The sequence below is a fragment of the Anabrus simplex genome, chromosome 1, assembly GCF_040414725.1.
Source record: "Anabrus simplex isolate iqAnaSimp1 chromosome 1, ASM4041472v1, whole genome shotgun sequence".
Classification (NCBI taxonomy): domain Eukaryota; kingdom Metazoa; phylum Arthropoda; class Insecta; order Orthoptera; family Tettigoniidae; genus Anabrus; species Anabrus simplex.
The window spans coordinates 1585860076-1586975862 of NC_090265.1; the positions used below are offsets into that span (position 1 = coordinate 1585860076).

General features: G+C 38.8%; 2 protein-coding genes across 5 annotated transcripts; both read left to right on the forward strand.

The window, feature by feature from the left end:
- The first annotated feature begins 36762 nt into the window (after positions 1-36762).
- On the forward strand, positions 36763-300883 carry nmd (no mitochondrial derivative). The gene is made up of 7 exons (XM_067138223.2): positions 36763-36993; positions 102135-102194; positions 165260-165437; positions 228192-228392; positions 250472-250668; positions 253960-254144; positions 299020-300883. Exons 1-7 carry the CDS (start codon positions 36844-36846, stop codon positions 299186-299188), a joined length of 1140 nt encoding a protein of 379 aa, XP_066994324.2. The 5' UTR covers positions 36763-36843; the 3' UTR covers positions 299189-300883.
- A 100229-nt stretch (positions 300884-401112) lies between these two features.
- Positions 401113-917551, forward strand: LOC136858571 (phosphatidylinositol 3,4,5-trisphosphate 3-phosphatase and dual-specificity protein phosphatase PTEN). 4 transcript variants are annotated; one of them, XM_067138224.2, is made up of 11 exons: positions 401113-401788; positions 459082-459211; positions 521289-521463; positions 549637-549744; positions 579949-580087; positions 580163-580329; positions 689822-689997; positions 704794-704934; positions 729832-729952; positions 801919-802114; positions 917405-917551. In XM_067138224.2, the coding sequence occupies exons 1-11, from the start codon at positions 401530-401532 to the stop codon at positions 917494-917496; spliced, it is 1704 nt and encodes a 567-aa protein (XP_066994325.2). In that variant the 5' UTR covers positions 401113-401529; the 3' UTR covers positions 917497-917551. The 4 variants fall into 4 exon arrangements, with proteins under 4 accessions (XP_066994325.2, XP_066994326.2, XP_066994327.1 ...); XM_067138225.2 differs by having other exon boundaries at positions 401114-401788; positions 580166-580329; positions 917405-917550; XM_067138226.2 differs by lacking the exon at positions 704794-704934 and having other exon boundaries at positions 401114-401788; positions 580166-580329; positions 917405-917549.
- Positions 917552-1115787: the final 198236 nt, after the last annotated feature.

Below are 1115787 nucleotides of genomic sequence, written 5' to 3' on the forward strand. Positions count from 1 at the left end.
CATCTTCAGCTTTTTCGGAAAATAGGCAACCTTAAAATTCATGACATGTCTTAAAATGTTTGGCATGAAATCCAGTTAAATCTATAATTAAAACCTTAACTCATTAAAAACTATTATGACAAGTAAAAACTTGCAAGTCAGTTGTATGATAAAAGTTCATTGGTTAAATGATATTCTTATGATCAAGCTGTTGTAGAGTCCTTAAATTTGTTGAACGATAGATAAAATATTGTGTTCCAATTCACTACAACTTGTATACTGCTGAACCATCTCGAAAAACGTGAAGGTTGCTCATATGGAATTTTCTGCATAAAATCTTCTATGTCTTAGGCCTATGAAGTGGAAACATTGGTTTCACAAACATCACAAGAAACTACTTTAATGTTTCCACCTCATAGGCCTAAGACATAGAAGATTTTATGCAGAAAATTCCATATGACCAACCTTCACGTTTTTCGAGATGGTTCAGCAGTATACAAGTTGTAGTGAAATGGAACACAATATTTTATCTATCGTTCAACAAATTTACGGACTCCACAACAGCTTGATCATAATATCATTTAACCAATGAACTTTTATCATACGACTGATTTGCAAGTTTTTACTTGTCATAATAGTTTTTAATGAGTTAAGGTTTTAATTATAGATTTAACTGGATTTCATGCCAAACATTTTGGGACATGTCATGAATTTTAAGGTTGCCTATTTTCCGAAAAAGCTGAAGATGACACAAGTCCGCGTCGAAACTAATCCTATGAAATTTAATATGTTGTAATTGAATAACAGCATTAAAATTGTATTGAATAGGTGGAAATATCAAGTTTATTTATTGTATAGTGCAGCAGTTAACCTTCAATACCAATGTGTTGTTGTAGGTGTGGTCTGTGGGTTTTGATATGTCACAGACGCGATTTGGATAAGGTGTACAAGAAAGAAGGGACGATACGCTTATATAAGAATTATAAGATCTGTTCAGATCATTTCCAGGCCAGCGACTTTAGAAATCCTCGACAATTCAGCCAAGGGTATGTTACATTTTTGCTCTAATATTCCTTAAAGCGTCACTATCGACAACATTTTCATACTTTTCTTTCTTTATCCCTCTTCTCAGATTAAAACCGAGATTTTATAGATTATCTTTCTGTTAGTAGGCTTCATGTTAGGAGGAAAATTGTCCAGCTATTAAATGTTAATTCGCCGGGCTGAGTGGCTGAGACGGTTAAGGCGCTGGCCTTCTGACCCCAACTTGGCAGGTTCGATCCTGGCTCAGTCCGGTGGTATTTGAAGGTGCTCAAATACGTCAGCCTCGTGTCGGTAGATTTATTGGCACGTAAAAGAACTCCTGCGGGACTAAATTCTGGCACCTCGGCGTCTCCGAAAACCGTAAAAGAGTAGTTGGTGGGACGTAAAACAAAAAGCATTATTATTATTATTAAATGTTAGTTCATTGCATCATATGTGTAAGGAATATCTTTCTGTTAGTAGGCTTCATGTTAAGAGGAAAGTTGTCCAGCTACCAAATGTTAATTCATTGCATCATATGTGTAAGGACTGTGTCTTAATGTGATGATACAATGTTTTTAAATGAGAAAAAAAGAAGACAAACCCAACCGTAAGAATTCAGGCAGGAATTCTAAAGCTAAAAAAGTAATGCATAAATGAAAGATCAAGCCATTTCACACTAGTCCATTTCACTTCTTGTTTATATGTCTAATTTCAGTCTTTGAACAACCTTTTAAATAATTCTTCATTCATTTATCCAGAATGGCTTTAGCAACTTCGAAGTTAATATTTCTTTCTTTCTTTCTTTCTTTCTTTCTTTCTAGACTAATTTATTTATCCATTTCGGTATATACATTTCCACTGATATTTGAATTTAGCGCGATTTGTTCAGGTCAAGTCACTAGGAGTGCCACCATCGAATTGTCTCCCATTTTAGCAAGGTGAAATCCGTAAGTGTCGCGTATTATCTCTACTGTATTTGATATCATTGAAAAAGCAGAGAGGGACTTTCAACACCCTACTCAGCCCCTACACTTCACCTTCGGGGAGCTGACGGAAAGCTGAAAATGAACAATGAAGAGTGCACCACAGTTCTAGCAGAGTATTACAACAACCTTCTAAATTCAAAGGAACCCAAGGAGAAACTGCATTTCGAACTTCAGAATGTTACTAAGTTACCAACAGAGGGGGAGATCCAGATAGCCATTTCAGAATTGAAATGTAACAAAGCAGCGGGCGAGGATGGAATCATAGCAGAGCTCTGGAAATACGCTGATGAGGAGTCAATCCAAAGTATCCACGAAATCATATCTAATATCTGGCCTAGCGACTGGACCTCAGCTATCATCCACCCATTACACAAAAAAGGCGACAAATCAGATCCCAACAACTACAGAGAGATTTCCCTTGTATCAGTGACGTACAAGATACTCTCCAAAGACCTATCTGCGTCGGTGAGACATAAAGCCAATAGCAAAAAAAGAAAAAAAAACAGCAGACCACAGAGCTGTTTGTTTAACAGTCGAGTTGCTCTCCATTTCACTGGTAATCTGATACTCCCATATTATTACTAACAGGGGCAGAAATAATACGCCTCTCTAGTGTATACTGCTGGCGCAAGGGCAGTCCGCAAGCAAGTGGTTAGAGGAATTACATGCTAAACAAGTCTTAATTTATCCATCATAAATTACACTAGCCTGCAAAATAAAACTTTTTCTGTGCGGTAAAAACGAAACTAGGTGGGTTTTATGAATTTCTTAACGCAGAATTCGAGAAAAAAATTAGTTTTGGCGAATCACATCAGGTTTGGTGGCAATTTTACAAAATATTATTTTGTTCTTACATAAAATTGTTGATACTTAGTATTGATTAAATTTGATGTATTAATGTCAATTTCAGCTTGCAAAACATAATCATATTTTTCATGCATTGAATACACATAAATGCTGCTTTGTAAGCAAGTAGATAGTATGTATTATATTTTTAATGTATATTGAAATTTGTGAAACTGAAGCATAAAGCGCCTATTTAGTTTTGACTGTACAGTTGCTTTTAAATTAATATAACCGTACCTTGAATAAAAATTACATGGTTAAACATACATAGTTTTGTTACTTACATTATGTGCAGGTTAGATTCACACCTCCGTCTTTTCCCATTTTCCGTGGAATTTCCGGGTTTTTGAAGTTCTTGAACGATCTCTAGAAGGGTCGTCTCGTGCAATCCACCAACAGTAATCGGCCATCATGTTCACATCCCAACGTGTCTGATAGCATCGATCTGCATCTTTGTGATCCTGGTGAAACCTTTCACCTTGTTCTTCACTGACAGCTCATAAATTTAGAGGGAAATAATCCAGATGCGAAGCTAAGAAATGAAGCTTAAGGCTCATATTACAACTGAGTTCCTTAAACTTTACCAACATTTTCCTTACAATTTCTTTGTATTGAGGGTCCTTAATGTTACCAAGGAATTTAGTCACTACATCTTTGAATGCGTTCCATGCCTCTTTCTCAATTTTGGTCATCGTGTCTGTGAAAATTTTATCCTTCATCTGTTTACGAATCTGTGGTCCATCAAATACGCCTTCTTTGATTTTTGCATCTAATAATGAGGGAAATTTAGTGGATAAATATTGGAAGCATAGGCTACTTTTATCTAATGCCTCGACATACAGATTCATCAATCCAAATTTGATGTGCAAGGGTGGAAGTAGAATTTTTTTCACGGTCAATAAGACTTACATTCGAGACATTTTTGGATTCTGGTTGTAGTTGTTTCCTTCCTGTCCAATTCACTGTATCCCAATGTTTATCCTGTGCCCTGCTATCCTATTCGCATAGGAAACAGGGAAATTTTGTATAGCCTTTTTGTTGTCCCAGCAACAATCCAATGATCTTCAAATCACCACAAATTTGCCACCCATGCTCATGGTATTTAATGTTTTCAAGCACCAACTTTAAAGTCTCGTATGTTTCAGACATTTTTGTGGCGTGTGCAAGTGGACGGATGCCAGAAATTTGTATTATGAAGCAAAACAGCCTTTAAACTTATTTTGGAAGAGTCAATAAAAACACGCCTGTTATTAGGATCATATTCTTTCTCTCCCAATCAACGTAGAAGATTTGAAACATCCGTACAAAATACAAGTTCATCTTCTTGAGTATAATACTTTTGGATTGTTATCTTTGAAAGGAAACTGCTTTATCAGTCCATCATAAACATTGCATAAGGGCTGGGGCTTTTAACACGTCTGATTATTCAAGTGGTCTAAGATGAAAGACAAACTCTGAACTGACTTATCTTCAATCCTACATACCTCAAGGTCTATTGCGTATCTGGGGGAATTTGTTATGAATTTACCAGGAAATCCCCAACTACAAAATGCAAATTTAGACATCAATAAACCTATAATAAAATGCAAACAATAACAAATCAAATCACATAATTGTATTCTAAAAAAAGGTTGCACAAGAACATCTCTCAACATTACATCTTACGAATTCATGCAGATAATAAAACACTGAATTGCATCAAAACTAGATGTGATAGGAAACAAATAGCATCATTTTCGGAATCAGGGCAGCGATTTCCATAAGAATTACATATTTTCTATTATACCGCAAAATCATGTTGGCTAGTGTTATCTGCTCATGGAAGCCATGAATTAAAATAAAGGAAGGTATAGCCTCTTTGATTTCCATAAAAAGTGCGCGAAGGGATATTGAGCAGATCAGTCTTCTTGCCTAAGATCAACAACCTTCCCATATTTATTTAAGACTGTCTTGGATTGAATCAGTTGGCACTTCTGGTAGTAAATTTAACACTCTCACTGTTTTCAGTACTGTATCTGCTGCACTAATGTCTACCTTTCATACCCAACCATCAGTTAACGTAATCCTGTGAGAGTCCTGGTGTTTGGCAATCAGTCTTTCGAAAAGTATAGATGATATTACCTTTAAACTGCACTTTCGAGGTTATCTAGTTGGATCATCTCCATCTGGTCTTGTGTTAGCTTCAAGAATGTCTGTATCCAGTTGTGAACTTCCCACGCTGTCAGCCTATTTCCTCTCTCAAAAACACATGTCAAGGTGCTTTTCCGTGTAATTTTTGTTGCCATAATTCACAGATTGTTTTACTTGAGTTGTCACACTTTAGTTCAAAACACTATCGCACAGTCAAGAAGAAACCCACACACAGCACCACTTGAGTAGAATGCCTAGGTTTAGTGAACTCGTGAAGCTATCAGGAGTGAACTGTCTTGTAGCGTGTCACAGGACGAACTTGTGGTAGCCTACTGGGAACACATCCTTATTTCATCAACTTCAAGTCTTCTTTCTTTTTCAGTAGTAATCATAATTAAATTGAAATAAGAAATAAAGTGGTTCAACCTATTCAATACAAGTAAATAAGAAATGTAGTGTTACATTCTTATTTGGTTAAAAGCAGTACCGGTTTCAAGCACCAATCTGGGTCATCATCAGCTGATTAAAAATACAAAAACACTGCATAGGAAAACAAAAAATTAAAGGATAAGTCTTTCACAAAAGCAGTTCAAGAAGCAATGTAAGACAATAGGGATTAGCACTGCGCGATTTTAAATCATAAAAACCAGAAGAAGTCGTAGATCAGTCACTTATACAGTGCATAACAGTCTTGTTTGTACACCATCTTATTGCAACGAAATAACAGTTAAAATTGTGTATACAATTATTGTGTTGTATTTTATTGCCCATATCGTAATAGATACACGAATAAACAATCTAAATAATAAAAAACAGATCTGTGATCTTACAATTTAACGCAAATAAAAGCAATGTACCAAAACTGGACATTTCATCGTGCAACAATCTTGTTTGAACACTTACAGAAGAAAATGAAAAGTTCACTCAAAAACACTTGTTACCTTGGATTTAATGCCCCAATGAATGTCCCCTGGCCTTGAAAACTGCCTTCCACCTTCGCTGCATGGAATGAACCAGTTTATCACATCTTTTAGGGTCGGTTTTAACCCATTCTTTGTTGACTATACTTCTTAACTGTTCAAGTGATTGAGGTTTCCTTGCATGAACCCTTCTTTTTAGATCGACCCACAAATGTTCTATGTGGTTCAAATCAGGGCATTGGGAAGGAGTTCGCAGTTGCGTTGGTACATTCCATGTCAGCCACTGCTGTGATCTTAGGGTGATTGTCTTGCTGAAAGATGTAGCGAGACCCTAACCCTAGTTTTTCTGTAGTCTGTTTGGCATTGTTCTTTAAAATGTTTAAATAACACCATCTGCCCACGAGCAATTGATGATTTCGATATTTCCCACTCCACAAGAAGATATGTATTCGCAAATCATATTTAATCCATCTCGATTATTTAGGGTGGGTAGCTTATTTTCAGGTATATTGGCTGTATTTACTTTTCTGCATACATAACTGTTCCATACAAACCGTATACAGATACTTTAGTCTCTTCTGACCAAATAACTTTGTTCCAGAACGTACAATCCTTGTTTTTAAACTCTCTGCAAAATTTAATTCTGGATCGTCGATTTTTCTTAGCAACTAACGGCCTTTTCCGTGGTCGTCTAACCGTGATAATCATATTTCCACAATATCCTACAAATTGTCTGACTTGACATTTTCTTCTCCATACTTCCTTCCAGCATTACGCGGATTCGTTTTGCTTGTTTCATAATATAACGTACATCCCGCTTATTCAGTATCTTTTCTTTTGCTTTCCTCGGCAAGTTCTTTGCGGTTTCTCTATATCTGAATTTGTTCAACGCATAATGTATTGTGGAATGTGGTTTATTTACTTTGCGTCCAATTTCACGCAGAGAATAGCCGTGCAATCCGAGAGATACACTTACACTTTTTAATTCGTCACTTAGCTCTGTTATTTAACCCATTACGTAACACATGGCCTGGTGCATTAAATGCGAAACTATATACACTATTACAGCACAGATACACACCAGCTAAGTAGGAGTGTTCCCGAGCGACTGCAAGGGAATGAACATGTACAAACAAGACTGTTACGAGCAAATAGGCCACTACACAGCATATTTCACTCGTATTCTTTTAAAATGCTGCACCGAGACTTTTGATAGTTAACATCAAGTTCTCAACACCTTGTACAATAACTTACCCAAGTCTCGTGCAATTGTTATGTACTATTTAGAAATTATAAAGACATTACATTTGCTAAGTGGGATGTACAAACTAGGCTGTTATGCACTGTATGTAGCAAGGCGCATGTCCCTGAAGAGTAGCACAACACACGCAATGTCCGGCACTGTGCCTTAAAATGTTTACGAGAAGAGGTGAATTCATTGAACAAGCCTGCAAACGCTGCCAGGCGCGAAGTCACAACACAATTTAATAAATTTGAAGTCCCAAAATTGTGTAGAAGTCGAAGACAAGTCGCTTAAATAAAGTAAGATGCTAGCTCCTGAAGATCAGCGCAACATACGCAATGTCCGGCACTGTGCTTTTAAATGCCGATGAAACTACTGAGTTGTCTTCGAATTCGACACTTTAGTTTCTAATGAATTCACTTCGCTGGTGCAAAGTGCGATGTCTAGGGTCATAGATTTAAGGATGTTAGGCCTATATGTGACATCAGTAGAGGCACCTGTTCTTCGCAAAGCACAAAATTGCAAACTTTTTGCAAAATATTACAAATTCAGCTCAAAACACGAAACCTTAAAATATTTGCAAACTAATCCATGAAATTATGTGGATTCACTACTTGATTCAGGAAGCAGGCGATTTAGAAAATGATGAATGCTCTGTCTAATAAAGAACACTCCCATTGTTCGAGAACTTTCAACTAGTGTTTAGGGATCTAGTTGGTAGTTCATGTAGAGCAAATAAAGATATTGACATGACTGCCGCTCTTCTTTCCTTGAAATCAGAATATGGACTTCTTGTGGAAGCTGCAATTAAGGCTTTGTGGATCCCAGTCAGTAATGTTGATTGTGAGAGGTCATTTTCAACATATTGTAATATAATATTTGACAGGAGAACAGCTCTGACTCCCAGTAATATGGAAGTCGTGGTATATATGTCTTTTTCAGACTAATGTGTAAATTATGTTCGTAGCCTATGCTCCACTTGTATAAGTGGCAAGAAACCTTTTTTCCAAGTATCCTTGCTTTGATATATATAATATGGTTTTTCAGAAGAAGAATGTCTCTCGTGTTTCTTGTACAAATATAAATGTAAAATATGTTTTACTGCAAGTATGCTAGCAACTACCTTTTGTTTGACCTTTTATTACTGTAAAGTGGAAATAAGAATATAGCAAAATGATTGACGAAATAAAATAAAAATAGCAAAAAATATACCGAAATGACACCACAAATAGGTACCTCTAGACATCAGTCAATGAAAACATTTCATTAAAAAGATTCAGAAGAAAATTGAACTGAAATTCTGTTAACTTCGCAAGAAACCTGCTTGGCTCACTGATTGTAATGTTATTCCAGTTCTATTTTTTTTTTTTTTTTTTTTTTTTGCTATTTGCTGTACGTCACACCGATACAGATATGTCTTATGGCGACGATGGGATAGGAAAGGCCTAGGAAGTAGAAGGAAGCAGCTATGGCCTTAATTAAGGTACAGCCCCATCATTTGCCTGGTGTGAAAATGGGAAACCACGGAAAACCATCTTCAGGGCTGCCGACAGTGGGACTCGAACCCACTATCTCCCGATTACTGGATACTGGCCGCACTTAAGCGACTGCAACTATTGAGCTTGGTATTCCAGTTCCCAGGTTCCTCCAAAATACTTTCGTAAAGCTCTTGGAGAGGAGCACGATATTCTGCGATGGTCTGTACTAATCGGCTGGAATAGTTTCATCTTGTTAGAGCTAGCTTAGGGAACTTTTCTTGTGGATACTGTCCAGGAGGTTAGTTCTCTTAGAAGAACTGCAAAAAAAGTCGCAAAACCACTCATCATTGTGAAGAACATACAACATTCTTTTGCGCTTGACAAAGCTTGAGAAAGAATTAAATTAAGTTTGTGCATGTAGCAGTGGGTGAATAAAGCCTCAGGAACCACTTCTTTGAATTTTGGTTGCACACCATTCAGCTGACCTGCAAGCACTGCCACTCCATCAAAAGTCTGCGCAACTAATTTTTCACAGCAGTCAAAGTTATCCAGACACTCAATCGCAAGTCTCACCAATGCATTCGCTGCCCTATCAGAACTCACGTTATAGGAATCAAGCAATCTTTCAACAACATGAACGTATCTGAGAGCCAAGCAGTTTTACTGTAAGTTTCTGGATTGAAAGTGCAAACATAATTCTCATTTCCTGTTTTTTAATTTTTATTTAAACTTTAAATTTCCATTTTAAACAAACGGATTGTAATAAGCTTTTCAGAGACTCTTTCTTTCTTTCTTAATCAATCCGTTTACCCTCCAGGGTTGGCTTTCCCCTTGGACTCAGCAAAGAATCCTACCTCTACCGCCTGAAGGGCAGTGCCATGGAAAATGAGACATTTAGTCGGGGATACAACTGGGAAGGAGCAGTAGTACATCGCGCAGGTGGTCTCACCTGGTATGATGAACAGGGGCCTTGTGGGGGGAAGGAAGCGGCCGTGGCCTTAAGTTAGGTTCCATCCCGGCATTTGCTTGGAGGAGAAGTGGGAAAACATGGAAAACTACTTCAAGAATGGCTGAGATGGGAATCAAACTCAGTTGAACTCCCGAGGCTGAGTGGTCTTTGTACCACTTTTCAAATTTTGTGGCACAGCCAGGAATCAAACCACTCGGAACTCTGGGGGTGGCAGCTAATTACACTAACCACTACACCACAGAGGCAGGCCATTTTAGACTCATCCATCGTTAAAACATAAAACATCGAACACAAAGAATAGCACAGAAACAACACAAATAATGAATTCACTAATCAACAAAACACAATGAATGAACTCCCTAGTCAGCCACTACTCAAGCATTGGAAGTTTATCACCCCAGTGACAGAGGTCACTTTCTTTACGTTGGGTTCTTGCTAGGGGGTAATCAGTGGTTCCCACTCGCTGTAAGCTTGGACATGCCAACTTTCTCCAAGTTGTTAACAGATGGCAGAGGATAGCACATGGATGATGACCAAAATTTCAATTGCAGCGACATCATTTGGAGGGATTTAGAACTATGTCTGCCACCGAATGCAATTTAAATATTCTTATTCTTCTTCTTGAAAGGTTAATGGGCACTTATTTTCACCCAGTTCCAATTACTATTATAGTTCTTCTGTATATCACTCGCTCAAACAACACTCAAATTTATATATGAATTAACAGCTCATCATTTACGTATTTACAACACTGGGTTGTGATATAAACAGAGAGGTGAGGGAATCAAGTATCTACGGTGAAACATAGGAAGAGCTCACTATATAATATTACATTAAAAGGTGGAGTAAGGGAAGCCTACCTAACCTAGTTTCTAAATACATAGGAAAAACACAAGGACACAAGGTGCAAATCTTCACGCCTGAATGATCCTCCCTGGTGACTTATTACAAGACAGACATGACCAGATCAACATTTAAGGGTTAGAAAAGAAGGGTAGGCATTTGAACTGTTGGGAAAGATTTGGAGGGGAGTGCGATTATGAAATCCAGGATCTACAAAAAAGTACATACTGATTCGCAGGAAGGAGAGATTTTGAATAAATTATGTTAGCTGGGACAGTTGACCTATCACTGTAAAGCAAATGATAAGATTAAGACAACTAATTCAGAGAGTGTAAGCATGACAAAGGACGGTTGTGTTCTGAGCAGCGGACGTATCTCTAACAATGTATGTAAACAAGACGAAGTGGATAGTAAGAGTGATTTATGAAGCGTATTTTTTAAGTAAGGTCCGTTTTACTGTAGACACTAGTAGTTCGCGCGCCTATCGCAACGAGCGCGTGCGTCGTGTACCGGCATGCCTCACAATGAATGCTTTGCATGCAAGGACAATACGCCCCTGGTAAGTAGAAGCCAGAGCGCACACTTCTTGGACATGCGACATGAGACAGGGGACACGACTGAAGTAACTTGTCCTGTCCCGTGCCCAATGGGCCACGTACATGCACATCTGTGGGTCATTAGTTAAGATGTCCTCTAGTGAAGTGGAAGGCTTGTTGTTGCGTTGGAAATTACGAAGAAAATGGGTGACTAGAAGAAAAAGGAGATTTTGGGTCAACCCTATAACGTGGACTGCCAAGAGAATGGTGCTTTTGTGTTGGCTAAGAAACTTAACAATGTCATACATTTTATAGAATGAACTGGGAGACATATCAAGAGTTACTGCATATGGTAAAACCACTAATTGAGAAAAAATATACCAAATTCAGGGTTCCTATTTTACCAGATTAAAGATTATTGATAACATTCAGGTAAGCAAAAAATATGTTCAATACCATGAGGACCTTATTCACCAGCCAAGAACTCAAACTCCAGCTCAGAGTTCGAATGCTACGTTGTTATGTCTTTCCTGCCCTTCTGTATGGTTTCGAAGGGTGGACGCTTAGCCCTTTATTGGAGAAGCGTATTGAATCTTTTGAAATGTACTTATACAGAAGAATACTCCGAATATCTTGGGTAGAAAAGAAGACAAATGAAGAAGTCCTCAACATCTTGAACAAGAAGAAAGAGCATCTCATAACCATCAAGGAGCGTAAGCTCAGCTACCTCGGGCACATCATGAGAGGTGAACGATACAAACTTCTCCGACTGATCATTCAGGGAAAGATTGATGGGAAAAGATCTGTGGAAAGACAGAGAAATTCCTGGCTGAAAGACTTGCAGCGGTGGTATGGACATACGTAGATAGAAATCTTCCGTGCTGCCGTTTCGCGTGTAATCACAATCAATTGGATCGCCAACCTTCGGAGGGAGACGGCGTCATAAGAAGAAGAAGGTTAACATGGATTGATTTTGGTTGTGCATGAATACATTAAAATCTATACACGTTTGTTCAGCATAAGTAGGTGGAGTATGTTGCTGCTTGCGGTAAAGTGGAAATGAATAGGACACTGGTAAATATTACACTTTTAGGCAAACCACATTTCCGATCACTTATTCATATTATTCCACACATTGCATGATTGTTCAGGTTGAAAAGTTCCGTCATCTTCATTCGGTGATACTGTTATCACATTTTGAGATGTCTGAGATTGAGATGTCTGTAAATTCCATATTTCACTCAGTGAATTTAAAACTGAACTTCGGGCCGATGACCTTCGATGTTAGGCCCCTTGAAACAACAAGCATCATCAAGCAAGCAAAACTGAACTTCTGAACAACAATTTATTTGCAGTATTAAGGTCTTTTACCATTGATAAAAGTGATTTAAAAAACAGCAAATCGGAATCCGAATCGTCTGCCTGGAGTTTAGCCCTCTTTTCGTTAAAGTAGTTGGCGAAGTCTTTTTCACTTGCTTTTTCTTCTGATGATGAATATTTACCTTTCATTTTGTTTATTTTCGGTATTACCTAAAATCACAGACTCCTTTCTGCTACTAGACAGTAGTATTGTAACTACATTCTCCCGAAATACCACTTGGATCCAGATGTTCCTGTGTTACACCCGCCTCCTGGCAGTTATTCATATTTCCTGATTGCCTAGAATCACAGATTTATTTGATTTACTTAAAAATTCCGCAGTCTATGCAAAATGTACAGTCAATCAACACTTGAGTTATTTACAGAATGTGGGCTGTTTACACTCGACAAAACTTACCCCCTGGAGCTTGTGTATGGCTCCAGAAATTGCAAATACTCGGCAAGATAGTAGGCTTTTCTTTTTCCACCTTCAGAACCACTTGTCGGTAGTTGCCTTAAGTGTCGTAAGAATGCATGCTGAATGTTCTTCCATTTATCCTTAGCTTCAAGCGCTATAAGAAAAATAGTCTCCATCAGAATAATAATAATAATAATAATAATAATAATAATAATAATAATAATAATAATAATAATAATAATAATAATAATAATCAATAATAATTATTATTATTATCATTATTATTATTATTATTATTATTATTATTATTATTATTATTATTATTATTATTATTATTATTATTGGTTAGTTTGTTTCTTTTTCAGGTTTCTTGGAAATGGAGAGGCAGTTTTGAATCACTTTCCTTCCAGTTCAAACGAGGGGAAACAACAATAGGCAAAATTGTCTTCTAAACTTTTGTTGCCATTTGGGACGCCCTAAATGAAGATTTCATGCCTACACCAGATACTGATAATTGGTTACAAACAGCAGCTAGATTCTATGAATTGTGGAATATGTCACATTGTGTTGCCAGTATTGACGGGAAGCATTTCAGAACTAAGAAACCGGCCACGTCAGGTTCCTCCTACATAAATTACAAAGGATATTTTTTGGTTGTACTTCTAGCTCTCAGTGATGCTGATGGTTTCTTTATTGCTATATATATCAGAGAGTTTGGAAGAAATAGTGATATATCTGTCTTTCGTAATTCAAACATAGGCAGACTTCTGATGGATGGTAAATTGAAGTTACCACCACCTTCTGGGTTCCAAAATGACGTGTCATTTGTATATCCTTATTATCTGGTGGGCGATGAAGCATTCCCATTCAAAACTATCCTCATGCGACCCTATCCAGTTAGGATCTTGGACAATGAAAAGAGATTGTTTAATTATAGACTCAGTAGAGCAAGGCAAAGTGTCGAGCGTGCTTTTGGCATACTAGTGTCAAAATTTAGGCTTTTTGAAACACCGATTTCAATAAAACTCTCTAAAGTTGATAGCTGCATCAAAGCTCCATACATTTTACATAATTTCATCAAATTGAACGAAGGACATTTCACCAATCCGTCTGTGTCAGAAGAAGATGAAAATCGATGCTCAAATCAAGATCATCATTCCTGACTTGGCCATTGTAATATTCATCCTACAACAGGACCTCAAGAAATAAGAGATCAACTGTGTACATATTTCATGAAGCCAGAAAATGCACTTCCATGGCAAGAAGCGTTCAACATTCATTTAGCTACCTATTTAAATTAGAAACTTACGAGAAAAAATAACTTCAGTCTATCATGTTTTCCCATTAGTATAGGACCTATTTTAATTTGGGATAATGACACTGTGAGGTGAATGTGTTCGTTCATAACACATTCAACTATAACAAGGGAGTTTGTTATTCTAAGTACAGTACAGTATCTTGTATTTGTAAGTTAAAGTATTCACTAGATGTATTTTATTACTGTAAATACGCTAAATGTTGGTAGCCTACTTACCGTTCATGCTGAATACTTCTCCTATTTCTCGCCAGATATGATCACATGTGGACCTATTTGAATAATTTGTTAATCTGTAATTATACAGCACTTCATGCTTCTCCACTTCTGGTATAAAATTTATGGTAGTTGCCTCTGCTGAGCTGCACATATTTAAATCACTACATCAAACTCACATGCGAACTGATGGGACACGTCCTACGAAATGCACCAGGCGATACCTTGATGGAACATGTCCGCTGACACATGGGACAGTCCATGCCCTTGACCGATAAGTGTGTGGGCTTCCTCTTGATTACACTTGCTACATCCACTTGGAACATGTCCTTTCTATCGCATCCCATGTGCCGTGTCCTATAAGTGTGCGCTCCGCCGACAAGAGGGGTGGCGTGTGTGTGCTATTAGCACCTCGATCCGCCCATGACTGGTCTAGCTCTCAGGGGCAATTTCTCCGAGCATACCATGCTTGCTGCGCAAGCGCAATATTTTTCTAAAGCAGGTGAGTTAAAAAATTACAATATATACCCTATCTGTAATAGATCTGCATTATACAAATTGTATGTTGCATATATCTTGGCGAGTCCAGCGAGGCTTGCTTGTGTCTTAGGAGCTTCAGCGGAGCTGTCGACACAGCGAGAAATGTATGCACGTGCAGGTTTCTTCTCTCCAAGGCTGGTTGCAAGCTGTCACGTTTGTAATGTGTAGTTGGAAGCTCTGGTCTGAGAGCTACAGATCTAGTATGTTGTGTCAGTGAATAGTGTACTGTAAGTTCCTGATTATCTATTCTGAATGATTTGTCGTGCTGCAATGGGTTCCGAACCGTGCATTATTGACAGCTTGTTATCAAATCCATTTTCTCGGAGGACTATCCAAGAGCAAACAGATATTATTAAGAATGGCAGGTCCTGTCCGGCGCTGCCAGATTTAAGGACACAGCACAGGGAGAAAAATAGAGAATATGTACGTTCATTCTCTGTATCTCAATATAATAATACGCACTGGTTGACATGGTCCAAGAAACTGAATAGACTGTTTTGCTGGCCGTGTTTACTATTTTCTGCTGATAACGGTGTATGGTGTAAAAGTGGCTTTGATAATTTGAACACCTTGACACTATCCATTACAAGACATGAGAAATCTGCAAACCATATGAAGTGTTTCTTGCAGTTAAATAGCTTTGGGCGTACAAGGATCGACCACCAGCTGGATGAACAGAAACGCATCAGTGACCAACTTCATAATGAAAATGTAAAGAACATACTTAAATGACTGATGGATACAGAGTATTTTTTAACAAAACAGGAACTACCATTTTGCGGACATGACGAGTCTGCAACTTCCGTAAACAGAGGGAATTACATTGAACTTCTACAAATTATAAGTGAATATGATCCTCTTCTGGCAGCTCATCTGAAAGACTCCACCATTTTTAGAGGGACGTTGTCTGCAATCCAAAATGATTTAATAGCAGAAATAAGTTCAGTAATTGTGAGAAGAATAAAGGAGTAGTTTAAACAAGCAACTTTTGTGGCAATAATGTTTTTTTTTTCAAGTTTATTCTGTATTGAACCGAGAATCTAATGGAAACAAGAGAGGTCCACCTTTTCAATACCATACAATGTTATAAGAAAATTATAATATTTTATTATACTCGGTACCGGTTTCGATGCTGGTGTGCATCATCAGCCAAAAATAAGAAAAATATACATAGACAAAGTTTACAATAAACAATGCATAAAGTACATACACATTTTACAAAACTGGCAAGACCTAATTAAAAACGGGATCCATAAACATTAACCTATGACCTAAACTTAAAAAATAGCACCAGCTGTCTTAAAACTATGAATATACGTCCTCTTGATAAAAGTCCTCTGAATCTAAAAACATTAAACCATGTGCGGACAAAAACCAATGTTTCACTATCATAAAAGTCCAAGAGCATAATTTTAATTATGTAAGAACATATGTGTAAAAGGTTTACTTGCTAAACATTCACTGAATATTAGAGTAACCAGTGCAAGAAATTAAGAAACCATTTTTCTATTGAATTTAACACTGCAGCAGTCTGCTTCAAAAATCAAAGAATGTACAATTTTCTTCCAAACAATATCAGGACTTGCTGCTTTTTTTTTTTTTTTTTTTTCAAAGTCTACAAAGAGAACAGCTGCTCTTCGAGATTTTGTTCAGAAGAAGTTGCCAACAGTAGCACCAATGAGATGGAATTTTGCTTCACGTCTTATTAATCCTGTGAAGGAATATTATGATACGCTGGTGAAATTCTTTCAACATGTATGGGATACTTCAGATGACTGGGATGAAGACGCTACATTGAAAGCTTAAGTTCAACACTAGATTTCTGCTGGCAGTGTTCTCCAAGATTTTTTCATTCTCCGATACTTTGTTCAATATTTTACAAACAAAAAGTCTGGATATTCAGCACTGTGGCAAGAAGATTGAGGAGCTCTTTTTAAATATCCAGTCTATGAGAGATGAAGATTTTGATAGTTTGTATGGACATGTTGATACTGAAATTGATGTTTATGGAGGACAGCCGTGCTCTAAAAATCGAAGAATTAGTGATGAACCAGAAAAATCAAAATACAAACGTCTATTCAGTGAAATTATTGACAATGTACTTGTCCAAATAGGAGAGCGTTCTAAATGCATAAAGAAATTTGTGTTCTTCTCGCTGTTGGATTGTGATTTGTTTGAGAAGCACAGAAATAGGTTTCCAGACAGTGATGTTACTGCCCTAGAAAAGACCTATGGGTCATTTTTTGACATTGTTTGCTTAAAAACCGAATTAAGTGTGATGTATTCATCTTCTGATTTTAAAGAGAAAAGTGTTTCAGACTTAATGCAGTTTATGCATACTAATAAAATGTACATGGGTATGCCAGAAATTTTCAAGCTCATCAAACTTGTAGCAACAATTCCTGCTACTACATCCTCTGCAGAATGTTCTTTTTCAACACTGAGATGCATTAATACATATTGCAGATCGACTCAAGGTCAGGAGAGGCTATCATCATTAGCTATGTTGTCGATTGAAAAAGGATTGCTTGCAAAAATTACAGTCGTCTTTCTATGATGAAGTTATTGATGGTTTTGTAAAGAGAAGCCACAGAGTAGAGTTTGTTTTCAAGTAGGAAAATCTAATAAATAGTTGCAATTTTTCTGTGTACATAGTTTGACGTGTACTTGTTTTAATTATATAATCACTGGCTTGTCATGATTTGTTAATAATTATAAAATGTGTCTGATTGTTATTCTTTTGGCCATTCTTGAAGGTGTGATGTAACCAGTTTGAATGCATGTTCATGTAACCGATGATTAAAATGTTCATGTGAATGAGTGATTATTGGGTTTATAAATTTTATTCATTCAGAACTATGCATGCCCCACCCCATCAACTTTCATGAATGGAAGAGCAAGTCGGACTTTCATGACCAGCATTCGCCCCTGCTAGCTCTTCTCTTAGTGCATCGCAGCATTTCTGTGGAAATGGATGCTGTGACTAACCGGTTCCTCAAGATGCCAAGGTGTGAACCAGTTGCTTCCAAGGCTACCGGTAATGATAATTTTTGTCTCTACGGATTTGTTGACCTGACCCAACTCTCCCTTCTGCCTGCACAAATAAAATCTTATATACTGGTACGCCCTCGCTTCATATGATATAGATTTATAAATTTCATACCATTTAGGGTGACGAACTCTAAATTTTCGAATGGAGGACAGACTCTTAATAAAAGGAGGACTTTTCATACAAATGGAGGACAAAAAGAATTTTAATTTTTAAATACAAAGTTTAGTATTACATACATTATTATTGTTATGTTGATGAAGATGCTGAAGTTGTAGCTATTTTTTGCTGATACTTATCATCTGCACCTACTTTCGACAGCAAGGGTGAATTGTTTCTTGTAATAAATAATTGTAAAACTCTCCACATGGCATGATTTTAAAGTTGTACTTCACTATTAAAATACCCTTAACCGATTCGATCAGCAAATGGTTTCTTTCTTCTGACCACTGTGTATTAATCGGCGAAAACACACTTTCAATGGTTGCATTGCAACCTGAAATAGAGAAATAAAGCTGTCAAATTTTAAGCAGCTCACTATACAGTCAGGGCTACGTTTGAAAACCTCACACTACTGCTTATCTAATGTTGAATGTTTATCAATTTTGAAGCTTGTATTGTAATTCTGAACATTGCAAAATTGGTCAAAAAGTTTAGAATCGTATCTCCACACCTTCAGTTTGCAAATACTCGAGACAAGGAAGAACATATTCAAATTTAATATTTTTCATACTATGAAGCTTCATCCATTGGAAACACTTAATTGTTTACATCATAGGGTTACTCCACTTTAATCGATATTGAATGAACATTTCATAAAAACCAACATCATGTTCTACAAATGCAATGCAATCCCTTTCGATGCAATTTTCAGTGATAGGTAAGGGTTATTCTGCTCGAAGGCAGGTCTGAACCTCCGCAGAGGTGTTCCTGAGCCGGAGTTTACGTGTGGTAGGGTGGCCAGTTGCTTTCCGCTCCTCCATTCCCTTACCTCCAACCAACAGCGCGTGGCAACCCATCCAACTCCTGACCACGCCCAATTTTGCTTAACTTCGGAGATCTCACAGGATCCGGTGTTTCAACACGGCTACGGCCGTTGGCAATTTTCAGTGAAAGGTTGTATAAAATGTTTGACTTTAAAGCTTACTTTGGTGAATACCCTTCTTAGTTCATCTTAAAGCCAGGGTAGAGGGGGAGAACATGAATGGACACAGGTGGCCCAGATTGGTTGCGCAGTACATGTTAGTTTTCCCTCGTCCTGCTTGTGACGTCATCACAGGAGCACCGTGACTGTGTAGCAGACAACCGCATGTGTATCTCATTTCGTTGTTTATATATATGTCTGTCCTATAAAGAAAGGATTTCCACGTAATAACTATACGTAATTTCTTTCCGTATATTGCTGTTGGTTTATATAGTGGCCTACTGTATTTTGTGTAGAGTGTGTGTCATAGTTCGTTTCTGTGAGATCTCTATTAAGTTGCTGTGTTTCGTGCAGTGAGGTGCACTTATTTTCTTTTCATTAGTTGCGTGAACAGTGTAATAGTAGCTGGAGTGAAATGTATGTGTTCATTGTACAGTATCATTGCGATAGAAAACTGTGCCATTAATGATTCACCGACCGAGCTCGATAGCTGCAGTCACTTAAGTGCGGCCAGTATTCAGTATTCGGGAGATAGTGGGTTCGAACCCCACTGTCGGCAGCCCTGAAGATGGTTTTCCGTGGTTACCCATTTTCACACCAGCAAAAAAAAAACATTCACCGCAATCTACAGCGACACCTGATTGTTCAGCAGAGGGATTTCGGTACCTCGCCGGCTACATAGCCGACAGGCAAGGAAAATATGACAGGTCAATGCAAAGTCCCACTGGGGAAATGCTTTCCATTTCTTTTGGTACAGCCCCTGTGGGATGGATAGAAATGTTATCTCGGGGAGGTCTACTCGTTCCATCGTTAGAATGGTAAACCAAATAAGGGAATTTGAGTTAATTTTCAGGGACACTCATGAACGTGCTGAACTGTGATGCATGTTGTTGTTTGAGTCATTAGTCCATAGACTGGTTTGATGCAGCTCTCCATGCCACCCTATCCTGTGCTAACCTTTTCATTTCTACGTAACTATTGCATCCTACATCTGCTCTAATCTGTTTGTCATATTCATACCTTGGTCTACCCCTACCGTTCTTGCCACCTACACTTCCTTCAAAAACAAACTGAACAAGTCCTGGGTGTCTTAAGATGTGTCCTATCATTCTATCTCTTCTTCTCGTCAAATTTAGCCAAATCGATCTCCTCTCACCAATTCGATTCAGTATCTCTTCATTTGTGATTCGATCTATCCATCTCACCTTCAGCATTCTTCTGTAACACCACATTTCAAAAGCTTCTATTCTCTTTCTTTCTGAGCTAGTTATCGTCCATGTTTCACTTCCATACAATGCCACGCTCCACACAAAAGTCTTCAAAAACATCTTTCTAATTCCGATATCAATGTTTGAAGTGAGCAAATTTCTTTTCTTAAGAAAGCTCTTCCTTGCTTGTGCTAGTCTGCATTTTATGTCGTCCTTACTTCTGCCATCGTTGGTTATTTTACTACCCAAGTAACAATATTCATCTACTTCCTTTAAGACTTCGTTTCCTAATCTAATATTTCCTACATCACCTGCCTTCGTTCGACTGCACTCCATTACTTTTGTTTTGGACTTATTTATTTTCATCTTGTACTCCTTACCTAAGACTTCATCCATACCATTCAGCAACTTCTCGAGATCTTCTGCAGTCTCAGATAAAATAACAATATCATCCGCAAATCTCAAGGTTTTGATTTCCTCTCCTTGGACTGTGATTCCCTTTCCAAATTTCTTTTTGATTTCCTTTACTGCCTGTTCTATGTAAATATTGAAAAGGAGAGGAGACAAACTGCAGCCTTGCCTCACTCCTTTCTCGATTGCTGCTTCTTTTTCAAAGCCCTCGATTCTTATCACTGCAGACTGATTTTTATACAGGTTGTAGATAATTCTTCGTTCTCGGTATCTGATCCCTATCATCTTCAGAATCATAAATAGCCTGGTCCAATCAACATTATCGAATGCCTTTTCTAGATCTATGAATGCCATGTACGTGGGCTTGTCCTTCTTGATTCGATCCTCTAAGATCAGACGTAAAGTCAGGATTGCTTCACGTGTTCCTACATTTCTTCTGAAGCCAAATTGATCTTCCCCCAACTCAGCTTCAACTTGTTTTTCCATTCTTCTGTAAATAATACGTGTTAAAATTTTGCAGGCATGAGATACTAAACTAATAGTGCGGTAGTTTTCACACCTGTCAGCACCGGCTTTCTTGGGAATAGGTATAACAACATTCTGCTGAAAATCGGATGGGACTTCTCCTGTCTCATACATCTTGCACACTAAATGAAATAACCTTACCATGCTGGTTTCTCCTAAGGCAGTCAGTAATTCAGAGGGAATATCATCAATTCCAGGTGCCTTGTTCCTATTTAGGTCACTCACAGCTCTGTCAAACTCTGACCTCAAAATTGGGTCTCCCATTTCATCAGCATCAACAGCCCCTTCATGTTCCAGAACGAAATTACCTACATCGTTACCTTGATACAACTGTTGGATATGCTCCTGCCATCTTTCTGCTTTGTCTTCTTTCCCTAGAAGTGGCTTTCCATCTGAGCTCTTAATATTCATGCACCTAGATTTCCTTTCTCCAAAGGTTTCCTTGATTTTCCTGTATGCAGCATCTACCTTACCCAGGACCATACAGCCTTCGACATCCTTGCACATCTCCTTAAGCCATTCTTCCTTAGCTACCTTGCACTTTCTATCTACTTCATTCTTTAATCGCCTGTATTCTTTTCTGCCCTCTTCATTTCTAGCATTCTTGTATTTTCGTCGTTCATCAATCAGGTCTAGTATCTCCTGAGTTATCCACTGATTCTTAGTTGATCTTTTCTTCCTTCCTAACATTTCTTCAGCAGCCCTACTGACTTCATTTTTCATGACTCTCCACTCTTCCTCTACTGTGTTTCCTTCGGCCTTTTCATTTAGTCCTTGTGCAACATGTTCCTTGAAACAATCCATCACACTCTTTTCTTTCAACTTGTCTAGATCCCATCTTTTTGCATTCTTTCCTTTCTTCAACTTCAGATGGCATTTCATGACCAACAAGTTGTGGTCAGAGTCCACGTCTGCTCCTGGGAAAGTTTTGCAATCCAACACCTGGTTTCTGAATCTCTGCCTAATCATAATGAAGTCTATTTGATACCTTCCAGTGTATCCAGGTCTCGTCCACGTATACAGCTGTCGTTTGTGGTGTTTGAACCAAGTATTGGCGAGGACTAAATTATGGTCAGTGCAGAATTCAACCAGCCGACTTCCTCTTCCATTCCTTTGTCCCAATCCAAATTCTCCTACTGTGCTACCTTCTCTTCCTTGGCCTACCACTGCGTTCCAGTCTCCCATCACAATTAGATTCTCGTCATCTTTTACATATTGTATTAAATCTTCTATCTCCTCATATATTCTTTCAATTTCTTCATCATCTGCTGAACTAGTAGGCATATAGACCTGCACTATTGTGGTGGGCGTTGGTTTGGTGTCTATCTTGGCGACAATAATTCTTTCACTATGCTGGTCGTAGTAGCTTATCCGCTGCCCTATTTTCTTATTCATTATTAAACCAACTCCTGCATTACCCCTGTTTGATTTCGTGTTGATAATTCGGTAGTCGCCTGACCAAAAATCCTGTTCCTGCCAACGTACTTCACTTATACCAACTACATCTAACTTTAGCCTATCCATCTCCCTTTTCAGATTCTCTAACCTACCACAACGATTCAAACTTCTAACATTCCACGCTCCGACTCGCAGAATGTTAGTATCCATCTTCCTGATGATCACCCCCTCTCGTGTAGTCCCCACCCGGAGATCCGAATGGGGGACTAGTTTACCTCCGGAATATTTTACCCGGGAGGAAGCCATCATCAGTACATCATTCATACAGAGAGAGCTGCATGTCCTCGGGAGGTAGTTACGGCTGTAGTTTCCCGTTGCTTTCAGCCGTGTAGCAGTATCAACACAGCTAAGCCATGTTGAGTATTATTACAAGGCCGTATCAGTCAATCATCTAGACTGCCGCCCTTGTAACTACCGAAAGGCTGCTACCCCCCTTTCGTTGAACCATTCGTTAGTCTGGTCTCTCAACAGATACCCATCCGATATGGTTGCACCTGCGGCTCGGCTATCTGCATCATTGGGACACGCAAGCCTCCCCACCGCGGCAAGGTCACATGGTTCGTAGAGGAGACTGTGATGCATACTTAATATTATTCACAAGTGTGTCAAATAATTAGCAGTAAATTCCCCGCTGTACCACCAGAAATATTAAAAATGTATGTTAGAACGAGAATATTTATATGCATACGACAAATGAACATTTGGACAAGAATGAAAAATCCATAGCAGCTCATCGGCGAAAGGCACGACAGTGGATTTCATCTTCAAAAGCAACCACTTCATGACATCTAATCTCACAGGTAAGGCTGTGTTCTAATGAAGCGTTTTTCCTGTTCTTTCTTATTGTTCAATTTTTTAAAAGTAGACTATCTATGCGGACCTTCCTTGGCTCAGACGGCAGCGGGTCGGCTTCTCACCACTGGATACCACGGTTCAAATCCCGGTCACTCCATGTGAGATTTGTGCTGGTCAAAGCGGAGGCATGATAGGTTTTTCTCCGGGTACTCTGGTTTTCCCTGTCATCTTTCATTCCAGAAACACTCTCCATTATCATTTCATAGCATTTATCAGTCATTAATAAATCACTTTGGGAGTGGCGACCCCATTGTAATAATAGCCTATATATGGTTCATTCATTACATCCCTGACCCGGTCTAAGATTGGAAAACAGGTTGTAGGATTTCCAGGACTATCTATGCATGGTTTCGAATATGAAACTTCTGCTGCTGTTATAATATGTGTTAAGCTTTAAACTCGATACCTGCGGAAGTGAGTCAGTATATTGTATGTTAACATACAGTACCGGTAGTTCCATCACGGAATTCCTGCTGTAATTATTTAATATGACAAAGATTTCATATCTCTAAACATATTTTACAGGTTTGAAAGCATGTAATCTTCCTCAAACTAAATAGAGGAACTTGGAAATGTTAATAAATTTCAAGCGTTGGTCAGTGTGCCGTCACGTTACATTTACGCCTTATTCGTAATGGAAATAATGAAAAGTTACTACGCTGTACTCTTTTTCAATCTTATAACAGCAGTAATCTTTATGTCTGGTCTGCAATTAGTTCTGAGCAAGGAACTTAGAATACTCAACAGATAGGCCATTCCAGGCATGTGTGCTGCCATTGGTCAACGCCTTGTGACGTCATCAGGAAGAACACATCTGCGGTCTGTAATATTCTCTTGCATTAAATGCCAGTGGCGGCTGGTGGTTTAAAAGTTCAGTGGTGCACAATTTTTACCATTGATATAATATGATTACAGGCTAATTTTCAAATCCAGGTACATCAACAAGACTTTTTATTATCAAAAATAAAACAGACATTTTACATTTCTATTTTCAGGAATATTACTACAACCCAACAACATTTTTTTTTTTTCATTTAAGAACTCTTACAATACTGAAATGAAACACTTTGAGGTAGCCTAATTCCGGTATTGTATCTGGTTTAGAAATTAAACGTCGCGTGGGCCTACCCATTCGTTTCACCTCGGATTTTTCTTCAGCAGTCCGTTGCGGAAATGGCCCAGACATTAAAGACTGCACCGGGTTCATGATCTGGCAAAATACCACCAACTGAAAAAAAACGCGCAATAATAAAAACACACCCTGATATGAATGTTTACACAGTGAAATTAATAAGCTACTTAGCTTGTATGCACATAACAAAGCTCACAACTATACTGAAAGAAATAGCGGTTTTTATTTTCAAAATTAAAGCTGTTGTTGTTTGAGTCATCAGTCCATAGACTGGTTTGATGCAGCTCTCCATGCCACCCTATCCTGTGCTAACCTTTTCATTTCTACGTAACTATTGCATCCTACATCTGCTCTAATCTGTTTGTCATATTCATACTTTGGTCTACCCCTACCGTTCTTGCCAGCTACACTTCCTTCAAAAACCAACTGAACAAGTCTTGGGTGTCTTAAGATGTGTCCTATCATTCTATCTCTTCTCGTCAAATTTAGCCAAATCGATCTCCTCTCACCAATTCGATTCAGTATCCCTTCATTCGCGATTCGATCTATCCATCTCACCTTCAGCATTCTTCTGTAACACCACATTTCAAAAGCTTCTATTCTCTTTCTTTCTGAGCTAGTTATCGTCCATGTTTCACTTCCATACAATGCCACGCTCCACACAAAAGTCTTCAAAAACATCTTTCTAATTCCGATATCAATGTTTGAAGTGAGCAAATTTCTTTTCTTAAGAAAGCTCTTCCTTGCTTGTGCTAGTCTGCATTTTATGTCCTCCTTACTTCTGCCATCGTTGGTTATTTTACTACCCAAGTAACAATATTCATCTACTTCCTTTAAGACTTCGTTTCCTAATCTAATATTTCTTACATCACCTGCCTTCGTTCGACTGCACTCCATTACTTTTGTTTTGGACTTATTTATTTTCATCTTGTACTCCTTACCTAAGACTTCATCCATACCATTCAGCAACTTCTCGAGATCTTCTGCAGTCTCAGATAAAATAACAATATCATCGGCAAATCTCAAGGTTTTGATTTCCTCTCCTTGGACTGTGATTCCCTTTCCAAATTTCTCTTTGATTTCCTTTACTGCCTGTTCTATGTATTAAGCTATTAACCTATTAATTATATATCCATCCACAGTCGACTTGATGCGTCGCTCTAACTAGCTCCTTACCGGCCTTGACAATCGGGTCCACGCACTGTAATCTGAGTAGTTACACAGCTCGACACGTGGCGCTGGCGACTTACCCATTTGCGGTAGAAATGCATACTTCTTTATTGAAAATATATTGACTTTGATTGCCGATTTATCGTAATTTAGAGTTACGGAGAATGTTACATAGGTTAATACTGTTAAAATGATTAATCCTAAAGGTTACTTTCGTTGTTTTTTGCCAAAATGATGTGAAATGGAACTGCGGGTAGATGGAGTAGTCCAGCTGACGTTCTGATATTGACTCTGATTGCTGATGTATCTTAATTTAGGGAATAAAGGAGTAAGTTACATTGACTGATTTCGTTAAAATGATTAGGGCCTAACCCTAAAGGCTACTTTCATTGGCATGTGCCAAAATAACGATATGAAATGAAACTGCGGAGAATGGAGTAGTCCAACTGACGTTCCTTAACTGTGAGGAATAATAGTAATCGTTTTTAATATCATGGCATTTAGATACATAGCAGAACTTATCACAATACTTTTGTCTTCTGATGTTAATCTTGAGATTAAGAGTCATTGCTCAATTAGAGTTTTAACATTCTTCAAGCGCTGCTCTCAGCAAGGGGGCTGGACAAAACACAAAAGTCTTACTTTTTCCATATTCGTTGTATGCATAACATAAAAATTTTGACTCAAATATGTTTAAATTTTAATTTCAGTGTATATAGTTTCAGATTACACTTCAGTCATACCTTTCACTAGAATATTAAATACCACGCAAGTTAGCCGTGCTACATTCATACAATAATTTTTACTTGAAATGCAGTAGGGCGGAACAAGTTGGCCACGCGGCGTGCAGCTGTGAGCTTGCATCCGAGAGATAGTAGGGTCGAACCCCACTGTCGGCAGCCCTGAAGATGGTTTTCTGTGGTTTCCTATTTTCACATCAGGCTTTACCTTAATTAAGGACATGGCCGGTTCCTACCCACTGCTAGCCCTTTCCTACTCCACCGGCGTCATAAGACCTATCTGTGTCGGTGCGCGTAAAAAAAATAGCGAAAGCAGGAGAAGTAGTAGAAGAAGAATTTTAAATAAAAATTCAGTGGGAGAAAAGTATTTTGAGTAAATAAATTGTAAACTGTTCTCTGCTCGATGATGATACTTGTTGTCTAAAGGGGCCTTACATCTAGGTCATCGGCCCCATTGCTCAGGTAACAACACTTCATACGTTGGTCTTACCGTCATAGCAGTAGTGATTCCTACTTGTCAATGTTTAAATGTTAAAGTTCAGATTATCTTGGATAAAAATGCGTTGTGTTGCTGTCATATGAAAGAAAATTCATAGGTAAACATACCTGATTAGCGTGATTAGCTGCCACTCCCGGAGGCCCTAGTTCGATTCCTGCCACGAAATTTCAAAAGTGGTACGAGGGCTGAAACGGGGTCCACTCAGCCTTGGGAGGTCAACTGAGTAGAGACGGGGGGGGGGGAAGGATCAATTCCCACCTCAGACATCCTCGAAGTGGTTTTCCATAGTTTCCGACTTCTCCTCCAAAGAAATGCCGGGATGGTAATTGGTACTGGTACCCTTCCCAGTTGTATCCCCTGAACCGCAGTCTCACACTCCAGGACACTACCCTTAAGGTGGTAGAGGTGGGATCCCTCACTGAGTCCGAGAGAAAAGCCAACCCTGGAGGGGTAAACAGAGTAAGAAAGAAAGAAGAAACGAAGGTAAATACCCGAAATAGAAACAGAAAACTAAGATGAGAGTGCTAACTGCTTTTGGCCACTCCGTAGTTTTGTCCTGGTCTACAGAGAATTCGTGAAATGATAGTGTCCCTTTGCTCTTTTTTCCTGTTCAGAATACAATAAAAGGCACACAGCAATACATATTCGAATATTTCCAAACACAGTTAAAGAAAAGCAAATCATGACATCATTAAAAACAGAATTAGCGCATAAATTAAAATTCTTGTTTAGGACGAAGTTACAGCAAGAAAACACTTTTTCCTTGTTTGCATAAAATTTTCTGCTCAAAGTACGAAAAGGTGCACAAGAATGTCACAAATTCCAAGATTTGTAAACACAATATAAAAATATCATCACCACACTACACAATACAAAAATAAACTCACTAGTGCATAGCTACCAGATCTCAATATCAAGCCAACAAGCACCTCATTGCGAACACATTGCCAACATTTATGACAGAAAAACCATATAAATAAAACTGGAAATGCGGCAATTTGCGGTATACAGCTTCCTGTCAGTGGGTAGGAGGCCAGCGCTCCAGCGGCATTACGGTAGAACTTTCCAATTAAGAGATTTATGCTGGGCTTCACAAGCGATTGTCAAGGCCTGTATAAGGAGCGCAGCGAGGGATCAAGTCGGCCGTGATCTAGCAGAGGAACTTCCATCCAATGTCGCTAGGTGACATCCCTGTTCTATAACGCACTCTCACATTAAGCGCCAATGGTCTCTAGCGACTTTGCTAGTAGTTGGTTATGTAGGAGCACGGCCTACTAGATCCCTCGCTGCGCTGCAAGGAGCTAGCTAGAGCGACGCATCAAGTCGGCCGTGGTAGGAGGAGCCAGGTTGATAAACCTCCATTTAAGCAATGCATAAGAAGCCACGCCTATCTTTTCCTCTCCCCGTGCGCCCCTCTAGCAACCAAAAAGCACCCCTCGATCAGCCCCGCGCACCCCTCTGGCAGCCAAGGTTTCATCCTACCTCAGGTTCGACTCTCTTCTGCAAACTTTTGGCTGCTGCAGTGAACATCTAAGTGTACCGTCTTGTAGTCTTCTGTAGTCAATATTTGCTTTTTCAAGCTCTTGGAAGGTTTGTCTTGTTGAATGAAAATACAGTAGTTGAGTGATCCAAATTATAAAACTTTACCTAAAATAAACATAAAAACTTAATGGGGGTAGCGCAAACCTGCAACCTTATGGAGAAACCGCCCCTGTTAAATGCTGAATGCAAAGTAACATTTATCATTTCTTTTGCAATTTCAAACTGGAATGTCTTTCTTTCATGACTTGGAACATATATTTAAATCATGAATATGTGTAATGAATGAGAGAAAAATAGAAAATATCTATCCTAGGGCAAATTATAGTGCATAATGCATGTGCCAGCCTCGTAAGCCTTAGTTAGGCATGTTTGTTGTTAATAATCATATTGCAATGAATAGGTAGTTCTTAAAATTGTTTTAACATTTTTCTTCTTTATCAGGCAAGACGGATGTGGATTTCGCAAGGCTATTCTTCCACTATCTGCAAGCTACCACAACTTAGCAGGCTACGGCGCTCAGTGGGCTGTTTTTGCCCTGCTATGTTTTAAATATCCATCAAAAGTTGAAGTTGTAGACACTGTCACCAGCAAAAGCTTTTTTAAATTTATTTTTTATGTTAAGGCATGAAATGTAATCTATGGCTGTTAAGGAGATACAACCCAGAGTAGGTTCTTCTTTACTGTATTCTTCTTCATTGCTTCCCATTTGGCCTTTTTGTTCAAATGTCTGATACGAATGAAAGTCCTTGTCCTTACACATAAGGGAATGATTTTCCTATCGACTTCGGGAAATTTCGAGTGTATAGTTGATGTTAATGTTTCCATTACTTTGTAGCACCTTGAAATACAGTGTAGGGCCTACGTGGAAGGAAGCAAAAATAACTTCAAACTCCATTGTCATAGCCAACCACTCAGGGGAAGGAAAAGTCAGGCCACCTTTAGAAATAATAGTGATCCAGTCTTGTTCAGAGGATAGTTTCGGGTCAAGACGACATATATCCGTTTTTGTTCCCAACGAACTGTCAGTGTTTTTACATTTGTAGGCGACATAACCTGCCAAGTATTTTAAAGCATCGTGTGTTACATCTTCATTGGGAATCGTTAAACTGCTTAAGTCAGTATCAAGTAGCAAGTTTTCTTCACTTCTATAAAAACTCATAACATCGGACGGGTTGTCAGTTACTTCGATGCAAAGTTCGCTGGAAAGGAAATTCTGGAATTCTTCATCAGTTCCTTCGTCAGGTGGTCAGAAAATCTAGAAAGTTGACCTCTGTCCTGAGCAACAGAGGCTCCACGAGATAGAGGCATGTCATTTGCGTTCCCAGTTAGTATTAAGAGGCGCATTCTGTTCTACACTTCGAAAGGAGTGGAATTGTTATAAAATATACCGAGACCCCGAAGTCTAGAGAAATAATTTTCCAGACAGTCTTGATTCAGTCAAAATGTACTTTGCCCCAATGCCTTTCAGAACTCCAAAGAGTCCAATAAGGGAGTTTGTGGATATTAAAAACCCTTTCTGGAATGGACGGAGACTGCTTCTTTTCCCCAGCCGCATACTTCAGTAAATGTCAAAAAATCGTTTTAAAGTGTTTTCTTGACTTCGATGTTTGAGGCCATAACCACTTCTAAGGGGAGCTTTTTCATCGTTAGGGACCCTTGAGTTCAAAACATCGAATACATCATTTATTAATTCAATAATATTCCCCTCATTATGTTTGTGCAGAATATATTTAATTGCTTGGGCAGTGCGACGTGAAAACAGCTGTGGAGCCATTCTGACGAGCACCTCCAGTAACGTTCAGGTGAACCTCTGATATATGGTGTATGATTGAAAGGTCACTTTTCTGATGCTTTAGGAGATTTTCTATTAGAGTCTTTGTCACAGTAGTCCCATCTGCCAAAGTGATTCCATCATCAAGGAAATGATTACGTAATAGTTTTAACAGGTGAGGGACGTCGAAGAACACCCAGACTTTCCGATTACTGTCCACAGGGTTGGAAAAATATGTCTTGCTTGTAGATACCCCAAGTTCTTTCCATACTTTTGCATTTTTTTCCCCCCCATGTTGCAAGTAACAGCAATTACACACACTCCAGCCCCTTCAAGCCCTTTGATAATTGTTTGCAACAATGTGTTTGTCATCGTAACATTGAAGTCATAATACACAGGCTGTTTCCATTTTAAAAATAAACTGCGAATCATCGCCACCTGAATATTTTTGTGCGGCCCGAGTATCACATCATCGGAGGAATTAACTCATTACATGTAACTAATCTCATTATTAGACCCGTATTGAACTATGCTATGATATACTAACAATTTGTTGGTTATTTTGATCCACCTTTTCAATACAAATTACAGTTTGTGTTGCTAAGTTGTAATGTTACAACACTAATTTACCGCGATATGTTTCGCTTTTATTCACAAGCATCATGCAACACAAACTGTAATTTGTATTGAAAAGGTGGATCAAAATAACCAACAAATTGTTAGTATATCAAGGAATCAACTCACGCGATGGTCAATATTCATTTCATCGAAACTTAAAACAGCCATTGCCTCGAATGGTTTAAAAATTTGTGATCTAGCTTTGATTAAATTTATCACTTCATTCAAAATGCCTGGTCTGCGTTTAAACTCTTTTGTCCACCTCTGAAGAGTTGACTGGCAGGGTAAAGGGTATTTCCTTTTCCTCAAATAAGCGAACGCTTTGGGAGAAAGTGCTCTTAAAGTGAGTGCATTTGCAATATCTTCAGGGCTATCTGACACGTTTCTTCCTTTTCAGCAAACATCGTATTTGACCTGGTGCAAAACACAGGGACAAAATTGCCATTACTTCTTTACTTACAGTTTCACGTCTCATTTTGTAAGGCATAGGTAGCAGGTAGGGACCCTCTTCGGAGGCAGCCCTACCCAGGGAGTGGCGCCCCTGCCTATGTGAGTCCCAGAGCACACTGACCCGGTGTGTAACATCTGGCATGGGTCCCAGCGTCTGTACTCCAGAGCAGCGGCTACGAAAGGCGTCTGTCTCCATGTTAGGGGTGGTCTAATTTTGAACCTGGCGGTAGGTATAAAATGCCTTTGGGTGTGGCGAGCCCATCGTAACAATAGCCTATATGGACAAAGCAGATATGGTGCCTCGGAAAAGGTTAGGGCGTCCCCTGCTAAAAGCGACGCGCAGCTCTTCAGGTGCTGGGGGGAACTGTGAAAAATGGGCAACCAGCACCAAACTACATCAAAATTGCAACAGTTAATGTACTGACACTAACGGGAAAGACAGAAGAACTGGTTGACTTCATGATAGAAAAAGATATACCCATACTTGGACTGTGCGAGACAAAGAAGAGGGGTACAGGGGAGATCCCTCTGAGAGAAGGATACAGGCTGTATTACAGCGGAGGACCTGAAGCAAAAAATGGAGTGGCCATCATACTTAGAAGAGAAATCCAAGAATATCTGGAATATACAAAGTACGTCAGTGATAGGATGATGATGATGAGACTCCAGTTTGAAAATGGCGTGAAAGATCTATTTCAGTTGTATGCCCCACAAACTGGTTGCATAGATGAACATCTAGAGGACTTCTTAGAGGAAGTGGAGAGAGAGAGATAGAAGATAAGGAAGTACTATTGATGGGAGATCTAAATGCACAAGTTGGAATGGAAAGACAAGGAAAGGAAGATGTTGTAGGGCCCTTTGGATATGAAAATGTAAATCCAGAAGGCGAGTTGTTGGTGGATTTTTGCATGAGGAATCAAATGATTGTTGGAAACACCTGGCTTAGGAAGAAGAACAGTCAGAAGATTACAAGGTATGGCTGCGGAGACAGACAAACAAAGACCATGATTGATTATATAATCATAGAGAAAGAACACCGGAAGAACCTTGTAGATGTAACAGCCATGCCTGAAGAAGCCTTTGGTGGAGATCATAGAGTTGTGATAGGAAAATTGAAAGTTGGAAAGATTGAAAAATCCCAATTAAGAAGAGAGAAAAGAATTAAAGTATGGAAGTTGAAGGAGAAAAGCATACAAGAAGAATTTCCAAGGGAAATAATACCCTTGGTACCCAGGACAGAGGTGGGGAATGTTGAAGAGGAATGGAAAAGATTTAAGGAAGCACTGGTTGGATGTGCAGAAAAGGTGTGTGGTAGAACATCAGGAAATGTGAAAGACAAAGAAACACACTGGTGGAATGATAGGGTAAAGATTAAAGTGAAGGAAAAGAAATGGCATGGAAAGCATGGAAAACATCTAAGACTGAAGAAAGTAGAAGAAAATATGTGGAGGCAAAGAATTTGGCCAAGAAAGTAGTAGAGGAAGAAAAGAGGAAAAGCTGGGCCTTATTCACACAGAAATTGAGAGATGATACGCAGGGCAGCAAGAAATTACTGTATGGTATCTTAAGAAACAAAAAGAGAGATCAAGTAAACACCAGATTTGTGAAGGATGAAGGTGGCATAATTTTAACAAAGCCTGAAGAAATAAGAAATAGATGGAGATAATATTTTCAGAAGCTGCTGAACATAAGAACGGATGTCAGTCATTCAATGGACGACCAGGAAAGGCAATTAGTTGACGAAGAAATGGATAAAGAAATTACAATGAATGAAATTGAAATGACAGTAAGAAAGATGAAGAATGGAAAAACTGCTGGAAGAGATGAAATTTCAGTGGAGATGATAAAGGCAGCTGGAGCTGTAGGCCTGCAGTGGACATATCGGGTTCTCAGGAAGGTCTGGGAGAATAAGGAGGTCCCTGAGGATTGGCAAAAAGGAATAATCATCCCAATTTTCAAGAAAGGTGATAAGAAAGTTTTGAAGAACTACAGGGGAATTACTCTAATATCCCATGTTGCTAAGATAATGGAAAGGATACTGGAAAGTAGAATAAGGTTGAGGGTTGAGAAGCAGATACAGGAAAATCAGTTTGGTTTCAGAAGTGGAAGGTCAACAATAGAACCCATTTTCATTATGAGACAACTAATGGAAAAGCATTGGGAGTACGGGAATGATATGGTGATGACATTCATTGATATTGAAAAGGCATATGACAGTGTCCCTAGGACGAAAGTTTGGGACAGTCTGGTGCAAAAAGGAATTGGACAGGGATTAATAAAAATGATCATGGCATTGTATAAGGAATGTTGTAGTTGCGTGCAAACACAAGTTGGCAGGACAAGTTGGTTCAAAATAACTAGTGGGCTGAGACAGGGAAGTGTTCTATCACCAATCCTGTTTACATTAGTCATGGATGACATCATGAGAACAGCAAAAGCAGCATATGGAGGAAGAGAAATGAACATGATGTTATTTGCAGATGATATTGTGATTTGGGGAGAAGACGACAGGAAGGTTCAAGAACAGTTGAATGTGGTGAATGGGAAGATTGAAGAATGTGGATTGAAAATAAGTGTAGAAAAGAGTAAAACTCTTGTTATGACTAGAGGGGAGAAAGAAGGGAAAGGTCAGATTAGACTTGCAGACAAGCCCCTGGAAGTAGTGGAAACGTTTAAATACCTGGGGAGTGAATTAATGGAGAATGCTCGACTGGATGCTGAGATTAGTAAAAGGATTCAAGCTGGAAGTTGTTTCTATCATAGTGTAAGAAACCTGTTATGGGACAAAGATGTGCCAATGGAAGCAAAGGATACTATGTACAAGATGTATTACGTACCCATAACAACTTACGGAGCAGAAACTTGGACAATGACAAAGAAGGATGAGAGTCGAATACAGGCGGCCGAAATGAAATTCTTGAGGAGTATGATACAGAAGAGTAGAAGAGACAAAATAAGGAATGAGAAAATCCGGGAAGAAATTGGAGTGGAAAAAATGAATGATAGAATAGAGAAGAGCCGACTAAGATGGTTTGGGCACATAAAGCGAATGAGCGACGAAAGAATGCCAAAAAAGGTGATGGAAATACAAATCCAAGGAAGGAGAGGCCGTAGACGACCACGATTGAGATGGAAGGATACCATACAACGTAGCATTATAGAAAGAAACCTGGACTGGGACACAGTGTTGGAGGAGGAGTGGTGGAAAGACCGAAGAAAGTGGAGAGGAACCATATTTGCCCCTACCCGGCTACAGCTGGATAAAGGGAAATGATGATGATGATGATGATGAGGTCCCTTAGCCCATATCACGTGTTTCTTACATTTAACTTTCCTCAGAGCAGCAATTTTTGCTCCGGGAGAGTATTTTTCTTCCGCAGAATCACAAATTCTTTCTTTAGCTCCAAAATTTCCTGGTCTTTCATTAATATATCTGGATGAGGAGCGGGTTCAGTGTTGGTTGCCTGGTCTAGTTTCAGTTTATTCGGAGATAAGGAATGTAATGCTGTTACGGCCCTTTTTCCTAACTGATCTCGTGTCACTGCGCTGTTCTCGCTCCGTTTTAACCTAAACAGAAAAGAAAGGTATTGTTGGTTTCTGAGTATGTTACTCTCTTTTTTACAATTGGCTTTACGTCGCACCGACACAGATAGGTCTTATGGCGACGAAAGGATAGGAAAGGGCTAGGACTGGAAAGGAAGTGGCCGTGGCCTTAATTAAGGTACAGCCCCAGCATTTGCCTGGTGTGAAAATGGGAAACCACGGAAAAACATCTTCAGGGTTGCCGACAGTGGGATTCGAACCCGCTATCTTCCGGATACAAGCTCACAGCTGCGCGGCCATCAACCGCACGGCCAACTCGCCCGGTATATGTTACTGTTAATAACAAGCATTTCAAGTCTGAAATGTAATTTTAAATTTAAAAACATAAAAATAAAAGGCAAGATTAAGGAAACAATGTGACTTACTGCACTAGCCTCAGTTTCATTTCCATGCCAATTCGGTATTTTCTGGGAAGGAGCGGCATCCGATTTCAATATCTTCCGTATTGGGAGACCCAGTGATTCATTCTGCAAGTCTCGTTCATAATCATCCGGAAGAAAATGTTCTGAACATATTCTTTTATTATTAATATGTATCTTGTCCATTCGCTTGCACCGAGCTACCCATGTATTTTGGAGTGCCTCATTCTTTGGGAATCGATGGTAAACTATGTCGTGAGTTTTGTAACCAACGGCACAGTTAGTTCTATTTTTACTCATCTTACTTGAATACGTAGAACACTAAAGAAACCAATCGCATGTTACATGAGAAACTAAGTGTTTACACCGGTAAGTTAGATTCTATAACACAGACCTCACTATTTATCACCCACAAACTCAACACAACCAAGACTTCAAAGCGAGTGGCGAGTTCACAGCTCCCTGTTATTTCCCAGTGACGTCGCGTTAGACTTGACTCGTTTGCCACCAAATGCGCGGGAAGCCGGAATACACCCCCGCTGAGTTCTGAGAAACTGTAATGTTTGCTGATATGAGATTCCTACTGATTTGCGCGCTCTGGGCTCGGCTGCTTTGCTCCTACTGTGACGTCAATTCGTTAACCAATAGCAGCTCGGCTCGCGTTGGGCCCAACCTTTAGTAGTGTTTAAGAACCTTGTAGAATGGATTGGTGCAACTTGCGATTGCATTGCATTGCGTTAGATACAGTAGAGTCTCTACTGTATTTGACTGCACTGAACTGACGAAATCTGAAGGCACGCGAAACGAAATAATCATGTTAGTAAATGACGTATTCTGACAGGGGTATCCCGAATATGGCCTGAAATGGAAGAAATTAAACAAAAATAGCTTTGTATCAGAGAAAACAATAGGAAAGTGAACAAGTAACACAATATGCAAAAAGACGGACATTTTGATAGGAAATAACAAATGCGTGCCGGACAGAGGACAAGCATTATAAAATGAGGACATGTTCGGCAAATGCCGGACGGTTTGGTCACCCTAATACCATTTCACTCCGCATCTCACTTAACATTTTGTTAAGATTTATCTTTTTAAATTTCACTGAAAATTTCATTACTCTCATCCAGTCTACCCACTGCGATACTCCTGGTAGGGTATTCCCCTGGCTTCATAATACTATCGTTAATTCTTCCCCGGAATACATTTCAGAAACAAATAAAATAATTTTACATTTATTAGGATTCAAATTATTTTATTATTCAATCAGAGACATGTTATAATTCTAAGAACATGAATATCAAAAACCTGAAGCTTCAAATACTAAAAATAAATGTTAACAAATTTTCAGTGAATATCGATAAATGTCGATAATTATTCATGATTCGTGCACATATCGATACTCGACAGTGCGCATGGCTCCTCCTATGGGCTACTCGCCGATACCAGTGTTCCTTGCCAGACATTTGGAAGTTTGTTTGGAAGTGTTTTGAAGTGAAAAATAATGAGTGAATCACACACTTTTTCGCGAACTGAAATCCTCAGTCTAATTGTCAGACTTTCTTTGTTTACTGCCGTCACGTATTTCAGTGTAAAATGGATGATAAACCAACTGGACCCAACAAATAAACAGAAGAAAAAAGCTAGGAAGAAGGTAGGTTAAAGGACGTCACTGAATTAGAACACCAGTAAGTAATATCGCCATTATCCATAAAGAGGATTAATTACTGATTTTATAACGCTGCCGCACATACTAATTTGGTTATGAATTATTTGCGTGATCCTATGCTATTTATGTTACATCTACGTAATGTAGTCTAAGAATTGTTTGGGATACATTTTTGTTAAAATTCGACGTCTCTTCATCGAAGATCATATTACGCTAATTATTATACTTCAGGAAGATAGTTTGGGATTGTAAATATTTTATTATCGTCAGCGTAATTGAACTTTATACCTTGCTACTCTATTCAATCACCTTTCCTTACTATTTAGTATCTTGCAATTTCTATCTTCTTAGAGGTGCTTCTTTGGATGATTTCTTTCCTGGAAGTTTGTTTCCTAGTTAGGCCTATAGATTAACTAATGAGAAAGAAGCAAGTTTTTTTTCATATTGGTTTGAAGATATCTCTTTATTTTGTGCTCCATATAGCTATTAGACCTAGGTATTTACTCGATATTTAAAAATACCGGTATCTGCAATTCATTTTACATTTGAGTTAACCATTGTTAATTCTCTTTCAAAATGTATTTCAGAAGGTGATACCATGAAGTTCTGTTAGCCTAAAATTGCAAACCGGGTTCACAGGTGCTTCCCTCGCATGGAATTAAATCTTGGCGCTTTTTGTTGGCATTTAAACATGATGATCAGAGAGAGCTTTCATAGTATATGTAAATTTACTAGTACATTAAAGAATTATCTATTCGTGAAATTTTTTTACTTATGTTGAAGCACTGAAATGGAGACTGTAAATATGAAATGCAACCATTTTTCTGTTACTGGCTGGCTGTGACAAAGTCAAGTTTCCAATTGTCTCTGATAGAACTTGCATCATGTCTGGACCGGGAATGTTGGCCGTGCGGTTAGGGGCGCGCAGATGTGAGCTTGCATCCGGTGATAGTGGGTTCGAACCCCACTGTCAGCAGCTCTGAAGATGGTTTTCTGGTTTCCTATTTTCCATCGCACTCTTAGCCCTTTCCTATCCCATCGTCGCAATAAGAAAAACAACTAGCAAAAAAAAAAAAATACATGTCTGGCCACAGGGCTGCTATATTTGGTGAAAATAAGGAAAGTACTCAGTTCGAAATTGCCATGGCATGTGTGAAATGTGTCACTCCTTGAAATTTTTATGGTAGCTAGCAACCGGGCTGCTATCACTTTTTATCAACAAAGCAGACCAATGGTCTAGACCAGTGGTCTTGTAACTCACTGGACCTAAAGAAACCAGAGTGATGGTCTTGTCACTTGCTGGATTTAACCAAACCAGTGGTCTAACCAGAGCAGATCAGGGGCCTATTCCACAAAAGTATGGTCTTGTGCATTACAAGTAACTAGTACAAATACCAGATTTCCTGTTCCACAAAAGAATTTTCTACATTTGTACTCTACTACTCCATACTTACAGATTACCAGTGAATTTTTATGGGTGTGTTCCATGAAAGTACTAGTACTTGTAACTCACTAGTGAATTGGAAAGTATTCTCTACCAGTGAAAGCACAATAATATATAAATATACTAGTGCTATTTAAATATGCTTATTTCAGATATATTTTGATAAATATGTGGTCTAGCAGTAATACCAAATAGTAATAGTGATGGTGATTAAAATGAAAACTACCTTCTGTATAGGGAAAGAATAAACTTCCAGTTTAACATTGTACAGTATTTGAATACAATGAGTGTTTCAGGTTAAACACAATACAAGTGGAAGAACTTTTGATATCAATCAATCAATCAATACTGATCTGCATTTAGGGCAGTCGCCCAGGTGGCAGATTCCCTATTTGTTGTTTTCCTAGCCTTTTCCTAAATGATTTCAAAGATAGATACTGGGAATAGGTTAAAACATCCTATGAACAGAAATCTCTCTCTACTAAACAACAGTTACTAACAACACTACATTGGCTAGGAAATGGTGGTCGTTATTATGGTATTGCAGATATGCATGGGATGGCAAAATCTTCGGACTGTATGTCAATACATTCTGTGGTAGCTGCAATAAATGATATAAAATCTCAAATTTTTCATTGGCCTGAAAATACTGAACAAACGTGTTCCAAGGACATTCCTGGAATCATTAATGAGCAGAATCTCTCTTACATAGGCTATGTCCAACTTTTCCCCTCAAAAGCTCCGTAAGCTTTTCCCAATTCAAATATTTCCATCCAACCATTTATTTTGTCTTATTTTTTCAGACTCTCACTGAATGCGCCAAAAAGAATATCTTTCTTTCAAAATGAATAACTTCGTTTCTCTTGACACCATTTTAACAATTCATGCAGAGTTTGCAATTTCGTAACAATTAAGTTTGGCAGCCGAATATCGTTATTAGTGGCATCTGATTCTTAATGACCCAGATCCTCTTCGCTTGCTGTGCAATAGGCCCAGATTATCGTGGAACATATGCGAGGATCGCGGAACAGAATAGGTGATGATAACGGAGTAATTTCCTATCATTAAAGAAATAAACTGAAAAATAACATTGTAGCATTAAGAAATTCACAGAAATATTAGAGTTTTTTGAATCTCTACTGAATAACTTACCTTAAAATACAATATTACGACAAATGAGGCAAGCACAACCTAATTCAATGAATGGAATACGAAGATAAGCAGCTGATTCTTGCTATGACGTAATACGTTTATTGATATGTCGTCACTTGTAAAACTTGTAAGAATTCACTGGTAATATACAAGAGACTTTCAATCTTTTGTGGAACAGAAATGTACTACTCCATACAAGAACCCACACTAGTACGGTAACTTGTAATGTACAAGACCATACTTTTGTGGAATAGGCCCCAGTTGGTACTAGAGATCTGTAGGCTATTTTGCAGCAGCTAAACTGGGAGCGTACGCCTGCAATTCTGGGACTGCACCTAATCGACCAGTTGTCTTGTCACACTCACCTGAGGACTTGCACCCAGATCTCCTTTGCTTGCTGTGCAAGTCTCATTCAACATTTGTCCACTCTTAAGGAAACCTTTCTGGACAGTAATAAAGAATCTTAGGAAGGGAGGGAAAAAGGAAATGAACAGTGTTTTGAGTAATTCAGGTGAACTCATAATAGATCCCAGGGAATCACTGGAGAGGTGGAGGGAATATTTTGAACATCTTCTCAATGTAAAAGGAAATCATCCTGGTGGTGTTGTGAAAAGCCAAGCTCATGGGGAGGAGGAAAATGATGTTGGTGAAATTATGCGTGAGGAAGTGGAAAGGATGGTAAATAAACTCCATTGTCATAAGGCAGCAGGAATAGATAGAATTAGACCTGAAATGGTGAAGTATAGTGGGAAGGCAGGGATGAAATGGCTTCATAGAGTAGTAAAATTAGCATGGAGTGTTTGTAAGGTACCTTCAGATCGGGCAAAATCAGTAATTGCACCTATCTATAAGCAAGGGAACAGGAAGGATTGCAACAACTATCGAGGTATCTCACTAATTAGTATACCAGGCAAAGTATTCACTGGCATGTTGGAAGGGAGGGTGCGATCAGTCGTTGAGAGGAAGCTGGATGAAAACCAATGTGGTTTCAGACCACAGAGAGGCTGTCAGGATCAGATTTTCAGTATGCGCCAGGTAAAAAAAAATGCTACGAGAGGAATAGGCAGTTATGTTTATGTTTCGTAGATCTAGAGAAAGCATATGACAGGGTACCGAGGGAAAAGATGTTCGCCATACTGGGGGACTATGGAATTAAAGGCAGATCATTAAAAGCAATCAAAGGCATTTATGTTGACAATTGGGCTTCAGTGAGAATTGATGGTAGTATGAGTTCTTGGTTCAGGGTACTTACAGGGGTTAGACAAGGCTGTAATCTTTCACCTTTGCTGTTCTTAGTTTACATGGATCATCTGCTGAAAGGTATAAAATGGCAGGGAGGGATTCAGGTAGGTGGAAATGTAGTAAGCAGTCTGGCCTATGCTGACGACTTGGTCTTAATGGCAGATTGTGCCGAAAGCCTACAGTCTAATATCGTGGAACTTGAAAATAGGTGCAATGAGTATGGTATGGAAATTAGCCTCTCAAAGACTAAATTGATGTCAGTAGGTAAGGAATTCAACAGAATTGAATGTCAGATTGGTGATACAAAGCTAGAACAGGTCAATACTTTCAAGTGTTTAGGTTGTGTGTTCTCCCAGGATGGTAATATAGTAAGTGAGATTGAATCAAGGTGTCGTAAAGCTAATGCAGTGAGCTCGCAGCTGCGATCAACAGTATTCTGTAAGAAGGAAGTCAGCTCCCAGAAAAAACTATCTTTACATCGGTCTGTTTTCAGACCGACTTTGTTTTACGGGAGCGAAAGCTGGGTGGACTCAGGATATCTTATAAGTTAGAAGTAACAGACATGAAAGTAGCAAGAATGATTGCTGGTACAAACAGGTGGGAACAAATGGCAGAAGGGTACACGGAATGAGGAGATAAAGGCTAATTTAGGAATGAACTCGTTGGATGAAGCTGTACGCATAGGCTAAACCGGCTTCCGTGGTGGGGTCATGTGAGGCGAATGGAGGAGGATAGGTTACCTAGGAGAATAATGGACTCTGCTATGGAGGGCAAGAGAAGTAGAGGTAGACCAAGATGACGATGGTTAGACTCGGTTTCTAACGATTTAAAGATAAGAGGTATAGAACTAAATGAGGCCACAACACTGGTTGCAAATCGAGGACTGTGGTGACATTTAGTAAATTCACAGAGGCTTGCAGACTGAACGCTGAAAGGCATAACAGTCTATAATGATAATGTATGTATGTATGTTTGTAGAATATGCTGCTTGTGCTGTGTAGGTTAATGTGCTGGTGTTGCATGCCATGTTTACTGAATTGTAATGTTGTTCTGGGTGCACCATGTTGGACCTCTAACTCATTCTTGCCGAACCTGCAGTCGAATCTTTACGCCACTTGCTAGCCTGGTTTGCTGTAGTGCTTTAGAAAGCCATTATTTTAAGTTTCAATTATAGCAGTTAACTGTGTCCACCGGATTTTCTTAGGATTTTCCTGTATTTTGTATAAGCCCAGAATTTATAACATTATAAGGAAGCAAAAATAATGCATATCTTACTTGGAATTCATTTTAGAGGAGAGATGTGTTCGTTGCGATGTCTAGGAACCCACCATCCCGCCCCCAGAAGCATATTTACTTTTATAACCTAATGAAGAGCAGCACCCGCCATCGGCCATGGCTAAAGTAACTACTTGCATTCTCATTTCTCAACGTGAACAGAATGTGACTTAATTACTTTCATTGCTGATAAATACATTGCGTTACCAACCTGGGTGAATAAAATCACAAACAAAAAACACTGTGTAAAGGAAACAATATGAAATACACAACAGCAGTTATTTAATTTAATACTTATGTTAATGTAGAGGTGGATACAGGGCTGTGGCAGCTTTGAGTGTTTCCACACAAAACTAGAGGCCTAGGGCTGCTTTGCAGCTTCTAACCATCCAGACCATTGGTCTTATCCAGATCCTATCCTAACCGTCCGCACGGCAAGAACCAATCCAGACTAATGGTCTTGTCCAGGTCCTATCCTAATCATCCGCACAGCAAGAACCAGTCCGGGCCAATCATGTTTCCAGGCAAAACTAGAGGTCTAGGGCCGCTTCTAACCGTCCAGACCTATGGTCTTGTCCAAATTCCTATCCTAACGTCTGCTTGGCAAGAACCAGTCCAGACCAATGTAACAATAATCACCACCACCAGCTGTCGAAGCACCACTCATTAGTTCCTAAGTACAGAGGTTGGCAGCACTAGCACCGTTTGACAACATCCTTCCTGAGTGTGTAAACAAACGGCAGTTGTTCCGCGCACAGCTGAATGTAGTGGAGTACTGGGCTGCGGAAGGTAAAATTATAATAGTGAAAGTTGGTGAAGTTCCATGTTGTAAATCCTCAGATTTATTAATAGGTAGAAATTGTGTACACTGATGAGTAAGAGACTGCTTGACACATGTAGTTCAATTCACAGTGGGTCTCCAAATGAGCTATAGTTACTGTTGAATTTTCATAATTCAGTTTAATATTATGTGGCTCATTTACACACAACACACCATGCTGCTAACCACCACAGAAACACACAATAGTAGAATACTGTACCCATACTGGGTAATTTAGGGCAACTATTACATAATTTGGTTTCACAAACAGATGTATAGATGGAATGGTTGGGTGAGAACCTCCGGAAGTCACTTACCAGGTTTGAAGTCTCGTCCTCCCTACTTTCATTGCATCACCGGCTGAACTCATAAAGCATACGGGCATTGGGATGTTCGAAAAAAAAAATATTCACTACATAAAATATAACGAAGGTAGGATTCTCTAATGTGAGAGGAATACACTAATATTATTAAATGAGAAGAATCTTCGTTAAAATATTATTTGCTAAACATTTTATTATAATGATAAAATCGCACGATATGGTGCCATACTACAACACATAAACTAGAAACAATCAAGAATAATGTCCTTGTAGTTTATTCATAGTTGTAGTTGGTCCTTGGCATACCTCAAATCATTTGGTTAATTATCATGGTTGTAGAAAGTATACATTCCCATAAGTACATTTCCTTTAAAACACGAGATTGCATCGCTGTATATCAAACACATGGTCCATTTGACCACGACAATTATATATTTATAGTGAACACATATGTGTATCCTGGGTTTACCTAACAAATTATATTCAAAGAAAAATCAGCCAACGCTGGAATCGAACCCATCACCATAGAACACTTTGGGAAATAATTAAACACATTACATTAAAAAAATATCAAACATATATCACACAATATATCGCGAAGATTATGGCTTAACCAAGCCGTAGTATCTGGTTAAATTCTTCGCTCCAACATGGGTCGAACTCAAGTACTCCAGCTTCCAAGGTAAAAAATTTAAAACTCCAGTCACAAGCTAATTTAATGCATAAACATAGAAAGGGATCTATCCTTCGCAAAATCAGAAAATTACCCGCATTACTCATAACGTATCATTTGAATGGAATTGAGACTGCTCTGGCGAATGAAAAGGATCTCACAAGTAAACCTTAAGCTTTGCTGGGGACTATGGAATCTTTTCTCGACCCTGAGTCGCACGTAGTAAAACTGTCAGTCATGACAACAGCTGTGTATTCAGCTCCGTGGCTACAAAAACACATTGAACTCGTCGTTTCTTTCTTTCTTTTATGTATCATCTCGGCTTGTTCTCAAGTACGCATTCATTTGAGAGCCATTACTTCTTATTATTCATTATTTGGCTATATATTCAGCCCAATTCAATATATCATAACAGCCATAATTATTATTATCCTTTATCATTCCAACAACATAACATGTTACAGCTTTACCCTTCCATATCATACCACCGCATCTCAAATCCGTTCCATTAATTTACAGAGAAGACTCCATTCTTACAGGTTATTTAATTCTTCTCGCATATCTATATAATTCGCAAAATACCTCGCTTTGGGACATCTTCAATGATCATCTATTATCATATGGGATTTATAATACCGGAATCACCTTGAAGCAAACATATAGTTTATATTCAAACTACTATGAAAATCTTTACCCGATTATAACATTACGAAGACATAAGTTTAGCTAAATCGCTATTCTTCTCAAATATATGCTTCCTATACACTAAGAATTTATGGGATCTATATAATAATTCATGCAAATAAGCCTGCTAAATAACAATGATTATTCTTAAATCACTTGAAAATCCTAACTAAAATAATAAATCTTTTCCCAGTCACACGCGTATAGTGTTCCCTACATTTAATATTGTTAATCAAACATTTTAATATTTACAAAATAAAAATTGCTACTGGCATGCAAATCTCGTGGTTTAATATATACAAAATCAGTTGTACTTATCAAATACTAGATATGGTTTGCCGTCATCTCGAGGTACATCTTAGATTTTTACTCCGTCATGATGAGCGGTCTTCTCTTTGATAGTCCTTGGTTCCTCGTACTACCACGATCCATGGCTCGAACTGTGGTCTTCTTAGTTAAGTCTCTGGGTGTTTCTTGTAAAAATAACTGCAGGCACTGAGGCGCGATTCTTGTAGGCTCCAGATCTCGGGGTTCGACGACCACTCACGAACATACAGGCAAAATGGGAAATCAGTTATTAAACACTGTTTATGTACTTTCAAAGGAATCTACTGTTCATAAAATCCACTCATAACTTTAAATAGATTAATGCAAATAGTGGCAAGTTTGTAGAAATCACTGTTCATTTCCCCATTAATCACACAGTCTATCACCACGAGTGTCCATGGAGTATGCAAACGCTAATTTTATCAGGAACAGCTCTTTAATTTTGCTGAACGTCACTCACTCTTAAAATGCTTTGGATCGGTTATTACTGATTACTGAACGTAATTAACTGTCTCACTACCCCTAAACAACCCGACGCGTTTGCCCTTTCATTGATGATTGCACCATGAGCCGCAACTGACTGTTGTTGTTAATTAAAATGTTAAATGTTGAGATAAGACTTCTATTCATCAATACTGTACATTAACTTGTACCACACGGCTTATTCCACAATATTTTACATCGCACTGATGTGTTTTTCTTCTATGACACACTTCATAAACTGATATCCAAGTTCACTCCTAACGTGTTAGTACTGCAGCTACACAAATGACAATGAGATACTGTATCTAGGTCCTGGCTCTACTTATAGCCTCCAGACAAAATGATCATGGGGGAGGTAAATTATGCCCCTGCTGAATTTGAAGGTCCGGTAATCGGAATCTTTCAGCGACGTGAAAGCACTCAAATTATAGCTTGTGACCTCTACTTTCTACTGATCGCATATAAAACTAAAGCGATCAGTGGGTCGTTCACAATCTGAAAAGCTTCCTTTTAGAAAATCATGCGTCATGGTTCATCACGCAAGATCTCCCACTTTTTTCCACACGTTGTCAGATTTCAGCAGTCATCTTTAATCTGCAAACTGCTACATGACAAGAGTCATTACCGACCCACCATTAAAGTATTGCATTTATATGCATCAACAGTTAGCATTAAATACATCGGTTCGAATGAGACCTGACTCATAAATTTCCAAAAATTATTTCTGATGGTGTTCTTCTTCTTCCTCTTTTTAATAAATTATGGTGAAGTGGCACCAATGAATGCGGTGTTGAATTAGTAGAGGACATTTATTTCTCAGGGGTTAACACACCTTAACTCAGCCCACTCTCCGACAACCTGCATTTCCACGCGTAGCGTCATCCTTCCATCTCGCTCACACGAAAAGAGAGCGCGATTTCAAGGTTCAGCAGTACTACGCTATCCCTTTCTCGTTACAGTGCAGAAAACTGCTCCCTTCGGGCTGGGATATCGCAAATCACATCCCGGTTCGGCATGTAGACTGCTAATTACTGCATTATATGTCATAGAATGTTGCTGAAAACGGCATATATAATTAACTAAACCTCCTAACATGCCTATGGCATGGTGCTGAACGGTTACAATACGTAAGGTTGGTATCACTAAAGACATTGGCCGTAAAACTGGGACAAGTTCACATGTTGATGCAGATCACGGGTAAAAATTGATACCTTGTCACAAGATTTTTCTAATGTTTTAAGTAAGGGGAAATTAATGAAATATTACTTGGAATGCATCTTAGAGGAGGGATGTGTTCATTGCGATGTCCAGGAACCTACCATCCTGCCCCCAGAAGTACATTTACTCTTACAACCTAATGAAGAGTAGACCTATTACACCATTTTCATTGCTGAAGTAGCTACTTGCATTCCTATTGGCCGATGTAAAGTGGCAGTAGAAATTCAGTATGACTACCCTACTTTTATAGCATGATAAGGATGTAATATGTTAGAAATCTTAAGTGGAATACCTTGTGGAGGAGAGATGTGTTCACTGCAACAGCGAAGAACCCACCCACCGTCCCCCAGAAGTAATTTTGCTTTTATAACCTAATGCAATTTATCACGCGCCATTGTCCATCGCCTAACTACGTACCAGCATTTTAATTGGATGAGCCACAATGGGATATGACGTCATTAAGAGCAGTGAAGTAAAATGAATTCCGTTACCACCCTGCGCACAAGAAATACACAACTTTGTCAATAACCTCCCCTAACATATCCAGACTAATTGTTTTGTCCCTAATCTACCCAGTGTATCCAGACCAATGGCTTTGTCACCGTACAAGATTCATAAATTCAAAAGTAGCGCCGCTGCACTACGACTAGTTCTTTAGATGAACAGTTGGCAGCCCTGTCCACCGCACGATCACGACCATCGTGAGAAGTGAGCGAGAGAGAAACAAATGACAGTGCAATCGCACCTAGATGCGTGCGCTGGAAAATGTTAAGTGTTACTGTACTTTTGCCGAAGTGGCACGTGACGTAATTCCCATCAATTATGATAATGAGATTCCATTACCAATTAGGTACAATAAAAGCGCGAGTAAACCTGGAGGCGGACACCCCCAGACCCCCTTTGCTTGTCCCGCACAACAAGAACCAGTCCAGACCAATGGAATTTCCACAGAAAACTAGAGGCCTAAGGCCGCTTCGCGGCTCTAACCTTGGGGCTTACATCCTCCAGACCCACTTTGCTTATCCCTACATCACTGGTCTTGCCCAGGCTCTACCCTAACCGTCTGCACGGCAAGAAAAAACCGTCCTTAAAAGCAGCAATCATCACTACCACCCATTAGTTCCTAAGTAGAGAGTTTGGCAGCATTGTGCACCACCTGACGTCTGCCATGATAATTAAACAAACGAGTCATTCCGCGTGTACGTCTGTGTTGTGAAAGTCTTGTCTCGAGGGAGCAAATATTGATCATATCCCATTAACAGTTGTTTGTGTTCAGTATCTAAATAAGGATGCCATGAACAGTTGGCAGCTGTATCCTGCATTATGAGAGCATGGTGGCATTTTCAAGGTGCCACATGCACCTTCATTTGACAAGTGTTCTGAAATAGTCTGATTATTCAGACTCTAGAATGAATGATCTCGACTGACCAAGACTTGCTTGTTCACTGGACTGCTGCTTGGTGATTTGAGTACAGTACTGAAAGCTAGATCTTGCTAAAATCATTATTTTCTTTGTGAATGACATTGTTTTTCTTAGTTCAGTCATTTTTGAATGTTGTCAAGCAGTGAATTGATGGGTGCTAGCTTGAACACTTATCCCCTTGAGTAATCCATCTTGAATAATCCATCTATGGCAGATATTTATGAGAGTTAAGACAATAGAGTGTAGATAGTGTTGATCCCTGTACTAAAAATCACTATAAAGGCAAATCAGCCTCCAGGAGCAGGGAATGTAGATGCTAAACTGAATGAGGACTGTTTGTGGATCCCTAGCTTTGTGTTATAACTAGGGCTTGGAAGTTGAAGACCTATAAATTCCCTAAAAAAGACTTAAAAATACCAACAACAAAAAAAGGACCTAAACATTGGCAAAAAGGGCGTAAAAATGTGATCCAAATTCATTCTTAATTTTAGTTTTAATTACATCTTTAATGAAAGAATATAATATTTAACAGTGCAAAATACTGGTGGTATGCAACATACAGTGCAAAAATATGCGAGTGAAATACTTTTTCTTACTTTTAGACTAACACAATAAAAAAAAGGAATTCGATGTTTGTTAAAAAAGTACTTGTAGAATTTAGAATGAAATATTTTTTCCACCTAGAATGAATGCAGTGAAAGAAATTGAAATTGTATAACTGGAATATTATTTGGCTTAACCAAATTGGTTACAGAAATTGGAATTCGGAAACCTTACCTCAGTTGGCTTTGCAGTATATCACAATAGTCATCTCCAGGTTCTTAGGTGTAAAGAATTGTTGGTTTTCTGACAGCAAGTTCCTAAACATCGAGAAACTTTTCTTCACGTCAGTGGATGTTAAAGTTTGAAAATCTTCCTTTTCAATAATACTTGCATCAAAATAATCTCCTTTCAATATTTCACTTGACACCCCTAGTTTTCTTCAAGCACTAGTTTCATCTTTTCATTTAATTTCGTTTCATTTTCTCTCTTTTCAGATATATTTCAAATGTTATGTAGGCTATTTACTATAGAAAAGATGTTTAAGAGGTGATGGATGAACTAATGATAATTCAATTTGAGTATGGGCAGTGAAAATGTAATCTAAAGAAGGTTCCAAAAAAGCCATGATGACCTTATAAAAGGCTAAAAATTACCAATAAGTCAAGAAACACACACACACACACACACACACAAAAAAGGACAAATAAAACCCACAATTTTCTGGCCTACAATGACTCAGGATGAACATATATTATGTTGGGCCTCTTCTTCAGTCACTCGAGCCCTAGTTATACCTATAGGAATATTTGTGTAGTTTTCTGCAAGCATTGTTCGGGTATTGTTCTGTTGGTGAGTTTTCTATAGTCTTATTTAGATTATTAACGCTTACTTACAAAGTCCACAGTAATGTTGTGATGTTTGGGACATCACTGTATATTTTTAATTATTGAACTATATATTTAATTGATAAGATGTATATATTTAATCACTGATAGGTCATTTTTAAATTAATATGTATGTATATATATATATATATATATATATATATGTATGTATGTATGTATATATATAGGGTTTTTATCATCCATTTCAATCATTTCATTTCTTTGTATCGCGGCTATAACGTATTCTGAACGAACAAATTATTGGGTAAAGTATTTCAACATCACGCATATTTATAACTTGCAGTAAATTTTCCAATAGCCGTTGTGAGGTGACCAGAGTCAGCAGGCTAATTTCACCCCAGTTCCAGGAAAAGTACGTCATCAAGTTTACGAGAGATATTACCCTCTCCACCTCATGAAGAGACAGTTGATACATTATTAACACCCACTTTTCAAACTCCGTTTCGAGACGCTTTATTTCAGCGGGAAAGTTCAGCTTATGTGAATGAACGTAATGAAGCAACGTGATGGATTCACAGCAATACAAGGGAGAAGGGATGAGACCTCGAATCTTACTGGACCATGTGATATGGCTGATGGAAGGAGACTTTTGAACCGATAAATACCACCGACAAGGGCTGGAGAGGACATTCAGATTCTCATTGAGATTCTTATTCATACTCTTACTACGATTCGACGTCTACACGTCTGAGAAGATTTTAACTTAGTTCACTTCGCATCTGAGTATATTCTACTCAAAAGTTACTCTCATTGGGACTTGTTATCTCAATGACGAGAGGTAGTCAACGGGAGACCGGTTCTGACTGGTATAGGGGAGGAGAGCTTTTATTATGAATTTAGCTACGCTACTGTTCCGTAATACGGAAGAATACGAATGTATTCTCTCCATGAACATAACCCATGGTGGTTTTGCACTTAAAATTAGGACTCATTACGACTTTATGTAAGGAGTACAGTAGGAAGTGTTAAGGAAAGGAAATGTAGAAGTAGGACTGGAATCCAACAACAGAGAAGGCAGCCGGTACGAGATCCACATATCATCAGCTTCAAGACAACAGAGTCTACATATGGTGAGCTTATGGCATAAGTTACTGCAAGTCTTCGCGCAACAGTTCATTTTTAAAATTAATTTCATTCAATTTTTCTTTTGCTTCCGTAAGTTCAGATGTCGTTAAAACGCCGTTATGTCACGTTTTTCATCTTAATAAATAGCTGTTCTAATTTGTATTTTATGAAATGATTATTAATGATCCTTAAATTCCAAGTTAGTGTACTTAATGATTTGTGTTCCGTTCACCTCACCCCTGGGAGTTTTTTGAGTCTCATTACGCATTATTATTATTATTAATTATCTACTTTTGTTGTCAAGCCATAAGCTTGAAGACTGGCGCCCTTGGGATACTGTTTATGGAGAAACAATGACATATCATTTATTTATTTTCATATTAAAGTGACCCGCCACGTTATAATTTTGTCATTCATCTGTGGGCCAAGTGGGTACGTCACAATGTTATTGATTTTATGTCTAACTAGCCTACTTCTATGGTCTTTGAAAATACCATCATGCAGGAATTTTATCGTGGATTTCAGTGTTTCATCATAATTAGATTCTCGTCTCCTTTTACATATTGTATTAAACCTTCTATCTTTTCATATATTCTTTCAATTTCATCGTCATCTTCTGAACTGGTGGGCATGTAGTCCTGCATTATAGTCGAGGGCATTCATAGAGCCCTTGATGTTTCCACAAAGACATACACAAAATGCTGTCAGTTGGTACACTTATTTATTTCACCTTAACTTCACCTAAACATTTAAAGTTAAAAACTTCATTATTGTTCCGTATTGAATAGAGAAATAAGATGTACAATATTATAGGTTAGGATCCACCTTTCAATACTCCGTAATAAGATGGTAAAAAGTAGTTACAACCTGTTTAATGGGACCGGTTTCAACACATTTTAAGTGTCATCATCAGCCAATTTGCGAAGATTTTAAAACAACTAGCACATTGAATACAGGCAAAAAATTAACATTGTATCATAACGTAGCAATTCAGTAAATGTTCAAAACACAATAATCACAGTCAAGAGAGTAAACAGAACATCACTATCTTGCGCCGAAAACAAATATAGCTGAAGTACATAAGCAGGTCAAATATTCACTTATGTAAAGTCGTTGCTAGGCAGGTCTTGTAGGCATTTGTTTCTCCGGCCGAAGAGCAAAAGGTGACGTGAATGAAGTCCTAGGAAAACAGTGTAGGATTTAATTTCGTCAAATTTCAAAGTGGATATATAGGTTTTTTAAAATAATTTAAAACGTTAAAAAAGAATAAAGCCAAATAAAAAATATATTTAAAAAATAGGAAGAAATAATGAAAGAAATACGAGGTTCAACTCGAAACAACTTGCCGTAGTAATTGATAAAGAAATGATAAATAGAGAAAGGGGGGGACGTTAATTAGAGGGTGGTGGTGGTGGTGGTGGTGGTTATTGTTATTAGAGGAAATACAATTGGGCAACAATCCTTAATATAATACTAATTCGAAGAAAAAAGAAAAAGAACCGACACTTCGAAAAATGAAGATATCGGTTAAAGGAAGACAAGGGCCACGAAGGGCGTGAAAATGAAAGACTCCCTAGCCCTCGCAAACCTAATAGCATCGGGGTCGGAAAAGAACAAGAATTGACCAAGGGAGGTCGGACAGGATAGATGAAAGTGAGGAGCCTGGCACAAGTAAGTGGAAGCAATGCCAGGACTCAGCTAAGGGCCCCGTGGTCGCCAACCCACGCTCTGAAGTTCAGAGCCTGTATTCAATGTGCTAGTTGTTTTAAAATCTTCGCAAATTGGCTGATGATGACACTTAAAATGTGTTGAAACCGGTCCCATTAAACAGGTTGTAACTACTTTTTACCATCTTATTACGGAGTATTGAAAGGTGGATCCTAACCTATAATATTGTACATCTTATTTCACCTAAACATACACATAACCTAATCAACTTTTGTCACAAACAAAATATGCACATGAACAAACCGCCATCTTTAACAAATGCCTACCACTAAGCACATCTCACATGAAGATCACAACCTTAAAACACAGTTGATACAGTTGACTGCTGACGGTATGTCGGTTCAACCCAACACGCGGTTGCAAGTATACTCTTGTTAAACCATAACTGTAACTAAGTAATAACTCATCTCTACCATCAAGACCACCTCCTTATATATGTGCCTGGCCAGGCTTCTGGAAAGATACATTTTCTCGTAAATTCTTTTTTTTTTCCCCAAGTTGCTTTACGTCGCACTGACACAGATAGGTCTTATGGCGACGATGGGATTGGAAAGGGCGGGGAGTGGGAAGGAAGTGGCAGTGGCCTTAATTAAGGTACAGCCCCAGCATTTGCCTGGTGTGAAAATGGGAAACTACGGAAAACCTTCTTCAGGGCTGCCGACAGTGGGGTTCGAACCTACTATCTCCCGAATACTGGATACTGGCCGCACCTAAGCGACTGCAACTATCGAGCTCCGTTCGTAAATTCTAGAGTGCTTAAGGCCCAGATATAATGTACAGAATATTCTACAGAGTTCTCGTCTCCCCATTACCATTCTGGATGTTACAGTGTGTTTCACAATTCTGTAGTGGATTACAAATCATATATATATATATATAGGTAATAATAAATTATATACAGGTTCTTACATTAACTAAACTCATATAAATATCTATATATGTAGGTCGAGCCATAAGTCATGGCAAATATTTTTTTTTTCCCCCGCGAACAGGAGACAACATAGAAAATCTAAGATATGCATTTGGAAACATACATTATGTACTTGCGTACATTACCACTAGATGGTGTATGTAATATTATTTTTTTGTCAGTGGCCTTACGTCGTACCGACACAGGTAGGTCTTATGGTGACCATGGGATAGGGAAGACTTAGGTGTTGGAAGGAAGCGGCCGTGGCATTAATTATGATACAGCCCCAGCATTTGCCTGGTGTGAAAATGGGAAACCACTGAAAACCATCTTCAAGGCTGCTGACAGTGGGATTCGAACCCACTATCTCCCGGATGCAAGCTGACAGCCATGCACCCGTAACCACACGGCCAACTCACCCGGTGATGGTGTATGTACACAACCGTTTGGGTCTAAGCATGCACCCAAGTTCAGTATGTGAGTGAGAGCATCACATAATGGAAGTCAACAAGCAGGAGCAACGATCGTATATTAAAATAGCAGTTCTCCGCGGCAGAAATGCACGCCAATGCCATGCAGAGCTGCGGGTAGCATTAGGCGTGCATCCATACCCTATAGAACAGTGGCGAGGTGGGTGGAGACAGTCTTGTGTATTTGCTGTGTATACATAAAAATAAAACAAATGTTTACCAATGGCCTGTGTTCTGTCTCTTCTAGGAGAATCTCCTGAAGTCAGAATTTGTCTTCAGGCACTATGCATAAGTACATGCACTATATTTCCAAATGCATATCTTAGATTTTCCGTGTTGTCTCCTGTTCGCGAGAAAAAAAATAGTTGCCATGACTTATGACTCGACCCTCGTACAACAAATGTTTCATGACATAACCTCACAAATAATGCGATCGTAAACTAGTAATGCTACTAATAAGTGAATGTACATCACAAGTCATAATAATAATAATAATAATAATAATAATAATAATAATAATCGTAAAATAATAATAATAATAATTCAAGCTTGATACTGCATTATTTACCCATGTGGGAGAGAATATTGTTTTCAGGTTATATCAGTTTATCATACTTGTGTCAATATCCCCCCTATAACTTGAAACAATTTCCACACACTGTCACACTCGTCGACTTTGCCTTGGTCGTAGATTGTCTTCTTTCTTTCTCGATGTCGTCAGATGTGCTCTCCTCCTCTTGACCAGATTGTGCCGTGTTGGGGGTCAGGGTTGCCTCACTGCCAGCCTCTTCCGTGATGATAGACGATGAATTCTCCTCATGACCAGACTGAGCTGTGTCGTCAGTAGTCTCTCCTCCAGGTGAAGCTGTGGTAGTACCGGGCTTACTCTGTATGCGCAGTAGTTGGGTGACTCGCCGCAACTCCGATGCATTGACGTTGACAGGAGGGCAGGAGGGTTGGTCTTTAGTAAGTAGACCCCATGGTCCAGCTGTTTATCCACCTCGATGGGACCAACCCACTTAGGTGCGAGACCTGCGTGAAACCCTCGAGTCTTATTACTGACTGGGTGGTTACGTCACAGTACTTGTTAGCGTGATAGGAAGATCTGGGTGTCTTCGACATTTTGAGCCTCGGCGTGGGTAAGGTATCTCTTCTAGACCAAAGCTTGCATCTCCTTGATGTCTTGCTGCTGCTGCCACTCTGCCAGGGATACAGTTGCATCATCTTGACCAGAAGTGGGTGGTGGACGAATCTCCCTATCCCCGGTGCCGTATAGCTGTCTACCAAGGAACAGCTCTGCAAGCCGGTGACACAGTTGATGCGTCGTTGCAGGGCAAAGAGTGACTGTGGTATCTGACGGTCCCACAGTCAATGTTTTTTGTCTCTCAGGTGGACCCGCAGCATCCTTTTCAGCTCCTAGTTCCGTCGTTCCGTTGGATTGGCCCTTGGGTTGTAGATAGGGGTGGTCCAGTGCTCCACACCTCATTCTGTCATCATTTGCTGCCACTTCCTCGACGTGAACTGACTCCTGTTGTCTGACAGAATACACCGTGGATAACTGTAGTGGCTGACTACCTCATCTTGTAGAACGCTGGTGATGCGTCCTATCATGGCTTCTGGTATTGGAAAGGCCTCAGTCCATCTTGTTAAGAGGTCAATGATTATTAGGAATCCTGGTTTACCCCGTGGTGCTTTAGGGTAAGGAGCCATCAAGTCCAGGGCTATGACCTCCCAAGGGCATTGCAGCAGTCTTCCTTGCTGACTGGAATCTGCCTTCATGTTACCCGCCTTGGTGCAGGCACAGATGTAGCACCCCTTCACATAGTTCAGGATGTCTTTCCGCATGTTGATCCAGAAGAATCTTCGTCGGATAGACTGATACGTCTCTTCGCCTCCTGGATGTCCAGCTTCACTGCTGTCGTGGAACTTCTTGAGGATGTCCTTCATGTGCTGTCTGGGGATCACCACTACTGCAGGTGTGTCGGAGAGGTGAGATCTGTACAACAAGAGTCCTCCGTCAACCCGGAAGTTCTTGTAGCACGTCTTGAATTCCCTCGGGACGAGCCTGTCTTCTGATCCACTGCATCATGGTCCTACAGGGCTTGTCTTTTTCTTGCCACTGTTTGATTACTCCCAGATCCAGTTCCTTTCTGATGGTCATAAGGACAGGTTCCTTAGGCTCACTCTGGTGTTTTCATGGGAACTCACTCTCGACAATGGTGCTCCTAGCTTCTTGTTCCATCGCCGGGTTCTTAGATAGGCTGTCGGCTCTTATGTCCGTCGGTCCTGAGATGTGACACATCAAAATCAAATTCTGCGATTAACAGAACTCATCACATCAACTTAGATTTTGAGCCAGATACAGAGTTCAACCATATGCGAGTGGCGTTGTTGGTGTATTGCTGGAACTTCCTTCCCTCCAAGTAGCCTCTGAATTTGCCCATGGCCCACACCATGGCTAAGGCTTCCTTCTCGGCAGTGCAGAGGTGCCAACTATTACGGATTGTCCGTAATTATTACGGATTTCACCTCACGATTACGGAGTTACGGTCAAAGGGGAAATTATTACGGAAAAGCTGACATTATAATTTTCGACGGAAACAAAAGAAAAGGAAAAATGTTGAGTCCTTTCGAGCCTTTCTCCTAAATCGACTTTATTTCAATGCTTTTGAGTTAGCCATGATACTTATTCGATCGTGACTTCCTTTTGCTACCCATAAGCATTGTAAAATTAATTGTGAATGAAGGAGCTCAGGAGCTGCTCTTCTCCACTACAAATCCTTCAGTAATGTTGTATTTGCTGTGTTAAGTGTACCTGACAGTTGACAGAAAGATCTGCACTGCACTGGTATCGCTTATGGTTCAGAAAACGAAAGTGTCATCACAGTTGGAAGGATGCTTCAAGAAAAACTTCACTGAAAAGCAGCTGTTGCGTGAGAAAAAGCTACAAGGAATGTTTGATCACAGAACCAACAGGTTGCGTGCAAATGTTATTGTGTATTATGATATACTTTTCGATAGATTGCTAGAGGGAAGGGCAAAAGGGGTGTGTCATTATCAAGAAGGAAGGCGTATGCTTTGGACTTGACTAGAAATTTTTATCGGGGCGGAGGGCAATTACTGATAATCCACTTCAAAGTTGGCACCTCTGGCAGTGCAGTAGCGTTGTTCGGTGGGAGATAGTTTTATGCTGGCATACACGATGATGTCCCTTCCGCCGTCACTCCTCTCCTTGAATAACAATGCTCCTAAGCCGGAGTCGCTGGCGTCCGTCTGCAGGCACATCTTCTGTTGAGGGTCAGGATGGGCTAGACTGGGAGCGTTGCATATCGCAGCCTTAATGTCTTGGAATGCTGCCTCTTCCTTATTGGTCCATCGGAACGGGCGGTTGGTGTGGAGTAGATCGGTGAGTGGTATTGTCTTCTCTCCAAAGTGTGGCACGAAGCTGCTATACCATCCACACAAGCCAAGGAACTGACGTACTTGTCGCTTTGTCTGCGGGCGTTCAGCTTCTTCGATAGCTCGATTCTTCTCCAGTTGCCTTTCTAGGCTTTCAGATGTTAGGACAAGGCCAAGATATTCTACGCGGGACTGGACGAAGTGGCACTTCTACAGTTGGCAAGTCAGTCCACGAATCTTCAGTCGTTCCATTACTTTCCTCAAATGTGCAAGGTGTTTTTGAAAATTCTTGCTGTGAATTAAAATGCCGTCAAGATACACTTGGCAAAAATCTCCAACATATCTTGATAATACATTATCCATCAGTCGCATGAAGGTGGCAGGAGCATTCTTCAATCCAAAAGGCATTACTGCAAACTGGTACAATCCTCTTAGTGTTGTGATAGTACATATATCACACCCTCGAATTATATGTAGAAGGTAGAGATATTATTGTCAGTATTCGATTTTTTATTATTATTATAATTATTATTATTATCGGTATTTCATTTGTATGTTTTGTCATTTATATTTATAAGCTGGAAGATTTCCACATATGTAGGTATGAGTAATTTGTTTTGCATGAGTGGGAAAACATTGCTTTAATAACTCTGGTAATTTGAATGAGTCATGTGGCTACCCCAGTATTTGTTGTGGTCGTCGGAAAGTTCGTATGAGTCATGTATATATCCCAACCTGATGAGATGAGCTTGTTGTTGTACCAGGGAAATTTGATGATTCATGTAAAACTCCCGAGAGTTTGTTATTGTCTTGGGAGGAAGAAGTAGTTCAGGGCTTGGGCTTGAGAAGAGGACCACCCATGATTGGCTGGCAAGCACCAATACAGACGTATCATCTGAGAGGAGGGGGATGTTGATGTCTATAAAGGTTGATGATACGGCGGCAACCTTGAGATTAGGACATTGTAAGGAGACGTATGGAACGTTGTAAGGGTGATTGTAAAGGTGAAGGTAAAGGAACGAGAAGGAAGATAACTAGAACTACAACTGACGCACTGTACGGGAAGGAAGTGATGCTGATACACGGTACTGGAGTGACACGGCTGCAATGGACTGGACTTCAAACGTTCGTGGAGCGTAGTCTTGTTATGTTTGTGGAAAGTGGCTGATTGTGGAGAGTGCTTGCGCATTAAGTATTGTAGCACTTGTGGCGGCCTAGCATTATATGTTGGTGAAAGCTATCTCAGACTTTCCATAAAGTTATATGTTGAGGATCGACAGACGTGTGTATATATCTTTACAACAACTGTTAAAATATGTGAACACAGTAGTACAAGGTACAGTATCTGTGTGATGTGATAACTGCCGATTATGAGAATCGGTAAATCGAATTGATATAGAGACAGTGAAGGGTATTTATCTTCATACATGTACATTGTTCATCGGACTATTTACAAATGGTAACTTAGTTCTCGCTTTCGTTTTCCCACGATTTTCATTATTATTGTTGTTGTTGTTGTTGTAAATATGGAGTCTTCCAGCAATATTTTATGTGTGTATTATATGTATAATGTTGTATGTTGATGAGGTGCTCATGCACGGAATTTGTTCAGAATATAGTTAGCTATTTTAGAATCAGTGTTATTGATGAACCTAGGTGCAGTTCCTACCTAATTAGTCATTTTCAGGAGGTTAGGTAAGGCCTGCAGCAGATGTACCAGTACGCAGCATTATGTACACGCCCTGGGATATACAGTTTATCTTGCTCTTATCTAAATTCGAGGGATCCATTCTGGTGAACTCTGGCGCCCATACTACGGACATTTTGGTTAATTATGCTTACTAATTTTATTAAGTTTTTGAGTAATTTTATTCATATATTTTTTTCATGATTTTATTTAGTTATTATCATCAAAATTAGTTACAGTGTCATGAAGGGCATCAGTGGTCTAGAACTTTCCTCGACTTCCACTTGCCAGTATGAGTTGAGATGCAGCGTGCTGAAACCTTACACCCACTTACTTGTTTCAGAGAGTCTTTCAGGTAAGGCATGTGGTAGGCATCACTAACGTCTTTTCGTTCAACCTACTGAAGTCTGCACATAGTCGATACTCCCCATTCTTCTTCTTTCAGGTTCACTATGGGAATCAATATCTCTATCATTCTTCTCCTTCTTCTTCTTCTTCTTCTTCTTCTTTGGTAGGATGATAGGTGAAGCCCAACAGGATGTAGAGGATTCGATGAGACCTTGCCCTTCTATCTCTTGAATCTTTTGGATGACGAAGTTGCGCTTATCTGGGTTGATTGGATATGGACGTTGCTTGATGGGTGAGGAAGCGCTGCATTCAATGGTGTGCTTTACCATGGTAGTCCATCCTATTTTATTGGTGATGACGTCTGGGAAGTCCTTTTTAGCTCCTCTTCTTCACTTGGTCGAAGATATGTTAACTGGATATCTACCAGGTCTACGCCGACTTCCATATCGTTGCGAGTCCGGAGATTTTCATTGTGCCAGGTGACCCTCAGACGTCTTGTCTTTTCCCAAAAAGACTTCATGAGCTGCATAGTCCAGGATCATCTTGTATTCCTCCAGAAAGTGATGACCTAATATGATGTCAGGTACCAGGTTCTGAATCACTGCAACGTATATTACAATAGGCATGCTCATACATTTAGCAGTTAGGTTAGTTTGTCCTTGGATGGAATAGGTTACCCCGTCCGCTGCTCCCACTACCCTTCTGAGGTGGTGAGACTTCATATGCGGTAGTAATCTGGCAACAGTCCCGTTGATGAATGGCTTGCTTTGCTGTCGAGTATGGCTGAAGAATTCTCATTGCCAATCCTTAAGATGATAGCCGTACAGAGTTGGCCTATTCTACTCGCTATCTGACCAGTCCTTCTCGTACATGACCAGGGTTGCTTATTTGTCAGGTATTGAGGTGCATTCCTGTTCTCAGTCCCCCCTCAATCCAGAATGGGCCGGACCTAGTTTTCCGATGTCAATGTTGGGCACTTGTTCTTCAGGTGTCTTGTTCCTCCACACTGGTAGCACTTCCTAACTGCGCTGGTCTCTTTCGTAGCTTTGCTCTTGTTTCCTCCAGCTGGGCGATGATTCTGCGTAGATCATCAAAGGATTTCGGTTGTGATACTTTCACTAGGGGTCGAATCTTATCGTGGAGGAGCTCTGTGATGTCCGGTAAAATCTCGTTTTCGCTTCTATCTGGGTGCATGCGCTTGAAGAGTTTCTACTTTTGTAGGACGAAGGCGCTAGCTTTCATGCCAGTGGGTTCTGTCTCAGTCAGTTGTTTCCTTTTCACTGAGCTCTTCACCCCTTCAGAATTAGACCTAGCGAGGAATTCCCTCTTGAAGTCCGTCCAGTTTAAATTTAAACCTGTCAAGTTATTCCACCAAGTAGCGGCTTGCCCGTTTAATCACGGTGTGATTAGTTCCACGAAGATCTCCTCTGGTAGATTAGTCCTTCCTAACAGACTGACCGATCCCTCGATGAAGCTAGTCGGGTTCTCTTCCAGTCGCCCATGGAATTCCGGAAGGCTCTCTATAATTACCTTCGGGTCTAGGTGTCCTGTATTGCCGCTTAGGTTTGAGGGGGTTAGAGGTGTGGTGATAGTCCTGTTTGAGTTGATCTATCTTCTACTGCATGAAGGATGTTTTACCCTATATTCTGCATATCTCCCTTGATGGGTCGAAAACCGGTTTTCTAACCTTCCTTCAACAGCAGAAATACGGCTCCCAAAATTTCCCTCAATAGTAGAAATCCTCCCCTCAACCTGTTGCTTTATGCTGGAAACCTGGATTTCCACCTCCTCCTTGAGGTTTGAGATGTCCCCTTCCAGCTGGCTTACTCTACTATCGATCTTGTCAACCTTTCCCAGTTTTAACCTGATGTTCGATATCTGCTGCGTTAATCGATTGGTGACGTCGCTAATTTGTGATGAAATTTTGTCATTTACGGTTGAAATTTTCGATTTTTGGCCCTGTTCAACTTTGTAAACCTTCGTGTGCACTTGTGATATTTGTCCGGTTAAAACTGAGCTTGAGAAATTTGGTCTGAAATTTTGTCTGAAAGTTTGTCATTTACGTGTGAAATTTTGTCATTTACATTCAAGATTTGATCTGCAAACTGTCCTGTTAGGCCGGAATTGACGTTTGAACTTTTGTCAGTTAGTGCCTGCATCATGGTCATTAATTTAGAACACATTTTGGGAATATTGACCTCATCTTCAGATGTTTCGTCTGGATCTTCGTTGACTACGATTAAAAACTTTTCGGGGTCTTCTCCTCTTACATTTATTATTGATCTTCTCCTTTATCAGCTCGATCTTCGCATAATTGCGTCTGCAGCGATTTCTTTTTCCTGTTCGTCGGGAGATTTCTCCTGGTGAGTTCATCTTTGAGCTGTTTCACCGACATATTTTCTAGTATCATTTGCATTTTTATCTATTTCGCGCTACACTCGTATTCACTCGTAAGTTCTTACATTCTGTCCCACGGTCGCCAATGATTAGATGGACCCCTCTTATCTGGGTTGATTGGCAACCTTTAAACAATTGACTGCTTACATGCATGTCATAACACAATATGCGGTCACAAGAATACTCGTGTTAAACCATAACTCCAACTAAGTAATAATAACTCGTCTCTACCATCAAGACCTCCTCTTTATATATATGTGCCTGACCAAGCTTCTAGAAAGATACATTTTCTCATAAATTCTAGAGTGCTTAAGGTCCAGATATAATGTGCAGAATATTCTACAGAGTTCTCGCCTACCGAATGCCATTCTGGATGTTACAGTGTGTTTCACAATTCTGTAGTGGATTACAAATCATATATACAGGTAGTAATAAATTATATACAGGTTCTTACATTAATTGAACTCATATAAATGTCTATATACTGTACCCACTCAAAGCCTGAGTCCCAACCAGCATTTATCTCAGGGAGTGTTACGGTCCGAATCTATCGCAACTAATAAACAATAAATTTATATTTTGAGATATAAGATCTCAAACTAAATGTAAGGGCGCCATCCAATCAGTACTACAGGGTTGAACGGGACACTCTAATCTTTAACTTTAAGGCTCATCATAAAACACACAAATTATATATCTATTCAGATCAAAGGGAAATTATGAAGGCTCCATCCTAGGGATGGGGACGGATATTTAAACGGTCACCAAGGGTTTACTATTCTACAAGAACAAGAACCTGGAACTGTTTTCCTTGCAAATGCTAAGGGAGCATTTTATTTAAGTAAACAAATTAATTTTTACACACAATCAACATCTGTTGACCCTTGATTTGCCGGTAATTTGGCAAATTATTCCTGAAAAATGATTACATAATATTTATCACTTTTGACCACCCTTCCATTTGGGTGGTAGAACCGTTGATATCTGAAGGTATCAGATTGACCTTCGTTAACACCATGACCATATTTGGTCGTGGACCAATTACCTGTTGGCTAAGTGGGCGCGATCACATGAACTATGTTATCGCCTCCACTTTGATTGAGATGAGACCAACCCGGGAAACTACAAAATCTCCCCGCGTTCCTAACCAAGATATGCTAATCGTTAGTTGAAGGAAACGACAAAGCGACTATAACCTAATGGTCCAGATGTAGGGATTTGCCTTCATTTTACAACTATTAACTTAACTTATTATTCACAACACTTGACATTATTACGTTAATTCGCCAGCTGACTTCCCTAGTATCATTCATCATCAGCATCCGAAATAATAAAATAAAATAAAAATATTAAAAAATATTATTATTATTATCAACATTATTATTAATAGTGGAAATCGTGATTATCGTAACCCGTAATCGTCCTCGCTATAATACTTCAACTTCTCGCTCTTATTATTCTCAAAAAATATATATAAAAAAGTAGCTTCCTTTTTTTATTCTTCTTCTCCTTCTTCAAATATTCTCATTATTATTATTATTATTATTATTATTATTATTATTATTAGTTAAAAATCTCAAATTTTTCATTTCAACTCCCAACATCATCATTATGTCCAAAATATAAAAAAGTACATTCTTCTTCTTCTTAAAAAAAAGTAGCTTCTTTTTTCTCTTCAAATATTATCATTATTAAAGTGGTTTGAAAATTTCAATATTTTCAATTCAATTCCCACCATCATTATTGTTTTCATAAATAAAAATTAAAAAATTCTTCTTCTTCAAATATTTATTATTATTATTATTATTAATTTAAAAAATTAATTTCGCTTGTTACACGGTAGTCCACTCTTAATATGTTTAACGCATAACCCCTTTTACAATTCAGATTTATTTTGGCACTAATCAATCCAGACATGATTTACTTGGAATATTATTATTATTAATATTCTTATGCTGTCGAGAATCTTTATTTTTATTCCCCATCTTTATAATTTAGTCACATACGTTCTCTCCCAAACAGAAATCACCAAGATCCGAATTCACATCGGTCGGGACATAATCGTGTTCGAACCCGCACCCTTATTTTCGTACTGTCGTTAATTCATGGAGACCATATGCTCCTAAGACAATTCTCAAATCCCATAACACCTCGCAGTTGGGCAAATACCTCCAATCTCTGCAAGTGTTAAATTATTCCTTCCTTTTCCATTTTGAAGTCCATTTATCCATCGAACATTTTCATTAATTAACCCTCGGTGTGTGGACTCTATTCTGCCACTCAATACACCGGTATAGAAATACAACCTCTATGTAGGCCTTAAAATCCATCTATTTCTTCATCAACATCAGTACAATTCACTTTCATTTCGGGCCGGATTTCTGTCCCACAAAACTCCAAATCTCAACCTTTGGCTCAAATCACTCTGGGCCTCAAACATAGCGTGACCATATTATCAAAATGCCTATCTCGTTTCTACCAAAATTTATTTATGATTATTATGGAGTCCAAGAAAACGTTAAATCAACAATTAGTGTTAAAATCGGATTCAGTGCCCAAATTAAATATTCATGCCACATAATATCTTCACATTTAAATTACTTTGATTTGCAATCATTCTATCCAACTAGGCCCGTGCCTTTATTCTCAAAGATTATTATTAAACACGCCTTTACACATTACCCAATATTAATGTAACTACTTCGACACTTGTACAGATTATTATTATTTTGTCCACTGGCGAACTTCGCGATATTTACAAACAAATCAATGGACTTCATTCCGTCCCACAATAATTTAAATCACTTGGCAACCTTACCTCTGGATTATCTTAACCACATGCCTTAATATCTATAAAAGTTCCGATACTGGAAAAACACTTTGGAAGCACTTCTAAATGAATATTAACATTATCTTTACGTGAAACGTGCTCCATATCATATCAAACAACTCAAGCACTTGAATGAACAACTCAACCCTACTATACTCTATTTAATAATCAAAATTATGATGAGTGCTCGATCTAATCATGTACATATTAATTTGTCCCTTTGTCTATCTATCTTTGAATTTATACGAGCCGTTTCCGGCTCGTTTCACAATCAAGTTACCATGATAAAATAATATGATTTCCTCCCACTGACGATAGCAATCTACAAATATTTGAAAAGGTTACTCATCTCTTTTTTGTAGTCTGCTAAGCCGGACGAGAAGCACAGGCCCCGTCCAGTCTTAGCCCTGCATTCCACTGGTATTCATGCCAGCTTGAAGAATTAATCCTTGACCCTTTTGAACTTTACGCATTTTGAATAAAAACAAATAAAATAACTGTTGCACTTTGGAATAATTTCCACCCTAAATTCTACTCACAAATTTTACACTCTCGGCCTTGTATCTAGCCCACTTAATGTAGATATACATTCTTCATTCCTTTCCCGGACACTAGGAACATGGGATACCTCGGGATCCCCTTTACAACGGCCCATGCGCGCACTTGAATTTCTGTCACGCGTTCACACAGCTGACTAGATCTCAGTTTAGAATCGACTGTTTACTAGGTGACATAAACACTCGTGACCGTTCTCACGTTACGCACTTCCTAATCTGTTGGTAGAATCTCACACTCCGTAAGTTATGCTTTACTGAGTCCTGTCTATTTGAAACACTTCATACTAGTATACTGCTCAAGACTGTAATATGAGCTCCATCACGTCATGAATCACTGTACTATGTAACAGTATAATACTTCGAACCCTACTCCACGAGTAAGTACACACACGCACCCCTGGCGTAATCACGGCTCGAACAAAATATCAGAAGTTGTCACGCACCCCAGGCGTGGTATCCGCTCGAACGCTTTGTCAAAAGTAGTTGTCAGTCCTTGTCCACGACCTCATATTTATACTCGTATCCCTTCTCTTCCGAGTTCACCGGAGTTCATTTTGGGACGCGCAGTCCCGATATCTTCATATGACACTTTGCGGTTTGGCCCTTGGCTTTGATATATGATCCAATGATGTAATTATGTTCTCAAAGGCTCTATACCAATTCTCAACTATTATCGTTCGCTGGTAATGGATATATTTGCGAATTTAGCTGCCGTATCCCGGCTTCGGATTTCACGCTCTATTGTGGCGTCCTTTGCCTCCAGCCAATCATCGGATAGCATTCATGAATTCTCAGAATTACACCATGCAATCTCCCGCAATTATTAACTTTTGATAAGTTTTATAATATAGTAAGGCTCCTAAATTCCACCTTATTCTGAATTGATAACTCACTCCCTTCTATCAGTTTAATCCGCGGAGTTAGCCTCGCTAGTGCTTCTTACAATACGAAGTTGTCGCCTTGCTTTGGTCAAGTGAATTTTTCCATTGGTCCACCTAAACCACGTGACCGGGAAGGCTCATATTTTTTCTTCCAGTGCCAACCCCGCGTTCAACTCCCGCTAGTACATGGAGATACCCTGCCTCATTTCTTAGAAATCTGCACCCGGCACTCTGCGCTGTCGCCACTACCTGTTCTGCTCGGGGCTATGAAAACTTTCCGCAACTTGTCAACAACTCGTGCCTTTCTCTTTCCCCCTTTGTCACAATTTCTGAGAATTCTAATTCTCCCATTCATTGTGTTTGTTAATCTCAGTGGAGACAATAGTCTGTGCATGTTTCACCATACCATCTCGGCCTGGCCTGCTCTTACTGTATGTACAGTAAGATATTCTTCATTCTGAAAATGAAATATATATTCCTCAATAATTCATCATAATTGCATGGCGCTTATCACACCCCCACCAGGGCGCAATAAGTACATGTTACATCACATAACCTCACAAACACTGTGATCCTTTGACTACATAAATAATAATAATAATAATAATACTAAATGGATGTAAACACTTGATACTTGCATTATTTACCCATGGCTGAGAGAATATTGTTTTCATGTTATCAGTTTATCACACTTGCGTCACCCTGCATGGATATACAAAATATTATCCGCATCTGCGATTGGTCATCGACGTCCGCAAATGGTTATCCGCGGATATTGTAAATATTTAACTGCAGTATACTACACCCAAGGTATTGGAATGGATAGATTTGTTAATATAATACAATAGGCCTGATACCAGATCACCTACAGGCACAGGTTTATGATGGATTATCACTTGCAACGACTACCGACGTACTGACCTTTGTTGTTTCCTTTCATTAACAGCGGGCATGAGCCAGTCAGGCTTAGGTCTGGTTTATGGCTTTTTTTTTTTTTTTTTTGGCTAGGGGCTTTACGTCACACCGACACAGATAGGTCTTATGGCGACGATGGGATAGGAATGGCCTAGGAGTTGGAAGGAAGCGGCCGTGGCCTTAATTAAGGTACAGCCCCAGCATTTGCCTGGTGTGAAAATGGGAAACCACGGAAAACCATCTTTAGGGCTGCCGATAGTGGGATTCGAACCTACTATCTCCCGGATGCAAGCTCACAGCCGCGCGCCTCTACGCGCACGGCCAACTCGCCCGGTGGTTTATGGCTTTATAGTCTCAAGTCTCTCTATATATCACCATTCTCCCATACCACTGTCAAGGGTTGCCCAACCACAAGCAAAGATAAGGGTTTACGTGAGTGAAAATCATTAAACTTCATTATTTATAAATTATCTGCAATGTCATACAGTTTGCATCCGCCAAGACACAAACTGATTTTGCGGATATCTGCATCCATGCAGCGCTTTAGACATTGACTGTGTGCCTGTCTTAACAAAAATTTGTTCGCTGTGCTGGTTATAGGAGCTTACCCGCTGCCCTATTTTCTTATTCATTACTAAACCAACTCCAATATTTCTCCTGTTCGATTTTGTGTTGATAATTCTGTAGTCTCCTGACTAAAAATCCTGCTCTTCCTGCCACCGTATTATACTTACAACCGTCTACTTAGTCTATTCATTTCACTTTTCAGATTCTCTAACCTACCTCAATGATTCAAACTTCTAACATTCCGAATGGGAGATTATTTTTTCTTTGGAATACTTTACTCGGGAGCAAGCAATCATCGGTATAGCATTCATTCATGTCCTCAGGAGTTAGTTATGGTTTTAGTTCATCGTTGCTTTCAGCCATGAAGCAGTAACAACACAGCTTAGCCGTATTAAATAATATTACAAGGCCATATTGGTCAATCGTCCAGACTGTTCCCTTGAAACTTCTGAAAGGTTGCTATCCCCCTTTCAGTGAACGATTCATTAGTCTTTTCTGTTGACACATATACAGTATAGCCGATATGTTTGCACCTGGGGCTCGGTTATTTGCTTCATTGGGACGCCAAGCCTCCCCATAGTGGCAAGGTCACATGATTTACATGGAATGACATGAGTACATGAATAAGCTTGAGTGGAATTTTTAAGTAGGAAAGATCATAAAATGAAGATAAAGTTGGAATACAACAGGACAAATCAGGGCATATATTTGTTTATAGGAAGAGAAATTAGAGATTGGAAAAATTTTTCAAGGGAAATGTTTGTTAAATTTCCAACTTCTTTGAAAGAATTTAAAAGCAGACTAGGTAAAGATCTGATAAGGAATCTGCCATGTGAGCGACAGCCTTAAATGCAGGTGAATGGTGATTGATTGAAAGATAAAAGAAATATTAGAATCAAGAATAGAGAGAAGCAGCAACAGATGTCCTTGATGCATAACTTGACCCGGGAGGGAACTGAAAAGGGAACTGAGGAAGAAGGAAAAAGGATTGATGGAGAGCAGTAGTAGCCTCCGTCTCAGTATTTGGCCTTGAATTGAAAAGGTCAGGAAGTCCAAAAATAAAATTTAAAAAAGTTCTGAGAGGTATTTAATCATAGGTCATTTCAAGAACTGATGCTTTTATTTCTTTGATTTGTCCTCACCTGTCAGTCCCCTCCAAACAGGACAATCATTGGTGAGCTGGACCACTCTAGATGAAAATATTAGACTGAAAAACAGCCAATGCACGAGCCAGAAGGCTATGCGAACACTTGGACAAAGAGAAGCTGGCTTACGTCATGATACAGGGCAATGCCTTATGGACGCCATCAGAATACAGAGGGAGCAACAAGACATCCTATTGAAACTACCGTATATGGAAGTCTGCCCCACTTATACACAAATTCAAATCATACTATTATGGCCATTAGCTAATATCCATAGCAACTGCTGTGGGATGCACAGTTTCACTTGCTTATTGTGTGTAGGTATGGCGACAACAGACATGAGAAAATATTCCTAATGATGAATAATGCTTGTTACATTCACAAAGAATGTCACAAAACTCACGACAACTCACCTATAATCCAAGGATAATATTACAAAAATTCACAATCCTTCCAATCGTTACAGGCAAACCACAGATACACAGCAAAAAATACCAAATTCTTGTGCTTCACCCTCGGTTCTGTGTTCATGCTGGGCAACCTAAATATTTTTTCTGTTTGTAATGAAAAACATCCTCTACACTTGCCATCAATGAATAGACCCCAAAACCTTTATACATGTCAAATTACAAAAATAAAGTAAATACTTTTGTTTCAATTGATTTCCTAAAATGATTCTACTTTTTATTATTATTATTATTATTATTATTATTATTATTATTATTATTATTATTATTATTTACATTTTATGACCTTCATTGGACCACTCTAGCCAATTTTATACAAAGAATTTTTCAGCTTCCTGTCAGCCCTGTAGGCCTACTTCTTCATTCTGTCGGATCTTCTTTCTTTCTTCATTGGAAATCACCCTTCCTATTGTCTGTTTGTTGATTCTGGTTTGCAGTCTGGTTTGTTTGTGAGTTTCCTGATTTTGTTGGTTTTGTTTCTTAGGTCTTTCACTGTAATTTGTAGTTCATATCTTCCTTCATTTCTGTAATCCATTTAATTTTACACTAACTATTCCATAATTTTTCTATTATTCTCCTGATGATCCTTTTCTCTGGTGTCCTGATTAGATGTCCAAAATGAAATGCGTTTCTTCCTGATTGTGCTCATTACTGGTTCTATTTCCTTCTAGACTGTTTCATTAGGACCTACTCTCCGGTGTCCATCTTTTTGGTATGATTTGTTGATGCTCGTTCTAATGATTCTTCTGCTTTTATTACCAAAATGTGCAAGTGGCTATACTGTTAAGATATTGATCGTTTTCTCGTAACCTCATGTGTGTGACTCTAAACACTTAAGAGTGTTAACTATTACAACTAATTTGTGGCAGAACCCTAGCTGGTCTGTTGTCATAAGATGCTAAGAATCTCTGGGTTGGCCCCACCTCGCTAGGACAAGGTGGCTTAAATCGTATGCGTCAACTTAGCAACTTGAATTCTGCAGGGGTAGCTCTTTTTCTCTTCTGCAAGAATACCCAGCTTGCTTGAGAGAGCTAGACTGTTGTAGAGTGAGCAGATTGTTGAAACAACAGCTTGACTTGGCTGTTTGGAGTGTTTGAAACTTGGTTAAAAGCTTTCTAAGGAATAATATGGTAACGTAAATGCACAATTCATTACCCCAGCAATGCTGGGGTGAGTTCAATGCATGCCACTGGTCCAATACATAGTCAGTTGGGTTCATATCTAGTTAATTAGGGAGCTAGGGAAGTATGTGGAAGTTAAGTTATTCTTCCAACCACTGTTGTACATTATTAGTAGCATGACAAGTTGCATTGTCTTGCTGGAAGATCCTGTTTATTTCAGGGAAGACAATTGACTCATCTGGGAATACATGATCTCAAAGGATGGATTCATAAACGAATTGGTCATGAGTGCCTTACACATGGGTGAGTGACCCTGGAAGATGCTGCAGAATTAATCCTGAGACCTGTCCGGCCCCGCGGTGTAGGGTCACACCTTCCCCCCCTTTAAACTTGAGCTAACCTCGAGAAAAAATAACACACAACACACTTAAAAACTTTTCTGAGGGGTTGTGACCACACTACATCTGACACTTTACACTACAACATCTTCGTTCACTTCAGGAACGTCCATACAGGTGAGTTACCAGACGACCACCGGTATTGCTGATTAATGAAGGTGCTGACCGCGACCGATGTCAACGACCTCCACACACGTTCAGTCCCACTGAGGTCACCAGCGAAGCTTCTTTTCAGCTCTCTCGAGCTGTGAACTGACTTATTACAGGCAGGGAATGTGGTGCTGTACTGCTAACTGCCACTTGTAAGAACACCAGCTCACTCCATCGTCGGATCTTAGTGGCCAACAGGCACATAGCAGCCCCAAACAAGCACAGTCATTTGAAGAAGGACCATGGTATCACAGCCACTGCAACAGAAACCAATCCGCAGCAGAAAACAGAAGACATCAGGAAACGCCATCATCCGACCATCCAGAAGAGCTTTTAATAATTATGAAGGGCTGAAGGGTGGATTTTCTGTTTTTCTTCCTTAACGAACTAAATTATGAGCACCAAACCGGTGACTCCACTAGGCTCCTTAGGGATGTTCCCCCTCACAGTAACACAGGGATTCCTCAGCCCCCCCCAGGCAAGCGCTATTTAAAATTTCAAAAGGAAAAGGAACGTTAAAAATTTAAAGAAAATCTGCCGGAGTTTACTCTAGTACCAGAAAATTTTACAGATAATCCCAAGTTATACACCTAAATGAAGATATAAATCTTACCCCAAAACACATTAAATTATACCTAACAGGATCATACATTGCCATTGCTATTACAACTAAGGTGATACTTAACTAAATGATTAACTACAGAACCTGAAAAATGGCTGGCCAGCCCGTTAACTAGAATTTTGCTTACAGCTAATTCCTTATAACTAAGTAAATCCCTCATAACTACTAAATTAAGTTACCGTGTGCATTCTTGATCACCCAACATTAAGAAAAGAACCATACAAATAAAAAGGAATACTTTAGAATGTTGCAAGGGAACTCAAAGCAGAGAAATAAATACTTAATCACGTTAGCTTGCAACCATTTTCAAGGAATTGAGGTTAGTAAGTCACTATTCATGTACCATGTCATGTACTCACAAAATGTTTGCATAGATAAACTCACACTATGTATCACATGTCCCACGAGTCAAATTAAGGCGCAATTAACCCAAGAATACCAAATCAAAATCACATTACTTTACCAATGAACAGAAAATGCCAAACGAAACCATAAAATAATTTAAGAGTGTGCATACAGAAATCCAACTCACTGATATAAGCAATAAAAAGGCACAAGTACAACCTTCATACCAGAGATTACCAGATAACCGCACAACATACAAGACTACCAAGCTCATCTGTCCTCTGCGACACAACATCACCAAAGCACATACAAGACACTAGTGCGACGACTCCTGAATCAGCGTAACCAACCAATGGTAGAAGGCACGAACGACTTCAACACCGACTCCCATCACATGACATCACAAAACACAGTACACACACACAAAAACACCCGTGCAATGACACATCAAGTAGTACCCACAAAAGAAAAAGGACAGTACATGACCTTAAGTACACTTGAACTTATCACACGCCAATGAGACTCTTAGGGCCAATATCGTACTCTCAGGAGAGGAATGGCCTCTCAGCACCTTAAGCCCTAAATCTCGGTACACACACATATGTGCCTTCCCAAGGCACCCAAGACAGACGTACAATTATTTGCGAAATGGTAGGACAGATACAGCCTGGCTACCCAATTTTGAAATTTACTCAGTCTACAGAATCCCTTACTTCCGCATATTGAGTAAATAAATTTAGAAGACACGAAACCCGTAATGCAAGAAATTTTAACATCAAGAAAATTGAATAAAACCAAACAAGCAGGAAAAATTAATCGCAGAACTTTTCCTAAATCGTAACACCTACAGAATTTCACACATGATGAATTTAAATAACAGAAACGAAAATCTCTATGACCTACAGACCCCTATAAATTTAACCGACATTAGTAGCTCAGCATACTGACACCCAAGGTACCTAGAATATAAGGTAGGCTACTCTAGCGGTTGAAGCTTCCATTGGCTGGAGTGCTCTGACGTCACGCGGTATGAACGATAGCGAGTAAGGTACACAGTCGCAGTACAGCAAGCCTGTGAGTTCTCGTGCCTGTGAAACATCTTCTCAATCTTTCATCAAATAATAGTTTGGTTTAGTCCGATTCGATAAGTAACGGCACTTCCAATAGATTTAAAAACGTGAAAATGCGTTAAATTTCGTCACATGCTGAGCAGGTAGAACATCTATCAAATACATGACATATACCGGTAATACAATAAGAAATAAAATATCGCCATGCAACTCAAAATAATTAATTTATTTCCTGATGAAGTAAATATTTGGATCAAATGGCATAGGAAAATATGCATCATGTCGACATCCTTATGGAATTATATTAAATTATAAAAACGTACGTGTCAGGTGACTTAATTACTCGATGAACCAGCCCAAAGCTTTGCCTTCTTATTGGCATATTTTCTCAGTGCTAGCTCCTTACTCTTTGCATTAAAATGCCGTATCCTAATAAATGTCCTGGTCCTTACGTAGAGACAAATTATTTTGTCATGGAATACTGGAAATTTTTACTTAATAATAGAAATAAGAATTTTCACGTTTTTGCATCTGGATACAGTCTTACCGTGAAACACACCAAATGAAATTTCGAACTGGGCTATATTTTTTAACCACTCATGACTGGGATGCGAGAGGCCCCCTTTTGAAATAACCGAGATCCAGTAACAGGTCTCTTCTTGCACATTTTTGTCTCTTTCTTCGTATTTACTGTATATCGGATCACGGATACTGTATTATTTCACGAGCTTCGAAATATATTCAGAAATATAAGTTATTAGCACATAATAATGTTAATGTTATTGGATTTTACATCCCACTAACTATGTTTTTGAGCACCTTCACCACTGGACTGAGACAGGATTGAATCTGCCAAGTTGGGCTAAGAAGGCCAGCGATCTACCATTTGAGTTGCTACTCAGCCCGGCTATTAGCACATAACAATAATTATAGAAAACATGCTTTTCATTCAGTCATTTATATCTGACACCTTTTTACCGTACGAGCTGTAATAATGGAGATATTCAAGAGTTTATTACAAAGTGTTTCAATAACCAAGCATTGCTGACGAGGAAGTATTGTTATGCCATCACAGTAGCAAACTAACTGGCTATGATGGTTGTTGTTGTTATTGTCTTTATAATATGCAAAATAATAATGTGATTTGTGTTACGTCTCACTAACAACATTTTCGGTTTTATGAGACTCGAGGTGCCGTAATTTTGTCCCACGGGAGAGTTCTTTTACGTGCCGACAATTTATAGCGCCACACAGGTTTCCATAATAGGTTGACTGCATTTTAATCAGTACAGTCAAATCAGTCAAACACGAACACTGTTCACATAGTGAACCACTATAAAATTATTATGTATCCGTGATCCGTTATACAGTAAATACGTAGAAAGAGACAAAAATGTCGGTCGGTCGGTCACTTGCTTTCTTGGCTTACGCTGCGTGAACCATCAACGATAGATCCCAAGTGTAAGTGTATGAAATGTAGAGCATGGAATCTTCTACAAAAAATTCTGCGATGGCACATACCTATTTCACATCGGCTGCCCTCTAGAAACGATTTTATGCTACAATCCGCAGTAAAAAATATAACTCCTATAATATTTCGATATTATCCTCGAGTTCCTCATCAAAATAAATTGTTTGACCTCCTCCAGTATTTTATAAGGATTACAATAACCTTGTCAGGACATTATTTGCATGAATGGTTCAGAAGTTATGACCATTTTAGACTGTAGTGGTAATACGTGTCAGCAGGACGGGCCAGCGCTGTATCATATCACATGACGTCACGCAGAAGGCGGCCAGGAGAGAAACAAGTGAGCGCGATGCGAGAAGAGACCCCCCCTGACACACCGAAATGAACGTTTGCAGAAAATCTTCCTAGTAATCATTCTTACAATCACAAGGGACATTATTTTCCATCTAGGCACCTAATACTGGGCCAAAAGATCACAGAAGAATCTCATATCAGTTCCATAACCCTTCAAAATATGCCCAAATGGGCCTCAGTCTAGCTGGTCTATGAACATGGTGAGCATGTTTCACCCTACAAGACTATCACAGTCAATGTAGTACCCTTCCTAGGAAGTATAGGAAACTTTCACACAGATTAAGAGATTTGAATACTCTGTAATCTGATAGACGAATTTAGCAACTAGCTGGGAACCGTCCCCAAATAGTCCCATACCTACCTGGAAACGAACCCAGATCCAGCAAAAGACCAAAACCACCCCACATGACCAGAAATTTAAATGCATACCGAGCTAAAACACGACACCAAAATAACTTTAGAAGTTCACACACGTGGAATACACCCAAATAAAACACCATAGGCAACAAGAAACCAATTCTGAAAATAATTTACCAAAACTCGAGATTTGCAAACAGAAAAAATAGGCGAAAATTATGAACCTTCACCTCAAAATTGTCGCCGAAAATTTACCAAAACAGGTATTACAGAAAAACTAACGAAACTCTGTGCTAAAATTTAACCAGAACACAATAATCACTCTGACCATTTACACTACAATTTACGTAGTCTAGAAAGAAAACAAGCAGAACGGGACACGCGATAACTTTAGGATGTAGGCTGTGCACACTTCGCCGTAAGTCAAACGCTCAGCTGTTCTCAACACACTTCAGCTGTTCAAGAGATAAACATGAATTCAGACACGGAAGTATAGTACTAGGCACAATATCACAACATAGTTTAAAACAACTGGAAATTACACAGATGTTACAATCCGAACACAAATGGAAGAAAACGTGACATAATTAAATATATTGAAATTTTTCAAAGACGACTTTCGGAACGCGAACACAGCACACGAAATGTTTAGATATCACTTTACTACAAAACACGTGGTCAAACGAAACCTTGCCACACAAGAAAATCTATTAAAATTAACAAAACAACAAGAAAAACTTGTTACAAATAGTGACGCACCATTTCCTCCAACCGTTAATTGCAAGGTGAAACACAGCAATGCAAACTGCACAATGCCGCACAAAAAATACGTGGTGAATCACGAATGAATAAATAAATAGGGTTTAAGAATACACATGTAACACTTACAACCTATTTTCAAACTTAAAATATAAAATTAATTTTAGAAAAGTTAGCTGAGAATGATCATTGTAAACCCTTTCTCTTTCCATAACCTACGCTCTGCTAACAATGTAACCATAATCAGGATAATTATGCTTACACATTCTAATAATAATAATAATAATAATAAACTGCGAATAGAAAATAATAATATTGACACTTAATAATATGGATAGGGAAATCGTAAAAATAATATAGAAACGGTGGTTACACATCAAAACTTGGAAACGTGACGGAAACTTCTAAATACGCAAAATCATATCATACGCTGGGAACTTACAGGCCTAATAATGGCTACTAAGACAGGATTGTGGAACATGCGGGAGCCCTATGAGGTCCATGGGAACATATGCCGTTATGGGGGAGAAGAGACTTACAATAATACACCCAACAGACAAATAATTATTGAGAAAATGAACAAATAAATGAACTGCGGATTAACTGATACTTGAGACACAAAACAAAAGATGTGTAAGGGAAACAATTAAGCTCTTTGGTCACGAACAAACTTTGACATAGAGGTTCACATTAAAGTTATATTTACGGAATGAAAGGAGGCAACCTTGAAAGAATAAAAAAAATTAATTACGCTATTCAAGAAAGAGTGTTACAGTTACTTACAATTACAACTATAGTAATAGGCACGTAAGGCAATACACTAAAAGGTAAACATCACTGCCGATTATCTTTTTTTTTCTCACTGTTGTAATGGATGATCACTGCTGCCAACCTGCCTAGTTACATATTAAAATCACCAGACATAACCTTAACAAACTAACTTCAGTGTATGTATTGATAACGAATGTTCCCCTAACCTAGTAAATGAAATAAATCATGGTCAGTTTCCACGCTCAATGTGGAATTAAGGAAATAAACACACTACTTCACTCAAATTAATGTTGCATATTTCTGTTTTTATGGTGACGAACAGTAGGCGTACTATAACCATATTCTTGAAAAGAGGGGCGGGTTAAATGATGAAATTTATTTAACAAGTCTTTGCAGTGTGATTTTCGAAAATTCCAGACATTACTTAATGCCTTTCCTTTCTTTTGTGTGGACGTTTCCTTCTCTCTACAATAACCTGTAAAGGAGAGATTATTAGGCATATGTTCAGCTTGCAGGCTGGTTATCCAGGAAACATAGGAGCACTAATGTGCTAAGCTACGTGAACTGAAATTAGGTCAGCTTTCAAGCTCACTGCGGAATTGAGAATAATAATGTTACTAGTTTTACGAACTACTTCTATGGTTCTCATATACGCCGAGTTGCCAGTATTTCGTCCCGCAAGAGTTCTTCACATACCGGTAGATCTAGACATGGGGCTGGTATATTTGAGCACTTTCAAATACCACCGGACTCGAATCCGCCAACCTGAGCTAGTCATACATTCTCTCCTTCACTCGCGTAAATTAATTTTAAACATTTCCTGCCGTTATTCTGATACACGCATTACTATAACTGCGTTCTTTAAGGGAGGAGGGAGGTAATATAGATTGTATAATTCATTGCGATTTCTGCATGTTCAAGGACTTACCGCATACGGCATATCTGTCCTTCCATGCTAACAGCTTTACATCCCACTAAATACTTTTACTGTTTTAGGCATTTGGCATTTTAAACATATTTTCAGCTTACAAGTTGGTGTACCTCAAGCTTACAACATTACGGAAACCAATGTACAGGAGCACTGAGTCAAAACAACATTACCATATTTTTACATATATATTGGCTTAAATCACATAGAAGACAGGTTGTGAGGCAAGAATGGGATAGGAAAGAGGGCTAGGATTTAAAATGTAAATAAGCGTACGGGCACGGCACTAGCCTGAAATGAAAATGAGGGGCGAAAGAAAAATATTTTCAGAGCTGCCGACTGAGGGGTTCGAATCCATCACCATGTCCTGAAACCAACCTCACATCAATGTGATCAAACTCCACAGCCAGTTCTCTCGGTTTCCTATGACGCGTAATAGGCCTACCACATGGGCGACCCACTTACCTCTATGTGGATCTTCAGTTCTTCAATTATACATGTATGCAAGAACATTATGCACCTCAGTAAAAGGTACTTCCCTAGTTGGTTCTCTGATTGGTGCACATATAATAAATATGTTTGGGAAGAAATACTTTTATTTTATATTTATTTATATCATAAAGAAGTCATGTTGTCGTAGCAAAAAGAATATGCAACAAAAAAAAAATTAATCCAAGGAGATAACATTATTTACTGTATTAAATATTAGTTTATTTACATGTTAAGCGATATGTAGTAGTAGTAGTAGTAGTAGTAGTAGTAGTAGTACTAATAATAAGAACAACAAAAGTGTGCAATAAGGAAAAAGGAAATAAATACAACTAAATATAAATATAATTTACAACATCTAGAGCCATTCCATGGTCACTAAATTACAAAGCAGGGGTATGAATAAACAAACATAGTAAACATGGATACTAATATTTAAAAAGCAAAAAGCAAAGTCATCTCCATGCAAACCATGAAGGCCATTGGAAGGGTGGAAGGTAAAAGCTTCCACTGCTCATAACGTTGGCACTTGGTGGGTTGGAGTGGTTAGCTCTACGCATGACCACCTTTGCCCCCCAGTAGTTAAACTGGTACTCATTTATCTTACGCAAAACATTCCTTCCAAATTACGTTAAACCCCTATCACTCATGTTATAATAATAATAATAATAAATTGCATATATCCCGGTGGCAATGGTCACTTACAGTAATGTAATAATAAAGTAAAGTTAACATAATTACCCAACAGCCAACAAACAAGCAAGGAACAAGAGTTCAACAAGCAGATATATGGAAGGAAAATATTACAAGAATTACTGCTAGTTTAATATTCTAAAACCAGCAACATCATATACAAATTCACACACAACTTAAGTATTTACAGTGCTTAACAATATGGCTTACAATATTACAGGTTGACCTTACTACTAGCTTAACATTATAAGTGATGATAAAGTGAAGTTAAACCGTAATTACCCTACAACAACAACATTACAACAAGCAAGAAATACTACTAATTTAACTTTCTAAATCCAGTGACATTATATACAAATTCGCACACAATTTAAGTATTTCCAGTACTTAAAACTACAAATTACAATACTATAGTTTTAACCTACTACTAGCTTAACACTACAAGTGATAATAAAGTTAAAAGTACAAAAAGGAATTCCATGGAAAAAAATCTTACAAGAAATACTACTAGTCATTCTAAATCCAGCATCATGTACAGTTTCATACCCAACTTAATTATTTCCAATACTTAACACTATGGCTTACAAAACTATAGATTGAGCTTACTACTAGCTTAACGTTACAAGTGATAATAAAGTAAATTTAAAAACATTGTTAATTACCCAAGAACAACAACAACAATTACAAAAACATAAGTACAGCAAGCAATTCCCTGGAAAGAGAATACCACAAGAATAAAATCTCCCAGTTTTACAATCGAAACTAAGCCGAAAATCACAAATTCAGTGTCCGTAATTTACAACTTTTACTTTTCACTTTACACAAGCACTAATGGTCTTCTTAAATGACTTGATACCGGAAGGGAACTATCAAAGACTGCTGCAGGTAATTTATTCCAATTCCTTATGGTCCTGTTGATGAAGGAAGACTTGCCCGCATCCGTATGCTGGTTTCTGGGCCTAATTTTATGCTTATGATAATTTCTCGATAAGTATGAGGGAAGTTCCAACCTATTCCTAATACTACTCCAAGCAGCCCTTCCCATATAGCTCTTATAATAGAACACACAGGCGAGCTCTAGTTCTTCTAGATTCAAGACTTTCCCAATTAATGGTATTCCTCCTATTCCTAGTTACGAAACGCATCGCTCTTCTTTGAACTTTTTCTAGGGAATTTATTAAACCCATCCTGTACGGATCCCAGCATGCAGATCCATATTTGAGAATGGGTCTTGCGAAGCATTTATAAGCTTTATTTAAACCTATTAGGATGGTGAACATATAAGTAAGAATTCCAATGAAAGTATTTTCCTTCTGGACCTCATGCCGGACAGATATTTTTTTTTAAACAAATTTTTTCACTATAATATGATTTATCTATAGAGCGAAACCGCTATGCAGTGTGCGTCTCATAGCTATCGAGATGGAATTGGTAATGTACTATGTATCTGTAGAGCTTATATATGACTTTTTACAATTACTTCTAAAGTGACATTTCAGCTGAGTGACAACGCTAAAAAAGAGTATGGACTTTGAGATTGGCATTCCTGAAGAGGGTTTCCTGCACATTCCCATTTTCACACATTGATTCAAGAGTCTGTATTGGCTTGTCACAGAACCATTGTATTCTTCCGTAAACCACTGATGGGGACAGGTTTGGTTGTGATCCCCCGAAAACAAATTATGATGACCAGTTAGGTTGCGATCCACTGAAAACCACTGATTGTTGCGGGGTTAGATTAGGTTCGACAGGATTTGTACTTTAGTGACTGTTGTCATTGAAAGCACTGTCGTGACGACTGAATGCAATAAACATAAAACTGAATCCATTGGTCTACAAAGTTTTCATCCAGTAGATACACCAGGAACTGGCGAACCAACACCGTACATACAAAGTTTACAGGAATCAACAAAACAAGATATTAATTTGTGGTACTCACTGTTCTTTAAAGAGAAGAAATATCCAGTCAGCAATAGCTGCAGTGAATGTGGTTTTTCACTATTGTCCGGCCCCATGGCTAAATGGTTAGCGTGCTGGCCTTTGGTCACAGGGTGCGGGTTCGATTCCCGACAGGGTCGGGAATTTGAACTACCGTTTTTTAATTTCTCTGGCACAGGGGCTGGGTGTATGTTGTCTTCATCGACATTTCACTATTATTGTGTAAAATAGAAAATTACTAGTTTTGACAAGCGACTCATGAATGATGACGGGCAGGATGTCCAACCTCACTAATCTATGTTCCAGACTATTTCTACTTAAAAAGTTGTATTTGTCCTCTAATGTGATTTTGCAATTTTTGCTGAATATTTGTGTGTCTGAAATGAAGGTGGGTAAGCTACATGGTCTCCTTTTTATAGGAGGAATGTATCGTGGAAATGAAACTCATAATTTCGGTTTCATATACATTACAGTTTCTCTAAGATATGTTGATAGTAATTCTGTCATGTACGACGAAGATGTATTTCATGGTAAAGACAGCTGCCTCTGTGGATCAGTGGTAGAGTGTCGGCCTCCGGATCCCAAGATAGCGGGTTCAAACCCGGGGAGAGGTAGTCGGATTTTTGAAGGGCGGAAAAAAGTCCATTTGACACTCCATGTCGTACGATGTCGGCATGTAAGAGATCTCTGGTGACACATTTTGTGTTTACCTGACAAAATTAATTAAATCTCAGCCATAGACGCCCAAGAGAGTTTCGGTTTACTCGGTCTGCCATCTAGTGGGCCGAGAGTAAATCGGAACAGCAAAATTGATGACCAGAACGCCAGATGGCGTCAACTTGAAATGTCCGCACACGGTAGTTGAGGCCATATGATTATTATTATTATTATTATTATGATTATTATTATTATTATTATTATTATTATGATTATTATTATTATTATTATTATTATTATTATGGTAAAGACGAATTACTTTGCAATGCTATCTGTCTTAATGGTAATGTACTATGTATCTGTACTAATGTTGGCTACTGAGTGCATGATTCGAAGCAGTGCATCGATTCATTCAAGTGTCCGAGTGAATCGATTCACAGGAACGGCAAGCTCACGGCACACAAATCGTGCACAATCACGGCTCAGTGAGCCACACGACACACTGGACACTGGCGGGTTGCTGAGCGTCCGCTGCAGCGAGACACAGTGAATCATGGCACACTGAAAGAATCGTACACAGTCACAGATCAGTGAGACACAACACACACACGGTTCATTATCGGTACACTGGACATTGGCGGGCAGCCGAACTTCCTCTGAAGCAATACATACAGAGTCATGGTACACTGAAAAAAATCGTACTCTATAATGGACTCTCGAGCTCAGCTCATTTGAAAATAATACCCACTCGCATTCACTGTCCTCTTCTTACAGGGAGTTTTAAATAATAGATGGATTTATTTGCAGTGTTAAAAAGATAGAACGTAATTCCAAAGTACCTAGCTTGTAAGTAGGTAGGCAGTTAGGTTATTCTAATTACCGTATTAGTTTAATCAGTCAGTATTTTTATAACTAGTTAATGTTCGACAATTACATAAACTCAGCTCTCTAGCCACGCCTGGCTGAGTGGCTCAGACGGTTGAGGCGCTGGCCATCTGAACCCAACTTGGCAGGGTCGATCCTGGCTCAGTGCGATGGTATTTGAAGGTGCTCAGCCTCATGTCAGATTTACTGGCACATAAAAGAGCTCTTGCAGGACTAAATTCCAGCACCTCAACGTCTCCAAAATTTGTGAGACATAAAGCCAATAACATTATTATTTAGCGTACCCTATGACTATTAGTCATGATCATGACCACTAGAAATTGTCTGTTTTATATTCGGAAGAACCACTCGGTATTCTCTCAGTTTGTATGTCGCATCATTGCACGATACTTCAATAATTGAATCATGAGGTCACCGGTGTACGTGGACAGTGAGTATGTAAGCAGACTGATGCAATAGCTTAAATAAATTATGTTTAATCAGAAAACCAGTGGGCTACTGTACATCTCGTGTAGCCTATACAAAATATGGCGATTTAAAAAAATCCTCTGCTGATAGAAAAAGACATTTTCAAAGATGACCGAGTTAGTTGGCCATGCGTTTAGGGTTGGGTAGCTATGAGCTTGCATTCGGGGAATGGTGGGTTCAAATCCTACCGTCGGCAGGCGTTAAAATGGTTTCCGGTGGTTTCCCATTTTCACACCAGACACATGCTTGTGCTGTACCTTAATTAAGACCACGGCCGCTTCCTTCCCACTTCTAGCCCTTTTCTATCTCTTCTATTCTCTTCGTTACCATAAGACCTATCTGTGTTGGTGCGAATTAAAGCAAATTATTTGATTTTTATTTAATATGTGGGCTACTTATTGTGGACACAGGTATTTTTATATGTAATTCTCTCTCTATATGTACAGTATATGTGAGTTGTGACTTTCAGAGAACTGTGGAAAAACCATTAGATATTGTATAAAATTTGAGATATGTCAGTAATTATTATTATTATTATTATTATTATTATTATTATTATTATTATTATTATTATTATTATTAACTAAGTTAGTTTTGTGCTGTAATATGATAAGCAAGTGTAGTACTGAATCTGAAAGATGACGCTTAGGAAAGCAGTTCATAGAATGATTACCAGATGGCAACAGCAAGCATTGAATGTTCTTGCTGCTGTCTTATCAGTACACACTACACAGATACAATAGGATCGATGACTCTAATGAGCCGTGAATCGGCTCACTGTATCGATTCAGTAACGTGAACGGAATCAAATGAATCGAATATCCCGTTACTAATCCGTACAGCCTATATATAAGACTTTTTACAATTACCTCTCAAGTGACATTTTAGCTGAGTGACAACACTAAAAAGACTATGGATAGAGATTGGTGGATCAAGTCGATCCGTCGCCAGGAATTTATAACCGGTAAGTTAAATTCACGTAAGATGAAAATATATATGGTGTAAATAAATGTAAGACAAAAGAAGTATAAATTAATTCCAAGTTTGGTGATTACTGAGTTATGATTTAAAAGAAATGCATGCGTATTTTAACAGGCGTACAATGTTTACATGGTGTATTGCTGTCACAGTGCTGTCTCCCTCTCTCTCCCTCGCTTCTCCTCACATTGCGCCACAGCAGTTCAAGATAATTTCACTCTGATTTGGCACTGATCCCCACCTGGACATCTATACCGCCCTGTAACTTGTAGATACACAATTCCCACAATTTTCAAATGTAACTTCGTTATATCTGAAAGGACAGGGCAATCTGAAATGTATTATTTCCCAGCAAAGTTATAACATCCTTAATCTCATGGAATGGCTCTTAGAATGGTACAGCTAACTCCTCTTCTTTCTTCTTCCTCTGCTTCTTCCTCTTCCTCCTCTGATTCACTGCTTCCATGATGAATGACTAGTTCCTCCACTTCAGGAAGACCTCTCACCTCATTATTGTAGAACTCGACAATCTTCTTCTCAGTGTGTTTCACTTCATTTCTCCACATCTCTGCTGTCACCTGTAGGATATATTGAAGTATCACAACGTGACAAGTATATGATAAATTCCACTTGCCTATATCCAATAAATAACATTTCCACACATCTATACACAGCTATAGCTCTGTCCAATCCGTGACCAGGTCTTGAAGCCACTGTTTTGTTATAATACTGTTTTACCACAGACCATACAAATTCGATGGCATTGAAAAATTAGTGGTATGGAGGAAGTCGTAGACAGTATGGCCTTCATTGTGCAACATCTCATCAACAATGTACCTGGTTTTAAAGAAACAGAGAAATATTGTTATGCATACATGAAAGTAAATAACATTATCTAAACCATGTGACCTTGCCGCGGTGGGGAGGCTTGCGTGTCCCAATGATGCAGATAGCCGAGCCGCAGGTGCAACCATATCGGATGGGTATCTGTTGAGAGACCAGACTAACGAATGGTTCATGGAAAGGGGGGTAGCAGCCTTTCGGTAGTTGCAAGGGCGGCAGTCTAGATGATTGACTGATACGGCCTTGTAATAATACTCAACATGGCTTAGCTGTGTTGATACTGCTACACGGCTGAAAGCAACGGGAAACTACAGCCGTAACCACCTCCCGAGGACATGCAGCTCTCTCTGTATGAAGGATGTACTGATGATGGCTTCCTCCCGGGTAAAATATTTCGGAGGTAAACTAGTCCCCCATTCGGATCTCCGGGTGGGGACTACACGAGAGGGGGCGATCATCAGGAAGATGGATACTAACATTCTGCGAGTCGGAGCGTGGAATGTTAGAAGTTTGAATCGTTGTGGTAGGTTAGAGAATCTGAAAAGGGAGATGGATAGGCTAAAGTTAGATGTAGTTGGTATAAGTGAAGTACGTTGGCAGGAAGAACAGGATTTTTGGTCAGGCGACTACCGAATTATCAACACGAAATCAAACAGGGGTAATGCAGGAGTTGGTTTAATAATGAATAAGAAAATAGGGCAGCGGATAAACTACTACGACCAGCATAGTGAAAGAATTATTGTCGCCAAGATAGACACCAAACCAATGCCCACCACAATAGTGCAGGTCTATATGCCTACTAGTTCAGCGGATGATGAAGAAATTGAAAGAATATATGAGGAGATAGAAGATTTAATACAATATGTAAAAGGTGACGAGAATCTAATTGTGATGGGAGACTGGAACGCAGTGGTAGGCCAAGGAAGAGAAGGTAGCACAGTAGGAGAATTTGGATTGGGACAAAGGAACGAAAGAGGAAGTCGGCTGGTTGAATTCTGCACTGACAATAATTTAGTCCTCGCCAATACTTGGTTCAAACACCACAAACGACGGCTGTATACATGGACGAGACCTGGATACACTGGAAGGTATCAAATAGACTTCATTATGATTAGGCAGAGATTCAGAAACCAGGTGTTGGATTGCAAAACTTTCCCAGGAGCAGACGTGGACTCTGACCACAACTTGTTGGTCATGAAATGCCATCTGAAGTTGAAGAAATTGAAGAAAGGAAAGAATGCAAAAAGATGGGATCTAGACAAGTTGAAAGAAAAGAGTGTGATGGATTGTTTCAAGGAACATGTTGCACAAGGACTAAATAAAAAGGCCAAAGGAAACACAGTAGAGGAAGAGTGGAGAGTCATGAAAAATGAAGTCAGTAGGGCTGCTGAAGAAATGTTAGGAAGGAAGAAAAGATCAACTAAGAATCAGTGGATAACTCAGGAGATACTAGACCTGATTGATGAACGACGAAAATACAAGAATGCTAGAATTGAAGAGGGCAGAAAAGAATACAGGCGATTAAAGAATCAAGTGGATAGAAAGTGCAAGGTAGCTAAGGAAGAATGGCTGAAGGAGAAGTGCAAGGATGTCGAAGGCTGTATGGTCCTGGGAAAGGTAGATGCTGCATACAGGAAAATCAAGGAAACCTTTGGAGAAAGGAAATCTAGGTGCATGAATATTAAGAGCTCAGATGGAAAACCACTTCTAGGGAAAGAAGACAAAGCAGAAAGATGGCAGGAGCATATCCAACAGTTGTTTCAAGGTAACGATGTAGATAATTTGGTTCTGGAACATGAAGAGGCTGTTGATGCTGATGAAATGGGAGACCCGATTTTGAGGTCAGAGTTTGACAGAGCTGTGAGTGACCTAAATAGGAACAAGGCACCTGGAATTGATGATATTCCCTCTGAATTACTGACTGCCTTGGGAGAAACCAGCATGGTAAGGTTATTTCATTTAGTGTGCAAGATGTATGAGACAGGAGAAGTCCCATCCGATTTTCAGCAGAATGTTGTTATACCTATTCCCAAGAAAGCCGGTGCTGACAGGTGTGAAAACTACCGCACTATTAGTTTAGTATCTCATGCCTGCAAAATTTTAACACGTATTATTTACAGAAGAATGGAAAAACAAGTTGAAGCTGAGTTGGGGGAAGATCAATTTGGCTTCAGAAGAAATGTAGGAACACGTGAAGCAATCCTGACTTTACGTCTGATCTTAGAGGATCGAATCAAGAAGGACAAGCCCACGTACATGGCATTCGTAGATCTAGAAAAGGCATTCGATAATGTTGATTGGACCAGGCTATTTATGATTCTGAAGATGAAAGGGATCAGATACCGAGAACGAAGAATTATCTACAACCTGTATAAAAATCAGTCTGCAGTGATAAGAATCGAGGGCTTTGAAAAAGAAGCAGCAATCGAGAAAGGAGTGAGGCAAGGCTGCAGTTTGTCCCCTCTCCTTTTCAATGTTTACATAGAACAGGCAGTAAAGGAAATCAAAAAGAAATTTGGAAAGGGAATCACAGTCCAAGGAGAGGAAATCAAAACCTTGAGATTTGCGGATGATATTGTTATTTTATCTGAGACTGCAGAAGGTCTCGAAGTTGCTGAATGGTATGGATGAAGTCTTAGGTAAGGAGTACAAGATGAAAATAAATAAGTCCAAAACAAAAGTAATGGAGTGCAGTCGAACGAAGGCAGGTGATGTAGGAAATATTAGATTAGGAAACGAAGTCTTAAAGGAAGTTGATGAATATTGTTACTTGGGTAGTAAAATAACCAACGATGGCAGAAGTAAGGAGGACATAAAATGCAGACTAGCACAAGCAAGGAAGAGCTTTCCTAAGAAAAGAAATTTGCTCACTTCAAACATTGATATCGGAATTAGAAAGATGTTTTTGAAGAATTTTGTGTGGAGCGTGGCATTGTATGGAAGTGAAACATGGACGAAAACTAGCTCAGAAAGAAAGAGAATAGAAGCTTTTGAAATGTGGTGTTACAGAAGAATGCTGAAGGTGAGATGGATAGATCGAATCACGAATGAAGAGATACTGAATCGAATTGGTGAGAGGAGATCGATTTGGCTAAATTTGACGAGAAGAAGAGATAGAATGATAGGACACATCTTAAGACACCCAGGACTTGTTCAGTTTGTTTTTGAAGGAAGTGTAGGTGGCAAGAACGGTAGGGGTAGACCAAGGTATGAATATGACAAACAGATTAGAGCAGATGTAGGATGCAATAGTTACGTAGAAATGAAAAGGTTAGCACAGGATAGGGTGGCATGGAGCGCTGCATCAAACCAGTCTATGGACTGATGACTCAACAACAACATGTTCAGATGCTTCTGTACCTCTTTAAGTGACTTCGATTCATATTACACAACCTTTGCAGCTCATCTTTTGTAGCATTTTCTGTTGGAGAAACTCCATTCTGCCTTAACCATGACTGTAAATTAAAGGAAAAATAAATTTCTGTAACATCATTAAATATCATTCAGTAGAAGGAAATATTCAATGAAGTATAATTACCACTAATTGATCCTCCCTCCATTTCGTTGTTGGTTGATGCTCAACAAGCTTACAGTGATATGGTGCATTATCCATTACAATAACAAGGGTCCTATATTCCTTAATCCTACGACGATTTTTCTTCCTTCTTAGACATCCCAACCGAATTCTGTTCGTAAGTATGGGACGAAATAGGAACGTAATTAATCAAATGATGAACACGTCATTTCACACAAACTATGTTACTAATGCATTGTCCGAACATGCCACAATTCAACTACCTGGTATTAGCCAAATAGATTTACAATCCCACAGAAAAAGAAAATATGCTTTAAATATTCTCGCAAATGTATCACTAGTGACTTTAACAGCAATGCGGTGGCAACACGCAATTCAAGCTAGAACAGTGATTGAATGTTGCCAACGTGCCAGATTAACGGTAAATGTAAGACGACGTATCGGCAAGTAGGGTCCCTAAACTGTATGGTTACCGACACTGAAAAAGAACTGCAAAATTCCCAACAGCAAGAAAAGTAACTATAAATCACTACCTTAATATTACAGGGGAGAAAGGGTAAGGTTGCACCCTTAAGGTACAGCCTTACATGGAGAGGACTATAGAGTTAGAAAAGAAGGTCTATTTTGGTGAATGTGAGAAAACTAGAAGAAACTCTGGCACACAAGATGAAATTCTACATAATTACGGATGTTACATAAGTGGGAAAAGTCTGAAACATAAGAATGCATATAAATCAATATAAGGCAATAACATAGCGCTTAACTTGGCCGGCTGAAGACCCGTTGCGGGACGGACGGAAGACGCGTCCGCCCGCTACAGTGATCCGAATTCAAAGACGTGGACAATTAAACTCACACAGGCGAGGAGCCAAAAACAGAAAATCGTGCGATTACAAATAACCAATAGCACACTCCAGATTACCACATTCACCAATGAAAAATCCAAATATACTGGCCAATAAAAAAAACCTTTTATTTTGACCAATGACAATGATCTTCTAGAATAATCCTTTCTGCTGAATTCGCATATTAGCGGATATTACAAAACGACAGGAAGGGCCATTTGGATATGGCACACCCTGCCTCGCAAGTTATGTATAAAAATCCACATCCCTTTATACAATTTACAGAATAATATACAATTTGAAATAGAAAATTTCAATCCCCAGATCTCTTTGAACATAAATCTTCTTCATAGGCCTAAATATGTAATAATTTTTAAACATAACACCCCATTGATTTTTCAGGTCTTTTCTTGAGGTTTTTCAGAATAAGAAAGCTACATACAGTAATTTGCTTTGCATAAATTCTTTAGTTTTTTAAATGTTTTTGTTTACCCAAAATGATGACAAGACAAAATTTACATAACATTACATAATAAGGACTCCTGTTGCTTCTCTGATTTCTGTTCACTGCTGTTCAATAATGGTCACATTGATACTGCTTTGCGCCTCAAAGCAACGGGAAACTACAACAGTACCTAACTCCCGAGGACATGCAGAATGATGCACTTATGATGGTTTCCTCCCGGGTAAAATATTCTGCAAGTAAAATAGTCCCCCATTTGGATCTCTGGGTGGGGAGCAAACATCAGGAAGTTGGATACTGGCATTCTGCGAGTCGGACCGTGGAATGTTAAAAGTTTGAATTGTCATGGTAGGTTAGAGAATTTTGAAAAGGGAGATGTATAGACTAAAGTTAGATGTAGTTGGTATATGTGGAAGCACATTGGCAGGCAGAGCAGGATTTTTGGTCAGGCGACTACAGAATTGAACGAAAACCTACATACTGTTTTCCAGTCAGGGATGGAGTGAATGAATGAATGGTGCCGGCTGCTGAGGCCTGTCACACTCTTGTGGGGCAATGATTAATGACTGGCAAAAGAAATGATAGTTTAGAGTGTTGCTGGAATAAATGATGACGTTGAAAACTGGAGTACCGGGAGAAAAACCTTTCCCGCCTCCGCTTTGTCCAGCACAGATCTCGCATGGAGTGACCGGAATTTGAACCACGGAACCCAGCGGTGAGAGGCTGCCGCCTGAGCCATGGGGGCTTCAGGCGACTACAGAATTATCAGCACAAAATCCAATAGGAAATGCAGGAGTTGGTTTAACAACGAATAAGAAAATAGGGGAGCGGGTAAGCTACTACGACCAGCAAAGTGGAAGGATTATTGGTGTCAAGATAGACACCAAACCAATGCCCACAACAATGCAGGTCTATATGCCTTCTAGTTCAGCAGATGATGAAGAAATTGAAAGAAAACCGATATATGGAGAGATAGAAGATTTAATACGATATGTAGAAGGTGACGAAAATCTAATTGTGATGGGATGCTGGAATGTAGTGGTAGGCCAAGGAAGAGGAGGTAATAAAGTAGGAGATTTTGGATTGGGACAAAGGAATGAAAGAGGAAGTTGTCTGGTTAAGTTGTGCACTGATCATAATTTAGTCTTTGCTAATACTTGGTTCAAACACCACAAACAACAGTATATGTAGACAAGACCTGGAGACACTGGAAGGTATCGAATAGACTTCATTATGATGAGGCAGAGATTCAGAAACCAGGTGTTGGATTGCAGAACTTTCCCAGGAGCAAACATGGACTCTTGACTGCAACTTGTTGGTCATGAAATGCTGTGTATAGTTGAAGAAATTAAAGAAAGGAAGGAATGCAAGGAGATGGGATCTAGACAAGTTGAAAGAAAAGAGTGTGAGGGACTGTTTGAAGGAACACGTTGCACAAGGATTAAATGAAAAGGCTGATGGAAACACAATAGAGGAGAAATGAACAGTCGTGAAGAATGAGGTTTCTAGGGCTGCTGAGAAATGTTAGGAAGAAAGGAAAGCTCAACTAAGAATGAATGGATAACTCAGGAGATACTAGACCTGATTGATGAACGATGAAAGTACAAGAATGAAAAAAATGAAGAGGGCAGAAAGAAATACAGGCGATTAAAGAATGAAGTGGATAGAAAGTGCAGGACAGCTGAGGAAGAATGGCTGAAGAAGTGCAAGGATGTTGAAGGTTTTATGGTCCTAGAAAATGTAGATGCTGCATACAGGAAAATCAGGGAAACCTTTCGAGAAAGGAAAACTAGGTGTATGAATATTAAGTGGTCGAATGGAAAATCACTTCTAGGGAAAGAAGACAAGGCAGAAAGATGGCAGGAACATATCCAACAGTTGTATTAAGGTAAAGATGTAGATGATATGGTTCTGGAACATGAAGAGGCTGTTGATGCTGATAAAATGCGAGACCAAATTTTGAGGTCAGAATTTGACAGAGCTTTGAGAGACCTAAATAGGAACAAGGCACCTGGAATTGATGACATTCCTCTGAATTACTTGACTGCCTTAGGAGAAACTAGCATGACAAGGTTATTCAATCTAATACAGTATGCAAGATATATGAGACAAGAGAAGTGCCATCAGATTTTTGGCAGAATATTGTTATACCTATTCCCAAGAAAGCTGGTGCTGACAAGTGTGAAAACTACCCAACCATTACTTTAGTATCTCGTGCCTGCAAAATTTTAACACGTATTATTTACAGAAGAATGGAAGTCGAGTTGAAACTGAGTTGGGAGAAGATCAGTTTGGCTTCGGAAGAAATTTTGGAACACATGAAGCAATCGTGACTTTACATCTGATCTTAGAGGATTGAATTAAGAAGGACAAGTCCGCATACATGGCGTTCGTAGATCTTGAAAAGGCATTTGATAATGTTGATTGGACCAAACTGTTGGAGATTCTGAAGGTGATTGAGATCAGGTACCGAGAATGGAGAGTGATCTACAATCTGTGTAAACATCAGTGTGCAGTGATAAGAATCGAGGACTTTGAAAAGGAGGCAGCAATCCAGAAAGGAGTGTGGCAAGGTTGCAGTCTGTTCCCCTTCCTTTTCAGTGTTTATATACAGGGTCTTTCCCTCAAAGTGAGGCCGGCCGGTCAGCCAGTGCAGCGGGTAGATGGGCAAGCTGGTCAGATGAGCACACAGCAGCTCAATGTGCTTGGGGCCGTGAGAGCGCCCATATGAATCGCATGTAAATAACAAGCACACATAATAGCGCATAATCAAAATAAAATAATTTCTTTCCTTGTCACAGATGTTAAACATGTCCTCCACCTGCATCTACACATTTCTGACTTCAACTAAGGAAATTTTCATTCATACGTATTAGTTCATCTACCGAGATAGCTTTTATTTCTCTTATGATAGTTTGTTTGAGTTCATCTACAGTATGAGGGTTTGTTGCATAAACCCTATTTTTCAATTTTCCCCATAAATCAAAATCGCAAACCATAAGATCTGGGGATCTTGCAGGCCACAGTGGTTTACTAATTACTCTGTTGTCATAAATTTCCTTGATTAAACTTATGACTCGTTATCCGAATGCGTGGTTGCAGAGTCTTGCTGGAAATATCCAGACTGGCATTCATTGTCCGTCAGTTGTTAAAAACTGGTACAAGAATGTCATACCTATATCTCTGCCCAGTGATTGTTGTTTCAAAAACTATAGGCCCTATTATCTTGCCTGCAGTTCTTGCCGCCAACACTCCCATTTTCCCACCGTAGATGAACTCAAAATATCACGAGAGAAATTGAGGCTATCTTGGTAGATGAACTAATGCGTATGAATGAAAATTTCCTTAGATGAAGCCAGAAATGTGTAGATGCAGGTGGAAGATATTTTCAACATATTATTCTGTGACAAGGTGAGAAATTATTTTACTTTGATTATGTATTATCTTCTTTTTGTCTTCTTTTCTTCATGGGGCCTCTAAAAATTAGTTCCTAATTAGCATCAACCTCTAAGATCTTTTGCTACGATGTTTTTCCTTCATTCCCACCTAGATATACCTGCTCCCTTCACAAAGCTGCAGGTTGTTCTTATTGGATCTTCTTGCATTTTTTCTCTCTCTTCACCTGGTAGTCATAGAGTGGAGAGTCTGATTCTAACCAGCGCCTCACGTTCAAAAAGTGTGTGTTCACCTGATTCCTCTGCTTCATTGCATTTCCTACATATGTTGTCTCCTATTACTCTAATTCTATGTAGGTGTTTTTTCAGATGGCAGTATCCTGTCAACAGTCCTACTACTGGTACCCATCTTATATTTTCTCTGCTGAGTTTCAGCAGTTCTTTAGTATGCTTCTTGTTTGGTCTTTTTATCAGTTCCTTTGCAAACCTGCATCCTGGAGTATATTTCCAGTTTTCCATTTGTTTCTTTTGTACCCATTTTCCTATGTAGTATTGGGCTTTTCCATAGGGAATCTTGCGTACAGGTTTTGGGCCTACAATAGGGTTTCTGGCCCTTTCCTGGCGAGTTTATCTGCCTTTTCATCTCCTTCTATACCTGCATGCCCTGGTACCCATATTATTTTGACAGTGTTGTACTTTGAGAGCTTCAGGAGAAGGGAGTAGCAATACCAGACAATTCTGAATATTATCTGGACTGCCTCTAGTGCCTTAATGGCCGCTTGGCTGTCCGTAAAAATGAGAATTGTCTTATTCCCATAGTTCATTTTCAGATTTTCTTCATGACATGTTGTGATATCTATCATTTCAGCTTGAAAGACCGTATTGTGTGTGTGCCCAGGCTCATCTATATTGATCTCTCAGGTCTTCCCCCGTTGATCCCTCTTTGGGCCATCAGTCCACCACACTATATCTTCTTTTTCAGTATTCCATTTGTTGATATCCCAGTCTTCTTTTTTTATTATCTGGGTCCCAAATGGTTTTTCAAAGTTGTACTTTGTATATGATCAGAAGGCATGTGTAGAACTTCCTCTGTTATTACTCTGTTAATTTTACAGTGTCCTAGATTGGGTCTTTGTGCATTCCAGCACTCTGATTGTGACAATCTATATGAACTCATTCTAGCCTGTTCTTTTATGAAATTGCATAGTGATGGGAGGTCAAATGAAGTATTCAAGGCTTCTGTCGGCATAGTTCTCATAGCCCCAGTTATGGCTATGCATGCCATTCTCTCTAGGCTATCCAATCTACTGCCAACTTTTCCTTTACTTACTTTCTGCCACCAGATGATTGCAGCATAGGCCATCAATGGTCTAATGATCATTGTATATATCCACATTACCATTGATGGTCTTAGGCCCCATGTCTTCCCGACGGCTCTTTTACATGCGTACAACAAGTTCTTGGCCCGGTTTATGTTCCTTTCCATATGTTGATTCCAGGTTAGATTTTTATCTAATACTACACCTTGGTGCAGTGTCTGTTCTTCCATATACTATATATATATCTTGCCCAGAGAGCTTCAGTGATCTATTTCCCTGTGATTTCCTCCTCCTTGTAAAAGGGGCCAAGTTATCTTGTTCGCGTTGACTGATATTTGTTCTTCCCGACACCAGTTCTCCACAAGGTTAAGTGATCTGTGCATGAGGTCCTGGATAACACTCATCATCTTACCATGTTCCACAGTCACTAGGTCATCTGTGTATCCTTGTGTATAAAAAACTTGTTTGTTGAGCATAGCTATGATTTTGTTCACCACAAGGTTCCACACCAGAGGAGAAAGAACTCCTCCCTGAGCACAGCCTCGAATGGCCCTAACCGTCAGCATTTCTTCAAACAGGGTTGCTTTTATCTTCCTTCCATCTAACATGGATTTAATCCATTTGACGACGGTTTTACTCACCTTGCTCTTTTCCAATGCTTTGTTCATAGAGTCATACGTTGTATTGCTGAAGGCTCTTTCTATATCTAGAAATGCTGCCAGTGCAATTTCTTTATATTCTAGGCTTTCTTCTAGTTTACAAACCACCTGGTGAAGTGCTACTTCAGTGGATCTGCCAGGTCTATATGCAAACTGATTTTCATGTAACGTTGAGTTAAGTTGCACCGTTCTTCTAATATACTTATCCATAATTTTCTCCATTGCTTTCAGCATGAAGGAGTTTAAACATAATTTCTGTATGCTTTGGCTTGGGTATAATTTGCCCTTCCATGCTTAGGTATGAATACTGCTTTGGCTTCAGACCATGATTTCGGCACGTATCCTAAAGCTAGACTAGCTCTGAAAAGATCCGTCAGGTCATTGACGAGTATCTTCCTTCCTTCTTGTAGGAGTATCGGAAGTATCTCATCTGGCCCCAGGCCTTTATAGGATGAAATGTGTCGATTGCCCTTTTTACATGGTTATGTTTTATTATTCTGTTATCACAGTTCCAGTCTGCCCTTCGAGCTCCAGTTTCTGTTCCAACCGTTTCTTCTTCTATCATCTCCTCAGCCTCAGGAAAGTGACATGCCATTAGTATCTCCAGCGTGTCCCTCCCTGTCTGAGTAAATGACCCATCTGGTTTCTCCATTGTCCCCACTTGATTTATATGGGTTGCTTTGAGAACCTTCTGGAGCCTTGCTGTTTCAGTGTGTGATTCCACTTTTTCACAGAACAGTCTCCAAAATTTTCTTTTTGCTTTCCGTATCTCTAGGTTATACTCAGTGAGTTTCCTATGATATACGTCCCACATACCATTTCTAGATGATATTCTATACAACATCCTAACCTCTTTTTACATTTTGGCTAGTTTGTTGTTCCACCTTACTTTTTTGATGTTTTCTTTGAGAGGACAGTTTTCATGGAATGAGTCTATAATGGCCTCTTCTAATAGTTCCACTGCCTTATCCAATTCTTTCTGTCCTCTCATGTTAGTTGGAATTTTTTGTACAGCCTTCCCTAGAACTTCTCTGTATCTGTCCCAGTTATTTGTTTTTGGGTCTCTGTACATCTCAGTCCCACATAGTCTTGCATCTATTGCAAATTGGATGTGCTGGTGGTCTGCCAATGATAGTTCCTCCAGCACCTTCCAGTCTTTAATAAAGTTTGCAATATGCATAGTGCTTAGTGTAATGTCTATTACCTCCCTACGATTTTTATTTATAAATGTAGGCTTGTTTCCTAGGTTTAGTATCGTCAACTCAGTTCCAGTAATAAACTCTAGTAAAGACTCATCTCTTGCATTGCAGTTCGTGCTGCCCCATTCCGTGTGGTGTGAATTTACATCTGCTCCAAGGACTAGGTGTTCGTCTTTTCTCTTTGCGTTGCAAATTAGGTTCTCAACTTCTTCTGATGGGGGCAGGTTTGTTGAGTCATATGGGAGGTGTGCAGAGCCTATGGTTATTTCTCTGGGTCCCTCCCAGTTTCCAAGTTTAATCTTGGCCACGGTTCAGTCCCATAAGATATTTTAATTTCCTGTTCACAAGACATGTTCTGTGTATTTCCGATGTTGTATCGTACATCGGCTTACCTCCAGATTCCGCCAGTCCTGTCACTCTGCCCTTGACTACCCATGGCTCTTGAATAAGGGTCACGTCAATAGCCCCGTGCTTGAACATCCTGGCAAAATTGGTCACAGCTGCTTTTTTATGCTGAAGATTGGCCTGGAGGGCCTTCAGCTCCATCTTTATCAACATTGAGTTTTGTTTTTCCCCTGATGACTTGAAACTTGATCTGCCCAAGTCCGAGCTTAGCCTTAAGGCTTCTCTTCTTGAGCTCTTTAAAGTCTCTTTCACCAAGGGCTAAAACGACTGTCCTTCCTGTCTTATCGATTGAAGTGGCATTCAGCACCCTCCACTCTTGTGTTTGGTATTGTGCTGATTGATTCTGACAGCAGTCTGCTCTACTGGAGCTTCTGTTGCCATTTCCTGTTTTGAGTCGGCAACAGCCTGTCCAATTGGGACTTCTGTCTCCATTTTTTCATCTTGGGCTTGCTCCTGGATCTGCTCTACTGGAGTTTCCTTGGCTTCCCTTGATGTCAAATTTTTTGAAATTGGTTCTTTATAAGCATCTATATTTCAATCAATCATAGTGTTTTTGCCCCTTCTAGGGTCCTGAGCGTCGTTCTCACCATCCCTGCTGAGGCATGCAGCCAGACATTGTCCTCCCGCAACTCGGGCTCTCCGTAGCAGAGACCACGCCCCTCAGACGTCCATCCATCGGTCCGCCCCTGGCCCAAACCTAGCCAGGTTTGTTCCCCCTTCAGTAGGTCTACTCACGTGGTCTCCACTTGGCATTATCATGACTGAGTTCACAGCCATGACTTCCCCCCTAGGTTGGGATCGCCCCTTTCCCAACCCGCGGCTCCTCCAGGCTACATAGAGCAAAGTAATATGTTGGTTCCAGCACCCCACAGTGAACCTTCACCTCAATCACCAGCCCCACATCACCTGAACCACCATATCACCCATATGGAGGAACCGTGGATGCCTCTCTAGCATGTGTGGGCAAGGCCTCCACTTCCAAGCCTTGACTTGGGCTAGTAACAATCACAATGCCTCAAGACGTTTTCTGGCAATACCTGTTTTTGGTCCGCGGGAGGGTATTTTATTTCCTTCAGACCCTCCAGACTTCTGGAGGGTACCCATATCCGCCACCTGGGACGCGCCCGATAGAGGAACAGGTAAGAAAACCCCCACGGGTTATGCATTATTATGTGTGTTTGTTATTTATGTGTGATTCATACATGCACTCTTCCGGCCCCAAGCTCAGCGAGTTGCCATGTGCTCGTCTGACCAGCTCGCCCATCTACCCGCTGCCCTGTGCCAGCCGCCCGGCTGGCTCCACGTTGAGTGAAAGACCCTGTAGAACTAGCAGTAAAGGAAATCAAAGTGGAATTTGGGAAGGGAATCTCAATCCAAGGAGAGGAAATCAAAATGCTGAGATTTGCTGATGATATGGTTCTTTTATCTGAGACTGCAGAAGATCTGGAGAAATTGCTGGATGGTATTGGCAGAGTCTTGGGTAAGAAGTGCAAGATGAAAATAAGTCCAAAGCAAAAGTAATGGAGTGCAGTCGAACAGAGTCAGGTGATGCAGGAAATATTAGATTAGAAAATGAGGTCGTAAAGGAAGTAGATGAATGTTATTACTAGGGTAACAGTGTTCTCCCCAGAAATTTTTGTCAGCCGAGTGGCAGGAATAGGTAGCCGGGTGGGGTTATACTACTTCAAAAATGAATGATAAAATTTCAATAAATAAATTATTTATTCCCCTCTGGTTGATATAGGCGGGGCACATGCTTGGATTAACAATATCAGAGAGGTAAACATAAACTGCAAAATTGATTTCACTGTTATCACGAACAAGACAAAATAAGATATCTTTTTCTACCATTAAAAAAATTGAAATTTATGTTTAGCATGACGTTCTTTGAGGCCCAGTTGTCTGCAGCTCTTACATAATTGAATTCTGTTTAGTCTGGTTCCTCTAGTGAAATCAGCATCAAATTGTTGAGTGTGCTCTACTTCATACGATTCCTCAAACAGGTTTTAACTCTCTTCAAAGCCGAAAATCCCCTTTCACATTCAGCTGTGCTCACAGGTATGGAGAGTCCAGTAGCAGCTAGTGTTGCTAAATTTGGAAAAGATTCCTTAAGCTCGCATGTTGTTGCAAACTTCATCATTATTTGTTTAGGTCTTAATCCAATGTAGGACTCTCCTTGGAACATTTTTGATGCAACAGACCATTTCAGTTTAGTGCTATTGTAATTTATGCCTAGAGGGCTTCCCATTTTAGAGTAGAAATCAAGAAGCAACTCAGAAGCTAACAGAACATAACAGTATCTATGTACTTGTTATAAATTTTTGTCTTGAAGGTCACAACATCGACATCTGAATAAGTGATATGGAAGTCTGACCATTCACCAGCAAGATGGTGCTTGAGACTTTGAAAATGATTTCCTGGAGTGTGTTTAATTGTAAGACGCTGAGTTTTGTGGCTTCTAAGATTGGCTCAATTTCTGTCAAGTCAATATCTTGCGTTTGCCAAGCTCTAGACAATGTGCGCAGAAGAGGTAAGATATCTGAAAGCATCATAATTGCAGCTAAGAAATTGTATGTCTTCATGCACTTGCTTATGCTTTCAGCTGTAATATCATTCCTTTCAGTGGCCTCTCTTTCAAGTGCAGCAACAACACTCACCATAGATCTTCCTAAAGACTGTACAACAGCGTCATGAGACAACCATCTAGTATCACTGGCCATTTTTTGTTTAATTTGAGGGCTGTCCATGATATCCTGGATTACAGTTAAACCAGCCATCCTGACTGAGGAATTTTGAAAAAAGAAACAGAGTTGTCTTAAAATGTAATTAAACTTCACTAATTAAGGCACTTCAGCTGCTGCCTAGGCACTAGAAAGTGCCAATCTGTGGTTAATGCAGTGACAGTTTAACATGAGTCCATTTGTTTTCTCTCTTAGCGATGTTGCTACTCCCTTTTACTTACCAATCATGACAACTACCCCATCAGATCCTAGACCTACCAAATTACAAGTTTTTAACCCTAAATTATCAAGGATTTCAGTTAGTTTATTTGTTATGGTCTCAGCTTTATCATCATTGATGTTGCAGGTTGACACAAAACTAACATTAACCTCTGTTTCAAGTTGGTTGACATATTTTATCTACACAATAAGTTGCTTTAGTACAGAAATGTCTGTAGTTTCATCACACAGAACACTGAAATAATCTGCTGAATGTATGTTCTTTAATATTTCACATCTAATTTCTGAAGCTATAACATCAAGTAACTCCTGCATTATTCTTTCTGAAGTATAATTAGCATTATCACCAATATTAAGATGCTTTAGATATGTACAACCCATAACCTCACAGTGTTTGAGCAATTTTCCGTATAATGTAGTATGTGGTAGCTCATTTTTTGCCAACCAATACAGTGATCTTAGGGCTCCGAGAAAAGCATCTCTGTAAATTGTTTAAAATAGAAACTGTTTTTTCTATTTGCCCAAATCCAGTTTCTTCGAATGCACGTCTTTCACTTAAGTTTGAACAAGAATCGGTATGCAGCTTGCTTTGTTCATGTTCAACTAAACTCCCCTTTCGAAGTCTTGCACATGTTATAGTCACCTAAATCACTTCCTTCTTTGTCGGTTTCTTCAATGAACATTTTATACATGTGGAACATAACATACCATTTTCTTTCACAACTAACCATGTAAATTGCTTAAACCAGTCATTGCTGATGCCCGATAAGTGGTGTTTAGAAGAATGTTTCACTTGTGGTTTTTCATTTTGAATACTTTCCACTTCACCAGATGAACCAACCTCAGCAATGTATTTTTCGGAAATATCTCCGGGTGTTGAATTATTACTTTTACTAGGTTCTTTCTTAAAGAAATTTTGAAGAGTAGATGTTTGACTAGATTTCCTGCTCATTTTGAGAACACAAAACTTGGCGTCGAAAACACGAAGAAATGAAATGGGCAGTTCATTTAGGTAATTCCCGCCAAGAGATTGAAAATAATACCAATATTCGTGATGAATTAGAAAGTAAAGCACAGATGGAAAACACTGATATTAACAATAGTTAAAATGTAATTAAATCAGAACTATAAATCAACTGAACTCCATTGTTAGCAGCAGTAAATGTTAAAGAAACCAAAAGAACACCGAAGAAACAGATTTGCTTCGAAAACAAAGTTGGTGACACTGAACACTAACACATACTCTATCGATTTGTGTGTTTCATATTCGATTGTAGATCGATATTTTCCGTCAAAATGGTTGCCATAGCAAATGCGCAATACCAAATATTGTATTGAAGTATTTGGTAAAACGTTGTGATGAGCTAGCGATGGAGTGGAGTCGAGAAAGTCGAACTCGAGTTTAGTTCTATGCCTGGAAATGGACACTGCCCCGGAAGCGAGTCCATGGGAATACGCGTCGGTATCTCTGACCATTCGTAAAATTACTTGTAACAACGAAACTAGCGGGAATGAAATCGTGATATAACGAAGGAAGTGTGTTTAAAGTAACACTTAATGACTCCAAGACAACGATATGGTTCAATATATGCAAAGTACATACATTTCAAATCAAGAATAAAATAATGAACAAAACCCCAAACTCGGTTAAATCTTAACTTACGATAATCTCAAATATTATTGTGGTATTCGCCTTACCACTTCATGAAATTAAATTTTGAAGGACTGAATGTCAGTAAATTTCTCTGTAGCTGCTAGTGATACTGTTGTCCGGCCGAGCAGGTCAGACTGTTGAGGAGCTGGCCTCCTGACCCCAACTTGGCAGGTTCGATCCTGGTTCAGTCCGGTAGTATTTGAATGTGCTCAAATATGTCAACCTCGGTAGATTTACTGGCACGTAAAAGAACTCCTAGGGACACGATTCCGGCACGTAGGCGTCTCCGAAAACCGTTCAAAGTAGTTACTGGTACGTAAAGACAACATTATTACTATCAGTATAACACTGTTAATGACTTCACCAAGGTGACTGGGAGGATGCCGGTACCAAGCATCACATTGGGATGCATGACTTCAATAATGCTGCTGCAACAGACAATCCTCTCCAATTGATTCGTAAATGTATTTCTATATTAAGAGAATGTAGTTCGAATTTTGTGTTTTAGAACGCTAGTAATATATCACAATCACTATCTCGTTCTTGTAATAGTCTCTAACAATTCTGGCCAATATTATACGGCGTATTTCTTCAATTTGTATTGCATCGTGCTTGGCAACTCTGTTGCTGTGGAGGGTTTGTGACGTCATACGGAACCGAGACGAGTGCTCGCATATCATTTAAATGAACAATTTCACAGTATTTATGTTTTAATTCGAAACAACCAATGACTCAACTGTGTGTTCATATTATGTAACTAGCACACATCTAGGTTATGTTAGCCGGGCGGTCTGTAAGAACAGCCGGGCGGTGCGCCCATTAAAGAAGTCCTGGGGAGAACACTGGGTAATAAAATAACTAATGATGGCAGAAGTAAGGACGACATAAAATGCAGGCTAGCACAAGCAAAGAAGGCCTTTCTTAAGAAAATAAATTTGCTCTCCTCAAAAATTGATGTAATTAGAAAGATGTTTTTGAAGACTTTTGTCTGGAGTGTGGCGTTGTATGGAAGTGAAAGATGGAGAACACAAGCTTTTGAAATGTGGTCTTACAGAAGAATACTGAAGGTGGGATGGATAGATCGCATCACAAATGAAGGGATACTGAATCGAATTGGTGAGAGGAGATCGATTTGGCTAAATTTGACCAGAAGAAGAAATAGAATGACAGGAGATATCTTAAGACACCCAGGGCTTGTTTTTGAGGGAAGTATAGACAGTAAGAATGATAGGCGTAGACCAGGGTATGAATATGACAATCATATTAGAGCAGATGTAGGATGCAGCAGATATGTAGAAATGAAAAGGTTAGCACAGGATAGGGTGGCACGGACAGCTGCATCAAACCAGTCTGTGGACTGATGACTCAAACAACAACATGTATCTTTTAAGAGTCGCATTTCCGTTCAGTGAAAGGTAGTAATTGAATTAGGCTTGTATCTTTTTAATTGTGGATATTATACTCGACTACGTTTCTGGAGGTGATCTTTAATGATTATTTCTATTGTTATCTTTCAGGCTGAAGAGCAGCTGAAGCGTCTTGGAATTACTCAAACGAAGGATGATGGTATTGGACAGGTAAGTTTTTATGTTTTCCCTGTGTTTAGTGTTTGGTTGTCTGAGGAAAAGCTACTGCAGTAGAAGACTGAGAGAAGAAAATTGCTTTATATAAGACCTTTAAATTATTTATTACCATTATTTTGTTTTTATTGAGCTAGATAATAATGTGCTGTTCAAAAGCTGCATATTGATACCTGCTGAAAAACTTCATGATAAAACAATTTTTGCTTTCTTGTCCCATAGTGATGTTTTGGCCCCCCTCTGACCCACTCATTTGTGTTCACCACTGCTGTCTCTCTTAACGCTTGCTTCACATGGCTAGTGAAAGGTTGGCATTTGAAACATTCACTTTTTAAAAATAAACATAATGCATTTTGGTGGGTTTTAAACCATATCATGATCTCATGTTAACTTATAATTGGTGTGGGGATTAATTTGCTGTCCATTAGCACACTGTTCAGCCAGACATAATCAGATAGATCCTGTCAAAAAAAAAAGAAGAAGAAGAAATGACTGCAGGAGTTGTCTGAATTTACGCCTCAGGTAGGAAACTGTACAGAAATGGATAAGAATGCTTGTCCTTTGAGGGAGCCAAGAATGAAGACAGCTATGTATCCCTCAGAATATGATAAAACAAGTGTGCAAAATTGCAGAGGAAAATGGAATCATTGTAAATTAATTTACTGTACTGGTTTAAGAACACAGGATTTGTTTAGAATAAAGGAGGAGTAATATTGACAAAAGCAGAGGAGATAATGTACACGTGGAAGGAGTATTTCAGTGCACTGCTGAACGTGAGAATATGTAGAGACGGTATCCAGGCAGCAGGAATAGAAGTAGTAACAGAGAAGGTATCGGACATTAGTGACAGGTGAAATGGGCTGTTAAAGAGATGAAAATGTGAAAAGCACTGGGAATAGGTGAAGTAGCCGTATAAATGATCAAGGCTGCAGGACCTGGGGGATTCCAATGGACTTGTAGAATACTCAAGTGTGTGTGGAGAGAGAGAAAAAAAAAAGTGCCCGAGGTTTGAGAAAAGCGGATTTTAATAGTAATATTCAAGAAAAGATAAAAAGATGTGCAGTAACTACCAAGGGATCACCTTCCTCTCCCTTGTTGCTAAGATAATGGAAATAATACTAGAAAGAAGAATTAGAGAAAAGGTGAAAACTTTGTTACAAGAGGAACAATTTTGGATTCAGAAGTGTCAGGTCAACAGTAGAACCCATTCTCAGACAGATCATGGGAAGATGGGAGGCATATAGTAATGACTTTCATAAACTTAGAAAAGGCATAAGATACAGTAGCGTCTCTAGATCATACGTTTGGGAAAGCCTGACACACTGGGGTATTGGCAAAGAATGAATAACAATGATAAAAAGCAATATATGTTAAGTGTTATTGCTGTGTGAAGACAACAGTGGGTAAAACAGAATAGTTTGGAATTGACAGTGGACTAAAACAAGGGAGTGTGTTGTCACCTTTACTGTTCGTGATGGTGATGGATGACATCATAATGGAAGCAAGAGAAGATTATAGAGGGGAAAGAATGAATGTAATGTTTTGCAGATGACGATGATGATGTGATCTGGGGAGAAGATGAGATGGTACAACAGCAGCTGAATGTACTGAATAGAAGGATTGAACTATGTGGACTGAGGATCAGTGTGGAGGAGAGCAAGACAATGGCAATGAGTAGAGGAAGTAAAGAAGGAATAGGAGTTACCAAACTTGGAGACAAGGAACTGGAATTAGTAGAACACTTCAAATACTTGGGAAGTGAACTGACTGAAAATGGGAGGATGGATATAGCATCCCCTTCCGATTTACCCAGAAACTTTCCGGTTTTTAACTTGTCTTCTGATTTTCCGATTTATTTTTACTTCTTCCTATTTTTGACCAATATAACCTCTAGTACGGCCAATACTCTTCCCCTAGGATAAAAGCGAAATTCTTATGTGCTTCTGCAATTTACGAAACCTCATTTTCAAGCGTATTTATTTGATGCTTTATTTCGTAAGTGTTTCGTCCATTGCCTTCGTGTATCATGTTTCCCGCTAACCATAACAGCGTGTGCACTTTATACAGCTGGGGATTTGGGGTGACCATCGCCCTGCAAGCGAGAGAGGCTAGCGCGCATGAGCGACTCAGTTAATCGGGACGAAAGAATGAGTTTTTTTATTGTGTTGTTCGCGCGCTGTTAACATCGTTTCTGTGGGTAGTTTTGTCGGAGTTGTAGGCCACGTGTTTTTTTTTCTTTTTCATTTCTATGCTTTTCCCCCTGTCAGTGTCGTACGATAATAATGTATGGGACATATTGTACCTATCCAAGGCTTCAGTACATAAACAAGTTACCGTGGTCCATAAACATGGTATCAGAATGGAGCACCTCCGATGAGCTTCCAACTCAGCCCGGTATTGAAGTCTCATCTTCCCCTACCAGAATAAACATGCTAGCTGAGCCGGAGAGCATTACGGGTCTGACTGGACTGTTCGATGGGGCGATAATCTTCTAATCTCTATATTAGGGGAATATTCATTATGAGAGAAGAGAAACAATGTCTTATATAACAACTTTGCTATACTAGTGAAACACATCTTATTCACATGGATATGCCATATAATACACTTTACAAATAATCTTTAGGGTGGTCTTGATGTGATACAGGTTGGTAGTCTCTTTCTATACTTCATTTCACGTTCCATTACTTCAAACTTAAGGAGGCATTTTCTTCTGAATTATTTGCACTCTGCACTTACGCTTATCAGTTTGCGCATTACCTATCACGATTACACACATTTAATTAGTATGGACATACCCTGCTATAATTCTGTTTACCTGTTGAGAATTAATATATTCAAATTATATCAAGTTACGATATCCTATGAACTGATGTGAACGTACGTTTCTACGACTACATTTCCAAATATTTGAAAGTCGTATCGCGTCATTTCCTTAAATTAATCATTGCTGAATATGCAATATAATACACACGCTTGTTTCATTAGGATTCCAGCAAATATATCCACATGACATTATGTACAACATTGCAATCTTGTATACAAAAAAAAAAAAAATGGAACGACTTCAACATCCAATATCTCATATATATATAATTGGCACTTCCTGCAATAAAATATACAAAAACATACGCACTTTAAATACACTAGATGAAGTTGCAGGAGGTTCAATTCATCTGTCGCCAGTGACAATGAGCACAAACTTTCACTGTATCCAAGGAGCGAACCTGGGTCTCCTGGGACATGAATATGCTAATCTGTAACCATATACGCTTTAATTAGTTACAGAAGAAATTGGGGGGATCGATCATCTCAGAACACTGTAGCTTAATCAACGATATCAATAACAAATGGTAGCTTGGAATCTTTGTTTTGAGGGAATTACGACAGATAATGCTCCTTCTAAACTTTACAGACAGGGCGAGCGGTCCTTTTGCCGGTACCAAAAATCACACTGACCATGCCACGAACCTACTACGCTGGCGTAGCAGGGGGAGAAGTGATACTCCCACGTGGCGCGTCCCAGGTGGCGGATAGGGGGGTCCTAACCGGCTTGCCGGCGGACTTGAGGGAAATAAAATACCTCTCGCGGACCAAACACGCTACCTCCTGTGGGTGGGGGACGCAGACGAAGAATACACCCACGGTATCCCCTGCCTGTCGTAAGAGGCGACCAAAAGGAGCGACCAAGGGATGATTGGATTAGAACCATGAAACTACTTGTGATTAGCACCACCACGCGGGGAACACCAAGGGTCGCAATTACTTGCGTGTAGTCCACTGTCAGGTACCAAATAGGTTTGTGATTAGTAGCACGCAGGAGCACCGCACGGTCAGCACTTTATGAGCGACACCAGGGTTCTGGCTTGCCTATGACTAGTACCCACTATATAAGAAACACCACGGGATAGTACGAGTCCCTGTCGTTAGTACACTTATGTGATGAAAATCGTAGGTTTGCGTTGCCTGTAAATGGCGCTGCTATGTGCGAAACACCATAGGTCTGTATTAGATGTGCAAATTTCATTACCTGTGAGTAGTAACATAGTGTGTGGAATACCGCGAGTCTATGATACTTTTAATTGGTACCGCGCCATGACAAATACCATTGTTCTACTTTCCAAGCGATAAGTACCATTATGAGAGGCCGATGACCTATGTTTTGGACCCCTTTAGCTTGCAAGCATCATCGATTCAGTATTGATCTATAGAAGCAGTCCCTTGGTCAGTATTACTATTGTTTTCTGTCAGTTTCTGAGACCGAGGCATTGCGGGTCGGCTCCACTGATTGTTTTAACTTCATATCCATCCGTTCATTCTTCAACCTTCACGCTTTGAATTCTGGGCAGTGGAGGATTTTGTATTTTTATTTTGTCATTGCATTTCGTCTCATTTCGTACCATCAGGGGCCAATCTAGATATTATGCCCCTTAAAACAACAAGCATCATCATCATCACACTAACCATGGCCTGGTTCACTTTCAAAACACAAAAGGGTTGCCTATCTGGTCCCTTTAACTCTGTCTCCGCGGGTTATCTCAACTTAATACACCTTGTATCTGCTTCCGGCATTAATTCTTTTATCTGGAGCACAGCATATGCCTCGCGCTAATCAATTTTACTCGACAGGAGCTTTATTTACATTTCTCAATACCAGTCTGAACTATAACCTTGATAATAATCTGTCTCTTGCCCCTCGACACGCTGAAAACAAGCCACCTTGCAGATGATTCTACTACATGGGTCAAGTAATTTCAAGCACTTCCGAGCTAAGTGGGTACACAATGCATATTCCATTCTCATGTCTCGTTCGTTGTCTCCGACGTCTTCAATTCTAAATGGGGTTTACCTATATCATTATGCGAAGCGTCCAATCAACATATTGAGAAACTTGTGATGACTCCTGTTATCTAGTGAATCGGTGATGATCTGAGTCATTTGTACAGTATATTTACGCCCTATTATTTTATGACACTTCGCACTTAGTTAATCTAGGGTTCTTAAATCTACGCCATGCACTATAATCCGTTGTAAATAAACAGAAATGAAATATGGTTGCCCCAACCGTGAAGAAATACAGTTGAACCTGACTCATACGTATTATTATTATTATTATTATTATTATTATTATTATTATTATTATTATTATTATTATTATTATTATTATTATTATTATTATTATTTATTTTCCTTAAATTGTACATGTACAAATTAGGGGTGGTAGATGGAGAAAGGGCAAGCCCCACATACACGGAAGTGCCTCCATCTCCACATGTGTACATAAACTCTACTGAATATTTACATACAAACTTGTGTAGACAATTTTAAATTTGCATATTTACACTACAAACACTGTACCCTTAGAATAATAATTATCTTGATTTATCCTGAAAATATTAGAGTAAGAACACCCAGCCATTTACACTCTCACTCAGAGAAAAAACTACTTGTAACTCAGAATTACTTAGAAATCAGACTTACGCAATACATCGCGTATTTACTGAGAAACAAATAGAATAGACCTACATGTGTAAATCCTTGCAAATAATAAATACATAAAAACAGAAACTATCATTTTGAACTTGGCCCAGCCTTAAAGAAATAAGATAGTTTGGTTTGTTGAACTTTTCTTGCATTAAGAGTATAAACCTCCTTTAACAAAGTAATGAATTCAAAGCATTTTCACTACAACTTTTCGCACTGATGTAATGCCTACACACTTCGATTGCACTTAACACTTCAGTCAGTTCAGGTGTCAAGATTCAAGTCGTTATTTCCATCTCCGATGTCACTCGCTTGTAGCTTGTCCATCACCGCCACGTTGTTGGCATACATCAGCAATAATCTCTTCATCCGGTAGTTCTCCACATACAGCCAGATTGTCATCGAAATGCACAAAAGTACCGAATTCTACACCCTACGGTAGTGTTAGCTCATTGCCAGACAAAACTTCATCTCCATAATCATCATTAGAGGCAGCCTCTTCTAGTAAGACACCAGCTTTGTGGAAACTGTTGTTGATTGTGGAGGATGAAACCTGCTTGCAGGCAGCTGAAATAAAGCCCATGGCTTGCAGCAAATTAATGGAGAGAGGTTAATTTCTTGCACCACTCAGTGTTATTAAATGTTGAACCAGCATTTTTCTATAATGTACATTGAAATTTGCAGTGATGCCCAAATCAAGCGGTTGTAGAACACTGGTACAATTATGAGGGAAAGATTCCATTCGGACATTCTCCAGAATGATTTGAGGTGGATGTGCTGCACAATGATCATAAGAAGAAGGATCTTCTTCTGTTTCTTTATCATTTTAATGTCCAATTTTTTCAACCACTGTTCCTTTGGATTCATATTCCTTAGGTTTTGTTTTTGCACCCTTAAAACACCTCGGATTCTTCGATTTTCCTATCACAAGTGGAGGAAGTTTGTCAGATCCATCTGCATTGGTGGCGAGAAGTACTGTTACACAAATTTTGCTTTTCTTCCCTCCATGGCATGAGTCACCTTTTTCAGCTAATATTTTATTAGGAAGGAGATTGTAGAAGAGGCCGGTCTCATCACAGTTGTAGATGTTTGCAGGCTGATAATAGCTTAAGATACCCGGCAGAACCTCTTCTTTCTAGTGTTGCACCATGACGATGTCTGCAGATTTTGAGTCACCGCAAATTGTTCTCCATGTGATTCCATGACGATCTTTAAATCCTTGCAACCATCCTGATGAAGCCTTGAAAGCAGCAGTGATATTCATCATTTTAGCTAAATTTATTGCCTTTGTCTTCAGCATGTCTCCACTAACTGGTAGAGCTGCAGCCCGCTTTTGCTGGAACCATGTGAAAAATGCTTTCTCCAAATCCTTCTTGCTGACGGCTGCAATTTGCTGATTTTGAATCCAGTCTGAAGCGATTTCAGTTTTTGTTTTGTATGGATTAGCGTCCACTTCACGTATAACTTTTCATTTTTCTGTTCTCCGTGGCTAACCAAAAGCAACTGAATGACGAAACTACTGTTCAACAGTAAACACCAGATACCAGCATCGTGGACATTTTACCTCTCTGAAGTTCCCACGAAAGAAATTCTCATGTTCAAAAAAATTTACTGTATTTTCTTTTGTTTTCGCACAGAAACCGCCCACTTTGCTTATAATGTACCTTAATCTTTGGCGGCGTGCCAAAAAGGACGAAGGTAGAGGAGGAATGAAGGGGACTCACCTTTATTAAGCCGCCAGTAAGTAAGGGTCAACAAAGTCACTCGGCAAAACTGTGTGTTCTGTTTCAGCACCGAAACACGATCGCTCTACTTCCACCTACGCCGACAAAGAGGAAACTTAGTAAATACAGTAGTTTCTTTTAAAAAAGCATTCTCATTACAATTACGCAAAATTCAGTTATATTTCACTGGCACTTAATACGTATAACAGCGAATTACGTATAAATAAGGTTTAAATAACGCTTTTAAATTATATTTTGCCGGGACCTGAAGGAAATGATGTACAAATACGAATTACGTAGAACAGAGTTACCTATAAAGCAGGTTCAGCTGTATTTCCTATAAAACCCATCAAATAAAATGCTGTTATGCTGCTGAAATAGCATATTGGCGATCTACGTTACATCTACATACAAATTTACTCTGTATTTACACTAGGATATGACGTTCAAAGCTACTAATAGTTGGAAATGTACTCATCCTTCAGGAACCACGAACACAGTTTTACAGGAGGGCATACCCATGTATTTACTCGGCCTTCATGGTGCCATCAGCGATGTGAAGTCCTTTGATCACCAACTGCTGAATCACGAACATGATGGCTTGATCTCTTGCGAAGTTCTGGACGATCTCTGCTACACCAGACGAAATTCTGGCAGGCAGCTAGATATCTCGTTCTCTCTGTTACACGGGGCGAAATTCCGGCAGACATCTAGATATCTCGTTCACTCCGACATTCTTGTAGACTTCTTATGTAAATGAGGGGAGTTATTTCATGAGAACGCGTTAGTTTATATTACACATCACAGATTAAATATATGTTGGATCTGCTCAATGAAACAAGCACCCCAGCCTAATGACGGTTATGTCTCTGAAGCCCGACGTTATTCCCTCCTCATCTACCTATCCTTCTTATTGACAGCTATTCTAGGTCGTGAAGTTTCACTGGTTCACTTAGAAACGTCACTGGATACGCTACTAATGTGTTAGCACTCTCGTATTACACAATAATTCAGGCATACTCTACTGCACTTAGTCATACATAAGTCAAGCTCTCTACTGCGTTAGGGATTGATCTGACGTGGCACTGCCTTAATTCATGCTGACAATGAGCCGTTCATTCACTTTCCTAATATTTCACGTTCATTTCGAATACACTCGCTCAACACACTTAGTTAAATACGTGCCTATTTATGTTAATTGAGCCGTATTAGTTCAGGCATATATGAGGCTCGATGCACGACCTCTTTGTCACATGGACAGCGATCATCACATTTTCGTACCGTTCCTACTATACTTGTTAGCAGCACACTGTATGTGCAAATAGCTTACTCAGATTGTGGTTATTTCCACATACCTTCACAAACTTTAATCAATCACTGTATTATACTGTTCACACTACAGAATGATTTCTTCATAAAGGACTCGCACACAAATCACGACGAACTGGTAACGAACTGATGTCGAACTGAAAATTAAATGGTGGTGTCTGTTCCCCAGCTCCGTACTATATAGGCAAGATGCCCTGAAGCTGGCGGTGGAGGAAAAACACACCCCCTTCTTAAAATGTGCTCCGGAAATATGTAACGTAGAGTAAGGAACGGGGCATCAAATTGTAGTTCTTGTACTCCAATTTTCACTGAGCAAATATTATTAAAATAGCTTCGTGGATTCTCACGCAATCTTAAAAGCGTTGTTTTGTCTCTGTCGATGGCTGATGACGAGCGCTAGGGGAATCCATGAGCTCGTTGCCACGGTTGAGACCCAATATCTGGTAACCATTAAGACGCGCCCTTGTTACGGCGTAACTACTGTTCTTTCAATTACGTAGAGCACTTCTCGGCTTCATAATTATGTGAAAAATCCTCTGATTCAAATGAATGTTTGCACGTGACTCTCCGTTGAGTATTGGGCGATTTATTTAATTATCTGGTGAAAAACAATTGAATTCGGCGAGTTGGCAGTGGTGAATGAATGAGGGAAATACGGTATAATGTTCTTATGTTGGATGTACTCCACGAGCTCTACTAGTGACCTAGATGCTCTGTCACGTGATAACGCGTCCTTTTTCATCTTGCTCGTGGTTGGAGTGAGAAAACTTTAAGCGCTCCTGCAATGCCTCACTGCTAATTACCAGCAACTAGAGTTGAGTCGCACGAGTCAGCATACTGCCAATCGTATCCTGGAGCGGGTGGGAAAATCCTAACTTGGACAGTTTTTACCTAGAATGACGCGGAAAATGGCATATTTAATCTCCTGGGTATCATGACATACTGTAGGTGACGTTGTGAACGGTCACAATATTGAATTGTTTTGTATGTGGTAGTTTCGCGTATTTAAGTACATAATTTTTACCAGGCGAGTTGGCTGTGCGGTTAGGGGCATGCAGCTGTGAGCTTGCATCCAGGAGATAGTGGGTTCGAACCCCACTGTCGGCAGCCCTGAAGATGGTTTTCCGTGGTTTCCTATTTCATCCAGCTCCTTAAGGACCAATCAATTGAAAGTACGGATCTATTAGTAAGCTTTGACGTCACGTCACTTTTCACCAAGGTGCCGCTAACAGAAGTATTTCCGCTATTAGACCAGAAACTTCCAGAAGACCTGTCAGCACTAGCTAAAGAATGCCTTAGCGCCACTTATTTCTATTTCAACGGGGAGTTCTACGAACAGACAGAAGGGGCCGCGATGGGGTCGCCACTCTCTCCAATAATAGCAAACAGAACAGAACAGAAAGCCTTAGCTACATCTGCCCTGAAACCGAAATGTTTTCTCCGTTTTGTGGACGACACTTTTGTAATCTGGCCTCACGGGAGCAATAACCTACAGCTATTTCTCGACCATCTCAACTCCATACACGTAAATATTCAGTTCACCTTGGAAATAGAAGTAGACGGAAAACTACCATTCCTGGATGTGCTAGTAATACGTAACCCCAATGGGACGCTGAGTCGCGCAGTATACAGGAAACCCACTCACACAGACAGGTACCTACATGCCTCGTCCCATCATCACCCATCACAAAAGCAGGCTGTCCTAACATCACTAGTGAACAGGGCCATAGCGATATCTGACGCAGAGCACCTCGAGGAAGAAAAAGAACACCTCTCGGAAACCCTTAGGAAAAATGGCTACTCGCTCAATAACATCCGACGAGTCCTTAAAAAATCAGAAGAGAACAAAGAAAAGGCCGCCGCAGGAGAAAACAACGGGAAAAAAGAACTGACCCGCCAGAAAACAGCGATACTGCCATACATTAAAAACACTACAGACAGGATCGGCAAGATACTGGACAAATACAACATAAAAACTATCTATAATCCTCACCGTAAGCTAGCCCGTTATCTACCACCAGTAAAAGACACAATAGAATTACAGGCCCCTGGAGTGTATCACATTGAATGTAGCTGCGGAGCTTGTTATGTAGGTGAGACAAAACGTCTGATCTCCACCCGCCTAAAAGAACATATCCGTCACACCAAGAACCAAAACACAGATATTTCAGCAGTAGCCAAGCATTCCTACGAAACTAGGCACAGAATATCCTTTGACAAGACCAAGATCCTAGCAGCTATCCCTTGGAATCTGGAAAGGAAAATCCGCGAGGCTATCGAAATCAAGAAACATCCGAACAACATAAATTTAGAAGAAGGATACAAAATCGGTAATTCTTGGATGCCTATCATTCATAGTTTAAGACATACAGACCACAATATAAACACACGGGCCGCAACCCCATTACATAACAGCGCGGGCAAGCCCCCACTACCTGGCTGTGACATATACTTTCCAGAAGTCTCGCGAGACAGCCAGGGCCTACGTCAGCCAGAAAGGCTAGGATATAAAAGGCCAAGATCAAGGCCACTCTAGTAATGTAATTTCTGCCTGGGAGACTGATTACCTCGGATCGAGTAGGGGTATCTCAGTCGCCTTGACAAAGAATACTGCAATGTATTCGAAACGTCGGCAAACTGTACGTGATATACGTACAAGTACAGCACGGTTCAAACCGGAAATTAAATTAAATAATTTTTCACACCGTGGAAGCTTCACTTCTAAGAAATAAATAACTTTGGGTTTAATCGCCATCTTATAAATTATCACTAATCCTATCTTTTCCTCCACACATCTGATGTTACGACATTCATAGGCCTTGATGTAGATGTTGATTCCCATAGGGAACCTAAAATATTTGTCCTGAATGAGTAAATTTATAATACCAATATAATGGTCCGTTATTGGACATTATAAATTTTCCAGCTAACTCATTCTTGGTTGCCTGCGTTTCGCCCTCATGTGCTAAGTCCCAACTGACGAGCCTAACTTAGCACACGAGGGCGAAACGCAGGCAACCAAGAATGAGTTAGCTGGAAAATTTATAATGTCCAATAACGGACCATTATATTGGTATTATTCATAGGCCTATCGAAGCCACTGTTTGGAGAGCGATTTTTTGCCAGTTTCGCCATTAGAAAATCGTATGTAATTTTTCAGCGGTTTCTGATGTGGTACAGTTTGGCAGTGCAAGGATCTCAAATCTGTAACCAGTAGGTGCTTTCCTATGACAGAGGACGCAAATTTTTAGCATCGTTTCTCCGTATTTCACTTTTTCTTCCCGTAAGATTCAATTTGTTCTAACAGGAATAAAGTTCCTAAATGATCATTTGTACCATTATTTTCAATTTGGTTTACCTTTTGGTCAAGTTCAGATACCTCAAATCATTTTTCTGATTTCATTACCATATCCTACTTCTCAGTATAAATACTGTTTTCCATAATCTGGCATTTGACATCTCATCAACATATATTTAGCATAGATTCTCGTAGCCTTTCCTTGACATAGAAACAAGACTTGTAGGAACTTCTTTTTTGTTTGTGGCTGTCGTAGAACAGTTATATGCTGAAGATATGGTATGTTCGTTATCTGAATCAGAAATTTTACTAAATTTTGATGGCAGTACGTCATTTCGGGAAGCTGGAGCCTTCCTGCGTTTGACCCTTTTCTGTTGTGAACAGGATATACACTAAAAACAGAAGGGACTTCGTGGGGAAGAATTCGCTTGATTGATATGCTTACACTGAAATCTGATGTATTAAAATGCAAACTGCACTGACTTAGCAAATGTCATGGGATAGTCACTTAATAGCATGTGGGGCCTCCTCTGGCCCTGTGAACTGCAGTGAGACGCCGTGGAAGTGAGTCGACAAGTCCCTGTTAGTCCTCTGGGCGCAGCTAACACCAAAACATTTGCAGAGCGGCCGCCAATGCTGGTTTGTTCGTGGGTGCAGGATCCATGGCACGGAGCCTGCATTCCAGGACATACCAGATATGCTCGATAGCGTTCATATCGGGCCTCCTAGGTAGCCATGGCAGTCGTTGGACCTCTGCTGCGTATTCCTGGAACTATTCCCGGGCGACGTGGGAGCGATCTGGTGGCGCGTTATCATCTTGAAACTCCGCAGAATCGTCTGGGTGCTGGAAGGCCAAAAATGGGTGCAGATATTCTCCGAGCAGCTCAACGTACCGCGTACCATTCAAAGTCTCTTCCAGAACAGCTAGGGGGTCCATTCCTTACCAGGAAAATGCACCCCGGACCATAACAGACACACCAGTGGCCTGGACCACACCTTCGAGGCAGGCGGGATCCATCGCTTCACGTGGTCTGCGCCATACACGGTGCCTCCCATTGGTATGGTGCAGTTGAAATTGTGATTCGTCCGACCATATCGCGTTACGCCATTGTTCCAGTGTCCATCCCTGGTGACTGGCGACAAATGCGTGTCGTTGTGCCTGATGAAGTTGGGTTAACAGTGGCACCCGTGTACGGCGTCCGCTCCCATAGGCTATAGAACCCATGTTCCTACAGATTGTCCACTGGGAGACGTGTCTAGCACGGCCTGTGTTGAATTGAGCCATGATTTGTTGCACGGTTGCCCGTCTGTCACTATTGACAATCCGTCTCAGATGTTGCTGGTCACGGCCATCGAGGGTGGCAGGACGGCCGGTCGTTCGTCTGTTGTGAACGGTGACACCCGCATTCAACCATTCACGATGCACCCTGGACACAGTTGATCGTGTAAAGCCGAATTCCCGCACCACTTCCGAAATCGCACTTTCCATCTGTCGGGCTCGGACCACTATACCTCTTTGATGGTTATGAATTTCATGTTTTTGGTCCGTATTGAACAATATATAAGTAATAATAATAATTTTTTCAATACAATATATATATATATTGTATTGAAAAGGTGGAAACATTTAAGTTATTATTATTATTACCCACTATACCTCTTTCGAACGGTGTCAGCTCACAATGACGTTCCATGTTACACTTGTCACATGCACAGCCACTGCTCACAAGGTCTCCTATACAACTGCCGCTGGCACTGGGGGCGTGTGGTGCGCAGACAGCACACCTGCGCATCAGTGCTCCGCTATCCCATGACATTTGCTCAGTGAGTGTACATACTCATGCCTCGAAATAGCTTGCCTGCATTTGTATCTTAAACCGCACTCCGAAGGAAAATTATGAAACGTCACATTTTCTTGCTTTTTAGTGGAATCCAAAGTATATAGAGGTACACAACAGGACACCATGCTTTTCAACCTCACGGACAGAAACAATACTCACAATAAATTACATAAAATCAACACAACGTCACAATGTTGAAGTCTGTCAAGAGCAGAACAGAAACCTGACATCTAGCGGCCAAACCGTGAACACAGTCGGGCCATCTTTTCAGCTGCAAATTAGTAGCTATGTCCCGGCCTTGTATATCTCGTAGGCAACGCCCATCATCGCCATAAGACATATATCTGTGTCGGTGCGACGTAATACAAATAGCAAAAAAAAAAAGTACATAATTTTAATGAGTTGAATGTGTTTAAGGGGTTTGTGTGGGTGACAGTTTCTGGTATTTTCTTTTCCTGTTATGGCCAAAAAATATAACAAACATTATCTCCTAAGTGTTCAGAGATACCTATAAATTTCCGTTCATGTTACCGTCTGATAAAGGAAACTACCGTATTTTCTCGCGTAATTAACACTTGCAAAGTTTACGTATAGGCTACCAATATTTTTGGGTCCAAATTGGAGAAAAATAAATGTTCTCGTATTTGACGTGCCCACAACTTCGGACATCCATCACACAGCTCTGGATGCTTTTCGAAATAAAGATGTCAACTGCTCTAGTAGGAGGCTTCCTATTGCGAAAGCGGGCATTCAAAATACAGGGAAACGTGCTGTTATTAGCCGGCAGGAAATCCCACTGCGCTAGATTTACGAGTATTTCGGGTACAGGACATTCTTTGATCTCAAAATTGTTTGTCAGTCCACAGTATTCGATTAATATTGCATCATACAAACTTGCGGTGATCAGTTACGCCGAAACATATGGGAATAGGGCAGCAGGCAGCAAGTATTTAGTGTCAAAATGAAACGTGCGTTACCGCGGTAACAGAAGTGCACTTCAAGCGGCCAACAAGTCTCGCAAAGCATTTCGCGGACCAAAAAGCGACAAGTTTCCGCATGTAGAAAAGGATCTGCTTAAATATATGATTTAGTTATGCATCGTTGGATAAGTCGTTTCTCATGAAATGCCATATTTTAAAGAATGACAAATAGCCTCTGCACGTGGAATCAGTGTCTCTGATTTGAAAGTTAGCCGAGGCTTGATTAATTTTATGATGAGAAATGGACTTTATCTTCGATGAAGAACAACATTATGCCAAAAAATGACGAATGATTTCAACCATTTTCATTGCTTTGTGATAGAGAAGCATAAAGTGAAGGAATATTTGATCTTCCTTATAGGAACCGCAGGTCAGACGTCAGTCAGTTTCCATATGCCACAAAGTCGAACAATCGGTAAGAAAGGAACCTAGTGTTATCGTACGCGCTACCGGAAGCAAAAAAACAATGATGTACTACAATGCTTGCTGTAACAGCTGATGGCAGAAAGCTTGCACCTCACATTGTTCTAAAACAAAAAACAATGCTCAAAGCAAAATTTCAGCGAGCGATCCACGTTTGTATTCAAGAAAAAGGGTGGATGGACACGTCACTCATACAAGATTGGATATGAATGGTTTGGAGTAATGTAGCAGGGTCCCTCCTTCGATGCCCGGCCCTTCTCGTGTTGGACAGTTTTCTTTTTTTTTTTGCCGGTATGTCATTGTTATGACATTACATGAATTTTCCTTTTATTAGTTCATGTTTATTTCACTTCAGGTCGTATTGTCAGCTCGTATTAGGAAGAATATTTTCTAGTGTTGGTACTTCAAACCCACGTGTATAACTTACCAGAAGAAAATCTCATGCTGGAGTTTTTTGCCAAATAACGATAACTGCAAATAAGTTGAACCAATTGTGTTTATATTATATTTGATGTATCTTTTAAATGTAAATGAATTGTTGATAATTTTTAAATATCTGAATTCCTCGAATAATTTATGCATCCAAAGTTTTCTCCTGAATTTTTCGTCAAAAAAGTGCATTAATTACACGAGAAAATACGGTACTATGCATTTTGTTGCGTGTGTCGGTGTGACATAAATATGATTATTCATATGTAAGTGTCATGAATGAGAATGATTATTGTTGCGGCCACGAAATTAGGCGGGTCAGAGAAATTACGCTGTTGCCAAGGTTATGTAGCAACTGGCGAAGAAATGTCTAACTGAATATATCATTTCGGAACGCGAGGCAAGTTGTTCTCTCTCAAGCTTCTGACGTTACTTCATACAATGTTTCGAGACAAATTATACTACAAGCTTCAGAAAAGACTGCTGATTCCAGTGGTATAACTATTTTCCATATAAACCACTTTAAATAATTATGAAAAATAAAATCTTGAACGAGTACGTTTAAATCCGTAGAATCGTGTATTGAAAATTTCAGTAAGCGGCTGTTATGAAGAGACTTTTCATTTTTGTAAAATTATTTCATTAATTGAAGTTGGCACTTTCTAAGCCTATTTCCAATTGGTCAGATGATTCTGTATTGTTGAAAAATGGTTACGCATGCAACAGTCATGTCCGTCATCAAGTTGTGATATCGTATCATTAAGACACATCAAATGCAATAAAGTATTGAAGGCACAAGTTCCTTTACTTCAAAATCAAAAACAAACATTGGCGCCCAACAGCACGGCTCTCGATAACCTGAGATGTTCAATACAAGCAAGATCATGAAAAGTGAAATCCAGAAGTGAAAACATGCGTCGCAATTGAGGTTAAGCATCGGAGCAAAAATACAACACATCTCGAATTTGTGGAATCATTCACGGATATTGCATTCTCGTTCATAACGAAGATCAGACCGCTGAGGCCAACAACTTCAACGGATTACAGCATAAATCAGTAATCAGGCAAGTACGATTCGAGTTTTCGTACTTGGTACATCCAAAGAAGTAAAGACAAGATTTCAAGATTTACATTCTCCTCACCGCTCAAGGCAAGAATCTCCGTGAGAGCGTGAGTCTCTTTGACATGTACACCATCCTTGCTATACATACGGTACTCTTAGATTCTAGCCTCTTTCTCTCAGCGCACGTTTTCGTAACATAAACATGCAGTGATCAACATAATAATAATAATAATAATAATAATAAAAATAATTCAAGCCCATTGATCCTCCTGTTGTCATAAATATAAAAGATCCAAATTCCTTTGTCATATAACCTCAATTCAGCAACACGATTCCTTTGAACTTATACATAACCTTCATGCAGTCCCTTCGAACTTTCACAGCATAACCTTCATTTAAATATGTCGCAACTAACAAAATTGAAACAATCGCGTAGTCGAGTAAAAGGCGCGTTATCAAGAATAATAAAGTCGATTACAGATGACACGTCAAAATCAGAGGCGAAGGTTATGCACCCTACGGGTCAGGGTAACCACAGTAATTCCCAACTAGTCAGTTAAATACATCTCAGGGTATCCTTGCCTCCAGAAAAATGGTTAATTTTTCTATGTTTGGTTTTACGTGTGTCCGAAGAGAAATAACGGTACCATATGCAGTTCAGAGAAAGTAACGATACCATACGCTCAGTAGTTGTTTTGTGAACGGAAACTTCAGTCATCCTTTTTAAAAAAAATATATATATACGCACAACGAGAACCTTACACACTAAGTAAAACTATTAACTCCCAATATGAATAAAAACTCACTTCATTATATAAGAAACTAATCAAGAAACACATTTATTAAATTGTTGAGTTTCGCAAAAGAAATGGTTAATATCAGGTATGACTTATAATCTTCAATTATCAACTTAATAAATTAATATCTTAATCAATGAATCAAATATGTTAGGTCAGCGCTGCCTATTTCCTAAACTAAGCTTTCATCTTAATACATTGAGTAACGTATTCCTGAAATGAATTATCTTCCATTTAAAAATTACATTTTGGTCATTTAAATATATTAAATCACAGTCTTTTGGCCACGGTCGAAATTCGTTATATCAACAAATTATTCCATCAGTCATGGTATAATTATATACCTCATTGAAAATATAACCTTCACGTTGTTCAAGTCTCTGCGAAAATTAATTTGAATTTGAATAATATATCCTGAATACAAATATCAGTGGCCTAAGTTATGTTGAAAAGTATCTGAGTTCGTTGGTGCAGGTTAACGTGAAGAAAATGAAATATTGAATGACGCACTAAGTTCCACGGTCCTATTGCCATTTAAATTACGGCTCCTAACTAAGTATTCGCTCTAATAATATTCATATTAACCAAAACATCAATGATATCCTATGTAAATGTCAAATAAATTCCCTATTCTAGCTAAATAATTTCTTATGTATCGTATTCCAGCTCGATATACATACAGCCAGTAAGCATTTATCATATATAGGTGTGCTAATGCCAACACAAAGATATTTCAATACTACATTACGTTACCACTTGCATACAAGCTTATTCTTCCATGCAATATCCATTCATTCAGTATATAACATAATCATGTATTCATTTACTCATCACCGGTTGTTATTACTGTCAAACCACTTTCACACATCATTAAAATATACGTAATACTATTGTTCATACCTTGCTGTAGTTCCTCGCTGGGGCATACTTATATTCTGTAATGGCACTGCATGTGCTCCAACATCACATTTTAAACATATCAAATATGCTTTACCTCCTATTACTCTGCGCAATATATCATTTCAAATACTATACACACTTCCATTATCTCACCATTAACATTCAATTCATATTTAACTCATTTAGCATTCACAATTAGCGCGTTTAACCTCCAATATTTAATTACACAATGATATGTATCTCATCAACAGCGCAGAATTTGTTCCTTAAAAATGCATTTTTAACCTTGCAATTCCGTATATAACCCCAAACTCAGTATCTTTCCTTTCAATAAAATAATACAGCAAAGAGTATGGTAACTTATCTTAACCAATTTAGCATGCGTCCCTCTGTGACGTAACCGGGTTTGACTAGTACTACATCACGCATGGACCTTCCTAACTAACCGGGATTCTTTGAAAACAACTGTTGCACTATGTCGTACTTTTAAATGGTATTCCTTTATCCTTGGATAAAATAATGTAGTAACACGCTATCACTCCGTAACGAGATGTCAACTTAAATATTTCACACTGCACTTTCTTATATTCATAAGCACACTTAATTATCTCATGCTTAGGCTATTCAGATCTACTGTATATACTGGTAATACTCCACATAAGAAATTATATTACTTAATACTATTACTTAGCTCGCCATTCAATATCTCGGGCCTTAGTTGCTCCTCGGTGTGATTGTAGTCCTTGGATCGGGAACTGGGTAGGAATTCCACCAGTGGTATGTCAGGTAGATTGACCTCCTCCACATGGGTCGGGTGGTTTTAACGGCCAGGATGACATCTCCCTCCAGGTTGGTCTATGTCAATTTAGCAAGCCATCATCTGCTCAGCAAGACAGTAGATAAAATGCGATGATTCTGAAAAATATAAGCTCATCATGGTTCTGCGTAGAAAATATATTTTATGGTGATTGCTTCTTTATTTGGTTTTCCTAGCGATTATTTTCACTAAGAGTGGCTTAATCTCGAGCTCTCTCGTCTCAATCAAGTTCCTATTTTCAAATGGCTTTGCGTCTGAGTATCTGGATGTATTATTCAAAGCTTCAGGATTTTACTTGCTCTTTCCAGTATTTTAACGCTTATTTATTCAATTCGCTCAGTACTTCCTTCTTCTCAGCGTAATACTTCTCGCTAAATGTTGCCAATATTGCTTATTTTAGAGTGCGAAGTTCGGAACGTCTTGTTCTCACCACGTCAATTTTTCAAGTCAGTTTTTGTAATAATCTGTTTTATCCTTATTTTTTTAAAGACAATTCTATCGATTCTGCACCACTGTACACCGCCTTCATAGTGGTAGGTTTAAGTTAGTCATGGCCTCCTAGCATATATCAATATCGATATCTTGTTATACATTTCTTTGCCTTGGCTGGCCTCTACCTTCCGTAGGCGCCATTTTGAATACGTCCAGTAAATGCATCGGGTACAGTTAGAATTAAAAAATGTGAAGAGCTATGGAATTCTTTTGAAGAAGTACAGATGAAAATAGAGGAAACTGAGATCACTGATGAAACAGCTGCATTACAGTTTGAAGAAGAATGTGAGGGAGAGCGAGAGCTATTTGAATCTATTTACTTCAGCGCAGTTACACAACTGCAAACGATAATAGATGAAGCAGAAGATGTTCAAAATAATTTACTAGCTCAAATGAACACGGCAGTAAACAACGCCGTTCATCAACAGGAAGTTCCACAACATCATAACAGAAGAATACATAAATTACCAGAAATTAAATTACCGGAATTTAACGGTGAATTCACAAAATGGTTGCTTTTTAAGAACAGTTTTGAGTCAACCATTCATAATGATACTCAACTAACAAATATCCAAAAATATCAGTATCTGATCGGTCTTCTGCAGGGCGAGGCACGCAAAGTCATTCAAGGTTTTACCATTTCAGAAGAAAACTACACAAGTGCGTGGAACTTGCTTGTAGATACATATGATAATCAAATGATAATCGAGACACATCTAGATGAACTTTTCAAGTTTCCTACAATTTTTAAAGAGAACAAATCTGAATCACTCAGGCAATTACAATTTCATATTCAAACTCACATGGCTTCATTAAAAGCAATGAAGCAACCTGTACAATATTGGGACACATTGGTTATTCATCTAGCAAAGAAGCAGCTGGATTTCATTGAGCAAAGAGACTGGCAGGAAAGGGTGAAAGGCAACACTCCAGAGAAGATGCCAACATTGGATGATTTCTTGAAATTTTTAACTGAGCGTTCCCAATCATACATGCTTTTAAATCATAACAAAACCAAGGCATTGAACACAAAGGCAAATCCGAAGGACAAACAACCTAGCAAGAAAGTTGTTATGACGACGACTCAGGGAAGCTGTAATCTGTGTGGTGGAAGTCACCCCATTTTTACATGTGAAGAATTAATTAAACGATCAGTTGAAGACAGAAGAAAACTGCTTCGAGAAAAAGGACAGTGTCATAACTGTTTGAAACCAGGACATATTGCAAGAAATTGCAGAGGATCAAAATGCAAGAAATGTGGACTTCTTCACAACACACTTTTACATGCTGAGTAAGATGACGAACAGAAACAAAGTGTTAAAGAAAATCAAGTGCCCATAAACCTGTGTGTCGAATCTCAGCATTCACCTGCTTCACTCAATGTGAGCTTGGCGAAAGGAATAACATCACAAATACTTTTGTCAACAGCTTTAATTGTTGTGAAAGATGTTCACGGAAGAAGAATGACATGCCGAGCCTTACTGGATCCGGGATCTCAGTCGAATCTAATAAAGGAAGGTCTGTATAAGAAACTTGGTTTACCGAATGTCAAGACAAACACACAGATCATTGGAGTAGACTGTTCCAAAGTGGAAACAAAAAGGATTACGAGAGTACATGTCGCTTCAAGGAATGACGGATTTGAGGTGGAAGCAGAATTTCTAGTTTTGCCAACTATAACAGGACGATTGCCACAGTTGGAGATCAAGAAGGACAAGATTATTATTCCAAAGGACATTCGCTTGGCAGACCCAACATTCAACAAGCCTGGAGACATCGACATGTTAATTGGTGCAGGACTTTATTGGAAAATAGTCATAGGTCCACCCAAGAATGAAGCTGAAGGACAACCAGCTCTGCAAAACACCCGATTAGGCTGGATTATAGGTGGTGAAGTTTTTGAGAACAAACAAGGATCAACAACAACATGCATGAAAATTAGCAATCAACAATTATCAGATCAGATGGAGAAATTTTGGAAACAAGAAGCAATTCCGGAGATTTAACATTACACATCAGAAGAAAGAATATGTGAAAGACAGTTCACGGACACCGCTTTGAGAGATACAACAGGTAGATTCATCGTAAGGCTCCCTATCAAGCCAGATGTCATCCTCGGAGAATCAAGAAAGCACGCACTAAACAGACTAGAATCATTAGTCAAGAGGTTAAGCAGACACCCCGAATTCAAGACAGCTTATGCAGATTTCATGGATGAATATGAAAAACTAGGGCATATGAGCTTGATTGAAACAAACCAAAATCAAGATGTACCAAATTCATACTTCATACCCCATCAACCAGTGGTACGTCCAGATAGTGACACCACAAAGGTCAGAGTGGTATTTGATGCCTCGGCAAAAACATCACTCGGGACATCACTCAATGACAAGCTCATGACAGGACCTAATTTACAGCGAGATCTTTTTCACATTGTACTTAGATTTCGCAGCCATAAGTACGTCATGACGGCAGATGTGGAAAAGATGTTTCGGCAAATCCTCATCCAATTATATAGATGTTGATTCCCATAGGGAATCTGAAATATTTGTCCTGAATGAGTAAATTTATAATACCAATATAAATGGTCCGTTATTGGACATTATAAATTTACCTGCTAACTCATTCTTGGTTGCCAGCGTTTCGCCCTCGTGTGCTAGGGTGAGCTCATCAGTTGGTACCTAGCACACCTACCAATACGCTGGCTAGTGCATACCGTGGAGGCCACTGCGTAGGCTAACTGGAGCCACCGGCAGTGCCAATGCACTAAGAGACTTTGTCTCATCAGCAAAAATTGATGCCTGCTTGGCCATCAGATGATATAGATGTTGATTCCCATAGGGAATCTGAAATATTTGTCCTGAATGAGTAAATTTATAATACCAATATAAATGGTCCGTTATTGGACATTATAAATTTACCTGCTAACTCATTCTTGGTTGCCAGCGTTTCGCCCTCGTGTGCTAGGGTGAGCTCATCAGTTGGTACCTAGCACACCTACCAATACGCTGGCTAGTGCATACTGTGGAGGCCACTGCGTAGGCTAACTGGAGCCACCGGCAGTGCCAATGCACTAAGAGACTTTGTCTCATCAGCAAAAATTGATGCCTGCTTGGCCATCAGATGATATAGATGTTGATTCCCATAGGGAATCTGAAATATTTGTCCTGAATGAGTAAATTTATAATACCAATATAAATGGTCCGTTATTGGACATTATAAATTTACCTGCTAACTCATTCTTGGTTGCCAGCGTTTCGCCCTCGTGTGCTAGGGTGAGCTCATCAGTTGGTACCTAGCACACCTACCAATACGCTGGCTAGTGCATACCGTGGAGGCCACTGCGTAGGCTAACTGGAGCCACCGGCAGTGCCAATGCACTAAGAGACTTTGTCTCATCAGCAAAAATTGATGCCTGCTTGGCCATCAGATGATATAGATGTTGATTCCCATAGGGAATCTGAAATATTTGTCCTGAATGAGTAAATTTATAATACCAATATAAATGGTCCGTTATTGGACATTATAAATTTACCTGCTAACTCATTCTTGGTTGCCAGCGTTTCGCCCTCGTGTGCTAGGGTGAGCTCATCAGTTGGTACCTAGCACACCTACCAATACGCTGGCTAGTGCATACCGTGGAGGCCACTGCGTAGGCTAACTGGAGCCACCGGCAGTGCCAATGCACTAAGAGACTTTGTCTCATCAGCAAAAATTGATGCCTGCTTGGCCATCAGATGATATAGATGTTGATTCCCATAGGGAATCTGAAATATTTGTCCTGAATGAGTAAATTTATAATACCAATATAAATGGTCCGTTATTGGACATTATAAATTTACCTGCTAACTCATTCTTGGTTGCCAGCGTTTCGCCCTCGTGTGCTAGGGTGAGCTCATCAGTTGGTACCTAGCACACCTACCAATACGCTGGCTAGTGCATACCGTGGAGGCCACTGCGTAGGCTAACTGGAGCCACCGGCAGTGCCAATGCACTAAGAGACTTTTGTCTCATCAGCAAAAATTGATGCCTGCTTGGCCATCAGATGATATAGATGTTGATTCCCATAGGGAATCTGAAATATTTGTCCTGAATGAGTAAATTTATAATACCAATATAAATGGTCCGTTATTGGACATTATAAATTTACCTGCTAACTCATTCTTGGTTGCCAGCGTTTCGCCCTCGTGTGCTAGGGTGAGCTCATCAGTTGGTACCTAGCACACCTACCAATACGCTGGCTAGTGCATACCGTGGAGGCCACTGCGTAGGCTCATCCATCCTGAAGATCGAGCATTCCAGCAGATTTTGTGGAAAGAGGAATCTTCAGCCCCTGTGAGGATTTATCAGTTGAATACAGTAACATATGGAACAGCATCAGCACCTTACCATGCCATGAGATGCTTAAATGAATTGGCTACTCTTCATGAAAATGAATTTCCAGCAGCAGCAAAGGCTATTCGTGATGATTTTTATATGGATGACTGCTTAAGTGGTGGAGACATTCTAGAAGACATGATCGGGCTACGGCGGCAAATACAAAATATACTCAAGAGTGGTGGAATGCATTTGAGGAAATGGAGGTCCAACAGCAAAGAGATCTTGCAGGATTTGGAGAGCAAAAGCGACGAAGGGACTGTACTGGTTTTAGACAAAGGTGAAGCTAGTAAGACTCTTGGACTCCTCTGGGACTCAGCACAAGATTGCCTTCAGTTTCGAGTTGAGCTGACAAAGCAGTCACCAAGATCCAAAAGAGAAGTCGCCTCCAAAATCGCACAGATTTTTGATCCACTAGGACTCGTGGGTCCAGTACTGATCAAAGGGAAGTTGTTGATGCAACACTTATGGGTAGATGGATTTGAATGGGATCAGCCATTGTCTCGAGAGCACCTTCAGATTTGGAACGAGTACTATATGTCATTAGAAAGACTGAACAACATCAGAATTATGAGAAACATAAATCCTGGGAATTGCTCTGGCTCTTTTGATTTGTTTGGATTTAGTGATGCTTCAGAGAAGGCTTTTGGAGCATGCATTTATGCAGTTTGTCAAACGCAAAGTGGTCTCTACATTTCCAATTTACTTTGTGCGAAGACAAAAGTAGCTCCTTTAAAAACCATTTCGTTGCCAAGACTCGAATTGGAGGCAGCCCTTCTTCTTGCACAACTTGTCAAAACAACAGTGAGTGCTTTGAAAGAAAAAATTGGTCAGATCAGATTATGGAGTGACAGTACAATTGTTTTGGGATGGATCAACACTGAGCCAAGGCTGCTGAAGACATTTGTGGCAAACAGGATTGCAAAGATTCAAGAAGTCACTGATGCAACCACCTGGAAGCATGTTCCTTCGACTGAAAATCCAGCTGATCTTCTCTCAAGAGGAATTACTTCAGCAGAACTCGAAGATAAAAAGCTGTGGTGGAGTGGACCTTCTTGGCTTCGCACACAACGTCAACAACCAGAGCATTCAGAAGAATTTGAAACAGAACTACCAGAGCTGAAGGTCACAGCAGTTACGTTGACAGCAACATCAACCAGCATTCTACTGAATAAATTCTCGTCATTTCCAAAATTATGCCGTATAGTAGCATATTGTCAAAGATTCATTTATAACTGCAAACTCAAACCATCAGAAAGGAAAAAAGGTTCACTAGAAATACAAGAAACTTGTAAAGCAGAGAAGTAGGTAGTCAAATGGACACAATTAGAAGCATTCCCTCAAGTACTACATTGCTTAATTAATAATCAAGACCTCCCAAAGAAGAGTTCTCTAAAGTCACTCAGTCCGTTTCTGGATAGTGACGGATTGATTAAGGTTTGGAGGAAGGCTTCGTTTTTCGGAGCTAACATCAGAACAGAGACATCCTGTGCTTCTACCAGCAAATCATCACATCACCAGAATGATCATGGAAAATGAACATCGTCGTCTGAAGCATTGTCCACCAGAGCAACTGCTACATGCAACTCGACAACGATATTGGCCTATCAGCGGCAGAAGAGAAGCGAAAAGGATTGTCAAGAGGTGTCTGAAGTGCTTTTGTTACCATCCTACAGTTCCAGAGGTACGCATGGCAGATTTACCAAAAGAAAGAGTTACGTTAGTTGTTCGACCCTTTGTTACCACAGGAGTGGACTATGCAGGTCCAATATCTGTAAGAGAAAGCCACAGAAGGGGCCGCATTCATACTTACAAGAGTTACGTAGCTGTATTTACATGCTTCAGTACCAAGGCAGTGCATTTGGAGTTGGTGTCGGAGCTAACGACCGAAGCTTTCTTAGCTGCATTGCAACGCTTTACGGCGAGAAGAGGTTTGTGCAAGCAGCTTTTCTCTGATAATGGGAAGAATTTCATTGGAGCAGCGAACGCACTACAAGATATCCAATCCTTTTTGGAAAAGTGGTCAACGACCATTACCTCCTCACTCGCACAGCAGCAGATACAGTGAAGTTTCATTCCTCCCCGGTCACCCCACTTTGGGGGATTGTGGGAAGCAGCTGTAAAGATGATGAAAAGACATTTGCTGACTGAAACACAGGGACGTGTGCTAACTTTCGAAGAAACCTACACTATTCTTTGCGATATAGAGGCGGTATTAAATTCACGTCCCCTTACTCCCTTGCCAAATGATCCAAATGATTTAGAAGTCCTAACACCAGCACATTTTCTTCTAAGTGACTCGATTGTGCAACCCGTGCAAAGGGATTTGTTGAGAGAACCCGATAACCGCTTGTCACGTTGGCAGCACTTGCAGAAAATTCGGTAGCGGTTGTGGCAGAGATGGCAGCGAGAATACTTGCAGGAATTGCAAAAACGCATCGAGTGGCATGATACTAATCGACGCATTGATGTTGATTCTTTGGTGCTATTAATTGAGGACAACATCCCTCCTCTAGAGTGGCCCAGAGGTAGGATATTTCAAGTTCACCCTGGACAAGATGGTGAGGTGAGGGTTGTCACCGTTCGGACGGCTGGTGGAACTTTTACCCGAAGCATCAAGAAAATATGCCCTCTTCCCATTGAAGGGGATGACAAGGAGAACTGTATTCAAGATTTCCTGTGATATCTTTAACTTTGTGTTATTTTTCATCAAAGATATAATTTCAATATTATTTTCTTTTAATGATAAAAATATGTATGTGTAGAGTTTTGTATTAATGCATATGTTCAGAATAAGTGCTTTTACAATAGGTATAAGATTACAATGTTACAATAGTTTAGTTGAAAGAACTCCTTTCAAGGGGGGCAAGATGTTATGAAGAGACTTTTCATTTTTGTAAAATTATTTCATTAATTGAAGTTGGCACTTTCTAAGCCTATTTCCAATTGGTCAGATGATTCTGTATTGTTGAAAAATGGTTACGCATGCAACATCAAATGCAATAAAGTATTGAAGGCACAAGTTCCTTTACTTCATAATCAAAAACAAACAGCGGCCAAGTTTTTATTTCTTCAGCCAATAAAATTTTGTCTGCAGGAAAAATGTAAAAAATCGCCTGACTTATATTTTTTATCTGAAACATATTTCCATGAGTCTTGTAATTTTTCTGGAAAATGGCCCGGAAAGCGATCATGTAAATGTCGCTAGCTGAGGCAGTTCGGGGCGCGCGCACCAGCACAGGCTGCAGGACCCCGTAAATACTTTCGGATTACGTATTAATCCGTATCAGTTTTATTACATTATAAATATTTGAATACTGTATATTGTACCGAGTAATATAGGAAAAGAACTACTTTAAAGAATAGGTTTATATTAATTTACAATGAAGTAAGAATCGGTTTCTGGCTTCAAGGCAGTCTTAGTCACTGTCATCACTCATCTCACTATCTGTCGAATCGTCTTTTACACTGATGATGAATGGCTCCTTTCTTTCGTCCCTTACTATTTCCTTGGCCCAATCTTCTGTTTGAAGATTTTCCGCGCAATTGAAGCACTTTTCCCAATCTGCAGCAGTCACACGGTCGATGGCTTCTGACGTGAGTTTTTCTGCGCCCTTATTTTGAATGTCTTGTTCCTCTCTCCAACTTCTCTCTTGACTTGAACCCAAATCAATTCACATTCACTATCCATCTTTAATTGCACTTATGATGCGAGCTCAACAGCTGCTTGACAGGGAATGACTCGGTTAAGGTGGCCTGGAGCGGATGGGCTTCTGTTAGATAGCACTGCACGATCAGCGTTGTCAATCCGTGCCCAAGGGTAAGAGACTCTCGACCACCTGTCGCTTTGCCGTTCCCATATCTGACGACAGTGCAGTTTTCCTCACCCGCCTAATTTGGTGGCCGCGACAATAGGTACATTTTCTTGTAACCATTTTTATGTTTTTTTTAGTTTAAGATTTTAAATTTAATGGTCAATTTGCATTGTAATTGTAGATATGTATGCCTTTTATCCTGACCTATTTTTACCCAGACCATGGTGGAATATATGTTATGAAATCCAAGAATTACAAAATCTTCGTATTTTTGGTTTTTAAAAGTTGGCAGGTATGATATAGAAATTAGGATACAACTGGGGAGTGTTTTTCGCCACCAGGTATGAAGATTAATAGGGACTAAAGATGTACCAATGAAGGCTAAGGAAGTAATGTACAAGAGATATTACTTACCTATAATGACGTATGCAACAGAAACCTGGACAGTGACTCCCAAGATATGAGAGTAGAGTACAGGCAGCTGAAATGAATTTTCTGAGGAGTGTAGTACGGTACAGAAGACAAGGAGGGATAGAGTGAGAAGTAAAGGCATACAAAAATAGCTAAATGTGCAAAAACTAAATGAGAAACTGGAACAGAATATCGTTCTCAAATGCGATTTTATATGACGGAAATAAATATCACATGAGAACACGTTCACTTCCTTGTGTAAATTACTTTATTGTCACTGTAAGTCACAACATACAATTATACACACTGGCAAGTGACACTACAACACTTAATAGCGGAGTACCCTGAAGTCGATTCTGACTAGTACAGATATCAACAACACTGACTCGCGCACTATAACATACGCTGTCTTGAATTCACCGCTTCACTGACTGACGGCTTGATATATATACTGTTCGATCAACCATCTAGAATTATCGATTTCTGGAAGTGTTCTTACAATACTCTGCTGGAACACACTCTAAACATCAGTAGACCAGCTGCCTCCCCCCCCCCCCTGAAATAATGAATTTAAAGAAAAAAATAAGTACCATAATCTGAATTATTTAAATGAATCATGCGCGAAGGCATCGCCTACTTTTCCGTGTAGGTGTGGAGTGGGGCGTAAGTGGTGTGAAGTTTGTGTTGGTGATCACTGACAATTTGATTTTTCTGAACACCGGAAGCTCCCGCTCCCACTGGCTATCTGCGTGTGCGCGGACAGCTGAACCACACCAGTTGCCGCCAGAGGCCAGCACAACAACCGGGCGCCAGAGGTGTGATGAACAGTTCATTGGCAATAATTGGTTGTTGTTTACGTTTGTTCGACATCTGTTGTACTGAAGTATGGTGCTGTTTTAAGTGTTAGTGTTTACGTACTTTGTCAGTATACTGAAGTTGGCCGTAAGTGAACCACAATCATAATAAAGAGGCAAGCTTTCATTCAAAACTTTTTTACCAAAAAAAACAAGTGTCATTGAGTCTCTTTGCGATAGTCCTGAAGTTGGTAGTGTTACGAAACGACAAAGTGCAAATGGGCGCGACGGTGACAATGCCAAAGTTGGCTGTGTTGATAGAACTGCTTCTTGTGATGTTGCTACTTCGAGCTGAATTAATGTAGTTCCGTTTATGGAGGATAGTAGGCCTAACCAAGTAAGGAAAAATATCTATGATATTGGAAACTATTGCCAAAACAATTCCGTTCAGTCTTTCACAAACAATAGAATTGTTTAAATGTTAGATAATGTTTGGAAACCTCAGCCTGGATACAAATTTCCCTCCATTACTAGTTCAAATCATACGAGATCTTTTCAAATGAAGTGGCTAGAAGAATTTACGTGGTTAGCTTATTCAGAGGAAAAATCTGGATGTTTTTGCAAGTACTGCGTGTTATTTTCCCATACCGAAAATGTAGGGAAAAGAAATCGCCAAGTAGCAGGGGCGTTGGTCACTCAGGCTTTTACCAATCTTAAAAAAGCCAGGGAAATGTTTAGCAAACATGAAAACTCATCCTATCATAAGAAATATGTTTTGATTGCTGAGAATATAGAGGTATAGTTAGAAAAAGTCTGAAAGTGTTATCAATCAAGTAAATGCCCAAAGAAGACTGGATATTGAGAATAACAGAAAACAGCTAATCCCGATAATGCGAACAGTACGACTTTGCGGGAGGCAGCAAATGTCTCTAAGGGGTCATCGTGACTCTGGATGAATAAGCCTTGAAGAACCGGACCAAAATGATGGAAATTTTCGATCGTTGTTGATTTACCGAGCCAACAGTGGAGATAATATTCTTAAAGACCAATTAACGACCAGTGGTGGAAAGACGATGTACACAAGTTCTTTCATTCAAAACGAACTTATTAACTCATTCGGTCACTTAATGCAATAAAAAATTGTAGAAAATGTCAGAAAGTCCGTTTTTATTCTTTTTTTAGCAGATGAAACCACTGACATCAGCCAAATCGAACAGTTTTCTCTCTGTGTACGTTACTTAGAGGACCAAACTTTCAAAATCAGAGAAGATTTTCTGACATTCGTCCCCGTTTATGATGTCACTGGAGCAGGTTTGGCGAACACAATATTGGAGACCTTGTCAACATTAGGGCTTGACCTAAACAAAATGAGAGGCCAAGGATACGATGGTGCTGCCACGATGAGCGGGCACTTCAGAGAGTTCAAGCTTCCATCAGAAAAAAACTACCGTTGGCCCTGTATACACATTGTTCTTCACACACCCTAAATTTATGTTTGTCAGATGCGAGAAAAATACCTTCTATAAGAAACTGTATGGGTGTCATAAAAGAAGTCTGTGGATTCTTTCATATGTCAGCCAAAAGAACCGAAATATTGAAATCAATGATTTCTGAATGTTGTCCAGAACAAAAGAAAAAGAAACTTATTTCGCTGTGCAAAACCCGATGGGTAGAAAGGCACAACTCAGTAATTTTATTTAAAGACATTTTGGAGCCTATCTTTCTCTCCCTTTGCAATATAGAAGAGGAATTAAGTGATTCAGCATCTAAGGCTCACACTTTAAGGAGTGCTATTAGTCAATTTGCATTTCTTGTTATTCTTTTTGTTCTGAGCTGGGTGCTATCAACCACGCATGAGTTATCTGAGCAGTTTCAAAACAAAAATATAGATCTTCCACAGGCCTTGACTAACGCCACGAGTGTCTTACACCTTCTATCGAAGGAGAGGGCAAATGCTGATGACCCATTTAAAGCCTTGTATATCAAGTAAAATCATTCGTCGCCAAACTTGACATTAAAGAAGATATTCCAAGAATTTGCCACCTTCAAACAGCACGTACAAACGTCCCTTACACCACAGAAGAACACTATTGAGTAGCTGTTTATGTGCCATACCCGGACGATTTTTGTAACTCACTAAAAGGACGCTTTGAATCTCACAAGGAAACAGTTGCATTCTTACAAAAATCCTTCCACAATTGTGCATCATAACAGATTTCGGTTCACTGGAGGCTTCTTTTTAGTTTCTACGAAGAAGATTTGTCACATAGAGAGATTGTGCAAAGTGAGTTTATGTTGTGGAAAAAAAAGTAGAGTCAGGAAAATCCTTCAAATCTTCCAAAAACACCGAGCTCGATAGCTACCGTCGCTTAAGTGCGGCCAGTGTCCAGTAATCGGGAGATAGTGGGTTCGAACGCCACTGTCGGCTTCTCTGAAGATTTTTCCCCGTGGTTTCCCATTTTCACACCAGGCAAATGCTGGGGCTGTACCTTAATTAAGGCCACGGCCACTTTCTTCCCATTCCTAGGCCTTTCCTATCCCATCATCGCCATAAGACATACCTGTGTCGGTGCGACGTAAAGCAAATATCAAAAAATATCTTCCAAAAACGGCTATAAGTTCTCTAGAAAAATGTGACAAGACTTTCATCCCCAACATTTATACCCTTCTCAAACTACTCACAGTTCTTCCTGTTTCTGTTGCAACCGTAGAAAGAACTTTCTCTAGCCAAAGGAGACTAAAGACTTACTTAAGGAACAGCACATCTGAAAGTAGGCCTAACGGGCGTGCTTTACTCTCTATCCACAGAGACATTATTGTTAGTGACGAAGTTCTTGATAAGTTTGCAAGTGTACCAAGAAACCTGGACTTGGTTGTGTAACCATTGGTGTACTGTATGCATGTATGTATGAATCAGCCCAAATCATTGTTTCCTTTTTCCTTTCTAAAGTGTTTGAAATCATCTGACCTTACATTAATCTTGGCCCTCCCCCCAAAAATATATTCTATATTCGCCACTGTCTACATGTATCTGGATAATAACCCTTACAGTACATTTCCAGAACCCTTCATATATACCAAATTATAGTAGTATAAATCTAATATCAGAACACTATAGAGTGTTCTACCGCTTTTGACTATTTAAACTTATACACAATGCGTATTTGAGGCTATACAAATTTTATAATACATATTTACAGGGAAACCATGTATTAACATTTAATAAACGATAATTTATCATTTAATAAAATATAGCCAGAATATAACAAAACACAATAATCAAAGATTTTACACCAGTTACGATGTCGTACCTATGACAAGAACAGATTGAAGTGGTTTGGACATGGCACGCGGATTATTATTATTATTATCGTATGGCATTTACAAGCATAATCTGTAAAAATATACAATTAACATACACATTAAAATATAGAGGTAATTAAACCAGAATGTCCAGCTTCGACAACCAGTCCACTGCACTTGGTGTCAATTCATGCAGAGTCCGTAAACCGTCCTTAAATGCTGACAGTGGACAGCTCTCAACAACATGAAGCAATGTCTGCTTCTCAGCACCACACTCACACGCAGCACTTTCACAATATCCCCACTTTTTCATCATATATCGGCACCTGCCGTGGCCTGTTCTGAAACGGTTGAGTTTTGACCACTTGTGTCGAGGAAGATCGAAACCTGGCACTTTCTTCGTTGGGTCTTTAATCAGAAAGGCGTTAGTGGGTGGACATTGTTCCCATCGCTGTCTCCATTCTGCTGTTACACTGAATTTTTCATAGGAGTGTAGATCAGTCCAGAGTGGATTCCTGGATTTTAACCTCATCACAGGTGGATCTCGTAAGGCATTGAACAAAAGCGAGTTCCTGTGTGCAAAGGTCTTCTTGAGCAACTGTACTTTTGCTGCTTTTCTCCTCAGATCTGGAGGAGCAATGTTTGCTAAAACAGGCAGCCACTGAGTAGGAGTCGACCTCACTGTACCAGTAACAACGCGGATGAAAGACTGCCAAGACAAGTAGTGAAAAGACAGATAACAGGGAAGAGAGGCCATGGAAGATTTAAGATTACGATGGATGGACTTTGTGAAGAACAGCATAAGATAACGGAACATGGACTGGAACGCAGTTGAATGAGGAATGGTGGAGTGACAGGACGAAGTGGAGTGGTACCATATTTACCCCCTCCCGGTGTCAGCTGTAAGAGGCGAGTTAATGATGATGATTATTAGTTTGATTGGTAATATGTTTTATACAAATAACAGAATTAGTCTGCGATTGCCACAATATGACATTGTAGAAGAATTTCATAGGAAAAGTACACTAGTTTCTCCTGTTGCAGATGATATGTATGTTCACTTAAGAATGGAGAGCTTATGTGTAACAAAGGAAACGACGACAAAAAATTGTCCTATGTTGTTGAAACTGGAAAAAATGATTGCTAATTACAATTTATGAATTGAATTTGATAATCATCATAATGTTTAGTACAAAAAAAAGTAATGAAATGCTTTTGAGATTTTCATTTTGCATTTGTGAGGTATCTGTACACAAAATTGCAAATACGAGATCTCATTTCCTGACGACAATATGATTCATTAACCTCTTGGATTCATTTTCTCCTTTGTCTATGTCTCTAGTCTTTTACCACCTAAATTTACCGTATAATCTTGAATGCCACCCGCCACCGAATAAGACCTGCACCCTAAGTTTGAGACGGCAAAATACGGAAAAATATATAAAAATCAAATAACTTGCATACCTATTTAATTTTCTTCAAATATACCACAAATATAAATTCAAACAGCTTACAATTAATACAATCATCACAAAAATCTTAAATAAAAACGGTCCAGTACTCGGATCATTCACAGTTCACTGTCGTCATCGGAAGTTTCACCATAGGAACTTTCGTTGCTGGCATCTTTCCACAAATAGTCGTCCTCACTACCGTCCACTGAATTTGAAATTCCATATTTCTTAAAGATTTTGGACACTAGATTGTTGTGAATGTGTGCCAATGCGGCCATCATGATCCAGCTGCATATTAGTCCCTTTTCAGGCCTCTTCACTCGTCCGGTTGGTGTTAATGCGTGATCACCATCAGACATCCACTCGGTGTACAATTGTTTCAGTGCAGTTTTGAAAGTCCGGTTCACTCACACATCCAACGGCTGTAGAATAGAAGTGAGTCCTCCGGAAGTTATCGCAAGATTGGTTTTTCCTTTCCTCATCATCTCTTTTACGGCGTCAGTTGTACGTCCTCGGTAACTGTCCTACACAAGCATGTTTCGTTCTTTTTTAATAAAGCTCCCGGGCGACGTTGCCAAACGCATTTCACCCAGTCCTCAACTAACGCACTGTCTATCCAGCCGGACTCATGTGTTCTAACAATAACACCGGACGGCAAGTTTCCTTTCGGAAGTGTTTTCCTTCTCAGAACCACATATGGAAGGAGTTTGGTTCCATCCTTTAATATGCATAACATTGCCGTGCATCGTTGCTTTTCATTACCACCTGTTCTGATGGTTACACTTTTAGAAACCTTCGTATCTACTGTATTTTCTAAGGGCATTTCAAAATAGACAGGTGTTTGGTCAGCATTCCCAATTTGCAACAGCAAATAAGAATTTTGCTTCCTCAAATGAATAATGTGACGCTGAAAGGCCGTTAATTTTGCTTCATACGCCCCAGGGAGACGTTGTGAAATAGACGTTCGTCTCCAAATGCACAATCCCTTTCTCCGTTAAAAGTTTGGGATCCATCCGCTGCTTGCAGTAAAACCCTGTGTTTTGAGTTCTTTTGAGATTTCTAGTGCTCTCAGTTGACACATTTCACTAGAAACACCTTATCCTAACTCACGATTTTCTATCACAAATTTGTGGAATCGTTCTTCAATTTCTGGAGACACTGCACTCTGCCTGCGGAATGCTCTGCGATCGCTGTTACTTCTTATAAGTTTTTCCTCCTTTTTCCGCCAATCACGGATACATGATTCATCAGTATCATATTTTCTGCATGTTTCAGCTTTGCTTACAACTTTAAGTTTCTCACGCACATTGAATGACTGCAGATGCCGTTTTGAATCCATCGCTTATTATCGAGACAGCACTTTCACGGGACAGATACGGAACTCGAATTTGAGCGAGGTAGACTTCCGTAACCAACAGTCTCGACTCTCGCAAAGTACGATATACTGCGAGGTCAGCTGTTCACGCACCCAGCCGCTGCGTACGAGATATACAAGGCCGGGACATAGCTACTAATTTTTCGCTGAAAAAGCGGCCTGACCGTGTTCACGGTTTGGCTGCTAGATGTCGGGTTTCCGTTCTGTTCTTGGCAGACTTTAACATTGTGATATGCAGAGTAATTGTGATGCTGTGTTGATTTTGTGCAATTTATTGTGAATATTGTTTCTGTCTGTGAGGTTGAGAAGAAGGTGCACTGTTGTGTATCTTTCTGTATTTCGGATGACACTAAAAAAGCATGAAAATTGACGTTCTATAGTTTCCCTTCCGAATGCGGTTTAAGGGAGAAATGAAAGCAAACTGTTTCTAGGCAAGGTGATTTAGTAGGATCTCTTTAGGTACCTAGCAATTCTTCTCATAAAACAGATTTCAGTGTAAGCACATCAATCAAACTTTCTTCTGTTTTCATTGTGTATCCTGTTCACAAACAGGAAAATGTCAAACGCAGGAAGCGTCCAGCTCCCAAAAATGATGTATTGCCATCAAAATTTAATAAAAGTTCCGATTCAGATAACGATGAACATACCCTATCTTTATAAGTCAGCCACAAACGAAAAAGGAGTACAAGTCTCGTTTCTATATCAAGGAAAGTCTACGAGTATCTCTGTTAAATCTAAAAAATATATGGATGAGAAAATTAAATACCAGATCACAGAAAATAATCTGTAAATTGAGAAGTAGGATACGGCTAATGAAATCAGAAAAAAAGTTTTATGGTATCTGAACTGGACCAAAAAGCAAACCAAATTGAAATGCATGCTAAAATTGTTCATTTAGGAGGTTTATTCCCGTTAGAACGAATTTTTCCTTTTCTTTCTTCATTCATTTACCCTCCAGTGTCGGTTTTTCCCTCGGACTCAACGAGGGATCCCACCTCTACCGCTCAAGGGTAGTGTCCTGGAGCACCAGACTTTGGGTCTGGGGATACAGCTGGGGAGGATGACCAGTACCTTGCCCAGGCAACCTTACCTGCTATGCTGAACAGGGGCCTTCTGGAGGGATGGGAAGATTGGAAAGGACAGGCAGGGAATAGGGAAGGAAGCGGCCGTGGCCTTAAGTTATGTACTATCCTGGCATTTGCCTGGAAGAGAAGTGGGGAAACCACGGAAAAACACTTCAAAGATAGCTGAGGTGGGAATCGAACTCGCCTCTACTCAGTTGCTGAGTGGACCGCGTTCCAGCCCTCTACCAATTTTCAAATTTCGTGGCAGGGCCGGGAATCGAACCCGGACCTCTGGGTGTGACAGCTAATCACACTAACCACTACAGCACAGAGGCAACCACAAATTTAATTTTATGGGAAGAAAAAAAGAGAAATACGTTGAAACGACGCTAAATATTTGCGTAACGCGCATAACATCGCTCACCAAACAGCGGCTTCAGTACGAATGTCAAAATATCAGATGTGCGGAGGAAAAGATTGGATCGCTGATAATTGGTGAAAGGGCGATTAAACCCAAAGTTATTTATGACCGCAATCTCATCCGCTTATCGGATACTCTGAGGCACAATTAAAGGAATCGGTAAGAAGTGACAAACTCGCCATCAGATTTCTCTGCTTCTTTCGTGAATTACTTATTTCGTTCAAGCATATTGTAAGAAATACATTGTAGAAAATAAGTCAAACAATTGCTCTTGGTCTATCTTTGATCTCGTATCTGTTTGCTGCCTTCTGAAATTACTGGTTTTAATGAATTTTTATAGTTTTTCATATTCGAACGTGTTGTAATGAGCGGGCGAGACAGATCAGTAAAGAGAACTCTAGCGGCACTTGCCGGAAGTATCTCGAGGACGAGTCTAGTGTGCCGTATTTCCCGGCCTTGTGTATCTCGTAGGCATCGACCCAGCATGCCAGCAACACTTGTGAAACAAATGACGATCGAGCATCCGCAATAGAGGCTTTCATATTTACCGCATATTTACTCATATTCTTTGATTTAACGTATTTCATTACCTTATATTTCGCATTTACATGCCACTGTAACTGTATTGTGAAAAAATCAATCTTGTTTTCTAGAATGCAACTAAAACACAATAAGACCTGAATGCCCGTTTACATGTGGTATATTGAGTACGGTAACCGTATTCAAATCTATTTCAATACTTTATGTAAATGTTGTAAATATTTAAGAGACTGAACGGGTTGAATACGACCCGCATCCTAGATTTAGAACCAATATTTTGGGGGAGAAAGTCTGGGTGGTATTTGGGATTATGTGGTATCTTTATTTTTTTGTCTTTTACCTTTTCCTGAGTTTCTCTGTTCTTATGCTGAACAACGTAGCTCAGGCGGTAGAACGCTAGCCTTCTAAGCTGAAGTTGGCGGGTTCAGTCTTGCTTCAGTCTAATGGTATTTGAAGGTGCTTAAATACAAAATGTCTGCCTCATGTCACACATATCTGTGATGTGTCAGTTCTGTGACATGTGACGTCTCAGTGATGGCTGTCCATACCTATCAGTATTGTTTCAGTTCAGTGATTGTTGAGATGTCAAAATTTATGTATGTTGAATTGGTGGCTATTGCTGTAATTCTAAATGAAGAGGAAGAGGAACAGCGACAGTTTAAAAAAAACGGGAGTGGGTACATGAGGCATGGCAAAATAGAGATGTGATGGCAAATTTGCTACCCTGTACAAGGAACTAATTGACGATGAATCTAATTTCTTTTTGAATATTTCAGAATATCTGAAAAATTGTTTTAACATATTGCTGAGTAAACTGGAAGTTCATTTAAAACGACAAGACACTCACTGGAGAAAGGCAAGGCCGATGACCTTCGATGTTAGGCCCCTTTAAACAACAAGCAACAGGAGAAAGGTGATAACACAGAGAGAACGGTTAGCAGTTTGTCTGAGGTAATTGAATATTACAGTGCAAATACAATTAAACAAATATTTACTTAACCACACACATTGAACTTACGTACAGTGATTTGTAGTACATACGGTTATTGAAAATCTGTAACGTGCTCCTGCCATAATCTTTGTATCTACATTTCTACATGCTCCTGCGATAATCTTCCTATCTACATTTCTACATGTTCCTGCGATAATCTTCGTATCTATGTTCTACATGCTCCTGTCATAATCTTCGTATCAACGTTTCTACATGATCATCTACTTTCTGCATTAATTTTCTAACCTGCTTTTGCCATCTATGCTTCTATGTATTAATTATTTGATGTTATTGGCTAAACATTTTGTGCTCACCCCTCTCCGCTCCTGTAACTTACTGCATACTGACTGACTCTCTCTGCGTCTACTTTCTACTACCTATGTCATCTGGTACGTCATCAAAACTTCTCGAACCTACTAGTCTCTGCTTCCTTACGGATATATAACGGACAGCCTCGCTCATCTGGTCAACCTGGCATCGAACTTTGTACAGTGTGTGTGAGTGGAGGGACTGTTGGCCTCGCGCGGCTTCTCCGTGCGATACGTGATATTTTCCGTCCAACTGGAACTCTTAATATTCTCTACTTGGGATCTGGGTGAGCGAAAAATCTGCTTACTATTCTTTGGAACTCTAAATTAGCCCTTCAGGCATCCTGTTTATAATCTCTAGTTTTTGGAGGCCGTGATCTGTGCCTTAACAGTTTTTCCTCCATTATTGGAGCTTTATTTACCATCTGCAGCTTATTTAAATTTTCACGAGTTGTGTTTTGAAAAGTTTTAATGTGGACTGAGATTGACCATCGTGGACATAATTGCTCAGTGCATTTAATAATGACAGTAACGGGTGGATGAACTTTTTTAAGTTATGCAGTCAAACTTTACTCTCCTTTCTTATCCCTAGCTATTACTATTCTCCTTTTACTCTCGCCCCCTTTTTTTCACTTTCATGTTTTTAGGCCAGTTGTTAGGCTTTTATAAAACACCCTGGAGGTGATGTATTTCATACGTGGCCAAATATTGTACTTTTATTGTAAATGTCATTCTTGAAAACTTTCCGCGTTTCCTAAAAAGAATACTGTTGACGTGCTAATGTATGTACAATTTTGAGAATTGTAAAATCTCGGCTAGTTGTTCTTTCACTACTCTTCTTGTTGCATTTCCACCTTCAAGGTGAATATTGTAACTTTTCTTCTCTTAAAGAAAAAACAGAAAGTAGAGAAGAAAATGTACTTCGTCTATGTTTATCTGTGATATTTTCAGGTCATTTGTGTGTGTGTACTGCGCAAAGTCAGTTATATTTATCTAACACAGTTGTTTATCCGCGTTATCAAATGGTGGTCACCTTTTTTTATTGTGTACCTACCATGGACCTCTCTCTCTCCCAGTGTAGCTTCCTGTCACTCTGCTCGTTTCAAACTTTGTTTACATAATATGTTGGTGTGATCATCTTGGTCAGAGGAATCGGTGGCGTATCATTACGGTTGGTTTTGAAACATCCTGTTTTCCAATCAACGGTGATTATATACAATGTAAGAAACTTAAAGTAAACAATCGCCACAAATGGTAGCAGACTTTTTTCTCTTCATTCTAATTACACTTTCTTGTCTAAACTAATACTATTTGAGGTGATTATCTTTCCTTAGATATTCTCGAATTTTGTCACTTTGTTGTTGTTTCAACATTATGGCCTGCTTTTCAGATAATTTTCCAATAGGCGAGGATAGTAATTTATCCCCACCCCCATTATACCGAAATCTTTCTTTACCTGATACTCCAACTGCTGATTTAATTTCTTTTTCTAATACCCCAACATTACCTTCTCATGTTGGTTCTCCTGATTTATTGACTGATTCTGATATTAAACCACCTCCATTGTTTCAACAACATTCTATGTCTCCGGATACACATTTTTATTCCCCTCCTTCAGTAACACAATACAGTTCTGTTGATACCTCCTTGAATGTACAGATCATAAAACAATCTCTTGTTCAAGTACCCCAGTTACAATCTACTGACCCTCGTAGTTTGACCTTGTGGCTCTTCTCGGCTTGTAAATTTCTAAACATCAAATTAGCTTCCTTTCCTCAATTAATGGGACTGTTGTACCCAAAAACAACTGTTTTTTTTTCACCAAATTTTGGGTTCATAATGTGTTAAGTTTCTCAAATTGGTATCAACTTCGCAATGCAATATATAACTATTTCTATTCTTGTTGACACTTGTTGCCGCGCAGTTCAATTTCACTGCTGTCGATGCCAGCGCATATGGAAAAAACAGTGATGTTGGAAATTTTGGAAATAGTAATCTAGGCAAAGCACTTCAACGAGGCACATTATCTTTACCAGGAAATACTGCATTGCCAGGCACATCTATTGAAATTCGACAGGTCACTGTAGGTGACGAAGCATTTTCTCTAAAAACATATTTTATGTGACCATACCCACGGCAAGACTTGAATCATTCTAAACGTATATTCAGCTACCACCTATGTCGTGTCAGAAGGATGGTTGGGAATACATGTGGCATTTTGGCCCAAAAATTTAGCATTTATAACAGGCGAATTGAGGCCAAACCAGAAATCTTTGATTACATAGTACTGTACTTTCAACCTGTCTTCTACATAACTTCATCAAAAAATATAATCTAAATACGTTTACAAGCAAACGAACAACTACAAAAGAACGTATAAGAGACACAATATTTGAAAATTTGCCTGTGTAGGGTAGAAATGCAACAGGAGACGCCTTTCATGTACAAAGTGTTCGAGAATTACTTAACTTCAGAGGCTGCATCTGTTCCATGTCAAGAAGAGAATCATTACATGATGGAAGGTTACATAATGCGGTGATATACTAGGAGCCATACGTGTAAAAATATTGTGTACGCTATTTGTAAGAAATGATTGGTTGAGGAAATGCACAGAAGTTTGGGGAAACTCCAAGTAATGAATATTGATAAAATTGTGTTTTTATATAGATTGTACTTTCTATACATGACCTACTCAGTGTATTATTTAATCGCTTCACTCAAATTGAAAATAAAAATAGCTTATGCACGTATAATACTTAACTAGAATAGGTAATTACCATCTGCGTTTATTTCCTTTCCTATTTTATTCCAAATATCATTTCCGAAACTACTGTCCATATACTTCAGTTGTGATAAATCATAAAGAACAGGATGATTGCGAACTAGTTCAATAAGTTGTTCGTCATTCATTTTATATTCACAAGCTCATACAAACTTCACAGCAGAACAGGTCCATGACACAGCAAAAATATTGTTGGCGACAATACTCAGTATCATGGAATGGGTACTGCACTGATACTGACGCAGAAAATACGGCACTGCACCGGACAAGTGTGGATACGACGGTAAGATTAAAAGGAACGATATGAATCATCACCGACACTGATGCAATTTACAGTCACGGCACTGACACGTCACATACATGTGTGAATAGACCTTGAAAGAACTCCTGTGGGACAAAATTCCAGGACCTATGATATTTGAAAACTGTAAAAAGTAGTTAGTGGTACGTAAAACCAATAACAGTATTATCTTCTTATCCTTCACTTCCTGTATTAAGACCAAAGATCTCTCAATATGGCCTCTCAACAAGTGTTGAAGCTCATCCTCCTGATGATGCTGGGAAGCAGAAACTAGCTTGTTGGGGGCTGAGAAATGTGGGTGTTGTACTGGGGTTGATGAAGAGATAGCTTATCTCTTTGAAGATGTGGAGGTTGTCTTCTTCCTTTTGTATTTGTCATTTCCTGTTGCTGCCTGTTCCGATGTTGGCATGTCGCTGTGTTTGTCCTGCTGTATGGCCCTGATCTTAACAAGAAGTCAATGATAATGGAATGCTGTGCAGAGAGATGTGTTTTCACTCTTTCCTGTGCAGTCTCTTCTCTTTCACCTCTTTTGTCCAATTTTTTGTAGTTAGGAGATGATTGTGACATATTTTCCCTTCAAACAAAATCATCACGAGCAGCTCCTGTTCCTCGTTTGGTTGATGTTATGAGAAGATGAAACTCATGTCTTTCTTCTTGAAATATCATAACTATAAACGATAATTTGTTCATGTACATTTTTCATATTCAGTACATATATTCAGTACATATATTCAGTATCTCTTTCTTGTATATATTGGTACCTCTGACACGAATAATAATAATAATAAAAATCACGATCACTTTCTATTTTCATCTTCTGACTTTGGGTTTTCACATTATCTAAGCAGGAATGTTCATCACTATTGTATATAACATATATTCTTTCTTTGAGGGATAAATTACTCCACTTCAAGTCTGTCTTATAAGACCACTCTATATCAGTGTTTGCATGTTTATTCCAGCCAGCAGTCTTAGTAGTCACAATTAGTGACTTGCCAGATCCGCCCCTTAATTTACTTTACTCTTCTCTTTCTTTAACCCCTCAGCGTCGCAGCCATTTAAATAGCTTCCTACCCCGCGGCCGGATGAGATTTCAACTACGCGCGACTGAAATACATCGATTCACTTAAAGCGTTACTGCAAGTATAAGAGTAGCCCAATTTTTACGAAATTTGGAATTCCTTATGACAGAACTATGTACATGCTGATAATTACATAATTGTTTCACATTTCCTTAGTAATTTAGTTCCGTGTGATAGAGTTCGAAGCACTCTTTGAGACAGGGACTCAAGTCACACTCCTGGCAGCAGTACACTGACATCTTCTTTTCGCCGTGTTTTGAACACAGGTTACAATGTCTCTGAAGATTGGATTTCCAACTCTTGGGTGCTAATTTGCTGATAAAATATCTTTCCTGCAACCTTGGAACTGTATTATCTGATGCACGCCGGCCTTGAATATTTCCTTCCCCTCGAGAGTGAGCGTGTTTTGTAAACAAACCTTTCACCACCTGAACCCGATGAGGTAATTGCTCAATATTTGTCTCTGTGACCTGTGTGAGTATTATTAGAGAATTTAGCAATCAGAATTCACCGTTGAAAACTTCTCTTTCACCTGTATAATTATCTATAGTCTCTTACACGAAATTTCCAAGTACTGTTTCATCCTCATCGTCACTCTCATCATTTACCATTGCTACATCATCAATTTCATTATCACTGCTGCTTATACTGTCACTACTACTTCCGACTAAACTTTCATTTGAATTATACAATATTTCAAGCACGTTACTGTCAGTCATCCACGGCTGAGCGCCGTGCGTCACACGGACTGATGAAGCTGCAGCGAGTCCGAAAGCAGCAGGACGAAACTGAACGAGGGGAATAACGTTTATGACGAAACAAACCAACTCGATACATATTTCAGATTAAAGGTCGAGACAACGTCTTTCAAACAAGATATATACCATGAACAACTGGTTCTCGTATCGTATGACAGAAAGCAGCACTAACTGATGCCTACACAGAGCGCTCGAGGAGAGTTACGGAAATATTTCAAATATTACAACTACATTATAACGATTTTTCAATTCTTATATAAAGACAAATATAATAAATAAACCGCACTCCCAATGTACAAATAGAGCAAAGAACATCACACGAAAAGACAAACTTCTCAGATCATCATTTCTTTATTTTATTCTGTGGGAAAGAATGAAGCAAACAGACTTTAAAAAAAGCAAGAGATTAGTGCTCAGACTTATTTGACAAATAATTATCCTTGCAAAAACAACTACATTATAACGATTTTTCAATTCTTATTTACAACAGTGATAAATCCGAAAATGTCTTCTTGGAAACAAAACAATTTGCATATCAGTAACTCCAAAACTCTTCGCGCTATAGCCGTAAATGTGAAACCATGTATGGGTCTATACCACGTATAGAGGTCGGCGCTGAGGGGTTAACCAGTACATTTGAAGGGGGTTGGAACAGCTACTGTTTCTCGTGTAGTTGATGTTATGAGGATGTGAAACTCATGTCTTCCTTCTTGAAATATCATTCACTTCAGCTTAAGCAAGTGACGAGTGCAGACGTGCTGGGTAGAGTGTGCTGGTAGTGCGAGAGGGGTGCGTTGGAGGGGAGTGCAAGAGAGAAGAGAAGATTGTCGAGGAAGATGATTGGTGTGGAACAATATAAGGCAGTTATAGGAAGATGGCAGAGGAGAAAGAAGAAGCAAGAAATGGAGGAAGCATGATGGAACTGGGAATGCAAAGGGAGATGATGCTGGCAGCAGCGGTGATTATGGTAATACTATTTATCGGGGGAGTGGAATTGAATCCCGGGCCGATCTTCAGTGGAAGCATGAGCTGGGAAGACGTGTAAGTAATTAGGAAGGTGGTAAAAGAGGTGGTAGAAGTTGGCCCGTTTGAAATATCGTTCTTCACCACTACGATGTACGTAGTTCAAAGGGTTCCGGATTCGATTCCTGCCCAGGTCGGGAGTTTCAAGGTTTAAATCCCTTCGTTCAGGGACTATTCTTAATATCTCTTTAACGTATACACCACGCACATTACTATCCTTCACCACAGTAACATGCAGTTTCCTGTAGATGGCTGGAATCTACAGCCATAATTAACTCCCAAGGACATGCAGATGGCTGTCCATAGATGAGCATAGAGGCTTTCAGTTCAGAGCGCCCCAGGTTCGATTCTCTCCCAGGTCAGGAATTTTAAATGCTTAAGTTCCTTCCTTCAGGGACTGGGTGTTTGTGCTGTCCCTAACATCCCTGCAACTCTATACACCACAACAGTACCATGTGTTGTTGTTGTTGTTGTTGTTGTTTGAGTCATCAGTGCATAGACTGGTTTGATGTAGCTCTGCATGTAATTGTGTCGTATGTTAATGTTTTCATTTCTATGTAACTACTGTACTACATCTGCTCCAATCTGCTTGTCATATTGATACCTTGGTCTGCCTATACCATTTTTACCGCCTACACCTCCTTCAAAATTCAACTTCTCGCCAAATTTAGCCTAATCTATCTCCTCTCACCAATTTGATCCTGTATCTCTTCATTCATGATTCGATCTATCCATCTCACCTTCAGCATTCTTCCGTAACACCACATTTGAAAGCTTCTCTTTCTGTCTGAACTAGTTACCATCCATGATACACTTCCGTGCAAGCCCACACTCTGTGCAAAAGTCTTCAAAACATCTTTCTAATTCCTATATCAGTGTTTGAAGTGAGCAAATTTCTTTAAGAAAGGCCTTCCTCGCTTGTGCTAGCCTGTATTTTATGTCGTCCATAATTCTGCCATCATTAACTATTCTACTACCCAAGTAACAATATTCATCCACTTCCTTTAAGACTTTCTTTCCTAATCTAATATTTCCTGCATCATCTGACTTTGTATGACTGCACTGCATTACTTTTTGTTTATTTTTATCTTGTACTCCTCCTCCAAGACTGTCCACACCATTCAGCAATTTCTCCAGATCTTCTGCAGACTCAGATAAAATAACAATATAATTTGCAAATCTCAGGGTTTTGATATCCTCTCTTTGGATTATGATTGTTTCCAAATTCCTCTTTGCTTTCCTTTACTGCCTGTTCTATATAAACATGGGAAAGGAGAGGGAACAAACTGCAACCACACCTCACTCCTTTCTGGATTGCTGCTTCTTTTTGAAAGCCTTGAATTATTTTCCCTGCAGAGTGCCTTTCATACAGATTGTAGATAATTCTTTGTTCTCGGCATTTGATTCTGATTACTTTCAGAACCTTGAATAGCTAGTGCAATCAACGTTATCGAATGCCTTTCCTAGATGTACGATTGCCATGTACGTGGGCTTGTCCTTAATTCTGTACTTTAAGATCAGACGTATAATCAGGATTGCTTCACATGTTCCTACATTTATTCTGAAGCCAAATTGATCTAACCCAGTTTCAACTTGTCATTCTATTCTTCTGTAAATAATACGTGTTAACATTTTGTGGGCGTGAAATACTAAACTAATGGTGCGGAAGTTCTAACACTTGCCAGCACCTGCTTTCTTGGGAATAGTTATACCACCATTCTGCTGAAAGCACTTCACTTGGATCATACATCTTGCACACTAAATGGAATAATGTCACAATGCTGGTTTCTCCTAGAGCAGTCAGTAATTCTGACAAGGAGATTCGAATGTAAGACTATTTTATGCCCGGTGTTGTAAACAAGATAAGGTTTACAAGAACACAACTTATTTATTTGCTTCACACAGAATTCTACAGTATGTACAGGAATAAAACATAAAATTGTCTTGAAGCAAAGTAGATGATTAATCTTGAGAGAGTTTCTGTTTCTATACACTATGTACACACTTAATGTATTTACACTCACTGCTATCTTGAAAAGATAGTTCTTGGGAAAGATATAGTTCGTGATAGTTGAAAACTATCATTTGCACTAGCATAGATTAGCTAAGAGAGTTCCTTCTAACTTGAAGTGTCTGAGTTCATAAGCTTGTACTAAATGAAAGCTATGTTCACAATTAGAGAATCTAATGTGTGTGTCGGAGCTTGAGTGAGCTTGGGATGTGTGGCATACAACATCGGGGCTCGACATGGATGAGGGAACTGGAAAATGGAGCAGTGACCTGAGGTGAAACCTCATACTACCAGAATTCCGTCCACCTGGTCGAGACACATTTTTAAGAGGAGTAGCCTCCATGTTCGACGTTCAGTGTATTCTGGAGCAGGACACTGGGGAGAATCCTCATAAGTGACAGACAGGGAGCTCCTTATATACTGCACACGACGTAACAGACACGCGCACTGAAGACTGCGCGTCGAGTCTCGAATGATCCACACGTGCGTGCGTGCGGCTGGCACTGAGCGAAGAGAGCGGAGGACATACAACACCCGGAATATTTTATCTGGGAGGAAGCCATAGTCTGTATCATTCACACAGAGAACTGCATGTCCTTGGGAGTTAATTATGGCTGTAGATTCCAGTTTCTTTCAGCATTGTAGCAGTATCAACATAGTTAAGCCATGTTTAGTATTATTACAAGGCTCCCCTTGCAACTTCCCTTTTGATGAACCTTTTGTTAGTTTGGTCTCTTGACAGATACCCATCTGATATGGTTGCACCTGCGGCTCAGCTTTCTGCTTCACTGGAATGCACATGCCTCTCCACTGAGGCAAGGTCACGTGGTTCGCAGAGGAGGACACAATACCATCCTTCATCGAAATAACATGCACTATCTTTATACATGGCTGATGCTACCCACCCTCATTGGGGGGTCTGCCTTACATGGACTGCACCAGGCTAGCAGTTTCCCCACAAAATTAATTTTTTTTAGTTTGGGCCGCCTGAGGACTACGGTGCTTGTGCTTTGGCTGTGTTGTTGATTTTGATTGTTGCCGCTTCTGGTCTTCTTAATGGTAGGTTTGGCTGCTGCTTTCTTGGTATCTTGACTTCTTTTGTTGGCCCAGTAATCCTTCACTTACTTGCTGAACTCCTTTTCATTCCTCGGGCCATTTCCTGGTCTCATTGTGGTTAGTTTCTGTAAGGGATGTTGGGAAGGGTCTGATTTTGATAGTTGAATGGTAGTTACTTCTGTTAATTTTGATGGCATTATTAATATAAAGTTATGCCAGATCCTTCGGTACCTGTTCGATCCACAGCGATCCAGTGACTTTACCCCAATCATTCAATCAGTACTGATCTGCATTTAGGGCAGTCGCCCAGGTGGCAGATTCCCTATCTGCCGTCCTTCCAGCCCTCTCTTAAATGATTTCAATGACATTAGAAATTTGTTGAACATCTCCCTTGGTAAGTTATTCCAATCCCTAACTCCCCTTCCTATAAATGAATATTTGCCCCAATTTGTCCTCTTGTATCCAATTTTATCTTCATATTATGATCTTTCCTACTTTGAAAGACGCCACTCAAACTTATTCGTCTACTAATGTCATTCCACGCCATTTCTCCGCTAACAGCTCAGAACATACCACTCACAAACAGATCAGATGTAAGGCTTTTCAGGCGTTTGCTCTATCAACCAGCCTTTCGTCTTAGGTATGACACTAGTCATCAGAGTGGGATGTGTCATACCCTACCCACTGACACTGGGGTGTATGCTGGTGAACTTATCAGAAGCCCATTTATAAGAGGCACAGTCTGATAACTGCATACGGGAGATAAATCTCCACAATGGAATTATTGCCCGCCTAGCAGTTCCGAATGGAAATTCTACCAATAGAGCATGTCAAAAACAGATCAGACGTAAGGCTTTTCAGGCGTTTGCTCTATCAACCAGCGTTTTGTCTTAGGTCTGACACTAGATTCATCAGAGTGGGATGTGTCGGACCCTACCCACTGACGCTGGAGTGTATGCAGGTGAACTTATCAGAGGCCCATTATAAGAGGCACAGTCTGATAACTGCATGCGATAGATAAATCTCCACAATGGAATTATTCAGTCGATGACACTTTCTCTCCCTTTTCCTCCCGTCCGTGAACACACAGAGATTTACATCTTTTTACATAGTTTGTAAACTGTGTTAGAGGCAAAGCTTATATTTTAGGTGGAAGCTCATTCTGTAGACGTGTGGAGCAGCCGTAGTAACCGGATTGGTAGGAGGTGGTACAGACGAATGGAGGGACAAGATTAACACCTCTGTGGACAGAAAGAAAGGACAGGTCAAGGCGGCAAAACGGTTCAAGGTTAATGGAGCTGGTGAGGGATTTTCGGAGGAAGAACAAGTCGGTTCTTTTGACAATGGTTTCTATTGAGGGAAGGTTAGCCGAATGAAGATGGGAGTGGGTAAGTTATCAGTCTTTCCACCCGATTCTGTATTTTCTGAAGTTTGTTTAGATTTGTGACTGTAGTGGGACTCCAGGCAGGAAAACCATAGGTTAGTATGGGTCTTACCATACTGAGGTAGGCTGTTCGTACGGCCCCTGATTTGAAGCCTGCTAAGAAATCCCATAACTTATATTGCTTATTTTGCCTTGCCTCCTCCGTCTGCAGGTTCTGTTACAAATCCCTAGAAATAATTAATCCTAAAAGTTTGATATTTGCATACTGCGGTATTACATTCTTATTTAATTCATGTGTGTTCTCTATGCAGTTTGATCTACTTATCATAATATATTTACATTTATTTACATTTATGTTTAGCCTATTCACGGAACACCATACAGATAAATTTTTTTGATCTGATTGTAGTTTTAGACTGTCTTCTATGTTCTTTGTACTATTATACAGAACAGTGTCATCTGCATATTGTGCCATGTGTGTGGTTACACATCTGGGAAAATCGAGCACAAGCACGACGTACAGCAGGGGACCGATCACAGAACCTTGAACTACTCCTGCTGTCACTTTGATAGGTTGTGACCGGGCCCCTCCGTATACCACACACTGTGTTCGACCTTCCAGGAAGGACCTCGCTCACCTCAATATTCTGCCTCGTACACCAAGCTGTTATAGCTTTAACAGAAGTCGTTCATGTGGCACTTGTTTGAAGGCTTTGTTCCAATCAAGTGACAGGCAGTCCACCTGAATCACATCTGGTTGATCCAAGTAACAGTGCCAGTCATCAACGACTTTCATTAAGAAGGTTGCACAAGAACTCCCCAGGAGGAATCCATGCTGGGAGTATAGCCGATCTGGTCTCCTTCCCGTAATAGTTCAAACATGTTTTTTGCTACTAATCGCTCCATGCTCGTACAAATCAGTGAAGTTATTGCCACCGGCCTATAATTATCAATGTTCCCTTCCTTCACTTTTGAAAATTGGTACTACGTTTGCACACTTCTGTTCACTGGGTACACAGCCTCTGTTAACTGATAAGTTGAACAGGACGCACAAGGAGGGGGCTAATGCTTCAGCGCACTGCACTAAAATAATTGCAGGTATGTTGTCAGTCCCAGAAGCAGCATGTGGTCAAGTCTTTCGAAGGCTGTTAATTACCTCGTACTCCATGTAGTAAAGATTGGAGAGGTAAGAGGGGTGATGGCTGAGTTGTGTTTGGGTACATATTTGTACTTTTGCCTGGCTAAGTTCCCTTTAAATTTCTCCCTGGACGCTGTGGCAATGCCCTCAGGGGAGGTAACAGTTGTCCCATTAGAGTAGAATGCACTTGGTGCTGAGTTGCCATGTTTTCTATTGAGGAATTTCCAAATGTATTTGCTGTTGTCATTTAGCTTGTTTATGTATTTTTTGTATTCTTCGCAGATGAGTTGCTTGGTTGTATTCCTCACACATTTATAATTGTCTTGCATAACGTCGCTTGTATCGTGTTTCCATTTCGTGTAAAGATCGTTCCTTTTGCATATCATTTTGGTTATTTCTTTTGTGATACATGGAGAGTTTTTCTTCGTACAGATTTTCACTTTTGGCACCGCTTTGTCAACAAAGTGAAAGAAACTTTCTTGCCATCTAGACCACACTGAATTGATGTCCGCAGTGTTTAAAGATGAAGGGATGGGTAGATGTTTTCTGAGAAGGTATGATAGTAGTTTCCAGTCAGCATTTTTGTAGTTATAGACTTCTCTATTACACTCGATACACGGAACCCAAAAGAAACATGCTTCCAGCACACGCGAATTCCACCCATTCTACTTCAGCTGCTGGAGGCACACAGGGTTTAATTCGGGTTTCCTTGCAATAAGTGTCCCTTCACCTGAGGTCCATGATCAGTGTTTCCTAAATACTGTGTATGATTGAGTTATTACTTCTTTGTCATTATATTGATGAATTTAGCCAGGATTCATTGATGCACACAACTTCTTGTAACTGCTAGGTGGTCAGAAAAGCTGGGGAAGACTTGTGTCTCCATTAATGAGGATGATAGGTTAGTAAGGAATAAATCTAGTGTGGAGCTAGAGGTTTTTGTTATACGGGTTGGTTCAATAATTAATAGGGCACCGGGCGAGTTGGCCGTGCGGTTAGGGCCGTGCGGCTGTGAGCTTGCATCCGGGAGATAATGGGTTTGAATCCCACTCTCGGCAGCTCTGAAACTGGTTTTCCCATTTTCACACCAGACAAATGCTGGGGCTGTACCTTAAGGCCACGGCTGCTTCCTTCCAGCTTCTAGGCCTTTCCTATCCCACCGTCGCCATAAGACCTATCTGTGTCGGTGCTGTAAGGAAAGTTTCTGGGAATAGGCGGGAGGTGAAGATGATTGTGCTGCCTGTCAACTTCCAAGTTAAAATCCCCAGTTATGTATATACCTTTAAATTGGTGTTGGATATTTTGTACACAGCTTAGAGACAGTAGTAATTCCTCATTGATGTCTCTGGGGAACTTCCGAGCTCTGTACACGGAACCCTAAAGGAACTTGCTTCCAGCGCACGTGAATTCTACCAATGCAACTTCTGCCTATATTTCCAGCTGCTGGAGGCGCACAGGGTTTCATTGCAATAAGTGTTCCTCCACCTGAGGTCCATGATCGATCTTTCTTAAATACTGTGTATGACTGAGGTATCACTTCAGTGTCATAGATTGATGAATTTAGCCAGGATTCATTAACGCACATAGTTGATGGCTTTAAAGAGGCAAGAGTGCCTGATTTCGCTTCGCACATTTCAGGCTGTAAGCATTAAATGAAAACACCGAAACTGTCCTGTTACCTGCAGTCCAATGTTCTGAATTGCTGAAATCACTGTTTACACTGCTTGATGTCGTGTTTTCTGAGAATCGAGGAAAAGTACATTTCCAAAACGACCATGTCTGTACCCCCAATTTAATTTTCCTCATTAGTGATGTATTCATTTTTCCACGTGTTCTGTGAACTGGCGAGTGACAAGATGTACACGTCACAAATAACTGATTCACACAATCTTTACAATTACGCACGTTGCACAGGCAGTTAAATGAGACTCCTGAGTTTGGTCCTGGGTTCACTTCCACGTCTCCACTAAGAGCAACTGAAAGTATCACAAGATGGAGTAATGACGCGGGTGGTTTGGCAGCCTTGCTCCCCGCCAGGCGCCCCCTACCTGTTGCTGTGGTAGACCGTAGATCTTCGCTTCCACACTACGTCCAAGAATCAATTTCGCATTTAGATGCCACTAACAAGCGTTCTTTCATTTCTAAATCCATGCACAATTCTCGGTTTGTCAAGGAGTGCTTCGGTACTATTTTTACAGAAGTTATTACACTACTTACCATTAAAAACACGACACAAACTCGGTGAACGCGTATCGCTACAGAGCTGCTTGCCGCCATCTTGCAGTGGTAGATCGTTTTGAAGCGTACATATTTCTGCAGGCATAGTGTGCCTTGTCTAGTTGATTCTGCTCTGTTCAAGCGTGTAATGTTCTTTTTACCTTCCGCCAGCAATATACCATCACATTTCTAACCTTACTTTCTTCCCCAGATCTCTACACTTCTACTTAAGCTACAAGCGTCTTCAACTTCTTCTATATCCTGGAACTGTCCAGTCTCTCGCCCCTACCATTACGTCTGTTTACGTCACACTCTGCCGACTATATATTCTTGGCCGTCATTTCATTCTTGGTCAGTGTGCAGCTGATCAGCTTGGGACTGGAACCTATTTTGACTGTGTCTGCATGACGGCTTCCAGCTGAAGATTCATCTATGACCCAGGTAGGGGGAGAGATCGTTTCGCCCCCGTGTGCTAAGTTGGGCTCATCAGTTGGTATTTAGCATACCCACCAAGGTGCATGGCTAGTGCATACCATGGATGCCACTGCGTAGGCTACTTTAAGCAACCGGCAGTGCCAATGCACTATGAGAGACTATCTCTCATTACCAAAAATTGATGCCTGCTTGGCCATCAAATAATGTTGATTCCCATAGGGAACCTGAAATATTTGTCCCGAATGAGTAAATTTATAATACCAATATAAATGGTCCGTTATTGGCAACCAGGAATGAGTTAGCTGGAAAATTTATAATGTCCAATAACGGACCCTTTATATTGGTATTATAAATTTACTTATTCGGAACAAATATTTCAGGTTCCCTATGGGAATCAACATCTATATCACATACCACTTAGTCGAGCAGCTCGTCTCCTTTCTCCCAAGTCTTCCCAGCCCAAAATTTGCAACATTTTTGTAATATTACCCATCTGTCGGAAATCACCCAGAACAAATCGAGCTGCTATTCTTTGAATTTTTTCCGTTCTTGAATCAAGTAATCCTGGTGAGGGTCCCATACACTGGAACCATACTCTAGTTCGGGTCTTACAGAGACTTATATGCCCTCTCCTTTACATCGTTACTACAACCCCTAAATACCCTCATAACCATCTGTACCCTTTATTTACAATCATATTTATGTGATTACCCCAATGAAGATCTTTCCTTATATTAACACCTAGGTACTTACAATGATCCTCAAAAGGAACCTTCTCCCCATCAACACATTAATTGAAACTGAGAGGACTTTTCCTATTTGTGAAACTCACAACCTTACTTTTAACCCCGTTTATCATCATATCATTGTCTACTGTCCATTTCACAACATTATCGAGGTCATTTTGCAGTTGCTCGCAATCTTGTAACTTATTTAGTAGTCTGTACAGAATAACATCATTTGCAAAAAGCCTTATCTCTGATTCTACTTCTTTACACATATCAGTGATATATATATAAGGAAACTTAAATGTCCAATAATACTGCCTTGAGGAATTCTCCTCTCAATTATTACAGGGACAGATAAAGCTTCGCCTGCTCTAATTGAGTTCTATTTTCTAGAAACATAGCCACCAATTCAGTCACTCTTTTGTCTAGTCCAATTACACTTATTTTTGCCAGTAGTCTCCCATGATCTACCCTATCAAATGCCTTAGTTAGGTCAATCGCGATACAGTCCATTTGATCTCCTGAATCCAGGATATCTGCTTATCTTGCTGGAATCCTACAAGTTGAGCTTCAGTGGAATAACCTTTCCTGAACCCAAACTGCCTTCTATCGAACCAGTTATTAATTTCGCAAACATGTCTAATATAATCAGAAAGAATGCTTTCCAAACGCTTACATGCATGTCAAACTGACTGGCCTGTAATTTTCAGTTTTATGCCTGTCATCCTTTCCTTTATACACAGGGGCTATTATAGCAGTTCTCCATTCATTTGGTATAGCTCCTTCATGCAAACAATAATCAAATAAGTACTTCAGGTATCGTACTATATCCCAACCCATTGTCTTTAGTATTTCCCCCAAAACTATCAATTCCAGCTGCTTTTCTAGTTTTCAACCTTTGTATCTTACTGTAAATGTCATTGTTGTCATAGGTAAATTTTAATACTTCTATAGTATTAGTCACCTGCTCTATCTGGACATTATCCTTGTAACCAATAATCTTTACATACCGCTCACTGAATACTTCTGCGTTTTGAAGATCCTCGCATACACACACCCCTTGTTCATTAATGATTCCAGGAGTGTCCTTCTTGGAACCCGTTTCTGTCTTAAAGTACCTATACATACTCTTTCATTTTTCACTAAAATTTGTATGACTGCCAATTATGCCTGCCATCATGTTATCCTTAGCTGACTTCTTTGCTAGATTCAATTTCCTGGTAATTTCCTGCAGTTTCTCCTTACTTCCACAGCCATTTCTAACTCTCTTTCCAATTTGCACCTCCTTCTTAGTCTCTTTAGTTCTCTGTTATAATATAGTGGATCACTACCATTCCTTACCACCTTTAAGATACAAACCTATTTTCACATTCCTCAACAGTTCCTCTAAACCCATCCCAGAGTCTGTTTACATTTTTATTTACCTTTTTCCACTGATCAGAGTTTTTTTTTAAACTTCCTCATGCCTGTTTTATCAGCCATATGGTACTGCCTAATAGTCCTAATTTTAATACCTACCTTTTTTTCACATTTATATTTAACTACCACAAAAACAGCTTCATGATCACTAGGGCTCGGATGATTAAGACCTAAAAATTGCCCAAATAAGCAAGCAAATATGACCTCAAAACGACGAAATATGACCTCAAAAGTAACGAAATATGACGTAAAAATTGAAAAAAGTGACCCGAAAATGATTAATCTAAATATGGCCATTTTAAAATAAGTTATAAATCGAAACGGCAATTCCTTTGATACATATTTGTTAACTAAATTGTTTATTCTTACTTTCATATTAATTTTCCGAATATACATGTTTAGCAGTTATTCACACTCTATTGTCCTCGATTTACTTATCAAACATTTGTGACTACATACCTGTAAAGTACTAAATTTGCTAAGATTATAAGATCACACAACATTTTAAAAGTCAAAACATGTTTGCACCCTTCATTGTTGATTTGAAATACGAGAAAACTAGAAATGAATCTTTTTTTTTTTTTTAATATTTTGAAACATTTAAGCCCAGATTACATTAATATTACTCAAATGCGTTAAAGTTTAAATTGAGCACCACGAAACGAATTAAGTAGATGTGTTTTGATACATTATGGTATGGCGGCTAGGCAAATAGTGCAAACTCGCATAATTTTTTCATTCTCCTCCGCGGGTGGAATTGAAGTGTATGACAGTATTCATCCCCAATCATCAGGCGCAAAAGACCTCCGATTATCACTTAACACATTTTTTGTAAGAAGGGAAGCTCCTTTCTACATCACAAGACGTTATTGTTGCATATTTAAATAATATTAAATCACTGCTGTCGGTATGCACTCATCTTGAAATGTACTGGTACCTTCTCCTCTAAGAACATCACTTATCTTGCACACACAACGAAAAGCGTCACTTCGATTAAGCACATTTTAAAGTTTCCATTTTACATTGACGCCAACTATTCCATGTGATTGTTGTGCTGAAAGTTCAACACTTCTCACATTTTCAATACTTGCATGAATTTCTAAGTTAGCAGCTTCTAAAAGAGTAATTGCACTCGATATAATTCCAAAGTTCGACTTAATATATGCCAGACTTTCTGACAAACTGTAGGAAAACAATTCCTGCACAATCTTTATAGAAGAGGCAGAGTATTCCACTTGTATCAACTACCGATGTGATACGGAAAAGCAGTTTTGTGAATACTAGTTTACATTTGGAAAGTTGACGATGATTTTGCACAGCTACAGCTGTCGCCAAACCGCCGAAATATGACATTCCTACGAAAATAGCTCAAAATATGACCTTATGACAAAAAAAAAATGCATGTATATGACAAATAAAAATCACTTAATTGTGATGATAATCACCTGATTTGCACCAAAATCCAATCAGGTAATAAAATAGAGTCAAAGAAAAAATGACTTTTCCAAAACATCCCAGCCTTTGTGATCACTAATAACATCTATTACTTCGGTTTCTCTATAGAGCTTATCTGGTTTACGTCCAGAATATTCTTCCCTCTAGTTGGTTCCATCACTTTCTGAATCAGCTGCCCTTTCCATATTAACTTATTTGCCATTTGTTGGTCATGCTTCCTGTCATTCGCATTACCTTCCCAATTGACATTTGGTAAATTGAGATCATATCAGATGTAAGGCTTTTCAGGTGTTTGCTCTATTAACCAGCGTTTCGTCTTTGGTCTGACACTAGACTCGTCAGAGTGGGATGTGTAAGACCCTACCCACTGACGCTGGGTGTATGCAGGTGAGCTTATCAGAAGCCTATATAAGAGGCACAGTCTGATAACTGCATACGGGAGATAAATCTCCACAAAGGAATTATTGCCCGCCTAGCAATTCCGAATGGAAAATTCTAAATTCCCATGGAGGGAATTAGATATTTTTCACCAATAGAGCATGTCAAAAACATATCAGATGTAAGGCTTTTCAGGCGTTTGCTCTGCTTTTCAGGCGTTTGCTCTATTAAACAGAGCAAACGCCTGAAAAGCCTTACATCTGATATGTTTTTGACATGCTCTATTGGTGAAAAATATCTAATTCCCTCCATGGAAATTTAGAATTTTCCATTCAAAATTGAGATCACCTGCTACAATCACGTTCCTTTCCGTATCATTTTCCACATAGCAGATTATCTTATCAAATAATTCTGAATCAGCGTCAGCGCTACCCTTTCCCAGTCTGTACACTCCAGAGACTTCAAGTTGCCTATTACCGTTAGAGATGAGCCTTACACTTAGAATTTCTTGTTTGTCATCTTTCAATTTTTCTTAGCTTACAAATTCTTCTTTCACCAGAATGAAAACTACCCCTCGTAACCATTCCTATCCTGTCTCTGCGATACACACTCCAGTAATAAATGTAAGAAATTTATTTTAACTTCATCCTATCCAATACAGTACAAGATGTTGAAGTTTAAAAAAAATTCTTACATTTATTATTGAGATTCTTTCAGTACAGAAAAAATGATTTTCATTACTTGTAACACACTCCAGTTCCGTGAGAAAATTTTTGCATCCATTATATCATTCCTCAGCCATGATTCAACTCCTATTACAAAGTATATATCTACTAAATTAATTCTATTTCTTTCTTTACAATACTTCCACAGTTCAGCACTAACATTTTCAAGTCATCACTACGTGACTTCCAGTTCCCTGTTCCCTTATCACCGCTCCCGAGGCCACCCCGTTTCCCTGAATGTACCTCTCTATAACCCTTCTAAACAAATTTCCTAACTTATATGTACCACTGCGGTTTATGTGAAGGCCATCTGAGCGCAGATCCCTATTTCCTACTCACCCATTAGGATCTAGAAATCTCGCTCCCAGTTTCCCACATACCCACTCCTTAGTCTCATTTAAATCCCCTATCACTTTCCAGTCATTATCCCTCCTACACAGTATTCCACTGATAACAATCTCCGCTTCCTTAAACTTCACCCATGACCGGGCGAGTTGGCCGTGCGCGTAGAGGCGCGCGGCTGTGAGCTTGCATCCGGGAGATAGTAGGTTCGAATCCCACTATCGGCAGCCCTGAAAGTGGTTTTCCGTGGTTTCCCATTTTCACACCAGGCAAATGCTGGGGCTGTACCTTAATTAAGGCCACGGCCGCTTCCCTCCAACTCCTAGGCCTTTCCTATCCCATCGTCGCCATAAGACCTATCTGTGTCGGTGCGACGTAAAGCCCCTAGCAAAAAAAAAAAAAAAAAAAAACTTCACCCATGCTGCAGTTACCAGATGCCACACATTCCCGACTATGTTGGTACTTATACATGCTTGTCTTACGTTGTTAGTACCAACGTGAAACGCTACCACCTTCTCCTTTCCCTCCTCCTTCTCTTCTACTTTCCTGAACATCTGCCTTAACCTAATCCGTGGATAACACTCTACCCTAGTTCCATTTCCTCCACACACTTTCCCTACATGTCTAACAATGGAATCTTTCATGACCAGAGCCTCAACCCTTCCCACCTCATTTGATCCCCTCTTTTTCATCCCTGTCTTTCGTGACAGCTGGAGAAGATACTTCCTTCTCCCTTTTCTCCATCCCATGACTCTGTTCCACCTGTCTTTTCCTATCCTCTACTCCACATTTTTCTTTCCTACCTTTTCCCTCCCTCCTACTTCCACACTTGTCAGCAACAGTTCCCTGTTCCTCATCTTCCCTCGGTTGTTCTACCTGCAATGACTCGTACCGATTTCTCACAGACAACTGCCCTGAATTCTGATCTTGAATGGAGCCCTTTGCCTGCATGCAGTCTGCTTCCTCTTAAAACATAAGACCACCTGTCTTCTACAATTTCCCAGTTTCCTTCCCATCCCTCTTTTACACCTACTGCATCCTGGAACTGTTCGAAGATCTGTATTTTGTGTAGTCAATTTGGCTGGACTGTTGTGTCATGTCTACTCTGATAAACAGTATGATATTTCTTTTTTTAATATGTTCAAATCTTACTGTATTTTTCCTAATTGTCCATTGTCTATGTACTGTGAGTATTTAAATTGTTAGTTCTTTACTAATATTTAAAGAAGGAAAGGTTATTCCTAGACTTATCGATCTTTTGTATTTTCAAGTACCTAGCCTTGTTATTCTATTATTGTTATTGTTAAAGTTTTAAATTGTTATTTCTTTAAACATGTGCTAGCCTTTTGATTATTACTTCTTATAAGTCATTGTTTGATTACATTTATCCTCCCGGTGAGGTTAATTTCTCAATCACTTATGTATCTGATGGTGCTTAATGTTATTATCTCTGTAAACAAAAAAAAAAATTCTTGTTCCACTTCAACACACTTTAATCTTTGTCATAAATTAAATAATCATTTCTTTTATTCTTCTGTACATCCACAGATCCCCCTCTGGTGAAGGCCTAGAAATATTGTATGCTTCAACCCCTCTTTATGAATATTTCTGGCATTACTCGTTTATTCTATTGTATACTTTTCTATAGATGAGATATATAATATCTCCTTAGTACCTCAAGAGCAACTGTTTCACTAAGGTCTTCTGAATTCCACTGTCCTTCTGTATTAAGTCGTTTTGTATTGAAACATGCGGTATACTTAAAAAAAGTGTATATTATTGTTATTGTGTATAATATCACTTTTCTAACTCTGTTGTGATGTGATGGAAAGTGATGGAACCAACTAGAGGGAAGGATATTCTGGACGTAAACCAGATGAGCTCTATAGAGATTATGAGGTGGGTAGGGTTGAGACTCTGGTCATGGGGGATTCCGTTGTTAGACATGTAGGGAATGTGTGTGGAGGAAAGAGAACCAGGGTAGAGTGTTATCCAGGAATTAGGTTAAGGCAGATGTTGAGAAAAGTAGAAGAGAAGGAGGAGGGAAAGGAGAAGGTGGTAGTGTTTCACGTACTAACAACGTAAGACAAGCACGTGTAAGTACCAACATAGTTGGGGATGTGTGGGATCTGGTAGATGCAGCACGGGTGAAAAATATAGTGTATATCAGAGAGCCGTTTGGCAACAGTCGCAATTACGTGTCCATTTCTGTGAAGATACGTTCGATTGTTTTATATTTACATCAATGTAAATTATTGTAAACAATTAGTTTTTAAAATAGTTTTAATATAACATCCACTTCAGAGCTCTGACTTGGAGTATAGAATTATGGCTGATGATGCCTGCGATGACTGGTGATACATGTACCATTGCAACCTTAGAATGATTATATAAGTCTTAAAGACTGTAAAGTATTGAATAGGTGGTTTTAAATAAATTAATTGTAAAGTTTTAATATATTGAACTTCAGTACGGTCTAATAATGAGATTAATCACTTGTAATTGTTTATATTTGTTGGTTATATGTGTATCTTATATATACTTTCTGATGACGTGTACTTTTTATTAATATTGCCACCTCATATTTAGCCTGTCTAATTTAGTTTATATTTGTACAATAATCACACAAAATTAATCAGTGGTTAACTGTATATTGAACACATCTCTGTGTCAATTTTCTAGTAACTTTACTTTTCATGCATGGAATGGTGATACAAAGGGCACTAGGAAAGTTTTGCAATACACAGAAATGGTTTGCTGGACTCCCCTATTATGGTGAGGGATGAAGAGAGGGGTGAAAACTGGTCTAGAAGACAGCAAGGCGCGACCTTCACACCAGTTGTTACCAAGCAGTGGGATTGAAAGCAAGTTAAGATGTCAGTGTGGTCTAAAGGTGAATATCGCACAATTATCCGCTACAATTTTGCTCGTGGATTAACTGTTGACCAGTGCCTGGAGGAAATGACTCCTGTGCTGGGGAAAGACTGTCCACATCGGACAACAATTTTCCGCTGGCACAAAGAGTTCCTGAGGGGAAATTTTGGGGTTGAAGACGATCCTCTTTCTGGGCGACCGTCTGAATCAGTGACTGAGGAAAACATTGAAGCTGTGAGGAAAATGTTGCATCAAGAGAGGCGGTTGACATATCGGCAGGTAGAAGAGACCCTCCACATCCCTGCACCAGCTATTCATTCAGTTCTACACGACCATCTCCATGTTAGAAAGATTTGTTCCCTTTGGGTGCCCCATTCACTTTCAGAGGAACAAAGGGCACATCGAGTGAAATGGTGCCGAAAAATGCTAAAACAGTTTGAAAATGGGACTTCGCATAACGTCAATAGCATCATTACAGGTGACGAAACTTGGCTTTATTATTATGATCTCCCAACAAAATCCCAGAACAAGGTGTGGCTGTTTGAAGATGAGGGTACTCCTGTGACTGTGCGAAAGTCAATGTCAGTGAAGAAAAGGATGATTGCAGTATTCTTCACTAAACGGGGCATCCTGACTCGGGTTGTGCTAGAAACACAAAGGACAGTGGTACAGTAAGACTTGTCTGCCTCAGGTCATCCAGGCTCTCAAGCAGCTCCATCCAAGGTCACGGCTCAACACTTGGCTCTTGCGTCACGACAATGCTCCAGCACTTAAAGATAAAAATTTCATAATGTTCCGTATTGAAATGTATCACAATGAAATTGAAATAATAAATAAGGTAGTTCAACCTATTCAACAGAAATAAATACGAAATGTAGTGTTACATTCCTATTTAATTGTAAGTGGAAGCGGTACCGGTTTCGACCCCAATCCGGGTCCATCATCAGCCAAATAAAATGCAAAAAACAATGCATAGGTAAGAAAGAAATTAAAGATCAAGTCCCCACAAAAACAGTTGAAGAGGCAAAATAAAACAACGGGGATAGGCACTGTAAAATTCAGAAGAAGTAGAAGGTAAGTCACTTGAAAGAAGCAAGGCTCAATCTTCTGAACAGCAGCATAGCACACGCAAAGCTCGGCATTGTCTCATAATGTTTACGAGAAGCGGAGAACAGTTAAATGAGCCAGCTTGCATACACTATCAGGCGCGAAGTCACAACACAATCCAACAAATGTGAAGATGCAAAATCGTGCAGCAGCCAAAGACAAGTAGCTCAACTGAAGTAAATTGCCAGCTCCCGAAGATCAGCGCGACATATTCAATGTCGGGCCCTCTGCTTTCAAACGCCGACTGAACTTGATGAATAGCTTCATGATCCAGTATTTGCTTCGGCATTTTCGTGACCGAAGCAAATACTGGATCATGAAGCTATTCATCAAGTTCAGTCGGCGTTTGAAAGCAGAGTGCCCGACATTGAATATGTCGCGCTGATCTTCGGGAGCTGGCAATTTACTTCAGTTGAGCTACTTGTCTTTGGCTGCTGCACGATTTTGCATCTTTACATTTGTTGGATTGTGTTGTGACTTCGCGCCTGATAGTGTATGCAAGCTGGCTCATTTAACTGTTCTCCGCTTCTCGTAAACATTATGAGACAATGCCGAGCTTTGCGTGTGCTATGCTGCTGTTCAGAAGATTGAGCCTTGCTTCTTTCAAGTGACTTACCTTCTACTTCTTCTGAATTTTACAGTGCCTATCCCCGTTGTTTTATTTTGCCTCTTCAACTGTTTTTGTGGGGACCTGATCTTTAATTTCTTTCTTACCTATGCATTGTTTTTTGCGTTTTATTCGGCTGATGATGGACCCGGATTGGGGTCGAAACCGGTACCGCTTCCACTTACAATTAAATAGGAATGTAACACTACATTTCGTATTTATTTCTGTTGAATAGGTTGAACTACCTTATTTATTATTTCAATTTCATTAATGCTCTAGCACATCGTGCTAATGTAATAATGGATTTTCTGTCCAGATCAGGGTTGACTGTGCTTGATCACCCACCATACAGCCCTGATCTTGCCCCATGTGACTTTGCATTCTTCCCAGAAATGAAGATGAAGCTGAAAGGGCGGCGTTTTGCATCCGATGAGGAGCTTCTGGCAGCATGGGATCAAGAGTGTAAAAATGTAACCAAAGAAATGTGGCAGAGTTGGTTCAGTGACTGGTTTCGACATATGGAGAAGTATATTGAGTGTGGCGGAAATTATTTTGAAAAAGTCTTAAGCGTTCACTCACATTGCAAAACTTTCCTAGTGCTCTTTGTACATGAGTACTTATTTCAATCTCTGAGACTCTTCAAGAAACATTTTGTTTCTAAGTTTGTGTCTCAGGTAATTTAAATATTTAACTGAGCCTTAAATGGAAATATGAATTGTGAAATTACATAGGCTAAGTCACTATCTACTACTGCCTTGGGTATTTAGACAAGGCTTTGCTATTCTCTATATACTAAATGCTAACAAATAGTTGACAGAATATGAGCTGGTCATCGCCGGTCATCTAGTGGACCCAAATGATATTCCTGTATCTTGGGAAGACATTGCTGGCCTTGAAGATGTCATTCAGGAACTAAGGGAAACAGTCATCCTTCCAATACAACGCAAGGAGCTTTTTGCAGATTCTCAACTAACACAACCACCAAAAGGTATGCATCAAGACATCTTGTTTCATATTGTGTTTGGTAGATAAGAGTAATTGGACCATGATAGGTAGTGATCAAAGTGCTGAAACCAAAATATTGAGATGACCACTTTAGTGCTTCCAGACACATCTGTTGTTGTTTGGATTAAAGTAGCAGCTGAAGGTGCTTCCATCTAACAGCAGTTAAACTAAGCGCTATCTCGTTATTTCATATTTCGAGTTTAGCAAAGGTGATCCAAATGGCATCATTTTGCAAAAGTGAACCAAATGACATCTTTGACTTTAATCTGTTTTGTTGTCTCTGTGTAAATGTTGTACTAATTTCAAACACTATTTCTTATGGACCTGATAAGACATGCTTTTGAAGAGGAAAGGGGAAGTGAACCATAATTACTGGAGGAGGTTAGTAACAAATGTAAAATTGTTCTGACATTGGCTACATGTAGGCCAACAGTGTTGTTAACTTGTAAGGTTAAGTAATGATTGAGAGGAAGTTCAGTTACAAACACTACATATTAAACTATTCAAATTGGTATGTGTTACAAAAAGCTCCTAAATATTACATTAGTATGATACTGGTAAGATGGTATAGATTTATACGTATTTATTAATTGTTACAATTTGGGAATGAGGCACCAGCAGGAGATCTTGCCTATTCCAGAAACACAATGGCCAAGAAAGCATCACAAAAGGAAGTATCCTGAGCAAAATCCAAAAATAAAGATATTGAAAAAAACAGGAACAAATATTTCTTTAGTAACTAGAGGTGTTCTAAAGGTGTTCAAGGAATTTAGATTCTTTGTCTGCAAATATGCATAAGAATGATGGTGCAAATGAAGAAACAAGACATAAAGAATTTCATAAAGTACAATGAACTACAATGCAATGCAAAGGTTTTGTTTAATACTTCTATGGTGAAACAGATGCCTATTAAATGGAAAAGAAACACTTTTTGGGAAAGAAAGAAATTTTCGAATATACACACTTGCTGGTGTTGAGGTTTGTCTCCATACATTTGTGCAAACATTTTGGCTTTTTCCTCAAAAAGTAAACACAGCATTTTAAAAGGTCACCTCTGATAATTTTTATGTCAAATGCAAAGATGGTCATAATAAGATTAATGATGAGAGGGTTCAGGAAGTGGTAAATCAAATACAAAAAATTCCAAGACACAAATCCCACTAGTCAAAATGTAACTAAGAAGAAATTTTTGGAAGCCAAGTAACAATATCTGTTATGTACGAAAGATACATGTTGGAAGTATTGTTGTCTTTTACATTGTTCTCAATATTCTTCTTTAGACGCAGTATAAGTAACTCATATTGTAAAGCCATATTCGACAAGAACTTCAATATCAATAGGAAAGCCTTGAAAGAGGATACTTGAAATTGTTGTGCTTTGCTGCATGCAAAAATGCAGTTCAGAGAATGATCCAATTGCATTTAAGACATCAAAATTGCTTAAAGGTAGCAAGTGATGCTCAAATAAAGATGAAGCAAAATATAAAAAGTGCAAAAGAAGTTGAAGGATTTGAAATGATAACATTCCATCTTGAGAAGACACTGCTGTTGCCGAAAATCCCAACCTGCATTGCATTTTATAAAAGGAAGTTATGGGTGTATAACTGTCGAGTTCATTTTGGCACAGCTGGAAAGGGGTTTTGCTTTGTTTGGGTCAAAGGCACTGGAGGTCGAGGTGCCCAAGAAGTAGGTTCGCGTGTCAATAAGTATATTGAGACAACATTACTGAGCTAGTTTTGTGGGCGGACTCATCATCATCATCAATGTTCCACTCCAGTCGCCCGGGTGTGGTTAACAAGCCTCCTCCACTTCTTTCTGTTCTTCCACATTTCCTGCTCCATCCATTACTTCTGCCACATCCCATCCAGCTTCTCTAATGCCCTTCTCTAACGTCCTTCCTCGTACGGTGGCCAAAACCAAAACATCAAACTAACCTTGATGTGAAGGCTATTATAGAAAATCGTCCATACCTTGTTTCAGTTTCCTTAAGGTTCCTGATTCCAGGGCATACATTTCTGCTAAATGATGTTGATTTCAGTGATGTTGAACAGAACCCATAAAAGTAGTTAGTGGGACATAAAGTGAATAACATTATTATTTATTAAAAACAGACCATTATGATGATGCCTGTGTCACTGAGGACTTCCAGAAGAAACAGCAGGGAAGGCCTTCTAACTTCAACTTTTATATCTCTTTGAACTACTTTGGCCTCAAAAGGGCCATATCTAGACCAAAACTTCAAGATCTGAAATGTATGTTGCATTTGATTCCTTGTGGTGCCTAGCCCTTTTATCAGTCTCTTACTGCAGATGATGACATCAAAGGGTTTAACGGTGTAGTCGATTTTGAAGATGAAAATATTTAGCAAAAATGCTGAATAGTGCGCAAAATAGAACACTGTACTGAATAAATGTTATGTTACCTCTCTCCATACTGTTTATGTGATATGAAAATAATACTTCTGAAAAATGTATGCTACATTACATTGAAATGTTAACTTGTTCATTTTTGCTAAACCCAGAATACTATATATTTTTTTAGTTAAGCATAAATAATTCAAAAAACATTCCTAATATACCATGGCATAAGGCTATAATATTTTTAGGAAGTAGTGATCTTAATAAAGTGTACATAAGTAATTAATTTTTCCTCAGTTTTGGAGAAGATACTGTTACATAGATTTTATATTGAGAAGGTTTACAAATTGATCAGTACTTCAGTTTGGCATTATGGAGCTTGGATCACTATTGCTTATCATGGTCCAATTTTCCAATTACTCTGTACACACTACGAGTGTCAGCCTCTGGATTCCAAGATTGTGGATTCAAATCTAAAAGGGAAAGTCATGCTTTTGAGGCTGGAAAAATTTTCATTTTTCACCCTATACTGTACAATGTCAACATGTCTGGTCAGACATGTAATATTTACTCAACAAATTTAATTTTTAAAGTAGCAATATGGTCACCTAATTAATTTCATGTCACTGTACCACATAGTAGATAAAAGTGGCCAATTGAAATTGGCTCACAAGCAGCCTGAATGGCACAAAAGAAAAATTTCTGGACATGGTAGCTGGGCAATAAACTAATAATTATTATTATTAACCCTTTTAGTGCCTGGCAATATGCAAAAGTGTCCTCTAAAAATGCCAGGCAGTTTTTTTAATAATATAGGCTTTCAGGAAAAAGTTATACTGGTAATTCCTCTGTTTTTAGAGTAATCAAACTGATACTTTGCCACAAAATAAAAAACATAACCAGCTAACTTCTGTAAGTCTTTATGACAGTATAATATTTTTTGTTTTTGTTTTTGATTTTAACTAATAATAACTACAGAATTTTAACATTTTGAAAACAATAATTATTCAGTTTAACTACCAATTTTCCTAGTTACCGGGCGAGTTGGCTGTGCGCGTAGAGGCGCGCGGCTGTGAGCTTGCATCCGGGAGATAGTAGGTTCGAATCCCACTATCGGCAGCCCTGAAAATGGTTTTCCGTGGTTTCCCATTTTCACACCAGGCAAATGCTGGGGCTGTACCTTAATTAAGGCCATGGCCGCTTCCTTCCAACTCCTAGGCCTTTCCTATCCCATCGTCGCCATAAGACCTATCTGTGTCGGTGCGACGTAAAGCCCCTAGCAAAAAAAAAAAAAAAAAAAAATTTCCTAGTTAAGGCTTTCACATCCATAGATCAAGAATTAACAGTAATAGACTAGGTTATTAGGTGTGTGAGGTGTTTCAAATCAAATCAGATCAAATCAAATCAAAATTTCTTTATTTGCAAATGAGGTGTCTACCTCGGTGGCAAATGGTACACTAAAATACATTATTGTCAAGCACTAAATTTTAAATTAACAAGAGAAGAAAAAAAAATTTCTAGAATACAATAATATGCAATTTATGCTAAGAATTTTTTTCTATTAAACAAACAGATCATCCTTAATAAATTTATATTCTTTACAAAATTCTACTTACAAACATAGTCAACTCATATACAGTATGTGGAATTACCTCAAATAATATTATGCAACTGGTATAAGATTAAAATTTACGTTGCATTTTTTTACTTTTTTTTTTTTTTTTAAATCCATTTGGAACCTACACAGCATAACGACCTGCTGCGTCTTAACCAGAGCCCCCTTTTGCCACCACTTTTCAGAGTTCCTGAAGGGCCTTCACAGCTACCGTAGCGGTCCCAAGGCCCTCGAAGTCCCCACTGTACTTCACTCCTACAGGCAGTCCCCTATTTTGGCTGTCCAAACTCCATGGACCAGGGGATGGAATTAATTTTTTTAACACACATTTTTTATTTACAATAGCCTGCACTAGTCGAATGCCCTCTAACATTTCATTTATTTTCCCTGTCGCTGTTTATTTTCTTCTTGATTACCTGTACAGATTTGCTTCATTATTGCTGTTTGAGCTTGTCAGTTGAACTGGCATGCCTTTCCAAGATGCTGCTTGGCACTTGCAAATACTCCAACAATCTCACTGAGTTGACAAATAAGAATTGCAAACTGCTAAATGTGTTGACTGGGTGAACAGTTACACTCATACGGCCTGATAACTCTTAAATGTTACTTTTACTGATTTTGAGACCTCACTAAAGAACATTAAAAATGAGTACTGGAAGTTATACACGCATTATATAAGAAACGGACTTATCTCTCCAGAAAACTATTAACCTGAGTGAAGTGGCGTTCACTCCTTGGACGTGACAGGTCATGCTGGGTCTTTTTGACCAGGTTGTTTCAAATGACACATTACTGTATTGTACTGTCTTTAACTAGTTCTCCATTATATGTTATATATATTTTGTTCTGAATACCATTGTCATAATGGCAGAGGAATAGATGAAATTAGACCTGAAATTGTGAAGTATTAATGGGAAGGCAGGGATGAAATGGCTTCATAGACTAATAAGGTTAGTGTTACAAAATTTTGGTTAAGTTTATTTGCTCCTGGCCTCAAAGTAGTGGACACAGTCTGGAGACCAATCTGTGTTAGTTGGACTCTGTGGCGGGTGATGTATGATGGGGCAGTGATGGCAAATGAGTGATGTGTTATGGCAGTAGCCACGAATACGTATGTTGTGTCGTCGTACAATAAATATAATAGTTCTTATCTTTGTAGTTAACACAAATTTGGTTAATTAGTCCCTTAACAAAACATTTGGTGACCCCAATGTCGTCATAACACGTAAACTAAGAAAAGTTACGGTAGGATACGTAAGATTTCTTTGCAAGTGAAAAATACTTCACATGACCATGGAAAAGTTAGTGAAGCAACATAAGCCAATTTGGGCATCGTTCACTAAGGTGTGTAATGAATTAATGCAAAGTTTAAACAGTGAAATAGTTTATTTGTAATCAGCACAGAAGATGCTGATGAAATTGGAGGTTAAGTGCTGAACTTTCCCCACTAAATGAAAAAATATCAGAACTAACATTGGAACAAGAGGATGATGTTTAGAACTGTGAGTATGAAGCAGTTGAAACATAAGGAGAAAATTTGGAAAAAGTTAAGTTAAATCTTTACATCGGTCTGTTTTCAGACCAACTTTGCTTTACGGGAGCGAAAGCTGGGTGGACTCAGGATATCTTATGAATAAGTTAGAAGTAACAGACATGAAAGTAGCAAGAATGATTGCTGGTACAAACAGGTGGGAACAAGTGCAGGAAGGTACTCGTAATGAAGAGATAGAGGCTAATTTAGGAATGAACTCGATGGATGAAGCTGTACGCATAAACCGGCTTCGGTGGTGGGGTCATGTGAGGTGAATGGAGGAGGATAGGTTACCTAGGAGAATAATGGACTCTGCTATGGAGGGTAGGAGAGGTAGAGGTAGACCAAGACGACGATGGTTAAACTCGGTTTCTAACGATTTAAAGATAAGAGGTATAGAACTAAATCAGGCCACAACACTACTTACAAATCAAGGATTGTGGCGAGGTTTAGTAAATTCTCAGAGGCTGAAAGGCATAACAGTCTATAATGATTATGTATGTATGTAAGTTAAGTTAAAGATGAATTTTCACCGAGCTCGATAGCTGCAGTCGCTTAAGTGCGGCCGGTATCCAGTAATCGGGAGATAGTGGGTACGAGCCCCACTGTCGGCAGCCCTGAAGATGGTTTTCCGTGGTTTCCCATTTTCACACCAGGCAAATGCCGGGGCTGTACCTTAATTAAGGCCACGGCCGCTTCCTTCCACTTCCTAGGCCTTTCCTATCCCATCATTGCCATAAGACATATCTGTGTCGGTGCGACGTAAAGCAAATAGCGAAAAAAAAAAAAAAAAAAAAAAAAAAAAGAGATGAATTTATGTACTGAAAATGTAGGCATGGTTAGATAACAGATCCGATATTTCACCTGCAGCTAAAAAAGAATTTAAAACTTCCTAATTTGGAACTAGCCAAGTCCTTTTTTTGGTGGGGGGGATGATATAAAGGATTGGCTTGGATTCTGGGGCATGCTTAAAAGAATCCATGACGATTGTGATACGGAATCTGTAGATAAATTTTAATATCTGATTCAGTGCACCAAACCTGACAGTTCAGCCAGGGAATTGGTGAATGGTTTCCCGGCCACTGCTGAAAACTATCCAAAGGTTATAGAGTGCATGAAGGAACGATTTGGATGTGAAGATCTTTTGACTGAGTATTACGTTAAGGAGCTTATTGGGTTAGTAATTCAGAATGTGTCCCATAAGAAAGACAAGTCAGCCTTGTATGATACAGTAGAGAGCAAGTTAAAATCTTCAGAATCCATAAATTTAACCTGGGGTAAATATGGGTCAGTGTTGTTCTCCCTCGTAGAATTGTTCTTACGTGAAGATATTTTAAGGGTATGGCTCAGAAATCAGTTGTCGGTGAATTAAGATTTTATTAATCCACAAGAAGAGAAACTGGCGGCTCTTCTTAATTTCCTCAAACATGAAGTGGAGGTAGAAGAAAGATAACCTTTGCATAGGTAGGTTTTGGTTTATCCGATAAGAAGAAAACAAGAGAAGTCAACAGGGAAAATAAGACGCATTACTACCAACTGAGAGTTCATTGTTCTCTGCGAAATTTGGTGGGAAGAAACGAAAGTATGTGTTATGCAGCAAATCACATGAGTAAGAAATGCCACTTTGCTCAACAAATGAGCTTAAAAGAAAAGAGTAACCAGCTAGCAAAAGGAAACTGTGCTCAGGCGGCTAGGACTATACAATCCACCATGGTCCCTAACCTGTTAGAGGAGAGATCCTCACTTGGACTACTTGTAAGTAAGGGTAGCACCCTGCTTTACAGAATTTTCACTGAGCATGCTCGGAGCGTTTTAAGAAAGCCTCAGATGTATGGAATTAATGAAGTCCTACTCCTATTTGACAGATGAGGGACTCCTTGGAAACAACTTGGCGAACGAAATGGAATTTGATGGGGAGTTATCAATATTAATGGGGAGGAAGAAAGTCGAACTGGCTGAGTCAGGAAAGAGGATTTGTCTGGGTGTGTTAGAAGTTAATGATATTTGGGTAAGGGGAGATTTTCTCAAACTAGAACATTGACTTGTTGAGGTTTTAACCCAACATGAAGGAACATTTTATCTTATCATTATTTAAAGTTAAAAATTTCATGATTGTTCCGTATTAAATACAGAAATATTTAATACATTTAATATTTAATATTGTATATTATTATTATTATCATCATCATCATCATCATCATCATCATAGGTGTTTTTTATTTCATTTATCCTTTTTAGCTGAAGATGTTCTACATTAGGAATGAAACGTACTTTTTAATATTGTAATTAGATTTAAGCTGGATTATGTTGCATAAATACATAGACTAGCAATAAAACACAAGTATTGGAAGGTGGGATTCTCCATTTAACCTAACCGTAGTTGAGTTGATGCCAATACAGGACAAAAAATAAGATTTATAAGTCGTAAAGGGAGATAACGAGAAAGAGATGGGAGATGATAAAGTTTACTTGACGGGTGTTAAAAAGGGAAGGCAGAGTGTGGAGTAAGACTGTTCATCAAGAATACTATTGCACGTAACATAATTTCTATTAGGCATATAAATGAGCGAATGATGTAGGTAGATTTGGCAGTTAGGGGAATTACGTTGAGAATTGTCTCAAGTGTGTTCGCCATGTGAGGGTGCGGATGAGTATGAAGTTGACTGACATTGTAGTCGGGGTCAACTGCAAGGATAGGATAGTGCTAATGGGTGATTTTATTGTGAGAGTTGGAAATAGAACTGAAGGATACGAAAGGGTGATTTGGTATATGTGGGGGAGATATGGAAGTTACACCATAAGGCTATTCACCACTACACAAGGGAGGGTAGGGACACCAGATCCATAATAGACTACATCTTAACTGACTTCGAATTCAGGTAATCTGGTTGGAATGTGCAGGTTTTCTGGGGATTTTTCACTGATTTGGTTCACTATCTGATCTGTAGTGAACTAACAATATCTTTAGATCTAGGACAAAGAAATAAAGGTGGAAAATCTCCAGGACGAGGAAATTAGACAGAAGTACACGGATATGACTAGTGAATAGTTCCAAACAGTGGACACTAAGAAAGTTCAGGTAATAAAAAGAGAATGGATGGCATACAGGGATGCTGTAGTAAAAACAGCATGGCTAGGAATAAGCATGTTATAAGATGGGAAGAAATGAACATCTTGGTGGAATGATGAAGTGTGAGCAGCTTGTAAAAGTAAAAAGTCCTATCAGAAATGGCTCCAAACAAGGACTCTACGGGCAGGGAATTGTACGTAGAGGAAAGAAACTAAGTGAAACAAATAATTGTTGAATCCAAGAAGTAGTCATGGGAAGATTTTGGTAATGACCTGGAGAGGCTAAGTCAAGCAGCAGGGAAACCTTTCTGGAGAGCAATAAAGAATCTTAGAAAGGGAGGGAAAAAGGAAATGAATGATGTTTTGGGTAAATCAAATGAACTCATATTAGATCCCAGGGAATCCCTGAACAGGTGGAGGGAATATTTTGAAAATCTTCTCAACCAAAAAGAAAACCTTCTGGTGATGTCATAAACAGTTGAGCTCGTGGGCAGGAGGACAATGATGTAAATGAAATAACGGTTGAGGAAGTGGAAAGGATGTTACTCCATTGTCACAAAGCAGCAGGTATAGAAGGAAATTAGACCTGAAATGTTGAAGTATAGTGGGAAGGCAGGGATGAAATGGCTTCATTGAGTAATAAGGTTAGCATGGGTTGGTAGTAAGTAGAGCTGTTGATAGATTAAAAATTTTGATTGGTCAGCTGATTAATCAAATTTTAATTGGGTTCCAGCAGTATTATTTGTAGCTTTATTTAAACTTAATAAATTGCAGTGTGTGGACAGAACACCGAAAATTGTCATACTTTGCTCTCTCAACTCCTAGAACGATATTTCTTGCATTATCAGCAAAAACAGCGACAACTTTGTCTTCCAGACCCCATTCACGAACTATATCTTAACTCTTCTGTGCAGTTAACGGAATTGTGGTTTTCTCTAATATGTTACGTTGAATTGCGATATTCCTCATTGAATCAATTCAGTGAGCTGTAACCTCCAAGTAGCTACTGTTAAATATGGAAGACCAAAAATTCTCTGTGAAATTAATAAATTCTGCTTGTTTCAGTTCATCTAATAATTTTGATCTTTCTTCGTCATACAACTTATCTGTTTAGTTATTTATTTTTAATTAATTAATTAATTAATTAATTAATTAATTAATTTGTTTGTTCACCGTGTCTCTAGAGGGAAGATGGTGAGAGATGAGAGCTTCTCATAAATCCTCTTCTGTACCACGATAAGTACTATATGGCCTACTATCCTGCACTACCAGTGCTATATTTGTAATGTCAGTTTCTGTAATAGAGCCCAGAGGCTTCACTATTAGATGCTCCAACTTAGACTGAGGAGATGAAGTAATAATGACATTGGTAGATACAGTTACACTTTGTAAGGGATGAATATGCTTGAAGACTATTTGTAGCGTAACTGAGCGATGTTCTGCATTTTTTTCTGTTTTTGTCTGCCACCCTACAACAATCGTTTTGTTCAAGTCTGGAAATTTCACCAAGATTTCCTTGCATCGGTTTGCATCTGAAGTTCTCAGACACTGAATGCAAATTCTGAATAACAACCACACACGAACTGACAGTTAAGTTGTCACACTTTGTAGGTACTGTGTTTTTCAGCAATTGGTATCCGTCCATTTGCACATTACCTTGAAACTCGTGTAAATTCCTTAATGACGGTCTCTTCAAGTACCTTACCCACATCTATCCATTATTGCCGCCAGACTGTGTTTTGTAAAGATCCACAATATACTACAAAATCGTGACCGGTATTTCCTTTTCAATAGTTTATAAAAGCAATGGTCATATGCCTCATTTTACTAGAAAGCAATTAAGGAGCTATGATTGCTTTTACCTTCCTGAAGGAAAGATATGAACATAGCTTACTTTAATCAGCTGTCGGTCATAGGTCTACAATAGCTGAGGCTTGCACACCAAATCGCAAACAACAATACAACACACAAGTTTTGTGCCACGAGCCTGTTGATCTCAACCGGACTCAACTTCACGACATTGCTATCGCCGCAATACGAGGTACAATAACCACACTCTGCAATAATCTACATAGTATCTAACAAGCTGTACATCATACCATGTTCCAAATTTATTTCTGAGTCTTGTGATTGTTGTTATTTCTATCTGGCAGATTCTTGCAAATTCACCAATGACTTGGAAGACAATTATATTGTAGTTGATATACTTCATCCTTGTGGCAGCTTCATCATGGGGAAAATTAAATTAATTAATTAATAACATACATACTGCCCCCGTTTTGCCGGGCAGCTCAGCCGGTAAGCAAAAGTCCCAGAGGCGGAACGTTCGCTTACAGGCAACGCTAAATTATTGAGGACAGGGACAACCTAAGGACTGACGACAAATGAAAACACTAAAAAAATGGGTTTTAACATTTATTTAAAAGAAATTATTAGCGCTTTCCAAAAATTCCATTAATATTTTCAAAATCTTGAATAAAAAAATATTTAGCTCTTCCCTACTGGAATTCACCCACAGTTCTTCATTAAATTGCATTCTGCAAAGATACGAAACTGAGTCTTAATAAATCGTATTAGGAAATTAATTAACTTATTATCTGAGAAAATCCTATCTCAAAATATCAAAAATCTGATTTTTCAAATTATTATTTAAATTAACAATACTCTGCGATTTATTTTGCAGTGAGTCAAATTTTTACCTCACACGAAAAATTAAAAAAAAATCATTTCTATCAATTAAATATTATTCTAATTAATTACTTATGCTTCAAATTATTTAATTAAATTATTTTGAAGTCCAATATTCAGCTCATTAGATTTTTACTCTTGTGTCAATTGACCTAGTGTTGTGCACAACTCACAATAAAGACTTAAAGTTCTCGCATTGTAAAGTTAAACATTTTACATTTTGTGAGCTTAGTTCATTGACGCGATCCTTGCTTAAGTATTTTTCCTCGAAGCAAAGATCCTAATCTATCTTATTCCGTCATAAAATTGCTTAAAGATTTATAATTGAGCCAAATATGCTCGCCACAAAACAACAAGAAAATCGAAAACTTTACGCGCACAGCGTACACATATCATGACGAAATATCACCATGAAAATCACATTTACAAAATATTAGTCATTCATCCATCTCACATTCAAGCTTTGGTCCACGGTAATATTATCAAATAGATTTATCGAAACCTATCTCTTGATTTTTAATTTTTAATTTTATTTGAAATATGAGAGTTTCTCCCGATAACGATATCAGACAAGTGCTACCATTTCGATCGTTTGGCGTGTGATTGTAACAGGATTATCACTTTCCAATGAAATAGATTCCACAACGATGTTCCAGGATAATTTTACAGTAGAAATCATCACAAAAAATTCCATAGAATTGCCTACAGTCATAGATAAATAAGCATTCGCGTATACGGTCTATGAGTCACGACTACGTTATTTATAATCTCCTATTATCTCAAATTATCGATCAATATGTGCTGCATAAGAAGAAATTATGTTCAAAGACATACTCTCTTCCTTAACGGACTCATGTAATGGACACACAAATAAAATCCTATCTTAAGATCCATTTACAAGTCTCAAAAATACCAATAACAGTAAATGCAAAATTTGTGGACATTCAAGCCACGACCAATATTCCAGGCCAACATCTACTTCAATATAGCACACATTAATCACTTATAAGCACAGTAATAATTACACTCATGACCTTTAAACATTCTATTAGACCGTAATAATGTCAATTATTATTATTATTATTATTATTATTATTATTATTATTATTATTATTATTATTATTATTATTATTATTATTATACGCGCGCGGTCGCGTCATCGTAGGCTATGGTTTAATGAAATCATAGATGACTCTATCCTATCTTGAATCTATGATAAACCACAAAAACATCAAGGAAAAATCCTAAGTTCACAGAACACGTCGATATTCTGTCCCAAATAATTCAAAAATTATTCCATCATTATTTTATAAATTAATAAATGTTATCGCGTGGGTCAAATATTTTTAACACTTTCCTCGACTTATCATGGGACAGTGAGAACATGTCACAAAGCACTCACTCAAATAGAACAAATTATAGGTCCCAAATACACTCTCACACACATCAAATCTGCCAACACCAGTGAAAGAAGAGTGAAATTCCTAACTACAAAGACTGTTAGAAATGATCTCAAATATTCAAGCAAGGACTACGTCTACATAATTATTACAACAGAAAATAGAGAAAAGTATAATTTAAAATCTTAGCTGTAGTAGACTTGGCTTCTGGACTCGGTTGATGATCAGTGAATATTTAACCAAACTCCATCTCCGATATTATTCTCCCCTGGGATGAATTATGCCTCACATTTTAGTTACACATGGCTGCAGCAGGCGAGGACTTAGGACAATTACAAACTCCGTCGTAATGTTGAAGTTCCATTCTTCCGAAATAGTTCAGGACTGCTAGTGATCTTCCGTCTTCTGGTGAAAGCTGAAACTAAAAGGTTTGCTTTAGTAATAATTCCCAACACACACTCGATTCTCCAAGCTGGCACAGTTTTTACGTACTTTAAAATTTCCTCAGATTTATAAAATTAAGGAAATCTGAACTGCTGCGTTTCCAATATTTTCCGTATCTCAAAATTTCCTCAGAAGCAGAAAAAATATCATCTTTCAGCAAATGAATGCTTGTAATGTTCAACGTCGTATATGCCGTCTCCAATTACACATGTGCTCTTACAACACTATGACTTGTACTTGTACGAAGCAATTATTCACGTAGACAACTGAAGACACAAAAGAGCAAAAGAGCGAGATTCCCCCAGATACATGGGTATTTATTTCTTCAAGACGTAGGTGTGTTTGTTAGTTGAATTTTATTGGCTGAGATTTAGCGATCGGGCTAACCTTGCGATCCAATTGGTTAAATATCATGACGTCAAAATCTCAAAGTATTGATCGCTTTTGGTCTGGTAGAGTTCGTGTCCACATGCTACTCATCTGGTGTCTTCAACAAGGCACAAAAAAGAACCCCAGACTCGCTTACACGGCGGGGGAAAACCTGTTCCGCTGCGGGCTAGCAGAGACAGTGCAGAGTTGAAATCTCCTTCCTGGATGATAATTTTATGCATTGTTCCACCCCAGTAATAAAATATTCTTTCCATACAAACCAATAACCAATTTTCAAGGGTGCAGTACATACATCAGTATAGACCTCATGCCTTTCAGATTTCAGTCTGCATGCCTCTGTGAATTTACTAAATGTCACCACAATCCTTTATTTGTAACTAGTGCTGTGACCTTATTTAGTTCTATACCTCTTATCTTTAAATCGTTAGAAACTGAATCTAACCATCGTCGTCATGGTCTCCCTCTACTTCTCTTACCCTCCAAAACGGAGTTCATTATTCTCCTAGGTGACCTATCCTCCTCCATTTGCCTCACATGCCCCACCACCGAAGCCGGTTTATGCGTACAGCTTCATCCATTGAGTTCATTCCTAACTTAGGCTTTATCTCCTAATTCTGAGTACCCTTCTGCCATTGTTCCAACCTGTTTGTACCAGCAATCATTCTTGCTACTTTCATGTCTGTTACTTCTAACTTATGAATAAGATATCCTGAGTCCACCCAGCTTTCGCTCCTGTAAACCAAAGTTGGTCTCAAAACAGACCGATGTAAAGATAGTTTCGTCCAGGAGTTGAATTTCTTCTTACAGAATACTGTTGATTGCAAATGTGAGCTCACTGCATTAGCTTTACTGCGCCCTGATTCAATCTCTCTCACTGTATTACCATCCTGGGAGAACGCATATCCTAAATACTTGATATTATCTACCTGTTCCAGCTTTGTATCACCAATCTTATATTCAGTTCTCTTGGATTTCTTACGTACTTGCATCAATTTAGTCAACAGAAGGTTAATTTTCATACCATACTTATTTCACCTATTTTCAAGTTCCAAGATATTAAGCTGCGGGCTTTTGGTACAATCTGCCATTAAGACAAAGTCGTCAGCATATGCCAGACTGGTTACTACATTTCCACCTAACTGAATCCCTCCCTGCCACTTTATATCTTTCAGCACGATACATGTAAACTACGAACAACAAAGGTGAAAGATTACAGCCATGTCTAACCCCTGTAAGTACCCTGAACCAAGAACTCATTCTACCATCAATTCTCACTGCAGCCCAATTGTCAACATAAATGCCTTGGATTGAATTTAATAATCTACCTTTAATTCCATAGTCCCCTAGTATGGTGAACATCTTTTCCCTCAGTACCCTGTCATATGCTTTCTCTAGATCTACAAAACAGAAACACAACTGTCTATTCCTCTCGTAGCATTTTTCAGTTACCTGGCGCATACTGAAAATCAGATCATGACAGCCCCTCTATGGTCTAAAACCACACTGGTTTTCATCCAGCTTCCTCTCAACCACTGGTCACACCCACCCTTCCAAGATGCCAGTGAATACTTTGCCTGGTATACTAATCAATTACATACCTTGAGAATTGTTGCAATCCTTGCTTATATGTAGGTGCATTTACTGCTCTTGTTCAATCTGAAGGTATCTTACCAACATTCCATGCTAATTTTATTACTCTATGAAGCCATTTCATCCCTGCCTTCCCACTAGAGTTCAACATTTCAGGTCTAATTTTATCTCTTCTTGCTGCTTTATGACAGTAGAGTTTATTTACCACCTTTTCCACTTCCTCAAGCATAATTTCACCGGCTTCATTTTCCTCCTTCCCATGAGTTGGGCTGGTCGCGACACCACCAGGAATATTTCCTTTTACGTTGAGATGATTTTCAAAATATTCCCTCCACCTGTCCAGTGATGCCCTGGGATCTGTTATGAGTTCAGCCGAATTACCCAAAACACTGTTTACTTCCTTTTTCCCTCCCTCTCTAGGATTCTTTATTACTGTTCAGAAAGGTTTCCCTGCTGCTTGACCTAGACTTTCCAGGTTATTGGCAAAATCTTCCCACGACTTCTTTTTGGATTTAGTAACCTTTTGAAATGAATGACTTTTGGAATCATGCCAGTTGATTCGTGGACCGTTCCATGGACACATTCCTCAATAATAGGAAGGACGTCCACCCATCGCCAATGTTGCCAGGAACAGTAAATTCGGCAGAATTTGCCTATCTCCCTCATGATCTGCTCAGCTGGGTTGGATTCGGGGTGGCGGATCGAACTTAGGTGATGCTTCACCCTTAGCCATTCAGTGTCCCTTTTAAATGCCCCTGAGGTAAATTGTGAACCGTGGTCTGTTAAGACGCATTCCAGTTTCCCCATCCTCGGAATGATTTTCGTCTTTATTTGGTTTATGACAGCTCTGGTGTTTGCCTTTTGAACAGGGCAAAGCTGGATGTATTTTGAAAAGACATCGACGCATACTAGAATAAAGTAAATACAAAATTTTAATATTCCACCTTCTCAATACTAAAAAATCATTTGATGTTTTTACAAAAACATTACAGTGATATTAAAAGGTACTAGTTTCGGTCCACTGTGGACCATCATCAGCCTAGCCAAATTACAACAGTAAAAGACATAGTGATAAAAATAGTGTGGAGAAATGAGAGAGGATCTAGAAGGATGGGATGGTGGTGGAATAACAGATAAAAGTGAAAAACCGTATTTGCGAATAATGATAAAAGTAACAGAAGTGTTCACAATGACGTAAAATCTTGTGAAGTCACGTAAAAACTCTTGATGAAATAGTCTTTGGTTAGCAGTTACTCCTGTGTTGCACGATTGACATATATAACAACGTATATGCTTCTAGAAAGTTATTGATGTAAGTTCCACTTTTGCGTAGAGGGAAGAATTGTCCGATGAGACCAGCACAAGATTAAAAATTGACAAAGTGGAACCTGTTCTATGGTGGAATGAAAGGCTTTCTGTGTTGAACAGAAGTAGTCTCAGTTCAATCGGGACCCCAATGAACCTGGGGAAAGAAGATAGTATTAACGCGGGTAATCGGATAGAGAACAAGCGAGGCACCGGAAAATATAAACGATGACTCACTTTGCGCTGCGTGGAACAAACTTGCTGTATTGAATGCAACTTACGGAGTGAGTGTAGCGCGGAGTAGATCAGCAGGAAAGGGGTAGGTGAATACGGAGGGGAGGAATGACGTAAGTGGTGGGGGGTGGGAGGGATGGGAAAGGTTCAAGGCGGGGTGGACTGGAGAGGAAGTGATGGTGTTTGTATTGTCGGGGGACCCTTAATTGACTTAAAGAAGAATTTTGAACGACCGATTTGTTTTTTCTGTAATAAGTAATGAAAAGGTCAAATAAAATATTGGGTTTCTCAGTTATTTCGTTAAGGTTATAGTTGGCATTAAAGTATTGATCTAAATGAATGTAAAAGTTCTCTGTTATATTGAGTAGAGGTCCTTTCTTAGCTATTTTGAGAATGTCCATGTCTGTTTCAATATTCGTGAATTTGTGGTTATAGTCGACCATATGTTGGCCGATAGCTGAAAATTTGTTGTATCTGATTGCATTGAAATGTTCTAAATATCTAATGTTGAAGCTCCGTCTGGTTTGCCCCACATAAGAAATATTAGAGCATGTATTACATTTAATCCTGTAGACGCCTGATTTTGTGTACCTATTTATTTTATTAATGTGTGATGTGTTATGTAAGATTTGTGTGTTGTTGTTGTTGGTTTTAAAGGCTATTTTCATACCTTTTTTCTTTAAAACATTGGTGATTTTGTGAATTCCATTGACGTAAGTGAAGATGGAAAAAGAGTCATGTTTAGGTGGTTCTTTTTTAAGTGTGGGCTTGGGGCGAAATTTATGTTTGTTAATGATGTTTTCTATGAAATGGCTATTGAAGCCATTGAATCTGGCAATGTAGCGGATAGTATTCAATTCGGTATGAAGATCTTTTTTATTCATAGGAACGTTGAATGCTCTATGTACAAGACTGTTATATGTTGCTTCTTTGTTGGGGAGGGGGTGAGCTGAATCTTGTCGGATTGTGACGGCCGATTGGGTGGGCTTTCTGTAGATCTTGTAGGTTAAAGATTCCTGTTGTCTAGTGATCGTAATATCCAGAAAATTGATTTTTTGATCTACTTCCGACTCCAATGTGAATTTAATATGCGGATCGATGTTATTAAGTGTTTGAAGTGTGGTGTGAGCATCTTCCAAGTTCTCGTTGATAACTACTAGGGCATCGTCGACGTACCTAGCCCAAAGGAGAATATTGTCGAATTTATTGTCGATTTTAGTATTCTCGAGAAAGTCCAGATAGATTTCTGCGAGAATGCCTGATGCAGGTGAACCCATTGCCAGACCGTTTTGTTGATAGATGGTACCATTAAACGTAAAAAAGTTGTTATTTACGACTAATTTCAACAATGTAATGAAATCTTGAATTTCCAATTTACTCAAATGACTGTTTTTGTGTAAGTTACTTTTGATGATGGGGATTAATTTAGAAATTGGAATGCTTGGGTACATGTTTACGATATCAAAGGAGTGAAGTGTGTAATGAGGTTGCATGTTAAATTTATTAAGTTTGTCTATTAATTCAAAGATACTTCTAACCGATTTATTGGATGAAAAACGGTAATTTTTGCTTAGGAACTTTTGAATAAATTGTGCGGTTTTATATAAAGGGCTCGGTCTAAAATGATGATTGGACGAATGGGAGCACCTGCCTTATGAATTTTTGGAAGAGCTCTAGCCGTAGGAAGCCCAGGGTTCATACTTATAAGCTGGCTTTTTTCATGTTCAGTGAGTAGGAAGGAGGAGTTTTTTAAGGTTTGTTTAAGGAGTCTTTGGACTTTTTGTGTGGGGTCTTTTTTAATTATGGAAAAGGAACTATCTTCAAAGAAATCTGATGTTTTACTGATATATTCATTCTTATCGATAATTACGGTCGTGTTGCCTTTATCGATGTTGCACCTCACCCAGTTTAATCTAAGTCTGACATATTTCCCTCTTTGTTGCCTCCGTTTCTTTACGATTATTTTCCTGGTAAACCACTGTCGCTTTAACGTGTTCCTCTAATTGCTCCGCCATACTTGAACTTTGGGCCTCAACACAATCGACACGCTCAATTGCCATGTTAAACATCTTACCGAACTACTCCTATTTTTCCTCGACACTGCCTACTCGCTCTTCTAATTGTTCGGTAATCTTTGTACAGCGTTCTCGGTCGACTTTCAGTTGATCGACCAATTCGTCCTGCCGTTCAGTGATTCGCTCTAACCGCTCCTCAAAGCCACCTAACCGTTTATTGATCTCTTCTCTCCCTTCCTTGCATTCCGCCTGTACCTGATCTATCATTCCTTTAATATTTCGCTGAATGTCTTCACTATTTCAATTCAGTTTTTCCACAGGATTATCCTGAATGCTTTCACTATTTTGATTCAGTTTTTCCGTCATACTTTCCTGCATAGCCTGCATGTCATCCTTCGTGCCCTGAATGTTTTCTCTCATCTCTCGCATTAGTTCTTTAAGTTGTTCGATGTCCATTATGACAATATTTCATTAAATGAGGGCCCCCTTTAACTCGGACTTAGGACCTGGGTTGATAGACACAAAACCAATGTTCATCCAAGGTTGTTTCCCCCCAATCAACTTCGAAATTTTTCAAAATCAAAAACGTTAAGTCCAAAACATAGCCTCAAATACACCTGACTCGAAGGTGCCTAAAATATACGCCCCTATTTCACCGAGAGCAGAATCAAGATTTAAAACATAGCCTTACTCATCAGTGATAAATTTTGACTGAATTAATCATGCGCGAATAAAATGCCAACACTGGTGGTATATGCCAATAAAGCAGGTCATCCGTCCAGTATTGAGGCAGATACACCTGATACAATGGGTAATACCGTCCCAAGACTTTCCGTCTGAAACCTAGTTTATTGCCATTTTATAATAAATGCAAGGGCCTGAGGTTACCCTTCCTAAATCGCGAAGAACCTAAATTATTGCATGAATAAACACTGACTACTAGCAATGAGGCCTATAGCAAATAGTACCTCCTGACTCATACCCGTGAATACAATTATCTGAAGGGTATCGATATTCATTTTTCCTCAGATTCGGAAAAATCATTTCCTTGTTTCCCGGACTCAATTGAATCCCTATTTTACTATTTACTTTGTCATTCATATTTCCTACTGGTCCAATTATGTGCATCCAGAAATATGAACTAAATCAGTTCCTTATCATAATTGGCCATTCCTATAAACTTCAACTCTGGCATTTCCATGCCATGCGCCCATTCTCAAAAATTTAAAAATCCAAAAATACTTATCGAAGAAAAAAACCGAAAAACCTACTGGAAATGCCGAAAATGCCAACACGAAGGGCGCCATATTGTACCTTTCCCACCATCCCTCATGGCTCATGGGACCATGTGGCAACAAAACCAACCCTGTCGGGTCACGAACACATGGGACCATGCTCCACGGAAGGCGATAGTCAAGGGACCTTTTCGGCCTGTGACATTGCCCTCTCATTGGGATTTTATATAATTAATCCACTCACATGAGACGGCAAATGTCCATCCGGCACAGCAAGGTCGCTGCTACTCTCCCGTTCCTAAGATCTGAACCCCGGCCACTCAAGGTCGCAGACCGTCCGCGGCAATGAAACATACTACTTACAGCTACCTTAAAGGCTTATAGTGAACGGAAGGGTTTTTGGATGCTAACTTTCGGCACAGATAGGCACAAATAAGTTTCAACAAATTTACTAGGCACTTGTTGAAATCTACAGAAAGTCTATGACAACCTTGACAGACTACTACAAATTTGATAATACAAAAACACTTATGTTAGCAGCGGAGAAATCCGTGCTACCATTCACATCGGCGGCTTCATCCACATTCCAAAGAAATATCTGTGTGGATGACAACAGTTCGCTGATAACATTTCTAATACAAAAAATCTTTCCTTACGACCAATAATTTGATTGTTACCTTCCTCTCTATAAAACCGAAGAATGTCCGAGAGGATGACGCTACTTGTTCACACCTCACATTTCTGCCACTTTGGTGTACATGCGTCCTATCAACCCGCTAAACTTAAACTGTTGAGTATGACAACATAATCATAATAACCCTTAAATATTTACAAGTATAAGCTATGCCGCTCCTAATGCAAGTATTCCATGGGACTAATTCCCAGATTACATATTTAACCCATATGTGCCCACTGTCGACATTTATCGACGTTAATATCTGAATATTGTCGATCTTATATCGGTAAACAGGAAGAATATTTTTGAGGTGCATTGTTAACAGTTCATTGTTTGATACTTACTGCACAACACGAAAACAAGAAACACTCGATTTCGCACCTTATCGCGTGGCTGCGTATGAAATATCATTCCGTATACACTCAAGAGGGTGACGCTTCCGTCGCGGTCAAAAATATGTTCCTATAATATTGTTACAGTTGAAAGTAAGATCGGCCTGTTGTGATAAACATTATAACGAAACGTGCTTTTAACACATTTTGAATTCATATATGGCTGATTTATAGTTGATTTTGTCTAGCAGAGCACAAAAGTTCCATGTCCACATATGTCGACAGTGGGCGCGAATGGGATTGGCTTAGTACTGAGAAGAATTTTCATGTATTCTTCTCAGATTGACCGTCGAGCAGATCGTAAGCATCGTGGAGGAATCACAAGACATCCTAGATGCTAATATATACATAGAACCACCTGAAATGCTTTCCATAGTGACGGGGATAGCGATGATGATGGGTCATGTGGTGCTATAAACAGACTCTCTGGTAGTCAACTCCGGGCTGGTGCTGAACTAGTGTGTACAAATATAAATGAACTTTAAAGTTTGACCCCAAAGGGCAAAGAGGAAAATTTAGACCCTATCGGCTTCACATGGTACATCGTTACGGCATATATCCGATCTTGTACCGCTACGCGTCCTAACGCAGGAAGACCGAGTACGATGGTATCTTCACGCGTGTTGCCAGAAGTGCGTTTTGATGGGGTATCCCATCTCGAAACAAGAGAGAAGCAAGTGCGGTGCGCTCAATATGGTAAAGCTGCCAGGAAACAGTGAAAAAAATGTAACGTTGGCTGCCACGTCCTTGTTTCGAGGCATTTCACTCACGGTAAACCAGACTGAATGACGAAAAGCAATGTAACCTCAAAACACAGACTAAACTGTTTTGAAGTTCTACTCGTTTTTATTTTTTACTATTTTCAGAGTGATCACAATTGCTGAAAATTTGGTACTGTGTGTGTAACAATACTAAAAACATATAAATATTGTCCTTATGTTTTGAAACAGTGTGCGTTCTAAACTGAGAAAAAACTGTTCCTCATTTATGTTTGAATCATATATTTTGTATTATCTTGTGCTTATTCAACACTTGTGTGACTAATATTTACTAAGTGATTAATTATTGCATTGATATGAGCTTAAGATGCGAAGAAAAATTCCTTTATTGAGCACGTCTTTTACCCTACCCGTCCATGCTCACTGTCGACATATGTCGACACGGTAAATCTCCACGAAAATATGTTATTGAAACCTAAAATCATCATAACCCTTTCAGTTAGATTACAAACAACTGTACTTACGAAATATATCCCAATATTCACAGAAAAATAATTTGGGCAAATGTGGGTTAAAATTTATTTACACTGGAAAAACTTTGCATTAGAATGGCCGGCTAACTTAAAATTACTGCCACCAAATATCTATAAAATGAATTAAATCAAATTGGAGAAAATTAATCCAAATGCTCCAACAATACCATAAAAACCCATCAATTAAAACACGAAAATGAATAAAATGGTTAAGAGTCTCCCATAATCAAATTAAAATGAACACCGACTTGACAACGAAACTAGTCACTTACAACAACTATCAATGGACTTTCACGAAGTCTAAATTCAAATAGAACACTAATTAATGACAAACATGATCATACTCTGAAAAAGAAACATATCATATACACATACAAAGAAAGCAATGGCTGTATTTAGTCTCGTGTAACCCGCTGCATGTGCGAGCTGCCTTTCACTTAAATCTAAGAATTTCATTTTTGTCCGTATTGAACTGAGAATGGAAGATAGGAAACTTAAAAGGGTCCACCTTTTCAATACAAAATTGTTATAGTTTATTATGACATATATTTACATTTGGAACTAGTTTCGACGCTGTTTGGCGTCATCTTCAGCCAAAATGTGGGAAATAGGCTAGCATGTAGACATTTATATTACACAAGGCGTTATATTAAACAATACACATCTTGCAAGGAGACAAAAACAGGGACAAATATAGAAACAAATGAATCGTTGAGAAAACAGAAGTTATACATATTAAAAATAACCTTAACCACACATCTTGTAGTGCGAAAATATTCGCCTTGAATGATTCCTGAATACAAAACGCACGCGCACACATTTCTGAAGAGCCAGCAGGCAGGAAAAAGTAAAGTGAAACCTTAAGAGTTCTTCTGAGAAGAGTTTATCATTTTTTCGACTAACTAATGAAGTTTCCCTTGAGTTCCTGATAAATACACACAACAGGAAATTCTCCTTCACTCTCAACAATAGCTATAAAGACCAACGGTAAATTTCATTTTAAATATTGTGCAGAGACGTGAAGGCATGATCTTGAACATGATATAACTTCTTCATTTAACCCAATTTTTTACACAAGGTGTTACATTCAACAGTACACATTTTATGAGGAGATAAAAACAGGGACGAATATAGAAACAAATGAATCGTTGAGAGAGCAAAAGTTATACATATTAAAAATAACCTTAACCACACATCTTGCAGTGCGAAAATATTTGCCTTGAATGATTCCTGAATACAAAACGCACGCGTACACACTTCTGAAGAGCCAGCAGGGCTGCAAGATGTGTGGTTAAGGTTATTTTTAATATGTATAACTTTTGCTCTCTCAACGATTCATTTGTTTGTATATTCGTCCCTGTTTTTATCTCCTCGTAAGATGTGTATTGTTGAATGTAACACCTTGTGTAAAAAATTGGGTTAAATGAAGAAGTTATATCATGTTCAAGATCATGCCTTCACGTCTCTGCACAATATTTAAAATGAAATTTACCGTTGGTCTTTATAGCTATTGTTGAGAGTGAAGGAGAATTTCCTGTTGTGTGTATTTATCAGGAACTCAAGGGAAACTTCATTAGTTAGTCGAAAAAATGATGAACTCTTCTCAGAAGAACTCTTAAGGTTTCACTTTACTTTTTCCTGCCTGCTGGCTCTTCAGAAATGTGTGCGCGTGCGTTTTGTATTCAGGAATCATTCAAGGCGAATATTTTCGCACTACAAGATGTGTGGTTAAGGTTATTTTTAATATGTATAACTTCTGTTTTCTCAACGATTCATTTGTTTCTATATTTGTCCCTGTTTTTGTCTCCTTGCAAGATGTGTATTGTTTAATATAACGCCTTGTGTAATATAAATGTCTACATGCTAGCCTATTTCCCACATTTTGGCTGAAGATGACGCCAAACAGCATCGAAACTAGTTCCAAATGTAAATATATGTTATAATAAACTATAACAATTTTGTATTGAAAAGGTGGACCCTTTTAAGTTTCCTATCTTCCTGCCTTTCACACATGTGCCACTGACGTTCGAACGTAAGACACTGGTCGTCTCCATCAAAGGTGCTGTAAGCAAGCCCTGGCTAGCCTAATTATGTGTACCGGGCGGTACACTTCCACGCCGCTAATTTAAAATGTGCGCCAATTGAAACTCCTCTGCTGGAGGAAGTCTGAACTTTATCTACGGTATTAATTTTCTACTTTCTCAGAAGATGTCACTACCTGGAAATTTTGGAGTTTTTGAACTGTGTCATTTTCGACGTGTTTTTGTTTTGCTTATAGTAAGAAGTGTGAACTTTCTCTTCTAGAGGACACTACTGAAGATCAGCAATAGTGCACCCTAGTGCGGAGTGAAAGAACTGTTTTTTTGGAGAAATTTTGAATTCATAAGTTTGTTCTTTGTTAAATTTCTTTCAGTCATTGTTTAAGTTGGCTGTATACCCCTCTCTTTCCCCTTGTTTTGTATTTAGCCAATCCCGAATTTCTTTTATTAATTTCTGACCAATCTGATGTATCTTCCCCCAACTTGAATATGTTGCTGTATCCTACCCAATAAAGTGATTGTGGGCGGGTGTTTTCTTCCCTAAAACGCCTCGAACTTTCCGCGAGAGTGTATAAACTGCTGATTTTTGGGTCTCTAGGCCACTTCTGTTCCATCTTTCAGTGTGTAAAGTACATAGCAGGGGGCGGGAAGCGCCTCTTTCGTCGGCAGCGGTCAACAACAAGGTAATGGCCGATTAATAACTTCTTTCTTTGCTAGCTCAGCAGTTTAACTCTCGGGGCGGGTCCGAAGTTTTTCCATTATGTAACCTTCCTTAAAATGTAAAGAAACTTGTATCTATTCTATCTTTTAAACTACATATTGGGATAGAGAGTGCTTAACCCTCTCGAGCTCCCACTCATATTGTTTTGAGGTGAACTTATTTTTTTCTCTACTTATTCTTCTTCAACGTAATGTAAATTGTTTCCTTCTTAAGTCACCTCTGTAGTATGGGATTAGCCCTTGTATTAGTGGCCTAGAGCCAAATTAGGTTTTGAAACAAATACATTAGGAGTGCAGATCGCCTCCTCTCAAATTGTTATTTTAGAGGTCATGTAATTACCCTTTTTCATTTAATAGACCTCAGTAGGTTGGGTATGTTACCCCTGTGTCTATGTCCTAAGAGGACAACTTGAAGGTGGAGTTTGGTGTGGCCTTTGAGAGGCTTAAAGTTTGAGAGCGTGTGGCTCTTTCTTGAAAATTAAGTGTTGTATGCCTCGAGGAGGCTTTTCTGTGTAATTTGGAGTAAGTGCTCTTGAACATGAATGGGGTTTTCTGCCCCTCTGGTAAAACTTATTTTGGAGTAAAGTTGGGCTAATTGCCCTAGAAGTGTGAATTCGGGGCTCGAAGCCCAAATACTGTAAATACTGTAATTGCACCTTTTGTTGCCTTGCTACTCTGTACCTGCCGTACTTGTTATTTCTTAATTTTGAAAAAAAAAAATATAACCTTGTTAAATTTTAAATTAATTTTACTTTCGTAGCTTGAGACCTGTTCACCACCCCGCACCTTCTTTCACGCATAACTACCGCAAAAACACGGTAACAAGTGGTAGCAGAGTGTGGTTGAATGGGTCTCATTTTAGCCCCTTTTGACGGCTAAACATTGTTTTGTTCCGAACTCTAACCATTTTCTGAGTTGCTGGAATTTTTTGAGTTTTTCAAAATTGTTCTGTCATCATGCCCGGCCCTCGCGATGTTCTCCATCTTAACTATTTGCGCAAAGAGGAGTTGATCTATGAGTTAACTATCAGAAATGTGCAATCTGGAGGCACGGTTGCGATAGACACCAACAAGCTTAGAGAGTCCCTTGATTTGCCCATTTCAATCCCCAATTTGGGAGAGAAAGAAATTGACGACTCTCTTTCCACGATCACCGAGAATACTACTGGGCTAGCATCGGTAGTTAGTTTTTTTGACGAAAATGATCCTTCTCCTAATCAAATTAAGCGTGTGCAAACCTTCTCCTAATCAAATTAAGCGTGTGCAAGCCAGGCTATATCATTTTTCAAATAGAGTTAACGATCTGTTGTCTCTGAAGTTGAATGACGTTCAGAGGAAGGAAGCTAGTACGTTGCTTGAAAGTATTTCTGAATTATCTAGCAAGGTCATTCAATTGTTGACTGGGGAAGTTCCTCCCAAAATCGATCAACCAACCCCGATGAATGTAGGTAGCGAGGAAGAGCCTTCTAAGGGAGAAGCCAATAGGATAACCGTTGCTGCTCAAACTATCTCTGCCCCATTGGACAACGAGTCTGAACGCCGTGCATCGTTGAATAATATACGTTCGGAATTAACTTCCTTGCCATTGAAACCTTTACCTACTATGTCGCCCGGGTTTAGCAGCTTGCCTCATCCATTGGCAATGTTGCTCAGAGGTATTTCTAAGTTTTCCGTTAATACCACCAGTGACGTAATTTCATTTTTAAGATTTTTAGTTGAATTTCAGGATCATGCCCTTGTGTTTTCTCTTTCTCCATGTCAAATTTTGCAAATCATCTATCCTTATACAATTGGTATTCTCTCTGACAAAATAGTAAGAGCCATAGCTGAACAGTCATCTATTGAAGATTTTCATGCACACTTGCTTGCAAATTTTATTCCCGCCCGCGCGAGGTCATCTCTGATTCAGAAGTACTATTATCGTGTACAGCGTTTGGATGAAAACTTAGCAGACTTCATCCAAGATATTAAATTCTATACTAGGGTGTTTGCCCTTCATTTTCCTGAGGATCAGATTGTACAGGCTATTGTAGAAGGAATTTCACCATCCTATAGGTCATATTTGTGTTTCGCGGCGTGCCCGCAAACCTTCTCTGAACTTGAAGCATTGGCCGTCTCAGCGGAAGGAGTGAGGTACGCCGATTCCTTGCGTGTCGCGAAAGAACCCCCGCCTTCTTTTAGTAATACTCGGCCTCCACCTCGCCGACCAGTCACAACCCGTAAATGTTATGCTTGCGGGTCGCCCGACCATCTGCGCAATAAGTGTCCACTGATTAAGTCGAGTGGGACAAGGAATGGGGCTGGTTCATCACAAGGCTGTTTTAAATGTGGGGCTTTCTCACATATCGCCAAAAATTGCCCAAATTCAAATAGCACCCCCTCCTGCTCAACTTCTGGTGCAAACTCCACCTATGCCAATAATAATAAAAAATGACTAGTGGCTTCGGCTGAGTCGACTAATCCCTCTTCCCGAGGCTCAGCCCCTGGTAAACAGGTCGAAAATTCAGGGAATGTTCTATCTTCAAATTCATCTTTCGAATGCCCCAAAGAATGTCTTAGGATTGCGGCGGATACCCCCGCACCTGTTCCTTTTCTTAAGATTGAGTTAAATAACGAGCCTATAAGAGCTCTATTAGATTCAGGCAGTGTTTGTTCAATTATTTCGGACCAATGGTATTCAAAATTGAAATCTGTTTGTAAACTACCTGAATATGTTGTACAATATTATAGGTTAGGATCCACCTTTCAATACTCTCTATTCAATACGGAACAATAATGAAGTTTTTAACTTTAAAATACCTGAATATGTCTCATCTCCTGTTCAATATGTTTCGGCTAATTCATCTCCATTGGAAATCCTAGGTTCTGTAAATGTCCAAATTCGTATTTTTAAATTTACATGGAAAATCAAATTGTTTGTGGCTAAGCACTTGTCTTGCCCCATTATATTAGGAGCTGACTTCATTTCTTACACTGGTCTTGTGCTCGATCTCCAGAGTAGGTCGTGCACATTCAAATTTGCGTCCAATTGTAAAATTCCCTTGTTAAAGTGTAATTCTGTATCATGTTCATCTATTTCGCCTACCCAGGATGAGATGATGTTAGACCTTAGACATCTACCTGAGGAGCAGGCTGATAGTATTCGTAAATTATGTCAGTCATTTCCAGAGGTGTTCTCTGATACTCTTGGTGTTACTGACCTTATTGAATACAAAATTGAGGTCACGGATTCGATTCCTGTCCGTTTTCCACCATATAGGCTATCTCCACCTAAAATGAAGGCTCTGAAAGAAATCATCGATCAGATGTTGAAGGATGGTATTATTAGGCCCTCTAAGTCGGCGTATTCGTCACCTATTTTTCTAGTCCCGAAACCCCAAGGGGGCTTCAGGCCTGTCATTGATTATAGGGCTCTCAATCGGAAGGTGGTGTTGCAATCCGTGCCCCTTCCTGACCTTCATTCTTGTTTTTCGTGGTTTCGTAAGGCCAAGTTCTTTACTATCTTGGACTTGAATCAGGCCTATAATCAAATTCCCCTTGCCGAAGAGTCTAAACATCTTACAGCGTTTGCCACGGACTGGAACTTATACGAATACAACCGCGTGCCGTTCGGGCTCCCCACGGGAGCAGCTGTACTAACTAGGCTGCTAGATAGGGTCTTCTCCGACATCAAATTTGAGTACTTGTATCACTACTTGGATGATGTCGTCGTATATTCGGAGACCTTTGAAGAACATCTAGATCATCTGCGAGAAGTTCTCAATCGCCTTCGTAAGGCTGGGCTAACTGTCAAGTTGTCCAAGGTGGCCTTTGCTAAGCCCTCTATGTCATTCCTAGGGCATATTGTGTCACCTGATGGTGTTGCCGTCGATCATTCCAGAACACAGGCCATCCGAGATTTTAAACCTCCCAAGGAAGTTAAAGGTATCGCCAGATTCATTGGTATGGTCAATTTCTTCAGGAAGTTTATTCCTAACTTCGCTAATAGAGCGGCGCCCTTGAACCTTCTTCGTAGGAAAGGCATCAAATTCGAGTGGGGACCTTCTCAACAAGCCGCTTTTGCAGATCTTAAATTAGCTCTCTGTAATGCCCCTGTACTTGCTATGCCTGATTTCTCGAAGAAATTCATCGTCCAAACCGACGCGTCGTCGTCAGCAGTAGCTGCAGTCCTTCTTCAAGAGACTGAACTAGGGAGGCGACCCATCGCCTATGCATCTAGGACTCTATCGGCTCAAGAAGCCAAGTATTCTATCTATGAGCTCGAAGGGTTGGCAGTCTTATTTGCCTTAGAGAAGTTTCGTCTCTATCTGGAACATGTCAAATTCGACCTGGAGACAGATAATCAAGCCTTAAGCTGGGTCTTAGGTAGGCCGCGTCGTACTGGTCGTATAGCCCGTTGGGCCATCCGTATTTCTGCCTTCCAATTCGATGTCCGGCATATCAGAGGTACCGAAAATGTTGTTGCTGATGGACTCAGCCGAATGTTTTCCAACGACGTTGAGAACCATGAACCGGTCGATAGTTCATCTCCTCCCGAGTCGATGCTATCTGATGTTAATGCCATCTTAACAGATGCTCCCATGCTCTTTAGGGATATCGAGAAATACCAACTTGAAGATCCGACGCTGGCTCCGATAATGGAAACCCTTTCTTCTGGGGAACATGTTGTCCCTTATGTTCTGAGGAATGGTGTTCTATGTTGCCCTGCGAGGCATGATAAGATGATGAAGGTTGTCGTTCCAGCTGTTCTTGTGCCTATGATCTTCAAATACTATCATGAGACCCCATTAGGGGGGCATCTTGGAATCTTTAAAACTCGTGAAAAGATTCGTGAAAGGTTCATCTGGAAGGGTATGGACGGTGAAATCCGTGAACTAGTAAAAGCTTGTAAATCTTGTTTGCTTAGTAAACCAACCATGTCCACCAAGGTAGGCCTTTTGTCTTCGCATCAAGCGTCGCGCCCCATGGAACGCCTGTATATTGATTATGTAGGACCCTTCCCCCAGTCAAAGGGAAATGCCAACAAGTTCATCTTTGTATGCGTAGATGGTTTTACAAGATTTTCCTGGTTATTTCCGACTAAGCTGGCTACCGCTCAGTCCACCATTACTTGCCTAAATTCTATTTTTGCTTCTTTTGGTCCGTGCCAATATATTGTGTCTGATAATGCTAAGGCGTTCACATCAAATCTTTTTCGTAAATTCTGTTTTGACTTGTCCATCTCTCATGTAACTACTTCTGCTTATTACCCTCAACCATCTCTGGCTGAACGGGTTAACCGTAATCTCAGGTCCGCGCTTATTGCCTATCATCATGAAGATCATTCCAGGTGGGACACGTCCCTGCATTGGTTAGCTTTTGCTTTGAATTCGGCGGTTCATGAATCACATAAATTTACTCCAGCCTCTTTGATGTTCAAGTTTGTTCCCAACACGCCGCTCTCTAACCTCTGGTCCCTGAGTGACATTCTACCTGAGACAATAGATCCGGACAACATTAAAGATCTTTGGAAGAAGGCTAAAGCCAATCTTAAAGTGTCTCATGAAAAGGTTAGGGAAAGGTATGATCGTGGACGGAGACCCACCCCTTTGAAGGTAGGTGACCAAGTAATGGTCAAGAATTTTGTTCCCGCGGGCAAGCTTGCCCCCAGATTCCATGGGCCGTGTGTCATTCTCGATTTTCTTACGCCGGTTACGTTGTTATTAAGCAATCCAGCCACCGAGAGGATATTTAGGGTTCACCTGTCACAGGTGAAACCGGTGTAATTTCTGGGTTAACTTGCTTCATATAATCGTGAAAGGAATATGAAGGTTATATTTTTTTTTAGTTTCACTTTTAAGGCTTTCTGTCCCTTCTCTAGTATTTTGTTTTATATGTAAGCATTTTTTGTGAAACCTGCCCCGAACCATTAAACTGCCATCCTGTCCTTGCCACGGCCATTACCACGCTCCCGTCTCCTGCTCCACTACACACAGTGGCTCGCATCTGAAATGAATTTCTGCACGCCGCTGGCCCCTCAACCTCTCCATAAAGCCTGTGCCCTCAAAAAAAGATGATGGTCCAACAATTCTGCCGCCTAGCTTTAATGTTTCAGTGCCCCCGCAGCCGCGCGGCGCCGTGCTGCGACTGGGTTAGAGGAAGGGCCCCCTCGGCCCCAGCGAGGACGACATGTGCACGGCGAGCCGGAGCCCTCCTCCCGGCCAAGGCTGATGTGCGGCGCACAACCTGCTACTTGCCCGCAGCCTGTATATGTTCACCGCGGGCGCGGCGTGCTTCAACACCACTGCTCCCCTCATAGTGCGAGCGAGCGGTATCTCAGGGTACTTGAGGGGTCCGAGCGGCCGCCTTTGGACGCAAGCTGCAACGGCCGGTCTGGCCATCCAACTTAATCAACATCAACTATATGGACATTCCAGATCAACTTTACTACCTTTTCTTGGGTATTCTACTGCAATATTTGGTGGACTTAGAAAATTTTCCTCAACTTTAAAAACTAAAGTTTTCCTTCTGAATTCAACTTCTACAAACATAAAGACTTTACTTCGCCTGTCACAACAAAAATTTTGAAACTGAATCAAACCACATTAAGAAAATCCTATAAATACTTCTGCAATTAATCTCCATATCAACATCAAATCTTGAAACTTGTTTCCAAACAAATTGCCAGTGTCACCCCTGGAGGAACTTTTGGGGGGGGAGGTCTGTACCGGGCGGTACACCTCCACGCCGCTAATTTAAAATGTGCGCCAATTGAAACTCCTCTGCTGGAGGAAGTCTGAACTTTATCTACGGTATTAATTTTCTACTTTCTCAGAAGATGTCACTACCTGGAAATTTTGGAGTTTTTGAACTGTGTCATTTTCGACGTATTTTTGTTTTGCTTGTAGTAAGAAGTGTGAACTTTCTCTTCTAGAGGACACTACTGAAGATCAGCAATAGTGCACCCTAGTGCGGAGTGAAAGAACTGTTTTTTTGGAGAAATTTTGAATTCATAAGTTTGTTCTTTGTTAAATTTCTTTCAGTCATTGTTTAAGTTGGCTGTATACCCCTCTCTTTCCCCTTGTTTTGTATTTAGCCAATCCCGAATTTCTTTTATTAATTTCTGACCAATCTGATGTATCTTCCCCCAACTTGAATATGTTGCTGTATCCTACCCAATAAAGTGATTGTGGGCAGGTGTTTTCTTCCCTAAAACGCCTCGAACTTTCCGCGAGAGTATATAAACTGCTGATTTTTGGGTCTCTAGGCCACTTCTGTTCCATCTTTCAGTGTGTAAAGTACATAGCAGGGGGCGGGAAGCGCCTCTTTCGTCGGCAGCGGTCAAAAACAAGGTAATGGCCGATTAATAACTTCTTTCTTTGCTAGCTCAGCAGTTTAACTCTCGGGGCGGGTCCGAAGTTTTTCCATTATGTAACCTTCCTTAAAATGTAAAGAAACTTGTATCTATTCTATCTTTTAAACTACATATTGGGATAGAGAGTGCTTAACCCTCTCGAGCTCCCACTCATATTGTTTTGAGGTGAACTTATTTTTTTTCTCTACTTATTCTTCTTCAACGTAATGTAAATTGTTTCCTTCTTAAGTCACCTCTGTAGTATGGGATTAGCCCTTGTATTAGTGGCCTAGAGCCAAATTAGGTTTTGAAACAAATACATTAGGAGTGCAGATCGCCTCCTCTCAAGTTGTTATTTTAGAGGTCATGTAATTACCCTTTTTCATTTAATAGACCTCAGTAGGTTGGGTATGTTACCCCTGTGTATGTCCTAAGAGGACAACTTGAAGGTGGAGTTTGGTGTGGCCTTTGAGAGGCTTAAAGTTTCAGAGCGTGTGGCTCTTTCTTGAAAATTAAGTGTTGTATGCCTCGAGGAGGCTTTTCTGTGTAATTTGGAGCAAGTGCTCTTGAACATGAATGGGGTTTTCTGCCCCTCTGGTAAAACTTATTTTGGAGTAAAGTTGGGCTAATTGCCCTAGAAGTGTGAATTCGGGGCTCGAAGCCCAAATACTGTAAATACTGTAATTGCACCTTTTGTTGCCTTGCTACTCTGTACCTGCCGTACTTGTTATTTCTTAATTTTGAAAAAAATAAATATATATAACCTTGTTAAATTTTAAATTAATTTTACTTTCGTAGCTTGAGACCTGTTCACCACCCCGCACCTTCTTTCACGCATAACTACCGCAAAAACACGGTAACATTATATAAAGTACCATCATAAATTTCTACATTGCATTGGATCATGGCTCGTGGAGTGTGTGGTAGTTACGTAAATATTCTGTCTTTATTCTCACAGAAGAACGCAACGTTAGTAAGAGAACTATTTCTCGGCCAGGCGGCTTCCTCAGCTGCTTTTCTCACAAGGACCTTCCCACTCTGGGGTTATAAATCACTGCCTGTGAACGCTCCCCTTCGCACTGGGGCGATAACCCATTTGACACACTCAATATCGGCGGCAGTCAATGGGTCAATAAATTCATACAATTGAACTAATGCAGGGTATACCTGCTCATATCAGCTCCTATTTTCATTATGTCCAAGGATTATCTCTCAAATTAAGCCGCTATATTATATCAAATTCCCTCAACTCTCCAGAGGTCTGGGGTTCAACCAAACGTTTTCTTCCCGTAGCATTTACCACACTCTCATCAGCCTTTAACCAACGAACAATGTTCCCTACTCTCTGCCCCTTGAGCAGAGATGGTGTACCTGTCATACACTAACATGACGCTTAAATATATCGGCATAAAATCATCGATCAAAATAACTAATAAAAAAATAATAATAATAACAACAATGACCAAAAATTAAAAATAAATGTCAGAATCTACCAACTCAAATAATAAACATTTTCACATGTAGCCTGACTAGTGTGTTGGTGGGCGGATATTCGAACCTCTGCACGGACCGCTTCGCACATCTTCAGTTACAGCCGAAATCTTACATTAGCATGCACGGCAATCTACTGTTTGCTACATTTAAAATGGAGTGCTGTAGCTATACCACGTTTATATCTGTTCAAGCCCTTGTTGAAGATCCTGTCGCCCAATATTTCCTACTCATCTCATCCGGTCATACAGATGAGGTCAGCGACATTTATCTGACAAAATTCTTACTTATTTTCCCCCACTTCTCCTTCACAGCACTCATAAAACCCAAATTCAATAACATGCACATGCAGTCACTAAAAGAGGTCCCAAATTCTATACATCCCTCCTAGTTCCTTTCCTTCCCAAATACACACAAATTAGTCAAATTGAACAGGGAACCATCCGACCATTCTAAGCGAAACTAGCCTATCAATTTACATTATCAATAACCCTATCCTTACATTACTTCTATTTACAAAGGGGAAATACTAGCATTGGAAGAAAAACATAGCTCAGTACTCAACAGTTTGGTGCATCCTGGCCCGTCCGGAATTCCAGGGGACTGCCAATGGCGATTTACTCCATAACGCCGGCTCGTGGAGTCCTGGGATCTAGGCTTTCCATGGGGTTTCTTGAATAATCCATCTGATTGGTATAAGGATCACTGTAAATATATAGTTGACACAGCTTTACACACTTCTTGTTCACACGACACCATCAAACTTCTACTTCTCCGTTCTCTGACCACTGACTGTTACGTGTCAATAATTTTAATGGATAATTCAGCTAGTCTACTTCATTTTTAAGATAAGACGGACATTCACGATACTTTCACTGTTAAGATTATCGCCTCGTATAGCCGTGACGTTAATGAACTGTACTTATCCCAATATTCTGTCTAGTTCGTTTGTTCCTGAACACTTATCACCGCCCGTTATTTAGTGCTATAATCTGATCCTGAATTCTGTTCATAATTTAACGTGGATTTTTACAGTACTTTATCACACATCTACTTTTTCCTTTTCAAACAAAGTCTTCGAATACCATAATTATATTCCTCGAAATTGATCTCTTTCACTGCTACAGAAATTAGTTTCAAAATGAGCGTTCTCCGTCCGGAGTTTGGCATTCCATGGTGTAACCACTATACAGTCATAACCTACGTCATATTTTCACGTACTTACAGTCTGCTTCGCGGCCTATATGTCACGCACGTATCCTTATCATGCGATTACTTTCTCTCTCACCAATGTACAAGAGATACTATATGAAATTCACTCCCATTTTGATCACTTTTACCATACAAAGGAATGGCAATACCGCTCACGAACCGGCCGTCGTTTCACGTCTGAGGCTCCTTCACGACTAACCCTCCACCCTGGGAAGTGCAAAAACTTATAGGCTAACCAGGAGTGGGGGTGGCTCACGGACCTCGTCCCTCCTCTAATTTTGACATCTACTGGACCAGCAGGTATCCGAAATTCAGCTACACACCAGATTGTGTGACCCAATAATCGCAAGTACGCAATGCTATGCGGAGCGCAGGATGATCAGCAGTTTCGTAGTAATTAATTCCTATAAAATCGGAGTGGGGGTGGAAATCCCCATTAGCATCTGGCTTCACAGTAAGCGTGAAAACGCCAAGCCAGTTATGCAAGTTTATTTAGATGCATTTTCATGGGTGACATTCTTCTACCTTGGTTTCCGATTTTGCCATTCATCCAATATTCTTCTTATTACTCTGACGTATGCTTTCTGGTTAAACTAGCCTTTATTGAGCCGAAAACACCTCTGAAATCACCCCATCGCTTTGGCATTGCTGTACGTTGGCATTTGTTTTTCAAGATGGAGTCGGCAAAACTGTGTTCTTCTTCTCCTTCTTCCATGACACGCCCAGTTCTGGGGTTTTCTGAGCCACCCACTGGGTGCTCCAGGCGCCTCTATGTCACAAAGTATGATGCAATATGATGCAACTGCCAGCATCCACACAAAGAAGGCTACAAGCCTACTTCTATCCCAGTTATATAAATCGAAATAAATATTCATTGTGACGATACGGTCGCATCACTTACCTGATATTGTAATAGGAGTTGAATTGTGACTGAGAAATGATATAATGGATGCAGAAATTTTCTCACTGAACTGGTGAGTGTATCATAGGGATAGGATAGGAATGGTGGGAGGGGGCGTATTCATTCTGGTGAAAGAAGAATTTGTAAGCTACGAAAAAGTTAGTATTGACAAACATGAAATTCTAGGTGTAGGGCTTATTTCTAAAGATAATAGGCAACTTGATGTCTTTGGAGTGTACAAACCGGGAAAGGGTAGTGCTGACACGGATTCAGAATTATTTGATAACATAATCAGCTATGTGGGAAATTATATGGAAAGGAATGTGATTTTAGCAGGAGATCTGCATTTACCAAACATTATTATTATTATTATTATTATTATTATTATTATTATTATTATTATTATTATTATTAGTATTATTATTATTATTACCAAATGTCAATTGGGAAGGCCAGCTGATCCAGAAAGTAATGGAACCAACTAGAAGGAAGAATATTTTGGATATGGTGCTGATAAAACCAGATGAGCTCTATAGAGAAACCGAAGTAATAGATGGTATTAGTGATCATGAAGCTGTTTTCGTCGTAGTTAAAAATAAATGATAGAAAGGAATGTCTTAAAAGTAGGACTATTAGGCAGTACCATATGGCTGATAAAACAGGCATAAGGGAGCTTTTAAAAAGTAACTATGATCGGTGGAAAACGGTAAATAAAAATGTAAACAGACTGGGATGGGTTTAAAGGAATTGTTAAGGATGTGAAAATAGGTTTGTACCTTTAAAGGTGCTGAGGAATGGTAAAGACCCACCTTAATGGCAGAGAAGTAGAGAGACTAAGAAGGAGGTGCAGGTTGGAAAGAAAGAGAGTTAGAAATGACTGTGGAAGTAAGAAGAAATTGAAAAAACTTAATAGGAAATTGAATCTAGCAAACAACACAGCTAAGGATAACTTGATGGCAACCATAATTGGCAGTCATACAAATTCAAGTGAAAAATGGAAGGCAGAAACAGGTTCCAAGAAGGACATTCCAGGAATCGTTAATGAACAAGGGGAGTGTGTATGCGAGGATCTTCAAAAGGCAGAAGGAAACACATTTCTATTTCATTATAAAGATTGAGCAGTTTATTGCTCTACCCTCAACAGGTTTTTGGTGCATTGACTCAGCGCTCCGCAGAGTGTAATTTTGTGAACTTGTGATATGCAGCTTGATACTACGATTTTAACTAAGCACATTTTAATAATTTTATGTTAGACAAACACCTACATTGATATCCTCTTTTCACGATTTGTAACAACAATCAGGATTCTGATTATTCACCTTACAGGTTTGAGTTTGAGGCTGATGATGCCCTTAATATGGGCGAAACATGTCCCTTGTAACTTTTTATGATAAGATTTAATTCTTAATTTAGTAGATCTTTTTGTATTGAATAGGTGGATATTAAAAATAACACTTGTAACGTATTTTGTATTCAAGTGGTATGTTCTGAGCTGTCAGCGGAGAGAAGGTGTGGAATGATATTAGTAGATGAATAAGTTGTAGTGGCATCATAAAAAGTAGGAAAGATCACAATATGAAGATAAAGTTGGAATTCAAGAGGACAAATTGGGGCAAATATTCATTTATAGGAAGGGGGGTTAGGGTTTGGAATAACCAAGGGAGGTGTTCAATAAATTTCAAATTTCTTTGAAATCATTTAAGAAGAGGCTAGGAAAGCTACAGATAGGGAATCTGCCACCTGGGTGACTGCCCTAAATGCAGATCAGGATTGATTGATTGATTGATTGATTGATTGATTGATTGATTGATTGATTGACCACACATCTCATGTACATACTCCACATATGAGGCCATCACTCCTGTGGCGATGTTAGCTGCCTAACCTGCATTCCATTCCTTAGACCGCTTGAAGTGGCTAATGCTTCTGTATCTACTGGTCAGCAGCTATTATCAAGATGACTATTTAAATACATCACCTTTGGAATCCGGTCCTCGATGTTGGGACCTGGACCATCAACGCTTCTTCGGAAGTCAAGTTTGTCATGTCTGCAACATGTCGCGTTCCACTATCCTTGTACGAAAGGCGAACGGTTTGAACGAGAGTCGAACCGTGACCTCTCAATACATAAGAAATAGAAGAAAAAAAGTATTAGATTTAAGAAAAGGGAAACTCAATCACAAGACCTACGACTGTGTCGTTGTGAAATACGTAATCAGAAAAAGTGAAAGAGTCTAGTATTCCGTGTGATAAAGAAAAAATATATGAGGATAATTTAATACATATGTGAGAAACCACAAAGGCAATGCAGTTCACGAAGGCTTAGAACAAGCCAGGGCATGGCAAAACATCACAGGATGTTTGTACCAGTCTTATCATTGGTATGTAAATATTCTAAGATTAGTAGTTGGAAACTTCAGAGGCGTACGTAGGCAATGGAAATATCTATGTTTCTAGAAAACAGTCCAGCAACATTCTTTCTTGGTAAGGGAAAACGCCAGCCAATAGGGAAGGACCAACTCAGAATCGCTAGCAGGGCAAAGACGATCCCCAAACAGGAGGTTCGAGAAAATAAGAGGCTCTTTAAGCAGGTGCAGAGGGCAAAAATTAGTCAGTCACAGAGCCATTCAGTTAAGGTAGAGTGAATGAGTCTGTCAGGGAGTCGGTCTTAGGGGTTGGTCGAGTGACGGTCCGTTGAGGGGCCGAGAAGTTAGCCTATAGACTTTACGGGAGACTGTTTGAGGGAGGACCAAGAGAGGTAGACTTGCGAACTTCATGGAAATAGGCTCAAGAAAGAGAGAAGGGACTTGTCAGACATAGCACGGAATGTTGGTTGTGGGACACCACGGATAGAGACGAGCAATTTAAGTAAACAACATACATAGTGGAGCAAGAGTCCAAGCTTATTGGGGATTTGGACTATTCACAGGAGAAGTGAATCGTGGTCTACTAAAGTATCCTCCAAAGCCTGTTGAAAGTAATTCTCCCAGTTGTTCATAGGGAAGAACTATAGAGGACTACTAGGTATCGGCAGCCCCATATTATTGCAAGTAATCAGCTTCATTTTCCGTATCAAATTCTAATCACAGAGACTTACATTAATTGAAAATCTTCCACCTTTTGATACTTTTATTTGGTTTTTATCAAATGAATTATAAACAGTACATGTTTCATTCTTATTTGAGAACATCTTCAGCTGTTTTATAGCTTAGATGAATCACTGAGTTTTTGAGTACATTATTTTCAGTACCTTGTTCCTCTTAAAAACTGTTTGAATATAAATTGAATTTTAAATGATAATTAAAACAATGTGGTGGTTAATGGGTTGATGAAATGAGACAGGATGAATACATAGTTAGCCTACTTAAAAAACTATATCTATTTATTAGAATTGTTGTTAAAAGTTCAAACTCTGTTACACTAAAAAATATCTGTCTTTCAGTTAAAAGGTTTTTAAAATGTATGACTCCTTGACACTATTCTAAATATTGTTGAATGTTCACTTCTTTCACTCCTTCCAGGTTGGCTGTTATTTATTTTGAGCTTACTTGATGTGTCTTAAATCGAGTTTAATGCGGAACTTTGAAGTTGATTGCCGTTCACTGATTGAGAAGGGAGCTTCGTCTCAATTTCTTACTGTTGTTAAACTCCAGTTCTACCGTGACCCTGGAGGAGCTACGTTTGAAGCTGCTTTACGTCTTGTATAATGATTATTATTATTATTATTATTATTATTATTATTATTATTATTATTATTATTATTATTATTATTATTATTATTATTATTATTATTATTATTATTATAATCACGTCAGGTAATGGAACTGATTGTAGGACAATCTTACGGTTCAAGGCGCGATAATCAATTACCAGACGATAACCACCGGTAGGTTTGGGCACAAGAAAGATAGGTGAGGAATAGGCAGAGGTAGATGGACGAATGACACCATCTTTGAGCATATCTTGGATAATGTCTTTCAGAATTTTCATCCTGGGAGGAGCTAAGCGATAAGGTGGAGATCTGACAGGGATGTTGTCGGATACATTAATTTTATACTCGAAAACATTGGTCAATCCAAGTTTATCGGTGAAAACATCAGGAAATTTAGCGCATAACTCATGAATTTGTACTGCTTGGTCACTAGATAAATGATCTAAATTAATTTTAGAGGAATCAACATTATCAGTTGTCTCAATGGAAGAAATTAAACTGGAGGCAATAATGTGCCTTCCAATCAGTGGAATTATAGAATCTGGAGAAAACTTGAAAAACAATTTTCTTTCCTGAAGGTCAATTACTAAACAAACATATGACAAGAAATCAGCCCCCAAAATAACATTGCAACATAATTCCTTGACCACCATTAATTCAAATTTCCAAGTGAAGGTCAGAATTCTTATTTTGACAACAATAGACCCCATAACAGATACAGTAGATCCATTAACAGTGACAGTTCATAATTACCAGTTAAAGATCCGGAAGTTTACAAGGGGACTTATACATTTCATACCAAGACATGTGAGCAGCCTGGTACACCATAAGCTTCGTGTTCACGGTCAAATCTTTGTTCATGAGGACCCAGTGTGATAGTTGTATCTGTAGCACAGATACAATACGAGAAACAGAGCCAACAGAGTGGCGGTTACTGACACAACGGAAGATAATGTATAACAGCTTACAAAAAACACTGAACATTATTCCTGAATACTACTGGTATCTCTTGGCAAATGTTCCCTACATTATTACCTGTATAAAGGACTACATTTTCTATGATAATCAACTGACGCTTCTGTTTCCTCAGAAATTATACCTTCATTTTTACGACATGAACAGCGGCCCTGAACACATTGTTTGCAAGACATACTTTTTTGTACTTGTGTTAACGCCTTTATTTCGTTGGCAATAAACGCAACATCATATTAGGTAAAATAACAGCCACTTTTTATTTGAACCAATTTTATTAGAACCACATAATTTTATAAGAAGTTTTAGTCTTGGACTCATTAATTTTAGAATACCATAGACATTGCTCCAATAACATGTTTTATTAATGTATCAGTGTATTATTCACATTAAGTGTACCGATTTTTAGTAATTATGCTACAAGGCTAATCTTTTAGCTTCTCTTGTAATATTATGTGTAACATTTTAAGATTATATTTTAGGCTGAAGATGCCTAAATTATGGGCGTAACATGTCCCAAAAATATTAAGTATTAACATATTTATGTAACCACTTATACGTGGATGTAAAGTATTGAACAGGTGGTTTAATAAATACCTTCATTGTTTTTGAACTATAACAATTTTCAATACGGATCAATAATAAGGTTTATAACTTGTAACAAATAATTTAATCTCAAATCCCAAATACAATCCAACGAATAAAAAAATCAACAAATTTAAAACCCATAGTCAATAAGTTAGAGAACGAGGCAGTTCCAGTAACCCAAGGTGTCAACACAACAGATTCAAACACGATCTTGCATCAAGACGTAAAAATTTCATGATCACATTAACGACTCCACATAAGAACATGAAGAAAATCCCAAGATAAGACAACAATTATACTGTTAATTAATTGGCGAGCTGGAGATAAGATAATATAACAGTGTGAAGAAAAGAACCAGCAACATTAGAAACCTTACAATAAGGGCTGTCCAAAAGCCCCCAATAATAAAATTTTTTTTACAAGTACTACCACTTTAGAATAGTACACGTTTAAATATAATATAGGGATAAACCAACTTAACGTGAAGTATAAATTAATGAATACATAATTAAAAATAATTTACGAATAGGAAAGTAATATTTGTGTTCGATATAAAATTTCAAGTAAATGATTTTAAGTTTATAAAGGTAATTAAGGACATATGAAACATGAACTAATGAATAATAGTGATTATCAAACCATATCAACCTAACTTGTTTTGTATATGCTTACCAAGAGTGAATTTAATATCTATGAAAACTAATGCACTGATGATAATAATAATATTTTAAAAACTGTGATAATGATTACGCAGCGCATAGGTCAATAAATGGGAATAAAAGGGTCAAAACATACGGAACAAATATCGGTTAATATCAGAATGACAAAATGAAAACAAGCACCGATACAGGTAATAATAACATAGTCACGACCCGCAATAAATTTTAAATAACAATAATACAAGCATCAAGGAAATAATAGCATGAAACACATGCCAAACAAGCAGAATACAAATATATCAGAGGGGAAAATTAAAATCAGAAAGGTTAAAAGTAAAGTTAAAAGTACCGGTCAAACAATAGCATATTATTTAAGTGGCACTAACATGGCGCATAAATGGCATACAGAGAAGAGAATACCGACCTAGAAAATCCCACCACAAGAAGCACATCAAAATAAATTAAACAACAAATAAGGATAAAATTATATGAATAGAAGAAATATCATAAAATTAGTACTAGGGCTCAAGAAAATGTTTGCGTACTATACTTACATCGTAGCAAGATATCCCGAGGTCCCAAAGACTTTACGGAAGCCAAATTGTTCGTCACCTATGTCCAGTTCACATTTTTTATGAATTCTGAAGTGCATTATCTTTAGAAACAATACAAGAATTTTTCTGATGAGACTAATGAGTCGGTATTGGCTACATCTAGTTGCATTTGGCTTCTTAGGAATGGGGATTAGAACTGATTTTAAGCCATTCTTGTGGGATGTATCCTGTTCGGTATATATAATTAGAGGCTGGACTTGGACAGCTCCTTAATCTGGTCCATGAGCCTAGAAAATTAGGCTACAAGGGTAATTCTTGCCAGGCGTGTCGACGTCGCGGGGGTGGGTAATGGTACTATACCATGGAATTACAGTAATGGCTAAGTTCTGGTGAGGACCCAGTTGTATGGGGTATAACATAGGCCCCATGCACAGGGTTATGTGTGAAGACCTCAACTATATCTGCAGTGGAGAAGATGGACTTTAGAACAGTGGAGATTACGGAAGAGGCAGCCCAGTACTTGGGGATTATTACAAGTACAAACTGTTGCCTTGCAGCATAGGTGGAGAAGATGTAATTAAGTATGGCAGAGCTGGAGGAAGAGGCAACATGTTCGGGGCATCCCACAAAACAGGCGGAGGAGGAACTCACTATTCTTAAGGTTCCCAACGGCCGTGGAGGCGGAAGAGGTCGTGCCAGATGAACTGGCTGTGAAGGCGCACCTCAGTTTAATTTCGAGTCTGCACCAGTTCGTTGCAGTCTTTGTCTTCGTTGCTGCATGTCGCATTCCTTTCGTGCCGCAGGACAAGTCTCCGAGATCATAGTATGTGGATCACCCATCCAAGTACTGACCATGCCCAATGTTGCTTAACTGCGGTGATCGGACGAGAACCAGTGTATTCAACATGGTATGGCTGTTGGCAGTATGTGGGTCACTTCTTGGCAATCAGAGATCCACCCAAAACAAATTCACACCAGTGACACTTCTCCATATGTCTCTTACTTTCCAAAGTCCAACAGCGATGGGATGATATGGATGGTGGGAACAGGTTACGGGTGAAAGTGGAAACCCCTAGTTCGGACCTGCACATGGGCAACAAGTGTGTGACGGTCATCTTTCTGGGACTCTGTGACTACTCAGGAATTCGGTCCTGCATCTGTGTTTGGGCCAACAAGTGTGTGACGGTCATCTTTCTGGGACTCCGTGACTACTCAGGAATTCGGTCCTGCATCTGTGTTTGGGCAGGCCTATTTAGGATTACCACTGCCCACCCTACATGGGGAAGGTCCTAGGAAAGGTTGGCTGAACATCGGAAGTCGCATCTTTTGTCCGGCTGGGTGGCCGGACCCAGCAGGTCACCCCTCCTGTGGTCGAAACTCAAAAGCAATTAAGACACACGGTTTGATTATTGGATCATGGAACGTTAGAACTTGGCTTGATTTAAAAGACAATGACAGACCTGAAAGAAGAACAGCTCTTGTTACCCATAAGTTATCTGGACTCAACAATGACATTGCTGCTCTCAGTGAAACCAGGTTGCCCACTGAAGGCAAAATTACTTAGTTTAGATCAGGATATACCATCTTCTGGAAAAGGGTGGGGGGAGGAAGGAGGGAGAACATCGTATTAATGGTGTAGAATTTGCTGTGAAGACTAAATTAGTTGATGACCACCAGCTTGCTCCCACTGCAATCAGCGTTTTGTTGATCTAATCCAGGCTCTCCATGATGGCATGACCGGTCAGGTTTGCCATCAGAATAAGACCTCTGATGAATTTCCATTCACTCGTGGACTAAAACAGGGTTGTGTACTTGCTCCAATTGCCTAGAAATGATCCAGGTGTAGAGATCAGATTCATTTCTGATGGAGGTCTTTTTAACGTAGCTCAATTTGCTCCCAGAGCCTAACTCAGATTACAAAGATTTCAAAAACGCTGTATGCAGATGATGCTGCGTCACCTGCACTCACACCAGAGGAGTTACAACAGTCGTTTAACTGCTACAAGAGTGCATGTGATTGATTTGGTCTCGCAATTAACATTCAAAAGACTAAGGTCCTAGCACAACCTTCACCGGGCACAACTCTTCCTCAATTCAACATATCCATCTCAGACGTATCATTGGAGCAAGTAGACCACTTCTCATACCTGGGTAGTACCCTGTCTGTGCGCTGTAACTGTGAAGAGGATGTGGAGAAGAGAATTGGTGCTGCCCATGCAGCATTTGGGCCACTATCACACCAGGTCTTCATGAACAAAGATTTGACCGTGAACAAGAAGCTTATGGTGTACCAGGCTGTTGTCATCTCAACATTACTGTATGGCTGTGAAACTTGGACCCTATACCGACGTGATCTTAAAAAGCTTGAACGCTTCCACCAACAAAAGCTTTGATCCATCCTTAGGAACAAGTGGGAAGACCACATCACCAACCTTGCTATTCTTGAGAAAGTGCATGCTAATATTATAGTCATATCCATCATTGGTCATCAGCTTAGGTGGATGGGACATGTCAGCTGGATGGATGATACGAGACTTCCACGCCATATTCTATTTGGTGAACACTCTTCTGGCACCAGATCTCTTGGAGGTCCTAAGAGGTGCTATAAGGACAAGTTTAAGCATACTATGAAGTTGACAGGTCTGAATCCACAAACCTGGGAATCGCTTGCTGAAGATCATTTAACCTGGCGACAGATCATCCGGGGCGCTGTCAAGATGTTTGAAGGGAAGCAGCGCAGTTACGAAGAGGCCAAGCGATGAGCACAAAAAATCAGGGCAGCTCAACCATGCCCTCCACCTACAAATCTGTGTGATCGTTTGTTCCACGCTAAGATAGGACTGTTTAGTCACCGTAAACACATCCGCAGACAACCTTGAGTTAGGAGTGAAGTGACATGGAAGAAGGTTATACTTGGAAACAAGTTAAAGCCACCGCTGCCGATATAATTAAAAAATCTTGGTTAGTAATCTAACAAGGTTTTCATCAAGTAATTTTAGAATTTTAGGAGGAATATCGTCTGGACCTGCTGCTCTTCCAGTTTTTAATGATGTTACGAACCTCTGCACTTCACTGATCAAAATTTCAGGTCTAGGCTCTGTACTCTCTTTGTTCCTTTTCCAAATAGACTTCGCACATAGTTCACCCATACTCGACTAAGTGGTATGTCCTGATTTATAAATTTCATTTTTGTTCCGTATTGATAGCCACCGAATGTCATAAAAGAAAGAAAAGTTCCACCTGATCAATACTTATTTATTATCACATGTATGATAGAATTCACATGTATATTAGGACCGTTTTCGACCTCTTATAAGGTCATCCTCAGCTGCATTAGAATCTTATGTTTTGCAACGCCCCTAATAAGTATGAGTAAATGACGATGGTCATAGGGATGAGCGCTTACAAATAAATTTTCAGCAGAGCAAAAAAAAAGATAAGACAGTGAAACATACCAAAGGAAACGGACAAAAGGAAGCATGTAGGGACCAGGAGCCTACCCATTTAATGAGAGAGGACAGGATCAGGAAATTGCTCAGCAAAGACATCAAGAAATGACACCAGAAATATTCAAAAATTTAAAATAAAATATAATAAATAAATCTTTTTACATTACAATTTAAACCTTTGGATAAAATTTAAATAAACTGAGAAAAGTATTGAACTTACAATTAGCACCCAACATTTAGGGTAAAATAAATATTCAGAAAACCAACGAATAATGTAAGTAGAAAGAAATTCATTTCTAATAAATAAAATCATTCATTTCTTTAAAAACAACCATATTTATATACCTATATACTGATGCATCAGGAAAACTACGTAAGTACCATGGTACGCACATGTTTGAGGTATTCTAAAATTAAACGAAACTTTAACATATAAGCCCGAAAGGGGAGAAAGGGGTTAGCAAATCGAGGATTGTGACAGCACCCGGTAGAAGTAAATGGCCCACACGGCACGGTATAAAAGAAATATATCCCAAGTTACAATTAATTTTCTGTCACCAAACCGTGGTAAACAACGTAAACATGAGCCACAGTAACATCAGGAAATAGCACGAACAGATCACTTAGCATAACCCAGAACACAATATAGAACCAACAGATTCAGAAGAAAAATCAGAACAACGTATCATTTATGGAGTAGAATCCACGATACCGTCATCGCGGCAGACACAATGCACATTCACGTCACAATAATAATGTTACGTAACTGACAGGCACGAAGAGATAAAAACAACAATACCCACACTAAAAGATAAGATAAGGAACCATCCTTTTCTCCAGGGCTGTCCAACCCTCGACCTACTAAACGTTACTTGTATTGTTGAAACTGATAACATTTATACGATATTACACCAACTATGGAGTGATATTTAATTTAAAGCCCTCAAAGGGAAAGAATATAACTAAACCAGACTCAACTCAAGTATTCACTAAGAAAATTAAGCATAATTCAACTTACCAAAGGTGACATAATAATAATAATAATAATAATAATAATAATAATAATAATAATAATAATAATAATGTAAATAAAATATTAAAGATAATTATAGAGAGAAATGTAGGTGCAGTGTTAGGTCAAAATACGGGCACAGGATAGCCAAAACATGCGACAAGCAACACAGTTCGCACAAGGAGACAAGCAGAAACACGAATATACGCCAACAATAAAACACGAAAGAAAACAAATAAAATGCCAAGGTTTAAAGAAAAGCGGCACACGCATACGGGCATCACAAGGAAAATCACAAGCAAAAACACCGAAAGGTTAAGCCCGAGCGGAGAGAATGACAAACTAAAACAAGGACACGATAAAAATTTTGAAAATGTTATCTTAGCACAAGGATGGCCTACCGTTATAAACTGCACGTACACTTGGAGCAGAACACGGCATCACTAAAACTTAGATGTCCACAATGTTCATATTTCACACCAATTCGAATAGAACACACACAGTAAAATAATATTAATAGCAATGATACATTAAAATACTTACAAGCAGGTCTTGCCAAGATAAACTCACCTCGTAGTTTGACCTAAAATTTATCACTCCACAAGTACAAATAAAACTACCTACTTAGTTACATACTTATAAAACTAAAAGGATAAAGAAACTTAAATTCCTAGATGTAGTGCTTTTTCAGGGTTATCACCCTATCCCAGTCTGTGGACACATAGTTTGAGCAACAGTCCGCCACGCCATAGTTCCAACGTCTTGTCGCCAAGGCTTCCTGCGCAGAATGCAGCGCTTCCAAGTTCCCCGCTAGGAGCGACACATGGAAGACTAGATACGCGCCCTGGCGAGCAACTGTCACATCACACTCATTAGTACTACATGCAGTCAGATAGATAGCGTAGCAGTCCCTGTAGCTGGCCTACAGTGCAATTACACGTTTAGAACAACACACAGGCGGCACTTAGTAGTCAAGCGTCCAAGTTGCTAGGGCAGATATAATCCAAGTTCACGAAATACAAAGGCTTTCTTAATTTAATACTTAAGTACAGTAGAACCCCAGCCTCACATGAACGTGGTAATATAATAGTTCAACACGGTTACTAGGCTGGGAACCCAAGGTCCACAGCAGAGAGTAATAAATACAAGTGTCAAAAATAGACACAATTTAAATAACGGTCCAATAACAGTAGATGGTCCAAAGTATATGACACAATAAGAGTTTATATTTTAATAACGCTACAGTTTGCATTTTTGTATTATGCCTCATTCTTGAAAGCTTCATGACATACTCTGAAATTGAACAATATTATATTGATTACACTTTTGTTAAGAGTTCTAATGTTACAATATAGCTAAGATTATAACATGTTAAATACTCTTATTACATAATATAATGACCCAATGTACACATATAATTGTCGGGCTGAGTGGCTCAGACGGTTAAGGTGCTGGCCTCCTAACCCCAACTTGGCAGGTTCGATCCTGGCTCGGTCCGGTGGTATTTGAAGGTGCTCAAATACGACAGCCTCGTGTCGGTAGATTTACTGGCACGTAAAAGAACTCCTGTGGGACTAAATTCCGGCACCTCTGCGTGTCCAAAGACCGTAAAAGTAGTTAGTAAGACGTAAAACAAATAACATTATTATTATTATTATTATTATTATTATTATTATTACACATATAATTATAATAAAATGAGTTCATCTTTTTTCTTTTTCTAATGCGTAATGAGTATGTAGGAATAGTTTGCCATAGGCGTTTGCCTATTCAGTTAAAATAAGCTCCATTCTTATAAATGTTTAGTCCTGTATGAGGCGAGCTTTGTTGATACTTGTGAAGTGATTAATGTTCTAGCAGTAAATTAGCAGTAAAATACGCTAACCAAATGGAATTATATGCTGATAGTTCAATAAAACATATTTTATATCCACATTAAAATATTAGCAAACATGGTTTAACGTGCTTGTATGCATATTTGAAAGTCTAAAACAGCTGATAATAATAAATCTTGCGTTGTTTTGCAGTACGTATTACATTGAAATAATGTGAAATTTGCCCATTATACAAACATATAAACACACTAAAATATTAAAACATTGTAAAATATGTTTTGACACAAATGTCTGTTTGTAGTCTAAATTAACAAGTGACAGCACATTCTTCTGTTGTTTTAATAAAAGACTGATGAACATGCGAGTTACAAGCCTGAATTTGTATAAGCTTAGCCGATACACTTTGTGTATAACCCCACCACTTTATCTTTCTAATTTTGTTTTTGTGACTTGAACATAATCTTGGCTTGTTTGACGTGGCTGATGTTCTGGAAATTGTTCAATTTGAATGACAAAATCGTAATTATTGGTGGCTCTTTCCTTTCTTATGATGTTGGTGTTGGTAAATATCTGTAAGTCGAAATGTATGAATTAGAAATTTTTGTTGAATTAAAGTTTGCGTACTATTGTACGAGTTCTGTGATAATCTACTTACTGTTGTGGAGTGGTTGAGATGTATGCTGCTTGGCTGTCTGTCGCATATTGTATCTCGTACTTCTGGTGTTGGTGTTGCCTGTTGTGAGGGGTGTGGAGGGGTGAGTAGGGGAAGCTTTGGTGTGTGTATGGGCGGAGCCAGGTATGTCCGCTGTCTGCGCTATAGCTTGCGTATGACGTTGTTTGTTGACTAATCTGAGGTAATCATGCTTTATGATAGGGATAATCTTATTATATAAAATATTAGTTTTCTCAGTTATTTCATTAATACAGTGAAACCCCCTATAACGGACACCTTCGGGACAAAAAAATGTCCGTTATGAAGGGGTGTCCGCCCGCGAGAGGTTATGAAACCGGTACCATTAAACATAAGCTGGAACACAATAACCCATGTATTGTATGTGTTAACGATTCTCGCAAATGTACCTTTAATTGTATACTGTATACAGTACTGTACAATATGCTGCACTGTATTCACATGAGAAAGTTGTAGATGGGCTGCTGCAGCTGCGATGCACTGTATTAAAGAGACAAAAACACTTCTTTGGAAACCTCCATTGAGCACACTGTACACTATTACCATTCATCATGTTAAAATTAAGAAGAACGTGCCCGTAATAAAGGGTGTCCGTATAAGAGGGGTAAATTACTCATACAGAACATGGCATTTAATTACGGACCTAGAAAATCGTCCGCCAATGAGGGGTGTCCGCCGGTGAGAGGTGTCCGTTAAGACAGGTTTTACTGTATTGTAATTGGGGTTTGTATATTGATCAAATTTTATGTATAATTCTTCGTTTATATTAAGCAAAGGACCTTTGGGATTTGTGTTTAATATTTTCAAATCATTACCTATATCCATAAATGTATGCTTGTACTCGTGCATGTGCTGACCTATTGCAGAAAAATGATTATGCTTGATGGCATTGACGTGTTCATTATATCTGATCGTGAAATTTCTACCAGTACGCCCTATGTAATTTGTTAAGCGGTTGTTACAACTAATTCGATAAACTCCTGACTGAAGATATTTATTGTTACTGTTGACTGACTTGGCATTATGTATGCTGTGCCTGCTATTATGTGTAGTTCTGAAAGCTATTTTAAGATTATGCTTCTTAAAGATATTAGTTAGAGAATATATACACGTGTTATTAAAAGTGAAAGTTGCGTAATCTTTCTTGGGTCGATCTAGTTTCACCAGTGTAGTTTTGGGTCAGGACTTGATCTTTCGAATAATGGAATTAACCATTTCTTTTTTATAACCATTTTTTCTGGCTATTTCATGAATTACAGTAGAAGTCCGTTATAGCGAGAATTCACAACCGCGATAAATTTACTCGCTATAACGGATTGTCGTTATATCCGATTTTTGTATAAAAGTCGGAAAAACCTTCATGCACTTCAAAATCGGTATGAAACGGCAATCATTTTGTTTAAAACTTGCATTTCTGCAGATGATATCCGATACTACGTGAAAGTGTATGTTTAATTTCATCCTGAAAAAAATATAGTACCGTATTTCTCCGAATTCAAGATGAACCCCACTTTTTCCTTCAACAAATTTAAATCAGGCTCAAAAAGAAGTTTGTAAAATCATATGAATGCCTTGTTGTACAGTAGGCCTACGCATTTTTAGACGCCGAACATTGACTTTCGTCACGCCGTATTTCTTTTTTTTTTGTGCGGCTGCACAATTATTCTTTATTTCCGCGGGTTTAAGGACCATTAACTTATCATTGGCATCATAATACCGAAGAGAACTCGTTGAAAATTTTCCGGCAATACCTATTCCATGCGTCTCTACAATACAACGATCCATCAGGAAATTATTCCTGCTATCTATAAAACTGTTACTTTTACGCAGCGTCAGATATAACCGGCTACCGCTACCCGCACGTCTCGTTTGTCGGGTTCGGCCAAATTCAGCGGCTAGCGATGTATAGGCCTAATCGCGAACGTTGAAAGTCACGGTAAGGCCATTCCGCCCTTGCGTTTTTCGTGCACATACCTCACAATTTAATCTTCGACTTCTTTAAAGCTTCCTTGTTGCGGACCACTGAATGCATTTTTTGTACAGTACGCATTTTTTAAGCTCTTTGTCTTCACGCTAACGCCAAATATTGGCTTTAGTTAGGCCTATGCCGTATTTTCTTGTGGCGTACAATTATTCTACATTTCCGAGTGTTTAATAAACATTAACTTAAAATTGGTATAATATCGAGTAGAACCCGTTGAAAACTTGCCGGCAATACCTCTTCCACGTATCTTTACAATACGACTATCCATCACGAAAATATTCAAGGTTTATAGACAACCTTGATTTTACTAAGCGTCAGGTAGACGCGTTATGACTCTGCCACTGAGTAGCCATGGTTTTTCTAAGAATTCGAAAGGTCGCATGTTTTGATGTCATTCTGCAGATTTGAGAAACACACAGGCACTATACAACCGGTTGTCGCGGCTAGCGATGTGTAGTAAAGAGGCGGTCGTTTATTGTCAAAGAGTTCTGTGCGCGTGTGAAGCGAAGCAGCGTGGTTACCGCGGTAGTTGCCAGTGGTATCCATTAACTTACTGTTAGGCCGCGAATGCAACAACCCTTGAGTTTTCGCTTGAGATTCTGAGAAAAAAAAAATGCCTTGGATTCGGAGAAATACGGCATCACTCCAGATATTTCTGTGGCAAACACCTCAGCTTTCTTATTCAAACAGCGTCACCTAATCTAACCGTATACGTGGCCTATCATGAAAACATATTTGAAACGCATGTAGAGAAATAACCTCCTCGCGAAAAATTTACATGTAAATAGCCGTAAGTAGACGCGAGAAGATATGAAATATCCTCTGAAATCAGTGATGTACTCTGCCATATCTTGAGGTGTATCGCGTTCTTACTTAATTTCCGTATAACTTATAACATTAACATTAAGATATTGTTTACTTCAGTCTTTATTTTCAACGAGTTAACAACTGCTATCGGCCGCATTTATTACGAAAACGTGTTATCCTCTTTCATTTCGAATTTTCTTTAGAGAACAGCAGTCGTTGGGTATTACTAATCAACTCCAACATCGCCTTTGAATGTCAACGAGAGAGTTCGCAAATGCACAAAGTGAGAAAACTATACCGTACCGAAGATGATCGATCGCATTTTGTTGCCAACGTTTCAGTTTTCTTATTCAAACAGCGTCACGTATCCTAACTTAACCATACTATACGTATGATGAAAACACGCTTCAAGCGCCAGTAGAGAAATTATACATTTCTCGCTATAAATTTTCATAATAGCCTTTCAGTAATTTAACCAGACACGTCAAAATATAAACTAACCTCTGAAATCAATTAAGCACTCTGCCATATCTCGAGGTGTATCCCATTCTTATTTAATTGCAGTATTTAGCCTCAAAATTAAGCGGTCGTTTAGCCAGCCTAAATTTTTAACGAGTTAACAATCGTTATCGGACACGTTATTTACGCATTTATTAGGAAAATATGTTCTCTTTCACTTCGAATTTTCTTTACGGAACAGCTGTCTACGGATATTACTAATCGACTCCGACATTGCCTTCCAATGTCGACGAGAGAAATCGCTAGTACACATAGCGCGGAAACGATGACGAAGGTAATCGATCGCATACAATATCATCGCTGGGGTGCATAAATATCGGTAACGGAAAAAATCGCGCGCGCTTAATCGCTCATAATAACGGATGCGCCAGTGATAGGGTTCTCGCTGTAACCGAAGGACGATACACAGTTTAATATAGGAATTTCGAAGGGACAGAAAATGTCATCGCTATAACGGAGTTCTCGTTATATACCGTACTCGCTATAGCGGACTTCTACTGTAATTGTAGCTCTTCGTTAAGGTCTGTTTTTCATAACGGTATACTAAATGCTCTATGAATCATGCTATGGTATGCAGCTTTTTATGGGAGTTAGGGTGAATGGAGTCTGTTTTGATAGTATTTATTGTATGAGTGGGTTTGCGGTAAATTTTGAAGGTCAGGTGTTTTTCGTGCCTAGTAATTGTCAGATCAAGATAGTTTTGCTTACAGTTATTCTCGGATTCCTTAGTAAATTGTATATGCGTGTCTATGGCATTTATTTTGTCCAATACAGTGTTATCATTAGTTGTTCTGTTGTCGATGACGACAAAAACGTCACTCCATCCCATCGTCACCATAAGACCTATGTGTGTCACTGCAACGTAAAGGAAAAAAGTCGCCAATGTGTTGAAGAGCCTTCTTTCTTGCTAGCAGGACTCTTAATAATTTAGCACAACTTGGTCTTTTATACTATACAGAAGCTCAAAAGGCATTAATACCATCATTTTATGTTGGTTATTTTTTGTCATCATTTTCTGTGAGGCAGTAACTTGTGTTCAAGATCTTGTCAAGTTGTTAAACTGTGGTGGTTTCCATTGACATAAATGGGGTCTTAATTCTAGTGAGTTTTTGGAAACTTTCCCACTCAAAATCAAATTGTTGACCCCATAAAACTTTTTAACAGTCTCTTCCAGTCACACATTACTTATGGACTGTTATTATGGGGGCATTCTTCTTATGAATATAATATTCTTCTAATACAGAAAAAGGTTATCCGAACAATGTGTAGGGCTGGTGTGATTGACCATTGTCAACCTCTCTTCATTAAGCTTAAAATACTGACAATTATAAATTTGTATATTTATACATCTTTGACATATGTTAAAAACAACATAAATGAATTCAGTACTAGGAAAAACATTCGCCTTCATGATACTCGGGGCAAAGCAGACATTGACATTCTAATTCACAGGCTGTCAAAAACTGCTCACTCAAATAAAATCAGTTGTTTAAGATTATTTAATAAATTACCACATTCTGCATAGTCCACTCCTTTTAAATAATTTCAAAAGAAAAATGTATGATTGGTTAATAGAAAATCCATTTTATAATACCTCTGAATTCTTAGAAAGGCATAATGTTAGTATTAAGTTTTAATAAAAGGTATATGTTCATTTAACATTAGTAATATTAAGTAGTAAAGTATTATCAGTTGACGGAGCCTATTTCATTGTATATGGTCAATGGCAAATAAAGATTCTTGATTCTTGGTGTTGTAAGTCTGATTCCTTTATTTATAGGTTATCACTATGGCCAGCATAAGCATTGCCTTTAAGAGCGAGAGGACGCTGAGGTCCAGACCTAAAAGCAGGAAGGTCTCCCATAATTTGAAATGATGGGTTAGGCTTTGAATGAATACAATGGATACATTTACAAAGTATGGAATTTAACTTCATATATTCCATTAATAAACCAATATTTTTCACTAGGAGGAAGACAGTGAGGAAGACCCAGAAAGAGCTGGATGGATATGGTGAAGGTGAGAGTATAGGGAAGAGAGGAGTAAATTTTGAAGAAATGTTGAAGGAAAGAGAGAAAATGAAAATGAAGAAAATGAGCAGCAAATGATGATGAAGAAGAAGAAGAAGAAGAAGAAGAAGAAGAAGAAGAAGAAGAAGAAGAAGAAGACTAGGCTCTAATTGACCTTCTAATAAATGGCAAATTTTGTCTGAAATTGCAAAAAATTTTGTTCCATTACAGTATTTAACTCCTATTGTAATTTACTGCTAAACATTTTAAGTGGGAACTTTGGTGTTTGAAATCTGATTAGGATGAATCAGTCCTCTGATTTCTTGAAAAGGTGGGTACTATTAACAGAGAGAGCCTGTCCAACCCTAGTTCAGGTGCTGTCCTTTGACAATTTGTAACATCATCTGTTTTAAGAAAATGCATATGGGTGTTGTGCTTACCTTGTTTTCAACAACAATGGTTCTTGCATCTGCTGTTCTGATCTTATATGTGTTAAGTCCAGACTACCTCCTTTCAAGACTATATCTTTGCCTAGGCTTGAGCTTTGTGCACTTTCCTTAGTGTGGAGTTGGCTGATATATTATTGCTAATTTTCAAACTCAAAATGAAAATGTATTCATTTGACTGATTCTTCTGTAGTTTTATCTTGGCTTGCTAAACCTTGGTTTTATTGGCAAACATGTATGGGCGATCAAATTTCTAAAATTTATTAGTGGTGGCATGTCTCAGGTAAAGAAAATCCTGCTGAAGTCCTATCTAGAGGTTGTCCTCCAACATTTTGATTAATCTTTCTTTGTGTTGGCAGAGTCCTTCTTAATACAAGCCCATTCTGAGTGGCCTTAGTTTCCTTCTAGTAAAATATCTCAGCCATCTGAAGTTCGTAAAACAGTGGCTGTTGCTCATGTGACTACTGTTTTTTTACTTCATTGCTTCTCTACTTTTTTCATACTTGTTAAGATAATAACTTATGTTCTCTGTTTGACATATTTTGTTCTTAATCAACCTCTCATTTCTAGTGTTCATTTAACCAACGTTGAATTAAATCTAGCAACTACTAACGTGTTGTGTTTAACTCACCAGGAATCTGATGAACTTATATCTCTAAATAGGGGACTTCCCTTAAATAAAAGTAGTGAATTCCTCTCATCTCAGTTTCTGAACCATGGTGTTCTCTTCAAGGTGGGAGGTAGACTTTCTTCTTTTAATCTTTTTGAAGAATTATTTCCAATCATCCTTCTGTCTAAGCATCGTGTGACTGCATTGATGATTAGTCAGTTTCATTGTCAAAATCTTCACACAGGTGTTTGCATCTTACTCTGCCTGGTTCGTGAACAATATTGGTTTATTAATGAAATACATGAAGTTAATTCTGTGGTATGCTAGCCCTTTCTGATGCTTGGCCAAACCTTTGCATTCCAAGCATCAGACTTAGAGCAAGGGTTATGTTGTTCTCTCTGTGCGTATGGCCACTGGAGCCATTCACTTTGGGTTGGTTTCTAACACCCTGACTTCCTACTTTCTTGCAGCTTTTGTTAGGTTTCCTTTTAGGACAGATTTTCCTTCAGAGGTGTTTTCTGGTACTGCTAAAACTTTTGTGGTGCTTCCGAAGAATGAAAAATGGCACTCACTTTACGTAAAGCTAGGGAGCTATTGGACATTTTTGGTATTCTAACAGTTTTAAGTGGCATTTTATTCCTCCTTATGCCCCTCAGGTTCTACAGTCTACTGAAATTTTGAGTAAATTAATTTATAAACTACCTGAAAAAAACATACAGTAACAGAATTACACCTGAAAAAGAAACAATCTAATTAAAATAAAATTACATGTTTTGTTATAGAGAGAACTTACATTCGATTATATCACACTCAGAAATATTTAGAAATGAAAAAAAAAATGTAAATAGCATGTGCTAATAACTGAAAAACAGGAATTTATGTAATTACAGTGTATCAGGAGAAATGCCATCAGACTGGCTGAAATCAACCTTCATACCACTACCGAAGAAGCCTAACTTGTCTCAGTGCGATGATTATCGTATGATAAGTTTGATGTCTCACGTGCTCAAAATATTCCTGCGAATCATTCACACTCGAATATACAAAAAATGTGAATCCTACATGGATCAGAATCAGTTTGGTTTCCGAAATGGCGTTGGTACACGTGAGGCACTCTTCTCGTTAAATGTGTTGTTACAGAGGTGCAGAGATATGAATGCTGGGCTGAGTGGCTCAGACGGTTGAGGCGCTGGCCTTCTGACCCCAACTTGGCAGGTTCGATCCTGGCTCAGTCAGGTGCTATTTGATGGTGCTCAAATACATCAGCCTCGTGTCGGTAGATTTACTGGCACGTAAAAAAACTCCCGTGGGACTAAATTCCGGCACCTCGGCGTCTCCAAAGACCTTAAAATAGTAGTTAGTGGGACGTAAAGCAAATAACATTATTATTATTATTATTATTATTATTATTATTATTATTATTATTATTATTATTAGAGATATGAATGTTGATGTGTATACCTGTTTTATAGACTATAAGAAAGCTTTTGATTGTGAAAGTCACAATAAGCTGATAAAGATTCCGAGATCAACATTTATTGACTCCGGTGACTTACGTATAATCAGTAACCAATCATTGAAAAACGTATTAATGCCTTCGAAATGTTCCTGTATTGCCGTCTCTTGCGGATATCCTGGGTAATTAAAATCTCAAATGCTGAGGTCCTTCGTTGGATGAAAAAGCAAAAAGAACTACTGCTCACAATAAAACAGAGGAAAACACAATACCTAGGACATATCATGAGAGGTGAGAGGTATGTTATTACAGCTCATTATCGAAGGAAAGATACAGGGGAAGAGATCTGTTGGGAGAAGAAGAAATTCATGGCTGAAAGACCTTCGAAGATGGCACTGCTGTACTTCAGAAGTGGCATTCCATTCTGCGCTGTCAAGATCAGAGCTAGTTACGTGGATCGCCAACCTCCGCTCGGAGACGGCGTCTTAAGAAGAAGAAGAAGAAGCGGGACCTTAACTATCCAATTATCCATTCCCAGGAACCGAGTTTTCCCAGATTATTTGTTCAAATCACGTGGTATCGTGAGCATCCTAATTAAATCATGTTGTAAAAGTCCCACATTATCCGGGATGAAATGACTGCTACAGTATACCTATGGATCTTGGCCTTAATGTCCAGTCACTACGATAATTAGAGCAAGTCCTGGAAAAGCAATCTGCAGTGAACTTGCATAAGGGACCATCTTAGCATCATATTCGGCTGGTATTGTTTAGGGAGTCCTTGGAAGTCATAAATCAGAGTGTCCGCAACAATTGAAAGGACCGGGCTGTGTGGCTCAGACCGTTGAGTCGCTGGCCTTCTGAACCCAACTTGGCAGGTTCGATCCTGGCTCAGTCGGGTGGTATTTGAATATGTTCAAATATGTAAGCCTCATGTCGATAGATTTACTGGCATGTAAAAGTACTCCTGCGGGACTAAATTCCGGCACCTCGGCGTATCTGAAAACCATTAAAAAATTAGTTTGTATGACGTAAAGCAAATAACATTATTATTAACAATTGGAAGGAGACGGCACATTTTGACAGCTCCACTTGAAGACAGAACGAGTTTCATCAAATGTTCCTACTTGTAAACCATCACATTAGATGTTTTTTTTTTTTTTTTTTTTTTTTTTTTTTTATCGTATCATCGAACAGGTTTTCGGCACTTCCCTCAGGGCACTGTATTAGTCACTGGGCTTTCAGGCGGGAATCAAACTTACTCCTTCTCAACACAAATCTAGTATTTTAATAGTGGATATGAATGTGTTCCCGAGACCAGAACAGATGTTGCACCTTACATACATAAAGCAATGGGATGTTTTGGGATTGCCTATTACTGTTTTGGTCGTAATATAAAACTGGGAATTTTAAGTTTGTTTTTATGTTAAAATGTCATAAAAACCGCAATCATTTTATTTGTGCAGCGTAACATTTAAAAAGTTTATATAATTTCCCACTTGTACGGGCTTGTGCAGCGAGCTCACTTTCCAGCTGAGCTCAAGGTCACAAATAATGGAAATTTCTGGAGTTTTGATGATATATTTTATCTTTGCAATTTGCTTGTGATAAGTGACTATCAGAATTGAATATAATGCATTTGAGAACTTTTTAGAGGCTGGAAGCATGGAGTGTAGAAGCAAACTCGAGCAAAAATAAGTTGCTATAAGTTCAAGAAAACGACGACAGAGGACACGAACGCACGGTATAGCTGTTACAAAAGTTCTTTAAAGTGGTATGTATACTTTCCGCTTGATTCTCGTCCTGGCTGTGTTGACAACATAACAAATACGCGGGCCCAAGTTAGCCTCGGGTGCGGTCAGTCTGCACTGTTACCCCACCCCGATACACACTCGGGCTCGGTCTCCAATGTGTTAATTGAGGAGCTCTCTAATGATGAGATGGCAACTCCGGTCTAGAAAGCCAGAAATAACGGAGCCGTGCTGAGTGGCTCAGACGGTTGAGGCGCTGGCCTTCTGATCCCAACTTGTCAGGTTCGATCCTGGCTCAGTCTGGTGGTATTTGAAGGGGCTCATGTATGTCAGCCTCGTGTCGGTAGATGTACTGGCACGTAAAAGAACTCCTGCGGGACTGAATTTTGGCACCTCGGCGTCTCCGAAAACTGTAAAAGTAGTTAGTGGGATGTAAAGCAAATAACATTATTATTAATATTAGGAATAACGGCTGAGAGAATTTGTCACACTGACCCGGCATCGTCTCGTAATCTGCAGGTCTTAAGGCTTAGCAGCGGTCGCTTGGTAGGCGAGGGCCCATTAGAGCTGTAGTTTGGTTTGGTTTAGGAGTGTTTTTTAAGATTATAATTATACATATTTTGTTTTTTTGATGTTTAGCCAAATTGTTAACGGTTTTAATTCATTCCCGGATTTTCAGTTTTCCCGTGTTGTCAGTCTTGTATTGTTCTGTGGTTCCTCCAAAAACGGAGAATCAAGGTTCCATTGTATAGAAAAAACATGTATTTACATAAGAAATTATTTATTCACCTAAAAATCTGAGTCCTAAAGATAAGTTCCAAATTTTAGGTTTTTAAGGATTTAAACAGAAATAAACATAAATGTCTTTTGAGTGTGATTTGACAGAAACTGAAGATGTTCTTTCAAGAATACAACATGTCATTGTATGTTAAGTTGTTTCTTTTTCAGGTATAAATCTGTTACCTATTTTCTCATGTAGTCAGAATTGAAAAGAAATGGCTTCAGGTATAAAAGATACATTAAAAATAAAAGCTAACCAAGAGACGCCTAAAGAAAATTGCAGCCTCTGCTACATTTTCTTATGAAGAATTTAATTCTTTATTAATTCATATTGAGGGAATTTTTAATTACAGGACACTCACCCCTTTGTCTCATGACCCTCAAGATTTTTTGCTCATCTGCTGCTCACTTTTTGATGGGGGGGGGATGTTTGGCTTTCCCTTTGCCTTTGCTTGAACAGAGACAAAATTTCTCTCTCTATATTTTTGAAAAAAGTTCGAGACTACTCTAAATAGGTTTCGGCATCGATGGAAGCTGGAGTATCTTGGCCAGCTTCAATCAAAGGTAAAATGGCAGACTGCCACACCTAATATTAAAGTGGCTGACTTTGTACTCCTTAGGCACCCACGTCCTCCACTAATCTAGCAATTCTGTAGAGTTGTTCAGCCCTTTTTTGAATGCGATAAGAGAGTACGAGCCGTAAAGGTTAACGCAAGCAGTTGACCGGTCATTCTGTCTATATGTATGGCGTGTCCTTTGGCACTCAAACTCTAAGTTAGCCCATTGTGTAAAAATGTATGAGCTTAGTCACAGTGGTTCCCCCCTTCCAGTGTGTTCGTAATCTCTCAAAATTATTATATCATCTAGTGATAAATTTTAATGTTGAATAAGTTACTTGAAATGTTACTTAGTTATGTGTATGGTTATTTAAACATCAATCTTAAGACATTTTTCCTTTGATGTAGTATGGCATCAGTAATTTATTACCATTTGTTGTATTTTTATTTCTCTTAGCACAGTTAAAATTTTCTATGTACTACACTGACCGTGCCTTCGCCTGGTTGATTCTTATTTTGTCTTGTTACTGTTCTCTTTCTGGAATGGTAGTTTATTGGGATCGTATTGGTTGTTCATTACATAGTTCTGTGATGTTTCGAGTGACATTATTGATGGTATGTTTATCTTTAGAAACTTTTTTCCTTGGTAATATGAACATATTTTGTAACCACTGTGGCTTTATTAGGATTCCCATAATAGACTGTACTTTTTCAATTCATTATTTTCTTAATTTCGTCTAACTTTCAAAACCTTAGCCCTGTCCACTGCTCCATACTACTTAAGCTCAGTCACCAAGCGCCTCATCGCCTCGCTCCAGTAGTTTGCCAGCAAACCAACACCACACATCTCGTTGACCTACTCTACGTACGAGGACATCAATCCTGCAGTGATGTTAACTGCTTAACCTGCATTCCATCTCTTAGTCTGCTTGGAGCAGCTAAGGCATCTTTATCTTCTAGTCAGCAACTATCATCAAGATGATACTTAAGACATCGCCTTTGGGATCCGGACTTCGATGCCCGGACCTGGACCTTCAACGCTTCTTTAGGGGTCAAGTTTTACCCATCTATTATCAGAATTTTACAGCATCATTGAAGCTAAGAACTGTCATATGTGATAGCAAGTTTCTCCAAGCTATTTTTCCTAACTTCAGTGAGATTTGACTAAAGTCAAGCTGTCAAGTTCTCAATACTGCTCTCAAGTCTTCCTTCCAAGCCTAATGACTGGACTTACAGTTTCCATTTTTTTTCTTTTTTCAGTAAGTCGTGCAGTAAGCAATGTGGACATTTCAGACTCAAGTGATTTAAATTTTGTGCATAGCATTCTTTTTTTTTTTTTTTTAAGATGTCAAATTATAATTTTTGTACAAGATTAGCTCTTTTCTTAATAAGGATATGAATTTGCAGTTACTTTGTTACTGTTCAAAAGTATTTCTTTTCAATCAAATGATCCTTAGAATTGTGTAGCATTCTCCCCTCCCTCCCTCTCTCCCTTCTTTCGTCTTTCTCTCTCTTTTGAACTTTATATAAGAGTGTTCAATATTTATTAGATCTTTAAAATTCTATATTCTTTGTTATACACTTAAAATTTGATTGTTATTAATTATTGTTAAATGATGGCAGGTTTTCTGCCTATCACATTTCATCCTGGTTTGCTTATACATTTTCCATCCCTTAGCCCATCTTCCATAAATAGTCCTACTTTTATTAAGACTATTCATTTTATATTTTCACCATGCGTGCCTCTGTAGCACACAAAAAGAAATGGTCTTATAAACAATAATGTATATTCACCAAAAACAAAAGAATGGTGCCAGGGCATGGTTACTTGAACACGTGTCAACGATTATAATATGGTGTCATTTTCAGTCCTTAAGGTCTGCTACAATTTCAAAAACAATGAATTGCTGGGAGTGATGCTGGCAAATATTCTTTATTTTTATTCGGGGGGGATCTCTGACAGTAAGAGGGCTAAATTATTATTTTAAATGCAATATGTACGAGGAAATTGTAATTTAGTAGTTTGAGCATTGTCCGGCCTCGCGGTGTAGGAGGCAACGCGTCCGCCTGTCACCCGGCGTCCCCGGGTTTGATTCCCGGCTGGGTCAGGGGTTTTTAATTGTAAATGAATAATATCCCTGGCCTGGGGACTGGGTGTTTGTGTTGCCCTTAACGTTCCTTTCCTCACATTCAATACTACACTTCCTCCATTCCAATTACACGCAGGTTCATATAACATGGTGCAAGTAGGGGCAAAAGATCTCTATAGGTCGACGTCCCGAACAAATAGCATTTAAAAAATGTTTGAGCAAAGTACAGTAATTATTGTGGTAGTATTGTTATTACCATATGTTTTCATCTGTTCTTTTGCAGTTCAGTGGTAGTTTTGGAACCTACGACATGGTTGGTTTAGAGGATGGTTTTGTATTCTCTGATTAATGTTTTATTACATTTCTACAGGTGTGTTACTTCATGGTCCTCCAGGATGTGGAAAGACTCTTATTGCCAAAGCAACTGCTCGAGAAGCAGGCACTCGCTTCATCAACCTGGATGTTTCCATCTTGACTGACAAGTGGTATGGCGAAAGTCAGAAGTTGGCTGCAGCAGTTTTCACATTAGCTGTCAAATTGCAGCCCTGCACAATTTTTATTGATGAAATAGGCAAGTAGTGTTTTTATGAAAAATTTTATAATGAATTTAAGAGTTGTATTGTGCTTTGCATCAAGTTGACGTAGCAGTTTCTATTGGATCCAGTTTTATTCTCTGTATATACAGTACAGTGAAATGAGCTCTAGATGGAAGTAACAAGGTCCCAATCTCTGTATTATACAGTTTTTTTTTTTTTTTTGTTATTCAGGTATGAACTTACAATTATATAGGGTGGGTTTTTTTTTTTTACCTAGTTGCTTTACGTCGCACCAACATGTATAGGTCTTATGGCGACGATGGGATAGGGAAGAGCTAGGAGTTGGAAGGAAGCAGCTGTGGCCTTAATTAAAGTACAGCCCCAGCATTTGCCTGGTGTGAAAATGGGAAACCACAGAAAACCATCTTCAGGGCTGCCGACAGTGGGGCTCGAACCTACTATCTCCCGAATACTGGATACTGGCTGCACTTAAGCGACTGCAGCTATCGAGGAGCATGAGATGGTTCGCAGGGCGTGTACGGCACATTAAATTGGAGTGTGGGTACAGAGAGTGAGAGGATTTGATTTGAATGAAGTTCTGAAATATTTTAAAACTGTTTGTTTTATAATAAAAAGTCTACTTCATATCACCTCAGTACAGTAGAAGATGGGTTGGGCGTGACCTTTCTCCGTTCCTGCAGCTGGTGATGTCCCGCGTTGCTCTGCTACTCCTCTCGTCTCCTCACTATGGATCAGCTCTCGGCACCATGGAACCACGTATAATCCAACGAGGGAAGCTCTAGAAGTTCTTGAAGTTCTAGAAATTCTTGAAGTTCTTGGAATTTGGTTCGCCGAGATCACGCACTCGGAAGGATAGCGCGATCACACAAATGGATGTATTAGTCTGAGGTGTAATTTCTGAATCAACTTTAATCATTCCCATGAAAGGATAAGAAAATAAATGCAAAGATGCCGTGTCGAATGTCAATGAAATCGAAAACAAATGTTTCTTTAAGGCAAATGAACTGGTCACTTGAGAAAGAAATTAACTTTCATGTGGCCGGATGTCAATAAAATCGAACCCACATTTTTCTTAACATAAGTTACACTTGGCACAGATTGTGATATTGTTCATATGATAATTCACAAATAATTCACTTATGCTTTTAATGTTTGAAGATGATGCCATAACTATTTGTAGAGTTCTACTGCTTTACGATTGTTTGCATGTTTTTACAAAATTTATTCAACACTGCTATGACACTATGAATGGCAGTTACTTCACTTACATAGATGAAGTTAAATGCTTTACACGTGAAATTAGTTACGTTCACACGCACTGTTATGTAGGCATATGACAAGAAATAGCGCTATTAGGCCGGTTTCATCAACACATGTTAGTTTTTAACAAGGTGTAAAATCATTTTAACATACTATTTAAGAAAATTTGCGTTTCATCGACAACTGTTAAAGTTAACATATGTTAGACTGCGTATTAAAGTTAACATCAGCCATTTCCCATGTTAAATGGCTAACATTAGCATTTAGCAACCTGTTCCAAAATGGCTGCTGTGAATCTCCCTTTAGATGCAGAATTGCTCTATTTAGATCTTTTACACTATAATCCTGATCAAAGAAGAGTTCAGCGATGTAATGACTGAAAATTTTTATGGATGCAGAATTTCTTCATAGATGCAGGTTATCGAAAATAGTCTTTGCTAAGGTTGCTGACGAAATTCGAGTGAGGTTGGAATATCCTATGAAGAGATATACCTCTTTCTCCATTGTGCAGGTACTGATAACATTACAATTTTTGCTACTGGTTCTTTTCACATAACGGTCGGAGATAATGCTGGAATTTCTAAAGCCACTGTTAGTAGAGTTGTCGAGTGTCTGCAGCAATAGCATCCATGAGAAGGAGGTATGTAACATTCCCTTCAGTAGAAGGTCAGCAAATTATCTGCGACTTCTATGAAATAAGCAATTTTCCTGGTGTTCTAGGTGCAATAAATTGCACACATGTAAGAATCCAATCACCTGGAGGCAATAGGGCCGAAATATATTGTAATCGGAAGGGATATTTCTCTGTTAATGTTCGGATGATTAATGATCCTAACCTCCAAATCAGGGATATAGTTGCTAGGTGGCCTGGTTCTGTACACGACAGCACAATATTTAATAACTCCCATATCAGAGCACAGTTTGAAGTGGGGACAATTAAGGAAGGGATTTTGTTAGGTAATAGTGGATACCAGCTAAGAAAGTAGGCCTACTTGTTAAGCCCATTGAAACCCTCGCGGACTTTCTCCCACGCCTCGTCCTTTTCTTTTATTGTCAAGCCATCTGTGCGCTTTCATTCAATAACTTCTCTATATTTACTTACTAATTCAATTAACAACTCTTTTTTGAAGGAGGAAAAATTAGAACTATGAATCCGTTTCACTTCACGCGCCATATTTAACAGCTGTACTCAAACAAAAGCACATCAGAGCGTGCTGTAAAACAGCATGTTCATACCACTGCCTCCTTGATTCGCACCAGTTCGCAATGTTGGGAGAGTTAACAGTCGATTAGTTAACATTTCACAGGAAAAGTTTGATTAAACGCAAGAAACCTAATAAGATGTTAAATTTTTAACTCAGTATTAACTAACTACTTGTTAGTATATATTTAACATGTGTTGATGAAACCGGATCTTAGACTATTAATGCAGGAGTGAAATTAGTCCCACTCACTCACACTGTCCTGTTTATGTACAAAGACAAATAATAATACTGGTAAGACTTTGTAATAATTTGATCGTGAAAATTAGTTTCGTTCACAGATAGTCCTGGGTTCATTTAAAGATAACGTGAAATTGCAAGTTAATTCACATGTGAAGTTTTAATGTTTACCTAACATTCAAGTTCCACTTGAGAAAATACAAGTCCAAATGCACTGTTCAAGATTCTAAGTTCGCTGTCAGCAGAAATATTTCAATCACTTTGAATAAAAGTCCTAATAAATACACTGTTCAAGATTCTAAGTCCGGTATCTGCAGAAATATTTCAATCACTTTTTGAGATATTTAAAGTATCGCACTTCTCGATTCTGCAACTAAGTTCGCAAGACTGTTGAAATTTTTCAAAGTTCTTCTCACCGTAATTTTGAGACTGTAGACTTCGATTTCATAATGTCACATCGCAGCACCAACTTCCATCAGCCAACCGTCCTGGTTCGACTGTGGGACAAGACTGTGTTGTGTTGAATTCTCGCCTCTCTTTTATACCAAAGTCACGAAGATTGAAGCTGTTTCATTTCTCTCAATATCTTCCTTAATCCGAGGTGGATTTTAACTAAACTTGGTAGTATTGGAAATGTTAAGATGATGTGCACGGTGATGTTATTCTAATATTCGTATCATAATTCCTATACAAGTTATTTATGGTAGAAGGTTTAGAAGGTTCTATGGATGACGCAACTTAGCCTTGGCGAGTTGGAGTTGGCTCCTACATCACTCGCAACATGCTCCCTGTAGCCGGCCACTCTGTTGGTGCGCGACACATTTTTAATTTTGAAATACTTCCATACTAATGCTGGACCAGCGTTTCTGGTACAATATATATGCACAAGAACACACAGGAATGTATTTCGTAATTTCATCGTCTGACGCCCTAAAACAGCCCAAGATTGTGAAATTAAGTAAGTACCATATTTACTCGCATATTAGACCCCTTCCCCCACCCAAACTTTTACAGCAAAAAATATAAGGGAAGTGGGGGGGGTGTCCAATGTGGGATAACCTCAAATTTTGTGCAGCGAACACATGACTTCTGGGCTATAAAAATCTATAAATTGTACGTGTAAACATTCTTTTTTTTCCGTAGTTGCTTTATGTCGCACCGACACAGATAGGTCTTACGGCGACGATGTGACAGGAAAGGGTTAGGAGTGGGAAGGAAGCGGCCGTGGCCTTAATTAAGGTACAGCCCCAGCATTTGCCTGGTGTGAAAATGGGAAACCATGGAAAACCATCTTCAGGGCTGCCGACAGTGGGGTTCGAACCTACTATCTCCCGAATTCTGGATACTGGCCGCACTTAAACGACTGCAGCTATCGAGCTCGCGTAAACATTCTACACTATTCTTTAACAAACTTAAGAATGTATTTGAGTTATACTGACTATTTCATTGGAAGTCTATACTTCTAAATGTAAAAAGACAGTAAATGGTAAACACGACTTTTAGGCCTATATATAAAGTAAATATAATCTGTTTTAGTTTCTCATATCACGTAGCTCGTTTCATCTCATTAAATCCTCTGATTAGGTTGACGTCAGGAAGGCCATATGATCGTAAAAACTCGCTACGAAGATTCGTCTCACTTCATACTCAACCCCGTAGAGAAAAGGGATAAGGGTATCGTATTATCATATTATGCAATATTTATACAAATGAACTCGATGGTTAGTCATTTGTCTCTGTCAGTAGAGCTACGGCCTACCACACAGTAAACCTGAGTAAACATAATCACTGCTTTCATTTGAATTATCGTCTTGTGCCGTCAACTTCCCTGCTACGGGCATGTAGTCATTCCAAATGACCTCATATTCACTGCCATCTTGTCAGCTATGCATCGAGTGCATTTGAGGTCCTGTCTTTTTTGAAACTTTAAATATTTTCGTTCCCAACTATAGAGTCCAAACAGTGAGAATCTATTCCCAAATTGTTTCTGGAGATCTGGAGATGGTCTCTGATATTCCCAGTTGGTTTATGTGTAGCTGAAGCCACTCCTTCCGAATAAAGCCACGCTGTAGAAAGCATGCCAAACCACCAGCTGATAACTAGCATATGTTACGAGTTGTACTTCCAAATGTGACTGGAAGTGTTCTCTGTATAACTGTGGCTGTTGAAAACCAAACCCTTTTTAAGTATATTTCATGCTTGTTCTCCAGATTTGTCACATCAGGATTTACCCGAACAGCTGTAAACAAGATAAGAGAGACCACACTTTTTAGGTTAGTGCAGAAGTTCCACAACAGGAAGATTAAAAATAAATAACGGGAAAGTTTGTCACATTTATGTATATCTACAGGTGTGGCGGTAATGCGTTTTGTCATCATAATGTTTAATTTCGTACGATTGTTGTCTCCATGTTTTTATTAACGCATAGTATGTTTTGTTTTCAACTCCGAAAATCGTTAAGTGGAGATGTAAAATCAGTATTATTATTATTATTATTATTATTATTATTATTATTATTATTATTTTAAGTACACAACAAGAACAGGATACAATGATTGTAAACTTTAAATGGATCTCCGTGATAGCAATATACTCAGAGCCACTAACACTAATTGAAGAACTAATGGCAATCATCATGTCCTCCATAAAGCAGATAGCTCCGGGCGAAGACATAATACTTGCCGGAGACCTAAACTGCAGACTTGACAACAACAATCATAGAGCAAAAGAGCTCCTGGAAATGATGACTGAGGAAGTTTTCAACCTTGTAAACAACTTCAAAGATAGAACATACTTTACGTATACAGGGAGTATATATTTTTCAAAGGTCAAAACATTAAGCTAATAAATTATTCCGTGTGTTTCACTACAGAAGAGGCGATGATAAGGAAACGCTGCCCTGTCTGGATGCAATTTAATGTCTCAAGAATAGAGAAGAGAGAGAATTATGCAGATGCCAAACCCTCTAGACAGATAAGTAAAAATGTACTCGAACAACAAACCAAAAAACGGAAGGAACTTGAAAAGAACATAAAGAATGACGACATAGACGCAGCCACATTATCTCTGGAGAAGACAATCAAATCAGCCCTTGTATATAAGCGGAAAAGAAGATCGCGAATATGGTTCGATAAAGATTGCTATAAGAAAAGAAAGAGCACTATTAAGGCCATGCATGCAGCAAAGAACAACAAGGGCATTGAGACAATAAGGCAATATATTGTCATCTGGAAGGAATACAAAAAACTATCGGTAAAACGCAATGAACATGTGGAAAAGGAAGTGATAAAAATCGTGAAAGATGCCATTAAGGACCCGTTTGTAGCATTAAAGCCTAGGAAAGTGCAAAGCAGTGGAATGATAGAAATGGATACATGGGAAGATCACTTTAGGAATATACTAAATGTTGATGAGGACGTCAATACTGAGGTTGCGATAACAGGATCACACCAAGACGTTACTGACCCATTCATAAAGGAAGAGGTGTACAAAGCAATTATGTCACTAAAAAATAAGAAGGCCATAGGACCCGATGGCATATACATCGAACACATAAAAGACTCATCAGAGACACTATTACCGGTAATTTTAAACCTAATGAACCTCTTTCTACAAGTATGCACATCCCCACATCTTGGAGAACCTCAACTATGAAAATGTTGTACAAGGGAAAAGGCGACCAGTCAGACCCTAACTCATATAGAGGAATAGCTATAGAAAAATGCATGCTGAAAATAATGACAAAGCTTCTCACAAAAAGAGTCAAAGATGCAGTAGAACACAAACTCCCAGAGGAACAGTTTGGATTCTGTAAAGGAAGGAGCACCCTCCATGCCATTAACAACCTCATCAATGACATTGAAGAAGCCCTCAGACATCCAAGAGGCAAATTCCATGCAGTATTTGTTGGTTATGCAAAAGCTTTCGACACGTTAAGCAGACCACTAAAAATCATGAAGCTGGAAGCCATAACGGGGAAAGACAAGCTCACGACTCTGATAAACAACATACTGACGACAAATTACATACAAATTATATACAAATTGATGATCAGGTCGCGACATTGAAACTGATAATGCAGACCAACGGAGTACTCCAAGGAGACCCACTAAGCTCCTTGTTGTTTAACATTGTGATTTATGATGTGGTAAAGGTTACTCAGCAAGGAATAGAGGATTTGAAAATATATTTATACGCAGACAACATGGTCATTGGATGAAGTTCGCTACATGATGTGCAAAAAGCTGTAGACAATCTAGAAGGTGGGCAAAAGATAACAAGATGAAAATTAACACAGAGAAAACAGTGAAAATGACATTTTGGAAAGGTGGCCGAGTGGCCGCAAATGACAGGATATACCTAGGATCTACAGTCCTTAAGACTGTCAATACCTTTAAGTATCTAGGACTGCCCATGCAAACAACAGCAACAACCTATAGAATTCACATAAAGGCTAGAGCAACGGCGGCCACCAAAGCAATATATGATATTAAAACAATTACCAAGCTTTCACTAGAAACTGCTATGAAACTATTCGATGCGAAGATTGCGCCAATTGCCACATATGGACTGGATATTATTTGGGATAAACTGGGTCTGGCTGAGCTGAACAATTGAAGCAGTCAAGTCGCGCTTCCTGAAAGCTACACTGGGAATATCAATATACACAAAATCAAGGCTTGCATGTGAGCTTGCAAAGGAGACCTTCTTCATCAAGGACCTCCGAATGAAGCAAGGGCTTCCATCCACAGATGCTTGGGAAAAATTACTGCAGTACAGAGTGAAGAAGATGGAAGAAATCTGGCTCGATTTTTACTCAACGGAGGCGATGTTGAATAGAACATGGACAAAGATTAATCAAGACATGCGATATTTCGTTAACTTGATGGCGTATCATGGGTATCACCATAAAGATTAATCAAGACATGCGATATTTCGTTAACTTGATGGCGTATCATGGGTATCACCATAAACTGTGCAACACTGAGTACTTCCATGACCCTAACGAAACCTGTGTTTGGAAGCTGTACAGTGAGCATTGCAGTTGATATCATGTAATCACTTGCAAAAACCGGGGATTATCCATTGTGAACTTCTGTAATAGTGAGATGTGACAGTACATATGACAAACTTTATTTATAGCATACACAATTTGTGTGCTGTATCTTTATTAATTTTGATGATTAATAAAGAGTTTATTATTATTATTATTATTATTATTGTTATTGTTATTGTTATTATTATTATTATTATTATTATTATTATTATTATTATTATTATTATTATTATTATTATTATTATTATTATTTGTGAGCTATGTTGGTGAGTAAAACAATTTTATGATTGGATTGTTTTTATCACGTTTTAAATCTATTTCTCTCCAAAAAAATTATATTGGCCCGAGTTACGAGATATTAAACAATCGCTTTGTTAATGATCTCGCCTGCTGTATGAATACTATAATCTATCAGCTTCATTGTCCGTATTGATAAATTAAGAATGCAAATATGAATAGCATCAACCATGAATATTTATTAACTAAAGTAATCTTGTTTCCTCATCCTGAGGTGGTGCAGCTCTTGTTAAGTCAGGCCCCCAGTGGAAGGGAGTTGCATGTACCATTTTAAATTGCACATCAACCTTCCTGCCATTCGAAAATCTCTGGCGATACAGTGCCGGGAATCGAACCCAGGCTTCTGAGGACGACAGCTAATTGTGCTAACAATTACGCTGGCGGACATTCTTAACTACAAAACACAGACTTATATACATGACTGATGCGTGCTTGCAATGCGCGGGTCGGACACAAAACTATTCACCTATTTGTGCGATGTCATGAGAGCTGCAGTAGGCCTGCGCTACAGAGGCGGACATTTATTAACTAGGAAACACTGATGTACCGCATGATGTCGACGTGTGTTTTCATTGTGTGGGTTGTACGGACGAAACTCTTCACAAATTTGTGTGCTGTCATCAGAGCTGCAGTAAGGCTTGTATCCACTTCGAAGCGGAATCGTTGTTCTTTCTTTTTTTTTTTTCTTTATTCATTTTCTTCGTCTCAAAAAGCCGGTGTGTGTGTGTGTGTGTGTGTGTGTGTGTGTGTGTGTGCGCGTGTGCGTGTGTGTGTGTGCGTGTGTGTGTGTGCGTGTGTGTGTGTGTGTGTGTGTGTGTAATACGTGAGGGGGGTCTAATGTGGTATTCCTTTCAGTTCATTCCGAGAATAGCTGGGGCAGCTAATCTAATATTTCTTACCAGGCTCTTTCATGCTGACAAATATACATAAGAATGTTGGAGATTAAAGTATTTAATACAGAATTTTCCAGTAACAACTCTTCACTCATCATTCACTACCTATCTGCGAAGACTTTATTGTGCACTGTTCTCTGCTTTGCTCTCCGCTCCACTATAAACACCACCTTCTTTCATCAGTATGTTGATAATAACATGCTTTGCTCGTTGCTCTGCTATGTTTTCAGCTTAAGATTAACAGCTTCTTCTTTATATTAGTCAGTTCTGCACTTACATTACACACTTAATTGCTAACAGAACTCCATATATATGTTGGTTTCACTTGTTAGCGTTTCACTGACTCTGTGGCCATATACAGGAGAAGTCGGCTATAGCGAACACAATATATAGTGAGAGCTCCATTATAATGATTGTTTTTTCCTGTCCCTTGAAAGTTAACAAGTTACAATTGGATTTACATTGCACCGGCACAGCTAGGTCTTACGGCAATGATGGGACAGGGAAGGGCTAGGAGTGGGAAGGAAGCAGCCATGGCCTTAATTAAGGTATAGCACCATCATTTGCCTGATGTGAAAATGTGAAACTACGGAAAACCATCTTCAGGACTGCCGACAGTGGGGTTCAAACCCTCTATCTCCGAAATGCAAGATCACAGTTGTGCTCCGTGTGTTCCTTGAAAATTCCTATGTTAAACTGTGTATTAACCTTCGAATACAGCGAGAACCTTATCACTGATGCATCCGTTATTATGAGCAATTTAACTCTCATTATTTTTTCTGTTATCGATATTTATGCACTCCTGTAATTATATTCAATGCGGTCGATCATTGTCAGTATAGTTTTCTTGCTATGTGCACTAGTGACCTCTCTTCTTGACATTCAAACTCGAAAGTGATGTTGGAGTCAATTAGTAATACTCGTCAACTGGTGTTCTGTAAACACAATTTGAAATGTAAGAGAAAAATGTTTCCATAATATTTGTGTAAGTAACGTGGCCGATAGCAGTAGTTACCTCAGTAGAAATAAAGGCGCCAGTAAACGATCACTTAATTTTAATGCTCTGTACCGAAATTAAGTAAGAATGTGATACACCTCAGAAATATGGCACAGAGTGGATGACTGATTTCGAAGGTTAGTTTCTTCACTAAAACCATGGCAGGACATTTCTGCAGGGGTAAGGAAAGAAAATATGTTAAGCGAGAAAACGTCCTGTTGAATGCACAAATAAGAACTGCCCAATGATAATATAAAGTTCACAAAGGAAAACGAAAACAACAATTCAATTTTCTAGACATCAAAATCACGCGAGTTATGGTCAAATTTGATTTTCAAATTTACCGCAAGCGTTCATTTACTCAAATAACTATAAAAAACGAATCTTTGCACCCAAATTCCCATAAACAAGCCACTTATTACAGTTTAGTATACAGAGCATTAAAAATCCCTCTTTCACCGAATAATCTAAAAAATGAATTAGATTTCATAAATGAAATAGCCAGATTCAACGGGTTCAATCCATATATGATCAACAAAATCACTAATAAAGTCAGACTAAAATTAACCACAAACCTTTCTCCAATAAAATCCAAGAAACCAAATTCGCAAAATTCACATTTACCAACGCAAAAATCCATCAAGTCACCAATCCTTTAAGAAAACATGAAGTAAAAATTGCTTACACAACGCAGAATACAAATCGAAATTTATTTTTTAATCATAACTCAGTCAATTCAACCAATAATAAATATTCAAGCTCGGGCATATATAGACTCAAATGCTCAGTATGTCATTTTTCTTATGTTGGTCAAACTGGCCACTGTTTTTCAACTAGATATGCAGAACATTGTAACACCCAAAAGCATAATAAGTTCTCTGTGATGAGTAACCACATGAAAGAAATAGGTCACAAATTTGCTACAATAAATCAGGATTTACAAGTCTTAAAAAGAATTGAAAAAGGTAAACTTGTGACGGAATACGAAAACTTGTGCATCTTCTTAGATCAACAGTTTAACAAAGACAAGAACATAAATGACGTAATAGATAACAAAAGTCCTCTTTATGAACAGATTCCAATTCTATTACAAAAACCATTCCTTCTGAATTGTAAGTTTTGTAAAATATTCAGCACTAAATCAGTAAACACGCCCACCAATCCAACACACACACCACCCCCCTCCCCTCGTCCCTCTGCCGACAACTCCTCCTCATGCGCAGCGAATGGGCCGACAGCCACCCCTTCTCAAGCTCAACACCCTCCACCAAGACTTCAAAAATACAACATGCGTAGTAAGACTGCCAGTTGCTCTAAAACCCTCAACATAAGCTAACATCTCAGCGGTCAAAGGGGTAAGTGTCAACACTCTTCATTTAACTTCCACTATTCAGCCCCTTAATTCCAGTTATGGTCATTCATTAAATTTACAAATTATTTCTTTAATTACAGAATTCATCATATACTTGGCTAACCACCGAATGACAACAACGTTCCCTTTCGACTAATACGCTCACCTCAACACGCCTAACAGCAAAGAGCCACACCCATCACAAACTCTTTCCATATCAAAGAAGATGGTCTAATGACGTCTACACCGACTTCAATATAGCCTACGGCATCAACATTTCCAATATGATTATCTCAAAAAAGAACCAGGCCATATGAAAAATATTCAAAAATCTATAAGCATATAAATGAAAATCAATATTTATTAACTTCAAGAACTAACGACCATTACCATTGCTCAACTTTCCATAAGTTTTTAACAACATGCCATCTGACAACTAAATGGAATGTGTTTTCTGATTTTTACCTTTATTGTAATATCTTTTAATATGTCATAATTAGAGCCTGGATTTCCATGCACTATCAAATCTCAAAATATGCATGCATTCATGCACTATCATATGGCAAAACATGCACAGTAAACTGGAAAATATGCATTATCAAAATTCAGTTCCTTTTGAAACATGAACAAAAACTACCCTAATTTCTCCAAATTGTCTTGATTTAAGCTCATCCGTTTATCATTCAGCACATACTTAAGCACAGAAAATTATCTTTTTACGTCACGAGAAGTGATAGATGCATAATTCAATGAAGACATTTGGACAAAGTGAGGTAAAATTGTACGTCTTTTGCATTTTCACCACAATACGTCTTTTATAAGCTTGACGTATTCAAAATCAGGATTTGAACGAATTAGTTTGTTCAACTCATCTCTATCTGCGGCAGCTGCTTCTCCATACGATGATTGCAGACATATTTGAATGTCCTCAATAAGTGGTAACGATTGCTTGCTGCAATAACACAGACGTGTGACAATTGAGAGTTCTGGGTAGGACATTCCAGGATAACAACGGTAGAGGTTTCAATGAAAAACCAGAATTTGTAAGCTGCTATCCCAGTAACGCGTTGCCACAGAAGTGCGATTCAAGGTTTCTTTTGTTCGTCTAACAGACGAAAAATGAGCCGTCAATGATTAATGCACAATTTACGGTTCAATTTATAGCAATGTACAACTGTAAAACTGGGACACCTTATTCCTAAGAATTAGATTTCGATGTGGGGCCTTCCGACTTACGTCATTGTTTACTCAAGCAACAGATAAGAAAGCGTTTGGTTAATTGCATTATACTGTAGGACCTGTACCGTATGTAGGCTACTAACTATGGTTGTCACATAGGATGCCAGGAATACATTCTCTCCGTCTCTCAGTAATAGACATACTGTAGCCTACAATATGAAAAATTGTCCCAAATTCTGCAAACTAACATTCAGAAAATGCACTATGATGCAAGTTAACAATATATATGCGTCAAAGTCAGAATAAAAATCATATTATGCAATATTAAACGTCCAAATATGCGCTATTAAATCCAAAATCTCCCAAATATGCATTATGCATGAATTTTCTCCGAAAAATGCCAAAACATGCAAACATGCACAGAAAAAGAACGGTTATTTGGAATTGTTAAGTCGTAAAACGAATATTTGCAAAGTTTGAGAAGTGTAGCTAGCTTATTTAAAAACATGCATTTGCATGGATATCCGGGCTCTAGTCATAATCCTCAAACAATTGTCACGTTTTTAGACTCCAATATTATCACAAATATTGTCAACTAATAGCATACTACATTTTATATTGTAATAGTTGTTTAACATTCTCTAATACATTTTACACGACATAGTTTTTAACAGCATTCATAAGTTATTTCCAATCAGGTACCTGATCTATTCTTAAGATGTAAAATATGGCTGATGATGCCTACTATTGATAGGCGAAACATGTACCATCTAATATATTAATTTCATGTCAACAATTTTTATAAGGACAATGTCTTAATTTTTAAGATTATATTGTATTGAATAGGTGGATGAATAATAAAACATACAAGTGTAATTCATTCAACAATACCAGTGAAAACTGAAGAGCAAAAATGAACCTTCCTGAGCGTTCAGCATGCTTCCCAATAATATAAAGTTCAAGAATTCAAGGCCATTTCCTGTTTTTGCACAACTTTTCCCCAACCTGCCTTCTGTGACGAGGGCTCTAGTCTGTGTTTGAAATCATGTTTCTTTCACAAGCGATGACCAAGAACATTTTTAAGAGTAGGAAAAATGTGATTATACTACGTGTTAATAGTGAAAATTTGTAACACGATAGGTGAGATATTTTTATATAGATTTAATACGTCGTGAATCGGGACTTCGAATTTACAACGTGCTAAGCAATAAATTGTCTTAATGAGGAATGCACCAAAGAGGTTTCACTGTATTTTCTCACATCTGGTGAAATTTTGGAATGGCTATTACCTTGTAGATTTCTGTAGCGAAAAGGTTATCATTACTCTATTGGCGCTTGAAATATGTTTTTATGTTTACTTTACAAAGCAAAACATTAAATGTATCCTCCTAATTCAATACAAAACATACGAGGTTTGTCCGGAAAATACGTATAAAAGTTCAATAATAACTTTATTTGACAATTATTCAGGTATTACAATATGGTCTCCTTCAAAGTACTCTCCCTGAGACAAGATGCACTTCTGCCAACGCCGTTTCCACTGTTGATAACATTGTTGAAAGTCTTCAATTGTGATGCTGTTCAGTTGCCATGTCGTTTCTCCCTTGATGGCTTCCACATCACCCAAGTGCCGCCCCCGAAGCATCATTTTGCATTTCGGGAACAGGAAGAAGTCACAAGAGGCTAAATCGGGTGAATAAGGCGGGTGGTCTGTCACGGTGATTGAGCTTCGTGCCAAAAACTCACGCACAACGAGCGACGTGTGAGCGGGCGCATTGTCGTGATGAAGGATCCACCTGCCCCCTTGTGCCAAATCCGGTCGAACTCGGGCCACACGAGCTCTGAGACTTGATGTTGATGCGCTGTTCCTCAATCAGAGAGAGCTCCATACCGACGGCAGGCGAAAATGGGTAACTTTCAACAAGCAGCCGCACACTGCTACTGACACGCAGAGCTCTCCGACTCGAACTGAGCGTTGAGAAGATTGGCGACAACAGCAGTGCCACCTGGCGGCGCCTCTACGATACGTGATACGTCACCCCGACGGATTTATACGTATTTTCCGGACAAACCTCGTATTCCATCATTAGATGGATCAATTAATTCAAACATGTTTCGGCTCATTTGAGCCATCTTAAGTGAAATAAGGGGTGTTAAAGTAATCTACATAATATAAGCTAAAGGTGTGCTAAAAACATAATGAAAGAACAAATGAAAACAAAAAAGACAGATGGAAATAAAAACAATACCAATATACAATATTTACGTCACTAGATGGAGCAATAAATAACTTGCTGAGACAAATTCAGTGAACAAAGGGTTAATATAAAACACAATTGAAACCAAAAAATGTGCTAAACCTAAGAAAATAAAAGATAACAGACTGAAACGAAACAATAAGTGCTAATAGTTAGGTTACGAACCTTTTAGATTGAAAATTTTTAGTTAAAAAACACTTCAAAGACAGGACGAAATTACTGTGTTGAAAGTTCAGGCTATCAGTCTGTCTTTGTAGAAACACCATCCCACGAATGGCAAGGAGGGAAGCGAAAAGACTTGAGAAACCAAGTTTGAGAGGAGACAACTTGCCAGGTGAAATGTATGTGATAAGTGATGGGAAAAGACACAGATGAATTTAAAATCTTTTAGAATAGCAGCATTCTCAATTTCTTCTTAATTTAACGGTCCCTTTTTTTGAAGATTATTTCCAATGAGGCTAGGTGTGTTTGCCTTATTTTAAATGGTCGGGAGGGCAGCGATGAAATTGAGAAGGTGTGTTAGAGGAGTAACAGGTGCATGATAAACTGCAAGTGACCATAGTGGAAACCATCAATGAAGTTCCAATCCGTAATGAAAAAAACGAGGTTGTGTGAGAAACTTGGGCTGATAAGTAAAAAGTGTAAAATGGGTGTGAAGAAAACGTTAAAACTTACAGTACTAAAAAGTGGTGATCCTCTCGAACTGGCCTGGCCTTCTCAAAGTTAACAGTCTTATTCGTACGATCGTGTCTATTATTGGCTTAGCTGTGTTTGCGAGGATGGGGGGAGCGGAGGGGGACGGGCGGTGCAGGGCAGGTGGGGAAGTGGGAGTGGTAGTGAGTTGGAGAGATGGAGGCGGGGCTTGTTTTTATTATAGAAGTTCTGACAAATATATGGGATGATTGTTTCAAGTACAATGTTCTTTTTCTTCGTTGATTTCATTTAAATTGTGAGAGGGGTTCATAAACTGATCTAAATCGATTTGGATGCTCTCGAGAATGTTGAGTAAGGTGCCTTTTTGTTCATAATGCAAGATCTTAAGATCTTTATCTATTGATGTGTATTCATGGCTGGATGCTTTACGATGTTCACTCATAGCTAAAAAACTCTTTATGTTTGAGAGCCTTGCGATGTTTGGCATATCTTTTGACAAAATTACGGCCTGTTTGACTTACATAGCTGGAATTACAGGATTGGCATTCTAATTTGTAAACTCCGGAGTTCATATATCTATTATTAATGTTGTTATTGTTGACAGCGTATGGATTTAAAATGAGTTTGGAGTTGGTGTGGGAGGTTCTAAACGCTATTTTGATGTTGTGTTTTTTTTTTAATATTAGAAATTTGGTAAATGCTACTGTTACTGAAAGTGAATGTGGAGAACGTTCTTTTAGGAGCGGAATATTTTTCTTTGGTAGTCTTGGGTCTGCTCTTATATCTATTGATGATTCTGCTAATGAAGGTTCTACTGAAACCGTTGTGTTCTGAAATATTGTAAATAGTGTTTTTTTAAATTCTTGCGAGATAAAGGAACAGTTAATGCTCTGAGTACCATGCTGTTGTAAGCTGCTTTCTTATGTATGTCTGGCTGCACAGAAGTTTGTTGGATGGTATTGATGGTGTGGGTGGGTGTCCTATATATATCAAAAGATAAGGTGTTGTTGCAGTTGCGCATAATGGTTAAGTCCAGGTAATTGAAGGGCTTTATTGTTTTATGACTCTATGGTGAATTTTGTATGTGGGTCAATGGATTTGTATTGAATTAGGAGGATACATTTAATTTTTTGCTTTGTAAAGTGAAAACCGTCAATACGGAAGATTCTAATATCTTGTAATATGTTTTCATGATACGTATAAATGTAACAGAGCTTTTTAGCCTGTTGAACACACAACTTCAATATAAATATTAAACATCTTGTAAAAAAAAAAAAGCCACACTATTAAATAAGGAATAAAAATACACACTGTTAAAGAAGAATGACATGTTTTGTTCTTAAAAGAATATCATCAGATTCTATCAAGTCACACTCATTATTTCCAATATTTATGTTTATTTCTGTCCAAACACCAAGGAATTTGAAATTTGGTACTTAATGAAGTCCAACCGGCTGCCAGTCCGCTGACCCTTGTTTAATAGTGTGTTTTTTACAGGTATTGCGTTGGTTGGCAACAGTAGATAGCAAATAACAGCTTTCAACTAACATAGAACATTTTCCGATATCTACTGACACTTCCTGACATGGTCTCAGTCAATTTTATTGCCTACTGGTGCTAAAGGCCCCTTCTGCAATAATTCAACTGATGCTTCAGTTTCACATTATGCTCATGATTTCATCAGCGGCCTTGAATATGTTGTTTTTATGACATTCATTATAGTGCTTGTTTTTCACGCCCTCATGTCGTTGGCATTATATCATTGTCACACTATTTTTCCATTAAAAAAAATTTTAATGAACGGTTTTAATTAGAAATTTTGTAACAGAATAAGTTTTAGTCTCTGACAAAATATTTTTATGGTTTAATCACTGACAGTGTTTCCATCAATATGTTGTATAATGTATCATTTCTCACATTTTTATATAATGAATTTTAGTAACTGGCTAAACTTTTAACTTCAATATTAATATAAGATGTACTCTTGAAGATTGTTTTTAGGCTGAAGATGCCCTGAATTGAGGGCGAAACATGTCCCATTTAACTGATACTATGTTTATGTAACCACTATAAATTGAAATTAATGTATTGGATAGGTGGATTAAAGATTGCCTTTATTGTTTTTGAACTATAAATTTTCAATACGGATCAAAAATGAGACATCATTGTTACATCAAATGTAACATCAATATTATTCAGACATTTAGATAAATTAATGAAGAAAGATCAAAGTCAAGGTACAAGTTAGCAACATAGGATCACAGTAAGGCATTGGTTGTCAAGTGGCAGCTTGAAGAATGATAGCTTAGGTACTTTCTTACTTTACCATGGGGAGAGATTGATACAAAAACAAAGCTGTCTCTGTACGGGCCATGAAGGCTCTTGGAGGAGAGGGAGGTAAATGCTTCCACTTTCCATAACCTCTGCTCTAAGTTGGATAGAGTGGTTAGCCCTATGCCCGACCACCTTTGCTCCCAGGAATTAACCTGGTATTTGCTGTTGGTGCAGGTTGATTGAACCTCAGGGCCATGTGCCATTCCAAAGTGGAAATCTTGTTTCTTAATTTTTGGACTCCCTGATGGGGAATGGAACCCACATCCTTTATGATTGAACCGAGTACGCCTTTACCAACTTGGCTAGGGATCCCCTGGTTGATATAACCACAGCCATAAATACAGAAATTCAGTCAATCAGTCACCACTGATCTGCATTTAGGGATAAGTGCCATCAAGTAATAATAATAATAATAATAATAATAATAATAATAATAATAATAATAATAATAATAAATGGATATTATGCAATGTCCACAATATCTACTGGATACCACGTGTTTGTTATGACCTACATATTGTTAAATGATAAATCTTTTATTTGCTGCCTCTTCACATCGCATATTTCTCAGAAAGATATCTGACCATCTGTAGAAAAGCTATTCCCGCTGAATTGTGAAATAATTTTCCTTCAGTGGTCAGCTATAGGCCTATTTTAGATAGCTATATATTTGGCATTCTAAAACTTTACATGAATCACTCTTAAATGAATAAAACTTGCTCAGTGTAAAACAAAACTAACAAGCACATATTTGTATGATAGTACTCGGGCACTTCCACAACCTGATTGATACGTGAATTTGAACCTACTACAGTTATCATACCTCCCCTCTCTCATCACATGCCCTATGAGATTAGAAGCATTGTTCCGTCGCTCTCTAGGGATAGATTTCCAAAGACTAAGAATAAGAGTTGCAGAAGGTTACTTTACTGTATTTCAAAGCTTTCGAACTAGGTTCTGAACCTTTCAATGTTCGAATATTCTCGTTTATTGAAAGCTCGATTGATATTCAGATTTGATTACTTAATGTGAATGCCTAAAAATAACTGAATAATAACTCAGAACAAATAAAAATGACTTGAAAGCAAGAAATGAATATAATGAGTTTCTAAAAATGGCAAGGTAATGACTCAAAATTGAAAAATTACCTTAAAATTTAAAATGAAAAAAAAATTATAGATGACTTAATAAATAGGCATTTCTGTAATCAGGAGGCCATGATCAGTATTCATATATGTTAGAAATGTGTATGATGCATCACTTTAAAGATGACATGTCATAAAAATCACGGCTTTGCTCTTGATCATATGAGATTTACATTCCTGTTTGTTATTACTAGGAAAGGATTTTAAAGTGGAAAGTATGGTCAGAAAAGGGGAAATAAGGTTCTGAAAATACATACAAAAAGGTGAAAAAAAGGTGTAGATGAAATCATGTTATTAAGGTTTAAGCCAGTTACATGAACTTTTCTTATTCCATTTACTGGGTTGTAATAAATAATAAACATGTTATATGGGATTGTACACAACATTCCAATGTGTTTAACAGTAAGTTTCTGGCACTTTGAGCTCAGTAGATTCTTATACAGGGTGTTTGTATATTCCCATTACAGACTTTGTGGGGTTGCACTGGGGACCGAGACTGTTAAGTTTAACATAGGAACTTGCGTCTGGAAACGTACCGTCTTCCCGCTACCCACATAAAACCACCACAGCACACGTTCAAATATCCCACATTGGCAGTGCCACTGACTAGAGTACATACGTCACTGAACGATCACGTGATGCCCCATACTCCTACAGGTTTGTTGACAGTCCATGCTATTCAGTTGAGTGTGTGATCTGTATGGAGACGTGTTGTACCTGCTGTTGTGCTTATGATCTTCGTTCATATTACAGTACAGCAGTAATTCTTTACTATGTACACAGCAGTAAGGTGTATGTACAGTACTGTACTTACAGTAGTTCATTGGTAGTGTGTTGCTGTTGACCGTGGCGTACACGTTTGTGGAATACAGCCACATGTTGACATTGTCCGGCGAACCTCGGTGCATTGGGAGAGCTGCTCGTCAGTTGTATGGAGGAGCGTTTTCTACACCGCTGGACATCCTCACACGCCCTCTTTGCTAAGGTGTATCAGCGAACCTCGGAAGCGGGTAGATTCACCGCCAACAGACCTGTGGTGCTCCATGGCGGCGCCGCACATCTAGGTTTGAAGAAACTGTACTCCACGCAGTGGAACAGGACGATACGAGTATCAGAAACATACCAAGGACACTACTGAATGTGGATCACACAACTATCTGGTGTATTCTGCATGAGCAGCAGGTACACCCGTACAACCCCCAAAGGATACAGGCAATACAGCCATAGAATTTTGCCTCAAGAGTGCACTTCTGCAGGTGGTTCTTGCACCGTTGTGTGGATGATCCCATCTTACCACGGCGGATCCTTTTCACTGATGTAGCAAAGTTCACCAGGGAAGGGGTTTTCAATTTGCACAACAATCATGTGTGGGCTGCTGAAAACCTGCATGCTGCACACCCCTATGGGTTTCAGCAACGAAACGGTGTGGAGATTTGGACAGAGTTCCTGAGTGGATGTGCGATTGGGCCATACCTTCTTCCACCAAATCTAACGGGTACCGCATACTTGGTATTCTTTGAAGACTTACTGAATGAGTTCTTAGATGATGTGCCACTGCAAGTACATCAAAACCTGTTTTTTCAGCACGATGGAGCATCACCCCATTTTTCACTTGCGGTCCGAGGTCATCTGCACCAAAGATTCGGGCAACAGTGGATAGGTCGTGATGGCCCGATTGCTTGGCCTGCATGTTCACCCGATTTGACACCGCTAGTCTACAACCTGTGGGGTCACATGAAAACCTTCATTCATGAGACCCCTGTGGAATCCGAAGATGATCTACTGGCATGGATTATGGCTGCGGCGGATGTTGGAGGACCTTGGTGATCGTGTGTACGAGAGCGTGGTAGGAAGGTACCGTGTCTGTGTGGACGTCGGTGGTCAGCACATCGAGCCCCACCTGTAATTGGACCCAGACGACAAGTAGCAGGAGTCGGACAGAGCGCCGAAAATGCGGGAGCTGTGAACATGTGTTGTGGTGTTTCTTGCTAGTAAAGGGAAGACTGTACGTTTCTGGGCACAAGTTCCTATGATAAACGTAACCATCTTCATCCCTACTGCAGGCCCTCCAAGTCTGTAATGGGAATTTAGAAACACCCTGTATAGTGAGAGAAACTCCACTTGACAACTACAGAAACCAATGAAGCATATCTTTTCAGCACTCTTAAAGGGAGTTCATTCAAAGTTGCAAAGGTTTCCATATCAGGATTGTTCTTTAAATTGAATTCCAATATGCCTTCAGCAAATCCATCAAGGTTCTCCCTAACACTCGTCAACTTCCTCCAAACTGTGAATCACATAAGGCAAATAATTGTAGCTGTGCACTGCAAAAAGGTCCAGCTCTAGGTCTTTGTTGAGTAATTGTTGGGCCTGCTTGATGGCTTCTGCATCCGTTGAGTCTAGGGGACATATGAAGTATTTGATTTTGTCAAAGTTTTTGCCCAAGAAAATCTGTTGAAGCAGAGAAAAATGATTCTGTCTAATCTTTTAAAAACGCTGATAAAAGTTTGGGGGGGGGTTGCTGAAGCATGAAACAGAAGGGAAAAGATGGCAACATGTAGTAATCTCACAAAGAAAAAGGTGCAGCAGATTGTGTTTATTTTGCTTCATTTCATGTCTCCAAATTGACGTATCTGTATGAAAATAGCTATATTTTGGAAAGGTGCTGCACCATAAAATCCCTTCACTAGTTATTACTTCAGTGAAGATCTTTTCTTATATTAACATCTCTTATAGTGATCCCCATTAGTTACTTTCACCCCCATCAACACAGTAATTAAAACTGAGACGACTTCTCCTCTTGTTGAAATTTGCAAAACAGGGCAAGTTAGCTGTGCAGTTGGGGGGGCGTGCATTTGTGAGCTTGTATCTGGAAGATAGTGGGTTTGAATCCCACTGTCGGCAGATCTGAAGATTATTTTCCGTGATTTCCTATTTTCACACCAGGCAAATGCTGGGGCTGTACATTAACGAAGGCCACAGCTGCTTCCTTCCCACTCCTAGCCCTTTCCTATCCCATCGTCGCCATAAGATCTATCTGTGTTGGTGCGACTTACAGCAGCTTGAAAAAAAAAAAAAAAAAACTTGCAAATTAATTAGAAGTAATCAGTAATTATTTTGTGGTTAATATTCTATGATGGGCAATACTACTATGTACACTGAGATGATACCTGTATGTAATTATTGAACAACAAACTATCTGTTTTCTTGCTCTTGCCACATTGTAGACTCCTTCTTGCGCAACCGGAACTCACATGATCATGAAGCAACCGCCATGATGAAAGCACAGTTCATGTCATTATGGGATGGACTTATCACTGATCCCACATGCACAGTAATTGTCATGGGAGCTACGAACAGGCCTCAGGACCTTGATCGAGCCATTTTGCGACGTATGCCTGCCACATTCCACATCGGTATGCCTGTAAGTAGAAAACTACCGAACAGTAAATGCAGAAAACCCTTGGAAGCATGTATGCTTGATTCTTTGGTGCTGATGTAAAAATTTCCTTCTTCTGCTTCTTTTTCCCACATCTGTGGGGTTACAGGGTGATAACTGTCTTTACTTCAATAAATATACCTTTGATAATTAAAAATCAGCCGTGTCAATACTGAGTATTACCAGTTTTAATTATCAAAGGTATATTTATTGGAGTAGAGATTGTAGTCAATATGGACCATTATAAAAATCAAACCACAATTGTTAAATTAATAAAGTTGGGTGATGACTGTCTCGCACGTCTGGATTTGGCCCTGTTTTGCAGCCGGATGCCCTTCCACACCAACCACATATGGTGGGATGTAATCATTATTGTGTTTTTTATGATGGTTGGTATTTTAATGTGTTGTTCGGATAATAAGAATAAACTGTTGAGACAAACACAAACGCCCAGTTTCCGAGCCAGAAGAATTCAGACGCAATTAAAATTCCCTACCCGGCCGGGAGTTGAACCTGGGAAAGCCTCACCGCTGACCATTCAGCCAATGAGTCGGACTGAAAACTACCTAACAGTAAACGCAGAAAGCCCTTGGAAGCATATATGCTTGATTCTTTGATGCTGATGTAAAAAGTTCCTTGACTGTTATAAATTCATATCATAGTGACGGGAACAATGCTGTTAAGGGATAACATATGATTCTTGGTATGAGTTATTGTAGTCACATCTTATTTAAGGTTGTGAGCTGTGGGCAACAGGTAAGTGGTCTTAAGAGTTGGAATATCAAGCAGTGGGCATCTTGGACTATTAAGTCATGACTATCCTTGTGCTCAGACCACTAGGACTACCCAATCCACTGGAGGTTCCTAAATCATTAGATGAAATTTGTCACTGGGCTATGTGTAAGTAAGGCTAATAGCCTACTCCACAGAAATTTGGCAAGCCTTGGACCGATATAAGTGACAGTCCTACTTCTGTTTGACAGGCTGTGGACCCCTAAGAAAGAGCTTGGTGAAGGAAATGGAATTTGATGTGGTGCTGTCAGTATCATATGGTGTTGTGGAATAGAGACAGTGAACTGGCTGAGTCAGCAAAGAGGATGCTGCATCTAGATGTGTTAAGAGTTAATAATGTTCAAGTAAGGAAGGGTTATAATGAAGAGAGTGGAGATTATAGGGGGTTCTTAAAAATCAAATCCCACGACACTACAATTCTGGGCCTTGGACTGGCAAGCAACCACTGTTCACCTTGTAAGCCTGTGATCAATGGGACGAATTCTTTTGACAGTTATTCATGGCTTTCTAGACTGAGGCCACTGTCATTGACAAGCAGCTCCTCAATTGTTTTCATATAGGCTGAGTGGACTTGAATCTGCCCCCAGATCCAGGTAGAAATCCCTGAGACCTGGCTGGGAATTGAAGCTGGGGCCTCTGGTTTAGAGACAGACTTGCTAACCCTAGACTACAGTGCTGGTGTAAGGTGTTCTTAAAATGTGTTAGAAGGGAAAATTTAATGTGTGGGGTGAGGTTGTTCATTTTAATAATAATAATAATAATGTTATTTGCTTTACGTCCCACTAACTACTCTTTTACGGTTTTCGGAGACGCCGAGGTGCCGGAATTTAGTCCCGCAGGAGTTCTTTTATGTGCCAGTAAATCTACCGACACGAGGCTGACGTATTTGTGCACCTTCAAATACCACCGGACTGAGCCAAAATCGAACCTGCCAAGTTGGGGTCAGAAGGCCAGCGCCTTAACCGTCTGAGCCACTCAGCCCGGCTGTTCATTTTAAAAGAACATAGCACACAACATAGTTTCCATTACGCACATTAATGCTTGAATGATATATATAGATTTGATGGTTACTGGAATTTGGTCTAGAATCGTCACGATGATAGTGTTTTAGAAGAGAAAGAAAGTGCCCTGATATTTTTCAATGCCACTTACAACATGACGTAGATATGCTAATGTGTTCTTCAAGAAAGATACTGTGCATTTGTGCAGGTACCATACCTCGAGTTGAAACTTAGGATACATAAGTTTCCTTCAAATTTCCTAATTGTAAAGGAGTAGGTGACAGATTAATTTTACTATTGATACTTTTATTCCCATTCACTGTTACCTACAACCTAACAATCTAGAATGCTACATCAAAATAATATAGATAGGTCCAGCTGTGAGGGGTGGTGGTAGAATAACACCCATGGTATCCTGTACCTGTCGTAAAACATGACCAAAAAGTGCCCCTGAGGCTCTTGACTTGGGAGTAATAGTTGGCGACCTCGGGATCCTTAGCTGAGTCTTAGCATTGCTTCAACTTATCTGTTCGAGGTTCCTCGCTTTCATGTACCTGTCTAACCTGCCTTGGTCAGCTCTTATTCTTTTATGACCCCAACAGTATTAGGTTTGCAAGACCTTGGGAGTCCGTCATTTTCACACCCTTGGTGGCTCTTGTCTTTCTTTGGCCAATACCTTCATTTTTCCAAGTATTGGACCCCTTCATTTTTATCCCTCTGATTAGTGTTATTAGAGGATGGTTGCCCAGTTATACTTCCTCTTAAAACAATAACAACCACCACCAAATATAGATAGGAACATCGAAAGGAACACAAGATTGGATTTGCACTTATTTGTTTCTTTTCCTGGATCTAGAGTGTTAGTATTGTTCGGCTTACAACAGTAAAAAGAAAACATAACAACTTGCATAATGTTTTAGGCTGTAAACAACAAATTAGTTAACATTTTTATAACCTATGTGATTCCTGTTGCTTTTGAAGCTTTATTTTTGAAAGCTTTAAATATGAACGGTTAATTTTTGCTTTTTTAAGTGCTGAACAAGATGCTTCTTATCAGGGAAAGAGCACTTTTACAACCATTGTTTTTAAGTAGCTTATGTTGGCATGAGGAACAACAGTAAATGGGAGCTAAACATGGGGTACATTAGCACTAACTTTTACCTCCACAGAAACTGCATTATGTCCTTTTGACGATATTTAGAACTCAACACTGACTGGAGCCCCATCTACCCTTCGTTGATATTGGATTATATTTATAATGTTACTCTCCCTGTGTTTGAAATTTTCATTCCTCCTCTGTTAACTCTTCAGTACCGTTACATCAGTTGTGTATCATTTTTTCTCGTATGTTTATGTTGTCATTGTATCTGTTGTCTCTTCGTTGTGCTATAAATTCCTATTTTCAGAATTATTCACGTTACATATATTATAAATTAGCAATTTTAGATTTATATATATTGTCAGTACATTGTGTTAATTTCAGAATATCAACCAGAGGCGCCAGATTTTGCGTCTTATTCTGCAGCATGAACCTACGTCAGATGATGTGGACCTAAACAGGCTGGCCAAACTGACTGAGAATTTTTCCGGTTCAGATCTTAGGGAGATGTGCCGTAATGCATCAGTTTACAGAGTTAGAGACTATTGCCGAGAGAGTGGTGCAAGAGAGTAAGTTATCTTTTCAGACTACTATCTGTAAAGTAGGCGTGTGTCTAGTACTCAAAAGTGTAATAGTCATTTGTTTGTTTGTTTGTTTGTTTGTTTGTTTGTCTATTTATTTATTTATTTATTTATTTATTTATTTATTTATTTATTTATTTATTTATTTATTTATTTATTTATTTATTTATTTATTTATTTATTTATTTATTTATTTATTTATTTATTTATTTATTTATTTATTTATTTATTTATTTATTTATTTATTTATTTATTTATTTATTTATTTATTTATTTATTTATTTATTTATTTATTTATTTATTTATTTATTTATTTATTTGTTTGCAGAATCAGGGTTCATGGCCCTTTCTTACACTTAACCACATCATAATGTATATAAACTTCAGAAAACATAAGAAAATAATTGATAATATTAACCACATTCATTCTTACATTCTCATAAGCTGGTTATATATTTAATAGGTAATCTTGGTAAAACTGCATAGGAGAGGCTAAAGAGGTGAAATTCCTAGCTATGAGGGGGGAATTCCATAGATTTGCACCAGACACTTGAAAAGAGCAGTTATACTCTGATGAACAATGCACAGGTATTGCAAGTGTAAAAGTCAATCATGTTTTAGTTTCATGAGAGGAGAGGAAATTCAACATTGAGAATTGATATTGGGGTTTTGATTCATTCAACAGTCGAAATATTAGAGTTGCAATATGAAGATATTGTATTTTGACAATTCTTAACCAGCAGAGTATCTTATGTTAGGGGGGCACGTGAGTTGAATATTTAATTAAAAATATAAACCTAATACACCAGTTCATTACCTTGTGTACCTTAAGTGTTTGATCCATGGTGTCATCAATCATAACAGTGTCATAGCAATGAAGTATGGGAAATGTGAGGGTCTGGATTTTCATGCTGTGAATGATTGGAGAGTTTCTAGAGCATGAAGTGACTAGTGAATTATCCTGCAGACACTTGTTATATGCCCATTTCCACTCTGAGTCACTTCTGATATTCCTGAGATTTTTTGAGTTCTGAAATGCTATAGCTACACCACAAACCAAAAGTGAAGGCAAAGATCTGTTGTTTAGGGCATTTAGCTGTCTTTGTTGCCCTATTATGATGGCTTGGCTTTTTAGGATTAATTAAGAAACAGTTCTCACTAGCATAGGAGCTAATAAGGTTTTTAATAAATTCATCTGATGAATTCCAAACTCTGTATCAACAGTTTTCAAGTGGTAGTAAATTTTTAGATCGTCTGCATATATATAGTAGCTGCAATTGTTGAGCTGAGAAGAGATGTCATTGATTTATTGAGTAAACAGAAGAGGTCCTAGCACTGATCCTTTGGGGCACTTGTTTGTTTAGTATTCCAGTCCGTGGTCATAATTTTAAAAACAACATATTATTGCCAATTTGTGAGGTATGAATCAAAGAGCTGAACAACAGAAGAACTCCAATTTTTTGTAGTTTTGTTCATGTGTTACTGTTGCTCGCCAGCACTCTGATCTATAGAGGATAACTGGGTGCACTATCGCTGTAAATTCCTTTGACTTGAGGCAAGGGGCAAAATGCTGGCAACTAGGAATGAGTTAGCTGGAGAATGTATAATTTCCAGTAATGGACCATTTATATTGGAGTTATGAATTTACTCATTCAGGACAAATATTGCAGGTTCCCTGTGGAAATCAATATCATCTGATAGCCTAGCAGGCATCAGTTTTTGTAAAAGAGACCAAGTCTCTCATAGTGCATTGACACTGATTGCGACTCTCAAAAGTAACCCAGCAGTGTGAATGACATCCATCATCTCGCTCTCTTTAATGAAACTACTTGGTTCTCAGTCATAGAGACAGTCTCATGGAGCCTAGCATCAATTACCCATTCAAATATTTTTCATGGAATGACACAAGAAGCATATGGGCTGATAATCCATGCATTTGGTTACATCATCCTTGCCCTTCCAAATTAGCACTCTAATACTAGTTGTCCAAACTGCTGGGGTCACTCCGTCGATGATTCGGTTGACAAGGGCAGCAAGGACCTTGGCTCCTTGATGGCAAAGTATCTTCCAATCTTCAGCATTATTGCTCATTTGAAAATACTGTATTGCTTAAAATTCAACAAAACTGTGTCCCAGGGATGAAAGATGGTATAAAATCACTTATATTGTTGACGCTTGCGCAGGGTTGGACGTTAACAAAATACCACAGTGCATGATAGGACTGTTCATCTGTAATTACTACAATGCCCCAAGGAAAATCTTTATTAAGTGAAGAGAAAACAAGAGTTAATGAAAGAAGCTGGGCATTTCCAACAGTCAAATTGCTTCAAATTAGGCTTTGTTTAGTCTATTCTGATATAGTCTGGTTTGTTTGTTTGCCTTTCGTATATAGTGGGGCTCAAGCTTTGGAGTCTGCTATTATGCCAAACCATATTATACAACACCATTATACAATTTATAGAATAATGTGAATAATATACATATAATCATTATACAGTATTACCCCGCATTTACGTTCCCAGCTTTTACGTTTTCCCGTCTTTTACAACATTTTTTGTTTGTCCCCTGAGATTTCCTATGCTCACAATGTATTAAAATCCTCAAATTTACGTTTGCGACATTTTATGCTTCCCGCCGTTCAAGAGAACGCTTCGAGTAACCATGGCATGACGAGCAAATCAAACAACCATGATCTATAATAACTCTTAGAACTCTCTGTATTGAACTTCCGCTTAACCAACGCAGCACATTCTTTGATATCAGGTGTTTTCCACACGTCCTAAGCCTTATTTTCAAATCCAACAACGAGTTGAATTAATGAAACCGCAACACAAAGTGAGACAGCTGGGAATTGGCTTATGTTGATATCAACATTTCAATCAATCAGCGACTACTGATCTGCATTTAGGGCAGTCGCCCAGATGGCAGTTACCCTATCTGTTGCTTTCCTAGCCTTTATGATCGCAAAGAAATTGGAAATTTATTGAACATCTCCCTTGGTAAGTTATTCCAATCCCTAACTCCCCTACCTATAAACGAATATTTGCCCCAATTTGTCCTCTTGAATTCCAGCTTGCTTGTTAATGAACGCCACAAAAGAAATGGAAAAGATTAAGAAAAGATCAAGAGCTCCTAACTGGGATAGTACGGAAAACTTACGCAATTGTAATTGAATCAGTGAGTTGAAAAGGGTACACATTCCAAAATCCTTACTTTTCAGGAGAAAGAAAAAACTGTTCTGTAGTTAAAAGAAAGGTTTGATCAAAAAAGTTTCTATTAGGCATTTCTTCTTCTTTTATGACCACATAGGATCACTTTAGTCAGTCCGTCGTTCAGGTCTCTTTGAAGGGATTGTTCGGGCTTTGCGGTCCTCCCATTACTTCTTCAGACGCTCCGATCTTCGTGCCCTTTCCTCAGTTGAAAATGTGGGTGTTGTTGGTTTGTTTTGCGTAAGGGTAGAGCGGAGGTTTGTATTCTTGAGTTTTGTATTCAATTTTATCTTATTTGTGGTGTCTTCTGTTGTAAGGCCTATTTCCTTCAGATCCTCTCTTACTTCTCTGATCCATTTACATACTGTTGTGGTATTTTTTGAGACGAGATTGTGTTGTACTAGTTGTTTCAGAAGTCTGGAATCCTGCATCGTCATGATATGTCCAAAGAATCCCAGTCTCCTCTTACGCATAGTATCTGTAATGGGTTCTAGCTCTTTGTACACGACTTTGTTAGGTATTAACTGCCACTGTCATTCTTTCTGGTATTTTTTGTTGATGCAGGTTCTTCCAATCCTCCTTTCAATTTTCTGAAGTCTGTCAGTCTTTGATTGTTTATTCAGATTATTTATTCAGATTGTTTCTGCTGCATATGTACAGTAGCTTCCGGTTTTATAACTGTGTTGTAGTGTTTTATTTTTGTATTTATTGATAGACATTTCTTTTTGTAGATATCCCATGTTAATTTTTGTGCTTTAGCATTTATACATCATAAATGTGCATATTCAACTATCAATCAATCAATCAATCAATCAATCAATCAATCAATCAATCAATCAATACTGACCTCCACTTAGGGCAGTCGCCCAGGTGGCAGATTCCCTATCTGTTGCTTTCCTAGCCTTTTCCGAAATGATTTCAAAGAAATTGGAAATTTATTGAACATCTCCCTTGGTAAGTTATTCCAATCCCTAACTCCCCTTCCTATAAATGAATATTTGCCCCAGTTTGTCCTCTTGAATTCCAACTTTATCTTCATATTGTGATTTTCCTACTTTTATAAACGCCTTTCAAACCTATTCATCTACTAATGTCATTCCACGCCATCTCTCCGCTGACAGCTCGGAACATACCACTTAGTCGAGCAGCTCTTCTTCTTTCTCTCAATTCTTCCCAACCCAAACATTGCAACATTTTTGTAACGCTACTCTTTTGTCAGAAATCACCCAGAACAAATCGAGCTGCTTTTCTTTGGATTTTTTCCAGTTCTTGAATCAGGTAATCCTAGTGAGGGTCCCATACACTGGAACCATACTCTAGTTGGGGTCTTACCGGAGACTTATATGCACTCTCCTTTACATCCTTACTACAACCCCTAAACACCCTCATAATCATGTGCAGAGATCGGTACCCTTTATGTACAATCCCATTTATGTGATTACCCCAGTGAAGATCTTTCCTTATATTAACACCTAGATACTTACAATGATCCCCAAAAGGAACTTTCACCCCATCAGCGCAGTAATTAAAACTGAGAGGACTTTTCCTATTTGTGAAACTCACAACCTGACTTTTAGCCCCATTTATCAACATACCATTGCCTGCTGTCCATCTCACAACATTTTCGAGGTCACGTTGCAGTTGCTCACAATCTTGTAACTTATTTATCACTCTATAGAGAATAACATCATCCGCAAAAAGCCTTACCTCCGATTCCACTCCTTTACTCATATCATTTATATATATAAGAAAACATAAAGGTCCGATAACACTGCCCTGAGGAACTCCCCTCTCAACTATTACAGGGTCAGACAAAGCTTCACCTACTCTCTCTGAAATCTATTTTCTAGAAATATAGCAACCCATTCATTCACTCTTTTGTCTAGTCCAATTGCACTCATTTTTGCCAGTAGTCTCCCATGATCCACCCTATCAAATGCTTTAGACATGTCAATCGCGATACAGTCCATTTGACCTCCAGAATCCAAGATATCTGATATATCTTGCAGGAATCCTACAAGTTGAGCTTCAGTGGAATAACCTTTCCTAAAACCGAATTGCCTTCTATCGAACCAGTTATTAATTTCACAAACATGTCTAATATAATCAGAAAGAATGCCTTCCCAAAGCTTACATACAGTGCATGTCAAACTTACTGGCCTGTAATTTTCAGCTTTATGTCTATCACCCTTTCCGTTATACACAGGGGCTACTATAGCAACTCTCCATTCATCTGGTATAGCTCCTTCGACCAAACAATAATCAAATAAGTACTTCAGATGTGGTACTATATTCCAACCCATTGTCTTTAGTATATCCCCAGAAATCTGATCAATTCCAGCCGCTTTTCTAGTTTCAAGTTTTGTATCTTATTGTAAATGTCATTGTTATCATATGTAAATTTTATTACTTCTTTGGCCTTAGTCTCTTCCTCTATCTCGACATTATCCTTGTAACCAACAATCTTTACATACTGCTGACTGAATACTTCTGCCTTTTGAAGATCCTCACATACACACTCCCCTTGTACATTAATTATTCCTGGAATGTCCTTCTTGGAACCTGTTTCTGCCTTAAAATACCTATACATACCCTTCCATTTTTCACTAAAATTTTTATGACTGCCAATTATGCTTGCCATCATGTTATCCTTAGCTGCCTTCTTTGCTAGATTCAATTTTCTAGTAAGTTCCTTCAATTTCTCCTTACTTCCACAGCCATTTCTAACTCTATTTCTTTCCAATCTGCACCTCCTTCTTAGTCTCTTTATTTCTCTATTATAATAAGGTGGGTCTTTACCATTCCTTACCACCCTTAAAGGTACAAACCTGTTTTCGCATTCCTCAACAATTTCTTTAAACCCATCCCAGAGTCTGTTTACATTTTTATTTCCCGTTTTCCACCGATCATAGTTACTTTTTAGAAACTGCCTCATACCTGCTTTATCAGCCATATGGTACTGCCTAACAGTCCTACTTTTATTAAGACCTTCCTTTCTATCACATTTATTTTTAACTACCACAAAAACAGCTTCATGATCACTAATACCATCTATTACTTCAGTTTCCCTATAGAGCTCATCTGGTTTTATCAGCACCACATCCAGGATATTTTTCCCTCTGGTTGGTTCCATCACTTTCTGAATCAGCTGTCCTTCCCATATTAACTTATTTGCCATTTGTTGGTCATGCTTCCTGTCGTTCGCATTTCCTTCCCAATTTACATCTGGCAAATTCAGATCTCCCGCTACAATCACATTTCTTTCCATGTCGTTTCCCACATAGCTGACTATCCTATCAAATAATTCCGAATCCGCATCAGTGCTACCCTTTCCCGATCTGTACACTCCAAATATATCAAGTTGCCTATTATCTTTAGAAATGAGCCTTACACCTAGAATTTCATGTGTCTCATCTTTAACTTTTTCGTAGCTTACAAATTCTTCTTTCACCAGAATGAAAACTCCCCCTCCCACCTTTCCTATCCTATCTCTACGATACACACTCCAGTGCCGTGAGAAAATTTCTGCATCCATTATATCATTTCTCAGCCGTGATTAAACTCCTATTACAATATCTGGTAAATATATATCTATTAAATTACTTAATTCTATTCCTTTCTTTACAATACTTCTACAGTTCAACACTAACAATTTTATGTCATCCCTACTTGATTTCCAGTTCCCTGTTCCCTTATCACCGCTCCCTAGGCCATCCCGTTTCCCTGAATGTACCTCCCTATTACCCTTCCAAACAAATTTCCTAACTTATACGTACCACTGCGGTTTAAATGAAGGCCATCCGAGCGCAGATCCCTATCTCCTACCCACCCATTAGGATCTAGAAATTTCACTCCCAGTTTCCCACATACCCACTCCATTGTCTCATATGGAAATCATATTACGTACGTTTTTCAAGTTATACAATTTTTTATGTCAAGGAATATGTTCATTTTTTGTATTCAAATTTGAGAAAGAATTTGTAGACGCAGATAATGTATAATAAACTTGCAATTCAAAAATCTATTAAGTAATAACACATTATTACACAAAAATATGCCCAACCATCATTTCGTGTATAGTTTTCATTGTCATTCCATCTCTGTAAAGTGTTCTACTTTACGAAGATGTCTAGCCTCCTTAACGTGTTTTACTTTACGAAGAAGCCTAGCCTCTATAACCTCTAAATGGTGTATGTCTTCTATGTTTAAAATATTGTTAAGATCATCAACGTTATCGTCCATTCTTTCAATATGTGCTCAATGTTACATGGATAAGTCGAATATTTCACCATGATTATATTACTGCAGACAGTAAGTACCACGAAAATAAACTGCTCATTCGTTTCTTTTTCCGCTACTCGCTGCTATACAACGCTTATACAAGGATCCTGGTCTGTATAAGCAATTCAATGAATAACTATAACAGGTGAATACACAGGAGGCTTATACACGGTTTATTAGCAACGAATTTCACATAAACGGTGTATAAACCTTGTATAAAAGTTATACACTGTTTATTGTAAGACGGTTTGTCTTGCCCGAGTTCGTTATTTCAAGGTTATAGTTTTACACTTGCGTTTGTTCTTGGTGTTGTTAAAGTTATTGTCGCTGATTCATCACATTTACTGTATTTTGTTATTTGTTACGTTTTTTGTTATTGTTATGTGAGTCGAGCGGTGAATAATAATAATAATAATCATAATGTCATTGATGATGATGATAAATGTCATTCTGAAAAATATCTCATGAAGTGATGATGATGATGGTCATTCTGAAAAATCTCACGTGAATTGCCGCGATCTTCCTTTCCTGTCGTGTGTATTTGTTAATCCTTCTTTGTTATTGCTTTATTGTTTTCCTACTAATAATGGAAAAAAGAAGGAAAGAAAACCTGTCACTATGGATGAGAAAGTTTGAATATTAGAAAAGGTTGATTCGTACCGCGGAACACGTATAGACATGTTTCATTGGCACGCGAATTGCAGCTTCTTGTATCCACGCTGAATACAATTGTGAAAAGCAGAGGAAGCATTACATCAAGTGCTTCAGAATGCGGACCAAACTCCAAGAAAAGGGAGTATGCGACATACTGCAAATGCGAGAAAATGGAAAAAATTGTAAAAAGATGGCAGCCCTGAAGATGGTTTTCCATGGTTTCCCATTTTCACACCAGGCTAATGCTGCAGCTGTACCTTAATTAAGGCCACGGCCGCTTCCTTCCAACTCATCTCCTAGGCCTTTCCTATCCCATCGTCGCCATAAGACCTATCTGTGTCGGTGCGATGTAAAAAAAAAACAACTGTTTGTGGAGAATCTAATTCAGTTAGTGGTGAAATTGTGGAAGAATGGATCGATAGAAGATTGCAGGAGCTGACCAAGTATTACGAACCCAGGAACATTTTTAACCTAGATGAAACTGGGCTGTTTTTCAGTGTGTTGCCCAGCAAGACTTTGGCATTCAAAGGAGATAAATGCCATGGTGGGAAACACAGCAAGATGAGACTCACAGTGATATTGGGAGCCAATGCTGATGGCTCTGAGAAGATCCACCCCTTTGTGATAGGGAAATCTAAAAAGCCTCGTTGCTTCAAGAATGTGTGATCATTACCTACTGTCTATGATGTCAACCATAAAGCTTGGATGACCTCAGATCTTTTCCGACAGCAGTTAATTGCTCTGGATTCAAAAATGGGTGCGCAAAATAGGAAGATCCTTCTTTTCATCGACCATTGTCCTCCACATCCCGTGGATGTTAATTTGAGGAATGTGCAGTTAGAATTTCTGCCTGCTAACTGCACAACCAAGATTTAGGGGTTATTCACTCCTTTAAGTCACTTTATAGGAAGAATCTGGTACAGCAAATTTTATTCCGTATGGATGTTGGAAAGGATCCATCATCACTTAAAGTTTCAATCTTGGATGCGCTTCACTTCATTGCAAAGTCTTGGAAAGCAGTGAAGCAGAGTACCATCTTAAATTGTTTCGTGAAAGCAGGATTTTTCAAGAATCGTGCTGAATCTCAGCTGCAAGAAGAAGAAGAAGAAGAAGAAGACGGCCTGCTACCTGAAGTATGGAGAATGTTGCAGTCGGACTGCACTACTGAAGATTTTCTTCAGGTAGATGATTCTGTGATCACTGCAGAGGAAAGAAGTGTGGAGGAGTTGGTTGCTGAGCAAACAGCAGCCGAGTCTTCCACCAGTGACAGTGATGGAGAGGAAGACAGTGAAGTGATGCCTACCAGTGCTGATGCACAAGTGCAGCAGTGGATGTTTTACGCAGGTATCTGTCATCTGTAGAGGGGGTGAAAATAATTTTCATAACCTTTATGAGCTTGAGAAACAGATAGAGGTCAGAAATAAGAAGTGCAAACAGAGATCGATTCTGGTCTATTTTGGTAGGAAGCAGTGATTGTGTAGTTTTCCATCTGGAATAAATTTGTGTTCAATGTTATAAATACAGGTACAATAGTAGCAATTAAAATGTTTAATTCAGAGAAAAATATTGCATCTTAGATAATTCTATAGCCATTCTAAGAAAGTAACTACTGTATATTAAAAGAATATATTACACAAATTTTTAACCACCTACCGGTAACCTTCTCCTGGGCAAAGGATGAGCAGAATTACAAAGGAAGTGTAGTCAACAGTTAATACAGTACAGTAATTAACTTACAAGGACCTTTATTTGAGGTAAGTACAGTAAATCGATTGAGATTGAAATAACTTACTCTATAAATTAATAATATGCATTTGTGTAACATTTACCTCCTTTTCCAGAGCATTTTTATATATACCTATACATGTTGTTTCCCATGATTTACACTTTCCACCTTTTTACATTTTCCCCCCTTTTATGCCAGTATTCCTTGGTCCCTTGAAAAGTGTAAAAGAGGGGTAATATGGTATACTAAAACATATTTCCAAATATCATTAAAATTAATTTATCAAAAAATAAGTTTCCTAGAAGGAAACCATAATTTAATTTTGTCAATTGCAACTGTTAAAAACATTTAAGCTCTAGGCTTTTTCAATCATGAAATTACCAGCGTTTCACCCCAGTGTAGCAGTGGGAATTTATATGAGTGCAGGCACATGGCTTCCTGTAGTGCACCGTCACTGCATTGTCCTTCATAAGAGGCTTGCAGTAGTGTCTCGACGGCGCTCTATCCGCCAGCGTCTTGGAAAGGTGTAGCATTCCAACCGATGAGCCCACTGCTACACTGGGGCGGAATGCTGGTAATTTCACAATTGAAAAAGCCTAAAGAGCTTAAATGTTTTTAAAATGAATTTACTTAACCTCTATAATTTTGTATCCTTATTGATGATTAAGAACTAAATATTAGTTTTGTTACTTTAGTGAGATCTACTTTCTAAGGTTTGAGTACCACATTAAAAGTTTCTTTTTAAATAGCCTTGGATTGCCTGTACCTCTAATTTCAGCTGGGATTGAGTTCCAGGAATGTGTGTTGGCAAGTATAAATGAGTTGTTATATGCGTTACTGTGATGAATGGGAATGGACAAGAGGGTCGTGTAAATGACCATGAGGGAACTCTATCAGAAGGGGAGAGGTATTTAAAGTCTATTCTGATAGTCTGGTTTGCTTATTTGCTGAACACTATGTTATATACGTCATTCAGTCAATCTTACCATAACACTTCAGAGAGGAAAGGGCTGATGTGAGTTTGGACTGGGATATTTAATATGAATCAAGCACAAACATTGTAGGCTCGCTTTAGTCGACAAAAAGTATTTTGCTCATACAAACTACATGCTCATGCAAACAGCATCTCCATAGTCAAATATTGGGAATATGAGACTCTAAAGCAATAATTTTGTGTTTCGTGGAAGGAAGTCCCACATCCTTTTTAGAGACTGTAATGAAAAGAATACGCTTTGACAAATTTTTGTGACACATACATGCCAAGTACAGTGAAACTCGGTTAAGAAGTTCCCCCATAAGAAGTTTCCCCGCCTAAGAAGTGTGATATTCTTGGTTCCTTGATCAGTTGCATTAAGATATATGTATATTTTTCCCGTTTAAAGTGTTCTGTTGTAAATATATTTCCCGTTTAAACGGTTCAAATTTTAGAGCCCCTTGAGATAGAAAACGTCCGCTCAAAGCAGCTCATGGTTAGAACCCTCCAGTCTCCGCGCAAGTTGAACCCTGTGTTACACTGTTTGCGCCTGTCATGGAGCCTTTCCAGGCTTGCCAAGGCCATATGACATCATGCTATGACAACACGAACACCAGATGCTCACTCTCACCTTGTGGAATCGAATCGAACCCATCAGCTTCACAACTAAGTATTTTTTATTTTCCACCTTATCGATACACTAAATTGCTTAAGGCAACGTATTGGTTAAAAGAGGTACATGTTTCGTATATTATCAACTTCAGCCAACATCTTCAGGAAGTTAATTTTAAGGACACTTCTAAAACTCTGATACTTTGTCAGTGTATGAATGTTTCATCTAAACAGTGTTATGTGGCTGAAGATGTTGATAATATACGAAACATGTACCACTTTTAACCAATAAATTGCCTTAAGCAATTTAGTGTATTGACAAGGTGGAAAATAAAAAAATACTTAGTTGTGAATCTGTTAAAGTGCGATATGGACCACGAAGCTGATTTTATGTAATCGAACCCATCAGTCGAAATTTCCACTCCACCGTTCACATCAAGCGGAATAGAATCGAATGGGATTCTACACGGGAAACACAAAGCGCGCAATGGGATGGTTTGATAAAACTTCAATGCAGTAAGTTGCGTGCCGCGACAGGGTGAAGTCATTAATCGAGGTGGCCTCAACGTTAATTAATAATTGAAAAATATATTAGTCCACAACACAGCAGCTTCTTATGCATTACCGTACTGTTAGGAATACATGTACGACAGCTGTAGGGAATGCCACTTATAAAATTGTTCACGGTAAATACTGTACATTCCAAGCCATGTCAGTTATCGTACTGACATACCGTACTGTATATGGACTCTCCAACATGATAATATAATTCTGAAATAAAGTCAACAATAATTGCAAAATAAACTAAGTACCATATAGGCCTAATCTTCCACAAAATTGAATATTCTAACCTGTTTCATTTTTCATTCCCTTGCTTATTTCCTTCCAGGCATTCTCTCTTACGTTGTTGTTGCAATAATACTTATGGGTCTTGTCATAGAGGAAATTATGTTTTGGAACTAAACCGATAAGATTTTCCGTGTCCATTATTAGTTAGGTGAATAAACTATTACGAAATGAAGACATTTCCCGACTCTATACAGGAAACAGCAGACTTGCCACCTGATACATTTTATGCCGCCAAACAACCGGCCGAAAGATCCCGATCTTCTACGAAGTTGAACGAATGTTGATAACCAGCTGGGTGTTGTTGGGAGGGGGCCTGACGCGCGCACACAGGCATTGCGATACCATATTGTGTTGGCATAAAACTGAAAGTTATTTTTACCTTTATACGAGCTAAACCTTGTATTATCGTGTCACTCGTAATTATTACATTGCATTATTAGAACGTAGCACAAGGATGAGGAGACATGAAATAAAATTCTTGCGGAGAAAGAAACTGTTTACGTTTGGATGTGCCAGTGTTGCTACTGCGCCTTTATCACTCGCAAGTAATACCCCAATAATTTCCCGTGCACTCATTTCTGCAACTTAGAACATGCGTTTCTTTTCTCCATTACCTATAGCATGGAGAGGATTAAAGCAGGAAAATAAACTCAATATCGGTTTGTCCATGTGGCACTTGCAAAACAGCCAGAAACTACACCCGTTGCTGTGATAACCATCAGGAATGCTGGGGCAATATAGGCCTAGGACTAGGTTCTGAGAATCTCTAAGAATATGTTGCCGGATTTCCCATTTGCTGCCGTTAACTTGAAGCAGGTATCGGGGGGTGTGAGGATGATAGAAAGCACATGCTAATGAACTGTAGTACACGTCTTGTCTTTTCGTCTTCTAAGCCTAAGCTACAGATTGCCAAGCGTAGTGTAGCATTGTAATTAGTGTGAATAGGAGTCAGTGAAGTTAGTTGTATTTGTAATATCGACGTTCAAACGTTTTAAGTGAAAATGAGCGGAACTCAAAGGAAAGTGATCAAGCGAAAGGCACTAACAATTAAAGACAAAGTGGAGATTATAAGGAAAGTGCAGTCATCTACACTTTCCCGTGTTGCTTTGCCGGAGGAGCTGGGGATACCGCCGTCTACTTTGAACAGGATTATAGCAAAGAAAGAAGAGATCTTGGCTTCTGCAGGGAATACTTCTGCAAATTGCAAGAAAGTTAAATCTGGAAAGTATAATGAAGTAGAACGAGTTCTACTAATATGATTTAAACAGCAGCAAAGTTTAAACACACCTTTGAGCGGGACTATTGTGAAGGAGAAAGCCGAAGAAATTGCCTGCAAATTAAAGGTACCTTTTACCACGTCGAACGGGTGGCTGAACCGCTTTAAAAATCAAGTCAGTATCATTTACAAAACAATTTGTGGGGAAGCAGAGAGGGTAAGTGCGGAGGAAAGGGGAGCGTGGAAGGAAACTGTTCTGCCTGATAAAATAAGCAGTTACAAACATTGCAACGTTTTTAATCTCAATGAATTTGCACTTTTTTACCAGCTTATCCTGGATAAATCTCTAGTTTTGAAGGGAGAATCTTGCCACAGGAGAAAATTAAATAAATTGTGAGTTATGGTATTGGTTGGTGCTAATATGGAAGGAACTGAAAAACTACTTCTACTGATGATACGGAAGTCTAGGAAGCCATGTTATTTCAAAAATGTCAGGACTTTACCGTGCAAGTACACCAGCAACAAGTCAGCTTGTATGACAAGTTCCCTGTTTGAAGAGTATATGCAGGCATTAGATGCCAAAATGGGGAGCCAGAACAGGAAGAGTGTGGTGTTTATGGACCACTGGTCTGCTCATCCCAAGGAGTGGCCCCATTTAAGGAACATCAAGATATAATTTTTTCCACCGAATACTACATCGGTACAACAGCCCATGGACCAAGGAATCCTTAAGCTACTGAAGCAGAGGTACCGAAAATCAGTTGTGCGCCATATGCTGCTATGCATGGAAGTAGGCAAACCCATCTACAAAACATCTCTTTTGGACACAATGCATTTCATTGCCTCATCATGGGATTCAGTGGAGCTTGTAATAATAGCAAATTGCTTCAAGAAAGCTGGTTTCGGTGGTGGTACCAACAGCATTGTTATGGAAATTGGTGATGAAGAGCCAGGGTGCTGGAAAAATATACAGGAGAAGATGGAGATTACCAGTAGTTTCGACGACTTCACTGCCATTGATGATATGGTAATCACTTGCGAGGAGCAGACTATCGATGAGATCTGCAAGGAAATTCAGGCAGGAGATTGAAGAAGAAGAAGAGGAGGAGGTTGAGGAAGAGAATCCTCAAGACCATCTTGCAGTTAGGCAAGCATCTGCCTTGAAAAACTGATTTAATATTAAAAACTTCATTTCTGGTCCGTATTGAATGGAAATTAACAAACAATAACGAAGAGTGCAATTGATCCACCTTTTTCAATACAAAGTATGCTGCTAATTTAAAATCACAACATTATTTATTTGGTACTGGTTTCAACGTCTCAGACGTCGTCATCAGCCAAAAACAAAGATATACACATGCTAAAATAAAATCTATAGACTTTTAATGGTCTATAGATAGACTAATTAAAGGCATAAACCATATTGACCCTAAAAAATTAGATGTATTTGTTGAAAAACTGAGGCGGTTTATGGAAGGTTCAGTCAGTATGCCTCAGAACACATGGAAGGCAGTGTGGGAAATGGAGAGGTTTATACTTCAAGAAAGCAGTAAAAACCTTAAACAGTCAACCCTGGACAATTTCTTTTAGTATTTCTTCTTATCTCTTGTGCAAGGTTTTATATAATATGTTCCCTTCTCTTATCAAGTATTTTTATAATACAGTATGTTCAATTATGTTACTTTATCTCTAAAAATACATGTCATGATAACCTAATATTTATATTGTGGCTTTCTTTTACCAGCTCTTATATATCAGCCTATTTCGGTATTGTTCAGAAACAAGGAAATCTGTTGGCTGTGTGTTTCACATGTATTTCAAAGTACAAAACACGTACAAGTACAGAATACGTTTTCGGGCATTACTCCTTTTAAGAAGTTTCCTGCTTAAGAAGTTTTTTTTTTTGTGGTCCCTTGAAAAACTTCTTAAGAGTTTCACTGTATTCCAGTTTTTCCATAAAATGTATGGATTTTGAGTGTGTTTTACGGTTGTACGGATTTTTTAATATCGGCGCTTGTTTTCACTTTTTGCGGTCAAATCGGATTTGTTTGACTTTCGATAGTGGCTGGTAATACGAGATGCAGTTTTTGAAATTTGACCGGTAAATGTATTGATAATCACATTATCGATTATCACCATGCTTTTGTCACCTGTTCGACTTCAACTGCTACTTCATACACTCAATGTTCCCAAACAAGTAGCAGGCTGTAATTTTGAAGAAAAGAGATCATGAAAAGTAGCAGGCTGTGAATTTATATATAACAAGCTGAAAGGCTTTGTGTGCAGGTGTGACTGCCATTGGCGGTACTTCTGAAACTCGTGGAATTGTGCGACGAATTTGTAAGTGTTTTAGTATTTTTAGTGGTGTTCTGGAAGAGTTCAAGTAAGAAAAGATCTTATCAATCTTTTAGGGAGGCATATTCTGCTGAATTTCGTTGTTTTATGCGATCACGGAAAGGCGAAACATTCACACTCCGTTCCATGTGCTTGTGTGATATAAACGTTTCTTTAGGAGGAGGAACAGAACTAGTAAATCACATTAAATCTGTGTAACACATCTCGAGTACAAAATTTAAGGATGGCAGTCAGAAAATTAATTTGTTTTTCTACCTCTTTTAGAGCCGACCTTGATATAGCAAGAGCGGAATGCTTTTTCACTTCACTTTTAATTGAACATAATATCCCGTTAGCTGCTGCCGATCATGCTAGTTAGGAGAATATTTTCACATTCAGAAGTTGCAAACAATATGGCTGTAGTCGTATGAAAACCACACATTTTGAAAGAAATTGCTACGAATTCAAGAAGTGAACTTGTTGGTTATGTGCAACGTGAACCATTTTCTTTAGCTACAGATGGGAGCAATAATAGTAATGCTAAGCTTTACCCTGTTGTCATTAGCTGTTTTGTAGTAACGCAGAAAAATATAGTTAGCTCAGTGTTGTCTGTCCGAGCCTTGGTGGGTGATTCAATGGGGTGTAATATTGGTAATTTGGTAATTTCACAGTTAGAGTGTTACAAAATACCAATTCAAAATTGTGTAGTTTTAAGGGAAGCACAGTCACCTCTCTTCGTACTGGGTTGCTGATGCCATTTGATTAACTTGGCTGCTGAGAAAGGTGCAAGCATTTTGCCTGTTAAAGTTGATGAACTATTAGTAGACATCTTCTATTATTTAGAAAAGAGTTGTAAGAGGAAGGAATGCCGTAAGAAATGGCAAGAGCTTCACAACAAGGAAACGAAGAAGATACTGAAACATGTTTGCACAAGATGGCTATTTTTAAGAATGTCTGCAGAGGCTGTTAAATCAATGATATCCACTACTTGGTTTCTTTAAGATGACATGCTTGTTAATGCTCAGTGTACATCAACTACTAGCTTAACATCATTTACAATCCCAAAAGCCGAGCATGGTAGGTCCAAAGACCATAAAAAGAGAAAAGCTAATGAGTCGTTATAATTGGTTGCTCTCAAAAGATTTGCATATGTTTTAAAATCTGACACTCCTGTGATAAAGAATAAGAACATTATTCAAAATCGTGAAGACTTTTTTTTGGGGGGGGATTCTGTCATCAGGCTTAAATAAGGCATACTGTGCCTTCTCATATGCTGTCATTTCCTTTATTTCAGAATCTCAATTCTACACTTCAGAGTGCTTTCCCTTACATTCATAAACTACTAGAACTAATGATGAACCTGTTAAAGCAGCTGCTTTCCAGAATTGTTATACCAAAAGTGATCAAAAGTTCCCTTTTATTAAAAGTTCCATACCATTCTATTGAGAATCAGAGAGATAGTGATGAGGTAGTCTTCAGTGTTGAGACAATAAACTTGGTGAAGAAACTTAATGATCCAGATAAATCAACATTATTTTCATCTGCCAGGGGTTACTTCTGCGCAGCATGTGATTATATTATTAACAAGTTCCCTCTCATTGATGAAGTACTGAAACATGCAAAGGTTCAAAAATTTCAATTTCAAAAATTGAAGATGCCCAGTTTTCTTCTGTACAATTCTTTATAGAATGATTCCATCATTGCTGCCGAGGAAGGACAGTGAGTCGGTTGAGGATGCAATGAATGTGATTCAGGACCAATTTGTAGCTCTTCTGTGCTACTGTTGAGAGTGAGAATCTGACAGATGACACCAAAAGGGCTCGCTTGATGAACTTTTGTGGAGCTGATGGTGTTCCTAAGTATGATAGGATATCCAGGCTAATGCTTTCTGTTCTGACTGTACTGTACATCAATGCTGAGTGTGAACTTGTGTTCAGCTTGGTGGAAAAAAAAAATCAGTTCAGGTCCTCAATGTCAAATGAAATTTTGGATTTTTTTTTTTTTTTTTTTCTGTTTTGAAAACCAGAATTTCTGGTCCATGTTACTTGAGTAGCTTTCCTCCAGAATTTCTGAAGAAAGCAAAGAAAGCCACTCATTTCCCTCTGACCTCTCCAACCTGTGATGGATAATAGCCTGCATACTGTGAACTTGACAGAATTTTGTAAATAAATGTACATGTTCAGTTTAATTTTGATGGTGACGTTCATATTGAGACCCGCAAGTACAAAGTGCAGAAAAACACCGCTTGTGTACTGTGAACTGTTCCCAGTGTTAAGTGAAAACAGATGAACACTCATCAAGATGTAACTTTGTGTATTTAATTTCAGTGGTGATCATAACATGTATATGACTTGTGTTAGTATTGTTCGTAATCTCCCCCTTGCCATTCTTTTTCACTATGTCTCAAGACTTTGCGATGCATGCACATGTTAAAGATTTTCTGCTTTGGGATCTTCTGGATTTCTCTTTTTGAAGGTTGGCAGGTATGGTGACATATTCCGAACAACTTAAATATTTATCGAATACTACTCCAAGGTTCTTTATATGATCACTTAATATTATTGGTTTTCCACTGAGCATAACACTGGGTATAGAAGTGTTTTGTAGTTTAGTGTGTGATTTTTAAGTACCAATTATGATGGCTTGTGATTTTGATGGATTCACCCTCAGACCATGTCTTTCAAAAGTCCAGTCTTTAAAATTTGCTAGGTCTTCATTTAACTTTATGATTGCATTGTCTAAGTCATTAGGCTTTGTATGAATGTATAATTGGATGTCATCTGCATATAGGTGATATTTACAAATGGTCAACATCTCAGGTAAGTTGTTCATGTATAATGAGAACAGAAGCAGTGACAGAACTCCACCCTGTGTCGCGCCCATCTCATTGGTTTGCCACGAAGATGTATCGTGTTCCACTGATACACGCTGCTGACGACCACTGATATAGGACTGTACTCTGGATAAAGTACTGTAATAAAATTTCATCATCTTGTATTTGAGTAATATATCTCTGTTTACACAGTTGAAAGGTTTACTTGAGTCCAAGAGAACAAGTACAGTCATTAGTCCTTTATCCATCGCTAGTTGCATATCATTTGCCACTTGCACAAATGCCGTGATAATACTGTAGTTTGCTCTGAACCCTGACTGATATTTGTCAAGTAAGTTGGAATATATAAGATATTCAGTCATTTGCTTATGTACTATTTTCTCTAATATTTTTCCTAATATAGGAAGGATACTAACAGGATGATGATCTTCGGGACTGTTGGGGTTGATATTATTAGGTAAGGGTTGAATGATTGCACATTTCTAATTCAAAGGGAAGACCCCGGTCATGGCAATGCGAAATGCCGCCACTAACGATCTCTTTCTTTACCAATACCAGTGACGTTACCAGTGACTCTGTAAATAGCTACAACTGTAAATATGTAAATAATAATCTAACTCTCTTTGCGTTTAACGCACGCAGCATTTTACGTCCAGGTAGAAAAGAATATATTCTCGCTTCGCTCTCAAGCCTAGATCCCTCTGTTGTGTGTATCAGTGAAACATGGCTTTCAGACACAATTAATGACTCAGAAGTGCTGCCAGATTCTTTCATCCTGTTCCGTAAGGACCGCACTCTAACCACAGGAGGCGGAGTTCTTATTGCCGCAAAACCAGAGTGTAATCCAACTAGATGTCCCGAGTTGGAGACGACAGCTGAAGCCGTGTGGGTAGAAATTACGTGCGGTAGTAATAAATTCCTCATCGGATCTGTATATCGTACACCGAAGTCCTCACAAACAATGAACGATGCCTTGCTCTCCTCTCTGGATCGTGTGCAACAAGTACAGAATAATTATGACGCAATTTATATTGCTGGTGACTTCAATCTTGAAATTACTTGGTCTAGAAATGCCGCCCCAGTACCAAACAATCCTCTTGCTAATAGTTTTCTCTCCACCTTCTACGACATTTTCCTCCAACAGTTAGTGTTCGAAGCGACTCGTATTACTCAAAATTCCCGCTCCACACTAGACCTCTTCCTTACTAACTCTCCATCATCCATCCAGTTTCTGGACGTAATACCTGGATTTTGTTATCACCAAGCCATAATTACAACTTTGAGCTACAGAAAACCCTCCTCAAAACTCCACTCCAGAACAATATATAATTTTTCCCGCACCAACTGGAACGATCTTTCCTCTCTTCTATCAAAAAGTCTTCCTATTCCCCTCGCGTCCTTCACCGGCGATATAAATATCAACGAGATCTGGGAAAACTGGAAAAAAGTATTTTTTGAATGTGTCGATCAAGTTGTGCTGATAGTTTCTATCTGTAATAAGCGAAAAACGCCATGGATCAATAAAGAGATAACATCAGGTATTCGAAAGAGAAATTGTTTATACAGGAAATGGAAGGAAAACCCAAGTGACAGTAGGTGGGAGAAGTACAGACTGGCTAGGAACAAACTCAAATCCTTAATCCTTGATGCCTACAGTTCATATATCCACAGCCTTAGTTCCAATAGTAAAGAGCTATGGGCTTTCATTAGAAACAAAAGTGGCAAAAGTGCTCCATCCGTCTTCAAGTACAACGGACTATCAGTTTCCTCTCCCCAAGAAATAGCAGACACATTCAATAGTAAATTTAAAAATAACTTCTCCACTGCTGACAAGGATGAAGACATGTTCACTCCAAGGTCAACCCCTCCCTTTCTGCCCCTAACTGGCTTGTACTTCACTGCTAATGAGGTCGTAACAAGTCTTCGGAGAACTAGACCTCATGCTGCGAACGGCCCAGACAACGTGCCGGCCAGAATTCTCCATCGCTGTGCAGAAGCATTAGCACCTTCTCTCTGTGCAATATTTAACATTTCAATGAACAGTGGGACTGTTCCAGAAGAATGGAAGAAAGCAAATGTCGTTTCCGTATTCAAAGATGGTGACAGGGAAAATGTAGACAACTATCGCCCAGTCTCTATTACATCTGGCTTATGTAAATGCATGGAACGCCTAACTGTTAAACATGTGCTGGATTTTCTGAATGAGAGAAACCTGTTGAATAACAACCAACATGGATTCCTCCCTGGAAAATCCTGTACTACACTTTTAACAACAGTAATTGATGAGTGGCAACATTCCCTGGACCAGTCTAATATATCCCAAGTGGACTGCGTAACTCTCGACTGGAGTAAGGCCTTTGATCAGGTACCTCATCAACGACTGTTGTTAAAACTTAACAAGTATGGCATTCAAGGCAACCTGCAGGCATCGTTTCGATCGTTCCTAGTAGGTCGGACGCAGAGCGTTATGTTCAGTGGGGCCAGGTCAAAACAAACCTCAGTCACCTCGGGTGTGATTCAAGGTAGTGTGATAGGGCCGCTGCTGTACACAATATTTACGCTGGATCTGCCAGGTTGTGTATCGTCTTCTATGGCACAGTACGCTGATGACACCATCATTTACAGAGCCATTCGCAATGAGAACGACGTAAATAAGTTGCAGTCAGATCTCAATAACGTGGTTCTGTGGTGCAAAATAAATAGAATGTGTATAAATGTACAGAAATGTAAATATATCCGCTTTACTAGAGCAAGATCACAGTTACAATACGAAATTTCACTGTGTGGTAAAAACCTGATGCCTTGTACCTCAATAAAATTGCTTGGCATTCACATCTGCAGCAATTTAAAATGGAATAACCATGTTGAGGAAATAAGGTGCAAAGCATACAGAGTCCTGGGATTCATCCGCAGATCTCTACTGGGAGCCAGGAAGAAAGCCATTCAGACAGCCTATGTGTCATTAGTACGGCCAATACTGTTGTACGGGCTTCCTTCCTGGCACCCTACTACAGTGGAGAACATGACGAAACTAGAGAGAGTTCAACGCCGAGCAGAACGACTAATTACTCAACACGGTCATTTAAATACAGCCAGGTCACTGCCCTCCATAACATCCCTCTGTAAACAAATAGATATTACTTTCCTGAGAAAATCCCTCGCAGGTAACATTCATATAAACCCTTTCAACCGCTTACAGCTGAACTATTGTTCCGCTCAAAGAGGTCGAGGTGTGTCCCTTTTCCCTCCATTTGCAAGAACAGCATCATATCAAAGTGGCTTCTTTAGTCGTTCTGCTCGGTTGTGGAATGAACTCCCACCGCAGATAAAAGAACTACCTGCAGAAAAATTTTGTAAAGACGTAAAAAGGATGTATTGTAACAGTAAATTTGGTACTTCGGTAGAGATGAGACGCAGGGCGTGTACCAGTCGCTGAAGTGCACACAGAGGGAGAGGGTTTGTTTAAAAGAAATCCTAAAACTTTTGTTTCAGAGTTTATTAAAAAATTGAAATTAATATCACCTCTGTACAGCGTATACAGTTGAAAACGTTCCTCGTCCTATGGCTGGCGATGTCCTTAGATTCCGGCAGCTCCATTTTCCATAGCAGCGAACCACCATTCGTCCCCCGATGGAAGTTCTAGAAGATCTATTCGGTGCTTTGAAGATCCATGGCGTCGAGGTAGTCCTTGTAAATGGTGAACATGAATGAACATCGTTCAGCTCTGGGGCGAGTTAGTGCAAAGGCTGCTTCTGCACAGATGATAGAGTGTTTATAAATGCTTTTAACAAAGTCCAAACACAAATGTCTCGGTGAAATGTCACTTAATTTTGTCACGTGTCAAGTGAAAGAAATATTCATAAAATAAAGTCCACTCGGAACTGATTGTCAAGTTTAAAGTTACTTAAAGTTTGTTGCTCCTATCACAACGTAAAGTAATGTCACATGACTCAGCTTATTGAAGCACTGCTCAATTTAAATGAAATAAAGATGTTCCGCTCGTGAATCAGAACTCGTTCACGTGTTGAAAATAATATGAAACCAAAAGACAAAATTAATTGAGTACTGACAGTCCTTGGTTCGACTGTTCGTAAACTAAATGTTCGTAGCATTGGAATACACTGTTCATTAGAATAGAAATGCACTGTTCACACATGCACAGTTCACAGTCCATTACCTAAAATGTCGACACAGTTTATGGATTGGTAAATTAAATTTGGATTCAAACACAGTTTATAACTTAAAGTATTGAGTACTCGGCGAGGAGCAATCAGTTCTAAGTCCATAAAATTTCAATTTTGAACACTCGAAAACGTTTGCGGGTCTTGGACACTCGTATAGAGTAACAGTCAATAGATAAAGTCCAGAAGATACACAATTCACCTCACGTCCTATTGGAGTAAAAGGTTGTCATAATATAAAGAAATCTGCATAAGTCCACATTCAACACAATTAGATTAAAGTCCACGAACTTGAAACTTAGTAGCGGCTTCACGCTCGATCACGGTACCCGCGAACTGACTGTGCGAATACTACAGTCTAGTGTGTACATAGAAATCCCGGCCACAAACTGGTATCATATTCTGCAGCGCATTGCTGCTCACTATAAAATGCTGTAACACACACTCGGGCAACATACTGTAACCTGGTGGAACACACACTCAGGCAACGTACTGTAACCTGCTGGAACACACACTCAGGCAACATACTGTAACCTGCTGGAACACACACTGATCTGCTGAGCGAAGCAGTTCGTATTTATATTTGATCCGGAACTCGTAGAACATTCTACATAAGTCCAGGCTCTGTAGTGCGGCGAGGCATGCTGTGACGTCACCCGCTCACTACGTCATACGCGCGCAGCTGTTGCTCGCTGCCTAGTCAGTCCTTCATAAGCGGTCCGGAGCATAACACGTAAGTTTAAGATTTTCATTACGGGGACTTAGTTTGTACCGCCGTTACCGGTACAGTATATATAACGAAACCCTCTGTACAAAACATAATTTATCTACTGTGAGAATGTTCAGTATGAGTGGGAGGTTGGATGAAAGTTATGGGGTCCCGAGTGATTGAGACGGTAAATGGGTATGAGTGAGCCGGCCTAGCTAAAATATATGTGAGGTTTCTAGAGAGAGACACTCTCTCTCTCTCTCTCTCTCATGACTTAAATGTTGGGCAGATCTTGTGAGTATTATGTAAATATGCCTATGTAAATACGGTAACTGTATATAAGAACACCATGTAGAATGTAATTGTATATTTGTATATTATAATTTTAAGTGGTGATGGAGGCACTTTTGTGTATGTGGGGCTATGCCCTTTCTCCATTCACCATCCCTAAATTGTAACTACAATTAGTGGAAAATAAATAATAATAAATATGCGTAACTGTTCGAAGCATGATGTTTAGGATTTTTTTTAAAGGTAGAGGTTGATTCCATCATGGCCAGTGGACCCTGTCTTTATTTCACTGAAGATGCTCCTAATGTCACTTCGGGTCACATGAGAAAAGTAGAATTGCTCGTCTTTATCTCATAACCTTCCTTTCCTACTTTTTCGTCCCTTTCTTATCTCCTTTCTTCGTTTGTACCCTACTTTCCATACGATCTTCCTTCCTGTATATCTAACTCCCAGTGGCGTGCACTTTTGAGGTTAGTCTGTTGATTACTGCTGCTTTGGTCTGTTTGTCCATGTTAGTGGATTGTGAGCTAAAATATGAATTTAGGTTATCTAGGTGGTACATTACAGCTGTCGTTTGTCTTCTGTTTGCTTAATCCCATTTCGCAAAGAGATTTCCGAATTTAATATGTTCAAAATGTCGTAAGAGTGGCATATTTTAGCATTTCTAATTAATTGTGTTGTTCTGTTTCAGACTTTTTTAAATAGTTTTTGAAATTGTCTGAGGTAGGGTACTTCACATAATAATGATGCACTGCATTTCTGATTTTCATCTGGTCATGTATTTCTTGGGAAAGCCATGGGTGTGAAGGCTTCTTTACTCTAGCAGTACATAGAGGTGCATGTCTGTCATACAAAGTCAGAAATAGTTCGTTAAAATGGTGTACTTTTTGGTCAATGTTGTTTATGTACTGAATGTTGTGACATGGTGTTAACACACCATCTTCAGACCATCTTCAAAAAATGCTCCTTCATTTAAGTGTTTAAAATCCCTATATGTATTTAATTTCGGCTTGAATTTGGGGCTCTTGAAGGAATGCACAGTATAAAAACCATGTCATGTCGGGAAAGAAAACCATGTCATGTCGGGAAAGATGGGAGTGGGGATCTGACCATGTGTTAGGATTTGGTTGGTATTGAAAATGAAAACCTACAACCTGTTTTCCAGTCTTTGACCGGGTCAGGAATGTAATGAATGAATCATATATAAGCTATTAGTACAATGGGGTCGCCACTCCCAAAGTGATTATTAACGACTGATAGATGCTATGAAATGATAATGATTTTTATTATTATTATTACAACTTCCCCCATGCGGAGGCTGCCACAAGGACAAAGTATGTCGACTACACAGTATTTTGTCTTCTAAGTTACTGTTGACTTTGCTAGTGGGCCAGGTAGAAAAATCACCACAAGGCTCAGGAATAAGTTTGCAATACGGTTCTTCAGATGTTATATAGATGGTCACTGAACCTCGTATTGCGGCGATAGCGATGTCGTGAAGTCGTGTCTGGCTAAGACCGAGAGAATCCCATAGCTGTACAAGAAATTTAGGGATTGTGCCTCGAGCTCCGATCATGAGTCCATGGACGGAAATATTGTCTAGGTGATATTTATCTTTATAGTAGTTTACAGTTGGCTGGTAAATTGACTTCTTTTCGGCGTCCACCTCTTCGGCCTGGCCAACATGCGACTCGAAGCGTATCGTGGGATGTAAGATTAGTCCTTGCTTGCTAGCTGGTTGAAAGGCTATCATATCAATACGCCTGTTACTCCCGTCGGTAGCTAGGCCAGAGACCTCTTCGTGCACCGTGAAACCGTGATCCCTCAGCGAGGTCGCAATCATGTGTCGTATTGTATGATGGCGGGAATTTCTCAATACCTCCCCGTGAGGGCAGGCTCCCAGGACATGGGCAAGAGTTTCATGCTCTCTGTGACTACGCCGACAGAGGGTGTTGTCCTGGGACCTTCCTGGCACGGAGCAAACGGCGCACACATTTGCTGTCATCTTGATGGCCTCTCTCCATTCTGCACAGGATGAGCTTCGGTGATCTCTTATCCATTTGTTCCCTGGCGTGTATTCCTGGAAGAATCCAACGTCCTTTCCTTTGTGCGGCAACTTCGTCCATGACTGAACTTCTCTGTCTCGTAGTATCTGTCGGACCTTCCTTACATTGGGAAGATGGCTATTTTTGGACATAATTCGATCATTCAATCATTCATTCCTATGCCTAGATTTTGCAAACAAATTGTACGTTCTTGTTCCAAGTTCCTATTTGCATTAATGTAGCCATTATTTGCAAGCGATAATTTATTAATGTTAATATGCTGTAGTTTGGCTTCCCAAGTGGCGCGAAACAAGCTGAGGCATTTATACTTCCTTTCAGTGTATACCATGTGATCCGGAACGTCTGCTGGTAGTTGTAATAATTCTTTAGTTCCACTCCTTAATATGTTATCTGCATCTGATAGAAAAGTTTGAGGTATCTTATTTAGGGGAGTAACTTGGAGTGGGTAAATAAGAGTAGGTGATATTGAACTATTTAAAATTGAAAATTTCTGGTCAGATTGCAGCAATGGTGAGCTAACAAGGGTGTCAATCTTGTTTCGCGTCTTGTCGAGTACGGCTTGTGGATCCAGTTTAAGTTCATTGATGAAATTCACACCTAAGTAACGACTCGCACTTCCGTTGCACTGTGATTTAATTTCACAGTCGTCATTAATGATGATATTCTCCTCCGTTAGCCGACCTTTCTTGATAGAAAGACAAGCTGATTTTGAAGCGCTGATGTCCAGGCTGAGTTCCTTAAATCTTTCTATGGCAATCCTGGCTAGTTTGGCAGCAGGTTCAGTCTTTTTCCCAAATATTACCGTATCGTCGACGAAACACATTATAGTGAGGTTAGGCTCCTCGTTTGCAATCGAGTAACCGTAATTCCTTGCTAAAGAATCTTCAGATAGTTCTTCCACAATATGATTGGTAGCGAGTGTTGCTGGAATGAAAGATGACAGGAAAAACCGGAGTACCCGGAGAAAAACCTGTCCCGCCTCCGCTTTGTTTGGTTGGTATTATTAGTGATTATTAGATCAAGGAGCGTGTGTGAGTTGGCAGCATGATGTGTAGGATTCAGAGGTAGTATTGTACTAATGGATGTAAACATCTCAGTCAATTGGTATGTTTTGTTAGATTTGTTTGTCATGTCAGTATTACAGTCTCCCATTAAAATCACATGCTCATACCTGGGTGTTAGGTTCTGTAAGGCTTCCTCCAGATTTGTGATGTTACCAGTTTTCGGCGGAAGATACACAACACCAAGTAACCACTTCGTTCCGCGAACTATTAGCTCAACGAACAAGAATTCAGGACTAGTAAAGAAATCACTAGGGGAATAATATATCACCTTATACTTCACATGATCCCGAATGTACATACTGACCCTCCACTGAGCTTACCACTCCTGTCATTCCCAACTAATGAATAACCATTCATTCTAACAAGAGATGAAGGGATGGAATGACACAGTCATAACTCGGAGAACATTATGACATGCAGGTTGAGACTATGTCGGAGAATTCTGACAAATGCTGAAAAATGCTCCGATTGGTAGTCAATACCTGTTCAATACCACAGTATAAAACATGTAACTATATTTAATCCAAAATCAGTTACATTGCCATATAATTAGTACATGGGACCGGATTAGACCACTTGGGCCATCATCAGATGTAAAGATTTAAAAAAAATTGCACAACTAAAAACATGAAACAGACCATGAAACAAACAAAGACATCTAAAAAAGTTACACATTAAAATCAGTCTGTGATAGAAAACTTTGGTGGCACTTCTGTCCATGCGCCACAAATATTATACAATGAATTTAGACCTTGGCATAATAAAAACATTAAACATGCCAAGATATCAATATGAGAGAACACACATTATTACAATTACAAATAATAATAATAATAATAATAATAATAATAATAATAATAATAATAATAAACTTCCCCGTGTGGGGATTTACCTGATACCTCCATCGGGCGCCTCCCATTGGAATTGGGGAAGCTCGCTGGCTCTGCCGCCAGCAGAGTCAGAGGGAAGTAGGGAAATAAAAACACCACCAAAAACTGGTCCCTTGCCAGGGTTACGGTGAAGACAGGTAAATGACCAGAAGCCAGAAAACATCTTGAGGCAACCTCTAGGGCTAACAACCCTAGTTGTAAACGGATGGGTACCCGTCCAAAGCAAAGTCAAGTCAAAAAGCATGATGGCACAACATTTCAAGAAACATACCCCAGGGGGTAAATCTTCGGATAAATCCCTCGTCGTGAATGCCACGGCGCACGAGTCTCATTTGGATTCTGGGGGAGACTCGACATCATGCTAGAGATGAGTCGGGGCATCTCGGTGTACCCCGAACAGTCAAAAACTCAGGCCAAAATCTAAAACCTTTCTAGCAACTTTCAACATAAATTCACTTACACAAACTGGCAAGCTGAAAACCCTCACCAAAGCTCTTCACGAAAATCAGATATCCATAATGGCCCTACAGGAAACAAGGTACCCAGATGAAGAGATTTTTGAATCTGAAGGCTACCGATTTTTCAAGAGCAAAGCGCAAAGAGGAATCCTCAATGGAGCTGTGATGCTTGGAACCGCGTTTGCTGTTAGAACCAAGATCCTTAAATCGGTTGCAAATTTCAAACCTGTGAATGACAGATTGTCTATACTCACAATTAAATGCGTGAACAAAACCTACGCCCTAGTTAACGCACATGCTCCTACAAATGATAAGAACAAGTCTGATCCAGATGAAGTTGATAATTTCTGGGACCTACTGGATGAAAAATTAAACAATCACCAAACACCATGTCAAGCTTCCTTTTGGGTGACTTCAATACCCAACTAGGTCGCGAACAGAAGTACAAGAAAGTTATAGGAAATTACCCTGCTCACAAAAGAACCAATCTCAACGGCAAAAGATTGGTGTCCATTTGCGAAAATCACAACCTGCAGGTCATGTCGACCCACTTTCGTCATCTACCCAGAAAGCAAATGACTTGGTGTTTTCCCGTCCAAGCTCTCGGAGAGTTCCAAATTGATCATGTTGCAATCTCCAGGAGAAACAGCCCTGAGATTATGAATGTCAAGGTATAGAAAGGCATCAATGTGGCCTCAGATCATTATATGTCTCTTATCAAATTCAAACCAATTCCCGCAAACACAAGGAAGACAACCAAACAGATCACACGCCTCGACAATGATAAACTTCGGCAAGGGGTCGAGGAGTTCCAGGAGAAGGCTAGACCAAATGACTGTGACTTTAACAACGCCAAAAGTCTCCTTGTTGAGGCCGCCAAAGACGTTGCAGAAATCAAGTGAAGCAAAAAGCATGCCTGGTGGAATGGTACCTGCGAATCAGTCCTCCAAGAAAGACTCAATGCGTGGAAACAGTACTACTCTACAAAATCAGAAAATGATTGGGAAACCTACAAAACCCAACGTGCCCAAGCAGCTAGAGTGTTCAGAACTGAGAAACGTCAATACGAAAAATCTCTCATTGAAAAGATAGAACAAAACTTTAGGAAGAATGAAAGCAGAGAGTACTACAGAGCCTTCAAACGCAAACTCACTGGCCATAAACCACCATCTCTATGCTTTGAGCGAAAGGATGGCACACTGGCGACGTCAAATGAAGAAAATTGCAGCATTCTGGCAGATTACTTCAAGAATTTACTTAATTGCTCTAAACCGCAAAGTGCCATTGAGACCAAGGAACCCTTACTCAGGTACCCAGATTCCAGACCACCCGACAGAGATGAAGTCAAGCGCCACATTGCTCGTCTCAAAAATAACAAAGCGCCGGGGGAAGACTCAGTAGTAGCAGAACTATGGAAATATGCCCCAGAGGAATCACTTGATATCTTGCAAAAGCAAATAGAAGAAATTTGGAACAAGGAGACCCTACCCGAAGATTGGAAAATAGCTTTGATCCATCCATTACACAAAAAAGGCAGCATGAAGAACATCAACAACTACAGAGGAATATCTTTGCTACCCGTGACTTACAAAATTCTATCACTTGCCATCCTGGAGCGTTTGGAAGCACAAGTCGAACATCATATAGGTAAATACCAAGGAGGGTTCAGAAAGGTCGCTCAACAGCTGAACAGATCCAAAATCTCAAAACGATCATCAGATATTGTACACTAAGGTCCAAGCAGTATGTGTCTGTCTTTGTGGACTTTAAGAAAGCGTACGACTCCATTGACTGGGAAGTCCTGCTAAACATCTTAAATGAATTTGGAGTTGATTTGAAACTGCTGGCATTAATTAGAGCCACCCTGACCGATACAAAATCCAAGGTGAAGTTCTACGGATGTCTCTCGCATTCCTTTGACATCAAAACAGGAGTCCGACAAGGTGATGGGCTATCCCCGATACTCTTCAACTGTGTTCTTGAAAAGATCATCAGAACCTGGCGGGTGAGATTACAGGAAACCAACTAGAGTCCATTGAGAATAGGAACCAAATCCAAGGGGATCGCAACAGACAGCTTAGCATTTGCCGATGATATTGCTGTTCTCTCAAACGACATAGAAACTGCTAGAGCTCAAGTTGAAATTTTAAAGGAAATTGCCGAACAAACTGGTTTGCAGATATCGTCTAAGAAAACAGAAGTAATGACTAACATCAAAGAGGCTCCACCAAAACTCCATACAAAATACGGGGACATCACCCGAGTAGACAAATTCGAATACCTGGGTGAGATCATCATGAAAAATGGACTGGACAAAGAAGCACTTCAGGAGCGAGTACACAAACTGAAAATAGCCTACCAAACATCCCGCACAATCTACAACAAAAAATGCCTTTCCTAAAACACCAAGATACGTCACTATGAAACAGTTCTAAAGCCAGTAGTTCTATATGCAGCCGAAACCCTGTCTCTAAATGCCAACAAAGGACTCCTTGAAGAACTGGAGAAAAGTGAACGCAAAATTGTGAGAGGAATCTTGGGATCAAAGTACAGAAATGGAATCCATCAAAAGAGATCCAACAAGGAAGTCTACAGCAAAATAGAGAAAATTACCGACACAATCAGAAAAAGACGGGCACGATTTTACGGTCATCTGAAAAGAATGGACGGAAGAAAGTTAACTAAAGAAATCTTTCACTTTTTTGATTCAAACCCCAAAACCACAATTCCCTGGTTTAGAAATACCAAAGAATACCTGCAAATACTACATATCTCAGCTGAAGACGTCCTTAACAGAGATCTCTTCCGCAAGAAAATATTGACGAACGTGCTAAACCGAGACGAGCAACGGAAGAGAAGACACGGTGCCCCTTGGACAGAGGAGTGTAAAGCAGGCCCATGAGGGAAATTTGGGTTCTAAAGGAGGTCAAGTTCAGTGTCAAATGCAACAAGACTTAACGTGGTCCTTGATGGCCCCAGCGAATTATATATATAATAAACTTCATTTCATCATAGAACACACCTTAAATCAATCTCCGACGGAAAGCTTGCTCACACGTGTGTCCATACGTCATAAAATGTTGTGCCCTGGTTTTGAAATGGCGAGTTATTGTGTGGAGAGTGTTCTTGACTTGCTTGAGCTTAACAAATAACTTGTGTACACTTGTGAGTGACTGAAGGGGACATTAACAGTTATTGCAGAAATAGATAGTGGCCCAGGGGGTGTTCCGTCGATACGGATCAGACCGAGGTCTGTAATAAAGAGAGAAAAGAGAAATATAGAGAGTCTGAATTGCTGTGTGCAGAGCAAAAGACAAAGATTTACTTACCCCCCTCTCTCCTTCAAGCTTCCACACAGTTCCAAGGTAGTCTGATGTCTGATACACTGAACGTTAGGTTATGGCCGAGGTTGGTGGTGAGGGGGTCAGGTTGCGGGACAGGTCGGGAAGGGGGAGTTGAGAGGGAAAGTAAGGGCAACAGAGGACTGGTGGAGGTGTTACAACTTCTATTCTTCTTTGATTCACATTCTTTACAAACTGAAATGACTATATCGAATAAAGTGTTTGGCTATTCGGATACTTCATTGAGGTTGCAGTTGGGAATAAAGTACTGATCCAGGTGTATGTAGCAATTTTCAAAGATATTGAGTAAGGTGCCCTTGTCTGTGACTTTTAAGAATGTCTAGGTCTTGATTTATGGATGTGAATTTTATGATTTGAGTCAGACTTGTGTTGGCTCATATCTGAAAAGTTTTTTTTCCCTCCCGTGCTCCGAATAATGTGTAGCGAAATTCCTCCCTGTTTGACCTACATATGTTGCCCCACATTCACCACATTTAAGTTTGTATACTACAATACAGTTATTTTTTTAATTACAGTGTGCATTACACAATGGTTCTTTCCTTTAAATAATTCGCAAAGTAAAATTTAGTACTTCAGATTAGAATTTGATTTACATCAGAGCTTACATTCATACTAAAAAAATAAGTATTTCACCTTTCAGATTTAAATACAGAAAATTACATGCTTGAAACATAAATCCTTTAAATTCCATAAGAACCTATTCTTGAGACTGTATGATCAAAATTGAAAAATCCCAAGTGATGAAAAAATAAGAACTTACGGGATACCATTTAAGTAATCACACCGAGAGAGCTCTCACAGCTCCACAAAATGTACATACACGTGATGTTCAAGCAGAATAAAAGGCAACAAAAACCTGAACATCATGAGCAAAATTAACAATAAGGGAAAACAGAAAAGCGAAAGGACCACAACAGGAGCCTATCAAATAAATTCAAATTACATCATCAAAGATTCACATCACAGCCTCAAGAATGTATTAAATGAATACATCAGAATCAAGAATGCCATGGAATTTAAAGAATCATGCCATTTACAAACTGACAGCTTATCCTCTATTCGATGATACAAATAAAAAAAGGACAATCCATTTATAAACCCATAGCAACCACAGTACCAACTCGCAAAACAAAAATGCAACGGACTTATGCACCATCTCAATACATTATATATAAAGTTAATAAATGTAAGATAACTCCTTTTTTTCAAAAAAGGACACAAATTCGTCTCGTAAAGTGTTGAATTGGTAATGAGCAGAAATGGCGTAGAAATCACTTTAAGATCAAGCCAAGTCAAAGGGATGTTTATGGAAGGAGTCTAAAAGAAAAAAAATGGGGAAATTACTAGAAAAGTTGTAGAATGGGGAGGAATAGAGAAAGAAGTAATTGTGAGAAGAACTTACTCCCCTGCTGTGCTGGCGTGTGTGTTGCTGTGGTTTAGTGAAAGCTGTTGAGTGCTGGGTTGGAATAGCAAGCAGCTGTTAGGAGAGGAGGGGAGGGGGATGTAATGGACGGAGCTAAGTCGTGGTAAACACGAGATTGTTGGGTTCGTTGGGCTCTTTTTCTTTCATTACTTAAAAGGATAGATTTTATTAATTCATCGAAAGGATACTGTATTTATCATTTATCTTGTTAAGTTTGAAATTAGGATTGAACCTTTTTTCTAAACAGATGAAAATGTTCTCATATACATGGTGGTCGGAAACAACTTGAACTGAGTATATGAGCATTAGAGCGTTGGTCATAGTGATAAGTAATTTGAAAAAATTATGCCGATATCTCGCGCCATTGTCTTTTTATCAGCTGCTGAAGTTTGCTAATCAGATCACTTCACAGGCGAATTCAAATGGGCTTGACAAGGCGGGGTTGCTAAATATACACGTGGCTTGGCCAGACTTGAGAATCATGATATAGGGGTTGATTCCCATAGGGAACCTGAGAATCATGCCGAGAAATGAGTATCAGATACTAACACACGGTGGGTTTTGGCCAATGCTACCATAGCGTGCTTGCTATGGGCCGGGCCTATCAGCAGGGAAGTCCTTGTCCAAGTCCCTCCTCTGGTGAAGTTTATTTCTTCTATTGGTGCTCTCAAGTCAGTCATAAGCCACGTGTAGATTTAGCAACACCACCTCGCAAAGCCCATCTAAAGTAGCCTGCAAGGTAATCTGATTGGCACCGAGTTCCATAGCTGCAGTCGCTTAAGTGCAATCAGTATCCAGTATTTGGGAGATAGTGTGTTCGAACCCCACTGTCAGCAGCCCTGAAGATGGTTTTCCATGGTTTCCCATTTTCACACCAGGCAAATGCTGGGGCAATACCTTAATTAAGGCCACGACTTCTTCCTTCCCAGTCCTAGCCCTTTCCTGTCTCATCGTCGCCATAAGACCTGTGTCGGTGCGACGTAAAGCTACTTGTATAAAAAAAAAAATATCTGATTGGCTAATTTCAGCATCTGATAAAATGACAACGGTGTGAGATATCTAATTATTTCTTTTCCCTATTATTTATCAGTATGGCCAACTCTCTAATGCTAATATACCTGATTCACATAGTTTCCCACCATTCTTTATGTTGTTCTTAGTAACCTTGTTAGCTGCACATGAAATAGAGATCTTCATCTGTTGTAGAAAATGAATGGTTACAGTCAAAGATATGAGAGCTCATTGCTGAAAATTTATTGTATCTTTTGGTATTCACATGTTCTTGGGAGCAATTAAAAGCTTCTTCCCATGTAATATTTTCTGGTTCAGGAATATACAAGCTCAATGTGAAGCTTTTATTATTACTGATGATGCTATGATGATTATAGAATAATTTACTTTTTATACATTTGATCAGGATCTCTCTCTTTAAATGCAGCTAACAAGGACACTCTAATGAACATATATGAGAACACTTCCATCTGTTTTAACCAAGGTTCAATCCCAGTTTCAACCTTAACGAGATAAATGATAAATACACTAATGTTCATGTTTACTGGACATGTGCATTAGTATATTCAGAAGAAATGATTAGCATTTGAACCATGTTGGCCCTCAAGTTCAAGGTCCACATCGATATCTCGGCACACCACCACCGACTGGTAAAATGTGCCTGCGGCTCTTGTTGTATCTATAAACCGAAGGTAATGGATCAGTGTGACTTGAGCAGACGTGCAGGATGCCTCGCAGACGTATGCAAGAACCATACAGTCAAATGTGTGAGTTTGAAAAAGGGCGCGCTATTGCTATGAAAGAACGTGATGCATCCATCCGGGAAATTGCTACTCGTGTGGGATGAAGTGTGTTGGCAGTGCAATGGGTGTATACAGAATGGTTCACAGAAGGCCGTAGAACATGACGAGATGGGTCTGGTCGCACCACCCAGACCGCCCCCAGAGAAGATAGACACCTCACCCGAATGACATTGCAGGACAGATCTGCGTCCTCCTCGGCTTTTGCACAACAATGGAACAGTGTAACACATCATACACTCTCAGGAGTGACAGTCCGTTGCCGTTTATTACAGTCTGGGTTACCAGCACGTCATCCACTTCTCTGCCTACGTTTGACTAATGTGCATTAACATGCTAGACTGCAGTGGTATATAGAACGACTCCACTGGGGACAGGAATGGCAGCAGGTAGTGTTTTTGGACGAATCCAGGTTCTGTTTGTTTGAAAATGACGGCTCCATTTTGGTTTGCTGCTGACGGGCAGAGGCAGCACATTGACTGCATTCGCACAAGACACACAGCACAAACTCAAGGTCTTATGGTTTGGGTCCTATTGGGTACAACCACAAATCACAGTTGGTGTGTGTCCAGGGCACTGTAACCAGTTTGACCTACGTGAATGACATCCTGCGACCCGTAGCCATACCCATACAGGATGTCAGACTGTTGCCCTGGTCCACCCGATCACCGGACTTGTCGCCAATCAAAAACGTGCTGGATATGGTGAAATGACGGGTGCGGCGCTGTAACCCAATGCCAACCACCAAAGATGAACTGTGGAACCAGGTGAATGCAGCGTGGATGCCTCTACCCCAGTACGCCATCCACGTCTTATACGCATCGATGCCATAAGGCATGGAACAAGTTATCAGTGCTCATGGAGGACCCAGTGCCTACTAGGCATCAGGACACATCCTGAACCTAGGTGACTGAAATGCTAATCATTTCTGCAAAACGCACTTATGAACATGTCCTGTGAATATGAACTTCCTAATCTTTCAAGGTGTTCAGTTTTTTATGAACATGTGTGTACAATATCATTTTAGAAAAGTTAATGAAATATATCCTTTGATCTAATGAGCACAACAAACCCAGCAGTCTTCCCGTTCCCACAACCCAGCCCTGCCCATTACATCCTTCCCCCCTCCCCTCCCCTCTCCTAACAACTGCTCGCTATTCGAACCTAGTAGTCAACAGCTTTCACTCAATCCCACCAACACACGTGCCAGCACTTCGGGACCAGCAGAGGAGTAAGTCTTCCTCATAATTATTTGTTTCTCTATTCTTTCCCATTCTACAACTTTTGTAGTAATTCCCCCGTTTTTTCCACCTATGTGTTATACATCAAAAGAAAGGTCTCCATCTCAGGGTTACTAGAAAAATATTATTTATTTCATTAAATCCTTTATTTGTGTAAAACAGACATTTATTTTAATAATACGATGCCTGCAATGTTTAACCGACATATGGCTCTATGAAAGTTGTCTATGGTGATCTTTCTGTGTCAGCCTGATTGATGGTTCTGTGGAAGTTTTCTAAGTTACTCTGATAGATGGCTCTGTGAAATTGTGTTATTACCGGAATGTAAGTTGTTGCTCCATGTTGGTTCTAATAAACAAGAAACAGAAAGGAATCCGTCTCAAGATATTCACTATTTCAAAAAGTCCTTTATTTGACTCAAATAATTATTTATTCACAAAATACGATACTGTGGGTGTTTCATTTAACTGTATTTCCTGGTAGATGGCTGTGTAAGTCTGAATATGTGTCCGCGTGATCTGCTGATCTTTCAATGCCATGTTTCCTCGACTGCCACGGGAACGTGCTGTCCATGCACAATGTTAGCCATTTCATTACCCGCACACACAGCGCCATCGTACCCGTAAATGGGTATTCTCTCAGATGGTGGTTTTGTTCGTGGTTCCTTCAGTGCATACAACTAAATTCGCTTGCTTATCTCATAGTCCGCACCTAACAGAAACATAATTATTGATTCTGTTTGTCATTTTTAGTGGTAAAGAATACACTTATATGGTTGCATATTTTCTTCTTCGGACCAAATGAACTGCCGTTATTGGATAAACAAGGCTGCAGAGCCTTTATGGCACATTTTATCCACAGTGACATTAATGCACATTTGATTATTTCTTTGCAGCAAAAGCACCATTGCGTTAAATTTGGAGTGGAATGACGGAAGGACGTATTATCGATAACTGAATATTCTGTGTTTCTGTCCTATATGAGCTGTTTTCTTCTCGTGGTTACTTATTCCTTGATTGAATATCCTGCTACCTAGCAGAAAGCCAATTATGATTCTATTCTGTTGCTGACGAGTACATGTGCACGTGGCATGTGTGAACATGCATACAGTTTTCAATTTTCTTTTGTGAAAAGAGTTCTGGTCCTAGGAGAGGAAGCCCAAGAAGGTGTGGTGTTTTAGGACAAGGTAAACCCTACCTAGCATATGTTGTGACGTGTGTTTTTCTTTACACCGGGCGAGTTGGCCGTGTGGTTAGGGGCACGCGGCTGTGAGCTTGCATCCGGGAGATAGTGGGTTTGAATCCCACTGTCGGCAGCTCTGAGGATGGTTTTCCGTTGTTTCCCATTTTCACACCAAGCAAATGCTGGGGCTGTACCTTAATTAAGGCCACGGCCGCTTCCTTCCAACTCCTAGGCCTTTCCTATCCTATCGTCGCTATAAGACCTATCTGTGTCGGTGCGACGTTAAGCCACTAGCAAAAAAAAAAAATTTCTCTACCAACTAACAAAATACGTATCTATACCCATATGCTTACAATCTATATTTATGTTATTATGTATTTATTTGTTTGTTTTATTATGTATTTATTTGTTTGTTTATTTATTTATTAGTGCCACATACTATTCAAAATCTTAAATAAAATACTGAGATACTTAAAATAGTTAAAACTACGTAAATTAATATAATTGAAAGTAAATTTAAATAAATTACGGTACTAACTACATTAATATTAAAACTAATTCATATTAAAAACTCTTTAAAATTACTAATCCTCTGGCACGCACACATTCATACTTTAACCATTCAGTCAGCTGTCCTCAGCAGGTAGTCTCAGCAGGTGACCTTAAACTGTGATTTAAAAAGGATACTTTCTCTGACCTGAGCTGGCAGGGTATTCCATAATCTGGTGACAGTCACCACAAACGATCTATTAATTTTATTTGTGCAGTGCAGTGGAATAGAAAGAATGAATCTAGAATGTGTATTTAAGTTGTAAAATGATGATAGAAAGATAAATTTAGAAGAAATATACAGTGGCTGACTTTCAGCTACGACTCTAAACACCATCGTTAAAGTGTGTAGCTGCCGACGTTTATCAGACATCAGCCATGAGACAGCCTGATAGTATGGGGTGATATGAACATCGTACCCAATATTGTAAATAAATCGCATGCAGGAATTCAGTGCTCTTTGAAGTTTAAGTGTTTCTTCTCTCGTCATGTCAACTAAAACAACGCCACAATAATCGAGGATAGGGAGAATGAGTATCTGTATGAGTTTGGCCTGTAGCTCAAATGGAAATACATCCCTCTGCAGTTTAAGAGGGGAAAGAACTCAAAAAATAATTTTATGTATTTCTTTCATGTGATCAGACCAGTCAACTATTTCATTCATCATTACGCCAAGATTTGTAACCATTTTACTGTAGGGAATAATGTTACCATTCAGTAGGATAGGCGGGATTGCAACATTGTTTGAGCAGCTCAGTAATTTTCGTGATCCAATTATGATTGCCTGAGATTTTGTGTAGTTTAGTATAAGAGAGTTTTGTTGTGCATATACACTGAGTCGTTGGAGGTCATTGTTAATATCTTGTCTTGCAGTGTCAATATATTTGAAGATTGTCAGCATAGAGGTGGTGTATGTTATTTCCTGTCACAGATGGTATGTTATTGATATAAATACAGAAAATTACTGGCTCTGGAATAGTGCCCTGTGGGACAACAATAAGTTTCATTTTCCATTTAGAGGCTTTGTCATTTACTGTTACACGTTTACTCAAATAAAAACTAAAAACCTTAAGCGCAACCAGGTCAAAATTTAGCAGTTCCATTTTCTTCATCATAGTCTGAATTACTATAGTGTTAAAGGCGCTACTGAAGTCAAGAAGGATAAGTGTAGTGAGCAGTCATTGTACATAGCATTTCTAATGTCTTCAGTAACCTTCAAAAGCGCTGTCGCGGTACTGTGACCCTTCTTAAATCCAGATTGCAAAGGGTCCAAAAGAGCTTTTTTAGATATTCCAGAACTTGCTTGTATACTGAACGTTCGAAGGCTTTAGAAAGCGCAGGGAGTATGGACATAAGACGATAGTCAGAGGGTAATAATAATAATAATTTCGTGAGGCTATTTCTAGCCGAGTGCAGCCCTTGTAAGGCAGACCCTCCGGTGAGGGTGGGCGGCATCTGCCATGTGTAGGGAACTGCATGTTATTGTGGTGGAATATTGTGTTATGTGTGATGTGTGAGTTGCAGGGAAGTTGGGGACAGCACAAACACCCAGCCCCCAGGCGATTGGAATTAACCAATGAAAGTTAAAATCCCCTACCTGGCCGGGAATCGAACCCGGGACCCTCTGAACAGAAGGCCAGTACGCTGACCGTTCAGCCAACGAGTCGGACAGTCAGAGGGTGATTGTGGGTGTAAACCAGTGGTTCCTAACCTGGGGGCGATCGCCCCCAACTGGGCAATTTTGTTTATCAGGGAGGCAATAAATAACTGGGGGGGGGGTCTGATTTGAACACTTAACTTTATCCCAAGGACCGAAACACAACTGGCCCAATTTGAACAGCCTCAACATAGCCACCACTATGATTACAGAATCAGAGTTAGCCATAAGCAAAATGCCGGAAGATATGCAAAATGAAGTTAGAACCGATGTTAAAAGGAAACTGAGCAACATCCTCTCTAATTTAACCAACCCCACGAATGATCTCAATAATAAGGAAAAAATAGCTGAACAAAAGCACATATACGCCCTCAAAAAGAAAATCAAAGACAACAAACTCATTGTAACCAAAGCTGACAAAGGCAATGCTACAGTAATCATGGACAAAAAAGAATATATTAATAAAACAAAAAACTTTTTCACAGGTAGCTCCCTTTCTATAATAAAAAAAGACCCCACCCAAAAAATTCAAAGACTACTTAAACAAAGTCTTAAAAACACTTCATTTTAATTTACTGAACAGGAAAAATCCAAAGTCATACATATGAACCGAGGTCTCCCCACTGCTCTCTTCGCAAAATACACAAAGCCGGTGTTCCCATTTGCCCAATTATCAACTATAGACCAAGCCCCTTATACAAAATATCACAATTCATCCAAAGTTTCGTAAGAAAAAACTATCAAATTTTATCCAAAAAGTCTATTAAAAACCCATCGGAGCTAGCAGAAAAAAAACAGATCCAGTATGCAACCTGATTACTCGATCCTTTCTTTCGATATTGTGAATATGTACCCAAGCATACAAGTATCAAAATTAATTCCGATAATTAAAAACAATTTAAACAAAAACAGCCACTTAATAGACTAGAGATACAAGATTTTATCACAGTATTAAAACTAATTTTCAACAATAACTTTTTCACTTTTGACAATGTCATATACCAACAGGATGGTTTGGAAATGGGATCACCGGCCTCGGGCATCTTCGCAGAAATATACCTAGATTTCCTCGAATACACCGAAATTGACAAAGAATTTGAAAACGCATTCACTTCTGGGCCAGATATGTTGACGATGTTTTCGTAATCATGGACGAAAAATCAACGCTTCCGCCACCCTCCTAAGACTCAACAATATTGATCCTCATATCAAATTCACACTAGAATCTGAATCAAATAAAAAAAATTAACTTATCATTAGAAACTCAGATTCTTTCAGTTATAAAATATTCAGAAAACCTACTCAAACAGCCTCCACCATTCACCAAGATTCAGTACACCCCCAATCCCACAAACGAGCTACATACAGTAACCTAGTTCATCGAGCTTTTAGCATACCTATGTCCAAGAAAGAGCTAAAGAATGAACTTAACACAATCCGCGGTATTGCAAAATTCAACGGCTTCGGCAATCATTTTATAGAAAGAATAATCAATAAACACAAACATCGCTGTAAAACTACCCTCAAAAAAGAAATAACTAAACCTCTAACATTTTCCACCTTCACTTTCAACAATGATATTTACAAGTTAATCAATATCTTCAAGAAACAAGGCGTTAAAATAGCTTTCAAAACCAACAATAAAAACATGAATGTTTTACAGAATACTTCACATATCAACAAGACCAGCAGTTTTTTAAAATCAGGAGTTTATAGGATCAAATGCAATACCTGTGAAAAATCCTACATCGGGCGAACCAGAAGAAACTTCAATATAAGTTACCATGAGCACACTAACACAATAAAATACAATAAGTTTTCAGCTATCGGCCACACATGCAAGATTATAACCATAATTTTACCAATATCGAACAAAACATGGACATCCTTGAATTAGCAAATAAGGGTCCTTTACTCAACATAATGGAAAATTACTACATACACCTAGGCCAATATTTTAACGCCAATTACAATCTTAATGAAATCTCAGAGAAACCCAACATACTTTACGATTTATTTATCACTTTTCTCAGAAACAGTAATTCAGCCAACCAGAACTCAATCCTAAGTTTAATTAAAGGTACTTTTCCAAAATAATTACCCTTTCTCCCACACCCTTCAGCTCTGCCTTAAACCCCCCTTCCAACCCCTCCCCCCCCCCCACCTCATCCCCTCCCAAGCCACCTCCACTCTACCCAACCCGCATGCGCCTGCCCTCCTCCCCGCCCGTATTTCCCCTTCCGCCACTAGTCGCACACTATCAGCTAAACTACACACACCGCAGCGTGTGGTAAGTGTCCATTCACTTTGTGGTAATCTTTTCCTCTTTCCGTGTACTTTGCTTTTTACTGGCTTTTCTCAGTTTTAATAGGTCCAATATGTTTTCCGCTATGAACTGAGAATTCCACCCATTAATATCACCATGCGCAGTGTCTACTTTCTTCTCAACAAAAATTTAAAAAAACTTCACATTCTGCACAACAATCAACCATGCAGCCCATCAACGCGGCTTGGTTACTTAATACACCAATTGCCAAATTCTCCGCTTAAGCTGATACAGTGTATATTCGACTCTTCTTCTAGAGAGTATCAACTACACATTTTGTTACTCAGACATTGTACATACTTGCATATTTTTTAAAATATATGTGTCAGTTTACATTGTGTTCATTCTTATTGCCATAACACTCGATCCACAACCATTATGTATCACCAGGACTTACTGAATTCCATGAGTCTATAATTTTAACAACACAGAGCACCTTATTTGTACTTTTGTTCCAGAATTCTTAGCATGTATAATGTACTTGTATTAATTATTACTCACCTACATCACATGTAATATTTCATTTTCATTTGCAACATTTCAACCACACTTCATATTGTAAAATTATATCTTCATAAGACTCTTACTGCTAGAAAACATGTTTTAGGTTTTCGCCAAATATTGTGTATGTTTTAATATGGCTGATGATGACCCTGAGTAGGATGAAACTAGTCCTATGTAATGTACATATTGTAAATACAACTTAGTATTGAATAGGTGGGAAACTCTACTGTGCATTATTTATATATTATCTCAGTTCAATACGGACCAACAATATAAAGTTCATAACCCTTATTGATAGCTGTGTCGATGGATTGGAATAAGGAACAAGAACATTTAAAACGACTAATTGACGAAGTATTTAAAGGAGATGAAGAGGGCAAAGGAATCGGTGGACAGGCAAGTGAAAGTGAAGATGACTGTGTGTCAGAAAATGAGCTTAGCAAAAGATTTTTGCTGAACAATCATCGGCTTACTTTAGTCAGAACGATACGTAAGAATAAAAAAGATACTCCTCCTAGTTTTATACAACACAAAAACAGACCACAGTATTCAGTTAAATTTGCACCTGATAATCAAGGAACTCTGGTATCACACGTTCCGAGGAAAGGAAATACCGTGCTGCTCCTATCAACAATGCACCATGACGCAGCCATTGATGTAGAAACCGGTTACCGAGCTCGATAGCTGCAGTCGCTTAAGCGCGTCCAGTATTCGGGAGATAGTAGATTCGAACCCCACTGTCGGCAGCCCTGAAAATGGTTTTCCGTGGTTTCCCATTTTCACACCAGGCAAATACTGGGGCTGTACCTTAATTAAGGCCACGGCCGCTTCCTTCCAACTCCCAGACCTTTCCTGTCCCATCGTCGCCATAAGACCTATCTGTGTCGGTGCGACGTAAAGCAACTAGCAAAAAAAAAGAAACCGGTGACAAACATAAGCCGGAGATGAACACATTTTACAATGGCACAAAGCCTGGCGTTGATGTTGTTGATGAGCTTTGTGCAACATACAATGTTGTACGTGTGAGTAACCGCTGACCACTAACGGTATTTTATGCCAAGCTGAATGTAGCTGGCATAAATAGTCTAATTGTCTAACAATCAAAGAGACAAGCTTTTCTCAAGCAAATGTCTCAGGAAATGGTCCACGAACACATGAAAAGCCCAGCCGTAATGGAAAACCTTCTTCGTTGACTGAGGTTGAAGTTAGCTGGATATGTAGGCGTTGAAACTCCGATTACAGGACCCCCAGCTACAAAAGGCTGAACAAGATGTGGGTATTGCCCTTCCAGTGCTGACAGGAAGATGAAAACTGAGTGCAACAATTGTATGATATGTGGTCAACACACCACTCCCATGTGTCTCCAGTGTGCGATTATTGCTACCAGCCAGCCTGAATGAAAGGGCACATTTTGGACAGCTATGCATTCTTGAGGAGTACTGGTAACGATTTGTGAGTGATTGAAAACGTTTGAGACTTGTGCTATATATTAATGTGAATATTTTCTTTGAACTGTTGGTCCTAAGTGACTAAAATTTAAGATAAATACTTCCCTGCCAACATTAAGGCCTATTTTACTATTCATCAAATTATTGTAATTATTTTGCATGTTATATTGAATACATTTTTTAAAATCGCATTAAACGATATAGAATAGTTAATTAGAATAGTCCAGGTGCAAATTCATTTTGTACTTAATGCATGACGGCCAAAAATAGATTTTTAAAATCCGGATCAAATACACCCATACGCCAGTCTTCGCGCTATATTTCTTCACGCCAGTCCTCATTGGTTAATGGACTAATGGGCGAGAATTTCTTGTTCCAACAAGATAACGCACCGTGTCACAAGTCCAAGGCTACGTTAGCATGGTTTCAGAAACATGTCGAGGTCCTACCCTGGCCTGCTACTTCCCCCGACCTAAACCCGATAGAGAACTTGTGGAACTCCATGGCAGCCATGGTTCAGAAAAGAAAGCCCCAAAACAAGGAGGATATGAAGCATCAACTTGTTGAGCTCTGGCGTACTATTACCAGGGATCAGTGCCGAGCCCTGATTGACAGTATCCCACAACGTATTGATGCTTGCAGGAAGGCTCATGCTGACCACATTGACTAATATAGGGAATTCTGTGTAACATTTTCAAAACTTTTTGTAACTTCTTTCTAATAAAATTTTCTGTGTAATGTGCAAAAAGTAACTTTGGCTTGGTGTCCTTATACTTTCCTAAGCCACTGTATGGTAGAGTGTTGCCTCATAATCCCAAGCTTACCAGTTTTTGAAAAGTAGTAAAATATTTAAAAAAAATCTTGACTCTCCAGGTTATCATTAATGCGGTGCAATCAGTTTCACCAAACTAAATGTATTATAATTATTATGATCATCATCACTATGTATGTTACATCTTTACCTTATTTTGTTTATTTTCAGCCTGTTGATCATGACAATGCTTTCCTTTTCAGTTTTGTTGAAGGTGGTGCTAGTACATCAGCTGTTGGTGAAGGTGATGATGAATTTCATGATGCTCTTCGGCCAATTACTATGGAGGATCTTATGACTTCTTTAAATAAAATGAAGGAATCAAAACTTCATTGTGGTGTACTTCATATACCAAAATTAGACCTGGAATAATACCTTAATCCAATCATTGATGGGAAGTTGTGATTGCAGTGCTCATTTTGCATCAATTCTGTTGCGGTGGCATATCAGCCCAAAGAGAAAGTGAAAACAGTGTATAAATTATCTGACAAAGAAAGTAAATGTTATGAAGTTGTAATCTTCACTGAGCATTGTCTTTTAATGCAACTATGTTTCATGTATAGTGGGCAAGTAAGATAGCTTTAAAAATGTTGAAAGATTGCACGAATAGTCTGTTGAATGTTACAGTCAAGGTTCTTTATACCAAAGAAGAAACTTCTGGTTTTTTCTTTGTTTCCTCCATTGTACCTTCAATTTTTTAAATATATATATATATGATGATTATGATGTGCCTGTTTCTCCCATTTGGTGTCTGTTGAGCAAATAGTATTTTAAAGTGTTTATATGCTTTGAGGAATGCTGTGAAAGAAACTACAAGATTATTTTGATTTTTTCATCAAATTTCTTGCCATCAAACACTTTGTTATATTTATTATGCTTTACCTTTCAAGCCACCTCTGATGGTCATCCCTGAAATCATATTTCAGTTGATGCTGTATGTAATGTTTGAAAAGAGATACAAGGTGTATGTAAATGTTATCATGGGAGTGATCATAATATCATCTATGAAATATTACTTCTTGAAGATGTGTGGTCCTAGTAAGTGGTATATATTGTATCAAACCTCTTACTGTTACAGATTTCACCTCAAAAATTCTTAAATAGAACTGATAGATAAAATGAAACGGATGATGTTGGTTCACTCCTGTAATTTAGTCTCTGTACTGTGTACTGGATAGATGATGCAGCCTTTTCACAATGAAGAGCAATAAGACCACTTTTACAACAATATTACAATGTACAGTATATACTTAACATTTTTCTCTTATCCAACTTGGTGCTATTTTAATGTTCTCCCAGTGTTTCATGTATCCAATGTAGACTAGAGTTACTCTTATTGGTTCTCGCTGATACTGCACATTGTTGGAACAAATATGTCCTTTATATTTAGAAACTGACAGCTTATTACTTTGAATGAAATAATTTAGCAGCCTACTGAAGGACATAGATACCTGTATTGAATGCATGACATCTAGTTTAAAGTAATTTCCTTCCTTTTCCATACTTCTGAATTTTTACAAAATTATTTCCAGCTTGTCAGACTTTTGATGTTTTAATACTTTTTAACATTTGACAGTATAACCAGAGAGAAGGAACTTTTCTTTGATTCATCCTAACTTAATTTGACCCAGACAAAACTCATGAGCCCACATTCCTTTTGCTGGCTCTGTTGTTATATTGTTTTCCATTACTTCGTATTAATTCTACCCCCTTTTTGTTCTTTACGTCATCTTCACGGAGGTGTAAATTAAGCGTAGTAAAATATCCATCATAGTTCATTTTATTTGTTCTAACCTGCAATGGTACTGTGGATGTGGTATTCAGTGATCATGTACTGAAAATACATCATCAACGTAGTGCTGCCATCTTATGTACAGTATGCTCAGACCACCATCCCACCATTTCCTAACAAACTTAATTTCTCAAAAAATTCTTAAATGACGGCAGTTATTTCATTATTTGTTCATTTCTAGAAATTGTAAAAATGTATGGTGTGTGTGGTTTCTTTTTTGTTTTGTATTTGGTTAATTTTAAAAAATAGGATTAAACTCATGATTAAGAAGTGTATGTGCTACATTTCTTTTCCATACATCATGTGTAGAAAAGTTTAAAAAATCAGATACTTCCCTAATGTTGAAATGGATATTAATATGTCTTTCCATTTTCCCATAACTGTAACATATTTTCTCTTGTAATGAAAATGGTCTCTACTATTGATCTTCTACTTCTGAAACCAAACTGCTCTTGTTTGCATATCCTTCTTTCCTCTCCATCTTGGAGTAAACGTGTTGTCTCATAGTAGTATACCAACTGGTTTAGCCTTATGCTAGGTCAATTCTAGGGAAGGGGAATGACATGATATTGACATTGTTAAGTCCTGGACAATGCATATTGAACCCTTTATCCATGTAGCTTACGTGGAGAAGTAATTCGCCAGACTCAGTTGGTGACTTTATTGAGCTCTCTTAAGCTCTCTTATCTTCTCAGGGTTCTTCTGGTTCTTCATCACTTGCAGATAAGACTATGAGAACAGTTAAGATTCAAATTCTACTGTGAAATTAAAAGCTGGTAAAAGGTATATGTACTTTATTGAACTCAAGGAAAATCATTCAAATGAAGTTACATAACAGACTAAATAGACAAGTCACCAGGATTGAGGACCGCATTGATCCAAATTACTCTGTTAGTATTTCAAAGTCGCATAGCCATGTCATCTTATAACAGTGCCTGAAGGGCAAAGAATAAGAAGACCATTGTGAAAGAAACTCGCTTCCTCAGAACAACCACAATAGTAACCAGAAATGTGATGCGTCAACTTCAGTCGACAGCCGTGGGTGGTTCCTTGTGATTCTGAAAAGTGTAGCTCCCGAGACTCAAGCTCTAGCCTTTCTCTTAATTGTTAAGGCTGGTCACTAACTTAAACGTCAAACAAGATCATTTGGTGTCATCTGAGCCCTTAATCAAATCTGATTTACATCCGATGTCCTTACGTATTGACCTTCATGTACATTAAATTTAAGTTACCAGGGCTGTTGGCCAAAGGATAAGTTGAATTGGCTGATATTGGATTGAAGATCCCAAAATAATGTTAACTGCATCATCATGCAAAAAGAAATTAATTAATTAATGCTAAATGCATTTGACAACAATAAGACTCAAATAAAACAATTGAATGGGTGCTTGCAAAAACGGGCTAACCAACATTTTGTCAGAACATAGATAAATCAACTTTTGCAAATGTCAAAAAACAAAAATTATATCATAAAAATAATATTTGTTTCATTATTTAACTTGATGTAGTACCTTTAAGTTATCAATACCATATATTGGAACTGTATTAAAAATGAAAATTGCTTGGAAAAATAGGAATATAAAAAATGGAAGAAAATTTACTTCTGCGCTGACCTAGCTATAGTTAATAGTTTGCCTTAGATTCGTAACCAAACTTTATTTTATGATCATACAATACAAAACAGGTGTTGTATACAGTAAACTGGACATAAAGATGTCGGCCCCCGTGGTGTAGGGGTAGTGTGCCTGCCTCTCGCCTGGAGGCCCCAGGTTCGATTTCCGGCCAGGTCAGGGATTTTTCTCTCGACCTGAGGGCTGATTCAAGGTCCACTTAGCCTACATGATTAGAATTGAGGAACTATCTGACGGTGAGATGGCGGCCCCAGTCTCGGAAACCCAGAATAACGGCCGAGAGGATGCGTCGTGCTGACCACACAACCCCTCATAATCTGCAGGCCTTCGGGCTGAGTAGTGGTCACTGGGCAGGCCAGAGCCCTTCCAAGGGCATAAGTGCCGTGGGTATTTTTAGACATAAAGATGCTTCAGACTTATTTTGAAACATGACATAACTTTCCCTCATGGGACAATCATCAGTCATATGGGTCATATTCTAATGCATTGGAAAATGATTCCTCAGTCAACTCTTCGTCATTGCCAGCTGTCAGTTCTCTGTAATACTGGTGATATATTGCAGGGACATATTCAAGTAGCTAGGAAGTGATGGCCGACCACCATTACTGTTCCTTTTGTGAAGATCAACACAATCATATTCCTCAACAATGCCATATAAATATAAATAGTATGCCTGAAACTTTACTAATTAGTACTCTTTGCTTATTTACAGATACCATTCTCTTGGTTAATTTTTCTAGCAAAGGTTGAGTGCTCACAAACTTATCACTTGTCATTTTTACTACTTGAAATGGCTTTCTTAATCTAGCTCTTTTTACTAAATCCTTCCATTCATCTGGCACAAAAACACAAGAAACACCCACAGCCTCTAGTATACATGGGGATATGGTTTGCTAACCTACATATACAGCAACGCGATCTTTATGGCCTCCTCCGTAAACGTTTCTTAGCCCGATTTTGTAATAACAAAATTGGCCTAAATAAAATGGCATAAAATTCAAAGCGTTGTATCTCATTACACAGGATTGCCTCATGTTAGCCCAACTCACAGAAGATACTTTGAACCTTCCACAACTGATGGCAGCACATAACTCATTTTTTCTAAATTTGTTGGTTAACCCATTTTTGCGAGCACCAATTCAATTACAAGTTAATTATTTAGAAGTGAAACTCGCACATAAAATATGAAAATGAAAGAACTTTCAGGTTGAGCACCCACACGACACTTGGGTCTAAATTTACATTTATCACCATTGCGTTTAATAAATTTAATAAACAGTAATCTTAAATTACATGAATGTCCTGGACAAGTAAATTAAAATAAAAACGATGGTTTCCTAAGAATTTAAATACAGCATGAAAACTTTTCTTTGGTTTATTATTTTGAATGATAGGTCGTATCACATGACCGTCACACATCTGCAGCACCAAAAAGAAATGCATGTGCTCCTCAAGTTAACTCACCATCATAACTATTCCATGAGTTACTAAAATACTAACTAAAAATCCCTGCTCTTTCATATTTACACATGTGGATTCCCAAAACTAACACTTCAGTCATAAATTAAATAAATGTGACATAGAATGATGCCTGCACATCACATCTATCCAAAGTTACGGTGCACAAACTGGCACTGTATCAATCACCCAATCTATATGATGACCAGTAAGCTACTGTAGCAGTTTACAACTCTCACGAGGAAAATTGCCCAGTCACCTTTCTGCAGATATCAATCAACGACCCAAAATATCGCAGGAACCAACTCCCATGATGATATGCCTGCCTGACCACCACAAGCTCTGATTGGTTCAGAAATCACTACACACTCGCGAAAGCAACAACCGCAATTGTTCAACCAAGTCCTATGAAATAAATTAATACTGGTATAATGTCACTGATCCTAATTTGAAAACGAGGCTTAAATAAGGAATAATGTGTTGTTTAAATTTACATGTAATTACTACCGCAAGATGAAATCATTGTCAATTAGACCTTATTTCTTATTGTGTAATTACTACTTTCTAACATTAAGAAAATGAAATCTTTCCCCAGTGTAAAGAACAGAGATTCACCTTCTCTAAACACGAACAGGTGACTGGCTTTCGAGCTATCCCTTCTCACGATCTTTTCTTTACCTGCTAACAGATCGCCCCCAAATCAAAACTGAAAGAGACACATTCCTAACAAGTTTTCAACCCACACTAAATCTTATTCACTAACCAATGTAAAATACCGTATTTACTCGCGTATTTGAGTCCTTTTTTTCCCCCCCTCTTTTACAGCCAAAAGAGTAAAGGGGGTCCAATATGCGATAATCTCACATTTTGTACAGCAAACGCGACTTCTAGGCTATAAAATAACTATAAATTTACATGTAAACATTCTACACTATTCTTTAACAAACTCATGAATGTATTTGAGTTATACTGGCTATTTTCGTTGGAAGGCAGTATTTCTAAATGTAAAAAGACATTAAATGGTGAACACGACTTTTAGGCCTACGTATAAACCGGTACTCATATCACATCATTCGTTATCTCATTAATTTCTCTGATGAGGTTGACGTCAGGAAGGGCATACGGTCGTAAAAACTTGCTACGAAGATTCGTCTTACTTCGTACTCGACCCCATAGAGGAAATATTATGCAATATTGATACAAAATAACTTAATGGTCTGTCATTTGTCTGTCAGTTGAGCAGTAGGCCTACCACACAGTAAACCTGATCACTACTTTAATTTGATTATCGTCTTGTGCCGCCAATTTCCCAGCTACCGGCATGTCGTAATTCTAAATGACGTCGTCTTCACTGCCATCTCGTCAGCCGCCGTCAGCCATGCACTGCAGCACTCGAGAGTATACGAGATCCTGTCCTTTTGAATCTTTTAAAAATAGTTCTGTTCCCAACTATAGAGTCAAAACAGTGTGAATCTATTCCCAACTGGAGATGGTCTCTGATATTCCTAGTTGGTGTATGTTTGGCAGAAGCCACTCCTTCCGAGAAGCCGTGCTGCAGAAAGCGTGCCAAACCACCAGCTGATAACTAATGATAAGAGTTGTACTTCTGAATGTAATAACATAATGACTGGGAGCATTCTTTTGATAACTATGGCTGTTGAAAGCCAGACCCTTATTTTTAAGTAAATTTCATGCTTGTTCTTGACATTTATCACATGAGGATGTACGTAAACAGTTACATGAGATAAGGGAGACCACGTTGTTTAGGTTAGGTATGCTATCGCCTGGATAGTGCCAAAAGTTTCACGATGGAAAGAATAAAAATAAATACAGTAACAGGAAAGTTTGCCGAATTTATGGATATCTGCAGGTGTGGCGATAATGCGTTTTATTATCATAATATTTAATTTTGTACGTTCGTTGTCTCCATTTTTTTAATTAACGCATACCCTAGTATATTTGGCGTCTCCAAAATCGTTTAAAGTATGCTGGGACATAAAATTATTATTATTTGTTAGGTACGTTGGCGAGTGAAACAATCATTATAATTGGATAGCTTTCATTTTATTTTAAAACTAGTTTCCTCATCCCGAGGTGGTGTAGCTCTTTTTAGACACACCGCCAGTGGAGGGGATTTACATGTACCGTTTTTACCGCATATCGACCTTCTTGTCATTTGTAAATCTCTGGCAGTACGGTACCGGGAATCGAACTCAGACTCCCGAGAACGGCAGCTAATTGTGCTAACCATTATGGCAGACATTATTAACTACAAAACACAGACGTATAGCATGACTGATTCATGCTTGCGATGCGCGGGTCGGACACGAAGCTATTCACCTATTTTTGCAATGTCATCTGAGCAACTACGAAGCACAGTTGTACCGCATGACTTTGATGCGTGTTTTCATTGCATAGGTTGCACAGACGAAACTATTCACAAATTTGTGCGATGTCGTCAGAGTTGCAATGAGACTTGTAACCGCTGCAAAGCGGAATCATTGTTCTCTGACAAATTACGTTGGGGGGTCTTGTATGCGAGATTTACTTGTTTACATTGTTTATGTTTTCTTTGATATTTACGCTTTAATTTACTTCAGGCTGATGATGACCTATTACTAGGTCGAAACTAGTCCCTATGTAATTTTCATTTTGTATTGAAAAGGTGGACCAATAATAATATATTATTTTACTCTATTGTAATCACAGTTCAATACGGATCTATCATTATGAAACTTATTTCTTTTAATTTTCTTTGTCTCGAAAAGCCAGGGGGGTTCTAATACACGAGTAAATACAGTACATAGCAAGACTTGTTCTACATTCTGCCTGACAACTGTCACCAAATATATCAGAAGAGCAAGTTTGACTTCATAGATCACTACAGACTTTACACAAATACGGAAACATCGCACCCTAAACTGTCATCATAAATAAATCCTTCCTCAGGACAAATACCTGGCCTATCTCTTCACATGTCACATGTATCACCACACTCTTTCCCATATGAGAACTGCTGATAATATACTATCAGGCTTACAATCGTAGTTACTGGGACGTTGCACAGCTCACAGCCCAAGAGAATCGGTCTTGAGAGCGTTGCCCGTCACCCCTGTCAAAAGAATTGGAGCAAACTCGGGCATTTTAGATTATATGTTCCACTCGTGTAATGGTGGTTGCATATGCAGCAAAGCACATTTTTCCCCCATCTCAAACTTGAGTAACCAAGCTCAATAGCTGCAGTCGCTTAAGTGCGGCCAGTATCCAGTATTTGGGAGTAGGTTCGAACCCCACTGTCGGCAGCCCTGAAAATGGTTTTCCGTGGTTTCCCATTTTCACACCAGGCAAATGCTGGGGCTGTACCTTAATTAAGGCAACGGCGGCTTCCTTCCCACTCCTAGCCCTTCCCTGTCCCATCGTCGCCATAAGACCTATCTGTGTCGGTGCGACGTAAAGCAACTAGCAAAAAAAAAAAACTTGAGTAATGCACACCTCTAGTATCCAGGTAGATGTGCATCCTTTCTACAGTTATTCACAAATTATACAGGGTTATTCAGTTAAGATGTCTAGCTCAAATAACTCGTGAACAGTTTAAGATACTGACATTCTGTTTTCACCTTCGTTAATGGTATTAAGAGGTTCATAGTTGAACATGCAGTACATTTTCAGGCTTTTGACAAAATATATTGGCACACACTTTTCCATACCTTTTCAAAAGGTACAGTCAAAGGTTCCACCTTTACACTACTAAAAGTGCGCCATACATGGTTATTGGGTATCCTCTCTTTCTTCCATTTAGCCCACGTTGGCGTTCAAGAAAATCCGCAGCTAAAGTCGGAGAACATCTCGGGGATTATGTTAAATATAAAATATTTTACGTGACTTTGACTGAGAATTATCCGTTATCTCTTCTTTATTTGCGACATTTAAGTTTTACGGACCTTTGTACCTTAAAAATTCAACTGCAGACTCTACAACTTATTATCAACTATAAGATTAACTTATATTAATATTATAATCTATAAATAATAATAGTAATGGATTCAGTTCTTAATAACTATTATTTATTCAAAATAATGTAGTATACTTTGGATAAGTTAAATCTTTGATTGCAATATTTTTTTACTATTTACACTAATATTTCTCTGAGAGTATTGTTTTGTATTCATTCTCTTGATCTTGACATTCTAGTCCGCAATCATAGAATATACTATCAGCTCTTCCAGGTCTTGACTTCATAAACAAATATAATTCCTCTCCTTGAAGTTTGCTCGGATTGAAATTACTTCAATTAAAATCATCTTGACCTCACATAAATTACTATTCACATCTCCTTTGTCTCTTATTGAAGAATAAAAATTCAAGAATTCTTTATGTTGAAAAATAAATTTTAAAAACTCAATTAACATGTTTGAAAGTATTGAAATTATACAATAAGAATAAAATAAAATTCTTCAGGTCAACTAAGAATGATCAAGGTAGATTATTTCATTCATCTTCGATGTACGCGATTAATTATTTGATTAAACATACACAGAATAAGATTAGCTTCACTTTTGTAGCTTTCAATGGCTACCTATCATAATAAAAAAAATTATAAATCATGAATAGTTATATTTGAAATACTTTCCTAAGAAATAGGTAAAATTGTCCTAAATAGTTTCAACAAATTTGTTGACAGGTTGTAATTAAGTCATATCGCTTCATAAAATTCAATTCTATGATTGCAAGTCGACAAGGAATACCATGGATGAACTTCCTAATTCTTTAATAGTGATGACACTAAGATAAGATAATGAAGACACTAAGATCGTATCTGCTATCAATGGTCTGTTATTTCAGTTTAAATCAGCTTAAACCTTAAATATAATATGAAATTCTCTTTGAAGTTGCCATCAGTCTTATTTATAGGTTACTTGAAATTATTTTTGATGGCCATAATCTATTATTGTCTCGTAAGTCCATTATCAAATTGCCATAAACTCATATTATAGGTTATTCCATATTTCACATCATTACTGGCATCTATTATAACCTTGATCAATATTTGTGTTACTTATCTTTCATTAATTAACCTTACATAAAAATCTTTCCTCATACGTCATCATATTTATCATAATTCCACAACTACTTTATCCAAGATAATATTATTTCTTAATCTCACCTTCCTTACCTCATATTTTTTATCATATATTTATATCGCCGCATATGCAAATATTATTTAATCAATTCAATGTAACGCACAACTCAGTTAATTTCTCAACTCAGTAAAATTAATATTTTATGGATCAACAACCAACGTATTCTTAGCAATATGCACTTCACTTATCGAAACATTACCATATTTAACCTATTTTGACTTACATTTGGCAATAAGTTGCCGAAATTTATGACCTCGGTAACCTATGACTTGATATAAACCTACATTGTACTTCATATTCATCAAAACTCACTATCTTTGGTATAGCTTCTTGAGAATAAACTGAAATATTGTTAGCATAACACTTCTTTGACATACTCATCTCTTCCTACACTTGGATGTGTTTAAATATTTCAGAAAACTATCTATAACCTTCCTTAAAACATCACTATTAATTCACTTGTGTTGAAACTACATATTTAAAACACTTCACGAATATATAATGACCTGTTCCTTATAAATATCACAATCAACAACTCACTACAAGACAGAAAAACATAATTAATTTTTAAAATAATTTGTGAAACTTATCTTATTTTGTGTCTGCTTGTGGGCCGGGATAGTTGTTGCTACATCCTTCCTCGGGAACATTTCTCTCTGGACCTCGGTTCAGTCATCTGCGAGTCTCAGCAGTTGAACTCATATTCATGGGTAGAGTCGGCTGGATTCCATCAGATGTCAATCCCATCTTTGATTTAGCAAGTCATCATGATGTTCTCGGGCACATGCATGAAAAACATATCCTAAGACAATGTTAATATCTTCTTCTTAGTTGCAAGCCTTCTTGTATTATTACTATGTTTTGTAAGGTAAAATATGACGTCAAATGATCTGGTACAGAATTTTCTATGATGTTATTGGTAGCTTAGGATCATCTAATTTATCGATATTTCGCTCTTAAATATTAGCGTTTTGTTAACGTGTTTCCTAAAGAAACTTTCGTTATTCTTCAGTGCAATCCCAGTATACATTCAATTGTATTGTTACCTCCTTCTATATATTTCTCTTTAAATCTCGTATATTTGAGATGCACAGCGATAGGATTATGTAATATGTTTAATTTTATCGATAAATTTGGTATTCTTCCTTTAAAATACGTTATTTTCTTCACGAAATTCGTCTCGAACTTCACCGTGGCTTATTTCAATTCAGTGTTCGATTGTTCTCTCAGTTGACTTTAACCATTTGAAATTAGTACATTTATCTCGGTCATGGCCACTTTGATTCCACTTGCTCGTATCATTTAACTTGTATTTTCTGCCGTTTGATATACAAAAATTTTAGCGTTATTCACAGCAAATGACGACTTTAACATTCCGTTTTAAATAATCAAGGCAGTGAAATGGTACAAACGATTTTATGTTTAATTAACAATTAACAAATATCAGTACATGTCTCGTCCATCTTGTCGACATCATTAGCCAATAATTGTAAGAATAAGTACAATAGACAAGGACAAAAAAAAACATATGAAATTTATTCGGATTACAGAATATGTCAGTTAAAATGCATGTTAAATTTTTTAATATTTTTGTTTGGAGACTGTTCTGGAGCACAAATATTTGGTTCTATTAAAATGAAGATAAAGATTAAACATGTGATAGTTCAATAAAATATGGGAATCAAGCTCTTCTCGTTGGTGCGATGATGTATTAAAGTAGGATTCGGATTACCGAATACATCAATTAAAATACAAGTTAAAATTATTGTTTGGAGAGTGTTCTGGAGCACAAATGTTTGCTTCTTGTACCATGAGTTTACTATCTCCCCTTGCCTACATGGCTGTCAGATATGCAGCATTCTGTTAAATCATATTTGCTAAGTCTTAATTTTATCTTAGTGAGGTAAACCCTCGTAAATTAGGCCTTATTTGTTGTATAATCTAAAGTTGTATAATCTAAAGTTGTACTATATGTTCCTGTTCCCCTCATCCCCAATGCAAGGGTTTTTTGTACGATGTCTGTTTCCTTACTCTGTGTCGTGGTGCGCCAAGTTTGACCTTCATGACGCGCTTGTTACGTGCCTCCATGACAAGGAGCCCCGCCTTCCTCGCTGATCAATCGGGGCTTTCTGCTCCACCCTTAGCGTGAGGATTGAAGAGAACAACTATTTAATCTTGTGTTCCTCGCGTCGCTGAGGTCTTTTGATCGTCGTGCTAAGTGGTCTGAGTCTGCTTTGAGTAACAGTGGGCTGGTCCCGCTCGAGGTTTGAACTCCTCACTGCCGGAGGCATGGAGGTAAGGTCTTGAATTGAAATCCTTTATACTTAAGGGGATGAAGGGAGGATAAAAGTAGAATTGTTATATGAAGTTCGTAGAGAATGTAATTGAGGTACGCGAGTACCCTTGGATAACACTTTATTCTGGTCTGTAGTGACTTTTCAAAATAGGATATCACCCTTCAGGTAATTACTTTTATCAGTCACTCGTAGTATGGCTTATCCACTGTTTAATCGGCCTTTGGCCTAGTATGTTTTATTTGCCCAATTCCTGTTGGATAGTTGCACTGTAACGGTTTCCGGGCTTTTATCATTGTTAGCTCACGAAACATCTGAAATGTTTAATGCTAAAGCTGTTTCGAGTCGGTGAGCACCCTTGTTGCTTCTAATCAAGGAAAGGTATTATATTTGGCTGTGGCCAGTCATTACTGTAAAGATCCAGTGCATTCTGGAGCGTGTAGTATTTTTCCTTAACTTATTTGCGGATCTGGGGCTATGTGTTCCTGTTTGAGGCTTATCGCCCGGCTTTAAGAGGTTTAATCGGCTGTAGTTTAGCATTCCTTTAACTTAGCTTAAGTGAGATTATACCTTAGCTTAAGTGAGATTGCGTTAAATATTTTTCTAGAACTACGTGGTGTTAAATGATTTATGTATGTGTCAGAGACGTGTCTCATGTAATGATACTAAGCTTTTTAAGCTTAATTGTAACACATTTTTGCTGAAGTTATAAGGGATTTTATCCCTTTGTACCAACCTCCAGATTTATGTAAATTATGCTAGCCCAAGGCTCCTTCTGAAATATTTGTAAATCTTCCTCCTCAGCATTGTACTAAATGATATCTCTTGTAAAGAAAAAGGAAAATCCAAGAAGGGGAAAACAAATTTAAATAAAGATGATGTGCTCCCCCGAAGTTGTGCTCTCTATGCCCAGGTCCCTGCCCGTATGCTTCTTTCCTCCTCTATCCGTATAGCACGGTACAGTTCTATTAAAATGAAGATAAAGATATTAAACACATGTGATAGTTCCAATAAAATACCATAATGGAGCTCTTCGTGTTGGGGTGATGATGTTGACAATTCTTAGTTATAAAGCAGGCTGTAATTCCATACATGGAGAAATTGTGTTGTAGTTGAGTATCCCTAAAACGAAAACGGTGGCTATTAGCAATGATAAAAGTAGGCAAGGTTGAAGCATCTTATAATTACAAGTGAAATTTAAATAATATGCAACTCATCTGACTACTTACATCCTTGTCTGCCCAAGAGTGGTTAGCTCAATACATGTGCTAATGTTGACAGCTGACTGAAGGTGAACTGTGGAGGCCGTGTGTGATGAAAGCTAGTTTGAAGGGAGAGTAGGGGAGGGTTGAATCCAGTGGGCAGGGAGCATGAAATGTCAAATTTATTTTTTGCAACACACTTTTCCATACGGGAACGTTATTTCACACTATAACGGCTTATTATATACTATCAAGCTTACACCTAGTTACTGGGACATAGCACAGACTGCAGCACAGGAGAATCTGTCTTGAGAGCATTGCCCATCACCCTTGTCGCAAGAATTGGAGCAAACTCAGGCCTTTTAGATTACTCATTCCACTCGTGCATAATGGTGGTTGCATATGAAGCAAGATACATCTTGCCCCGTCCCAAGTTCGAATAATGCATGCCCCTAGTATCCAGATAGGTGTAGCCTACAGCCTATCTATAGTTCTTCACAAATTATGCAGAGTTATTCAATTAAGATGTCCACCTCAAATAAGTCTCGAACAGTTTGATACCAACATTCTGTTTTCACTGTTGTTAATGATATTAAGGGGCTCATAGTTCAAGATGCAATACATTAATAGGCTTTTGACAGAATTTATCGGCACACACGTTTCCATATGAGAACTGCTGACGATATACTATCAAGCTTACACTCGTAGTTACTGGAACATAGCACAGGAGAATCGGTCTCGAGAGCATTGCAAGTCGAAAGAAATGGAGCAAACTCAGGTATTTTAGATTACACATTCTACTTGTGCGCAATAGTGGTTGCATATGCAGCAAGGCACACTTGCCCAGTCTCAAGTTCACATAATGCATGCCTCTAGTATCCAGGTAGGTGTACATCCTATCTACAGTTCTTCACAAATTATACAGGGTTATTCAGTTAAGATGTCCACTTTAAATAAGTCGTGAACAGTTTAAGATAATGACATTCTGTTTTCACTTTCATTGATGGTATTAAGGGGTTCATTGTTGAACATGCAGTACTTTTCCAGACTTTTGACAAAATTCATTGGCTCACGCGTTTCCATATGAGAACGTTATTTCACACAATAACTGATTATGGTAAACTATCGAGTTTACACTTGTAGTTACCGAGACGTCGCACAGATCACAGCATAAGGGAATCAGTCTCAAGGTCTGTGACATCAGTCTTGAGCGAGAGCATTGCCCATCACTAGGTGTGTGATAGGATTGAGGTTGGAACTCTGGGCTGGGCAGTCCATTTCCAGAACCTTATTGCCCATGAATCGCTTTATGGCTGAAAGCATTTTCATAGTGAAACACATGGTGATCGATCCCTTTAAATAGGTATTTTAGCATAAAAAAACGTGCAGTTGTTCAAAATGTTTATATATCCTTCCTCTTTTAACATGCTCTGCAATATTACGAGAAGAGTCCCTTCCATGAGAAACGCCAAATATCACAGTGGGCATTGTCCAGTATGGCATGTATCGCTCGCCTGGCTATTACCATGTCCAAACCCTCCCATCTGACTGCCACAAAGTATAGCACAATTCATCACTCCACATAACGTGTCTCCTGATGTTCTTGGCCCAGTGGCAGCACTCTGTACACCACCAATCATAGCACTTAACATTTACCAGTGAAATGTGCATTTTTATGAAAGGGTGCCTGAGCCGTGAACCCCAGCCCTTGTATATTACAGTGCACAGTCATGGTGCTAGCTGCAAATTAGTGGCACTGCAGAATTCAACAGGTGATGGTATCCCACGATGTCATGCAATTTTTCCACATTGCCATCTTCATTGCTCAACAGTCCCTCTCAGTCAACACAAGTGGCCTACCCAGCCATGCTTTTGTTGCAGTTGTCTTTTCCTGTTTCCTTTTCACTATCGCAGCAAGGGCAACCATCGGGTAAGGTGGGGCCGACTCCCCCCCCCAGCTCTCGGTGAAAGGCAAAACTCTAGTCTAGTCAGATGTTTTCCTTTCAAGAAAATGATTTAAAAGTCAGTATTACGTAGAAGCAGTAGTACCATTCCCCACGAATAGGCAGGGAACACCGTGGGATATTCTACCACAGCATACAAGTCGCCATTTATCTTCCAAAATATTAAAAATACTACATACCGCTCCTCCCGCCTACAAACTGTCATGTGGGTACTGATGCCCAGCAGTCGACTGGAGCAACGTGTTACAATAGGTTTTGCCTGTTTTAATTTATTGTATTGATGAATATTAATGGATTGAACTAGTTTAGTTTTACTCCACTTGACCCATATTTTTAAAGCTTCAATCCATTGGTCAGGAAGCAAAGATGGCCCTGACTGATTGTTTACTGATGAAACACCCTATACCTCTCTCGTATTCAGTCACTAAGCTCTGTTGCTTCACCAATTGTGCAAGCATATCATAGCATTGAACAGTATCGAACCCTCAGCCACTTTTTAAAGCAGTATCATCTCAGTTTAGTGGACATTTACAGTGGGGTAGCCAGATACTTTTGATCAGTTAGCATATAATCATGCATGTTCATTTCCACTGTTTGTACTGCGTACTACTGCTTGACCGGTCAGGCAGGAAAAGTGGCGAGTAGTACGTTGGAGCAAGCAAGCTGTTTCAATTCTGGGTAAGACAGGTATTCCCGTCCTGGCCGAAACTAAATGTGATCGCTTCCAATGTTGTTGATGTAGCAGAGCCTATAGGAGAGTGTGATTATAGTTGTTGCACTGTCATTAAATCGGTATAGCAAGTTTGTTCCGCTCTTTGAAGTAGCATAATATGTCCTGTCCATTTATTTATAATAATTATTAGGCCTATATTAAAATGCATTGTGATGTGATTTTGGCTACTCATGCATCTATAGAAAGTAACTAAAAGATCTCACAACTACTAAATTATTATATTCATACCTGCCAACTTCTACGGTTTTATGAATGGACTTTGTCATTTTAAGACCAGTGTTGCCAACTTAGCGGATTTTCCGCTAAATTTGGTGGAATTAGAAGACTGTCGGCAGAGAAATATATCATTTAGCGGACAGCGGATTTTTTGGCGGAATTTTAGATTTATTATAGCGGAATTTATCGTTTTATCCATTTTACGTTTTTTTAATTTGTACTCAGTCTGTCTCCAAACTATTCCGTACTTCTTGTCAGGAGCTAGCAGTCACATGAGGAAAAAATAGTATTTGGATTTGATGTTATGAGATCATGGTATCATAAACTTCTAATGCGTGGGGAAAGGGTACTTATCTCTTAGTTGGCGAATGACAACAGATAATGAAACTGTGAGAGAGTAGCATTTATATTTGTGCTATGAAGGAAGACTGCAAGTTTTAGCTCGATGGCTTGCAAGCAGGGGGTTAATCCCAATGAAACTCACAGACGAGGTGAGTGCAGACATTTATTATTATTATTATTATTATTATTATTATTATTATTATTATTATTATTATTATTATTATTATTATTATTATTATCAGAATGTTGGCCGGCAGGGTAGGAGAGGTGGTGGTATACAATTTCTAGTCACTAGATCAATCAATCAATACTGATCTGCATTTAGGGCAGTCGCCCAGGTGGCAGATTCCCTATCTGTTGCTTTTCTAGCCTTTTCCGAAATGATTTCAAAGAAATTGGAAATTTATTGAACATCTCCCTTGGTAAGTTATTCCAATCCCTAACTCCCCTTCCTATAAATGAATATTTGCCCCAGTTTGTCCTCTTGAATTCCAACTTTAACTTCATATTGTGATCTTTCCTACTCTTATAAACGCCATTCAAACTTATTCGTCTACTAATGTCATTCCACGCCATCTCTCCGCTGACAGCTCGGAACATACCACTTAGTCGAGCAGCTCTTCTTCTTTCTCTCAATTCTTCCCAACCCAAACATTGCAACATTTTTGTAACGCTACTCTTTTCTCGGAAATCACCCAGAACAAATCGAGCTGCTTTTCTTTGGATTTTTTCTAGTTCTTGAATCAGGTAATCCTGGTGAGGGTCCCATACACTGGAAACATACTCTAGTTGGGGGTCTTACCAGAGACTTATATGCCCTCTCCTTTACATCCTTACTACAACCCCTAAACACCCTCATAACCATGTGCAGAGATCTGTACCCTTTATTTACAATCCCATTTATGTGATTACCCCAATGAAGATCTTTCCTTATATTAACACCTAGATACTTACAATGATCCCCAAAAGGAACTTTCACCCCATCAACGCAGTAATTAAAACTGAGAGGACTTTTCCTATTTGTGAAACTCACAACCTGACTTTTAACCCCGTTTATCAACATACCATTGACTGCTGTCCATTTCACAACATTTTCGAGGTCACGTTGCAGTTGCTCACAATCTTGTAACTTATTTATCACTCTATAGAGAATAACATCATCCGCAAAAAGCCTTACCTCCGATTCCACTCCTTTACTCATATCATTTATATATATAAGAAAACATAAAGGTCCGATAACACTGCCCTGAGGAACTCCCCTCTCAACTATTACAGGGTCAGACAAAACTTCACCTACTCTAACTCTCTGAGATCTATTTTCTAGAAATATAGCAACCCAATCAGTCACTCTTTTGTCTAGTCCAATTGCACTCATTTTTGCCAGTAGTCTCCCATGATCCACCCTATCAAATGCTTTAGACAGGTCAATCGCGATACAGTCCATTTGACCTCCTGAATCCAAGATATCTGCTATATCTTGCTGGAATCCTACAAGTTGAGCTTCAGTGGAATAATCTTTCCTAAAACCGAATTGCCTTCTATTGAACCAGTTATTAATTTCACAAACAAGTCTAATATAATCAGAAAGAATGCCTTCCCAAAGCTTACATACAATGCATGTCAAACTTACTGGCCTGTAATTTTCAGCTTTATGTCTATCACCCTTTCCTTTATACACAGGGGCTACTATAGCAACTCTCCATTCATCTGGTATAGCTCCTCCGACCAAACAATAATCAAATAAGTACTTCAGATATAGTACTATATCCCAACCCATTGTCTTTAGTATATCCCCAGAAATCTGATCAATTCCAGCCGCTTTTCTAGTTTTTAACTTTTGTATCTTATTGTAAATGTCATTGTTATCATATGTAAATTTTATTACTTCTTTGGCCTTAGTCTCCTCCTCTATCTCGACATTATTCTTGAAACCAACAATCTTTACATACTGCTGACTGAATACTTCTGCCTTTTGAAGATCTTCACATACACACTCCCCTTGTTCATTAATTATTCCTGGAATGTCCTTCTTGGAACCCGTTTCTGCCTTAAAATACCTATACATACCCTTCCATTTTTCACTAAAATTTGTATGACTGCCAATTATGCTTGCCATCATGTTATCCTTAGCTGCCTTCTTTGCTAGATTTAATTTTCTAGTAAGTTCCTTCAATTTCTCCTTACTTCCACAGCCATTTCTAACTCTATTTCTTTCCAGTCTGCACCTCCTTCTTAGTCTCTTTATTTTTCTATTATAATAAGGTGGGTCTTTACCATTCCTTACCACCCTTAAAGGTACAAACCTGTTTTCGCATTCCTCAACAATTTCTTTAAACCCATCCCAGAGTCTGTTTACATTTTTATTTACCGTTTTCCACCGATCATAGTTACTTTTTAGGAACTGCCTCATGCCTGCTTTATCAGCCGTATGGTACTGCCTAACAGTCCTACTTTTAAAACCTTCCTTTCTATCACATTTATTTTTAACTACCACAAAAACAGCTCATGATCACTAATACCATCTATTACTTCAGTTTCCCTATAGAGCTCATCTGGTTTTATCAGCACGACATCCAGGATATTTTTCCCTCTGGTTGGTTCCATCACTTTCTGAATCAGCTGTCCTTCCCATATTAACTTATTTGCCATTTGTTGGTCATGCTTCCTGTCGTTCGCATTTCCTTCCCAATTTACATCTGGCAAATTCAGATCTCCCGCTACAATCACATTTCTTTCCATGTCGTTTCCCACATAGCTGACTATCCTATCAAATAATTCCGAATCCGCGTCAGTGCTACCCTTTCCCGATCTGTATACTCCAAATATATCAAGTTGCCTATTATCTTTAGAAATGAGCCTTACACCTAGAATTTCATGTGTCTCATCTTTAACTTTTTCGTAGCTTACAAATTCTTCTTTCACCAGAATAAACACTCCCCCTCCCACCATTCCTATCCTATCTCTACGATACACAATCCAGTGCCGTGAGAAAATTTCTGCATCCATTATATCATTTCTCAGCCATGATTCAACTCCTATTACAATATCTGGTAAATATATATCTATTAAATTACTTAATTCTATTCCTTTCTTTACAATACTTCCACAGTTCAACACTAACAATTTTATGTCATCCCTACTTGATTTCCAGTTCCCTGTTCCCTTATCACCGCTCTCTAGGCCATCCCGTTTCCCTGAATGTACCTCCCTATTACCCTTCCAAACAAATTTCCTAACTTATATGTACCACTGCAGTTTAAATGAAGGCCATCTGAGCGCAGATCCCTATCTCCTACCCACCCATTGGGATCTAGAAATTTCACTCCCAGTTTCCCACATACCCACTCCACAGTCTCATTTAAATCCCCAATCACCCTCCAATCAGTATCCCTCCTACACAGTATTCCACTAATAACAATCTCCGCTTTCTTAAACTTCACCCGTGCTGCATTTACCAGATCCCACACATCTCCAACTATGTTGGTACTTATATCAGCTTGCCTTACGTTGTTGGTACCAACGTGAAATACTACCACCTTCTCCTTTCCCTCCTCCCTCTCTTCTACTTTCCTCAACATCTGCCTCAACCTAATTCCTGGATAACATTCTACCCTGGTTCCCTTTCCTCCACACACTTTCCCCACGTGTCTAACGATGGAATCCCCCATGACCAGAGCCTCAACCCTACCCACCAAAAGCCAAAAGCCTGGATTAAATTCCAGACCTCTCCGCTGTGCTCATACGACGCTGTTGATGGTGATTCGTCTGTCGGATGGAGACGTTAAGCCTTGAGCAGACTCCTTGGTGCTATTCGACAGGAGTAGGGTATGTGCCGGCACCGGGTTTCACCCTCTCCCTACTATCATATCGTTCATTTCATCTCATTAACTCCTCTGATGAGGTTGACGTCAGGAAGGGCATCCGGTCATAAAAACCCGCCACGACAGATTCATCTCACCTATTACCCGACCCCGTAGAGAAACGGGACTAGGGTTGGGCAACCATTTTTATTATTATTATTCGAGATCGGATTTCTTGGCGGAATTTTAGCGGATTTTTAGTAGTATTTAGCGGATCTTGAAAATATAAGTTGGCAACACTGTTTAAGACTTCGCGGACAAAAATTTAAACGTTGACATTCGATAATCGCTCCACTTCCGTACAATCGATTGCTTGTGTGGGTCGAAGCAAGCTCGGTCTTGGTCGAAGGCAAGTTCACGATAGTCGATAACTCATTCTTTGATATGATTGGTATTTTCATCACCCTCTACTATGACTGCGCCAATATGCCTTCCCAATACAGAAATATGAGCGTTATGGGCCTAGTTCCCATTTCTACCACCGAGCGCTGCTTCGCTGGCATTGAAACACGATTGTTCATTACAGCACACGTTAAGTGTTTAGTATATTTCTGTTCAAATATATAGCCAATCACTCAAAAAACATATATGAATCACACCTTGCACCTTAATAAAGAAATTCAGTGAAGAACGTACCCCTCCGCAGCGGATAAGCTGTACAAAATAATGTTAACGGTTGGTAGTAAATACTGTAGAGAATTATATTCACACAATTTTCTGTTGAAGTGTTTCGCGTTCAAATCTTTCAAAGATCTATGTTATTTGTGGCTATATTATTTAAGAATACAGGAATAGCACACTCGCAAATAACTTCGCTACCGGGCGAATTGGCCGTGCGGTTAGGTATGCACAGCTGTGAGCTCGCATCCGGGAGATAGTGGGTTCGAAACCCACTATCGGCAGTCCTGAAGATGGTTTTCCGTGGTTTCCGATTTTCACACCAGGCAAATGCTGGGGCTGTACCTTAATTAATGCCACGGCCGCTTCCTTTCCATTCCTAGGCCTTTCCTGTCCCATCGTCGCCATAAGATCTATCTGCGTTGGTGCGACGTAAAGCAACTAGCAAAAAGAAAAATAACTTCACTCAATAACTATGAATATCCGATTTCAGAACAACTGAAGTGAGGAAAATCATGCAACACAGGCACTAAATAGTCACTCATAGATGCAAGGGGATTTTTATGCACAAATGGTTGTGCTTTCAATACAAAATCATGAATAACTTTCAAAATCCACAGTGGCAAATCAGATGGGTACTGCAGCCTGCTGTTTTAATCTCTTTTATCAATCAGGTCCATCAGCACTGTTGAGCACCTTGGTCTTGTCAAAAGAATCAAGCATCTTGTCCGGCTGCAATGTTGCTACATTTGTGCTACGGACATGTATGTCGAATCAATTTTTTATCGAAAACTTGTATTTAACAGTGGTACCTGCATTAAAAATTGTGAATATATGTATACGAATGGTCTTTTAAATATTGTAAGGCTGTTATTACTTCAGTCGCGAAAATATCTTTCGGGCGCAGCACATTCATTTTCTTAAACTTAGGCGGCTCGATGTTTTTGCATGTAAGAAAAATGAACCTTTTCACAGTTTAATTTGATTGCATATGATACAGTTTCTTGATAAAATCACCATTTATATTAGGGGAAACATCAAACATAGATTTTTTTGTGGGGGTTTTCTTACTTTTCAGAATGTGCCATTTGTCAAAAGCAAGAGGCATTTCACTATCAACAGGATAACAGATCTTCGGTTTAATGTGTTTTGAAGAAGACATTCTTCTTATCCTGCTAATATTAGTCTTACGATTGTCACTCACAATGCGCAACACGAAAAAACCGCAAGCTTCGAATTCCTTTATTGTTTTGAGTACCTGAAAGACTCTTAAACAAGAAAAATGCTGCTGTAACCTTTATTTTGTAGTCGCAGCAGAAATTATAAAACAGAAAAGGTTATTGACTAGGGTAATCCGATTTCTACTTTCGCTTGCACGACAATCATCTTGAGTAGTATTTATTCGCTCAACATGGAATGAAGCGTCTTGCTGTTGAAAGAAGGTGTCGAGTTTCTTGTCATATAACAACTGCTGTTCGATGGACTACCAACAAACACAATCTCTCTGCTTCATTTAGGCGCTGACTTTCTGCTAAGAGGCGCTCCTTTACTGAGTGTGTTATTCCAGTCTCGCAGTTTATATCTCCTACGTAGCGTGAAAGTGTGGATTTATTCGGTGTGCCAGACATATCGTTTCGGTGATCTTGAATTGAAATTCGACGAGAAATTCTGTTTTGAAGTAACATTTAGTCATTGATGACGTTATTCATTGAAAGTAAATTCATGAAACCAAATCCCACTTGCCGATCTGCTTTTCATCTTATATTAAGGCTCACAGTAGTAAATAATATTATGAACATAAACATTAAAACGGTTCACGACCATAGAAACAAGCCAAATAAGGAAAACACTGGCTCAAATTACACCAGCACTATTACCAATGATCACCGAGTGTGTCTCGTCAAGCAGACTCCTAGCGCCTGAACTTGTAACTACGCCGTGTTCGCTCGTTTACATGTGTGACTGGGCGAATGAGAAGGCGTATTAGCGCAGTCATAGTAGAGGGCGATGGTATTTTTAACCGTGTGATGTTTGTGTCATTATTGGAATTGAATTTAATGCCGGGATAACAGTTCTTCCGTGTGAATCTTAGGTGTCGAAAGGCTCTGCTCCGCAAATTCTTTGTTCCACTCCGTTCGGTTGTTTCAATTTAACCTATATTCTTTGACCACGTGATTGTTGTTCTTTGTTGATCTTTTAAGGTTATGACATATTTTAATGAAGTGTTCGAGTTTTGGCGTTATAACTTCGTGCTTCGCAGTTTCCTGTATTCGTTGGACTAATTACACTCATTCCAGTGAGTGGGTATACCGCTATTAGCAAAACCCATTAAATTATAAAGAAGAAGAATTACATTCGTTCCACGTGTGTGTGTGTTTTTACCATGTTCATATTCTTCGTTCACGAGGTTGGCGTCCTGTTCATTTAATGGTTTAAGACTTTGTGTGCTTTTCCATGTTAAGTGTTTGACTGCTTTGAGTGTTTGTTATAATTTTATGTGACGTTTAGTGATCCAGGTTCCTTTCGATGATTCAATGGGTGTAGAGACATTTTCTCTCGTTTCATAGGCTATATTCCTATTGTAGATTATCATGAATAAATCCAACAAGAAACAGTACTTCTCCAGACATTTAAGGAATCATATTCTGTTGATTTTCCGTGCATAATTAAATCAAGAAAGGGAGGAAAAAATTGGTATGTGGGTGTGATATTAATATTGCACATGCTGGAAGAAATGATTTAAGTAATCATGTGAAGTGCGGTAAACACGTAAGTTACGTTAAATTGAAGGAAGATAACAAGAAAATCAACACTTTTTTTTACCAAGTCTGGAAACGTTGACAGCGACGTAATTAGGGCCGAGTGTCTGTTTTATTTCCTTTTTGGTGGAACACAATGTACCTTAAAGTGCGGCTGATAATGCTGGTGCTTTATTTAAGATGATGTTTCCCACATCAGAAGTTGCAAAGAAATACAGGTGTGGTCGCACGAAAATGACATGCATTGTAAATAAAATGGCAAATAAAATGAATCATCTAAAGTTGTTAAGTAGTGATGGGCAACGCTCTCGCTCTAGACTCTCGAGACTGACGTCACAGATCTCAAGACTCGCGAGAATCTCGAGACCGATCCACCTGTAGTGCAAGTTGTGCGACGTACCAGTAACTACGACTGTAAACTTTATAGTATACTGTAGTATATCATTGGCAGTTATTGCGTGAAATAACGTTCTCATATGAAAACGTGTGAGCCAATACATTTTGTCAAAGGCCTGGAAAAGTGCTGCATGTTCAACTATGAACCCCTTAATACCATTAACGAAAGTGAAGACATAACGTCAGTATCTTAAACTGTTCACGAGTTATTTCAGGTGGACTTATTAGCTGAATAACCCGTATAATTGGTTAATAACTGTTATTAGGATGTAAACCTACCTGGATGCCTCACAATCGTTGTCGGCAGGGTAGCTTCTTGCGATTCAGACGGGGCCCGATGTGTTGTGTGACTATTCCTCTTCATTTATATTATGTGATTTTAAGTGTCGCATCATCCCAGTATTTATGCCGACGTATTTTGCTTCTTTTGAATGAACAGCACAGCGGGCTGAGCTATGTGGCATCTCTTCAATATAACCGACAACTACGACTTACGTAGCATTTTGGACATCGTCCTCAACTAGACGCAATTACACATTGCACTGCCATATACCGAACTACACAACTATGACGGGAATAAATTGCAAGGAATTATTTCCTTCGTCACTAAAATATCGGCGAACACAGGCAGTGGCCGTACGTTGTTGAGTGTGTGGTCTGATAACGCTGTACACCTACCAGTCGAAAGAATTGGAGCAAACTGAAGCATTTTAGATTACACATACCACTCTTACGTAATGGTGGTTGCATATGCAGCAAGGTGCATCTTGCCTCGTCTCGAGTTGGAATAATGCACGCCTCTAGTATCCAGGTATGTGTACCTACAGTAGCCGTCAGGTTTTGTGCTTAAACCAGTGCATACAATGCCAGAATTCACATCGTTTATAATTATGTTATACTGCGTCAAAGTAGACCTCGGTAGAAATGAACACCCTTGTCGCTTGTTGATACGAATATACGAAATGGGGAAGGCCTGTGGTTGGCTATTTACATACTCGGCACAAACAACATTCAGCTCCGACTACCTGTAGGCTTACGACGCGCTGCTCGCCGCACGATGAGGGGACAACGCTCTCGAGATCTCTCGAAATTTCTCGCGAAAAATAATGCCTGCGCTAGACTCGAGAAATCTCGAGACCTAGTCTCAGACTGCCCATCACTATTGTTAAGTGCCTTCAGAACGGACCATTTTATTTGGCAATGGATGGAAGCAATGATGCGAATACCAATTTGTATCCTATTGTTGTTACGTTGTACGATATTCCACGGGGAAAAGTAGTGAGCACTGTGCTATCCATACCAGCGTTAGAGGGGGATTCAACAGGACGAAACATAGGTAACCTAATGTTATCACAGTTGAATTTTCATAACATACCAATTGGAAACTGTGTGGCTTTCTGCTCCGACAATGCTCCCATTGTGATAGGACACAAAAATGGGGTTACATCAGTTCTGAAGGAAGTTCAAACAGGTATTGCCGTCATAGGTTGCATTTGCCACCTGATTAATCTAGCAGCTGAAAAAGGTGCTGGAATATTACCACTTAAAGGGGATGAGATCCTTGTTTATATATTTTAATTCTTAGAGAAGAGTGTCAAAAGGAAAGAATGCCTTCAGAAATTTCAGGACTTGCACAATAAAGAGGCATAGAAAATTCTGAAGCATGTATGTACTAGGTGGTTATATTTAGGCAGATGTTTGGATAGACTAGTGGACCAGTGGGATCCGCTTCTTTCTTTCTTCAAGCAGGAAGTAATATTATGTACCCAAAACATTTCCAAAAGCTTGTCATCTTTCAGAATACCTAGAGCTGAACAAAGTGGATCCAAGGAGTATCAGAAGAAGAGAATGCCCGTAAAAGAATAGCATATTCTTCCAAACGTGACAAACCCATCCTAGAAAGCAAGACTTCTGTTACAACATGTGAGAAAAAATTGTTTATGTTCCTATCCTCAAACTTGAACAAGTCATTTTGCACTTTTCTTCATGTGACTATTCCTGTATTTGACAAATTCAATGATGCCCTTCAGACTTCTTTCCCAAAAGTTCACTTTTTATTAGAACTTCTAATGGATTTGCCAAAGCAGTTGTTCACCAAGTTTGTTAAGCCCAAAATTGTGAAAAGTTCCTCATTGTTTGAAGTTGAATACAACCTGATTCAAAATCAAAGAAGTGATGATGAGTTTGTTACTGGCATAGTGAATAATCTCCAGGATACAGATAAATATCTTTTCTTTTCATCAGTGAGAAACTACTTTTGTTCTAATATTATCATTTAGACTTTCACGGCCCGTGTAACTATTCATGAGTTCTATTTTTGGGCTTATGCCGTGTAAATAATTATAAACACACTCAACGTTTCAAAAGGAACCTTGCCTTTCTTCATCAGGAGACAAAAGAGAAGAGAAACGACGTATTGATGGTTGCTAGGAGAAAGCAACAAGGAAGCTACAAATGGTGCCCAAAGATGTAAAGGGGACGCCATTTTAGCCCTATGCTAGAGACAATGAATAGTGGCAGCAAAGCATTACTATCTAATGGTTCTGATTATAGGTAGCCATGATTCACTGAGGTTGTAACCTGTATCGCGGTTGAAATTATCTGGATGTTTACGTATTTCAACCGCCTCCCTGATAATTCTTGGGCGATATTGCTTTATACGGGCAAGAACATCCACTTCTTGGAACAAGACATCATGACCAGGTGTTAGGGCATGGTCAGCAACAGCTGATTTATCAGGTTGGTTGAGTCTGATACATCTGGTATGTTCTTTGATGCGAGTACACACCGTTCTCGAAGTCTGCCCAATATAAACCTTGCCACAAGTACAGGGAACTCTGTAGATACCAGGTTGTTGTAATTTAGGCAAACTATCCTTAGTTGGTCGCAGGAGTTGCCTAATCTTAACTGATGTTCCAAAAACAGTTCGTACATGGTACCTACGTAAGATTTTAGCAATACGATCCGTCGTGTTATGTATGTAAGGTAGGTAAGCAGTTCCTTTTACATCTTTTTTCTTAACAGACGTCCGATTATGTGCCGATTTCAGAACCCTTGAAATCAAAGCTCTGCTGTAACCGTTGCTCTCAAAGGTGGTTCTCAAGGTGTTAATTTCCTCTTGTAGATCTGACGCTTCACAAATCCTCCTGGCCCTGGTAGTCAGAGTTCTAAGGATACCATGTTTCTGGGCAGGGTGATGGTGAGAATCTGCGTGGAGATATCTATTGGTGTGTGTGGGCTTACGATACACGCTGTGTCCTAGAGATCCATCCTCTTTCTTGGTGACGAGAACATCCAAAAAAGGTATCTTGCCGTCAGATTCCATTTCCAAGGTGAAACAAATGGAAGGGTGCTGGCGATTAAGGTGATCCAGAAAGTGACCAAGATTGTCTTCACCTTCCGTCCATACGACGAACGTATCATCCATAAATCGCCACCAGATCTTCGGTTTGCAAGGTGCCGACGACAAAGCTTTCTCTTCGAAGTTTTCCATGAAGAAATTGGCCACAACAGGAGAGAGAGGACTTCCCATGGCCACACCATCTGTCTGTTCATAATATTTCCCATTCCATAGAAAGTAGGAGGAGGTCATGCAGTGATAGAAAAGCCTTGCGATCTCTTCAGTAAAAATATCATTAATGAGAGACATAACACCATCAACAGGTACTCTCGTAAACAGAGATACCACGTCGAGACTCACCAAGATATCGCCTGGCTGAAGTGATATAGTTTTTAACTTCTCAATGAAGTGTGTGGAATCCTTAATATATGAAGGGGTGTTACCCAGGTGTGGTTGAAGAAGACTACCTAAATATTTCGAAAGGGCATATGTCGGGGAACCAATCGTACTGACAATAGGTCTAAGAGGAACACCCTCCTTATGTATTTTGGGAAGGCCATACAGTCTCGGAGGAATAGCATCCCCTTTGCTGTATCAAATTGGTCAAGCAATCTTCTATTCCAGAAGATACAGCAAAGAGTCTCCTTCGTCTAATTTTGATGGAATTTTGTTTTGTAGTATCTGCATTCATAAAATGTAATGATGAGAGATGGTCTCATGCAACTCACTTTGGAATAATAGTATGGTATATTAATATTATGCATCGAGGGAGGGAAACACGTGATTATTGCCGTGTGTGTAAAGATTGCAGATAGAGATGTAAGCGAGGGCCGAAGTTCTGAGGTTTTTATCTAGAAATTGAGGTGCGGCAATGTTACAAGCACGACGGAAGTTGGATTGCACATAAGACAGAGTAGAGTTGCTATCTCAGACCACTTGTATAAACAGAAGTGTTTTAAACACCGGTCCTTATTCAATGTTTATGTTGGACTCTCATTCCTTTTCAAGATCAAGTAGGTTGATTTAGTCAGTTGTACTTGAGATGCACCCCAACAAGTACGCATTAAGTGCATCTTTTACATTAATTTGTATCCATGCATGTGTACATTAATGTGAACTTAAAAACTGTCTTTCAGCCGATCGTTATTCATGAAACCTTTATTAGTATTTTAAGGCCATCATGGCTAGTGTATCAGGGGTGCACAGACGGCAATGTAAACAAAGTTCCCAAAAGTTTTGCTACATTTGTGGAATTTAAGTGTTTGATTCCAAGGTGCATCAAATAGACTCATTTGTGAAAAAAATTTATTTTTCTTATTTCCGATTAAAAGTTGGAGGTCAAGACAAATTTTTCGCACCTCATATTGCATGCAATTCTTGTGTCGAGGGTTCATTACTGGTATAAGAGCAAATGAAACAATACGATTTGCCATACCCATGCAATGGCGCTGGCAGAACAATCATTATGATGAATGTTATTTCTGTATGACCAACGTTGTCGGTTACAATAAGAAAACAAAATTAAATATCCAAACTTCTTGTCAACTATTTGGCCTGTTCCTCTTGGACCTGACTTACCAGTACCTACTCCACTTGGTAACTTGAGTGTTCAAACTGAAAGCAGTTCCTTGCAATCGGATGCAGAAGAAATGGATTTTGTGCCACATCAATATCACACCAGAACAAATTTACACAATTTGCATTGAATTATTTGAAAGAGGATTTAGAGTTAACAGAAGAAGATAGTGATTTACTTGGCTCAAGACTATGCGAAAAGGATATATTGGCATCCAGGGTTACATTTTCTTGGTACGGAATTCATGAGGAAGAATTTGACAAATATTCTACACAAGATGATCTACTTGTGTTTTGTATGAATGTTCAAAATCTTCGGCATCAATTGGGAGAGAAAGAATATGATACTAACGACTGGTGCCTTTTTTTAATTTACTCTTCCAAAAGAAGTCTTACAGCTATTTTGCTTAATAACATTCTGGTTTTCATACCACTTGCACACTGTATGAAACATACGGACATTAAAGTTGGTGCTGGAAAGAATTAAATATCACGAGTATGAGTGGCAAATTTGCAGTGATTTGAAGGTCATTAGATTGCTGCTGGGACAACAAAAAGGCCACACAAAATGTCCGTGTGCAGGGCACAGAATAAACATTGGGATACAGTACAATCGCCTGAAAGGGAGCAACTTTAACCAGGATTCACAAATGTCTTGAATGGAAGTCTTGTTGAGCGTGAAAATATTTTTCTTCCACTCTTGCACATCATATTGGGAATGGCGAAACAGTAAGGCATCAGATGCAAATCGTCCATGCTTCAAATATTTATGCATGGAATTTTCCACATCAGATACAAAAATCAAAGGAGTTGGACCACAGATCTGTAAACTGATGATGGACAAAAATATTACAACCGATGACCAAGATGCATGGAACTCATTCAAAGTAGTAGTGACAAAAATTCCTTGTCAACAAAGACCCTGTATACAAAGAAATTGCAAGAAAAATGTTGAACAAGTTTAAACAACTTTTGTAATGTGAGCCTAAAGCTTCAATTTCTTAGCATCACATCTGGACTACTTCCCTCCATATTTAAGACCCGTAAGTGAAGAGGAACGGGAAAGATTCTACCAGGATCTTCAGAGATGTAGAATGGCGCTACCAGGGAAGTTCTGATGTAAATATGATTTGCCAATTACTGTTGGACAATTGCACGTGACAACCCTTTCAGAGAGCACTCACGAACCTCAAAACATGCAGATTGTACAGGAAACGGAAAAATACGACTGAGTAAATTTGAGTAAGTTTTCAATGATATATTATTTATTTTGCTTGCTAACTTGTTTAGTTTGAATGTTTTATCTGTCTACTCTGCATGCATAATTCAATCAATACTATGGAAAATACTACATAACGAAAAAGTGAAGTTTTGAACAGTTGCAGTTTAATTAGATGTGATATGGCAAAACAAAATTCATTTTTGAATTCAGAAATTAATGAAATCCACCTACAGTAAAACCTCGTTAAGACGTTTCTGCAGGGGGCAACCAAAATGAATATGTTAAGCGAGAAAACGTACTACTGAATATATGAATAAAAACTATCCAACATGGATATGGAAATACTAAATAAATTTTTTTCTGACATGAGGGCATTTTACGTCGTGTATCCACGGGTACAGTTAAAAATATACGTCTATCATTTCTAAAGATGAGAGGAAGGTATTAAAAGGTGTGAAAAACACGAGAGAACAAATATGAAAACCTTTCCTGCTGGGGCTTATAAAATAACAAGTGTGCCGAACAACAAATATGAAAACATGCACGGGGGCTAATAAAAATATCCAAGTATTATTGCAGATCACACTCTTTCTAAAACAAATGTTAGTAGAAGGCTTTTATATATTCTTTAGTAAGGAATGCACCACACTAGTCAATTTCACACGATTATGTTCCTAACCCAGGTATAGGCTACCGTATCATGCGACAGTACTTCACTGTACCACCCTACACGAAATACATTTCTAACTTCGGAATGGAATGTGAAATACAAGCACAATCAAGCTCACTTTGTTCATAATCACGCAACTGTGGCGATGGATCTTACCCAAGTTGTAAATCACGTTTCTTTTACAAGGGATGACAAATAACGTTTTCAGGGCTAGGAAAAATATGATCGTACTTAGCGGTAATAGCGAAAATTCGTGGCGCGATAAGATAGTTATTTTTATATAGGTTTAATACGATGAAAATTGGCACTTCGAATTAGATGTGCTAAGCGGGAAAAAGTGTTAATGAGGAACGAACTAACGAGGGTTCGCTGTATTTTAGTTTGTACTGCACGCAGGTTATTTAAATGGCTGGCCCAGCTATTCCAGCTGTTAGTGGCACAGCAAACAACAACGAATTATTTTCACAATAAGTTCTAAACTATGGAAACGAAATTTTGCACATACCTTAATGAAGACCTCGAGTATCTCTGGAGGGTGTGGTAGCTAATGTCACACTTACCGGGGTGAATGAGAACACTGCACTTTCCACAAAAATAGTGTGTTTCATTCATAACTTAATTTTTGAAGCACACTTCGCACCTTCTTGAGGGGAACTGTACTTTATTTGATAGTGGAAACTCCAAGAGAATATGCTCTTTTCTCTTCCGATTTAACTTAAATGGTGGATCCTTGGCCGGTGCCCTTTTTGGAGGCAAAATTGCTGGATGTGCATTTGGAGCTTATGAAGTGGAGGGTGCTAAGATATCTGAGAGAGGTGACTGTACTTGTATGTTGGGTTCACTTTTTCTCCAGGAGCAAGTTCCTAACTGTGACGCAATTGCGATAACAGGTATAACTTGAAAACAATATTCTCTCACCCATGGGCAGGACGAATAGAAGTGACGACTTCTGATGTTTGATATGTTCCCACACTACGCGGCGCTGGTGAAGGTAAACAGGGATCAGCTGTCCCTAAACATGTGATTTTAAATGAGGTCTGATGTGGCTTAATTCGGAATTGATCGTTTAAATAAATTATTTAAAACCGTGTGTTTATTATCGTTATGTTTCAGGAATGTGCATTCTCTTTACTGACCGATGACTGTGTCTATGTGCAATCTGTGTTTCGTGCAAATTAAGATTATAGTGTTCCTTGTTTTGAAAGTAATATGTGACAAATTCGTAGGAAATATTTGACATTTAGTAATGATTTAATGGCATTACTTCTGAAATTGGTTCGTCAGTGTCTTAACGAATATCTCAAACGGGTATGTGTGTATAGAGCTATTTCATTAATTCACCACAAAATCAAACTCAATAGCAATAATCAGCTCTAACCTTTAAAAAACACATGTTCGGCTGTTAGTGTACATGCTGCGTAATATAAACACATTAAAACTCTGCAGACACCCAGATGATGTTACGTACCAGTATGTCATACATATGTTATTCCTACATAACTACCAGTACTTAAATTATATATTAACATGCTCAAATTAATGAATCTTATCAGCACTTCACCCCATCAGTCAGTTAACAGGACACCTTGGACATTTTCCGGGTATGTTTTGCGGTCGTACAAGCTTGCTTTTCCTTTCCGTACTTCTTTTGTTCGGAAATAAAATCGGCATCGTATGTAATGAAAAATTAATTTTGGTACCAAGTCCTGAGCATGTTCAGTACAGCACCCAAGTCTATAAGAAACAGTAATTGAAGGTAAACTATCCAGGCGTTCTTGAAATATTTCACCCCATATGCTTCTTGTACACTAATATTTCTCACAACTTCCTCTACATGAGAAAACACCAATATTAATTCACTCGATGGATAAATAAGATAGTTGGATACGTTAAAATATTCTTCTAGACTTGTTAGGTCCTCCTCAGTATTGTTTTGCATAGAACCAATACATGCTGTACAGCCTATCACTTCGCTTGCATGTTTAACAATATACCCATAGAACTGATGAATGACATTAATTTTTGAACTAGTGAAATGAGCTATTTGTTCATCTTCCCAACTTGATAATGGTGGACCGAGCTAGTTGGCCGTGCGGTTAGGGGCACGCGGCTGTGAGCTTGCATCCGGGAGATAGTGGGTTCGAATCCCACTGCCGGCCGCCCTGAAGATGGTTTTCCGTGAATAAAACAAAATGGTGTTTATTATCAACACACAATACTAAAATGAAAACAAGAAAATCGGAAACTGCTTTGAAAAGTTACTTACACAACTGCAGGCAAAATGCATATCGAGTAGGACATGTTCAACAACATAGTAGGTTTCCGTATATCTCGGCGAGAGTGCACACAGTCGCCCAATTCAATTCAGTACGACCACATACGAATACAGACTTGCTCCGAAAATGCATGAAAATGTGACGTGGAACACGTTACCAAAGGAACCAGAAAATGTGACGTGGAACACGTTACCAAAGGAACCAGAAAATGGAACCACCATGGGATAATATAATCGTATGAACACGAATTTATCAAAAGCTAGTATTCCCGTGCTCCAAACGAGCATCAACTTGATGAAATGAAAATGGCATATGGCTTTTAGTACCGGGAGTGCCCTAGGACATATTCGGCTCGCCAGGTGCAGGTCTTTTGATTTGACTCCCGTAGGTGACCTGCTCATCATGATGAGGATGAAATGATGATGAAGACGACACATACACACACCCAGCCCCCATGCAAGCGAAATTAACCAATGACAGTTAAAATTCCCGACCCTGCCTGTGACCAAAGGCCAGCACGCCAACCATTTAGCCATGGAGCCGCACGTCAACTTGATGCTAGTGCGTCACAACAACAATGCAAAAGCACAGCCTCCCAAAGGAGCAGAAGCAATATTCAAGATGATGTTGCCACAGTTACGAAAACAAAACATAAGCGCCAACAATACAGCAGATAACAGCCTAGAAGTATAAAATAGCACATCACACAGTCCCAAACCGTCCAAGTAAAACAAAGGCAGAAAAGAAAAAGAAAGAAAAATTAAAATTACGAGATACGGATAGTACTATAAACCGCACTCAGGCAGACAGCACAGGCACGCACACGTACGTACGGACAAGAAGAGATCCAATATAAAAATCGACCCAGACAAGGTCGGCGTGTCAAGGCACGCGACGTATACGTTCGTGCTGGATGGCGACGTATATCATGGACTCACGAGCTTGGTTCGAACACCACAGATACAATGCTGAACCGCAGAAAAAAATAGGCAAGGCTGATCCAAATATAAACGTAGCAGTCATAACTTCGTCAACCTGCTACCCTGGACACACAAATTGCCTCACGTGGACAAACATGGATTAAACTCATAGCGTCAATTATACAATGCTCAACCATGATTTAAAACGACGAGAAAACAGAAGTGCATGGTCTCAAAACCCACAAACAAACGGATAGGTAGATACCACTCTCCGCTCTCGCACGTGTGCACACAAAGAAAGAAAAATTTTTAAAACACACACAAAATAAATTAACTAAGAGCCCCCAAAGACATGTAATAAAAGATTACGGAAATGCAATCACATAGAACCGTTATTGTAACTATGGCACGTGAAATAAAATAAAATGTAATACCTGGGAGCAGCACATCCGGAATCTCAGAAATATTTACGTCCATCAGAATAATGACTCCCAGCAGAGAGCCGAGTGTTGAAATAAGTAAATCCAAAATAGGAGTAATTCGTAGTTCAAGAAGCACATTTTAAATCCCAGTTTGCTCACCATTTTCGATCCCTCAATTGGTGGTTTCACGAGCAGATCAACTCAACACTCAGGGAGTAAGAGGCAGTCTGAATCACAACACAGATGGCTAGAGCGCCATCTTCAAGGAGAAACTATAAGTTTCACGGCACATTTTGGTAATATTATCGCTAATGGTGACCACGGGGGCTCATTCCCGACTCCCGCGTTGTGCTTCCAGCGTAACATCGCCTCATGCTGACGTCACGTGGAGGTCTGTCGGCAGCTTTTGTGGTGAACGATAAGGAACTCACTTTCAGTATAGGTCAATTTTGCGGTACGTAGTCTTGTAACATTTTCCGTATTGTATTGATTGTTGTGGTAAAGATGACTATGGTTTCTAAATAATACTTAGTTAATTGTGCTATGGCACAATCTGCTAACTGGGGATCAAAAACAACTGGTGTCTTGTACCACAGATTTCCGAAACGTGAGGAGCGCAGTAAATTACAAGGAGTCTGAAAAGATCGCTGTTTTGACATTTGATGAAATGACTATAGACGGACGTATTTCATAACATTCATCTGATGACCGCATACTAGGGCATCACAGCAACGTCCAGGTATGGTTCGAGGGCTCTTTGCTGCATGGAAGCAACCCGTTTTTTATGATTTCGACGTGACAATGACGTCAGAGTTTTTAAGAAACATAATTTAAAATTGAGGCTTTTGACATTCATATTGTCGTAGTAACTTGTGACATGGGGGGCAAAAATTTAAAGTGTGGAAGGAACTAAACGTACACAAGGACAGTACCTTTTTTCCAATCCAGTGGATGATGAAAGGAAGGTGTGGGTGTTCTGTGATGTACCCCACCTTTTGAAATTATTGAGAAACCACTTTTTAGATGAAGGTTTGACGTTAGCTGATGGTTCAGAATTTCAGAAGAAGACAATAGAACACCTATTACAAATTCAAACAGGGGACCTATCAACTACACATTTAATGAGGCTCATCTTTTGAGTGTAACAGACAGATTCTGTCAGAATGTGAGAATAGCTGCGCACAGCTCTGGCAGTGCGGTATATTTTAAACAAGGACGCTGAAAGCAAGTGCATCGAGCTAGTCAATAACACCTTCGACGTGTTGAATTCCAGGGCACCTATAGATGAAAGGACTCCCCTTAGGAGTGGTTACGGCTTAAACTTGAGGAGCCAGGAAAATATTCTGAAGCGCTTTCTCAAAGGTGATTACAGAAGTGAGATCTGGTAAACGGAAAACTTTACTTCCGTTTCAGAAGGGATTCATAATATTTATAAACTCTCTCTTAGGACTTTTTGAAGACATGGAACATGAAAATATATCTTATATTTTAACCACCAGATTAAACCAAGACTGCTTGGAGAATTGTTTTTCACGTGTCCGTGGCCTAGGAGTTTTTTTTATAGCAATCCGTTTCCTTTTGAAGTTCGTAACAGAATTCGACTTCTATTACTCACAGGGAGTAATGAAATCCCTCTCTCCAGAAGTGTGTCAGTGAAAGTTGAAAATAATTCATTGCCGAGTGATACGGGTACTTTCCATCCTGATGCTGATAATGAGGAAGATTTCTTGAGCTTCGCAAGCAATAAACTATATATAGATGTTTTTGAGGGTCCGTTAACACCTGTACCCGTAGATGAACAGGAAGAAACGTTGGAGTTGTTAAGACTTGAGTCAGGACTTCGAAACTGAAGACGTAAACCAGGATGCAATTAAATATCTTGCAGGCTACTTGGCTACTTGATGATAGCTTGGGTGACAAAGGTGAAATGTTTGCCTTGGCACAGGAAGTGCCTCACGACTGGTTATCAATCATTTCAAAAGAAGTCCTTACTCGTCCAACCGAAGAATGGTATCAAAATGTTATGCAGTTTGATGTACTGTTTTGTAGTTTTCACGGGATTTATATTTCTAAATGTGAAAGAGTAATGCAGACTTTGACTTCTATAATAAAATTAAAATTTCCAGAACTTGACTAGAATATTATATCGCTGTACGTCAGAACTAGGACTTTCATTAGAATACGTCACCTCAACAAAAAACATCATATAGATGCTATGAAGAAGTATTAAGCGAAAAAGAGTCGACTGTGGGCAGCTCCAGCCTCTTCAACAATTCCTAAGTCAACAAAACGTGAGTTTTAAATACAATGAAACCAATAACTATTCCAGTGTTTCTATGCATGTATTGTTCTTACAGCCGGCTTTTAAGATGTAATTGCTCTAAGTTTCTTTTATTTTCTATCAACAGTATTATATCACTGATTGCAGGTGGTATGTAAAGTACCACTTTATTATAATAAGGCTAACTTTTAAATTATTTATAAGAAATTGAACTTATTTTTCCTAATTATCGAGGTTTATGTTGCATGCAGGCAATGCAGGCGCGCGGTTCTAGCCCTCCCGGCTACGTCACGCGTGATCAACCAATGACAACGCTGTGAGCGGGAATGGTCTACCTAATATACTCTATCTACTTTGAATGGCGACAACGGCAGTCAAGGAGAAGTAAAAATAAAGGAAAGGCGTCACCAAGGCAGGCTTGGTGCGGCACACCTTCCCTACACACCTCGGAAAATGAGACCTTTCCTGGTGATCAGTCAGGAGGGCTCATTTTACTAAAGGATGTCACTTAAATCTAAGCACACGCACTTATTCCCCTAAAACCTAATAACTAAACTTAATCTAGGTACAATGGTACGAGCAATTTAAAACAACAAAACGTATGTACAGGAATGTAATACTTTGAAAATGTACGCAGACATAAATGTTTCTCCTTTTCTTCTGTTATAACAGTTAATGAGAACTCACGGAGTAAGCTGTGGTTATATGTGTCCTTTCACACACCAACACAGACTCGCGGAGAACAGCAGACATTAGGTAAACATATGTATAGTTCTTGTTGGGTACAGGCAACAAATTGTATAGGCATGAGTCACTCCCATTTTACGCGAATCCCATTCCGACTCTTAAGTATAGACACCGTAAGAAATTGGATAAGGCAGTCGTTCTTTACATTCATACATCTATTCCTTACAACAGATCATTGTTTCCTGGAACAAAAAACAGTTTAAGTACATGCCCTTCAAAACCGGGTAGGTATTTTCCTCAAATCAATGTCAAAGTATCATGGAATAGTCAAATAAATTAAATAGTAAGGATTACAAATGCCTGGCGTGAAACAATTTCAGCATGGAGAGGTGTGCTTTGGATTGTACACGGCTAGAGAGATCCTCTAGCTTGACTGTGACAGGTCCCAAAAATTCGATGATCCTCCTGGGTTCGGACCACTTCTGACACAGTTTCCCAGTAATGTGATCCACGGCCGAGCTGACGGAGAATCCTTTTACTAGCACCAAGTCTCTGACATGGAAAGATACCTCTTTGCCACCCTGTCTCTGGCTTTGATAAGGTGCTCGGAGTCTATCTTCAGGGCCCTTTACACGTTCAGACTTGTCTGCACAGACCACGTTTGCAACGACCGTCTGCACATCTGGTCTGCACTGTTCACGCTGCGTTTACACGTTCCGACCATTTGTACAACTTTCGCACAGTCCTGTATTTCTAATCGAGACGAGCGGAGGTAGTATTTCCTGACCATGGCCACATTAATTCAATTAACTTACAAAGTGGTACTTCTGTCTAGTGTTGTTATTTCGGAAGTTAAAAAGCGGAAGAAATCACAACGTAGAAGGTGGACAAAAGACTGGCTTCTACAACACGTTTCGCTTTCGCACGTTGATCTTTTGAAGGAGTTAAAATTGGAAAAAGATGGCTGGTTTAACTACTTGAGAATGGACGAAGAGAAATTCTTAGTGCTGTTGCAGTATGTCACACCGTATACAAGGAGAGAAGACAGTGTAATGAGAGAATCGATAAGCACTTTAGAAAGACTTGTAGTAACATTGAGGTTTCTGGCAACGGGAAAGAGCTATGCGGACCTTAAATTTTCTGCTATAGTGTCTCCTTCATCTTTAAGCCACATCATTCCGGAAACATGCCGTGCTATAGGACTATATGTAGTTCCAAGAGAGGAATATTTAAAGGTGAGAATTCAAAGGCATTATTTTGCTTAGGTAAAATAGATTGCGTGTTCCTTCCTCAGCTGCTGGAGTTCCGTTCTGTAAGTTGAGTGCATTCATTCATTCATTCATTCATTCATTCATTCATTCATTCATTCATTCATTCATTCATTCATCAATAATAAGGGCTCTCTTTTCAATTGGTGGTTATCCGTGACAGGGAGAGAACAGTAGCGGTATTTATTGGGTCATGCAAAATGCATGAATACAATTCAATCGTGCAATCATTCATTCATTTACCTATTCATGCAGTCATTCACAATGTGTGTTGTAATTGTAGTATAACTGGATCAGGTACAGAATTGTGACATGAAGCACTAATTGAACTCACGAAGGCCTGCATGTTGTCCTAGATCATATAACACTGTTAACATCTAGGACAAAATTAATGAATTAATCAATTAATTAATTAATTTTAATTAATTAAAATACAATTTCAAGATTGGGTGTAAATAGTTAGTAGGCTTAAATTTTAATGTTCAATGTCGTGATAGATGGACAAGTTGTGATAAGGAAATGTTAGTTTAGAAACTAATACATCATATGCCGCGTTTTCTTCATTCCGGACACTGTATTCTTTGCTCTTGATCTTCCAAACACTTGGCAATGATTTATAGAGTTCTATGAATTCAATCATAAATGTACGGGTACAGTTACGGGAATCTTGAGTAAACTCACTCATAGCTGTTCCTGTATTGAGAGCAAACACTACGCTACAGTACAACACTACATACACGCTCCCAGACGAACGACTGTGCTATCTGTCTGCAGCGTTGTCTGCGCAAGCTTTACACGCTCAGACTTGTCTGCGCGTGGTCTGTGTTAATTCAAACTCCGCCAGACTTTGCTCAGGCCGAACACAGACCGCAGTACAGACCAAAATTACGGTCGGTGATTCATTTACACGCAACGACTTGTCTGCACAAACACGGTCTGTACAGACAGATCTGTGTAAATGTCTGAGCGTGTAAAGGGCCCTTTCCACTTTTCCAGTACATTCAGGTGACGGGAAGGCTCTGAAAGATATCCGATATTCCACGTCAAGGAGAGTGTATCGTTGAGGGCTCTGCCCAGGAGTAGCTCGGCGGGAGTGAACCGGCTGGATTTGTGAACTGCAGTGTCGAATCTCAGGCTGAAAAAGGAAAGGTAACAATCCCAGAGGGATTGTGGGTTATAAAGAAAAGCAGACAAGCATGTTTTTAAATTACGATGGAAGCTCTCAACAAGGTTCGGCTAAGGATGATGGGGACTGAGGCGAACATGACGGAACCCCCATAAAAAGCAAAGATTTTAATTTATTTCGTAAAGGGCACCTAAGCCATGGCTCATACTGGTGCAATACATATCTGATATACATGTAGCAGAATTAGGATATAACATAGAATCTTAAATGTTTTACATGAGAATAAACGTAAAGTGAGTTAAACTAATTATAGAGGTACGACACATTTAACGTATAGGCCTATATATTACATAGTCAAGATAACTCAAATGTTCATAGCAAATTATGTAAATATTTTACAAGTTTCTGCTTAAATACAGTAAATGAAGCAGCCTGTCGAATATGTTCAAGGAAGTGAATTATACACATGTGCTGAGTAATATCATACAGATTTGTTGCCATCAATCAATCAATCAGTACTGATCTGCATTTAGGGCAGTCGCCCAGGTGGCAGATTCCCTATTTGTTGTTTTCCTAGCCTTTTCCTAAATGATTTCAAAGAAATTGGAAATTTATTGAACATCCCTCTTGGTAAGTTATTCCAATCCCTAACTCCCCTTCCTATAAATGAATATTTGCCCCAGTTTGTCCTCTTGAATTCCAACTTTATCTTCATATTGTGATCTTTCCTACTTTTATAAACGCCATTCACTTATTCGTCTACTAATGTCATTCCACGCCATCTCTCCGCTGACAGCCCGGAACATACCACTTAGTCGAGCAGCTCTTCTTCTTTCTCTCAGTTCTTCCCAACCCAAACATTGCAACATTTTTGTAACGCTACTCTTTTGTCGGAAATCGCCCAGAACAAATCGAGCTGCTTTTCTTTGGATTTTTTCCAGTTCTTGAATCAGGTAATCCTGGTGAGGGTCCCATACACTGGAACCATACTCTAGTTGGGGTCTTACCAGAGACTTATATGCCCTCTCCTTTACATCCTTACTACAACCCCTAAACACCCTCATAACCATGTGCAGAGATCTGTACCCTTTATTTACAATCCCATTTATGTGATTACCCCAATGAAGATCTTTCCTTATATTAACACCTAGATACTTACAATGATCCCCAAAAGGAACTTTCACCCCATCAACGCAGTAATTAAAACTGAGAGGACTTTTCCTACTTGTAAAACTCACAACCTGACTTTTAACCCCGTTTATCAACATACCATTGACTGCTGTCCATCTCACAACATTTTCGAGGTCACGTTGCAGTTGCTCACAATCTTGTAACTTATTTATCACTCTATAGAGAATAACATCATCCGCAAAAAGCCTTACCTCCGATTCCACTCCTTTACTCATATCATTTATATATATAAGAAAACATAAAGGTCCGATAATACTGCCTTGAGGAATTCCCCTCTTAATTATTACAGGGTCAGATAAAGCTTCACCTACTCTAATTCTCTGAGATCTATTTTCTAGAAATAAAGCAACCCATTCAGTCACCCTTTTGTCTAGTCCAATTACACTCATTTTTGCCAGTAGTCTCCCATGATCCACCCTATCAAATGCTTTAGACAGGTCAATCGCGATACAGACCATTTGACCTCCTGAATCCAAGATATCTGCTATATCTTGCTGGAATCCTACAAGTTGAGCTTCAGTGGAATAACCTTTCCTAAAACCGAATTGCCTTCTATCGAACCAGTTATTAATTTCACAAACATGTCTAATATAATCAGAAAGAATGCCTTCCCAAAGCTTACATACAATGCATGTCAAACTTACTGGCCTGTAATTTTCAGCTTTATGTCTATCACCCTTTCCTTTATACACAGGGGTAACTATAGCAACTCTCCATTCATCTGGTATAGCTCCTCCGACCAAACAATAATCAAATAAGTACTTCAGATATGGTACTATATCCCAACCCATTGTCTTTAGTATATCCCCAGAAATCTGATCAATTCCAGTCGCTTTTCTAGTTTTTAACTTTTGTATCTTATTGTAAATGTCATTGTTATCATATGTAAATTTTATTTCTTCTTTGGCCTTAGTCTCCTCCTCTATCTCGACATTATCCTTGTAACCAACAATCTTTACATACTGCTGACTGAATACTTCTGCCTTTTGAAGATCCTCACATACACACTCCCCTTGTTCATTAATTATTCCTGGAATGTCCTTCTTGGAACCTGTTTCTGCCTTAAAATACCTATACATACCCTTCCATTTTTCACTAAAATTCGTATGACTGCCAATTATGCTTGCCATCATATTATCCTTAGCTGTCTTCTTTGCTAGATTCAATTTTCTAGTAAGTTCCTTCAATTTCTCCTTACTTCCACAGCCATTTCTAACTCTATTTCTTTCCAGTCTGCACCTCCTTCTTAGTCTCTTTACTTCTCTATTATAATAAGGTGGGTCTTTACGATTCCTTACCACCCTTAATGGTACAAACCTGTTTTCGCATTCCTCAACAATTTCTTTAAACCCATCCCAGAGTCTGTTTACATTTATATTTACCGTTTTCCACCGATCATAGCTACTTTTTAGAAACTTCCTCATGCCTGCTTTATCAGCCATGTGGTACTGCCTAACAGTCCTACTTTTAAGACCTTCCTTTCTATCACATTTATTTTTAACTACCACAAAAACAGCTTCATGATCACTAATACCATCTATTACTTCAGTTTCCCTATAGAGCTCATCTGGTTTTATCAGCACGACATCCAGGATATTTTTCCCTCTGGTTGGTTCCATCACTTTCTGAATCAGCTGTCCTTCCCATATTAACTTATTTGCCATTTGTTGGTCATGCTTTCTGTCGTTCGCATTTCCTTCCCAATTGACATCTGGCAAATTCAGATCTCCCGCTACAATCACATTTCTTTCCATGTCGTTTCCCACATAGCTGACTATCCTATCAAATAATTCTGAATCCGCGTCAGTGCTACCCTTTCCCGATCTGTACACTCCAAATATATCAAGTTGCCTATTATCTTTAGAAATGAGCCTTACACCTAGAATTTCATGTGTCTCATCTTTAACTTTTTCGTAGCTTACAAATTCTTCTTTCACCAGAATGAACACTCCGCCTCCCACCCTTCCTATCCTATCTCTACGATACACACTCCAGTGCCGTGGGAAAATTTCTGCATCCATTATATCATTTCTCAGCCATGATTCAACACCTATTACAATATCTGGTGAATATATATCTATTAAATTACTTAATTCTATTCCTTTCCTTACAATACTTCTACAGTTCAACACTAACAATTTTATGTCATCCCTACTTGATTTCCAGTTCCCTGTTCCCTTATCACCGCTCCCTAGGCCATCCCGTTTCCCTGAATGTACCTCCCTATTACCCTTCCAAACAAATTTCCTAACTTATACGTACCACTGCGGTTTAAATGAAGGCCATCTGAGCGCAGACCCCTATCTCCTACCCACCCATTTGGATCTAGAAATTTCACTCCCAGTTTCCCACATACCCACTCCATAGTCTCATTTAAATCCCCAATCACCCTCCAGTCAGTATCCCTTCTACACAGTATTCCACTAATAACAATCTCCGCTTTCTTAAACTTCACCCGTGCTGCATTTACCAGATCCCACACATCTCCAACTATGTTGGTACTTATATCAGCTTGCCTTACGTTGTTGGTACCAACGTGAAACACTACCACCTTCTCCTTCCCCTCCTCCCTCTCTTCTACTTTCCTCAACATCTGCCTCAACCTAATTCCTGGATAACACTCTACCCTGGTACCCTTTCCTCCACACACTTTCCCCACGTGTCTAACGATGGAATCTCCCATGACCAGAGCCTCAACCCTACCCACCTCGTTTGATCCCCTCCCCTCCTGATGAGCCCTATCTTTCCTGATAACTGCAGAAGCTATTTCCTCCTCCCTTTTCTCCTTCCCATGACCCTGTTCCAACTGTCTTTTCCTATCATCTACTCTACATTTTCCTTTCCTACCTTTTCCCTTCCTCCTACTCCCACACATCTCAGCAACAGTTCCCTGTCCCTCATCTTCCGTCTGTTGTTCTACCTGTAGTGACTCGTACCGATTTTGCACAGACACCTGTCCTGAATTCTGATCCTGAATAGAGCTCTTAGCCTGCAATCTCCTTCCCCTTAGAACATTAGACCACCTGCCTTCTACAACTCCTCCCTTTCCTGCCCCTCCCTCTTGTACACCTACTGTAACCTGTACGTTGTTTGAGGGAGTCCTATCTTCCCTCCTGTCTTCTGTGAGAATCCTAATTATCTCCCTCAAACTTTCCAACTCCTCCCTCATACCCCTCAATGCCTCGCCACACCCACAGAAACTACACTCGCGCTCCTTAGCCATTCTTTACGGGGGGAAAATGAAATTAAAAATAAAATAACTTATTTGCAAAAAATAAATGAACGGAGGGATATATTGTCTGGGATAGTACACAACAATAAGGTAATTAATATACGACTACACTACAATACTACTTAGTCGTGCTCTATTTTTTTATCCTACAACCCCTGACAGGATACAAACTGCTGTTAATTACTGAATATCGAAAGTAATAGCCTACACAAGAACTACACAATTCCAAACTGCAATTAAGCCTATTCTAATTACAACAACAGTATTTTAGTACGAGTTTCTACGGATACCTCTACTAGACCAGTACTACACAAATATTTTACAATAATAAAATAATCACACTAAATTATAATAGGATATTACTCGTATACTACTGTACAGTACACTACAGTAATGTTAAACTACTTTCAGACGTATCCTAATTACGGAACCGTACCGTATGTCACTAAACTAAGCACAACAGAAATGAAATTTGCAAGAACTACTGTACTCAAAGATTACCAACGAAGCTAAATGCTTAGACAAATCATTATTAGTATTACGGTCTAATAGATACACACGAAAAATAACACACGAATATAGCAGGCAAGATACGGCACTATCTACGTAAATGTACTGTATCTATACTACCATATTTAGTTGAGTTAATTAATTCAATGTGGATTTTATTGATACGTCTTGTATTGTATGAATGTATGTCAGAATTTGTCACACACAAAGTATTGGAGTGAGCCAGATTGTTTAACAATTTATTGACCATCTCAGCTGAAGCTTTCTGACGTAAAGCCTCAAGTGGAAGAACATTACAATGTTTGTATAGATAAGCTGTTGGTGTCAATGTAGGTAGCTTAAACAGTATTTTTAATGCTCTCTTGTGTAGGATTTCAACAGTCTGAAAGAGCTCTTTACTGCAACATGCCCAAATATGCAACATATAAAGTATATGACTTTGAATAAGTGCGTGATATATATATTTTTAGTAGAGTGTTAGTAAGTTTGTATTTAAGTCTATTAAGAACGCCAGTTGCTGGTGTAATACTCTCTCGGTCGAGTATGAAGGAACCATTGAAAGTTATAATAAAATAGATCAACGGAAACTGTGCAGAAGTACACATCCAACAGGAATACGCCCAATCTGTACGTCCAACTACGTACGTAAACCGAGATAACTCGCTCATTTAAGAGGAAATTTAATGTGGTAAAATCAGGGAAATTTCATAAGCTCAGAATGCCGTGGTATCGGATGATTGTATTAAGAAAACATGAATTGGGATACGAATAGAGACCAGCAAATAAAAGATTACATCAGCAGCTGTGAAGAAGTTAAATCTCATATGTAACATTCAGATCCTCTGTCACGTGACATTCCTGGATCAATCAATCAATCAATACTGATCTGCATTTAGGATCCAGGAATATCACGAGGTGGAGGCCATGGAGCGGTTTGTAATAGTGCAAGTTTAATCATCAAGAAGCGTGTGCGGAGTAATGTATTGTATGCATTAAGAAGATGAATGAATGGCAGTGTGTATTCCTTTGCGAATTTCCTTGAATGAAGAGAGCGACTGTGTTAGACAGTATGTTCCTCAAATGTCAAAAATAGATGTAAGGGAGATTGCAGCATAGTAATTTTAGTAGGAATAATAAAATGCGAACCGAAGTATCATAGTAATATTATAAAATAAGATTTTGTTTTTATGACAATGAATGAAAAACATCGAAGAAGGTTGATTAAAGAACAGCTCTGGTACACGTTGAGAAGGAATTGATGAGATTATGAAGAATTTAAAGATATTGTAAGGTTTTAAGAGCGCAATAACCGATTAAACAACGCTAATATACGAAAGGCGAATGTCGTACAAAAATTGAGATCATTTTAAAATCTATTTGGCACGGTATTAATATCGTTTGTACGAGTTTAAGGGTGGAAGAACGACGAACCTGGTTATTATTATGATTAATCCAACCAAGGTGGAAATGTGGGCCTAAGTCAAGACTGGTATCTTGATGGGTCCGAATTCAGATGGAATAACCACAATGATATTGCTCCCTTCAAATTTGGCTATCATTCGAATATTTACGACGAGCCGATATTAAAAGTATTATTGTTCACCGGGAGTTGTATTCATCATTTCGAAAGCTGTGTGTGAGCACTATACTGGTTTTTTTCTGTCGTTCAGAGGGACAATAAATTGATCCGTGTTCGCCGGACTGCAGGGTAGATCACGTGACAAGCCAGTGTTCCCAACGAGCCACGCGCTGACGACCTGTGCTTCGAGCTGGCAAACATCTAGAGACAGTCACAACCAATTACAAGAGACCCCGTGAACCAATGATCGTCTCTAAATAGTACACACCTCCCGAACGAAGACTATAAAATGTCATGTTTCGCAGTAAATCACTCTCTGCTCTGCTTTTTCCTACTCTGCTCTACGCTGTTACTCTGCTTTAATGAACGCTACTCTTGCATCGGAACCACGTGGGAAGAAAATTCTGCCGATCAAGCAGACATACACTCTGCTAAAATTAGTGCAACTTTATTATCAATTCTTAGGGAGTGAATCTCAACATTAGTGATCCAAGTTAAGTTTATTTCTCCACAAAAACTTTTAATATTCCAGCGTGTGTGTGTACACATTTTAATATCTGTTGTACACTGAAGAAAATGGAAATTGCAACACCGAGAAGGAGTGGTGCTACATTACTGCAATTGAACATGCAGGACACTTTCAGGTCCCTCTGATCGCAAGTTTGGACAACAATCAATACAGGATGTGCCCACCACCAGCTGCAATACATTGATAAATTCGATGAGGCATGGAGTTAATAAGGCCCTGGATCGCTTCCTGAAGAATTGTGGCCCATGTTTGCTGCACTACACGGTCAGTTGTTCCAGAGTTGTGGGTGGCTGAGGACGGTTGGTCAGTTGTCGACCCATCATGTCCCATACATGCTCAATAGGACTAATAATAATAATAATAATAATAATAATAATAATAATAATAATAATAATAATAATAATAATAATAATCGCATGGCCTCAGCTACCGTTTTGCAGACATTTCGATTTGACGCCATCTGGCTGTCTGCTCGTCAATTTCGACGTTCCGGTTTACGCTGTCTGCCATCTAGCGGACCTAGAGTAAACCGGATCTCTCTTGGGCGTCTATAGCTGAGATTGAATTAATTTTGTCTGGTAAATACCAAATGTATCACCAGAGATCTTTTACATGCCGACATCGTACGACATGGAGTGTCGAATGGACTTTTTTCCGCCCTTCAAAAATCCGACTACCTCTGCCGGGTTCGAACCCGCTATCTTGGGATCCAGAGGCCGACACTCTACCAGGGATCCACAGAGGCAGCTTCAATAGGACTGAGGTCCGGGATCTGGCGGTCCATTCTAAGGTTGTGATGTCGTGGAGAGCTTCTCTGGAGATGCGTGCAGTGTGAACCCGGGCATTGTCCTGCTGAGACATCCCATTAGTTATGTTCGCCATCATAGGGACAACCACTGAATTGAGTACCCTATCAACGTACTGTCAAGCAGTCATAGTGCCTTCAACAAGCACTAATTATGATATCACATTAAAGCCAATAGCTCCCCAGACCATAATGCTTGGTGTTGGCCCTGTGTGCCTCTCGACAATAAGATCTAGGTGGCCCCTCTCCCCGGTACGTCGGCGCACACGATTCTGGCGATCACTGCGGGCATGAGAGAAGCGCGATCCATCACTAAAGACGACCCTATACCATTCGTCGACCCTCGTCGATCTTCCTCGACACCAGGGCAGCCTTACACGTCGCTGTTGTGGGGCCAATGGAACACATTCTTCATGGACATGGGCTCGTAAGCCAGCTGCACGCAGTCGATTACCAACTGTTTGTGGTGTAACGTGGGGTGGCACAGCTGATCGAATTTGCGCAGCTGTTGCATGGGGTTTCATCCGGGCCATCCGAATGATGCGGCGATCCTCTCTCACAGTTGTCTGTCGCGCTGGGCCTGTGCCAGGTCTACGAGTGTGGGTACCTTCATTTGACCACTGCTGCCATACACGTTGTACCGTAAATGCCAGTCGGCCAACACGTGCAGCGACAGTCCTTAGAGATAATCCAGGCTCACACAGCCCAATAATCCGAGCCCTCTCAAACGGCGACAGTTCTTGATAGCGTGCCCTTCTCTGTCGTCGATGCATGTTTGACGTGTAACACTTCACTGCACAGACTGCAAGTCAACCACGCTACACCAGAGTTCGTATACTGGAGTTGATTCATCCGCGACCAATCACGTGGGGATACCTGTAGCAACAATCTAATGGGTCTGAAACTTTGATAGTTTACATACCTACATGGCATCGTTCCATATCTTGTAAATCAACACAAACGGCCAATGCCTTCATGGTGTTGCAATTTCCATTTTCTTAAGTGTATTAGTTACAGCCGTCACTTCTGGAACGTGGTGGAATTCATCCCCGTGAATCGCCGAGTACATCAAGATGGATTCTTTCTCTACATTGTGCATCTTAAGTTCACCATGGGACGTGTATTGCCGTGTCTCCATACCTTCTAAACATGTAAGGCACTTCTGGTTGGAGAGGGTGACCTACTGGGAAATGCCGGAATGACTGACTGCAACCTGGAATCAAACCTCAGCTAAACTTGAGTACCATTTTAACTGTTTATTTTCTTTCTCATCTTTGAAAAACTAGAGGATCTTTATTCTATAAATCGTAGCTCTATTAGTTCTTGTAGTAGATTGAGTTATTTCATTTTCCATTTCTTACGTGTGTGTGACTGACATTTGAAATCTATTAGATTAGCTGTGAAGTCTGTCTTTGAATGAGTTCTCATACGTATGATTTAGTCAGATTTAAAAATCACTGACCACGCCATAAACTTCATTTGTTTGCCTATGATTTTGGAAATAATCGGGGTTGGAGTTACGTGTAAAATTTGTGAGATAGGGTCGAATTTAGTGTCATTTTCAGATCACTTGCATTCTTTAGGATCGAGGCATCTAATTTCATGACATTTCAGGAGGACTGATAGATTTAATAATCACTTAAAATAATAATAAAATTAAGTAAAAATCGGGTTAAGAATGGAATTAAACGGTCGTGAGCTATAATGTATCTTAGTTTCTTTATATGTGAGAGTTAAGGTGTTCAGTTCATGATGCGCCTGGAATATGGCAGCCCTGCGGGATATTAATTGAATAATTTATTAATTGGAGAATTTATTAGTGAATGGTTTGTTGTTGTGTCTTTGGGAGCCCAATGTGATTTATTATAAGTGTAGCACACGTTGAATACATTTCATGAATAGGGAATAATAATAATGTGATTAAGGCTCACGAACGCTACATTTGTGACTTGTAACCCATGTGATGTTCATGATTATGGAATTCTATTAGAATCTTCAGATTAATTTCAGAAATTTAGATGAATCTCCGTTGCGGTTTAAGGAGTATTTCGTGTCAAGTAATACCACGAATTTCAATCACTAACCACTATTGGAGTAGTAATATTTCCAGACATGAATTCATCCTCCGGATATCATTGACGCGACCATGCTAAAAATAATTAACTACTTTATAAAGGCAGGATTCGTTGTTAATATTGTGCCTATAAAACTTACGTGTTGCCTTGTGTGAATGTGGTGTGTGTGTGTTGTAATTATGAATACTTCCATGTTTTCCATTGTTTAATGTAATTTAATCTGGTCGTGCATTTATTGCAACGGCGCGGATTGTGTTCAACGTTGTATGCCACCATGATAACTTGTTTAGCACACCTTAAGGAACAATTTGGTAAGATTAGTGTCGAGTAAGACCAGGCTAGGTTTTAATTTACATTTTCTAAAGATTCAATCAATCAATCAATCAATACTGATCTGCATTTAGGGCAGTCGCCTAGGTGGCAGATCCCCTATCTGTTGCTTTCCTAGCCTTTTCCTAAATGATTTCAGAGAAATTGGAAATTTATTGAACGTCTCCCTTGGTAAGTTATTCCAATCCCTAACTCCCCTTTCAATAAATGAATATTTGCCCCAGTTTGTCCTCTTGAATTCCAACTTCATCTTCATATTGTGATCTTTCCTACTTTTATAAACGCGAATCACACTTATTCGTCTACTAATGTCACGCCACGCCACCTCTCTGGTGACAGCTCGGAACATACCACTTAGTCGAGCAGCTCTTCTTCTTTCTTTCAATTCTTCCCAACTCAAACTTTGCAACATTTTTGTAACGCTACTCTTTTGTCGGAAATCACCCAGAACAAATCGAGCTGCTTTTCCTTGGATTTTTTCCAGTTCTTGAATCAGGTAATCCTGGTGAGGGTCCCATACATTGGAACCATACTCTAGTTGGGGTCTTACCAGAGACTTATATGCCCTCTCCTTTACATCGTTACTACAACCGCTAGACACCCTCATACCCATGTGCAGAGATCTATACCCTTTATTTACAATCCCGTTTATGTGATTACCCCAATGAAGATATTTCCTTATATTAACACCTAGATACTTACAATGATCCCAAAAGGAACCTTCACCCCATCAACGCAGTAATTAAAACTGAGAGGACTTTTCCTACTTGTGAATCACGACCTGACTTTTAACCCCGTTTATCCTCTATCTCGACATTATCCTTGTAACCAACAATCTTTACATACTGCTGACTGAATACTTCTGCCTTTTGAAGATCCTCACATACACACTCCCCTTGTTCATTTATTATTCCTGGAATGTCCTTCTTGGAACCTGTTTCTGCCTTAAAATACCTATACATACCCTTCCATTTTTCCCTGTCCCTCATCTTCCCTCTGTTGTTCTACCTGGAGTGACTCGTACCGATTTCACACAGATACCTGTCCTGAATTCTGATCCTGAATGGAGCTCTCAGCCTGCAAGTTCACGTGAAGCATGGTCTCGTTATTTTTCCGCAAAGGCAGGCGATTTGTAAATTAACCTTTAACTAACTCACACGTGGAATGAGAAAATTTTTAATGCATTTATATTAAAATTCCAAAATATTTTCAAACTGACTTGAAACTTAAATGCCATGCAAATATAAATTTAATGTTCACAAACGGCATAATCAACTTGAATTTAGGTGATAACGAATAATTATAATCGTAACTAATTTGAAATCTACTTAATTAGGAAAGTGTGTATTATAATTACCATGGGAATTATTTAGTGAGATACACAAATTTGTAAACACGATCGTGTGATGATAAAAGTAAAATGATACGCAGATAGTTAGAGATTAATAATAATAACCATAATTAATTAATCGATCATAAATTTTGGATTTAATTTTGATTTTTCATGAGAATCTGTACTAGTGTTATTAATGAACGTTATACACTTCAGTTATTGAAATTAATCTGAATTTAACATTGACCACGTGTTGAGATTGCTATAAATTCATGGAACCTTAAGTTAATTTTATTATGGAATAATAATAAGCGAGATAGCTGCCTACAAATTTTGTGTAAATCCTTATTGAAGTCTCTGGATACTTTCATGTAAATATTTTAATTTTTGATGGCAGTGAAGGCCTAATCTTTTGTTAATTTTCATTCCAGAACAGTAAGACTGGAGGACGAGGATTACATTTTGGGTGTTAATTACTACAGGAAGACCAGACATTATGAAAGCTCATTGTAATTAAATATCCTAGCAAATATATTTTTGTGTTTTGGATGCTTATGTTAATAAATGTAAGAGTGTTGTTTTTTAAATTTCATCATTTTTGCTTGGTCGTCACCCCTTTTCCCTTAAATGCCTCTAAAAACGGAAAGCCAGGAACGAACGGTCCACCCCAGGATCTTTTGCTCAATGGCTGGACATAGCTCGGCAATAATGGGGGCAATATTGAAATGAATGTCCATGGCTACCGCAAACAAAATGATGGGATGAACACCAGAGTCGTCAAATAATAAGTACCCAAGCATTGTCTTCCTTCATTCCATCTGTAGAGAGCTTATAGTAGTATTAGATTTGTTACCATATGATTCAGGTGACCTAAAGAGTATACAGCTTGAGTAACCTAACGTGGTTGTCATTATGTATCTGTCAGGGAGTGATACCCCAATAATTGGTAAGAGTAACAATTCGGTTTGTCATGAATGTCAGGTGATGAAGGCATACAAGTGTAGTAATATTTTTATGGAATTTCCTGCGGCTGTCTGAATGTTTGTAAGAGTCTGTTCGTAAATAAGGTAATATTGAGTGCTGCGTTTGTAATTCTAATGAGTGATTATACGTAAGTAATGTCAGTGTCGAGATTTTCCATAGAATGTTTGGGTCGCGTAATAATTTAGTGAAGTGCAAGTATGCTGTCAATTACGAGATGATTTTATACGCGAATAGTTGAGGTTCTTCGGATACATGCGCTTGTGTATTTAGAATGGTGATGTAGTCATGGTGCACATTTTGAGGTAAGACATAGTCACTGTTAGTGTCGTCGAGTACATTATGGTGATGTAATGTGATTATTATGATACTGTGGTTTATTGAGATTGATACTACGGTATTGTAGTGAGTCTTCGAGAATGTCAATGAACCTCAATCGGTAATGGTTTAAATTACATGTTCATCATGCAATGTCTTAAAAATTTTCGGATAGGCAAGCGATATAATTTGATGATAGTATTTTCAAAAGGTATTCCGGAGATATTAAATGTTGAGCATTTGGAAATTATGGAAATATGAATTTATGGCACGGCATGAAGGTAAGATGAGCGTATTAACGGATGAATTTGAGAGGATCTTCGAAAATGACACGAATAGACAGTGAGATGTGTTGTTTAAGAGGTTAATGTCACCTGTTGCAATGCGTTAGCATTCAGAGTAGTTGCTTGCTGTAGTAGATTTTTGGGCAGTAGTATTACTTACAGGAAATCTTTGGAGGAGAGCGGTCGCAGTGTGGACATACCGATATTACTGCTTACATTGAATATGTCAGTAGTTAGATGTTGTTTATTTTAGGTACGGTGAAGCTAAAAGTTCCAGACGAGTGCTGTCATCACAATGATTGGTTTATTTATTGAATTTATTTGGTCTCTTTGACTGGTTAACATATGATTATATTTTTATGCAACGTTAGGATCATTGGGGTATTCAAGTTGTATATTAGATAGATAGCTAAACGATCAAAAGAGATAGAATATGGGAAGGCAGACTGTGGGCTGATATGTGACTCAGATGAATGAACAAAGTGAATGATTACCAATTAATTACCTTATGACTGGCAGATTTTCGGAGAGCTGTTAATAAATCATTATTTCATGGACACGAATTTCAGAAATATTGCGATGAATTTATTTATGAATTTTATGAATTTAACGTCAGATAATGTTTATAATGTTATTGGAAACCAACAAAGATTAATCAATAAGATACTTTTTATTTTTCTCTATCATGTTGTCTAGTCAAATTATTATTATTATTATTTTTATTATTATTTGTCTTTTATGATTAGTGAATTAAAGTGGATTATCCTTCCAGAATTATATTGCGATCTTCCATTTCATAAATTATGATTTAATAGCCTTATGCGGTTAGGTAGGACGTAGAACTTACTCTGTGTTTTGTGCCTGACGTTGAATGAGAGGGATATAACCGGTACTCGCCGAATGACCATGCCCGTGAGAGGAATTTCTTGAGAACCGTTGACACTAGCCGAGGTTTAATTGAAAACAAAACATGTCATTTAGAACTACCCACATCCACGAACGGTTATACTTTATATATACTAAATTATTCTTAAAGAAATAATCAACCAATTAGTACATCTAAATGATGAATCCATTGTTTGTGGTAAACCAGGAAAACGTCTAGATATTAAACCATGTCGTTTTGGTTTAAATGGGCAATCATCTGTTTCTGTAAAAATGCGTCATTGTAGAAAATAAAAGTATGACCGATCAAGTATTTATTACCGTACCGTATGAATGTTTGTATCAAATTGATAAAGATTTTAGATAATAATCATTTAAAAGGATTAAACTAGGATATTAAATGAGATAACTGTTATAAATGTTATTTTTGGTAATCATAACATTACCACCTGATGGTTTTTGATAAACAGCCGTCATGATTTTAAATTCTTGAGGCAAGAATATAATAAGTAATATGTTGAGGTTGAATATTTTTATAGATGTTGAATTATCGAGGTCTATAATCCAAAACCTTTTCTCATAAAATATATACCTTAACTTATTAATAATTAAAAATTTAACTACAGCTATTTGACATGAAATAGGATCATTTGATGGTGTATTTTCAAGTAGTGGTATATTAGTATATCTTCTGAAGGATTTCCGTATAAACTCTGAATACCGAAAATATCGTCTTGATGAAGTTCCATTTGATTTTGATTTTACGCGTACATGATGCCATCTGGACTACTCGAATGTGATATTCCTAGCGCATGTCCTATTTCATGTAATAAAACAGTATAAAGATTTGTTTGACCTTCAGGAGTATTTTCATCAATATTTAAGTACCATATTTCGTCTTGATCAATATGAATTTCTATAGGTGAATTAACGTTACTTGGGTAATGTGCGTGAGCTAGTATACCTCCTTTACCATCATATTTATCAGAACATTGTCCACCAATTTTTATTTCGATGTGCACATCCTCGCTTGTTAAAAATAACGATAACTGGATTCTGTACAATATTTTCAAACTGTAGATCAACATGTTGTTGCCACGCTTCGAAAGCGGCTTCGGCTAATTCTAATACTTGTTGATTACCTAAAGCATAATGCGATTTTATATTCTTATTATTCCATTTATATCTGCTTGTTCTAAAATTTATTTCACCATGTATAACACCACATGTCGGTCTATTTAGTAATTCTAATGTTGCTTTATGTAGTGTTCCAGTTACTTCCAGATTATAGTATTCTTGAAATAATTTTAAGGCCTGTTGATAAGTAGTTACATCTACTTCTCAAATTTGTTGATTATCTACAGCCGATAGATAACCAAATTCATGTAAATAATTTATGGTGCAAAGAGTTTATTTTTGCGATTGCGATGGGGGATTACGATATTCTATTGTTATAAAAACAGAAACGAGGATTAATATTACCATTTATATAGAAAATATTTTGTTATTTTTGTACATAAGTTTATAATGGAAAATTTGCAGGATTTAAAAAAGTAAATTCCTAATAAATGGAAGCAGCTATCAATATCCAAAACAACCAACTCGTTTTCAATGACAAAAATGTATTTATGTTTAGTGATGAAAATAATAATCATTGATTCAAAGCTAAATATTTTGCAGATGTTTTTTGAATTTACAAATACAAAGGCTATAAGAGATCATGTTAGAAAAAAACATCCAATAACTTATGGTAATTTAAAGAGGAACGATTCGTTCCCCTTGCATCCTGACACTATTTTTTTACTGAATCAGGATTCTATTCATTAATTATGAAATCGAAAATGAAATTAGCTTAACAATTTCAAGACTAGGTTTGTGATAAAATTTTGCCATCGATTAGAAAACATGGTGAATATAAACTTAAGAAAGGAATAGAAATGCAGAATAAACGAATGAAACTCTTAGAAGATGAACTAGAAAGTAAGGATATCACAATTCAGAGTTTAGACAGATTCAGCGATGCTGCTCTCCATCGTCTCCATTTACAACGGAACATAATTCAAGAGAAAAATGAAAGTATTGAAGTGCATGCTACCCTCTAACAATAATCAAGGTAAACATAATGAATATATTTTAATCAAAAAATCACGTGTGTGAATATCCATATTATGTTATAAGAACTCAAATTAATTCTGTAAATTCTAGATTGAATGAATTACAAGAAGACTTCCAGAAATGGAAACAATTTTAAGAATCAGAAATCCAAACTCGATCAATCTATATAATTTAACTAAAAAATACCAATAATTTCTCGCAGAAATAATTTTGAAACAAGTTTAAACGAAGATATTCTTATAAGAGAAATAAAGAATATTAAAATAGGGCATTAAATAACTAATTTATTCATTACGGAATTTCAGCGAATGTCATCGCAGACCCTGAAAGTGATTTAAAATTACTTTATTCATTATGGAATTTTGCGAAGCGGAGGCATGAGTATACGTCCTGAAAAATAGAGAGGAAATAAAAGAAATCTTGTCAAAGTTCAAATCATTATTTATTTATTTATTTATTTATTCCTGACTTACATTTGTGGCGAAGTTAGGGCTCACGGCCCTCTCTTACACTTAACCACTATAAACAGAATTTAAAAATGTAAACATAAAAGTAAGACATAGAAATTTTAAAAAGAAATAATACTACAGACAGATAATTCTAAGACTACCGGTAAGTTAGGCCTACGTATCAGTACAGCAATTAATGTGATAATAATAATAATAATAATAATAATAATAATAATAATAATAATAATAATAATAATAATAATAATAAATGAAGAAAACCCATTCACACAACATACACACAATGACTCACACAACTCAGTTTTATGTTACCAGGAAAAACTTTCTGCAGGCAGATTTGAATTCATGAGGGGAAGTAAGGTGCCGAATGTCCATTGGGATTGTATTCCAGAGTCTCGATGCGGTAACTAAAAAGGAATGATTGTAGGAATTCGTTCGACTTAGTGGAATTTCAAGTAAGGAACCAGAACGTGTACTAATTTCATGGAATGAGGAAAGGAAACGAAAATTAGAAAAGAGGTAAGTAGGAGTGTTCGTCGAGAGCACTTGGTAAACAAGTGTCATTAGGTGAAAATTCCTTCGTTCATTTATGCGTAGCCATTCCAATGTTTTGAAATATGGTGTTACATATGTGTCATGTCGCAGTTGGAAGGCATATCGTATGCATGAGTTTTGTGCTCGCTGAAGTCTCGAAGCTTCTTCAGCATTTATATTGACTAGTACTGTATCACAGTAGTCTAAAATTGGGAATAGTAGTGCTTGGATTAATTTTAATTTAAGTTTTTGAGGAAAAGAATTCTTGTGACGTTTCAGCGTATATAGAGCTGCATGAACCTTTCTACATACATTTGTTACGTGTTCATTCCAGGTCAGATTCTCATTGATGGAGATTCCAAGATTAGTTATATTTTTAAGGTACGGTACAGCAATGTCATTGATTTTGATTGGAGGAGGATTGATATTGCTTATTACATGTAATAATTTAGAGTTTCCTATGATAATACTTTGTGTTTTACGAGGATTTAGGAGTAAGTGGTTTCTTTTAGCATAGGCGGTAAGCCTTTCAATATCCGAATTAATGTTATGAACTGTTTCATGTAAATTGTTTGTAGTGGTGTGTTTGTATATCTGCATATCATCAGCATATAAGTGGTAGTTGCAATACTGAAGTGTGGAAGATATGTCATTAATATGCAAGACGAATAGTAAGGGCCCTAGAACAGACACTTGGGGGACGCCGGATGATTTTACAGCCCATTGGGATCTTTGATTGTTTACCACTACGCACTGGCGGCGATTTGTAAGGTACGACTTAAAAAAATTAAGGGCTATTGGGCCGATATGCAGAGAGGGTAGCTTGGATAATAGTATGTCTATATTTACCGTGTCGAATTACTTTATTTTTATCAACGCATCTATTATGTGAATTATCAAATCCTAACCATTTAACGTAAACTTTATTATCTTTCTTCCTTAAACATTATTCAACAAGATATATATCTGGATATTTTGTTTTCTGTAAATCTAATTCAAAACATTTTCATTCTATATCTTCATTATTTATATCTTTTAGCTTATATGTAGTTGGATTAGTTAATAAAACATATTTTATTTCGGAATAATTCTGTAGACAATTTGCTGTATAACTTTTTCAAATATTTTTCATTTTACTTACTCGAATTTTATTACCAATTTTAATATATTGGCTTATTTCTCCTACCGGAAATTCCCGGTGGCGAAAATGTTTTATCTTTCTTTAAAATATTTTCTAAAATGTGTTTCTTATTATTTTGATTTTCTTCCTTTGATTTCATATTTATTGTACTATGTTTTGTATTATTATAAATATCTAACTAATTTAGATAAGATATCAACCCATTTATCATTACCTTAAATATCAAACTGTTTCCACATCTTCTCCTTTAATGTTCTGTTAAATCTTCATACAACAGAAGCTTTTAATTCTGAATATGTTGAATAATGATTAATGTTATATTTTTTCATTAATTCAGAAAATTATTTATTAAAATTCTTTACTTTTATCAGTTAGCAGATTTTTGGAATTCTATCTTTAAAAATAGTTTTAAAAGCTTTAACAATATTTTTGCATGTTTCGTCCTCAACTGCAACAGCCTAAGAATATTTTGTAAAAACATCTATTGCACCCATCAGATGAGTCTGATTGGTGAATTAAATTAATTATACAAAAAGAATGGATAATAATTTCCATATGCGCTACCATATATATATTATTGGGACATTCAAGAGGCTGAGTGCGTTAGAACAAAGCTTCAGTAGAAACCCACGCTTCTTTTCATTCTAGAACAAATCGTTATCTTGGAAAACACCTGGTGTTGCATCAGCTATGTAACTACGCAGTAACAGTGGAAAAATACTGTGAAAGGGTGAGACAGAAAATGACAAGTGGAACTACCAGATTTCCCTTGGTTTGAAATGGACTCGTCCATACAATTGAACATCGTATGTATGCTCCAATCAGGTCACAGTATTTGAATATTTTTAAATGTAGCGGGACGAAATTGTGTGTAATTTATCTGCAATCCAGACCATTAATTAAAGAAGATTTTGTCACAGCAAGATGTCGGTATTTACGGAAGAAATTTTTGAACAAGCTAATAGCTTATTGAAAATAAATTGGAATAATTACGTGTTTAATTGCTGAGTAGTGACGTGACTGTGAAGCCCCTGCCATCATGGATTGTGTTAGGCAGTGTACAACGAGATGTACTCCAGCTGACGCCACCGATCTTACCAGAGAAATTACGAACAATTTCACGAGCACACTACTTTAATGTGTTGGCGAGCAGTTATTGAAATTTTGTGTGCAAGCCATTTCATTTATTAAGCAATTTTATTTGGGAGCTGTTCCAGTGCCGCCAGTGGGGATTTTTAGGTGTCGGAGTTTGTATCATTCCGCCAAGTAGTGCGCCAACTTCCCAGAAGCTGCAGCTCTGAACCCTCAGTCATCATCGGGAGTGTCGTTGTCTTAAGACGTGTTGGAGACATAGTTCCTCAGTTGAAGTAGTGTTCTAACGAACAAAGAGCTTTCACCAATATATTCAGGCAAAGTTAAGTTTATAAATGCTAGTTGCCTATGAAAGTGTTTTATAAGAGCATCATCGAACTAAATAACAGTTTAAGGTACTTTATAATGTCAGATTTACGTATTACTGAAGTAAGACTTGGAACTACGCAATAGTTAAGTCCTTTGTACGCGACTTTAGTATGCTAGTCCGTACGAGAAGTTCAACGTTAAAACAGTCAGGGAGACTACAGTATATTTGGAACATTTTTGTTGCTACTGGCAATAGTTAGTCAGCTCTTAGAACGGTTCTCCAAGGGGGAATATACTTTCTCACTCTCTACCAGTATTGAGGTCAGGGCCGGAGGCGAAACCCCACACACACAGCCGTTTCTTTGTGAAGATACAAGGGGGTGTTAAATCTACAGAGTACTTTCACTGCGCGTAAGATAAACGTGGAAGAATGTCTAGGGTGATGAATTACATTTCCAATTTTATGCATTCAAGCACTGTATATATATCAGAAGTGTTTCGTGTTATAATAATTTTTGTACCAGTGTTATTATAGAAAAAAAGAAACCGTGTGTAAATGTGTGAGTGACAGTGAGAGTTAGTAAGTAAGCGAATCTGGATATTGCGAGAAAGAAGATGGAGATAACATATTCTGTCATGAGTCTCTAAACTACCATGGCCGCTCTCTTTGACGGTGGCAGCAGGTTGCTGATAATGTGAGTACTGACCTCATGTTATTTATAGAAGCTAAAACTTTCCTTTAATATAATCTAGATGTAAGAATGCGCGAGTAGTTAGTGTAGGATTCCCGGGGACACCGCCAAATAATTTAGGGTATTTTATCACCATGATGTGCTTAGATGGTATCTTTATTTTTGTTATTATTATTGTTTGTAACGTATGTACGAAGTACAATTTTAACCACTTACCTTGTCACAAACATATTTACTTCGAGTTATTTCAAGGGATCGTCGTTTATAAAATAATAATTATTATTATTGGTAATTAGATATATATTTTTTGTATGCAGATTAGCATATTGTGGTGCAATGATGATAATATGGTTAATATTGGAAATCAAAATTTATGCGGTCACTATCAAAATTCAGGTTTGATGATGGTGATAGTTATTTCTTTCATATAAAATAATTTTCTTTGTGCGCGCAGCAAGTATCGTGTGAAATAATTGGGTGAGCGATATTAATAAATAAATTCTGTTTGTGTAATTAAAGTGTTGTCGAGTAAATATGCACGATGTTGGGTGATGATAAAATGTAAGCGAGTTTTGGTAAGGTCCGCATACAGGACACATGACGTTATTTGTAGAGGAAAAATGAGATATATTTATAGTGTAGCAAGTTGACTGAAATGATAGTGGTCAGCGTGACAGCTGAGAGATATTACCGGCAAAATGGAGTCGAAGGGATTTAATATGAGACAGTCAAGGATTATTATGTGTGTAGGGACCTAATAATGTGCATACGAGTAAATTGGAACGCAACATCGTTCATTGAGATATATAAAATTTTCTAGGTACATTTGACTACTATTGAAATGTTACGTTATTGCATAGAGAACACTCAGTTAATTTTACATGTATGCTTGCTATAGCTCACTTTTTGGTACTACTTTTCTAGGACACCACGTAGTTATTATTATTATTATTATTATTATTATTATTATTATTATTATTATTATTATTAATAAAGTATTACTATTATTTTTCGTTTACTACGATCCTTATTAACATAACGAGATGCATTTCAGATTGTCAGGATATTTTGTTATATGTGAACCACAAGAACAATTGATCTGGGCTGTGGTCAATGGTTATTTCAGCGAATTAATATTTATTTGGACGTTGAAATAAACCAACAATTATTGAGACACGTAGTATAAATGTGTGATAATAAGATATTCTTTTGGAAGAATTTATGGTAGATGTTGAATCCTCATTGTATATTTTGTATATAATTAGCGTTAATTTACACGACAGGCTATTACTTTTGGCTGTGTTTTTCCTGCTTGGTGTAAATATTAGGATAAATTAGGAGCAATTTTTGTTCACATGGGAGAGTACATTTCTTTGACATTGTGTAATTAAGATAGGGAAAATGCTCGCGTATAGTGTAAAGCAAAGTTTTAGATTCTAAAGCAACAACAACAAATATACAAGAAAATTATGAGGTTACTGTACTCGAACATTTAACATTTTCGCATTTGCAAAAGAACATGGTATGTAACACGAATTGCATATAGGAAGTACAGTAACGATTTGATAAATGAATTTCTTATTATTATTATTATTATTATTATTATTATTATTATTATTATTATTATTCATTTTGGGATACATGTTTCAGGCAGCTAATGTTACTGTCTTTGCACAGTGAACAAAATTTATTTTCTAATAATTGTAACAATGTCATGGTAAACAAATTGTTGTAAGCAAAAGAAATTTAATCAGTTCTGTAAATGAAAGTAAAAGTATTAACCAGTGGAATGAATTGTTGAAATGTGAATGTTCTGAGTCAAAAGACTACACATACACAGTGGTATTGAGTTAGGGTAGACACTAGTGGCTACTTTTCTATATTTTATAAAATATTATTATTATTATTATTATTATTATTATTATTATTATTATTATGATATTATTTTATTATTATTCCAGTACGTTACCAGTATATTTAACAGTTTGATTTGAAGGCCTAGATAATCATGATATCAAGTATTGATGATGGTCAGTTATGTATTAAATGGATTAATTAAATGATTATTAAATTAATTAAATATTAATCTTAATATTTTTATCGTAACTTCAAAATGTTTGGTAATCAATTTTGTTGGAGTCAGAGAAACATTATTAGCATTTCTTAGTATTGATTTATGAATAGCCGTTACAATTTCAGTTATTATTATTATTATTATTGTTATTATTATTATTATTATTATTATTATTATTATTTTGTTTGACTTTCAATGAGGCTTTCCAATAATAGTATACAAATTTGAGGTAGCGTGGAGGCATATTATCAATCTCTCAAGGTAATTAAGTATATATTTTATTAATATAATTATTTTTATTAATTAATCATTATTATAATACATTTGTTTATTTACATACTTTCTAAAATATTTTATTGAAGTCTACATTCTATATTATAGATGACTACTGATGTTTCTACGGTTGATTTGAGTTATCCACTAAAAATTTTATTCAGATAATGTTTATTATTATTATTATTATTATTGGGGTCCACCAATTAGTTTATAGGAACACTGTTACCCTGTGAGTATGTACAAATACACTGGTATTTATGAATTTCATGAGCTAATCTGGTAATTAATATTCCATCAAAATTTTATAATTAATTAATTATTTTGACATTAATTAACGAAATGGTCAGGTATTTTATTTTGGTAATTATAATTTTGAACAATGTAATAATGCGACGACATGATATTAATTTATATGTAACTTCATATTAATGGATATTTAGGGAGTTTATCTTCATTTTCTTTGAGTTTGGTCAAATAAATTTTCTTTTTTCACACAAAATGAAAAATCAGTCTGTGTCATAATTTATATAGTATGCAGACTATACTTTATATGGTATCCCAATGCATCCTTATTTGACGACGGGGACTGATCGCGCCTGAGATTGAGACCTCACATCTTCGGTGAGTATATTTTTTCTACGGACAGCCGTGGCAACGTTGGATATCAGGTAAACACCGAAGAAGCTCTGCAAGGGAGCACTATAACTGATAATAAATATTTATATCCGTTACTAACTTTAGATATATCTTTTAAATTTCCAGAACCCTTTTCTACTAAATCGGCTTGCCAAAGATTTTCGATATAATAAGTTATAACTTTTTCCTTGGAAAATATTTTCTCACGGGTTTGTCAAGTTCAATTTTGTCTTCTCTAATATTTAAATTTTCTTATTTTTTACTAATTTTCTTTTCTTACTTTTACATTCTGAACATAAGCCTTCAATTCTAGTTCGTTCATTTTTAGTCATAATTCTATTAGAATGAACTGTTTCAGTTTTTTGGATTTCAAACACCAAATATGATCATAAGAGAGAAAATGTAACATAATTATTTAAACAATACCTTTATCAGGGTCAAATTTTTACTCTATAGGATCAAGCATTATTTCTCCAAATACAATTGTTTTCACTTGTTTAATTTTTGGAAAGGACAAATTTTAAACGCTTTACTCACATCCGAATATGTAATAGTGATTTTTAATATATCTTTTTCTGATATACAGAACACAATTTTTGTATATCAGCACCTGTGTATATTTTTGGATTGGGATTTTTAGAATCAATATCTGAAACGATTATTTTTCTGATATACACTACCTACAAAATCATATGATTCATTTGAGTATCTAATTCTGTTAAAAATTCTTTTCTAATTCAATTTTATCAAACACTTTCCTGTTTAATTTTATATATCGTGAGCGTTTTACTATCCATATCATTTGTTATGGAAGCAATTTCTGATTTTGTAGAATAGTCTAGATACGGTATAATGTTTCAATTTCCTCTTTTGTATAATATTTATAATACTAATCTTTAGATATGCCTTTGGAAAGGAGACTTCTTATAATGCATTATTTAATATTTCAAATTAACCGCATCACTATCTTTAGCACCATCATTAATATTTCTTAATATCTTATTCCTAAATCCAAAATAGTCACCGGCATACCATATTTTACTTTTTAATTAATCACCAAATATTCTTTAGGTAACAAATCTTCAATTTTATCATCTATATTGTCTTTTTATAGACATTACCATCTATAGTTTTTATCGAATCTGATAACTTTTCTATTCTTTATAAAATTTCGTTTTAGGTAACAAATCTTTAATTTTGTAATCTACATCTCTCTTTCTATAGACATTATCGTTAGCAGACATTACTAAATCTAATATTCTTTTGGATTCATAATCAAATTTCTTTGTAGGTAACAATTCTTTAATTTTTATCTACATCTGTCTGTTAAAGACATTATCGTTAGTAGATTTTACTAAATGTAATATTCTTTTGAATTCTTCATCCAATTTGTTAATTAAGCTGTGTATACCTCCCTTTTTATAAGCCAACATAACTTTTATATAGTTTTGTATAGCATCAAATTACTTTATAGGTAACAATACTTTAATTTTGCTATCTACATCTGTCTTTATAAACATCATCATTTATAGTTTTGATTAGATTTGTTATTATTTTGTTAAGGGGAGATATTTCTTTATCGCCACCATCATCTTTAATATTATTCCCGAACATATCCATTTATTTCATTTAAAATGCCATTAAAGTTATAATTTTCTGAAAACAGTTTTAAAACGAAAATACACAAATTACCACATATATATTCATCAAAATTTTGAATTTTTTGTGTATTATAAAACAACTTATTTGAACCTAGATAATTAACTAATTGTATAGTTATACTAGCTCCAAATGAATCAAAAACAAATTTTTAAATGATTTATTTTAAAATAACAAATCCAGTGAGTACCAACACGGTCGGAAGTTTATAAATTAACAACTCCTGATACAAATCTTTTTGGTTTAGGTGGTAATTCGGCAATCATAAAAACATTTATGAAGTATTTTATTCTTAATTCTTTACCTAAATTTTCTCAGTGGTTTAATATATCTTTATTATCTTTTCAACTTTTTTACAAGTTATTCTTCTAACTCCACTACCTTTCTTTTCCATTTCCAAATTGTCACTTTTTCAGCTAGTTCAGCATCATTTATGGTTTATTATGAACCGAAGTTGCAATTCCTGCTTCGCAACCAGCTCCAACAGCACCTAATGCCGCAATAAAAAGGTAAAAATCCCCCTTCGTGTTTTGTTTATCCAGAACCTCCTTTCTTCTTTTTGGATAATCATATATTTGTTTTACATTTGGAATAGCCAATGTTAATAACAAATTTCCACCTTTTTAAATGTTTGTTTCTTTCTGATTCCTTTATGTATCTGTTAAGAATCGAACCCGCATGATCGGGGTCATAATTTAATCATGATTTGTTATATGAAAGAATATAGGGTACATTATTGAAGTGCAGAATTTAGTTGACAATATTTCATCTGTGTAGTGTTGAAATATGAGCTAAGTACACGACAGACTGGAGCCTGAGGGATTAGCTTGTCACAACAGTAGAGAGCTGCCTCACGGCAGGGGGCCCATTAATTTAGCGACCAGAAGATACGTATGTCCACAAATATGTTTCGTACAAGAAGAGAAAGGGGAGCCAGAGACAATAGAATGGTTGCAACATTAGCGCTGCGCTGGTATATTTTGGGCGAGCACAAGCTTCCTGCTACGTCACGGATTCTCGGAATCAGAGAATGAAAATTACAGTGTTTCTACGGCAATCGTTGGCTAAGTTGTTGCAGGTGAAAATTCAAACCGATCACTCGCTGGTAGACCAATCATGGAATTTGGTTGGCGACTCAGCAATACCACCTTGAAAGATCTGGGTGAAATAATATATTCAGCTTCGAATGTAATCACCAATAAATTATTGCAGTTATATGGATCAACTTAAGGAACTTTTTAGATGCCATGCGTTTAAGAATAATTAATAATAAATTGCAAATTAAATTAATTGAAGAGGGACTTTCTTGGAAATTGGGCTCTTCGACTGTCATTGGCTGGAAGGTAACCACGTTGGAAGAGGCGCTTTCAAGCCCGCGAAAAGTCCGGTGCTAAATCCGTCCATATCTCCGAAATCAATGATCGTTAGGAGACCATATTCGATATTCGATCCATCGTATGTTTCAAATGAGGGGATTAATTTGATATAAATTATAATATAAATTTCCAGTTCGGAGTGCAAGTGCCGATTTGAGAAATCTACCCCTCTCTCTGAGACATGCCATCAGCAGAGCCACGAGGAAGACATTCACCGATAAATATGAGCGCAATGAACACTCAGTACTTAGTTACTTTTTGAATTCAGGTTGACGCTAACTCGTCGTGGAGCTTACTCTGAAATTTTACTTCGACACTGAATTAACTTGCATTTTGTACGAACAACGGCATGTACTTACATGATGTGCTCGTGTGTGGGCGAAGTGACTTGCAGTACTTACGTCTTGTTCCAAGTCAGTAGAGTACAGTTAAACATTCCAAATCATGTTACGATTTGAGAATTTGATAGCTATAATTTGTGTAGTCTAAATACTTTATTTTCAAAAAAACAGTAAATGCAGGGTTGCGCTACTGTGTGACGAGCAGTACAAGGAAATAACAATAAATTAAGGGAGCCTGTATGGTAGGAATCGAGCCGTCATCATGATAAACTCTCCAAGATTGCGACGTGATTCGGACGGGCCGGACAACGCGAAAAGCGTCAGGCGTGTATATTAACACTCCGCCGATGTGTTAAGTCCTTTGTGCGAAAGGGGTGCGAAGAGATAAAAGTGTATATAAATGAATTTGGGTCTAGGATGATTAAGTGTTGTGATAGTATTTCAGTGAATACCAACAGTATTAATATTTGAAGTAATAAATGTGTGATAATTTAATCAGTATGGCGGAATGCCAGGAAGTTATATTTGACATGCAACCAGCCATTATGGAAGGGTAAACAGCAGAGAGGGCCGAATTGGGTCTCTCGTCTGCTATGCCGCTATGGATTACAACTACCAGATGAGTACCAATGTGTAAATAATATTTGGGGATGTCATTATGACCCGGGGAAGGGTAGTAGTTTGATTTTGACTTGGTTACTTCACGGAACGAAATGGGTCGCTTATCGATGCCATTCTAAATAAATAAATAAATAATTCTAACGTAAATGTCGGGTCGAATTATGTATTCATATTGTTGTACATATGATTCTGTAGGTATAGGATAGCCGTTAAGTCATGCATGTATTACCAGTATTTTATAGTCGAGATTTTTCGACAAGTTTTGATTTTGTGTAGTGTTCAATTCGACCCGGAATTTGCTTTTATGTTGTTCATTTGACGACAAGTGGTATAATAATATTTAGGGAAAATCCAGCTATGTGACAGGCCAGCTGTGTTTGTGTTGCTGTGTTAATAGTCTCCGTTTGACTTTGTCAAAAGTTGGAGGGAATGCCACTAATAATAATCATAATAATAATAATTCTTGAGATATCGTCTTTCGATGCGAACAGCGAGTAATAGTAAATTTTGTGTGATGATATGTTGAAATTTTCGGGAATCGTAAATGTAACCGGTATGTTTTTCTAATTTGGACTTAATATGTGCGATGATCTAAATTTGTGAATTAATAATTAGGAGTAATGATATCGGTGCTAATGATCCATGTATGTTGACAGACGTATTGTTTAAATTACGGTCCAATATATTTTATAAATAAATGTCAGATTTTTCATTTGCAAGTGCTAACCGGAACACGTAAGATGATGAATTACGTGATCATGGTTGTCAAATGTTGGCAATATAATTCCAAGTTGTTGCGATGATTTGTGGAGAATGACCTCAGGAATAAATCAGGTGGGAAGAGAGATTTATAAAGATCACGCAGTCCGGATATAAAAATGTCGTACGATGTGATAGATGAGAAATATAAGTCAGTTGATAAAGCTGTGATAAATAAATGAATAAAATAATGTTGAGATAGAAAGAGATATAAATTCCGTATGGGAAACACTTAGCATATGATGAAGCTGTGTTGTAATAATATGATACGAGGAAATGTATGAAATTAATGATGAACACAGAGAAATAAGTGTAAAAGTACAGGCAATGTAAGAGAGTAATACTGAATTACGTAGCGGGCAGGATTCGAACCCGTGACAGCATGTACGAAGTAAATAGACTGCGAAGCTATTAGTTCAAATACTACGGACCTAAAGATAATGAGAGGTTCAGGTTCCACATAAATGATCGTATGTTGTAATATTTAAAAATGATACTTGAGGATAATCATGATACCGTAATAATAATAATAGATATTTCAAATCAAGATGTTGGACCGTGTTAAATAAATAAACGACGATAAATATCTTAAAGAGGAATATAACTGATGGTGAGAGACCGATAATAATAATAATAATAATAATAATAATAATAATAATAATAATAATAATAATAATAATAATAATAATAATGTTAGAACGGTGATAAATCGTAGTGATCAGTATAACAAGAATTATCAGAATAATAATAATAACCACATTTTGGGTTGGTGATCATTGTAAGTTCGTAAATGCACCCGGTATATTGAAATGTTTGCAGACGTGACCAACTCATAACCCATAATAGTAATAATAATGTTAATATTCTAATAATAATGAATTAAAGTATTGACGACAACATCATTCAGCTTGCGATTTCATCGGAGTAATAATCACACGTTTTCTCGTAACTAGCTGGCTTTCGCGTGAGTCATGATACCGTAATGCTTGGTTTGTTTATTTATCGCCTGCGGGGTGAGTGGATGTCACCGGCCGTTAATTCCCACTGCTCCTCATGTTATCTCATCGAGACACTAACCTACTGAGACCATGTGGCCGAATTGGGCAGTGTTTAGATCGTGTGTAAATAATTTGTAGATGTTAGTTCCAGTGGCATGGCATCAGCTGGATATAAAATAGAACCCGTTCGTGATTACACTTCCCGAGATCGTATGACATTTCCCATCCTGAGTGCCGACCTCAGGGAATGTAGATAGTTGGAGGTACGTCATCTAATTTCAATCGAGAGGCCGACAATAAACACGGTTTATCCTCGGGCTGCTCTCGAGTCCTATGGACATAGGTTCGATCCTAATGCGATCGATCAGTGTATTATACCCCACAACTGTAATTCTTTTTCAGGATGAACACCATCAGCATATTGTCACCACTTGTGGTGAAGCAAGTGATTTGTTTGATTTAACGTGTTGTAAAATTAATGCTTGTTACCAAGTGTATCAAAATTCAGTGCGCCGGATGGCGCAATAAACTGCTCCTTCTAGCAATTATTTCAAAGGAAACCATTCTCATAATCTTTTTATTGTAGTTAGATGTTATGCCCTTTTTAAAGTTAAATGTCACCACCTAGTCCTGTCACGGAGTCCTTAAATTCGTGTTTACAACTGAGCTTTCCCCATTTTTATTTTTATTTGCCCCGTTCATTCCCGTCATCACTGATGCCTCTATATTTATATATTTGATGACTTAAATAATGAAACGACACCCCTGAGATAAATGCTAGTCTAGGACTCGGGAGGTGGACGGGTACAGTATGTATCTAAAATGTTATTCCTTTTTAAAACTTCTTTTGAGGGTTTTATTTTAACAGCTTTAGGTATTGAATCCCTTTTGGATAAATAGTATAATCAATACTAAATACTTTCATTTATAAAATGAAAATATGAATATATATAAAGGCACCCACAATTTTCATCTGTTTCAATACCCATTCCTAATTTTCTTTTTCCAAACATTATGCCAGTAGCAGCTGTTGCTGCTAATCTTTCTTTCAAATTTGCATATATACTAAATATTCTTTCTTTTGCAGCTTGTAATTTTTTATTTGCTTCACGACTATGTTCTAAATCTTTGTAATCTCTATAAGCAATATCATGTTGTTTACAATCATCATCTAATGGATTAATTCCTTTATCCACTCTAGCTAATCTTTCATCAAGTTTAGTAAATGGACCGCAGTACAAATATCCTGGCAAATGCACTTCAGGCATAGGTAAAATATTTAAAGCCCAATTAACTAATCATTTCCCATGTTTTTCTGATTTCAAAAAGTATGAGGAGTATTTAAAAATCTAATTAGATATGGCATCCCTTTAGGATTATTGATAAAAAATCATTAAATTTACCGGTAAGCATCTTTGTTATTCAAACTTTTTTTTATCATGATACTACTTATTTCCGGCATTTTCACCGTGAATAGCCATTAATCTATCTATAATACCTCTAACATCATTTATTCAAAAATAACTGGTGCTGCTGAATATTTTTAACAAAACCAAGTCCAGTTTTTGGAGGAGTGGATAGAGATACATTCGTCCTCTGTGCTGTAGTGGTTAGGGTGTTTAGTCGCCACCCCTGGAAGCCCAGGTTCGATTCCCGTCTCTGCCACGAAATTTCAAATGTGGTACGAGGGCTGGGACGGAGTCCACTCAGCCTCGGGAGGTCAACTGAGTAGAAGTGGGTTCGATTCCCACCTCAACCATCCTGGAAGTGGTTTTCACTTTCCGTGATTTCCCACACATCTCCTCCAAGCAAATGCCGGGATGGTACCTAACATAATCTCACGGCTGATTCTTTCCCTCTTCCTAGTCTATCCCTTCCAATCTGCCCATCCCCACGCAAGGCCCCTGTTCAGCGTAGCAGGTGAGGCCGCCTGGGCGAGGTACTGGTCATCCTCCCCTGTTTCATCCTCTGACCCAATGTCTCACGTTCCAGGACACTGCCCTTGATGCGGTAGAGTTGGGATCCCTCGCTGAGTCCGAGGGAAAAGCCAACCCTGGAGGGTAAGCCTGTTAAGAAAGAATTAAATAATAGAGATGCAGACCTTTGCATTCTATTTGTTCTTTTCTGAGCGCCATATATCACTTATTAAGTAATTATACTTTTTACCCATACTGCATTTATGATTTGGATTATTCGGATCGTTATTTTGATGCATAGCGTTTGTCATTTTTTAAATTTTTCATAAGTAGTTTTGTCTTCATCAGTATATTCTTTGTCGTTTGCTATATCATTTCATGTAAAAAATAACATTAAAACTTTTGTGGCTTTAAAATTATTACCTTTAATTATATCATCATCATCATCATCATGAAATTCAACTTTTGAATCACCTATAAAATCATTGTGTAAATCCTCATCACATCTTAACCAAAATATTGGATCACACATTAAATGTAAATATGTTGTAATTATTGATCTTATGTGTGTAGTAGAATAATCAGCTATTTATTTTTGAAATTCTTATTCTAATTTGTTCTGAATTTTTTTGCTGATTTCAAGCTTGCTTTTTCTCATCACTAACATCCAATTCATCTACAACAACGGAATCTGCAGAACTAGAAGGAAAATCATCTTTATACTAATTTCTATAAGGAATTAATTGTTTTTCAACCTTTCTATTTTCTTCTATAGCTTTAATAATATTTTCACCAATATTATCCAACTCATTTCCTAAAATATTAACAGCATCAATAACAGGTTGATCTTATTTTTTATATTTCTCATATTCTGTTATAGGTTGCTTCTGCCATTTTCGGCATTCTTCTTTCATTTCTAAGGGTTTCTTGCTATATTGTTCCGCTTTCTTAAGAGCCTCTGCATCATAATCAGCAAACATTATTTATTAACAAAATATGTTAACGTTTATGTTTATGTTGAACCATGCCTGTGGCATGTTCACATAGGTGATATTTCTCTATGCAAATGGCTTCTATCAGCCTCATTTCCCAATAACTTATTGTACCATTTCATTGCCCAGTTTGCGTCATGAATGAGAGTTACGTCACTAACAGTTGCCTAGCATCGCGGCAGAATGACGGAAATTATATGATGGAAAAGTATATTACAAGGAAAATATACAGACAAGCGGAATTAGATAAGTCGTGAATACGTCAAAAGAACTACAGACATAACGAGTCAAGAAAGCCATGAGTTAACATTACTACGAAGAGACCTAAGGAATCCATACGGCCGTGAAAAAAAGATCGAATTGTTATCCCGGGTTGGTGAACAAACACTTTAAAAAAAATTGAAATCGGAACGAAGTGACAGGCAAGATTCTGCACGCAAGAAAAGAAGAAATTAAAGTCGGAAAAAGAGTTGCTGTTAATATAATTGCGACAATATAAAAATATAAAGAAATTACGCCAAATCTTGAATACAAATTGAAAATATCAGGCTCAAAAGAAGTTTAGGAAAAGAGGAAGAGACCAGTTGGTAGAAGTCGTCAATCCAAACCCAAAGCTGTTAACCAAAATCACTTAAAGAAATTAGAGCTTGCTAGTTTATTATTTTTTTAAGTTAGCGACAAACAGAAAATACTTTAAGTTCCATTTTAAATACTGCCTTTTTGAGAAGTGATTTGCTAGAGAGATAGTAAATAGACTCAAGATAATTTATCTTGTGATTGGAAAATGCAGCTAATGTCGTTCTTCAATATTTTTTCATCACATGTCACCGACGGTGCTATTATGACTGAGTAAATCAAGAGGATGGGGTCGTCGTCCGGTGGAGTCCTTACCAGCCGTTCCGCACATCCGAGGCTGGAGACCAGTAACCAGCGATGACGTATACTTGAACCCGAGCCGGTGGCCAAAGAAGATCCATGATGAAATCCAACCCAGACGAGTAACGAAAGCAAAGATATTTACTTTTAGGTAGTTAAATTATTCATATTTGAGTGTATACATAGTGTGCGTTTAATTTAAAATATGATTATAGCAAGGTCAATACTCAGCTCTTCGAGATATAAGTTCAATGAATAGTGTCTTTAAAAGGGAATCCATATAATTTGCTTGAGAATACGGACCTAGGTAGTCTTCGACAACCCAAATGTATATTCAATGTGTAGGAATGTTTATTTTATTTGAGGAGAGCTTCAAAAATCAGCATTCTCAACGTTGTGCTGGAGATTTATGTCTTTCATAGTGTAAAACAATCCAAATGCAATGAGGAATGAAATAGGATCGTCTTCTAGAACTATAAAAAATGATATAACGGTAATTCGTCACCAAATGTAAGTAGATAGAGTCTGAAATATTAACATATGCCTTTCTTTTTACAGGAAATGAGTAATTGCTTGTGTTCTGTATTATAATAAACCCGTAATGTGCCGTTATACTATCATAGTGGAGTCTGCATACATTGCACTACTAGGGAGATAACGAATGATTTTATTATATGGAAATTATGAAATGATCAGCGGAATAATGAGATTATAGGCAAAAATATAAATCGGATATATGGAAGTATACGATTCATGAGGAATTATGATAGATATGATGTGTACACGACGAAATATGTATATATATTTGAGTAATTGGTGATAATAATGCAACGTTATGCTAATGATAGGTTATAGTTGTTGTTTTTGCCATGTGAATTATAAAATAGCGTACAATGTCGGGTTGAATGGCACATGCATATGTTGATGTAGGGTTATTGAATCAATAGGCTGTCAATGGTGTACGATCATCGAAAGTATATCTTAAAATAATGCATTTACGTTCGAAACTTGATATTTTTCTAGAAGAGTTTCGCATGTTAGGCTAAGTCGAAGTTGATTTCTGTCAAAGACAGGACTAGATGGAAGAAACACCCTCATGATTTATATAACTACTGTCCGCAAATAGATAATTATCATCTCCATTTTTCTTTGGAAATTTCGCGGATAGGTGATTGTATTTGAAGGAAAGTATGACACTAGCAGATGATTGACTTGCTTATCGACATATGTGCGGTACGTTAGCATACTCCTACATATTTTCAGGAGATGTTATGAATTAATAATTACAACTAACCAAACCAAACCAAACCCCATGGCACTACAGCCCTTGAAGGGCCTTGGCCGACCAAGCGACCGCTGCTCAGCCCGAAGGCCTGCAGATTACGAGGTGTCGTGTGGTCAGCACGACGAATCCTCTCGGCCGTTATTCTTGGCTTTCTAGACCGGGGCCGCCATCTCACCGTCAGATAGCTCCTCAATTCTAATCACGTAGGCTGAGTGGACCTCGAACCAGCCCTCAGGTCCAGGTAAAAATCCCTGACCTGGCCGGGAATCGAACCCGGGGCCTCCGGGTAAGAGGCAGGCACGCTACCCCTACACCACGGGGCCGGCCTAATAATTACAACTAGTAGAGATAATTAATTGATATTTCCTATTTTAATTGGATTTTCGTTGGTATGTTATTGAATGGCTATATTAAGCCAGGTCATGTGGAACTTACTTATATTGCTTACGTTATAATGGAAATTTGAGAAAACATTTGAGAAAGCAAGATAGGCAAGAGATGATACTTGCGAAGTGCAAGGGACATTCTTGATATTTCAATGATATGTCAATAATATTTTAATGATATTTCAATTATATTTCAATGATTTTTCAGTAATATTTCAATGATAATTCAGTGATATTTCAATGATATTTCGATGATAATTCAGGGATATATCAGTGATATTTTAGTGATATTGCGGTGTTATTTCTTTGATACTCCAGTGGTGTTTCATTGATGTTTAATATATTTTCATGCACATTTTAAAAATGTTTCACTAATATTTTATTTATGTAAATACTTAACATGATTCTTAGAATATGCTAACTGGTTTTCCATCACTGTGACTATATGGTTTTTTATGACTAGTTCACTTTATTTCTACGAGGTTAAAACTTAACTTCTGTCAATAATTAAGTCAACTATACTTTATTTTTGGATCGGAATTCAGTGAATATTATTGGAGATGTTAAGAATAATATTATGTTTTCATTTTGATTGAAATTTTTGCTATTTATTCATTTCAGTATCAGAAGAGGTATTAGAAGGAATACGTATAAGATAATCAGTGTATGAATCCAGGGTATTACACATTTATTGGCAACAGTTAAGTGGAAATTGTTAGGCCGACGAACTTAGGAAAGAGGCTGTGCACTACTTCAGTTGAGTCCACGTAAAAAATATTTTTTTAGCTCCAATAATTATCCCTGAAAGGTATCGTGCGGAGAATTGGTACAAATTGACATCAAAATATGATATGTAAGGGGAATTTATCAGAATAACCAAAGAGTTGCGACGGCGAAAGAGTACTTATTTTTATGGGATGAAATATTCAAGTGAAGTGGCAAACATGGCTATTGATATTAATGTCAGGTTGCAGATTTAGGTTGATGCCATTCTTTTTTTTTATTCCCATCTGCGTGATATCTCGGAGATTGCGAGAAACCAATATATGTATTCGATCGTCCAACATAATACATATTGAATCATTGGCCGGAGTATTTGATGAAGTTTAAAAAAAGACGGCACGATACAATAATGTACCCCTACAGGTGCATTATATATCTCTAGAAATGTCCAATAGAGTGCAGCACCCTCAGTGGTAAAACAGGGGGATCATTCATTTTACGAGAGCTATAACGCATGCGCATTTTTGTTTCAATGTACGTGAAGGATAGAAATAGATTGTGCTTACTTCTTTAATTATCTGAACAAGGAAACGAGATTGCATTATTCTAAATACGAGAAGATATGCAACGTTCCGCTTTCGTTGAATATTCAGTTACCTTATTCGTTAATGTTTCTATGCTCCAATGACTGCTGCTTTTCAGACATGTGTTGATGTCTGAACTAGACTGGAGCTCAGTGAGACATTGAATATTCAGTTACATTATTCGTTTCTATGCTCCACTGTCTACTACTTTGGTGTGAGGGTTATCGGAAAACTTTCTCTACACGCTTTACACACCCCTAGTGTGGCTAGACTAGAGCTCAGCGAGACAATAGACCTTGTGTGCTAGGATCGATTCCCGGGAGAATTCGAGGAATTGAACACGGGTAGGCTAGCTAGCTGGCAGACAGTCTGTCTTCTGTGCGCATGTTTTTCTACTACATTCCACTTTACATGAGAATGAAAGGATGATGAAGACGGCACATACACCCAGTCCCCGTGCCAGAGAAATTAACCAATGGTGGTTAAAATTCCAGACCATGCCGGGAATCAAACCCGGGACCCCTGTGACCAAAGGCCCGCGCGCTAACCATTTAGCCATGGAAACGGACAAGTGAGGGGAGAGAAAAAGTGATACGTCGGTCGACCTGATTTATTGCTTTGTTTATATCTCTGCCGTATTTTGTTCTCGGTACAGATTTGTTTATTTGGTTTTCGTCCCTTGACGTGTGCTCGCCCGAGTGGCCGGCATGTTTGCTGCGTGTATTCTGTTTTTCGCATGCCTGTAGTATTCCTTGATTTATCATCTTTGATTTGGTCCAGGGATGTTTATCTCAGTCTCGTACCGATATCTCCATTCTTGTATCTGCCTTTTGTTCTCCGTGCTGGGAGGATTGTTGACGAGCTATTGAGATTGTTGGAAGGCGCTGAGCTTGTTAATCTGTGTGATTGAGTATTGAAATAAGTGTAATCTTGCCCTCACGCCTTGATATGGAGATATTCATTTCTGAAAGGTACGTTATTGTTCATAACCGTTACATTCTTTTTAGTTTCAATTATGGGTTCTTTTCTTCTTAAATATTTTATTTCAATCTTATTAATAAACCCTAATTTTCAATTCAATCTGTTTTTCATTGCTGGTAGTTGTAGGTTTTACCCTTTGTTCACCGACAACGAGGGTCATTTCCAGCTCAGGGCTATGTTTCGGCGTTTCCTAGCCGGGGTCCACGCCTCAATTCTTCCCGATGTATGTGTCACTTTCGGTGCAATATCATCGTGTTGATATTTTGGGGGATAGTATAGGGGGTGGTTTGGCACAATATTATCGTTTTTGTATTTGTAGAAATGTTTAATTCTGAATTTGTCATCATTAGCTTTGCGATTCATATCAATAGTAATAAAACCAAATTCTTCATTGCAACATTTGCTGCAAATAGCCTTAAAATCTTCAAACTTCATATCCCTACCCAAAAATTCTTTATAAATATGATTTAAATTGGTACTATCTTGTCTGAATATGTTTAAAAAGATCAAGTATCTCTAACCAACTGTTTTGATATTTTCGAATATGTTTGAGCTAAATAAAAACAATCAATGCCTTTATGTCTTCCCCGAGTAAAATATTCACGACCAATATCTTGCTTTTCCAATATAAAGTCATAAAAAGTTACAACTTAAATTTCTTCACATTCATCTAATGGGTGCTTTCATCATCACTAATAAATTGAACTATTGATTTTCCTAACTTTTCCTCATTTCTTTTACATTCTTTCATAAACTTTTGATACTTTGATTGATGTCAACTTTTAGAATAGATATAAAGTTTATTTATTTCACTCCAGTTTTACCAGCCAGGTTCAAAATATAATTATCAATCATTAAAATTATTTGGCCGCAGCCACTAGGGCCAATAATTCCGCAACGAATAGAATTTGGTGAAACGTTGTCCATGTCTACGTTTTATTTTTCTCAGGAAGTATCACTGTTGGCTCCCAATCTCCTTTTTAATTTTTAATCTTTTATCCATTTATTTATTTATAAATGAATATAATTTTTGAATTAAGTGGCACATCATCAGTTTTTGAAAAAGATTAAATCTATCATCTATCAATCAATCAATCAATCAATCAATCAATCAATCAATCAATCAATCAATCAATCAATCAATCAATCAATCAATCAATCAATCAATCAATCAATCAATCAATCAATCAATCAATCAATCAATCAATCAATACTGATCTGCATTTAGGGCAGTCGCCCAGGTGGCAGATTCCCTATCTGTTGTTTTCCTAGCCTTTTCCTAAATGATTTCAAAGAAATTGGAATTTTATTGAACATCTCCCTTGGTAAGTTATTCCAATCCCTAACTCCCCTTCCTGTCAACGAATATTTGCCCCAGTTTGTCCTCTTGAATTCCAACTTTATCTTCATATTGTGATCTTTCCTACTTTTATAAACGCCACTCAAACTTATTCGTCTACTAATGTCATTCCATGCCAACTCTCCGTTGACAGCTCGGAACATACCACTTAGTCGAGCAGCTCGTCTTCTTTCTCTCAATTCTTCCCAACCCAAACTTTGCAACATTCTTGTAACGCTACTCTTTTGTCGGAAATCGCCCAGAACAAATCGAGCTGCTTTTCTTTGGATTTTTCCAATTCTTGAATCAGGTAATCCTGGTGAGGGTCCCATACACTGGAACCATACTCTAGTTGGGGTCTCACCAGAGACTTACATTCACTCTCCTTTACATCGTTATTACAACCCCTAAACATCCTCATAACCATGTGCAGAGATCTGTACCCTTTATTAACAATCCCCTTTATGTGATTACCCCAATGAAGGGCTTTCCTTATATTAACACCTAGATACTTACAATGATCCCCAACGGGAACATTCACCCCATCAACGCATTAATTAAAACTGAGAGGACTTTTTCTAACTTTTAACCCCTATTTATCAACATACCACTGCCTGCTGTCCATCACACAACATTATCGAGGTCACGTTACAGTTGCTCAGAATCTTGTAAATGATTTATTACTCCATACAGAATAACATCATCCGCAAAAAGCCTTACCTCCGATTCCACTCCTTTACTCATATCATTTATATATATAAGAAAACATAAAGGTCCGATAATACTGCCTTGAGGAATTCCCCTCTTAATTATTACAGGGTCAGATAAAGCTTCACCTACTCTAATTCTCTGAGATCTATTTTCTAGAAATATAGCAACCCATTGAGTCACTCTTTTGTCTAGTCCAATTGCACTCATTTTTGCCAGTAGTCTCCAATGATCCACCCCATCAAATGCTTTAGACAGGTCAATCGCGATAGAGTCAATTTGAACTCCAGAATCCAAGATATCTGCTATATCTTGCTGGAAACCTACAAGTTGAGCTTCAGTGGAATAACCTTTCCTAAAACCGAATTGCCTTCTATCGAACCAGTTATTAATTTCACAAACATGTCTAATATAATCGGAAAGAATGCCTTCCCAAAGCTTACATACAACGCATGTCAAACTTACTGGCTTGTAATTTTCAGCTTTATGTCTATCAACCTTTCTTTTATACACAGGGGCTACAATAGCAACTCTCCATTCATCTGGTATAGCTCCTCCGACCAAACAATAAATGTCTCATTGCGAGAAGAATTTTAAAAATATGGAGTAATAGGATTTTATTCAATTTCCTTAACTCCAAATATTACCAAAAATGATGAACTTCGCTATGAAAAAGTATCAGGTACGATAACTGAAATGCTTATTACACCAAGTCAATATAATGTGGAAAATTGACAAAAACTATTCAAAGTGAAGAAACTAATATAAGTATTGAACAAAATAAAGTTCTAAACAGATTGCAAATAATTAGTGATTATAAAATATATTTTAATAAAGAAAAAAGTAGCTTCAGGACACTGCCTTTGAGGCGGTAGAGGTGGGCTCCCTCGCTGAGTCCGAGGGAAAAACCGAGCCTGGAGGATAATCAGATTAAGAAAGAAGAAAAAGATATTTGTTCAGTTTTAGGTTTTAATGACCAAATTGTAGAACCAAAAACCAAAACACTTGCTCTCAACTTACCAAAAATAATTCCTTTCGAAATGATTAAAATCCATTTTAACTATGCTGATGGTATATTTATAAAGGACTCTGATGAACATTTTTACCGTGAAACAAATATTATTGCTTCTTTTCAGCGTGATTCAATATTTGGTACACCAATAATTTATGAACCAAAATACCCAATATTTTGTTCAATTTTCTATATAATTAAAAACATAAAAATAACTATACCGAATGAACATTATGAATTCATATATTTTAATGATGCAAAACTAACAATGGTTTTGGAAATGAAATGAAAATATTTGAAAAAATTAAAATTCCTGTTATTACTATTTTCTTTGTAATAAATGGATAAAGTAGAAAGTCGTCAATGGCAATCATTTCCTGTGAATGAAAAAACTGAAAATAATTTAAGTTTGCCTAACAAGGATGTAGAAATAGATATTAAAGTTGGAAATGGTTGGATTTATAACAATGCCTATTTGTATCTCACTTTCGATGCAACTCATGCTGATGGAACTGATTATTCTGAATATGAAGGAGAATCAAATATAAAACTAATTGGCAATTTTCCTACTCAATTATGGCAAACAGTAACTATAAATTGCGATGATATACTATCTGTCGTATTGATCATCCAAATATTTCTTCAACAGATCTTTATCGTTAACTTCCACTCCAAATGATAATATAATGTATGAAGGTAATTTTATTAATAATAATAAACTGCAGAAAAAATCAAATAAAATCTTATGTCAGTTAAGGCTCTTAGGTGGATTTTTAAGAGTTATAAATAAGTAATGTGGGAGGGTGATTTAACAGTTACTTTTACTTGGATTCAAAACGTAAAATATTTTATATAGATGGTTTAGTAAAAATACAGCAGGAGAGTATGTCAATGGATGTCGGCCCAAAGAAGGAATAGTTACTGTAAATTCGATGCAAATAATAATACCAATCGTGAAATACGAACCAGCTTACGATCAAGAAAATGGCTAGAATCTTAAATGAACCAAGGATACCTATTTCATTCTATGACCTACAAACTCAAGAAATTTCTGGCCTTAGTGGAAAAACGAACTTCGAAATCGAAATTACAAACTACTACAATTCAATGCAGTTTGATATGCCGTATTTTATTTTTGTTATGTTTCAAACTAACAGAAAAGGTGATCAAGATATAGATTCTTCTGAGTTTGACCATGTTCAACTTAAAGATATTTATGTGAAAAATGGAAGAAACGAGATATTTCCAGAAGAAATGTGGAATATAAATCTTCCTAACACTCATCTCAAAGTCTGTAATTAATTTTTAGAATTTAACCGCGTAACTGCTTTAAAGTCTGTTCCTTCTCTTAATCCTGGGGTGTTCATTAATTATTACCCCATTTATGTTATCAATAGGATTAAGCAAAACGTGTCATAACGGCTCAGAAAACTACTATGAAGCTCTGTGCGAAATTTAATGCTAATATTCCTGATAACAAACTTGCTTATATAATTATGTGGGATGGAAAGTATTTAACCTATGATGTTATACATGCAATAGTAACTGAAATTTTTAAATAATAAATGAAGAAAAAGTTGAAAGAATTTCTTGAGTTTATTACTGTTTGTTTTGATTTTTTAAATAAATATTTTAGATATCAGAAAAAAGAATTGTTATAATTATTTTCTCCTTATTTATTTTTATATCAATTTAACTGGCACCTTATAATATATTTATTAAATTTTTAAAAAATAATAATATTTGTACCGGGCGGTACACCTCTACACCGTTTATTTAAAAGTTGCGCCAGTTGAAACTCCTCTTCTGGAGGAAGGTTGAACTTTATCTATTCTATTAATTCTCTACTTTCTCAGAAGATGTCACCACGTGGAAAATTTTGAGTTTTTGAACTGTGTCACTTTTGATGTGTTTTTGTTTCGCTTGAAGTAAGAAGTGTGAACTTTCTCTTCTAGAGGACACTACTGAAGAATTACAATAGTGCAACCTAGTGCGAAATCAAAGAACTATTTTGTTGGAGAAATTTTTATTTCAAGAGTTTGTTCTTTGTTAAATTTCTTTCTGTCATGGTTTAAGTTGGCTGTATACCCCTCTTTTCCCCTTATTTTGGATCTAGCCAATCCCGAATTTCTTTAATTAATTTTCCACCAATAATGTGTTTCTTCTTCCTCTATGTAGGGGTTTCTTTTCCCTAGCCAATAAAAACTTTGAGGGAGGGTGTTTCATTTCCCCTAACGCCTAGAATCTTCCGCGAGAGGATATAAACTGCTGATTTTGGGGTCTCCGGGCCACTTCTGTTCCATCTTTCAGTGTATTAAGTACATAACAGGAGGCGGGAAGCGCCTCTTTCTTCTTCAGCCGTTCAACACCAGGTAATGGCCTATTAATAACTTCTTTTCTTGCTAGGTCGGCAGTTTAACACTCGCGGCGGGTTCGAAGCATTTCCATCATGTAACCTTTTCCTAAAATGTAATTACTCTTTTCATCTTTTTCTTGTAAAGCTACATATTGGGATAGAGAGTGCTAACCCTCTCGAGCTCCCACCCACATTTGTTTTGAGGTGAACTTATTTTCTCAAACTATTCTTCGTTTATGTAATGTAAAGTGTTCTTCTCGAAGTCACCTCTGTAGTATGGGATTAGCCCTTGCGTTAGCGGCCCAGAGCCAGATTAGGTTTTAAAAAACAACAAAGTGTATTAGGAGTGCAAGATCGCCTCCTCTCAAATTGTTATTTTAGAGGTCATGTAATCAACCTTCTTTTTATGTAATAGACCTCTGTAGGTTGGGTATTTTACCCCTGTGAATACGTCCTTAGAGGACAGCTTGAAGGTAGAGTTTGGTGTGGCCTTTGAGAGGCTTAAATTTTAAGAGCGGATCGCTCTTTTGAAAATGGAGTGTCATATGCCTCGTGGAGGCTTTTCTGTGTAATTCGGAGCCAGGGGCTCCTAGGGATGAATGGGGTTTTCTGCCCCTCTGTTAAAACTTGTGTTTGTGGTAAAAACTGAGCTGATCGCAGAAGTCAGGGCGTGAAGCCCAAAACCTGTAAATATTGTATCTCCCCTTGTTTTGCTACATTGTACCTGCCATGTCTGTTATTGCTTTGTTTTTGAAAAGAAAATATAACCTAGTTAAATTTTAAATTACTTTTACATTAACTTTGATTCCGTAGTTTGAAACCCATTCACGCCCGCACCTTCTTACGCCTCTACCTACCGCTAAAACACGGTAACAAGTGGTAGCAGAGCGTGGTTGAATGGGTCTCAATTTAGCCCCTTTTGACGGCTAAACATTGCTTTGATTCGAACTCTAACAATTGTCTCAGTTGCTGGAATTTTTTGAGTTTTTCAAAATTGTTCTGTCATCATGCCCGGCCCTCGCGATGTTCTCCTCCTTAACTATTTGCGCAAAGAGGAGTTGATATACGAGTTAACTATCAGAAATGTGCAATCTGGAGGCACGGTTGCAATCGACACCAACAAGCTTAGAGAGTCCCTTGATTTGCCCATTTCCATCCCCAATTTGGGAGAGAAAGAAATTGATGACTCTCTTTCCACGATCGTCGAGAATATTACTGGGCTAGCATCTGTAGTCAGCTTTTTTGATGAAAACGATCCGTCTCCTAATCAAATTAAGCGTGTGCAAGGCAGGCTGTATCACTTTGCAAATAGAGTTAATGATCTGTTGTCTCTAAAGGTGAATGACGTTCAGAGGAAGGACGCTAATACGCTCCTTGAAACTATTTCTGAATTGTCTAATAAGGTCACTCAATTGCTAACCGGCGAAGTTCCTCCCAAAACTGATCAACCCGCCACAGTGAACGTAGGTAGTGATGAAGGGCCTCCTCAGGGAGAAGTCAATAGGATAACCGTTGCTGCTCAAACTATTTCTGCCCCATCGAACAACGAATCTGAACGCCGTGCGTCATTGGGTAACATCCGCTCTGAATTAACTTCTTTGCCATTGAAACCTTTAACGACTATGTCACCTGGGTTCAGTAGCTTGCCTCATCCATTGGCAATGTTGCTTAGAGGTATCTCTAAGTTTTCCGTCAACACTACCAGTGATGTAATTTCATTTTTAAGATTTCTAGTGGAATTTCAGGATCATGCTCTTGTTTTTTCTCTTTCGCCATGTCAAATTTTGCAAATTATCTATCCGTATGCTATTGGTATTCTCTCTGATAAAATCGTAAGAGCCATTGCCGAGCAATCATCTATCGAGGATTTCCATGCCCATTTGCTAGCTAACTTCATCCCGGCTAGGGCCAGGTCCTCCCTGATTCAGAAGTACTATTACCGTGTACAGCGCTTGGATGAAAACTTGGCTGATTTCATTCAAGATATCAAATTCTACACTAGGGTGTTTGCTCTGCACTTTCCTGAAGATCAGATTGTGCAGGCTATTGTAGAAGGTATTTCGCCATCCTACAGGTCATATTTGTGTTTCGCGGCGTGTCCGCAAACCTTCTCTGAACTTGAAGCATTGGCCGTCTCAGCGGAAGGAGTTAGATACGCCGATCCTTTGCATGTCGCGAAAGAACCCCTGCCTTCCTTTAGTAACACTCGGCCTCCACCTCGCCGACCAGTCAATCCCCGTAAATGTTATGCTTGCGGGTCGCCTGACCATCTGCGGAATAAGTGTCCTCTGATCAAGTCAAGTGGGACAAGGAATGGAGCAGGGTCATCACAAGGCTGTTTTAAGTGTGGGGCCTTCTCACATATCGCCAAGAATTGCCCAAACTCAAATAGCACCCCCTCCTGCTCAACTTCTGGTGCAAATTCCAGCTATTCCAATAATAAAAAGTGACTAGTGGCGTCGGCTGAGCCGACTAATCCATCTTCCCGAGACTTAGCCCCTAGTAAACAGGTTGTAAATGCAGAGAACGACCAGCCTTCAAATTCATCTTTTGAATGCCCTAAAGAGTGTCTTAGGATTGCGGCGGATACCCCCGCACCTGTTCCTTTTCTTAAGATTGAGTTAAATAACGAGCCTCTAACAGCTCTCTTAGATTCAGGCAGTGTTTGTTCCATTATTTCGGCTGATTGGTATTCTAAATTGAAATCTGTTTGTAAACTCCCTGACTATGACTCATCTCCTGTTAAATATGTTTCGGCTAATTCATCTCCATTAGAAATTCTAGGTTCCTTACATGTCAAAATTCGGGTTTTTAAATTTACATGGAAGATCAAATTGTTTGTGGCCAAGCGTTTGTCTTGCCCCATCATATTGGGAGCGGACTTCATTTCTCACACTGGTCTTGTGCTCGATCTCCAGAGTAGGTCGTGCACATTCAAATTTGCGTCCAATTGTAGAATTCCCTTGTTAAAGTGTAATTCTGTATCATGTTCATCTATTTCGCCTACCCAGGATGAGATGTTGTTAGACCTTAGACATCTACCTGAGGAGCAGGCTGATAGTATTCGGAAACTGTGTCAGTCGTTTCCCGAGGTGTTCTCTGATACTCTTGGTGTTACTGACCTTATTGAATACAAAATTGAGGTCACGGATTCGATTCCTGTTCGCTTTCCACCTTATAGGCTGTCTCCTCCTAAAATGAAAGCTCTGAAAGAAATCATCGATCAGATGTTGAAGGATGGTATTATTAGGCCCTCTAAGTCAGCGTATTCTTCGCCTATTTTTCTAGTCCCGAAACCCCAAGGAGGCTTCAGGCCTGTCATTGATTACAGGGCTCTCAATCGGAAGGTGGTGTTGCAATCTGTGCCCCTTCCCGACCTTCATTCTTGTTTTTCATGGTTTCGTAAGGCCAAGTTCTTCACCATCTTGGACTTAAATCAGGCCTATAATCAAATTCCCTTTGCCGAAGAGTCTAAACATCTTACAGCGTTTGCCACGGACTGGAATTTATATGAATACAACCGCGTGCCTTTCGGGCTCCCTACGGGAGCAGCTGTACTCACTAGGCTGCTAGATAGGGTCTTCTCCGACATCAAATTCGAGTACTTATATCACTACTTAGATGATGTCGTCGTATTTTCAGAGACTTTTGAAGAACATCTAGATCATCTGCGAGAAGTTCTCGATCGCCTTCGTAAGGCTGGGTTAACTGTTAAGTTGTCCAAGGTTGCCTTTGCTAAGCCCTCTATGTCATTCCTAGGGCATATTGTGTCACCCGATGGAGTAGCAGTCGATCATTCTAGAACACAGGCCATCCGTGATTTTAAACCTCCCAAGGACATCAAAGGTATCGCCAGGTTCATTGGTATGGTGAATTTCTTCAGGAAGTTCATTCCTAACCTTGCTAATAGAGCGGCGCCCTTAAACCTTCTTCGTAGGAAAGGCATCAAATTCGAGTGGGGACCTTCTCAACAAGCCGCTTTTGAAGATCTGAAATTAGCTCTCTGTAATGCCCCTGTACTTGCTATGCCTGATTTCTCGAAGAAATTCATCGTCCAAACCGACGCATCGTCGTCAGCAGTAGCTGCAGTTCTTCTTCAAGAGACTGAACTAGGGAGGCGACCCATCGCCTATGCGTCTAGGACATTGTCAGCTCAAGAAGCAAAGTACTCCATATATGAGCTTGAAAGTTTGGCAGTCTTATTCGCCTTAGAAAAGTTCCGTCTCTATCTGGAACACGTCAAATTCGACTTGGAGACAGATAATCAAGCCTTAAGCTGGGTCTTAGGTAGGCCGCGTCGTACAGGTCGTATAGCCCGTTGGGCCACCCGTATTTCTGCCTTCCAATTCGATGTACGGCATATCAGAGGTACTGAAAATGTTGTTGCCGATGGACTCAGCCGTATGTTTCATAACGACGTAGAGACCCACGAACCGGTCGACAGTTCATCACCTTCCGAGTCCATACTATCTGGTGTTAATGCCATCTTAACAGATGCTCCCATGCTTTTTAGGGATATTGAGAAGTACCAACGTGAAGATCCGACGCTGGCTCCGATAATGGAAACCCTTTCTTCTGGGGAACATGCTGTCCCTTATGTTCTGAGGAATGGTGTTCTATGTTGCCCTTCGAGGCATGATAAGTTGATGAAAGTTGTTGTTCCAGCGGTTCTTGTACCTATGATCTTCAAATACTATCATGAGACCCCATTGGGGGGGCATCTTGGAATCTTTAAAACTCGTGAAAAGATTCGTGAAATGTTCATATGGAAAGGTATGGACGGTGAAATTCGGGAACTTGTAAAAGCTTGTAAATCTTGTTTGATCAGTAAACCCACCATGTCCACTAAAGTAGGCCTTTTGTCTTCTCATCAAGCGTCGCGCCCCATGGAACGCCTGTATATCGATTATGTGGGACCCTTCCCCCAGTCAAAGGGTAATGCCAACAAGTTCATTTTTGTGTGTGTAGATGGTTTTACAAGATTTTCCTGGTTATTTCCGACTAAGCTGGCTACCGCTCAGTCCACCATTACTTGCCTAAATTCTATTTTTGCTTCTTTTGGTCCGTGCCAATACATTGTATCTGATAATGCTAAAGCTTTTACATCAAATCTGTTTCGTAAATTCTGTTTTGACTTGTCCATCTCTCATGTAACTACATCTGCTTATTACCCTCAACCATCTCTGGCTGAACGGGTTAACCGTAATCTCAGGTCCGCACTTATTGCCTATCATCATGAAGATCATTCTAGGTGGGACACGTCCCTGCATTGGTTAGCTTTTGCTTTGAATTCGGCGGTTCATGAATCTCACAAATTTACTCCAGCTTCTTTGATGTTTAAGTTCGTTCCCAACACGCCGCTCTCTAACCTCTGGTCTCTGAATGACATTCTGCCCGAGACAATATATCCGGACAACATTAAAGATCTTTGGAAGAAGGCTAAAGCTAATCTTAAAGTATCTCATGAAAAGGTTAGGGAAAGGTATGATCGTGGACGGAGACCCACCACTTTGAAGGTAGGTGACCAGGTTATGGTCAAAAATTTTGTTCCCGCGGGCAAGCTTGCCCCCAGATTTCATGGGCCTTGTATCATTCTCGATTTTCTTACGCCGGTTACCTTATTGCTAAGTAATCCAGCCACCGAGAGGATATTTAGAGTTCACCTGTCCCAGGTGAAACCGGTGTAATTTCTGTGTTAACTTGCTTCATTTTATTTTGAAAGGATATGAAGGTTATATTTTTTTTTGAGTTTCACTTTTAAGGCATTCTGCCCCTTCTGTAATATTTTGGTTTTAGATGTAAGCCTTGTGTAAAACCTGCCCCGACCCGTTAAACTGCCATCCTGTTCTTGCCACGGCCATTACCACGCTCCCGTCTCCTGCTCCACCTTACACTGTGGCTTCATAATAGTAAATGCCATGGATATCTACACGCCGCTGGCCCCTCAACCTCTCCACAAGCCTGTACCCTCAAAGAAAATGATTGTCCAACACAATTCTGCCGCCTAGCTTTAATGTTTCAGCGCCCCCGCAGCCGCGCAGCGCCGTGCAGCGACTGGGGAGGGGGATGGGCCCCCTCCTCTCCAGCGAGGACGACATGTGCACGGCGAGCCGGAGCTCTCCTCCCGGCCAAGGCTGATGTGCGGCGCACGACCTGCTACATGCCCGCAGCCTGTATCTGTTCACCGCGGGCGCGGCGTACTCCAACACCTCTGCTCCCCTCATAGTGCGGGCGAGCGGTATCTCAGGGTACTTGAGGGGTCCGAGCGGCCTCCGTTGGACGCAAGCGGCAACGGCCGGTCCGGCCATTCGACTCAATCTACATCAACTACATGGACAGTCACCATAAGCAATAACTACATTTGGGAATTCAACTACAATATTTGGTGGACATTGCAAAATTTTTCTTCACCTTTAAGTATTAAAAGTTTATCTTCAGAAATTCAAATTCTACAAACATAAAGACTTTCATTCACCTGCAACAACAACATTTTGAAACTGAATTAAAAATCTTGTAAATGCTTCTGCTATCTATCTTCGTATCAACATCATTACTTGGACTTTGTTTCAAACTGATTTCATGTGTCACCCCTGGAGGAACTTTTGGGGGGGGGGGGAGGTCTGTACCGGGCGGTACACCTCTACACCGTTTATTTAAAAGTTGCGCCAGTTGAAACTCCTCTTCTGGAGGAAGGTTGAACTTTATCTATTCTATTAATTCTCTACTTTCTCAGAAGATGTCACCACGTGGAAAATTTTGAGTTTTTGAACTGTGTCACTTTTGATGTGTTTTTGTTTCGCTTGAAGTAAGAAGTGTGAACTTTCTCTTCTAGAGGACACTACTGAAGAATTACAATAGTGCAACCTAGTGCGAAATCAAAGAACTATTTTGTTGGAGAAATTTTTATTTCAAGAGTTTGTTCTTTGTTAAATTTCTTTCTGTCATGGTTTAAGTTGGCTGTATACCCCTCTTTTCCCCTTATTTTGGATCTAGCCAATCCCGAATTTCTTTAATTAATTTTCCACCAATAATGTGTTTCTTCTTCCTCTATGTAGGGGTTTCTTTTCCCTAGCCAATAAAAACTTTGAGGGAGGGTGTTTTATTTCCCCTAACGCCTAGAATCTTCCGCGAGAGGATATAAACTGCTGATTTTGGGGTCTCCGGGCCACTTCTGTTCCATCTTTCAGTGTATTAAGTACATAACAGGAGGCGGGAAGCGCCTCTTTCTTCTTCAGCCGTTCAACACCAGGTAATGGCCTATTAATAACTTCTTTTCTTGCTAGGTCGGCAGTTTAACACTCGCGGCGGGTTCGAAGCATTTCCATCATGTAACCTTTTCCTAAAATGTAATTACTCTTTTCATCTTTTTCTTGTAAAGCTACATATTGGGATAGAGAGTGCTAACCCTCTCGAGCTCCCACCCACATTTGTTTTGAGGTGAACTTATTTTCTCAAACTATTCTTCGTTTATGTAATGTAAAGTGTTCTTCTCGAAGTCACCTCTGTAGTATGGGATTAGCCCTTGCGTTAGCGGCCCAGAGCCAGATTAGGTTTTAAAAAACAACAAAGTGTATTAGGAGTGCAAGATCGCCTCCTCTCAAATTGTTATTTTAGAGGTCATGTAATCAACCTTCTTTTTATGTAATAGACCTCTGTAGGTTGGGTATTTTACCCCTGTGAATACGTCCTTAGAGGACAGCTTGAAGGTAGAGTTTGGTGTGGCCTTTGAGAGGCTTAAATTTTAAGAGCGGATCGCTCTTTTGAAAATGGAGTGTCATATGCCTCGTGGAGGCTTTTCTGTGTAATTCGGAGCCAGGGGCTCCTAGGGATGAATGGGGTTTTCTGCCCCTCTGTTAAAACTTGTGTTTGTGGTAAAACTGAGCTGATCGCAGAAGTCAGGGCGTGAAGCCCAAAACCTGTAAATATTGTATCTCCCCTTGTTTTGCTACATTGTACCTGCCATGTCTGTTATTGCTTTGTTTTTGAAAAGAAAATATAACCTAGTTAAATTTTAAATTACTTTTACATTAACTTTGATTCCGTAGTTTGAAACCCATTCACGCCCGCACCTTCTTACGCCTCTACCTACCGCTAAAACACGGTAACAATATTAATAATAATAATAATCAGCTGTAGCTCGGAGCGGCACTAGGTCTGCTTTCGTCTAAAGACTCACTTCTTCTGCCGGCAAAGTGATACCTTACATTGTTAATTACTGCTTAGATGAAGCTCCCGGTTGAGATAACTCTGAGAAGTAAGTAAATATAATAAACTACGGAAACACACCATCTATTATTTTAAGTAGAAACTAAAAGAAATAGGAACTACATGGTATTCCACTGTTATCTCATTTCATATATCCTATTAAACTCACAATGTGGTATGTTACTGGTAGCTGAATGGATATAATAATAAGTTACTATTCTGTTATATTCATGGTTTGAATATACCTTCCTCCAGAAATTATTGAAATACATTCAACATTAAATAAGTATATATATTCCTAAATTAAACGTCAATCTGCACCTTCCGCGTTGGCTCAAGCGGTTTAAGTGTTAGTAAATGTTTAGGATTTTTCTCTTATAAGTGATGGGCCCGCACTTCTATGGTTCGAATCTCCATTCATTCCTTCAATAAAAAATAGAGCTAAAAAGAGGCGGAGAAAGAGAGGTAAATTTCACCATTGTGTCCTGTTAGTCGTTAGGAGATAGGCTCCTTGAAAACGTACAGATTCCTTGGCAGAATACATCAGAGAACTGGCCACTTCGGGAAAAAGAGAGGTAGGAGATAGGAGGAGGAGGAGGAGGAAAGAAAAATGCGCAATAAAAACTCCCTAGGGTCCGACGAAGTTAAATTAGAAAACCGGCGCCGGCTTCGAACAAGACTCTCGGGAGTTTCTCCGTGAGTCGGAGGTTTGGCATTTTTTCCTTATAGCAGTAATAAATATAATATTTTAATAACATTATTTTAATAATAATAATAATAATAATAATAATAATAATAATAATAATAATAATAATAATAATAATAATAATAATAATATTCAGCTGTAGCCCAGAGCAGCATAAGTCCGCGCTATCTCTTATCTCTTCCGGTCGGCCTGCGTTCGCTCACCAGTTAATTATAAATGCGGAAGTTAACACACAAAAGAAATTTACTATCACTTATGTGTATTCCAATATCCGCATCTCATTACTTCGCTCTTAAAATCAAGTAATAATTTTAATGTCTAAAACTCAGCTATTTATGGACCGATTTCAATGAAACAAAGTTTATTGAACTTTATATTTAAAAGCGCATTGTATTAGAGAATAAAGAAGTTAAATACATACATACATACATACATACATACATACATACATACATACATACATACATACATACATACATACATACATACATACATACATACATACATACATACATACATACATACATACATACATACATACATACATACATACATACAGTACATATATTATCATTATAGACTGTTGTGACTTTCAGCGTTCAGTCTGCAAACCTCTGTGAATTTACTAAACGTCGCCACAATCCTCGATTTCCAACTAGTGTTGTGGCCACATTTATTTCTATACCTCTTATCTTTAAATCGTTAGAAACTGAGTCTAACCATCGTCGTCTTGGTCTACCTCTACTTCTCTTTTTAACCTATCCTCCTCCATTCGCCTCACCTTACCCCCAACCGAAGAAGGTTTATGCGTACAGCTTCATCCATCGAGTTCATTCCTAAATTAGCCATTATCTCCTCATTCCGAGTACCTTCCTGCCATTGTTCCCACCTGTTTGTACCAGCAATCATTCTTACTACTCTCATGTTTGTTACTTCTAACTTATGAATAAGATATCCTGAGTCCACCCAGCTTTCGCTCCTGTAAAGCAAAGTTGGTTTGAAAACAGACCGATGTAAATATAGTTTCGTCTGGGAGCTGACTTCCTTCTTACAGACTACTGTTGATCGCAACTGCGAGCTCAATGCATCAGCTTTATGACACCTTGGTTCAGTCTCACTTACTATGTTTCCATCCTTGGAGAACACACAACTTAAATACTTGAAATTATCGACCCCGTTCTAGCTTTGTATCATCAATCTAACATTCAGTTCTGTTGAATTTCTTACCTATTGACATCAATTTAGTCTTCGAGAGTCTAATTTTCATACCATACTCATTGCATCTATTTTCAAGTTGCAAGATATTAGACTGCAGGCTTTCGACACAATCTGCCATTACGACCAAGTCGTCAGCATAGGCCAGACTGCTTACTACATTTCCACCTAACTGAATCCCTCCCTGCCATTTTATACCTTTCAGCAGATGATCCATGTAAACTACGAACAGCAATGGTGAATGATTACAGCCTTGTCTAACACCTGTAAGTACCCTGAACTAAGAACTCATTCTACCATCAATTCTCATTGAATCCAAATTGTCAACATAAATGCCCTTGATTGATTTTAATAATCTACCTTTAATTCCATAGTCCCCCAGTATAGCGAACATATTTTCCTTCGGTACCCTGTCATATGCTTTCTCTAGTTCTACGAAACATAAACACAACTGCCTATTTCTCTCGTAGCATTTTTCAATTACCTGGCTCATACTGAAAATCTGACCCTGACAGACCCTCTGTGGTCTGAAACCACACTGGTTTTCATCCAACAATCCTCTGAACGACTGATCGCACCCTCCATTCCAAGATGCCAGTGAATACTTTGCCTGGTATACTAATCAATGAGATACCTCGATAGTTGTTGCAATCCTTTCTGTTCCCTTGCTTATATATTGGTGCAATTACTGCTTTTGTCCTATCTGAAGGTATCTTACCAACACTCCATGCTAATCTTACTACTCTATGAACCCATTTCATTCCTACCTTCTCACTATACTTCACCATTTCAGGTCTAATTTGATCTATTCATGCTACTTTATGACATTGGGGTTTATTTACCATCCTTTCCACTTCCTCAACCGTAATTTCACCAAAATAATTTTTCTCTTCCCCATGAGCTAGGCTGTTCGTAACACCACCAGGACGATTTCCTTTTACCTTGAGAAGATGTTCAAAATATTCCCTCGACCTCTCTAGTGATTCCCTGGGATCTAGTATGAGTTCACCTGAATTACTGAAAACACTGTTCATTTCCTTTTTCCCTCCATAAGATGCTTTATTACTGTCCAGAAAGGTTTCTCCGCTGCTTGACCAAGCCTGTCCAGGTAATTAACAAAATCTTACTACGACTTCTTTTTGGATTCAACAACTATTTGTTTCGCTCTGTTTACTTCATCTACGTTCAAAGCCCTGTCAGCCTCTGCCCTTGTTTGGAGCCATTTCTGATAAGCCTTCTTTTTACGTTTACAAGCTGCTCTCACTTCATCATTCCACCAACATGTCCACCTTTTCCCATCTTTACACACAGTTGTTCTTAGGCATTCCCTTGCTGTTTCTGCTACAACATCGCTGTATACCACCCATTCACTTTCTAAATCCTGAACTTGCTTAATGTCTACTTTTCGAAACTTCTCACTAATCATATCCATGTACGTCTGTCTAATTTCCTCGTCCTGGAGATTTTCTACCCTTATTCGTTTGTAGACAGATTTCACTTTCTCTACCCTAGGCCTAGAGATACTTAGTTCACTACAGATCAGATAGTGGTCTGTATCATCGAAAAATCCCAGGAAAACTCGTACATTCCTAACAGGTTTTACTGAATTCGAAGTCGGTTAAGATATAGTCTATTATGGATCTGGTACCCCTAGCCTCGCATGTGTAGCGGTGAATAGCCTTATGCTTGAAGAATGTATTCGTAACTGCTAAACACATGTCAGCACAGAAGTCCAGCAAACGGTTCCCATTCCCATTAGCTTCCATATCTTCCCCACATTTACCAATCACCCTTTCGTAACCTTCAGTTCTATTCCCAAACTCTCGCATTGAAATCGCCCATTAGCACTATTCTATCCTTGCTGTTGACCCTGACCACGATGTCACTCAATGCTTCATAAAACTTGTCAGCTTCATCCTCATCTGCACCTTCACATGGTGAATACACGGAGTCAATTCTAGTCCTAATTCCTCCAACTGCCAAATCTACCCACATCATTCGCTCATTTACGTGCCTAACAGGAACTATGTTGTGTGCAGTAGTATTCCTGATGAACTGAACAGCCCTACCCCAGACTCTGCCCTTCCCTTTATAACACCCGTCAAGTACACTTTATAATCTCCTATCTCTTCCTCCTTATCTCCCCTTACCTGAACATCACTTACTCCTAGCACATCCAGATGCATCCTCTGTGCTGACTCAGGCAGTTCTACTTTCTTTCTTCCATAAGCTCCATTAATATTGATAGCTCCTCATCGAATTCTATTTCGTTCGCCAAGTTGTTTCAAAGGAGTCCCTGGCCTGTCAAATGGGTGTGGGACTCTGTTATTTCCATAGGTCCGAGGCTTGCTTAAAATGTTCTCAGCTCGGTAAGTTCATGAAGCAGGATGCTATCCTACTTGCTCATAGTCCAAGTGAGGATCTCTCCTCTGTTGGTTTATGGACCACCGGTGAATATTATAGTCCTAGCCGCCTGAGCACAAGGAGGGCCATGACTCAGAATATGTCCGAGTTGCCCACCCACATTCCATAGCTACTGGTATCCCGACTCTCAGGCCACTTTCTAGGCCACTCAGCCGTTGCCCATAGTTCACAAACTAGGATGTGACTATAGTAACCCACACCATGAACTATATAAAGAAGAAGTTATGTTATATTTAATTATTATTACTTTTATCTAATGATTGTTAGGCCCCTTTTCCGAAAATGTTTGATGATTTATTTAATTTTTTAATTTTATAGAAATATTAACTTTTGATATTTTCCCCTAAAATGGGTGTTTTGGGTTGAAAAATATGTAATTCTGAGGAAAAAATACGCAAACTTGTGTATGAATGGTTAAAAGTAGTAGGTGTGCCATAACCAGTGAATGGTACCTACTATAAGGTGTTCTACAATTATCCCAAATATTTTAACTGTGCAAAAATGAAAGGGAGCCCAACACCACTTTTCAAGAAGAAGTAGAAGAAGAAATAAATATAAGCTGACGATATGGTTCTAGGTTCGTCCAACAAAGAACAGCTTTAAGCAACCTTGAACAATGGGCACCGAAGGACAAATTTTAAATAAATCTAGGTAAAACGAAGCAATTGACTTTTAGAAAAGGGGGAAGAAACTAAAAAAATGATATCGGTTTACTAGAAAATGAACCTTTAGAAAGTGTCAACTAATTTAAATATCTTGGAATAACACTACATATAACCACCAAATCTCAGCATGCATATCGAATAAAGGACAACAACAGCCATATGTGCAATCAAGACCAACTACAATACCTCAGACCTTAACAGACCTATCGAAACTGTCCGTAGTGGCGGCAGCTGGAGTGCTAGCATGCGCTGGGTTTGATTTGTGTAAGTTTATTTGTGTATTTACGGAAATATTATATATTATTAATCGTACATTATATTTATTTATAGTCTTAAGAAGGTTATAGATCCTCTTTCAGTTCCATGAGAAGATGTTTGTTCTCAAAGAGCTTATTTATTCCCACATTATCGGTGGTGATTAGGTTAATTTTGATTCTATTGTTATTCTCTGAAAGTATTTTCTTTATTTTTAGTCACCTATGCAATATTTTTATAGTTTAACGTGCTGTGTTCCTGGATGTAAGCAAGAGCTAGGGCACAAGCTTCAGTGTTCCGTTTCCAAAAGTGTTTGTATTAAGGCAAAATAGGGTTAAGAGCATTCGTAAGGAAAAATTCGAACCGAATGATAGGCCAATTTTTGAAATCAAGTGTGCGTTGTTAGGTAAGATATTATATACCCATAAAAGGTGGTGATCTAAGAGTGCCGCGCAAACTTCCGAAGTTAAAACTAATGATGCCTATCCTAGCATTTTCCCTATCAGCCAACAACGTACCTTACTAGAAAGAAAATTAAATCAGTCCCGGAAAGATCCGGAAAATCATGACGAAGATTTATGATTTAGAGACTAAATTAATCTTAAACTGTGGTGCAAGAATGATGTAATTATTTTCAACGTTTTACAATGAACGTACGTAAACTAAACCTAACCCCAATTTCCGTGTGTGAACATGAGGATAATGTTCTTTTCTTATATAAAATACAATTGTGCCACCAATTCTGGTGAGTTTTAAGGTGACGAGTGCTTTAGATGTTCAAGTGTAACATACAAATATTACTTGTACCTACTCAACAATACAGGTGGATTTTGGAGGGTTGAAATTTTGATGGAGAATTTTGTTTGCGTGTTTTACACAATGGGCTGTGCTCAGTAGTGGTGTTGCATAGTATTTCATGTGAAGTTAAACATCTTCTTTGTTGACATCTATATATCTTATTTGCTGACCGGAGTTTCATATGTCAAATATTTTTATACTCTGTGTCTGTTTCAACCTGCAGTATTCGGGAGATAGTAGGTTCGAACCCCACTATCGGCAGCCCTGAAGATGTTTTTCCGTTGTTTCCCATTTTCACACCAGGCAAATGCTGGGGCTGTACCTTAATTAATGCCACGGCCGCTTCCTTCCCACTACTAGCCCTTTCCTATCCCATCGTCGCCATAAGACCTATCTGTGTCGGTGCGACGTAAAACAACTAGCAAAAAAAAGTTTCAACCTGACGTTGATACAATTAAGCCCCATTCACAATGCAAACGTAACCGTAAACTTAACGACGTAACGTAACCCTAAAATTAACGTAAAATTTGTGGTATTCACAATGGAGGAACGTAACATTAACGTAGAGTTCACAGCAGCCAATCAAAACACTTAGCACGGAAGTCGAGTTTTGGACTATCTCGCAGTTTTATATTTCAGTACCTCGATGGAATCAAACAACATGGTAGCGGAATTAATATTACTTGAAACATCTTTTGCTTTGCTCCTGGGAAAAGGCGATCTAAACAACGGTGCAGAAAATGGGTTCATCCCTTGAATCAAGGAAGGTTACCTCAGTGCGATTTCGGTAATCTAATGTAAGAAATGACCCTCATTAGTTCGTTTTGGACATGTGGATGAAACCTGAACTGTTTGCCTTTCTTACGATTTACTACCTCTTTTCTAATAGAAAAGAAATATAAGGTCTCCTTTACCGACATCTATGCCCCTATCTATCACACCCCGATGAGATGTTTGGATCTATTTGTTTGGATGATATCATTTTCGTAAGCTAGTAGTCCGTATAATGTTAAGAAATATACAGGGACACTCATTAAAAGTGCAATCATACGCAATATCCATCAAAACCGGAAGGCGAAGCTATGGTTCAATCACATCTGCTACAAAGCGAGACAAGTTGCACTAGAAGCACTCAGAAGAGCAAGAAATTCACCAACGGACACATCCCTTAGACAATATAATGAAGCTAGGAAGACATACAAAGACATCATAAGGAAAGCGAAAGAAATCTTCCAGGCAAAAAAGAGAGAAAAGTGATAGAAGGGGCAGAACAATAATGGTACAAGATAGGATCACCAAAACAACCACATTTCCCATGGGACATCCCGCTGGAAACGTGGGAGCAGCATTTTAAAAGCGTTCTACAAGCATACGAAACGCGACCCGATCTGAGGGAGGAAGATTACTCGACAATTAGCTATGAATCTTTCGCTGTGGAAGAGGGAGAACGAGCGATATATACGACGAAAAACAAAAAGGCATGTGAACCGGATGGAATATATTATGGAAATCTCAAAAGTACCGCAACTAACCTCAAGGAAGTATGGACAAAACTGTTTAATGAATGTTTGAAACAAGGAAGTATTCCTCAAAATTGGAGAACTGCCACTCTTAAAGTACTATACAAAGGAAGGGGAGACACGGAGAATCCAAATTCATATCGTGGCATAGCCCTAGAATGTACAGCTTTCAAAATACTAACTAGGCTACTAACATACCATTTATACACCCTAGTAGAGGGAGCAATACCAGAAGAACAGTTTGGATTCACAAAGGGAAAGTCAGCCTTACAGGCAATAAAATGTCTATTAGAAGATATAGAAGACGCATTAAGAATCCCTAAAGGAAAGCTACATGCTGTCTTCGTAGACTACAAGAAAGCTTTTGATTTATTAAACAGGACTATGATCATTGAGAAACTAGAAGCAATTACTGGTAAAAACTACATCACAAAAATTTTGAGGAATATTCTGAATAACAACATGATACAGATAGATGACAATGTGGACGTGTCAGACCCACTACAACAGAAGATTTGCGTATTACAAGGAGATCCAATCAGCCCCTTGCTCTTCAATATTGCGACTGCGGACATTTCCAGGATCATTGCTTCAGAAAATGTAAAAATATGTGCATACGCAGACGACATGGTACTGGTATCTCGTGAAATAAAAAACCTTCAAGAAGCATTCAATAAACTTACATCATGGGCTACACACAATGGATTGCAACTAAATGAGAAGAAAACAGTGACAATGACTTTCAGGAAAGGTGGCAAGCCAGCAGCCAGTGATATAATATACTAAAGACGAGAACCATTAACAGTTGTCTCACAGTTTAAGTATCTTGGATTAACAGTACAGACAAACGGAAACACGTTCAGCTACCACATCAAGGAAAAAGTGGCAATTCCCATATCTGCCATGAACAGCATTCAGAATATACAGAAAATTTCATTGGAAACTCCGTTGAAAGTGTTTAAGCGAAAGATCTCACCGATATTAACCTACGGCCTGACACTAATCTGGGAACAACTTCAAAAGAAAGACATCAAAGAAATTGAAAAGGTAAAAGCTAGATTTCTGAAAAAAGCTTTGGGAGTCTCTTAAGTTTACCCCATCACGCTTGGTCTACCTGCTTGCCAGAGAACCCTTCTATATTGAAGATCCAAGGCTTGAATTATCATTGCCCACGTCAGTAGCATACCAGAGCCTATTAAAGGAACTTCAGGACAAAAGGGAAGATATATGGCTAGATTTCTTCTCCACAGACGCGATGATCAACAGGGAATGGATAACGGCTAACTATGAACTGAGGCACATCATGACTCGCTTAGTCGCTTTGCGGTCCATGGTTTCTACTATAAAATCTGCAAGAGAGAAACCTACCATGATCCAAGTGAACTGTGCCAGTGTAAACTCTGTGGCGACCAATGTGATAGATACCATGTGATAAAATGTAAAAGCAGACAAATCTCGCTGACAAAATTCTCTAATAGTTAAATGCTATGTAAACTATACATTGACCACTATGGCTTTATAACTGTGTTATTATATGGCCATTGGCTGCATTAAATATTATTATTATTAATATATCCTTTGTTTTATTTATGACAGGGATTGTCTCTCGTCCAATCGCCAGCGCTGCGAGCTTGTCTCCCGCCATTTACCGTCAGATTTGATTGCTACAGGATATTTATTTCCATCTATAATTTTTTGGTACAGCGTCTTTGTAATTCTTTCTCCAAAGATTGTTTTGAAGGAGAATTACAAGTGCTTCGTTGAAAGAAGTCATTATATCGTGCACAAAATACAACGTTTACCTCTGGTCTGATTGGCTGGTTCTTAAAGTTAATGTATATTTAACCGCAAGAGCTTGGAGTTTGCAATCCCTTAATTTTACGGAGTCGCAGTTAAGTTTACGTCGGCGCATTGTGAATGGTTCCATTAGATAAGATAGCCGCTAACTTTTGAGTTAACGTCAATTTTAAGTTTACGTTACGTTACGTTTGCATTGTGAATAAGGCTTAAGTTTCCCTTCGAATTTTCCTCCTCTGAAATTAAATTTAGACTTACATTACGCGTTAACGCTATTTTTGGTGTTTAATTTTTCATATTTTGACTTAGTGAGTTGCATTTCACGACGTTCGACTTGTGATCTTTTCTTTAGGTGACTCGGAATAAACATGCATAACCTTCCGTTCAACCTCTCATTTCGCCCACCGATATTCGCAATGTTTTTTCTGGATTACGGTCTGATGTAATTGTAGTTGGTCTTGGTGCAATTTATAATACTAAGAATTTAACATTCCTTGCACTAGCGACAGCTATGACAAGTTTTGATACTACAATAACGCCTATAGATATGCATGGGCTCACTCTCATTTGGGAGAAACTAAACCATCTCTGACTTAAAGAAATTGAAAATGTCAAAACAAGACTCCTGAAATAGCTATTGGATCTGGAAAATTTGCACCAATCAGAATGATCTACGCCCAGGGGATTTTTTTTTTGCTATTTGCTTAACGTCGCACCGATACAGATAGTTCTTATGGCGACGATGGGAGAGGAAATGCGTATGAATGGGAAGGAAGCGACCGTGGCCTTAATTACGGTACAGCCCCAGCATTTGCCTGGTGTGAAAATGGGGAAATCACGGAAAACCATCTCAGGGCTGCCGATAGGGGGGTTCGAACCAACTATCTCCCGGATGCGAGTTCACAGCTGCGCGCCCCTAACCGCACGGCCAATTCGCCCGGGTCAAACTACAACTACATTCCACCGGACCGTACATTGAACTAATAGTAGAAATGAAACTGAAAGCAGAAGAGATAGACTGCCATTTCTTTGAGACGGACGCAATGATATACAGGGATTGGACCGAAGCGCAGTAGCGGCGATTGGGAATTAGAAGCGGGGGGAAAAAAATGTACAGACAACAGAGGGTAGCCGGGTTGTGGGATATAGCGGGCGGGGGGTTATACACATCAAAACTTAACAAAAAAAGATACAAAATGGTAAGTTTTTGGTGCTCTTTGAGCGAATTTCGACAGACAGGTAAAGGTTGACATTGTACTAACTTAAGTGTGGCAATAATAGTTTTTTTTAAGATTTTGATTCAATACTATAGGCCTATAATAAATCTTTCACCAAAGAAACAATATTACACACGTATTACAATTAAATAGAAGTACAGCGTGATTATAAAATTTAAAAAATCGTTTAGTATTTGACTACACTCTAAGAAACTAACAGACAATATTAAAGAGACTGCCAGACTGTCGAATGCACGCAGCAAGCGGGTGAATTATACCTCAGTGTCCACGACCTTGGCAAAAAATATACCCCTGTTACCCTTCCTCATAGCTTTTGCGAAGTCTCCACTACTTGCTGTAGCGCTATACAAATCGGTTAGCCGCGACAAACGACATTTTGTGCGTATCTTCGATAATCATTTTGTTAATAATAAAAATTTTGCACAAATTGTTTTTTTTTAAATTCCTACTTTCAGCTGGCTAAAATGGAATAAAAATGTAATGTTTTCTCTACAAAGTGGGGAGGGGTGCGACTGTCCCCTTAGTCGCCGCTACTGCCGGAGCGAACCAAATACAAAGGCATGCCATTGTTGGCTAGCGATGCATGGGTTTCACCATAAACTATGTGTAAAGAAAATGTTTCATCAAGCACATTATGCGGCCAGGAATGTGAACAGTATCACCTTACGGTTTGCAAGAGTAGAACAAAATCTCTATGCTCTTATAGCTCAGAAAATTAACAGAAAGTATCAAATCTCCTTTCGGGTGCACCTTTTCATTAATAATATATTGCAGCTGTTCAATACTACCAACATTTACAGTAGATAATACTATTTCCGTGTTTATTCACTTTCAGTAGTGATTATTAGTTTTCGTTCAAGAGGTGCCAAAATTGTAAAAAGCATAAAGAGAGAATCATTTCTGCAATTTGTGATATATCAGTGCATGACCAGTTTTCAGTCTTTAAACTTCAGCGCTATTAGCGGAAACGTGAGATTTTCCGGAAATGAATGGGTAACAGGACAAAAGCACGGAACTCTGCTCTCGGAGACAGCAGGGTAGATGAGATTGAAGACGCCATTTCTGAAGATTTTGAATGTAATTCTTGGAATTTATACCGCAAGCGTGACAAGGTTGACACTAGCATAATGTCATGAATTAGTAAAAGTGTTTCATCATTGTGATCCAACGCGTATGTAAACGTTAGGGATCACCGAATGTTGAACTTTTCACTAGTAATTGTGGGTGACAGCTTGATCAGAGCTAGCACTAGCCCCGGATGAGTTACCCGAATTAAATTCTTGCCGTGTTTATTGAAGTGTTCGTGACAGTGGAAAAATGTGTTCCTTCTCATCCTTGTCTCCTGTTCAACCTGAGTGAGTGGTATAAGCTTTAGACCAAGTGAAGTGGATCTTTTTATGGGGTTATGCTTTTCATGCAGAAAGTCCAGACTGCATAACATTAAAACTGAAAACTTTTCTGCATCTGCAACCCCACTCCATGTTTGTGTGGAAGAACAAAGAGGACCAGAATTGGGATCATCTTCTAAGGATATCTGCCAGTATACAAGAATGGCAAACACTATATCGAACATGAAGATGACCAACCCAATTAAAGGTCTTGTTAGTAAACGAAGAAAGAGGTACACTCAGGATGGGTTTAATTTGGATTTAACCTGTATCCTTTTTTAATATATTGTCTTATTTTTGCATACTTTTTCTGCTATTGCAGTACTTCTTTTCAATACTTGTTAGCTATGTTGTAGTAATTAGAAGCATTTTAATTCCGGGAATGTGTTGATCTTTCTGCACGTGCTGAATGACAGCGACATATGACACAAATTTGAAATAAAATTATGCTGTATTTCCCTCATATTTGAAGGATTTGGGCAGATTTATTTGTTACGGTATGTTTCTTGACTTGTTGGTGTAAGATGATCTCGAAACATATGCACTGCTTGCTTATGGGCCATGAATTATGTAACTTAAATGTAAAACTCCCAAATGGTGATTGCCAGTTTAGTACTGTGATGAATGCTGGGTAACCCAGTCATGATAAATTCATGAGAAATGTAACATTTCTGGTCTCAGTTTAGACTTCATTCAGGTGTGTATGTTAATTTATTTCCATTCTCTCAATAAAAGAGAGTATCTGTTAATGCTTGTGTACGCGTATCACCATTGGTCGAGATGAGTAGCTGGTGGTCGGAATACCTGCAGCACTTAATGTTAGAGAGTTTCCAACTCTTAAGTTTTCGTTATGGTCCGTATTGACGATCTCTATCAAAGGGTAGAGAAAGGCCCACCTATTCAATACCATTAGCCTAATATAGTGTCCTATATAATTGGTACTAGTTTTGACCCTACATACATTGGGTCATCTTCAGCCATGATCTAACTGGAAAACAAATGTTTACATACAACCAATACCGTAATAAAGACAATAATTTGGTATGTCGTAATTTAAAATCTAAGTCTAAAACATTGATGAAGTCTGATTACGCTTTTAAAATTGAAACCAAATGACCGAACGTTTGGTTACTACAAGAAAGACAACATGGTTCAACACCAACCGCAGTAGTTTTGATGTCTTTTGGTTTGAATTTTAAATGTATAATCAGACTTCATCAATGTTTTAGGCTTAGATTTTAAATTAAGACATACCAAATTATTTTCTTTATTATTGGTTGTATGTAAACATATGTTTTTCAGTTAGATTATGGCTGAAGATGATACAATGTATGTAGGTTGGAAACTAGTACCATTTATATAGGACACTATATTAAGCTAATGGTATTCTCTACCCTTTGATAGTTTTTCAACTGGAGATGTGGAATATTGTGCTATTTTGGTGGTGTAGGGTACGTATAATCAGGCCTACATCTAACCTGGAGGATCTAGTTTTGATTCTTAAAGCGCTCTTTTTCAATGCAAAACTCAGGCACTTTAGTGTTTGCAGAAGACTGCAATTAAAAGGATGTTAAATTAATTCCAAATTTATACAAGGATATAAATTTGGTAAAACATCCGTATCTGATGGGCGAAAGTTAGGTTAGAGGTCCAACATAGTGCAGCTTGGACGATGTCACATAACCTAAGCAGGCTTGCCAATGTCTGGATTGTAAGGTCCTGTGAGTGACAAGACCGTTGCGCTAGGTTGGTTAGGTCTGGGGAGTGATGAGACCATTGGGCTGGGTTCTAGTGACAAGACTATTGGGCTGGAGGCAAGCGAAGGTGGTCTGGGGACGTTAGCCACCATGCTAGTCACAAAATAGCGCACAAGCTTCTAGTATCTTGCGTGATAACGCCATTGGTCCGGCTAGTGATGGATCCATTGGTCTGGATTGGTAAGGTCCACGTAGTGACAAAACCATTGGGCTAGAGGTCTCTACTATGCCGTAAGTTGCTTAATTATCCCGTGACTTATTAAAGTTAGTGAATTTCACCTTAATACCTAACGTTATCACATTGCGGATTAAGCACTTGCATTCTGCATATTATATGACAATTTCGAAATTGGTAGTTCTTTTACTTTTACCGACAATGGCAGCCCTGTACCTGGGCATGATGCAAGCTCTATTGGAGACAATACAAAACTTGGTCAGCAAATAGGGGCACAGCACGTAACTTGGCCGGCCAGTGGGAACCCAGCAAATGGTCTCATTCGCCTGATTTATACCGTCTTTGTTTCAATTCTATGTAAGTCATCATACTTCTAGGGGCAGCATAAAGGAAGGATATCTCTTTTCTACTACTTAAGGGGTTGTTGTACATCATTTATATGATTTTTTTTTTTTTCTCTTTCCTAATTAGCTGGGCTAAATGGTTCAGATGGTTGAGGCTCTGGCCTTCTTACCCCAACTTCGTAGGTTCGAACCTTGCCCAGTCTGGTGCTACATGAATCTGCTCAAATACGTCGGCCTTGTGTCAGTAGATTTATTGGCATGCAAAAGAACTACTGTGGGACAAAATTCCGGCACCTTAGCGTCTCTGAAAATCATCAAAAGTAGTCAGTGGGACATAAACACAATAGCATTATTAGTATTATCTTTCCTAAGTATGCCCTCCGGGTGTGGAAGTACCACCATAAATCCTAATCTGGGATTGGAAAATTCCCTCACCCTATTGAAGGCCTGTTTGATTTATAAGGTAGCAAGCCCAGTTTGAAAAATGTACAATACATTATGATGCCCGCATAACTGGCCAATTGGTGATTGTTTTGGTGGGGTTAGGCCTAACATTTAATCTAAGAGGTCTTTAGTATTGTGTTGCCTAGCCTACCATTCAGATTAAACAAATGAATACCCACCCAGAAAAAGGTTGTAACCCACAAAAGTGAAATTTTACAGGAATGAGAAAAAACCGATATTCTCCATAATTTTTATATTATAAACCCAAAATGTCCATAAAACATGTGCATTGAATCTATTATTTATTTTAGCAGAACTTTAAACAATGAAGGTGCAATGAAAATAGAAAAAATGGGGAAATATTCTGTCAGAACACAGAACAAGGTTGTAACCCTATTCAGACGTACAAGGTTGTAACCAACAATGACAGTATTTGATGTTCTCAATACACACGAGAGCCAATATGGGGTGTGTACAAATTAATGTTATGATCAGTAGTTCCATAATGACTCGTGTTATACTTAGTCTGCCTTTAGTTCTTCATAAAACTGTCTGAATTCCTGTGGAATATACCGGTACATATCTTGTAAATCTTTCAACTTTTCTGCTCGTATTGGTAACTGTTGAGAATAAAGAAGAGGGATTGAATTCAGCGCTACACTATAGGGCTTACAATATGTATTGCGAACACCTCTACATTTCTTCATGATTGATTACTGGTACCAAGGCTGCAATGCATTGTGGCTGAGTCTCACATGAACTGTTCCTGGATTATCTGCTGATACCTGAATCCAATGTGTAGTTATTTTAAAGTCAGGATCTCTCCGAAGATAATTTTCTAGATCTTTCAGGTCTTTGAAGCTCTCAGGCGTATCATATTCCAGAAAAGGTTGCGTTTGCCTTGCTGGAGCTATAACTGCAATCCAGTCTTTAGGGACGTAAACAGTGAAATTCGTTTTTTTTTTTTTTTTTTTTTTTTTTTTTTTTTTGACGCTCAATCTGTGCAAAGTCCCTGTCACATGGAGGAAAACTATGACCCGACACTAGGAACTTCCGATTCACTGTTGTAAACAATTGGAGTGTAATGAAATACTGACAAAGTGACAGCATACGCCAGTTATTATTTTGGCCAACACATCTGTCAGACCAAAGTACAAGAGTCCTTTCTGAAGCAATTTCGGCTGAACCTCATTTGGTCACACTTTCATGCCAAAAACACATTGTTGCTTCATTTGTGCCAGCATTGTGAATGGCTTGATTATAACACGCATACTGTCTTTCATAGAAAACAGATGAGTGGGATAATACAGGACAGAAAAGCACTTGCCTTAGATCAGTAAACAAGACGACATGTAGAATTTTGTTTGGCTTTTTCTTTATCTGCAGTCATTGCTTTGTATGCTATCTCAGCTTTCACATGATGTAACTTACTTTGAACATCAATAGCTTTCCGCTGTTCATCCGTGCAGTCATTGCTTTGTATGCTATGTATGCTTTGTATGATACTGTGTGGTGGTGTGCAATGTGAAGTTGCTGATTTGAGGTTATACTTCATTCCTTGCAGCTTTCACATGATGTAACTTACTTTGAACGTCAATAGCTTTCCGTTGTTCATCCGTCTGTGCTGATATCATTTCAACATACAACCTATCACAGTACGCGCAGGTATCAGCTCTGGGAAGACCAAACCGTAGATTGAAGTCTGAGTGGAAAATATTTCTACATGTGTGTTCCTTGCAGTGGTATTCAGGATGCTTTTCTCTAAACAATGTACCGGTATACACGATATTCAAATTCAAATCATTAGACAAGCAACCATTTGTAAATCTGTGGCAACTGTAATGACTTTCCTGGTTCGGCAATGATCGAATGTGCTCCTGAATAGCTTCCTTTACTTCGTCAGTAGTGGCATTCAGCTGATTATTGTGTTTCCCTCTCTTGTCACTTAACGAATCCCCACGTTTTAGTTTCTCTTGCAATTTCTGTATTCTACGAAGAGTAATTTTATACACATGCCAGAGCATTTTTTGACACACACGGTAAGTTTCACCTGTAGGTACGGAAAGAAAGTACGGAAAACTGCAATGCCTACGTGAAACTGCCTCTTCAACGTCTCTTCTTTTAATATTCTGACGTTTAATGCAGCCTTGTCCTGACAATGCTGTCTGCTGGTCATAATTCAAAGAGTAGAAGTCACCAAAGAATGCACGTGTCGTTTCTACTTGCATTCATAAGAGCATCTGCAGGGACATCCCTGAAATAAAATTATAGTAATACTAAATTAGATACGACATCATATACCTAACCAGCATATTTACAAGCATGGATTTAATAATAATTTTCCCTGCACACACATTTTGTTACGCTATGGTATTATGTTTGTAAAATATTTCAGAATAGAGTAGAACTCTATTCCGCTATATAACGTCTTGCTGAAAACAAAACCTCGGTTTTTATTATTATTATTATTATTATTATTATTATTATTATTATTATTTTATTATTATTATTAATGGTTATATCATTCAGACATCATGTACAAATGTGCTGTACTAAGTAGCTGCAGTACCAGATATATGAATATGCAATACATATTACGTCAGGACATAACACAAGGACGGTTAGGTTACAACCTTGTTGTACGTACCTCATCTGGTGGAGTTTTCGCTTTCCAGCATCCCTGAGAGCTTCTTACGTTTGACATCACACCAGTTATTCATGTTTCAATTCCTTTTTTTGGTCCTATTCATATGGTTTTGAACACTACCGGTAAGAGATATCGGTGATACATCCGTCATCTTTCCGGATACAACCTTGTTCTGCACAGCGCTAACTTTGGGCCAGCTTATCACCACCACTCACACCATCTATTGACATTCCAATAAGTCTGCCACGTCCCGCGTGCCGTTTACAACCTATTTCCATATAAGTCAGCTTTGCAAAAAGTGAGGGTTACAACCTTATTCTGGGCGAGTATTCAAATATTGTTGAATTATTTCTATAGCACTGGTAATGTAGTATACAGCCTGTGTATATACTACGTTACTGGTGCTATAGAAACAGTAGAATTTTACTATCTGCTACGCAGCAAAGGTGAACACCTGCTTTTTGCCCAAGTTTTTGGAGCAGGTGCTCCAAATGGTATGGATAAAACTGAGGAGTATGTGCTCAAATGGGGAGCATTTCTACTTCCAAGAGCACCTGCTCATAACCATAGCACTTGCTCGCATTTTCGTATGAATAAAAATGAGCAGATGCTCTGCAAAAGGAGTAGGTGCTAGAGAATGTGTGAGGTACCTCAGTAGCTTGTTCAGTTTAGCCTAGAGAAGTAATTGCTTGGTGCTGTAGCTGAAGTTATGCCTGTTTGCCTGGCGAGAAAGTTTTATAAAGTTTGTAGAGATTCGCGTGATGTTGATTGTCGTGTTTTATATTGGTTCGATAAATTAAATGTCGAGTGGCTAACTGAACATTTGGTGTAGGGAAGTGGAAATTATGCTAATCTTACTTGGAATTGCTTTTAGTGGAGAGATGTGTTCATTGCGATGTCTAGGAACCTACCATTCCGCCCCCAGGGCCTTGTTTCATAAATCTAACTAATAATATTAGAACTCATAAAAATAATTATTAGATCATTACTTTACTTCTTGCAGCCCAGTACTCACTACATTCAGATGCGCGTGGAATGACTGCCGTTCATTTACATGCTCGCGGACTTCTCGGGAAGGATGTTGTCAAGCTGTGCTCAGTGCTGCCAACCTCTGTACTAATGAGTGAGTGATGCTTCGTGGACATTAGGATAGGATCTGGACTGGTTAATGCCGTGCGGACGGTTAGGATCTGGATAAGACCATTGGTCTGGACGGTTAGAAGCCGCGAAGTGGCCCTGGGCCTCTAGTTTCGTGTGGAATCACGATTGGTCTGGATTGGTTCTTGCTGTGGGGACGGTTAGGATAGGATATGGACAAGACCATTGGTCTGGCAAGCAAGGGGGTCTGTGCTTTTATTCAGCCGGGCTTGGTAACGCAGTGTATTTATCAGCATTGATGGCAATGGCGTCACATTCTGTTCACGTTGACCAATAAGAATGCAAGTAGCTACTTTAGCCTTGGACGATGGCGGGTGCTGCTCTTCATTAGGTTATAAAAGTAAATGTATTTCTGGGGGCGGGATGGTGGGTTCCTAGACATTGCAATGAACACATCTCTCCTCTAAGAGGAATTCCAGGTAAGTTTTGCAGTATTTTCACTTCCTTATAATGTTATAAACGTTGGGCTGCGGGATGTAAAGTTTTACCATTATTAGTTAACCAAATTCTGTTTCATAAAGATTTACACACGACTAATAAAATAATCTTCACTTGTAATATTAGTTCATTAGTCAGCTGATACAAATGGAGGTTAGAATAGGTCTGTTGCATATGTTCTTGGTTTGGGTTTGTGCTTAGCAGTAGGCTAGTGCTTGACCACAACCGACTATTAATCCACATGTTCGAGAGGCTCACTTGATATTTTCGTTGTTGTGACTTTGATACATATGAGAATGGATAAAAGAAGTGAAAATAATTGGAGAGAAGAAAGTTTCTTTGCGGAAAGTGATTGAGTTAAAGCGTCAACTATTCGCAGCCTTTTGCACGCTATAACCCTCCTTGTTCTTTTTACTTTTTTATTTTATGTGCTCTTAAAAATCTCTGTTGAGTTGGACTAGCAAAATCTTGGTTTGCTACCCCCTATTGGTGGAGGTGGTAGAATAACAGCCACGTTATCCCCTGCCTGTTGTAAGAGGTGACTAAAAGGGGTCCCAGGGCTCTCAACTTGGAAGCGTGGGTTGACGACCACGGAGCACTGAGATGAGTCCTGCCATTTTTTTCACTTACTTATGCCAAGCTCCTCACTTTTATCTACCCTTTCGACCTTCCTTGTTGAACTCTTTTTCTTTTCTGACCTCGACGGTAATAGGTTGCGAGGCTGAGAGAGTCCTTAATAATCACGCCCATTGTAGCCCTTCTCTTTCTTTGGCCGATATCTTCATTTTTCGAAATGTCGGGTCCTCCATTTTTCTATCTGATTATTGTTATACATTATAGATTATGGTTGCCTAGTCGTAGTCTACTTCCTCTTAAAACAATAATCATCACCACCATTGCCTTGATTTACTGGTGGTATAAGCCAAGATTTTAAAGGATAGCTGGATTGTCCTAGCAGAACTGCACTAGAGAAACACAATGATACTGTGTTATCACTACCAACCCATGGTGTGCAATGTGAAGTTGCTGATTTGAGGTTATACTTCATTCCTTGCAGTGGAACATTCTATTACCAATCCTATCAAGCAAATACTCAAAAAGTTCTGTAATCTAACCTAAATCTCCCATTGTATTCATATTTTTGTTACATGCCAGTACAGGCTGTTTTCGACGTAACATTTATTGAACGGTGTATACCTACACTTGTTCCTCATCACTATTTGAATCAGTGTCGACCATTTCAGTGATCTTCACGATTTTATGCCAAAATATTAAAATACCACTCACTTTGGTTTCACTAATAATATGAATTATGAGTCTAAATGCACTCATGGAAATAATCTCAATCATCAAAATAATCATCATCATCGTATAGTTCCAGTTTCCCGGTTACTGTTAATGAGCCTCTTCCACGTCTTCCTGTCCGTATACAACTTGTCATGGAGAACATAATCCACTGTCCATCCTCTGGTAACTAGATCAACCTTGATCATGTCCATCCATCGGGTTTTAGGTCTTCCTGCAGGTATTTTTCCCTCCTCCTGTCTTTCCAAATTTATTCTGGCTGTTCTTGTAGGCTCCATCCTCATCACATTCCCATACCACCGTAGTCTGGATGTGCCGATTTGGTCTAATAGGGATGTCTTTATTCCAGCTTCTTTCCTCACCTCTTCATTTCTTAGCTTGTCCATCTTGGTCTTCTGGATGGTGGATCTAAGAAATTTAATCTCTGATGCTTGCAGTCTTGATGAATCTCTTTTTGTTAGGGTGCACGCTGCAATACCATAGGTCAATATTGGTAAGAAATAGCTGTTAAACATCATCAGTTTGACTGGTTTTGGAATCGTATCATCCCATAAAAGTGTTCTTACTGGTTGGTAGAATTCTTATGCCTTTTGCACTCTGTAATTTCCTTTCTGACCAAATTATCACTGGAGATTACACTTCCAAGGTAAGGAAAACTATCCACACACTCTAGGTGGTGATCTCCTAGTTTTACATTTGCTGGACGCCCTTTTCTCTTGACTGCCATCATCATTGTCTTGGTCTTGCTGATGTTGAGGTTATATTCCTGGAACCGGGATTTCCATACGTTGAGTCTGGTCTGTAGGTTCCTCTTCTGTTTCACTCAAATCATGATATCATCAGCAAAGGCCACTGCATTCGGTTCACTTAACTTTTCCTTGATATTGTTCATAACAGTGATGAACAGTAGTGGGGACAGTGCACTTCCTTGCTGAATTCCACTCTTGGTCTCAAACCATGATGATCAACCTTCCCCAATTTGTACACAGCTTTGTACATCATCTGAATTTTCCTTACCAGTCCTTCAGGCACATTTCTTTTCCTCAGACACTCCCAGATCTTATCTCTTATAACCAGGGAACTGATTTATATGTACTAATAATTATTGAAATATGTACATATATATTTAGTTATTTTTATTGAAATATGGAATTATATATGGACTTAAAATTACACATATAACATTAATTTCTATTTAATATCAAAGTTCAAAGGAGCTAAACAAAGTAGATCTACATGCAACGTAATGTTGCACTTCTCATTTTAATATATTTGAAGAACACACAATCTTTTATTCTCTGTTACTAAAGCAATGGATTACAAAATGTTCTTTTAAGTGCTGGAAAGTGAATCTTATCCTATTATCTCTAAGGACAGATTTATATTGACTGAAACTGCGTTCAGCATCGGAAGAGGTAATGGGGGCATAATTCAACACAATATCTGCTGGGGTTAAATCCAATGTTAAATTTTACACTTAAATCTCCACACAGCATTGCAGCAACCTTTGTCATTTTTTCATATCCAGGGTTCTTTGAAAGTACGGTGGCCATCTTTATGTTTGCTACATCTGCAACTTTACCTGTACCACGATTTAGTTGTTCCACAGTTTTATTCACAATTTCACAGCTTTCAGAAAGTGAGAGATGCGAGTTTTGGAGCCTTTTCAGTGTTTTTGCGATGCATGAAAAATTATGCTGAATGTAACATAAGTCATTTCTCACACTTGTATCGCAGACAACCGTTTTCGCGGCTTCAATTGAGGCTGCATCTTCAGAGTCCATGGCATGCAGAACGTTCATAATACAGTCTATGTATATTCAACATAATATTCAACCGCTTGCAGCCACATACCCCACCTAGTCAGGCAGCAATGGAATCTCTGGGTACATTTCTTTCAAAAGATGAACTCTTCTGTGGGCTTTGAGAAAAACTTTTTTTTCACTGAGGAAATGAATAAATCTACTTTGGGATAACTACCTCTTACCACTTCTGCCACACGATGAAAAGCATGTGCTACACATGTTAAATGAGTCATCTTAGTATATACAACACACAATGCTTCTCCGGCTTTTATCATATAAGGCGCGGCATCGCTAATAAAAAGTAGTACTTTATTATGCTTAACGCCCTGTGACCAGAGGATACCCATAGCCTCACTGAACAGTTTTGCTATCGCACTTTTCTAGAACATCACAGTGTAAGAGAATCCGTTTACAATAATCTTCGCTTAACAAACCAATGAGTACGTTGCCAATTAGCCTGCCTTCTTTGTCTGTTATCTCATCAATGGAAACCGAAATTGGACTGTCTTTAATCTCTTGCCTTATCTTCCGAACAGTTTCATCTTATATGGCTGAACAGTACGTTTTTCTGAACGTTGACTCATCCGGGATGGATCGTTTAGTATATTTCTCGAGGAATTCCCTGAAGCACTGATTATTCAGTTTGAAGAGAGGTATGTCAGCTGAGATGAGAGCACGGCAGAGATCGGTGTTTAACTCGGACATTACACTGGAAGTTGCTGGTTGTGTCAGAAACAACTGTCTCTGCTTGGAATCTCGTTTGTTAGCCTGGTGTTTTCTGGTTGAAACGTGCTGTTGCACAAGGAACCTTTGAGTAGATTTCACTGGACAATGACACATTACAAAATAATATCTTACTGTCAGTTGATAAACCATCTTCTTTAAATTCTGATACGTAATTTTTCAATTTTAAACTGGTTGACTGAGCTACTTTAGGGATATTGTAACAACGTTAATGTCTGCAATGAATATCAATATACAACTGCACACACTGAATGTACAAGAACACCATGATCCGTCTCACTGCTAATTCTAACTGGGAATAACTGGTAGTGAACTAGATGGAGTTATGAAGCAATTAAAGGGAATGGCCGAATTACGAACTAATCCGGAAACCACTAGCACATTGTCGATGAATGCGATTTCCCTAGTAACGAAATTATGGCACAGACACAGTCGATGTTACGTAATGCAGCTTATCAGTGCTGTAAGTGTGATTCAGATAGTCACGGTACTGACCGGCTGATCTCCACCACTTCCGCGCTCAACCTCTCCAAATACTTTCATATTAAAGTATTTGACCTCTCCCTTTCTTCGCACCGCTTATCAGCGTATTTTATCAGCCCAGACGTGGACAGGCGTGATAATGACCAGTTAAAATATTAATTTTTCGAAAATAGATTTTTAATTTATTTCTCCATTATTGAGAGGACTGCTAATTTAATATAATTTAATACTTTGTAGCCGAAATATGGACTATATTGATTTTAATGACGAATATGGAACATATGTGCTAAACTTGAAAATATGGAAAAATATGGAAAATGAATACTCCATTTTTCAATTCCGCATGACATGATTCGTGAAGATAATGCAAAATATAATTAATTTTAGCTTCCTAAAGATATATATATATATTTACATATAAATCCGTTCCCTGCTTATATCCAGGAACACAATGACCAGGTTCTTGCATTTCTCCCATTACTTTTCCATCAGCATGCGGGTGCTAAAAATTAGATCCATTGTTGATCTGTTACTTCTGAACCATATTGGTCCTCCTCTAACTGTGGTTCAATGATGGTTCTCAATCTCCTTTCTAAGATCTTCTCTAGAATTTTTAGCCCCTGAGACAGCAAGGTTATTCCTCTATAGTTGGTGGGTTGCTGTCTGCTGCCTTTCTTAAACAGGGGAATTATAACACCCTTGCTCCAATCTGCAGGTATCTTGTTGTCTGTCCATAGGGCAGCCATTGTATACCCCGGATGCCTGCTGCATTTATCATGTCCGCATTCACTTCATCTGCACCTGAAGATATTCCTTTAGGCATAGATTTTAAGGCTGTCTCAGTTTCTGTCCAGGTGATGGGAGGTTTTTCCATTGTAGGCCTAGGCTTGGATTTCTGGTTCTGTATTTTGTTCTTGAACAGGTCTATTCAGTAGGTGGTCGAAATGGTTCTTCAGGACTTCTCTCATGTCACTTTCTGTCCTAACCAGATTTCCGTTTTTGTCTTAAGTGCCTTTATGGTATTCGTTGGTTTCCTTTTACCTCTGATAACACTGTACAGTAGTTTCTTATTGCCTCTACTGTCTTCCTCCAGCTTCTGAATGAATATATTCCATGCCTTGGTCTTTTCTTCTTTAACTGTTCTTTTACCATCCAGTTTCTTGCTCTGGTATAATTGTTCGAGGTTTCTGATCTTTGCCTCGTCTCTATTAAGATTCGGTTTATTTTTCTCCCGATCCCTTTCTTTCCGCCAAGAGATTTCTTTCCCTGATTGTTGCTGTCACTCTTTCATTCCACCAAGGTGTTTCCTTCTCGTTTATTTTCATACTTGTCTTTCCACAAACTGCAGTTGCTTCCTTAACCAATGTGTCCTTTAGCCTGGTCCATTCTGCCTCTCCATTTTTCCTTTCATCTCTTGGTAAGAGGGTTTTTATCCGGTTCTGATACTCAGTTCTCTTATCTGTTTTCTGGAGTTCCCATACTTTGATTTTTGGGATTTTCCTGTTCTGTACTTATGGCACATAGAAGTTTCTCAGGTCCGCTACTAATAGACGGTGGTCACTGTCAAGGCTCTCGCTGGGTATTACTCTGACATCTGTTACCATTCTACTCCTTCATCTGAGATTGCATAATCAGTTAGTCTTTTGTAGTCCATCCCAACTGTATGGTGCTATCTTATGGCTCTGTTTCTTCTTGAACCAACTATTTTTCACCACCAACCCATTCCTCATACAGAAGTCAAAGAGATGTTCACCTTTCATATTTTGTCCACCATATCCGTGAGGTCCCATTACGTTCTCATATCCTGTTCTATCTGTCCCAATCTGTGCATTCAGATCTCCTAATAATGATTACTCTCTCTTTACTAATAATTTTTTCCAAATCAAGGAACTGGTTCCTCTTGACAACATCCAGTTTGAGATGCATATTCCTGTACCAAAGTTAGATTTTCTTTCCCTAAATGCACAGTCACCTTTATTATTCTCTCACTAACATACTGAATGTCAGCGACTCCTTCTAGATCTTTACTCATGATGAAACGAACACCATTCCTCATCTCCTTGTCATTTCCATGCCAATACAGTGTATACTGTTTTAATTTCTTCATTCCTTTCCCTCTCCATTTGCTTTCACTCAGCCCCAGTATCATTAATTTCCTCCTTTCCATGAGGTCCACTAGTTCTTCACATTTTCCTGTGAGACTGAGCAAGTTGATGGTTCTGATCCGTGTTAGTCTCCTCTGGGATTTTTGCAGGACCCTGTCTATCATCAGGCCATAAACCATCATCCCTGACATGAATCTGTTTATGCTGGGATCTTAATTTAGTTGATAAATGCGTTTCGAGCCTTTTATGTGTTTTGAAAGCAACTTTTATTGGCTTGCTAGGCCTAATGTAATTGAGGATTTTCTTTCGAGATGTACTCCTTTAGCCTTTGAGGATCCCTCCTCATCCCACAAGGCAGTGGGTTCCGCCTGTACTACCCCCAGAGTAATGGGTTGCCTCCTCCACTAGTCCCACCGTACCAAATCATATTCTCCGCTTTTGCTGCCGTTGAGGTCTTCACTTGTTACCCTGAGCTGGGACCCTTTACCTGATGTTACACACTGGGTCAGTGTGCTTTGGGACTCACATAGGCAGGGGCACCACTTCCTGGGCAGGGCTGCCTCTAAGGCCGTCGCAAAATGAGACGCAGGTCCGTGAGGTGACGTAGGGTGACTCACGGTGAGTTTCTGTGAACCACAGAACTGACTGGACCCACGCATGTTACGGCGTAGGGTGATGTGACGCAGTTGCTGCCCGTGGTGACCCTGCGGACCACAGTCTCTCTTCCACAGTTTCCTGCAAGACTCACGGTGATTTTGGTTGTTCATATTGTGTTTTGTAGTTCGAAATGGAAGGAAAACTAATTGAAGCCGTGCGTGTTTGCTAAGTTCTGTATGATACAAGCCACAAAGCTATTGTTGCAGGTGCTGAAGTGAAGGCGATGTGGGAGAAACTGAGACATTCGCTGAGAGATGCTCTCAGAAGACAGCAAAAATACATGAAAAGTGGAGCACCAGCTGAATCTGTAACATACCGTTTCGAACACAAACTCTGTATTGGAATCCGATTCTGAACTCGAATCTATTAACATAGCAGCAGTATTCGCCATCTCTGCTAGAGCTGAAGTTCCGTGGTAAACTGTGTACTGAAACTGCGATCCAACTTGCGACGATTGTCGCGTGACTCACTCTGCCACTAAGAATTCGACGTGAGTCACCTCACGGACCTGCGTCTCATTTTGCGGCCGGCCTAAGAGGGTCCCTACCTGTTACCTGTAAATAATCCCAATAATATGAGTAACTTTTATTAGTCAGGTTGTCTATGAAACAATTTACTGATATTATTAGGAATATCTACTAATAATTTTGACTCATGAACTAATTACTAACATTATTATCTAATATATCTATGAAACATAATACTAATATTATTAGTTAATATTATTGGTTTCTTAGTAATAGTGAAAGATGTTTCATGAAACAGGGCCCAGAAGTGCATTTACTTTTATAACCTAATAAAGAGCAGCAGACTCCATTGTCCATTTGTAAAGTAGCTACTTGCAATCTTATTGGCCAACATGAAAAGATGATAATTAGATTGCGTTACCAACCGTGACTGAATAAAAGCACAGATAAAAACACCATGTAAAGGAAACTGTGTGAAATACACAACAGCAATAATTTTATATGAAATTTACCTTAATGCAGTGGCGGATACAGGGCTGCGACAGCCTTAAGGAATTCATGCACCCTCGTGTGTAGGCGGAAGGAGCTGTTAAATAGGGATTCGCCTGTCGCCTTAGGCGAAACAGAATATGCTCTTATCGTCCTACAGAATGCTAGGGACCTAAAAGCCGCATTGCGGCCCTAACCTGGGGGCTTAACGCCCCTAGACCCCCTTTGCTTGGTCACAGTCCAATGGTTTTGTCACTGGACTGCAACTAAATAGGTTGGCAGCATTGTTGACTACTTGAACATGTACTCATGTCCTCAGCGAGAAGGCCATGAGAAGTAAATAAACGGGAGTCATTCCGTGCGCAGCTGAATGTAGTGAGTATTGGGTAGCACGGTGTCAACTATTGGTGAACATTGTCTGGGTTATAATTTTGAACTTAAGGGTGGTGCTTTAGTTATATCAGAGATCCAGGTTTCTAAAGTGGCATAGGGAAAGATATGAGTCAGTTCAGTGGTATCCTTAACAGTTTCAAATGTTACGGCAACTGTTATCTGAAAAATCAAATGTCTGGATTAGATTCCCTTTTTGCATTTAAGAGCTACAGAAGGAGAAAGACTAATGACTTCCCTTTTGGCTGTACCCATATTCCAATCCTAAAGACCACTCTGCACGGGGATAAATATGTTGATAGGAAAGGTTTCTGCAGCATTAATGTTCAGGCTACCTGCAACTCCAGAGAGGAATTCACTAGTGTTCATGCTTCTTGGCCAGTACTGTACACGACTTGTGTACATGGAAACATTCAGACATTTTTTAAAAATCATACAGTGGAACCCAGCTAGGGTGTTTCTGCTTGGATACTCTGGGTATGGGCTAATTCGATGGCTTATTACCCCATTCACGGATCAGTGAGAGACAGCGCGCGCGCGCGCGCACACACACAGAGTTCATTATCGGAACACTGGACATTGGCAGGCAGCCGAACTTCCGCTGTGATTCAGACATACAGAGGCATGGCTCACTGAAAGAATCATACGCTGTAACGGACTCTCATTCTCAACTTATTTGAAAATAATACCCACTTGCATTCACTGTCCTCTTCTTACAGGGAGTTTTACATAATAGTTGGATGTATTTGCGGTGTTAAAAAGGTACATATAAATTATAACCATAAAAGTTTTCCACCTATTCAATACATAGTTTTATTTACACTGCGTGTATTTACATTACATGGGACTAGTTTCAACCCTACTCGGGGTCATCATCAGCCATATTTAAACAATACACAATATTTGACGAAATCCTAAAACATGTTTCTAATGAGCAGTAAGAACTGTATGAAACAAATATATAATTAACACTATTATGTTTGGTTGAATTAGAAATGTTTCATATGAAAGTGAAAAATTACAAGTGACAATAGGTAAGCAATATATAATACAAGTACACAAATACGTTAAAAAGTCTGGGTATAGAAGTACAAATGAGAAGCTCTATGTTGTGGATCAACTTGAGTAAAATTTTTTTAGACACATGGTGTTTCAGATAGAATTCAGTAGGTCCTGGCAATACATTACAGTTGTGGACCGAGTGTTATGGTACTAAGACTGAACACAATATAACGTGGCACTTATAATAAAAGTATACAAGTATGTACAAATGTTTGAGTAACAAATGTGTACACGATACATTCTAGAAGAATCTGTGAGGAGTTGATTATACACTATCAGCTTAAGCAGAAATTTTGATACTAAGTGTATTAGGTAACCAAGCTATGTTGATATGACTGCAGGGTTGATTGTTGGAACTGTACAGACTGAATATGAAGCTTTAGAATTCTTCTGGAGTTGTAAGTAGAAACCGCGCGTGGTGATATGAATGGATGGAACTCTCATTTCATAGCGGAACATATGGGACCTATTAAAATTGAGAAAAAGCCAGTAAAAACGCAAAGTACGCGGAAAGAATAGATAACAACAAAGCGAATGGACACTCACCTTACGCGGCAGTATGTGCAGCTTAGCTGGTAGTGTGCGACTGGTGGCGGAAGGAGATATATGGGAGGGGAGGAAGGTGAGGGGCAGGCGCATGCGGGTTGGGCAGAGTGGTAGTGGCTTGGGAGAGGAGGCAGAGCTCCAAGTAGCTTACGCAGTGACCTCCACGGTATGCACTAGCCATTCATCCTGGTAGGTGTGCTATTTACCAACTGATGAGCCCAATTTGGCACACTGGGGCAAAACGCTGGCAACCAGGAAGAGTTAGCTGGAAAATTTATAATGTCCAATAATGGACCAACTATATTGGTATTATAAATTGACTCATTTGGGACAGATATTTCAGGTTCCCTATGGGAATCAACATCTATATCATCAATAAAATGAATTGAGAATCCCATCACTACTTCGAAGGTGCTGTTATTCCAGAATGAAAATCATGCAATGTGTTTTAACTCAAGAGTGTGTTGTAATTGAAAGATGATTCGGACAGGTGAAAGAACGCTTTTGATGTTAGGCATCATCATCATCACAAAACAAAATATGCGTGCACACATGAAAAATGTCCATCTTTTAACATTAAGCTGTTTTATTGCGTACAACATTGCAAAATACCTTCAACATGAAGACTTTAATATCCCAGAAGAAGAAGAAGAAGAAAATAATAATAATAATAATAATAATAATGTATTGCATAACAATGCTCAGTATGGAGACGTGCTTGTCCATAGGATAATAATGTTATTTATTTTGCATCCAGTTAACTATTATGGTTTTTTGAGATGCCAAGGTGCCAGAATTTTGCCCCGCAGGAATATTTTTACGTGCCAGAAAAACTATACACACGAGGCTGACGTATTTGAGCAGCTTCAAATACTACCGGACTGAGCCAGGATCGAACTTGCCAAGTTGGCGTCAGAAGGCCAGCACCTGAACCGTCTGAGCAACTCAACCCATCTCATCCATAGGAGAGGAAGGGAGAGAAGAGATGGTATAGCATGAATAGTGGATGGTTTACAATAAGTTTAATTTACTGTAATGTTGTCATATTGTGGTTGTTAAATTCATTTTCTGTACGGTGCAGTCAGTTAATAATTTTTGTCCATTTTTTTGTAATAGTAAGCTTTGGAAAAATAGTAATAAGTAACATGGTTTCAGAAAATTAACACGAACAAACTAACTACGTAGCAAATCTTTATCCCTCTTCAACCCTGTAAACAAATTCAAAAATAATGGCTCACGTCTTCGTCCCTCTCATGTCCTTCCTGCAATCCACTTTTCAGTTGGTTGTTGTACATTTTCTCATGTTTGTGGCATGCTGTATTCTTCGCCAATAAGTCTTAAACGAGCCTGAAAAATTGCAGTAATTCCAACAGCCACCAGTTGTTGGAATTCCGATTGAGAAAGACCCTTTGTTTCTTCCTATTCCGGTAATTTGCACTTTTACCTTTTTATAGCTGTCGTCTTACAAAACTTCTGCCGAGTCAAAAGTTGCTAACTTTTGAAGTTCCAACAGCTGCAGATCCTGAAGTGTTTAGCACTGAGACTTTGTTAGCTTTCAAACCGACATGAAAGATGTTAGTTATTTGGATTCTGAAAGACAATTTATATGATAGTCTATAAAGGAAATATCAGTATCAGATAATTCTTTAACACTATTACAATGCAGTATTATGGATGTGATGGAAAATAACCTACCTTGCATTTTGGCTATTGAAATGTTTGTCTCCTTTGGTATAATTGAAGAACTCTTTTTCTCACCCTTTCAGTGCAATTTTTGTTTTCTTCCAGTTTGCATCTTGTCAGTTTTCTTTTTTTTTATTCTTGTTTTAATATTGTTTGACTTCGTCCAAATCTGTGTGTCATTCATTTCAACTCAAAATTCTGGTAGTAGTCTTCCTTTCATATCCATTGTTGCTTGTGCTTTCTTACTATTTACTTTGGATGTGTTAGTCTTCTTCAAAAACTGGGTAGTCTTTTACCAAATGTACAAAATTCACTTGACTCTCAGCAGAATCTAAATCGTTACCAAAATTCTCACTCGATATAGTTACTGTACTGAAATGTCCTTTCTAATCAAGAGACAGGCAACAACCTTGCATTGTTGTAGCTTTTTTTCTACACTGATGACAGGCTGTCAGGGTAAGTGAGGTGCGGGCAATATACCACTGCCCAATCAGACAAAAGGTCGCACCGGGTGAGTTGGCCGTGCTGTTAGGGGCGCGCAGCTGTGAGCTTGTATCCGAGAGATAGAGGGTTCGAACCCCACCATCTTCATCGTCGAAGATAGTTTTCCATGGTTTCCCATTTTCACATCAGGCAAATGCTGGGGCTGTACCTTAATTAAGGCTACAGCCACTTCCTTCCCACTCCTAGGCCTTTCCTGTCCCATCATCGGCATAAAACCTATCTGTGTTGGTGCGATGTAGAGTGAATTGTAAATAAAAAATAAATAATACAAGGTCGCCTAGCGGTGGCGCTGAGAATTATTCAGTCACTTGAGGAATTTGCTGTGCTCACTTTGCTCTACAAACTACTGTTTTGCTGAGTAGTCTTGCTGTGTGTGTTTTTATTTTTTTATTTTTACAAAGAGCTTGGTTAACGAGTTTGTTTTAGGATTGCCGTTTTGTGTCTGTGTGAGTAATTATTGCCGCGTCTTTTATTGCGTTCTTTGATTGGAGTTTATGTAACATGTGACGTGACGTTCATTCATTTGTACTTGCGTTGTTCTGTGTTATAATTGCGATAAATATCTTAACTATGGCGAACAGGAAGGAGGTAAGGAGCAGAGGTAGAAAAATAATCAGCAATGTTCATGAATATTTCTGAAGGAAGCAGAAAATAATGGTCCTTTAGTGAGTGTGTATAAAGTACAACAGTGTGTTTTGGAAGCTTTTCAAGTTATTACGCGAACCGTTCAGTGTATTTTAAAGGAAGGAAAAGATAGTATCGAGTCAACTGGTTCTATCTTATTTCAATCGCCATGCGAACGAATAAAAAACGAACTGTATAACAAAGGCAATCAGTGGATTTGATAAAGATGTAATTAGAACAACAATCCTGAGGTATTGAATAAAGGGTGAATACCCAAAACCGAACAAGTTGTTTGTTGGTTTTAAAAAAAAAAAGAAAAAAGAAATAAACTTTCAATGGAGATTTACTTCATATTGGATGATATTGAAGTCTATGGGGTTCAAGTATTAAAAAAAAAAAAAAAAAAAAAAAGCAACAACGGTAGAAGATTTTTAATGGAGAGAGCTGATATAGTAACAGTCAGAGTAACGATTTTGAGAAAAATAAATCTTCTGAGGAATATGGACCCCTTCCCACATTTTATTTAGATGAGACCTACAGTAATCAGAATTATACTCCAAGGAAAATCTTGCAAGTTCAAGAGGGCACAGGAGGTTTAAAAATTCCTGTGGGGAAAGGTGGACAGATTATTGTTTGTCACATAGATATTATTCTACTGTACATCGAAGATGGAATAAAACTCATCCACAGGCCATACTTGAACTAGAACATATGATCATTTGTATTTCGTGGTTATGTAGATTTGAACCCAACTTCAATGTGCACGCAGTCCCGGTAACTTTGTAGTAGTGCTCTCTGTCCCACTCCCTTGCCGGCCTCTTACGTTGCGTTGGATTGGTCGGCTCGCCACTTCCCCTGACAGCATGTAGGCTGCCATCTGTCAGTGTAGAAAAGAGCTGTAACAGATAGAAACGGAGGGAATGTTACAGCACAATTCTAGCTTAGTACACAACAATTGGCTACTTTTTGGTGATCTATCAGCATCTTCTCATCTTCGGACAGATTAGGTTATCATATTCTAGCTGGAATTTTATTCATACAAAAATGGAGCACATACTTGAGTGCCTGCTCTGCTTCCTTCTGAGTTGCTGCCCTCAAGTATGTGCTCAACTAATACCACCCAATAACAACATAAGGGAATTGAAATTATGCAAATCTTATGTGGAATTCCTTTTACAAGAGAGGTGTTTCATTACAACAGCCAGGGACCCACTAGCTCACCCCATTTACTGTTAAACCAAATTAAAAGTAGCACACAACATTCTCCATTACTTGAACAGCTACCAGCATTGTCATGGCTGTCATATAATCGGATATGACGTCATTCCTAGCAATCGAGAGAAATACGTTCCGTCACCAACCTGCACAGAATAAAAACCAGACCAATGGCATTGTCACTATCTGGCATACTTAATTAATAATTTATTGCCTTACGGAATGCTAGAGGCCTACTGGCTGCTTTGTGGCCCTAACCTGGGGGCTTATGACTCTAGACTCCATCTGCTTGACCCCAGTCCAATGGTTTTATCACTAACCGGACCTCACCAATCCAGACTAATGGTTTTGTCACTGGCCGTACCTAGCAATGTAGACCAATAAGACGATTGGGTTCTTATGTTGGCGGCCTTGTGCACTATGCTATCATGTCCTTTGTGAGATATAAACGAATGATTGGATGATTGCTTGCAAAAATATCAACAAATGACTGTCATACCACACCTAGATGCCTGCGCTGCAAGTGGCTCCTGATACTATGTTGCGTAGTACAAGATAAAACTTTGCTGAAAGCTGAAAATTTTTCTAATTGTAGGCAGGAAACCATACCTTAAGTTTGAAAATTGCCTTTTTGGTTTATTTTATATTCTGATCGTAGATCAATTTGCAATCATTTTCATGAAAACCAGAAGTCTCCAGCTTAAAATCTGATCACTTTATATAACTTTGAAGTCGCAAGACAGAATTTATTGAATTTAGAGAAAATCTATTGGAAAATGGGATATAGTACTCAATAATAAATGAAGAATTGAAGAAAATCTGTCTCGCTGGATAATGGTATACCAGCTTTGCGTATTACAATAATTTTCATAAATATTTGGGAGTTTTATTCTTCAGAAAGTAAATATGTAAACATGTTAAAAATTTGAAAAAAGAGAAGAAACGAAAGGAAGTTTTAGTTTTGTGGCACTCATATACACAGAAGTTCTGTGTTAAGATATACAAATAAGGATGCAATATTATAAGGTAGATTCTGAGGAAGATTATCTGCCTCGCAAATCTTCACAATTACAGTTGGACTGTCAAATTTTTGTTGTCATGTAGTGACCCCGGACAAATACTTTTTCACAGTGGAATTACTGAATGATGTGATCTGAGACACTTTTTACCAATCGTGTTGTCAGTCACACATATTTATTAACAGCTCGCCAGTTTTTTTTCCGATGATGACAGCTTTGTTAAGTTTTGACTCAGGGATGCTATCTTAAATGACTGAGGCAGTATCTCTCAGAGAAGAAGTACGTGTCACGTGGTACTTCCTTTCATGAGACCGAAGTCCAGTCACAAAACATTTTGTATGACCCACTGGCAGAAAAGAAAGTTATTTCGTCATGCATCACCCTCTACTATGACTGTGCTAATATGCCTTCCCAATACAGCGATATGGGTCTAGTTCCCATTTTTATCACCGAGCACTGCATCGCTGGCATTGAAACACGATTGTTCATTACAGCACATGCAAAGTGTTTTCTATATTTATGTTTAAATATATTGTCAGTTACTCGATAAACATATTTAAATCGCACCTTACACCTTAATAAAGAAGGTCAGAGTAGAGCGTGTACCTACAAAATAATTTTAACGGTAGTAAATATTATAGGAAAGAAATGATGACACATACCTCTCTATTTTGGAGCTGCATATGTAATACCTCTCTGTTTAAGGGTCTCGCCTTCAAAGATCTCTGTTGTTGATGTGGCTATATTATTTAAGAATAGCACACTCGCAAATAACTTCACGCAATAACTGTGAATGTCCGATTTCAGGACAACTGAACCGAAGAGAATCCTATACTAAATAATCACTCATACAGTAGACGCACCAGGATTTTTATGCACACATGACTGTGCTTTCAATACAAAATAGCAAATTAAAAATCTACTGCAGCAAGTCAGATGGGTACTGCGACCTGCTGTTTTCATTTCCCTTATTAATCAAGTCCATTTACATTGATCAACACTATCGTCCTGTCACAAAAATCAAGCAGATGTCACACTTGGTTTTCCGAACAACAAAACCTTCTGTATGACAGATATGCAAACTTCATAGAAGGGTAGGACAGAGCACGATAAAAAAGAACTGTGGTATTTTAAATCGGGTCTCAGACCATTAATGAGGAAATAGTTATTGTACAATATATTTAAATATCAGCTGCTTCCGTAGGCGCAGATTACTTACCAGGGGACTGGTGGATATCCTTAAGGATACATCTGACATGATCTGGTAAATGTGGTGCATTGTGCTGATCTTGTGGCGTGTTTGGAATATTCTCTTCAGCATTTCCGATCACAGAAGTGCTTGACTCCACCTCCACGTTTCTGCTCGCAGTATTAGCCAAGATTCCCATTTTCAAAAAGTGGTTGAGACTGAAGAACACACTAGCATCCACCATATCATTGCTGCCTGACATTTGCCACAGAGCACTATAAACCATCTCTGTAGTCACTATTAAATGCTCGAGTCAGAACATAATGAAACCCTGTCTGAAAGAGGTACTTGTCACACACCACTGTTGATGCTGTAGTCAACAGAATAGCCTTAAACGTCTCCTTGCTAAGGAATTCCTTTCTGGCTTTCTCACTGGAGGTCTTAAGTTCATTCAGGTACTGGGGAAAATCATTTTCCAGTCGCTTATATCTCTTGTCATCTAAGGTGAAGAAATGCATCTTGTCCGGCTGCATTGTTGCTACATTTTTGCTACTGGCATCATGTATATTGAGAACAATTTCTTTACTGATAACATGTATTTGATAGTGCTGCCTGCATTATCAAAACTGTGTGCATCTTTATGACACGAATGGTCTTTTAAAAATAGGGTGATTAATTTGAAAGTGCAGTGCGGTGTGCCAAGGATTAGGCGCGTTGGGAAGCGGAGACAGCGAGCGCAGTGCCCGCCATGACAAGCAGGCATAGTCGGCTCAAAGAAGCGGCATGATTATGCCTATAGAAACTAAACGAAACTGAACTCACGGGCTACATAGATGATATGGACAAATAAGTAAATGAATAAAGAAATAAATAAATCAACTAGGAAATTAAACTGAACTCGCCAGGAATAAAAAATGAAATGTCGTATGGCTTTTAGTGCCGGGACATCCCAGGACGGGTTCGGCTCGCCAGGTGCAGGTCTTTCTATTCGACAACCGTAGGTGACCTGCGCGTCGTGATGAGGATGAAATGATGATGAAGACAACACATACACCCAGCCCCCGTGCCATTGGAATTAACCAATTAAGGTTAAAATCCCCGACCCGGCCGGGAATCGATCCCGGGACCCTCTGAACCGAAGGCCAGTACGCTGACCGTTCAGCCAACGAGTCGGACCACCAGGAATAAATAAATATATAAACAAATAAATAAATAAATAAATCAACTAGGAAATTAAACTGAACTCACCAGTATTTACAGACGATGCTGAAAGTGATCTCCTTCAGCTGCAATGCAAGCTTCACCTCTTGTAATGAGATTTCGAAACACAGTTTGTAGTTCATGGAAACCGATAGAACGCACAATGTTCCTAATTTCAGTTTTTTATTCTTCTGCAGTTCGAGGATTATTCCTGTAAACTTTTCCTTTAAGATTTCCCCATAGATAAAAATCACATGTGCTTAAATCAGGCGAACAAGGGCCATAAGCCTTTCCTGATGATCTGATCATCATCGAACATTTCCCGTAACCGTCGCATAGAGCTACGCGTCGTACGGGCTGTTGCACTATCCTGCTGGAAATAGCCTACCTTTTCTCTTCTTCAGTCAGTTCAGCAAAAAAGGTTCCAGAATGTTGTGAATATAACGGTCAGAAGTAATCGTGTCCTGAAAAAATATCGGACCGATAATTCGTCGGGCACTGACAGCGCACCACACACCCGCCTTCACATCGTGCAGAGGTCTCGGCTGTAAAATGTGCATTTTGTTTGTATCCCAGATTCTATTGTTCTGTGAATTGACATATCCACTCAAATGAAACCAGGCTTCGTCGCTCATAAAAAGAAAGTTCGGATCCACAATACCGTCGTGGACACTATTTATTAGCCAATTGCAAAATCGTATATTTGCACTGAAATCTGTAGGCAGTATGTTATGGACTGAATGAGTCCGATAAGATCGTAAACGTAACAATTTTATTGCATAACGTGCTGAAGAAGGTGAAATACTACTTTCCTGAGCTACTCTCCGAAGCGACTTATGTGGACTGACCTGGAGTCTTGCCTGTATCTTCTAACCTCTCTTGTGTGAGAGCTGTTCTACTTCGCTTCTTTTTCTTATTGCTTACGGAACCAGTACTATGCCACTTGTAAACGAGCTGAACGTAACTGTCGCATCGGGAAATTATCTACGGAATTTTCGAAGGTACCTTTTAATTGGTTTCTTCTCCTTGTGCAAATAACACTTGACCAAAAATATTCTTTGCTATATAGTGTATTTAACCATCGTGATAATAACACCTTAAAAGTCCAATATTTTCTAACTAATTGAGGGACAGAGGGCTAAACAGCTGCGCGCTGCAGTGAACACTTCTTATCTCGCCGTGTTGACAGAAGCCATATGGCGATCGCTCGGGACTTCCCACGGCATGCCAGAAGAAGTCTGAACACCTAAATTAATCTCCCTGTATTACAGGGCTGTTATAACTTCAGTTGTGGCAATATCTTCGTTTTCTCATATACGGCTCGATGTGTTTGTGTGTAAGAAATGAAACACATTTCACAGTTTTGTTTTGATTATATTTGATACAGTTTTTTGTTAAAATCACCACATATGTATTGGAAACCATCGGACATAGATTTTTTTTAGTAAGGAATTTCTTCCATTTTTCAGAATATGCCATTGGTCGAAAGCAAAAAAAGGATGCCTTTCCCTGTCAGCGGGATGACAGATCTTTGGTTTGATGTCTTCTGAAGACGACAGTCGTTTCATCATGTTAATATTAGTCTTATGATTGTCACTCACAATACGGAACATGATAAACTGCTATCTTCAACTTCCTTTATTGTTGTGAGTATTAAAGTATGTAACTCTGTACCTGAAAGCCTCCTAGAGAAGAAAATGCTGGTAGCCTGTACTTTGAAGTCTCACCAGAAATTAAAAAAAACAGAAGGTTATTGACTAGGGTATGGGATTTCTGCTTTTGTTTGCATGACAGTCATCTTGAGTAGTTTTTATTCTCTCAGCATTGCGCCGTTCCCGGCTCCCTGAGAGGACGCATAATATCCAGGCTAGCTTAATTATGACCTTTCCGACTAATATAATTCTATCATTTGGGCTATGAGTTCCGAATAAGAGAAAGACATACCATACAGAGCCAAATAAAAACTTAAATCACATATAGAAATGACTCTCATATGTTGCTTATTCTATTTCTTGTGCTATCAAGTTGTTACCGCATTCATCCACTTAAGACTAAGTCTCTACGCTACGAAACACATTGAAAGAAATGTTTAAAAATTTTACATATTTGTTTATTATATAAATGTTTCAATCCAGAATTCGAATGTTAAGCTATCCTCCCACAAGAAAATCTGGTAAAGGAAACTGCATAATCATCTGATCACTTGGCCTATTTCTAGTAAACATGAACTTAACCTCATAAGTCTACCTATTTCTTCATTCGATTATATAATTAATCATCTCCTTTCCTCTTCTAATTGCTCCATATCACTCTTTCATTCAGCACTTCCACATTTCTGAGTAAAAGAAAGAAATGAAGAAATGACGGTATCGGGCAAAAATGTCTGCAAGCAAAGTTTATCGACAATCTGCCGGTATTTGATACGTCCGTCACCCAGTATGCATTCTAAATGAAATGTTGCTTAATTTCGTCTTCTTTACAATAAATCTACTGAAATCTACTGCACTAAGTGCTCAGATCTTGGTTGCTCAAATCAGGGACAGAATATAACGTAGCAAATTATTGAATTCCGCATAAGCTATTATTCAGCTGAATATTATTATGATCCAGCTCATAATTATCAAATTAAAAATCATGAGTCCAAACAAAAAACATCAAATTCATCCTCTTAGGCCCTTAAAGAAATGATCAAATCGGAATAACATGTAAAATTAATGGATTGAAACGACAAAGTCAAATATGTTTGGATACTTAAACTAGTGAAATAGTTTATAACATAGGTGAGTAATTAAAATTCGTATAACTAACTAAAAACTTACTTGGGTAACTAAAGAAAAACTTATCTGGGTAACAAAAAAAAATTATTTGGGTGCACCCTAGCAAAGGAAAAGAAAAATATTTACAACATGAGTCCTAACAAGTTAAAATATAGACTGAGGGTGTCTTTTTCATGGTATCCAGGACGCGTTTTGAGATTTAGAACCATATCTCATGAATTGGAATTCTCCTCTTGCATATCAGGTTTTGAATTAATTATTAGCTCCCTCTCGGAGCTCATATTCATTTACTGCCATATAATCATCCCTATCTTTCTCAACATATCAAATAGATATCTAGGAATATTAACCTGGGAGGATAGTTCCCTGACACATTTACACATAACTGGTTACAATGTTGAATATTCATGCTTCTTCTTTATGTTGTTTTTCTGCGTGAAGATTGATAAGTCCTCTTTTAAATCAATGTAATCTTCATAAAAGGTTCAATCAGTACCAATAAGATACACATACCATTTTACGATTCGAATCCTCTCATCATTTTAGGTTGAACATACGTGCGATATTATACCTGCTAACGACTACTCTACTAGTCTCATTTGAAATATACTATCTAAAGTGGTGCATGGTGTGAAGACTTGACTGTCGAATATAATTCCTACATTTTCATTCAGTCATCAGTGATAGGATGTTGCCTAAGAAGTTACTACATTTCCTCTCATCTGAGAATAGATTAGAATTAGAAAACATTTGTGACAGTACATGTGTTTAGTTCATCCTCCTAACTGAGATTTCGTTGACACTACCAAGTGTGCACGTTAACCAACAGATGTCACTCTGATCTTATTTGAATTTCTTTATGCTTGCTCGTAAGATAAACAGTACATGAAACTGCTACATATTCATTTCCTCATTAGCAAAACTCAACCTGAAAAACCATTAAGTCCACTACTACATCACCGTGCTCATCCTCGCGAAGAATCAATAACTACCACTATTCTAAATCATCAATCACGTATTAACTTCTCTTAAAATATCATTATTATACTTTCGAACATATATTCCGTCTCCTTTACTAAATGTGGGTTCACTTCTTTCAATTGTGGCCCTTATTATTTTAATCACGGTTCATGGACATATTTCAAGATACTATGACCTTCATTCCGTCATAACCTCCAATTATCATAAACATATTGGTCTATTTAGCAAGCATATCCTACTGCTGGTTCCTAACTTGACATTCACTGGTCATAACCAATGTACACGCGTACCTACATCGCTCTTTGATATATCATACAACTCACTGTCACCTTAACGAACTCAGTATTTCACACTACATGGATCACATCTCGAACGTAGGCTTTCATCACTGATTGACTACCTATCTAAGGATTTGTCATACACATCCGAAGATTACCTATCCACCTTTGCTCTAACTCATCACCACTTTTATCGCTTAATTATTTCGCACGGAACAAATTAATAAATCATATTACACTTACATTTGAATATAAACATTATTACACTAATTTAAAAGTAAGACTTATCTGAATTCATCAGCTCCAGTCGTCGGCATATGTCCAGCTGACAGGACATATTGAAACATCGCCTCTTATTTCCCTAGGTGAACGGGAAATATTTGCATAATTCTCCTCTGGGCTTAGTCATCTCTCGGTAGGCAACGTCATCCGTTGGCACCCATTTGGGCAGTCTGGCTTATCATCTTCTTAGAACATCTTGCTCATCTCTGTACTAGTTGGAATAGAATAGCAAATAAGATTAGTTAGCATTTCCATCGTGAACAGCTGTGAGAAACTGTCTAATGCAAAGATTGTTTCCTTTTGAAAGAGTTGATCTACTTGTCAAATATTCTTCTTGGGGTAACATAATTTTATGATTTGAAATGAATAGATTCTCTCTCTTCAATCTCTTCCGGGTTATTGTAGGATTCCCTTTCTGTAACTCTTTAACTTTGGTAATATCGTGTAATACGTCAGCAGAGACTGCGGTGACGTAAGCTTGTTGCCGTTTATTTCCAACTTTCCACGTATCTTGAAATTCGCGGAATGAAATTATTAGTCTTCCACTTAATTCGCAACGTAGCTTGTAAAATTCCGTTCTTTGTTCCCGCTGAGCTGATTTCTTGTTGTACCGTCCTTAAAATTCTGATGTAGTTACTTCCGTCTTCGACTCGTATTTTTTCAAGTAGCAATCCAATCTCGTTTTCTAATTTTTTTTTTTTTAAATTGTTAGTAACAATCTTCCCGTTTGATCCTTTTCACTGCCTTCTGGATCTAAATTCTTTTTCTCTCCCGCCTGAGGTGAATACTTTCGCCTTCGCTTGCGGTATGATCAGACCTTTTGACGTTGATTATTCTAAGATACCTGGGTTCCATCTTTGTTCTTCTTACGGACGGAACTTCTTATAACAGTGAAATGGCACAGCATGGAATGAAGCGTCTTTCTGTTCAAAGATGGTGTTGAGTTTGTCATGTAACATCTGCTGTTCGATGGAGGGCCAGTAAACACAATCTCTCTGTTTCATTTAGGTGCTGACTTTCTGGTAAGAGGCCCTCCTTTACTAACGGTGTTGTTCTAGTCTCATAGTTTATATTTCCTACATAGCGTGAATGTGTCGATTTACTTGGTCTGATGAACATGTAGTTTTGATGATCTTGAATTGAAATTCGGTGGAAAATCCTTTCTTGAATTAACATTTAGCCATTCTTGACGTTGTTGTTCGTTGAAAAGAAATTCCATGAAACGAAATCCCATTCCCCGATCTGCTTTTGCTCTTAAATAAAGGCACACAGCAATAAACCATACTATGTACATAAACATTAAAACAGTTCATAACGAAAGAAACGAACCAAATAAGGTAAACACTGGCTCAAATTACACCAGCACTCTCAGCAATGATTGCTGAGCTTGTCTCGTCAAGCGGACTAATGCCAGCTTCATAGTAGAGGGCGATGCTTCATGTAAACCTTACATAACTTTCCACATTGTTATTTTTATTTTGTACATCACGCTAGTCAACATGAAGAAACAAATCGCATCACTATAACTAGGCTCCTCTGTAGACAGTCCACCTTTCTTAAAACTATCAGTTATGAAATATGCAGCCCAAATGTCTATAATTGTAACTATATCTTATCTTAACTCACAAGCTGATTAGTTTGGGCCAATTGCAGAAATGACTAGCCTTAGACAACATCCACCTAAACGATGTCTAACTTACGCACGATCTTCCATTGCATAAACAATGTTCACCTGGTGTTTAGTTAGATTTTCTTTAAAGTTTCAATATTGGTTGGAAAATTGAAATCTTCCATGCTACTCGTTGCTTGTCGCAACCAGTGAAATTCGTCGGTATGCGCGCCAAATGTTAGTCAGCTGTTGTTTTCCTACACATTACTCAAATATGTCTAAGCATGAGTATGACTTGTCCACAGATAAGAATATCGCTTTTAGTGATAATTAAATCTCGTAATATTATCGACACTAAAGCGACATGCCACCATATGAGTGTAGCTTTGATATAGTGTTGTTACGGTGAGTGTAATCTAAATAGCTTTGGCGATGGGAAGATGAAACTATAGTACTGTGTAACCGAATGAGTTATATGGGCCATTTAGATGTAGCTTGCATTCTGGAGATCATAGGTTCAAAACTCACCATCGGTAGCCCTGAAGATTGTTTTCCGTAGTTTCCCCATTTTTACACCAGGCAAATACGGGGTTGTTCTTATGGCCATAGCTCTTCCTTCCCAGTTCTTGTCTTCTCCTGTCTCGTAGTTGCCGAAGACATATCTGAATTAGCACAATATAACTGAATCCCTCCCTGTTGATGTATGTGACAACCCTCTGACGATTGGGACAAGTTATTCTGATATGGATGTACTCAAAATGGCCTATAATTCCAGGGAAATGATCCCAAACATAATAAAATATATATAGTTCCTAAGAATTGTAGTCAGTTTGACAGTTACCAGACTGTCCCTTGTCACTCTGAAGAAACAGGTCCCTTATTATCTCTTGAAAAGCAAAATTTTATTTTAAACTGTACCTCCGTGTACATTTCAAACAAATTGCTGAGATTGTGCAGTACATGACCCACAGAGAGGCCGTGGGACTAACCTTTCTTCCCAGAATCATCTCAACATGATAATACAAATTGTGTTTTATGGTACATAACCTCTGATTGTGATTCACTCCTAAAATTTGAGGTTAAACAGTGTTCTCGGCCGTGTTTAAACGTGGCTAGTTGAACGTCAGTTTTAGACAGTGTCTAAGTGATTAATAACTTCTTTGCAATGCGGCAGCCATACTTAGACATTGTTTAACTGTAAGCATTGTCTTGAACACTGTTTCTGCAATCGGCCCTTTATATTTTGGTACAAGAAGACAATGCAGAAACTTCATTTAAGGAACTGTACCTTAAGTCGCCAATGTAATTCCCATGGCAACTTAAGGTATGGTTTTGTTAGACTGCACAGCTTGTTTCCAAGGTTATTTTGAAGAATTTTCCATATGGTCATGTCACTGTCACTCCTTTCATCACATAGTTCAAGGATCAGACTAACAGGTGGCATTCAAATCTAAAAATCTATATTTCTCGCCTTTTGCGCCTTTTGTTGCTTAAACTTTTGTCATGCGACAGTTTCCTGGAGAGCGAGAAGTTGATATATCAATAAAAACCACCTTTCCGATACATAGTAATCCTTTATATTTAGGATAAAACCTGGAGAGCATCGCATATAATGTTATGAAACATATGTTTGTATGTTTGGTATTCAGCCCAAAGGCTGGTTTGATCCTCTACAGCTCCACCAACAGCTGTCATAGATAGCCTAGGTGTCACTGAAGAGGCATACTAGGGAACTGAGGAGTGAGGTAGTTCCCTGTTGTTTTCCTCACCGAATCAGAGGTTGCTATTGCATATCAGTCTGCCAAGCCCACTGAAATGCATGCACCGACCGTCCCTATGAGCGATATTTTCACACCATTCATAACAGGGGCTGGCTGCATAAGGAACAGTATTACTAGAATTGCTCATACCTCGGTCACTTTCATATTGTCAAAGCAAGCGATGAGACTGAGACAGGTCAATGAAACTAACACATTTATTCTAGCTCATACCAGAAGACATAGTGCACTGAAAACACTACATCCTGCCAGCAAAGGCATATGAAACATAATTATATATGTCATTAATTTTTGACATATTTACACATTTTTAGAGTAATTGTCATTGAAGAGATGACAGGTAATCCTTTATATGTAGTCCGTAATTCGTAACAGTGGTGAGAGTATTGAAGAAATTGAAATGAGACCATGCTGGGTTTTTAGGCAATGGATTAACCTAACCTACAATTTCAGTGACTTTGTATTCAAAGAAAAGTTGCATATTAGCAAGACATTAGTTGAATATGTTATAAATTCAATAGGACAGCATTTGCAGTTGCAAACATGAAGGAATTATTCACTCACACCTCAAGAGCAGATTTTGTGTGAACTGCATTGCCTGTTTAATATTGTAATCTTATCGAAATTACTTTCAATTCTGCCTGGCATAATGTAGATTAAATTTCAGTCTTGAATTTTACTGATTACTTTTTACAAAATAACAGTCAATCATTTGTTCATCGCATTTGATGATTGATATCGCTTTTCAGAGCCATCTACAGCGTAACACAGTAAACTTCAGATCTGATAAAGTTGTTGTATTTATGAAGCAAGTTCTTTAAGTTTGACAAGTTACAATATTTTGCCTGTCATGTAAGGGTTCTGTTTGTACCAGTATTCATTTTTTTTACCTTCAGGTCTGTTACTTCCAACTGGATATCTGTAGCCCTCGTAGCTTTCACTCGTATACAGTAAATTTAGTCTGGGAACTGATCAATTTAAAGATAATTCAATCAGAGAACTTTTCTTCCTTTGTGCAGAATACTGTTCTAGATGTGCCAACTATCTTGATTTAAGCGGAGACTCCTGTTTCTCGCCCTGCCTCCCGCTGTCCTGATTGCTCAGAGTTCTTTTAATTTTGAGAGCAGGTTAGTATTTTTATAATGTTTAAAAATCTTGCACTTCTCCTAAGTTCTGTCAATAGCTGGAGAGAATTAGATGTTCCATGGGCATTGGTACAACAGCTGACTGTTCTTAAATATTACGACTCTCAGTATACATGCCCCAGGAATGTCTTTTGACCAGGCCCAAAATCTGAGGTGATGTTTAACATTTTATCAGTTCCACATGGGATTGCAGAGTGAGAAATGATTTTTAGCACATTTACAAATACAAAAACATAGTTTTGATCAGTGCTTTATGAAACTTTTGGAAACATGCTTTATGAAACTTTTGGAAACGTTTAAAACCACAAAATCGGTTTAGCAAGGCAAGTGCTTTGAACAAAGTTTGTCTGAGATTCTGAAGTGGGCTGTGTAAGCAACAAACAATGATTAAAACCTGACACATAGTGTTTAGCAAATTGAAAGATGTGGCATCATGTGTTCTAAAGCTTGGATATTTACAGTATTTTCTTTATTTTTAAACATGTAATGGAATATTGGTGTTAAATTTTTGTGATAAAACTTTACTTATGGGGATGCAAAAGAGTGGTTAGGAATCCAACATGGTGCAACTTGCACGACTTTAAGGGTGTCTGACGCCTTAATTAGTTTGTTTTCTGATGTGGCAATTTAAATCCCAATAAACACAGCAGCATAAAAGCCACCCTTTAAAGAAAATAATATAGAAGTCAGACAAATAATGATGTAAATGTAATTAATTTCTTTTGCATTTCATTTGTAAATAAGTGGGTATATAACTTATTTGTACTTTTAATAATTTTAAATCTAATTTTTGCCCAAGTTTCCTAAACCATTTCAGTCATTGCCTTCCTTAATAACAGGCACACATAAAAGTCTCCTAGGTAGTAATTGTCAATTTTAGGTACAATAACCAAACCCATATAAATTAGAACACCTACATTAGGGTGTCCCTTATTTTGCAAAAACAAAAAACAAAAAATGCCATTTTTTGGGGGGCTCATCCCCTAAATATTTTCCATTGGGTCAGATTTACTCAAAAACAAAATTTCATCTCATCATCATCAGTTTTCCACTCCAGTTGCCCGGGTGTGGTTTACGAGCACTCTCCACTTCTGTCTGTCCATGTACCACTCTTCTCTCAAGATGACATCCCAGCTGATTCCTCTTGTTCCTATGTCCTCTTTCACTTGGTCCAGCCACCTCTTCCTAGGTCTTCCTACCGGTCGTTTTCCGGCCAAGACTGTGTGTAGCCATTGTTTTGCTGTACTTCCATCGTCCATTCGTTTGACATGGCCAAACCATTTCAAACGGGCCCTTGTCACTTTTTCATTCAGGGATGGGTACACACCAGCTTGCTCCCTTATTCTTTCATTCCTTACCCTGTCCCTTTTTGTCTTCTGTACCATAGTTCGTAGGAACTTCATTTCTGCAGCTTGTAGTTTGCTGTCCACTTGTTGGGTTGTTGTGCAGGTTTCTAGGCCATATGTTATTATGGGGGTGAAGTATGATTGGAATAGAATCTGCTTTGATCTTAAGGGAACTTGTTCGTTCCAGAGGAGGTTCCGAACTTGATGGTAAAACTGAGCTGATTTTTGAATGCGGTTGTTAATCTCATGCTGTATTCTGTTATCACTTGAAATGATGCACCCAAGATATTTATATTGGTCTACTGTTTCCACTGCTGCTGCTGCCTTGTGTACCTTCCAGCATTATTTTTCCTTTCTTCTTCTGCCTGTTGACAGACATAGTAACAGTTTTCGATTTATTTATTGTTAATCCGTGTGCTTTCAAATGTTCATTCTAGGTGTTCAGCCTCTCTTGGACTTCCTTCTCTGTATTTCCCCAAATTACTACATCATCTGCAAATGCATTGATGTCCATATTGTTCTTCTGCTTAATTTCTTTCATGACTTCATCCATGACAGTGATAAAAAGTAATGGTGAAAGGGTACTGCCTTGTTGCACTCCTTTAGTGGTTTGGAACCAATCAGAATTACCGTTTCCTATCTGTACGCAACTGCAGCAGTCTTCGTAAAGCATTTTAACTTTAACTTTTTAACAGTCAGGTCAGGAGTGATCCTGATACCGTATCCGACAGTAGACGGTACTACCTGCGACTGTCTGGCCGAGGGTTGGGCGGCCGACACCAATCCCGACAAACTAGGGGAAGACCAACAGCTACGGGTGGAGGAGTTTTCCCCTAGAAGGTTTGATGAGACCCTTGTGTAGGAAATGACACATAAATTCATCAGCTGCTGCCTTGCAGTGAGGTAGGGGACTGCCAAAGGCTAAGGGAGAATACCCCTGACAGAAAATCCCCAGCAGTGTTAGGCTTAGCAAGTCAACTGAAGGGTTATATCGATTGCTTTCAACTACAAAACGAGCCTCGGAACGCAAAAAATTTCATCTCAGTAGGCCGAAATTAACCCTTGAACGCCCAAATTTATTATTTTTTGAAATGTTCAATTTTTCTTAATAAACATTCTTAGGATAGGGTATTATTCAAGGAAGATCCATTATTGTGAAGCAAACATGTTTAGTTTCGGAAATATAGGGTGTTGCATATATGCAACGCTAGGCGCTTAAGTAGTAGTCTGCAAGGTACCAACACGTATGTTGTTTTCTTCGAGAAAATAATGAAAATAAGAGGACAATGAGCGTGGAGAAGAAGATATGTTATTGTTGAGTTGATTATTTACTAAGAGACAAAATAGTTTATTTACAATAAGACATTATTTACAGTACCTATTATATATGTGTGTGTATATATATATATATATATATATATACGGTAATCAAAATAAATATATTTATTGGAAAATTATATTGAAAACTGACAGGGTATTCAGAGTTCTTCAGTTTACTGGTGTGATAATTTGCTGTGGGTTTCTCCGAAGACTCGGTGATTTGTATGTCCCTTTGTGTGCAACGGAATGAAGCAACTTATGCAGAGCCCAACGTCACACTTTACACACGCTGTACGAACTATGCTAGAGCATTTCTCATACATCACAAGGTGGTCTCGCCCGTCGTACCGTACAGCTTCATGTACGCGACTTTCCCCCGCGCGCAAGAGCGATGTCCGCCCTGCTCCTCTTGGCTCCGTTCCGTAGGATTTGACGTACCCATTGCGCCTCCAAGAACAATTTGTATACTTCAACAGGCGAAAAGTCACTATACTTCGCAAAGTCACTATCAGGAAAGATACCGGAATGTGGTGAAAAGTCTCTTACAGTCCAGTTTTGTGTAACTTGAGGTATGACGGATTTCGATTAGAAACACAATGAGCAGCTGCAGAAGCAATACCATCATTAGGCGGGACAATATCACACTCATCATTGCAATATTCCTCCAGTCTTTCTTGGTTGGAAAGAACAACTTCAGCTCCCGCAGCAAGCTGCCTGTGATTCAGGTTGTCAGTAAGCCCTCCCTCGTTCTCATCTGCCCAGTCTTCATCCGAAAGGGGTGTAGGCTCTCGAGGTTCTATATAAATAGTGTCTACTCCTTCATCTCGCTTCTCTACCTCCTCGAGAATTTCTGCTAATGTCAAGCCCCTGAAATAAATGTGAATCGAATAAATGGCGTTAATCAACTATGATTTCCTCCTATATATATGAGATAAAATTTCCTACCACCACTTATAATAATAATAATAATAATAATAATAATAATAATAATAATAATAATATGCATCACAAAACTGGCATATGAGTTTGAATTGCATGCACAGCAACGAAGGGTTGTTACGTCAATAACAAACCCTTCGATACAAAATTGGTACATAAGGAAGTGATTTGACAATGGATCAGCATAGCGTTGGGAATATGCAACGCTGGGGATATGTGGATCTCACTCACCCTCGAGTTATTAATTGTAAAAGTAATCGTGCTACATTCAAACTCTGATGAATTTACTTCCTGGATTTCCTAAAAGAGGTTAATTATTTCTAATTCATAAAATGATATGGCGAATCTTACCTCTTACGGTATGCCATTGTGATAGCTGGAACACACGGCGAACTTCAAACATACTACACCTCGTCAACAATCAAGCGGTGAGTATTGATTAACCGACTCGTAACAAAGTACAACACTTCCCTTTACTGATTACGTGTGCAATTTTCATTCTATTACTGGGAAACAACTTCATACATTGAAAGAAAAGAGCACCTGCACGCCATTGCACATATGCAACGCTAGGCGTTCATGGGTTAACCCATGCCGACTTCAATGCGAAATTTGAATGTTAGGAATGATACGTTTTGTAGTGTAAGTCAGTGGAAAAGTTACTGATACATGGTTAGTATTTAATTTATATTAAAATTTAATACATTTTCAATCTCGAGTCTATGTTGTGGTTTTTAGTATTCTTGTGGATACTTTATCAGTGTTTCTTTTTTGCAATCTGGGAACAGTGTACAATGTTCTTGAACACAACAAAAATTGCTTTTGCTCCTTATCTACAGTCAGAAAATCTTGCATCAGTTGAACACCCCATTCATCACAGTCATTCATGGCTGTCAACTCCATAGGCCCTAATTATCCTTTGAGCTTCTAAATATAAAGTGTTGCTCGTCCATCCGAGGGACATTCTTGAATAAAACTAGTGTCCATCTTCAGGCTAGAAAACAGATCTTTGCTTTTGGTTGACACAAAGTCGTCTATTCCTTTCACTGAAATGAAGATAAGATTAAATTAGGAGATGTAATTTTCTTTGCCTCGCCCTTTCTTCTTTATCTGTGAGTTCTTGGTCTACTACTGCAAGGTAGCCTTTACATCCTGGCTCTCTCTGCCAAGGTGAAAACATGTTAATATTGATTTTTTCATGGCCCGTACTTGTAGACATGATATGGGCTTTTGTGCTTATGCTGTGTCAAGAAAACAAGGTTTTTGCAGGTTTTGCAGAGAAATTTGCTCCGCGTCTTCAGATGAAAATCTCGACTGTTCACAAGGAAGACTTCTACAATAATGAGGGTTTGAATTTAAGAATGCTTTACCGTTGGAGCGGTAGTGGTACGCTCATTCGTCGCCAGGTGCCTAGCTGTGTGGTGACACGGCACTAGTATTCCAAGAGGGAGCTGACGACAGTATTAAGCTCCAATCCATTTGTTTGCAAAATTGCCCACCCCACGAGAAATAGCTCGAAGTCATGCAGGAGTGAAATAGCTTAGTATTGTCCTCAGGGAACAGATCCTCAATGAGAGACATGACCGAGTCAGTTGGCATTCTAGTGACCAAGGACTCCACATCGAAACTCACGAGAAGTGCATAGGGTTGAAGGGTTATGGTTGACAATTTGTTGACAATACAGAAAGTTCCTAATGTATGATTCAGTACGTCTTATATGTGGCTCAAGCAACTTGCTTGAGTATTTAGCCACAGCATCCATAGGTGAACTTATCGCAGTAACAGTTGGTCTCAGGGGGAACGTCTTGTTGATGGATTTTAGGAAGTCCATATAATCTATGTGGCACTGCGTCCCCCAGAGTCAGATGTTTGGCCTCTTTCGAAATTAAGGATTGCCCTAAGAGCTTCACAGTGGTGTTGGGCACACAAGTGGTAGGGTCACTTGAGCTCAGTCTGTAAACAGGCTCTGACAACATAGACGAGATCTTGTTCTCATACTCGTCAGTGTCCATTACCACAGTTGCATTACCCTTATCAGCTGAGAGAATGATCAGTTCACAAGCATCTTTCAGTTCCTTCAGAGCTCTTCTCTTATTTCTTGTTAAAGTAGGTGCAGGTACACCAGCAGACCTTTATCAGTCTCGCACATTGCTGCCATACTTCCTCAGCTTTATCAGTAGGTAGTTTGTGGATGGCTGCCTCAATCTAATTACCTCTTTATTGGGAATTTTAGAGGGAGGAACAGTGAAATTAAGTCCTTTTTGAATCCCGGTGCTAGCAAAATAGTCATCAGTCTTTTCAAGAAATCCTTAGATGAGAAACGAACGGCAGTTCTGTGGTCCGCAAAGAGGGGGCAGGTGGTCCTCAGACAGAATTAAAAATATCAAAACAAAACATATTAAAAATGAGGGAACATTTTTCACATAAAACTGATACTGTGGAAACTTTCCATATATCACCCCTGTATATTACTGATATATACACTTCAGAATATGAATCTGACATTCCATAGATGCTAAAATTTTGCAACATATTTCAATAACTAGACAAACATCTGGTACTTGAAAGGGACTGCGGTGTGTGCCGATAAGAATTGATACTACAGAAGAAAGGGAACCATCATGGGTGGTGAAGTAAACAATGATTTAATTGCTTCTGCTTTCCCTTTTTGTTTGAAGTAAACAGGTGTTATCCATATTGCAACAAGTTTGTAGTTTGTTGTTATGTATTACTAGGTTTTCTCTGTCAATCAAAGCTCAGTAAATCTCCAGAAATGCTGACTTAAAGTGTGTTGTGAGTTAACTACAGTTTTTTAAAAATATATTTTTCGAAAACTGTTTTAATAAAACGCTGGGCTGAGAGGCTCAGATGTTTCAGGCGCTGGCCTTCTGACTCCAACTTGGCAGGTTTGATCCTGGCTCAGTCCGGTGGTTTTTGAAGATGCTCAAATACGCCAGCCTCGTATCGGTAGATTTACTGGCATATAAAGAACTCTTGCGGGACTAAATTCCGGCACTTAAGCATCTCCAAAAAACATAAAAGTAGTTAGTGGGACATAAAAAAATAACATTATTTCTCGCCCTTCTTGTCCATGGTTAGATGATGAAAGCAACAGAATGTTGGCCCACCGTGACTTGTTATTTCGACATTATAAAAAAAGAAGGCAAATGAATAGATGTTTAGTAAGTATTGATGTATTTGGGAAAAGACATCAATTGGAATTTGGCAGTTTAATGTGACTGCTGGTAGTAATGATGCTCTTCAACACTAACGCTAATTATGTGCACTATTTCCTGCTATGTAGTTGAATTCCTTTAAGGGCAACAGATGGCAGGCACATACTTACCCCAACAGCCCCGACAACACAACTTGAGAGGGTGGCATATTGCGCATGCGTAAAACTCGGATATCTGTTTCTGCGATATCCTGGTCTTGCCTATGTGCTGGCCGATGTCCCCCCGCACCTCGCCACTTCCTTCGCCCAGGCACGGACGGAGAGATCGCCTTCAAAGGGGGTTCATTCCAGACAAGTATCCAGCCACGGAACGTGCGCATTTCACATGAATTGAAAGCCCGTACGAGTACATTACGGATAGATGAGCTAAGCAAGAGCTTCGAGATTGACAAGGGAGTTATGAATATTAAGAAGTTGAGTACAATCTATATATATAAAATAAGAGTTTTGTCTGTACATTGCTCAGAATTTGAAAATAATGGTATTTCTGTATCGGTCATGTCCATAGTAACAAGAAAATGCACTTTTTGCTTTCCGTAATTTCTGTCTGTCTGTCTGTCTGTCTGTCTGTCTGTATGTATGTATGTACACGCATCACGAGAAAACGGTTGAAGAGAATTTAATGAAAATCGGTATGTGAAGTCGGGGGATGAGCCTCTACAATCTAGGTTATAAATCATTTTACTCACGCTGAGTGAAATGGTAGTTTAGGGGAAGGCCTAAAATTGAATTCTCAACTATTTGTTATTAGTGGTCTAATGAAAATCGGTATGTGAAGTCGGGGGATGAACCTCTACAATCTAGGCTATAAATCATTTTACTCACGCTGAGTGAAATGGTAGTTTAGGGGAAGGCCTAAAATTGAATTCTCAACTATTTATATTATTAGTGGTCGTATTTTAAAGAAAATGGGTATGCAAAGTTGGGGAATAAGTTGCTACAATCTAGGCTATCAATAATTGTATTCATGCTGAGAAAAATGGTAGTTTAGGGGAAGGCCTAAAATTTAATTCTCAAATATTGTTATTAGTAGTCCTATCTTGATGAAAATCTGTATGTAAAGTCTGGAAATAAGTTGCTATAGTCTAGGCTGTAAAATATTTTATTCACGCTGAGTGAAATGGTAGTTTAGTGGAAGGCCTAAAATGTCATTCTCAAATATTTCTTATTAGAGGTATAATCGATGAATGCTACGTAACTATTATATAGTATTAAATTTCCTATTATTCATGTCTTATACATTGTTACCGTACTGGCTATGATCACAAAGATGTTCATGAATTTGGATTTTTGTTACTAAGTCCATATCAGCACCGAGTAACGAGAAAATGGGTAAACAGTATTTAATGAAAATCGGTGTGTAAATTTGGAGAATAAGAAACTACAGTTTACGGTATAAAATATTTTACAAATCACAGAGTTGAAAGAAAACTAAATGTGAAGGTCTACAATATAGAAAGCTCATAAGATTGATCAACAATACCATTACATTGACCATTGTTTGTCGTGATGTGCTTTGTGTCTTCTGTTGCCCATCATCTCCGGTAGATAGGATTACTGCTGCATACAGAGTATTTTTTATTTGATTTACGTCGCACCGACATAGATAGGTTTTATGGCGACAATGGGATAGGAAAGGGCTAGGAGTGCCTTAAGCCTTAAGGTACAGACCCAGCATTTGACTGGTGTGAAAGTGGGAAACCACAGAATACCATCTTCAGCACTGCCAGCAATAGGGTTCGAATCCACTATCTCTCGGATGCAAGCTCACAGCTGCGCACCGCTAACCACACAGTCAACTCGCCCAGTCGTACAGAGTGTAACAGCCTGCCTGAATATTGATGGGAAGTAGCTGGGGAGTTAGATAACTTTCTTCTTTAGCATGCCATTCCCCTGGTTTATAAATTTTCTGATACTACTGGTACGTAACACACTGGATCATCATACCATTCGGGCTATTTAATCCCTACTCTGAGGAACTGATTGGAATGAACAGTGTGCATATTTAACGGAATAATGGCAGATGAGTGTTCATGGCAATCTGCAACCTGGTCATCCCAGCTCTGGAACTTTGGACTATTAGATTGGCACTGCAATCTAACCGCTGCACTGTTCGTTAAAAGTGATAAAACGTGCGGCTTTCCATTTGATTGAGTATTTTATATGATAGCATTGCTTTTATTTGCTACATTCATACTTACGTTTTTGTAATGACCTTTGTTGATTTCAGTTAGGAAAACCACAAAGTCAGTCTTTCTGAGAATCCCGTAGCGAAGCACGGGTACATCAGCTAGTTTGATATAAACTGGAGGTTCATTGCTCTATTGCGCTATACCAGAAACCGCCACTGATTCATAATGACTTATAAATTCCTGCCGTAGAGTTGTTGTATAATCAAACAATTAATTTAAACTTCATGGGACATTTATTATTATTATCAGTATTATTATTACTATTAATATTATTATAAGGAGATTAAGTACAGCATTAAGCATATCTGCTGAATGGGAAGTGAAAAACTGTGCCGTTATTTTTCAGAAGAATGAACTGTTCAAACGTGGTTTACTGTCCTCATAGTCTGTTCCTTTATATGAGCTCATAATTTCTGTAGAATTGTGTGATAATGATCAAATACTCACGTGGAAGTGTCGTGTGATATTGTGTGGATGAATTTTGTAAAGAAGTCTTAGTTTTGGTTAAGCATCCATTTCTACCAAAGGAGTTTTCACTGAAAATGTAGTATTTTTGAAACAATTTCTCATCAGAATACAGGAAATATGTTATGCTCTCTCCTCTCTCATTTGCAGTTTGTATGCACATCTTCCTCTACAGAATTATATACTATTATGCATTCAATGTCCAAGTAACTAAATTAGTATTTGTGAATTTTGTGATGTTGGTAACTCATTCATTTGATGTGATGGTAACAATTGTACAAACTTTCCTTATCAGTAGAATAACACCTACGGCATCCCCTGCCTGATGTAAGAGGCGACTAAAGAGGGTCCCATGGGGGCTCTGAGCTTGGGTATGCGTCCACAGACCCCTTAGGTGAATCCTGGCATTGCTTCCGCTTACTTGTGCCAGGCTCTTCACTTTCATCTATCAAAATCCCATCTACCTCGGTCGCCACCTGTTCTTTTCTGACCCCGAATGTATTATGTACGGAGGCCTAGAGAGTCTTATTTTTACTCCCTTCGTGGCCCTGGTCTTTCTTAGGCTGATACCTGCATTTTTTGTAGTGTCGGCCCCCTTCCATTTCTTCTCTCCGATTACTGATATACTGCGCAAGTTGGCTGTGCAGTTAGGGGCGCGCAGCTGTGAGTTTGCATCTGGGAGATAGTGGGTTCAAATCCGACTGTCGGCAGCCCTGAAGATGGTTTTTCGGGGTTTCCCATTTTCACACCAGGCTGTACCTTAATTAAGGCCACGCCTCTTCCTTCCAATTCCTAGGACTTTCCTCTCCCATTGTCGCCGAAAGACCTATCTGTGTCGGTGCAAAGTAAAGCAAAAAAAAATTCTAATGTATAGAGGATGGTTGCCTAGTTGTACTTCCTCTTGAAATAATAATCACCATCACCACCACTCTTATCATAGTCGGTACGATAAAACTGAATAAACATAAATGATCGAAAATTGCATTCTTTATAACTTTTGTTATGTAGTTCTTTTTGATAGGACCAATCATCCAGGGTGAATAAAATTATTTATAGCCTACATTGTAGTGTCATATTCCGTGAAATAAAATACCAATTTTCATTGAATTCTGTTCAGCCATTTTCTCATCGCAGAAATGATGAAAACGTAACACCACCGGATAGTACGAGTCCCTGTGATTAGTACACCTAGGTGAGAAACACCATAGGTTCGTGTTGCCTGTAAATGGCACCGCAATGTGAGAAATGCCATAGGTGTGTGTTACATGTGCGCATTACATTTCCTGTTAGTACAGGGAGAATAATTTAAGTGTTCAGACTTCTTCTCGCATGCCGTGGGAAGTCCCGAGCGAGCGCCATATGGCTTCTGTCTACACGGCGAGATAAGAATTGTTCACTGCAGCGCTCATCTGTTTAGCACTCTGTCTCTCAGTTAGTTAGAAAATATTGGACTTTTAAGGTGTGCTGTGAGGTTATCACGATGGTTAAATACACTATAGAGCAAAGAATATTTTTGGTCGAGTGTTATTTGCACAAGAAGAAGAAACCACTTAAAAGGTGCCTTCGAAAATTCCATACACAATTTCCCGGTGCGACAGTACCATCAAAACGTTACGTGCGTCATCTCGTTTACAAGTGGCGTAGTACTGGTTCCGTAAGCAATAAGAAAAAGAAGCAAAGGAGAACAGCTCTCACACAGGAGAGGTTAGAAGATATACAGGCAAGACTCCAGGTCATTCCACATAAGTCGCTTCGGAGAGTAGCTCAGGAAAGTGGTATTTCACCTTCTTCAGCACGTAATGCAACAAAATTGTTACGTTTACGATCTTATCGGACTCATTCAGTCCATAACATACTGCCTACAGATTTCAATGCAAGAATACGATTTTGCAATTGGCTAATAAATAGTGTCCACGACGGTATTGTGGATCCCAAACTTTCTTTTTATGAGCGACGAAGCCTGGTTTCATTTGAGTGGATATGTCATTTCACAGAACAATAGAATCTGGGATACAGACAACCCGCACATTTTACAGCCAAGACCTCTGCACGATGTGAAGGTGGGTGTGTGGTGCGCTATCAGTGCTGGACGAATTGTCGGTCCGATATTTTTTCAGGACACGATTACTTCTGACTGTTATGTTCACAACATTCTGGAGCTATTTTTTGCTGAACTCACTGAAGAAGAGAAAAGGTATGGCTATTTCCAGCAGGATAGTGCAACGGCCCATACGGCGCGTAGCTCTATGCGACGGTTACGGGAAATGTTCGATGATGATCAGATCATCAGTAAAGGCTTATGGCCCCCTCGTTTGCCTGATTTAAGCACATGTGATTTTTATCTATGGGGAAATCTTAAAGGAAAAGTTTACAGAAATAATCCTCGAACTGCAGAAGAATTAAAAACTAAAATTAGGAACATTGTGCGTTCTATCGGTGTCCATGAACTACAAAGTGTGTTTCGAAATCTCATTACAAGATGTGAAGCTTGCATTGCAGCTGAAGGAGATCACTTTCAGCATCGTCTGTAAATACTGGTGAGTTCAGTTTACTTTCCTAGTTGATTTATTTATTTGTTTATTCATTTACTTATTTGTCCAGAACATCTATGTAGCCGATGAGTTCAGTTTCGTTTAGTTTCTATAGGCGTAATCATGCCGCTTCTTTGAGCCGACTCTGCCTGCTTGTCATTGCGGGCACTGCGCTTGCTGTCTCTGCTTCCCAGCACGCCTAATCCTCGGCACTCCGCTCTGCACTTTCAAATTAATCACCCTGTAGTACCATAATGTGTGGAATACCGCCAGTCTACGCTACTTTTGATTAGTATCGCAACATGACAAATACCATGATTCTACTTTCATAGCGATAAGTACCATTATGAGGGGCTGATGACCTGGTTTTTTGACCCCTTTAGACTACAAGCATCATCGATTCAGGATTGTGCTTTAGAAGCAGTCCCTTGGTCAGTAATACTATTGCTTAATGCTAGTTTCTGGGAATGTGGGGCATTACAGGTCGGATCCACTGATTGTTCTAAATTCATATCCATCCATTCATTCTTCATCATTGTGTTTTGAATCCTGGTCAGTGATTGATTTGGGACTTTTAAATTGTTATTATATTTTGTCTCCTTTCATATCATTAGGGGCTGATGACCTAGATGTTAGGCCCCTTTAAACTAGAAGCATCATCATCTTAGGCAAGGAGATTTGTGGTGAAGTCGGGACGTTTGGTGGCCATGACATATACTGTACTAGGAACTGTCCCATCATTCGCCTCACTGCAGGTGAAAGGAAAACCATTCTCAGGACAGCCGGTGGTAGTGGTAGGGGAACAGCCCCTTTCTGTGTCCCAAATGCAGAAGTGTAGAGCCATTTCCACCCCTCCTCTACTCAGTTGGCCGGTCCGAGTGCAGTGCTGTCGGACCACGGATCAGCCTACTCTGCAACCACTGACACGGATTTCTGCCTTTGATATACAGTAGGTACGAATGGCACTGTATTTGAAGTGAGCTTCCAATGCCTTTGACTGGCTTTTTGTCTAGGTCACAGCAAAGCCCCTTGCACGCGGAAATGTCGCAGAAGGTAGCAGCATATTGTTCATAATACTGTACATAAGTTAGCGACCAATTCCTTGGACGTAGATCTTAATAAGTTGAGCTATCTTGTGACGTAGCATGGGATTGTTTTGTGCTGGATCGGGTGCTATATTGTTGTACGTAGATTCTGATGCTACATATTTCTTTCAATTTATTGGAACTTCTCCCCTGCAGATGGGTTGAAAAGAAGCATTATTTGTACTTCCTGCATGTTGTAAGAGGGGAACAATCACAGAATCTGTAAGCATTTTCTTGTCTTTTAAGCCCATAAACATATTCATGATTCTATCCTTTTCCGTGTAGAAGAGAAATTTAGATATATCTTACTGTGACATGAAATAGAACATTTTTAATTACTGTAAATACAAGGAATGCATACAATTTTATAGCTTGACATTGTTTATCATCTAAATGCAGATGATTGATTGAATTATATGTTGTGTTTTGATGCAATATGTAGGAACAGAGTACGTGCTATCATGTCTTGGTTTCTTCAAACACTACTCTGCCAGAGACTTGCCATCCTCTAGCAGATACAAAAGAAGTACAAATCTCAATATTCCTCATTGTGTGGCCCTACATGCCTCATTTGACTGACTGAAAGATATATCATACAGTTTCTTGAGATAATACAAATAGTGTTGCCATAAGCTTTTGACGTGTCAGTGCAACGTTAGACTGCAAAAAAGAGAGAAAAATATTATGTAGTAACTTGTCAGTTCCAGTCTGTCTTTCATAAATGAATGATTTTGTGTTGTATGTATTGTTTTCTGGCTGGTGAATATTAATTCATGATTAACACTACTAAATGTAACTGAATTAAATTATGATATATTATGATCACAAAAAATTTGTGGAAATTTCTACACAATTTTTATACCTGTAATACTGTGGATATTAGGTAGAATATAGCTCCATAAATCAAAAGATCATGTTTAATTTCAATTTACCTCTGAATCCTACAAACTCCCTCCTTAGCATGTGAGTTTCCTTTAATCATTTTGGTTTCTGTGTATGGCTTTCTTTCTTACATTGTATTTATATTTCATTTCCTGTGTAAGTGGCATATCTTGATACTATTGACTGTTGAGGTTGGCTTAGAGTACGTTAAAGGGGACCGAGGTACAAGGTGATTAACGTGTCTATTTCTGTCATAGTTCTTAATCAGAGATAAGGATTGCCAATCCCACTCACTTTCTGGTCACTTCCTTCCTCCCTCACTCCCTTTGCGAGTTAGCTTCTTTTTTCCTCAGCAGAAAAAAGCAGCACAGGCAAGGCCTGTTAGTCCCTTCCTTCATGGCTTTGTGAATTAGTAAAAATAAAATTATAATAAGCAGCACAGGTTGGTAAGCTTCTTTTCTCCAGCAAGAAAAAAATAAATAAATAAAAAAAATAATAAATTAAAAATAATAAAAAACTATAATAATAAAAATATAATAATAACGGAAAATGAAGGACTACTGGGCCATCATAAAAGCTCGAGGTACCAACAAGAAAACAGCTGCCAAACCAACCGCTAAGAACACCAATTGTGGCAAACAATGATGATGACATCAAGAAACAGCTAAAACACAAGCACTGTGGTCCATAGATGCCCCTAACAAAATAAATAAATAATAATAATAAAGCACAGGCTAACCTCCAGGTGTATCATTGTTCAGAATGAAGTATTTCAGAAAAAGATAAGAGAAAGGAAAGAAAAAAGCTATGAAAGAAAAGAAATTAATATATTTAAGAGTGGAGGGAGGACGAGAACCTGGGGACCCGACGCGCTAAACGATTTAAATCGCCCTCCCAGTAATTTTAGTTTACCCTACGACCGCCAGAGGCGCTAACATGCGATTCCTGGCAGTCTTTGCGGCAGCCGTTGTGTACAGAAGTTATAAATAACGTTCAGAGTCAACTCTTACACATTCTCTTTGTTGCCACTGATCTTGTTACTCCAAAAATTATTTCCTAATTGGGAGAAACTAATTATATAATTCCAGGTTCTGAAGATTACCTCATGTGATGCGTGTTATTAATAGGTTATTAGACTAGTTGCACAAATGTACAGGGCTGCTTTCTCTAATACACTTCGACAAATATTGTGGCAGTTGAATGAACTAGTGCTGTGGAATTAATAGATTAATTGAACTGATTAACAGATTGTATGCTTTTTAATGGGTTGATCGAACTGTTTACATTTAACCATGAGGTGAAGGAAACCTCGATGAATCTTAGTTATTTCTCGTTCACCGACAGGTAAAGGTTTGGTTGGCATTGAAGTACGATCTTTTCAGGGCACATACTACAAATGAGTTTTACCTAGACTTAAGAAAGAGATGCAATAGGATATCTCTGCAAGCTGATAAGTCATAAAATGATCTTGTATGGTTAAACACATAATCAGATATCTCAAAATGTAGATATGTGCTTCTACAAATTCTCTGTATGCAAAAATGCACAAGTGTGGAGGATATAGGAGAATAAATTGATGTAGATATCTCATTTTTGCTAGTGTGACTTATAAGCTTATTCACAGGGATCAAAGATACGCAATTGAAAGGAATCGTTTCCGGTTTCTGTACCTGCAGACCCTTTTTTAAGTAACAAAGATGAAACAGGACACCGGACAACTTTCAGAAATGTGAATTCCAGGAATGCATACAGAACAAATGTAAACAACCTTTCCCTATTCCACTGCCCCCTGAATATTGTAGCGGATCAACCTCCCTAGTAGATAGTTTTGTCTTTGAAAATAAGCTTTACCTCTCTCGGTATTTATCTTCATGAACTGGATATCAGGGGGCCGGACTTTGCATTAAACTTTACCTTTGTCGGTATTCATCTCCATGAAGTAGATAGCAGGGAATTTTTAGGAATTGAGGATGCTAAGCTTGTCTCAGAGGATAGGCCTAACTGGGCATAACCACCTGATTCTCTTTCTTGGGATTAGGACTGGACAGGTGAGGATTGAACTAAGGTAGATCTATATCTTTTTCTGTCTACAGTGAATAATTCACCACCAACAAAGAAATTCCCAGCTGACTTACACCAGTTCACTTTCAGTGTTAATGTGTTGGGGTTGAAAATATAGGTTTTGAACCATTGTATGGGAAATTCAGCAAATGTTTTGGATTTAAATGAAAGGAATATGGGAACATGATTTAAAAAATGTGGAAAATTGTTCAGTTATAGCAGAAGCACAAGTAGTCTCCAGTACTTATCATCTGAAGCATGTTCATCTTTTCCTAGGTGGATGTTCATCTATTGACATTACTATCCCTAGGATATCGGAGTCAACACTAGAATACCTAAAAGCAACAGAATTAACCAATAAACTCGTGAATTCAATTGTGCAAGATAATAGGCCAGTCAATATAATCTCGGATCATGGTCTTAAGAGGTTTTATGGGAAGCTCCTGGTTCAAACACAATCTCCCTTGTAGAGATACAGTACCATAACAGAAAAAATTGTGTAGTTCTACAATGTTGAAAAGTTGAAATTATTACACGAACTGAAACAGTGAATTTATTATTAGTCTTACTGGGGATTTTTGGACTTGGGTTTCTAACCATAGCTTCTTAGAGGTTACAGTGCATTGGATTGACTCAAAGTGGAGACATTTATAGTTCAGCAATACAAGTTCAGCAGGTCACGGAGAGGTACTGCACCTCTACATGCTCTGGGAATTTGACAGTGTGTGACCAGGCGAGTTGGCCGTGCGGTTAGGAGCGCGTAGCTGTGAGCTCGCATCCGGGAGATAGTGGGTTCGAACCCCACTGTCAGCAGCCCTGAAGATGGTTTGCTGTGGTTTTCCATTTTCACACCAGGCAAATGCTGGGGCTGTATCTTAACTAAGGCCACGGCCGCTTCCTTCCCACTCCTAGCCCTTTCCTGTCCCATCGTCGCCATAAGACCTATCAGTGTCGGTGCGACGTAAAGCAAATAGCAAAAAAAAAAAATTAACAGTGTAATATGAGAGTGGAATTTAGAAAATAAAGTTTTGGAATTTGTACTAACAGTTCCAGAAACATTGTTCTTGGAGTTGAAAAAGCAATATACTATCATTTTCACTGCGGTGCCCGTACTTTACAACTAAGTGTAGCTAGAATGTTAAGGGTCTTTGATGGATATTTTACGTGCAAAATGTGGGAAAACAGTGGGTCATTTAAAGATAACCCTTATCTAGAAAACCAGCTTGATAGGAAAGTAAAACAACTGGGTCTTGAGCGATACAAATTGAGGTAGGTCATAGTAACTAGGTGGAATAGCACTTATTTGATGATTGATTGTCTCCTGAAAGCTAAAAGGGGAATTACCTATATTATATCGATCAACTCTTCTATATATTACCACTAAATACAGTTGAATGGAACATGATGGAAAAATTGTCTACTTAGAAATATGTGACCTTGACAAGTGTTGTATTGTTGCCAGAAACACTTAAGAATCACAGCAATAAAATACGTGAAAAGATTTTGATTTGTGACTGTGAAAACCTTAATTGACATTTAATGTTCTTAAATTCTTCTTACGTCGATCCTGGGTATGTAGGGGCAGCACATAAAGTTTAAGAGGACCATGCATCAAGTAGAGGATGTTTACTTTTGGGTGTAAGGGTGATGAAGATGGAAATTGAAGTTTGAAATTCTTTCCATTTTTCAGATGACTTTGCAGATCCTCTGAAATGGTGGAAAACATGTTCTGGCCAGCTTTCTCATCTTGTTGGTTCAATGAAGAAGTTGTTTCGCATACCAACTACCTCATTTCTCTGTGAGCATATTTTTAATTATGCTGGAATTTTTGTTGTCCAGTGTCATGGAATGACATTAGTACACGAATAAGCTTGAATGGAGTTTTAAAACTAGTAAGGGTCATAATCTATATGCATGAAATAAGAGTTTTGTCTGTACATTGTTCAGAATTTGAAAAGAATGGTATTTCTGTATCGGTCATGTCCACAGTAACAAGGAAATGCACTTTTTACTTTTCCGTAATTTCTGTCTGTATATATGTACATGCATCACGAGAAACGGCTGAAGAGAATTTAATGAAAATCTGTATGTAAAGTCGGGCTATAAATAATTTTATTCATGCTGAATGAAATGTGTGGGTTACTGTAGTCACGTCCTAGTTCGTGAACCATGGGCAACGGCTGAGTGGCCTAATAAGTGGTCCTGAGAGTCGAGATATCAGTTGCTATGGAATGGGGGTGGGCTTCTCGGACATATTCTGAGTCATGGCCCTCCTTGTGCTCAGGCGGCTTGGACTATACAATCCACCGGTGGTCCATAACCCATTAGAGGAGAGATCCTCACTTGGACTATGTGTAAGTAGGGTAGCATCCTGCTTCTTGAATTTACCAAGCTCAGAACATTTTAAGCAAGCCTCGGACCTATGGGAGTAACAGAGTCCCACTCCCATCTGACAGGCGAGAAAGTAGAACTGGCTGAGTCAGCTAAGAGGATGCATCTGGATGTGCTAGGAGTAAGTGATATTCGGGTAAGGGGAGATAACGAGGAAGAGATAGGAGATTATAAAGTGTACTTGACGGGTGTTAGAAAGGGAACGGCAGAGTCTGGGGTAGGGCTTTGTATCAGCAATACCATTGCATGCAACATTGTTTCTGTTAGGCATGTAAATGAGCGAATGATGTGGGTAGATTTGTCAGTTGGAGGATTTAGGATGAGAATTGTCTCAGTGTGAGGGTGCAGGTGAGGATGAAGTTGACAAGTTTTATGAAACATTGAGTGACATCATGGTCGGGTTAACAGCAAGGATAGAATAGTGCTAATGGGCGATTTCAATGCGAGAGTTTGGGAATAGAACTGAAGGATACGAAAGGGTGATTGGTAAATGTGGGGAAGATATGGAAGCTAATGGAAATGGGAAGTGTTTGCTGGAGTTCTGTGCTAGTATGCGTTTAGCAGTTACGAATACATTCTTCAAGCATAAGGCTATTCACCGCTACACATGGGAGGCCACGGGTACCAGATCCATAATAGACTATATCTTAAACGACTTTGAATTCAGGAAATCTGTTAGGAATGTACGAGTTTTCCGGGGATTTTTCGATGATATAGACCTCTATCTGCTCTGTAGTGAACTAATTATCTCTGGGCCTAGGGTAGGGAAAGTGAAATCTGTCTGCAAACGAATAAGGGTAGAAAATCTCCAGGACGAGGAAATTAGACAGAAGTACATGGATATGATTAGTGAGAAGTTTCGAACAGTGGACAGTAAGCAGGTTCAGGATATAGAAAGAGAATGGGTGGCATACAGGGATGCTGTAGTAGAAACAGCAAGGGACTGCCTAGGAACATCTTTGTGTAAATATGGGAAAAAGCGGACATGTTGGTGGAATCATGAAGTGAGAGCAGCTTGTAAACGTAAAAAGAAGGCTTATCAGAAATGGCTCCAAACAAGTGCCGAGGCAGACACGGATTTGTACACAGATGAAAGAAACGGAGCGAAACAAATAATTGTTGAATCCAAAAAGAATTCGTGGGAAGATTTAGGTAATAACCGGGAAAGGCTAGGTCAAGCAGCAGGGAAATCTTTCTGGACCACAATAAAGAATCTTAGGAAGGGAGGGAAAAAGGAAATGAACAGTGATTTGAGTAATTCAGATGATCTCATAATAGATCCCAGAGAATCACTGGAGAGGTGGAGGGAATATTTTGAACATCATCTCAACGTAAAAGGAAATATTCCTGATGGTGTTGCGAACAGCCAAGCTCATGGGGAGGAGGAAAATGATGTTGGTGAAATTACGCTTGAGGAAGTGGAAAGTGCGGTAAATAAACTCCATTGTCGAAAGCAGCATGAATAGATGAAATTAGACCTGAAATGGTGAAGTATAGTGGGAAGGCAGGGATGAAATGGCTTCATAGAGTAGTAAGATTAGCATGGAGTGTTGGTAAGGTACCTTCAGATTGGACAAGAGCAGTAATTGCACCTATCTATAAGCAAGGGAACAGGAGTTATTGCAGCAACTATCGAGGTATCTCATTGATTAGTATACTAGGCAAAGTATTCACTGGCATCTTGGAATTGAGGGTGCGATCAGTTGTTGAGAGGAAGTTGGATGAAAACCAGTGTGGTTTCAGACCACAGAGGGTCTTGTCAGGATCAGATTTTCAGTATGCGCCAGGTAATTGAAAAATGCTATGAGAGGAATAGGCAGTTGTGTTTATGTTTCGTAGATCTAGAGAAAGCATATGACAGGCTACCGAGGGAAAATATGTTCGCCATACTGGGGGACTATGGAATTAAAGGTAGATTATTAAAATCAATCAAAGGCATTTGTGTTGGCAATTGGGCTTCAGTAAGCATTGATGGTAGAATAAGTTCTTGGTTCAGGGTACTTACAGGAGTTAGACAAGACTGTAATCTTTCACCCTTGCTGTTTGTACTTTACTTGGATCATCTGCTGAAAGGTATAAAATGGTAGGGAGGGATTCAGTTGGGTGGAAATGTAGTAAGCAGTCTGGCCTATGCTGACGACTTGGTCTTAATGGCAGATTGTGCCAAAAGCCTGCAGTCTAATATCTTGGAACTTGAAAATAGGTGTAATGAGTATGGTATGAAAATTAGCCATTTGAAGACTAAATTGATGTCAGTAGGTAAGAAATTCAACAGAATTGAATGTCAGATTGGTGATACGAAGCTAGAACAGGCCGATAATTTCAAGTTGTGTGTTCTCCAATAATGGTAATATAGTAAGTGCGATTGAATCAAGGTGTACTAAAGCTAATGCAGTGAGCTCGCACTTGCGATGAACAGTAGTTTGTAAGAAGGAAGTCAGCTCCCAGACGAAACTATCTTTACATCGGTCTGTTTTCAGACCAACTTTGCTTTACGGGAGCGAAAGCTGGGTGGACTCAGGATATTTTATTCATACGTTTGAAGTAACAGAGATGAAAGTAGCGAGAATGATTGCTGGTACAAACAGGTGGGAACAATGGCAGGAGTGTACTCGGAATGAGGAGATAAAGGCTAATTTTGGAATGAACTTGATAGATGAAGCTGTACACACAAACCGGCTTCGGTGGTTGGGTCATGTGAAGCGAATGGAGGAGGATAGGTTACCTAGGAGAATAATGGACTCTGTTATGGAGGGTAAGAGAAGTAGAGGTAGACCAAGACGATGATGGTTAGACTCAGTTTCTGACGATTTAAAGATAAGAGGTATAGAACTAAATGAGGCCACAGCACTAGTTGCAAATAGAGGATTGTGGCGACATTTAGTAAATTCACAGAGGCTTGCAGACTGATCGCTGAAAGGCATAACAGTCTATAATGATAATGTATGTATGAATGAATTGGTAGTTTAGGGGAAGGCCTAAAATCCAATTCTCAAATATTTATATTATTAGGGGTCCTATCAATAAATGCTACACAACTAAAATTACATTAGCCTGCAAAATAAAACATTTTTTGTGCGGTAAAAACGAAACTAGGTGGGTTTTATGAATTTCTTAACACAGAATTCGAGAAAAAAAATTAGTTTTGGTGAATCATGTCTCGTTTGATGGCAATTTTACAAAATATTATTTTGTTCTTACGTAAAATTGTTGATACTTTATTGATTAAATTTGATGTATTAATGTAAATTTCAGCTTGCAAAACGTAATCATATTTTTCATGCATTGAAAACACATAAATGCTGCTTTGTAAGCAAGTAGATAGTATGTATTATATTTTTAATGTATATTGAAATTCGTGAAACTGAAGCATAAAGCGCCTATTTAGTTTCGACTGTACAGTTGCTTTTAAATTCATATAACCGTACCTTGAATAACAATTACATGGTTAAACATACATAGTTTTGTTACTTACATTATGTGCAGGTTAGATTCACACCTCTGTCTTTTCCCGTTTTCCGTGGAATTTCCGGGTTTTTGAAGTTCTTGAATGATCCCTAGAAGGGTCGTCTCGTGCAATCAACCAACAGTAATCGGCCATCATATTCACATCCCAACGTCCCTGATAGCGTCGTTCTGCATCTTTGAGATCCTGGTGAAACCTTTCACCTTGTTCTTCACTGACAGCTCCTAAATTTAGAGGGAAATAATCCAGATGCGAAGCTAAGAAATTAAGCTTAAGGTTCATATTACAACCGAGTTCCTTAAACTTTACCAACATTTTCCTTACAATTTCTTTGTATTGAGGGTCCTTAATGTTGCCAAGGAATTTAGTCACTACATCTTTGAATGCGTTCCATGCCTCTTTCTCAATTTTGGTCATCGTGTCTGTGAAAATTTTATCCTTCATCTGTTTACGAATCTGTGGTCCATCAAATACGCCTTCTTTGATTTTTGCATCTAATAATGAGGGAAATTTAGTGGATAAATATTGGAAGCATAGGCTACTTTTATCTAATGCCTCGACATACAGTTTCACAATCCAAATTTGATGTGCAAGGGTGGAAGTAGAATTTTTTCACGGTCAATAAGACCTACATTCAAGACATTTTTGGATTCTGGTTGTAGTTGTTTCCTTTCTGTCCAATGCACTGTATCCCAATGTTTATCCCGTGCCCTGCTATCCCATTCGCATAGGAAACAGGGAAATTTTGTATAGCCTTTTTGTTGTCCCAGCAACAATCCAATGATCTTCAAATCACCGCAAATTTGCCACCCATGCTCATGATATTTAAGTTTTCCAGGCACCAACTTAAAGGTCTCATTTGTTTCAGACATTTTTGTGGAGTGTGCAAGTGGACGGATGCTAGAACATTTTTATTATGAAGCAAAACAGCCTTTGAACGTATTTTGGAAGAGTCAATAAAAACACGCCAGTTACTAGGAAAAACTCTTTTTCTCCCAATCGACGTAGAAAATTTGAAATATCCGTTTAAAATACAAGTTCATCTTCTTGAGTATAATACTTTCGGACTGTTATCTTTGAAAGGAAACTGCTTTATCAGTCCATCATAAACATTGCATAAGGGCTGGGGCTTTTAACACGTCTGATTATTCAAGTGGTCTAAGATGAAAGACAAACTCTCAACTGTCTTATCTTCAATCCTACATACCTCGCGGTCTATTGCGTATCTGGGGGAGTTTGTTATGAATTTACCAGGAAATCCTCAACTACAAAATGAAAATATAGACAGCAATAAACCTATAATAAAATGCAAACAATAACAAATCAAATCACATAATTGTATTCTAAAAAAAGTTGCGTGAGAACATCTCTCAACATTACATCTTACGAATTCATGCAGATATTAAAACACTGAATTGCGTCAAAACTAGACGTGATAGGAAAAAAGTAGCATCATTTTCGGAATCAGGGCAGCAATTTCCATAAGAATGGCATATTTTCTATTTTACCGCAAAATCATGTTGGCTAGTGTTATATAGAATTAAATTTCTGAACATTTATGTCTTATAAATTTTTACCGTACTGGCTATGATAACACATATATTCATGTATTTGTATTTTTGTTGCTAAGTCCATATCAACACCGAGCCATGAGAAAATGGTTTAAGAGAGTTTAATGAAAAAATGGTATGTAGATTCGGGGAATAAGAAACTACAGTCTAAACTATAAACAATTTTATTCACCCTGGATTGTTCTAGGTGTTCGTCTTGCTCTTTTTCCCTAGCACTTTGCCTCCAGTATTTATCTTGGAATTCTATTCTCCTCCATTCTCTTTAGATGTCCAAACCACTTTAGTTTATTCTTTTCAACTCTCTCATTTAGCTTTCCTATCCCAACTTCCTTCATAACATCTTCATTTTTTACTCTGTCTTTTCTTGTCTTTCCTATCGTACTTCTTAGGAATTTCATCTCACTGGCTTGAATTCTACTCTCTTTCCTGCTAGTCAAAGTCCAAGTATAAGTTCAAATAAAAGAATAAAAATGAAATAATTTGATCTTGTTAACAGTGCTTTAATATAGTTGGTTATTTTATTACCTTTTGCTACATTGTGCATGTACAGTTAAAATTATAATTTGTTTTTTTGCTCTAAAGTGTTAACATTTTCAAAACATTAAACTTTTGTTAAATAATTGAAATTTTTAGTCAGTTGACAGCCCTAGAATGAACCTTTCATGTATTGTTTCCTGTGTATAAATAGCTGCATTATTTTAGATATATATTGACAGCTTGTATACTGAATTTTGTCTTGAATAACTGTATATTTTTTTTTCCTTAACTTGTGTTCAGATATCAAGAATAACTTGATAGCCATGGGGTTTCCAGCAGAAAAGTTGGAGGGAGTTTACAGAAATCATATAGATGATGTTGTTAAGTTCCTGGAATCTAAACATAAAGACCACTACAAAATTTATAACTTGTGAGTAGCTAATGATTATTCAGTGGATAGGTGTTGTCTTCCTGGCTATTCAGCTGTGGTCGTGTATTAATGAATTTCAGTGTTTCATCTACTTTACAGCAGCCTTGTTGAGAAAGTCTGTCAATCAGGTGAAAAACTACCCTCTTCTTAGAGCAGTGCAGAAGCAATCACTACCCAGTCCATTTTCAAAAGTGGTTCCTGCACTGTCGTGGCTATTTTCACATTTTGTTTTATCTATGTACTTGTAAATGCTATAGTACCTATTATTATAGATTGTTTTTAAATAGCCTACCTTACAGTAAATAGATTCCAAAAAGGTGATTTGTCCTAAGAAACTCTTTTCCATTCGTTTTCAAATATGAATGCCTACACCATTTATAATTATACATCTTTGTGAAATATATATGATGTTAAGTTCCTGGAATCTAATATATATATTGTACCAGAAAATTATTTATTTAATGATAAGCCATGACTAGTTATTTCGGAGAGTTTAAGATATCTCAACCACAGGGCACATTGGGTGTAGACCTGGAGCTGGGTACAGAGAGAGGTCCTAACTACAATGAGTTCAGATTTTTATAATACTGAATGTATTCACATAAGCTTCACCTTACAGTTGTGCTGGTTACAGTGAAGTTGTCTCCATAAATCCTCATTGTTGAACAGCGACCCAACCATGGAAACAATTCTTCGTGTTCAGCAACCAAACCATGGAACCACGATCTTTTGTAAGCAGCAATGGTCGTCGTTGATTCTAGGTCTCGGCACGGGGTAATCAGTCACTGAATGTGTTACGCGAGTTACCACATTTAACAGTCCCCCGAGTATCGGAATGATTTCACGTAAACCACAGCACTTCGTAATCGTAACATGTTATTTAATTATTGACTCAGCTCTGACTTGGAACCAGAATGTTAGTTTGGCAAAATTAAGTTGCACTTGTGTGAAGAAAAAATATTGTGGTAGTTTCCCTACACAAAGAAAAAAAAACAAAGTTCGAATCCCTTCACCTGCGTGGTCCCTTCCCACTAAACTGGAAATTAACACTGTACTTTTGCACTGATAACTGCACAGTTTATTCCTATTCGCTTCAGAAAATATAGGGCCGATTGCAGAAACGATGACTAGTTTTAAGCCTTAGACAACGTCTACCTAAACAACGCCTAAATCAAGCACAATCTTCCATTTGCATAAACAGTGTTCAGCCAATGTTTAACTAGACATTGTTTAAAGTTTCAATATTGGTTTGAAAATGGAGATAGAAGTATCTTTCATGCAACTCTTTTCTTGTCGCAACCAATGAAATTTGTTGGTGCGCACCCCGAACGCCAGTCAGCTGTTTTGTCTTCCTACACATTACTCAAATATGGCTAAGCATGAGCATGATTTGCCCACAGACAAGAGTATCACTTTCGGTGGAAATTAAATCTCGTAATTATTGACACTAAAGCGACACGCCACTGTCCGGGGAAGTGTAGCTTCGATTATAGTGTTGTTACAGTGGGTGTAATCTACTCATAAATACGGTAGCTTTGACGAAGGGAAGATGAAGCAATAGTAATATGCAACTGGGTGTGTTGTACGGGACATATAGATGTAGCTTGCATACTGGAGATTGTAGGTTCGAAACACATCATCGGCATCGGCATCCCTGAAGATTGTTTTCCGTAGTTTCCCTATTTTTACACCAGGCAAATACTAGGGCTGTTATTATGGCCACGGCTCTTCTTCCCGAGTCCTCCTCTCTAAACAATAATCACCTTGTGAGTTGGCTGTGCAGTTAGGGGCGCGCAGCTGTGAGCTTGCATCCGGGAGATAGTGAGTTCGAATTCCACTGTCGGCAGCCCTGAAGATAGTCGCCACCATCACCACCACTTGCCTTTTCCTATATCATAGTTGCCGAAATCTTATACACATATATATATATATATATAAACACCATATACAACCTACTTTTTAGTTTTCACTATTGTGTGTGTATACTTGACAGTAAATATCAGTGAATCTCTCCCGGTTGATGGATGTGACAGCCCTCTGACAATTGGGACAAGTAATTCTGATATGTTTGTAGTCGAAGTGACCTATAATTACATGGAAACTACCCCATGTATATAATAAAATATATTGGTTGCCAAGAATTGTATTCAAGTTGATAGTTACCGGACTGTCCCTGTGTCAGTCTCAAGAAACAAGTCTCCTGAAAAGCGAAACCTTATTTTAAGATCTATCTCTCCATACGTGTCAAATGAATTGCTGCAATTTAGCAGCGGGCCACCCACACAGAGGACGTCGGATTAACCTTTCTTCCCGGAATTGTCTCGACATGATAATCCAAATTACATGTTTCATGGTAAATAACCTCTGATTGTGATTCACTCCTCTCATTTGAGGTTAAACAGTGCTCTCGTCAGTGTTTAAACATGACCGGTTGAATATCGGTTTTAGACAGTGTCTAAGTGATAAATAACGTCTCTGCAATGCGGCAGCCATACTTAGGCATTGTTTAACCGTAGACATCGTCTAAACACAGTTTCTGCAATCGGCCCATAGTGTCTGATGGAATAACTTTAACTTAGAATGATTCTTAAATGTTCTATAATTTGTAATGAAGTTGAATATCTGCACTGATCGATCAAAAGCACTTGTGGGATGAATTGTCAATTAGCAAATCACAGTTCAAATGGAAATATCACTAGTAATTACTCCATTGTACACGAATATCTGAAGCGATCTACAACTGCGCTCATGACATCAAATGTCTATTCGCAAAGTACTATTCACTTGGAAATAGTATTTATAATTCACTTGGAAATAGCATTTATAATTACTGCATTCTACATGAAGCACTTATTATTAGCAAAGTTCAATTCACTTGAACATATCACTTATAACTACTGCATTCTCCACAATGTCAGAAGTGAACTACTAGAACACTTGTAATACAAAAAGTCCATTAGCGAAATATCTGAATATTCTATCAGTCAAGTTGTAATTTTAAAGTTTTCAATTAAATTCACTTTGAAACTGTCCTGGCATATGTCACACGTGTAAGTATTGGTTATTCTGTGTGATTCACAAGTCCTGGAGTCGAACTCGAATATTTACAAGTTCCTAATCGAGGTTCTGCTCACTGAAAATGTGTAAGTTCTGTAGCACTGGAATTATTCTATGTCCAAAAGTTTGCACTTCATTCGGACATAGTCTCATCTTATAGGTACGTCTTCGTTACATGTGGTGAACTAACATCGTTGAGGTGTAGACTGCTGTTGAACTGTTGATGAACTGCTCAGAACTGATGACAGTACCCAGAGTAGTGGCCTGATGTAATATTTTACAAAGTCTTGAATATCTCTGTAATCCCTGGATCGATTTTGGAGAAATTGACATGAGCAGATGTTTGGAATGTGCACTATAAGATGCCATTGTTTCCGAATCAGTATCTCAATTGGTTTAGGATTTAGAAAATATTCCTGAATGGATGTATCGAGAATGTATGACGCGACCTGTCCTTAACAAGCGCTGGCTGGGCGATGACACAAGCAGCGTTGTGCGGGTCGATTACTTGCTCCTGTGAAACTTTGTTTCTGTGAGTGCTTGAGCAGTACACAGGCCAAAACTTTTATCAGTTCTTAATGGTGTTTAGTATTTACGATATACTCTATGTATGATCAATCCTGGTACAACATATTATATATTGTTGAGAATATGAAGGAGATGACGTATGCTTTCAGTATAAATTAGAGTATAAATATAAAAAAATTGTTTTGTGTCAACTTACTATCACCATCTTCATTTGAGATATGCGCCTCTGCGGGTTGTCTGAGCTTGATGACTACACAATGTTATTCTTATAGATGACAGAAAATTTCCAAATATTTACAAAAGGAATGCTTCAATGACTAGAACTTTGCCTTTTTAAGATTGTAATATCTTTCCAAAATGAATAAATTGTCAACAGTTCATATAAGTAAATCACATCTAACTGAACATGGGATGATACTTACTAATTGACCAGACAACAGAAAGTAAAAGCCATGGCAAAATAAGGAAACTGAACCAGTAAAGATCACTTGGGAAGAGTCTGAGGAGGCTGATAAGAGTAAACTAAGCAGTCTAATATTACGATATAAAGAACAATTACAGTCATGGAAAACTACCTAAATTTAATGACATACCAGTGGATAAACAATTTGATGAGTATGTAAAAAACTTTGTGATATTTCTAGCAAAATAGAATTTCTTTCTGGTGCAAAGCACCCAGCTAGAAAATACTACGAGGCTAGAAAGAAAATAAGAACTTTAAATACACAAAGAAGTTATGGTATGTCTTCCAATCCAGCAAGAATATCAAGCGAGACAGAGAAAAGCGGAAAAGTACATACTTGTATCAAATAACACAATATAACTACACTGACTTCGCAAATGTCATGGGATAGTCACCTAATAGCGTGTGGGGCCTCCTCTGGCCCTGCGAACTGCAGTGAGACGCCGTGGAAGTGAGTCGACAAGTCCCTGGTAGTCCTCTGGACGCAGCTGACACCAAATTGTTTGCAGAGCGGTCGCCAATGCTGGTCTGTTTGTGGGTGCAGGATCTATGGCATGGAGCCTGCGTTCCAGGACATCCCAGATATGCTCGATAGGGTTCATATCGGGGCTCCTGGGTGGCCATGGCAGTCATTGGACCTCCGCTGCATGTTCCTGGAACCATTCCCGGGCAACATGGGAGCGATTTGGCAGCGCGTTATCATCTTGAAACACCGTAGAACCGTCTGGGCGCTGGAAGGCCAAAAATGGGTAGAGATGGTCTCCGAGCAGCTCAACATACAGCAGTGTACCATTCAAAGTCTCTTCCAGAACAAGTAGGGGGCCCATTCCATACCAGGAAAATGCACCCCAGACCATAACAGACACACCAGCGCCCTGGACTACACCTTCGAGGCATGCGGGATCCATCGCTTCGGTGCCGCCCATCGGCATGCGCGTCGTCGTGCCCGATGACATTGGGTTAACAGTGGCACCCGTGTGTGGCGCCAGCTCCTATACCCTGTAGAACCCATGTTCCTATGGATTGTCCACTGGGAGACATGTCTAGCACGGTCTGTGTTGAATTGAACCTATTGCCATCTCAGTTGTTGCCGGTCACGGTCATCGAGGGTGGCTGGACGGCCGGTTGTTCGTCTGTTGTGGACGGTGACACCCGCATTCAACAGTTCGCGATACACCCTGGACACGGTTGATTGTGTGAAGCCGAATTCCTGCACCACTTCCAAAATCGCACTTCCCATCAGTCGGACACCGACCACCATACCCCGTTCGAACGGTGTCAGCTCACGACGACGTTCCTTGTTACACCTGTCGCATGCACATCCACTGTTCACAAGGTCTCCTATACAACTGCCGCTGGCACAGGGGGCGCGTGGTGCACAGACAACACACCTGCGCATCAGTGCTCTGCTATCCCATGACATTTGTTCAGTCAGTGTATTGTAATCAGACACTGAAAATAATGAGAGGGGAAACGGAAAACAGGAAAACATTCTGTAAAATTAAAGAAGATATTATGTGCCAAAAGTTATCTGAACTTTTTTCAACACCAAATGACAGTACAAAATTGGAGTATACCTCCGCCATTACCTCGGCAGAAAAGGTACAATTAGATGAAATTTACGAAGCAAAGATTACCAAGGAAGAAATTATTCAAGCAATATCTAAGATTGAAGTCAACGCGGTCCCTGGTCCTGATCGTGTTGGCATGAGAACAATCAAAGCATATACACTCATGTTCATAAAATCCAGAACACCTTGAAATACTAGAGATAGGAAGTTCATATTCACACGACAAGTGCATTAGTATGTTCTGAAGAAATGATTAGCATTTGAATCATGTCAACCGTCAGGTTTAAGGTCCACATCAATATGGAAGAAAGAAAGGAAACTTAAAGGGGTCCACCTTTTCAATACAATAAATGTTATAGTTTATTTATAACATATATTTACAACTTGGTACTAGTTTCGACGCTGTTTGGCGTCATCTTCAGCCAATATCTCGATGCACCACCACTGACTGGTAAAATGTGCCTGCGGCTCTTGTTGTCGCTATAAACCGAAGGTAATGGATCAGTGTGACTTGAGCAGACATGCAGGATGCCTCGCAGATGTATGCGAGAACTGTATCGTTAAATGAGTGAGTTTGAAAGAGGGCGCATTATTGGCATGAGAGAACGTGATATATCCATCCAGGAAATTGCTGCTCGTGTGGGACGAAGTGTGTCGGCAGTGCAATGGGTGTGTACAGAATTTTTCACAGAAGGCCATAAAACACGACGAGATGGGTCTGTATCATTAAGTTTACATAAGGAGTATTTTATTACACCACCTATTCAATACAATTCATTCCACTGTTGCGTGGTCAAATGAACATAGAAACTACCAGATTTTTAAGGTACATGCTTCGCCCCTCTTTTATAGGGCATCATCAGCCTTATTTAATCCTAAAAACAAAATTTGGTCTCTGAAGACCTTATCAAATTTACATAAATTGCATTGATGAACTCTTAATAGTATTGGCACTGTGGATTCATTACATTTACATTACGAAGATATTAGATAAAACATATGTACACATACTAAAATCACTTTGAAAATTAAAATGTTCGTCTAAAAGAATTTTGCAGCATATTATTTCTTAAAAATAATTCATGTCTGACTCTGAAATGGATCCTTTTCGTAAAAAGCTTGAACAGTATGTAACGCTTGGGGACCAGAATCGAACCCAAGGCTTCAATGGGTAGGAATAGTATGATAAAATATATAAGTTGAAGTTGAGATCTGTTTTTAAAAAACAGACGAGTTCAAAATACGTGGTGAAATTGAAGGTGATACGGATTAAGATATGTTGATATGTTGGGTAAAAACTGTTGTATGATGAGAAGTGCTAGTAGACATTGGAGTGTTGACCAAAAACACTGCTAAGACTATTCGTAAGAGTGACTGATAGGTCCATTGACAATCTCATGAAAACGGAAATGCCCTTTGAAGATGTACATGTCCGTGGAAAATAATGTGGTCATTCTGTAATGAACCATAAGGCAAACTTGATAGCGTGTGACTAGATTGTGTATGTTTGACTGAAAATATTTGGTGTATAAAAAGGGGTCCTTAATCATTCCTCAAATTTAATGTACATCCTAATATTTCAGCAGTGTTAGTCTGTTTGGAGTTCCTACTTCTAGTGTTGTATCAATGTGGTAAAGGTGGTGGGACCCGCTGTCGGTGGGGGACACAGACGAAGAATTCACCCACCATATCCCCTGCCTGTTGTAAGGGGCGACCAAGGAATGATCAAATTAGAACCATGAATCTACTTGCAATCAATACCACTATGTTAGGTACCCTATAGGTTTGTGATTAGTAGCAATAGAGTACATTGCCGGCTTCTACAGTACCTGTGATTCGTACCCCTATATGTGCGACACCATGGTTCTGCCTTGCCTATGCTTAGTTCCCACTATGTGAGGAACACCACGGGATAGTGCGGGTCCCTGTGGTTAGTCCATGTATGTGAGGAACGCCATAGGTTTGCGTTGCCAGGATGGGTTTGTGTTGCCTGTAAATAGCACCGCAGTGAGCGAAACACCATAGATCTGTGTTACATGTGCAAATTTCAGTACCTGCAAGTAGTACCATAATGTACCATGAGTCTACGCTACTTTTGATTAGTACCGCAACATGACAAATAGCATGGTTCTATTTTTCTAGCGATAAGTACCATTTTGAGGGGCCAATGACCTGGAGTTTGGACCAGTTTCGACTACAAGCATCATCGGTTCAGTATTGTGCTTTAGATGCAGTCCTTGGTCCCTTGGTTAGTACTACTATTATTTAACACTAGTTTCTGGGAATGTTAGGCCTTGTGGGTCGGATCCAATGATTGTTTTAACTTCATATCCATCCATTCATTCTTCGTCCTCACATTTTCGAATCTGGTCAGTGGAATATTCTGGATTTTTAAATTGTCATACCGTTTCATCTCATTTTGTACCATTAGGGGCCAATGACCTAGATGTTAAGCCTCTTTAATAAACCACAAGCATCATCAGCATCAAAGGTTGTGAGGAATTCTGAGGGGGAGGGGAGGTAGGCCGATGCTAATGTAGGAGGGGGGTTGCTTGGAGGAGCAAGTGTAGGTTTAGTATTTAGTGAAATAGAGGGAGTTTTTGATTCTGAGGATTTAAATATCCCAGGAACTCTATTATGGCTTGGATTGACCGCATTTAATAACTTTGGCATTAAAGTATGCAGTGGACTTCTGACGTCAGTGTCGTCATTAAGGTTTCGATCTTCATTATATGTCTTATCCAAAACTCTCTAATTCATTTAAAAGTTTACCTTAGCCCGTATTCCTGATTATTATGAAATCTTTTTCTATTGAAATGAAATGGTGTCCAGTTTCTTTCATATGCGTGCTCACTGCCGAATATTTATTATGTTTTTCTGCATTGAAATGCTCCATGTACCTTATATTAAAGCTTCGTCCTGGTGTCCAACATAGGAGATTCCACCCTGAGAACATGTTAATCTGTAGACACCTGAACCTGAATATCTATTGTTGTTGTAATTAATCTTATTATAATTGAGTATGTTTGGAGTTGTGTTGATCATTCTAAAGGCTATGTTCATATTACATTTAGCAATGGGTGACCCAATAACGGGCATCCTAGCTGATATCTACATGGACTTGATTGAACACACAAAAATAAGAACTAATATCAAAGGAATTTGTTTTTGTTTGAGATACGTAGATGACACATTCGTAATAATTGATAAAAATGTCACCAATAGTAGCAAAATCTTAGAAAATTTTAAATAATATCGACCCTAACTTGAGTTTCACTAAGGAAGATGAAGACAAGGGCTCCTTAAATTTTTTAGACATAAGGGTCACCCGAGCCAATAATACTTTTGATTTTCAGATATATAGAAGGCCTACACATTCTCCGATAACTATAAATAATTCCTCATTACGCCCCGGTTCCCAGAAACAGGCATCTTTTCATAGTTTAATATACAGAACATTAACAATACTTCTTTCCCCTACTAACTTACAGACTGAGTTAAACTACATAAGGAACCATGCCAAACTTAATGGGTTTAAGGTAGAGATGGTAAACCACTTAATTTATAAAATAAAAAACAAGTTATCCACAAATCTTATACCCAACAAACCTAAAAGAACTAAATACGCCACTTTCACATATAATAGCCCAGTTGTCCACCAAAATAGAAAAAGATCTCACAATAATCAGGAATACGGACAAAGGTAAACTTTTAAATGAATTAGAGAGTTTATATATCTTTTCAAATAAGACATAAATAATAAAGATCAAAATCTTAATGTCGACACCGAAGTCGGAAGTCCATGCCTAAGTTATTAAATACTATCCACTTCATTCCATATCGATATTGTAATCAAGATAACAATTAAGTAAAGGTTCCATCTGATCGATACTTTTCTATTATTTAGCCTTCGGCTAATTTATGTTATTAAAAACTTGCAGAACATGTTTCGATTTTCCATTCGGAATTGCTAGGTGGGCAATAATTCCATTGTGGAGATTTATCTCCCGTATGCAGTTATCAGACTGTGCCTCTTATAATGGGCTTCTGATAAGTTCACCTGCATACACCCCAGCGTCAGTGGGTAGGGTCCGACACATCCCACTCTGATGAGTCTAGTGTCAGACCTAAGATGAAACGCTGGTTAATAGAGGAAACGCCTGAAAAGTCTTACATCTGATCTGTTTTTTATACACGATCTAGTCACACGCTATCAAGTTCGCCTTCTGGTTCATTACAGAATGACCACATTATTTTCCACGGACATGTACATCTTCAAGGGGCATTTCTGTTTTCATGAGATTGTCATTGGACCTATCAGTCACTCTTACGAATAGTCTTAGCAGTGTTTTTGGCCAACACTCCAATGTCTACTAGCACTTATCATACAACGGTTTTTACCCAACATATCAACATATCTTAATCCGTATCACCTTCAATTTCAACTCGTCTGTTTTTTAAAAACAGATCTCAACTTCAACTTATATATTTTATCATACTATTCCTACCCATTGAAGCCTTGGGTTCGATTCTGGTCCCCAAGCGTTACATACTGTTCAAGCTTTTTATGAAAAGGATCCATTTCAGAATCAGACATGAATTATTTTTAAGAAATAATATGCTGCAAAATTCTTTTAGACGAACATTTTAATTTTCAAAGTGATTTTAGTATGTGTACATATGTTTTATCTAGTATCTTCGTAACGTAAATTTAATGAATCCACAGTGTCAATACTATTAAGAGTTCATCAATACAATTTATGTAAATTTGATAAGGTCTTCAGAGACCAAATTTTGTTTTTAGGATTAAATAAGGCTGATGATGCCCTATAAAGGAGGGCGAAGCATGTACCTTAAAAATCTGATAGTTTCTATGTTCATTTGACCACGCAACAGTGGAATGAATTGTATTGAATAGGTGGTGTAATAAAATACTCCTTATGTAAACTTAATGATGTACAGAGGTGCCAACTATTACGGACTGTCCGTAATTATTACAGATTTCACCTCACGATTACGGAATTATGGTCAAAGGGGAAATTATTACGGAAAAACTGACATTATCACAAAAATAATTTTGTACGGAAAAAAGAAAAGGACAAATTTTTAATGCTTTCGAGCCTTTCTCTAAAATCGTCCTCGTTTCAATGCGTGTTAGTTGGCAACGATACTTATTCGATTGTGACTTCCTTTTGCTACCCATAAGCGTTGTAAAATTCATTGTGAATGAAGGAGGTCAGCTGCTCTTCTCCTTCAGTAATGTTGTATTTGCTGTATTAAGTGTACCTGACAGTCGACAGAGAGATAGTGAGGCCTACATTAAGTACATCAGCACTGGAATCGCTTATGGTTCAGGAGACGAAAATGCCATCACAGAAGGAATGATGCTTCAAGAAAAACTGCACTGAAAGGCAGCTGCTGCGTGAGAAAAGGCTACAAGGAATGTTTTATGACAGAACTAAGAGGTTGTGTGCGAATGTTATTGTGCAATTGTGCAATATGATATGATATACTGTTGAATAGATTGCTAGAGGGACAAGCAAAAACCCAAACCCCATAGCACTACAGCCCCTTGAAGAACCTTGGCCTACCATGCGACTGCTGCTCAGCCCGAAGGTCTGCAGATTACGAGGTGCCATGTGGTCAGCACGACGAATGCTCTCGGCATGGGATTCACTTCAAGGTATGGCAGAGGTCATCAGTGATTTCAGAGGTTAGTTTTATATTTTCTCGCGTCTGGTTAAATGTCAGAATGGCTAATATCATGTAAATTTATAGCGAAAAGGTTATCAATTTTCTACTGGCGCTTGATATATGTTTTCATGGTACATACACAGTTAAGTTAGGTTAGGTGATGCTGTTTGAGTAAGAAAACTGAAGCATTTGCCACAAAATGCGACCTTCGGTATAATTTTCTCGCTATGTGCACTTGCGAGCTCTCTCGCTGACATTCGAAGGCGATGTCGGATTCTATTAATACCCGTCAACTGCTGTTCCGTAAAGAAAATTAGAAATGAAAGAGAACATGTTTTTGTAATGAAATGCCGTATGGCTTTTACTCCAGGGAGTGTCCGAGGACATGTTCGGCTCGCCAGATCCAGGTCTTTCAATTTGACTCCCGTAGGCGACCTGCGCGTCGTGATAAGGATGAAATGATGATGAAGACGACACATACACCGAGCCCCCAAGCCAGAGAACTTAACCAATGATAGTTAAAATTCCCAACCCTGGCGGGAATTGAACCCGTGACCCTTGTGACCAAAGGCCAGTATGCTAACCATTTAGCCATGGAGCCGAACCATGTTTTCATAGCAAATACGTAAATAACATGGTCAATAGCAGTTGTAAAGGCTAAGTAAATGATCGCTTTAATCTCTACTCTGAAATTAAGTAAGAATGCAGTACACCTCATGATATGGCAGAGCACATTACTAATTTCGGATGTTAGTTCACCGGACGAGTTGACGGTATGTTTAGGGCTGCACAGCTGTGAGCTTGCATCCAGGAGATAATGGGTCGAACCCCACTGTTGGCAGCCCTAAAGATGGTTTTCCGTGGTTTTCCATTTTCATTCCAGGCAAATGCTGGGGGCTGTACCTTAATTAAGGCCACGGCCACTTTCTTTCCACTCCTAGGCCTTTCCTATCCCAGCGTCTCCATAAGACCTGTCTGTGTCGGTGCGTCGGTGCGACGTAAAGCCAATTGTAAAAAAAAATCAGATGTTAGCTTATATATTCTCGCACCTGGTTAAATTTCGGAGAGGCTATTCCCATGTAAATTTATAGCGAGAATGTTATGATTTCTCTACTGGCAGTTGGAATATGTTTTCATGATACATATAGTACGGTTAAGTTAGGTTAGGTGACACTGCTTTTATAAGGAAACTGAAGCATTTGCCAGAAAATGCTATCGATCCTCTTCGGTACCGTATCATTTTCTCATTATGTGCACTTGTGAGCTCTCTCATCGACATTCAAAGGCGATGTCAGAGTCGATTAGTAATACCCGTCGACTGCTGTTCTTTTTCATTTTGAATTTTCTCTTAGAGGATAACACATTTTCGTAATAAATACGTAAATGACGTAGCTGATGAGCAATTAACTCGTAAGAAATAAAGGCTGAAGTAAACGATCGCTTAATTTTAGTGTTATATACCGAAATTAAGTAAGAATGCGATGCACCTTGAGGTATGGCTGAATGCATCACTGATTTCGGAGAATAGTTCGTATTTTCTCGCGTATAGGCTAGTTAAATTTTGGAAAGGCTGTTCCCATGTAAATTTTTTAGTGAGGAGGTTATCATTCTCTGCGTGCGCTTGAAATATGTTTTCATGATACATATACGGTTAGATTACATGACGCTGTTTGAAGAAGAAAACTGGAACTGGAACTGCCATCCAGTTCCCGATTTGACATGCCCCACTTGGACGTATTCAAACATTTGTTATCATATGGCATTCCCTAGACAAAGTAATATCAATCATTGCTTTATGTACTATATGTGAGTGTATTGTTCAGCTGAGGATGACCTGAAATTGGGGGTCGAAACCGGTACTGTAGTATAATAATTACTATAAACAAGTTTTGATAAGGTGGAATTCCTTTCTTATTTATAATTATGTAGTTCGTCAATACGGATATGAAGATTATAGATTACTATAAATTTTTGGCCATTATGAATTCCCTCTATAATGGACTTCTACTGTATTAACAAATCATTTGTATGCATACTAACATACTGTATCTCTTCTCTGTAATATTGCAAATGTCCATGTATCTGTCATAATTATGACCCTTTTTACTGGTTTCACTCTTTATCCTTTTGTTTACTGTATAATATCCATTGTTGATTTTTTGTACCTGCCATTTGTTTTGTTTTGGACTTGGTAATCTTTGTCGAGAATCTGCCTTGAATTCAAAGAAGCATTTGAAATAAAATAATATAATGTGGCCATCATAACTGTTTATTCTCTTTGATAGACCTGACGCACATTTCTATATCAGATGTATTTCATTGCTTTATTTTTATTTTGAACAAAAATTAAAATCTTAGAATACAGAGACAGAAAACTGTTGGCAGGGCAAATGTATTAAGTATTGAAACTCGTGTAGTTCAACGTTCCCTAAGGCTAGTATACACCTAGCGACAAAGTCGCGGGACATTGTATGGGGACAGTTATGAGACACTGTCCCTAGACTGTTGCGATACAATATCCCGCGTCCACATCTATAGAGCCAGTTGCACCACAGGAATCGGCGCGAAATGGCGCAAGAATTTGCTTTATGTGCTTTTAATGTGGTGAATCTTTTTCTCCATCTCGTGAATGGACATAGTGAACTTTTTAGCCAGAGACTCTATTGCTTCCCTCTTTTTGTCTCTGTTTTTATACTCGGTAGACATAACATCCCAAAGACAAGGGAGGGTGTGTAAATCATCAATGATTTTTAGAATAGTTTCCATCGCTAAACAACAGAACACGAAACAAAACACCAACACGTGGCGTCTATCTGCGCACTGGCATCGGCGAGTCCCGGGACTTTGTCTCGCTACACGTCCTGACCACATCATGTTGCGCAACATTTGTATCATGTATCCCATTTCGAATGGGAGACCTGCAAACATGCAAGTTTTGTATCGCGACAGTCCCAAACACAGAAAAAATGTCGCAGGACATCCCTGGGACTTGTCGCGATACACGTGTTCCGCAACTTTGTCGCGTGGTGTGTACTAGCCTCTAGAATACAGAGACAGGAAACTGTGGGCAGGGCAAATGACATATTAAGTATTGGAACTCGTGTAGTTCAACCTTCCCGATGTAAGTCAGAGCTAGTGTTAGTTGGTCTTGCTCGACTGCGTACTGTAATGTGCTTCTGTACATAATTTGTTAAGAAGGAAGCCATATTTTCCAATGTCGACTTAGTTAAATGTAATTTAAAAGCTTTCCAGTCTGTCAAACACACCATTCCAATATAAATTATAACACTATAACATACCTGTAAAAAATTGTGGTCAGCAAAATTGTGTGTATTTTTTACAGGTATGTTATAGTGTTAAAATTTTTATTGAAAGTCCCGCCGTTTAACACTTTTGGGTCCCTTAAGGGTAACCCAGCTACACCTCGGCCCTGAATGCCTTTCCACCAGGAATGAAGGTAGTAGTCATTTCGTTTACCCACGTTACAGCGTTTACAGTGCTCGCGTAGTTTAAGAGAGTCCCATCTACACCTGCCGTTTAACCACGCTCGCGTGCTTTAAGAGAATCCTGGCTACTCCCGCCGTTTTTCCGCGCCTGGCTACATTAAGATAAGTAGGGATACTCCCACAGTTTACCAGCGCCTGGCTACATTGAGATAAGTAGGGATACTCCTGGCGTTTACCCGCGCGTGGCTACTTTAAGATAGGCATGGATACTCCCGCTGTTTACCCTCCAGTTCATCTGTGGGTCTGTGAAGAGCGGCTGTGGCCTAATGATTGAATTCAACATTTTAAATGAAATTCCAAATTTTAATAAATAATAAGAGAAATATTAAATAAGAAATAAGAACTAATTAGAGACAAGATAGTAAGATCCAAGCAGTAGAAATTAAATTTTTAAGAACATTGGTTAAAAAGATAAGAAGAGATAGAATTCAAAATATTAAAATCAGAGAAGAGCTAAATATAGAACCATTAGTACATAAGTAGAGGCATGATTTTTTCGCATTAACGATAAACGCGACAGAAAATATTTTGAAGCGATTTTGCGATATCTTTACGAATCATATGTTTCTGGTTAAGAAAATACAGATATTATGTTCGTGAATTAAAGCGAATTAAAGTGATAAGGCCATTTTAAAGCGAAATTCAATTATTTCGCGATAAGCACGATATTACAGCGAAATCTGTAGAGAATAACGAAATTGACATTTTGTTCCAAGATTATGTGTGAAAAGAAAAGGAAGAGCGAACAAAGATTCATCAACAGGAAAGAAATATGTTATAATTAATGTTCTGGAAAATCTCTTTAAGACATGGTATCAAAGAAAAGGGGTTGGCTCCAGGCTTCTTGCCAAACGAAATGTTTGGAATGTTGTTCTTGCTGGCTGGTAATCGCACCCCAACCTGACTCCTCACGGCATTGTGCAATCCTGTAATCCCTAATGACGTCTACAAGCAGCACAATTGACTGGTGTAATTCGGCTTCGTGGTCAGGTAAAATTAAGAAAGTGATCACAGACAGTAGCGAAGATGGGTCGCTCGACAAGTGCGGTGCACAGCAGAGCTAAACAGTTTGCGAGTGAAGGTTTGTACGTTTCGAAAGCAATATTTTAATGTGTAGATTTTGTTATGTTCGTACTGAGTGGGAGAAAATAGTCTCAAAACATTGTTTTAAAAATAAGGAACATTCAGAACGTAAATTTAGCACTCCAACAGTGAAACGGCAGGCAACAATGGAACTCTCATTAGATATGAAAAAGAAAGCTAAGAGTGAAAAAATGGAATTTATTCACGAAACAACAGCGAAGTTACTCAAAGCCAACATCCCGCTAGAGAAGGTAGACAACCCTGCAGTCCGGAAATGGTTTCAAAAGTATGTACCAGGACTATACAGCCCATCAATTAAACTTCCACAATCAAGGATTAGTGATAGTAAGACTAGGTTTTCTAAGACCTCTTTCTGATAAAGATTTTTCTTTTTTCTATTGGTTCGGATTTGGAGACCTTCCCACAGCCAAGCAATTAAGGAAACAATGATTAATTTTAGAATTTCATTAAAGCGAAATTAAAGCGATACGGCAATGTCCATTTCGCGAAATAACGCGAAATTTAGTATCCTTCTCGTGAAATCGTTCAAAAATTAATGCGAAAAAATCATGCCTCTATACATAAGATACAGAAAGCAAGACTGAGATGGTTCAGACATATAAAAAGGATGGGAAATGAACGGGTAGCAAGTAGGGAATGGGAAAGAGAAGTTAAGGGAAAGAAACCGGTTGGAAGACCGAGAAGAAGGTGGATGGATCTGATTTGGAAGGACATTAGAGAAACTGGATTGGATGTGGCGGAAGTAATGGAGCAGGAAAAGTGGAAGGGCAGAAAGGAGTGGAGGAGGCTTGTTAACCACACCCGGGCGACTGGAGCGGAACATTGATGATGAATAAAAGAAATCAAGATGCAAAAACTAATTAAACGAAGAGGCAGATAAAATAAAAGAACTAACAAAAGAAATAAAAGGCTAAACATTAGTTTACAAAGGATATAAACTCACAATTCACATGCGACGGAAGTAGGAAGTAACGAATGTAACACTGGATACACGACTCAATCGTACGAATGGAACCGTTAACTTTGTGAAGCCCAGGCCGGTTCAAGAGGACAACCACCTATTAAGTACCATAAGTTTGTTTTCTTCACACCCATTTTACACTTTTCACTTATTAACCCAAGTTTCTCACACAACCTCATTTTTTCCATTACAGATTGGAACTTCATTGACAGTTTCCACTACGGTCACTTACAGTTTACCGTGCACATGTTACTTCTCTAACACATCTTCTCAATTTTATCGCTGCCCTCCCGACCATTTAAAATAAGGCAAACACACCTGGCCAACTTTAGAAATAATCTTCGAGAACACGACCACTAAATTGAGAAGAAATTGAGAATGCTGCTGTTCTAAAATTTTAAATTCATCGGCGTTTTTCGATCACTTATCACGTACATTTCACCTGGCACATTGTCTCCTCTCAAACTTGGTTTATCAAGCTTTTTCGCTGCCCTCCTAGCCATTCGTGGGATGGTGTTTCTACAAAGACAGATTGTCAGCCTGAATTTTCAACACAGTGATTTTGTCCTGTTTTTGAATTGTTATCAAATTAAAATATTTTTAGTCTAAGAGGTCTGCAACCTCACTTTTAGCACTTATTGTTTTGTTTCTGTCTGTTATATTTTATTTTCTTAGGTTTAGCACATTTTTTTGGATTCGGTTATGTTTTATATTAACCTTTTGTGTCAGTGAGTTATTTATTGCTCCATCTAGCGATGTAAATATTGTATATTGTTATTGTTTTTATTTCCATCTGTCTCTTTTGAATTCATTTATGTTTTTAACATATTTTTAGCTTGTATTATGTAGATTACTTTAACCTCCCCCCTTATTTCACTGAATATGCTCAAACAAGTAGAAACATGTTTGAATTTTATTGCTCCATCTAATGATGGAATTATGTTTTGTATTTAATTAGGAGAATGCATTTAATTTTTACCTTTGTAAAATGTAACACTGGGTCAGGTAATATTAGATTGAAACAGCATTTTCATGACAATCACCTTCATAGAATTCTGGTTCACTGACCACATCAGAAACTTCACCAGCTTTAGAAACTATGTCTTTATAGAACTGTAGTTTATTCTGATTTTTCCAATCCTGTCCAAAATGATTTTTTTTTGAGAGCTGATTTATATCTTGAACCTTTTCTACCTTCATTTTATTCATACCAATGGGTGTTTCAAGAGGATTGATCATACAGCTTGTTTATTTCTTTTTAGAGATTGTGCCCTCCACTCCTAGAACATTTCTGTAGTAATTCTCTTATATGAATATTGTTCTCCCTAGTCCTCCTGACTACAAATCTCTTGCAGTGTGATATTTTGAAGGGAAGGGATTGAGTAGATTTCATCACATTCTGACATTCAGTTTTCCAATCATAAGTGGCCCAGTCCTTTCGTATAACTTTGACAGTACTGTGATTCGAGAACACTTGATGATGCTCAGAAGGTTGGACAATAGTATCCATTCTTTTCAGCTCCTTCTCTATTTGTCCGAAAACTCGGTCCAGTAACAGGAAATAATATCTCGATTTTCTTGAGGGGAGCACTGCAAAGCCATTTAGATAACATTGTCAGTGACGTTAAATTCTTATTTTGCCCTGGGCATCCATCAGCAAAGAGTCTTATTATGTTTATTTCTTGAAGATGCAGCTTATGATACAGAGTAGACAGACATCATTTCATTTGATATTTTAGGACATTTATTTTCTGTCTCCAAGTATAAATTGACTCTTTAGATTTGGGCATACTGCTGTTTGAACTGCCAGTAACTCCGTGAAGTTGTAGAGATTTACCTGACGGGAATAATATACTGACTGATCTGGTAGTTTCGATAGTACCTGATTTTTCTGGCAGTCAGAAGATAATGTTGCCATGCCATCTCTTTCCTCTTGAAGAAACTCATAGAATGCCATGTATTGGAGTTTATGAACTCTCTTCTCTATAATAAGCTTGGTCTTTCTTGAAATGTCTTTCTCATTTTGAATGTTTGAATTCAGTTGAATACACTTTGAACAAGTATCAGTTGCCAGAGATCCAAACCCAATATTAAATTTGTTGTTGAACACTTTCTGGAGTGACTTTCTTTTACCTTAACCTGCAAAGACACTGATGTATTATACATGCGTCACAATTTCTTGATGTTGAGAATTGAGGCAAGGTACACTCTTTCAGACTTATTTTGACAATAGTGGGATTCTACCCCTTTTCAACTTCTGTATGTTATCACACTTTCCAGTTTCTGAGCATAAGACTGTGAATGATGATCCCCACCTCTTTTTTCACAATTTGCAGATCCATATTGCTTTATTCGGCTGAACACACCAAGAACTCTGTGCTTAAGTTATACGCAGTCATCATCATCATCATTTCCCAACTCCAGTTTCCCGGGTGTGGTGTACAAGCGCTCGCCATCTCCTGTCTTCATACATCTTCTGATCCAGTATATCCTCCCATTTGTATACTTTCTCCCCCACATCTGATCTTACAGTCTATATCCAATGTTTTCTTGGTCTTCCCTGTGGTCTTCTTCCTACGAAATTAAGGTTGAAATATTTTCTGGCAGGTCTTTCCCTGTTCATTCTCATTACGTGCCCATACCACTGAAGTCTGCATTTCTTTATGACACTGATAATAGGAACCTCAATACCAGCTACTTTCCTATTCACTTAATTTCTGATCTTGTCCTTTCTGGTTGTTTGGTTCATGGTTCTAATGAATCTCATTTCAGTTGCTTGGATTCCACTGAAGTCTTTGTTTAGTAGGGTACATGTCTCTAAACCGTACGTGAGGATTGGTACGAAGTAAGTGTGGTACATGATTGTTTTCGCTTTCTGTGGTATGTTGCAGTCCCAGAGGAGATTCTTGACTTGACTGTAGAAGTTCGATGCTTTCTGTGTCCTGTTGAGTATTTCCTGCCTAACAGTGTTGTCTTTTGATATTGTGCTTCCGAGGCACTTGAAGTGGGAAGCTGATTCGATTTGCTCCTTCCAGAAATATATTTGAGCTTGTTCCTTCCCTGTTGATGGTCATTTCCACTGTCTTTGTTTTGCTCATCTTCAGTCCAAAATTTTTGAATGTGTTGTTCCATTCATTAAGTTTCTTCTGAACTTCAGCTTCTGTCTCTCCCCATAAAAGCACATCAGCAAATAGCAGGGCGTTTGGTTCACTGTCCATTTTCTTGATAGATTTGATGACCTTGTCCATTACTATTACGAACAGGCATGGTGACAGAGCACTTCCTTGTTGGACACCTCTCTTTGTTTCAAACCATTTTGATCGTCTGTTGCCTATCTGGACACAGCTGTAGCACTTCAGGTATAGCATCTTGACTTTGTCAATTAAGTACTTTGGCACCTTTAGGTCTTTCAGACATTCCCATATCTTGTTTTGAGGAACACTATCATATATGCTTTTTCAATGTCCACAAATGCAATCACGAGATTTCTTCCGTATTCCCAGTACTTTTCTGTCAGCATCTTTACTGCAAAGGTAAGATCCACAGTACTTTGACCTTTCCTGAACCCGTGTTGTTCTTCCTCAAGCAAAGGTTCCACTATCTTCATAAGTCTTGTTTCTATGATATTTTCCAGCAGCTTCAGTGAGTGTGACAACAGCGTGATGCCTCTGTAATTGCCACATTTCCGTCGGTTGCCCGTTTTGAACAGCGGGATGATGACTCCTTTACTCCAATCTTCTGGAATTTTGTTACTTTCCCAAATCACTGATAACACTCTATATAGCCAATTCAAGCCTGGTATTCCAGCTGCCTTTATCATGTCTGAGCTGAGATCATCAAAGCCTGGGGACTTCGCATTTCGCATGCTCTTTAGTGCTGTTTCTACCTCAAGCCATGTTAATGGGTATTTGTTGCTTTTGGCTTCATCTACACTATAATCATTGGTGGTGGTGTTGCCCCATCTCCATTTAACAGCATGTTGAAGAACTTCTTCGTTTCATCCCTGATCCCTTCCTGTGTTTGTATTAAGCTACCATCATCTGTTTCCAGTGCAAGGATGTTTATATTTTCATTTCTTTACTGTTTACTATTTTGTATAGTAGTTTCCTACTTCCTTGACAGTCTTCCTCTATCCTTGTAGTAAAGTCACCCCAGCACTTTTCCTTTTCTTCCTGGATCAGTCTTTTTACAGCTACTTTCTTTTTCCGGTATTCCTGTGCTAGATGTTCAATTTCTAATTCATTTTGTGTATCATCTGTTTTCTGTTTTTCGAGGTCTAATTTTCTTTTCAGTATATTTCTATCTTTTACTGCTGTCTTCACTCAGTCATTCCACCAAGGTGTTTCCTTCTCTTTTGGTGTGGCACTTGTTTTTCCACAAATTTCCGTGGCTTCTTTTACAAGGGTTTCTCTGAATAAGGACCATTCTTCTTCTACTCCCCCTTTCTCAGTTTTGGGTAATTTAGCTGTTATCCTTGCTTCATAGTTTACTTTCTTCTCCATGTCTTTCAACAGCTATGTCTTCATCTTTGGCATTTTCTTTTGTTTAATTTTGGGCACATGAACTCGCTGGGTATGACTTTAACATCTGTAACATACTGACCCGCTTTTCTGTCAGTGATGATGAAGTCGATCATAGTCTTGAGCTTTCCATCCCAGCTGTATCTTGTTATTTTATGGCATTCCCTCTTCTGGTACCATGTGTTCTGGATGATGAAGTTGTTTTGCACACAGAAATCAATCATGTTCTCTCCTTCAGAGTTTCTGTTAGGATAGCCATGGGGGCCAACAATGTTTTCACAGTCTAATCTTTCTTTACCAACTTGGGCATTCAGATCACCCATAATGATTGTGTTCTCCTCTGTTATTTGTTCCTCAAGTTCGATAAGGAATTGCTCTTTCTCTTCTGTGGTACATCCTGTCTGCGGTGCATATACTTGCAGGAGAGTTTGATGTGCATTACCAACACTTAGTCTCATCTGGATGATCCTATCACTCACATATTTGACATCTGTGTGTCTATGTCTTTGTCGTGACAGACAGGATTTGAGCTTATAGGTGAGCTCTTAGGAAAAGTCAGATTGGTTGGAAGGTTGTTTGGATCGTTCCCGAGCGGTTGGAATGTGTAGGTTGGGAAGTTTCAACTAAGGTGCAGATCAGGAGGAAGTCGACGAAGTGGATTCCCACGAAGTTAATATATTCTGATACTGAGAGCTGACTACAATATGTACACTATGTACAAATAAAATAAAGACTTAATGTTGGCAAGTCTTGAGCGAGAAGTCTGTCTACTAGCCGTCCGTTGAAGTATATAATACTTATAATTATTATTATTACTGATTGCATAATCGTCCTACCGACTGGCAGGGATTCTACTGGCAACTGGTCCGCGAAGTGAATGATAGAAGCCCTGAATAATGACTTCCTTGCCCTTATATAGCCTCCGGGGCCACACCCCATGTTCTCGAAGCTTGTGGTAACCGGCGTACGTGACCGCCTAACTTTCCGTAATTCTGGCCAATCAGAGGCCTGTATCCAAGAGACCCTTCTAGTGCTTTCTTACTGCGTCTATGCGGTTGAACCATGCCCTGGTCAACATGACTTACGTCCTATGACAAACTTCTCTGTTACTCAAGATTTCCTAACATGCAAGAATTATGATTTCCACTCTCAACTAACTATTCAATTCCATGAATATAATTATTTTACATCTTTTAATTATTATCAGGTACGCCTATTAGGTATGCCTATACCTGACTCCTAGCCTCTATTACAGGCTGATCCCAATACGTCAGGTACAGCTATTCCTCCTACGTTCCCTGGGTTCGATCCTCGGAGGGAATAGCAGTCCTGGGTTCAAGTCCCTGGGAGGGCACGACACCTCCCTCCCCTAGGGAGAAATGAATGCAAACATCTCTTGCATTCATTTCGCTACTCTCAAACTGTAATCCTTGCAGCTTATGATACTTATGAATTACAATCTTTTGGAGCTTACACTCCTACTAGTGGGACTACGCTGTGACAATGTCTCTTCCGGTAACACCCTTGACTCTGGTGTTTCTATAAATTCTAACTAATTGCAAACCAGGCTCACTGGGGGCCCTTCCAGTAGCCCTGTGTTGCCTAAAATGGACGGTAATGTCTTCGTCCGATACCCTTGCCTTACTGTTGGCAGTAATCACATTTTGATAGATACAGAGATTGGGGCAGCGTTCCTTGTAGTCCTCAATGCACTTGGGTTTATACTTACAGCTTTTACAACAGCCACAACAACAACAACAACAACAACAACAACAACAACAACAACAACACAATATTACTATCATTAGGGTTAAAACACTCCAAGTTACAATTTGGTACACACTTACATATCTTAATGCTATATTATGCTTGAGTTCAGTTTCTTGCTGTTGCACCAAGCGTTCGACTTCACTTACTTTCTGGCTTGTCCATTTCAAGTCATTTACATGATTCAACAAATTACCTACAGTCACCTTATTTAATTCAGGAATTTCACTATAACTTACTATAACTTGATTCACAACAATCATATTCCAGTGCAATTTCAGGTATAATGTCCTTTTTCATGGTGGAGTTTATACTCCCTGAACTTTGTATCTTACTATCTACAGAATATACAGTACACAATTCCATGAAACTTATTATACCTAGGCCATGTAATTTTACATCACTAGTTGATTCCTTACAAATGCATGTCACTTGGGTTCATTAGGGGATATGTAGATGTATTTATTATCATTCACAGGGATCCAAGTGAGCTCGAAAATTGGCAATACCCTCTTTTCACAGTCTTCGGGGAGGTGATTCACACCTGTTAACAAACTGATTATACAAGGTCTCTTGGTAATTACATTTCTTAGAGGAAAATTATATTTACCCAACCTTTGATTGTCTTCTATTAATTTGCACTCTTGCACTTGTTCCTTACCTAGTTGTGCATATGTTTGCTTCTCTTTGTCTAAGATTACATACTCTTTTTCTTCCTGTAGGTATACAAAATGGTTGGGGCTGTTCTCTATTTTTGTAGGGAAGGGAACACATTTATACAGGGAATATTTAATTCCGTTTGTCAATGGAAGCTTTAAAATATATACCAAGGAGTCTTTTGTTAGGTACACGCTCACTGTTAAAATTTGGTATGTGAGATACCCATAACTTTCTCTTATCTCTATTGGCAGGTCATAACCTTTGGGAAATTCCCCTTGTACCTTCTTGTAAGCCTTTAAGATATCATCTGGACTAAGAATGCGTACTTGTACTAGTCCTAACCGAGCATTTATAATACTATCTAAGATTATCTGATAGTGTTCATGCAGCTGAAGTAACACACCTTGCACTTCAATCAGGTGTTTATTTAACATTATCTGTAATTCTGAATGTCGGAAGGCCTCTGAAATTTGTAAAGTTTCATTCTGCACGTATGTCTTTAGCTGCTCAAAATTTTTGCTTAATTTCAATTCGTTAGCTGTGACATCATATAGCGTGCTGTTAACCGACTGAAGAGTAGATCTCACTACTACTAATTGTTCCTTGGTTGATTTTATAAGGGATAATTGTTCCTGTTCTAGCTCATTAATTTTATCTTGGTAAAACCTTGCGTCCTCGTCATCAAGGGTTCCAAATATTGTTTTAGCTATGGTTCCTACTACGTTAATTAATCCCCTTTTACTTCGTTTACTGCCAATAACGGACCATTATATTGGTATTATAAATTTACTCATTCGGGACAAATATTTTAAATTCCCTTTGGGAATCAACATCTGTATTATCTGATGGCCAGGCAGGCATCAAATTTTGGAAATGAGACATAGCTCTCATAGTGCATTGGCACTGCTGGTGGCTTCAAGTAGCCTATGCAGTGGCCTCCACGGTATGCACTAGCCTTGCGTCTTGGGTGGTGTGCTGAGTCCCAACTGATGAGCCTAACTTAGCACACGAGGGCGAAACGCAGGCAACCAAGAATGAGTTAGCTGGAAAAAATATAATGTCCAATAACGGACCATTATATTGGTATTATAAATTTACTCATTCGGGACAAATATTTTAAATTCCCTTTGGGAATCAACATCTGTATTATCTGATGGCCAGGCAGGCATCAAATTTTGGAAATGAGACATAGCTCTCATAGTGCATTGGCACTGCTGGTGGCTTCAAGTAGCCTATGCAGTGGCCTCCACGGTATGCACTAGCCTTGCGTCTTGGGTGGTGTGCTGAGTCCCAACTGATGAGCCTAACTTAGCACACGAGGGCGAAACGCAGGCAACCAAGAATGAGTTAGCTGGAAAATTTATAATGTCCAATAACGGACCATTATATTGGTATTATAAATTTACTCATTCGGGACAAATATTTTAAATTCCCTTTGGGAATCAACATCTGTATTATCTCATGCTGGGAGTCGACGTCCTTTCATTACTTCGTTCCCCATTGCCTGCCATGTCTGGCTCTTGGGCTTCAGAGCTAACTATCCTCACTTCCTGTTCAGAGGTAGCAGGAATTCTACTCAGAGCATCTGCGTTGCAATTACGCTTGCCCTCTTTGTACACAATATCGAAATCGTATTCGGCTAACTTAAGCCTAAATTTCAGTAGCCTAGAAGATGGGTCTCGTACACTGAAAACCCACTTTAACGGTTTATGGTCGGTCACAACTGTGAAATGACGTCCAAACAAATAAGGACGAAAATATTTCACACCGAATACAATGGCCAACGCTTCTCTTTCCGTGGTACTGTAGTTTCTTTCTGCCTTATTTAGTGTCCTACTGGCATAAGCCACCGGTAAATCCTTGCCTAGCGGACCCTGAGACAGTATAGCACCTAGCGCTTCCCCACTTGCGTCTGTGGTTAAAATGAATGGCTTTTCAAAGTCAGGGTACTGTAAGACTGGTTTTTCAATGAGTTTCTGCTTCAGTACCTGGAACGCATGTTCCTGCTGTTCTGTCCACACATACGGTACGTCCTTCTTTAGGAGTTCGTACAGTGGTTTCGCTGTCTTACTATAATTAGGTATGAACCTACGGTAATAACCTGACAACCCTAAAAATCCTTTCAATTGTTTCGTGGAAGTGGGTTGTGGAAAATCCCTCACTGCTTGGGTTTTGCTCTCATCGGGTTGGACTCCGTCCTTCGTAATGATGTGACCTAAGAAGGTAACTTCGGTTCGTAAGAACTCGCACTTGTCCGGTCCTAATTTTAAGTTGGCTTCTCTTAGCCGTTGCAATACATCTCGTAGTTTCTGGTTATGGTCCTCTATCGAGCTACCATACATGATGACGTCATCTAAATAACAGAGGCATTTTATGCCTTCTACCCCTGTTAATACGGTTTTCATTAACCGCGTGAACGTCGCGGGACTGTCCCTGAGCCCCATGGGCATTCTTACGTACTCGTAATGCCTCCCTAGTGCAGAGAATGCGATCTTTTCTCTGTCTTCTGGCTTCAACATGACCTGATGATAGCCATGCGCCAAATCCATGGTGGAAAAGTATCAGGCCTTTCCTAAAGCATCTAGTATTTCCGTAATTAACGGAAGTGGGTACGCTGTACCGATAGTAACCCGGTTGAGCTCACGAAAATCAATTACGAGGCGAAACTTTTGCTTCCCAGAGGCGTCCATTTTCTTGGGGATCAAAAGAATGGGCGAGGACCATGGAGAAGTAGAAGGAGCTATAATTTGATCATTTAGCATCTTGTCGATTTGTCTACCTATCTCCTCCTTTTGGGCTTCGGGCAATCTCTATTGCCGTAAATGTATGGGACGATCCACGGGTGTCGGAATGGCATGTTGCAGCACATCCGTGTGCGTCAACTTATCACCTTCCAAGTAAAATACATCTTGGTAGGCGGTACAGATCGCACATATTTCTTCGCGATCTTTGGGCGTTAAGTGGTCTAAACGCAACTGCTCTCGCAATCTTTGACCCCTGGACTTGGTGACGGGAGACCTGATCTCCACTTGTTCACCAATGACATTATTATTATTATTATTATTATTATTATTATTATTATTATTATTATTATTATTATTATTATTATTATTACTACTGCCATTCCTTGAGTGCTCTTGCGTTCTGCTGCTTGTTCTAGATAAGGCAACTCACTCGACTTATTTACTACAGTGGGTGATTCAGCTGTCTCTTTCCCTACAGCATGAAGTTCTACCACTGGACTTAATAATCTCCAAGTCTTATCAGTAGTGTTCAACATACTGATAATAGCCATGTAATCTTCCGACTTGGTCAAGCACTCTGCTAAGTAAACGCCCGGTCTTACTTCTTGTTTTTCAACAAGGCCTTCGGCATTATTCTTATCTACTTCGATAGCCACTATCTTTTCGGTTCGGGGTTCCAAAGTGACCCATACGGCTTCTCGTGCACCAAAGGGATATTTCTTTCCTGCTATTAGCGCATACCCATCCTGGTAATTTAATATGCTATTATGCAGGATATCCTTCCCAATGATCCCATCTTGCTTCAGATTGAAATCATTGCCTACCAGGTGGAATTCTAGGATTTTTCCTCCTATCGGGATTCGAACTTCCCCTTTCGTGAATACTACGTCTCCACTGATGCCTTTCAGTTGGAGGATCTCCTTTCGATTCACGAAAACGTCCTTAGGTGCGCACTTTTCCTTAATGAGAGATACATCACTACCTGTATCTATTAAAAATCTAGTAGGGATCTTCTGACCGGCTAAATCTATTAAGATTGAGCCTTCTGTCTTAGATAATTCTGTTGCGGCGGGACTTGATACTTTCGGGGTTTCCACAGCAGTCCCTTGCTCGTGACCCCTTGTTAGTTTAACGTGTCCCGGGTATTGAACCAACAGTCTTTGCTATCGTGAGACCATCGCTTACATAGTTTGCACCGTGTTTTATTAGGACTATTCGGCTTGTCTTGGCTGTTTTGTGTCACACCAGCCTGGACTACTCTCCGACCCTTTCCTTGAGGGCTAACTTGTGCCTCTTGGCTTTGCTTGCTCCTTCCTTGAGGGCTGACTTGAGCCTTTCGGCTTTGCTTGGCGGTACATTGCCACCGTAAATGGCCTTGCCTCCCACAGGCATAACACCGCTTACGTGTGCGTCCACGGTCCTTATTTCGTCGTGGGCACTCGGGCCTCTTATGGCCCACTTCATTGCATTCGTAGCATCGTATGACGGGCTCAGATGGCCCCTTACGATTTCCTGCTCCCTGCGCATGCTGGGATTGTACCTTGATTGGTACTTTCGTGGACCTGACTATCCGTACTTCCCCGGTAGTAGGTTTCTCTTGGTCTCTTAATTTCCTTCTACATTCTCGCTCCTTATGGCCTAACTTTTTGCAGTATGTGCACTTAGGAGCCGGTGTGTCAGACTTGGTTCTTGGCCGTTCGCACTCTTTTGCGATATGGCCCTCTTGCTTACAGTTGAAGCAAGTTACCAATACGTTTCGGGATTTGCCTTGCCTATTTCCCGTTGCCTGACGTCGCCTTAAATTGCCCTTAGAGCTGCCCTTTGCAGGCACTACCTGCCAACTTTCCTTACGAGGGGTTCTAACCGGTTGTGGCTTATATAGGGCTTCACGCTCTTCCTGAGAGAGCAGTAATGCCTCTTCCTGCCTGGCTGTACTTACAGCCTCTTCGAATGTTCTAGGATCTCGGTACTGCACCTTGTGCTGAATCCTCCTATTTCGGAGCCCTTGAGTGAAACCGGCTATGGCTATTGTAACTATAATTCGGCGCTGATATTCACGGCCTTCTATCGGTTCTACTTCTAAAATCGCGTTTCTGAACATGACTGTGATTTCTTCAACCTCGTGAGCCCACTCCGCCACGGAATCCCTAGTCCCTTGCTTGGACTGAAATAGTTTGCATAAATATAGTTCAAACGTACCTTGTTTGCCATAGTATTCCCATAACGCGTTCTTTGCGTTCCTCCAATTTATGATATCCCCCCGTGATAGTAACTTCTCGCGAGCTGGACCCGTTATCTTTGTTAGAATGTATTTAAAAAACAATCCTTTCTCGTTAGGTCGTACCATACAGTGTGCGGCTTCTACATTCGCAATGAATTCGCGGAGGCGTTCCGGTTTACTGCCGTCAAATTCATGACCTATTAATTTATGGCCTTCTGATGCCGAATTAAACAATCGTTCTTCTGCATGCACACTACCCGTATCCAAACCTGCGTCACTAACATTATCTACCAGGTTACCCATTACACTTGACTCTGCCATTATAGAAGAGAAAATTACAAGCACTCACCCTTAAGGTTGATCGGTGCTAAAGATGGGCTGGATCCTCGGTCTCCGGATGCTGTCTGCTACCGCGCGCTGGGCTGGCTCAGTAGGCTGCTGTCGAGCTGCTGGCACCTCTCACTGGAACGGGAACTCTGCTGGGCCGTTACTTCTTTCTTGAGCTAAGCCTCTTCTGCGGGGCTTTAAAATAAATCGTCTCCTTCTCTGCTGAGGTTGTCTGCTTCCCACACCACAGCTGCACACCAAAAATTTTTGCCTTCTGTCGTGACAGACAGGATTTGAGCTTATAGGTGAGCTCTTAGGAAAAGTCAGATTGGTTGGAAGGTTGTTTGGATCGTTCCTGAGCGGTTGGAACGTATAGGTTGGGAAGTTTCAACTAAGGTGCAGATCAGGAGGAAGTCGACGAAGTGGATTCCCACGAAGTTAATATATTCTGATACTGAGAGCTGACTACAATATGTACACTATGTACAATTAAAATAAAGACTTAATGTTGGCAAGTCTTGAGCAAGAAGTCTGTCTACTAGCCGTCCGTTGAAGTATATAATACTTATAATTATTATTATTACTGATTGCGTAATCGTCCTACCGACCGGCAGGGATTCTACTGGCAACTGGTCCGCGAAGTGAATGATAGAAGCCCTGAATAATGACTTCCTTGCCCTTATATAGCCTCCGGGGCCACACCCCATGTTCTCGAAGCTTGTGGTAACCGGCGTACGTGACCGCCTAACTTTCCGTAATTCTGGCCAATCAGAGGCCTGTATCCAAGAGACCCTTCTAGTGCTTTCTTACTGCGTCTATGCGGTTGAACCATGCCCTGGTCAACATGACTCACGTCCTATGTCAAACTTTTCTGTTACTCAAGATTTCCTAACATGCAAGAATTATGATTTCCACTCTCAACTAACTATTCAATTGGTAATACTAAGTTCCCATGAAGGGAATTAGACATTTTTCCACCAATAGAGCATATCAAAAATCAGATCAAAAATTGGATGTATGGCTTTTCAGGCGTTTGCTCTATTAACCAGCATTTCGTCTTAGGTCTGACACTAGACTCGTCAGAGTGGGATGTGTCAGACCCTACCCACTGATGCTGGGGTGTATGCAGGTGAACTTATCAGAAGCCTCTTATGTGGCACAGTCTGATAACTGCATCCGGGAGATAAAACTCCACAATGGAATTAATGCCCGCCTAGCAATTCCAAATGGTAATACTAAATTCCCATGAAGGGAATTAGACATTTTTCCACCAATAGAGCATATCAAAAATCAGATCAAAAATTTAGTATTACCATTTGGAATTGCTAGGCGGGCATTAATTCCATTGTGGCGTTTTATCTCCCGGATGCAGTTATCAGACTGTGCCACATAAGAGGCTTCTGATAAGTTCACCTGCATACACCCCAGCATCAGTAGGTAGGGTCTGACACATCCCATTCTGACGAGTCTAGTGTCAGACCTAAGACGAAATGCTGGTTAATGGAGCAAACGCCTGAAAAGCCATACATCCAATTTTTGATCTGATTTAACTATTCAATTCCATGAATATTATTATTTTACATCTTTTAATTATTATCAGGTACGCCTATTAGGTATGCCTATACCTGACTCCTAGCCTCTATTACAGGCTAATCCCAATACGTCAGGTACAGCTATTCCTCCTACGTTCCCTGGGTTCGATCCTCGGAGGGAATAGCAGTCCTGGGTTCAAGTCCCTGGGAGGACACGACATCTTTATGAAGGAGGAAGCCAACTCCATTTTTGGATTCATCATTGTTCCCACTCCAGTACAGCACATATCCATTTCTCAAGGGCTTCTTCCCATATCCTTTCCATTTTGTCTCGCTCAACACCCATACCTTGAGCTTATGCCTCTCCATAAGATCCACAAGTTCTTCATATTTGTTGGTGAGAGTAAGGATATTGAGTGTACCAATTTTCAGTTGCTCTTTCTTGGGAGGGTTTTGTGTCTTCTGGTATCTCCGATGAGCATCAGACTTTTGGCCATCATAAATTCGGACGGTACGAAAAGAACTGTCATGTCTGGTATTTAATTTATTCTTCCATCCGAGGCTTGTTTTAAGTTTGAAAGCAGTATATTCATACTCAAAATGTTGACTTGCTAGGCCTAACACAGGTGAGGATTTCTTTCGGGGTTTACTCCCTTAGCCTTTGAAGATCCCTCTTCTAATTTTCCTCAGGGAGGATGGGTTGCCTCATCCGCCATCTCTGCCATTCCGAAGGTCTCCTTCTCTGCCAAAGATGCCGTTAAGGTCTTCACCCGTAACCCTGGGCATGGGTTCCACGTTATACCCCGTGGTGCTGGGTCTCTGTCTGAACTTAGCCATCCTTTCACACCGGCTTACTGATGTGGATGATGCCCACCCCTGCAGCAGGGATGCACCAGGCAAGAATTACTCAAGTGGAGAACAGGCAAGGTGACCCTCTCTCCCTTGAGCCAGGTTAATGGTTGCGTATGATGCCACAACCAAAGTATTCCAAGAAAAACTTCACGACACACTTGCACCCTCTTTCTACACACATCCGCCACAGTATATGTTATAACCTCACTTTTAAATCTCTTCAGGCTGGTAGATCGAACTCTGCATCGTGAAGAAGTAGAAGAGGAGCAGAATTTAGTTATAAAGACATCCTGTTCAGATTTTACACTCTAAGCGTAAAACAAAGCGTGGAACCTCTGTATGTCCTTCATTGTTAATCCATGTCTGACTCGGCTGAATGGTCAGTGTACTGGCCTTCGGTTCAGAGGGTCCCGGGTTCAATTCTTGGCCGGGTTGGGGATTTTAACCTTCATTGGTTAATTCCAATGGCTTGTAGGCTGGGTGTTTGTGCTGTCACCAACATCCCTGCAACTCACACACCACACACAACACTATCCACCACAATAACACACAGTTACCTACACATGGCTGACGCCGCCCACCTTCATCGAGGGTCTGCCTTACTAGCGTGGCACTCGGCTAGAAATAGCCACACAAAATTATTATTATTGTTGTTAATCCACGACAAGTTTTGCGACCTTTCCAAAGCTGCCTATGATTGCAGTCTGGATATTTTTGTAGATTTCTTGCCATATTCCTATCGACAAAAAATTAAAGTGAGATTACAGATCAGAGGCTACTAGCAACACACAATAGGTATTTCACGGAGGAAATACCCGATCGAAATAGAAAGAGGTAATAAAAAATGAACATATTTGGTAATTAAATGTACACATAATTTCCTGTTTAAAAATGTGGTTTACTTGGAATGAGCTCTCCAAAATACAAAGTAATTCCAAAAATACAACAGTCTCTACATGCCTCTCATTCTTCTCTTTTGTGTGTTTCCAGTTTTGAGGATTTTGTTGCTTTCTGTCTCCGCTGTCTCCGACCACTTCCACAACTGTGTTTCCTGTTAACAATCTCAATTTGTTTATTTTCAAATTGCAAGCATTCACATTAGTAATGAAAAGTACTTATAACTTGTAAGATTAAAGATGTTATCAAACAGCAGCTGTGACACCTACCGTTGTCACGTAATCAACATAAGCCATTCTCATTGGTGATGGAGGACTAGTCCACTTCTGAAACTAGCTTATTGAGGACTAGTCCATTTTTGCTATTAGTTGGCACTTTTAAGATACAAATTAGATTGATTCTGTCCAGTTTTGTCGCTCACAAGCACTACAGATGCAAGCAGCTTTCAAAGCTGTTTAAGACTCAACATTTATGCCGATTTCCATGAAAAGCGGATTTGTCCAGTTTTGTTTACAGTAATAAATGGTAAAAGAATATCGTGCAGAGCACGCACAATTGAAAATACTTACTCTAGTCGGAAGAAACTTCAATACATTCCTTGCTGCTTTAGAAGATGACCTAGACTTCATGTCTGTTGATATTTCCTTTGCCCGAAAAATAACTCTGCACTTGATGTAATGAAATACAATTTAGCATAAATGTAATAGCAGATGATCCTGAGCAGCACAAATTTCAAATCGCTGGAACTTCATCATTTCCACACAGTCTATCTCCCCACAATGTACCTTCTCCTTTTAGCTTTTGTTCCATTGTAGTGTCTGCACATTTCATCACTTCATAGAAGGTTTACGAAGGATATTTGAGGCTTGTAGAGTCACTACCGCTTAAGTCCCTTAGTTTGGAAAGAACACCCACGTCCTTAGTGAGTTTCAGAATCACATTCTAATGATTTTCACACACACTCGGCATGGTACAAGTTTCTTTGTTGCCATGTGAAGCAAGTAGCCATATAAATAATATACAAGATTATTGCCTGCTCTAGCTGAACAGTTATCATTAACTGTCAGATTTATGGGATTGAGTCCTGGTTCAATATCTGTCAGTGTAATAGTGTCCCTTTATCTGTTCATGAATATTTTCCTCTACCTCCCTACTTCTGTATCCTTCATCTCGTGCCATCGATCTGTTGTGTAGACGATGACAGCTTGTGGTCAGCAACATCCTCACAGTTCATTGTCGAGGAAAGAATTCCTTTCAGTGATATGAGACTGAAGCAAATGGTGGGGAAATTACTTTGTAGAGGTGGGATGGTTGTCACTGCGTAAGCCTCTGTCTATTAAACCATACTTGTATCCTGAAGTTCAAACGAAGTCAGTGTGCTCTTTCTTGACTTTGACTTGAAGCTGTTCTAGAGTTATGATAGATGCCAAAGTGTTATTACTACGGGCCGGTTCTACCACCTACTGGTAAAGTAGTGCGTAACTTGCCCTCCGCGTAAAAGGATGTTTCCGTTCGACCACTCCCAGATAGCGCTATCGGCAGCATAAATTGTCATTACCCGGTGCGTAATTTATCGGCCACTTCGAGGGCCCGATAAGACTTTACCTGCCGAGCAAGTTTTGAGAGCTGAACATTATTAGCTGTATTTCTGGTGACATACAACTCAAATTAGCTTAGTATACCGAAAAAAGCATACTGTAACAGTGATCGATATTGTATTGCAGGATTTTGAACATTAATGCTTCCTTTGAGTTGCAACGGTCACACCAGCCTCTCGCATTGATGGCGTAGGGAACACATTTTATACGTCAAGCTTCCGTAAAGAAACTCTAAAAGGATATAAAATCAAAACCTATTTGGAAATAATTTCAAATGGGATTTAATTTTCTACTTTTTCAGTTTTCAGACACCAGGTATAACTTAGTCCTATGTATCCCAAATACACGCTCAGATCATAATATGAGGTTTGCAGGTTCGAGTCTTCATTATGACGAATCTTTTTTATTTCATTATTAGCGTTGTATTAATCTGTATGCCTCTTTACATACGTTCTTTTGTTAATAATATAATTCATTGAAATGTTTAATCACAATATTATGTCTACTAGGAAAATGCTGTATATGTGTGCTTACTTATAGAAAGTGATATTACGATTAATATAGCATATAGGACTGTCGCCCAGGTAGTAGATTCCCTGTCATTTGCTTACATAGTCTTCGTGTAAATGATTTTGAAGAAATTGGAAACAATTCCAGTCCCGAATTCCTCTTCCTATGATGGATATTTACCCCGATTAGTTCTTTAACAGTACCTTCCAACTTTATTTTCATAAAGTTAAACATTAGAATGAAATGCATTATCAATAAATGGAAGCATGTGGAACTAAACGAGGTCACAGAGCTAGTTGCAAATAGAGCATCGTGTAGATTCTTAACCAATTCACAGAAGCCTGCAGATAGAATGCTCGAAGGCAATAAGTTCGTAAGGAAGATGTGGGTGTATATATGTATATGGAAGTGTGTGAAAAAGAGTTAAGAACAACGGCAGGGAACGAAAATAAATTTTTTAATGTAAATTAGAAAGACGATGAAAACCTGTGTACCTTCCATTACGGAGCAAGCGACTTGACCAATCTACAACGAGAACACTTTTCAAAAACGCTGCCTTACATGACAGGTTATAACTGGCGTAGGAAAATGTTATCTCGAGATTTTAAACCCAATTAGGTATTGATTTTGAAGCTCATAGATTAAAATCACGAAAGCTTGACATAATGGAAAATTCTAAATTCCCATGGAGGGAATTAGATATTTTTCACCAATAGAGCATGTCAAAAATATCAAAAACATATCAGATGTAAGGCTTTTCAGGTGCTTGCTCTATTAACCAGCGTTTCATCTTAGGTCTGACACTAGACTCATCAGAGTGGGATGTGTCAGACCCTACCCACGGACGCTGGGGTGTATGCAGGTGAACTTATCAGAAGCCCTTATAAGAGGCACAGTCTGATAACTGCATACGGGAGATAAACCTAGGAGATAAACACCCCAGCGTCAGTGGGTAGGGTCTGACACATCCCACTCTGATGAGTCTAGTGTCAGACCTAAGACGAAACGCTGGTTAATAGAGCTAGCGCCTGAAAAGCCTTACATCTGATATGTTTTTGACAAGCTTGACATAAATTGTTGTCCATAACTCTTAAGACTCCCCTTATTAGGTTTTTTTATGATAATCAACAGATGCAAGCTCAGGAAAATAAGACAATCGTAATGCGCTTCATACATCTGACGATAGATAGCACCACACTTGAAAGCGAAAAGTCGCCGAAAATCAGTCTAGCCAACTCCGTATATCTGTGTCCAGCTCCGGGTAGCTACCCAGCGCTTGCGCGGAGGTGGTTGCACGCAAGGCAAAGTACCAGCTGATTTATACTCCCAGGTAGTTTACCTCCCGGGCAGCTGCCAGCCATTTTACCAGCAGATGGTTGAACCGGCCCTACGTTGTATAACTTCGTGGAACTCTTTCAAAGTGTTGTGATTCTTGTCATTTCTCTGGAGTCCTTAACCCTTTCAGGACCATAAGAACTGTGACAGAGGTTTTAGTGATTTCTTAGCATCGTTTGTCTTCCTGAAGCACAACCATTTCTGTTTTTTTTTTTTTTTTTTTTCTCTTTTAAATGGTTGTTTGTGGAAGTGATCTGTTTTGACTGGTGTACTGGTTTTTTAGCAACCATTTGTCAAAATTCAAGAGTAGTTATTGTCTGTAAATGATCCTTCAAAAGCTGATCGTAAATAATGCGCCGGGCTGAGTGGCTGGCCTTCTGACCCCAACTTGGCGGGTTCAATCCTGGCTCAGTCCGATGGTATTTGAAGGTGCCCAAATACGACAGCCTTGTGTCGATAGATTTACTGACTCGTGAAAGAACTCCTGTGGGACTAAATTCTGGCACCTCTGCTTCTCTGAAAACCGTAAAAGTAGTTAGTGAGACATAAAGCAAATAACATTATTATTTGTAAATAATGTAAGCATTATTTACTGCTATGTCTAAGATGTCTAGATTTAGCTTGTCATTACAACCTCCTGTCCAACAGCATCAGCATCTTGTGATAAAATCATACAGTCCTCTTTTTCAAGAACACTGTTTTCGTCATCACCCCTTTTATCTGCTGTCGAACACTGTAAAACCTGTGTTGCTTTTCTCAAAAACAATATTTCAAAAGTCATTTTAGAATACTTAGCAGCATCGGTAGCTACTACAAAGTGCAGCAATGCAACAGTGAACACACGGTAATTGGGAATATAAATAAAAGCAATACATCAACAGTTTTGGCCAACACTACCAACTAAGTTCTCTTATGGACCAAAGGGACATACATGTCCCATATACACCTTTTTGTTCCCAAACTATGAAAATGTATTTTGCTGTTGTTTCTTCTTGTAAATACATAGGAACCATTTTAAGAGAATAAATAATTAGATTACACACCAGTTCATCATCTACATCATCATCATTACCACCATCAAGTTTCCACTTCAGTTTCCCAGGTGTGGTTTATGAGCGCTCTTCATTTTAGTCTATTCATGTACCACTGCTCCTTCAAGACTTCATCCCAATTGATTCCTTTGGATGTGATATCTTCCTTCACTTGGTCCACCCATCTCCTCCTAGGTCTTCCAACAGGTCTCTTTCCAGTATCTCAGTATGCAACCATTGTTTTTCAATTCTTTTTTCTGTCGTAGTTTGACGTGTCCAAACCATCGCAAATGTGCTCTGGTTATGGTCTCCTTCAGGGACTGATTTATTCCCGCTTGTTCTCTAATCTTTTTATTTCTTACTTTCTTTCCTAGTCTTTTGAAGCATGCTTCTTAGAAACGTCATTTCTGAAGCCTGAAGTCTGCTGTCTGCTTTTTTTGGTAGTTGTGCATGTTTCCAACCCATAGGAACAAAGTATGTTCGAAACAGAGTTTGTTTTGATCTTAGTGACACTTGTTTATTCCAGAGCAGATATCGAACTTGCTGATAGAATTGACTGGATTTCTGAATACGGTTATTTAATTCAAGCTCTATTCTGTTGTCACTTGATATTATGCATCCGAGGTACTGATACTGGTTTACTGTTTCCAGTTGTACACCCTCCAGCATTATATTATCTTTACTTCCCAGTCTATTAACAGACATTGCAGCAGTTTTTATAACACCTTCAGTCCATATTTCTTCAGATGATCATTCCAGACGTTCAGCCTTTCCTGGACTTCCATCTCACCTTTTCTCCAGTTAACTATATCATCTGCAAAAGCAAATGCTTTAAGATCCATGTTGGTGTTCTGCTTTACTTCTTTTATGATTTCATCCATGATGGTGATGAATAGTAAAGGTGAAAGGGCACTGCCTTGTTGCACTCCTCTAGATGCCTGGAACCAGTCTGAATATCCATTTCCTACTTCAATACAGCTGTAGCAGTCATCATAAAGCATTTTTATTCTCTGAACGAGTTCCATAAATACATTCTTCTTTTTAAGACACTCCCTGATAGTTGTTCTAGGAACACTATCAAATGCTTTTTCGATGTCTAGAAACACAGATGTCAAGTTATGATCTTTCTCCCAGTGCTTTTCTAATATTTTTAGTGTGAGTATGAGGTCTATAGTTGATCTATCTTTCCTATATCCATATTGTTCTTCTTGCAGTTGGGGTTCAATAATTTTCCTTAATCTTTTCTCAAGAATCTTCTCAAATATTTTTAAACCATGGGACAGTAAGGTAATCCCTCTATAGTTGCTGCACTTTTTTCGACTTCCTTTCTTGAAGAGGGGAACTATAACTCCCTTTTTCCAGTCATCTGGTATTATTTTATCCTTCCATATTGCCCTTATCACCCTGTATAGCCATTGAATTCCTTGTGAGCCAGTGGCTTTAATCATGTCTGCACTTAGTTCATCAAAGTCAGTAGTTCGTTCATTGTGCATACTTTTAAGGGCTGATTCTACTTCACTCCAAGTTGGTGGTGTTTCTTCAAATATATTATCACTGCAGCTTGACTGAATCTTTACATTAGGACTGGAGTCCTTTATACCATTGTATAAATTCTCAAAAGTACAGTTTCATAATTTCTCTTATTTCTGTGTCTTCCCTAGTGATGCTCCCATCTGGTTTCTGTGAAGCTGTTATTTGCTCATAATTACTTCTGGTATTTCTAATAACACTGTACAGCAATTTGGTATTAGCTCTACTATCTTCTTCCATTTTTTTTTTTTTTTGTAAAATCAATCGAAGACTTTTGTTTCACTCGCAGTCTGCAATATCTGTATGTTTGTTGTAATTCACTCATTTTTAATTCATCTTTTTCATCTCCTTTCTGAATTTCTCTATCTCGAGCCTTTCTTGCTTCATTTTTCTTCTGAACTGCACTGTTTACTTCATCATTCCACCAGGCTGTCTTTCTTTCCTTTCCTTTCCTTTCCTTTCCTTTCCTTTCCTTTACTACTAGTTTTGCCACATATTTCTACAGCAGTTCCACAAGACATTCTTTGAATCTAGTCCACTCTGTATTTCCTCCTTGTGTTCTGTCTGCAGGTATTTTGGAGGTCACCTTTTTTTGTATACATAATTTTATTTTCTACTTTTTTCAGTTCACAGGTTTTAATTTTTTTTTTTTCCCTTGGTGTGTGGAATTTTTCATTTTTGATGATTGCAAGAAGCAGTCTGTAGTCACTGTCTAAGCTCTCACTTGGTACAACCTTAAAATCACAAATAGTTTGGCCAGCTTTTCCATCAAATATTATGAAATCTATTAAGGATTTGGTTTGTCCATCCCAACTATAGCTTGTTATTTTGTGAGATAATTGTTTTTGAAACCAGGTGTTATTTATTTTTAAGCCATTTCTTACACAAAAATCTAGAAGTTGTGCACCTTCCTGGTATTTTCCACTCCTTCAGTAGTGTACTTATTATGTTACAATCTAGAAGCTATTATGAAAGAAAAAGGGGCAGACAAAATGACGCACGGCAACTTCAGGCAGTATAAATATATGAGAAATGCCACGGAAACTCAGATCAATCTTAAGTTTAGAAGGCGCAGAATTATAAAGGCCATGTGTAAGAACGTTGAGATGGAACAGATATTGTTTTTAAAGAAATATTGAGACCTATTTAATTTTTTACTGGAAGAAAAAACAAGGATTGCATCAAGTAAAACATCGGAGAAGAAGGAAGACGGAATCTGTCATCGTTACGGAACGAAAGGGTAATTTAAATAGAAGATTGAAACAAAATTGCGAGCTATATAGCAGAGAACATCAATCGAAATACGGAAAAGATCTGACATCTTTAATTTAAATACCGGCAAAAGGTGATATTGAGACTGCTGTAGAGAAGAGGCGAGAAGTCAAAACTCCGTACTTCAGGCAATATAGTACACTGAAGAGTGATTAAATTAGCAATTGGAATCCATAATTAGCCTGAGAAAAATATAATTATCAACAAGAAATCGTATATGCATAGTAATAGAGACGCAATTCCAAGTAGAAACAATAATATGGATATATTAAGAGGCTAAATGAATATTTTAAATTATTCTGCCAAACCAATGTTAATTTCTACTTTCATGAGCAACTGTAACATCATGGAATCTGCTTAAGCTGAGGGAAAAGATTACCTAGGATGCCATAACGAAGCAGAGCAGCAGCAATGCATTGGGACCAGAGATGACGTCTGGAGATGCGGTAACCGGCCGCATGGAGCACGTGTAACATCCAAGGAGAAGACAGCAGTTTCCAGAGGAGTGACGAGATATGAGATAAGTTTCTTGTTTAAAGGTATTTATATCATTAGATGGCAATAATTTCCTTCAATGAAATATTTAGTTCAGATTTATTCTATGTGCTAAATTCTAACCATCAGTGACAGATCTTAAGTCATATAAACCATGAATATTATTTTAATTGATATGTATACTGACATGTGAAGTGATATGGTTATGTTGATGCTTTTAGTGAGTGTATATCGATATATCATACCAATCTGCTTGGAAAGGCTATTCAGTTATAAATCTGAAAACATTGGGAAGAATGCGTCTTATAAGACGTAGATAAGCTCTAGGAGGCAATTATATTGACTAACATGACCGCACCTGTACGAATTAAAGAAAGAGATGGATCCTACTTGAATTATATGAATATTGCAGAAGTAATATCATCGAGAGAGAATATTATCGTAATAAATGAGATTTTATAAGGTGAATTAATGAAATGAGAAGAATGATTGCTAAGAAGATAGATTTGAATTGTGTATTGGTAGAGATGTTGAGATTTAAATGTTTATATTTTGAGAGGTTATATGTAAGAAGATGTTACGAAGTTGTATGATACATATCGACAGAGGATTGTATTGAATAGATATTATAGGGTTAGGTTCATGTTGAGAAGAGTGTATTAGCCAGAGATCAGCTGATTTTATGTCAGATTAAAACACATAGTGACATACTATGAGTAGTCTGCATGCATAATGGTGGAGATGTAAGGATATATGACAAGAGTAATCGACATATTTAGGATCTTTCTTTCCCAAGCGAACTGTAGATTGAGATATTGAGCTAATTCAAATGAATGGCACAGCGGAGGATGATTAATGAAATGTTTAATTTATCTTGTTTATGTTTGCTAATATTGCAGATGAGTTTTAATGTAGGAGAAATAGATGAATATTTCATTTCTAACAACATTTTTGAAGGCATGGCAACAATCTTTAGCCATATTAAGGAAACTTATCAAATATCTTGGATCTAACAGATAAATCAAAGTCATAAGATATCAATTATGAAATTTCCCAAATAATAAAGAGAATAAGGATGAAGATCTTGTATAGGGACGTCAGCAATAACACATATGAATGAAGTTAAATGAAAACTAACTAATTTACGTGAATTATATTTTTCAGTAGGGCATCTTATTCATATCATTAGACTTAATTTTTTTCGACAGAGGAGTCGAAGTGTGATTCAGATGTTACCAGATGGTGTTAAATAATCCAATATTATGAAGTTCAGTATTAAATATATGAGTTGATATCTGAATGGAAATCCTATTTCAATTATGATTCATTGTCAGATAGAAATGTAAAATATGTTTGATTTTGAATGGAAGCACATTGTTCTTTTCTCGTGTTAACAGAATTTATTTTTATTTTTGCTTCAGATTAGCATGCTAATAAATTAGTATCATGATAAGTTGGATTTATTATTTATGAAAAATAGGATAAGATATGTAGAGTTAAGATCACATATTCATTTGCGTTAAGAATTAATCATACTGAATGTCAAATGGAGACGTCCACCGACAGAATTGGTTTATTGAGTGATACTTACAGGACTAGGAGGCGAACTTTCTCGGAACCTACGGTGAGTGAGTGGAATATTGATGAAATAAATTTCTCCCTGAGACGTTACCGGGATTATCTACACTCCGACTTGGACGCAGGTGGGGTAGAGTAGCTTCCTCCAGGTCAGATCGAAATAGCTCCTTTTCTTCTTCATCACATCCAGACACCTCCTTATTAAAGGAGACATCCAGTTTGATGATTCTGTCATTCACATACTTCACTCAGTACAAATCTGACATCATTCTTAGCATCGGTTTTGTTACCCATCCAATGGAGTTTATATCCTTTCCTCAGTTGTTTTACTCCTGTCTCTTTCCATTTTGTCTCACTTATGCCAAGGATGCAAAGTTTCCTCTTCCCCATCAAATGCACCAGTTCTTCACATTTACTTGTCAATATTACTGTTTAGTGTTTTAATCCTGTTTGATTTTCTTGATTTGGGATTTCTTTGCATAACATTGTAAAAGATCATCAGCCTTTCGGTCATCATACGTTACAAATGTTTGAGAAGATTTGTCAGTCCGGTATTTGTTTTTCTTTCTGAGGCTCATTTTAGTTTTGAAAGCAATCCAAATTGCTCTTCAGCTGGCTTGCTAAGACTAACACTGGAGAGGAGTTTCTGTTAGGGTCCACCATTCCAAAGTCCACCTCTTCCGCTGAAGATTCCGTTGAGGTCTTCACTCGTAACCCTGAGCTGGGACCCTTACCAGATGTTACACACACGGGCCATTGTGCTCTGGGACTCGCATAGGCAGGGGCGCCACTCCCTGGGCAGGGCTGCCTCCAAATAGGGTCCCTACCTGCTACATGGTACACACCAGTTATAGAATAAATATTGTAAATTATACAAGTATGAATTAAGGAAATAATATTAGCTGCAAAGAGAAATCTTAAGTTCCTATTAGTTTTTGGTTAATGGTATTTGATAATATAATTGTTGGCGGGTAGTTACAAACATCATTGATTGGAAATGTCCAAAAATTTTGTTTTCTTCTACAGTGAAAATGAGCAAAATTAAGCTTTTCTGTAGGGATTTATGTCCATTGGTCCTCAAAGGGGTTAATCAGCAATTTCAAATTCATAGCATTGAAAATGTTCCCTTCATGTGTAAATACAGTAGAAGTCCATTATACCCTTCATGTGTAAATACAGTAGAAGTCCATTATAGGGAGAATTCACAACAGCGAAAAATACTCGCTATAGCGGATTGTCGTTATATCCGATTTTTTGTAAAAGTCAGGAAAACCCCCATACACATTAAAATCAGTATGAAACCGCAATCAGTTTGTTCAAAACCTGTGTTTTCGTGGATAATATCCACACTATGCCTTAATAGTTTATTTTTTGGAATCTGATACCACGTGAAAGTGTATGTTTAATTTCATTCTGAAAAAAATATATTACCGTATTTCTCTGAATCCAAGACGACCCCCACTTTTTCCTTCAAAAAATTTAAATCAGGCTTAAAAAGCACTTTGTAAAATCATATGAATGCCTTTCTTATACAGTATGCATTTTTGGACTATTTGTAGATGCCGAACATTGCTTTAGTTATGCTGTATTTTTTTTGCGGCTGTACAATTATTCTTCATTTTAGCGGGTTTAATAACCATTAAAAATTGACGACGTAATATCGAAGAGAATCCTTTGAAAATTTTCTGGCAATACCTCTTCCACGTGTCTCTTCAATACGACGATCCATCAGGAAAATATTCTTGCTTACTATAAAACTGTTACTTTCACCGGGTGTCAGATACGTATAACTGCACACGCACGTCTCGCCGGGTTTGGCCAATTTCAGTGGCTAGTGATGTATAGGCCTAATCGTGGACTTTGAAGGTCAACAAACGAGTTTATTGCGCCGCGGTATGGCAATTCCACCCTTGCATTTTTTGTGCATATACCTCACAATTTCATCTTCGACTTCTTTAAAGCGTCCTTGTTGCGTGCCACTGAATGCATTTTTTTGTACAGTACGCATTTTCAGGGTACCTTTGTCTTCACGATAACGCCAAATGTTGGCCTTTGGCCTATGCCGTATTTTCTTGGGGCTGCAGAATTATTGTACATTTCTGAGTGTTTAATAGCCATTAACTTAAAATTGGCATCATAACAGCGACGAGAACCTGTTGAAAATTTACCGGCAATACCTGTTCCATGTATCTTTACAATACAACAATCCATCACGAAAATATTCCTGCTGTCTATAAAACTTAATTTTACTAAGCGTCAGGTACAGTAGACGCGTTATAACTCTGCTACTGAGTAGCCGTGGCCTTTCTAAGAATTCAAAGGCTAGCATGTTTTGATGCCATTCTGTAGATTTGAGAAATTTTTTTTTGTAGAGGATAATAGAATGTCGTTCTCTCTTCACTATTTCCCGAGATCCAGTGACTTTACACATAGACACTATACAACTGGTCGCCGCGGCTAGCGATGTATGATAAAGAGGCGGTTGTTTATTGGCAACAAATTTTGTGTGTGCGCGTGTGGGGGTGAAAAGAAACAGAGTGGTTACTGTGGTATTTGCCAGTGGTGTTCATTACAGTCAGGCCGCGAAATGAAAAACGACCCTTGATTTTTCACGTGAGATTCTGAGGTAAAAAACATTGTCTTGGATTCGGAGAAATATGGTATCACTCCAGAGGCTTCTGTGGCAAATATTTGTTTTCTTCTTCAAACGGCATCACCTAACCTATGATATAGATGTTGATTCCCGTAGGGAACCTGAAATATTTGTCCCGAATGAGTAAATTTATAATACCAATATGAATGGTCCGTTATTGGACATTATAAATTTTCCAGCTAACTCATTCCTGGTTGCCAGCGTTATGCCCCCGTGTGCTAAGTTGGGCTCATCAGTTGGTACTTAGCACACCCACCAAGACGCATGACTAGTGCATACCGTGGAGGCCACTGCGTACAAGCTAAGATAACACAATATCACATTAAGGCTTGATTGTATAAAGCATTTGACCCTAGATCAAGGCGTAAAACTGATTCTAGATCACGTTGATCCTCAAATTTGTGTTGTATAAACGTTGATCCGAGACCATTTTTCCTTAATCTCGAATCAAAATTGATCCAACAAATTCCTTGGATCAAGCCGTGTGATCCGGATCAAGTAGTATTCTTGTAGGCCGCATTTATCAACGTAAAAAGAAGAAGGCTTTTGTTGTGAAAAATAGTGCTGTAACAATAATCATGGTAAGAAAATTAAAAAAAGAGGTTCTGCATTATTACCAGTATTTAATCTGATGAAGGGATTTTTTTCGCGATTCTGTCTTTGAATTACAGATGTCTGACTTCTCCGATTTTTCTTCAGATGACGATAATGAAGAATTTCGGCGGTCTCTTTGAGTATTCCAAGAAAGAGGAAACCCATCCTTAGAACTTAGTGACAAAGTTTTTAAAATGAGATTCCATCTAACCAAACACACTGTTGAGGTTATGGAAGGTAGACTTCGCAACTCTCTAATGAGACGAAAACCAACCACTTACTCCGATGTTCCAGGGATTTATGGCCAGTTTCTGGAATGACAGTTATCTGTAAATACGTAGTTATCAGTGACTTAACATGGTGATACATTTAAAATGAGTTTCCAAAACAACAGTTATCAGTGCGCAACGACTGGTAACTGCAGCTAGTTACCTGCTGTAGTTACCTCTGTGTTCGAACTGATTCCAACAAATTAGTTTTGTAAACATTAATAAGAGATAATGAACTGACTATAATATATTTACAGTCATTCATTGTAGTTTTAACGTGCTTGGGTGTGCTGGAGTTGACAATATTTCGGTCAGTATGTTTACTTCCACGTTATCACTGGCTTTAGTCACTGATTCCACCTGTATGGTGTCAATCTGTCCCAGCTGTTTCGGTTACAATCTCTTCGTAGCATGACGCCTCTACTGTAGATATATCTTCCAATACTGTAAATGAATCGTCAAATAAAATAGAACTCGAATCAAACGGATTTTCATCAGGCTCAAACTGATCTTTCACTGCAGCTATAATGTTAAGATTTCTTTTGTCAGGCTTTGAACCATGAGTCGTACCAACAGTTAGTGAACACCCAGTCTGAAGTAATGGAGTATTTGCCATTAATATTTACATTTGTACTAAGTAATAAAATATCTTCGGTACCGGTATGAATTTAATATAAGCCTGCTGAATAATAAATACCGATTTTTTGTTGTTTTTTTTAATGTTATTATATCTTTTAACCGGTGACGTAATGTCTTGTAGTCTCCCAATAAACATAAAACATCTGGACTTCTTTAATTAAAAATCTTGCTGGGAGCTGTAGTTTGTACCTTCTTACCTGTGGACGTCATGTCAGCAGTTATGAGAGTATTTTTGTCAATGCATGTTGCGTGGTCAGTGTAAGTAAAACATCTCAAATGACTAGTCCGTTGCAGTTATTAAGAAAAGTTTGAGGAGTACATTAGGGAACCACTAATGAAAAATGCTGTTTTCTTTTGGCTATTGGAGATTGCAGTTTGTAATGCATTCGTGTTGTTCAATTTGTACCATGCATGTTTTTCATTTATATTAGTATTATTTTTGTTTACGCTTGTGTTCTGGATCAGTGAAAAGTTATCTGTTTGGTAATTGTGGTGTATGGTATATTTGTATAATTTTACTGACGACAACAATCGAGGTGAAATTTAAGACGATGTCTGCGTACTGTGAAAAAGAAAGAACGGGAAATATGACTAATTTTTGCATTATTAGATCAGATATATTCATATTATGAGAGATTATTACATGCTGAATCAGATTGATTGAAATTACTGTTTACATGTTTGCCAACCAGTTCTCATTATAGAAAACTTCTGGTAAGGAAATAACGTGACTTTACTACTAACAGACTCGTGATAAGTTCGAATTTCCCACGCTGTTTACAATGTTGCCAAGCAAAATTCTATGATGACGGATCAAAGTTGATCCAGTTCATGTGATCCGAGATCAACGTTATACAACACACCGAGCGCCTTGGAAAGGATAATTTTCTGATCTCGAATCAAAATTGATCTCGGTCAGCTTTGTTTATACAACCGGCCCTAAAACTTATATCTTTCTGATATATGGATCTGTTGCAATGTCCTTTGGTGTAGCTGAACTTTCTTTTAGGATAGGTGTATAAGGTAAACAACATGAGAAGTGCATAACGAAGATCAAACTTTATATTATGAATAGTTTTAATGTCAAGTCCATGGCCACCTGGTATATATGAAGTTGCAAGGATAGTCTATATGTGAACTATTCTTTTGTAATATTTATGGGGATATTTACAGTATGAATTTGTGGCCTCTTGGTCTGGTGGATTGATTATTCTGTATAAATTTGAATGTTTGGAAAAGAAAAATAAGGAACATTAAATTGGAAGTGGAATAAAAGATGATTATTTAATTGTATCTTAAAGTATATTGTGATTTTGAATACCAATACTAGACTGATAGTGACTGCTCATTAGGTATAAAGGAATAGCTTATGAAGGTGGAGAGTGGAAAGGGGGGGGGGGGGGGGTTAGATACGAGTGTATAACTTGGAGGGTTTAATGTTGTATTTCTCTTCCATTTATTTTTAACATAAATATGAAGAATTATGTCAAAAAGAATATTAGGTTTCTCATTAATTTCATTGATACTGTAATTTGGTTTGAGGTATTGATCAGTATGAATGTAAAGGTTTTCCAAAATGTTAAGCATTGGACTTTTCTGTTTTCAAAATGGTTAGATCTTGGTTAATAGATGCAAGATTATGTTTGGAGTCTGCCATATGTTGTCCTGTTGCTGAAAACCGATTATAGCTGATGGCATTGACAGGTTCCATATATCTTATTGAGAAACTGCGACCTGGTTTTCCTACATATGAGGTCTGGCAGTCTAGACATCACAGTTTATAAACACTGTTATTAGTTTTAAAAGCCATTCTTTGATCATATTTCTTGAAGGTATTGGTAATTTAATCTGGTATGTTTCGATTATTGAACGTGAATGAGGAGTGAGTTTTTTATTTTTATTGATTCTTTAGTTAGAGTAGAAATGTAGTGTCTTTAAGTTATATTTTTGTTCTTTGTTAAATAATTGTGTATTATATCCATTGGACTGTTGATCTTATGATGTTTAATTCATTTCTCAGAAATTTTTTTTGGATAAGGAAATGGTAAAAGCCCTATTTTCCATACTATAATATGCTGTTTTCCATACTATAATATGCTGCTTTCTTATGTGATTAGGGCTGGATAGAATTTCTCGGAATGGTGGGAGCTGTTTGAGTGGGTTTCTTGAAAATACGATAAGGTAACTTGTTTTGAAGTCAAATGAAATCAGAATCACTTTATTTGCAAATGAGGTGTCTACCACGGTGGCAAATGGTACACAAAAATACATTATTATCAAGCACTAAATTTTAAATTAGCAAGAGGAGACATTTTCCTAAAATACAGTATAATACAAAATTCTACTCATAATATCTTCTGTACAAACATAATCCTCATATACAGTATGTGGAATTACTTCAAATAACACTACACAACTGCTATAGGATTAAAATTTATGTTGCATTTTTAAACCCATTTTTGTACCTAACAAGCATATCGACCTACTGCGTCTTAATGAGGGCTCCTTTTCCCACCACTTTTCAGAGTTCCTGAAGAGCCTTCACAGCTACCGTAGCGGTCCCAGGGCCCTTGAAGTCCCCACTGTACTTCACCCCTACAGGCAGTCCCCTATTTCGGCTGTCCAATCTCCATAGACCAGGGGATGGAATTAATTTAGTTGCAAATTTTTTTTATTTACAATAACCTGCACAGGTCGAATGCCATCTAACATTTCTTTTCTCTGTTGTTTATTCTTTTCTTGAATATCTGTACAGATTTTGGAAAAGGATCAAACACTTCCCCTAGCAAACTCTTCTACTCCTTCACACCCTTCCCAATGAATGAAAATTTACCCAATCGCCTCTGCTAAAATCCCTTCTAATTTTATACTTGAGATCAGCCCTGCCGATGTAATTATTTTCCAACGGAAGCCTCCCACTGATTTCCTCCCATGCTTCCTCTCTTGTATAGGCTCTATATAATCCTATAAGTATAGTTTCTTCCTTCCCATCCAAGTTTCTCTAACATTTCTGATACACTACTTTTTTTCTCATGAAATCCCCTGTTACAAATCTTGCTGCTTTCCTCTGCACGCCATCTTTTTCTTTTATTAGGTATTCCTGGTGAGGATCCCAAACACTGTTTGCATATTCCAATAATGGACAAACTATACTTTAGTAACTTTTCTCTTTTAATTCTTTGTTGCATCCTTTTAAGTAGTCTCATTATGACATGTAATGATCTGTATGCTTCCCAACAATGTCATCAACATGACCCTTCCAGTGCAGATTACTTTCAAATCTCACACCTAAGTATTTGCACTTGCCATCTTTTGGGACAATTACCTCGTCCAAAATATAATTAAATTCAGTTTTTAAGCTCCTGTTTGTAAATGTTGTAACATTTGATTTGCCTTCATTAACCTTCATATTATTCCCTTCAATCCTTTGTTGGATACTGTCAAGGCCTGTTTGTAATTCTGAACAATCCTCAGTTATTTATTTCCCTATAAACAATTATGTCATCTGCATTCAATCTTTTTTTTGATGTTATATTGTTCCCTAAATTGTGTATAATAACACATTCATTGCCAGGCATTCTGAGTTGCCCTGTGCCAGACATTTCTAAGGGAGGAGAATCGTAGCACACATAATACAAGGGTTGGGGGAAAAGTCATGGCTACTATTTTTTTTTTTTTTTCCTTGAAGATACCAGTCCGGATGGAAAATGTGACATACAGACGAAAGGACAAGGTATTAACTACATGTGTGGACAATGAATAGCACTGAAATGTCGTAACACACTAATTCATGATATAGATGTTGATTCCCATAGGGAAACTGTAATTTATTGAGGTAGTATATAGGGCAATATGGCCTTCCCGGTGCAAAAGAATGACAACACAGTACACATAAAGTTGACATGACAAACCTGAGCCTAAAAACCCTCAAAGTAGTCACCTGCTACTAACACCACACGTTGCTAACGATGTGGGAGGCGCTGAATACCACATGTCTCAGCATTTGCCGCACCCTGTGTGAATCGGGTCACCTGTTGGCGCACAGCATTAGCAATGTCCTCTCGTGTTGCAAACCGCCTACCACGTAGGGGTTCGTTAATCTTTTGAATAAGATCAAAGTCACAGGGTGAAATGTCGGGAGAGTATGGTGGTTGTCCCAATTCTTCCCATCCCCAACGTCGCAGTTGCTGCCCTACACTCTCTGCTTTATGTGGTTCTGCGTTGTTGTGCAGGATTATTGCACTGTCCACGTCGTACCTGTCGCACCTTTTGCACCAGGAAGTCCCTGTAGTACTGTGCGGTCACTGTTCTGGCATGTGGAACAAAGTGGCAAACAATGACACCCCTGACGTCATATGCGACGATCACCATCAATTTGACTGGGGAAAGATTCTGACGGACCTTCTGCCTCCTTGGTAATCCAGCATGTCGCTAGTCTGTGGACTGACATTTCAGTTCTGGTTCGTATGCCCTGACCCAAAATTCATCGATGGCTATTATTCGTGATCCGTTCACATATCTACAAGGAAAAAATTAGTTGCCATGTGACTTTTGCCCCAATCCTCGTATAAAATAAGAGTTTTGTCTGCACATTGCTCAGAATTTAAAAATAATGGTATTTCTGTATCAGTCGTGTCCACAGTAACAAGGAAATGCACTTTTTACTTTTCCGTAATTTCTCTCTGTCTGTCTGTCTGTCTGTCTGTCTGTCTGTCTGTCTGTCTGTATGTATGTATGTACACGCATCACGAGAAAACGGCTGAATAGAATTTAATGAAGATCGGTACGTAAAGTCTGGGGATGAGCCCCTACAATCTAGGCTATAAATAATTTTTTTTCACGGTGAGTGAAATGGTAGTTTAGAGGAAGGCCTAAAATTAATTTTAAAATATTTATGTTATTAGTGGTCATATCTTAACAAAATTTTGTAGGCGAAGTCAGGGAATAAGTCGCTAAAATCTAGGCCATAAATAATTGTATTCACGCTGAGAAAAATTGTAGTTTAGCACAAGGCCTAAAATTTTGGTAGGCGAAGTCGGGGAATAAGTCGCTACAATCTAGGCCATAAATAATTGTATTCATGCTGAGAAAAATTGTAGTTTAGCGCAACGCCTAAAATTTAATTCTCAAATATTCCCGCTTGCAGACTGAAGGCTGAAAGGCAATAACAGTCTATAATGTATGTATGTATTTATTCATGTTGTTAGTTGTCCTATCTTAATGAAAATCAGTATACGAAGTCAGGGAATGAGTTGCTAAAATCTAGGTTATAAATAATTTTATTCACGTTGAGTAAAATGGTAGCTTAGGGGAAGGCCTAAAATGTAATTCTCAAATATTTGTTATTAATGGCCGTAACGATAAATACTGCATAACTAAAGTTAGATAGTATTAAATTTCCGATTATTTATGTCTTACACATTGTTACCGTATCGGCGATGATCACATAGATATTAATGAATTTGGATTTTTGTTACTAGTCCATATCGGCGCCAAGTCACGAGAAAATGGGTAACAGATTTTAATGAAAATCATTATGTAAAGTCAGAGAATAAGGAACTACAGTTTACGCTACAAATTATTTTATAAGACGTCCTAATGTCACAGAGTCGAAAGAAAACTAAATGTGAAGGCATACAACATATAGATAGAAATCTCATAAAATTGATCAACAATAACATTACATTGACAATTGTTTGTTGTGATGTGCTTTGTGTCTTCTGTTGCAACTCATCTCTGGTTAAGTGTAAGAGAGGGCCGTGAGCCCTAACTTCGTCACATACAAAGACATAAAATAAACAAATAATAAATAATAGATAGGATTACTGCTGCATACTGAGATTTTTTAAAAAATTGGCCTTGCGTCGAACCGACACAGATCGGTCTTCTGGCGACGATTATATAGGGAAGGGCTAGGAGTGTGAATGAAGCAGCCTTGGCCTTAATTAATGTACAGCCTGGTGTGAAAACGGGAAACCACGGAATACCATCTTCAGGGCTGCCGACAGTGGGGTTCGAATCCACTATCTCCCGGTTGTAAGCTCACAGCTGCGCTCCCCTGATCACACGACCAACTTGCCCACTCGTACCGAGTGTAGCAGCTTGCCTGAATATTGGCAGGAAGTAGCTGGGGAGTTAGAAAACTTTCTTCTTTACATGCCATTCCTCTGGTTCATAAATTTTCTGATACTATTGGTACGTTACACACTGGTTCATCATAGCATTCGAGCTCTGAGGCACTGATTGAAAAGAGCCGTGTGCATATGTAACGGATTAAAGGCAGAGGAGTGTTCACGGCTGTCTGTGGCCTGGTCATTCCAGATCTGGAACTTTGGACTGTTAGATCGGTACCGTAGTACTGTTCGTTAAAAGTGAGAAAATGTGCTTTTTTTCATTTGATCGAGTATTTTATGTGGGTACTTTGCTTTTAATCGCTACTTTCCTACTGACATTTTTGTAATGACCTATGTTGACTACAGTTAGGAAGACCACAAAGTCATTCTTAAAATCCCGTAGCGAAGCACGGGTACATCAGCTAGTTGTGTAATGAAGTAGTGATAGAAGATTAGCCAAAGAGTTGTTTTATGTCAATAAATTACTGAAATCAAAATCACTATCATAATTTTTCAAATATGTTGTTTTAAATGCTGGGGTGTTTAAGACCCCGCGCGTGTGTTTGAGTCCTAAAATTTGGCGCGTGTGCTTAAGGGTTAATAATGTTGAATGCAAAAGTATTCCGATTTCACTCGAACTTAGCAGTTATGAAGCACACTAGACACACCGAAGTGTGTGAAAGTGCACGTTCCGGAAGACGCGTTCTATCATTACGCAGATAAATTTTGAATTTAAATTACTCAGTCCGAATTTCGGTAATGGGACCGACATTGTACTTTGAATTACAAATTATCCATATTTCGAATTAAAAAATTCGCAAAATCGTATCTCATGTTTCCGGGACGAGAGCTTCTTCGAATTAGATGGAATTTTGAATTAACCGATTACGAATTATTGAGGTTCTACCATATATTGTCAGGATTATTCGGTTCTTTGGATACTATTTCAACAGTTTTTCTTGACATAGAGTTTTTTTTTGAGTGTATTGAGCTTTCTGTCTAAAGTTATCTGTTTCCTGGACAGTACATTGAAAAACTTATCAACATGGATTTGAAATAAGTCGCATTGAGTGCTTGAAAGTAGGCGAGCTGTTTCAAGGTGAGACTCGTAAAGTCGATTGTTCAGAAAAGATTTCTTCTTATAAAGGAATTTGATTTCGTTAGTTAACCAAATCTTGTGAACTTTTAATTGTGTTCTAGAACAGTCAGAAGAATTGCGATGTTTTATTGTGTTAGGCTTCACTTATCCGCATCAAACTGAGGAACTTAAGTCCTAAATTGTATCCTAGGACTTCATGTATTCGCTTTCCACTCTTCAACGTGCCGATAAAACAAATGCCTATAAGACCTTGCTTAGCAACAACTGTACACAAGCTGCATCTCTCAAGCTCAATCTTTTAACAAGTCATCCCTCAAGATTTTATGTTAGATCAAGCTTTTTAACTCATTATTTACCATCAGTTCAACATCATCTTTATGTGATTACAGCACAGCAAGAATATCCAAGACTGTCACGTTACAAATGAACTTCAACTGAATTTACTTCTTCATAAAAAGTGTTGATATACTGTATCTACGTGCACTTTTTGACTGTGAAAAAGTCTTATATTTTTTTATGTGTGTTTATAATTGTTTATGATTTAGTCCTTTTATCCTGTTCTCTTAATTGGCTGCTGATGATACTTTAAATGTGTCGAAACCAGTCCCAGAGTTAACATGTTGTAACTTAATATTGATACAACTTAATAACAGTGTATTGAAAAGGTGGGAATCTCTATACTTTCCTTATAGTATTGTGATTCTCAGTTCAGTATGGAACAATTATGAAGTTTTTAACATCAAATTCAAATTGCAATTGCCATAGCTCACACACGACCAAGTATCTTCATTTTCAGTATAATCAGCACTACATATACACTCAAAATGGTACCAAAATAAACACTTTTCACACTGGATACCATTCTTCACTTGCTTCTTGTTTACACCACACTTATTCCCATATATTTCACAATAGAACTGAGAGCTACCTTCACTTACATCCTTCGCTGACACCATCTAATTACCGAGCAGCTAGTCTAGTGATGTTTAAGTGTAGATAATTAAGACTCTGTTGAGTTTCAGATTCTGTAGTAAAGCAAAATGTGGGTCTGATATTTAAATTAGATAAGGTTGAGGATGCATTTTCTAGATCTTCCTTTAAAATTGCTAACACATCATCTACACAATGTGCCCAAAAATGAATACTTTTAAACTTTTTTTTTGCTAGTGGCTTTACGTCGCAGCAATACAGATAGGTCTTATGGCAATGATGGGATAGGAAAAAGCTAGGAGTTGGAAGCGGCCGTGGCTTTAATTAAAGTACAACCCTAGCATTTGTCTGATGTGAAAATGGGAAACCACGGAAAACCATCTTCAGGGCTGCCGACAGTGGGATTCAAACCCACTGTCTCCCGAATGCAAGCTCACAGCTGCACATTTTAAAAGTTGGAACTGTTCAGAATTTTAGTGTGTACTAAGTTATATAAATAAATTTCTGTTAAGATTCCCGATGCTGGTGATCCCATAGCTAAAGCAATCTGTTGATAAATCTATATATTAAAGGAGTTTACTAAAAACAGCTTTGGCAAATCCATCCACCCATTCTGCTGGACCGATTTGCTCCATTTCTGTTTCATTCTCTCCGGAATTACCTGCCGGTGAATTGTGAGACACTGACAGGTCTCTAAGTTGAGCCAACTTCGAGTAATCATAAAATCAGATCATTAAATGATCACTCAAATAATTGCAGGCGAAAGCTTACCCTAACCCGCAGTACATTCTGTACTTAGCAGGTTGCTAAGTGACTAACACTTTCATTAATATTCAAATATATGTGATTTTCATTCTTAGTAATGTCATTGTATGCAGCCATGTTTGATTACTAACTGTCAAGACTTCCTCTGATGATGAATACTATTTTCTGCTAGATACTCTTTGATTCTCTGAACTTCTCCCGCTTCTGAATACACTCAACAGATGACAGAATGTTCCTAATAATTTACATGGTCGATGTACATACAGACAGGAATGTATCAAGTCGACTAGCCTTCTGTATGACCATTAATAAAGTACAGGGACAAACTCCTGAAAAAGAAGGTAGTCTATTTACCCAAACTAGTATTCAGCCACGGCCAATTGTATGTTGCGCTATCTCAGGCAAGATCGTTTGAAAATATTAAGATCTAGGTACGACCGAATGGTCAAAGCTCAGAGAATATTGTATGGAAAGAAGTGTTATAAACTACATTACCGGTTTTAAATGTTAATAAAATTACTAAAAAGGGCAAAAAAAAAAAAAAAAACAATGATATTACTGCAATAGTCATATCAAGACGTGTTATCTGACCTATTTATAAGGAATGCTGCGGAGCAGTATGGGTGCAATAGTAGTAATATTAAAACAAAAATAGTTATTATTTAGAACTCATTTTAAAAGAGAAATAAATTCTTGGATTTCTTGAATGGATAATTGACTGAATTCTTTTAAGTTACTGCATCTTATGTTTTTAGTTCCTTTAATGGGGATACTTGGATACATGTTTTTGATATCGAATGAATGAATGAGTGAATGAATTGTGTGCTGTGACTGAATTTTAAAATTCTCAAGATTATGAACTAATTCTAGTGTGTTTTTTTATGGACTGTTTCGTTTGAAAATTATAATTTTTCTTTAAAAAATTTTGTATAAATTGTGTATTTTATATAGTGGGCTCAGTCTGTAATTAACATGGGTCTCATGGGGACGTCTTAGGTGATGCCCTTGTAATCCTGGGTTCATATTGATTAATTTATTCCTTTCTCGTTCCTTTAAGAGGAAGGTTAAATTTTTAGGTGGAAGTTTAAGATTCATTTGAATTTTTTTGTGGGATCGTTTTTTTAATGGTGAAAGAGTTTTCTGAAAAGATGGTTTCAGTTTTATTAATATATTCTTCCTTATTCATAATAACTATAACGTTGCCTTTATCAGCTTTTGTCACAATAAGGTCGTTAACTTTGATTTCCTTTTTTAAGGTTTGAATAGCGTTGAAAGTTTTGATCTGATTTGTTTGAGTTTCAGATTTAATAATAATAATAATAATAATAATAACAATAATAATAATAATAATAATAATAATAATAATAATAATAATAATAATAATAATAATAATAATAATAATATTATATATATATTATAGACTATTATATATATTATATTATTATTATTATTATTATTATTATTATTATTATTATTATTATTATTATTATTATTATTATTATTATTATTATTATTATTATTATTATTTAAGAATACTTTACTGTTGGAGCTGTAGTAGTACGCTGGTTTGTTATCAGGTGGCTCGTTGTATGCTGGCACAGCGCTCCAAGTGGGAGCTGACGACAACATTAAGCTCCAGTTAAGATGTTCTACCACACAGTGTTCATAACGTGTGTACACCAATTATGACCTGACCGTCTCATCACATTATCATCCTCAGGTTTTCGTCACATACTTTCTTTTCATTCTTCAGCTCTGTTCTATTGTATGCTGGTGTCTTTCGTTACACTTTTATTTTATTATTTTCTGTTTATTTCTTCTACCACATTAGTCCCTGATTCGTCTGATGTCCTCTCTGATACTTCTCTCTCTCTCTCACACACACACACACACACGCGCGCGCGCGCGCGCGCGCGAATATGCAGTTAATGATAAGAACTTCATCTTCCAGTATTGAACTGAGATTCACAATTAGAATTAAAGAAGGTTCAACCTATTCAATACAAAATGTGTTGTACAAGGTGTTCACAACATATTATTTATTATTACTAGTACCAGTTTCGAAGCTTAATGGCGTCATCAGCTAGAAATCACAAAGTGGGCAGAGTACATGTCATAAAAGTTATATAGATAATACATACATTGCAAAATACAAATGATAGGCTGTTTTCTCATTAAAAGCTAGAAGAATGATGTGTAAAATATGGTGATTTAATATAACACATAGAATCGTTACAGTCTAATGAGGCAGGTGAGTATTGTACAATAAAATTGGTCTGATGAATGAGAATAACAGTCTTCACATGATAATAAAACGATGCAGTAAAATTGTCCACTCTTCTATTGTTGTTCAATGGAGACATATATAAGTCCAGGTCCAGTGTTGTATGAGGCTGTTGGTATCAAAAGGAGCAATCTCCACTTTTCATTGAAAATGAGTTACTGATACCATTGTATTGTAATAATAGCTGTCTATAAAACTATGTTTGTCTTTTTCAAAAAGAACAAAATACCATTGTTTCAGAGCACGAAAGTACAGTGTGACTTTCAAACAGAACAATCTCCGCCAACGGTTGGTATCAAAAGGGACAATCTCCAGAACTACCAATCAGCTCTTTCTGCTCACGCCATGTGAGTGCCGCCATATTGGTTCAACTGAGTTATAAATTGAGACTGTCTTGCTTATGCATGCCTATTTTTCAGTTTTAGAGTAATACTTGGAGGTATTTTCGGAGTTTTGAAGGTATATGAACGTGCACGAACATATTATATTACTAAAATAAACTGTAGCTTTCTTCAGTGTGTTCTGTGATGGACATGCTACCGCAAAACGTGACACCTGTGTCACCCACAAAAGTGAGGGAATAGACTCACGATCATAGGAAATGGAAATCAGTTGTTGCAAAAAAGTGGCAATAACATTCAGTCAATAAGTATTTCTTACCAGGTAGAAATTCAATTGGGAAATGGACTTATATACTCTTGTATAGTCAATATCCATATGAACTGATCATAACCTCAGGGCGCTTTATTATAACAGCTATCCGCCGCAGTCGCTTAAGTGTGGCCAGTATCCAGTATTCGGGAGACAGTAGATTCGAACCCCACTGTCGGCAGCCCTGAAGATGGTTTTCCGTGGTTTCCCATTTTCACGCCAGGCTGTACCTTAATTAAGGCCATGGCCGCTTCCTTCCCACTCCTAGCCCTTCTCTGTCCCATCGTCGCCATAAGAGCTATCTGTGTCAGTGCGATGTGAAGCAACTAGCAAAAAATATAACAGATATCCTTACTTTACAGTCTTCTCTTCCTTCTTTTTACTGACTATCTGAAGGATAATGTTAATTTTTAAATTTTATTGTACCCTATATTGAATTTATGGTAATAAGATTGTTTGCAAATCTAAACTGGCAAATCTAAACTGATGTGTTTCTTGCTGGTGGTCTTCCATTTTTCAGTCTAGGTAATATTATTCATCACTTTTGTAACTCTTAAATGAATTATAGTGACATTATAGTGACATTCTTGACGTTTCAATCTAGTGTAAAGAAAAATAGTGTAGGTATCACAATTCTGTAAGTTATTAGCGAAAAGAGCAATCTCCTTACATGTTGGTATCAAAAAGAGCAATATCCACGAAAATCTGAAAGTTAGTATTAAAAGGGACAATCTCCGAAATACAATTTATAATACCTAATTAACCATTAATTATATGGTAGGTTTTCTTTGATTACTCGCTCACAGCCTGTCTGTTGTGTATATAAGACAAAAATCACCCAGATACAGTGAATAGAAATGCATTAGATAAAAAATCACTCTTGCTGTAAAGTGCAGGAAGGTGGAGATTGCTCTTTTTGATACCAATAGCCTCGTATGTGGTTGGCAAGACCATCAAATATTTGTGTAAGGCCGGGACACCTGACGTTGAGAGGTTGAATAAGGTTGATTTTTAAGGTTGTTTCAGCTCAACGTGCGTGGTGAAGCTTAAAAGGAAGAAAAAACTAAGTTAATGAAATGGATAGCTAAAAATGGAATCGCGGCCGAATACGCCCCATCATTAACTACAGACCTAGCCCATTATACAAATTGGCCCAATTCATCCAAAAATTCCATAGTAAAAATTATAAATTTCAGTCGAATAAATCCGTAATAAACACTATTGAATTAATCCGAAAACTAAATAAATTTAAAATACAACCGTTTCACACTCTTCATTCATTTGATATCAGTAACATGTATCCCAGCATTAACACTAAAAAACTTCTTCCCATAATCCAAAATAACCTAAACACATATAGTGGGCTAAGTAAACTCGAGATCCAGGACTTCATGCAGGTCCTGAAACTAGTGATACACAACAACTATTTCACATTTTACAAATGTATATACCAACAAGATGGACTGGCTATGGGGTCTCCGGCCTCAGGAATTTTGGCGGAGATATACATAGATTTCCTAGAAGACACGGCAATTAATAACAATAATATTTTTTCAAACATACTTTTCTGGTCCAGATATGTCGATGACACTCTGGTTATTCTGGATGACAGAACAGTTAATGCAGCTACCACCCTTAACAATTTAAACAAGAGAGATCCTAATATAAAATTTACATTGGAATCCAAGACCAATAACTCAATTAATTTTTTAGACCTTACAATCAAGAGACTTCCTTCTTCACTAGAATATAATATCTACAGAAAACCAACACAAACAGCGACAACTATCAGAAGAGACTCCACACACCCACACGCACACAAGTGCGCCACTTACTATAGTATGGTAGACCATGCACTAAAAACACCGTTATCCAAGGAAAACCTAAAGAAAGAACTGAATACCATGCGTGCCATCGCTAAATATAACGGTTATAATTCTTCATTCATAGAATGCATTATCAACAAATGTAAACATAGACTAAAGACAACATTAACCAAAGAAAGACAACCCTGCCCTATACGCCACCTTCACTTTTAATGAAAACGTACACAGTGTAACTAACTTCTTCAAGAAACATAATATTAAAATATCGTACAGAACCAACAATAGAAATATGAATATAGTTCACAATACCAAGTCAATAAACAAATCCGACATTCACGCAAAATCAGGTGTTTACCGTTTCCAGTGCAATAACTGTTTTTCCTCATACATTGGACAGACCGGGAGAAGCTTCAAAGTTAGATACTTAGAACACGTCAATGCCATTAAGTATAATAGGTTTTCTGCAATAGGCCAACACATACATGACTCAAAGCATAATTTCACTACCATAGAACAAGACCTAGAAATTCTCAAAAACATAAACAAAGGCCCTTTACTCGATGTTACGGAAAACTCTTTTATTCACTTAGATCAGTTTTTCAATCCTAATCTAAACCTTAATGAAATTTCAGAAAAACCTAATATCCTTTTCGATTTTCTAATCGAAGTCTTTAGAGATATCAAAATCATGGAGAGGAAATCGAATTTTACGCTCTCCAAAACACTCTTCTATGTCCCACACCACCGCCACTCCGCCCCCCTGACCCGCCTTGAACTTCGCCTTCCCATCCCTTCCATTCCATTCCTCTCTCCTTCTCCCCCTCCCCCCTCCTCTTCCCGCTCCTCCCAACCTATCTTCACACTCACTCAACTTACTCACACCCATCTCACTCTTCCACAACTCTTCTCACAACATACATCCAGCACGCTAAACAAGGTGAGTCTCATATCCTATCATATTCGGCCGCGATCCCATTTTTAGCTATCCATTTCATTAACTTAGTTTTTTCTTCCTTTTAAGCTTCACCACCCACGTTGAGCTGAGACAGCCTTAAAAATCAACCTTATTCAACCTCTCAACGTCAGGTGTCCTGGCCTTAGACAAATATTTGATGGTCTTGCCAACCACATACAACACTGGACCTGGACTTATATATGTCTCCATTGAACAACAATAGAAGAGTGGACAATTTTACTGCATCGTTTTATTATCATGTGAAGACTGTTATTCTCATTCATCAGACCAATTTTATTGTACAATACTCACCTGCCTCATTAGACTGTAACGATTCTATGTGTTATATTAAATCACCATATTTTACACATCATTCTTCTAGCTTTTAATGAGAAAACAGCCTATCATTTGTATTTTGCAATGTATGTATTATCTATATAACTTTTATGACATGTACTCTGCCCACTTTGTGATTTCTAGCTGATGAAAACGCCATTAAGCGTCGAAACCGGTACTAGTAATAATAAATAATATGTTGTGAACACCTTGTACAACACATTTTGTATTGAATAGGTTGAACCTTCTTTAATTCTATTTATGCAGTTAATGCTCAAATATAAAATGAATACCATCGTCAGGTTTCTAACTACCAAGCAAGTTGGCTGTGTGATTTGGGTTATGCAGCTGTGAGCTTGCATTTGGGAGAGAGTGGGTTTGAACTCCACTGTCATTAGACCTGGGTTTTCCTCAGTTTCCCATTTTCACACCAGGTAAATGCTGGGGCTGTACCTTAAATAAGACCACGGATGCTTCCTTCCCAGTCCTTGCACTATCTTATACCATCGTCACCGTAAGACCTGTGAGTGTGACTTGAAACGGGTGGAAAAGTAAGTTTCTAACAGGTGGAACAGAGGTGGTGATGTAAGTTTTCAGTGTGTGGAGGCCTTTGTTTTAAATGATTGTTTTATTCCGTACCCCAAAGCATCTAGTCATTGTGACCAGCTGTTTGGGAATAGTTTCCCTTGCTCCACGCATGAGTCTTGTAACTTGTCAATGTAATATGATGGGATGGTGGACATGAGATATTGTGACTAATTTATACTTGCTGGGGAATAATGTAGATAACAACAAATATTTCACAAGAAAATTTGATGTTTGTCTTTCTTTGACATATTTTTGTTTAGTGCAATATTTGAATATATTCTCTAAAAAAAAAAAAAAAAAAAAAGCAGTAGAAGTATGCTGTAATTCAAAACTGACAGTACAGTAGGTAAAAAGATGAGATGTGAAATTCTAGGTAAAACTACAGTATATTTCAGGCTTGCAGCAATAGTTGGGTGGGCTTATCATTACTCACTTCTGCACGGCTTTTAGTTGTAGATGTACGCTGTTGTGGATATAAACACTTCTAGAAAAGTGAGGAGCAAATCACCTTTGTATTTTATCTTTGTGATATTACATTTAAATGATAGTATCATAAGAGAACATTAATTTGCTTAAAAAATGTTAATGTTGATAATTTAACACTTTGTTGGTTTTATTGCAGATGCTCTGAGCGTTCATATGATGTCAGTAAATTCCAGAAACGAGTGGCAACCTACCCTTTCGATGATCACAATCCTCCTAAGATGGAACTCATCAAGCCATTCTGTGCTGACGTACATGAATGGCTTACACAGGACCACAGGAATGTGGCAGCCGTCCATTGTAAAGCTGGCAAGGTAAAATGTCTTCAAAATACTACTTTTAGTTGCAGTATGAGTAACCGCTGTGCAGCATTTTCTCTCCTTGCGAGGTTACCTTGCAGTTACTGCAGCTGCAGTTAGTGGGCTTCAGAATATATATTATTTCTTATTTGTGTTTTTGTATATTTTTCTACATAAAATTGTGGAGTGTAGTACCTTACCAAATGAGTGGTTATCTTTATGTGAATCAAATGTGTGTTAGATTGGAAGGCAACTTACTATACTTGATATTAATATTGCCCCTATTATTCCCGAGCTAAGCCCAGCCAGCGAGCGAGAGATCCCGAGGTGGACCGTTTGATCGTTGGCTATCACTTTCTAGAGGCATTTAAGGGAAGTTAAGGGTTGATGACCAAGCAGGATTAAAAAGAAATGTTAAAACAACACTCTGACATTTATTCACATAAGCAAACAATAAATGAAAATATTCTTGATGATATTCCTTTTTTATATTGAACTTCCATAATATTTTATTTCTTCCTCGGTTTTGAGTGACACGTGTTCTTAATCTCCAGCCTTACTGTGCTGTAATGAAAATCAAAGAAAAATTAGGCCTCTTGCCTTTCCAAATCAAAATATTTGATTGAAAGAATTTAAAAAAATTAACATAGAGGTTCATAAAATAATTAAACAACTGTCTTGCTAACGAGGGTTTTATAATAAATGTGTTCAAGGCTTTACCAATTCAGAGTAGTCTCAACACGTGGTTTTAAGATGAACTCAACTAAATTTATCATTTACAGTATTTAATATTAGTCAATGACACCAACATGAACTTCAGTAGAAAATGAAAATTGATTTCAAAATTCTCAAAATTAATTAATTATTATTCTGATTATTCTGATTATTATTATTATTATTATTATTATTATTATTATTATTATTATTAATCTCTCATCATTTAATTAACCTATGCTTCACTGTCACACGATCACGTTCTCATTAATTTTCCACTGCATCATTTACCTAACGATCGTCATTAACATTCCAGAATAATTATTTTCCAATTAATTATTATGACTTATTTTCACCATAACTCAAAGTAATTATGCGGCTAACGAACATCTACTTCTGATCTTTGTATTGCATTTCCATTCAAGTTAATCTTAAAATCTTTCAAAGTTCAACTATAAATGTGTCAGAAATTTATGTTATCCATGTGTGAGCTAGTTAAAAAAATTTTATTTACAAATCGAGTGCCTTCGTAAGATAACGAGATGATCTTTCCTTTTAAATCTCGCTAATGAAGAAAATAAATCCTTTTCTAGTCTTCCTCGACTTAAGTTGATCAAATTTTCCCTTAAGGGCATTAAAATTACTTCTTAAGGCAGCACACAACGATGAATGTAATCTGCGTCGCAGCAAGTGCACGACCAGATCAAATTAAATTGGACCAACATGGTACAAGAGAAATATACGTATTTACATATACACACGCATTCACACTAGGAAACACGTATTTTATGTACATTATTTACATCCAATCCTGTTTTGGCAAGTTTATTCATGATTTTTATGAATGGTCGGGTCACGTAATATCTAGCAGAAATAATCTGTGTACTGAAATCATTCTTCATTAATGGTGACTAGTGATCGAAGTCATGGGTATCACTTGGTAGAAACACATTTCACATATCGATGTGAGTTCATCTAACTCTTGAAGTTATAATGGAAAATATTAGTAAAATCCATAAGCACTACCATCGCTTGGGCTACAGGTTGAAACTATCGCGAGCGTGAGCCTTAATCGTATTATTTTTATTCCCTACCTGTGAAATACACTCGCAACACGCACTCCAATAATTATAATCTGTCTTGCGCTCCCAATACACAAGAATAAGTCAAATATCATCATTAAATCATCAATCGCTCAATTATACAACAAATATCCCTCAGGATTGGTCATATTCCAGACCCTTCATGAACAGAGCACATTCGATCTCACATATAAGGACTCTACTGTAAATTTATGGCTCACGAGCGTTTAATTCTGTTTTACCCGATCTTTAGTCAATATTATTATTATTTAAGTGATTATTACATCCACTGATCCTCGTGGAATATCATAAAATTAGATGACTTCTTCATAAATACAGCAAGTGATCTTGAAAGACACTTGGTTCGACCCTATTCACTCAAAATGTACACGTAAATTTCAGTCCAATAACTTTCAGCATTACGAGGGAAGTATATTTTCTCGCGTGGTCAGTGATTTTTAAATATTAAGCTCCTAAGCATGGGAAATCATTCAAAGACAACCTACATGTCTACTCTAACAGATTCAAAATTTCATTCACACGTACCTAGTCTACCACGACACCTTAAAAAGTGGAAAAAATGAAATGTTTCTAACTACAACAAACTAATAGATCTACGACTTAAAGAAGAAAGACCTCTAGTTGTACAAAAGGTGAGACAGATAAATTAAATTAAAAGGTACTCAAGTTTTAGATGGAGTTCGGTCCCCGTCGACAGTCAATTATTCCAGCATTTTCCTCCGGTCAGTCTCCTTCCAATTACCAGATACGCCTCACATTTTACAGCTCCATGGAGACTTTGTAGCAGGTGTCCCTCGATGAAGTTGTGTTATAGATGGTTGTGGAATTGTCCATCTTGAGGTGTTCAGCTTCTAAGACGACTTCTGTAGAATTCCGGTCACAAGCTGTAACTGAGATGACAAGATTAAGTATTTGCACAAGCACACGTCGAACGTTAATAACTCGTCTACACAGTCACACTTAGTTCTTAATGCGTGTTTTACTCCATAGGAATTCGCTAATTATCTCGCTAAATTCTGGCAGAACGGGCGTCGACTGAACTGGAAATCATTCCTCCACATGGTTGGATAACGTAGCGTCGCACATCCAAGTCTAGAGTTCAGAATAGCAGCACAGCGAAGAATATTCAGAGAGAGAGAGCAATACAGCGAAGGATATTCAGAGAGCAATTTACTCGTAACAAGGCCTTTTTATATTATCGGCCTGGGAGGTGTGATCTTCAACGAGAACGATAATTGGCTGATGGGTCTCATTTAATTGGCTCAGACTATTCCAGATTCAGAATGTGAGTTGCGCGCGTGCGGCGGTAGTCACGTGATTTGCCTCGACCTTGGCACGTTCCGGGCAATGTATCACCCCTCCGAATGACGAAAAAACTCGTTCTTAGCTCACCACTACTTCCGCAATGACACATTGCAATTCCAAGCAGACAATAAAACTTTTAATTTCCACTTGTTGAAAATTTGCACAATATCGCCAATTTTAACGGGGACTGTATTCCTATTCATGGTCCTCACAAGGGTTAGACAAGGCTGTAATCTTTCACCTTTGTTGTTCATAGTTTACATGAATCATCTACTGGAAGGTGTAAAGTGGCAGGGAGGGATTCGGTTAAGTGGACATGTAGTATGCAGTTTGGCCTATGTCAACGACTTGATCTTAATGGCAGGTTGTGCTGAAAAACTGCAGTCTAATATCTTCAATTTGAAAATTGGTCCAATGAGTATGATATGAGCCTTTCCAAGACTAAAGTGATGTCACTAGGTAAGAAACCTAAGTGAATTGAATGTCAGGTTGGGAATACAAAGCTGGAACGTGTAGATTATTTCAAGTATTTAGGATGTGTGTTCTCCCAGGATGGTAGTATAGTAAGTGAGATTGAATTGAGATGCAGCAAACTTGATGCAGTGAGTTCACAGTTGCAATCAGCAGTGTTCTGTAAGAAGGAAGGCAGCTCCAGGATGAAACTATCTTTATACTGGTCAGTTTTCAGACCGACTTTGCTTTACGGGAGTGAAAGCTGGGTGGACTTGGGATATCTTGTTCATAAGTTAGAAGTAACAGACATGAAAGTAGCGAGAATGATCGCTGGGCTGGTACAAACAGGTATGAACTCGACTGATGAAGCTGTATGCATAAACCAGCTTCGGTGGCGAGGTCATGTGAGGCGACGATTAGAGGAAGATAGGTTACCTAGGAGAGTAATGGACTTGGTCATGGAGCGTAAGAGAAGTAGAGGGAGACCAAGTCAATGATGGTTAGACTCAGTTTCTAATGATTTAAAGATAAGAAGTATAGAGCTAAACAAGGCCACAGAACTAGTTACAGGTAGAAGATTGTGGCAGTGGTTAGTAAATTCACATACGGTTGCAGACTGAACACTGAAAGGCCTAACAGTCTATAATGATGTATGGTAGGTGTATATGTATGTAGTTACAAAACAAACATTTTTCACCATAGAAAAAAAAGTAAATTAAAACTTGATCTGTTCCCTAGAAGTGTTAGATATTCTTAACTTTTTTCTTTATTTCTTTCTTATCAGATGGGTTTATTTTATAGTTCTATGTGAAGGAGTATTGTGGTCTAAAAATGAAATTAGAAAAATCAAGCAATCATGAGTTATCTGCATTTAGGACTGTTGCCCAGGTGGCAGATTCTCTATCAGTTGTTTATCTAGTTTTTTCTTAAATGATTTCAAAGAATTTGGAAATTTATTGAACATATCCTTCGATAAATTATTCCATTCTCTAATTCCTCTTCCTATAAATGAACATCTGCTCTTATTTGTCCTCTTGAATTCCAACTTTATTTTCCTGTTATGATCTTGCCTGCTTTTAAAAGTTCCACTCAAAGCTTATTCATCTACTAATAAATTTCATGCCGTCTCTCCACTGATAGCTTGGAACTTCCTGCTTATTACAAGTTATACATCTCATAACACATTAGATCAAAATATAAAATTTACTGCAGAAGATGAAACCAATAAGTCCATAAATTTTTTGGACATCACCATCACATGTAAAGATGATAGATTCGAATATCAAATTTATAGCAAGCCAACCTTTCCACCAAACACAATCAAGAACACCTCATTACCCCCAACACTCAAAAACAGTCAGCGTACTATAGTTTAATAAATAGAGCTTTTAAAATACCCCTTACACCTAAAAGACCTCAACAAGGAATCGCAATATATAAGGAGCATAGCCAAGTTCAGAAGGTTTAATACAGAAATGGTTAACCAAATAATAAGAAAAATCAGAAATAGACAAATATCAAAATTTATTCCAGAAAAACAGAAAAAAGTCCAAATTCGCCACATTTACTTACAATAATCCCAACATATATCAAGTTTCGAACCCATTTAAAAAACATGACTTAAAAATTTTGTTTAAGACACAAAACACTAACCAAAGCATGTTCTTAAATCACAATTGCGTCGACTCTTACAAAGACCAATACTCGTGTTCTGGGATTTACAAACTCAGATGTACTCATTGTTTTGCCTCATACAGTACATAGACCAAACAGGATGAAGTTTCTCAATGAGATATTTAGAACACTATTATGCAAACAAACATCATAAATTCTCAACCCTGAGTGTACATATGAAAAACTGGACATATATACATGGCCTTAGAACAAGATTTAACCATTCTAAAGAGTATTAAAAAAGGCAAATTAATGAACGAACTTGAAAACATCTACGAGGGCCATCCGGAAAGTAGTACTCGTTAGCGCCCCATGAAGCGCTGACGACTCGGGTAGCCGCTGGGCAAGATCAGACCGCGTCAGTGGCTTGTCTGCCTGCTCTGTGCGAGGTTGCGTGACGCTAGCATTGCCTGTGTTGTGTCTGTGATCGTTTAAAATGTTTAAACAAATTGCGGACCCGCCAGTTGTGAAGTGAGGGCCGTGATTAAATTTCTTAATGCATGAAACATTCGACCTTGTGATATTCATCGTCAATTAACGGAGGTGTATTGAGACAATGTGATGGATGAGTCGTCTGTTCGGCGCTGGTGTCACAACTTCAACCTGGGGAGGGGGAATACACACGACGAGGAGCTTTTAGGGGGACCTTCTGTCATTACAGACCAACTGCTGAGCGCAGTAGACGAATGCGTGAGGAACGATCGGCACATCACAATTGAAGAACTCTGTGAACATTTTGCTAATGTGTCTCGAACAATTGTTCATGAAATTGTCAAAGACCATTTGCATTATTCAAAAATCTGTGTAAGGTGGGTCCCTCGCATGCTTACAGAGAAGCACAAAATCAAGTGTACGGCTGCAGCACTGACGTTTCTGGGATGTTATTCCGATGAAGGAGACTCTTTCCTGACTCGCATCATTACTGGGGACGTAACATGGGTTTGTTATGCATCACCTGAGAGTAAACGACAGTCAATGGAGTGGCATCATGCTCATTCACCAACATAACCAGAAAAATTCAAGACAGTTCTGTCCACCAGCAAACTCATGGCAACCGTTTTCTGGGATCGCCGAGATGTACTGCTCATTGATTTTATGGCCCGTGGAGACACAATTAATGCTAATGCGTATTGTGAAACATTAAATAAATTATGGTGGGCAATACAAAATCGACAGCGAGTTCTATTGTCTACAGGCGTCATTCTCCTACATGACAATGCCAGGCCTCATGCAGCTGCGATAACACAACAACTTTTGCAGCAATTCAAGTGGGAAACCTTCGTCCTTTCCCTGTATAGACCGGACTTGGCCCCTTCGGATTTTCATCTCTTTACGAAGCTTAAAGACTTTCTGGCGGGAAAAAGATTTGACAGCGATGAAGAACTTAAACGAGCCGTGACTACGTATCTCAATACGCTGGTGGCGGAGGACTATGAAGCTGGAATACAAAAACTCGTCCCACCTTATGACAAATGCCTAAATTTGCTTGGAGATTATGTGGAGAAGTAGTGTAAAGTATGCTCTTTCCACTAAAAAGTGTATATTTGTTAATATTTACTCATGTGTCTTTATTGCGCAAACTGGTACCACTTTCCGGATGGCGGTCGTACATTTTTGTAGACCAGTTTTTTAATAGAAACCACAATTTAAATGACAGCATAGAGACTAAAAATCCTTTAGACGATCAGATCCACAATTATTAAAAATACAGTATTAAAAATAAAAGAAAGCATCTTTCAAAACTTCAATAATTCGCCACGTAAAAGCTCCGTCCACAGAAAATACCCCTACATGGTTGGGTAGGACAGAGAGAGAGAGGGTGCACGCGTATATATTCCTGTTAATAAAAAGCCAGATAGAGAATTTTCCTCAGCAAGCTGCTTCCATTTGTGCAAGCCAGGAGAGGAAGTTAGACAATATGTTAAGGGACTCCTATTTGTGCAGACCTATAGTGTCTGTAAATGCTGCTTCGGTAGTTTTGTTAAAATCCTTGGTATTAAAGTCAATAATTTCAGCATGCAAGATCAGTCCAGAAAGGGGCGCAAAGTGTATCAGGGATTCTTTAGATTAATCCAGTTATTCGTAATGGTTTTGAAAATATGTATGCTGTCATAAGCAGTAAATGTTTTTAAGGGGTTTCCTCAGTTTGAAAGTAAGTATAGAATCTGACACTTCTGTTATATCACAGAATATTACTTTATTATTTATCTTATTACAAATAATGGACAAAACATTCAGGACACATTCTTGAATATGTTTTATCATAGTTGTAGCTATTTCTGCTAATTTTCAACTACTTTATTGGAAATAGCCTCATCACTTCCTTAAAACTAAGAAAAGCAGAACTAACCAAGAAACAAACAATTGCCTTAGCATTTTTTTTTTTTTGGGTATCATTAGTAACTGCTCAAAGTATGTATATTATCATTTTTTCAAGTCCAAAATTTGTTTGACAAGAATCTCAGTGTATTTACCTTGTGAGGGTGCATATGAGGATGAAGTTGACAAGTTTTATGAAGCATTAGGTGACATTGTAGTCAGGGTCAACAGCAAGGATAGGATACTGCTAACAGGCTATTTGAATGCAAGAGTTGGAAATAGAACTGAACGATACGAAAGGGTGATTGGTAAATGTGGGGAAGATATGGAAGCTCATGGGATTGGGAAGCAATTGCTGGACTTATGTGCTAATATGGGTTTAGCAGTTATGAATACATTCTTCAAGCATAAGGCTATTCACCGTTGCACATGGGAGGCTAGGGCTACCAGAGCCATAATGGACTATATCTTAACCGATTTTGAATTCAGGAGGTATGTAAGGAATGTGCAGGGTTTTCTGGGATTTTTTGATAATACAGACCACTATCTGATCTGTAGTGAACTAAGTATCTCTAGGCCTAGGGTAGAGAAAGTAAAATCTGTCTGCAAACGAAAAAGTGTAGAAAATCTCCAGCACGAGGATATTAGACAGAAGTACAGTGAAACCTTGTTAGTGCGTTCCTCATAAACATGTTTTACCACTTAGCACGTTGTAAACGTGAAGTCCCGATTCTATATAAAAATGCCTCGCTTTTTGCGTCACGAATTTTCGCTATTACCACTTAGTACGATCACATTTTTCCTAGCCTTGAAAATGTTATTTGTCATCCCTTGTGAAACAAACGTGATTTCCAACTCAGGTAAGATCCATCGTCACAGTTGCATCATTATGGAAAAAGGCCTTAAATTCCTGAACTTCACAGAATAAGTTGCATGTTTGGGGAATGTTCAATATTGTTTGCTTGTTAGCAGCAAGATTGCTGAATAAGACAGTGAGGCTGTGCTTGTATTTTGCATTCTATTCAGAAGTTTGAAATTTTTGTGTGTGTTGAGTGGTACAGCAAAGTTTTTTTGTGTGATTCGGTAGCCTATATCTGGATTAGGAATATAACTGTGTGAAAATGACTAGCGTGGTGCATATTTGTATTGTGATAGACTAGATATGGATACGGAATGAATGAAATTCCTTTCTAATGAAGACATTATAATCTTTCAGAAAGTGGACTGGCATCCACGTCTTTAAACCTGCAGAGGTCGCGAATGTTGAACCAAGACCCTGGAGTTGGTCTTGGTTGAACTCGCACCTACGAGTTTCGACTCAATCGATTCAACTTCGTCAGAGTTTTTCAAAATGGCGGCGAAAGTAATTCTGTCGCAGTCGCACATGGCCTAGTATAACCCCAATTATTTGTCTAAGAGTGTGACCAGAAAATAGTGTTTTATAACACACTGCTCTGAAATAAAAGGCTTCTACTAACATTTGTTTTAGAAAGAGTGTAATCTACAATAAAACTTGGATATTTTTATTGGTCCCCATGCATACATTTTCATACGGTATTTGTTGTTTGATGTTTTTCACACTGTTCAGTGCACATGTTATTTTATAGGCCCCAGCAGAAAAGGTTTTCATATTTGTTCTCTTGTATTTTTCACACCTTGTAAGACTTTCCTCTCATCTTGAGAAATGGTAGATACAGTTTTCACTGTACCTGCAGATACATGACGTAAAATGCCTTTATGTTGGAAAAAATCGTATCTAGTGTTTCCTTTTCTCTGTTGGATAGGTTTTTTTTTTTTTTTCCCTAGGGGCTTTACGTCGCACCGACACAGATAGGTTTTATGGCAACGATGGGATAGGAAAGGCCTAGGAGTTGGAAGGAAGCGGCCGTGGCCTTAATTAAGGTACAGCCCCAGCATTTGCCTGGTGTGAAAATGGGAAACCACGGAAAACCATTTTCAGGGCTGCCGATAGTGGGATTCGAACCTACTATCTCCCGGATGCAAGCTCACAGCCGCGCGCCTCTACGCGCACGGCCAACTCGCCCGGTGGATAGTTTTTATTCGTATATTCATTAGTACGTTTTCACGCTTAACACATTCATTTTTGTTGTCCCCTGCAGAAATGTCTTAACGAGGTTTTACTGTTTCAAACAGTGGACAGTAAGCACGTTCAGGATATAGAAAGAGAATGGGTGGCATACAAGGATGCTGTAGTAGAAACAACAAAGGAATGCCTAGGAACAGTTGTGTGTAAAGATGGGAAAAAGCGAACATCTTGGTGGAATGATGAAGTGAGAGCAGCTTGTAAACATAAAAAGAATGCTCGTCAGAAATGGCTCAGAAATGGATACTCAGGGCCGATGCAGACATGGAATTTTACGTAGATGAAAGAAACAGAGCAAAACAAATAGTTGTTGAATCCAAAAAGAAGTTGCGGGAAGATTTTGGTAATAATCTGGAAAGGCTAGGACAGGCAGCAGGGAAACTTTTCTGGACAGTAATAAAGAATCTTGAAGGGAGGAAAAAAGGAAATGAGGAATAGATCCCAGGGAATCAGTGGACAGGTGGAGGGAATATTTTGAAAATCTTTTCAACGTAAAAGGAAATCTTCTTGGTGGTGCTGCGAACAACCAAGCTCATGGGGAGGAGGAAAATGATGTTGGTGAAGTTATGCATGAGGAAGTGGAAAGGATGGTAAATAAACTCCATTGTCATAAAGCAGCAGGAATAGATGAAATTAGACTTGAAATGGTGAAGTATAGTGGGAAGGCAGGGATGAAATGGCTTCATAGAACAGTAAGATTACCATGGAGTGTTGGTAAGGTACCTTCAGGATTGGACAAAAGCAGTAATTGGACATGTCTATAAGCAAGGGAACAGGCAGGATTGCAACAACTATCGAGATATCTCATTGATTAGTTTACCAGGCACCAGGCGAGTTGGCCGTGCGGTTAGGGGCGCGCGGCTATGAGCTTGCATCCGGGAGATTTGTGTTCGAATCCCACTGTCGGCAGCCCTGAAGATGGTTTTCCGTGGTTTCCCATTTTCACACCAGGCAAACGCTGGGGTTGTACCTTAAGGCCACGGCCGCTTCCTTCCATCTCCTAGGCCTTTCCTATCCTACCATCGCCATAAGACCTATCTGTGTCAGTGCGACGTAGAGCCACTAGCAAAAAATAAAAAAAAAATTTAAAAAAAATAATAATGTTTACCAGGCATAGAATTCACTGGCATCACTGCGATCAGTGGTCGAGAGGAAGTTGGATGAAAACCAGTGTGTTTTCAGACCACAGAGGGGCTGTCAGAATCAGATTTTCAGTATGCGTCAGGAAATTGAAAAATATTGCAAGAGAAATAGGCAGTTGTGTTTGTTTCATAGATCTAGAGAAAGCATATGACTGGGTACCGAGGGAAAAGATGTTCGCCATACTGGCGAACTATGGAATTAAGGGTAGATTATTAAAATCATTCAAAGGCATTTATGTTGACAATTAGGCTGCAGTGTGAATTGATGGTAGAATGAGTTCTTGGTTCAGGGTACTTACAGGGATTAGACAAGGCTGTAATCTTTCACCTTTGCTGTTTGGATCATCTGCTGAAGGAATGCAGTTAGGTGGAAATGTAGTAAGCAGTCTGGCCTATGCTAACGATTTGGTCTTAATGGCAGATTGTGTCGAAAGCCTGAAGTGTGACATCTTGGAACTTGAAAATAGGTGCAATGAGTATGGCGTGAAAATTAGCCTTTCCGAGACTAAATTGATATCAGTAGATAAGAAATTCAACAGAATTGAATGTCTATTTGGTGATACAAAGCTGAAACAGGTAGATAATTTCAAGTATTTAGGATGTGTGTTCTGCCATGATGGGTAATATGGTAAGTGAGATTGAATCAAGGTGTAGTACAGCTAATGCAGTGGGCTCGCAGTTGCGATCAACAATGTTCTGTAAAGGACGTCAGCTCCCAGTCTAAGCTATCTTTGCATCGGTCTGTTTTGAGATCAACTTTGGTTTATGGGAGCGAAAGCTGGGTGGACTCAGGATATCTTATTCATAAGTTAGAAGTAACAGACATGAAAGTAGCGAGAATGATTGCTGGTACAAACAGGTGGGAACGATGGCAGGAGGATACTCAGAATGGGGAGATAAAGGTAAGTTAGGAATGAACTTGTTGGATGAAGCTGTACGCAATAACTGGCTTTGGTGGTGGGGTCATGTGAGGCAAGTGGAGGAGGATAGGTTACCTAGGAGATTGATGGACTCTGTTATGGAAGATAAGAAAAGTATAAGGAGACCAAGACAATGATGGTTAGACACAGTTTATAACGTTTTAAAGGAACGAGGTACAGAAGGAAATGAGGCAACAGCACTGGTTGCAAATAGAGGATTGTGACGACGTTTAGTAAATTCACAGAGGCTTGCAGATTGAATGCTGAAAGGCATAACGGTCTATAATGATAATGTATGTACTTATGTAAGAATGGGGCAATGTTGTATCATTTAAACTAATAGCCTGAAACATAAGGATGTACATTCAGAGAAACGGGGTTGTCTAGGGAGTGGTGATGAAGGTACAGAGATCTGGAAGTCAAGTAGGGATGACATAAAAATGTTAGTGTTGAACTGTAGAAGTATTATAAAGAAAGGAATAGAATTGAGTAGTTTAATAGATATATATTTACCAGATATTGTAATAGTTGAATCATGGCTGAGAAAATTTATAATGTCCAATAACGGTCCATTTATTTTGGTATTATAAATTTACTCATTCGGAACAAATATTTCAGATTCCCTTTGGGAATCAACATCTATATCAACTGGAGTGTATATCGTAGAGATAGGGTAGGAATGGTGGTAGGGGGAGTATTCATTCTGGTGAAAGAAGTTGTAAGCTGTGAGAAAGTTAAAGATGAGAAACATGAAATTCTAGGTGTAAGGCTCATTTCTAAAGATAATAGGCATCTTTGGAGTGTACAGACAGGGAAAGGGTAGCGCTGACATGGATTCAGTTTTAGGCTGCTGCTTAATTGAGAAGGAACATCCTAGACACTTGATACAGTCTTGTATGAATATTGTTCCGGTTGATGTGTTGCTTGGTCTTTGGGAGGGATCTTAAGAATATTTGTTCAGTTAATACTAGATGGACCTGTCTGTTCCGGCAGCACCTGTCTTATCAACATTTCTACTCCTGGTGTTGCACCAGCAGCCTAAAACTATGAAACAGCTTAATATTGTACTCTTGTCAATTCCTTGACGTTACATGAGACCCAAAGTCAAGACGCTAACAGTTTCATTCACAACGTTCTTGACCAGTCTACCTACAACAATTGGTTTTTTAAATCTCCACTTGTGCATGACAACACATTTAAATATTAGTTACGTCAAGAACACGAAAATGAAAATCGTGGGTCAAATAAGCCCCAGTTTTAATATCCCCCTTTCTCAAGACTTAAAAAAAGAAGATCCATTTCATTTTATTTTGAACATTTTAAGTTAACCAGAATAGAACTGTCAAGTTAAAACACATTTAATTTAAATTTATATTTTCAATCTTGACGAACCTACAATCAACAATCAGTTCAAATCTCCACTTATTGTTGACGACACATCCTGTCAACAGACACGGTACGTCAAGAACATGATATGATATATGGGTCACTTAAACCCCGATATGTAATCCTCTTTACCAAAAAGATCCATTTTAGTTTTGGACATTTTTCATATTAGATAGATTAGGACCAAAAAACTTAACTGTATTAACTTATGTTACCCATCTTAAGGGTTCATTAATGTTTGTATATATTGTATATAATGTATATATTTTATATAGTGTATATATTGGTATGTTTGTATTGGTTAAAAAGGTCCCAAACCCTGACCTAAAGGTTGTATACAGGCTGAAGATTCCCAAAATAATGGGTGAAACCTAAATAAGTCTACATAAAATCATGTAGATAATAACCACATTAAACGTGGAAAGTATTGAATAGGTGGTTTTTTATTAAATTATCCTTGATATCTATGCCTTACATTTGACATGTTTGCAAAATTAATAACTGGTTTGATAGAAGGAAATTCGGTTTTAGGAAAGGTTATTCCACTGAAGCTCAACTTGTAGGATTCCAGCAAGATATAGCAGGTAATTTGGATTCTGGAGTTCAAATGGACTGTATCGCGATTGACCTGTCTAAAGCACTTGATAGGGTGGATCATGGGAGACTACTGGCAAAAATGAGTGAAATTGGACTAGACAAAAGAGTGACTGAATGGGTTGCTGTACTTCTAGAAAATAGATCTCAGAGAATTAGAATAGGCGAAGCTTTATCTGACCCTGTAATAATTGGGAATTCCTCAAGGCAGTATTATTGGACCTTTATGTTTTCTTATGTATAGAAATGATACGAGTAAAGGAGTGGAATCAGAGAGGTAAGGCTTTTTGCGGATGTTGTTATTCTGTATAGAGTAATAAATAAGTTACAAGATTGTGAACAACTGCAAAATGACCTCGATAATGTTGTGAGATGGACAGTAGGAAATGGTATGATGATAAATGGGGTTAAAAGTCAGGTTGTGAGTTTCACAAATAGGAAAAGTTCTCAGAGTTTTAATTACTGTGTTGATGGGGTGAAAGTTCCTTCTGGGGATGATTGTAGGTATCTGGGTGTTAATATAAGGAAAGATCTTCATTGGGGTAATCACATAAATAGGATTATACATAAAGGATACAGATCTCTGCACATGGTTATGAGGGTGTTCAGGGGTTGTAGTAAGGATGTAAATGTAAAGGAGAGGGCTTATAAGTCTCTGGTAAGACCCCAACAAGAGTATGGTTCCAGTGTATGGGACCCTCACCAGGATTACTTGATTCAAGAACTGGAAAAATTCCAAAGAAAAGCAGCTCGATTTGTTCTGGGTGATTTCCGACAAAGGAGTAGCGTTACATAAATGTTGCAATGTTTGGGCTGGGAATAACTGTGAGAAAGGAGACGAGCTGCTCGACTGAATAGTGTGTTACAAGTGATGAAAATCATTTTTTGTCCGTATTGAAAGTTTCGTAAAATATATAGGAAAATATTTAAAATTTTTATTTCCACCTATTCAATACAATATAAGATATTGACATTTAAGTCAAAACATTTTTCAAATGTGAAACATGTTTCGCCTCTTACTGTTAGGCATCTTCTCTCACTAATCAAAACCTTATTACTGCAGTAGTATCTTGACAGCGATTCATGCAACAAGTCAAACGGGCCAGCAACGCCATAGAACCAACCAATCAACAACATTATTTCAACAGCCCCATTAAACTCCCACAACATTCGTCAATAATATATTTAAAAAAAAAATTCCAGTATCAATATTTTGGAAATATATTGTCAATCAGTTAAGAAAACAACAGCCATTCAACCTTCGTGTTAAAATCTTACCGATGTACAGAATAACAGCTCATCATTATCTCTACAAACTTACTCAGATGAATCAAAATAAATTTAAGCCAACTATAAACTACTTGTCAGCACAATCTCGCTGAACCCATCTATAAATAACTTATGAACTGTTGACCAACAAACATTGCGGGCAAATATACGCTGGCGTCAATAACAATTGCCCAACATTTGGAATGTTTTTCCTTTACATTTTACATTCATTAATTTAATCTTTTTCATATGTGTATATTAATATGTTTTTTTACCTATACTTCAAACTCTGACTACGGCTTTAAGCCATCAACTGTCACGTATGATACCTCCATTTTTAAGTGTACCATCTAAGAACCTACTATTTTAATATAATTTAAATGTACTATATATCTTCATTGAAATGATTTTATATGCTTTCCACTATATATTTAAAACCTAATATTGACTAAGGCTTCAAGCCATCATCTGTACTACTGTACCATCTACAGTAGTGTCATCCTATTCATCAAGTGTACTACACATTGTTCATCATTATATTGGATTCTTAGTTGTTTTATGAACATTTTTATAATAGCTGTAGAATGTTTGAAATGTTGTCTGACAAAAGTAATAAGGTTTTGATTAATAACTGAAGATGCCTCACAGTAAGAGGTGAAACATGTCTCACATTTGAAAAATGTTTTGACTTAAATGTCAGCATCTTATATTGTATTGAATAGGTGGAAATAAAAATTTTAAATATTTTCCTATATATTTTTTGAATGGTGTGTTCCAATTTTTGAGTGGAGAAATGGCGTGGAATGACGTTAGTAGACGAATAAGTTTGAGTGGCGTCTTTAAAAGTAGAAAAGATCACAATATGAAGATAAAGTTGGAATACAAGGGGACAAATTGGGGCAAATATTCATTTATAGGAAAGGGAGTTAGGGATTGGAATAACTTACCAAGGGAGATGTTCTATAAATTTCCAATGTCATTGAAATCATTTAAGAAAAGGCTAGGAAAACAACAGATAGGGAATCGACCACCTGGGCGACTGCCCTAAATGCAGATTGATTGATTAATCCTCCTGTCTCATCTACCTGCAAATTTACCATCTTTTTCAATTAAAAATACACCATGCCTCAACTGTGCTTTTCAGAAAATTACTGGTATACTGTATGTCTCATTGTTATGGAATATAGACAAAGCAGAAGATAATTTTTGCAGAAGTCTTGTTTGGGGCAATGTTGTATCATTTAAACTAGCAGCCTGATAACATTTTGCAGATAGTATCTAAATTGCAAATGTATTCAAAACTGTTCTTGCATTGTAGCTTGGTTTCTTCAAAAAGGTTGTTACAGATTGGTGATGCAATGTGTTGAATTTTTAAAATCCTTATCAGAATTCTCATCTTCATTCATTCTCTTCTGGAGAGAACTGACTGATTCTTATCATTATTGATACAATTATATAAATTGTTACAATTGTTCATTCAAAATAGAGTTTCTGAAAATAACTTCATCAGTAGTGAGTATGTTTTGATCAGGTAACACTCCACCATTCACAAGAATCTCAACTTTAAGGTCATTATACTACTACTACTACTACTACTACTACTACTACTACTACTACTACTACTACTACTACTACTACTACTACTACTACTACTACTACTACTACTACTACTACTACTACTACTACTACTACTACTACTACTACTACTACTACTACTACTACTACTACTACTACTACTACTACTACTACTACTACTACTACTACTACTACTACTACTACTACTACTACTACTACTACTACTACTACTACTACTACTACTACTACTACTACTACTACTACTACTACTACTACTACTACTACTACTACTACTACTACTACTACTACTACTACTACTACTACTACTACTACTACTACTACTACTACTACTACTACTACTACTACTACTACTACTACTACTACTACTACTACTACTACTACTACTACTACTACTACTACTACTACTACTACTACTACTACTACTACTACTACTACTACTACTACTACTACTACTACTACTACTACTACTACTACTACTACTACTACTACTACTACTACTACTACTACTACTACTACTACTACTACTACTACTACTACTACTACTACTACTACTACTACTACTACTACTACTACTACTACTACTACTACTACTACTACTACTACTACTACTACTACTACTACTACTACTACTACTACTACTACTACTACTACTACTACTACTACTACTACTACTACTACTACTACTACTACTACTACTACTACTACTACTACTACTACTACTACTACTACTACTACTACTACTACTACTACTACTACTACTACTACTACTACTACTACTACTACTACTACTACTACTACTACTACTACTACTACTCGTGGGTACAGATGTAATTGAAAACAAAAAAATTATTAGATTTTTTAATTTGGAATATTCCTATCATAATTTCTATAAAGTAATGCCTTATGGCTCAAAATCAAGCTTCTTTGCTATACAAGCACATCATTGAAGTTTTGTAAATTGCTGTTAAAAGATTGGTTTAGTGTATATTTGAATTTAACTGCATTAGTTGTTTTTATATAATTTAAAAAACATAAAAATTCCTTGGTCTTTGCTGTCGAGGCAAGTGAATTCTTATTTGTTTAGTAAGAGAAAGAGGTGCGTGTGGTTCACAAGGTGAAGAGAAAGGGAATAAAAATAAGTAACTTTTTTTTTAATCAGTGCACATTAAATCACGAGTATGCTTTTGAAGCACCTGCTGAACCTGCAAACAGTGAATCAAGGTAATGTGATGAAAACATCGGAAGTACGGTACCATTAGTTTTACTGCAATTCAAGAGGGAAACAATTCTGGCTATGATAAGCCCAGTTGTTCGACATTAGCTCAGAAAAATGACTTTTTGAGAAACAAATGGTTTTATGTGAAAAATATGAGGACAGATCAAATAAACAGGAATATATTTTTTAAAATTTATTGCAGCAACAAAAAAGAATACACATATAGAGATCACTTTTCTACATAGTGGCCTGCCTTCGATACACGTTTTCTCTATTGGGTTGGTAAGTTTTTTATGCCGTCGTGGTAGAAAGAATAGGCACGTGTGCGGAGCCAGTTATGCACGAACTCTTTTACACTTGCATAATCATTAAACCGCTATCCTCATAGGTCTTGTTTGAGTGGTCCAAACAAATGATAGTCGCGATGCGATAAAAATTTACTCATTCGGGACAGATATTTCAGGTTCTCTATGGGAATCAGCATCTATATCAAATCTGGACTGTATGGAGAGTGTTCCAGAGTTGCCCAATGAATTTCCTTCAGTTTTCCCCGCATTAAAGTGGCAGTATGTGGCCTTGCATTGTCATGCAGAAGAATGACATTTCGGATCGGTTGCCGGCGTCGCTTGTTGCTTCATCCAAAAGCGATATTATTAGGCTGCATTAAATGTCCTTTCGTAATTTATGAGCTTCATATCCGTATTGACGATTCACACAAATGCAAAGAGAAGAATTTCACCTAATCAGTACTTGTTTATTATTGTTATTATTATAAGCAAGTATTGATTAGGTGTAATTCTTCTCCTCTTTGCATTAATTGTTCTCTGTTCGTGAAGAAAATCCACCGGCAAAACGCCTGCGGAGTCCCAGAAAAAAGTTGCAAGCACCTTTCCAGCAGATGGGTGTGTTTTGGCCTTGACCAGACCTTCTTCGTCTCTTTGCCGCCACTCCATGCTTGCTTGCTTCGACTCTAAGGTGTAATGATGCAACCAAGTTTCATCACAAGTCACAATACGACTCAAGAAATCCTCTCCTTCCTCCTCGTAGCGATGTAGGAGTTTCTGACAAATGTCCTGGCGTAAAATCTTTGTTCGTGGCTGAGGAGATGAGGAACCCGTCTGGAAGACAATTTTCTGAAATGGAGTTCATCTCAGATGATGGTTTGAACACTTCCAGAACTTATTCCTACAGCTAAAACAATTTGTGGAATTTTTATTTGCCGATCTTCACCAGTAATGTCACGAATGGCAACAGTGTTGTCTGCAGTGATGCTTGTCCTTGGTCTTCTTTCATGACGTTCATTTTCGACAGCTTCTCTTCCTGCCACAAACTTCTTAGCCCACTCATATACTTGAACCTGTGTAAGTGATTCTTCCCCAAACTGTGTGTGGAGCCGTCTCAAAATTTCGGAAGGTTTGGTGCCCTCTTTTGCGAGAAATTTGATAATGATGTGTTGCACAACAGACGTGAGCATCTCTTGCTCATTCGTAGCGTACTGAAGCAGCCCAGCTCTCCACCATTGTTCGTGCATGCAATCCTTTCTCCAGACACCCTCACCAACATCCTGGCAAAGCCCCGCCTTAGAATTATTACTAACAGCAGCAGTACATTCAAATTCCCATTTATATTTGATCCGCTTTTGTAGAATGCTAGGTTGTAAGTTGTGCCAAGTTATTACAGTTTAGGACTAGAAAAACAGATGAGTGTGAGCATTTTTACAGACAGATTTCTTTAAGGGAATAGATTTATGGTCATATGGAAAGGGCACTACACAGAGAAACTTTGAAAATTAAACAACATGCTAAACATGGAACTTTGAGAAAAGTATGTTTGAATGCTCTATCTCGTGAAAAAGATGTTACTGCTAAGATGTTTTGAATAACTTGTTAAGTGCAAGAAGAACCAATCATTCAACAACTTTGAACATCAAATAAACCATCAGGAGCTTCATGTTGTAGATATTGATTGATTCTTTATTCCACCAATACCTGCATTAATATAATTAACCACATTGGCAATGAAATGAGGAAAACTGTAGTCAATCAAATTCTCAGTGAAAAAACAAATCAACCACTTTTAATATGAAAAGTGTTGCAATAGTTTATGTTCATTTGGTATTACTGAATTGTTTGCTCCGTTGAGCCCTTAACGTGATTTGATTGAATGTAGTGATGTAAGTTTTTAGTTAATTAATGAGTGGACTAGAAAGCCTGGTTCACTTGTGATGGAGCTGTGGTGATATCTGGTGGAAGTAATACGTATGTCCAACCCTTGTCGTATTTCTCTATGTAGTCTGGTATGAAGTGAGAGAGTGTTTTTACGACCGGATGCCTTTCCTGACATCATCCTCATCAGAGAAGTCAATGTGATGAAACGCATGATGTGAAATATGATAGTAGGAATGAAGAGGGTGAAATCCAGTGCCGGCAAATAGCCTACTCCTGTCAAATAGAACCAAGGGGTCCGCTCAAAGCTTGATATCCTCACCGGATGGATGGATCACAAACAGTTTCATATGCTGTGATTCCACATGAACACTACTGAGAGGTTTGGAATTGAATCCAGGCTTTTGGCACGCAATTTAATGATTAAAAATTATTGTATACCACAACTTCTTCTATCCTGCCGGCCAACATTCTGATGTTTTTTATTTATTGCAAGACAAATTCCCAAATGTTATTGTGTGGCACTGTGCTCATCATCGTCCGCAATTATCCGTTTACGATACATTAAAGAAATTTAAGAGTTCTATGAACAAACTGTATGTAACATACCATGCTTCTCATAAAAATTCCAGGTAACTGCAGGAGTGTGCAGCAACATGAGATATGCAGCTCCTGAAAATAGGAATAGTCTTGAGTACATGAAGGGTAGCATCATTCCTCCATAGAGTCCATGCAGTGGGGCAAGATTACCCAGCACTAGTTTGTAATTTCCAAAGAGCACAGAAGTATGCTACAAGAAGCAATACGGAGCGGTATGTTTATGAGCGTCTGCTGAGGAAAATTACATCTGTCCTTCTACTTTGTATTTGGGGCTAATGTGTGACGTTCTTCAAGAGCTGCGTGGTTTAAGTTTACGATTACAGGAAAGAAATATAAACATTTATAAAGCTGACAAGAAGATGAGGAGCACAACAAAAAAAAATTAAAGAAAGATTTGTTAATACAAGCCCATCTCTCTCCAAAATGATAAGAACATGATGGGTCAAAGCTACTGAAATTCACAACAAAACAAACAAGAAGCACAGTTGTTCAGGCAATCCAGGGAACTTTTATCAGAGCCTAAAATTATCCTTAAAAAGAAGGCTCCTTGATGGTACAGATGCTGATGTGACTGATTGTGCCAAAGTATTAGACTCCCATTACTGGCCAGAACAGACAGAAAGACAAGTCTCCTTTAGAGAAAGTAACATTAGAAAGCTGGCTAAAAAGTTTTGAGTAAACAGAAGAGAGTCTATTTTGGTTTTCGTGTGTATCTTGAAGAAGATAAACTGCTTTCTCTATCAAACACATTGATCACCATTGCTATATTTCCAGTAAATGTGAAAGAGAGTTTTCACAGATGAACCTGATACTGACACCGTCCAGATCATCTTTATTAGTACAAACAACCTCTGCAGTTATGTTGGACCTTCTCTTGCCAGTTTCAAACCGGATATGCCGTATATGTTGATATGTGACTGCAGGGACAATATTCTGCTTTGGATACTAACAGCAAACAGCAATCAAGAGAAGAAGAGGGTATATCTGGAGATGTGAAGAAATTGTGGGAGTTTCTGTGAGTTTCGGTTTATGAAGAAGTTTGGATGAATACCGCCACCTGTTTTCTTATGGGAAAAAAGAAAAAAAAAGCACTGGATTTACACAATATACAGACACTTTTAGTACCATTACAAACCACTCTGTGAATTAGAAATAACTTTCAAATGCACATTCACTGAAAAGTGTTCAGAGGAATCAATTCTATTTTCCATTTCATTTCTACTTTTCTTATCCTTTTCTTCATTGTTCTGTTGCTTTTATACATCTCTCTTCCGGTGTTTTTCTTTTTTCACTTTCCTTACTGTTTAGATGACAGCAAGCCTTGTAATATTTTTGATACTTAAAACAGGGGGCTTGAAGTACATATTCTCATTGTTTGCTGTCCTTATCTATGTACTAGCTGATGTACCCGTGCTTCACTACGGGATTCTCAGAAAGACTGACATGGTGGTTTTCCTAACTGAATTCAACATAGGTCATTACAAAAACGTCAGTAGGAATGTAGCGATTGAAAGCAATGTTATGATGTAAAATACTCGATCAAATGAAAAACCGCACACTTTCTCAATTTCAACGAACAGTACTACGGTGCCGATCTAAGAGTCCAAAGTTCCAGAGCTGGAATAATCAGGTCACAGACTGTCATTATTCCGTTAAATGTGCACACTACTCATTCCAATCAGTGGCTCAGAGTAGGGATTGTATAGCTCGAATACTATAATGAACCAGTGTGTTACGTACCAGATGTATCAGAAAATGTATGAACCAGAGGAATGGCATGCTAAAGAAGAAAGTTATCTTACACCCCAGCTACTTCCCACCAATATACAGGCAGGCTGTTACAGTCGGTACGACCAAGCGAGTTGGCCGTGTGGTTAGGGGCGCGCAGCTGTGAGATTGCTACCGGGAGATAGTGGATTTGAACCCCACTGCCGGCAACCCTGAAGATGGTATTCGGGAGATGGTGGGTTCGAGTCCCACTGTTGGCAGCCCTGACGATGGTTCTCCGTGGTTTCCCATTTTCACACCAGGCAAATGCCGGGACTGTACCTTAATTAAGGCCACGGTCGCTTCCTTCCACTTCCTAGACCTTTCCTATCTCCCCCCCCCCCCCCCCAAAAAAAAAGATGGTATTCCGTGGTTTCCCATTTTCACTCCAGTCACACCAGGCTGTACCTTAAAGCCAAGGCCGCTTCCTTCACGCCACTCTTCATTTCCTATCCCATCGTCGCCATAAGACCTACCTGTGTCGGTGCGACGTCAAGCAAATTAAAAGAAAACCTCGGTACGCTGCAGTAATCCTATCTATCGGGGATGAGAGGAAAGAGAAGACAAAAAGCACATCACAACAAACAGTGGTCAATGTAGTGTTATTGTTGATAAAGTTTATGAGCTTTCTATATTGCAGGCCTTCACATTAGTTTTCTTTCGACTCTGTGATATTCGGGTGTCTTACAAAATTATTTATATCGTAGACTGTAGTTCCTTATTCTCAAACTTTACATACTGATTTTCACTAAATTCTGTTTACCCATTTTCTCGTGACTCGGCGCTGATATGGACTTAGTAACAAAAATCCAAATTTTTGAATATCTCCGATTATATGCGGTACGGTAACAATGTATAAGACATAAGTGATCGGAAATTTAATAACTTCTTACATAACTACTACTAACTTACGACGTAACTAAAGTTAGGTTAGTTATGTAGTATTTATCGATATGACCACTAATAACATAAATAACTTATTTGAGAATTACATTTCAGACCTTCCCCTAAACTACCATTTCACTCAGCGTGAATAAAATAATTTGTTGCCTAGATTGCAGTGGTTCATCACTCATCATTACATACCGATTTTCATTACATTCTCTTCAGCCGTTTTATCGTGATGCGTGTACATACATACATACATACATACATACATACACATACACACATACATACATACAGACAGACAGAAATTACGGAAAAGTAAGAAATGCATTTCGTTGTTACTGTGCACATGACAGATACAGAAATACCATTCATTTCAAATTCTGAGCAATGTACAGGCAAAACACTTATTTTATATATAGATTACATTTCAGGCCTTCCCCTAAACTACCATTTCACTCAGTGCGAATAACATTATTGATAGCCTAGATTATAGCGACCTATTCGCCGACTTTGCATACCAATTTTCGTGAAGATACGACCACTAATAAAATAAATATTTGACAATTAAATTTTAGGCCTTCCCCTAAACTACCATTTTTCTCAGCGTGTATAGCCTATATTGTAGCGACTAATTTTCCATCTTTGTCTAGCGATTTTCATTAAGACACGACCACTAATAACAAATATTTGAGAATTAAATTTCATGCCTTCCCCTAAACTACCATTTCACTCAGCGTGATTAAAATAATTTATAGCCTAGACTGTAGCAGTTCATCACCCGACTTTACATTCCGATTTTCATAAAATTCTCTTCAGCCGTTTTCTCGTGATGCGTGTACAGACAGACAGACAGACAGACAGACAGACAGACAGACAGACAGACAGACAGACAGACAGACAGACAGACAGACAGACAGACAGACAGACAGACAGACAGAAATTACGGAAAAGTAAAAAATGCATTTTCTTGTTACTGTGGACTTGACCGATACAGAAATACCATTCTTTTCAAATTCTGAGCAATGCACAGACAAAACCCTTATTTTATATTGTACCATTTCATTGCCCAGTTTGCGTCATGAACGGCAGTTACATTGCTGACATTTGCCATCCATCGCGGTAGAATGACGAAAATTATATGATAAAAGAGTATATTACAAGGAAAATATGCAGACATAACGAATCAAATGAGCCGTGAAGTACAATTATGACGATCGGACCTAAAGAATCCATGCGGCCATGAGTAAAAAAAATATTGTATTGTTATCCCGAGTTGAAAATACATTCACTTAAAAAAAAAAAAAAAAAAAGGAGAAGTCAACATCGGAACGAATTATCAGACAAGATTCAATACAAGAAGAGAAGTGATTATAGTTGGAGAAGAGAATTGCTATTAATACAATTATGACTATATATGAAATGTAAAGAAAATTTTGCCAAATCTCAAATACGAATTGGAAATATTGGGCGTGAAAGAAGAGCAGTAGAAGTCGTCAAGTCAAGCTTGAAACTGTTGATCAGAAGCCCTTATATAAAAATTAGAGATCGCCAGCTAGCAGTTTTAAAGTTAACGATAAGCAGAAAACATTTCAATTACCGTATAAAATATTGTATCTTCAAAAATTATTTGCTAGGGAGATAGAGAATATACCCAAGAGTATTCAGGTCCTTCAATATGTTTATGACGCATGTAATCATCGGAGATTCCATGGCAGAGTAAATTAAGAAAATGGGATCGCAGTCTGGAAGTACCCTGACCAGCCGTACTGCACGCCTGAGGCCCAAGTCCAGTAACCAGTAATGACGTGCACTTGAACGCGAGATGCTGGCAAAGAAGAAGTTCCAGGATGAAATCGAATCCGGCGGGTTAGCGAAAGCAAGATAAGTGAAGTTCCATGTAGTTATTTTACGTAGTTAAATTATTAGATTTGAATGAATAATAGTGTGTGTCTAAGTTAAAATATGTGTACAGCTAGGTCAGTGTCGTGTTTTTCGAGATAAAAACTCCATGGATAGTGTCTTTGAAAAATAATCCATATAATCATGTGGGAATACGGATCTAGGTAGTCTCTGATAACACAAATTTATACTCTATGTATAGGAATGTTTGTTTACTTGAAGAAAGCTTTGAAAATCAGTATTTTTAACGTTGTGATGGAGATATATGTATTTCATAGTGCAAATCAGCCATAATGCAATGTAGATAGAAGTAAGATCGTACTCTAGGACATAGGAACATGACATAACGTTTAATCGTCACCAAACGTGAGTAACAAAGCCTGAGATTTTAATACATGCCTTTATTACAGGACATGTATAATTGTTTGTGTTATTTAATATCGAAATCCTATAACATGCTATTACATAATGTTTAATGGAGTAGACGTACATTGTGCTACTCGTAGAGCAATGAATAATTAAGTGAATGAAATTATTGATATGGTCAATGACATGATGATATTGTGGGCAAGAATACTGGTCGGATATATGGAAATATATGAAGTAGGAGGAATTATGTTAGGTATGGTGCGCATACGGCAAAATACGAGTTTATATGAGTAATTGGTGATATTTATGAAGCGTAATGCTGATGTTAGGTTAAAGTTGTTGTTCTTGCCATGTGAGATATACGGTAGCGTATCATGTCGGGTTAAATGGAATATGAATACGACTGTATGAGCTTATTGAACCTTCAGGCTGTTTATGGTGTACGATCATCGAGATTATATCCTAGAAGTAACGCATTTATGGTTGAAACTTAATATTTTCCTAGAGGAATTTTACATGTTAGGCTATCTCCAAGTTGATTTCCTGTCAAAGTTATGATTGGAAGTAGGAAATGTCTTCATAATTTAGATAACTACTGTCCGTAAATAGGTGACCTTCATATACAATTCTCTTCAAAATTTTTCGCGGATTGATGATTGTTTTTGAATCAAGGTATATCATACCATGAGAATGACTTGCTTGTTGACACACGAGTGCTACGTTAGGTTAATCCTACACATTTACAAGGAATATTATGAATATATAAGTTTACTTAGTAGACATAATACTTACCTTTAAGTTGATTTTCGTTGATATGTTAGTGAATGGCAATTTTAAGCCATGCTAAGTGGAACTCGCTCATGTTGCTTACATTAAAAAAAAACTTGAGAAAACCGAAACCAAAGATATTTAAGCGATATCTTGAAAAAATCAAGGACAGTTAACTGATATTTAAGTAATACTTTGAAAACATTTTAATAGTTTTTCAAGATGTTTCAAGGACTCTAAATGACATTTGAATGATATGAAATTGACATTCTTGATATTTAACTAGTATTTAAATAATACTTTCATGACATTTTTATAATTCTTCAAGATGATCCATCAATTCTAAATGATATTTGAAAGATACATAAATGATAAATAATAGTATTTTTCAATGACAATGTAAATAGTATTTAAAGAAATATCTACTATATTTTAATTAGGGATCGGAATTCAGTGAATACGATTGGACATGTAAATAATTTTGTAACTTCATTCCAAGTACAATCATTTATTAAAATCACAATCTTTATCCGTGATAGGTATCGTGCACCGAATTGATATATATGGCTGACATCAAAACATGAAAAGTAAGTGATATTTGATTGAATGAATAAAAGTAGGTGGAGGCGAAGGAGTACTTATGTTGGATGGGATGAAATATTCGAATGATAGGTCAAGTCTGGATATTTATATTATTATCAGGTCGCAGAGTTTGGGTGATGTACCCATGTCTCATTCCCATCTGCATGATGACTTGATGATTGTGGGGATTCAGTACATTTCTTTGACCGTCCAGCATAAGATAATGGATTATTGGCCGGAGTATTTGAGGTAGTTGTGAGTAAAGGCACGATACCAATAATGTACCACTGAAAGGTGCAATATATATAGATTTTTGTATGGTAATAAAGTCTGAATCATGATAATAATTCATGTAAACAATCGACTTGTCGTTTGGCTTCTAGTTGGCTTGTGAAATAGCATGAATCCCTTCTTCTCAGCATGCTACAACTTTAGAAAATTCAAAAGACTTTGCATAGCTTTGTGTTTTAAGTGAAGAGGTGTAATTGCTCTTATGACTGGGTACAGTGCAAGAGCTAGGCATTTTCACATACTAAGCTATATCACAAGTTGTAAATCAGAAGGAAAGCAACACAATCTCTCATTTACTGCATTGAAGTGAATGGCGTGAACTGCCAGTAGCCATGTTGCTACGGCTTTGCCATCTTTCTCACACCATGGCCTTTTATTACAAACAGCTATGCTCAGTCTCATTTATGGCTTTGACAGTAACAAAAGTGCTGAGATGTGGGCGGTGCTGAGTAAAGATCTTTGGAACAGAACTAGTGCACCTAGATCTTGCGAAAACGTCCTACTCATAGGGACGGTCATGCTGCAGTAGTACTTTTTGGCCCAGTGAGGAGTTTTACATGCCTCATTGTGGTATCGCCTCTTGTTTTTATGGTTTCGCTATAACTTCATGGCCTTTGGTGGGGCTGTTTGATGATCTAACCAGTCTCCAGCTTGAAGACTAAACAGACATTTTTCATAAGCTTCTAGTTTTCCATAGCAGGCATATTCGGCATTTGTCATATATTCCATCTGCCTTGACTATATTTTATAATCTTACTCATGATAAATTTAGTTAAATATTAAATGAGACTAGGGGAGAAAATATATTCTTGCTGCAACTCCTGGTTTGATGCTGTATATATTATGTCACCGTTCACCTTGACTGGCATTCTGTACTAGGAAAATTGTAAGTTTTCTAGAAAATTCTTTGAAAGAAGAGTTTTGGTGCAGAATTTCCTTGCATGCTGTCAAGACAATATCTCAAGTCATTAAAAATTGCAAATAGTTTTGGTGATGGTGGTGCAAAATTACTATTTTTGCCTTTTGTGAATGAAATCTAAAATAAATTATCTCTGTTGTAGGGTCGCACTGGAGTTATGGTCTGTTGCTATTTGTTGCATAGTCTACAATATGCTTCAGCTAATGATGCCCTGAACTATTACGCAAAACAGAGAACGCATGATAGGAAAGTGAGTATCTTTTCAAACATGTTTCTCTTGTGTCTTATAATGGAGATTTTTATAGTTATTTTATTGAACTACTGTTTTAATATACCATTAACATTATATAATACAAAATAACATGATGCCCTAAACTATAATGCAAAACAGAGAATGAGTGATAGGTGAGTATCTTTTCTAACATGCCCTCATGTCCTATAATGGAGATTTTCATAGTAGATTTGATTTAATTGAACTGCTGTTTAAATATAACATTCGGAATAATGAAAATCTGTGTGTTTTAGAGTTTGTTAGTGACAGTATAGTGTCTTCGTTATACCTCTAGACTTTTTTAAAATCCATTTGTGTTGTAATTAATATGTACAAGTGGTGGGAGATGGTCTTTCACGTCTCATGTATCAGCGTCGTCTTTTGGTAATTCAACTTTATTTTCATTACTCTCAGTTGTATGTAACTCAAAAGCTTTTCATTCTGTCAAACACACAAGTTAACCTATTACACTATAACATACCTGTAAAAAGACACATTATTAAACAAGGAATAAAAGTACACACTATTTATGTAGGCTATTTATTTATTTATTTATTTATTCCTTGTTTAATAATGTTTTTTTATAGGTACACAAGAACCTCGTTTATCCAGATTAAGTGGGACCGGTACTGATCCGGATGATCGAAAATCCAGATAATCTGGAAAAAGCTAAAAAACAAATACAATACATGTTATATAATCTACTAACATAAGTTGTACAAAAATATATCTTTTTCATTTGTACAAAATATATATGAACACTTTTCTTACATTTATGACTGTTTTATGCACTAAAATAATATGTAAGTTTTTTCTGTTTTACATTTGTATAGTGTTTGCATGCAGCACGATCATGAGGACGTTTTACTAACATCAGTTCTGCCGGTGGGATTTCACTCTGGGATTCTAAATAAGGCATCAGTTCATCCAGCTGCATTGTTGTCTCTCCATGAGTTATTGTTTCTTCTGATGGAGCGCCGGTTTCATTTTCGAATTTACCATCACTCACGTCATTACCTGCCGAGGCAATAATTTCTTTATTTGTCATTATGCCGTAGCCTGAATTACAGGAATTTTTCGAACAGTCATTTATGTCGTTCTCATCTTAGTCTGAGCATCCGGGAATACGTGCAAATGTGTCGAGGAACTCAGAAGAGTCCACAACTTCACAAACCTTGGTGGTAGATGCACAGATATACGGCCATAGATGTTTCCAAGATTTTTTATTTGTCATTTCACTAACTTGATCCCATGCAGATGTGATCATATAAATAATGTCTTTCATGTTTATTGATTTCAATACCAGAATTACACCATATTCCACCTCTTCATCAATCAGTTTACTGAGCAGCTGCCTCCTGTGTAACCGCTTGATGTTTTCCAATACACCCTGGTCAATTGGTTGCAACAGAGCTGTTACATTAGGTGGCAGAAATTTCACTTGTATATCACCACTGACCAACTCTTTTACTCCCGGCTGTAACGGCGCATTGTCAACGAATAAAATGGCCTTCAGTGCCAAACCTTGTTTTGTTAAAAACCTTTTTACGTTTGGCACGAAGTCTTCTTGGAAACAGTTTTCGAAAGTTCCACTATCCATCCATGCATTCTTTTGGGATGTGTAAGAAACCGGCAAGACAGATCGATTCACATTTTTAAGAGCAAGGTGATTTTTTATTTCCCTAGTAACAGGGGAGGAAATTTATGTCCTTCAGATGCATTGGCGCATGCCATAATTGTATTGCGATCTTTACTTCTTTTATAACCCTTTGCTGATTCATCTAATTTAGATGCAATTGTCTTATTTGGTAGCATGCAATAAAACAGCCCAGTTTCATCGGCATCATACATCGGATCTGGCGATAAATTATTGGAGCAATAATGTCATGAAATTCCTTTATGAAACTGTCAGCAGCGACTTTATCCCCTAGAAAACATTCACCAGTCAGTGAAAGCTGGCGCATGCCATGACGAGCTTTTCACCTTTGCAACTAACCCTGACTATCTGTGGAGATAGGATTTCCATTTACTCGCTTGCTGTTTACACTAAGTGCCTTTTCTTGTAAAATCAGCCCTGAAGTCAGAACACCATGCTCTCTCTTTTCACTAAACTACATGAATAACGCGTCATTTAGAGATTCATCTCTAGCTTTCTTAACATGGCACAATTCTCTAAACTATCTTTCGTCATCATTTTAACCCGCGTGTGGTCGCTACATGAGTTTTTATCTCACATTATTTTGTATTTTGAGTACTTCTCAGTGATGCAGGGTAGGTGACTTAGCTGAATTGACTACTGTCATGAGTAAGGCGATATACATTTGAAAGGTAAGCATCCCCTCCTCTATTCGAAACAAAGATTCGTATGAGTTTGTGCGCCATGTGTGAGAGGTTCTCTCATTGCGCGACCAGTGGCGTTGGAGATATGTTGAAGTCAAGAAGGAAACTCTCCTGTTGTAGGTGTTCGTATTTGACTTAAGTCACATGCAAAACTTTCTCCAATTGCAGTTACTGATAAATGAGTCTTCAAAAATTATGAGTTGAGGAAGAATGCTGGGTAATAAGCGCTGTTACAGACTCCAGCTAACTCAGACGTTAGAGAGAAAACCTATTGTACTTCATTCTTGCATTCGCATTGCGACTGTTAGAAAGTACTATATTAATAACAATGTTGTTGGTTTGATGTCCCAATAAGTACTTTTTACGGTTTTCGCAGATGCAGAGTTGCTGGAATTTTGTCTCGCAAGAATTCTTTTACATGCCAGTAAATCTATGGTTGACGTATCTGATCACGTTCAAACACCACTAGACTAAGCCAGGATCGAACCTGCCAACTTGGGCTCAGAGAGTCAGCACCTTAACCGTCTGAGCCATTCAGCCCAACACTCTTGTGAATATTATGTACTGACATGTGACTAAACTAATGACTAATATCCATTGAGTAGTAATTTGTTTCTGTAATATACAGCTAATCATTTCATCTTAGTATGGTATCTAAAATGTGTAACGCAGACTTAGTGTCTCATTTCACTCTTACACCCCGCAAAATTGTGGAAGATATACCGTATATATTTTAAATGAGGTTTAATGTGAGAGAAAATCTCACATGCGACCACTCGTGTTACAGTTTGGGTAGGGACCATTCACGGGTTAAAGCAGAAGTCCTCAATTTCTTTTCGGTTTTTCTTCCACTCAGACACAGTTGAAGTCCCTATGCCATAGTCTACAGCAATATTTTTAAAAGTTCTCCTTTGTCCAGCCTGTTCAATGCTTCTAACTTTTTGTCCATCGAAACGACTACTTTCTACCACCTTGAAGCCATTGTCACGCTCACTCAAACAGTACAATACTGAACAGGAAAATACTGTAACTGTACAACGTGGTGTTAACCTTCGACTACTGATGTGGTCTCTCACAAACTACTGAATATGATGACTCATTCCCTTCCTCTTTCATCGTCTTCAGCAATCACACAGCGGGTCATTACTGAGCAACGATGTGAACCCGAGATTAACAATGTCTGCAGTATCGGATGAGTTTCATAAACTCCATGTCAGCAGGACCGTCATTAAGAAAGTGATCAATGAAGTGACTATATAATGTGCTGAGGCATGTTAGTTGTACGTTGCATTCAGAAGAGCGTGGGTTCGAATCCCATCTCTGCCATTCTGGGTATGGTTTTCTACGGTTTTTCATTCACAATTCCAGGTGAATGCTGGGACGGTACCTTTTTATAGATTGTGGCCAAATTACTTGCTTGGCAGAAAAGACATTCAAGAAGAGTCGACCCCGTAAAAGAAATACTGTACAAGTAAAAATCAATTTTTATTATTTTCGATCCGGATAAACTAGAGATCCAGATTAATGAGGGCCGGATAAACGAGGTTCTTGTGTATGTTATAGTGTAATATTTATATTTAACCTGTATGTTCGACAGACCGAAAAGCTTTTAATAATACTGTATATTTGATTTACGTCCCACTAACTACTTTTATGGTTTTCGGAGACGCAGAGGTGCCGGAATTTAGTCCCGCAGGAGATCTTTTACGTGCCAGTAAATCTGCCAACATGAGGCTGACGTATTTGAGCACCTTCAAATACCACCAGACTAAGCCAGGATCGAACCTGCCAATAAAGATCAGAAGGCCAGCGCTTCAACCGTCTGAACCACTCAGCCCAGCGAAAAGCTTTTAAGTTGCATTTAACAGAGTGGACACTGGAAAGTGTGGCTTCCTCCTTAATAATAATAATAATAATAATAATAATAATAATAATAATAATAATAATAATAATAATAATAATAAACCCTCTTGCTCTTAGTTTTGTGTGGTTTGTGAAGGTTATTAGTGCATTGTGGGAGTGTGTTAATACTGTAGTTCTTTTGGGGTTGAAAAGACATCATTTGATGGTGTCATCTTCACGCATAGTTGTTCACGTAAGTCACAACGATTTCTATGTATGATTAACTGCGTATCATAAACAGATGGAAGAGCCTTGGTAATTTAAATTTTACTGACCTTATTATATGCTGTTTTACTCGTTGTTGGCGCAACTAGCACTTTTCATCTGCGTTTTTATATTTTTGTCAACCCCTCATGTTGTTGCTGAGATTCTGAGACATGCAGGCAGACGGCCTCCCCATTTCAGTGGCTTGTCATGACATACTCATTTCCTGGCATTCTCTGCTTTAATGCAGTTTCATCTTTTATACCTTTGATTTCTTCCTTCTGGAATAAAAGCCAAGTATCGGGTTAAAATTCAAGAAGTACAATTTTAAATCAATTTTGTCATGGGCAGTTTTCCTGTAGGATCAACCATAAGAGAGATATTTTTATATTTTAGACTCCCTCTGAAGCTCCCTCCTGCTGAATTTATTTGAACAACTTATACAGTGGCTTAGATCCCACTCGCCCTTATCTTAAATACCAAATTTCATGAAAATTCCACTGTCTGTTTTCTTGCGATGGTGTAACAAACAGATAGACAAAAGTTAAACTGAACCCGACATAGGCTTTTATTTGTCTGTCCATTATAAGACAAAAAGTACAGACAGGAAGACAATTTTATAGACATAGACATGTGGAAGGTATTTACTCACTGTTCACTGAAGTAGTTTTCATAGAAGTTCAAAAACTTAATGTAGCAAACATCGTGACATTTCTGTTTACCTCATTTGTTTACTTATTTTGTTTAATTCAAGCTTCTAGCAATTTTTATAAATTGTCATTGTTTCTGTTCCTAAACCCGAATTCCAGAGAAGGGTTTGGCATAGGGTTAGCATCTGGACCTTGTAAAAAATTTACTGCTATGGTAACTGCAGGTAGGAACCAAAGGTTTTTCTCATTTTTTCCTGTGTGATAAGCAGATGCCAGCCAAATTGGAAGGCAAAGTGTACAAAACCACTCTCCGGCCTGCCCTCATGTACGGCTCTGGATGTTGGGCAAGGCAGAAAAAGCATGACCAGCGAATGCAGAGATGTGGATGCTGCGATGGTCAGCGGGAGTCACTCTGCATGACAAAGTGGGCAATGAGTATATACAAGGATCTTTCAAAATTGTGCTCATCAGCGACAAGATGAAGGAAAGACAACCGAGATATAGGCTTTTGGACTCTGTGAAATGTAAATAATTTAACCTTATTTTCTTGACACGGCGTAAGCCCAAAATCCAAATCATGTCTATAAGACAGGCCATGAAAATATCAATGACAACAAGGAAAAACAGCTTCGCTGATATGGTAACGTCAGAAGAAGTGAATACCATTTAGTCCAGATAACTCTTGCATCAAAGAGAAGAAGAGACCATCCTAAGGCAACATGGAAACCAGCTGCTGAGGCTGCCTTAAGGAAAAGTGAAGTGCCATTTGATCTGGTTCAAGAATGTCGGACATACACTCTCTGAGTCAGATGAGCCGACAATGAGTGAGCTCGGGAATGTCCATTTTATGGATACATTTACGGCCAGGAAATAATTCTTCTTCTTCTGCTTTGTAAATGGGTCATCTAGGACCATGCGGAATCAACATTTTTCGGACTTCTTTTTTGCCTAGTAGTTCTTCATCTTCATTGATTGTGCACATCTCCTGTCCTCGGACCATGCCGATCGTGTGGGTTTCTGTTCTTGTTCCTCAAATCCCTGTGTTTGAATGATGTTTTGTATTTCCTTTTGATCTTGTAGATTTGGTGATCCTAATTCAGTGAGGTCTTTCTATAATAATTTGTACCACTTTGGTCTAGTGGCCTTGTTTTGTAGAAATTTGTAAATTTGATGTGAAAGTCTGTTATTCGTTCCAAATGCCCTGCAAATTGGATTCATCGCATTCAAATTGCATCTGTAATTTTGGAAATGTGCTTGTATATTTCACTGTACAATGACAGCCAGAGAACATCTTGAGGCAACCTCTATGGTTCACAACCATAGTTGTAACTCGGAGCTTGCTCCGTCCAAGGCTATATGTCTTTGACAGTCATGAATGGACGGAAATCCTTTTGGTAAATTTCCACCGCTTGGTACTAGCCAGGGAAGGCTGCATTTGGATCCGGTGGGCAATCGCTTGAAAGATATCAGATGAGTCAGAGCACCTGGAAATACCAAAGACAAACCAAAGACTAAAATTGAAACAGATAAACTATTTAGCAACATATAACATCAACTCTCTGGCACAGGCGGGAAAATTAAAAATCCTAACTAGACAAACAAAGGATCCTTGTAGCAGGACTACAAGAGACGAGGTATTCAGACCAGGAACCCATGGAATCCCAAGGGTGTTGAGTATACAAAGGCATCCCTGGAGAAAGAGTGATGAGGAATTGTCCACAATTTGGTACAGGATTCATATAATCATCTTGAAAATAATTGATTCAATAATAGATTTTCAGGCACAATCCCCAAGACTCGCGACGCTAACAATAAAGGCATGGAATAAAATATGCACAATAATTAATGCCCATGCTCCTACAAATGATAAAAACAATAGGAGAAAAACCAGAGAAGAGGCAGATGAATTCTGGGATCTCCTGGATTAAACAGTGACAAATATCAATAAAAATCATACCAAAATTTTAATAGGCGACTTCAATGCACAATTAGGTAAAGAAAGGCGATACAGAGACATAATAGGAAAATGGCCAGCTCAAAAACAGACCATTAAAAATGGCATAAGATTGATAGACTTTTGTAGAAACCATAATATGATATCAAAATCTACGTATTTTATGAGAAAACCTAATAAACTTAAGACATGAAAACACCCAGATTGGAGAAAAGGAGAATGGCAATTAGATCATGTTTGTATGGAAAAGAATTATCATAAGGAAATCCAAAATGTTAAAGTACTTAGAGGAATAGACATAGGGTCTGACCATTACATGGTGAAAATCAAAATTAGATTCACACCAGTAAAGAAAGCAAAATCAAAATGTAAATTGAGAAAAGTTAATGATTCGCATAAACTAATAAACAATGAACAGTATAAAGAACTAACTCGAGACATTGATAAAATAGATAAATTAGATCATCCTGAAACTAAAAGACATAGCTGAGAAAATAGCCTTGCCTAGTCCAAGGAAAAAGCATCAGTGGTGGAATGAGGTATGCGATCAGGCATGGTTAAATCATCAAAGTCAGAAAACAGACACATCGTATGAAGAATTTACCAAGCAAAGAAAACTAACCCAAAAAACCATCAGAAATATTAAAAAACAACATCAAAAAAGCATTATAGGTTACAAAAATACCAATTCTAGGGATTACTATAAAATATTTAGTGAACAACTTCAAAAATATGAACCGCCAACACTTATGCTAAAATATAAGAACGGAGAGATGGCACATAATAATAAAAATAATACACAAATTCTAGCAGACACATTCAATAAATTATTGCATTGTGAAGAACAAAAAGAACTACTTGATATAAACTCAGACAGGCCCATTAAAACTCCACCAGAAAATATCGATCCACCCAGCTTTGATGAAGTAAATCAAGTCATTAAAGAACTGAAAAATTATAAAGCTTCTGGGGAAGACTAAACATTTGCCGAGTTGTGGAAAAATGCAGCGGAATCAATTAGAGTATCACTTCACCAATGCTTGATTAAAATTTGGAATGATGAAAAATGACTGGACCATTGGACAACTGCAGTAATCCACCATTTGCACAAGAAAGGAGATAGAACAAATTCTGATAACTATAGAGGAATATCACTCCTGGATTGTACTTATAAAATATTCTTGAGAACAATTTACAATCGGTACAAATGTCAACTGGAAAAAGAATTAGGGGAGTACCAGGGAGGATTTCGACCATGGCGTAGTTGTCCAGATGAAATCATAACACTAAAATTATTAATGGACATGTACAAAGGAAGACAGAAACAAATGATTATTACTTCCCGAGACTTTCGGAAAGCTTACGATTGCATTCACCGACCTTCAGTATTAAAAATATTACAAAATTTTGGATTACATCCTAAATTAGTTAAAATGATGAGCTTAACGTTAACAAACACTAAATCAAAGGTGAAGGTTAGAGGAGAATTATCTGAAGCATTCACAATCAAAACAGGACTAAGACAAGGTGATGTACTATCACCACTTTTGTTTAATTGTACTCTGGAATACTTGATGAGAGAATGGTATAAAGACAATAACAGAAATATAAAAAATGGATACACTAAAGATGAAATTAACCTAAATTGCTTGGGATTTGCAGATGATCTGGCACTACAAGCTAATAACACTAGCCTGCAAAAAAAAACTTTTTTTGTGCGGTAAAAACAAAATTACGTGGGTTTTATGAACTTCTTAACGCAGAATTCGAGAAATCATATTTTGCATGCATTAAATACACATAAATGCTGCTTTGTAAGCAAGTAGATTGTTTGTATTATATTTTTAATGTATATTGAAATTCGTGAAACTGAAGCATAAAGCGCCTATTTAGTTTCGGCTGTACAGTTGCTTTTAAATTAATATAAACTTGAATAAAAATTACATGGTTAAACATGCATAGTTTTTTTACTTACATTATGTGTAGGTTAGATTCACACCTCCATCTTTTCCCGTTTTCCGTGGAATTTCCTGGTTTTTGAAGTTCCCGAATGATCTCTAGAAGGGTCGTCTCGTGCAGTCGACCAGAAGTAATCGGCCATCATATTCACATCCCAACGTCCCTGATAGCGTCGTTCTGCATCTTTGAGATCCTGGTGAAACTTTTCATCTTGTTCTTCACTGACATCTCCTAAATTTGGAGGGAAATAATCCAGATGCGAAGCGAAAAATGAATCTCAAGGCTCATATTACAACTGAGTTCCTTAAACTTTACCACCAACATTTTCCTTACAATTTCTTTGTACTGAGGGTCCTCAATGTTGCCAAGGAATTTAGTCACTACATTTTTGAATGCGTTCCATGCCTCTTCTTAATTTTGGTCATCGTGTCCGTGAGATTTTTTTCCTTCATCAGTTTACGAATCTGTGGTCCATCAAATACGCCTTCTTTGATTTTTGCATCTGATAATGAGGGAAATTTAGTGGATAAATATTGGAAGCATAGGCTACTTTTATCTAATGCCTTGACATACTGTTTCATCAATCCTAATTTGATGTGCAAGGGTGGAAGTAGAATTTTTTCACAGTCAATAAGACTTACATTCAAGACATTTTTGGATCCTGGTTGTAATTGTTTCCTTTCTGGCCAATTCACTGTATCCCAATGTTTATCCCATGCCCTGCTATCCCATTCGCATAGGAAACAGGAAAATTTTGTATAGCCTTTTTGTTGTCCCGGCAACAATCCACTGATCTTCAAATGACCGCAAATTTGCCACCCATGCTCGTGATGTTTAATTTTTCAAGCACCAACTTTAAGGTCTCGTATGTTTCAGACATTTTTGTGGAGTGTGCAAATAGTATGGATGCCAGAAAATTTTGATTATGAAGCAAAACAGTTTTTAAACTTCTTTTGGAAGAGTCAGTAAAAACACGCCAGTTACTAGGATCATACTCTTTCTCTCCCAATTGACGTAGATGATTTGAAACATCCATACAAAATACAAGTTCATCTTCGTGAGTATAATACTTTTGGCCTGTTATCTTTGCAAGGAAACTGCTTTATCAGTCCATCATAAACATTGCATAAGGGCTGGGGCTCTTAACACGTCTGTTTATTCAAGTGGTCTAAGATGAAAGACAAACTCTCAACTGTCTTATCTTCAATCCTACATACCTCGCGGTCTATTGCGTATCTGGGGGAGTTTGTTATGAATTTACCAGGAAACCCCCAACTACAAAATGAAAATTTAGACAGCAATAAACCTATAATAAAATGCAAACAAATCAAATCACATAATTGTATTCTAAAAAAAAGTTGCTCGAGAACATCTCTCAACATTACATCTTACGAATTCATGCAGATACTAAAACACTGAATTGCTTCAAAACTAGACATGATAGGAAAAAAATAGCATCATTTTCGGAATCAGGGCAACGATTTCCATAAGAATTACATATTTTATATTTTACCGCAAAATCATGTTGGCTAGTGTAACTTTAATGAAGCTCGGAATCAAATCACAAGTCTTCAAACTATTGCTGGATAAATAGGATTAACAATTTCATTTGAAAAAACTAAAATAATGGCAATAGATCCCTGTTTAATAAGCAGTGTTCTGATATATGGGAATGAAATAGAAATTGTAAAACAGTTTAAATACCTTGGAGAAAATATAACATACAATTTACATGAAAAAATTTCTTGGACAGAGAGAACGAATAAATTATCCAGAGCACAGAAAGTAACCAGAAATACATACAACAAGAAATGTTTGTCAATAAATACAAAATTGAAACATTATAAGACTGTTGTCCAACCTGAAATAACTTATGGAAGTGAAACATTATTTAAACTAAAGTAAAAGGATAACATAGACAAAATTTTAAAAATAGAGAGAAGAATAGCAAGAACATGCATTAATAAGAAGTACCAAAAGAAGGAGAATGGCGTATCATCCCAAATTCAGCAGTATATCAGGAAATAAATCTTATAACGGATTTCGAAAGAAAGAAAAGAATATCATTCTTTGGTCATCTGTTGAGAACACCTGAAGACAGGTTGAAAATGAAAATCTACAGCCTGTTTCCAGTCATTCGACTGGGTCAGGAATGGAATGAATGAAGCCCCATCTAGCGGTGAGGATAGGAATTGTGCGGGCTGCCGAAGCCTGTTGCACTCCTCTGGGGCAATAATTAATGAATGACAGATGAAATGAAATGATAATGGAGGGTGTTGCTGGAATGAAAGATGACAGGGAATACTGGAGTACCCGGGGAAAAACCTGTCCCGCCTCTGCTTTGTCCAGCACAAATCTCACATGGAGTGAACTGGGATTTGAACCACATAACCCAGCGGTGACAGGCCGGCGTGCTGCTGCCTGAGCCATGGAGGCACTCACCTGAAGACAGGTTAATACGCAGAATTTTGGAAAAGCTTTGGAAACAAAAGCAACAACCTGTCTGGATGAAAGAAATAAAAGAAGACATGAAAGAATTAGACATAACACTGGAGGATTCCTACCAAAATGTGATAAAAGAGAAGCAACTAAAAGGGTATTTTCAGAAGAAGAACGACAACGAAGATCAGATAGAATGAATCAAAATTGGAAGAACAGAAAAGAAAAAACATAAAACATCATAGAAGACCAGACAGAAATTGACTACAGTAGTCCAATGCGACCGTGAAAGCACCTAACAAAGGATGCGATGGTCAAGTCTTAGTTTTGGAGGGCTTTTTCTTGAAGAAAGTTGATTTAAAAAATAAATCAAGACTTATGCATATCTCAGTATGTCGCATGTCATTCCTATTAGTCTGTTTATGACCAGACCATTTACCAACCCAGTATCTATATATCTTTTCTTTACCGATTTGGGCATTGAAATCCCTCATGAGTACTTTAACATGATGTTTGGGAACTTTTTGTAAAATTTGATCCAAATGGTTCCAAAATTGTTCTGCTTTATCAGGCTTTGCTTTGTTAGTAATATTAATTGATACTGTCTATTAATTAGAGTATATATATTTTATTTCCTGACTTATTGTCAGGGTGGAAAGATGCCCTGAGTAGGACTTAAATTTCACAACTGAGTCTGGTATTGATTTATCCACTGTAAATTCAGTTCCAAATTGTGGACAATTCGCCATAACTTGTTCGCTCGGTTTTCCTTTAAATATCCTGTAGTTTTCTGAATCGAAGGAACATTCATCTGTATATTGTGATTCTTGAAATCCAATAATTTTAATGTTTCGTTCTCTAGATTTATTTAATATATTTTTCAGTTTCTCAGCTTTCCAAAGGGAACTGACAAATGTCATTAACCACATTCGTGATTTGGGTTTAATTTTGTTCTTACGGAGATTTGAAGGTCTCTGACTTACCTCCTTGCACACTTCTGTGGTCTCCTCCGAATCCGAATAGACCACATGCGGTTTTTCAACCGAGGAATTTGATCCCCTGAGGTAATAAGGTTTAAAAGGTGCTTTCTTCATGTGATTTACTTGGTTGAATTTTTTGAGTGGGGTTTCAGTTGATATACGCTCAGCATTCCACTTCTGAGATCTTCTCCACTGTAGAGGACGTTATGGACTTCACTCTTAACCCTGAGTGTGGAACCTCCTTATTTATTGCCCCTGGGGAGAGGGTGTCCCAGTATTTTGAAGCCCCCGGGAACTGGGCTGCCTGTTGGTCCACGCGTTCCTCTCCGAAGAATTTGAACCAGCCCACATTTCTGTGAGGCCCCAATCCACCACCTGGGGATGTGTCCTCTAGAGGTTAACAGGCTTCCCCAAATATTTATTTACATTTTATGGTCTTCATTGGCCCACTCTAGCCAAATTTATACAAAGAATTTTTCAGTTTCCTGTCAGCCCAGTACTTCTTCATTCTCTCTGATCTTATCCTTATTTCTTCATCGGAAATCACCCTTCCTATTGTGTGTTGATTCTGGTTTGCAGTCTGGTTTGCTTGTCTGTGAGTTTCCTGATTTTGTTGGTTTTGTTTCTTAAGTCTTCCACTGTAATTTGTAGTTCATCCATATCTTCCTTGATTTCTGTAATCCACTTAATGTTGCACTTACTATTCCATAAACTAAACCTAAACGCCATGGCACTACAGCCCTTGAAGGGCCTTGGCCCACCAAGCGACCGCTGCTCAGCCCGAAAGCCTGCAGAGTACGAGGTGTCGTGTGGTCAGCACGAAGAATCCTCTCGGCCGTTATTCTTGGCTTTCTAGACCGGGGCCGCTATCGCACCGTCAGATATCTCCTCAATTCTCATCACGTAGGCTGAGTGGACCTCGAACCAGCCCTCAGGTCCAGGTAAAAATCCCTGACCTGGCCGGGAATTGAACCCGGGGCCTCCGGGTGAGAGGCAGGCACGCTACCCCTACACCACGGGGCCGGCCTTACTATTCCATAACTTTTCTATTATTCTCCTGATGATCCTGTTCTCTGGTGTCCTGATTAGATGTCCAAAAAATGATATGTGTTTCTTCCTGATTGTGCTCATTACTGGTTCTATTTCCTTGTAGATTGTTTCATTAGAAGCTACTCTTCAGTGTCCATCTTTCTGGTATGATTTGTTGATACACGTTCTAATGATTCTTCTCTTTATCTTGAGTATTTTGTCTATTTGTGTAGTGTTAGTTGTTTTGAAAATGGTTTCACTTGCGTATGCTATTTCTGGTTGAGTGACTGTTTTGTAGTGTTATCATTTTGTTATTGACAGGCCCTTTTTGTTGTAGGTATTCTTGGTGAAACATTGTGCTCTGGTCAGTTTATTTATTCTGTTATGCCATGCTGGCTTTTCATTGAGGTTATATGTTATGATTTCTCCCAGATATTTAAATTTATCTACAATTTTGATTTCTTGGTTTCCTATGGCAATTTTGTTTATGATTGGTGGGTCAGTAAACATGATTACTGTCTTTTCAAAAGATACTCCAAGACCAATTTTCCGTGCTTTCCTGTAGTGATATAACTTGTTGTCTGGTTTCCTGAATATTGTTGGACAAGAGAGCAAGGTCATCGGCAAATCCTAGGCAATTTAAACTTATGTTGTCTTTGGGTCTTCCAATTTGGATGTTCTTTGGGTTAATCTTGTACCATTCCCTGATTATATATTCCAAGGCACAGTTGAACAGCAGTGGTGACAAGCAATCTCCTTGTCTTAACCCTGTTTTTATGATGAATGGCTCAGAGAATTCCCCTCCGAACTTGACTTTTGGTTTATTGTTGGTTAAGGTGAGTTCTATCAATTTGATTAATTTTGGATGGAGCCCGAAATTTCTTAAAATTTTCAACATTGAAGGTCTATGGATACAGTCGTAAGCTTTTTTGAAGTCCACGAAGGTTATTGCAAGAGGTTTGTTTTGCTTCTTGTAATATGCTATGGCTAATTTTAAAGTGATGATTTGTTCTGCACAGCTTCTCCAAGGTCTGAAGCCTCCTTGGTATTCACCTAATTCTTCCTCTAGTTGCTCTTTGATCCTCCTGTGTAGGATTCTGGAGAAAATCTTGTATGTGCAGTCTAAGAGAGAGATACCTGTGTAATTATCTGGATTGTTTTTATCTCCTTTTTTGTGGAGTGGGTGGATTATGGCTGTGGTCCAATGTTCGGGGAACTTTTCTGTTATCCAGATTTTTGTTAGGGCCATGTGTAAGGATGTTCGAACTGTATCACTGGCATATTTCCACATTTGTGCGAAAACTTGGTTTTCTCCGCATGCCTTATTATTTTTCAACTCTCTGAGGGCTGTTTCCACCTTTCGGATTGTTGGTGGGTTTATGATTTCAGGCAGGGTTTTGATGGGCGTGTCTGTATTAATTGCTAAAAGTTCCTAGGGTTCTTCACAATTCAAAAGTTTAATGAATGCTTTTGCCATGATTTCGGCATTTTCCTCGTCATTATGTGTCGTTTTTCCATCCTCTCTTTTCAGTATTAACGTGGGAGGGGCAAATTTTTGTACTTGTTTTCCAAACATTTTGTAAAAGTCTCTGGAATTGGTTTTGTGGTAATTTTCTTCTATTGAGTTGATTATATCGTTCTGTGATTGTCTCTTGGTTTGCCTGATAATTTGTGTGAACTTTTCCCTGATATTTTTGAGGTTGGTTGTACTTTCTTCTGTTTTGTGTGTTTGTAATTTTAACCATGCCTGATGTCTTTCTTAATGAATTTTGTCACATTTTGAGGTCCACCAGGCATGTCTTTTATGTGTGTTCAATGGGGCTAAATTTTCAGCTTGTTGCCTGAGAATTGGAACCAGTTCTTCTAAGTTCTCTGTCAGTTTTATGTTTTGTGTGTCTTCTCTATATTTATCATTTCTAATTAATTGGTTTGGATCAAAGTTCCTCTTTTGTTCATTGTGTTTTGGTTTCTTTTTTAGTGGTGTGAACTTAATTTAGATTTTGACTATGTAATGATCTGGACCTATATCTACTCGTCTTAATACTTTAACATTGTAGATTTCTCTGTGGAAGGTTTTGTCCATAAATACGTGATCCAGCTGCCATTTCCCTTTTCCCCTCAGGATGTTTCCAAATTTTAGGTATGTTGGGCCTCCTTTTGAAGTATGTGGACTTAGAGATCAGTTTGTGTTCTCTGCAGAGTTCAACAAGTCTTCGACCATTCTTATTTGTATGTTTATGTGGAGCCCACTTCCCAATGATATTTCGGTATTTGTCTCTTCCGAGTTGGGCATTGAAGTCCCCTAACAGGATCTTAACGTTGTTAATATTTCTTTGATTTACAGTTTGGTCAAGAAGATCCCAAAACTTTTCCACTTCTTTCCTAGTCTTTGTTAGAAAGTTCTTTTCATTAGTAGGGGATGGGCATTTATGATGGTATAAATTTTGTTAGATGCTTTTAAACTCAAAGTTGCAATTCTAGGTGAGATGGCTTGAAAATTGATTATCGAATGTATTACTTTCACATTGACTATAAACCCAGTTCCAAATTGGGGAGATTGTTTCATAACCCGTAGTCCAGGTTTCCCATTGTAAATTCTGTAGCCTTGAGATTCAAATGGTTCTTCTTTAGTATTTCTCATCTCCTGGAGTCCTGCTACTAAAATTTTCTGTTTATCTAATTCGTCTGTCAAGTTCTTTAGTTTTCCTGCTTTATGTAGAGAATTGATATGAGTTGCAATGTAGTTGATCTGATTTTGTTTGATCCTGTTCTTATGTACTGGCATAGGAATGGGTGATTGCCAACACTCCGACTCGTTGACGCCTTCTAGGTGGCTACCCACCGAGTCCGAAGTAGCCTTCTCCTGCTTTCTTGGGCAGGATGGTGGAATTTTTTTCCTAAAAGACCTTTTCATGGTTGACTTTTGAAGGTAGTTAACCTTGGGTGGAGCAAGCTCCGATTTACAACTACGGTTGTTAACCGCAGAGGGACAACCCCAGATGTTCTGGGTTCAGGGTTGGCATTTCCTCCTAACCCAATGAGGTAAGGTTTTCCTGCCAATACTCGGGTGGCTGATTGCAGTGGTTTCCCACTGGGTGATAATATATAATAATTCCCCCCACACACACTCTCTCACGCTTTTCCCATGGCGTGTATCTCCACCCTGCAACCGCTCTCGCAGTATTTCAGCATGGTGTAGTGCTTGTAATTTCTTGGGTTTCTTCTTTCTTTATTCCTTTTCTACTGCCGTTCATGAGCATTCAAATCCCTCTTTTTCTGACGCAGGATGCCTTCTACATATACTGCTACCTGATCCTAAGATTCTTGGTTTCGTAGCATTGAAGTACATCGTCAGCATCATTGCATAATAATAATAATAATAATAATAATAATAATAATATACCGAGCTCGATAGCTGCAGTCGCTTAAGTGCGGCCAGTATCCAGTAATCGGGAGATCGTGGGTTCAAGCCCCACTGTCGGCAGCCCTGAAGATGGTTTTCCGTGGTTTCCCATTTTCACACCAGGCAAATGCCAGGGCTGTAACTTAATTAAGGCCACGGCCGCTTCCTTCCACTTCCTAGGCCTTTCCTATCCCATCGTCGCCACAAGACGTATCTCTGTCGGCGCGACGTAAAACAAATAGCAAAAAAAAAAAATAACAACAACAATAACAACCACTCTCGTGTATTGTTGTTCTTAAGGCCTGCGCAGTGTGTGTTGGCGAGTTCAAACTTATGTTATCTGACAGCGAGTAATGGTCTCCAAACTCTGCTAATCTGTAGCGTTCTTCTTTCCTGTTGAAATAGTTGTTATGTTTCATTATCTCCGCAGTTTCAGGATAGTTGCGTACGTTTTGTGCATATGAACTTGTATATACAACATTCGTCGCATTGCAATATAAGAATCTCATATTTGGTTTGTTCTGTATTGAATGTTTAGTAAAAGGAAGAATTATATTATTGGTCCACTTTAGTCAATACAAGGGAATCTTAAAAGAAAAATTAAGAAAATTCACACAGTTGGTACATGTTTCGGCCCAATTGGGCCTTCTTCAGCCGTAAAATAGAATATAAAGTTAATAAACCATTTGCAGAAAGCACAACACTAAAAAGTTAAATGAAAATAAATTGTGAAATACGTCTTATAGTATCATCAGAAACCTAACCAAAAATACCACATACAGGAACATATAAAAACACTCGGTCTTAAAGTCGTGATGTAAGAAGTGACTTAACAGTGTTGAACCTGGGTTACAGAGATTTTCTACTTGAAGATTGTTTTTGATGTAAATTTGATATTTGATATCAATGAATAAATAAAGAAAAAAAGAAAAACATAAAACTTGAAGATCTGAAATTTATTTAGGTATTCTCATTCAACATAATCAAAATATTAAAGTTTTATGTAACCTGTTAACCCCTAGAGGGTGCGTCCCCAGGCGGCAGATAAGGGGACTCTACAATTCAGTAGGGCTGGTTGAAATACCCAGTACAGCCCGCGGACCAACAGGCAGCCCAGTTCCTGGGGGCTTTAAAATACTTAGACACCCTCTCTCTAGGGGTCACAAATATCGAATCAGTGGCAGAGAAGGTGGACTTCGGTACGACATCAGTGGCGGAAGAGGGAAACTTGTAGCGTCTGTACTGCAGAGGAGCGGCTACAGAAGGCATCTGTACTCCAGTGGAGCAGCCTAGAATAACACCTGGCAGTAGGTATAAAATGCCTTTGGGAGTGGCGACCCCATTGTAATAATAGTTTAAACATGATACGGTAGTAGTAAATCAACATCAGAGAAGGTTAGGGAGTCCCCTGCAGGCGAATTGCAGTTCTCAGGTTTCTGGGGGAACCATGAGAAATGGGTGACCTGTCATGCAACATTAAGATAGGAATAGTAAATCTTATGACCCTGACAGGAAAGGTGGAGGAAGTAGTAGACTTAATGGAAAAGAAGAAGGTGGAAACGATGGGGCTGAGTGAAGTGAAATGGTAACTTAATGGAAGGAAGGAATTGAGGAAAGGGTACACATTATACTGGAGTGGTGGCCAAGAGGCAATAAACGGAGTGGGACTAATCATTTTGAAGCAATTGAAGGAGTATGATGAAGTGGTAGAATGTGTGAGTGACAGAATAATGATTAGAATAAAGATGATGAATGAAGGGATGGACTTCATACAAGTGTATGCACCATAGACGGGAAACAGGGAAGAAGATATTGAAGGATTCTTGGAGAAAGTAGAAATAGAAATTTTAGGTGTGGAAGTGGTTATTATGAGAGATCTGAATGCACAGGTTGGAATTGAGAGACAAGGAAAGGAAGAAGTCATTGGACCATATGGATATGGGGAAAAGAATTGCAAAGGAGAGGAACTAGTGGACTAATAGTAGGGAATACATGGTTTCGAAAGAAAAACAGCAGGAAAATTACAAGATATGGGTGGGGTGACAGAAGAACAAAATCAGTAATTGACTACTTTTTGGTGGAAAGGACAAATCACAGGAAGTTGATGGATATGACAGCTTTACCAGGAGAAGCATTTGATGGGTACCATAGAGTTGTGGTGGCAAAATTATGGTTGGAAAAAATGGAAAACTAAGATATAAGAGAAAGTAAAATAAAAGTATGAAAATTGAAAGACAAAAATGTACAGGAATATTTTCAGAAGAGATTGATGCAACAAATCTCAATTACTGAAGTGGAAAATGTAGAAGAGGAGTGGGCCAATTTTAAAAAGGTATTTGTTAGCGCAGCAGAGTGTGTTCGTGTCAGGACATATACAAGAGTGAATGAAAAGGAGACACCGTGGTGGGATGATGAAGTGAGGAGAGTGGTGAATGAAAAGAAGACAGCCTGGCGAGAAAGAAATCGAGATCAAACACAAGAAAGCAAGAGGAAGTATCTCAACAGCAAATGGAGATGTAAGAAGGTGGTAGGAGGAGGAGGAGGAGGAGGAGAAAAAGAAGAAGAAGAGGAGGAGGAGGAGTTAGGAAGAATGTACACAAAAAATGGAAGTGGATGTAAGTGGTAGTAAAAGGATGCTGTATAGACTTGTAAGAAGCAAGAGGACAGAAAGAGTTATCACAAAGCTAGTGAAAAAGGAAGATCGGGAATTGTTAACACACCCAGAAGAGATAAAGAGAAGATGGGAGGAGTATTTTGATAAGCTATTGAATGTGAACAACTGTACAGGGGAGATAGAAGCATTACAGTATGAGGATGATATAACAATGCTGGAGGTCGAGTTAGCAGCACAAAAGATGAAGATGGGAAAAGCAACAGGGATGGGTGAAATCAGTGTGGAAATGATAAAGGCTTCTGGACCTGTTAATATGCAATGGTTGTACAGACTACTAAAGTGTATGCGGAAACACAAATGTGTACCAGAAGACTGGAAAAAAGGGATAATAATACCAGTGTTTAAGAAAGGGGATAAGAAAGTTTGTGGTAAATATAGAGAAATAATACTTATTGCAGGGAGTTAAAATACTGGAAAGGATATTAGAAAGAAGAATGAGAAGAAAGACTGAAAGAGAATTACAAGAGGAACAATATGGCTTCAGGAATGAAAGATCTACAGTGGACCCAATTTTTAACATGAGACAGCTGGTGGAAATGAGATGGGAATATGGAAAGGATCTGGTCATGACTTTCATAGAATAGAAAAGGCATATGATAGTGTCCACAGAAAGGAGGTTTGGGAAACCATGGTTAACATTAGTCTTGGTAGAGAAATGTTAGAAATGGTGCAAGCAATGTACAACAACTGTGTTAACAGGGTACTGACCCCAGTTGGAAAGACAGAATGGTTTAGGAATAAGACTGGACTAAGGCAGAGGAGTGTGCTCTCACCTCTTTTGTTTATTGTGGTCATGGATGAAATTGTAAAGGAAACAAAGGAAGCCTTTGGAGATAAAGAAATGAAGATGCTGCTATTTACAGATGATGATGTGATTTGGGGAAAGAACAACAAAGAAGTGCAATAACAACTAGATTTACTGAATGAAAAAATTGAGAAGTATAGCATGAAAATCAGTACAGATAAAAGCAAGACTATGGTGATGTCAAGAGAGGAGAGGAAAGGGCACTGTAAAAATTGGAAGTCAGAGTCTGGAATTGTGGACAGCGTTAAATACTAGGAAGTGAATTAATATAGAATGCTAGGGTGGACATGGAGATTAGCAGGAGGTTACAGCAGGGCAATGCATTCTACCAAAGTGTAAGAAAACTTGCTTGGACAAAAGAAGTACCAAGGAAAGGTAAAGAGATAATGTACAAAATATTACTATGTACCCATACTGTCTTATGGAGCAAAGACTTGATTTTGACTAGCAGGCAAGAGAGTAGACTTCAAGCCAGTGAGATGAAATTCCTAAGACATATGATAGGAAAGACAGAGTGAGAAATGAAAATGTTAAGAAGGAAGTTGGGATAGGGAAGCTAAATGAGAGAATAGAAAAGAATAAACTAAGGTGCTTTGGACATTTGAAGAAGATGGAGGAGAATAGTATTCGAAGATAGGTGCTGGAGGCAAAGTGCGAGGGCAAGAGAGCAAGAGGAAGACCTAGGACAAGGTGGATTGAATCAGTGAAGAGCAGCATAAAACAACTGAATTTAGACTGGGATAAGATCATGGAAGGAAAGAGGAAGGTGGACAAATGCCATAAATACCCCGACCCGGCAGGAGCTGGATAAGGGTAAGTGATGATGATGATGATGATGAGTTTTGTAATATTTTACTAATGTTTGTTTATTCATTGATACGGTGAATTTTCATAACACTTCTTTAACGTTTTGGGCTAAACAAAAAATAGTGTTATATTATTTTTATTCTTTGATTGGACTTCGCTGATGAAGGGAATGTAGGGTTCCTGAAACATGTATGAATAAATAATTTTCAATGATAAAAAGTGTGGTGTGGGTTACTGTAGTCATGTCCTAGTTCGTGAACCACGGGCAACGGCTGAGTGGCCTAGTAAGTGGTCCCGAGAGTCGGCATACCAGTTGCTATGGAATGAGAGTGGGCATCTCGGACATATTCTGAGTCATGGCCCTCCTTGTGCTCAGGTGGCTAGGACTATACAATTCACTGCTGGTCCATAACCCGTTAGGAGAGATCCTCACTTGGACTATGTGCAAGTAGGGTAGCATCCTGCTTCATGAATTTACCGAGTTCAGAACATTTTAAGCAAGCCTCGGACCTATGGAAGTAATGGAGTCCCACTCCCAATTGACAGGTGAGGACTCCTTGGAAACAACTTGGCGAACTTAATGGATTCGATAGGGAGCTATCAATATTAATGGGGCTTATGGAAGAAAGAAAGTAGAACTGGCTGAATCAGCAAAGAGGATGCATCTGGATGTGCTAGGAGTAAGTGATATTCGGGTAAGGGGAGATAACAAGGAAGAGATAGGAGATTATAAAGTGTACTTGATGGGTGTTAGAAAGGGAAGGGCAGAGTCTGGGGTAGGGCTTTTTATCAGGAATACCATTGCACGCAACATAGTTTCTGTTAGGCATGTAAATGAGCGAATGATGTGGGTTGATTTGTCATTTGGAGGAATTAGGACTAGAATTGTCTCCGTGTATTCACCATGTGAGGGTACAGATGAGGATGAAGTAGACAAGTTTTATGAAGCATTGAGTGACATTGTGGTCAGGGTCAACAGCAAGGATAGAATAGTGCTAATGGGCGATTTCAATGTGAGAGTTGGGAATAGAACTGAAGGATACGTAAAGGTGATTGGTAAATGTGGGGAAGATATGGAAGCTAATGGGAATGGGAAGCGTTTGCTGGACTTCTGTGCCAGTATGGGTTTAGCTTTTACGAATACATTCTTCAAGCATAAGGCTATTCACCGCTACACATGGGAGGCTAGGGTACCAGATCCATAATAGACTATATCTTAACCGACTTCGAATTCAGGAAATCTTGATATAGATGTTGATTCCCATAGGGAACCTAAAATATTTGTCCTGAATGAGTAAATTTATAATACCAATATAATGGTCCGTTTTTGGACATTATAAATTTTCCAGCTAACTCATTCTTGGTTGCCTGCGTTTCGCCCTCGTGTGCTAAGTTAGGCTCGTCAGTTGGGACTTAGCACACCACCCAAGACGCAAGGCTAGTGCATACCGTGGAGGCCACTGCATAGGCTATTTGAAGCCACCAGCAGTGCCATAGCAGTGATATAGCTCTCATAGTGCATTGGCACTGCTGGTGGCTTCAAATAGCCTATGCAGTGGCCTCCACGGTATGCACTAGCCTTGCGTCTTGGGTGGTGTGCTAAGTCCCAACTGACGAGCCTAACTTAGCACACGAGGGCGAAACGCAGGCAACCAAGAAGGAGTTAGCTGGAAAATTTATAATGTCCAAAAACGGACCATTATATTGGTATTATTTCAGGAAATCTGTTAGGAATGTACGAGTTTTCCGGAGATTTTTCGATGATACAGACCACTATCTGATCTGTAGTGAACTAAGTATCTCTAGGCCTAGGGTAGAGAAAGTGAAATCAGTCTGCAAACGAATAAGGGTAGAAAATCTCCAGGAAGAGGAAATTAGAAGTACATGGATGTGATTAGTGAGAAGTTTCGAACAGTAGACAGTAGGCCAGTTCAGGATATAGAAAGTGAATTGGTGGCATACAGGGATGCTGTAGTAGAAACAGCAAGGGAATGCCTAGGAAGATGGGAAAAGGTGAACATTTTGGTGGAATGATGAAGTGAGAGCAGCTTGTAAACATATAAAGAAGGCTTATCAGAAATGGCTCCAAACAAGGGCCGAGGCAGACAGGGAACTGTACGTAGGGGAAAGAAACAGAGCGAAACAAATAGCTGTTGAATCCAGAAAGAGGTCTTGAAAAGGTTTTGGTAATAACCTGGAGAGGCTAGGTCAGGCAGCAGGGAAACCTTTCTGGACAGTAATCAAGAATCTTAGGAAGGGAGGGAAAAAGGAAATGAACAGTGTTTTGAGTAATTCAGGTGAATTTAAAGATAAAAATTTTATTGTTCCGTATTGGAGAGTATGACAGTTAAATTGAAGTAATAAATATGGTAGTTCAACTTATTCAATACAAGTAAATAAGAGATGTAGAGATTACATTCTTATTTAATTAAAAGTGGAAATGGTACCGGTTTCGACCCCAGTCTGGGTCATCATCAGCCGATTATAACTTGAAAAAACAATGCATAAGTAAGAAAGAAGTTAACGGTCAAGCCCTCACAATATCAGTTGAAGAGGCGATGTAAAAATGTCGGGGGTAGGCACTGTAAAATTCAGACAAAGTGGAATGTAAGTCACTTAAAAGAAGTAATGCGTAATCTTCCGAGCATCAGCACGGCACACGCAATGTTTGGCACTGTCTCACAATGTTCACGAAAAGTAGAGAACAGTTAAAAGAGCCAGACTGCATACACTGTCAGGCACAAAGTCACAACACAATCCAAATATGAAGATCTAAAGTCATGAAGAAGCCGAAGACGAGCAGCTCAACCGAAGTAACTTGCAAGCTCCAGAAGATCGGCGCGGTGTTTACAACGTCAAGTGCTGTAGTTTCATACGCTGACGGAGATTGAAGGATAGATTAATGATCAAGTATTTGCTTAGTTCACGAAAATGTACCTATATATATACTTATAATACGATTCAATATAATTGAATACGTAATTATGATCTTGAAGATTTTTAGAACAGTTGATGTGAAAAAACAATAGTGAATAGAAAAAATGGTAAAAAGCGCAATGCTGGAAACAAATGAAAACGTGTATGCACAGTGCGCTATTTCTTGAATATTAAAAAAAAAAAATTCAGGTCGTGATTGAAGTAGTCAAAGTTGGCGGACGCAAGGCATAAGTTTTAATATGAAAGTGAGGGCCCAAAATGAAGGTGGCAATGTAGGTTTTTTGGGGGGGGGGGGTGAAAAGGAAAATAGGATAAATTAATAAAGAAAGAAGATTAGTGGATAAGAAAAGATTAAAAGGGTTTAAAGTTGAAAGGTGGTGAGAAAGGATAAGATAGGGATGAAGGAGGGGTAGTTTAGGGTGGGTTAGGAGGGTGGGTTACTGGAGGTACAAAATGTGGGTAGGAACTTTGTAAGGCATGGAAAATTGAATTCAGGTTTTGAAATTTAGAATTTTTGAGAAGAAGAATTAGGAAGTCAAATAGTATGTGGGGTTTTTCAGAAATGTCGTTTAAGTTGAAATTGGGGTTGAAGTATTCGTCAAGGTGAATAAAACAATTTTCAGTAGTGTTTATGAGGGGTCTTTGTTAATGATTTTAAGTATTTTCATGTCTTTTTCAATATTCGTGAAATTGTGCTTGGAGTCGTGTATGTGTTGTCCTATGGCGGAGAATCTGTTGTATTTAATGGCGTTGATATGTTCGGAGTATCTGATGTTGAAGTTGCAGCCAGTTTGACCGATGTACGAGGAGCTGCAGTTGTTACGTTTGAATCTGTATACTCCAGATTTTGAAAAAGCGTTAGATTTATTTAGTGATTTAGAGTTGTGTAATATATCAAAATTTTTGTTATTGGTTCTAAAGGAAATTTTCATGTTATGTTTTTTAAGAACATTAGTTATTTTATAAGCTTCTTGAGTGAAAGTGAAAGTGGAAAATGCAGTGGGTTTGGTTTTGTCTTTATCTAAAGTAGTTTTAGGACGGTGTTTGAATTTGTTGATGATACTGTTTATGAAGGAGTTGTTATAGCCATTGAATTTAGCGATGTTACAGATGGTGTTTAATTCATTATTTAAATCTTTTTTAGACATAGGGGTGTTGAAGGCACGGAAAATTAGGCTGTTGTAAGTAGCACGTTTATGTGCTGGAGGGTGCGAAGAATCTTGTCGTATTGTGGTTGCAGTTTGGGTTGGTTTTCTGAAAATTTTGTAAGATAAAAAAGAAGGATGTCTGGTAATGGTTAAGTCTAGGAAGTTAAGTGTTTTGTTGTATTCTGATTCGAGGGTGAATTTAATGTTAGAGTCAATGTTGTTGAGGAGAAGAAGTGTAGAGGCTGCGTTGGTTGATTCTTCGTTTAAAATTACTAATGTGTCATCGACATATCTGGCCCAAAGGAGGATGTTAGAGAAATTATTATTATTATTATTAATTTTTGTGTTTTCTAAGAAGTCGAGGTAAATTTCAGCTAGAATGCCTGAAGCTGGTGAGCCCATAGCTAAACCATCTTGTTGATAAATGGTGTTGTCAAAAGTAAAATAATTATTGTTGAGAACCAATTTTAAGATTGACATGAAGTCTTGAATTTCTAGTTTACTCAGATTACTGTATTTGTTTAAGTTGTTGTTTATTATGGGGAATAATTTGGAAATTGGAATACTAGGGTACATGTTTACGATGTCAAAAGAATGGAGAGAAAGGTTTGGTTGGATGTCAAAGTTCTTTAATTTGTTTTTGTTTTTGATAGATTTGTTGGATTAAAACATTTTTACTAAAAAACTTTCAATTCGACTGAGCGAGGGATCCCACCTCTACCGCATAAAGGACGCTGTCCTGGAGCTCCCGACTCTGGGTCGGGGATACAACTGGGGAGGATGACCAGTAACTCGCCCAGGCTATGCTGAACAGGGGCCTTGCGGTGGGATGGGAAGATTGGAAGGGATAGACAAGGAGGAGGGAAGGAAGTGGCCATAGGCTTAAGTTAGGTACCATCCTGCAATTTGCCTGGAGGAGAAGTGGGAAAGCACGGTAAACCACTTCCAGGTTGGCTGAGATGGGAATCAAACCCACCTCTACTCATTTGACCCCCCGAGGCTGAGTGGGCCTCGATCCGGCCCTCGTACCACTTTTCAAATTTCGTGGGAGAGCCGGGAATCGAACCCGGGCCTCCGGAGGTGGCAGCTAATCACACTAACCATTACACCACAGAGGCGGACCTGGATCGAGGTCATTTAATACAATATAAAGTAAAGGGTTTTGAGGTGACAGTGTTTTCCTATATCGGAATAAATGCTTCCCTGCTATTAAACTGAATAGTCTTATTAACATTTACCCCTTTTTAATACAGAAAGGTAGTGAAATGAATTGATAAACAATTCCAGCTCCTGTTTCCCAAGAAAACACACAATGCCAACAAGTATCTCTACAAGCCAGTTTTGTTTCACGACTTCGTTATGTTTAACGACGTGAATTCTTGCATCTTCAGATAAAGAATGTTGTATCGCCCACGTCCCAGTAAACAAAATCTCTCTTCATTCTGAATAGTCTATGTTTATTTTGAATTTTGATCCTTCTCCAGATTTCTAAGAAAGATTTTTGTAAGGATTACCCCACTTAAAGTCCATTCCTTTTCACCACCAAACAAAACATAGCTACCGTATAAGAGAAAACCTTCTCGCTTTCGGAACAGGCTGTTAACCACGAATATCATGTATACCAGGAAAATTGAAATTTTCTCGCTACTTTAACGTCAAAATGTCTGGCTCCATGGCTAAATGGTTAGCATGCTGACCTTTGGTTCAAAGGGTCCCGGGTTCGATTCCCGGCCGGATCGAGTGTTTTAACCTTAATTGGTTAATTCCATTGGCTCGTGGGCTGGGTGTGTGTTGCGTATTCAGCATTAGAAATCCTCCAAGGTAGGGCCCCCCTCTTCACAGACATGTAGGTCTCCTAATATGTAGTCTACGAGAAAAAGACCCTCACCAGACCTCTCCGTAGGCCAAAGGCCATTTTTATTAATAGTGTCAAAATACTTAATATCTAAATTAGGCATGCATCTTGCGTTTTGGCTTCACTCTTCTCTTCGTAAATCCATTAAGAAAAGGATTACATATTAAAGCGTTCAAAAGACTCGTTAAGTTCGCGAAGGTGCCTACTTCTCTCATTATATGAACACGAGTTTCAACCAGATGATGTCAGTCTTCTTTTACACAACTAACAGAATCTCAGAATTTTAATTGGTTGTTTCCATGCCTTAATTGCCACAAATAATGCCAATAATGCACTGATTACCTAATAATTGAAAGGAATAGCACACAATTAAGAATACGGTAGTTCATTGTCACCTTTGGGCTGGGAGTTTCTACACAGTCAAATAGCAGAGGAGGGATGGAGGCATGCCTCAGTGGAGCCTAGACCTAGCGGAAAGAGGAGCGCGGGGGGTAGCCTAACTTCTCTCCGCCGCCCCGCTTCCAATCCCCTAGTACACGGAACACAAGCAGAACGAAAATTCCTTGGCGAGTCAAGTTATGTCTTGCCTTCCTGTCGGAAAGCAAGGTCTGTCTTGTCAGAAAGAGTAGTCTGCTGTTGCCATCTAGTGCGCCATCTGCGAAGCACATGGTCCGTTATCATATCAAATAGAGATTATTCTAGTTTTAGCACAAAAACAACAGCAGATACATTTGTTACGATATTTATATAATTTAATTGTATTTCTTAGGGCAGGCATTGCCTCAAATGACTCCAAGTAGTTTTGGCACTGGTAGAACGATCATTCTCACCCTATAAACTCATTTTGACGGACAATAGACGTAGTTTTTGTCTCCAAAAAACATTGAAAGACTTCTAGTTACCTATTGTGATGCTGCTTTTTCCAATAAATTATACCTGTAAATAGGTAAGTGAATAAAATTGCATGTTTTTAAGAGCATATTTCCTTATTTTCTGTGCATATATTCTAACCTTTTAGTGCATATTTGCATGAATATTTTCAGGTTTTTTAGTGCATAGAAATCCGGGCCCTACTCATATGGCAGCAGGTAACCTACTTTTGTTAAATACGATATCCTACAATTCCCCTAACTTCCTACGGCATCCTATTCTTAAAGTATTTCACACGCTATAGCACGATATACTATAACTGATTGATATTGTAGAAATCGCACTATCATATAATATAGTCTCTTCCCTAATTGAACATGGTCTTATTTTCCTAAGAAGACTTCCTTCCTTAAAACGACACACTATTGGGTCACTTGCGAGAAAATGGCTTAGATTGCTATGTCTCGAAGATATAAATGATCTATCACGATAATCAAAATACAAACAATCTACAATGCATGAAAACTATGGAATTCAATTTATATTATTCTGAAACTTATTCTCCGCCTGCTGGGATTGCATTAATTCTGTTTAGCCATCAGTTACATTGGTCAGCCTCGTTGTTCCCCCACCAATCATCGGGATTTCCTCGGGAATCAAACTCTGCTTTGCCCGTCAGATTGGCTGGGTTTCCTCCGGACAGCTCCCCCATATTCTTCTTTACAGGTCCATGACGTAGGTGTCTTGCGCAATTGGGGAATATGAAATCATAGAAGAGATTAGTGAAAATATATTGACATTGCAAAGCCTTCTTGTATGATAATGGTCTTTAAGTATTGGCTTAGATATATATATATATTTTTAAATTCTATACAGACTACCATTATGTCTGCTTTAGCTTTACGTATTTATCTCATTTGTAATTGCTAGTTGTATTTGTTCAGCTAAAATTGTGTATTCTAGTCAAATCTTTCTTCTTATAAGCCAAGGCCTGTTCAGTGCCCTTTTCTTATGATTTGGCTAGGTGAGTCTTACTGTGTTTTTCATATCAGTGAAATTCTTTTAATGTTAATATTAAAATTATATGTATTTTACACATATAAGCATATAATATCTATTTCTTCTTTAGTTGATATTATAACCTTAATGTATTTCCTCCCGAATCGCTCTTCTTGCAGCTAACTTGCGTGCGCTTTTTCTTTCAATGTGCATTCAATTAGATTTTATTTTTCTAAGTGTTGGAGTTAACAATTCGACCATTACTTTGTCTCGCTCACGGCCACTAGGATTCTGATCATAACTGTTCCGTGCAATTCCATATTTCCTTTATGTTTTAACATCTTATGCGTACTATTTAATTTCATTAGCGGTAATCACATGCAGTTCGACTCCACATAATTGCTCTCAGAACAATTAAACAGCACACTATGTTTGGAGTAAATAAGGATAAGTGGACTACTCCAATGTAATATGATTGGAGACTCAGTCTTGTTGAGGGAGAGGTGAGTGTTACCTTTCACTTATCTTTTCTGGGAAGGTAAGTAATTTGTCAATCATCTTGCTAGAAGCTTGCTAGAGGGAATAGAAAGTTGACACTGGAGAGGGTGGGTCTGTGAAACATTTCATTACTGATATAAATCATTGTTCCTATATGGGCCAGAGTCTTTGCATGCAGGTCTACAGGACTTCACAATATAACAATATGAACATTGTCAAGTCCTTGTAAAACATCAGCATGCGAGTGAAAAAAAATAACTGCTGGATGTCGTATTGGCAGTCAGGGTCACTTCATTCTATGGGTGGCATCTTAAATGCACCTAACAGTTAGAAAATAACTATGAATCACTAGCTTAAGTAGTAATGGGTAAGATATACAGTATTATGTTTCTCTTGTAGGGAGCAGCATTTGGTGACAGGCTATATGTTTGTCCATTTAAGAATTGGAGCTGGGCTGAGTAGCTCAGACGGTAGAGCGCTGGCCTAGTGAACCCAACTTGGCAGGTTCAATCCTGGCTCAGTGTGGTGGTATTTGAAGGTGATCAAATATGTCAGCCTTGTGTCGGTAGATATACTGGCATGTTAAAGAACTCCTGCAGGGAAAATATTCCAGCCCCTAGGCATCTCTGAAAACCATAAAATGTAGTTAGTGGGACATAAAATCAATATTAAAAAAAAAAAAAGACTGGAAAAGAATTATAAATTTAAAAAATATCCTTATGTATTACAGGGTGTCACAATCCCAAGCCAGTGCCGTTACGTGGGTTATTATGCAACTTTAGTACAAGAACATTTAGACTACCACCCTGTGAGATTACTCATAAGGGAGATCCACCTAGAGCCATTGCCAACGTTCAATGGTGGTCACGGTAAGTACTTGCTGTGATTTTAATCATTCTACTGTATTAGATTGTATTCGAGTCTTAGCACACATTATTTTTCAGCAGGTGTTCAGCTAGTGATCTCAGAATCCAGCAACAAAGTTTACTCTTCACCTGTGTATGGCACGGAGAAGGGCTCAAACTCCCTCCATATCCGACTGGACAAGTACCTGACTCTTCAAGGAGATATTAAAGTGGAATTTTTTAACAGACCTAAAATGAAACGGAAGGTAATGTTTACATGAATTTTTACGAATAAATTCCAGTGTGTCATCAGTGCTAGGATTTATTGTTTTACTGTATTCTACTTAGATTTGACAATTAGTCTTATTTTTTTTAAATTCCTGCTTTGATAAAACTTGGCATATTCTGAATTCTACCTTTGAGAAATATTTGAAGTTTTTAAATAGATTATTCTTGGGACATTACTAGTTTTTCCAAGGTAAATGGTGTTTATTGCTAGAATTACCTGGAAGGCACAACATGTAGTACATAAGTGTTGAAGCAAACTGTCTACTTGTGTTATTTCTTTCAAGGAGGTGTATTTCACTGCTCATCATTCTTTATTTTGGATAATCACTGTTCCATTTCTTAGCCCGCCTGGTGGCCATGGTCGTTAGGGCGTTGAAGTCTGAAGGGTCTTACACCGTGTTTAGTCGGTTCGAGTCCCGTTGGTCAAAAATATTTTCACCATCAGAATGTTGGCCGGCAAGATAGGGGAGGTGGTGGTATACCATTTCTAATCACTAAATTTTATGCCAAAAGCCTGGATTAAATTCCAGACCTCTCCGCAGTGCTCATATGGGGTGAGGGCATATGACGCTGTTGATGGTGATTCGTCCGTCGGATGGAGACGTTAAGCCTTGAGCAGACCCCTTGGTGATATTCGACAGGAGTAGGCTACATGCTGGCACCGGGTTTCACCCTCTCCCTTCCTAGTATCATATATCACGTCATTCATTTTATCTCATTAACTCCTCTGACGAGGTTGACATCAGGAAGGGCATCCGGTCATAAAAACCCGCCAGACAGATTCATCTCTCCTCACCTCATACCCGACCCCGTAGAGAAACGGGATAGGGGTTGGACAAACAAACTAACTAACTAACTAACTAACTAACTAACTAACCCATTTATTCTATCAATAACATGAAAATATCGGTTATACTTCCTGTTGTTTTCATTACTTTTTTAAAAAAAATTTGCTTGTTCTAACAGTTCATATATGAAAACTTTCTAGTTTCCCTAGTGGTGAAATGGCTTTTGTTGCTGGCTCTTATTATAACTAGAACTGAGAATTATATGCACTAAAGACAGTTCAGATATGTATGCAAGTATGTTCTTAGAAACCTTGAATGTCTACATAAATATGCAATAAGAACTGAGACTTCCTGGTGTTACACTGAATTTGGCATTTTTCTTTCCTAACCTAACTTCACAATATTAATTCTTATTGTCATAAAATTGAAGCTGTATAATGGCTTATAGGGTAAATACCTACAGAGCTGATTTTAGAAGTTTTTATTTCTTCTTCTATAGCTTTTCTTTTTCTTCTGCCATCGTTTTATCCTATGGGACGTAGTGTCGGTCTAGAAAAGCTGCAGGATCTCACAAGTCGCATTCCTTTTATGAAGGACTGAAAGCAACATCAGGATTGTGCTGATGCAGGTTAATTCAACATAAGTCAGATATGCTAAGAATTGTTTTCTTTAGTCGGTAATCAGTTGTATTACTCTTCGCATCTACAGAAGTTCAGTATCTGTTAAAATAATGGAAAATATGGACATTCTAATACACACTTATATTGTATTACTTACCAAAGTTATGAGTGCCAGATATAGACATTTAAGAACATTAATACATCAAGTGCTCCACAAGTTGTGTTATAAGCCATGAAATGGGTTCAGTCACTTGATTTTCTTACTCTTTTCTGTGTACAGCGGGAAGTCACAGGCGATTGGCGTCTCGCGTGAAATTCCTTGTTATTAGAATGAGCATTTTTCATCACCTTTCATCCTCCATTTTCTGACTACGGGCAACAGAATTTCAATGTTGGGGAGAAAGTGTGGCGGAAAGTGGAAAGAAAAAACATGGCAAAGTTTTGTTGTTGGTTCACATTTTCATAAAATCGTTCTTATTTTGAGGAGTAATTTCTAAAATTAGAAGAAAATTGTGTACAGTACTTGCTTTCTCGTTTGCATGGAAATAAATACATATTATTGATGGAGAGAATGCTTTTCAGATATTGTCAAAAGTTCATGGATACTTCGAATTACTCACTACTGATCTGCATTTAGGGCAGTTGCCCAGGTGGCAGATTCCCTATCTGTTGTTTTCTTAGCCTTTTCTTAAATAATTGCAAAGAAATTGGAAATTTATTGAACATCTCCCTTGGTAAGTTATTCCAATCTCTAACTCCCCTTCCTCAAACTTATTCGTCTATTGATGTCATTCCACGCCATCTCTCCACTGACAGCTTGGAATATACCACTTACAAGTGTAATTCTCATGTTTGGTCTGTATTGAATTTGAAGTTTATCAAGAGTATTACAAAAATGTTTATTAAGACCACCTTTTCAATACAGTACATGTTTCGCCCTCCGTCAGGGGCATAAATTAGCCTTGACTCAAACCTTAAAATCATTGGTCAGGGTCCTGAACAATCCTTATATTTTAACAAAGATTAAAAATTCTTATTATTTCATATTTGTATATTACCTTAAAACTGACACAATAAAATCATCTAAACTTGTGGTTGATACAAATGATTGCTAATGAAAAAAACTTGATGGTAAAATAAACTTTTCTAAAGTTAGAATTTGGTCACTCTTTTCTTATCTCTTGTGAATTTTAGAATGTCTATGACTAAAATGGATCTTCAACTTATTTACGCATGAGCTGCTTGAAAACATTGGTAGTCGTTTGTCTGATAACTTGTTCTTTCTGGAAAAAGTATTTACTAGTTGGTTCCAGTGCCTAATGTGAACTCATTTACGAAGTGAAAATGTCAAACTGTTATAGACCACTAATCGTGAATACATTATTTGAATCTTTGCTGTACGATTGGTTAAGTTGCAGTCAAATTCGACGTTAAAATTACTGTTGTCATAAAAGGTGTTTGTTGGATGAATCCAGCTTTCTGTCGTGTGATGAATTGAACGAATAACAATTTCTCGATAAAACTTAGCTGAAATTGTTGCTCGATTATGAAGGTGCATCATCTGTTGCTTAAAATTGTTGGTCAAATGGTGAAGCTCGATACAGTTGCTAAGTCTTGCCTCTTAACTTCTGGAGTGTGAATTGAAAATTATGTGTAATATGAGGAATGGTGTGGAAGAATTAGACTTGTGACGCGAGACAGCTAATCATGAACGAGGTCACTGTATGTGTGTTTACTTACTCTTTCAATTGTGCTGGACGTGTCTGGCTGCTCTGGTTGTGCCTGCCTGACTGGCGCTTCTACTTCTAGTATTGTGCCAGTGTAAAGCTTTGAAAGTATGCAGTATTGGCTGGAGGGAGTTTTTAGGGGCGGCTTGGGAGGGCATAGTGCTTTGGGAGGTAGTGGGAGCTTTTTAAGTCCAAAGATTAAAATATGCCGAAGAATTTATTATGTTTCAAGTTCAAAATGCACAATAATATAAGTATTGACTCATATAGAGGATTTTTAACATCGGTAACATCATTGAGATTTTGGTATTCATTATATACCTAATCTAAAAAGATGTATAAATGTTCTAATTCATTCATGAGTTTACCTTTACCTATTCTTCTCATAATAGTATGGTCATTTTCTATGGATGTGAATTGATGTCCTCCTTCCCTAATGTGCGAGCTCTTCGCCGAATATTTATTATGTTTTGGCATTGTAATGTTCTGTATATCTAGTAAAAAAACTCCAGCCTCTTTGCCCGATATATGAGACTCCACATTGCGTGCAAGTTATTCTGTATATGCCGGATCCTGAATAACGGCTGCTATTATGATTGATTTTTTTGTAGTTAAAGAATATGTTTGGAATAGTATTCACTGTCCTGAACGCTACATTAATGTTATGTTTCTTTTAGAGTATTTGCAACCTGATAAATGGCTGGATTATTATATGTAAACATGCAAATTTAGTTTTTTTTAGGCCTGTCTGGGATGAGATTTGTGGTTATTTTAAGTTTGATCGTATTGATTTATCAGTTAATCATTTCAATTTTAAACCCATTATATTTTGCCAGATTCTTTATGTAGTTGAATTCAGCTTTAGATTATTAGATGAAAGAGGGATTTTTAGAGCTCTGTAGATTAAACTATAAAACATCGCCTGTTCATGAGAGTTGGGGTGTAAAGAAGATTTTTTAATGGTTATAGGAGAGAGTGGGTTTTGTAAAAATTTGGAATTGAAAGTTATTGTTTATACGTGTGATAATTATGTCGAGAAAGTTTATGGAATCCTTAGTCTCATCCTCCTTGGTGACCTTTATGTTGTGATCAAGTTTATTTCAAAATTCCAGGATCTCATTACTATTAGTGAGTTTTTTGTCGATAATTACAAAATTATCGTCCACATACTGGAGCAACAGGCTTAAACCTTCTACTTGTGTCACTATTTTAGTGTGTTCCAACGAATTCATGTAGATGTCGGCCAAGGTGCCGGATAGAGGATCATCCATAACTAAGCTGTTTTGGTGGTAGATCTTCCCATTGTATTGTATTGTATTGCATTGTATTGTGTTGAAAAGGTGTTCTTAATAAACATTCTTGTAATACTCTTGATAAACATACCTCTCCTTTCTCTCAAGTCTTCCCAGTCCAAACTTTGCAATTTTTGTAACGCTACTCTTTTATCGGAAATCACTCAGAACAAACCGAGCTGGTTTTCTTTGGATTTTTCCTACTTCTTGAATGAAGTAATCCTGGTGTGGTTCCCATACGCTGGAACCATACTGTAGTTGGGGTCTTACCAGACACTTACATGCCCTCTCGTTTACATCCTTACAGCAACCCCTAAACACCCTGATAACCATGTGCAGAGATCCGTACCCTTTATTTACAATCATATTTATGTGATTACTCCAATGAAGATCGTTCCTTATATTAACACATAGGTACTTACAGTGATCCCCAAAAGAAACTTTTTACCCCGTCAACACAGTAATTAAAACGGAGAGGACTTTTCCTATTTTTGAAACTCACAACCTGACTTTTAACCCCGTTTATCATCATACTATTGCCTACTGTCCATCTCACAACATTATCGAGGTGATTTTGCAGTTTCTCACAATCTTGTAACTTATTTATTATTCTGTGCAGAATAATATCATCTGCAAACAGCCTTATCTCCGATTCCACTTCTTTACGCATATCATTGATATACATAAGAAAACATAAAGGTCCAATAATACTGGTTGAGGAATTTCCCTCTTAACTCATTGCGGACCGTGGACGGCGTAAGACGTTTAAGCTTGCTCCTATGCCGCGGGCCGTGGATGGCGTAAGACGTTTAATGTTTCGCGCGAAGCAAGGCTGTTTATATTAGTCATCTATGCATTCTTACACCTTCGTCAGCGTTACTGGTTGTAGCACGAAGTTGGTTTATCTTAGTTAGTTTATCTTAGTTGTTTTAGCGGGAATATCTCGGCACTTCCTCGCGCGTCAAGGCGGTACTTGAGATTCCAGTGCAGTGCATATTGTTCTTACCGAGTGTAGTATAATGGCTTATAAAACAAAGTTTCTTGCGGAAGATTAATTATTAGATATTGTTCACATTGATTATTCTGGTGATGAACTTATTCCTGAAATAGACTCAGATAGTGAAAGTGAGAGTGATGAGGAAATTCCGATTCCCGAATCCGATGGGCCTATAGAGAAAAGTGAAGTGCCTGATACATTATCATCCTAGTTATTGTCCACCCATTCCACCATTTACAGGGAATTCAGGTATAAACGTTCAAATAGAAAATAAGCAGGATATTTTGAGTTACATGAGTATTTTCATGAATGACGAATTTTATCAGTATGTGTGAGCAGACTAATCTATACGCGAATCAATGATAAGTTCAGTGCCCCGGCCTTTCACAAAGAATTCGATCATGCAATTGTGGAAACCGATTAGTCCAAAATCCTGATATTAAAATGTACTGGACCAAAGACCCTGTTTTTCATACTTTGATATTTTCTAATACAATGTTCCGAATACACTTCCTTCATATTCTTTCATTTTTTCACTTCGGTGACAGTAATCATTATGCCGAAAATACAGATAGGCTGTATAAAATTAGACATATTTTGAGACTGTGACACCAGATATCACACCCTAAATATTTACTAGAGGTAAGCACAAAGTATCATTTATCTAACATTTATAGTTTAGGAGTAATTGTAAATTTTATTAAGTGATGCAGGTCAAGAGGGCCGGGCATGAAAATGGCTGGTCCAGGCATTCAAGTGTCCCGCTCAGAAGCAGGTACTGAACATGTTAATTATTACAGTGACGGATAGAGCTTCGCGTACTCTAATTGTTTGAGTTCTATTTCCTAGAAATATAGCTACCCATTCAGTCACTCTTTTTTCTAGTCCAATTGCAATCAGTTTTGCCAGTAGTCTCCCATGATCTACCCTGTAAAATGCCTTAGATAGTCATTCACGTACAGTCCATTTGACCACCTGAATCTAGGATATTTGCTATATTTTGCTGGAGTCCTACAACTTGAGCTTCACTTGAATAACGTTTCCTAAACCCAAACTGTGTTCTATCAAACCAGTTATTAATTTTGCAAACATCTCTAATATAATCAGAAAGAATGCTTTCCCAAAGTTTACATGCAAAATGAAATGGCGTATGGCGTGCCGGGAGTGTCCGAGGACAAGTTCGGCTCGCCAGGTGCAGGTCTTTTGAATTGACACCGGTAGGTGACCTGCGCGTCATGATGAGAATGAAATTATGATGAAGACGACACATACATCCAGCCCCCGTGCCAGTTTACATGCAATGCATGTCAAACTGACTGGCCTGTAATTTTCAGCTTGATGTCTTATCACCCTTTCCTTTATATACAGGGGCTACTGTAACAACTCTCCATTCATTTTGTATTGCTCCTTCATGCAAATAATAACCAAATAATACTTCAGATATGGTACTATATCCCAAGCTATTGTCTTTAGTATATCCCCAGAAATCTTGTCAATTCCAGCTGCTTTTCTAGTTTTCGATTTTTGTATTTTACTGTAAATATCATTGTTATCATAGGTAAATTTTAATACTACTTTAGTATTAGTCACCTCCTCTATCTGGACATTATCCTTGTAACCAACAATCTTTACATTCTGCTGACTGAATACTTCTGCCTTTTGAAGATCCTTGCATACACACTCCTCTTGTTCATTAATGATTCCTGGAATGTCCTCCTTAGAGCCTGTTTCTGCCTGAAAGTACCTATACATACTCTTACATTTTTCACCAAAATTTGTATGACTGCCCATTATGCTTGCCATCTTGTTATCCTTAGCTGACTTCTTTGCTAGATTCAATTTCCTAGTAATTTCCTGCAATTTCTCCTTACTTCCACAGCCATTTCTAACTCTGTCTCTTTCCAATCTGCACCTCCTTCTTAGTCTCTTTAGTTCTTTGTTATAATATAGTGGATCATTACCATTCCTTACCACCTTTAAGATATAAACCTATTTTCACATTCCTCAACAATTCCTTTAAACCCATCCCAGAGTCTGTTTAAATTTTATTTTTTTCCACTGATCAGAGTTACTTTTTAAAAACTCCCTCATGCCTGTTTTATCAGCCATATGGTACTGCCTAATAGTCCTAATTTTAATACCTTCCTTCCTTTCACATTTATTTTTTACTATGACAATAACTGCTTCGTAACACTAATACCATCTATTACTTCGATTTCTCTACAGAGCTCAACCGCTTTTACCTGCAACACGTCCAGAATATTCTTCCCTCTAGTTGGTTCCATTTCTTTCTAAATCAGCTGCCCTTCCCATATAACCGTATTTGCCATTTGTTGTTCATGCTTCCTGTCATTCACATTAGCTTCCCAATTGACATTTGGTAAGTTGAGATCACCTGCTACTATCATGTTAGTTTCCATATCGTTTCTCACATAGCTGTTTATCTTATCAAATAATTCTGAATCAGCGTCAGCGCTACCGTTTCCTGGTCTGTGCACTGCAAAGATATCAAGTTGCAACATTGCCAGTGAAATACCACTACTTTCATCGTTTCTTTACTTACTCAGTTGGACGGAGCATGTGCGTCACCGGCTTTCATCCCTGGCGTCACGGTGTTCTCGAGGCAAGCGTGTTAAGGATGCGTCATGCTCGCGGACCCTCGTCCGTAGTGTTGTCGTCCGTCTGGGATTCTTCCCTGTGCACGTGCGTGCGGCGGCGTGACCGCGGCCGCGCAAGTTACTCCCTCGCGTGATCTGATTCGAGGACACTGCCAGGCGGGGAGTTTGACTGCGGCGGTACATCTGTCAAAGAATAACGCGGGACAGAAACCTCGCGTGGAGCAAAAGGGCAAAAGCTGGCTTGATCCCGATGTTCAGTATGCATAGGGACTGCGAAAGCACAGCCTATCGATCCTTTTGGCTTGGAGAGTTTCCAGCAAGAGGTGTCAGAAAACACAGGGATAACTGGCTTGTGGCGACCAAGCGTTCATAGCGACGTCGCCTTTTGATCCTTTGATGTCGGCTCTTCCTATCATTGCGAAGCAGAATTCGCCAAGCGTTGGATTGTTCACCCACTAATAGGGAACATGAGCTGGGCTTAGACCGTCGTGAGGGTTAGTTTTACCCTACTGATGACGGGTCGTTGCGATAGTAATCCTGCTCATTACGAGAGGAACCGCGGGTTCGGAATTTGGTTCACGCACTCTGTCGAGTGGCCGGAGGTACGAAGCTACCATCGGACATTTGGTTCACCCACTCTGTCGAGCGGCCGGTGGTACGAAGCTACCATCCGTGGGATTAAGCCTGAACGCCTCTAAGGCCAAATCCCTTCTATCCAATGTTGGCAGCGGTATCTTTCGGGAGTTCCGTGAGTCGAAAAGCTACAAACAATGTGACTTTACTAGGCGCGTCTCGTCAGTGGGGCACGCTGTACAGGCCCTGTGACTTTGCTGAATGGAGCAAATCAGGCGGTCATGTCAGGATTTATTCCTTCCGTCCACGTGCTCCTAGCGGTCGATTATGGGTATACCTCTGTTCGATGTCGGGACTCAGAATCGTCTGTAGACGACTTAGGTACCGTGCGAGATGTTGTACTCAGTAGAGCAGTTGCCACGCTGCGATCTGTTGAGACTCAGCCCTAACTTGGGGGATTCGTTCTGTTGTAGCCCCTGTGGCCTATTGGATAAGGGTAGTTGATCGTAAGGGTAGTTGATAAGTGTGTACATTGTAAGTGTATGTGCAATTGTCTGTGTGAGATAGAAAAGAGGACTGAAGTAACAAGCTAATAAGCTAATAAGCTGCATATTGTGTGGATGTGTAACTTAAGCTTAATTTAGGAAAAAGTATAAGTAGTGTAATTAGTATAATCAATAATAGGTAACCTTAATATTATTTATTGTATTGTGGTTAAGTGTAAGAAGGGCTGTGTGCCCTAACTTCGCCACATGAAAGAAGCCATAATAAATAAATAAATAAAAATAAAAATAAGGCATCAGTCTCCTAAACCGGGGATTGTGGGTTCGAGTTCCACCATGGGTAGGCGAAGTAAGCCTATTATCTTTAGAGACAAGCCTTACCCCTAGAATTTCATGTTTGTCATCTTTAACGTTTTCGTAGCTTACAAATTCTTCTTTCACCAGAATGAATACTCTTCTCTCCTGCCATTCCTATTCTGTCTCTACGATGGGAATCAACGTCTATATCAGACGTCATCACGTAGTTGTTCTAGGGAGCGGGTGTTACTCTTTCTGCTCTGGACGGCTGTCTGTCAATAATAATAATAATAATAATAATAATAATAATAATAATAATAATTTGGAGTGTGTATCATGAGAGACGAACAGGATACAGATTACAGAATATAACAGGACAAGAAAATTATACACTGACAAAGGAATGTACAGCAGTGTGCAATATATCCTGAATAAATACATTTTCATGATTAACTGAAGTTTTGGGACATGTATATTTACCGAAAGAAAATATAATTTGTGTGATTTGTACACATTCTTTGCACTCTCATTAACATATGTTTCAATACTTGTATAGCATTTATTACTATGACAACAAATTAAACACATGAACTAAAACTTATCACTGGTGTACTCCTCCTTTACGGGACCTTTGGGCTCGTTTAGATAGTATTGTATCATTGTTTGGTACTATCGTTTGCGTACTGGCAAGTCGCAAAGCACTTTTCAAGTTTTCATTGGTGAGCCGATTTCTGTGTCTAGATTTACAAATCTGCATTAATGAAAACATCTTTTGACATAAATAAGTCGATGCGAATATACTTAACCCCTCAGCGCCGACCTCTATACGTGGTATAGACCCTCTTTTCTTCCGTAGCCGCCGACCTCTATACGTGGTATAGACGCATACATGGTTTCGCATTTACGGTTATAGCGCGAAGAGTTTTCGAGTTATGGATATGCAAATTGTTTTGTTTCCAAAAAGACATTTTCGGGTTTATCATTGTTGTAAATAAGAATTGAAAATCGTTAAAATGAAGTTGTTACTGCAAGGGTAAGTATTTGTCAAGAAAGTCTGAGCACTAATCTCTGCTTTTTAAAAAAGTCTGTTTTATTCATTCTTTCCTACAGAATAAAATAAAGATGTGATATTCTGACAAGTTTGTCTTTTTGCGTGACGTTCTTTGCTCTAATTTTACATTAAGAGTGTGGTTTATTTATTATATTTGTCTTTATTCTCAGCTTGTAATATTTTCGTAACTCTCCACGAGCGCACTGTGTAGGCATGAGTTAGTACTGCTTTCTGTCTTACGATACGAGAACCAGTTGTTCATGGTATATATCTCATTTGAAAGACGACGTCTCGACCTTTTATCTGATATATGTATCGAGTTGGTTTTTTTGGTCATAAATGTTATTCCCCTCATTCAGTTTCATCCTGTTCTTTTCGGTCCTGCTGCAGCTTCATCAGTCCGTGTGACGCGCCGCGCTCAATGTCTAGTTCCAGCTGTGGTTTGACTGACAGTAACGTGCTTGAAATATTGTATAATTCAGATGAAAGTTTAGTCGGAAGTAGTAGTGACAGTATTACCAGCAGTGATAATGAAATAGATGATGTGGCTGTAGCGGATGCAGTGGTAAATGATGAGAGTGACGATGAGGTGGAACCAGTACTTGGATTTCGTGTAGGAGATTATAGATAATTAAAGAGGTCAAAGGGAAGTTTTCAACAGTGAATTCTGAATCCTGAATTCTCTAATAATATTCAGATATGCCACAGGGACAAACATTGAGCAGTTATCTTATCGGGTTCAGCTGATGGAAGGTTTGTTTACAAAATACGCTCGCTCGGAGGGAAAAGAAATATTCAAGGCCTTTACAATGGCGAAAAATGAAAGTATCCTCCTAATCAATACATCATATATTCCGTCATTAGACGGAGTAAACAAGATCAGACATGTTTCGGCTCGTTTGAGCCATCTTCAGTGAAAAAAAAATAAAAATTAGGGGGTTGGAATAATTTACATAATATGAGTTGAAAAAATGCTAAAAAACATAATGAAAGCGCAAATGAAAAAACAAACAAAAGAGAGCCTATACGGAAACAAAATTAGCACAAATATACAATATTTACATCAATATGCAGAGCAAAAAACAACTTATTGTGACAAAATTCAGTGAAACAGGTGTTAATTTGAAATAATAATAGATACTAAAAACTGCGTTAACCTAAGAAACAAGGGAATGAGGAAACAAATGATGTAGATGGAAATGAATAATAGTAGCACATGGTGAGGTTGTGGACCTCATAGTTCACAAACTATTGGTTTATAAAAATCACAAAACAGTTTGAAATCGCTGTCAAAATCATCATAGTGAAAACCCATCACATCAAATTGGTCAGGAGGAGAGCGGGAGCAAACATTTTGAGAGAAACCAAGCCTGAATTAACCTGCAGGCGAAAAGCCTGTGATAAGGAGAAGAAAACACCATGAAATTTAAGGCTTTAGAAATAGCAGCATTCTCAATATCTTCTCAATCTAGCGGTCCCTTTCTTCATTATTGTTTCATAATGTTGGCTGGTGTTTTGCCTTATTATAGAGGGGTCGGAAGAGCCGCATATAATAAGGCAAAACACCAGCCAACATTATGAAACAATAATGAAGAAAGGGACCGCTAGATTGAGAAGATATTGAGAATGCTGCTATTTCTAAAGCCTTAAATTTCATGGTGTTTTCTTCTCCTTATCACAGGCTTTTCGCCTGCAGGTTAATTCAGGTTTGGTTTCTCTCAAAATGTTTGCTCCCGCTCTCCTCCTGACCAATTTGATGTGATGGGTTTTCACTATGATGATTTTGACAGCGATTTCAAACTGTTTTGTGATTTTTATAAACCAATAGTTTGTAAACTATGAGGTCCACAACCTCACCATGTGCTACTATTATTCATTTCCATCTACATCATTTGTTTCCTCATTCCCTTGTTTCTTAGGTTAACGCAGTTTTTAGTATCTATTATTATTTCAAATTAACACCTGTTTCACTGAATTTTGTCACAATAAGTTGTTTTTTGCTCTGCATATTGATGTAAATATTGTATATTTGTGCTAATTTTGTTTCCGTATAGGCTCTCTTTTGTTTGTTTTTTCATTTGCGCTTTCATTATGTTTTTTAGCATTTTTTCAACTCATATTATGTAAATTATTCCAACCCCCTAATTTTTATTTTTTTTTCACTGAAGATGGCTCAAACGAGCCGAAACATGTCTGATCTTGTTTACTCCGTCTAATGACGGAATATATGATGTATTGATTAGGAGGATACTTTCATTTTTCGCCATTGTAAAGTGAAAGCCGTCAATACGGAATGATTCTAATATCTTGTAATATTCAAGGCCTGCGCGCATCAGATAATACAGTTCCAAGGTTGCAGGAAAGACATTTTATTAAGAAATTAGCACCCAAGAGCGAGAAATACAAACCTCAGAGACGTTGCATCGTATGTTCAAAACACGGCGAAAAGAAGACGTCGGTGTACTGCTTCCAGGAGTGTGACTTGGGTCTCTGTCTCGAAGAGTGCTTCGAACTCTATCACATGAAACTAAATTACTAAGGAAATATGAAACAATTATGTAATTATCTGCATGTACACAGTTCTATCATACGGAATTCCAAATTTCGTGAATGTCGGGCTACCCTTATACTTGTAGTAACGCTTGAAGTGAATCAATGTATTTCAGTCGCGCGTAGTTTAAATGTCATCCGGCCGCGGGGTAGGAAGCTCTTTAAATGGCTGCGACGCTGAGGGGTTAAAATATGTGCATTAAATTTGTGCAATCTAGGAAATCTCTCCCATGGAAAACAAACATAAAATTCAGTCAAATTGTTTGTGTTTCCAAACTTACCTTTCATTTGAGTATCGTACTGTAAGTCAATAAGTTCTAGCTGCAGTTCTGGTCTAACAATTCGCACATCCACTGAGAAGGGCGTAGTGAACACCTGCAGATCATTTTGTAATGCCTAGATATCGTGAAACCTACTCTTAAATTCGTCATATAGTGACATTAAAACCTCCGTATATCTTCTGATGTTTTATCGGAATAGTTTGGAGCTAGACACGACTCTGCAGTCAAAGTGAGAAAATGCGTTGTCTTTATTCACGAACTGACTTTCCCACAGTAGTACTTTTCGCTTAAAAGCTTTAACACAATCAAAGAGGTGAATAATGATAATATCTCTGCCTTGTAGGGAGGAATTAAGAATATTAAGGTGGCTGGTGAGATCTACAGTACTACAAATGCCATATCTGTCAATTTTTCATTGTTCAGTTCTCCTAGTGGTTCACTGTGCATTTCCATAAAGAGAGCTATTTCTTTCCTCAGAGCATAGAAGTGATGTAAAACGTTTCCTCTACTTAACCACTGCACGTTCGTATAATATAGAATCTTACCTCACATGAGTTCACGCATATCGTGCCGGAATCTAACCAGTCAAGAAAGATGTGCTATACTTTGCGCCACTGGCCTCCAGTATGCATTATGTCATGGACTTCCCGTACTTCTCCCCCTACTTGCTCGCTAAGCTGCTCTCGTTCCTCGAAAGCGGGGAGCAAACTGGCTTCGATGGCATTTTGCTCTCGATTGACGATGCCTGATCTATATCACACTCCTGTTCTCTGAGAATATTTCTGCTTCCATTATATCATTTTTCAGCCATGATTCAACTCCTATTACAATATCTGGTAAATATGTATCTATTAAATTACTTAATTCTATTCCTTTCTTTACAATACTTCTACAGTTGAGCACTAACATTTTTATGTCATCCCTATTTGACTTCCAGTTCCCTGTACCCTTATCACCGCTCATAGACCACCCCACTTCCCTGAATGTACCTCCCTATAACCCTTCTAAACAATTTTCCTAACGTATACTATATGTACCACTGTGGTTTACGTGAAGACCACGTCAGCGCAGATCCGTATCTCCTACCCACCCATTAGTATCTAGAAATCTCACCCTGTTTCCCACGTACCCACTCCATAGTCGCATTTGAATCCCCAATCACCTTCCAGTCATTATCCCTCCTACACAGTATTCCACTGTTAACAATCTCAGCTTCCTTAAACTTCTCCCATGCTGCATTTACCAGATCCCACTCATCCCAAACTATGTTGGTACTTATACCTGCTTGTCTTACGTTGTTAGTTCCAACTGAAACACTACCACCTTCTCCTTTCCCTCCTTCTCTTCTGCTTTCCTCATCATCTTCCTTTTCCTAATTCCTAGATAACACTCTACCCTGGTTCCCTTTCCTTTACACTCTTTCCCCACGTCTTAACAATGGTATCCCCCATGACCAGAGCCTCAACTCTACCCACCTCCTTTGATTCCCTTCCCTCATGATCAGCCCTATCTTTTCTGACAGCTGCAGAAGCTCCCATGAACCCTGTTCCACCTGTCTTTTCCTATCCCCTACTCCACATTTCTCTTTGCTACCTTTTCCCCTCCTCCTACTTCCACACTTTTCAGCAACAGTTCCCTCTGCCTCATCTTCCCTCAATTGTTCTACCTGCAGTGACTCATACCGATTACTCACAGACACCTGTCCTGAACTCTGATCCTGAATAGAGCCCTTAGCCTGCAATCTCCTTCCCCTTATAACATTAGACCACCGTTCTTCTACAATTCCCCCCTTTCCTTCCCATCCCTCTTTTACACCTATTATATTCTGTACATTTTTTGAGGGAGGCCTACTTTCCTTCCTGTCGTATGAGAGAATCCTAATTATCTTCCTCAAACTCTCCAACTCCTCCCTCATACTCCTTAATGCCTGGCCACACCCACAGTTCCTACACTTGCAGTCCATAGCCATTCTTTATGGAATAATGAAAAGAATGGGATTAACAAATAAATGGGAATAAAAATGAAAGGAAAGAAATATTGTCTAGGATAGTTCACAAAGATCACATGTTGTGTTGTTGTTCGAGTCATCAGTCCATAGACTGGTTTGATGCAGCGCTCCATGCCATCCTATCCTGTGCTAACCTTTTCATTTCTATGTAACTACTGCATCCTACAGTACATCTGCTCTCATCTGCTTGTCATATTCATAGCTTGGTCTACCCCTACCGTTCTTACCACCTACACTTCCTTCAAAACCCAACTGCACAAGTCCTGGGTGTCTTAAGATGTGTCCTATCATTCTATCTCTTCTTCTTGTCAAATTTAGCCAAATCGATCTCCTCTCACCTGTTCGATTCAGTATCTCTTCATTCGTGATTCGATCTATCCATCTCACCTTCAGCATTCTTCTGTAACACCACATTTCAAAAGCTTCTATTCTCTGTCTTTCTGAGCTAGTTATCGTCCATCTTTCACTTCCATACAATGCCACGCTCCACACGAAAGTCTTCAAAAACATCTTTCTAATTCCTATAATAATGTTTGAAGTGAGCAAATTTCTTTTCTTAAGAAAGCTCTTCCTTGCTTGTGCTAGTCTGCATTTTATGTCCTCCTTACTTCTGCCATTGTTAGTTATTTTACTACCCAAGTAACAATATTCATCTACTTCCTTTAAGACTTCATTTCCTAATCTAATATTTCCTGCATCACCTGCCTTCTTTCGACTGCACTCCATTACTTTTGTTTTGGACTTATTTATTTTCATCTTGTACTCCTTACACAAGACTTCGTCCATACCATTCAGCAGTTTCTAGAGATCTTCTGCAGTCTCAGATAAAATAACAATATCATCGGCAAATCTCAAGGTTTTGATTTCCTTTACTGCCTGTTCTATGTAAACATTGAAAAGGAGGGGGACAAACTGCAGCCTTCCTTCACTCCTTTCTGGATTGCTGGTTCTTTTTCAAAGCTCTCGATTCTTATCACTGCAGACTGATTTTTATACAGATAGTAGATAATTCTTTGTTCTCGGTATCTGATCCCAATCACCTTTAGAATCATAAATAGCTTGGTCCAATCAACATTATCGAATGCCTTTTCTAGATCTACGAATGCCATGTACGTGGGCTTGTCCTTCTTGATTCGATCCTCTAAGATCAGACGTAAAGTTAGGATTGCTTCATGTGTTCTTGCATTTCTTCTGAAGCCAGATTGATCTTCTCCCAACTCAGCTTAAACTTGTTTTTCCATTCTTCTGTAAATAATACGTGCTAAAATTTTGCAGACATGAGATACTAAACTAATGGTGCGGTAGTTTTCACACCTGTCAGCACCGGCTTTCTTGGGAGTAGGTATAACAACATCCTGCTGAAAATCGGATGGGACTTCTCCTGTCTCATACATCTTACACACTAAATGGAATAACCTTGCCATGCTGGTTTCTCCTAAGGCAGTCAGTAATTCAGAGGGAATATCATCAATTCCGGGTGCCCTGTTCTTATTTAGGTCTCTCAGAGCTCCGTCAAACTCTGACCTAAAAATTGGGTCTCCCATTTCATCAGCATCAACAGCCTTTTCTTGTTCCAGAACCAAATTATCTAAATCTTTACCTTGATACAACTATTGGATATGTTCTTGCCATCTTTCTGCTTTTTCTTCTTTTCCAAGAAGGGGCTTTTCATCTGAACTCTTAATATTCATACACCTAGATTTCCTTCCTCTAAAAGTTTCCCTGATTTTCCTGTATGCAGCATCTACCTTTCGTAGGACCATACAACCTTCGACATCCTTGCACTTCTCCTTCAGCCAGTCTTCCTTAGCTACCTTGCACCTTCTATCCACTTGATTCTTTAATCGCTTGTATTCTTTTCTGCCCTCTTCATTTGTAGCATTCTTGTATTTTTGTCGTTCGTCAATCAGGTCTAGTATCTCCTGAGTTATCCACTTATTCTTAGTTGATCTTTTCTTCCTTCCTAACATCTCTTCAGCAGCCTTACTGACTTCACTTTTCATGGCTATCCACTCTTCCTCTGTTGTGTTTCATTCATCCTTTTCATTTAGCCCTTGTGCAACATGTTCCTTGAAACAATTCCTCACGCTCTTTTCTTTCAACGTGTCTAGATCCTATCTTTTTGCTTTCTTTCCTTTCTTCAATTTCTTCAACTTCAGATGGCATTTCATGACCAACAAGTTGTGGTCAGAGTCCACGTCTGCTCCTGGGAAAGTTTTGCGGTCCAACACCTGGTTCTGAATCTCTACCTAATCATAATGAAGTCTATTTGATACCTTCCAGTGTCTCCAGGTCTCGTCCACGCATACAGCTGTCGTATGTGGTGTTTGAACCAAGTATTGGCAAGGACTAAATTATGATCAGTGCAGAATTCAACCAGCCGAGTTCTTCTGTCGTTCCTTTGTCCCAATCTGAATTCTCCTATTGTATTACCTTCTCTTCCTTGGCCTACCACTGCATTCCAGTCTCCCATCACAATTAGATTCTCGTCACCTTTTACATATTGTATTAAATCCTCTATCTCTTCATATATTCTTTCGATTTCCTCTTCATCCGTTGAACTAGTAGGCCTATAGACCTGTACTATTGTGGTGGGCATTGGTTTGGTGTCTATCTTGACGACAATAATTCTTTCACCATGCTGGTCGTAGTATCTTACCCGCTGCCCTATTTTCTTATTCATTATTAAACCAACTCCTGCATTTCCCCTGTTTGATTTTGTGCTGATAATTCGGTAGTCGCCTGACCAAAAATCCTGTTCTTCCTGCCAGCGTAGTTCACTTATACCAACTACATCTAACTTTAGTCTATCCATCCCCGTTTCCTCAAATTCTCTAACCTACCACAACGATTCAAACTTCTAACATTCCACGCTCCGACTCGCAGAATGTCAGTATCCACCTTCCTGTCTCGTGTAGTCCCCACCCGAAGATCTGAACGGGGAACTAGTTTACCTCCGGAATATTTTACCCGGGAGGAAGCCATCATCAGTACATCATTCATACAGAGAGAGCTGCATGTCCTCGGGAGTTAGTTACGGCTGTAGTTTCCCGTTGCTTTCAGCCGTGTAGCTGTATCACCACAGCTAAACCATGTTGGTTATTATTACAAGGTCATATCAGTCAATCATCTAGACTGCCACCCTTGCAACTTCCGAAAGGCTGCTACCCCTCTTTCGATGATCACATAATAATAATAATAATAATAATAATAATAATAATAATAATAATAATAATAATAATAATAATAATAATAATAATAATAATAATAATGTAACGTGTTGGCGGGGTACTTAAATGAATAAGTGAGTGCATAACCTGGTAGCGTCCTAGTTCTAAGATTTATTAGCTAAGCACTACAATTACAGATTTACACACACACACAGACGATAGCCGAGCTTACACAACTTACACACGTACACGGTCATACACTTACAGACGTTTCGCGCTCTCTCTTAGTTTCTCTTATGTTCCATCTACAATGACACACACACACACACATACACAGAGTCATCGGTTATTTACAGTACACTCTCTCAGCCACTCAGTCACACTCGTTAGCGCTGTCACGGTCCACAGCCTACACGTCAGCCCCGCAGGTCGGGATAGTATTCGCTGTTCACTCAACCCGTTGAACTCTGCAGTCTTCACACATCGTCTCCTAGTGTTCCCTTCTTCACCGCTCCAGAACACTCCAGGTTCTCCTCCAGCAGCCAGCCACAAGGGACGCACACACACATACGTCAGGGGAACAGGCACGAGTCCTCGGCTCCAACAGGCTGATACTCGATCAGGCTGACATCTCAGCCCAGGCTACCACTGACTGCGCTCTCTGCTCACTCACTCTCTAACTCTCACTAACCAATTCTCACTAACCCCAGGCAGGTCGTTCCTCTCTTATATACCTGCGCTGGTTCTTCTAGAATCGTCCGGATGCTGGACGGGTCCAGGAACATCGTGAGATGGAACACTCCAGATTAATCGCGTAGTCATTTCTGTCGTCCCACGCGGCGCGACCACGGACAGAAGAGAGAAGGGCCCGCCCAGCACGTAAATGTTGTTCGCGATTGGTGTGCTCGAGTCACAGGTGGTGGGGGCGATGGGCGACGAGCTCGGCGCGTAGCGACTTGGCACAGCGGACGCTGTAACCATTACATGGCCCCCTCCTTAAGGTTGCTCGTCCCAAGCGGCTCCGCGATACGCTGTAAGATGTTTTGTTCGGTTGGCCACCACCTTCCCGTGGGGGATCCGCTGGGTGCAGTCGACGGTGTCGTTTCCAGTGATAACGGTCAGCAAGTCCTCGCGTGGCAGCCGGAACTTCGGTGGTTTTCCTTTCGTCCACACCCGCATCTACTTTCAGGGCTTGAGCGCCTTTGTAGTTCTCTGGTGTGATGCCCGGGACTGGTTTGCTCGTCCCAGGTTTAGCCCTGCTGGATTTCCTCTTCTTCCGGGGTGCGGAATTTGATGTTCGTACCGGCACGCAGCTTCGTGCCGGAACAAGTGTCCTAGTCAGGTGGCATCCTCGTTCGTTGGTCATCGGTTCGTCTTCCATTGCTGCTCCGTCTCCTAATAGGGGTCCCTCCAGCCGTGCCGTTGCAGCTGCTGCCTCTGTCTCGTGGGCCATTATCAGAGCCTCTTCGCAGTTCTGTTTCTTGCCGATCGTCCTCCCTGGACGGACCTCAGCGCCACGTAGTTTCTCACAGGCGTCAGCCGCCTCGAGCTGGGTGTCACCTCGCGACAACTCTTCCACAGTCACGTTGCCTAGTCGCTCGATCTCTGCGTCGATTATCCGCGACATTATATCTGTGCGCTGAGTCCTCTCCTGCGACTGGACTCGGTAGGTGGCTCTCTGTTGGTGGACACCGCAGCGTACGTCGAGCACTCCCATAATCTCCTCGTAGGTCGAACTTGGCTGGGAGCTGCGTTGAACACATAGTCCGGCGATTGGATATTCGGCACTCTTCTTGGACGTCGATCCGGTTTTGAACTGGGTCCGGCATGTTCTCTTGGAAGTAATCCCGTCGTCCCGTATGGTTTCCAACTTCAAGATGGCGGAGCCGCCGTCGCTGCTAGTAGGATTCTTTCGCGTCTCCACAGCCATCGTTTCCGCACGCAGGGCACTCACTTCCACCTCTGGGCCTTGAATTCCAGACTCCACAACCGCGAGCATCTCTTCGGATCCCTTCTCGTCCATTTCGTTGCCATCCCGCACATCGTCATCGTCGACCTCGGTTTCAAGAGAGCGCACTTCGTCTCCTGACTTTAACTGCTCACTCTTCCTTTCATTCAAATCGGTGTTCAGCTGGTCGTGTTTTGACCTCCGCTCAGATCTTAGTTCACTAATGAGTTCGCCATAGGAAGATAAGATTTTGTTTTCAAGCTCAATAAACTTGCTTAGAAAAATCTGAAGCTGTTCGGAATTCATTTCGCTATTAGATATTTCTGTCGACTACAAAATTCGCTACCAGGTACTCGATTCTGACACCAGTTTTACTTAAGAGTTTATCCACTAGTTTATCACACTTGTCCATCCCACTTCTGACGCCAGTTGTAACGTGTTGGCGGGGTACTTAAATGAATAAGTGAGTGCATAACCTGGTAGCATCCTAGTTCTAAGATTTATTAGCTAAGCACTACAATTACAGATTTACACACACACAGACGATAGCCGAGCTTACAACTTACACACGTACACGGTCATACACTTACAGACGTTTCGCACTCTCTCTCTTAGTTTCTCTTATGTTCCATCTACAATGACACACACACACACACACACATACACAGAGTCATCGGTTATTTACAGTACACTCTCTCAGCCACTCAGTCACACTCGTTAGCACTGTCACGGTCCACAGCCTACATGTCAGCCCCGCAGGTCGGGATAGTATTCGCTGTTCACTCAACCCGTTGAACTCCGCAGTCTTCACACGTCGTCTCCTAGTGTTCCCTTCTTTGCTGCTCCAGAACACTCCAGGTTCTCCTCCAGCAGCCAGCCACATGGGACGCACACACACATGCGTCAGGGGAACAGGCACGAGTCCTCGGCTCCAACAGGCTGATACTCGATCAGGCTGACATCTCAGCCCAGGCTACCACTGACTGCGCTCTCCGCTCACTCACTCTCTAACTCTCACTCACCAATTCTCACTGACCCCAGGCAGGTCGTTCCTCTCTTATATACCTGCGCTGGTTCTTCTAGAATCGTCCGGATGCTGGACGGGTCCAGGAACATCGTGAGATGGAACACTCCAGATTAATCGCGTAGTCATTTCTGTCGTCCCACGCGGCGCGACCACGGACAGAAGAGAGAAGGGCCCGCTCAGCACGTAAATGTTGCTCGCGATTGGCGCGCTCGAGTCAAAGGGGGCGGGGGCGATGGGTGACGAGCTCGGCGCGTAGCGACTTGGCATGGCAGACGCTGTAACCATTACAATAATGATGATGATAAGGTAATTAATATAGGCTACTACTACTACTACTACTACTACTACTACTACACTACAATACTACTTAGTTGTACGAATTTTTTTCCTACAACATGTTAGCAGAATAAAAATTGCTATTTATTACAGAAAACCGAAAGTAATACACAAGAATTACACCATTCTAAACTGCAGTTACGTCTACCCTAATTACTACAACAGAGTTCTTATAAGAGAGTTACTAGAGAAATCACAGATACTAATCTACATATATATTTCACAGTAATAGAATAAACATAATTTCTAGTAAGATACTATAATACACTACAATAATTTTAAACTACGCGCAGACGTATCTTGATTACAACAGGTTATTTCTAAGCACAAACAGAAATGGAAATGTAAAGTTTGGAATTCGCAAGACTACCATACTCAAAATAATAGAATAAAAATTCTAATTTCAAATAAGTTACTACAATACACTACAATAATTTTTAAACTACCTACCGCTATGGTAGATTCCTTGGAATCTGGAAAGGAAAATTTGTGAGGCTATCAAAATCAAGAAACATCCAAACAATATTAATTTAGAAGAAGGATATAAAATAAGCAATACTTGGATGCCTATCATACATAGATTAAGCCATATGGACCACAACATAAACACGCAGGTCGAACCTCTAATTACATAAGGACGCAGGCAAGCCCCACTACCTGGCTGTGACATATAATTTCTAGAATTCTCACGAGACAGCCAGGGGACTTCGTCAGCCAGAAAGGCTAGGATATATAAGACCAAGGTCAGGTACCACTCTTGTTGTATGATTACTGCCTGGGAGACTGATTACCTCAGATCGAGTAGAGTTATTTCAGTCGCCTTGGCAAAGAATACTGCAATGTATTTGAAAGGTTATTACTAAGCACAAGTAGAAATAAAAATTGCCATTAGGCCCAAAGTTTGAAATTTGCAAGAACTACTCATGGATTACCAACAAAGTTGAACGTGTAGACAGATTATTATTAGTACTACTTTATCCTACTATGATCAATTGCTTTTGTATGTGGCAAAGTTAGGGCTCACGGCCCTCTCTTACACTTAAACAGAGATGAGTTGCAACAGAAGACACAAAGCACATCACAACAAACAATGGTCAATGTAAGGTTATTGTTGATCAATTTTATGAGATTTCTATCTCAGAGGTGCCAACTTTTGAAGTCGGTTATCAGTAATCACCCTCCATCCCTCAGAATATTTTAGAGTTCAAGACCAGAGCATGTTCTCCATTCTCGATGATAATACCCCCTTTTTCCTTCCCGACACAATATATTCTTAAGTATATCATATTACGAAATAACATTTGCACAGTACCAATTTAATGATGAAATATCCTTTGTAACTTGTTTCGCATCCAGCAGATTGTTTGCAGTGTAGTTATTCTTGAAACATCCTTCCCCCTGTGATGACATTTTCGTCTTCTGAACCATAAACGATTCCAGTGTACATGTCCTTAGTGCGGCCTTCAGTTCTGTAAATACATTACTTAAGGATTTGTTCTGGAAAAGAGCAGAGAAACTCCTTCATTCGCACAATGATTTTTTTTTTTTTTTTTTTTTTTGCAAGTTGCTTTACGTCGCACGGACACAGATAGGTCTTATGGCGACGTTGGGACAGTAAAGGGCTAGGAGTGAGAAGGAAGCGTCCGTGGCTTTAATTAAGGTACAGGCCCAGCATTTGCTTGGTGTGAAAATGGGGAAACCACGGAAAACCATTTTCAGGGCTGCCGACAGTGGGGTTCGAACACACTATCTTCCGAATACTGGATACTGGCCGCACTTAAGCGACAGCAGCTATCGAGCTCGGTACACAATGTATTTCACAACGCTTACGATCGAATAAGTATCGTTGCCAACTCACAAGCAATGAAACGAGGAGGATTTATCAGACAAGCTGGAAAGGATTGAACATATTTGCTTCTTTATTTCTTCGTAGAAAATGACTTTCGTGATAATGTTGCTTTTCCATAATAATTTTCCCTTTGACCGTAATGCCGCAATCATGAGATGAAATCCGTAATAATTACGGACAACCCGTAATAGTTAGCACCTCTGCTATCTATGTTGTATGCCTTCACATTTAGTATGCTCTAATAGAAATGAAACCTACTGTTTGGTTAAATGCTAAAGTATTGAAAGTGGTACCATACGCAAAGATACACACAAATATAACAGGCAAGATACTATCTAATATACCGTATCTACACTACAATTCTGAACTGAAATGTGGCTATGTGATTATTACGTCTGGCAGATTACTATTATTTTCCCCACTTCACAGGACGGAGTATAAAAGTGTCCTTAAATGCTGAAAAGTACGAGGTTGTCTAAAAGAATTTCTCAAAAATACCTGTGTCAAAACTATGCCAGGGACTTATAATTGCAATTATTGGGACATAGGAATTTGATTATTATTAGCTATCCGCTCGTAAATACTGAAAGGTCGAGGGTGCGAAATATAAATTACGGATACTTTAACCACCTGCTCAGAACTGCAAATGATCGGAATACAAGAATCAGCTGATTTTTATTTATATTTCCTTGACTACACTACACACTTTGTTCACGACCGTAGCCAACAATGCAATATTTGAATATGAAGAGCGACAATAATCAATGACAATACAACGGCCGTCAACTATTTTTACAGTGAAATACTGTATAGTCTGTTGAAATCCTTTCTTTAAACAAAATTTACTACAGTATCGCGTTATTTAAAGATGTTATTACCTTTGTGATAGGTGGAACATTAAACTGCTATTTGAAATACCCTGTCAGTTGCCTGCACTAATATAACCGCTGCCGAAGTTACGAATCTTTTTAATATCCCGTCTTTGTAAGTATTTTATCAACAAACCTACTGATATTTTAATAATAATATTAAATAAAAAATATATTTCTTCTGTCACGCAGTCCTAAATTACAGCTCGTAATCTAGTGAACACGTTTGGAACTACTGTGTAAAAATACTAAATAAGTACCACTAATCTCAATTACTACAAACAAACACCAAACGCCAATATTTGTGGAACTGGCCAGTATCCAGCATTCGGGAGATAGTAGGTTCGAACCCCACTGTCGGCAGCCCTGAAAATGGTTTTCCGTGGTTTCCCATTTTCACACCAGGCAAATGCTGGGGCTGTACCTTACTTAAGGCCACGGCCGCTTCCTTCCCACTCCTAGCCCTTTCTTGTCCCATCGTCGCCGTAAGACCTATCTGTGTCGGTGCGACGTAAAGCAACTAGCAATATTTGTGGAACTAAGTGTACCACACACACACAAAATTTGCTAAATTTCTACATCTGTTAATTACTTTATCACTAAGGTAATACAGGGCTCTTGGAATAGCCAACCACTCGCTAGCCCATCCAACAGTGCTTTGACGTATAGAAACATAACAGAACGAAGGCGATTTGTCTACCGCAGACGATCCGTGTGCAAAAAGGAAAGAGAGAACTTTTAATAACTCAGAAACGTGCTTGACCTACTGATGATCATTGGTCGATTTTGTGTGTCATTGTGAAAACTATGTTATGTGAACTAGCTTCACACAAACATGAAGCTTAATAGTCTCGCTCTTGTAGATGAACCTATTTGATTGATTGATTTTTGTTCGTACTAGATTTACCTAGAGAGTGGAATGCAGGGAGAACTCGAGCAGCCCACCCAGTTATGGTACCGGTCCTGTAAGGAAGGAGAGTGAGTGGTTTGCTCCAAGCCATTTGAAGAAGGTGATTTCATTCTACACTGTAGATACTCAACATGAATTCGGCGTACTGTGTATTATGCTACTAATTTTTATGAAAACATTTGCTATCTCGCCGTGCACTTTGTAGGGATCACTTTTCAAAATACACCTAACAGTAAACGTACTCTTTAGCATTAGCCTTTATTAGTTTCACAGCACCCCATTTGTAACTCTTCATTATTCGCAACATCTTGATCATTATCATTCAGATGTGATAGGCAAATGAGAAATGTGGCCAAATGTGCCAAATGTATTTGCCATTTAAAGTGAAATCACATGTACGGTATAAGAAGAAAATGGCCATGAACTTGGCAAGAAAAGCTTAGTGTTGCAAGTTGCTAAACGTCACACCAACACAGATAGGTCTTATGGCGACGATGGGAGAGGAAAGGGCTAGGAGTGGGAAGGAAGGGTCTGTGGCCGTAATTAAGGTACAGCCCCAGCATTTGCTTGGTGTGAAAATGGGAAACCATGGAAAACCATCTTCGGGGCTGCCGACAGTGGAGTTCGAACCCATTATCTCCCGAATACTGTATACTGGCTGCACTTAAGCGACTGCAGCTATTGAGCTTGGTAAAAGCTTAGTGTGTGAAGAAGTGCCCTGTGAGACATTCGTTTATCTGGTCAGTTGAAGTGTTGATATTGCAGCATGGACGAGATAGTCTTTTGAGTATTTACAGATAATTTCAGAGGTAGACTTCCTGCAGATTTTATTAGCTATGCAATTAAAATGGTCACTTACTAATAGCGTGAATGCAGAAATATTTTTCAGCAAGTATGATTTAAGTGTGACAGACTGAGGAAACAAACTAAAAGAAATGTGCTGTTTTTTAATTTCACATTTTTTCTTTCTAAAATATCTGAAGCCATCTCTTTTCAGTTTGGACTCAGTTAATGTTTTACTGTTAGGATTTTCACTCTGTCGAAACTGATTTTGAGTGATACATTTATGAACTGCCTGAAAAAGAGTAAAACATAATATGGTAACATTATACTTCAAAAATAAAAATTATGTTTTAATTTGTAATATACTGTTCTTGAAAAAGAATAGTTGTATTATAGTTGTTTCTTTTTCAGGTATATTACTGTTAATGAAAAGTGAAAACCTACAACCTGTTTTCCAGTCATTGACCGGGTCAGGAATGTAATGAATGAAACATATATAGGCTGTTATTACAATGGGGTCGCCACTCCCAAGGTGATTTATTAATGAGTGATAAATGCTATGCAATGATAATGAAGAGTGTTGCTGGAATGAAATATGACAGGAAAAACCGGAGTACCCGGAGAAAAGCCTGTCCCGCCTCTGCTTTGTCCAGCACAAATCTCACATGGAGTCACCGGGATTTGAACCACGGTATCCAGCGGTGAGAGGCCGACGTGCTGCTGTCTGAGCCACGGAGGCTCCATAATACTGTTAATATATGGTTTTTTTTTTTTTTTTCAAGGTAGTTTGTACTTTTATTACTGGAGATTAGTTTCAGCAGACTGAAGAACCAAAGAGTTAGAAATTTAAGAATTTCAATCAACATAGGTTCATTTATTGTGATTTGTGATGCTTTCCCTGAATGTTAGGCTAGAAAGGTCATAGCATACCTGCCAACCGTTCTGATTTACCTGGAAACTTGTGGGTTTTTAACTCCTCTTCTAATTTTCCGATTTTTTTTTTTTTTTTTTTTACTTCCTATTTACGACCAATATAACCTCTCGTACGGCCAATACTCTTCCCCTAGGATAAAGGATAAATTCTTATGTGCTTGTGTAATTTATGAAATCTCATTTTCAAGCGTATTTATTTGATGCTTTATTTCTTGGGTGTTTTGTCCGTCACCTTCTCGCCTTCATGTATCGTGTTTTCCTCTCACCACAGCAGCATGTGCGCTTTATACACCATGAACCTACTATGCTGGCATAGCAGGGGGAGAGGTGATACTCGCACATGACGTGTCCCAGATGGCGGATAGGGGGCCTAACCGGCTTGCCAGCGGACTTGAGGGATATAAAATACCTCTCGCGGACCAAACACACAACCCCGTGTGGGTGGGGGACGCAGAAGAAGAATACACCCACAGTATCCCCTGCCTGTCGTAAGAGACGACTAAAAGGGGCGGCCAAGGGATGATTGTATTAAAACCATGAAACTACTTGTGATCAGTACCACCACGTGGGGAACACCGTGTGTCGCTTTTACTTGCGCGTAGCACTACTATGATAGGTTCACAATAGGTTTGTTATTAGTAGCGACAGTGTGTGCTCAGGATGCATTTTACAGTACCTGTGATACGTACCACTATATGTGTGACACCATGGTTCTGCCTTGCCTATGATTAGTACCCATTATGTTAGGAACACCACGGGATAGTGCGAGTCCCTGTGGTTATTCCACTTATGTGAAGAACGCCATAGGTTTGTGTTGCCTGTAAATAGCGACACAATGTGTGAAACACTATAGGTCTGTGTTACATGTGCGCATTACATTACCTGTGAGTAGTACCATAATTTGTGGAATACCGTGAGTGTACGCTACTTTTGATTAGTACTGCAACATGACGAATACCATGGTTCTACTTTCCTAGCGATAAGTACCATTATGTGGGGCCGATGACCTGGATTTTGGACCCGTTTAGACTACAACCATCATCAATTTAGTATTGTGCTTTAGAAGCAGTCCCTTGATCAGTAATACTATTGTTTAATGCTGGTTTCTGGGAATGTGGGGCAGTGCGGGTCGGATCCACTGATTGTTTTAACTTCATATCTATCCATTCATGTCCTCACGTTTTGAATTCTGGTCAGTGAAGGATTATGGATTTTTAATTGTCGTTACATTTCCTCTCATTTTGTGCTATTAGGGGCCGCTGATGACGGAATTTCTTTTGCACAGTTTTGTTTTCCTCCGACTGATCAGACCTGTACGTCAAACTCGTAACGGTGTTCCAAATAGAGACTGTCACCTTCAAGACAGTAACATATAAGCTCTGAAAAACAAAATAAAAATAATTTTGAATCTTTGCCACTTTGCTCGTCTTGGGCATCAGCTAGATCTAATGGCTGTCACTTCTGCTGTCCCTTTAGCAGCATCCGTATGGCAAAAATTGTGTCTGTAGTGATGGAACTGCTCACGAATCAACACTGGTTGATGGTGAGAGTGACAATGCTGCAAAGAAGCTCGCTTGTTTTGAACATACTAGACAGTAAACAACACTTCAATCATTTGTAAGAAGAACTGTTATCTCTTGGCATCTTCACTCTACTTCACTTCACTTCTTGACTGATGTGGTGGCCCAAATGACAGTGATGCATACTTAACTGATGCTTCTCTCTTGTTTGTTGGATAATGGAAGGCAGAGTGTGGGGATCACTTAATGAGTATGGAACTATTTAATGTCTTAATCTCAGCCCGTCAGCATGATTCTTCTAGGAAATCCACTGATACCTCTGGCCTTCCCTCCCTTTCTAAACTTGCGGGGTTAGCCAAAATTGGCTTGCTGTATGTTGGTCAGGAATAAAAATTTATATTAGACAGATTATTCACTCACTTCTAGATATGGTCAATCATGCACTGTAAACTTGTCCTGTGCATTTAATTCTATGAGATTTATAATACCCCTACATCTGATAGAAATATCCTGGTTCAGTAAAAGTTTGTATTTGCATACAATACTCGGGTCTAGTTATCGGTTTTCTGATTTTATTTTTAATGTGCCAGAACTGTTCTTTGATTGGATAGCTTACTGTAACATGTTTCATATTATATTGCGTATTGTAGATTAATTGTTACAGTATGCTGCTAACTGTAATCCTGAAGTAAACATACAGTTGCCTGCAACCTTGTGTGGCTTATGATTGCAGAGAGTAGTTTGTAATGTTTATCAGCATTTACTACAAATGTGAAGAAATGAGGTGCGCATGATGAAAGAAATCCTGTTGATCCATGACTTTTTTAATTAATCTAAAGAAACCAGTAAAAGACAGCTGATAAAATGTTGTCTACAGAAATGTATGTGGATGATTACTGCTTATTGGTCTGTTACTTTGTTCTTGAGAAGGACTAAATTGCTTTTCTGAGGTGAAGTCTGTAAGGTACAATTGTTTTAATCCTGAAGTAAACATACAGTTGCCTGCAACCTTGTGTGGCTTGTGTGGCACAGTCGTTTACATTTTAATTTAGTGTTTTCCACTGATCATAATTACTTTTTTTAACTCTCTCATGTCCGTCTTAACAGCCAAATGGTACTGCCTAATAGTCCTACTTTTATGGCCCTTTCTATTACATTTATTTTTAACTAGGACAAAAACAGCTTCCTGATCACTAATACTATCTGTTACTTCAGTTTCTCTATAGAGCTTATCAAGTTTTACTAGCACCATGCCCAGAATATTCTTCTCTCTAGTTGATTCTATTTAGCTGTCCTTCAAGATTAACTTATTTGCCATTTGTTGGTTATGCTTCCAGTCGTTCGCATTACCTTCCCAATTGATATTTGGTAAATTAAGATCACCCGTTGCAGTCATATTCCTTTCCGTATCGTTTCCCACTTAGCTGATTATCTTATCAATTAATTCTGAATCTGCATCAGCGCTACCGTTTCAGCTATTGACACTCCAGAAATATCAAATTGCCTATTATCTTTAGAGATGAGCCTTACACCTAGAATTTCATGTTACCTTACAAATTCTTCTTTAATCAGAATTAATACTCCCCCCTCCTACCATTCATATCCTCTCTCTCTCTGATGAACATTCCAGTTCTCTAAGAACATTTGTCCATTATATCATTTCTCCGCCCTGATTCAGTTCACATTACAATAGCTGGTAAATATATATATATCTGTTAAATTACTTAATTCTGTTGCTTTCTTTACAATACTTCTACAGTTTAACACTAACAGTAACATTTTTATGCCATCCCTACGTGACTTCCAGGTTCCGGTGCCCTTATCACCGCTCCCTAGTCCACTCTGTATCCCTGAATGTACCTCCCTGTAACCCTTCCAAAAAAACTTCCTAACTTATATGTAACACTGCAGTTCACAAGTGAACGGTATCTGAGTGCAGATTCCTATGTTTTACCCAGCCATTAAAATCTGCAAATCTCGCTCCCAGTTTCTCACATACCTACATACTCTACAGTATTGTTTGAGTGTATACAACCACTCTTAGCACCGTTTGAATATGACTGTAATCTCCAATCTCTCTCTCTTAGCTGTTACCCAAACCAATCATCAGTTTATATGAATAATCATGAAAATGGTGTCACTTGGCTACCGTGGAGACAAGTGAGCAGTTACAGACAGATAGCAATATTATTAAGTGGCAGGCTCTGTTCTGATCTGCATGGTAGTCTGTCAGTTGTGCAAAATATAAGCCCCTCAGAAAACATTTTAATTTGCTTGTTATTTCAAGAGTAAGCAAAGAAGTGTACTGGATAAAATTGTGTAAAATAAACTGAAGTTTTACAGAGAGTATAGTTTTGACAGAAAATCTATGCTATATGAGGAGACTCCTTTGATCCTTTTGTAAACCACCAGTCCATTGAATGATTTCAAAATCACACAAGTTCAAATCTGAATGGGTAGACTCCAAATATGAAGTTGAAGTGTGGTAGAGATAAATGTAGCTATTTCCCCAGAATGATATAAGAAACTCAAGCTCAGAACCCACTGATATACAAAAGAAACACATGTGAAGGCAGGAGACCACCTCCATTTTCTCAGTATAGATTACATTTCACAAATGGCTGAACTCTTGAGGTAATGAGATTACACAGTTCATCAAGTACAACTTCACCTTTCCATGTTCATCTTTTGAGTATATCCTGTTTTGCTATTATTACAGTTGTTATAATGAAAGCTAGTGAATGTCTTGTTACCAATCCTTCTGTCACACTTTGCAGATATGTCCAGCTCTGGATGGTGCAATCCTACTTTTCTGACTATAAATTGTGAGGTGAGGTAAATACCTACCACACATCCCTTGTCTGTAATTACCCCTCCCCCCCCCACCTCCCTTTTTATTTTTATAACATGCATCTTTCACAGGGTGAGAATTACAAAATGCACTTGTGCTGTGCAGGAACTTAGCTTCTGCCTCAGATAATATCCATAATCAAATACGTAAGCATTTGAGTGACCAAAGTCTGTGATATCTTCACCATATTTCAGAACTAACTGCACATACAATTTAGTTCTAAAGGATCAAGGTACAGCTACTTAATGTTGTACTACTGGGTAACATACTCAAACTCCTGTAGACTTCATGCTTGCTTCTAGAGTAAAAAGACTCAAACATAGCTTACTTAAATGACCTCAAAACTTCCTAGCAGACTTTTTTGTGCTACCCTCTGGTGCACAAATAAAACATGAAGGTGTGCTGCTGACCGTAGAGCAGGCAACATGGAGCTGTCCATAGGAGAAGCAGTTTGAGTGCACATAAACACCTCCAACCTGAAGCGTCTGCCCTCGAGATGTGCTGATAGTCATTGTAAAGCAGACACTTACTGGAAACTACAGGTGTTCAAACTGAAAAGGGTAGTTAGTGGGTATTAGAAGAATTTGGGGAATAAAAACAGACTAATCTTTACTGCACCCTGTCAGTATTGTACCCTCAATGTACTTTTAGAGGACTTTAATTTTAAGGCGAGTACAATTACAAAGTTCAGGGGCATTCAAATTCCAAAGTACCATAATCAGAGCTCCTATTTTCAGGCAGAACTTGTGCTGGATGTCCAGGAGCTGTTACTGAGTTAAGGAACTCTACAGGGTAATAGTGCACTGTTTCTGCCTGATCTTCTATGTCCACAGAGGTATACATGTCTTCATGTGAGTTAAACCTTCTGAGAATGGTATTGTTAATAGCCTCTGCTTCATCGTTCCTGGTAGTGAGAATTGCATGTTCACATAACCATGTGTTATTTTAGACAGGAGGATTTGAATGTCTAGATAGGCAACTCCTATAAAGGTCTTGAAATCCGGGACAATTGAGCATAGCCATTTGGAAGTGTGGTCTCCCCTTCAACTTTCCAATGTCGCTTCACCAATCATCGAAGGTAGGTTTTCAGGTTTCAGGTACTGTAAGACTCAGAGTACTGATGTTGCGCCAGATGATTGAACATTTCAGCAATGCATCTGCATGGTCAACTCATTCCCCTTGGAACAACAGGGAGAGTGTGGATTTCAGCTGAAAACAGGACTGTGATACCTCCCATAACTCAATCCTTATTCCTAATATCACTTAATGTCCAATCCAAGGCTTCCACAGCCTCTTTATATGCAATCATACACTTATCACAGCTCGGTGGAGCCATGTCATTATTTTTTGAAGGATTTTACACTGGCGCATCAGATATGTGTTGCAGTATGACTGAAGATGCCACACTTAATGCGATTTTACCATCTCCATGAACATTACGCAGTTATAAATTAATTCGTTTTCTCAGTACTGGCTTGTAGAATATGTAAACTCTCCAGAATATAAAAAAAGGCAAGTTTTTGTTCTCCCATTAACTTAATTTAGTCTTGCTATTTCTGGAAGTTCAGCCCTTCCATACAAGACCCCCCAACGTAATTCGTCAGAGAAGAGAACAACGATTCCACGTTGAAGCGGGTACAAGTCTTATTGCAGCTCTGATGACATTGCACAAATTTGTGAATAGTTTCGCCTGTACGACCCACACACTGAAAACACACGTCAAAGTTATACAGTACATCTGTGTTTCGTAGTTAAGAAATGTCTGCCTCCGTAGCGTAGGCCTACTGCAGCTCTGATGACGTCGCACAAATAGGTGAATAGTTTCTAGTTTCGTGTCCGACCCGCGCTTTGCAGGCATGCATCAGTCATGCTTATATGACTGTGTTTTGTAGTTAAGAATGTCCACCAGCGTAATGGTAAGTACAATTACGTGCCATTCTCAGGAGTCTAGGTTTGATTCCCGATACCATACTGCCAGAGATTTACGAATGATAAGAAGGTTGATATGCCATAAAAATGGTACATGTAACTCCCCTCCACTGGGGGCATGTCTAAAAAGAGCTGCACCACCTTGGGATGAGGAAACAAGTTTACTTTAGTTGAAAAATATTCACAGTTGTTACTATTAATATAGCAGGCGAGATCATTAACAAAGTGATCGTTTATCATCTCGTAACTCGGGCCAGTATAGGTATTTTTTTGAGAGATGGTGGTTTAAAACATGATAAAAACTTTCCAATCATAACAGTTATTTTACTCGCCAACATACCTAACAAATAATAATAATAATAATAGTAATAATGACGCTTACAAACAAGGCTTTTTCAGAAAAAGCATTGTGACTTTCAGGACTTCCTGGAATGTGAAGTAGACAACAGGTGAAAAGTGCTCGGATGAACGTCATGCTCAACACAGCAAGCTAATGAAAACCTACTGGATCAATAAAAAACTGATTAAACGCCGGAATGTATAATGAAATTTATCGTGGTCCCTAGCTGGCCGATTAGCGAATAATAAATAATAAAAATAATAGTAATGATTTTATGCTTCTGCTTACTTTTAACGATATTCCGATACGCCAAACAAAACATACTAGGGTATGTGTTAATAAGAAAATGGAGACAACCAATGTACTAAAATAAGCATCATGATGATAAACCGCATTACCGCCACACCTGTATATATCCATAAATGCGGCAATCTTTCCTGTTATTTACTTTTATTCTTTCTGTCGTGGAACTTTTGGCACTATCCGGGAGATAGCATACCTTACCTAAGCAATGCCGCCTCTCCAATCTCATTTACAGCTGTTTAGGTAAATCCTGATGTGATAAATGTAGAGAATAAGCATGAAATATACTTAAGGGCCTGGCTTTCAACAGCCACAGTTATCAAAAGAATGTTTCGAGTCACTATGTACTACATTCAGAAGTAATATAAGGTAGTTATCAGCTGGTGGTTTGGCACGCTTTCAGCATGGCTTTATTCGAAAGGAGTGGCTTCTGCTACACATACACCAACTGGGAATATCAGAGACCATCTCCAGAAACCATTTGGGAATAGATTCACACTGTTTGGACTCAATAGTCAGGAACAAAACTATTTTTAAAAGGTTAAAAAAGACGGGACCTCAAATGCTCTCGATTGCAGTACCTGGCTGATGAGATGGCAGTGAAGATGTCACTTGGAATGATGATGTGCCAGTAGCAGGAGTTGGCGGCGCAAGACGATAATTCAGATGAAAGTAGTGATCAGGTTTACTGTGTAGTAGGCCTACTGCTCAACTCACAGACACAAATGCCTTGCTATTAAGTTATTTTGTATCAGTATTGCATAATATGATAATATGATACCCGTATTCCTTTCTCTATGGGATGGAGTATGAAGCGAGATGAATCTTCGTAGCGAGTTTTTACATGCGTGTGCTCTTCCTGATGTAAACTTCATCAGAGGAATTAATGAGATATAATGAATGACGTGATATTAGAGTATTTAAAACTGACTGTATTTACTTTTATATTTAGGCGTAGGCCTAAAAGTTGTGTTCTCCATTTATTGTCTTTTTACATTTTGAAATACTGCTTTCCATTGAAAATAGCCAGTATAACTGAAATACATTCATAAGTTTCGTAAAGAATAGTGTAGATTGTTTACATGAACAATTTATAGCTCTTTACAGCCAGAAGTCATGTATACACTGCACAAACTTTGAGGTTATCGCATATTGGACCCTCTTTACTTTTTTTGGCTGTAAAAGTGGGGGAAAAGGGGGTTCTAATATGGGAGTAAATACGGTACTATCATTCGAAAGTACGAGAAATGCTGGTAATGGTAGTATATAGCATAGTTACGTTTCGAGGAGTATAGGGGAGAATAGTACTGTTACTTAGTTTTTAACTTCAACTACCATGTGATGTCATTGATTACTATATGATGCAGTAACCTGTTTTTAAAGTTAAATAGTCAAACCACAAAGAAAAATCTATTATTATTATTATTATTATTATTATTATTATTATTATTATTATTATTATTATTATTATTATTATTAACTTTATTGGTCACATTGGACCATTATGGGATATAAATTTCATATTGATTGGTCCGTATTGAAGTGAGATTAAAAATTAATTATACTCTATCGATTCCACCATTTCAATACAAAATATTCTGTAATGCGAGTTAAACAACGTACTCGTAACATACGCTAGTTATCAGCTGGTGGTTTGGCATGCTTTCTACATGGCTTTATTCGAAAGGAGTGGCTTCTGCTATTTCCGCTAACTTCAACTACCATGTGATGTCACCAATTACTATATAAACAACTATAAAGAACTTACAAGTAACTAATCTCATGTCTGTTCTGTATTGAAGATAACAATAAGTAAAATTCTTTCAAGAATAAAATTTACTGTGTCCACCTATTCAATACAATTATATAATAATAATAATAATAATAATAATAATAATAATAATAATAATAATAATAAATTTTATTCTTGAAAGAATTTTACTTATTATAAACAACTTACTCGCATTACAGAACATTTTGTATTGAAAAGGTGGAACTGATAGAATATAATTAATTTTTAATACACATTGGACCACTTGAGTCTTCCATGTACACTTTTTCTTTGAAGGTTGTACCGTTTGATTCTTCTTCTCTGCCCAGTACTTCTTCATTTGTTCTTAATTCTTAATTGTTCTTAATTCGTCTTAAATCTCTAAAGGTCTTCTGTGCATCATTTCAGTTGAAAATTTGTGATTCTTAAGAAGGGTGGTAATTTTATTCTTCTTCTCTGCATCTGTTTTGAGATACTCTTGAATTTCTTTGACCCGATGCCCTCCTGTCTTCTTTCCCAGATTTCTCATCACTAGTTGTCATAAAATCCTGTTTTCTGGTAATTGTCAGATGTGAAAGAAATAAGAGATTCTTTTCTTCATCGTGCTGGTAACTGGGTCAATCCCTCGATAGGCAGTTTCATTGGTGAGGATTTTCCAGACAATTAATAATAATAATACATAGTGACATATAATAAGCCTTCAGCTACTCATTGAGTGATAGCTACGAGTTTACATTTTCTTTCTAAAGACTGTAATAAACTCTCCTTCGTGGCCCTTGTCTTCCTTTGGCGATATTTTCATTTTTCAAAGTGTCGGATCCCTTCCATTTTTTCTGTTCGATTAGTGTTATATAGAGGATGGTTGCCTAGTTGTACTTCCTCTTAAAACAATAATCACCACCATCTCCTAATCTCCATGGAAATGGTTTCATTCAGAAGGATAAACCAAAACTAGGCTTAAACATATGTACGCAGGAAGCAACGGGTTGCCAGAAGGGAGTAAAATTGAAGTAAAAGGTAAAATTTGGACTTTCCATGTATTATTTCCAAGTATAGATAAGAAATGTGTTTTTCCACCATTCAATACACAATTTATTTTAATAGATTAAACTAGTACCGGTTTCGGCTCTTTAACGGCCATCATCAGCTAGTACATGATTTGTTTTAGCCATTAGACAATTCACAAGTTGTTATTGTATTAGGCATCCGGATGTCTAATGGGGGATGGAAATGTATACAATAGCATATAATTAAAATATCAGTAGTCAGGGTAAAAAGTTACAAATTAGAACATGAGTATGTAAAACATATTAAAAACACACAGGCCACAATATATAACATTTAAAAAGTTTCAACACATTAAAATGGTACGTATAGGTAGACACTTGTTAAAATTTTCAATTCATGCTACATAGATTCCATTCTTCTGTCCTCTGTGCAGTTCCTTTGCTTCTAAGTTACGCAGCTAAAATCAACATCCCCCATCCCCCATCCCCCATTAGACATCTGGATGCCTAATACAATAACAACTTGTGAATTGTCTAATGGCTAAAACAAATCATGTACTAGCTGATGATGGCCGTTAAAGAGCCGAAACCGGTACTAGTTTAATCTATTAAAATAAATTGTGTATTGAATGGTGGAAAAACACATTTCTTATCTATACTTTGAATCTGTCAATACGGAAAATGAAATTTATAAATAATAATTATTTCCAAGTGTTGACATTAACCATAATAATAACCATTAGGTAGCTGCCTCTGTGGATCAGTGGATCCCAAGATATCGGGTTCAAACCTGGCAGAGGTAGTCGGATTTTTGAAGGGCGGAAGAAAGTCCATTAGACACTCCATGTCGTACGATGTCGGCATGTAAAAGATCTCTGGTGGCACATTTGGTATTCACCCGACAAAATTCATTAAATCTCAGCCATAGACGCCCAAGAGAGTTTCGGTTTACTTGGTCTGCCATCTAGTGGACCTAGAGTAAAACGGAACGTCGAAATTGGCGAGCAGACAGCCAGATGGCGTCAAATTAAAATGTCTGCACACGGTAGCTGAGGCCATACGATTATTATTATTATTATTATTATTATTATTATTATTATTATTATTATTAGGTCACAAAGCATCACCCCAATCAAAATTTAACAAAAAGATTCAGTCCTGACTTCATAAGGTGCTTGTGAGTTGAAAACAGGTACAAGACTTGCAGTTCTAACAATACATAAATAACCGGGCGAGTTGGCCGTGAGCGTAGAGGCGCGCGGCTGTGGGGTTGCATCTGGGAGATAGTAGGTTCGAATCCCACTATCGGCAGGCCTGAAAATGGTTTTCCGTGGTTTCCCATTTTCACACCAGGCAAACGCTGGGGCTGTACCTTAATTAAGGCCACGGCCGCTTCCTTCCAACTCCTAGGCCTTTCCTATCCCATCGTCGCCATAAGACCTATCTGTGTCGGCGCGACGTAAAGCCTCTAGCAAAAAAAAAAAAATACATAAATACCATGAGAAATTACATTTTACAAGCCTTTTGGGTATGAGAAAAATCTATAACTAAATCCTCTAGGGAGGATTAAACTGGACTAGATGAATCCTTACGATTTATAAACCCAACAAGTAAGGAGTATAAATTCCACTTTACACGTATTCCCTTCAACCAGTATATGAGAGATTAAAATATCTTACAAAAAATATGCCGGGCTGAGTAGCTTAGATGGTTGAGGCGCTGGCCTTCTGACCCCAACTTGGCAGGTTTGATCCTGGCTCAGTCCGATGGTATTTGAAGCAGCTCAAATACATCGGCCTAGTGTCAGTAGATTTACTGACACATAAAAGAACTCCTGTGGGACTAAATTCTGGCATCTCATTGTCTCTGAAAACCGTTAAAGTAGTTAGTGGGTCATAAAGCATATAATATTATTGTTTACCTGACAAGAATCCTAACAGGAAGACAAAGAAAGAGCAAGCAAGTTGCACAATCAAATTTAAGATTAGAAGGGGGAGAGGGGGCGATACTAGTAAATTACGATACTAAAGATTTTTTCCACAAAAATTTAAAGGGTAGAAAAATAGTGTTAAACAATCAGATAAAAAGACACAAAAATTCACCACAATAGACATTAAAAGGGGACAATACCAGGAAAATAGAATTAGTCCCTAAATAGCTTCCACAAGAGGAAAAAAGAAAAAAAGTCCGCATGGTATGATCTTTCTCAAGGACGAATTTACAGAAATTTCATACTCGATAGTCTTTCGATCACGGTAGAAAAGAATTGAAGTTTAAATTCATTTCAAAGTATTAGCACAGGTGAGTAGTAATGATTATATTGCTTGTTCCTCTCTTTCAAAGAGTGTTGCTTCCTAGTTTCTCTTAGAAATGTTAAAGTCCAAAATCATAATGGGAGGTTACATATGTGAAGTAATTCATACATAGCATAGAAGTGAAACTCACTTTCTTTCCTCTTACCTTGTAGTACATAATGAACGGATTGCAGGGAGACTAGCTCCAAGAGTAAAATTGAGTTCCACACCTTTAACCTTGTCACACAAACACTGACGAACTCGCCTATACAAGAACATCACAGGCTTGATATAGTGGTCGGAGGGAGGAGAAAATAGGGAGAGTACATATGGCACAAGTTTTCCAAAAAGTAGAGGAAATTTCTTTGTGACATCAGCGAAGGCCAAGGTTGCCAGCAAATGAGTAGTCTGTTGTTGAAAGTGAAGAAGCTCGGAGGTGCGATGCCACGAGTAGCAACTTTAGACAACACCAGACATACAAGCAGTAATTGGAGGGACATGCCAACAACTTGTAGCTACATGGTTCGTCGAATCACGTCCGTTTTAACTAAACTCCATTTTAATTCATTGCTTCAAAGCTTTGGTAATTTATTTCAACAAATACATACTCAATCAACATCACTGGTGTAAAAGACAACAAAAGTTCAAACTTTGTAAAGACCTTTGTAAAATCCTGTCACGTTACAATCAACAAGATGATGAAATCTTAGAATCTTATAGACTCCTATCCTCAAAGGATAACAAACTTTTAGCCCGATCTCATGTTTTAAACTTTAAATATCTTTGACGTAATCATAAGTTCTTAAGATTGAATCACAAGTCATTCTTCAAGATTTTAGACATACCAAATGTTTGTAAATATTTGAGAGCAAACTTCTTCTAGCATAATTTTAAATGAATGTATTTTTATCAACTTTTCCACTATTAAGTTCTAGTTAATAAGGCATGCTACCAATGATTCTGCCTTCTATGATATTAGTAAAATAAGTTTAAGATTGTAAAATGTACAAATAGTTTTAAGGTCATTAGTTGTAAACATAAACCAACCTTTGAGATTCTAGATTGGCTGATGATGCTCTATAAGGGAGCGAAACATGTCCCGCTTATAATTTTATATTACTGGTGAAACTCTAAATGTAATAACATTTTAATATATTGAATAGGTGGTTTATAATAAAACATTGTTTATTGTAATTAATAGCAGATATGATGCCGCGGCATACAAATGATGGTAAGTAGAACTGCTACATGCTAAACAATAGTGTGCAATGGTAGTCCACCTGTAGATTTCATGCTCGCTTCTAGACAAAAAAGACACTTGCAGGTTTCTTCATTGTTTGTCAAATCAAAATCTGCAACTGCCTTACACGTCTCTATTGTCTTCATAGAGATTGTCCTTATACTCCTTTTACTTACTCCATAAAGCTACTGTATAGGGTCGGTCAGATTGCAGAATACCAGCATAATGGTGAAAAGCTGTCTGATCTTTGGTGGATTTCAGAAACGGTGGTTTCCCTAATTTTATCATCCTAGTGACTGCTGTCCTCTAGTGAACCATGAGCCCAGCATGCTAACTAAAACTTCAGATGTTCTTGAAGGAAGCAAATCAAACTATATGAAGGAGCATGCAGAGGTATTACCACTCATCATTATTAGAATAGCCAGTATACCCTATGGATGGGCCCCTGTGGGTGGGGGCTGTGGATGAATATAAGAGGCAACAAAAGGGGGCTTCCGGGGCTCATAAGTTGGGAGCGTGGATTGGCTACGACGGGCCCCATAGCTTAATCCTGGCATTGCTAAAACTGGCTTGTGTGAGGCTCCTCACTTTCATCTGTCCTATCCAACCTCCCTTGGACAACTCTTGTTCTTTTCCAACCCCGATGGTATTAGGTTTGTGAGGCGTAGGGAGTCTTTAATTTTCATGCCCTTCTCTTTCTTTAGCCAGTACTTTCATTTTTCAAAGTGTCCGACTCTTTCCAATTTATTAGCTCTGATTAGTGTTAATAGAGGATGGTTCCACTTATAGACAAATCCGCTTGCTTTGCCACACAATGAAGATTTTTGAACGTGTCCTGGACGCACGTCTTTGCGATGTTGTTGATGTCACTCTGAACCAATGTGTTTTTTTGAAAGATAGGGGAATGGTCAATGCCATGCATGCTGCATGCCTCCTAATGGAGCACTATCAAGAGAAATGGAAACCTCTCTGCATGTCATTCTTGGATCTTGTAAAGGCATTTGACAAAATGCCTATTGATCTTGCTTGGTACGCACTCAGATTGCACAGTGTACCAGAAGTTTACATTTGATGGTTCGAGGTCCTATGTTGGAGCGTCACCAACTACGTCCGATGTGCTGTGGGAATCTGTGCACCATTTAATATCCATATCAGCATATACCAGGGATCGGCTTTATCTCCACTTTTATTCATCCTGTGTCTGGACGTCATCACTGTAGAGTTGCAGACACTCCAGTCTTTGACTCTCGTTTATGCTGATGATATAATGGTCTCCTGTGAATCTCGGCAAGAACTACAACAGTTAGTCCAACACTGGAAAATTCACTTGGATAAAAATGGACTGCAGATTAACGTCAGGAAAATGGAGTGTGGAGGGCAAGGAAAAGGGTCCATTAACATTGACAGAATTGATTGTCCTAAAACAAATTGGTTTAAATATTTGGGATCAATCATTGTTTCAGTTTGTGGTGCACTGCAAGATACAAGGAATAGAGTAAACATGGGCCGGATGAAGTGGCTCCAAGTTACCGCAGTTCCTTTTTTTGACAAGAAAAGTCAATTTTACCTAAAATCAAAGATTTATAGAACGATCGTTCATCCTGTAGCACTATACGGGACGGTTGCTGGGCAGTCACAAAAAGACAGGAACATCATCTTCATGTCATGGAAATGCTTTGATGGCCTCTAGTACTCACTAAATTGGACCACGTAAGAAACCAGGATGTCAGAGTGGCATTTGGAGTTACTCCATTTACTAACAAAATGCTGGAAGCTTCTCTGAGATGGTATGGTCATGTACTGCACAGCAGTAGTACCTCAGTTGCAAAGGTAGCACTAGATTAGAACCCCGAGGGCAATCGACCATGGGGACATCATGGAAGAGATGGCTTGATGCACTGCGGGAGGACATGTGGTTGGTGGGCTTTACTCCAGTTGAAGCCTAGAATCGAAAGTGACGGAAAGCAAAGTGCAGAAAAGCGGACTCGGCAATTGTGCAGGATAAACACTTGGGAGAAGAAGTATTGTAGCCCAGTTATTCTGTACTTCCTCTTAAAACAGTAATCACTACCATAATCTGTATTGACGGCTGCTTCCTTTTTAATTTGAGGAAGTCCAACCACTGGCTTGCCCTTATTCCTCCTATGAAATTTATCTTCTGCCTTGTTGAAAATATAATAGGATGGAACTTTTTAATATAATAATGTTGAAGCGAACTCATCCTCTTCACACATAATTTGAGGGTTTTCTCCTGGGGTTCAATCCATCATCAATCAGTCAGTCATCAGTGATCTGCATTTAGGCTGGTTGCCCAGGTGGCAGATTCCCTGTCAATTGTTACCTCATGTTTGCATTTATTTATAATTGTTTACATAGGATTTTCTTAAATATTTTCAATGAACTTGGAAATTTATCGAACATTTCCCTTGATAATTTATTACAATCCCTTACTCGTCATCCTATAAATGAATATTTGCCCTAATCTGTCCTCTTGAATTCCATCTTTATCTTCATATTATGATCTATCCTACTCTTGAAAGCTCCACTCAAGCTTATTCTTCTACTTATGTAATTCCACGCCACCTCACCACTGACAGCTCGAAACATACCACATATATATCACTAAGTTTACACAAGGAGTATTTCTCCTTGTGTAAGCTTAGTGATATAGCTGTTTTCAGTATAGAACAATGACGAGAATAATGGTTTGTAACATACCACATAGCCGAGCATCTTGTTTCCTTACTCCCAAGTCTTCCCAGCCTGAAGTTTGCAACATTTTAGTAACACTACTCCTTTGTCAGAAATCACCCAGAACAAATCGTGCTGCTTTCCTTTGAATTTTTTCCAATTCTCGTATAAAGTAGTCCTGGTGAGGGCCCCACACACTGGAACCATGCTCTAACTGTGGTCTTTCCAGAGACTTATATGCCCTCTCCTTTACATCCTTTTTTTAATATATACTTTTTTATATATACAACATTATATTTGTTCGTGGCGTCGACGTCTATAGAGATTTTCTGCCACTACTTGCACCATATGATATGAACCTGGGTGTAATTAGAATTGCAGAAGTGTAGAGTGTTGAATGTGAGGAAAGGAACGTTAAGGACGACTCAAACACCCAGTCCCCAGGTCAGGGTTATTAACCATTTAAATTAAAAACACTGACCCGGCCGGGAATCGAACCCGGGGCCGCCGGGTGACAGGCGGACGCGTTGCCCCCTACACCGTGGCGCCGGACTATTACAACCTTACTACAAGCCCTAAATACTCTCATAACCATGTGAAGAGATCTGAAACTTTTTTTAACTACTTCGTTAATATGATTACCCCAATAAAGATCATTCCTCATATTAATGCCTACGTATTTACATTGTTCCCCATGTGGTACTATCACCCCATCAACACGATAATTAAAACTGATAGGACTTTTCCTGTTGGTGAAACTTACAGTTTTACTTTTCATCCCATTTACATTCTTATTACCTGTTGTCCATCTCACTACATTGTTTAAGTCCCCCTGCAGTCACTCAAATCCTGAAACTCGTTTACTACTCTATACACTATAACATCATCTGAAAATATCCTTATTTGTGACTTCAGATCTTTACTCATATCATTTATGTATATAAGAAAACATAAAGGTCCAATAATACTGGCCTGCAGGACACCCTTCTTAATCATTACAGGATCAGGTAACGCTTCACCTACTCGAATTCTCTGAGTTATATTTTCTAGAAATGTAGCCACCCATTTAACCACACTTTTGTCTTGTCCAATTGCCCTCATTTTGTCAGTAATCTACCATGATCTGCCCTATCAAAAGCCTTGGATAGGTCAATAGCAGGACAGTCCATTTGACCTCCTGAATCTAAAATATCTGCTATATCTTGCTGGAATCCTGCAAGTTGAGCTTCACTGGAATATCCTTTCCTAAACCCGAACTGCCTTCTATCAAACCAATTCATAATTTCACAAACTTGTCTAATATTATCAGAAAGAATGCTTTCCCAGAACTTACAAACTACACATGTCAACCTGACTGGCCTGTAATTTTCTGCTTTATGTTTGTCATTACAGACTATGAATCTCATGTTAGATCCATATTGATGGTTGAACTTCTTACAAAATTGTACAATTATGTTGGATATCCGTCTGGTCAATACTATAATATTTTACATCCAATTAAGATGAAACCCTACATGCTTTGCCCCAGCATAGGGTTATCCTCAGTAATACATATATAATTAATTAAAAGCATTGGACACACAAAACAAAATGTTAGTTAAAAGTTTTTTCTTAAAGCATGATAAAAATTAAAAACTGTGAGATGGTGATCATTAAAACAATCCTGAGTTGGATGTCTTTTTGTTTCAATGTTTTTGTTGTCTCTTGGTGTAGTTCAACTAGTATCTGTAAACTGTTGGCTTAGTTATTACTAACTGATGTACCCGTGCTTCGCTACGGAATTCTATATTGTTTACAGAATTGTGGGTTAGGTAGAGTACACGTTGTGAGCAAGACTGTATTAAATTGCATAGCTCTTATTGTTGTCCTGGAAATGCGACGGAGAAATCACCAAATGTCTTTTCTCATATGAAGATGGCGTTCCAGAATTTTCATTGTAATGGTAGGCCAGCTTGCCTACCATCAGTCACAATCAGGTTGGGGCATTGCATTATAATTGCAGACACTCACTCTCCGCCTGCCTTTTTACATCCTGTCTTAGTGGTTTTCACAACTGATATGAACACAGGTCATTACAATGATGTCAGTGGGAATGGCACGAGTAAAAGCAAGGATTTCACATGAAATACTCGATCAAATGAAAAAACCACGCATTTTCTCACTTTTAACGAACAGTACTACGCTGCTGATCTAACATCCAAAGTTCCAGAGCTGGAATGACCCAGCCGCAGACAGCCATGATCTGTGAACACACTGTCTTTTTTTGGGGGGTGGGGGTGGGGGGTCGATTAGGGAAGAGTCCCAGGGCAAAAACTATGCCCTTTTACCAATCTGTTTCCTAGGAGTACCCGATGAGTCGGAAAATCTAAATTCACTCACTGGCGGCAGAAAAATCTATCTGACATGGAGGCAATTTTTTCCTCCAAGCCAGAGGGGAAACTCCCTCTTCACTGCTAATTTTGAATGAATGTAGAATTTAATAAAAAGGAAGTAGCTCTTTTTAAGAAACGGCTTATTTCAGGGGTGAATGTTGAGTTATTTAGTGAATTGTGGTGCTATAATTTGGAATATGCCTAAATTGTAATTCTAGACCTGGTCATGCTACTACTACTACTACTACTACTACTACTACTACTACTACTACTACTACTACTACTACTACTAAGTGAGCCTGTGCCTTACGAGTGCACACTACTCATTCAAAACTGTGCGTCAGAGTAGGGATCGAATAGCTGGAATACTATGATGAACCAGTGAGTTACGTACCAGCAGTACGGTATCAGAAAATGTATGAACCAGAGGAATGACATGCTAAAGAAGAAAGTTTTCTAATTCCCCAGCTATTTCCCGCCAATATTCAGTCAGGCTGTTATACTCGGTACGCAGCAGTAATCCCATCTATCGGAGTTGAGCGGCAGCATAAGAGACAAAGAATATCACCACAAACAATGGTCAATGTAATATTATTGTTGATCAATATTGTAGGCCTTCACATTTAGTTTTCTTTCGACTCAGAAATATCACACTAATCATAGTCGGTACGGTAAAATTGAATAAAACATAAATGGTCGGAAATTGTATTCTCTATAACTTTTGTTATGTAGTACTTTTCGATAGGACCAATAACATAGGTATTTAAAAATTAAATTTTAGGCACCTTCCCCTAAACTATAATTTCATACAGGGCGAATAGAAGTGCTTGTAACTTAGACTGTAGTTTCTTATTCCCCGACTCTATATACCGACTTTCATTAAATTCTGTTAACCCATTTTCTCGTGGCTCGGTGTCAATATGGACTTGGCAACAAAAATACAAATTCATGAATATGTGTGTTATCAAATTCCTTATGGTAACAATGTATGACATAAATGACTGGAAATTTAATTCTATATGACTTTAGTTATTTAGTATTTATCGATAGGACCACTAATATAAATCTTTGAGAATTATTTTAGGCCTTCCCCTAAACTACCATTTCACTCAGTGTACGTAAAATGATTTATAGCCTAGATTGTAGTGGCTTCCCCCCCCCCCGACTTCACATACTGATTTTCATTAAATTCGCTTTAGCCGTATTCTTGTGATGCGTGTACATACATACAGACAGACAGAAATTATGGAAAAGTGAAAAGTGCATTTTCTTGTTTATGGACATGGCCGATATATAAATACTATTCTTTTCAAATTCCGAGCAATGAACAAACAAAACTCTTATTTTATATATAGAGATGTTCAGACATTGGCTGATATACAAAAGCTGTTATTGAAGTTGAACCGTCTTGATTTCTAGTCTGTAAAATGGATAGTAAAAATCAAATTAAGAGTTAAAAAATGGTGACTAACAGGAAAAACAATTAAGGTAAGTTATGAAAAATGAAAATTAACTTATGTTACGTGGCCTCTTGTATCTCCCGTGTTCTGTGACTATGGAGCTCTCGACTGACTTGCTCCCACAGTCAAGATGCAATATGTGTTGCTAGGAGGAGATAGAGTGGGGAAATGTAACAGGGCTTGCTGGAGAGTGGGAGTATGAAAGATTATGGGGGCAGTGACAGAAATTGAGTGTAATAATTGTGAATTCTTCTGTTCTTGTTTTTTACTACAAATAATCAGCATATGGGAAACTTAAACTAGATCCTGACAGCTCCTCTGTGGTCTGAAACCACACTGATTGTCATCCAACTTCCTCTCAACCACTGATTGCACCCTCCCTTCCAAGATGCCAATGAACACCTTGCCTGGTATACTGATCAATGAGATACATCTATAGCTGTTCCAATCCTCCTGTACCGGGCGAGTTGGCCGTGCGCGTAGAGGCGCGCGGCTGTGAGCTTGCATCCGGGAGATAATAGGTTCAAATCCCACTATCGGCAGCCCTGAAAATGGTTTTCCGTGGTTTCCCATTTTCACACCAGGCAAATGCTGGGGCTGTACCTTAATTAAGGCCACGGCCGCTTCCTTCCAACTCCTAGGCCTTTCCTATCCCATCGTCGCCATAAGACCTATCTGTGTCGTTGCGACATAAAGCCCCTAGCAAAAAAAAAAATCCTTCCTGTTCCCTTGCTTATACGAATATGAATATCCACAGCCTGTTTCTAGTCACTTGACCGGGTCAGGAATGAAATGGATGAAGCCCCTATCTAGCGGCGAGGATAGGAATTGTGCCAGCTGCCGATGCCTGTCGCACTCCTCTGGGGCAATGAATAACGAATGACGGATGAAATGATATTGGAGAGTGTTGCTGGAATAGCCTGTCACACTCCTCCGGGGCAATGATTAATGAATGACAGATGAAATGATATAGGACAGTGTTGCTGGAATGAAAAATGACAGGGAGAACTGGAGTACCCAGAAAAAAACCTGTCCCTCATCTTGCATGGAGTGACCAGTTTTTGAACCATGGGACCTAGTGATGAGAGACCGGCACGCTGCTGTCTGAGCCACAGAGGCTTTCCCTTTCTTATAGACAGGTGCAATTACTACTTTTGTCCTATCTGAAGTTACTTTACTAACACTCCATGGTAATCTTATTACTTGATGAACCCATTTTATCCCTGCCTTCCCACTATACTTCACTATTTCAGGTCTAATTTAATCTATTCCTGCTGCTTCACAACAGTGGAAGTTTTTTTATCATCCTTTCCACCTCCTCAAGTGTAATTTCATCACCATCATTCATTGCCCTCCTCCTTATGAGCTCGGTTGTTCGCGACGTCTCCAGGAAGATTTCCTTCTTCTCATGAGCTCGCTTGTTCACGATGTCTGCAGGAAGATTTCCTTTTACATTGAGAAGATTTTCAAAATATTCCCTCCACCTGTTCATTGATTCCCTGGGATCTACGAGGGTAATCCCAAAAATAAGGTTTATTTTTTCATAAACACAGACTTCTGTTCTTGTAGCTGTTGGTCACAGTGTTTCCCGCGTTCGCATATAAACATGCGCATGCCACGCTGAGGCACTCGGTCTTGGCTTGGGAGCCGTTGAGAATGGAGCTCCCGTTGGATAATACCGCCAAGTGCATGGATGTCAAAAATGTTCGTAAGTGGTGTAGAGAGTTTGCAGCTGGTCAGACTGAAATTCACAACGAACAAAAGAGCGGGAGACCGTCAGTTTCCGTCGGGACAGGTGTGAAGGTTGAGCAAATCATGCGTGAAGATCGGCGGATCACTCTGGAGGATCTTTGTACTATGGTTCCTAAGGTTTCCCGACGCGCCGCTCACAGAATTTTAACGGAAAAGTTGGAATACTGAAAGGTGTGCGCAAGATGGGTGCCAGCACTGGCGACGAGGTGAAAGATGAGATTCGCACCTTCCTGAACAGCATAGCGGTGAGCTATATGACATGGGCATACAAAAACTGTCACAGCATCTACAAAAATGCATCGACCAAAATTGTGATTATGTAGAAAAATAGCTAAATGTTAAAGTTGTAAAATGATGTAAACCATTGTAGAAATAAACAAGTCTATGTATATATAAAAAAATAGGAGACCTTATTATGACCTTACCTGATTTACTCAAAACACTATTCATTTCCTTACTCCTCTCCCTTCCTTTATTACTGTCCAGAAAGGTTTCCCTGCTACCTGACATTGCCTTTCCAGGTTTTTTACCAAATGACCTTTCCTTTCAAGGTTTTTTTAAATATCAAAACCTTCCCAAGACTTCTTCTTGGATTCAACAACTATTTGTTTTTCTCTGTTTCTTTCCTCTACCTACAGTTCCCTGTCTGCATCAATCCTTTTTTGCAGCCATTTCATAGATATAGTTAATGCCAAAAAATCGCACCCAGATCCATATATTAAACATTTTTGCAGCAATTAATATCTCTGCTTTGCTTGGTTCTAAAAAGCAAATAAACCCCGTGAAGTTACAGTATTGTGGGACATTGGACCGTCAAGTGTGACTAATCCTCTCAGCCTTTATTCTTGGCTTTCTAGACCACGGCCACTACCTTGCCATCAGGTAGCCTCTCAGTTGTTCTCACATAGGCTGAAGGGACGTTGACCTAGCCCTCAAATCCAGATGACTGTTCCTGACCTGACCGGGAATCGAACCCGGAACCTCTGGGTAAGAGGTAACCCCCCTGTCCCCGGATCACGGGGCCTAACTTTCATGGTTCAGACCACCTGCAAAATTCTGTCTGTTGATTTCAGTTGTCTCCAGGAGGATCATGCCAAAATTTAGGTTTGTATTCCTTTTAAGATTATTGAATACCTCTAATGCTTGTTCTTGGAATTGGCATTTCTGCAGGTACTCTCTTTATTGATTTCTTAATATTTTGAACTACAAATAATACTAATTTTATGAGTTTTTAATAATGTTATTTTGCCCTTTAAATCTTTCATCATCACCGTTGTTTCTAGTACAGAGTGTCTCATCAAGGGATATCTGAAAAACTGTGGAAGGAATAACACCAGTAGACTTTCATGGAACTTGTTCAAAACAGTTGTGCTGTTTTAATGATAACACAACAAACTCTGAAGTAAAAATACTTACTGTTATTTTGTGAATTTGTAATCCATGTTGAAATTATATATATCGAAATAATAAAAATTGAATTTCTTACAAGAAATAAGACTGTTTAGTGAAGGCTCTTGGCAATTCCTAATATATATTTTTATTTAAATAGAAATGTGCCAAGCCTGATTTCACGCACCAAGATTTGTTGATTTTGGTAAACTGTTTAATATCCATTTTAACTGCTGTCTTAACATGTTGTAAACTGATATTCAATCCAAGCCATATTAACTTGATTATTGATGATCAGCTTATTGTAAAACATTGATTAATTCTGTTCTTGATAGTTGCTTAATTGTATCATAAATTTTTCTTTTAAATGTGACTTAACAGTATACACTATGTGGCCAAGAGTTTCTGGATGTCCCTTGCTTGCTGTTGGTTCCAAGGATGCTAGTCATGTAACTAATAATGTGTAGGACTTTCTTTTGCTGCTGTTCAGCATTTACTCGTTACAAAAGTTTTCTACTAAGTTCTGATACACTGAAGGTGGAATTTGCTTCCATTCTTTCTGAGGCATGGTGAATATTTGTCACCAGGTTGTTGGGTGAACTGATCTTGCTTGTAACTAACGCTCTTGTTCATTACAAAGATGTCCAGTGGGGTTCAGGTCGAGGCTTTAAACAGGTCAGTCCAACACATCCACCTGATTTTTTTCGAACCACAATGCAGTGGTCCTTGTTATACTTTCTTGGCTTTCTAGACCATGGCCATTATCTCACCATCAGATAGCCCCTCAGTTGCTCTCACGTTGCTGATTCAGAAAAGGTCCGATGTGAAACTCTTGCGACAGTGTGGGAAGCATGCTGTTTAGTTTTCATAAACACCTGTGTTTATTGTGCCATTGAGCAGAACTATTGGTCTGAGCCCAAACTGGAAGAAGCATCCCCAGACCATCATCACCTCAACCGAATTTCATTGTTGCCACAGCAGATTTGGGCAAAAACCGTTCGCCAGGTTCTGTCAGGTCCACTCATGCCCATTTGAGTGCCACAGCATTTGAGCCACTCATTGTTCCATAACCCTCTCCACCGTCTTCCACTGTTCAACAGACCACTAATGGCATTGTTTTTACCATTCTAAGTGAGTTCGTACATTCTTTCTTGGGATCATTGGTTTCTGGGCACCAGCACAATCCTGAAAATAGAGTCCTACCACCTCTCAACGGATCGTTCTGTCATTGACCTCTGTCCCTGACCTGAAGCAGAAGTCCTCTGTGGTAGTTGACAAGGATGTCTGATGAGTGGTTCATACAACACTTTAGAGTTCGGTAGTCCCTATTAGTTCTTAGGCCTACCAGAGCACTGACTGAGCTCATTTCATCCCTGACATTTCCACTTCACAAACATTGCTAACAATCAATCTTGTAAAATCTCTGACAGAATGCCTGAATTTATGGGCCCCTACAATCTTGACCTGTTCGAATGCATTCAATTCTGTATGTTGACTCATTCTAACAGAATACACATCTAGGATGTAGACGAATTGTACCCGCGCTTATAACCCCTCATATGCTTTGCTTGACATCACATAAAGTGCATTCAGTGTCTGAGGACTTGGCTACATAGTGTAAATTCATTTGACTGTATATCTATAGGCTTGCTGGTATGTTTTTGCAGCATGGATTTGCTACAGTCAAGAAAGTAAGTATTAAATATTGCTAATACTGAAGTATTTTGCATTTTTGTTTTTTGATAAAATTAATTTCACATCGTTTCTATTATTCATAGGACTATCTTATAAATACAGAAGAATAGGTTATTGTAAAAATGAGATGTAAAATTGGACTTGCGTTTTGAGGTTGTTTTTTTGTACCATGCACTTCGAACAGGTTTGATTGGATCAGCTTGTATACTGTTGTTGATGGTACCCTCCAGAGACATTATTGTACTGTTATATCTCTATCAGTTCCATGGGACAGAAGGGATAGGCTGTAGAGGTTAAATTATTTCTCTGGATCTATGTGCACTAGTTAAAAAAAAAAAAGTTTCATGTTAAGTTCCCTTATAGTGGTGGTACTGTTTTTTCCAGTTCATCATTAGAAGGAACCTGAAGGCTAAGCTGTTTCTCTGCTGACATACGGTAGCTATCTATCTCGAGCTAGTCTTTTCAACTCATTGTAGGTCTTGTAGTTCATCCTCAAAAGGAGGTTCTGGATGTAAGACAATTTAGGCCTTCCTCTTCCTCTTTTCATGGCAGTTCTTCCTTCATCGATGTTGCAGAGGAACTCGTGCTGCAGAATGTAACCAATAAATTTTATTTTCCTTTTTTCAATTTCAGTGGCTAGACTCAAACCTCTCCTACCTTTTTTTTTTAAAGACCTTTTTTTTTTGTTCTTTATTTCAGTCCAACTTATCTTCTGCATTCTCCTCCAGATCTGCATTTTAAATGCCTCTAACCTTTTCTTTCCCTGTTCTCCTAATGTCCATCCTTCACAACCATACAGAAGCACTCTCTACGAAGGTTCCGAGTTTTAATGTCCATATGCTTGTTGGCCAGCAGATCCTTTTCTTTTTTAATCTTGGAACTGTTGCTATCCTTTTTGTGATTTCTGGTAGACTCTGGTCATCAGTCGTAATTAGATTTTCAAAGTAGCAAAACTGTTTCACTTTGTAACCTTGAATGGGTTAACAACAGATTAAAATATTAGGCATGGAAAGGTTATTAAAATTTAGACAAGTAGGGGGTGAAATCAAGACAAAATCAAACGCTAACTAAAAAAGAATCGAGGATTTTCATTTGCCATTGACCATATACAATGGAATAGGCTTCGTCAACTGATGATAATTTAGTACCTAATATTACTAAGGCTAAATGAACATACACCTTTTATTAAAACTTAATACTACCATTATGCATTTCTAAGAATTCAGAGACCGAGCTCGATAGCTGCAGTCGCTTAAGTGCGGTCAGTATCCAGTATTCGGGAGATAGTAGGTTCGAACCCCACTGTTGGCAGCCCTGAAAATGGTTTTCCGTGGTTTCCCATTTTCACACCAGGCAAATGCTGGGCATGCAGAAGATAAGTTGGCCAGCAGATCCTTTTCTTTTTTAATCTTGGAACTGTTGCTATCCTTTTTGTGATTTCTGGTAGACCACGGCCGCTTCCTTCCCACTCCTAGCCCTTTCCTGTCCCATCATCGCCGTAAGACCTATCTGTGTCGGTGCGACGTTAAACAACTAGCAAAAAAAAAAAAAAGAATTCAGAGGTATTCTAAAATGGATTTTCTATTAACGAATCATACATTTTCCTTTTAATAGTACATTATGCAACAAGCCTGTAATGGCAATAATTAACACACGAGTATGTTTATAAAACTTGCTTCGCTGGTTTTATGATTTCCATAAGAGTGTCTTAATTACCATTATAGGTGAGTTGCATGCAACTGTTTATGCTCGACGATAATTACAACTGTATTTTTTAAATATTCATAAATTTTTGTCGAAATGTCGCTTGACAGTTGAGTTTACTGAACAGAGCACAGAGTGCATGTGCTGCCTTATTGTTTTTCTGTCAGTGGGTCAGAAACCTTCACAATGTCATATGTTTTCAAAGCTTTGATGGAAAGTTATCATAACCTAGCTTTACTTCAAATACAAATTGTTTGTTGTACAATTGGTGAAGTGAATTTGCGGGAATGTGCCGTGTGGTTGTGGAATATTGGAAGTAAAAGGTGCATTGATGTTAATGTGTGTGTCCGACATGTTTGATTTTGGAAACAAGTGTGAATCTAGTGCATTGAGCTCAGCTGTGATGCTATCCTTACCTAATTGGTCAAACAGTTGTATCATAATGAAAATCTGAACTCTGATTGGTGGAGAATCTGTATCATAATGAAACTTGAACTATAATGAGCCTCATTAAGATTCAGTTTTCTGGCATATAATATTTATATTTTGGCATCGTCGAGCATAAAATTACTTAACGGAGTGGGCCGTACAGAATGCGATAATTTACTAAGTAGGGCCTACAGTAGAAGTCCCTTATAGTGGGAATTCACAACAGGGGAAAATTTACTCGCTATAGCGGATTGTCGTTATATCAGATTTTTTGTATAAAAGTCGGAAAACTCCCATACACATTAAAATCGGTATGAAACGGCAATAATTTTGTTCAAAACTTGCGTTTCCGCAGATATCCACACTACAGCTTACTTGTTTGTTATTTTTCGAAATCCGATACTACGTGAAAGTGTATGTTTAATTTCATTCTGAAAGAATTACGGTACCGTATTTCTCCTAATCTAAGACGAAACCCACTTTTTCCTTCAAAAAATTTAAATCAGGCTCAAAAAGTGCTTTGTAAAATCATCTGTTGTACAGTACGCATTTTTAGACTATCTTTAGACGCCGAACATTGGCTTTCGTTATGGCGCATTTTTTTGCGGCTGCACAATCATTCTTTATTTCCGCAGGTTTAATGACAGTCCACTTAAAGTTGGTATAATAACACCGAAGAGAACCCGTAGAAAATTTGCCGGCAATACCTATTCCATGCGTCTCTACAATACCCGCCAGAAAAATATTCACCGGGCGAGTTGGCCGTGCGCGTAGAGGCGCGCGGCTGTGAGCTTGCATCCGGGAGATAGTAGGTTCGAATCCCACTATCGGCAGCCCTGAAAATGGTTTTCCGTGGTTTCCCATTTTCACACCAGGCAAATGCTGGGGCTGTACCTTAATTAAGGCCACGGCCGCTTCCTTCCAACTCCTAGGCCTTTCCTATCCCATCGTCGCCATAAGACCTATCTGTGTCGGTGCGACGTAAAGCCCCTAGCAAAACAAAAAAATATTCATGCTGTCTATAAAACTGTTACGACCGAGCTCGATAGCTGCAGTCGCTTAAGTGCGGCCAGTATCCAGTATTCGGGAGATAGTAGGTTCGAACCCCACTGTCGGCAGCCCTGAAAATGGTTTTCCGTGGTTTCCCATTTTCACACCAGGCAAATGCTGGGGTTGTACCTTAATTAAGGCCACGGCCGCCTCCTTCTCACTCCTAGCCCTTTCCTGTCCCATCGTCGCCGTAAGACCTATCTGTGTCTTTGCGACGTAAAACAACTAGCAAAAAAAAAAAAAAAAAAAAAAAAAAAAAAAAGCCTGTTACGGTACTTTTACTCAGCGTCAGATGTAACCGGCTACCGTTACACGCACGTCTCGCTTGCCGTGTTCGGCAACTTCAGCGGCTAGCGATGTATAGACCTAATCGCGGACGTTGAAGGTCTACGAACGAGTTTATTGCGCCGCGGTATGGCCATTCCGCCCTTGCGTTTTTTCGTGCACATACCTCATAATTTCATCTTCGACTTCTTTAAAGCGTCCTTGTTGCGGACCACTGAATGCATTTTTGTACAGTACACATCTTTTTAGCTATCTTTGTCTTCACGCTGACGTCAAATATTGGCTTTAGTTAGGCCTATGCCATATTTTCTTGCGGCTGCACAATTATTCTACATTTCCGAGTGTTTAATGACCATTAACTTAAAATTGGCATCATAATATCGACGAGAACCCGTTGAAAATTTGCCGGCAATACCTGTTCCACGTATCTTTACGACTATCTATCACAATAATATTCTTGCTGTCTATAAAACAGTAGACGCGTTATTACTCTGTCAGTGAGTAGCCGTGGCCTTTCTGTAAGAATTCGAAGGCTCGCATGTTTTGATGCCATTCTGCAGATTGGAAAAACTTTTTTTGTAGAGGCTGAATGCCATTCTATCTTCACTATTTCCTGAGATCCAGTAACGTTACACACAGGCACTGTACAACCGGTTGTCACGGCTAGCGATGTATAATAAAGAGGCGGTCGTTTGTCAATGAATTTTGTGTGCGCGTGCGCGTGCGGGGGTGTAAAGAAGTAGCATGGTTACCGCGAGAGTTGCCGGTGGTATTTATTACTATTAAGCCGCGAATGCAAGATTACCCTTGATTTTTCGCGTGAGGTTCTGAGGGGAATAAACGTCGTTTTGGATTCGGAGAAATACGGTTATCACTCCAGAGTTTTCTTCTTCAAATGGCATCACCTAACCCGCTTATCCTAACCGTATGTCATGAAAACGCATGTAGAGAAGTGAGTTATCCTCGCTAAAAAAATTCATATGAATATAGCCTTTCCGAAATTTAACTAGACGCGAGAAAATATGAACTACCTATCCTCTGAAATCAGTGATGTACTCTGCCATATCTTGAGGTGTATCACATTCTTACTTAAATCAGTATATAACATTAAAATTAAGAGATCGTTTACTTCAGCCGTTATTTTTAATGAGTTAACAACTGCTATCGGCCACGTTATTTACACATTTATTACGAAAACTTGTTATCCTCTTTCATTTCGAATTTTCTTTAGAGAACAGCAGTCGTTGGGTATTACTAATCGACTCTACATCGCCATCGAATGTCGACGAGAGAGCTCGCAAATACACAGTGAGAAAACTATACCGTACCAAAGATGATCAATCGCATTTTGTGGCGTACGCTTCAGTTTCCTTATTCAAATTGCGTTACCTATCCTAACTTAACCGTACTATACATATGATGAAACCATATTTCAAGCGCCAGTAGAGAAATGATAACCTTCTCGCTATAAATTTACATGATAATAACCTTTCCGTAATTTAACCAGATGCGAGAAAATGTAAACTAACCTTGTGAAATCAGTTATGCACTCTGCCGTATCTCGAGGTGTATCTCATTTACTTGATTGCAGTATTTAGCATTAAAATTAAGCGATAGTTTAGTCAGCCATTATTTTTAACGAGTTAAGAACTGTTATCGGACGCGTTATTTACGCATTTATTACGAAAGTATGTTCTCTATCATTTCGAATACTTTTTACGGAACAGCAGTTGACGGGTATTACTAATAGACTCCGACATCGCTTTTGAATGTCGACGAGAGAACTCGCTAGTGGACATAGCGAGGAAACGACAACGAAGACAAACGAATGCAACATAATCGCTGGGGTGCGTACAAAACGGAAAAAATCGCGCGCGCTTATTCGCTCGTAATAACGGATGCGTCAGTGATAGGACTGTCGCTGTAACCAAAGGATAATATACAGTTTAATATAGGAATGGGTTCTCGTTATATGCCATACTCGCTATATTGGACTTCTACTGTAATCCTAACTGATTTTACGTGAGTGAACAGTTTTTGACAGCCTGTGAATTGGGATGTCAATGTCTGCTTTGCCCTGAGTATCATGAAAGTAAATGTTTTCCATGTTGTTTTTAACATACATCAAAGATATATAAATGTACAAATTTATAATTGTCAGTATTTTAAACTTAATGAAGAGAGGTGAATCATGGTCAGTCGCACCAACCCTACACATTGTTCGGGCAACCTTTTTCTGTATTAGAAGAATATTATATACGTAAGAAGGATGCCCCCATATTCTTCTTCTTCTTCATCATCCATTCTCTTTTCCAGATTCTCTTTGGGAAGGGTAGTGTACCAAAGCCCTCTACCTTACTTGATCTTTCCATCATTCCTCTTCTAGTACTTCATTGCTATCGACTCCTCTATTTGCAATATAGTTCACAATAAAGCTCCTCCATCTCATTCTAGGCCGTCCCCTAGGCCTCTTTCCAGTCTCTGTATCCATGAATGTTCTCTTTGGTATTCTCTCTCCTGGTTTTCTCATCATGTGTCCAAACCATTTTAGCTTTGCTATATCAATCTCTTCTTGAAGTTTACACACTCCCACACTTCTCCTTATTTCCTCATTTCATATTCTATCTCGTCTTGTCTTTCCCTGTATGCTCCTCAAGAACCTCATTTCAGCTGCTTGTATCTTACTTTGGTTCCACTTCGTCAACGTCCAGGCTGCTGATACATACGTCAGTGTAGGTTTATAAGAGGCTGAGTATAAAACCTTTTTGCATTTCATTGGCACATCTTTGTTCCATACACGAGTGTTGGGCGGCGGTAAATAGCCCGACCCACTATAAGGGCCAACGGCTAAGGGTGGAGGAGCCCTTATAGAAGGGAAATGGGCCATCAGTGGAGGAAATGCCACTGAAACCCCATATCAACTGTAGCGTCTGTACTCCAGAGGAGCTGCTACAAAAGGCGTCTGTTCTCCATGTTAGGAGTGGCTTACAAGTTTCGGGTGGCAGTAGCTCTAAAATGCCTTTGGGAGTGGCGAACCCATCGTAATAAAAGTCTATATGATAAGTGTACTGAAGCCCCCATAATAACAGTCCATAAGTAATGTGTAACTGGAAGAGACCAAAATATGCCATCCTTAGGTAGTCACTGCTAACTAATTACCTTAGTTTCCATATCAAATAGGCCATTCGTGATTTTTTTTTACAAACGTGATCAGTGTGTTTCCCAGTTCAATTTGGACCAGAGAAGGTCTTTTAAAAACAAAGATCCTGTAAAGTACAAAAGTTTGCAGAATTTAATAAGACAAAGAATAAGGAATGGAAAAGAACAACAACTCTCTGAAGAATGCAACGAAATAGAATTAATGAATTCAAAACATGATTTTTTCAACATGTACAAGAAAGTGAAACAAGTAACTGGTGTATATAACAAGAAGGGTAGAGGAGTCCTCCTTAATAAGAATGGTGACATCTTAGTGAGCACAGAAGAGAAACTGAAGGAATGCATGGAATATGTACAAAATCTCTTCTTGGATCGCAGAAATGTGGATCATGGTGCTTGGAAAGACGATGGTGTGGATATCACACATGTAGAAGTAGAATATGCCATAAGAACAGAGAAGAATGGGAAGGTTCCAGGCCCTGATGAGATCTTTGCTGAGATACTGAAACTGCTTGAGAAAGAAAAATCCCTTTCATTATTAGTTGACCTATTCAATAGTATTCACCGCAGTAGAACCATTCCTCAAGATTGACTCAAATTGACTTTTGTAATATTGCCTAGGAGAGCCAATGCAAAATTCTGCAACGAATATAGAACAGTTAGTTTGATGAGCCACATTCTGAAAGTATTCCTTAAAGTCTTGCATGAGAGAATTTATCATAAATGTGAGGAGAATATCGGAACCTCGCAGTGTGGCTTCAGACATGGTTTTGGTACTACAGAGGCATTATTCAGTCTGCATGTATTAGTCCAACGGTGCCGAGATGTCAGTGTCGATGTTTTTGCTTGTTTCATTGATTACGAAAAGGCCTTCGATACAGTCCGCCATGATGAACTTATGAACATTCTTCGAGAATTAGGACTTGATGGACGGGACATTCGTATTATTGGTAATCTCTACTGGAACCCGTGTGCTGGCATAAGAGTTGATGGTCGTGTCTCGGAAGAAGTCTCAATTATGAAAGGAGTTCGCCAAGGCTCTATTCTTTCCTCCATGCTTTTGAACATCTATTCAGAAAAGATTTTTCGAGATGCTCTTTACGGAAAGACTCAAGGAATTGTGGTTAATGGTTTCATTATAAATGTCAGTCACGCCGATGACACTGTGCTACTTGCAACCAGTCTCCAGGATCTACAGGAACTACTTAATGCTATCACTGAAACCAGCAGCGCAATGGGCTTGAAGCTTAATGTAAAGAAGACCAAGTGGATGGTTATAAGTAGGGAAGAACATGGCATTCCAGGTAATCTCACAACAGCAAAGGAACAGATCACGAGAGTGGCAACATTTAAATACCTGGGATGTCACATCAATGATGACTGGGACCTTACTCACGAGATCCGATGCAGAATTGAGCAGGCCAGAACTTCTTTTCAGAGACTTAGAAAACTTTTGACAAACCGTAACCTTTCCATTTCACTATGGACACGACTACTCGGGTGCTAAGATTTCAGCATTCTGTTATACGGTGTTGAGGCATGGACACTGAGACCATGTGCAAGAAGTTGCAAGCATTTGAAATGTGGGCGTACCGAAGGATGCTGAAGATACCTTGGACAGCTAAAATGACCAAAATAAACGTTTTGCACCGTATGAACAAAGAACCAGAAATTCTCACTACCATCAAGAGAAGGAAGCTAGAATACTTAGGTCATATGATGCGGAACTATAAATACCACATTCTGCAAGTAATACTCCAAGGGAAAATTAATGGAAAACTTGGTCTGGGGAGAAGTAGGACGACATGGCTCGGCAACTTGAGCCAGTGGTTTGGGGTGACAAAGCGTGCTCTGTTCAGAACAGCTATGAACAAACAACAGATCATGCTACTGATCGCCAACGTTCTGCGAGGACATGGCACATGAAGAAGAAGAAGAAGAATGAATGAAAACCCAAAAGTTTGACTGGCTGACTTTCAATATCTTTGGATAATCCTAGTGTGAGAAATTGAGTTTCATGCTGATTGTACAACAGCCTAGTGGATGAAAACAGATGCATTGCAGTTGCAAGAGCTTCCTGCGACATCTGATGCAAACCTGAGATGCTGTGGTGTTTTGTAATTAATGCTGTATCGTCTGCATAGGATGTAAGAGCATGAGCTGTGGCATTTTGCGGTAAATCATTGATAATAATACCAATGTAGTTGGTCTGTTATTGGACATTATTCATTTTCCAGCTTTCCCTATGGGAATTGGCATCTACATCAAATCATTTATTGCCAGAATGAATAAAAATGGACTGATTACAGAGCCCTGTGGTACACCATTTGTAACTTTCTTCAAAGTGGAATACCTAATCTTAATCGAGACAAACTGATATCCAGGGCCGATGACCTTCGATGTTAGGCCCCTTTAAACAGCAAGCATCATCATCAACTGATATCTGTTATTTAAGTATGACTTAATTATGGTATGTGCAGTGAGGGATACTCGGCACCATCCATCTTAAGGTTTGCAAGTAAAATTTTTGTGATTAATACAATCAAAAGCTTCACTTAGATCACATAACACCAAAGGGATGGCCTGCTTGTTTTAAGAAACTGTTAATATCTGATTAACAATTTCAAGAACAGCAGTAGTACATTTACCTTGTCGAAACCCAAACTGTCGGATAGGAGATTGTAAGTTTCAAATCGTTGCTGAGTTGATTGTACAAAAATGATTCAGGTATTTTTAGAAACTATTGGAACAATTGAGACTACACAATAGTTCTGAAGAAATTGTTTGTCCCCACTTTTAAGTACTGGAATAACTTACAAAATTTTAAGTAAATCAGGAAAAACTCCAAACACATATTAAAAATGAAAGCTAGAGGTTCCAAAATCAAATGTATTATTCTTTCAATGATGTAATTAGACAATCAATAACAATCCATTCTCTTAGAGTTTGATAATTTTAAGCTAACTTTAATTACTTCATCAGGTGTGATTTCAACCCAGTGGAAAGTGTTTCGGTAGTGGAGTTGATTTTGAAGAAGGTCACTCACAGCAGTGCCTGTTGCCTTAATTAAATCTCTGATTTCTTTTACAGAGTTTAAGAAATAATTATTTAGTTCTTCAGGATCGAGGAATGTGTCTTGAGTACAAGTAGGGATGTTTTCTGGTACTATAACATCCCATGCTGCCTTGCATTTGTCAATATATTTTTCACAATCTAAAGTTTTAGCATAGATAAGTTTTCTTTAATATAACTTTTTACATTAAGATAAGCTTTATACAAGTCATTCTGCTCAGTTCCTCCTTGACAAGAGTTGTGGATCTGGACAATGGATGTGGAAAGCAGAAGGGTGTCTACGAGGCTTGGAAGCAAGCTCTTTTGTGGACTGACGTTCAGAAAAGAGTAATCAATCTAGGAGAACTTGCTTTATTCTAAAAGCAGTGTTATTTCAAAATAAAATAAGAAGATAGATTAACATGGTACTACTGAAAGTAGTGGAAAATTATGAGAACTGAGGAAAATAACCTATAAGGTAAAAATATAGAATAAATATATAAAAATATATTTAAAAGGCCTTAAAAGGGGATCCACTGTAACGTGCTCCTGCCATAACCCCTCGATCTACGTTTCTACAAGCTTCTGGAAATATCGTTGCATCTACATCTCCATATACTCTGCAATATCTACGTTTCTACTGGACTATATGCTTTCTACTATGATTATTATTATTATTATTATTATTATTATTATTATTATTATTATTATTATTATTATTATTATTATCTATAACTCTATGTATTATTGGATTAACCTTGCTTTGTGCTCACCGCCTTCCCGCTCCGACATCTCTCGACATACTGACTATCGTCCTCCTGTCTGGTTAACACCTTAACTCCTTACTCCCGGCTTTCTCTCACCCAAAGGTCCCTTTCGGTACGTATTCCAGCAATGTTTAATACATTATCTATCAACAACAACCTAGATCTCTTCGTAACGTTTCCTTCCTTCTGTCATGATATTTATCATATAACTTAATTTTCCTTCTTGTTCTTTCCCGTTCTGCTCCTGTATTTACTGTAAATGTACTTTTCTTTGTTAATAACGTTGTTTATGTAAATATGTATTATATATGATTGTGCAGTTTTTATTGTGTATATTCATGTCCTTTGTAAGTATTTATATATCTTTCATTTTAGATTCATATCTGTTGTACATAGCTCAGATCGTTGTAATTCGGCGTTATGCTGTTGCTGATCCTGAATAAATAAATAAATAAATAAACTAAGTCATCTGCCACGTCACTTAAACCTTCTCGAATAGACTGGTCTTCGCTTCCGGGCGTGTATATATTGGACTGCTTCGCCCGTTTTAAGCAGACTGGCATCAACTTGTGTAAAGAGTGTGTGTGTGTGTGTGTGCGTGCGTGCGTGTGTGGAGGGGCCGCTGACCTCGCGCGCCGTGCGGTGGAGCCGTGCAGTGCTCATTTCATTCCTGTCCAGCTGGAGAAGTTAACCTCGTTGGACTTCGGTGAGCTAAAACACTTCACATACAGAATTGTTGGAAAACTTTAACTATGCCAGTTTGGCATATTGAGTGATGACATATTTTGTTCTTCAAGGCCTTGGTTCGTGCCTAACGTCTTACCACTTTCACTTTATTAAAAATTATTCTTTTTAACGTTCTGCAAATTGTTGATGTGGACTGAGGATAAACATCGCCAAACAGAATTTTCTCAAGCTTTCATGATTCGGACATTAATTGGCGGATGAGCTTTCTCCAGTATCGCGCAGTCGGAGTTCCTTTTTTTCTCTTCCTTACATGTCCTTTTTGTTCTGATCCTCCTCTTTTCCCTCCCCTTTTCTCTTTTACTTGGTTTATTTGGTTTTTATAATAAAGCGCCCCGGAGGTGTTTGGTTTTTTAAGTGTGGCCAAATATTACGATCTTCGTAGCAAAAGGATAGTTGTTCTTTCAAAAGTTTTTTCATGTCTATTTCCTTACGAAGAAAATCATCTGACATGATTATGTATGTCACTCCTTTTTTGAAAATCATAAACTAATCCTGTGTTCTAGTTCCCTTATATTGGTGAGGTTTGCAGCGAATATTAATTATCTGAGATCGTGATCTAAGAAATGTATTCAAAAATTGTCAACGATCCTGTGTGGTAGTTTCCCTTTTACTTTCCTCCCATAAAGGGGAGCTTGGGTATTGCTTTTGTGATTAATGTCCGGGATCTCTCTCGGACCTGTTGTTCTTCTATTAATCTGTGTGTAGTGTGATAAAACATTCTATTCCAATTATTGTTATCAACCAAAAAAAAAAAGTCGTTCATCCAAAAGATTTATAACTATTCCTCTACAAAGAGTTATCATCTGAGATGATCACCTATGAAACATTTGAAAACTGTAAAATTTAGTCCTGCATAGCAGTTCCTTTTTATCTCTTTATTATTTGTGAAACGGTTAATTTAATTCTTAAGGGAATTTTAAATATCTCTTTGGTGTTTTGTATATCCAGGGTTTGTTTAGGATCTATTTCAGCTCGTATGTTAGTCTGTGTATATTCTGCTAAAGTTACTGTTCCAATACACTTGTTCATCTAAAACTATCGAAAGGTGATATCTTTTTTTGTTGTTTGGTACCTACCATGGAAAACCTCTCCCACTATCCCCCCAGTACTGCGTCTGGTCACTCTGCTTTTTCTCTTTGGTTGATGCGATCGACTTCTTGGTACAGTGTTGCCAACACCTTGAAATAGTCTTGTTTTTTCTAACAACAGTGATGGAAAAATTTATCATGCAGAAAACAAAATTTATCTTAACTAGGCAAAATGAACGCCACACCACTATGCAGTGTGTTAAAAGCACTTAAACCTACTGAAGATCCCTCTTCTAAACAAGCTTGTGCTAGTCCCATTTCTACAAGTATAAATTACAAAGAGTTAATAAAGTTTTACATGTTAAATAGGTAAGCTAATTCCTTGACATGTTTGAAAGATGACAGTGTAAGAACTCCTTTCCATGTATGGCCAGCTATTCTGTATGGGTTGGAAACAGCAACACTAACGAACCTGGAAAAACTACTAAAGATTGAAAGGAGAATATTAAAGAGGATTTACGGCCCAAGGGTGGTAGAGGGAAATTACAGATTATGATCAAATAAGGAGATATACAAAAGAACAGAAGACCTGGAAACAACAATAAGGAAAAAACAGCTTTGATTCTATGAACACACGGTCAGAATGGATCCAGCTAGGTTAAATAAACACATTTTTAATAAAACATACTTCTTGAAGAGCCAGGGGGGATATGCCAAGCAGATGAAAGAACAACTCGAGAGGTTAGGAATTGCAGATGAAGAATATTTTGATACAGACCAATTCAGGAAGAGACTTTCCAACATGAAAGTTATGGAAGAAAAGAAAGAGTGCAGAGGTGGAAGATGGACAAAAAAGAGAAGAGCACAACATTCTGAAAGAGTGAAGGCACTGTGGAGAAAGAGGAAGGAGGAAGGGATGATAAGAAGGAAGTGAAGTGGTATTGGCATGGTTCTAAGTTTGGCCGGTTCACAAGAAATAAATAATAATAATATGAATTTATAATTATATTAATTTACAATTTATTATTATTTTTTATGGCCTTCATTGGACCACTCTAGCCGACTTTATTCAAATAATTTTTCAGTTTCCTGTCAGTCCAGTACTTCTTCATTCTCTCGGATCTTGTCTGGCTTTCTTCATCGGAAATCACTTTTCCAATTGTCTGTTTGTTGATTCTGGTTTGCAGTCTGGTTTTTCTGTAAGTTTCTTGATTTTGTCAGTTTTTTTTCTTAGGTCTTCCACTGTAATTTGTAGTTCATCCATATCTTCCTTGATTTCTGTAATCCCCTTAATGTTGCACTTACTATTTCATAATTTTCTATTTAATTTTTTTTTAAATTCTCCTGATGATCCTGTTCTCTGGTGTCCTGATTGGATGCCCAAAAAATAAAATGTGTTTCTTCCTGATTGTGCTCATTACTGGTTCTATTTCCTTGTAGACTGTTTCATTAGAAGCTACTCTCAAGTGTCCATTTTTTTGGTATGACTTGTTGATGCACATTCTAATGATTCTTCTCTCTATCTTGAGTATTTTGTCTATTTGTGCAGTTGTTTTGAAGATGGTTTCACTTGCGTACGTTATTTCTGATTGAGTGACTGTTTTGTTGTGTTTTTATTTTGTTGCTATTGATAGAACCATTTTATTGTAGGTATTCTAGGTGACATATTGTGCTCTGGTCAATTCATTTATTCTGTTATGCCATGTTGGCTTTTCATTGAGGTTATATGTTATGATATCTCCCAGATATTTAAATTTATCTACAATTTTGATTACTTGGTTTCCTATGGCAATTTTGTTTATGAGTGGTGGGTCAGTTAACATGATTACTGTCTTTTCAAAAGATTCTCCAAGACCAATTTTCTGTGCTATTTCCTGTAGTGATATAACTTGTTGTCGGTTTCCTGAATATTGTTGGACAAGAGAGCAAGGTCATCGGCAAATCCTAGGCAATTTAAACTTATGTTGTCTTTGGGTCTTCCAATTTGGATGTTCTTTGGGTTAATCTTGTACCATTCCCTGATTATATATTCCAAGGCACAGTTGAACAACAGTGGTGACAAGCAGTCTCCTTGTCTTAAACCTGTTTTTATGATGAATGGCTCAAGAATTCCCTTCTGAACTTGACTTTTGATTTAGTGTTAGTTAAGGTGAGTTCTATCAATTTTATTAATTTTGGATGGAGCCCGAAATTTCTCAAGACTTTTAACATTGAAGGTCTATGGATACAGTCGTATGCTTTTTTAAAGCCCATGAAGGTTGTTGCAAGAGGTTTGTCTTGTTTCTTGTAATGTGCTCTGCTAATTTTAAAATGATGATTTGTTCTATACAGCTTCTCCAAGGTCAGAAGCCTCCTTGGAATTCACCTAATTCTTCCTCTAGTTGCTCCTTGATCCTCCTGTATAGGATTCTGGAGGAAATTTTGTATGTGCAGTCTAAGAGAGAGATAGATACCTCTGTAATTATCTGGATTGCTTTTTTCTCCTTTTTTGTGGAGTAGGTGGATTATGGCTATGGTCTAATATTCGGGGAACTTTTCTGTTATCCAGATTTTTGTTAGGGCCATGTGTAAGGATGTTCAAACTGTATCACTGGCATATTTCCACATTTCTGCAAAAACTTGGTTTTCTCTGCATGTTTTATAATTTTTCAACTCTCTGAGGGCTGTTTCCACCTCTTGGATTGTTGGGGGGTTTATGAGTTCAAGCAGGGTCTTGATTGGCGTGTTTGTATTAATTGCTAAAAGTTCCTGGGGTTCTTCACAATTCAAAAGTTCAATGAATGCTTTTGCCGTGATTTCGGCATTTTGCTTGTCATTATGTGTCATTTTTCCATCCTTTTCCATCCTCACTTTTCAGCATTAACATGGGAGTGGCAAATTTTTGTAGTTGCCTTCCAAACATTTTGTGGAAGTCTCTGGAATTGGTTTTGTGGTAATTTTCTTCTATTGAATCGATTATATATTTCTGGGATTGTCTGTTGGTTTGTCTGATCATTTGTGTGAACTTTTTCCTAATATTTTTGAGGTTGGTTGCACTTTCTTCTGTGTTTTATGTTTGTAATTTTAACCATGCCTGATGTCTTTCTTAATGAATTTTGTCACATTTTGAGGTCCACCAGGCATGTTTTTTACGTGGGTTCAGTGGGGCTAAATTTTCAGCTTGTTGCCATAGAATTGGAACCAGTTCTTCCAAGTTATCTGTCAGTTTTATGTTTTGTGTGACTTCTCTATATTTATCATTTCTAATTAATTGGTGTGGATCAAAGTTCCTCTTTTGTTTATTGCATTTTGGTTTCTTTCTTAGTGGTGTGAACTTAATAATTTCGATTTTGACTATGTAATGATCTGAACCTGTATCTACTCCTCTTAATACTTTAATATTGTAGATTTCTCTGTGGAAGGATTTGTCCATAAATTCATGATCCAATTGCCATTCCCCTTTTCTTCAATCAGGATGTTTCCGAGTTTTAAGTTTATTTGGCTTCCTTTTGAAGTATGTGGACTATGAGATCAGTTTGTGTTCTCTGCAGAGTTCAACAAGTCTTTGACCATTCTTATTTGTATGTTTATGTGGAGCCCATTTCCCAATGATATCTCGGTATTCCTTTTCTCTTCTGAGTTAGGCATTAAAGTCCCCTAACCGGATCTTAACGTTGTTAATATTTACTTGGTTTACTGTTCGGTCAAGGAGATCCCTAAACTTTTCCACTTCTTTCCTAGTCTTCGTTAGAAAATTCTTTTCATTAGTAGGGGCATGGACATTTATGATGGTATAAATTTTGTTGGATGCTTTTAAACTTAAAGTTTCAATTGTCGGTGAGTTGGCTTAATAATAATAATAATAATAATAATAATAAAAACAGAAATAAATTGAAATGCCTTTTTTGTTATTGAAAATTACTCAGGTGATATAGTCTTCCCTCTATTATTTGATTTTCATTGTTATTGCCAGTGACATCTATCTAGTCAGGCCATGAATGCTGTTATATACTATTACATATTGCACTTGGGCATAGTGATGCTAGTGTTTGTTTACAGTAGTTTGGTAGATGACAGCAGGGCAAGCAATGAGCCTGTCATTGGACTGAGGACAGTTATCACGTGAGTCTTGCATCGCTGACAGGACAAGATGAATTTCAGAGAAGAATTTGTGATTATTACAAATATGGAAACAATGAGATGAATTCAGAATGGAATGTGTGTTGATTGTTTACAGGCTAGCGACATCAAAGCAAGAGAAACAACTGCACGACTAAGATATGACTAACTAGTATATATCTATATATAATAAAATAAGAGTTTTGTCTGTACATTGCTCAGAATTTGAAAAGAATGATATATCTGTATTGGCCATGTCCACAGTAACAAGGAAATGTACTTTTCATTTTTCCGTAATTTCTGTCTGTCTGTATCTATATACACGCATCACGAAAAAACGGCTTAAGAGAATTTAGTGAAAACCGGTATGTAAATTCGGGGGATGAGCCACTACAATCTAAGCTATAAATCATTTTATTCTCGCTGAGTGAAATGGTAGTTTAGGAGAAGGCCTAAAATTCAATTCTCAAATATTTATATTATTAGTGGTCCTATCGATAAATACTACACAACTGAAGTTATATAGAATTAAATTTTCGATCATTTATGTGTTATACATTTTTACCGTACCGGCCTTAACACAGATATTCATTAATTTCAATTTTTATTTTTTTTCACCAAGTCCACATCAACGCCCAGCCACGAGAAAATAGGTAAACAGAATTTAATGAAAATCGGTATATAGAGTCGGGGAAGAAGAAACTATAGTCTAAGCTATAAACAATTTTACTGACTCTGGATGAAATGGTAGTTTAAGGGTAGGCGCCTAAAATTTAATTTTTAAATACCTATGTTATTGGTCCTATAGAAAAATACTACATAACAAAAGTTATAGAGAATACAATTTCCGATCCTTTATGTTTTATTCAGTTTTACCGTACTGAGTACGACGAGCAGTATTTCAGAGTCAGAAGAAAACTAAATGTGAAGACCTACAATATCGAAAGCGCATAACATTGTTCAACAATAACATTACATTGACCATTGTTTGTTCTGATGTTCATTGCCTCTTATGATGCCCTCAACTTGATAGATGGGGTTACTGCTGCGTACCGGGTATAACAGCCTGACTGAATATTGGCGGGAAATAGCTGTGGAGTTAGAAAACATTTTTCTTTAGCATCCCATTCCTCTGTTTCATACATTGTCTGATACTGCTGGTACGTAACCTGCTGGTTCATCACAGTATTCTAGCTATTCGATCCCTACTCTGACGCGCTGTTTTGAATGAGCAGTGTGCACATTTGACAGAGGCTCGCTTAGTAATAGTAGTATGACCTGGTCTAGAATTACAGTTAGGCCTATTCCAAATTATAGCACCAGAATTCACTAAATAATTCAAAATTCAACCCTGAAAAGAGCCGTTTCTTAAGAAAAGCGTCTTACGCTTCACTTTTATTAAATTCTACATTCAATTTATTCCAAAGTAGCAGTGAAGAGGGGTTTTCTCCTCTGGCTTGGAGGAAAAAATTTGCCTCCAAGTCAGATTTTTCCGCCGCCAGTGTAGTGAAATGGGATTTTCCGACTTGTCGGATACTCGTATGAAACGGATTAGTAAAAGGGCATAGATTTGCCCTGGGACTCTCCACTATTCGACCCCTCCCCCCATCTCATCCGCTGAAAAAAGTCGAAGAGTGTTCACGGATCACGGCTGTCTGCGGCTTGGTCATTCCAGCTCTGGAACTTTGGACTGTTAGATCGACAGCATAGTACTGTTTGTTAAAAGTGAGAAAATGGGTAGTTTTTAATTTGATCGAGTATATCATATTGCTTTTAATCGCGCCATCCCTACTGACGTCATTGTAATGACCTATGTTCATTTCACTTGGGAAAACCATTAAGACAGTCTTTCTGAGGATGTAAAAAAATTTGTGGAGAGTGAGTGCCTGCCATTATAATGAAAACTCCCCAATCTGATTGTGACTGATGGTAGGCAAGCAGGCCTACCATTACGATGAAAATTCCCTAACCCAGTCTTTATATGAGAAAAGTCGTTTGGTGACTTCCCCGTCACGTTTCTAGGATAACATTAAGAGCTATGCAATATAATACAATCTTGCTCACAAGGTGTACACTACCTAACCTAGAATTCTGTATACAATGTAGAATTCCATAGTGAAGCATGGGTACATCAGCTAGTTTGTAAATATTTGTGAGTGTGATTTGATAGAATCTAATGATGTTCTGTGAAGAACAAAACATGTTGTTCTACTTTTAATTAAGTTGTTTCTTTTTCAGGTATAATTCTGATATATTTTCTTTTCCATGTAGTTTCTAAATTTATTTATTCATAAATTAGTTTTGACAGACTGAAGAACCTAACAGTTGTGAACTGAGTAAAGAGTGGTCAAATTTAATATGCTACTGTACCTGTTGACAGGGCCAGATAGCATAGAATGGATGTAAACAAACAGTAGTTCCTTATATGGCTGAGTGCAATCATATTTTGAACACATTATGCCTGACAAGTTCTGCTATTTTCCCCACAACACTACTGGTGGCAAATAGGAGAACAATCTGCAATGAACACCAAAGTGATTCTGTCGCATCCAGTAACTTGTAATCATGGAATGGGATGATATATAGTGGTATTAGTGCTGCACAAGGTAGGAAGTTCTTAAGAAGCGCCTGATCGCCTATTTTAGGGCCAACCGAAGTCTGCTAGGACACTACTGTACATCAATGCCCTGAAACAAGCAAAGAACTCGCTGAAATGCTGTATGAAAACAAAAGGCAGTTGCAGATACATGAATGTTTTGAAGAAGCAATATCCAGGATGCTAAGAAGTTACCTTGGTCTGAAAGCACTTTGTTGCAGCACTGGGCACTGCCTAGCAATACTGAAGCAGAAGTTTGTCAAATGCTAAGCCCTACATAAGCAGTACGTACAAAATGGTCATTGGAAAATTCTCTTTACTGATGAGAACATTTTCACTGTTGAAGAATGCTTTAATTTTCAAATGATCATCTCTGCCTCAGATACAGTCATACCTCGTCTTGTGGTTCTGAAAATCGTGAAAGCTTGTATCTAACATCACATATGGCTTGGTAGGGAGTTTCTTAAAATGGCATTTGGACATTCACTTTTTGTGAGAAAAGTGTCCCAGAGTGTACCAAAACACAGTGCTATGTTCTATTGTAAAGCCCATAAATAAACTTTGTCATGACCCGTTGGAGAAGGGTTGCAACGAGAGGTTCCTTATTTCATTTCCTTTGCTGATTGGCCATCCGGTAATCCAAATCTCAATCCTTTAGATTACAAATTGTGGTCATTGCTTGAGAAAGGGGTTTGCAATAAGACACATCCTAATATTGATCGCCTAAAAAGGAGCCTTGTAGACCGTTGCAGCCAGTTTTCCTTTAATATCCTCGGTGAAGAGATTGATGCATGGCCAGAAAGTTTAAGCAGACATTTTAAGTCGTATACCTATAAAATATTTACATATATAAAATAAGAGTTTTGTCTGTACATTGCTCAGATTTTGAAAAGAATGGTATTTCTGTATCAGTCATGTCCACAGTAATAAGGAAATGCACTTTTTACTTTTCCGCAATTTCTGTCTGTATGTACACGCATCACAAGAAAACAGCTGAAGAGAATTTAATGAAAATCGGTATGTAAAGTTGGGGGATGAGCCACACAATCTAAGCTATAAATCATTTTATTCACGCTGAGTGAAATGGTAGTTTAAGGGAAGGCTTAAAATTTCATTCTCAAATATTTATATTATTAGTGGTCCTATCGATAACAGACAACTAAATTTATATAGAATTAAATTTCCAATCGTTTATGTCTTATACATTTCTACCGTGCCAGCAATAACACACATATTCATGAATTTGTATTTTTGTGCTAAGTCCATATCAACGCTGAGCCACGAGAAAATGGGGAAACAGAATTTAATGAAAATTGGTATATAGAGTCGGGGAATAAGAAACTACAGTCTAAACTGTAAAGCTGCAAACAATTTTATTCACCCTGGATGAAATGGTAGTTTAGGGGAAGGTGCCTAAAATTTAATTCTTAAATACCTGTTATGGTCCTATCGAAAAGTACTACATAACAAAAGTTATAGAGAATACAATTTTTAGTCATTTATGTTTTATTCAGTTTTACCATACCGGCTGTGATAAGAGTGGTATGTCAGAGTCAGAAGAAAACTAAATGCGAAGGCCTACAATATCGAAAGCGCATAACATTGAGCAGCAATAACATTACATTGACCATTGTTTGTTGTGATGTTCTTAGTCTCTTATGCTGCCACTCAACTTCTTCCTCTTCACTTTTATTAAATTCTACGTTAATTTTATTCCAAATTAGCAGTGAAGAGGGGGGTTTCTCCTCTGGCTTGGAGGAAAAATTTGGTCTCCAAGCCAGATAGATTTTTTCCTCTGTCAATGCAGTGAATTGATATTTTCCGACCCATTGGGTACTCTTAGGAACCAGATTAGTAAAACGGTATAGTTTTTACCCTGGGATTCTCCAATATTTCCCCCCCCCCCCTGCCGAAAAAGACAAGAAGTGTTCATGGATCATGGATGTCTGAGACTTGGTCATTGCAGCTCTGGAACTTTGGACCATTAGATCGGCAGCATAATACTCTTTGTTAAAAGTGAGAAAATGTGTGGTTTTTCATTCGATCAAGTATTTCATATGATAGCATTGTTTTAATCGCGACATTCCTACTGACGTCATTGTATGACCTATGTTGACTTCAGTTGCGAAAACCACAAAGATAGTCTTTCTGAGGATGTAAAAAGGCAGGTGGAGAGAGTGGTTGTGACTGATGGTAGGCAAGCGAGCCTACCATTACAATGAAAATTCCAACCCAGGGTCTTCATATGAGAAAAGATCTTGGGTGACTTCCCTGTCGCGTTTCTAGGCTAATGTTGAGAGCTATGCAATTTAGTACAATCTTGCTCACAATGTGTAAACAACCTAACCCAGAATTCTGTATACAATGGAGAATTCCGTAGTGAAGCACGGGTACATTGCTAATAATTTTTTTTAAAATGGTACTTCTGTACCGGCCGTGTTCACAGTAAGAAGGAAATGCAATTTTTAATTTTTTTGTCATCTCTGTACGTACAGTAGAGTCTCGCTCATCCGACCTTCGCTTATCCGACATTCCGTTTTATCCGACACTGGTAGACTTATTTTGAAATTTTGGTGGAGACTAAATTCAGGCACACCCGCTGTGGAGGGTGAGTCTTCAGTCATTGTTCATTGTAGTATTGGTTGGGTGCGGATGTTATAGTTTTCATATCCTCTGTGAGTATAGCGAGTAAATGGAAGAAAGTGATTGTTTCTATAGAAGACAACTTAAGTGTATTAAAGAGACTGGACAAAGGGAAATTCTTCAAAATGTGGCTTCAGATTATGGATGTTAGATGTGTTACAGTGGGAGACTGGAAAAAACGGAGGGAAGAAATTTAAAAGTGGTGCTCTACCAGAGCAGAGAAAAAAATGAAAAATGTGAGTATGAAAAAGTAAGTGAAGCACTATTTCTTTGGTTATCTCAACACCGGGAGAAGGACCTTCCAATATTTGACCCCATTCTACAGGAAAAGGCTGCGTATTTCCAGAAGGAGTTTAATGAAGGGGACCCTAATTTTCCTGCCAGTGCTGGGTGGCTTGATCGGTGGAGAAACCGGTACGGCATTAGGCAGCTTAATATCTGTGGAGAAAAGTTTCCTTTCGTAAGACATCTGGAATGTTTTCGTTCAGTACTCCATGTACTGTACAACTGAATTGATAATTCAATAAACAGAGTACCGTAAAACACGTCATTGTTTTAGTACTAGAGTATAGCCTTCCTGTTTGTTTCAGTTCATTTTCAAAGTTATTCTGTATTATCCGACATTTTCGGTGATCCGACGTACTCCAGGTCCCGTTTAGGTCGGATAATCGAGACTCTACTGTACATGCATCGTGAGAAAATGACTGAACAGATTTTAATGAAAATCAGTATGTAAAGTTGGGCAATAAGGCACTACACTTTAGGCTATAAATATCATTCACAGTAAGTGAAATGGTAGTTACGGGGAAGGCCGTATTTATTTCTTAAAAATCTTTGTTATTAGGCCTAGCAATAAATACTCTGAGAGAATGATTATAATGTTCCACCTGTTGTCTACACTTTTAAACAACTTTACACTGTTAAATGATGGAAAGACATTTAGTGTTTCATGTTGGTACTAACAACGTAAGACAAGCAGGTATAAGTACCAACATAGTTGGGGATGTGTGGGAACTGGTAAATGCAGCACGGGGGGATGTGTGGGACCTGGTAAATGCAGCACAGGTGAAATTTAAGGAAGCAGAGATTGTTATCGGTGGAATACTGTGTAGGAGAGATACTGACTGGAAGGTGATTGGGTATTTAAATGAGACTATGGAGTGGGTATGTGGGAAACTGGGAGTGAGATTTCTAGATCCCAATGGGTGGGTAGGAGATACGGATAGGGATCTGCGCTCAGATGGCCTTTACCTAAACCGCAGTGGTACATATAAGTTAGGAAATTTGTTTAGAAAGGTTATAGGGAGGTACATTCAGGGAAATGGGGTGGCCTAGGGAGTGGCGTTAAGGGAACGGGGAACTGGAAATCAAGTAGGGATGACATAAAAATGTTAGTGCTGAAGAGTAGAAGTGTTGTATAGAAAAGAATAGAATTAAGCTTTGTATGATGTTGAACTGGGTATGAAAGTAAATGGTGTTTTGATCAATAATATTAGATATGCAGATGACACTCTGATTCTGTGCAACACTATAGAAGGCCTTCAGGAACTCCTGAACAGAATCCTTGTCAAAGGTTTACAGTATGGTCTCAATATAAATGTAGCAAAAACTAAGTTAATGGTATTTAGCAGAAATAGTAATGCAAATGTCACCTTGTCATTAAACAACCATAAAATAGAACAAGTCCACCAGTTCAAGAACCTTGGCAGCATAATAACAGACAGTATGGATCCAGATAAGGAAATCAGATGCAGAATTGAGAACGCTAGAGCTGCATTTCGCAGGATGAGCTCTTTGTTCTGTAATAATCATCTGAATCTGAAGCTGTGAGACAGAGATGAATGAAGTGCTACATCTGGTCAGTACTGTTATATGGAGCAGAAACATGGACCTTAAGAGCCACAAGTATCAAACGATTTGCCGCCTTTGAAATGTGGTTGCACAGAAGAATGCTTAGAATACCCTGGACAGATATGATAACAAACGATGAAGTCCTAAGGAGAGTTAGCAAGAACTAATAACAACTATAAAAGTTTGCAAAATAGCTTATCTATGCCACATATTAAGAGGAAACAAATATGGCCTCATAAAACTCATTCTCCTAGGTAAAATAGAGGGCAAACGGCAAATTGGCAGACCAGAGATAACATGGTTACACAACTTCAAGCAGTGGACCGGTATTGAGACAACTGAGAGACTCTTCCGACTGGCAGAAGACAGAAAAACTTTCTCCAGAGTAATCGCCGACGTCTGGGCAACCGGATATGTCCCTTGAATAAGATATATACTTACCAGATATTGTAATAGGATTTGAATCATGGCTAATGATACAGTGGGTGCAGAAATTTTCTCACCTAACTGGAGTGTGTATCGTAGAGATAGGATAGGAATGGTAGGAGGGGGAGTATTTATTCTAGTGAAAGAAGAATTTGTAAGTTACAGAAAAGTTACAGATGACAAACGTGAAATTCTAGGGGTAAGGCTTATCTCTGAAGATAATAGGCAACTTTATGTCTTTGGAGTGTAAAGATTAGGAAAGGGTAGTGCTGACTCTGATTCAGAATTATTTGATAAGATAATCAGCTATGTGGGAAACAATAAGAAAAGGAAGGTGATTGTAGCAGGTGATCTCAATTTACCAAATGTCAATTGGGAAGGTAACGCAAATGACAGGAAGCATGACCAACAAATGGCAAATAAGTTAATATGGGAAGGGCATCTGATTCAGAAAGTGATGGAACCAACTAGAGTTAAGAATATTCTGGATGTGGTGCCGAAACCTGATGAGCTCTATAGAGAAATCAAAGTAATAGATGGTATTAATGATCACAAATCTGTTTTTGTGGTAGTTAAACATAAATGTCAAAGAACGGAAGATATTAAAAGTAGGACAATTAGGCAGTGCCATATGGCTGATAAAACAGGCATGAGGGAGTTAAAAAAAAATTCATGATCGGTGGAAAACTGTCAGTAAAAATGCAAAGGGTTTAAAGCAATTGTTGAGGAATGTGAAAATAGGTTTGTACCTTTAAAAGTGGTAAGGAGTGGTAAAGATCCACAATGTTATAACAGAGAAGTAAAGAGACTAAGAAGGAGGTGCAAGTTGGAAAGAAATAGGAATGGCTGTGGAAGTAAGGAGAAATTGAAGGAACTTACTAGGAAATTGAATCTAGCAAAGAAGTCAGCTAAGGATAACATGATGGCAAGCATAATTAGCAGTCATACAAATTTTAGTGAAAAATGGAAGGGTATGCATAGGTACTTCAAGGCAGAAACAGGTTCCAAGAAGGATATTCCAGGATTCATTAATGAACACAGGGAGTGTGTATGTGAGGATCTTCAAAAGGCAGAAGTATTCAGTCAGCAGTATGTAAAGATTGTTGGTTACAAGGATAATGTTCAGATAGAGGAGGTGACTAATACTAAAGAAGTATAAAAATTTACTTGTGATAGCAATGGCATTTACAGTAAGATACAAAAGTTGAAAAACAGAAAGGCAGCTGGAATTGATAAGGTTTCGAGGGATATACTAAAGACAATGGGTTGGGATATAGTACCATATCTGAAGTGCTTATTTGATTATTGTTTGCATGAAGGAGGTATACCAAATGAATGGAGAGTTGCTATAGTAGCCCCTGTATATAAAGGAAAGGGTGATAGACATAAAGCTGAAAATTACAGGCCAGTAAGTTTGATATGCGTTGCACGTAAGCTTTGGGAAAGCATTCTTTCTGATATTAGACATGTTTGCGAAATTAATAACTGGTTTGATAGAAGGCAGTTTGGGTTAGGAAATGTTATTCCACTGAAGCTCAACTTGTAGGATTCTAGCGAGATACAGCAGGTATCCTGGATTCAGGAGGTCAGTTCGACTGTATCATGATTGACCTATCTAAGGCATTTTATAGGGTAGATCATGGGAGAATACTGGCAAAAGTGAGTGCAGTTAGACTTAACAAAAGAGTGACTGAATGGTTGTCTCTGTTTCTAGAAAAAGGAACTCAGAGAATTAGAGTAGGCGAAGCTTTACCTGTCCCTGTAATAATTAAGAGGGGAATTCCTCAAGGCAGTATTATTGGACCTTTATGTTTTCTTATATATATCAATGATATGTGTAAAGAAGTGGAATCAGAGATAAGGCTTTTTGCTGATGTTATTCTGTACAGAGAAATAAATAAGTTACAAGATTGTGAGCAACTGCAAAATGACCTCTAATGATCTGAGATGGACAGTAGGTAATGGTATGAGGATAAACGGGGTTAAAAGTCAGGTTATGAGTTTCACAAGTAGGAAAAGTCCTCTCAAGTTTTAATTACTGCGTTGAAGGGGTGAAAGTTTCCTTTGGGGATCATTGTAAGTACCAAGGTCTTAATATAAGGAAAGTTCGTCGTTGAGGTAATCACATAATTATGATTGTAAATAAAGGGTACAGATCTCTGCACATGGTTATGAGGGTATTTAGGGGTTGTAGTAAGAATGTAAAGGAGAGGGCAAATAAGTCTCTGGTAAGACCCAAACTGGAGTATTGTTCCAGTGAATGGGACCCTCACCAGGATTACTTGATTCAAGAATGGGAAAAAAATCCAAAGAAAAGCAGCTCTATTTGTTCTGGGTGATTTCTGACGAGAGAATAGTGTTACAAAAATGTCGCAAAGTTTGGGCTGGGAAGGCTAGGGAGAAAGGAGATTAGCTGCTCGACTAAGTGGTATGTTACATGTAATGAACTTCATGGTGGTCCGTATTGAGAATGGTATATTATCTTAAAATAATTTTTATTAAAATGGTCAACCTATTCAATACAGTACACTCATAACAATGTTTATAACTTATACATGACACTCAAATTGGGACATGTTTCGCCCTAGTTTTGGGCATCTTCAGCCTAATATTTCTCCTCAAAATCAAATGTTATTAATCCCAATATTCTCAAATGGAACCATCTTAATAGCTAAAATAGTAAAAATACAGTCCGCCTCCGTAGCGTAATGGTTAATGTAATTAGCTGCCGTCCTCGGGGGCCCGGGTTCGATTCCCGTACTGCCTGAAATTTAAGAATGGCAGGAGGGCTGGTATGTGGTTGAAATGGTACATGCAGCTCACCTCCAATGCGGGTGTGCCTGAAAAGAGCTGCATCACCTCGGGATGAGGACAAGAGTTTGTCCGACTCATTGGCTGAATGGTCAGCGTACTGGCCTTCGGTTCAGAGGGTCCCGGGTTCGATTCCTGGCCGGGTCGGGGATTTTAACCTTAATTGGTTAATTCCAATAGCCCGGGGGCTGGGTGTTTGTGCCGTCCCAGCATTCCTGCAACTCACACACCACACATAACACTATCCTCCATCACAATAACACGCAGTTACCTACACGTGGCAGATGCCACCCACCCTCATCGGAGGGTCTGCGTTACAAGGGCTGCACTCGGCTAGAAATAGCCACACAAAATTATTAGTAAAATACAATGTGTGGTCTCATTACTGACTGGTGAATAATTATTTAATGGAGTTCTTGAAGCAGTCTAAAAATTAATTCATTAAAATATCTGGTGTTGGTACCTATTAAGATTATCATTTGGTTAGGTATCCTCAGTCTTATAAATCTTTAACAAATTAAATCAATCAAATCAAATCAATGTTTAACAATCTTTAACTTGATACAAAATAAACACCCCGTTAGGACACTATATAGAATCACAGGATAAAGGGATTTAAGATTCATCTCGATGTTAATTAAAAGGTTTGTTGTCTGATAACATCTATCGATAATATTCAAATGATTATTAGACAAAACCTCTTGATGTTTCTAAAATCATAGTCGTATTCTTTCTAAGCTCAAGTCTTCAGTATAAAAGGCACCTTAAGACATTATGAGTATGAAATCAAAATAACTGTGAGTTATACTGTAGCCAAGCACTTGGTTCATGCTTATTTAAAAACAATCTATAGTTGTCTGGCGACCTAATTTATACACTGTAATGGTTTGGAGAATATGAGATAATAAAGAACAGTTAACTTACATCAACGATAATTCCAAAGTGCTCGAAGCATGTTATCTGCCATAATCCTAATGTGTGGTTAATTGGGAGACTCTTGTAAAACAGTTTTTAAGACGGACATGTTTCGTCCTAGTTGTGGCCAACTTCTGCCTAATTTTTCTCCTCTTATCAACAAACAATTTAAATAACATCCAGATGACTTTTATCTTAAATCTCTTCATCCCGTGACTGTATATAGTGTCCTAATGTGGTGTTTATTTTGTATCAAGTGTTAATGTATTGTTATTTGTTAAATATTGATTTATAAGACGGAGGGTACCTGTTGTTATTTGAGTTATCAGTCCATAGACTGGTTTGATGCAGCTCTCCATGCCACCCTATCATGTGCTAACCTTTTCATTTCTACGTAACTATTGCATCCTACATCTGATCTAATCTGCTTGTCATATTCATACCTTGGTCTACCCCTACTGTTTTTACCACCTACACTTCCTTCAAAATCCAACTGAACAAGTCCTGGATTTCTTAGGATGTGTCCTATCATTCTATCTCTTCTTCTCGTCAAATTTAGCTAAATCGATCTCCTCTCACCAATTCGATTCAGTATCTCTTCATTCGTGATTCGATCTATCCATCTCACCTTCAGCATTCTTCTGTAACACCACATTTCAAAAGCTTCTATTCTTTTTCTTTCTGAGCTAGTTATCGTCCATGTTTCACTTCCATACAATGCCACGCTCCACACGAAAGTCTTCAAAATCATATTTCTAATTCCTATATCAATGTTTGAAGTGAGCAATTTTTTAATTTTTTTTTAAATTTTATGAAAGCTCTTCTTTGCTTGTGCTAGTCTGCATTTTATGTCCTCCTTACTTCTGCCATTGTTATTTTACTACCCAAGTAACAATATTCATCTACTTCCTGTAAGACTTCATTTCCTAGTCTGATATTTCCTGCATCACCTGCCTTCGTTCGACTGTACTTCATTACTTTTGTTTTGGTCTTATTTATTTTCATCCTGTACTCCTTACCCAAGACTTCATCCATACCATTCAGCATCTTCTCAAGATCTTCTGCAGTCTCAGATAAAATAACAATATCATCGGCAAATCTCAAGGTTTTGATTTCCTCTCCTTGGATTGTGATTCCCTTTCCAAATTCCTCTTTGACTTCTTTTACTGCCTGTTCTATGTAAACATTGAAAAGGAGGGCGGACAAACTGCAGCCTTGCTTCACTCCTTTCTGGTTTGCTGCTTTTTTTTTTTTTTTTTTTTCAAAGCCCTCGATTCTTATCACTGCAGACTGATTTTTATACAGACTAGCTGATGTACCCGTGCTTCGCTACGGGATTCTCAGAAAGACTGACTTTGTGGTTTTCCTAACTGAAATCAACATAGGTCATTACAAAAACGTAAGTAGGAATATAGCGATTAAAAGCAATGCTATCATATAAAATACTCGATCAAATGGAAAGCCGCACGTTTTATCACTTTTAACGAACAGTGCTGCGGTTAGATTGCGGTGCCAATCTAATAGTCCAAACTTCCAGAGCTGGGATGACCAGGCCGCAGATTGCCATGAACACTCATCTGCCATTATTCCGCTAAATATGCACACTGTTCATTCCAATCAGTGCCTCAGAGTAGGGATTGAATAGCCCGAATGCTATGATGATCCAGTGTGTTATGTACCAGTAGTATCAGAAAATTTATAAACCAGGGGAATGGCATGCTAAAGAAGAAAGTTACCTAACTCCCCAGCTACTTCCCATCAATATTCAGGCAGGCTGTTACACTCTGTACGACTGGGCGAGTTGACCGTGTGGTTAGCGGTGCGCAGCTGTGAGCTTGCATGCGAGAGATAGTGGATTCGAACCCCATTGTTGGCAGCGCTGAAGATGGTATTCCGTGGTTTCCCACTTTCACACCAGTCACACCTGTACCTTAAGGCCTAAGGCACTCCTAGCCCTTTCCTATCCCATCGTCGCCATAAAACCTATCTATGTCGGTGCAACGTAAATCAAATAAAAAAATACTCTGTACGCAGCAGTAATCCTATCTACCGGAGATGAGGGGCAACAGAAGACACAAAGCACATCACGACAAACAATGGTCACTGTAATGTTATTGTTGATCAATGTTATGAGCTTTCTATATTGTAGGCCTTCACATTTAGTTTTCTTTCGACTCTGTGATTTGTAAAATATTTTATGCCGTAAGCTGTAGTTTCTTATTCTCCGACTCTAGTTTCTTATTTTCATTAAATACTCTTTACCCATTTTCTCGTAACTCGGCGCTGATATGGGCTTAGTAACAGAAATCCAAATTCATGAATATCTTTGTGATCATAGCCAGTACGGTAACAATGTATAAGACATGAATAATAGGAAATTTAATACTATATAACCTTAGTTATGTAGCATTCATTGATTACACCTCTAATAAGAAATATTTGAGAATTACGTTTTAGGCCTTCCCCTAAACTACCATTTCACTCAGCGTGAATAAAATAATTTAAGCCTAGACTATAGCGACTTACATTCTGACTTTGCATACCGATTTTCATCAAGATAGGACTACTAATAACAACAATATTTGAGAATTAAATTTTAGACCTTCCCCTAAACTACCATTTTTCTCAGTGTGAATACAATTATTAATAGCCTAGATTGTAGCAACTTATTCCCCAACTTTGCATACACATTTTCTTTAAAATACGACCACTAATAACATAAATAGTTGAGAATTCAATTTTAGGCCTTCCCCTAAACTACCATTTCACTCAGCGCGAGTAAAATGATTTATAGCCTAGATTGTAGAGGCTCATCCCCCGACTTCACATACCGATTTTCATTAGACCACTAATAACATAAATAGTTGAAAATTCAATTTTAGGCCTTCCCCTAAACTACCATTTCACTCAGCGTGAGTAAAATGATTTATAGCCTAGATTGTAGAGGCTCATCCCGCGACTTCACATACCGATTTTCATTAAATTCTCTTCAACCGTTTTCTCGTGATGCGTGTACATACAGACAGACAGACAGACAGACAGACAGAAATTACGGAAAAGTAAAAAATGCATTTTCTTGTTACTGTGGACATTACCGATACAGAAATACCATTCTTTTCAAATTCTGAGCAATGTACAGACAAAACTCTTATTTTATATATACACTAACTGACAGTGACAATGCAACACCAAGGAGGAGTGGTTCGAAAGGGATAAAAGTTGGGGAAAAAACAGAGACGGCACGGATGAATAATTGATGTTTATTTCAAACCGATATGCAGGTTACACAATGCGCACGGCATCGACTCAGTAGGATGTAGGACCACCGCGAGCGGCGATGCACGCAGAAACACGTCGAGGTACAGAGTCAATAAGAGTGCGGATGGTGTCCTGAGGGATGGTTCTCCATTCTCTCTGTCAACCATTTGCCACAGTTGGTCGTCCGTACGAGGCTGGGGCAGAGTTTGCAAACGGCGTCCAATGAGATCCCACACGTGTTCGATTGGTGAGAGATCCGGAGAGTACGCTGGCCACGGAAGCATCTGTACACCTCGTAGAGCCTGTTGGGAGATGCGAGCAGTGTGTGGGCGGGCATTATCCTGCTGAAACAGAGCATTGGGCAGCCCCTGAAGGTACGGGAGTGCCACCGGCCGCACCACATGCTGCACGTAGCGGTGGGCATTTAACGTGCCTTGAATACGCACTAGAGGTGACGTGGAATCATACGCAATAGCGCCCCAAACCATGATGCCGCGTTGTCTAGCGGTAGGGCGCTCCACAGTTACGGCCGGATTTGACCTTTCTCCACGCCGACGCCACACTCGTCTGCGGTGACTATCACTGACAGAACAGAAGCGTGACTCATCGGAGAACACGACGTTCCGCCATTCCCTCATCCAAGTCGCTCTAGCCCGGCACCATGCCAGGCGTGCACGTCTATGCTGTGGAGTCAATGGTAGTTTTCTGAGCGGACGCCGGGAGTGCAGGCCTCCTTCAACCAATCGACGGGAAATTGTTCTGGTCGATATTGGAACAGCCAGCGTGTCTTGCACATGCTGAAGAATGGCGGTTGACGTGGCGTGCGGGGCTGCCAGCGCTTGGCGGCGGATGCGCCGATCCTCGCGTGCTGACGTCACTCGGGCTGCGCCTGGACCCCTCGCACGTGTCACATGTCCCTGCGCCAACCATCTTCGCCACAGGCGCTGCACCGTGGACACATCCCTATGGGTATCGGCTGCGATTTGACGAAGCGACCAACCTGCCCTTCTCAGCCCGATCACCATACCCCTCGTAAAGTCGTCTGTCTGCTGGAAATGCCTCCGTTGACGGCGGCCTGGCATTCTTAGCTATACACGTGTCCTGTGGCACACGACAACACGTTCTACAATGACTGTCGGCTGAGAAATCACGGTACGAAGTGGGCCATTCGCCAACGCCGTGTCCCATTTATCGTTCGCTACGTGCGCAGCACAGCGGCGCATTTCACATCATGAGCATACCTCAGTGACGTCAGTCTACCCTGCAATTGGCATAAAGTTCTGACCACTCCTTCTTGGTGTTGCATTTGCTCTGTCAGTCAGTGTATATAGATTGTAGATAATTCTTCATTCTCGGTATCTGATCCCAATCACCTTCAGAATCTTAAATAGCTTGATACCTAACCACATGATAATCTTAATAGGTGCCAACACCAGATATTATAATGAATTCATGTTTAGACTGCTTCAAGAACTCCAATTAATAATTGTTCACCAGTCAGTAATGGTTCAGTTTGAGAATATTGGGATCCCGGTAAAATTTGATTTTGAGGAGAAAAATTAGGCCGAAGATGCCCAAAAGTAGGGCAAAACATGTCCCAGTTTGAGTGTCATGTATAAGTTATAAACATTCTTATGAATGTATTGTATTGAATAGGTTGACCATTTTATTAAACTTAATTATTTTAAGATAGTAAGGGGTATGTTCCGAGCTGTCAGTGGAGAGATGGCGTGGAATGACATCAGTAGACGAATAAGTTTGAGTGGTGTCTTTAGAAGTAGGAAAGGTCACAATATGAAGATGAAGTTGGAATTCTAGAGGACAAATTGGGGCAAATATTCGTTTGTAGGAAGGGGAGTTAGGGATTCTAATAACTTTCCAAGGGAGATGTTCAATAAATTTCCAATTTCTTTGCAATCATTCAAAAAAGGCTAGGAAAACAACAGATAGGGAATCTGCCACCTGGGCGACTACCCTAAATGCAGATCAGTAGTGATTGATTGATTTTATATTTTACCAGGACACATGGAGAGGGTAGACTATGTTATTGATAGAATAATCAAGGTATGGCTGAGGAGGAAGAAGGAATGAAAGATTTCATCCAAGTGTATGCACCCCAAACTGGAAACAGTGGGCAAAATATAGAGGAGTTCTAGGAGACACTCGAGGAAGTAATCACCGATGTGGAAGTGATAGTCATGGGAGACCTCAATGCACAGTTCAGAATTACAAATTGGTAAAGAAGAAATGATTGGTCCATTTGATGGAGAAAGATACAGCTAGTGAGATAAGTTGATCGATTTTTGTGAGAGAAATGGAATGAATGTGGGTAATGTTTGGTTTAGAAGGAAGAATGGTAGAAAGATCACTCAATATGGCTGGGGTGAAAGAAGGACAGAGACAGTTATTATTTTTTGGTTGAGAAAATAAAGCGGAAACATTTAATGGAGGTACCAACAATACCAGGTAAGGCGTTTGATAGAGAGCACTGAGTAGTGGTAGCAAAATTGAAAATAGGTAAAATCGGGAGTGTAATAGAATGTAACAAAACTTTTCAGTCTGTCGAACACACAGCAATTACAATATAAATTATAACACTAATAACATACCTGTTAAAATACACACTATTATACAAATATTGGAATGTTTCGATCTACAAGAACATCCTCTTATTCTATCAAATCACTTAAAACATGCTTGTATATGTACAGTATTATTTACATTGCGTAAACTTGTCAATGATTGAGAGTTTAGTGATAACGTGAACCAGTAATGACAAAAAATAAATTTACAAGTATTAATATAATGAAAAACTTGCATACTTATTTAGACTGCCGATGCTAAGTCTGTTGTCACCAAACACTATTTCAGGACTGTGGTCATGGAAAGTTTTGGGTAAAGCACACTGCTCACAGAGAGGGTAGGGGAAGCATGGGAGGGGCCTGGTGGAGTGTTGTGGATCTCTCCTATTGGATGGTAACGTCGAGTATACTGTACCGTGGAGGGGGGAGAGGGAGGTGGAGCAATGGGTGCACTGTGGAACCTTCTATCAACACTGGAGAGGGGAGAGAAGGTTATTGACCTACTTCCTTTTAAAATGTATTTTTATGTAATATGGATGAATGCAAATTAATGATTTTAGGTGCATAAAGATTGAAATAGAGACTAACTATTAAATGATGTTGTTGTTATTATTATTATTATTATTATTATTATTATTATTATTATTATTATTATTATTATTATTATTATTATTATTAAAGCTAATTTAATGAGTAAGTGTTGTCGAGATGTTATGTGTGTAGAGCAAAGAGGGGAGAAATTTTTAAGCGTGTATGGTTATTTAGGTTAGTTACATTAGCATTTTTTGCAATGTAAATTTCTATTGCTTTCTTTATGTTCAAAGATTTACTTTTATTTTCGATGTGTAAAATTTTTAGATCTGTGTTGATGTCTGGGAAATGGTGTGAACAGTCATATATGTGCTCGCCGAAGGCTGAATGCCAATTATATCTGATCGTGTTTTTGTGTTCTTTGTATCTTGTGTGGACGACGACGACATTTAATAGTTAGTCTCTATTTCAATTCCTTACTTTATTCACCTGAAATCATTAATTTGTATTCATCCATATTATATGAAAGTACATTTTAACAGAAGTAGGTCAATAACCTTCTCTCTCCTCTCCAGTGTTGGTAGAAGGTTCCACAGCGCTCCACTCACTCTGCCCTACTTCCCCCCCCCCTCTCCGCGGTACAGTATACTCGATTTTATCATCCAATAGGAGAGATCCACAACGCTCCACATGGCCCCTCGCATGCTTCCCTTACCCTCTCTGTGAGCAGTGTGCTTTAACCAAAACTTTCCATGACCACAGTCCTGAAATAGTGTTTGGTGACAACGAACTTAGCATCGGGAGTCTTGATAAGCACGTAAGTTTTTCATTATATTAATACTTGTAACTTTACTTTTTTCCATTACTGGTTCCTGTTATCACTAAACACTCTGTCATTGACAATTTTACGCAACATAAACAATGTTGTTGTTTGAGTCATCAGTTCATAGACTATTTTGATGCAGCCTCCATGCCACCCTATCCTGTGCTAACCTTTTCATTTCGACATAACTATTCCATCCTACATTTGCTCTAATCTGCTTGTCATATTTATACCTTGGTCTACCCCTACCCTTCTTACCGCCTACACTTCCTTCAAAAACCAACTGAACAAGTCCTGGATGTCTTAAGATGTGTCCTATGATTCTATCTCTTCTTCTCGTCAAATTTAGCCAAATCGATCTCCTCTCACCGATTCGATTCAGTATCTCTTCATTCGTGATTCGATGTGTCCATCTCACCTTCAGCATTCTTCTGTAACACCACATTTCAAAAGTTTCTATTCTCTTTCTTTCCGAGCTAGTTATCGTCCATGTTTCACTTCCGTGCAATGCCACGCTCCAGATGAAAGTCTTCAAAATCATCTTTCTAATTCCTATATCAATGTTTGAAGTGAGCAAATTTCTTTTCTTAAGAAAGCTCTTCCTTGCTTGTGTTAGTCTGCATTTTATGTCCTCCTTACTTCTACCATATTTAGTTATTTTACTACTCAAGTAGTCTAATATTTCCTTCATCACCTGCCTTCATTCGACTGCACTCCATTACTTTTTTTTTTAGACTTATTTATTTTCATCATGTACTCCTTACCCAGGACTTCGTCTATGCCATTCAGCATCTTCTAGAGAGCTTCTGCAGTCTCAGATAAAATAATATCATCGGCAAATCGCAGGGTTTTGATTTCCTCTCCTTGGATTGTGATTCCCTTTCCAAATTCCTCTTTGATTTTCTTTACTGCCTGTTCTATGTAAACATTGAAAAGGAGGGAGAACAAACTGCAGCCTTGCCTCACTCCTTTCTGGATTGCTGCTTCTTTTTCAAAGTCCTCGATTCTTATGACTGTAGACTGATTTTTATACAGATTGTAGATAATTCGTCGTTCTCGGTATCTGAACCCAATCACCTTCAGAATCTTAAATAGCTTGGTCCAATCAACATTATCAAATGTCTTTTCTAGATCCACTAACGCCATGCACGTAGGCTTAACCTTCTTAATTCTGATCCTCTAGGATCAGACGTAAAGTCAGGATTGCTTTACGTGTTCCTACATTTCATCTGAAGCCAAATTGATCTTCTCCCAACTCAGTTTCAACTTGTCTTTCCATTCTTCTGTAAATAATGTGTGTTAAGCAGGCATGAGGTACTAAACTAATGGTGCGGTAGTTTTCACACTTGTCAGCACTGGCTTTCTTGTGAATAGGTATAACAACCTACTGCTGAAAATCGGATGGCACTTCTCCTGTCTCATACCTCTTACACACTAAATGGAATAACCTTGCCATGCTGGTTTCTTGTAAGGCAGTCAGTAATTCAGAAGAAATGTCATCAATTTCAGGTGCCTTGTTCCTATTTAGGTCTCTCACAGCTCTGTCACACTCTGACCTCAAAATTGGGTCTCCCATTTCATCAGCGTCAACACCGTCTTCTTGTTCCAGAACCAAGTCATCTACATCTTTACCATGATACATCTGTTGGATCTGTTCCTGCCATCTTTCTGCTTTGTCTTCTTTCCCTAGAAGTGGCTTTCGATCTGAGCTCTTAATATTCATACACCTAGATTTCCTTTCTCCAATGTTTTCCTTAATTTTCCTGTATGCAGCATTTACCTTTCGTAGGACCATACAACCTTCGACATCCTCACACTTCTCCTTCAGCTATTCTTTCTTAACTACCTTGCACTTTCTATCCACTTCATTCTTTAATCACCTGTATTCGTTTCTGCCCTCTTCATTTCTAGCATTGTTGTATTTTCATCGTTCATCAATCAGGTCTAGTATCTCCTAAGTTATCCATTGATTCTTAGTTGATCTTTTCTTCCTTCCTTACATTTCTTCAGCAGCCCTACTGACTTCATTTTTCATCACAATCCACTCTTCCTCTATTGTGTTTCCTTCAGCTTTTTCATTTAGTCTTTGTGCAACATGTTGCTTGAAACAATCCCTCACACTCTTGTCTAGATCCCATCTCCTTGCATTCCTTCCTTTCTTCAATTTCTACAACTTCAGAAGGCATTTCATGAACGACAAGTTGTGGTCAGAGTCCACGTCTGTTCCTGGGAAAAGTTTTGCAATCCAACACCTGGTTGCTGAATCTCTGCCTAATCATAGTGAAGTCTATTTGATACCTTGCTGTGTGTCCAGGTCTTGTCCATGTATACAGCCGTTGTTTGTGGTGTTTGAACCAGGTATTGGTAAGGACTATATCATGATCAGTGCAGAATTCAACCAGCCGACTTCCTCTTTTGATCCCTTATCCCAATCCAAATTCTCTTACTGTATTACCTTCTCTTCCTTGGCCTACCACTGCATTCCAGCCTCCCATCACAATTAGATTCTAATCACCTTTTACATATTTTATTAAATGTTCTATCTCTTCATATATTCTTTCAATTTCATCATCATCTTGTGAACTAGTAGGCATGTAGACCTGCACTATTGTGGTGGGCATTGGTTTGGTTTCTATCTTGACGACAATAATTCTTCCACTATGCTGGTCGTAGTAGCTTACCCGCTGCCCTATTTTCTTATTCATTATTAAACCAACTCCTGCATTTCCCCTGTTAGATTTTGTGTTGATAATTCGGTAGTTGCCTGACCAAAAATCCTGTTCTTCCTGCCAACGTACTTCACTTATACCAACTACATCTAAATTTAATCTATCCATCTCCGTTTTCAGATTCCCTAACCTACCACATCGATTCAAACTTCTAACATTCCACGCTCTGACTCACAGAATGTCAGTATCCATCTTTCTGATGATCGCCCCCTCTCGTGTAGTCCCCATCCGGAGATCCGAATGGGGGACTGGTTTACTTTCGGAATATTTTACACGGGAGGAAGCGATCATCAGTACATTATTCATACAGAGAGAGCTGCATGTCCTTGGGAGTTAGTTACAGCTGTAGTTTCCCGTTGCTTTCAGCCATGTAGCAGTATCAACACAGTTAAGCCATGTTGAGTATTATTACAAGGCCATATCAGTGAGTCATCTAGACTTCTGCCCTTGCAACTTCCGAAAGGCTGCTACCCCTCTTACGATGAACCATTCGTTAGTCTGGTCTCTCAACAGATACCCATCCGAGATGGTTGCACCTGCGGCTCGACTATCTGCTTCATTGGGACACGCAAGCCTCCCCACCACAGCAATGTCACATGGTTCGCAGGGGAGGACTTAAACTGTACTTTACATATATAAGCCTGTTTTAAGTGATATGATAGAATCTGAGGGTGTTCTTGTAGAATGAAACATGTCATTCTTTGTATAATAGCATCTATTTTTACATGTATGTTTTACCGAGCTCGATAGCTGCAGTCGCTTAAGTGCGGCCAGTATCCAGTAATCGGGAGATAGTGGGTTTGAGCCCCACTGTTGGCAGCCCTGAAGATGGTTTTCTGTGGTTTCCCATTTTCACACCAGGCAAATGCCGGCGCTGTACCTTAATTAAGGCCACGGCCGCTTTCTTCCAATTCCAAGGCCTTTCCTATCCCATCGTCGCCATAAGACCTATCTGTGTCACTGCGACGTAAAGCAAAAAAAAAAAAAATGTGTGTTTATAGTGTTATAATTTATATTGTAATTGCTGTTTGTTTGTCAGACTGAAAAGTTTTTGTTGCATTTAACTACGTCGACACTGAAAAATATGGCTTCCTTCTTAACAGAGTAAAAGAAATGCGACAGAAGAAAATATAAGTATGGATATTGAAATACACAAAAACTTGGAAGGAATTAAAACACCACATCCCTATATCAGAAGTAGAAAGTATAGAAGAAGAATTAACCGAATTTAAAAACATATTTGTAAGCTGTGCAGAGAAGATTTGTGGCAGAACTTCGGCAAAAGTAAAGGAAAAGGAGACACCTTGGTGGAATGGATAGGTGAAGGAGGTTGTTAAACAAAAGCAGAAAGCATGGCAAGAATGGAATAGAGATAGGAAAGAATGAAGTAAAATTATCTATCAGGAAATTAAGAGTAAGTGGAAAAAAAGTAGTAAATGAGGGAAAGAAAAAAATGTTGGGAGAGATTCACACAAGAGTTGGAAAAGGATGTAAATGGTGGAAAAAGGTTGTATAGGTTGTTAAAAAATGAGAGGAAAGAAAAAATCTACACAAAACAAGTGAAGGAAGAAAGTGGAAATGTAGTAACAGACCCAGAGGAGATAAAGAATAGGTTGAAAGACTATTTTGATACACTCCTGAATTTGAGAAACGATGCTAAGAGAGTGTATTGGTAATTGAGGATGATCCAGAAATGGAGAGAGATTTTGCAATGGCATAGGTGAAATGGCTGTTAAACAAATGAAAACAGGAAAAGCAGTAGATGGATATTTGGAAATGATAAAGGCAGCAAGACAAGGTCTGCATTGGTTACATTGGCAGCTAAGTTGTATATGGAGGAGAAAGCAAGTACGTGATGATGGGTTAAAGGTGTAATAATACCAGTATTTAAGAAGGTGACAAGGAAGTTATGTGACAATTATCGAGGAATCACACTGTTTCGTAATTTACCATCGCATGATATTCCTTTTTAGATATGGTAATGTTGGTAATGTTTGCAATTGCACGATATGTTATATGTATGTCAAGCTGAGGATGACCCGCTAGGGTCGAAACCAGTCCTGTATTTTTAATAACAATAATAAACAAGTATTGATTAGGTGGAGTTGTTCTCCTCTTTGCATTTTTGTTGAATTACGCTGTTGTCACAAATAGCCAAAATATTGGAGAGAATAATAGAAAAGAGGATGAGAGTAAGGGTGGATAGAAAGCAGAAGAGCAGTATAGATTTCAGCAGGGCATGTTAACGATAGAAATTATATTTACCACGAGTTTACTGATGGAAAAACAGTGGGAATATGGAAAGGGTCTAGTGATAGTATTCGTTGATCTAGATAAGGCATACAATAATGTTAATAGAGAAAAGGTGTGGCGAACCCTGGAAAGAAAAGGATGTGGAAGGCAATCAAGGGAACTAGTGAAAGCAATGTATAAGAATTGTTTCAGTTATGTCCAAACTCCATTGGGGAAAGCAGATTGGTTTAGAAACCAAACTGGACTAACTGTATTGTCTCCACTTATGTTTATAATGGTTATAGATGAAATTCTAATTGAAACAAGGTCAAGATGTGGATGCGATATGAAAATATTGTTGTTTGCAGATGACATAGTGATATGAGGAGTCAACAATACAGAAGTGCAAATCCAACTAGAGGCTTTAAATGACAATATTGAGAAATATGGTACGAATGTCAGTGTGGAGAAGAGAAAAAACAAGAGGAGAAAGAGAAGGAAAAGGAAAAGGAATTGTAAGTATCAGCGTACAAAATCTTGAGGTTGTTGAATACTGGTACTTCAGATGTTTGGAAATTGAAATAATGCAAGATGCAGGGTTGGATAAGGAAATCAGCAGAAGGGTACAAGCAGGAAATACATTCTACCAGATGAAATGTAAAGAGATAATGTACGAGATGTACTGTACACCTGTATTAACATACGCATCAGAGACTAGGGACTTTCACAGTATGAAATGAGAGTAAAATTCAGACCAGTTAGATGAAGTTCCTGAGTAGTATGGTAGAGAGGACAAGGAGAGACTGAATAAGAAATGTTGAGGTCAGAAAAAAAGACAGGGGCAGAAAATCTGAGTGATAGAATGGGGAATAAATTGAGATGGTTTGAACATGTTACAAGGATGGAGGAGAGGAGGATACCAAAACAATGTTGGAGGCTAAGGTAGAAAGAAAGAAGGCAAGAGTAAGATGGTTGGACTCTGTCAAGGACAGTATAAGAAAAAGAAGACTGGACTGCAGTACAATTACTGAAAAGGAGTGGTGGAAGGAGAAGCAATGGTGGAGAAGTGCCATCAACACCCCGACCTGGCAGGAGCTGGACAAGGGGAAACAAAAAATGATGTTGTTTGAGTTGAGACCATCTTCAGGTGGTTAATATATAAAAATTAACAAAAATACATTCTAGAAATGCTAAAACAATGATATATAGATAAATTCTGTGAAAATGCGAATTTTCACTAAAAACGGCTTTATGATTAAAAATCCACTTACCGAGCTCGATAGCTGCAGTCGCTTAAGTGCGGCCAGTATCCAGTAATCGGGAGATAGTGGGTTTGAGCCCCACTGTCGGCAGCCCTGAAGATGGTTTTCCGCGGTTTCCCATTTTCACACCAGGCAAATGCCGGGGCTGTACCTTAATTAAGGTCAGGGCTGCTTCCTTCCTTCCTTCCACTTCCTAGGCCTTTCCTATCCCATCGTCGCCCAAAAGACCTATCTGTGTCGGTGCGACATAAAACCAAAAAAAAAAAAAAAAAAAATCCACTTGTTAAATGTTAAATACACATTCCATTAGAATGTTTTTCTTTGTGGTGCAACATTTCCATTCCTCTTCTTGTAATTGAAGAGCATTTTTTCAAAAGCTGATCAGAAATCAGATTTTTGCAATTACGTATCAAGCTTATTGCCATGCATGACCTGTTGAACTGGTTTTTGTCAAAACCTGATATTTGCTGTTGTTGCAGGGTATTGTAATCTACAAGTTTTTGCAAAACTCAATATTTGCTGTCAGCCAGTTAAAGCAAAAATTGATAAATGACAACAGTGCTTTGCTTCTGAGAGACCTGAAAGCATGATAACAATGGACGCTGTCATTGTCAGTGGTAATGTGAGAAGGAAATTAAGAAAAGAAAGAAAGAAACTCTGGGCAAACATTTTCCGCCAGAAACAACAATAGGAATGGTTTTTTTTCACACAACATAAACTACATATTTACATTTCACGAACTCTCATCTCTCAACACTTATGCAGTCCTACACACAAACCATGAAGTCCTTTCTTGCACTTGGCGCACACAATACTTGACCTTTTTATTGGTCCACCATCCTTATTGCTACATACTACACAGCGTTTTAAATTTCTACTGGGTAATTTTTCTAACAAGGCCCCTCCTGCAGAAAGACTTTTTGCAGCAGGGAGTGGATTCCTGTGACCTCTCCATTCTATTTCTAAATCCTCAATAATACTAGAAGTAAACTGCAGTCTGGTCATTTTCTTATTGGAGGTATTTTCTTTGTAGATTATATAGGAATTTAGAACCATCCTAGCAATGATGCTAAACACCACCTTCTTCCAAAATTTCAGTGTCCACCTCTCATCCGGATAGGTGTACATCATATCTGAAGCATCTACTTCCCCCATGTAGGTATTGTATTTGTGAATTATATAGGGTTTTGTAATTTCCTTCTGTTTATTATTCTTAACTTTTGTTGTTGTTTTATTTTTAGCTACAGCGTTAGTGGAAAAGAGCAAAACTGGATATTTTTGAGACTTTTTTTCACGCTACCCTGCAATTAGCATTTCATTACTCCTATAATATTTCACTTGCCCTACATCAAATCTCTCTTTTAGGCCTTGGGGTATTTCCTTCCTGTTTCGTCTGAGGGTACCAGTAAAATAAGTGTCCTTGGAAAATAGGTAACGAGCTAACGGAATGCTTGAGAAAAAGTTATCTGTTACTACATGGTAACCTTTCTGAAAATAATTTCCTAATTTTAACAGTTTAGTGACTACCACGTGACCAAGGCCACGCTGTTTGATTTGAGCTTTGTCAACTTCACTCTTCGTTCCTCGGTAGCAATAAAATCCCAAACAATAATTTGCAACTGAGTCACATAACATCCAAAATTTGATTCCCCACCTATGATGTTTTTTATTAGGGAGGTACTGTGTGAGGGAAGAATGACACTTTGTTCCAATGAGTGACTCATCTATACTGAGATGTTGGTGAGGGTTATAATGTTGACGGAATATATGGTTTGCATGCTCTACAGTGGGATCAAATCTGGCACATGGATCATAGTTCTGATGGCCTGGGGGAAACAATGTATTGTTGTCAACTAGATGGAAGAATTTTAAAATTAACTGGAATCTGTTTCTGGAAAACATTTCCCCAAACCATGGAATGTTCCTGGAATTTTTAGCCCAGTATGAAAATATAGTAGGCCTATGAGTTATTCCCATCTCAAGAATAACTGCTACAAATGCCTTGATTTCTGCAACAGTGACAGGTTGCCATTCCCTGGCTCTAGAATTAGGCGATAACTGCTGCACACAAGACAGAAATTGGCAGGCATACTGGTTTGTTTCCTTGACCATCAATTCCCACAGGGAGAGGGTGAAAAATAGATTAAAATACTGACTTGGTTTAGTATCAGAAAGAGGTGCACGTTTAGGGCCAGGCGCCTCAAGGAATGTAGGAGAGGGTTGAAATTGTACGTCGTGATCGGACTGAATTTCACGGAAATCGGGAATCTGATCATTGTAATTACAGTCTCCGTCAACTCCATCATTATTCCCGTCACCATCGGAATCGGAAATTTCATGCATCACTGTCACACAAGTAGGTCGGATAACATCACCACTATCAATCAATCAATACTGATCTGCATTTAGGGCAGTCGCCCAGGTGGCAGAGTCCCTATCCGTTGCTTTCCTAGCCTTTTCCTAAATGATTTCAAAGAAATTGGAAATTTATTGAATGTCTCCCTTGGTAAGTTATTCCAATCCCTAACTCCCCTTCCTATAAATGAATATTTGCCCCAGTTTGTCCTCTTGAATTCCAACTTTTATCTTCATATTGTGATCTTTCCTACTTTTATAAACGCCATTCAAACTTATTCGTCTACTAATGTCATTCCACGCCAACTCTCCACTGACAGCTCTCAACATACCACTTAGTCGAGCAGCTCTTCTTCTTTCTCTCAATTCTTCCCAACCCAAACATTGCAACATTTTTGTAACGCTGCTCTTTTGTCGGAAATCACTCAGAACAAATCGAGCTGCTTTTCTTTGGATTTTTTCCAGATCTTGAATCAGGTAATCCTGGTGAGGGTCCCATACACTGGAACCATACTCTAGTTGGGGTCTTACCAGAGACTTATATGCCTTCTCCTTTACATCCTTACTACAACCCCTAAACACCCTCATAACCATGTGCAGAGATCTCTACCCTTTATTTACAATCCCATTTATGTGATTACACCAATGAAGATCTTTCCTTATATCAACACCTAGATACAATTGTCCCCAAAAGGAACTTTCACCCCATCAACGCAGTAATTAAAACTGAGAGGACTTTTCCTATTTGTGAAACTCACAACCTGACTTTTAACTCCGTTTATCAACATACCATTGCCTGCTGTCCATCTCACAACATTTTCGACGTCACGTTGCAGTTGCTCACAATCTTGTAACTTATTTATTACTCTATAGAGAAGCCTTACCTCTGATTCCACTAATTTACTCATATAATTTATATATATAAGAAAACATAAAGTTCCGATAATACTGCCTTGAGGAATTCCCCTCTTAATTATTACAGGGACAGATAAAGCTTCACCTACTACAGTTCTCTGAGATCCATTTTCTAGAAATATAGCAACCCATTCAGTCACTCTTTTGTCTAGTCCAATTGCACTCATTTTTGCCAGTAGTCTCTCATGATCCACCCTATCAAATGCTTTAGACAGGTCAATCGCGATACAGTCCATTTGACCTCCAGAATCCAAGATATCTGTTATATCTTGCTGGAATCCTACAAGTTGAGCTTCAGTGGAATAACCTTTCCTAAAACCGAATTGCCTTGTATTGAACCAGTTATTAATTTCGCAAACATGTCTAATATAATCAGAAAGAATGCCTTCCCAAAGCTTACATACAATGCATGTCAAACTTACTGGCCTGTAATTTTCAGCTTTATGTCTATCACCCTTTCCTTTATACACAGGGGCAACTATAGCAACTCTCCATTCATCTGGTATAGCTCCTCCGACCAAACAATAATCAAATAAGTACTTCAGATATGATACTATATCCCAACCCATTGTCTTTAGTATATCCCCAGAAATCTGATCAATTCCAGCCGCTTTTCTAGTTTTCAACTTTTGTATCTTATTGTAAATGTCATTGTTATCATATGTAAATTTTATTACTTCTTTGGCTTTAGTCTCCTCCTCTATCTCGACATTTTCCTTGTAACCAACAATCTTTACATACTGCTGACTGAATACTTCTGCCTTTTGAAGATCCTCACATACACACTCCCCTTGTTCATTAATTATTCCTGGAATGTCCTTCTTGGAACCTGTTTCTGCCTTAAAATACCTATACATACCCTTCCATTTTTCACTAACGTATGACTGCCAATTATGCTTGCCATCATGTTATCCTTAGCTGCCTTCTTTGCTAAATTCAATTTTCTAGTAAGTTCCTTCAATTTCTCCTTACTTCCACAGCCATTTCTAACTCTATTTCTTTCCAGTCTGCACCTCCTTCTTAGTCTCTTTATTTCTCTATTATAATAAGGTGGGTCTTTACCATTCCTTACCACCCTTAATGGTACAAACCTGTTTTCGCATTCCTCAACAATTTCTTTAAACCCATCCCAGAGTCTGTTTACATTTTTATTTACAGTTTTCCACCGATCATAATTACTTTTTAGAAACTGCCTCATGCCTGCTTTATCAGCCATATGGTACTGCCTAACAGTCCTACTTTTAAGACCTTCCTTTCTATCACATTTTTTTTTAACTACCACAAAAACAGCTTAATGATCACTAATACCATCTATTACCCTATAGAGCTCATCTGGTTTTATCAGCACGACATCCAGGATATTTTTCACTCTGGTTGGTTCCATCACTTTCTGAATCAGCTGTCCTTCCCATATTAACTTATTTGCCATTTGTTGGTCATGCTTCCTGTCGTTCGCATTTCCTTCCCAATTGACATCTGGCAAATTCAGATCTCCCGCTACAATCACATTTCTTTCCATGTCGTTTCCCACATAGCTGACTATCCTATCAAATAATTCCGAATCCGCGTCAGTGCTACCCTTTCCCGATCTGTACACTCCAAATATATCAAGTTGCCTATTATCTTTAGAAATGAGCCTTACACCTAGAATTTCATGTGTCTCATCTTTAACTTTTTCGTAGCTTACAAATTCTTCTTTCACCAGAATGAACACTCCGCCTCCCACCCTTCGTATCCTATCTCTACGATACACACTCCAGTGCCGTGAGAAAATTTCTGCATCCATTATATCATTTCTCAGCCATGATTCAACTCCTATTACAATATCTGGTGAATATATATCTATTAAATTACTTAACACCTTGAGTGCCACGTGAGACCAACGTTGACTCACAGAGCTTAATGCCATTTGGGCCGCGTGAGTCCGCTGTGGACTCACGCGCACTCTCCAAGTCTCCGACCCCGTGGTGCCATACTTTCATCACACTTGACATGTAAACGTATGTTAAATGAAAGTAGGTGGCCAGTACGTCATGAATCTGTTCTTGGCCTGTTCATTTGTGAGTCTTATGTGACACGACGTAGCCTGTACGTCACTGTAATATATCAACCAAAATAAATAAATTATGACGGCATTATTTTTTGTTTTCAGATCGTGTCATGTGTACAAATAACAAAAGCTTGTACTGTACAGTGTACTCATTGTTCATTGTCTCATATCAGGGTTTGTAGACGAACATAGGACATAAAAATTACATGAACTTTCTAGAAAAAATATTTGTAACTTTGTCTCATTCGCAATCACACCGCAAATTGGTACACTTTTTTGCATATGAATTTAAAGTATAACAAATGAGACTTTCTGAAGAAATATAATTCAAACTGTGTTTCACAATCACACTACAAATTAGTGCACTTTGAAGAAACAGTCCAAACAGAAGAAATTTTCACAGGCTGGTCATTTGAACTTTGACTGTACAGTCTTTCTCATGGCATATTGCCTTCTTGATTCCCGATGGATCTCTTCATAACAGTTACTGCATCTCCGTCTTCCCTGCCGGCTTACATCCTCCAGTCGGTGGTTCAATACCTGCTTCTTTGGTACTTGTGGGGGAGTGTGAAGATCTTTGATACCGGTACCTGTTAACTTTTCAAAAATGTCCTCTTTGAACTGGGTACCAGATATACTCTCATTCCCAAGTTGATTGGAAATATAGATGGCATTTACTGTGCGTGTGCTGATCAATATCTATATAGCTATTTTTCTGTATCATTTTACTTCCCGTCTCAGGGAATTACTATAGCTCTTTTTATGATCTGATAAATCAATGTACGGTTTGCATGTGTTACACTCTATAACACTCCGTGGTTTTTGCACTTCACCATCCCTCCTCTGAATAGTGACCATCTCACCAGTGTGTTTAGTTGTCAAGATTAACACATCTCTTTTATCATGCCATTTCTGAACAACCACACCAATGTTACTTTCACGGGCTCTTGTCTCTCCTCTTGCTAACTTTCTTTTAGCAACATAGGTTGGATTTTACGTCCGATTAGATTTAAATGTTCCAAAGATATGAGTTTTATTCTTTAGTAGTTCAAGAGCTAATGAGACAGATGTATACCAGCATGTCAGGAAGGTGAAAACTGTGCTAGAGTACGTGGTGACACATTGGTCTCACGCGGCCTATACAGCCGGAAGGTAGTGTCAGTGGCCGCGTGAGACCAATGTGTCACCACAATTTCAACACAATGTTACGACTACAATTTTGGCCCAAGATGACTAAAAGGTACATTTCTGTAATGAGATGCAATATTTTATACTCTATAGTAAGAAAAAAAGAATGGCCTGGATGGATTTATTTTTTACTGCATATGTGGCACTTAAGGTGTTAATTCTATTCCTTTCCTTACAATACTTCTATAGTTCAACACTAACAATTTTATGTCATCCCTACTTGATTTCCAGTTCCCTTTTCCCTTATCACCGCTCCCTAGGCCATCCCGTTTCCCTGAATGTACCTCCCTATTACCCTTCCAGACAAATTTCCTAACTTACAACTTGTAATATTACACGTACCACTGCGGTTTAAATGAAGGCCATCTGAGCGCAGATTCCCATCTCCTACCCACCCATTTGGATCTAGAAATTTCACTACCAGTTTCCCACATACCCACTCCATAGTCTCATTTAAATCCCCAATCACCCTCCAGTCAGTATCCCTTCTACACAGTATTCCACTAATAACAATCTCCGCTTTCTTAAACTTCACCCGTGCTGCATTTACCAAGGCCTTCTCTATTTCTGAACAGGTTGTAGGAGGTCAATTTTTTCTTGGGTCACTATTTACTGATTCTGTTTGTTGATTACCATTCTATTCTATATCTTAGTTCTACTGAGCAACTCTGAGAAATGTTCCTTCCATCCCTGTAACTGTTCTTCCTGGGTGGTGAGTAGTTCACCTCTCTTTTTTTAACAGGTTTATTCCTGTTAAATCCTCTCCTTGACAGTTTCTTTGTAATACTATACAGTTCCTTAGCATCTCCTCTTGCTGATGCTGCTTTTGCCATTCGTGCTTGTTCATCTACCCACTGTATATGATCCTTTCTTACGCTTTTCTTCACACTCTTATCAGCTTCCACATATTCCTTGTGTGCCGCAGGTTTCTGTTGTCTTGTTTTACACATATTAATCTTTGCCTTAACTTTCTTTATTCGTGTCAGAAGTATCAATTTTACTTACAGATATTTAACAAAAAGCAACAAGATATCTATATTCCATGCCTTAACTAGCCAGCCTCTATTTTTTCCAAGTACCATCAGACATCCATTCCTTCTTGAGATAATTGTGAAATCCAGTTATCTTCTAATTAACTTCTAAATATGTGTCCTTCACTTTCTTCCATGATAATTCAGCATTCATCATAATGTTCTGGTTCAACAGCAAAAGCTTCAAAGCGGTTTCTTAATAAATTCTATCTGGAATTCTTTCCTTTTGCTTTCATCTTGCAATTTACCTAAATCAAATTTCTTGTTTTGCCTTTCAAATTTCCTTCCACTTGCCACAGTTTTCATTTTAAACTCTGCAATTACCAAGTGATGATCACTTCCAATATCTGCCCCTCTTTTATTTCTTACATCAGTCATTGATCTTCTAAACTTTCTATTTATGGCAATGGGGTCTATCTGGTTTTCTGTAACGTGATTTGCCAACACCCGTGTAATCTTATGGCATCGTTTATGAGGGAATAAAGTGCCACCCACTACCAAATCATGTCCAGCATAGAAATCAGTAAAAAGCTCCCCATTTTTGTTACAGTCACCAACTCCATGCACTCTCATAATTTGTTCCAGCCCCTCATTGTTAGAACAAACCTTTTCAATTAAATTCCCCATTACAGACTATGAATCTCATGTTAAATCTGTATTTAGGGTTGAACTTCTTACAAAATTGTACAAAAACTATTTTAATCCTCCTAGTCAATACTATATATTTTACATCCAATAAAGACGAACCTTTACACATAGTCATGTTTTGCCCCGCCATCGGGTCATCCTCAGTAAGACGTGTCACGCATGATGAATTAAAAACATAGGAAACATACAAAGTGAAATGTTAGTTGAAAAGTTTTTTAAAAAGCATGATGGAAGTTAAAAAACTGTGAAATGTTGATTGTTAAAACAGTCTTGAGCAAGAGGTCTTTCTGTTTCAATGTGTTTATTGTCCTTTGGTGTGGTTCAACTGGTATCTGTATACTGTTGGCTTAGTTGTTTTGTTCCGACATGGGTTGACATACATAAGCATTATTGAAGTTGAACTGTCTGATTTTAGTCTCTAAAATGGATAATACAAATTGAATTAAGGTTGAAAAATGGTGACTAATAGGAACAACATTTAGATTAAGTTATGGAGAATGAAAATTAACTTACGTTACGTGGCCTGCTTGTATCACTTGTATTCTCTGACTACAGAGTCCAGCTCTCAACTGACTTGCTCCCGCAGTCGAGGCGCAAGACGTGTTGCTACAAGGAAGTGGAGGGGGAAATGGGGCAGGGCTTCAGGAGAATGAGAGTGTGTGGAATAATGGGGGCAGTGACTGAAACAGAGTGTAATAATTGTGAGTTCTTATGTTCCTGTTTTTACTACAAATGATCAAAATAAAAGTTTCCCATATTACGTTCTAGTTTTTTCATTTGTCTCATTTAAGTTGAGGGCTGGGTTCTTATATTGATCCATACTAATGTAAAAATTCTCTAAAATGTTGAGCAGTGGACCTTTTTGTTCATGTTGTAGAGTTTTTAGATCTTGATCTATTGTAGTATAATTGTGATTATAGTCTTTGTGATGGTTACTCATGGCAGAGAAATGATTATATTTTAAAGCGTTGCGATGTTCTCTATATCTTATGAGGAAGTTTCTACCAGTTTATCCGACGTAACTTGACCCACATCCCTGACATTCCAGTTTATATATCCCAGAATGCGTGTATTTATTGCTGGTATTTACTGTGTGAGAGTTAAATAATATTCTTTCACTAGTGTTGCTGCTTTTGAAAGCAATTTTTAGGTTCTGTTTTCTTAGGACTTTGGTGATTGTGTATATTATTATTGCTAAATGTGAATGTGGCATATTTTTCTTTAGTTTTTGACTCTTTTGTTAAAGTAGTTGTGGGCTTGTTAGTGTGTTTATTGATTAGCTTATTTATAAATTTTGTGCTGAATCTGTTGTTCAAAGCTATTTCACAGATGGTCCTGATTTCTTTTTTTCAAATTTTTCTTTCAGACAAGGATTTTTAAACCTCTTTCTGACAGGGATGCGGGTCAAGTTACATCGGACAAACTGGTAGGAACTTCCTCGTAAGATATACAGAACATTGCAACGCTTTAAAATATAATAATTTCTCTGCCATGAGTAACCATCACAAAGACTATAATCACAATTATACTACAATAGATCAAGATCTAAAAATTCTACAATGTGAACAAGAAGGTCCACTACTCAACATTTTAGAGAATTTTTACATCAGTATGGATCAATATAAGAACCCAGCCCTCAGCTTAAATGAGACGAATTAAAAAAAGAACGTAATATGGGAAACTTTCATTCCGATCATTTGTAGTAAAAAAACAGGAACATAAGAACTCACAATTATTACAATCCATTTCAGTCACTGCCCCCATTATTCCACACACTCCCATTCTCCCGCAAGCCCCGCCCCATTTTCCTACTCCACTTCCTTGTAGCAACACATCTTGCAGCTCAACTGCGGGAGCAAGTTAGTCAAGAGCTGGACTCCGTAGTCAGAGAATATGGGTGATATAAGTGGGCCACGTAACATAAGTTAATTTTCGTTCTTCATAACTTAATCTAAAAGTTGTTCCTGTTAGTCACCATTTTTCAACCTTAATTTGATTTATATTATCCATTTTACAGACTCAGACGGTTCAATTTCAATAATGCTTATGTAAATCAATCCATTTCGGAACACAAAATTGAGCCAACAGTATACAGATACCAGTTGAACCACACCAAAGGACAACATAATCATTGAAACAGAAAGACCTCCAGCTCAAGACTGTTTTAACGATCAACATTTCGCAGGTTTTAACTTACTAAGGATGACCCAATGCCGGGTCGAAACATGTCTGTTTATGTCTGAAGTTCCGTCTAAATTGGACATAAAATATATAGTATTGACTAGGAGGATCAAAATAGTTTTTTTACAATTTTGTAAGAAGTTTAAATCCCCCATCACAATAATAACATCCCTCTTTCCCACTCGCATTAGTCTCATTTAAATGGCGGTAGAATTCTTCCTTTTTTCAATCTCTGACATTTCTGTGGGAGCATAACACTGGGTCACGGTCACATTGCGAACCCGGGTCTTAAATCGAGCTGTCTTCAGTCTTTCTGAGATTGGTTTCCAATAAAGAATGCTCCTCTTTGCAGTTTCATTCAGTAAAAATCCTACACCTTCCTTATGTTGTGCATCCTCCCCCATTTGCCAGAATAAAGGAATATGCACCTATTAAGAGTCTGTATTTTCCGAAGTCTAGCCACAGTACTTCACTTAATCCAAGGATATCCAGCCTGTATTCCTCCATCACGTTAACCACTTGCTTCAATCGACTGCTCTTTCTCAGGGTTCTGACATTCCAAAAACCTATTCTCGTTTTCCATTACATGCCAAAAGTCAACTTATTATCCATCCGATTGTGTTTCATTTCTGTTTCTTTAATAGTTTATATTTAAGACTGTGCGAGTTATTAGCCCACAGTAACCCGAGCTTGGTGGTGGGCTTGCCACCTAAGTCTCCAAGCCTGTTGTTTTCTGTAGGGGTTGTCTCCCTTAGCCTTTCAACATCCCTCTTCACCGCAAGGCAGTGGTTCCCCTTGTTTCTTTAAACCCCATGGGAAGAGGGTTGCCTGGTCTGCCAGCTTTGCCGTTTCAAAAGTCTCTTTTACTGCCGCATCTGCCATTGAGGACATCACCAGAGCCCCGTTAGCCATCACTTTTCAGGGTTCCTGTAGGGCCATAACAGCTACTGTAGCAGTCATGGGGCATGCGGAATCCCCGCTGTACATCACCCCTGCTGGCAATCGCTTACTTCATGCCGTTGCCCACCTTCCACGTGGTGGACGAGGGTTTGGAATTATGGGCGGCCTGAAGATCGAGTCCACTGCAGATCTTCCCCTCTAGCAACTCTCCTTTTACCTTTCTTCTCATTCTTGTAGCTATAATGTGCAAAATACGCATGTATTTTGCCTTATATAAAAACATAACTGCAGAAAAGCATACTTGAAAGTCGGATTACATCCTGATTTTTCAACCGATGCAACTTACAAAATAATAATCTGTGTCTTTTTAAAACTTAAAAGAAAAACCCAAGTGGTTTACACACCTGGATAATGGTATGACCTTATAGGGCAAAGTCTAGTGAAGAAACCTTTCACAGTTATCAAAATGGGGACTGAAGATTATGAAGATGTTACAAACTTAAAATGTTCATTCTGTTTTTCCACTGTCACATTTCTCCTGAAGTAGATATAGGAAAGGCATCTCGCTTTCGGTTTGTGAAACGAACCCAAGCTATGCATATGTGGGGTTTTTTTTTTTTTGAAACGTGGCTTTAGAAGATGGAAAAGGGAAACGAGTTGCACAACGTGACTGCGTGATGTTGTTTTGAACACAAAATACTCCTATGGTGGAAAGTTAAAGAAGGCAGAGTATGAAGACATTATGAAACTTAGGAAATTTGTACTACCTGTATATGAGAGCCTTGGTTATTGAACACCTGGATTAATGAGCTGTAAATCTTGTTTATTGAATCATTTAGTCATAATATAATTATTGCACAAATGTATATTTTAACAATTGAAATTATTTATGTTCCTCTTATTAATCTACTTATATAACTTCCCCTTTCTTCAAACAACAAATATTGAATTGCACTAAACAGAAATACATTGAATTACAGAAGACAGAAAGAAGAATCCTTAAAACAGCCATAAACAAAAAACACCAAGTAGATGGACAACGGCGATTATTACATAATGAAGTTGTATACCAGGAAACTGAGTCAATAATAGACATACATACATACATACATACATACATACATACATACATACATACATACATACATACATACATACATACATTATCATTATATACTGTTACGCCTTTCAGCCTTCAGTCTGCAAGCCTCTGTGAATTGACAAAACGTCGCCACAATCCTCGATTTGCAACTAGTGTTGTGGCCTCATTTAGTTCTATACCTCTTATCTTTAAATTGTTAGAAACCGAGTCTAACCATCATTGTCTTGGTCTCCCTCTACTTCTCTTACCCTTCATAGCAGAGTCCATTATTCTCCTAGGTAACCTATCCTCCTCCATTCGCCTCACATGACCCCACCACCGAAGCCAGTTTATGCGTACAGCTTCATCGAGTTCATTTGTAAATTAACCTTTATCTCATTCTGAGTACCCTCCCGCCATTGTTCCCACCTGTTTGTACCAGCAATCATTCTTGCTACTTTCATGTCTGTTACTTCTAACTTATGAATAAGCTTTCACTCCCGTAAAGCAAAGTTGGTCTGAAAACAGACTGATGTAAAGATAGTTTCGTCTGGGAGCTGACTTCCTTCTTACAGAATACTGCTGATCGCAACTGCGAGCTAACTGCATTATCTTTTCTACACCTTGATTCAATCTCACTTACTGTATTACCATCCTGGGAGAACACACAACCTAAATACTTGAAATTATCGACCTGTTTTAGCTTTGTATCACCAATCTGACATTCAATTCTGTTGAATTTCTTACCTACTGACATCAATTTAGTCTTCGAGAGGCTAATTTTCATACCATACTCATTGCACCTATTTTCAAGTTGCAAGATATTAGACTGCATCCTTTCGGCACAGTCTGCCATTAAGACCAAGTCGTCAGCATAGGCCAAACTGCTTACTACATTTCCACCTAACTGAATCCCTCGCTGCCATTTTATACCTTTCAGCAGATGATCCATGTAAACTACGAACAGCAAAGGTGAAAGATTACAGCCTTGTCTAACCCCTGTAAGTACCCTGAACCTAGAACTCATTCTACCATCAATTCTCACTGAAGCCCAATTGTCAACATAAATGCCTTTGATTGATTTTAATAATCTACCTTTAATTCCATAGTCCCCCAGTATAGTGAACATTTTTCCCTTGTTACCCTGTCGTGTTTTCTCTAGATATACGAAACATAAACACAGCTGCCTATTCCTCTCGTAGTACTTTTCAATTACCTGGTGCATACTGAAAATCTGATCCTGACAGCCTCTCTGTCGTCTGAAACCACACTGGTTTTCATCCAACTTCCTCTCAACGACTGATCGCACCCTCCCTTCCAAGATGCCAGTGAATACTTTGCCTGGTATACTAATCAATGAGATACCTTGATAGTTGTTGCAATCCTTCCTGTTCCCTTGCTTATAGATAGGTGCAATTACTGCTTTTGCCCAATCTGAAGGTACTTTACCAACATTCCATGTTAATCTTACTACTCTTATGAAGCCATTTCATCCCTGCCTTCCCACTATTACTTCACCATTTCAGGTCTAATTTCATCTATTCATGCTGCCTTATGGCAATGGAGTTTATTTACCATCCTTTCCACTTCCTCGAGCATAATTTCTCCAACATCATTTTTCTCCTCCCCATGAGCTTGGCTATTAGTAACACCACCAGGATGATTTCCTTTTACATTGAGAAGATGTTCAAAATATTCCCTCCACCTCTCCAGTGATTTTCTGGGATCTATTATGAGTTCACCTGAATTACTCAAAACACTGTTCATTTCCTTTTTCCCTCCCTTCCTAAGATTCTTGATTACTGTCCAGAAAGGTTTCCCTGCTGCTTGACCTAGCCTTTCCAGGTAATTACCAAAATCTTCCCATGACTTATTTTTGGATTCAACAATTATTTGTTTCGCTCTGTTTCTTTCATCGACGTACAAATCCCTGTTTGCCTCGGCCCTTGTTTGGAGCCATTTCTGATAAGCCTTCTTTTTACGTTTACAGGCTGCTCTCACTTCATCATTTCACCAAGATGTTTGGCTTTTCCCATCTTTACACACAGTTGTTCCTAGGCATTCCCTTGCTGTTTCTGCTACAGCATCCCTGTATGCCACCCATTCACTTTCTATATCCTGAAGCTGTTTACTGTGTACTGTTCGAAACTTCTCACTAATCATATCCATGTACTTCTGTCTAATTTCCTCGTCCTGGAGATTTTCTACCCTTATTCGTTTGCGGACAGATTTCACTTTCTCTACCCTAGTCCTAGAGATACTTAGTTCACTACAGATCAGATAGTGGTCTGTATCATCAAAATATCTGTGAAAAACTCGTACATTCCTAACAGATTTCCTGAATTCAAAGTCTGTTAAGATATAGTCTGTTATGGATCTGGTACCCCTAGCCTCCCATGTGTAGCGGTGAATAGCCGTATGCTTGAAGAATGTATTCGTAACAGCTAAACCCATACTAGCACAGAATTCCAGCAAACGCTTCCCATTCCCATTAGCTTCCATTTCTTCCCCGCATTTACCAATCACCCTTTCGTATCCTTCAGTTCTATTCCCAACTCTTGCATTGAAATCGCCCATTAGCACTATTCTATCCTTGCTGCTGACCCTGACCACGATGTCACTCAGTGCTTCATAAAACTTGTCAACTTCATCCTCAGCTGCACCCTCACATGGTGAATACACGGACACAATTCTTGTCCTAATTCCTCCAACTGACAAGCCTACCCACATCATTCGTTCATTTACGTTCCTAACAGAAACTATGTTGTGTGCAATGGTATTCCTGATAAAGAGCCCTACCCCAGACTCTGCCCTCCCTTTCTAACACCCGTCAAGTACACTTTATAATCTCCTATCTCTTCCTCGTTATCTCCCCTTACCCGAATATCACTTACTCCTAGCACATCCAGATGCATCCTCTTTGCTGACTCAGCCAGTTGTACCTCCTTTCTTCCATAAGCCCCATTAATATTGATAGCTCCCCATTGAATTCCATTTCGTTCGCCAAGTTGTTTCCAAGGAGTCCCTCGCCTGTCAAATGGGAGTGGGACCTCATTACTCGCCTAGGTCCGAGGCTTGCTTAAAATGTTCTGAGCTCGGTAAATTCATGAAGCAGGTTGTTACCCTACTTGCACATAGTCCAAGTGAGAATCTCTCCTCTAATGGGTTATGGACCACCGGTGAATTGTATAGTCCTAGCCGCCTGAGCACAAGGAGGGCCATGACTCGGAATATGTCCGAGATGCCCACTCCCATTCCATAGCAACTGGTATCCCGATTGTCTCAATAATAGACACAATGCAGAAAAAGAGGGTTAAATTTTTCTGTCACATATCAAGGCTACCAGAAACCAGGGTACTGAAACACCTTTTCAAGTACTTTGGAAAAGTAAAACCAAGAATAATTGATTCAAAGAAGGCCAAGATGATTTTGGTAAGTTAGGCTTAACAATGCAGCAAATTTAAGGCCAAGAAGAGAAGAGGATCCTGAGAAACAGAGATTTGAGACTTAAACTAAAAACTTGTACACGCATAGAGTACGCATAGAACCAGGTCGGAAAGAATGAAGTTCTGGGAGCAGAAGAAGGAACATAAGCCAAATTTGTAGCTAATACTCTTAAGATTTAAATGTATATAGATTGATTAAAGTGCTCCAATGTGGGTGTAAAATAATTTTTAAAAAACATTTTCAGGTAGAAAGCTAATTTTATGTAGTGTATGTAGTATATATGGATTGATTTAAGAGCTCCAGTGTGGGCGTAAACTATGTAAATAAATAAATAAATAAATAAATAAATAAATAAATAAATAAATAAATAAAATATGTGCCAAATTTCATTTACGTGTGCCCTTTGCATTTGGAATTATGTAATATCTAACAAAATCCATTTTTTTCTCGAGACTTAATCTGGTTGGGATGGGCCCTTATTTCAATGAGCCCCCTAATTGTATAAAACTTACGGTTAAGCACTAATAAATTACATGTTGTTAATACTTAATGTTTTTCCCCACTGTTGCTAATAGTTGATTCTGATGCTTAATTCGCTGTCAACAGCCTGTGCATTGTTGCAAGGCTTACCTGCTTCTAGTAAAATATTTTCTAAAGCTTTTCCCAGCTATTTCTGGGGTCACTGGAGCCATCCGGGCTAGTGTTCTATTTTTCTGGGATTCTTCGGATGCCCTTTCTGATGCTATCTGATTTTTGACATGTAAATTTCAACCCAGGATTGACTAGGATTGAAACTCAGTCTTCCGCGTACTTCAGCAGCTAAGCCACTGAGCTAATCATGCTTCCCCATTTGGCTATTTTTAATGAATGCAATAACATTTGCATACATTAATGATATTACTTTATCAGCATTTTCTTCTTGTTTTTACAACAAGTGTTTCAATTTGTTTCAGGAAAAAATGTTTCATTTTTGGTTTAACACCTTCTTTGTCCGTGATGAAGTGCCAGTACCTGAGGCTTCTGCAAATGGTAATGAGGATGGGGATGTGATCCCACCCCCAGACCGCTCGAGCAGAGCCATGAGTTACGATGAACCCCGCATGCCACAACTCCCATCCAGACAGCCCAGGTAAAAAGCTAACCTGCAACTGTTCTTAGAAGTGACACTTCAACGGGGTGTAGAATTGTTTAGTTCTTTTTCTAGGTTGAACAGTGTTGTTTTTTGTACATTCTGTACAGTTTGCCGATGTTTCAAATAGATTGCAGTATTCTTTGTCAAGGCGATTGAAATATTCCTACTTGATCTGAGGTAATCAGTCTCTCAGACAACTGCTCAGATCGAGTAGGGGTATTTCATTTGCCTTGACAAGGAATACTGCAATGTATTCGAAACGTTGGCAAACTGTACGTAATGTACAAAAAACAACAATACGGTTCAATCTGGAAAAAGAACTAAATAATGCAACTGTTCTTAAATTCTTTTAATTGCTGGATGTATATATACTGAACACTGATAATAGAATTATCGTGTTATGTAAATTGTTGCCTGTGAATGTGGTTATAGAACTGCTGTGTGTAGGGCATTCAAGCCACACATCCTACCACATTTTTATTGCAGTTTGGGCATTTGCGTTCTGCATTTCCTGTTTCCATTCTTCTGGGTTGGCTTGTGAATTAACAACCTCAACAGTTTTCTGTCTCTACCACTCCCTTCCTTTCTCCAATATTTCTTCTACTTTTACTCCTCTTTTCTCTGTACTCTCCTTCACCGTATCCATCCACCTCTTTCTGGGCCTTGTAGTCTTCCTCCAATTATTTTCCCTGCAAATACTCACTTTGGAACTCTGTCCTAGTCCATTCTCATCATGTGTCCATATCATTGCAGCCTACTGGTCTCTATCTTTAGAGCCCTGCGCAGATATACAAATTACTATCTGCATGTGCACTTCCTTCATCCGCATCCACGAATGGTTATCCACGGATATTGCAAATATTTGACTATATTACACCCCAGGTATTGAAATGGATAGATCTGTTAACATAATGCAATAGACCTCATACCTAGCACCAGCCCCCCTACAGTGACACAGTTATGAAAGATTTTCTCTTGTGCAAATACAGGCATATTGAGTCCTTTCTAGAAGCTTTGTTCCTTCCTTCCGCTAATTGCACACAGGAGCTAAGTAGGCTTAAGTCAGATTTATGGCTCTATGGACTCAAGACTCTTTATATAATATCATTTTTCCATACCTGTGTCAAGGGCCGCCCTACCACTGCAAAAATAACTGCATCAAATGTATGAAAGACTAACTTGTCAATATTTCTAAATTATACCTGAATGAAAATCAATAAACATTATTACCGGGCAAGTTGGCCGTGCGCTTTGGGGCGCACAGCTATGAGCTTGCATCCGGGAGGTAGTCGGTTCGAACCCCACTGTCAGCAGCCCTGAAGATAGCTTTTGAAGGTTTCCCATTTTCACACCAGTCAATCAAGATGAAATCCCTCAAAGGAAAATGTACCTTAATTAAGGCTACGGCCACTTCCTTCGCACTCCTAGGCCTTTCCTACCCCATCGTTGTTGTAAAACCTATCTGTGTTACATACTATCCACTTCATGTCCGTATCGACTATAAGATCCAATTAATTGAAGGAACAAGAATCGATCGATCAGGTGGATTCTTGTTCCTTCAATTAATTGAAACCTATCTGTGTCGGTAAAATGTAAAGTAAATTGTAATATATATAAACATTATTGTTTAGAAATTTAGGCAAAATTATCTGCACTGTCATACAGTTTGCATCAGCCAAGACAATTACTTCGTGGATAAATCAGCAGATAACCGCATCCGCACAGAGCTCTGTCTTGTGCAGTTTAGAGAATTCAATTCTCTCTCTGATTTCTATGTTTCTGATTGTATCTCTTCGTGTCTTCCCAGTTATTTCTATGAGGGATTTCATCTCGATTACTTGGATTCTACTTTCATCGTGTTTTGTTGTCCATGTGGCCGCCACATGTCAAAATTGGTGTGTAGTTCATTGAGTACAGAATTTTCTTGCATTTGTCCCATACATTGGTAAAACCCATTGGCTTGTTGAATTCTCTTTCCAGTTTATTCATTTATTTTCCCATCTTCCGCAAGTATACTCCCTAAATATTTGAAACTGTTCATAACTTCTAATGGTCTTCAGTCTTTTTTCCTCCTGTATTACCTTTCGTCATTACTACTGTCTTACTGTTCTCCATGCTTATTTTCCTTCAATATTCCTCCATCTTCCAATTCCATACAGTTACTTCTTCTTGTACTTCCATTTCCTCTTCTCCCCGTATTATGTCATCTGCAAAGATAAGGCCTTTTTTCTTTGCTTCCCATTTTTTGTTGTGCACTCTTGTGGATTTCATCCATGACTGTGATGAAGAGTAGAGGGGATAATACACTTCCTTGTCGAAGTCCTGTTGAACCAGTTTGTTTGTCATATCTTAGTCTTCCCACTACTTAAACTCTTTTCATACATGGCTTTGATCTGCGTACCTTCTTTTTTTATCAATGCATCGCAGACCAGTTGCTGTAGTACACTGTCATATGCCTTCTCAGTATTTATAAATGCTATCACTAAATCCTTCCTGAACGTCCATCTTTTCTCCATCATGTTCCTTAACACGTTGAGTGCCAGACCAAAATTCCTGTTATTGCCGTCTAGTGCTGTGAGCTAATAGTGCCGAATTACTCCCTGATGCCAAAACGTTCCTGGGCTTAACTAATCAAGTGACAGCTGAAACTCGGATATATTTATGGTATATTAGGTTACCTTATTATCTAGATTTGGTCAAATATTGCGACTCCCTAATGGGGTCATATTAGTCATTACGAATTGTACATGTACACGCACCCCCATATGCGGTTACAATTATACTGTAGTTAATTGTTCAGCGCTCTTATGGTAAACAATCTTATCACTCCAGTAACATGCAAAAGATGGCAGTTTGACAAGACATCCACAAGCGTAAACCGAGGAATTTCCTCATTTTGTCAGATGTTGTGTCCACCTATTTGTTAAGCTGGCTTGATCTACTTAATGCTTAGTCATTAAAACTTGCTGATCATTATGGTTTGTTTCCTCTACCATTAAATGTGTTACTTCATTCATAACAAATAAACATCATCTGCTTGTTGCTGTGTAGTAGCACCTTCTTGGAAGAATCAGCCGGTGTACCACCGTTGCCCAGGGAACGTTCAAATGCCTTATCTAGCACTCTTATCTAGGCTCCTTCCATGTTTCAGAAAGAATCATAGTTGTTATGATCAGGTGTTAACACTGACAACACAGATTGAAGCAGGATTATAGAAAAGACTGAAGACTGCTGCAGCTTTTGTCGACCTTACATCAGCCTATGACATGGTCTGGAGAGAGGGACTGTTGCTCAATTTTGTTCAAGTCATCCCTTGTCAGAAGCTAGCATGCTTATTAAACAACATGTTATCCAACCGTTGACTTGATGTATTTCTGAATGGTGAAAGAAGCAGGTGGAAATCTCTAAATAATGGTTTACCCCAAGGGTCAGTATTCTCTCCCATTCTATTCAATCTTTACATCCATGACCTGCCAAGAACAACTTCAAAGAAGATACAGTTTGCAGACAATCTAGCTTTAATTACTCAGAGTGCGGATTTGGTACACTGTGAGGATGTACTTACAGAGGACCTAGCCACCATGTGTGACTATTTTCACAAATGGAGACTCCAGCCAAATCCTAGTAAAACAGAAGTAACAGCATTCCATTTGCATAACATGGAAGCTAATCGGAAGCTACATGTCATTTTTAACGAAACAGAAGTCTCCCACAACTTTTTCCCTTGTCGTTCAAACAGCATTGCTTGAATCTGTCAAAGAAGCTGAGTACAAGAGAAAATCTGCTGCTTAAACTAGCGGGCAGTAACTGCGGTGCAGATGCAAACACTCTTTGCACTGCTTCACTTTCTCTAGCATACTCGGCTGGTGAGTACTGCGCTCCTGTGTGGGAAAACAGCGCACATTCGAACAAGATTGACGTACAGCTCAATGATACCATGAGAGTAGTTACTGGTACAGTGAGGTCCACTCCTACTCAGTGGCTGCCTGTTTTAGCAAACATTGTTCCTCTAGATCTGAGGAGAAAAGCAGTGAAAGTACAGTTGCTCAAGAAGACCTTTTCATACAGGAACTCACTCTTCTTCAATGCCTTAAGAGATCCACCTGTGATGAGGTTAAAATCCCGGAATCTACTCTGGACTGATCTACACTCCTATGAAAAATTCAGTGTAACAGCAGAATGGAGACAGTGATGGGAACAATGTCCACCCACCAACGCCTTTTTGATTAAAGACCCAACAAAGAAAGTGCCAGGTTTGGACCTTCCTCGACACGAGTGGTCAAAACTCAACTGTTTCAGAACAGGCCACGACAGGTGCCGATATATAATGAAAAAAGTGAGGATATTATGAAAATGCTGCGTGTGAGTGTGGTGCTGAGAAGCAGACATTGCTTCATGCTGTTGAGAGCTGTCCACTGTCAGCATTTAAGGATGGTTTACGGGCTCTGCATGAATTGACTCCAAGTGCAGTGGAGAATTTTGTAAGATACCAATAGGAGGGAAATGCCATGGTAACTGCTGACATTAGTTTTGTCCCCTTTCTTATGCAGTGGATGAATCTAGGCAGAAGTCCGGTCAGGTGCAAGTTTCTCAGTTTCTCAAATCTTGTTGATGATGTCGGTCAATTTAGTAATCATTTTGCCACCGGCATACTTCCACAATTCAGTAGTTATCGAGTCCTCGCCTGGTGCCTTGTTATTTTTAAGGGACTGAATAATCTGTTTAATTTCTTCTTAATTTCTGTTGTTGTTGTTGTTGTTGTTATTATTATTATTATTATTATTATTATTATTATTATTATTATTATTATTATTATTATTATTATTATTATTATTATTATTATTATTATTCCTTGTATTGAAACCCCATCCTCATTTTCACTTTGCGATTCACTTCACTTTCTTCATTCTCATTGTACTTGGTTCAAAACCACTGTAACTACATTCTTCGTCGATATTATCATTGTCTGACTTGTTCAGTAAATCATCTGTACTATCTGCACTAAGTCTTTTACTGCTCAATTTACTCATAAAGATTTAAAGATAGTAATGGACAAACTAACCCATACTTTTGTACAGCACCGACACAAACAATCCACGAGATAGGCAATGATTCTTTCAGCTTACAAAGCACTCCTGACATAGATGTATGTATTTTATGAGGTGATATTATTAATGTTTTTAAATAATTTAACTAAAACATTTCAACAGTTATTATAGATGTTTAAAATTATTTTAATGTGTAAGGTTAAGAATTTGGGATTATAATGATATAGCAAGTCCAAGAGTATGTTTGGTAATTTTACACCCCTGAAGAAGAGAACAGTTGAAGTTTCTCAAAACACATATGGCTTTAGTAACAACAGAAACTCTTAATAGTGTTAACAAGGTGTTATAATAAATATATGATTAATTTTAAGTCTGTATGGACCTAAGATAGTTGACCATTATGGTTGAAATTATTAATACCCATATTTGTTCGCTGCCTGCTGTCATTTCTTGATGGATACAGTACTTTTGCATCCATCTCTTGGCACAGACCAGAGTAAAGTGTAGCTTCCACCGAAGTCCCAGTCAGCATCCATGGCTGTGACAATATGGAAGTTGCTGGGGTATGGGTAGTGCTGAGTAATGACATTCAGAGCATGACTAGTGCATCTGAGTGTTATGAAAGGTGCTTGTTGCTCATAGGGTCAGTCGTGCTGCAATATTACTTTCTGACCCAGTGAGGAAAGCAATGGCAAACTACCCTACTCCTCATCTTGCCTAGTACGCCTCATTTTGATGTTGCCATTGGTTTTTGGGGTTTCCTTATAACCGCATAACCTTTGGTGGTGCTATTTCAGGATCCAACCAGCCTCTGAGCTGATGACCTAACAGACATATTTGTTCGCGCCTAAACAGGAATTGACGTATGAAAGGTGGAATATGCATGTACTTAAATAGACAGCCGATAGATGTAGAAAGAGGCTTTATGTAGTTTCAGAACACACACTTACTGATTTCAAACAAACGTATGACCCCATATGGGGACGTGAAGTTCAAGAAATTGAGTGCTCTCACGTATCCAAGTGTGGTCGCCTGGCACTTAACATGTTAATGCAAAAATTAGATCAACAGGTGATCTATCTCTTCTAAATCCATATTGCTCTTTCTCCATTTCTTTTCTACTTACATCCTCAGTCTTACCTCTAATATCCTCTCAAAGATCTTCGCTACATGTCAAATGAGGGCGATTCTCTTATATTTGCTACATTATCACCCTTCATGAATAATACTGGGATTATCAGACCTTTCCTCCAATCTCGTGGTACTTCTTTTGTATTTCCATATCACTCAAAATAACCTATATATCCAATGTAACCCTACTGATTGTGCTGCCTTTATCATCTCTGTAGCCACCTCGTCCACACCTCATGCTTTACCACTTTCTATCTTCTTTATAGCTCCTTCTATTTCCAACATTGTTATATCTTCCTTTTTTGGTTTTCTTCCATCATTTCTTCCTCATGTTCTTCCTCTTCCTCTTCCAGTTTTTTTTTTTTTTTTTTTGCAAGGGGCTTTACGTCGCACCGACACAGATAGGTCTTATGGCGACGATGGGATAGGAAAGGCCTAGGAGTTGGAAGGAAGCGGCCGTGGCCTTAATTAAGGTACAGCCCCAGCATTTGCCTGATGTGAAAATGGGAAACCACGGAAAACCATTTTCAGGGCTGCCGATAGTGGGATTCGAACCTACTATCTCCCAGATGCAAGCTCACAGCCGCGCGCCTCTACACGCACGGCCAACTTGCCCGGTCTTCCGGTTTCTTGAATTTGATATTAATTTAGCAAAATACTCCTCCCATTGCTGGAGAATATCCTCTCTTTGTTACATGTAATAAATATCATTTTTGGTCCGTATTGATGATATTTGATTGAAATAATAACATTAAGTTATTTATTAGACCACCTAATCAATACAAAATCGTCTTGGATGATTTACATAAATTTGTTAGCTAATAGTGGTACATGTTTCGCCTTTCCTGAAGGCATCATCAGCCATAGTCTTAACCTTAAATTAAAAATAAGCGTCTAAATAACATGTAGTAATGAAATGAATTTTAAAATCTTGAAGAGATTTGAAGTGAAATAACATTAAAAATAACAATGATGGTTTGAAAATACAATGTGATGAGATACAATAGTGGAAGTATTAACAAAATTAACATTAGAAGGCTGCTAAAATAAGTACAATGGATAAAACAACAGATTGTTATACAACAAGTAGTAAGATTGCATAAAAGTAAAGTTGATAGTCTGGCGGTTATAATTAGACGATGGCGAAAAATCTTATATAATCAAAGTAAAGAAGAGAGAATAAAAGTCAAAGTTAGTCGAGAGATCCGAAGTTAATCATGATCTTGAAGATAAAAGACGAAAGTCAGATGCATATGGTGAAGTTGTAGAACACTTTTTGGTGAGGATATGAAGTTGGTGAATAGAAGTTGAAGAACAGTTTCAAATAGGATCACTATGGACCATCTCAAAATTTGAAGTGATGTTCAAATGTTGTAAATTGTGAGTTTGTAGATATTCTAGTTGAAGAAGCATATAGAAGTGGAATCTGTAAATGGAAGCAAGAAAAGTAGGGTTAATTGTGTGAAAAGATATTTGAAAAATATTGAAGTAGAATCGTATGCACTTACCATTTGACGGTGACAAAGATAGCTTGTAATATTATGAGTTAGAAGTATTTGCAACAGTAGACTTCTTGCTACGTGTGCTATAACTGAAGTTTTGTGCTGGAGGGGGATCTGTTTGCGTTTCTATATGCTTCTTCAACTAGAATATCTACAAACTCACAATTTACAACATTTGAACATCACTTCAAATTTTGAGATGGTCCATAGTGATCCTATTTGAAACTGTTCTTCAACTTCTATTCACCAACTTCATATCCTCAACAAAAAAGTGTTCTACAACTTCACCATATGCATCTGACGTTCGTCTTTTATCTTCAAGATCATGATTAACTTCGGATCTCTCGACTAACTTTGACTTTTATTCTCTCTTCTTTACTTTGATTATATAAGATTTTTCGCCATCGTCTAATTATAACCGCCAGACTATCAACTTTACTTTTATGCAATCTTACTACTTGTTGTATAACAATCTGTTGTTTTATCCATTGTACTTATTTTAGCAGCCTTCTAATGTTAATTTTGTTAATACTTCCACTATTGTATCTCATCACATTGTATTTTCAAACCATCATTGTTATTTTTAATGTTATTTCACTTCAAATCTCTTCAAGATTTTAAAATTCATTTCATTACTACATGTTATTTAGACGCTTATTTTTAATTTAAGGTTAAGACTATGGCTGATGATGCCTTCAGGAAAGGCGAAACATGTACCACTATTAGCTAACAAATTTATGTAAATCATCCAAGACGATTTTGTATTGATTAGGTGGTCTAATAAATAACTTAATGTTATTATTTCAATCCTCTCTTTGTGTCGAAATTTGTCCTGTACCTGTCCTTACAAATTTTGTATACTTAGCTCTACTTTACTTTGCTCTTTAACCAATCCATACACCTTCTTACTTCCTTTAACATCCTCTGTCAAGGTTTCTGTGAAGTTTTCCCAGCACTTCTGTTTCTCTTCCTGTACAATCTTCTGACTTGCTTTCATTGTTTCATGATACTTTTGCTTACACTCTGTATTTCTGCCTTCTATCCAGCTCCTCCATGCCTTTTGTTTCTTTCACTGCATCCCTTACTTTGTTATTCCACCAGGGTGTATCCTTCTTCCTTTTCCCTGATACTCTATCACATATATCTTCTGCACATTTCACCATTCCTTGTTTGAACTTCACCCATTCTTCCTCAACACTGTCAACCTCACCTTTAGGAATTCGTTTTTCAGTTCTTCTTGGATCTTCTATTTTGCTCCCTTTTCCATTAATCTGCATACCTTTCTTTTTCTTTATCTTGTCCCTTTTAATTTCACTATTTTATAAAGTCTTAATTTAGCTACAATTTTATGGTCTCCTTCAAAATCTTCTCTTGACATAGCTGTCACATCTTCCATTTGTCTACATTTCTCTCTCTCTCAACTAAAGTGAGATCAAAAATTGTTTTTATTCTCCTTTGTCTCCATCCATATCTAGTTATTTTTTGACTGTTCATCTTTCTGAACCCTGTATTGCCTACTATAAATCCATTCATCACGCTCTCCTTCTGCATTTATTTCTGTAACTGAAAGGACCAATTATTTCTTCTTTTCCTTGCCTGTCTCTTCCTTATGTGGGCATTTTTTATTTTTTATTTATTTTTATATTTTTTTGCTAGTTGCTTTACGTCGCACCGACACAGATAGGTCTTATGGCGACGATGGGACAGGGAAGGGCTAGGAGTGGGAAGGAAGCGGCCGTGGCCTTTAAGGTACAGCCCCAGCCTGTGGGCATTTATGTCTCCCATTATCATCACTTCTTTGATGTGTCTCTCCAGTTCCTCCAAGAACTCCTCTAGACTCTCTTCATTATTACCTATCTGAGGTACATATACTTGGATAAAAACTTGCACTCCACTCTCCAAGTCAAGTCTAATTTTTATGATTCTGTCATTTACCTGGTAGACCTTCTCTATTTACTGTACCAGGTCTTTCCTCATAATAAAACCTACTTCATCATTGCAGTTTGCACCTCTACTCCAAAACAAATGAAACCCCTTCCTCATTCTCTTCTGTCCCATTCCTTTTCACTTTGTTTCACTCAATCCCAACAATGCAATGTTCTTCTTTACCATGTATTCTGTAAGTTCTTCTGTCTTGCCGTTAAGGGTCAAGGCATTTATGGTGCAATCTTCGTCACTGGTTGCCCACTTTTCATAGTTCCCCCAGGATGAGAAGACAAGGAACTATGCGTCGCTTTTGCTGGATGCTCTAACTTTTTCCTAGGTCTTGACTCACTCTGGATCATTTTATAGGCTAATAGTATGATGGGCTCACCACATCCAGAGGCATTTTATACCTACTGCCAGGATTTTTTTCAGGCTGCCCCTAACATGGGGAAACAGATGCCCTTTGCGGCCGTCCCTAACATAGAGTGCAGATGATGCTAGATGGACTTTTGTGGTCTTATCTCCACCAAGGGACCATCAGTTTTCCTAAAGAGCCTCATCTGCCTGAAGCCATTGGCCTTTTTAGATTGTATTCATATTTATCCCCGAGTCCAGGGTTACCTCTTCCGCAATCTCCACCACACCGAAGCCCACCTTCTCCACCGTAGATGCTGTTGAGGTCTTCATTCATAACCCTAAACTTTGACCCTTACCATATGATGTTACACACTGGGTCAATGTGCCCTGGGACTCATAGACAGGGGCGCCACTCCCTGGGTAGGGCTGCCTCTGAAGAGGGTCCCTACCTGTTACCTGCTTGTGTTATTTATACAGTTAAATTTTAAGTACTGTACATAGTTTGTTGTGGTTCTGTTATTCACTCTTTGATTAGAAGTCCACAGAGCATTTTCAACATAACTCCTCACTCTTAGCTAAAATATTGAAACTTTAATTCATTAGTTCAGAGGGAACACAAAAAAGAAAGGATTCATTCGGCAGGGTAAGTGATGTTAGGCGTGTGTGTGTGTGTGTGTGTGTGTGTGTGTGTGTGTGTGTGTGTGTGTGTGTGTGTGTGTGTGTGTGTGTGTGTGTGTGTGTGTGTGTGTGTGTGTGTGTGTGTGTGTGTGTGTGTGTGTGTGTGTGTGTGTGTGTGTGTGTGTGTGTGTGTGTGTGTGTGTGTGTGTGTGTGTGTGTGTGTGTGTGTGTGTGTGTGTGTGTGTGTGTGTGTGTGTGTGTGTGTGTGTGTGTGTGTGTGTGTGTGTGTGTGTGTGTGTGTGTGTGTGTGTGTGTGTGTGTGTGTGTGTGTGTGTGTGAAATGTTTGCAAGGTTGCCAATATTGCAGATAGTCTCATTAGGCTGTAGCAGTGCCTAGTGTGGAACAGATATTTGTTCCATTGTAGATCCTGTGCTCTGTGATTAAAAGCACTCTTAGGTTGTGACCTCATATCCATATCTATTCTTGGATCTTCCATTAACTCTCTTCCTAAGTACATGAAGTTCTCAACAACTTTAATTAATCAATCATTCACTACTGATCTTCATTTAGGGCAGTCGCCCATGTGGCAGATTCCCTATCTGTTGTTCCTAGCCTTTTCTTAAATGATCGCAAAGAAATTGAAAAAATATTGAACATTTCCCATGGTAAGTTATTCCAATCCCTAACTCCCCTTCCTATAAACGAATATTTGCCCCAATTTGTCCTCTTGAATTCCAACTTTATCTTCATATTGTGATCTTTCCTACTTTTGAAGATACCACTCAAATTAGTCTACTGATGTCCTCCCACGCCATCTCTCCACTGACAGCTCAGAACATACCACTTACAGCAATTTTAATAAGAAGTATTTCTTATCCACCTATTCAATACAAATCACCTTTATTGGTGTTTACATTTTTATACAATTAATTCTTCTAAGGGACATGTTTTGCTCTTATAAAGAGCTTCTTCTGCCATTAATTTTAATCTTAACATGATGTTCGTGAACAGTTGTAAACATATTAAAAAGACAATAGTCAAAATTAAAATTACAGTAGTCTAAAAATCTAATTACATCACATCTAAAAAAACAACTTTAAAACACTTCATAAACGTGATAATATGAATATTTAAAATTATCACAATGTCCATTCAAAACCTTGTGTCTGAAACTATTATTGAATCTTCATCTTTAAAACAGTAGTAAATGTTTTTCCAATTAAAACAGCACCAAGGTGAACATCATTTTTACGGAAAAACGAAAATTAAAATGCAACTTATGTGATGTAGTATTTCCAGAATGTAAGTTAAAATAGTGTGCCCACTAGTTAAATTGACACAATGATCCATATTGCTTTAAACATAACAGGCAGGACATAGAACGAATGCAGGTGTCATATGTGGGCTCTAGTTGAAAATAATGTTTAACTTGTTTACAAATGTAGGTCGTAAGCATGTGTCATGTTATGCAAATTTGCGAGGTATAGAACGTCGTACTTGCCCTCCGACCAATTTTGTACAGATAGTGGAATTTGTTAATATTGAGATGATAGGTATGTCCTGCTGATTTGGAGATGCTAACTTGTCTGCCAGTTCGGCAGGTTCTATAACTCGCAAATTTGCGTAACGCATGCTTACGACCTACATTTGTAAACAAGTTAAACATTATTTTCAACTAGAGCCCACATTTGACTCCTGAATTCGTTCTATGTCCTGCCTGTTATGTTTAAAGCAATATGGATCATTGTGTTTTCACAATTTACCTTGTGTGCACTCTATTTTAACTTACATTCTGGAAATACGTCACATAAGTTGCATTTTAATTTTCGTTTTTTTCCGTAAGAATGATGTTCACCTTGGTGCTGTTTTTATAGAAAAATATTTACTACTGTTTTTAAGATGAAGATTCAATAATAGTTTCAGACACAAGGTTTTGAATGGACATTGTGATAATTTTAAATGTTCATATTATCACGTTTTTGAAGTGTTTTAAAGTTGTTTTTTAGATGTGATGTAATTAGATTTTTAGACTACTGTAATTTTAATTTTGACTATTGTCTTTTTAATATCTTTACAACTGTTCACGAACATCATTTTAAGATTAAAACTAGCAGTTTCCCGCTGGCTCCGCCCGCAATGTACAATGTATGGTGTTGTTCGTTACTATCCTCATGGATGTATTTGCAAAGTTCCGACTTAATGAAATAAAGCACATGATCTGCTGCGGTAATAGAATGTAATATTGTGTCAATAAAACACTTGAAAGTGCATTACACAAAGAAATTGAATTAAACGTTCCTTGGAACAACACTACGCGCCGAGTAGAGTTATTACCTCAAAAGAAAGCGCTTGATCCACTGAGCGTTTTTAGACCAAAATGAACTGCGTACCTCAATTAGAACGAAAGATATGATTGGTTCAATGAGAAAAAATGTTGAAGAAATGAGACGTCAAATTTAATGTGCACTCATAACTTCGCTCAGAATGAACCAGTTTGAATAGTTAAGAGCTGAAATGAAAGAACCTGATCCACTGAGTGTTCTTAGGCCAAAACGAACTCCGTACCTCAATTAGAACCGAAGATATGATTGCTTCAAAGATACAAAAAATGGAAAAAATTCAATAATTTGAGGAAGGTGGAAGTTAAGTGATTCATAGTACCTGATGACAAATTTGTGCATGAATACCTTTAAGTTAAAACAAAAATGAAGGAAATCGACCATAGAATAATGGCTGAAGATGCTCTTTATAAGAGCGAAACATGTCCCTTAGAAGAATTAATTGTATAAAAATGTAAACACCAATAAAGGTGATTTGTATTGAATAGGTGGATAAGAAATACTTCTTATTGCTGTGATCAACATCATTCAATACGGAGCAAACATGAGGATAATGTCCTGTAATGTAACATACCACTTAATCGAGCAGCTCGTCTTCTTTCTTCCAAGTCTTCCCAGCCCAAATTTTGCAACATTTTTGCAACGCTACTCTCTTGTCGGAAATCACCCAGAATGAATTGAGCAGCTTTTCTTTGGATTTTTTCCAGTTCTTGAATCAAGTAATCCTGGTGAGTGAATTTTTTGGGATTAAGAGGGTGTAAACATTTAACGTTCAAGATTATTAAGAGTGTATAGACTGGGTCCGTATGGATAATATCTATAGTTTTGTTTTATCTTATGTGTGTGTCCTGTGCCTGGTAGGTGGTTAGTCATTAGAATTTTTTTTTTGTTATGCTCGAGATTGGTTTTTTTTGTGAACATTGAACAGACAAAATTCCAATAGTATGCATTGGTTTTTTTTGTGAACATTGAACAGACAAAATTCCAATAGTATGGACTGGTGTTCTGTATATAATGAAGAGAAAAGATTCCAATCCCATGCACTAAATGACATCATATCCTTAACAAATGATGGATTTCATACTGGTTCTGTATTAATTTGACAAGTATTGAATATTAATTCTAAAAGAATTTATATTTCTGGGTCCATCTTTTCAATACACAAAAGACTAAAACACTAGAAATAAGATAATTTAATAATGATGTTATTTTGTTTTATATCCCACTAACTACTTCTTGTACGGTTTCTGGAGACGCCGAGGTGCCAGAATTTAGCACCACAGGAGTTCTTTTACGTGCCAGTAAATCTACCAACACAAGGCTGACCTACTTGAGTACCTTCAAATACCACCAGACTGAGCCAGGATCGAACCTGCCAAGTTGGGATCAGAAGGCCAGCGCCTCAACTGTCTGAGCCACTCAGCCTGGCCTAATAAGATAATTTAGACATCATCCAAATAGCTAATAAAGCAAAGGCTTAACACATTTGAAAACATCCACAGACATCTGAAACAAGGAAACCATCCTAACTTCAGTCTGAATGAAATTTCTAAAAAAGTTAACATCCATTCTGATGAAATAATAAAAATTCAAAATTGAAAACTAATAAAGCAATTGTAGCTTGTGATAGGTAATCCGTCACTTCTCCTCCATTTCCCTTCTCCGCCGCCTCCATTCAATACCTCCTGGCTGCTGCCTGCCAGTAGTTTGAATGTTGACGTGACATGACAGAGCCCACTTGATGAGGCCAGTTGGAAGAGAAGTGAGTAGTTCATATTATCACTTACCCAATTTGTTTTTCTACCTTCTTGATTTCTTTTTCTCTATAGCATAGGGTACTTATTTAGTTTTATATCTTTCTTTTCTTTTAGACTTCTCGATCAAAACATAGAAAGACAACACTACTGCATCCAACCACCGCGTCCAGTAGTAGAGTGGAAGAAAACTCCGACTCATGATGATCTCAGGGTACATCTTGGCGAATCTAAGCTTAACATGGAGTCAGAGAAAGGGTACGGTGGTCCACAACTGTGTCCTATCAATATCTCAGATGGACGTCTCCACGTACCATACGATGCAAAAGAATAAAAAAAAAAAAAAAAAAAAAATGCAGTTCACTTATCTATATCCTTAATTTACAATATCTATCAATAAATAACTTTGTCACATTGGTAAATTTTTTACTAAAATGGTTTATTAAATAACTAGAATATCTTAGAAAGAGAGGATTACTATAACATACGTCATTTCATAATACTTAATGTTCAAATAAATTTCATGGGAAATATTGTTTACAATATAGTATTCTTTTATCTTCTAAGTATGACCATCCACTTGCTTTAAGATTAGCTAACCAGCATACAATATCTATTTTGTAATGATTAGCCTCACTTCTTTTCCAACACATATCCACTAATATGTAGATCACTCGAAACAAAACTGTTTTCAACAAGACTATTTATCAGTTTCCTAATTTGATTTTGTATACTAGACCATAACTTATCTTTCTATCATCATAACTATTCCTCATGACTACTTTCGAAATGTTGTGCTAAGTTCCACTTCTTCCTTTAACAGTCAAATCTTGCATCTACTAACCTGATCTCAATTTACTGGGATTTATTTATTTACTTATTTAGCATATGGCTAACACATCACATTACATATAAATACAGTAGTAATACATAATATTTACAGGTTCAAATTATTTACATAGTCAACACACAAGGGTGAGAGCAGTAAAAGGTCTCTAGGGTTTCTGTGATAGGCAGTGAGAGGGCACTGCTCCACAATGTGCCGAACTGTTTGCTTCACAGCACCACAACTGCACGCCGACAAGTTAAGTATTCCCCATTTATGGAGGGAGTTGGCTCATCTGCCATGGCCAGTGTGAATCTTGTTGATGGTTGTCCAGGTCTTCCGTGAAAGATCAAAAGCCTCTGGTTTGTTTTTCAGCCATGGTAGTTTGTGATATTCTGATGGAGCATTGGATATCCGTACTTGCTTCCAGGCCTGAAGCAGATTAAAGTTAGCATCTGCTAGGTTTCTGGCTGTTCTAACAGGTGGGTGTCTAGATTTTAGCCTGTTAATAAGAGCATCATTCATGTCAACTGTTGTTAGTTATTTCCTTATAATCTCGTAGGAGAGAATTTTCCCGACGGAGGTGAGGTGGTGGAATATGGGATAGATCTAATTGTCCCTGTTATCATACGCATAGTGTGATTCAGTTGTCAATTAATTTGGTGTGACTGCTGTTCAACTATATCGATGAGCAGTATTCTGCAGCAGAGTACACAAGACCAAGAGGTGAAGACCATAGGGTAGATGCTAATAATCCCCAGGTGGTTCCACACAGCTTCTGTAATATGTAGTTCCTTGATCGTAACTTAGCAGCCGTATTCTGAAGATGTTTCTTGAAGGGCAGAGTTCTGTCAAGAGTAATCCCTAGATATTGTGGATATCTGTTGTGGGCAAGACAAGTGTTCTCACACTGAACCTTCAGTTCACGATTGGCCATTTTGTTGCTAAGGTGAAAACATGTAACTTCACTTTTATTTGGATTTGGTTGTAATCTCCATTTGCAAAAATACTGTCCCAAGGTGGTAAGATCCGCCGTCAGTGTTTTCCATGAATTTGTCTTGTACTGCCAGAGCCCAATCATCAGCATATCCAAATTTTCTAGAGCTAGTTTCAGGTATATCAGCTATGTACAGGTTGAAAAGCAGAGGAGCTAATACAGAACCTTGGGGAAGCCCATTGTTTACTCATTGCTAGTGCCATTTCCCAGTATTACACAAAACTTCCTGCTGGTGAGCATGCTATCAATAAGTCGTGCAATCTTCTTACATGGCAAAACGCGTAATAGTTTGCAGACAAGTCCTTGTTTCCACACAGTATCATAAGCTGCAGTCAAATCAATAAATGTCACAGAGGTTTTCAGTTGTTTTTGAAAGCCAGCCTCAATAAATGTTGTTAGTAACAAAACCTGATCTGTACAGCTATGGTTTGGTTGGAACCCTGTTTGTTCAACAGGCAAATTCTGAAAAATGACGGAAGTAATTTTGTTATAGATTAGCCTTTCCATAAGTTTGTATACTATGCTCAGAAGAGCAATTGAACGGTAATATTTGGGTTGATTGTTACATTTTCCTGGTTTTAGGATAACAATGATCGTCAGTTTCATAAGCCGAGGGATAGACTCTCTCTGCAGGATGTCAGAGCAGAATTTAGCAAGCCATATTCTAGCATATTTTCCACAGTGTATCAAAAATTCAAGGTGAATGCCATCAAACACAGGGGCTTTGCCTGACTTCATACCTTGTAAGGCATTTGATATATCTTGTGGAGTGATTGGCTTGGAATAAGTACTCTCTTCTGGACTGGTTGCCCTCAATGTTTTCAGTTCACATCTTATCCGTATAGTATGATTCCGGAGCTTGTGAATTGTTCACAATCTGTGCTGCAACCATATCAGGAGTTATTGCAGAACTAATTTGATCTACCCGACAGCCCCCTCCTAGCTTTCCTAGAATGGACCATGCTTTTCGACTTGAGCGTTGGAAGTCAAGGCTTTCAACTGTTTCTGTCCATTTCTGCCTGCGGGCAGCATCCAGACTGTGGAATAATTCATCTGCTATGCACGAGTCACCAATTGTAAGGAATTCTTGGTAGAGAACATCACTTTTTTCATTCCAACCAGGGATATATTCCTTTCGGTAGCCTTTAGGTATAAACTTCTTTGCTGTGCTTTTTATAGCACCAGTAAATCTCTCATAGTTGTCTTTTACAGGTGGAATCCATCTTAGACACTTATCAAGGTGTTCAGCATAGTCAATCCAATTTGCTCTCTGAAACTTCCAGCATGGATGAGGAATTGAGGATACTATTGGAACTTTAATTCCAATTTCCACTACAACTGGTTGATGTTGGCTATGGAGAAAAACAGGGAGAACTCTTCGCATGGTTGGTAGAGGTATAGTGTTGTAGTCGATAGACACATAGCACAAATCAGGATTATACTCTCTCCTCCAAGCAGCTGATCTGAAAGTACTCCGATCTTTAGAGTCATAAAGAAGATGGAAATTGTGCTTTTCAGCCCATGAAGTCAAAGCGTCCCCATTGGAATCAGTCACAGAATACCCCCATTGCTCATGGTGACTGTTAAAATCACCTAGATAGACAGTTGGGCGAGGGTATTGTTGAACGACATGTGCTGGCCATGTGGAAGCAGGAGGTTTATAGATGTTGATGACTGTAACATCTCCTATCTTGATTACAATGGAATGGACATCATCTCTTGTGGCTTGTGGAGATCAGGGAAACATTTTTTACTCTATTTCGTACATATGTTGCACTTCCATATGCATGATGGAATGTTGCACCTAGAAGTTCATAACCTGATATTTTGCCTCTGGTACACAATTGGTCTTCATTTGCTACGCAAGTTTCCTATAAAGCAAGTACATCAGTATTGTTTTCCATAGATAGTCTGATAAAAACTGACCCTTTGATCTGCTTAGTCCTTATATGTTGATCTGCATTATTTGAATACTTCAACCTAGGTTCCTGGGATATTTCAATCATATCATAACCTCTAAAACGAAAATTTCTAACTGGCTTCTAAGTGTAACAATTCTTATTTGATTGCAGTTTTTATTTTTAAATCATATGCTCCCACATCAATGTAGTATAATACTCCATTGCTTGTACACAGCTCTTTAAATTCAATGAACAGCTTGACTACGACTATCACACAACAACATTAAATTATTTCAACCCTTTTCTCAATATATTGTAATATTAGACACACGTGAGATGTTCGATATAGGTGTCGCCTAACATGTTAATCTTTATTGCATGGATGTCCACAATATAAGTTGGACCAGGCTTAGCATTCACTATTCTAGGTCAGATATGTCCTCATATACTTCTATGTTTCCTTGATGAAATTCCTTAATACTTCAATATAGTCTGTACATGACCCAATAGGGAACATGCATGATCCGGGGTTTTAATTAAAAATATGCTCATCTGATTCAAAATTTCATGCAGAATTCAAAAATGTGATCAGAATGTACAAACAATAACTCCAAACATGATAAAAATCTACGAAAATGTCACGTCACACAAGTACGCGATCTCATTGGTCTGACGTCATCGTACAGGTTGACTGAATTAGCAGACGAAATAACACATAGTGTGCTGTGAGAAGCAGGATACACTTCGCGTATTGCTACTTTACGTTAGTGTCTGGTATGGTTAAATTCGAGGTCTATACATTGGATAATAATCTGAGTGGTATATTTTAGACTTAAAATGAATCCTGCGCAGACAGTGAGGCAGAAAACTTATAAATGGTGTAGAGTTCCGATGTGCAATAGCACATCGCATACCATACCAAACAAATTGTTTATAAACGTTCCAAAGACGCTAAAACTAGGGAGAAATGGATTTTGGCGAGCCGGAGAAATGCTGGTGATATATCGGAAAAGTCTACAGTTTATTTTTTTGAAGATTTTTTTTTTTGCTAGGGGCTTTACGTCGCACCGACACAGATAGGTCTTATGGCGACGATGGGATAGGAAGGGCCTAGGAGTTGAAAGGAAGCGGCCGTGGCCTTAATTAAGGTAAGCCCCAGCATTTGCCTGGTGTGAAAATTGGAAACCACGGAAAACCATCTTCAGGGCTGCCGATAGTGGGATTCGAACCTACTATCTCCTGGATGCAAGCTCACAGTTGCTTTTGAAGATTTTAACGTAAGATTAATTTGTTTGAATTTTCAAATCACTTTTCCATGTCAGCTGTTCTAGTGGGAAAACTTTAAATTTTAATGTATGATGCTTTATTTAAATGCTTCAATTACATCTTGGAATATGAAAGTAATAAACAGTTCATTAAATAATGCTGATTATTAAAGTATTCTCCAAACCTAACCTATGTTTTGGGTGATACATGTCTAGATAATAAATCAAAGGGGTTATGAACCATTTTGACAGCTCTAATTCTACCAATATATCTTGGCATGGGACAGTTATGTATGTCTTTATTGAAGAGCTTAATTGGTAAAGAAATTTAGGCTATATCTAAATACTCTATAATGTAACAAAGAATAGGCGTGTGCATCATGAAAGGAAACAACGTGAATTTAACAAATGTATAACTCTACACAAAACCAATGCTTGTCTGTTACGGTCTTATAAGTTAACAATGCTCAATTATAATAATTATCATAATATTAATGAAATAAATAACATAATTGCACACAGGTGAAAATAGTGATATAGGTGTTTAAAATATCCAACTTGTTCGAATCCCACTATCGTCAGCCCTGAAGATGGTTTTCCGTGGTTTCCCATTTTCACACCAGGCAAATGCTGGGGCTGTACCTTAATTAAGGCCACGGCCGCTTCCTTCCAACTTCTAGGCCTTTCCTATCCCATCGTCGCCATAAGACCTATCTGTGTCGGTGCGACGTAAAGCCCCTAGCAAAAAAAAAATATATATCCAACTTAGCCTAAGTTTTAGGTTATACAAGCCAAGTCAATAAACCGAAGGGTAAAAATACCGCGCGAGTTGGCCGTGCGGTTAGGAGCGCGCAGCTGTGAGCTCGCATCCGGGAGATAGTGGGTTTTGAACCCCGCTGCCGGCAGCCCTGAAGATGGTTTTCCGTGGTTTCCCATTTTCACACCAGGCAAATGCTGAGGCTGTACCTAAGGCCACGGCCGCTTTGTTCCCATTCCTAGGCCTTTCCAGTCCCATCGTCGCCATAAGACCTATATGTGACGGTGTGACGTAAAGCAAAGAAAAAAAAAAAGAAGTAAAAGTCACGGCACCTAAAGACATTCCTGTATTGAGCGACTAAAATGTCACCAGGACACTTTTCTTTCCTGATATGCTCAGCTTGTTAAAAGCCAAATGTAATTAATGTTATTGGCTTCACGCCCCGCTAACTACTTCTACGATTTTTGGAGACGCCGATGTGCAGGAATTTAGTCCTGCAGGAGTTCTTTTACGTGCCAGTAAATCTACCGACACGAGGCTGACGTATTTGAGCACCTTCAACTACCACCGGACTGAACCAGGATCGAACCTGCCAAGTTGGGGTCAGAAGGCCAGCATCTCAACAGTCTGAACCACTTAGCCCGACTTGTGAAAACTAGATGAAGTCATATTTATCTTTATCATGTTTAACTTTTTCCCTCCACAAAGATATTTAATTCTCTTTCATGGGCCCCGGAAGTGGGTAGGCCAGTTGTCCCAACCATAAATATATATTTTTGGGGGAATTATAGATTATAGTACTATGATCTTTCTTTCCTTCTTTCTTTCTTTCTTAATCAGTTTATCCTTCAGGGTTGGTTTTCTCTCGGACTCAGCGAGGGATTTCACCTCTACCACTTCAAGGGCAGTGTCCTGGAACGTGAGACTTTGAGTATGGTGATGAAACTGGTGAGGAGGGCCATTACCTCGCCCAGGCGGCCTCACCTGTTATGCTCAACAGGGGCCATTTGGAGGATGGGAGGATCGGACGGGATAGACAAGGAAGAGGGAAGGAAACGGCCGTGGCCTTAGGTGCCTGGAGGAGAAGTAGGAAAATACGAAAAACCACTTCGAGGATGGCTGAGGTGGGATTCGAAACCCTTCTACTCAGTTGACCTCCCGAGGCTGAGTAGACCCCGTTCCAGCCCTCGTACTATTTGTTTTCAACTTTCATGGCAGAGCTGGGAATCGAAACCGGGCCTCCGGGAGTGGCACACATTAACCACTACACCACAGAAGCGGACTAGTACTATAATGCTACCTATATGTTTGTTAGTGCTGAAATCCGATTTCTTACTTTACTAATGCTGAAAGCCCGAAAATGTAATGTTATTCTTTAATAGGGGAATCAGTCTAGAAGGAAATGTTGAAAGTGATGTGATATCTATCCAGGTTCGTTGTTATCCTAATACTATGGGTTACAGTACACTGCACGTATATAAAAGACGCCACTTACAAACTTGCTTGTTATCCGCGAATTTCTGCGGCCACAAAAGTCACATTTTTCAAGAATGATGACATCTACACATGCCGGGAGTGGGTAATTTGCGCGCCTGCTGCCTTCCTTGGATGTGGTAGCCGTTTCTCAGGCTCCCTCTCCGGAATCGAACCCTGATTCCCGGTTACCCGTTACAACCGTGGTAGGCGCAGAACCTACCATCGACAGTTGATAAGGCAGACATTTGAAAGATCGTCGCCGGCACGAGGACCGTGCGATCAGCCCAAAGTTATTCAGAGTCACCAAGGCAAACGGACCGGACAAGCCGACCGATTGATTTTGATCTAATAAAAGCGTCTGACTGTGCTGTTTTGAACCTTTCTTCTGTCATTTCGAAGTTATTCGCGATCATGAATAATAAACAATCGGCTTTTAGCAACGGCTGATGCACAACGGCTGGTAGAGCTCCATGCGGTACTGGATCGTGACGTCACAGCGCGCCGCTTACGTCAGAGGCCGTTTCACTCGCCTTGCGGAAAGGCACTATTAAATATTTTTTTAATGGTAGAAAACAATGCAACATACCACAATGTAATACGTTTACGTACTATTTCATTGGTGTACTTTTCAAAAAAAATATTTTTGAAAATGATGCATGTTCCCAATTGTAAGCTATTTACATCTTGTACCCCACTCTATTTCTTCTGTGCATTGCTAATGCTAATTCTCTTCGACGATTATACGCTTCATTTAATACAACTCGCAGCTTACATATTTCAATTTTAATCCTCTCTGTATATATCAGGTCCTCTGCACTGTGCACGGTGCAAAAGACGACTTCGCTTGGTTGACCAGAGTGCAGACCCCCACTCCTTGATTTGGAGCAATAGCGCTCTTTCTCTCTTTCCCCACGCCTGCCTCGCTCGCTCCGCCTGTCTCCCTCTTCCTCATTTGCTCCGTAGCGCTCCATATTCGAACCGAGTTGAGCCGAGAAGTTGCCCAGAGACGAAGCGTTGCTCCGAGCCGAATGGGACCAATGCACTGTGCACAGGAACTCTGCGCCTCAATTTGCACGTGTGAGATTTTGGGTGTTTGAGAGGCCCTGGTATATATATTCATTTCTTCTTAAATGTCTCAACCTCTTCTCATGAGTACATCTCCCTCAACAAGGCAAACATAACTCTAGCTATTTAATTTACACTGGGTCATATATTATTTCATTTCGAGGACATCTAACTCCTGAATTCACCAACGCATTGCTCCTTGCTTTTTCAATGACAACGAAAACACATATCTGCCTGCATATCCATACTTAACTCAACATATGCTTTTCACGCTAAACATAAGTTTGCCTTATACATTATAATATCTAGCTTTCAAAAATTGCTGTTTTCTGACGTAGTATCAAGGCGACATGTGCCTATCTACAGCATTGTATGCTTTCTCTAGGCATTGAAAACTGCTCCATTCTTATGTATCGACTCTGATTTAGGTTAATATGTGAGAGCTTAATGTAAAATTTACTTTACATTGAATATGTCCATACTACAACTACATACTCTCCATTTTAGGTTAGAGGTATTTAAAAAAAAGAATTATTTCAAGTAAGAATTGTAATTTATGGGAACTTAGCTCAATCATTCTCTGGTTTGGGGTGGTTCAGCTGCCATCCATCCTTGGCCTGTTACTCTCTCGGCTGCTCGGAAAACCAACGACCCGCTGCCTTCTCATTCCCTCTCAGGTGGTACTGATCCCGCGGTGTCGAATGCATCTCTAGGGCTACTCACTCCACATTTAGCTGGAATTCATGACGATCTTCTTGCTTTAACTCATGTTAAAAAAGAAATATACAGATGAAATTTGGGAATTCATATTGTTATCCTTATAAAATAGGTAATATATATTGCTTTTCTGACTGCTGTTTTATATAAGACTGCTCTGAATTGTATCATGGGAATCTTGGTATTGCTCCCAATCTATGTTTTATTTCCAAGATGATCAGGTTTTAACAATCTGCTAGTTTTTCTGTGATAATTTCTATTTTCTCTTCTTTCCTCTTGAATATGTCTTGGATTCCACTTGGCAATCTCGATATTTCGCCGATTACTGCTATCTCGGCTCTCATGTAGCAACTTGGTCTGGTTGTCAATCTCTTCTCTTCTTCTCTTGTAAGAAATACCTCTTCTATGAATAGGTATATTTCTTTCTGAAAGTGATTTTTGTTTTGTTCCCTTTAAATATTATTTATTATCCATCATTAGATATGATTTAAAACTTGTCATCCATTTGCTTTTCTTGGCGATGATGTAGTAGTTTAGTAATTTTTATTTTTTTATTTTTAACAATCTAGCTTGCCTTTCTTTGTCTTCTTCTCCACTGCCATATTGATCACACTCTTCTTCTATAAATTAGGCCTGTATTAACTTCCAAATCATACTCTTGTTTGCCTTCGCTCTGCCTAAATCCATTTCGCGTAACTTTATTCATACCATCATTCAACATTTTTCTTTACATGGCATAAAATGCAATGGCACACCACATTTTGCTAGTGATATCCAACACATCCAGTTCTATGTTAACATTTTAATTATTTGAAACAGATTGTTTACTATCAAAAGTCCACAATCCATTGAGAACAAGAGAGAAGTTCCTCAAACCTAGCCTGATAAACACTTGATAAAAAATGTGTTTCTTTCAAACCACTTTCTAATTTATTATTAAATTTGAAGCAAGAATATACTCCCAGGACAGACACTGCACATTAAAAAAAACTTTTTAATTAGCTTTTTTAAGTCTTTCACCATTTTAGCTATGCTGGTGGAAAATGAAATCCCAAACACCAAGAAGGAGTTGTGCTAGATAAACAAAATTCTAGAGGCTTGTTTACACATCTGAAAGATGGCACCTATTCAAATTTGAAGTCAATAAATTTGACCATATTTGGTCTGTATTTGCTAAGCTCATGAAAAATACCACGGGTAGTTCTTGGGTCTGCCCTGTCAATATTTATTATATTATTTGTTAGTTTACACAATTATTTTCATACATGTTTTGAGAGCTGGGCCACTCTCTTCATCAGCGAACTTGACATCGTAAAACAAAATTCCTCATATTCTAAGATCTATTAACCTAACTTACATTAAAAGCACAAATAATTCAAATTACGAAAAATCGTAACAATTATTTTAACACACACTAAAATGTTTCCTTAAAAATGCTTATCTAAAAAGCATTAATATTTAAGTTTGTTCTGGAAGCGAAGAATACATTTTTTTAAAACTGCTTTCAGACCAAACATTATGACTTATTAATGCTATTTAGATAATTATTATTAAGGAAACTTTTTAGAGAGAGAGAGAGTGAGAGAGTATTTTTAATATTTCTCATGCTTTTAACTATTTATGATTTTAGTGTAAGTTAGTCTAATAGATCTTTAGAATATGATGAATATTGTTTTACATTGTCAAGTTGGCTGATGAAGAGAGTGGTCCAGCTCTCGAAACATGTATGAACAACAGGACAGACCCAACAACTACGCATGGTATTTTTCATATTCAGATCTGCATGCTAGTCGATGAAGACTATGACCTTGCAAAACAAGTTTGCTTTAAATACATGCTGTACACTTCAAAAGCATTAGTCATTGTCCAGTGTTGTCGTTGTTAGGGAGGTGTGAGTCAAACATGCCTTTAAGGAGATGAAGAAGGCAGTATCAGCAACGTACTGAATTTTAATGACACAGTATGTTAGGGCTATAAGAAAGTGAATGTTCTTTCCTTGATATTGCAGAAAGACTTTGCTGGTATGCATCCACAGTGCATCAGTGTTGTCAACAATGATCACAGGAAGGCACTATTTTAAGAATATCAGGGTCCGAACGCACACGGGCCACTATGGAGAAGGAAAACTGCTGTATTCACTGCAGGGCTATGGTGGATTTTACTACATATGCAGCAGCCATTAGGGCTTCAGTTGGCACCATAGGGCACAGCGACCCATAACAATCGATTACTTGAGGGACAGCTCTGAGCCAGATGTCTTATAGCAGTCATGCCACTAACTCCTAATCTCTGCCATTTGTGACTTCAGTGGTGTCAAGCTAGAGCTCATTGGAGGGCGGAGTGGAAATCTGTTGTGTTCTCAGATGAGAGCTGTTTCTGTCTTGGTGCCAGTGGTGGCTGTAGTTTGGTGAGGAGGAGGCCAGGTGAGCTCGTGGAACCAAACTGTCTGTGGCATCGACACACTGGATCTACACCGGAAGTTTCGGTCTGGATGAGCAATTTCCTATGACAGCGGGAGCACTTTTGTCATTATCTCAAGGACCTTGACAACGGGGCTGTATGTCACACTGGTGATTGAACCTGTTGTGCCGCCATTCATTCGTAGTATTCAAGGGGACATTTTCCAAGAGGATAACGCTCATCCTCATACCTCTGCTGTCACCCAACATGCTCTACATAGTGTTGACCAGTTACCTTAGCCTGCAAGATTACCAAATCTTTCACCCATTGAGCATATATGGGACACTACGGGATGATAAATCCAACATTAACTGTTGCTGATTTGACTGACCAAGTGCAACGGGCATGGAACTCAATCCCACAAAATGACTTAAGACATTTGTACCACACAATGCATGCATGTTTGCATGCTTGCATTTAGAATTGTGGTGACTACAGCAGTTATAAATGTACTACCATGTCGCATGTCTTCTCGTGCATAGTTGAGTGACTGGGAAACTTTAATCAAATAAATATGTTACCTAGACAATTGCTTAGCCTAAATTGCATTCCTCTAAACTGTCTTCTTGGTATTGGGATTTCATTTTCTGCCATTGTATTGAAATTGTTCAACATATTTGTAATTGTATGCAGTGTCTTTTCAGTGTGTATAGTTTACTGAGGATCACCCAAATAAAGTTGAAACATGTACCATTGTTTTTGTATGACTGAATTTACCACTTATTTGTTGTGTTGTAGTCTTTTGTATATTGAAAAGGTGGGTCTACAAATATAAATTAGTGTAGAATTAATATAAGAATACATCATATTTTATGAAGATCAATTTTAACTACAGCATTAATGAAGACAGGACATCGTTTCTATCTTTGAATCTGTTGTTGAGGAAGGCCATCCCAACTTGTGCTCCATTGAGGTAATTCATTGCTGAAGAAGAGTAGTGAAATCAAACTAACAAGATGGTAGTTTGATGGGACTGTTGATTTTATAATAGCCATGGGGCCCTCCAAGAAATTCAAACTGAAGGTACTGAATATCTGTTTCAATCATCTCACTTATGATTTTGAACTATGGCAGCCTTAGTGAGAAATCAGTGATGGTGTCACTGTGCTGTCACATCCCTAGTAGTGAAATCAGTATAATTCTGTGCTAATAAGAGAAGGTTGAACCCCATAGCTGTGTACTAGTTAGAAGAAGAAGAAGAAGAACTCTCTGTGAACACCAACTACATTGTCATATGTGAAGTGAAATTTAATCTTTTTAGGCCTATTATTACGTACTCATTAGCAATAAAATTGGAGATACTTGGCTAGTAGCATGTAGTACCCCCTTTCGCCTTGATGGCGGCTGTAGTGCAGCATAACATGGACTCCACAAGACACTGAAAGCGTTTTGGAAGCCGATCCAGGATCAATGCATAGCCTCCCATAATCCATGAAGATTGGTCAGAGCAGTATCCAGGGCACACACATCCCTCTCAACAGCACCCCAGATATGCTAAGAGGAATTGAGATCGGGGCTCCTTGGGGGGCCAGGCATCTTCATATTCGAGTGCTAATCAAACTGGTCTGCCACAATTCAGGAGATATGGGCTGGAGCATTGTCTTCCTGTATAGCCTAGGAGCATAATGCATATTTACCTACTTCGTGGTTTTTTTGTGAAGGGAAGTTGCGACTATGTGGAATCACTTTATTGTATGCTATATAATGGTGTAGTACTGGGTGTTTACCTTAAAATTGTGCCGTTTGGTTTTTATGACATAAATCCAAGATGGCCATCATATGTGACATTTATTAATTATATTAACTCCTTCCAGAGTGCTCATATGCAAAATGTGCATAGAACATTTTCTGATGTCCATGATCCGACGAACAAATTTAGTCCTTATAAATTTTTTCAAATCTATTGCCGTTTGTGAGTTATACACCAGTTTCTCGATGAAACATTTATTAATCTACATTTATTGCCTAGACTATATATTGCCTGTTTGTCTGCATATCAATCATTGGTGAAAAAGTCAATGAAAAAAATGAGAGTTTGTGTGATTCCTCTCCTAGACAGTAGTCCAAAAACAGCTTCTACACAGGTAACATGTATGGAAAGTTTGGAAAGAGGGACAACCGCCATTGTAGGTTCAGATTCAAAAACTGTTCTCTCTTTCAACCTTGGTCTTTATAAACCAGTTTGTCATTTAGCAGTGGCAAAACCAGATCTCTCTACTAAAAATTGGGTGTTGAGACCAAGAGAACTGCACAGAGTAATGGCAATGCTAAGAGCAATAGATGCATTTGTAGAAAGTACAGGACTTGAATGTGCTTTGTGTGATTTGTATGGCCATTCAGTAATGTCACAAATCCTGGCAGGAAAGCGTGTGAGACGAGGAATTGAAGCGCATACAACACTTCTGCTTTCTTTATTTAAATGCTATACTGACTTGTTTTCTTCCCATAATGAAGGTATAGAAGATGAATTTGATAGGGAGATCAAAAGTTGATTGCTGCCCTGCCAACAGGTAACATTACAGATATTAATTTAGTTCACAAACAGACTGTTTCTTGCTCTAAAGAACTTTAAAATCCTATCTAAAATGGAGGAGTCTGATAATGCTGTAGGAGAGCACAAACCCACCTTTAAAATTTCTCGCCAATACATGGAATACATATTTCAAAATTGGCCCTGATGAAATAGAACAAGTGAAACAGTTTTGCTACTTAGGAACCCTGATCACGAGTAATAATCGGAGTATATCCGAAGTCACAAAGAGGATAGCCATGGCAAAGAGAGCATTCCAAGATAAAAAGCATCTGCTGGCCAACAAACATATAGATATTCAAACTCGGAAGGCCTTTGCAAAAACCTTTGTATGGAGCGTGCTTCTGTATGGTTGCGAAAGCTGGACTTTAGGAATGCAAGAAAAGAAAAAACTAGAGGCAGTTGAAATGTGGATCTGGAGAAGAATGCAGAGGATAAGTTGGATTGAAATGAAGATCAATACCGAAGTCCTTAGAGAGATAAGAGAAGAACTGAATCTGATTACTGAAATTGAAAAACGGAAAATAAAATTTATTGGTCGCATTCTGCGGCATGAGGAGTTTCTTTGTAATATCATTGAAGGAAGAATTGCTGGAAAAAGAGGAAGAGGACGACCCAGAGTGTCTTCAAGAACCTGCTTCTGAGGATGAAGTGCAAGACCTACACTGAGTTGAAGAGACTGGCTCAAGATAGACAACTGTGGCTGCAGCAATGAGGCTTAGCCTTTAGAATATGATGATGATGATGACATGGAAATTGTTGGAACTGTGTTGAGTTATATACGATCTGTAAGAACAGTTAATTACTAGCTATGTGTAGCTTCACTTAAAGATTTTGTCAAATATGTCCTTGCTCTTGATTTAAGAAACAATGCAAGTATGATCGCTTGGTATTTAACTAATACAAGGCAGATAGAAAAGACAAGCCCAAATCTTTGGGAAGAGTTTATGAAAGGGAACTGGGTAGGAAACAATAAGATACCATTTTGTGGTTTGAGTGCAGGCTCTTGGCTCTAGAACACCAAAATAGAGCAATGAAAGTAGCAGGAGGTCTTGTAAATATTACCCAAAAGAGAAGTGCGCTGGCAAGGTTTTTCTGAATGCTCCTGAACTGTTAAGGCTAGCCACAGAAGCAAAAGACTTGATGGAAATGACAGAATATGCTCACCTATATCATCACAATCTTTCATCAAAGTTGTAATGCCAAATTTCTGATGTGCCTACAGTCTTGAATGTCCTGAATAATTCAATGAACCCGATATCATACGATGGCAGCGACCTTATAAATATCAGCACAAAAGCTGTTTTCATCAAAGACATTCAGACTGATGCAACATGAATGTCAGCACTTGGAAAAGAGTTGTACGTCAGCTTCAAAACTGGGCGAATTGAGTCTGACTTAACGTATTTCTGGATGAAAATAAAACAAGTTAAATTAAAATTGTGTACATCTGCTTTCAAGAAAGTATCAACGAAAGTGGGAGAAACAATTGTTCAACTAAAGGCAGATTGATCACTGTTTACATGTTTGCTGGTTGTGTCAAGAAGTCGACCTGATATAAATCTGAAGGAGTAACTGGATACTTACGAATTTTCTGCTGTTCATTGATCAATGTTCGCCTTAAATGGTACACAGTTATTGTGTGCTAATAAATCTAAACTGATGGAACTGCTGGAAGATCAAGTCACTGTTACTTGTGAAGAGGGGGAAACAAACACCCACAAGCAAATCACATACCTGTCGCTTCAAATCATTCCTTAGTAGTAGATACATCTAATAAACTCACAGCAGTAGTTCTTGATGGTATGGCAGAAGTACAAGCCATGAAAAAACCACCTACAGTTAAAACCTGTAGTGATCTTAAAAATAAATTTAACAGGAACATGGAATATACACTACCACGTTACGATGAAACCCATTTGGTCTTCAACACATACAGAGAAGATTCATTGAAATGTGTAAGAACAGAACTGGCAGTACACAACCAGTCCAGTACAAGATAAGTGATACAACATACATTTTACATACAAGTTATTGTTATCGCGCACTAAGACTAAAGATGAGTTGATAGCGTACTTAGCCGAGAAAGCAATAAAGTATGCAACTGAAAGAAACAAGTGTTTATTTGTATCTTGGAGGAGAACAGCAAAGTCGTCAATGGGTATTGTAACAGGTCAATTAAGTAATCCTGAGGAGGCAGGTATGAAAATCATTTTACATTCCATATTCGCTTGTCGTCGTCGTGCCACACAGCTTCATATTTACTCACGTGATACAGATGTCTTCGTCATTGCTTTGTGGTAGTCCAAGTTCTTTCCACTCGACACTATGTTTGTAACTGGAGTTGGTCAAAATCAAAGAATGATCATGATACTGTGTAGGCTTTCGGGCTTATGCCGTGTCAAGAAAATAAGGTGAAATTCTTTATGTTTCGCAGAGAACTGTGCTCTGCGTCATCAGAAGAAAATCTCGACTGTCGACAAGAAAGGCTTCGTAAACCATGACTTTTTGAAACTTAGACGTTATAATAGAAGTGGAAATGGTACGTTCATGGCTCCCTGGACGTGGCACAGTGCTAGCGTTCGAAGCAGAAGCTATAAGTAAGAGCTGTGAAAGCATCAATGGCAAAGAATGATCAGTGTCAGCAAAATATCAGATTCCCTGGGCCCAAAGAAAACTTCAGCATTACTAGGTATGCATGCATTATCCGGAAGTGACACCGCAGGGACATTGGCAAAGAAAGCAAAAACCTCCTTTTGGAATGTCTTCAGTAAAGCAGATAACGACATTCTTGAAGCTGTTACCAAACTTGGAAGCTTGGAAAATTTTTGTGATAATGATAAACTTTTAATAGAAAAGTTCAAATGTCAATTCTCTGTCCCTGGCACAAATATATCAAACATTGGAGAACTGAGCTGGTGGATGTTCACAAAGAAAAAAAACTCGAGGAAAAAACTTGCCACCATATGTTGATAGAGTTTGTTATCAAACCATAGTATTGTGTCATGCTGAGCAGCCCTATCCAGATCTGCCTTGACCATTAAACTGTGGCTGGGAATTGAAAAACGACCATTATGCTCCTGTTGTGTGTATGCTACCATGCGCTCCAGAGACAGTTCTTCAGCTTATTTGATACTCTTGTGTTAAAAGATTACCGAGCTCGATAGCTGCAGTCGTTTAAGTGCGGCCAGTATCCAGTATTCGGGAGATAGTAGGTTCAAACCCCATGTCGGCAGCCCTGAAGATGGTTTTCCGTGGTTTCCCATTTTCACACCAGGCAAATGCTGACACTGTACCTTAATTAAGGCCACGGCCGCTTCCTTCCCACTCCCAGCCCTTCCCTGTCCCATTGTCACTATAACGCCTATCTGTGTCGGTGCAGCGTGAAGCAACTAGCAAAAAAAAAAAAAAAAAAAGTTTGTGTGCTCCACCATGCAAATGTCTTTCCCACAATCTAAACTGCACTGAAGAGAGAGTGAGAGTGTGCGTGTGTGTGTAGGAGATGAAGATATGTTGTATGACAATTATGATGACCATACATAACATGAAGATTCATCGGAGGAGCTAGTGATAATTTGTTTTAAAAGAATAACTTAATTTCATTAAATAACACTTTCTATATCAATACTTTCTATATTAATACATAACATATTTTAAGAATTACTACTACTACTAGGCTCTACTACAAAATTAGTATATGATGGAGTTAAATTTGCTTTATAAAGAATGATGTCATATCGTTATTATTAGTTCATTAATGTTAAACATTAATGTTTGTTCCATATCATTGTACATGTATTAGTTAAGTGTGTTTCATACCGTTGCACATTACTGTACTAGTAATGTTTGTTCCATATCATTATATTATTAAAGTTATTATGAGTAAATAACAGCACTATCATCATTTCTTTTATTCCTTAGTAAATAACTGATGGTAACATGTTCAAAACCAATGATGACACATGTAATAGACCATAACTCACAAACAGTAAGAGATATGAAAAAAAATAAGGACTATATTTGTTCACCAGATCATGGAAATCAGAAAATGTTCTATGCACATTTTGTGTATGAGCACACTGGAAGGAGTTATTGTTAATTAATAAATATCACATATGGTGGCCATCTTGGATTTATGTCATCATAGAAACCAAATGGCACGGTTTTAAGGTAAACACCCGGTACTACACCATCATGTAGCATACAATAAAGCGATTCCATGTAGTCGCACCTTCCCTTCACAAAAAATTCCCACGGGATGCAGTATGCTCCTGGACTAGTAGGTAGGCTGCAGGTTAATACAAAGATACCACCATCACCACCACAGGCCTGACAACAGGAAAAGGGATATATTGCCTTATGTGGTTGATGACACGCTCATACCTAGCCATTGGAATATACCACCTGTTACCTTGACTCATCTGTCCAAACCACCTTTTTCCATGCTTCGAGCGTCCAATGGTGGTGTTTCTTTGCCCACGTCGGTTGTTGTGCCTTGTGATAGGCGTTGGGCAGAGGTATCAATGTGGGACGCTTGCTTCTGTTTTCCCATGTAACCAACTTTTACAGCCTCATTTTTTACAAACACAAATGTTAATTTTCATTAACGTTCTCATCAAGAATTTTAATGAACAATTCACATAAATTTTATTGACTGTATTGTACCGTACCGTAGGGCTAAGGACCACCTAGGATGATACCTCCACTTCCTGTCTAAACATCCGACTAAGCTCATGTGGGTAGAGAGTGGGTTAGGTTGTTGTTTGGTAGTCTAAAAGCCAAAGTTTAAATTTATCTTTAAGTATCATGACAGGAATAATGGAGGTTTTGTCGAATGAGAAATACTAATATGGGGTAAGATGGATTTATTATACAAAATAATCCGAACCAAACAAATCATTAACAGTAAGAAAAAGCAAATTAAATGACCTCAAAATGGCACCGAAATGAAATAGAATTAAACAAACTATCATATTAAGATAAATCAGAACAATAGTAATGCAAAGTAAATTCAAAATAGGAATACAAAATTATAAAATTAATTAATTAAAAATTTCACTTCAAATCAACACGAGAGTTCAAAGTTCATGTTTACATTGAGTTACGTCGTCGTGTAAGCTCAATTTACGGAGTTATTTAATTGGGAGGATTGCCTCGATAAGTGCATCTACATGTGATCTAATTCGGTTAGTTGTGGGATATGACTTTATGAAACATGATTAAATACTAGTAACCTTTATCTGTTCTATATTTACAGCACTAATTATGGGCTTAATAAACAAACTATTTACACTGGATCAGGTGGGAAAAATAGCTTACATACTACACTGACTCTACTTGTGAATCCCGGTTCACCAAAGATCTAGACGGAACTAGAATAACCTCAATCATCAACTCAGCATACGGGCTGATTCCCCACTAACAACAAGACATCAAACAAAAATACATTAAATCACTCAAGTACACAATCCTGAAAAGAAACAAGTCAAAATAATACAATACACAGAGAAAACGAGTAACAGTCCTGTTCATTGCGCTGCGTCAGAGTGCAGGCCAGCGCCCTCAGTCATCTTTCTTCTCCATATTTCCTGCTCGGCAATCAGTTGTAAATATTAAGAAACAAGACTACTCTCAAGGCTTGGTTACTGTTTTGAAAGGGTCTTGCACAGAAGCTACTCTTCACTTCACAACTGGGCTATAATTCTGAAGTGATAATCTGACCTTGATAGTGAGCACATATTTCAACAACCGCTCTCGTGAGCTCATATTCAGACATACACATTGCAGGCATGCTAACTTCTTTCTCAACATGTACAATAATCTCTTGGCCTGACATTTCATTCATGGCATCTTTACCTCTCAATGATATTTCTCCATTTCGGAAATACTGGGCCAATTCTTGCCTCACACATTTATCACATTATTACCAATGTGCATACTGCACGTGCGCTTGATTTCACTTACATCACAGCATGAATTTCACTCACATATTTATCCTGAATTATCATCAGCCCTTCCATTACAATTCAAGGTTCGATTCCCTGCTTGACCATTGCCCAAAACAGTCTCCAATCTCTTTTAAAGAACTTATTTAAATTCAACGGCATATATGTGGCTCCATACATCTTACAGCTCCTGAAAATTCATCCAAACCAAGCAACCTATCTGAATCTAATTTCTGTGTCATTTAAATAAAATTTGGAACAGGATTTTTGGTCAGCCTTAAAATAATAAACTCAGTTCAAGAATTCAGATCACAGTCTCCACGACTCTCAACGCTCACCTTAAAGGCATCTAATAAAATCTATACTATAATAAATGCCCATGCTCCCACTAATGATAAAAACAACTCCTCAAAAGACCAGGAGGAAACAGGAGAATTTTGGGACCTATTGGACCAGACCATAGATAACATCCCCAAACACCATATAAAATTATTAATAGGCGACTTCAACGCTCAACTAGGCAGAGAAAGAAAATACCGTGACATCATCGGAAAATGGCCAGCACACAAGAAAACAAATAAAAATGGAGAGAGACTAGTTGACCTGTGTAGAAACCATAATTTAATCTCAAAATCTACATGTTTTAAGAGGAAACCTCAAAAACTCAAAACATGGAAACACCCTGACTACACTAAAGGAGAATGGCAACTGGACCACGTCTGCATGGACAAATACCACCACAAAGAGATCTATAACGTCAAAGTCCTCCGAGGAATAGACACGGGTTCAGATCACTACGTAGTTAAAATTAAAATTAAACTCACTCCCCAGAGGAGACAACAAAAGCAAGCCCTTAAAACTAAAAGAAAAATAGATCCTACCCAGCTAATCAACAACAAAAATTACCAGAAAGCAACTGAAAAAATAAAAATCACAGACAAACTTGAAGACTTAGTACACAACCTTAAACAAATTGCAGAAGACCTAGCTCCAATTAAACCACGTAAAAAACACCAATGGTGGAACAGTTGAATGTGATGAAACAGTGGAGAAAAGACATCAGGCATGGCTATTACATCAGTCCCAAAAGACAGAAATATCCTATCAAAAGCTAGTAAAACAGAGAAAAGAAACTACCCAAGTCTTAAGAAGAATAAAAAGACAACATCATAAGGACACCCTGCAGTTAATTGAAGAACAGTTCAGTAAAACTAAATCAAGGGACTACTACAAAACCTTCAGAAAGCAGCTCCAAAAATATGAACCCCCGACCCTACTGATGAAGGATGAAGATGGTAAGCTGGCCCATAACAATAAAGACAATGCAGAAATTCTGGCTAAACATTTCAACAAGCTTTTAAATTGTGAGGAACCTACAGAACTCCTTCATTTGGACACCAACACCCCGATAAAAACATCACCAGAAAACATCAATCCCCCCACAATAAAGGAAGTCTACCAAGCTCTGAATAAATTAAAAAACTACAAAGCGCCAGGAGAAGATCAGACCTTTGCGGAAATCTGGAAATTTGCAGGAACCTCAGCAAAAGTTGCCCTCCATCAACAACTTGTCTCTATCTGGATTAAAGAAGAACTACCAGAACACTGGACAACAGCCCTCATTCATCCACTGCACAAAAGAGGAGACAAAACTGACCCTAATAATTACAGGGGAATCTCTCTCCTAGACATAACATACAAAATATTTTCAATAATCATCCTTAATAGGATAAGTTTACAACTTGAGAAAGAACTAGGAGAATATCAAGGAGGTTTCAGACCCTGGAGGAGCTGTCCTGATCAGATCATGAGTCTTAAGTTGATAATGGACTATAACAGGAGAAGAAACAGAGATATGGTGATAACATTTGTAGATTTCAAGAAAGCTTATGATTGCATCCATAGAGAATCTCTGTTTAAAATTTTAAGACACCTTGGACTACACCCCAAATTAATAAACATGATAAAATTGACTCTCACCAATACCAAGTCAAAAGTGAAGTTTAGGGGGGAAACATCAGAGACATTTGAAATTAAAACTGGACTACGGCAGGGAGATGGGCTCTCACCACTATTATTTAACTGTGCTCTAGAAATGGTAATGAGGGAATGGTTTAGAAAATGTCCCCCCAAAATAAAGATTGGCCGAAAAATCAAAACAAATTGCCTGGGTTTTGCTGACGATTTAGCATTACTAGCAGTGGACATAAAAGAAGCAAAAACCCAGATATCAGAACTTCAAAACATTGCAAATAAAATTGGCCTCAAAATATCATTTGAAAAAACAGAAATTATGCCCCAAAAACCAACACAGCTAAAAGAAGTCACCATAAATGGTAATAAAATCAAAATAGTAACTCAGTTTAAATATCTTGGAGAAGTAATAACACATAACTTAAATGAAAAAATCTCAATCCAAGTAAGAACAAATAGATTAGCTAAAGCACAAAAATTAACATGGGATATCTACAAAAAGAAATGTCTATCAATAAATACAAAAATAAAACACTACAACACAGTTATAAAACCGGAAGCTACATATGCAGCAGAAACACTCTTTTACCTGAATAAACAATCAAAGACTGACAGACTTCAGAAAATTGAAAGGAGGATTGGAAGAACCTGTATCAACAAAAAATATCAGAAAGATGGACAGTGGCGGTTAATACCTAACAAAGTCGTGTACAAAGAGCTAGAACCCATTACAGATACTATGCGTAAGAGGAGACTGGGATTCTTTGGACATATCATGAGGATGCAGGACTCGAGACTTCTGAAACAACTAGTACAACACAATCTCGTCTCAAAAAATACCACAACAGGATGTAAATGGATCAGAGAAGTAAGAGAGGATCTGAAGGAAATAGGCCTTACAACAGAAGACACCAAAAATAAGATAAAATTGAATACAAAACTCAAGAATACAAACCTCCGCTTTACCCTTACACAAAACAAACCAACAACACGCACATTTTCAACTGAGGAAAGGGCACGAAGATCGGAGCGTCTGAAGAAGTACTGGGAGGACCGCAAAGCCCGAACAATCCCTTCAAAGAGACCTGAACGACGGACTGACTAAAGTGATCCTATGTGGTCATAAAAGAAGAAGAAGAAGAAGAAGAAGAAATAAAATTTAATCCCGATGCTGCGAGTGTATTACTCTTAATATTGATGATTTCCTCTATCTAACACTTTTATAAAGAAAACCCAGGAATAACACTAAACTAAAATATCATGCATAAATATACACAAAATAAGAATCAAATAGAACCTATCATCTCCCTCAGTTTCCCATCTAGCTAATTATAAAGCACACGTGGATCCATTCTTCTGTCTTCTACTGATGAAGCCATCCTCTTGAAATTGGTCCTTGTATAACAGCAACACATATATAGTCAGTCACTCTTCACCACTATATGTGCACGTTGCACCGCATTGACCCCACTTTAGGCTGTAAATAAAAAGCCAAAGTGAAATATATTTGCAAATACACCTTATTCACTTTCAACTATAAATATCAGAGGTTCAATAATTGTCTATAATAGCGGCCCATGGATACGAATCGCACACAAACAGTCTCTCACGACCGGACTGATGGTAATGTATGGAAAGTGTCCCTTGTTCTATTACCAGACTGCGGCAGAAAATTTTGTTTGTACAGTTACTGCACGAATTTGTGCCATTCCGCACTTGGCAAGATAATATAATTGGTTTAGATAACACTGTTCTAGGTCTGTGCTACCGTACAAAGTCGAACTCTGCCCATGTGGCAACAACTGCGCGTCTCACGTACACTGAGCTGACACCGAAGTAAACTAGTCAACGACACAAAGCAAAAGGTGAGACGCTCCACCATGTGGTGTGCTTAAGCATGTTTGCAGACGCCGGTAGCGCTAGCACTAGCGGATTCTCTGTATGTTCAAACCAACAACCAATCAGAAATATTATCTTACTTACTGTCTTTATCATTCACTGAAATTATGATAAAATACACTCATATAAAACAGACATCAGCTCAGATAAATTTCATACTTTATTCTTGAATATTTCGAACACTCAGATCTGTGGAAAATCTACAAATAACACAACTGACCAGTATCTCCCAATGAACACAGCACACTCAAACAATGTTGGTCATCCTGAAGTTCACACATCGCGTTTTCCAACATTCAGAGTAGCCACACCCCTAATTTCTTATTGGCTCAACTCAGCTCGAGGCCTAACGCTTCTTACATGTGCGTACAATGCAACTTGGATTAAAATTGGTAGCTTCTCACTGTCGTTGGAAAGTTACTGGCAAGTATCTCATGCCTGACTGTCTCCTGTACTTCCGGTCGCAGCTATAGCCCGCAACTTCTGTACCATCCAACTGCAGTCCACGTTAATAAAATAATTAAACTTGCCAAATGAGCCGTCAGGATACGGCGCAGTATGAAAGTTCAAAAAAGTTTGCAAATATTTTATTTTAAATGTCCTTGTGTATAAAAGTGTATTTTAATTTATCTTACCAATCTATTAATGTAATTTTTGTATCTGATAATATTGTGTGATTTATTTTAGCTGATGGTGTCGCTTAGGGGAAGAAACATGCAATAGATTTAATAAATTATATATTCTAGGTATGTATTGAATAGGCAGACTGCTTAAATGTAATATTTAAATTATTCTTAAGTATTCGCAACTTGTCTATAATCCTATGACGAGGAGGATTGTTCAGGATGATCTGACTGCTCACACGCTGCCATCGTCCAGCATGGAGTTGAGTGATCTGTTGCACTGTGGTCCGTCTCTCTGCTCTGGCAATCCAAGCTGGCGATTGTGACCCCCTGTATCAATGTGTCATAAACCATGATAGTTGACCCTGGCAGCGGTGGTTTTGTCCAAATTCAGGTACTTGCAGTACATTCTTGATACGGTGGTCCTTAAAAAGTTCAGTGCTTGCACAGCTTCAGAGATGGAGTGGTCCATACGTCTGGCACTGATAATCTGGCCACAATCAGATGTGCTGAAGTCTCGTGTCTTAGCCATCCTGTAGCCAACTTTAGTCATGTACTCCACATGAGGTCTGATGTCCTCAGTAGTACATGTCACACCCTCCTATTACATTCACCGGCCAGAGCACAGTACCATTTTTCCATTAGGGCAGCTATCTTCAATTCAATTTTTTATGAAGTATTTCACAGACTTCATATCTCATGACTGAATTATGCTTTCAGGACTGGGTCATTAGCATCGCTAAATTCAGACTCCAAAATGCTGCTATTGAGGTTGGATAAATGGGGTTTAGATGATGCTCACAAAGACAAGCAGAACAAATTGTACAGTCCAGATTTCCAGGTAAGTTACTATACTCCAAATGTTTAGTGTATTGTGTTTCTGGGAACTGCATCTTTAGTTTTTTGGTTTTGAAATCTTAGTAAATATAGTGCATCTCTGTTTCTGGAAAAGATGATTGTATACTGAAATATCGTATTTATGTTTATTTATATATATATAAACTTACATGTCCTGACCTGACTGACTGATTCATCATTGCTGAGCCAAAACTACTGGACATAAAGAAATGAAATTTTGGGGATACATTTGTATTACGGTGTAGGTGCTCTCTAAGGTAGGATTTTTGGGTATTCCATCGCTAAGGGGGTGAAAAGGGGGGGGGGGGGAACAGTTTAAATTAGTATATCTATATCTCAAAGACTAAAAGTTTACAGACGTAAAAATAGTTATTTGGAATCTACTTTAAAAATAAACACATTTTTTTTGTTTTTGGTAAATCCCATTAGGGGATGGGAGTAAGAAAAGGTGAAAAAGAGGTTGAATACCTGTTATGAGGATACTTACATCTAAAAAACTGAAAATGTTACAGACATGAAAATTGGTATTTGGAATCGCCTGTAAAAGTAAAGAAACACATTCTTTTGTATTTGGAAAATCCAACTAAGGAGAACTGAAAAGGGGGTGAATTTTTAAAATGAGCTTATCTACAGTATATCTGAAAAACTTAACATGTTATAAACATGAACATGGGTATTTTAAATCTAAAAATAAAGGAACATGTATTTTTCTGTTTTTGGAAAAACACCTAAGGGGTTTAAAAAGGACTGAAAAGCAGGTTAAATTATTTTTATTAGGATACTGATATCTAAAAAACTGAAGATATTACAGAAGTGAAAATTGATATTTGGAGTCTCCTTTAAAAATAAATACAATTTTTTTTTTGTTTTTGTAAAATCCACTTAATGGGGGTGAAAGAATTGAAAAATTAGTTGAATTCTTTGTATGAGTATACTTCTATCTCCAAAAAAAAAAAAAAAAAAAAAAAAAAAAAAAAAAAAAAAAAAAAAAAAAAAAGATGTTGCAGAAGTGAAAATTGGTATTTTGAATCTCCTTTAAAAATAAAGAAACACCAATTTTTCTTTCTTCAGAAAATCGACTTGGGGGGGGGCGGGGTGGAGGTGAAAATTAGTATAGAAGGTGTTGAATTGTATTTATGAGGATACTGATATCTAAAAAACTGAAGATGTTACGGACAGAAAGTTGGTATTTTGAATCTTCTTTAAAAATAAAGAACATGTGTTTTTTTGTTTTCGGAAAGTCGACTTAGTGGTGAGAGAGATGGCGTATGGCTTTTAGTGCTGGAGTGTCCGAGGACAAGTTCGGCTCGCCAGATGCAGGTCTTTTGATCTGACTCCCGTAGGCGACCTGCACGTCGTGATGAGGATGAAATGATGATGAAGACAACACATACACCCAGCCCCAGTGTCAGCGGAATTAACCAATTATGGTTAAAATTCCCGACCCTGCCGGGAATCGAACCCAGGACCCCTGTGACCAAAGGCCAGCACGCTAACCATTTAGCTATGGGGCCGGACCACTTAGTGGTGAGGGGGGTGGAAAAAAGTGAATAAGAAGTTGAATTTATTTTATGAGGATACTTATATATCATAAACTGAAGATGTTACGGACATGAAAACTGGTATTTGGAATCTTCTTTAAAAAAACAAAGAAACACACACATTTTTGATTTCAGAAAAATCCATTGTGGGGGTGGGAAAGAACTGATAAAGGGGTCGAACTCCTTTTATGGGGATACATATATCTCAAAAAAACTTGCGATGTTACACACTTGGAAATAGGTATTTGGGATCTCCTTTAAAAAAATTAAGAAAAATATAATTTTTATTTGTTTTTGATTTGAGACAAGACTTTCTCTCACATGTACAGGTCTATGTTGCATGGTCATCTTAGCCCCAAAAGGCAATACTACAAATGTGGTTTACAAAGAGTTTCTGAGTTAAATGAAACTGAGTTTTTCGGTGAATGTTTATACTTTGGGTATTTTGAGATAATGTCTCGGTACAGTACCAAGGAACTTGATCAAATTACTACTTTGATCAAATTACGAAATCCACGCGAGTGAAGCCACGGGTAACTGCTAGTCTATATATATAACATAACATGTCCTGACTGACTCACTCACTCATCATCACCGAGCCAAAACTACTGAACATAAAGAAATGAAATTTTGGGAAATAATTTATATTACAGTGCAGGTGCTCACTAAGGAAAGGGGTGAAAAGGGGTGTGAATTTTTAAAATGAGTATATCAATACCTCAAAAACTAGGCAGTTTAATGATGTGAAAATTGGTATTTGGAATCTCCTTTGAAAATAAAGAAACATGTATTTTTTTGTTTTTTGGAAAGTCCATTTAAGGGGAATTCAGGAAGCAGTATATTCCATGCTGGGATAAAACTACCAAAAAAATGTATTATAGTTATCAGAAAATTGGTGATCCTGAAATGGGGAAAAGTATATTAGATCTGAGTAAAGGAAGAAAACTGAAATGGAGAGATCCAACTTCTCAGTTGAGCTTTACTCACTCCAGCAGAAAAGCATGGACCCTTAAGAAAATTGGTGCTGCTTCAAACATACGCAAAGAGGTGCCAGGAATAACACCAAATGAAATGGCACTACATATCAAGTCAAGAGCTGTCAAAATTCCAATAGACCCCACTATGAAGAAATACATTGAGAGAGAGAGAGATGAAGAAATTGGACAACAGCCTCCAAAATGACTCTATTCTTGCTAATTCATTCAACTAAGAATAAATTCAGAAAGCCATCAACATGCTAAAAATGAGGAAGGCTGTAGGTTCAGATGGTATTTTCCCTGAATTTATGAGATATCTTGAAGCATGGGAAAATATGGCTTAAGAACTTCTTCAGTGATGTATTAGAGACTGGAATCATTCCCCCAGAGTTCAAGATGGCTCACACCATGGCAATTCTCAAACCAGGAAAAGCAGCAGATGATCCCTCAAGCTACCATCCTATTGCACTACTGAGTGTTTGCTACAAATTGTTGGAACGCCTCATCCTCAACTGAATCCAGGAAATAATAAATGACATAACACCAACATACCAGGCGGGCTTCAGAATCAAACGAAGCTGCTGTGAACAAGTATTAGCATTAACATCATATATTGAGGCAGGATTCCAGAAGAAGCTAAAGACATCCGTCACTTTTGTTAACCTGACAGTGGCCTATGACAGTATGGTTGGATGGACTACTATTCAAAATTGAAAAGCATACACGCTGCTGAAAACTTACAGCCCTTCTGAAGAACATGCTGACAAATTGGTACTTCAGGGTCACCATAGGGCAAAAGATAAGCAAGTCTTTTACAGTAAAAAATGGACTACTTCAAGGGTCTATATTAGCCCCACTACTTTTCAACTTGTACACCAGTGACATGCCTGACACCATCAGCAAGAAAATCCGCTATGCTGACGACTTAGCCATCGCTGTCCAAACTGTCACATTAGAAGAAGGGTAAAGCGTTCTCTCTGATCACTTGGAAACCTTGAATGCATAATACATGAAGTGGAGACTTTGCCCAAATCTGGTTAAGACAGAAGTATGCTCTTTCCATCTGTGTAACCAAATAGCTCACCAAAAGCTCAATGTTGTGTTCTGCTAACAAAGAATTAAACATAATTTCAACCCCTAGTACCTTGGCATCACCTTAGACCGTTCTTTAACATACAAAAAGCACCTACAAAATACAAGTCAGAAACTTAAGTCAAGAAACATCACCATGAAGTAGCTAGCTGGTACGACATGGGGAGCTGATGCATCCTCGCTACGCACTACTGCCCCCACCATGGTTTACCCAGTGGCTGAATATTGTGCCCCGGTGTGGCAACGTATCGCTCAAACTAGGAAGATCGACATCCATTTGAACGATTGTATGAGAACCATAACAAGCACACTAAAATCTACCCCAATCCCATGGCTACATACTATCAGTAACACACCAACCCGGAACTGAGACGATACGAAGCAACTAAACGCGAGTGGAAAAATTTACACCATCCTAATCATCCACAGAATCTCCCAATCCATGAGGTCCTTACTGATCTCTAACCCTTCTCGTCTTAAATCAAGGAACCCAATATGGCATGACATAACTGGCTTCAATATCCAGGAAAAATGGCGTCAAAGCTGAAGCTCTGCATGTATGAAACGCCAAGGCAGGCAAGACCCCACAACTGGACTCCCAGGATTTCACCTGAAGAGACACCAATGGTCTAAACTCAACCGTTAAAAGAACAGATCATGCTAGATATAATGCCATGCTACATAAATGGGGACTTCGAGAATCCCCTGCCTGTGACTGCGGAGCCCCTTTCCAGTCAGTGCAACACATTATTGAGGAGTGCCCTCTGTGGAAGTATGATGGACCAGCCCAAGACAACCCCATTCTTAGAATGGCTACAGCAACTGGACATTGATTTGTAAATGTGAATGCTACCAACATTCTTGTCCTTGATTATATTGTAATTTTTTTCTTTTCTTTTGTATACTTGCCATACGAGAAATAAATAAATAAATTAGGGGCGAAAAGAATTGAAAAAGTGGGTAAATGTTTAAAATGAGTATATTTACAGTATATCTCCAAAACTTAACATGTTGCAGACATGAAAATTGGTATTTGGAATCTCTTTTAAAAATAAACTTGTATTTTTGTTTTTGGAAAGTCCACTTAATGGGGGAAGAGGGTGAAAAGTAGTGAAGAAGTTGAATTATTTTCTTATGTGGATATATATATCTCAAAAATTGATAGTATTGCAGACGTGAAAATTGGTATTTGGAATCTCCTTTAGAAAGCAAAGAAATACCCACTTTGTTTTTGAAAAATCCACTGAAGGGGGTGAAAGGAACTGAGAAAGCAAGTGAGTTTTAAAAATGAGTGTATCTACAGTATATCTCATAAACATAACATTTTGCAAATGTGAAAATTTGGTCTACGGAATCTCCTTTAAAAATAAAGAAACACTTATTTTTTGTTTTAGAAAATCCACTTAAGGGGGTGACAAGAATTGAAAAAGCAGATGAATTTTCAAAATGAGTATTTCTACAGTATATCTCAAAACCTTAACGTGTTATAGATGTGAAAATTGGTATTTAGAATCTCCTTTAAAAATAATAGGTGGTGGGGACTTACAAAGGTTTTGACTTCTTTTAATGGGGATACTTATATCTCAAAAACTAAAGATGTTACAGATGTGGAAATAGGTATTTGTAATCTCCTATAAAAATAAAGAAACATATACTTTTTTGTTTTCGACTTGAGAGAGGACTGTCTCTCACATGTACAGTTCTATGTCGCATGTTCCAGAGTTGGCTCTGCCAGTAGCCTGGTCTTTTTTTCCCCAAAAGGCAATACGGTACCACAAACATGGTTTAGAAAGTAGTTCTGAAGTAAATGAAACTCAATTTCTTGGTGAGTTTTTATGCTTTAGGGATTTTCAGACAACGTCTTAGTGCAGTACAGAGGAACAAATACTTTTATCAAATTACAAAATCCATGTGAGCGAAGCCGCGGCTGATGGCTAGTGTGTGTGTGTACATATAGTAAAACCTGCCTGAAAGGCCACTCCAGTTAAGAAACAACTCCTCCTGATGTATAATCGCAGCTCCTATGACCGATTTTTAAAGAACTGATTTATAACTTCATACTAACACTGTAGCATTTTACTCCTATTAAAGGACCACCCCTCTGTCCAATCACCCTTGAACTGCCGTTTTATTACTTTTTACTCCTTTTAAAAGATCAGGTTTATAAATAACTGAATTTACTCGCTGTGCATGGTCTCCATTGATGTGCAAATTAAGTCTGGCAATGTTTTAAACTGTTTATTGTATGCGCTTTCCGCTAATCCTGTAGGAATGTGGCTTAGGAAATTCCGAGGAGAGAGAAAGCAGCAGGCAGCAAGTCTAACGAAAGAAGAAAGGGTGATGGCATGGCATTACAGACCTTGACCACTCCACAGTGTTTAGCTAGGGACCCACTATTAAACGGTTTAAATTTTCTAGCATAGTGTGAAGTTGTCAGAAATATCCAGTAAAATGAAAAGTATTTGGAGGAAAGGGTAAAAGTCATTTGCAAGCGCGAGAGTGGACTATCGGAATTATTATTAACTGTATGGAATTTACATAATGGACAAGTATATACAATATTATACAAAAGAAAAACCTGCAAAGAATACATGGTACTAAGTAGGGGACAATTATACATGGATATCTAAATTATTTATCCACTGCACTAGGGATACTGAGACATCAGCAAAGTCTTCGCGCCTCATTCGCTGGCTCATTTAACTTTTCACCTCTTCTTGTAAACATTATGAGACAGTGCTGAAATTTGCATGTGTTGTGCTACTAAATGTAACAAAGGTTTTTCAGTCTGTCAAACACATAGCAAATATAATGTAAATTAAAACACTATAAACATAGCTGTAAAAAATGCACTAACATACAAAGAATGACATGTTTCGTTCTACAAGAACATCTTCAGATTCTATCATATCACTTTTTAAAAAATAATCTTATATATGTACAGTATTGTTTACGTAACGTAAACTTGTCAATGATAGTTTAGTGATAACGTGAAACAGTAATGACAGAAATAAAATATATACAAGTATTAATACAATGAAAACTTACGTACTTATCTAGACTGCCGATGTTAAGTCTGTTGTTACCAACTATTATTTCAAGACTGTGGTCATGGAAGTTTTTGGGAGGCACGCTGCGCTTGGAGAGGGGAGGGCAGGAATGGGAGGGGCCTTGTAGAGCGATGTGGATCTCTCCTATTGGATGATTTGAATCGAGTATACTGTACAGTGGAGAGGGGAGGGAGAAGTGGGGCGGAGTGGCTGGAGCGCTGTGGACCTTCCATCAGCATTGGAGAGGAGAGAGAGGTTATTGATCTACTCAATGTTAAATGTACTTTTATGTAATATGGATGAATGCAAAATTAATTATTTTGGTGAATAAAGTAAGGAACGGTATTATTATTATTATTATTATTATTATTATTATTATTATTATAAAAGCAATTTAATGAGTAGGTGTTGTCAGATATTATGTGAGTAGAGCGAATAGGGGGGAAATATTTAAATGTGTATGCTCATTCAGGTTATTTGCATTAGCATTTTTTGCGACGTAAATTTCTATTGCTTCTTTTATATTCAAAGATTTATTTTCGAAGTGTAAAATTTTTAGATCAGTGTTGATGTCTGTGAAATGGTGTGAACAGTCGTATACGTGCTCTCCGAAGGCTGAATGCTGATTATATCTGATCGCGTTTTTGTGTTCTTTGTATCTTGTATGGAAATTACGTTTTGTTTGACCTATGTATGTGGCGTTGCAGTTAGGTTCTTGGCACTTGAGTTCATATACTTCTCACTTTGAGAAAGGGTCCTTTTTGTTAAGGTTGCATGTGCTGATGTGTCTCTGTAGTGTGTTATTCGTTTGAAAGGCTACTTTTAAACCTTGTTTCTTGAAAATGTTAGCTACTTTGTAAGTGTTATTGTTAACATAGTTGAGAAACACGTAGTTTTCTTTGTCGTGTGGTGCTTTCCCGGCGACTTTTCTTATGTTTATTTAACAGCTTATCTACTGTGCCTGGAGGATGATTGTTTTCTTTCGCGATTTGTTTAATGATTTGCATCTCTTCATTGAAATCCGTTGCGCTCATTGGTATGGAAATAGCTCTATGTATCATTGTATTCAGTCCTGCTATTTTGTGTGTGTATGGGTGGTTCGAGTTGTTGTCAATAGTGTGCGACGTGTGAGTGGGCTTTCTGTATACTTTGGAAGATAGGTTGTCATTATTCCTGTTGATTGATGTCTAAATAGTTTATTTTCTTGTTATTTTCTGGCTCCATTGTGAATCTGATGGATTTGTGTAATGAATTTAGAGTGTTTAATAACTGGTGTGCATTAGTGATATCATTATCATATATGCATATGACGTCATCCACGAATCTGCTCCAATGTAAGATTCCTTTTGACAGCTGGCCCATTAAGATGTTTTCGAAGTTATTCAGAAAAATGTTTGCTATTATACCTGATAACGGTGAGCCCATGACTAATCCTTCTTTTTGGCAATAGATTTTGCATTCAATGACTTAGCAGCAAATAAAATCATGTACTAAATGGCTAATGGGCACTGCGCTGGATTGAAGTTGGGAAGGTCAGCCGGTTAGGAAGCTGAAGGTGCCGAATTAGCCCAGTACTCAAAGAGCCGTAGCACAGCTCTCCCTGAGTTAGTGCCATAAGAGCCCATGTTATCACCACTAGCTCCTGTGTTAGATTGAAGTTGGAAAGGGCAGCTGATTAGAAGGATAAGGCCACCAAATTTGCCTAATACATATTAACCCATAGCCCAGCTCCTTAAAAGTTAGTCTCATATAACCAGTGTATAGCAGCTATCTTGTCTCGGAAGCCCTAGCGCAGCTGTTCCTGGGTTAGTCCCATAAGAGCCCATGCATATGCAAGAGCTCCTGCGCCAGAATGTGTAAGTTATCACTACAATACTGCCTTCCCTTGGTTATTGAAGGATATGACATGAAATATATTTAAAATATAGATTAAACAAACTTCTATTTATGATTTTCTACAGCTGAAGTAATGGTAGTAAATGACACTCACATTTTTTTTGTTGTATACAGTAATTGTGTTCAATAAATCAATGCAGCCATTTTATATTTCATTGTAGTACTGTAGTATAATATATATCAATGTATATGTTACCTTTATTAAGCAACCGCTCTTCTGAAAGACAACCTTTTGCTGGATCCCACAGTGATCATTTAATACATGTTTTACTATATATACATTATACCAGTATCTATGTATGGGAGTCAATAGTGTTCAAATAATAGGATAGGGCTTCATATAATCGGCGACAAATATATATGTGGTACGCTAAGCCTGGTACGGTAGGTAGTATACCTGTAAAATAAAATGTGCTAATGTAAAATATCCTGTGGTTCATTGTGTGGGTTACTGTAGTCACGTCCTAGTTCGTGAACCATGGGCAATGGCTGAGTGGCCTAGTAAGTGGTCCTGAGAGTCGGGAACCAGCCTAACTTATCAAAATCATCTTGGACTTCTTTGAATCAATTATTCTTGGTTTTACTTTTCCAAAAGTAGTTGAAAAAGTGTTTCAGTTCCCTGGTTTCTGGTAGTCTTGATATGTGACAGAAAAATTTAACCTCTTTTTCTGCATTGTGTCTATTATTGAGACAATCGGGATACCAGTTGCTATGGAATGGGAGTGGGCATCTCGGACATATTCTGAGCCATGGCCCTCCTTGTGCTCAGGCGGCTAGGACTATACAATTCACCGGTGGTCCATAACCCGTTAGAGGAGAGATCCTCACTTGGACTATGTACAAGTAGGGTAGCATCCTGCTTTATGAATTTACCGAGCTCAGAACATTTTAAGCAAGCCTCAGACCTATGGGAGTACCGGAATCCCACTCCCATTTGACAGGCGAGGGACTCCTTGGAAACAACTTGGCGAACAAAATGGAATTCGATGGGGAGCTATCAATATTAATTGGGCTTATGGAAGAAAGAAAGTAGAACTGGCTGAGTCAGCTAAAAGGATGCATCTGGATGTGCTAGGAGTAAGTGATATTCGGGTAAGGGGAGATAAGAAGGAAGAGATAGGAGATTATAAAGTGTACTTGATGGGTGTTAGAAAGGGAAGGGCAGAGTCTGGGGTAGGGCTCTTTAACAGGAATAGCATTGCGCGCAACATAGTTTCTGTTAGGCATGTAAATGAGCAATTTTTTAGTTCAGTTTCATATTATAGTTCATTATTTGTGCAATTCAGTCAATCAGCCAGTCAATACTATTCTACATTTAGGGCAGTCACCCAAGTGGCAGATTCCCGATCTGTTTTTTCCCAGCCCTTCCCTAAATGATTTCAGAGAAATTGGAAATTTATTGAACATCTCCCTTGGTAAGTTATACCAATCCCTAACTCCCCTTCCTATAAATGAATATTTGCCCCAGTTTGTCCTCTTGAATTCCAACTTTATCTTCATATTGTGATCTTTCCTACTTTTATAAATGCCACTTAAGCTTATTCGTCTACTAATATCATTCCACGCAATTTCTCCGCTGACAGCTCGGAACATACCACTCACAAACATATCAGAAGTAAGGCTTTTCAGGCGTTTGCTCTATTAACCAGCGTTTCGTCTTTGGTCTGACACTAGACTCATCAGAGTGGGATGTGTCGGACCCTACCCACTGACGCTGGGGTGTATGCAGGTGAACTTATCAAAAGCCCTTATGAGAGGCACAGTCTGATAACTGCATACAGGAGATAAATCTCCACAATGGAATTATTGCCCACCTAGGAATTCCGAATGGTAAATTCTAAATTCCCATGGAGGGAATTGGTCGAGCAGCTCGTCTTTCTCCCAACGGTGTGGGCAGATTTCTCAGTTGGAGGAATTAGGACTAGAATTGTCTCCGTGTATTCACCATGTGAGGGTGCAGATGGGGATGAAGTTGACAAGTTTTATGAAGCATTGAGTGACATTGTGGTCAGATGATACAGATGTTGATTCCCATAGGAAATCTGAAATATTTGTCCTGAATGAGTAAATTTATAATGGCCAATAACGGACCATTTATATCATGGTCAGGGTCAACAGCAAGGATAGAATAATGCTAATGGGCGATTTCAATGCGAGAGTTGGGAATAGTACTGAAGGATACAAAAGGGTGATTGGTAAATGTGGGGAAGAAATGGAAGCTAATGGGAATGGGAAGCATTTGCTGGACTTCTGTGCTAGTATGGGTTTAGCAGTTACGAATACATTCTTCAAGCATAAGGCTATTCACTGCTACACATGTGAGGCTAGGGGTACCAGATTCATAATAGACTATATCTTAACCGACTTCGAATTCAGGAAATCTGTTAGGAAAGTATGAGTTTTCCAGGGATTTTTGGATGATACAGACCACCATCTGATCTGTAGTGAACTAAGTATCTCTAGGCCTAGGGTAGAGAAAGTGAAATCTGTCTGCAAACGAATAAGGGTAAAAAATCTCCAGGACGAGGAAGTTAGACAGAAGTACATGGATATGATCAGTGAGAAGTTTCGAACAGTGGACAGTAAGCAGGCTCAGGATATAGAAAGTGAATGGGTGGCATACAGGGATGCTGTAGTAGAAACAGCAAGGGAATGCCTAGGAAGATAAGAAAAGGCGAACATTTTGGTCGAATGATGAAGTGAGAGCAGCTTGTAAACATATAAAGAAGGCTTATCAGAAATGGCTCCAAACAAGGGCCGAGCCCGACAGGGAATTGTACGTAGGTGAAAGAAACAGAGCGAAACAAATAGTTGTTGAATCCAGAAAGAGGTCGTGAAAAGATTTTGCTAATAACCTGGAAAGGCTAGGTCAAGCAGCAGGGAAACCTTTCTGGACAGTAATCAAGAATCTTAGGAAGGGAGGGAAAAAGGAAATGAACAGTGTTTTGAGTAATTCAGGTGAACTCATAATAGATCCCAGGGAATCACTGGAGAGGTGGAGGGAATATTTTGAACATCTTCTCACTGTAAAAGGAAATCTTGCTGGTGGTGTTGCGAACAGCCAAGCTCATGGGGAGGAGGCAAATGATGATGGTGAAATTATGCTCGAGGAAGTGGAAAGGATGGTAAATAAACTCCATTGTCATAAAGCAGCAGGAATAGATGAAATTAGACCTGAAATGGTGAAGTATAGTGGGAATGCAGGGATGAAATGGCTTCATAGAGTTTAAGATTAGCATGGAGTGTTGGTAAGGTACCTTAAGAATGGACAAAAGCAATAATTGCACCTATCTATAAGCAAGGGAACAGGAAGGATTGCAACAACTATCGAGGTATCTCATTGATCAGTATACCAGGCAAAGTATTCACTGGCATCTTAGAAGGGAGAGTGCGATCAGTTGTTGAGAGGAAGTTGGATGAAAACCAGTGTGGTTTCAAACGACAGAGAGGCTGTCAGGATCAGATTTTCAGTATGTGCCAGGTAATTGAAAAATGCTACGTGAGGAACAGGCAGTTGTGTTTATGTTTCGTAGATCTAGAGAAAGCACATGACAGGGTACCGAGGGAAAAGATGTTCGCCATACTGGGGGACTATGGAATTAAAGGTAGATTATTAAAATCAATCAAAGGCATTTAGCAAAGCATGACGTCAGTTTTTGGAGGAAATCTGTTTATTAAAAAACCATGATAGTATGAAAAAAATATCAAATGATCCAAATTTTTACATGACTCAATTTTTCTTTCAGCTTGATAAAGTCCATCTTGAGAATCAAAAATATATTACAAATGTACAATGTATGCCGACACACATACTTAACATATCAAATCAGATCTTGAAGTTTCATTAATTTTACACCTTGGGCGTGCGTGCTCGCACCACGCTCTTGGCTTTACTTTTTGTTAACACTTAGAACTGTAGATGAGTACGTTCCCCTTTCCTGCACACTTGACATTGCAGTGGGGGTCCCTAACCTTAAGATAAAACATGATGTATTGCACAAAAAGAGGAGACAAAAAATAATCTAACGTTACAAAATATAACACGCTGAGTGGTAAAATATCCTACGCGCAAATATATATGCCCCGAATCATGAGCAACCTCATGAGCACAACACTGTGGATCAGAACAACAGAATAAAATCACAAAAAATGGCAAATATACACAATCAAAGAAACAAAAACATGATGTCATATTTTCCAGGGCTCGCCAAGAAAGCATGTGGCATTCACGCAACTCTCATTCACTCAATGCCTCGATGGAAAATACTGTATAAGGAAACAAATTACATTTTAAGCAACACTTCCTATTCAACGCAGGTTCCTGAAATAAATTACATGACATAAATTCAATAAAACAAAACAGAGTAGGCTTTAACTTTCAACACATAATTCAGCGTTGTATCCTGAAAATGATTACATGACACAAAATAATCCTCAGCGTCGTTATATCCTGAAAGAAAATCCAAACTAAAAGTCGCGATAAAAAATCTTCTACGGCAACACGTAGTGACATGGACAAAACCCAATAAAATCATCATGAAGTGTACGCCGCTCAAATAAAACTCTCCTCAGTAGACAAACATATCACCCTCGCCAACACGCGGTGGAATGATTCAAAGCGGAGACTCATGTCTCCCAAAATAATGCAACAAACATCAAAACGACGGGGTCCAACCCTTTACACACGCTGCTCAACAGTCTCTATTCAATACGGAACTATCATGAAGTTTTTAACTTTAAATGCAAGTCACACAGTCGTGAAAAATGCGATATCATTTTCTCTTATTTGAAATTCAAATACAAAGCCCCAGTTAATTTGTTTCAGATTTTCTATAAATATGTTAATATAATCATCACCCTGACTTTACCCACATCAGAACAGGTTCACCATTGTAGATTATGTCAGGTTGGTTAAGATATAATGATATTAGCAGACGTGCCAAGTCTCCCGATTTAAGTGGGAGACTACCAAATTTTCATCGTTCCTCCCGATCTCCCGATTTTCAGAGCAGTAACAGTAATTTTCATATTATTTTAAACTCCTGCGTATTTTCTCGTTCTATAGATACATGTCTGAGTATGGCTGGTTGATAGTAGTTCTAATAATGATACCAGATGGCATATGGGGCACAGTTGTCCGGCCCCGCCATGTAGGGTGCAACATGTCCGCCTGTCACCCGGCGGCCCCGGGTTCGATTCCCGGCTGGGTCAGGGATTTTTAATTCTAATGATTAATATCCCTGGCCTGGGTGTTTGTAACATATGAGTAACAACACAGTAAAGGTTTCCACCTATTCAATACAAAATATATTCACAATATTTTAAAATTACATGGAACTAGTTTCGACCCATCTAGGGGTCATCATCAGCCACATCAAAGCAAAGATCACTCTTGACGAAATCCTAAGAACATGTTAATTTTAACAGTAAGATTATTATGGAATAACAAGTGAATGTGGTAAATGAAAAGAGATGTTAGTATGGGACAGGTGAGTAATAGCTAATAAATATACAAGGAATATACATAAGAGGTTTGGAACAAAGTATAAAAGGGGGCTTAGTGTTGTAAAAATTATATAATCATGGAAAACAGTAAGTCCTTATAATGAAGAATGCAATGTGAAATGACATATATAAAATTATATATGGCTTAGGAAGAGTGGAGGTGGTTTAGGAGGGGAAGAGGGCTTAAGGTGGGGTTGAAGGGTGTGGGAGAAAGGGTAATTGTCTCGGAAAAGTACCTTTGATTAAATTTAGGATTGAGTTTTGGTTGGCTGCATTATTGTTTCTGAGGAAAGTGATAAATAGATCGAAGAGTATGTTGGGTTTCTCTGAGATTTCATTGTGACTGACGCCCTCAAGAAGAAAATTAAAGACAACGAACTCATCATAACCAAAGCTGAGAAAGGCAATGCAACAGTTATCATGGATAAAAAAGTTTATATTGAAAAAACAAAAAACTTTTTTTTCACAGACAGCTCATTTTGCATAATTAAAAAAGACCCCACCCAAAAAATTCAAAAACTACTTAAACAAACTCTTAAAAACACTTCATTTTTATTTACCGAACAGGAAAAATCCAAACTCATACAAATGAACCCAGGACTCCCCACTGCTAAAGCTCTTCCCAAAATACACAAAGCCAGAGTTCCCATCCGCCCAATTATCAACTATAGACCAAGCCCTTTATACAAAATATCACAATTCATCCAATGTTTCTTAAGAAAAAATTATCAATTTTTATCCAAAAAGTCTATTAAAAACACATCAGAGCTAGTAGAAAAACTTAACAAGTTCAATTTGCAACCTGATCACTCTATCCACTCTTTCGATATTGTAAACATGTACCCAAGCAGACAAGTATCAAAATTAATTCCGATAATTATAAACAATTTAAACAAAAACAGCCACTTTAGCAAACTAGAGATACAAGATTTTATCACAGTATTGAAACTAATCCTCAATAATAACTTTTTCACTTTCGACAATGTCATGTATCAACAAGATGGTTTAGCAATGGGGTCACCGGCCTCAGATATCTTAGCAAAATTATACCTGGATTTCCTCTAATACACCAAAATTGACAATGAATTTGAAAACATTCTCTTTTGGGCCAGATAAGTTGACGATGTCTTTGTAATCATGAATGAAAAATCAATTAACGCATCCACCATCCTCTTAAGACTCAACAATATTGATCCTCATATCAAATTCACACTAGAATCCGAATCAAATCTAAAAATCAACTTTCTAGATTTAACCGTCACTAGAAACTCAGATTCTTTCAGTTATAAAATATTCAGAAAACCCACTCAAACAGCGTCCACCATTCACCAAGATTCAGTGCACCCCCAATCCTACAAACGAGCCACATACAACAGCCTAATTCACCGAGCCTTCAGCATACCTATGTCCAAGAAAGATCTAAAGAACGAACTCAACACAATCTACGGATTCGCATAATTCAACGGCTTCAGCAACCATTTTATAGAAAGGATAATCAATAAACATAAATATCGCCCAAAAACTACCCTAAAAAAATAAACAACTAAACCTCTAACATTTTCCACCTTCACATTCAACAATGATATCTACAAGTTAACCAATATCTTTAAGAAACAAGGCGTTGAAATAGCCTTCAAAGTCTTCAAAACCAACTATAAGAACATGAACGTTTTACACAATACTTCACACATCAACAGGACCAGCAGTTTTTTTAAAATCAGGAGTTTATAAGATCAAATGTAACACCTGTGGAAAAACCTACATCGGGCAAACCGGTAGAAACTTCAATATCAGATACCACGAGCACACTAACGCAATAAAATACAACAAGTTTTCAGCCATCGGCCAACACATGCAAGATTATAACCATAATTTCACCAATATCGAACAAGACATGGACATCCTCGTATTAGCAAACAAGGGCCCTTTACTCGACATAATGGAAAATTACAACATACACCTAGACCAATACTTTAATGCCAGTCACAATCTCAATGAAATCTCAGAGAAACCCAACATACTCTTCGATCTATTTATCACTTTCCTCAGAAACAATAATGCAGCCAACCAAAACTCAATCCTAAATTTAATCAAAGGTACTTTTCCGAGACAATTACCCTTTCTCCCACACCCTTCAACCCCACCTTAAGCCCTCTTCCCCTCCTAAACCACCTCCACTCTTCCTAAGCCATATATAATTTTATATATGTCATTTCACATTGCATTCTTCATTATAAGGACTTACTGTTTTCCATGATTATATAATTTTTACAACACTAAGCCCCCTTTTATACTTTGTTCCAAACCTCTTATGTATATTCCTTGTATATTTATTAGCTATTACTCACCTGTCCCATACTAACATCTCTTTTCATTTACCACATTCACTTGTTATTCCATAATAATCTTACTGTTAAAATTAACATGTTCTTAGGATTTCGTCAAGAGTGATCTTTGCTTTGATGTGGCTGATGATGACCCCTAGATGGGTCGAAACTAGTTCCATGTAATTTTAAAATATTGTGAATATATTTTGTATTGAATAGGTGGAAACCTTTACTGTGTTGTTACTCATATGTTATTCTCAGTTCAATACGGACCAACAACATGAAATTTATAACCCTGGGTGTTTGTGTCGTCCTTAATGTTCGTTTCCTCACATACAACACTACACTTCTGCCATTCCAATTTACACGCAGGTTCATATCGTATGGTGCCAGTAGGGGCAAAAGATCCACAAGGGTTGACGCCCCGAACATATAGAATTTAAAAATAGGGGAGGGGGTGCACAATGGCCAATCATGTGCTCCTCTTTGGTCTATAGTACAGCCATTCTATTTGCAAGCGAGTCAAGAAAGTAACTTAACCTCAGAAGTAGCACACCATAGTCGTCCACCCGGGCCAGGACCTGCAGAAGTGCTTGTATTGTGTCTTAATATTTGTTTTGGCCAAAATGTCATAAAAGAAATATGATGCAGTGTTTAAAAGTGCTTATAGGGAAGAGTTTCCGTTTTGAGTGAATCCAGGAAGGGATCAACATTCACATTCTGTACTATATGTAGATGTGATTTTTCAGTTGCGCATGGCGAGAACTGTGATATACTCAAGTATATGCAAATGAAAAAACATAAGGAGAGTGTCCAGTGTGTAGAAAGAAACCAGAAACTGATTTTTTCATTCAAAAACCAAGATGTAAATCCTGTGACGAATGCCGAGGCGTTATTTACGTCATTTATCGTAGAACATAACCTGCCTGTAAATTGTGCCGATCGCACAGGACCTTTGTTTTGCAGAATGTTTCCTGATTCTGAAATTGCTAAACGATATGGCTGTGCTAGAACGAAAACAGCGGCTATCATTACAGAAATGTGCATGGAAGAAAGGGCAAAAATTGTATCACATTTGCAGATGAATGCATTTTCTTCTGCTACTGATGGTAGCAATAAAAGCGAATTGAAAATATATCGCATTTTTGTTAACATTTTTTAGGCCTGAACTCAATGAATTTCAGAATTATCTACTTTCTGTGCCTAATTTAGAAGGGGATGCTACTGGAGCTAACATTGCCAGTCTTTTGCTCTCAACATTTCAGGAATTCTGCATTCCATTATAAAACTGCCTAGCTCTTGGTGCTGATAATGCTCCAGTAATGGTAGGATTAAAGAATGGTGTGGCAGGATGTTTGAAGCGGGAAAATAATAACATAATCATCGTAGGCTGTTCTTGTCATCTAATAAATCTTGCTGCAGAGAAGGGTGCAGCGTGCTTGCCCGGAAATGTAGATGAAAGTATAATTGATATATTTTATTGTCTGGAAAGGAGTGCAATGAGGAAAGAAAAGTTCAGAGAATATCAGACTTTTCACAACACAGAGATCAGGAAAATTCTGAAGCATGTGCCTACTCAATGGTTATCACTAAGAAGGTGTTTAGATAGGATTTTGCTGCAGTGTTTACTTCATTCAGGAGCAAAATTGTGAGAAGATTCTCAGATGGGAACTTTGAAGACTTACAAAATTACTAAGCACAGTCTATGTGCAGATGTGTCTTGTCTGTCTGAAAAGGTGAAGGATTGTTATAACATTTCACCACACTCCTCAGTTAAAAGGAAAACCCACTCATCAGTTTCACTTTAAAAAAAAAATGAAACTGCTGACGACACTAAGAGCCATGTATTGTAATGTGAAGAACGACTGTTCATGTTCCTTTCATCAAATTTACGTAAATCTTTTTGCCTTTTTCTCTCAAGTTTTATGGATTTCTTTGAGAATCCAAACCTAGCTTTTCAGTCAAGTATGCCGCACATCCACTTATTAAGGTCAGTTTTGGAGGAACTATTGAAGAATGTAATGGGAAGGTTTGTGAAACCACACATTATTAAAAGCTCCTCCTCTCTCCTTGATGTAGATTATCATACTCCAGCAAATCAAAAGGATGATTGTGATCTGATGATAGGGAACTCTGCATTTGTTTTAGTGAACACATTGAAGTCTGAGGAAAAGTGCATATTCTTTAAGTCTGTTAGAAAGTGTTTCTCTTCATCATGTGACTACATGGTACACAAATTTCCGTTCAGAGATGAAGTTTTAATTAATGCAGAAATTGCAAATATTTCTGTTATAAGTAAGGCATCATTTTCTAGCCTTAATTTTTCATTAACAAGTTTCCAAACATCCTGACAAGTGAAACAGAACATTTAGATAAAGAAACTGATATTCTGCACTCCCAGTTCTGTAACTTTCAGCTCGAAGAAACAGACCTGGCAGAATTTATGTTCAATGAGCGTTGGTAGGCCAGATGAAATCAGCTGATGCTATACTTAAATATGATAGACTCTCTAAAGTGATGCTTGCTATTTTATCAATTCCACATAGCAATGCAGAATGTGAAAGGATTTTTAGCAGAGTCTCAAAGACAAAAATACAGTTTATATCCTTGCTGTCTGAAAAAACTTTGGAGAAACTTTTAACCTTTAAATCAGTTCAGCAAGCCAAGTGCTTTGAGCAACAATTTAGGTCCAAGTTTCTGAAGAGGACTAAGTCAGCTACGGGTGTGTTGAAGAACAATTAGTCGTAATCTGATCACCGTGTTTAAGGATGAGAAGTCACATGTTCTTACAGTTCAGGTATGTCCAATATGTAGTATTCACATATAAATGATGAAATATATATGTAGGCCAAATAGAATTGTTAATGTATTGAATTATAATGATATAGTACGTTCTGCCATCAATGATGGTGTCATAATACGTCGCGATTTGCTGCCAAATTCCTCCTTATTTTTTCTTTTGAAAGTTGGCATGTCTGTATTAGCAAGGGGTCATGATCTGCGAAACCCCCACCAACAAGTCTTAAGTTTATACATGTATCTCGAAAAATTTACAATAATAAAATCCGGGAAGAAATTGGAGTGGAAAAAATGAATGCTAGAATAGAGAAGAGCCAACTAAGATGGTTTGGGCACATAAAGCGAACGAGCGACGAAAGAATGCCAAAAAAGGTGACAGAAATGCAAATCCAAGGAAGGAGAGGCCGTGGACGACCACGATTGAGATGGAAGGATACCATCCAACGCAGCATTATAGAAAGAAACCTGGACTGGGACACAGTGTTGGAGGAGGAGTGGTGGAAAGACCGAAGAAAGTGGAGAGGAACCATATTTGCCCCTACCCGGCTACAGCTGGATGAAGGGAAATGATGATGATGATGATGATGATTATCCAAGCATGCATTATTATGTGTAGGTAGCTTGTTTGTGCAAGATAAACTTAGATTTCTTAGTAAATTCAGAAAATTTCTAGAAATCTGCACATCTGAATATTTCATCTCTATGTTAAAATCCCCACAAACAGCAACTTTTGCCTTAAACTTTAAAAAATTTTCAGTTACTAATTCAAAATTTTTAAGAAATTCATAAGCATCGACATTTTGGAGATCTATCACTGAACATTGATGCGATGCCAGTCGTCCTCTGTCCATGTCTCCTGGGCAAGGCACCACTGCAAATGCAGGTGTAGGTGTTCTGGTGTCAATGGCAACCAACACATGAGGTGGTAGGTCCCCAATCCAGCAGATGCAAGTCGTCGAGACACTGTGCGGGAACTCGCAGGATGTTGTAGAGTCTCCAGTACATGTTTGCGGATGGCATCGCGGGTGCCGAAGTTATGGGATCCTGCAATGCTTGGCACACCATACGACGGTGCTCTCTCGGGGTGGTGTTTCTTGGTTGATCTGAACCTGCACGACATGATTGGGTGCCCTCATGTATCCATTGAGTCCAATATCGGGCCACTGTGACATCTGAATGGTCCACATGCCTGGCAATTGCATGATACATTTGTTGTAAGAAATTAGTTCACTTAGCTGTGTTTTCAGGAAATTCTATAAACACTTTTTCATAGCGTCAAACATACAGGTTTAAGACCATCTATATATATAAAATAAGAGTTTTGTCTGTACATTGCTCAGAATTTGAAAATAATGGTATTTCTGTATTGGTCATGTCCATAGTAACAAGAAAATGCACTTTTTACTTTTCCGTAATTTCTGTCTGTCTGTATGTACACGCATCACGAGAAAACGGTTGAAGAGAATTTAATGAAAATCGGTATGTGAAGTCGGGGGATAAGCCTCTACAATCTAGGCTATAAATCATTTTACTCACGCTGAGTGAAATGGTAGTTTAGGGGAGGGCCTAAAATTGAATTCTCAACTATTTATGTTATTAGTGGTCTAATGAAAATCGGTATGTGAAGTCGGGGGATGAGCCTCTACAATCTAGGCTATAAATCATTTTACTCACGCTGAGTGAAATGGTAGTTTAGGGGAGGTCCTAAAATTGAATTCTCAACTATTTATGTTATTAGTGGTCGTATTTTAAAGAAAATGGGTATGCAAAGTTGGGGAATAAATTGCTACAATCTAGGCTGTCAATAATTGTATTCATGATGAGAAAAATGGTAGTTTAGGGGAAGGCCTAAAAATTAATTCTCAAATATTGTTGTCATTAGTAGTCCTATCTTGATGAAAATCGGTATGCAAAGTCAGGAAATAAGTTGCTATAGTCTAGGCTGTAAATTATTTTATTCATGGTGAGTGAAATGGTAGTTTAGGGGAAGGCCTAAAATGTAATTATCAAATATTTCTTATTAGAGGTGTAATCGATGAATGCTACATAACTAAGGTTATATAGTATTAAATTTCCTATTATTCATGTCTTATACATTGTTACCGTACTAGCTATGGTCAGAGATATTCATGAATTTGGATTTTTGTTACTAAGTCCATATCAGCGCCGAGTAACGAGAAAATGGGTAAACAGTATTTAATGAAAATGGGTATGTATAGTCGGAGAATAAGAAACTACAGTTTGCGGCATAAAATATTTTACAAATCACAGAGTCGAAAGAAAACTAAATGTGTAGGCCTACAATATAGAAAGCTCATAACATTGATCAACAGTAACGTTACATTGACCATTGTTTGTCGTGATGTGCTTTGTGTCTTCTGTTGCCCCTCATCTCCGGTAGATAGGATTACTGCTGCGTACAGAGTATTTTTTATTTGATTTACGTTGCACTGACATAGATAGGTTTTATGGCGATGATGGGATAGGAAAGGGCTAGGAGTGCCTTAGACCTTAATTAAGGTACAGGCCCAGCATTTGACTGGTGTGAAAGTGGGAAACCACGGAATACCATCTTCAGCGCTGCCGACAGTGGGGTTCGAATCCACTATCTCTCGCATGCAAGCTCACAGCTGCCCACCGCTAACCACACGGTCAACTCGCCCAGTCGTACAGAGTGTAACAGCCTGCCTGAATATTGATGGGAAGTAGCTGGGGAGTTAGATAACTTTCTTCTTTAGCATGCCATTCCCCTGGTTTATAAATTTTCTGATACTACTGGTACGTAACACACTGGATCATCATAGCATTCGGGCTATTCAATCTCTACTCTGAGGCACTGATTGTAATGAACAGTGTGCATATTTAGCAGAATAATGGTAGATGAGTGTTCATGGCAATCTGCGGCCTGGTCATCCCAGCTCTGGAACTTTGGACTATTAGATTGGCACCGCAATCTAACCGCAACATTGTTCGTTAAAAGTGATAAAACGTGCGGCTTCCCATTTGATCGAGTATTTTATATGATAGCATTGCTTTCAATCGCTACATTCCTACTTACGTTTTTGTAATGACCTATGTTGATTTCAGTTAGGAAAACCACAGAGTCAGTCTTTCTGAGAATCCCGTAGCGAAGCACAGGTACATCAGCTAGTCTTTAATACAACTGTGCTTCAAATACTTCGTTCTACACGCGATATGGCTGATAAAGACCGTTAAATAGGTCGAAACTAGTCCCATTAAATGTTTAATTAATAAACACTATTTAATTTGTATTGAAAAAGTGGAATAACTCACTAATTATTTTATTTCGACAGCCAGATGGCGTCAAATTGAAATGTCTGCACATGGTAGCTGAGGCCATATGATTATTAATCAATCTCAAATGATATCTAATAATGTATAAATCCAAGTAGAATTAAAGTTTCATTCTGTAAATCAGTATTATGTTCCACAAATTAGTATTTTTTAATGTTTTATTCCCCTGATTAACGCTTATTCTCCAGTCATAAAGTTTGATAAGTAACCCAAATTTTTTAAAAATGATTCCTCTTTATAACTACTGTTACTTGCAAATAATGTGCAATGAGAAAGGCATACAACAAAATTGACCTTACGTGAAGTAATATCGCCATGAAAATGAAAACCTACAACCTGTTTTCCAGTCACTGACCGGGTCAGGGATGGAATGAATGAAGCAGATATAGGCTATTAGTACGATGGGGTCGCCACTCCCAAAGTGATTTAATGACTGATAATATTGCCATAATGAAAGGTAAGTTATTAAAGGCCTGCATCTTGCAACTCAGATGTAAACAAACATCCATATTGAATTCTGATACACACAATCAACAATAATGACACTTTTAATATTGTCTCCAGCCCCGTAACAGCCAAAATATGACCAAATATACAGACATATACAACATATCCATTGCAGGCTCCTCCTGAAAATAAGTCAAATCAAAATCTCTTTATTTGCAAATGAGGTGTCTACCTCGGTGGCAAATGGTACACTAAAATACATTATTGTCAAGCACTTAATTTTAAATTAACAAGAGACGAATGTGAAATTACTTCTAATAATAATATACAACTGGTATAAGATTAAAATTAACATTGAATTTATTTACATATTTATATTTTACCCATTTTGGAACCTAAGTAGCATAACGACCTGCTGCGTCTTAACCAGAGCCCCTTTTGCCACCACTTTTCAGCGTTCCTGAAGGGCCTTCACAGCTACCGTAGCGGTCCCAGGGCCCTCGAAGTTCCCACTGTACTTCACCCCTACAGGCAGTCCCGTACTTGGGCTGTCCAAACTCCATAGACCAGGGGATGGAATTAATTTAATCACACACATTTTTTATTTACAATATCCTGCACTGGTCGAATGCCCTCTAACATTTCATTTATTTTCTCTGTTGTTGTTTATTCTCTTCTTGAATATCTGTACAGATTTTGGAAAAGGATCAAACACTACCCCTGGTAAACTGTTCCACTCCTTCACGCCCTTCCCAATGAATGAAAATTTACCCCAATCGCTTCTGCTAAAATTCCTTCTAATTTTGTACTTGTGGTCAGTTCTACCAATATAATTATTTTCCAACTGAAGCCTCTCACGGATATCTCTCCATGCTTCTTCTCCTGTATAGTCTCTATATAATCCTATAAGTCTAGTTTTCTCCCTTCTCTTACTTAAAGTTTCCTAACCAAGTTCCTTTAACATTTCTGATACACTACTCTTTCTCCTGAAATCCCCTGTTACAAACCTTGCTGCTCTCCTCTGCACACCATCTAGTTGTTTTATTAGGTATTCTTGGTGAGGATCCCAAACACTGTTTGCATATTCCAATAATGAACGAACCATACTTAAGTAACTTTTTACTTTTAATTCTTTGTTTCATCCTTTAAGTAGCCTCATTATGACATGTAATGATCTGTATGCTTTCCCAACAATGTCATCAACGTGACCCTTCCAGTGCAAATTACTTTCAAATCTCACACCTAAGTATTTGCACTTGCCATCTTTTGGGATAACTACCTCATCCAAAGTATATTCAAATTCTGTTTTAAAGCTCCTGTTTGTAAATGTTGTAACAGTTGATTTGCCTCCATTAATCTTCATATTATTTTCTTCAACCCATTCTTGGATACTCTCAAGGTCCCTTTGTAATTCTGAGCAATCCTCAATGTTATTTATTTCCCTATAAACAATTATGTCATCTGCATACAATCTTATTTTTGATGTTATATTGTTCCCTAAATCATTTGCGTATATTAAGAAAAGTACCGGACCGATTATACTACCCTGTGCAATTCCCTTCCAAACTTTCTCTTCCTGTGATATATTATTTCCTACTTAGACTTTCTGAACCCTTGAATTTAGAAATGTTCTTATCCAACATATAACCCTTACGTCCAATCCTATTTCCTCCAATTTCTTTAATAATATTCCATGTTCCACTCTATCAAAGGCTTTGGAAAGATCTATGGCTATGCAATCTAACTGGCCTCCTAAATCCAACTGATCTGATATGTCCTGCTGAAATCCCACCAGTTGTGGCTCGCAAGAAAATGTCTTTCTAAATCCATACTGGCTCCTCATGAACCAATTTTTATCATCACATATCCCTCTGATGTACTTTGCTATTAAACTCTCCAGTATTTTACAAACTATACTGGTCAGGCTGATTGGTCTGTAGTTCTGTAGTTTCCTTTTATCACCCTTTCCTTTATAAATTGGTATTATTATAGATTCCTTCCATTCCTTTGGTATTATACTATTATTTATGACATAGTCAAAGAGAAATTTTAAATAAGGCACTACATACCACCCCATTGTCCTTAATACCTCCCCAGTAATTTGATCACTTCCTGCTGCTTTTCCTTGCTGAAGCAGTTGGATTTCTCTGAAAATATCTTCATTTATGAATGAGAAGCTTCTTATTTCCCTATGTGTCTCTCCCTCTCTATCTTCTGTTATGGTTTCCAAGTCCTGACAATCTTCTACTGAATCTCTGAATTCCTTACTAAAGAGGTTTGCTTTCTCAGTATCTGTTAAATAGTGTTCACCCCCTTCTCCCTCCATTGTAGGGATTTGGATTCCTTTTCCTTTTTGATTCCTAATATATGAATACAGCTTTTTCCATTTCCCTTTGTGGTCATTACCCTCTTGAAGAATGCCATTCATATAATTCTCTTTTGCTTCCTTTTTCACTCTATTCAGTTCCCTCATTAGCTGTTTTCTAGTTTCTCTATTCTCCCTACCCTCTTTGATTTTCCTGTTTACTATTGTACATTTTCTTTTTAATTTTCTTATTTCCCTTGTATAATAAACAGGGTCTGAGGTCATTTTACCCTTCTTAACAGGTACAAATCTCTTCTCTCCTTCCCAAATGATTCCTTTAAATTTAGCCCAAAGTGTATCCACATTACTCCCTTCACTTATCTAACAACTGAATTGTGATTTAAGATAAGTCCCAAATTCATCACTTTAGTTTTTCTGTACAATTTCTTGTCTTGTGTGACCCTCTTATTAAGCCTTTTTGGTACCAGTCCTACATCCATTATTACTGCCTTATGGTCACCTATTCCTTCAATTACCTCAGTTTTATTAACAATTTCCCATGGTTTAACCAAGAATACGTCTACAGTAGAACCTCGATAATTCGAAATCGGTTAATTCAAAATCGCACGTAATTCGAAGAAGCTTTCGTTCCCGGAAACATGAGGTACAGTTTTGCATGTTATTTAAATTGTTTAATTCGAAATACGAATAATTCGTAATTCGAAGTACATTGTCGGCCCCATTACCGAAATTCACACTTTTAATTCGAAACTGCCTTTACATTTTAAAACAATAGTATGTTACAGAGTAATTTCAACTCGAAATTTATCCGCGTCATAATAGAACGCGTGTTCCGGAACGTGGAGGGGTAGCTTTCCGCACTTACACGCACTTCGGTGGGTCTACAGTGCGCTTCATGATTTCCAAGTTGAATGAAATCGGAATTCTTTTGTATTCAACCTTTTAAGGAACGCCGTAATATCACGCAACAGGCAGTGTGCGGGAAAACAGAATGCGCGAACACTGGCGATGCCGACAGTTGACGAAAAAGCGTGGCTCATATAATAAATTCGTAGACACCGAACAATACTGTCATTGGCGATGAAACTGCATTGCTTTATTTTAATGCGAGCCCAAACGGTCTTATGGTTTTAAAGGAGAAAGTGCCACCCGGGAATCGTACAAGGGTCGGGGATGGGGGTCATAGTAGTGCGTTGCAATTGCAATGCACATGGAAGCGAGAAACTTTATCCCCTCGTCATAGAAAAGTTCGATAAGCTACAATGTTTTAAGGGCGTCGGGCATTTTCCATCCCAGTACAAAGCATCTAAAAATCAAACAGTACAGATATCCAAAAAATAAAGCATTTGCACAGGGGAACCGACATAATTTATCCTCGTCTTTGAATTGTGTGATTTTTTTTCTTTCGTTGCGTGAGGTTATGTTCGTCAGTGATTTATCCAAGTGCATTATTTGAACATTGTAAATGCACCTTGTTGGATACATTTCGGAAATAGTTTTTACATGGCATTGGAAAGGTTTAAACTGTGAATCGAGGTGATTGCATGTATTAATGGGTCTTAGAATACTTTGTGACGCGGCCAGTGTTTACATTTCTGAAATCCGAGAGAAGTGCCATGGCGGGAAATCGTACAAGGATAGAGTCATAGGAAGGTTTGATTTTAAGGGCATCAGGACCTTTCTGTGTAAATACAAGGCATCTAAAATGCATACAGTATAGTACTCCAATGAATAAAGCACTTGCACATGGGAGCAAGCATAGATTTCTCCTCGTCCTTGAATCGTGCTTTTTTTTTTTCTTTTTTTCGTTGCGTGAGGTTATATTTGCCAGTAAGATATGTAAGTGCATTATTTGAATGCTGCAAATGCACCTTTTTGGATACATTTTGGAAATAGTTCTTTTTTCATGGCATTTGAAAGGTATAAACTGTGAATCAAGGTTAAATGCATGCAGTAACGGGCCTTAGAATATTTCGTAACGCGGCAAGGGTTGGTAGATCTGAATTGCGAATTGGCGGTTAATTCGAAGTCCGATTTTTGAGTCCCAACGACTTCGAATTAACGAGGTTTTACTGTAGTAAGTTATTGAGACAAGTCGGTTCTTGTACTACTTGTGTAAATCCTCCCTCCCAAATTAACTTATTTGCCAGTTTCTGTTCATGGGCTTCACTTGCAGCTCCATTCCATTCAACTTCAGGCAAGTTTAGATCTCCCCCAATTATTACCACATCATTATTGTTTTTATGAGTATAATCTATTATTTTCTCAAATATTTCCATGTCTCTTTCCTCTCTTCCTGGCCTGTATGTTCCTATAATTCCCACCTCCTTCATATTATGACAAACTAATTTTATTCCTAATATTTCATCCCTTTCATCGGTAAACCATTCATGTGAACAATAAGTTTCTTTCACCAGAATAAACACCCCCCCTCCCTTTTTATCTCCTCGATCTCTACGATAGACAGTGTACCCTTCTGGAAATACTTCTCTATTACCCACCCCTTCTCTCAACCACGATTCCACTCCTATCACCACATCAGTCTCATAAGATTCCATCAATGTACCGAATTTTAATTGTTTATTTACTACACTCTGACAGTTTACCAAGAGCAATCTCAGACCTCCTTCCTCCCTAAAACTTGACTGTTGCAATTGGGTAACGTTTGACTCATGAGTTGAGAACGTCCCTGGAACCCAGATCCTTGTACATAGATCTTGATTTAAGGGTCTGGGTTTTTTGGCAAGTTTCCCTGTATGTGCCAGTTTAGTGGTATGGGTTTTCTTAAGTACAGATTAGTTTGCAAATCTCTGTTGATAATTGTAGCAATTTGTCTACAGAGATTTGCTTTTCCATTACCATTCAGATGTAACCCATGCCTAGTGAACATTTTCCTGCCAAGACCTAAAGTATCTACTACATAGACATTTCTAAAACTCTTACATAATCTCTTGATTTTTATATTTACATCATGTACAGTTTTGTTCACACATGAGTCCTCTAAAAGGTCATACCTAGGTGGCACATTAACTACAATTACTTTTGAGTCAGGTAGTTTGGAAATCTTACCTCTGAGAGTCGTAATTAGTTCCTCACCTTCATTTGCAACAATGTCATTTGTACCACTCACAATCACCACATAATTGTCCTTCTCTAACACAGGATCACAACTTGAAAGGACGTCTTCAGTTTTGGCACCTGGTTTTATTAGTCCAGAAACCTCAGTTTCTGGATTCTGCAGCTCATCCTTGATGCCTTCTGCCATACCCCGCCCTTGACTGTCTGCGTAGAGATGAATCTTTGGCGATCTTGATTTTCGGTTGGTTTTCTTCTTCTGTAGGTTACCTCCACTGGATTTAAAATTATTTGGAAAACTTGGTGTGTCTTCTTCTGGAACTTGCTGCAATAACTGAAATTATTTTGGCACTGCAATGAGTTTTTTCCTGGTTTTAAGTTGTACGTAGTTTCTCCCATATGTTTAACATTAGGCCTAAAATGGCTACGCATCACTTCCGTCCACGGCGATCCTTCTTCTCCAATGTCTTCTTTATCTTCCAGTTTCTTTATTCTATCCTTTAAGCTTTCATTTTCATGTTTCAGAGCGCATAAGTCTTCTTGTAGCACTCCTAAAATCTTAATTATAGTTTCGTATGTCTCTCTTGTTGTTCTGCCTCACTATCAGTTTGTTTACACTCGGACACAGCCACTCACTTTCTTCAATATCAGTCCTATTTACAATATTTGCACAACGAAAATGGTACGATTCATCACAGTTACGACACAGAATCCCATTTTTAACTACTCTTCTGCAATTGCCACATTTTTCACTGCATCTTACACCATTATCTACTACGGATATCACAGACTCACACACAGTAGTCTCCATAAGTGCAATCTAAAGGGTTTCCAAAGTACAACACATGCATATTCAATTCATGCACAAGACCCACTTTGAAGATTCCAAATGAAACTAATCTTGTATTCAAAATCTCACGTAACGTTTGTATTTTCAGTCAATGACCATCTTGTATTACACTAGACATATCACAACATTAGTACACTGGTAAATCTCGTCTCTGGTGTCACTGGACCTGAAATAACTACATAGAGTGGATAAACTGCTCTCTGGGGATAACTGTGGATGATCCTCATATCAATTATACGCAATAGCACCTTTAAAACCAAGTCACTATCCTTGTATAATCATATATCCGTGGATCCTTTTTCGTTCTTCTGTCCACTTTGCTCCAGTCTTCTTTTCACTTCGTTATCTAGTTGCACTTTCCATCCATTAATTTTCTTCCTATAGAGGTTCCTGTCCGCGGTGTCATTTGAGTTCATCTGGGCTTTTTCCAGATCCTTCTTCACTTCCAGTACCCGTGGAATATTTTTTATATATATATTATTCTCATAGACTACCACGAAGACTTTCTACACTGGCAGAAAAAAATACCCAAACACCAAGAAGGGGTTGTGCTAGATTAATGAACGCTGGTAGGCATGTTTATACGTCTAAAGAAACGTCGATTCAAATTTCCAGCAAATCACATTAGCGTGGCGTTACTAGTGCCCCATGATGTTGCACATCAGGTTTGTTTTAAATACGGGCTGTACTGTACGAGAGCGTTAGTTACCTGTGAGATTGGACGGAGTGATGTAAGTGGGTCAAGAATGCCTTTACTATGACGAAGAGGCCAATATCAACAGCTTACTGCAGTTGAACGAGGCCGTATAATAGGGCTACGTGAAAGTGGATGTTTTCTCCGCGGCAATTCCAAAGTCTTTTCATTGCATGTAACTATTCTCATGTTTAGACCCGTATTGAAATTTGCTATAATGTGCATACGATTTTTAATTTTTGTTTTCCACCTATTCAATACATAATTGTTTTTTGTCACTAGAAAATTATATAGTATTATAGTAAAATGATTTTCTAGTGACAAATACAAGTGTATTGAATAGGTGGAAAACAAAAATAAAAATTCTATGCAAACTCCAGAGGCATCCACAACCGGCATTAACCAACCCTGTATTGACTGACCAAGTGCAACAGGCATGGAACTCCATCCCACAAGCTGACATCCGGCACCTTTACGTCACAATGCATGCACGTTTGCATGCCTGCATTCAACAGTCAGGCGATTACACCGGTTATTAATGGACCAGCGTGGCACATTTGCAATGGCTTTTCTCATGCGGATATTAACCTGTAGTCTTGTACCTTTAATGTACCTTTATGATACCTCGACAAATATATTGTCAAAATTTCTGTATTCTACATTCCCCATTTCATGGTGTTTGAATATTTTTTTCCGCCACTGTATTATACTCGTAGGCAATATCTAAGACTTTATTATATCTCTCATAGACAATACTGAAGACTTATTATACCTCATGGAAAATGGTAGTGTCATTACCATATTCTCAATGAATACAAATTTCTAGTAACTTATATACACTAGAGTCCTGTTAATCTGAACCTCGTCAGTCGGAAATTCTGGTTAATCCGAACTGAAATATTCAATTTTTTAAAAAAATTCACCGTATTGAAATGAAATAACTTATTGTGGAATGAAGATTTACTTGCATTTTATTAGTCATATTTTACTAGAATAACTTAATGTAAACATAATGTAAAGTCTGTTAGTTTCTTTTGCCGTAGTGATTAGAACCTACAGTACTCGAAGATGCAGTGTTAAACCAGCGTCTCATAAACATATCAGTGAGTCACGTGTTCACGTTCTGCAGCGCTACCACTGGGAGAGCGGCAGAACTATTAAATAAACATCACAGAAGCTCTTCGCATGCCGGGCACAATACAAAAGTGTAACCTGTTACCATATTTTAGCAGTTTTAGGAGACAAGTTTTAACCTAGTTTTAGTTGTTTTCTCCTCTACGGGTTCTTAACTACCCTACTGTAATTTATTCAGTATTTTATAAATGAAACTGCTAAAGGATGGACATTTCAAATTACAGTATGTACTGTACTGTATTGTAGAAACTATTTTCCTCAGACGGTTGAGGCGCTGGCCTTCTGACCCCAACCTGGCAGGTTCGATCCTGGCTCAGTCCGGTGGTATTTGAAGGTGCTCAAATACATCAGCCTCGTGTAAGTACATTTATTGGCACGTAAAAGAACTCCTGTGGGAGAAAATTCCGGCACCTAGGCATCTCCAGAAACTGTAAAAGTAGTTAGCGGGATGTAAAAACAATAACATTATTATTAGAAAATATTCTCTGGTTAATCCGAAAATTTTGTAATCGGAACAGACTCTGGTCCCAATTAGTTCGGATTAATGAGAGACTACTGTACCTGTATCGAGGAACCTATTATCTTATATCGTTATAATAAATATATAACGTATGCTTAACTTTGTACATAATTATAATCAACATTCTTTGACATTTTATGATGACATAATTCAGAACCTGACGTATAAAAATCATGTTCTTAATTAATGTTCTTAAATATAAAAAGCATCCCTATTATTATTATTATTATTATTATTATTATTATTATTATTATTATTATTATTATTATTATTATTATTATTATTATTATTATTATTATTATTATTATTATTATTATTATTTGCATATGGACCCAGTAGATCACACAAAGCTCTAACGATTCAGTTTTCCCAAACAGCTCTCATCCTTTCTCCGTGGATCCTTTTTTGTTCTTCTGTCCACTTTGCTCCAGTCTCCTTTTTCACTTCATTCTCTGGTTGCACTTTCCATCCATTAATTTTTTTCCTATAGAAGTTTCTGTACGCGGTGTCATTTGAGTTCATCTGGGCTTTTTCCAGATCCTTCTTCACTTCCAGTACCCATGGAAAATTTGTAGATGTTCTATGTAGGTGAGAATCTTGTGTGTTAGTCTACTTGCCGGCAGTCTGCGGACGTGCCCATAAAATTTCAGACGTATTTTGTGGATGTCTGCTGCAATGTTGGAAAGCTCTTCTGTCACTTTGCGTGACCTCAATGTATATCCATCTTCTGTTTTTCGGGGGCCGAGAATTTTCCTCAGAATAATTTTTTTCTTTTTTAAAAAATGTTTTCTAGGTCACCTTTCCCATATAGTGTAAGGGTCTCGCTGGCATAGAAGACTTCGAGCTTAATTACTGTGTTACAGTGTCTGATCTTTGCATGATGGGACAAGCACTTTTTATTGTATATATTGTGAACCCTACCGTAGGCTTTCCGAAATTTTTGTAGGCAAATTTTCTGGGCAGCCTTCTCGCCTCTGTTGGTTCAAGTATTTCTTCCAAGTACTTGAAGTGTGGTACTCGGTTGATCTGCCCATATGTCGTGTTCAAATTTTGGATGTCAAGTTTTGAGCAGAAGAACTCGGGCTTTTCAAAGGAAATTATTGTTATTGTTATTATTATTATTATTATTATTATTATTATTATTATTATTATTATTATTATTATTATTATTATTATTATTATTATTATTATTATTATTATTATTATTATTATTATTATTATTATTATTATTGCTGTTGTTGTTGTATTGACTCAATGTATATTGAAGATCACACCTTTACATATTTTAAATTGTTGATGACCTCTAGCAATGTTATTTGATATTCAAATACACTGATCGGTCACTGAAGATGATTTCAAATTTCCTCATAATCTCGTAATATAGAAGTACAAATGAAAATATCAGTTAAATAAACTTCCTGAATCTTAAATTTATTGATATTCCAGTAACTAATGGCATATACGAGTCCAAAATTTAATGAAATGTAGTTCGAAGATCAATGTAGTTTCCTTCTGATTTAGTCATGTATAGGCACAGTTGAGCCTCTAAAATTTACTATTTTTGTATTATTTTACAACAAACTATGTAAGAAATCACCAACAAATTAAGTATTGCGCCCTTCCTGCGTCCAGCAACAACGTAAATAAAAATACTCCGACTGCTCTATTAGTCTATATCCATCAGTCAGTCTATATCCATCTTCTGTTTTTTGGGGGCCGAGAATTTTCCTCAGGATTCTTCTTTCTTTTAAAATGTTTTCTAGGTCACCTTTCCCATTTAGTTTAAGGATCTCGCGGGCATATAAGACTTCGGGCTTGATTACTATATTACAGTGTCTGATCTTTGCATGGCGGGACAAGCACTGTTTATTGTATATGTTGTGAACCCTACCATATAAATTACGATGCTCTGTCATTTCACAGGGTAATTCTTCTTACAAAAAGTCCAGTTTTACGTGAATTCAAAAGAGAAATACGACCGCAGTAACTCATAATTAAATTTCAGATGAACGTCTTCATCCTTCCGCATACTATCCCAAAGCACATAATATCTAAGATCGCAAAAATCGACTTAAGACTAAATTATCCCACAGTAACAGCCAACGAATTAATTAATCACACATGTAAAACCTAAATCATCAAGTTTATTAATTTAATATAATGCATAAGAAAGAGAAAGTAATTAATTGAAATATTTGTTCCAAAAAAATCAGAAAATAAAAATTATCCAATGATTTCATTTTCATAAGTGCTGATTAAAATTGTTCATTCTCAATCTTGATATGAGCTAACACCTCATCTTCAACCACTATTTGATATTTAAATATTTTCCTTAGTTCATCACATATTTAAATAATAATTAGCTTAAAAATTAACCATATCACTTTTTAAAATGACACACATTTCTCATATCTGAATGTTTATCTTTAAGTTTTCGAATGCTAAATTGTTTATTTGTCAATGCTTTATCACTGTTTATCTCCATTGAATGACATGCTAAGCTTACTCACACCTACTACCATGTATTATCTTGGCATCTACCATCCTAGTCTTACTATATTTAATCACTTGAAAATCATCTTATATCTTTCTAAAATAAAAATCTAAATCTCATTTCTAACTATTCTAGTTCTTAATTAATTATAATTTTGACCTCTTATTCCACATTTGACTGTAAATGAAGTCTCATTTGCCTAGAAAAGTTAAGTGACTCCTATCAACTTAGTATGATATCTCAGTTATTATCTTAGATGTCAATACTATTCAGCACAGCTACATATACATTTCATCTTTCAGTCCATGTACTACCTTTATGTGACATTCAATATGGATATTTCCTAACAACGCAACCTTATTTTAAATGTAGTAAAAATCATTTGCTTTGACATATGCGTTTGGGTTAGCCATGCCTACCTTATCTTACGATATTCCCACGGCATATTAATCTATCCATGCAGTTAGATCCAGAAGTTTAATATTTGTATTCAGCATCCATCATTACATCTCCTCTGTATACAATTTCATAATAGTTCACTTCAGTGCCTTCTCATTTCTCCATTAAATTCTGCATATCATTCAGTTCATTCAGTAATACTTCTCAACGTTACCATCTTTCTTCATATCATAACCTCTTCTCATATAAGATAATTCCCACGACGCATTAATCTTCATTGAATCTATATTCACATCACTGGCCATGAACCTGTTACGCAGGCGTAGCAGGGGGAGAGGTGATACCCCCACGTGGCATGTCCCAGGTGGCGGATAGGGGCGTCCTAACCGGCGTGCCGGCGGACTTGGGGGAAATAAAATACCTCTCGCGGACCAAACACACTACCCCCTGCGGGTGGGGGACCCACATGTAGAATACACCCGCCGTAGGGATGATTGAATGAGAACCGTGAAACTACTTTTGATTCGTACCATCATGCGGGGAATACCATGGGTTGCATGTACTTGCGAGTAGTACCACTACATTAGGTACGAAATAGGTTTGTGATTAGTTGCAGTAAAAAGCCTGGCCTGGTGGTTTCCAGTACCCGTACGTCGTACCCATGTGAGCAACACCGCAGGTTTGGGCGTAGCCTGTGAGTTGTACCGCTGTATGAGCGACACCGTGGGTAAGCATTGCCTGTGATTATTACCCACACCAGGGAATACCGGCGCCCGTGACTAGTACACCTAGGTGAGGAACCTTACCGGTTTGCGTTGGCTATGAGTGGCGCCATTGTGTGAGAAACACCATAGGTCTGCGTTCCCTGTACGAAGTGCAATACTTGTGAATAGTACCATCTTGTGTGGAACACTGTGAGTCTTCGCTACTTTTGATTAGTACCCCAAAATGACAAATAGCATGGTTCTACTTTACTCGCGACATGTACCATTATGTGGGGCCTTAGACGTGGATTTAGCACCCCTTCAGACATCAAGCATCATTGTGCTTTATAAGTGGTCCCTTGGTCAGTAATACTCTAATTAACTACCTTCTTTTTGAGTCTGATCCACTGTTTTTGTTTGTTTGTTTGTTTGTTTGTTTGTTTGTTTGTTTGTTTGTTTTTGTTTTTGTTTTTTTGTAGGGTTCATGTCCATCCATTCATTCTTCATGACATTTTTTATTTTATTTTGGTCAGTGGATGAATTTGAACTTTTTGTTGTTTCATTTCGTACCATTAGGGGCCGATGACCTCGATGTTAGGCCCCTTTAAACAACAAGCATCATCATCACCACATCACTGGATCGTAAATCTTCTTTCAGAGTAACATTTAACATCTAGTATACCATGATACCTCTTCATGACGAACATCGACAAGGAATAGTTCATACTATCTATATATCCTTTCCATATCATATCATATCATTATGATGATCAATAAGCATGTTCGGCTTCCTAAACCATAAATCCATCACGTACATATGCTCTCAATGTGCTGTGTGAAATCTATACTCATTCTCACAAATAATCATAAATTCTATAGCTATCCTAATACACTCAATATATATGTAGCCACTTCTTCGAGATATATCAATTTTATCACAACTTCACCTTGAAAAGCTCAATTTAGACATTGCACTTCACCGAGTCACTTGATATCTTAAATACACCACAATAACTAATAATTTCATGAGGTTACTACATCCTAACTTAATTAAGAACTATAATTTAGTAAACTTAGCTTGTCATTCTCTGGCTTATGACGATTTTGTAGCTGTCTACGCTACAGCTGTTCTCCTTAGCCGGCTGGAAACCATGGATCAGTTGGAGTCCACTCCTTCATCAGGTTGGTTGGGTGGCCGGTGACATACTCATCTCCAGGTCGGTCCAGTGTAAATTCAGTAACCCATGTTCATAATCATCTTTCGTGCACTAATTTCAACATAAGTAAATCCCGATATGTAAAAGTTCATATCAATGCTTCCTGTAGTCTAAATATCTTGTCAATGCTCCTTTTATATGCTTGCTTAGTGAGCTGACAATTCCCAAAATATTTAATACTGGGTTCAATGTATTTCCAGTATTATTTTTGCCTTGATTTTTTTATATATAATTCAGATAATTCTGTTCTTTAATGCTTTTGACTCTCTTAATTCTGTTTTCTTGGTAAAATCCTCGACTATTTTCTGTCCATGGTCCGTCACTGGACATTATAAATTTTCCAGTTAACTCATTCCTGGTTGCCAGCGTTTCGCCCGAGTGTGGTAAGTTGGGCTCATCAGTTGGTAAATAGCACACCTACTAAGATGCATGGCTAGTGCATACCGTGGACACCACTGTGTAGGCTAATTGGAGCCACCGGCAGTGCCAGTGCACTACGAGAGACTTTCTCATTCCCAACAATTGATGCCTGCCTGGCCATCAGATGATATAAATGTTGATTCCCATAGGGAACCTGAAATATTTGTGTACTAGCCCTTCTTGGTAGGTGTGCTATTTACCAACTGATGAGCCCAACTTGGCACACTCAGGCGAAACACTGGCAACCAGGAATAAGTTAGCTGGAAAATTTATAATGTCCAGTAACGGACCATTTATAATGGTATTATAAATTTACTCATTCGGGCAAATATTTCAGGTTTCCTATGGGAATCAACATTTATATCATATTTTCTGTCCTATCTCTATCTTCAATAGCCTTCGACGTTACGTTACGGTCCTTGTCTGACCAGTTGCTTAGCTTATTTAAATTTAATCATCTTATTTCAGGCCACAATTCTGGTCTTATGCGCTGAATATTTAAATTACGCCATATCTTCCTCTCAAGACCAGTAATTTTGATGTCTTTTACTTGGAATTGGCTTATTTCTTTCTCTTCATACACAGCTAGTCTTCAGTGACCGTCCAGTATCTCGGCAAATTAGTTGTGTGTGTCAATAATGTAATAATATCTTGTTTCTTTTTAAACAATCCACTTGATATTTTAATGCTCTTTACTCGCAGCCTTCGAAATTGTGCTCTCTCTTCTCGATCTTGGCCTCCTGTGAACTTTTAAATCATAGTTCACTTTATATAATTCTGACTTGTGTGGGCTATACATCTACTTTGACACCATTTTATAACACGCCAGAAAATGCAATGAGCACACTATAACGTATAAATAAGAGAGATGACCTTCACATCACATGATGTTGGAAACTCAACCGCTCCCTCCTGGACTGCAAGTAATAAACTTCATGATCAGTTTAAATCTAAGAATTTCATTTTTGTCCATATTGAACTTTTGAACTATAACATTTATTTGTATTGAAAAGGTGGACCCTTTTAAGTTTCCTATCTTCATGATCAGTATCAGTGTGTAGTGTAATTTAACATATTACCGGGCGAGTTGGCCGTGTGGTTAGGAGCGCGCAGCTGTGAGCTCGCATCCAGCAGATAGTGGGTTCGAACCCCACTGTTGGCAGCCCTGAAGATGGTTTTCTGTGGTTTCCCATTTCCACACCAGGCAAATGCTAGGGCTGTACCTTAATTAAGGCCACGGCCACTTCCTTCCCATTCCTAGGCCTTCCCTGTCCCATCATTGCCATAAGACGTATCTGTGACAGTGTGACATAAAGCAACTAGCAAAAAAAGATTTACATATTGACAGTAATAATTGTTGTTGGATGTTATGGATAGAATATGTTGTGTGACTTCTGATCTTTCGATCTAAAGTGAACTTTGTTAGTAGTTGAATATTCACGCCTTTTAACCTTCTCATAGTTACAAGTCACAATTACAAAATATCAGCTTCATAATGACCATTCAATTACAAAAGGTCCCACACTTATAGCTGTCGCGAGCCTTGATGTTTTCCTAGAAGGAAATACTACGAGTCTCATCAATTTTGAGATCTAGTAATGAGTTTTTCAAGAACACAGTGCAATAACAAAACACATTTTACCATCATTTTTTATTGATCACGGTGCACAAGTGTATACAAAGACTTTATAGATGAACATTATGACAAACTGTCACAGTTTACGTAAGATTTTTAAGTTTGTAGTAAGTCATTGTTTTTAAGCCCCCTCTTTCACCTCCTCCCCCCTAACCAATCATTAGCTTTTTCCAATATTTTTAAGTAGTCAAGTATGTTTTTAAGATCATCTTGAGAAAACTGTCTTTGCACATTTAATGTTTTTACCTAAACAAAGATACCTTATCTGCAGCTCATGATGTTTATTATAAAACGAAACATGTATGTTTTTAAGTTCATCTTGAGAAGACTATATGTAATCATAGGTAATAAATTTCATACTATTCTGTATTGAAGAGCTGTATAATGTAAACAAAAGCTAAAGATTTCAACCTCTTCAGTGCTATTTATTGTAACCTTAAAATCGTTACATATATTTGATGAAACTAGTTTCAGTTTTGCTAGAGACCATCATCAGTCAATATCAATAAAGTTAAGGCAAGGCATGAATTAAAGACGTTGGGGGAAAATAGTTATAAGCCTCATTTTGTAAGTTCTGTGATTTAATGAAATTTATTTTCACATAATCTTCACTGCTAACATTTTTGATCTTTGAAACATATTACTCATGATAATAGTACATATTGTCCTTTATAACATCCTGGAGAAAAATGCGTAAATTACCAGTATTATAGGGAATTAGAGTAGATTAAATGCTGAATGTGCCTATCGATTTGAGAGTTATTGATTAATTTTAGTTAAGTAGTCTTTCTCACTCTCAACTGGACGTATCTAACTCGCATCGTCCTCCTCATCAGTGAACATTTCTGTACTGTTTGTAGCACTACACTTCAAACTACCATAAAATTGAGAGTATACTGGTAGTAATCACTTCATCTTTATACGTGGGAGCAGGAATAGGTAGAGATGTAGCATATTTACATGAAACGATTAAAATTGTTCCCAGAAGGGCATCCAAGTCTCTACATCACCTGTGAATGGTTGTAGTCTAATGCAGTAGTTGGAGGCTTAACATTGTGAGTCGTCGTGTCAGATGTAGGAGTGGGGGTACTGTTCAATGCCAGTTCTGCAGTGGTAGTGGACAGTTTATTTTCTATCTCCAAATTAGCCTTTAGAATTCCACGTTTTGCTTTGTCAGTGTAGTTATCACAGGTGGGTATGTCAGAATTAAACTCTGAATCTGACAGAAGATCATGAATTGACTCGTCCAGCTGCGTTAAATGTGATGAAGATTCTTGGAGTCACTCAGTAATACTGTTAAACATTAATGGATGTGTCTTTCGTAAAGCTGTCAATAACAAGCTGTCAATAGCCGTGATGAACCGAGTAATGTTATTCCTTTCTCTTGTCCTCTTTCTTTTCAGGTTGTGAACTGTCGCGGTCGAGTCAGCAAGTCTAGCGGCGGTACCTTCTGTAGTTGCCATAATGTGATAAATCCTGATTAACAGTTGCTCGGCCGCTGGGTCTGTTGTTTACGTGAGTAGTACGCCGTAGTGGCCCGCAGAGTGCGTCCTTCTCTTGAAGTCCAAACAGTCTCGTCGTGTAATACAACGTAGTTAAGTTATTACTGGTAGATGGCAGCACGTGTCACAAGCATGCAGTTAGGAGCGCCTTGTGTGGCAGTGATTTGATTACAAATGCCATGCGAAATGACTATCTGTTATGACGATAGGTTATGAAATTTATAGTTGCAAACAATTTCTATCAGTCATGCGAAAACTTTAAAATGTTCATGCTAACCTTCCATATTCCTCAAAATATTCCCCAAATATTGTATATTCATCCGTTGGTCATTTCCGTCAATGGCCGTCTTCTGTCATGAGGTCTAGCGATAATTACCAAGGTTACTTCAATTCACTACACTTCGCACATCGTATTTTCATGTAATACTGCGCAATACCCGTTTTCTCATGAGTATGTGGTTCGTATATTGAACTGAAATGTTCACGGGTTTCGGCACCAAAATAAATGTTGTGAATATACGGGGAATAGTTACTGTATACTTTACGTTGCCCACTGTTTTATTATTTAACTACTTTATTTACAAATGGCTACTGCTCAGATCATATGTAACAAACTGATATTCAAAGATATGTCACTCCCAGAAAGTAGCATCTTTATTTGTTCATCTTGAATCCCCAACAAGAGCAAGGCAATCAATATTGAATTTTCACAACCGCATTGTAGGCGAAATCGACTTTCAACCTATTAGGTCATGTTGCATGCATTTAGTACGTGTTGAAGAGATGTTAAGTACAGAGCAAAAATGGCCAACTGGATACCTCCCGATTTCGCGTTGGTTGCTCTACTAATTGAACTATGGTGGCCTAGGTCATCTTTGTTCTATTGGGAAGGATGTGAGCTACAGGCACGGCCGATTGAATCCCTCGCTGCACCCCTTATACCGGCCGTGACAGTTGATTGTGAAGCCCAGCATAAAGCTGTAATTGGAAAGTATCACCAAAATGCCGCTGGAGCGTTGGCCATCTAAGTCATTGACAGGGAGCTGTATACCGCAAATGACCACATTTCCACTTTCATTTATATTGTTTTGCTGTCGTAAGTGTTGGTAATGTGTTTTTAATGAGGCGTTTGTTGGCTTGTTATTGAGAGGTGATAGTTATGTGCTATTTAGTGTTTTTTTAAATGTGTAGTGTGGTGATTTGATTTTTAAATTATGTTTACGAATTTTTGAATATGTGGTATTATTGAGCACATTTTTGTACTTCGAATATAAATTTTCTGCAAACAAGAACAAATGCAATGAGTGGCTCAAAGTGATTTCTCGCCATAACTTCGTCCTAAACACGAATTCTAATTTATGCGCTAATTTTTTAAAAATTTTGTAGTGTAATTGTGTTTTTCTTTAACTGTGTTTGGAAATATTCAAACCTGTATTGCTGTGTGTCTTTTTATACTTCGAACAGGAAAAAAGAGCAAAGGGACACTTATCATTTCACGTATTCCTTGTAGACCAGGACAAAACTAAGGAGTGGCTCAAAGCAATTTCCCACGATAACTTTGTCCCTAACACTAATTCTGCTTCTTCTTTTGTCTGTAGTCTTCATTTTAGAGAACTTGATTATTCATTTGTAGGCAAAAGTAGAAGAGTACTAAGGAAAGTTTCTGTACCATCAGAGTTCCCTAACTATTCTAGTTATAAGGTGACAAGTACAAAGAGTCCTAGAAGAAAATTTACTAGAACCACACCACCCTCATCCAAGAAACGCAAAAGAGTTGAAACTGGTTATCATTTTTCAAAATCCTGATGCAAGCTGTTCAACACCCAATATCGAAGGTACAGGTAATTTTTCAAATGTCAGTTTCACTGTAGAACAACTAGCGTAAAGTGAAGATATGCCTGAATCAGAAATGACATTACAAGCACAAGGATGACTGAAACACCTAAGTTTGTATATAGATCCCTACTATCACCTCTGAATTAGCACTTTCATCTTAGATTTCTGTTTCTGTTTTCGGGTATTTATTACCCCTTAATTTTCTTTCATTGAATAATCCTTTAGATGGAGATATTTGCCACATGACAGCAACACAACATATTTTTATCCAAGATAATCTGAACTTAAACATTTAAACACTGCCAAGTAGGAACCATTACTGTTATGACAGTAAGGCCAATGTATGAAGCTAAGTGTTACCTGTGCAATGAACAGTTTACCAAGTATTTTTTCAAAATACTTCTCTCTCTCAGAATTTTTCTTTAAAATTCTATTGCAAGGTATGAATGAAATGTAATCTGAAAATAAATATATTGAAATTAAAACTTAAACAAGTTTGAGTCAAAATAATTCTGTTATCCATATAGCGAATATTTAAGTAGGAAAAAAATAAGACTTTTATGTTTTGACCACGCTCCCTTCCTGACAGCAGCAATGAAGAATTTTAAAACTCTAATTGAACAATGACTCTTAATCTCAAGATTAACATCAGCAGACAAAGGTATTGGGGTAAGTTCTGCTATGTATATAAATACTATGTATAATAAAAGTGATTTCTGTTATTCCTCACATTTAAGGAACGTTAGTTGTACTACTACATTTCTCTGCAGTTTCATTTCACAATGTTATTTTGGCAAATATCAAAGAAAGTAGCCTTCAAGAATAATAATTTCAATGGTATTAACCAATGTAACATATTCCTCCATACCTCTAAATTAAGATAAATCGGCAATTAAAGTAAATATCAAAACATCAGCTGGACTACTCCATCTCTCCGCAGTTTCATTTCACGACATTATTTTGGCAAATATCAGCGAAAGTAACCTTTAGGATTAATCATTTTAACATTATTAACCTATGTGACATTCCATACTTCTAAATTATGATAAATCGGCAATCAATGTCAATATCTTTTCCATAGAGGAGTATGCATTTCTACCACAAAACCTTAGGTCGCCAGCGCCACGTGTCGAGCTATGAAACTACTCCAATTGCAGTGCGTGGACCCGATTTGTCATGGCCTGTAAGGAGCTAGCTAGAGCGATGCATCAAGTCGGCTGTGCTACAGACCTGGAACTACTGCCATCACACTGTAGAGTGCGTGCTTGTCATCTGTTGAGTGCCAAGTCAATGAATATTGAATTTTCACAACCGCATTGTAATCGAAATAGACTATCAACTTATTAGGTCGTGTTACATACATTTAGTACATGTTGAAGATATGTTAATTACAGAACAAAAATGGCCAACCGGACATCAACTGAACCCACAACCTCCCGATTTTGTGTTGGTTGCTCTACCAATTGAGCTATGGTGGCCTAGGTCATCTTTGTTCTGTTGGAAAGGATCTAAGCTACAGGTCTGGGCAAGACCAACTACAACCTATCAGACCTTAATACAAAATCCAACATGGCAGAATCATTGGGCTACTGTCAGCTGTGGAACGCAGTTGGGCATTAATTCCTAATAATATAACTAAAGCCGATAACGTTCATAACATTCGTAAAGAAGAATTAGTACACGAAATGTAAATCATGTTTCCATAGTTAGAAAACATGAAATAGTTTAAAATAATATACCAAAATCAAAACAAGTATTCGACCAACTTACATAACCCTACACCAGTACATTTGACAATAACAAAATGTAATTAATATACAGTGGGTCAAAAAAGTATTTGCACACCCAGCATTTTATGTATAACTTCAAAGAAAAGACAATGTTTATATTACAAATGATATTGGGTCATAGCTTATGACCAACAATGAACTACCGTATTTACACGGATAATCCCCGCCACCGAATAATCCCTGCACCCTAATTTTAGGAAGTCTCATTTTGAAAAAAATTAACTGAACTTCCTTCCATCGAAAGAGTAACATAAGGTATAAACAAACAGTTCATATCACTCCGCAAATTCTGCGTGCTCTTTACGCAAATATGAACATGTTAATTGTAATCTAAGTAAAGCTTTTGATTGTATTAATCATGAAAGTGTACTTGCAAAGCTCGAGATGTATGGTGTCGAGTATCTGTCAATGCACATAATTAAGTCGTACTTAAATAACAGATATAATTTTGTCTCAATTAAAAATAGGTATTCCACTTTGAAGAAAGTTACAACTGGTGTGCCACAGGGCGCTCTCCTCGGTCCATTTTTATTCATCCTGGCAATCGATGATATACCGCAAAATGTCACAGCTCATGCTCTTATATGCCCTGCGGATGATATAACGTTAATTACAAAACACCAGAGCATCTCAGGTTTGCATCAGATGTCGCAGGAAGCTCTTGCAACTGCAATGCATTGGTTTCCATCCAATAGGCTGTTATGCAATCAGAATAAAACTCAATTTCTCACACTAGTATTATCCAAATATGTTGAAAGTCAGTCGGTCAAACTTTTGAGTTTTCATATTGATGCCAAATTGAACTGAGAAACATACATTGGTCACGTTTGTAAAAAAATATATCACAAGGGGCCTACTTGATATGGAAATTGAGGGATTTAGTTAACAGTGGCTACCTAAGGATGTCTTATTTTGATCTCTTCCAGTCACACATTACTTATGGACTGTTAGTATGTGGGCATTCTTCTTATGTATATAATATTCTTCTAATACAGAAAAAGGTTGTCCGAACAATGTGTAGGGCTGGTGCAATTGACCATTTTCGACCTATCTTCATTAAGCTTAAAATACTGACAATTATAAATTTGTATATTCATGTCTTTGACATATGTTAGAAACAACATAAATGAATTTAGTATTAGGGAAAACATTCACCTTCATGATACTTGGGGCAGAGCAGACATTGACATCCCAATTCACAGGCTGTCAAAAACTGCTCACTCACATAAAATCAGTTGTTTAAGATTATTTAATAAATTATCACATTCTGCACGTTCCACTCCTTGAAGTAATTTTAAAAGGAAAATGTATGATTGGTTAATAGAAAATCAATTTCATAATACCTCTGAATTCTTAGAATGGAAGAGAAGGCCTGAAGGCCTTAATCTTGCCAGGTAAAATAAAACATTACTAACTAAATGTTAGTATTAATTTTAATAAAAGGTGTATGTTAATTTAACCTTGGTAATATTAAGTACTAAATTATTATCAGTTGACGAAGCCTATTTCATTGTAAATGGTCAGTGGCAAGTAAAGATTCTTGATTCTGATACGGATATAGCCACTTTGCCTGAGGTGATAAGAATACATTATCATTGCTATGAAATTCCATGAAATTTAGCAAATAGGCCTACTTGGGTATTTCATTAATTGGAAGTTGCAATAGTTTCGATTCCCTGTTGATCGAAGGATTCGTTGCCTCTTGCATCACTAGAACCCTCCCCTAAATTACAAATATGTCACACTCCACGTCTAAAACACTTCTCACTTACGGTCTCTTTTTACTCGGATAGTAACACAACTGGCAGTGGATAGTTCTTTTCGTGCAATGTAAACACTCAAAACAAACACACCGGCAAACTCGGATGTTAGTTTCGCAATACAGTAAAATCACGTTCTTACGTGATTTTGAATTAACCACCAACTCGTAATTAAAAAATGCCAACTCTTGCCGCATCATAAAATATTCCGATACCCAACTACTAGATGCAATTACATTGATTCACATTTCAAATGCCATGGATAAAATCTATTTCCGAAATGTATCCAACAAGGGGATTTACATTAATCAAATAATGCAGTTGGATAACTCACTAGCAAACATAACCTCATGCAATGAAAGGAAAAGAAAAAAACACGATTCAAAGACTAGGAGAAATTATGCTGGCTCCCGTGCGCAAGTGTTTTATTTTCTCGTTTACTGTACTGTTTGCATTTTTAGATACCGTGTACTTGTACAGAAAGAGCCCGACACCCTTAAAACATCGTGGCTTATCAAACTTTCCTATGATGAAGGGAAGAAGTCTTCCACTTCTGTCTGCATTGTAATACATACAGTGAACCCACCTCCTTTAAAACCATAGGTCCGTCTGGACTGGGCAGTAATAATTATTTTTTAAAAAGCAGTTACATTGGCATTGACAATATTGCTCGGTTCGTTTGAATTGATTAAAATTATGAGCCACGCTTTTTCGTCTACTGTCGGCATCGCTAGTCTTTGCAGATTCCGCTTCTCCACACCCTGTCTGCTACGTGATATTATGACGTTTCTTAAAATGCTGATTACAAAAGAATATAAGATTTCACTCGAACTTAGCAACAATGAAACACACTACACACACACCGAAGGGAGTGAAATTGCAGAAAACTACCCCTGCACATTCCGGAAGACACATTCTATCGTGACGTTGAGAAATTTTGAATTTAAATTACTCTGTAAAATACTTATTTTTAAGTGTAAAGAAAGTTTCTAATTAAAAGTCTTAATAGTTCACGGTTTAAATATGACATACGAGGACAGTTTTCATCTGCGGTTACACAAAGCATAACTGTACACCCAACATTAAAAATTAGGTGAGCCAGGAGCATGATGCCAACCTTGATGCAAATAAAACCTGCACCCAAATTTCGTGGCTCAATTTGTTTAAAAAAAATACGTGGGAATTATTCTCGTAAATACGGTATTACTCATTTGCAAGTCTTAAATAACAAGCATAACAAAAAGAACACAAACAACCGAGCTCGATAGCTGCAGTCGCTTAAATGCGGCCAGTATCCAGTATTCGGGAGATAGTGGGTTCGAACCCCACTGTCGGCAGCCCTGAAAATGGTTTTCCGTGGTTTCCCATTTTCACACCAGGCAAATGCTGGGGCGGTACCTTAATTAAGGCCACGGCCGCTTCCTTCCCACTCCTAGCCCTTTCCTGTCCCATAGTCGTCATAAGACCTATCTGTGTTGGTGCGACGTAATGCAACTAGCAAAAAGAAAAAAAAAAAGAACACAAACAAACGTAAATTTGAATGTCAAAAGAGTATTTGCACACAATCAAAACAAGTAGCAGAATTGTATCTTACAAAGAAACATATGCACATCAGTATTTTGTATCCATTCCATTTGCGTCGATCATGGCTGGTAATCTTTTTGGCATTGATACTATCAAAGTTTGTGTACAGTTTGATGAGATCCTGTACCATTCTTTGGACAATGCCTCCATCAATTGACATTTACTGGGAATAGGCCTTTTTCTCACTTCCACATCCAATATATGCGATAAATTTTCAATGGGGTTAATGTCTGGGGACTGCGGAGGTGTGTTCAGCCTTCTACGGACATTATACTGAAGCCACATTCGTGTACCCCAAGCAGTATGCGTGGGATCATTATCCTGTTGGAAATAAAATGTATCACTCAGGTTCAATATTGCTGCACTTAATTTTAACTGATCTCGCAACACCTCAATATACGTCTTGGCAGTCATTTTTTCATCGATAAACATCATATTTCCAACTCCATTGTATGCCCTGCATGCCCAAATCATGGTGTTGCCACCACCATGTTTCACAGTAATTTATAAGCTATAAATTTCATTTTTGTTCCGTATTGAACTGCAATTATAAGAATAGGAATATAAGAATATTTTTAATACAATATATTAAGTAAATGATATTACATAAGACTTGTGACTAGTTTCAGCCACTTAGTGGCCATCTTCAGCCAAATAAAAATTAAGCAGATTATGTGATAACTAAAACATATGTATAACTGACAAAGACAATGTTGCAGGAATAATTATAACATTAAACTACATATAATGACAAAATTTATGGTTATTATCTTCTTGTTATGACATGATGTCTTAAAGTTCACTTAGGACTTCAGGCAGAGAAGTAAATCTGGAAATTATAGCCAGAATTAGAAATGAATAAACATACAGAAAAGAAGGAGAAATGTTATTTATGAGACTCACCTCTGTCTGATGTAAAACAAGCACTGGCTTGCTGGAGGAAGCAGGCAGGCCTTGTAACAAAGGAGTGGATAGGGTACAAGCACTGACTTGTTGTAGGAAGCAGGCAATGTAAACAAAGGAGTAGAGAGAAGGGAAGGGGAAGGAGGGGAGGGGAGAAGGTGAGAAGGGGTGTCTAAGGTGGGGCTGAAGGATGTGGAAAGAAAGACTGCTGCTGAGAGGGCAATTTAAAGAGATTATAAAAGAACTTTTTTTATCTGAGATATGGTTGCTAAAGAAAGGAATTAAAAGGTCAAATAAAATGTTTGATTTCTCTGAAATTTCCTTTAGATTGAAGTTAAGATTGAAAAACTGTTCCAGATGGATAAAACAGTTTTCTGTAATTTTTGTATAACTGAGAATTTTCATGTCTTGGTTGATATTAGTGAACTTATGGTTAGTATCGCCCAGGTGCTGTCCCATGGCCGAAAATCTGTTATATTTCAGGGCGTTAACATGCTTTAAGTATCTTGTATGGAATCTCCTACCTGTTTGACTGACATAAGATGTGTTACAATTATTACAATTGAGTCTATGAACACCTGACTTAGTGAACTTACTGCTATGATTAATAGAATTGGTATTGTGTAAAATATCTGTGTTTCTGTTACAAGTTTTGAAGGCTATTTTGATGTTTTGCTTTTTAAACATGTTTGTGATTTGGTAGATTTGTTTATTATTAAACATAAAAGTAGATAAAGAATTGTTGAGTTTTTTTCTTTTGTTATGGTGGTTGAAGGTTGGTGTTCATGTTTATTAACGATTTTCTCTATAAAGGAGCTGTTGTAGCCATTAAATTTAGCTATACTGCGAATGGTGTTTAATTTATTTTTAAGTTCTTTTTTAGACAGTAGGATGTTAAAAGCATGGTGTACCATGCTATGGTGTGCTGCACATTTATGGGCATGTGGGTGCATGGAATATTGATGGATTGTGTTAGCGGTTTGTGTTCGTTTTCTAAAAATCTTATAGCTCAATGAACCAGGTTGTCTGATGATCGTTAGACCTAAATAATTGAGTTTTTTATTGTTTTCTGATTCTAGTGTAAACTTGATGCGTGGGTCAATGTGATTAAGGTTGGATAGAGTGGTGATGGCATCAGTTGCACTTTTGTTCATGATCACAAATGTGTCATCCACATATCTTGTCCAAAAAATAATATTACTGAAGATGTTGTTATTTTTAATTTTGGTGTGTTCTAAATTATCCAGATAGATTTCAGTTAGAATGCCTGATGTCGGCGATCCCATAGCTTACCCATTTTGCTGATAAATGGTATTGTCAAATGTGAAATAATTGTTATTCAAAACCATTTTTAGAATAGAGATGAAATCTTGAATTTCTAGTGGGCTCAGACCACTGTATTTATTTAAATTGTTGTGAATAATGGGGCAAATTTTTAAAATTGGGATGCTTGGGTACATGTTAACAATATCGAAGGAATGGAGAGAATAGTTGGGTTGAATAGTAACATGATCTAGTTTTTCAACCAATTCATTGGTGTTCTTAATGGAATTCCCAGATAAAAAATGGTAATTTCTTTTGAGGAAATGTTGGATGAACTCTGAAATTTTACATAAAGGACTGGGTCTGTAGTTAATGATGGGTCGGATAGGAACGTCAGTTTTATGTATTTTGAGAAGTGCTTTGCCAGTTGGCAGGCCTGGATTCATATTAATTAATTTTTTCTTTCTTTGTCTGTTAATAGACATGATGCAATTTTTTAGTGTTTGTTTAAGCTGATGATGAATTTTTAGTGTAGGGTCTGTTTTAATTATAGAAAATGAGCTGTCTGTGAAGAATGTTTTTTCTATGTAATCTGACTTAGTCATAATAACAGTGGAATTGCCTATGATCAGATCATTGTCAGAGATTTTCTTCTTAAATTCTAATATTTGTTTTTGTGTTGGGAGTTTAGTTTGACATATATTATTACTATTGGCATTGATTATTGGGATGGAAGAGTTTCTGTTAGATATAGAATTGTAGATGTTGTTCAGTTCCTTTTTAGCTTCAAATCTCATTTCTTCTTGTTTATCTACCAGCATTTCAGTAATGGCTAACTTGGCTTCCACCGTAATGGTGATAACGTCATTGTAAAGGTTGGAGGGTCAGTTGTGTTTCGGACCCTTGCTCAATATAGATGTATTTAAAGTTAAAAATTTCATTGTTCCGTATTGAAGAATATTACAGTTAAATTGAAATAATTGATAAATTTGTTTATCTATTTATCAGTTATTTCAATTTTAACTCAATATAGATGTCTCAATATCATTTAATTTCCCTTTAGAGAGATTGATAACAGGGGAGTGAAACTGAGCAAGTCTGTCAGGGGGAGTTTGTGTTCTTTTGGTTGGAATGGTAGTGGATTTAGAATCTTTTAGGAATTTTAACTTTTTCTCTCGAATCTGATGTTTTTTTGATAACGTGGCTTGTAGTTTATAATCGACATAAAATTGAAAAATATTCCAATTAGCATAAGAAAGAAGGTTAGTTATCTCGAGATGAGTCTCATATAATATGTTATTATGAAAAGATTTTGTCTTATATAAGAATCTAATTTCATCTTGTAACCAGATTTTATTAGTTCTGGTTTGAGTTTTTATAGTTTGAAAAGAGGGCCATCTGTCTTTTTTAGTATTAACTTTGAGCCAGAAGTTGCTATTACATATCAGTCTGCCAAGCCCACTGAAATGCATATACCAACTGACCCTATGGGCAACATTTTCACACCATTAATAACAGGGACTGGTTGCATAAGGATTGGCATTACTAGCATCGCTCATACCTCAGTCACTTTTTTATTGTCAAAGCCAAGAATAAGACAGAGACAGATCTATGAAAGTAACAAAATTGCTGTAGCCTATACCAGAAGACATAGTGCACTGTAAACACGAGGTCCTGCCAGCAAAGGCAAACAAGTTACATAGGACAATGAAATAACATTATCAACAAATACAGAAATACACATTCACAATATACACAATATACAATTAAAGGTTTATTTATAAGAAAATCATTATTATTGACAAAAACATTTGCCAACACCTTAATGCATTTTTCAGTCATTGGTTTTAAACTTCACACTGCACTCACATTTACCAAGGTTACATACTCAATTAACTGAAATCCTAACACTACCACTGCCTCTCTTTGATTCTGTTACTTACGAAATTCTGGTTTGTAACTGTTACTAATTAACACCTGGAGAAGTATGAACATGTTACAACACAAGTACATGACGATCAATGATTGACACTTCGAAGCACTTCTCTTCACTAGATTAAAATACATCATCATTTCCCTGTCACTATCCACAAGCAATCACCGAGCTCGATAGCTGCAGTCGCTTAAGTGCGGCCAGTATCAGTACTCGGGAGATAGTGGGATCAAACCTCACTGTCAGCAGCCCTGAAGATGGTTTTCCTTGGTTTCACATTTTCACACCAGGCAAATACTGGGGTTGTACCTTAATTAAGGCCACAACCACTTCCTTCTCACTTCTAGCCCCTTCCTGTCCCATCGTTGCTATAAGACCTCTCTGTGTCAGTGCGACGTAAAGCAACTTACGAAAAAAGCTATCCACAAGCAATTCCTTTTCAGCCTGCAAAATTTTAACGCAGACATCACACTTTTTACATAATATTTCAATCACTTGCAAACTGGTGTAGCTAGCAATGCAGACCAAAATCCACAGTGTTTCAAGGGGAACTGTGATGTGCGCAGGCATACACGCACGCACACATGCACGCGCGCGCGTGCGCACGCACACACACACACACACACACACACACACACATACATTCTAACCAGCAGTGAATGGCTACACTTACTGATTACTGTCTATTTACAAATCTCTCTTCTGTTCACACACCAGGGAGTCCTAGCCGGTTGGAATTACCTGGGGACGGCTATAACCCTTACTTTCGCTTTCCCAAGTCCAGTCACCTCCTACAGCTGCTGTGTGTAGACCACTGGATTTGAACACAGTGCCACTGGCTACACAATACACGATGACTTCGTTGGTTCGATTCCACAGACAGTCCAGTAATTCACAGAGTCACATGCAGTGAACAACTAAACAACTCAACAGTATTCAACAGCAGGACGATGCTCACAACAGCGAATATTAACACAAGACCATTTATCCTCGTACTCACAATAGACGGTTTCCTTGCTGGCTCATGGTGATCCTCATTCCACAGAAATACACGAACACACAGTACAGTCTTCCGGTCTGTTGTCTCTAATTATTCACTGGACTTTCTGATACCACAACAACCAGTAGCGTAGCCAGGATTTCAGTTTGGGGGGGGCCCATTCATCCAGAATTTTATTTTGATAGGTGTCCAAACATCCATAGTTTAGGTGGTGTAGAATACCGAGAAAGGAAATGGGTGTCCTTGGATCCAAGTAAGAGTGGTGAATTCGTGCAGATTCCGGAAGCTAATAGTAATTTTCTTCTTCTTCTTCCGCTTCTTCTTTTCCCACATCTGTGGGGTCGCGGGTGCGAACTGTGTCGCACATGTGGATTTGGCCCTGTTTTACGGCCGGATGTCTTTCCCGACGCCAACCCTATATAGAGGGATGTAATCAGTGTTATGTGTTTCTTTGGTGGTTGGTAGTGTAGTATGTTGTCTGAATATGAATATGTTGGGACAAACACCTAGTCCCCAGCCAGAAGAATTAATCCGACGCAATTAAAATCCCCGACCCAGCTGGGAATCGAACCCGGAACCGTCTTAACCGAAGGCCTCAACACTGATCATTGAGTCGGACTCCGTAAGCTAATATTAATGCACATTATATATAAAATGCTCAATAAAAGTACATTCGTTGAAACTCCTGGGGTGTCTGGACTTGCTTGTACGACACCCCCGGACCCCGGCTACATCTGTTACTCCCATCCCAACATAACTGCAGCATTTAATATATTCCGAGTGTTTTAGTTGACATGACGAGGGAAGAAACACTTAAACTTCAATGAGTGCTGAATTCCTGCCTGCGATTTATTTACAATATCGGGTACGATGTTCATATCACCCCATACTAACAGGCTGTCTCATGGCTGATGTCTGATAAACGTCGGCAGCTACACACTTTAACGATGGTGATCAGAGTGGTAGCTGAAAGTCAGCCAATGTATATTTCTTCTAAATTCATCTTTTTATCATCATTTCACAACTTAAATACACTTTCTAGATTCATTCTTTCTATTTCACTGCACCGCACAAATAAAATTAATACATAATTTGTGGTGACTGTCGCCAGATTATGTAATTCCCTGCCAGTTCAGGTCAGAGAAACTAGCCTTTTTAAATCACGATTTAAGGTCACCTGCCGAGACTACCTGCTGAGGACAGCTGACTGAATGGTTGAAGTATGAATGTGTGCGTTCCTGAGGATTAACCATTTTTAAGAGTTTTTAATATTAATTTAGTAAGTAATTTATTTAAAATTTATTTTCAATTCTATTAATTTATGCAGTTTTAACTATTTTAAGTATCTCAGTATTTTATTTAAGATTCTGATTAGTATGTGGTTAAGTGTACGAGAGGGCCTGGAGCCCTAACTTCGCCACTGTACTGAAGGCACTAATAAATAAATAAACAAATAAATAAATATATAATGTAAAGCGTATGGGTATAGTTCTTTTGTTAGTTGGTAAAGAAAAATACGCGTTACAACACATGCTATGTACCTTGTCCTATTAGTTTCCAACGCGGTTAGGGCCACGCAGCTGTGAGCTTGTATCCGGGAGGTGGATTCGAACCCCACTGTCGGCAGCCCTGAAAATGTTTTCCTGTGGTTTCCAATTTTCACACCAAGCAAATGCTGGAGCTGTACCTTAATTAAGGCCACGGCCGCTTCCTTCCCATTTCTAAGCCTTTCCTATCCCACCGTCGCCATAAGACCTATCTGTGTCGGTGCGACGTAAAGTAAATTGTTAATTACTTTCCTCACAAGCCTGGGATACAGAATATAGTAGTATAGAGTTTTGTGACGCTAATATTCGTATGTATAGTTTTTATTAACGTGTCAGAAACCAGTGACACTGAGTTGTTGCCATTTGAACACCGTTTTAAGGGTTACCAATCCAAGCCGGTATTTGAACCTGCGAACTCGGACTCAGAAGGACAGAGATACAACCTACTGAGCCACATGAAAAGAAGGCGTTTGTGTTATTGTTATGAATAGATGCAGTTAGTATTTTTACAAAAGATTTTCTGAGGGGCATTTATTAAGGCGTACGTTTCCTTACTGTCCTAAATGCACGAGGCCGGACAGAAGAACTAGCTGGAAGCTAAGGAGCCATGCAGGGGTGTCGCTTCCTTCTCTGTTCACTTTTCTAAACCAAACTCCATGACGTAACAGCCCCGAAGCGCCATCGCCTACCAAGCGACGGCTATTCAGCCCCGAGGCCTGCAGATTACGAGGTGTCTTGTGGTCAGCTCGACGAATCCTCTCCATCGTTATTCTTGGCTTTCTAGACCGGGGCCGCCATCTCACCGTCAGATAGCTCCTCAATTATAAACACGTGAGCTGAGTGTACCTCGTACCAGCCCTCAGATCCAGGTAAAAGTCCTTGACCTGGCCGGGAATCGAACCTGGGGCCTCCGGTAAGAGGCAGGCACGCTACCCCTTCACTGTAGGGCCGGCTGGTTATTTTTAGGTCTCCTTATATTCGAATTTGACTTACGGCATCCTGCATTCGATTCCTGACACTGACAGAGTTAAGAAAGGCATGGGATGAGGAGGATACAACCTTGTTTTTGGGTGCAGTAGAGTTTTCCTTGAGTCTCCCATAATCGAAATATCTACGGCATGGAAGGTAGTCACCTTCACGGAGTGTAGTACCAAAGTACCAAAGTGGTTCCTTTTTTAAGAAGACAAAGATAAAGATTCCACTTCCTCACAAACGAAGAACGATATTATCAATTTTACGAACAGTTTCAATAATGCAGCCGGTGTATGTTAAGAGTACAGAAGCTATAATTGTACATGGTAACAATAAAAACCAACAATATCTACTGAAGATCCGTCAGCGCACTCGGTAGGACCGGCTTTCTTTTTATATCCACCGGGCGAGTTGGCCGTACGGTTAGGGTCGCACAGCTGTGTGCTTGCATCCGGGAGATAGTGGGTTCAAACACCACTATCGGCAGCCCTAAAGATGGTTTTCTGTGGTTTCCCATTTTCACACAGGAAAATGCTGGGGGCTGTACCTTAATTAAGGCCACGGCCGCTTCTTCTCACTCTCAGCCCTTTCCTTTCCCATCGTCGCCATAAGGCCTACGGTGCGACGTAAAGCAAATTCTAAATAAAAAGTAATAAATCTTTTCACAACCCCTTCCAAGGAAAAGTTGTATCCACACTACTGGCCTGAAATTATTTTGTGGGTATGCCACTGCATCCACTCACCATTTAAGGTACAAGGTAAGTCCGAAGAATGGTTGGATACTCAAAATACGCCACCATAAATGATGCGGTTCTGGCTCAAAAGTGTAAGGAAACGTAATGAAAGGGATCTAGTGTTTTAAGTAGAATCCGTATCAATAGAACGTGACTTCCCATTTTAAAAATGTTTCATGCGTCGACTGCGATTCAAGCCTGGGCCGTCCTGATGAGAAGATAGAACCATTGTGACTGAGTTATCACGCCCGCCAATTACAAAATAGTTACCCGCACTTTTGATGGTGCCATTTGAGGTTCCAATCAGCCCCCGGGCACTTGACAAAATATATAGGCCTACCTATCGAACTTAGGCTCGACTCCGCGATTGTCTTGCTACTGTAGAAATAAATAAAAACTTTTTCATAACTTACCGAGGATGCACATAGTGTTGGCTTCTCAGTGACAAAACGGGCCACTCTTCAAACTCTTCAAAAAAAGTTACTTATATGGCACAAAATGAGGAACTAACGTGCAGCTCACAATCCTGTCACAGTCTGCCCAACGCTGCAACACAGCACATCTCTCAACCACGGTACAACCCGAGGATCCCTAGGACATTGTTTTTTCCTGGAACCGATATGCAAAAGCTGACACGATGTTGTAAGCTTGCAATTGTTTCTGGACGTGGCTCCCCCGTTATCTCGGTGGTCACGTTTCTGCCCCCTACTGAGTAATCCCTTGCTAATTGCCCCTTTCTTCATGTCTTGACATTTGTCAATACACGGTTACATTCTCAATACTGAGGCCTCTACAGGGAAATATCCCCGCGCATCACAATCCTAAGTGTCTTCCTTTCATTCAAGCAGTACAAATATGGAGATTTATGTATGGCCCTATAGAGCCCTGCTAGTAGATTCGTGTCGCTCCGTTAACTTAACATTTCGGAGTACGTTTTTAAGTTGTTCGTAACGTACGTAAAACAACGGCTGATCCTCGCTCTAGTTTCAGGAAATATTTTGGGGAGGGGGGCCGGCCCCACTGGGCCCTCCCCCCTTGGCTACGCCAGTGACAACAACAGCTCTTCGTTCAGACCTCAATTGTCATACGTACGACATCATAACCGGTTTAAAACCTTCAATTATTGTGTTCGGTACATTTTGGTTATATATTATTAAATGCTAAATTATCGTTTATTAAATGTTAAATAAGATGACTAATACATGGTTTCCCTGTAAATATGTATTTGTATAACCTCAAATACATATTGTGTATAGGTTTAACCCCAAGATCTATATAGTCAAAAGCGGCAGAAAACTCTATAATGTTTGTATATTAGATTTATTCTACTATAATTTGGTACACAAGAACCTCATTTATCCGGCCCTCATTAATCCGGATCTTCGGTTTATCCGGATCGAAAATAATAAAAAATTATTTTTACTTGTATAGTATTTCTTTTACGGTGTAGACTCTTCTTGAATGTCTCTTCTGCCAAGGATAGTTAAGGACAGGAAATGGAAGTAATTTGGCCACGGTCTATCAAATGTACTCTCCTGGCATTCGCCTGGAATTGAGAATGAGAAACCATGGAAAACCATTCCCAGGATGGCCGAGGTGGGATTCGAACCCACGCTCTTCTGAATACAACGCACTATTAATTCCCTGATGGTGAATTCGAAAATGAAACCGGTGCTCCATCAGAAGAAACAATGACTCATGGAAGAGGCAACAATGCAGCCGAACAAAATGATGGCCTATTTAGAATCCTTGACTGAAACAACACCGGCAGAACTGTTGCTAGTAAAACGACTTTGTGATCGTGCTGCACGCAAATGATACAATTGAAAAAGGTATTACTGCACAACTGCACATGTACTGTATTTGTTTTTTTAATTTTTCTCGATTATCTGGATTTTCGATAATCCGGATTGCTAGTGTATATAATTGTGTGTTGTGACTTACAGTGACAATAAAGTAATTTACATAAGGAAGTGAATGTGTTCTCGTGTGATATTTATTTCCGTCAAATTAAATCGCATATGACAACGATACGGTGGGACACTAGTGACAGGCTGACACCTCTGTCGCCCTCAGTCCAGCCACCGAACCCCAACACACTGACTTTACCTTGGAGCCCAACTGTCACTCGGAGTCCAGTACTGACTCTGAGTCCAACACTGACTGACTGTTCGCGGCTAGCCTCCCTTTCTATACCTCAAGTGATTTCAGCGAGAAATTTCGCGATGTCACGAGATGCAGAATATTCCCATTGAATCTCCCAGAAACTCACAGGTAAGCCGGCTGACGAGAACATTACACGGAAAGGCCGGCCCCACCCTACAAGCCGGCTGGGAGATCCCAGGTCGTGTGTGTCTCTAGCCCCTTCCTGGAAATACCGAAAGGAGTTGCCGCAGGGCTGGCACATAACAATATTTACACAGTTCTATCACTGTGGTAAGTGTGTGTATCAAAGCAATGTATGTTACACTTGTCAATCTTCTTTCTGTTTACATGTGCGACAAGTCTGTGTATGTTTTTAAACATGTAAGGAATGAAAGGTTCATGTTATCAGGACCAAGGATGGTGTCCGGTATTGTGAACGCGGTTATGTCTACTCCTGAGAAAGTAAGTGTAAAACGGCATCCTGTGTAAATTGTGCGATCGTTGGTGGCATTTTAAGTGTGGGAAAAGGCCCAGGGAGGAAGAAATTAATGCAATTGAAGACTGGTTTTGTGATCAGTGCGTTGCGAATGTTATTGGTGATGGCGGCTCAAAATCTAAAAATAGAGAGTATGAAAATGCGTTGGAAATTATCAATATTTTACGAAATGACATTGAGGATCTTAAAGCTGAAAATGATGCACTTAAGGATAAGATTAATGTGATGGAGTGTATTTGAACTATGGATTAGAGCTCGAGTTGGATTTGAATTATGAACCTGTGCGAACTGAAACAATTAAGCCTAAAAACTGTAGACAATGGGAATCGGTGCCGGTAAAAATATGCGGGCTTCAGAAAGCGGATAAAGGAGGATTGTCACTTTCCTGTTTTAAAGAACCCCTTGCAAGTGGCACTCATGAATCTGTAGATAACAGCTCTGAAGTAAATTTGTTGGATGTTCGAAGGGAAAGTAACAAGAATCTTGTAAAACCAAGTTGCAAAACCTCGCGGAAATATGTGAAGATAAGACCTTTTGCCGATAGTCGGGGGGGAATATTGCTGCAGAACTAATTAGAAACAGTACCGGTAAGCATGATGTTTCTGCTGTGATTAGGCCTGGTGCAAATTTTAATGACATAACCTCAGAAAGTAAAAAATACTGTAAAACTTTAGGAGCTACGGGGGTTGCTGTTTATCTACCAGGGACTAACGACGTGGGGAAGAAATAATGCATGAGGAATGATCTCTTCCCTCAGATCAAGACTACAGGAGTTGCATCACACCAATGTTGTGGTATTTTCAGTTACTCATAGACACAGTCTTCCGGCATGGTCTTGTGTTAACAAGGAGGTAATCAAGGTTAATGAACTTTTGGAAATATGTAGGCACTTCAAGAATGTAAAATATGTAGATATAAGTAATTTAGAAAGAAGATTTTATACCTAGCGTGGTCTGCACCTAAATAGGTTGGGAAAAAAAGGTATGTTGTAAATAGTATATTAGAGTTAAGAATCTCCTTCGAAAAAACTGCATTCATGGATTCTATAAAAAAAGGCGACACGGACAGACTTGTTACACTGTATGGGGATATCCTGCGTGTGCAAAAATTTAAATACCTGGGAGAAATACTCACCCCCAATGGAGATGAAAAGGAGGGATTAAAGGAGAGGGTGAGAAGGATGGAGTTGGCATTCAGACTATGTCATGACACTTAGGGCTGGTTTACACGGGTAGAGTAGCGAGGCGAGTAGAGTTGATAGTAGAGTAGCCACGTTACTCTATTCTACGACTGTCTGGTAGAGTTGACACTTGTATCGTTCATACGGGAGTAGAGTCGTAGAGTAGAGTAGTAGCACGCATGTCAAGATGCAAGCACATCGTAACGAAGAGTTTAAAGACATTTGCATTTACGGCCCAGGTGTAGAGATTAAGTTTCAAGACCTGACATTGTACTGTAAACAATAATGCAAGAGGTTAGTGAAGCATTAGAAGAAGCAAATGAGGAAAGAAGGGAATGTGTAGGCTGGCTTAGGAGAGATACACTCGGGGCATCAACATTAATTCTGAGAGAACTTGTGACAGAGTATAAAGAAGAATACAGAAAGTGTATGAGATCGAAGCCTGATGACTTTCCGACACTGTTAGATGCTATAACACCGCAAATTCAAAGACACAACACAGTGATGAGAAATGCAATAATACCGAGATTTAAGCTTGAGGTGACTCTGAAGTTCTTTGCCATAAATACCCCAATTACTGATCTATTTATATAATTCGTTTGTTCGTTGCTTGTACGGCCCAGGTGTAGAGATTAAGTTTCAAGACCTGACGTGCTGTAAACAATAATTATTTTGGATATTCCAAACAAAATATGAAAATTATTCTATTTGTTGTGGACATTACTGTTATTGCTTAAAATTAATGGCATTGTCAAGTGATACGAGGTAGAAGAACCCTATGTATGTTATTAATATGATTAAAGTACACAGTCCAGCATCATTGTCTAACTTAAACACGTCGAGACACATGATGAACATGCTGTGTAACACTGAAACTTGAGAAACCTTCATCTAAAGGGACAATCCAGCTGACACTTGTTCATATTTGTTGTTGCATCTTCGAAACTATTGTAGGTTTAGGTATTTTTAAAATCCTTCTTCCATCGAAAAGAGGGAGGTCCGTCCTCTATTATAGGACAATACACCTGCATTTTGTTTGACCTCCCCTTAATATCACTGAGCTATAATGTTACGTTGTTGCTTTTAATATTCTTCTTTCTTTATTAATCTGCTCACCCTCCAGGGTTGATTTTTCCCTTGGACTCGGCGAGGGACCCACCTCTACCACCTCAAGGGCAGTGTCCTGGAGCATGAGATATTGGATCGTGGGATACAACGGGTGAGGATGACCAGTACCTCGCCCAGGTGGTGTCACCTGCTATGCTCAACAGGGGCCCTGGTGGGGGATGGGAACATTGGAACGGATAGACAAGGAAGAGGGAAGGAAGAGGCTGTGGCCTTAAGTTAGGTACCATGTCGGTATTTGCCTGGAGGAGAAGCGGGAAACCACGGAAAACCACTTCCAGGATGGCTGAGGTGGGAATCGAACCCACCACTACTGAGTTGGCGTCCCGAGGCTGAGTGGACCCCGTTCCAGCCCTCGTACTACTTTTCAAATTTGGTGACAGAGTCGGGAATCGAACCCGGGCCTCCGGGGGTGGCAACTAATCACACTAACCACCCCACAGAGGCGGACGGCTTTCAGTATTACCTTGCAAATTATACTTTACTAAACCACTTAAGAGAGGGAGTGTAGATGTCGGCGGCACCACAGCCAGACTTCTTGGATTTACGAATTTTCATCGTTTCTTGGTTGTAGGTACATCGTATTTTTAAAAAATTCTGTTTAAGTTCCATAAAACCAAAACCCTCTTTACCCATTTTCGTAATCAAGTCCTCTTCCGCCGCCCGTCTCATATTTTAGTTTCTGTAAATAATGCTGTTTATGTTCCATAAACATTCTTTTTTCACTGTCAGTTCTACAAATTTACATGTTTCTTCTTCTGTACACTTGATTTTGTCACCAAATAAATGCACAAAAATGCTCAGTTTACCCAGCGGAATACCGTCAGTACACACATGGAAATAGGCGAATGACGCGCCAACTGAAAAATCGAGCGTCCTCGGCCTTCTCCGCCAGCTCTCGGAGCTCGGTTCCGGTGGAGGGGGTAGGATAGTGGTAGAGTTACTTTACCACAGTGGAAACCTACTCTACTCTACTGCGTACTCGCTACTCTACCCGTGTAAACCAGCCCTTATAAATCCATGTCCCTCTCAATTCAGGCCAAGTTAAAACATTACAGCACAGTGGTTAGAACAGAGTGCCTTTATGGAGCAGAAACCTTGACGAGGAAGGCTGACCCAGTCCTTGAAAAAAGAGAAAGAAGATTTTTACAAAAAATTCTAGGTCCAAGAAAGTAGACGAGTGACCCAAACACATTTCGGTTAAGATCGAATTTGGAGCTCTACAAGACAGTAGAAAGAATCACGACTGTGATGAGGGAAAGGAGACTGACGTTTTATGGGTATATCAAAAGAACCCTGAGAGATTGGCCAACAGGATACTACTTCTGCAGGAAAAGTGGAAAAAAAAAAAAAACAACCGGGATGGCTTACACAGGTGCACAATGACTTGGCAGAAATAGGTATCAAGGAGGAGGATATAAAAGAAAGGACATCATTTAGGAAGAAGGTTGCGGGAATGAGGGATGCGTCTGAAGAGCAACATGCGAAGCCACGGAATATCTCGGTGGAAGAACGAGCGAGAAGTCAAAGACTCGAGAATCTTTGGCGAGAGTGTAAAGAGAATGGTATCAGTCTGCGTGATAGAAGGAAGATTGTGTAAACGTGGCCCACAGGTGGCTGTATCGATAAATATATATATATTAGAGTTTGCTAATGCACTTAAAGATGTAGAGTGTAAAACTTTTCCCATTCCTCAAAAAAAAAAAACTAGAGCAAGTGACATAGGTCGGTCTGTTGTGTTAGAGTCAAGGAATGATATTAATGCTTATGGTAGTCTAGACAGGTTAGGTACTTTTAAAACTGTATTGAGGAATAGTATTAATGTGTAAGGTAGACAGACTCAGTTAGGTTCTCATCAGTTCACTAAAATCAATGAACCTGTAGAAACAAAACTAGAAACAATCATGATCAACATAGTTATTTTTCACATTAACTTACAGTCAATTAGAAATAAACTGGATGAATTAGTTGTAATACTCAATAAAAGGCCTACTGATATTTTGTGTGTACATGAGCACTGGCTGACTAGAGATGAGACCAATCTATATATATACCTCATGATTTTGAATTAGGAAGTATTTTTACTAGAGACTTCCCACTAACACATGGTAGAGCAGCAGTATATGTTAAGAAATCACTTAAATTTGAAGTAATAGATATTTCTTCCTTTTGCATTAACCCTCAACTGGTATCATCTATGTTTGTAACGTAACTGGTATCATACGTCTGTCAAACTCCAGATATTTACTTTTAAATTAAACAATGTGTTCTTAATTTTTTGTTATTTATTCGACTTAATATCTTTAAATATATGTTTTCAAACATGTCAGTGCAAAAGTTAACAGAAAAAAATTACAAATCCAGAAAATAATAATAATAAAATATTAGAATGATGCTCCAAAAATGTGGACGCTTCTGTTTTTCTTAAAAGTCTAGAAAATATGATTATTACGATCGTGTTGCTGATATGTCAGTGTTATACAAAGACCATACAAACAAATAAACCATAAAATTACTGGAAAACTCAAAACAAAAATTTCAATTTTAAGGTTCAAAATCACTCTTTGTTAGAAAGCACCATTTTCCTTATCACAAAATATGTTACCTTATTTTTACTACAACGCAAAACATTTCGTATCCAGATATAGCTATGATTTTCACAATATATATAGGAAAACATGTTAGACTTCAAAAATGTTTCACACACCAACATACGTCTTTCATTTATCCGTAAAGCACTCTCGGCAGATTTTTTGGCACACTCCAAGCAGATCGGTTTTCCGCACTTCTGGCATGGGTACTTCGTTCTTCTTTTCAGAATGTCAGGTCATGTGGAAGATTCTTCACCTCAGTAAGCCTCCGATGCATTCCAGGATAGACCCGTGACTTGGCAACTGTCTTCATAAAATCAAGCCTAGCCATTATCTCAACATCAGGGTAGCCTTGATGAAGAATAAACGCATTGACACCACATCCCATATCAAAAATAGTGAAAAATATTGCCATTGGCCATCTACGAGTTCTTCGATTGGATGGGTAGTTTGCACTCTTCTGATCCAGCCCATTGACACCCCCCTTCGTCATATTGTAGAAAGCAATCATCTCAGGATTTCCAGTGTCAGGATCATCTGCCATGGAGTGATGCATGGAAGATACTAAAATCACTGCTTTTGACTTCTTTGGTGCGTAGGAAAGTAATGTCATAATTTCTGTAAAACCATAAAGAGAAGACTTCTCCACATGTATCTTGTTCGGTTGAAACTGAGGGGGGATCTCTTTTTTATTTTTTTCATTGTTCCTATGCATGTAAGCTTTCTTGTCAGAAGTTCCTTTACAAGTTCAATCGAGGTGAACCAATTACCTGCGGTGATATTTCGGCGTGTCTTCTCAACTGGTTTGACAAGCTTCAATACCGATTGAGTGGGAATGCTCAATTTCCTTCTCCACATGTATCTTGTTCGGTTGAAACTGAGGGGGGATCTCTTTTTTATTTTTTTCATTGTTCCTATGCATGTAAGCTTTCTTGTCAGAAGTTCCTTTACAAGTTCAATCGAGGTGAACCAATTACCTGCGGTGATATTTCGGCGTGTCTTCTCAACTGGTTTGACAAGCTTCAATACCGATTGAGTGGGAATGCTCAATTTCATTTCTTCTGCGGAGAGTCTTTGTCCGTCACTGCCTTTCCCTGAATAAATGTAGGCATTATACAAATACAGAGTACTGGCATCTGTCATACACATAACCTTTAAACCGTACTTAGCAGGTTTTCTTGGTATAAACATATGAAACCTACATCGGCTGCGGAAAGGCACAAGCATCTCGTCAACACACATAGTAGAGCCTGGAGAGTAACACTGCTGACAGTTCTCAATAAATTTGAAAATTTTGGATACTGCAGCTATTACATCCTCCCTTTTCCTTTCTTCCCTGTCATCTGGGTTGTTGAATCGTCGAGCTGCCAAAAGGAACAAAAACCTCTTCTTAGTCATAGTGCAGCGAAAATATCACGCCCGGTTCCATCCGCTGAGAAAATATCTACAGATTTGTTGCCAGATTTGAATATTGATGTGAATACTAATAACCCTATGAATGCTTTTAGTTCAAGAACGTCGATATCCTGTACGAATGATAAATTCCTTTGAGAATATTTAGCTCGTATTTTAGCAATTTTATTATTTGTTCACCGTAAAATGTCTTGAGTAAAAAGTAGACCCCGTTCTTCTTCAACGTCTGGTGTTCTACCTAAGGCATTTGCTCTTGTTCGGAGCCGGGGAATCTGCAACACAATGTTATGTTGTCTTGTTCGTACATTAGTAAGTGGTTGTGCCTTTCTCCATCGGAAGCAATTTCGCTTGCCATAAAAATAGCAATTATCATGGCGATCTGAATGTCCTGTATTTACGTCCCCTTCACCTCTTTCTCTGTCCTCACCTCCATCATCCATACCCACTGGTTCATTATCATCCACTTCCTGCTCGGAATCAGTTTCGTGATAACTTTTGATCTCATAATCTGGATCACTATCACTGTCATCCACATCATGGTCTTCCAACACTTCATTTATCATTTCCTCCAGGTCTATTTCAAGTTGGTTTCATTAGGTCGTAAAACTCGCCGAGATGGTCCTGTTTGCGGCTCCATTATTACTTATAGGAATTAAACTCACTGTAAGTAACAACAGTGTTATATTAATTCACAATCGCAATAAACACTCAACACCGAATAACGTAATTCGCGAACAATAGTCACGGAACTGGTATCATACGTCTGTCAGACGGCGCAATAAGTTTACTATGCACTTACTCAAGGTCAAACAAAGCGAGCGCTACATCACCTTTCCTGCAGGGAAACAACACTCCAACTGAGAGGTACACAAGAGAAGATAGCTGTAGGCTGAGGAAAGGAGAGGGGATGTCCTTTGAAAATTTTTTAGCCGTCTCACAGGCGTATGAAACCAGTTGAGAGTTAATAACCTATGTGAATCAGTAGCTGTTAGATTATGTGAATATAATTTTGTTGTAGTATCTGTTTATCGTGCCCCTAACACCAACGTAAAATTATTTATATCACAGTTAGAGAAGTTGATTTCATATTTAACTTGTAAGTATGATCAAAAGATTGCTATAGCTGGTGACTTCAATATAAATATCTTAGAGGTATCACAAAATACTCAAAACTTCCTTAATATGTTAAGATCGCATGACTTATATTGTACACATGGTGAACCCACAAGAAATAATGCATGCCTAGATAATGTTGTACCCAATCTACACAAAGCATTTTACAAATGTTTATTTCTAGGACAAGATGTATTGTCAGACCATGGTGGTATTTGGGTTGAATTTAAAGTTAACTGTAAGAGAAGAGTTTTTGAGTCATCGAAAGAATTAAAATGTATCAGGCGTGTCATATCAATTAAAGGGGTTAATGAATTCCAAGACAAATTAATAAGAACAGACTGGACTAGCCTTTATGCCATGAGTGATGTCAACTTTGCATTTTCTTATTTCATTAAAATGGTAATTTATATATTTTAATTCAGCCTTCCCTGAAAAAGTTGTAACTATTAAGGCCAACAGCTCTAAACCAAGAAATAGAGTTAAAACCTGGTTTATGCCTGAGTTGGGTAAAATGCGTAGCATTATGTTAGCTTCTTATAATAAGTATAAAGTAAATAATAATTTAGAGGATAAAGAAATATTCAAAAACTACAGGAAATTATATAAAACACATATACATGAGGCTAAACTTGCAGTGAATGACAGGTATATCCAAAGTGCGAACAGTAAATGCAAAGCTGCATGGTCTATCATAAAAGGTGCTAGTCAAACTTCAAATAACAAAGATGTGATTCCTCTAGAACCTGATCAGTGTAATAGGTATTTTATCAATACACATGAAAGCACATGTGGTCAGGATAATAGCATTTCATCAGATGGGGATGGAAGTAAACATAATTTCTTAGACTGGTTGCATAACTTTGATCTTCCCTCAAATGTATTGAATAATGATTTTAGGTGGGTGAAAGTAAATCTGCAAACAGTCAGAAGTATTGTCACAAATTTGAATTCATCTAGTACCCAAGACATTTATGGTCTCTCCAACAATACAATCAAAGCAGTTATTGACATGATATTAATGCCATTGACATTTTTAATAAATTTAATGCTTAGAGAATGTGTTTTTCTGAGTGTTTAAAGATGTCTAAAAGTGATACCTATCTTTAAAAAGGGGCATAGAATGTGCCCATCAGATTACCCCCCTATAACAATAGTACCCATTCTGAGCAAAATTATTGAATCCTGTATATTTATACAACTCGACGAGTACGTTTTCAGAAATAATTTGCTTTACAACAGACAGTTTGGATTTAGAAGGGTCATTCAATGATAAAAGCAGTTGAATGTGTCATCAAAGACATATTAAATAATTTAGAGAATTAAACAGTCACAGGTGCTACAATTAATTGACCTGACAAAAGCTTTTGATTGTGTCTCGCATGAAATCTTAATTCATAAGCTCAGTTATTATGGAGTAAGGGGTCATGAACTGAAATTAATGGCATCCTATCTTCATCCAAGGAAACAGATGGTGGTAATAAGTGATAAAAAAATCTGATTTAGAAACGGTTAAAGCAAGTGTCCTGCGTGGGTCTGTTTTGAGACCTTTCCTGTTTTTTGCCTATATCAATGACCTAGCATGTAATGTTCCCTGCATATCAGTTCTATATGCTGATGATACAACTTTCCTAAATAGTAATGTTGATATCATAACACTCCAAGTCAACACATCTGTTAAAATTGCTGAAAACTGGTTTCATCATAATAAATTAACTATTAATGTCACTAAAACAGAAAATATCCTATTTACCTCATATCACACTGTAAAAAATGGCTGCCGTAATTCTGTTAAATTATTAGGCCTACATGTAGATACAAGACTTACCTGGGAAATACATACATCAGAACTCTGAAAGAGATTAGCCAGGGTGTGTTATCTGTTGCAGAAACTGAAAACCTGCATCAGTCGGGATATGCTACTTGCATCCTATCATGCTTTCTTTCACCCTCATATACTGTATAGGATCAGGTTATGGGGCAATTGTCCTACATCAAATAATGTATTCATTTGGCAGAAAAAGGCAGTCTGTCTAATTGCTGGATTAGAATTTAGAGACTCCTGTAAAACTTCCTTTGTGAGCCTAAAAATTATGACAGTTCCCTGTTTATATATTCTTACAATATCATGCATGTGAAAGAGAATCTTTCCGAATTTAAAGAAAGATCTGCAGTTCACACGCACGACACAAGATACAAGAATGATCTGTATACTCCTTACTCCAGGCTTAGTAAAAGCACAAACAGCCACTGGTTATCAACAGCTTAAGATGTACAATAAGCTTCCACTACCTATTTGAACATTAGACAATAGTGCATTTAACAGGGTACTGTCACTATTTTAAAGGAAAAATTAATTTCTAGAATGTGGTATATCAAAAACTGACCTAATATAGGTAGCTAAAATAATTTTTCTAAAGACTCGGGCATTATGGCTAAGATAACTTCTACAGATTATTTTTATTAATACTGACAATACCTAGTGTACATTTTCTGTACTTGTTGGTGGAAGCAATAAAATATCTCAATATCTAAAAAAACATCTAAAAATATCTAGATTAGCATCTTCATTTCTGGTATATATTCCTGTCATGGGATGCTGTACATTACAGAATGACCAACACTTTGGAATTAATTTTATAAACTGGATTGTGCTATCAGAAACATCCACACCTAGACTTTTAAGCAATTGCAAACCAGCAACATTCTTATGATCAAAGACTACTGCTAATGATACATTCTGTCTTTATTGTTGTTGGATACAGGGCCTTCCTAGATAAATTTAGAGCCATTTTTAGTAACAATCTCTTCTCTGAATGAAACAACTCTTTAAGGTCTGAAAATTTGCCCTCAGTAATTATTGTAAATTTACAGACTGACTCTGTACCAACATCAGCATTGACCACTTCACTTAAAACAGCAAGTGTCTTATCAACGTTTGGTATAATAAGAGAATGTCCCACCCCATATCAGTAGTTCTGGAGAGTATCTTATTTAATTAGTTACAGAGAGCTCTAAATGTTCCAGAACAATTTTTATTTTACTAGTTCCCTCTGCAATAAACTTACAGTCTGTCATGAAAATTCAATATTTATTAAATTGGCCCTCAACGGGTGACTTGCACGCACTCTACAGTGTGATTGCATGCACTCTACAGTGTGATGGAAGTAGTGCTAGACCTGTAGCTTAGATCCTTTTCAACAGAACAAAGATGACCAAGGCCACTATAGCTCAATTGGGAGAGAAACCGACGCAAAATCGGGATGTTGTGGGTTCGGATCCCACTGTTTGTTGTCCGGTTGGCCATTTTTGTGCTGTACTTAACATCTCTTCGACACGTACTAAAGTAACACGACCTAATAGGTTGAAAGTCGATTTCAATTACAATGTGGTCGTGAAAATTCAATATTCCTTGACTTTGCGCTCAATGGGTGACTTGCACGCACTCCCCAGTGTGATGGCAGTAGGGCTCAGATTCCTCACTTGTCTTGTCGTGTGGAAGGTGGTTAAAAGCAGGGGAGGTAGGGGTGCAAGAACGTGCAGACAACATGCAAGGGAAGAGACAGTGCAAGTGGGCCCTTCTCAGCTGGCCCCAACAGGGTGTATATTACTTAGCCCATCATAACAGCTCTCTCTGGGTGCATTGGTCAGTGGTCACTAAAACCAGTTAGTGAGAGACTGAATTCTAGACTGTGCACAGGATATTTTATTTACGTACATCAATTAGTCAGTTGTGAAACAACTTAAGCATACAAAACACATGGTACCAGACAGACATCATCACTGATAGTCGTGCTGGTTAGTATGTTAGTGATGTTAGTCATACTCAGTGAATGTCTAGATAGCGACCCATCAGCTTTTAATGTCCATGTCCCCAAAGCTAAGTGCAAGAAAATGCCAAAGATCAAGACCTTGTTTTTTTGAAGGACTCAGAGAAGGAAAATAATTACCAAGCAAGGATATTAATGAAACTAGAGATTACAGGGGTAGACGAAGAATGGACCTTGTTCAAAGAAACTTTTGTAAAGTAAGGTAAGGAAATCTGTGGGAAAACAAGTGCAATACTGATACAGTAGGAAACTCTCTGGTGGAATGACAGGGTGAAGACAGCAGTAAAAGAAAGTAATATCCTGAAAGGAAATTAGATCATATAAAACAAAATATGTGTGATAGATGAAATGAGGCAGAAATTGAAAAGTGAGCCTAGGAATATCACAACAAAAAGTTTGCTGTGAAATTACTAATCCAACAAGAAAAGAACGAGTGCTGGGATGACTTTACTACCAGGATAGAGGAAGACTGTCAAGGAAGTATGAAGCTACTATAATTATAAAGTATTAAAAAATAAAATTGAATATGGAAACATCCTTGCAATAGAGAGAAACTATGGTAGTTTGATGATAATAATAACGAGGAAAGGATCAGAGATGAATTCAAGAGATACTTCAGAATGTTGTTAAATGGATATGGAGGCACCACCACCATCAGCCATAACTGTAAAATTGATGAAATTGAAAAAAAAAAAAAAAACTCCCATTAACATGGCTTGAAGTCAAAACAGCACCAAAGAGCATGTGAAACGGAAAGTCCTTGGGCTTCGATGATCTCATCTCAGATATGATAAAGGCAGCTGGAATACCAGGCTTAAATTGGCTATATAGAGTGTTCTCAATGATCTGGGAAGAAAATAAAATACCATGAGATTGGAGAAACGGAGTCATCATCCTAGGAGCATAATAGTTGTCACACACCCTGAAGCTGTTGGAACCGGGCGAGTTGGCCGTGTGGTTAGGAGTGTGCAGCTGTGAGCTCGCGTCCGGGAGATAGTGGGTTCGAACCCCACTGTTGCAGTCCTGAAGATGGTTTTCCGTAGTTTCCCATATTCACACCAGGCAAATGCTGGGGCTGTACCTTAATTAAGGCCACGGCCGCTTCCTTCCCATTCCTATGCCTTTCCTGTCCCATCATCGCCATAAGACCTGTTTGGTGCAACGTACAAGCAACTAGGGGAAAAAAAAAAAAAAAAAGCTGTTGGAAAAGATCATCAATATGAGACAGGAAGATAGTGGAACCTTTGCTTGAGGAAGAACAACACAGATTCAGGAAAGATTGAAGTATAGTGGATCTCATTTTTGCTGTAAGAATGCTTACAGAAAAGTACTTGGAACATGGAAAGAAATTTGCTTTACATCGCGCCGATATATATAGGTCTTATGGTGATGATGAGATAGGAAAGGGCTAGGAGGGGAAAAAACATGGCCATGGCCTTAATTAAGGTATAGTCCCAGCATTGCCCTGGTGTGAAAATGGGAAACCACGAAAACCATTTCAGGGCTGCTGACACTGTGGCTCAAATCTGGAAAGAATCTTGTGATTCAGTTTTTGGATATTGAAAAGGCCTACAACAGTGTCCAAATTAGAATCTGTTTCTCACTTCAAGTACCTCTGAAGCATAATCTCGAAAGTCAGCACTGTCAAGCAGAAAATACTCAGGACGACACAGAAAGTATCAAACTTTCACAATCAAATCAGAAACCTACTCTGGGATGGCAAAATATCACAAAAAGCAAAAACAACCCTGTACCAAACCTACTTTATACCTAGGGTTCTTTTTTGAAATAGCAGTTTCTTTCCACAGAAAGAGATGTGCTCTTAGATTCACCTATAAGCATTGTGTTCAGTAACTTTTGTCCATCCTACTGTTTCCTCGTCCAGATTTTTCACATTCCTAACTCTGTACTTTGGTCATTTACTTTTCTTAGTAAGGCTAAATCTTCCTGAATTTTCAAAATGATCCTAGAATTAATTTTCTTGCTGCACTTTTTCTCTCAAGTTTCTACTTTTTCACTGTAGACAGAGCTACTGACTTCATATTTGCCACTTTGATATTTGACCTATCAGTGACCTAGCTGAGCAGAAATAATACTGTTCAATAGAGCAAACAGAAAGGAACCTATTGAAAACTGTTCTTCACTACTTATTGACATTTGAAGCATATGTCTTCATATCTTATTCCAATTTTCTCAAAAGTTAACACAGACCCATTCACACCAGTAACTATCATCTTGAACTGGTATATTGGAACAAATGAAATACTGGTTGTTTGTTATGGAGATCATTATTTTCAAAACTATAGACAGGGAGCTAGAAAGCAGGATAGTACTACTGCTTGCAAAGAATATAGATAATGACAGGCTAGTGTGGGAAGAGGGAGTTATAGAAAGAAGAGAGAAACATGAAAACACAAAAGAACAAGGACAAACTCTATATCTTTACAAACTGCTGTCTTTGCTGTTGGATCCATTCCTCATCAACCCATTTCTTTGCACTTTTTATCTTCTCATCCTTGATCAATTTGTTTTTGTTCTCATCTTAATCAGAGAGGCAAGAGTCATTGAGTTGGACTATTTTTAAGAAATTTTCAATCGATATGTATGTAGGAACTGTATGATAAAGAGAAAATTGAATAAACACAGGAGGAGGGTGAAATGGGTCTGAACTGTCGTTACTATCAAGCAACAATGACAGTGTTACAACATTTGCAATTTGTTCCTATATTATTATGCAATACTTTGGAAATGTTTCTTTACAGTTGTTGTCTAATGCTATTCATGTTTGACAGGTGAGTTTGTTCTGTTTGACAGGTGAGTTTGTTCCTGCTTAGAGTACCTTCAGACTTGGATTCAAGTCCCTCTTCTGACCAGAATTGGATGAACTCCAGCTCTCATCAGAATCAGCAGGGTTGTTTCCAGGAAACACCCAGTGAATCATCAGAGGCTGATTCCAGCGATTCAGATACGACTGCTGAGGATGAGGAAGGAGAAGATGGCTGGGAGTCTGGTAAGTTTTCTATTTTTCTGTGAAAAGTGTTGAGAGACTTTTGGCATCATAGCATGTACAGTATGTTTAAAGCTGTAGATATGGATGTTGAATGTATTTCTTTCTTGCCTAGCTTTTGTAGAGAATTAATCAGCTTTGTGCTAATGTGAAATGTAAAATGTTCACTGTATTTGTTTGTCTTTCTATTCTTCTTTTCTTTTTGTTTTGTAAGTGGTGAATAATTCAAGTGTTTGCGAACAAGCTCTTGGTTTTCATACATTGTGATTTGTATTATTACTGTACTCATCTTATGTTAATGCTGGGGTTTGCATTTTTGTGTTATTGGTTCTATGTGTTATCTTCCATGTTTCCAAGAAAATCTGGCTGCTTGTAATGAATTGCTTCGTATTATAAATTATTGGATAATTGGTTTGTTTTAAAAAACAAAGACCTTAGCACTATTTTGCCTAGCTTGTGCATTGTTTTCCTTTCTGAACTATTTCTTATGCTAGTCATCATTTGAGGAGGGTTTTTGACCATGCCCTGACAGTATTGGGATTTGAGGCTCCTCGTTTGTTTGAGAAGCCCTTTGAAATAACACCAATGAAATAGCAGCACCTTTAGCAAATGAGAATGCTGTTGCATAAGGACTGTGAGCCATTTAGAATGACCTGTCTTTCGTGAAGTGATGTGCTAGATGCAAGAACAATGAACTTTAATAAAATGTTTCTGTGCATTATTTGAGATGTAAATGTTGTATTCCATTTTGTTCCCATGATATACGTTCCTATTGTGTGCGCTACCGCATAGCCACAATTATGGTGCCTTTTAACCAAACGTATTGCAGCATATTATGTGCTCTAACCCTCAAAGTATTTTTGTTATAGTTATTTGTGATAGCACAAAGCATTCCAAAGAAAAACTTGGAAGTTCCAATTTTCTTAAATATATATTGCTTTTCAGTGGAGAAAAGTTGGGACATCCAGATACATAAAAAATATGCTTTTATTTTGTTCTTCATAGTGTCAAACCATTTCTTGTCATCTGTTCACATTTTCTTATCCTCACCTGCAAGTTGCTTCTGAGCATAATTGTCTCTGTAGCAATTTCAAAAAATGGCTGGTTTATATAACCTAAAAATTTGGAGAGTTCTGAAGGAACTAGTGGAATAAAAATTCAGAAACATCACTGTTTGCTCTGAAGGAGTGAATTACAGGATTATTATTTCCATTTATCCACACCCAGTCGTTCGGTTTCGTACATTTTGAGTATGATCATAGTCACTCTCCAGGTCACTAGCAATATTTACATTTTCTGACTCATTTATACTACTCCCAACTCTTCCTCATACTGATTACACTAGCCTGCAAAAAAAAAAAAACCTTTTTGTGCGGTAAAAAGGAAAATACGTGGGTTTTATGAATTTCTTAACGCAGAATTCGAGAAAAAAATTAGTTTTGGCGTATCACGTCTGGTTTAGTGGTAATTTTACAATATGTTATTTTGTTCTTACGTAAAATTGTTGATACTTAGTATTGATTAAATTTGATATATTAATGCAAATTTCAGCTTGCAAAACATAATCATATTTTGCATGCATTAAATACACATAAATGCTGCTTTGTAAGCAAGTAGATGGTTTGTATTATATTTTCAATGAATATTGAAATTCGTGAAACTGAATTAGTTTTGGCTGTACAGTTCCTTTTAAATTAATATAACCGTACCTTGAATAAAAATTACATGGTTAAACGTACATTGTTTTGTTACTTACATTATGTGCAGGTTAGATTCACACCTCCGTCTTTTTCCGTTTTCCGTGGAATTTCTGGGTTTTTGAAGTTCTTGAATGATCTCTAGAAGGGTCGTCTCGTGCAGTCGACCAACAGTAATCGGCCATCATATTCACATCCCAACATCCCTGATAGCGTCGTTCTGCATCTTTGAGATCCTGGTGAAACCTTTCACCTTGTTCTTCACTGACAGCTCCTAAATTTGGAGGGAAATAATCCAGATGCGAAGCTAAGAAATAAAGCTAAAGGCTCATATTACAATCGAGTTCCTTAAACTTTACCAACATTTTTCCTTACAGTTTCTTTGTATTGAGGGTCCTTAATGTTGCCAAGAAATTTAGTCACTACATCTTTGAATGTGTTCCATGCCTCTTTCTCAATTTTAGTCATTGTGTCTGTGAAATTTTTATCCTTCATCAGTTTACGAATCTGTGGTCCATCAAACATGCCTTCTTTGATTTTTGCATCTAATAATGAGGGAAATGTAGTGGATAAATATTGGAAGCATAGGTTACTTTTATCCAATGCCTTGACATACTGTTTCATCAATCCTAATTTGATGTGCAAGTGTGGAAGTAGAACTTTTTCACGGTCAATAAGACTTACATTCAAGACATTTTTGTATCCTGGTTATAGTTGTTTCCTTTCTGGCTGATTCACTGCATTCCAATGTTTATCCTGTGCCCTGCTATCCCATTCACATAGGAAACGGGGAAAATTTGTATAGCCTTTTTGTTGTCCCAGCAACAATCCAGTGATCTTCAAATCACCGCAAATTTGCCACCCATGCTCGTGATATTTAATTTTTTCAAGCACCAATTTTAAGGTCTCGTATGTTTCAGACATTTTTGTGGAGTGTCAAGTGGTACAGATGCCAGAACATTTGTATTATGAAGCAAAACAGCCTTTAAACTTCTTTTGAAAGAGTCAATAAAAACACGCCAGTTACTAGGATCATACTCTTTCTCTCCCAATTGACGTAGAAGATTTGAAACATCCGTACAAAATACAAGTTCATCTTCTTGAGTATAATACTTTCGGAATTCTTTGTCACGATTTCGGTACCAGGAAAATGTAACACCATGTGCCACCATATTCTTTTCGTGCAATCTTGAACCAAGTAATTCACTTTTTCCTTTGGTTACCTCTAAGTCCCTTATCAGATCATTCCATTTGGATTGCTTGAATTTGTTTGAAGGTGTGTCATGTTGATGTGGCTCGAAATCTATTTCTTCATCGTCAGATTGCAATGAACTGCTACTTTCCTCACTCAAGTGAGTAGGTGGAGTAGGTACAGGTAAGTCAGGTCCATGAGGAACTGATCGAAGAGCTGACTTGAGATTCGGATATTTGATTTTGTTTTTACTTTTCTTATTGTAACCGACAACATGGGTCATACAAAAATAGCAGTCGTCATGATGGTTCTTTTGCTCTCGCCATTGCATGGGTATAGCAAACGACATTGAGTTTCGTTTGCCCTCATACCAGTAATGTAGTCCCTCGACACAGGTATTGCATGCAATATGAGGTGGGAAAGGTTTGTCTTGATCCCCAACTTTCAATTTAAAGTAAGAAAATTAAAGTTTCTTTACAAAGGAGTCTATTTGATGCACCTTGGAATTGAACACACAAACTCCACAAATGTAACAAAACTTTTGAGGACTTTGTTTACACTGTCTTCTGTGCACCCATGAAACACTAGCCATGATGGTGTTAAAACACTAGAACTTCACTTATTAGTGATCAATTTGAAATTAAAATACCTTAAATCTCGCGCACACGAGAGGACTACAATTAAATGAATGGAAACTTTAAAAGACGCATTAAACACATACCGGTACTTCTTGGAGCCCGTCTCAAGCAACACTGTTATCTTAGAAAGGAAACTGCTTTATGAGTCCATCATAAATATGGCATAAAGGCTGGGGCTTTTAACACGTCTGTTTATTGAAGAGTTTATTATGAATTTACCATGAAACCCCCAACTACAAAATGAACATTTAGACAGCAATAAACCTATAATAAAGTGCAAACAATAATAAATAAAATCACATAATTGTATTCTAAAAAAAGTTGTGCTAGAACATCTCTCAACATTACATCTTATGAATTCATGCAGATACTAAAAACACCGAATTGCATCAAAACTAGACGTGATAGGAAAAAATAGCATCATTTTCGGAATCAAGGCAGCGATTTCCATAAGAATTACATATTTTCTATTTTACCGCAAAATCATATTGGCTAGTGTTATAAGCCTCTAATTCCTGAAGATCTTCATTAACATTATCCTCCGAATCACTACCTAAAACAATTAATTTCACTAACTCCTCGCGTTCATAAATGCATGTGATGCTAGTTGCCATAATGGTTACTGGCTTGAAAAGAATTTGCATTATTTTCTAGTCACCCATTTCATGTGCTGTGAAGGTCAAACAAGGAAAAACTTGGTAATACCCTTGCCAGAAACTTTCTAATATACAAAAACTTTAATGTAAGGGCCATCTGTTACAAATTGGGCACACTATAAGAAGATATGTAAGCCTTGGCAATGCACAGGCCCACCTAGTCATCTGAGTTGTAGGCCACGTGAGCTCAAGCATGTGTGCCCCGTACGCTGAGTTCATCGGGTTAAGAATACATACCTAGAATGAAAGACCAGAATAAAAACACAAAATTTTATCTTTGTTAATATAAGTAGAGAAGAGCATCAGTTATCCACTTCATAACCCTTCACTTATCGATCAACTGAAGCATTGGTTAATTAAAGGTATTGCACTGAGCAAATTCAGATTTGCGTGCCATGAAGAAGTTGCAATGGCGACTAAACATAAATGCGTTGTTCCCAGTGTTTCCAATAAATTTAAAATAATAGAGCAGTTGAAGAGTGGTGCTAGTGGATCGAGCTTAGCTTGGGAATGTGGAGTTGGAAATGCGACAATATCAGACATTACAAGATTTGCAAATGTACCTGACAGTGAAGACGGAAGCTTGCTATCCAGTGAGGAATCCTTTTACTGCCTAGAGACGGCTATGAAGTGTTATAACAAGAAGAAGATGTCCAGTTGCTGTCTTTAAAATGATTGCGAGATTTAGCAGCAAAAAGAAAACTAGTCTAAGCTCTGAAGCCAAAAGTTTTGGACTGCAGTGAATAAAAGAATGAAGAGGATTCCGAGAGAGAGACACACTCGAATGTCTCTGTGACATTTGAAAATTACAAGCAAGGTAGAGTACCCAAGTTAGTGTCACGTGGTAATACAAAGAATGATGGAAATTCAGAATTATTTACCTTAACACTCTCTCGAGAAAAGACTATTGGCATTACTTATATCATGTACCTACAAAGCAGAACAGTGATAAAACTCTTAAAAATAAATATCTCCCTCAACCAGGAGGGGAAAGACTTCAGATAGCCATTTCAAGAACTCATTTCCTACATTCTCTGCCTGCCAGCCTTTCTTGAGAGCACTTGCCTTGCTTGACGATCACGGTTCGATTCACACACAGCACTCTCACCTGCTGGCTGGCTAGGCCTCTTGATCAACTAACTTAGGGCATAACATTTGTCTTACTGTTAGATTGTGTAAGATATACTAGGTGGCACAGAAGAGCCTCCGTGGCTCAGATGGCAGCGTGTCAGCCTCACGCCGCTGGATACCGTGGTTCAAATCCCAGTCACTTCCTGTGAGATTTGTGCTGGACAAAGCAGAGGTGGGACAGGTTTTTCTCCGGTTACTCCGGTTTTTCCTGTCATCTTTCATTCCAGCAGCACTCTCCATTCTCATTTCATCGCATCCGTCAATCATTACCAAATCACATCGGGAGTAGCAATCCCATCGTACTAATAGCCTATATATGATTCATTCATTACATCTCTGACTCCATCAATGACTGGAAAACAGGTTGTAGGTTTTCATTTTTCATTCATTCATACTAGGTGGCACAGAAAAAGGAGCAAGAATTGTTGCATAAGTATAAGGGGAAGTAAAATCGCATGTCACAGAAATCATTCTGATGGTGTTATGGTTCTAACAATTGGTAGCTTTTTCAATACACAGCTTGCATAGAGATAAGATCAATGCTTATGACTGGAAATAGGCTACAGTAATTTTCCCTCTGGAGTTAGTGTATCATCATGGCTTCTTTGGAAGGCCAATAAAATCATGTAAGAAAATCTTCGGAAATACAAAAGTATATACAAGGTGAATTTATATGAATTGCTGAAGCTTTCATGAGACTATCATGACATAAATTTTCCAGATTAATTTATGTTATTAAAAATTTCTTTCATTTACTATTACATTACTTTTAAATTCTAAAGTCATTGAACGGAAAGGAAACAGCTAATGTGTAGAAGTATGCTAACAAATGAGATTCTGGAGGTTAGAACTCTAAATGTCAGAATCATTGCCAAATCAGTGAGCTTAGTGATAAGTTTATTAGGGAATCTGCTATTTAACAGGGGCCATTGAGCATAGTACCTTAATAATATGTCTTTGTAGAGGGTTTTAGTTTTTCTTTTGCATGTTACTGAAATAATTTTTAGTTGTGTTTAGACCATATTTATTATTATTATTATTATTATTATTATTATTATTATTATTATTATTATTATTATTATTATTATTATTATTATTATTGATGATAACAATAACATACTGTTAACTAGCTTATAAGGGAATAGGGCCTCCTTAACTATGAATTTTGTTTATAGAAAAATGCAGTTTTTTATTTTAAAGTGAATGTTAATATTCTGGAGGAAAGAAGTAGATAGTTGATGAAAAAAAATGTCCTTTAAGTGATAGTTGACGTCTGAAAGTAATAAAATACAGTTTCATTCGTAAGAAGGAGATTGTACAATGTAAAAGGTTCCTTGTTTGAGAGCAAAGGCTGTTCAGCATGTTCTGAAGGTTTTCTAATACGCTGTAAATTTGGTCTAGAAAAGGGGCATACTTGAATGAATCTTGCACTTACGCAGAGTTTGTGGATATGTGCAGATTGGCTGTCATTTCCTTGTACACTTTCCTACTATTGCCACCTCCCAGTCAAATTTTTTAAATGAAGACATCAACTACCGAGCTCGATAGCTGTAGTCTCTTAAGTGTGGCCAGTATCCAGTATTCGAGAGATAGTAGGTTCGAACCTCACTGTAAGGCCACGGCCGCTTCCCACTCCTAGCCCTTTCCTGTCCCATCGTCGCCGTAAGACCTATCTGTTAATAAATTTAACCATGATAGGTTAATATTGTGTTTGGTCCATATTGACTAGTCTGAATGATAATATAGATATTTAAAATAAGTTATTTGAATCCGCCTTGATCAATACACTCATTAAATGAAAGAAAATCTATTTATTAAACCAAACATATTTCGGGAAATCTCAACCATTCCCTTCCTCAGTGGTCAGATCAAAGAACAAAACAATATCACACAATCTTTTGTTTTACAATTTAAAGAAGTATTGTCCTAATACACCATATCAAAGAGTTAAAAGAAATCATATAAAAATGATCAATACATAAAATTTTGATTGAACTGAATGAGAATACTATATAAATTTAGGATCTTCAAGTTTTTCTTCTTTTCTTCTTTTTGCTCCTTAAATGATCATATGCTAGTCTATACAGTGGGCTATCTTCTGCACTTCTCTCATTTAAGCTTGATTCAAAATTATTTTTTTGTGTAAGGTAAATTTCTAAATTTTCCAAAACATTCATTAATTTTCCCTTTTTGGCTGAATGTAATAATTTCACGTCATTGGGAATGTCTGTAAATTTATGATTTATTTCTATCATATGTTCTCCCATTGACAAATGTTTTTTAATGCGGTTAAACATAAAAGATATTCAGCAATGGGAGAACATATGATTGAAATGAATCATAAATTTACAGACATTTCCAATGACATAAAATTATTACATTCGGCCAAAAAGGGAAAATTAATGAATGTTTTGGAAAATTTAGAAATTTACCTTACACAAAAAAATAATTTTGAATCAAGTTTAAATGAGAGAAGTGCAGAAGATAACCCACTGTATAGACTAGCATGTGATCATTTAAGGAGCAAAAAGAAGAAAAGAAGAAAAACTTGAAGATCCTAAATTTATATAGTATTCTCATTCAGTTCAATCAAAATTTTATATATTGATCATTTTTATAATATTTCTTTTTACTCTTTGATATGGTGTATTAAGACAATACTTCTTTAAGATTGTGTGATATTGTTTTGTTCTTTGATCTGACCACTGAGATTTCCCGAAATATGTTTGGTTTAATAAATAGTTTTTCTTTCATTTAATGAGTGTATTGATCAAAGCGGATTCAAATAAACTATTTTAAATAGTTATATTATACATTCAGACCTATCTGTGTCGGTGTGACGTAAAGCAACTTTGGAAAAAAAAAAAAAAAAAAGACATCAACCCTCCACGCGTAAACATCTGAATGATCGAGTCTCCACAGGCCAATCCTGGGTATAACAACTGCTACAATATCTCTATTGGAAGTAACATACAACCTGTGACAATAAAGTTCGGTGAATGAAGTCATAACGGTCAATCTGGCAACACTGGCAAGACACAACGCTGCACCTGCGTAGCAGCAGGTTTTGACCACCTGCCCCCAACATGGTTCAGTTGAGCATCGTGTGTGTGCCGTGTAAGACCTATTTGACACAGTGCGTGTTTAGTGTGTTTGTTCTGAACTGCGAACAGGAACATGAACGACCAAAAGCTCAATGTACAGTTTTGTTTTAAGCTTGGCGAGACACCGAAAGAAACGCACGGGATGCTGGTACGTGTTTATGAAGATCAAGCACTGTCCTTGAAGTGGGTGTACGAGTGGTCTGCCCATTTTCAAAGAGGCCAGGAAAGTGTTTCTGACAACCCCCGTAGCAGAAGACTGGCGACTGCCGTCAGTGATGAAAACGTTGAGAAGGTGAGGACATTATTCACAAACGATCGGCGATTAACTGTGCGCACGACAGCGGATGAATTGCAGATTAACCGCGAATCCATGCGACAAATCATTACCCAGAAGTTAGGGAAGAGGAAAACGTGTTCTCGTCTTGTGCCACATCACTTGACTGATGATCAGAAGCAGGCACGTTTAGAGGCTTCACAGAATTTTGTCGAAACGGCGGATGCGACATCAAATTTCTTGAACTGTATTGTCACTGAGGATGAAACCTGGTTTCTCAGGTACGACCCTGAAACAAAACCCCAAAGCATGGAATGGTGTTCTCTGGGATCCCCTCATCGGAAAAAGGTCAGAGCCGAAAAGTCACGCATCAAAACGATGCTCTTCACCTTATTCGATAGTCAATGCATTATCCACAAGGAATTTCTACCTGAGGGAACGACGTTGAATGCTGGATGGTACATTGAAAATTTGACCCGTTTCATGAAATGTCTATGCAGGGTACGACCCCAGTACGCACAACAAGGTTCATGGTTTTTTGTCTATGACAACGCTCGCCCACACACAGCTAATATCGTCAAACAGTTCATGGAAAAAAGGGGGCGGTGCAACTTGAACATCCCCATACTCGCCAGATCTCAATCCTCCAGACTTCTTCCTATTCCCAGGACTCAAACTCACTTTGAAAGGAAAGAGATTTGACAATATTCCTGGCATCCAACGACACATGACGAGGCTCTTTTGAACACCATCCCAAAGGAAGTCTTCTTGCAAAGTTTCCAGGACATCCATCGCCGATCTCAGCAGTGCATAGTTAAGGGAGGGGACTATTTCGAAGAACATTAAGGTCACTGTCGTGCATTGTTTATCTATGTTGATAGTACAGGACTATTCACCAAACTTTGTCACAGGTTGTAATATGCTTTTGCATACGTTCGGCTTAGTCGTGCAGCAGTGTACAACAATATCCTGCTGTGGCGTAGATCTTTTGTCTGTTAACTCATTGGGCCCGAGCCACGGAACCGTTGCGTGCTTCGTCTCGGTGGACCAAACGCCGGACCACGGAACTGTTCCGTTGTCTCATTTTACTACGTAATTCAACTTTTACTCAAGAGATGGCAGAGTGAGTTGCATTTGTGATTTGTGTAGGGACTCTTTCTTTGCAATGTTATATGCTCTTTGCAAATATATATCGATAGTGTGCTTGGTAATATTAGTTTGAAGTGGGCTATCTCTAGCTTTGAGATTCGCTTGTAAACAAGATGGCTGCCAGTATAGAATTGATACTTACCGATATATAACCCATTTTAGGATGTAATGATGATTAGGAATGAAATTTTTTCAGTGAAATTAGTAGTAATATTAGTACTAGTGTGAGCAACGCTCCTGAAGAACAAATAGATGGGGAAATCGAAGAGGAAGTGCAAATAGAAGACTGTGTTACAGCTCAGCAGGCGGACTGAACACGATCCCGTGATGCTAATAGAATAAAATGTTTTACAGTATCCCTTGTTCCGCAGTTTGTGGTATGAAAGCCTTTTGTTTTCATGTATATTTAAATCTTTAATGGTCTTGTAAGTAAGAAATTTCTCATGATATGAAGCGACACTATATTTCCTCCAAAATAATCCCAGCGCCAATGCAGTTTCAATCCAACAAATGTGTAGGGCTCAATGGGTTAATGGTTTCAAGCATATTTTAGGCTGAAATGGGGTCTGATATTATTATTATTATTATTATTATTATTATTATTATTATTATTATTATTATTATTATTATTATTATTATTATTATTATTGAGGATGATGTCAACAAACACCCATTAATTGGTATTAGTATATTAAAGTAATTGAGTTGGTTCTTAAATATGAGTGACTGTTGCCTCAGGAGCCACAGGCTTTTTTTCACTATGTGCTTTATTGGTGGCAGGAAGAATTGAAAAGAGACTTGTAAAAAAATTTCTTTGAAAATGTTGCGTGTTAATTTATTACATTGTGTGTGAGTGACCTGGATAGTGCACACAATTCCAGGATTCAGGATTATAAGTTTGATTGTGGTTGAGGTTAGTAACATATGATTCATTTCAATAGTTGCCTAGAACAACTCAAGGAAGTGGATTGTCCAGTATAAGGGTTTTAAGATTCTAGCAGATTCAATAAAAATAAAGATAAAACATTTTTCAAATTATTTTACCATGTTCATTCATGTTGTGATATTTCCCCACATGTCCATGATACAGCATGTGATACTCCCACGTGGCGTATAGAGGGGTCCTAACTGGCTTTCCGGTGGACTTGAGGGAAATAAAATACCTCTCGTGGACCAAACACACAACCCCCCCCCCCTGTGGGTGGGGGACGCAGACGAATTCATCCACAGTATCCTCTGCCTGTTGTAAGAGGCAACTAAAAGGGGCAACCAACAGATGATTATATTAGAACCATGAATGTACTTGTGATTAGTACCACCACGCGGGAAACACCCTGGGTCGCTTTTACTTGCGCGTAGTACCACTATGTTGGGTACCAAATAGGTTTGTGATTAGTAGCAAACGAGGGCTCGACGCCTTTTACAGTACCTGTGATTAGTAGCACTATATGAGCGACACCATGGGATGAGGGAACCCATGGTTGTGGTTTGCCTGTGATTAGTAAGTACCCACCATATGAGGAACATCATGGGATAGTAAGAGTCCCTGTGGTTAGTGCCCTTATGTGATGAACACCATAGGTTTGCGTCGCCTGTAAATGGCGCCGCAATGTGCGAAACAGCATAGGTCTGTAAAAAATGTGCGAATTTTCTTACCTGTAAGTAGTACCATAATGTGTGGAATACCACGAGTCTATGCTAATCTTGATTAATGCCGCAACATGACAAATACCATGGTTCTACTTTCGTAGCGATAAGTACCATTGTGAGGGGCCGCTGACTTAGATTTTGGACCCCTTTTGACTACAAGCATAATCGATTCAGTATCGTGCTGTAGAAGCAGTCCCTTGGTCAGTACTTCTGTTGTTCTTCACCAGCTTTTGTGCATGTGAGGCACTGTGGGTCGGTTCCACTGATCGTTTTAAATTCCTATCCATCCATCCATTCATTCTTTGTCCTCACGTTTTGAATTGTGGTCAGTGGATGTTTTTGGGCTTTTATAATTTGTCATTTCATTTTGTACCATTAGGAGTCGATGACCTAGATGTTAGGCCCCTTTAAACAACAAGCATCATCATCATCATCATCATTTCCCCACATGTACTTATTAATTCCTTTGAATAGCTGTTATACTATAATTTGAGACATTTGCTTCTCAGTTCAACAAGAGTTATCTTCCTGGAAGTCTTCATGTGTTTGCTGAACACTGGCAGAACTTTTACTTTTTTTTTTACAATGAAGATATATAAAGTTTGTTATGTGTGCACAGTTATCTAAAAATTGGCGATTTGGACATGGATTGGTATAAAACTGAGCTTTCGATAATGGTGTGGTGGTGTTTATGTTGATGGTGATAGTTGTTTTAAGGGGAAAATCAATGTAATTATTGCACATTTAGTGGTGCATGAAAGAATTCTTACAGAACAAATGCATATGATTTGGAGACAGCTTTGCAGTAGTTGCCTGGGTTGCTCATGTGTGTGGAACCTAGAGTTGTCTGCTTATTGGATGCTGACCTATGCATCATTTGCTTGATATTCCTGTGCTTATTGTAAGGGATATTTGGTCTTCACATAAATGGCTTTATTTTGCACTAGAAATTCCTTCTTTGTGCTCAAATCTATGTTATAACCTGCATGTATGGTTTAGGGCCGGTTCGACCATCTGCTGGTAAAGTGGCTGGCAGCTGCCCAGGAGGTAAACTACCTGGGGATGTAAATCTGCTGGTACTTCGGCTTGCATGCTACCACCTCTGCGCAAGTGCTAGGTAGCTACCCGGAGCTAGACACCAGTATACAGGGTTGGCTAGACTGATTTTCAGCGACTTCTCGCTTTCGAGTGTGGTGTTATCTATCGTTAGATGTATGAAGGTTATTTCGATTGTCTTATTTTCCTGTGCTTGCATCTGCTGATTATTACCATAAAGCCTAATAAGTTGAGTCTTAAGAGTTATGGACAGCGATTTATGTCAAGTTATCGTGATTTTAATCTATGAGCTTCAAAATCAATACCTAATTGGGATTAAAATCTTGAGATTACATTTACTTACACCAGTTATGTAAGGCAGCGTTTTTGGAAAGTATTCTCGCAGTACATTGGTCAAGTTGCTTGCTCTGTAATAGAAGGTACGCAGTTTTCTTCGTCTTTCTAATTTATGTTTTAAAAATTTATTTTCATTTCCTGCCGTTCTTATCTCTCTTTTATGTGCTTCCATATACATATATATACACACACACATCTTTCTTACGGACTTATTGCCTTTGAGCATTCTATCTGCAGGCTTCTGTGAAATGATTAAGTATCTCCACGATCCTCTATTTGCAATTAGCTCTGTGACCTCGTTTAGTTCCACATGCTTCCATTTAGTGATAATGCATTTCATTCTAATGTTTAACTTTATGAAGATAAAGTTGGAAGATACTGTAAATGTAAAGAACTAATTGGGGTAAATATACATTCATAGGAAGAGGAATTTGGGAATGGAATAGTTTCCAATTTCTTTGAAATCATTTATGAGAAGACTATGTAAACAACTGATAGGGAATCTGCTACCTGGGCGACAGTATAAATTGTGATCCCTACGCTGTTGATGCGAGAGGTTGGTGTGACCGTTGCAACCCAAGAGAAGCATTAATGTTCAAAATCCTGCAACACAATATTGATCACTGTTATGGTTTCATGCTTTTATCAGTATACTATATGCTATATTAATCATAACATCACTTTCTATAAGTAGCGCACATATAAAGCATTTTCTTAGTAGACATAATATTGTGATTAAACATTTCAATGAAATATATCATTAACAAAGGAACGTATGAAAAGAGGCATACAGATGAATACAATGCTAATAATGAAAATTTTAAAAAGATTCGGCATAATGAAGACTCGAACCTGCATACCTCGTATTACGAAGCAAGTGGGTTAGCCATTACGCTACGAGAACACTTGGAGTAATGAAGATACATATACTAAGTTATACCTGGTGTCTGAAAATTGAAAAATTAGAATATTAAAGCCTATTTGAGATGATTTCCAAATAATTTTTGTTTTTATAGCCTTGTAGAATTTCTTTGTGAAAGCTTGACGTATAAAATGTGTTCCCTACGCTGTTGATGCGAGAGGCTGGTGTGACCGTTGCAACCCAAGAGAAGCAATAATGTTCAAAATCCTGCCATACAATATTGATCACTGTTATGGTTTCATACTTTGATCAGTATACTAAGCTAATTTAAGTTGTATGTCACCAGAAATACAGCTAATAATGTTCAGCTCTCAAAACTTGCTGGGGAGGTAAAGTCCTATCGGGCCCTCGAATTGGCCGATAAATTATGCACTGGGTAACTACGTTTTATGCTGCCGATAGCACAATCTGGGAGTGGTAGAATGTAAACATCCTTTTATGGAGGGCAATTTATGCGCTACTTTACCAGTAGGTGGTAGAACCGGCCCTTACAGGAGTTTTTAGGTTACTGGTTTGCCCCCATTATTGCCTGGCTAAGCCCAGCCAGTGAGCGAGAGATGCTGAGGTGGGCCGTTCGTTCCTGGCTTTCCGTTTTCTAGAGGCATTTAAGGGTAAAGGGGCTGACGACCAAACAAAATAAAATAATTTTTTGAAAACACTCTTACATTTATTAACACAAGCATTTATAACATAAAATATCCTTGCTGGATTTCTTACAGCAAACTTTCATGATATCTCATTCTCCAGTAGCATTTTGTAACCAAGTGTACTTCTCGTCCTCCAGCATTACTGGTCTGGAATGAAAATTAACAAACAAAATTAGGCCTTTACTGCCTTTAAAAATTAAAGTATTTAACTGAAAGAGTCCAAAGGCTTTAATAAAGGTTTGTACAAAATTAGTAGACAGCTATCTCGCTTATTATTCCACAGAAAAATTCGCTAAAGGCTCCATGAATTTTTATTAATCTCAACACGTGGTGAATGTTGAATTCTTATGAATCTCAGTCTTTAAAATGTATCCCACTCATCAATAACACCAGTAGAAGCTTTAGTGAAAATCAAAATTAATTCCAAAATTTTATAATTATTTTATTATTATTATTATTATTATTATTATTATTATTATTATTATTATTATTATTATTATTATTATTATTATTATTATTATTCTCTAACCTCGTCTGTGCAATATTTTACCTTGTCATCACATGATCGTGTTTTCAAACTAGTGTATCTCACTAAATAATTCTCATGGCAATTATAATTCACATTTTTAAATGATTATTCTTTAATTACTATTACTCATTATCACAGAATCCAAGTTGATTATGTTATTCGTAAACATTTAATTTTATATTTGCATAGCATTCAAAATTTCAAATTAATTTGAAAATATTTCAAAATTTAAATATAAATGTATTGGAAAATTTCTTATCCACGTGTGAGTTAATTGGAAATTAATTTGCAAATCGCTTGCCTTTGCAGAAAAATAACAGGACGATCTTTCCCTTAAATCTTTATAAACAGCAAATTAAATCCTAATCTATAATAATAATAATAATCGTATGGCCTCAGCTACCGTTTGCAGACATTTCGATTTGACGCCATCTGGCTGTCTGCTCGTCAATTTCGACGTTCCGGCTTACTCTGTCTGCCATCTAGCGGACCTAGAGTAAACCGGATCTCTCTTGGGCGTCTATGGCTGAGATTTAATTAATTTTGTCGGGTAAATACCAAATGTATCACCAGAGATCTTTTACATGCCGACATCGTACGACATGGAGTGTCGAATGGACTTTTTTCCGCCCTTCAAAAATCCGACTACCTCTGCCGGGTTTGAACCCGCTATCTTGGGATCCGGAGGCCGACACTCTACCACGGATCCACAGAGGCAGTCTTACTTGACACTAATCTCATTAAACTTTTCCTTACGTTGCACAAAATAAATCCTCATGGTGGCAAACAACGTTGAACACAATCTGTGCCATTGCCATAAATGCACGACCAGATCAAATCACATTGAACAATCAAAGACATGGAAAATATTCATATTTATAACACACACACACCACGTTCATACAAGGTAACACGTACTTTTTATATACATTATTTACAACGAATCCTGCTCTTATAAATTTATTCTTTATTTTTAAGCATGGTCACATCGATAGTTTCCAGAGAATGAATTTGTGTATGGAAAATACTCTTCTCCAATAGTGGCTAGTGATCGAAATTCGTGATATCACTTGGGTTGAAATATTCCTCAAACAACGATGGACCGAGCTCGATAGCTGCAGTCGCTTAAATGCGGCCAGTATCCAGTATTCGGGAGATAGTAGGTTCGAATCCCACTGTCGGCAGCCCTGAAAATGGTTTTCCGTGGTTTCCCATTTTCACACCAGGCAAATGCTGGGGCTGTACCTTAATTAAGGCCACGGCCGCTTCCTTCCCACTCCTAGCCCTTTCCTGTCCCATCGTTGCCGTAAGACCTATCTGTGTTGGTGCGACGTAAAGCAAAAAAAAAAAAACGATGGAGATTCATCTAAATTTCCAAAGTTTATTTGAAGATTCCAATAAGATTCCATAATCATCACCATCACATGGGTTACAAGTCGCAAACATCGTGTTTGTGAGCCTCAATCGCATTATTATTACTCCGTATTCATGAAATATATACGCAACGTGTGCTCCACTTATAATAAATTATTGTGCTCTCAAAGACACAACAAGCAGTATTCATCAATAATAAATTCTCCAATTAATAAATTACTCAATTAACATCCCACAGGATAGCCGTATTCCAGGCACATCATGAACTCAGCACATTAAATCTCACATATAAGTTATAGCTTACGACTGTTTAATTCCATTTTAACCTGATCTTTACTTGATTTTATTATTATTCAAGTGATTATTATATCTATCAATCCTCATGAAATATCATGAAATCAGATGACTCGATCCTAAAGAATACAAGTGATCTTAAAATGACACTAGGTTCGATCCTATCTCACAAATTTTACACATAATTCCCATCCAGATTAATTCCAGTATCACAGGCAAATAAATAAAGCTTATCGGGTGGTCAGTGATTTTTAGATATACCTAACTCATATGCATGGGAACTCACTCAAAGACAGACTACACATCTAATCTAATAGGTTCCAAATTTCAGTCACACACATGTAACTCGACTACCATGATACCTCAAGAAATGGAAAAATGAAATATTTCTATCTACAGCAAGAACTAATAGATCTACGATTTAAAGAAGAAAGATCCTCTAGTTTTACAAAGATGAGAAAGAAAATAAACTTTTAGATGGTACTCAAGTTTTACTGTAGATGAGGTTCGATCCCAGGTTGCAGTCAATCATTCCGGCATTTCCCCGGACAGTCACTTTCCCTGTCCAGAAGCGCCTCGCATACTTAAAAGATGATGGAGACACAGCAGTAGACGTCCCATGATGAAATTAAAATGCACATAGTTGAGGAGTAATCCATCTTGATGTATACAGCGATCACTGAGATGAATTCCGTCGCGTTCTGGAAGTATGGGCTGTAACTAAGACGACAAATATTAAGATATGCTCACACACGCAGAATTACTGAATGTTCTCCTGGATAAATACACTTAACTTGGATTTCCTAAGTTGGAATTCACTCCATAAGAGTTGTTAATAAACTTCACTAAATTCGGCAGAATGGATGTCTGCTTGCACGGTAAGGTTCTCCTTCCACGTGGTTACAATGAACAGCAGAGTAGCGCAGAGTAGACCAGAGTAGAGTACAGCAGAGTAGAGTAGAGAATTATTTACTTTGAACATGGCTTTTTATAGCCTTGGCTTGGGAGGTGTGTATTTTTTGAAGACGATCATTGGTTCACGGGGTCTTTTATAATTGGCTACGACTGTTCTCGAAGCTTGCTCGCAGTCCAGGTCGTCCGCATGTGACAGGCTAGAAACACAGGCTCTTCACATGATCTACCTTGCACTCAGTCGAATGTGGATCAATACATCGCCCCTCTGAATGACAAAAAAATTCAGTTTGGAGCTCGCTCACTGCTTCCCAAATGACAAATACAGCTCCCGGCGAACAATAAAACTCTTAATGTTAACTTGTCATAAATATTCTAAATATTCCCAAATTTGAAGGGGACAGGTTAGTTTCCACCAATTCATTTTGAGTTGAAAAGTAGAATATGTAATTGAATTCACAGTTGGTAGGTCATTGAAATGAATAATTTATGTGTTTTACTTTGTGTCAACTTCTCTTTGGCTGTGAGTCTTCCATTCTTGAAGAGAGTTTTTTTTGGGGGTGGCATGAGGTGGAGGGTTATTTTTAACCTTTTGCTTGTACTTCTTAAAGCCATTTTCTATAACTGTTTGAAGTTGAAACAGAATCTGTTTAAGTTCAGTTGAAATATCACTTATAAATTCATATCAGATTATCTAAATAAGAACTTAGAGGTGTATACACATGAAAGTAACATCAAACGAGCCTTGGGCTAGAATGATGAATTTGCCACCTGTTGCGAGTTTTAATGCAATTAGTGTAAATATTTTCATAAATCACTTGTCTTCATGCGAGTAAAGTTCTCCTACAGGTATTACACCAAAGGCTGCAAAACTGTCTAGAGTATGAGGTACTGACTGAACAAATAGGATTTGTAAAAGGCAGAGGGACAAGAGACCAGGTACTCATAAAGAACACCCAAGAATTTAGTACTTCAGTGTTGCTGTCCTTTTTTTCTTCTTCTTCTTCTTCTTCTTCTTCTTCTTCTTCTTCTTCTTCTTCTTCTTCTTCTTCTTCTTCTTCTTCTCTTATGACCACATAGGATCACTTTAGTCAGTCCGTCGTTCAGGTCTCTTTGAAGGGATTGTTCGGGCTTTGCGGTCCTCCCAGTACTTCTTCAGACGCTCTGATCTTCGTGCCCTTTCCTCAGTTGAAAATGTGCGTGTTGTTGGTTTGTTTTATTATAAAAAATGCATTTGATTGTGTCCGATGTGTCTAATTGTCTCCGATCTTTGGAGAGTGCTGATTGAGATTGTAGTCTCTAAGCATCTTGTGCAAAATCTTTATGGTGCACAAAGTGGAATCATCCAGGTAGAAAATAATAAATCAAAACCTTTCACCATGAAAAAGGGCGTATCAGAAGGCCTATGTTAAATTTATAATAAGACAAGCTTTGGAATGTGAAGGAGGCGTGTTGGTAGGTCAGAAGTTAACTGATCTCTGATATGCCGATGATATGACTATACTAGCCAAGGATGCTGATGAACTTCGGTACATGCCCCAGTTGATTACTGCTGTAAATGGTAATTTTGGACTGGAGATAATCATGGGAAAAAACAAAGCTAATCGTTGTCGATAGGGCTAATACACTCCAGTTGCAACATTTGCCACCACAAACTGAAGTTGTTAATGAATCCATCTACCTTTGATCTTTAGTTTCTTGCCAGGACAGATGTAAAACGGAAATAGAGCAGTGTATAGCAATTGCCCGAAATGTAGTGGTCAGCCTTGTGAAGATATGGTCTGATAAATGGATTACGAAACACGCAAAGAAACAACTTATGGAAATGCTGGTGTTAGCATTTTTCTATATGGTGTATGGACAGTGAAGGATTCAGAAATTTAAAATACGGTGCTGGCGGTTTATGCCACGAATTCCATGGACAGCCAGAAGAACAAACATCACCATTTTAAATGAACTAGATATGCAGCCCAGGCTGTCCTGAATTTCTTGACGTCACATTTTACAAATTTTACAATACTTGGGACATGTGATTCACCGTGATGAGACAAGTGGAGAGAGTGGACTGATGAGAAGATAATAGACCTTATCTTTCTGTCCATAGATTTCCAAATAAACAGTTCTCAAATTTTCTCCCATGACTTGAAAACACCTGGATGACCTCCTAGAGGACTCTCATGATAATATTTGAAGATCATGTGCACTAAGACCGCAGGGATAACAATCATCTTCTGATCTTGTCAGGGCAGACAACAGAGAAAATCAGACAGAATTGTGTTGACAACAGAATCAACAAAAAATGAAGGGCTAGATAATTTCAGAGAAACAGGCTCACAATAACAGGAAGAATTATCGGAAAACATTCTACTTAGGCTGTCAGCGACCACATTCTCAGCACGTCAAAGTGAAAAGCAAAAATACAGATAGCCCAGCGAGCAAGACAACCAGTACGACGGGGCTTATCTAGTATCCAACTCAGAGCCTGATTGTCGGTCTCCAGCTCAAATTTGACACGTTCCAAGTTCAAACGAAAATTCTCTAGGGCAAAAAGTACGGCAAGTCCCTCTAGTTCATAGACAGAATACTTCACTTATTGAGGTGAAAGAGTTCTCAAAGCATATGCGACAATCGCCTACCTAACTCAGAATCCTGCAATGCAGTGACAGCAGATGGTGTGTCAGTCTGCACTGTGAACTTTCAAGGATGTGGGCATTACAGAGAGCAAGCTTCAGGTTTTCAAAGGCAGCTTCTTGAAAAGGGCCCCACACAAATTTGACCCTTTACATTATGGTGAGTTAAGAGGAGCAGCATGATTAGTGAAATTAAGAATAGACTTCCTAAAAATAGTTTATTATTCCGATGAATTGGGCAACTTCCTTAACATCATTGGGAGGCTTGAAATCATGAATAGCCTTAGTCCTAGACTGGTCAGTAGAAACGCCACTAGGAGAAACAATGTGGCCCAAGAAAGACATGCTCGGTCTATTTAAGGACACTTTACATAATTTAACAGTGAGACTGACTTTTCGAAGACACAGTAGGACTTCATTAAGATGAGACAGATGTTACTCAAAGGTTTTGGAACACACCAACATGATGTTGTCTAAATAGTAGTAGACATAGTGAAACTTGACATGTGACAGAATCTAATCTATCAGCCTAGTGAGCACAGCTGCTCTGGTCAATAATACAAAAGGCACTTGATTGAATTAATAAAGATTACAATCCAAAGCGAAGGCTGTGAGGTGTTCAGACTCTTCAGCTAACAGAATATGATAGCAAGCCTGATTTAAGTCTAAGATGGTAAATTACCTTGCCTTGCGAAACCAGAATAAAACAAGTGCAAATCGGGTAAGGGTACAGATTGCAAGATCATCATCTTGTTCAAAGCCCTGTAGTCCTCCACAGGGTAAAAATGGGCAATGAATTAGCAATAATGGATGGATTAGCCCATTATTCAGAATCATATTAATCATATTAATGATCTCCCTGAGGGGAGGGGCTAAATGATAGGGAGGGAACCTCACCGGAATCAAATCCGTAACATCGGTTTTGTATTCAGTCACATTGGTTATCCCTACCTTCTCTGAAATGATGTCAGAGAAAGACTTGCAGAGACCCTGAAAACACTTAGCCTGGTTCTCAGGTAAATGACTTAGGTCTAACGTCATTTCACACTGAGGTGCAAAATAGCACAAAATGAAGCAGAATTACAATTCAAAAGAGGAAGTGAGATGTTACTGCAAAATTCCAACCAGCACAAATGATTTTGAAGGTCTAAGACCAGAATGAGATATGAAATTAGCACCTATTAATAGGGCATGGCAAAATCTTCGTAATGAAAAGCCAAAACTTCCAGGTGAAATTCACAATTCTAATCCTACAGACAGTGAAACCCAAAATTTCCATTTAACAAGGAAGGAAATAACTCAGAAAATGTACAGGCAGATTTCACTGGTAAGGGACACAACACCCTCAGAATCTAATACGGCAGACACTGGTTATTATTTACCTCAGTCATAATAAACGGGACAAATCCAGATGTATCGTAGGACATCTTCAAGCACTCAGTAGGACCATAGAAAGCTCTAGAAATAAACATAGAACCAAAACTAGATGGCAGATCACCACTGTAATACTCAGAAATAGTACGAAAATTGGAGTCAGGAAATGAATCGTTAAATTTGTCCTCGGCTGGGTCAGAAGAAAGAAGTGACTCGGCCTAATGGCCTAGTCAGACATTATTACTACTGGGATTACTGTTGCATGAAAATGATTTAAGAACATTGCTAATTTGGTTAGGTGCTGGAGAGATCTACGTTTAAAACACCCTGTAAGGGCAGAAGTTTACCCTTTAGATGACTGGGACAGAACTAAGGGACACCTTAGTGTGTCTGCATATTTAACTCCCTCAGCAGAAACTGACATAGCTTCTAACTCTCTAAAGGTTTAGGGTCGAGATGCAAAGCAGACAAGATGCCTTCATTGATAGTTTAGACCATCTGACCTTTGGAATAATGTAGAGTGAAAACCTGGGTATAGAATCTAATGTCGCCAGGCTGAGTGGTTTAGACGGTTGAGGCGCTGGCCTTCTGACCCCAACTTGGCAGGTCCGGTGGTATTTGAAGGTGCTCTAATACGTTAGCCTCATGTCGGTAGATTTACTGGCATGTAAAAAAAAAAACCCTGCGGGACTAAATTCCGGCACCTCGGCATCTCCAAAGAACATAAAAGTACAATTTATTAAAATTCGTATCCACCTTATTCAATACCAAAAATGTTGTTAAGATGAAATTACAACATGTATTTTATCAGGACTAGTTTTGACGCTTTATATTGCGTCATCATCAGCTGATATACACTGGAAACATTGGCAAACATATATAAGTTTATCTACGTCACACACATTATAAAAACTATGATAAAGATTTAAAAACCATATTATAATTATACTATTTCCAAGTCCATATTGTCCAAGACTTGCAATTATTAAACTTTGGATTGCTAAAATCTGATGCAATTGGGTTTAAATAATCATTAAAATTAAACAAAAATAAAATCACGATCTTCTTAAAAACATTCACTTTGTTTGACGTTTTTTTTTTAATTAAAAAAAAAAAGATTATTCTGCGACATTATGTTCACCACATGGCAATAGCTTGAGGACTTTATTGAATGGTTTTAATATGGTTCTACAAAAACATTTTGCCAGTGTTTCCAGTGTATATCAGCTGGTGATGACGCAATATAAAGCGTCGAAACTAGTCCTGATAAAATAAATATACATGTTGTAATTTCATCTTAACAACATTTTTGGTATTGAATAAGGTGAATACGAATTTTAATAAATTGTAATCTTGGTTCAATACGGACAAATAATGAAATTTATATACTTAACATAAAAGTAGTTAGTGAGACACAAAGCGAATAACATTATTATTAGAATCTAATGTCCTGAATAAAATTGCTAAATTTTCATCCAGGCATTGTACCAAAGTAGTACTTCTGCACAACGAAGAGAGTTCTCTTAATGGGATGAAATGCGCGTGAAAGGTTTCAAGTGAACTTTTATTGGAAATGGCTTTCACGACCTTGTCCAAGAGCATCCCTACCACATATGGATACATAATTTGTAGAATTTGGGAATGAAAGAGCGCAAAAGCAAGGGCATGGTCCTGGAACTAAACAAGGAAACATAAACAGGAGATAACTTTGCCAGTAGAGTTTACAGAGAACCTAGACATTCATTTTAACAAAATGGTGAGTGGATGGGGCAAGGTACCAAATCCTTGAGAAACACTGGGGTTACAGGGGGTGGATTAGGTGGTTTAGTAGACACAGGACACATGAAAAAGGGAGGCAATTGCTGGGACACGGAAGTGCCAGCTACATGTTATTCCAATGAAAGTACACTTTCTCTTGTCATTATCTTTCTCCACATTGGTAGTCACCAGAGGTATGCCGTCAGTCTTACTACTGGAAGTTCTAGTCAACCATTGGTTTACCTTATCCGATAAAAGTGAGATTTTAAGACACAAGGATTCAGCATTGTTTAAATGATCATCACTAATTTTAGAATCAAGAGATACCCAATTCTATTATAAAAATAGAACAGATGTGCCTGAATGTTCTTAAGCTGGTTAGGTGATGGCTCACCTCGTTCAAAGAAACTAATCACAGAAATAAGCACGGTAACCTTAGATTCAATCAGGGAATGTGACTCTCTAACTTCGTTTTCGCTGTAGATTTGAATACAAATGCGTTGATCCAAGGCTTCCTTAAACTGGGCAGATCTCCATTAACTGTGCCACCAGACTGCACCTTTCTGATTACAACTTCATAAATAAGCTCCTTTTTACGGAGATACCATGGAGCTACAGTGTCCTGAGTGTTCAACATAGTAAAAATTTTGAAAAATTGAAAAAACAAAATTTTCAGAGTTCTTATTAGAAAAACTGCTAAAATGGTCAAAAGGGGCTTTGTCCAGGCCTATTTAACCAGGCTCTGCTACTGCTCATTATGGTGTTACCCATGGAGTAGAGGGGAAGAAATGGCAGGGCCAGGATACTGGACAAATCCACACCAAGAAAATTTTAAATTTATTATGTATTTTCAAAGTTTTCTTTTCTTTTGTTTGATTACCCTTTCAGAACAGCAGCAAATTGTAACAAAATTGAACAAGTAGAATATTTACAATATCATAAGTCTAAATGGGTTGAGGAAGCTTCCACTTATCAACACACAAATTTGTATGTCTTTACCAGACCACCAAGTCTGCATAATTCATTAGTAAGTGAGATGGAAGGGAGGCATTAGCCTCTGCTAACAAATTTACATTTCAGAGGGGTAATTGAACCTTAAACTTTGTTTGAATATAAATTAAAAAGTTAGAGTTTCTGAAACAAAATTACAACAATGGGGGAATCAAACCCTCAACTACAAATCAGTACGTGTTGCAGGGTCTCAAACCCAGAATTACAGTTCCAAATTTCCAATGGCCGAATGGGCCAAGAATACACTTCAGGTACCTCTGATTACCCTTAAGAGCTCACAAACTCTTTTACAATGTGACACTCGTGGTCCTTACTAAATAGCAGGTACTACACACAAAATACAGATTGAAGGATCCAGATATATAAGAGCTGAAGCTTTATTATTGTTATTATTATATATATAAAATTTGCTGGGGCCATCAAGGACCACGTTAAGTCTTGTTGCATTTGACACTGAACTTGGCCTTCTTTAGAGCCCAAATTTCCCTCATTCTTTGTGAGTGGGCCTGCTTACGCTCCTCTGTCCAAGGAGCACCGTGTCTTCTCTTCGGTTGCTCGTCTCGATTTAGCCCATTCGTCAGTATTTTCTTGCGGAAGAGAACTCTGTTCAGGGCGTCTTCAGCTGAGATATGTAGCATTTGCAGGTCTTCTTTGGTATTTCTAAACCAGGTAATTGTGGTTTTGGGGTTTGAATCAAAAAAGTGAAAGATTTCTTTAGTTAACGTTCTTCCGTCCATTCTGATTGTCTTTTTCTGATTGTGTCGGTAATTTTCTCTATTTTGCTGTAGACTTCCTTGTTGGATCTCTTTTGATGGATTCCATTTCTGTACTTTTATCCCAAGATTCCTCTCACAATTTTGCGTTCTCTTTTCTCCAGTTCTTCAAGGAGTCCTTTGTTGGCATTTAGAGACAGGGTTTCGGCTGCATATAGAACTACTGGCTTCAGAACTGTTTCATAGTGACGTATCTTGGTGTTTTGGGAAAGGCACTTTTTGTTGTAGATTGTTTGGTAGGCTATTTCCAGTTTGCATACTCGCTCCTGAAGTGCTTCTTTGTCCAGTCCATTTTTCATGATGATCTCACCCAGGTATTTGAATTTGTCTACTCGGGTGATGTCCCCGTATGTTGTATGGAGCCTGTTTGATGTTAGTCATTACTTCTGTTTTCTCAAACGATATCTGCAAACCAGTTTGTTCGGCAATTTCCTTAAAAATTTCAACTTGAGCTCTAGCGGTTTCTATGTCATTTGAGAGAACAGCAATATCATCGGCAAATGCTAAGCAGTCTGTTGCGATCCCCTTGGATTTGGTTCCTATTCTCAATGGACTGTAGTTGGTTTCCTGTAATCTCACCCACCAGGTTCTGATGATCTTTTCGAGAACACAGTTGAAGAGTATCGGGGATAGCCCATCACCTTGTCGGACTCCTGTTTCGATGTCAAAGGAATGCGAGAGACATCCGTGGAACTTCACCTTGGATTTTGTATCGGTCAGGGTGACTCTTAATTAATGCCAGCAGTTTCAAATCGACTCCAAATTCATTTAAGATGTTTAGCAGGACTTCCCGGTCAATGGAGTCGTACGCTTTCTTAAAGTCCACAAAGACAGACACATACTGCTTATTATTATTATTATTATTATTATTATTATTATTATTATTATTATTATTATTATTGTTATTGTTGTTGTTGTTGTTGTTGTTGTTGTTGACAAATACATTGCAATTGGGAAATATCCCAGTGGCAATGATCACTTACAGTAGTGTGATAACAAAGTTAAGTTAAAACATAATTACCTAACAACAACAAGAGTACAACAAGCAATTCCCTGGAAGGAAAATATTACAAGAAATAGGCCTACGACTAGTTTAACATTCTAAATCCAGCATCATTATATATAAATTCACATACTGCTTAAGTATTTCCAGTGCTTAACACTATGGCTTACTATACTATATGTTGAGCATATTACTAGCTTAACATTACAACACCGTCATATACAAATTCACATGTACCTTAAGTATTTCAAAATTTTATACTATGACTTACAGTAGATTGAGCGGCTCAGTTACTATTATCTTAGCATTGAAAATAAGGCATATTCATATACAAATTCACACATAAGTTAAATAACTCAGATGCCTTAATACTACAATTTACAGTGCATTAAAATATAAAAAGAAATTTACACACAAATTACAGAATGTTGGAGTCTATTCTTGAAGCATCTTAGGTTTTTGACCAAGCTCGATAGCTGCAGTCGCCTAAGTGCAGCCAGTATCCAGTATTCAGGAGATAGTGGGTTCGTACCCCACTGTCGGCAGCCCTGAAGATGGTTTTCCGTAGTTTCCTGTTTTCACGCCAGGCAAATGCTGGGGGCTGTACCTTAATTGAGGCCACGGACACTTCCTTTCCACTCTTACCCCTTTCATATCCCATTGTCGCCATAAGACCTATCTGTGTCGCTGTGACGTAAAGCAACTTGCAGAAAATATAATAATAATAACAAAATAAATCTTACATTTTTGGGAAAAAGCTCTAGGATAGCTACAGGTAATGCATTCCAGTCATCAATTCCCCGATTTACGAACTGATAATTACCATAGTTAGTTTTGTGCAATCTACCTTTTACGTTATGCGGATGATTTGTGCTACTTATGTAACAGGGCTTTTCTAGTCAACTGTTAACTCTCCCCAAGCTGGCTTATTCGTATACGCATTATACATGGCACATAGCCATTTTCGTTTCCTTTTAATCCCCAGTGTCTCCCACCCAAGTTTTTCTATCATACTTGTCACACTACTTCTAGGATTGAAATCATTAAGCATGAATCTTGCAGCCTTTTGCTGTACCATCTCAGTTCCCTAATGAGTCCTATTTGGTATGGATCCCATATGGCTGCTCCATATTCCAGGACTGGCCTAATGAGTGATATATAGCCCTGCACCTTCGCCTGGGAACTGCTGCCCTTTAGGACCCTCGTCACGAAGTGTAAGGATTTGTGTGCTTTAGTAATTACACTTCTTACATGAGTGTCCTATTTTAGATCTCTCAACGTGGATTCCTAGGTACTTGCACGAGTCACTCTTAACCAGAGCATCCAATCCAAGACAATATTGAAACTCCTCTTTTCTAGGTTTCTTTCCCATTCTTATGAGACTGCATTTTCGAGAATTTATTTTAATTTTGTTATCGAGTGCCCACTTATGGAGTATATTTACAGTACATAGGCTTGTAATAACCTATTATCGCTAACATTCTGTATTTTTCTGTACATTATGCAGTTGTCCGCTAACAATCTGCATTCACTTCGAATTTAGTTTGGCCGATTAAATGCCATAAATAGGAGTGGTCCTATAACGTTACCCGGTACTACTCCCAACGTTACAGAATCTTTGTCGGAGTATTTACTTCCCACCTTTACCCTCTGCGGGCGGTCTGTCAAAAATTCCCAGATCCACAGAACCACCCTTTTATCAATGTTTGTTTCCACCAATTTTTGGACCAGAATAACATGTGGTAATGCTTTAGTAAAATACCACCTTAGTCTAATGACTTGCTAATATCTTGAAAGAGCGACAACATCTGGCTCTCGTTGGAAAAACCTTTTCTAAAACCGTGTTGACGGCCATTAATCCATTAATTTTTTTCCCATTGTTCTCTTAGATATTCTGAAATGAGGTGTTCTATTTGTTTGCATACAATGGATGTAAGGTTAATGGGTCTATAGTTTTCCATAAGCAGCCTGGTGCCCCGTTAAAAAATTGGGACTATAGTTGGTTTCTTCCAGTCCACTGGAATTTGCGCATTGTTAGAGAAACTGTAAATAATATTTCCAAATAGTGTAGAATAGCTCTACCTCCCAGTTTCAGAACCTCCCCAGCAATATCATCAGGCCTTGTCGACTTTCCTCAAGTTCTTAATTCTTTCCTGAATTTTCCTACGGCTAATTTGGAGGAGAGAACAATCAGTATAACAAGTAATAAAACTCATTGTAGACAAAAAAATTGACTTTTCTTAAAGAATCAAGAACTAAATCCGTCAAATCTTTCAAAACGACAGGAACACCCTCTTCCCAAATCAAAGTTGTTCCAAACACTGTAAATTTGTCCAACACTAACTTTTCAAACAGTGAAATGGATCTTTTGAACAAAGGCTTCAAATTCAACTGGCCCAACCCCAATAATGGGTCTATGACAATCATGTCATGGTTTCGTATGATGTCACCAATTTGTATACTGTACCAGTAAATGAAACCATTAGTTTAATAGAAACTAACCGTTTGAAACATAACACTATAAGCAAATGTGAAATAGATGAACTGATCAACTTGCTAAAATTTGTAGTAAACAATAACTTCTTTACATTCAGTAACAAAATTTACCGACAGAAGGAACTAGCAATGGGCGACCCGACCCGATATCTGGAATCCTTGCTAACATTTTTATGGATCACCTTGAGACTAACAAGACAGTCAAAAAAATCAATGGTCTACAGCTTTGGCTAAGATACGCCGATCACACATTTGCCATCATCGACACACATCTCAATAATAGTGATAACATTTTAAAGACCCTTAATGACCTTGACCACAATATCAGGTTCATTAAGGAAGGCAAAATAAAGAAGTCTTTAAACTTCCTGGACTTAACCTTGACCAGAGCCAGTGATAATTTTATTTTCCAAATTTACAGAAAGCCCTCCGCTGTTCCTTTGACAATAAAGAATGAGTCTTTACACCCTCAATCTCATAAACAAGCAACTTTCTACAGTTTAGTTCATCAAGCATTAAATGTTCCAGTATCCCCTTCTAACCGGAAAAAAAAAGAGTTCGAATACATAAAAGAACTTGCAAAACTTAACGGCTTTAAATCTAACCCGATCAATAAGATAATTGGTAAAATAAAATTTAAAAATACTACAAATTTAACTCCAGATAAGCCCAAGCCATCTTCACCTTCACTAACCCTGCCATATACAGCATTACTAACACATTTAAGAAGCATAACATCAGAATCGCCTACCGAATTCGCAACAATAATCAGAATATATTCTTTAATTTGAACTTGGTAAATACTTCTAAGGACAAATTTTCGAACTCCGGTATTTACAGACTCAAATGCCCCCAGTGTGAATTTTCTTATATCGGACAAACTGGCCGCAGTTTTAGAACTAGATACTTGGAACATTATAATGCCTTAAAGTATAAAAAGTACTCTGCCATGAGCAACCACATGAGGGATTCCGGCCACAATTATTCTACAATTGATCAGGACCTCCACATTATAAAATATGTAAATAAAAGGAGCTTAATGACTGGATTGGAAAATACGTACATCTTCTTGGGTCAACATTTTAATAATAATAATAATAATAATAATAATAATAATAATAATAATAATATGAATGATGTCCCTGAGAACAACAGCCCATTAATTGAACAAGTCCCCAAGTTACTCACTAATTTTAATATAAATCATAACAATTTCACAAAAATCTTCAATTATAAACCTTTAAATATCCCTCCAGTTGTCATAACAGATTCCACCTTACCCCCTCCCCATAATACAACTCCGCCGCCAGCTTCCAGTGCTCTTATTGTTGCGCCTACCCCTCCCGTCCCACCTTACTCTCCGCCTAAGCAAGCACACAGATACAACACGCAGCAACGGGCATACGTTTAACAGACCCCCTCGAATGGCTAATGTCTCCAGTCAATCCAACATAAAAGGTAAGCGATCTTAGACTCTCATTTTGAACACCCTATTTTCAAGGCCCGGGTACATCTTTTTCCTTTTTCCATTTTTCAGACTTCAGTTCGCGCAATTTGCATCTTATTCCGTGTTGGTCTTGAACTCCCAGTAAAAATGAAGACACCTGTTTTTCGGCTTTAACCATTGTTTCGGATGAAGTGGATATTGGCCTCTATCTTATAAGCAGCTTCAGGCGTGATCAATCCTGTTTGAAGTGTTACTACTCCATGTCTGATACAATATGTGATTTCTCTTGCCCGACTCACGTATCCATTCAAGATTGGGATTTAATTATTTCTTCATTCAAAATAATATAATCATCACTTTTTGTTATGTATGAACATTCTTATTAACTGACTGGTAGCAATGAGTTTGATTATTACACTGCCAGCTCTGTGTTGTACCTTATGTTTTTAACATCTGGCAACATGATTACGTGTTTTCTTTTCACCTAGCCATGATGAACACTCTTATATATATTTCACTCTTTTATGTTTGAACATTCTGATTGACTGACTGGTAGCATTGATATCCTAATGATTTTAATTATTTCACTACCAGCTCTGTATTGTACTTTCTGTTTTTAACCTCTGTTTCAACACGATTGTGTTGTATTTTCTCTTAGCCATGTTGTAACATTCTATGTTTTTTCCACACTAGTTTTAAGCCTATTTGCTTTTCTGAATGTAAATGTTGATTCTTAGGGTGCCATATATTTTTAAGGACACTAGGTTCGGAGCCCTGACCTAACTTTAGGCTAAGATTTACATCGGCTGATGATGCTTACGACAGTTAAGCCAAACAAGTCCCATCTTACAACGCCTGTTGTAATGTTTATATCTAAACATAAGGGAAGATAAGTATTGGAAAGGTGGTGTTAACTATTATTCTTATTTTAATGTTCACAATCGTGTTATTGATAATGTCTGTTGCCAGAATATTCTGCTCATTAAGTACGTTCCCATAGCACTGATTTAATTCATTAGCTATTAGTAGATCGTCAATAATTACCTCACCTCCTCGGGACATTATAATTGACACATCATAGCTGGCTCCTTTCCTTTTCCTAACATACTTACAGAGATTTTTCCCCCCATTTTCCCTGGAAGAAAGTATACCTTTTATATATTTGTCATGAGCAGCCCTTTTTTGCAATGTCATCTTTGGACAGCTTGTGAAACCTATTCATATGCTCCGAACTAAATTGCCTTTTGTTGTATGCTTTCTTTACTTTCCTTTTAAGGCTCCTAATTTTACTATTGTAGTATTTGGCATCTGGGTACCATTTTAGTAATTTAAGGGCCACACACTGCTCAGTAGTCCTATTAATAATATCAACAAAATTATCCCACATTACATTTGTCTTGTGATGCCCATCTGGATGTGCTAGAGTAAGTGATATTCGGGTAAGGGGAGATAATGAGGAAGAGATTATAAAGTGTACTTGACGGGTGTTAGAAAGGGAAAGGCAGAGTTTGGGGTAGGGCTGTTTATCAAGATTACCATTGCATGCAACATAATTTCTGTTAGGCACATAAATGAGCGAATGATTTGGTTACATTTGTCAGTTGGAGGAATTAGGACGAGAATTGTCTCAGTGTATTCACCATGTGAGGGTGCAGATGAGGATGAAGTTGACAAGTTTTATGAAGTATTGAGTGACATTGTGGTCAGGGTCAAAAACAAGAATAGGATAGTGCTAATGGGCGATTTCAATGCGAGAGTAGGAAATAGAACTGAAGGATACGAAAGGGTGATTGGTAAATGTGGGGAAGATATGGAAGCTAATAGGAATGGGAAGCGTTTGCTGGACTTCTGTCCTAGTATGGGTTTAAGAGTTACGAATACATTCCTCAAGCATAAAGCTATTCACCGCTACACATGAGAGGCTAGGAGTACCAGATCCACAATAGACTATATCGTAACCGACTTCAAATTCAGGACATCTGTTAGGAATGTACGTGTTTTCCGGGGATTTTTTGATGATACAGACCACTATCTTATCGGTAGTGAACTAAGTATCTCTAAGCCTATGATAGAGAAAGTGAAATCTGTCTGCAAACGGATAAGGGTAGAAAATCTTCAGGATGAGGAAATTAGACCGAAGTACATGGATATGATTAGTGAGAAGTTTCAAACGGTAGACATTAAGCGGGTTCAGGCTATAGAAAGAGAATGGGTGGCATACAGGGATGCTGTAGTAGAAACAGCAAGGGAATGCTTAGGAAGATGGGAAAAGGCGAACAGTTTGGTGGAATGATGAAGTGAGAGCAGCTTGTAAACATATAAAGAAGGCTTATCAGAAATGGCTCCAAACAAGGGCCGAGGCAGACAGGGAATTGTACGTAGGTGAAAGAAACAGAGCGAAACAAATAGTTGTTGAATCCAGAAAGAGGTCTTGAAAAGATTTTGCTAATAACCTGGAAAGGCTAGGTCAAGCAGCAGCGAAACCTTTCTGGACAGTAATCAAGAATCTTAGGAAGGGAGGGAAAAAGGAAATGAACAGTGTTTTGAGTAATTCAGGTGAACTCATAATTGATCCCAGGGAATCACTGGAGAGGTGGAGGGAATATTTTGAACATCTTCTCAATGTAAAAGGAAATCATCATGGTGGTGTTGCAAACAGCCAAGCTCATGGGGAGGAGGAAAATGATGTTGGTGAAATTATGCTTGAGGAAGTGGAAAGGATAGTAAATAAACTCCATTGTCATAAGGCAGCAGGAATAGATGAAATTAGACCTGAAATGGTGAAGTATAATGGGAAGGCAGGGATGAAATGGCTTCATAGAGTAGTAAAATTAGCGTGGAGTGTTGGTAAGGTACCTTCAGATTGGACAAAAGCAGTAATTGCACCTATCTATAAGCAAGGGAACAGGAAGGATTGCAACAACTATCGAGGTATCTCATTGATTAGTATACCAGGCAAAGTATTCACTGGCATCTTGGAAAGGAGGGTGCGATCATTCTTTGAGAGGAAGTTGGATGAAAACCAGTGTGGTTTCAGACCACAGAGAGGCTGTCAGGATCAGATTTTCAGTATGCGCCAGGTAATTGAAAAATGCTACGAGAGGAATAGGCAGTTGTGTTTATGTTTCGTAGATCTAGAGAAAGCACATGACAGGGTACCGAGGGAAAAATGTTCACTATACTGGGGGACTATGGAATTAAAGGTAGATTATTAAAATCAATCAAAGGCATTTATTGTTGACAATTAGGCTTCATTGAGAATTGATGGTAGAATGAGTTCTTGGTTCAGGGTTCTTACAGGGGTTAGACAAGGCTGTAATCTTTCACCTTTGCTGTTAGTAGTTAACATGGATCATCTGCTGAAATGCCAGGGAGGGATTCAGTTAGGTGGAAACGTAGTAAGCAGTCTGGCCTATGCTGATGACTTGGTCGTAATGGCAGATTGTGCCAAAAGCCTGCAGTCTAATATCTTGCAACATGAAAAAAGGTGCAATGAGTATGGTATGAAAATAAGCCTTTTGATGTCGGTAGGTAAGAAATTCAACAGAATTGAATGTCAGTTTGGTGATACAAAGCTAAAATAGGTAGATAATTTCAAGTATTTAGGTTGTGTGTTCTCCCAGGATGGTAATATAGTGAGATTGAATCAACGTGTAGTAAAGCTAATGCACTGAGCTCGTAGTTGCGATAAACAGTATTCTGTAAGAAGGAAGTCAGCTCCCATACGAAACTATCTTTACATCGGTCTGTTTTCAGACAAACTTTGCTTTACGGGAGCAAAAGCTGGGTGGGCTCAGGATCTCTTATTCATAAGTTAGAAGTAACAGACATGAAAGTAGCGTGAATGATTGCTGGATTCACAATTAGGTATTTATTATTTTCCACCTAGTCGATACAATGATTGCTTAAAGCAATTTAATGGTTAAAAATGGTACATGTTTTGTATATTATCAACATCGTCAGCCACATAACACTGTTTAGATATATATAAATTGACAAAGTAATGCTTAAGAGGAAGTGTCCTTAAAATTAACATAAGATTGACAACATTAAAACAAACAAAAAACTCAAGAGAAAATATATAAATTATTTTTACAATTGAAAGCAGTCGTCAAGGAAACACTTGTACAATATTCCATAGAGAATATGTCCTAATGAATATTCTTTTCTTAATAATTCATGAAGAAAGGTCAATTTATAAATTAAAAACTATGCAATTTATAAGTAATTGTCGAAATGAAGAAATACAGATATCACAGTGTGGCTCTTATTATTAATGCAGATGAAAATTTAACTTATTCCTAGTTGTCAATTCTTATTAAGCCTGCTTTCCTTTGGAACAGTAACTCCTGTCATTCTTTCACAGTCTTGTGTCTGGTGTAATATTGATAATGCGTTCTTCCTTGCTCCTGCACCTGAGGAGGTGGAGGAGCGGGGGATATAGGTGTGTCAAGAACCTCCTTGCTGTCACCTATAGCTTCAACTGAGGAGGAATAAGTTGTAGGGCTATCTGTAGGTGGAGAAATTCCAATTCTTTTTCCATGATATTTCTCTAGCATTTTCAAATATACTAGAATTTGATAATATAATGGATTCTTATATTCTACAGCCTCATTAAGGTTATCGTTTTTCTTTACAAGTTGGTCTAGATGAATGTATAGATCTTCATATGTGTTCATTAAGCTGCCCTTCTTTAATTTCCTTAAGATGGTCAGGTCTTGTTCTATATTGGTAAATTTATGACCTGTGGCAGTCATGTGTGATCCCATAGCTGAGAATCTTCTATGTTTTTCAGCATTCACATGTTCCAAATATCTAACTTTAAAATTGCGGCCAGATTGTCCTATGTATGTATTCTTGCATTCAAAGCATGTGAGTTTATATATTCCCGAATCAAAAAAATTACCTTTTTCCGAGAGATTTATTGTATCATGGTTGAAAATACTATGTTTCATGTTGTTATTGGTGGAAAATGCAATTTTGAAATTTTTTCTCTTAAATAAATTTGTTATTACGTGTTTGTTTGGATTATTATATGTGAACTTGATGTATTTTTCAGTTTTACTAGGTTCGATTGATAATTTGGATTCTGGCTTCTCCGAAAATTTATTAATTATTTTATCAATCATGTTATTGTTGAAACCATTCAAGAGGGCTTGTTGTCGGATAAACAACAGTTCTTTATTCCTTTCAGATTTGGATAAAGGAATACTAAATGCTCTGTTAACATAACTATAATATGCTGATCTTTTCTGAGCCTCAGGGTGTAACGAGTTGTTCTTGATAGTGGTCAGTGTGAAAGTAGATTTTCTGTGTATTTTGAAAGAAAATTCTTTTTTTTTCTTCTCTCATTGTGACTATGTCCAGAGAATTCAGTGATCTTTCTACTTCCTCTTCTAAAGTGAATTTTGTATTGGAATCCAAATTATTCAATATATTTAAAACTTTATTGCTATCAGTGAGTCTGTTATCTATTATAGCGTAAACATCGTCCACATATCGTGTCCAAAAATCCAAACCCTCTGTTTGATTAATAATTTTTGTGTGTTCCAAATAGTCTTAAGTATATATTAGCCAATATTCCTGATGCTGGGGCTCCCATTGAGAGTCCTTTTTGTCGGTAAATTTTATTATTAAATGTAAAATAATTTTGATTTAACACAAATTTTAGAACATTAATAAAATCTTAAATTTCTGGTATGCTTACTAATTTGTTCTTCATTAAATTCTTCTTAATGATTCTGATAGTGTCTTCTATTGGAATGTTTGTATACATGTTGGTTATGTCAAACGAACATGTCGTGCGAGATGATCCAAGTTTAAAATCTTTAACTAGATTGCAAAAAGTTCACTGAGTTTTTGATGGGTGTTTTACAGTGAAATAGTATTTACTTGATAAGAAATTATGTATAAATCTAGAAGTTTTATAAATGGGGCTATTTTTTTTGTTTTGTTTTAATGTTGTCAATCTTATGTTAATTTTAAGGACACTTCCTCTTAAGCATTACTTTGTCAATTTATATATTTTTCATCTAAACAGTGTTATGTGGCTGAAGATGTTGATAATATACGAAACATGTACCACTTTTAACCATTAAATTGCCTTAAGCAATCATTGTATTGACTAGGTGGAAAATAATAAATACTTAATTGTGAATCTATTGAAGTGCGATACGGACCATGAAGCTGATTTTATGTAATGATTGCTGGTACAAACAGGTGGCAACAATGGCAGGAGGGTACTCTGAATGAGGAGATAAAGGCTAATTTAGGAATGAACTCGATGGATGAAGCTGTACGCATAAACCAGCTTCGATAGTGGGGTCATGTGTTACCTAGGAGAATAGTGGACTCTGTTATGGAGGGTAAGAGAAGTAGAGGGAGACCAAGACGACGATGGTTAGACTCAGTTGTAACAATTTAAAGATAAGAGGTATAGAACTAAATGAGGCCACAGCATTAGTTGCAAATAGAGGATTGTGGCAAAGTTTAGTAAATTCACAGAGGCTTGCAGACTGAACGCTGAAAGGCATTACAGTCTATAATGATAATGAATGAATGAATGAATGAATGAATGAATGAATGAATGAATGAAACTCTTGGGAATTTAAACGGGGTCACCTCATTATCTAGTTTAGTGTTTAAGGGATATCTAATATTTAATTCTGCAGCGGAATGGTCGCTAATTCCTGGTACTGCCATACAACTAATGTGTAAGTCATTGGGTCTTACAAGATGAACATCTAATGAGTTGTTTCCTTTAGTAGGAAAGTCTACTGCTTGGGTAAATCCACCATCCCTAATTAGCTTGTTTACCGCTGTAGCCCCTTCCTGTAGCGGTACCAGACCAGTTTATGTCCAGAAGATTTAGGTCACCAGCAATTATAAAACTTTCTGTATATTGCTGCCTGTACACATAACATCGTACAGCCTATCGAGTACCAAGAACTTGTTACCAGACGCTCTGTATATTCCTATTATTTGAAAGGGGTTGGCATTCCCTTGATCCAAGATTTGCACACACAGCATTTCGTGTTCCTCATCAGCCCATTTTAAACAACCACCTATGTTCTTTTGCACACAGATAAATACTCTGCCACCTCTAGACTCTCTGTCCCTTCTATATATAATGAAATCACCCTGATTTATTTCTACTATTGACATTCCTATTCAGCCATGACTCTGTACAAATGACAGTATCCAGCCGATATGATTCAGTATGTATGTTCAGTCCGTCAGCTACGCCGCTGTGGGATCCTCAACTGTCATAGATGGCCTAGGCATCACTGAAGAGGTGTACTAGGGAAATGAGGAGTGAGGTAGTTTCCTGTTGCTTTCCTCACCGAGCCAGAGTTGCTATTACATATCAGTCTGCCAAGCCAACTGAAATGCATACACCAACTGACCCTATGAGCAACATTTTCACACCATTCATAGCAGGGACTGGCTGCATAAGGATTGGCATTACTAGCATCGCTCATACCTCAGTCACTTTCATATTGTCAAAGCCAAGGATAAGACAGACACAGATCTATGAAAGTAACAAAATTGCTCTAGCCTATACCAGAAGACATAGTGCACTGTAAACACTAGGTCCTGCCAGCAAAGGCCGTATAATTCAGTAAGATTCCAAAATTCAATAATTTTATTTTGCACACTCCGACAATTCACCTGCAGTAGACTTTAGAGTCTTACCTCCCTAGTCTATAATCCGTGGCTGCTCATTGCCCGTCGTCAGCTCCAGTTGACAGCCCTCCTCCGACTCCAGTCTTTCTCATCCTTACCTCCTGTGGGGACACAGATGAAGAATACACCCACGGTTTCCCCTGCTTGTCGTAAGAGGCGACTAAAAGTAGTCCAAGGGGCTCTCAACTTGGGAGTGTGGATTGGCGACCACGGGGTCCTTAGCTGAGTCTTGTCATTGCTTCCACTTACTTGCGCCAGGCTCCTCACTTTTGTCTATCCTGTCCGACCTCCCTTCGTCAACTCTTGTTCTTTTCCAACCCTGACAGTATTAGAGCATTCGAGACCTAGGAAGTCTTTCATTTTCACGCCCTTCGTGGCCCTTGCCTTCTTCATCCGTTACTTCATTTTTCGAAGTGACGGATCCCTTCTTTCTTTTTCTTTTTCCTCTCTCTCTACCCCCTGGGGGTGGGGGACGCAGGCAAAAAATACACCTATGGTATCTCCTGCCAGTCGTGAGAGGCAACTAAAAGGGGCAACCAAGGGATGATTGTCTTAGAACCATGGAACTACTTTTGATTAGTACCAGCACGCGGGGAACACCATGGGTCGCCCTTACTTGCAAGTATTACCACTATATTAGGTACGAAATAGGTTTGTGCTTAGTAGCAGCAGAGGGTGGATCACTGTGGGTTTTTCAGTACCCGTGAGTAGTACCCATATGAGCAACACCGCGGGTCTGGGCGTTGCCTGTGAGTTGTACCACTATGTGAGGAATACCGGTGCCTGTGACTAGTACACCTAGGTGAGGAACCTCATCGATTTGTGTTGGCTATGAGTGACACCATTGTGTGAGAAACACCGTAGGTCTGCGTTACCTGTACGACGTACAATACATGTGAGTAGTACCATAATGTTTGGAACACAGTGAGTTTACGCTACCTTTGATTAGTACCGCAACTTGAGAAATACCATGGTTCTCCTTTACTAGCGATAAGTGCCAATATGCGGGATCGTTTACATAGATATTGACCCATTTAGACAAGCATCATAGATTCAGGATTGGGCTTTGGAAGCAGTCCGTAGGTCAGTAATATTGTTTCTGGGAATATGAGGCATTGCGCGTCTTATTCACTGATTGTTATAAATTCATATTTATCAGTTCATTCCTCATCATCATGTTTTGAATTCTGGTAAGTGGATGAATTTTGTGCTTTTAACCTTTAATCGCATTTCGTCTCATTTCGTACCATAGGGGTCGATGACCTAGATGTTATCCTTGCCAGCATGACTCAATGACTCTCTTGTGTAGATTTTTTAACTAGTAGGAGCCTCACCTGTTTAGGTGCAGACCGACCCCCGCAAAGTCCCGGTCTCCTATCCAGCAGTCAGTCTCCACGTACACAAAGTCCAGCTGCTGACACACCCAGTCCGTTCAGTTGTTTAAAGCTTTCATCCGCCGTAGAGATATGTCCTTCCTTTGCACTGCGCCACTAAGTATGATCTTCGCATTCTGAAACTTTTCCGTAGCTGCAGTTGCCAGTTCAGACAACCAAGAAATGCGGGGAAAATGGTTAATCGAAAGTCCAAGAACAAAATGAAATGGGATGCTGAACACCTCAAGCTATCCCATGACATAAAAACTAATGGGGAAGAAGGCCTGGTGACACAGAGGATAAGCCATACTACATGGTGACTAAGACCAGAAAGAAAGTGAAGTCCGAAAAGCAGGATAGGAATTCAGAGATTATAGAAGTTTAGTCACCAGAAAGCAAAAGTGAATAAGGAAAACGAAGGTACACACTCGTATACCTTTTAATTACATAGCACCCACTAGGGGGTTTACATTCCGTTTGCAGACAGCCTAGAAACCTACATTATACAAACTAAGAACCCTACATAAAAAGTAAAGGTAATTGCAGCGTGCTATAAATGTTTCATGCTAAAGGGGAACACTGATATCTTCCCGTTGTCACACGCAGATAAGTCTACATTTTAGGTCAAATTGCTGCTTACCTTATTGCTGCCTGAGCCTCGTCTATCGTCTCCTTGGGAGAAGAACCTCATTTCATGTTGCACAGTCCCAGATCCAGATTGATACATAAGGGTCAAGCTTACAGTATTTATAGAGAGAAACTGGGTAGTGATTGGTTGGTTTACAAATGAACAGGCAATGGTTGCAACTTAGAAACAAATGACTCAAGCCAATATGTGGCCATAGCCAAAACAGTAGCAATTCTCAACTAAGTTAAACACAATCCATAACTGTAGGTGGCACTCAGAAACAACAGTAGTGATGTATTTTAATGAATATTAATCAGTTGATAGCTGCGAGTGTTTCAGGAAAAAAAAAAAAAATTGTTGTTTACTTTGTAGTGGCTTTCTCAGTAGATTTTTTGTGTATGTATTTCTTAGAAGTTGGTTTTAGACATTGTTGGCCGGCCCGAATGGCTCAGACAGTTGAGGTGCTGGCCTTCTGACCCCAACTTGGCAGGTTCGATCCTGGCTCAGTCCAGTTTTATTTGAAGGTGCTCAAATACGTCAGCCTCATGTCGTTAGATTTACTGGTACATAAAAGAACTCCTTCAGGACTAAACTCCGGCACCTTGGCATCTCCAAAAACCGTAAGTAGTTAACACGCAGATATCGATTCCTTATTAATAAAATAGTCCGAGCATAATATTGTTGTATAGTCTGACTCGATGGCTAAATAGCTAATACCAATGTAGTTGGTCCATTATTGGACATTATAAATTTTCCAGCTAACTCGCAGTTGCCAGCATTTCACCCCAGTGTGCCAAGTTGGGCTCATCGGTTGGTACATAGCACACCCACCAAGACGAATGGCTAGTACATACCGTGGAGGCCACTGCGTAAGCTACTTAGAGCCACCGGCAGTGCCAATGCACTATGAAAGACTTTGTCACATTTCCCAACATTGATACCTGCCTGGCCATCAGATGATATAGATGTTTAGCATGTTGACCTTTGGTCCCAACGGTCCCAAGTTCGATTTCCGCCTGGGTCAAGGATTTTAACTTTCATTGAATAATTCCTATGGCTTGGGAGCCGGATGTTTGTGCTGTTTTCACCATTAGAATTCACACTCACAGATGCGGAGATTGCCTGTACAGCATTAACTCAAAAGACCTGCACCAAGCCTCTCCAGAGGCCACACACCATTATATTGTTGTATGAAAAGAACATTGATTTCAGAAACATTATTTCCCTATTTAGGGGTTTCATACACTGTCAGACTTACATTTCAGAAAATATTCAATAACTCTGTAACTGTTCAAGTTTTTTTCTTGAAATTTTATTTGTATAAAAATTTTTTTTACTCTCTTGTACGGTGTGAAAAAAATGAAATCAATGTTCTTTTCATACAACAATATAATGGTGTGTGGCCTCTGAAGAGGCTTGGTGCAGGTCTTTTGAGTTGATGCTGTACAGGCAATCTCCGCATCTGTGAGTGTGAATTCTAATGGTGAAAAAAAATTTGAATCATTCGTTTGGTTATTAATAGATTTTGAAAAATTTTGTTCCATTATTTAAAATACCACACTGAAAGTAAAGCAAAAATGAGCAACTTTTTCACACCTCTTGAGAGCCGAGGCTTTGTTATTGGAGATGAAATATAACAGGTACTTTTTTTTGTTAATTGTTTAAAAAGAAAGTGTATAAAAATTTCATTTTAGAAAATATTGCATTTTGTTTTAGATTTTTTCCTGTAACCCCTGAAGTATTTATTCAAGCTGGACTATTTTGGGTCACCGTAAAGAAAACCTACGTATGAAGAATTCTGCAAAGTTATAACTGAATCGTACAATAAGTTGTGAGACGTGTTTTATTCAATGAAAAGTCTGAATTCCAGGAAAATGATTTCAAGGTCTATTACTTTGCCACTCTCCATACCAATAACTGATGCAATGCATGTCGTGACTTATATTCCCTGGTTTTCCAATATCCATCTCCTGAAAGTGAAATTTCATGCTTTCCAGGATTAATAGAGAGCTGAGCTGCTTCTAATGCTGCCTGATTCATGCTTTCTTCAGCAGTTGGTCTGGTAGCCTTCCATATTTTGTTGATGATTAACATGTACGTACTCAGCTTTACTGGTGGTGGTAGATCCATAAGTCTAAAAAAAATATTCGTTGCTATGTCAACCATGCGCTAGATATCTCATTCCGTACACAGTTCTTCAGTTTATATCCCTAACTCCATTCTCTGCAGTTGATTTGGTGCTTTTGAACTCCTTGCTTTCACAATGTTTGCAGTTTTTACTAAAGACACTAGAAAGAAGAAATATTGATTTTTCAACAAACACAACCTCACCATGCCATACCTTACTACATAAGCTGTCACCAAGGTACTACTTGCTAAAATTATTAGATCAGTAATTTTATATCCAGCGCTGTTCACATTCCCAGGTGTCTTCAGAAAATCAGGCTCATTCAAAACCAAGCAAATTATTAACTAGGCCACATGACAGTAAAGCATTGGCCAAAATGCAAAGTGAGGCAACTGAAAATTAATCCAGGATGTCAAAAAGTCACTTTACTTTGTGGGAAGACTGCACACAATCCTAAGCAGAAAAAAAGAAATAGTTTTCTAAGTCCCCTTAAAAATCTGATGTTACAGATCTCACTGCTGTTGTGGGCAAGGCAAATATTTTTAGTTTGGAATTTTGAAGTTATTATTTAATATACATATGTCCCAAATTGAGGAACTCCTCCTCTTTGAAGTTAAGACAAATTGAGGGTTCAGATTATTAGCGGTTTGAATTATTGATATTTGGATTATCGACGCTGTAGTGTATATCCTTTCTTTCATTTTCACGCAAATTGCCAACTACATACTGGTGACATTCATTAAGGCATGTCCTTTTTCATCTTGTGAGGAGAGAGTTTGTTTTGATTATATACTATCACAAACATACACCTGCTGATGAGTCCATGTAATTTCCACTTTTAACATTACATCCATAGAGATGACACATGAAGTGATATGTTTTTATAAATACTATCTGGAGGAGCCTTTTTTGGTGTAATGAGACTCATTTTGTCGAAGAAATGACAGTACTTGGCCTTTTGTACCAGCCTTGGACAAGGACCTTTTCCTAGCAAGGTTCTGAGTTTTGCAGAGTCAGACATTCCCTTCTGACGTTTTCCCACCCTACTAAGGACAGAAAATCCACAATGCCCAAATGTATATATAAAACATCAAATTTCAGATTGGATAATGTCCATTATCAATAGGTAAATGCTGTAAGAGGATATCACTTCTTCTTGATTTGCTCTCCATGCAGTATCTCTTGAGTACCATACGTCCCACATTATTCACGATGAAAGCCTTTCTTTGTTCTCATGTCATATCAGACTAGAATGTAACTTTGTTTTTATCAGAAATTTTCCCTCATTCTCTACCTGTTTCTTACAGTTATTTGACTGGTATCTTCCACTCATTGCTTATTTAGGTATGTCTACTTCTTGAAGGTTATTCTTACTACCACACGTATAAGAAAACCCAACATAAGGGCATCTCTGCTCATTTAGTAACTTTTCTAATCTTTTACTCAGGACATTCAGCCTCCTCCTCCTCCCCAGTTTTCCTTCAAACAGAATGATGAAGCAAGTGGAAAACAAGCTATTTCTTCTCCTGTTTAAGGTTCCCTAAGGTGTGTATCTCATTTGCTTTTTAGAGAATGTTAGTGTTTATGACTCTATCAGTCCAAGGTATTCTTTGGACTTAATGCCAGCACACATCACACAGGCCTTGAGTTTCAGCACTTCCATATTTTTGACCTATAGCTTACAACACTCCATACAAAACTTTTCATGAAATGCTTTCGTACTTCCATGCTGATGGTCTTGGTGAACTTTTTTTTGTTTTGTTTTGAGAAAGCTTTCTTTTCCTGTGCAATTTGGGCATTTACTTCTCTCTTACATTATCCTTCAGATGTGATCAGACTTTGTGGACATCTGAATTCCTTTACTTAATCTAGTTTTTCTCCATCCATCAACACATTGGCAGTTTGGTTATCCCTTGTTTATTCTCATACTACACCTCTCTTTTAGCAATTAGTTTATTGATTTAGTGCCTTTTCCATCTTTTCTCTTTCATTTGCAGTTATCAGTGGTATATCATCTGCAAATCGTATAGTACTTACTATACAATTTACCATTAACTTGTATGTAGCTTACAAATTATTGTAAAGCTTCTATATAGATGTTAAATAATAATAATAATAATAATAATAATAATAATAATAATAATAATAATAATAATAATGGTGATAATCCACATCCTTGTTTTACGCCCTTTGCAATTTTTGCTTCTACTATTTGTTTATCTATTAATGCTGTCCGGTTCTTGTAAAGGTGGTAGAGTATTCTTCTGTCCCATAGTCTGTTTTCAGCTTTCTTAGGATTTCAAACAGCAAATTCCAGTTTGTTATCAAAGGCTTTCTCTATATCAATCAACACAATTACCATTCTTCAACCTATTTCTAGAAATTTTTCAATAATGACTCCAAGACAGCATAGCTTCGCATGTGCTTTTTCCCTTCTTAAATCCAAACTGCTGTTCTGAAAAATATCTCTCTCTGTCCTGTGATAGATAATCCAAGTTATGATTTTATAGCCATGGGAGAGGAGACTCAATGCTCTTCACACATCTGTGCTCCATGTTTTTTGGGATTGGAATAAGAATAGTTTGGTCAAAATCTTTTGATATTCCTCCTGTTATGTACATATTATCTATTAGCTTGTATAGAGTGTCCTTGGTTTTATATCCTAGAGCATGTAATATCTCTGTAGGGATTCATCTGGTCCTGAAAACTTTCTTTGTCTTAATCTTATCAAATTCTTCTCTGAGTATTGATGGTCCTAGCTCATCAACTTCAACTTGGTTCTTACTTTCCTGAGCTTCTGTGTCCAGAATTCCTTGATTGAGTTCTTTTGTGTGCTCCTTCCAACGTAGCACTACTTCATTTTCTTCAGTTAGGTCTTCACCATTCTTACTCCGTATAATGTTCAGCACTTTCTTGTTCCAAATTGTTTTCATTTCTTGGCGTGTGCTCTCACTATTACCTTTCATCATATTTTAATTTATGTTTTTTCACTTCTTTCGTATCATTCTTCTCTTATTCTTCTTGCTTCTCAGTTTATCTTGGTCTGCAGTCCTCCATATTCTTCCTGGTTTCCTCTCGCTTTGTTCTTCCATTAACTCAAGTATGTGAGATCGCACGGGATCTTCATGTCCCATAGATGCCTGCCGAGTGAGTGTGTAAGATATTAGACTGCAGGCTTTCAGCACAATCTGCCATTAAGACCAAGTCGTCAGCATATGTCAGACTGCTTATTACATTTCCACCTAACTGAATCCCTCCCTGCCATTTTATATCTTTCAGCAGATGATCCATGTAAACTACGAACAACAAAAATGAAAGATTACAGTCTTGTCTAACCCCTGTAAGTACCCTGAACCAAGAACTCATTCTACCATCAATTCACACTGCATCCCAGTTGTCAACATAAATGCCTTTGATTGATTTTAATAATCTACCCTTAATCCCATAGTCCTCCCAGTATGGCTAACAACTTTTCCCTCAGTACACTGTCATACGCTTTTTCTAGATCTACGAAACATAAACACAACTGTCTATTTCTCTCGTAGCATTTTTCGATTACCTGGCGCATACTGAAAATCTGATCCTGACTGTCCCTCTGTGATCAGAAACCACACTGGTTTTCATCCAACTTCCTCTCAACCACTGATTGCACCCTCCCGTCCAAGATGCCAGTGAATACTTTGCCTGGTATACTAATCATTGAGATACCTCAATACACGGAGGGTATCTTCCCACATCGCGCTCACTTGTTTCTCACCCTGGCCGCCTTCTGCATGACGTCATGTGGTATGAAGACAGCACTCGTCCGTCCTGCTGACGAAACACGTGTTTCTACTGCCAGTCTTTTCACGTAGTTCTGCTTTGTGCTTTGGTCTGGTGTGAACCTGTGCAGTGAAATGTTAAATGATGTTAAAAGTAGTATTAATTGTGCTGTGGTGCAGTGTTGTAATTATGGATTTAAATGTACCGGTGTTATATATCACAGGTTTCCAAACAATGACGAGTTGAAATGTTTGTGGATTTCTCGCTGTAAGCGAACTGATAAGTTTAATCCGGACAATTCTCGCGTATGTTCTGTTCATTTCCTTCCAACAGATTACGAGCGAGATATGAAAAATGAACTTTTAGGTTTTCCCACAAAGAAAATACTACGCCCAGATGCTGTACCATCTCAATTTATTCCCAACTGGCATGGAGGTTTTATTACTGAAGGACCTAGTTAATACAAGTGAAACTACATCACAGGTATGTTTTCTTTATTTCCATATCTGTCCTCTAATCGAGTGGTATAAGCTGCTTTGAAAACTTTGGCCTAATCATGTCCAAAACACTGGTCTAAAACACGTATGTATTGGCATTCCACAGGTCTCCACTGAACGACATATACGGCACGAAGGTCAAAATATCAGGAAACGGGCTATGTGTTCTCTCAATACATTATCCCCTAACAAGAGGAAACTTGACCAGTCACTATTACAGGCGCAATTGAAGATAATAAGGACAAGGAAATAGAAAAACTTCAAAGACAAGTCGAAGCATTAAAAAGGAAGCATGCTGCTGCTGAAAGCTACAAAAGACGCGCTTAAAAAAATGTAGAGGTCCAAGGTATATCGTATCAGTCAAAAGACGACCGTCACCACCCAAAGTGACACAACATGTTATTAAACATGAGGTAGAGAAAATTCTGTCAAAATGTTTTACACCAGGACTGATATGGTGTCTTGTAAGCGCGAAGAAAAAAGTGAAATGGTCCTCAGAAGACATTGCAAGTATTTTGAAGGAAATGCTCCATTTATTAAAGTCTCGCGTAGTATATTTTCAAGGCCTGGAAAAATATGCTGTCGTGAGTTTTGATAAGATGAATATTGACTCGTGTTTGTTATGATTCAACGGATGATGTAATAGTGGGCCCGTACAGGAACGTCCTTGTTGCCATGGTTCGAGGTTTGTTTTCTCAATGGAAACAACCTGTGTATTATGACTTTGACAAGACCATGGCAGCCAACTTCTGCAGGACATTATTACAAACATTGAAACTTGCCACATTAATGTGGTTGCCGTAACATGTGATATGGGAGGGAAAAACATTAAAGTGTAGAAAGAGTTACATGTGTGTATGACCAACACTTTTTTTTTATAATCCCATTGGCAAATTAAGAAAAGTGTGGTTTTCTGTGATGTGCCTCATCTTTTAAAGCTTTTGAGGGACTTTTTGGGAACCTGAAGGGGCAAGGTATTTTTTACATACTAACATAGTGCCTAAATCTGGATTCGTGTGGAGAACTTTTTCTCTCGTGTTTGTGGGTTGGGAGTTTTTTATAACAACCCAACTCCATTTGAAGTGAAATAGAATTAGGCTGCTGTATTATCGGGAAATCCAAATCCAATTCCTTCATCTGGAAGCATGTCGGTCGGAGAAGACTTCAATAGCCCATCAACAAATGTTGTGGAACCCAAGCCCAAAGAAAATGTAATGGACTTTGTCACAAATGAGCTGTGCATTGACATTGTTGATGAGTCTGCAGAGACTGAAATGTTTGTTCAGGACATTGAAACTGAGTTGTTAAGGGAGGATAGTTCATGTCAGTCGATATTAGGGGAGGATGTCGCCCAAGATTCCCTAAAATACCTTGCGGATTATGTGGCTTTCAAGTGTCACTCGACTGATGAAACTCTTAGTGCCTTGAAAAACAACTGTTCACTGCTGCAAGAAGAGACCTATGACTGGATCTCTGTTATTTCAAAAGGGGGCCTCACACATCCCGGTCATGAGTGGTTACAAAACATAGCCCAGTTCGAAATTATATTTGGTGTCTTTCATGGTCAGACTGTATCCAGATGAAAAAATGTAATGAAAACTCTTATTTCTATTATTAAGTCAAAACTTCCAGTATTCCATGACAAAATCATTTGTCTCTACGTAAGGACCAGGACATTTATTAGGGTACGGCATTTAAATGCAAAGAGTAAGGAGCTAGCACTGAGAAAATATGCCAGTAAGAAGGCTAAGCTTTGGGCTGGTTCATCAACTAATTAAGTCTCCTGATACGTAAGTTTTGATACTTTAATATAACCCCATAAAGATGTTGATATGATGTATATTTTCCTACGCCATTTTATCTAAATATTTACTTCGCCATTTTATCTACCGAGGGTACCGAGGGAAAAGATGTTCGCCATACTGGGGGACTATGGAATTAAAGGCAGATTATTAAAAGCAATCAAAGGCATTTACGTTGACAATTGGGCTTCAGTGAGAATTGATGGTAGAATGAGTTCTTGGTTCAGGGTACTTACAGGGGTTAGACAAGGCTGTTTTTTCTTTTTTTGCTAGGGGCTTTACGTCGCACCGACACAGATAGGTCTTATGGCGACGAAGACAAGGCTGTAGTCTTTCACCTTTGCTGTTTGTAGTTTACATGGATCATCTGCTGAAAGGTATAAAAATGGCAGGGAGGGATTCACTTAGGTGGAAATGTAGTAAGCAGTCTGGCCTATGCTGACGACTTGGTCTTAATGGCAGATTGTGCCGAAAGCCTACAGTCTAATATCGTGGAACTTGAAAATAGGTGCAATGTGTATGGTATGAAAATTAGCTTCTCGAAGACTAAATTGATGTCAGTAGGTAAGAAATTTAACAGAATTGAATGTCAGATTGGTGATACAAAGCTAGGACAGGTCGATAATTTCAAGTGTTTAGCTTGTGTGTTCTCCCAGGATGGTAATATAGTAAGTGAGATTGAATCAAGGTGTCGTAAAGCTAATGCAGTGAGCTCGCAGCTGCGATCAACAGTATTCTGTAAGAAGGAAGTCAGCTCCCAGAGTAAACTATCTTTACATCGGTCTGTTTTCAGACCAACTTTGCTTTACGGGAGTGAAAGCTGGGTGGACTCAGGATATCTTATTCTTAAGTTAGAAGTAACAGACATGAAAGTAGCAAGAATGATTGCTGGTACAAACAGGTGGGAACAATGGCAGGAGGGTACTCGGAATGAGGAGATAAAGGCTAATTTAGGAATGAACTCGATGGATGAAGCTGTACGCATAAACCGGCTTCGGTGGTGGGGTCATGTGAGGCGAATGGAGGAGGATAGGTTACGTAGGAGAGTAATGGACTCTGCTATGGAGGGTAAGAGAAGTAGAGTGAGACCAAGACGACGATGGTTAGAATCGGTTTCTAGCGATTTAAAGATAAGAGGTATAGAACTAAAAGAGGCCACAACACTAGTTGCAAATCGAGGATTGTGGCGACGTTTAGTAAATTCGCAGAGGCTTGCAGACTGAACGCTGAAAGGCATAACAGTCTATAATGTTAATGTATGTATGTATGTATGTATGTATGTATGTATGTATGTATGTATGTATGTATGTCTTTACTTCATCAGGAAAGAAATTCATCATTTTGAGTTGCATGGCAATATTTTATTTCATTTTTGCTAGTTGTTTTACGTCGCACCGACACAGATAGGTCTTATGGGAACGATGGGACAGGGAAGGAAGTGGCCGTGGCCTTAATTAAGGTACAGCCCCAGCATTTGCCTGGTGTGAAAATGGGAAACCACGGAAAACCATTTTCAGGGCTGCCGACAGTGGGGTTCAAACCTACTATCTCCCGAATACTGGACACTGGCCGCACTTAAGCGACTTCAGCTATCGAGCTTGGTATTTTATTTCTTATCGTATTATTTGTCATGTATTTAATAGTTGTTGTTCTACCTCCTCAGCACGTGACGAAATTTAATGCAGTTTCACTCATCTTTTTTAAGTACCGTTACTTATCGAATCGCATTAAACCAGATTATTAATTGATGAAAGATTGGGAAGATGTATCACAGGCAATTGACAGGCTTCCTGTACTGCGAGTGTGTACCATACTCGCTATCGTTCATACCGCATGACGACGTAGCGCTCCAGCCAGTGGGAGCTTCAACTACCTCAATACTTGTTGCAATCCTTCCTGCTCCCTTGCTTATAGATAGATGCAATTACTGCTTTTGTCCAATCTGAAGGAACCTTACCAACACTCCATGCTAATCTTATTATTCTATGAAGTCATTTCATCCCTGCCTTCCCACTATATTTCACAATTTCAGGTCTAATTTAATCTATTCTTGCTGCTTTATTACAATGGAGTTTATTTACTATCCTTTCTCCACTTCCTCAAGCGTGATTTCATCAACATCATTTTCCTCCTTTCCATGAGCTTGGTTGTTTGCAGCACCACCAGGAAGTTTTCCTTGTATGTTGAGAAGATTTTCAAAATATTCCCTCCATCTGTCCAGTGATTCCCTGGGATATATTATGAGTTCACCTGAATTACCCAAAACAGTGTTAATTTCCTTTTTCCCTCCCTTCCTATTATTCTTTATTACTGTCCAGAAAGGTTTTCCTGCTCCTTGACCTAGCCTTTCCAGGTTATTACCAAAATCTTCCCACAACTTCTTTGTGGATGCAACAACTATTTGTTTTGCTCTGTTTCTTTCACCTACGAACAATTCGTTGTCTGCATCAGCCATTGTTTGGAGCCATTTCTGATAAGCCTTATTTTTATGTTTACAAGCTGCTCTCACTTCAGTATTCCACCAAGATGTTTGGTTTTTATCATCTTTACACACAGTTGCTCATAGGCATTATTTTGCTGTTTCTCCTACAGCATCCCTGTAAACCACCCATTCCCTTTCTGTATCCTGGACCTGCTTACTGTCCACTGTTCGGAACTTCTCACTAATCATATCCATGTATGTACTTCTGTCTTAATTTCCTTATCGTGGAGATTTTCTGCCCTTATTCGTTTGCAGACAGATTTCACTTTCTCTGTCCTAGGCCTAGATAGACTTAGTTCACTACCGATCAGATAGTGGTCTGTATCATCGCAAAATGCACGGAAATCTCGTACATTCCTAACAGATTTTCTGAATTTGAAGACTGTTAAGATATAGTCTATTATGGATCTTGTAGCCCCTACCCTTCCATGTGTAGTATTGAATAGCCTTATGCTTGAAGAATGTATTCATAACTGCTACACCCATACTAGCACAGAAGTCCAGCAAACGCTTCCCATTCCCATTAGCTTCCATATCTTCTCCACATTTACCTATCACCCTTTCATATCCTTCAATTCTATTTCCTACTCTCACATTGAAATCACCCATTAGCACTATCCTATCCTTTCTGTCACTCAATGCTTCATAAGACTTGTCAGCTTCATCCTCATCTGCACACTCACACGGTGAATACACCAAGACAATTCCCATCCTAATTCCTCCAACTGACAAATCTACCCACATCATTCCCTAACAGAAACTATGTTGCGTGCAGTAGTAGTCATGATGAATAGCCCTACTCCAGACTCTATCTTTCCGTTTTTAACACCCGTCAAGTACACTTTATAATCTCCTATCTCTTCCACGTTATCTCCCCTTACCCGAATATCATTTATTCCTAGCACATCCAGATGCACCCTCTTTGCTAACTCAGCCAGTTCTACTTTTTCTTCCATATGCCCCATTAATATTGATAGCTCCCCATCGAATTCCATTTCTTTCACCAAGTTGTTTCCAAGGAGTCCTTCACCTGTCAAAAACGAGTGGGATTCTGTTACTCCCATAGGTCCGTGGTTTGCTTAAAATGTTCTGAGCTTGGTAAATTCATGAAGCAGGATGCTACTCTACTTGCACATAGTCCAAATGAGGATCTCTTCTCTAATGGGTTAGGGATAACGGTGGATTGTGTAGTCCTAGCTGCCGAGCACAAGGAGGGCCATGACTCGGAATATGTCAGAGATGCCCTCTCCCATTCCGTAGCAACTGGTATCCTGACTCTCAGGACCACTTACTTGACCACTCAGCCATTGCCCATGGTTCACGAACTAGGTAGTGACTACAGTAACCTACATTATTGAGAAAAAAAACATTCCGGTTATTTTCTGACAACCCTTCGTATACAGTAGTTGTCACACCTTTGACAGCCCAATAATGTATCAGCTGACTGTCAACAAACACTTATTGATTGAATGAATGGAGTTCGCCAGACATTAAATGTGCAAAACACACACATGCTAATAATTTAATCACATTATAATTAAGTACTGGACTTCATGATCATCTACCATACATCTAAGGCACTGTAAAAATGGAGATAGTTTTCATTAACCTGTATGGTTATCGTAAATTTCATTCCCATCCAAAACCTATATCATACTGACTCATCACAACATTCTAAACTTGCCTAATCATGAATTTGCATTGACAGTTAGTAACCCGTTAGTAATCGTTGATCTTGTGCATTGAGTAAAACTTCTAACTTTCAGATAACAAGTCCGGCTATCTTGTAAATGTTCGATTGCGTACAAAATATATCTCACTACAATCTATTCAGAGCTTATTATATTAATACCAATGTGTATTCACCACATATCGTATTGTCTTGTACTGAATTAATGAATTCCATATAATGTCGTTCATCTTGCATACAGCACATTTGACCATTCCATGTTTTGAGTAAGAATTCAAAATTATACTGTAATATAATTTATATGTTGAGTTTCAGTACTCCTAAAATGTTTTGTGTGGAAAGTCATGACCTGGATTGACAATTTCGAACTTTCATATAATGATATAAATCAAATCTGTACGGTTAATAACATCAGATTTATATATTCATAAATAACCTGCTTAATCATTATGAAATGGCATTATACCAGGTATAGGATTGATCATATCCTGAGGTAACAAACCAATTTGTTCCTCTACATAATGATTACCAACATTTTGGGTTGACTATGGTTCTGGGAGTGAAGCGATATGCTACTAATATCCACAAAAGGATTGTATAGTAATAATAAATAAATGTGACCGTCAAATAACATCACGGAAAAAGACTTGCCGGGAAATCAGTGGCTCAAAAGAAATTGAAATAAAGCTGAAATAACTTGTAATTCAAATCCAGATGTGAAAAATTATAAAAACATTGCTAATTAAAATTATTATGAACTAGCTGATGTACTCATGCTTCGCTATGGAATTCTACATAGTATACAGAATTCTGGGTTAGGTAGTGTACATGTTGTGAGCAAGATTGTGTTAAATTGCATAGCTCTTAACGTTACCCTAGAAATGCGACGGGGAAGTCTCCAGACGTGTTTTCTCATATGAAGACTGGATTAGGGAATTCTCATTGTAATGGCAGGCCTGCTTGCCTACCATCAGTCACAATCAGGTTGGGGAGTTTTCATTATAATGGCAGAAACTCACTCTCCACCTGCCGTTTTACATCCTCACAAAGACTGTCTTCGTGGTTTTCCCAACTGAAATGAACAGAGGTCATTACAGTGACGTCAGTAGGAATGGTGCGATTAACAGCAATGCTTTCATATGAAATACTCAGTCAAATGGAAAACCACAGATTTTCTCACCTTTAACTAACAGTACTATGCTGCCGATCTAACAGTCCAAATTTCCAGAGCTGGAATGACCAAACCGCAGACAGCCGTGATCCGTGAACAATTTTAATCTTTTATCGGCGGGGGTTCGAATAGTGGAGAGTCCTGGGGCAAAAACCATGCCCTTTTAATAACCTGTTTCCTAGGAGTACCCGATGAGTCAGAAAATCTCAATTCACTACACTGGCGGCGGAAAAATCTATCTGACTTGAAGGCAAATTTTTCCTCCAAGCCAGAGGAGAAACCCTCTCTTCACTGCTAATTTGGAATAAAATGAATGTAGAATTTGATAAAAGTGAAGAGGAAGAAGCTTTTCAGGGTTGTATTTTGAGTTATTTAGTGAATTGTGGTACTGTGATTTGGAATAGGCCTAAATTGTTATTCTAGAACAGGTCATACTACTACTACTAAGTGAGCCTGTACATTAAGTGTGCACACTGTTCATTCAAAACAGCACGTCAAAGTAGGGATCGAATAGCTGGAATACTATGACGAACCAGTGTGTTACGTACCAGTAGTATCAGAAAATGTATGAACCAGAGGAATGTTATGCTAAAGAAGAAAGTTTTCCAACTCCCCAGCTATTTTCTGCCAAAATTCAGTCAGGCTGTTATACTCGGTATGCAACAGTAATCCCATTCATCGGAGTTGAGGGACAGCATAAAAGACAAAGAACATCACAACAGACAGTGATCATTGTAATGTTATTGTTGATCAATGTTATGCACTTTCAGTATTATAGGCCTTCACATTTAGTTTTCTTCCAACTATGAAATACCACCCTTATCATAGTTGGTATGGTAAAACAGAATAAAACATAAATGATGAGAAACTTTTGTTATGTAGTACTTTTTGATAGGACGAATAACAGGTATTTAAAAATTCATTTTAGGCGCCTTCCCCTAAACTACAATTTCATCCAGGGTGAATAAAATTGTTTATGGCTTAGACTGTACTTTCTTATTCCCTGACTACATACAGATTTTCATTAAATTCTGTTAACCCATTTTCTCATGGCTCGGCGTTGATATGGACTTAGCAACAAAAATAGAAACTCATGAATATCTGTTATCATAGCCGGTATGGTAAAAATGTATGACATAAATTATCGAAAATTTAATTCTATACAAATTTAGTTATGAAGTATTTATCCATAGGACCACTAATAATATAAATATTTTAGAATTAAATTTTAGACCTTCCCCTAAACTACCATTTCACTCAGCATGAATAAAATTATTTATAGCCTAGATTGTAGTGGCTCATTCCCCCGACTTCACACACCAATTTTCATCAAATTCTCTTCAGCCATTTTTTTGGTGATGCATGTATATACATACGTACGTACGTACATACAGATAGACAGATAGGCAGGCAGGCAGGCAGACAGAAATTACGGAAAAGTAAAAAGTACATTTCTTTGTTACTGTGGACATGGCCGATACAGAAATACCATTCTTTTCAAATTCTGAGAAATGTACTGACAAAACTCTTATTTTATATATAAAGGTTATTCCCGCAATCATCAACAGTCATGTAACCTAATTCCTCTAATTATGTTGAGCGATTCCTCGAAGAAAGTTATAAAGAAAAAGAAGCAACTGGCAAATTATATATATGAAACTAGAAGCCGAATGAAAGAAATATTACCCATCAATATGTAAACAAAAGTAATTCGTTTTGAATTACACCTGTACTTGACCAACAATAGGAATGCAAGACAATGACCTACAATAGTGTCTGCTTGAAAGGCCACATATGATAAAAGATATACCGTAGGTAGCATGCTGATCCTCTGCACTCTCTAGCTAAAATAAGAACATATGCATCATTTTGAAATTTCCAGCTACCAAGCCTGCTTCTACCATTACTATACGAGGTTTGCCCGGAAAATACGTATAAAAGTTGAATAATAACTTTATTTGACAATTATTCAGGTATTACAATATGGTCTCCTTCAAAGTACTCTCCCTGAGACAAGATGCACTTCTGCCAACGCCATTTCCACTGTTGATAACATTGTTGAAAGTCTTCAGTTGTGATGCTGTTCAGTTGCCGTGTCGTTTCTCCCTTGATGGCTTCCACATCACCCAAGTGCCGCCCCCGAAGCACCATTTTGCATTTCGGGAACAGGAAGAAGTCACAAGGGGCTAAATCGGGTGATTAAAGCGGGTGGTCTGTCACGGTGATTGAGCTTCGGGCCAAAAACTCACGCACAGCGAGCGACGTGTGAGCGGGTGCATTGTCGTGATGAAGGATCCACCTGCCCCCTTGTGCCAAATCCGGTCGAACTCGGGCCACACGAGCTCTGAGACTTGATGTTGATGCGCTGTTCCTCAATCAGAGAGAGCTCCATACCGACGGCAGGTGAAAACGGGTAACTTTCAACAAGCAGCCGCACACTGCTACTGACACGCAGAGCTCTCCGACTCGAACTGAGCGTTGAGAAGATTGGCGACAACAGCAGTGCCACCTGGCGGCGCCTCCACGATACGTGATACGTCACCCCGACGGATTTATACGTATTTTCCGGACAAACCTCGTACTTTCAAGATTTCATTACTATCCACTATAACTTTTAATTAACACAGAAATGTATTGAGAACCCAAACTATGCCATGATGAATATATTTGTGGCTAAGGTGCTGGATTCTGCCACTGGTAGCTCTGGATCTGTAAATAAAGACAGTACAAATAATAATTCTCCTTGGCTCTTCTTCAATTGATCCTCCATAAATTATGCATAGAATATCTATTCAACTTGCTTCATTTACAGGCAATAATTACTCTCGAAAATCTATTCTCATAATACATCATATCGAAGACACTGTTACAACATTACCCTACATATGTATTTGATGATCGTATGCGATATTCAATAACCTCTCTCTCTGGGCCATTATATTTCAATCAAAATCAAATCAAAATCTCTTTATTTGCAAATGAGGTGTCTACCTCGGTGGCAAAGAGTACACTAAAATACATTATTGTCAAGCACTACTGTAAATTTTAAATTAACAAGAGACGACAAAAATTTTCCTAGAATACAATTTTATACAATTTATGCTAATAATTTTTTCTATTAAACACACACATCATCCTTAATAATTTTATATTGTTTACAAAATTCTACTTATAATATCTCCTGTACTTACAAACATAGTCAACTCATATACAGTATGTGAAATTACTTCAAATAATACTATACAACTGGTATAAAATTAAAATGAACATTGTATTTATTTACATATTTATATTTTACCCATTTTGGAACCTAAGTAGCATAACGACCTGCTGCGTCTTAACCAGAACCCCTTTTGCCACCATTTTTCAGAGTTCCTGAAGGGCCTTCACAGCTATCATAGTGGTCCCAGGGCCCTCGAAGTCCCCACTGTACTTCACCCCTACAGGCAGTCCCCTACTTGGGCTGTTCAATCTCCATAGACCAGGGGATGGAATTAATTTAATCTCACACATTTTTATTTACAATATCCTGCACTGGTCGAATGCCCTCTAATATTTCATTTATTTTCTCTGTTCCTGTTTATTCTCTTCTTGAATATCTGTACAGATTTTGGAAAAGGATCAAACACTACCCCTGGTAAACTGTTACACTTCTTCACGCCCTTCCCAATGAATGAAAATTTACCCCAATCGCTTCTGCTAAAATTCCTTCTAATTTTGTACTTGTGGTCAGTTCTGCCAATATAATTATTTTCCAACTGAAGCCTCTCACGGATTTCTCTCCATGCTTCTTCTCCTGTATAGGCTCCATATAATCCTATAAGTCTAGTTTTCTCCCTTCTCTTACTTAAAGTTTCCTAACCAAGTTCCTTTAACATTTCTGATACACTACTCTTTCTCCTAAAATCCCCTGTTACAAATCTTGCTGCTTTCCTCTGCACATAATCTAGTTCTTTTATTAGGTATCCTTGGTGAGGATCCCAAACACTGTTTGCATATTCCAATAATGGACGAACCATACTTAAGTAACTTTTTCCTTTTAATTCTTTGTTGCATCCTTTATGTAGCCTCATTATGACATGTAATGATCTGTATGCTTTCCCAACAATGTCATCAACGTGACCCTTCCAGTGCAAATTACTTTCAAATCTCACACCTAAGTATTTGCACTTGCCATCTTTTGGGATAACTACCTCATCCAAAGTATATTCAAATTCTGTTTTAAAGCTCCTGTTTGTAAATGTTGTAACAGCTGATTTGCCTCCATTAACCTTCATATTATTTTCTTCAACCCATTCTTAGATACTCTCAAGGTCCCTTTGTAATTCTGAACAATCCTCAATGTTATTTATTTCCCTATAAACAATTATGTCATCTGCATACAATCTTATTTTTGATGTTATATTGTTCCCAAAATCATTTGCGTATATTAAGAAAAGTAACGGACCGATTATACTACCCTGTGCAATTCCCTTCCAAACTTTCTCTTCCTGTGATATATTATTTCCTACCTTGACTTTCTGAACCCTTGAATTTAGAAATGTTCCTATCCAATGTATAACCCTTACATCCAATCTTATTCCCTCCAGTTTCTTTAATAATATTCCATGTTCCACTCTATCAAAGGCTTTGGAAAGATCTATAGCTATGCAATCTAACTGGCCTCCTGAATCCAACTGATCTGATATGTCCTGCTGAAATCCCACCAGTTGTGCCTCACAAGAAAATGTCTTTCTAAATCCATACTGGCACCTTATGAACCAATTTTTATCATCACATATCCCTCTGATGTACTTAGCTATTAAACTCTCCAGTATTTTACAAACTATACCGGTCAGGCTGATTGGTCTGTAGTTCTCTGGTTTCCTTTTATCACCCTTTCCTTTATAAATTGGTATTATGAATTCCTTCTATTCCTTTGGTATTACACTATTATTTATGACATAGTCAAAGATAAATTTTAAATAAGGCACTATGTACCACCCCATTGTCTTTAATACCTCCCCAGTAATTTGATCACTTCCTGCTGCTTTTCCTTGCTAAAGCAGTTGGATTTCTCTGAAAATATCTTCATTTGTGAATGAGAAGCTTCTTGTTTCCTTGTGTGTCTCTCCCTCTCTATCTTCTGTTATGGTTTCCAACTCCTGACAATCTTCTACTGAATCTCTGAATTCCCTACTAAATAGATTTGCTTTCTCAGTATCTATTAAATAGTGTTCACCCCCTTCTCCCACCATTGTAGGAATTTGGATTCCTTTTTGATTCCTAATATATGAATACATCTTTTTCCATTTCCCTTTGTGGTCCTTACGCTCTTTAGAGTATGCCACTCATATAATTCTCTTTTGCTTCCTTTTTCACTCTATTCAGTTCCCTCATTAGCTGTTTTCTAGTTTCTCTATTCTCCCTACCCTCTTTGATTTTCCTGTTTACTATTGTACATTTTCTTTTTAATTTTCTTATTTCCCTTGTATAATAAACAGGGTCTGAGGTCATTTTACCCTTCTTAGCAGGTACAAATCTCTTCTCTCCTTCCCAAATGATTCCTTTAAATTTAGCCCAAAGTGTATCCACATTATTCCCTTCACTTATCCAGCAACTGAATTGTGATTTAAGGTAAGTCCCAAATTCATCAACTTTAGTTTTTCTGTATAATTTCTTGTCTTATGTGACCCTCTTATTAAGCATTTTTGGTACGAGTCCTACATCCATTATTACATCCTTACGGTCACCTATTCCTTCAATTACCTCAGTTTTATCAACAATTTCCCATGGTTTAACCAACAATACATCTAGCAAGTTATTGAGACGAGTCGGATCTTGTACTACTTGTGTGAATCCTCCCTCCCAGATTAACTTATTTGCCAGTATCTGTTCATGGGCTTCACTTGCAGCTCCATTCCATTCAACTTCAGGCAAGTTTAGATCTCCCCCAATTATTACCATATCATTATTGTTTTCATGAGTATAATCTATTATTTTCTCAAATATTTCCATGTCTCTTTCCTCTCTTCCAGGCCTATATGTTCCTATAATTCCCACCTCCTTCATATTATCAGAAACTAATTTTATCCCTAATATTTCATCCCTTTCGTCAGTAAACCATTCATGTGAACAATAAGTTTCCTTCACCAGAATAAACACCCCCCTCCCATTTTATCTCCTCAGTCTCTACGATAGACAGTATACCCTTCTGGAAATACCACGATTCCACTCCTATCACCACATTAGTCTCATAAGATTCCATCAATGTACCGAATTTTAATTGTTTATTTACTACACTCTGACAGTTTACCAAGAGCAATCTCAGACCCCCTTCCTCCCTAAAACTTGACTGTTGCAATTGGGTAACGTTTGACTCATGAGTTGAGAACTTCCCTGGAACCCAGATCCTTGTACATAGATCTTGATTTAAGGATCTGGGTTTTCTGATGAGTTTCCCTGTATGTGCCAGTTTAGTGGTATGGGTTTTCTTAAGTACAGATTAGTTTGCAAATCTCTGTTGATAATTGTAGCAATTTGTCTACAGAGAGTTGCTCTTCCGTTACCATTCAGATGTAACCCATGCCTAGTGAACATTTGCCTGCCAAGACCTGAAGTATCTACTACATAGACATTTTAAAACTCTTACATAATCTCTTAATTTTTATATTTACATCATATATAGCTTTGTTCACACACAAGTCCTCTAAAAGGTCATACCTGGGTGGCACATTAACTACAATTACTTTTGAGTCAGGTAGTTTGGAAATCTTACCTCTGAGGGTAGTAATTGGTTCCTCACCTTCATTTGCAGCAATGTAATTTGTACCACTCACAATCACCACATAATTGTCCTGCTCTAACACAGGATCACGACTTGAATTGACGTCTTCAGTTTGGCACCTGGTTTTATTAGTCCTAAAACCTCAGTTTCTGGATTCTGCAGCTCATCCTTGATGCCTTCTGCCATACCCCGCTCTTGACTGTCTGCGTAGAGATGAATTTTTGGCGATCTTGACTTTCAGTTGGTTTTCTTTTTCTGTAGGTTACCTCCACTGGATTTAAAATTATTTGGAAAACTTGGTGTGTCTTCTTCTGGAACTTGTTGCAATAACTGAAATCTATTTTGGCACTGCAAAGAGTTTTTTTCCCGGTTTTAAGTTGTACGTAGTTTCTCCCATATGTTTAACATTAGGCTTAAAATGGCTACGCGTCACTTCCGTCCACAGCGATCTTTCTTCTCCAATGTCTTCTTTATCTTCCAGTTTCTTTATTCTGTCCTTTAAGCTTTCATTTTCATATTTCAGAGTGCATAAGTCTTCTTGTAGCACTCCTAAAATCTTAATTATAGTTTCGTAAGTCTTTCTTGTTCTGTTTGTTTATACTCGGGACACAGCCACACACTTTCTTCAATATCAGTCCTGTTTACAATATTTGCACAACGAAAATGGTACCATTTATCACACTTATGACACAGAATCCCATTTTTTAACTACTCTTCTGCATTTGCCACATTTTTCACTGCATCTTACACCATTATCCACTACGAATATCACAGACTCTCACACAGTAGTCGCCGTCTTGTTGCCGAGTTATTCCGTCTTAATATTATCAAAGATCTGGGCATTACATCCTACCATACAATGATATCAGTCTATTTCCACACAGCATTATGCATCCTCACTCATTATCTGAAGAAACTATCTCTTGCTTGTATCATTTCCGTACCTGCACTTGGTAACCTGATGAACTGATGTCAACATTAAACTGGACGGTAGATTTACTCAGAAAAAATATATACATATATATCCCATAATAGTAATTAAATGAAGATCATATGTTCGGCCTACATTATCTTGGATGGTCTCAAAATCACTAGTCTCTAATGGCATATCCCAAAATTTGGTTCGAGAAAATTGACTTCCACACAATTCTATGTATTATGACAGTGCTGTGAAATCTAGATGAAAACTTCCCTTCTCTTCAGCATATGAATCTTTCTAGGTAATGTAGAAGTAAATTTCGGTATAAATTAGGAGTTTCAATCAGAGAATCAATCTTATTTCTTTCAAGTTGGTCGCATTTAAATAAAATACAGTTAAGCTTTTACATAAGACTACTAAGCTACTCTACAACTACTTGAGGAATCTTCAAAAACTAAAACACGTATCTTCAAAAGAGGAGTGAGGTACTTAATAACAATGATGAGTTCACGTCGCATGATGGTGGTTGTAACTAGCCCATCTCGCTCGAACAATCTACAGGCACATATTATTTCTGTAACGTGACTTTATCCTGGAATAATTATCATCATCTCTTACAAACATCACCTGGAAAATGAACAACATTGTGATACAGTTCTGATAATATCCAGCTGGTAATTCACATTCGCAATTGAAATTGTGATAATAGTGGCGTTTTATTTCCTCAACTACAAAAATGACAGCATTTAAATTAAACTTAATTTTAACACATAAATATAATCTGTCAGAGCTATTACTGTATGATACCATGAGGCGATAATAACACTCCCCCACATCCATATGTATGCTATTTCAAATGTGATAACAAATACTTCAAATTAATGAATACACTTCACATGTAAACAAAGATTTTCTTCACAGATCCCATTGACAAATCACAGATTTTTGCGTAACCACAAAATAGAAATTTTATTCATTCCCATGACAATGATATCCATACTAAATATTGGAATTAAGGCTGTTAACATTCGTGCCATTGTCGTAACCGATTGAAGGAATGGACTTAGAATTACACTGTTCAAATATAAACAATCACAGTTCGGTTTCAGAAAACGTATAAATTATTTCAGAACTCATAATATATCTTGCAGGCTCATTCTTAACATACACCACATGGGTAGAATTGTTTTACTGCACTGAGTGAATAGTGGCGACATTTTTGTCTTGGCTGTTCCAGCACCAAACTATGAGCGAGTACCGGAACTGGCATACGAGTCAGTACATAGTCTTTGAATGTTCCAAATTAAGTTGTAATGACAAAACATGACCTTTATGGTGCTCAAATGGCCAAAATAATTAGTTCATTATTCTGTTCACACTTGTTTCAGCTGAACTGAATTCATGGAAATTCTTCAAGTGTTAATATTTTAAGTGTTTGACCTGGTCTTTTGGGAGGTGCATTCTTCAGATTGGAAGAAAACGTTGAGAACTTACACTAGAACAAGTGTGATCATGATGAGGGTTTATCATTCAACTCTTTACTTGCACCGAAATGTTAACAACATGCTCTTATTTCATAAATTTTGTCTGATATAATTCATGACGACGATGATGACGACCGAAACTATTTTCAAATATATGTAACTTTTTTTTTACGTTACAATGAATAAGTATTGATTAGGTTGAAACCTTTTAGCTCTTGTTTTACAATGAATGAGGCTTTTGAAAAGGTGGACCGTTTTAAGTTTTTCCTATCATCCTTCTCAGTTCAATACGGACAAAAAATGAAATTCTTAGGTTTAAATGAATGAGGCTTATACGCTCGATTTCATTCCAAGATTGAGATATCCACCCCATTACGTCCAACATGTCTATTTTCTTTAGTTTATCAATCATCCTCCTTGGCTAAGACATTAGAAGAAAGAAGTTTGCATCTGTGTCTCTTCTTCAGTGCTCCATGTGCCATGTTTCATTGGTTAACACACCGAACATATAAATTATAAACAGGAGAAGTTTCCACCTATTCAATACATAGTTGGAAACCTCTCCTGTTTATAATTTATATGTTATATCAGTTCAATATGGACTAGCAATATGAAGTTCATAACCCTTGATTACACACTGAAGTCACGTTCCAAGGAAGAAACATGGCTCTTATATCTGTGTCTTGTAACTGTTCTGCATCAGGATAGGACGAGGCATTATCAGGTTTTTCAATTTTGGAAACTTTCCTATCGAAGGAACAAATTCTTTATAAAATCAGTTCTTAAAAATGGCCTCATTCGTCCATTGCTTTGAACTGATTACTGGACCAAACAGGCAGATCATAGAAGGTGTCAGTTCCATTATTGGACTTTTTTAATTTATTTTTTTCATATATATTTTTAATGCCCAAGGATTTTTTGATTTGCCAATGCACGCTAGTTTGAGCTTATGGCTGATTGCTGCATGCCAAGATTGTAACTACCTCCTTATTTCTTTTATATCCTGGGACTGATTTTTCATCCCTTGATGTAAATGTTTTTGAAGGCCGCATTCAAAAATTCAGACCAGGCTCATCACAGTTATATACTTTACGTGAGTCTGTGGTATATTCGTTGAATTTATGAACTTTTTCTAAGTCAGCAGATAGCTTTTCGCCACAAACATTGAACTGTCTGATGCCGTAGCACTTCTTCCGCCTGTTGAGCTAGCCAACACTAGCTAAATCCAGGCTCCCCTTCTTGAAGTTCCTCATAGAATTTGAGGGCTTTCCTTTGTAAAATATGTCCTGAAATGGGTGTTACTTTTTCCCTTTACTGCCTAAACCATAAATAAATCTCCTTGCTCACCCTCTCATATTTGCCACCTTTCATACTTCTCCTTTCATTTAAACTATCAGTACATGCTTCTTTTCACATACCAAGACACGATTGGACCTCTTCTTTTTCCATCTTATGATAGTGGTTTTTCCAACACCTAAATCTATGGCAATTTTATTAACAGTTTCCCCTTTGCCCAGTCTCTGTAAGGCATCCAACTTCATTTCCATTGTAATGTTAATTTCTTTTCTTTTCTTCTCGTTCAACATTTTCTATTGCACAGACAACACAAAACTTTTAAGTCTGGATGTAAAATGAGGAACTGTTCTTACAATGAACTCAAAGTTTAGCTTATGTTAGGGAACAGTCTTTAGTCAAGCCTGCTAACGGCTAACAAGAATAGAAAAGAATGTAAGTGTTGATTCACAGGGGCTACTTACCTTTCACCAGCAATTTCTGGAAGGGGGAATGGGGTAGATTGCAATTTACAGTAAAGAAACAGAACCTGTCACCAGTTTCATTGGACAGTTCCATGAATTTGTGTCACAAAGTGAAAGTAGAAATTGAATACCATAACAAATCTCTGAACTCTCTGAACAGACCATAAAACATGCAGTTATTCAGATGCATAAATATCTACAGTATTGTAGTTATAGTAATACAGTACTGTAGTTAAAATGCATCTGTACTGTTTGCACTGTTTGGGTGGTGTTAGAAATTACAGTATTACAGTCTAACTGTTAAAAACTTTGTTTCAAAGATAATGTTCTGCTTGGACAGCAAAAATCATTTAACCAAACCAAACCAAACCCCATGGCACTACAGCCCTTGAAGGGCCTTGATCTACCTAGTGAGCGCTGCTCAGCCTAAAGGCCTGCAGATTATGAGGTGTAGTGTGGTCAGCATGACAAATCCTCTTGGCCGTTATTCTTGGCTTTCTAGACCGGGGCCGCTATCTCACCGTCAGATAGCTCCTCAATTGTAATCACGTAGACTGAGTGGACCTCGAACCAGCACTCAGGTCCAGATAAAAACCCCTGACCTGGCCGGGAATCGAACCCGGGGCCTCCGGGTAAGAGGCAGGCACGCTACCCCTACACCACGGGGCCGGAATGCAAAAATCATTTAGCAATTTAAAAATACTGTAGTGCTCATCATGTTGTCTAGTTATACGGAATGTTGAGTTATCAGGAGTCGAGTTAGCAGGATTCTTCTGTATAAAGAACTGTACTCGTGATTTATATCTTCAGTGATGCTATTCACATAGCAAGTTCACTTTTTTCTCCTTTTATATTTAATGTTAACTATCATGTATGTAGCTGCTATTTTAAGAACTGTTAATTTGATGAACATAAAGGCAAGCTTGGAGTAAGTCTTGCTGTTAGAGGGTTATAGCAGGACGAATAGAAATGTTGGTTGATATGTTCCTTCACTACGTGGCGCTGGTGTAGATAGATAGGGATCAGCTCTCTCTGAAATTATGTTTCTAAATGGGAATTGATGTGATTTAATTCTGAATTCATAGTTTAAATAAATGATTTGAAACCATGTATTCATTACTGTGGTGCTTCCAGACTGTGCATTGTATTTACTGAGTAATGAATATGTTTATGTGCTGTATATGTTTGATTCAAATTAGGATATAGTGTTTCATATTTCATATTTGGAAATAACCTGTGAAAATACGTAGGAAGTATTTTACAGTTAATAATGACATAAGGACATTATTTCATAAATTGGTTTGTCAGCAACGTTAATCAATATCTAAAATGTTTGTGCTAGTTGCGCTAAGTGTTCATTCAGTATTCCACTACCAAGCAATTATCAGCTATAAGATTAAAAGATGATGATGATGATGATGATGATGATGATGATGATGATGCAAAATATATTGCAGTAAACATTAAACATCTGCAGGCCTGCCACATTATTCTTATAAATACACATGTAATTCTTACATAACTACTTAATTTATGTTAACATTCTCAGTTTAATCATGAATCTTACTAGTAACTTCCTCTAGAGATACTTAATTCTCTTTTTTAAGATGAATTCCTGCTGGTTATCAGCACTAACCTTGTGTTATCACCAGTGCTAGATCCACTAGATCATACAGAGACCGGGTGAGTTGGCCGTGCGGTTAGGGGTGCGTAGCTGTGAGCTTGCATCTGGGAGATAGTGGGTTTGAACCCCACTGTTGAAAGCCCTGAAAATATAATAGGATTTGAGGGATGTTCCACCATTCAACACAATGTAAAATACTTGAAATTTATTTATTTGATGATGATTTATTGATGATTGATTTATTTATAAATTTTAAATATTTTACATTGTGTTGAATGGTGGAACATCACTCAAATCCTATTATATTAGTTATATATCAACACGGAAATGAAAATCATAACCTATGATAGCCAGGCAAATGCTGGGGCTGTACCTTAATTAAGCCCACGGTCGCTTGTCGCCATAAGACCTATCTGTGTCGGTGCTACGTAAAACAAATTATTAAAAAAAAATGTATATACAGGTACAGAGCTAATACTAGAGGAGTCCAGTATGAAATAATCATGAGTGGAAAGAACATCTGATTTAGTACATTGGCGTCTTTTTACTGTGATTTTTTTTAGGATAAATATAATGGAAGATTTGGAAAAATGTGAAGGACTGCTACTATAGGATTCAGTTTGCATTTCTGTTCCACTTTTTCATAATTAAAAATGAAACTGCCACAGTTCTGGATAAGTTTGGCGGTAAAATGCAGATCACAGGTACGACTTTCATCACTCAAAGGCAGATCTTATCATGGAGTAGCCTTTGACTACTTGAAGAACAGATTGGGATCCTTTGGGGTGAAAAAGAAATCATTTGACTGTTTATCACAACCCAGGACATAGCAAGTTAGTGGCGTATTCTCATGCGGGAGTAAATCAAGCATATGCCGAAGTATACATCCTGCTTCTCAAATACTTAATATTTTTCACTTTTCAGTTCACGAAAAGTTAACACCGGGTATTTTGCACGTATAAAACTACCAAAAAAGACCAGAAACTGTTTACACACTTCCGCTTTAAGCCCACAAAAAGCGTGCCTATTTGGCCTTTATATCGACAGCAGTGCTGGAGGTTGTGGAGAATATGTACACCGTGGCTGTTAACATGTGATTCAGAGGGAGTCATCACAGTATTCATTCCTATTTTTCATGGTTATAGTATAAACTTCTTTCTTTATCATGAAAGAATTAAGTAGTTTGACAATGAGTAGGTTATAGATTTTGAAGTGAATGATACCATTATCAGTAAGTAATCAGGGATTAAATATTGCTTACTATGCATGTTAAAATGTGATTGAATTCAAATTCGTACTAAAAGGTACACTGTTAGCTCTTCTTTAAGACTAACTATGTTTTCACCGTATCAAAACCATTAGTGATGCAAACAATGAACATAGAGTATGGTTTAATCATAAGGATGCAGGGTCACATTCCCCTTCTTTGAAGATTTCATGATACACCTACGTTGGAATACTAGCAGACTGTGCTTGATACGAGCAAGTATCTAGCTACTGTGCAGTGGAATGTTCAGGCCTATACATCTTTGTGACAGTAAGAGCACATGGCAATATTAGAATGGCCACCTTTCGAATGTGACTGGCATCATCCGACCATTACATAATCCTTTGCCTTTCAGCAGGTGGTGGAAAGGGAAAAGTTATGGCTTATTTCTTGAGTTGGAAACTATGATAATAATATATTGCTAGATGGTGCAGACATGTCTCCTGCATTCCTCTCTGCTTTCAGGAACTGCTATTAAGGATATGGTCATAGTTGGAGGTGCCCAAGTTAATCAGAGGGTAGACAAGCTTAACAGATGTGTTTTCACATTTTGGCAATTCATTTTCTCATTCTCCATCCATTGCCACTAAACATCTTGCTGCAACTTTGCTATGTATTGCATTTATTTAGGTGGGAGGGGGAATAATCACTTATAGTAAAGTATACAGGAAGGAGTATAACGTGGATTCATTCTGATCGTGGTCATTTTATGTAAAGTAGCTATAGTCCACAATAAAACCATTCTGCTTTATTGGCTTTTTTAGCCATCTAGCTGGGCTGAATGGCTCAGACAGTTGAGGCACTGACCTTCTGACCCTAACTTGGCAGGTTTGAACCTGGGTCAGTCTGGTGGTATTTGAAGGTGCTCAGATACATCAGACTTGTCAGTAAATTTACTGGCACGTGAAAGAACTCCTGCAGAACAGTCCTACTGTGAGTGCTTAGATTTCTGCTGTCTGTGAGAAGCATTGCTGCATAAGTATTTGTCTAGTGAAGCAATTATGAATAGAGAATTTAGGAGTGCTTTACAAATAAAATGAAAATTAGTAAAACCCTATTGTATTGTAGGTTATAATAAAGTATTGATGTGTTGTCATGAAACGAATACTGGACAGAACCTGAACATTTTGTTATAGGGGATGTACCTGGTATATTATAATTAGAGTTGGATTATATGTAATATAAAAATGAGAAATAGGTACATAAATATGTAGCTAAAATTGACAAAATATGTAGTTAAATATGTAATAAATTAAAGATATGTAACTTAATATCTAAGCTCTATTTGATGTATTCTTGTACACAGAAAAGGAAAGAAAACCAAAAAAAGCTAAAAGTGCAGATGTTATTCAACCTCTCATTTTCATTTTGAGGCACAATTAATAACTAAATATTTTTCCAAACTCCAGGACGAGGAAATTAGACAGAAGTACATGGATATGATTAGTGAGAAGTTTCGAACAGTAGACAGTAAGCAGGTTCAGGATATAGAAAGTGAATGGGTGGCATACAGGGATGCTGTAGTAGAAACAGCAAAGGAATGCCTAGGAACAACTGTGTGTAAAGATGGGAAAAGGCGAACATCTTGGTGGAATGATGAAGTGAGAGCAGCCTGTAAACGTAAAAAGGAGGCTTATCAGAAATGGCTCCAAACAAGGGCCGAGGCAGACAGGGATTTGTACGTAGATGAAAGAAACAGAGCGAAACAAATAGTTGTTGAATCCAAAAAGAAGTCATGGGAAGATTTTGGTAATAACCTGGAAAGGCTAGGTCAAGCAGCAGGAAAACCTTTCTGGACAGTAATAAAGAATCTTAGAAAGGGAGGGAAAAAGGAAATGAACAGTGTTTTGAGTAATTCAGGTGAACTCATAATTGATCCCAGGGAATCACTGGAGAGGTGGAGGGAATATTTTGAACATCTTCTCAATGTAAAAGGAAATCATCATGGTGGTGTTGCAAACAGCCAAGCTCATGGGGAGGAGGAAAATGATGTTGGTGAAATTATGCTTGAGGAAGTGGAAAGGATAGTAAATAAACTCCATTGTCATAAGGCAGTAGGAATAGATGAAATTAGACCTGAAATGGTGAAGTATAATGGGAAGACAGGGGTGAAATGGCTTCATAGAGTAGTAAAATTAGCGTGGAGTGTTGGTAAGGTACCTTCACATTGGACAAAAGCAGTAATTGCACCTATCTATAAGCAAGGGAACAGGAAGGATTGCAACAACTATCGAGGTATCTCATTGATTAGTATACCAGGCAAAGTATTCACTGGCATCTTGGAAAGGAGGGTGCGATCATTCGTTGAGAGGAAGTTGGATGAAAACCAGTGTGGTTTCAGACCACAGAGAGGCTGTCAGGATCAGATTTTCAGTATGCGCCAGGTAATTGAAAAATGCTACGAGAGGAATAGGCAGTTGTGTTTATGTTTCGTAGATCTAGAGAGAGCATATGGCAGGGTACCGAGGGAAAAGATGTTCGCTATACTGGGGGACTATGGAATTAAAGGTAGATTATTAAAATCAATCAAAGGCATTTATGTTGACAATTGGGCTTCAGTGAGAATTGATGGTAGAATGAGTTCTTGGTTCAGAGTACTTACAGGGGTTAGACAAGGCTGCAATCTTTCACCTTTGCTGTTTGTAGTTTACATGGATCATCTGCTGAGAGGTATAAAATGGCAGGGAGGGATTCAGTTAGGTGGAAATGTAGTAAGCAGTTTGGCCTATGCTGACGACTTGGTGAAATTATGCTTTACATCGGTCTGTTTTCAGACCAACTTTGCTTTACGGGAGCGAAAGCTGGGTGGACTCAGGATATCTTATTCATAAGTTAGAAGTAACAGACATGAAAGTAGCACTGTGCCGAAAGCCTGCAGTCTAATATCTTGAAACTTGAAAATAGGTGCAATGAGTATGGTATGAAAATTAGCCTCTCGAAGACTAAATTGATGTCAGTAGGTAAGAAATTCAACAGAATTGAATGTCAGATTGGTGATACAAAGCTAGAACAGGTCGATAATTTCAAGTATTTAGGTTGTGTGTTCTCCCAGGATGGTAATATAGTAAGTGAGATTGAATCAAGGTGTCGTAAAGCTAACGCAGTGAGCTCGCAGCTGCGATCAACAGTATTCTGAAAGAAGGAAGCCAGCTCCCAGACGAAACTATCTTTACATCGGTCTGTTTTCAGACCAACTTTGCTTTACGGGAGCGAAAGCTGGGTGGACTCAGGATATCTTATTCATAAGTTAGAAGTAACAGACATGAAAGTAGCAAGAATGATTGCTGGTACAAATAGGTGGGAACAATGGCAGAATGGTACTCGGAATGAGGAGATAAAGGCTAATTTAGGAATGAACTCGATGGATGAAGCTGTACGCATAAACCGGCTTCGGTGGTGGGGTCATGGAGGAATGGAGGAGGATACGTTACCTAGGAGAATAATGGTCTCTGTTATGGAGGGTAGGAGAAGTAGAGGGAGACCAAGACGATGATGGTTAGACTCGGTTTCTAACGATTTAAAGATAAGAGGTATAGAACTAAATGAGGCCACAACACTAGTTGCAAATCGAGGATTGTGGCGACATTTAGTAAATTCACAGAGGCCTGCAGACTGAACGCTGAAAGGCATAACAGTCTATAAAGATAATGTATGTATGTATGTATGTATGTATGTATGTATGTATGTATGTATGTATGTTCTGCAGTCATCGAATGCCGTCTGTCTGTTAGGATGCTTTTACTCGTACTGTCTACATATAGAAAAAAGACCTTTCAACTTCACATGAAGTCACTGGCGCGTATTTCAAAATGCCCGGCAAAGAAATATTTAATTGTAGACTTGCTCAAGCAAGGAAGGTCCTTATTAAGAGAGAATAAATTTGATCTCATCAAACACAAATATGCTTATTAGAAAAATGTTTCTGAAGGCTTTTTTATGGAGTGTAGCTCTTTATGGAAGTGAAGCATGGGCAATAACTGAAGAAAAACGAAAGAAAGAAAGAAAGAAAGAAAGAAAGAAAGAAAGAAAGAAAGAGAAAGAACACTTTTGAAATATGACATTAAACTGAGGACTGGCGAAGGGATCACAAAAGAAATCTGAGAGGAGAACAATGTGACATAGTTTGTGCAAGGGAAGATTGATAGACACAGCTCGAGACACCCAAGAATTGCACCGTCAACATAGCTAAAGGATGCGATTCTTTGACAAAATACCTCACTTTAAATTATTCAGTTATTTTTAGCTGTTAGAGATGTACAGGCTTTTAAAATTATTTTCATCTGTTTAATTAAAAAACTTAAATCGATGTAAAATTAATGAAAAAGAATTGTGTTTTCTTTCAAATGCACTATATCCTTCAAAATATTTGAAATATGTAATATTTATCAAAATATTTATTATGCATCAAAATATGTAACTTTAAACTGGAATAATGGTCCTTTTAGTGTGATTTGCCGACATTTTAGCTTTTCTTGTATCTACATATGTATGGCAACAGAATATGTAATTACATATTACCTGAGCTCTAATTATAATACATTATTGTTAGACCTTTGGGTATATTCAGTGCTGGATTTATATGGTGTCCATGTCATGGTGTTATGTATCATGTTGGCTTACAAGTAGCATTCAATATTTTTCCTTCATATCAACATAGAAACGCCGATGAAGAAGCTTGACTCATTTCCTTTCTCTGCATTCATTAATGGAGAAGTTTTAATCTTTCTATTATCTACAACAATGAGGATAATTCATTCTGATTAACAATTTATTAGCTCTTAATGTTACTTTTAAAAAAGGTATTAATAGTAATTTCAGACATGGCTGCAATAATTTTTTTGGAATCATTGCCATGAATGGCTGATATCTAATACATTCTTAAACATTATTGGTCTTAAATAACTTTCATGTGGGTAGATTATTAGTTTGTATTTATAAAATATCTGTGTAATTGTTCTTCCAAATGAATTTTGCTTCTCTGGTAATTAAGCTTGGGGATTTCTACAAATGATTATTTTTAGGCTGCAACTGTAACTGTTGTCAGTTATTTCCAGGATTTCTCCTCACCTTTTGTTCAGGTTTAATGGTCTTATAGTTTTATAAATTAATAATTTAATGTTATTGGCTTTACGGCCCTCTGACGACTTTTTTGGTTTTCGTAGACGCCAAGGTGCCAGAATTTTGTCCCACAGGAGTTCTTTCACTTGCCAGTAAATCTAGCAACACGAGGCTGACATATTTGAGCACCTCAAATACCACCCGACTGAGCCAGGATTAAACCTGCCAGGTTGGGGTCAGAAGGCCAGTCCGAGTCACTCAGCCCCACATAAATTAAATAAATATCCATATCCTGTTGGTAATTTACTGCAGAAACCTTGGCCCCAATTAACCTTGATCCTTAATCATTTTTCAAACGAGATGTGTTGCATGCAGTGATGGAATTTGACTTATTTTGAATGAGTGTACAAAGCCTGCAAGATGTGTGATACTGTATCCTTGTTTAGTTGTGAATGTGCATGTATAGTAGATGTGTAGGGGGTGATTTCTTTTGGCTGCTGTAGGAATGTTGTAAAATAAATTGTTGAACTGTTGTATTGTTATATGACTTTGAAAGGAGGATGGGAATGCACACTAATGGCAAACAGGTTAATATGGAGAGATGGAGCAACAGGAAGGAGAGAGAAGGATAGACACAGTTCAAAAGGACAAGATGTCCTCCACATCTTCACACACTTTATCTTCATAGATCAACTTTATCCTTATAATCACAGTTCTTCCAGGTCTATTATATCTCAGCAGCTTGTTTCTTCTGTGCACTGACAATATATGGTGGAGAAGGGGGGTTCTTTCCAAATCATAATGAAGAACGAGTAGAAAGATAAACATGAAGAGGGAGGGAAGTAATACAAGAAAAAGTACCAGTAGAACCTTGATTATCCATCATAATGAAGGGGATTGGAGGAACGGATAATCTGTTTGACTTGTTCCTACAATATTTTTATGTTCTTTGACTGTAACTTTCTACTGAACTTCACTACCCGCAATTCTTTTATGATGTCCATTCAAATTCTCTGGAGTAAAGTAATGTCTGAGAATAAAGTGTCGTATCCTTGCTTCGTAGACTGCATGAAGGTTTCTGCTGATTCAAGTGCAGTTTGTAGAGGAATACGGGATCAAGCTACAGTCTCTTCTTCCTCAGCACTGCCCACAGCCATCAGTTTGTTGTTTTTGAATCTCTCAGTTATTCACACTTGTTTCAATGTTCAACATTTTGAATTTTCTCTTTTTAATTTGTTTTGAAGACATTGTGTCACAGAAGACGTTTATACTCAGAGTGAAAACTGAAGCTATTTTGTCTGATGAGATGCAACCTTGTGATAGACAGGTACTTTCTTTAAACTTTTGTCAATATGTGACAGTTGGGTGCTTTGTACTTGTACCTTATCTTTATAAGAGATTCAACGCTTTAGTATATTCTAGCAGGCACACAAAATCTTAGATAAGATTATTGATTGTTTAAAAAATGGAAAGATAGTTGAATAATCTGATAATTGGTTGACCGAAAGATGGATAATCGAGGTTCTACTATAGATGTAGAAGAGAACAGGGTTTTTCCTTGAAAATGGCTGTGTGAAAGTATGAAGTACATTTTATGATTTCTTGTTTGTCCTTGTTTCTCCTTTCTGTTACTCTTCTGCTTGCAGAAGCCTGTCTTTGCATTTATCCTCTGTGTATATGGTTTTTGTTTTGTTTTTATCATCCTTTTCTCTTCCTTATCTTCCTGTCTGTGTTGGATAACCATACATTTCTTTGTTCTCTAAATATATCACACAACATATATGCACTGTGTTGTCAAAAATATCTGGATACCTACTCAAAACTATAATCAGATTCTTTGACACGCTTCCCAGTAGTAGACTTGTAGACCTTAATACAATATGAGTCCACCTTTACTGTATGGAGTAACTGCTGGACTTCCTTCCAGGTGTCTTGTTTGTCTCTGGGGGAATTGTAATTGCTTCTTCCTGAAGAGTTATAGTCAGAACAATTAGTGATATCAATCATTCAAAATGAAATTGGTATTTGAATACTGGTATATTCCAAAAGTTTTCTACGAGATTTGGCCAGCTCATTTCCAGAACCTTACTGTCTACAAACTATCCTTTCTTTATTACAGGGAGCATTATTATACTGATGCAAAATAAGGACATTACCACACTGGTCAAAATGTCCTTATACCTTTCTGCATTTAGATTTCATTGCAATATGACAAGAGAGCACAGTCCATTCTATGAAGAACCCTATCACACTGTGGTTCCATCTACTCCATATTGTGTAGTTGGCATTATGCATGCTGGCAGGCACAATTCTTTTGAAATCCGTCTCGCCTAAACCCTCTCATCACACTACCGGTTTGGCGAGATTCCTCACTCCAAAAAATCTTATGTTTCCAGTTATTCACTGTGTATGATTATCACTATCCAGTGACCACCCAGCACTTTTGGTGGAACTCATTCTTCTTAATTCTCCATGTACAGTCATAGTGCTGGCTGGACTATAAGTAGCTCTGTGGAACTCGGAATTAATTATTTCACTCCGTCAGGTGACTTTCATGATGCACTTTTTTCAACTCTCAACAATCCTTGTCCATCATTAATTGTGGCCTACTTGGGTGTAGTTTTGTGACTGCGTCACTTCACAATCCCGTCACCAACAGTCGGCTTGGGAAATTGAGGTGGTTTGAAATGTCTCTAATGGATTCACTACTGATGAGGCAACCAAAATTTGTCCATGTCCAAAGTCAATCTCCCCTGGCCCACCCAATCTGCTGAAACTTCTTTTTAATGAACACCCAGCAACTAAGCTCCTCTGGCCCTTCCATTCTGCTGGTACTTCTTATTAATGAGAACACATAACTCCTCCTTCTTTTACAGTGGTAGCTGTAGTGACATGTAGGCTTCAGTTTCCTGTAATGAAAGGATAACTGAATAATTTTTAAGTTGTAGTGTGTTTGCCAATTATGTTCTGATCTAATTGTCTGTTAATGTTTGAAATATTTTGTTCAAATTAAATTTTCTGGTATTATTCATCTGTCCATCGTTTATTTTTAAATACTAATGTTCAAGTCGTTTACTTTGGGTTAACTAACAAGTCCACATAAAGTTCTGCTTAACATTTGACATTCTGGAAAATATAGAACTATTGTACAAATCAACCCTGGCATTATTATGTTCATGCCTTCATTCATCTGTCGTGTAAGTATTTGATATGGTAGGGTTATGTAGCAAAGAGCAATATGATTTTATTTATAGATAAGCGTTTTGATAGCTATTTATAACTACATGCTACATAGGGATATTCAGAATAATTTAGTTCTGAAATCACTTTGTAGTCACTAAAGACTTTGTTGTGTGTGATAATCTGTAGTTTCCTTTGGTCCAGACCTTTGCAGTTATCACCTGACAAAGCCCTGAATGCCTCATAACATTTGCACACAGTTGAAGTTCAGTAAGATTTTTGAAGTGATGATACAATCCTATTGGCTTTCAAAATAAGTTTATATTCAAAATGGACTTCATGAAAATGATTTATAACAACATTTTCAAGGTTTGTAGTAGTTACTTCATAACTGACAAATCATACAAATATGCATCAGTTGTAAACATGGCGGATTTTCACTTTGAAACTTTCTGTTCATGATGGGGTTAATGCGAATATTATGATGGATATGCAGGATATTGGTTTATATGGATCCTATATGTATCTTAATTGTAATCAAAGTTGGAAATGATCGTTCTGTTAGGTATGTTTGTACTATAGGGACAAGAAGAAAATTAGGTGTTCATACCTTTATAATACTGTAAGTTTAATAATCATCCCACCTGGTGGTCATGATTGTTAAGACGTGAAGTCTGTATGGTCTGATATCATGATTAGCCAGTTCGAGTCATTCACCATCAGAATGTTAACCAGCAGGGTAGGAGAGGTAGTGGTATACAATTTCTAATCACTAGATTGCATGCCAGAAAGCCTAGATTCATTTCCAAACCTCTTTGCAGTGTTCACGTGGAGTGAGCTTTAATGATTCCTGCATTACCAGTAAATTGTATTGATTGCCTACTAAAAGGACATTGAGGTGTGAAAAATAAATGGTGTTATATATGGGGGAGATTTTGCGAAGTTCTTCCTGTGGTATCCAAAGGTAGAAGAGCTCAGGTACTGGAGGCGGGTATCCAGAATGCTCACATATGGCCGAAAATAAAAATATTGTACTTGGAAACAAATATGCCCACAAAGCATTCCGAAAAGGAATTCGCGGCATGACTGCTACAATTAGGAAATAAATAAATTAAAAATGGGATAGGAAATCACATTATAAGGGTTCCCAATGACTACGTAAGTATTGATTCACTGGTAAGTCACGTTTCTGGGGCAATTGTATAGACTTTAATTCTTCAGCCTATTGTAACAGAGCAACTGTAAGTCCCTTCAGTGATGACTGTAACAGCATAAATGAAGACATTCTTCACGTAATCCCAGAAAGTTTTAAGAATACAACAGTATTGATACTCTGTTATGTGATGATTCTGACACAGATTTCGTAAGCAGCATACCCATAGAACATCTGCACTCCATTATTTAAAGTTAAGAACTTCATTTTGGTCCATGTTGAATCTAGATTTACACTATGGATTGAGGATAATTATTGAAAAGGTGGAAATAATTATCCTCAATCCATAGTGCACTCCATTATGTCATCTGTAATGACTCCACATGTATTAAAATGGAACGTCAGTGCAATTGTAATGCTTATAAGAAATATGCACATGGCCTCTGGTTTAGTAAACAGAGTATGATAGGAAATGTATGACAAAATTATATAAAATGTCATTACACGTGCTTCCAAGAATAAGGTAATTTATCTATCTAGGATTGATTTGGTGTCTAGTGACAGTAACCTGCCTTTCAGATTTAAAAGGAGGTAGTTCCCATTATGTATTGCTTTGAATCTATTAAATAAATTATTTAAAATAGTTTTTTTGTTGGGTCCACCTTGTCAATACACCTCATAATGAGTGAAAATTATTTTTATCATACATGTTTCAGGAAAATCTTCCATTCCCTTCATCAGTGATATCAGTTCAAAGAATAAAACAATATAACACCATATTTTGTTTTTTCTTACAATTTAATTGGAGTATTGTATCCTAATTCACCATATCAATGAATAAAAAAACTAATGAAATATTATGAAAATGATCATTACATAAAATTTAATAATTTAAAGAAGTGTTGTATCTTCATTCACCATATCATCATCACCATCAGTTTTCCACTCCAGTTGCCCGGGTGTGGTTTACGAGCACTCTCCACGTCTGTCTGTCCATGTACCACTCTTCTCTCAAGACGACATCCCAGCTGATTCCTCTTGTTCCTATGTCCTCTTTCACTTGGTCCAGCCACCTCTTCCTAGGTCTTCCTACCGGTCGTTTTCCGGCCACGACTGTGTGTGGCCATTGTTTTGCTGTCTTTCCATCGTCCATTCGTTTGACATGGCCAAACCATTTCATACGGGCCCTTGTCACTTTTTCATTCAGGGATGGGTACACACCAGCTTGCTCCCTTATTCTTTCATTCCTTACCCTGTTCCTTTTTGTCTTCTGTACCATAGTTCGTAGGAACTTCATTTCTGCGGCTTGTAGTTTGCTGTCCACTTGTTGGGTTGTTGTGCAGGTTTCTAGGCCATATGTTATTATGGGGGTGAAGTATGATTGGAATAGAATCTGCTTTGATCTTAAGGGAACTTGTTCGTTCCAGAGGAGGTTCCGAACTTGATGGTAAAACTGAGCTGATTTTTGAATGCGGTTGTTAATCTCATGCTGTATTCTGTTATCACTTGAAATGATGCACCCAAGATATTTATATTGGTCTACTGTTTCCAGTTGTGTACCTTCCAGCATTATTTTTCCTTTCTTCTTCTGCCTGTTGACAGACATAGTAACAGTTTTCGATTTATTTATTGTTAATCCGTGTGCTTTCAAATGTTCATTCCAGGTGTTCAGCCTCTCTTGGACTTCCTTCTCTGTATTTCCCCAAATTACTACATCATCTGCAAATGCAAATGCATTGATGTCCATATTGTTCTTCTGCTTAATTTCTTTCATGACTTCATCCATGACAGTGATAAAAAGTAATGGTGAAAGGGTACTGCCTTGTTGCACTCCTTTAGTGGTTTGGAACCAATCAGAATTACCGTTTCCTATCTGTACGCAACTGCAGCAGTCTTCGTAAAGCATTTTAACTTTCTGGATAAGCCCTTTGGGTACATTCTTCTTTCTTAAACATTCCCATATAGTCTTCCTTGGAACACTATCAAATGCTTTTTCGAGATCCAAAAACACTAGTGTTAAGTCTTTGCCCTTCTCCCAATGCTTTTCTAACAGTATTCTAAGTGCAAATATGAGATCGGTAGTTGATCGGTGTTCCCTGAATCCATATGTTCTTCCTGTAGTTGTGGTTCTATTATTTTCCTTAGCCTTTTTTCAAGTATTTTCTCAAATATTTTCAAACCGTGAGACAATAAAGTGATCCCTCTATAATTGCTACATTTCTTCCGGCTTCCTTTTTTGAAGAGAGGTATTATTATTCCCTTTTTCCAATCATCTGGGACTTTCCTATCCTTCCATATTGCATTTCTAGAAATGAAGAGACTGGGCATCGATATACTGGGAATAAGCAAAGTGAGATGGTTTGGTATTGGTGAATTTGCAACAGATGAGTATATGGTCTACTATTTTGGACATGAAAACCAAAGGAAAAATGGAGTTGCCCTCATAGTTAGCAACAGGGTGCGTAACACTGTAATGGGGTGCAATTTTAAAACTGATAGAATGATGTTGGTACGTTTTCAAGGCCAACCGTTTAATGTCACAGTCGTACAAATTTATGCTCCAACCACAGAAGCTGAAGAGGAAGATATTGACCAGTTCTGCGAAGACTTACGAGAATTGCTACAGTTAACACCGAAGAAGGATGCCGTCTTCATTATTGGCGACTGGAATGCCGAAGTAGGAAATCACACTGTAGATGGAGTAACGGGAAAATTTGGTCTTGACACAACAAATGAAGCTGGACAGACTCTCCTAGAATTCTGTCAAGAAAACTCGGTGGTCATTACCAACACACTGTTTCAATTGCCCAAACGACGTCTATACACCTGGACCTCGCCAGATGGTAAATGTTGGAATCAGATTTACTACATAGTTTGTAGTCAGAGGTGGAGCAGCGCTGTACAGTAATCCAAAACAAGGCCTAGGGCTGATTGTGGATGAGATCACAAGCTCTTAATTTCTAAATTCTGGCTCAAATTAAAAAGGATTGACAAAGCCAAACCATCAAGCAGATATGACCTAAATAGCATACCTCTTGAATATACAGTAGAGGTTAGAAACAGATTTAATGGATTAGATTTAAGAGATAGAGTCCCAGAAGAGCTATGGTCAGAAGTATGCTGTGTTCTTAAGGAGACAGCAGAAAAGCATATTCCCAAGAAAAAGAACAAGAAAAGGCCAAATGGTTATCGGGTGAAGCACTACAAATATCAGAAGAAAGAAGGAATGCAAAAATCAAAGGGGAAAGATCGAAGGTGTCTAAATTAAAAGCTGAGTTTCAGAAACTAGTTAGAAGAGATAAGAATGCGTTTTTGAATGAACAGTGCAGGGAAGTTGAGGAAAATAACAGACTGGGTAAGACAAGAGATCTTTACATAAGAATTGGAGACATCAGAGGGAAATTCCAGGCGAAGATTGGAATGATAAAAGATAAAAATGGAAAAGATCTTACTGAAACAGAGGAGATTAAAGAAAGGTGGAGGGAATATGTAGGCAATTTGTATAGGAAAGATCGGAATACTCCTGTTGATGAAGTTACTCTATTGTCAGAGCCAGAACCAGATATCCTAGAAAGTGAGGTCAAGTAGGCCCTAGAAAGTATTGCAAACAGTAAGGCAAGTGGTTGTGATGGAATCCCAGCAGAACTGTTCAAAATCCTAGGAGAGGATGCTGTGAAAGTGCTAGATTCAATATGTCAGCAAATATGGAAAACCCAGCAGTTGCCAAAAGATTGGAAAAACTCGGTGTTCATCCCAGTTCCAAAGAAGGGCAGTGCTAAGAATGTTCAAACTACCGAACAATCACACTTACATTGCATGCTAGTAAGGTTATGCTCAAGATCCTGCAAAATAGGCTTCGGCAGTATGTAGATCGAGAACTGCCTGAAGAACAAGCTGGCTTCCGCAAATGCAGCGGAACCAGAGATCAAATTGCTAATATTCGCTGGATTATGGAGAAAGCAAGAGAATTCCAGAAAGACCTATACTTATGCTTTATTGACTATGCTCAAGCCTTTGACTGTGTTGACCACAATAAATTGTGGCAAGTACTCAAGACTATGGGAGTACCAGATCATCTTATTTGCCTTATGAGAAATCTCTACTCTGATCAGGAAGCTACGGTGAGAACCCTATATGGAACAACTGAATGGGTCAAGATTGAGAAAGGTGTAAGTCAAGGCTGCATATTGTCACCTTATTTATTCAACTTATATGCAGAGTATGTGATGATGAATGCCAAATTAGATGAAACAGAAACTGGAGCTGAAATTGGTGGGAGACATATAAATAACCTTAGATATGCTGATGACACCACCCTGATTGCAGAAAGTGAAGAACAACTTAGGTATCTACTAATGAAGGTGAAAGAAGAAAGTGCAAAAGCTGGACTAAGGTTGAATGTCAAGAAAACAAAGATCATGGCATCTAAACCTATCACCTCCTGGCATATAAATGGTGAAACAATGGAGGTTGTTCCTAGTTTCATCTACTTTGGCTCCAAAATAACTGCTGTCAGCAATTGCAGCCATGAAATAAAGAGACGCTTGCTCCTTGGGAGGAGGGCAATGGTCAACCTTGATAACATTTTCAAGAGTAGAGACGTAACTTTAAGAACGAAGATTCATATAGTGAAGGCTATGGTCTTCCCAGTAGCAATGTACGGAAGCGAGACCTGGACAGTAAGAAAGACTGAGCGTCAAAGAATAGACGCATTTGAACTATGGTGTTGGAGAAAACTCCTTCGAGTTCTGTGGACTGTGAAGAGATCTAATAAGTCCATATTACAGGAAATCAACCCAGGCTGTTCACTGGAATGTCAAATACTCAGTCAAAAACTAAAGTACTTCGGTCATATTATGAGAACATGATTCACTAGAAAAGACCTTAATGCTGGGGAAGACTGATGGTAACAGGAGAAGAGGGCGACAACGGATGAGGTGGACTGATGGCATCAAGGAAGCCACGGCTCTCAATTTAGAAAGACTTCAGAAAATAGTACACGACAGGAAGAAATGGTGCACATTGGTTTATGGGGTCACAGAGAGTCGAAAGCGACTAAACGACCAACAACAACAAGCACAAACAGAAATGGAAATTACAATTAAAGTTTGAAATTCGCTTGAACTACTCAAAGGTTACCAACAAAGCTAAATGCATAGACAGATTATTATTAGTAGGTTACTATTTTATCCTACTATGCTCTAATAGAAATGAAAACTCCCATTTGGTTAAATGCTGAAGGAGCAAGAGGTCTACCGTAAACAAAGATACACACGAATAGACCTACATAAGGCATGATAGTATCCAATATACCGTATCTACACTACAGTTCTTAACTGAAATACGTTTATGTTATTTTTACAGCTGGTGGATTACTATTACCTTCCCTACTACATGGGATGGTTAATAAAAGTGTCCTTAAATGCTGAAAAATAACAGGTCGTCTACAATTATTTTTCTAAAAAACTTTTATCGTTTTTACGCCGGGGACTCTAATTGCAATTATTGGGATATAGGAATTTGATTATTAACTTTTACTCGATGAATAATCGAAGGAGTAAAGCACGAAGTATGCTGGGGTCTTAGAACTACAAATTATCAGAAGACAGTAATCAGCTGGTTCTTGTATTATTGTTTACTCAGCTACCCTCTACTCTTTGATCTCATCGGAATGCAGTAAACAATCGTCAACAATCCAAAGACTGTTGAGTGATTCTCCAGTGAAATACCGTGTATTCTCTCTAACTTTTTTTTTTTTTAATTTTAAATCGAAGTTTACAGGCATATTGCGTTATTTAATTGAATGAATTATTACCTTAGTGATAGTTTGAACAGGTATCTAGAAAATACCGTGTCTATTGTCTGCTCAGATGTAAAAGCTGCAGAATTTAGAACTCCTTACGATAATCTGCCTTTGTAAGTAGTATACTAACGAACCTACACTCGCTCACTTTCACTCTCACTCCGGCTTTGGGGGACGTGAAGTTCCTATGCCGATCTCACAATACTCTGCCATGTTTTTCGATCTTGAACCTGCGCTTCCCTGTTATCAGTTTGGAGGGTCCAGCATACCTTGTTGATCTCCTTCTTCCAGGTGCTTCGGGGTCTTTTCCCATTAAGAGATCCCTTGTATAGATCTACTGGTGCTCTCTTATCTTGCATCCTCAGTACATGTCCAGCCCAGCGCAGTCTGTTGGATTCTATCACACCATTATAGTGTGTTGTTGAGAGAGAGTGCAAATCGCATAATTAGATCTTTTCTTCCAGCTTTGAGAGATAGGATCAAACCATGGGCCAGATATTTTTTATAAACTTTATTCTCAAAGACTTTCAACGGCTGCTGCTCTTTCTTGGTTATACTCCATGTCTTGGAACCATGCAGAAGTGCAGGTCGAATGATTGTATTGTGGATAATCATTTTTGCATTCCTTGTTAAAAACTTGGAACTTAATATAGGGCTCATAGAGTGAAACGCCTTATTTGCATTCTTAATTCTAGCTTGGTGTTCCTGTTTCCTTCGGTTTTGCTCATCGATTAATGCACCAAAAGATTTAAACTCTTCGACTCTTAAATATATATTTCCCAATCTTTAAAGTCAGCCTGTCAGCCTCCTCATGATTCGATCTCTGTACAACCATGTAATGTGTATTTTTATCATTTACCCGTAAGCCAGTTTTTGCTGCCATTTCCTCTAGTTCCACAAATAACTGCATAATTTGTAATTCATTGTGGCCAATAAGAACAATATCACCCGCAGATGCAAAGACTCATATGTTGTTTCCCCAATATGATGCCTTGAACACCTTATCGTTAATAGTCTTAATTGCACATATAGTGGATATGTTACTATGATAACCATTCTGATAGTCCCCAATAACATTTTCAGCAAATGGTTTTAAACGCTGTAAAAGAATAAAACTAACAAACCTACAGATATTTAAATGTTAAAAAAAGTAGATATTATTACCTAAACCTTAATTTGAAACAAAATATACCTAGCTAGTCTACTTAACCTAGAAAACATAATATACTGAACACCAACTGAACTACTTGACATAAAATTCAAGGTGTCCCTCGCCTGTCAAATCTGAGTGGGACTCCATTACTCCCATAGGTCCGAGGCTTGCTTAAAATGTTCTGAGCTCAGTAAATTCATGAAGCAGGAAGCTACACTACTTATACATAGTCCAAGTGAGGATCTCTCCTCTAACGGGTTAGGGACTACGGTGGATTGTATAGCTCTAGCTGCCTGAGCACATGGAAGGCCATGACTCAGAATATGTCTGAGATGCCCACTCCCATTCCATAGCAACTGGTATCCCAACTCTCAGGACCACTTACTAGGCCACTCAAGCCATTGCTCATGCTTCACGAACTAGGACGTGACTGCAGTAACCCACACCATCGGTCTGTTTTCAGACCAACTTTGCTTTACGGGAGCAAAAGCTGGGTGGACTCATCTTATGAATAAGTTAGAAGTAACAGACATGAAACTAGCGAGAATGATTACTAGTACAAACAGGTGGGAACAATGGCAGGAGGTTAATCGGAATGAGGAGATAAAGGCTAAGTTAGGAATGAACTCGATGAATGAAGCTGTATGCATAAACTGGCTATGGTGGCAGGGTCATGTGAGGCGAATGGAGGAGGATAGGTTACCTAGGAGAATAATGGACTGTTACACAGGATAAGAGAAGTAGAGGGAGGCCAAGACGACAATGGTTAGGTTCAGTTTCTTAGCGATTTAAAGATAAGAGTTATAGAACTAAATGAGGCCACAGCACTGGTTGCAAATAGAGGATTGTAGCGACATTTAGTAAATTCACAGAGGCTTGCGGACTGAACACTGAAAGGCATAATGGTCTATAATGATGATGTATTGCACCCGCTCACCGTCTGAGTCCCAGGCTAGCATTAATCTCTGGGGTGACCAGTTCTTTAATAAATCTAAAAATAAATCCGAATATAAATATAGGCGCATTCATAGACATAAATTAAAGGACTCCACACTAGGACTGGGAAATGACAACTTAAATTCCATGGGCATACTTGACTAACTACAATAAAAAGATATGGTAACTAATTCCTTCTGAAATAGCAATAAGGAGCAATTTATTAACTTCATCTGGCAACATTTTAATTCATGGCACTTTCACACCTTACAATTTCCACCCTGAAAAGAATACATGGCTCCTGTTCCACCTCTGATGGTGTGGTTAACCTTATGAGAGTTTGACCAGCTGATCCCAGGGGATTGAACCAACATCCGTATGAGTGGATGTTGCACTGCTGATAATCCTATGAGGAGACGTGAACACGAGTGTAAACGTGGATTACTGTCATCTTCACGTTCGATGTGACGAGTCTCCTCCGGGTATTTACATTCAGATAGGCCGGATCCACACATAGGAAATGTTATCGTATCTAAAAAAGGAACTAGTTGAACGGACGGATCCTAACATACACATTTCCAGATTCACGAGCATGCCAGGAATAGCTCGCCAACTCAAAGCATAACTCAATAATTACATTTGTCACAACGATAATAACGTACGGGAAGTTTGTTCAATATGCTCGCATAATTATGACACGTGCCGTCCGTGGGTTCATTCGCACATACTGCAAGTAAGCTCCCAAGTAGAGTACAAGTTATGGCTCCGACCAACCCGACACACAAAGACTGTCTATTATTCTTCTATTATTATTATTATTATTATTATTATTATTATTATTATTATTATTATTATTATTATAACTGGTTGAAGATTTAGTTAAATTTTATCACCACCGTATTTATACTTGTCAAACTTCGTCAATGCGGTCGATGTTACGAGTCTTTATTATTATTATTATTATTATTATTATTATTATTATTCCTCCTCTGCGAACCATGTGACCTTGCCGCGGTGAGGAGGCTTGCGTGTCCCAATGATGCAGATAGCCGAGCCGCAGGTGCAACCATATCGGATGGGTATCTGTTGAGAGACCAGACTAACGAATGGTTCATCGAAAGGGGGATAGCAGCCTTTTGGTAGTTGCAAGGGCGGCAGTCTAGATGATTGACTGATACGGCCTTGTAATAATACTCAACATGGCTTAGCTGTGTTGATACTGCTACACGGCTGAAAGCAACGGGAAACTACAGCCGTAACTACCTCCCAAGGACATGCAGCTCTCTCTGTATGAATGCTGTACTGATGATGGCTTCCTCCCGGGTAAAATATTCCGGAGGTAAACTAGTCCCCCATTCGGATCTCTGGGTGGGGACTACACGAGAGGGGGCGATCATCAGGAAGATGGATACTGACATTCTGCGAGTCGGAGCGTGGAATGTTAGAAGTTTGAATCGTTGTGGTAGGTTAGAGAATCTGAAAAGGGAGATGGATAGGCTAAAGTTAGATGTAGTTGGTATAAGTGAAGTACGTTGGCAGGAAGAACAGGATTTTTGGTCAGGCGACTACCGAATTATCAACACAAAATCAAACAGGGGAAATGCAGGAGTTGGTTTAATAATGAATAAGAAAATAGGGCAGCGGATAAGCTACTACGACCAACATAGTGAAAGAATTATTGTCGTCAAGATAGACACCAAACCAATGCCCACCACAATACTGCAGGTCTATATGCCTACTAGTTCAGCGGATGATGAAGAAATTGAAAGAATATATGAGGAGATAGAAGATTTAATACAATACGTAAAAGGTGACGAGAATCTAATTGTGATGGGAGACTGGAATGCAGTGGTAGGCCAAGGAAGAGAAGGTAGTACAGTAGGAGAATTTGGATTGGGACAAAGGAACGAAAGAGGAAGTCGACTGGTTGAATTCTGCACTGATCATAATTTAGTCCTTGCCAATACTTGGTTCAAACACCACAAACGACGGCTGTGTACGTGGACGAGACCTGGAGACACTAGAAGGTATCAAATAGACTTCATTATGATCAGGCAGAGATTCAGAAACCAGGTGTTGGATTGCAAAACTTTCCCAGGAGCAGACGTGGACTCTGACCACAACTTGCTGGTCATGAAATGCCATCTGAAGTTGAAGAAATTGAAGAAAGGAAAGAATGCAAAAAGATGGGATCTAGACAAGTTGAAAGAAAAGAGTGTGAGGGATTGTTTCAAGGAACATGTTGCACAAGGACTAAATGAAAAGGCTGAAGGGAACACAATAGAGGAAGAGTGGAGAGTCATGAAAAGTGAAGTCAGTAGGGCTGCTGAAGAAATGTTAGGAAGGAAGAAAAGATCAACTAAGAATCAGTGGATAACTCAGGAGATACTAGACCTGATTGATGAACGACGAAAATACAAGAATTCTAGAAATGAAGAGGGCAGAAAAGAATACAGGCGATTAAAGAATCAAGTGGATAGAAAGTGCAAGGTAGCTAAAGAAGAATGGCTGAAGGAGAAGTGCAAGGATGTCGAAGGCTGTACGGTCCTGGGAAAGGTAGATGCTGCATACAGGAAAATCAAGGAAACCTTTGGAGAAAGGAAATCTAGGTGCATGAATATTAAGAGCTCAGATGGAAAGCCACTTCTAGGGAAAGAAGACAAAGCAGAAAGATGGCAGGAGCATATCCAACAGTTGTATCAAGGTAACGATGTAGATAATTTGGTTCTGGAACATGAAGAGGCTGTTGATGCTGAGGAAATGGGAGACCCAATTTTGAGGTCAGAGTTTGACAGAGCTATGAGTGACCTAAATAGGAACAAGGCACCTGGAATTGATGATATTCCCTCTGAATTACTGACTGCCTTAGGAGAAACCAGCATGGTAAGGTTATTTCATTTAGTGTGCAGGATGTATGAGACAGGAGAAGTCCCATCCGATTTTCGGCAGAATGTTGTTATACCTATTCCCAAGAAAGCCGGTGCTGACAGGTGTGAAAACTACCGCACCATTAGTTTAGTATCTCATGCCTGCAAAATTTTAACACGTATTATTTACAGAAGAATGGAGAAACAAGTTGAAGCTGAGTTGGGAGAAGATCAATTTGGCTTCAGATGAAATGTAGGAACACGTGAAGCAATCCTGACTTTACGTTTGATCTTAGAGGATCGAATCAAGAAGGACAAGCCCACGTACATGGCATTCGTAGATCTAGAAAAGGCATTCGATAATGTTGATTGGAACAAGCTATTTATGATTCTGAAGATGATAGGGATCAGATACCGAGAACGAAGAGTTATCTACAACCTGTATAAAAATCAGTGTGCAGTGATAAGAATCGAGGGCTTTGAAAAAGAAGCAGCAATCCAGAAAGGAGTGAGGCAAGGCTGCAGTTTGTCCCCTCTCCTTTTCAGTGTTTACATAGAACAGGCAATAAAGGAAATCAAAGAGAAATTTGGAAAGGGAATCAGAGTCCAAGGAGAGGAAATCAAAACCGTGAGATTTGCCGATGATATTGTCATTCTATCTGAGACTGCAGAAGATCTCGAGAAGTTGCTGAATGGTATGGATGAAGTCTTGGGTAAGGAGTACAAGATGAAAATAAATAAGTCCAAAACAAAAGTAATGGAGTGCAGTCGAACGAAGGCAGGTGATGTAGGAAATATTAGATTAGGAAACGAAGTCTTACAGGAAGTAGATGAATATTGTTACTTGGGTAGTAAAATAACTAACGATGGCAGAAGTAAGGAGGACATAAAATGCAGACTAGCACAAGCAAGGAAGAGCTTTCTTAAGAAAAGAAATTTGCTCACTTCAAACATTGATATCGGAATTAGAAAGATGTTTTTGAAGACTTTCGTGTGGAGCGTGGCATTGTATGGAAGTGAAACATGGACGGTAACTAGCTCAGAAAGAAAGAGAAGCTTTTGAAATGTGGTGTTACAGAAGAATGCTGAAGGTGAGATGGATAGATCGAATCACGAATGAAGAGATACTGAATCGAATTGGTGAGAGGAGATCAATTTGGCTAAATTTGACGAGAAGAAGAGATAGAATGATAGGACACATCTTAAGACACCCAGGACTTGTTCAGTTGGTTTTTGAAGGAAGTGTAGGTGGTAAGAACGGTAGGGGTAGACCAAGGTATGAATATGACAAACAGATTAGAGCAGATGTAGGATGCAATAGTTACGTAGAAATGAAAAGGTTAGTACAGGATAGGGTGGTGTGGAGGGCTGCATCAAATCAGTCTATGGACTGATGACTCAACACACATTATTATTATTATGGGCCTTATTTATCTTCATTGCAGTTATCATACTTTATCAATATCATGTTCATTCGTGTGGACATCAGCCTGTATGATCTCTGGGTTTGTAACGCTTCATCAGCTTAACATGCAGCTATATCTTACTCGTACGTATCACAACAGGTTTCGATCCTGGCCTCTCTGCATTCAGTCTAACTCTGTACGCGTCCCACAGGCGGATCATTTCTAGTACCCGGGCGCTAATAATGCTCTGTGTATCTCATCATAGATTTCTTTTAAAATTTCATCGTAGCTTTCTTGTTACAAACCTAACGTGGACATATTCCTGTCTTCATTCCTCAGGGTAATATTTCACATTTATCACTCACAGAATTCACGACTGATTATTTATGACATAGTACGATTTCATTCATTCATTGGCTGCCTGGTACATCTCCTATCCCCCAACCACACTTGATTATATGATATAGGTCATCTTCCACGAATAAGCATCGATTTGGCATTTTTTATTTATTTTTTGCTATTTGTTTTACGTCGCACGGATACAGATAGGTCTTATGGCAACGATGGGATAGGAAAGGTCTAGGAATGGGAAGGAAGCGGCTATTTCCTTAAATAAGGTACAGCCCCAGCATTTGCCTAGTGTGAAAATGGGAAACCACGGAAACCCATCTTCAAGACTGCCGACAGTGGGGTTCGACCCCACTATCTCCCGGATGCAAGCTCACAGCTGTGTGCTCCTAACCACATGGCGATTTGGCATTTTAATAACATTTCACCACACATGGATTTGCAATCTTTACATGGTCCCAAACCACTATTTAGCATCATATAATTTATACCATTATTTAGTGTTTATTTTTTCTGCCAAATTGTAACAATGAATTCAGGCGTTTATTAAATCCACTAATTAATTCACATTTAAATTAACATTATTTGGGGACCCAATCAAAAATCAGTATTTCATTAATGACTCGTAATCATCTTATTCATTTATTCACTTCAAATTCAAATTTAACACCTTCATATTTAATATCTGATTTTTATCTCCTGATAATTTAACAGGAAAAAACTCAACCGGCAAAATCTCGGCATTAGGTATTATTATTATTATTATTATTATTATTATTATTATTATTATTATTATTATTATTATTATTATTATTATTATTATTATTTCACATGAACTTCCGTACACAAAACACATAATTAAATACACTGGCACTTTCATGCATATGAATTTCTCATAACAAACATGCCTAACTACAGTAAGTACAATAATCACCTAAGTGATTGAGAAATCCATGCAAAATAAACTGGGTTAGCATAAAACACTTTTCACTTTAAATGAAGTCAGATCAATGTATCCACAACAAGCATGCATTAATTGAAAGATGTAACCCATATTTACATTATGTACAACAAACAAATAATCTAATAATTAATCTAACCCATAATTATGTTAATAGAAATATAAATTAGTCCATCCATCTATCTTAATTAAATCATGGATTTGTGAAGCGATCCATGCATTACGTTAAGTAACCATGATTAATTTACACATATCCGCGTCTTATCGTGATAACATCCCCAAAATTAAGTCAAATTTGGGTACTCATCACTCTGTAGAATTCCTTTGGCTAAGATGGATGAGAGGCCGGATGGCCCCTATCCGTCTTAATCGTTCATCTTGCTGGCCGTCATTACGTGGATGAATCCTGGGCGTTTACCTGTCACAAACATCTTATTTATTACTTTACATATTTAACACATCAATTTAATTGTAGGTGCCTTGGAGCCATTACACTTTCACAATTCTTTTCTTCGCTTATGCCCGAACCATAAGCCTTGACACTTACGACGACGTGTCTTCTTATTAGACCCGGCGCAAATTGCGATTGTCAACCGACGCTTCCCGAAATATTTCTCGGCCGTCTAGTGTTCACCACGCTTAGTCAGTTTCCTGCCTATGATAATTGTTTTACCTTCTATCTTGAAACTTATTAATTCAGGCTATGCACACTGTCTTCTTAAAGTGCTATCGGCTTTTGCTGATAATTTATATTAAATCACTGAAACTTTCTAAGTATATAAGATTCATCGTCAAAGTTAAACTGGTATTAACACTCATTACTATGATTATCACTGCCCATCTCCGCTTCTATAATAATATAACGGCGCAGAACCGTCTTCATGTGCTCGCAGCTCTGACTAACTGACTCACTGACTGACACTGACTCACTGAATGATTCAAATGAGAGTGTCTAGAGTGTGTTTTTTGTTCGCTCCAGTCAATCATATTTATAGATGATGGACCTTCCCGCGTGGTTCATCAGTGGTCATTCCAGAGAGAGGAAGGTTGGTTTTCATAAATCAGCACTTGCAAGTCGATTTGGATGCTTTAACTTATCCAACTTAATAGTCTGGTAATAAACACTCCCATGTCATATTCTTATCCCAAATCAATTGTAGATTATGAAGATATTACTGGATTTCTGTCCTCCACTTTTCACGCTGTAAACAACGTGCATGGTATCTTCTGACCTATAGCAATCCAGCAGGGGTTAATTCCTAGAATTTAATACTTTAATTTGCCAAACTTACAATCAATTATCATGGGGATGATATCTTAAAATTCCCATCCTTGCAATTCGGTGGTTGGAATTTTTTTAATTATAATTAATTTAGAAGATAGCTGGAGTTCATATTTTACTCTGTCATGATGGTGCATCTGTGGGTATTTTAAATTTATGTCATTGGCTAAAACTCAGGCGGGTAGTCTCTCCTCGCCAGCTTGACAATAAATTTGCCCGAAGGCTCGGGAAATTTTGTTGCGACACTTCTTAGTATTGGTGACACATTGCGAGCAGCCTTGTTCAAAAATAACAGTCTCTGCTTCCTGGTAGCAATTAGCTCCTTTGTGGCGATTTTCCACCTTTCCATTTTCGTAACTCATGGAGTGGATATTTCGTATACATTGTCGTTTGTGTAAGCCTCTTAATTTTTGACATGGAAATACATCATCCATTGTACTGGCATAATCCCGCTGGCTCCCACTTGTCGCATATAGACTTGCAAATGTTGAAATCTTTTATTAGTCCAAGTAATTCCCAATGAGTATTTCATTATCTCAACATCCATCAATTTATTTCACTATATAAGATCATAAAATATGACCCATCCCACACGGGTACAACATGTATGTTGTTTGCTTACTTGCTCTTCTAGGTTTCCTTTTTTGCTGGCTTTCTCAGAGGACCTTTAAGTTTCTTCTTTCTTATTCTATACCTAAAACTTTTTGAACACCCGGTAGCTTCTGCTGTCTCTTTAATTGCCTGGGTAACGTTCTTTTCCTTAAGATAATTAAATATATTTATTACTATAATTTGTCCTTGACTGTGCAGTTTACCAATACTACATTTTCTAGTTTCCATATCCTAATTAATATCATGAAATGAGTCGTATGTGTGAACAAACGTCTATGTTACATTCCCTATATATTGAGAAAAACGGCAATAAAGATGATTGTTGACCGTGGGACATGGCTACGCGAGAGAATGTAACATAGACGTTTGTTCCGTAAACCAACAAGTTAGAAGTGCACGCGCTCACTCATTCGCACATAATGTATGCATACAGAGGAGAATAGTGTTATTTTAAAGTTTTAGCCTAATTATAATGATTTGATGCCTACAACATCTTTCCACTCACCGGGGTCACTTTTCCTTTTCCTGCATCTGTTTTTCGTCAACTTGTGTACACTGTTTGGGGACAACAGTACATTACGATCACTACTATCGTCAGATCGCATGACTATGGTGTCGATGAGTAACTAAATAAACTCGGTAATATAAGACTGAACAAACCAGAACATTCTCCAGACTAGAATGTGTTCATTACATTGCATTCAATTTGTGACATTGTCGAGCACTCGCACGGGAAACGATGTAACATATAGACTTTTGTTCCATTATTTTTCAAGTGCATTTCTCTTCACAATTTCCAGAATACTAAAGCCATCTGTTGAGATATGCTCAAACTATCTGCAAATACAGATCCAGGACACATCATAGATGTTTCTTCCGTGAATATCTCAAATGCCACAAAAATGTAACATAGACGTTTGTTCGCGCATACGACTCAAATAATAATAAATATATAATTAAAACAATTTATGAAGAATACAAGAACCACTTCACTTCATAGTTGAACTTAACACCGCAACTAATATTATAATATGCTCTGATGCAGTTCTTAATCATTAGGAAGCAGATTTTTATGTGCTAAAAAGTTAAAAGTACTTTCTTGTGCTAAAAAATCCTAAAAATATTTGATAAGTTTAAAATATTTGTCTTTAAATATCACATAACCACTCTTCTTCAAGAGGAAAATAAGTATAATGTTGCGACCAAATGTGCTCCTTTTGGCAAATCAATGTCTGTGTATGGAAAAGTACAGTATAGCATTTTAATTTTTGATGTGCCAAAATAGATATTATGGTATTTATTTTAAAAATTTAATATTTTGTTTAAAAGAGGCAAAAACAATACACCATCTTTGAAAACTTTCTACTAGTTCGTACTCACCAGTCACACGCTGGAATATTAGTTGCTATAAGTAATCTCAGAATTCCAGTTAAGAACAAAGGTCATCTCCAAATTGACGATCATAAATGCATGCCGATTATCTCTAAGAAACACATTATACTTCAAAGCGATCACTCCACATCACAGGACGTCAGGCCGCATAGTTAAAGAGAGGAATGTCACCAGTAATAACGGAACCATTTTCACCAACATGAGCACCCTCCAGTACTTTAGCAACTTCGCACAGTTTTAGAACCCTCTGTTTTTTTCCAATTTGTAATGTTTCTAATTTTGATATTTGACCTTTAACAGTCTCTGTACCTGCGAGGCTGATTGTGAGAGTGAATCTAGTTTATTTTCAACAGTACATACTTCCCCTTGTTCTGGTCAACAGGTTAGTGGATTTTTCACATGTCTGGTTTTACACAAGAAACTTGAATTGGCAGATGTAAATGCCAAATCACTTTTCAAAGAGTTGTCTTTCAGTGACTCTTGAATTTCAATTGACAACCCATCATTTTTATCAACTGCATTCACAACGGAAATGAAATTTTTAAACTTGTCTGTGTAGTATACCACTGCGTTAAGCCAGGTATCCCACCGTGTGACAATAGGCAGAGGAGGAAGCATAATACCCAGGTTTTTCTCTTTAAACAGATTGATTCTTGAGGGTACTTTTTACAAAGACATTTTTGCCATTAGACACTACTTTAGGATACTTTTTTTTTTTTTTTTTTTTTTTTTTTTTTTTTTTACATTATACTAACACATTGAAGGTTTTCCACGATGGAAGGTTGAGGAAGGGCTAGAATTGGAAAGGTAGTGACCATGGCCTTCATTAAAATATAGCCCTGGCATTTGCCTGGTGTGAAAATGGGGAACCATGGAAAACCATTTCCAGGGCTGCCGACGATGGGATTCGAATCCACCATTTCCTGAATGTAAGCTCACGGCTACGCGACCCTATAAAATAGCAAATTTCTCAGTCTTGGATTATTTATTTTGCCAAAGGAATGTTGGCACAAAGAAATGCTCTACGTACGTTTAAATAACACTGGGGGTATTCGGATGACCCTACATTTGAAGAAGCTGGTTCATCTATTAGTACTACAAATTGTCGCGATCGTACATGTGAAGCGTCAGCAATGTGCTGTTTCCAAGCAAATGCTGGATTACTTGAGAGCATTGATATGCACTTAATATTTTACCACACGCTTGACAAAATAATACTTTTCCATCAGTAGTGAAAATACTTTTAAATTCCTCTATGTATTGTTGAAGACTCGATCTTGTAGTCGACTTCACTTTCACCATTGTTTTGCAGGTTAATGCACAGTGATTTACTGTTTCAAAGAAAGAATGGCAGCAGACACTGAAGGAAATATTTTTTCTATTTTAGAAATTTAGACAAAATTACACGAACACGGAATCATATACAGACCCGAACAACTGACCTTACGACTGACACAATCCCACTATTTTCTGTCGGGGGAATATCTTTCCAGTGCGTGTTTCAGTCTACGGTACACCCCATCACCTCATCTCTCTGTGATTGCCTTTCGCTGACATTTTATAAACAAAATACGAGCAGGCTGAGTAATACGAGCGAGTTAGAATGCTAGCTAACTCAGTCATGCAGGGAAACAACTTGTACAGCAAATCAAATCACTGTCTAAAGGTAAGAACATTGCCAGTGACGAGCAAGCTTTCAAACTTCCATAGGGAAATCCATAAATAGCCACAACATTTAGAAATATGTCTTTAGGTACACTCTTAAAAACAATACCATAATTGTAAAATGTGAATAACAGCATCATTTTATAATACAGAAACATTTTAAATTTTATTGCGTAGCAAATATTGCCAATTTATTTGCTTATTATCAATTTTCTTAAATTATTTATTCACATAAAAATTGTGTGAAAATGGGTATTTTTATGTGAAATAAAATTAGATTTTTACGCTTGGGGGTTTACAATAATAAACTTTGTAAATTTTATTAAAACATATGCAAAAAAAAAAGTTATTGCATAAAATTCTGCTCCCTATTAATCATTCCCTTCCCTCCGTCAAACGCAGTTTGAAGACAAGATAAGAAACACCTGAGTAAGCAAATTGCTGCGCTGGGCAGAGGTACGATTACTTGTGGATGCTATCTGATACCGAGCTCTGGTTTGTTTTAAAACTATTTCAGATGTTCGTAAACATTTCTTCTTGCTTAGTCACCAATATACAGTCAATAACAAAGTAAGTTAGTCACTACGTAACTTTTCTGTTACCATCCAAGAATTTTGGAGTAGTATCTAGTTTAAAACAATTATAGCTGTCTTCTTATGTACAATTTATTGTCCACCGAGCAAGTTGGCCATATGGTTAGGGGCGCACAGCTGTGAACTTGAATTCGGGAGATGGTGGGTTCGAACCCCACTGCTGGGAGCCCTGAAGATGGTTTTCCATGGTTTCCCATTTTCACACCAGGCAAATGCTGGGGCTGTACCTTAATTAAGGCCACAGCTGCTTCCTTCCCACTTCCAGCCCTTTCATATCCCATCATCTCTATAAGACCTATCTATGTCAGTGTGATGCAGAACAACTTGTAAAAAACAGTTTATGGTCCAGGTAAAGAGTGTATTTTCTATTGACATCAGGCAATCCAAGAAAGAAAAAAATATCTCTTTTGATTATTGGTTTGTTATCCATTGCGTGGTAAGTTATTTTTCTGAAAAGTATAGGTTTGTGCCTAAATAATGTAAATTGTGAAAATAGGCTTTATATTAGTTACTTATGACTTTACACTTGATATCATCGGGAAGAGCTGAAAATTCTCTATAAAACCACACAATCATTTTATTAGATTTATCACTTTGGAATGTCGGGAAATAGGCAACATCACCGGGGTAGAAAAGGATGAACCTAATTGCAGAGCATGTGAGTGAGAGGCAAATACTACTTCTAACACCATACTCTCTTTTGAGGTAGACACACACGATAGATCTAGAGTCCTTTTGTAGTAATTTGGTGCCATAATTTCAAAGGTAATGACTAGCAGCATTTCAGGCAATTCCAGTGCAATAAACTTCCATCGCATTAGGCCGTGTTCGGCACGCATACGAGTAGTATATATTGAAGGTATGTTAATTATAGAACCAGTATATGCTTGGCGATTTTTGTCTAGCATGGAGTGGAGAGCTGTGAGGACTTCTTTAAGATCAGTTCCAAAATTAAAGTTTTTAAGGATTTAAATATAAACATTTCTAAATATATGTATACTGCTTTGCTACGGAATTCTACATTGTATACAAAATTCTAGGTTAGATAGTGTGCACATTGTGAGCAAGATTGTATTAAATTGCATAGCTCTTAATGTTACCTTAGAAATGCGAAGGGTAAGTCACCAAACATCTTTTCTCATGAAGACTGGGTTAGGAAATTTTCGCCGGGCTGAGTGGCTCAGACGGTTAAGGCGCTGGCCTTCTAACCCCAACTTGGCAGGTTCGATCCTGGCTCAGTCCGGTGGTATTTGAAGGTGCTCAAATACGACAGCCTCGTGTCGGTAGTTTTACTGGCACGTAAAAGAACTCCTGTGGGACTAAATTCCGGCACCTCGGCGTCTCCGAAGACCGTAAAAGCAGTTAGTGGGACGTAAAGCAAATAACATTATTATTATTATTATGATATAGATGTTGATTCCCATACGGAATCTGAAACATTTGTCCTGAATGAGTAAATTTATAATACCAATATAAATGGTCCGTTATTGGACATTATAAATTTTCCAGCTAACTCATTCTTGGTTGCCAGCGTTTCGCCCTCGTGTGCTAGGGTGGGCTCATCAGTTGGTACCTAGCACACCTACCAATACGCTGGCTAGTGCATACCGAGGAGGCCATTGCGTAGGCTAACTGGAGCCACCGGCAGTGCCAATGCACTAAGAGACTTTGTCTCATTATCCAAAATTGATGCCTGCTTGGCCATCAGATGATATAGATGTTGATTCCCATACAGAATCTGAAACATTTGTCCTGAATGAGTAAATTTATAATACCAATATAAATGGTCCGTTATTGGACATTATAAATTTTCCAGCTAACTCAGCCTCGTGTCGGTAGTTTTACTGGCACGTAGAAGAACTCCTGCGGGACTAAATTCCGGCACCTCGGCGTCTCCGAAGACCGTAAAAGCAGTTAGTGGGACGTAAAGCAAATAACATTATTATTATTATGATATAGATGTTGATTCCCATACGGAAATTTATTAGGAAATTTTCATTGTAATGGTAGGCTCGCTTGCCTACTATCAGTCACAATCAGGTTGGGAAGTTTTCATTATAATGGCAGACACTCACTCTCCACCTGCCTTTTTACATCCTCAGAAAGTCTGTCTTGGTGGTTTTCCCAACTGAAATGAACACAGGTCATTACAGTGACATCAGTAGGAATGGCACGATTAAAAGGAATGCTTTCATATGAAATACTCGATGAAATGAAAAACCACATATTTTCTCACTTTTAATGAACAGTACTATGCTGCCGATCTAACTGCCCAGAGCTGGAATGACCAAGCAGCAGACAGCCATGATCCGTGAACACTCTTAGTTTTTTTTCGGCCGGGGGGGGTGTCGAATAGTAGAGAGTCCCAGGACAAAACCTATAACCTTTTACTAATCTATTTCCTAGGAGTATCCAATGAGTCGGAAAATCTCAATTCACTACACTGGCGGCGGAAGAATCTATCTGACTTGGTGGCAAATTTTTCCTCCAAGCTAACTAATTTGGAATAAAATGAGTGTAGAAAATTTAATAAAAGTGAAGCTTTTGTTAAGAAACAGCTCTTTTCAGGGTTAAATTTTGAGTTATTTAGTGAATTGTGGTGCAATGATTTGGAATAGGCCTAAATTGTAATTCTAGACCAGGTCATACTACTACTATTATTACTACTACTACTACTACTATTGAGTGAGCCTCTGCCTTAAGTGTGCACACTGCTCATTCAAAACAGCACGTCAGAGTAGGGATAGAATAGCTGGAATGCTATTGTTGAATCACTGTGTTATGTACCAGCAGCACCAGAAAATGTATGAACCATAGGAATGGCATGCTAAGGAAGAAAGTTTCCTGACTCCCCTGCTATTTCCCATTAATATTCAGTCAGGCTGTTATACTCGGTACGCAGCAGTAATCCCATCTATCGGAGTTGAGTGGCTGCTTAACCCAGGAACGCTGAAGTTTTCAGTTTTTGAATTTTTAATTTTTATTTAATATCCCCAGCGTTCACATATTAGAGAACATTTAGAAGTCATTTTTCTAAAAATTGTATGGTTGGTTTCTAAATGAAAGCCTGGTACCAAACAGTACGGCACCACGCTTGACATAGCTTTTGAGTGAAACATAAAAATTGTTACCTAGTTAGAATACCATGAAATTTAATTCTTATTACTGTTACAGGATATCACTTACAAATTACTTAGCAATAAACAAAAGAACAAACGGTGTTTATATGTTAATTTGCGACTTCCCTTTTGGAATTTCGAAAAAATAATGTTAGCTTAGATGTTTCATTGTAAATTGGAATAATACTACTGTAGACTTCAGTTTTTTATTTAGTCACCTATTTCCACTTTTCACTAGTTTGGAATGGCAAAAAGTAGTTTACGTGGACTATAAAACTACACTTGGCGCATTCTGTGCAGACACAGGATTCATATCTGGCGGCCGCACAGCGCCAGCGTTAGAGCGATATAGTGATGTAGGCCATTGAATCTTGAGGTTTCAGATACTATAAAAAGAATATGTGAGAACAGCTGTACTTATTTCTCTTCACAGTACCACCCAAATATGAGTATATATAGGCCTATCATAATAAATATTTTGCAACTACCTTATTCTGGTGGTGGCACTTGCACATAGCCACTTAGAAGTAAAATGGTGATGAATATTTTCATTTCTTTGGGGTTACTTTAGGACTTTAGAAGACTGTTGTGTGTCATCCGCCATCTACATAGTTGGTGGGCGAGGTGATGAGTTCACTCTCTCGCGGGCTAATAGAATCTTATCTTCAATACGGAACAAACATGAGATTAGTTACTTGTAACTGTGAATCATTGTCGGTCATGGATTCTCTAATCCTGTGTGGAATTTGCTGCTTCAGCACTACTTCAGTTGGTGCATGGAGTCGACGTGCCATAATCTTATCTGCGAGAATCCCTTCATCTTCCTCAGCCAAATTTTCATCCTCTTCTTCAATAGAACCTCCTCAAGCATCAACCCACTCAGATGATGTTCACACATAATTAGATGCAATATATCATACATGCCATGTGTGTTATGACGAGTATTTTTTAGTATTAATCTACAATTATACATCTGATTGACACATATAAATCATTATTTTTCGACAACAGTAGGAATTGGTTCTTTTGAATCACCCTTAGAAGTAAGGAGGAAGAAAAGAGCAAAAAGGTATGGTAAGAGCTATGTGGTACCATACTGTACCAACGAAACAATTAGTACCATAACAGCGAACACAGAAATACTGACCAATTACTTCTTATTTCATGTCATGGATTGATATTTCAAGATAATAAACTACATGATGAAAAATGGTATTGTCAAAATTTATAAACAAAATAAAGCAACATACCTTAGACAGACAGTCATTTTTATTCCTCTAGACTTGATCCCAAATTCCAAGCAGTTATCGCCACAAACAAACACTTGAATAAAATGCTCTGTGATTTCAGGCATTGCAGGGTATATCTCCTTGCCAATGTAAAGCAGAGTTGCCAGATTTATGATGTGGGTAACGATCATTATGAGAAAATCTGAAGTACTATACAGTACAGCACGGTGTTTCCGGGTTAAGAGACAAAGAACATCACATGAAACAATGGTCAATGTAATGTTATTGTTGATCAATGTTACGTGCTTTCGATATTGTAGGCCTTCACATTTAGTTTTCTTCTGACTCTGAAATACCAGTCTTATCATAGTCGGTAAGGTAAAACTAAATAAAACACAAATGATCTGAAATTGTGTTCTCTATAACTTTTGTTGTGTAGTACTTTTGAATAGGACCAGTAACATTGATATTTAAAAATTAAATTTTAGATGCCTTCCCCGTGACTACTATTTTATACAGGGTGAATAAAATTGTTTATAGCTTAGATTGTAGTTTCTTATTCTCCGACTCTATATACTGTACCAATTTTCAGTAAATTCTGTTAACCCATTTTCTCGTGACTCGGCATTGATAGGGACTTGGCAACAAAAATACAAATTCAGGAATATCTGTGTTATCATAGCTGGTACAGTAAAAATGTATGAAATAAATTATTGGAAATTTAATTCTATATAACTTTAGTTATGTAATATTTATCAATAGGACCCCTAATAACATAAATATTTGAGAATTAAATTTTAGACCTTCCCCTAAACTACCATTTCACTCAGCATGAATAAAATGATTTATAGCCTAGGTTGTAGTAGCTTATACCCCGACTTCACATACTGATTTTCATTAAATTCTCTTCAGCCGTTTTCTCGTGATGTATGTACATACATACAGACAGAAATTACAGAAAAGTACAAAGTGCATTTCCTTGCTTCTGTGGACATGACCGATACAGAAATACCATTGTTTTCCAATTCTGAGCAATGTATAGACAAAACTCTTATTATATATATATAAAGGAGTATGATTTAAGAGAATCTGATGTTCTTTCAAGAATGAAACATGTCATTCTATTTTAATTAAGTTGTTCCTTTTTCAGCTATAATTCTGTTACCATATGTTTTCTTTCTCAGATAGTTCATAAATTTATTTATTCAAAATTAGTTTTGGCAGACTGAAGAAACTAACCATTATAAATTAACTGAGTTGAAACTGAAAACGGATGGCTTCAGATATCTCACACACATACACACATGCGCACACACACAAATCACTAAATAGTAAAAATGAAGACAACTCGAGCTTCAGATTCTCGGTAGATAAATTGTGTAGCTCTCATATTACAGATACATTGTTTCTATTTGTGATGCTTGATGCTTGGAGCCTAGATAGTCTGACTGGTAGAGATGAACTCTGTTATTTGTGAGAAATGCAGGGAAAGTGACAAAATTATAAATTAAAACTGTTCTCGTAAACTTTCCCTGCTCTCTCTCTCTCTCTCTCTCTCTCTCTCTCTCTCTCTCTCTCTCTCTCTCTCTCTCTCTTGTTGATTTATCATCCTTGTGAAGAAAAGAAACCCAGCAGACTACATTTTACTGAGGAAAATGTATTACAAACAGTGATTTACATGATTGTTTTTTAAAGAATATTCAAATACAAGTTATTTAAGCAACCATTTAAAACTCAGAAAGACAGGCTCTTATTCATCTTGTTTTAAAAGAAATCTATCAACATGTGATGATAGCTGGAATGAAATTTGTTTCACTTTGTATCATCTCTAACTTTATTCAAAGCTTTTTTTTATTTTTATGGACTTCTCCTTTTTCACCTCTTCATAGGTGACCTTGAAAATTCCATCACTGTGCTTGTTACCTCCTACTTAAAGCAGTTCTTCAGGAAAGTGAATATCATTGCAGGTGCTTAGATTTCCTCTTATAGTGTGGCATTCTTGGTGGTCATTGAGTATCAATCCTGAAAAGTACAGTTCCCATTGCCCTCAAGTTTAATAAGCCTGTACAGAAAACTAAAAAAAATTAAAGTTCTCATGCACCGTCTATAGATGGACGTAGCAGTGCTGGACCGGCCGCGTCAGCCTACGTCTCCTACACGTATTCCTAGCTAGTATCTACTTGTAGATTGTGAAATTACCAAGACATTAGCACTTACAACTAGGCAATTACTCTAAAAGTCATTAAAAGAAAGATTGACTTTTATCATGCTTCATTTATTATAAATTAAATCCAATCAGAAGTAAAAGATTATCATATTCTCTCTTTGAGATAAAAGGTAATGAATGTTGAACTATACATATGTCTTGAAGTTCATTTTTGGGAATATTAGGTTAAAGTCTTTGGGTAAAAATAAAATATCCAGTTAGGATGCTTAAAAAAAATGAAACAAACACGAGCTTAAAAGATCTTAATTGAAAGACATTAGTCTGAAAATCTAATTGAAAAGAAAAGAATCTAAGTTAAATAAAAGTATTAGATGCATCTAATAAAAATGAATGAAAAATTACATCATAACATACTATGTATACTGTCGAGGATTGAGAGCTTTTCTTGAAAATGTAGGACGCAGTTTCATATTTGGCAATGAATCAACTAAGAATTGGAATCACATTTTTCCCTAAGTAAATTCTTGAAAAATTAATCTGAATATACTATCTTCTTTCATCTCATTTTCGTTAATTCATGGGAATACATTAGCTTTTCTTGATTCTAACTATTTGTGTTCAAATACACAAATAAATTAACCTGGGAAAATACCTTCAGAATATTTTAAAAACTTGACAGATATAGCATTTTCAAACAATGTTCATATTTTTTGGCATATCTTCTTGCATAAGCATCGTCAACTCCCCTTTAAGTCAATGTATACTCTTAAAATATTATGATCAAACATCACATCTAGAAAATTATGCAAATTATTCTCTTAATTCGAGATCATTAATTAATTCAAGTGCCTATCTGTGTCATAACACTGTGCTATTAGGTGTATCTGACTGTAATTCCATCAAAATATACGGTAATTGGGTGGCCTACCTTGTGAGAAGACTTCACTTTCAACTAACAACTCTGGGGCCGATGACCTAGAAGTTAGGCCCCTTCAAACAACAAGCATCATCATCATCAACTAACAACTCTTATTCGTGAAGTTAAGTCACCATTGATATTGGGTAATGCATTGGAATACACTTCAAAGCTTCCCTAACATATGAGAAAAATCTTGCAATTAGAAGAAATACACGGATGTAGGCTAATTCAACATCCTCCTCCTCATTATGAATTATTTGGTGATCTTTAATAGAAATATCAACATACGGACGGCATTGAGATCGTATCCTATTCGTTAACTACCTCAAAAATACGTTACTTGGAATATTATTCTCCTTAACACACAACTATGACCATACTCACGAAGAACAATAACTATCACCAACATTAATTACCATAACCTCATATCATTATTCATATTAAAGAACCATCATTTCACATTTCATATAAATATCACATTTCACTTCACAGTATATGCATTATCTCATTCCAACTCAACGTATTTCTCACCGTCATCATGGACCGTGAACTTAACTACTCTGTCATAGTTTCAGTCCTTTCATAATTCCAAAAGATATTACCTCATCCTTCTATATAGTAAGCATTTCCTACATACGATCTCATTTCTACTGATACTCGGTGTCGTAAGTTCTCACATATGCCTAACACTTATCTCAACGTCGTATGAAATTCACCAATAGATTAAAAATTAACCTCCTCTCATATTACATTGACAGCATTACGAACGGATGCTTTATTACCACTGGTTGACTATACTCTACATATGGATTTGACATTTAGGTTTGATGAATACCTAACATCCTGTAACTTAACTTTGGTAACCGTCTTCTCGTATATATTTATCACACTGACACTAACTAGAGTAGCACTTTAACAAAAAGAATGAATAAATTCTTACTTGTATATTTGACTTAAAGAAAACTTATCTTTGCTTTGCATTTCCCCTTTGTCGTCTCATGTCCGGGTGGATGGACATGTGGGCACAGCTCCTCGCATTTCCCTTAGGTGTTTGGGAACATTTGGGATCGTCTCATCTGGTTACTGGTCTTCATGGGCCGGCAACGTCATCCTGCGCTGCTCTCATCTGGGCAGTCTCGCCTTCATTTTCTTAGAGCATCATGGTAGTAGCTCGAGCAAATGGAACAGAATAAGACATCAATTTAGGCAATGTCGTCATCTTATGGCTGTATTTTTCTACTATTTGCCTGTGATAAATAAAGATTGCTCTTGGAAGAGTTGATCTCAGAAATATTCTAACAGTTTGGAATATGCAAAGGTGATTATTCCACTCAAATTATGGAGATTGTGCGTTTTTCTATGTTGCCTTTTCTCTGTCTTCTTGCCGATGTTACAGTTCTTTAGCCGCTCCGAATTGGTGGTATCGGCTAATACGTCGTCTTAGGTGTGTGTCGTGACGTATCACTTTGGAATCTTTTTATATTTTAAAAGCGATTTAATTTTGCGGTGCGAAATAATTTGTAGCACTAATATTGCAGAGAATAGCTGTGAACGAAGACTTCTCTCTGCCTTAGGAATAGAATTCCGGTGTAATGATATTTTCTTCCTCTTGCGATCGACTGTGACATTCTTTTTCTCGGCCAAATTGAATGAATGTTAAAAATTTCTTCTAATAATAACTCTTAACAATCTTCATACGTCATTCTTTTATCACCGCCTTCTATGTTTCTTTTTCGCCTAGTGCTCGACGAAAACATTACTACTTCAGCTTGTAGTAGTGTCTGATGTTTTAATATCGTCGTTCTGATAATTGAGACTCCATTCTTGTTCCGGTTGGATCTTGTTGAGAACAGTGAAATGGCACACTATATAATAAAACTTTCACCGAAGGAACAATAATTACATACGTATTACAGTTAAATAGAAGTACGGCATGATTATACAATTACAAATCCTTTTGTATTTGACTACACCCTAACAAAGTAACAGACACTAAATAGACACTAGACTCAGACACATTGAATGAGTGAGACTGCCAGACTGCTGAATTGGTACGACAAGCGGGTGAATCACCTCAGTATCCATGACCATGGCAAAAATGTACCCCTGCTACCCATCCTCACAGCACTTGCTCCATGCTGCAGTGGAAGTCTCCACTTCTTGCTGTGGCGCTGTACGAATCGGTAAGTCGCGATGAACAACATTTCTGCTAAGTATTTTTCTCAATAATTAAAAAAATTAAAGGGAAGAATTAACTGATAAGACAACAAGGTTTGTACAAATTGCTTTTCTTTTTTTAAATAATTCCTATAATTCCTAGTTTCAGGTGGCTAAAATGGAATAATCACTGCCAATGAATGTAAGTAATGGAAGGGAACAAACAAGTGACAATTCATGTCATATACAGAAAGATAGGAACATCCAATAGGATAAACACAATGATAGGTCAGTGTGGAAAGGGAGAGCAACATATCTATTGAAATAGCCCTTCAATGAATATGTCTGTCAAGATGGGCTTTCAAGTGAGTGTGAATGCCTGCTTTCCTAATGAAGGTGGGAAGTGTAATGACCTAATCGAGGGCTGATAACAAATAGATGTTGAAGAACTAGATTGATGAGGAGAGAGAACATCTACTGTATGTGAAGACAGAATGTGAAGATTGTCCTTGTCCTTTTAGGTTTTCATGTTTGTCCTTGTCTCCTGTATCTGTGGGTACCTATTTTTTTTCTTAAAATGTATAATATAAATGGAAATCTTTAGATTGACAACAGTACAAAATTTCAGTATTAGCAATATTGTTTCTGTTTCTGTTTGATAGTTTCTCTGATTTACTGCTTTCCCTGCCAGGTTTTGAAACCTGCTCTACCAGAATGGTAGATATGTTACTTTGTTGTATCCAAAGAGGTTGAAAGATTTTCTGTTGTCTTTAATTCTTGCAAATGCATTTCAACCTCAGTTTGTGCGACATGCAATCGAGCGAACCTTGACACATGAATAGACATGCGAGTATGATACTAAATTTTTGGAGCATCATTTTCTTTAACATTGCTTTCATCACTCTTAAACTGAGTATTTCGAAGTGGTTTCTTGTTTATTGACTCTTACTAGCACCTTATATCACTTTAAGAGTGTAGTCTGTACATGTCCATCCAACAGACTCGGTATGCCGTGGTGGTTTTCAGAGTAAGAGTTGGCACATGTTGAAGATAGAGAAACTCTGGTTTGGTAGTTCATTACTGTACCTATAGACATCATATTACAGCGATGATTATAAAAACAGAAGAGTCAGAATGCTGATAGTGGCAACCATTTAATTAACACTGATACAGAATAGATAATTACATATTTCAGTTTTCCTGACCTTCAGTGTAGTCGCCAACATTGTGTAATACGTTTTACGGCTAGTGTGGAAGACATAAAATGCTGTTGACAGTGTCTATTCAGTTGATTGCTCGAACATAGTGTGTAGTACTATCTGTGGGATCAACTTGAAGCCACGGGCTTAATCACGGGAGAAAAAGAAGATGGTATAGCACCTCCAAGTTTCATCAGTTGAACAACTAACATCAGTTTGTGCAACAGGCACTTGAGCGAGCCTTGACCCACAAATAGACATGCGAGTATGACACTAAATTTGTGGAACACAATCTGGGACCAGCTTTGGGGAGCAAGAGCTGGCACATATTCTATTGAATCTACCTGTCATTTTTAATGACTTTGTTCAAACCCATGTTGTCGTACAGTATTGTTACCCACTTCGCTTATGTTGATCTGAGCCCCTTTGATTTTGAAATTATTTAATTTAGACTTATTCTAGACATTATTCAGGCAGTATTTGAGTAATTCACTGAACAGACACTGTAAATGACATTTTGAGACTTCTGCATTGTTTGCAACAAGTATTACATACTGTTGATATGTTCATTGAGGGGAAGTAACTCTTTAAAATGTGCATCATTTCTGTATCTATAGTAATTTGTTGCCATCATTAAAATTCCAATCTTAATAATAATAAACATAATAATTTTATTGCATAGGACATTAGTTCTTCTGTCTCGTAATTTTTAAAAAATCTTGGTCCTATATTTAGTGCTGAAATTAAAACGCTACAATATTAAAGGAATTAATACTCTTTGTTGTTTTCCCCTTGGATTTGGCACATTTATTTCCATTCCTCCATGAATATCTTGGGAAAATATATAAGAATTTTTGAAGAAATTTCTGCTAGCTGAATTTGATCACTACTGGTGTTTCACATTCAGTTACTTTTAAGCTCTGATAATCTCTGGTTTAATTTAGGTTTCCTATCATAATACTAGGTTGATAGAATTTTTAAAAAGGAATAATGTTCTTACTGAGTTGTATGACCCATGTTTTTTTTTTGGCTGCGCAGTGGACTCGGCGGAGCGACAAGTGGGCAGATATCGTCTTCTGTCCGAACCAGACTACAGGCATTCGAGCCAACTGTTTGACTCGTGATGGGGGGTTTGAAAGTTCTTGAGTATTCATAAATAAGCAGTTTTACATTGTCTTGCTAGTTATTGTGTGTTCAAAATAACCAATTATAATGTAATATATGTATCAACAAAATGTTCCACATGTTGTTTTACAAAACATTTTTATATTTTCTTGGTTCATAAGATTTCATACAGTAGTAACAATGGCATCTATGCTAATCTTCTGTTAGTAAATATTTTAGCCCCAAAATTTCTTCTGTGACTGGGAAAACAACCTATTGTTTTGTAATGTTGGAAAGATGTAAACAACATACTCTAGTTTTATAATAGCTGGCACTTTGACTCCTAAACAATAAATATGTTTTTAAGGGCTTCAAGTCCTAATTTGCTTATTCAGACAAACTTCAGTTAGTTTGCTTTGAATTATAACCGCAGAGTGAAACAAATTACTAAGAGGTGAATAATATCAGAGATAGTTTGTTTAGAAACCATAATTTTCAGCATAGCCTTGTTAGAGATAAAATAATGACTTGGGTTTTTCAGTCGATCAACCAGTCATACAGTTATAAGTTAATGTGGGCGGGTGAGCAAATTTAACATTGTAAAAGCAGTAGTTAGATAGAAATAAAACAAAAGTGAAGATAATTTTTTAATAGCCGAGAAGAAAGGGCAAGGGAAGATACAAAAGATTATGAGCGATAAGATAAATAACACAAAAAGGTGTTAGTTGTCAGAATTTAAAATAAATAATTATATTTGAGGATAAATGCTACAGTCTTAGTTGGTGTACTTTTATTTCCATCTAAAAAGTTTTTTTACATTGGTCAACTTCATCACCCACACAAATAAATTTGAAACTTGTCACCTGTTAGCATACTGAAAAGCCAGACTGTTATTCTTTTATATCGAAGGATAAGTGGTTGTCGAAATATTTTCTTGAATTTTGTGTCATTGGTTTTCAAATTCTCTTCCATCAGTCTTTCTTCATTGGCCACATTAATTTGTTTAGTCAGGAAATAAGATGATGATGATGATGATGATGATGATGATGATGATGATGATGATAGTGATGATCAGTATCATTGGCATCACTCAGTTGTGAAATGTTGACTGATATAATTTAATAAAAATGATCACTTTACCCAGAATCACCATCTTGCAAAGCTTTACACATTTATTGATTGATTTACTATGTTAGTAATGAAGTTGACTCTCTTTCAGTCACAGAAATGATGATTTAACTTGAAAGCAGTTGACTTGTGGAGTACTATATATGTAAAAACCAGTAGGGCCAGCATGCCTGCCTCTTACCTGGAAGTCCTACGATTGATTCCCAACTCTTGTGAGGATTTTAATCCTAGATTAAGTACCAGAATGGGGTTTACTCAGCATGGAGAAACTATTTGATATGAGAGATAACAGACCCTGTGAGGAATGTCAAGCAAAATTACTGAGACTATCATTATTGTGGCTACTCTAATGTATTCTTTGGAACAGCTAGGCAGCAGTCATCTTGGCAGGCCAAGGCTTTTAATGAGCTATAAGTGCCACTAGATTAGATTTTTTTTTTTTTTAATACTGCAGCAGTAATAATAAGGGTACATTTTATCTGTATGCACATAGTTCTAATGAATTACTATGTAGGAAACATTTTCTGTAGGTTGTCTTTCAGTTACTTTGTCAGTTCATATGCTGGTTTCAATCAGTAAATTAGAATCTGTATGAATAAAATTTGAGTTTTGGTAGTTTGGTTAATAAAAGGTGAGTAATTATCTCTTGCTGCAGGCAGAAGGTTCAAACTGGTAGCGTCTCCTAAAAGCTTCATCTGCCCTTTGAATAACAGACTAATTCCTGTATGAAATATACATAGGCCTACAGACCACAGCTGCTTTCCTCGCAATCCTAGCTACAAATACTTGTGCACTAATACCATACCCACTTGGGTTATTGGACTTCAAAAACATCTCAGTAGGAACTTTGTGTACAATATCCCAAGCCCTAATGAAGCAACGTAAGATCACTGATTTCTGAACACAGTTCACATCTTGACCACTAATATGTGATCAAATGCTGTGGATCTAAAGATTTTCTTTTAATGGTTATTGCATTAAATTTGAAATATATAGTGTTAATACCTTTGCTCCCATAGAGGAGTATGGTTATTTAAGCACATCGTCTTCTGTAGCTCATAGAGGAGTAAAGTCGTTTAGCACTCGTTCAGTGTAGCACGCTCTGATATGCTTGTGTTTTTGGAGACCAGAAGAGTTCCACCTAGAAGTTTCTTTTTTTTCCAGTAGATGACTCGAGTGTCCTCTTTTCTCAACCCTGTGCAATTCTCCCTTTGTGTTCTTTTACTACTCATTGTTTACAAGCCAATTTTGGCACTTCTTAAACTGATTCAGACTGCAAATGACAGTGGTTGTGCAGCAGACAAAGCTTCAAATGAGTAAATTTTGTAGTAATAAGAGTGATTCCAGAAGATAAAATGGGTGATGCAGTATTTTGCACAATAATGATAGGTGATGATCTGGTAGCTTCAGATAGTGAAAGTGAGTGTGATTACATGCACAGTTAAAGCACTGAAAGGGTGAATAGTAATCTGGACAGGAACAACGACCAAGTTTCCTTTTTGTCGTTCATCGGCTTTAATATTTGATGTACATACAGGCGTAAATTTAAAAAAGTGAGGAAAACGATGTTGTGTCTTTTATAAACATTTTTTTTCACTAATGCTTTCTTTAATATGCACTAATGTAGAACTCAGCAGTCAAGTAGGCAGCTTTTTAAAAATGGCTGAGCCAGAGCAGTGGTAAGCTGATCAGGCAACTGGTAGCGAAGGTGTTAACTGCCTCTTTTTACATGAGTCGTTTCATTTATATCTGATAATTATTTTGTAGCTGTCCTTGCTTTCAAATATACTGTAAGATAATGACTAACATCAGACATTTGCTTAATGAATAAGTGAAGATAAAGCATTGACACAAAATAAGGTTCTGTATTATTCCATGTTGTTTGGATTAAGTTGAGAAGTTGCACCTCAAGTCCTTCCAGTCACAAAAGTTACATTTATTTCAATCTGTTCATAAACTTCCTTGAAAGCCAAATATTAGCAGCTTAGCTTAGACACTAAAGAACCATTTTGCACACTGTCTGTTGACTAGCAGCATGTACTACTGTTCATCTTCCAGGACTTCTTCCAATATTCACGATTTGAGTAACTTTCTGGGCCTTTAGATTTTGTTGACCTTTTCTCCTGAACAGCTGCTGTTTTGTTCATAGATTATGAAACATGGCGTAGTTTGTACTACAGTTGACTAAACTGTTAACTTGGGCATCCATACCAGAAGTGCTACTCTTCATGTTAAGCATATTAGCCCTACTCTTCACATTGAGCTACTCCTGAAATATCCTTGCAAAGCCAGGTGATTCTAATACACCCATTAGTTTTATACTGTAGACGGCTATGATTATCCTGTATCTTCATCAAAGCCTGGAACTAATGATCAAATAAAAATATTACCTTTCTTACAACATCCTTCTTCAGTTTGGGTGCAAAATTATCTTAATGAAGGGGGAACTTACATTCCTAGATTATTGCCTGGACCACATATCCTCATAACATTACAGATTTTGTTAAAATATTGTTGCAGTGTAATAGGCTGTCGGAAAATCAAAAGGTAAATTCTTTGCAAGGATTTTCTCTAGTTTGAAAGTTTTTTTTGAATGAAATAAAATAAATACTGTATTAGATCATGAAATGCCCTGAGGTAGTAAAATTAATTTTAAATATCTGGATAAAGTAATTGTAATTGAAGTTAATAATTTCAGATTTTACTTGATAGAAACTTGTTGAAAATTGTTTGTAAGATTGAATGGCAAATCAGAGTTTAAAAAAATGAAATGTCTTTCTGATACGTCTGTGGTGTTTGGATGTTCTCATGCACTGTTCTTTTCTTGCTCTTTGAATGATTAACTATCAGTGTGAGCATGCCATTTCACTGGGGTCTTTAAATATCTACCTTTGATGATAGGTTGAATTTAGGTGTGACGGCACATATTGTAAGCAAATGCTCTGTCATGGAGATACCTCATCTCCTTCTGAGTTTGCAGTGCAATATCTTCCATTAATGTGGGCTAAGTTTCCTTTAAAAATTAATATTGAACAGTTTACCTGGATTGGAATACATTGGGTAAAATGATGATCTCATCAATTCTACACTATGACACTATAAGCCCTAATGGACCTTGGTCTACCAAGTGACTCCAACTCAGCAAAAAGGCCTGCAGATTATGAGGTGACATGGCCGATGCGACAAATCCTCTTGGCCATCTATACCGTCCCTTAGATACAAAAGGTTGTTAAAAATAACTATCTAATTTTGTGAGGATATTACCCAAGTTCCTGCCACTATTGCAAGTTAACAATTGTACAGTTTGCTTTACGTCACACTGGCACAGATAGGTCTTATGGTGATGATGGGATAGGGAAAGCTAGGAGTAGGAAGGAAGCGGCCGTGGCCTTAATTAAGGTATAGCCCCAGCATTTGCCTGGTGTGAAAATGGGAAACCACGGAAAACCATCTTCAGGGCTGCCGACAGTGGGGTTCGAACTGACTATCTCCCGAATGCAAGTTGACAGCTACATGACCCAAAAATGCAGTTACTCGCTTGGTTATTGCAAGTCAAATACGCTTCATCATTGGCAAATACCTTTGAAGGAAAATGAGATTATGTTTGTTCTTATGAAGAAACCATTCACTGAATTCTTGTGTACAAGAAAATTAGTCATTTCTGAGGTATTGGACACATTGGTAATGCTATGAACAGAGAAAATACATTGTAAGACGCACCCACGTGAGGTGCTAATTCTCGTGTGCTGCTTCATGGATTATATGATCTCTTCCTATGCCTTCAGAACACACTAATATTGTCTTTAGTCTGTACTTTGAATGTGAGAAATTAAGGAGCCTGTAGAGCTGTTGCTGCCAACATCCAGCATACCAGATAATACCGTAGAGGTTGAGACAGATGTGTTTTATGACTTGCACCTGTAACATACTCCCACTAATCTACAAGAAAATGCTACCTTGCCTCTATATTCTATGCTCCGGATTGCTGTTTCCACCTGCCATCGCCTGCTGCCTTTACACATCTGAACACTCAAGTCTTCATCTCAGCTGTTTGCCACGTGATTCTGACGTCAATTTGACGTTACCTTCTGGAACAAACTTGATTCTTGATATGTTCTCGTCTTTTCTCACCCAGTCTGTATAAAAGAATAATCCGCTCAATCTGGAATTCAGTCTGCTTTTGACTCTGGTGTGGTGAAGGAACATACGTTCGTTGCGTGTTTTACATGCTCTTGTTTATCTTCAGACCACCTGGAGTTTACCAACGAGATCTTGGGTGAGCAAAGTGGCATTTTAAGTTGTTTATTTTGGGACTTCGTTTCCACAACCCTTTAGGTTATATTTTGGAGCATTACTTTGGCCATGTTTATCAATCTCTCCAGCCATTTGCTAGTGCGGGTTATTCATTTTCTAAATCTTTTTTATATCTGAACTTTGCCAGTACTAGTATGCAAGGAACTATAAGGTCATTTATCTACGGCTATTAACTTTATCATCTATGAACTAGTCTTCATGTTTTCTACAAACAATTCTAATAAAGTGTTGCTCTGGACAATTCTTCCTGTAATGCACCTGGTTCCTGTCTTGTTTCTCTCCCCGTCAGAGTTCTGAGTCTTGTTAATTTCATATCTGTGTATCATTGCATTTGTCTGTGTTTCTGGGTTATATCCCCTTTTTTCAATGTAAATGTGGCTTGAATTCCTCATTGCAAACGCTTGTTGTTGTTGTTGTTGTTGTTGTTGTTACTCCATTTGATAACGTTGTTGATCTTTTCTTACTGTTAATCTTTTCTCAATTGGTTGTTAATTCATGTCCTCTTCGTTCTTTTGCATAATGTTGTTACTTCAAGCTTTAAAATATACGCCCTAACATAAATGTTGTACTTGAGACTATTCTTTACTTATTTATTATCCTGGACCTATTACAGAGACCTCTGAAATCCCCAGTTGCTTCCCTAATTCATGGTGTGTATTATTATTTTATTACATAACCTTCTTCTTCTTCTTCTTCTTCTTCTTCTTCTTTTTGCGTTACGGCCTCTGTAGGACCACGGGCAGCTCCTTCATGGATTGCATTTTCTTCTTCTCCTCCTCCCAGAACCTCTTCATCCTTTCTCTTCTTCTCTCCCGCTCTTCTTCCGAGATATTCAGTATCCTCTTCTCTTGTCTACTCCACTGGTAACTCTCAATCCTTTTCCTGTATCCATCCCTATCATTGATCTCTGGCATATTAGTCGGTATATACTTGCTTCTCCAATTTTCCTTTTCTTCCACCTTGATCCCCAATTCCGACCAATCTTTCCGGAGTTCAACTACCCACTTGGTTCCTGTCTTTCCTCGTGTCCTCGCTGTTGTTTCCCATACTCTTTTCGTCATTCTATCCATATTCATCCTGATTACATGTCCCGCAAACCTTGCTCTTTTCAGTCTGATTTCTTCTGAGATTGTCCTCATGTTCCGGTATAGTTCTTCCCTGGGTCTCCTCATCCATCTCTCACCTCCTCTCTTAGGGCCTAGTATTTTCCTCAATATTTTTCTCTCCTCTTTCTCTAGTTGTTCTGCACCATTTCTTCCTAGTGCTATTGTCTCAGCAGCATATAATACAGCATTTCTCACCGTTGCCTTGTAATGTCTAATCTTTGCGTCTGTAGATATATTCTTTTTATTGTATATATCTCTGGTCATACAGAAGGCTGATCGCATCTTCTTTATCCTCTCTGTTATTCCTTCATTGCTCCTATTCCTTCCTGTTATAAATTCTCCTAGGTACTTGAATTTGTCCACCTTTTGCACGGTGCCTTCCGGTGTTGTCCAATCCTCAGTGGTATTCAATGTCTTTGCCTTGTTGTAGGCGATCCTCAGTCCTACCCTTCCGGCTATATTGCTTAAGTTGTTGAGTTGTGTCTTTGCATCTTCTTCTGTCTCACTTACTATAGCTATGTCGTCCGCAAAGGCTAGACAATCTACTTGGGCCCTATTGTCCTTTTTGTCCCCAACATGCGTCTTTGGTATTCCCATTGTCTCATTCATTGTTCTCCACTGTCTGATGACATACCAAATCTGTTTAAGCCAGAGATCTTGTATGGTAAAGTCCAACTATAGATCACAAAGTGTTTTTTATAAACATGTGGTTAATTAAGAAGAACCGCAATGTACGATGGGTTTCACAGCCAATCGCAACTCATGAGCTTTGATATTCTTTTGGGATATAAGGTAGTGTTCACATGTTAAGAATGTTGACTACTCTATGGATGAAATGACAAGCTGGTGGAGCTTATATTTCTATAACAGCACGAGGCTAGTTGGAGGAGCCAGTATTGTCTTGCTCCTCGTCCTCCCCCTCCCCCCCCCCCCTCTCTCTCTCTCTCTCTCTCTCTGATGTTCCTAGGACCTGCATAATGTTACCCAGTGCATTCATTCTTCTGTAATCTGATGGTGAGCAGTGGTCGCCAAACTCTGTTTTTCCTTCCTATTGAAACAGTTTTGATGTTTCATTATCTCCACAGCTTCCAGTAGAATACAAGCATGATACTGGCGGGTGGTAGAATATCAAAACTGGTAATTAGAATATACTTACTTTTTGAAAAACTTTCATGTGTAAACAGCTGAACTCAGGATTGTAAAATCTCAGTATATCTTCATGCTATAATATTCAATACTTTACCCTTGTGCTTTTGTATGTGTTCTGAATTTCTAAGCATCTTTTTTACATTTTATAGTCAACATTGGACCACTAGTCAATTATACAAAGGATATTTTTTGCTTTCTTTTCAGCACAATATTTCTTCATTCTGAAAGATGCTGCCTTCTTTTCTTCAATTGAAAATCGCCCTTCCCTTAGACTTATTATTAATTTTGGTTTGTAGCCTGGTGTGTGTGTCTTGAGGGAAAATAAAATAAGTCTTGTGGACCAAAGACACAACAACCACCACCTTTGTGGTTAACTACCATAGTTGTTATTTGGAGCATGCTTCAGTTAAGGCTCATTACCTTTGAAAGTCAATATGGAAAGCTGAGGAATAATGATGATAATAATAATCATTATCATCATATGGCCTCAGCTACCAGGTGCAGGCATTTTAATTTGATGCCATCTGGCCGTCTGCTCGTCAATTTCAATATTCCATTTTATTCTAGACCTACCAGATGGTAGAGTAAACCGAATCTCTTGGGCGTCTATGGTCGAATTTTAATGAATTTTGTCATGTAAGCACCAAATGTTCTACCAGATATCTTTTACATGTTGGCATCGTACAACATGGAGTTTCAAATGACCTTTTATCCACTCTTTGAAAATCCAACTACCCCTGTCGGATTTGAACCCGCTGTCTTGGGATCTGGAGGCCGGCACTCTACCACTGATCCACAGAGGTATAAGCTGAGGAAATATATATATTCTCATAGACTTTCTTTTTAGCAAGTACAGGAGATGCAAGAGGTTGAAATTAAACTCCAATCAAATATTAAATATAGACTATGTTGAAGGTCAAGTTACTAGCCATCTTGGTTTGAGGTTGTATTTTTAAGATGCACAAGAAGAAATTGATAACATTTTAAGTTCAAATTTCTTCTTCTACAGCTTTTTCCACTGGTGGGGTCGCAGGTGCAAACAGTGTTCCGCATGTAGACTTGGCTAGGTTTTACGGCCGAGTCCCTTTAGTGATACCATAAAGTAAAAAAATGAATTAATATTATTTTAGTTAAAATGTGCAAGTGCTTGAGCAGGGAATTAACTGGAGTTAATTGAAAGTTGGTGTGTTGAATGGTTCATTTTAATCATTAATCTTATAATTATTAATACCAGCTGTAGATATGATGCATACTGTTTGTTCGTTTTTATGTGATATTGTTAGCACTTGGTCATTGACACTGGATTGTCTCTGTTAGGTGTAATATATATTTTTAAAGCACAGTTTTGAGGAACTTGGTATCCATGAACTTTATTTTGTGCATTTTTAAATTTTTACATGTTGATGATCCTCTTAATACCTTTTTATCATTAAACCAAAGAGAAGTGCTGATTGAAATTGTGGATTTTTGCAGTGATGAGCTGTTTCTGGTCCACGGGAAAGTTAGTATCAGATTAATAGCATTGTTGTGCTGTACTGTTTATTCATATTTTTATGTATACACTGACTGGAGAGGCTGTCTTGAGACAGAGATTAGCTTCTTCACACCTCTTTTTTGGCCTTAGTACGGCATGGCTGAGTAGAAGGCTTCTAGGTAATCCATGCTTATTCTCGGCCAGCGCAAGCGGCAAACCTGGGACGTTCCCTAAAATACTAAGCACATAGGAAAATCACTGCAGGAAGAGGAGTATGAAACCTGGTGCAAATTAAGCTAAAAAGGCAAAAGTGTATGTCTGCCATGATTCACAGACAGAATGAGCTCACCAACACTGAGTGGAAAGATTCCCTAAAAATAACAGCAAGCATAGCCCCTGTGCGAGCCATCCCAGGTAGATCCAAAAATGGCACCCACTGCAGATGTGTTGAGATCGAAACTCTGATTCACATCTTAGGATTGTATCCCTTTGTCGAATGTTTACAGAATGGTAGGCATTATGCGATTCGATCTTCAGTCCATAGTCAATACACTGCGTCAGAAAGGTTACAGCATATATAAATAAATAAATAAATAAATAAACCTGACGACAAGAAGGTGGTGATCATAGAATAAATTGTGATAATTTGCTTATAGTCAGTTTCAATATGGATCAATCATGAGAATTGTCACTTGCAAGAAGGGATTTATACTTGATGCTACCATCCAATTTGACACACACTGGGGACAACCTGATGAAGCTGATGTGGAAATCAAAATAATACACACCCCTACTGTTCCATGCTACCTGAAGAAGCACTGCTTTACTGAAATAGAAATTATTGGACTTATGCTGAGTGAGAGTTGTACCATTCCCAAGAAATTGGTCAGCACAGTGAAATGATTCCACATTACAAATGAAGCAACTATTTGCTGGGGAATACACACACTATATGGATCCATACCCATCTTAAAACACCACCTCTATGCTCCTTTCGCATAGTTTTCTGGATGACATTCACCTTACCGATTTTACCTCCAGTGCTGCTTGAAGATTTCTCTGTATCCATTACAACTTTTCTCTCTCTCTCTCTCTCTCTCTCTCTCTCTCTCTCTCTCTCTCGGGAAGAATGAAGTGATGATGTGATGAAAATGTCAGATTTGAAGCAGGGGGTAAGACTGAATGTCATTTCAAAGTTATTTCCAGTTATTCCTTCTTTTGTAGTCAGTTCATGATTGACTTCTATGCATTAATCTGTCTGTCAGTGGTTTGCCAAAACTTAGCAAGATTCATCTGCTGTCTGTGTGAGTATGATTTGTGACTCTTTTGGCTAATTATTGGCAGTGCACCTAGCAAAACAAAAGATTGGTGATGTCTCATTATGGACACTTCCGAAAGATGCTTACATATATATACTTTTTTTAACTTTGCTTTACATTGCACTGACACATATATCTCTTATGGCGACGATGGGATAGGAAAGGCCTAGGAGTGGGAAGGAAGTGTCCATGGCCTTAATTAAGGTACAGTCCCAGCATTTGTTTGGTGTGAAAATGGGAAACCACGGGAAACCATTTTCAGGGCTGTCGACATTGGGGTTCGAACCCACTGTCTCCTGGATGCAAGCTCACGGCTGTGTGGCCCTAACCGCATGCCCAACTCGCCCGGTGTTGTTACAGAATAACATTAACTCTTAATGGAAGTAGGTTTTGGAGAAATTTTGAATGTGATCATTCATAGGAGCAATTGAATGATTAAATATGAGCATCTGCTGTAGATCATTGATACATATTTAAAAGAACGTATATTTTCAAGCTGTATTTGTATTGGAATTGCCTTAAAATGCCTAACTATGCTGGTGCAGCTTTTACTCCCGCTATATTTCAGTTTAAACTAGAAGATTAAAACCCTTCATGTTGTCTTCTATTTTGAAATATATACCCTCTGTACTCAGAAACATGCTATCTGTTTGTCATTCTGACTGGAGTACCTTCTAAATGATGGTTTATGGCATTAGGTCTGTGGACATGTATTTCAGAGAAATAATATTTGTTTCTGAGTGGTAATACATCTCTCCTTTTTGGTTACTATAAGTAGTATCATTTCTAAAATAATTATATATAGTTATTTATGCTGTGATCCATCTCAACCTCCTATGTATTTCTTCCTGTTTTTAATACTTATGGCACACAACACAGTTGCAGTGCAGAATATTCACCAACTATTAAATATGTAAGGAAAATTTTAAAAGTATGTATGAAATGAGATAAAGGCATTTACAAGCATAATCCTCCTAAAGAAATTTATTTTAATGCTTTTTTTTTGTTTTGTTGTTGCTGTTTGACATGTGGTATATTGGCTGTAGGTAGTGATCAAACTAAACGTTATTATGTTGCTTTTGTTGATAGTGTACCAATAATGATTTGAGCAAGTAAAATTTTCTTTAAGTCGGGACATTTTGGTGAAGCTTTACTCAAGTTTGCCACTGTAACTTTATTTACAGTAGCAATGAAATTGACTGTTGTACAACTGCTTGTTTATGAATTGATGAGAGTTTTGACTTCAGTGGATCTGTTGCAAGTTTTATTATAGAAATAGTAGCTGGTAAGCAAGCTGTATTTTGCTTTGTTTTCTAACCATCAATCAGACTGCTGCAAACTTTTTTTTTGTTTTTGCTCTTTAGAGACACTTATTTATCATTTGCATTAGGGGCATTCTAGTTTGTATTTTTTGATTCATGTTGAGAGAATTGAACATGCATTTCAGCTCACAGCTGGAAGAACCTACACCACCTCTGCCTCAACAGATGTTGTTGGATTCCTCATCAAGAAGGACTTGCCTAAAGTACTCAGTGTTTATTGATGGTTTTAGAAAAGAAAGTAAGATGACATGTAGTACAGTTTGGTGCTATTCCTCCATTCTGCAGTAAGACAAACTTATATCTATTCTGCATCTTTTGACGAAGAACTGATGGTTGCAGAATTATAGGTATAAAATTATATTAAATTAAAAGAATGGTTTAATATTGGAAAATTGTATAATTTATGACAACTTGATAGGCTTTTATATAAACGTATATTTCCTTTTATACCAGCACAGTTATGTCATATTCCCTACCTTGACAGTGTGATTTAAAACATTATTAAAGAGAACAAACGTAATAAGAATGAGGATGTAAATTTGTTGAAATTTTATTTTTGAGAAACTATTTGAAAGCATAGTTCTGATTAAGAGATAATGTGTTCTATTATATTTTCTATTAGTGTGTGCTGGTGTGTCTTACTTTAATTTCTTTCATTTCTATGCATTTTGCATACGGGTCTCTTTCTTACATCCCCTGCAGATTTTATTTTGCAATGATTCATGAATTTATCTATGAGATTTTTTTGAAAAATTTCATCTCTATACATTCTTCCTGATGAGTTTCTGGATTTTTAACTCATAAGAAGAATGTTTTACTAGAATGTCTTTCATTTTGTATCTTGTATAACACTGATAGTAGTATAATATCAATTAAAATACGAATATTTTGGCTAATGTGTCCTTATGTAACAATGAGTGGGGATGGAAGAAACATTTGCTTGTAAATTTCTAATTCCAATGGATGTAGTTAAATTGATTATTGAGCTCAAATGGTGACTCATTTAGGACTGAACAGATTTTTTTCTGTCATAAAATATTTGAATGAATGGACTTTCTGCGAGTGTTTTGTGCACTTCATGATCTGTATACTATAATGAAAGGCTATTAGGCAAGAACCAATAATTTTTGTCATTTGCATACAAATTATGTGACTTGAATGAGCTTAACATTAACACCAATCTTCATCTGTCCTGACATTTTGCACCAAACTAAGCAAAATTGGAATGTCTGAAATCTTTTGATGAAGTGAATACCTAATGCACCAAAGTTCAAATCCTGTTACAAGATGATCTGATGTCTTTTTTGGTGATAATCACTCTTCTGCTTGTGTATAGAAGTACTTAGTTGCTTTCAAACTATAAATAATTGCTTATTTTCTCACATTTTGTTATTTCTTATAGGAAAAATGAGACTGAGGAACAATGTGTAAATAAAGTGTTGTGGTTTAAATAAGCTACTCGATTAAATACTGTATATTTAAATGTGTGTATTGCATGGTGGATATACTGTAAATAAGATACAGGAATGTTAAGATTTTTTAATTATTTTTTAGTAATGTTAATTTTCTAGGGTGGTATGAATTATTCAGGAATTTTATATCAGATCATCTACGATGGAACTAATTCTTACTGTCCACTAATGTATATAGCACATAACTTGTTTGTGTGAGGAATGGTTGAATGTAACTTGTATTAGCTGATGTAATTTTAATGAACTGATATGTCCTGTATTAAAATTGTGGATTTAGTGGATAAGTGAATTAGAAGTTGCCATATCTGCCATTGCCATTATATTTATTTCTATTTAATATTTAACCCCACGAACAGTTTTTCTACTGTGTTATGTTTGAGTTTAGAATTCTTAGAATAATGTTCTCACCTGATAATAATATCAGGAAGTTCCAAATAAGTGTTTTAGCTTTCCCTTTGAAGTGTTAAAAAACAGGGGTCAGACTAGTAGGAATATTAGTCAAGGAAACAAAGTATGAAATGGGAATTTGTTTAAAGGAATAACTCTTTAGGGGTAAAAATTCAATTTAATTGTGTTTTATTATCTAGGGACCGATTAGTGTTCTCTCTTATTTTTGTTAATAAAGACAAAACCGTTTGCCTTCTTATACATGAATTTTGTTGTCCATAAAATACTTGTAAAAAGGACTCAAAGATACTTACTTCACTCCATATGATCCATTGTTCTGGGTGAACATTTCAGGAGCTTCTTACTTGGGAGAGGCGGGGGGGGGGGGCTTCTGTGGCGACATAGAAGAACTTTACGCCTGTAATGTTACACTAAATTGAAAGTATTTTTTTTTGCCTTGTGAGATTTTCTGAAAGACAATAAAAAGAGCTTCCTAATCAAGAATTTGGAAAAATATTTGGTTATGACATGCTAGTACTTTCCAGACGCCAAAGAACATCTTCATTTTGCCATCATAGGAGAGTTACAGTTTTTAATAGAAGTGTTTAAACTTTTGATTGCTACTTGAGATACAATCGCTCATGACTTATAAAATAATGGCATGATAAAAATAAACTTGGAAGAAAAATTTTCAGTTTCAGTAATTTTATGTTTTGAGGTAGCAAAACAAATTATCCAGAATGTTGTGACGTGTGGAACGATTGTTTAACCTTAAACTACCAACGTGACATTTCAGTTGCTTTAACACTGACATGCTTCAACTGATAGATGAAAAACCAGATTTCAAATTTTAGAATAACGTGTTATATTTTTATTCCCTAAAATTTAAAAGAACTGAAAACTTGAAGTTTAACCCTTTTTAGATGTGGCAAGTAAACATACAATTTTAAAGAAGGTGAAGTCACCAAAATGTTACTGCTGTGGACAGTATTGTATTATTTTTTTATAAAATTCTTTAGAAGAATTTATTTGTAGTGGCCCAGCTGTTCAATACAATGTTGATACGGACCACTTAAAACTAAATGATATGTACACTCATGCAACTAGAACATGTTTTGTTTTGTGTCACCTTCAGCTAGTATACATAAAAAATAGACTTAAAATTCTTTAAATAAAATATGTGGAATAAGAAATTATTATTTAGCGTATGATGCTACAGTTGACAATCGACTATGTACAAGTTATTAACAGACACAAAAAAAAAAAAAAAATGACTTTATATACATACCATATATATATACATACAAACTGCACATTAAAAAAAGGTTAATGCGGGGGCCTTTTAGTCTCTTAGAGATGAATGTCCAGCTCCTCCGGCCAAGAGAGTGCCTCAGGGGTCACTCGATGAATGTCCTCAATGGAACCAGCAAAAGCTCGCAGAGGCCAGTCCTTCAGAATGTGCAGGATGGTTTGCACTTCAGCACCACAGTCACAAGCTGGAGAGTCTTTCCAGACCCAATGATGCAGAGCAGAAGCACTTCTTCCTACTCCGCAGTGTATTCTGTTGAGTGTGGTCCAGGTGGAGCGAGGAAGGTTGAACCCAGGCAACTTTGTAGTTGGATCCCTGATGTTGACAATGCCATTATTATTATTATTATTATTATTATTATTATTATTATTATTATTATTATTATTATTATTATTATTATTAAAGCGTCTTTATTGTGGCGAAGTTAGGGCTCCCGGCCCTTTCTTACACTTAACCACTTCATGTATATACAATGTATATTTTACATAAAATTTAAACATATGAAATTTTTACAACCTAAAGTATAACTAAAGCAACTAAAGTATCACTAACTAAACTAAGGTGAGTAAAGTATAACTAAATTATATACAGGAACACATTGCAATAAACAACCATATTCACTCTCATTCATGCATCCCATTCACACTCAGAAAAGACTGGAAGTGCTTAAAAGATGACGCTGGCAAAGGATTTTAAATTTTGTCTTAGATTTAGCTTCCCTGATGTCATTGGGGAGTTCATTCCACCAGCTCGTGGCGGTGATAGTGAACGATCTGTTGTAGGTTGCGGTTCGATGCACAGGAATTTCTAGCGTACAGCCTGACCGGGTATTGAACAGGTGCAGGGAACTAAGGTAGCGAAATCTGGTGGATAGGTAAGGAGGAGTGTTTTCAGAAAGCACTTGATACACCAAAGTAGTTGCGTGGAGTCTACGTCTGTCATTCAGTCGTAACCAAGATAATTGTGTATAGAATGGGGATACATGGGCGTATGGTTGTATGTCGAATGCATACCTGATGCATGCATTTTGGGCACGTTGCAGTCTCATGCTTTGCTCGTTATTGATATCAATAAAAACTGTATCACAGTATTCGAGAATTGGAAACAAGAGTGATTGAATGAGCTTTATTTTCAAGGACCGAGGAAATATATTTTTAAACCGCTTCAGAGGATGCAGGCTTTGATATACCTTTTGGCACACTTTCATCACATGTTGCGACCAGTTCAATGTTTCGCTTATAGCCACACCAAGATTCATAACTGTTTCACAAAATGGAATAATGGTATTGTTTAGTGCTACAGGAGGAATTTCGTATTGTTTTAAGACGTGTAAGTTTTTTGAAGTACCAATGATTATTGCTTGCGTTTTAAGAGGATTAATTTTGAGATTGTTACTCAATGCAAAATTACTTATGAGACTTAAATCAGCATTAACTTTTTCTACAGCACTCTGAATTTTATCAGTACTTGAGTGGTAGTAGATCTGCAGATCATCAGCATAAAGATGATACTTGCAATGTGTAATCGATTTGGCAACATCGTGTAAGTAAATTGCAAACAGCAATGGTCCAAGTACAGACCCTTGGGGGACACCGAGGGGTTTGTTAAGCCACTCAGATCTGCTATTATTTACTTTGACACACTGACGGCGATTTTTGAGGTACGAACTGAAAAAGTTTATTGCCGTCTTGCTGAAATTTAATGAATCCAATTTTGAAAGGAGCAGTTGAGGAACAACAGTTGACTAAGACCAATCGCGTTTCCATATTTCATCAGGCTCGAAATGTGAATTAACTAATTCCTTTGCCGTGTTCCAGGCAGGTTTCCATGACTTGAGTCTCATTACGGCATTTTCATCTGTATCCTGATGTATTGGGAGGTAACTATTCTTCGCTATCCTGGTCCACGGTCTAACAAGGGTGCTTTGCCGTCTGATGTGAGGAGGCTGAATGTTGCTCAGTAATGGTAACCATTGAATAGGAGTAGAGTGCAATGTACCAGATATAATTCTCATTGTGTGGTGCATTTGGACATCAACCAGACTAGTGTGGGAGCTATTGAGCTGTACATCATCTGCAAAAAGCCTTATATCTGATTCCACTTCTTTACACATATCATTGATATATATATAAAAGAAAACATAAAGGTCCAATAATACTGCCTTGAGGAATTCCCCTCTTAATTATTACAAGGACAGGTAAAGCTTCTTCTTATTCTTCTTCTTCATGTGCCATGTCCTCGCAGGACGTTGGCGATTAGTAGCATGATCTGTTGTTTGTTCATAGCTGTTCTGAACAGAGTAAGCTTTGTAGATAAAGCTTCACCTACTCTAAATCTCTGAGTTCTGTTTTCTAGAAACAGAGTCACCCATTCAGTCACTCTATTGTTAAGTCCAATTGCACTCATTTTTGCCAGTAGTCTCCCATGATCTACCCTATCAAATGCCTTAGACAGATCAATCACAGTACAGTCCAGTTGACCTGAATCCAGGATATCTGCAATATCTTGCTGGAATCCTACTAGTTGGTCTTCAGTGGAATAACCTTTCCTAAACCCAAACTGCCTTCTATCAAACCAGTTATTAATTTTGCAAACATCTTATATAATCAGAAAGAATGCTTTCCCAAAGCTTACATGCAATGCATGTCAAACTGACTGGCCTGTAATTTTCAGCTTTATGTCTATCACCCTTTCCTTTATATACAGGAGCTACTATAGCAACCCTCCATTCATTTGGTAAAGTTCCTTCATCCAAACAATAATCAAACAAACAAGTGTTGACACATTAAAAGTTAAATGTAACTTAAAAGTTTTTCAGTCTGTCAAACACACAAGTTCAAACATAATACATAACACTATAACATACCTGTAAAAGACACACTATTAAACAAAGAATGACATGTTTTGTTCTAACAGATTCTATCAAGTCACTTTAAACTATGTGCATATATGTACAATATTGTTTACATTGCATAAACTAGTCAATTATTATGAATTGGTGATGTTATGATTTTTTTTTACAAATAATGAATGTATTATTCCTCTACTGTCACTTCAGTAAATTATGGACGTTTTCCAGCAAGTACTTATCTTAACTGCTGTTGTCTGTTATCTTCCGCAACTGTATCTGGATTGTCGCCCATTGTTTATTTCCGGTCTTGGTCTTCATAGCCATTTAAGTAGGGGTGAGGAAAAATTTGAAGTCAATAACTCTGCTTCATGGAGAGGGGAGGGGAAGTAGGTGTCGTGATGTGAATATGTGCACATTGGTTCTGTATGCTGGTGAAAAAAAATTAAATGGCATATGGCTTTTCCCGAGGACAAGTTCGGCTTGCCAGATGCAGGTCTTTTGATTTGACTCCCGTAGGCGACCTGCACGTTGTGATGAAGATAAAATGATGATGAAGACGACACATACTCCCAGCCCCCGTGCCAGCGAAATTAACCAATTGAGGTTAAAATTCCCGACCCTGCCGGGAATCGAATCCGGGACCCCTGTGAATAAAGGACAGCATACTAACTATTTAGCCATGGAGCCGGACTGTATGCTGGTGAAAGGGAGGGGGTACTACTACTTCTTCATCTTGTAATGTATCTTGTGTATCAGGCAGTAAATGTATGTTAATGATTTTGATCTAATGAAGTATGGAATTGAATTAAATGTAACATGTAAGACCTTATTTTTAGTGATTATAACAACACATTAAAAAGAACACTTGATTGGCGAAGACGTGGCGAACATTGTATTGAACAGGTGGGCCACTACAAATAAATTCTTCTAAAGAATCTTATCAAAAATTGTTTAGTTAATACAGAACCAAGTATGAAATTCATAACTTGTAATAGTATTATACTGAGCCTTTCCACAGCAGTGAAAATGTTAAAAATTAAATGATATATACTAACTAAATAATAAAAGCAGAATGCCTTAAAAGAAACACTGAGAATTTCTGCAGTGGATCAGCTTCACTTCTCTTGAAATCACCTAGATTTCCTTGTTTTTATGTGCTTTCTACATACTTCTTTGTTATCTTTCAATTCAGCTTTCTTACATTGTTAATACAGGTAAATATTGATTCTCTTATTTTGAGTGTTAAACATTACAAATTTTCTTGTTATGCCTTTCTAATCTGTCTGCAGTCGAATCCTCCTAGAGCAAAAGTACATCAGTAGTTAGGAGTTAACTCGACAGTTCAGTGCAATGCTATCGTAACTGTCATTTTTCAAATGTTACATTAAAGCAAATTAAAAGTTCCTATGTATGTCAGAAATCATCATGGAGACTTATGGCTATCAGTATTGCTTAGAACGCTGACAGCCATAAGTCTCCATGGTGATTTTTGGCATACACCAACATTTAATTTGCTTTAATGTAACATTTGAAAACTGACAGTTACAAAAGTATTGCTCTGAACCATCAAACTTATCTTCCTTTCAATACAGTTTTAAAATGACATTTTTCTATATTTCTGTGTGCCTAGCAGTCTGAGAAGAAAATTTCAGATAGTGTGTTTGGAGTATATAATTATGTGAAGACATAACTAATGGCCAGTATACTTGTAATTGCTATCATGTTAACAGTCAATCAGAATATATTACTGTAATGATTTTCCTAACTATAAAACTAAGTATAATTCTTATTGTTGGAGATATTTCCTGTAGTTTTAGAATAGTTGTTTTTTTCTTCTTCTGTGTTAAACTGTGTGTTATTTTGCAATTCTAACAGTTTATCATGGCACTTTAGTGCAACATATTGTGTGAGTGCCATATTTGTAGACAGTCAGTATCATATTAGACAAGAATTCTTTTCTGAAATCAGATGTTTAAGTTACTAATACGCAGAGAAATAATCACAAGGTACCAGATGTTCATGCCCTGGGAGTCAGTTACTGAGGATGACCATTTCCTGCACATTAAAACATGCTCCAACAAGGTAATTAATTTATTACCATTGAAAAAGTCATAGTGAAACCAGTTTAATTCTATGTAAATTTTTAAAATGCATATTCTTAATTATCATTAGAGAAGCAATATTTTTAAAAACTTGAAGGAACACTTTGGGCCCAAGGTTAGACAAGTGAATTAGAAACATTTTACATTTAATATAGATTTGTCTGTTTCCTGCTGTTGCTCAGTGTGTAGAAGTTATATCAAGAATTTGGATAAATTATTCTCCATGTCTATTGAGTAGTTTGTCTTCAATATTTTGTCATCTGCTTTGAATGTGCTCACCTTCATAAGGTAAGCATTGTTAGGGAAACTGATAATGTTCTTAGGTTTCTGTAAATGTTGGTTATGTTTTCACTTCAAAATATGCTTGTGTACTCCTTATTCTTCTTTGTATTTACTGGCTGGATGAGATTTTAGAGTAGATTTTCCACCATTCTCCATACAGTATGTACATTTATTTAGGATGTAAAAACATCCTCACTCCATATCATTCATTGAGCTGCTTGAAAACTAGAGTTTCTTGCTCAGAACACATGCATGTAAATATAATAATAATAATAATAATAATAATAATAATAATAATAATAATAATAATAATAATAATAATAATAATAATGGTATTTGCTTTATATCTCACAAACTAATTTTACCGTTTTTTTTGAGACACTGAGATGCCAGAATTTAGTCCTGCAGGAGTTCTTTTACATGCCAGTAAATCTACCAACATGAAGCTGACGTATTTCAGCACCTTCAAATACCATCGGACTGAGCCAGGACTGAACCTGCCAAGTTGGAGTCAGAGGGCCAGCACCTAACTGTCTGAGCCACTCGGACATCATAATTTGCTTGAGATGTTTAAGAAAAATAGACCTGCAGGGAACCAATGGTTAATATACCTCAGCATTGCTGTTTAGAAGTGTGTTTAAATGTTAAATTCTGAATAAAGACTCCAAACAAGTCAGCTTGTTTCTTCTGGGGGAGGATAAGGTCAGTGTAGTACCTAACTTAATGCTTAAATCGTCAAAGGTAAATGAGCAAAGGCAGAGTTAGATGGGGCTTTTGAAAGAGAGTGTATACTTGCACTGTTTACAAGCAAGCTCTGCTTGTAATGAGACTGGCCAACAGGAACTAAAGAAATGAGGGAGAACTGGTTTATAGAAATTACTACTCCATACTGATTTCAATTTGCTGTATACAAAAATATAAGTGTAGTAACAGAAACAAATTATATGTTCTTTCTGTAGGCCATCTTTGAGAATTTAAATCTGTATAAAAATGTCCTACAGTCCAATTTTGTAAGAGACCCTTCACTCTTCTGTGTTCAAAATCTAATGTTTAAAATGAAGCAAGCTGAATAAAATTGTTCGAAACAAAGTTTTTTTGCATGATATTTGCTATAGGCAAATATAATCTAATTTCATGTCCAGGAATTCTGTTCCAATCTTACTGTTAAATATCACACACAATTGTAACACTGCAATCTGCACACATAAGTGGGACAACTGAATGTATTTCTAGAAGAGCCATCATCATTTTGCATAGCTTCCGGTCACTGGCTAGGTCTGTTTAGAACATAAGCCTCTCCATTGTCTTAGGTCTTCTCACTATCCCTCTTATCATTTTTATCTAGTCTTCCCCAGTTGTCTTCACCCACTCTTCTATTTCTTTGAGCCATCTGTCCCATGGTCTCTTGCCTTCCACTTCCATTTCATGCATATTCCTGGGTATATTATTCTCCATTCTCTTCACATGTCCATACCATTCTTGATTCCTTTGGCCTATCCTGCAGTTGTTCCACTTGAACTAGTTCTTTAACCTTCTCTTTTCTTATCCATTTGTGTTAGTCCTATCTAACTTATAAAAATATTTATCTCACTGGCCTGAATCCTGCGTTTCTCTCTTCCCCTTTCTTCCCTCTATACCCACGTTACTTGAAGCTCTCTACTTACCTCAGTTGTCCCCCACCAATCATTACTTCCAAGTTGTTGGTCTGTCATTCCTGTGTGTAAGCACCATCTCACGCTTCTCTTTCTTCATGCCATAACCTCCTCCTCTCCTCCATCCCATGCATCCAACTGCACCTGAACTTCATCCCCTTCATTTTCCCACACCATCAAATTGCCTTCAAACACCATTGCTTTAATCTTTTCTTCCCCAATTTCCTATGCCACTCTCATCATCATATCATGGTAATGCTCAGAGTACACTTGATGGTTCTAGAAGACCCATACGACCAAAATTAATCAGCAACTGCAATTGTGCTCTTGTTTTGCCCACATGTATCAAGGAAATAATGTGATGAAGTGTTGTCTATTCTACAGTATATCATCTTGTGTACTCCTTGTACTCACAATTACAGAGTTTTCTGACGTTCCCACCTAATCAATATTATATATGTTGTAAAATTTATTTTTTTATGTATAAATTTTAACACTAGTTTCAATTTATGGATCATCTTCAGTTGCTTACACTAACAGTGAAAATAGTACATTCAGAATCATTAGGAACCATTTTTTTTGAATTATTGTTATATGTTACAGTCAAATGTCTGTTCATTTCACTGACGTATCTCTATCTGTTGCATGGGGAACCATAAGTCTGCCGGGATTATGTAATTTTGTTGCTTCAAAACACTTATGGATTTTTATAAATTTACTATCTTAAAATCTAGTAGCCAATACGTGGCCAATTATAATACTGGTATTGTAAATGTCATTCTTGAAGACTTTCCGTGCATTCAAAAAAAAAATTATAGATAGAATAATATATGGACAGTTTTTAATATTGTTATCTTGGCTAGTTGTTCTTTCACTGTTCTTTCTGTTATAGTTACACCTTCATGAAATTAGTTACACTGGTATACTACTTGTCTAATTACTGCTACTACTACTACTACTACTACTACTACTACTACTACTGTAACGTGCTCCTGCCATAATCTTCGTATCTACATTTCTACATGATTGTCTACTTTCTACGTTAATATGCTAACCTGCTTCTCCCATCTATGCCTCTATGTATTATTTGATGTTATTTACTGTACATTGTGTGCTCACCTATCTCCTGTCTCTCCTTCCGCTCCTGTAACTTATTGTATACTGGCTGTTTCTCTGCGATCTACCTTGTACTACCTACGTCATCTGTTACATCATCAAAACTTCTGGAACCTACTAGTATCCGCTTCCTCTCGCATATATAACGGACAGCCTCGCTCGTCTGGTCAGCCTGGCATCGACTTTCATACACACAGAGAGAGAGAGAGAGAGAGAGAGAGTGTGTGGGTGTGGGGAGGGGCTGTTGACCCCGTGCGATACAAGATCTTTTCCATCCAACTGGAACTATAATATCACCTACATGGGATCTGGGTGAGCTAAAAAACTGCATAAAACTCTCTGGAACACTAAATTTGCTCTTCAGGCATGCTGTTCATAATCTCAAGTTTTTGAGGCCTTGATCTGTGCCTTAACAGTTTTTCCTTTATTGGAATTTCTTATTTACCTTCTGTATCTTACTTATATTTTCACAACTTGTGTTTTGAAAATGTGGACTGGTAGTGACCCTCGTGGATATAACTGTTCAATGCATTCAATATTGACAGTACCGGGTGGATGAACTTTTTAAAGTCACGCAGTCAGATTCGAACCTTTACTCTCATCTCTTATCCTCAGCTGTCACTTTTATCCTTTAACCCCCCCTCCCCCCTTCCTTTCTCTTTGATGTTTTTAGCTCAATTATTAGACTTTTATAAAACACCCTGAAGGTGATGTATTTTATACGTGGCCAATTATAATACTGGTATTGTAAATGTCATTCTTGAAGACTTTCCGTGCATTCCAAAAAAAAAAAATAGATAGAATAATATATGCACAGTTTTTAATATTGTTATCTTGGCTAGTTGTTCTTTCACTGTTCTTTCTGTTATAGTTACACCTTCAAGTTGAATATTGTAACTCTTGTTCTCTTAAAGAAAAAAGAAAAAAGTAGGGAAAGAAATGGACTTCATCTGTCTGTGATATATCAGATCTTTTATGTGTGTGTATACTGCGCAAAGTCATTTATACCTATCTAATATAGTTGTTAATCTTCGTTATCAAATGGTGGTCACTTTTCTTTATTGTGTTCTACCATGGACTTATTCCTTTCCCTCCCAGTGTAGCTTTCTGTCACTCTGCTCATTTCAAATTTTTGCTTCCATAAGATGTTGATGTGCTTATCTTCGTCAGAGGGATCACCGGCGTATCATTACCGTTGCTTTTGAAACATCCAGTTTTCCATCAACGGTGATGATTATATACCATGTCTGAAACTTAAAGTAACTAATCGCTACACTACTACTAGCAACGAGGCCACTGGGGATCGGCCCATGAGGACACTAGGGAACATCACAAGACACATTTACTCTACAGGGAGATGTTTCACACAACTAAGGCTATATTCATTATGCAACTGACCATCTATTTGAAAATGTTCCCTCCTAGCCTTACTATCAGGAACACAACTACTAGCTGATAAACCACTTTTCAACACGAAGTTTGTGCAGCCAAAATAAAAGATTTACATACTAATGTAATTAATTTCATAAGGACCTATTTTACTGAGATTTTAACGTAGCACAATAAGAACAAATTAAACAATTTGCTACTAGATTTTAAGATAGTAAATTTATAAAAATCTGAAGTGTGTTTTGAGGCAACAAAATTACATAATTCCAACAGATTTATGGTCCCCATAACAGATATGTTGGTGAAATGAATAGACAATTTATTAGATTTTAAGACTGTAACATATAACAATAATTCAAACAAAATTGTTCCTAAAGATTCTGAATGTACTATTTTAATTGTTAGTGTAAGAAACTGAGGATGATCCATGGATCGAAACTAGTATTTAAATTTAGATGTAAATAAATAAATAAGTTTTATAACATACATAGTATTGATTAGGTGGGAACATCAGAAAACTCTGTAATTGTGAGTCGTAAACCATCAATACGGAAAAATGTAACTAATCACACATGGTACTCCTTGTATTTTGCTCCACCTCTTCTCTGATTTGTGTCCAAAGCTCAAGAGAGCCTACAAGGAACATATATAATATATGTCAATAACATTAAGACATTTCATGTCAGCGTTTTCCGGGCTTGTAGGCCGTGGTCCAGGAGTGAGTGAATGTCCCGACGTTTCACCGAAGACTGCATTCGGCATTGTCAAGGGTCCCGACTGACTTCGATAGCAGCGAAGCTCTCAGTGGAATGAAGTGCTGTTGTAATTCCACCTACTTATATAGTGCAGGATACGGTACTCTGCTCACCTATTGGCTGCTATGGTGGGGGGCAGTCGCTGATTGGCTGTTCTTCGGCCAATGGTTGAAGCGTTAGGGAACCCGATGTACACTGACCTGCCTTGGCGGAGACAGGCAGCTGATCACCCGTTGCTTTCTTCTGGTCTGCCGCGGCTATCCTGTCCTTCAGGGTTAGAGCTTTCAAGGCTGGAAACCAGGCTTTGTTTACCCGTTCAGATTCCTCCTTACGGTTGAAGCTGTTGGTGTGCTTTAGGATTTCAATGGCTTCCCTCTGTAGCCAGGCATGATAAGACACAGTAGTTGACAGTACTTCGGTGTTGCTGTACTGTATGTCATGGCCTGATAGCAGCGAGTGTTCAGCGACTGATGATCTATCTGTCTGTCCCAGCCGGCTATATCTGTTATGCTCCTTCAGTCGTGTGGCGATGCTGCGTTTGGTCTACAAGTCCGGAGAACGCTGACATGATTTGTAACGCCGGCCCTGAAAGCCTCAATTGCTACATTAAGACATTTGTGAAAAATGAACTTTAACAAAATATTGCCCTTCATAATTCGTTGTACGTTGCGACAAATTACATTGCCAGAAATTTTCAAAGTATTAGATAAGTTTTAGATTACAAATATCTACAGATCCCTGTAATGTTTTTTAACATCCCTGAACTAATTTGTGTTTTGATATTTATTGTCATTTGGCTAGTGACTTGTGAACATGCTACTATTAGTGTTACTTTTTTTACATTAAAAAATAAAATGATATATTTAGTATGCAGTGATGGGTCTGAACATTTATTCATCACTTCATGGACATCTGATTATCTCAAGGATAATGTTTATATCTTTGGGGAAGGAGTCTGTTTGTGATGAATATGAAGAGTATATGCTTCCTACCATATTTATTACCTGAAAGAATTTGTGATTTTGCCATTTTTCCTGTTGTTTCCTTTTCTCTCTCTGCTTGGTTTTATGTGCATTATGAAATAAAATGGACAGATGTGTGTCAAAAAATGAAACGAGATTTGTCTAATAATATAAGTAACTTATTGGTTCTTGCTAGGAGGCTCAGCTGGTTTTGTAAACATTTAGAAGGGGCTCCATAAAACCCAGTGAGACTGATAATCTTAGTACAAAATGTATCTCAAAATTTTAAGTTGATGGGATTAATACTAGAGTTTCTTCTTAAAAAGTGATCGGAGTATTTATTTATTTTTGTATTTATTGTTCTATTTATTTCCAGCTTATGCTGTTAGTGTGTTTGTGGGACTGGCAGAGGGTTTTATGGACACCTTGCCTGAGAAAAATGCTTGCCATTAAATGTACTCTATCCATTGCTTGTGAAAATGTGGCAATATTAAGCTTTGGCACAGAGGTGGAATGGCATACTGTTATTGCACCTTGAACTAACTAAAAAAGATATTTCACATCCATGTATTTTTGGAATTTTGATGCTGTGAATGGCACTAACATTTCAGGCATATGTTTTCTCTCGTATTTCTTCTTTCTGTATTGTATGTGATGGAAGTACAAATATTTTTTTACATGTAAAATGGCTGTTCAAGCTGAACTTTTAAATCATGTCCTTCTTACCATGTTGTTGTTTTTTTGAAGAAGGTAGCCAACTAGTTGAACAATTGACTTATTTTTCTCTCCAATGCATTGTGGCAGAATGGTCTAATTAATTATGCCTGAAAAGTTAACAAACTGAAACATTGGTTCTTTTAAGTCTATATGAGGGGTAGTTTTCAGAACATATATTTCACATAACATGGTTGATACTTACGTTACTATATTGATGTGCAACTGTAGTTTACTATCAGACAATGAGTGAATGAAATATTTTGTTAAAAATTGTTGCATCACATATTCTTGTCAGGCTTATTTATTTCTGAAATACATTTATGCAACTTAACACATACTACCAAGGAACTGATGAAATGTGCAACATACAAGGAGGGTAAAATAATGAAAGATGCTAGAAAATGATAATTGTGAGTTGTTTTGTTTCTGTTTAAAATACCTTTATTACAATACCAGTAAGTTATCTTAAAACTGGAGCATTTTATAGGAAGTAATGGGGGCCATAAAAATATTTGTGTAGAAGTTGAGGAAATCCAGTTATGATTCCTAGCATCAGTTTCCTTACAAATAAACTGCCATGCTATTGCAGTGTAACAAGCTAATCTTTTTGTTAATCAAATGCTATGCTTCTCTCTTTGCCATCAAATTAGTCATCTCATACCAGAGTTTATGCACTTTGTTATTAGCTCCTCTTTATATTCCTATTCTGATGAATATGATCAGCTGGAGGAGGAGGAGGAGGAGGAGCAGTGGACAGATACACTACATTTGCTTACATAGAAGAGCACATCTTGATCTCAAGGGAAAAACACCGTCGTGTTATTCAGCAAGACAATGGTTAAGAGAGGAATAGAAGCCCATTACAAGTAATAACTGGTAGAATTGAATCGGAATGGGTCTTGTTCACTAAACATGTCCCATGTGCCATCTGTGAATCACTGAAGGAGATGTAGCTCTGAGCTGACATTGCAAAGTAATCTTTCAAAATAGACAAGTACCGAGTATTTTTGTTTAGTAAGGAACTGACAGTCAATAATCATGATCTTGAGAAATATATCCACGTGCTGATCTGTGCAGTTTAGTTCATCCTGTGAGAGGAGTCAAACCATTTAACAGTCCTGCCCTGACAACCACTATACTGAGATTGAAACATTTTTCCAGTGTACTCAGAGGCATTATAACAAGTTGTTTGATTTCTTAGAATTGTCTGTCTGTGTTCAACTACCCATAATGCCCTAGTGTTATCATTGGGTATTGCATAATACGTCTCAAGAAGAAAGCTTAGGAAACGTGTTTATTAATTGCTTGTTCAATAGAGGAAAGCCTGCACCTCCATTGTCAGGCACTATTTCTGTCAGGTATTTGAAAATTTGAATTAGTTGGTGCCTGTGGCTTTCCCCAGATATCCCAAGGTTCGAAGATTTTACAGCAAGTGGACTTTTTGAATTATTCTTAGATGATGACAATTTTGAAATGTTTCAGAAAGAGACTGCATAATATGCTCTGATCCTGAACTTGCAGTACTGATTCTGAGTGGTTATAATAATCTACCCAGGAAAAGATATCACTGATGTTTTGACTCTGATGTTCACAACACTTCGGTCGTAAATGCTATACAAAGAAATTGTTTCAAACAAATAGTTTTTACACTGTGAAGTCAACAACACCAATTTAAGTGACAAAATGTGGAATTTGCATCTGTTGATACAAAAATACAACTTTACAAAACATTTTGAGACTAAAAGATTACCGTTTGATGAAAATATGATCAAGTACTTCGGAAGGCACTCATGCAAAAGCTTATTACGTTTGGATTCAAGGTATGGTGTCTCAATATATTGTGTGGCTATGTGATGTCCGGCCCCGCGATGTAGGGGGCAATGTGTCCGCCTGTCACCCGGTGGCCTCGGGTTCGATTCACGGCCGGGACAGGGTTTTTTAAATTGTAAATTATTAATATCCCTGGAAGAGAACCATAGACAAGGAGATTGCTAGAGTTAACAAGACATGGAGGGAGGTGAAAGCATTGGCGGCAGATAGAACAAGCTGGAGAAATTTCGTTGAGGTTCTATGTTCCACCTGGAATTAAAGATAAGAAGAAGAAATATCCCTGGCGTGGGGACTGGGTGTTTGTGTCATCCTTAATATTCCTTTCCTCACATTCAACACTTTATACACTTCTGCCATTTACATAATACACGCAGGTTCCTCACATATGATACAAGTAGGGGCAAAAGATCTTCATAGTTCGACATCCCGAACAAATAGTTTTTTTTTTTTTAATGTGGCTATGTGATCGTCTTTGAAATTTATCAGGGAAATCATGATTTTGAGGGAACATTTTGAGAAGACTGCACCTTGAGCAAAAATGATCAATTTCCAGTCAAAAAAGCTGCATTTACCTAGACAACCTATTTGCTGGATTCAACCTACTAAACTTCCTTTGTGAATGCAGATAAGGATTAATTCAGGACAATCATATCTTCCCTATCAATTTTTCACCTAGTTTTAAATAATTTCAAAGAACTCAGTTTATCAAACTTTTCCCTTGATAAATTATGCTAATCCCTGATTCCTCTTCCTATAGATGAGTATTTGTCCTCTTGAATTCCATCTTTATCTTCATATAATAATAACTTTAATGAAGCCATATGGCCATATAAAAGTTCCATTAAGCTATTGTAAATAATCAACACATAATTAGCATTATTTTAATTTTACAGTAATCCATGAGGGATTTTGCTAGGACTTAGAATCTTTGTTAGACTAAAATTACTCCTCCACGCAGAATTTTGTTACGGAGGTCCCTCTTTTGTGGCACGTTAGAACGTGATATCTCTCCTACTTTTAAAAACTCCACTCAAAGTTTATTCTTCTACTTATGTTATTCCACACCATCTCACCACTGACAGCTCAAAACATAGTCTAGCATCTCGTCTCCTTATTCCAAGTCTTCCCAGCCCAAAGTTAGCAACATTTTTGTAACACTACTCCTTTGTTGTAAATCACCCAGAACAAATTGTGGTGCTTTCCTTGGGATATTTTCTAGTTCTTAAATCAGGTAATCCTGGTGTGGTTCCCATATCCTGGAACCATACTCTAATTGGTGTCTTACCAGAGATTTATATGTCCTCTCCTTTATATCCTTATTGCAGCCCTTAAATACCCTCATAACCAGTATGAAGAGATCTGTGATTTTTATTTAAAACACTTGTTAATTTGATTACCCCAATAAATATATTTCCTTATATTAACACCTAGGTATTTACAGTGATCCCTGTGAGGTACCATCACCCCTATCAACCCAGTAATTAAAACTGAGAGATCTTTTCCTCTTGGTGAAACTTACAACCTGACTTTTTATCCTGTTTGCCACCATTGTCTGCTGTCCACCTCTCAAAATTGTTGGTTCTATTGTAGTCTCTCACCATCCTGTAACATCTTCATTACTATATACTGAATAACATCAGCAGCAAAAGTCCTTATTTGTGATCCCAGTTCTTTACTCATATCATGTATATACATCATAAGAAAATGTAAAGATCCAATAATACTGCCATGCAGGACCCTCATCTTATCATTACAGGATCAGATAATGCTTCACCTTCTCTAATTCTCCGAGTTCTATTTTCTAGACATTTAGCTGCCCATTCAACCACACTTTTGTCTAGTCCAAGCCCACATTTTCCCATGATTTACCGTATCCAAAACTTTAAACAGGTCACTAGCGATACAGTCCATTTGAACTCCTGAATATGAAATATCTGCTATATCTTGTTGGAATCATACAAGTTGAGCCTCAATGGGGTAACCTTTTCTAAACCCAAATTGCCCTCTGTCAAATTAGTTGGTAATTTCACAAACATGTCAAATATAATCAGAAAGATTTTTTTCTCAGGGCTGATAAGTAACACATGTAAGCTGACTGGCGTCAACCCCACTGTCGGCAGCCCTGAAGATGGTTTTCCATGGTTTCCCATGTTCACGCCAGGTTGTACCTTAATTAAGGCCATGGCCACTTCCTTGTCACTTCTAGTCCTTTCCTATCCGATTGTCACTATGCAACATAAAGAAAAAACACTGAAAATGATTAATAAAATGCCCTTACATTTTTGGAAAAATGCTATAAAATAAATAAAAAATGTCTTGAATTTTTTTTTTGACCAAACTGAATTCTGGAGACTGTGTAACAGTGGTTTTACAAGAAATATATCCCTGCTGCATTCACTGCACAGCTCTTGTTTGTAGAGAAATAATTACCTTTCTCCCAATTTACTTCACAGTGTACCGGTATTTAAAAATGAACTTAACATTTATATAACTTTCCAGCAAAACATTGTTTCCAATCCCTTCTCTTTTTCCATTTGTTCTTGGCCTTGAGTTACACAGGGGCGAATGACTGGCTGGAAGGGCGGGTGCAAAGGCTGGTGCATTCCATGTACCTGAGACATGTTAGGAACACGTTAGGAAATACTTCCTTCTAATTATGAGAATTCTGTATTGTGTTTTTGCACATATCTTGGAAAACACAAGACTCACAGGCATGAATCCTCTTCTTACCCTTTCTTAACTGGTAACTGCTGGGCAGTTTGCTTGGTCATGATCATGAAAGATATTTAATAACTTTGACCATATGTAAAAAATCTGTATAATGTTCTTATGTTGTCACTTGTGGATTTTTATCGTCTAACAATAAGGAATACATGAATAAATAACAACAACAAAAGACCACTCCAAAATGAATGAAAAATTATTCAAAATTGACCTAAACCCTTCTTGAAAGTTGAAATAATGACTGATAATCACAAATCAACCAAAATTACAAAAGAATGCAAAATAAAAATGGGTTACTGTCATTTGTTATGCCTCAGAATGGATTTCTGTACTACTGAGCAACATCCTAATGCAAAGGGGAAAAAGATGACATTTCAACAAAATCTGCCCCTTAGTAATCAAATAAATATTTCAAATATGGCATTATATTTCACCCATTGCCTGTTCAATTTCTCCAGGAATGTTATCAATTCCAGCTGCTTTTCTACCAAGAGCAGTTGTTGGTGTTATTATTATCATAAGTAAATTTCAGTAATTTGCTAGTATTAGTCACCTCCTCAACCTGGACATTATCCTTATATCCAACTATCTTTACATACTGATGACTTCTGCCTTCTGCAAGTCCTCGAATGCCCTGTGTGGAATCTGTTTCTGCGGTAAAGTACCTTTACATACCCTCCCATTTTCCCTTAAATTCATATGACTTCCAAATATGTTTGCCGTCACGTTATTCTGAGCTGACGTTTTTACAAAATTCAGTTTCCTAGCAACTTCTTTCAATCTTTCCTTATTTCCACAACCATTCCTAACTACAGTAGAAGTCCGTTATAGCGAGAATTCACAACAGCGAAAAATTACTCGCTATAACGGATTGTCGTTATATCCGATTTTGTATAAAAGTCGGAAAACCCTTCATGCACTTTGAAATCGGTATGAAACGGCAATCCGTTTCTTCAAAACTTGTGTTTCCGCAGATGATATCCACACTACGGCTTACTTCTTTGTTATTTTTCGTAATCCGATACTTCGTGAAAGTATGTTTAATTTAATCTGAAAAAAATATAATGCCGTATTTCTCCGAATCCAAGATGAACCCCACATTTTCCTTCAAAAAATTTAAATCAGGCTCAAAAACAAGTTTGTAAAATCATATGAATGCCTTGTTGTACAGTAGTACGCATTGACTTTCGTCATGCCGTATTTCTTTTTCTTTTTTGCGGCTGGACAATTATTCTTTATTTCCGCGGGTTTAAAGACCGTTAACTTAACATTAGCATCATAATACCGAAGAGAACTCGTTGAAAATTTTCCGGCAATATCTTTTCCATGCGCCACTATAATACAACGATCCATCAAGAAATTACTCTTGCTGTCTATAAAACTGTTACTTTTACGCAGCGTCAAATAATTATACCGATAACTGGTTACCGCTACACGCACGCCTCGCTTGTCGGGTTCGGCCAAATTCAGCGGCTAGCGATGTATAGCCCTAATCGCGAACGTTGAAAGTCAACGAACGATTTTATTGCGCCACGGTATGGGCATTCCGCCCTTGCGTTTTTCGTGCACATACCTCACAATTCCATCTTCGACTTCTTTAAAGCGTCCTTGTTGCGGACCACTGTATGAATTTTTTTTGTACAGTACGCATTGCTTTAGCTCTTTGTCTTCACGCTAACGCCAAATATTGGCTTTAGTTAGGCCTATGCCGTATTTTCTTGCGGCTGCACAATTATTCTACATTTCCGAGTGTTTAATAAACATTCACTTAAAATTAGCATCATAATATCGACTAGAACCCGTTGAAATTTGCCGGCAATACCTTTTCCACGTATCTTTACAATACGACTATCCATCACGAAAATATTCCTGCTGTCTATAAACCTTAATTTTACTAAGCGTCAAGTACAACAGACGCGTTGTGACTCTGCCACTGAGTAGCCATGGCTTTTCTAAGAATTTGAAGGGTCGCATGTTTTGATACCATTCTGCAGATTTGAGAAACACACAGGCACTGTACAACGGTTGTCGCGGCTAGCGATGTGTAGTAAAGAGGCGGTCGTTTATTGTCAACGAGTTCTGTGCGCGTGTGAAAAGAAGCAGCGTGGTTACCGCGGTAGTTGCCAGTGGGATCCATGTTAGGCCGCGAATGCAACAACCCTTGAGTTTTCGCATGAGATTCTGAGAGAGAAAAAAAATAGGTCTTGGATTCGGAGAAATACGGCATCACTCCAGAGATTTCTGTGGCAAACACCTCAGCTTTTTTCTTCAAACAGCGTCACCTAACCTAACCGTATATGTAGCCTATCATGAAAACATATTTGAAACGCATGTAAATAGCCGTAAATAGATGCGAGAAGATATGAAATATCCTTTGAAATCAGTGATGTACTCTGCCATATCTTGAGGTGCATCACATTCTTACTTAATTTCCGTATATAACATTGAAATTAAGATTTACTTCAGTCTTTACTTTTAACGAGTTAACAACTGCTATCGGCCATGTTATTTATGCATTTATTACGAAAACGTGTTATCCTCTTTCATTTCGAATTTTCTTTAGAGAACAGCAGTCGATGGGTATTACTAATCAACTCCAACATCGCCTTTGAATGTCAACGAGAGAGCTCACAAATGCACAAAGTGAGAAAACTAACCCGACCCGAAGATGCTCGATCGCATTTTGTTGCAAACGTTTCAGTTTTCTTATTCAAACAGCGTCACGTATCCTAACTTAACCGTACTATACGTATGATGAAAACACACTTCAAGCGCCAGTAGAGAAATTATATCTTTCTCGCTATAAATGTTCATAATGGCCTTTTCGTAATTTAACCAGACGCGACAAAATATAAACTAACCTCTGAAATCAATTAAGCACTCTGCCATATCTCGAGGTGTATCCCATTCTTACTTAATTGCAGTATGTCGCCTCAAAATTAAGCGGTCATTTAGTCAGCCCTAATTTTTAACGAGTTAACAACCGTTATCGGACACGTTATTTACGCATATATTACGAAAATGTTTTCTTTCATTTCGAATTTTCTTTACGGAGCAGCTGTCGACGGATATTACTAATCGCCTTCGAATGTTGACGAGAGAAATCGCTAGTGCACATAGCGAGGAAACGATGCCGAAGGTAATCGGTCGCATGCAGCATCATCGCTGGGGTGCATAAATATCGGTAACGGAAAAAATCGCGCGTGCTCAATTGCTCGGATACGCCAGTGATAGGGTGCTCGCTGTAACCGAAGGACGATGCACAGTTTAATATAGGAATTTTGAAGAGACATAAAAAAGTCGTCGACCGAGCTCGATAGCTGCAGTCGCTTAATTGCGGTCAGTATCCAGTATTCGGGAGATCGTGGGTTCGAACCCCACTGTCGGCAGCCCTGAAGATGGTTTTCCGTGGTTTCCCATTTTCACACCAGGCAAATGCTGGGGCTGTACCTTAATTAAGGCCACGGCCGCTTCCTTCCCACTCCTAGTCCTTCCCTGTCCCATCGTCGCCATAAGACCTATCTGTGTCGGTGCGACGTAAAGCACATAACAAAAAAAAAGTCGTCGCTATCACGGAGTTCTCGTTATATGCCGTACTCGCTATATCGGACTTCTACTGTATTTCTCTTCAACCTGCACTTAATCTCTCTATTTCTCTGTTATAATATAGTGGCTCTTTACCATTCCTTACCACCTTTAAAGGTACATACCTGTTTTCGCCCATCCCATAGGCTATTTACAGGTTTATTTACCATTTTCCACTGATCATAATTACTTTTTTTAAACTCCCCCATGCTTCTTTTATCAACCATATGGTATTGCCTAATAGCCCTATTTTTACAACTTCCTTCTCTATCACCATTATTATTAACCTATGTACAACAAAAACGGTTTTGTTGTCACTAATACCATCTATCACTTCAGTTTCTCCATAGAGTTCATTTGTTTTTATCAGTACCACGACTAGAACACTCTTCCGTCTAGTTTGTTTCATCACTTTCTGATTCAGCTGTTCTTCCCAGATTAACTTATTCAAAATTTGTTGGTAATTCCCACTACCTTCCAAGTTAACATTTATTAAAGATTCGCAAATCCTAACGTCCAAACAAATATTCTTGTAGTCTTAAACCATTATTTGTTTCATCATCTTGCCAGTAAATAATCAGTCTCATGATTTAAAAACTTTATTGTACTGGAATGCCCTGAAAATGAAAATCCACGGCCTTTTTCCAGTCATTCGACCGGGTCAGGAATGGAATGAATGAAGCCCCCATCCAGCGGCGAGGATAGGAAATATGCCGGATGCCGAAGCCTGTCGCACTCCTCTGGGGCAATGATAAATGACTGACAGATGAAATGTTAATGGAGAGTGTTGCTGGAATGAGTCGCTTAAGTGCGGCCAGTATCCATTAATCGTGAGATAGTGGGATCGAGCCACACTGTCGGTAGCCCTGAAGATGGTTTTCCGTGGTTTACGTTTTCACACCAGGCAAATGCTGTGTGAATTTATTAAACGTCGCCACAATCCTCGATTTCCAACCAGTGTTGTGGCCTCATTTAGTTCTATACCCCTTATCTTTAAATCGTTAGAAACCGAGTCTAACCATCGTCGTCTTGGTCTACCTCTACTTCTCTTACCCTCCATAACAGAGTCCATTATTCTCCTTGGTAACCTATCCTCCTCCATTCGCCTCACATGACCCCACCACCGAAGCCGGTTTATGCGTACAGCTTCATCCATCGAGTTCATTCCTAAATTAGCCTTTATGTCCTCATTACGAGTACCCTTCTGCCATTGTTCCCACATGTTTGTACCAGCAATCATTCTTGCTACTATTATGTCTGTTACTTCTAACTTATGAATAAGATATCCTGAGTCCATCCAGCTTTCGCTCCTGTAAACCAAAGTTGGTCTGAAAACAGACCGATGTAAAGATAGTTTCGTCTGGGAGCTGACTTCCTTCTTACAGAATACTATCAATCGCAACTGCGAGCTAACTGCATTAGCTTTACGACACCTTGATTCAATCTCATTATATTAGCATCCTGGGAGAACACACAGCCTAAATACTTGAAATTATCGACCTGTTCTAGCTTTGTATCACCAATCTGGCATTCAATTCTGTTGAATGTCGTACCTACTGACATCAATTTAGTCTTCGAGAGGCTAATTTTCATACCATACTCATTACACCTATTTTCAAGTTCCAAGATATTAGACTGCAGGCTTTCGGCACAATCTGCCATTAAGACCAAGTCGTCAGCATAGGCCAGACTGCTTATTACATTTCCACCTAACTGAATCCCTCCCTGCCATTTTAGAGGTACCTTTCAGCAGATGATCCATGTAAACTACGAACAGCAAAGGTGAACGATTACAGCCTTGTCTAACACCTGTAAGTACCCTGAACCAAGAACTCATTCTACCATCATTTCTCACTGAAGCCCAATTGTCAACATAAATGCCTTTGATTGCTTTTAATAATCTACCCTTAATTCCATAGTCCCCCAGTATGGCGAACATCTTTTCCCTCGGTACCCTGTCATATGCTTTCTCTAGATCTACGAAACATAAACACAACTGCCTATTCCTCTCGTAGCATTTTTCAATTACCTGGCGCATACTGAAAATCTGATCCTGACAGCCTCTCTGTGGTCTGAAACCACACTGGTTTTCATCCAACTTCCTCTCAACGACTGATCGCACCCTCCCTTCCAAGATGCCACTGAATACTTTGCCTGGTATACTAATCCATGAGATACCTCGATAGTTGTTGCAATCCTTCTTGTTCCCTTGCTTATAGATAGGTGCAATTACTGCTCTTGCCCAATCTGAAGGCACCTTACCAACACTCCATGCTTATTTTACTACTCTATGAAGCCATTTGATCCCTGCCTTCCCACTATACTTCACCATTTCAGGTCTAATTTCATCTATTCCTGCTGCCTTATGACAATGGACTTTATTTACCATCCTTTCCACTTCCTCAATCATAATTTCACCATCATCATTTTCCTCCTCCCCATGAGCTTGGCTGTTCACAACACCACCAGGATGATTTCCTTTTACATTGAGAAGATGTTCAAAATATTCCCTCCACCTCTCCAGTGATTCCCTGGGATCTATTATGAGTTCACCTGAATTACTCAAAACACTGTTCATTTCCTTTTTCCCTCCCTTCCTAAGATTCTTTATTACTGTCCAGAAAGGTTTTCCTGCTGCTTGATCTAGCCTTTCCAGGTTGTTACCAAAATCTTCCCATGACTTCTTTTTGGATTCAACTACTATTTGTTTTCCTCTGTTTCTTTAATCTACATACAAATCCCTGTCTGCCTCGGTCCTTGTTGGGAGCCATTTCTGATAAGCCTTCTTTTTACGTTTACAAGCTGCTCTCACTTCATCATTCCACCACGATGTTCGCCTTTTCCCATCTTTACACACAGTTGTTCCTAGGCATTCCCTTGCTGTTTCTACTACAGCATCCCTGTATGCCACCCTTTCTCTTTCTATATCCTGAACCTGCTTACTTGCTACTGTTCGAAACTTCTCACTAATTATATCCATGTACTTCTGTCTAATTTCCTCTTCCTGGAGATTTTCTACCCTTATTCGTTTGCAGATGGATATCACTTTCTCTACCCTAGGCCTAGAGATACTTAGTTCACTACAGATCAGATAGTGGTCTGTATCATCGAAAAATCCCCGGAAAACTTGTACATTCCTAACAGATTTCCAGAATTCAAAGTCTGTTAAAATGTAGTCTATTATGGATCTGGTACCCCTAGCCTCCCATGTGTAGCAGTGAATAGCCTTATTCTTGAAGAATGTATTCGTAACAACTAAACCCATACTAGCACAGAAGTCCAGCAAACGCTTCCCATACCCATTAGCTTCCATATCTTCCCCACATTTACTAATCACCCTTTCGTATCCTTCAGTTCTGTTCCCAACTCTCGCATTGAAATCGCCCATTAGCACTATTCTATCCTTGCTGTTGACCCGGACCACGATGTCACTCAATGCTTCATAAAACTTGTCAACATCCTTATCTGCACCCTCACGTGGTGAATACACGGACACAATTCTAGTCCTAATTCCTCCAACTGACAAATCTACCCACATCATTCGCTCATTTACGTGCCTAACAGAAACTATGTTGCGTGCAATGGTATTCCTGATAAATACCCAGACTCTGCCCTTCCCTTTCTAACACCCGTCAAGAACACTTTATAATCTCCTATCTCTTCCTCGTTATCTCCCCTTACCCGAATATCACTTACTCCTAGCACATCCAGATGAATACTCTTTGCTGACTCAACCAGTTCTTTTTTCTTTCTTTCTTTCTTTCTTTCTTTCTTTCTTTCTTTCTTTCTTTCTTTCTTTCTTTCTTTCTTTCTTTCTTTCTTCCATACGCCCCATTAATATTGATAGCTCCCCGTCGAATTCCATTTCGTTCGCCAAGTTGTTTCCAAGGAGTCCCTCGCCTGTCAAATGGGAGTGGGACTCCGTTACTCCCAATGGTCTGAGGCTTGCTTAAAATGTTCTGAGCTCGGTAAATTCATGAAGCAGGATGCTACCCTACTTGCACATAGTCCAAGTGAGGATCTCTCCTCTAACGGGTTATGGACCACCGGTGGATTGTATAATCCTAGCCGCCTGAGCACAAGGAGGGCCAAGACTCAGAATATGTCCGAGATGCCCACTCCCATTCCATAGCAACTGGTATCCCAACTCTCAGGGCCACTTACTAGGCCACTCAGCCGTTGCCCATGGTTCACGAACTATGACGTGACTACAGTAACCCACAAACATGAACCATTTAAATGAAAATTAGAAAATAAATGAATTCAGGTCATTAAGGGTTAATGCTACATGGAGGTTCAACCGACAGTTTGTTTAAAATGCCCGTTTTTGCTCAACGTAATGCTGTTTGGTGGTACGCTAATGGTTTGAATTAAAGAACCGTGATTCGGATTCTGCTTAATGTCGTATAGCTTAGTTCACGTACTATGGTGTGATTTGATGGAATCTTGAATTCTTGCAGGCGTAATGCTGTAAAATAATATTACATGAAGGTAATGGGATAGATTAAAATGACAGTGAATAGTGCAATGCATAATAGGATTTATCAGCTTCCTGGCGATTGAAATGAATCTCATCGGCTGTTACAATTTCAGTCAAATTTCATTATTCCAAATTTTCCGTGAAACTTGTACATTTTCATATAAGTTGTATATTGATGGGTTGAGGATGAATTCGAGTCTACAAAGCACACACACAGACTCTTAAACAGTAGGTATCAGTAACGTAATTCGTTTACTTCCGTTTTATAGTAAGCTCGAATGGATTGTAATGATAGGGTCATACCAATGAGTCATAGAATGTAGCATGAACCTTACTAAAATCAGCACTTTTTAAATCAGTTAAGGCTGTAATTATGCATGTGTGTAAGTGCAGATCATGATTTCCCCGTTCGTCAAAAGAAATTTTTGTAATATAAGATTGGACATTATAACACGTATCACACCCACCAGGGGCAACAAGAGCAAGGTCTATATACGCAGGTCTGGTCACGCTCCCAGAATTCTTTGCGGCAGCGGCCATATTGGGACTAAAGGTCTCCACTGTGTAGGGTCCAAATACTTTATTTGTAGAGGCGGCAAACTATCGATATTAATTGCCATCGATATTTTCCGATATTATGAGCTCTACTTTCGTTAGTTTTCAAAAAGTGGAACGAATCATATCAGTATGCCCGAAAATAGAACATTTATTGAACACAATCCACAAAAAATCAGTAAAAAGCGCAACTATTTCATGCTATGTAATTTCTGAAATTCAAATCGGAATCATTCTTAAATCTCTTCAGTGGCACGTCCGAGACATTCTCGGGATGCACACGCTTGCCGATAACGTGACCGCCCGAGAAATTCTCGTTCAGCTGCAGTGTTCATTTTGCGATCGCCCGACATTTTCTCGGTTATTGTAATATCTTTGGAAAAATATTTTAGCATTCTCAACAGACGGGCAGGAGAGTTTTTAGTTTCTTTAATGAAGTCTTTGACCTAAAACGTGCCTTATCTTCTCTCGCCTACATACAGTCTCTGACAACAAATAAATCTCATTTTTGTCCCGTATTGGCATCAGCTCATCTAATGTTGAGCTAAAGTCGCAGGTACGCAGAGATTCTTAAATGCACCCCTATGAATTGGAACAAACACTGTTCACCAGTTAACTGCAAACAGCTGTTCAATTTCTGTTAGCGCGGAAAATAAGCCAATGAGGTGAAAAAAAAAAACTGTCGTTGACTGTCGATAATAGGCAACTGACTATCGATGTATGACGATAGTGGTCGCTATCGATAGGTTATCCATGAGTTATTGTGTCGCTCAAAAAAATTGTATTAGTTATTCAGATAAAGGGACAAGGTTATTTAGATTCCCGAAAGATAAGGACAGGAGGACAAAATGGTTTCAAAATTGCCGACGTGATTAGTGGCAGACTACAGAACATTCGCAGCTGTGTGGGGTTAGTATAACCTTTGCTAGATAAAAATAAATAATCACTAAGTTTAATTATATTTGCTTTTGTAAAAAGCTTGTCTATCAAACTATTTTTCCTGATCATATCTTGATTATAATATTTTCCTTCAGCATCATTTTCAGGAATGTCAGTTTGAAGTAAAGAGAGCAGATGGAAGGAAGCTGCTAAAATGGAATGCGATACCAACACTCTTCGACATTCCTAATCCCCCGAAATCTTTCTCGTGTGTCAGAAAGGCCCCGAAGGAAAGAGGACTGCCTTCAATAGGAAATGGAACTCGTAAAATAAATGACATCCTTATGTTAATTGAAAAATATTGCGATTATTGCTTGTACTCAGAAATTTGTAAGCCTATTCATAAATCTTAATCATAAGAGTGCGCTGAGTTTTCAACTGAACGGCCGGGGTTCAAGTCCCCGTTGGTTCTTTTTTAACTTAAGTGTTATATTTCATTCCATTTAACACTACTTTTCTATTGCTTACATATCAAATTTCGGTTTTAGTACTACCAATAATAGTGAAAATTATCATCAATAGGAACTCGAGTTTGACTTCCGAGCGTTGGACCTGTCAACAGGTTAATGTTATTGTTTTTACGTCCCACGAACTATTTTCTGCAGTTTTCGGAGATGCTGAGGTGCCGATATTTTGTCCCGCAGGAGATCTTTTACATGTCAGTAAATCTGTTGACATTAGGCTGATGTATCTGAGCACTATCAAATCCCACCGGACTGAGCCAGATTCGATCCTGCCAAGTTGGGCTCAGAAGGCCAGCGCCTCAACTGTCTGAGCCTCTCAGCCCGGCAATTTAGTCATTATTTTCGAGGAAGGTAATGCATATCTGCAGTAAGAAAATGAATAATTGCCAGAAACGATACAAAAGATGACTAAGATCATAACTAAGAAATAGTGGCGTTTCATTATTAAATGGATGTAGCCTATTACTTCATACACATAATCTTTCAAACATTGAAATATTAATCTGGTTATTATCGGTTACTATTCGAAGAACTTGAAAACCACCAAACAAGTTGACCGTGTGGTTAGGGGCGCGCATCTGTGAGCTTGCATTCGGGAGATGCGGGTTCAAACCTCACTGTCGGCAGCCGTGAAGATGGTTTTACCGTGGTTTCCCATTTACACACCAGGCAAAAGCTGGGGATGTACTTTAATTAAGGCCACGGTCGTTTCCTTCCCACTCCTATCTCTTTCCTCTCCCATCGTCGCCATAAGACCTATCTGTGTCGGTGCGACGTAAAGCGAATTGTAATTAAATGTAATACATTTTAACAGTAAACTCGTGTCGTCATCCCGTGGTGGTGCGGCTCTTTTTTCAGGCACACCCGCAATAGATGTGAATTGCATGTACCATTTCTACCACATACCATTCTTAAATTTCCTGCAGTACCGCGAATCGAACCCGGACCGTGAGGACGGCAGTTAATGTTACACTAACCGTTACGCTACGAATGCAGTTTTCTAATATAAGCGTTTATTCCTGTTACTAGAAATGTAGCCTACATTGCTGGCTTTAATATTTATTGTAATAGGCCTAATGTTGTGTTAGGCCTTAGACTATATGTAATTATTTAATTTTAACCGCTCACACTTCTTTGATCATTATATTACTTTGTTCATCCTTAGGTACCCTAAATTGGGCCTACTGGCTGAAAAATTATAATTTTGTCATATGCCATTCTTAATGCCACTGCAACTGCTCACAATATATGAAAACAGAGTGCTTATAAATGCCACTATTTCACAATTCGCAGGTTATGGTAAAACTATTAATTACATGTAATCAAAGGAAAAACGCTAATTTTAACAGCTTTTTTTGTGTTCTTAAATCCATTTTTAAATCCGAAACTCGCCTGTATCCAACACGGAAATACTGTGGGGAACGCCCAGACTTAGTCCCAATATGGCGGCTCCGTAAGTAACATGCGTGTCCTGACCTGTGTTTATAGACCTTGAACAAGAGGAAATAGAGGAACGACCTCTACCTTCCTTCGCGAGTGGTGGTCAGGTTTCTCAGTCTTGTCTGGGATTTTCAAGAGTAATGAATAAGTAGAAAATGTCATCAGGTTAAGAACAACACATTAATATAAAATTTATTGTTGAAAAATGTGTACCATCCATTCGTCCGTGTCTACCAAATTCACCTATAAGGGGCAGTCAGATGAAAACCGAACACCCGCCATAACAAAAATTTCGCGCGAAAAGTGGCAACACTACTGTTACGTATCGATACTGCCATCGCTGTGGAAGGAGAACTGCATAGTGACAGCTCACAGGTGCACGCAGTTGTTGGGTTATGTTTTTGTTGGTGCGCGGACTGGTCTAGTGTGTTCGCCACCTATCTCCGGAGAGAGAGTGTGTGGGAGGTACCGATACCGGTGCGCTTAATTGCTCTCCTCACTCGGCCTGTAATAATTGTATTAAGTTATGATTTTTAAAAATTTGAAAAGGGAAGTAGTAATTATTTGTGTGGGGGTTGATTTATGTGTAGAAAATCAAATTTGTATTTCTTCAACTGTAAAAATGGAGACAAATAAAGAAGGGCAGAGAATTGTGATTCTTTTTTCGGTGGCTGAGGGTGCTGGAGTACGCGAAACTCATCGTCGCATGTCTGCTGTGTATGGTGAACACTGCATGCCCATGACGAGTGTGTACGAGTGCCATAGGAGATTCCAAGGAGGGCGCACATCACTGCAAGACGATGTGCGCACAGGACAGGCCCATCGAGCCATTACTCCTGAGTGCGGATTCATGGCCTTATCCGGGAAAACCGACGAATCACGAAGGAAGACATTCGTGTTCAGATCAGCATTAGCCGTGGTTCCGTGCATGTCATTACCAAACATCATTTGCATTCCCCCAAAATTTGCGCGCGGTGGGATCCACATCAACTGACGGAGAGACAAAAGATTGACAGAATTGTGTCATATCTGAGTCATCTGCAGCGGTACCACGAGGAAGAGTATGTGTTTCTGTCCCGTATCGTCACGGGAAGAAACGTGCTGCCACCATTTCGAACCCGAGAGCAAATGGCAAAGCCTGCAATGGAAACATCGTAGTTCTCCCCTGCCAAAGAAATCCAAAGCTGTTTACAGAAGTTCCTGTAAAGACATAATGACCTTTTTTGATTGCAGGGTCCCTCTGTTTGTCGACTTCCTCGAGCGTGGAACCACAATCAGTCCGCAGCGCTATGAAGATACTTTACAGAAACTGCGACGCACCATAAAGTCATAAAGTCAAAACGCCCTGAAATACTGTCGGACGGAGTCATCCTGTTGCACGATAACACTCGCCCCCATACTTCCAATCTGGCGAAGTCTACGCTTCAGCGATTTGGTTGGGAAACACTTCAGCATCCTCCGTATAGCCCGGAACTTTCACCCTGTGATTTTCACATTTTTGGTGGCTCGAAGAAAGACATTCGAGGACGTCGGTTTCCTTCGACCGAGGAAGTGCAAGGGTGTACAAAACCGGAATTGATCGTCTCGTCTCCCATTGAAATGAAATGGCGTATGGCTTTTAGTGCCGGGAGTGTCCGAGAACATGTTCGGCTTGCCAGGTGCAGATCTTTCGATTTGACTTCCGTAGGCGACCTGCGCGTCATGATGAGGATGAGGAGGAAGACGACACATACACCCAGCCCCCGTGCCAGAGAAATTAACCAGTGGTGGTTAAAATTCCCTACCTTGCCGGGAATCGAACCCGGGACCCCTGTGACCAAATGCCAGCACGCTAACCAGTTAACTATGGAGCCGGACTTATCTCCCATTGAGATAAATGTATTAACGCTTTTGGTAATTACTTTTGAATAAAACTATTCCATGCTCACGTTGTAGCGGGTGTTCGGTTTTCATTTGACTGTCCCTTATATTCTAAATTCTCGACTATTCCAGATATATTACTGGTTAGACACAGGCTTTGACATAATGAAAGTGACTGAGGCATGATCAGTTATAGTAATGCCATTCTTTATGCAGCTAGTCCCTGCGATGGATGCTGCTACAATGTTACCCGTAATGTAGGTTGTCGTGTGTACTTAAGTGGGCTTGGCAGACTGATACGTAATTTCACCTTCTGATTAGTGAGAAACGGGGAAACTACCTCACTCTTCACTTCCCTAGCACACCTCTTCAGTCACACCTAGGGTATTTAAGACATCTGAGGTGTGCTGTTGAGGATTTAATCCGCTTTCGGACCGATCAGCAATTGAATTAGCTGCCTTTCGTCAAAATGACGCTGTGGTTAGATCGGCGAATGTAATATTTCGGTGTATTAGATGACTGCGGTTACCTCTTACTGGTCGTGTACTAACAGGTGACTATAGGATGAGGTGGTTGTTGTTGTTTGAGTCGTCAGTCCATAGCCTGGTTGGATGCAGCTCTCCTTGCCACCCTGTGCTAAACTTTTCATTTGTAGATAACTGCTGCGTGCTACATCTGATCTAATCTGCTTGTCACATTCGTACCTTGGTCTACCCTTACCGTTCGTGCCCTCTAGGCTTCTCTCAAAAACCAACTGAACAAGTCCTGGGTGTCTTCTGATGTGTCCTATCTCTCTCGTCAAATTTAGCCTAATCGATTTCCTATCACCAATTTATTCAGTATCTCTTCATTCGTGATTCGATCTATCCATCTCACCTTCAGCATTCTTCTGTAACCTCACATTTCAAAAGCTCTTATTTTCTTTCTTGTGAACTAGTTAGGCCCTATCGTCCTTTTTTCACTTCCATACAGTGCCATCCTCCAGCAGATGAAAGTCTTCAAAAATATCTAATTCCGATATCAATGTTCGAAGTGATCAAATTTCTTTTCTCGAGAAACGTCGTTCTTGCTTGTGCTAATCTGCATTTTATGTCCTCCTTAGCTTTTGCCATCGTTAGTTTTACTACCCAAGTAACAATATTCACCTAGGCTTACTTCCTTTAAGACATTTTCTAATCTAATATTACCTTCAACATGTGACTTCGTTCGACTGCACTCCATTACTTTTGTTTTGGGCTTATTTATTTTCATCTTGTGCTTTGACAATATGAAACTGACTGAGGTATGAGCGATGCTAGTAATGCCAATCCTTACGCACCCAGTCCCTGCTATGAATGGTGTGAAAATGTTGCTCATAGGGTCGGTTGGTGTATGCATTTCAGTGGGCTTGGCAGACTGATATGTAATAGCAACTCTGGCTCGGTGAGGAAAGCAACGGGAAACTACCTCACCCCTCATTTCCCTAGTACGCCTCTTCAGTGATCTATGACAGCTGATGGCAGAGCTGTTGAGGATCCCACCAGCGGAATCGCTGACGGACTGAAAATACATACATACTCCTTCCCCATGACTCTTGGCATTTCTCCAGATCTTCTGCGGTCTCAGATAAAATAACAATACCATCGGCAAATCTCACGATTTTTAATCCCTCTCATTGGATTGAGATTCCCTTTCCAAATTCCTCTTTGTTCTCCTGTTCTATATAAAAAGAAAATGAGGGGATACAAACTGCAGCCTTGGCTCATTCCTTTTTGGACTGCTGCTTCATTTTCAAACCCATCGATTCTTATTACTGCAATTGATTTTTATACAGATTGTAGATAATTCTTCGTTCTCAGTAGCTGATCGCGATCACCTTCAGAATCTCAAATAGCTTGGTCTAATCAAGATAATTGAATACTTTTCCTACATCTACGAACGCTTGTCCTTAATTGGATCCCCTTAGGAACGGACGTTAAGTCAGAATTGCTTCATGTGTTCCTACATTTCTTCTGAAGCCAAGTTAATCTTCTCCCAACTCAGCTTCAGTTTGTCTTTCCATTCTTCTGTAAATATGTGTTGAAATTTTGCAGGCGGTTGATACTAAACTAATAGTGCGGTAGTATTCACACTTGGCAGCACCGGCTTTCTTGGGAACAGGTATAACAACATTCTGCCGTAAATCAGATAGCACTTTTCCTGTTACATACGCCTTATTAAATGGAATATCTCCATGCTGCTTTCTCCTAAGGAAGGCAGTCAGTAATTCAGAGGGAATATCATCAGTTCCAGGTGCCTTTTTGCTATTTAGGTCTCTCAAGGCTCTGTCAAATTCTGGCCTCAAAATTGGTTCTCCCATTTCATCAGCATCAACAGCCTCTTCTTGTTCCAGAACCAGATCATCTACTTCTTTACTTTGATACAACTGTTTGATATGGGTGCCACCTTCCTGCCTTACTTCTTTCCCTAGAAGTAGTTTTCCATCTGAGCTCTTAATATTCATACACTTCGTTTTCCTTTCTCCAAAGGTTTTGCTTAATTTTCCTGTATGCAACATGTACCTCTCCTAGGACCATACAACCTTCAACATCTTTGCACTTCTCCTTAAGCCATTCTTCCTTAACAGCCCTGCACTTTCTATCCACTATATTCTGTAAACGCCGTAGTCTTTTCTGCCCTCCTCATTTTTTGCATTTTTGTATTTTCGTCGTTCATAGATCAGGTCTAGTGTTTCCTGAGTTCTCCATTGATTCTTCCTGACATTTCTTCAGCAGTACTACTGACCTCATTCTTTACGATTGTCCATGCTTCCTCTATTGTGTTTCCTTCAGCCTTTTCATTTAGACCTTGTGCAACATGTTCCTTGAAACAATCCCTCACACTCTTTTCTTTCAACTTGTCTAGATCCCATCTTATTGCATTCCTTCGTTTCTTCAGTTTCTTCTTTCATGAACAAGTAATGGTCAGAGTCAACAGCTGCTCCTTGGAAAGTTTTACTATCCAACATAATCATTTTGAAGTTTATTTGATGCTTTCCAGTGTATCCAGGTCTCGTCCACGTATACAGCCGTCGTTTGTGGTGTTTGAACTAAGTATTACCAAGGTCTGATTTACGATTGGCGCAGAATTCAATCAGCCGACTTCCTCTTTCATTTCTCTGCCCCAATCCGAATTCTGCTACTGTATTACCTTGTCTTCCTTGGCCCACCACCGCATTCCAGTCCCCCGTCACAATTAGATTCTCTTCACCTTTTACATATTGTATTAAATCTCTGTCTTATATAATATATTCTTTCAATTTCCTCACCATCCGCTGAACTAGTTGACATAAATACCTGCACTATTGTGGTGAGCATTGGTTTGGTTTCTGTCTTGACAATCATACTTTCACTATGCTGGTCGTCGTAGCTTAGCCGCTGCCCTATTTTCTTATTCATTATTAAAACATCCCCTGGATTTCCCCTGTTTGGTTTTGTGTGATAATTCTGTAGTCACCTGACCAGAAATCCTGCTCTTTCTGCCAACGTACTTCACTAACTTTAGTCTATATTCTCGTTCAGATTCTCTAATCTACCACAACGATTCAAACTTCTAACAATCCATGCTCACGACTCGCAGGGTGTCAGGATCTACCTACTGATGATTGCCTCGTTTCGTGCAGTCACCTCCCGGAGATTCGAATGGGGGACTATTTTACCCCCGGAATATTTTACCCGGGAGGAAGCCATCATCATTACATCATTCATTCATACAGAGAGAGAGCCGCATGTCTTCGGGAGTTATTACGGCCGTAGTTTCCCGTGCGCTCAGCCGTGTAACAGTATCAATACAGCTGAGCAATGTTGAGTTTTATTAGAAGGCCATATGAGTCAATCATCTAGACTGCCGCCCGTGCATCTTACGAAAGACTGCTTTCCTCTTTCAATAAACCATTCGTTAGTCTGATCTCTCGACAGATGACCGTCCTATGTGGTTGCACCTGCGGCGCGGCTATCCGTTGGGACGCGCAAGCCTCCCAATCGCGGCAAGGTCATATGGGTCGCATGGGAGGATAGGATGGGGAACACACGAGATCTCTGTGCGCGGTCCGATCGAGTTGGTCGTGCGGTTAGGGTCGCGCAGGTGTGAGCTTACATTCGGGAGATAGTGGGTTCGATCCCCACTGTCGGCAGCCCTGAAGATGGTTTTCCATGCTTTCCTTTTTCACACCAGGCAAACCTTAATGAAGGCTACTGCCGACTCCTTCCCACTCCTAGCCCTTTTCTATCCCATCGTGGCCATAAGATCTATTGGCGTTGTCATACATATTGGCTATTCCATCTCCGCATTTGTGCAGGCACGGGCTTTCAATGGGCCACCATGTCAAAAATGTACCACGAGTACGTAGATTTGGGAAAAAACCACCATCGCCTGGACCAACTATCTTGGAGTACCGCGTGTAGATGACAGGGGCCATTGTCGACTGATTTCGATGGTAATAGCGAAAGGGCAGGTCACACTGCAAGTGATTACTTGATCATTCAATGACGAAGCAGTGTGGATAGGATGGCTGCGATCGACGCGACGTCTTGCGTTGTACTTTTCTTGTCTTCTGCTGTGTAATGGCGGAAAGGGGCCTGTCTTTGAACCGCTGTTTTCTAGTCGTGCACTTACAAAACTCACCGTGATAAAGACGTATAATCACACATTTCCTTAATGTATGCAACAAAATTGGTCTAAATTATGTACGGTAATAACATTTTTATAAAAATTGTGTTCGGAACACTAGATTGTACAAAATATATTTATACATTTTTAATTACGGTAGTGCACATATTTTGTGTGACGGAAGGAGATTAAGTAAATGGGATACAACTACTATTCGCGCACCTTTTAGTGATAGATGGACACCCTAGTGCTGAATCGGTAGACCTCGGCAATCTTCGAGATTCGTATTGGCAACCTTTGAACACAAACTCTGAATCGCCGTGAGACATCTGGCATACACTTTATGTACTAGTACCGTTGTTGTTTACTCATCAAAGCCAAACTATAGAATTCATGCTAGGAACAAGATTCGCATCGAGAAATGTTATATAATGTGAGACACAGTTGTTAGCTTAAGATAATAAAGGTTTGGAAAATTCATATCGATCGATCATATCATCGATTCAATTCAGATTCCGTTTCCATTAAGTTGGTAGTATTACCGGAACCAGGAGAGCTCCCTCCTTTCTCCTCACCCCAGGACAAAAATCTAGCGCTAAAAGGTGCGCGATTAGTAATGTTACTTTCTTTGTACCAGTAGAGTAGGCCTACCGTATTCACTAACATTCAATGAACCTGGCGTACTGGACAAAAAAAGCGTCAATGTAGGCTATATGTATAGTATTTAATAACATTTATTAAAATAAGAACACTGTAGGGCCTACAGAAACACGCCCCTGTCATTCCACACTGCCATCATCACGCAGAACGAAAGGGTGGGGGGGGGGGGGGGAAATGCTGTACGTGTCTAGCCAGATTTCGCATCACTTACAGAAAGAAGAGAAAGTAGCAGGATTGTTTTTCCGATAAGAATATTAAGCCGTTCCGTGATAATATATCCACGGGTGTAGAATTCACGTCCACTACGGAGCGCAGTGATCTGAGGATTTAAACCCGAATCTGTGCAGGTATGATATGCTGTCCGTCCGGGTAGCTTTACCTGGTGAAACAGTGTGGGTTGCTGATGTTATTAAACATCTTCACCAAGTGATAGTTTGTCCAGGGTGGTTGTAAGCTTCCCCTTCATGATCCAAATCCAATCACCGATGTAGTGTAATAATGATGATGAGAAGAAGAAGAAGAAGTTGACGCTGCCACTTGATAGCATAATTGAGTCATCAAACTATGCATCCTCGTAATTGTTCAGTAATAGTATTAAATCGTGTTGATGTATATCTAGTGCATGTCATACAGAGGTTGTGCCATGCTGCATGGCTCTGTCCTAAACATCTGTATGGCATATTTAATGGTCACAGCGTGAGTTACTACCGGCAATTTTTTTTATATGAAATAAAATGCGGTATTATAATTCAATACTCCGAAAGTTACTTAACTCTCTTTATTTTACAGTATATGCCGATACGTACAACGTAGTCTTTTTTAAATCCTATTACATCCGCTGAGAATACGTTAATTTGCATTCTTGGAATGAAGAGCCCGGCTCACTGACCATGTTCCATCGAGGCAGCTAATGTTTACAGTGAGCCAGTGTTTACCGGTAGGGCCTACATTGTGTTGTATGTGTATTAAAGTTCAGTTCACTGTACATTGATAAACATTCTGTATTTATTTTATATATATAAACATCGAGCATTACAGGCCTTTCGCCCAAATTACATGTTCCCAAAACCAATAAACTGAACGATTTTAACCAGAATACAAACGCCGATGTGTGGCCTCTCTCACATGAGCGGATAACCAATCTCACATGAGAGACGCCACCTCTATATACACAGGGCACTAGGAAAGTTTTGTAATATGCAAAAACGGTTGGCTGGACACCCCTGTTATGGTGAGAGATGAAAAGGGGGGTGAAAACCAGTATGGAAGACAGCAAGGCGCGACCTTCACACCAGTTGTTACCAAGCAGTGGGATTGAAAGCATGTTAAGATGTCAGTGTGGTCTAAAGGTGAATATCACGCAATTATTCGCCACAATTTTGCTCGTGCCTGGAGGAAATGACTCCTGTGCTGGAAAGACTGTCCACATCGGACAAAATTTTTCCTCTGGTGCAGAGTTCCAGAAGGGAGATTTTGGGGTTGAAGACGATCCTCGTTCTGGGCGACCATCTGAATCAGTGATTGGGGAAAACATTCAAGCTGTGAGGAAAATTTTGCAGCAAGAGAGGCGGTTGGGTTGACATATCGGCAGGTAGAAGAGACTCTCCACATCCCTGCACCTGCTCTTCATTTAATTCTACACGACCATCTCCATGTTAAAAAGGTTTGTTCCCTTTGGGTGCCCCATTCATTTTCAGAGGAACAAAGGGCACATCGAGTGAAATGGTGCCGAAAAATGCTAAAACAGTTTGAAAATGGGATTTCACGTAACGCCAATAGCATTGTTACAGGTGACGAAACTTGGCTTTATTATTACGATGTCCTAACATAATCCCAGAACAAGGTGTGGCTGTTTGAAGATGAGGGTACTCCTCTGACTGCGAAAGTTAAGGTCAGTGAAGAAAAGGATGATCGCAGTATTCTTCACTAAACGGGGCATTCTGACTCGGGTTGGTTGTGCTAGAAACCCAAAAGACAGTTACTCCTAAGTGATACAGTGAGACTTGTCTGCATCAGGTCATCCAGCTCCCAAGCAACTCCGTCCAAGGTCACGGCTCAACACTTGCTCTTGCATCACGACAATGCTCCAGCATATCTTGCTAATGTAACAATGGATTTTCATGTCAGATCAAGGTTGACTGTGCTTGATCACCCTCCATACAGTCCTGGTCTTGCCCCATGTGACTTCGCACTCTTCCTAGAAGTGAAGATGAAGCTGAATGGGCGGCGTTTTGCATCCGACGAGGAGCTTCTGGCAGCATGGGATCAAGAGTGTGAAAATGTAACCGAAGGAAAGTGGTCGAGTTGGTTCAGTGACTGGTTTCGACGTATAACAAACTAATACTACTGTGCGGCCTCTTATTTTGGCGGAAAACCGGACTACATGTAAGCCCGCCCATACAACTAACTTAACTCTATAATCTAACTTAAATTATGACTACTTACACGGGCGGAAAATCAGTCCACATGCGAGGGCCACCCCTATAACTACTGCCCGGTCGTGTTATCCCCCCTGGTGAGAAAAAGAGCCACCCTCTCAGGGATAACATGCCTGGTCCTTTCTCATCAGACCCAAAAGGAAGATCCCCACCTACCCTAGCAGCTGTCAAACGCTAATTTCTCACCATTCCATATTTCAGCAGGACACATGTAAGCGGAAAACCTGCTCCCCATGTGCTCCCCTCCCACTCTTCTATCTCGACATTTTCCCTGCTGCATTTGCTGACACTACCCATTCACTTAGGATAGGCCCGTCCTATCCTGTCCTCCCTCGGTTATGTACTGCCCCCTACCTCCCGTCCCCCCCCCCGCCCTCTAACCCTACTTAATTACTAATTAACAGCCACTCTCACTCTATCAGCCCACGTTACTAAAATAAGTGTAGCCTTCCATCCCTCTCTTTCCATCTTGAGTTAGCCTCTAGGGCCGTGTGCATCCGCACTAATTGTTTGATTACACGGCTCCTAATAAGGCCACCGTCACCATTATCTCCAGCCTGACTGACAGAGTCAGCGGGCACACTGATACTTACGTACTAAAAACACTTCCTACCTGGCCTGTTCTCTTACGTCGGCTGACCTACTGTTGCCGCTAACGTGATCACATTCTTCTTGTTTCACAACTTACAGTCAACACATACCTTCTTACAATGCACTATATTACCAAATCTCAAATTGGTAGTCTTTTATATTCATCACCAGTCATAAGACCGTACACCGTCTTTTAGCTTTTACACAACCTTATACGTTTATGTACTTCCTTCTTTTAACTTTAATTCACATATTCTCCTTACCGCACAGAAATCCCTGTTTAATTCTCCTCCGTTTTCCCATTATTTAGCAACACACTCTAAGTTTTTTCATCCCGTTCTATTAACTCCCGCTTGTTGGCACTCAAAAGTTTTTTTCTTACCTGTCCCGTGCCTTTACAATTACTTATTAAGTATAGATCATTACACTTTATCCCACATAATATGCATAGTGACTTGTCCTTTCCCTTTATCCACCCTTTATTCTTATATAATCCCATAAGCCACCACAGTAAACCTCCTCTCTTCAATGTATCTACATTCCGAACATTTAACACTGTCACTTCCATTACCGTATTAGAAACACTAAGAGATCCTCTAGCCCTGCATTCCTATAACATTATCTGTCTTCTATTATCCTCCTTAAAAGCACTTTCTGACCCCTCGTATCACTCTTACTCCATACCTCTTCCCACACGTACCCCCATCCCCACCCTCTCAAGGTATAGTTTAATTTTTGCTAGCCAGCACTCCTCATACATGCTTTTCTTTTGTTGTTCGTACGCCGCCTGAAGCACCCCTTTCTTCCCTTCTTTTCAAACGCATCCAATATTTGATTAATATTTTTACACACTCTACCTCAAGGCCTCTAAAACTCCCAAAATCTCACGCGTGCAAAGCGAGGCGCAAGGGCTCCGTGCACTGTGCATCGGTCGGACTCGGCTCAGCTCGGCTTGACTCGGATGGTGTAGTGTGCTGAGAGCGACGAAGCGTTCGGTGATAGACGGCTTGTTTATAAGTGAAATAGATAGGCGCAAGACAGTAACCTAATGCTACCTGTTTCGAAGGAAGCAAACACTTCCGAAAGTCTATTTCAATCGAACTGGAACTTTCATGTTTCTTTTTCTCAGTCGTGACGATAAACCCAAATGCTTAATCTGTGGGACAATGATTACGTGATCATCAAAGAGATCTATTTTTCAATGCAAAGGCCTTACTCGAATTCTACGAAAATTTATCGAAGGAAGATTTCCCTAAGCTACATCGAGAATCAGCTAATTTATTTCTGTTTGGTTCCACATGCATATGTCAAAGTTTTCTTTTTATCTGCTTTGACTTGAACGAAAACTAGATTGCGTGCGAGTATTTCTGATCGTAAATTAAAGAACGCTCTCAGAATTGCTGTCACCCGATCCCTTGTTCCAGATATTACTGATATAATTGCAAAGAAAAAGGAAAAGAAGAGCTAGAGAAGATAAATTGTCTGCTCAAACCATATTGAAAGACGAGATTTTAACACCGGTAACATTGTCTCATACAATTGAGTGTCTCCGCTCACCGCACGTAAACATTTCCCAGTGAGGGGAAAATCAGTGGGGAAGGTGAAGGCGGAGAGAGGCCGAACGGGTGAGAGAGATGTAGGGAAAAAGGAGTGAGGTTTTTGCACTCTGGTCAACCTAGTGAAGTCGTCTCCTGCACCTTGCGCCGTGCAGTGCACGAGCGCATGCACCCTGAGAGACCCTGTTCTACCTCAATATCTTCCCCGCACATTAGTACCACCCAAGCATTCGCAGTGCATTGAGGGAGTCTCATCACCGCCTTACCAAAATTACTCATAATTTGTCCTAATATGACCCTCTTTTCCTCCAATCCCATTCTTCTGCCCCACACATTACTCTGCCTACGACTACTGACCTTAAGACTACCCTCAAAGTTTTATAGCTTATTCCGGGAAATTTTGCCACTAAAATTTTGGCTACTGCTAGGGAAGTCAACCCCTTCTCTCTTGCTCCCCTAATTTGGTCATCCCATCTCCCTCTACTGTTTAAAATCACTCCTAAATATTCGAATTTATTTACCGCGTCTATCCTCTCGCTCTGTACCATCCATTTCACATCATTTCACATCTCCCTTCATGTTTCTGCAATAGCATCACCTTCGATTTACTCCCGTCAATTTTCAGGGTCCAATCTTGGCATATTCCGACACCGCATTTAGACTTCGCTGCATCCCTCCTCCCGTTAACGTAAACAAAACCACGTCGTCCGCAAAAATCAGTCCCAGGATCCCCATCCCATTTAGAACCGGTGTCGCCCAACTGTTCCCGCCGCGCCCATCTAAAATATCGTTAATGAATAAAATAAACAATATCGGAGATAATTTAAACCCTGTTTTAAACCCATCTTACAAACTAACGGCCTATTTAACGTATTTCCCTCCAGCTTAATACAGCACGTGACTTTCTTATATATTGCCTCCACTACACGGATCATCTTCCCCGCAACCCCCAACGTACCCAATTTTTTCTACCAACGCTCTTCTGCTTACCGTATCAAATGCCTTTTCAAAATCTATCGCCGCAACATACACTTTGCCTCTTCCGACATTCATGTATTTTTCTAGAATCATTTTCACTATCATTATATCGTCTGTCGTTCTTTTTCCCTTCCTACCCCCTCTCCCCCCCCCCCCTGTTGGAAGCCTGGAAAAACCTAATTCTCTTCTGCTCAGTCTCTTAATCTGTTTGCTGAAACTCCAAATCTTACTAAGTGAATCAAACAGAGTTATCCCTCCTTAATTATTGGGAATGTTTTAATTACTTTTCTTCTTGTAAATTGGGCATATGATCCCTGATTCCCATTCTTCCAGCCAGGGATATACGTTGTCAGCCGAGACATTTGTCAATGCCCCTCTGGAAGGCGGAGTGGGACACCCCTCTTTCCAGTAAGCTGAAAACAATTAAACGAACAACGAAGGTGTTGAATACTTCTCTTCGGGTCTTCGGAGAGAAGCAGTGGTATTATGTCTTATTTGGATCGGCCGTGGTATAGGAATACAGTCCTGCTTACTGATGGGAGAAGAGAAGCCTCACCGGCGTGTACTTGTGGCGGCTGCCTGACCATTGCTGTATGCTGGTTATCAACAAGGAACGCTGCCTGTTGGAAAACGGTTGGGCGGCATTTACACAGTGTTTTAAACCAGGGCCATCCAGTCATTGCGCTTGGGGAGCACTGGGCAGTCAGACTAGCGCTCCTTCCCCTACCAACACTACACTGTGGCAGCGAGGAGACCTGAGAAAGACGGACGATGTTCGGACCGCGCTGACTTGATACGTACGTACAGCCGTGCGGCCGACAGCTTTTGTGGGATTGTTGACATCATATTGATAGGGCTGTTTTACCATAACAAATATACCGCATATACAAATCGAATGGTACTCCGATGTATGGAATGTGCAGGAAACGAACTCAAGTGTTAAGTAAAGAATGTGATTTATTCAAAACTGAAATTTGAACATATTTGAGAGAAAAATTGAACAAAATTTTACCAATATGAACAGATAGTACAGACCTTGCGTGACGTTTGCTCAGTCGTTTTTACGAGCTTTTAGTTTTGGAGCAAAAAATCTTCTCTAAATTGGATAAAATATTTCTGGACACAGCTATTCTTAAACATTTTAAGAATGGTTGCCTAGTTATACTTCCTCTTAAAACAGTAATCACCACCACCACATCTTAAACAATTGCGCAAGTTTCTGGTGCTCTTGATTGCACGATGTTTACTTTTGCTAAGCTTAAGAACCGAAAAGAAACGCGTGCAAATGTACGTTGAGCCGAACATTAACAGAACTTTACATGCATGTTTATACAAAAGGAAGTATCCTTCTTGCGGAAAGCAGCTGTAAAATTCTTGTAAACTTCATGACATTAGAAAGCGATCTTTAAGATGAACATTGCACTGCAGTTCAATCAACTCTAATTGAAATAACTATGGAACACGGTCTGCACTAAAAGAAAATGGTTGAACAAATAAATCTAACACCGCTTGGAGTTCTGAAACTTCTGAAAATCTCTTTTCAAACTCTTCTTGTAATTGGCGATTACCTGCAAGTACTCATCAAAGTCGTCACCTTCTTTCACTGTTTCAAGCAATCGAAAATGTCCTGTGTTCCTTGCCGTGTACAGCACAAAATCAATTTTCTCTTGAACGCTTGAATTTTTTTCCACCAAATCGCAGATATTGTGTTTTTCGCCCTGAAGCGAAGTGTTCAAAAATATTCAGATGGTCAGTAATGTCACTTTAAAATGCCAAGTCCGCCATCCACTTAGGATCACGCAAAAGAACTTCGGGCCGCCCTTTCATTCACAAAAGGTATCTATTGCGTTCCGCAAGCAAAAAACACGATGAAGCACCTTCGCGTTGCTCAGGCATCTTACTTCTGCATGGTATGGGCTATCCGGATAATCCGCTTCGATGTCATCCAATAACTCTTTGATTTCACGGTGCGTGAGTCCATTTGAGCGAAGATAATTTACCATTCGCACAGCTGTTCCCATTAAATCTTTAAGCTTGGCGACTTTTGCACAGATTGCCTCCTGGTGTATCAAGCAATGGATCGTCGCCATTAGGGTACCGCTCTCGACCCTTTTTAATTTTACATAGCTGAGAAACCCTGTGCGTAAACCGCCTAAAGCATCTCGGTGGCACACTAAACATTTGGCATGCCCTTTATAAACTGTACAGAAAAATGAAATTTCCTATTTTGCTTTAAAGGCAGCTGCTTCGCCACTTCTTTTATTTTTGTATGATGTTCAGTCATGACAACTGCGAAGCTGATTTAGTTACACGCTCTTAACAAAGCGCATTGGACTACAGTTCTCTTCCTTTGAGTTGCGACTTGACAGTTGACCGGAAGTCAGATATTAATGCCAGATTGTTACGAGTACAAACAGCTGATTCACAACACACAACACGAACGGAAATGTATATATTCGAAAATAAGTCCAGAATCAAGGCTATAAGATAAAAACAAATCAATGCTCGTACGGATAAAACGCAAGGAAGTGGAATTTCTGTTCACCATCTAGAACACCTCGCGTTGCTAATAGATTCAGTTCCTCCTAAGGAAGGAAAAATCCTACAAAGGGAATACACCACTCATTTCTGAGTCACTATGGGCATTATCATCATTTGTGTATGTTTCACTTTCGCTTGACCGTAACGAGATTATAACGTCTTCAGTATAATCGTCTGTGATGCTTTCCCTCTCCCAAGCTTCACTTACCTCGGATTGTGTCTCACAACCTGCACTTACACGGCTTCCCAAATAAGTTTTTCACTTCTGAAACTGTGAAGAATCGGTTAATCGCAGCTACATAATCCTTCAATTGGGCCCAAATCAATTCTATGGCGTTAAAATGGCAAATGTATGGTGGAAGGGGAACAACTTTATGCTCATGCCTTCTGGCTATTTCATCCACCACGTTAACTGGGGACTAGGGTTTGTTTTGTTTCACAACATGCATGAGATCCCTCCACCCCCCTTCCTCATGTCATCACTAACCGAAATATTGTGCTCCTTCAAGCACTCAAATCAAGTTATTATTTCTTGTCGCCACTGTTGGTGCTTAGTCAGAAATGACCGAGAGAACTGACAAAGACCGCGAAAAGAACTGAGCACAACACACGACTGATAGCACGTGGTTATAATAAACAACAGATCGACAACACTGGTAGCCGGAACTAGTGTGTTACGCGTTCTATCGCACCAATCGGCTGCCAAATATTGGCTTTTTTTTTAAATTCACTTATCCTCCGCCAAAAGGCAGCGCTCAAGTGTCAGGTCGAAACTCAAAAGAACTGAACTATAGACTAGCGACTGATGCATCGGTTGCTCACTTCGGCGCGGCGGGCAGACCGCGCGCTCAGCCAGCCAAGCTCCTCTCTTCTAGCAGCCGTTACTCCTCCCACCACTACCGAAACTACCTTCCACCAAAACGCTCGGAGCAGTGGCTTAGAGCGCGGTCAGGGCGCTAGCGCTCGGGGAGCGCTGAATTAATGGCCGTTCCTTGTCTTGTCAGAACGCCTAGTCAGCGCGGGCGCGGCCGGTCTGCACCATAGGGGAAAACTTCCGAGTACCATCGCCCTCATCCTAAGAGATGTCGAGCAATCAGTAGACCTCGTCATCCGTTTTATGAAGGATAGTGACCGTTTATTTTTATTTTTTTGCTTTACGTCGCACCGACACACATAGGTCTTATGGCAACGATGGGACAGGAACGGCCTAGGAATGGGAAGGAAGCGGCCGTGTCCTTCATTAAGCTTTTAGTTTTGGAGCTAAAAATCTTCTCTAAATTGGATAAAATATTTCTGGACACAGCTATTCTTAAACATTTTAAGGATGGTTGCCTAGTTATACTTCCTCTTAAAACAGTAATCACCACCACCACATCTTAAACAATTGCGCAAATTTCTGTCAGCCCCAGCATTTCCCTGGTGTGAAAATGGGAAACCACGGAAAACCATCTTCAGGGCTGCCGACAGTGGGATTCGAACTCACTATCTCCCGAATGCGAGCTCACTGCTGCGCGCCCCTAACGGCCAGCTCGTCCGCTTAAAATCTCTTTAACAGTGAAGTTTTCTTATTTGTCTTATCTTTCCTTTTATTGTACACTATGATTGTATTATTTTGACTATTTTTACTGGCTGTTGTGTCCGTCATTCACGGGACATTCATATAGTATGTGCAAAGTTATCTGTTTCCCCCGCTACTTTCCGCCAATATTCAGGAATAGTATAGCAATACGGGTTCTAAAACAATGGGCGCTGCGTCAGTATTTTCCCACGAGGTCATTGACCCCTAGTAGTGGGGATAAGGGGTAGATCATTGACCCAGAGTATAGTAGTGGGGCAATGCCGATTCGCGGATTTTGCGTGAGAGAGCAAGCCTAACCTCACAGACGCCATCTTGGAGGGGCCTAACCTCACTTTTACGGCCAGTTGCCTTCCCGACGCCGTCTTGAGTAGTAGGACAATGAGGATTCTCGCGACGCCATCTTAAGTAGTTGGGCAATGCGGATTCGCGTATGAGAGCAAGCCTTACGTTATGGAGGGACCTGTCCTCCCTTTTACGGCCAGATGCCAGTCCCAACGGCATCTTGAGTAGTAGGGTAATGGGGAATCTCGCGACGTCATCTTGAGTAGTAGGACAATGTGGATTCGCCTAAGAGAGCAAGCCTAACCTCATGGAGGGACGTAACCTTACTTTTACGGTTAGATGCCCTTCCCGACGCCATCTTGTGTAGTACGGTAATGGGGATTCGCGGAATTTGTCGACGCCATCTTCAGTAGTAAGGCGATGGGGATTCGCATCAGTGAGCATGCCTAACCTCATTGATGGGGCCTAACTACACAGGGCCTATTTTACGGTCAGATCCCCTTCCCGACGCCATTTTTAGGGGCTTAACTACACAGGGCTCAGTTTTACGGTCAGGGGACCTTCCCGTTACCATTTTGATTCTCCCACAAGAGGGGCCACATATGGCATAACTTAGTTTTACGGCCAGATGCCCTTCCCGACGTCATCTTGGAGAGGCCTAACTATACAGGCCCAATTTTACGGCCAGATGCCCTTCCCGACGTCATCTTGGAGAGGCCTAACTATACAGGCCCAATTTTACGGACAGATGCCACATTCCGTCGTAATTTCAATCCTCCCACCAGAGGGGGCACATATGGTCTAACCTAGTTTTATGGCAGATGCCCTTCGCAACGTCATCTTGGAGGGGCCTATCTACACAGTCGCTATCTTCGGCCGAGTTTTACGGACAGACGCCTCTCCCGACACCTTGGAGTGGGTCTAACTATGCAGGGCTTAGAGGCCCAGTTTTACGGTCAGGTGTCCTTCCCGCCGCCATTTCGGAGGGTCCTAACTGCAAAGTCGCCATCTTGGGCCCAGTTTTACGTTCAGATGCCCCTCCGGTTGCCATTTTCTGGGGTCTAACTACACAGTCGCCATCTGGGATTTTAAGAGTGGTCAGCTCAAGGCTTCATGTCTCCATCGAGCAGACTACTTAGTTGTGCACCTGTGTTATCGAGTGGTCTGCTGATGGCTTTACGTCTCCATCCAGCGGACAAATAACGTGGCGTCACGGTCATATCCTTGTGTACGAGAGCAAGCCTAACCACACACACGCCATTTTGAAGGGGCCTATCCTCAGACACTATTTTGATGGGGTCTGGCCCAGTTTTACTCTGCTCACGGCTTTACGTCTCCATCCAACGGACAAATAACGTGACGTCCCAGCGTGAGTGGTTTTAAAACATGTGAGCTCAAGGCTTTACGCCCTCCATCCGACAGACTGTCTCGGGCGGGACTGAGCACGTGCCATACTAAGATCATTCTATTTTAACCTGCAGCGATGACGTGTACGTGGTTATGCATGTTTAGACTTCTTCGTTATCAGGGTCACTCTCTAGTAAACACAAGCCTTTATAGAGAGTGTGAGTGTGAACATTTTCGATAGGTGTGAGGAGGCAAAGGGAATGCAATAAGTATAACATTTTTAATTGAATGAAATACTTGTGCAATATTTACAAAATTAAACAGACTACTACCGGTCGTACAACAGTGTTGGTTATGCTGCCGACAAGGTTGCTGTACTCCTTAACAGCTTACTGCGAAGAAGTAGCATGCTTCCAAAATTGTAATGCCCCCTACAACATTTAAATTAAATACGTTTGTTGTTTATGCAGTTGTTTTTTAAATATTCTATATATGATATGCTTTACAAAAGAAGTTAATGCAGTTTTTACATTGTTATTCATGTATTTTGTTCCTTTCTGAATTATTATCAGGTACTGTAATGAAGTGAAAAGATCATCCATACACTGTGTAGAGTTTACATTCTTCGGATTAGGTCCATCTCAATCATCCGAACAATTTTTTCCTCGATGCTCGTAATGACGTCAACAGGGTCTGCATAGAGCTACATCGACTGATATCTTACTGTGGAAAGGAAGGATGTCGCAAAAAGCATCTACATCTCATATAAGGTTCTATGTTTATAGAACATCTTAATAGCCTCACTTGTGTGAGATAAATAAGATATTGCGTATTAGTTACACTGGTAGGCGAACAGCATGCACATTCACAGTTTTTTTGTTATCAAGACGATTGTCTGTAACCGTGTAGTCTTTTTCTTCTTGCTGTTCCATAGTGTACGATGTAGAAGCACACATTAATATTCATGATAAAGGGCCTATCCTTATTTATAGTCTTGTAACAATATTCGTTAGCGGATGGTAAGTAACATCACCCATACGAATAATAAGACAATAGGCTGTTGTGTTAGCAGGAATATTTGAGATGTTTCAGATTCTAAACGAATGTCGATAGGATATTCTTTTATACACTGACTGACAGAGCAAATGCAACACCAAGAAGGAGTGGTCAGAACTTTATGCCAATTGCAGGGTAGACTGACGTCACTGAGGTATGCTCATGATGTGAAATGCGCCGCTGTGCTGCGCACGTAGCGAACGATAAATGGGACACGGCGTTGGCGAATGGCCCACTTCGTACCGTGATTTCTCAGCCGACAGTCATTGTAGAACGTGTTGTCGTGTGCCACAGGACACGTGTATAGCTAAGAATGCCAGGCCGCCGTCAACGGAGGCATTTCTAGCAGACAGACGACTTTACGAGGGGTATGGTGATCGGGCTGAGAAGGGCAGGTTGGTCGCTTCGTCAAATCGCAGCCGATACCCATAGGGATGTGTCCACGGTGCAGCGCCTGTGGCGAAGATGGTTGGCGCAGGGACATGTGGCACGTGCGAGGGGTCCAGGCGCAGCCCGAGTGACGTCAGCACGCGAGGATCGGCGCATCCCCCGCCAAGCGGTGGCAGCCCCGCACGCCACGTCAACCGCCATTCTTCAGCATGTGCAAGACACCCTGGCTGTTCCAATATCGACCAGAACAATTTCCCGTCGATTGGTTGAAGGAGGCCTGCACTCCCGGCGTCCGCTCAGAAGACTACCATTGACTCCACAGCATAGACGTGCACGCTTGGCATGGTGCCGGGCTAGAGCGACTTGGATGAGGGAATGGCGGAACGTCGTGTTCTCCGATGAGTCACGCTTCTGTTCTGTCAGTGATAGTCACCGCAGACGAGTGTGGCGTCGGCGTGGAGAAAGGTCAAATCCGGCAGTAACTGTGGAGCGCCCTACCGCTAGACAACGCGGCATCATAGTTTGGGGCGCTATTGTGTATGATTCCACGTCACCTCTAGTGCGTATTCAAGGTACGTTAAATGCCCACCGCTACGTGCAGCATGTGCTGCGGCCGGTGGCACTCCCGTACCTTCAGGGGCTGCCCAATGCTCTGTTTCAGCAGGATAATGCCCGCCCACACACTGCTCGCATCTCCCAACAGGCTCTACGAGGTGTACAGATGCTTCCGTGGCCAGCGTACTCTCCGGATCTCTCACCAATCGAACACGTGTGGGATCTCATTGGACGCCGTTTGCAAACTCTGCCCCAGCCTCGTACGGACGACCAACTGTGGCAAATGGTTGACAGAGAATGGAGAACCATCCCTCAGGACACCATCCGCACTCTTATTGACTCTGTACCTCGACGTGTTTCTGCGTGCATCGCCGCTCGCGGTGGTCCTACATCCTACTGAGTCGATGCCGTGCACATTGTGTAACCTGCATATCGGTTTGAAATAAACATCAATTATTCATCCGTGCCGTCTCTGTTTTTTCCCCAACTTTCATCCCTTTCGAACCACTCCTCTTTGGTGTTGCCTTTGCTCTGTCAGTCAGTGTATATTCTTCATGATAAGAGCAGTCTATAACTACAATCGGTGCTTTATTTTAAAATTCTTCAGGCGAAATTAGCGGACGATCTTTTCTCTGATAATGCGATGATTTGATTTTACAAAGCATGTCATAGAACAACCCAAATTTATTTTTCTCAAAATTAATGTCCATGTCTTCGGATGGATACGTAATTTCGTTGAGATATAGTCTAATATTTCTTAGCTCACAGTTTGATCACTGTAAATTATCTTTTTCATAGATGAATTTACGATGTTTGAAAAGAAAATAATATACAAAGGATTTTCAGTAAAACGTGACGTTTTAACAGCCCCGCTATGCTTTTTTGTAAGTGGTAACACAGGATATTCATGCAGCTCCCAACTCTGGAAACGTATAGGTAATGGTGTATCATTTTCTACAATCTTGAGTAATCGAAGTTTTTCTCGATCAGATAATGTTACATGTTCGTTGTTAGTGGCTTTTGGACACCATCCTGCCATCCGTAAAAGATTACTTTGTCCATCACTGTGAGAAGGGTAGAGTTTCATTGCACTTGTAATACCAACATTCTTCGATGTATCTATTTCCACACTATTTACTTCATATCGCGCTTCAGAAAAGAGAAAGGCTAGACCTTGACTGTTTATTTGAGATGTGCTTGGTCCACTTCCATCTGACTTATCTAGTCATCCTTCAATATAGAGGTAGCTTTCGTGTGGTAGGGTGTATACATCTTGCTGATTAATGATAAAGCGAATTTCATCATTGTTATTCAGTCCAAACGTAAAATGTTGATAAGAATGATGCTCACTTCGTACTACACCTTTATAAGTTTCTACTGTGTTCATAATGTCTAGCATTTCTTCAATTTTGTTGTAGTAGCGTATAACCTCAAACTTGGAGCGTCTGCTTATGGGCATCTGTTAATTCGTTGAGTCTTTGCAAACATGTATGTCTTCGGAATGTATACCGTGTTTTATAGATTTTTCATACTGGTTTAAGTTTGTAAGCTACGTGCGTGTGCCTGTCTAAACTAATAAGCTGATTATGTTACTTACAAGCCTAGGAGTGATGTTACTAATGTCTTTTGCAGGCACAGGATGATAAGGAACTACTGAAGGTTTCTCACTAATAGTATAACCCCTTCTTTCTGTAATAATAAAGTCGTGCAGGACGTGTGGAGGTTGTTGATTACTATTCAAGTCTGTAATAATATTACAGATAATTTTTACATGATGATCATCGAAGAGTGTTATAGGTTGATCAGATTCGTAACGTACGTTCGGTATGAGCTCTCTTGGTGAAAATCCAAGCAATGGTCTAATCGAATCAGGTTCTGATTTGAAGTCAATCTTAAATTATGACTCAGTAACATATTTATGTGTGATGTTGCTTGCAGTAACTGAGAACTCGTAATTATGATTAGTAAAACTCAATTCTCTAAACTGTTCAATTAACGTACTTTCAATGTAGTCATGGATATCGTCTACTGAATAACTGCCTGATGGTAGCATTAGCACACACTCGTCGTAATGGAACTTGTTTACACCATCACGCACATTATAGATTTTATTGTAGCTTTCAATCGACACTAGCCCTTGGCTGATAACCGAGTTCGATCGTTGGATTAAAGTAGACGGTTGTTTCAGGTCCTCCGCGTACAACAAACCTTCTTTCACCGTTAGTCATCACGTGCACACTGTTGCTCTTTGTCTACTGTCTGGGTTTGTTATAAGGACATAAGACGTAGTTCCCCGCACGTGCGTGTATTGAATTTTTGTTGTAATCATTGTCTGCACTGCTTCCAAAATAACGTATGCTATTTTTTTGCTAGGGGCTTTACGTCGCACCGACACAGATAGGTCTTATGGCGACGATGGGATAGGATAGGCCTAGGAGTTGGAAGGAAGCGGCCGTGGCCTTAATTAAGGTACAGCCCCAGCATTTGCCTGGTGTGAAAATAACGTATGAGCTCGAATGGAGAAGTTAAGTCTCCATAGCTATCGAAATACCATATTTAAAATTTACATTTTACGTAGGTAACGTAATTAGTTTCAGGTCCGCGACCGTTTTCTGCGTTATTTACAGCACACTCACTTTCACGTGGGCATGCTGGTAGTTGATCGCGCATATACACCTCGAAAATAATGAATTCCTAGTCGTTTAGCAAACGTAAAAATTTCTTCGTGGTTTAGAGCTCGATGTGGCAGTGCATTCTGTAGACTTTTTTTGGAGATACGTAGATGCCAAGCCCTTTTTTGTATGTCGCTAGCTTCATGCGTACGAGTTTGCCTCGTAATGCAATCGCCTCCATTGACTTGTTATGACGTTCACTCTCTTTCAACTGTTGCTTCGCTTCTTCTACAGCCTTAAGAGTTCTTGCTACAGCACTAGCACCACCCAGCAAAGACCCTAAAATTGCTAGTCCAGCAAACAGCGCAGGAAGAAATCCTCCTCGTTTTTGGTACAGGAATAATTCGTGCACGTTTGCAAAACGTTGCTCTGCACTTTGGAGTAATTCTCGCTCTTGCTGCGCGTAGTGCATTAGTAATAGCTACACGCGGCTTGTATTCCCCTCGAATAGCTTTTGTGCAGCCTTTACAACATCTTTCCACCCAACAGTTTTAGTTTTCCTCTTCATTTCGTTTGGATACCGTTGTTTTACCATTCTATATACGACTTTACTCGTGAAGAGCATATTATGAACTGACAATTACTTGTTTCCTTTGATATATATATTACTATTGCCTACCTTATTATTCACTTACCATGAAGATTATAAAGCAACCGAGCTCGATAGCTGCAGTCGCTTAAGTGCGGCCAGTATCCAGTATTCGGGAGATAGTAGGTTCGAACCCCACTGTCGGCAGCCCTGAAAATGGTTTTCCGTGGCTTCCTATTTTCACACCAGGCAAATGCTGGGGCTGTACCTTAGTTAAGGCCACGGCCGCTTCCTTCGCACTCCTAGCCCTTTCCTATCCCATCGTCGCCATAAGACCTATCTGTGTCGGTGCGACGTAAAGCAACTAGCAAAGAAAAAAATAAATAAAGCAACAAGAGACACTACCTGTTAATGACATAGTGCCACATCTCTTACCTAGTTCTCGCACAACTACAAAAGGACGTCATGGAACGTTGTTTCCTTTTACTATTCGATGTATTATATCTGACCCATCGGGGTATGGAAAGACAAATCTTTTACTTTCATTACCTCTTTAAATGGCACACGCTTCGATAATATTTGTTTTCGCCAAGTCACTCTATCAACCGCTATATACTATTCTACAAATTGTAATGCACGATCTGGTTAAAAATGGATTGATATATTTTCAATTTAATTCAGATGAGCAAGTACGATCACCGGATGATGTACTTCCCCATTCTCTTATGATCTTTGACGATGTCGCAACAGAACAGCAAAACGGTATTCGTGCATACTTTAGTATGGGGCGACATAAATATGTAGATTGCATCTGTTACTTCCAAACCTATTTTCGTGTGCCTAAACAGTTGATACGCGACAACGCAAATATTGTGCTTTTTGGGCAAGATGAGCGCAACATGCGGCAATTGTATGATCATGTTAACACTGATATGACATTCAATGACTTTAAACATATGTGTGCTACATCTTGGTCATCACATCGTTGCGGCTTTTTAATTATTGATAACGAAAGTAATGTTCAGTATGGACGATATCGCATGGGTTTTGATAATTTTATTTGCATTAACACAGAGTTACAGTCATCACTTGATCAAAAACCATCATGTCAACATCCAGCAAAGAGATTACAAGACATATCCGTGCTCGAAACAATATTCGACGGAAATTTGAAGAGCATAAACGTATTGCCTATTCAAACAGACACTGATTTATTTTCGAAAACGCTACTATGTACACCACTGAAAGAAATTTTTAAATCTACTTTATTGCCGCAGTCTACTACAAGTTATGTTTCTATGCAAACATCATATGATAGAGAGAAGCATGAAGAAGAAGAAGGAGAAAAGCATAAATAAGAAGAGAAGCAGGATGTGGAAGAGGAGAAGCAGGATAGGGATGATGAATAAGAAAATGAGGAAGAATAACTTAACGATACTTCACCATCTAAGCGTGTTAAAATTTTAACTACAGATGATATTCCTGAAACACTTACTACATCAACACAAGATCTACCTTCTTTGTCTGAGGTTATGATCACGCCAGAGTATCGTAATCAGTTTGACTTTTATTCGAAATACCTATGGATCTCTCTTTGCCCCTTATATAGAAAAACTATGTACAGGACAAACTTACACAACCTACGGTATTCGCTGTGAAGACGACTGTTTCTGGATAGGTAATGCAAGTGTTAAGATTAATAGCAACAGACTCATCGTAAAAGGTGTTACCTATTGTGACCGTTCGTGGGACGCCTAACTCGGAGATGATAATAAATTTTATAATTTCGCTCGACTAGTATTCAGGGGTTTACATGATCTTCCACTCAGGGCATGGCCCTTCGGAAAGGAAGCGGTCACATCCTATCAATACTTGGTCCGATAATAATCTAACATCAGATTCAAGATAATAAGCTCACTAAAACTAGGCATAAATGAATATTTGCAATGAGAAATTGGAAGTATAATAATTTTAATAACATGAAATTAACTGGCTACAACTGAACAACTGAATATGCAACGTAAAAAAATACATTAACTTTGTGCATCAATACCGCACCGTATTAAAGAATCAAGTCCATCTTGAAAAATAATTGTCAGTCATTAAGTCAAAATCACATCATTACGCAACACTGTTTCATTTAAATAAATATAAATTGATATAATGGAAAATCAGCAATTTCAGTCTCAAATCGATCATCTTGTTTGTTCATTTCTGACGTATTACTAGACGAACCTGTCCTCCCTGCTCTACTTCTCTTATTACTTCATTATAATTACCTAACTAACTGAGTAATAACTTGAATTTTCTAACAGCGCATGATAAACACCGAAAATCCATCAAATACATAATAATATCAGTGCTCCATGATCAATTAACTGCATGTCTCCGTCCAACCAACGGCGTCATGTGGCTGCACCTGAAAAGGTACTATCTACTGACATAAATAAGCAAACTATCAAGTGCCAGACGATCTGCGTTGCATCGGCTCCATTCCATCCTGCTGAAAATACACCTACAGCGCTAACTTACTACCTCTAGCAATACTACAAGCTGATCTACAGTACAGGTGACAATAATCTCACAATCAAATAGTCGTTCGAGTAGCTTGTCGAAGATCCTACTCGTATATCCGTAAATACATTCCGCTACCCATGTGATACCAAATTAAACTCATGTCAGCTCGCATGCCTAACCAAACTCTTCGAAAAGCATTCAAAACAACGCTACGAAACACGCTCATCTAATAAACTCAAATATACGCGGCGGAAATACCTTTCAATACTATTATCCTAACCATTGGCCATCTCAAAGAATTACATTACTACCGCAATTCACCACTCAATAAATCATTCCCTGCTTATACCGTCAACTATACCTTTAGATGACCCTACATATTTTACGCTTCACAATGTCCACCACATAATGAGAAATCATCATCCCCTACATAAATGAGCTAAATATCTTTGAAGAGCTTCACTATTATTCATACGACCATCACTGAGTCGATCCACTAAATCTATCACAACACTCCGCGGAATTATACATTACCATAAGATCACCACTTCAAATATTTCACACATCAGCACACCAAACTTACCTGTGGCATTCAAGATCACACACGCCTTATAACTGTTCCACAAACACCGAAAACAACGCAGGAAAGATCGCCTAACCCTAGTATTCACCAACGGAAAACGATATTCTAATATACGCAGCAGCATTACATGACGTTACCAACACCGTTAGCACGTTAGAACATTCAAGTCATTTCATTTTATATCACCTGTGTGACATTTAAAAAAAAATCTACTTCTACTATAAGCATCTACAAGTAAACAAGAAGGGCAAGGTTCGACTACTCATCTGACTTCTTCGTTTTTCCATGGGTATTGGTCGTCAGGTTATTTCTTCAGCCATCTCATTCATCTCGGCAGAGTGCGGATCCACCAGGATCCTACCAGTTTACTCGGACATCTCTTCTATATGAACTTCCTTATTCACAAATATAGGCAACATCTTGAGTTCAACCTGAAACTTGAACAGAATGGTTAGATCGAATTCGTACATATTTTTTAAATCCACTGTTATAGATTAATACTGGCCTGTGTAAATTTTATATCGCTCAATGCTATACTTAGTTTGTTAACGTATTTAGGCCTCAACTTCTTCAATTTTATGAGCTTTAATTCGGATATACGGGCTGAGCTCTCTATTGCTTCACGATCCTTTTTGTACTCTACAAGAATTGACATTTTAAAACAAATTCCAACTTCATTGTTTCAATAAAAACGAGGCTGCTTTCCATAAGCTACATAACTACGATCCTGATTTCTTTACATCTGGTTTTGACATTGAGGAACGTTATCACAGAGATCCACAAAGGAACACACGCTACTATTGTTTGTTCTTTCCACTTGAAATACGTCACGCCACACGCCTGTTAGATAATTAAATGCATAATTCCGGCTCAGTCCATGGCCTCCTTAATGTCTGTTATACTAGATGTGATGTCTGGCCAATTTTCTTCTCAACTGTTACTGCAAGTATTTATTGATACCCGCTTGTGACTACACGGTTTTATACGCGGTCCGATGTGTACCACGGGGTTCCGAGCTTGATCTATCGATTCTCATCCATAAGATCTACTATCAATTCGCGAGTTGTGTCGGCTCATATCTTACGAATATTAATTCGCCGCACATCAACAGTTATTTTACCACCATGCCGTCCACATGCATTTATCATGCTTATGACCTCCAATGACTCCCTGACATGTAATTGCACGTCATTGGAAGGTCATACTATAAACCTACTAAAAGTCTCTTAGAACTTCTTTTCTCACGAATATCGGACAAGGATATAATTATACAAGATGATCTTAAAAATATGTAGCAATACGTTTTGCTACTGACGCAACACGGCTTAATTACAAGAGGACAGAAGCTGTAAATGCAAATAAGAGTTACAAGTATCGAGAGTTTATTTCTAAGCTGTTTCCGTCACATCAACCAACTGCACGTGGTCTTAATGTTATCTACAAGCTTTTGTTGCCGTATGTAGACGTAGGATATTGGAATGACCCTAAGGTACTCGTTGAACGATTACAACTTCCAAGAGCATCGCAAGATGCTGGTCACACAGGTCACGAATCAGAAATTCTAGAAATAGAGAGAGAATTACGACATGCGGGTATTATTCAGTAATGGCTCGTCAAGATAAGACCTCGCCTGTAAAGATAAGCATCGCACATGAGTTACATAAACCAGCACGTCGCACCTACTGTCGCAGACGCGTTATTACACGCGGAAAAGATGATCTCTGGCAAGCAGACTTTGTAGAAATGATTCCATATGCCTCTAGCAATAAGGGGTATAAGTATCTACTTACTGTTATCGATGTACACACTAAGTTTGCTTTTGCAGCGTGTGCGTTCTAAGACAGCAGCTCAAGTCAAAGACGCATTTAAACTTGTTGAACAATCAAAACGCTGCCCAAGGTTTCTTCAAACCGATCGAGGTAAAGAGTTTAACAACAATGATTTTTCAATTTGTTTTACATCTCACCGACACAGATAGGTCTTACGGCGACGAAGGGTAGGAAAGGCTTAGGAGTGGGAAGGAAGCGGCCGTGGTTAATTAACGTACAGCCCCAGCATTTGCTTGGTATGAAAATGGGAAACCACGGAAAACCATTTTCAGGGCTGTCGACAGTGGGGTTCGAACCCATTATCTCCCGGAATCAAGCTCACAGCCACGCGCCCTAGCCGCACGGCCTACTCGCCCGGTGGGATTTTTCTTACCTCATGTTATTTGGCATTCATCACTACTCTACGTACAGCAATCTCAAGGCAAGTGTTGTAGAACGCTTTAATCGTACACTCAAAACAATGACGTGGCGAGAATTTACAGCTCAAGGTTCATATCGTTGAATTGAATTGTTACCTAGTCTCGTGTCTACCTAGAACGATACATCTCATCGCACTATCGAGACAAAGCCACGTCTTGTTACCAAGAATACCCCATGCTTAGATGCTATTCATCTTGTAATCAAAACTGCTTGTCCGCGCTGCCATCGCTTTTAAAAAGGTGATTTCTTTCGCATCAGCAAACATATGTCCATCTTTGCAAAAGGATACACCCCTAACGGGAGCACCGAAATTTTTCAAATCAGGAGTGTTAAGCTTTCTAATCCAGTTACATATTTACTTCGCGATCTCAGAGGACAGCCTATTGAAGGAGGGTTCTACATATTCTAATCACTATTTAATCGAACGTGTTATTCGTCGTCGTGGAAATAAACTGTGTGCCAAATGGCTTGGTTTTAATAACTTCAATTCGTGGATTAATAAAGAGGATGTACTTTAAAACTGGAGTTTTTTTATTCTCGTACCTCTACTTCTCCTTTCTTCTGTGTCATAAAACAAGATTAAACATGCAAGTCAACAATATTACTAGTTAATTTAGGACATACTGTGGGGTAGGATTGACGTTCAAAAAATTGTAACAGCACCTGCAATATGTTTCACAATTCGCATTTATTTTAGAATATATAAATTTCTTCTTCATGTAAATCTGTTCTTTCCTTTCTTACATAGATTATTTTACTGTCTTCGCTGTTTAATGCCACTACCTAGTAACAGTTTTCCTTTCATTGCACCGGCAACGATAAGTGCTGGTATTTTTTCAGCAACAGAAGCATTAGGTGACGACACACTCTGCATAGCTTTACGATACAGATTTTTATTAGTTACACGTCTTAGTTTAGGATTGTTTTGACGATAAGTGATGCCATTCTCTTTGCAGGCAGTATCTAACATACTAATACCAGGATCACCACGTGCAAAGCGGACGTCAAGTCGAGTTCCAGGGCCTCAGTACTGGTAACTAGGAAAATGAAGCTCAAAGGGTGGAAGATCATTCACCTTATGAGTCCATGCCAAGCATGCTTCCTCGCCTTTCTCCCAGCACGTTTCTTCGCCTTTTTCTGCGACCACTTGTGTACTATTTCCATAGCCATGATAAGTGTTTATAAGCGAAGACAACTCGTTGGTTTTAGGTCCGTGATACAGTTTAATGAGTTGACATGTACGGCATTGTCCCGCTGAAGGTCTCCTTGCTAAACTCCCTTGTTCATGATTTAAACTACACGTTTGAAGCTCTGACAAAACAGGAACTTGAGTCCACTCACGAGGCACCTTATCCCAGATCTTTACAGCATTCGCAGCTACATTAACCAAAAATGCCTTTGGTAGTGCATTCAACTCTTCTTCAGTAAAATAGTTAAGTTTCTTTTTGCATGCTTAAAACTTTACGATTGCCTTTTCAACTGCTTTATACTTAGAATCAGATAGAAATGACATGATATCGTCCCTGTTCTGCCAAAACGGCGAATGTTACAATGCTCTTCCTATCCATTATTTCCCTTACGACTGGTCACGCTTTCCAGCCACATATGGATATGCATTCCGTCAGAACAATTTTCGTTGAGTTCATTTTCCTATGCAGATGTGTAAAGGAAAATGAACCTTAAATACATCGCACTCTAGGAGTGGGTAAATGCCATATAAACATACATTCCTTCAGTATGGTACAGTAAAGTTCATTTTCCTTTACACACGCACATAGGAAACTGAACTCAAAGAAAGTTGTTCTGATGAACTGCATATCAATATATGGCTTGAAGGCGTGACCAGTCTTAAGGGAAATAATGCATAGGAAGAGCATTGTAACATTCGCCGTTTTGGCAGAACAGGGACGATATCTTTACAGATGTTTCTTTCACACTGACGTCATTTCGGCACTGCAATTTACATATGTTGTCCACCTCCCGATATGCACTGCAACACAACCAATCAAAGAGTAAGCACACATATCCTAAAGAGTTTACTTGTTTCTCCACTATGCTCCTTGTGAAGAGTTTTAAATGGTGGAGATCCTAATTCATACATGTCGGTTGTCAATTTCACACGTTGATGGTAGATACGCAACCAGTCTTTTCACAACCCTTAAAAAAAAACAAGATCTGCTCTTGACAAACGATTGTTCACGATTATAGAAAGTGATAAAGTATTCCTTTTTCTTCCCACTGCAGACCTATTTTTTTTTAAATCATTGAGTCTACTATTTGTCTTCATCTGTTTGCAAACAGTAAGGGAACGGTGGGTTAAATACTAAGCTGACGAGTTTTCGCGCCCACAGGTCACTGCAATCCAACACAGCCACCTCTTTGAACACAAATTTGTTGCTGTTTACTTCGAGGCCTTGTACATCAACTATTAATGTTCTTGTCATGATGGAATAAAGCGCTCTACTCCCTATCACAGTATCTCAGAGACTAAAGAAAATGCACACACACACCATCTGTAAAGGCTTGAGCTTACTAGAGAGTGGCCTTGATAACGAACAAGTCTAAACGTGCATAACCATTTCGACGTCATCGTTGCAGGTTAAAACAGAATGTTCTTAGTATGACACGTGCTCAGTCCCATCCGAGACAGTCTGTCAGATGGGGGCGAAAAGTCTTGAGCATAAGATCACGCCGTCATGGTTATGCATGTTTAGACTTATTTATCACTGTTGGATGGATACATAAAGCCATGAGCTGGTCTTTTTTTAAATCACTCACTCTGTAAAGTCACGTTATTTGTCCGTCGGATGGAGACGTAAAGCCTTAAGCAGAGTAAAACTGGGCCAGACCCCATCAAAATAGTGTCTGTAAGGATAGGCCCCTTCAAAATGGCGTCTGTGTGGTTAGGCTTGCTCTCGTACCCAAGGATATGACTGTGACGTCACGTTATTTTTCCATCGGATGGAGGAGAAAAGCCATAAGCAGACCACTCGATAACAGGTGCACAACTAAGTAGTCTGTCGGATGGAGACAAAGCCTTGAGCTGACATCTTTTATATTCACAGATGGCGACTGTGTAGTTAGACCCGTCCAAATGGAAATGGTAGGACATCTGACCGTAAAACTGGACCAAATATGGCGACTGTGTAGTTAGGCCCCTCCGAAATGGCGGCGGGAACGATATCGGACCGTAAAATTGGACCTCTAAGACCTGTGTGTTTAGGCCCCGTTCATGATGGCGTCGGGAGAGGCATCTGTGCGTAAAACTGGGCCGAAGATAGCGACTGTGTAGTTAGGTCCCTTCAAGATGACGTCGGTAAGGGCATCTGGCCATAAAACTTGGTGAGGCCATATGTGCCCCCTCTGGTTGGAGAATCAAAATGGCGACGGCAAGGTCGTGCATCTGGCCGTAAAACTGGGCCCTGTGTAGTTAAGCCCCTCCAAGGTGACGTCGGAAATGGCATCTGGCCGTAAAACTAGATTAGGCCATATCTGTCCCCTCTTGTTGGAGAATCAAAATGGCAGTGTGAAGGTCATCTGACCGCAAAACTGAGGCCTTTGTAGTTAAGCCACTCCAAAATGGTGTCTGGAAGGGGTTCTGACCGTAAAACTAGGCCTTGTGTAGTAGATGATGATGATGATAATACTTGTTTTAAGGCGCCTAATCTGTGTAGTTAGGCCCCATCCGTGAAGTTAGGCATGCTCTCTTATGCGAATCCCCCATCGCCCTACTACTCAAGATGGTGTCGACAAATTCCGCGAATTCCCGTTGCCCTACTACACAAGATGGCGTTGGGAAGGGAATGTAACCGTAAAAGTGAGGTTAGGCCTCTCCATGAGGTTAGGTTTGCTCTCTTACGCGAATCCACATTGCCCTACTACTCAAGATGACGTCGCGAGAATCCCCATTGCCGTACTACTTAAGATGGCGTCGGGAAGGGCATCTGGCCGTAAAAGTGATGTTAGGCTTGCTCTCTTAAGCGAATTCACATTGCCCAACTACTTAAGATGGCGTCGCGGGAATCGCCATTACTCTACTACTCAAGGCGTCGGGAAGGGCATCTGTCCGTAAAGGTGAGGTTAGGCCCCTCCATCAGGTTAGGCTTGCTCTCTTACGCGATTCCACATTGCCCCAACTACTTAGGATGTCGTAGTGAGAACCCTGTTGCCTTACTACTTAAGGTGGCGTCGGGAAGGGCATCTAGCTGTAAAAGTGTGGTTAGGCCCCTCCACGATGGCGACCTTGGCGTCAGCAAGGCCAACTGACCATAAAAGTGAGGTTAGTTCCCTCCAAAATGGCGACAGTGAGGTTAGGCTTGCTCGCTTATGCAAAATCCGCATCGGGAAGGGCAACTGGCCGTAAAAGTGTGGTTAGGCCGCTCCGATGTGGCGTCTGTGAGGTTAGGCTTGCTCTCTTATGAAAAATCCGCGAATCGGCATTGCGCCCTACTATACTAGGGGTCAATGACCTACCAATTATCCCATCTACTAGGGATCAGTAACCTCGTGGGATAATGCTGACGCAGCACCCATTGTTTTTTAGAACCCGTGTAGGCATGCTGTTTTACTCGGCACGCGGCAGTAAACCCATCTGTCGGAGATGAGTAGCAGCAGAAGAGGCAAAACACATTTTTAAAAATTTATAAGCTTTCGATATTGTATTTCACAGTTATCTTTCTTCCAACTTTGTGATATTGGGGCATCTAATGTAAATTACGTCATTTCTTCTTTCGTTATTCTCTCTTGTCATACTTATTCTTCAAGCGATCGGTCCTTTACGATTCGTTCTTATTTTTTATAATATCCTCACAATTCGATACGGACCGATGACCACGGTTTTATACCGTAAGACAATCACGCCAGAAACCGTCACCGGTTAACACAGTTATTTCTACGTTAACAATGCTCGGCGTTGATATAGACTAAGCAAATAGTCTAAATTCTATTATGGGAGTCGCTACTTCCTCCCCCCCCCCCATTTTGATGGGTGGTGCAGACGAAGAATTCTCCTATGGTAGCCTATCCCTTGCCTTTCGTAAGAGGCGACTAGGAGGGTGATATCTCCTGTGGGTGGGGGACGCAGACGAAGAATACACCCACGGTCTCTCCCGCCTGTCATAAGTGGTGACTAAAAGGGGCGACCAAGGTATGATGTATTTGGAACCAAGAGATTACCTGTGATTAGTACCATTATTTGAGGAACACCATGGTTCTGGGCGTTGCCCGTGATTACTACCATCGTGTGCATTCCACCGAGGCTAGAAGCGGGCGCGCGGCATTGTGGAGTAGCGACCGTGCGGGAGGAGCTGACGTGTGCCGCTCTGAATTGCGTTGGCTCCCCTGTATTCAGAATAGGTCTGCGCAGGGGCGTATTCTCCTTGAATGCAAGGCATTCATTGCATGCGTTATGATAACACAAAGAACTGTCTGATGTACGATTTTAGGTTGTTTCAAGTCCAATATTAACGATTTCATCTCTCAGAAGTTCAAAAGTTCCGCGCAGCTGTACTAGTTCCGTTGCTTGACTACGTGTGGTGCTCGTGTAGTCTCGCCGTCTACTCCACTCTACGAAGAAAGAGACAGCAAATGGAGGAGTTAAGGATGTAAGGCATTCAATCTTAAAATTGCATTCGGTGGCAGACGTAGTTCTGAGACCTTCCGAACGATGTCGCTGCAATTGAAACTTGGTCAGAATTTGTCACCCCATACCCGTGCTACCCTCTGCCATCTGTTAGCAACTTCGAGAAAGTCGGCATGTTTACAGCGAACGGGACCCACAATTACCCCCCAGCGAGAACCCAACGTGACGAAACTGATCAATGCCACTGGGGTGACTTACCTCCAGTGCTTGAGTTGTGGCTAACTAGTGAGTTAATTCATTGTGTGTTTTGCTGATTAGTGAGTTCATTGTGTGTTTTGCTGTTCCTGTGCTATTCGTCGTTTTCGGTGTTTTATTATATTTTGCGCACATGTGGTATTAACGATTGATGAGTCTAAAACGGATATAATTGTAAATCCGTTTGAAAAGCCATTTACTGGCCGTTCGTTTGATGAAAAGATTCAAACAGTTAAAGCCGGGAGACCTCTACCTTCCCTCGTAAAGTTCTTCTTCTTCTTCTTCTTCTTCTTCTTCTTCTTCTTCTGCTTACCCTCCAGGGTTGGCTTTTCCCTCGGACTCAGCGAAGGATCCCACCTCTACCGCCTCAAGGGCAGTGTCCTGGAGCTTCACACTCAGGGTCGGGGGATACAACTGGGGAGGATGACCAGTACCTCGCCCAGGCTGCCTCACCTGCTATGCTGAACAGGGGCCTTGCGGGGGGATGGGAAGATTGGAAGGGATAGACAAGGAAGAGGGAAGGAAGCGGCCGTGGCCTGAAGTTAGGTACCATCCCGGCATTTGCCTGGAGGAGAAGTGGGAAACCACGGAAAACAACTTCGAGAATGGCTGAGGTGGGAATCGAACCCACCTCTACTCAGTTAACCTCCCGAGGCTGAGTGGACCCCGTTCCAGCCCTCGTACCACTTTTCAAACTTCGTGGCAGAGCCGGGAATCGAACCCGGACCTCCGGGGGTGGCAGCTAATCACACTAACCACTACACCACAGAGGCGGACCCTCGTCGAGGTGGACCCTCGTAAATTTAAAAACAGAAAACAAGAATTGTGTACGCACGTTCAATCCATAAACTTAGAGTAAAACATTTTGGCTCGAGTTCACTTGTGTTAACTGCATGGGTACTAGTTGCATGCCTCAGTGGAGATTCAAGGATACGCCACTGGGTCTCCGTTACCTGTGAGTTGTACTACTATATGAGGAAAACTATGGGTCTTTGTTACCTGTGTGTGGTACCATAATATGTGATATATCGTGGGTCTATATTGCCTACAATTAGTACCACTATGTGAGCAACACCATGAGTGTACATGACTTGTGATTAGTTCCACTGCGTGAGGAACACCACGAGAATACCGGCGCCAGTGATTGGTCCCACAAAGTGAGGAACACCATGGGTCTGCAACACCCAACAACTTTGTGTACTTGTGAGTTCTCGCTATGCAGTTCTCCTACCACAGCAATGGCAGTATTGATACGTAACGACAGTGTTGCCATCTTTCGCGCGGAATGGGTGTTACGGCGGGTGTTCGATTTTCATCTGACTTCCCTTTATACAGTATATGTACTACATGAAGTTTGGTAGAAATTATATCCATTAGTTTTCCAGTTGTAACTCAAACAGAACAGACACCGAAGCAAAAAATATGCAGATGGTCATTATTACACCTGAAACGGATAACTGTTCGAAAATTTCGCCAGAATACTCAATGTAGAGAGACACGGTCGTTACGTTTTATTTATATAGATAAGGCATTGCGAATTAGATCCACTGATTATTTTAAAGTCGTAATCATTTTCGTCATTTTAATGTAAATTGTAATCTGTCATTTAATGTCTCTTCACTTTATACCATCAAGGGTCGATGGTGTAGATACTGAGCCTTAAAAAAAACCAATCATCATCGTCATCTCTTCTATTGCTTTAAAAATTTAGAGATCTTATGAACAGTCTTACTACATAACAACTATATACATTTTAAAAAAATCATATGACTCCAATTAGTCACATCCTTGCTTCAGGAGTTTCCTTTTGGAAACAAAATTAAGAAAATGAGCAGGATTCTTTGTGGCAGAAGCTGGATGGAAGTCCACGACCACATAAGTAGTGGTATCCTATTTCCTAATGGTTCGACGTCTCACGAACACATCGAAAGTTTTCGTCGACGCAAGGATGGGAAAGGCCTAGGATTGGGAAGGTAGCGTCCGTGGCCGTAATTAACGTACAACCACAGCATTTGCCTGATGTGAAAATGGGAAACCACGGAAAAGCATTTTTTTAGTTTTTTACAATTTGATTTACGTCGCACCGACACAGATATGACTTATGGTGACGATGGAATAGGAAAGGCCTAGGAGTGAGAAGAAAGCGACTATGCCCTTAATTAAGGTACAGTCCCAGCATTTGCCTGGTGTGAAAATGGGGAAACCACGGAAAACCATCTTGAGGGTTGCCGACAGTGGGGTTCGAACCCACTATCTCCCGGATGCAAGTTCACAGCTGCCTGACCCGAACCGCACGGCCAACTCACCCATTTAAACCATCCTGAGGGCTGCTGACGGTGTGACTCGAACCCACTGCCTCCAGAATACAAGCTCACAGCTATGTGTCATTTACTGTGCTCTCGACCTGTGTGACTGGCATCTCTTATTGAGTACGTTTAGGACCTGATGGAATGTGACCAATATCCAACTCGAAATATGAACGAATAGACGGCCTGTTAGACATTATGTAGCATAGGGCGCGTGATTAACAATGACAACATCGCTGACTTCTCACCGATACGGCCGTGGTTCGATTTTCAGCGAATGCATGTAAGATTTTACTCTCGTCTGAAATTCACTTTCGATAACGATGTTATATGGGTCAGAGAACTACTTCGCCATATTGGACGTAAAATATTTACACTGAGTGGCCAAATGTCACTGGAAGGGGTGTGCCATTAGAAAATGTGTCGTGTATGACCCCTGAGCGTTGCGGCTAGCTGCGACGTAGCTGAGCAGTCTGTCACAGACACCAGTCTGGTGAAGATGGCAACACGTCGCCAGTTAACAGGCTTTGAACGTGGGATGATAATCGGTGCTCGGTGTATGGATCATTGCATTGCGGAGATTACACGCGAATTTGGGTTTCTGAGGTTAACAGTGTCGAGGGTGGATCTTCAATATCGCAGAGAGAATGTTACCACCCGCATAAACCGCCGCGCGGGAAGACAACATGTGTTTAACAAACGGACATCACATCGCCTGTGCAGAACCATACTGGGCACTCAACAGGCTACTGTGAGTCAGATCACCACCCAGTTAAATGTTGGATGTCAGGAACCCATTTCTACCAGGACTGTAAGGAGGCAACTGCACCGCATAGGCTTCACTAACCGACGACCAACGCATGTCCCTTTGCTGACACCTTGACACAGAGCTCAGTGACGCGCTTGGGCCCGCGAACATCTGCAATGGACCATGGAACTTTGGCGGCGTGTGGTATTATCCGATAAATCCTGGTTCCAGTTGTATCGAGCTGATGGGCGCGTGAATGTGTGGCGTATGAAGCTAAGGATCCTGCGAGTCAACAAGGTTGTGTCCAAGCGGGAGGTGGCTCAGTTCTGGTCTGGGGGGCGTTCTCATGATCGCAATTAGGCACTATTGTCCGGCTTCAGGGAGCGCTGACTGGTGCACGTTATGTGGACATTCTTTCAGACCATTTGCATCCCTTTCTGGCCTTAAAATATCCTGATGGAAATGCCATGTTTCACAAGAACAATGCGCCATGTCACCGCTCTGTGGTGGCAGGCAGGTGGTTGGAAGAGCACTTCAGTGAAGTTACGACCATAGATTGGCACTCCAGATTCCCCGATCTTAATCTAATCGAGCATGAACCCCGCACCAACTACCTAAGATCAATTGTGGGTAGCAGTGCAAGATGCTACAACACGATTCCAAAATCTTGTAGAGTCGATGCCTCGCCGTCTTGTTTCCGTTTTGAGGGGTCGCGGAGGAGTAACTCGTTATTAAGATCACATTCAATGTTTTCCTATGACTTTTGGCCACTCAGTATATGCCATGTTTATGGCCACACCGATGATCCTTCTTACGGCGATATACTCAAACTCCTTGTTATAGCAGCTTCAAACACGAATTGACGTCACTCCTTTATTTAAATAAGTGTTTATATTGTTCGCGTACAAATTATATTCAAACGAGTGTACTGTAAGATTCCTAAATGTTATTTGGACTGGTCTCGTCGTAAAAAAATAATAATGCAGTTACATCCAGGAAGTTTGTATGGGATACCTCTTGAAATATAAAATTCAAACAATAAGGGTCATTTCAGGTTGAAACCTTAGTAATGAGCCAGAGTACGTCGCTGAAAGCCGCTACATACAAACTTAAATTACCATTATAGACCGTTCAGTCTGCAAGCCTCTGTGATTTTACTAAACGTCGCCACAATCCTCTATTTGCAGCTAGTGCTGTTGCCTCATTTAGTTCTATACACGGTATCTCTTATCTTTAAATCGTTAGAAACTGTGTCTAACCATCGTCGTTATGGTCTCCCTTTACTCCTCTTACCCTCCATAACAGAGTCCATTATTCTCCTAAGTAACCTATCCTCCTCCATTCGTCTCACATGACCCCACCACCGAAGCCGGTTTATACGTACAGCTTCATGCATTGAGTACATTCCTAACTTAGCCTTTATCTCCTCGTTCCGAGTACCCTCCTGCCATGGTTCTCACCTGTTTGTACCAACAAACATTCTCGCTAATTTCATGTCTGTTACTTCTAACTTATGAATAAGATATCCTGAGTCCACCCAGCTTTCGCTCCCGTAAAGCAAACTTGGTCTGAAAATAGACCGATTTAATGATGATTAGGTCCGGGAGCTGACTTCCTTCTTACAGAATACTGGTGATCGCAACTGCGAGCTCACTGCATCTTGATTCAATCCCACTTACTACATTGCCATCCTGGGAAAACACACATCCTAAGTACCGGTACTTGAAATTATCCACCTGTTCCAGCTTTGTATCACCAATCTGACATTTAATTCTGTTGAATTCCTTACCTACTGACATCAATTTAGTCTTCGAAAGGCTAATTTTCATACCATACTCACTGCACCTATTTTCAAGTTCCAAGATATTAAACTGCAGGATTTCAGCACGATCTGCCTTTAAGACCAAGTCGTCAGCATAGGCCAGTCTGCTTACCACATTCCCACCTAACTGGATCCCTCCCTGCCACTTTACACCTTTCAGCAGATGATCCATGTAAACTACGAACAGCAAAGGTGAAATATTACAGCCTTGTCTAACCCCTGTAAGTACACTGAACCAAGAACTCATTCTGCCTTCAATTCTCACTGCAGCCAATTGCCAATATAAATGCATTTGATTAATTTCAATAATATACCCTTAATTCCATAGTCCCCCAGTATCGCGAACATCTTTTCCCTCGGTACCCTGTCGCATGCTTTCTCTAGATCTACGAAACATAACAGAACTGTATATTCCTCTCGTAACATTTTTCAGTTACCTGGCGCATGTCCTGACAGCCCCTCTGTGGTCTGAAACCACTTCCTCTCAACCACTGATCGCACCATCCCTTCCAAGATGCCAGTGAATACGTTGCCTGGTATACTAATCAATGAGATACCCCGATAATTGTTGCAATCCTTCCTGTTCCCTTGCTTATAGATAGGTGCAGTTACTGCTTTTGTCCAATCTGAAAGTACCTTACCAACACTCCATGCTAATCGCACTGCTCTATGAAGCCATTTCATCCCTGCCTTCCCACTATACTTAACCATTTCAGGTCTAATTTCATCTATTCCTGCTGCTTTATGACAGTGGAGTTTATTTGCCATACTTTCCACTTCCTCAAGCGTAATTTCAGCAAAATTTTCTTCCTCCCCATGAGCTTGGTTGTTCGCGACACCACCAAGAAGATTTTCTTTTACGTTGAGAAGATTTTCAAAGTATTCCCTCCAACTGTTCCAGTGATTCCCTAGGATCTATCATGAGTTCATCTGAATTACTCAAAAACACTGTTCATTTCCGTTTTCCTTCCCTCCGTAAGATTCTTTATTAGTGTCCAGAAAGGTTTCCCTGCTGCTTCACCTAGCCTTTCCAGATTATTACTAATATCTTCCCATGACTTCTTTTTGGATTCAACAACTACTTGTTTCGCTCTGTTTCTTTCATCTACGTCTGTCCGCTGTTCGAAGGTTCTCACTAATCGTTTGCAGACAGATTTCACTTTCTTTACCGTAGGCCTAGAAATACGTAGTTCACTACAGATCAGATAGCGATATGTATCATCGAAAAATCCGCGAAAAACCCGTACATTCCTAACAGACTTCCTGAGTTCGAAGTCGGTTAAGAAATAGTCTATTATGGATCTGGTACCCCTAGCCTCCCATGTGTAGCGGTGAATAGCCTTATGCTTGGAGAATGTATTCGTAACTGCTAAACCCATACTAGCACAGAATTCCAGGAAACGCTTCCCATTCCCATGAGCTTCCATATCTTCCCCACATTTACCAATCACTCTTTCATATCCTTCAATTCTATTTCCAACTCTCGCATTGAAATGGCCCATTAGCACTATCCTATCCTTGCTGTTCACCCTGACTACGATGGCACTCAATGCTTCATAAAATTTGTCAACTTCATCCTTATCTGCACCCTTGCATGATGAATACACTGAGACAGTTCTCGTCCTAATACCTCCAACTGCCAAATCTACCCACAACATTCGCCCATTTACGTTCCTAACAGAAACTATGTTGCGTGCAATTGTATTCCTGATAAACAGTCCGACCACATACTCTGCCTTCCCTTTTTAACACCCGCCAAGTACACTTTGTAATCTCCTATCTCTTCCTCGTTATCTCCCCTTACCCGAATATCATTTACTCCTAGCACATCCGGATGCATCCTCTTTGCTGACTCAGCCAGTTCTACTTTCTTTCTTCCATAACCCCCATTAATATCGATAACTCCCCATCGAATTGCATTTCGTTCGCGAAATGTTTCCAAAGAGTCCCTCGCCTGTCAAATGAGAGTGGGACTCCGTTACTCCCATAGGTCCGAGGCTTGCTCAAAGTGTTCTGAGCTCGGTAAATTCATAAAGCAGGATGCTACCCTACTTGCGCATAGTCCAAGTGAGAATCTCTTCTCTAGCGGGTTAGGGACCACGGTGGTTTGTATAGTCCTAGCCGCCTGAGCACAAGGAGGGCCACGACTAGAATAATATGCCCGAGATGCCCACTTTCATTCCATAGCAATTGGTATCCCGATTCTCAGGACCACTTACTAGGCCATTCAGCCGTTGCCGATGGTTCACGAACTTGGACGTGACTACAGTAACCCACACTATGAACCAGCCATTTCTTAGAGTAATTAGTTGTCATAATGTGACACTTTCTTGGCTGAGTCTAGATCCACTATATAAGCTCACGAACCTACTACGCTGGCGTAGCAGGGGGAGAGGTGATACTCCCACGTGGCGCGTTCCAGGTGGCGGTTAGGGGGGTCCTAACTGGCTTGCCGGCGGACTTGAGGGAAATAAAATACCTCTCGCGGACCAAACACCCCACTCCCCTGTGGTTGGGGGACGCAGGCGAAGAATTCACCCACAGTATCCCCTGCCTGTCGTAAGAGGCGACTAAATGGGGTGACCAAGGGATGATCCAATTAGAACCATGAGACTACTTGTATTAGTACCATCACGCAGGAAACAACATGGGTCTCATTTACTTTCGCGTACTACCACTATGTTAGGTACGCAATAGGTTTGTGATTAATAGCGACAGCGTGTGAATCAGGAGGTGGGTCCTACAGTACCTGATATTGGTACCCCTATATGAGCGACACCATGATTCTGCCTTACCTATGCCCATTTCCCACTATGTGATTAATTCCACGAGATAGTACGAGTCCCTGTGGTTAGTCCACTTACGTGAGGAACGCCATAGGTTTGCGTTACCTGTAAATAGCGCCGCAATATGCGAAACACCATAGGTCTGTGTTACATGTGCGCATTGCACTACCTGTGAATAGTACCATAATGTGTGGAATACCGCGAGTCTCCGCTACTTTTGATTAGTACCGCAACATTACACATAAAATGGTTCTACTTTCCTAGCGATAAATACCATTATGAGGGGCCGATGACCTGGATTTTGGACCCGATTCGACTATAAGCATAATCGATTCAGCATCGTCCTATAGAAGCAGTCTGTTGGTCAGTTTTGTGCAATCTTCTGTGCATGAGAAGCACTGTAGGTCGTATCCACTGATCGTTTTAAATTCATATCCGTTCATTCTTCGTCCTCACGCTTTGAATTCTGGTCAGTGGAGGATTTTGGACTTTTAAGTTGTCACTTCACTTCGTCTCATTTCGTACCATTAGGGGCCGATGACCTCGATGTTAGGCCCCTTTTAAACAACAAACATCAACTATATAAGCATATATCCGAGCTTGATAATTCAAATTTCTCCAATTTATTGGTCTCACCAATCATTTTCAAATTCATCTCCCTCATCTACCATGTGTTTCACAATTTTGACAAAAAGTAGATTGCTGTCTTAATTTCACATAATTCAATAAACTTACAAAGAACACCAGGTTAGTATTTTGGAGCCCTTGATGTTCTGTTTGCTTTGGGATCAGGTGGGGAGAAAATTATATAGTTGCCGATTGTTGTTCGAGTTCAACTTTCGGATTGGGGATCTGCAGTGGTACCCATTCCTAACAATAATTGTCTACATTGAATGTGTCGACTACTAAGGTAGCTGTCACCAAACAATTGTAGGATCCTCATTACCCGACTCCCACAAAGATGGCGGCGAGTGAGAGTAACTCTGTGTTTTTCCTCTGTGTTCTTTTAGGAGTTTTGGTGTCAAAACAAGTAGTGTGCGCAAATGAATATAGCGATGTTCATCTAGATGATCCAGCCAGTGATTCCATGTGTTGTGAAGTGCTCGGAAGTAAGTCTGTACAATTTAAACGGCATTGTTTTTATTCCACGTGCTACGGCGGCTGCTGGCGTACCCAAGCCTCCCTTGCCGGGAGTATATAGGCTACCTCAGGTTGGAAACTGGTTGACTGCCGTTCGTGAGTTCCATTTTCCTTCACTGCCGACTGCAAACCTTCCTTGCATTCTTGTAGCACCGGCTTCGATTCCAGCCTCCAGTAAATTATCTCGATTTTCTACTCGGTCTACTTTAAGTTTGTTGTTAACATTCCTACTGTTAGCTGGTGATGTGGAGATGACCCGCGGTGGATAGTGCGATCTCAGTTTACCATCAGAATATCTGCTCTCTTAAAAACAAAATTACTGACTGTGAGCTCTACCTACAAGAACTATCTTCTTTCGATATTGTTGCCTTTTCTGAAAGCTGGCTAACTGACTTTGTTTCAGACACGGAAATCCCTCTTTCGAAAGAGTTTTCCATTTTCAGAAAGAACCATAGATCTCGGGGCGTGGGAGTCCTTCTAGCCGTTAAATCCAAATGGCACGCTAACCTGCCTAATGATTTAAGTAGTGATTGTGGAGCCATTTGGGTAGAAGTGAAATTTCAGCATTCCAAATATCTATTTGCTTGTTTTCACAGACCACCTTGATCAACCCTCAATTATTCTGAAATTTTTTTATCTTCTGTAATGAAAGCCATTAATCTGAATCCTAATGTAATTATACTGGGCGACTTTAACCTCTCTATATCTTGGAATTCCACTGCGCAAGGTGTCCCTTCTAATAGGCTCGACAAGTGGTATCTCGACCATTATCTTACAGGCCTAGGCCTCCAACAGTTCGTCCTTGAGAACACCTGTGGGGATAGTCTTCTTGACTACCTGCTCTGCTCCGTTCAGCAGTTATTTTTAAATCGAACCACAAGTCTGTAGAGGCAACATTCTCTATTGCCCCTCCCCGCCCCCGGAAAAGTCATCGACCCTATACCAGGAACTGTGTACCTATGTGGCGAAAGGTTGAATGGCAGGCTGTCAATCACACCCTCTCTCTTCTACCCTGGCACTTGTTGCAACTGGGTGAAGTCCAAGAAGCAGTGGACCTGTTCTATGACTGGACTCGTGCTGTGATCCGTGGCCTTGTTCCCACTCGTAACATATCCGCCAGATGCCCACCCTGGAAGAAAAGTGACACCAAAATTGCAGAAGTTAATAAAACGAAATCCTGGAAAGACTGGAAAAGGTCACCTTCTGTAGTCGGCTATAAAACTTTTTCTGACCTTCGCAAACACCATAAACAGCTTTTTAAACGGTATTACCAGGACTACATAAACTCTGCCTGCCTAGAAGTGAGAAGTAATAGCAAAAGATTCTGGTCTCTGATAAACAGCAGGAAAAATACAAAGCGTGTGCCAGACACAGTGACTTGAGGTGATAATTTAGTCAGTGGTAGCAATAGACCGGAAATTTTCAACGATTACTTTGCGTCTAATTTTGTTGCGCCTGTTCAGTTCCCATATTTTCCGTGTATTGATTCTGTTCCTTCTCATACTCTCAGTAATCTTTCCACCTCTGAGTCAGAAATCTATTCTTTACTTTCCTCCCTGCCAGAAAATAAACCTACTGGTCCGGATGGTCTCAGACCTGTCTTCCTTGAAACCCATGAACGCCTAGCGTTGCATATGTGCAATGGCGTACCGGTGCTCTTTTCTTTCAATGTATGAAGTTGTTTTCTAGTAAAAGAATTAAAATTGCGCGCGTATTCGGTAAAGGGAAGTGTTCTGCTTTGTTACGAGTCGGTTAATAAATAGTCACCGCTTGATTGTTGACGAGGTGTATGTTTGAAGTTCGCTGTGTGTTCCACCAATCACAATGGCATACCGTAAGAGGTAAGATTCGCCATATAATTTTATGATTTAGAAATAATTAACCTCTTTTAGGAAATCCAGGAAGTAAATTCATCAGAGTTTCAATGTAGCACGATTCCTTACAATTAATAACTCGTGAGTGAGTGAGTGAGTGAGTGAGATCCACATATTCCCGGCGTTGCATATTCGCAACGCTAGGTGGACCCATTGTCAAATCACTTCCTTATGTACCAATTTGGGGCTACGTTTCGATTTCTACTTTGACACTTGTTTACGAGGCTGAACTTGCTTTCGTATCTAAAGTCATGTGGGTACACAGGCACTGGAACTGTAAGAGAGAACAGAGTCCCAAAGGAATGCAATCTAATTCCTACAAAGGAAATAAAAGGAAAAGATAGAGGCACATACGATTACAAAGTAAGCAATGATGACTTGATAATTGCTCGCTGGCACGACAACAATTCTGTAACGTTGCTTCTACAATTCACCCGATCTTCCCACTAGATCTGGTCAAGAGGTTTTCCCGGGCAGATAAGAAAGTTATCATTGTAGAACGCTGTGCATTATTTGGAATTTATAATACATTTATGGGAGGAACAGATCTCATGGACGAGAACGTCAACAGATTCCGCGTGGCGATTAGGAGCAAAAAATAGTGGTGGGCAATTTTTACCTGGATCTTAGATATCAGCCTGCAAAATGCTTGGTACCTCAGCAACATGTCGCGGTTTAAAATGACGCAGCACCAGTTCAAGCGGGAAGTGGCGCAATACTACGTCAAATCCTACGGCACGGAGGCAACGAGAACGGGACGCCCATCGCTCTCGCGCGCGGGGGGGAAGGTCGCGTACATGAAGTTGTACGGTACGACGGGCGAGACCACCTTGTGATGTATATCCCAGACAATAAAAGAAGACGGTGTGCATATGAGAAATGAGCGTGTGTAAAGTGTGACGTTGGGCTCTGCATAAGTTGCTTCATTCCGTTCCCACACAAAGGGACATACTGATCACGGAGTCTTCAGAGAAACCCACAGCAAATGATCACACCAGTAAACTGAAAAACTCTGAATACCCTGTCAGTTTTCATTATAATTTTCTAATAAATATATTTATTTTGATTATCATATATATATAATAAAACCAAAAAACCAAACCAAACCCCATGGCACTACAGCCCTTGAAGGACCTTGGCCTACCAAGCGACCGCTGCTCAGCCCGAAGGTACGAGGTGTCCTGTGGTCAGCACGACGAATCCTCTCGGCCGTTATTCTTGGCTTTCTAGACCGGGGCCGCCATCTCACCGTCAGATAGCTCCTCAATTCTAATCACGTAGGCTGAGTGGACCTCGAACCAGCCCCCAGGTCCAGGTAAAAATCCCTGACCTGGCCGGGAATCGAACCTGGGGCCTCCGGGTAAGAGGCAGGCACGCTACCCCTACACTACGGGGCTGGCATATATATAAAATAGGTACTGTAAATATGTTATTTTATATAAACTATTTTATTTTGTCTCTTAGTAAATAATCAACTCAACAATAACTTCTATCTTCTTCTCCACGCTCATTGTCCTCTTATTTTCATTATTTTCTCGAAGAAAACAACATATGTGTTGGTACCTTGCAGACTACTACTTAAGCGCCTAGCGTTGCATATATGCAACATCCTATATTTCCGAAACTAAACATGTTTGCTTCAAAATAATGGATCTTCCTTGAATAATACCATATCCTAAGAATGTTTATTAAGAGAAATTGAACATTTCAAAAAATTAAAAATTCGGGCGTTCAAGGGTTTACCGGTACGACTCTTGCCCATCCTATTGCTGTTATATTTAACCGTTGCTTCTCAGCCGGCTACTTCCCTGATGACTGGAAAATCGCTAACATCACTCCGGTTTTTAAAAGTGGAAAGAAGTCTGATGTCAGAAACTATCGTCCGATTTCTATATTACTCGCACTGTCACTCATCTGTGAAAAGATTATCCACCAGCGCATTCCTGCCAACCCTTCCGATTTACCCGGAAACTTTCCGGTTTTTAACTCGTCTTCCGATTTTCCGATTTATTTTTACTTCTTCTGATTTTTGACTAATATAACCTCTAGTACGGCCAATACTCTTCCCCTAGAATAAAGGATAAATTCTTATGTGCTTGTGTAATTTACGAAACCTAATTTTCAAGCGTATTTGATGCTTTATTTCGTGAGTGTTTCGTCCGTCGCCTTCGCTCACTACAGCAGAGTGTGCGCTTTATACAGCTGGGGATTCGGGGCGGCAATCGTCCTGTAAGCAAGAGGCTAGCGCACGCTAACGACTCAGTTAATCGGGACGAAATAACGAGTTTGTTATTGTGTTGTTCGCGCGCTGTTAACATCGTTTCTGTGCGTAGTTTCGTCGGAGTTGTAGGCCACGTGTTTTTTCTTGCATTTCTACGACATTTTCTGGTATTTTCTTTTCTCGTTATGCCAAAAAAAATATGACAAACGTTATCTCCAAGTGCTCAGAGATGCCTATAAATTTCTGTACATTTTACCGGATATTGAAGGAAACTACCGTAGTTTCTCGCGTACCGTAATCGACGCCCTTGCATAATTTACACATCCCAATATCTTTGGGTCCAAAGTGGAATTTGACACACCCACAACTTCGAAGATCCATCACTCAGCTCCGGATGCGTTTCGAAATAAAGATGCCAACTACTCAGGTAGCAGGCTTCCTATTGCGAAAGCGGGCATTCCAAATACAGGCAACGAGCTGTATTAGCCGGCAGGAAATTCCACTGCAGTAGTTTTACGAGTGTTTCGCGTACGGGACATTATGTGATCTCAAAATTGTTTGTCAGTCCACAGTACTCGATTAATACTGCATCATACGATCTTGCGGTGATCAGTTACGCCGAAACATACGGGAATAGAGCAGCGGGCAGCAAGTTTTCAGTGTCCAAATGAAACATGCGCTACCGCGGTAACAGAAGTGCACTTTCAAGCGGCCAACAAGTCTCGCAAAGCATTTCGCGGATCAAAAAGCGGCAAGTTTCCGCAAGTAGAGGATTATCTGCTTAACTATATGATTTTGTTACTCAATGTTGGTTAAGCCGTTTCTCACAAAATGCTGCATTTTAATGAATGAGAAATAGCCGCGGCACGTGGAATCATTGTCTCGTATTTGAAGGTTAGCCGAGACTGAATTAATTTTATGAAGAGAAATGGACTTTCTCTTCGACAAAGAACAACATTATGCCTAAAAGTGACGAATGATTTAAACCATTTTCAGCGCTTTGTGATTGAGAAGCGTAAAGTGAAGGAATATTTTATCTCCCTTATAGGAACGGCAGGTTTGACGCCAATCAGTTTCCATATACCATAAGTCGAACAATAGATAAGAAAGGAACATACAGTGTTATCGCACGCGCTACCGGAAGCAAAAAAAACAACGATGTACTGCATTGCTTGCTGTAACAGCTGATGGCAGAAAGCTTGCACCTTACATTGTTATAAAACGAAAAACAATGCCTAAAGCAAAATTTCCGCCAGTGATCCACGTTCGTATTCAAGAAAAGGGTGGATGGACACGTCACTCGTACAAGATTGGATACAAATGGTTTGGGGTAATGTAGCAGGGTCACTCCTTCGATGCCCGGCCGTTCTCGTGTTGGACAGTTTTTTTGTTTTGTTTCCGGTATGTCATTCAGGTCGTAGTGTCAGCTCGTAATGGGAAGAATATTTTCCAGTGTCGGTACTTTAAACCCACGTGTCTAACTTATCTGATGTACCCTATTTGACTTTTCAGAAAAAATCTCACGCCGGAATTTTACGCCAAATGACGATAACTGCAAATGGGTTGAACCAATTGTGTTTGGATTATATTTGATGTATCTTTTAGATGTAAATGAATTGTAAATAATGTGTAAATATCCGATTTCCTTGAATCGCATCCGAAGTTTTCGCCTGTATTTTTCGTCAAAAATGTGCCTTAATTACGCGAGAAAATACGGTATTATGCATTTTGTTGCGCGTGTCGGTGTGACAAATATTATTCGTATGTAAATGTCATAAATGAGAGTGATTAGGTACATTTTCTTGTAACTATTTTTATGTTTTCTTAGTTTAAGATTTTAAATTTAATGGTCAATTCGCATTGTAACTGTAGATAAGTATGCCTTTTATCCTGACCTTTCTTCACGTAGACCGTGGTGGAATATATGTGATGAAATCCAAGAATTAAAAAATCTTCCTATTTTTGGTTTCTAAAAGTTGGCAGGTATGCCAGCGTCTTCTTTCCTTCACACTTCCGTATATATCGTCCCAGCAGTATGGTTTTCTTCCTGGCAGCTCCTGCCTAATTAATCTGTCTGTTCTTCTCTATCGTGCAACATCTGCTCTTAATGCCGGTTCTAAGCTTGACGTGTGCTACATTGATATTGCAAAGGCTTTTGATACCGTAGACCACGCACTTCTTTCCTATAAACTCTCAGAACGTTTTAATATCCATGGTCGCTTCCTAACTCTCCTGCAGAGCTTCCTCAATGCCAGAACTCAGCGTGTTGTTCTTGATGGATTCAGTTCAACTCTTGTTATGGTACATTCGGGCGTCGAACAGGGCAGTGTCCTAGGACCGCTTCTTTTTGTCTTATTTATTGACGATATCATGAATACTATATCCTCCGTTTCTTGTGAAATTCTACTATTTGCAGATGACTGTAAAATATTCAAACAAATCGATTCCTTATCAGACGTAAAATCCTTAGAGTGAGCTTAACTCACTCTCTGAATGGTGCTCCACATGGCGTCTTAAGCCTAGTCCTACCAAGTGTTCCTCCATTTCGATCAGCTTCCTAAATCCCCTATTCTTAGTAAATACTCCCTCCTCGGTAACCCGTTCCCAACTCTAACAGAACAAAATGACTTAGGAGTGTTGTTTGACAGTAAATTGTTATTTGTCCCCATATACAAAAGATAACCTCACGAGCAATGTCACTTCTCGATTTGTTGTATAGATTTTCTGACATCACAGATATCCACGCCCTCCGAGCCTACTATGTATCTTGCATCCTACCGATTATTGAATTCGCGTCTCCCATTTGGTCTACCTCTTCACCCACCAATCTGAATCACATTGACCGTGTGCAGTCATTCTTCTGTGCCATAGTTAGAGCCAGTGTATGAGATTGTCGAAACTTGAGCAGTAATCAGATACTGGATAGGTTAAACCTTCGCCCGTTATCTAGTCGCAGGAAAGTAGCCGACCTTAGATTCCTATATAACGCTGTTAACGGTTTATTTCGTTCTCCTGAACCTGCATCCTTCTTTTCCTTACATGTTCCAACTCGCAAAACCGGGAGTAATCCGCCCCTTCATATTCCGTATTCCCGCCTCTCTCTCGTTCAAAGAAGTTCATTTATCCGCATACCAACCCTCCTTAACTCTTTATCTTCTGACAGGAGCTTGGACGTTTTTTCTTCGTATGCCTCCTTTAATCGATTCTTCCTTAAGTTAACCTAGTACGTTTTCATATTCCTTTTTTCTCTTCTCATTGCTGTTCCCTCTTTTGTACATAATGTAATTTTTTTTTAGTGTACTATACCGTTACTTATGTGTTACGTCTGTATTTATCTTACTTTGCCTAGCTATAAGTTTTTCTCTTCTTTTCACGTTCAATCTTCAGTTTTCCTCGTTGTTTCTTTTGCCTTTATGTTTTGTTGTTAATTGTTGTGTCTCTACTGTTATTTTGTTAGTTTTTCATTTTTCTCTATTGTTATCATTAGATGTTTTCCTTCATTGTTCTTACACTTATTTTGTTTATGTTTGCCTTGTGCTACTCTATTGTAAATATATTTTCATTGCGGAACTTTGTAATTCGGCTTCTCGCTGTTTTGGTTTCTCAAATAAATAAATAAATAAATAAATAAATAAATAAATAAATAAATAAATAAATAAATAAATAAATAAATATTCTCAATCAAGTTCTATGTATCTTTAGCCAAGCTGTTGAAACGATTTCAACTCACCGTTGCACCTATCCCAAGAAACGTATGTTGGTAATCCTATTGAACATCTTATTTTGGTATAAAGAATGTACTCGAAATTGCATAGAATTATTGACCAAATTTTGTACGGATTGAAATTTGGCAGTGGTTCATGGTGTGGGTTACTGTAGTCACGTCATAGTACGTGAACCATGGGCAACGGCTGAGTGGCCTAGTAAGTGGTCCTGAGACTCGGGATACCAGTTACTATGGAATGGGAGTGGGCATCTGGGACATATTCTGAGTCTTGGCCCTCCTTGTGCTCAGGCGGCTAGGACTATACAATTCACCGGTGGTCCATAACCCGTTAGAGGAGAGATCCTCACTTGGACTATGTGCAAGTAGAGTAGCATCCTGCTTCATGAATTTACCGAGCTCAGAACATTTTAAGCAAGCCTCGGTCCATTGGGAGTAACGGAGTCCCACTCCTATTTGACAGGGGAGGGACACCTTGGAAACAACTTGGCGAACGAAATGGAATTCGATGGGGAGCAATCAATATTAATGGGGCTTATGGAAGAAAGAAAGTAGAACTGGCTGAGTCAGCAAAGAGAATGCATCTGGATGTGCTAGGAGTAAGTGATATTCGGGTAAGGGGAGATAACGAGGAAGAGATAGGAGATTATAAAGTGTACTTGACGGGTGTTAGAAAGGGAAGGGCAGAGTATGTGGTAGGGCTGTTTATCAGGAATACCATTGCACGCAACATAGTTTCTGTTTGGCACGTAAATGAGCGAATGATGTGGGTAGATTTGTCAGTTGGGAGAATCAGGACTAGAATTGTGTGAGGGTGCAGATGAGGATGAAGTGGACAAGTTTTATGAAGCATTGAGTGACATCGTGGTCAGGGTCAACAGCAAGGATAGAATAGTGCTAATGGGCAATTTCAATGCGAGAGTTGGGAATAGAACTGAAGGATACGAAAGGGTGATTGTTAAATGTGGGGAAGATATGGAAGCTAATGGGAATGGGAAGCGTTTGCTGGACTTATGTGCTTGTATGGGTTTAGCTGTTACGAATACATTCTTCAAGCATAAGGCTACACATGGGTGGCTAGGGGTGCCAGATCCATAATAGACTATTTCTTAACCGACTTCGAATTCAGGAAATCTGTCAGGAACGTACGAGTTTTCCGGGGATTTTTCGATGATACAGACCACTATCTGATCTGTAGTGAACTAAGTATATCTAGGCCTAAGGTAGTAAAAGTGAAATCTGTCTGCAAACGGATAAGGGTAGAAAATCTCCAGGACGAGGAAATTAGACACAAGTAGATGGATATGATTAGTGAGTAGTTTCGAACAGTAGACAATAAGCAGGTTCGGGATATAGAAAGTGAATGGGTGGCATACAGGGATGCTGTAGTAGAAACAGCAAGGGAATGCTTAGGAACAACTGTGTGTAAAGATGGGAAAAGGCGAACATCGTGGTGGAATGATGAAGTGAGAGCAGCTTGTAAACGTAAAAGGAAGGCTTATCAGAAATGGCTCCAAACAAGGGCCGAGGCAGACAGGGATTTGTACGTAGGTGAAAGAAACAGAGCGAAACAAATAGTTGTTGAATCCAAAAAGAAATCTTGGGAAGATTTTGGTGGTTGTTGTTTGAGTCATCAGTCCATAGACTGGTTGGATGCAGCTCTCCATGCCACTCTATCCTGTGCTAACCTTTTCATTTCTACGTAACTATTGCATCCTACATCTGCTCTAATCTGCTTGTCATATTCATACCTTGGTCTACCCCTACCGTTCTTTGGTAACGACCTGGAAAGGCTAGGTCAAGCAGCAGGGAATCCTTTCTGGACTGTAATAAAGAATCTTAGGAAGGGAGGAAAAAAGGAAATGAACAGTGTTTTGAGTAATTCAGGTGAACTCATAATAGATCCCGGGGAATAACTGGAGAGGTGGAGGGAATATTTTGAACATCTTCTCAATGTAAAAAGGAAATCATCCTGGTTGTTTTGCGAACAGCCAAGCTCATGGGGAGGAGGAAAATTATGTTGGTGAAATTACGCTTGAGGAAGTGGAAAGGATAGTAAAAAAAACTCAATTGTCATAAAGCAGCAGGAATAGATGAAATTAGACCTGAAATGGTGAAGTATAGTGGGAAGGTAGGGATGAAATGGCTTCATAGAGTAGTAAGATTAGCATGGAGTGTAGGTAAGGTACCTTCCGATTGGACAAAAGCAGTAATTGCACCTATCTATGAGCAAGGGAACAGGAAGGATTGCAACAACTATCGAGGTATCTCATTGATTGGTATACCAGGCAAAGCATTCACTGGCATCTTGGAAGGTAGGGTGCGATCAGTCGTTGAGAGGAAGTTGGATGAAAACCAGTGTGGTTTATGACTACAGAGAGGCTGTCAGTATCAGATTTTCAGAATGCGCCAGGTAATTGAAAAATGCTACGAGAGGAATAGGCAGTTCTGTTCATGTTTCGTAGATCTAGAGAAAGCATATGACAGGGTACCGAGGGAAAAGATGTTCGCTATATTGGGGGACTATGGAATTAAAAGTAGATTATTAAAAATCAATCAAAGGCATTTATGTTGACAATTAGGCGTCAGTAAGAATTGATGGTAGAATGAGTTCTTGGTTCGGGGTACTTACAGGGGTTAGACAAGGCTGTAATCTTTCACCTTTGCTGTTCGTAGTTTACATGGATCATCTGCTGAAAGGTACCTATAAAATGGCAGGGAGGGATTCAGTTAGGTGGAAATGTAATAAGCAGTCTGGCCTATGCTGACGACTTGGTCTTAATGGCAGATTATGCCGAAAGCCTGCAGTGTAATATCGTGGAACTTGGAAAATAGGTGTAATGAGTATGGTATGAAAATTAGCATCTCGAAGACTAAATTGATGTCAGTAGGTAAGACATTCAACAGAATTGAATGTCAGATTGGTGATACAAAGCTAGAACAGGTCGATAATTTCAAGTATTTAGGCTGTGTGTTCTCCCAGGATGGTAATATAGTAAGTGAGATTGAATCAAGGTGTCGTAAAGCTAATGCAGTGAGCTCGCAGTTGCGATCAACAGTATTCTGTAAGAAGGAAGTCAGCTCCCAGTCGAAACTATCTTTACATCGTTCTGTTTTCAGACCAACTTTGCTTTACGGGAGCGAAAGCTGGGTGGACTCAGGATATCTTATTCATAAGTTAGAAGTAGCAAGAATGATTGCTGGTACAAACATGTGGGAACAATGGCAGGAGGGTACTCGGAATGAGGACATAAAGGCTAATTTAGGAATGATCTCGATGGATGAAGCTGTACGCATAAACCGGCTTCGGTGGTGGGGTCATATTAGACGAATGGAGGAGGAGAGGTTACCTAGCAGAATAATGGACTCTGTTATGGAGGGTAAGAGAAGTAGAGGTAGACCAAGACGACGATGTTTAGACTCAGTTTCTAACTAAGATAAGAGGTGTAGAACTAAATGAGGCTACAACACTAGTTGCAAATCGAGGATTGTGGCGACGTTTAGTAAAATCAGAACGCTGAAAGGCATAACAGTCTGTAATGATAATGTATGTATGTATGTATGTATGTATGTATGTATGTATGTATGTATGTATGAAATGTGGCACAGCCTATTTTGTTGATAGAATTAAACGGGGATCTACCTCGAATGAATGCAGAGAAAATCTAATCAGCTGCTTGTCTGATTTGCGTGTACGTGATCACTGTCGGTTTAGAAGAAATTCCAGTTCTGTAAAGCACCAATTGTTGTGCGTCGTATTTATTTGATTTCAGTACAGTTGAAATGTCGAAATGAAAATTATATTATAATTGCACTACGCCCTTTTGATGTCGATTGAATATGAAGAAATGTTGGGATTGTGACTTACTACACTATTGTCTTAAAGTGAATCATAATCACTAAACGAGACCTTACCGCCTGATAGGAATGACAGCCGGATTGCTGAACAAAGGGAAGCTGACACACACCATATGTCACACAACGTGTTCAAAAAACAGTGTCAGAAAGGTTCTGATAGCTAAGATACACCTTTGACAACAACTAACATAACTTGGCAATGTCTTCCACAACGAAATATGCTGTTAATAGGGTGTATGGTTACCCCTAACGGCCACCCCTAACGGCCACACATGCTTTGCAGTGATGTGGCATGCTCTCTGTTCCAAGAGCTCTTGTGGCAGTTGATCCCATTCCTCCGAAAGGGCAGTGCGAAGGTGTGGGAGGGTCCTCGGTGGAGGCTGACGGGATGTAATTCGCCTGCCCAATGCATCCCAGGCATGTTCTCTAGGATTCAGATCCGCAGACCTCGCTGGCCAGTCCATGCGATGAATGTCTTCACCAGCCAGAAATTCGTCCACCAGAGCAGCGCGGTGCGGTCGGGCATTATCGTCCATTAAGAGGATGTTTGGACCAACCGCACCTCTGAAGAGTCGAACATGTTGTCTCAGTACCTCATCCCTGTATCTCCGAGCGTTAACAGTGTTCTTTGGACCACCCGTGAAGATGTGCAGGTCCGTACGGCCATTCAACATGACGACGCCATACTGGTCCCGTTCTACGATGTTCCTATGGTTGTATCGGCTACCCGGTTTTCTCCACATTAATGTGCGATGGGAATCGTTCGGCAGACTGAAGCGGGATTCATCTGTGAAAAGCACATGCCTCCATTCATTCATGGTCCATTTTCGATGTTGAGGGCTCCAAAGTAAACGGACCCGTCTCTGTGTTGCAGTGAGCGAGACGCACACCGCTGGATGTCGGGCAAAGAGCCCTGCCGTTCTGAGCCTCCGGTATACAGTTTGTCGGGAAACGGCAACCCCTGAGACGGCTGCAAGCTCCCGACAATTGTCTTGCAGGTGCACTCCGATTTCGTCGGGTGGTTAAGGCAAGATATCTGTCCTCCTGTGGGTTGGTTACCCTTGGTCGATCTGGTACCGGCCTACGACTAACATCTCCTGTGTCTCGAAATTGTCCCCAAAGCCTGGAAATGACACTTTGTGACACATTGAAGGACACGGCGACTTCGGTCCGTGTCTGGGCTGCTTCCAGGCGGCCGAGTATTCTACCCTGCAAAACGGAGTCCAAATGGAATCGTTGTGCCATTATGTTGTCACGTTCACCACGAGGCTACACTCCGCGCACTGTAACAGGGCAAACACGACTGAGGGAATATGGGGCACAGGCACTTACTGTGTTTACCTTGCGGTTACGTCGCTACTCAAAGCAAGGGAACACTTGTTTCCTATACATAGTGAACACGTAATATTGTAGGTGCATATGTCGTGCGATTTTTCGGTTTATTTCCTGTTCCCCTGCTTACTGGTAACTTAAGCTCAACTTTTGGACACTAGTGTACAAATTCATCCGAAATGTATCTTCAGTGTTTCACCCATTACGGCTACTGGTTCAAAGGGTCAGTCTATTTTAGAGGTCACTTTACTGTAAACAAACATTTCGGAAGCTGAAGAAACATATTTCCAATGGCCCTTGTTTTGACTGCCATCAACTCAGATCTGCTTTTTGTTCTGGCTTGTAATCCCACTTTTATAGGTGTAGGTACCAGCCTAGTTCATAGATTTGATTGGCAGCGAAAACCAAACCGCGTTTGCATGCAAATTGCAAATGCATTGGTCATCCATCCTGATGGGAAGTTACAAGTTTTGCCAGCTTTGTCTTCTTCGTATCACCACCTGTTCTTATAACCTATACTGCGACTCTTAGATAAACTGAAAATGTAGTGAAATTAGCGCAGTGGTATACCTGTTTCCGGGTGTTATATTTTTCTATTTCTTTTGACATTGTATTACTAGAGTACAATATTAGGCTCGTTTTAAGTTATAATGTGGAAGTTCTAAAAAAAAACAAAAAAACCAGAATTATGGCTGAAATCTACACTTATGAAGAAACTGTAAAATTAATTATGTAACGAAACATAAATATTGTAAAAGAAAAAAAGACTGAAAATATTACACGTAGGTAAAAGGTGAGATTCAAGTTATGTATGTTATCAAATAATTCCTACCACACGATATAATTTTGTGTTTTCTCTAATACCAATTACGAGGATGCGCGTTACGGCAAAAGTAAAGTTTGTATTCATAATCTAAGCCACCGATTTTATTACGGTGTAAAACAAATTGCAAAACCTGGATACCAATAGTAAGACATGCATGTGACGGAGGATCAGCCAGTGTGTTATTATGTTATTAAATTAGCAAAAATAACCTGTTCTGCATCCATAGGTAAACAATCAGCAGCAGTCTTAATTGTGTTGTGCGCTATATGCGCTGCACATCCAACGTCAAGGACTACACGATGTTATAAAATTGCAAGCTTGTGGAAAATATGAATGGGCTCCTTACGTGCTACCCCATCAAAATTACTGTTAGTATTATCACCAGAGAATTCAATTATTTTGCTACTAAGATTGAGTTTTTTTTTTCAAACACATCAGTCAGATAATCGGTAAGAATACCTGCTGTTTCGCCAGGACAATCATCATTTTCCAAAATTCGAGCACACATTCTGTAGCGATATAAAAGTAAGCGCACTCATGGCAGCTCCTTATGAAAAATGGATCAATTATCCCCCCAACCCCTCCACACACACACACACACACAAACACACATTTAAACTGAAGCCACGCCACACTATTGACATGAAACCTTGATATGGTTTATTTCCTCAGAAGAAAGTCAGTCAATCACTACTGATCTGCATTTAGGGCAATCGCCCTGGTAGCATATTCCCTATCTGTGATTTTCCTAGCCATTTCTGAAATGATTGCAGAGAAATTGGAAATTATTGAACATCTCCCTTGGTAAGTTATTCCAACCTCTAACTATCCTCGCTATAAACGAATATTTGCCCCAATTTGTCCTCTTGAATTCCAGCTTTATCTTCATATTGTGATCTTTCGTACTTTTAAAGACACCACTCAAACTTACTCATCCACTAAAATGAAATGTCGTATGGCTTTTGGTGCCGGGATATCCCAGGACGGGTTCGGCTCGCCAGGTGCATGTCATTCTATTTGACTCCCGTAGGCGACCTGCGCGTCGTGATGAGGATGAAATGATGATGAAGACAGCACATACATCCGGCCCCCGTGCCATTGGAATTAACCAATTAAGGTTAAAATCCACGACCCGGCCGGGAATCGAACCGGGACCCTCTGAACCGAAGGCAAGTACGCTGACCGTTCAGCCAACGAGTCGGACACTCATCCACTAATGTCATTTTACGCCATCTCCACGGACAGCTCGGAACATACTATTTAGTCTAGCAGCTCGTCTCCTTTCTCCCAAGTCTTCCCAGCCCAAACTTTGCAACATTTTTGTAACGATACTCTGTTGTCGGAAATCACCCAGAACAAATCGAGCTGATTTTCTTTAGATTTCTTCCAGTTCTTGAATCAAGTAATCCTGGTAAGTGTCCCATACGCTGGAACTATACTCTGGTTGGGATCTTACCAGAGACTTACATGCCCTCTCCTTTACATCATTTACTACAACCCGTAAATAGCCTCATAATCATGCGTAAAGATCTTTACCCTTCATTTTCAATCCCATTTATGTGATTACCCCAATGAAGATCTCTCCTTATATTAACACCTAGGTACTTACAATGACTTCCAAAAGAACTTTCACCCCCATCAACGCAGTATTTAAAACTGAGAGGACTTTTCCTATTTGTGCAACTCACAACCTGACTTCCAACCCCGTTTATCATCATACCATTGCCTACTGTCCATCTCACAATATTATCGGGGTCATTTTACAGTTTCTCACAATCTTGTAACTTATTTCTTACTCTACAGGATAACATCATCCGCAAAAAGCCTTATCTTTGATTCCACTTCTCTACTCATGTCATTTATATATATAAGGAAATGTCTTAATTATTACAGGATCAGATAAAGCTTCGCCTACTCTAATTCTCTGAGATCCATTTTCTAGAAATACAGCCACCCATTCATTCACTCTTTCGTCTAGTCCGGTTGCACTCATTTTTGCTACTAGTCTGTCATGACCTATCCTATTAAATGCCTTAGATAGGTCAATCGCGATACAGTCCATTTGTCCTCTTGAATCCACGATATCTGCTATATCTATCTTGCTGGATTCCTACAAGTTGAGCTTCAGTCGAATAACATTTCCTAAATCCGAACTGCCTTATATCGAACCAATTACTAATTTCGCAATCATGTATAATATAAACAGAAAGAATGCTTTCCCAAATCTTGCATTCAATGCATGTCAAACTTACTGGCCTGTAATATCAGCTTTGTGTCTATCACCCTTTCCCTTATACACAGGGACTACTATAGCAACTGTCCATTCATTTTGTATAGCTCCTTCATGCAAACAATCTTCTATATACGCTGACTGACAGAGCAAATGCAACACCAAGAAGGAGTGGTTAGAACTTTATGCCAATTGCAGGGTAGACTGACGTCACTGAGGTATGCTCATGATGTGAAATGCGCCGCTGTGCTGCGCACGTAGCGAACGATAAATGGGACACGGCGTTGGCGAGTGGCCCACTTCGTACCGTGATTTCTCAGCCGACAGTCATTGTAGAACGTGTTGTCGTGTGCCACAGGACACGTGTATAGCTAAGAATGCCAGGCCGCCGTCAACGGAGGCATTTCCAGCAGACAGACGACTTTACGAGGGGTATGGTGATCGGGCTGAGAAGGGCAGGTTGGTCGCTTCGTCAAATCGCAGCCGATACCCATAGGGATGTGTCCACGGTGCAGCGCCTGTGGCGAAGATGGTTGGCGCAGGGACATGTGGCACGTGCGAGGGGTCCAGGCGCAGCCCGAGTGACGTCAGCACGCGGGGATCGGCGCATCCGCCGCCAAGCGGTGGCAGCCCCGCACGCCACGTCAACCGCCATTCTTCAGCATGTGCAAGACACCCTGGCTGTTCCAATATCGACCAGAACAATTTCCCGTCGATTGGTTGAAGGAGGCCTGCACTCCCGGCGTCCGCTCAGAAGACTACCATTGACTCCACAGCATAGACGTGCACGCCTGGCATGGTGCCGGGCTAGAGCGACTTGGATGAGGGAATGGCGGAACGTCGTGTTCTCCGATGAGTCACGCTTCTGTTCTGTCAGTGATAGTCACCGCAGACGAGTGTGGCGTCGGCGTGGAGAAAGGTCAAATCCGGCAGTAACTGTGGAGCGCCCTACCGCTAGACAACGCGGCATCATGGTTTGGGGCGCTATTGCGTATGATTCCACGTCACCTCTAGTGCGTATTCAAGGCACGTTAAATGCCCACCGCTACGTGCAGCATGTGCTGCGGCCGGTGGCACTCCCGTACCTTCAGGGGCTGCCCAATGCTCTGTTTCAGCAGGATAATGCCCGCCCACACACTGCTCGCATCTCCCAACAGGCTCTACGAGGTGTACAGATGCTTCCGTGACCAGCGTACTCTCCGGATCTCTCACCAATCGAACACGTGTGGGATCTCATTGGACGCCGTTTGCAAACTCTGCCCCAGCCTCGTACGGACGACCAACTGTGGCAAATGGTTGACAGAGAATGGAGAACCATCCCTCAGGACACCATCCGCACTCTTATTGACTCTGTACCTCGACGTGTTTCTGCGTGCATCGCCGCTCGCGGTGGTCCTACATCCTACTGAGTCGATGCCGTGCGCATTGTGTAACCTGCATATCGGTTTGAAATAAACATCAATTATTCATCCGTGCCGTCTCTGTTTTTTCCCCAGCGTTCATCCCTTTCGAACCACTCCTCCTTGGTGTTGCATTGTCACTGTCAGTCAGTGTATTTATATTGGTGTTCTAATCTTATAAGTAGACACTTATATTTGGTTATTGATCATTAACAATATATTGCACTGTTAATATTCTAGTTCTGTCTATTCTAACCTTTTTTTTTTCCTCTGGGGCCCATCACCTTCTCTCTGCGTATTTGCTTACTATGTCGCCATATTACGTACGCTACCTGCCCTATTACAATATATGAGATACTAAAAAATCAAATCAAATCTTTCTTAAAATATGACAAGTCATGTTATTCTAATATTCAGAATTGAACATTTCCCCCCACATTTTTAGGGTTTTGACCTTAAAAATATATTTTGCATTATTTGTGGCCCATCTTTTTTTTTTCTTTGGAAGGAATATCTCTTGTTTATGGCATTCCAAATGATACGTTACACTGATTTAGTTTGCAACGACGAGTTCTTGAGTTAGTTTTAGATATTACCTATGTGTGTGATGTAATGTATGCATGTTTTATTTCAACTTTCGTCATAGAAATGAACTCATTATTATTTATAAACCATTTACGGAATCGTTGGGATTGTATTTCCCAATGACTACTTCAGTGTACGTAATTAAATGTTGTGTATATTTTGCGGTTATAGTAGTTCTCTATTTGAACAGAATTTGAAGAGAACAAAGAACAATTCCATTGTAGACATGATACAGGCTTTTTGGGCTTATGCCGTATCAAGGTCTTTTGCTGAATGTCGAAACCTTACTAAATGTATCCTCCCTATACAGGTTTTTAATGTTACCATTGATGCTTTCACGGCCCGTAATTGTAGACATGATATAGGCTTTTTGGGCGTATGCTGTGTCAAGAAAATATCTTGTGTGCTAAAGCCTATATCATGTCTACTATTACAGGCCGTGAAAGCATCAATGGTAACAATTTCGTTCCCTACCTGGCAATCAGTGCAGTTCGCCTATTTTCTAACCTTTTCTGGTTCTGATTCAGTTTATCTTGGATGATGACATAACTTATTGAAAAAGAAAATTGGGTTGTCAACACCGGTCGCATCCGGCACGATTACAGATTATGCTGTCGCTAGCGGCACGGGGCTCATGCGGCAGGGTCGCATCTGGCACGACATCGTCTGCTTCATGTTAATTGCGCCAGGACCTCTTGAATTAGTCGTACGGTTTCTCAACTCCTTGCAGCTGAAATCCCTCGTCGAAGTAGGTTTCTTGTCGAAATTGAAACTGAAATTACACATTACCATGTATTCCACCACAGTTTAAGTTTCATGACCACTCTGTCACAAAGGTACTTAACTTGGATCCTGTAATATCCTTTGCCTAACACTCTGATATCACACCTCCTACAGGAGGTATAATGTGTTGTGTAGAAAAATATTTTTCTAGAAATATTCCCGTCGTAAATTCCAATCAACACACTCGTTGCACTTTAACTTGGCTGTATCTACCCTACAACTTTCATTGAATTAATCCCACTTCGTGTCGACGTCTGTCGACGTATCTCATATAAGAAGAATTCTGTAGGTATTGGTTCCAACTTTATTTTATGAACGAACGGAGGGGACTCGTAAATGAGTGTCCTAGTATGCGGCCTAAGTAACTCGGCAACTACTACGTGTGTTTCCATGTCGAAGGCAGAGAGAGAGAGAATCTTGCCGTCTCTCATTAAGCGTATTCCGTTTGAACCTCGTCTTCAATAGACGATCCGTAAATGTCTAGCGATCTTGCTGGTCTTGGATTTGCCTACCGTCAGTCTCGTCATCACGTAGTAGCCATCACCGATGGCAACGATTTAGTATCCAGCGCACATTTCCTTGGAACTCCACTGCTGGCCGGCTAATTCAAGGTTGCAAGCACCTGACCTTCCACTAACAGCTGATCCAGTCCCGCTAAAACTAACCAGCTCCATGTCACTACAGCTGTGAAGGGCCTTGGCCTACCAAGCGACCGCTGCTCAGCCCGAATGCCTGCAAATGACTAGGTGTCGTGTGGTCAGCACGACGAATGCTCTCCGCCGTTGTTCTTGGCTTTCTAGACTGGGGCCGCTATGTCACTGTAGGATAGCTCCTCAATTGCAATCACACAGGCTGAGTGAACCTCGAAACCAGCCCTCTGATCCAGGTAAAAAAACCTGACCTGGCCGGGAATCGAACCCGGAGTCTCCGGGTAAGAGGCATGCACGCTACCCCTACACCACGGTGCCGGCGATCCAGTGCCGCTAGCGTCGGGTATGTCGTATCCCGGCCAACAAGTGAGACGCCGAGCGGTAAGTGGAATCACCTGATGGCTAACAACAGTACTAAAAACGAAAGGGATATAAGATGGTAATTTATAGGCGTTAGGTAAGTTGGTTGTTAAGAGTTGAAACTCATATGATTTCCTATATATGTGCGTATATTGACAGATGATGTACAAAGAATATACACGTACAATTGAAGTCGGTCACGTATTGTGACGTACTGGAACTAGCCTTCCTCAGAACGGCTACTCCAAGTAAATGCAAGTGGACTCTAAAGCATTAGAGTCCCACTGAAATGCTAAGCGATGTTAAAAACAGAGTATCGTGAAATCTCACAGAGATTCCTCAAGCTTTAAGTTGCCAACTACGATAAAACCCAGAAGAACTCGGGCTTAAGTCGAGAATCAAAGTATGAATGGTGAATACCAAGTGTTAGCACCACCGTTCAACCTGATCTACTAAGAAATATTCTAAGTAGCGAGACCGCTTGGAGAATTGATCGCAACCCTCTAACGTGAGCGGAAGGCAAGGCTCCCAAAGCGAAGACTAATGCAATAAGACGCTTGTTCCTTCAATTACATACGTATTTAAAGGGACTAGCAATATGATATGAGGGTCTCCCCTCCTCTCAGATAAAGCCTTACTGGCTTACTATTGGTGCTACCACCTCCCCCATGTATCTCAAATCCCACACTATGCACGTGGCAATATTTATTAACATGAACTTGACTTCTCGCCCTTAAACCTATGCTCATAAAATAACTCCCCCATTTCTAATACTTGTCATCATAAACATGACACTGCGTCCCGTTTCACTTAATTGGGTCGCCCATTAATTTTAAGTATGGTATCCTTCAAACTACCCCCATTTTCTTGCCATCTCCAGACGACAGGACGTGACTTTTTAGATTTGTCCGTATCGACTTCCTCGTGAGACCTCTTGACCTCACACAACTCTGTTTTTAACTGTCAGTCTATATCACCCCCAACACATGGCTGCTCCGACAGCAAGGCCAATGGATTGAGTTACCAAAATAATCACTATGTATTACTTATGTGCTGCTACTTGATGAAGGTTCGTGTCCCTGGACATGACACCTCCCCCCTTAGGAAAGAAACTAGTTGCCACACATGCAACTGGTTTCCACCTGAGTACACGTACATACAGGGTTAATTACCGCATGTACCTTACATAGCACATTACATTTTAGCAATATTACATTACATTTCATAGATACACTTCAACTTATTACATTTTGACATTAATACAATTCTCTTTACCCTTCATACAATTAATGTTCATAATACATTTCACATTACAATTAACATATATTTTTTTCACAGTAAACCATATTGCATTAATACATTTCAATTCATATATTCCACAGTACATGTAGTACTTAATATAACATAGTTTAGATTTAACATCTAATACATATCAATTTATATGTTTCACAGTACATATAACATTTCATTTTTTTATTTCACAGTACTGATATAACTCATTTACATATTACATTTCACATTTTTCATTTCACATTTTACAGTGATTAATACATATCAATTTATATATGTCACAGTACATATAACACTTCATTTTTTTCATTTTACAGTACTTAATATCACTCATTTACATTTCATATTTTTTATTTCACATTTCACAGTAATTAACACATATCAATTTATATGCTTCACAGTACATACAACTTTACCTTCCAGCCTTCTCTGGTCGGTTTTTACTTCCGTACCAAACTCTTGGAATGGCCGGCTTCGAGATTGCAATAGCAACTCGGTTCCCCTGACTATACTTCTTGAGTAAGTCTTACAAACTTGTGCAGTCACTGCTGACACATTATCCGTACCAAACTCATAGGAATGGACGCTTGGACCGTGCCTCCCTCGACACGTCCGAACTGTGCCTCCTTAGGCCAGTCTCACAAATTTTTGTGCAGTCATTACTGACACATAACCCGTACCAAACTCATAGGAATGGACGCTTGGGTCTTGCCTCCCTCGACAAGCCCGAACTGTGCCTTCTTAGGCCAGTCTCACAAATTCTTGTGCAGCTATTACTGACATTACCCGTACCAAACTCATAGGAATGGACGCTTGGGTCTTGCCTCCCTCGACAAGCCCGAACTGTGCCTGTTAGGCCAGTCTCATGAAATTTTACCTTAACATAAGGTTGCCTGTTCGACTCTGCCCCTTGGCAAGTCTTTTTTTTCGTACTTTAACAATTTTAAAGTTACATTTGTTACATTACAGCCTTAACACTGTCTTACTAGTGATTCATTACTTATACAATGGTCATTGAAATTTTTACTTTACTAATGTAGTTGTTCCCTCTTTATTGCCTCCTTGGCTCTCTGATGAGAGACCTTTCATTAAGCTCTATACTGGAAGTAGTAAGATCTGTCATACTTCTACCCCTGCGCTCATTTACGCGCTTACCTCTTACATACTCCTGTCTATCAAAGTGCACTGTGACGTCCTCGTCTGAACAATGTGAGTTAGGACCATTAATTATAGTTTGGCAGATACATACCTTTCCGCAACACTCATCTCCTAGCTCTGACAGTTTATGAGCAAGTCTAAATCTTTTGCAACATCTTTTGCAACAACAGCAGGAACATAATAATAACAAAATAACAGCAATTGTTCCTCCACCTATATAAGACAGAAAATTCAACTTATCCAATTTATGATTTTGCTTTAATTCATCCTCCTGTTCAAGTATTAATTTTTCAACTGCCTCTACTTTATGACTTGCTAATTTTAATTCCTCTGCATGGTGAAGCACATTTACCAACGGTATCTTTCCTTCATCCTGCAATTGACTCAATTTAGTGTTAATTCCTAAATGATCGCAACAGTCATACTGTAACAATAGATCAGGTACAAACCCTTGATCTTTGGTACTATTTGTTTTAATTACATTTGAAGATTGAATTTTTGATTTTGGCCCAAAGGCCGTACATCTATTAAACATTGTTATTATTCCTGTACCTGTTAACTTAGCATCACTTGTGTGCAACTCTTGACATACTACTGTTATTTTTACCTCCTGTGGAGCGATATAAATCCATTTATTTTCTCTTAAGGGAAACCACATAACTTCTTGTACTCTAATTACATTTTTTTGACAATCTTGTGGCATAACCTGTGCCCCTGTCAACAATTTTACTACGCATTCCTCATGTGAATGAGCTAGTTTGATAGCAAACTCTTGTTTGCATACCTTAAGTTTATCATTCAACCTCTTACAATTATTAATTTGATTTTCAGTTAACATTACATAATTTTGCCTGTTCTGGTCCAAAAGAATAAATTCATTTTCACTATTAATAAAAACAAAGCTTTCTACCTCACCATTCACTCTTGTTGGGAATGGTATAACCTTAATAAGATCATATTTTACCTTATCTACCAAGGTACCTTTACAATGTAACCAAGTATTTCTTTAGTAATGAACACTTCAATCTCTGCTATTCTAGTTATTAAATAGCCATAAGCCAGTCTCAACTCAACAGGTAATGTCATTCCTGGTGGGAAATTATTCTGTGCCTTTGAAAACGACTTTATTATATCACTAGGACTTATAATCTGAGGTTGTAAGACTCCCTTTTGAGCCAACATTATTCCATTTAACAGAATCTCATAATGATCTTTTAATTGCGCTAAGAATCCTTGCGTGTCAATTAAATGCCTATTGACCGCGATTTCAATCTCCGTTCTCCTAAATGCGCTTTCTATTTGCTCAGTCTCATCCTTCAGATATCCCCGTATTGTTGCTATATTATCGCTTAATTCTTTTTCGTTCTTAGCGACGTCATACAATGAGCTATTCATTGATTGTAACGTACTTTTTACTACAATCATCTGTTCTTTCGCGACTTTTAACATCGACAAATTCTCTGATTCAAGATCCTTAATGTGACTTTGATAATAGGCGGCATCTTGCGAATCTAAGGTTCCGAATAAAATTTTAGCAATACTTCCTACAAAATTAAGAACTCCTCGCTTCATTCTATTCTGATCTGAATTTTCCTTCTCCTCAGTCTTAGTTGTTTGTCTTATTAATTCACGCAAATTTTGAGTTTTATTTAATTGCATAATTAAAGCTTTACCTCATTCTCACACGTATATGTTAAATTTACTTCCAGTTCTGAACACAATCTCATGGTTCTCTGAATGTATTTCTTACCAACATTATACGCATCATTTAACGCTTCTAAATTTACATAAGTTACTACCTTCCATTCAGTGTTATAGAGTTGAACTTCACCTAGCTTGTCGAAATAAACCCCTGGGGTGGACTCATATGGTTGGAGCTGGAAATCAATTGCCTTTCCTCCTTTCGTAAATATCGCCATCACTGCGATCGCCGCTGCTATCAGCGCCATTGACCTGCAAGTAACAGATCTGTGTTACCTTGCGTTGCCTATAATTTATTACTGATTGTTCACAATGTATTTACATACAATTTTCCTTCTCATTTAAATATATAACTTTAATCGGTTACTGTGTACTGTAACGCGCTTCCCTCGCTTATTCATATTCAAAACGCAGTTCACTCCTGAAACTTCCTGTACTGTGTACGGGCCAACAAGTTTGGACTTAATTTTTTGCTACGACCTCGCCTTACTGAATCATTTCTTAAAAGAACTTGGTCTCCTATTTTAAACGTTACTTCGTTTATTCTTGTATCATACTGGACTTTATTTTTCAACTTGGTTTCTATTAGAGTTTTACGTGCTACCTCGTGACTTTCTCTAAGCCTTCGAGCTAATTCCTCCACATAGCTTTCGTGTTCATTATAATTCTTCTCGTTTGGTTTTCTCTGCAATGTCCCTGGTATATTCGCCTTTCTTCCAAATACTAATTCAAATGGTGTGAAATTAGTTGACGTACTTTTCGTTGTATTGTATACAAAAGTTGACATTGAAATGAACTTATCCCAATCGTCTTGTGTTCCACATACATAGTGTCTCAAAAATTCAGCTAATACTGCATGAGACCTCTCTAAACTTCCGTTTGACTGTGGCCTAAATGCGGCAGTATGAATCTTCCTAATATTTAATAATCTACATAATTTCTTCATTACTTCGCTCAAAAAGTTGCTACCTTGGTCAGTTAATATTACACTTGGTATTCCAAATGTTCGTACTACATTGTCCATCAGTGCCCTTGCAATTGTCTCTGCTTCTTGATTTTCACTTCGATAACTGATCTTGACACGTTAAAATAAATGTGTTTCCGTCGAGTATAAGTGTAAGTGATCCGACTACATCTAACGCGATATTCTCAAATGCAGTCTGTGGTGTGTCATTACCATAGGTGCCTTCGTATCTGGCTTCGTAAACTTATTAGTTTGACATGAATGACATGATCGAATGTATTGTTCTACATCTTTCTTCATTCCTGGCCACTCAATATAATCTTTTAACCTAGCATACGTGCGTGTAATGCCTTGGTGTCCTCCAACTAAGGATGCATGAAATTCTTTCATAATCTCTTTCTTTTCATCCTCTGTTAATTTCTCTGTGAATTTCTCATCTGTTTCCATTTCTGAAACTTCTTTTTGTTCAACCTCATCTAATTTGTGTATTTTGCTCAGTGCGTCTGCATTTGTATTTAACTTTCCTTGTTTATAAACAACATCGAAATCGTATTCTGCTAACTTCAATCTAAATTTTAGCAATCTTGAGGTTGGATCTTGCACATTAAATACCCATTTAAGTGGTTTATGATCCGTCACTACAGTGAACTTTCGTCCTAAGACATACGGTCTAAAATACTTTACTGCAAATACAATTCCTAACATTTCCTTTTCTGTTGTTGAATAATTTCTTTCTGCCTTATTCAATACTCTAGATATTTATGCTACTGGCAAATCGCTTCCTACCTTCCCTTGCGACAATACTGCGCCTAACGCTTCATTGCTTGCATCGGTTGTTACAATAAACGGCTTCTCGAAATCTGGATATAGTAAAATCGGATACGTTATCAACTTATTCTTTAAAGTCTGAAATGCTTCCTCTTGTTTAGTTTCCCATTTATAGTCTACTTCTTTCTTTAAAAGTTCATACAGTGGTTTAGCAATTTTGCTATAATCTGGTATAAAACGTCTGTAATATCCCGATAATCCCAAAAATCCCTTAAGTTGTTTCGTGGTCGTGGGTTGAGAAAATCTCTCTTAACTTCCCCAAAACGTCGATAATTTTATTATTATTATTATTATTTTACTGGATCTCAAAATAATATAATTTAATTTTATTTAATAAACATTTAATTCACTTACTTCCGCTAATACATTTGTCATTAATCACATGAACGTCACTGACATACGTTTATATCAAAAATTCCGATCTAATGCTGAAAATACTGTGTTTCTTGTAATATAATTAGCATAAACACTTAGTTCCATTTACTCCGCTAATTAATCTCATGAACGTCATTTACATAAATTTATATCAAATGCCTATCTAATACCGAAAATGTGATCTTTTCAATATCTTTTTCTCTGCTTCAACTTGATAATAGCTACTAGCTAAATCAATTGTCGAGAAATAATTCGCTTTCCCTATTGAGTTACTTAATTCCGTAGTACCTGGTATAGGGTACATGCTACCGATCGTAATCTCGTTTAATTTTCTATCTAAATAAAATCTATCATTAAATTCTGGACATAATTCAAATATCCTTTCTCTATCACTCTTTAACATATGATCTGCCCTAATTAGTTCGATTACTCTTCGAGTTCTCGATTGTGAACATTTCTGTGCGTCACTTTTTTCTACTTTCATTACGTGCGCAATTTCGTCTTTTCCTATGTCATACATAGTTTCCGTTCTCGGACGTACTTTTATTACTTTAGCTTCTCTAATTTCTATTTGATGTTTATCACCATTTACTTCTATGAATTCCTCCGTGAAATTAATTACAGAATCTTTCAATAAATCTCTACCTATCAATCCGTCTTGTGACAGCTGAAATTCATCATCTACTACATGCAATTTGCATTGAGATGTTCCCAAAGTTACCTTCGCTGTTCCACACGTGAATAGTGTTCCTTTGCTAACTCCTAGCAATTTTAATCTATCACTTGTATCTATCTTTATTTCCTTCGGTACGCATTGTTTCTTTATTACACTTATTTCTGAGCCTGTATCGATTAAAAATCGAAAAGGTCCATGTACATCATTTATAGATAGTAAAACTGTCCCTTCATTGTTATTACACTTATTGTGTACTTGGCCTATGTGAACACTTTTAGGACCTATAACCGGCCTTGCGTCATGATCCTGTTCTAGTTTTCCGCCTGCTTGTTCTCGTAACCTTTACCCTTGTAATTAGTGAATTGCTGCGGTTTACTACTTTTACAATTTTTCTCTACATGCCCTGTTCTCTTACAACGTTTACAAACTATTACTCTGCACTCTCGTGAATAGTGCCCTTCCTTATTACAATTGTAACACGTTATTGCCTTAACTTCTTTTGGTCGCATTTTAAGAAAACATGAGGATGCCGAATGTCCTTTCTTATTGCAATTACTACAATATTTATCTCTCCTAACTGATTCACCGTGCTTTTCTTTACTTGAGAGTACGGCCGACTCTTCTTGGGCCGCTACCTCAACTGCTAAACCGAAATCATCCGTAATGTTCCTACTACGGACAATCGTTTGAATGCTTTTATCAATTAATCCTTGTACAAAACATGATATCCCTAACTCTCCTATTAAATTCGCTCTATGAACTTTTGCCTCCGGTTCGACTCTCGCCGTGGCAACTTCTTTAAGTTCGCTTACCATTGCATCCATTCTCGAACCCCAAGCTATTACAGATTCATCTTTATTTTGCTGTGCTTTAAACATTTTGCATGCGTAATGATCAATAGTCCTACGCTCTCCATAATTTTCAAACAAAGCTGCCTTCGCTTTTGGCCAGCTCGTTACATCCTGTCTTACTAATAACTTGCTTCTAGCTTCACCCGTTATTCTGGTAAGAACATATTTAAAAAACAGCGGATGTTCATCTGGTTGAACAAATTCTATTGCTGAATCTACATTTGCACAGAACTCTTTCAACCTACTCCGATTTCTCCCGTCAAAAGGATCTCCGATTAACTTGAACGCTTGATTGATATTAATATAATTGTTATCTGAATTATCACTGGCACTTCCCACTTCAGAATTAGACATACTGATTTTGAGTTTGGCTTACCTTACAATATTTGGTCTTCCACTGCGTGCTGATGGTGAGCTGACGACGTGCAGGTACGCCGGGTCGATTGCGTCTTCCTTCCTTGGACTCCTATGAATCCTTCTGCTACTCCGTGGGCCAGCCCTTGCGCCTTCTTGGTTCTGCTCTCTGTCTGCTTACGGACTTCTTCTTCCTCCTGCCGACCGCCCCTCAGTCTACTAGGATAGACAGCCGCTGGACTTCTTCTTTCTCCTTCGGACCGCCCCTCAGTCTACTAGGATAGACAGCCGCTGGACTTCTTCTTTCTCCTTCGGACCGCCCCTCAGTCTACTAGGATAGACAGCCTCCGGACTTCTTCTTCTTTCTTCCGACCGCCCCTCAGTCTACTAGGATAGACAGCCGCTTAGGAAACCACCAACGCCTGGTTAAGAGTTAAACAACCCTGGATGGACGTCGAACTCAGGACCAACCCCACAAAACTGACACCAGTTTTTCTTCTCCTGTCGTATCCCGGCCAACAAGTGAGACGCCGAGCGGTAAGTGGAATCACCTGATGGCTAACAACAGTACTAAAAACGAAAGGGATATAAGATGGTAATTTATAGGCGTTAGGTAAGTTGGTTGTTAAGAGTTGAAACTCATATGATTTCCTATATATGTGCGTATATTGACAGATGATGTACAAAGAATATACACGTACAATTGAAGTCGGTCACGTATTGTGACGTACTGGAACTAGCCTTCCTCAGAACGGCTACTCCAAGTAAATGCAAGTGGACTCTAAAGCATTAGAGTCCCACTGAAATGCTAAGCGATGTTAAAAACAGAGTATCGTGAAATCTCACAGAGATTCCTCAAGCTTTAAGTTGCCAACTACGATAAAACCCAGAAGAACTCGGGCTTAAGTCGAGAATCAAAGTATGAATGGTGAATACCAAGTGTTAGCACCACCGTTCAACCTGATCTACTAAGAAATATTCTAAGTAGCGAGACCGCTTGGAGAATTGATCGCAACCCTCTAACGTGAGCGGAAGGCAAGGCTCCCAAAGCGAAGACTAATGCAATAAGACGCTTGTTCCTTCAATTACATACGTATTTAAAGGGACTAGCAATATGATATGAGGGTCTCCCCTCCTCTCAGATAAAGCCTTACTGGCTTACTATTGGTGCTACCACCTCCCCCATGTATCTCAAATCCCACACTATGCACGTGGCAATATTTATTAACATGAACTTGACTTCTCGCCCTTAAACCTATGCTCATAAAATAACTCCCCCATTTCTAATACTTGTCATCATAAACATGACACTGCGTCCCGTTTCACTTAATTGGGTCGCCCATTAATTTTAAGTATGGTATCCTTCAAACTACCCCCATTTTCTTGCCATCTCCAGACGACAGGACGTGACTTTTTAGATTTGTCCGTATCGACTTCCTCGTGAGACCTCTTGACCTCACACAACTCTGTTTTTAACTGTCAGTCTATATCACCCCCAACACATGGCTGCTCCGACAGCAAGGCCAATGGATTGAGTTACCAAAATAATCACTATGTATTACTTATGTGCTGCTACTTGATGAAGGTTCGTGTCCCTGGACATGACAGGTATTAACGCACTAAACACGGCGCTTTTACATTTAAAGCCAAAGTATACGGGTGCAGTGCCAAGCTCAGGAACTTTGTAACCCTACCTATACAGAGTGCCTCAAACCTTTTGGGACCGGGCGAGTTCACCGTGCGGTTAGCGGTGCGCAGCTGTGAGCTTGCATCCGGGAGATAGTAGGTTTGAACCCCATTGTCGGCAGTCCTGAAGATGGTTTTCCGTGGTTTTCTATTTTACACCAGGCAAATGCTGGGACTGTGTCTTAAGACTACGACCGCTTCCTTCCCATTCCTCAGCCTTTCGTATTTCATTAGTATAAATCACGGGTTCTAGAGCCTCCACCGGCTCCCAGGGGCCCGCTCCTCCGCCGCCACCCGGGGGCCTTCCCAGGGGCCCGCTCCTCCCGCGGGAAATTCGAATTAGTAAACAAAGCCACATGCTTTTTGACAGCTGTCATCGACAACAACGCATCGCTAACCTCACTGCTGCCATCATGACGGGCCTAAACCTCAGTGCTGCCAACTAAACCTTACTAGCGCGAGATTTGAATGGGTAAACAAAGCCACGTGCTTTTTGGACAGCCACGTGCTTTTTAACAGCTGTCATCGACAACAACGCATCGCTAACCACAGTGCTGCCATCTTGACGGGCCTAAACCTCAGTGCTGCCAGCTTAACCTTACTAGCGCGAGATTTGAATCAGTAAACAAAGCCACGTGCATTTTTGACAGCTGTCATCCGCCATCTTTAATCAAGAGAGCACCGTGCTGTCCTCTTTAGGTACATACCTTTGAAATGTGGTGGCGGATAATTTGAAAAATGATTTTTGACAAGCTGCCATCTTTAATCAACAGAGCACCGTGCTGCTATCTTTATCGTAGTAGTGGGCAATTCCGTCAGTTGTCATCCGCCATCTTTAATCAACAGAACACCGTGATGCCCTCTAGCTACATATCTTTGAAATGTGGTGGGGATAATTTGAGAAATGCTTTTTGACAGCAGCCATGTTTAATCAACAGAGCACCGTGCTGCCCTCTTTAGGTACATGCCTTTAAAATGTGGTAGCGGATAATTTGAAAAATTATTTTTGACAAGCTGCCATCTTTAATCTACAGAGCACCGTTGCTGCCCTCTTTAGCTATTTACCTTTCAAATGTGGTGGCGGACAATTTGAAAAATTCTATTTGACAAGCTGCCATCTTTAATCAACAGAGCACCATGCTGCCCTTTGAAATGTGGTGGTGGACAATTTAAAAAGTGCTTTTTGACCAGCTGCCATCTTTAATCAACAGAGCACAGTGCTGCTATCTTTATCGTAGTAGTGGGCAATTTCTACGTAACAGCTGTCATCTACCATCTTTCATCGCAAACGTCAGTGCTGCACTCTTCAACTACTTACCTTTGAAATGTGGTGGTGGCAAATTCCACGTGCTCTTGTTTGGAAACAAACCCAAGTGCTTTTTAGAGCTGTCATCCGCCATCTTCAATCAACAGAGCACCGTGCTGCTATCTTTATCGTAGTAGCGGGCAATTCCGTCAGCTGTCATTCGCCATCTTTAATCAAGAGAGCACCGTGCTGCTATTTTACAGGCAATTTTTAAAAAAATCCGTCAGCTGTCATCCGCCATCTTGCATCGCAAACCTCATTGCTGCTATCTTTAGCTACTACCTTTGAAATATGGTGGCGGATAATTTAAAAAATTCTACAGCAGTTATCTCACGACGCTAATTGCAAGAGATGGCGGCTATACATGACTCCTTAAGGGTGCTTGCGCAAGGTGGTGGCTGCAAGATGGCTGCTATACATAGGTTCTTATGAGACTCCCTTGGGATGCTTGCGCAAGGTGGCGGCTATACACAGCTCCTTATGAGACGCCTTAAGGGTGCTTGCGCAAGAGGGCTGCTGCTCTTATCAAGAAAGCTAGCTTAGAGTCTAACGTGCCGTGCCGGTTCGATTCATTAAATTTGGGGCTTAAATGCATAATGTTAAATATCTCGAAAACGGTGCATCGTAGAGCAAAATGGACAAAATTTTTCTGCCTAATACGTAGGTTCGGGGTATCAGGAACGAGATAGCATAAGAAAAAAAGTAGTTTAATGATGAGATCAACGCTTCGGTTCCTATTTAGGCCCTTTGGCGTTGACGGCTATCTAATTCTACAAGATGGCGGCTGCTCTTATGAGACAGCTTAAGGGTGCTTGCACAAGATGGCTGCTTCTCTTATGAGACCCCCTAGAGATGCTTGTGCAAGATGGTGGACACAAAATGGTGGCTATACATAGCTCCTTTTGAGACGGCTTAAGAGCGCTTGTACAAGATGGCTGCTATACATAGGCTCTTATGAGACTCCCTAGGGGTGCTTGCGCAAGATAGCAGCGACAAGATGGTGACTATACACAGCTCTTTATAATACGGCATAGGGGTGCTCGCTGCTCTTATGAAGAAAACTAGCTTAGAGGGTACTGCGCAAGATGGCGGCTGCTGTTATGCATGCGGTGTAGGGCAATTTGAAATTCCACGTGCTCTTGTTTGTAAAATTCTACGTGTTTTTACAGCTCTCATCTTTAATCAACAGAGCATCGTGCTGGTATTTTTACAGCACTAAACCTTATACCTTTGAAACGTGGTGGCGGGTAATTTGAAAAATTCTACGTGCTTTTTTGACTTTAGCTATCTTTAAACAATAGCGGTTATACATAAGCTGTTAAGGCCTCCTCTTATTTCAAGGCATAGCTCTATTGAACAAGTTTAAACCTGCATCGCGAAGGTAAGAGTGTGCAGCGATAACATCATTATGCATGTTTAGACTTGCAAATCACAAAAGAAGTGATTGAAACATAACAAGACTAGAATTGAACACTGCATTCGATGTCGTTAACGTCATCATGTGATCGGAACATTAAAATATGTGTTCAGAACACTAAATAAGTAATCGAGGCTAAAATAGAACACTACTCGATACAACATGTGTTTAGAACGTCATAGAATACCTTTGTTCTAAGAAGATGAGATTACCGCACATTCCTTGTAGGGCTAATAGGCTAAAGGGCAAAAGGTGGCAGCCTTGAGGTTTAGCGCCGTATAGATGGCAGCGGTGAGGTTAGGGTCCGTCAAGATGACAGCTGTCAAAAAAACCCGTGGCTTTGTTTACCAACATTAGCACGTGGTCGTAACGTCACGGTCACGTGGTATGCTATGTCAGCATGTGAAGTTCAAAGTCCACACCTACGTAGTTAACACTGTATGTTCACAAGGTTTTTACACATAGTTATTCGTTATGCTTTAAGTTCATGCGCATACGTTATCTTAAGATAGCAGCAAACGTACAAGCGATGGTCGCACGCTCGAGTAGAAGATGTATGCATTATCAAAAGGTGATGTGTACACGCTTTTAAACTTTGCTATTCTTACTGCTACTATGTTGGCAAGATTTTTAAACATCGCTATACTTTGTGCTTTAAGTTCGTGCGCATACGTTATGCTAAAATAGCAGTACATTCTAGCGAAATAAGTTTAGTACTATAGTTGATACATGCATCATCGATAGGTGATGTGTACACGCTTTAAACATAGCTATCTTCGCGCTTTAAGTTCACACACATAGGTTATGCTAAGATAGCAGCACAATCTAGCGAAATAATTTAGTACGACATTTGATGCATGCAGAATCGATAGGTGATATGTACACGCTTTTAAACATGACTATTCTTTCTGCTTTATGTTCGCTTACACAGGTTATACTAAGATTTCAGCACACTTATACGATTTTAGCACACTCTAGTAGAATAAGTTTAGTACTATAGTCGATGCATACGTCATCGATACGTGATGTGTACACGCATTTAAACATTGCTATTCTTACTGCTGTTGCTATGTTCACAAGATGTTTATACATCGCTATTATTTGTGCTTTAAGTTCGTGCACATAGGTTATTTTAAGATTGCAGCACACAGTAGCGATGCTCGCACGCTCTAGTGGAAGAAGTTTAGTACAATAGTCGATAGATGCAAAATCGATAGGTGATGTGTGGGCGCTTTGAGATATAACTATTTTTGTGCTTCACGTTCGTGCACATAGGTTATGCTAAGATAGCGACACACAATTGCGATCGTTGGGCAGTCCTGCGGGGAAATTTTAGTACGATAGTCGATGCATGCAAAATCGATAGGTGATGTGTACACGCTTTGGAACATAGCTATTCTTTGTGCTTTAAGTTCGTGCACATAGGTTATGCTAAGATATTAATGAGATTGCTACATGCTCTAGCGGAAGAAGTTTAGAACAATAGCCGATGCATGCAACATCAATAGGAGTTGTGTACACGCTTTTAAACATGGCTATTCTTTATGCTTTAAGTTCGTGCACATAGGTCATGCGAAGGTAGCAGCGATCGTTGTACACTCTAGCGGAAGAAGTTTACTATGATAGTTGATGCATGCAATATCGGTACGTAATGGATACAAGCTCTAGCAGTTGAAAATAAAAACTTACTACTGCTCTGTTCACAAGATTTTTAAACATAGCTATTTTTAATGCTGCTCTTAACGACGTAGAGCACAGAATTGATTACCTTTGTGCTTTTAACGAGTTCTAAATACGTAGGCGTGGATTTCGAACTTCGCGTGCTGATGTAGTATACTACGTGACCATGACGTCACGACACGTGCTATTGTTGGTAAACAAAGCCACGTGCTTTTTGACAGCTGTCATCCTGACGGATCCTAACCTCACTTTGAAATACAATAGAGCATCGCTAACCTCACTGCTGCCATCTTTACGGCGCTAAACCTCAAGGCTGCCACCTTATGCATGTCGTAGCGCGGAATTTAAAATCCAACAACAGAACATCGCTAACCTTACTGCTGTTATCTTGACTGTGTTAAACCTTACCGTTCCTACCTTAGTTATACGCTTTTGTGTTCATTTACTGTTAATCGCTAAGCTGTTCGCATCATCGTAGTAGCGAGTAACAAGTGTCTAGCAGATTTAAAGAAGAATCTGTTAGCAGAAGATAAAAGTCCGTCATGGTAAACTCAATCTCTAGGTATATTAGCGAAAAGTGTGGAAAAACATTCTCCCGAAGCAATCACAAGAGTCGTCATGAGATATCATGTAGGACAATTTTTCAATGCAAACATTGTGGAAGAGAGTTCAAGAACGCATACAACGCTCAACGTCATGAAGCCGCGTGTAATGTAGCTTCATCGAGAACAAAATACAAAGAGCTCAACGGTATTCAAGCGAACACTGATTTATTTTCAAAAAGTACACCTCTGCGAGAGATGTTTAATTCTCCCTTGTTGTCTAGGCCTGCTACAAGTTCTGTTACTAAGCACGAACTTCAAGATAAAGAGAGGCAAGATCATGATTATGATAAGGATAATGATGTTGATCAAAACAGTAGTAAAGAGAAAGTAAAGAAGAATTCAATGTTTCATTGCCATTACAGTTTGATGATTTTACTTCATTTCCTAAGCCTACTACACGTTCTGTCGCAGTGCAAACATCTCAAGAAGAGATGCAAGATAAAGATGAAGAAAATTTCAACGCTTCATTGCTATCGAAACAAGTTAAGTTTGTACCTAGAAACGCTACTGCTGAAGCACGTATTACATCAAAACAAGTCCCCACACATCAACTGTCTGCATATAGACTCAAAGTTCACAAAATGCGTCTGTTACCCTATGTAGACATAAGATACTGTAAAGACTCCAACGTACTCGTAAACCGAATGCAACTGCTAAGAACCTATCATGATGCTGGTTACACACAGTACAAAGCAGATATTTTTGAAATAGAGCATGAATTACGTCGTGTAGGTATTATTAAGTAATAGCTCTCTCTCGACAGTACAACAGCTTAAACACCTTCCTACAATCCCAGCGCTTACCCTCACCTAAGTCATCCTTCTGTAGTATATAGTCGATCGAGTAGCTATATTCGTATAGATTATTTTCCAACATTCTCCCTTCCTTAGGGTGTTAACTCCGCCTCTAGACGTAGAGACGGTCTCAAGGCCGGATAAAGAGAGGAGAGGCACCCTAGCCCATTAGGCCTTTTGCCCTTTAGCCTATTAGCCCTACAAGGAATGTGCGGTAATCTCATCATCTTAGAACAAAGGTATTCCCTGACATGTTCTAATAACATGCTGTATCGAGTACAGTGTTCTATTTTAGCCTTGATTACTTTAGTGTTCTGAACACATATTTTAATGTTCCGATCACATGATGACGTTAACGACATCGAATGCAGTGTTCAAATCTAGTCTCGTTATGTTTCAATCACTTCTTTTGTGATTTGCAAGTCTAAACATGCATAATGATGTTATCGCTGCACACTCTTACCTTCGCGATGCAGGTTTAAACTTGTTCGATAGAGCTATTGCCTTGACATAAGAGGAGGCCTTAACAGCTTATGTATAACCGCTATTGTTTAAAGATAGCTGAAGTCAAAAAAGCACGTAGAATTTTTCAAATTACCCGCCGCCACATTTCAAAGGTATGAGGTTTAGTGCTGTAAAAATACCAGCACGATGCTCTTTTGATTAAAGATGAGAGCTGTAAAAAAACACGTAGAATTTTACAAACAAGAGCACGTGGAATTTCAAATTGCCCTCCACCGCATGCATAACAGCAGCCGCCGTCTTGCGCAGTAGCCTCTAAGCTAGCTTTCTTCATAAGAACAGCCACCATCTTGTGCGAGCACCCCTAGGCCGTATTATAAGGAGCTGTGTATAGTCGCCATCTTGTCGCTGCTATCTTGCGCAAGCACCCGTAGGGAGTCTCATAAGAGCCTATGTATAGCAGCCATCTTGTACAAGCGCTCTTAAGCCGTCTCATAAGGAGCTATGTATAGCCACCATTTTGTGTCCACCATCTTGCGCAAGCATCCCTATGGCGTCCCATATGAGAAGCAGCCATCTTGTGCAAGCACCCTTAAGCTGTCTCATAAAAGCAGCCGCCATCTTGTAGAATTAGATAGCCGTCAATGCCAATTGGCTTAAATAGGAACCGAAGCGTTGATCTCATCATTAAACTACTTTTTTCTTGTGCTATCGTGTTCCTGATACTCCGAACCTACGTATTGGGCAGAAACATTTTGTCCATTTTGCTCTACGATGCACCGTTTTCGAGATATTTAACATTTTGCATTTAAGCCCCAAATTTAATGAATCGAACCGGCACGGCACGTTAGACTCTAAGCTAGCTTTCTTGGTAAGAGCAGCAGCCCTCTTGCGCAAGCACCCTTAAGGCGTCTCATGAGGATTTGTGTATAGCCGCCATCTTGTGCAAGCACCCTTAAGCCGTCTCATTCGAGCAGCCGCCATCTTGCGCAAGCGCCGTTAAGGAGTCTCATAGAGAGCCATGTATAGCCGCCATCTTGCGCAAGCATCCCAAGGGAGTCTCATAAGAACCTATGTATAGCAGCCATCTTGCAGCCACCATCTTGCGCAAGCATCCTTAAGGAATCGTGTATAGCCGCCATCTTGGGCAATTAGCGTCGTGAGATGACTGCTGTAGATTTTTTAAAATTATCCGCCACCATATTTCAAAGGTAGTAGCTAAAGATAGCAGCACTGAGGTTTGCGATGCAAGATGGCGGATGACAGCTGACGGAATTTTTTTTAAATTGCTTGCAAGATAGCAGCACGGTGCTCTCTTCATTAGAGATGGCGGATGACAGCTGACTGAATTGCCCACTACTACGATAAAGATAGCAGCACGGTGCTCTCTTGATTAAAGATGGCAGCTTGTCAAAAAGAATTTTTCAAATTATCCGCCACCATGTTTCTTTTTTTTTTGCTAGGGGCTTTACGTCGCACCGACACAGATAGGTCTTATGGCGACGATGGGATAGGAAAGGCCTAGGAGTTGGAAGGAAGCGGCCGTGGCCTTAATTAAGGTACAGCCCCAGCATTTGCCTGGTGTGAAAATGGGAAACCACGGAAAACCATCTTCAGGGCTGCCGATAGTGGGATTCGAACCTACTATCTCCCGGATGCAAGCTCACAACCGCGCGCCTCTACGCGCACGGCCAACTCGCCCGGTCCACCATGTTTCAAAGGTATGTACCTAAAGAGGGCAGCACGGTGCTCTCTTGATTAAGGATGGCGTATGACAGCTGTCAAAAAGCACGTGGCTTTGTTTACAAATTCAAATTTCCCGCGGGAAGTGGAACGGGCCCCTGGAAAGGCCCCTCGGGTGGCGGCGGAGGAGCGGTCCCCTGGGAAGGCCCCCCGGGTGGCGGCGGAGGAGCGAGCCGGTGGAGGTGGAGGCGCTAGAAGCCGTGATTTATACTACTCCCATGGTCGTCATAAGACCTATCTGTGTCGGTGCAACGTAAAGCAAATAGAAAAAAAAAACTTTTGGGTCTAATTTAAACTGGTAAAAGCGGGTTCACAACCGATTATATTGAGATAGGGAACGAATGGTCGGAAATGGATGCTTTTTATGGACAAACACGGCGCATATCACATAACAACAACGTAGCTCATAGTAATTGTTCAAAGTAGCGATCGCACTCTCGCAAAGATGCCGGGTGTATGTTGTACGCTAGAATAGGCAAATGATGATAAATGGCGTACGTCCCTGATCACCAAACAGGCGTACTGTACACAACTTAGCTCATAGCACATGTATCATGTGACGACCGCAAGCATCGCACCGGCGCATTAACCTGTGCCGCACGCACATCACTATCCCTTCATTGCGTCCATTACATCAGACAGTTTGTGATATTTTCATGGCGAGGTGTGTTACTGTGTACACTGCATGACGCGTAGTCAAACATGGTACGCTTCTCGTCACGAGAGTTCACAGACATGCACCTAATGTACGGTGCGGCAGGATGTAGTACCCGTAAAGCAGCACGAATGTACAGAGAACGCTTTCCCAACAGGCGTCATCCTAATTGGAAGAAGTTTATCTCCGTGGTCGTTCACGCCACAGAGAGTCGGCCGAGAGTCGGCCAAGATTCCTGCCATAGACATTTCTGAACGCCAGACATTGAGGAGATGGTGTTGGATCGTGTGGCCGACCACCAATCAATAAGCACCCGTCAACTTACCCGTGAAGCGCACTCTTCGAAGGTCACAGTGTAGAGAGTACAGGCGAAACAGGTATTTCACCCTTATAAAGAACGTGTGCAAGAGCTGGGACCAACGGATTTTTCGGTCCCGCGTTCACTTCCGTCGATGGATTATCCACCGCAGTGTTGTAGTGCCGAACTTTGTACAGTTTGTATTGTTCGCGGATGAGGCCTCATTCACCCGTGATGGTGTTTGGAGTGAGGACAATCCCACGCCACCCGCATCGGTGGCCACCAGCAGCGATTCTGTCATGTAACAAGACTTTATTTGCTGCTCCCCGTTTGACTGGTCCGCGTTACCTGGTTTTCCTACGAGAAGGACTGCCACAGTTCCTGGAGATTGTATCGCTTATTGTCCGCGAAAGGATACGGTTTCAACGCGACGGTGCACCAGCCAACTTCGGTGTTAATGTCCGCGAGCACCTGAGACACACGTATCCTCATCGTTGTATTGGAGGGGGAGGTCCTGTCACATGGCCAGCGCGATTGCCGCAATTCATACATCTAGACGTTTTCCTCCGGGGTTACGTCAAATCGTTGGTGTATGAACCTCCCGTAGAAACGGATGAAGACTGCTTGCTAGGGTCCACGCTGCCTGTCTCCTGGTGCAACAGATACTAGGGATCTTTGAGAGAGTGTGGCAGAACTCATGCGCCGTTGCCATGCATGTATTGAGACTGGCGGTCGTCATTTTGAACAATTACTATAAGCTACGTTGTTGTGTACGCTGTGTATATCCATAACACAATATTAATTTCCGACCATTGGTTTCCTATCTCAATATAATTAGTTGTGAACTCACTATCACCTGTTTCAATTTGATCCAAAAGGTTTGAGACACCTTGTATACTGGAGGAAACACTGCGAGCAAGGGAAAGTTGTTAACAATATCGTCATCCTTGCCGTCATCTCAGTTTTGCTTGATGACAGCTTACCGGAATCATACGAGTAAAAACCTTAACACCGTCGCGTGGACAACCCGGCAAAGCTGCGGACCAATCAGGTGTGACAAAAGATGCAGGAGAAGGAGGAAGAGAAGAAGTCGGCATTGAAAACGTGGCTTTCACAGAACACTGACGATAACTGGTTATAGTGAACCAACACCCGGAGGAAAACAGAGAGAAACTCCGCTGTAACACGAGTCGATCACTGGCATGACTATAGGAACAGTTGGAACTGAACGGTCACGAAAATAGCTACAATTCAAAACACCCTAGTCCCTAGAACATAAAACTTGTGAAGGACTAACATGAGGATTGACTGCAGGATAGGAATATAATTCAGAAACTCTAGCAGGAGCACTTAAGCATAACCCCAAACATGGAATTCCCCCACTCCTAAACCTCAATGGCCAGAAATTTGCTGGTCCGATTCGTGGCATTACAACCACCGAAACGGAAAAGGCTATTGGTAGCATGAAGTACGGTACCTTAAAACGCTTGGATTCGACATCCAGTTACAGAGTTGTAGAATTTCAAAGAAATTACAAACGCCGTGGTTTCCTGGCAGTTTTTTCATGCTTTGGTTCACAGTTGCTACGCTCGTGTTGATTTTGTTACCAACATTATAGTAGCCATGTTCAATAGCAAGGGCCACCTAGCACTATGTCGCAGCTGCCGTCCAGCTCGTCTGTGTCACATTTGCGAGAACTTCAAAATCAAATAAAAATCTCCTTATTTGCAAATGAGGTGTCTACCTCGGTGGCAAATGGTACACTAAAATACATTATTGTCAAGCATTAAATTTTAAATTAACAAGAGAATAAGAAAATGTTCCTAGAATATAATATTAAACAATTTACGCTAACATTTTTTTCTATTAAACGCACACCTCATCTATCTATATATATATATAAAGTAGCTTGTCCTGACTGACTGACTGATTCATCATCGCCGAGCTTAAACTACTGGACATAAAGAGAAGAAATTTTGGGGATATATTCATATTATGACGTAGGTGCTCGCTAAGAGAGGATTTTTGGATATTCCTTCGATAAGGGGGTGAAAACGGGGGTGAAATTTTAAAATGAGTTGCTCTATATCTCAAAACTTTAAAAGTTTACAGATGTAAAAATTGGTATTTAGAATCTTCTTTAAAAATAAGGAAACACGTATTTTTTTGTTTTCAGAAAATCCCAATAGGAGGGGTGAAAAAGGGTGAAAATGGGGAAAAATGGGTTGAATGCCTTTAATCAGGATACCGGTACCTATATCTCAGAAACTGAAGATATTACAGACCTGAAAATTGGTACTTTTGACCTCTTTTAAAAATAAAGAAACACGTATTTTTTTTGTTTCTGGAAAATCCAATTTAGGGGGGGGGGGTGAAAAGGGAGTAATATTTTAAAATGAGTGTATCTATCTCAAAATGTTTAAAGGTTATATATGTGAAAATTGGTATTTAGAATCTCCTTTAAAAATAAATAAACACACGTATTTTTTCGTTTTTGGAAAATCCAAATATTGGGGGGTAAAAAGGGGGTGGGTAAATTTTTTAAAATGAGTGTGTATACATCTTAAAACTTTAAAATTTACAGATGTAAAAATTGGTAGTTAGAATGTCCTCTAAAAATAAAGGAAAGCGTATTTTTTGTTTCCTGTAAATCCCAATAGGAGGAGTGTAAAAGGGTGAAAAATGGGTTGAATGCCTTTAATGAGGATACATATATCTCAGAAACGAAAGATATTACAGAACTGAAAATTTGTATATGGGATCTCCTTTAAAAATAAAGAAACACGTATTTTTTAGTTTTGGAAAATCCAATTAATGGCGGTTAAACAGGAGTGACAAATTGGGTGAATTTTTGAAAGACTATATCTACAGAATATCTTGGAAACGTTAAATGTTACAGACGTAAAAAGTGGGTGTTTGTAATCTCCTGTAAATCTAAAGAAACATAGGTGATTTGTGTTTGGAAACTCCACTTAAGGGGAACTCAAAAGGGGTGAAATTTTAAAATGAGAATTTTTACAGTTTATCTCAAAAACTTAACATGTTACAGAAGTGAAAAATGGTTTTTTATCTCTATTAAACATAAAGAAACGTGTATTTTTAGCTTTCGGAAATACCACTTGGGTGGAGCGAGGGTGGGGGGGGGGGTAAACGTGACTGAAAATGGTGTTGAATTCTTTTAATTAGGCTACTGATATCTCAAAAATGAAGATGTTACAGACGTGAAATTTGATATTTGCAATCTGCTTTAAAAATAAAGAAACACGTATTCTCGGAAAATCCAATGAAGGGGGGGGGGGTGAAAGAATTCAAAAAATTAATTGAATTAATTGAATGAGAATACATACATCTAATAAAAACTAAAGTTGTTACAGACGTGAAAATTCGTATTTGGATCTCCTTTAAAAACAAAGAAAAACGCGTTTTGGGGGGAAACCATCTTGGAGGGCGGGAGTGTAAAGGAGTTGAATTCCTTTCATGAGGACACATAAATCAAAAACTGAAGAAGTTAGAGTCGTGAAAATTGGTATTTAGAAGATCCTTTACTATTAAAGAAACAAGTCTTTTTTGCGGGAAAATTCACTTAGGGGGGGGGGGGGGAGTAGTGTGAAATGAAGTGAAAAAAGTAAATTATTTTTATGGGGATACTTATATCTCAAAACTGAAGGTAATAGACGTGAACATTGGTGTTTGAAATCTTCTTTAAACATAAGAAAGAAGCCTTCTTTTAATTTTTTTGCGGGGGGGGGGGTGCCGGTAAATAAACTTAACGGCGGTGGGGTGTAGAAGGAGGTGAGACCAATTTATTTTACTGTTCTTAATGTACTTATAAGGATCCTCGGCAGCGCGCCGGCCTCTCACAGCTGGGTTCCGTGGTTCAAATCCCGTTCACTCCATGTGACATTCGTGCTGGACAAAACGGAGGCGGGACAGGTTTTTCTCCGGATACTCCGGTTTTCCTGTCATCATCCATTCCAGCAACACATAATAATAATAATAATAATAATAATAATAATGTTCCGGACCGTCGTCAAATGTGCGGACCGCGCTGGAAACGGCTCCTGGACGGGTAATGACTAAGAATGCAGTCCGGCCGCGGGTTCAGTGCCTTCTCGGCACCCAATATGACACCACGCCGGATCTCCTGAAGGATTTTATCCATATTAAAAATGATTATAGGAAAAGATGGCAAAGATTTACGGACCCAACTGACCGGGAGGAATACCTGAGCCTAGCCCGGGTAGTACGAAATCGATTGCTCGAAAAGAAGATTGAAAAATGGGAGGAAACATGCCGTAATCTAATAGAAAACGAGTCAGATCGGGAATTTTGGTGGGTTCTCGCAGAAAACGAGTCAGACCGCGAATTTAGGCGGATTATATATCTAAAACAATAAGCATTCAATTATAAATTTCAGTATAATACCGTAGCGAAGCACGGGTATCTTGCTAGTCCTTAATAAATTGATATTGTTTACAAAATTCTACTTATAATATCTCCTGTACTTACATAGTCAACTCATATACAGTATGTGAAATTACTTCTAATAATACTATACAACTACACAACTGATATAAGGTTAAAATTTAACATTGCATTTTCTTCTTCTTCTTCTTCTTCTTCTTCTTCTTCTTCTTCTATCGATTTTGGCCAGCTGTGGACCACGTAAATAACTCCTCATGATTTAAACTTTCTTTGCCGCCAGTACTCCTTCATCCTCCTGCTTGCTGCTTCTTTTCTTTCAGCCGTCCATTGTTGTTTCTTCTTGGTCGCTGTTTCTGGCTCTAGGAAACCCTTAAATGTGTGTAACTTGTTTCTGAAGGTGGTTCTATTGTGGATGTCTTGATGTGCGATGTTCATTTCATGCAAATCCTTCTTCGTGTTAACAAACCATTTTTCATAAGAGCTGCCTTTCCTATTGGGCTTATTGAAGTGGTTAAAGATTTTCTTGGCAAGTCTGTTATCAGGCATTCTTGAAATATGTCCAAAAAATTTAACTCTTCGCTTTCGAATGACATCTGAAATCTTACTGCATGTTTTATATATTTCTTTGTTACTGCGTAATCGATATGTGTCCGTACATTTCTTTGGACCGAGGATTTTTCTTAGAATCTTTCTTTCCTTCTTCTCGATTTCTTCAATGTCTTTCCTGGTTGTTAATCCCAGGCATTCTGAAGCATATAAGCACTCTGGTTGAATTACTGCCTGATAGTGGCGTAGTTTTGTCCTAATAGAGATCGCTTTCTTGTTATATGTGTTTTTTGTAAGGTGGAATGCAAGCTCCATTTTTCTGGCTCTCTCGCGGTTTGCTTCTTTATCAAGCCCATTAGGTTGTATAATCTCACCAAGGTATTTGAATTTGACAACTTTATCTATCTTATCATTGTTTGTTGTTACTATGTATCTTGGGGCTTCTTTAATGTTGGTCATGAAATGTGTCTTTTCAAATGATATCTGCAGGCCAGTTTTCATTGCTACCTCTTTTAAAGTGTTAACTTGTATTATCGCCGATTCAATATTTTCTGATAACAGTACAAGATCGTCAGCAAATGCTAAGCAGTTGATAGTGATGTTCTCTTTCTTGTATCCTATCCTTATTTGGTCTTAAATGCCTTTTTCTGCGAGTTCTTTTTCCCATTCTTTGATGACTTTATCCAGGACACAATTGAACAGCAGTGGGGATAGGCAATCTCCTTGCCTTACACCTGTCTTGATTTCAAAGGGTTCGATATCTCTCCCATAAACTTAACCTTTGAGTATGTGTTTGTTAAGGTCTCCTTTATTAGTTGTAATGTCTTGTTATCTATACCCATTTCTCTAAGGATGTTAAACAATGTGCTCCTATCAACTGAATCATATGCTTTTCGAATGTCAACAAAAACTGCTACATACTTCTTGCCCCTGGCAACTCTGTCCTTCAGTATTGTCTTAAGGTTCCAAATTTGTTCCACACATGATCGTCCCTTCCGAAAGCCTCCCTGGTATTCGCCGATTTTGTGTTCAACTTGTTGTTCTAATCTTGATAGCAATGCCATAGATAGTATCTTGTATGTCTCTTGAAGGAGTGAGATGCCTCTGTAATTGCTGACATCTGTTCTGTCCCCTTTCTTGTGTAGTGGGTGTATTAAGGCTAATTTCCAATCATCAGGAATCTTACAAGTGTTCCAGATTTCTTGCATTAACTGGCATAGGTTCTTGATCATTTGGGGGCTCACATGCTTCCATAGTTCACTCGTTATTGAGTCTTCACCAGCTGCTTTGTTGTTCTTAAGCTTCTTGATTAGATTTGTGATTTCTGTTTCATCTGGCGGTGTGGAGTCTGGGTTCTGTTGAGTATGTTCTGTGGCGAGCTTCTCCTCTGGAACTGGGCAGTTAAGTAGCTGTTTAAAGTATTCTGCTAACAGTTGGCAATTTTCTTCATTGTTTGTTGCGATGGTGCCATCCTCTTTCTTGAAACACAAGCTCGGTGGTTGGTATTTAGAAAGACTCCTCTTAAATGTCTTGTAAAAGTCCCTCGTGTTATTCTTTTGGAAGTTTTGTTCTATTGCAGCCAGTTGTTCTTTCTCAAATTTTCTTTTTTCTCCTCTTATGATTTTTGCTGTTGATTTTCTTTGTTCTTTGAAGCTGTTGTAATCTTCCTCTTTCTTTGATGAGTACCACTTCTTCCATCTTTGTAGTCTGAGTGATATTGCCTGTTCACATCTTTCATTCCACCATGGATGTTTTCGTGTCTTCTTGAGTAATGCTGTTTCTTTGGCTGCTCCTATCATGGTCTGCTGCATTTGCTTCCATTCAGTTGTTTCAATGTTCGTCAGTTCTTGGTACTTGTTGCTGTTCTGTTTCAGCTTTTGAGTGTCGAATCTTAGTACTCTGTTGTTTGTGCGTTTCTTCTTGCTGCTGGGAATAAACTTTATCTTGATGATTGTTAAATAGTGATCTGTTTCTATGTTGGCTCCTTTCTTAACTTTAACATTCATAATTTCTTTTTGACTTCTATGGGAGATTGCAACGTGATCAATTTGATATTCTCCTAATAGTTTGTTTGGTGATGCCCACGTCGTTTGTTTCCTAGGAAGCTTCTTGAAATGAGTGGACATCAGTTTCAAATTAAAGTTCCTACAGAACTCTATAAGTCTTTGCCCATTTCTGTTGGTTCTTCAATGAGCTGGGAAATCCCCCACTATTCTCTTGTAGACTTTTTCTCGTCCTACCTGTGCGTTGAAATCCCCAAGTAGTATTTTCACATGATTATCACGAATTTCTGATGTCACCAATTCTAATTCTTCCCAAAAATCATCTACCTTTTGTGGGTTAGTTCGATTGTCGTCATTAATTGACGAATGAGCATTAATGAGGGTGTATATTTTCTTTGCACACTTAATGGTTTGCATTTATTTATTTATTTTTTACCCATTTTGGAACCTAAGTAGCATAAAGACCTGCTGTGTCTTAACCAGAGCCCCTTTTTCCACCTGAAGGGCCTTCACAGCTACTGTAGCGGTCCCAGGGCCCTCGAATTCCCCACTGTACTTCACCCCTACAGGCAGTCCCCTACTTCGGCTGTCCAAACTTCATACACCAGGGGATGGAATTAAATCACACACATTCTTTATTTTCAATATCCTGCACTGGTCGAATGCCCTCTAACATTTCATTTATTTTCTCTGTTGCTATTTATTCTCTTCTTGAATAACTGTACAGATTTTGGAAAAGGATCAAACACTACCCCTGGTAAACTGTTCCACTCCTTCACACCCTTCCCATTGAATGAAAATTTACCCCAATCGCTTCTGCTAAAATTCCTTCTAACTTTATACTTGTGGTCAGTTCTGCCGATATATTTTTTTTTTTCCAACTGAAGCCTCTCACGGATCTCTCCCCATGCTGCTTCTCCTGTATATGCTCTATATAATCCTATAAGTCTAGTTTTCTCCCTGCTCTTACTTAAAGATTCCCACCCAAGTTCCTCTAATATTTCTGATACACTACTTTTTCTCCTGAAATCCCCTGTTACAAATCTTGCAGCTTTCCTCTGCACACTATCTATTTCCTTTATTAGGTATTCTTGGAGGATCCCAAACACTGTTTGCATATTCCAATAATGGACGAACCATACTTAAGTAACTTTTTTCTTTTAATTCTTCGTTGCATCCTGTAAGTAGCCTCATTATGACATATAACGATCTGTATGCTTTCCCAACAATGTCATCAACGTGACCCTTCCAGTGAAAATTACTTTCAAATCTCACACCTAAGTATTTGCACTTGCCATCTTTTGGGATAACTACCTCATCCAAGGTATATTCATATTCAGTTTTAAAGCTCCTGTTCGTAAATGTTGCAACAGCTGATTTTCCTCCATTAACCTTCATATTATTTCCTTCAACTCATTGTTGGATACTCTCAGGGTCCCTTTGTAATTCTGAACAATCCTCAATGTTATTTATTTCTCTATAAACAATTATGTTATCTGCATACAATCTTATTTTTGACTTTATATTGTTCCCTAAATCATTTGCGTATATTAAGAAAAGTAATGGACCTATTATACTACCCTGTGCAATTCCCTTCCAAAATTTCTCTTCCTGTGATATATTATTTCCTACTTTCACTTTCTGAACCCTTGAATTTAGAAATGTTCCTATCTAATGTATAACCCTTACATCCAATCCTATTCCCTCCAGTTTCTTTAATAATATTCCATGTTCCACTCTATCAAAGACTTTGGAAAGATCTATAGCTATGCAATCTAACTGGCCTCCTGAATCCAACTGATCTGATATGTCCTGCTGAAATCCCACCAGTTGTGCCTCACAAGAAAATGTCTTTCTAAATCCATTCTGGCACCTCATGAACCGATTTTTATCATCACATATCCCTCTGATGTACTTTGATATTAAACTCTCCAGTATTTTACAAACGATACTGGTCAGGCTGATTGGTTTGTAGTTCTCTGGTTTCCTTTTATCACCCTTTCCTTTATAAATTGGTATTATTATAGATTCCTTCCATTCCTTTGGTATGACACTATCATTTATAACATAGTCAAAGGGAAGTTTTAAATAAGGCACTATGTACCACCCCATTGTCTTTAATACCTCCCCAGTAATTTGATCACTTCCTGCTGCTTTTCCTTGCTGAAGCAGTTGGATTTCTCTGAAAATATCTTCTTTTGTGAATGAGAAGCTTCTTGTTTCCCTATGTGTCTCTCCCTCTCTATCTTCTGTTACAGTTTCCAACTCCTGACAATCTCATACTGAATCTCTGAACTCCGTACCAAATAGATTTGCATTCTCAGTATCTGTTAAATAGTGTTCACCCCCCTTCTCCCACCATTGTAGGAATTTGGATTCCTTTTCCTCTTTGATTCCTAATATATGAATACAGCTTTTTCCATTTCCCTTTATGGTCATTACCCTCTTGAAGTATGCCATTCATATAATTCTCTTTTGCTTTCTTTTTCCCTCTATTCAATTCCCTCATTAGCTGTTTTCTAGTTTCTGTATTCTCCCTACCCTCTTTGATTTTCCTGCTTACTATTCTATATTTTCTTTTTAATTTTCTTATTTCCCTTGTATTATAAACAGCGTCTGAGGTCATTTTACCTTTCTTAACAGGTACAAATCTCTTCTCTCCTTCCCAAATGATTCCTTTAAATTCAGCCAAAAGTGTATCCACATTATTCCCTTCACTTATCCAACAACTGAATTGTGATTTAAGGTAAGTCTCAAATTCGTCGACTTTAGTTTTTCTGTACAATTTCTTGTCTTGTGTGACCCTCTTATTAAGCCTTTTTGGTACCAGTCCTACATCCATTATTACAGCCTTATGGTCACCTAATCCTTCAATTACCTCAGTTTTATCAACAATTTCCCATGGTTTAACCAAGAATACATCTAGCAAGTTATTGAGACGAGTCGGTTCTTGTACTACTTCTGTAAATCCTCCCTCCTAAATTAACTTGTTTGCCAGTTTCTGTTCATGGGCTTCACTTGCAGCTCCGTTCCATTCATCTTCAGGCAAGTTTATATCTCCCCCAATTATTACCATATCATTATTATTGTTTTTATGAGTATAATCTAATATTCTCTCAAATATTCCCATGTCTCTTTCCTCTTTTCCGGGCCTATATGTTCCTATAATTCCCACCTCCTTCATATTATCAGAAACTAATTTTATCCCTAATATTTCATCCCTTTCATTAGTAAACCATTCATGTGAACAATAAGTTTCCTTCACCAGAATCAAACACCCCCCTCCCATTTTATCTCCTCGGTCTCTACGATAGACTGTATACCCTTCTGGAAATACTTCTCTATTACCCACCCCTTCTCTAAACCACTATTCCACTCCTATCACCACATCAATCTCATAAGACTCCGTCAATGTACCGAATTTTAATTGTTTACTTACTACACACCCCCTGCGGGTGGGGGACGCACATGTAGAATACACCCGCGGTATCCCCTGCCTGTCGTGAGAGGCGACTGGAAGGGGCGACCAAGGGATGATTGAATTAGAACCTTGAAACTACTCTTGATTCGTACCATCCTGCGGGGAACACCATGGGTTGCATGTACTTGCGAGTAGTATCACTAAATTGGTACGAAATAGGTTTGTGATTAGTTGCAGTAAAAAGCCTGGCCTGGTGGATTCCAGTACCCGTGCGTTGTACCCATGTGAGCAACACCGCGGGTCTGGGCGTAGCCTGTGAGTTGTACCGCTATATGAGCGGCACCGTGGGTCAGCGTTGCTTGTGATTGGCACCCACTATGTGAGGAACACCACGGGAATACCGGCGCCCGTGACTAGTACACCTAGGTGAGGAACCTTACCGGTTTGCGTTGGCTATGAGTGGCGCCATTGTGTGAGAAACACCGTAGGTCTGCGTTCCCAGTACGAATTGCAATACTTGTGAGTAGTACCATCTTGTGTGGACCACCGTGAGTCTTCGCTACTTTTGATCAGTACCCCAAAATGACAAATACCATTGTTCTACTTTACCCGCGACATGTACCATTCTGTGGGGCCTTAGACGTGAATTTAGCACCCCTTCAGACATCAAGCATCATTGTGCTTTATAAATGGTCCCTTGGTCAGTAATACTCTAATTAACTACCTTCTTTTTGAGTCTGATCCACTGTTTTTGTTTATTTGTTTGTTTTTGGTTTTTTGTAGGATTCATGTCCATCCATTCATTCTTCATGACATTTTTTATTTTATTTTAGTCAGTGGATGAATTTGAATTTTTTGTTATTTCGTACCATTAGGGGCCGATGACCTCGATGTTAGGCCCCTTTAAACAACAAGCACCGTCATCATCATATTTACTACACTCTGACAGTTTTTTTTGCTTGTTGTTTAAAGGGGCCCAACATCGAGGTCATCGACCTCTAATGGCACGAAATGAAATAACAAAAAGTTCAAATTAATCCACTGACCAAAATAAAATAAAAATGTCATGAAGAATGAATGGATGGACATGGACCCAACAAAAACAAAAAACAAACAAACCAACAAACAAAACAGTGGATCAGACTCAAAAAAGGCCGTAAATAAAGGTATTACAGACCAAGGGACCACTCATAAAGCACAATGATGCTTGATGTCCGAAGGGGTGCAAAATCCATGTCTAAGGCCCCACAGAATGGTACATGTCACGAGTAAAGTAGAACCATGGTATGAGTCATGTTGAGGTACTAATCAAAAGTAGCGAAGACTCACGGTGTACCACATAAGATGGTACTACTCACAAGTATTGTACTTCGTACAGGTAACGCAGACCTATGGTGTTTCTCACACAATGGCGCCACTCATAGCCAACGCAAACCGATGAGTTTCCTCACCTAGGTGTACTAGTCACGGGTGCCGGTTCCACGGGCCCCTTGGTGTTCCTCACATAGTGGGTACTAATCACAGGCAACGCAGACCCACGGTGTCGCTCATATAGTGGTACAACTCACAGGCAACGCCCAGACCCGTGGTGTTTCTCACAATGGTACTAATCACGGGTACTGGAAACCCACAGGGGAACCACTCTCTGCTGCTACTAATCACAAACCTATTGTGTACCAAATATAGTGGTACTACTCGTAAGTAAAGGCGACTCATGGTGTTCCCCGCGTGATGGTACTAATCAATAGTAGTTTCATGGTTCTAATACCAGCATCCCTTGGTCGCCCCTTTTAGTCGCCTCTTACGACAGGCAGGGGATACCGCGGGTGTATTCTACATGTGCGTCCCCCACCCGCAGGGGGTAGTGTGTTTGGTCCGCCACCTGGGACGTGCCACGTGCGAGTATCCTCTCTCCCCCTGCTACGGCAGTGTAGTAGGTTCGTGGACTCTGACAGTTTACCAAGAGCAATCTCAGACTCTCCTCCTCCCTAAAACTTGACTGTTGCAATTGGGTAACATATGACTCATGAGTTGAGAACTTCCCTGGAACCTGGGTCCTGCCCGTTTAAACCGCGACTAACACATTAGACACGAGACCCCCTCAGGGGTGCTCAGTGAGGGATTGACATGTTCCATAAAAGAAATGGTGTGGATCAAGGAGATGGGCAGATATCAGTAAATAATGAACCATCGAAATAGAAACTAATGGTGGATGATTTATTACAAAATAATGCCGTCCTTCTAAGAATTATGATTGTGGGAGATGATCACTAAAAATTTTAATTTTACGTTAGCTCTTGCTGCACATCCAAAAATTTAAAGCAAATGGGATGGTACATGTTAATGTATTCTTATTAATTCTGACAAAAATTGTTTTCATAAAAGTCATATTTATCGAATATTATTATGATTGTTAATTTTGATTTGCCTAGATGATGATGATGATGCTTGTTGTTTTAAGGGGCCTAACATCGAAGGTCATCGGCCCCTAATGGAACGAAATGAAGGACATGAGATATGAAGTTAAAATTTTAAAAAGTATCCACTGACTAGAGTTAAAAAAGAATGGTAATGAAGAAAAATGAGGGTGAGATTAAAACAGTCAGTGGATCTAATACGCAATGCCTTATGTTCTATTAAAATAAGAGAAAGTACAGGAAATCGAAGGAATAAGGCATCGCCCAGTAATACAGATATTAACACATAATGTACGTTACACGTTAAAATAACACATTAAAATGCGCAACACAAACTAAAATGGAGTCAATGAGATAAAAGCGCAACTGACATAAACAACACTAGGACAAAGGACATCATCACACACGATAAAACAGACCGCTATCCCTCATAAAGCGGATGACGAGGTCTGCTGACTGCTCGTCATCGCGCAATATAACGGAGATAGTACTCGGAAGGTTAATATTACGGCGCAGATCGACCAGGTCCACGCACTCCGTAAGGATGTGTACGACGGTAAGATGGTCGCCGCAGGTACACACCGGAGGGGGTTCTCCTTTCAGTAGATGGGAGTGCGTCAAGATACCGTGGCCGATCCGAAGGCGACATAATACCACGGCTTCCCTCCGCGAAGCCCGAAGGGAAGTCCTCCATACCTTCGTTGTTCCTTTTATCGCTCGCAGCTTATTGGGAAGTGGGATGGCCTGCCACTCCATCTCCCAATGAGACATAACCAGATGTCTCAGCTGAGAGCGAATATCACTTGCTGGAACCTTGAAAGGCAACGGGGGCAGTGTAACTGCCTCCTTGGCAGCCTGATCCGCTAACTCGTTTCCCTCTATGCCCATGTGGCTGGGGAGCCACACGAACGTAATTCTGGTGCCGGCATCCGAACACCCGGCCAGCAGGTCCTGGATCCGCTGCACCAGAGGGTGTCGAGGGAAACAGGTATCAATAGACTGAAGCGAACTCAAGGAGTCAGTACACACGAGAAAGTGTCGGCGTACATTGTCTAGTGCGTACCGCAGAGCCTCAAAGATAGCATAGAGCTCTGCCGTGTACACACTACAGGTGTCCGGGAGAGCAAAAAGAAAGCGATCATTGTCGACAACGAACGCACAGCCCACCTTCGTATCTGTCCTTGAACCATCCGTGTAAATGACGACCGAACCTGGATAGCGGCCAAGAACGGACAGGTAGATCCTCCGATAAATCGAAGGGTCCGTGTCTCCTTTCGGGCCAGTGTGCAAATCCAGGATGATTTCAGGTCGTCGTACAACCCACGGAGGTACCCCACTTGGTTGTCTGACAAGGCAAGGAATCGAAGGTACGTCAAAGAATTCATAACTGCTATCCAAGCGTATCCCAACCGGCCGCGTCGCACGAGGATGAGCAACGTACAACAAACGGTTGCCATTGTTGAATACGCAGGGATAGCTCGGATGAAGTGGCATCTGTCGCAAATTTGCAGCATACGTAAGTAGTAGTTGCTGGCGCCTCAGGTGTAAAGGCGGCACACCAGACTCAGCGAGCAGGCTAGCGATGGGGCTAGTACGAAAAGCTCCCGTCGCCAACCTAACCCCGCTGTGGTGGATACTGTTCAGCTTCGCAAGAACGCTTGGCCTTGCGGAGCCATATGCTGCACTGCCGTAGTCTAACCGAGATAAAATGTGTGCCCGATAGAATCGCAGGAGCACCACGCGGTCAGCTCCCCAATTAGTGCTGCTAAGAAACTTCAAGAGGTTAAGCCTCTTGGTGCATTGCACTTTTAGCTCCCGCACGTGTGGCTCCCACGATAATTTACTGTCAAAAAGGAGCCCAAGAAATCGGTAGGTGTCAACAACTGGAAGAACGACATTACCTAGATAAAGCTCAGGATGAGGGTGAAGTGTACGTTGACGACAAAAGTGGACAACGGAGGTCTTTGCGGCAGAAAACCGAAAGCCATGTTCTAAAGTCCACTTCTCCACCCTCCTAATAGCTTGCTGTAACTGTCGCTCTGCGACTGCCATACTGCACGAGCTATAGTGCAGAGCAAAATCATCCACATATAGGGACGGTATTACGGCTGGACCAGCAGCAGCGACAATACCGTTTATGGCAATCGCGAACAGAGTGACACTAAGAACCGATCCCTGTGGGACTCCATTTTCTTGAACGTGGTATTGCGAATATGTCCTCCCTACTCGGACACGGAATAGACGGAGGGACAAAAAATTCGCAATAAATACCGGCAAGTTACCTCGGAATCTCCATTGATGCAGGACTGAAAGGATGCCATATCGCCAGGTGGTGTCGTAGGCCTTCTCCAAGTCAAAGAAGACAGCTACCAAGTGCTGTTTTCGGAGAAACGCATCCTGGATAGAGCTCTCCAGGCGTACCAAGTGGTCGGTGGTGGATCGAGCGGCTCGAAATCCACATTGGTACTCGGACAAGAGTCCTTGTTTCTCCAGACACCACACGAGTCTGCGATTTACCATCCTCTCAAAGAGCTTACACAGGCAATTTGTAAGACAAATCGGTCTGTAACTTCCTGCATACTTAGGATCTTTGTCAGGCTTGAGGACAGGGATGACTTTGCCCTCTCGCCACTGAGACGGAAAATCACCCTCTGTCCAGATTCGGTTGAACACACGAAGGAGATATAGTAAACTATCATCACTAAGGTGTTTCAACATCTGGTTATGGATGTTGTCCGGTCCAGGAGACGTGTCCTTGCAAAGCGCTAAGGCGCTGCGGAGTTCCCACTCCGTAAAGGGCACGTTGTAGTCCTCTGAAGCTTGGGTGGCAAAACTCAGGTGATGACGTTCTGCCTCCCGCTTCAGAGGGAGGAAATCAGGATGGTAATTCCCGGAGCCAGAGACATCCGCGAAATGACAAGCGAGATGGTTAGCAATCGCGAGGGGATCAGTGGCGACACTGCCTGCAATGGAAATTCCCGGTACAGCAGATGATCCTTGAATACCCGAAATTCGTCGAAGTTTCGTCCACACTTGAGATGATGGAGTATGTGACGTCATGGACGACACATATCTCTCCCATGAAGCCTTCTTACTTTGTCGAATAAGAACTCGCGCCTTAGCGCGGAGTTTCTTAAATGTTACCAAGTTGGCCACAGTAGGCTGTCTACGGTAACGCTTATGAGCGCGACGGCGTTCTTTGATGGCTGCTGCTATTTCATCGTTCCACCAAGGAACGAGTTTTCGGCGAGGAGTCCCCGAGAAAAACGGAATGGACTCCTCAGCAGCAGCAAGAATAACTTGGGTGATGTAAGTTATTTCCTCGCCGACGGTCCGCCTGACATCTTCGCTAAAGACAGCTAGTGATGTGTACTTTGGCCAATCAGCATGTTGAAGAATCCATCGAGGGAGAGCCTCGACGGGTTTATGATTCAACAAAGTAAGAACGATGGGAAAATGGTCACTGTCACAGAGATCATCGTGTGCATTCCACCGAAACAGTGGAACCAACGTTCGGCTGCATAGACTAACGTCTATGCGAGAATATGTGCCGTAACGTACACTAAAGTGAGTTGGTTCCCCTGTGTTCAAAATACATAAATCCAGATCTGATAGGAGTGTTTCCAGCTCTCTTCCTCGGGGGCAAGACGTCTCAGAGCCCCATATGGGGTGATGGGCGTTAAAATCGCCCAATAAGAGGAAGGGTGGTGGAAGCTGATCTATAAGATCAGCGACATCAGTGATGTTCAGATGCTGGCCTGGTGGAAGATAAACATTACACACTGTGGCTATGATAGGCAGCGAGACGCGAACAGCTACAGCCTCAAGAGGGGTTCTTAAAGGAACCTCTTCGCTGTAGCTATCAGAACGTACAAAAATGCCAACGCCTCCGGAAGCCCGGTGAGCATAGTATCGTTCTGTCGAGTATAGTTTGAAATTCCTCAAGACCGTGTGATGACCAGGTCGGAAATTGGTCTCCTGAATACAGACTATACTCGCTGCGTACTCACTAATAAGCTGACGTAACTCAGCAAGATGCCTGTCATAACCGTTACAATTCCACTGTAACAGTGCCATAGTGTGGACTATAAAAGGAGTGTTAGGTTATGAGCAACAAAATGCTCGTTAGCCTAAACACTATCTAGTTCTACATCCGTAGATGTAGAGGACAACGCGACATCCATCCCGTCATCAAAAGATGGCAGGGGTGCCGCCCAGAACTTCGACGCTTTTCGGGCGCGAGGGGGTCCCCTACGAGGAGAGCGCGCAGGTTTGGGAGCAGGAGTGCCTCCCGGCGCAGACTCATATCCCCCAGATGGAGGGCATGACTTCTCCTTCGCAGGGGAAGTCCGAGAGCGCTCAGGACGGGCGCTCTTCTTCCCCTTTTTCTTTTCAAGTTTAGACGGGCTGGGAGATGGTTTCCCAGCCCTGGTCAACGAAGCCGCCTCCGCCGGCTGGGGCACGACTTTCGTCGACCTCCTAGGGGGGGGAGACTTAGTCTTCCCCCCTTGCTGTGCCGGCTGGCAGTTCCCAGCCGGCACAGACTTCTGGTTGGTCGAAGGTGGGGTGGTCCCCCCCTTCGAGCTTTGACTATTTGCGACGTTGCTGGGAGCAGCAACAGTCGCCTTGGGCGCAGCGGTCTGGACAGGTGTCTTGGTCGTAAATGACGAACCTGGAAGACTCTGAGCTATCAAGCTATAGTCGAGTGTACGGGCAGGTGTATTCATAGAATGAAACTTACGGCGCGCTTCCTGGTAGGAAAGACCATCCAGGGTCTTGATCTCCTGGATCTTCTTCTCACTCAGGTATGTCGGACAATTCCGATCCCGAGGAGAATGAAAACCGGAGCAGTTAGTGCACTTGTATGGAGTTGTGCACTCCTCCGCGCCGTGAGCTACTCGTCCACATGTACCACATACAGCCTGATTCGAACAGCGAGATACCATATGTCCGAATCGCTGGCATTGATAGCATCGCATAGGAGGCGGGATGTACGGCCTCACATCGCAACGATAAGTTGTTACCTTGACTTTCTCTGGTAACACTGACAACTTGAAAGAGACAATGAAGGCACCAGTGGCAACGTCTTCACCGTTGACCTTGCGCGTAATGCGCCGGACGTGTGTCACGCCACGGTTCTTCATGTCTTCCATCAACTCGTCGTCAGTGTTCAAAATAAGGTCGCGGTGAAAGATGACTCCGCGAACCAGGTTCAAGGACTTATGCTCCTCCACTTTGACGGGGATTTCGCCAAAGTGCTCGCACTTAAGCAACTGATCAGCTTGCAGTGCTGTACGAGTCTTTAGAAGCAAACTACCGTTGCGCATTTTCTTAAGTTCCTCCAGTTCGCCATAGACGCCTTCGATGTGTCTACTAAACAGGATCGACTTCACCAGCTTAAAATCCTGCCCATCGGTTCTGGTAGCGACCAGAAACCTAGGGAAGCTGGATCCCATTCCTTCACGCTGCGCATGTTCCCAGGGAGTTGAACCTCTCAGGGAAGCAAAAGTTAAAGACTTAGGTGGGCGACCACCTTGTGAGAGCCGACTTCGTTTGGAAGCCATGCCCGATAGCATCCTCCCCGAATGCCACCCACTCCGATCAGGGGTCTCTGTAGCCGAACCAAGCAGCCAAGGCAATACCCACCTGGTCGTAGCAGGTATTGCCCGGGGTCCGATGTTGAACGATGCCTAATACGGGATGACTGAGGCAATGAGCACTAGGACTCCCTTCCTCCGGTCACCCGCAATAGCATGTACCCCATAGCGTGTACAGAGCACTAACAATAGAAAAAATAAATAAAAATAATTAATAATAATATGTCCTTCTGGCATTCGGCTGTGCGGGGACCTGCGTTGTCAGGCGGATACCACTGCCCGGGTACATGATACTCCCACCCGCCGCGTCCTGGGTGGTTGCTGGCACGGGCTTTCGAGCGTAGTCGCACACATAGGAGCTCCATCGCCGGGCAGCACGCACATCAAATTTTGAATGGTCTACATCTGACCCTCAGATAAATAATAAAAAATAAAGAGGGGACCATGGCCACATGACCCTTTAAGTCGCCTTCTACGACAGGCAGGGATTACCTATGGATGTATTCAGCCTCTCCCATCCACAGGAGGTCCATCACATTATACCAACCGCAATCCATGTCCGCGCCAAGGTCGCCCCTTTTTGTCGCCTCTTACGACAGGCAGGGGATACCGCGGGTGTATTCTGCATGTGTGTCCCCCACCCGCAGGGGGTAGTGTGTTTGGTCCGCGAGAGGTATTTTATTTCCCTCAAGTCCGCCGGCAAGCCGGTTAGGACCCCCCTATCCGCCACCTGGGACGCGCCACGTGGGAGTATCACCTCTCCCCCTGCTACGCCATCGTAGTAGGTTCGTGGGATTTGCCTAGAGAATGATGCTCGTGCGCATGTCAAATCATGCCGGAAAATCTGGAACAAGATTTTAAATGCTTAAGTTACATGACTGATCAAAAGATGAAAATACAAAAAATTTAATAATTTTTTTTCATTTTTCATAATTATTTCTCCAATTTAACTCGACTTTTCAGTGATTATCTGTTCAGCGTAACCTCAAACTACACGTGACTTTACGTGATAAAAGTAAGCAGAAAGAAAAAAATTAAATCTTTAACCATGTGTCATGACCTTAACACAACGCCGAAACTCAGAACAACGATGGTAACACACATCAGTAATTTGCAATAAAAATAAAATCACTCAACCTGCGGGAATAACAAAATAAAAATAAAATTATTTTGTTATTCCCGCAGGCGTAGCAGGGGGAGAGGTGATACTCCCACGTGGCGCGTCCCAGGTGGCGGATAGGGGGGTCCTAACCGGCTTGCCGGCGGACTTGAGGGAAATAAAATACCTCTCGCGGACCAAACACACTACCCCCTGCGGGTGGGGGACGCACATGTAGAATACACCCGCGGTATCCCCTGCTTGTCGTAAGAGGTGACTAAAAGGGGCGACCAAGGGCTGACTGAATTAGAACCATGCAACTAATTTTGAATCGTACCATCACGCGGGGAACACCATAGGTTGCCTGTACTTGCGAGTAGTACAACTAAATTCGGTACGAAATAGGTTTGTGATTAGTAGCAGTAAAAGCCTGGCCTGGTGGATTCCAGTACCCGTGCGTCGTACCCATGTGTGCAACACCGCGGGTCTGGGCGTAGCCTGTGAGTTGTACCACTATATGAGCAGCACCGTGGGTCTGCGTTGCCTGTGATTAGTACCCACAATGTGAGGAACACCTCGGGAATACCGGCGCCCGTGATTAGTACACCTAGGTGGGGAACCTTCTCGGTTTGCGTTGACTCTGAGTTGGGCCATTGTGTGAGACACACTATAGGTCTGCGTTACTTGTACGTATTGCAATACTTGTGAGTAGTACCATCTTTTGTGGAACACCGTGAGTCTTCGCTACTTCTGATTAATACCCCAACATGACACATACCATGGTTCTATTTTACTCGCGACATGTACCATTCTGTGGGGCCTTAGACGTGGAATTTGCACACCCTTTAGACACCAAGCATCATTGTGCTTTATAAGTGTTTCCTTGGTCGGTAATAATGTTATTTTCGATCTGTATTGAGTCCGATCCACTGGTTTTTGTTTGTTTTGTGTTTTGTTGAGTTCCTGTCCATCCATTCATTCTTCATGCCATATTTTATTTTTATTTTGGTCAGTGGATGCCTTTGCAATTTTTGTTCTTTCATTTCGTACCATTAGGGGCCGATGACCTTCGATGTTAGGCCCCTTAAAACAACGAGCATCATCATCATCTTTACAAATATACACACACATCCACACGTTATCCGTCCATTTCATGGAAATGGCAGACTCCCATAAATAATGGTTTGCACCTATAAGTAATCCATCCGGTACAAATAATCTGGGTAATGGTGGCTAATAATATCGTCAATATCTGCATCGAACTCAGGACGTTAACCAAAAATTATCAAATATCGAGGAATTGAGTAATATTATACAGCTAATATTTTGATATTATTGCGATGACGCTCATCCAGTGTGACAAAAAAGGCTCTAACCATCTCATACACTAAATTTTCTTTTGTAGGAAGACATGTGGTTTACCTTGTGGTTCAATAATATTTTATGAAGACGCTATCGTCTATGGTTCTCTCACGAAAACAACTCGCAAATTCATCAAAATGACGATAAATTATTCCTAAATATCCATTTATCATTGCACACAACATCGCAGTAATAGATAACATGTGCATCTGTTCATAGAGACGCGAAGATTCGCCCCGAAATAGCGCAAAAAATCACCATAATCCATGCAACATTTCTCCACATGGCACAACGTGAGAGGTACAATATCGAAAATAATTCACAACATCCGTCCAAAATATCACGGGAAAATTCTCATAAATGACTGGAACCACACGTAAATATAGTAATCAAACAATGTCCTCCCTTAAAAGTATGAAATTAAATCCAAAAGAAAGCTATCCGTATCGTCAGCGTAGCATTAATGTGTCAGATGAGACTGCTCCCTCATGAAAAACGTGGCAAACACTTTTGGTAAAATATGGGAGAAATACATTCCGAAGAATAAAAATATCACGCGCACACAATCCTCAATATTATAGTAATTGAATGGAAATGTAATATTCCTTAATGGTTAGCCGATGGCTAATATTTAAACCGGATATTTGTCTGATGACATTGAAACGTGCGTGGTCGATAATGTTGACATACCGTCATCACACACTTTAAGATCGTATAGTAAGAGAAAACACAAATCCAATGTCGTATAACAAGAAAATGACATGGTCAAGATACTAGAAATCTACACAAACTACTGTTTAATCAATAATCCCTTCAAGAAGAAAGTTAACTACTTATTACAGCTACATAGAACAGATAATACCCAGTATAAATGAAATGTCGACTTAACTTGGATGTCTTGATGACCCTGGTTTCCTTCTAGGCTGCATTCATGGTATTAGGACGCTGTCAGCATTGGTCCTATCGTTTAATACTGCATCCTGATGTGGGCGATGTCTCCAGGGCACACGAATTTCTTACTGTAGGTCTTCATTGCCTTGGCCGGCATCGAACTGGTATTGCTTGATGTGCACTGAAACTTTCACAAAAATGTTAGTACAAATTCCTCACTCGTGGTTTCACAATTGACATGTAATGATACGTACTTTCTTCCTAGACACTAGTGACGTCTGTTATGACCGCAGATGGTCGGTTAAACTGCCAAGAAAAGACACTGTTCTCCTCGTGGTGCAAGTAACAGCTGTCCAGGTCTATAAAAGACCTCCTTACGTAGTGAGTTTCCGAGCAACACACATAGCCAGAAGATAAGCAAGAGTAAAAGAATATTCCAGTACAGGTCCGCCACCTATATTCTGAGCTCTGACGTCATACCTCGTGATTCAATTGACGTCCTGAAATCCTCGACGTTGTAATTAACATGTCCCTTAATTTCTTGTTAATTAATTAGATAATTAATTCCACAATTAATTTAATTTCCAAAACATTATTAGTTATGCCTTCCTGAAATGAGATATCAAAGCTTTTATGCACACTTGTTGGAGAATGTTTATTAAGACGTCGAATCTGAAGTTGTAATATGACGAAAGATTTTGAACGTAATACTTATCGTGGGTGAAGAGTTCAGCTGTATTAAATTTTTTCCCGTCTTCTCTTGCGGTGATAACATTGTCTCTCACCCCTCAGCAGGTTATACAAAAAGACAACGAGGAAAGTCGTCCCTTTGGATCCCGCCGCAAACACGCTGCGCGGAACACATGTTGTACAGTCCGGTCACATAAAATTCACTGCCAATTACAATAGACCTAAAATGTCACAGTACATAAGTGCAGATTAGTTTGCAAATCTCTGTTGATAATTGTGGCAATTTGTCTACAGAGAGTTGCTTTTCCGTTACCATTCAGATGTAACCCATGTCTAGTGAACATTTGCCTGCCAAGACCTGAAGTATCTACTACATAGACGTTTCTAAAATTCTTACATATTCTCTTGATTTTTATATTTACATCATGTACAGCTTTGTTCACACATGAGTCCTCGAGAAGGTCATACCTGGGTGGCACATTAACTACAATTACTTTGAGTCAGGTAGTTTGGAATCTTACTACTGAGGGTCGTAATTAGTTCCTCGCCTTCATTTGCAGCAATGTCATTTGTACCACTCACAATCACCAAATAATTGTCCTTCTCTAACACATGATCACAACTTGAAAGGACGTCTTCAGTTTTGGCACCTGGTTTTATTAGTCATAAAACCTCAGTTTCTGGATTCTGCAGCTCATCCTTGATACCTTCTGCCATACCCCGCCCTTGACTGTCTGCGTAGAGATGAATTTTTGGCGATCTTGACTTTCGGTTGGTTTTCTTCTTCTGTAGGTTACCTCCACTGGATTTAAAATTATTTGGAAAAATTGATGTGTCTTCTTCTGAAACTTATTGCAATGACTGAAATCTATGTTGGCACTGCAAAGTGTTTTTCCCTGTTTTAAGTTGTACGTAGTTTCTCCCATATGTTTAACATTAGGCCTAAAATGGCTACGCGTCACTTCCGTCCACGGCGATCCTTCTTCTCCAATGTCTTCTTTATCTTCAAGTTTCTTTATTCTGTCCTTTAAGCTTTCATTTTCAAGTTTCAGAGCACGTAAATCTTCTTGTAGCACTCCCAAAATCTTAATTATAGTTTCGTAAGTCTCTCTTTCTTGTTGTTCTGCCTCACTATCAATTTGTTTACACTCGGGACACAGCCACACACTTTCTTCAATATCAGTCCTATTTACAATATTTGCACAACGAAAATGATACCATTCATCACACTTACGACACAGAATCCCATTTTTAACTTCTGTTCTGCATTTGCCACATTTTTCACTGCATCTTACACCATTATCCACTACGGATATCACAGACTCACACACAGTAGTCGCCATCTTGTAAAACTTTGTGACTTCTATACCAGCACCTGGCGAGAATCAATCCTTCCTTTTCCATTTCCGATTTGTCCAAGATTACAGCTCTGCAGGCGAAATTTTGCCGCCCTCATGCTCACATAGAGAGTGGGAGGAGAGTAACCCAGTACTTGTAGTTTCTTCAGAAGATATTCATGTCTACCTGATATGCCCTACGAGTTGTCAGAGTTCGAGAGCTCCATATCAACTCTGGGCCTATATGCTTTATCCGAATGCCATTAGTGTGTGAGGTTCTCCGTCAGGATAACTGATGATTTCAGAGTTAAGTTTGGCGTCCGCCAGGATTATCGCCATTTCTCTTCATCCTCGTGGGAAACACAATGTGTAACCCGCTGCACGTTATCAAGGATGGTACTCTATGCTACCAATATTGTGACTTTGGTAACAAATAGGAAAGAGCTACATCGACTACAGCGCAAGCATGATCTAGTCTATTTGTCCAGTTCGGACTTCCCATTAACGCCGAAAAACAAAGTATAGCCTATACACTGGGTGACCATCGAATTAAAAATTGTAGTGACATATTGCTTTTCTTAATAGTAAAATAACAGTTGGGTTAGGTTGACCAGATCTAGAATCAGAAAAACGGGACACTTTTCTCGAATGTTACAGTGAAATGGTCATTAGCAGGGTACATCATAATTTTGGTGAATACAGGAAAAATAATGAATACATCAGGTATTCTACAGGTATTTTTACAGCAAATAAAAGAATACTTTATTCAGAAAATAAAGAGGCACATCGACTGGAACATATTAAGTTCTTTCACCAACCTAGTAGGATGTAAATGGCTGCAAATCTGTTTAATCTGAGTTACTCTCACATTACTGTATATTTCTACTGAATTACTCGTATAAGCGCTAATGGGGATAACATGAAAATCGAGATTTTTTGAAGGTTGGTTCCTTTATAAGACCATTCAAATGATTGCATACGTATCGCTTTTGTTGTTTTCATGCCTGCGTAAGATCTGATTGCATAACGGTTCCTATATATTCAAAGGCGTAACGAATGCGATGAAATGAATTGGCGTATGGCCCTTGGTGCCGGAAGTGTTCGGGGACAACGAATGCGATAAGGGCTCGCCTGCAAAAATAAGCACTCAGGCCCCCTCGAATAAAGTGCTAAGCCTATGAATAACTAATATAATTGTAATTACAGCTCGTGGAAGTAATGCAACATTCATCAAGTTATATCAAAATAAGGATTATTCATTGTTGTAATATCATTTAAAAATAATGTGTAATAGGTTTTACTTGACTGCCTTCATGTGGCCGCTCATGTTAACATTCTATGGACGGTTTTTCTGTGGTTCCCCATTTTCACTTCAAGGCAGCTGCTGGGGCAGTTCTTAATCATAGGCTACTTCTTTTTCCAAATTTATTCATCATATATCTTCATTAACTCACCAGCTGAAGTTAGCGATAGGAAGGGCATGCAGCCGTAAAACATGCCATATCATTTAATTTCACCTAATTCCTAACCCCGTACCAGGAAACGGGACATTGTGGTAGGCGTAAATACGTATAACTGTCTGCGTGGTGTAGAGGGTAAACAACTGAACTGCCAACCATGAGGCTCCGGGTTCAATTCCCGGATCCGCCATGAACTTAAGACTGGCCGGAGGTTATGGAACGGGACCGTAACCTGCCTAGTGTTGACAAGCGGTGAATATAAGGAGCAAAGGAAATTATTCTTACTTCGTATGTGTGATTGGAACTCCAATCAGTCTTTGAACTGTGCACTTGACAGACAAACATATTTTATTTGATAAATAAATAAAATAAATAAATAAATACTATAAATACACCCATGTTCATAAAAACCAGAACACCTTGAAAGACTAGAGACAGGAAGTTCATATTCACAGGACATGTGCATTCGTATGTTCTGAAGAAATGATTAGCATTTGAACCATGTTGGCCCTCAGATTCAAGATCCACATTGATATCTCGGCGCACCACCACTGATTGGTAAAATGTGCCTGCGGCTCTAGTTTTCGCTATAAACCGAAGGTAATTGATCAGTGTGACTTGAGCAGACGTGCAGGATGCCTCGCAGACGTATGCGAGATCCGTACCGTCAAATGAGTGAGTTTGAAAGAGGGCGCATTATTGGCATGAGAGGACGTGATGCATCATCAGGAAAATTGTTGCCCGTGTGGGACGAAGTATATCGACAGTGCAACGGGTGTGTACAGAATGGTTCACAGAATGCCGTAGAACACGACGGGATGGGTCTGGTCGGACCACCCAGACCACCCCCCGAGAAGATCGACACCTCATCCGAATGGCATTGCAGGACAGATGTGAGTCCTCCTCGGCTCTGGCGCAACAGTGTAAAACATCGTACACTATCAGGAGTGACAGTCCGTCGCCGTTTATTACGATCTGGGTTACCGGCGCGTCGTCCACTTCTCCACATACCTTTGATTAATGTGCATAAACATGCTAGACTGCAATGGTGTATGGAACGACGTCTCTGGGGACAGGAATGGCAGCAGATAGTGTTTTCGGACGAATCCAGGTACTGTTTGTTTGAAAATAATAGCCGCATTTTGGTTCGCCGCAGACAGGGGGAGAGGCATCACGTTGACTGCTTTCGCACCAGACATACAGCGCCAACTCAAGGCCTTATTGTATGGGGTGCTATTAGGTACAACCACAAATCACAGTTGGTGCGTGTCTAGGGCACTGTGACCAGTTTGACCTACGTGAATGACATCCTGAGACCCTTAGCCATACCCTTTCTTCACGACACCCTAGGCGCCATATTTCAGCAGGACAATACGCGACCAGATGTTGCTGCACGAACATGTGCCTTCTCGTTGTCACAGGGTTTCAGAGTGTTGCCTTGGCCCGCCCAATCACCGGACTTGCCGCCAATCGAAAATGTGTAGGATATGGTGAAACGAGGGGTGTGGCGCCGTGATCCAATGCCAACCACCAAAGTTGAACTGTGGAACCAGGTTAATGTAGCCTTATACGCGCCTTATACGTGTCGATGCCATCATGCATGGAGCAAGTTACCAGTCCCCATGGAGGACCCAGTGCCTACTAGGCAACAGGACACATGCTGAACCTAGGTGACTGAAATGCTAATCGTTTCTGCAGAACATACTAATGAACATATCCTGTAAATATGAACTTCCTATCTCTAGTCTTTCAAGGTGTTCTGTTTTTTTTTTTTTTTATGAACATGAGTGTACTAGTGGCTATCGCAGCAATAGCTGCGAACAAAGAGAAAAAAATGAAACTGATGATAAAGGAAGCGCGAGAAATGTAACAGAAAATGTACTGAACTCCGCAAGACCATTTATTTGCATTTGAACTTTGGAATTTTTGAACTTTGGCAATCGCCGTAGCATAATCTTCTTGTGCATGCTTGTAACAGTCAAGTTTTAATCACTTTAAATAAAGTAGGATACAGTTCACTGTAAATGCGTGCATTTGACTGTCCTATTCATTGACTGTTTTTAGTATTTTAACATCTGTCGCGGCTTTAATTTTACCAAATGCCACATATAACTGACCATGGTTGAAAACCCACCGAGATTAGTAAATACCTGTGCAAAGCAAGACGCAGCGGGAACTGCCTCCCTTTGAATTTGAAAGGCAGGCTAATGTCAGCAGACACCCAACCAGTCTTAGGTAGATAGATTACCTTACTCTTGAAAGCACCTCTAATGACTCCTAATGTCATAATTTTGTCGTGCATCGCTCCAACATGGAGCAATCACTTTAATTCTGGTGATAACTTGATTTCTCAAAGGCGTCCATCGGACTAACATAGAAAGATCTGCATAGGCAACTTTCACAGAGCCCTCTATATGGCTGGCACAGAAAGGTCAGCAAGGATAACTTTCATAGAGCCCTCTACCGGCGAATACAATTAACTGCACAGACCTAAGACCTTTATTTTGATGTATAACACATAGGCATTAGTATTGTGGTTTTCTTGCAGTTTTATGTTACACGTTCGAATTATATACCGGGTGGTGTTTATCGGAGGTAGGTAACCCACTAACGTGTATGTCATAGTCATCCGAAAAACATTAGTACCTGCGTCTTTATTGCCTTAGTACAACTACCCGTTTATATAATGCTCGTGAATATGGTAGAAATCATTAAAGGCAGTGTTATTTCTATTACTTAAACTAGAATTAATGTGTAAATCCATCACAGCTGCGAATAAAATTGTCTTACGTTTGGGCAGGAAGTGTCTATAAGGACTACAATTTGCTAGCTATGCACCATAGCTCGCGGTAGCTAAGGTAGCTAAATCGCGCGTCACTGTTGTTGCATCAGCCAAGCTGCCTGGTACACTATTTTCCCTCAATTAACACCGTTTACAGTGACTTTAATGTGGCCCCATATCATCATGTTCCAAAGAGTGAATTTTTATTTGATCCTGAAAAGGACCGTTTTTATCCGATGTTACGTAGCCAGGTTTGTAAGTAGGAAGTAGCGTACTCTGCATATTCAGTGTAATAAGTGTTCGAAATGTTGACCACCTTGGTTTATGCAGATTTCAGCACGACGTTGTAAACACATCCTTGCTCGTTGCAACATATCAGGTGTAACAGCTTGGCATGCCTAGGTGATCAGTTGCCGAAGGTGACTAGAATCCTGAGGCTCCTGTGCATATACTACCTGCTTTAAGTGACCCCACAGGAAGAAGTCAAATGAGTGATCTGGCGGACCAATGAACGGGCCCTCCCCTTCCTATCCATTTATTTGGATATGAAGCATGAAGATGTTTCCGGACTACTGATCCGCGAGGTGGGTCCCCATCCTTTTGAAAACACATTCGTAATCGCTCGCGCAGTGGCACGTTCTCCAGCAACTGTGGGAGTTGATTTCGAAGAAAATTAAGGTAGCGTGCTGCCGTTAGATGTCCGTCGAAGAAATATGGTCCGATGGGATAGTCACCCAAGATCCCACACCAGACATTTACTCCCGACTGCACTTGAAAAGGACCCTGTCTTACCCAGTGAGGATTCTCCGCGCTCCAGTAGTGCATATGGTGGCGATTCACGACGCCATTGATGTGAAATCGTGATTCTTCTGAAAACAGCCTCTTAAAAAAGAAAAAGGCTGCATTATTGGTCACACTGCGTAATGCCCATTGACAGAATGTTACTCTAGCATCGAAATCACGTCCGTGGAGCTGCTGGTATAATTGGGAACATGCATCATTTTCAAAAATATTTTTTTTGAAAAGTACACCAATGAAATAGTACGTAAACGTATTACATTGTGGTATGTTGCCTTGTTTTCTACCATTAAAAAAATATTTAATAGTGCCTTTCCGCAAGGCGAGTGAAACGGCCTCTGACGTAAGCGGCGCGCTGTGACGTCACGATCCAGTACCGCATGGAGCTCTGCCAGCCGTTGTGCATCAGCCGTTGCTAAAAGCCGATTGTTTATTATTCATGATCGCGAATAACTTCGAAATGACAGAAGAAAGGTTCAAAACAGCACAGTCAGACAATCTACCATGTGTAGATGTCATCATTCTTGAAAAATGTGACTTTTGTGGCCGCAGAAATTAGCGGATAACAAGCAAGTTTGTAAGTGGCGTTCTTTATATACGTGCAATGTACTGTAAACCATAGTATTAGGATAACAACGAACCTGGATAGATTTCACATCACTTTCAACATTTCCTTCTAGACTGATTCCCCTATTAAAGAATAACATTACATTTTCGGGCTTTCAGCATTAGTAAAGTAAGAAATCGGATTTCAGCACTAACATAAACATATAGGTAGCATTATAGTACTAGTCCGCTTCTGTGGTGTTGGGGCAACTGGCCTACCCATTTCCGGGGCCCATGAAAGATAATTAAATATCTTTGTGGAGGGAAAAAGTTAAACATGATAAAGATAAATATGACTTCATCTAGTTTTCACAAGTTGGGCTGAGTGGTTCAGACGGTTGAGGTGCTGGCCTTCTGACCCCAACTTGGCAGGTTCGATCCTGGTTCAGTCCGGTGGTAGTTGAAGGTGCTCAAATACGTCAGCCTCGTGTCGGTAGATTTACTGGCACGTAAAAGAACTCCTGCAGGACTAAATTCCTGCACATCGGCGTCTCCGAAAATCGTAGAAGTAGTTAGCGGGGCGTGAAGCCAATAACATTAATTACATTTGGCTTTTAACAAGCTGAGCATATCAGGAAAGAAAAGTGTCCTGGTGACATTTTAGTCGCTCAATACAGGAATGTCTCTGGGTGCTGTGTCTTTTACTTTTTTTTTTTTTTTTGCTTTACGTCACACCGTCACATATAGGTCTTATGGCGACGATGGGACAGGAAAGGCCTAGGAATGGGAACAAAGCGGCCGTGGCCTTAGGTACAGCCTCAGCATTTGCCTGGTGTGAAAATGGAAAACCACGGAAAACCATCTTCAGGGCTGCCGGCAGTGGGGTTCAAAACCTTCTATCTCCCGGATGCGAGCTCACAGCTGCGCGCTCCTAACCGCACGGCCAACTCGCGCGGTATTTTTACCCTTCGGTTTATTGACTTGGCTTGTATAACCTGAAACTTAGGCTAAGTTGGATAATATTTTAAACACCTACATCACTATTTTCACCTGTGTGCAATTATGTTATTTATTTCATTAATATTATGCAAAGAGACAGAAGAGCATTCCAACATTGCAGCAGACATCCGCAAAAGACGTCTGAAATTCTATGGGCACGTCCACAGATTGCCGGCAAGTAGACTGACACACAAGATTCTCACTTACATAGAACATCTAAAAAACATTCCATGGGTACTAGAAGTGAAGAAGGATCTGGAAAAAGCCCAGATAAACCCAAATGACACCGCGGACAGAAACCTTTGTAGGAAAAAAATTAATGGATGGAAAGTGCAACCAGAGAACGAAGTGAAAAAGAAGACTGGAGCAAAGTGGACAGAAGAACGAAAAAGGATCCACGGAGAAAGGATGAGAGCTGTTTGGCAACTCAGAAAACAGAATCGTTAGAGCTTTGCGTGATCCATTGGGTCCATACGCACATAATAATAATAATAATAATAATAATAATAATAATAATAATTGAGCATTGTTAACTTATAAGACCCCAACAGACAAGCATTGGTTTTGTGTAGAGTTATACATTTGTTAAATTCACGTTGTTTCCTTTCATGATGTACACGCCTATTCTTTGTTACATTATAGAGTATTTAGATATGGCCTAAATTTCTTTACCAATTAAGCTCTTCAATAAAGACATACATAACTGTCCCATGCCAAGATATATTGGTAGAATTAGAGCTGTCATAATGGTTCATAACCCCTTTGATTTATTATCTTGACATGGATCACCCAAAACATAGGTTAGGTTTGGAGAATACTTTAATAATCAGCATTATTTAATGTACTGTTTATTACTTTCATATTCCAAGATGTAATTGAAGCATTTAAATAAAGCATCGTACATTAAAATTTAAAGTTTTACCACTAGAACAGCTGACATGGAAAAGTGATTTGAAAATTCAAACAAATTCATCATACGTTAAAATCTTCAAAAAATAAACTGTAGACTTTTCCGATATATCACCAGCATTTCTCCGGCTCGCCAAAATCCATTTCTCCCTAGTTTTAGCGTCTTTGGAACATGTATAAACAATTTGTTTGGTATGGTATGCGATGTGCTATTGCACATCGGAACTCTACACCATTTACAAGTTTTCTGCCTCACTGTCTGCGCAGGATTCATTTTAAGTCTAAAATATACCACTCAGATTATTATCCAATGTATAGACCTCGAATTTAACCATACTAGACACTAACGTAAAGTAGAAATACGCGAAGTGTATCCTGCTTCTCACAGCACACTATGTGTTATTTCGTCTGCTAATTCAGTCAACCTGTACGATGACGTCAGACCAATGAGATCGCGTACTTGCGTGACGTGACATTTTCGTAGATTTTTATCATGTTTGGAGTTATTATTTGTACATTCTGATCACATTTTTGAATTCTGCATGAAATTTTGAATCAGATTAGCATATTTTTAATTAAAACCCCGGATCATGCATGTTCCCTAACATGACTGATGACCGATTAATGTTAGTCTGTTGTGCAAGTGTCCGTGTACTAATATGAGGGTTACTCTGAAAAGCGTGCGCGTTGAACTCGGGAGCTTGTGGATTCGAATCCCATGCTGGCCGTCCTGAATGGTTTTCCTCGGTTTCCAGTTTTCACCACCAGAAAAATGCCGGGACGGTACCTTAATAAAAGACCAAGGCCGATTTCCTTCCCAATCCTTCCTCCACCCATTCTTAGGGGAAGAAACAAAGAGCAAAAAGTATTATTGTGTCCCCGCTTAAATGGAGCTTCTCTGTCGTTCAAAAAAGTTGCCTCATGCCGGATTCGAACCACTACGCTGCCGAAACACACCTTGGGCTCCAGCCCTTAACCGATTCAGCCAGAGGTTTAGTACTTAAGTATAGCCGTTCCACCTCGGAAGTTAATATCCGTGTCAAAGTCTTCAATTATGTTTTATAGAGTTCAATTCTCTTTCTTTCTTAATCTGCTTACCCTCCAGGGTTGGCTTTTCCCTCGGACTCGGTGAGGGATCCCATCTCTACCGCCTCAAGGGCAGTGTCCTGGAGCTTCAGACTCTGGGTCGGGGGATACAGCTAGGATGGCCAGTACCTCGCCCATGCGGCCTCACCTGCTATGCTGAACAGGGGCCTTGCGGTGGGATGGGTAGATTGGAAGGGATAGACAAGGAAGAGGGAAGGAAGCGGCCGTGACCTTAAGTTAGGTACCATCCCGGCATTTGCCTGGCGGAGAAGTGGGAAACCACGAAAAACCACTTCCAGGATGGCTGAGGTGGGAATCGAACCCACCTCTACTCAGTTGACCTCCCGAGGCTGAGTGGACCCCGTTCCAGCCCTCGTACCACTTTTCAAATTTCGTGGCAGAGCCTGGAATCGAACCGGGACCTCCGGGGGTGACAGCTAATCACACTAACCACTACACCACAGAGGCGGACATAGAGTTCAATTAACTTCCTTAAATTGCGCAATACGTGGCATAACCTATTAATTCGATCGCGTTACGGGTACCTGTGCTATTTCGATCACATGTTTGCAGAATGGTCCTTAGTATTTGGCGCGGAATTGTGCATAGAAGTTTTTCTTCAGCTAGGACCATGGATCAATTTACAGTGATGACACACAGTTAGGGGAGAGGCTTATTGACCATAAGGAGAAATTTCAAGTCATTTGGTTGTATAAAACTAACTAAAGGTCTTTAGGTTATACTCGTTATTTGGGCTGCCTATCCCCGAAAAAACGAGGGGCTGGTGAGCCACCCGGTATATGGAAGATTACATTGATTTAAATTCAGTATCAATAATTATATACGTCTCTTTCCTGTTTGTAGTGTACACATTGAATTCTATTGGTTCTAGATCATGCTGCGTGCGTTCTGTGATGCGAAATTATTGATGATTTCACTGACATCGTTGGATCTAGCCCTTTCATGTTCAATACTGAGGACGCTGAGTTCACCGAGTTCGTCTTTGATCATAGAGTTTCGTAGATAGTTGTTTATAAGCTGTAGATTCGAAAATGATCGGTCGGTCGAAGAAACACTAACATAGAAACAAGTCAAACGCAGTTCATAAGACTGGAACGCTAACAGCTGATACTGAATTGAGTTTCTGAAACTTGCTACATGATATGGGAATTCACTGGATGAATCTACGTCATTTTCATACACTGAGCAGTAAAATGTCATGGGAAGGCACTGAATGCGATGTTAATAACGTATTGCTCCTCCGCGAGCCCTCAAAGTGGCAGCAATATGGCAAGTTATCGACTCTACAGGGTGTTGAATCGTTCTGGAGGGATCTGGACCCACGCAACTTGCACTGCTACCCACAGTTGGTCTTGTGTAATTCGTGCGGGGTTCATGGAGGGTGCAGCAGCATCGACAGCATGCCACAAATGCTCGAGTGGATTAAGATCGGGGGATCTGAAGGGCCAATCCATGGTCGTAACTGCACTGGAGTGCTCCTCCAACCACCTGCGTGCCACCATAGAGTGGTGACATAGCGCATTGTCCTGTTGAAATATGACATCTCCCTCAGGGTACTCTAGGGCCAAAAAAGGGATGCAGATGGTCTGAAAGTATGTCTACATAACGTGCGCCTGTCAGCGCTCCCTGCAGCCGGACAGTGGGGCCTAATTGCGACCATGAAAACGCCTCCCAGATGTGGAGGTGTCAGCAGAGGGACACAAGTTGGTCGTCGGCTGGTGAAGTCTATGCTGTGCAGTTGCCTCCTTACAGTCGTGGTAGAAATGGGTTCCTGACTCCCAACACTCAACTGGGCGGTGATCTGCCTCACAGTAGCCCGTCGAGCGCCCAGTATGGTTCTGCGGAGGCGACGTGCTGTCCGTTCGTTAAATACCTGTGCTGTGATCTTCCCGTGTGGCGGTTTACGCGGGTGATAACATTCTCTCTGCGATATTGAAGATCCATCCTCGACACTGTTGACCTCGGAAATCCGAATCCCCATGTAATCTCCGCCGTGCGCCGATTATCATCCCACGTTCAAAGTCTGTTAATTCGCGACGTGTTGCCATCTTCACGACACTGGTGTCTGTGACAGACTGCTCAGCTACGCTGCAGCTAGCCGCAAGCTTAGGGGTCATTTACGGCACATTTTCTAATGGGACATCCCTTCCCGTGACTTTTGGTCATTCAGTGTATATTAGATTACTGTAGACATGGAACATGTCCTAAGCAAGCAAAGTCATTCAAGACACCACTAGCAACTACGTTATTCCCCTGTTTTGGTCACGTGTGCAGTTTGTTTTGAATTAATAATAATAATTTAATGCACGAGTCAACCAGAAATTACACTTGCGTAAATTTATTGATTTTATAGCAAGCTTTTGCTCATCACTGACTAACTGCTTATGGCTAACTAGGAAACATACCCTCTGTTTAATTTCGCCTATCTGTATTCATGCAACAATTTCAACGTCATTTGAGATGGTGGAAATATTGGCTATTTCCACTGAAGTTCTAGGAGGACTTATCCTTATTTCATCATCTGCAGATCCTTTTTTCTTTTTTAGTAGTAATTATGTCATCGCCACTAGAAAAAGCCTTAACTGCGGAATTTTGACACATTTTATCTTCTGCTTCATTTTTTGGCTTTTTAAAAATGTCAAAATTGAAATACTAGAAAATTTACGTTTGTCACTCATTGCATAGAAAATAGTAAACTTTCAGGTGGTATTCCTTTTGGCTTTTTAAAAATGTCAAAATTGAAATACTAGAAAATTTACGTTTGTCACTCATTGCATAGAAAATAGTAAACTTTCAGCTGGTATTCCACTTGTGCAATAAAACTACTTTCGAAACACATTCACTGTGGGAGTTAATGCACCGCAACCCGCAATCTCCTTATAACTTGTGAAGCACACTATACTCATACGGTCGCCGAGGCAAACGGCACATTCAGAGATGCAGGCTGTTGTTACCTATTGTCAGTCCGCCGGCCACTGCTAGGACGAGTCCAATAGTTACCATACGATGTGTAATGGTTGGACTTAATATGGACTCGAATTCTTTGAAGTTAGAATAAACTGTACGTAAACCCTTGATTCTACTGTAATGTGTGTCGTAAAGTTGTTCTGTATAGCTCTGTGTGTATTGTTTTATATTGATGTCTGTGATGACCAATTGGTTATGTAGCCAAAGGTCAATAGTAATATTTAAAAAATAGTTACTATTCAAGGGTTGTATGCTCATCCCTAGCGAACTTTGGTAATATACGTATTTAAAGCAGAAATAAAAACTGTTAGCAAAGCGTATATATATATTTGCTAGTAGCTTTACGTCGCACCGACACAGATAGGTCTTAATAGCGACGAGGCATAGCGTATAGAAGAAAGTGTGCTCACTTCACCTGTTTCAGCCGCTCATAGTATTGCGCTCTGCAATGTAAGATGCTACGAAAAAGAAGTTGCGAAGCTGTCAACTTGCATTCGGGAGATGCATACGCAGATGATAGTTTCCTATGTAAAAGTATAAAAAACTGGAAAATAGTCGAAAACTGCGATCAGTCTTACAAAATTTATCTGTGTGATGTTCCGTGAATTGGCTAAACATAAATCTAAATAAATGTGAATATATTAGGATAAGTAGATCAAGAAACTGCTTACAAAGCAGGTATACATTAAATATTAATGTAATACAACAGTGTGCAAAATAGGAAACCAGGAAAACCATTTCAGGGCTGCCGAGAGTGGGGTTCGAACCTATTATTATTTATTTATTTATTTACCATAAATCATACAAATGTTATGGGTGGTCTAGTGATATAGGGCAAGCCTCATGTGCATTAGCTGCTTCACAGACCCACTAAGCTAATGTTTACATCATGCACACACAAACATTTACATCTTTTTAAAAAATGTTTTGTGAACTGCGTTTGAGGGAAGGTTTATAGTTTAGGCGGTAGCTCATTCCAGAGACGTGCGGAGCGACCGTAGTAACCAGAATGGTAGGAGGTGGTACGGGCAAATGGAGGGACAAGATTATTAACGCCTGGGGTAAGAAAATAACAGGAAGTGACTAGAACAGTATGTTACTTCTTAGATGTACTTAAAAGTGTAGCTATTTGACCGTCCTTTAGGCTTCAAAATGATAGCCATAATTCATCCTGGTGGAGGTTAACAAGATACAACAAAATATTGTTGACGAATGTTGTCCTATTCAGAAATACTGCATTCTTAGGTAATCAACAGAATAATAATAATAATAATAATAATAATAATAATAATAATAACCGAGCTCGATAGCTGCAGTCGCTTAAGTGCGGCCAGTATCCAGTATTCGGGAGATAGTAGGTTCGAACCCCACTGTCGGCAGCCCTGAAAATGGTTTTCCGTGGTTTCCCATTTTCACACCAGGCAAATGCTGGGGCTGTACCTTAATTAAGGCCACAGCCGCTTCCTTCCCACTCCCAGCCCTTTCCTGTCCCATCGTCGCCGTAAGACCTATCTGTGTCGGTGCGACGTAAAACAACTAGCAATAATAATAATAATAATAATAATAATAATAATAATAATAATAATAATAATAATAATAATAATGAAAATAAAATTAAATGAAATATCGTATGGCTTTTAGTGCCGGGATATCCCAGGACGGGTTCGGCTCGCCAGGTGCAGGTCTTTCTATTTGACGCCCGTAGGCGACCAGCGCGTCGTGATGAGGATGAAATAATGATGATGAAGACAACACACACACACACCCAGCCCCCGTGCCATTGGAATTAACCAATTAAGGTTAAAATCCCCGACCCGGCCGGGAATCGAACCCTGGACCCTCTAAACCGAAGGCCAGTACGCTGACCGTTCAGCCAACGAGTCGGACATAATAATAATAATAATCGCTTTATGTCCCACTAACTGCTTTTACGGTTTTCGGAGACGCCGAGGTGCCGGAACTTTGTCCCTCAGGAGTTCTTTTACGTGCCAGTAAATCTACTGACACGAGACTGACGTATTTGAGTGGCTTCAAATATCACCGGACTGAGCCAGGATCGAACCTGCCAAGTTGGGGGTCAGAAGACCCTCGCCTTAACCGTCTGAGCCACTCAGTCCGGCACTGAATATGAATGTTGTCGTTATATGAGCATAATAATAATAATAATAATAATAATAATAATAATAATAATAGGAGTACCCTGTAAGAGTCCCTGCCTAGGGTTACAGACGAAACCCGGTCAGCGATCTCAAAGGCGGAAGAGGAATCTCCGATTCTCAACGGTGGAGAAGGCGGAAGAACCTAGTGGAGTAAACCACGAAGAAAATATCAAGATTTCGGACTAACAATCCGATTTTATCTTCAAATTTATTTCCTACCCTGTAGGCCCTACTATGTACGGAACAATTTCAATTTGCGAATGGAAAGTCCGGTAAAAGAAAGCACTACCCCAATTGGTAGCTCCTGGGTAGCTCGGAAAAGGAATCCACCATTGCATTATGCAATGCGTCGGGACCTAGGGTTCTGGAGAGTCCCAACATCTGCGATAAGGATGAGTAGGAGCATCCTTGGTATCCTTCCAGACTCAAGTTTAAGAAGAAATTATTTGCAATTACTTAGAATGTAAATTTATTATTGAAAACTGGTCATGCATCCGAGAGGTAGTGGGTTTGAACCCCACTGTCGGCAGCCGTGAAGATGGTTTTCCGTGGTTTCCCCATTTTCAAACCAGGCAAATGCTGGGACTGTAATTAAGGCCACGTTTGCTTCCCTGTCCTAGGCCTTTCCCATTCCATCGTCGCCATAAGACCTATCTGTGTCGGTGCGACGTAAAGCAAATTGTAAAAATAATATAAATGAAAACTGGTAAACAGAAAGAACTTGAAATTCTTGTAGGTAAACATGAAATACAAATCGTAGCAGTACAAGAAACAAGGTTTGTGGATGAAAATGTAACAAAAACCAAGAACCATAGAATTTTTAAAGGTAAACCAGCAATCAAAATTATGAAAGGAATGCTACTAACACTAGGTATTGCTTTTTATGTTTATAAAAGTGTAATAGATAATTTAACTGAATTCAAATCTAGTTCTGAAAGAATATCTCATCTCACAATCAAATGCAAAAATAAACAGTATACCTTTGTTAATTGTCATGCACCAATAAATGAAGATAAGAAGAAAAAATCCCAGTAAAGTAGAAGATTCTGAGAACTTTGGAAGATAAAATATCCAAAATCCCAAAAGTTCATGTTGTGATACTACTAGAAGATTTTAATGCACAAATAGGGAGAGAGAAAGACTAATTAATCTCTGTAAAACCTTTCAGTTGAAATTAATGTCGACTTCCTACCAAGAAGAGGTAAAACATGGATATCTCCAAATCCATTGTTAGTGAAATTCCAGTTGGATCATGTGGCTATTTCTCGAAATATTAAGGAAATTACGAATGTAAAAAGCAATAAGAAATAGAGAATTTGACCTCTCTACAGTTAAACTTCTCCCCCATAAAAATCTCTTCTTCTTCCTCTTCCACCGCTTTTTCCACAGCTGTGGGGTCGCGGGTGCAAACTGTGTCGCACATGTGGTTTTGGCCCTGTTTTACGGCCGAATGTCCTTCCTGCCGCCAACCCTATATGGAGGGATGTAATTACCTAATTACTATTGCACGTTTCTGTGGTGGTTTCTTCCACATAAAAGAAATCAAGAAGGCGAAAAGAATTAATGATATAACGTAGACAGACTCAACATCACTCAGGAAACAATGAAACACTTTCAAGAAGAAATTCAAGTAACTGAGCAATGGTAAGTGGCAATAATTATCCAAAGAAATGAACAGTGCAGCAAAGAATGTACTCAGGTCAGCAAAAACAAAAAATAGAGTTTGGTGGAATGAAACTTGTGAAGAAGCACTAACAGAAAGAGCAAAACTATGGAAATGTTCTGGAAAGAAAGAACACTTTGAGCGATCTAAGCAGCAAAGGAAAGAAACAATAAGGCCGGTATTCATAGTCGCAATAAGTAATACTTACGTTCAAGTCGAACTTAAATCTCTACTTTATTCCATATTCCGGCACAAATAAGTCCTACTTAATAGTGATATACTTCATAAAGTCTAACTTCATGAAGCTGGACTTATTGGAATTCATAGTCATTTAAGTGTTACTTATGTGATGAAATAAGTTGAACTTCGTCAAGTCAAGCAGACCCTTGACTTATTTCGCATCTTAACCTATAAAATGGACGAAGATTTTGAGGAAGTGTTAGAAGAAATCCGTGCACCAAAGCGATACTTGCAAAATGTTATGGACCCATTTGAATTTTACAGTGAAGTGGAATTCAAAAGGAGGTTTCTGTGATGGCATTTCATATTTACCCATACTTCCCGCAATTGTGGGCATCTCGCTATAATAAATTATAACGAAATTAGTGCTAGTTATAATAATACTTATACAATCTTCGCTTCTGAAATAGTATTTTTACTATTATAAGAACTTTACTTACATTTTCTACAGTGTATATTGAGGAATTAAATTCTTCAGCAATACTTAACCAAGCATCTTCCTTTTGCTTAGAAGATACCGCGTTCGTTTTCTTATTCTCTACTAGCAAATGAACCCGTGCTTCGCTACGGTATTCTAGATTGTATACAGATTTCTACGTGAATTGCTGTACACACGGTGAGATTTTATTAAATAGCATGTCTCTTAGCGTTATCGAAGAAACGCCACGGGAGGACCCTATACTTTCTTTCCCGTGTAACGCACGAGTTGTGGAGTTGTGATGATAACGGCAGGCCCCCTTGTCTACTGCCAGTCACAATCGATTTGGGGAGTTTTCGTTACAATGACAGGCCCCCTTTCGTACTTCCGGACACACTACAGGTGAGGAGCTTTCATTACAACGGCAGGCACCTTCCCTACTGCCAATCTAATGCCAGTCAGCTTACTGTCAGTCACACTCGAATTGGTGAGTTTCAGTTACAATACCAGGCCACTTTGCCTAATGCCAGTCACATTTTAATGGGTAAAACTGTTTATAATGGCGGGCACCCTTGTCTACTGCCAGACACAATCGGGTAGGGGAGATTTGAACAAAACTGCATGTTCTCTTGCCTTCTGCTAGTCAAACTGAGAAGGGAATTATTCATTAAAATGGTAGGCCCTCCGTACTAATGCCAGTTACACAAGAGTTGGAGAAGGACCCCATTCCTTTTTTTTTACAAGTTGCTTTACGTCGCACCGACACAGATAGGTCTTACGGCGACGATGGGATAGGAAAGGGCTAGGAGTGGAAAGGAAGCGGCCGTGGCCTTAATTAAGGTACAGCCCCAGCATTTGTCTGGTGTGGAAATGGGAAACCACGGAAAACCATCTTCAGGGCTGCGGACAGTGGGTTCGAGCCCACTATCTCCCGAATACTGAATACTGGCCGCACTTAATCATAATAGTAATAATAATAATAAGAAGAAGAATAGAATGCAGAGATTGGGATGAATTGAGGAAAAATCTAGTAAAAGTAGCAACAGAGACTGCGCCATTACTAAAACAGAAGAAGCATGCCTGGTGGACAGCTAGATGTGAAGAAGCGGTAATGCAGAGGCAGATGGCCTGGTTAAAGTGGAACTCACAGAAGACACAAGAAAACAGACAGAAGTTCATAGAGCAACGGAAGATAACTGCCAATATCATCAGACAAGTGAAACGGCAATTCACAAAAGACCAATTGACACAGTTGGATGATGACTTCAAGAAGAACAATACCAGAAACTTTTACAGAGGCTTTAAACGGAACGTTAGTCACTACAGTCCACCCAGTCTCCATTTCCGTGGACCAGATGGGAAGATAGCCTATAATGACACTGACAATTGCCACCTTCTCGCCAAGTACTTCGAGGATCTCCTTAATTGTGAATCACCTGATACCTTTTTTGTTTACCAAGACAACATCAAGCAACCAAACTCGCAACCACCATCCAAAGAAGAAGTAATACAAATCATCCAGTCTCTGAAAAACAACAAAGCATCCGGAGAAGATTCGATAGTAGCCGAACTATGGAAGCAGGCTGGAGACAAGACTGTAAGCAAGCTGACAGAAATTCTACAAAACATCTGGGAGACCGAAACATTACCTAGTGACTGGACCACTGCACTGATTCATCCCTTGCACAAGAAAGGAGACTTGACTGACATAAATAATTATCGAGGAATCTCATTGGTACCAGTCACATACAAAATTTTCTCTAAAGCCTTATTAAATAGAGCCGAACCTCAACTAGACCCACAATTAGGAGAGTACCAGGCAGGATTTAGAAAAGGACGCTCTTGTACAGAACAGATACTCAATCTGCAATCAGTATTACATCAAGCAAAAATGGCCGGTAAGAAATACGTTGTCATTTTCGTCGACTTTACAAAGGCGTACGACTCGGTAGACAGACCTACTCTTATGAAGATTTTGCAGGAACTAGGACTTGATGAGAAGACCCATAACCTAATCAAACAGACTTTAAGCAACACCAGGTCACGAGTAAAGTTCAGAGGAGTCATATCAGAAAGTTTTGAAATTAAATCAGGAGTGAGACAGGGAGATGGTCTGTCCCCTCTCCTCTTTAACTGTGCCTTGGAGAAAGTAATAAGAGAGTGGCGAAAGGAGTTAGCTAGAATGGAGATTCCAAGTGGCATTTATTTGGGACATAAGCGCAATGAGCTCAATGTTGACTGTCTGGCGTATGCCGATGATCTGGCCCTGATATCTAATTCAATAGAAACTTCAGTGAAACAACTAAATGTTCTCAGACAACAAGCAGCAAAGGTTGGGCTACATGTGTCTCTCGAAAAAACACAATTCATCACGAACATCGGTGAATCTCCTTGTACGTTGCATCTGGAACAGGGAGAGATCAGGAAAACCAATAGGTTTAAGTACTTGGGAGAATGGTTGGAATCCAATCTCTCTGAAGGAACAGCTTTGTCAACTCGAGTTAACAGGCTTGAAATGGCCTACCAACTGACCAAGAATACGTATAATAAAAAGTGTCTCTCTCGTAATACTAAGATGAAGCACTACCAGACAGTCATCCGCCCTGAAGCCTTATATGCTTCAGAATGTCTAACATTCAACAGGAAGGGACTCATGGAAAAACTTGAAATCCAGGAAAGAAAGATAATGAGGAAGATACTGGGGCCAGTCAAGGAAGGGGACAGTTATAAAAGACGGCCTAACCAAGAGCTCTACAAGTACTGTGAAAGAATAACGAATGTAGCAAGGAAGAGACGCCTAGCATTCTATGGGCACGTCTACAGGATGCATCCTACCAGGTTGACCAACCGGATTCTCAGCTACTGGCAAAATAGGAAGACCAAGTCACCATGGTTGATGGAAGTGAATAAAGATCTACAGGAACTGGGAATAACAGAAGGAATCTTAAAGGATCGTACAGCACTCAGGAAGATGCTTAAACATAAGAAGTTCCAGGACAGATTATCAACAAAGAAGACTGGCGCCCTTTGGACAAAGGAGAGGAAGGAGCAACACAGCCTGAGGATGCGCAACTACTGGGCAAACATCAAAGCCCATTCCAAAATGCAATAGTTGAATGTCGTGGTCCTTAGCTGGCCTATACGAAACAAGAAGAAGAATAATAATGTTATTTGCTTTACGTCCCACTAACTACTTTTACGGTCTTCGGAAACGCCGAGGTGCCAGAATTTAGTCCCGCAGGAGTTCTTTTACGTGTCAGTAAATCTACCGACACGAGGCTGTCGTATTTGAGCACCTTCAAATACCACCGGACTGAGCCAGGATCGAACCTCCCAAATTGGGGTTAGAAGGCCAGCGCCTTAACCGTCTGAGCCACTCAGCCCGGCAGGCCGCACTTAAGCGGCTGAAGCTGTCGAACTCGGTGGATTCCATTCTTGCTGCCGGTCAAAGTAGATGTGGGGAGAATTTATAACAACAGGAGACGCCCTCCTGCTGACAGTCACTATCAATTTGTAAAGTATTAATAATAATGACACACATTTTCTAGATCGCTCCAAACCGACTTTTCTAGATTTACTGCTCCTAAACAGTTCATCATATCGACAAACTGTTTAAGCCGTCAACGCCAGTTTTGTAGTTCTACATGTTTAGCCTTCAAACATTTTCTCGTATCTCCCATATTTATGGGTTCAATTGAGTTTGAAAATTTGAATGGGGTGAAATTTGGGTATATTTTTAACACTTTATATTATTTTTCGCACTCACGTAGAAGCTAGAATCATGAAATTTGGCTACAATATGGCCAGCATTGGTCGTGTCAGTGTGCGTGCCAAATTCGATGACTCTCTCTTTCCTATAAGTGTGTCAAACTATGACATATACGTGTAAAAATCACAAAATGTACGTACAGTCAAGAAATACAGCCACGTCTAACGTATAAGGGAGAGAAATACGACAAAAAATCAGGAGTAAAAAGTGAAAAATTTAAAATTCTTGGAATTTTTCCGTCGCTTACAGGCTAAAAGCTATAACTTCGCCAAATTTCAATTTTCTAGCTCGTCTGGCAGATTGTGCTGCTAGCTTGATTTGGGGGGAAGGGGGATAAAATCAGGAATTTCCTGAATGTTTTTTTAAACCTACTAAACCTATAGGTTATCGCTTTGGGTAAATATATATGAGTGCATTCTTATGCTGAGCCCAAAATTTCAACCCTCCCCAAACCCCAGCGTGCCCTCTGAGGGAATTTTGAGAATTTTCGATTTTTCTAGTAAGTTGTAAGTTTCTGAGATGCCTGGAACTACCTCATTAATTCACGTCTATTCTCATTTGCGTACCTTTATATATATTTATAGACCGACTTGCTTATATTAGATGGATAGATAGATAATTTGAGAATGGTTCAATAAAATATCCTTGAAAGCCTAGTTTTCAACGGAAGTAAAATGCTTGCGACTGCATTTCATATCCATTTAAGAAAAAGTAACTACAATTTTAGCCGCAGAGGAACAGGTAAAAAAACAAATAAATAAACAAATAAACTCGGAATAAGGAGCGCAGCGTAGATCTAGTTGGCCGTGTCTGAAGAATGACTCGCATATTCAACTGTTGTGATGATGGCTGTACTATTTCTCATACTATAAAGTTCAACTTAATTGTGCAGAGCGTCTGCTTAATAAGTAACGCTTTATCAAGTCCAGCTTAATAAAGTAGAACTTGACCAACGACTATGAATACGAGAAACGTTAAAGTCGACTTCACGAATAAGTACAGCTTTGTTAAGTCGTTCTTATTAGAGAAATAAGTCGCTGACTATGAATACCGGCCTAAGATTAATAAGGAGTACTAAGCAGTCTTTTGAAAAATCACAACTTGTTGACATACAAAATAATTTTGTAACAAATAACTTGCAGAATTACTATCAAACATTTAAAAATAACCTGAAGGGCTATCAAGCTCTAAATATTTGCTTCAGAGATGAAAAGGGTCAGCCAACTTCTGAACTGTGAAGAACCAAACCACAAGTTAGAATTTCCAGAGATTCATGAAACCTAGAAGCAGATCCACCACCTACTGTTGAAGATGTTGGAAAAAACAAACAATTGAAACACTAAAAAGCAACGAAGCTGGTGTAGAATTCTTCATTACACGTAAACTTATAAAATGGTCTCAACCAAAATCATAGATGATCTTCAAAACATATTTGAAGAAATCTGGAAAATGAAGATGATCCTATAAGAATGGAAAGTAGCTCTTATACATCATTTGCATAAGAAAGGTAACAAGCAAGATGTCATAACTATATCCCTTTTGCCAGGGGCTTACGATATATTTTCAACAATATTACTGAACAGGGTACAAGCAACTCTTGACAGTCATTTGGCTGAATATCAGAGCAGATTTTGAAAGGGCTTATCCTTCACAGAAGAGATGTTCAACCTGAAGTCTACAATAAAATGTTGAAAATTAATGAACTCCAAAGTCGTAGTAACACAGGATCGGCCGATTGGGGGGGGGGGGTATAATTACAAAATACTGATAGAATATATTGAAGGTGCATGTGTGGTGCGCGCATTCATGTGACACTGATACAAGTGAGTTATGTTAAGATTCAGATTGCAGTACACTACAAAACCTTTTTTTTTATGTCACACTGACACAGATAGGTCTTACGGCGACGATGGGATAGAAAAGGCCTAGGAGTGGGAAGGAAGCGGCTGTGGCCTTAAGTAAGGTACAGCCCCAGCATTTGCCTGGTGTGAAAATGGGAAACCATGGAAAACCATCTTCAGGGCTGCCAATAATGGGATTCAAACCCACTATCTCCCGGATGCAAGCTCACAGCTACGCGCCCATAACCGCACGGCCAAATCGCCCGAAACAAAATCTTACATTAAAATACAGAATAAGAACAATATGATCAAGGTCAACAGTTTTACAGCGAATTGTATCTTTAGTTTACAATCTAAATCCAATTTTCAAGGCTTCTTAGAAAATACACTGACTGACAGAGCAAATGCAACACCAAGAAGGAGTGGTCAGAACTTTATGCCAATTGCAGGGTAGACTGACGTCACTGAGGTATGCTCATGATGTGAAATGCGCCGCTGTGCTGCGCATGTAGCGAACGATAAATGGGACACGGCGTTAGCGAATGGCCCACTTCGTACCGTGATTTCTCAGCCGACAGTCATTGTAGAACGTGTTGTCGTGTGCCACAGGACACGTGTATAGCTAAAAATGCCGGGCCGCCGTCAACGGAGGCATTTCCAGCAGACAGACGACTTTACGAGGGGTATGGTGATCGGGCTGAGAAGGGCAGGTTGGTCGCTTCGTCAAATCGCAGCGGATACCCATAGGGATGTGTCCACGGTGCAGCGCCTGTGGCGAAGATGGTTGGCGCAGGGACATGTGGCACGTGCGAGGGGTCCAGGCGCAGCCCGAGTGACGTCAGCACGCGAGGATCGGCGCATCCGCCGCCAAGCGGTGGCAGCCCCGCACGCCACGTCAACCGCCATTCTTCAGCATGTGCAAGACACCCTGGCTGTTCCAATATCGACCAGAACAATTTCCCGTCGATTGGTTGAAGGAGGCCTGCACTCCCGGCGTCCGCTCAGAAGACTACCATTGACTCCACAGCATAGACGTGCACGCCTGGCATGGTGCCGGGCTAGAGCGACTTGGATGAGGGAATGGCGGAACGTCGTGTTCTCCGATGAGTCACGCTTCTGTTCTGTCAGTGATAGTCACCGCAGACGAGTGTGGCGTCGGCGTGGAGAAAGGTCAAATCCGGCAGTAACTGTGGAGCGCCCTACCGCTAGACAACGCGGCATCATGGTTTGGGGCGCTATTGCGTATGATTCCACGTCACCTCTAGTGCGTATTCAAGGCACGTTAAATGCCCACCGCTACGTGCAGCATGTGCTGCGGCCGGTGGCACTTCCGTACCTTCAGGGGCTGCCCAATGCTCTGTTTCAGCAGGATAATGCCCGCTCACACACTGCTCGCATCTCCCAACAGGCTCTGCGAGGTGTACAGATGCTTCCGTGGCCAGCGTACTCTCCGGATCTCTCACCAATCGAACACGTGTGGGATCTCATTGGACGCCGTTTGCAAACTCTGCCCCAGCCTCGTACGGACGACCAACTGTGGCAAATGGTTGACAGAGAATGGAGAACTATCCCTCAGGACACCATCCGCACTCTTATTGACTCTGTACCTCGACGTGTTTTTGCGTGCATCGCCGCTCGCGGTGGTCCTACATCCTACTGAGTCGATGCCGTGCGCATTGTGTAACCTGCATATCGGTTTGAAATAAACATCAATTATTCTTCCGTGCCGACTCTGTTTTTTCCCCAACTTTCATCCCTTTCGAACCACTCCTCCTTGGTGTTGCATTTGCTCTGTCAGTCAGTGTATATTCATTGTATCTGTTGGTTTTACCATATTGTGTCTCTGAATGTTTGTTTTGTTTATTGTCAATTCCTGTTTATTTTCCGTTTGAAAACTTCCATGGGGGGGGGGAGGGATTCTAACCCCCCCAGTAACCCCGCCCTGGCTATGCCCTTGCTTTTGGCACTGTTGATAGGGAAACTCTAGATAAAATAATCCTAGAATTCGGAGTTAAAACCAAATTGGCAAACCTAATCTGTGAAACCCTCACAGACACCATATCAGAAGTAAAATTAATGGGTAAAATATCTAAACCTTTCAGAATACATACAGGTGTAAGGCAAGGTGATGGTTTACCTCCGCTGCTATTCAACTGTATCCTGGAGAAAATAGTAAGAAATCTGAAAGAACACAAGCCCTCGCCAATAACACTGAGAAGAAAAACAGAGGTGTTGCAATAAACTGTCTAGCATTTGCAGAAGATTTTGCCATACTTTCAGAAAACTTGACAAATGCTGCAATACAAGAAATAGCTAACAGAACAGATTTAAGAAGTTCTGTAGGGGGGAAAAAAAATTAACGACAAATATAAGAAATGCTCCAGAATTTCTAATAGAAATTGGTCGAATAAGGAAGGTAAAGAAATTCAGATATTTGGAAGAAACAATTCAAGAAAATGGCTTGAAAAATCTGCTGTAGAAGAAAGGACACACAGGATAGACAAAGCATATGAACTAGGAATACCTACAACAAAAAGTGCTTATCTAAAAACCTCAAAATACGACACTACAACAGAGTTGTCAGACTGGAATGCCTATATGCGAGTGAATGTCTAGTACGGAATTACAAGCTGAATAAATTAGAAGTACTGAAAAGAAAAAAAATATATATATACGGAAAATAGTCTGCTAAGAACTATAGAGACCGGGCTCGATAGCTGCAGTCGCTTAAGTGTGGCCAGTATTCGGGAGATAGTCGGTTCGAATCCCACTGTTGGCAGCCCTGAAGATGGTTTTCCGTGGTTTCCCATTTTTACACCAGGCAAATGGTGGGGCTGTACCTTAATTAAGGCCACGGCTGCTTCCTTCCCATTCCTAGCCCTTTCCCGTCCCATCGTCGCCATAAGACCTATCTGTGTCGGTGTGATGTAAAGCAACTAGCAAAAAAAAAAAAAAAAAATCAAGAAGTAACGAAATATATCAGAAGATAGAAAACATACCGTAACAAAACAATGCAGAAGAGGCAATTGATATTTTTTGGACATTTATACAGAATGGATGACAACAGATTAACAAAACGGATCTTCAAATATCTTTCGAACAAGAAGTCAACAACAACCTGAAGTCAAGAAAGATTTAGAAAAAAATAAAATAGAGAAGAAGCAATAGAGAGATTTTCAGAAAGAAAGTGTTAAAAATGGAAGAGTTCCAAGATTGGGAGGGAAAGGAAACAGGCTCAAAATGGTCCGAGGAGAGGAAAAGGAGACATAGTGAGCAGATGAAGAGTATTGGAGGAAGAAGGAGGAACAACAAAGGATGTAGCATTGAAATTTTTACATTGTCCCTAGAAGACCCTAATGAAGAAACAAAGAAATGGGAGCACTAAAATTTAAACACCTAAAACAAAAATACAGCATATCATTGACCTAGTCAGGGTAGGGGAGGGTAAAGGGATGGCATGGCACACTAGCCAGTTCGACTCACTGTAACGACAAAGCAACGGTTTTGCAACAGCTTGCATTTTATGCTAGAGTGGAGAGAAGAGAGGGCTTTGTTCCGACAAGTTCCATATTTCCATATTTAAACAGAAATAAACATATATGTTTATACATTTCTAAATAATTTGAGTATGATTTGATAGTCAAATGAGGTTGTTTTTAACGAAACATGTCATTCTATTTTAATTTAGTTGTTTCTTTTTGAGATATAATTCTGTTACCATATGTTTTCTTTTTCAGTTAGTTTATAAATTTATTTATTTGAAATTAGTTTTGGCAGAATGAAAAACCTAACATTTAAAAAAATGTAAAATGTTTTTCAACATCAGCTGAATACGGAATTCTTGTGTTTGCTTTAATGTCATAAATTAATCAATAATAGAGAGCAATTGGTACATAATATTTTGGTTCAAGCAATATGGTGGCCATGTATGTTTGCTCCAACTCTGGCAGCATATAGGTGATGTATGTGTTCTACCTTATTCTTTTCCCATTGGCTGAAATTAATGGTTTTACTGATATGGTAATGGGCACAGAACTGGGCTTCAGCAAGCGAATGCATTGCAGTATGTGTCACCATCTCTCTTTGTCCACTTGAATGAAATTCCACAAGCACGAAAGGTAAGACCATGTACTTCAGTTGTAAAATCAACTGCGGATAGACATAGTTCATAGTTTGACCTCATACCAATAGGCGAAGATGTGCACATCAGCATGTCGAGTGTGGTACAGTAACTTCACTCAAAGAAAGTCTTGTTCGAAAAGTATAAAATTTTCTGGTTGTTGGAGTTTCACTGTATTTTTCTTGTAAAGGAGAAATCGTGGGCCAATTTTAGATATTGAAATTGTTTCATTTTCTTAGTATTGCTGTGAAAGACAGATAGAATAGGGATTTTATGTATAGATAATGGTACATGTTGAGGGTCCTTTAATCACGTCTAAGATACTGACGGTAGATAACGACTCTTTTTATATTAACGTCTCTTCTCATTTTTAAATATAAAATAACTTATCCTGACTGACTGACTGATTCATCATTCGCCGAGCCAAAACTACTGGATATAAAGAAATGAAATTTTGGGGATTTTTGGATATTTCCTCGCTAAGGGGGTGAAAAGGGAGGTGAAATTTTAAAATGAGTGTATCTGTATCTCAAAACTTTAAAAGTTTACAGATGTAAAAATTGGTATTTAGAATCTTCTTTAAAAATAAGGAAACACGCATTTTTTGTTTTCAGAAAATCCCAATAGCGGGGGGGGGTAAAAAAGGGGTTGAATGGCTTTAATCAGGATACCGGTACTTATATCTCAGAAACTGAAGATATTACAGACCTGAAAACTGGTACTTTTGATCTCTTTTAAAAATTAAGAAACACGTTTTTTTTTGGAAAATCCAATTAATGGGAGGGTGAAAAGGGGGGTGAATTTTTAAAATGAGCGTATCTATATCTCAAAACTTTGAAAGTTTATAGATGTAAACATTGGTATTTAGAATCTTCATTAAAAATAAAGAAACGCGTATTTTTTTGTTTTCGGAAAATCCCAATAAGAAGGGTGTAAAAGGGTGAATAATGGGTTGAATGCCTTTAATGATGATACATAATTTTCAGAAACTGAAGATATTACAGAACTGAAAATTTGTATATGGGATCTCCTTTAAAAATAAAGAAACACGTACTTTTTTTGTTTTGGGAAAATCCAATTAATGGCGGTTAAACAGGAGTGACAAATTGGGGTGAATTTTTTTGAAAGACTATATGTACAGAATATCTGAGAAAGAATGTTACAGACGTAAAAAGTGGTATTTGGATTCTCCTGTAAATGTAAAGAAACATAGGTGATTTGTTTTTGGAAACTCCTCATAAGGGGAAATAAAAAGGGGATGAAATTTTAAAATGAGAATTTATACAGTATATTTCAAAAAACTTAACATGTTACAGAAGTGAAAAATGGTATTTTTATCTCTATTAAAAATAAAGAAACGTGTATTTTTCGTTTTCGGAAATACCACTTGGGTGGAGAAGGGGGTGGGGGATAAAAGTGACTGAAAATGGTGTTGAATTATTTTAATTAGGCTACTGTTATCTCAAAAATGAAGATGTTACAGACGTGAAATTTGATATTTGGAATCTGCTTTAAAAGTAAAGAAACACGTATTCTCGGAAAATTCAATGAATTGGGGAGGGGGGAGGTGAAAGAATTTAAAATTAATTGACTTCATTGTATGAGAATACTTACATCTAATAAAAACTAAGGTTGTTAGGGCCTAAAGACGTGAAAATTGGTATTTGGATCTCCTTTAAAAACAAAGAAAAACCCGTTTTGGGGGAATCATCTTGGGGGGCGGGAGTGAAAAGGAGTTGAAAAACTTTCATGAGGACACATAAATTAAAAACTGAAAAAGTTAGAGTCGTGATAATTGGTATTTAGAAGATCCTTTACGATTAAAGAAACAAGTATTTTTTGCCGGAAAATTCACTTAGTGGGGGGGGGGGGGAGGAGGAGTGTGAAAGTGAAGAAAAGTGAATTATTTTTATCCCAAAACTGAAGGTAATAGACGTGAACATTGGTGTTTGGAATCTCCTTTAAACATAAAGAAACACGCCTTCTTTTAGTTTTTTTTGGGGGGGGGGCGGGGGAATAAACTTAACGGCGGTGGGGTGTAAAAGGAGGTGAGAGCAATTGATTTTACTGTTCATTATATATTTATAAGGAGCCTCCGTTGCTCAGGCGGCAGCGCGCCGGCCTCTCACAGCTGGGTTCCGTGGTTCAAATCCCGGTCTCTCCATGTGACATTCGTGCTGGACAAAACGGAGGCGGGACAGGTTTTTCTCCGGAAACTCCGGTTTTCCCTGTCATCATTCATTCCAGCAACACTGTCCAATATAGTTTCATTTCATTTGTCATTCATTAATCACTGCCCCAGAGGAGTGCGACAGGTTTCGGCAGCCGGCACAATTCCTATTGTCGTCGCTAGAAAATGAAAACCTACAACCTGTTTTCCAGTCATTGACCGGGTCAGGGATGTAATGAATGAAACATATATATAGGCTGTTATTACAATGGGGTCGCCACTCCCAAGGTGATTTTATTAATGAATGATAAATGCTATGAAATGATAATGGAGTGTGTTGGTGGAATGAAAGATGACAGGAAAAACCGGAGTACCCGGAGAAAAACCTGTCCCGCCTCCACTTTGTCCAGCACAAATCTCACATGGAGTGACCGGGATTTGAACCACAGTATCCAGCAGTGAGAGGCCGACGCGCTGCCGTCTGAGCCACGGAGGCTTTGTCGTCGCTAGATGGGGGCTTTATTCATTCCATTCCTGACCCTGTCGAATGACTGGAAACAGGCTGTAGATTTTCGATGTACTTATTCTGATCATAAACCGATCATTTTTAATCTTTCCTGGGTTCGTTTTCAAGAGCCATCTTTTCCTTCGGAGAACGTTCTTAGATTACAGTAGATTCTACTGGCATATAAATAAAAATTAAAACACATTTAAAATAAACGATAGGAATGAGATTGACCGTCCAATTGTTCACCTCTATAATAAGGTCAATAATGCACGGAAGTATGTCATTCGTATCGCCAGAAATCCCGCACACTTGCCTATGCGCGACAATGGTGCTGGTCACATTCTCAACAATGACAATGGCAGCAGATGTAATTTACCGCCAAGTAGCGGTCTTGCATCTTGATGTGGGGTCCAGAACATATATAATAATAAGAATGTTCTGGACCGTCGTCAAATGTGCGGACCAGGCTGAAAGCGGGTCCTGGACGGGTAATGACTAAGAATGCAGTCCGACCGCGGGTTCAGTACCGCCAAGGCACCCAATACGACACCACGCTGGATCTCCTGAAGGATTTGATCCATATTAAAAATGCTTATAGGAAAAGATAGCAAAGGTATAGGGACCCAACTGACCGGGTGGAATACCTGGACTTAGCCCGATTGCTGGAAAGAAAGATTGAAAAATGGAAGGAAACTTGCCGTAATCTATTAGAAAACGAGTCAGATCGCGAATTTTGACGGATTCTCTCAGAAAACGAGTCAGATCGCGAATTTCGGCGGGTTATATATAAAACAATAAGCATTCAATCTTAAATTTCAGTATAATACCGTAGCGAAGCACGGGTATTCTGCTAGTTTTTAAATAAAAGAAATGTAATAATCTGAATACTTGTTCAACATATTACACTGAATCTGATTTTTATATTCACATCCCTTCTCATTTTGAAAATAAAAGAAACTTATTACTCTGATTACTTTTCCTTTAAAATATTACAATGAATCTAATTTTATTTCATTATTTGATAATAACTAGGCATGGAATGCTTGTAAGTATAATAGCCTCCATAATATTTGAGAAACACCTCAAATTCTTTCTTAAACGGTCATACAATTAGTGGATATTTTGGGTATGCTTTGTGTTAGTTTTAGCATGAATTTATTTATCCTGGAAATCTTAATCATATATGAAGTTTTTTATATTTATTTCCAATTTTTTATCCAAATCCCTTCCCTCCCAGCTAATTGCAGTTTGAGGAGATTTCTCCATTAAATATTAGGAAAAATGTTCAATTTCTTTATATTTAAATGTAGAGATATATTGTGTTTTTGGTTCAAAAACTGCTGGGCATAGGCAGTCAAGAACTAGAAAGCAGTAAACTCTTTTGGATTATTAATAATGGTGTCTTTATATGGTCACAATAGAGAAGAATTAGAAAAATATTGAGATGCATTGGCGAAAGGAAACCTTTGATGTTTTAGTGCAACATTAAAACTCTAGCTTTTTTAAATATTGAGAAACAGCCAATAGTAATTTAAGACTTGCAGTGTTTGATTTTTCTGACATGGTTTTCTATGAACAAAAGGAAACAATGAAAATGGCATTAAACTTAAAAGTGAATTTCTGGTAATTAATTTAAAAGAAGTTATATCTGAATTATTTGCTTTGCCCTAGTTTTAAAATGTAAATTGGCAGGAAAATTTCTTGAATGGTGTTTTGTTTTGCTGAAATTTCATTTGTTCCTTCTGGTCCATTGACTTGCATTTGGAACTAACCTTGCGTGGGTGTATTGTGGCTTGTCTTGCAGGAGAATCAACCTACTTGTGATCCTCTTCTCCCTCCCGCGTAGTGGACTAACAGGGCATGTTCAACACTCTACGGCTTCTGCTTGCTCCGTATCCTTTCTGTTTGTTTCATTTGTACAAATCAGTGTATTCTTCCTTTATTTTTTTCTTTTGTATTGCTATGCATATTCAAGTTTGCAGTCTCTGTCAACTGTTTTGCTAAGGCTTAATGTTGATTGTGCTGGAAATCAGCTTGTACATGGAAATTGTTGCTATTTATATCATTTAATTTGTATGAAGGAAAACAGATTGAACCTAGCAACTCATGTAAATGAAAGGAATAATAGGCCTACTTACATAGTAGTCAGAAGCATTTTTATTGTGAGAAATAATCATTGACTCCTGGATGAAACCTACATTATTTTGTCAGAAAGGAAGAGAATGCCATAGTTGTGCTTGTTTCCAGGCTCAGTCTTTGTTGGATTAGTGCCCTCTCCATACTACTTTCTTTGTTATTCTGTGCTTTCTGTCTGCATGTTCAGGGAGAGAGAGAAAGAGGTAATATAATTGTATTTTCAGCCAAATAATACATCAATTGTACTTCCATTTGTTGAAGACAGCTGAATAAAGTATACCAAACACAGAAGTCAAAACAGAAATCCAAGTTGTAAATCTATTCCAAAATTAATATCAGAAGCTATCATGTGAAAACCAAAAACCTTGGGGTTTTATGTTCTTTTTTAAGGAGAACTTCTAGATAAACAGTAATGCCAAACCTTGCAAGGTAACAAAGATGATACTGCAGACAAATTCATGAACTTTTAGAGGCTTATTCAATGGCTAGTATGGTTTCTCACTTTTACTGATTAATTGTTAAAGATCAGGGTTGTGGTATCCAGAGCGCGCAATTCCCATACCAACGTCACAAAATTCTCATATTTTAATAAAATTTCTCGTACGTTTTGAAAAAATAGGCCTATTGTATTTGTGGTATATTATAGACTACATGTACTGCCTAAAAAGAAATGTGATTTGTAAGAGAACTAGAATAAAAATATCAAAAATATCAACAATATATTAAACAGAGTAGCCAAAGTCATTTTCTGGTACATTCGTATGTTGGTTGAAAAGTCACACATGTGCCGTTGTTTTCTGGACCATCTTTAATACATTCTAAGGCAAGAAGCGCTCCCTCCATTCAATGTGTTGATTTGCAGTCTATTTCTGATTTTGGTTTTCATGAGATTTACCTGAAATTTAACATAAAATGTTAATAACCTAAAAAGCATGAACACATGTTATTAACCTGTTCATGAGCTTTAATTCTTTGCATACCTCAGAAAAAACGCTTTCACAGTCAGCATTTGAATGAGGTAAACTCGAAACTGAGAGGGGGAAACTGCTCAATTCCTTGAGATTCATGATTTAATATATTCCACATTTTATCTGGTGATCATTCCTTCTGTAGTGAGTCTTGGAGACAAGCCAAAACCATGGGGAGACACCTCCATTGGTCATCTGTAGTTTGTGCTAAATCAACATCTGTGGGAGGAATAATACGTGGCAATAATCCCATCGAGGGCATAAGCGAAGGTGTTGAACCTCTGAAACTTTGTGGCAGGGCATTTTTAGGTTTCAGAGCTGGTAGTTTGGACAGCACTTTATCATCCATATCATATCTTAATTTGATCTGGCACGAAGCTATCTGTATCATTTGAGAATTAATAACACTCATAAGGTATGCTGCATACAAATGTATAAAAAACACGAAACAATAAAGATATAGTCACATATTAGCAGCTTTTTATGGTTACAAAGATCATAATATTCATACCTGCTTGAAAGGAGAAACTTACAGTGGAAGTAAACAAAATTATTAGGATAGTTTTGCTTAACATTCATTGTAAAATAAAAATTAACTTACCTCATTTTCTATACAAAATAAAAATACAGTGTTGGGGAGGATAGAGGAATGGCGCCACTTTAAGGGAAAATAGCTATAGCTTTCGACATAGTAATGACTGACTATTAGCACACAATTATACCTCATAGTTGAGGTCTTAGTGGTGGCTTCTCACCTTTCAAAGTTGAGGAAATGAACTTTTGTAGGAGTAAATATAATATATTCAAACTCCTGTAAATGGCGGAATTACCCCGCTAGTTGGGGTAATGCTGCCACCTAGTTCAAATATATACATTACTTGCAAATAGGACATAATATTTATTAAAATTTGTAAATTTCTGATTTATCATTTGCTTTTAGGCCTACACTAAGAACATAGATTCAAAGTCACATAGGTTATATAGCATTCTGTAATTTCAATGCTACTACAAGCCTTCCCTAGGAAAAGTCACACACATAATTTTCAGCTGTTTCCCTGCCACTACTTCCTGAATGAGCCCATCTGGAACATACGGTGCATTGGAACCACAATTGATTATTTTTTCCAAATTCTTCACGAATAACACAAACATTAATATCATTACCAATGCACACAGGGTCAATGTCATCATCTTTGTCGTCATCACACAATTTTTTTCATCTATCTCCTCCTCATCTGAAGACGATGATGATTCAAAGGTAAGACCTCTACTGCATGTCTTCTTCGTATGCTGTGAAGTTTTGCTGGACATTTTCCTCTTCTTCCTTTCTTGTATGACTGCATTCTTAATGGCTTTCTTTTTGGCGATGTCTTGAAAGTGGGCTTTCATTGGAGTCGAAGTTATGATCTCCGAGAGCTGCTTTCTTGTGGCCCTTCTCTGTCCTGATTTGGATGAACATGGCTTAGGAATTGGAGAGATTTCTTTTACACGTGCAGTCCAGTGAGAACAAGAAGACTGGCTCACTTTATCATTTCCTCCAGATGTTGAAGGTGCAGGTTCCATTTCCAGATGTGTATTATTTAGGGGTGTTGATTCTGGCACTGGAGTTGATCTGATGTAGGTCTATATGAATTTTGCTGTTCTTCATCATCTTGAATGCAAACTGTGAAATCAGTATGACTTGCAGCAACAAAATCATGTTCTTCAAATTTATTAGGATCTAAAGGATGAATTCCTGGTGTCAAAAATCCTGTGATGCCTTTCTCCAATGTAGCCACACGAATGTAGGCTCGGTTGAAAATTTCTGCCAATTCATATGGTGTGATTTTTACGTTCTGGCTGCTGTAGGGTTTCATGTAGATTTTGCATTCCCTATTAAAGGCATTCTTCAGAGGCCCATAGTAGGAGATGTCCAAGGGTTGGAGTCGATGAGATGAATGGGGTGGAAGTGACACAATATGGATGTGATTCGTTCTGCAGAAATTGTACACTCCGTAAGTTTTGTGGCTGGAGTGGTTATCCAATATAAGCAATACAGGGCCATCAGCGGTTGGTCGAGTGTGCTTCTGGAAATGCTGGAGCCATTCCATAAATAGTTCCTCATTTATCCATCCATTCTTTGAACATCCGTAAATTGCATCATGGGGTCCTCCCTTCTGTAACTGCTGTGTCATTCACTGACAAGGATAAATAAACATAGGAGGGATGTAGTTTCCTGTAGCACTCATAGCACAAACTGTCACATTCTTTCCTCTGTCCCAACTTGTAGCTGCTCCCACTTGCTTCTGACCTTTTAGTTCAAGAATTTTTCCTGGTTTGTGCACTGTTGAAATGCCGGTCTCATCTATATTATAGATTCTGGATGCTGGTAATTTGAATTTGACCTGTACTGTTTCTAGATTTGTGAAGAAAAGGTCCATCTCAACTTTGTTAAATGCGGAAATGGGATTAAGATTCATAGCTTCTGGTTTACGCAGAATTATTTCTCAAGAAACCATAGACCCAATCAGGGCCAGCTAATTTTGTTCCCTTATTGAAGTTGTGTGGCATGCTATTTGCTTCCGCTAATTCAAATGCCAAACGCCTAATTCGGTAAGAGAAATGCCAAAAAATAACTTTGACAGCAATAAGACATGATCAGCAATTTCCTTTTCTTGCTCTAGAGTGAATAGAGGCTTTCTTCCTAGAATGGCTTTGTCTGTTGTGTTTGTTTTCAGTCGGTATCTCAAAGTTGACATAGGAATGTTATATTTATTTGCTGTGCTTTTTACCGAGTTGCCATTCCGCACAGCATTAATAGCTTCTTTCAAACTTTCCTCTGTCCAATTTCCTTTTTCTGTTGTTTTCCTAATGCATGGGATCTGAAAACAAAATCCAATTACTTTTCAGCAAATTCATTTTGGGGTAATACCGCCACCCTGGCGCATTCCCTCGTGTAGGAGTGGCAGTATTGCCCCATATTGTATGAACTATTTCGCGCCACATTTTCACATAACCTATAAAACTATCATCACAAAACAAGATCTTAAAACACTTTCATAGTTGATATTTCACAGTATGTCATGCTTCTATTCATAACTTGAAATTCAAGGTCACTTACCTCCCTTCAGTTAGATTGTAGAAATTACTCAAAACAGGTGAAATTGTTTATACTAAAACTATAAGAAACAATGTAACAATTTGATGATTACTGATAAATAAAATCATGAATAAAATATGTAAATAAAAAATATTGCTCAAAAACTTCATAAAATACTTGAAATAAATTAATAAAAATATTTAATCGAAATGTCCGTAGTATGGGCGCCAGAGTTCACCAGAATGGATCCCTCGAATTTTGATAGAGCATGATAAATTTTATATGCCAGGGCGTGTACATAATGCTGCGTACTGGTACATCTGCTACAGGTCTTACCTAACCTCCTGAAAATGACTAAATAGGTAGGAACTGGACCTAGGTTCATCAATAACTCCACTGATTCTAAAATAGCTAACTATATTCTTAACAAAATCCGTGCATGAGCACTCATCAACACACAAAATTATACATATAATACACACATAAAATATTGCTGGAAGACTCCATATTTACAACAACAATGAAAACAGTGGGAAAACGAAAGCGAGAACTACCTACCATTTGTACATAGTCCGATGAACAATGTACGTATATGTAGATAAATACCCTTCACTGTCTCTATATCAATACTACTTGCCAATTCTCATAATCAGCACTTCTAACATCACACAGATACTGTACCTCGTAATACTGTGTTCACAGACTTTAGCACTTGTTGTAAAGATATACTGTATACATTTAAGTAACACACGCTTATCGATCCTGAACATAAATTATGGAAAGTCTGAGATAGCTTTCACCAACATATAATGCCAGGCCGCCATAAGTGCTACAATACTTAATGCGCAAGCACTCCACAATCAGTCACTTTCCATGAACATAACAAGACTACGCTCCACGAACGTTTGAAGTCCAGTTCATTATAGCCGTGTCATTCGAATACCGTATATCCAGCACTACTTCCTTCTCGTACAGTGTGTCAGTTGTCCTTCTTGTCCGTACCGAGTGGTTCTCTTCCGTAGTGATGTCAAACTATATAAAGACCTCAGCATTCCCGTTCCTCTCAGATGATACGTCTGGATTGGTCCTTGCCAGCCAATCATGAGTGAACCTCTAATCAAGACCATGCCCTGAACTCATACTTGGTCTCAAGACATAAACAAACGCTCGGGTTTATTACATGAGTCATTGAACTTCCCTAGTACAACAACAAGCTCATCTCATCAGGCTGGGATATATACATGACTCATACGAATTACCAGAGTCCAATATAGCAATGTTTTCCCACTCGTGCAAAACAAATTACTCATACCTACTACACCTTTCCAACCATCTACTCGCCTATCATCGGCACCTATCTACTCATAAAATTCACGTCGATGTCTGACTCTGCTGTGGTCACACTTTACTTCAATATCTGGGCGTTTTTTCTTTAATTCCTTGATTATCCCGCAGATATTGGAGGTTGAATCCTTCGATTTAATCTATATATATTACTTTAGTATTTTATAATATGTTGACTTTTCACTTTATCTCGTAGTAAGATGTGCTGTTCTTCCTTAACGCAGTTTTCTTCACAAGGGAGTTAAGAATCGACTCCATTCAATTATTTTACGGTCCATAGTTGTTCAATCTTGGAAACTCTTTTCTCTCTTGCCGGTCAATATCGACCTGCGCCTTCTACTCAAGATCGACTTGCCGTATGAGTATATTCCATTCGTATTTACGCCGCCTGAAGTTGCTCCGCGCCATGTTTATCTGCTGTATTGCCATGATAGTTACCGTGCCAACTGTAACGTAATGGTACACTACATATGTGGAGATCTCCCAGCTTATAAATATAAATGACAAAACATACAAATGAAATACCAATAATAATAATAATAATAATAATAATAATAATAATAATAATAATAATAATAAATCGAATACTGACAATAATATCTCTAACTTCTACATAAGATTCGAGGGTGTGATATATGTACTATCACAATTCAGAACTTGAAATTCAAGGTCACTTACCTCCCTTCAATTAGATTGTAGAAATTACTCAAAACAGGTGAAATTGTTTATACTAAAACTATAAGAAACAATGCTGTCTCGACCGACCGGAAGCTAGTGCACTATGTTTACATCACACCTATCGGGTCACGTCTTAGAGTTGCAGTACATTAGATTTGAAGGGTGCCGGAATTCCCCCGACTGGCGCCATTCCCCCACCTTCCCCTACTCACCACAAGAAAATTCCTGCATCGATGATAAAAATCCTTAAGAAGATGTGGGTGATTATTTCTAGTGTCCCAGTGCTGTTCAGAACTTTTACTCCTAAATACAGTTGTGAATCGCTCAGATGATGCGCTGCATTTTTAGGGTCAACATCATTCAGATTTTTCCATGACATAAGATCGTTTCATGAAATACAGAAGTATTTCTTTATAGAAATCTCCAATCTTAATAACAATATAATGGTCCATTATTGGACATTATAAATTTTCGAGCTAACTCATTCTTGGTTGCCTGCGTTTTGCCTCGTGTGCTAAGTTGGGCTCATCAGTTGGTACTTAGCACACCTACCAAGACGCAAGGCTAGTGCATACTGTTGAGGCCATTGCATAGGCTACTTGAAGCCACCAGCAGTGCCAATGCACTGTAAGAGACTATGTCTCACTTCCAAAAATTGATGCCCGCCTGGCCATCAAATGATATAGATGTTGATTCCCATAGGGGACATTGTTTATTTGCCCTGAATGAGTAAATTTATAAACCAATATAATGGTCCATTATTACACATTATAAATTTTCCAGCTAACTCATTCTTGGTTGCTTGCGTTTCGCCCTCGTGTTATAAGTTGGGCTCATCAGTTGTTACTTAGCACACCTACCAAGATGCAAGGCAAGGCACTGTTGGTGGCTTCAAGTAGCCTATGCAGTGGCCTCCATGGTATGCACTAGCCTTCTTTCTTCTCTCATGCTTCTAGAAAACTACAGATTTATCACTTCACATTTATTATAAACCCCACTTGATGTGATTATTATAGTGACATTCAATCTGTTTAATAATAATGTTATTTGTTTTACGTCCCACTAACTACTTTTACGGTTTTCGGAGACGCCAAGGTGCCGGAATTTAGTCCCGCAGGAGTTCTTTTACGTGCCAGTAAATCTACCGACACGAGGCTGACGTATTTGAGCACCTTCAAATACCACTGGACTGAGCCAGGATCGAACCTGCCAAGTTGGGATCAGAAGGCCAGCGCCTTAACCGTCTGAGCCACTCAGCCCGGCTTCAATCTGTTTAAGATCCAAAAGTTTCCTCTAGTACAGGGCCTCTCAGGGTGCATGCGCGTGGTGCATGCACTGTGTACGGTGCAAAAGACGACTTGGCTTGGTTGACCAGAGTGCAGACCCCCCACTCCTCGATTTGGAGCAATAGCGCTTACTCTCTCTTTCCTCACGCCTCTCTTGCTCGCTCCGCCTGTCTCCCTCTGCCCCACTTGCGCCGTAGCGCTCCAAATCCGGGCTGAGTTGAGCCGAGTAGAGCCGACCTTAGCCGAGTAGCCCAGAGACGAAGCGTTGATCCGAGCAGCACCGAGCGGCACCGATACACAGTGCACGGAGCTCTTGCGCCTCGCTCTGCACGCGTGAGATTTCGGGCGTTTGAGAGGCCCTGCTCTAGTATATAAACTCACGACTTCTTGTATTTTAAACATTAAGGCCTCATTTCAAGAATTTCTTAACTACATTCAAGAAAGTGTATAATTTTACGAATATTTGTATTTTAGACGTTATTGAGAATTTCATGTCAACCATTTCGCACATTTCCAACATTTCCTTCACATTCATATATAAGTTAATTACAATCAGGTACCTGATTAATCAACTTTCAGTTTGAGATTAAGGCTGAAGATGCCCATAATTAAAGGGCAAAACATGTCCCTATAATTTTATTTAATTAATTATCTTTTTTATGTATTGAACAGGTGGAATAAATAAACTTTAATATTTATTTGACTTCATCTCTAATCTTGTCAGAAGATGAACAATTACTACCGGTACTGCTTTAGATTGGAAATACTCGTTGAAAGTAGTAAATTTTGGTAGAATCCACTCTAAGAACATATAGTACGTACATTGTTGTAAAGGGGTCGTGTAAATAATTAAACACTTTTTTCAGAACATAGAACTCACTCAGAAAACCATTTTTGGTTTTAAAAAGACAGTATTAGGGCATGTCAGTTTTGCAGCACTGTCCTAACAACAACTGCGTTCATTGATAGCCAACATGTCTGCGAAGGATGAAGCAATTTATGTGGTACCAAGTTTAAAAACACTTGAAATAGAGCATTATGTTTAGTCTATTCCCATTCAATCTGACGTAAAATAAACTATTTGAGATATAAAATGCTACAATACCTGAAATTCCTTGAAATCTGCCTGCCTCTTGGCACTGCATTTGAAAAAACAATAAGTATTTCTCGCAAGGTCTTCACAAGCTCTTGAAAGGCTTTGCACGCCTCACTTGCACATATATGCGCTGAGTGGCAAAACACTTCATTACAAAAATTCTCGGGCAAGTAACTTGGAATCTGTTTGTCACCGAATTGTTAATTCCCATCATGGTATTGCAATTGGTATTCAATTTTCAAATGAAATTTGCTGTTGAGACGTTTTTACTAGACCATTGTAGAGATTCTCTGCAGTAGAAGCTTTCTCAATATTTACGTCTGCATCATCATAAACTTTATATAACTCCCAAAACTTACTTTCAATGCAACCTGTAAAAGGAGAAGTGATACAAAATTATATATACACTGTGTGTGTGTATATATATATACTGTGGATATATATATTAGAATTTATTTTACGTCGCACCGACACAGATACACTACCGGTCAAAAGAATTCGCACCGGGCGAGTTGGCCGTGCGCATAGAGGCGCGCGGCTGTGAGCTTGCATCCGGGAGTTAGTAGGTTCGAATCCCACTATCAGCAGCCCTGAAGATGGTTTTCCGTGGTTTCCCATTTTCACACCAGGCAAATGCTGGGGCTATACCTTAATTAAGGCCATGGCTGCTTCCTTCCAACTCGTAGGCCTTTCCTATCCCATCGTCGCCATAAGACCTATCTGTGTCGGTGCGACGTAAAGCCCCTAGCAAAAAAAAAAAGTTTTCGATCACCTATTACAACTATGGATTTGTGGTTAAAACAGCGATGTAGTTTTAAATAATCTATCATAGCCCTGTTCTGATAATAAAACAAGCATAAACATGTAAAGACGGAATGACTCTGTTGTGTATTTGACCGGTTCTCCTCGTGGAGGGTCGCTGATGAGTAACCACAACAACACTGACCTGTCTTTACCCAAGACGTGTCCACTCGAATAGGCCTCATTCCTTCAGCTGTCTGTGTAGCAAACAGTTCACATTAGTTTTCAGTACACTGTGTGCAGCTAGCAGTGTGTTTGTGTATCTGATCAAGTGCATACCATATTACCTCCAAATGGGACGGAAGCAAGAGATTGGAACTGAAAAACGTGCTGTAATTGTAGCTCTGCACCACGAAGGGTTTTCTAGTAGGACAATAGCAACAAAAGTTGGCGTAGCCCAATGTACAGTGGTGTATACATTGCAGCGGTTCAAGCAAACCGGTGCCAATGTAAGTGTTTTGCGATCTGGAAGATCCCGTGTAACATCATACAGGGAAGATCAGTTCATATGTGTACAGAGTAAACGTCAGAGGACTCATACGGCACCTGAAATTCACGAGGAAGTCAATAATATGCGAGCTGCTCCAATCTCTGTTTCAAAAGTGCAACGCCGTCTTCGTGAACGAGGTTTAAAGGGGTGCATAGCGGCCAAAAAACCTTTATTACAGACACAAAATAAGGTGAAAAGAATGCAATGAGCACAGCAACATAAATACTGGAGTGTGCAGCAATGGTCCAAGGTGTTCTTCACGGATTAATCAAAGTTTGAAGTATTTGGGAGTCATCGGTGATCGAAAACTTTTGACCGGTAGTGTAGGTCTTATGGCGACGGGATAGGAAAGGTCTAGGAGTGGGAAGGAAGCGGCCATGGCCTTGAATAAGGTATAGCACCAGCATTTGCCTGGAGTGAACATGGGAAACCACAGAAAACCATCTTCAGGGCTGCCAACAGTTGGATTCAAACCCATTACCTCCAGGATGCAAGCTCACAGCCAACTCGCCCAGTAAATTATAAATTAAGAGGAAATGTTATTTTTAGAATTTAGTTGATTATTATTTAAAGAAGAGCTCTTATTATTACTCACATGAATCTTTGTCATAAAACGGATCACCACACAGGAATTTTTTTACAGTTCCAATATTGGTGGATCATCCGTCATTATGCTAAAGTTGGCATGCTGTAGCTTTTTCATCCTCACTTCTTTGTATGACACTCCAATTGCATTAGAAATTTTGTGCCGTTTAAGAGCCATAGCCGTTACAAAATCCGAGTCTGGAAATATTTCTTTCACCAAATCGGATAAATGATCAACTGTTAAAAATGCTATGTTATGTTCTGCTGGTTGCCGCTTCAGGAAAATGTAGAAACTGAAGGTTGTCGTACAGTAACAGACTGCACCATGTAAAGATGCTTCTTACTTTTTGAATGGCTTTTAATGTTTTGAACTTCAGAAACCATATTTATATTACAGCATCTGCACTATCGCGCACCAGCCGATTAAGGAACTCTGGCATGTTTTGCTCATTTTTTTAATTTTTGCAGTCTATGCACAGGACGTTCGGTTTTTGATATTTCGTCTCTCTTTAGACTGTTTTCTTTTCTTTTTTCCGGCGTGCGCAACCGTGAGTTGCTTGGGTTTTCTTCAAATTCACTATCACAATGCAGTATAGTCATATGTTCACTGAAGTTCGTAAATTACATCAGTAATATTAAATATCAGTAAAATACCTGTATGAAGTCGCAGTTGGCCTCTTTATGCCATAATTTATAGATTTTTCCTGGACGAAGGCTCAGAGTAATACACCGAGCAGTTAACATTTTGTGTTTTGACCAACATGATATCACTTAATAGAGGTCTTAAGAACTTAGTTTGCTGATATTCTTTGACCTCGCACTGTAACAGAACACATTTTGAAAGGGAAGAAGTAGCAAGTCCACGTATTATGCTCGTAAGCTTGAAGGACTTCCGACAGCAGGGCACAGCAGCTACTACAAACTCCTGTATCGAAGTCCTCCTCTGTCCTGATGTATAATCAGTTCCATTTATTGGTGTCGAAGCTCTAGGCAGGGAGATGTTGCTGACGGAAATGTCACCTTCCATCCTCTCTTCAACAATGCGAACCAAGTACCCGCGAATTAGAGTTTGATTTTCTGTTTCTAGATTGATTGTGACATTATCATTTGGATATTTAAGGTTGTCCAAAATGTCTAAACATGAAGGTCTTTTTTTTTTTTTTTTTTTTTTTGTGACTGTCTGTCACAATTCTTATTACAGGTTATCCACTATCCTCCATGGCTTTAATCACTTTCTGAAATAAGGTGTTAAGGTGTAAAGGCTACAGAAATGAGAGTAATCCGAGGATATCAAACTACTTCCTTTATTAGGACCTTGCCTAGATATAGCCGACAGCCACTTTTCTCTTAATTCTCCTCTGGACGGTATTTTATGGAATCGTATCACTTCAGGCTGCGAACCACCTTGACAATATTTGCAAAATGGTACACAACAGTTGAATATTTCGAGGGAAAAATCTGAAAAGGAAACAAGTATACTTTAAAAGAAATTTGAAAATATCTGTAGGCATAATATGATTAATTCATTTCACAGTTCTATACAAAATATCACTTGTTCAAATGGAAGTGGACAGGCACGTTTGCTCATTGTACGAAATAACTCAGGTTTTTGTACACATACACCCACACTGACCGCGAGGATTGTGCATCTACTACTGCACTCTTATGGCGACTTGAAGAAATATTGGTATTCGCACCTTCCTGTGTTAAAGTAGTGGCATAGAGCAGGCAGTATAGGAGGACTGAGATGGCGGTGTTGTGAACGGACAAGGGAACAGACATTTCAGTAGTTTCAACAGGTGGTGCTAAAGGAATGATGTGCTTTGAGAAAACTGTATTATCAGTATGATTTGTTTCTTGAAGCTCACACAGTCCAGGCTCTACATCAAGACTGAAGAATTCTGGGTCAAGTTCAATCAAACTATCAAAGTCAGTTAACCTATCCACAGCACACTCTGCAGTTTTTAAGTCCTCCTTTGCAGTAGTAATACATTCTAAAATGGTGTCAACACCTATCCTTTTGTCTGCTAGCTTTTGTTGCAGTTCACAAATAACTTTCCTAGAATCCTTATACTCAAGTCCAGGTTTTTGAGGTGGACTGCTTTCACTTAGCTTTTCCAGTTGATTCTGAACACATTTTGTGTAATCTACGGCGTTAGGGTCAAATGGGTAGAGCCCACATTTCCTGAACCCATTCTGGATGGAATTTGAAAGGTTTTGACTTCCCAACACCATGGCTAAAAGAGGACAAAAGGTGGATTTGGAAAGAACTACATTGACATTTTTGTCCTCGTTCTGCCATTGTCTTACACTTTTCTTCCATTCAGATTTCAATGGCTGAAAGACACTGACATTGGCTGGCTGTAGGATGTGTGTTGTATTTGGTGGTAAGCAATACAAAATGATGTTTCTTTCTGAGCATGCTTTACTCGGTTCCATTGTGAGGTGGGTCCTGTGTCCATCAACAAATAGTAGAACAGACTTTCGAATAGACTTTTCAGTTAGGTACCCATCAACACCGTTTATGACATATTAAAAAAATATACCACTTTTCATCCACCCATTGTTAGATCTCCCCAAAAACCAACCCTTGGGCACACTGTTCACTACTTCCTTAGGTGGCCGAATGTATGGAAAAACAACCATAGGTGTAACGTTCTCCCTGCTGGCTGTGAACACCAAAAGCACTGTGATCGTTTCTTTTTCACTGCCTGACTGAATATCACAAACATTTCTCCATCCTTTAGGAGCTATCACTTTCCCTGTCTTTAGACATATACTAAAACTAGTTTCATCCCCATCGTGGGTGACAATATTTTGAACTGTGTTCAAGAGTTCATCTTTCTTCCTTGCGAAACCACACTTGGACAAGTCTCTTAACCACTGCACAGTCTTAAGTTCTTCAATATTCGTCAAAATTAGTTAAGGTCCCATTTTTCTTGGCCCCTCTGGTACACGATTGTGAAGTCTATCTTGAAGCGTCCCCCTTGGCACACCGAATTTTCGACTTGCCTCTCTGATTGGTAATTTTTGTTCTCGAATGGCCCTAAGGGCTTCAGTAAGCGCATTCTCAGGATACTGGTAAATAGGTCTCCTAGCACCCAGCATTTTTCAAGTAGCAAACCTGACAAATAAATGCAGGAGTATTTTTAACTAAATAGTTCACTAATTCACTATATGCCTACTCTAATTAAAAATGAATTAGGCCTAGGCCTACAGTAGGCTATAACTAATGTAGCAGCTGACTAATGGTATATGATATCCCCAGAAGTCAGCCACATTTTGTTTTTGTGGCTGACTACTGGGTGTACTGGCAGTTACACTCATATATTTCCCATCTATGAGATGGTTCTGTTTCCATGGAAATAACATGTAAAAATAGCCTTAATAGTAGTTATGGCATTCATACCCAGTAGTCAGCCTTCTTGGCTGAACATCAGATTTTGTCCCTGAACTTACTCCAGTAGTCAGCCACCCATAAAAATAGGTTAGGAGATACCAAAATATAAAAAACTAGCAAGGTACCCGTGCTTCGCTACGGTATTATACTGAAATTTATAATTGAATGCTTATTGTTTGAGATATATAATCCGCCGAAATTCGCGATCTGACACGTTTTCAGCGAGAATCTACCAAAATTCCCGATCTGACTCGCTTTCTATTAGATTACGGCACGTTTCCTCCCATTTTTCAATCTTCCTTTCCAGCAATCGATTTCGTACTTCCCGGGCTAGGCTCAGGTATTCTTCCCGGTCAGTTGGGTCCGTAAATCTTTGCCATACCGTATTTTCCTATAATCATTTTTAATCTGGATAAAATCCTTCAGGAGATCCGGCGTGGTGTCATATTGGGTGCCTTGGCGGCACTGAACCCGCGGCCGGACCGCATTCTTAGTCATTACCCGTCCAGGAGCCGTTTCCAGCGCGGTCCGCACATTTGACGACGGTCCGGAACATTATTATTATTATTATTATTATTATTATTATTATTATTATGTGTTGCTGGGATAAATGATGACAGGGAAAACCGGAGTATCCGGAGAAAAACCTGTCCCGCCTCCGTTTTGTCCAGCACGAATGTCACATGGAGTTACCGGGATTTGAACCACGGAACCCAGCTGTGAGAGGCCGGCGCGCTGCCGCCTGAGCAACGGAGGATCCTTATAAGTACATTAAGAACAGTAAAATCAATTGGTCTCACCTCCTTTTACACCCCACCGCCGTTAGTTTTTACGGCCAACACCCCCCCCCCCCCCGAAAAAAATTAAAAGATGGCGTGTTTCTTCATGTTTAAGGGAGATTCCAAACACCAATGTTCACGTCTATTACCTTCAGTTTTGAGATATAAGTATCCCCATAAATATAATTTACTTTTGTCACTTCATTTCAAACTACTCCCCCCCCCCCCCCCTAAGTGAATTTTCCCGCAAAAAATACTTGTTTCTCTAATAGTGAAGGATCTTCTAAATACCAATTATCACGACTCTAACTTCTTCACTTTTTGATTTATGTGTCCTCATGAAAGGAATTCAACTCCTTTACACTCCCGCCCCCCAAGATGGTTCCCCCCCCCAAAAAAAACGCGTTTTTCTTTGTTTTTAAAGGAGATCCAAATACGAATTTTCACGTCTGTAACAACTTTAGTTTTTATTAGATGTATATATTCTCATACAATTAAAGTCAATTAATTTTTCAATTCTTTCACGCCCTCCCCCCGCTTCATTGGATTTTCCGAGAATACGTGTTTCTTTACTTTTAAAGCAGATTGCAAATATCAAATTTCACGTCTGTAACATCTTCATTTTTAAGATATCAGTAATCTAATTAAAAGAATTCAACACCATTTTCAGCCACTTTCACCCCCCCCCCTCCACCCAAGTGGTATTTCCGAAAATTAAAAATACACGTTTCTTTATGTTTAATAGAGATAAAAATACCATTTTTCACTTCTGTAACATGTTAAGTTTTTTTAGATATACTGTAAAAATTATCATTTTAAAATTTCACCCCTTTTGGGTTCCCCTAAAGTGGAGTTTCCAAAAATAAATCACCTATGTTTCTTTACATTTACAGGAGATTCCAAACACCCACTTTTTACGTCTGTAACATTTTACGTTTCCAAGGTAATCTTTCAAAAAATTCACCCCAATTTGTCACTTTTCTTTAACCGCCATTAATAGGATTTTCCAAAAACTAAAAAAATACGTGTTTCTTTATTTTTAAAGGAGATCCCATATACAAATTTTCAGTTCTGTAATATCTTCCATTTCTGAGATATATGTATCCTCATTAAAGGCATTCAACCCATTTTTCACCCTTTTACACCCCTCCTATTGGGATTTACAGGAAACAAAAAAATACATGTTCCTTTATTTTTAGAGGAGATTCTAACCACCAATTTTTACATCTGTAAATTTTAAAATTTTTAAGATGTAGACACATTCATTTTAAAAAAATCAACCCCCTTTTTACCCCTCAATATTTGGAACGAAAAAATACCTGTTTCTTTACATTTAAAGTAGATCCCAAATACCAATTTTCGGGTCTGTAATATCTTCAGGTTCTGAAATATAAGTAGTCTCATTAAAGGCATTCAACCCATTATTCACCCTTTTACACCCTTCCTTGGGATTTTCCGAAAACAAAAGAATACGTGTTTCTTTATTTTTAAAGTAGATTCTAAATACCAATTTTTACATCTATAAACTGTAACAGTTTTGAGATATAGATACACTCATTTTAAAAATCACCCCCTTTCACCCCCCATTAGTTGGATTATCCAAAAACAAAAAAAATACGTGTTTCTTTATTTTTAAAGGAGATTCCAAACACCAATTTTCAGGTCTGTAATATCTTCAGTTTCTGAAATATAAGTAGCCTTATTGAAGGCATTCAACCCCTTTTTCACCCCTCTTCACCCCTCCTATTGTGATTTTCCGAAAACAAAAAAATACGTGTTCCTTTATGTTTAATGAAGATTCTAAATACCCATTTTTACATCTGCAAACTTTAAAAGTTTGGAGATATAGATTCACTCATTTTAAAAATTCACCCCCTTTTCACCCTCCCATTAATTGGATTTTCCAAAAACAAAAAAATACGTGTTTCTTTATTTTTAAAAGAGATCAAAAGTACCAATTTTCAGGTCTGTAATATCTTCAGTTTCTGAGATATAAGTACCGGTATCCTGATTAAAGGCACTCAACCCATTTTTCACCCTTCTTCACCCGTCCTATTGGGATTTTCTGAAAACAAAAAAATACGTGTTTCCTTATTTTCAAAGAAGATTCTCAATACCAATATTTACATTTGTAAACTTTCAAAGTTTTGAGATATAAGTGCACTCATTTTAAAACTTCACCCCCCCCTTTTCACCCCCTTAGCAACGGAATATCCAAAAATCCTCTCTTAGCGAGCACCTACATCTTAATATGAATGTATCCCCAAAATTTCATTTCATTATGTCCAGTAGTTTTGGCTCGGCGATGATGAATCAGTCAGTCAGTCAGTCAGTCAGGACAAGCTATTTTATATATATAGATTAGTATTAAAAGCCATATTTGACATTTGCATAATGAATAAAATGATGTCTGGTCTTAAAAATACAAGTATAATTATCTCTCATACGTCACCATAAACTTAGCACCAGAACAGTCTGTTCACCATGTGACCCAGAGTAGGCTTCAGCAAAGGAATGTCTGTAGACCAAGCAATCACTGTAGAGGGCAGCACTGACTTTCTTTCCTAGAAGAAGAGTGGCCGAGTACTGGAGCGTCATTAAGAGCGGAAAATATTAAGATATTTGTTTATTATTCTCTTGTTTGTGAGAAAGTGGCTGACTACTGCGGGGTGGCTGTAATTAGGCGCCATAAGAGTGTAACAAGAAAGTACAATTAAGAATTGGGAGTTTTCTTCACAGTTGGGTGTTGGTATAACAATTAAACCAAGTACAGAAATGGATTTGCAAGCTGTCTTCAGTATGTATGACAGTAGGCCTATTATTTGAAGCAAGCAATTTTATATGAAATGAAATCGGTAGTAAATTGTGGAATGTCCCAGAATTAATTGGGAGATAGATTTTATGTTCCAAGTCTCATAAATAATTGTGTTATCAAAATCAGGTGTACACATTTAGGTATTTATTTTTTTCTTTGCTGCGACTAACCGAAGATCTCGTGCAAAGGGGAGGAGAGGGACAAAGTGCATGATTAAAAACCGAATCTTATTATCTTCTGTGTACTAAAATAAAGGGGGGGGGGGGGGGGAGGAAGGGAGAGAGAGAGAGAGATCATTTTGTACTCCAGTAGCGATCAAACCTAACACTGACTTTATTTACAGGCTCCTATACCTAATCCCTCTCCCCTGCCAAGATACTACTGAAAGAAAGAAATGACAAAATGGTAGGGGAAGACCAGGCAAAGTGAATAAACTAATTTTATATCAGTTTATTTCTGTAATTACAAACGACTATGACATGAACTTCACTGTAATTGTTCCTTGTTATCTTTTCATTTAATTGGTATAAAAAACAGAATCAATTGTTAAACTATTCATAGTTAAAATTTGGTGTTAACTAATTTGCCGGGCAAAGTGAAAATTCACATGCAGGCAACTAGATAACAAAATTAATTGTTTAAAAGTGGGAATATTATTTCTAAGAAAATATAATTATATTTGATATTTGCATGCAAATGGAATTCAGAAATTTGTTTTCAATAGTTTTTATAGTGTTCACAGTTTACCTGTTAATAGCTAATTTAAGTGGGGAAAAAGAGAGGAAATAAGCACACATTCAATACACTAAAAATTAATCATTCTTATTCCGTTCCTTTAATTGAAATCTAAACTTTATATCACAATGTCAATATTGAACAGAGTACTTGCTGTTATATTGTTTTTGTTTGTTTGTTCCCGTAGAATACTGTAGAATCGATCCACTAGAGTAGGATTAAACCCGTGAGTCCTTGCAACTGATGTTGGTTCTGGTGTCCACAATACAATTTCGGGATGTCGACTTTGAAACCCCTTCAGCCATTCAGCCCCAGCACCTAACATTTTTTTTCCATCTTGAAGGACAAGGGATTTTATTTCTATTGGTAAAATCATATGCCAATTTGATAAATTCTCCTTCTTGTAAGTCCGTAGAAGAGACTGTCCATTTCTCTCAAATAGTCAACCAATTCGAGTTCTTGTTCCTCACTGAAAACTAGTCTAAATCTGCCTAACTACAAATCTTGCTAGCGCCAGATTTGTAGTGCCAGTACAGCGTAGAAAAAGGCAGACCTATTTTGTAGCAACGGAGTTAATAGGATTTGTCCTACATTCCTCCAGAACTTTCTTCATTATTTCTTCGGATCAGCTGCCCTGATCACTGGTTCGTTTTTAGTTTTAAACCATCTGCAAACAAAAAGTACAATATTCAGATTATTATGGATACACTTGATATATTAATTTTCTCATGCTATTTAGTTATTGTCAAAATTAATCTGCTTTGAACAGGTTACAATCCTACTGGACCTACCAGTTTACACTGGTCTGTGTGGTAAAATAAATAAATAAATAAATAAATAAATAAATAAATAAATAAATGGTATTTCTATCAAGATAAACTATTCACTCTAAAGTAATTGTCGACAAATTATTCAAGAACATTAACCTGTCCGGGCAAAGTGAATAAACATCCGCTCTATTTGCCCAGCGAATACTAAAATGCAATGCGATCACTTTTAAAATAGTTATAAATATCTATGAATAACAGTGTGTTTCTTACCTTGATAAAACTATAAGAAATTTTGCAAAAATATTCTAAAATTTCCAGTCTGACTCTGTTTACCACTGAAGTCTTTGTACCACTGATTCTTATGTCTTCAGCAGATTGCAGAACTTTCTGCAGAAACAACTCAGTGACACCTAGCGTAATTTTCCGTAAATTTTACTTATTCGCTTTGCCCGGTCCTCCCCTACTTATATTTAGATGATTGAACTGGGTACCCTCTACCTGGATGATTAGGTTGGCAGATGACCTTGTCCTTGGATTTAGAAAGAATGGTTCAATGCACAGGCTGCACAGTGTCAGATTTAGCTGCACATGATGAACGCGATGTCCCTCGCGAATGTTCTCGATGTTGCTCCAGGTTCGAACCCTACTGTTGGCAGCCCTGAAGATGGTTTTCCGTGGTTTCCCATTTTCACATCAGGCAAATGCTGGGGCTGTACCTTAATTAAGGCCACAGCTGCTTCCTTCCCAGTCCTAGCCCTTTCCTGTCCCATTGTCGCCATAAGACATATCTGTGTCGGTGCGACGTAAAGCCAATAGCAGCAAAAAAAAAAAAAAAAAAGGATGTTGCTCCATTGCTGGTTGGGTTGTAGATATCCCTCGTATCCTGTTCATGATGATAACCTCCTCGATTTGAAGTTACTGAATACTAACACAGATTTTAGAATGAAGCACACCAGAGTTGACTTCACGTACAGTTTCTGGTAAACTAATACTTAACTTTGCTTTCCCATAGATTATTAAGTTGCACTGCAATTTCACGTAATATTCCTCTGGGCTGGACTTCAAGGATACTTCTAGCTATGAGTGAAACTTTTAGCTATTAAATGGGGTTTAGTAACGATCTCTACAAAGTTTCCTGTCTTGGCTGTACCTTGCTGTGGCTTGTGAATTCAACACGATTTGTTTTTCTCTGCCCTACATTGAATTGAGGTTCGCTCTTCTAAAACTGTCTTCTTTCACTACCTCTAGACTTCCATCTCGTAAATGAATTTGAGAGTTAAAATGTACTTGTGATCATAGACACAAATTACTCCGTCAGTAACTTGTTAATCAGAAAGTTCGTAAATCAGAATGCTGTAACTGAGAGTTTGTAGATCATTGCTCTGTAAGATTGAATATCCGAGGTACTAGGAAAGAGAAAGAAGAAAAAAGATAAGAGAGCTCGTACTGAATATTACACGGTTTATAATAACTGCACTTAGTGGGTGTGTCCTTAAATTTCCTTCTTCTTATTAGCTAATAATTCCACCTTAAATGTTCATTGGCTTGATTTACATCACTGTTGAGAATTCTAGAATTTTTGTTTCTCAATTATGAAGATATGCATGTGGGTCCTCTCTCCCTTCTTATCATGCGATTGTCAAGCATGGCTAGCACTGGCTGGTGACAAAAATAGAAGAATGAGACCTCCCTCTCACTTGCTCACGCATGTAGCTTGCTTCTTGCTGACTCAAGGACACGCTACAGCTGTTTGAACGGGTCATTTAAATCAAATACAGTAAAGACAATACGCGACACTCAGCGAGATATCGAGGGACAGCTATTAGAGCTCTCTATAGCGGGTAGACCTGAGAACTACTGATTCTGTCATAAGAGCACGTGTATTTATGTGTGAAGTTTTTGGTGTTATTTATGCGTTTTCAGTGAGTTGACATAATTAAATAGCAGCGTGTGTCATTCCTTGATATCTCCTCTCAACATGAGGGGAAAGGTATGTGCTGTGTTTGGCTGCAGTAACTATAAAGTAGAGAAGAATGCGCGGTCTTTCCTTCGCTTCCCTCGTTACAAGAAAATGTAAGTAATATTGTGTTTGCATATATATTCTTCCAGTAAAAGAGATTTTTATAGTACTTCATAATCTTCAATCAGTCAATCATTCAATCAATCAATCAATCATTCAATCAATCCATCACTACTGATCTGCATTTAAGGCAGTCGCCCTGACAGATTCCCTATCTGTTGTTTTCCTAGCCTTTTCTTAAATGATTGCAAAGAAATTGGAAATTCATTGAACATCTCCCTTGGTAAGTTATTCCAATCCCTAACTCCCCTTCCAATAAACGAATATTTGCCTCAATTTGTCCTCTTGAATTCCAACTTTATCTTCATATTGTGATCTTTCCTACTTTTAAAGACACCATCCAAACTTATTCATCTACTGATGTCCTCCCACGCCATCTCTCCACTGACAGCTCGCAACATACCACTTAGTTGAGCAGCTCGTCTCCTTTCTCCCAAGTCTTCCCAGCCCAAACTTTGCAACACTTTTGTAACGCTACTCTTTTGTCGGAAATCGCCCAGAACAAATTGAGCTGCTTCTCTTTGGATTTTTTCCAGTTCCTGAATCAAATAATCCTGGTAAGGGTCCCATACACTGGAACCATACTCTAGTTCGGGTCTCACCAGAGACAACTTTTCTCTCTCCTTTACGTCCTTACTACAACCCCTAAATACTCTCATAACGATGTGTAGAGATCTGTACCCTTTATTTACAATCATATTTATGTGATTACCCCAATGAAGATCTTTCCTTATATTAATACCTAGGTATTTACAATGATCCCCAAAGGGAACTTTCATCCCATCAACGCAGTAATTAAAACTTAGAGGACTTTTCCTATTTGTGAAACTCACAACCTGACTTTTATCCCCGTTTATCATCATACCATTGCCTACTGTCCATCTCACAACATTATCGAGGTCATTTTGCAGTTGCGCACAATCTTGTAACTTATTTATTACTCTGTACAGAATAACATCATCTGCGAAAAGCTTTATGTCTGATTCCACTTCTTTACACATATCATTGATATATATCAGAAAATATAAAGGTCGTATAATACTGCCTTGAGGAATTCCCCTCTTAATATTTACAGGGACAGATAAAGCTTCACTATTCTAATTCTCTGAGTTCTGTTTTCTAGAAACAGACACACCCATTTAGTCACTCTTTTGTCAAGTCCAATTGCACTAATTTTTGCCAGTAGTCTCCCATGATCTACCCTATCAAATGCCTTAGGCAGGTCAATCGTGATACAGTCCAATTGACCTCCTGAATCCAGGATATCTGCTATATCTTGCTGGAATCCTACAAGTGGGGCTTCAGTGGAATAACCTTTCCTAAACCCAAACTGCCTTCTATCAAACCAGTTATTAATTTTGCAAACATGTCTTATATAATCAGAAAGAATGCTTTCCCAAAGCTTACATACAATGCATGTCAAACTGACTGGCCTGTAATTTTCAGCTTTATGTCTGTCACCCTTTCCTTTATATACAGGATCTACTATAGCAACTCTCCATTCATTTGGTAAAGTTCCTTCATGCAAACAATAATCAAACAAATACTTCAGATATGGTACCATATCCCAACCCATTGTCTTTAGTATATCCCCCGAAATCTTATCAATTCCAGCTGCTCTTCTAGTTTTCAACTTTTGTATCTTACTGTAAATGTCATTGCTGACATAGGTCAATTTTAATACTTCTTTAGTATTAGTCACCTCCTCTATCTGGACATTATCCTTGTAACCAACAATCTTTACATACTGCTGACTGAATACTTCTGCCTTTTGAAGATCCTCGCATACACACTCCCCTTGTTCATTAATGATTCCTGGAATGTCCTTCTTGGAACCTGTTTCTGCCTTAAAGTACCTATACATACTCTTCCATTTTTCACTAAAATTAATGTGGCCACCAATTATGCTTGCCATCATGTTATCCTTAGCTGACTTCTTTGCTAGATTCAATTTCCTAGTAAGTTCCTTCAATTTCTCCTTACTTCCACAGCCATTTCTAACTCGTATTTCTTTCCAAACTGCACCTTCTTCTTAGTCTCTTTACTTCTCTGTTATAATATAGTGGATCTTTACCATTCCTTACCACCTTTAACGCGTTGACTGCCAGGACACATAGCAAGAAATGTCCCGGTGGCCAAAGCATGTTTTCTGCTATGCATGTAGTAAATAAGCAGTAAAGCAAAATTCGAAGTGATATTTCACGTAAGTGTTCAATGTACGTACAAAATACAATAAAAATTCTCAGCACCCCAAGGTACCGCCGTGGCCCCACAGAAAAGTTCACTGCATGGTTTTGCCTAGACGGCCAGAGCGGTACAGTCTAGCGGTACCAGAAGCTTGCATCGCTTGATAGTACACATTGTAGATAACAGAGCGTGCCACGATTTGTTTACTAGCGCTTAGGATTACAATCGCAAGGCACTCATTCTTTTACAGTAGGGTGTGTGTGAAATACTTGCGAGATATTTCTAAGTTATTTTACCAGTGAACGGAGAGGTTAGTTATAAAAATGAAACCGTTTTCTTCTCGAACTCGGAAGATAATGACGCTAGCCCTTCAGTATGAGATCTCTGGTAAGTAGTGTCCATGTCAAACTGATCTATTGCGTTTTGCAACACAAAAAACTCTTCACCAAATTAAATTTGAAACATATTTATTTCCTGTTTACTCCTCGCCAAATGCTCAACGGCAATGTAGAAAATACAAATACGCTCATTTTTACGCTATATTGATTGTGATAACCGTAGAAATCAGCTCAGGTATGGGTGCAACAATTTGGAAGGTATCAGTGTGGCCTATTGATTAGGTAAGCATAAGCTTGGGGTGAAAATGGGAAATCACAGAAATCCATAACCAGGTTTCCCGACAGTAGTATTAACGCCCACGATCTCCAAAATCTTGAGCTTGCGAGTTAGCTAACCTGGCATACCTAAGCTCATGGCTAAACTGATTGGACAAATACTGAAATATTGCCAATAAAAGGAGGTTGGATTAATAAAAAAATAAAGACTATATTTTGGAAACCAAGCACGCCAGGATTTGCTCCGAGGCCATAACGGTACGCTAGCATAGCGAATTCAACAGCTCAGCGGTCCGCCGGCCTGGCAGGGAAAGTCAAATAGCAACACCTCTCAGCGGTACAATGTACCGCTCTGGCAGCGAACGTGTTAAAGGTACAAACCTATTTTCACATTCCTCAAAAATTGCTTTAAACCCATTCCAGAGTCTGTTTACATTTTTATTTACCGTTTTCCACCGATCATAGTTACTTATTAAAAACTCCCTCGTGCCTGTTTTATCAGCCATATGGTACTGCCTAACAGTCCTAATTTTAATCTCTTCCTTTCTTTCACATTTATTTTTAATTACCACATAAACAGCTTCGTGATCACTAATACCATCTATTACTTCGGTTTCTCTATAGAGCTCATCTGGTTTTACCAGCACCACATCCAGAATATTCTTCCCTCTAGTTGGTTCCATCACTTTCCGAATCAGATGCCCTTCCCGTATTAACTTATTTGTCATTTGTTGGTCATGCTTCCTGTCGTTTGCATTACCTTCCCAATTGACATTTGGTAAAGTGAGATCACCCGCTACGATCACGTTCCTTTCCTTATCGTTTTCCACATAGCTGATTATCTTAGCAAACAATTCTGAATCAGCATCTGCGTTACCCTTTCCTGGTCTGTACACTCCAAAGACATCAAGTTGCCTATTATCTTTAGAAATGAGCCTTACCCCTAGAATTTCGTGCTTGTGATCTTTAACTTTTTCGTAGCTTACAAATTCTTCTTTCACCAGAATGAATACTCCCCCTCCTAGCATTCCTATCCTATCTCTACGATACACCATCCAGTAATACCAATATAATGGTCCGTCCAGTTCCGTGAGAAATTTTCTTTATCCATTATATCACTTCTGACCTGCTCGACCCATATTTTAACTGGCTTAAAATATAATACGCATATTTTATTGTATAGTGCAGCAGTTAACCTTCAATACCGGTGTGTTGTTGTAGGTGTGATCTTTGGGTTTTGAAATGTCACAGAAGTGATTTGGATAAGGTGTACAAGAAAGAAGGGACGTTACGCTTATATAAGAATTATAAGATCTGTTTAGATCATTTCCAGGCCAGTGACTTTAAAAATCCTCGACTATACAGCCAAGGGTATTTTACATTTTTACTCTAATTGTACGTAAATATTCCTCAAAGCATCACTATCAACAACATTTTCATACTTTTCTTTCTTTTATCCCTCTTCTCAGATTAAAGCCAGGATTTTATAGATTTTCTTTCTGTTAGTAGGTTTCATGTTAAGAGAAAAATTTCCCAGCTTTTAAATGTTAATTCATTGCATCCTGTGTGTAAGGAATGTGCCAATATTTTTATTGACAAGTGTCTTAATGTGATGATACAGTGTTTTTTAAATGAGAAAAAAGACAAATCTAACCTTAAAAGTTCAGGCAGGAATGCTAAAGCAAAAAAAGGAATGCATAAATGAAAGATCAACCCATTTCACAGCAGTCCATTTCACATCTTGTTTATATGTCTAATTTCAGTCTTTAAATTATAAACTTTTAAATAATTCTTCATTCATTTATCCAGAATTGCTTTAGCAGCTTCGAAGTTAATATCTCAATAATGCTTTCTTTCTAGACGTAATTTATTTATCCATTTTCGTATATGCATTTCCATTGATATTTGAATTTAGCGCGACTTTTCAGGTCAAGTCACTAGGAGCGCCACCGTCGAATTGTCTCCCATTTTAGCAAGGCTAAATCCGTAAGTGTCACGTATTGTCTCTACTGTATTTGTTTAAATGTAGGTCAGATTCATTGTACTCACGAATAAAATAATGATTGCTCCTAGTTAATTAAGACCAGTTTTAACGGGTACACTATATATTGTAACAGTAAATGTGGTACTTCGGTAGAGATGAGACGCAGGGCGTGTACCATTCGTTGAAGTGCATACAGAGGGAGAGGGTTTGTTTAAATAAATCTTTAAAAAAAAATTCCAGAGTTTATTAAGAAATTGAAAGTAATGTCACCTCTGTACAGCGGATACAGTAGAAAATGTTCCTCGTCCTATGGCTGGCGATGTCCTTGGATTCCGGCAGCTCCATTTTCCATATCAGCGAACCACCATTCCTCCCCCGATGGAAGTTCTCGAAAATCCATTCGATGTCTTGAAGATCCATGCGACGTTAATGAATGGCGTCGAGGTAGTCCTTGTGAATGGTGAACATGAATGAACATCGTTAAGCCCTGGGGCGAGTTAATGTAAAGGCTGCTTCTGCACAGATGAGAGGAACGTTTATAAATGGTTTTAACAAAGTTCCAACACAAAATGTATCTTTATCACACGGTGAAATGTCACTTAATTTTGTCCCATGTTAAGTGAAAGAATCCCACTAGACTCGAATAAGCATGTAAGTTAATACTCATAAAAATAAAAGTCCACTCGAAACTTATCGTCGAGTTTAACAGAGTCACTTAAAGTTTGTGGCACTTGGTACAACGTAAGGTAATGCCGCATGACTTAGTTTTTTGAAGCACTGTTCAACATAATTCATTGAAAATAAAGATGTTCCACTCGTGAATTAGAACTCATTCACGTATTGAAAATAACATGAAATCAAAAGACGAAATTAATCGAGTATTGACAGTCCTTGGTTCGACTGTTCGTAAACTGAATGTTCGCGGAATTGAAATGTGCTGTTTATTAGAATTGAAATGCACTGTTCACACATGCACAGTTCACAGTTCATGACCTAAAATATTGACACAGTTCATGGAATGGTAAATTAAATTTGGATTCAAACACAGTCTTATAAC

Bases quoted from the DNA above. Each gene is read 5' to 3' on its own strand.
- nmd (XM_067138223.2), top strand. From the start codon at position 36,844: ATGAGTGAATCACACACTTTTTCGCGAACTGAAATCCTCAGTCTAATT. The intron at 102,195-165,259 runs GTAAGTTTTTAT...GCTAACAAATAG, and splicing joins AGGATGATGGTATTGGACAG to TTGACAGAATATGAGCTGGT. The intron at 254,145-299,019 runs GTAAGTTATCTT...TTTCCTTTTCAG, and splicing joins CGAGAGAGTGGTGCAAGAGA to TTTTGTTGAAGGTGGTGCTA.
- LOC136858571 (XM_067138224.2), top strand. From the start codon at position 401,530: ATGGGGTTATGCTTTTCATGCAGAAAGTCCAGACTGCATAACATTAAA. The intron at 521,464-549,636 runs GTAAAATGTCTT...TCTCTGTTGTAG, and splicing joins TCCATTGTAAAGCTGGCAAG to GGTCGCACTGGAGTTATGGT. The intron at 802,115-917,404 runs GTAAGTTTTCTA...CTTTCTTTTCAG, and splicing joins AGAAGATGGCTGGGAGTCTG to CACAATATTTCTTCATTCTG.